Below are 1,153,433 nucleotides of genomic sequence, written 5' to 3'. Positions count from 1 at the left end.
TGGACTTCTTCTTCTTCTGAAATTATGTAAAAGGACAAACTGCGGATAGTCTACAGTCAATTGATGTGACTGAGGATAGTCTGCAGTCTGATGTAGAAAGGGACAATAAACTGAAGAATAGAGGATCTCACAGGAAGAAAGCAGCGACTGATTGTTTCCGAACAGGAAAGAAAGAATTTTTTTAACGTATGGATGTTTCAAAGAAAACAAAATGCCGACAGAGTTATTTTTTTTCTTTTTTTTTTTTTTTTTTGCTCTCGTATTCTTATTTCTAGAGAGATAAGAAGACAGGCAGAAAGTACAGCGAGTGTTGTTAGCCAAATGCGGTATGGAGTAAATCCTTCAGCTTATTGCACTTCATTGAGATGACTAAGAAAATAGGAAACCCACTTCATAATGCAATGCCGTGTTTCTAGAAAGAAACAAAGATGAGATGACAGCAGAAGCTAGATTCTGGGACTCGGAGGGGTTTAACAAATAGGATGATGTCACTTTTTTGAACTTGCAAAATAATTTGTTCAAGAGAAATAAAACTGAGAAACTGCAGAAATTAGATTTCTAAATTGAATTGGTCACTTATTGGATTTATAAAATTACAAATGAGCTTCGAATCAGATGAAATTGAACTGCGACAGTTCGATTTTAAAATAAAGCAAGGATTTAATAAGTTAGTGAATTCTTAAATGGGACTTGTAAAATAATGGTTAGTTCTTTTTTGTTCATTGAAAATTTACCTTTCTGAATTCAATTAAAGATCACAATTTAATTTGAATATATTTATTTCATAGATGAATTATTTGCTTACAATTATACACGACGCATACTACACGTAATCAATTCTTCGGAAATTTATCTAAAATGTTGATGTATATTTCTATATATTCGAGGTTTTAAAATAAATACTAAAAGTCAATACACAGAAGGCCGATGTGTATTTAAATGGAAAATGGTTTTCAAGTTATTATGTAAAATGAATTCTTAGCGATAATTAATAAAAAAAAACAATACAAATCTATTTTACTTATTTAAATCTAAATCCTGTTATTAACCGTTTAATTCAAACTTTTAAATCAGACTGATAAAGTTAGTCAGACAGATAAACAAATGAAATCCAAAGTAGTCTGTAGTTCATCCAAAGACTTCTAGCGTCGCTAGGATTAAATGATGAAATTGCTTGTCGAAGAAGAGTGGAAAAACAAAACATTATCATGCTGCAAAATTTCTAACACCCTAAAAGATTTCAAGAATCTAATGAAGACATTTCTATCGTAAAAATATAATTTTCACCCAACAAATTGAGCGATACAGGTTTACCAGACGACATTAAATGAGAATTATAGCCACATTCATATTCCGATTCTCCGACATTTAGATAAAGATATATTTTCCCTTGTTAATGAGAACTGAAAGATTAAGTATTCAACAATTGATTTTACTAATAATTATTAATCTTAGAATTTATAAGTATATACGAAGTTATAAATATCAAATAACGTGTTAATATGCATTGTCGATAAGCTGAATATTTTTCGTGATAATTAATTTACTGCGTTCAAAATAGATTTCTAAAAATCTAAATACTTACAATGCTACCTATAAGCAATGAATGAAAAAAATAATTAAGAGAAAGGCAGAGTATTTTTAAATGTTTATTTTAATAGAAAAACCTTATCAACACTTTTCTAAGATTTCCTATTCAGAAATATGATTTGAAAGGATATATATTTAGCTTTAACTCAGTGTATTGTATTCAAAGAAATGCAAACAATTAACTGAAATTATAGATGGACTTATTTCTATGCACTTTCGGTTAAATCACATGGGTGTCAATAATATTCAGAATTCTTAATAACTTGCGCTTATGCTTAATAAAATTCTTGCAATCATTTCAAATGCATTAGCACCAGATAAAAATTGTTCAATTAATTAAATTATGTTTTCTACATAAATTTATAGTTTAGTTATATTAACGCCCGTTTTAAAGCAACACTAGAGTCATTTTAGGACGGTCCTTTGAACCGCGATTAGATGACGAGGACGGCACCTGGGCTGGCACGCGCCATCTCCAATCTTCCGCGCTACATCAGCGAAAGGGCGTTTGGATTTAACATGCATCAGGCCCGCTTACACGATGGTACTTCGGTGGAATCGGGTCTTGAGCCTGAAGCCCACCAGTTCCGAAGCCGAGACCTTACCTCCAACCCATCGTGGCCCCATATGATGTTATGTATGGCAAACGAAATCCTCCACTAAAATTATTAGAAAAGTAATACAATCATAGCAACAATCCAAGAAAAATTACGAAATTATCTAAAAATTTCTTCAAGGGAGTATCATATGAAATGCTATTTCCTAGATTTTTTTTTATTGTCATTAAAAGATATTAAAGTATATGTGAAAGCATTTCATCCTTAAATGTATCCAGTGCACTAAGTTAGTTAAATTTCATTGACGAAAATTGTAATCCTAATCAGAACGAATGAATTTTGAAATGAGAAATCATTAATGATGTAACACAAATCAAATTTGAGTTTATCACAATTACAGAGACTAATGATAAATTTTACCCGAAAAAGCAAAAATGCATTGTTTTCATGATAGAAACAACATATCATGATACTATTAATATTTTCCTTCAGTAGTTCGTTTACCTTCAAATAAGAAGTCCTTCTCTTCAATTATAATAATTTTAAAACGGTTAATGAACGTCACGCATTCAATGTTTTAATCAACTAATTGATTTTTCGGGTATTCCATGCAATGTTTAGTTTTCTAAAATTAGCTAGATATTTTTCGCCAAGTTTTGTAGATTTATGGCGATTTTCAGTCGACGTATCGAACAAAGAGAAGAAATTTTAAAGGATTAAATTCATATTTTGAAAGTTGATGTATTACTTATTTTGACACCAATTCTTCCGGAAACTCAACATTAGTCTAGCTGACCTGACAAAGTATAAAAGAAATCCAATTTTTGCCCATTCATCGCATAAAAAGAATGAATAAAGGCCTCCATTCAAACAAATATGTTTTTTTAAAGATGTACTTATTTGTTTTCCCTTGAATCCTATTATAGAAATATGATAATTTTTAGGAATTAATTATGCTAAAATATTTCTTTACATTGGCTTTGACAGGCAAATATGTTCAATCTAGTCTAGCTGTAAAATTATAAAGGCAAGGGAACATTTCTGCTTGTGACTATCTACGTATGACGCATGATTAAAATAGTTCTTTATAAAAGGCAACCACTAATATCCCCATAGTTAATTCATTTATTGAAACACTGTTTATATCCAGGCTTTATTTTGTAAAATATTTCTAGTTACTAGTGCTATAAAGTATCTAATATGGTTTACATCTAATAAAAAGCCTCTTTTTGAAGTATAAAAAATTGCTAGTGCATATAAAATTAAAGTTAAAAAATTAGAAAAATCTTCTCAAAGTATTCACAAATATAATTATATAAAAAAATCTGATACATATAGAATTCTTGGAATTTGAATTTTGTTTTAAGAAATAAAAAGTGATGAATCACATGTCTATTTAAAAACAACGACACAGTGATTTGTTCATGATTCTTTCAGAAGTTTCAAAAACTGAAAATGTTCATTGTTCTTTAAATACCACAAAAAATAATGTGATCAAATACTGATTGCTTTCATCTGATTCAATTTATAAGAAATATTTAGAAACTTTTTAGTATGCTTGAAGTATAAAAACTACAATAACTAATCTCAAAATTTAAAATAATTTGTTTCTCAGAATAATGGAGAATTATAATCTAATAATAAATTTAAAATTATTTATACACTTCCAAAAATGTCCTTTAATAAAATCTACAAAAAAAAAAAAATGGCCTTGGTAACTTTAAAAAAAAAATTCTGGAAATCATTCATTTGATTTATCACATTTTACTTAAAATGATTTCTAAAAGCTTAATTTTTCATTTTTTCTATTTGGTCAAATTCGATTAACACCCCGTTCTAAAGATATAATAGTCAGTTTAAGGATATACCTCTTAATACTAAATATCGTAGGATAATATCCTCAAAGCCCACGTACGAAGTGCGGAGGACGATAATTGAGTTGGCAACACTTGTTTCCAAAGCTCTTATGGGATTAATGGACAAAGGCTTGTTTGACAAAAATAGGAACATATACTTTGGGGAGTTTCTGTGGGATCGGGTTTCGAATTTTCCACTCAGTGATCTCATTTTCGTTTAGTTATATTTACTTTCTGAGAACAATAGAAATAGAAGGGACATTTTGGTGTGAACCTTTTAATTTGAAATCATGAACAGATGCCAAACATTATATCTAGGCCAAGGCCTCCTTCTAAGCTTCCACATAATGTCGCGATAAATTTAACCTTCATTAAGCCTTCTCATGCGATGACTCTTCGATGGAACATGTTTCTGAACCAGAACGCCACTCTTCTGAACCTGGATATTACCACCACTCTACCATGGCTCCCAATCGCTTCTGGAGCCCCATCTTATCACGAGGCCAACGCAGTTAACCTTTTCAGTTGGTGAAGAATTATAAATATTTTTTTAGAATTAAATTTCTATATAGAAGAAAAAAAATGCTAAAAGTTGATCAAAAGACAGTTACATATAAAATCGTTATTTTGGCGTGAACCTCTTATTGGAGTGAATTTAAAATAATTTACAAATGCCAAACATTATATTAGGCCTCCCTCCATGCTTCCGCAAAATGCCGCGATAATTTTAACCTTCACTAAGCCTTCTCGTGCGATGACTCTTCAATGGAACCGGTTTCTGAACCGCGACGCCATGACATTACCACCACCCTACCATAGCTCGAATCGCTTCCGAAGCTTTATCTTATAACGAAGATAACGCAACTCATTTTTTTGTTTGGCAAAGAATTATAAATATTTTTTAGAATTAAATTTCTATACGGAAGGAAAAAGTGCTCAATTTGGATCAAAAGATAATTATGTATAAAAGTTGGAATGAATAATTATGTTTTCAGTTTCAGCATTTATGTAATATACTAGAATGCATTAAAATCCCTCCCGCTGCCTCGAAGGACACATGGTAAACTCAATTAATCTAATGCAATCAACAGCAGTATGTCAAATGCAAATGATGCTACATTTACTTGCTAATGATAATGCACGTCAAAGAGGGGTGGCATAATACAGGTGGATATTGGTCTGGTGATAACTTACAGTACTGCAACATTTCTCATAAGAATTATGCTATCCATAATGTATACACAAAGTTATTTTTACTGAAAATCAAAAACTGGGATTTTAAAATAAATGATAAGTGAAAGATATTATAGAGAATATTACTTTTTACGGATGTTTAAAAGGTCCTTAGAAATATGATATTTTGTTTACTATAATTTGTATAATTTTCATATCATCTCTTTTTGCATCGCATTCAATTTTTGATATACAGTAGACTCCCGATTATCCGCGGGCGGGTTATCCTCGCTTGCCGCACAAAGTTTTTTTTTTTTTTGACTCATTTTTTTAAAAAGGTGCAGTTTTACAGTTATGCTTTTGTAATTACATAATACATTACAGTATTAAAACAGTGCATATGTATTAATTTTTCTGTATATCCTTGCCGCCTCTCGTAAGTACAAAACACTTTTCTGTTTTCATTAACAAAATGCATTTTAGGTTAGTTTTGAGTGATATACTAAAATATTAAGCGTTAGTTAAACATTTCCTGCTGTTTATTTTACGCTTTATTGTACATAAAACGATTTTTCAAAGTTGGAATGACCGTTTTCTCTTTTGCTATACCCGTTTTAAGCTTTTTTCGGATTATCCGCGATTTTTGTTATCCGCGGCTGCAGCGCCACCCAATTCCGCGGATAATCGGGAGTGTACTGTATTTTAAAGATAATTCATACAAAACTTCCCTAGATTGATCCCAATTTTATATGCTAAAATTATTTTAAGATAATGAAGATTCAATATGAAACTTTCTATAGGCAAATCTAGAAAAATGTCTTGAATTGTGTTATAAGGTAAATAGAGCTTCATGTCCTAATGAGAATTCGATATTTTTATTAGGCTCTAAATCCTTTTTCATTAAAAAACTATTTTTATATTTTACTGCTCTACTAGCAATTGTACTTACAGTTTGTGTGAAATCTTTAACTTTAATTTAGTTTCATCAAATGATGGATAATTTGTGTGTCCATTTCTGGTTTGTCTCACTCTTTTATTTAATCCATGAATGTCTTTTTTGATTCCTAAACTGATATTCCTTTTCTTACTTCCTAATTTAGTAAATCAGTGTGCTTGATAAAGTTTTTAGCCTAATGCATTTTCCGCAATTTCTGTAACTTCGACACTTCCGCACACTTTAGAAGGAAACACGAAAAAAATCATTAGACTGTTCCAATAATTTTTTGCATAAAATTTTCTAAGAGCAAACAAGCAGATGTTGAAGAATATGATAGGATTTTTTATTCAGGTTTTGAACCAAAGTTTTTCTAGAAGAGATTTCAAACCTGTTGATGACGAAGTCGCTATATCTAGGTTTAAGCTAATGTATATCAAAATGGCTGGATATGAAACATTCGAACATTTTAAAGGGAAGTTGTAAATAAGCTCAAACTTGGGGTGACGATATATTTATTTATTTAAACTAAAAAAATTATAGAGACGACTCCCTTTACAGAGTGTAATGGCGTCATTTGGCTTAGTTTAGTTATATCAATGTCCAGTTTTAAAGCAAAAATAGGGCTATTATGAGTCAGACCTCGCAATTTTAAGCCATGGTCAGATAACGAGTATGACACTTGAGCTGGCATCCGTCTTTCCAAACCACGCCAGCAGGAGGACATTTGGCCCCAACTGATTCAACATGCACTAGACCCGCTTACGCAATGGTTTTTCTGCAGAATAGGGTCTGGAACCTGGAATCCGTGGGTCCCGAAGACGAGACCTAACTACCAGAACAATGTAGCAGGGTCATCTCTCTTATTTAAATATACAGGTGTAGTGTGAAAGCAAATTCAACTAATATACTTGAAATAATTGTATTTACATTATGTATGCTAATCTATAATCTTGTTAACTGTGTATATAACAAATAAACTTGTTTCTAACGAATTATCAGAGCTTTTAAACAATTTATCAACTGAAAGAAAGGATTCAGGGATAAAATTTATGAGGAGATAAACTTTACGCAACAGTAATTTCGAAACATTTAAATATCCAGAAGAGTAATAAAATAACTTTTTGTGTTCTCATGAATGATTTTGCGTCTCGTCCTCTACTTCTGCCTTACAACTTAATACTTCTGACAAGACAACTTAAATGAGACATTTCATAATATTTATTATTTGATTGTTATGAGAGACAGATGAGGGACAGAAAGAGAGACAGAAATTCATAATACAAAGAGTTCATTTTGAAGTTTAAAGACGAAAAAAATATTAATGTAAAAATGATTTGAACGCATATAATTAGGGATTTTCAAAAAAATTAGTTGAAGGAGTAGGGTTAGTACGAATAATTCTCTGTCTGAGAGAGAAAGTGACAAACAGATGTAGATTAGTCAAAGATATGTTCTTAACTGCATTCTTTATTTTGCACTATTTCCACATACTAAACATCAGGTATCCGGCAGTTGTTAAGAATTATCGTTTTTCAATAAGCAAATGTTTCAGCTATTGAGTCATCGCCGATGGATATAAGCACTCCCAAAGATGTCTTACTAAAGGATCACTCATATATTTTGTGAAATTTAAATTAATAACGTACATTGACTTATTCATTTTAGTGATATCTTCTTTGTCACCATGTTGCCTAATGCAACTGCGGAAGAATGTTGCTAGCTTAATGATGCCAGTCACTCATTGTCTGCTTGGTGATATCTGTCATCCTTTGATACTGCTTTTCTTGGTTGACCACCACCAACCTTTCCCACAGCTATACACATGGTTTGAAGGACTTTTTAAGCTCATGAAAAGTTTTTTTTATTACATACTATTAAGTTACAATCAAGACACAACGTTTCTTCTTAAACCTGCGATCATGAACGATTCACACAATTTTCTGTTGAATTGGGTGTTCATTATACTTATCATAACAAGCCTTTTTCAATACTTTCTGCTTATGATCTGCCCGATGAAAAATTACATAGTTGCTGAAATTTTTACACGTACGTAATATTAGTAAATCAGCATGAAATTCTTTATCTGCTACATTTAATAAACACTTTTGGTAATTTTATCACATAGTTATTTTCTTACTTTATTAAAATATGCAAAAAATGTTTTGAAAAATCAATAGTTCTCAAACAGGATACAAATAGATTTTTAAATAAGTGTACCAAGACACCTGTATCCATAAATTGACTTTTAACACCTCTATAATTATGAATTACAGCATGATGAGAAATCTTCAACTACTAAAAAAAGTTTTGAAAATGTATCGAATTTCGAAGTTTCAAACTATATCAAGACATCAAGTTTAACGGGACTTTTGAATTTTTTTATCTTTACTTTCTTTATTTATTTCAATGCATTGAAACAATCACTAATAAGCTTCAATTTGTTTCCTCTCTTATTTATAACAATATGAAAAAAAGTAGCCGTAATTAATGCTTATCTCACGGATTTGTTTCGTTCAACTAATGTTGATGTTGTTCTTGGAGTTATCAAAAAGTTGAGTTATTGAGTAATATCAACTGGCTTATCATTTATGTAATGTATTGAAACTTCTGAAATACAAACAAAATAATAATATAAGCGGAGATTTTGCATCATTACTCATTCTTGTATTTAATAAATACTTTCTGCCTCATCGAAAGCCTACATAAATAGAGGTCAAATCAATTGAAAAAAAATGCTTAATGCATGCAAATAATTATATGTTAGAGTAGCATACATTTATATCTTATTTAAAGTTAACGATTTTATCATACAATTTTTCAAATATTCCCTTAATTAAAGAATGAATGATAAATATATATTTGAAAAGGTAAAATAGCTTGAAAAACGTTCTTTGATATAAAAGGGCTCTACATAGCTGCTTATAAAATTCATTTTCACAAGGAAAAACAATTTATGTAATTTTGTAATTGAAAACAGTGGCGTATAGTATAATTAATTCAAAAAACTAACTAATTAAGCTTTAAAAAAACAGCGTTTCTAATCCTTTTCAGAAAAGAATCCGAATATTTTTATGCTTATATTTAAAAGTCTTTAAATAGATTAAATCTTAAAATTGGTATTATTTTCTTGATATAGTTTGAGATAAAATATTTATAGAATTATTGCATTCTCACTTCATAAAGTATTTCAATACCACTCGCCCACTGGGAATTTCGGCTATTAAGTTTTCGCATTAGAGTCAAAATAAGAATGTCCGTCCGATAACCATAAGATTCTGAAACGTGATTATATGACAAATATGGGAATTTTAAACTATATCCCCTTCGAAAAGCTTCAGTAGAAGCTTTTCGGAGGGAAAAGAGTGGAGGGGAGAGGGGAGGTGGAGAATATCCTGACTCCAAAGGATTTTAAATACACCAGACTAGCGATGCAATCTTTGGCGGTTTAAAGTCTCGAAGTTGTAATTCCGCATTTATTCTTAGATTTCAGACGTCAACACCTAATTATTTTGCCTTTCTTTACGTCTGACCTTTTCTACTCATGTAGGCGCAATTTGTCCTTGTCATTTATCCTAAAAAGAGCATTAGTAAGAGAATTTTTTTGAAAAACTTTTAGTGTTTCCTAATAGATTAAAAACAATTGGAAATAAGGAAAAGTTCAAGATAAAAATGTTAATGCTAAACTTAGCAGTTAACTGGCATATCCCAATCAAATCTTGGATTTTCAAAGTGATGTTCTTATTGAAATGGGCCTCAAAAATTGTAATGTATGATTTTTAAGTATTTCTGTATTTCATTTAATTTTTTCATATCTTTTATGTAAAAAATTGTTTAGAAAACTCAGTATGCTAGTTTCACATTTAATTACCTTTATTTCCTTGACTAGAATTGGAAGAGAAAAAATTCCTTATTTTAAATGAAACATGTGGTGGAGATTTTTTTTTTTTTTTTTTTTTTTAATCTAGCTTAAGGATTTGTGGAAATTTGTCTGTGACGTGATATGGAAAACATTTTTGAGTGTCGTTTGAAGGAATGGCATGACTTCCATTATGCAAATGAGAATTATCATAGTCATTAGAGAATATTAACGTCCCTTTCGAGGAAACGCCCATTTCATTTTAAGAGTTATTCTTTTTTATTTAAAATGTACCTGAAATCAAAATAACTATTGTTTTCAGGGAAAATAATATGAAAATGAAGGTGGAAGTTATAAAAATATTTTATCATCAGACTTCAAAAAAGTCATAAAATTATTACTGAAGAACTTATGTAAACTATAATTCATAATTGTTTTATAATTGCTTTGGAGATTAAAAATTTGTTTCTGCGTTAAACCTTAGCACATTTAAAAATACATTTTATAACAAGCAACGTATCACGCTGAATGAAATAAAAATATGTTACAGAACATTTTTAATTGTATGGCATTACAGATTTTCACATTTTAGAATTCTACAGAGATTCGTTATTCCTAATAAAATTATAATATAAAGTTATCGCACATGTAAAATAATTTTTGAGATGTGAAGAAAAATTTTCTCTTATTAGAAACTGAGAACCTGATTTTACTAAATAAAATGATAACTAACAAATAATCATTAGTTGACTGTTATCAAACATTTTTGATGAGCAGGATAGATCTCAGAATCTTCTAAACACTGTATTTCTAGTAACAGAATATTGAAGAATATAGTTATAAATCATTCATTTCATTTTAAAATAATCGGTCACTAATTTATCATACATCTTTTTTTATCTTTAAGGAAATGATGGTTTAGTTATGCAGCAATTATATGCAGAAATAATGAAATTTTGCAAAAGTTACTTTTTATGGATTCGCTTACTACCGTAGAATTCATAGCCCATTGGCAGGATGTTTACTGTAGTAAAGACTAAATATAAATATCTACTTATATTTAGAAAACGAAGTGCAATATTTATAATGATTCAACTGAATATATTATGTCAATAATTGTGGCACTGTATTATATCAATTCTAACCATCAAGAAATCTTCACTCATTTTTTGTAATTATAGTTTTTTTGAAATTGTTATACTTGGAGACTGATCAAAATACCATTTATTTATTCAAACCTTCTTAAAAACAATGATAAAAGTTAAATTTTGGATTTATAAAACAAATATTTCATGCTTTAAATTGATATGCTGGTTACATAAAACGTAATGTGATGAATAAAAGAATCTTAGTTCAAATTCTATCAAATTTGATCGATTAAGCATTTAAAGATTTGAATACCACCTATTTGCAATAAATTCTCCAATTTTGGTTTGTTTTTAACCATTCAGCGTTCTCAAAGGTTACAGTCAAATTCTTTGTCTGGTATTTTAAAAATGAAATCGGCATTTTTGAGATAACTCTGAGAGAATTTGCTGTATCTTATATATTCTTGAGAACCAACTGTTAACGATATTATTAGCTAATGATGGAATTAAACATAATGTCAAAGGCTTCACGGAAATTTATATGAACTCAGATGCTTACAAAGGCTGAGAATCTGGATTCATCCGTTGACCAAAGCATCAAAAGGCTCTCGTGATTTCCAGTCTCGATTAACTCATTTACTAGAATTTAATTAATTTATACAAAATACAAGGATGGTCCAGATTAGTGAGGACACATTCATAGATGCAAAACGGAGAAAGTTTGAATAATGGAGTCGGTCGGGAAACAGTAGGAGAAGCACTTTCTGACTGCATATGGCAATTTTCAGTTTCTCCATATATCCCTAGAAACAAAAGGCTTCCACTTTGTTCTATCCATGCGAATACCATGAATGATTCCAGAGAGTATTCATAAATGGTGCGTTCACTTGAGATGTAGTCTTCTGAAAAGCACTAGCACAGAATAATTCAAAAAGTATTGAAGGGAGAAAGTCTTGAATTAGCCGAAGAATTGCTTTAATAGATTTAACAAAAGAGTTCGTTCATTAGCGAATGAAATTTAAGACATGAAGAATACATTCAGATATCACTATAATCTCAAGTTTAAAAGGTAAGTCCTTAAACCAAAAAATGAACATTTTAAAGAATTTTTGATTATTTTTTATTTCTTTATTTTTGTAAAGTTAATTGTCTCACCAACGTAAGCCAAATTTTACTGTATTTCACTGATTTTTCTTAACACTGTAAACTTTGAATTTTCAATTAAAATTTCAATTTGCGAAAAATTGCTGTTATTTCATATCTGTTATTATCTCAGTGAAAACGTTTTACTGCATATCTCTTTTCTTATTTTTACTGGGAAATGAAACTATTTTTATTACAAGCAAGATAAATTGCCAATCTAATATATATTATTATTTAAATGGATAATATATAATAATTCTTTAAATGTAATTTTTATATAGTAGGTTGGCTCTGAAATTGAATAAATGTTTTTATTTAGATTCTAAAGATTAGAATTTTAGATTCTTCTTTTTTATTTCTTTATTTTTGTAAAGTTAATTGCTTCACTAAAGACATCCACATTTTTCTCTATTTTACTGAGTTTTCACAATGTTGTGAGCTTTGAAATATTCAATTAAAATTTCAATTTGCGAAAAATTGCTGTTATTTACTATCTCTTATTATCTCACTGAAAATGCTTTACTACATACCTATTTCTGTTGAAGATGATAATATTTTTATTAAAAGCAAGATAAGTTGATAACCTAATCTATATTATTATTTCAAGGTATAATATATAATAATTCTTTAAATGTAACTTTTATATAATAGTTTGACTCTAAAATTGAATAAAAGTTTTTTAAAATATATTTTAAAATTTATGGATACTTTATTTCAGATTTATGGAAATAATTTATTCAGTTCTGAAAGTTAAAAAGATAAAAAATGTTTTAACCATATTTATATTACTATTTTTACCGAATATATTTATAATTTCTAATTATATAATATAGTATAACCATTAATTATTATTACTTATTATATAGTATAATATAATATAATTATAATTAATATTTATAATTTTTTAGTTATATTCTTGGTGTCACTTCTACTAAAAGAAAAAAGGAATCTTTCAATATCTTTGAGGAAACGCTGGATTTCAGAACCATGTGTTTCATATAAACTTTAACACTAAGGAATATGGAGAAGTGTATGTGTGTCATATACATATTGTTACATTTATATAATAACTGCACTTTTTTCTAAATTTTATAGATTTATTTTATTTATTAACTTAAAAATCAAACTCTTTTCTTTCCGTCTTTATGCTATATATTTATATTTAAGATATTTTTTCTAGTAATGAAAGTGATGAGTTCTTTATACGAAAGCTATGTTCTTTCTCTTCATGGCTAGAACAGAATTCTATTTTCAACAGACATCAGGATTTTTTCGTTTAATCCTGGACCATTGAGCTATACGCTCTGATGAGAGAGAAAAAAATGCGCGTATACACATTCAGAGCTTATAAAGTTTTCAAAAGGATTTTCCTAAATTTAGACAAGATAGCATTTATTTTCAGCCCGAGTAGACTGAGGAGCGTAGAACCAAAAACGTGAGCAACTCAGAAGTTAGAGTGAAATCTGAATTCCCGAGGTTAGAAAATTGTTTTAAGTGCAGACATGAATTGAACTTACATCAAACACTCACACACATACGTCTATATCTATATTGAACCAGAATTGTGGCCAAAGACAGAGAAGAAACATAGAATTTTTATCTTCGTTTTATTTCTATTTCGGGAGACATGCTGTTTTGTACAAGCAGAAGCGATGAGCACAACACAGAACGACACAACACGAAATGAGGAAAAGTTAAAGAAAATTTTATCCCTGTGAATATATACTGTAAGATTATAATAGGGATTTCCTACACGTGTCGACTACAGGCAAGGGAATTATATGGATCTTTTAAAAGAATGTGCTATGCTTGCCATTTTTTATCCTTTCACTCGGAGCGTGTGAAAGAACTTTAAGCATTTTCACAGCGCTTCTGTTGAATTAATTAAATAGAAAAAGTGAAATGAAATTAGGAAATAAGAGAATATTTTAGAATGAAGTTAATATGTATATATATATATATACATTTCCGTAACATCATATAATATAATTATATTATATATATTAATAATTATAATATATAAATGCATTCATGCTTACTATACTTCAAATTACAAAGTTTTATGGAATAAGGCACGGAACTGTACGAAAAGACTTAGGATTTTGAGGAGATGAATAACAAATAAGTAAAATAATTTTTATACATCTTCCATTATGTAAAATGCCTCGCTTGCATTCATCAATGAATATACAAAATTTTCATATTTCTATCCACAAAATTTGAAGATATATGCTTATTTTTAAATTTAAAGGGTCTCGAAAGGATACATTATCACGAAATTAGATGAAAACATTTGCTTCAGGAATTCAAATTTGTTCAATATAGAAAAGATGTCTTATGCAAATATTTATCTACTAGTACCTGATTGACTCATGATTTCTTGAAAGAAAGTTCTTAAACGCTCATAATGTTCACTTTGATTGGTTAACTTTGTAACTTAATTAGAATAAAAAAGAAGTTTCCGATTTTATAAGAAAGAAAAGAGAAGATTTACACTTAATATTGAAGAAAAGAGAAACTTGAAAATTTGAACATTTAAGATATATCAAAAAAGTAATGGAATACCAAATAAAAAAATAAAATTCTGTGCTCACAGTTGTGCGTCTTTTAAAAATATTTTAGTAGAAAAGAACACTTGAAAATGCTAACGGTTTATGCTACATGTAATTGTAATGCTGGCCTAATTGAAGAAAAATACAAACGTAGTTTTCTAAATTCCCAGAATCCTTCTATGAAATGTGTTTGCAGAACTGCGAGTTTCTGAGCTACGGTAATAAACTACAGCATGCTACTAAACTACAGCAGGAAAGAAGGGAAATTATTAGGCACTATATAAATAATACAGAAGATTGCATTTTAGCTTATTTTTCTAGACATTCCAGTGCTAGAGTACGAACTGTCAATTCAGAAGTCAAAATTTCAGAAACGACAGTATAGATATTATTTCAACGTAATAACTGGCATCCATGAAGCATTCGTCGAGTCCAAGGACTGTTACAACAGTTACATGGACACCTACACGATCGACTTCTAGACTTTTACAATTAAGCTCTACTTCAAGTAAAATAAATCCTTCCTTTCTGTGAAGTGTAATTTGAACGGACGAATGACGCTTTAATGGAGATAGAAGCATTAATCTTCAAAACGATCACTTTTGGAACGCTAAAAATCCATTCTTCGTACAGGAAGTTTATCATCAGTGGCAATTTTCTATAAATGTGTGATGTGACATTTTTAGAAACTCGTTGGTTAGTTTTATTTTGTATAACTGTATACTGAATGGTTACCGATATATTCAGTTAGTTTTGATTGGTATTATGTCTAAACTAAGGTATAAATTGCCTTTGACAGTACCCAATCTGTAGATTGTCCCCGATAAATTCAAAAAGCCTGTCTTTATGTCACAAGTGATAAATTGCACTGAATATGCAAAAGTATTGTCAAACGAATACCCCGTTGCATATATGTCGAAAAATGCGTTATTATTTTTTAATTTTACCCTTTTAATATACCTTGTAATATACAAATTATCCCTGAAAATCGCAGGGAAAGACTAGCTTAAATATTGTCAGAGGTATGGAAAAAAGGAATAAGTCATTAAATTTGACTTATACTTTAGAAGCAAATTTTAGAAGCTTGAAATGTGCACCCATATACATGAGTGCAAGAAGAGTATTTTATTTTTGACCTATTTTCGATATATGGGCTGTATAAAAATTTTATTTTTTGTAACTTTATATTAACACCCTATAGAGAAGTGAAAGCATTTTTATATGAGTACCTATTTCATGAAACTTTGCAGACGGATGTATATGTTTAATATAACAATAGCTACGAAGATGAATTCTTGTCCTACTTTTGCAACACCATATACATAATTTATCTAGAATTCTGTAGTTTCTACTTTGGATAGAGACATCACAGGTATTCAGTTATATTTTGTCATTTACAAATATTTGATTAATGGTTTTCTATTATTTTGAATCAGAAATATGAACTCATAAAACACTTAAAGTTTAATAAAGAAAACTAAAAGCATGCATTTTCCATTTTCATTCAACAGTTCTTAGTAAAAAAAAGAAATATTGATTTAAAACCTTATTCTGAATTTCTTAATATCCTCATTTACATTTCCAGCAAGCGTGACCGAAACATTCCAAAATTTGTATAACTATATTCATACAATAATGTAATGTGGATATTTTTTTTCTAAAAGTAATTTGAGACTCATTTCGCATATCCTCATTAGACAAAACTGCCGAATTAAGTGAAAATTTAGTCACTGTTATTCTAAATGGGGATCTGATGTTAATTCGATTTTTTTTGCACTTGTTGCAACTCTGACTTAAAAATAAGCCAGATACCTCACATTGCGTGCTGTTAAACAAATAAATATTCATAACATGTCATTAAAGGATGATAAAAGATAAAAAGGGCAGCATTAGCAAATGTTTGCAAATATATTCCGTTGAGTGCTATGAAAAAATCTTTCTGTGGAAAGAAATTAGATTCATTTTTGGCATGCACGTTAAGGTAACATCAGTTATGAATTCAAGATATAACATCTAATGATGGAGAACAAGAATCTACTCTATTACATATTTATTGATCAAAGTTAAACTATACTTATTGAAGAATATTCTTTTAACAATTTTAACAAAACTGTACTACACATGACTGCTATAACGATCCGAAAATATTTCAGTTTTATTCTTCCACCACTTACTATTTTTTTTTTCATTCTGGAGCGGCTATTGTATTTATTACATTTCTTTAACATTGTAACAATTTTATAAAAAAAAAAACAGACTATTCTCAGAAAATGTTTCGTATCGAATGAAAAATAATGTCTTGTTTTTCAATATACTCGTGGTGAAATCATCTTTTTGGTTCCGAGAAGCAGAAAATAACAATTACTTTGTTGCAGTAGGTTACTATGTTACTATGTTGCAACAAAAGAAAGGAAAACAGGCAGACAATTTTATACAGCAGATACGATTCTAAAACACTAAATTTGCAAAACATTGAAACAGATTCAATGTTTTGAATATTAATACTTGATATTCGATCTGTTGTGAAAACACTTTTAAAAATTTGAATTCTTCGAAAATAGAATAAAATTCTATTTTACCTTTAAAATATATTTTTATTAAATAAGGATTTTGTGCCAAGGTTTCATTTGAACGATAGATCCCAAAAAAGAAATGTCTCAAGTGATGTATATTATATCTGTAGTTCGTCTTTTCGACAATATTGAAATCGATTAAATACGTGGCCATCTCAAGTAACATCTTCGTAATTTAAAAATGTTTTCAAACTTCAAGATTATTTTGAAAGACCATATTTATTCGATATTATACACTTCGTATAAGGAGTATAGTATACTCTATCATGCATTTCGTATATAGAGGAAATACTGTAACCATTAAAACATTCGAATTCGATCTTTTGATGAATATCCACATTTCAGAGACCCCTGAGTAAGGAAAACCTATTTTTGGTATTGTGTCTCTCTGTAAATACAGCAACTCAAAAACAGATTGAGCTAGATGAATGAAATTTGTTGTATGGACTTAACGATCAAATTTGTATACTTATGTCAAATTTCGAAAGAAATCAATTAAAAGGAACTCTAGCTGTCCGAGTACAAATTAATTCGGTAACTACAAAATACAAAGAGTTAGGTAGATAAAATATGGTACACAGATTTAGATTCTAAAATCTAGATTCTTGCCAAATTTTGAATCAAATCTCTAGAATTCTGTTGGTCTGTACTGCATGCATGTAAACGCGATAATTCATACACTCAATGACTTAACACGTTAAATTATCTATGTTATCTTCTAACTACAACTGTAGTTCTATATCAAATTTTAGTGTCAATTGGTCTGCAAAAAAGTGTCCAAAATATACGTTCTCACGACAGAGTCAATAAAAATTCTACATTCACGCAGAAGATCTACATTTCAACAGCTGTTTCTCACGAATGCCGTGGGAGGTATTCACGGCCTTTCCGTAGGTCCACAATTTTATGCTGGGAGAAGAATAAAGAGTGATTGCAGAGTATGCGTAATTGTAAACATATTCTGAAAATTAGCTCCTTCTTTTAAATGTGATTTTAACGTATTCTATCACCTAATTCTATCAGAAAATGTGATTTCATGCTATGTATGAGGCTATGCTTGTGGATGTTGTTATTGCTGTAAATGGGTAATCCTCCACTCTATAAGGTGGAAATGGTGTAATTGTAAACATATTCTGAAAATTAGCTCCTTCTTTTAAATATGATTTTAACGTATTCTATCACCTAATTCTATCAGAAAATGTGATTTCATGCTATGTATGAGGCTATGCTTGTGGATGTTGTTATTGTTGTAAATGGGTAATCCTCCACTCTATAAGGTGGAAATGGTGTAATTGTAAACATATTCTGAAAATTAGCTCCTTCTTTTAAATGTGATTTTAACGTATTCTATCACCTAATTCTATCAGAAAATGTGATTTCATGCTATGTATGAGGCTATGCTTGTGGATGTTGTTATTGCTGTAAATGGGTAATCCTCCACTCTATAAGGTGGAAATGGTGTAATTGTAAACATATTCTGAAAATTAGCTCCTTCTTTTAAATATGATTTTAACGTATTCTATCACCTAATTCTATCAGAAAATGTGATTTCATGCTATGTATGAGGCTATGCTTGTGGATGTTGTTATTGCTGTAAATGGGTAATCCTCCACTCTATAAGGTGGAAATGGTGTAATTGTAAACATATTCTGAAAATTAGCTCCTTCTTTTAAATGTGATTTTAACGTATTCTATCACCTAATTCTATCAGAAAATGTGATTTCATGCTATGTATGAGGCTATGCTTGTGGATGTTGTTATTGCTATAAATGGGTAATCCTCCACTCTATAAGGTGGAAATGGTGTAATTGTAAACATATTCTGAAAATTAGCTCCTTCTTTTAAATGTGATTTTAACGTATTCTATCACCTAATTCTATCAGAAAATGTGATTTCATACTATGTATGAGGCTATGCTTGTGGATGTTGTTATTGCTGTAAATGGGTAATCCTCCACTCTATAAGGTGGAAATGGTGTAATTGTAAACATATTCTGAAAATTAGCTCCTTCTTTTAAATGTGATTTTAACGTATTCTATCACCTAATTCTATCAGAAAATGTGATTTCATGCTATGTATGAGGCTATGCTTGTGGATGTTGTTATTGCTGTAAATGGGTAATCCTCCACTCTATAAGGTGGAAATGGTGTAATTGTAAACATATTCTGAAAATTAGCTCCTTCTTTTAAATGTGATTTTAACGTATTCTATCACCTAATTCTATCAGAAAATGTGATTTCATGCTATGTATGAGGCTATGCTTGTGGATGTTGTTATTGCTGTAAATGGGTAATCCTCCACTCTATAAGGTGGAAATGGTGTAATTGTAAACATATTCTGAAAATTAGCTCCTTCTTTTAAATGTGATTTTAACGTATTCTATCACCTAATTCTATCAGAAAATGTGATTTCATGCTATGTATGAGGCTATGCTTGTGGATGTTGTTATTGCTGTAAATGGGTAATCCTCCACTCTATAAGGTGGAAATGGTGTAATTGTAAACATATTCTGAAAATTAGCTCCTTCTTTTAAATGTTATTTTAACGTATTCTATCACCTAATTCTATCAGAAAATGTGATTTCATGCTATGTATGAGGCTATGCTTGTGGATGCTGTTATTGCTGTAAATGGGTAATCCTCCACTCTATAAGGTGGAAATGGTGTAATTGTAAACATATTCTGAAAATTAGCTCCTTCTTTTAAATGTGATTTTAACGTATTCTATCACCTAATTCTATCAGAAAATGTGATTTCATGCTATGTATGAGGCTATGCTTGTGGATGTTGTTATTGCTGTAAATGGGTAATCCTCCACTCTATAAGGTGGAAATGGTGTAATTGTAAACATATTCTGAAAATTAGCTCCTTCTTTTAAATGTGATTTTAACGTATTCTATCACCTAATTCTATCAGAAAATGTGATTTCATACTATGTATGAGGCTATGCTTGTGGATGTTGTTATTGCTGTAAATGGGTAATCCTCCACTCTATAAGGTGGAAATGGTGTAATTGTAAACATATTCTGAAAATTAGCTCCTTCTTTTAAATGTGATTTTAACGTATTCTATCACCTAATTCTATCAGAAAATGTGATTTCATGCTATGTATGAGGCTATGCTTGTGGATGTTGTTATTGCTGTAAATGGGTAATCCTCCACTCTATAAGGTGGAAATGGTGTAATTGTAAACATATTCTGAAAATTAGCTCCTTCTTTTAAATGTGATTTTAACGTATTCTATCACCTAATTCTATCAGAAAATGTGATTTCATGCTATGTATGAGGCTATGCTTGTGGATGTTGTTATTGCTGTAAATGGGTAATCCTCCACTCTATAAGGTGGAAATGGTGTAATTGTAAACATATTCTGAAAATTAGCTCCTTCTTTTAAATGTGATTTTAACGTATTCTATCACCTAATTCTATCAGAAAATGTGATTTCATGCTATGTATGAGGCTATGCTTGTGGATGTTGTTATTGCTGTAAATGGGTAATCCTCCACTCTATAAGGTGGAAATGGTGTAATTGTAAACATATTCTGAAAATTAGCTCCTTCTTTTAAATGTGATTTTAACGTATTCTATCACCTAATTCTATCAGAAAATGTGATTTCATGCTATGTATGAGGCTATGCTTGTGGATGTTGTTATTGCTGTAAATGGGTAATCCTCCACTCTATAAGGTGGAAATGGTGTAATTGTAAACATATTCTGAAAATTAGCTCCTTCTTTTAAATGTGATTTTAACGTATTCTATCACCTAATTCTATCAGAAAATGTGATTTCATGCTATGTATGAGGCTATGCTTGTGGATGTTGTTATTGCTGTAAATGGGTAATCCTCCACTCTATAAGGTGGAAATGGTGTAATTGTAAACATATTCTGAAAATTAGCTCCTTCTTTTAAATGTGATTTTAACGTATTCTATCACCTAATTCTATCAGAAAATGTGATTTCATGCTATGTATGAGGCTATGCTTGTGGATGTTGTTATTGCTGTAAATGGGTAATCCTCCACTCTATAAGGTGGAAATGGTGTAATTGTAAACATATTCTGAAAATTAGCTCCTTCTTTTAAATGTGATTTTAACGTATTCTATCACCTAATTCTATCAGAAAACGTGATTTCATGCTATGTATGAGGCTATGCTTGTGGATGTTGTTATTGCTGTAAATGGGTAATCCTCCACTCTATAAGGTGGAAATGGTGTAATTGTAAACATATTCTGAAAATTAGCTCCTTCTTTTAAATGTGATTTTAACGTATTCTATCACCTAATTCTATCAGAAAATGTGATTTCATGCTATGTATGAGGCTATGCTTGTGGATGTTGTTATTGCTGTAAATGGGTAATCCTCCACTCTATAAGGTGGAAATGGTGTAATTGTAAACATATTCTGAAAATTAGCTCCTTCTTTTAAATGTGATTTTAACGTATTCTATCACCTAATTCTATCAGAAAATGTGATTTCATGCTATGTATGAGGCTATGCTTGTGGATGTTGTTATTGCTGTAAATGGGTAATCCTCCACTCTATAAGGTGGAAATGGTGTAATTGTAAACATATTCTGAAAATTAGCTCCTTCTTTTAAATGTGATTTTAACGTATTCTATCACCTAATTCTATCAGAAAATGTGATTTCATGCTATGTATGAGGCTATGCTTGTGGATGTTGTTATTGCTGTAAATGGGTAATCCTCCACTCTATAAGGTGGAAATGGTGTAATTGTAAACATATTCTGAAAATTAGCTCCTTCTTTTAAATGTGATTTTAACGTATTCTATCACCTAATTCTATCAGAAAATGTGATTTCATGCTATGTATGAGGCTATGCTTGTGGATGTTGTTATTGCTGTAAATGGGTAATCCTCCACTCTATAAGGTGGAAATGGTGTAATTGTAAACATATTCTGAAAATTAGCTCCTTCTTTTAAATGTGATTTTAACGTATTCTATCACCTAATTCTATCAGAAAATGTGATTTCATGCTATGTATGAGGCTATGCTTGTGGATGTTGTTATTGCTGTAAATGGGTAATCCTCCACTCTATAAGGTGGAAATGGTGTAATTGTAAACATATTCTGAAAATTAGCTCCTTCTTTTAAATGTGATTTTAACGTATTCTATCACCTAATTCTATCAGAAAATGTGATTTCATGCTATGTATGAGGCTATGCTTGTGGATGTTGTTATTGCTGTAAATGGGTAATCCTCCACTCTATAAGGTGGAAATGGTGTAATTGTAAACATATTCTGAAAATTAGCTCCTTCTTTTAAATGTGATTTTAACGTATTCTATCACCTAATTCTATCAGAAAACGTGATTTCATGCTATGTATGAGGCTATGCTTGTGGATGTTGTTATTGCTGTAAATGGGTAATCCTCCACTATATAAGGTGGAAATGGTGTAATTGTAAACATATTTTGAAAATTAGCTCCTTTTAAATGTGATTTTAACGTATTCTATCACCTAATTCTATCAGAAAATGTGATTTCATGCTATGTATGAGGCTATGCTTGTGGATGTTGTTATTGCTGTAAATGGGTAATCATCCACTCTATAAGGTGGAAATGGTGTAATTGTAAACATATTCTGAAAATTAGCTCCTTCTTTTAAATGTGATTTTAACGTATTCTATCACCTAATTCTATCAGAAAATGTGATTTCATGCTATGTATGAGGCTATGCTTGTGGATGTTGTTATTGCTGTAAATGGGTAATCCTCCACTCTATAAGGTGGAAATGGTGTAATTGTAAACATATTCTGAAAATTAGCTCCTTCTTTTAAATGTGATTTTAACGTATTCTATCACCTAATTCTATCAGAAAACGTGATTTCATGCTATGTATGAGGCTATGCTTGTGGATGTTGTTATTGCTGTAAATGGGTAATCCTCCACTCTATAAGGTGGAAATGGTGTAATTGTAAACATATTCTGAAAATTAGCTCCTTTTAAATGTGATTTTAACGTATTCTATCACCTAATTCTATCAGAAAATGTGATTTCATGCTATGTATGAGGCTATGCTTGTGGATGTTGTTATTGCTGTAAATGGGTAATCATCCACTCTATAAGGTGGAAATGGTGTAATTGTAAACATATTCTGAAAATTAGCTCCTTCTTTTAAATGTGATTTTAACGTATTCTATCACCTAATTCTATCAGAAAATGTGATTTCATGCTATGTATGAGGCTATGCTTGTGGATGTTGTTATTGCTGTAAATGGGTAATCCTCCACTCTATAAGGTGGAAATGGTGTAATTGTAAACATATTCTGAAAATTAGCTCCTTCTTTTAAATGTGATTTTAACGTATTCTATCACCTAATTCTATCAGAAAACGTGATTTCATGCTATGTATGAGGCTATGCTTGTGGATGTTGTTATTGCTGTAAATGGGTAATCCTCCACTCTATAAGGTGGAAATGGTGTAATTGTAAACATATTCTGAAAATTAGCTCCTTTTAAATGTGATTTTAACGTATTCTATCACCTAATTCTATCAGAAAATGTGATTTCATGCTATGTATGAGGCTATGCTTGTGGATGTTGTTATTGCTGTAAATGGGTAATCATCCACTCTATAAGGTGGAAATGGTGTAATTGTAAACATATTCTGAAAATTAGCTCCTTCTTTTAAATGTGATTTTAACGTATTCTATCACCTAATTCTATCAGAAAATGTGATTTCATGCTATGTATGAGGCTATGCTTGTGGATGTTGTTATTGCTGTAAATGGGTAATCCTCCACTCTATAAGGTGTAAATGGTGTAATTGTAAACATATTCTGAAAATTAGCTCCTTCTTTTAAATGTGATTTTAACGTATTCTATCACCTAATTCTATCAGAAAATGTGATTTCATGCTATGTATGAGGCTATGCTTGTGGATGTTGTTATTGCTGTAAATGGGTAATCATCCACTCTATAAGGTGGAAATGGTGTAATTGTAAACATATTCTGAAAATTAGCTCCTTCTTTTAAATGTGATTTTAACGTATTCTATCACCTAATTCTATCAGAAAATGTGATTTTATGCTATGTATGAGGCTATGCTTGTGGATGTTGTTATTGCTGTAAATGGGTAATCCTCCACTCTATAAGGTGGAAATGGTGTAATTGTAAACATATTCTGAAAATTAGCTCCTTCTTTCAAATGTGATTTTAACGTATTCTATCACCTAATTCTATCAGAAAATGTGATTTCATGCTATGTATGAGGCTATGCTTGTGGATGTTGTTATTGCTGTAAATGGGTAATCCTCCACTCTATAAGGTGGAAATGGTGTAATTGTAAACATATTCTGAAAATTAGCTCCTTCTTTTAAATGTGATTTTAACGTATTCTATCACCTAATTCTATCAGAAAATGTGATTTCATGCTATGTATGAGGCTATGCTTGTGGATGTTGTTATTGCTGTAAATGGGTAATCCTCCACTCTATAAGGTGGAAATGGTGTAATTGTAAACATATTCTGAAAATTAGCTCCTTCTTTCAAATGTGATTTTAACGTATTCTATCACCTAATTCTATCAGAAAATGTGATTTCATGCTATGTATGAGGCTATGCTTGTGGATGTTGTTATTGCTGTAAATGGGTAATCATCCACTCTATAAGGTGGAAATGGTGTAATTGTAAACATATTCTGAAAATTAGCTCCTTCTTTTAAATGTGATTTTAACGTATTCTATCACCTAATTCTATCAGAAAATGTGATTTCATGCTATGTATGAGGCTATGCTTGTGGATGTTGTTATTGCTGTAAATGGGTAATCCTCCACTCTATAAGGTGGAAATGGTGTAATTGTAAACATATTCTGAAAATTAGCTCCTTCTTTTAAATGTGATTTTAACGTATTCTATCACCTAATTCTATCAGAAAATGTGATTTCATGCTATGTATGAGGCTATGCTTGTGGATGTTGTTATTGCTGTAAATGGGTAATCATCCACTCTATAAGGTGGAAATGGTGTAATTGTAAACATATTCTGAAAATTAGCTCCTTCTTTTAAATGTGATTTTAACGTATTCTATCACCTAATTCTATCAGAAAATGTGATTTTATGCTATGTATGAGGCTATGCTTGTGGATGTTGTTATTGCTGTAAATGGGTAATCCTCCACTCTATAAGGTGGAAATGGTGCAATTGTAAACATATTCTGAAAATTAGCTCCTTCTTTCAAATGTGATTTTAACGTATTCTATCACCTAATTCTATCAAAAAATGTGATTTCATGCTATGTATGAGGCTATGATTGTGGATGTTGTTATTGCTGTAAATGGGTAATCCTCCACTCTATAAGGTGGAAATGGTGTAATTATAAACATATTCTGAAAATTAGCTCCTTCTTTTAAATGTGATTTTAACGTATTCTATCACCTAATTCTATCAGAAAATGTGATTTCATGCTATGTATGAGGCTATGCTTGTGGATGTTGTTATTGCTGTAAATGGGTAATCCTCCACTCTATAAGGTGGAAAGGGTGTAATTGTAAACATATTCTGAAAATTAGCTCCTTCTTTTAAATGTGATTTTAACGTATTCTATCCCCTAATTCTATCAGAAAATCTGATTTCATGCTATGTATGAGGCTATGCTTGTGGATGCTGTTATTGCTGTAAATGGGTAATCCTCCACTCTATAAGGTGGAAATGGTGTAATTGTAAACATATTCTGAAAATTAGCTCCTTCTTTTAAATGTGATTTTAACGTATTCTATCACCTAATTCTATCAGAAAATGTGATTTCATGCTATGTATGAGGCTATGCTTGTGGATGTTGTTATTGCTGTAAATGGGTAATCCTCCACTCTATAAGGTGGAAATGGTGTAATTGTAAACATATTCTGAAAATTAGCTCCTTCTTTTAAATGTGATTTTAACGTATTCTATCACCTAATTCTATCAGAAAATGTGATTTCATGCTATGTATGAGGCTATGCTTGTGGATGTTGTTATTGCTGTAAATGGGTAATCCTCCACTCTATAAGGTGGAAATGGTGTAATTGTAAACATATTCTGAAAATTAGCTCCTTCTTTTAAATGTGATTTTAACGTATTCTATCACCTAATTCTATCAGAAAATGTGATTTCATGCTATGTATGAGGCTATGCCTGTGGATGTTGTTATTGCTGTAAATGGGTAATCCTCCACTCTATAAGGTGGAAATGGTGTAATTGTAAACATATTCTGAAAATTAGCTCCTTCTTTTAAATGTGATTTTAACGTATTCTATCACCTAATTCTATCAGAAAATGTGATTTCATGCTATGTATGAGGCTATGCTTGTGGATGTTGTTATTGCTGTAAATGGGTAATCCTCCACTCTATAAGGTGGAAATGGTGTAATTGTAAACATATTCTGAAAATTAGCTCCTTCTTTTAAATGTGATTTTAACGTATTCTATCACCTAATTCTATCAGAAAATGTGATTTCATGCTATGTATGAGGCTATGCTTGTGGATGTTGTTATTGCTGTAAATGGGTAATCATCCACTCTATAAGGTGGAAATGGTGTAATTGTAAACATATTCTGAAAATTAGCTCCTTCTTTTAAATGTGATTTTAACGTATTCTATCACCTAATTCTATCAGAAAATGTGATTTTATGCTATGTATGAGGCTATGCTTGTGGATGTTGTTATTGCTGTAAATGGGTAATCCTCCACTCTATAAGGTGGAAATGGTGTAATTGTAAACATATTCTGAAAATTAGCTCCTTCTTTCAAATGTGATTTTAACGTATTCTATCACCTAATTCTATCAGAAAATGTGATTTCATGCTATGTATGAGGCTATGCTTGTGGATGTTGTTATTGCTGTAAATGGGTAATCCTCCACTCTATAAGGTGGAAATGGTGTAATTATAAACATATTCTGAAAATTAGCTCCTTCTTTTAAATGTGATTTTAACGTATTCTATCACCTAATTCTATCAGAAAATGTGATTTCATGCTATGTATGAGGCTATGCTTGTGGATGTTGTTATTGCTGTAAATGGGTAATCCTCCACTCTATAAGGTGGAAATGGTGTAATTGTAAACATATTCTGAAAATTAGCTCCTTCTTTTAAATGTGATTTTAACGTATTCTATCACCTAATTCTTTCAGAAAATTTGATTTCATGCTATGTATGAGGCTATGCTTGTGGATGCTGTTATTGCTGTAAATGGGTAATCCTCCACTCTATAAGGTGGAAATGGTGTAATTGTAAACATATTCTGAAAATTAGCTCCTTCTTTTAAATGTGATTTTAACGTATTCTATCACCTAATTCTATCAGAAAATGTGATTTCATGCTATGTATGAGGCTATGCCTGTGGATGTTGTTATTGCTGTAAATGGGTAATCCTCCACTCTATAAGGTGGAAATGGTGTAATTGTAAACATATTCTGAAAATTAGCTCCTTCTTTTAAATGTGATTTTAACGTATTCTATCACCTAATTCTATCAGAAAATGTGATTTCATGCTATGTATGAGGCTATGCCTGTGGATGTTGTTATTGCTGTAAATGGGTAATCCTCCACTCTATAAGGTGGAAATGGTGTAATTGTAAACATATTCTGAAAATTAGCTCCTTCTTTTAAATGTGATTTTAACGTATTCTATCACCTAATTCTATCAGAAAATGTGATTTCATGCTATGTATGAGGCTATGCTTGTGGATGTTGTTATTGCTGTAAATGGGTAATCCTCCACTCTATAAGGTGGAAATGGTGTAATTGTAAACATATTCTGAAAATTAGCTCCTTCTTTTAAATGTGATTTTAACGTATTCTATCACCTAATTCTATCAGAAAATGTGATTTCATGCTATGTATGAGGCTATGCTTGTGGATGTTGTTATTGCTGTAAATGGGTAATCCTCCACTCTATAAGGTGGAAATGGTGTAATTGTAAACATATTCTGAAAATTAGCTCCTTCTTTTAAATGTGATTTTAACGTATTCTATCACTATCTCTGCTTGGATTACTCTGGCATTTGTTAAAATTCCCTGGAGTGGGGCTCGGGAAATTTTAGTCTGTCATCCAGTAGCAGGTATTTCATAAACATAAATACCAGTCAAGCTACCTTTCTCTTATATAAAGGTATGTCCCCTTTGGTCGCAAATAGAATAAATTCTAGTGACGGTCTTTGAACAGATTGCTTCCTGTTTTTATGGAATTATGTTTTAGTTGTAGCATATATTAACATAAATCAATCAATTTTTTCCTTTAGGAAAAAGTTGAGAATAGGTATATAAATCTATGATAAAAAAAAAACATATACTACCATTTGCTGTTTCCTTCAGATTCCGTCAATGCGTCTTTAAAGAATAAATCAACAAAAGACTACCACCTGGCTAAAAAAAGGAAAGCTTTTAAACAGATGGTTTCGAAGAGATACCTGCACCTTTGAAGGATTTAATAAGAAATACGACTTAAGTATCAAAAGTGTTTTAAAGTGTTTCTTCATGAAGAAAGGAATATTCTTAATGTAGATTGATATATAGTATTGATATATTTCATAAATAAAAGAATTTTTCATAAATATTTCAAGAATAAATCAAGTTATTTTTTTTAATTTTTTTTTATAAAAGAAGTTTTACACCTGCCAACTGAACTCCTGCGCAAAGAGAACTTAAGGTTTCCAATTCATTTGATTTAAATTAATGGAAGCATCGTGAAAACGTTACCAAATTGAATTCTGCATATATTCGTTGAAGTGTGGAAAATATTCTCTGCAAAGCATTAACCACCCAGCGATAGAAATGGTTGGCACAAAAGCGTTACAATAACTGCTTCAGTTTCAGTATCAGCGATCCCACTGTGCAGTAACAGCATGACTGCTCGTCGGATTTTCTCTGCAGCCTGAAACAGTCATTCTAATTATATCTGAACTCACTCATCCGAAATATGACATGTCTGTTTCACACTTGCGCTCACACGCAGGTATTGGCTCTGAAATAAAGGTTCTTACTGTCACTATGCCTGCCACATAAAGTAGATACTGTCTTTGCGTCAATGTCGTGCATTTTATCGTTATGAGAAGCGGTTTCTTTGATTGAATGATGGAATCGATTTCAAGACAGTAGATGACTTGTGGAATTCCTAAATCGGTGATTCTGTTTAAATTCATGATTTCGATAGAGAAGAGAGATCACATAATGGGAAATTAGGTGAACATTTTAAATATGGTAATTTATTTCTTGTTTGATAATTTTAAACAAGATCATTTTAGCAGCAACTAAGATAATTTTTATTATCTTTATTTTAAGATGCATGATATAGTATAAGAGATCAATTTTTAATTGGTTTTACATTGTGGTGAAGATATATCCCCATTTTCCTTTGCAATTGTAAAAGGTGATGATTTTATTGTCATAAAATTATTAGATGAACCCTAGTAGCACACATATCTTGTACAATATTTTATGATATAAAACAATATTAATAATATTGTATAATATTGTTAAATATTGAATAATATTATATGATATTATACAATATTGTGCTACAGGCGGTGCTACCTGGGAATTAATCTCATAAATTTTATTGTTATGACAAGTGCTTACTCGAATGCTGAAAGGAATGTTTCCAAGAGAACATGTAATTTGTATGTTATTGAAACCAATTTTATTCTGTAACAATTGATTATTACAGTAGAGAATATATAAATAATATTTATATTAACAATTCAATGCATTAAATCGTAATATTAAAAAATCCGCCACGGAAAATATCGAGGAAGAATATTTTTATATGCTTGCTTGACTTTAGATTTTAGGAAATATTAAATCTTATTTTGTTATTATATCTAAATCCTGGAGAAAACATTTCGCCTTTTGCTGTTTTGCAGTCTAAAAGTAACGAAATTCTTACGAGTATACCTTAATTGATTTATTCGAATCCTTTTTGTAATCTGCTTCTCTGTGAATTTTTTTTTTATATTTTATATTTCTATTGAAATTTTATTAGGAGGGTCTTGAGATTAAATTATATTTATTCTCCTTTTTCACTTTAATCCTCTCTACTTTAAATGATATACTTACATCTTCCAGTTCTCTTACATTTTTAATAACAAAGATGCCATAAATCACATGCTTATTTCTAGATTTTATTGAAATTTACTAAGAATTCCTGGGCAGTTTTTCGTATTTGTATTATCTAGTCTCTAAATTATTTATAAATTATTTCTACATTTTATCATTTATTTCTCTGTTTCTTTTAAAACAAATATCAGAAATATTTGAGATGAAAGGGAATACAGAATATTTCTATAGGTGCTGTATTTAATCTCCAAATTTCAAGAATTTAATCCAGATTATTTATTTGAATTAGATTAAACTTTTAATAACTAGACTAACCCTTTCTCCATTCTCTCCTATCCTCGAAAATTTCTCCCCGGCGGTCTTCTGTTTTTAGCCCATGTAGTGTTGTTTTCCCTGTACAGATTAGTATATACCTCTATATACTAATTGTATTATATTAGTATATATACTCTGCATACTATAATATATGAGTACAGTTATCTCTGGACAGATAAGAACAAACAAAAAAAAAACTCAAACAAGTAAACATTTACAAAGCGTTTTAAATGTTTAAAAGTTTTAAAATGTAAAAGAACGCTTGAAGCGCGTTACGACCACCCTTCAGAAGTTTCACTTAAACGCGTTAGACGCGTTCCGGACTTCGAAGACGTTAGTAACTCCTATTGTCTGTCCAAGGAATTATTGGAGCTGACAGTGGTTTGGTCAATGTGACAGGTGTGAAGATCACAAATTTGAATTAAAGAACAAATTTTTTAGTAATTAATGACAATTTACGAATGCTAAAATTCAGGTAAATTTTATTCTACTAAATCTTATAGGTCAGTAGAATTTTTCAGGTAGCGTAAGTATCAGAGAAAAAGGAGCTGAACTGTTGACTGTATGTTTTTTTTAAAATGGGAGCTGTATTTTCTATCACTAAATTGAACTACTAGTCCAGTATCCAAATCTTTTATATTTCATTCTCGTTCGTTTCACATAATGTTCAGTCAGTTATGTTTTTATGAATGTTATTTCTCGACTTTTTCTGACAAGATTCGAGATATAATGGTTATAAATTACTTTAAATTGGAGGTATTAAATAGTTATGATAGTTTATATTCCATTTTCATGAAATAGAATATATTTTCATTGAAACACTGTAAAAAAGCAATGATATTAAATATTTCGGAAAGGTCAGTAAAATAAATTCTGCTGCAATAAGCAGTAGCTTCTAATCATTTTAAATATATCTTCTACTAATGAGTTCATTGTTGTGATCAAAAGTCGAAATAGTTGTTCCCAATTAATCCATAGTCTCTGTGATAATTGCTAACAAACCTGAGTATCTATGAACGTTGCAGTAACTTACTTATATTTATCAATTAATAGATAAATTGGAAAAAAAGGAATTGTTTAATGAGCCCTATAGAACATGTTTTTGCACTCACATAATTGATATGTTTTATTTTCTTATAATAGAAACGTTATGAACCGAGAAAAATTATATAATCTGTAAAAAAATTTTCCCAATTACCCTTACTGTTGCTACCTATAATAAGTTTTACTACCTGAGAATATAAAAGCAAAAACGATATTCCGTAAGCTATTGTTAAGTTAATAAAATTTTATTCTATGATGAATTCAAATGAGTCAAAAATGCTAATATTATTTTTTTTTAATTATAAAATTAATAAACATTAAATACATCAAAATAAATCCAGAATTACTTCGATATTTTGGACGAAACGAAGTGATATTAAATGGCAGGAATTATGTACAGAGAATCCTGCTTATCATCCATAGGAAATGTCACATATAAAATGACAGCATAGCAATTTAAGTGACATGTATTTGATAATAATTTGGATAATAAAGGTCTCAAATCAATTATAACTCACAGTATTTTCTCCAATAATATTAATTAATAATTTCGAACTTTTTACTCACTGTATTTCCTATAATAGAGAAATAAGGTATCTTATATACATTCCCAAGATATTCATTGCGAAATAAAATTAATTAGCATAACAGGTGAAAGAGAACAGTTGAAATTGAATCAAGAGTTTTTATGCATAACAATATCACCAATTGATCAAACGTAGAAATTAACCATAACTGATATTTTGATCCATGAATATGTATGATATTTAATCCTGATTGTACATTTTAGGGGATGAACACTTACTGGTAAAAATCTACGAGTAAAAATTGTAGTAATTAGCTATAAATGATGGTAAAAATAGTGTATAGTTATAGTAAAAATTGTGTAAATTAGCGATTGCTTAATATAGTTGATAGAATTACCTTATTCATAATTGCCTTGTGTTAATTTTTTCGAAAGTAATTTAATTTTTTTCGAATTTAATGTTTTACGTTATTTTTAAATTTTTTTTTTATATATGTGATTTAAGTTATTGCAAGATCTTATATTATAATAATAAAGTTTTTAAGAAAGCTTGCATCTTAGATAAGGACGACTAAGCTTCCTCAAAAATAGGTTTTATATAAATAAGTAAAATATTTATGTAAAGTAATGAATAAAAATAATTCTAATATATATACTAATATATGTATTAAAAGTATAAAAATAATTCTTTCTATATTAAAGTTAAAAATATAAAAAAAATGCTATAACTAAGAGTACCATTGTCAACTAAATCATCCTTAAAATATATACTAATAATTGATATTTTCATCGGATTTGAATAATTGATACATATTTCTTAGATAAGGTAGGGCCGCAGTGGACTGGAGGTAAGGCCTTGGAACCGGAAGGTTTCATGTTCGAGCCCCGATTCCACCGAAAAACAGTCGTGTAAGCGGGTCTGGTGCACGCTAAATCCGTCGATATCAATCCGTCGATACTCCCGCTGGTGTGGTATGAAAGTTTGTAGGAAACGACACCAGCTCAGGTGTCTTCCTCATCATCTGAGAGCAGTTCGAGTTCCGTCTTCAAATAGCGCTAGGGTTGCTTTAAAAAACTGGACGTTAATATAACTAAACTAAGCTAGATAATGTATAATTTATTACTTAGAAGATGATTTTGTGCTGGTATATTTGAAATTAATTCCCACATATCTTTCTCGAAAAAAATTATTCAAAATCAGTTTCTCGAAATAACCTCTTTAGAGATGTTCATCACAGGTACAATATTGGATTTTTCCCTCCGAAGTTGCTAACAGCACGATAAAAAGAGTGAGACGAAAAACTTGTTAGAACTCAATTTAAAAAAGAATCCTGAATTTTTTTTTAGTGAAGTGAAAAAAAAAAAAAAACCCTGAGCGTTGAAGATTATACCCGCTGCTTTGTATTTACTCGCGTGAGGCAACGGGAAAGAATTATTTCGAGAATGAACTCAGAGTTGAAGACGCGCACTCCAAACCAGCAAATTCTTTTCGCAAAGAAAACCTCTTCTTCAAAGTAAATTGAAAAATGTAAATATTCTTGCTTTGAATAATCCTCTTCTCTGATAGAAGCACGTTTTCTTCCATCAAACCCTGCAAACAGTAATCCTTATCCGAATTTAACGAGCTACAGTCGATTCTTGGAAAGATACTTCGACTGCTTCTATCTTTCACGATTTTCGATGAAATTTCTAGATGCATGTGTTGTATGTGACGTCTGCGAGGAGGACGAGACAAAAAGAGAATGTTTGCATTTTTTAAGAAGATTATCAACTGACTCACAAACAGCAAGGACATTTTTGTAGAGGAATATTTTCCAAGAAGGTACAAGAAAAAATGTATTGGAATATATTGGATTTTAGTTGCAAACTTCAGTCAATAAAGTATTCCATTATTTCGCAGAAAGCGCTCTTAAACGATCTAAATCACTCTATTCTGACAGGAACTGCAAATATCCTATAAGTTTGTCTGATGTTTTTGTTATCATAAAAAACAAACAAATAGAAATTCTGAATTGAACTTACTATTTTGCAAAATCTGGAGCAAATTACGTAACAATGTTATTATGAGTAATAACATAGGTAGCATCATTTTGTGGTAACATTGGTGGAAATAAATATTGCTACACAAAATTAATACGTATATTTATTAGCACAAAATGAGTTCAGATGACTTTATATATTTTTTTATTTTTTAATGTAAAATCTTTTATTTATATAATATGTCTTTTTTCATATCGCTTCGATCCGTTCCATAAAAATTAAAATATATTGAAATAAATCATTGATTATGTATTTTAAGGATAGAAAATTAATGAATTTATTTGAACAAGAGATATATATAAACTAAACGAACTGGGGTAAATATTTTTTTTTTAATTTTTATTTCCTTAATGTTCTACAGTTTTTCAAGAACATTAAAATAATAACTTAATTTTAATAATTCGTAAAATATATTCTAAATATTTAAATTTAATAATTCAAAAAATAAATTTTTAATATTTAATGTTTTATAATTCGTACATATATTATTTACAAATTATAAAAATTAAATATTTAGATTATAAATAAGACATATATTTGCGTAAAGAGAATAATAAGGTTTTTTTCAGTCTCCTTCAAATAAATCATCAAAAAAATCAAATAAGATCATTGATTATGAATTTTGGGGAAAGAAAATTAATAATTTCATTTGAACAAGAGACTAGTTTAATAGATTAGCAAATTCATCTTTGAAAAAAAAGAAAATATTTCAAGGAATATTAGTGAATAGTAAGATTAAATCTTTAAATTCTTTTTCAAAATTTAACTAAAATATCCATGTTTGCTTGATTTCACAATGATTTAGGCATCACTATTACCATACAAAGTTGATTAACAGAAATCATAATTAATGAAAATAAAGCATAATAATTTTAAATCAAAAATTAATTACGTTGAAACAGAAACATAAGAAGCAACAATTCAGATATTAAACCAAATGATTTCTTAACGAAAGAAATCTTGAGCGGAAAAATAAGAACTGATTGAGAGAACTGTTATTTTATATTCTACGAATACATGCTGATGTATAGCCGTGTATCTTTGACAATATTTTTCTGCCTGGATCTTATTAAAATAACGCTTGGAATCTGTAATTTTATTGAACATTTTTGAAAAAATTAATTGTAAAAAATAATATTGGAGTTTCACACTGGTAAAAAAAAATACAAAAATTTTGAGATTTTGTCAAAAAAAAAAGTGATGAAACAGGTGACTAGAAATTAATACTGTTTTATCAAAACTCGCAATTTCCTTAAGCGAAACAGACGGGCTTAACGAGGTGGAAGTTAACAGCCGAAGATGGCTCAAACTTTTTCTCTCTGTTGACGTATTTTTCAATCTCATTAATTAATTCTGAAAAATACTTATGAAGTTTTGAAATAATCAGATCGGGATTTGAGCTTAAGCAATTCATTTACCTTACTGAACAAACTAAGGAGACTTTTAAAAAGTTGTTAATTGCTTGAAGATATCTAGAAACAAAAATAAATTTCATAAAAACATGTTTTGAAAAAACCCTTTTAATAGTTCATTATAAGCTTGATTTTTTTATTTAGATATTTTAAATTTCATTTTCCGTCTTAATGTTTAATTAATGGATAGCGTTATTTGTAGGTATAATACGTACTACTAATAAAATATTATTTATAGACATAGCGCCTATAGATAATACGCTCATTACATTAAGCAACAACAGCCAATTCTTGTTTGATGAGCGCAATTAAAGACCAGTGTGATCGATCAGTGCTTGGGAGGGTTATCGACAACTTGAAAGCATTGGTTGCATGATGTTGGCATCATTTTCAATTCCTTAACACATAGACCTGATTAGTAGTTTAACTTGTTCAAACGGAATTAAACATAATAAGTACACAACCTTCGAATAAAACGTTATTCGCATTTTAAGAATAAATAATGAATCTGTCTTGAATATTTTCCCTAATTTTATTAATTTTTACAAATATAATCCTTAAATATATTTTTTATTGCCTTTATCCATTTTTTCTATAAATATTGAATTGAATAGTTTTAATTATTTTTAAAACAACTGTGATATGAAGATGATGTTGAATTTTTGATAACTTGTGGGAGAGTGTTACAGAGAATAATAAAGCAGCTGAGAAGAAGAAAAAGGTCCAAAAGTTGATTTATTTGGACCTGTCACCTACTGGCCAGATTGCGAACAGTGCGGGATTTTAAATTAACATCCCATTTTAATTCAGTTTTGTCTCGCTGGATGGTAGCTCTCATTTATGTGGCTTCCTCAACAAGTTTTGGACAGCCAGTTGTTACTAGCAAAAAGTAAGAAGAAAAAGGTACAAAAGTTGATTGATTTGAACCGGTAATAGGCCAGATTGTTTTTGAAAACATTAATTATGCAGTTATTTGTAATTATTATTATTATTGTTTTTTCATTTGGGTCGAAATCTTCTGTGTGAGGTGAGTACCAGAAGAAAATCTAGAGAGGGATTTCAGGTAAGTGATATACATTTGAAAACCCTGTATAACTGTATTATACAACTCACAATTATAAAGTTATAAATGGCGCCACAAGGGCAACTTGTTGCAATTCCGTTGGGACTCATTGTTACAAAGTAACAACTTGCTTCGAATAAACTTTAATTTTATCGTATTCGCTTTCTTTTTAAAATTGATATGATAAAACGTCAAATTTAATAAGGATGTTTAAAAATAATGTTTGTGATTGGATGCCACATGAATAGAATGAAAAGTTTCATGGAAAGAATTTCTGCCTGGATTTTTTTTTTAATAAAACGGAAGAAAAAACTTTACTACAAAATAAAAAACACTTTACTACAAATATAAAAAGTAGATCACGCATGGAAAAAAAGCAAAATCCATCTGCGATCGAAGTGACGGGAAGTGCTTAAACTACGAACAAAACCAAGTGAATTTCAAGAAATATTTACTGCGAAATAGGGAGAAAACGGTACATGATGAAGCGTGAGAAGCGATTTTGATCTTTGTTGTCAACAGCAGGTAAGAAAAGACTTAAAAAAAAAAAAAAAAAAAAAAAAAAAAAAAAAAAAAAAAAAGGAAAAAATCTTTGAAAAAGTATTGTCGGAATTCATCCATAGAAGAGACGTTATTTTTCCCTCTAGCAATATTAGAGTACTTACAACATTGGTAAAATTGAGGGAATATGAATAAAATTCTTTAATTCATTTACAAGAGACGTTTAATTAAACTACCACATTGTTACATGTTACGGCTTCTGAAGTATTGATTTAATGGCACATTTAAACAAAGACTATAAAATTCACTTATGGCGGGGTTTTTTTCCAGAAAATTTCCAAATTAAATATATATATATCTTTAAAATAGTCCTTGAATTGCTTCAAAATGAAATATATGACTGAATTGAACTGCCAAGGTTACAGGTTTACATAATAAATAACAAAATATTGCCGATGAAAACAAAGCGAGATTAAAAAATAACCTCATTTAAAATATGTAAGTTATTTTATCCAATTTTAAAGTAAAATGCAAAATCTTTCACCTTAGACCAGAATTGTTGAAGACAATCAAATGTTTTCACTTCATAAGATGAAAGAAATCATGAACGCTGAAAGTGATGTTTCATGTATATATGCATATATTATTGTGAAAAATATTTGCTCGTTGCAGAATGAAACCACGGTTTTCTAGGAAGCTGAAATTTGTGCTTTGGATTTGGACTGGATTGCTTAAGAAGTGTAATTCTTTGAAAAAAAAAACTCTTTTCCATATTGAAATTTGTATTTAGAACATGAAAATTAAAGACAGTTTTGCCAAAAAAAAAAAAAAAAAAAAAAAACACTTTAGAATCAGAAAAAAAATAAGCTTTTCGCTCCTGTCTAGTTCCGACTTACAAGAGAACGGCTTTATCTTACAACATATTCTCCCACCGGGAGTCAACTCTGAAATGAGCACGAGAAGCTTCCGTTAAGGTGGTTGGTTCTTTCCACCCTGGTGGACACAGAAATGGTGAGGGTCAACTACTTCCTACAGATAATGGGACGTTCTTCACGCGGGAAGGGCTGTACCGTGGCCGGTGGTTTCCCTTGGGACTCAACCATGGTTCCCGCCTGTACTGCTGTCACGGCGGTCCGGTTAGTCAGATTTATCCGTGTGCCTTAGTGGCAGGTCGAATTGTCCATATACTGTTACAATATCGAAGACGAAATTGAATGCAGAAGAGGGCATGATATACCCTAAACTTAGGACTGACTTTAGAAAAGGAGGGTCCCATTTGGTAACAATATTATTTAGTTATTCTGATTTCTAGAAATCTTTCAAAGCAGATTCCCTAATCCCATCTTTTCACAATTTAAAATTTAGAGTGAATTACAAAAAGAAAAGAAAAATCTTGCCTTGAGAAAAATAACGGTGATATATTATGTTAGTTCTTTGATTTACACTCAGGTGACAAAAGTTACGGGATAGCAATATTCAAATACTTATAGCATTAGTATCGCATAGAAAATGTTTAAAAGAGCATTTTTATTCAAGTAATTCATTTGAAAAGTCTTTGGCAGCATGACAGGAATTAACAGAATTTAACCGCGAAATGGTAGTTGGAGGTAGATGCATGGGACATTCCATTTTGGAAATCGTTAGGGAATTCAAAACCAGTTGTAAATCAACAAAATTAACTTTGTTTTCAGTTGTATTATTTTCTCAAAAAATACCTATAATGACATATACTATATATTAATATGTATTTTTCATTATATAAACATTATTCATATAAATTTATTGGAGTAAAGATTGTTTAGTGAAAAATTTTAAATTACATAAAATATAAATTGAATACTATTCGCTTATTTTTACTCACATTGAAAAAATCTATATTTTTATGACAAATATTTGGAACTTCATTTTCTAGTTACAAATCCATGGATATTTATCTCAATATATTTCTATTAATCAAATTTGTAATGGGAAAATAAGTATTTTTTTAATCATTCTAGCATTAAAATCAGTTTATTTTTCTCATTTTTCCGATTTCATTGCTACGAACAGTTTAACGAATTCTGATAACGATTAAGAACTTTTTTCTATAATTTTCTGCTTAAGTAGCACAAGAAATAATAATTGTTTCATTAATTCCAGAGCAGTATGAAAATCTAAAAAATTAATAAGCGGAGGTAGAGATCATATAATTTTTAAATTCTCATGAAAGCATTTAGAAATCTGGGAATTCTCTAGAGGGCTTACCTTCTGCTAATGATGTTCACATTTCAGATTCATCCCGAGGTGAAATTAAATTCAATCTAAAAAATAAAAACGTTAAAAACACCTTTATCATTTTTCTTGAGAGCTTTTCCTCCGAGGTAATCACAATTCTGGCGCGGGAATAATTCACTTCCTCCTGTGCCAGCAGAAAAACAAAATAAGCAATTTACGCTGTGCCTCAACTTAAGTAACTCACTGCCCAAAAAATTGCCTTTGAAGCCGCCTCGTGCATTTGTCTTGTGTTTGTTACGATGGATTAAGTGTCCTAGGCTAATGGAATAAATCGATAAAACAATGTCGTGTGTCTGTTTACTTTTTGATATCACTTTTGTCAGGCAATGTGTTTTAATCTTCTTTGTAGAGGCCTATAGACGTCAAGTCCCCGCAGGGATAAACTCTAGGGTACAGCAAATTCCCAAGAAACCATGTAGTCAAGGGATCAAGTGGTCGATTTTAGACAAGAGTGGAGAAAAGTCGAGCTTTACGATATTTTATTAGGCTTTTTTCCGCAGAATCCAAATCTCTGTGGAAAACTGTTATTGGCCGATTTGAAGTAGTTGGAGAGCAAGCAGCATTCATTGCTGATTGCTATCCAGCAGTTGCTTGTTTCGGTGGATGCACTTAAGCGATCGGCTTCTACTTTTTTGTTTCACTTTTCAAAGTTGTTTGTCAAATTCTATTGACAAGAGTGATAAAGTTTGTTTACTGTTCTTGCTTCCAGACGAAACATATTTTCATAACGGTTGTTGCTCCAAAAACCCTCTACAATTTATAGCGTTTTTATTTTTTGAAGAGGCAAATAGTGCTTCTCTTTGTTTTGTGAAGTGAAGCAATTTTAGAAGTAAAACGTAGATTTAAAGAATACAATTTCTTTTCTTTTGAATGAAAATATTTCACGAAGATATAAATTCAAATAATGTGCTCTTATGTTGTATTACTTATGTTTTAAGTTGTTTTGATTTTTATTAAGAAGGTATTTCAAACATCGATATTATAGATTAAGGTTATATTTTTTATATTTGATGAATATTAATGTATAATGAATTGTTCGAATAATCACTAATTAAACCAGTTGCTTGATTTGCAAAGGCTATAACATATAACTATTTTCGTTTAAGAACATATTTTGATATCGTTTATGAAAAATAAATAATACATAACGGTAAATAATATATAAATATTGCACCCCCGTACTAATCTTAATTAACAACTCTAATTAATTGACAACTCTCACCAACAGACACTGAATGAGGAAACCCTCACATTTCCCTAATAATATCATTATTCTTTGCTGTTCTGAGATATTTTCATAGAACTAATTGTTACAATTATTCACGTAGAGCTTTCACTGAACAATATCATAAATATTTCTTACTTTCTTATACAGTATGTATTAACCCGAAACTGGAGACATGAATTTACTCACGTGGAGTCAAAATAACTCCATTATTATTTTTGTTCTTTGTCTTTTGTAATCAGCATTGGAATTTATTTTGAAGACACAATACATTCTGGAAACCATGTATTTACCAAAAATATTAAAAATATTAACACTAAAAGTGTTAAATGTTATAATATTAAATGTTGGAAAGATTTCATTAAAAAAAGATAAGCAATCTTTTAATGAGTATTTACTTCGTTTAGATATTGCGGAATTACTCTAATATTAATAACTGTTAGAATTTAACAAACAAAAATGAAGAATACAATATTTTAGAATATTATTTTAAGAATATTTTTTTATTCTTTTTGGATTATCCCCCTTAAAATCAGTTTCAGAAGCATGGAGTCAATGACTCCATAAATATCAACAAAAAACTGAAAAATAATAACTCGATTATACGCACGTATTCATCCTGTTCGTTTCTGTATCCTGAGACGACCACTTTTCGACGATTCTATCTCACTAAGGGGTGAGACGAAGAAGGTTGAGCGCATTTCCGAAATTCTTCGTCATTCTTTGACCTTGATTTCCTCCCTGTTCGATACTTTTTAGTTCATTTTTTTTTCACGTTATGTGAATATTGTGTCGTTTTTGACCTTATTATTTTATTTTAATTTAGTCTATGAGTAATCTGAATTTGTGAATACTGCTGAAATAACAACTTGAAAGTACTAAGGAGATGATTACATTCAAGGGCAAAAAACCACGTGATCATTAGAGCTAATGAATAACACGGAGTCATTTTGACTCCCGTCTTCAGTTACGGGTAAAATTTGTTAATTCTGCATAGTTATGTTCCTTTTCTTATTTAAAAAAAAATATTTTCATTTTAAAAGAATATAAAGTGACTGATAAACAAAAAATCACCGTTTTAAGGAATTTAGGCCAGTAGTTTTGTTTTTAAATCTTGATAATTAATATACCATCGATATACACACTTGACACTCTTGGTTTCTCGGTTTCTCATGCATTGAGAATAAATCTACACAATCATATAAAACTCTCATAATTCAAAAAATGACTAAGTTCAAATTTTTTTTTCAATTGATTGCTTTCGAAAAAAGTTAAACATAGACTTTCCCTTAGTCTTGCCGTACAAAAACCTGAAAACAACATACTTCTGACTTATGCTTAGATTCTGGATTATAAAGTAGGATTTGGTTTACTTACATACTAGCAACAGTATTTCAAGCCTTTTTTCCCGACCAATCAATTCGATACTCCTCTTAAATGATGTGAAGACGTTTGAAAAAAACATGATTTTTTTTCTCTTACCAGAAAATGTTCAGAATTGTTGACCTGTAAATGCTAATAAAAGTTTTACTTTCTTCATTTTCTATCGAAACTTCAACTCAAGAGGATTTTATTTTATTAATGATTTTTCTCAACTTTTTGATAACAGCACCCACACAGGAACCACGATTAGATAAAAATTCTGGAAACTAAAGGTAAATATGTGGCTGAGGAGAGGTGACATAAAAAGCAACTGATGAGTTTCGTGAAAAAATTGTGCTTCTACAGATTCAAGAGCAAATAAGATCTTCATACAAAAATGTTTTTTTTTCTCAGCTACGTAGTTTTTCTTAGTTTGATCAAATTAAATAATAGAGAAAAACATATAAACAAATTATAAATTTATCTTGCAATAAGACATTAATTGGTCTTATACATTATGCGTGTTTATATTATTGAAAAAAAACTATTTCGCTGATTTTCCAAATTTTAATTAAGTATAGTAACTTTGGATCAGCGTTCACACTGTAGTAGATGTACACTTATTATTTAAAGAGTAGAGGATTTATAATTACCAATATTTTATCCTAGTTTATTGAATTGTTTCTGTTATCCAATTAGATTACGCATTCATTTTTGTAAACAGCATGTTGCGTATAAATGCGATTAAGATATGCAATGCAACAGATGCTTTGGACTTTTATATAGGTTTTAAAATATCAGCACTAAGGGATGTGAGAGGTTTAATTTTAATTTTCAGATATAATATTTCAAAAATTCAATGAAAATTCATATTTATTAAAAGAAATCGAAATATTTCAGATTAAGTATAGTAATTAACTATATATTAACTATAGTAAATTATTTTTATTCAACTACTTTAAATATAGTAAAAACTCAGAGTTGATTTACTGGTTTGTCATATTCCCTGCCGCTCTTGGAGAAAGGATTTAAGATAGGTTTTATCAAAGGAAAGTTTTTAAAATGCTTCATAAGGCCCTTTTTCCAATAAAAAGCAAGAGTTAATTACAAGTTCCATGGTAAATGACATGTGAAACGCATAATATGCATTTTTCGTAGACTATAGAACTTATTAATATTTGTGGTTGAATTTATATTATTAATTGTACCAATAAACGTAAGTATATGCAATAAAGTGGTATATTAATGATGAATTTCCTATTGTTGAATGGAAATAAATGTGAATTGCAACTTCCATATAATTCATCATCTTATAATTAACAACATATAAAAGAAACCATCCTAACAAGCAACTGTTTTCATTCAGCAATCAAAGCCTTATGCCACATCCTTTCACAAAGTTATTTACCTTCTAGCAAGGGGAAGTCAGCTTGGCATCTCCAAATCTTGACATTTATGATCTATTGCTCAGCGCATTCATCCAAAATCCAATGAAAAAGGAAGCCTACAGCTAAACACGACAAGCAGTAAGACGTGATGGTTATTGGCTTCTGAGATGGACAAGGGGGAAACGATATCATTAATTTATGAAGAGTTCGTGACGGATGATAACAAAGCAAAAATAAAATATTATTCAAGTTCTTTTGTAAGATTTATAATATCGTATTTCAAATATTTCCTCCCAAATCTGTCCGTCATGAAATTTCAGGAATAAATCGAAAATATTGCTTATCAGAAAGAATTAATCTCCAAAATACTTTCAACCGTGATTCACTAAATGAATGATTTTGGAAACATAGTAATTAAATTTAAAGTAACTGAATTTATCGAGAATTACCAAATTGTATGTCTAATTTCACCAGATTGAAAAATAATCTGCAACAGATGCATAGAAGAAGAGTTTGTCAATAATATGATAAATAAAAATCAACCATATTCATATATATATATAAATGAATACCTGAGATGTATTTAATTTAAATACCTTAATATGTCAATATTCTTAATGATATAGAACAAAAGATGATATCTCTCAAAGCTGATTAAAATTTTAAAGGAGTCTTGAAGCTGAGCAAGTATTATTTTTAGGCGAGTGATTTCCACCTGATATTGCAGCTCAATTTCGTACAGTTAATTCACAGAAATTAGATTGTCCGAAGCGTTGGAGCAGTGGAGAAATTACTATGCAATGCAGTGTAGATATTAAAATTAAAGCGTTTCTTTTATCTAAAAATAAAAACAAAAATAATTGAATGAATGGAATTTATTGTGTATATATATTCCATGACATTCTTTTCGCATTGTCCTCTTTTTAATGTAGTCTTTCATTTTATGTTATGTATAATTTATGGGTTAATGTAATAAGAATAATCAAGGCGTTTGCTTATAGGTTATAGCGTATTTGCTCAAAGCGTAAAAAACAGCTTATTTTTCACTGTGGAGATATTTGAATATTTTAATCTGTTTAACCTTCTGGAATACGTGTAATCAAAATTTCAGAAATAGCTACTCATTAATGCCTTTATGTTTCTTAACATCTTTAATTATTCTTGAAAGAAATTATGTATTACAAAAATCTTTCTCTTAATTTGAAAGTGTTAAATACTTTTTTCATTTTTTACAATTTAGATTTGCTTATCAGATGCTATATTCCGAATCAGGATTACCAAATTACCCTGAAATCATAAGAATATCATTGGCAAAATAAATCAATGCCGAGTAATGTAATAATTATAGATGATGGAATACAAAATATAATAATATATAATAGAACACAGAAATATGGCAGGTATTTTGTAATATGCATATGCGTATATTTTTGAAACGGCCCTCTATTTCATATATTTCATAGTAGAAATCAATTTTTTTTATTCTTCTTCTTCATTGTTATTTGCCAATTGAAGCAGTTGGTTAAAAGCAGAGCTTAAAACTATAATCAGAAACTCTCCTAAAAAAAGATAAATTTTCAAGAAGGAGAATCTAAGAAAAAAATATATATTCTCACAATACAGAAATCGAAAATATTAAAACTCTGCAGAATACTTACACAGAATAGAAAACATTAAAATTGTATTTTAAGAATATCTAGAACATAACCAAACATTTTGTGTAGGATACAATATGTGGAATGTTTATTACAACTGTGATCCAACAACTAATTTTTAAACTTAGACATATAGTCCTAAGCGGAAAAATTATTTTTAAAAAGATTTTTACTGTAGGGAATTTTTATTCTGTCGCCAAACTCTATGCATCATATTTAATATAATATTCATGACAAAAAAAAGATTCAATTCTTTAGCGATGGAAATTGCGCAAGTTATGATGCTTTGAAATTATTATTTTAGACTAATAAACTATCACCTAGAGGAGTCCAATCTGAATTTACTATACAATCTTCAAGGAATCAGCCTGTAAAATGGTCTAAAATTCTGATATCCAAAGCTTCATAACTCGGTCAGTTTTTGCCACATAAAATTATAACTTTTTAAAAAAATATAAAATGCAAATGTGTTAATAATATTTTACTAAATGTGACTAGAAGAATCAGAATGCTCTATGAATATTTATATTTCATAATTTTTTTCTTAATGAATTTATAGATGAAAGCAACATAATATATGTTTACTGGCATCGTTAAGGGCATTTCTGTCTAATGGTTCAGAAATCAACGACTCGATTACGATTAGAGCGCAACTAATATATAGGAGAAGCATGCTAAAGTCGTATTAGGCATAATGAAGAAAATTTATTTAAGTTCCTGAAACTAATATGATAAATAATATATATATATATATATATATATATATATATATATATATATATATATATATATTGTTACGAATCTGCGATGCGGCTTCCCAGCATAGTGGGTCCATAGGAGGTCCCGGAGCTTGGGGAAAAACTTGACGATCATTTGGCGACTTGGCGACGAATTTGGCACCAAAATAGATTATACCCGAAACATCGAGAAGTTTCCCGATCCGTCCAGTAGGAACCGAGTTACGCCTCGAATGTTCCTGATTGGTTGAGAGGCTTCTAGCCCCGCCTCCTGAGACCTATAAAAGGAAGCACCCGCAGCTGCCGGGCAGTGGTGAATTGGGTTGCGAACCAGTGGAGTCGAAGAGTAGTCGGAAGAGAAAGAGTAGTCGTCGTGGTGAACCAGATGGGAGTCGTAGTTGTGAACTAGTGGTGAATTGGGTTGCGAACCAGTGGAGTCGAAGAGTAGTCGTCGTGGTGAACCAGATCGGAGTCGTAGTTGTGAACCAGTGGTGAATCGAATTGTGAACCGACGGTGAATTGAGTCGCACACCAGCGGAGTCGAGCAGTAGTCGGAAGCGAAAGAGTAGTCGTCGTGGTGAACCAGATCGGAGTCGTAGTTGTGAATCAGTGGTGAATCGAATTGTGAACCGACGGTGAATTGATCGCGAATCAGCGGAGTCGAGCAGTGGTCGGAAGTGAAAGAGTAGTAGTCGTTGTGAACTAGTGGTGAGTCGAGTGGTGAACCAGTGGTGAATTTAGTAGTCGAAGAGTAGTCGGGATCTACGGTAAAGAACTGGCCTTCCAGAGATAAGCGGAGCAGCGACGGAGTGAAGCTAGTGCTGAACTAAGCGGTGCACTACTGTCTGCAGTAGAGTCTTCTTATATGCTGTTGTTGCTGCACGTCTCGGCTGAAGATAATCGTTTTTTGTGCTGTATATAGTTGTCGTCTTCGTGCTGTCCTGTGTGTCTTTGCGTAAATAAACGTCGTTGTTTTATTTTCTACTGCCGCCTGGTGATTGAGCTTTCTTCACACCATAAAACTTCCACTATCCAAACGAACCCCGGGAATTTTCGTAACAATATATATATATATATATATATATATATATATATATATATATATATATATATATATATATATATATTGTCATGAATATTGTATAAGAATTAGAAAAGAAACTGTATTTTAGAAAAAGACTTTGTTTAAAACTTCTGCCCTTTAAATAAGATACTGGCAATTTATGTCAAATAAACTTGGTTTCTTTCCTTTTTAGCCTTGCCAAAATGTTTCACCAAAGACTTCTCAAGATAACAGAACTAAGCGATATCTATTTATCTTTCAATTTATTCGAAAATGGTTGTTTCGCCATCTGAAATCGATAAAATGACAGATAGGATGGGTTACCCTTCTATCCTAACTTAGGTTACTATTGTAAGTTAAGATACCGCGGAAATGTTAAAATCATTTTACCTGATGAAAATAAATATCTTGAATTTAGGAACAAAAAAAATTAGATAATCAAAAACATTCTATAGTAAAGTAAGAGTAAACCCTTTATTGAACTTAAAATTAAACGAAAATGAAATTTTGTCTTTCTTGAGTGCGAAGAATATAGTAAAGAATTCTGAAACCGCATCTCAACTGAACCGAAAGAAAAAATGCAAAATATCAATTCAAAAATAGAATAAGTGACCTATTAAAATTTTACCTTGGAAGAAATTATTGTTTCCAAATGTTTAGAAAGTTTTAAGACTTTCAATTCTTATATATTTTGATCTCATACTGTGAGAAAAAATTTTCCTCAAGAAGAAACAAATGCGGCAGTTGCAAATACATGTGTTTCTTTCAAAATGATAATAATGAGTAAAACAACAATACAGACATAGAGTTATGCATTCATCATAACTGTACACCACGAAATGCATAGAGAAATATCGCATGCATTGCATTCAAACAATACATAGAGAATTATTGCATGACTATTTCCTATTCTAACATAAAATGAAAAAAAAATTACAGTGTAAGATTAAATGTGAAATATTATACAATCAACAAGAGATATAAATATAAACAGGTGCATTTTTCAAAATAGTCGGGAAAACTCTCTTTCATTTTATGCAAAATGCAATGGAACTCATTATAACTTTTAAATAAAACAAATAAACATTTTCTTACAATATTATAAATAACTTTTTCTCAATTTTTTTGTTTTATTCACCAAAACATTTTATTAAAATATGAACGATAATAAAACATATTATGAACAATAATAATACAACACAAACACAATGTCCATACATCCCTAAAAATGTTGTGGAAAAAACCCCTATTCGTCCGTCACTTTCATGTGTGATAAACATCCTATGCGTAGGACTACAAAATAGGAATAAAGTTTGACTTAATCATCTTAATCATAATGTTTGCAATACAATACAAAATAATATGTTGAATTATTTGCTTAAAATTAAGTTGAATATTTATATGTCATCATCTTTTTATGATTAACAGCTGATATTAAAAAAAATTTTGCTTGGTGTACCAGTTCTAAGTATTTGTATGGCAAAAAAGAAAAAAAAATCTGGTAATTATTTAAATTGAATTGATTTGATATTATTTGACCTTGATCAGAGTAAAATCAAACTAAAATTTAAGACCCAGGAACCCAGAAGCATTTTTATAGGAGAGGTGAACGAATAATCACATTCTTCATAGCTGAATTTGCAGTATATTTCATGATACTTTTGGCAATGATCTTAAATAGATCGAAAGCAGACATAATGCACGAGTAAGAAAAATGATCCGCAAAGCAAGGATCGAAATACTCTATGTCCTTACATCCCTGACATCCATCAATCATTGAGTAGCACTTTCATCGTCAGTAACTGGAAGTTGTCAATCATTTAGAGGTCAAGTCACAAATGCCATCCATTTTTCTAATGGTTGATGTTGTCATAAGACCTATATTGTGGTCATTTCTTGTACAGCATAAATATTACTAAATTCTTTGACATTAAGGATTATATAAATATTATTTATCTGGTAAATATTCTACTATTTATGAATATATAGACATTTGCTTTCATACCCATAATTTTTTAAGTGGTGCATTCTTTCCTTATAACCATTCTTAAAGAGGATAGCTATATCTTCTAATTCTGAGTAAATATAAAAAAAAATATGTATATTTTAATTATGAGTCGAAACTAATGCGTGGAATTTCAATTTAATTATATGGTTAATATTCATCATCTAAAATATTGAATTCATTATTATATTATTGTTTAATAGGTTGGAAAAGGGAATCAGGCATAATATGGCATATTATTTTAATTTTAGTTGACTGCCATCCATATATTCACATTTGTTCCTCTTTTGAGCTTATAATTTCACATCAAAGAGTTATAAGATATGTAGAATTAATTTTTAAACTCCGCGCTTAGTGTTTTGACATTTTACACCTACAGAAGGAATTTTCGATGGATAAAATACTGATTCAAGCACTCAATATTGTATTTTCTGTCTGTGGAAAAGTATATAAATAGTGTGAAATAATTACTACTAGCAATACGTTTGTTCATGAAAGCAGTTGCTTCACTTAAACTTTCGGAACTTTTATAAAAATTAGATTTCACAAGAATGTTCGAAATTTAGAGGTAAGTAAAATATTTCCTGTCTCCGATTGCTTATAAATTTAGAAATTATAGAACAAATAATATTAATAAAAAATAAATATCTTCTTAAATATATTAATATCAGTTGAAAGCTATGAGACTTTCAGTTTAGTTATATTAAAGTCTCGTTTTAAAGCAACAAAAGGGTTATCTTACGACGGGCTTCGTAATTTTGAGTCGTGGTCAGATGATGAGGACGAAACCTAAGCTGGCACCCCCTCTCCAAACTTCCACTCCACATTATCGGTGAGGCGGGTGGCCCCGACGGATTTAGAGTGGACCAGACGCGCTTACACGACAGCTCTTTGGTGGAATCGAGTTTCGAATATGAAACATTGAGGTTCCGAAGACGAGACCTTACCACCAGGCCAACGCAGCCCGAAAGCCATTAGAAAGTAACTCTCAATAATAAGAGACAATAAAAAAGAATTGGGAAATATCTAAATAGAGAAATTAAATAGCAAATCATATACAAGACAGTGTTCAGAATATACAATTTCCACATTTGCTACTTCTGTAATAAAATCCTAAAGGCTTTTACATCAAATTTAAAATTTTTAAAATGTTCACAAACACTTTGTTTTTTATACATTTATAAAAATTAAGTAGGATATTTTTAACTTCATTTTTAAAAAATGCAGAAACGTTGAAATAAAATTCTAGATGAAAAGGGTAAATGAAAAAGATATTACACTTCTCGATTGCAATGTCTAATTGGATAAAAAATGTTTTAGTTATAAGTAATGCTAAATTTAGGGAGGTAGAATACGAAGCTTTAAGCAAAATCTATTCTGACGTTTTAAAAGCTAGAAACTGAATCCAGATTGATAAAATATTTAAACAATATAAAAAAATTTACAAACTTTTAAATTAAAAAAAAAATCTGAAGCTTAAAAAATTGACACCAAAGAAGGAAAAGGAGACTTAAAATATTGGGATCAATGAGCTGGGTGGATTGAAAACTTAAAGTATTAAAATGTAGGGTAAAAACTTCGATCTTTCAAATAAATAAAGTTAATTTTGAAATATTTATAAGGTATGTTGGTGTAAATGTACAATTAAAAGCAAAATATTACTACATGGCATGCTGAGAAATAAAATGCGAAGTTTTGATGCTATGACCTTATGAAAGCAATTTCTGTATAAACATTTGAAGCATTAAAAATGCTGTAGACTGATTTGATTAAATAATTATATCTCATTTTTTAGTTTTTGGATCGAATTTTACTTAATTAAAATCTTAATCACAAATAATTGTTTTTTCTCTTTACATTGAAACGTATAATAGCATAGAAATGAATTTATACTCTAACATTTCAAAAAATTACCATTCCTTAACCCGTTTCCGCCCAGCGTCATATTTATAGGACAGTTCATTTTCACCATTATAAACAAAGCTATTCTACGTTTCGTCTATTCTTTTTCTACCCCCTGAAGAGTAAGGGTTTCACCCTACTTACTTAAACCGATTTGGACCGGATGGAAGCATTTTTCAGCCAGCTGCAGACAAGTAAACTTCGCCATTTTCATGATTTTTTCTTGCTGAATTTCATTGTAATTGTACGAAAAGGTTTTAAAGGAAAATTTAAATATTTTTTCAGAATTTATATTTCAGATATTCTATTATCAGATATCTTATAACGTATTAAAATTATTTTTACATTTAATAGTTTTAATTACAAATTTAAACTACTGTCCTAAAAATAGGACGCTGGGCGGATTCGTTAAATTTTCTGATATGTAGTTTATTTCATAGGTGCTCAAGATGTCACGGATTTTTTTTAAACTGCCGAGGAAGTTGTAGAATATCTATTTTCGGAGTAATTAGAGTCCGAAATGATTGCTTTACCACCTGAAATAGAGGAATTAACAGATGAAAAAGGTTTTGATGACACTGAAATTCGGGTATAAGATGTGGGCATTATGTGGGAACAATGATTACTACTATAATTTTGATTTGTATTGCGGCAAGGAAGTTGTCGGTGCTGCTTCTACCGTGGTTCTTTCAAAAGAGTCATTGGGAACTCGAGTTGTAAAAAAAATTCTTCAGCCAGTTACTGATCCTAAGAGTCATATAGTTTATTTTGATAATTTTTTTTAATTTCTAAAATTTGTTAGTTGACCTAAGAAAGAGTGGATTTCGAGCAATAGGAACAATGAGAAGTGATAGAATACAGCATTGTCCCCTTGAAATTGATTCTACTTTCAAAAAGACTAGCCGTGGTTCACATGATTTCTACTTTGATGTGAAAAATAAAATTACTGCTGTAAAATGGAATGATAACAAATGCGTTACACTTGTGACAAATTTTGACATAATTGAGCCACTAACATCTGTTTCAAGGCGTGTAAAAGGAAAAGCTGAAAAAAATAAAATCGGAACAGCCATGTCTCGTAAATAATTATAACAAAAACATGGGTAGTGTTGATTCTCATGATTGGCTTTTAGAGAAGCATACCATAAAGATCCGTGGAAAAAAATGGTATTGGCCAATTTTTACCCGAATTGTAGACATGGCTGTTGTAAATACCTGCGTCATGTACAACATGGTAAATGCAGAAAAACAGAGTATCAAAGAAATAAGGATACATATTGCACTAGCCTATCTAAAAAAAGGAAACACAGGACAAAAACAAATCGGTAGACCAAGTTATACAATTTCATCTCGAGTGAAGTAAATAGACATTGTTAGACGTAATGGAGTTGGCCATATAATTGGTAAAAGAGAAAAACAAAGACGATGTCAAATTCAAAATGGTTCGGGAAAACCTCTTACATTTTAAATGAAATGTAATGTAACTCTATGTACCAAATGTTTTCCAAATTACCATAAATAGTGTGAATATGTTTAAACTTAATAAAAAATGTCAAATTTATTTGTGTTTCATTTTATTTTGCATTAAATATTAAAGTTCAATTGTTTGGGAACAGAAAAATAATCAAGTGACTAAAGACAAAGGAGAAGTACTAAGAGTTCAAAAACTTCCATTTTCGCCCAGCGTCCTATTTATAGGACAGTAATTATCTCGGATCCTAAATTAATGGTGTGGAGTTTAATTGCATATTATATTTAATTTAAGTATTTAGAGCATAATTTTAAAAGTTTTTAACAAAATTTAAATTTTAAATTAAGTTGGGCGTTAACGGGTTAATATATTTTCAATTCTCGTACAAATTAAACCTGATTAAAACTATTTATATGCATTATTTATTCAAATGCAATGATTTAAGGAGATTGCAATGTAAAGAGAAATTCAATGTAAAGAGAAAAAACAATTATTTGTGATTAAGATTTTAATTAAGTAAAATTCGATCCAAAAACTAAAAAAAGAGAAGGAGAAAAAAGAATCCATTCCAGGTATGCGTTTACTTTCTCCTAAATATATTCGTACCGAATTTTATCAGTTTGGATCCAACAGGCTTCCCAATATAGTGGCAACAAACAGAAAATCGCTTTTAATATTTGTTAGATTATATTGTTATCGATAATACACAACTGTGAAAAATTTCTAATATCTGGCACACAAGAAAGCGAATGAAAAATCGATTACGAAATTTTGTCCTATTTTACAATTATGAGGCAGGTCAAGTTAAATACAAATCTGCAAGAATACATATAAATTAAAAGCAATTTAGTAAAGTACCAGGTGCTGAATCCGTAACAAATGAATCATCGGTTCTACAAAAAGTTCTTATTGATTGAATAAATCGAAAAGTCTAATTCTCAAAGAAAATAAAGAACTGAGGATCAAAGTAAATTTTGATTTTTCAAGGTATATATATATTTATATATATATATATATATATATATATATATATATATATATATATATATATATATACATATTTGTAATTGTAAATATAAAAGGAAACCTCTCCAGACATTGGCAATAATCGCAATGCCATATTATTTTAAAGAAATATTATTCCGAAGGAACTTCATATTTAAAGTTATCTTTAAAAGTTTTCAGATTTAAAGGTTATTTTTAGAAGTTTTCAGGCTACTTTAGATTTTATTACAACTCTTTTAAACTAAAAGATTATAGGACACCTTTTCCTCACTTCATTCTTGAAGATTTTATAGAAAGATAGCCGTCTTAATCATAAAAGAAATTGATTTTCTTTCTGCAGACGAAATATAAAATCTGGGAGTAAAATGATACAATATAGCTTATGTGTACGGAATTATTTCAAACAATTATTGAATCAGACATCTTAGAGTTATATAAGATTTATATAACTCTTTTTTATATAAGATTTTTTGTTGGAATTTTACGTCTGATAGTGGTTATATTTGGAATGAACAATCAGACAACTTTAATAGAGTTGTGCAAGTCGAATACTTCGGAGTTACCAACTTGATGTTAATTCTCATCATAATCAATTGAAAAATAGTTTAAGCTTTGATTTTAGTATTTATTAATTCATAATGTATATCAGACTCAGTTAGAATTCAAATAAAACATAAAAAAAGAATAGCTCTTTCGCCATTTTGCAAGCAAGTCAGAATATTTCATTAGTCAAGTAAGGGTGAGAAATTTCGGAGCATCTTTTTACTTCAGAGGTCTTGATACCAGACAAATAGCTTAAAATAATTATTATATACAAGCCAATTCCATATCATGCTGAAACTGAAATATAAGTTAAATATTTTACCTTCCTAATCTATGTAAAACTGAAATACGAATGAAGGGTATTAATTTAGTGTAACATGATAATAAAAAATGACTCAAGTATTTTTCTAATAAGCTCAAATACAATAAAAAAAGATTATAATATTTTTCTACCCCGCTTTGACACTATGAATTAATTTTGGTTGATGAGTTTCGAGATGTTAGGTTTGCTAGACTACAGTTCTGTTGAAGATTTAAAAAAAAAAAAAATTATATTCACTCAACATGGCTATCAAGATCAGTCAAAAGAAGCTAAGAGATTTCATCCCAAGCCAGTAGCGGGACAGTGGTGCTAGCTCAGGTGTCGTCCTCGTCATTTGACCGCTGTTCAGAATAACGAGGTCCGTCCCAAAATAGCCTTAGTGTTGCTTTAAAACGGGACTAATGTAACTAAACGAAACAATATCCAAGCTGACAGCACAAATAAGTAGAATCAGATATTACTAAGAGTCACTTATATAAATTTTGGTAAAAATTACAGATGCAAAAAAATCGAAAATATTTCTAGAAATCAATAGTTCTTAATAATAGTTATATTTCCACAACAATGAAAATCGCGCCGTGAATGGCAAACATAATATGTTATGCTGGAAAAGTTGTGAAATACCGATATTAAAATTTAGCAGTGTATTTCGTAATACGCTGGTTTAGCCGCTTTTATTTTCTTATGGAAACCATGGGTTAAAAAGTGGTATTAAGTACTGAGGTAGCCAAATTGATATGAGTCCAACTAAAAGGAACAAATTCCGTTTCACCGGTGTGTACTATTTGTTCTATGAAAGCTACCTTATTCTTTATGCAAATGTTAAACTCTTCGAAGAAAATAGCTTCCGTATTTTTTTAAAAGTAGCTTTAACTATACTTTAAATATTTGACTATACTTTATCTATACTTTAAATATTTCACTATGCTTTAGCTATACTTTTAATATTTGGAACCATTTTTTTTAATTATTATTATTATTATTTTATGTCCCCATATTAAAATAGGATAAATATTAATTATAATATTAATTGCTAATGTATATGATATTCAGTTAGGATTCAACTAAAATATAAGTAAAGAATAGAGCTTCCTGAATTTTCAGGTAAATCAAAATATTTCGTTAGTCAAGCTAGGGTGAGAGATTATCTCTACACTACACATGCATTGATACAATGCTAATAACTTAAAATACTTGTTATATGCAATCCAATTCCAAATCATGTTGAAACTGAAATATAAGTTAAATATTTTACCTTCCTAATCTACTTAAAACTGTAGTACAAATGAAGGGCATTCATTCAGTGTAATATAATAGTAAAAGAATGGTTCTAGTGTTTTTCTAATAAACTCAAATTCAGTATAAAAAGAACCATACAAACTTTATCTGCCCCACTCTTTTATACTATGAATTAATTTTGGTGGTTGATTTTCGAGATTTTAGGCTTTGCTTGATTACTCCTCTGTAAGATTCAAAAGAAATTGTGTGGGAAGGCTAGTGTTTCTGTGTTTCATTCACTGCCGGAAAATTCATATTCATTCAACATGGCTATCAAGACCAATCAATAGAAATTAAGAGATTTCATTCTAAGCCGACAGCGCAAATAAGTAGATTCAGATGTTGCTAAGCGATGCTCATATAAATTTTGGTAAAAATAACAGATGCAAGAAATGGAAAATACTTCTCGAAATTAATAGTTTTTTGATAATTATTATATTTCCAAAACATTGAAGACAGTGCCGTAAATGGCGAGCATAATGTTTTAAGCTGGAAAACTGGTGAAATGTCGATATTATAATTTAGCAGTATATTTCGTAATACACTGATTTACCCAATTTTATTTTCTTTTAGAAACTATGGGTGGAAAAGTTGTATGAAATACTGTGGTTGCCAAACTAATACGAGTCCAACTGAACGGAACACCTTCCATTTTGCCCGTTTATACTGTTCAACGGGGGTTCACCTCATAAATGAAGATGATAAGCTTCCGGCATAGTGGTTGGTTCTCGCCACCCTGTTGGGTACACGAAAAGTTGAAAGTCTGGCTACTCGCATCAGTGTCAGGGCGTACTTCCCAAAGGAAGGATTTTACCGTGACCGGTGATGGCTCTTAGGCTCAACCACAGTTTTCGTCAGTGTTGCTGTTACGGCGGTCCGATCATTCAGATTTTTCCGTGCGCCTTCAGGCGGGTCGGAGTAGCCTGTTTAAGGTTACCAGTATATACTTGGTGTTCTGTGAAAGTTACCTTATTCTTCAAGTAAATGTTAAACTCCTCAAAGAATATATCCGCTGATATTTTTTATTAAAAGTCCTTCGTATACTTTAAATATTTCAAACTAGTTTTTATTTTTATGTTCCCATAGTGAAATCGGAGAAATACAGTGATTTCATAAAAACTTCTTAACTACGGAGGAGAAGTTAGTAAGTTTTTCTGAGCTATTATTGTACTGCTAATTCCATACGGTTACTTACATGAACTAAAAGTAATTCAGAATAAATTGGATATTCAGTTAAATTATTCTTCTCAACTTTGTGCTGTCTCGTAGTCTACATGTTATTCTCTTAGGAATGGAAATTTGGTTATTCATGTGAATAATAAAAATTCTTCTTGCGTCTCAACGACTATTTTATTTCGAAAAGTCGTTCAACTTCTGCTAAACTCATCGTGAGAGTCCTCTGTGCATACCTTTACTGTAGGTGCTTCTGCAATACGGATAACTTAGGGTCACATATGTGAAGGATTCTCATTAAAGCCGATGGAATAAATTGTACTTTAGATACAAATTGTGCTAGAGAGCTACCTTTATCAGCAGAGTGAAGTCGTTTGACGTTTCAGAATGTAATTGGTAGTCTGCTTCATTCCCTGACAAGGAAATGCTACAACCTAATGAGGATTTGAGAACGGGAGTTGCTCATTTATTGAATCCGTCTTTGGCACTAAACAAGGCCTTACCTTTTACGACGAGAGTAACAGATTACTTGTATTACCAAAAATGATAGAAAATAGAAGCCGTAATTAGCCGAGAGATCGATCCAGCTTTTAACGAAGCAACGTAGAAATAACTGTATTACCGGACTAGAAAAGACGATGCTAATTCTCATCTGTCTTTTCCAACCGCCTCAAGTTGGAAAAGAATCTAAGAGACTGAAAGAATTTTACATGTTTGTAAGTTAAAATAAATATTCCATTGATTGAATTTTTAACGCTCTTCCGAGATATTTCGACATCTTAAAAGAATGAATTGAAACGAAACGTATAATTTCTAAAAATTCAATTAGAAGGACAAGAAATTTGCTGCTGGCTTTATAACATTCAAGCATATGAGAGATGTAGCTAAAATACTTTTATTTCTCTTTTTTGTGTTAATTTTGAACTTATTTGTAGATAATTATTTCAATTATCTCTTTAATCGTAAATTGCTTGATCCTATGCGCTTTTATTATGAAAATGTGAAATATTACATAAACATGTTTCTCATTCAAAAAATCTTAATAAAAAACATTTAATTTTACTTACTAATTTGAAAAGATTATCTAAGACGCACAGCTGGGTTACTGTTCTTAATAATGATCTCTATGTACAGTTATGAAACGTGCGCAAAGATGTCCAGGCATTCAATAACAGATTGGCATTTAAGGAAAAGTAGGAAGAATCTTGAGACTACAATAAAAAATTATAGTTGTCAAATTCCCTCTGAAAAAAAGCTAATGATATAATTTAATGAAATATAATTCATTCATTCCTTTCATTTTAATGAAATATAATTCATTCATTCATTTTATTTTAATGAAATATAATTCATTCATTCATTTTATTTTAATGAAATATAATTCATTCATTCATTTTATTTTAATGAAATATAATTCATTCATTCATTTTATTTTAATGAAATATAATTCATTCATTCATTTTATTTTAATGAAATATAATTCATTCATTCATTTTATTTTAATGAAATGTAATTCATTCATTCATTTTATTTTAATGAAATATAATTCATTCATTCATTTCATTAAATTATACTAATGGAATAGGAAAAATATAAATTAATAAGAAATTTCTAAGCTGTTTTAGAGAAACATTTAGTCTACAAATTCAAAGAAAGATTTAAAGAGAAATATTTTTAAAAATTTGGTATTTTATGCACCTGAATAAGTTTTTGATTTCAATTTACATATTGTTAGTATTTGTCAACTGCCGAAAGTGAAAATGATTTCCCTTTTGTCATTCTTTTCAACACATGCAAATTGCTGCACTATTCAATAGAAAGTCATAAAATTGGAATTGAATACATACTCTGTCAAATCGAGGTAAAAATTCCATCTTCATTTACAATTTAAAATCCAATCTAATATTTATGACAAATTCTATTCTGTTAAGAAAAACATAATGAAAATTTGATATCATTGAATTGATACAAATGATCTCTTCGATACCTTTATAAATATCCATCCCTTCGTTTTATTAATTTATTAAATAAATTTTTGAATAATAAAGAAAGGTAAATACTTTTAACTCAAAATGGAAACGCCTCTGTAAGAAATTCTTTCCATTTATCAGCAAAACATTTGTTGAATTCTGAAATGTGAAAGGTTTTATCGCATTAAATGAGTCTCATAAAGAATCATTCTGTAAAACGAAGGGAAATTATTTCATTTTTATGTGAATGGCAAAATAAATGTATTTCCCTTCACCTCTTGAAAAGAGTTCTTAAGGGAAAGAATATATTCAGGTATTTTATCATCTTTCATTTTCCGAGATGCGTCATCCATTATTATTTATTGTGTAAAGTCATTTTTCGCTCACACATTCAGAGATACAGAAATCTATTCAAAGAATTCTTCAAAAGTCACGGGCGAATCAAAAACGGCCGTTATTAAATTACTCATAGAATAAAAACAATTTGAAGGGAAAAAAACGAATGGTAACTTTGATGGAAAGTATACATTACTTATTTCAAAAGGAATGACATACAGATATGTTCCCGAGAACGAACTGTTTGTTCGGTTGTCCTTCGTCTACTATCTGTTAACGAACGAAACATGAATCTGTTTATTTATTCTTTCCTTACTTTCTGAAAAGAAATGTTTTTGTAAGACCCTCTTCTGCATCACAATGAATAAATCATAAGTTCATAGAATGACTCTTTCACATCACAAGAAGGAATCATTTCATTCATGCATAAAATCTGTAAGATGTTTCTTTTCAAAATTCGTACAAAAGGAAAGAAACTGGGGTTTTTCATAATCTAAATTGTACAAAACCAATGAAATTACTTAAAAGAAGTATTAAAAGTAATAATAACTTAATTGTTGAAAGGTTTCTTCTTCTTAAATTGCTTCCTTTATCAAAAAAAGTCTTGTGATTTTCTAATCTGATTCAAGAAGATTGGAAAATTTTGTCAAATACGTTACGTTTTAAATGCTAAATTTCTCTTTGAAAAAGAAAAACAAATTATTTAAAAAAAACAATTTCAAGCAAAGAAAATCCAAATTTCCATTTCTCGGAAAAATTTTAAAATACGTGGAATCTATCAACATTCGTCGAATCAAATTTCATGTAAAATTTGATTTCTCTACGAATTAATCTAAAAAGGAACTTTATACTGCCTGAGAAAAAATTTCAATCACATGTAATCATTTTTTTTTTTTTTGGCCTACGTAAAATGTTCAAGGCATTGCATTTCATACGTTACTTCTAACTAATTCCATACTGAGTATTTTTAAATATTCATGAACTATTCGCATTCAACTCTTCCATTTTTAATCACCTACGCAGTGATTGAACATTTTTTCTTGTCTGCCTTCTCTGAAATAAAATATCTTCACTTCCTTGAGGAAAAGGTATTTTCTTCTTATTATTAACAATCTCTTTTTCGGATTCTTGTTGAAATAACCGATTTCCTTTTTATTAATATTTTTGTATTCATACGATTTTGAGATAATAGGAATTCCAAGATTAAATAGATATTTTTTTAAAAAATAAAACGCAATGATAATTTTGTTTAGGAATTTGTACATAACATTTAAAAATATAAAATTCCCCTTCGTTATAGAAACTGAATATGCAGTTTTGCTTCGAAAATAGATTTCATGACTTCATGAAAACTTCTGGAAGTTAAATTCGAAATGATTTGTCGAAGAAAGTTTGGCATAGGATTTGTTATTTGATGTTTTTTAAAATGAAATTTGTTATTTTGCGGATTAAAACCATCTGAATCCAAGTTCTAACATACATACTCTAACTCTAATCCTGTGATACAAAAGAAATTCTTTATAATTTTTGCCAAATCGATCCCTTTTGTTCTTGAATAAAGGAAAATAATATTTTATTATCAGTTTTATTATTTACTTACTTATTGAAATGAAATGCGCAGTAAGTGCATTTTAGCACTCCTGTGTTTAGAAACTATTGTTTTTCCCCTAATTTTTGATAAATTCTTCAATTTTTAAGTTATTTTAACTAATGTAATGTTTTAATTTATATTGAAAAGAAATTTTTCTTACTTAATAACAATAAAATAAAGTCATATGATGGAAAATTTAGGTAATATTAAGAAAGTCGAAAGTTCTTTTTAAAAACTTTTTCCCTTCCATATAGCTCCAAGCAATTTTAACGAACTTGACCACTGCTTAATGTTGTCTTATTTTATAAGCTTTTATGCAAAAATTATTTTAATTATCATATAAAAATAACACGCTAAGAATAATCTTGAAACTTATTATGTCTTATGCTATGTAAATTTAAAGTAAAAACAATATTTTATTTGCTTCTAAGTTAATTTAAAATTTAAAAAAATGATGTACATTTAACCTCTTAATATTGTTATGTTTATAAGCTAATGAGTTTACTTTTGTATACTTTAACATATTATATTATGTTTATGGCTTCAACCTAAAATAATGTTTTCTATAATAATTATAACGAAGCCTTATATTTATTCATATTCATCTAAATTTCAGGAGAATAATTTTGGAATAGGTCTTTTGATTTGTATTTGTGGTCAAAACACAGTGGTGAAAGTGAAACTGTTTCCGGAATTTCTCGCCATATCAATAGAAGGACATTTGATAGACGATGGCAAATATAATGTTGACAAAGTAAAGGTACATATTTAAAGAAAAACCATCGCCTGCTGAGTCAACTGTATAGACCTCAATCATCTGATCCAGAAACTTGGACCTTAACTCCATGCCTCAGGATTTCTGTCTATACCTGGGAACTTTTCATTTGCTTCGACTCTGCCAATGTCCAAGAAATGTATGTATATATCTGACAAACAGAACTCCTTTTCTTATTTTCATATTGCTTACTGCCAGAAAGAAATAACCGAAACAAGATGTATAAATCACCGCCAATAATTGTTTTATCAATATAGATGAAAAGTGATTTTAGGATACCGCATTTATCTGATCGTTTTGAATGAAAATCTAACTAGCTTTACCACATTATTCAAAAACGCATCGATTTCAAAAATAAGTTGTTCTATCATAGTTGTAAGTGTCAAAAGTTGTCTATTGATTGGCAGATCAGGGATGTTGTATCTTTTGCAGAATTTTTGTTGCACCTTTTCATTCTCAGCATTAAATTTTTTTCTTGCAAAAAATTCTACAATTTCCTGTTGTTTAGAGGCAGTTTTATTTAATTACATTGATTACTTACTGACCGAGACAAAAATAATTTTCTGTTTAATTATAACTATGCAAAAATATGATTTAATAATTGTTATTCAGCATTGCATTTTTTAATATTTTCTTTCATTCAAATTTATTTAATTTTTTCCTTTTCTTTAATTTTCGTACCTTCTCAAAAAGAATTCTAACCAATCTAGTTCCCTAATATGCTAGTGAGCAAAACTTAAGCAACAAAGACATTTTCAGCATACAATTATGAAATTGCAGAAAAAGAACTGCTTACGTTTATTACAATGAAGGTGATACATATGCAAATACCAGGACTATGACAAATTACAAGAAAAACAAATTAGCTCGACAAATTACATACAATATTCATAATTTCAGCGCTTGCAACATTTGCATTTCTAGATATTCATTGCAAATGAAAATGATATCGTATGGTCAAAATGACAACAAAAATCCATTAGGAAGCTTTTACATGAATCATCAGAAAAGTGTAGGAAGACGCAATGTAATGAGTGTTGCCGAAGAGTTTGGAATTCTCAAAACTGTTATTTTCAATATCTTGGAAAATAAATAGCATAATTCTACAAGAACAGAATTACTTGCTCAATAATTGCCTTTAATCCAGTCTCTAAAAAGTGTAAATTAAAAGACTTGTTACCAATCACCACTCATGCAAGTAGCCCCCAATTTTGGCCATCTGGACCACTTGAATGACTTTGCAGTTCACTTCACTTTCAACATCTTGTACTATATTCATACCTGTATAAAATAACGCATGCCAGCCAGCAACGCTCCCCCCCAAAAATAAACCCACAAGACTTTCCACCTCCTATGGCCATGCCTCCATGCCACTTGCCAAGCATGCTGAAAGCGGCACTTTATCATCTAAGTCCATTTTTCCTACATAACTTCGATCATCTTAAATTCGTGTAATTTTTTTTTTTTTCTTTTATTGAAAGAAAAAAATCTTACATTGGAAAGTTACTTTGTTGAAGGAATTTTGTGCGTAAATTTAAATATGTATTTCAAGTTTTTAAAGCGTTGGTATTTTAAGTTGTGTCATTTAACGAAGATATCGCCGTTTGAACCGCCTTGTATTTATTTTCTTATATAATGATGTGATTTTATCGCCTTATGTACTTCAAAAATATGATTGATTCGTTGGAGATAATGGAATTTATTGCTATTGATAAGGACTCTTTTAGATAGCGCAATTTATTTATATACGTTTTTGTGGTAAATTTAATAAAGAAATATAAACAAATAAATTCAAAAAACTGTTGCAAAAATGTGGAATATATTGCTTTTGAATCTGTAACTATGATTTCATGCCTAGGTTTAATGATTGCTTTAAGGGTTAATCTGTTAATTTATTCAAAGCATTTTTCCAAGTAGAAATATATGCTTATTATATCTTCTTAGGAATGACGAGCTATTTATTTGAATATCCTGCATATTTGCAGTAGTTATAATAATGAGAGAAGAAAATGTTTTAGTAGGTTAATGGAAAATTTAAATAATCATCTGTAATTTTTAAATTTATTTTTATTATTAAAAACCATTTGAAATCCTAATGAAATTCACCACACAAATGTAATTATGACCAAAAATTTCTAACTTAGTGATATTTTATTGCAGCATTTTAAGAAATTAGAAAACATCCAAGAAGTACAAAAATATATCCTACGCATAATATAATCTCTTCATGGCAATGTAAAATTTAATCCGCATTAGAGTAAAAATGCGGGGAATTTAATTACTTTTTTCCAATACGATTATGTCAAATTCAGCAGTTAGAGAATTATGAAATGTTACCGAATAATGGAATCATCTAAAAAATGAACAGCAAAGGATTATCAAAAAGCAAAAATGTTAAAAATTCCAAAAAAAAAAAATTATTATAATATGAAAATAGGGTTTAACAAAAGGCTTAGTGGAGAATTAGAGGTGTTGAGTTACTCTGCATTGAAAAAGTCTTAAAATTAAATTCAAAACCCATTACATTTAAATACATAGTTTTTATTTAAAAAATGTCTGAAACATTAAAATTTAATCTCGGACTTTAAACATCTGATTTTGAGAACTAAACCAGTTTAAAAAATCCCATAGTTTGACAAAGCAACTGAAAAAAAATTTACGGATATTGTAAAAAATAAGCGTATATTTGGATACAATTTTAATTATTGAATCAAAAATACATTTTAGACACTTAGATATATTTGCATATTTCAGAAAAATAAATTTGATTTGCTATTGATTTTTAATATATCATACAGACATTTTCAACAAAGAGAGAAACATGTGCTGGGGATATGAAATTAATTTACCATGATCCGGGGGCACATGTGAATTTATTTATTTTGAAATTAAATATTCATTAAAGTGAAAATAAATTGCATGTACTATCATCTTAGTTTTTTTTTTAAATGAGAATGATCCCAAAGATGCAGCATGGATTCTCAAATAAATATTTTTATGTTTAAAATAGAATAAAAAGTGGAATAAAGAAGTATTAATATGTAAATAATAATTAATTACAGTTAATTCAATACACAAAAATAATAAACAACTTTAAAATATCCAACATAATTCATATTTATTCTAAGTGACTTTATCTACTATCAAAATTATAAACGAAATTAACAGTAATTATTCAATCTACGTTCTTTCCATTGTACAGAAACTTTTTAAAAGTTAATTTTGGATAGTAATATGTTGATTCTCAAGCGAAAAAAGAACGGAATCAACTTTATTTAAAAATTTAACAGCTTTAAGGCCTATAATTATTGTTATATACGATTTTTTTGCTTATTGATATTTAATTATGCAGAGAAAACATTTCTTTAGATGCTCGAAAATGACCAGGACAATTTAATCCCTTAACTATGATGTTCAGGCGTACTTATTGCCGTGAAAAAACCAATTTTTAAACTCATAAGCTAAAATTAAATCATTCATTGGCGTTATAATTTTTCCATAAATTACGAGAAACCAATAAACAACTCTAACGTTTTATGGACTCTTAATTCAATCAATACATCTTTCCAAAATCAAATATGTCGTCTAAATAGATAAGAAAGAATACCACACAGTCAAGGAATTAATGTTTTGTTATAAATTGAATGTAATATTTGTTACATCACAATTATCATTGTATTTTTTTTCTTCAAACTGTGCGACTACTAATGAATAATGTATGTTAACATATGCATGCATGTCATGACATATGTGCATGCATATGCATGCTTAAACTGAAACATAAAATGAAAAAAATATGTCAATACAAATAAGATAAAGAAAAACTGCCTTATTGTAATCTACTAATTTTATTAATCCGTAAGTATTTTTAGTAAGATTAAATATCAGTTTTAGCAACTCTGATACTTTTCCTGGAAGTGAACGAAAATGTAACATTGAAAAATGATTCCACCAGGAAATAAAAAGGTAACCGAGATTGTCCATTTCAAACGTCAGCTTCTAAAGTAAGCTCTGTTTTGTTTATTTTACATAGGCGCGTGACATCTGCTTCGTAATCGCTTCCAACATGACATGTTTCACATTTTCTAGAGATGCACGAAAGTCCTTTCTTTCAAGAATAAACTTTTCGTCGTAGAAAGAAAATAAATGTGTCTTATTGTTTCTTTTTTTATAGTTATCTTCCATTGTTTTACTATGTATGAAATATCTCATGGAGAATAAAACTTTTATTCAACGTTATTATTTATCGCTGAGATGTGACCAACGACTGAACTGTTTTTGTTGTTGTAGTCAACTTCACCTGTCATTCAGTGCTCTATGCCCAAAAGTTTAAAGTTCGCAATGCACGTTTCATTTTACAAAATCAGGAAGCAGGCATGCAGAATCTGATTCTACCTTTATATAACCTAAAATTTTTGAGATAAACTGCTTTCATAAATAAACTTTGAAGAGTTTTTATTTAACATTTCATCATTTACAATTTTTATAATTTTTACGACCAATTATATCATTGTTGAAAAAACTTTTCAAAAATAAATAGCATATAAACTATTTCTTATGGATTTCAAATAGTTTAATAATAGTTGATTGCTTTAAAATACGATTAATTCTTTACTAGAAAATTGTTTATGTACCACGTTGAAGTTTTAGAAATAAATAGCTATTCCAGATACTTTCAAGTTTTAAAAACATGAATGAAACTTTTGTACAGTGTATCTTTTTATAAATGTCCTTTTTGGAATAAATCGTATGATTAAGAAATATTTGGATTTTACAAACTCATTTTTACCGTTTTATGAAGCATAATGAATGGATGTTTTGCAAAAGTTAAAATATAGGAATGTTAAATTGATATTTTTATGAAGTGTGAAGCTTTAAATATCCCGAAAACATTATGATCTTCTGTCCGTAAAAATAAATTTAAAAAAAGAGTGAAGTTGAGATTTAATATTCAGTCTTGGCACTACAGCATATTTCTATCAAATTTTAAATTTTATTTGTCAAAAAGAAAAGGTGAGGGGGGGGGGGCATGCACACAAGAACTTCAAAACACACCGAGTCAGGTAAAAGAAATGTTGTACACAAATTTTTATCAGTGATATTGTAACTATTTAAAAAATAAAATAATCTCATCACTTCTTTTTATCAGCGATCTTATACATCTTTATGAGATTACGAAATAAATTTTCCTAGAGGCTTGCTGTTTTTGTAGTTTGTCGCTATACGTATGAATGTAAATGCATTATTTTAAAAATGTAACGGACAAAATAAATAAAATTTATTATGTAGTCTAGACACCAGTATTGGTATGCATTAAAGCTTGGACTCCATCGAAAAAGAAATATATTCAAAATTCATATTTAATTTTCTTTATCATTTTACAGCGTTAAGAACAAAGCATACCATATTAAGTACTATAGAGGGATAACGCTCTTATTTGTTAAAAAATTCAGAAATGACTGCAATGATTTTTTCATATCGAAGTAATAAAATAATTGAAATAAATGAATATTTGTTTATTGTCTTCTGGTTAACACGTTAAAAGGGCATTAACAGCAAAAGCAAAAGAGCCATGATATTGAAATGTGAGTCTTTAACATTTCATATGACATCGAATTTAGAAAACAACTCGTAAAGCACATCACGTTAAATATATTATATTGTTCAAGCAATTCTGCTCTTTAATAACGATAGCAAATTAACGATGATATGTCTGAATTGGCATGCAAGTTTTACTTTTAAATGAAATATTTTGTAGCACATTAAATTGTTTTAAGATGAATATGTTATTTGAAATCTATAAAGACGCGTTATTAAAAATGATTTTATTCAAGATATCATGGGTTATTTAAATACATTGCGGAGCTTTAAAAGTAAAGCCCTTTACAAATCATAACGCAATTTTTAATACATTTATAATGTCTACCTTTGCATCATTTCCCAATATGAACGAAGGTAAAGTTCGAGAGGTCAAATTGATTGATATTTGAGCTTTAATAGTAGGTACTGAACATACGTTCCCAAATATTTCCTTAAAGGTATTGAAAAAATGGCATCAAAGGAAATTTTCTAAAAATAATTATACCAAAAATTAACCTTTAAATTATCAATAAATCAAATTAAAAAGATTTGTTATCGTATTCAATTAATAATATAGCTCATTAAAAAGAAAAATGTAAAATTTGCTCAGGTTTTTTTATTGGATTCTTACGGAAGTATTTATCTTTGTAAATGCTGTTTTACTCCGGAATTTCTAATGGGAATTGATGATAAATTATTTGATATTGTGTAATTAATTAAAAATATGTCCGCGTGGGAAGTTAAGTTTTAAAAATAAAATTCCTTAATTTTTATTTAAATTTCAGTACAACCCATTATTTGATACAGGCATTTTTCATTATTTCGAACCATTAAATTTTTAAGTGAAAATGTAATAGTAATAAAGTATTATAACGTAAGATTAATCTTTGTCAAATGTATACTGCATGTAATACTTTTGTGGATCTAAAGAACTTAATACAATAATGTATTATAGTAATTTTTAAATATTATATAAGTGAGTTTACTTATTTGAAAATGCTTTTAATTTCCGGAAAACAGTCTTTACATTAATTATCTCAGTTTATAAATTGACTGTTAAGTCTAATATGATATGAGGTGGACAAATTTCGAGGTATACATCATAATCAAATGAAATTTCCTTTCTTGAAAAAAAAACATCCAAACCAAAAGCAGAGTAAACAACAAAACAATAATTTGGAAAGAACCAAAATTAAAGCAATTCTTTCGGACAAAATTTGTTCGCTCATAAACCATTCTCCAAGACTGACGGCCTTTGGATCAGCATATTAAATTATGTATGTCTTTTATAAGCGAATTCGAAAGAAATGACCATGGTTAGTGACTTTCCCTGCAGGAAAGAGGCTTATGAATATACTACTCTCAGCACTTTATTCACGATGAAATGTTTTCATCGTTTGCAAATCAATAGAATAATTTGATTTGGCAAACATTAATTTCGTTGCGCTATTCTTTTCTCATAAATATTTTTAGAAGTTCAAAGCAGCACTGTGTTTCATTTAATGGATTTTCATAACACCTTAAAAAGAAGAATAAATAGTTGCAAATTAATGGCAAAAGAACTTCGAGACAGGAAAAAAATTACAGGCTAACTATAAATAAAGAGGTTTCTTTTGTTGATGAATAGGAAGAACTCTTTTATATCGAATGCTGCTATATTTAGTGCACATAGGTTTCGGAGAATGATGTTTATTCTAGTAATGTTATTTGAATTTTTCCAGAAGGGGAAGATAAATCTAGGGATATAGAGAATATATTTAAACTTAGAAGCAATATAATGCACTATTTTTCATGTCTTAAAGGACAGCAAAATCTTGAAATAAAAAATAAGTTCAAATGAGTTGATAAGTTGAAAATAAGATGATGACTATATCTTTAAAGTTATAAATATAAAATGCAAATAAAACTGTAGAAAAATATGATACCAATTTATGTTTTGGGAAGAAATAAGCAAAATGATCATAAGGGTTCTATTATATTATTTTATGAGACCTTAGAAAATTATGTGTTAAACAAAAAAGTTTTAAGAGCATTGGTTATGGATACTCATGATCAGATTATTGAGAAAAATGCGTGGTAAATTTTGCCAGTTATGTTAAAAGCCACATCATTTTTTTTTGCTAAACGGTGGAGGATTGCGTTCTACAACCCGGCTCACATACGCATGTCATACATGTCTTTGAGATTAAGATCTAGTGACTAAGCAGGAATTTTATTCGTTGTGTACTTTGACTATCAAGAAGATTTCAATAAACACTACATAATGACATAGAGCATTATTTCCAATAAGATCTAACGAATTCTAATAATACTATCAAAGTTAGCACATGAAAAAATATAATGTCACAGTAATAAATTTGTGTATTCATAGTTTCTCTTTTCAAGACGTAAATTTGAGTACGTGCATTCATCAACGTGTCTATTTAATCCAAAACTCCACCTCCGTAACTGTCAGCTTCCAAGCAATTGGCAGTTCCAAATTCACGTAAAATGTATTTCCACCCTTATTTTGGCAATAAACAAAATCTATTTCCATCTTTGATCAATACATACCCCCATTGTAGATCAATCTTGAATGCGTGATTACGGCAACAGTCACATGCCTATTTTTTTTTAGAAATAATCAATGGAGTACATATAACAGGTACACAAATGCACAAATCAACAAAGTTTAATCTCCTGGTCGTTACCAGACACATGATATTTTCGTATCTGCAGTTGTCTGTATCACTTGTGCTAATTTCACTTCAGTTTTTTTTTATTTTATTTTATTTTTTATTTTATTTTTATTTGTGTGTGTGTGTGTGTGTGTGTGTATGAATAGTATGCAACGATCCTTATTTTCAACTAGTAATCCAGGACAGTGAAGCTACAATTTTATTATAACTTTTGAACAACTGTTCAGCAAAGCTTTTGTCGATTTTCGACAACTTATCTTAGTAGCTTTCTTCTAATTTGCGTATATTCTGGGTTTGTGTATATTGTTTAAATACGATTTTTGAATCATGTCATTTACTGTCAAAGAAAAAAAATGCATAATGTATTCACAATATTTTTTTCTATGCATTGCCAGTTTCACCTTTCTTCTTTTTTTTATTAACGTGCATGTCATGTGACTCAAAATATCTGTATATTTATCAATCAACCAATAAAATTTCTTTCCCATACATAGCAAACATATCAGTTACTTTAGACTACTCACAATTTTATTTTATGTACAAAAATTAGCTTTTTATGTTTATCCCTTAATGAACGCTAGTGTATTAAGAGAATTTTATCTTGTATGTGTGCATAAAAAAAACTGCGAAATTTGATTCGCGTGTGCCTCAAAAGTGTGATAGCGCCTTTTTTGCACAATATTCTATTTATTTACATGATCGCGCTTTCTCAACAAGTGAATATTCCTTAAAAAGGGTTATGGCTGTATCACACTTCCATTATATCTTTATAATATCTCAAATTGATAATAATTAATTTACCTTGATAATAATAAATGATAATAATTATACCTTGCAAGGCTTAACTAGGAATAGAGTTCTATCATGATAATAGATCATGTTGCTATAGCAAAGTAAAACTATACATTCTTTATTATTGTTTTTAAGTAATATCCAGGTAGCTGAACATCCTATATTTGAGTATATGAAAAGACATGCATGAAATATTGGTTGTATGTGCATATAATATCTATAGTATTCAAACATACGCGTACATGTATTTTGTATAAATTTTACTAAAGCAGAAATGAATGATATATAATTGTAAAATATCAGAAGTACCAGTATGTCTCAGGTAGAATATGTGACAATGCAAACACTTTTCGGATTTATGTTGATGCGAATCATGAGTTTGGCATGTATGCTTGCACAAAATTATGATCTGGTGAGGTTAGAATGCAACATTTATAAGTGATTTTATTCTTGGCAGAAGGCAAAACAAAGTATTGGGCTTAGAAAGGGCATCTGAATTTTTCATTGCATAAAATGTACATTATAGGTACATGAACATAGACATTTCTATGCAGGATGATTTATTCATTTATAAAAATTAAATTCTCTACAAGAAGGTCACATGAAACATTTTGTGACTTACGGTGCATTTTGTATAAAACGCCTACCAAGGTCTATTTATCAACTTTCCCGAATTTTCTAATACTTTGCAAATGAGAATTCAGGTCATGATACAAAATCTCTGGAAATTGGGCAAGGGCAAGCCACGGGACAATTCTTCTTGTTTAGCAGAACTAAACAATTTTTTCAGTGTTATACATTTTCTGTTCAGTTCTCAGTAGCATCAAAGAAGCATGCAGTAATACTTTATTTCAAGGCAATTTATGAAACATTCTGTTACATTTTTTTTTTAAATATTGAAATCTCATCATAATTAAGGTACATTTAGTTGTATTTCTAAATTTTGGTGCATATTATAGATTTTTGCTGGCAGATTTCAAGAAAATTTCTACTTAATATATTCTTACTATAATACTAAATATAGTTCATCACATTGATAGCCTGATAGCCTTTTAAACCGTACCCATGCAATATGACCAACTGACAGCTTATACACTATCCATGCAGTGTGATTAACAACTTATTATGCAGACAACCTATGAAGTAAACTTAAATAACAACTTATATACCATACACTCTTTAAATATACCTAAAGGACAGTTTATAAAGCATTATAACGACTGAAAAATAAAAGAAGTGTCTAATGTTTTGTGATATTACGGGCATCAAACAAGTGTAAACTGACAATTTTTAAATGACTGATGGTACATTATGTTCTAGAGCACAGGTTAACTGGATGTATATATTACATTGCAATTAAGCCCTGAAGAAAAAACAGTTTTTTTAGATTATATTTCTCTTTATTGAACAAATACAATAAGTTCAACCTGAAATAGAATTTGCATTATTTTTATTTTATTTTCAAAATGTTTGACAAGAAAGTATTCAATAAAGAAAGCAAACAAAAGAAGTTTATTGACACTACTCCAGAAATTAAAGCGTAAAAGAGAGTGAAAGTGCCAGAAAAGACACGTGAATTGATGCATTTTTACTGGTTTCAGTCAGTAAATTATTTATCGTTTTAAGGATATTTTTGAAATTTGTTAATTGGTTTACGCAATGGGATAACATACACTGGAGGTTTGTTGAACTTTGCAGTATCCATTTTCTACATTTTTAAACACCACTGCGTCCATTTAAAAGAGTATTACTTGAAACGAATGCATTAAGCTAAGGAGACCAAACTGCTTGAAGGTATCTGAAAGAATTGCAACAGTTGATATTTATCGGATTCGCGTCTCGTTGATTCAAAGAGAATCCGTCATCAAGGGCAGCCAAAGAAAACACCAATTCGATTCGTTTTGATAATATTCTGCGTAATATTTTTCCATTCCTACTAAATTAATGACTGAAAATTGAATTGAGAAGTATGTCCTAAATGCAAAATGTTAATGAAGAAAAAAATTGTTTCCTTATAGTAAATAAAGAAAAATATACATTTTATTCTGACAACCATATATAAAGAAATAATAATTTCATGACTTTCATTCATTGTACTCATATTTCTCAAAAATATTACTATTTCCAAGCTTTCATTTGATACAGAATAAATTTGTTGTTTGATACGTTGATAAAATTCCTTCCTTCTTTTTAAAAAAAATATTTATCTTACTTTTGCCTAAACATTTTTTATATTTGGAAACTGTAGCCTTTAAAAAACTTCGGTAATATAAAGCTATTTCAGTTTAGATATTACACTTTTATAAGGAAAAACATTAAACTATCTAAATGCAAATTTTTTGTGGATGTTTCAGGTACATTAAAAACTTTTTATTGTGTATTTTTGTACCATCCAACTCAATATGGAATATTATTTTACTTTAAGCCTTACCCTATTTTTTTCTGTTAATAGTCGCATTTTGTCTCACAATCATTACTGCGAAGAACTTTTTTTGCATTCACACATTACAAATATATTAAAGTAAAATAAAAATTAATACTTCTTTTGTAAACCTACTCTTATTTTTACGTATTCCTCATAGTAAAAGACAAGCACATTTTCAGTTCTTCTTTTGACATTTTAAGTTTAAAATACTTCAATTTATTATTAATTTAAAGAAGTTTATTGAATCTGCAATTCACTGACATTCTGGAATAAAAAAAATATGAACTCTGGATATTGATCTGAAATATTTCCTTTTTGAGCAAAATCTATGCTGATCAAACATTATTTTTATAAATATGAAATATATAAATATATATTTATTTTATTTACTTAACCTTTATTGAGTGTTTTGTAGATAATTGATATGAGTGCCCTTTTCTTAGTTTCACTTTCCATTCTTTGGAATAATACATTAACCCTAAATATTTAGAAATAACCCTAAGAATACTTAATTTCAATCTCAAATAATTCACCTATTCCACAAATATAAAATTTTTAACCACTTTTTAACTACAGATTTGTTTTGTTATCTTTACTAATAATGTACAAATTCGTAATATAAAAACTCGTTGTCAAAAAGAGGAATTATTTTTCCTTTCTGGCCTACAGGCATGAAACTATAATTCCATCTCGAAATACCGTATTCAAAAATTAGAAACGACTGTTTGTTTTTTAATTCATTTCGTATACAATGCTCTTTCCCTTGAACTACGAATTCTATTTTGTATGACTTTTTTTCCTTTCTGAATGCATCCCATATATTTAAATTTGCTTAGCCTTCGTATCATTGTGCAACCTGATACAAAGACTAAAGTGTGTCTTTCTTATTAAAAAATGATGGAAAAACCTGTTTCCTCATGAAAAGTAATGAATGTATGCCTCTTTTCCATTAAACTTAAATTTTGAGCATTTACATACAATATTATCCCTTCAGACGCTAAGTAACTTAGAGTGCATATCATTACAAAACGTGGTTTATGTTTAGCCATTATGGGCTCTGAAAATTCGGAATTCTTGATTAGGTTTCATGGCGAATTTAAAACACAGAAGCCGAAATTTATATACAGATTTCACAAATAAAACTGGATTTTCTTCACTACTGTTGCTTAAATAAACAGAGCTCTACAATAAAATAGCGGATGCATATATGTGTCACGAAGTAAGCAATTACATTGGAGAAATGTTGATTACATGTTCTGGGGAGTTTGTAGCTTCGAGCCAAGAACTCTTTTCTGAATAGGTCAAGAACCGCAATTATGTGTTTTTGCAAAAGAAATCCGAAATTGTAAATTCCTTTTCGGATTTTTCTAGTAATTTGCATTTTACGGCTATATGAAATATTATTTTACTGTAAATACAGATACTTACATCTCAATGTTAAGTGAATTGCATTCTTAATCTAAAATAGAAATGGACAGAAAATGAAAGCCTAATGGAAATTCTGATATTAAATCTTTATTTGTTTAACGCATTAAAGTAGACATCATTTTCTCTTTCAACGTAGTAGATAATGGATTCAAAACTGAGACTCCAAATATCAAAGTTCCAGAGTCACAAATTGATTGTAAATGAATGTCGAAGATTTTTTTTTTATTTCCTAACAAACGTAGAAATGTGTTACCCCCGCATTCTTCTATTTCGCGTGGTAAGCTCTGGTCTTTGGAACCGGAATGTTCCGGATTCGAACCGTCGCGTAATGGTTGTAATGTACGTTAAATCCGTCAGAGCCAAATGCCTTCGCGCTGGTGTGGTGAAAGAAGCTGGAGGAGGGTGGTAGCTCAGTGCTCAGGTGTTGTCCTTGTCAACTGACCCCAATTCAAACTTACGAAGTTCGTCCTGAAATATCCCTAGTATTGATTTAAAAATGGGACGTGAATATATAACTAAACAAAACCTACATTTTTCTTTAAAAAATAAGCATTCCATTGAATGTTGAACAATATGCAAAATTAGGATTCTGTATCGAATTATAAGTAGAATTATCTATAAAGTGACAGATAAATTATTGGATTTAAAAGCGTAAATGTTGTTTCAAAACAGCAACATTTTATTTAACTATAAATTTACTTATTTTATTAAAAATAAAAAATAAAATATTTTAATAAAAGAAACAGCAAATATTAAAAAAGTAAATACATGTGAGTAGAGATACCTTCTTCAATAAGTTAAAAGGGACACTCAAAAATTAATCTTACAAACTTTATGAAAAGTGGAAATCATACATTTAAGTACATTTATTGTAAAGTAGAATGTAGACGCAACGGACTTTTGTAAGAAACGTATATAATAAGAAACATTAATTGCTTACTTTTCGTATTGACAAGTGCTCTCCTCCAATAATGTTTAAAATATTTAATCAAAATTCTCAACATCAACAATCGATTTGTTGCTCTGAAGAAGTCAGGTTTCAAAGATGTCACGTGTTCTTCACTCTCATGCAGCCACAGCCCATTTTCAAGGGTTGAGGCCCTCATCAGTAACAATTGAAGTCTTGTAAACAAGGTCATTCCAGAATGTATGGTGGTTCAACTAATCGGGAGATCGGTTTAATCAAGAGACTGCTACAGCAGCTTATCCATCCTGCTCCAGGAATTGTACTCAGGTAATTGGTCAAATCATTGCTAAAATGGGCTCCCAGTCATGCTGAAACAATAGTCCATTTTGAGGGCTCATGAAATATCTTAAAGCTATTATTAGAAGTATTATAAGAAAAAGTTTTTCTTCAATGATACTGTTAGTAAGCAATTTAAGCTTTTTACATGTTTTTTATTAGTTTTATATCGCTCAATGTTTCAATTATCCATAAACATCCCAGTACAAATGTACTTGTTAAAATATATATTTATCCACATCACGATATGTATTTATGAGCTCTGAATCATCCTCTAGGGAGACAAAACTCCTGATGGTTCGAGGAAATGTAAATTAGAAAGAATCTCAGAAAGCTAAGTGGGTAATTTAGATATGTCAAAATCCATCAGTTTTTTATGCTCTTTGAAAGCATTTGATTTCCTTTATTTACCCATTTCATCTAAATTGATAAGAAAAGGATACGCAATAAGCTGCATTAATATAGTTAAAAGTATATGGGCCAGACCCATTTCTTACAGATATGAAATTTATTAATTGCTGCTTAGATTATATATTGAACCTTGGTTTTAAATGGATTAATTTTCAGACAGAAGTACCTAGAAATTGTCTGATAGAAATTTTGATATTCTAAATTACGAAATAATATAATTACCTAAACCAGTCGCACAATTATGTTTTTTCATAACATCTGTTTAAGTGTGCTGAGAGGAAAGTTGAATAATTTTTAATGTTAATATGAATGACCTCTCATTCTGATCTTATTTATAGATACGAATTCTTGTTTTTTTGTATAATTTTCAAATTTTGCTCGTACTTGCAAATATATGTTATTGTAAATACTCTACAGTCTTATATTCTTATATTATAGTCTTGAATTTGTGTACATATTACGAAGCTACTTTACTTAGTATTATCGTTTTAAACTTAAGTTTACATTTTTTGTCTTTTATATATAGAGAGAGATATATAGATATAAATAGATACATAGATTTGTGTGCATATTTTTTTTCTTCTTTTAAGTTTGCATCCTTATTTGCTTCCTTGAAATGATGTTTTCAAAACAACGTTTGTTTTAAAAGACGTTGTTTTCAAATTGAAAGAAATTTTGAAATTCAATTCTCCTGGAAAGGCCATTTGTAGTTATTTATGTGTTTTTATATTTCTATTTCGTTCTATTTTCTGTTTTCAACTATTTGTTTTGTTTTGCTTTTCATTGTCTTTTAACTTAAGTTAAAAAAATTCTACAGCTGCCATTAAAAATAATGGTCAATTCCATAACATTGTTATTTATTATTGCATCTTCAAAAAATTTACGTTTGAAATTTTTCGAGAGCATAGATTTATTGAGGAAAAAAACTGATTAATCAAACTAATTAACATAGTTAACTAATTAGTGTCTCGTAATTTTCTCATAACAGAAATCGACACGTTTTTCTAATTATATTGAGTATGCTTTTTCCATATAGATATTATATTTCTTTGCAAAATTCGATTAGTTCTTAAAATATAATTAATTTTGTTCACTTAAAACTCAACCTGAAAAGATGTAACTCATTTAGGACCATGTATTAAAATGAATCTCAGATTGTTAAATGCAAAAAATGCATTTATTTCATTTTATTTCGCTGAGATTCCAAAAATTAACCAAACTTAACTCAGATGGGTCAGAATTTTAACAGAAATAATCATTATAAAATTCTGACTAACATATAAAGTTTTATTGGAAGTTTAAGCAACTACTGAACTTCCAAAGTATTTTCGAATTCGTCTTTATGATTGATTCCGACTCTACACGTTTCAATAACACCAAAAAATTTTTACTGTAAATTAAAAACATTGATTTCAACGCTTTTAAGTGAAATTTTACTTCATTGATAAAAAACATATCGTAATTCGCATAAAAATACTTTAGGCCTATGAATTTATCAACCATTTTTGAAAAGGGGGGATTTTATTTTCAAATAAAATGATTACTAATCAGGTGTGAGATTTATTAAACTGAGAAGAGTTTTGCTTATAATAAAGATATTGTTCTTTAGTTTTAAGTAGATTTCAACACTATTTTAATTAGATTAATAGAATAAGTAAGTTCATGATTTTAAATTTCAGAAATAACCGTTGATATACTGAAGAGAATTCAATTGACTTCTTCTAATTAAAATGCTCGAATGCGGATGATATTTATGGTGATGGAAACAAAAAGGAACCACAAGCCATAAAAGGAAGTGTAAAAACGCAAATAGCATCATTGTATCTGATATGAATTACGAATATAGCATCTGATTTTTTAAATATAATTTTGTGTTAAGACTATATAATTTTCATCCTTTTTAAATTTTATTTTACTTATCTTCATGTAATGAGGTTATATGATGAGAACAAGTAATTTATTGTGCAGTTTGTATTAGGATAACATTGCTGCTGTTATTGCTAATCACATATAACCAAATTAACATGAAAGAATAATGGGAGATTTTTACCAATATAAAACAAGCGATTCAATAAGAAGAAATAACGGAATTTGCTTCAAGAAAAATATAAAAATGAAATACATTTGGAAGAAAAGAAGTCCACATTTGTGTCGCAAGAGAGGAAAATTGCCATAAAATCGGTTATTCAATATGCTCTACGAAGGACACCACTTCCGGTATTTGGATTCCAAATTTCTAAAATGAAACTACTTACAAACGTGGTTCAGTTCAATGCTCTAGATCTTATTGCTGTGACGGAAAAAGTAAAGATTGACCTTTACTTAGTTCAGTCTTTGTAATAAATGGTTGACTATTATTTTATTTAAATTTAATGATTTAATTTCTTTGAGCTACAATGTATTAGTTTGCATATTTCTGACAAGATGTACAATCCAATTTGAAGCGCAAATATGATAGTAATTCCACTCGATAGAATATTTTAATTAAATATATTAAAAGCAGACTTTTTAATTCCTCAATTAATGAGGCATTTCAATTTAGAAAACATTAATGTGTAGCTATCTTTGACTGCTATTTATAAAGAAGATAATTTTTAGAGCCATTATTTGAAATCCTTATATCAACTGAAATAGGAATTATTTCAAGTATAGGACTGATAGTTAAATTATATTTAAAATTTAATAAATATACTTTACTGGGGAAATTAGCCATTGATCCTTAACTCTTAGAAAGAAATTATAATGATACATAAATGACAGTCCTTTTTCTTCTAATAAGAAATTGTTGTTAACACCTTTTATATTAACTGATTAAATATACTTATTATTGATAAGAAAGATAATTCCACTTTATATAAAAAATCATCTGATCTGGAAATCATCCAATTGCGATTTTGTAATAGTAATGAAAACTCAGGTATCATAACGAGTAGATTGATAAAAATAATTAGAAATAATCTACTTTCTTTGAACAAGTAGGCGTGTTCAGCTTCAGCAATTGATAGTGGGAGTTTTGAAGTTTTCTTATAAATATTTTGAAATCTAATTGAAATATGCAAGTAATTTTTAAAACTCTGATATTTTAGTATCCCAACTTTACTATAATGCAAAAATGGTACTATGTTACAGATCACTTTTTAATGACGATCATGTTTAAAAATTTGTAAAACATATTAATGATTTAAAATTTATAAATTTGATTGATCCTTTTTTGTAATAAAATTATATTCTTTAAACATGCCAAAAAAGTTTGAGAAATGTTTTGTCTGGGGATCGTCAAAAGTTTTTATGACTCCTTTAACATTAGACACACCATTTTTCAAAACTTTAAAATTATAGAAGTTTTCATCAAAAATTTTTATTATTTTTATTTCAGGACACGTAATCGACTGAGTGAAAACAATTGGTAGGCGTTATGGAAAAATTTCGAGATACTAATTAATTAACTATGTTAATTATCCCAGTTAATAAAGCTGTTTATCCAAATAAACTTGTCTCCTTAAGCCTTTTCCATTGATTCCAGTTTTGTGAAACGATAATAAGTAGCATGGCTACAGAGGTGTCATTTTTTTTTTGTACACGATGATGCTTAAATTACTTCTATTTGCTTTTGTAAACCTCGTGTTGTACATTGTGTACGTGCACATTGTAACGTGTACACTTTCCTCAAATATAAATAGTAAGCAATATTAAAGCAAATAAATCGATATCCATTAAACAGGATTACCGAAAGTCTAATGGCTTTTGATGCATTGCATCAGTTGAAATTTTATCTTTCATGTTTTAAACCATTAATTCTTTGAACTCTACAAGTAGATTTCACCCCCCATTTAGAATACATTCTCTATTTTTGAAAGAGCCTTTCATAAATAAGTTATATAACATAGGAAAAATATTAATGCATTTTGGGCATTCACCAAGAAAATATACAAAAGAGTGCACTTTGCACGGATGGTTTGACCCGGGATACCTCCTTTGGTAAACAACTGTTTATTTGATTCTAAATATTTTTGTATAAATTGGAAATATAGGATAGAAAAAATTATTTACATATTTTGGATACTTGGTTAAATTTAATGGAATATGCGGAGTCGCATCTTGTTGATGTTTTATTAAACAATTCAAAAATCTCGATGTAACATAGAAATATATAGTGAGGCTCAGATGAAAGGAAATATCAAAAATAGCTTTTCGAAACTGAACAAGTAATTAGAATTCAAGGCTATAAAAGTAAATTAATTGGTATGAATTTAAATTTTTATAACTTTCATTTTGTTTTAAAATTGAACGCTCGTTTCTCAGAATATATTATTTTTTCGCAAATTTTTAAGTACTGTAGGCATATGCATCTGCACTAGAATTTGTTCCATTGTGTTTTGAACTCTTTACATTGTCGAAAAAACTATCTATAAGCGACGTGTTTGATTTATTAGATGAGAATATCTTTGGACTGAAAACTTTCAATTATTTTTAACCAATTAGATTATTTCGAATTTATTTCCATCTGATGTGTATATAATCATATGCATAATACTCGATATTAAATCTGTTAAATTACTGAAACGCACATCGTTATGTACAGATTTTAATCAAGAAGTCACTGATTTCAAAGTAAATGATAATGAAAGAAGAATTAATGCAGTGTTTCATTCGTGGAGAAGGTAGGTTTTGAATTAATAATATTTTTTCTATAATTAATCCTAAAATTTTCCCTTTTTTCTTATGACATCACAATTATGTTATGTAATCAGAAATCTAAATTTTAAAGAGTCATTCAAAGCATTTAATTAATATCCTCTTCGAATGCAATGTATTTGCTCGTGAACGTTGAACCTTTAATCTGCATGCGTTTTTACTTATAATACTTATTTACAAGATTGCATATCTTATGCATGCTTTACATAAAACACTGTTTTTATAAATAATAAATAAAAGAATATAAAGTAAAGAAGAAACTATGATTAATATTTAAGTTATATCCATGAGAAAATAATTTATTTTTTATAATATGAAGCTAATGGCGAAAATAAATCGATGTACAGATGACGATAGTAACTGTTATAAATTAACAAATTTATTCATTTCCATAATCCGTATACACCATTTACAATTCCAAACAGAATGTTATTTTTGTTAACTTAAATAATTGGAATTACTGATTTCTGAATGTATCAAGAATCAAAATTGTAATATTATTTTTAACTGAAACATAATTTATCACAAATATACTCATATGGATTTTACATGATATGAAGCTTATATAAATGACCAATTAATAATTTTTAAGTCTCATTCCGTTATTTTTCTCCTTAACGTTGAAATATTCCCAAGCGTTAAGAAATGCCATGACTACAAAGAAATGAAAGAAACGCATTTTTAAAAATATTTATTCTGCCATTTCGATCCAGTTAAAGATCTTCATATTTTTTCGGGAGTTTCCAACTCAATAACAAAATATCCATACAGCATCAACAAATCCGGATAAAATGTAATGCATAGGAAACACGGTTCAATATGAATAGCAAATGAAAATTCCCCGCTGTATTTTCATGAGTTTATGAAAAGGAGTCAGTCCGTCAAAAAAGTCTCCGGATATTTGTTATTGCTAGTAATCTGGAAAAGTTAATTTCAAGGAAAAAATGTCATTCGATTCAGAAGAATATTCTCTTTAAAAATATGTATATTGCATTTGCACAAGGGCACATCTACAAATTTATATTTACATAATCTTCACATTTTTCCAATTCCAACCGACGATTTTTCGATATAAGAGATTTAGCATAACAATTCCCAGATATAAAATTTTAGACAAATCGATTCAAAATAACCGGGGATACAGGAAAAAACGATTTAAAGCCGGCTTCAGAGCATTCAAACGCAATAAATAAGTCACTCTGTTAACACTTTCATCTATTCATATTTTCATTTCATTAATGCGATAACTTTTTCTAAGAAAAATTAATATTTCTTATATGTGTTAATAGTAATGAAACAAAATTATGTAAGAATTAGAAATCCAAGATTTATTTGGGGGCGGCGAAGATCAGATTTGAATATTTGATTGCTAATAAATAATAGAAAAAGAGTATTTTTAATGCATATTAATTAACAAAATCCGAAATTTCTGATTTTAGCAATTCATGGTAATAAAACAAGCCTAAATGATAAGTCTTTGCTTAACTAAAAATTAAGAATCATATGTTTATTTATAATTCTATGTTTATTTATAATTCTATGTTTATTTATAATTATATGTTTATTTATAATGTTAAGAATCATATGTTTAAAGCAAATAAATAAAATCCTAATCGATGGCAACGTTGAAATACACGCTTTGTTTTCTCCTCCGTTTCAACAATTTTTTTATTCTGCAAAGCTGCAGTACCCCTCGCTCACCGCCCCCCCCAAAAAAAATGTGAAGATCATGCTATTCTGAAAGGACGGAATAGTGTTATTTCAGGTCTTGGTCCGTCGATTGGCGTCAGAACCTTTAGGAATTTCTATTCAAAAATTTTGATTTGTAAATTTTAGTATTATTTGAAAATAAGTGTTGCTATTTGAAAACCAGCGGGAGTGATCTCCTTAAAACTTTTTCTTATAATCTCTAATAAAGATGTTATTCAATGAACTCCTTGCATGGCATTGGCGTCAAACAGAAATGGAATATTAACCTTTGGCCTGAAGTTAGCCACTAAATAGTTTACTGAATCATCGTGTGATCCTTGGCGAGGTTTATATATATATATATATGATTAATCTCGGGTGTGTGGTCGAAAATATCCAAAAATCGAATTTGAGTTTCAGACACTTTTTTTCCAACCTATTGAAACAAACCTTTGACATAAAACTCCCTTTAAAGTCACAAAATGACGTCACAAATTTGATATATTTAAGTCATTGCGCTTTTGAGTTATCACGTTTACATTTTACTTAAAATACAGACTGAGGGCCAATCCCTTGCTTGATATCTCTAAACATTTAGTTGATGTCTAGACTAAATATGTTAAATCTGTGTACTGAATTTTATCTATCTAGCTCTCTTCGTTTTGTAGTTATCGTGCTAACTTATAATCGAAAAGCCGGACAGACAGACTTCTGAACTGATTTTGCTCAAAATTTGATAGAAATCTACAAAGCTTCCGTACCAAATTTCTCAGTCTAGATCAAATCATTATTTTAGTTATTTTTGTCACAGACAGATGGACATTTTCCATAAATGTGATTTTCGAACTAAGGGAGGTTGAAACCGAGAAGAGTGGTCAAAATCTCGAATTCGAGCATTTTGACGACCACTATACCTTATCTATACTTCGTATGGGAGAATGCAAGCCCGCGTCCTGGCATATGGGTAGAACATCTTCCCCGTGATCTGGGCATCCCGGGTTCGGGCATGGTTGTTCTTTTTCTGTGTTCTATCTGTGAGGTGTGTGAATATGCCCCGCTATAAAAAGGGATTGTGCAAGCGAATGTGACGCATGAAGTGGATAAGTCGTACACTTGGCTCTAGTTGGTGCTACTGAAAAAACAGGAGACGCTCACTCGGCTTAAATCGCTGACAGGATTACTGTCAGTAGGCTTGTGAAGTGCCATAGGTCACAACACAACTATGAGAAAGTAAACAATTTGTAAAAATCTAAACACGGAGACGATCCCTTACACGAAGAAACATTTCAAATATTTATAGAAAATATATTTCTTCAGCGATAGGCATTTACAGTTTGCAATGATTAGATTCGAAATAAGCAGACAGCAGTGTATGGATAATTTTTTGATGGACTGGGTAAATATTTTGCGTTATGGCATACTGCTCAATAAATATTTGCATTTTACTAAAATTCTTGAATATCAATGGATGCTTCAATCAGATATATTTTCTCAGTATAGAATCATTCTTTTCCCTTCATCTGTAGTAGCATGGATTTATGCCCACTTCACACACCAGTTTATTAAGTCGGATTATACCTCAAAGACATTAAAATTCTTTAGAAATATTAATGAATCTTTAATAGGTTCGAGAATAGTTGTTAATTTTATCTGAAGGCTGAAAACTTTTGAATAGTTACCCAGAAACAGACACTTTGAATGGCAATCATAAACAATTACTCCGATCAGCTTCGAAGGCTCAAGGAGAAAATTGAATGACCGGACAGTTGCTGCAACATGGGTGGGAACTAAGGTTGAGTCCTAACAGTTATAAGCGACCACGATACAGACCCTCCTGAAGGAGGCACGTACCGTCATCGATAGTGTGTATCGACCCCACACCAGTTTTGTATCCACCAGGGTGGTGAGAACCAACCACCATACCGAAAGCACCTCATCATTACATCTGCGATGCCTCCTCGGTGGAGTATTTTTAATGCTAAGTTTAGGAAAGAAAATTAAAATTCGATGCTAATAAATTTCCTTACATCAATAATTTACGCTCTTTTTTTTTGCTGTATTGTAAAGCGACCAACATAATACATTTGATAACTCATAGGATAAATAGCTGCATTTTTTTAAAAAATATATAATTTATTTAGAAACTAGGAGTATGAAATGCGATTCTCGGCATATAAAATGCCATGTCGAATAAATTTGATACACTTCATTAATGTCTTTGATTTCAAATACAGAAAAAGAACTACACAATTATACATTATTTGTTATCTAATGTAGAAAATTTGGAGATTTAAATAATTAAGCTAATCACTGTATTCCAAAATACTGATGTAGCATTCGATATATATTCCGTATTTGTTCTTCACTACATATAAATACTAACTTGTCACGCATCTTATAGGAAACAGAAAGATACATGAAAAAAAATTAAATATATCTGAAATCAATTTTTACTTAATGAAAATTTAAGTTATATTGTAACAAAATTTTATCCAGGGCTTACTCATTTCTCCTCTTCCCTTGTATAAATGTCGATGAATCAGAATTGTGTATCTACTGCTCCAATTCACGTTCGTTCTCTTTCATATTATCTGTCTGCAACTAATAATCTGTGCTACATAACTCAGCTGACAACCATAACAATAACTATTATTGTTGATCTCAACAAGCCATGTCATTTATGGGACATTTCAAGCGATTCTCTTGCAATTACTTTTCTCTTTTATGTTCTTAGAGGGGTGCATTACATCAACTCTCTGAGGAAATGAAACAAAAAACAGAGATACGGAAGAAAAATCAGTCTGGTGTGTTAAACAGCCTCTGATAGTTTATCTTGAAACCCCCCCCCCGCCACTTCTCCAGTCCTGTTGATCCATTAATGATAAAGATAGAAGGCTTTTCTATTAATGAAATGAATCTATAATGCACATGCGTAGTCGGGTACTTCCGCTAATGGCGCCACTTCCCGCGTCGTTAGTCAGTTCCGGGAGAAGGTCGCTTTTCGGAAGGAGCTTATTATGAAGAACCCTGATTTCAGGAGACCGGATTTCGAGGTACATTTCCCGCATGCAGTAACATTTAATATCTTTGAAAACTTTTCTCTTCGGGGGTCAAAGGCGAGAGCACACAGACATCAGTAAAGTGGGTTGCAAGATCCAATTCCCTTCAAAAGACCAACGAAGGCTTTCTCCAAAGCCTCAACTCTAAATTTATTTTCCGTTGATTGGGCAAGAAATAACTTACCACATTAAGCAAAGGGAGAAGATTTGATCTTTCATATCCATCACGAGAAAGAATGCACATCATTTAGTGATGTTGTCAAGTAATATAGGAATTACTCAAATCAATAGGAAGGGATATAGCAACACACAACTAATACTATACAATGTATCTTGATACAGTATTGCACAGACTTGCATAAAATATTGATACACTGCTACTTTTTTCATCTGTACTATGATGCATTTTATTTAAGTTAATATTTAATTAATAAAATTTTCAACTCCTTTCGAGACTGCAAGAAAGTTATATGGAAGGGATTTCTTGAAAATAATATGGAACTGATTAGCTGTACTATGATGTATTTTACTTAAATTAATAATTAATTAATAAAATTTTCAATTTCTTTTGAGACTGCAAGGAAGTTATATGGAAGAGATTTCGTGAAAATGATATTTTCCCTCCACATAAAGTGAGAACGTTTGATTCTCATTGCTAAATTTAACATTCAACAGTCCCTCGCCCACGTCTAATCTGTGAGAAACTGGGTGTCGAATCTTTATTTCTCCGTTTCTTAAGATAAAACTTTACAGTCAGGGATATTTCTTGGCTACATTAAAGTATTATTTAAAAATCTAATATTTTGCTCTGATCTACGCATTGCTAAACTAGTACATGATAGACAAAATGTAGTACTATTTTTTACTTAACAATGGAATATAAAAACTAATTAATCCATCAGCAATTATTCCTTCTGATATTGATGAGAAGTATCAATTGATAGGAATCTATATAAACTAAAATTAGTTTTTTTGGATTAAATTACTTCCAAATCATCATCCATTTAAATTCGTGTCGTGAATGTCTTTGGTATCTATGATGAAGAGAAAATACAAAGTTTGTCCCATTATTCTATCCCAAAACCGTGACATTCCCATCAAGAAATTTTGACGCCTTCTTCAAGTAGTGATATAAGACAAAAGCAAGGTGATGTAATGGTACATTACATCTATCTTATACTTATTCTTGAAGCTCAAAAAATTTGGAATGTGATTTTGATCCCGATTTAAAATCAATTTTAATGATGACAATATAAAGAGTGTTCAAAGAAAGTGGGAAATAGTCTATTTCCTTAAAAATCATATCTAGACATATAATTCTAATAACAAAGTTCCATTAAATAAGGTAGGCACTCGTATGAATATACTTTGAATTCTTATTATAGTTAAAAAAAAATTAAACAGAACCCATAGTGTAAAAGTGTCAATTAGTAAAGTAGTTTTCTTTGAAGTTTCATGCTTCTATCTGTAAAAAATTTGAAAAGATATTAAAAGGCAAATTTATTAAATTAAGCAAACTTTTCACTGGTATTTCAACGAGTCTTGGACTTTTCAGAGATAACACACATATTACATTTTGATGCTATAAGATAGCACACTAATTAATTAACATTACGAAGTACGTCTAGTGGAATAATATGCGATGGAAGGGTTATTGTAATTAAAGCTTTAGCAAATTTAATTAATATCTTAATAATAATTTTAATTTTAGGAATTGTTTGTGCCTCCATGCGTAGCTTTTGCTACATTCTATCTTGCCTTCCTAACAGAGGACCAAATATATCTTACAACATGCAGGAACTGCAATGTATATTCTTAGAATATTTCAACTCATGTTATGATGTTATGAGAATCAGGAAATAATATTCGATTTCTCAGTAAAACTTTATTTTTGGTTGCATCCTGAGCCTCCAAATTGTGATACTTTAACTGGGGAGATAAACATTTAGGACTTTACTGGGGAGATGCGGTTTACGAGACCGCATTTTCTTTACACTCAAATCAAATTTTCTGATGAAAGCCTATGAAAATTATCTAATATATTCAGCAGATAGTTTTCTTGATATATAAATATGTTTTAGAAACTTTTCAAAATATATTATCATTGAAAAAAGCAATTGCGTTTTAACATATATTTTCTTCTCAAATTACATGGTACAACAAATAATATTCTTGAAAAAACATATTACTTTTTGCTTTTTAAATAATATTTATTTTTACAGCATACAAGGGTATATATAAAACAATATAATGGAAAATTCAAAAATTATATGACAAATTAAAAACAATATTGACAGTGATAAAATTGGCCCTTTTTTTTATCGTCATCATTTCTAAGCAGAAACTTGTGAAGATTCGTACCGAGGGCATTTTAAACATACAGGTTAAATACTAGTATAAAATTAAGCATGCAAATTCAGTATATATTTTTCTTTCTATATTAATATATTTTAGAAATGTTTCAAAATAAATTATCACTAGAAATGTTAATTATATTTGAATATACATATCAGAATCAGTAGATTCAGAAATTTCATCGAAAAAATCTTCTATACAATGATCCTCATCACTAAAATCACTTTCTGCTTCATTTAAAAGTATCTGGAGCTAGGCTTTATAGCGGGAATCAGTACGTTGGATGATATTTCGAGGATTGCTAAGCCTTGTATAATACTGGAACACAAAAAGGGAGGTGCGGTCTCACAGACGTCGCCCAAATAAATAGCTGAAATATTTTAAAATGCAGGCGAAGAAACCGGTTAAAAAAGTGCAAATGTAGTGAAGCTCACGAAACAAAAAGCTACTGAGTTAATCCTTCGATTGAGCTAAAAATAGAATACGGATGACCAAAAATCCATCTATGGCTATCTGAGGTACCGCATCTCCACAGTTCAGGGTAAAATATTTTTGTCGTGCCTTATGTCTTTTCTTTGTAACTAGCATATTTTCCAAAGGTGAGTTGTTAAAACATTACCTGTAGATATATACAATTTTTGAATCAATTAGCGGATCATGATGATTAAGAAAATCACAGAAAATAAGTAATAAATATATATAAATGTCAGAAAGAAGATTAAAGGAGACACTTGAGACAAGGTAACAAGTTTTCTAACTTATTTTGGCCACCTTGTTTCATTAAAAAAGTTAAAATACTGATTTTTTATAGGACTGACAAGAATAAAATATGCATAAATGATGATTTTAAAAAGATCATTGCCTACGATTGTCATGCATAATAAAAACAGCCAAATATATCTTCTGCTAGTCAGCGAAATCTTGCGTTTTAGACCTTGAAAACTACCGTACGCCAATCAAAATACACGGACGTCATTAGACAAAAAAAAAAAAAAAGTGACAGTGGATACACAGTATCTCGCAGAGTGGATCACTACCAGGATCCATGAAATATTGAAGTTTGATACAAACATAAACTAAACCATTCTTCATCTTGTTCCTCTCTTCAACTTACCCCAGTGTCCCCTTCTTGCACGCTAATCTACTTAACATGGAATTCTACGTAAAATCGTCATTTTAAAGCTGGCGTACGGCGAGGAAGAGCATCATCTTATTGCAAACCCATGCATGGTATTGCTGACAATGACAATTCCTTCATTAATTAAGATATAAGCAGTTAATTTTGAATCGCATTACATCTATTTATATTCAGGTTATTGCTACAGAACACGAGACCAAATAAAGAGTTTCTGAAAAGACTGTACCACAGAATTATGAAAAATTGTGACCGCTGAGTAAACTCTTATACGGATAATGTATTTTTATTGTTAAAAAAGTGATCGTTTAGACGATTGGTGTTCTCTTTCAGATTATAGCAGCTTTCATCTGCTCAAATTATATTTCTAAGGTAAGAAGGGTGCAAATGTAATTGTAGCATGTTTCACTTGTAAAACGTTTTATCGTAACCTAGATCTGTCTACAAAGATACGATTGCAGCTGTCCATGAAATCTATGGATGCTGTTTTAATGCCAGTTATTACGCTGAAGTATCTCTACACTGTTGGTTTAGGAATTGTTTGAATTTTAAATTTACAGTTCATACATTAGCACGAAGTTAACTTGAAAAATAAGCTAAAATATGAATTTCTGAATTATATGTATAACGCATCATCCTCTCGTTTTATAAACGGAGAAATAAGGATTCTATAGTTTGCAATCGTTAAATCGTTCTTTTAATATATTTCTTAGAAGGATATCGAGAATGAGAAAAAACGGAGTTGACATTCTGTAAATAAGTCATCATTACGATTCCTCATGGCTTAAATTATTAGCTTTTCAAAACGTTACAGAAATATATCATTATTTTTGAAAGCATAATATCGCGCACATGATTTCGAGCAAAGAATTCTATTATCTTGTTTGGTATTGCATTTCTTTACTAATATATTTTAATTGTTCAGCTTTTCAGTTCAAATCAAAGTGGCAACTGTCAACTAATAAAAGTGAACAGTAGTAGGAATGATTACCAAATGTCTTTCAGATCATGATGGCTGAATGGTGTGTTATTAAACAAACAGTTTGACAGTTCTTCTGCATTGAATAAATATGCATTTCTGAAATCTAAATTTGTAACTAGTAGATCTAAATAAAAAAGGCGTGATTCTGTGTGTATGCATACATGAATGTAAAAGAAACATTTAAATTATTAACCTTTTTACACTAAGAGACAGTGTATACCAACCTTCACAGAAGCAAAACAGTTGCCATATACCTTATTTAATGAAATTCTTTAATTAAAAATGTATATCAAATTTCAATAATCAGGAAAATAAATACTTTCCTTCCCTCTTTTGAGAGAGCTTGTATATTTCCCAAGGCATTTACACTTCAATAATGATTGACATTTAAAAACAAAGGAATGATTTTAAAAATTCACATGCATTATGTAAAAGGCTACTCTTATAACATGAATTACCAGACTCTATACAAAGTTATATCATGATATATTACAATTATTTTACTTTAAAATGTTTGTAAGTATTACAAGAGCAATACTTTTGTATTGCTCTTGATTTTAAAGCATGAATGACTTTTATCAAATTTCAGTAATTGGAGTAAAAAGTTCTGATTATGTACTGGAGGTTTAATAAGTCGTATTATTACATGATAAAAAGAAATAAACAAATATTATAATCGAAAGAGACAAAAATGATTGATTTGGGTTGTTTCCAGGGATGGACCTCACGGCTATCAATCGTTGTCTGATGAGAAGTAAGACAACTAGGGTGGGTCCCCGAAATTACATCAATGTAAGTAGGTAACGAAAAGTATTATTTTTGCCGCATATTCTCTAATTCCGAACTAAAGATTATTATAACTTGAAATGCCTCGAATATATTTCATGCATAATGAACTAATGACTTTACTAATAGTTTCTTTGAAGAGTTAAAAATTATCAGAAAAATTAATTTGGTTACAATAACGTTGTGCAGAAATAAGTGAGAAAAGCTGGTTTATATTTCTTCTAATGAGTAGAATATTTTGTACGGAAGTGGAGATATTTTTTCCGTTTATTTTTTACAGTATTCTGGGATTGATTAAATATGAGCTTTAAAGCAAATTAACTTATGCAAATCAAAATATAATATAAAATATCGAATCCCGAAACTATTTACCAAGAATGAAAGTATAAATAATTTGTTTAAATTATAAACAGCAACTCCGACCCTCCCTAAGGCACAAAGAAAATTCTGAATGACAGGATACCGCGACAGCACTAATGGGAACTAAGATTGAGTCCTAGGAGTCATCACCGACCACCCCTCCCGTAGCAGGGTCATCGGTAAGAGATATTTGACCCCACATCATTTCTGTTTCCACTAGGGCGGTGAGAACCAATCTCCATTTCGGATTGCCTTCCCAGGGGAGGAACCATTTGTTTAAACCAAAACTATTCAAATTATATACACTATAATTTTACTATAAAAATAGCATTTCTGAAGAATATGCTAATACTTGAAGTAATTCGTTACAAAATACAAAAATCTGCTAATCTTATAAATTATAATATTAAAACCACAAAGCCACATAAAAAAAAGTAAGATATTGCATAAACTGGAAAGATCAAGAATGAATATATAGTATAAATTCATTCATATTTGGTTCGAAATCTTTAGATCAATGACATAGATTGAAATCGCATACATTGCAGATAAAAAAGAATTGACAGTCAAATGTGAAAGAGAAAATCGGTCACCCTCAAATTTTCAGTCTCCCACACCACACCTGAGGTAGAAAAGTTTCACAAAGTAGAAAATTTTCACAAAAACTCAGAAACATGCAGATTCTCATCAGAACAGGCACTTGAATTCATTATTTTCTTTTTACCGCAAACAAGTGCATAAAGGTTCAACTAATCTAAGCTATATAATTCTCAAATTAAAATGTAAACAGTAATTTTAACTTTCTTGTCTACAAAGTATAGACAAAATTGTCGAAATAAATAGTTTGACGTAACTCCATATTTCCTAGACGGTTAAAATCTAGCAAATGAAGTTAAAACCAAATTTGTAGATTTCTATCAAATGTTGAACAAAATCTTCAAAAGAAGCCTGTTTTTTTTTTTTTTTTTTTTTTTTTTTTTTTTTTTTTTTTAGCAGTTGAAAACAAGGTAACACGATAACTCAAATAGAGTTAGAAAAGGGAAATTTTGTTTACCGATTTAGCATCTAAATTATTGATTTTTACGAAGTTTTAAAAAAGTACTCTGATGTGGTTTCTAACAGCACTTGTCATAGACAAACCCGTTGCCTTTAAAAGTCAGTGATTTTAAGCCAGGGGTGCGTCTCTTAATTTTTAGTAGCGCCATCTAGTACGACTTAGCAAACACACGTCACAACCCTTTATACGGGGCGGAATTCATTCATACATTTCATTCACTCATCCACAGACCGAAATTTAGACCTGAATCAGAGAACTGTCACCCCTGATCCAGTACCCCCAAGGGCGCTACTCTCGGCATGGAGGACTTCGGTACCAAGACAGATTTACACGTACGCCAGCCACCACACACACACACACAGGGAAAGTCTTCAGCCGGTGGGGTTCGAACTCCCAACCCACGTAACGCGAGTTCAACGCCCTGCCAACCAGGCTATCCCGGCCGAAGAACTACGTAAAGAAAGGGATTACCCTTATCAGTTTATACTGCCTCATGCATGTAAATACAATAATTTAAGTTGATGAAATTTGATATGTAATTTATGATTAAATTGTAGTTTTGTGTCAGATTTCGGTTTCAATCGGTTGGAAAAAAAGGCGTCCAAAATACACATTGGGTTATCTGGTATTTGTTTATTAATCACATCCCATAAATTAATCACCAAAGGTCGCACTCTAATAAGCTTTTTCATAACTATAGTTCGCCAATATCAAAGGTTAATAATACCTTAGTACATTTATTAGAGTATATGCAATAAAGTTTTGGGGACACCACTTTTGCCGATTTAGATTAAGTAAAAATCAAATGAAGAAGCGATTTAAAAACCAACTATCTAAAAAAATACAAATTTGCTTTTTTTAATTTGTTCAGTTTTAAATTACGAAATTTAAGTGATTAAGATAAACATGTTTACAAATTTTTTTGTGTTTTGAACGAATAGATTATTTCTTGAAAGATAGCTTTATTGGCAAAATGAATTTGCGAAAAACTTGATTGCTAAGAATTTTTTTAAAATAACAATTACAAAAAGTATTTTTTTTTGTTAATCTGGAGATACAACCAAACATATTTCTTTCATTGAGTTAAACCGGTAAAATATTATTGAAAATAGTCTTGAGATTCATGAGAAAAGCGTCACTGAAAATAGTTAATAGAAATAGAAAATAGTCAAGTATCAACAGAAAAAACTGTCTGGAAAATTTCAATTATAGAAATTTATTCCCCGATGATTATCTTAAATAGAACATTTAAATAACGCATTTTATAAACAAAGAGTAGTTCAATTTAATGAAAGTTGAAAACAAAGAACAGAACATGTTTTCTACATGAAATAATCTCTTAGCGATTAATTCCTAATAATAGTCAAGTTTAATTTGGAAGTTCATTCATATATTCGAAATATGCATTTCTAAAATATTAAATACTTTATTTGATGAAGAAATTATTCAAAATAAGCTCATATTTGAAGTTAATTAGCGATTGATGCATAAATTAATTGCTTTTAGAATAAATTGGCTGATTATTTTGAAATGATTTAGTTTTTAACTTAATGATAAAGTTTCATTTGTATATTTTTGCCAATCCTAAATCTCATAAACAAGCAATAAAATTCACATTTTTAAGTTGCGGTTCCAATACTTATTTAAACAAATCAGGAAGTATTTTCACAAATATTTAAATATCATCCTAGACTTTGTTGAAAATAAAAATTAAGCGTAGATAAGAGAAAACAATAACAATGTTATTGAATTCTTCCAAAAAAGTAGAATTACTTCAATAGAAACTTATGAATTCCAATCTCGTTTAACGAATATTCCCTTTAATAAACTAATAAAAGTTTTATTGGATTATTTTTACACCCTTAAATCTTACCTAAAAACCCACAAATGTACTTTAAACTTCTTACAATTTATAATATTCACAATAATCTTAGTTATAATAGAAAATATATTTTCAAACTAATAAAAAATACACAACTGGAAATTAGATTTTCCTCTTCACTGGCCAATCTATTTCTTCACTTGAAAAAAAATCATGTTTTAAATATGGACTCAGATACATTGAGGATCTATATTTAACCTCCAAGATTTCAACTCTTTTAACCAAAATGTTTAATCAAAACCAGTAACGACTAACACCCTATAATGTTTTTAGAGTTAACTATAAATGGACAAAACAATTTTAAAATTAATATTTAGGACAAAAGAAACGGATTCAAATTTAGCATTAACAGCGATATTTATATATATATATATATATATATATATATATATATATATATATATATATATATATATATTTAGATTTAATATCTAAAACAAAATTTGCAAAATACACACAAGAATTAACAAAATATGCAATGAAATAAATTCAGTGAAAAATCAATAAAGGCCCATGATAGAAACTCTTACTACCAACAATATCCCCGCCTCTCTCTTTGAAAGTTTAATTAATTGCGTTCAAATGTAAGCAAAGGATTGCTTTTCAGATCGATGTTGGCGTAATTATTAATTGCGAAAGTGTCATCGAAGCCAGGAATTTCTGTTACTGAATCTCTAAAATACATCTTTTATCCAGAGTCACTTTTAAGCATACATTAAAATCGTTATTTTTTCCAGCCATGTTTTATTTAAGAGTCCCAAATGATAATATTTTCAATTCGGAATTTTTCTAGCCCTATTTTATTTAAAAAGTTCTTTATTTTAAGTTATTTCCACCTTACACTTTTTTTTATTTTAAATATAGATCTTCTAACGATTTCTTCCTCCCATGCATCGAAATGCTCTTAGGCCTCATATGGCAATACTCTCAAAAGTGCACCAAAGTCTCGTTTCTCGATATACCCTAAACATTCAGTCTTTCTCCCACACGGAGAAAAAGTAATCTTTTCCCCTTTCTGATGCACCTTCCCTTTCTATTTCTTTGTTTCTTTTATCTTCGATATATTCCCATTTTTGATTTACCGTTGTCTATCATGCACTTTAATTTTATATTATTTATACTGTATCTCTGTCTTATATCGTTTATTTTCTATCTTTCCTTATTGGTCTACTATAGCATCTGGAGTGAAGATACTTTCTTTTCATTTAATTATTCGATATGTTTTTTTTGTGTGCAGAAAATGCTATAACTGTTTTTGTGGTCTACCTTAATTCCATCTCCTAATGAAGAATTAATGCGTAGATCTCGATATTTCACGCTCCGTTTCGCATTTTATTTCCACCTCTGTTATTACTTTTCGATTTCTTTCCATGGCATTGTTTGAATTGCACATTCTCATCGTATATGTTTTAACACTTTTCTTCTCTTTTTTTTTCATATGTTGTACGCATTTTTCTTCTTCGATTTATTTTCAGATTCTACGTTATTACACACGCGCGTGCGCGCGCATTACTGCACCAGAAGAAATGATTTTGTAAATATCGTTTGGGGGTTTAAAATAGCTGTCTTGCTTAATTAGGAATGATAGAAAGAATAATATTTATTTCCTTATCGGCAAAGAATACATTCAATGAAATTGAATGTTATATAAAGGAGAAGTACAAATAATATTTATTATAGTTTTTGGCTTTATTATTCAAGTGCTTTAGATTTGACAATATTTTTTTGTTTTTCTGTTTTCAGTAAAAACAAATGAATTTCTTGACTCCGACTCGTAAGCATCTAGCGTACAACTGGCCATGTGAAAAACATGGATTTTCTAGATTCAATCCGCACCCTTGAAGCGATTGACCTTGAGCCTTGTTGATGGTAATCGAGAATGCGAGTTGAATGGGGAACTGCAGTCGTTTGAAATCAAAAGGCATATCAGTGGGAATAATGGGATTGCATGGAATGAGCACATCTTCTCCAATCGACTTTCCGTTAAGCAGGGTTGCGTTGCTTCTTTTTGCATATTGGTCTTTTGATTCTAATGCGCGTGATCAGGTAGCATAGAAACTTTGTTTTTCGATTCTTGGCGCATGTTGAGATTCAGAAGCTCGTCAATTTGCAATTCGTAAACGATCTGCTTTATTGCTCGCTTGACGTTCCTCGTTTGTTTGATATTCTCGAATTTGGTATATTTCTACATGCTGCTGTGGTAGATCTATTAAGAGACGAATGTTTGGAGACATATTTTTTGTCTCAGCAATCAACGTGATATACGCTTGTATAACCGAAATATCGTTTGTCGATTTTCTGAATAAATATAAAAATTACTGTTTGCACTGGAAATTCCCATTATGTATAACTTAACTTGATCGCCAGGAATAATAATAATTTTATTTTGTATGTGTGAGATAAACTCTGAATAATATGTGCGGTTTGCCGCAGATAAAATATGTAACCCTATTGTGCAAGCTGAGCGACAACATCCTATGTACATGACTATTCATTAATGAAAAGGAAAAAAAAAAATTGCGCTCGCTCTAAACATTTTCGATTTCATTTCACACATATTGATTGTCATCAATCAAAATAATTTTATATTTGTTTAACATTTGTGCGAATAACACCAAATGACAGATGCCGTTTAATGTCTATCTTTTGTCAACTGTCGATTTTAAAATATTAACTTTGAGCAAGTGCACACAATAAGTTGGCAAAATTTCATCGGAATCGGTTGAACGGTACGGCATAGCAGTACGAACAAACAAAAATTGATTTTTATATATAGATATGATAACTGTGCTATGCCTATAACCTTCCTTCTATGCCTATGTTCAACAGTTTGACGAATTTGGATGAAAATTTGGTAGAAACACATACACACACACACACACATATGTGTGTGTGTGTGCGCGCGCGTGCGTGTAAAACATAAATTTCATAGCTCCATCTTAAAACAAAATAACATACTGAATTTCATTGATTTCAATCTCTGCGTTTATGAGTTATTGCGTTTACATACATGCGGAAACAGAGACCAATAGAACGACGAATTTGGTTGAAAATTTGGTAGAAACACACACACACGTGTATGTATGTGTATGTATGTGTGTATGTATGTGTGTGTGTGTGTGTTGTGTGTGTGTGTGGTGTGTTGTGTGTGTGTTGTGTGTGTGTGTGTGTGTGTGTGTGTGTGTGTGTGTGTGTGTGTGTGTGTGTGTGTGTGTGTGTGTGTGTGTGTGTGTTAAAACATAAATTTCATAGCTTCATCTTAAAACAAAATAATATACATAATTTCATTGATTTCAGTCTCTGCGTTTATAGTTATTGCTTTTACATACATGCGGAAACAGAGACCGATAGAACGACGAATTTGGTTGAAAATTCGTAAGATCTGTATTTTGGATACTAAACCTGTATACCAAATTTTGCCTGCCTTTAGTTCTTTGCATCTTGTAATTATTGAGTTCACTTATACTCAGAAAGCCAGAAAGATGGAATTTTGTGAATGTATTTTTGGGGTTCAGGGAGGTCTAAAGTTTGGAAATTCTTAAAAATTTTGATTTCGAATTTTTTGACGATCATAATATTTCTTCTATACCTCGTATACAAAAGAGTAAATATGAATCTTCGTGCGGTTTTAAGCCAAATAAACATTCTGAAGAAATCTCATTAAATCTGATACGTTTCATAGGATAAAACACTCTTGTAGGAACAAATTAAGTCCTGCGTTTAGTGTCATTCGTTCAAACAATTCATATATGAAAGGAATGGATATGAATTTAAAAAATATCCAGTTCTTTTGAAAATAATTTACTTGAGATATATTTTTGTCTTTTTGGCAGTAGGAAGTAAATCTTGAGGGTTACATATTGGCATTTTATATGCATAGCATGCCAAAATGATTGTGGAACTTTTGTTCTAGACGTATTATTCCAAGTTGTAGAAATTTGAAATGTCTCTTTAAATAACTGAGTGTATTAGAAGACATTTGATATAAAATGATTATTCGCGTTGTACTGTTGGGTGAAACAGAAGCTACAAAACATGTCATTTCGAGCCATGGATTCATATAACTAGGCTTAACATATAGAAATTCATTTTTTGTCGACATAAAGTAATTCGAAATGAGAGTGAGTGTCATGTAATACTGCCCAATGTGCACTGATTTTAATTCTGGGCATGTAACATAGGTGCTGGCAAGTCATTCACCCTAAGATTTAATGTAAAAACACTTGCTTCATCGGCAAATTTCATTTCGTGATGTATAGATATTCCCATAAGCATTCGAAGACAAATATCAATTCCATTAGCACCTCTTGCAGACAGAAATGGGATTACTGAGTGCTGAGTCTGTTTTTTAGAAATTCTTGGTACGATGTTACTTGGTTTGGTTCGTTTGTTTCGTTTAATTAGAAAATCCATTGCATCGTTTTTTTACCTTATTTCTCCTGACATATACAGCAATCTCCCAGAGAAAAATGTTGGATTATGCATAAAAATTCAGCTAGAACCTTTCATTTGGATGCGCTTTATACCTTTTTTAATTCAAAGAAAAAATTCATTATATATTTATTCAGCTTACTTACTTTATTAATTAATCCAGTTAGAAAAGTTTCCTTCTATATTATCTAACTCAGCGATCAATTAAAAAAGTGAAACTACGCAAGTGCTATGTGGAAACTAGTGTTAGAATTTTAAGCCTTAGTAGAAAAATAGGAAAACACATGAGTCAGTCACTCTCACCAGAGTTTCATACCGCAATAGCAAGATGATTTTTGATGTTTCAACATTTCCCAGGACTTTGTACATGAAGGATATTTAATTAATGGGATTCTTTTTCCAAATGGATACTTCTCCAATAGGCGTCCTGCCCCTTAATTTTTTAAAACACTTGGCATTTTTTTAGGGTGACAATGCATAAATAATATGAATTTCAAAGATGACTGGGCCTCGAAACGACTTCAAAGAAGATTTTATTTATCATCTATGTCTTTTGAAAGTCTTGCACATAATTTTATTGTGAATACTTCATTGATTAGAGGTTAAACATGAGGTTTTAAATTTAATTTATATCATTATCAATCGCCCACACTGAAACATCCATTTCATTAAGAGTTGTTACATAAGACAAAGAAATCCATTAAATCTTTTTTTTTCGGTAATCCTTCTTTATGTAGATAAGAGTATTAAAATCTCTCTAAATCAAGGATAAAAGATTTTCATAATTTATGCACAGTGCGCGCTTTAAAAAAACATTGGGTAGATTTTATACTTGGATTGGGTACAGTGCATGGAAAGGATTAAGAAACTGGAAAAGGCAGAAAAATGAAAGGTTTATAAATTCAGATGTATTCCCAATTTATTAATAATTTCCTTTTTTCTCAAAATAAGTAGAAACAAAATTTGTAAGCTGTAAGGAAATTGGGGCAGAGGTACTTAGTATGCACGAAAAGAGTTTTAGAAGGGAAAAAAATCTTCCTTTGAATTCTAAAGATTAAAAAAAAAACATTTACTGATTAGTAAAGTAGAATTTTCCTCTTCTTTTAATCTTTTAATTTAGTGAATTTCAAAATAAACCCACCTTTTTGTGGATTAAATTCTCTCACTTTTGATCCTTGTTTAATCACGTATAAAACTTTTTTCTTGTTTTTATGTGATCATGTTCTATACATGGGTGAAAATATTTGAATATGCATAAGACTGTATTAAGAGCGGCGATTACAATCAGAAGAAATTTAAATAATAATAAATTTAAATAATAATAAATTTAAATAATAATTAAATAATAATAAATAATAAATTTCTGGGAGAAATGCCAGAACTGATACGGCGAATTTCAAAAGTAATGTAAAGCATTGCTAAGGTGTTCTATTTCATAAATTTCAAAAAAGCGCCGAAATGATTTGAAATGTTAAAGAATAGCATTGCAGATATTAAAGTGCAATTTCATATTTTATATTTCTGTTTTTAAAAGAACCGTTGATATAATTATTCAAGTTAAAATTCAGTATATTCAAGTATATTCAGTCAAGTATATTCAGTATTCGTCCCCCTGAATTGGGGAGACGAGGTATGTCAGATCGCTAACGATTTACTTTCGGTCACCCCATTCTATTTTTAGCTCATTCGAATGGATTGACCCTATAGCTTCCTGTTTCGTGATTTTCAATATACGTGCACTTTTTCAACCGGTTTCATCGGATACTTTTTAAAATAATTCAGTTATTTCCTTGCTCGACGTCTGTAAGACCGCACCTCCCTTTTAGTGTTCCAGTATTAAACAAGGCTTAGCAGATGGCACGAAAATTTGGTTCTCGAAATATTATCCAACCTACTGATCCTCATTAGGAAGCAGAGCTCCAGAGACTTTTAAATGAAGCAAAAAGTGATGTGAGTGATGAGAATAATTGTACAGAATATTTTTCCGATAAAAGTTCGCCTTCGGCTGATTCTCATATATATGTTCAAACATAATGAATTTTTCTAGTAATAATGTATTTAGAAAAATTTCTAAAGTATATTAATATACCAAGAGAAATATCTACAGAATTTATAGGCTGATTTTTTTACTAGCAGTTAAATTGTATGCTTAAAATGCCCTCGAAAACCGATGATGCCAGTCAAAAAAGGGTCAATTTTACACATTGTCAGTTTTTTTTTTTTTTCATATAATTGTTGAATTTTACATTATATTCTTTTCTATATACCTTTGTATACCGGAAAAATAAATATAATTTATAAATAATAAGTAATATGCCTTTTCAAAAATATTATTTGTTGTAACATGTAATTTGAGAAAAAAAAATGTATGTTCAACGCAATTACTTTTTTCAATGATAACATATTTAGAAAAATTTCTAAAGCATATTTATATATCAAGAAAAGTATCTGCAGAATATATTGGTAGATTTTCATACTAATACTTTCATTAGAAAATTAAATTTGAGAGCAGAGAAAATGCGGTCTCGTACACCACACCTCCCCAGTTCCTATGTCCTAAATTTCCTCCCAAGTCCTAAATTTTCACCTAAGTCCTAAATCACATTAAAATTTAAGGGTTAATGAAGAAGCTAAGAAATGAAGATGTTGATGAAAAAACTAATTCTCTTGCTCGTTTAACAACTTAATAGGAAATATTATAATTAAAAAAAAATTTTAAAAAAAACTTTGGACATCCAAGTCATCGACAACTCTTTTTGCTTGAATTTGCCGAAATGTCTGCAATGGATTACTGAACCAAGCCCAAAAAACTCGAATTTTCTGCCTTCTTGGTTACAAGAACTCTCGCCTACGACTTCACATTGCACCAGTAAGCTATTTCCACTAAGGCCTTATTTTGATTCCATCCAAAGGAAATTTTTTCGTTCTCGGATATATTTTAACAAAAAATTCTACATCAAAAGGCAATATTTTTGATATTTGGTGATTTCTGATTTCGAAAGACGTCCTGAGTTTCTTTTCATTCGCCTTTCTGAAGTGCTCTGGTTTTAACGAAAATTTCATCGTAAAATGTCATCAATAAAAAAAAAAAAAAAAAAAAAAAAAAATTCAAAGCGTGTTTTTTTTTTCCATCCATCCTATCTTTTAAATAAATAATAATCGGTGAAAAGATAAGAAATTTAAGTTCGTGAAATACTTCATCCAAGAATGTGAGCCTAAAATGAAAAGAAGAAAAAAAAATCACTGCCTTAAATGTAAGAAGAAATCAATGTCTTTATAATAAATTTCATCAATGTTGAGTAATTAATAATTCTAAAAAAATGAAGTTGTTTATTAGTGTTAAAAGAATCATATTTTCATTAAATATTTCATTTTTATTTTAAAACATTAATTTTTGAAAATTTTGATAAGTTTAATTATTTACTTTTTATAAAATTTATTGATGAAAATTTTTTCATTTTAATAACTGTTATATTTCTTTATGTTTTGAAATAGGTTTTGCAAATTTCATTATTCATTTAAAATATTTGAAATTCCAAAATAGTCATCGTTGAAATTTTCGAAATTTTGATTGTTTACAATGCATTTTTCTACATTTTGAAATTTAATAAACGTACAGATCTGAAATAACAATTAAAAGTTGGTAAAATTAAAATGTCCTGTTTAGCAAAAAATCATGAATCAAAGTTCCAAAATACGTTTTAAACTTTTAAAGTTTTGAAAGTTGCCATGCATGTTATCTGTTTTTAAAATTGAATGCAGCGCAAAGTTATCTAAACAAAACGTTAAGTTATACGCGCCGTTATAGAATGATAAAATATTTCTAATCAGTATATATAATTAATGCAGCGCCGTCAGTAACGCTGGGTTTAATTAAAAATATACCCACCAATGCGAGATTCCAAATCCGGTTTTGGTATTTAACAACTAAGACAGGTTATCTTTTATATGTGTGATTAAAATTAAGCATAAAAAATAATATGGGATTGTAAATTTCACGATTATTTTACGTTATTTATTATTGTGGCAAAGATCAATGTGTTTAGGCCTACATTTTTTATTGTTTTATATTATGTTAAATCATTATATTTTCACTTCACGGGATAACCGGAGGTTATTTTTATTATTTTCTTTCATTATTTTATTTTAATTTTGTATTTGGCAATGCATCGTTTTTCTTTAGTAGATCACTATTTGTTTTGATTTGATTTCAATGATTAGTTTTATTGAGCATATGTGAATATTATGAAGCAGTTATAGCCAAATGCAAGAAAAAAAAGGGTTAGCCTAATAGATAATTGCACAACAATGGATGGCGAGAAAAGCCAAGAGATTAAAAATTATTTATGGGATTACAAACTTCATATTTTATTTATATTTTTTATTCTGGTTTGTAACGGAGGTTAATGAGCTAATATCTGCTAATTTGAAATATTTTCACGTTAGTTTGATATAATTGTAATATCCAAAGTGCACTATAATTTCTTAAGCACATTCTTGCCATTGTACGTGACATTTTCTACTACTCATTATTATTATTAGCTCATTAACCTCCGTTACAAACCAGAATAAAAAATATAAATAAAATATGAAGTTTGTAATCCCATAAATAATTTTTAATCTCTTGGCTTTTCTCGCCATCCCTTGTTGTGCAATTATCTATTAGGCTAACCCGTTTTTTAGGTATATGATCCATTGTTGTACCATCCATTGTTGTGCAATTATCTATTAAGCTAACCCTTTTTTATGTATATGATAATCATATCCGAGACATTATTAAAAGGATAACAGCCCGTCTAGATGGACATATCATCTAGTTTTTAATAATAACGTTAAATCGCAACATTCTCATGTTTCCTGAGATCAGATGAGACTTAAGATTGTTGAACACGACATTTTGATGATTTGCCTTATTAATTTTTTAAAGTTTAATTTCTTTAAGAAATAGATGTGAGGTGACATAAATCCAGACTTGACCGATAAGAAATAAAATATTCTCAAATCTATAAGTGATAATATCCAGTCGTACTGTTCTTTCAGAAAAAAAATTATCCATGCTAATTTCGCTAATTCGAAGATTTGTTTCGCATTATCATACAATGATCACGGTCCTTGCTAACTGGAAGCTATTTTAAAAAGAAGAAAAAAACTATCAGAATTTTTAAAATAAATAAATTAAAATAAAAAAAATCACGAAATGCCATTTCGATATATTTTCTTCTTTCCAAGAATCATCCATTCAAACTTATTTCCCTTTGGATAGCTGACTCTTTTATTTAATGTTTTATAAAGAAAAAATTTATATATTCAGGGTGGTTATAATTACACTTCCCCTATAAACACCATCATACAAAGCAAACGGTTGGACGCATTGCAAAGAAATATGTTATGTTAAATACCCAAGAGATCCACTGAGCGAGTTTCGAAAAAATAAATTAGTTTCAAAATGTCCACCAAAGGGCAATTTTTCCAGGAAAAACATTAATTTTAACACAATAAAGGATCAAAATGGAATAAAGAAAAAATATTAACATTTATTGACTAGTTTCTGATCGCCTTGTCATCGAACCAAATTAAATAAAGGTAAGGAAAAAAATAACAGTATGCTGTATGAGGGGAAAAAAAGTTCAGTTTGCAAAAACTAGAAAAGATTAGGACGAAATTGTACAAGAGGAGCAGTTGTTAATTGTGTCCAGGACGATACAGGGAAAGGTCCTCCCTGTGACCACCCTCATTCACCTGCAAAATTTCAAGTCGATGGACAGTATTTTCAACAGCATATCGTAACTGATCAGTTGTGATGCTTCGCACATGAAGCGTTTTGGATCTCCTTAAGTCATTCAACGTCGCAACAAAATGCCGTCATCATTACAGCCGAAAACATCGACATAAAACATGACAACGACTGCAAACGTTTCTTAACCTAACCTGTATAGCATAAAGTTTCCTCTTCTTTGCAAGCATGCAAATCTCGATATTTTTTCCTATAACTGACAGTTTTTGTCGGTTTTACATTTTATTACTCATAATTCTTGTTTTGGATTGTAAATATTGTTTCTATATTCCATTTTGTTCGTTTATTGTGTTAAAATTAATATTTTTCCGGAAAAGGCGCCCTTTTGTGGACATTTTGGAACTAAAAATTATGTTTCGAATTTCCGTGAGCGCATTTCGTATATAGTCTACATACCAAATTTCGTTGCAATCCGTTCACCCGCTTACGTTGTATGATGCTGTTTATAAGGGAAGTTTAATTATAACCATCCTGTATAAATATGCACATATATATGAGGCTTAGAAATATCATAATGACCTAAAGTACTACATATTGTGATTTATTTTAAGCTTTGCCTGTCTTTGAAAAATACATGGAATATAAAAGCAATACGTATGTCACTTTTGATCCAGACTCGTTCGAAATTCCTATTTAATGAAGAAAGTCTTAAAAAATAAGCTTTTATACATTTTCTCACCCATATAAAAGGTATTTACATATTTCAGAGCGATTTTTATAAAGAATTTTTTAATCAAATATATCGGGATAAAATTTATGATAATAGCTTATTATTTAAAATGAGAAATATCATATATTCCTTTTAAATGTATTCTCCTTTCAACAAGCTGTGGGTTGAAGAATATGTTTCTGTGCATTTAAATAAGAAATATTACTATTCCATGATTCAAAACCTTTGCGAAAAGTTTTGCATTAAAATTTCTAGGGACAAAATAAAAAAAATTATTAATCAAAAATGTATAAACTGTCAATCATTGCCTCTAAATAGAAAGAATACTCCAAGCAAATGCCCGAAAATGTATTAAGTACAGTTTCAAATATTTCTAAAGTAAAGTCGCTGTTACCACCAACGCAGAAGTTTCAAATACATCTATAATAACAATAAACAAAGTGATAAAAAAAGATTTACATATTATAAAAAGGTTAAAAAAACATAATGTTCACCAGCTTTTACCAAAGCATGCGACTTAACGCAGATCGCTTTTGCAGAACCCTATTAGAAAGCTATTTAACAGGACATAAATGGAAATACATTGTGACTCTTGAAGAAGCAAGGGTTTATCTAATTGACTGCAACAAAAATGGGTCTATTTACTATTGAAAATGGAGAGAAAAATGTACAAACTTCGTTCCGTCAAAGCAATGAAAGTTTCAATAAGGTGTTTGTCCTAGGGTTCTTCTACTATGGGAAATTAAAAATAAGAAGAGTAGAAAAAAATGCTAAAATCAAATCAGTCTATAATCAAGAGGAAATTTTACTTCCAATATTTCCAGAATAACAACCATTTCCTTATCTAAATGCCTTTAAAGGTTGAACAAGTCTTACTACAAAAATAACTACTGCATTCCATGAAAAAATAAAGATTGATACAAATATCGCATATACGCCTTCTCAACATATTTCTGCAAAGTCTCCTAATGTTTCATATATGGACAAATGGGCTTTTAATTTGTTGAAAAGTGTTCATTTTAAGCGCAAACCCATTATGATTAATGATTCTGGAAAATAATAGAAGCGAAACAAAAACCAATATCCCTGGAAACTTTGGGGAAAAAATCTATTGTGGAAATCACGATGCAAATTTATAGTCCAGAAATGAAGTTATCAGATGAAGCATTTAAAAAATAATATTTACATTTTACGCATTAGTTAAACGACCACGAAATCGTTCTAAATATGTGCAAATACCCTCTGTTTTAAACAAAAAAAGATCACCAGCATCAATCAATTGAATCCATTAACTCCAATCTGCAATGTCCAAACTTTATTTGTTGGCATATGGTTAAAATATCTGAAATAATATTTGAACCATATGGTGCAATTTATAACAAAAGTGGTTCTTGCATCACTAAACCCCCAAACCAACCAAGCTTTAATTTATTTGAGAATTGAGGCTCTCCTTGGGCAATATTTCTTGCTAAATAATATCTTAAACAAATAATGTTTGAATATACCATACAAATTTTATTATTTTTATCAATGCATTTTATAAGGATTTGATTTTTTCTGTTATACTGTTTCTCCATGTCGTTCACTTATTACAATTAATTTGATTTTGATGTGTTGTTTATTCCATAATGGTAAAAAATTGTTTATTTCATAATGGAAAATAATATTATTTAATATTTTACCTATTTCAGATCATTAGAGAAAATATTTAAAATAAGTTATGAAACTAGTATGTATTTATAAAATAGCCCTATCATTAATCTACAAAAATTTGTTTTTATGCTATTCTCCTGTATAAAGTTAATCACTTACAAAACTTTTTCCCCTTGCTATAACTAAATAATTCATGGCATGTAAATTTAAAACTGAATAAATAAAAAATCAATATGTATACCACTTTCTGCTACCATAGTAACAATAATAAAAATTGGGACAACATAAATAAATCAACTATTTAGCACTTTAGGTTAGTTACAGAATATTTTAAAATTTGTTGAACATATTTTTCCACTGAAAGTATGTCATTATAAATGATTGGATCATGGAAATTTTCATTTTAAATATCTCAACATACAGAAACGAAAAATTTCCTCTGGAGAAAAAAACAGACAGAATGAAAGAACAGAAAAAGATTTTTATTCAGTTAACGATATTTGTCAGTTCTAATTGCTCTATCCCCTGTAAGCAAATATTCATCTCGAAGATGGTTGAAACCCGAATTCGAAAATCTACGCCGAATACTATTCGCCGCTAAAGCTTTACTACTTGTTGATACAGTAGTAAAGCTTTAGTAGATCTGTATTATCACAAATATGCATAATGACAGTTTTTTAAGTGACTTAAATCTTCTTATTTTCCCATATAAAAGAAGTATACGTCAGTAGAATAATAGAGATGTAAATAAATAATTTAAAAAAATATGTATTTTAATCATCTGTAGCTTGTTATTCCTTTTTTAAAATATTTTGCTATAACTGACGTGAAACTAAATGGAGTTAAATGACCTGAATTCAAAATCACATGTCCTTAAAAAGGCATCCACATCATTGAGCTTGAACATGTCTAACTTCTTTAATATCCAACATTTTTTTTTTTTTTTTTTTTTTTTTTTTTTACATTTGGAATAATGTTTTTGAGTAGAAAAATACGTTGTATCTTTTCGAATTTTAACGACGATCAAGAGAGAAAGAGAGAGAAAATCAGTTACTTTAATATTTCTCAGCCTTCTTTGTACGTTAATAATTCTTACCTTAATAGTTCTCCTTAAAATGTATTCTTATTGTTTCTCAGTCTGAAATCCTAATTAGCACGACTGTGAAATTTCGAAAAGAATTTCTAAAACCTACACCAGACTGCAAACAATACTTTTCTGTACCTAACTCTAATAATACCAACTAGCATTTTATTGTGTATGGTGAGTAATTATCTTATCATCTATTGAATAGTGATTTAAAATTAAAGTAAATCAAATTAAAAATCGTATTAATTAAAACAATTTCAATACAATTTAAATTAGACTTATTCTAACAACGTGTACGAAACAAATCATTCCAACATAAAGTAAAAACTTAAATTCAATCCACAAAACTCAGTTCAAATTCTTATATGTAAATAATATTAAATTATTAAATAGAATATAAAGTTAAATTAAATAATTATTTTAATCAAAGAAATCATTTTTATTATCGCTTTCAAGATACGAAAGTAAATTCGACATTAGAATATCCGCCTATTCTTTTACATTTATCATATAATCATGAATTGGATAAGTTGAATTCAAAAGAAAAAAATCGTCTATAAATCGTCTTGTAAATATGTATGCCGAAAGTGTAAATTTCTGTGTTAATTTTAATTATTATTTATAATGTATTTTTTCAATAAAAAATGATATTTCTCACTGTAAAATGATAGAAAATTGTAACTATATTGTGAGTTTAGACTCATCAGATATTTTCAAATGTTTCATCGGATATGTTTTCACATAATATTGACTCTAAATTAATATACGGTCCCAATGATTTTCGCTTAAGAATTATTTAGTTCAATTTAAAGGTACAGATATGCAGCTTTCTAAAATAACATAGTAGTAGAAGAAAAGAAATAATTTCTAATTGACAGGTTTTATCCAGGGAAATCTTGTAAAAGCGAATTATTTAGTTTATTTTAAAGGTACAGATATGCAGCTTTCTAAAATAACATAGTAGTAGAAGAAAAGAAATAATTTCTAATTGACAGGTTTTATCCAGGGAAATCTCGTAAAATTTGAAAAATGTAACCTTTTGGAGGTTTTTCAACAATTTTGCCATTTATAGTGCCTACTTGTCTCCAGTAAGTGCCCAATTTAGACGGACATGTCATACACAGTATTAAAGCACAATCATCCAAGAAGTTAAAACTCCTTTTAGCCTTATTTGAATACACAGCATTTTTGCACATTGAATATGTATTCAAAACCATTATTAACGAAAACATTTATCAACATTTTAACGTATTTAATAAAATGCTCTATTCTCGCATAATCTACGGCAATAAATGTCGTTTTATTATTCTAAGCTTGCAGCCTGAGATGGGATTGTAGCAAATGTAATTAAACATAATTTTTAAATAATTTATTTTCTAGCCATTTAAATTCAAAACTAAAAAGCAATTCAACTTTAAATTCTAAATTGCACTGGATTGAGATTGTTTTCATGTCTCACAGAATCTAATATATGCAGCTTTAACTGTCTAACAATGAGTTAAGGGATCGTGTGAAAATCACACGACTAAAATATTTGCTGAACTCTATTTCGGTAAAATACCCAAAAGGAGTATGCAAATAGTTTGAACACTTTCCCATATCTTCTCTTCTATTTCTTGCAACATCAAGAGAGAAGACCGAAGAGATTCTATTAATGGATAGACAAAAAAAAATCATCTAAAAGATGCAAACACTGGCCTAATGATCTGCCAAGAAATAAACATGTGGATTAAAAGACTGATTTAACAAAGTTAACAAATATTTATTTAACAAATATCTACTCTATCATATTCCAGTTTTAAATCTCCAATTATAAAAATGCTTCAGATGGTGTAAATACAATTATATTTTATATTATTCGAATTAATAAATGTATCAAAAAAGTAAAAGAAGATGAAGTCTTTATATCTATTATAATCATATTGTCTTATTGAACATATTTTTGACAGACGAATAATTTAAGAATAAAAGTTGTACAGTTTTAAAATTAGAACCGATTCAATTATGAAAATATGAGTACCAGTATCTTAGATTATTTGTGATGATTTGATTGGTTGCTTCGAAAAAGATCTGCAAATCAGCGAGTAGTGCTTTCTTGAGGCTGCCGTTGATTATTTTAACACAATGATATTCAATATCCACAATTCGACTCAGTTTTTTACCGTAGAAATGTAGAAAATTTTTGTTTAAGATATTAATGAGTCAAGATTATTTTATTAAATATGATCAATAGGTTCAGGAGAATATAAAAATTCAGACTTCATCATTTTTTCAACGTTAGATTTTTTAATTCGAAAAATAATAAATTATAGTTATTTATCTTTTTTAAAGCGATTTTGTGAAACAAAGCGCATCGCTATCTGCAACAGGTTAGAAACTGATAATTGTGTTACAATTAAACAGACCACCGTGTATAAAAATAAAATGAAATATGTTATACTATATGAAGTCACCTCAATTCAGATTCTTCCAAAACTACTTTATACAGAAACAGAAAAAATGTAATATTTGACGGGATTAAGGGGCACATAATTTTCTGAATATTTTGTAACTAAGAAGGGTACGGTTCAACGTATTCACTTCTTTTGGTTTATCACTCCCGGCCTAGAATGCCAAAGATATATGTTTGTACTTGCCCTCTTGTATTAAAAAAAACTCGATAGACAAACGTATATAAATAAAAAAAAAATACTCTCTACGAAAGGCAAGGATAAATTTTTCAAAAGTTTGAGTGCTTCGTTCTCTTTAAAAGAAAAACTGTGAAATGGAATTGAACAGTCTCCGCAAAACCTTTTTCTGTTTAATTCAGTGTTCTTCTTGGATACATGAACTGAACTTTACATACAGACCTGTGCGTTTTCCTCAACGCGGACTTAGGATACATGAATAACAATTAAACAGCTTTTCTTTCGAAAAAAAACGTATTTTTCAAACGTGCTTGAGTATAATAAATTTTAATAAAACTTTTGTTTCTATATGTTTATATGTGAATAATTTACATTGTTTGTTTTTATCCATTCGTCTGAATACATTTTTTCAGTTATGTTTGAATATTACTTTTGATACGTTTTTTTTTAATTTTTTTTTATTTTTTATCTTAATTATTATTTATTGAAATATCCACATTCTTATATTTAAATCTTTTGTTCTTTTTTTCAGTGCAAAAGCTTAAAAACAATATTTGGTTTAGTATTGTATTTTTTTCTCTACTTTTAATCTCATAAGCCTTGGAATTTGTACAAATACTTTATTCATACGTTTGCTTTATTCATCATCAATACTTCTCTAAAAAGTGTCATAAAAATATCTACCATATTTTCTGTCTGTGATCTTTAATAAAGTTGATGTTTTCATTCCCATTCAATTGCCATAATGGTTATAGACTCGGGGTAGTAAGATGATGCTCAACAACTAAGAAACTATACATGTCTGGACACGGAAAATAGATTCCTTTTAATTGTAGGAAAAGGAGACATCCTCCCATTTTCCTTTTAATCTTCTAATTTCATGAAGGCTGGAGGAGAATGAAAGGAATGGAAGAGAACGCAACAAGTAACATCTTTCTAACTTCTAATTTCGTGAGGGATGCAGCTATGAGAACAAAAAGAAGTGGAAGAGAGAGCAACCGATGACAGCTTCCCAACTTATAATTTCATGAGGGTTGTAGCTATTAGAACGAAATAAGTGGCAGAGAACACAACAGATGACGGCATTCCAACTTCTAATTTTGTCAAGGTTGGAGCTATGACGAAAAGAAGTGGAAGAGAGCTCAACCAATGATAACTTTCCGGCTTCTAATTTTATAAGGGTTGTAGCTATTAGGACGAAAGAAGTGAAAGAGAACACAACCGATGACAGCATTACAGCATTCCAACTTCTAATTATACGATGGTTGGAACTATGAAGATAAAAATAGTGGAAGAGAACGCAACCGATGGCAGCATTCCAACTTCTAATTTCATGAGGGTTGTAACAGTGAGGGTGAAAGAAAGTGGAAGAGAACGCAACCGATGGCAGCTTTCCAACTTCTAATTTCATGAGGATCGAAGCTATGAGAATGAAAGGAAGTAGAAGAGAGCACAACCGATGACATCTTTCAGACGATCCCCATCTTCAGTTACTATAAAAAAAAAACTTTTCATATAAAATGTGTTCATTAGATTAAGTCCCTTTCCTCTGTCAGCTAAATAGCACATCTATGAATTATACATATATGATTAGAATGATCCTGAAAATCAATTTCTGAAACTGTAAACGGGGACTCCTATTTTCTTCTACAATGAAAAAAAAATACCTCCATAAAAATCACAGATTTAAAAACTAAGTATTAGGGCTCACTACAGATCTTTCAAATTTTGAAAACAGATTTTCCCAAAATCGATTTATTATTACATCAAACTGAAAAATACTTAAATAATAACTAATATAAATGCTGAATATAGAAGAATACAGTTTATGCTTTTTTTTCCATTTCTTCTTCTCTCCAGTACGAGTTCTAATCGCAGGCACTTTCATGTTCAGATAGGCATCCTCATCCCCATACACGCTGGTGCACGGCATTCGAATTCGGCAGCTCGAAGTTCACTCAGGCAGATAATTTCATAATTAGTTATTGTACTGAATGTAGCACATTTTTCTGTGTGTTTTCTGACCACGATTGAGTCTTATATTGTAGTAGGTATAATCGTCATTTATATATCATTATAGTGAAATAATTTAAAATAATATTATAAAAATGATTTTAATGTTTCAGTTTATAACATATTTTACTATTGGCATCGAACGGTAAACTGCCTATATTAGCAGAAAAAGATCTACAAATTTTTGGTTTGGCAGTCAAATGTCTACATCACTGAGCCAAGCAAAGCTGTCATCGAAAAAAGGCATTTTCAGCATTTTATACATCATAAAAATGCATTATAATTAATCATTGGTTATTCCACTCACTGCATTGCTAGTGATGTGTTTCATGTTCGGGAAAAGTTATGAATCCCAGTAGATTATAAATGTACCTTATAGATAAAATTGGAGTATTTTAAAGGGAAATCTTTAATAGAACAAGGAAAACAAAGTCAAACACTGAAAAGAGTTGGAAAAAGGAAGATTTCAGATGATTCTACAATACGTGTTTAATATTTTTCGAGTAATTCCCTTAATATTATCAAAATTCAAATATTTTTTATTCTTTCGAGACATAGAAGACGCCCTGTTAAATGGGAAATGTTTTAAAGAAGGGAGAAAAGTCTATTGTAAAAAAGGATTCGTTTCTAAAAAAGGAATGAATCGGGAAAAGAAAATAAAAGATAGCTGTTTGAACAAATTCTTCTTAAGAATATGAAGACGAAAGAAGCTAGTCTGAAAATAAAAGTTGTTGTTCAAATAAAGAACAGCAAAGTTTATCTTGTAATCAACCACCTGAAAAAAGAAAATTGTTCTGGACAATAATGGCGCTACAAGTTTCAATGAAATAAAGATAAATGGCAGTGACAATGATTTTTTTTTCTTTGAAAAGGCTTAAAAGTTTAGGATACGATTAGTAGTATTTACTTTATATTTATCATAATTTCATTTTCCCACAGCCATACGGTGCGGTGGGATGTCAAATCATCACAGATAATACTCTGCTTGTTTTCTGTCGTTTGTTGTATTGCTATCGTCATACGTTTCCCTTTCTTTAATGGCAGCAATTTTGCTTTTATTTATTTTTTGAAGAATGCTGTTGCAGGGCTTATGCAGAATTCTTCAACTGTTGGTATCTATAACACTTTTGATATATCGATATTTCTAACAAACCACGGCATGTTACTAAAGTGTCGGGCAGTTTTATTCTTTAGAATTCTTTGATACGAGTTTAGTTGCAGCTGCTTGAATGACAGAAGCATATGGTATTAGAAGTCTTAGCAGAGTTTTGCAGACGAGCAGTTTGTCCCTCCATGATAAATTCTCCCACTTAGAGGCACCTCAAAAATGAGGATGAGAAGCTTCCGTTATGGTGGTTGGTTCTCGCCGTCCTGCTGGGTATTGAAAGAGGTGGGGTTGGCTACATCTCATTGATGATGGGACGCACTTCCCTAAGCAAGGATTGTGCCGTGGTCGGTGATGGCCCTTAAGACTCAACCACAGTTCCCTCCAGTGTTGCTGTCATGGTGGCCCTGTCATCCAGTTTTGTTCGTGTACCTGTGGGAGGGTTGGAGTAGTCAGTTAATAGTTCCTGATAATTTGGAACCTGAATTGATAAAGTGTAGAATGTTTCTTTTGTTCCTTTAAGGTTACATTTAATTTACTGTATACGATTTTTTGTACTTTAGGTGCTTATCGGGAGTTAAGCCATGGTAAGTGGTTTCATTGTTCAGTGCGAAATTTTTCAGAAGAATTTTTGGAGAAGATGAAGATTTCTTAATAGGCTTTAAATGAGAAATGTTTCGAAATCAAGATTATTACTTATTTCCCAGGGTCTACTTAGGAACCATGTTCTACAGTTACATTATAATAAAAGAAAGCATTTAAAGTAATCCATCTTATTCAATGTAAGTAGACGAATTCCACTAATTCCATCTAATATGTTTTTTTTAGATTAGACAAAATCACTTAATTCACAAAATAATCAAAAAGTTCAATTTATGCTGAAATGCTTGATTGTTATATTATTACACCTATTATGATTATCACTGTTAACAAACAAAACACGCACTAGATGAAAGAAAAATGCACCAAATATTATGAATCCTACTTCTCCATCATTTAAGACTGCTAACCTGAAGTCTTCATTCTCTATCGAAATTATACTGGATCCTCCTTTTTCTGCTGTTTTCCGCTCTAAGTCACAAATAATCTTGGATTCCGATTTGAGAACGGAAACAGACATCGTTACTCCATTACCTGCCTGACTTCTCCAGAGTACCAAATGAAGTGGAATTTCTCATTTGTAGCAGCCGTAATGCATCTCATATTTTCTCAAGAGTCACTCGTACCGTTAACCAGCTTTCAGGGTTTCCTAATAGCCAAGTGATTTAAACTATGTGATGACTAAATCTTGTCTCCCTGGTGGTTTCACTGCAAGTTGATGCTTAACGCCTAGGACATAATAATTTTCCTTACAACATACATTGAAGTGATATTCTCGAATGAACTATATTAAGACGTTATTGATGATTTTCGTATAAATTTCCCTCCTCCCCCTTTTTTTTAAGTATGTATCTTAAGCAGCTGGCTCAGGTGCAAGTAATGTTTCGTCTCGAATGCAAGGCACGTCATTATTTCAGCGTTTGATGGGGGTTCTGGAATTGAGGAATATAATGTGAGTATTTATTAATGAAGAAGATTAAAAAAAAACATACGAACATTTAAGTATAAACCACTAAACCACAATAAAATGTATTTAGGAAGGGAATTGTTTTGGTTAATACCATGCAAATTTCTACAGAAAGAGTAAACATTTAGTGAACTGAAAAATGTTTAATGTTTTAATACCATAACTTTTAATAATTTTTGGAGTTACTCGCTTTTTATGATTGCATTTGCACCCATCTCAGGATATCTACATCTGCACCAATTGTACCACGTTTAAATGTCACAGTACACATTGTTCGTTTCATTATCTGGATACACCAACTTTTCGACGATTCTATCTCACTAAGGGGTGAGACGGAGAAGGTCGTCATTTTTTTACCTTGATTTCCGCCCTTTTAAATACTTTTTCGTTCAATTTTTTGACCCATATATGAGTATCGTGTCGTTTCAGACCATGTTATTTTATCTTAATTCAGTCCACGGGTAATATAAGTTTATTTAATTGTTAAATATAAACGTCTCCTCCTTTCATCTTTCCTCTCACCATTTTTTTTTTTGATGAATTAAACTCATCTTAACACATGCGCAAAAGTGCAAAGGGTTTTAGAATCCATTAACAAACAATATAAAATATTTTCTGCAGATTTCTGAAGAGATAAAACAGTAGACTTGTCTTTCATGCCATTATATTTATCATTTAATAACCGTGCAATTAAATCATGAAGGTAGAATCTGTTATTGAAGATGGCTGAAACTACTTTTGCCTAAGTAATATGAATACCCAAATATAATAATGCATTAATAATGAAAGAGAAATCGAATCTTCTTTATCAGGGTTTTGAAGTTTTATAACTTGTACTATATATTTTTGAGACTGTATAATGATAAACAAACATAAAACTGAGAATGTAAGGCAAAAAAACTATTCTTAACTATTCTCTCTAAACTAAAAACTATTCTCTCTAAAACTAAACTATTCTTAATGCAATTTTAATAAATTCTAGTGGTGCTTAGCAATGTTTTATGTGAATTTAAAATGTTCATTCACTGTCAGTTATTTTGTTTTTCAAGTTGTGTATGATAATTCTTCTGAATTTAATTTTTTATGTCTAATATAAATAGTATTTCCTTTAAAGTAGTAACTTATTTTTACAGAGGTTGTCGAATTTCAACAGCTGAATATTAATTCAGAATCAATATTTTCCTTATCCTGATAAAATGAATGGCATAAAATTTGAACTCGCATGTTTTCCGCTCAGTTACAGTTGAACCATTAGTTTTAAAGCAATGTATTAAGGGAAAGTAATATTGAAAGAAACGAATAAAAAAGCTGAATTTTGCCATTACAATCTAATAATGAAGTTTCCGTTGCAAACTGAAAATGATAATACATTTTGATGAAGCTGATTTTGTTTTATACAATTACTTGCTAAGTCACTTAGAATAAATAGAATCTTTCAGTATTTAGCATTTCTTTTATGTGGATAAATAAGAATAAAATTTTCTTCATCAATATTCTTCCATTCTTCATCTTATTCTTTTATTAATATCGTTCTTATATACATTTTAAAAGCACCTTATAGTTTACAAACAGCAACTCATATTGAATAATTTATTCAATAAACAACAAATATCGACAAGTGTCGGAAACTGCTGCTTCATTGGAACATTTTTCTTTTTTCAAATAATCTCTCTTGTTTCCGCTGTTATAGAATGTATAATAAAATAGAGAGTTTAGATAGTCTTCATCATCACATAGGAATATATATTTAATTTAAACACTTAATAAAAACCACATTAAACCATTCAATTAATCTATCAAAGGTTTGACAAGTCAGTTTAATACTAAATATACTTGAAGCAGAATGTAATAGATATTTATTATATGTCCTCATTAAAGGATTACTTTTTATTATTGATTTAATAATTTAAAATATAAATAAACATTTACAATATTAAAGAGTAATACATCAGTTATAAAAGGGTTTCATCGCTATTATTCTGACTCGAAAGCATATTTTAGTAATAGCCATTTTTTTTTCCTTAGATGTATTGAGATAATGCATATTTTTTCTTTATATTTAGCTGCACCACCTTGGAATTTTATGCCATTTATATGTATTGTTTATCTCGCCATTGCGTAGCTCGGAAAAACTGTATGATAAAACCAGCGAATACGTTTTTCAATTTTAGAACGAATCCTTTTTCAAGTAAAAAAAAAATTCTTAATTTAAATCGCAAGTATCTCCACCAATTTTACAAACAAGTCCATGAGACATTTTTCTCTATATTCATCAATAAGCTATTTTAACAGGGTGTACTGTTATTTAAACTTTCTAAAATTGTGTCCTTATAATTACGACAGCTCAATTTTTACTCTTTGCATTATATGTGGTGAAATATTACGAGGGAAAAATGTCCAATTTAATTTCTGTTCACAGGTTCTAGAAACTTATATGTTGAAAATACTCCTTTATATTCAACATTTAATTAATTTTGATATTATTGTGAAACTCCGAAAAATATTTATTCTTGTAATTCAATCCAAAATGCATAAAATGATGAATTAAATCATGTTTAATAGAAATGATTCTCAATAATTTTAAGATTTCATTTGAAAAAAAAAAGTAAATTTGGACTGGAATTGCTGAAATTAATTTCGTTTTAACGCCTTACATGTCTAATGAAATATTAAAGGGAGACCTGCCATACATCCATAAATGTTGACTGCGAAATTAACCTACAAAATTCAAAAATCTGAATTATTCGCAATTAATTTCTTTGAGAAGCAATATTTACCGAGTCTGAAATTATATTAATTTCTATTTTAATAGACATAAATCATATTTGAAAAAAGAATGAAGAATTTCATAAATTCGGAGAAACTTCTCAAGTGTATAATAACATAAACTACCTATTCCGAATTCCTCCACTTCCAATTAAATATGTCCTAAAACGCTAGACTAAACCAATGATTTTAATCTGTTTTGCGTTCGAAACTTATAGAAAAGCTACTCTATCAAAAATAATCCTCTGGAAAAAAGAAATCCATCCATTTTCAAAATATTTATATTTGCCAATTGTTTCAATAAATAATTGCTGCAGATTTATTTAAAATGCCTAAGGCTAGGGAAATTAAATTAGTAACTTGCGCCCTCCATTAGAATATAAATTTTTCATTGTATAGTCTTGATTTAAAGAGCTGGTTGTTATCGCTGGCACTGTTAATTTAAATTCTGATAATTGATGATTGCATGAGGCCGGAATGCTGCCCTCAGATGAATAAAGTGATTAGGTGTTTTATCAAACTCTATATTAACATCTTGAAATATATTTCAAATTAGTTTTGTTCCTTGTTTTACGTGTAAATGAATAATGATGGTTCTAAGTAATCTATTTTAGATTTAAATGCACCGGTGAATAGTTTGATGCAGTATGTCTTCCAAATTTGTTGTGTTGCCCTCTTTACTCATGTTGATAACGAAATAATTTAGGGTGAATTATGAAATTAGCCTTCCAGATCTGCAGTCATGGGAGAACTGAAAGCAGGAAAGGGCAATGAGTGAAAATCTCAATACATCAAAGAATAATTATCTTTCCTAATTGGAATTTTTTATACATTCCTTGATGCAGTATCAGCGCTTTTGTTTATGGAAACTATTTATTCCGATAATAAATAAATGTATTGAGGTTTTAATCCCGATTCCATTTTTTTATATATTATAAAATCAAAATCTCATTTATTTGTTTAATTCGTTGACTGGTTTCGTCTTCAGATTTATGATGCAAAAGCGAGGTTTGACGAAACTATTCTAAGCATATGATGAAAAATAAAAATAAAGAAATTGGAACAGCAAGTGGTATAAAAATTACTATTAGGAAGGTCATAAGTTTATAAGAATAGTAAAAATTAATGATGAATTATCTTAGGGTATTAATATACACGAAGTACCAATTAATTTTGATTCTATAAAGAACTTTAGAAAAAAACTGAATTAAGGACTAATCATATAATTTAGAAACAAATATTTGTGGCCTCAGTGGCCTGGTGGTGAGGTCTCGGCTTCGGAACCGGCGAGCCTCAAGTTCGTGACCCTATTCCAACGAAAAACCGTCGTGAGAGCGAGTCTGGTTCACGATAAATCTGTTGGGGCCCAACGTCCTTCCACTGGTGTGGGGGGAAAGCGTGAAAAGGGGCTACATGCTCACGCGTCGTCCTTGCCTTCTGACAGCAGCTCAAATTTAGGAGCTCCGTTCTAAAGTTGCGTTTGGGTTGCTTTAAATCGGGGCGTAAATATAAATAGAATCACCAATTAATACAAGTGAAGAATTTTCTATTTTAACTTATTAAAAATAACCAGCGTTTCTTTCCAGAAATGTAGTATTTTATACAACGCCAAAATACACACGTCGAACTTAATACACAGATTGTGGATTCAGCACGAATTGAAACTGCATTTTTTAAAAATACCATACACCATGTCTTCAGCTCAAAAATGCACCTTTGAGATTCCAAAGAATCCATCAACAAAATGTGAAAAAGCTTCCCATATAACATAATATATTATTAAATTCTTGCTGATTACGAACTCTTTTCAAATACAAAAAACACATCACGCATAGAAAGTCGCAGGTAAATGGATTCAAGACACTTTTTGAGAAAAACTGTTATATTTTTGGGTGAAAAATGTTCAGTCAGCACAAGTCTTTGATTTACAGTGCTGGAGACATGATTTACTTTAGAGAAATGAAATTGGGTGGAGCTGACATTGCAGACTAGATTTATTTTGTGAATAGTAAGATTGATTTATTTCTAATCCCAGAATGTGTTTAAAGCTATGAATTTAAGTAATAAATGAATATTGTATGCAGATTCTATCAAAAAACAGCTTCATATTTGAAAAAGGAATTTATACTATTCTCTGTCAGTCACTAAAATCAGGAATACTCCATAAAAATGATCAAAGCTTTTGAGAATAACTTAATAAAGTAATAATAATAAATAATAATAAAGTAAATTAATGCAGAAATATTATACTGACTGATTTTAAAATACATATCAAGAGCATTTCATTTCAGAATGATGATGAGGTTTACAGAAAAATAAATTTAATTAAAACCGTATTTTAAAAACATGTTTTTATTAATTTACAAAAAAATGCTTTTTTAATTTTTTTTAATAATTTGTACTTAGAAGTCTTTAGTTTATAATTCATTATTATAAATATAATGGAACCTGGATATTAAATTTTGTTATCAACTCAGTATCAAGTGTCACCAATTCTATGGAATCATAATTTAACAAAATGAATCGATTAACTGATAATTAAATTCTGAAGGTAATAAAAATGCATATTTTCCTCAGAGTATACAAAATTTCAAATCTCAAGCGCAGTAGGAAGGGAACTGTAAAATCAATTACAAAATACAATCTATATAGACTTGAAAAAAGCCAAATTGAATAAATTAACATAAAAAAAGTAAATTAATTAAATTTAAAATAATTGGTTTCCAATTTCCAACTTATCAATATCTCTTACTGTAAATCTTATAATTGCATTCTAAATATAGTTTAAAATCATTTACTACAAAAATGTTAGAGTAATTTAATATCCGTTTACATCTTTTATAATAAGAATCAAACTTAAAATAAGTATGTAATAAAGTTGTTTTGATGTCCTCTTAAAATATTCTAATTATCAAAGATCTATATTTAGTATATGGGTAATAGATATTATTTATGAAGAAAGTAATCACCTTTCATAAAATAAAAAAATAAAAAAAATCACTTTTACCACACTGACATGTGCACGTGCATATAAATTATAAATAACTTAATTAAGAAACGTAGTTCAAAGAATGTTATTAATAAAATAATTTTCTGCCATATAAAAATGCAAAATCAAATTTAAGACATTATTACAGGTCATGTAAATACGCCCACTTCTAACAGAAATAGATGCATGCAAATATAATAAAAATAATTTCAGGTAGGTAAATTTGAACAGTCGGAGGAAAGATGCTGGTAGGAAAAGGGAGAATGCAATTATAAATTGAAACTTCATCCGATTAAATATAAAAGGGATGGAAAGCATATAACGCATATAGAGTGTTGTAAAAAAATCCTGCAAAATCTTTACAGAAAACAATAAGGTAACTTGTTTAATATTTTCATAAGCAATTAATCCTTACTCTTAGAAATAAACAACAAATTCTTCAAAATACACTTATAAATAGATGACAAATAGATAATAAATGATTGATTTATTAGATAAACATCCCATTTCTGTATCTCAGGTTTAAGTATTGTAAATTCCATTTTTGCTGATTTTAATTTTTTTTTCTCCCGCATTTGCCTTATTCCAGATTTTTTCTTGAGGGGTAAGGTACAAGCAGCTATTGGTCAGTAAAAACAAAATAATAAGTTATCTTAAACAATAATTTACCATTAGCAAAATATTGTGCTCTGGAGCTTGTTGTTTTGGCTTTCCAGTAGAATTTTAAAATATTTACTTATTATAATAAATAACAAAATAAGTACATACTTTTTCTTTTACATTTCTGTAGTCCCCCCAGGAAGGCATCTCGTAATTGAGAATGAGAAGTTTCCGTCATTGTAGTTGGTTATCACCACCCTGGAGGATACACGAAAAGGTGTGGCTCTGGCTCCTCCCACCGATGACGGGACATATTTCCTTAGGGAAGGGTTGTACTGTGACCGGTAATGGCCCTTAGGACTAAACCACACTTCCCGCCAGTGTTGCTGTAGCGGCAGTCTGGTCACTCAGTTTTTCATCCCTGTGCCTTTGGGTGGGTCGGAGAGTCAGTGATATGACTTACATTTCTGTAGATTTCATATAGGAGCGCAGTTTCTAAATTTTGAGTTTTGCTGATTTTTTTTTTTTTTTTTTGAATAGAATTAAGGTAAATTTCGAGTTTTCTTGCGGTGACTGTTAGAAAAATCAGTATAATTGGCTTAAATTTCAAAATCAAACTTCAAAACAATTTTTACAAGAGAAGACATATGTTCTTTATGTTCTTACGCAAAGGTCCAGGTAACAGGAAATTTAGAAATATATCTTAAATAATTTTATTCAGTTTTGTTGTAAAAAAAATATATAATCTATCATCAAAAAATGCTTAATTTGTAATCATGAAATATACCTTTAAAAATCGAATGGTATTTTATAAATAGATTGAACAAGTTATAGCAAACAAAAGAATCTTGAAAAAGGGATTTTTCTGCAGATCTGGACCACCTCTCTGTTTCAAGAAAGAAAACAAAAAAAAAAGACTATCGGCCTTCCTAACGTCATGTAAGTGAACAGAAGATAGTTCATGTATGTAAAGGGTGTAGGACTATTTTATCAATAAATTTTCATCTCAGCGCTGTCTTCGTCCAAAAAAAAAACGCTAGGTAAAATGATGTAATAAGACTCGCGTGACGATAAATAATTAATCATTTTCTACTCGGAACCAGAATAAAAAGGGGAATGCCTAGGACATTATGGAAAAAATCTGTGGCAAAAGATGCGTTCTCTTTTATCACGTAAGAACGAATGCAAGGCTTATCTGGAAATCCCCTACTGCAGTGTTCAAAATATCTTATTGCGCGTTCACACCATCAAGATTGAATGTGCCAAATCCCTTAGAGGCAAATTTTCAAAGCTTTGTGATAGCCACCGCGTAAAAATATCCGCCACAAGCTTTATAAAGCGAGCATTTTTTACGATTATGCGCGGGTCGTTCAAAGCTAGAGCTGATCTAAGTGAATCCCTCTGTGTGTTAAAGTATTAGAAGAATGATAACAGAGGATGAACGCATTTCTTTAAAAAATCCTTTCAGCGCAAAAATTATTTTGATAAAGCGCGTTTAAAGGAATTTCTTTACCCGTGTTTCAGAGTTTTGTTTCGTGATTTATAAGTCAGATTACTTTTTTCCTATAACCTACAGATTATTTTTTTCCTATGACCATTGTAGTTGGACTGTCTAATCCTCTAATTGCAAAAATCTCCAGAAAGTGAAGCATGCTGTATCGTATTATTAAACAGCCATAGAAACTTTTGAGTTATAAAATATCTAAAAACTCAAACACAAATAGGCATCAGAATCAAAGAACTACATAGAATAAAAAATATCTGATTGTTTAATCTCACGTTGATGAGAATGACGGTTGACCAATTATTCCTTCTTCAAACTTCCACACCATCCCAATGTAAGATGTTTTATCCCTTATCACTCGGGTAAGTAATTTGATGCATAATTATTCACCTAACAAAGACTTGTTCATTACTCCGAAAAATAAATATATATAATTGTTTTAAGTTGAATGATCGCGTTTAATTAATTTACATCTTCTTTCTACTCTGGAGGTGATTTTAATAATCAAAATTAAATAAATAAAATGTCAAAATGAGGCTCTGTTTTGAATGGTGAGTGAGAGTCTCCATCTGAATGTAAAGCACGAACTTATTAAAACTGTGTCTCGAATTACCACCCATCTGACTCAGAATTACCACCCTAAGACTCAGTGTCTGTCATCAGACCCCTGTAGCTAGATGCAGGAAAAGATGACATTTATTTTTAGATATTCTTTTACAGTTAGAGAAAATTTGTCTTTTCGCCTGGAAGGTTTCTTTATGTAAGCTCATGAATATTTCGAACTTTGTACATTTTATTATTCTTTATTAATATTGTTTCATCATTACGTTAGTTTGCATTTAACTTATCAATTGCTCCGGATGTAAGTATTTATCTATTCAAATTGCGTTCGTCTCTAACTTTTTGTTAGATGTTAACAACGCGATTGTTTCGGAATGCAATAAGTTGATCTGTAAATTTAGTTATCCTGGGATCTTCTCACATCTTCGACAAAGTAAAGAGGAGAAAGATACTACTGCAAAGATAAGAGTAAAAATCTGTCTTTTAGAAAGTGTTTCTATAGATCTGGGTTCTTTTATCTCTTTGTTGAGCTTTCGTGTTGAATTTAGCGATAACTTTTTTTTTGAAAAGATGTGTGCGGCAGTTGGAAGATTAATTTCCATCATCCTCAGATTTGATGGCTGTAGATAGCGAATTGGATGATATTTAACATATTATTGATTGGACCTTTAAATCCTTTGATTCTATTTCATACTTACTCCATTATTTGATTGCAGTCAATATACGTTGTTGAAAAGGATGTATTCTGATCTACGGTGCGGCTTGAAAAGACGTTATTTATAGTTCAAAATTTTGCGATGATGCAAGATTTGACAAGTGGGTTCAATGCATCTAATGTAAGATGTGAGCTCATGTAGACTGCGAATAAGAAAGTTTCCTTATATACACACCGAACCCCATTCCATATCCTCACCGTTCTTTTTTCCCCTTAATATACAGATTAAGGCATGTTTCCGTAATCTTTCTAAAGTATTATATTGATACAGAAAAAAAAATGGCAATTGAATTTGCTTTACAATCATGAACAAAATATTTTATCTATGAGATACTAAACTATTTCGTTAAAAACATAATATTTTATATAATCACTTACATTCTTCTAGGAAATACTGCCAATAAAGGATTAAATTCATTAACATCTGATAGTGACTTTTCTGATGAACTTAGCGATACTTCAAAAATCAATATCGTCACTGTCCTCTTTTCATAGATCGAAATTCTGAGTACTATCATCAAGATGTGGTTAAATTTCAGTGGATTTGTTTTGATTAAAAGATAAATTATGATCAACCATGGAGGACATACGTATTAATACTAGATGCATTTATAAGCTTTTTTATTCAGATATAAAGAAACATCTACAACATGAGGAATCTTAATGGAAAACTTGAATTCAAAACTCGATCTGGAGACATATAATGTCATTACTCCCATTGTTCAAGCAGTAATTAAAAAAAAAGGGTAAACTAAAAAAATAGGGTTTCTTAAACATTTTGAGGAAATAACATCACTAATCTTTAGCAATATTTTGCTTGGTTAACTTTATCACGAACATATTGGTGCCTTAAATTGATATTAGATTTCTAAACATAAGTAAAGAATAAGATTTCATAGCTCCATTCTGAAGCTGATACATAGCGGATACTTATTTGGCATACAAATTTTGATTAATTCAGAGCTCTAATTTTTATACAAATTAAAAATTATCAAGAAAATATTTTAGAAAACTCTGACAAAAATTCATCATTAAAGTGGGAAACTAAAATCTATTTTTTTTTTACAGAAATAGGCAAATGCAAAAATAAGACTAAAGATAATTTCTTACTTTTGTAAAACAGCAAATTTTTCATATTTAAGTTTTATAAAAAGTTTTTTTTGCATTAATTAGATATTTTCTTAATTATGAATAAATTATTTCAGATGAACTCTAATTTCTTCAATAAAAAAATAATCATTTCGAAGAAAAATTAAAACAACTCATTAGAAATTCACAAATAAATTCTAAGAAAGAAATATTCTTAGAAAAAACACAAATATTTCATCAAAATGTTTGTGCAAAATATCAATATAAAATTGCATAAAATCTCCATTCTTTATTATCTAATTCTAAAATTCCGTTAAATGAAGGAGCAAAGATACATCAGCTAAAATATTAACAAAATTCTAGAGAAGTAATGACGAACAATTCGAGTTAATATTTAATTCTGAAACCTCATGAGTTAGTTTGAGAAAATTAAACATTTATTCTAAATTTTAGATTTTGTCTCATAGTATTGATAGTGTAGTAATGAATTTTATACTGAATAAATTTTGAAAGCGGTTTTAATTTTTCTAAAATGTATTTGCGAAATAAAAAAGTTTTACCATCAGCTCTTTATTTTTTTTTTTTAATTTTCTAGAAATATGCATTTTATTTTCCAGTTTTATAAACAAATAGAAATATGGAAATCCGTGGGAAAAAAGATAGTTATTTATTAAAAAAAAATGTTTAACGAAGGCACTTTTTTTCTTTTCCGCCCTGCATACTCATCTAATAAATTAAAAGTTTTTACTCGGGAATAAATTTTCATTAATGATGGAAAATAAATCATACAAAAAACTAGAAAAATTCACATTTTAAAGCATCTATTCCAAAAAATTGCGAATTATTTTTTTTTACATATTCTTATTTGTTTTCTCGAGAATAGTTGATTAAGCATTCGAAATAAATTAAAGAAAGTTGTCAAAAGTATATAAAATAAACATAATGTATTTTTTGTTAATCATAACGCTACTTTGAAGTTGTCTGTGGTTGAAAATGCTCCGACATTATTAATTGGCTTTTTTCGTCGAAGAATTCACTTAAGTGGAAACCAGGGTTTCAGGAGCGAACCATATAGGAGAAGAGTCATTTACCATACGGAAAGATTAGCCATAAGTAAACTGTTCAAAAATGCTGACATTTTATTTTCTCCTTTCAGTATATAGATTAACATTATTTTATTGAATGCTGACATTATTAGTATTATATTGAATGTTGAAATTATTTTGGACCATCGATTATTTACTTTTTACTTGTCTTTCGATAGACATAATTAGTATTCTTTTCCTTTACCTATTTATTGTATGTTTCTTATTAGCACATATTGAAGTATTTCGAAATGAAAGTGTAAAAATAGAGAATTTAGCCGTGGAAAAAAGAAATCCCTTTTCCTAAAATTCTGTTTATAAACCTACTTTCCTATTTCTTTAGGAAGAAAGGTAAGCTTAAAGCTTTTGTTTGTTGTCAAACGATTTTCTTCAAATCTTGTCAGTAAACTGTCATAGAAACTACAAACAGAACGGTTGCCTCGATATCACAGAATGTTTATCTCTCTGCAAATCTTTTTGAAAAATAATAGAGGTTCTTTACCGTTTGTCCTTCCCAGAGCAAACAACTATGATTTTAGAAGAAATAAAAATAAGTAAGAAAGTGTATAAAAATAATTATACTCAATAAACTTTTTAACAAATCAGTTAAATATCTACAAGAATAATGAACCACAGGTGTATATTCATTATTGTTATTATTATTAACATTATTCTAAGAAATAAAAATTAAAATCTATTTGAGAAATGTTCATTAAATTTTTTGGACATTAAAAATAGAAATTTGCCGTATGGGAATACCAGTAATATTTTAGTCTATTAAATAATTGGTGTTTTCTAAGAATCGTAAGTTTAATTTCTATGTGTTAAACTTCCTTTAATTATTTGAAAAACATCATTGGATTTTGAAAATAAAACATCATGTATGGAGGATAAACTCATTTTCTTCGATATTATTGATTTGAAAACGAAGTAAAATGTAATCAGTTCTCTATTATAAGGAGGTATAAACGTACACATATGTGCATAACCATCATTTACATAATTATCATAATAGTACGTTTGATAGCAAGATTTGTACATTTTTGAAAATGCATATTATTTTAATTGTTCTAGTTTCAAAAGACGTTGGGAGAAAAGGCATCATACATAAAGGAGAAAATTATTGCAGAATATCAGAATAAAAACATTCCAAACAGTGAAGTTTCGGAAATGTAATCACACTCGACAGATGTAAGTGTCCAAGTGTAACATTTAAGATTCAAGAATAATAATAATCAACAATTTTATGTATATCAAAGAAAGGAATTCTGAGTCATTAGTTCCAAAAATTTATCCGGAGCAGGTCCTAAAACCAAACAAGATCAGTTATTATTCTAAAAAATAAAACTATGCTAAGATGTTATGAAATAAACTGTATAAAACGATTTCACAATATTTGCAAAAAATATGAAACCAGGTATACTCTGAATGAACGAAATCTTTTAATTCTTATTTTGTCACGGACATATTAGTCTATAGAATGGAAATCTGAATAGCCTATTGAAGATGAGACAAACGGTCACGTAGCTAATAACATATTGATTCAACAAACGAATGTTTGAATGTTTTGTTTAACATTCTTCACTCAATCTAACTTAAAGAAGGTAATAAATACCCTGCAAATTATAGCTATGGATTTTTATAAACTAGCGATCAATTAACTGAAGTCTTTAAATGACTAAAGAAAGATATTTGTAAAAATGAATGAAAGAAAGAAATACAAACTTTTAATCATTCAACGAAACGTACTTCTTAGAATTTAAATGCAAAGCACAGTCTAATAATTCATTTCTATCAAATTACCCATAATTCAAAATTTCTCTCTACAGTTTCATTTATGAAATAAGATTTGGAAGAAATGGTATTCTAATATACGGATATAATACATCTTGACCTGCTATTTCTATGATAAAGAATCAAATTTTTTTTTTCTTTTTTTCTAACTCATTGTTTAATTAAACATATGAACAAACTTAAGGTAAAAAGTATATAAGAATTTCTACAGTCTTGTTTTTTACTTATTACTTATATGCAATAAGCGAGTGTTATAGAAAATTTGGCTCATTATCTGCATTCGTTCGGAGCGCAGATTATATAGATAAAGGTAATCTTTATTAAACCAACATTTGATAGCCAAATTGTAGGACAGGGAATCGAAGATTCATTATGAACACGCTTTCTGTCTGAAGATGAAATAATTATGAATTAATAAAGTCCTTCATCATTAATTAATAAAGCCATACATAATATTTTAAAATAATAACCAGCGTATTATTGATATTAAAATCGGACATCTGAAGCTATAGATGAAGTTAGCTTTAAAAATTAGTATTATTATGTATTCTTTTGGGTTGTTTTTACGTGATCTAGTTTACAAATTTGATATGGGAAAATATTCGTCATTTTTAAAATAATGAAATGAATGTGAAATTCTTTCTTGATGAATCTGAATTTTCAATAAAATTAAATTATTACCATCCGATCTGATAAATGTTTTAAAAAAATAATTAATAAATGTGTTTCAGCAAATTAGTTTAGTGTTTTGATTTATGATTAATGATTAGCTTGCTACTATTTCTGATTCAATTTATTAACCCTTTGCACTCGAAAATTAATTCGATGCATATTTATTCATTTAAGACAAGGACTTGTTCATTGCTCCGAAAAATAAATATATATATAAAATTGTTTTAATTTATATTTTCCCGAATTATTTTCCACATCTTCTTACCATTTTGTAGTTACTTCTAATAACTGAAATTAAAAAAAATAAACAAATAAAACGTCAAAATGATGCACCGTCTTGAATGGTGAGGGAGAGTCAACATCCAAGAGCAAAGGGTTAAATTAACTCCTACTTTAGAAGCTACACAGTGCTATTGAAAACGAACCTTGTTAATACCAAACTTTCGTCAGATGATTATGTTTCAAATATTTACTGCCTCTTCAAATCTCTCAAGGAAATTCTTTGATCTATGAAAGATTTAATCTATATCTCCTTTGTAGAATCGGTCTATTTCTGGCGAAACCAGGATTTGAACAACAGTTTGTCTGTCATATATCTCTAACTATAACCAAGCTACTGAAGCGCCTCTTAAGTATTTTCCGCCTAATTATTCATTTACCCGAAATTGTTTAGCATGCATATGTAATTTGTGATGAGGAAATATTTTCCCTTAATTGCTCCATGTTCTTAAATTGAAAACTAAATTATTTGCAATGATAGCTACATAAAAATCATCAAAACAAGCTAATACTTGAAGAATTTTCAATGCGCTCCTTTGAGGATGAGATTTCGGTCGGTTTACAGTTATTTTAAAAGTCATTGAAAGAATCTAAATCTATGGCATCTTAGGTATTTATGTTGAATTATTTTTCTGGAGATAATGTTTAATGAGCCAATTATTTTATTTGACTTCTTTGTAAATTTCTCCTCATTCCAATTTATTCCCGAATCAATTACAATCGAATAAATATTTACAATTTCCATTTCTAATTCGAGACTGCGTATTCTTCATTACCTTCTCAAAAATGTATTTTTGTATTATTCATTTTTCTAAGAGTTGTAACTATCAATAGCATTATTATCCATGTCTTTCAACAATATCATGGCTTAATTTGCTGTTCTTAAGAACTATCCTTCGGTGAATAATGTCGAGTGAAGAGTGCTTGAAAATATTTCTGATTTCCGATTTTCCAACTCTATTCTAACAAAGACCAATACTGTTACGATTGATTTCCTGTCCATTAATGGAATTTTAATAGTTTCAGAGGAGTTCTAGAACACATTTGAGGGAATAGACTGCTTTGTAGAAACGCTAATACCGAGTTGAGGTTGGTGCTTCAATTATTCTTTAAGGAGATATTTATGTAATGAATTCTGGATAAAGTTTGAAAGTCTAACAAAGGCCGTTTATTTAGTTTAGTAAAGCATATTTGTACTAAATGGATATTTCTATTCATCCATGAAAGAAAACGATGCATATTTTGAAAATGTACATAAGAAGAGTTAGAGAAAATATTATGTATAGAATACATTTGCCTCAAGGTAGCTTGTGCTCATTTATAAGATTTGCATGTTTAGATGCAACTTAAATGGATACAACTTCAATGAAAGAGGTACATTAACGTAAACAAGGGGATCAAATGCATATGCTGTTTCTAAAGTATATTTATTAGCAGGAATGAATATAAGGGAAGTAATTAAAAATGCAAATGGCTTAGTATCTTAGAGAATAGGAAAATGGGTCACGAATTATTAAGGTAATTTAGGTACAAAGAATAAACTTGGTAATCAGTATAACGGCCATAACATTCTACAGAATGGTATATAAAATAGTCTTATATGATAAATATTTTTGTAAGTCGTTTATGGTCTTCTTTTTTTATTTATTTATTTGCTTAACTTTTGATCATTTAGGTTATCAGTTTATAGAATAACAAAATAATTGTTACATTAAAAAATTGTCTGTAGTAATCTGAACCCTTTTTGCCTCATAAAATGCATGAGAAGATAATATTTCCAAACAAAAGGTTTCTCAAAGGCAAACAACCCAAAATTAACAACCGTCTGAAGCACATTAAAATGCAACCTTTTCAAGACAAACGCAGATAACAAAATTTGAAAAATAAAATTAATTTGCTTCAATAGCAATTCAATAGCTTATTAATGCAAAATTAATAATGCTTAGGTTAATGAGGACCACATTCATTAAGGAATTTATTTTTAAAAATAATCAAAGCAGAGCTTTGTTTCGAAAAGTCATCCATAGTAAAACAAATATTTTCTTCCTTGCATTCAACTTATCTCAGCTTACTCCTTCATTACCACTTCGAATACTTTGGAAGAAATATTATTAATCGCAATTAACTTCAATATTCGCCCCCCCCAAAGCGAAGGGCAGTAATTGTAGATTTCTTTAAAATCTTCTTTAATTTCTTATGTTTAATTCATGCTATCCTGATAAGTACTTACAAACTCATAATTAACCTAGAACACAAGCTTTTAGATGATTCCGAGACTAGCAGGTAAATATTTACAAAATTCATAAGCTTTTTCTCTTGTTTTCTATGAATTCTTTACATTCAAAATTTCCTTCAAATTAAAGTAATATTGAATTTCGAGTATCTAATAATGGAAAGGGTAAGACATTTATTCGGTATTTAAGAGATAAAAAAAATAAGAAAACAGATAAAACATGATTTGCAGAATTGTTGAATCAATGTATGTTTTTCAAACACAATTTTTTTCACTGAATATTCTGACAGAGTGTACTTTCTTACTTGATTTGCAATAATGATAGCAAGAAAATTAAAATTAAAAATTTAGATATGAAATTTTTTTAACTTCGGTTACATTCATTTATTTGGACGAGACACTGATACATTCATATTTGGCCGTATGTGTGACGTTCTTTAACATGTAAACTAACTGCAGATTTACTTTAATTGATAAAAAACATCCATAACAGGAGGTTCATTTACTAAGGTTTACTAACTAAGAAGAAATTTTAAAGAAAATGTAACACGATTGTTTATGTAACGAAATAAATTTATTTTTCAACAAACTGTACATTTTTATTTTCTCATATATGAAGTATAAAGTATTGCAATCATAAAAAATTTCGAGTGTCTCATGAATCTCCGCGTTTCAGATCGCCAGCATTTTTGGTATTATGTCTGTTTGTCACAAAAATTACTCAAAAACTGTTTGAGCTAAACAGGTGAAATTTAATATGCAATCTTTGTACCAAGGTTGTATATTTCAATCACATTTTAAACAAAATCTGTCTATCTGGCTGTTCGAATATAAGTTAACACGATAATTTCCAAATGAATAGATCTAGATGAATGAAATTCAGTATACAGATTTAACATTTATTATGTGGACACATATCAAACTTTGAGCCAAAACCAACAATGGGTTGATCGTCTATCGATGTGTACTTTCAGGAAATGTAAATGCGATCACTCAAAAATGCTGTGACTTAAATATACCAAATTTGGTATCCGATTTTGTGACCCGAAATGTAATTCTGTGTCAATTCTTGTCGCAATCGGTTGGAAAAAAGGAGTTTAAAAAACATATTTGTTTTTAGGATACTATTAACCGCATGCCAGGATTAATCGACGAAACATTCGTCAGGGATCATACGATAGATTCAGTAAAATTTCTAAATTCCCTTCAAAAGTTAATATTTCATGACTATTGTATGCCACTGTCATGAAAACCGTTCTCTATGACAATACCATTATCATAGAGAATGCGAGAAATTTTGTGGGGGAGCATTCCCCCTGATATTATAATAAATAAAAATCAATATTAGAATGTTTATGAAATTGATAATAAAATTGACGTCGAAAATATTTTATAAAATATTACATTTGAGACGTTACGTTGAGAAATAAAATTCGATGATATTCTAGAATTATCAATAATTAATTACAATTGGATATAATATAACACAGACAGGTAAATTGTTAAAATATTGAAGGCAGTACTTCAGTGTATTATGCTCTTCAATCACTCATACATTTATTTACACGAGTCATAACGTCTAATTGTCTTTCTTGCATGCGCATCAACAACTACGAATGTTGCTTAAAAGAACTGCATACATGGTTATATATGCTATGAATATACAACCCTGTTGGAAGCTTCATTATGTCAGTTTAAACAGTCTAAACCATGATTAATAAGATTGCTCCCGAGACAGAGATCTCTCCCAAAACAAACTGCAAATAGCGCTATTCAGGACAAATTGGGTCTTGAACCTGTGACCCTCGGTTGTTGCTGGATGACCATGTCTCATCCATCAAACTACCGAGGGCCTCAGCAGACTTCGAACTTGAAGAGATTGTCATCGATTTGAGTCTTTGACTTCGGTTTATTATTATTATTATTATCATTCAGAAAGAAAAAAATACCATCGTGTTGTTATAAAATTTGGACGCATGAGGGGGATAAATTCATGCAACATAGATGTGGACCAACCTCTCTTTGAAAACATCTCCCTCTTTCACAGACACAGAGAGAGAGGCACACATTAAAGCATAAAGTACATTCTGAAACTAACATAATCTTCACTTTATGTGGTACACAAAGCCTATGCAACTGAACAAAACTCCTTTTTCTTCAGCTTTTTAATTCATTATCTAATAGGGTTTGAGGAAATGAGAAAATGTAACTGAAAATTGATTGTAAATACAAAACTGAAATACAAAATTTAGTTAGCAATAAAGCATACAAAGTATCATTTTATAAAGACTCTTTGTATCATTATAATGATATAAAATATCATATAAAAGAGATAGCAACTCAAACGAGATATTATAAACTATCTTGCAATGAATTATAATTTTTATTTGCTTGATTATTTAACTAATGTGTTCGTAAATTTATTTCGTTCTGTCTTGGAAAAGATAAAATGAACTTCAAATCTTATCAGTTTCGAAAAATAATATTTTTATTAAATTCGCTTATGGAATTTAATTATTTCTAATTAAGTTTCACTTATTAGCTTAAATTTATCGCTTAAGTTTAATATAATTGTTTACCAAGACGTTGTTGATTTCTTAAAATATCACGTTTCACTTCAAAATGATTTTTAATTACGATAACGGAAAACACACTCTCAAAATTCTAAATTTCCATATAAGCTTTATTTAAGTTGTACTGTTTTCAAAATTTATTCCCTCTTTAAGAAATAAAGTAAGAGCATCAGTGGTGTAATTTATTTATTTAACTTTTATTTTCACATGAAAAATGGAACTTTCAAAGCTTCCGATATCAGAACATAGAAAAGATATTTAAATCATGTATATCCAAATTTATGAAAAATCACGCAAAAAAAAATAACTTCATGGCACCCTTTTAACTATTAAGTAGTTAATAAAAATTTTATATGAAGATCAGATGAACTAAAAGAAATATTTGATTAATAAAGAAAGACACTCAAATTTTATTCGAAATCGATTTTGGTCTTTTACATTCGCATATACGAAATATAGAGAAAGTATTGTAATAGAAAAAAAAAATCAAACTCGAGAGTCTCCACGCGATTTCTTCCCGATTCAGAAAAATGCATTTCTGGCATTATACTTGTCTGTCTATCTGCTAGCACGATAATTCAAAAACGTTTTAAGCTAGACAGCTAAATTTTAGCATATGGAAAATTACGATCAAATTTGTAGATTTCTATCAAATATTGAACGCAATACACTCTCATGGAGTCTATCAAATGTTGAACGCAATACACTCTCATGGAGTCTATCAAATGTTGAACGCAATACACTCTCATGGAGCCTATCAAATGTTGAACGCAATACACTCTCATGGAGCCTATCAAATGTTGAACGCAATACTCTCTCATGGAGTCTATCAAATGTTGAACGCAATACACTCTCATGGAGTCTATCAAATGTTGAACGCAATACACTCTCATGGAGCCTATCAAATGTTGAACGCAATACACTCTCATGGAGCCTATCAAATGTTGAACGCAATACACTCTCATGGAGTCTATCAAATGTTGAACGCAATATACTTTCATGGAGTCTGTCTGGCTGTTCGAGAGCAAGTGAACCCTATAAATACAAAACGTAAAGAACTAGGCCAATACGATTTGGTACACAGGTATATCTAAATGTTCAAAATGTAGACACTTAACAAATTTAGAATAAAATCCTTCAAGCAATTGACTGTCTGTCAATCTGTACTTTCACAAGCAAGTAAACGCAGTAACACATAAACGCAATGGAAAAATCAATGGAATTTAATAAGTTATCTTTAATTTTATGTCAAATTTTAGTGCCCGCGATAAGACTCAGTAAAAATGCTAGATTCAAGCTAAAGATTGTGTATTTCGTAACAATCTTTCAACAATATCATGCAAGTTATCCATGGCTTTAACCAAGATCCACAATCTTATGCGGAACAAAGGGGTAAGACCTTTATTGGAGAATATATAAGAAAGCTTAAGGGATATTATTCCCGCTGGTTTTCATTACCTTTTCTTATCCACTAAGCAGCATTACAATTCTACGCTAATGAATTTCTTTTAAAGATAACCACTTAACGAAGTAAATTTTTACATCATCGTTGCTGAAATTTTTATCATTCGACATATTTCACAAATAATTATATAAATGATACTCTGACAAAGTGCATTAGACTATGCAGTATACCTCAATCAAGGTCTAATAATTCTTTACGAGTGATTTAATATGTAGGTGGTCGGTCTCTCATTGCCATGGTGGAACTCAATATTTCTTGCATTTGCTTATTCTAGTTGCTTTTCTTTAATTGTATTGCTCAGTTTGGTTAGTTGTTGAGTGTTCACATCTGAAATGATGATTTGCAATGAGCTAAAATTACAAAGAACATTACCACTTTACAATTCGTCAAAACTGATAAAATAACTTTCTGTTTATTTAAATCACCTATTATTAGTATTATTTCTTGCAATAAAAGTTGAATGTACTTATTTTATTGAGCGATATTAATAAATAATGGATAGTATCATGTGATTTTAACTCCTTTCCTTTATTTTGTTTTCTTTCTTCCTAGGGCCATGGAAAGTAGGTTTACAACCTAATTCATCTATCTTTGTATGGATTTATATAGGTTAGCATAAGTTCTGACAAATTTTTCAATAAGACAGAAACTTAGATGCTTCAGTTTCATATTTCACAAAAACTCGTGCATCTTGATTTGTTACATAATTGTTAATTAACCAAATTAATTAATTAATTAATCAAATAAAATTTATCTTATAAGCTAAATATACCATTTTAATATACCATGACTAGAAAAAATGTTTTTTTAAAGGGTTAAGGAAAAGCATTTCAAGTTTGCTGAATAAACAGATTAAGTTTGCTAAAAACATCAATTATTCAAACTATTTGAAACACATTTGATCAAGCATAAAAGTTTCAAAATATAAGCGTTAGTTATGAATCCACTCCTTAGCAAGTAAAAGCATAAAATTAGCTATATCTAATTGGAATGATATTGAAAATTAGAATGAATTTTATTAAAATTTGCAACCGGAGAAAAATTCACTTAATTTGTATGACATATGTTCGTAATAATTGAATAATAGACAATATTTTATCCACAATTGAGATGTCATATAAATTTCTGGCTTAAATGATTGGTCAAAGCTTTTACAAGTACAACACATTCTTCTGTTATTTAAAATAATGTATTCATCTGCTAAATAATACATTCATAAGTTCATTATTTAAACAGAAGTAAAATTAACAAAAAATAATATGCATAAACTTCTTAATTTGAAAATTTCTAGAATATGGTTTCAAAAGACAAATAATAACAATATATGTATTTGTTAAATAAGACATTCATCTGTTATTCAAATAAAAGGCAAATTAACAAATAATAATGCGCATACATTTCTTAATTTTAAAATTTCTAAAATAAGGTTTCAAACAACAAGAAGCAAATGCCGCTTCAAATCCTCCAAGAACATTTCATATATACAGAAAGAAAGAATCATTATAACATCTATTATAAAAAAAAAATATTGCTTGATTCCTCCAAGATAAAGAATTATTATCAGTTTTTCTTTATGAGGATATAGAAAATCACAAAAGTCGCTTTTAACACTCAGTCTAATTAACAGATATACTTTATGTTTTATACGAAAGTTATAATAATAATAACAACCCTTTATTTATTGAACTTGGCGATTGCTAAATACTATCATATATTTTCTGATTATTTCTCACCATGCTTTTTTATACAAGTTTTATACTTTGGCAGTGAAATTACATTTCTTAAATATTTTCCCGAGAATTCTGGGGAAAAAATGACTTCATGACTGGGAAAACAATAGATTTCAACATATATCCAGATAACTTTCATGAAGTTAGAATTAAAATCTTAATTACCTATTTTTGTAATGAAATCTGTTTATTGCCAGAAACTGAAATATCGCACAGGTTTTCATGAAACCATAGGCATAAAACGCAACACAAGAAAAGGATTTGGTAGTTGCGAAGAAAATATTATCATGAATCTCGTGAATGCAGAAAGCAAGAGAAAATGTAAAGTTTGAGGGAGCAAGTACCTTTTGAAAAGTTGACCTATGCATCTCACATGAGTCAACGCTCTTCATACAGATTCTGATGTATGAAAAATGATAAAAAACGTGACCGCCACACCAACAAGAGCATCAATGTTCATGAAAGATGTTACTTCCCCTTAAAACGAAATGTTCGAGAGAAAATGCTCAGCCACAGAGCTTTCGAAACATTTTTAAAGAAGAATTCCCTGTCGAAAATCTGGGGCAAATATTTAAAGGTAGACGGAAAGTGTTGTTTCGCTTTTACAACTGGGAAATAAGCAAAAGTAATTTGTGGTAAAGATTAAATAGTGTAATATTTCGTAATGATAAACAAGATATTATACTTGCTAGATTAATTTACGATTATGTGTCGCCAATGTAATCAATATATTTCAAAAGCGTTATTAAATAAACTATAAAACAAGAAAAAAATATATATCCCGTATTTTAAATCCCTTGTAACAATTATAATTCAGTTAAAACATATCAAATCATAATTGTGATAGTGATGTATATGTTTTGTTAGATAATTTTCATTCTTTCAAATACATAAAATACTGATTATAAGACTCTTATTGTACAAAAAATGGAGCTAAAACAACAACACTACTAAAATACAAATAATGAATCGTAAACTGTACGGTTATCTTTATAACTTGTCAACTTTTGACGCTGTCTTTTTATGTGCTAACTTTTTTTTGAAAGATTCACAAAAAAAAAAGAAAAAAAATCACATTATTTCTCAATTACTATACTTTGATGAAAAAATCTTAAGAAGAAAGAAAAATTTTGAAAGGAGAAGAAATTTCAGAAAATTCAATTCACATACGACGCAATAGTAACTCTTGTAGCTGATGCGTTTATTGCTAGCATAAAAATCCTTAATGTTTGAAAATTATATATAAAATTACTATTTATCACAATTTTTACACCAGACTTCTATATTTAACGAAAAATTGAAAATATTTAATCATTTTAACCCTTTTATGCCCAGTGAGGCCAAATGGCATCACACAAGCAATTTGCTTTCTATAATGAACAGATAAACTCATTTGCACTTTTACCGTACGCACACGTTCCGAGGTGCTCATAATCTTGATGTATACAGATAAATTATTCTAATTAACGAATTCAGGCAAAATTAATTAATATCTAAGAAATTAATAATTTTAAACATGCAATATCTCCAGACTGTTCTTTTCTTTTCTTTTTTCAATATTTATTTTTTGGTTCTAATAAAAAAAAAAATGTGTTGCAGATGATTAAATAGTGTAGACAAAATAATTCACTAACTAGGAATTTGATATTAGTTTTTCTAAGCAATTTTTTTTTTCAAACCGAGAAGAAAATATGAAGGGGAAAAAAAGACATGAAAAATAGGGAGAACGCCCACATATTTAAAGTTCAAAATAGATAAATTTTTTATATAGTAATTTAATTATAATTTAGTTCGCTTCAATTAGATACTAAAAATACATAATGAAGAATGAACCTTTTTGTTATACTGGCGGCAATCAACTTGTTCACCCGATTCATTCCTTTTAATGATTTAGTTATATTAATAAAATTTAAAATTCCAAAGTATTTAATTATATACTTTTTGTGTGCCGTATATTAATTATTTGGAGCTGTAGCCATCCAGACGAAATAATTTCTAGCCGAATTTTATGGACACAATAAATTTCCAGTCTTAAAAGATGATAAATAAAATTTAAAATTCCAAAAAATCAAAACGATAAACTAAATCAACTGTTTAAAATCACGAATTTTCATATCTTTTTAGTTGAAATTATTGCATATTACTTTCAAGTAAATATGTCATAAAAACAAAAAATCGCATTATTTAAAATGAAAAATGCTGAAATTCCAATAACTCAAGTTAATAATATAAAGTATTTAATAGATAAATGTGTACAGTCTGAAACTATCTTTGCCAAAAAAAGCCAATTAAATTCTTTTTTAATTTAATCTCTATTGTCTGCTCCGTTGTACAAGGTATACGAGAATTATTGTACATATTGTAAAATCTTGTAAAGCAGAAACTATTAAAAATAAAAAGATAAATGTCTTTAATTATTTACTCTAGAACTTCTACAATTAATATATCTCAATGAAAGATCCTTTTGTTTGCTTATTGTATATCCAAACGATACTCAGTTTTAGATTATTATTATTTAGATTTTAACAATACACACTTATATTAAATAGCACGCATGCATGCAAGTTTAAACTTAATTCGGTGAGGCAAATTTCCTGCATTCAAAGCATATTTAAGCCAATTAGGGAGCTCTAATTTCAGTGGTCTCTTTGGAAATAGTCAACAGGAGGTCATAAAGACTTTCATTTTTATTAATACAGAAAAATAAAGTACAGAAAAAAACTTGTCATTGGCTTTAATTCAGTAAATATTGCTTCCATACATGTACAATAAGTTAAATAGTGGTTAAAAAAGGATGCAGAATTTTAGGAAGTCGATGAACAATTACAAACTATTTTCAGAAATAAAAGAAAAAAAAAACATGCGTATGGCCCATGTGAACAACTTACAAAAAAAAAAAAAAAAAAAAAAAAAAAAAAACTTCTTAAATTGAGTGCAGAATTTCAGTATTGTATTGAAAAAAGTAGCGAAGCCCTAAAGCGACAATAAGCTTAAAATACTAAATAAGATCTCCTGTCAATACATACCCAAGAATGAAATTTATATCAGCGAATCCCATCTCAAGTTATATACCAACTAGAAAGGGAAATAGCAGATATGTAGAGAAATAATAATATTAACAACATGTAAAATTTATGGAAGTACTTTAAAATACAATTTACAAAGATAGATCAAAAAGCTTCATAATGAGAAACAATCATAATCATAACGAAAAGCAATCTGTTAATACTTTGGCTCCCTTGATCGAATTCATATTTTGTTATTATTAAAAATACATAAAAGGGATGTTGCAATCTTCCTTGGAACATTTTTGCAGAATACTATGTATCATTTAATTATTATATAATGATTATTTAAGCAATGGAATTTTTTCTATAAACGAGATCATATAAAAATTATTTGTAACGCCTATTAAAATATTTTAACGTAGTTACTTAGTAATTTTCATTGACTTCATAAAATTCCGCAACTTTTTTGCAGAATTTTGTAATCTTAATTATATACCTAAAAACAATATTATCTAGCAGACGGAAAACAACTTTATATTTTTTTAGCTCATTTCTAGCTCTCAGAAGAAAACGCCAAATCAGGCAATATCGTAAAATGTTTTCCGTTAAGGGCTTTCATTAGATGAGCAATTATTAAGTTCATTTATTTTTATTTTTGTACATAAGCTTTTTCTTTTCTACTATATTTTCTTTTTACAAATAAAATTGCTATGTTAACATTCTTTGCATTGTTGTAAGTTTGTTAATTGCTGTTGTAAAAGCTGGTATGATTCCATTTTATATAAATCTGTGTGATGTTGACGTACTTATTTGAAAGTTATATCTACTATTTATGTTTAATGATTGTATTTAAAGCATTTTAAATCTATTTCAATGTCGATTAAATAGACTGAATCAATTTGTCTTTTATATTATTATCTGTGTATATCTGTTTTTTAAATTACACCGATGCAAAAACTTTTTTCCTTCCAAAGCAAGAAATATGACATAAAATTGCTGCAATAAGACCGTGAGTAGAGCATAAACCTCTCACTCGATTTCCTCTTTCAACCTATACCCCCTCCGGGGTTTTTTCCCCTACTCTAGGATTTCCTAAACAAAACAGAAAGGGCGTGCCACCTGTCAATCAACATTTCCTGTCCTTTCCTGCCTCATGTTATTCTTGCTTTTCGCTCTAGTTTGCATTGAATTTTTGATTTGTCGCTTCAGTTATCTTCAAAACATCAGAGGCAATGTGATTAAGATATATGAAATGGATTCATCATTTATTAGCATACGAATTTTAATATATTTTTCTGATGGATTTATAAGGTTCGGAAGAGTTAACAATAAATGAGCAGGAAATTAAAAAAAAAAAAAAAAAGTAATAAGTGAGTCGAAAGATAAAAACATGCTCAATGTACAGTGTATGAGAGTAAAAATATCCCGGGGGTTAAAAAGGAAACTTTGAAAAGTGTTTTTGTTTCTAATAAGAGAGTTATGTCCAGAAGAGCATAATTCTCTCTTGTAATATTTACGCAGATATAATACTTACAATATATAATACGCAGCTTCTTGGTCGAATTTTTACAACTAAATTAAATAGATTTATATGACCTTCTGAAAAGGACAGATATAACCCAAAACATGCAAAGAATAGCTGAACTCGATATTCATAAAAACTGTAAGAAAAAAATAAATATACATGATAATCTAATTTATAAATAATATTTCTTTAAATGTGACGATAATTTGATTCAGAGTCAAATAAAACGATATTCGAAAAAAGGTAAATTTTGAAATCAAAAATTTCGTTTTAAGCAGATAGATTACAATAAAATAGCTCATAAAAGAAAGACCTGAATGCTTATTTGCATCCAAGTTGAAAGACAACAGAATACATTAAATTCAATTTTATTCGCAAAATAAGAAAGCGGTTCCAAATGAGCATAATAGTTAATTAAAACTAAATAATTATGAGGAGTATTATTGCGGATAATTGAGTAATAAATTTGAGCAATAAACAATAAATGGCCACATTTTTACAATACTATATATATATATATATATATATATATATATATATATATATATATATATATATATATATATATATATATATATATATATATATATATATATATATATATATATAAAGAATTTCTAGTTTCAGAGAAATGATTAGAATTTGAAATGACAGTTATTATTATGAATTCCGGCTTGTTAATTTGGGCCAGTTGTTGAAAGAGTGAAAGGAACGTAGCCTGTTTACTTAACTTCAATACAATGAAGCATTTATTAGCATGTTTCAAATTTGCATTGCTTTTTAAGCTATCCAATCGTTAATATTCGATTTCAAAATCACCTTTCATTTAATATTGGTTAGGTAAATAGCTCCCTACATCTGATACGAGACATTCATTTACACATTTATTCCAAAAATCGATATTGAATAATTCAAAGGAAATTGCTTTACTTATTCTTTTTGTATCTCCTTCAGTTACCACCATATTTAAAAGTTCTTAATCTGAAATTATATTCTTATACTCCTTTATTTGTGTTTTCAGTTGTAAGCCATACTGCAGCTCAACTACTGCATTTCTTTTGGTCTAGTTAGAAAATCCTTATAAATGTTTTTTGCTGGTTTCAAAAAGGAATTGATGACATTGCGCATGATGTCTACTACCAGTCAACATGTGTCACAAAAAAGAATGTGGTGAAAATTAGATTTGTATTAAACATTTTGTTTCAATTATTAATCCGTTATCAATAAACGCGGAATTCTTAATTTTCATGTTTTCCGAGAATTAACAGCCTCAAAATAAGATTTTTTCCCCTTTTAACTTTCATCACTTTATTCTGAAAATTAGCCATAATCATACTATTTAAAATCGTAGAGCAGCATTGTTAAAATATAATATTTTTCGGTCCTTACTGATAAAATATTTAGAGGCATTTTTCAGTTATCCAATTTTGTTTTAGCAATGTTGAAATTTTCAAAAAACAATGTAGATATTAATTTGAAATTTTTACTTATTATTTTCCTCTATATATTTTGCGCATAAATGAAGTTCCAGAAATTTTGCTTTAATTAAAAAAACAAAAAAAAAAAACAAAATATTTTTCGATAATCGTCTTTCAAATTTATTCCTAAATGAATTACCATTATTTCTATAGCTCATTTTATAGGTCTTCACAATATTTGCAGCTTTTTAATTTAAATTTTTCATCTAAGTCTGAACACATTTTTATTCAAATGCGATAAACCGGTGCTAAAACTTCCACCCATCCACCCCAACATTTATTCAATGGTAACATAACAGAGAGTAAATTAAGAGGCTTGTTTTGGTAACATAACAGCGAGCAAATAAAGAGGCTGGTTTTGAAAAGCCAGTTCAACAACTTAAACCATTAAAATAGCTTTTAAATTTTTTCTCCAGGGAAAAAAAAAAAAAATGCAATTCAACGTCTAAAATGCCAATGTAACATTTTCTCATAAGAGTAAAGAAGGAAGAAGTGCTAGAGGAATTAACGTTATGCTAGAGGAATTTTAATTTCTCTAGCACTTTTAGTTGCGTAAAAATGCATGCACCACAGAAGCCGCTTTTTGTAAAGTATATGAAAGAGGAGCAAGCAGTTGTACTTTATTTTAGATTAAAGGTTGAATAAAAGAAATTCTATCTTAATTACATACTTAAAAATTACAGCTGAATAATAGAAATTCTATCTTAATTACATACTTAAAAATTACAGCTGAATAATAGAAATTCTATCTTAATTACATACTTAAAAATTACAGCTGAATAAAAGAAATTCTATCTTAATTACATACTTAAAAATTACAGCTGAATAATAGAAATTCTATCTTAATTACATACTTAAAAATTACAGCTGAATAAAAGAAATTCTATCTTAATTACATACTTAAAAATTACAGCTGAATAATAGAAATTCTATCTTAATTACATACTTAAAAATTACAGCTGAATAATAGAAATTCTATCTTAATTACATACTTAAAAGCTACAATTGAATAATAGAAATTTTATCTTACTTACATACTTAAAAACTATAGTTGAATAGTAGAAATTCTACCTTAATTACATACTTAAAAATTATATCTATGTTTTTTTCTACTTTCCTGTTATACCATTTAAATTATCTGCTAAAATATAAACGTAAGATGCTCCTGAATGAAAAATAGAAAAAAAAAAAATTAATGTCTCAAAGTAAAAATTTAAAACCTAAACGTCAGTAACTACAAAAAGTTTGTTTCCTTTGTCTTCGCAGAAACACATTGTTTTTATTTGAATATCAGAAATGTTTTTTAACAATAATGGTTCTTAAATTCAAAAAAAACTACTACGAATAACAAAAAATCAATCAATTAATTACTCTACTTCATTAAAAAAAGGGAATCTTGTTTCATAAATGTACTATTAGTTATTAACGACTAGAATAACAAGTTAAGGATTCTTAAAGAAGACCCAGTAGCATAGTGTCATTGGATTTTGCAAAAAGAAATGCATCAGCAAAAAAAAAGAGAATCGCTTAAGCAAGATATTGAAATGAAATTAGTATTTGGAGGAGTTTAAGCATTTTGGAGAAATATATTACAATGTCTCAGCATAATGAAGATATATATGCTAAATTGAGGTGCCATTTTTTCACTCTTTTTTTTTAAGAGCCTTCGTCTTTACACTTGGATAAATCAGTCCCTACTTGATTTTTTTTTATCGTATTGAGAGGACAAATAAACCCGATAAAGTAGAAAATTCAGATGCATGACATAAAAAGATGAACGTGCGCTTGACTGATCTCAATTTTTAAGGTCAGATTCGAAGAGCTATTAATAAGTTGCAGACAGAAAGAAAAAACTATTTTTGAAAGCACTCGCATCAAAATAGAAATAAGTTTTGAAAAATTCAGGAAACTCATCTTTTGAATCTGAAAAGCAACTGTTTCGAGCCTCAACGTCAAAATAAATCCGTTGGAAATCTGTCTAACAAGCTAAAAAGGGAGACAGACAAAAAAATATTTGCACATTTTCAGTTTTTCTTATTTTATTTGAATTTTCCTTCGAATATATCGGAGAATGAAAATCCTATTTCGTTCATGCAAGATTATTTCTTTTAAGGATATTTTAAAATTTATTTTTGCTCCAGTACTTTATGGATATTTCATTAACATCAAAAACGTGAAATATAATTTTATATTACGAATAAGAATTTTCTATTATTGAATTCGTGAGGATGTATGACATTTCTTTAGTCAACAGAGCTCTATTTTTCAGCACGTTTCACTTACTAAGAGTTGCTTCTATAAATCTTTGAAAGATATTTTCTTCTCCTGGATATTTTTTTCTATAAAAATGCTAAGATATTTTCACCTCTATTGATTGCATCTCTTAACATTTCCTTCGAATACGGTTTAAGGAAATGCTTCAATAATGGCGTTAATGTTTAAGCTCTATTGAATTATGATAGATACTAATTCGTTACCTCAGATATCAAAGTAATTCGCAATTTAAAAGTGATATTGAATTTAATTCAAATTAAAAATATATTTCCAATACTTTATTATTTTTTTTTTCCTTTATAGAATTTAGCTTGAACATTTTGCGAATACTTTCGAGAGAAATAAAGTTAAAAAAGAGTCTCAAATCATTTTACTTCACTTTATCTTTAAATAAATGTTTTATTTAACATTCTTCAATCTAAATTAGTTTTTCCAAATAGTTCAAATGAATCTTTTCCTTTTAGATGAATAAACAATTGAAATTATTATCTGTAAGTAAAGAAAAAATCAATGAAAAAATTTTAGAATTATATCCTTTTCAAAATTGTTCATCTGATTCAGAATAATTAATGAATTAATTTTATCTAGTTTAATTAATTAAAACTGCTCTCTTTTGTATCCAGACTTGGCCGCCTTCGAGGAGCGTTTCAATACGATATGTGTGCAAATGTTATCATTTATAGATTATTAAATGCGAACTAAATTTGTGATGTCAACTCTAGGTAGAAAAGGGTTGTTTTCGAATTTATTGTTGTTTTGTTAGGAATTGTTTCCTTTTAAAAGTATTTAATTTATATTATGAAATTGCTACTTCAACATTTCACTGAATGAAAAAGTATTTTTACTCTAGAAAGCACGACTATCTTAAAAAAAGCTTCGGACAAGAATTCAGTAATGATTGCAGAAAATACTGGTTAAATTTGAAATAGAATAGAATAAATAAGGCATTTTTTATTAAATAGAACTTGTAATTTATTTTACTGATAGATTTCATCTTTGTGTATGTCTAATAATAAAAGTTTTATCCCAATTTATAAATGCTCTGAATAAAAATAAATAAGATAAACAAATTTCAAACGAATGGATAGTAAAAAAAAAAAAAAAAAAAAAATGCGAAAGTAATTGTTAAATTCTCTTATCGCACAAGTCTTCAAGATTGATAAAGGTTGCAGGATATTCTTTAGTAAATCAAATGCACATAACAGGTACGAAAACTTACTTTTATTTTTTTTAAATTAGCTTATTAACTCACTTCTATTGTGAAGACCATATCAATAATGCTGTTTTACCAAAGTGAGAAAAGTAAATATTACGGATATGACTAAGCTTTATAGACTCTAATTGAATTTATTTAATCTGTAAAAAAATTAAAAAATCTTTTTTAATGCAAATTACACTTGATAAACTAAGGAATTAATTCCTTTTGTCTAAGAAATTACTTTTAAAAACCTTTAGTTTCGAACCCCCTGTATATCCGGAAAATATAGATTCCTAAATACAGTCATTTTTTCTTCTTTTATCAAACACAAGGACTTTTTGCCTGAATTTCAAATTCTTAAGTAAAATGCTTTTGCTGTTAAATTCAGTGTGTAAAGTATAGTCGAGATTAATTCTTTAGATCAAATTTAATGAATTTAAAACGGTTTAATTCATTAAATTTTAGACTCGGTCTTTATATTTTAACCGTATGTCTGGCGCAGTATGGCCAAGTTTGGCTTTTGCGGCACTAAGCTTCACAATCCAATCCAATCATTAAATTTTAGCCAAAAGTAATGAAAAGAGATATTTAAATAAATTATCATCGTAACAGAATGCTTTAATCGTTTTGATATGAGAAACGAATATTAAAATTTTAAAATCAGTTGAAATGGCTTATTCTCTTTAAGCTCACTATGTCTATACTACTTATGAGGAAAACGTGATTTAAATAGAATTGGAACAAACTTTTTTTTAAGAGAAATTTTTATTTTATCATTCTTTTTCATGAATAGTAAAACTGTTTTAAACATTTCAGATATTTATATTTATAACACAGATTAACCCGTAACTAAAAGAGAGAGCCAAAATAACTCCGCGTTCTTCATTAACTCTGATTACCACGTGGTATTTTGTGCTTGAATACAATCATCTCCTAAGTATCTTCAAGTTGTTCTTTCAGCAATACGTTGACAAAAGTCTAAGTATGAATACATGCGTATAAATGAATTATTCTTTTTCAAAGTTTTTGTTGTTATTTATTGTTGTTGTTATTTTGTTGTTTGAAGTCATTGATTCCATATCTCTGAAACTGCTTTCAGTTTGAATAATACAGAAAAAATAAAGAAATATTCTTAAAATGATATTTTAAAATACTGTATTCTTCATTATTGTTTGTTAAATTCTAACAGTTATTAGCATTAGTGTAATTCCATAATATATAGACGAAGTAAATACTCATTAAGAGATTGTTTAGGTTTTTCTTATAACATCATTCTAACATTTAATATTATAACATTTAACACTTTTAATATTCATATTTTTAATATTTTTGGTAACTACATGATTTCCAGAATGTATTGTGTTTCCAAAATAAATTCAATGCTATTTACAAAACACAAAAAAGAAAAATAACAATGGAGTACTTTTGACTCCATGTGTCTGACCGAGTGAGGAAATTCATGTTTCCAGTTACGGGTTAACGCATATTTTGGGATCGGGGAGTTTTAAATTGCTGTTGTGTATCTTCTTTGTTCTAAGAATAAATATAGCTCTTGATTTTCCTCATCAACTCTTGCTTGTAAGGTATGACGATTGAGCTATTGAAGTTAACACATTAAATAGGCTTAGATTACAGGTGTTAAATGAAAAACTCTTTTCTTTAACAAAATATGTAAAACAGTTTAATAGATTGAGAAATCACAGAAACTCTCCTTTTACAACTGCTTAATAAAGATCAGAGACAAAAAGAATCAAATAAAACAACAGAGAATGCATTTTTTTGCACATTCTTGAAAGGATTTTGCTTATACAATCATTTATATAATCCAATAGTAATTTGCCATCATATGGGAGACCCATTTCATCTGGTATTTGTCCTCAAATGTCTTTCGGTCATGGTGAATACGTTCACTTAGTTCTTCACTAATACAATCAAGAATTTCAGGAAAACTGTCAAAATATTTGCTAGTATAATGAGCCTCAGTGCTCATAATACTGTCAAGGTCTGAATTATTGCTCATTAATTTCTTGATATTTAAGACCAATGAGATCCATAACGTTCACCTTTTCTCATCCATGAAATTCGAGAAACAAGGATAATATCTGATCTGCCTGATTTCAAGACTATAAAAAAAATGTAGAATTCTACTGTACTTACTCCAGGTATTTTTCGCACCAAAGCATGGTCAAACCTGATCATGACCTTAAACAAAACTGTTTCAAAAACTTCAGCTTTCTTTATATGCAGTGGAGATGCGTATGCGTATTTCTTTATATGCGTATGCGTATGCTACCTCATACGGCTAAATGGCTTTAGGAAACATACTCTCTCTAGTAGATTATTTCTTCTTTTTCCAACAGCATTGTTTACTATGCTATCCCATAGGCACAAGAAGTAAGTGTATTCCATGTGGTCACCTTGACCAAGCAGATAGTTAACCATTTATGAAACCACACCAAATTATCATAATATAATGTTCACACGCTTAATCTTTTGCATAACCAAAGCAATGGTACATTTCGATTTTTTATGCATCACAGGTCTTTCTAAAAATGGACATAATTCTGTGCACTTATAGAAACTTGTTTTCAACTTTCAATCACCTTGCCCAACTTTCGTTTTTCTTTTCATGTGATTCCTCTGTTCGAAGAGTAATTTGTTCTTCTATCATCTAAATATTTCACAATTTAGCTACTTTTAATCTCAAAAAGTTGACTGATCGAGAAAAACTGTTTCTGTGTTTGAAATTAGAACACCAAATGCAATAAAAATTTATTAAAAACATCCGCGAGTTAAGATCCAGATGCCAAATAAAAATATTTTTTGATAATCTTTGTAATGTATTCATTTTGACAAAATTTAATTTTGTATTTCGCAGTACTATAATACCAATGTTATACAATTGAAACATTTTGTTTTTAACTCAGAACTGCTACAATATATTTAATATGACACATCTTTAACGAGATGCAAAATGATTTTTTTAATGTTATGTACAATAAATATTATATAAAATTGAATCATAGACACTGAATTGCATTAAATTATCTTCAAGAATGCCGTAATATCATATTATAAGTCTATGATTACTCTAAAATAAATCAAACTGAATTAAAAACGTTCAAAATATAAAACTAAAATTTTATTTGGGAAATAAATTGTAATATTCACCAAGGTATTTATCTGATTCTTAAAAGCATGCTACCTAAATATTGCTCACGCACATCTCATTAATTTGTCAAGTAACAAGGAAACCCACTTTACGGATCCGCTGTCTATTTTGAGCTGTCTATTTTGCAAATTAAATTTAGTTGTCGGAAGAAGCATTGTAAAGATTAATTATTAAGCTAGTAAAAATATTGCCAGTGAAATATTTTACTGTTATTAGTCTTTATTATTGATTAATAGTTCTGCTATTCTGTTATATGATATAAAATTCTAATCTTCAATGAAATATGTCATTAATGAAACGGTGATATACATTTGTAAAACCAAAATCAATGCTTCGCTTATTTTTAATTAACAGAGAAAACAGCATGTTTTTCTTTCAGAACATTTATTTATTCGGGTAATTCATTCCTCTGCGAATAATTCCAATTACTGATTATTTTATAGAATAAATTAATTAAGATGAATGTGATGCTTTTACTAATCAATATCTTAAATAAATTGCAGTGGTTGCCTTTGAATGAAGTATTGTGTATATATTTGTTGAAAGAAATGAAAAATTATTACATGGTCTTCGATAAAATATATGTCAAACCATTTGTATTTACATATATATTTGAAAGATTTTACAAGAGTCTAACGCCAAATGAAAGAAAATTTAACTAAAATTCCATGCATTAAAAAGAAATAAAATAATGATTCTTAAATTAAAGCCTGTTAGAAACCTTTTGCTTTTGTAAACTGTAAGATATACTTTGTTGAAACATTTATTTTTCAACTACTTTAAGGTATCTTTATGCGATATTAAATATATAAATATTCTACCAATGCTTTTAGAAAATAAAATGAAATTTTGAAAGTCTTATATTTTCTACAAAATGGATTGATGCAGGGCGTCAGTTGGCAGTGTTCAATTAGTAACTTGTAATGAGATTCTCTGAGAAACCTGCTAGGGAAAGGGGAAAATTTTGAATTAAAATGTCATTTGCTCCCTGCCTTGATTTTATTTCAGGCTGTTTCCTCACGAATAAAAAATGTCGACACGATGAACAATAAAAAAAGCAGCTTTCATTACCTAAACCGAGAAAAATTAAACGCATAAATAGAAAAATTCAAAAATACCACCAACAGCATAACATTTTGGCTTTTCCCTCTAAAAAACGAAGTGGAAAAACTTGAGGGTTAAATTTTTATTCATGATTTTTTTTTCAATCTAAAGGCAACTTCAGACGTGCAGTGGCTGAAAAAAAAATTAGGATACAGATAAAAATCGTAATCTTGCCTCAGCAAAAATGGAAAGAAACTACCCGCTTAAAAAATTGTTTTTCCTAAGTCGTAGGGAATAGTGAAAAGAAATTTATCTGAAGTTGTAGGATGTATTCTCCAAGAAAACTTCATTAGCCATTGCTTCTAGCTGTATTCCTTTTTATAAGGCTGGATTTTTTTTTCCTTTTTAATTCTCTGTGGGGTAATAACGGCCTGAGGATTTCAAGACCGTCATCCTTTCTCTAGTAATCTATTAACACACATAAAAAATGTGATGTACATTAAACAAATTAATAAATATATGAATGCTATTTAGAAGTGTTGCTTTCTATTTATAAACAGACTCCAGCTTTTCAAAGCTTGGTTCATTATTTTAGATAAATATCCGCTCCAAAATAGTAACAGCAACAGTTTCTCAAAAGAAAAGAAATAAATTCTAAATGTTGTCCTTATATCATTTCCCTAGATGCGCACTATACTTAAAATATGAGTATACAAATTTCTTTACAAACTTTTTTTTTAACTTCTTGTTTTTAATTAACTGATTTGAAAACTTACTGAAGCAAAAAGTTTAAAATAACATTTCTGACTTTTTCTTGATAAAACCGAGTTCTCTAATTATTTGAATTATGTACAATATATTGATACATTTAATTATTCTTTGTTCGAAGATAGAAGGGAAAAATAAGTATAAAATATATTTCTTGGCAAAAAAGCGCTAATGTGAGATTTTGATGCCAAATGCTGCTTAGTGGCTAATATTCTGTCATGAAGTCAGATCTTAAATTGAGATGAAGAAGGAAATTCGATTATCACTATTTTAATTGCTGTTTTCGTACTCGTCTTGTTTCTTCTTTCTAAAAGACTATATAAGTTAGAAGACTACTGAGACAGAATTGAATCAGCAATGATATTTTCTTACGCATCTCAAAAAAAAACAACAACATTGAAGGGCAATTTCGAAAATATGACAGCTGTAAGGGGTATTTCACAATAAGTTAAGGATAGTTCCATCTATTTTAAAAGATGTCAAAAAAAAAAGAAGAGTTATTTTCAATACTGTAGTAGCAATTGAAACTCTATAATAGATTTTCCCCTAAATCTATAGTAGAGTAATAAATGAAAGACAATATACCAACAGTTTCTGTTTTCTCTCCTTCTCAAAACACTTTTTTCACAGTAATTGGGATAATAATTTATTACGAATTTTTAATTGGAAAGAATAGGGCTTCAGTATCAAATGCAACTTTCTTTCAAATTATCTAATTAAGCTGAAGAGACAAATTTGAGTTTCTCCCAATATCTCCCATTTCCAGGAATCTTTCTGGCAGCAGTTTCAGTAATGGGGAAATACATCCTTGCTCATCCATATTAAACAAAAGAAAAATCTAAATAAATTAAATTTGAAAAATAATGTTGCTTTTGTTTACTTATATTTTTGATATAGCATGGGTCTGATATCTAGAACAAATATTTTCGTCCACTTTGTTGAATCTGCGGAAATAATTTATTGTAATTTTGTGATTTATTTTCTAATATTTATTATGTCACTTTTTTATATCATTCGTTTCTAGATCTGTATTTATTTTAAAAATGAAACCCTTTCCATATCGAAGGCGATAAAACTTTTGCTTTATCGTTTTAAATGAATGCATCTAAGTAGATACTATTTTTCAGTCAACATTAATTCAAGTCAATGACAATCAGTAGTTTTACTTATGGAAAAAGACACTTATGGAATCATGTACTTTAAATATTAATTTTTAAAAAGGGGCAAATTTGTTTTCAAATATGAATATTACACTCGAATGTTTATTTAAAACCATAAAATGTGACCTGTATGGAAACAGGGTTTATGCGAGAATTTAAAGCTTGGTTCCACTATACTTCAAAATATTAAAATAGAGCTTTTATATTATCATTATTTAAATACATTTTAAAGTGCCATAGTGTTTATAAATCATAATAATAAATGCTTACCTCCTGTAACTCCATTTTACATTTTTTAGATGTTTAAATTTAAACTTTACAAATAAACTCACTATAGAAACTGCAACGGAATTGTAAGTATATTTATGTTTCAAAGACAGAAACAACAGATAACATGACTGTAATAAAATAATCTTGATTGCCAGGAAGTGTTTTCGAGTTACAAGAGTCCTAGATTCCAGCTGAGTCGAGACTGAGATGGGTTCCAATACCAAGTGGCAATCACTCACGTTTGGGAGCGATGATAGCTGAATCAAGATGTTCTCAACCTATTCTCCAACAAACCATGAGATTCGGTTGCTCGTGAACACTGGTCTTTGCTACACCCCGCAACTTGCCTTCATTTAGTGCTTGTTAAGGATTTATAGGAGAAGCTGTTACGGGTGGCATTTGATGAGAACTCATCTTTGTAAGACTATAAACCGTTGACATCGAGGGTAAAAGGTGCGATCGTTCACGCTATAGGGCATGCTCACTTTATTTAGGAGGGGAGTTATTTAGGGTAAAGACATTGATTTTCTTTCAAACTGTGTTATTGGGATGGAATGATACTAAGGGAAGAATTGTTGCTGGAGGTGGGATTGGATTAGTTGAGTGGCTAATGTTTCGTATCTTTCTTGTTTTATTGGACCGTAAGAAGACACGAAAGGTTTCCAGTTACAATAAAAATGGTTTATAGCTCATATATGTTTCGTGGTTTATACAGATCAAATGTGTTACATTTTTAATTGTTTTTCAAGTTGTTGAATGAAATCAGAGAGTTAAATTTAAAACATTTGTAACTGGATTTTGAAGAAAGAATCTTTTGCAACTCTTAAAAGGATTCAAGTTCATAAAGAACAGAAAATAAACGCATAAAATTTAATTTTGAAGCAGACAACGATTTTATCAGTATAGATGTTATAGCTAATATGATTAATCGGTTATTATTAATAATAGTTGGTAAAAATAACTATCCCTTTATTTGGCATGTTTGCTGTGAACCAACATGTTTTTATTCGCTTTTGTGGGAGATTTACAACTCCAAATGCTTTACATGGGTATTGTAAAATGCCTTAGGACACAGATTTCAGGGTAATTTTAATTAAAATAACTTAGTTAAAATATATTTCCCTGAATTAATTAATTGATTAATATAATTTCTAATATACACATCCTATTTACTTAGTATGTGTATCCAAAAAACATTTTTATAACTTCTCTCCATTTGGCAATTAAAAAGTCAATCGATTTATTATATTAAGCATTTATTATTCTTACTAATATCAGCTATTATTAATAATAACAGCGAATATTCCTTATAACAACAGAATAATCATATTCATATATATATATATATATATATATATATATATATATATATATATATATATATATATATATATATAATTACTATATTTTGCACAAAATACTACAAACTTTAATTAGATAAAAAATAAATGGAAATGAGAAGTGAAATTAAATGTCTAATACAAAATTCAAATTCTATTTACAAAAAATATTTCTAAATTACCAGAAGCTTTTAAAACTTGAAATTCAAGCTCATATTTAAAAATTATTGTTATTTACTGCCCATTTAAAGTAGCATTTTTCAAAACGATTAGCTAGAATTTTTCTCGAAGTAAAGTCTACATTCAAAACACTTTTAAGTAAAATTAAAAGCTCCGTTCTACCCATTATAGTGAAAAGAACATTAAGAAACTCTGAAATTAAAATCAACCAAAACTTTGCTTGACCAGTTTAATGAGATACATAGCAGTTGAAGTATATTTCTTTCAAGTTTGATGCTTGTAGAAAGCTACTTTGTGATAGCAGAAATGTATATTTTGAACATTTAACCTCGATTTCCTTTTACCTTTGAGAAATTTAACCTTTTAAAAGCCCAGCAATCGTAATGAGAAATCTGTTTAGAGTCTCTGAAGAAACAACAATATTTTTTTTTTCAAAAAGGCTTTATTTCAAGATCCAAAGTAGCTTAGCCTTTTAAAAGCCTTGCAATCATAATAGGAAACCTATCTCGAGATTTTGAAAATGCAACATTAGTTTTTTAAAGATTATTCCAAGATCTGAAACAAAGGATAAGTAGATGTTGTTTACTTATTATAATCAATGAAGTATATAAATAAAAATTGTTAAGTGACTCCAAAAATTCTAAAATATTAGATCTGTTTACATAAACATCAATCATTCTAAGCTATTTGCCTGATTTTGTTGTATTTCTTATATGGTTATTTTTCCTTCTAAAATGCTTAAAATTTTAAACTTTTAGAAATTTTATAATTTTTTAAAACAAGTTTCTAATTTCGTTGTGTATACTGTATTATGAATGAAAGTTAAGATAAAGCAGCATACTGCTTGCTGTTAACACTTTTAGAACTGCAGAACTCATTAGCTTTTATTTTCATTGGTCTTACATTTTAAAAATGTAGTTTGCATTTTAAATTAGTAGGTTGTTGTTTGAAAACCCAACATTCTCCATGAAAATCTTCTCTTTTTGAGAGTTTTAAAGTACATGTTTAATATTGTTATTTATTTAATACTATTCATGTTCGATGCATCAGCATAGAATATACATCTCGACTGTTGAGACTTTAATTATTGCAAAATACATATCCTGTCAGTATCGGGGTTCTAAATTTTAAACATGTTATCATGCATATATAAAAACTTAGGCAGATAATCTGGGAGGCATGGGAGCATGCAAAAGACCCAACTGTTTAAAGTATAAACAACCTTAATTTCCTTATGAATAATGCACATTTTGGCTGTTCCAACCGCAAAAGGAGGCAGAAGATAATTGATCTGAAGGTCATAAACCCATTTATGACCGTGACGTTATGGTTCGATCAATATACGATGAACCTCTAATAAATTGCCGCAGTACCTCGCTCGAAACTGATAATTTACGCCTCCTCCAATTAGTGATTCGTTCTACCGGATAAATCTTATAGACTCTTTCAGGTGAAGCTGTTGCGATAGGAGAGCTATTTTGTTTGAAATTACTTCTCTCGTCACTTTCTGCTCAGAAATTACACTTGTTTTAGAAATGGAAATGCTGAAGGTGCTAATTTGCCATTATCAACAACTTGTGAGTTTTGAAGTAAAAGCTGCAAGAAAAATTTTATAGACACATTAGCGAGGCTTCCATTCTAAAAATGGTACGAAATCGCATCAGAAAAGTAGGATAACGGTTCGAGAAATCATAGTTTAAAGCTAATTTTATTCCACAACTTAAGTACAATGATTGATGAAAATTATCGTATGCCGTATAGTTCATACTTTTTTAAGAAGTATAATGAATGTTAAAGAATTTGCATATGTTTTAAAAACTTATATTTATGAGTGATTTGCTTTGCTTGCCAGAAAATTATGTGATATTATATGATAACCGATTAATCATATAATTGTTAAAAGCGTACACTATTTCTTATGCACAAAAAGCAACGAATATTTAAATTACATCCAAACGGTAAGAAAAATCACCGAATTGAGCAGTAAGTTGGAACAAAAAAATTCAAATTTATTATTTCGACTTGTCGTAGGGTGGAAAAATTGTGACCAGTGCATATTTAAATAACAAGAAGAAAATTTTCAAATCTGAATATATTCTCCAAATGCTCAAAGTCACCATCTGATTCCTCATCCAAGGGTTGAAATTGGAAACTTCAAGATTAGTTAATGAAATGAAATAAACATACAATTTATTGCAGATATATTATACATGGGGGCTCAAGCATTGTTTCAAGATGATGAAATCCACTACTTTTTTTTACTTAGTATTAGTGCCTTTACAGTCATTGACTTCCATTGAAATTCCTGAAGCCTTTTAGTAAAATTCCTGATTTATTTAGGTGATATATAATACTATAAGCAATATTTTCACCAGATTCCGATTTCGGTGACAAATTACCAATTTTAGCTGAATCATATCCTTTGATAATAAAATAATGCTCTTCCTTCATTTTTCAACGAAATTCCTTTAATTTAGTTCTTTCTATAACAAAGAGTAGATTTTCCTTCCATCAAAATAAATAACATGTAGTTGGTTGGAATCTTGTTGACTGTTATTTTGTAAATAATTTCTACTGTGATTCTTTTCTTTCTTACTTTTATCTATATCATGACTTATGTAAGCATCTGATTTAATTATTTAAACAATGTCTTGAAGTTCAACAGCTAAAACTGCATTGCTGCCATGATTTAATGTCATAGCCCTTTAGCTTCAATCTAATCTGCCATGGAGATTTCTTCTCTGAGTAGGTTGGCGTGCATTCCTCCTCATGATACAAATCGTCTGAACAACTTGGCTGTGTTTTAGCTGAAGAATCAAATCACACCAATGTCTAAAAGGAATTTAGAAATTTCCCAAATAAATGCATTATAGCTTTTCCTCTTCAGTTCAATTTTCAACTTCGTTGTATATTTTATCTGATCTACCATATTTTTTCTAACCCACACTCCCTCTGAATGCAAACAAATCTTTACTCAATGACTGAAATATTGTTAGTTTTCTCATACATACACTTAACGGAAATTGAAAACTCGCAAAGATCCAGAGTCTTTCTGCAAGACAGAGGTCTACTACATACTTACAAGCTGAGAAATCAAAAAGTTTGCTTGAATTTCAAATTCGCCGTTTCTTTTACTAAAGTCTCATTTCTCCTTGCCTCCGCTGTAAAATTTCCTTACATTATAGTTCCTATTATATAAAGTATAGATGAACTGAATAATCTTAGAATACGAAACTGAAGGATGTTGTAATTTATATATCCTTCTTTTTGTGCCATTGAATCGAAGAACTCATTTTCCTGTTGTTAAGTTTCCTTGCTAAGTTCAGCCTAGCTTAAAACAGCATCGCATCAAATTCTTATATGTAGGAAGTTTATTTTGTAGAAAATCTTTCAGACAGCCAAATGTAGGACATTCAGAGAACTGTCTCATACTTTTCTTAGAATATGACGAACTCATTTCACTTTCCTTTCTTTTCACCGCAGTATACCTCCGAACTCAGAACTTCAAGAGTTCTCTGTCAGTTGAATGGCCATGCACGGAAACATTTGTTGATTATTTATTGATTTTTAATATTATAAGAAATAGAATGTACTTGGGGAAGAGCTATGAGTTCAGGGAATTTTATATAAAATTTAATCCTCGTGGGGAAGGCTTGATTGCAAATATCGATGAGAAATTATTCAGGGCTTGGACCTGGTGGAAAGTAGATTTTCGTTATCCTGAAGTACTGCATTAATAAACTGAATAAAATATATCCACACCAAACACTGTTGGCAGGAATAATGACAAGAAAGATAAAAACACAAAATACTATTAATATTTTATAATATATAATATTATTAACGGCGAGGGACTTCTAGTAGACAAACAGACAACTAATACAAGTTGGTGGCTTCAATGCAGTGTGGAAGGAGCCGATCCTAGAATAAGCAGAGGGCCTAGCATGGTATTGCCAGCTAGACAATAGGCAGTAAATTCAAATCTATATGAAACTCTAATACATGAACAAAAGTTTGCACTTTGTCTGTACTTTGAAGATTTTTGATTACCTCTTTGGTCATTGAGAATCCTTAAATATGTTATGCATTTTTAAAAATATTTTTTTTAATTTACGAAAATTTCAAATTATTGACTGTTTTTTTAAGGGATTTGAGCCGTTGGAAGATATTAGATGTATATATTATACTTTTTCTTATGTAACAGTACTCGTTGCATCTTATACTCCCTCTGTCTTATAATAATTGAAACAACTGTTGAATTTAATATGTCCCATTATAATAGTAGCAAAAAAAAAAAAAATATAGAATGCAACATTGGTCATCAACAAATTTGGTTAAATTAAACAAATTAAGCATATTAATTTTTATTTCGAGTGTTCAGGTAATTTCGGGATTTTTTAAGAATTTCATTACCGTATTTTAAACTTTTAAGTAAGATCTCTTGGCTGTAAAGCTGTGCTTCCATATACTTTTCTGTAAGAAACGTTTTGATGGTACTTGAAACTCTTTTCATGGGTTTTCTTTTCAAAAAAAATTAGAATAATGTAGAAGGTGCTACATTGGCGTGAGTTGGTAGGCTGAAAGTGCATCTGCTACAAAGAGGAATATATGTTGAGTCTTTCACATTTTTCTCTATAATATTTGCATTTACGTCCACAGTCTTGTTTTATAAGATCAGAAAACAGAAAGAAAGTCATAAGAGCGACAATGATTACAATGAACTAATTCTAGGCATAACTTATAAAAGTGAAGAATTTTAAAATTCTAGGCTTTAAATCCATTGACTTAAAATGTATACAATTGCTCATTTTTTTTTTCCCTGAAACTATCTTTCTAATTTTTTTATTTATGACGATGCCTCTATTAAAAAAAAGTTTCACTCCCTTGTACTTGAAGTATTTCAAAATTATTAATCCATTATATTATTATTTAATAAACTTTTAAAATCCGAATTAACTCTATTTTTTTAAGTCAAAAAGTTGAATGGAAAAATCCTTTACTTTTGTTTCTTGGAATTTTAAACTTTTTGTTATAAAAGTCATTCTCATTGCTCATTTATAATTTTGGAACTTCATTGCACTCTAAAGTATCAAATAGACAGTTTGACATAAAATAAGTACAAATAGGATAAAGACTGAATATGCTAATCTCTTGGGAGATACCCAATTTTTGAGTCAGAAAACTAGTTATTTTTAAAGAAAAATAAATAAAAAATATATTTAAATTACAATTTTCTTTTCTCAGTTGAGTTACTTTAATACAAATTATCATATAAAATTTAAAAAAAGATAAAATAAATATTTTTTTTAAAAAATGTGGCGTTTGCTGACTTTAGTGATCAGTTATTCGATTAATTAAACTAAACTAATAATTTCACACCAAGGTTTCACTTGATAATGAATTTGAGAAAAAAATTCAATTTTTAGAATCTTTAATAATTATAGTAATTAATTATAAGTTAAAGAATAAAATTTAATAAATAAAACAACTTTTACTAAAATACATTTTAGTACGCTGATAAAAAATTCATTAAAAAATTATCTTTATGAAAATCATTATAAAAGCCTCATTTTTTAGTATCACAGAGTTTTTCGTTAGATTTTACAGCAACGCGTATTGCATAAAATTTATTTATTTTTATTTTTTTAAAAATAGATTATGAGCATTGTTAGGTTGTTCTTAAGCAACGAAAATACATACGAAGAAGATAAAAATTGAAGAATTTCTGTTTGGTAGAATAAAATAGTCCATTCTTTTTTGTAAAAATGTTTAATCGCAGTAAAAAATCAACAGAAGTGGTATTCCCGAAACGTCTTCTCATACTCTACAACTAATTTTAGATCCCCCCCCCCCTCTTCGTATAAAAGTATGGACTTGGATAAAGATTCGAGTATCTTGTATGGCATTGGTAAATGATAGTTATGAAATATAAAGCTTTTGAGTACATTTATTATTTTTACTGAATCTATCATTAAAATATATATTTGGGACATTCGATTGGCACCGAAATTTGAAACGGAACTACACTTGTGGTCACAAGATAACATACTGAATTTTATGGATTTAAATCTTTACTTTTATGAATTATCGTGTTAATATGCATGCGAAAGAACAGGCACACAGGCGACAGACGATCTATATTCTAAATTTGTGTACTACATATTATTTACCTAGTTTTCTGCGATTTATATTTATCGAGCTCCATTGTTTTTGAATAGCTGGACAGACAGACTTCCTCTGAAGGTTTTTCGTTAACAGTTGGATAGAAATCTTCAAATTTGATGGCAAGTCTATACACCAAATTTTATTCATCTAGCCCAAAACGTTTTTTGAGATGTCATATTCATAGACAGACTGACAGATAGAAATAATGCAAAAAATATGCTTTTTGGATTCAGTCTAAAACGAGGAGATTCGTCAAAAAAAATTTTTGGGCGATTACAATATTCTCTCTATACTTCGTATACAAGAAAGTAAAAACTGGTTTCTTGGAGAAACTGAACTAAAGAAAGAAACTGTCACCACGCAAAAACTTATTCTACTTTTTCAAAAATATATCTCTTCCAGGCAGAACATTCCAAACCACATCACCGCATAAGGATGCTATTAGAATTCCTATAGCGCAAGCTAAATGTTATATATCATATAAATACACGACATTAACGTCAAACATATTTGTTTAACACAGGTATCACAGCTCCAACATGAATATAATGTTACAACATTTGTCTGCACGAGAAACTAAATATAGACACGCGTTTTCTTATGTGTTAAAAATTTCGATTTTTTTTTTCTTTCATATTTTGTTTACCTAGATCGTAACATGTTTCACAAATAAAAATAGTAATTACAGTATTAGTACTTGTACTTTCAGAATAATAATAATGATTAATACCAATGCGTAAAGTTATTATTTGGTTGAGGCATCAAGGATGGCAGTCTATTTTCTATGCTTGTATGAATAGCTCATGAAATATAAGTTAATTATATATAATTAATAATATGCTATTTTTATTATTATTATCGATAATTGATATATTAGTACTAAATAATTTTGTTTCAAAAAAGTCGTTTGCACTTTGGAATTTATAGCATAAGTAGATACATATTCGAAATAATATTCTGGTTTTTAATGTAAAATAATGTTCTTTGGGGAAATCATAAACCTTACACAATAGATAGGTTCGGCGTCAGACAATGATAATATTTGCTAAAAAGGAGAGTAGGTTGTGGGGAAATAATAAGGTTGTAATAAAATTTAACTATGCCGAATTATGAATATTAATTTTCTGCTTCTCATTGGTAATACAGTTTCAATCTCCTGTTACCACAAACAGCTACTCCGAACCTCCTCTAAGGCGCATGGAAAAATCTGAATGACCGGATTAGCTCGTTAGCATTGGAAGGAACAGAGGTTTGAGGCCTTCACCCGCCAGGGTACAATTTCACCCAAAGGAGGCACGTCCCGTCATCGTTAGGGGCACCTATACCACATCATTTTTGTAACCACTAGGGAGGCGAAAACCAACCACTATACCGGAATACCACTTCTCATCCCTATGTCAGAGTTGTCCCCGTAGAAATCATTATCTTGTTATGAAGGAGAGAAGCGAAATGGAAATAGACCTGGAAAAAGATTCATAGTCCTCTTCTCATTTATCAAAATAGACTCATTCTGGCGTCACACTTTCTTCCAAGTCAGACTGTACATAACATTGTATAATTTTGTTTGTTTGTGTTTCATATCTCATGAGCCATATTTTACTATATTTTATTTTATCAGTGAACTTATTTCGTCACATATTTAAAAAATCCACTAATAGAAATTTCCGTTGTAGTGCCTTATCTAGACTAATAATTGCCAGATACAAAAATCATAATAAGGATTTCTCTAGACAGGTCTTTTAAAATGGTAATATTGTTAACAAATCAGCCTAACTAGCATGCAATAAAACTTTCCTGAAATTATATTTGTTAAAATTCTTTAATAATGTAAGTATATGAGCCATTGTTCCGAAATAAATACATCTTTATGCGCATATTAGGTGTACTTATTGGAGTGCTTACTTTTGAAATATCATTAAATAATGTGTACATACTTATATTTAACTTGACGTCTTACATGATTGTAAGGATGGATTTTGCAATAGATTGTTCTCTCACTTTCTATGTTTTGGAAGTTTTCAGACTTGGTACGGATGTGTGTTTTCGATGATGGTATATTACTTTAAAATTTTAGTAGTTATTTATTAATGTATTTAAGTCAATTATTTATTAACGTATTTAAGTCAATTATTTATTAACGTATTTAAGTCAATTATTTATTAACGTATTTAAGTCAATTATTTATTAACGTATTTAAGTCAATTATTTATTAACACATTATATTATTTTAAGTTTTATACATTACAAATGACAACAGCTGATAGTAAATTTTTGAAAAAAAAGAAAAAAAAAACTAATGACAAAAGTCTATAATCTATATAATAATGAAATATAAATTAAAGATTAAATAAGTAGAAGTTAAAGTGGAAATTTTTACTTTCTTAGCACACTAATAAATGTCAGATTTTTAATTTCTTTTATTAAATTTATTTCACCAAGAGAAAGTTGTGTCAGAAATTTATTAACTTAAATGTTAGTTGTAATTTCTTTAAAGCATTTTTAAGGCAAATGATTAAATTTATTTGTTTTTTTTTGTTTTTTTTTTTGGGAAACGAATGCCGCTATTTTAACTATATAAAAACAATTCAATAATTGAGAAGAGAAGCATTAAATTCATTATTCAATCTCATAATTCTAATTTAAATTTGGTTGCTTTAGAAAACAGATACCTACCTTGTTGAAAGCTTTTAATACGAAATGGCATTAATGTAATATTAAAGTTTTGTTATAATATTTCTTTTATATTTTCATTTTATTTACGAACTGGAAGTAGAAAACTTCATATTCCAGGTTCTCCGAACAGAATCTCTCATACATCCTGGTCAAAGAATTACATATCCGTTGCAAAGAAATGAATATATTCATTTAAGGTAGGATAAAGGAAGTGTTTTAATTAACTTAAATAAAATTTGTATTATATTATACCCCTTAATAGGAAATTTATATATATATTAAAATTATTTAAATGATTTTTTGTTAAATGCTTTATACATTAATGCCTTATAGTAATTTATCATTGAACAGATAAATATCAAAGAAAATATGTTATAAAATTTAGTATCATAAAAAAATATTGTTCAAAATTAAATTGATTGAATTTCAGTAAACAGAAAAAGGAAAAAGCAATTAATTTAAAAATATATTTGGGAAAAGTACATATAAAAAAATCTTTAGAATTTCTTCATTTCCTCCTATTTTTTTAATAAAGATGTTATTTAAAATAATTCATTTAAGAGCAAAAATATTTCAAACAACATTTAGCTTGGTAAAAGAAAAGAAACCTGAAAAGTAAATGAAAAATTAGGAGGTCGATCTTTTGTTAAATATCTTGTGCCAGTGTATTCAAAGATTAAAAATATAAATTTTTGCAAAAGCATACGCATCTTTAATTACTATAATCCATTATACCATGAATCTTTAACTATTCTATAAAAATAAAAAAACTATAATTATAAGACATCTTTAAATAGTTGTAAATTCTTTCTTAAAGGTGGTAAGAGACATTCAATAAAGAGTAGAAGATTGAATGCCGTAATTGAACACTTGTGCACGTTGAACATAAATGATTAAGCTACCATGTAAAACTAAATACGATATATTTTTCTGAATAATTTGATTAAGCCTTAAAGGAGCGGATATTTTCAATGTTTTAAAAGTTTTGCATCGGAGTTTACTGTTTCAAATCAAAGTCTGTATTCTTACTAAATGTAATAGGTAATTTTAAACACACACAAAGAAATTAATTTTTTAACAAATGTTTCGATTTGGAGTTGGAATTTAGATTTTTATAGCACAAGACTCAAAGTTGATAATTCTGCGCCATAAAATGAATTGTATTCCATGCCAATAAATCATTCTTCAGAATAAAATAAACAAATGTTGATTTAAAGACTTCTATTTCAGTCATTTCATGCGATTTCCATCCGAAATCGCACAAAAATCCAATTTTTATCCAAATATGAATGGAAAAATAAAAAAAAAAAATTAATTGAATAGTCAAATTCATTGTGCTTCTACTCTAACTGAAAATAATGACTTTCTTTGACTTTTGACTTTTTTTCATGAATTTCATTGTCAATCATCTCTTTCAATGGCCTACTTATCTGAAATTGATAGTTTTAGTTTGTAAAACATTCTAGCTAATATAAGGGAAGTTAAATTAATAACTTACTAAATGAACATTTTTAAGCTCGATTTTATTTCTTTCCAGCTTATTGTAATGCAATTGACTAAATCCTCATCAAAAGACAAAAATTTCATGTGCCTAATACGTTCATGGAATAAAGTGTATCTGAAATATTTTTGATCTAAACTTTGTTTTACATACAATCCAAGGATCTTACAAGTATTTTGCCATAAAATGCTTTCGTAAATATGGATGAAACACGCACACTAAGAGCTTTTTTACCCTCTGGAAGTATTATTCACCGAATCGAAATTCACTCCCCCCTTCTCCCCAATTTATCTGAAAGGTTTGCCCTCCACCGATAATTTACTCGTTTTCTACCCCCAGTTCTACAACACAACTCCTCTCAGTACTGTCGTTGAGATCGTACTTCATTCCATAAGTTTTTCCCTTGTGGCTGCTTCCAAGATGGCAGTCAACAAAGAGGAATTATGGCGCCATTACGCAGAGTTCTGTCGCTAGGGCGCCATGGCAAGTGCATCGATTCGGCACTAAAACCGGGGTTTATTTCTCTCGATTTATACAGGCTTTTGGTTGTATGATTAAGTCAAAGAATTATGTACAAGACTCTTTATAAAAATTGTTACAGTGTTGTATGGCAAAAAGCCACTGTCTATCTAAGATCATCTAACGTTTTATTTGCCTTATTGCGATGCTTCTGGAAACAAGTATTACAACTTCTTGGCAGATTATTATTTGATCATAGATGCTTCAAGATAAACGATAGAAAAGAAATAATTCAATGTTTTGAATTATTGTCATTAACTGAAGCATAAAATGTTAATATATTGCCGATTATACAATACTACTTGTGAGTGAGCGTGGGAAATTTATTTTTAAAAGGCAATCCTTAATTATATAAGTTGCAGACTGAAATGTTTTAAAATTCTAATTCTGAAATTTGTAAAAAAGCAAGCGTATTCAGCATAACCCTACACTAAATTCAAAGTGAAAAGTTGCAATAACATTGTAGTGAAACACAACAAAAAAATATTAGATTTTTAAAATACATAACATGAATTTAGTACAAAAGGTAAGAAACATTCACTGAACAAAAGCAAAAATTTATATTAAAGATGAGGGAACATTGTATAAAAAAATTCAATTTGGAAAGAAGGTAAAGGTCGGTTTTTTCCTCCATTACATCCATGCTTCTTAAAAATTAGCTTAAACACAGGAAAGTAGCTCTGATTCAGATTATCTCATATAGTGGATAGCTAGCTTGATTTTGTAACATGTTGTATATGTTGAATAATTTCACCAAGGTCTATGAAATTATCTGTATCACTGTACAATTTACACTTTACAATGAATTGTCTTAACATTGACTTCGAAAGTGGAAAAAAAAATGTTTGCGATCTGGGCAAGATTTAGGAAATGATATTGTCAGAATTACCTAAATGGTTTCTGGAATCTCTAGTCATTTCCTTAGGTAGAATAATTAAGATAATGCTCGCTTTTCATTTTGTACGATTCAGTACTCAGATTAAGGTTTTGTTGCATTTGGATTGTAATTGTACACGGGATTAAATCTCCCGCCATATGAATCAGATTTATGGATCTACATTCATTGAACCAATTATGAATAAAAGCGGAATTTAGACTTTCTTTTTAGAGATCTAAATAAATATCAATTAATTGTTTGCCTTTCTTATTTTTAGGATACCGTTTTATGTTATAAATTCTGCAATCGATAAGAGGAGAAAAAGATGTTTTCAGAGAGACTAAGGAATAGAACATTTATAGATGCACCGGCATATGTGAATTTCTCTCTTGTTTTCATATATTATTATGGTAGCAAAGGATGAGACAATTGTGAGTTCACATTATCCGTGTTTCGGTGCAAGTTACGATTTTCTTCACTGTTGTACAGCTTTAAACATTTTATTTAACTTAACATGTCTCATGTTTCAGAAGACAGAATATTGTAAACAATTTTTAACTAATCTCCTGATATTCTAGGTTATAGAGATTTTTTACAGTTATATATTCTCGCTGACGAGACGTTACTTTAAAATTTGCGGAACTGAATTATAATTCATTCCTTTCATTTATTATTATCCATACCCAATGTGTCATCAAGAATTGCGCTTGAGAATCAGTAGCTCTCAAGATTGAAAAGCAACAACTATTCAAAGTTTTTTTAAAAAAAAATCTGCTGCTTAATTCATTAATAAAACTATATTTTCGAAAACTTTGAATTTAATTTTAGTATTTAATTCATACGACTGTGTACAATTAGACCATTTTGGTTCAGAATGACATTGTTGGTAAATTCAATATTGGTTCAGAATGACATTTAATGTAAGAGCTTCCAACCAACTCAAACCTGAAACACACCTGTTTTCTAGGATAAAAGGTTTTGAATGGAAAAAACGTTTTCATTGATAAGATCTTGTTGCGATTCAAACATAAAGGCAAGTACGTTAATGTGAAAAAACAAATAACAATTTTTTGAAGCTTTTATTTTTCAAATGTTAGTTTAATATGTTGTGTCTATCAAAGTGCTTTTTCTTTCTTAATCTGAATGCATTTAATTTAAATTACTCCGTGATTAAAAAGTCCTTTTAGAATATCAGAATTAGAAATCATGAATAATTGAGTTTCAAAAATCACGCCGCAACATTTGAGTTTTCTGAGGGAAAAACGGACATTATGATGTCAAATAACATGCAAACAGAACAGTTTTTGCTTTTGTCTAGGACAAGGCTTCACGAAGCAAACCGGCAAGTTTTATTTTTGTAATTGTAAATTTGAATTTACCAACAATGCAGGGAATTCCTTTGTAAATCGAAAACGGAAAAACGGAAAAAAGACCTCCAGATTTGTCAAATGAAAATTAAATTTAAAATGTTACATATTTCCTGATAATTGATATCCATTCTGTCCAATGTATAACTACATACATCAAAGGGACCAACAAAGGCTGGAAGTCACAACCTATGGGCATTCCTAATCTGAGATTTTACCATATTATTATTCGGAATAAGTTCACTCGGAACTACCTTCAGGAACAATGATTGCCCTTAAATATCCACCTATTATCGTCCCAAATATTAAATATATATTATCCATAATCCATATATATTATTAATATTAAATTACCAATCTAATATAGAGAATAAACTTTGCTTATCACTAGCAGTCAACCTTTTATGTGGCTAGCTACCGGCCATGCATCCAGATTTCATACATCAGAAATCACACTTTCTAAAATATTATCGTGCACTGCCACCGCAAGGGATCATAAAAAGCATTCTTTTTGTTAGGACAAAATGACTTAAAAGCCTTTTAAGATGAAAGTTAAGATGTAATTTTATTCAGTATTGAACTGATTTACTAATTTTTCTCACAGTTTTGAATACCATTTATGTAATTTATTATAAATAGAATATATGTCTTCAAGTACTAACGAAATAGAGAAAAATAAATTCCCCAATTTCCTTAAAATAGCTAATATTAATTTTAAAACTATAATGAGGAGGCGTTTTGAAATTTGGATAAAGAGTTTTATTTTTTTTATTTTAAATTAAAACTTTTACGAATTCCAAATAAGGTTCATACATGTGTTCTAAAACTGAAAAACATTTCTGATCAAAATCTATAAATTTATTCTAACTAAGCCATGCTGTAGGTCAAAATTTATTCGATGATGATTATGAGTTTTCTTGTATTACTTATAGATGATCATATCATCAGAAATCAACGAATGCCATCAGAAATTGCGTAAACCTATTTATTTCTTTATCTCATATTGTGATATTTTATCACTGTTATTTGCAGTATGTACAAAGTTGCTTTGGTACTTTAAAAGCTTTAACTCAATTCATTTAAATAAAATATTGGTGCGTATCTTTAAGAATTTACTATCATTATTTTTCCTTAATACAATCATCAACATACTAAAAATAATTTCTGACGTTCCTTAAGAATGAAACATATTTTAATTTGCTGTAGCATGTTGTTTCAACGATGTTATTAAGGAATAGTTAGTTCTAATAAAGCAAACTTTTCGTACTTTATTTAATCTTTGTCTTACGAGAAATACAAATGCTTAATAAAGCACACTTTTCGTATTTTATTTAATCTTTGTCTTACGAGAACTACAAAGGCTTAGCCAGGTGATTATTTTGTGTACAGAAATTCGGAACCAGTGGATTATGATTTGTTTCCCTCGAGGAACTAATGTTTCGGCAACTTTGATTTTATTCTAACTACATTGATAATTTTATTCCACTCTCGCATTGAATCATCTAATGTATGACATATTATTTTATTTTTATGAGAGAGAACAAATATAAATGACTGCACGAAAGGTAAAGTAAAGTTCAAGTAATCATATATTAAGAGATCTTAAGTAATCTTATATTAAGAGATTTAATAAAGACCTATTTCTTTCATATATTGAGTTGTCGAAAGAATCGAATAACATTAAAATATTCGTAATTCTACCTAAATATTTACCTCCTTCACATTCACAAAAATATGATTTGCCATTTTCTAATATACGAAAAAAGGGACAAACATTTTCGTGATTTGCCACAAAAATCTCCGTTTTCAAAAAATTCTTTGAAATTTCGCCCTTGTGAAAAGCTAAAAAACAGATATCGGTTATTTCATTTATTTAGTTTCCTTTCAAATTCTCAGCTGTTAGTTATTTCATTTATTTAGTTTCCTTTCAAATTCTCAGTTGTTAGTTATTTCATTTATTTAGTTTCCTTTTAAATTCTCAGTTGTTAATTATTTCACTTATCTATTTTCCTTTCAAATTTAAAACTGTTAGTTTTTTCATTTATCTATTTTCTTTTCAAATTTAAAAATGTTTTTTTTTTCATTTATATATTATTTTCCTTTCAAATTCACAACTTTTAGGTATTTCATTTATCTGTTTTCCTTTCAAATTCGCAACTGTTAATTATTTCATGTATCTATTTTCCTTTCAAATTTAAAACTGTTAGTTTTTTCATTTATCTATTTTCTTTTCAAATTTAAAAATATTGAGTTTTTTTGTTTGTTTGTTTTCATTTATATATTATTTTCCTTTCAAATTCACAACTGTTAGTTATTACATTTATCTGTTTTCCTTTCAAATTCGCAACTGTTAATTATTTCATGTATCTATTTTCCTTTAAAATTCAAGTAATCTCATATTAAGAGATTTAATAAAGACTTATTTCTTTCAAAATTTTCATATATTGAGTTGTTGAAAGAATCGAATAACAATAAAATATTCGTAATTCTAACTAAATATTTGCTCCCTTCACATTCACAAAAATATGATTTGTCATTTTTTAATATCACAATAATATAATTTTATGCTTTTTATTTTTCAGACAAGTTTTAAAATGTAAAGCAAAAATTTCTCTGTTTTCTCTGAAAATGGTTTGAAGTTTAATTATTCTACATTTAAAATTCCGTTTCCATGGATTTAAATTTTGTAAAATTTCGAACAATTCACTTGGTCAAAAGTTCACGATTGTTTTTCTTGATACAAACGCAAAACTTATCAAAACAAAATTGTAGCGAAAAAAAAAAAAACATAGAAAAATGAAGTTATAATAAACACTCTTTTATTGATATTTTAGAACGAAGAAAATAACTTTTTGTCAAAAATAAGGACGCCAAAAAAATGAAAAAACTCGAAACGCTAATAGAAATAACCTAAGCAATTTAGAATATTAATAACAAGTCAAATGTTTAGTGGAATGGAATTTTAATAGTATCCCTAAATATTTTAATCTTTTATGAATATTCACTGTGGCTTTCTTTCCTTAAGGCATTGTTTTCAGCTCCGTTCGCTAATTGGAATTTTGTTTTGGTCTCCCTTTTTTTATATATACTTTTTTCTTTATTTATTCACTAATAATAACGTGTTTGAAAAATTATTTATGGGTATTTCTTCTTCGCTTTAGTCTTTAATATAATTCATAAGTCATTATAAAAACGTTATGGAATATTGGTAATTTTTTTTTCAAATTCACCTTCAAATGATAGCTTTTATACAAGATTAATTTTTATTTTCGATTAATCAATTAATTATAATTAATTGATTAATTGTAATATTAAAATGTTACTTCATCTATGGTATAACTCAAAATTATTAAACAATTTTGAATAATTTCCTTGTATATTATTATTATCTTTGAATAGCATTACATAATAACAAGTGCACAAACATAAAATTAAGGAACTTGGAAGAAATGAAATAAAACAGTGATATTACTTTATTTCAGCAGAAAGAAATTAAATAAATTTAAAAAAAAATAATATCAAGCACTGAATATTATTTACTTCTGGTTAAATAATTAAAATATTGAAGTGGATAAATATCAGTAGAGTAAATTGAAATTATTTGATACATTAAATTTTTTTTAAATGTCTCCTTTGGAACCCTCTTCAAGGTAAAAAAAAAAAAAAGTTTCGCGTTGGCAAAATCTTGGCCTCGGAGATGGTGGGTTCCAGATTCGGGACTCGAATCCACTGCAGAACGGTCGGATTTGGTGTGCATTAAATTCATAGGGACCAAATGTCCTTCAGTGGTGTAGTGCGGAAGTTTGTAGAGGGGGGGGGGATCTCAGGTGCCGTCCTCGTCATCTGACCGTGGTTCATAATTATGTGGTAAGTCTCTAAAAATATCCCTGGTGTTGTTCTCAAACCCAGGTATTAATATAACTAATCTAAATTCAAGGGTGAAAATGACAACATAATGACAATAGAAGCAACTTTCTACCTTGTTAAAGCAAATGTTTGCGCTTCAAATATAGGCTTCAAGAGAGTCAAAAAATGATAAAAGAAATAAAACCTCCGATTATCTCGATAGCATAAATGCTATTAAGTGAAAATACATCGTTTTATTGATTAGACAGAAAAATCGCTACATCGATAATCAGTATCAATGGTAAGTTCATCTTACGAATACTGATATCAACATAACTCTATAACCAAAAAAATGCCCTTGAATACACCTGCAGATTCTCTAAAAGAAAATTCTTTCATTACTGAAGAGTTATACTGAATATCCTGTGAATTATTGGCGCACAAATGCTTTAAAGGTTTTAGATTCTAGAAATCTTTTATTTTCATTTATTTGACTTAAAATATCTCAGAAAATTTAATTCCGAATATTGTGTTTTAGTGGCCTTCATCACGTCAAGGCGAGTAGAATCCACAGTTACTTTATGGTAAAGTCTTGGTTTGAGATTGGACTGGGGAGAGACGTTTAGGAAACACAATTCTACCAAATATTTGTCTTTATGTAAGGATTTGGTGTGCATTAAATCCTTTGGAATCAAATATCCTTCCACTTCTAAGGATCAGTTGTCTGGAAAGAGTTGAAAACTTAAGTGGCACCCGTGTTATTAGACCATAGTTAAAAATTAACAGGGCAATCTCTGAATAATTTCAGTATAACTTCAGAAAAGGAAATTAATTACTTTTAAAATATTCTTACTTTATTTTTCCTGACAATTGAGGCTTTAATTCGCATGTCATTTCAATTTCAGCATCTCAAATACTGATTCAGATTTATCATACCCATATAAGATAATAGCATATTTATTAATCCTCACTGCATATACAAAAGACTAATAAAACTAATAAAAAATTGAAGACATTAACAAAATTGTGAAATGTCTTTTTTTTTCTTTGCTTAAATAGAATAATGATAATTTTTAAAAAAAGGTTTTCAATTTATTAACACACATTATTTGCAGAGATACAAGTAGTATGAACTTATTTAATCTTTCAAAAGGCCATTCATTGATAATAATAATATATTAAATTATCTTTTGAATTGAAATTTATTTCAGAAAAGAAAGTCATTTTGCTTATTGAATAAAATGATGTTGTTAGTTTATTTAGAATGTTATGTAAAAAGATAAAGATTCTTTATTCTTTATGGCTTGATATAAGTAAACTAAAACATTTAAAGTATTATTTCATCAAACAATTTGATGGCAGCTTACGTCATCATTCTTTTTAGCTTTAAATACTGGTATATTATTTCTCAAAATAATAATGATGGTAAATTCTGGTATACAAGTGATTAAATTTATAGCTGAAACCATATTATGCGACTAAAGCTCATATTAATATTTATTTATTTATTTGAATAGGCAGATACAAAGACAGATACAATTTTAAAGACTAGTAAAATTTTTCCAATTTTATTCACCTTTTAAAATACTAACATCAAATAAAACAAAAGTCATCGATAAATGTTAAAATAATTCGCTTTATTTTTTATTATAATGAATGTTATCAATCAGTATCAACTGAACACTGTCATCATGTTAAATTGATATCCAAATTAAGGAAATACTAATCGTTTCAAAATTTTAAGATTAGAACTTTAGTACTTCGCTGAGATGGTACGCAAAAAGATGGTTATTACGCCTTCTAATTCCCCGAATAATCTCAGTTCGCTCTATTGCTAAATGTAAACTTCTCCTCCTTATATATTTCCTGTCGCCCCTTTTTTGTTGAAATAAACTCCACCTAAACTGCACAAAACCGCGGTAGACTTTCGAATCTAGGAATGAACAATAGAAAAAAAAAACTGTTTGGTATTAAAATGATATTGATGAAGTTAATTTCGATTGGATATCGTTAAGACCTATTTAATCAGGCTTCAAGTACTGAAAAACAGTTATTTTACTCAATGAATCGGGGAAGTTTCCTCTACATAAGAATGATTTTTCCTAGTAAGATATTTTTATTTTACTTTCTTACTGAATGCTCCTGACTTAAGTCCTCACACCTAAAATGCACTTTACAAATTTTCAAATCGGAAGACATGCGAAGTTTTCTTGAACAAAAGATACAAATTCGATTTTTTCGAAAAATGAGAAAATTTAGGTAAGTAAATATTTTTCAACCGTTCTTCAATTATTCAGAAACAGTTATTACATTTTCATAAATAAATATTCGTATCTGGTAGAGGAAAAGAACAGAGATATATGGTAGAGGGAAAAAAGTAAATATCGCCTGATAAATCAATTCATTATAACCAAATAATCAAGAATTTAAAATATTTAATAAGTGTAAAGCAAACATCAGAAATAACAAGTATTAACTTTAGAAATATATGTGTCTAAATTTATATATTATTTTATACTCATTTGATCATGCACACAAAATTGTTAATCTACTTCAGAAACAACAAATAGAAACCTTTGCATTTACAAACAAACATATTAGTTGCAGCTTTTATTCTGGTTTGATGTTTGAGCGAATCTATTCTTACATTTACGATAACAGTTCTATCTTTCATGTTGAGTGACCCATATTTCAAATATATTTACGGAGAAAAATCCGAAATCTCTTAAAGGAAGGGATATGCTGGCATTCTTTATATGACATATTCTTCAAACCTATACATTGACTGGGGAAATAATGTTCTGCTGCTGAGCTTGGATTTGTTAATACTGACATCCTTTGTCAGTATATAAAATACAGGCTTCAAATAAAAACCGGAGAGAACGAAATACACATAGCTATATTTTCAATAAGGCGCACTATTATGCTTTGGTTCATGTCACGGACACATTCACTCGTCTCCCGTATCTGTATTGATTTCAAAATACAAAAATGGGCTTTATTCTTCAAATATGCGTATTTTAGAATTAAATAAAAATTCTGTTCTGAGATTACGTAAGCAAACATTTCCCTACGTGAATTGTCTATTGTTGTAAAAAAATAAGAAATATTGTAATACAATGATAAATATCTATTACTGTAAAAAAAAGTGTAGAACGTTATATAAATCTTTTTATCCCAAAAATGTATTTTTATATTAATAGCTGTTTTTGTTTAATTTTAAACTTGGTTTATTAGAATATCTTTTTAAAATTTGTTTTAAACTATTTAAGATCTAAAAATTAAATCCATTTCAAGCAATTTCATACCATAATCATAAATAAAATGCTAATGATTCAATAGTAATACTTAGTAAGGTTCAAAAACATTTATATGCCTTACATAATGAAATATCTTCAATTCTTACATCAAGACCAAAGTGATGAATAAGATTAATGAAAAATATATATAATTGTGAATTCAGAGTTATGCAAATCGTTGAAGAGGATTTTAATTTCTTACGCAGTTAATAATTTAAATATGCAGTTGTGTTACTGCTGTTAGATGATGTTATTCGCGAACCGTCTTTGCAATCTTCACGTCTATTTCATCTAAATGTGTACATAAACTTATATCCCTTATTTTTCAATCATTTATTTTTATTATAAGCATAACGTATTTTTCAGAGTGAAGAATATTTGTATCTAAATCTATAAATGTAAATTAACATTATAATGAAATAATGTTTCTGGTTTCATTGATTTATAAACCTTTAAGGGAGGAAAGAAAAAAAAAACAATTATTTTAATAGTCTAAAAATATTCATATATGTAGGGTTCCGTTTGATAATGTGGCATAGTATCTTTAATAATCGGAAGTCGTTGGACCATTTTTTTTTGTATCATTGTTGAAATGAACAAAACCATGAACATACCATGCAAAATGTATACATAAACTTATATCCCTTATTTTTCAATCGTTTATTTTTATTATAAGCATAACGTATTTTTCAGAGTGAAGAATATTTGTATCTAAATCTATAAATGTAAATTAACATTATAATGAAATAATGTTTCTGGTTTCATTGATTTATAAATCTTTAATGGAGAAAAGAAAAAAAAATACAATTATTTTAATAGTCTAAAAATATTCATATCTGTAGGGTTCCGTTTGATAATGTGGCATAGTATCTTTAATAATCGGAAGTCGTTGGATCATTTTTTTTTGTATCATTGTTGAAATGAACAAAACCATGAACATACCATGCAAAATGTATACATAAACTTATATCCCTTATTTTTCAATCATTTATTTTTATTATAAGCATAACGTATTTTTCAGAGTGAAGAATATTTGTATCTAAATCTATAAATGTAAATTAACATTATAATGAAATAATGTTTCTGGTTTCATTGATTTATAAATCTTTAATGGAGAAAAGAAAAAAAATACAATTATTTTAATAGTCTAAAAATATTCATATCTGTAGGGTTCCGTTTGATAATGTGGAATAGTATCTTTAATATTCGGAATTCGTTCGACCATTTTTTTTTGTATCATTGTCGAAATGAACAAAACTCGCTTAAACAAGAGTTGCAGAAAACAACACAAAAAGAAAACAAAGCCATAATAAATATTTTAAGAAATAAAATTCCTTAAAAGTTAATAAAAAACATTACAGATATGAATGAAGTTCCAATTTAAAATATTTCCATTGGTTTCTCAATATCCTACTTCTTTATTTTGAAATTCCTTTTTAATGAAAAATTTACTTTCTGTTTTTATTTCACAAATGAATGTATGGACGTTTATTTTTAAAATAAACTGTCGCAATAACATTTTCCTTGTTGAATAATAAAATTTCTGCTCATACCATGCAAAAAGTAAAATTATTTTAGTTAAATTATCTGTCGATATAAATAGTTTTTATATCTTATAAAACTAAACGAGCAATTCTTGTCTGTATGTAAATTTATTTCATGTATCTCGGAAACGACTCTAACGATTTTGATGAAATTTTATACTTAGAAAAGGTTTTGCAATTTAAGTTTATCTATATAGGTTTCTTCCCTAAAAAAACGCAATTTGACACACACACAATTTTTTTATAACTAACTATTAGAGCAATTTCCTATCTTCTTTCATGCTAACAATGTCATATAGCACCTCTCGTACCCGATTTCACCATGGTAAAACTGAGTGTAAGTTCAAAAATATAAGTAATGATAGATAAACTGTAAAATGAATACTGTAATATAGCAGATTGCTTCGTATAAAATGTTAAACTAAGTGTATTCGTGAATTTTTATTTTATTTAAAAGACCAGTTCATATGTAGGTAAGATTGAAAAATATTCATAAGTAATCAGTGTGTGATTCGTATCTAAATATTTTCCCCGAAAAAAGACGATTTTACAGAAATTGCGGTGGGAAGCTCGGTTTTCCAGATATTATTATTTAAGGGCGTACACAATAAGATATTTTTAATTCGATGTTTATTTTATAGATACCTGTTAAAATCAATCAAACATACGATAAACAAAATATCAGATAAGACATGAATTATGCATAATTAACTGTTTTAATGTTAAAGAACAATATGAAGGTTGCCATGAGTTTATATTTTAATGTAAAATATTAGCTTATACTTATTGAAATTTTAAAAAAGATCTATTTAGAAAGTTAGAACAAGATATTTATGCCACAAAAATTCGAATTTTCCTTATTATTTAATTAAAATAAAATAAATACTTTAATCCTATTCAAATCCGTCTTTGTGCATAGTGAATTGTGCAGAAAGTCAATTGCAAAAACGCTTTTTATAATTATAAAATTCTTGAGTATTTTATTTGAGAATGCACTTACAGTTGCATACTTGCTAAGTATAGAATAAAATATTGGATTTGAGCAAGTCAAAATCTCTCGGATTTACTAGAGAAAAGTAGCAATTCTCCTTTCTTTAAAAAAAGAATGGGGAAAAAAAAAGGAATTCCCGAGGGAACGGTGCAACGGATGTAATTATTCGTCTTTCTCTAAAGAATGCAGTGAATAGATTGGGTAAAAGAAACGATTTCGTTATTTGCCTTCCCGCATTTATGTGCTCATGACATAAAATAATCTTATTATGTCATCAAAACAAGTCTTTGTGAGAAACGAAGACGAGTCTTTATAGTTTGTTATGGCTCTGTTTACATGCTCTCACCACAATTCGCATTCATATGATCGTCGTCTTTTTTTATATCCTCTCATACTAAATATTAAAGGCAACGCAACTCTTTAATTGACAGCTTTATCAGTAGCTACATATTTTTCTTTCATGTTCCCAAAGGAAACAATGATGTATAGAGAAATTCTATTATTTAAATGAATGTTTTTTTCTTTTTGCCTGAATTATTTTTCTAGAGACACAAAATGGATTTAAGAGGCAGTGTAATATGTCTTGCTTTTGTAAACACTAATCATTCATCGAAAGCAGCATCCAAATAAATTCGCTGAATATCTTTCGCCTTAAATATGCTATGTTATTTAGAAATATGACATTTTTGGATATTATGTTTACAAAAAAGAAAAGAAATCTTTTTTAATAAACATTTTCAAGAGCTGTCATTTCCTTTATATTTGCTAACTATCAATTAATAAATATAAAGGAAATGGCAAAGAATATCGGCAAAGACCATGAAATCGCATTTGTTCAATTTATGCCATGTTGACAATGAGTACTTTTTTTTACCACGCTATCATTCCTTTTGAATCTTAAACCAATCCATTTATTACAAGAAATTATATATTTCACTAATGCGATTTCAAAATGCAATAATAAGAGTGCAAACGTAAGATATCAATCGGAAGTCAAAGAAAAAACAATGAAACTGTCTGATTGCACAGCGGGAGGATAATTTAAATCATATTATATTTTAAACTTAAAAGTATCTTAGCTATGCAACTATTTTATCACGCGCAACCTTTGAATAATATGAGCTTATACTGATAGTAATTTATCAAATGGTGTTGACCAATTTTAAACAGCTTTGAATTTGAAGCTTTTGAAAAATGCTTCATGTTTGTCAGGAAGAGTAATTGTAATCAATGTTCCCAATTACTCATTATTTCCAGTACCCTTAGCCTTAGCGAGTTGGAGAGAGTGTGTCTTCCTTAATGTATTCTAGAGAAAGACGATGAACGCTTTAGTGCCTTATGCAGCCTTTTTTCTAAAGTTTGCTAACTTTAGTTGCAACAGTGTTAAAAAATAATGAAACCAAAATTTTCCTAAGTGTCATTATTCACTTCGTAGAAGGGTTGTTTGAAAGATAAATAGCTAACTTATATATTTTTGGATCTGTATGGCGTATTGGTCATGAGTTAGATTCAGTTTTTATTTTTGGACATTTTCTTGAGAAATATACTGTTTTCAGTTAATAAGTCCACTCTCCATCTCATACGATTATTTCTAATTGAAGGAAATAATATGTGCAAAACCCTTTCCCAATTACCCGAAATAAAATTAAATGGTGTGAAAAAGTGCATTCAGGATGGTAGCTTGTAAAATATTTTACGGAAGCAGTTAAAATAAAAAAAAGATTATATGAGGCAAAATAATATTACTTTAAGTACCTATTAGAAATATGAACGTTAAAAATATGAATTTATAATTTTGCTCAATGGGTTCAATTCACACACACACACAAAAAAAATGTAACTGCCAGTGCTGGTTAACATCTAACATCGGTCTTCACCTTCTTTCCCCCCCCCCCCCCTTCAAGATACGCAAGGAATTTTAGAATATAATTTGACAAATGCATTTCACATGTTTCATTTTATTACCATCATTATTGAAAAAGAAATATTTACTTTTTGGGGAAAATATCTTGATCTTAATAGTTGCATTGTCATTAAGCAGCTTCCAAAAACTTTTACGCACATATAAATATATAAGCCATGTGAATCTTTCTTAAAATATTATATTGCTTCTCAGACACATCGTATTACGCATAAAGAAATATGATTTATGAATATAATATAGGAAAAGAAAGTAACTGCAGTGTAGAATTGATATATATATATATATATATATATATATATATATATATATATATATATATATATATGATTCTTATTTTATAAAATTTTATATTCCTTACTTTTGAATCATATTCATCTAATTAGTCTTATGATATCTGAAATGTTTTCCCTGGATTCATAGATATGTATAATAATCCAGTATTCATACATTCTATAAGGAAACACGGTACTTGTGAGATTTTTCAATTTAGGCACCTTATACATTTTAAGAGAACTAACATTTTTCAAAATACTTTAGAGTATAAAAATATTTTTACTGTTAGAAGGAAATCAATACAAAATACAAAATGATTTATAAAAGGATCCAAATATCTTTAGTTCCAATGCTTCTTAGTCTTATAAACATCACACGATAGCACACACATAACTGAATAATAAATGAATTTAAATGTCAAACAAAATAAAGATAAATCTGTTATTTGAAAAGGTTTTGCAATTTCGGACATTTTTTACAAAACAAATTTAGTAACTTCAAATGGATATTACACAGTAGCTTTCTTTATAAACATCACGTCATGTTGGATTTCTTTCCAAGAGAAAAACATATAAACATTAAACATATAACATTCATTCATTCCCTGAAATTATGAATAACTCGTAGGAAAAATAATACTAGTCTCAACTATTAGCAAGTCACAAAACATGCTTTTAATACATATTTTTCAGAAGTTCAAATACAAATACTTTTATTAATACGAAGACTTATAAGCCACTAAATAGAGCTAAGGAGGTAATGTGAAGTAATGGAATTTTAATTGGATTGGATAATTTACCACTTTTAAGCACAGTTTCTAATCCCATTATATAATATAATACGTGCTTCTAAAGATCATAGAATAAGTTAATGTAAGAAACGTTTTAAAATGAGCGTTAGTTAAAGTGTAAAAATTCTAAAAGCATCCATTTGTGAAACTAACATAGAATTGAATTTTTATTCTAGCACAAACTCTAACAAAAACTATCAACTTAAAGTCAAGCCTCTGTAAATAAAATCTAATGGATAGTATAATAAATTAATGATTTTTTAAGCGTTAGAAAAGTTTAATTTAGCTTTGCCCTGATGTTAAACTAGTTAAAAAAATATTTATAAATATCAGTAACAGATATCAAATTTCAATAATGATTATTTTAATAAATGTCTGATATATAATAAATTTAAAAGTTTCATCAATTTTATGAAGATATTGAAGAATATTATTAAAAAGTAACTGAATTTTATAACAAGTTCAAACAGAAATTGTTCGTTTCAAAGTCATTTGAAGGAATGCTTTTCAAAACATCATTTTGCTTATTTCTTCCATCTAGTCCTTGCCGTCATTATAGATTTTGTGTATTTCTAATTATATTTTTTAATTGTTAGTTCCAATAAAATTTTATTGTTTTCAATAGTATTTGTGATAAGCTAATATTTCGTTGATATTTTGAAAGGTTGATTTCAGTTTTTTCTAAAATTATTATTATTCCTGGTTAAATTTTACCTTGTGAGTATTTTTTATGTTTTTAATTACAGTGGAAGGCTTTATGTTGCTTTACAAGTCAGAATTTTTATATTTTGAATTCGGGAATTTTGTATTTTGAGGTAAAGTTAAATTTGGACGCTTTTGTAGTATAACTGTATTAAGCTTGTCATATTATTATTATTTGTGCTGATTTTGATGTTTGTATCGCGAAAAAGACCTCTGCTGCAAATGAGATTTGGTTTCCCGACGCCTTTTAAAGCTAGAGGTCAGCCATTAGGCGGCTTCTTGGTTGTCTTTATTTATTTATTTTTTTATTTCTTAGCTTTGGGTCCCCATTTGAAAGTATTCTTTAATTGATAAATACTTATTGGCGTTTTTTTATATGTTGTTATATCGTGTTTGTTAATTTTACTGTCAGAATTATTATCCTTTTCACTGAATATTAGTGATTATTTATTTTTCTTTCATGTGTGGTAAGGTGCATGATTCCGCACATTACTATTCTTTAGCTGGGTTAACTTTCCCTGCAGAGGCTGAACCGCTGCTCCCCTTATGGAATGCAATCCTCTTTGGATAAATACATTGTATCTAACTTACCAGGATGCTAAGTTCATTGGGCTAACAACATAGTTTATATGCACTACGATATCCGAAGAAACGTCCTACCTGTCTTTTCCTCTTTTGGCGCCTGAATCAGTGGTTATTCGACAACCGTACTTTCCAGGAAGTCTTTGCGAATCATGAAAATACTGCACTGACTGCTGAAACTGAGTAGACAACGCTAGTTCTAGTTAAAATACTATCCAAATCCCAGTATTTAAGATGTAACTCACCATATACGGATATCCTAAGGTAAAATTTGGAGGACGGAGTAAACATGATACGAAATAAGATCAGGCACTTGAAAAACATGACTTTGCAATTAAGAAAGCGATTTCAGAATGAATATGTAAAAGCGAGCTGCAGATTCCCTTTGGTCACCCATTTTTTTTTTATTTATAGTTGAGTCATTTTCTATAAGAGAAAACCTCTTCAGTCCTTGAAGCACTTATTTGAGGGAAATGGCATACTTCCATGCAAAACAAAACCGTGGGGCACATTGGCGAAACGAAACCTTTGGGTCGTCACCTTATGGGACCATCTCATTAAACCGTATATGTTGCCCATCTGCCATGTTCTAAAGGCTTGATATTCTGGAGAAAGGGTTATAAGAAGTATTAGAGCAAGAACATATTTCGACAGAGATGTGAACTTCAGTATTGCATCATGATGGAACCCTTTCATTTCAGAATTCATACTCGTACCTACTTGAATATTATATTTAACCATTGTTGGATCTAGAGAGGTGGTTTGTTGTATTGGCCTGCTCTGTCATCCGACCTTGTCATCGTTGATCACCTGTTCTAGTGACATATAAATAATATTGTATGACCTAACCCGTTGATGGCAAAGAGGACTTGGATGTATTTATTTCAGAAATTGCAGAGAACTTTCGGGACATGGATGGGATTTAGTAAATGTACATACTTCCATGCTCTGAAGATGTGAAGCCTATATCTAAATTCGTGTACGAAAATTTGAGTCTCTTTTGACCCTTTTAATTAATTACCCTTGTTAATTTGGGTAAGTAAAGTTATTATTTAATTTGCATTGGTAAACCGAATTAACCCTTTAGTTAATTATCTAGGATTACTGTTAGATTCTTACTCCTCTTGGTGCCCTCTACCCTTTCTAGAGTTTTTAAATCTGATGCAGGGATAACTTATGTAGTCTGTGTGTAGAGGAATTTTCTATTTTAAAAAGTGAATATAATTTGTAATTATCAATAAGCCAAATATTTCGTTAATTTATAACCATCTTATAGACAAATAATTCTTCATTAGAAATATTTTTCTTGTGGTATATTTAAGAAGAATAATGTAATGTGCATTTGGTTTAGAAATATCCATACAAAAATTTTAAAAATGAGCCATTCGTATAGATTTAATTTTTAAAGAAAAAATATATATAATATTCAAATATATAAAATGGCGAAACTGAAACTTCCATGGAATATTTTTTTAATCTGTAGTGGCAACTTTTAATATGTACATTTACCAAACATATGTTTATCTTTTGTTTTAAGAATATTCAAATGCATTATTCTTAATTGATTGTATTCAATAATAATCTATTATATGTTTGAATTCAAATAAAAGGAATATAAGGAAGAAATTTCCTTTATTATAAATATACATCTTTAATTGAAGATATTGTATTTTGCATGTAATAGTGGTAGAAAGGTTTAAGCATTATGCCATCCACTTTTATTATTTAAATTCCAAAATAGGAAATTGATGTTATATTTTATAGGAATTTAAATAAAAATAAATTTAATCATCAAAATAAATTATAAAATCACTGACACTTCTGTTTAAATTTGATTTATATACAAATACAAACTTTAATTACTTCCTGTGATCAATTTCGTCTGTTTGAATTTATTCAATTTGACTTATCTTTTATGCAGCACTATATCGAACTAAGATGATAGTAATACGATGAAAAAATATTAAATAATGTATTTGTAATTTAGTTCTTTCTTGACCTTTATTTAAGGAAAACATAAACATGCCAAACTTTCTTTTTCATCACACTCATGCAATTTAATACACACTAAATTATTATATTTAACAAAATAATACATATATATAAATGCGTTTTACTAACTTCATAAGTTTTCGATGGTTATATATATATTTAGAATATTGTAAAGAATACTATTGATAAGTGATGTTTAGGGGAGAATCGATATTTGAAAGAAAGAATTTATATTCCCGAGTGCTAAATTCCCTAATGTTTCGGAGAGCTCGAAAGAAATTCCTACTGTTAAATATTTCCTAATTTATGCTGTAGAATATATGCTATAATCAGAACAGTAATGGATAATACTATGTTAAAATTGGGTTTAACTTATATTATAAAGGTAGAATTTATAAACTTTTTAAAGACTCTTCCTTAAATAAGATCAGATTTAATTTGGATGTCTACATTAAATGTCCATAAATATTTGCTGACTGTATTGAAAAATATCAGCAACATATTTATTATTTGATTTTAGGGTAGTATCCATTGAAAAAATAAACTTATGTAGTATTCATTTATGGCGTAACTAACTTAAAATTGATTCATATTTCCTTATTCCTGAGCATAGACATGTGTGCACAAGTACTTTAGTAAGAGAAATACATGTTTCGATATATATTAGAAATCTTGAATATATATTAGTTCTATGTAAGGCATACTAATCAAGAGAATATGAGAATATGAAATATTCTTATTTAAAATCGAGATAATGGTTTTTATTTCAAACCTGGATGAAAATTAGATACAGGAATATATACTTTAACATCATATGAGTATATACATATATTACATAAGAGAAATCATGAAAATATTTCACAGTTCAATTAATTCATAATATGATTGTATAAAGGTTTGAAAAGTTCAAACTTTAGACAGAAATATTTGTCGTTATTAAAACCCTATATATTTGGCATTTTCTGTGTTATCCCACTTTATGTGTATAATGTTTCAAAACAGGAAAAATAACCTCCTGAAGCTTATAATCATTCACATCATTTCTTATACATCTAGTTATAGGAAAAGCCTTCTGTATGTTTATTAAGACTTGAAAACCAAAATAAGATATCTCAATAAGAGCGAACTCGGAAGGATAACAATTTTCGTGATCAGGAATCTTTAAAGTTGATCTTGTCTATTGATTCTGCTGCTGGAAAGCAGCTACGAATAAAAATGCTTTCTAAGACGAAGATCTATGTTATTCTTTTCAACGGATAAATCTTTTGGTTCGTTATTACGGAACTCGAAAAGAAGTTATCAAAGCTTTTCTGTTCGGCTTCGCATTTGTTCTGAACTAATATTATTACATCAAGATTACGAAACCATCTGAATTACTTTTTGGACAGAGGTATAGACTGTTTTGGACTACAAATTTCCTTTTCTGAATCCTGGTATCTTATTTCGAGATTAAATTCAGGCTGAGATATAATATTTGCTATAGTGAGTTGGAGAAATCATCCACGATAATTTTTTTAGTAAATACTCTATCGAAAAGAGGGGAAAAGAATATTTAAAAACTTTATGCTTCTTCATAAGATGGATTAAAAATGTGGTCAGTTTGTCTTTCTGAAGAACGCAAGGTTCTATTAAGGTATATAATTACTTTCGGAAATTTTAGAAATTTCAGATTTTTTTTTTTGAAAAACACAGTAAAATTGCAATATTTTTGAATTTTTATATGGAACAGAGTGGAAAAACATCAATAAAACCAAAATCTTCCAATAAAATGTCATTCTTTAAATAAATAAAAAATTAGAAAACATGCGAGTGTTAGTGCTAAAAATGGGTATAAAACGAAAGACATCTTTCTTAAGTTTATCAAATGATTTGCTTAAAATCTTACAAATAGCTTCTTTTTCAGTTGCATCTTTAAATATTAGGGGTCAACTGACAAATAACGTGAAATTTATTATTTTTTTTCACATTGTGAATCATTTAAAAAAATTATAGAATATTTCTAAAGGGACAAATTGGCTTATTCTCAAGTTCAGGAAAGTTAAAATACATATTAAGAAATTATTATACCAAATTTGAAGAAAATATATGCATTAAAAGATATATGTTTTTTCATAAGCCAATCAAATCTCCATTTATCCCAGTGCAACTATATTATAGCCGCAGTAGAGTGTACTTAACTACTTGCCCAATGAACCTCAATCTTTCTTTTCTAAATGCAAAGTAAAGAATAATTTTTCGCCTATGAATATTGGTATTTTAAAGATTTCATATTTTTCACAAAGCATTTTCTAACTTGCATAAAAGGTGCCATCTGATAACCTAAATTACTGTCTTTTTCTATTATAGATTTCTTTTTTTCGTTATATCCACCAGAACGGGCTCCAAATTGGTGGAGTGAAATCACTTTAATCGTAAGCACCCTATATTACCAAACTGAAGAAATTATTGTTGATAACGGAACAAATTCTTAAAATGATGGTTTAAAAATTATGAGATCTGCCGAGATCAGTGCTCTATGAAGTTCTATGCTCTATCAAATTCTATGAAGGCAACAGTGAAACTGTAAAATTAATAACTAAAAGAATATCGAAATAGTTCTGCAACAAAACCTCTGTTTAAATACTAAGATGCATGATTTCTGGAATAATAAGAGGATAAAAACTATCTGCAACTTGTTTGATTTTTTTTACAATAAATAACAGCAACGACATTCTTTAAATTATAACAGAACGAAAATTAAAAGAATTTTCTATATATCGATAAAAAAAGAAAAGTTTTATAATTATTTACATTATTCACATCATTTATACTTTATTATATGCATTGAAACTACATAGAAAAGATTTCTGTTGATATGGGATTTTTGCATCATTTGTGAGAGTTGGATGTCCCATGGCAGAGATTTTTAAACGAAGTAATGTTTAATTAGTTTTTTTTTTGTGCAAATATAATTTATTAACATAAAATAATTAACTTGTCGTAACCAAAATTAAAAAAGAATAGTATGGCTTGAATAATGTCCATTTTCTCGAATCTACATTTGGAGTACTTCTCTGAATTTACCATTGCAGTCTGATGCCTTAGCTCAGGCACCATTTAAGATGGTGCATCATTTTGACGTTTTATTTATCTTTTTAAATTTTGATTGTAATAAACTCTACAGAGTTGTAAGAAGATGCAGATTAGTTTTAGGGGGGAATTCATCTTAAAACAATTATATATATTTATTTTTTGAAGCAGTAAGCAAGTCCTTGCATAATATGAATAATTATGCATCGAATTAATTTTCTGATTGCAAAAGATTAAACAGTTTTTTTTATTCATTCTTACAGTGATAACTACAGTTTTTCTAGTTATCGTGACTGTAAAAAATGTATGATTCTAAATCACCTTAAAGATTAAAACAGACACTCGTGGAAATACATAATGATCAAAGATAGCCATGAGATATATTAAAAGTCTTTAAGTTATATTTAAGGAATAAAGCTCGTACTGCATTCGCAGAAGCTCTGGGTAATCATGTGTAGTGGGCAACTCTCTCCTATGATTTTCTTATCTTTGAAATTCTGATCTGAAAAAAGAAGAAGAAAAAAACTTGTTTACGTGGAGAACTCAGTTAAAAATATTTTGGCTTCCATTTTATCGACGATTAAGGGTTCGAAACTTAGCAAGAGCTAATTACCACATACCATTGCTTTCGCCTGTGCAGTGGTCTCTGACGCAACACACGGAGCCGCTTTATTTTAGTCATGAATTCCCATTTCAAGAAATGTAATTATAAACAATACAATGTGTTCTGAAATTGATAATCTCTATTATATGATAAATGTATTAGAGATCTATAAACAGCATATGTGGGCCCGCTTTCCTAATAGAATTTGAGACATTTTCTTCACTTAAACACTCTTTTCCCTTTACCCACATAAAACAATGAATTATCTCGCTATGTTTACATAGTATTATAAATATCCTTACGCTTTAATAAGTTTGAAAATAGAACTGGTTTAAAAACTTTCAATAAAAGTTTATAATTCGCATTTCACAGTACATTAAAAATATATGAAAAAAATGAATTTGCTCACTTAAATCAAGACTGCTTAGTAATTTTTGCATTTTTTTCCTTCAAAAATCTATATCCTATCTTTTTAATTTTCAAAAGCGCAATTGTGTTCGCACACATTATCGATTTAGCATTGAAAATATGGACTGTATCTAACATTTTTCTCTATGTAAATTCGAATTTTTTGCAATTAATCCAGCTATTTCGTATGGAAGAAAATTTTTTATAAATCTCATCAAATAATTTTTTCGTCTTTTGTGATCTATTGTCTAATGCCCTAGTATATCCTTCCACTGAGGGGAACCTTATAACTGAAGATGAGAAGCTTCCGGTATGGTGGTTGGTTCTTGCCACCCTGCTGGATACAGAAAAAGGTGGATAATAATCACCTTTAAATAAGTAAGATAGAATCACTGCATAAAGAATATATACAAACTTATTTTTGATTACAAATTACATTTCTAGCCAATGTATTTTTAAAAATAGGACATTAAAAACTCCCCTTATCTTATTATCGTATTTACAAAAGAATTAAAATCATGTTGAAACTTAAGTTTGAAAACCAGTCCCTAGGAAAATTGCAACTCTCATTAACTAAACGAAAATACATGAACGAAAGTTCTGATGTGTTGCTTATTTCTTTTAATAAAAATTTTTGTGGAATTTTTTTTCAAACTAATAGATCCCACGGGGGGTGGGGACCTGGTAATTGAGGATGAGAAGCTTCCGTCATGGTAGTTGGTTCTCGCCACCCTTGTGGATATACGAAAATGTGAGAGTCGGCTACCTGCCATCGATGAAGGGATATACTTCCCAAGGGAAGGGTTGTACCGTGGCCGGTGATGGTCCTTAGGACTTAACCACACTTCCCGCCAGCGTTGCTTTTACAGCGTTCCGGTCATTCAGATTATTCCGTATGTTTCCGGGCCGGTCTGAGTGGCCAGTTAAAGGTACCCTAGCATATCACATTTTGGTGATATGCTAGGGTACCACTGTCAATACCACTAGACATAAAATTCCTAATTTAGATTTCCGAATGTTGATGAAATATCGTTCTTTTTTCCCATTTATTCAAATTGATTTATTTGGTTCCATAAATTAATTAGACCTGGCTACTAGCATTCTAATAAAATCAATGAACCGCAAAGGTTAAGCATAAATAAGAAAATATTTGTTCGATAATTTATTGGAAATTTCATTTATTGGAAAGCGAAATTATAATTTTTTTAACTACAAACACAATGAAATCATAACTTTAACCTTTATCTAACGATCATAGAAAATCATTCTACGGATCTTGAATTCAATAGAGTGCCATTAACTTCATATTTTATATGATTCTGAACTAATGGGTATCATAAAAAAATAAATGTAAAAAAATGTGACAATAATACGATTAGATATAAATGAATAAATTAAAGAATAAAAAATATACTTACAACCGTATAAATCAGCTTAATATGAAATCCTTATTTCTGTGTTAAGTTTATAGAAATTGATTTGGACATTATAAAACAAAATAAAAAGTAACTTTTCGTAATAAAAGACTAAAAGATATGGTCTACATCATAAATCGGGAAGAAAATTACTTTTATAAAGCCTCTCGTGCAATTAAATGTATCGGAGCATAAATATTTGGATTATTTTTAGTTGAATGTGTCTCATATTTCAGACGCTACATTATGAAAATCAAATCTTACAGGTTATTGCTTGTCATTAGTTTTAAATTGTTATTAATTTCAATCAAAAATTTTCTAGATTTCGAATCAAATAATGGTTTCGTAACAATTCGAGGTATGTTTCGTGAAAGATGTTTGAAACCGACTTTGAACGAAGAAATTACTACAAAAATTGGTTTCTTAAAATCCACTTTATGCAGTTATGTAATAAAGTATGGTACTGTCATCAAGAGAAGATGAACTAACAGAAGAAGAAAGAATATTGCAAACATTATTAATATTAATTATCCAGATTGGCATGTAATATAATTGTCAAATTAAAATATTTCATTAGACCTTTCTTATTTCACGAATGAGAAGCACACCACTTAAAATAATTTATACCATGTTAAAATAATTTATACCATGTTAACATATTGTTGAAATTTGGCCTTGGTGACAGGATTTCAATCTGGGCCTTAAAAATTTGCATTATAACAGCTCAATAAATATCAGTTATTATAACCATCCTATTAAAAACCATTTTCTCATATTTTCATTTTACAATTTTTTTTTAATTTACAGTATCGTTTTGCATGATATTTGAGCTACATTTACAGAGCAGTTGTGGTACAGCTGAATGAGATTTATGCTAATTTCCCACAGATTTAATTTTCTGACTTTTCAAATTATTAAACTATTACTCCCGTGCAAAATATTAATGCATTTGCCTGAAAACTTTATAATATAGTAAAGAGGGTGCGTCTACAGCTTGTTTTCAAACATAAAGGCATCTGTTTATAAAATGCAGCTCTTATCTCATCAGCATGGATTAGAAGGCATTCTTAGTATGCATGAAAAGCTTGACTTATACATAATAGCATCCTGATGATGGTGTTAAATTGCATTATTACTAGCTTCTTCAAAATTACGTTGATATCGTTAAGTCCAAAGAGTGCTGTTGTCTATAATAAATTATTATTTAATCAACATTAGCTTATAGAATATCGAACTTCCTCAGATGAATAACAATATTTAATAAATAAAGATAAACATTCGAAATCATACAAAAGAAACATAAAAAGAATTATAAAAATTTCTATAGAATAAGAGAGTCCCATTTTTGTAAAGTTTCTATTTAAAACTAACTGAAAAAATGATTTCAGCACTTTGTAAAATACCGTTCTGTGAATTATTTTGATTAAGCCCTAATATCAAAAACGCGGTGCCCTGGTGGTAAGGTCTCGGCTTCGGAACCGGAGGGTTTTAAGTTCGAGACCCGATTCCCTCGAAGAACTCTCATGTAAGCGGGTCGTGTGCGCACTGAATCCTGTCGGAGCCAAACGTCCTCCCGCTGGTGTGGTGAGAAAGTTCGGAGAAGGGGTTACAGCTCAGGTGTCGTTTTCGTCATCTGACTGCGGCTCAAAATTACGAAGCCCGTCTCAAAATAGCCCTAGTGTTGCTTTTAAACGGGACGTCAATATAACTGAACTAACTTAAACTCTTTTTAGTAATTCGGTCATTGAATTAGTATAGTTGAGGTCAGTATAATATGTATTATTGATATTAAAATCTGTTTTTTTTCTATAAGTCATTCAATACTATTAGGATATATATCTAAATAAAAACATTCTGAAAAATAAACTCCTGCGTTTTACTACAGACTATTTCTAACCAAATACCTTTTAAGAATTAAATCAAGGAGGCGTTTGCAAATTGAAAGTGTGAGCATTAACTTCAAGTACTATTTCGCCAAACGAAACTGAGTCAACAGGTCAATACCTTTTCCGTTGATGGAAGGAGTAGAGAGCTTTATTACTCTTGCATTCTACCATCCTCTTTACTCAGACGTTGATTTATAGACTCTATTGTCAGGCACCCAAATAATACTCTATCTCACTGCAGCTAAAAGAATGTGTCATTCTTATCTTCATTGATAGTAATGAAAAAAGTTTCCCCGTAAGAAGAATTCCCCTATGGAATGAGTTCAAGAATTTATGTGTGTTGTCTGCACAAGAGTAATTAATGAATGTAAATGAAAATGCGATGTTTTTGTAATACATCTACATGACTCTGATGAGGTAGCTAACGAAATAAATTCACGGAGAGGAGGAAAAAATAGTTCTAGGAATCTATTGCGAAGGAAATATTGCATTTTCCCGGTGAAAGTTCAAGCAAACTAAAAACATCCGTAAATTGTTTTCTTTTTTTTTTTTTCTGCCAATATTATTAATTTATCAAGATGTTTTCAAATACGTCTGGCGGCAATGGAGTTTTTATTTTTACATCATTTAAATTCCTAATCTTAGTAAATTTAAATAAATGGTTCACCATAAACTTTCTGTAGTCGAAATTCTTAAAGAAGATTAGAATTATATTTTAAACAACACGATTTAAAAAGTAAACAGATTTTCAGAAACAGAAAGTAAACCAAATTTCCAAGCAATACTACAAGAGAAGAGCTTTTGATAATCAATTGATTTCGCATGTACCAAAATAGTGAACACAGTGGAACATTTGAGGAATTGTGTCTTGAATCTATGATCCTGTGGTTTTGACGCCGAGACGGTGTCACGATACCATTGCGTCCAGCAGTTATTTTTAAATGGTTCTAGTATGTAATTTCTCAAAAATTATTAGATATACTAACATAAACCAGCGAGAATGTCTTCCACAAACTTTCTCGCATATTCTCCAATAAAGATATTATCCCTCTTCTTCCAAATAAAATTGTGGACATTGAGTAAAGACGCGAGTTTCTAGTATGGCACAAGTGAACGATAGTTAAGAAATATAGATTTTTGGCAAGAATCTAGTATTTTTACCGGAATCTATAGCGAGAATACGCATTTTGGAAGAAATTTTGCTGTCCTATTGACTCTAAAATTTGATACAAAATTACAATTGCAGTCGCAAGCGAATATACCAAATTAAATTAATTTAAGTCATTGCGTTTATGAGTGATTGTGTTTACATGCATGCGAAAGTACAGACAGACTTATGGTACACCGTTTGACGATTTTAGTTCAAAATTTGATTAAATATCTATATTTTGGATGCTTAATCTGTGTATGAAATTTGGTCTAGCTAGTGCTTTGCTGTTATCGGGTTCAATTTTACTCGAACTGTCAGGCAAAGGGCCATCCTTTAAATAGATTTATTTCAAAATATTATGGAAATTTAATTATTTAGCTACAATTCCATATTCCAAATTTTAGCTGCATGGCTCAAAGAGTTTTTGATTTCCGGATAAACAGACAAACATAATGCAAAAATTGTATTTTTTGAACTCGGGAATGTGTTTTGTATTTTTTGGACTCAGATTATAGAAATTCGTCAAAATCACAAATTCGAATTTTTTGATAATTACAATGTTTCCTCTATACTTCATATATGAGAAATTAACAATTAGATATATTGGAATAAAAGAAATTCAAGAATTTACCATTCATTAATTTGTTATTCAAAACTTTGTCATAAATAAAATTGCCATTCATTAATATCATTCATATGCAGTACTCATCTGTCTAACGCTTCCCCAACCCACTGCCTAATTTTCACCTTTTATAAGACTATATGGATGGCCCAACTGCAAACATAGAATAGTGTATTTCAAGCAGAGATCTTGGCAATACACGAGGCAGTGGTATATAAAAAAGTATAAAACAAAAATTTCTACATCTGGAGTGGTATTTTATACAGTCTCAAACCCAACAAATATCTCAAAATTAACATCAAAATAGCTAAATACGAAATTGACTCTCCCAACATAGAAACGTGTCTCTAAATTTGATAAAAAGTTCACGATGGCCAGTTCGAAACGAAAACGCTGCCAGTTGGGGAATAGAGCCATAATTGAAGGAGCTGTTGCTGGTCATTATAAACCAATAAATTACTTAAAGAAATCCTTAATGCTTATATCTACAGAAAAGGAACAACTTGGAAGCCACACTTTTGATGTCTAACTCACAAGATCATGAGTTTCTAGACAATGGTGTAAAAACGAAATTTTATTCATAACTGGACGTGTCTCATTTTCGATTTATTTTGAAAGATTCAGATAGATATATAGAGGCGAACAACTATGCATGCGGTCAAGAGAATTCACCCATCCACTACACCGGCATCTGTCCTCTTACCATATCCTACCATTTCAAAATTCCTTCATAAAATTCCTTGGCTCCGAAATCTCGTCTTACATCCCCATATAAGTAAATGGAGATACCTGATGCAGTTTATGCATTCCAATAAGGAGATGCTCAGATTCTAAAACCTAATTATGTCATCATTACGCTAATAATAACGGGGAGAGATCATAGAACTCAGAAAATAGGACTCTTTTATTTTGAATCTCGTTTCGTCATAACTCATTTTCCCAGAATCTTGTGCAATATAATTTTCTTTCATACATTGTTTTTCATTATTTATTTCCTCTGTGCTTTTCTTAAAATTTCTAGGAAACATGTGGGTGTGTGTCCATTATTATCTTTTGATTTAATATTAACTAGTCCATTATTATCCTTTGGTAAAAAGCTTTTTGCTCATCCATGTATTTTCAAGTATTATTTTTCTCTCTCTTTCGATTTCATTATCTTGAACTGATGTTGTCTGTATCTTGTTAACCTGTAAACGATTTGTCTCAATAAAATGGAATAAGCTTTTATTTCTATGAATATTATTACTAGACATATACTTGCAGCCTTCGGAATCTCATTTCGTACAATTTTTAAAAACTTATCTCATAAAATGTTTTTTTTTATCTTTCTTTTCCATTCAAATACATCCGAAGCCGATCAGGAAGGACCTACGCCCTAGAAATGGAGATGTAACTTGTCATTGAAGTGGTAGTATCGCTCAATCGTTTGTAAAATTTTACATATAGTATTTTATATTGTACATATATTATCTTTTACATATAGTACTTTTTATATATAATATATTTCACATATAGTATTTTTTACATATAGTATATTTCACATATAGTATTTTTTACGTATAGTATATTTCATATATAGTATTTTTTACAAATAGTATACTTCACATATAGTATTTTAGTTATATTAATGTTTAGTTTAGTTGTATTAACGTTTAGATAAGTTATATTAACATGCCCATTGGGAACAACACGAGGATTATCCATCCAGTCAGATGACGAGGATGATATCTAAGCTAGGCACCGCCATCTCCAAATTCCCGCTACACCGACAGATAGAAATTTGGCAGACGACGTCGGATTTAAAGTGCGCCAGATATACATACATGGCGAATCTTTAGAGAAATCTGGTATCGAATTAGGAGTCCAAGAATTAGGAGTTGATCAAGGTGGCTTATATATATTCAGACAAAAAGTTTACATTGAAGAAGCTCTTCTAATAAAGAATGTGCAAAGCTTAAAAATATGCACATTCTGTGCAAATTCATAACAATTTGGTATTTTTTCTACATTTCAATAAAAACAATGAATATGCAATGCCTTTTAACACTACCTTATTTTTATTTACCTTATTTACCTTATTTCTAAAGAATAATTTCTCACTTTTATTAACTTTCTCTAATAGAAACGCATTTACAGACACAATTGTTCATCTGATTCACATAAATTAGAAATGAAGCAAATAGAAAATCTAATATGAATATTTGAGTAAACATAAGATACAAGGATTATGCAGCTACAAGAAAATGAAATTAACTTGAAAGAATTTGCATGAATTTTCAGCATTGAAATGTAATTAGGAAAATTATAAGTAGAAATTCCGGATAGATTTATCGAGTCCCTGTTTTGTTCTGATGAAGCAAATTTGCATACGGCAAAGCTAAAAATATTCTGCAACATCCTTTAGAAGGTCTCCATTGAAGTTATTTGAATATGCATTGTGATTAAATTAATGTAATTATTATTATCGATTTTACAGAATTAATTTGCTAACTCAATCAATGCAATAATTATCATAAGACCTAAATTTTTAACATAAATCTATTACAATATAAGAAATAAGTGATAATTTATTTACTTGAAATATTTCCAAGTTATTAAAAATTTTAATAAATCTGTTTTTTCCATTTCTTCCCATTATTCTCTCAGATATTAAAACAAACTGTTGGATGCTAATCATATATAGTTTTAACAATTATTTCTCAAACATTTAATTCATTTTTACGAGGAACATTAGTTACAATTACAAAGTGATTGTAAAAAATCTATCCCGATATGTGAGATCGTAGCTATCATACCTTTCTCAGGGTCGGAATAAAAGGTATTTTGAGGCGTGCGCTCAAGAATCACGTGAAAAACAATAATTTAACAAGCTCTAAAAGTTGCAGTTACAGTGACAAAGTTTCAAACTTTTCAAATGGCAACCCCAACTTTTTTTTATTGGAATGTGTTCTCCATAGCAAAAAGCATTAAAAATAAAGTTGGAACTGTACCTGTAATACGAAAATCACCAGAGCTAAACAGACTAGGAAGAAAAAATAAAACAACTGTGGCGTCTAACAGTGACGTGAAGTTTAACAAATTCCTTTCGGCACATGCTTTGGTTCTAGGCACCGTCTGCCGCAGGCAAAGTGTCATCGTAATTGAAGTATCTCTAGTAGAAAATTCGTGAAACATAATAAAATGTTTTCTTTCCGTTGTTTCTCTGATTTAATTAATTATTTTTTCTTAGTCTGTCTTGCGCTGGTGATTTTCGTGCTACTGGTACCATTCTAACACTATTTATTGTTTTTTTTTTTTTTTTTTTTTTTTTTGCTATGGACATCACATTGCAATAAAAAATATGGTGTTGCCATTTAAAATTTTGAAATTTCGTCACTGTAACAATAACTGTTAGAGCTCAACTGTCATTTTTCAAATGATTCTTGAGAGCATACCTCAAAATATCTTGAGCCAAAATTTCATTCCGTTCCTATGATCAGTATGATAGTTACGGTCTCATATATCGAGATAGTTATCAGTGAAAACCCGAAATTAAAAACGCGAATTAACGTGAAACGTAACAGTCAAAACGTGAGTTAACTAGGGAAAACGCGTTTTAACTGACAGCGCCAGGGAGAACCCGAATTAACTAGGGAAAACGCTCTCTAACTGGCAGCGCCAGAGAGAAACTGTATTGACTAGGGAAAAGGCGTTCTAACTGACGACGCTAGAGTAAACCTGTATTCTCTAGTTATTTCAGGTGTTGTCCGATTAAAACTATATGAATTTAGAATTCTTGCTTGTGAAATTTTCAAAGCAAGTGCAATCGTCTAGTTTTATTCATGCTGGAACATGTTTGTGAAGTTGATTTATATACGATGAGTGTAGAAAATATCGATGCTTTTTCCGCCAAAATCTGAAAAATAAATTTCTTGGAAAATTACAGTTTTTTTACCTTAAAAAAACGCAGAATGTCTTTAAAGCTATTACACATGATGAATACAACATTCTCCAATCTGTGGTTAGAGAAGCAAAATCTGCGTTAGCAGGTAGTGGTACCGAAATCAGTGGGGTAAAAAAGTTGGCTTCTTCAAATGAGCCCATGAAATATTTACTACTGAGATGATACGATTTTTTGATCGGTGTATGAAACATGTCAACAGAAAAATAAAATAAATAAAGGAAAGGTTTTATTTTCTAAACATTTTATTCACTCAGAAATGAATAGCTGCTGTCAAATGGATTCGATTGATATGCAATCTGAGGCAGATAATGAATTTAGGTTTATTATGGTTTACCAAGAACATCTAACAAAGTTTATGTTACTACGACCACTTCAGAACAAAGGAGCGGAAAAGGTTGCTTTACAAGATTTGATATCTTTTTGATATTAGGGGCTCCTTGTATACTGCAATCTGATAATGGAAGAGAGTTTGTAAATTCCGATATAGAGCAGTTATGTACGTATTGATCAGAATTGAAAATTGTTCATGGGAAAACTCGGTACAGCCAGTCGCAGGGCTCGACTGAGAGGACCAACTAAGACGTCGATAATATAGTGGCTTCATGGATGAAGGATAATCAAACTATGAAATGGTCCAACTTTCTTTGTTTCCTCCAATTCATGAAAAACAGAGCTCTACGTTCAAGAATTAACTAATCACCATACAAATCTATGTTTGGGATTGAACCAAGAGTGTGAATGAAAACTACAACCTTGCAATCAGATATTATAAAAAAATGTCGAAGACGAGGATGAACTTCAGAAAATTTTCGAGGATATGAATACAGAAGAGCAAGAAACTGAATAAGCACAATCGAGAAATCATATGCTTGCTAGTAAGTCGACTAACTTTTTTTTTAAATTAGAGAGGAACCCAAAGAAACTTTCATAAAGCAAGCCAAACGAATGAAAAATGTCTCCGGTGCAACACATTCTTAGATTTATATTTGAGGTAATGTCGTTGTTCCCATTCCAGAAGTTGATCGAGTAAAAGCTGATTTGCGAAATCTCTTCTGTGTAGTGTTTGAAAAAAATAAAGATGACCTGCACAAAATTGGCACGAAAGATAGAGTTCTGAACAAACTGTATTCGAAGTAAGAAATGGTATTTAAACTTTATTAGTTCATTATTTATTCAATAAATACAATGTTATTACTTATATTAATTTTATAAGTATTTATGAAGTAGACTACAGCTAATCAGGGTGCACGTTTGATAAAAAATATAATATATTCACTGATTTTGAGATATCAATTCGATACATCACCGCAAATTTTCTTGACTCAAGAACGAGTACCGAATCAGAACATTTCGCTGAGAACAGCCGCAAGAAAAGGAAATGTTAGAATTAGACAAGGGTTCACCCGCTGTTCTTGTAAAAAAGATTGTTCTTCAAAGAGATTCAAAGATTGTTTCTGTATGAAAAATGGTCCTCTTTGCAATTCGAAGTATCACAGTAGTTTATCATGTCGAAATAAACAATTTGTAATAACGGTACTGTATTAAACAATATTCAAGGAAAGTATTTTTTCGTCAATGATAGGTTCTTTCCTTAAAAACTATATTAGTAAGTAAATACAATAATTTTGGATTAAATTATATTTTCTAACAAATCAGTCAAAATGCGAATAAAATGGCTTCTCCCTCGAGTTGTTAAAATACGTTTCCCCTAGTTAATTCGGATTCTCCTTGGCGCTGTCAATTAAAAAGCATTTTCCGTAGCTCATTCGGGTTCTTCCTAGCGCTGTCAGTTAAAACGCGTTTTCCCTAGTTAATTCGCGTCTTGACCAATTTCGGGTTTTCACTGTAACATATATTATCCCATCCTTTAAATGAATTTGGTAATCGCGCCGTAAGATTTTCAGCAGAATTACAGCATGTTTCCTTTAGTTAAAAAGTAAATAATCTACGTAAAATACTTCTAAGACCTGAAGTTTCTTGATCTAATGGAATGCAATATTTAGAGAATAGCAAAATTAATTAAATAGTTTCTAAGCTAGTATTATTTTGTCGTTTGATTCCCATATGATTAAGAAATTTTAAAAAAAATCCTATCAGCGAATTTTAGTGTTAGTTGCTATTTAATAAGCATGCCATTTATCGGACTTTTAAAGGATAAGAGTCAGAATTTAATCGTGCATTCTTAGTTCTAAATATGAGTTCTGAATATGATCAGAAGTTTTCGAAACATGAATTTCGAAACATTTTGATTGAAACTCATGCTCATAATATTTATTAGTCACTCATATTCTCTTATTTTAATTTTCTCTCAAATAATTTTTAACAAAAAAAGTCATTTTAATTTTTAAGTCGAAATTTTAAAGATGAATAAATGTAAGCATTTCTTTTGTTTAATAATAACATTTAATTATAACGAGAAATATTAAAATTAATGAAATGTACACTTTCAATTGAGTCTTCTACAATTTTCAGAAAAATATTTTGACAGTTATAATATATTCAGAAATTTATTTACTAAGATTTATCATAAAATTAGAAATTAAACAGATTGTTATATTAAAATGGAGAAACTTAAAACCAACTACTTTATAAAACTTAAATTCCACAACGAATTTTTAGTAATCTTTCACTAAGGAATTTTTCTTGACTAAATAAATAAAAGCCATTATTTATCGTCATTCTTGTGGAAAATTGCTTTTTTACCGAAGACTAATTATTTGTGGAAAAAATATTTTACATAGAGTTTACCGATTTAAAAAAATATCCATCCTAATCCAAATTAAGCAAAGAAATAAACTCATTTTAAATGGATAATCACATTAAATGAATTTTCATTAAAAATGCTTTTAAAAATAAGGACTAAGACCTCCAGCTTAAAATATTATCATTATACCTATTAAAAATTTTAACTCGGTAAAAATTGAATGAAAGAGCTGAAAGCAGAATAAATTGTATATAGATTGCGTACTCAAATCATTTTTTTTCTTCGCTCTCATCCTCGATTCTGCTATTCAGGTGAATTAGAATTTAATTATTTTCTTTTTTTGTAATTAAAAAGAAAAACTACCTAATGAATAGTGAATTCATTAGTGACAGTTAAAACTGCGAACTCTCTTAGAAATACTCAAGAGGAATTTCTTTATTCTATGAAGATTGTCAAAGTTCAAGTGCACCCAATTAAAATCAGATATTTAACAGCTGACTGAGGAATTTGGTGACTTTGGTTTCCTCTGTGTGAAGTTGAAGTAGCAAGTGTTAATCTTATTATAGAAAATGTTTCCTTTCAGTTTTGTTCCAATGTTTTTCGATTCTTAAATTAGTACTCGCTTCTTTTCTTTTTATTTCAAGGGATTTTATAAAGTTAAGTTACTTTACTCTTTTCAGGGACTTTAGAACGTAAAATGCTTTCCTTTTCCTTATTTGAGTTTTTGCATAATGAAAAGGGTATTCTATATTTATAAGAGAATTAAAAATTTTATATTTATTTATTGAAAAGTTTGTTTTAATGACTCAAATAATTTCAGACAAAAGGAACGTAGTTTTGAAAATTGTAGAATTTTTTTCGATCTTCAGTAATCTTAAGTAAGCATTCATTAGAACCTGTGGTGGGCTTTAAAAAATAATAGGTACATTTTTATAAAGAAAAAAATAGCCGTTTGTTTTATATGGTCATTATTTTCAAGCCATATTGGTGGAACATTTTATTCACAGTTCCATTATGTTTGCCTTCAAATTTAAACGATTTTTATTAAATGAATCCGAAAATGTTTCGAATTTTATTATGCTAAATATTTTAATCTTGTGTTTGTTATAAATGCATAATATAGTGTTTCCATATAAAATATTCGAAAATGTTCAGTTCCTCATAAACTTGCCACATTTTACAAGATTATATTTTAAAACACTTTATAATTATTGGCAATCAGTTTGATTTATTCCATTTGGAGCATAGGCCCATGTCGGCCTAGTGCTAAGGTCTTCTAGGCCGTACTCGGAGGGTTTCAGGTTCCGTGTAAGCAGCTGGTTAAATCCGTCGGGGCTAAACGCTCTCCCCGTCGAAGCTTGGAAAGGGAGTGCCGGCTCAAGTGTCGTCGGCTGACCACGGTTCAAAATTGTGAGATTAGTACCGAATTAGTCGAAGTATTGCTTTAAAAAACGGGAAGTTAATATAACTGAACTTCATTTGAAGCTTAATTCTTTGAAACATTAATGGAATTACATGACCCAAAGCGCATTTTATAATAAAAAATATACATAGCGAATTACAAAATTAAATAGCGTTTCGTAATTACTTATGAATTACAAAAAGTTAATAATGTTTTTTTTTAAGTATCCGATTTTTGAAGTTTATATTCCTGATTCCACTGCTAACGTGAAAATTTCAGATAAATAATTCGATTTTTGATTAAAGCTATTTTATACCCATCAAATGACAAGAAAATGCATTTCATAAGAAATGTTTGACTTAGTAGAAACTTTCATCAATGTATTTTATGACAGCGTATCGAACTATTTAATTAGTCTTACTGAAAGCTTAATATGAGTTCAGATTATTAAAAGCTTGATGAGAAGAAGTTATATGTTTTATTCATCGATAAACTCAAATACTTGCTACAAAGAGTATTTAACAAATTAATATTGTATTTAACTTTATTATAATAATTTTAGAGCATTTCGTTTAACTTACAGATAAAATATCCATCTTTAAAATATCGATACTCCTTACTTATAATCATGGAATCTGTAAAACATTAATTTCTCATTCAAAGATTAATAAAAAAAAAAAACTTCCATTAACTCTCATTCCTGCAATTTAACCCTCATAATTACAACATTCCCTCAATTATGGATGTAATTAAGCTATTCTATGAAATTATGTGAAGAAAATACGTGCATATTCAATAAGCAGAATTCACATTTTTGCTAAAAATATAATAATATGTTGAATCTTTAAAAATGAATATGTTGGTTTGAATTTATTTCTAAAATTTTCATAGATAGCAACATTGTATAAAGAGTATTTGGGGTAAATATTTTTAGCATACATTCAAACCGTCTGTTGTGCAGGTTTTTCTTATATACTTTTCGAAATGACGAGTGCATGTTTTTTTTTCACTGTGTTTTAGACATATCTTCTCTATTGATATTATTATTATATATAAATTTTATGATTAAAATAAATGACATTATTTCATATGTTTTAATTATATATTGTACAGAGTACCCAAATTTAAACAAACATATTTTAAAATTGCTACAAAAAATACAAATTGTGTAGGCCATAATGAAAGGGCGGGAATCTGCTTGAAAAAAAATTAGTTCAAAGTTTCGCCACCAAGGAGTGTTTTTAATGAATTACACATGTATGACTGAATCTTCATTTGAATTTTACCATCGTTTTATCCATAAATCACTCTAACACAGTAATTCATATTAATTTAATTACACAATCTCTAAAATCAACCGTAAGCTTTAATTAAAACACTTAAAAACCCTCTTGTTACACCTTCGACAGCAGCTGCAATCGTACCCATTTCAGCCCATTGCTCTCAACTGGAACTTGCAAAAAATGATGTCACAATTAGCAGGAGAAATATAAAATATTAAAGCGACGAAATGTATTGCGATGCAGGCATTCGAGTTCCCTTATGATATTTACCTCCGAAGGCTTAAGCATATGCGGAGCACAAGATCTGTTAAGGAGGTGTCGTTTCTCTCAGTAGAAAACTTGTTCGGTATCTAATTCTGGAACGCAGTAGTTGTTATATACCCAAGAAACTTTCATGAAAATTTTTTTTCGATGTGATTACTATTGCTAATCAGAATGTCGTTATTTTTACCACCTCCAGTTTTATTAGTTAAATTGTTTTACCAAATGATAATTCCACAGTAGTTGCTGTGAGGAAATTTCGGACTAAGGAAGGATGGGGAAAAGTCATTGTTGACTGTTAAAAATCTTCGATTAATGTTGCCATATTTGAAGTTCATCCAATGTTCATTCTGGAAGAGAATGAAAACTTGTTTCCGTAAAATCAATGAAGTTGCGCTTCAAGTGCAAGAGAACAAAACTTCAAACGTTCAGACTAGTGTCAACACTCGCCTTGTTGCAGAAGAATTGTATATGCCCAGCTCATAAATTCAGAAGGTGGTACAGATTATTCTAATGTATTATCCGTAAAATCCTCACATTGTGCAGAGGCTGTTTCTACATATTTTCGAAACTCGATACCTGTTCTGTTTCTTTCTCGCTTTGAGGTTAATACATAATGGTCTTGGAATCCTCTAGAGAGGTAAAGTGCATTTTCATTTGACGGTTCGGTGAATGCTCACATCTATCGAATTAGGGAACCAGAAAGAAATGCGTTCAATATCATAGGTTCTGTTGCAGTCATCAAAAGTAACATTGCGGTGTGGTTTTACTGTATCATTCCAGTCCAGAACTTTATCACCGGGGCTTGATATGCATCATTGTTACAGAATAACATTGTTCCGGTTCTGCATACACAGTTTTTATGCAAGGTGGAACTACTTCACACATTAGCCTCTCTGTTAAGTACGTCCCTAAAAGTCACTTCATAGAAGAACGTATTATCAATCTTTTTTTTTCCGTGGTCTGTAACATCCCCGAACCCCAAACAAAAGTTCGTGTGACTTTGGCTTTCCTGTCATTTGAAACGTCTTGATAGTCGTGAAATTCCAAGAACAAGTCATCTCATTATACATTTCACGACAAGTTCGTAACATGTTTATGAACTCATTGCGGTCAACTGTAGAATACAATATGTTAACGATTTCATATAATAGCTGAAAATGATAGCCGTCATGTTGAACAGATTTAATTATAGTAAAATTTGTAAACTACCGCAAATGTATACAAAATGCGTAGTTAGTTAAAAAGACACCTCATACGGCGCAAACTTGAACTAATCTTTTTTTATTCGTTCAAACAAATTCATATCCCTTCATTATATCTTACACATAATTTTATAATTTTCTGAAAAATAATATCTATAATCGACAAATTTGAAACACCTTTATTTAATTATTGACACCTTGTATAAAAAATTCATTTGAAGTATATCCAATTCTCGGTCTAAAATTTGCCACAAAGTTTGCACAAATAATTTAATGCCTTTATTTAGTGGACTCACTCTATCCCACATAAATTTTGGCTTTCAAAAAAAAATTACTAAATAATGTAAAGTAAATCTGCGATCATATTTAAGAACTAGGTATAATCTAATTTGTATCTATATGAAATAAGCTGTTTTCTAAAAGAATAAGCTGAAATCAAAGAATAAAATAGAGCTATGTTATTATTCAGGATTTTAATACACACTTCTTTAACTACATAGTCACTTAGAGAAATTAGCTTGCATTCTTGGCAACAGAATGCTCTTAAGTGTGGAACTGAAAAGGTAAATATTCCCATTTCAATGAAGGAAAATTTCATTGTGTAGTGGAACAAGAAAACGCTTTAAGAATTGATGAAGATTAAAAAAAATCAAAAGTATTTATTATGAACCTTAATAATATTCATAAATTGCTCTAGCATGAGTCGTAGAGCGCAATAATGCTGAAGGAAAAAACAGATTCTTTGCTATCTAGAATAAATTGCTCGAAATCCATCTTAGATTGAGTAGAGAAAGAATGTGTACTTGTTATGTAATATTTATAAAGCTGCATCGCTATTATTATGCCAAGAAAATTTCCTTTCATCTCATAGTTTATTCCTAAGCCTACTATTCACATTACCCGAAGCGTGTTCATTCTAAATCCTGTTGAATATTTCAAACTCAAAGTGATGGTCACATCTCTGCTTCGTCAATATTTAGTACTGGAAACTCACGTTTCCCATTCAGGAATGAAATGGAGGTATTGGGAAATAAAACTTGCTCGAACTTTTTCTCTCGAAAACAGGAACAGAAAATCCCATTTTTAGTAAATGTATAAAATAGCATGCAACTTGAACCATCAGATGGATAAATTATCCGTCTTGTAACGGTTTCAAAATAATTACGAACCATAATAATTTCCTGGCCATGAAACTCTCACCATTTTCATCATGCTTTAACCACTAAGATTTAGAATGAAGAGTATTTTGAATATTTTAAGAGCATTTAACATCCATACAAAAACCGTTTTCATCGCAGACGATGCATGCAGTTACATGAAATCATCAGTTAATTTCAGGTTGTCATGCAAGTTTACAGTTTTACTATTGACGTGCTATTAACTATTGTACCTGACAACTCTACTATAAGAACGGGGACTTTCATTTGAATTCCTGTTTTGCCGGAAATCTATATAATTAAATTCTGCGTAAAATAGTTGCTTCATAGAGAAGAGGTCAATTCCTATTTTGTTCTCCTTGGAAACAGTTTATTTCGTTACCTAGTAATCAACCCTAACTTTCAATTTCCTCACGTTTCACGACATCTTCTGAAATTAACGTGCTCACTCACCACTGCCAAGGCAGGAAGTCTAGCTTTGTGTTGGGCAATGATAAATATCGAGTATAACGCCCGCAAAAAAATCACCATTCAGTGCGTGTCCTTTCAGCATTAATTATTCCATGCCTTGCATATGCGATGAGCCCAATAAGCGGCCTTTCTCTGCTTTTATTTTACTAGGAATCACTTGCCTTTAAAGCTTTCTTCCATAATTGTTGTGTTTGGAATTAGATGCTCCTTTGAAGAGCTATAATTAAAAGGACAAATCATCAAAGGGACAATAATCAAGGGACAAATATTTGCCATATAACAGGCTCTTATTTATTTATAGATGATACGAAAATTTTTGTATTAAGGAGTTTGAAATGAGTTAATCAAGTTTTAGAAATAAATCAGAGAGCGGTTCTGAGACTACACTCCATTTGGCGAGATACCGTAAACACCCGTAAATACATTTGTTTATGTACACCAAAAAATTGCTGCAGTACATTAGTATTCAGAATAATCGTCATTAGCATTGGGGTACTTGTCAGGTTTAGCAAAAATAATGTGGTACATTGTAATCGATAGATTGAAGACAATGCTCAGTCACGTGAATAAACTGTAGTCATTTAGTGCAAAAGCTGGGCTTCAGGGACGATGGTCAAAAGCATGCTGCCAAAGCTGTTGCAAAATTACTTTGTGCAGCGTGGAACTCTGGAGCTTAAAATGTCACAAAGATTGTTTTGAAAAGCTTACACTTTTCAAGAAGAATGTCATCTGCCGAAAACACAAAATTTGCATTGCTGAATGATCTTTACATCAGATAGGATTTTCTATTTCGGAATTTCTTTTCCATTAACCGGGTAGACGAGTCGAATCCAGAATATTTTTCTAATTCTACTCAAGTGAACACTTGAGCATCACAGGAATGATGTCACCATCCGAACCTATTTCTCGCACATGCACAAACGTAACTTAAATTCTGAATAAATCTCGGAGAGAAATATTATAAAAAGTATCCTGCATTAACTATTAACATATGAAATTTTCCGCTATCAAATGTTTGTGTACATTAAAATTATCATTTTATTTAAAGACCATGGAAATATGATCACTATTATAACAAAATAATTGCTTTTAAATTATGTGTTATTTCTGATTCTCTTTATTGCAAATAAACAAGCTAGAATAATAGTATTTTTAATTATTCACCTTAGACATACATAACCGTTTGCCAATGAATTTGTAAGAAAACATAAATAAAATCTGACATATTTGATTGATTGATTGTCATTTTATGATACAAGTACCAATAATAGCCAAGCTGTGTCAATATTTATTATATATAATAATTGAATTATTATTTGAATTAAAAAATACCCAATGAATTTATATTCCACCCGTCTAAAGATTTAAAATGATCTAATATTTCTAAACCTCAAGCGTGCCATATGCTTTTCTCTTTTGTCAACATATCCGTTTAATAAAAACCCATGCAAGTAAAAATGAAAACACAAACCCTTCAAAATGGAGGGAAAAGCAGACATTAATGAAAACTTCATTAGATAAAAATAACCGGTGTCATTTTAAGAAAGCTTTGCCTCAAAAAATAAATGAAAAATTCTCTCCTTCTGCTAATAATTAAAACTTTTACACTGAAGAGGAAAATGCGTTCTTCCTCGTTATTTATAACTTCATAAGTGTATCTTAGAGCAGTCAGTTGCGGCGAGTAAATTATTGCTTTTATGAAAAAAAATAAGTACACCAGCTGGCGACTTCTTTATTTCTTGGGATTACTTTTGTCATTTTTTTAAGAGTTTCTTTGTTCTTTAATAGTTTAATTATAATAATTTATTTGATTAAAAGCTTCCGATCTATAAAGTTTTGATCGTGGTAAAATTTAATTTATTGTTAATGAAGTATTTTTATTAAATGAGTGTGCTTTAAAAATTGATTAATATTTTTAACTTGTCAGGAATTTTGCTGCTAAATTGGCAATGATTTTCTGCTTGGATTAACACCATTTTTGTTCAAAAGGGTATACTCAGAACAGGAGATTTTCAAAAGTCATTAAATTTGACATTAATGTGCCTACTAATTCTAAATTTATTCAGTGTTTACATATATTTTCCGTGCTAAACTTAACCAAATAAAAAAAAACTAAATATATTATCTTAAATTTAAATATTTGTGCTGATTTTGTTATTTTAAACATTTTCTTGCCTGAAATGAAATTCAGCATTTTCATCCCTAAAACTAATTTTATGCCAATGTCTGCTAATTTACTTCAAATCTAATTATAAAAATATGATCAGATCTTTTTACTTGAATCGACTAGATTAAGAATTTTAATTTTAATATATTAATGAATTTTCTGGAATATTTTTATTAAAATTAACTAGGTAGCCTGATATTATTTATTAAATATATATCAGCTAAAAGACCATAGGATATCATAATATTTTTCTCAATAGCACTGCAGAAAACTGAGTTTCTTCAGCATATAAACGCAAATATTGGACATAAACCGGCCGTAAGTGAGAAGAAGTGGGGCAATACATGGAAAAGTAATAAAAAAGTAAGTAAAAATGAAAGCTATTTTCATTTTTTTGTGTCTTGACTTTGTAATAGCGTATATAAATAGATTTACATTTTATTTATATTGTTTTTGATCATTGTCATTACATGCAGTAGGTTAGAATACTGGTTAATAATGAGTTTACATTAATTACTTTTACTTTCTCGAATATGAAAAATGCAAACACATAATATCGAAATATTCAAAAAAATTTGACCTTGACATTTTACTGTTATTTACATTAATAACCATTTTCAATTAGAAAGAAACAGTTATGAAATTACATCTGTCGGTCTTGGAACGCGATAGCCCCCAAACGGAAAGAATTTGAAGAATGAAATTTGGTATGTGATTTTGACATCCAATTTGTAGCTTTCTGCTAAACTTTGGATGAAATCCATCAACGCGAATTTATTAGTCAATTTATTTTAGCATGCGTTAACAGGAAAATTCAGAAACAATAAAGTAGATATATGAAATTTGCTATGCAATTTTATCTACATTATGGGTATGCTTTTGGGTATGCAATTTAGATTATGTTTATATTATCAGGTTTTGTATTAAGTTCTTTAAAGTATTGACTGCACATAAGTATATCTATTCGTGAATATATGAAATAAAAAATGACACAAGCTAGACTAAGGAATGTTTACTCCCCAATTATAGATATGCGTCAAACTTTACTTGAAATCGTTCAAAGGGGAGAGATGCTGTTCGGAAATGAGTACTCAATTCTCTTTATTTTACGAAAAAGTTAAACACAAAACGAGTCAAATGTGCGAAACAGTCTAAAGATCCCTCGGATTATTTATGTAGAGTGATATTATCCTTATTAATATTGCACCAAATGCATTAAAACTAGTAAAATTAGCTGAACGTATTGAGATTTAGAAATGGATAGATGAATTGAATCATGGATTTAAAAAAAAAAAAAGAAAAACATGCCAATCTCTTATACACAAGGTTGTGACTTCGCAAGAATTTCTCATATTAGACATTAACAAATTATTTCCTGCCACTGAATCAATTACTGAGTTCTCGAATATTGATATTAAAAGAACATCAGTTAGTCAAGTTAACATTATTAACTTAAAGAAAAGTACAGAGTGGTTATAATTAAACTTCCCCTGTAAACAAAATCATACAACGCAAACAGGTGAACGGATTGCAGCGAAATGTGGTATGTAGTAGTCTACATACCACATTTGCTTTCACGGAATTTCGAAGAATAATTTTTAGTTCCAATATGTCGATCTGATGGCGCCTTTTCTAGAAAAAATATTAATTTTGACACAATAAACTACCAAAACGGAATATAGAAACAATATTTGCAATCTAAAACAAGAATTATGGGTAATAAAATGTAAAACCGACAAAAACTGTCAGTTCTAGGAAAAAATGTCGAGATTTGCATGTTGCGAAGAAGGGGAAGCTTTATGCTATACAGGTTAGGTTAAGAAACGTTTGCAGTCGTTTTCATGTTTTATGTCGATGTTTGCGGCTGTAATGATGACGGTATCTTGTTGCGACGTTGAATGACTTAAGGAGCTCCAAAATGCTTCATGTACGAGGCATCACAAATGATCAGTGAAAACACTGTCCATCGACTTGAAATTTTGCAGGTGAATGAGGATGGTCACATGGAGCACCTTTCCTTATATCGTCCTGGACACAATTAACAACTGCTCCTCTTGTGCAATTTCGTCCTAATCTGTTCTAGTTTCTGCAAACTGAAAATATTTTGAACTGATTTTTTTTTCTTTAAACATTGTACTGTTATTTTTTCCTTACCTTTACTTAATGTGGTTCGATGACAAGGTGATCAGAAACTAATCAATAAATATTAATATTGTTTCAATTTTTTAGATCGATTATTGTGTTAAAATTAATGTTTTTCATGGAAAAAGCGCCCTCTGGTGGAAATTTTGGATTTTTTTTTTTTTTGAAACTCCATGAGCGCATTTTTTGTACAGTCTTCATACCGAATTTCGTTGCAATCCGTCCACCCGTTTGCGTTTTATGATGACGCTTATAGGGGAAGTTTAATTATAACCACCCTGTATTTTAACTTTTAAAAGTTTGATCATTTTGTTAAAATCATTTAGACTTAGAATTCATGTCAGGCTTTAAAAAAAATAATTGTCTTCAATTATATAAATATTTTGAGCATTAATGCATAATTGTATTATATATTAATGTTCTGTAAAATCCTGTTTTATAACTTAAGTAGCGTGTGGAAAGTAAGGGAATTCCTCCAATAAAAATTTTAAATCTTCTACCTTAGTAACTTTCCTAATCATACTTATCTTATTGCAACTTAATTTAAAAATTTTCTTAATGAATTAAATTATACAGTTTATATTTAAGTGGTGACATGTTTCGAGAAAGAATTAATTAACTTACCCTTGTTTCACCAAAAATACTTAAAAAGATTTAAAATGAATTCTGACTCTGTCGTAGTAAATTAAAAGCTTTTGGGCAATTTCCAAACATTGTCATTCTTACATGATGGCAAATATTTCCACTCTAACTTTGAATTTTTATCATAAAATTTTATTTCATATTTTTTTTTATTATTATTATTTTTAGTATTTGTAATGAAGAAATTTAGTAATCAAATTTTCAATCGTTTCTCTTGAGTTAGATTGTTATGAAATTTTATTCACTTATGTGTTTTCATTGACAACACATTATTTTAATACTTTCATAATTAAAATACCAGTTAACGGATTAATTTAATCAAATTATCAAACCATACGCATGGCGCCATCTGGTAGATTTAGTAAAAATTGATTTTCAGGCATAAATCCAAGCAAAAGCCACAATAGAACAAACACAAACTACAAATTTTTGTTTGTAAAGTACCTCAAAGTACCAAGTAGTGTTGCTTGCAACTGGCATGCTCTTTATTTTCTTGTTTTAATGATAATTTTTAGTTTTATGATTGAGTGGTCTTTTGTAGTTTGTGTTTGTTCTAATGTGGTTTTGCTTGGATTTGAAAGTATAATTTGCTTTATTGTATAATTTATTTTCTTTTATTTTTGTGATACTGTTTTATCTCTAAGGCCTCAATTTCTGGGTCCTTTACTATTAAACTCCCTAGTTTGAATCGATGCCTTAGGGTGACCTTGAGAAACTCTTCAGGCCGGATTCATCATTTCTTTCTTTTTTTATGCTTTTTGCATTAAACTTAATATATATATATATTCTAATTTGGTTAAGTTCATCTGTGTTTTAGCGGTAGCAATATTAGCCCTCTCTAAATGCAATGCATCTTTTATTAGTTTGGTTCAGAAAACATTTATTTTTAATTGAATTTCATAATGACTGCATTTGTGATTAATTTCTTAATGTCAAGAACATATACTAATTTATTTGGATCATTGTGTTTTTAAGTGATCGTGATCACATCACGTTGAATAGTTAAACTGACAGGCTATCAACCGTTGAACGTATTTGATTCAAATTTTGATGAAGTTTTAAGATTATAGTATTAAGATTTAATGAGTTTTTTTTATTTACCTTGTTTATTTACTACCGAAATATACAGGCTTAGTTCCAAAAACAATATTTTTATCGTAAAGGTTTGAAACGAGGAAATTCAATCTAATTCTAATTAATCTAATTGCGTGAAAATTACAGCACCTCATATTATTGGAAGTAAAATGTTGTTCGGTTTAACTAATGGAAGTGCAATACACATTGATTCAGTAATATTGAAATCATATTAGTAAGGATGGTCTACAGAATCGATTTTAAGAAGTAATGTAAAATATGGAAATGGATCATTATCGTAAAAACAGAATCTCTTTAGAAGAAAATGATCTTTTTTACCAAGCAAAAGATTTAAATTTTACATACGAGGAACAATTCTTAATCCTTTAACATCTAAAACTGTTTTGAAAAAAAATCACCTTTCTTAGTTTATCTCCAACTTTCCAAATATTCTCCTTAGAAATATTTACGAGAAATTTAACTCTGTTATGTCAATACGAACTTTAGAAAAGAACTTAAAATCGATAAAGAAACTCTTTATTTCACGATGATACATTTTGAAAACTTGAAAAAAGAATATTTAATTGCTTTTCTAAATGTTGCCGTTAGATACAAATAACGATAACGACAGAAAGTTAAACTTCATCATCTTTTTCTAATTTAAAGTTGCGGCAGAAAATAACAATAGAAATTTTGACTGCCAAATATTTACAGCAGAAAGAATTGGTAAGAGGTTTATCTCGTCCAAAATTTTAGCGTGCATTTATTACGCTCTTTACTTCGAAAGAATAAGTGCCTTGGAAAAGAGAAAGATGAATTATTTTAGGAAGAAAGAAGAAAAAAAACATTGTTCTCTCAACTGAAACCAAAAATAGGATTACTACATCACGCTTCAAAGGTTTTTTTGCCCTTTTTCTTGTTTATTTTGAATTTCTTAATATCACTGCACTGAAAACGAAATGCGAGAAACCTTATGCAGCAAATCAAGAATTAAATGTCTGGTACAGCGGTGCTGAGTTATAAAAAAATTTTTAGAGAAAAAGGGAATCATGCGGAAAGAAAAGAATTTTATATGTTTCGATGTGTCACTGAAGTTACATTAAATTCCGATAAACAGACTTTATTTCTAGGTTTGTTTTAATCTTTAAATGGCATTCGCTTTCGTTAAGTTAGAAATATTGTTATTCTTTCAATTCTTTGCAGAAAGATTGTCTTTTCGTTTTTCTCTTCTGTTTTATTAAACATAGCAAGAGATGTCAACATAGTAATTTTTCTAGAAACTATTCAGTATTTCAGTAATTTTGAAGGATTTCCCAAAGTTTTGAGGATAAATACTCTTCATTGGTATATTCTGAGGCTTCTCCGTTTGGACTAATTTCTAGTTAGACGTTCTTCTACTTTCTTTACATTAATTTTTTAAGAATTTCTAAATTAAAAAATGCACAAAGGCTTCTTTAATTGATGGTCAAATTTTCGAAATATGTTGTACATATGCCTTTTAAACACATATGTGTGTTTAGATTATGTGTGCCATAACTTAGTATTTATTTGTTATGCCTCAAAAGAATTTATTTAACTGTTGTCGCTATCCCACGAGGGGGCAACTAGTAATTGAGGATGAGAAGCTTTCCCCCCTGGCTCTCCCCCCCCATGGGTATATGAAAAGGTTGGGTTTTGGATCCTCCCATCGATGAAAGGACGTACTTCCTTAGGGAATGATTGTGCCGTGGCCGGTGATGGCCCTTAGGACTCAACCACAGTTCTCGCCAGTGTTGCTGTTACGGTGGTTCGGTCATTCAAGTTTTTCAGTGAGCCCACATCAGTAGTCAGTCTGTGACTTACATGTTGTCGCTTTCTTCGTAAGGTCTTTTTACAATAAAATTTACTCACTATTGAAAAATCTATTAGATTTAATTTTTTACTAAATTTAGTTTCATTCTAAAATGAAATATTAATTACTACAAATATTTTAGTGAAATGCTATTTTCTAATATTGTTGGTTTAATCTTATTTTTCTGATTAAGTTATTTAATCCCTATCTCACAACGAGTTCTTTTTTGAGTTTATAGGAAATTTTTATCTAAATCATATTTCTCAGATCTAAAATTTGGTTATTCTCTCTTTGATTAATATATGTTTATTATTTTGATTACATAGAATGAATAATGAATATATGTTTATTCTTGTGCCTACATAGGATTAAAAAAAATCTTGGATTGTAAAAGTTACTTTATCCTCATCAAACAGAAGTATGGATTTTATTTTAAGAGGCTTCTTTTGAATCGAACACTGAATAGTGCAAATTATTCTTGTGCTCTTTTCTCAATTGCTGTCAAAAATGATTATTTTTTAATTGAAAAATTATATGTAATATATCTAATTAAGAATGTTTGATTGATGTCGAAACGTGTTCTACTTATGCCTTTCAAACACATATGTGTTCTTAAATTATGTAAGACATAACTTAGTGTTTATTTGTTATGCCTCATGCTGGCTTCATTACTTGTTGTCACTTTTTCGTAAGGTTTCTTTACATTAAACTTTTGAAAAATATATTAGATTTACTTTTTAACTTCTAAATTTCGGTTTATTCTAAAATTAAATATTAATTACTACAAATATTTTAGTCAAATGCTATTTTCTAATGTAGTTGGTTTAGTCTTATATTTTTGATTAATTTATGCAATCTCTATCGCAGGATGAGGTCTTTTTTTAAATTTATAGGAAAATTTTAATTTAAATAATATTTCTCAGACCTAGCATTTGGTTATTTTCTCATTGATTTTTGTGCCTACATAGAATTAAAAAAATTTCTTGGATTATAACAGCAATTTTTCTTTATAAAACAAAAGTAGGGATTTTATTTTAAAATGCTTATTTTGAATCGAATGTTGAAGTGTTCAAATTACTATTGTCTTTTTCTTTTCAATTGTAACCAAAAATGATTCTTTTTTTTAATTGAAAAACTATAAGTCATATGTTTAATTAAAAATAATTTGAGATCTTCTCCAAGATTTAGCATTTTTTTTTTTTTTGCTGTAGTTTAAATAAAAACTAAAGAATATGAGATTTCAGCATATGTAACTATAAAGATTGTGAACGCTTGGAAATGAATGAGTTTATTTAAAGAATTTAAAACTACGAGCTTGCTTACATGCTATTTTTGCTTTCGATTTGCTTGTGGCAAAAACATACGGTTGATCTCAGAAACACTTTTGTCCAAAACAAAAAATCTATCTACTAAATCTAATTATCGTTAAATCACAGACATTTAAGGTCGGTAAGAAATTACAGAAACTCATATCTTCCGGAATGTATTAAAAATTGTTGAAGAAGGGGCGTAGACAGTTTTTGACCTCACAAATTTTAGATGAATTTACAAGCATGTGTCATTTCATTTTAATTTGTAATGAGTTAAAGGTATTTGACAGCTACACAGAACTAATTTTTACCCTTCTTTGCCTGATGGAAATTTCTATCATAACATTTAGTGAACAAAACGTTGTACTCAAAACAGGTATGTCAAAGACTACCTTTTTACCATGTGTCTGGCGCAGTATAGTCAGATATGGCTCTTGCGCCAATAAACGCCAAATTCCACTCCACTCCACTCCAAAACAGGTATACTGTAAATTGGTTGCTGCTGGTAACTTTTTTCACGACTATTGCGTAATAAGGAACGTAGCTGTAAAAAAAATAATTCACAATCATTATAATGGACTTGAACTTGTCATTCCGTCGTTTGTTGTGGTTGGATGAAACTTGATATTTCTTGAATATTTTTTATAACTAATCTGAGTTTTTTTTTCTTGATAAAAACGATAATGAGCGGATAAATTTGAGATTTTGAGAGATGGGCATTGAAGATTTTGTACTGAGCTTAATATGTAAATTTGCAGGATGATGAATATTTCCATCATACTGTTTTTTAATTTTTATATATTATATATTTATACTAGGGTTTTTTAAACATTTTTCCTTCAATCTAGAGCATGAATTATAACACACTAATTTATTTAACAAAAAAATCATGCAAAAAGAGATTTAGTTATAAGCACGAAAAATAATGAAGACACGGGACAAATTTGAATTTAAATCGATGAAGGTTATTTTGTTATTCAACTTACAAATTGAAGCGTCTTGAATCGAGGAAAACAGACGAGATGAGACGAACGTTTAGAGGATGTCACAATATTTATTGAGAGGGCTTATGATAGAAGTGCGCACACCACAATGACTTTTCAGAACATGGATATATATATATATATATATATATATATATATATATATATATATATATATATATATATATATAATCTCCATGTAATCCTTGGGATCAGGAATGCAAAATATATTATTGAGTTTGCTTAACAACTCATTCATCATATGCATTTTGTATTTTTTTGTGCTCTAGTTACACAGAATACAGGCATCTAAACCGTCAGAAAGTTCCTATAGGGTGCATTTTTTTTTTTTTTTTTTTTTAGGAACGGTGGCTGGTACCTTCTATAGCAGTATAAATTTTTGTGACTAACTGAGCAAATTACGTGATACATGAGATGATGCATGATTTCAGATACAATTTAGGAATTCCAATGTCCACGCATCAATATTAAACCAGAAAAATATTAACTCTTTTATATTTCATTGCAGCTTAGCGTAAAAAGAGAGCGGAAAATGTTACAAAAACTTGGATTTAAAAAAAAAAAAAACATCGTCATTGATAATAATTATAAACAAAACTTTGCTATTTCAGGTTACATAGGGGACCGCGAAAATATCCATAGCAATGACTCTAGATTATCATAAAAATGAGATGAAATTGACTTATTTTAATACTGGATGACAAGAAGAGAAAATAAGTTTTATTTTCCATATAAGATGAAATAATTAAGTATTGTTTAAACAAAATAATTTTAATGCACTGCACCAAGAAATTCTACTTATTCTAAATTAAAAACTTAAGTAATTTAAATATCTCTTTTATAAATTTCAGTTTCAGATTCAAGAAAATTTCACTTAAACAGAAATAAAAATTTAATCCTAGAAATCATTACCTAAATGTTTATCAACTTTCTGAGAATCAGGAAAAATCCTCAATATTTTTATTTTGCGAGGACTTTTTTGTTTTTAAATAAAGATATCTCCAAACTTGCTGAGTCGAATTTGAATATTTAATGACTTCTAATTACTTGGAATACAAAGAAAATATCTCATTAAAATCCTGTCATATACAGATTTATTTCCTTGGGGACTAATGCAAATTTCAGAAAAAAATTATTCGATGGAATGTTTAAAAAAACAAATTCACGGAGAAAAAGTAAGGAAATCTTCACTTTAGAAATATGTACATCTTTTTTTCAAATGATTCTTGGCTCGAATATTATTTACCAATCAAAATTCTTTTTATTTTGCTTTGTAGGTATATTCCAAGAAGAATACCTGAACATCGCATCTTATTAAACATGAATTTGAAAGCTATCAAAATTCTGGTAAAGTAGGTTTTTAGAATTTCTTTCAGAGTTATGACTGAAATTTCCTAATTAAACGGCGAATTTATGATGAAGCGAATTTAAATGGCAAAGAATGAAAGATTTTGAGAATCTTTATTTTTAATTTCATAATTATTTCGAAATTGCTTGTTAATCGAATTCGGTTGCAAGAACAGAGAAAAAAAAATAAACGTGTTCAGTTCCAGCATGAATTTCAAAAATTAATTAACCAATTTTAAAAATTCTCGTAAATGTGTACATATCAAAAGCACAAAACCATTTAAGATGAGATAGACTTAATTATTAAAACATCACAAAAACTTAAAAATCAAAGGCATTAAATTGTCTTCAAAAATACAATAAATATGATACAGATGTTTTAGATGTTATAGCCAATGAAACATATAATTTCTCTACTAAAATAAAAAAATCAAAAGCAAAGGCTGTAATGAATCATTCAATTAATTTGGTTAAGTTTTCAGACGAGTAATTATTAAATGCAGGGTAAAAATATGTTTTAATTTAACTTTTTGATTACCTGAAAAGACTTAAAAAATCGATTTATTTTCGTCAATTTGTTTAAGAAATGTTCTAATCATTTTAGATTCTGAGATATTCTTTAAAAGTTTATTATTGGAATTCATTTTATACAATACCTACAGGAAACAAAATTAAAGTTTCGGATTCTTTCGATCATTAATAGTCATGCTCATTTCAGGAAAGCATGGAATTTTATAATGTCTAAGTAAATATATATTTTTTTTAATTAAGATTTAAATTAATAAGAATACAAAACACATATTTATTCAGAATATATTTTTCATTGACAATAAAGTGAAATGCTAAAAAATAGAAAATGATACATTTAAAAATAATTTAACAGAACTTTCATTCCGAATGCACTATGTTTAAGAGAATTCTTTAAGGATATCGTCTCTCTCTTTATATATATATATATATATATATAATATACCAAAACGTATGCATTTGATAACTTCATAGCTCTATATCATTAATTTGCAAAGATTGTAATAAAATAAACAAATTTCGTAAAGAAGCGAAATTGGGTGTTTTTTTTATGTTTATATTTTTCATTTGTATCTTTAGCTATAGCTTTACCGTACAAACTATTATATAAGCTTGAAAAAGTATAAACACACGAACTCTGACATATCAAGAGAACTTGACCTATGAGAAAAATATTTTTATTTTCCCCTCTTTGATATATCAGAGAGAAGAGAATAAAAAAAATATCAATTAAACTTTTATTTTGTATATAAATGCATTGATGTCTTTAATTTCCAGAATGAATATGATTAATAGTGATATGATTAAGAATAGTGATTAATAGTGATATGATTGAAGAAAAAAAATCAACTTAAGATTGATATCTGATCTTCTTTTTAAGGAATGAGATTCAAAAGAAAGAAAATCAATGAATTAAAAAAAATATTGGTCCATACTCAAATTCGCTAAGTTAAGATGCAAAAATCATTTCGAAGTGCATTAAAGAAAAATTCATTCAGAGACAAAAATGTTAAAACATCTTTTGATGTAACATATTTCATCATTGTAAATAATTTGAGCATTAAAAGTATTATTATAAAAATGTCATTAAGGTAAAAATTTAGAGTTCACACTGCAAGTCAGTCGTGCTATTTCATATTCCTGAATTGGCATTTATTATTTTTAAAATTAAATTTTAGGCGAAGATAAAATTCTGCTCAAATGCCTAGATTTCGTCAAGAAATATTTGGATAACCTATTTTAAATAATCTGTTTGGAAACAATTTACCGATTTTTCTTATGCCTTTTGTCAGAAGACAGAGTACTAATTGTCAATTAGGACGAAAGTGGAAATCACTTGATAGATAGGTATAATTATGTATTCAAAACGTTGATTCAACAAAGTAATAGCCCCAAAATATGAAGATAAATTCCTCTATGTCATCGCATAGTCATTTTTAGTTCAAGAATTTGATAAGCAAATTTATTTTGTTCTCCAAAGCTAAGAAACTTTTCCTCTATTGATTATCCATTTGAAATGAAAACAGACATAACATAAATTTCATAATCTTTGGAAATTATGTAATGGCTAATATTATGGATATTTCTAGAGTTTCCTATTTTTGAATTTTGATCTTTCCAACAAAATTTTAGTCAACTGCGTAAATGGATATAATTGTAGGAAACAAATGTTCATATACACGACATACATTTCATATTTTCATATACATTTTCATTGCAATTTTATAAAAAAATACAATTTTCTGCCATGCAGAAAATTTATTTGGTTGTGATGCAAACCAAACAATTCGTGTGTCCTAAAATATCTATGCTATTGTATGTAAAGGTTACGATGAACGGTTGAGCGGTAGGATTGAATAGCTTAAAAATTATCTTGAAAATTGATTGTCCATTGTTTATATAAATAAATAATTCACATTAATCTCGCATATTGACAAACAACTATGTTTATATAGCTTTGATGTTAAAAATATCGCAATTTTACTTTCAAAGTATTTGATTAAGGTGATTGTTATACGAGATTTTAAAGAAAGAAAATATACACTTTCTTGGATAGAATTCAATTCTTGTGTAGGTTCAATATAGAGATACAAAATGAATATTTCAAATTCAAAAAAAAACAAATAAACTATCAAAAAAACACTTCAAAAATATTTTTGAAGAATCATAAACAGCAACATGTATCCATTACTGTATTATCTCCAACAACAATTTATTCTCAAAAACTTCATCATTAATCAATTAAAAGAGATACAAAATTAATTACTTTTTTTCCGAGGAAAATTCAACGAACCATTAAGTAATTGGCATTGCAAAAAATGTACTAGATAGGAATTAATCAATAAAATAAGATTACATTGTGATAAGAGCATAAAATCACTTTTTTTGATTACATAAAAATTGAAAGAATGGCATTTGTGCTTTATACATTCAGATATTAGTTGTTAAGCAATCGAAATTCAAATTATTTTGTTACCTTCTAACCAGAGTTTTAGCAAGCATGATAATGCAGTTTTTTTAATAAGCCAGTATAAATGGAAAAACACATAAACAGGAAAAAAAATCAGTATTTTTTTGGAGGAACTTTCTATTTGTTGAAATATTTGAATTTTTTTTCTTTAATAAATTTTGTAAGTTAACACGTAACTTGATGTAAATCTTTTTTCCCGTTATTTTTTTCCTACTTCTAAAATCGATTATTCCCTTTGCAATTAGAGAATTTCTTGATTCCAAGTTGCTTAAGTTCAAATATTTTACAGAAAATTCTTATCTTTTGGATTAAATGGAATTCAGCAAATATAACAAAAAAAAGTACAAATCAAATTTATTTACAAAATGAGACAAAAATAGTTAACAAATATATCTAGTTTGTGATCCATTAAAAATAAATACTTTGTTTCTTTAGTTGCAAAAATATTTAAAATAATTTATGCACATTCAGGAGTGGCTCATAATTCCCTTTGTAATTGGCGTTATTCTTGATTAAATCATGTTAATTGCCAATATAATCCATCTAATAACTTTGATAACATGAATCCCAGTTACTAAAATTCAAATAATTTACAGAAAATTCTTATATTTTAGATTAAATGGAATACAGCAAATATAACAACAAGAACAAAAAAAAAATAAGTACAGATCAAATTTATTTACAAAAGGTGACAAAAATAGTTAACAAATTTATCCAGTTTGTGATACATTGAAATTAAATACTTTGTATTGTTAATTGCAAAGGTATTTAAAATAATTTATGCATATTCAGGAGCGGCTGACAAAAACAGACGTTTTCGAACGAATATTTGCATTATCAATTGAAGTTGGGCAAATACTATGATTAAAAAGAAGATAATTTGTTCAACTAGTAATAAGTGCATGCCTTTATGAACTTTCGACCTTTTAAATCATCTTTTCAGTTAATGTGTCTGCTTCGTACATAAAATATGACAACATTTAGAATGGTGCATTTTCTTTAGCCACACCTATATTATGGCCATTATTTTTCTGGATATGCTGAATTTTCTTTCCTAATATGTTATTTCTTAATATTCGTTATCGATTTGTTTTATTTTTAATTTTGAGTCAGTCAGAAAATTTTCACTCTTGTATAATAAACTTGGAAATTTTATGAAAGCACAAGAAATTCCACTATGATTTACTTACAGGAACTCTTCAACTTCCACTGCGAGGCTCTATATTTCACTAAAACTCCTAATCCTATTTAAAAATTCTAATACATTTTCACTAATTAAATTCTATATTTCTCTAAAGCTCCTAATCCCATTTAAAAATTCTAATATATTTTCACTGATTAAATATTAATTAAGTTTCGAAAATTCCGTAGTAAGTGCAGTAATTTATAGCGGAATAAGAGAAACGGTAATTTAAAGAATGTCATATTAAAATATTAAAAAATGGTAATAAATTCTAATATAATATAATAAACATTATCTATATGTCACCCAAAGAATGACTCAATTTTTTATATCAATACATCGTTTTATTCAAACACAAAAAAGTAATTTTTATTTAAACGTGAATCATGATGTCTCATTTTTTCTTTCAATTCTTAATTAGAATATATTTGATTATTTTGATATCATAATAGTACTGCAATCGAGATACATTTCTAACATCATTATAAGAGATAATGGAAGTTAATGGGAGTGTATCTAAAATTAGATCACTATAGAGTTGTGTTTCATGATTAAAGCATAATTATACTACTTATAATTTTTCCAAGCAAGAAATCTTTAGTTATTAAATATGTAACAGTATATATATAATATATATCATTTTAAGTTTAGCATTTCTCAAATAACTTAGATTTTCTTGAAACTTTTATAATCATGCATAAAATAATGGTGTTGAACAATTTTCTATAATAAATCCGAAAACGTTATCAGTTACATTATTCTTAATCAATATTAAATGATGAAACACAATGTCTCTGAATAGTTAGCAACATAATACAATATTTATAATAAGAAATTGAATTTTATATTTTCAATTCTCTACTCATTCATTTAAGTAATCAATTTCATTTGTAATATGATTATTAGCTCTCAAATGTGTGATGATTTATTTTAAAGGATTTAATCTATTATTAAATTAGATGCATTGAATGCTTACTCCAAGAATATACATTTAATCATTTTATTAAATTAGATGCATTGAATGCTTACTCCAAGAATATACATTTAATCATTTTATTAATTAGCTTGTTCATATGAGGTACTAAGAATTAGTGATAAAGATCCCACAATTTCCCAACCACCCATTCACAGTATCATAATATCAGAACTAGGTATCATAATATATAAACATTGTAAACATACCATTTTTCAAGTGTTATAACCTATTAGAGTTCAGCTAAAATTCTTTTGATTCACTCTTTAATTAAAAAATTGATTTCAATATGACGTCTAGTTTAATGATTTGAACGACTCTGGTTTTTAACTTCTCATTTGAAGGGAGAGCCTTAAATAAGTTGATTTTTTAGAAAATTCTTCAGCTGAAATAAATAATCTTATAGACATTAAAACTGTCACATAATATTAAAATTATGTACTGATAAAATTTGAAATCAAAAATATTTTCAAAATTGTTTTATCTATACCTTTTCTTGCAGAAAAATAATTTTTTCCTACACAAACGACCGAATAAAGGTTCTGCTGGCACATAAATCCGAGCTAAAATTTTAAGCAAAAAATGAAATGTTTAACGAGGTAAAAAAGGAAGACTAAATACATCCATTTTTTTTACGAATTCTTTCTTACATCTATATTTAGAAAATTACAAATTGTGTACGATGTTTATGGACCCTTTCTAAATAATACAACTTGTATTTAAATCTAAAACTTCAAAAGTAAATTATTCTTTCAGCATGCTCTCGGTATCCTGATAAAAACTATTGAACATCCAGTATTACTTCAAAAATCCCAAAATGTTTTTAAAGTATTTTGCTCATTCCATAGTTTAAATCTATTAAACTTTATTCAGTGTTTATTACGAATAATTCATTGTTTAGGTCTCTTACATAAAAGATTATAGATTGAGTTAACCTGATGGTACAGTCTCGACATCAGATTTATACGATCTTGGGTTACAAAGTCTATTCTATTGAAAACCGTTGTTTGTCCTCGTGTAGTATGAGGTGGAAACTGGAGAATGTGTAACCGTTTATTTCTGTTGCCCTCTTCATATATCCAAGGTTCCAGAAAATTCCTTTAATTGCCTTTGTAAAACAGAAATATTAACTGTGAAATCTCTTCAAGGAAAAAAATACGAAAATGATCCTGTTTCGAGATTCAGTTATCCAATGAGCTTTACCTTCTGTTGTGGACCTTACTTTAAACCGGCTACTCCGACCCGCCTAAAAACACATAGAAAAATCTGTATGACCAGATCTCCGCAACAACAAAACTTCTGGGAGCTGTGAAAAGTTGTTTAGTCCTAAGGGCCCTCACCGGCTAAAGTATAACCCTTTCCTTAGGAAATACGTCCTGTCATCGATAGAAGGAGCCGACTCCCACCCTTTTTCTGTACCCACCAGGGTGATGAAAACCACCCACCACGCCAGCAGCTTCTCATCCTCAATTACGCCCCCCCCCAAGGGATGCTCCTATTGTGGAGTCAGATTTTCTTTTATGATATCTTATTTAAGAAGGTTTTAAAATCCCCGAAATGAAAGTCTCATATTTGCTATTAAAATATTTTGCAATTATGACTCGAAAGGCGATGAGTCGATTTGAAGTTTTTTAAAAAAGGCATAGCAGTTGAAAATGTATATTTATAAAATTGCACAGAAATATGTTAACTTGTTCGAGATTAAACTTGTTTCTTTGATTTAATTAAATGGCTCATAATTTCAATTAAATTGCAATGCTATAAATATACCTAACCTAAACGGCCAAGTAAGTTGATGGAATCTCATAAATATGCTAAAATATAAATTAAATTTTAAATACCATATACTGGGTGTCCATTTAAATCTCATACACCCCCTCCTCCTTAAAGCAAAACGAAGGCAATTATATTCATGAAAGTGTTGTCTAGGTATAATAAAGTGGCCGTGCGTTACGGGATGCTATCACTTTCAACGCTACCTAGTGGCAAACTCCAGAGTTAGTGTTTCTATCTCAAAAACGGTAGAAGATAAAAGAAAAATGTCAGTTACAAATTTATTAAGCCTTATTTATTTAGTGTAATAATATGAAGAACAGATAGCTTAAAAAGCATGTTCGTTCGCGTTTAAATAAAATTGTAATGAAACACTACATTGACAAAACAAGAAAGCATTACGTTTAGGAGGAAAAATGACCTAAATGTATTTGTTCCTGTGAGAATGATTCAAACAAAAGGTTTCCCCAACATTACAGGATTTTCTGTATCGTATTATTGTTGTTTGTATTAGCGCATTAACTGATGTATGATAAAAAGTGAAGTTCAAACAAGGATCGAAATCTGCAATGTGAACGACGAAGACTAGTTTGAATATTAAGAATAAAGGTGCAATAACGAAACTAATATGCATGCTATTTTTTGACACTTTTTATGGCTTCGCAAGTTCGAAAATCGCAAGCAGTCAAATATGGATTTGGAGTGCTTTGTTTTTAGCATAAGTGCATGAGTTCGCTTTTCGTGTTTAATTTATAACGCTCTACAACTTTGTAGCTAATTTTTTTTCTTAACCTTTACTGTTTTTGAAATAGGATCTCATAGTGCAAAGCCCTTTTACTATACCAAGACACTAGTTTTATGCATACTGACATTCTGAAGTTAGCTGCTGTCGTTCTGAAATTACGGAAGGGACATAAGAGATTAAAGTGGGCTCCTTGTATAATTATTTAAAAACATAATGCTTCCAAATTGTTTATTGAAAATATAACCGTATTTTATACTTATTTAATTCCCTAAATTAATTATTTGGGACTTGTAAGTTTAACTTGAGGTCGTTATTATGAATTAGAATAGTCGGTTCTTGAAAAGATCATGTTTACTTTTTGCACTTGTAAGAAGTTAAAAAATTTGTCTTACACTACCAACTTTTCAATTGTATCTATATATCATTTAAGATTATGTTGCATTTTAGCTGCAATTTATGCTCAAATTTCAATTGTTTTTATCTCATTGATTTCACACACAAAAAAATCGCGTTTCTGTTTATTTCTTTAAACATTCTAGAAGTGCTATAACTTTTTTTGTTGCGAATTATTCATACAAATCAAGATGCCAAGAAAATTATTAGAGCTTCAAAAAGTTGAGGCCAATAATTTGAGATGTAACAGAAAAATGACATTGATAGAGAGCCTTTTTTATCAAATTCCTGTCATAAATGAAGGATTAAATTTTTCTACTTATTAAATTTGTAAAATTAAATTTTAAGATTAAATTTTTCTATTTATTGTATTAGTATTGGACAGCTGCAAAAGAATATTTATCTATTTCATAATAATAATTTTCAGGTGAAGACGAAATTAATATAAATTTAATAATTGAATTCTATTTTCAAAAGAATATTTTCTTTTTAAACGAAACAAATTACATGAACCGTCAGGACGCTGTATGAGAAAATACTGATTGCAAAAAGAAAGATAAATACATGTAGTCCGTCCTCTGAAAAATTCAACCTAGCCCCATGAATGGTTTTATGCAAAGTTTGTTCATTTTTACTTTCTTTCGTGATTCCCACTAGCGGGTACCTCGTAAGTGAGGATGAGAAGCTTTCGGCATGGTGGTTGGTTCTCGCCACCTCTAAGGATACACTAAAAGGTGAGTGCCTGGCTCCTCCCATTGATGACGGGACGTAATTCCTTATGGAAGGGTTGTACCGTTTCCGGTGCTGGATCTTCGGGCTCAATAGCTTTTCACAACTCCCACCAGTGTTGCTGTTGCGGAGATCCTGTCATTCAGTTTTTTTCCATGTGTTTTCTGGCCTATTGGAATAGCCGGTTTGTGGTTACTTTCTTTCTTAAAATATTATATTTGTCCAAAATTCGTTCTTGATATCTTTATGGATCTCAGTCTTCATATTCCATACATGTATGAGTTCATAAAACCAAAGTTGGGAGTCGGGTTCGTTTGTCCGTAAAAACGATAAATCTAGAACGCCATAAATGAATTGGTATGAGGCTTTTATGCCAAAGTTTTAGATGACTAATAAATTTCAGACGAAATTCTTTTATGGGAAATCTGCCTGTTTGCCTTTGTGAATATACGATACCCAGAATACGATAACTTGAAACCTTCACATCTTAGTTGGATGAAAAAATGTATAATCACAAAAATTGTAAATAAATATCGTTTTGGCCTGAATCTATCTAATAATTAATTACCTGTCTATGTTTATGCATATGAACATAATAGCTCAAAAAACGCACCTTAAACATTTGTGTCTTACTACCAAAAATGTAGATATCTACGCATATAATTTCGGATAAAATTCTTAAAAGGAAAAAAATATTTATCTTCGTTACATTACAAAGCACAAAACACGTCATATAGTGCAAGTTTACGAAGAGTTCGAGAGGAGAAAATTCCCACTGGTTTATAAAATCCATTACCTATTCAATAAGTAATTGAATTATATAGCCAACAGTTCATTTATCTCAATCCTCTTTCATTACAAGTTATCTAATTATTCTCGGGCTTCTGTTCTATTCTGGCTTCACTTCTTTATGTTCAACCACGTATTTTTTCCTTCAAAACTATTTTGTTGAATGATAACTCATGAGAAATACTCAGAAATAAAACTCAAAACCAAAATAGTTTATATAATTGGAAATAGAATGTATTATTTTTCAAAATAAACTATTTTGATTTGGTATTTTCAGATCATTAAAATACAGTGTCAAGTGAGCAATGTACAGTATTTTCTACACCATTTTCTTCTTCATCAAAACAATTTTTTAACGCCTCGCCAGAGATTAATCCCTTGCGATTTATTCTGTCAATAAAGATCGTCGTTAATTTAAGAATGGAGATGAGCCATTGAGCCAAATTTTTCGAACTAGCAAAGCTGTATTCGAAAAATAAATTAAAAAAATACTTATGGATTTGTACTTAATAAATTTAACAACCTCAAACACGTTCTATATAAAATATTATTCTATATAAAATATTATCACGAAATATAAAATATTATTACTTATTTGCTCATATATGAAACACTCGTATATGAACATTATCTCGTATATGAAGTATTTTAATCGCTAAAAAATTTGACATCGAGATTTTGACAAAACTCCATGCTTGTATCTTAGAAAACATATATTTTAGAATTATACCTCCTTGTCTCTGAATATGATAAACCTTAAACGTTCAAACTAGATAGATGACATTTGGCGTGTGGTAGTTACATTATATTTCTAGAAATCTAACAAATTTTGAATGAAAATTATTTTGAAATTTTTATGTTTCTCTCTTCCAAATAAACAAAATAATTACAAAATGAAGAGAAGTTTACAAACAAAATTTGGTACAAAGTTTTATCATCTAATGTTTAAATCCTTATGCATGTTGAACCAAATTCATCACTGAGTTCATCATCTCATGTCTAAACATCATCTCAAACTTAAACTCAAAAACACATCAATTTAGATAAATGAAATTTGGTATATAAGCTTGTTAATAAAATTTCAGTTATGTGCAAAATTTTGGTTCAAATCAGTCCATAAACGGGATCCAAATTCATACAATGTTTCCTGCTCTTTACTATGAAGCTCAAAATGTTCATGTGCGAGGCTTCTAAAGTAAAAGTCTGATCACTTAATTATTTTCACGACATTACCCCAAATTTCAGTTTTTCAGCTGGAGGAAGGAATTATACTTTTATTTCGGAATATGCAAGAAAGTTTTGAAGTGACAACGCCCACTGATTTATGCTCTTAGTTTAAATCTCAACAATAAATTTTAGCGATAAAAATGAATTTTCCCTTGTAATGTAGTTTTGAAATAGACAATATAAATAAATAATTTCATAACGAAAGGAATAAAATCTTTGAAAATGTAGTTGTCATGTCAAATAAGAATTTACATGTCAGAAAAGAGTTTGTAATGAAAGTGCAGTCTTTATTTCAAACCAAAGTTTGCATCTGGTTGAATTTTAAAATTTCACGAATATACTATGAATATCAAACAAGTATACGACTCATTATGTGTCATTCAAATTTAACAATGGAAAAACCAAAGTTCAGCTGTCTCACTCCAGACAGGTGAATTTTTTTTTTTTTTTCGTTGTTGAGTTGAAAAATTTTTTAACTAGTTTGCGTGCCTAGTTCAAGTGCTATGAAAACCTGAAATTAGAGGAGGGTGATTGGGGAAAAATGGAACTTCCCACATTCAAAGTAAAAAATACAATCTTTGTTTCAGCGTAGTTCCTATGGTAACCATGGTACAGATAGGTTGCGATCGTTTCATTGTAGTTTGGAGAAATATGTGTGATTTACACAGTAATCCTTCCTAGTGAATATAGTGCTTTTTTTTCTATCCAGCGAAAATTGCTAGGATTTTTTTTCTTTTACAGAACAATCCTACTAATGTATTTTTTTAGTTTAATTATGAACAACAGAACGCGCAAAACTCCGATTCTCCTCCAAGTTGTAAAGAGCAGGAAAAAGTTACGAATTAAGCAAAATTACTGGAGACTTTTGTCTGTTTTACTACTATCTATTTTTTTTTTCATTTCATTCATTCAGTATTAGGACAGTTAACACAGGGACTGAACGTAAAAAAACTTCACCAATATTACATTACTACAATAAAAATAAGAAAAGTATTTTTACTGATGCCTGAAGCAGAATTTCTAATTGTGTCAATGCGAATAATTCATTTAATGATATAATTTGATTCCTATTTGAACTTTAAAGCTATTTTTGAACTATTATGCCTGAAATTCAAGCCCTTATTTGTTGTTAAGCCATTATGTCTAAATTCGGATGTTGTTAAGATATTTTTGAAGACAAATATTTCAATGAAAATATTAACATTGCAACAAGTTTTGTTTTTGCTGTCGTTCGAAAAGAATTTTAATTTATAATATTAAATTATATATAACTATTTAGTTAAGTAGAAGAAAAATTTAACAATTATATATCAGATAATCAACCGCAAAAAATGGATTTAATATACCATTATATTTTTGTAAGAGTAAAAATGGAAGTACCAATTAATATTTAATGACATAAATACATTTTAGAATTTTTATATTTACTGAGTAATGATTTAGTATGATCAAATTTTTATCTCTTTTTCCAGCAGCACGAGGTAATACCCCTTCACCATGATCAGATGATGAGATTGACTTCTGGTCGCTCTACTTTCCTCTTAAAATTTCAGCTCCAGACCGCTGTGAGGAAAAGATATCCTTCTTTTCGATGTGTGCCAAGCCTGAGCATACGAAATTTATTTCGCGGAATCGAGTCTCAAACCCACAAGCCCCTGGTTCTGAAATGAGATTCAGCCGTTAGGCCATAGGGTCCATTGATAGGTTACGAATCATTCGCCTGTGGGAAGTTTGAGCCTGAGGAGTTACGAAATATAGACGTTTAGGTAAATCTAACATTTTTATTGAATCTATTGTGCGGATATGTATTTTGAACGTTTTTCGCGTTTTTCTATTTAGCCTTTTCAATGTTTTGTAAGCTTGGTTATCAGTCATTGATTATTTTCAGTATTTCTATCTCATAACAGTGGTAGAAACCAGAAGTGAATTTGAGAATAAATGATTTCAAGATTTCATGAAAGGTACAGAAATGCATTAAAAATTGAATAGAAAAAATTTAAGCAAAAATAAATTGAGCAGATAAAAAAAACCAGAAAATAATTAATTTAAATAAATTTTATTTTACTATATTTATAAATGTGTTTTAAAAAACTGTTTGCATTTCATGTTAAAATGTAATGCTTTTTTTCATTAAAAAAGCATGTGTTATGAAAAAAATATATTGCTAGATTAAAGTTCATTTCCTGAATATAGATTATAAGATGTGGCTTTTCTTCACCGTTCAATGTTTTAGATTTTTTGATAAAATATCGGCGGTGTGGAGACCTCGTGCTCGGGAGCTCATCTGATATCCGATTTCATCTCTGTTCTTCTCTGAGTATATGAGGCACTATGTACATTAATGTTCTATGTGGGACAGACACGGTAATTCGGTGTGTGTAAAGGTCTGTCTTGGGCTAATGGCTGGTAAGTACCGTCTTTCCCATCTGCCCACGATTCAAACTTAAAATCCCGAAACTGCACTTAGTTCACTTCAGTTCAGAGGTGGGGGCATAATCCAAATAGAATTAATTCCCCTGATTGATTTTGACGCTTTATGACCCTGGCAATATGGCGAATTGTTCATTCATATAGCATCTGTTGATGACAAAATGACTCCATTATAATACTGAAATATAAGCAACTGATAACTAAGTTTTTGTTTTTGAAATCATGTTTTTTCATATCTATTATGAAAAGTGATTTCGGTTGTTCTTCTTTTCATATTATTCCTTTGATAAATATTTGCTGTTGATCTCATGGGTAATAAAAGGAAATATTTCTATATGTGGACTTTTACGATTTTTGTTTGACTTCTTTAATAGGCATATATTTTTATAAAAAGTATCCCCATCTCTCCCTAGATCCTAATATAGTTCCGCTATCAAAACTGCACGATTCAAACATTAATTAGATTTAAAGCAACCGACGATATATAACCAAGATTTCCTATTAGAAAAAATATGCCTGCCAAATACAATTCAGGAAACCAACCGAAATGTGCCAGTGAAATTTCTCAAATGATTAATGGCGAATTGATTTATTTCTATTCTTCCAGATTTAAATTATTTTGAGACCCCTATCATTCTTATGAATGCAAATATGCGACTAATTCTTTTGAACTCTTAAAAGAGTTTAGTTTTTGATCACTGAAAAAGATAGCTTTGTTTGTTATTCTTTTTTTCCAGTAGCAGCTTTTTTGAAGTTTATTCTTCTCCTATTTTGGATTTGAAATTAATTGGTTTAATATGTCAACTCTTGTTTCTCTTGGATTTATTCTTCGCAAAAGTCACATCATGTAACAAATGTATAATGTTGAGGTAATATTCAGTTTACGTACTGTGTGTAGAAAGCATTAAATCATTTATTTTACTTGATTTATGTAATTTAAGTTTACATATGAATAATATCACATATTACCTAAAGCTGAAACTGAAGTTTTGTAAATACAAAGGCGTCATGACAAATCTCAATTGACTACAAACAGCTGCGACTGACAGCTAGAGTAATATTAGAAAAAAATATCCCAGATGACTTTGAGAGGTATATTATCAAATTCACCTCGAAACATAATCACATTGACGCTTAAAATGTAAATTACTTTACATACTTAATGTATAATTACTTAATGTACATACTTTAAAATATAAATTATTATTTTTTTTTTTACTTTCGTTGGTATGTTTAAATAAAGAATGTTAACTTTCCAGTAGAGAATTCACTCCAGTTTCATATAAATAGATACAGTTTAGCAATTAAAATCGCGTATGTTTCTAGTGAAAAAGGAAAAATTAAAAATAGGAAGAATATGAACTAATGTTCTATGAAATAGAGCAGTCTTTCCCACTTTGTTAAAAAGAGACTATCAATCTTGTGTCTGAACCTGAAATGACTATATCATTTTATATTAAACAATATTCAATATTTTAATTATTTTGAATCGTAACAGCAACCGATCAAAAGATACATACTTTTCCCAATATAAAAAAAAATGTTGTCATTTTATAAATGGTATTTATTTCATTTCATTTGGTCTTTTATTTAACGAATTATAATATATTTTCATATATAAATTTTGTATATTTTTATATTATTTATATTTTTTATATTATTTTTATATTATTTATATTTTTTATATTATTTTTATATATTATAATAATTTTTTTTTATAAATTTAATATTTTAAAACCTGGGATAAGAAAACTTATTTAAATTTGTTAAGTAAATTTTAATACATATGGCACTTTCACATGGAATGTTAAAACTTTAAGTTTCTCAGGTAATCATAGGAGAATAACGTGATAAGAATTTTATTCTTTTTAACAAAAAGGGCTTTTTCTTTCTGAGCCTAAATATATACCTCTGTTGATTTAAGTAAAATTAAAATTCAACCTTGAAGGAAAGCTAATTACTCTTCACCGCAACATAAGGTGTGGAGAATTCAAAAATTACGAGGAAAGAAGTGTAATGAAAAGTAACATAAAAAGATTAGCAAAGTTACATACTAGACGAAGTTAATTTTCAGAGAAATTTTGAAGCAAAAGTAACATAATATTAGGTACTTTCAGTCGCGAAAAAATGTTGAGTATTTGTTTTTCAGAAAGGAGATCATGAATGAAGTCCTTTCATTCTAATGCGCGTGAGAAAAAAGAAAAAATGCTGATAGTGAATTTTTGAATTTAGTTTTCAAAACCAATACAATAAAAGTGAAATTTATAAGGTTAAATTTGTTTTCAATTAATTAACGTAATGTACAGGATGCTCATAATTAAAGTTAACCCATCTCAGAGATGTATATACCCATTGAGAGTTTTGAAATTTGACAAGGTTTTTAATAAATATAACAATAGTCATATGAAAGATATGAAATATAATAGACATTTAGCAAAAAAAAAAAAATCTAATTGCAAAATTTGCCATAAGAGGGCGTATCACTGACTATTATAAAATCTGACAGAATTATATTCTAGAATGGATATTCATGAAAAAAATTTGTGTCCATTTGTTGAACTTTACATTCAAGAATCTTTGAAATCTCGAAATAGCATGTTCAATCTTGACTCACAGCAAACTCTTGGGAATGTTGCTAACTCGATCGAAAATACTGTACTTGAGTTATTTTAAAATTTTGGAGTTACCATAACTTGCCAAGTCCTTTAAATAGCATCAGAGTCAAATATCACAGAAGTTGAGGTGAAGGGATCATGCAGACTAATAACGAAATAGCGATTGATTACAGGTTCTTAAAATGCTTGTTAAGTGACATTTTAACTCGAGGGGCCAATTTAGGGGTTTCTAAAGCGTGCATAAAAATGATTTTGTTAAGTTTTTTGCTTGCAGTGACGAGAAAATGTTATTCTTTAGTATCAACGCGTAAAGCTATCCTGTTACAGAGTAATTTACTCAAGCTTTCGGTGATAATTCTTCGAAGAAAAATGGACCGAAATAAAAGTTAATCGAGTGAGAATGCAACAGTTTTGTGTATTCGTTGTGCAAGCCGGTTCAAATATGCTGCATGGTTCATAGAATATTCCAAAACAAATCAACATGGACCTCATAGGGAACAAATAATTCCAGCGAGAATGTTAGATATTATTGAAAATACGTCAATTTGTACGAATAATATCTCCACATGTTTCAAAGAACATTTTTCAAAGCTCGCAACCTTCGCAAAGCTACTAGTCTGGAATTGCCATTCTTACTTTTAAAAAAGTTTTCTTAGTAAAGTACAGTCTTGGATATTGCACATTTTCTGTAAAAAAAGTCATAGGATTGATTACAAAATCTTTGATTCTTTTTATTTGCATAGTAATATTTTCAATGTCTATAATCTGGCAATTGCTAAAATTTGTAGGTATCATCATATAATGCCCTCTGCTCGCAAAGTTTTAAATAAAAGTTTTCTTAAACAAAGGAATGTCTTTGAAATTTTTTTCATAAGCCCGTTGCATCCAAAATCTTTTATTTTGTTCAAATTTGAGAATAATGGTATTTTCTGAGAAATATTAAAACTAAATAGACTAAATATGACATAATTTTAATTTTTTATTTTTCATATAGGGAAAAACAGAATACTGAGATAAAAGAGATGAAATTTGTAATTATAGGTATAAGTTCATTTGCAATTATTTTAAAATATCTAAGTGATACTTCATTACTTAAATTAGAGTTCCGTTTTTAGCTGCATATCACGTTAAACTTGGTGAAAAGGCCCGAAGTAAGTTTCACAAAGTGTTTCATCGCATTACCCATGATTTGGGTTTTCTTTTGCAGAGCTCGGACAACGGCGTTATCCCCCCTCCAGTCGGTAATGGTCATAACAATCTTTACAGATGTCTTCTTTTGGCCTTGAAGGTACAGAAGACATCCTAGTTATCTTTTTTTCATACTTTTAATTGCTCTTCAGCACTGTGTCATATTTTCGGCATCATTTTTATTGATATCTTTGTGAATTATCCATACATTTACCATTGCTACGCCCCTTGTAAAAAAGAAAATTGTCCAGCATCAATTTTTCACACAACTCTTAAAGGAATACAGTCCTTCAAACCAATCCTAGTGACCCACTTCCACTCATATGTCTTTTATAAGATTTTTTCAAATTATGAATCTTTACGTTAACATTATGTTTTTGTCCTTTTACTTTCCTCTTCACTTCAAAGAATGGTTCTAATGTGCTGAAATTTGTAGCAACAGTTATAATTCTATGTCATTCGATCGCACCTGGAAAATTTCGGAATTCTTGTGAAATGCAAAACCAGACGTGTCTCTTTCTTTCTTTACTATAGACATAGATTCCTCTGAAGTTCTCTCAGTTTTTATTATATTTTCTCGTATGGTTCTGTGATTCTATAACCCCGTTCTCCGAGACATTTCGAACGAAAAATGCCGATAAAAATTATCACAATGTAAGTATTGCTTGAGAGATTCATAATATTCTTTGTCAGTTTCTTCACAACATGAGTACCAAAAGAAACATCTTTCCATGCATAAGGTTCTTTCCTGCAGTCGAAGGAAAAGTTTTAACATCATTTGTTTCCACTGTGAGCCCAAAGTTTACATGCAAAATTTATTGTCTAGCCTTTGATAACCTGTTTCAGACTATTCCTGCCTTAGTGCATGATCATCATTTTATTAATGCTCTGATTTACTGAAAAGTGTCCGAAATTCATAGAATTACTTTTGAGTATGGGAGACAAACATTTTTCCTTAAATGTTGATCATGAGGATACTAACTTTCTGTTCCGTCTAATAAGTGTAAATAAAATTTCAGCTTATCGAAATTATTTCGTGGCATGGCATTTTCACCAGCTTAATGCCAAGGCCTTTAGCATCTGACCTATGTTAACAGGTATTTGAACGAAAGCCAGTTAAAAAAAGTCCTTAAAAAGTACGTAATTCATTAGCTGTGATTAAAAAAATGGTTTTTACATTTGGGGCATATTATACAGGCCCTTTTGGTTATGTGATTGTGAATTTAATTGGAACAAAACTGCTCGAAGAGCTCTGCTGGGGTGTTTTCTTTCTATGTAGTTTCCATATACGTGAACAAATCATTTGTTGTTGAATCTGCCTATATTTTCTATTTTGTATATTGTGGTGGTTTTATCTTTACCCAAGATGACAACTGTTTATCGGCTTTTAGTTTGAGTTTTATTGTCGGAACACTAGGTCTTGTGAATAATTCAGGCTATAAACTGCCTCATATTCTGACTTTCAGAGACCAGGAACGCTGTTTACGATTATCTTACCAGTATTTACTTCATTGTCATCTCATTTATCTTACCAATAAATTTATTGGCATCTAGTAACACATCAGTTAAAGTTTCCACATCATTTTAACTGAATCTAAACTATTTAATATTCCCGATGTTTTTTCAAACTTCAAAAACTTATCATTGGTATGACTATGCAGGAGTAAACGATACGCAGGGAAAATGTTTTTTTATACACTTAGTTACAAGGGGAGAAATAACTCCAATTGCATATTTATGGCTCCACTGACGTATATAGAAATACAATTAAAAATAATGCGCTATAACATACCATTAACAATAAAACTTAAATTAAACACCAGGATTAGAGAGAACTCTCGCATAAAAAAGGCTCTGTCAGGTGTCTAAAATAAACTGAAAAGGAATTTTGTAATTGCAAAGAGAATAAACAAACCACGCCCACTAACGCGAAGAATAAACGGTTTTCAGACGGAGTCGCCGGACATGCAAGCCACAACATGTGCTAGAAAAAACTTATACATAAACTCTATGTGTCTAGCTGATAAAACATTCGCAACAATCAGACGCTGAATCTCTTATGCTGTGCCCTAGAAATAGGACAATGACATAAAATGGTTTTATAAGCTTTTCAAATTTCATGATTTTCAGATGAATGTTTACTAATATTTATATAATTAAGAATCGGTTAAATTTAATTTTACACTCCTTGTATTAAATTATATTTCTAAAAAATGAGTTATTTCTATATTAATTAATATTTCGTATTCCATCAGATTCTATCATAATGTTTTCCGTTAATAAGAAATATATCATTATAAAATTAAATGCGTATTCCTTGTAGTACTGCGGAAATTTTTTAAGTCATTGTAAACGAACTATTTTGATATTTTATACGTATTATATTTATAATTATAAATAATATTATATAGCTGCATCATATGCATTAATAAATACTGCTGTACAGACATTTATTATTGCATATGATGACCAGTAATAAATGTCCTGAATTAAATTTACAAAACGCAAAAATGAAAATCTCTATGTCATTATAAAAGACAGATTAATAGCATAACAAAACCGTCGTTTAGTCAACATTTGGGGAAAAAATTCCCTTCTTAAATCTTGTCTGTAAAATTTCTAGCTGTCAGCGTTTCTATTTATTTTTATTGGAGAAAATATCTTGCAATCATTAATACGTCCCCCCAAGCAGCATTTTCAAATTCTTTGTGCTGTGGTTCGTGCATCATCAATAAATTAAATTTATAAAACTTTGTTTTCAGACGAAAGATTAAATATTTATGTAGCAAATGTTTCTTTTTCTCAAAAAATTAAAAGTGAATCAATAAATGATCCATTAAATATTCTCTATAAATAAATGGGATTTTTTCTGTTTCAGTTAACTGTTAAACACTTCTTTCATCTATGTGGGTTTTGTATACTTCCAGAGTATTTTAGTCAAATTCATCTTTTAATTAAAAAAATCTTGTTGTTTGCTCTGTAATAACAAAGTACTCATTCTTCTTATGATGCATACATTTAATTGCGAATACGTAACACACGTAATTCTAATAGAAGTAATGAATATTTTAAATATGTAAAAGCTTTGAAGTACTTACCGAAATAATGCTTCTTTGTGTGCATATTTCAGTTTCATAATAAAATCCTCTTAAATGTAATACTAATCCTTTATCCTTTTTTAGGAATTTAAATTTGCAGTAATCAGTAAAAGACAATTTCGGTCTGCTGCTATCATATTTATTCACTTTTTACAGGCTTTAAAGCTTTTGCATAAAATATATTTTTGATCTTTTATGTAATGGTCGCGGAATTCTCATCCCCATTGTCAATGCATAAAATAGATTTCATTGTAAGTTAAATAAAACTCTTTCTATTTCTTTCCTTCATAAAAGAACTGTATCAAACTAGCTAATTTTAATATTATGATATTTTAAAAGTTTGCGAATCTCTTTTATCTACCTGCGTAGTCAAATTCGAAATTCCACGGCTAATTTATATGTATATTTTAAATAAAGTGACTCCATATTGTCAAATAAAGAGTTATCTTTCGAAAAACATCTTTTAATCAAATAGTTTCAAAATTAGAAGAAATTATCTTTTCAAGTTATGTTTTATATTTCATAAAATATGTTTAGAATTCTTTTTTTCTGTTTCCTGATTCAATTACTTTACATTTGGGCGTAGTTAATGATTTATAAAAGAAGCATTCATATTTAAAACAAAATGGACAAATTGAAATGCACGAACTAATCTTGAGCCTGTAACGATTAAGTAACATTCGTAAATACATTTTAAATGTTAATTGCCTGACTCGAAAAAAAAATTTTTTTTTGCTCCATATTTTTATTTTAGGAGGATATTCAAACACGCATTGCATTCTCATCTAACCATTCATTCTTTTAAATTGTATCCGATTATTATGCAAAAACCGCTTTCTCATCTGAAACCGCTTGTTTTCTGAAGATGTGGTTCATCTGAAACTACTATATTTTCAACATTATGTATGCCGATTAATTAGATTACTTGCCATTTTGAAACTACATTATGTCTAATTTAACACGTTTTTATTCACTAGATTACTTATCCATATGTTTGCCTACTCAATCCAAATTTTTCAATCAATTTTAAACTAATCTAATAATAAGCAACTTTCTGATAAATAGAGTCTTGAAACTTTAAACAAATTTCGTAATTGGGTGGTAATGTAATGATAACTCGTTTTCTTATTTCTTCGGAGGAAATTTTTTCATCAGAGAGACTCACCAGAGAGGTAATTCAAAATCGATTGCAAAATTTCACATGCACAAGTCGAAAAAGCAGAAAATAATTATCTAAATAAAAACATTTTTAAAATACGCTATTTTTAAAATGGATAAAATAGTATAAAATAATTTATCCTAGTCCCATATTGCTTAATAATTCCATAAAGATTGTCCTGAAAATTTGAGATTGTGAATTTTTGAAACTATTTGTCACAATTCCAAATTTTCAGTGCAATCTGAATTTCTTGATCATATCATCCTGGGACTGTGTCAAATAATTATATACCATTTGGATCTATAGATTATATTTTATCAATCTCACCTCAGTAAAATATAAGATGTAGTTCGAAAGGAAACGCGTATGGCACAAAAGGAACGTTTAAAGCTATAAAGCAAGAGGTTCAGGTAGAAAAAAAATGGAGTTCGTAAGAAACTGAAATTTGCTTCCTGACTCTAAGGAAAACTGAAATTTCCTTAGAAAATATAATGCAGTTCCTCCATATGATGAGAATCCAATTCTTCTTTCCATCAGGAAATTAGAAACGTTGCAAAATAATAAAATTATGTAAAATTTAATTAATTGTACAAACCTAAAATTGTGCAAAGTTTTAAATATCTGACACTCAAGAAGTGCGGTAAGAATTCGATTATTAAATTCAGTTTTGTTAACATGAAACATATGTAACTATTTTATGCTACTATGAGCACGAAAATCATTCTCATAGCAAGAAATAGTTACTAAAAACTTAGCCCATACGCAGGATAAGGATCAAAAAGATATGCTGCTACAAAACTGATACTGAATTTACACAAAATTGTAAAAAGCTTATAACAAATTGATATCTGAGATTCATGTACGGTTACAGTTTCAATCAGAATATATCTTAAATCGTTAGCATTGATACCAATCAAGTTATTACAGACGTTCGCTAAAAGTTATCACATATGTGGAATGAAAATATGCATACATCCAACCAAGAAACTTTAACTATATAGATAAAGTCGATTCAAAATGGATCCTTTTCCTCACGATAATCATAAATAGGCAATTTATTTTTATTTTTCAGATGTGGAACCTTTGTAAGAAAAATCTTATAAAATGTTATTAATATTTCAGCAAACAGTTCCTTCCAGGAAATTTGAAGATATTTGTGCATGTAAAATTGATATATGATAGAAACTCAACCCAAGTTTGTGATAAATAATAATGTATCCAGAAAAAAATGGCTAAACTCTGTAACAATCAGTTGATTCTATTTTGAATATTGAGTTTAAAACTAAAAGAAAAAAATAACTTTGAAAATAATTTTTTTATTTCAAGAAATATGTCGAATTTTAATAGGAGGTTGCTTATATTTATGACAGCTCTTTGAAGTTAATTTTTCATCTACAGTCCAGAGTTCCTTAATAGAATTTTAATTTAGTAAGATCCAGAAGAAAGCAAAAAAAAGTAATTTCCTTTCTTTCAGCACTTTGCAATACTGTACATAAGACGAATAAATTTAACATTGCTTCAACGAAAAATTCCTTTCGAAATAATCCCAATGAAGCACAACAGTGTTTTGAAAAATTCACTTGTATCCATACGTCATTTAAACTATAAATTTCTATATTGAATTGTTAGCATTGATAAAATGAAATCAATGATGAAAATTACAATAATTCCTTGACCTACGAATTTACTTATCTTCCTATTTGTGGTATATATTATTATTTTTAATTCCTATTCTAATATAAAGGCATTTGAGACATTGAAGAGTTTTTAGATGATTTTTGAATTTTAAATCACTTCATATTTTCATTTAATGGCATATTTAAGATTAAAAATTCAGTTATACGATGTGGGTGTCAGACTCTTCATTGTATTCTCAGGGGTTAAGTAACTTTATTAAAAAGTACCACAGTCTAAATTTTTAATAATGAAATACAAAAAGAGGACATAAAATAATGCCATGCATCTACAGTTAAAACATCAGGCGTTTACTAACTAAACTAGTAGACTCATTTGTATTTATTGTTAACTTCCTTGTTAGCGAACAAACTTTCTGTAACAATCAGATAGTTCGTTAATAAAGCAACAAGAAAAATACCTTTTTGATTAAAAAGTTGCCTTTACCGTAAAATGACTGTTTTATTTAAAGCCCTTTTAGAAGATGTATAAAGCATAAAATTCCGAAAGCTTAAAGTAAGTAATGATCAAAATTTCGAACTTCTGTTTTATATAAAATACAAACTCTTAAGCAAATTAAAAACCACCTTCAGAAAATAATACAAAAGAAAAGGGGAAGTTACACGCGTGCTGTTCCAAAAATCCACAAAAGCACAACGTATCGAACATATGTAAATATCACGATGAAACTAGCCTATCTGAATTATTAATATTTAATTAAAACCATTCATATGTACGATGAAATAATACTTCATAAAACAGCATTTATAATATTTCTCTATTTTCTAATAATACGTAATAAACCATCATTATCCGTGAACAATGTCTGAGCCAATAAAAGAGAAATTTCTATTTATCTAAGGCCTTACTTCCATGCAAGAAGCCTTCGGTCACTTGGAAATGGCATTCCTGAATACACTAAACAGAGGAAAATGCGTCGAGTACATGCCACTACAACACGCGCCAACTCCATCTCCGTTCCCATTGTCTTGTTCGACAATGCAAAAGCTAATCCATAATTCTTATTCTTTGCTCCGTTCCGAAATTTTGATTCGAGGACTCGGTAGTGAATGCTTTAACGGGGCGTCGTCGTCGTGCCAGGCAAATTCCAGTCTATGCAGGAAGTCCAATATTGTTGAAAGAACGCCTGGGAAATGAAATTCAAAAAGGATTCTTCCTGGTGTGTCTCTTAAAGGATATCAAAAGATGGTATGCATTTGGAGGTATATCTTCGCAACGAGCTTCTTTCACACTTCACTGTTACTCTAGATGTGATCAGCAAGCAAATGTGGTTTCGTTATCGATTCAACACTGATTCTTTTTTCTTTCTTCTTGGATAGTTCCTTTTAGGCTGGTGGAAGGTAAACTAGAAGATACTGAATTTCAATAATGATTTCCTATTTCAGTTTTAATTCGTTACGTTCAAATTCAAAGGTTAAATTTGCCATTAAGTTACATATCCCTATTTTGCTTTTGTCGCTTTTTTTTATTGGCAATTTCTGAAAATCTATGATTATACTGAAATTGTTCGCGATGGAAGTCAAATAAACAGTAGCATACTTAATGAAGCTTGTATTTCAAGGCTTTATTGTTGTTTTACGAATTTCATCGGATAATTATTAATACAGTTTTATGTATCGGTTTCAATCATGGAATTTCAAACTCGAGTCTTCTTTTTCAATTTAGCTGTGAAGTTATTTTCAGATAGGAGAAAAGTAAACCAAAGTACACAGAGTAGCAGACTAGTTTCTACGTTTATATGTTATTTCGTAAATTTGAATGGGCATTTTTATATGTAATTATATATGTTGAGTTTGCTGACGAGTTACCTTACAAAACTATTCCCTTTCTGAAAAGAAATTAATCACGGCATGTTGAGTTAAAATACTGTTTCCAAATTCCAATAGCCTTTCATAAACTTTACTGAATAATCTTAGATATAGATATCAATAATGAGATTTTATAAACCAATTTCAAGATTTATCTTTCTGAAGAATGGCACTGGCACCCTATCCTTATAGAGAATAATAGTGTTTTTGTAATTAAGAATGAACCAAAATATATTGAATTACTATAATTCATCATAGACAGAAGTAAATCTTATAGTTTTGTTAAATTTGATTTTCTATAGTATTTTTATACCCTTGGTAACTGTAGTTATTTTATTGCTTCCGTTATGAAAATTTCAGAACAATCATCAAAAGTTCTTTAAAAATTGTCCCAGAACTCTTAAGTATTTCTTGAACAAGCCATAAATCTTGTTGTAGTTGAAACTTATAACTTCTGTAATGTATATTAGCAAAAAAATGTTATACAAAACTTTAAAGTGCTCACAGATTACTGATTATTATAATTAATTTTTGAACGACTTTTGCGGAACATTTTACTTTATTTGTAACAGTATTTAGTTTATCATACTTAATAATAAATTATTTTAATTGTTAAAATATTACCAACATATATAGACTCATTTTGTTCAAAACTGACAGTATATTTAGAAAGCAGTATAAATTGATTCATCGTATTCTCTCATCTTAACTTTATAATTAAAATTAAATATATGACACTCGAACATTATTTTTGTAGTTTTAATTAATATAATTTAATTATTATGTCATTTAAATCATTTATAATTCTTCATTTAGAGATGCTAAATATGTGCTGAGATACGAATGTATTGGTTGACATTTAAATTTTCTTGTAGAACACAAAATATGCAAAGATTCAAAGGATTGTTTGAATATTGATTTTGGAATGTTAAATTATATCAAGCGCTAATAAATATCTTTGAAAATAATTTTATGAAGTTTGTAGATTATTATGTGTTTCTTTAAATATTTAGATAATTTATCATAAAAGTAATTAAATAAGCTTTGATAATTAGTTAAATTCATAACTGAAACAAAGAATTTTGTAAATAATTTTACAGTTAAATATTTAACATTTTTAATTTAAACTCTTACAGTTTATTTTAAAATTTATGATATTGCATACATAGGAATAAACATTTAAAAATTTCCTTTCGTGTCATTTAAATAATACTAATTTTGTAAAGATCATCTGATGGATGACACTTTTGAAACAATTTCCTTGATTAAAATAGTCAATTAAATCTCTCATTGATTAAATCAAACACATTTAATGAAGTTGATTATTGCGTGTATCTAAGATACACCGGAAATGTTCAAATATGTCATATAAAGTAATTAATTAAATTAGTGACTGATAATTAAAGATCTCTGAAATGAATAAAAAAGCTTTATACATTTAAAGTGTAAGCATCTTCATAGAGAAAACATCAAAGGAATTAAATGAATTGATTAGCCTTTATTTAATACATTGTATCATGTTTCACAACTAAATTAGAAAGTATTCGAAAGCATTGTCGATTTTATGATTGTTAAAAAATAGATAAGATCAAACATTTATATATTTAGAATAATAGAAATCGAAAATAGAATAACAGTTTTATATTTAATTAAAGATTTAATAAGCAATTTAAAGAAAACGTTCAACCTCCATCAAATAAAGATATTCATCTGTTTTCTTTATGATAGGTACACACCATAAGAAATTCGTAAAATGTTTTGATATTAATGATTTAGTGAAAAACTTATTTTATAGAAATAAAAGAGGATTTTTTATAAAATCTGGATAATTACAAGAATTTTGTTTTAAACTAATACAATTTAAATTCTTATAAATTTGGCACAGAATTATTAATATTATATGAGTTGAATCAAGATTAAACAAAATTAATTTTGAATTTTGCATCAAATTAATTTTTTTGGCATAAAAACATGTTTTTAGTATAGGTTATGCTTAAATTATTACTTTGTGTCATAGATAGTATTAATAAGAATTTAAAAATAAATAATTTTATTGTTATTTTGTAGTAAATTTTAGATGCAAAGTTCCTTTAAAAAACTGATAGTGCATTCGTTTTTCTTTAAATCGTGAGTTTTTTCATAGGTTAAAGTAAAACAAATGGCTTATTTACGAAAATTCAAACCTTGAATTAATTTTAAAAGGTAAAACGCTTTTTTCCTATTCGAAGACTTATGACTCTATATGTGGTGAATAAATTCGCTCTGTTCGTGATAAACTATTATTGAAGGTCGCTAGTCACCATCCCTAAGGAGGAATGTTCAGTTCTTTGGGAGAAGGTAACTCTTCCCAACAGCATTGTTATACCTTCAAGGGACTCTAGAACCTGTTTACTTATTGGTAATTTCTTATCTCCGTATAGTGGTGAATCGTAATGGAATCAAAGCAATTAATAAAGAGAAAATGACCTCTAATAAAAACCTTCAAAACTGGGCTATCGTTAAAGTACTTATACATAAACTATAATTTTGTGATAATTTCATACGAATTATCCAAATTCTTGTTTCAATATTAATAATCCATAGCTTAAATATTAACTGCATTTCTCTTAGAATACCGTTTAGATAGAAATTACAATACCACCGTAATTTTCCTATTTCTAAAAAGAATTCATTCACTCTTTGGAATTTCTTAGAATCTTTAAAACATTTCAACTTTATCTAAGTATTACTAATATTAACCTAGTAAAAATTCATTATGCATTTATCAATGAGATCATTATTATGAGAGCACAATGAAAATCATAACATGTGTAGTCTAATACATATTCGGTACACAGAATGTTGCCAAAAATATTCATTTTTTTAAATTTTTATTATAATTATATAAGATGATATAACTCAAACCAATATTTCAACACATACAAATAATTTTGAATGATATTATGGCTTCTGTAGATGTTACAACACATTTTGGATTAATATAGCATTAATTACTGAGATGACGTCATTAACATGAGTAATTTAATTAACTTTACATTACGCTTTATGTTATATACTATTAAACTGCTATTAAATAAAATGAGAATTTGTTTTAAAAAATCAATTATCTTAATTATAATGATTCTCCATAATTATTATTAATAATAATGATTTTCAATAATTCATAATAATAATAATGATTCTGAATTCTCATAATAATAATGCATTCTCATATTAATCATAGTAATAATTTTAATTTATCCGCTTCCTTGAAATATTTTTTTCCTTACTCGAATTAAAGCTTTACTTCTGAGTTGAGCGAGTATTTCTGTTTCCCGTGTTGCAGTTAAACCTATTTAATAAAATTATATAAGATCTAAATATAGTCTCAAGACATTTTGTTCCTATTTTCGGTCTTCGTACTCGTACCGTATCTTTGTCTGGTCATAAATTTAACAAGGAACGCTTAAAAGAATTTTAGACTGTTTCATTTTCCATAATATCATGAAGATATTAAATATACATTTTTTCTCTTTTTTCAAAGAATAATGTATATATATATGCTCATAAGATATATAAAGAGGGACAGAGAGAAAGGAGCAGAAAATTCCTCTAAAAATTGAAAAATAAACATATTAAAAAAGTAAGAGTGGTTATATAATTAAAAATATTTATCAGGAATGAGGATATATATATATATATATATATATATATATATATATATATATATATATATATATATGAATAAAGAAAGTGAAAAAGTAAAAAAAAAAAAAAAGGAAAATAAGGAAATATAAAAAAAATCAAAAGACGTACAAGAAAATAAAAAATAATAAAACAAAAGTAATAAATTTCCAAACTAGAAAGATAAGTAGTAGAGAAACTGTACCTTTAGGAGGATGAGCATTTTTTTGTACATTTCAATAATATTGCTGATTTTTACCGATTATGCAATTAAATTTGGAAATCTGCCGTAAATATTTAATATTATGTAATTTATATCTGTAAGCCTTGTTTATTATAACAACTATCAATTTGAAGCTAATGTAATGGAACTTTTTATTTTTCTACTATAAAGTGCAAATTTTGAGCTATGCTGATTATCAGAACAAACATAGTGTTTTTCTTATTTGTGTGCCTTTAATAGATAAATATTAATAGCTTTATAAACTCTCTTTTACTCAGAATTTACGTGTATTCTTTTTCTCTTTTATAAGTTCGATAATTCTTGATACTTAGAATGCTTAAAATCAATATTTATGATATTAAGGATACCACTTTTGTTCAGTAAACCATAGCCGAAAAACAATCCAATATTCATATCTGAAGCGGAACGATAACTCACCATCTTAGAGTAGCCATACGGTGCAAAAATATCGTAAAATTTTATATCTCTTCCAATATAATCTTCCAAAAAAATTGTAAAAGTGCCCAGAAAGGCAAAATTTTGGTTCGCCCAGAAAGCTAGAGGGCTTTCTGCAGAAATGTCAAAAGCCACGCACTGTACAAAACCTGTTCAAAGAATGCGCAGCATCGGCACGTACGACTCTCGCTATTTTTAGGGCAATAAAGTTTTGATTTGTGACCTAGATTGCTCTATAATTGCTTTATCTGCTCTGTACATTTGTTTTTCTTTATCTAAGAACCATCTTTCTGCAACTCATAGTGTCTCCCGGCGGTTTTCTTTTTGTCTATAAACTATCTAACTTCTGACATGAGATGATTTGAAATATCAATATTCAAAATTCTCTAAATTCTTTAAGTATTAAAAAAGAATAAAGAACGAGAAAATAATTTATCATTTCTAATACTGTTTTTTTTTTTTTTTTTCATTTCAACAAATACTTTTCCTTAAATTGTTTATACAAACATAATGAAATATATTAAAAATAATATATCTATGCTAATATAATTACTTTATCTGCTCTGTAGATTTGTTTTTCTTTATCTAAGAACCAGCTTTCTGCAACTGCGGCGATTTTATTTTTGTCTATAAACTATCTAGCTTTTGACTTGAGATGATTTGAAAATTCTATATTCAAAATTCTCTGAATAAAAATGGAGAATAAAGAACGAGAAAATAATTTATCATTTCTAATACTGTTTTTTTTTTTTTTTTTTTTTTTTTTTTCATTTCAACAAATACTTTTTCCTTAAATTGTTTATACAAACATAATGAAATATATTAAAAATAATATATCTATGCTAATATAATTACTTTATCTGCTCTGTAGATTTGTTTTTCTTTATCTAAGAACCAGCTTTCTGCAACTGCGGCGATTTTATTTTTGTCTATAAACTATCTAGCTTTTGACTTGAGATGATTTGAAAATTCTATATTCAAAATTCTCTGAATAAAAATGGAGAATAAAGAACGAGAAAATAATTTATCATTTCTAATACTGTTTTTTTTTTTTTTTTTTTTTTTTTTTCATTTCAACAAATACTTTTTCCTTAAATTGTTTATACAAACATAATGAAATATATTAAAAATAATATATCTATGCTAATATAATTACTTTATCTGCTCTGTAGATTTGTTTTTCTTTATCTAAGAACCAGCTTTCTGCAACTGCGGCGATTTTATTTTTGTCTATAAACTATCTAGCTTTTGACTTGAGATGATTTGAAAATTCTATATTCAAAATTCTCTGAATAAAAATGGAGAATAAAGAACGAGAAAATAATTTATCATTTCTAATACTGTTTTTTTTTTTTTTTTTTTTTTTTTCATTTCAACAAATACTTTTTCCTTAAATTGTTTATACAAACATAATGAAATATATTAAAAATAATATATCTATGCTAATATAATTACTTTATCTGCTCTGTAGATTTGTTTTTCTTTATCTAAGAACCAGCTTTCTGCAACTGCGGCGATTTTATTTTTGTCTATAAACTATCTAGCTTTTGACTTGAGATGATTTGAAAATTCTATATTCAAAATTATCTGAATAAAAATGGAGAATAAAGAACGAGAAAATAATTTATCATTTCTAATACTGTTTTTTTTTTTTTTTTTCATTTCAACAAATACTTTTTCCTTAAATTGTTTATACAAACATAATGAAATATATTAAAAATAATATATCTATGCTAATATAATTACTTTATCTGCTCTGTAGATTTGTTTTTCTTTATCTAAGAACCAGCTTTCTGCAACTGCGGCGATTTTATTTTTGTCTATAAACTATCTAGCTTTTGACTTGAGATGATTTGAAAATTCTATATTTAAAATTCTCTGAATAAAAATGGAGAATAAAGAACGAGAAAATAATTTATCATTTCTAATACTGTTTTTTTTTTTTTTTTTTTTCATTTCAACAAATACTTTTTCCTTAAATTGTTTATACAAACATAATGAAATATATTAAAAATAATATATCTATGCTAATATAATTACTTTATCTGCTCTGTAGATTTGTTTTTCTTTATCTAAGAACCAGCTTTCTGCAACTGCGGCGATTTTATTTTTGTCTATAAACTATCTAGCTTTTGACTTGAGATGATTTGAAAATTCTATATTCAAAATTATCTGAATAAAAATGGAGAATAAAGAACGAGAAAATAATTTATCATTTCTAATACTGTTTTTTTTTTTTTTTTCATTTCAACAAATACTTTTTCCTTAAATTGTTTATACAAACATAATGAAATATATTAAAAATAATATATCTATGCTAATATAATTACTTTATCTGCTCTGTAGATTTGTTTTTCTTTATCTAAGAACCAGCTTTCTGCAACTGCGGCGATTTTATTTTTGTCTATAAACTATCTAGCTTTTGACTTGAGATGATTTGAAAATTCTATATTCAAAATTCTCTGAATAAAAATGGAGAATAAAGAACGAGAAAATAATTTATCATTTCTAATACTGTTTTTTTTTTTTTTTTCATTTCAACAAATACTTTTTCCTTAAATTGTTTATACAAACATAATGAAATATATTAAAAATAATATATCTATGCTAATATAATTACTTTATCTGCTCTGTAGATTTGTTTTTCTTTATCTAAGAACCAGCTTTCTGCAACTGCGGCGATTTTATTTTTGTCTATAAACTATCTAGCTTTTGACTTGAGATGATTTGAAAATTCTATATTCAAAATTCTCTGAATAAAAATGGAGAATAAAGAACGAGAAAATAATTTATCATTTCTAATACTGTTTTTTTTTTTTTTTCATTTCAACAAATACTTTTTCCTTAAATTGTTTATACAAACATAATGAAATATATTAAAAATAATATATCTATGCTAATATAATTACTTTATCTGCTCTGTAGATTTGTTTTTCTTTATCTAAGAACCAGCTTTCTGCAACTGCGGCGATTTTATTTTTGTCTATAAACTATCTAGCTTTTGACTTGAGATGATTTGAAAATTCTATATTCAAAATTATCTGAATAAAAATGGAGAATAAAGAACGAGAAAATAATTTATCATTTCTAATACTGTTTTTTTTTTTTTTTTCATTTCAACAAATACTTTTTCCTTAAATTGTTTATACAAACATAATGAAATATATTAAAAATAATATATCTATGCTAATATAATTACTTTATCTGCTCTGTAGATTTGTTTTTCTTTATCTAAGAACCAGCTTTCTGCAACTGCGGCGATTTTATTTTTGTCTATAAACTATCTAGCTTTTGACTTGAGATGATTTGAAAATTCTATATTCAAAATTATCTGAATAAAAATGGAGAATAAAGAACGAGAAAATAATTTATCATTTCTAATACTGTTTTTTTTTTTTTTTTTCATTTCAACAAATACTTTTTCCTTAAATTGTTTATACAAACATAATGAAATATATTAAAAATAATATATCTATGCTAATATAATTACTTTATCTGCTCTGTAGATTTGTTTTTCTTTATCTAAGAACCAGCTTTCTGCAACTGCGGCGATTTTATTTTTGTCTATAAACTATCTAGCTTTTGACTTGAGATGATTTGAAAATTCTATATTCAAAATTCTCTGAATAAAAATGGAGAATAAAGAACAGAGAAATATTTTATTATTTTTAATTCTGTTATTTTTTTAATAAATGATTCTTCCATAAATTGTTTATAAAAACATCATAAAAGATATTAAATAGTAATATCTTCATGATAATATAAACTTTATACGAAGAGCCATAGAGTCATATTTTAAATGCAACAATGATTCTATATTTACTGCAACTACTGCTTTAAGCATCTCACCAATATTACTAAATTAACTGATTCGGTGCCATGAGCATTTGGCTTACATTTCCACATATAATTCAAATCTTTCTTCCATTGTGCTTGACATACGATGTATTTATAATTATGTTATTAATACAAAGCATTTGAATTTCATTTTTTTATTTTCATACGTGCTTCAATCTCATCCTTTAAAAAGTCCGCGATTATCTTTAAATTTCAGGGAAAACAGAACATATTAAGCAATATATAAGTAAGTTATAGCGCATTGCCAAAATCGTAATTTTACCCATGGTAGCATCTACTCAAGCATAGTTGTCAAAATTGATTTCTCCGTTTGAATGTAATTTTGAGTTAAAAGCTGATTATGCAAATTTAAGCCCGAACTTCACTCAAGCTTATCTCAACAATTTTGCAACATCTTCTGAATGTTGCAACCAGGCATACTTATAAAATCGAGCTAAACTCAAACTTTGATCTAAAGGTACGATTAATTTGTTCAATTTAAACATCTCTCTAAACCATCAAGCGTTTCCATCAAAGTGACGCTTTGATACGAAACTAAACTGCCTTGGGTCATTCCAATAATGTAACCACACATTGGATCTTATATAGTAGAGCTTCATGCTGTTTCACACATTTAACTTGTAATACAAAGTTGAAGGCAGCTCATTTGAATGTTTAATGTATTTAACATTAAATCTCGATAGATTCTGCAAATTTATGTTTGATGTTGATATGGGTTTTAGACATACTCATTAGATTCTTGTTAACAGTAATCCCAATTTGTTGTTCAATAGTAAGTAAATTCTTGTTCATAGTAAAACAAAAGATTACGAACCACAGATATAAAATGTTATGTAAATGAAGTCCTGAAATTGTAATAACGAAAAGTAGGCTAAACTATTTTTATACTTTTCAACCTTATATTTGGATGTTTTTCCACATTTACAAGGGGTAATCTGAAAATAGTGATACTATTAACTAACTGTACGTTGCAGAATTTAAATAGTTAAACACTGGCATAAAATAAACAGACGAAATCTACATTCTTTCTTAGACATCTTTTAAAATAATGATTACAATTACAATTTTTATTTTTATATCATTCCTCCAAAAAACATCAAAAGAAAAAAATCAGATATAAATTTATTTCTATGAAGATAACGCACACTTATATATACTCTCTATTGCAAAGAAAGAAATGATTATGACTAAATAATATACAAATGATCAAACTCGATTTAACAAAATGTAATAGTGGGTGTACAATCCTAAGAAGCATTGGGAGGTTTGTTTACTTTATCATCAGACATTGCATTATACGTTCTGCAGTTCACTTTGATAAATATATCACATTCCTTTATACTGCATTAATGTTTCAAATTAAATAATTTAAAAAAAAGCTTCTTGAAGAAGAAAATTTTAAACATTTTAATAGAATTTCAAATATAATCATAAATTCTCAAAAACAGTTGAAAACAGGCAATTGACGTAATGACTCAAAATCTAATAAATTTGCATTTGAATGCTTATGAGAAATTTAAAACAAATAAAAGTTTAATAATAATTTTATACAATGAATTATAACCAATTTTTAATTGAAAAATTTAAATGATGTACAAAATATTAAGTTCAACCATCGCATGATGAAATAAAGAGAACAACCCATTTTTCTCACAAAAGTAGATTTATAAAACAATTATTATATAATTTTTTACATAGATTAAAGAGTTTTCTTATTTTTACATTAGTTTTCTAGTTATACGAAATAAAATCAGTAATGATACTTTCTAGAATTTAATTATCTCCAATTTCAATACCAAGTAAGCAAAAATAGTATTTAAAATTATGAATCACGTATTTAAACTTGTTGATTTCAATTCTTAAAATTAAAAGGAAATAAAATCATTGCAGATTTGAAAGGCAGGTAATAATTTCTTGTTTTCTTATTCTTATTCCCGTCGGTGTTTTCATTTTTTTCATTAGTTTCTTGCACCTTTATAAAGTTACTTCAGTCTTCATATATTTGATATATTATGTGAATATTTTTATCAAAACTTTTTATATGCTTGCTAGGAAAATATTATATTAACTTTACAAATCAAGCAATTGAATTCCATACAAAATTATATATAAGCTCAAAAATGACTCTCCTCCTTTTTTTCATAACAAGAAAAAATATACATGTTTGCATAAATAATGGCATTACACTTCGCTTGACTTATATATTTGCTTAAGCACTAATGCCAATGCTCTTTTACTTAATTGGACTGTAAAAGGAGCCTTTATAAAACATTGCAAATTTATCTAAATATCATTTTAAGTCTGACTTCAAGAATCCCTTAGAATGCAATTTCGAATTGAGTGGGAAAAGATTTGATTGCTTTGAGGTTGTACCAAAGGACTTTAAACAAAAGAATTCTGTTCTGAGTATTTCAAATTATAGCAGATTAAACGACGGAGACCATTTGATAGTGGCATATGGAAATGCATGTTTCACTTCATTGTTTTAACTCTGATTGTTTTAAATTGGAGTAGGTTAAAGAGAAGATGCTATTTGATAGTGACATATGGATCTGTAGGTTCTCCTACATTGGGGGATGAATAAGTGACAGCTGATGATTGGATTGGGATGACTCTTATTTGGGTTGGAGAATTTCTAAGGCTGCTTCTGGATGTAATCTTCAATTTTAAGAATTTTTAGACCTTTGCAAAGGATATTATTTCTCATTCTCAGTGAATTCTTGGTAAGATATGAATAATTATACTCTATAGAATATCAATTCTCTCAGGGAATTCTCGTCATGATACTCTATACTTTATAGAATGAGTTATACTCTATAGAATTTCAATTATCTTTCTTTGTATTGTCCTAAACCCCCTTTCAGATGACATTACTATTCATATAAAGCATTACAGGTGCAATGGCAAAACCAAACCTTACAGGTTCAAAACCAAACCTTGGAGGATAGGGGTAAGTGCTTAAAGGACTTGCTGTTTCAAATTAAATTAGCTTCGCTTGTTATTTATGACCCGAATTGTGAATATTTGTATTCTGTTAAACCTGTATTATTTACTTTAAGTTGGTGTATCTACTTCCTCTTCTCAATTCACTGAGAAAGACCTATCATTATGCGGCATTTATTTGCAATTGTTACCCTATGTCCACTAAAATTATTTGTGTTCTTTCTGCCTACCTTTTCCTTTTAATTTATCAGAGATTTTTTAGGACACCCGATGAAAATATAGGTTTAGAAACTCCAAACAAGAAACACAAAACATTTCAATTTTTTTTAATTACTCAAGGTTATTGGGTTAATTTTGAGCATAAATTTTGGAAGTGAGTTTATTACTATCCCTAATGTCTCCTTTGAAACTGATTTGTATAAATCAATATTATGAGAAAAAACTGCACTTTCTGCTCCCTCTCAAAGCTTCCACTCCTCTCCAATGTAATACTTTTGATCTATGCTACTACCTTTAATGCTCACCAAACTCAAGTAGAAACTGGTTCTTTAATGGAATAATAGAATGGCCATCAATGGAAAACTATCGAAGTTAAAACCCTCTTGTCAAAACGATAGCAGAGACTTTAACATTAAGCCACTGTGTTCTGCCCACCAATGGTGTTTCTCTGAATATTTTTAATTTAGCAAATAAAACTAAGACTTAATATATTAAGAAGTTTTTAGAAAACAAAATTTCATTTTACTTGTCCAGAACATTTTTTTTTTCTTTTTTCAAACCATATTTTACACAAGTTGACTCTTGCACCAGCACACTAAACAAAACGATAATCTTTCCTTTTTCTATTTATTAATACAGAATATTTTCATATTAGAAAAAAATAATTTATATAATTTAATATTAAAAGAAGAATTCAAAGTTCTTTTAGGATTAATATTGAGAAATGTATGCGAAATTTTGATATAGTGTAATTTTATATTTTAGAACCTCTAGAGTTAGAAACAAAAGTGAATTCATCGTTTTCTTGATATTAGTTCAAAGTAAGCGTATTCAAAAGTTTTAGCCTTATTAAGATAAGTTTCCTAATTAGATTTTTTCCAGTGAAACGTTTTACATTGCATTTCAGCCCATATTTCTCAAAGATGTTCACTTTTCAAAGCTTTAAAAGCCAAAAAGATATTTCTTCCCCTTTTTGGCAAAAAAAAAAAAAGAAAAGAAAGAAAGAAAAGAAAAGAAAAAAATGAAGGAAAAGAAAATAAAGGAAAGAAATTTCTCCTGCGTAAGAGGTTGAGCATTGCTTGCTGCATTTATCTTCCAAACGCTGCCTCTTTTCAGTGCAAAAGCTGTTTAGTAAACATATACAATCCAGCGTTTTAGGAAGCCAAAGCTTTACCGTCTATGAGCTCGAAATCTTTCTACCGAGAGATAAGTTCAGAAAACAAATTAAGTATTCATATATTCATTGCTTAGTTCCTTTTTTTTATAACCTATAGAATTTCTGAGAATTCTTTTTTGTTTTAGTATTCTGAAATCTGATATAAAGGTGTCCTAAGATAACTAAACTGCAACATTTGTTTAGTTTTAAGAAGAAAAGTTAAACATTTACATTTCAATCCAATTTAATTAAGATTTTTAAATCCAACTAGACTGGTGTTTCTTGTCCCTTGAAATGAAATTATGAAATTATTGAAGTAAATAATGGCATATTCTTTTATATTTATTTCAGATTGTTCTTAGAGTAAGGTATATACGTACAATTTGCATATTCGCATTTATATTTCAGTTTAAAGATTGCATGAAAAATTGAGCTCAAAAAATTTTCAGTATAATTTATACACTGCCATGATGATATATATATATATACTTTTACAATCTATAATATTTCAAAATATTGTTGGAGTGTGTTTAAAATTTTTCCGTATAATTTAGATACTGCCATGATGATGTATATATGCTTTTACAATTTATAATATTTCAAAATATCTTTGGAATTTGTTATACGACTCTCTATAAATTTCGAAAAATTTACAAGATCATAAAAATAGTGTAATACATAGTTACTAAAAATTCGTTTTTTGTCGTCGTTGTTTTGTTTGTGAAAATTGTTGTGACCTTTTAAAAAAAGGAGACTTGATAATGATTTGTTGCACGGCTTATATTAATAGATATGAAACACAACAAAACATTTTCAAATATCGCTATGTTTTAATCAAAGTATCATTATTTCGCATTTCTGCCATTAAATCGTCTGTTTTATTCCGTTTTCCTTTTTCCCCCCTCTTTTTCTCCATGAACCTCATGTTGATACGCTCATTTTACTTTTCCGAAGCTCACTTCAACAGCCCTGTGCTGCCCTCTTTTTGCTGAAAAAAGAATTAAGTTGTTTTTGTTTTTTTTAATTAGCAAAGATATGTTTCGAGTGTGGGGGAAAAAGAGTATTATCCACTCGGTGTATTCGTATGCTTTCATAAAAGGATGCCACTTACAATTTGCTGTTGAAAATACTTTGTTTAAAAGACATACACCAAATGCTTTCGATTGTTTAAAAAAAAATCTCATGAAAATAGTTCAGATTATTTTTCTCATAGAATTTTATAGATGCGTTCGATTTTTCTAGAGAACACGAATTGAATTTAATAAATTGAGCTCGTCACCCTTTTATGTTATCGCTTTCAAATGAGCTCGGACAGACATAAAGGCTGTCCCTGATGGATCTGACTCAAGATTTAATCAAATATATAATTGTATTCGTTTTTCTGGGTGTAAATGCATTGTTGCCACCAGTTATACATATCCTTTATGTTATTATATTAATTATACATATCCTTACCACATTATCTTGTGTATTTTATGTTGTTTTTCTGGAGAAATCTAACGATAAAGTTCAGACTCTGTGCGGCTCATATTGTGTATTATTTGTTTTAATACTTAAAATAATCAAAAATTATAAGTGAACATGATCTCTTAAATAAAATTTAGCTTTTAAAAAGATAAAGCAGGCATTTCCTTTCTTTTGCAAAGAAAAACATGTATTATATACTGCCCGTTATAATCGTGTCTCAATAGAAAATTTCTAAACCCCTAAAGATAGTCATTCTGCTAGATATTAATATTTAAATGATGTAAAGAATTATAACTTATGTTGTTTCGATCAATAAATGGACTCCTGATAAATTATGTGTTTATTTTTATGTATTCCCTTTATTCTATCATTCGCATTTAATGAGCTATTTTCAGCTCACTAATATTTCAAATAAAATTCATCTCCTGCTTCTTCAAAAGAATAGTCTTCGCAATTTCATTGAGTGATGCATTAATTGGAGTAGCATAAAGTAGTATTCTTTACGTCTTTTAAGGTATTTTTTGAATTAGATATATAAGTTTATTTCTAGTTGTTTAACAATTTGCTAATGGGCCATAATCAGATTAAATGCTCTATGTGTATATTTACTTTTTCAAAATATCACGATGATATTCATATTAAAAATTTGCTAAAATTTGATAAATAATGGGTCATTTTTAAAAAAATCATCTGATTTCTTACCATAAATTTGAAATTAGCTGTTAACGGGTTAATATTAAAATATTTTCCTATTAAAATATACTAAATGAAATTTATGTAATTAATTACTCTATTTGTAATAAACTATTTGTCATTCATTCTTAAAAAATTGTCTTTTGTTGTATAAATTATTTATATATATACTTAAATTTATGCGAATATCTTATAATTGATAGAGTAATGCAGTAACATCTTCTACGCGTTGTAAAATATTTTACTTGCCACTGGATAGTAACTTGTAAATTTTTCACTTTACATTTGCATTTACTCAAAATAATGGTCGATTATTCAACCTTTCTGGTTTTTCATTTTTTTTTAAATTCTTCGTTTCTGATGATAATACAATGTAAAAATAATAAACATAAAAAAATTATTTACCTTCAAGCCACATTTCGTTATTTCTGCTTATTCGAAATTATTATGTAATCTAAATTACTTTACTTATCACAAGTATATTGGAATTTGGAAAGTTTATACATAAAATCTGTGAATTAAAAGCCTCTTTGGATGTAGAATCAATGTTATATAAAATAATTGTCCACTCAATGTAATAAATTCGTAGTTAATCTGTATAATCAGTGGTTAAAATTAAAAATATAAATGTGAATTATAGATATTTTTTTATTTTCCCTTCACCGAATGAAGTTGAAAAATATTAACATTTCATAATAACTAATAATAATTCATAAATAATAACAAAATTCAATACATTTTTCAACTGAGAACGTCTACAAATCGTTTATGAATCCAAAAGCTGAAAAAAAGAAGTAATGAAAGCACAAAAAATTCAGTTCAACAAATTATATACCATAAATTTTAATTACTGATGTCACAATGATCTTAACATATTATTACAATGATTGTGTAAATGTAGTAAACACATGTATGTTGACTAAGTCATAACAATCATTCATAAATCATTTAAAGCAGAATATCTCATTGAATAAACAATCTTTAACATTATCATACATACTTTTCATTTTATTATTAAAATATCATCCCATTTATGAGAAATAATCATCCTTATGATAACTACAATAGTCAGTTTGACCTTTATTATCACTACTTTTAACAGGTGCGTTACAGTTTGCATAGTGAATTTATCTGTAAATAAATTTGTCATTTTATATATGACTCGTACACCACAGCAAAATTCAAATAAAGTTTTCTTTCTCATTCATTCATTGCATGTTCTCACATTATTTATAGCTTATTATTCACATCTAAAAAATTTGATATAGCTAAGAGAATATTACCAAAATAGCTTCACACTGTTTTGTATCGCTTTCATTATTTTATTTATTCTCGTGTATGTTTATAGTTATTGCCCTGCATTTAATTTTCTGGCCATTTTTCGGTCAGTTTGTTGAGATTGCTTAACGTGCTATACATTATTTCATAATTGGAAATAAACGTTCTAATGTATTTCAGAAACAATGTATTTCAGAACTAGCTTGAAAATGTTTTCGTTATTTACTACAGCTGTATAATAAGAAGTTTTAGATCTAAGAACATGTAATCACATTTTCTGAACCAATTTCTCACTCATTCTTGATACTAATGGTAATTCAAAAATTAGTTTAGTAAATAAGCTTTATGATAGTAAATAAAGTTTTTTAAAAAGTTAATAATTAAAAGTATTTTTGAATTATGCTGCATTTGACGTTATAATGTTTTTGAGATTGATTTATCGCTACTTGAGATAGAAGCAAGATAACAATTTTAAATTATTTCATTTTATTTTCAATAAGATAGCGGATTCAATTTCAATGATGTCTTATTATCAATGGAATCTTCTCACTATAAATGCATTATTGAGACTTAACTTATTTTGTCAATTCTGTTGCCTTTACTTACAATGTTACGCTTAGTATTTTATGATGGATAAATAATCTTCTCAGACATTGGATCTTTTGCCAAACCATTAAACTTAGAGCAGTATTTTTGGAATCAAAGCATATATTTTTGCTTCTATCATTCTGCTTTCTTTGAGAACCCTCCTTGGAATCATTAATTTTTCACTGTGAATAGAAATCAACTGTAAACAGCATACATAAATTAAATTTGTAGCTTAGCAACGTATTGATTTCCTGCCAAACAAATAATAATTCTTTATTCAACAAATATCCGGAGATGGAGCGAATTCCATTCATAAATTCATGAGATATCTTTAAAATATTGATGGTGAGGCAATAAAGAGAAATGCTTATGCAATTTCTGAATGACTGAAATAGGGTATATTATTTAGAAAATAAAATTTTAAAAAAATATTCAGTGATCATCATTAAGAAATAATATTTTGATAATCAATTTAACTATAATTTCGATAATTAAAAAGGAACTGTCTAGAAAACTTTCACCTATTGGAAAATAAATTTTACATTTTATAGGCATACATTTAGTGCTATTTTGCGTGACATTTTTTTTTAAATAAGCACATTTGTTTAAAAGAAAAAATGTTAACACCTTTAGAAATGCTATCCACAAACTATTCAAACTGTATCAAAATTCTTTTTCGTCATTTTATATCAAAGTAATTTTAAAGAAACATTTTGAAATTTCCTTTTACTACGTTGATCAGAAAAAAATTGTTAAAAGGAATAGAGTAGTAAGGATATAATTTATATATTTCCTTTATATATTATCTGTTTATAAGTATATTTTTAAAATTATTTTCTACCAGATGAAAGCTAAATGATACCTTCAATGAAACGAATTATTTTATTCCGTAGATCATAGCGACTGAGGCAATTTTAATTTCTACGTTTTCAAAAAGCTTCACCAGAATGTTTATTCTTTTCCAAGGCTTTATGAATTGCACCTTCTCACAAATGTTTCTTTTATAAAAATGACATAAAAAGGATTTTCTATTATAACTGAAACAACGACTGAGAGATTGATAGATCATTCACTTGAATCAGACATACAAATGAATGGCTAGAAAACGAAGTTAATTTGGAATTATAGGATTTTTATTTATGGAACAAAAATAGGCTAAGATAATCAAATGTTACAAACAAACCTTCATATGATACTACAAATCTGCAATGTTTTATCTAGAATTTTTCATTACGATATAGATTACATATATTTTTAACAAGCTATTTCGCTCATGTTTTGTGTCCAAATAAATAAGCAGTTGTGGTATATGACTCTAACTGCAAGCTCAGCTCTTGAGCTATCAACAGATCCTATAACTTGAAAAGGCAAAGATTATAAAAGTATAATAAAGCAGACAAAAAGAATTTATTGTCGTCATATTTATACATGTATGTTATCATATTTGTCAATTGTTTAATTTATTGGTATCAAAATTAATTCTCCTCAATTAGCCAAAATGCTCCATATATTCTTTATTTCTTACCGTATTTTGAAAGAAATTAAATTGTATCGATTTAAGAAGGAATAGAATTAAAAACTGTATAGATGCAAGAAGAATAGAAATTAAAAATGCCCGCTTTAAATTAATTGTTTTTGCCACGGAATTAATTTTTATATTTAAAACTCAACATTTGAATCTAAGATTCAAGAGCCATAGCAGCTTCAAAAAGTCCTCCTTAATTATTTGTTCGAAGAATGCATGCTTTCACAATTAAAGAAATCAAAAAGCTTTACTCATAACAATTAAAACTGAAAATCCTAAAAGCGTCGTGTTTTGAAGTATATTTTATACCAGCATTTGTATATTTATGTAAAATTATATAATATATAAGTAAATCCTATTTAATATTTCTGTTGCCCATTGCCATTAAATACTGTCCAAAATATTCAGATTATATTCTCACAAGCGGATATATTTTCAGATAAGCTAAGAATCTGAGAAAAAATATAATTGATACAATTTGTAAATTCTGTGATTTAGAAAATGAATATATATATATATATATATATATATATATATAAGCAGTATGAAAATGCTACAGACCAATGGATCGAAAGACAGCAGAGCTTGCCAACTTAAAATTCCAAAGGTAAAATAAAGAGAATTCCTTTTATGTAATGCATTCCCTAATTACCGCAGTAATTAGGGATAAATAATCCGATTTCAGCGATAATTGAGAGAAAATACATTTTGTCACGGAAGAATAGCTTCGTTCAACAGTTTTTGAAAGGGACTAAATTTGAACCTTGCTTTAAAGGCATAATTAAGCTCATAATAAAGCGATTCTGAATAAATTAAACATTTTTTAGTATTTGGATTTGTTCCTAACACAATATTAAAAAGCCGTGCTTTAGCATAATCTGCAGTTTCATGGGTAAATATTTAATTTCCTGCGTTAGCATTTTTTTACGTAATATCAGCCATTTTCATAGTCATCATTCTTATAATGATGCTGTTATTACCTAAATTTTGAACAAATTTTCTATTAAATTTTAAACATAAAGTATCTTATTAAATATTTATAAAGTAAGCAAAGCTTAAAAATCTTTAATTCGAGCTACATAAAATGAAAATAATATATTGAGTAACAAAGATTCATTTTAATTAAACTTAGAATCATTTACATAGTCACGATTAAAAGTGTTCAAGTAGTTGTATTTATTTTGCTGCTAGACATACTTACGCGGTACGTATTAGGCTATTAAAAATTATGTTAAACAGAGGGCTATTGCACAGATTATTGAAAATAGGATGGCCGATTAAAAAAACCGGAATTGACATTTATACAGCTCTAACCATTTTAATAAATTCATACTTGCTCTTTTTGTTCTCTTATCTATTTAATAAGCTAAAATATTGAATAAATTGCAATATTTTATAATAAAAAATATAATAAAATAAATAAAAAAATTAAAATAATATATAAATAAATAATAATATAAAATAAAAATAAATAACAGAAATTACGTGTATTTAATATTCAGATTAAAACTATGACATTCAAGGTTTTGTTCTTTTGGTCACGAAAGAAATCACGATACCTTTTATTTCATCTATGTTAACAAAATTGAAGGAATTATTCTTGTATTTAAATTTATTTCATCAAGTTTATTACTAAATTTGTCTATGCATCGAAATGATTAAAAAAATTTTGAATAGAGGTCTGTCACATAGAATATTGAACATGTTATTGTTGCGGATCTCTGTCAGAGCAATGGAAGTTACTTTTCTGTGCGTTTGACTGACGGAGCACAGAAAATAAGACTATTACATAATCGTCAACTGATGCTCCTTCTTTCAATGTTATCAGTCTAGCATACAATGTACAAGTCTACTGAGGGAATCGAACTCTTGTCGTTGTAACGAAACCACCATAAGCTCAATGAAAACGGCTTTATTTACTTTTTCTACCGCTGTAGTTCAATTCATCACTTTCAAGCTGTGAATTGTAATCATTTAGTAAATTAAGAGTTGAATGAAAATCTTTAGAATTGAGGATTTAAAATAAAACAATCAGAATTTTGCTCTTGGGATTCTGGGAGCAAGGTTTTTTTTTTTTTTTTTTTCCCCATTTCATATAGTGCAACAGAGTTCCGGTTTTAATCCATTTCAAATGAAACTGTTAATTGAATTCTGCATCATGAGATTCAAGCTCATTATTAACATTTTGGAAGTTTTATATTGATTGTTTCCTGCAATGCTTATGAAACGATAAAAGCATTTGCAAAAGAAATTCAAAATACAAAAGATAAAAAAATGTAAAATTGTTCATTCATATGCACCTACACGAAATAATAAGAATAATTATTGAACAACTTGTTAGTTTAACATTCAAGTGAAATCATGCAAACAATATCTGTGAATTAACTTTAAATAAAATGCATATTTTTAATTAGTTTGAGGTAAAATGGAATTAAATAAGCAATCTGAATAATTTGTTCTTTGGAACAATTATGTTATACCGTAGAAAATACAACTGCATGATTTGAATGATTTTAGTCAAATGTTATTCAATGATAAGCTATCCAAGAAAAATTTATCATCGAACAAAATATATTTTATTATAATTCTTTTCTTCATTTTATAAACTGTTTTAAATGAAAAGTATATTAAAGCAATTTATTATGTATTTTCATGAAATTTCATACAAATATTGTTAAATTGATTGAGGAATTTCTTGTTTTCTCTAAAATTCTTCGTGTGTGCGTATCTGAAAATATTTTATTATTTTGGTTTAACGACTTTCATAAAGTTCATTGTAATCAATAATTTCCAGTGCCAAAATATTCTTCAAAATATGAAATCCTCAACGATCGAAACGCTTGCTATGAAACAAACGATAGGTGACGGAACTGTGCCAAAGAAATAAGATTTTTTGCGAGATATAATATTGGAAAATAGATTTTAAGAATATATGACAACCCAATATTTCTTGGCTTTCAAACCATAAACAAAGAAATTCGCATAAAAGTTTTTTAAAAAAAGTGAGGATTAGTATCGGAATTAAAAAAAAAAACATTAAAACAGCATAGCTCGGAATCCTCCTTAAACTCTGAAATATTATTAATTTCCTAATGAACGTTATTTAATTATTCAGTTTCTATTTAATATTTTCTTTAATCAAATTTATTTTTTGTTATCATTTTAAAAATTATTTGAAGAAAATCTCTACTGATTTTGAATTCCGTAGAACAGATTAAAATTTCAGATCGATATGCACATAAATTAGAAAAAATTAAACAAAGATTTTTCAAAATTTTCTTTCTGCTGTTTCACCGATGGTACTCTATTATGACATTGAGACTTTTCATTAAACATAATTAAAAACGGTTTATTTGAAATTATTTTTTGTTATATCAAAAGCAAAATAACTCCATTTTATAAACTCGGGTCTAGTTTTTGTTTAGGAAGGCTAAGAGATAGATCGTTTCTTATAATTATATTTCGCATTTCCGTTATACATTCAGCACTATTATTAATACTTAAGTCATGAAAATTTTTGATAATCGTATTTGCCAAAGCTTTGAAAGTAAACTTTCATTGTTACTTTTTTCTAATATAATATTTTTAAAAAATAATCCCAAAAAAGGAACTAAAAATAAAGAAAATACAAAAATATTCAATAATATAATCAATACAAACTTATATTTTACCTTATTTTATGTATTAGTGAAATACTTATTTTTTCATATCTAACTCATTAATAAAAAGAGCAATCCTAAAAACTTTATTATTATGAAACATTTCACAAAATTTCGAAATGCTTTTTATACTTTTAAGCTGGTGTCCATGATTATTTACTACGGTCTAAATTAGGCATAAGGAGTTACTGAATTATCAGATATAATAATACATGAAATATAGACTTTCATTAGAAGGGTCTCATGCATTGATCTTCCACTTGAATGTGTGTCCTATCATTAGTGATAATGTATTTAAGTATTCAAATAATAAATAGATTTCAACGTTCGTTTCTGTATATTTTTTCATTCTTTTAAATTCAGCTTTCTCTTAATGTTTTTAAGATTTCCATGCTAAGCATGTTTCTATATTTCAATATTATGTGTATTTTATATTTAGTTTTTGCTGGCAAATTTTATATATCTTTATATCAGTTTTAGAAATTGAAAATGTGAAATTATGTGTATATTGTACATATGTACTATCTAAATTAATAAAATAATTTGAATATATTAGTTCCAAACTTTTTGATTCTCAGCTATATCAAATTTTTAAGAGAAAAATAGCTTTTACATTAGATCACGACTTAAAGCAGATTTGTTTTACAAAACCGCTCCAACTTTATTTTTATTTTTTACAAAATGTGCATGATATATATAAGCATAAATATTAATGGATATTTATACATGGCACCGATTATCTATGTTAATATAGACTTCCACAGTGCTTTCTTCTACAATGATATGGGGATTTGGATGATTAGCACCGTGTTCAATTTTCGAAACATTGATACTCGTCTAAATGGTAAATGTAATCATCCGTAGTCATAGATGGCCATTTGAATTTTCGAAATAATTGTACTGGCCACTTTTTATCTACAGATTTTACAATTACACTTGGCACATTCATGTTTTGTTCAGTTGTATGTAAGTAATAGATATATACACAAACACAGACATAAATATCTAACTTATAAAACTAAAAATGGGCTACAACTACTATCTCTGAAACCCAGAGGAAATGCCCTTCGACACATTGCAAGAATAACTTACCATTTATTTTTTTAATGCATAATCTTCATCTGAATTCTTCTTTACCAATTTTAAAAGTTCTTCTTTCATTTCTTTCACATTTCAACCATTATTCGTGCATGTAAGTATTTATCAAATTCGATCCAAATGGGCATTGATATGTTTTATCAGACAAAATTCCTCTGGATTATATTTCCAAATAGAAAGCTTTAAACACTAACACGAAACAAAGTGTCTATAGGATGAAGCAAGCAGGTAATCATTACAGCGAAACAATCCTAAGATAAAACATGAAACTTTTTTATTTGCCTCTAATCCTCCAAATAAAGAGAAGATAATTGGTTCCAGATTTGTCTTGGAATCTCTATGATATTATGATGCGTACATCTAAAATTTAAATGTTTAATATTTATTGAAGAGCAGCAACGAAAATTTGAAAATTCATTTGATAATCTATTATGAATACATAATCTTGTGATGTATTTTTTATTGAAAATTAGCTTCATAAAAAAACTAGCTTTAGTTAATTTTCTAGCTTAGATATAGATTTTTTCATTTTCTTTTACGGTTTTTTAAAAATATGTAATTAAAATAAACCTTTCATTCAAACTACTACTAAACCAATAATAGAAATCAAAATCAAAAAGTCTAAAATGTTTCACGGAACATAACATATTCATTTTATCCTTACCTTCATTATCCATTTTTCTCATGAAATATTTTCAGATGTAATAAAAATCTAGTTTTATGGATATTAAATTTTAATTCTGCAGTGATATAATAACAGTAGAGAATACACTATAAACATCCCTATCTAACATATATTCTATTGTATGTATAAAAAACATTTGTTCGCTTTCTGGATTCTAATCCTATTGTCTCTTGAAACTAGAAAACGTATTTTATTAAATCATGACATGAAACAAAAAAATAACATTTTAATCTTTCTTCCCTCAGGATATGAATTCAATTATTAAATCTAATAGAATAATCCCGTTGAAAAATAAACTGCCGATGTAAATTGTAGCACTCGAATATGGCAATGAACTCATATTAAAAATTCATAGAATCTATTTGAAAAAGTTCAAGTCAGAATTAGATCAGAAAGATAAAATCAGAATTATTATTTTGAAGGATAATTTATTCCATTTAAATTGTTCATTATATACATTTAGAAAAGCCTTGTTTCACTGAATAAATTATTGCAAGAATTTTGTTCGTTTCATAAATTATAGAATATATAAGAGATCATTTATCGTATCAAGTAGTTATATTATCCCTCTAAATAAAATTTTTAAAATTCGGCCCTCTTATATTTATGGACAACAACTTGGAGACATATGAAATGAAAGCTAAAGCGCAAACAGTTCCCAAAATTTAAAAAAATATGTTACATTTATAAATTAATTTTACGTTAAATTTATAAGTTAATTGAAAAATTTATAAATTAATTTTGCTTTAAATTTATAAGTGAATTGTTAAATCTATAAATTAATTTTACAAACTGATTATTTGTTTGGTTAATAACATGCTTTGATTTGTGTAACTTTTCACTTTGAAAGTTCAGAAAATGTTGAAAATTTATCTAATAAAATCTGAAAAAAAAACTGTGCGTAATTTTTAATGGCTCGTTATTTTCTTACTAATATTTTACATAAAAATCTAGATGAAACTCAATATTACTGTGCGATTGCGGCAAAATTAACTTACAGTCAAAAATTTCTCCTTTGAAAAGACTATCTAATATTATATGATGATTACCTACTTGTCTTCTTTCTAATAGTTGATCAAAATCATGAATTTCACATGCAAGAAAATATTACAAAATAATCTTCCTAATGTCATCATCTTTTTCAAGCACAAAACAAATGGAAAAAAATACTGATGGAAAAAAAGGAGCTATCATCCTCTCCATTTCGACCGAGGTTCAGGTAGCAGCTCATACGACGCCAATGGTATCATAAAAATGTCCACCTTCTTTGTGTAGGATGGGTAAAAAGAATTGTTATAATTTTCACACCATTGTATGATAATTCACTTGCTCACATAGGCCTTCAGAACTCACTAGAGGTTCTGTTGGAAGAAAATACTGAGGCTGCAAAATAAAAAGAATATTTTATGCATTCATAAAGGACACAAAAATCAACAATACCTAAAGTAATTCGGTTTTCAAAATAAAAATAAGACCATAATAAATTCATTATAATTTAGTTAAATTACAAATTTTGAGTAAGGCCTCGTATATCTCCAAAGTGTGATCTACTAAATTCAGAAAATGAGACAATGCTAAATATCCTTATGTAATTTTTGATAGAAGAAACATTTTGATTCTCATCAGTATCATTAAACTTCATATTATAAGATAAAATGATAAGAAATACGACTGAAGAGGTATTTTGAAAGCAAAGAAAGAACATTGAGAGATGTAAAATTTTATTATTCGGCAAATTATATCTGCATGCCTCACATTTATGCTAATAAGAAGGCATTCAAAGAATCACACCTATATTTTAGCAATTCAGTTTTTTATAATAAAGAATAAAGTTTGCCTGAAATTAACTATTTTCAATCTAAAAGCCTGTTTTGATTGATATGAGTTTGGAAACATTATTCCAAATGAATCCTATTAAAAATAAAAACTAACAGATGTGCACAATTTAGAACTATACTGATACACAAATTTAATGGCTTTTAATTACTAAGATACTTCTAATTATTACATTTTATTACTGAATATGCCCATTTAAATAAAGGTTTTGTTAACTGTATTTTTGTCCCAATTACTCTTCATTCAATTAAAATGATATCACAATTAATTCATGAAATAAATTTTTGATATATTTATCTAAGTTAAAGATAATATGATTTCATAAATTTATTTAAGTACCTCTGAATGAAATAATAAATAGTATTTATCAGATTTTTTAGTATCATTACTACTCTACTATCGTAAATAAAATCTGAACTTCTTTTTTACTGATTTCTATTTCTTTAAAACTATTACGTTCTTTTTCTGCAGATTTACTTGGCCTGATCCCATATCATAAATGATTGAATTATCTTTCAAACTTTTCTTGAAAAAGTAATTTAAATTGGTATGATCTGATTGGGAACTATTATACTTAATACAAATTAAAAGAAAGTGACAAATAAGCAGAAAAAATGTTGAAGCAATCAGATAGAATTACTTATTACCCTTGCTCTTTCTGTGTCTCCTGCTCCTGTTATGGAAAGTCTGACTTTGCTCGCCATTGCTTCACAGATGCTCATCTGAAAAAAAATTGTTACTAACTGTGAAATATTTCAGTGAATGTTATCATTTATCGTCGCTGTTATATCAAAATGCCGTATGTTAAAATTCATACACATTAAAACTTAAAACATTATGGTGCTATAGCTGTAACCACTATCATATTTTTTGATATACTAGAACCTCATAATATAGCAATTTGAGAATCGATGTAGCTCATCTATAAAGGTATTTTTCATCAATAAAATCTGGTGGTAAACGTGACATATGATACTTTGATGTAGCAGTGCCTTCATTGTGTTAAATACTTTTGAAACAAATTAATTTTTATTCATTTTAAAACATTTGTTTTGAGAATATTATTTTAATTAAAATTAGACTGCCGCTTAGTTGAAGTTTAAAATCTGATATATTTTAACTTCAAAATACTGTTCCACAATGTTATATTGTGATCTGAGTTTCTATTAGAACTCACTACCTTTGGAAACCAGCTGGTTTACCAAAATCAATTCTTGCTAACTTCAATTAAATAGTTTTAAAAAGTTGACCTTAATGGCTTCCTCAGCGAAGTAATTTTAAATTTCAAATTTTGATAAACATGCAAATCATACTATTTATAAAGTCCTATGCCATTCCATTCATTATTCTAAATATGAAATTAAGTATTATTACAAATTTTATGCCTCATCCTCTGAAATAAGACTTAAAAATGACTTAAAATATTACTTTAAAAATTTATTCAAAGCATTATTTAATCAATTTGAGACATTCAAGCATGAGAAAATAAATCGAATCTTCATATATTCATTAACAACATCCGAAAAAAATACGGGATGAAATATTTATAGCAACAAGGAAAGATATTTGAGTTTCATCCATGAAATATAATATCACGAAATAAACAAAATATTTTAACTTTTTTTTTAAATAAAACCTTTATGTGAGCAAAACTGGTGTCATTTTAAAGGTAAGGTTTTGAAATTTAAAATAATGTAAATATCATTTTTCTGCTGAAATATTAATTGTATTTATGGTGGAGAAACGTTGTAGGTCTAAGTCTAATGGTCTATTCTATAGATCGACAAGACACACATACACAAATTCATCTTTTTATTATTAAAACCAATGAGCATTTATTTTATTTTAAATTCGTCAAATATTGTTTTAAAATTTCAAGCGTAAGTGTACGAAGACTTCTCAGAATATAATCGAAAGCAGCTTTAAATTCTTACAAATAATATACATTAATATGCCTTAAAAACAATTGAGCAATTATTCTAATTTAATGACTTTGAACTGGAATCTATGCCAAGCAGATTCATATCTGAGATAGAGAGTTGACAACTTGGAATTTCGTGCTGGAAAAATGACTGTTGTTGTTTTCTAAATTTGGATAGATAGCAAAAATAATTGAAATTTTTAAATCTTTCACACACTAACAGAGCAAGGAAAAACCTTCAGGTACTTAATTTATTTGCTTTCTTCATTCATAAATATGGCTTATTAGTATTTGCCATTTATACTTGCATTATCGGTACTTAAATTTATTATTTTTTTCGGGTGCCTAAAGTTTGTTAAACAAACAAATCTTAACATTTCAGTTATGGAATTCGCCTTTAAAATAAATCCTTTTTTAAAATAAATCTTGAAAATTGGTTTTCTTCAAAGGAGTAGAAAGAAAAATATTTGAAATTCTTTCATTCATTTATTGATATATTCCTTTGCACTCTTAAAAACTCTTGGATTATTTCAAAATATTCTTCTTAATTAAGATAATTTTCTGAAGAAAATTATTTGTATTTTATGTTTGTCTATTCAGAAAAAAGTATGCACTTATTTTTAAGAAATAATCGAAACCGTGAATAAACAGCCTTTAAGTCCTTTGAAATAGATAATGTCGTATTTTATATTTTTATCTTCTGCTATTTTAAAAAGGAATGTGAAAAAACACTTTATAATAAAAAGTTGAGCTTAGTAATTGAAATGAAATCAGAAAAAGAAACTGTTTCTATTATTTATGTAGTGAAACTACTGTTTGAAATTTTCGAAATGAATTAGTTTTGTTTCAAAGAATGGCCAGTGTTGTAGCGATTTCAGAAAGTAGTTCAGCTTAAGCTTCATATCGCTAGTCATTAAAGGATTCAAAGTATCTTTTCTTTTTTATGTGCTTAAGCCTAGATCCATCATTTTGATAGGTTAAGTAGTTTGACTTTGTTTTGCATTATGATGGATGGTTTTAATTAATTACCTAGTAAACATAAAACTTAAACAATATAATTAATTGCAAGACCAGGATTAAAGATTTCCCAAAGCTCAGTGCTAACAGTTCAGGCAGTTCTTTTAGGGTAGAGGTTGCTGAAAGGATAAACGAAATACTTTAATTTATATTAAACAGCACAAATATTTCAAAATGCTGTTGTTTTCTATTAGTCTGATGTAATTCAAATATTTCATATTATCATGTCTTTTTATTTTTCATTTTTTTTTTCAAAAGGAATTAATATTAGAGACAAAAAAGGTAGGTTCATATTTGGATTTGTTCTTCTAATCAGGGTAGAAGGCGTAAAAGGTTCGGGCTTAATAAAAATATAAATTAAATTTTCGACTGTAAGCTTTTTGGTTCTCAAAAACATCCTCTTGCGAAATTGCGCTTAGCGTTTCGTAGTTAAATATAAAATGCACACTTTATAGCATACATTTCCTGACTTTATTCCGTAAAATCGGAAACTAAAAATGTCTCTCTCACGGAAAAGGGGTTCTTAATGATATTTTCGGATAAAATAAAGCAATAACTTGTTTTTTTTTAATATTCATATATTTCATAAATCATAAATTGCTTCATGCACGCTTAACATATTACCATTAATTACAAAAGTTCTTTCCAAAGTTTATTGCTGGAAGCTTCATCAGGAAATACCAGTTTCTTTCTTTGTATTTTTATTGTGCTTTAACACTTTTCAGAGCAAAGCTCATTTTTTAGCCCAGTGTTGTACTTATTTGAAATAAAAATTATATGAGCTTAGAATTATTCAGCTACTCATTATTTTCCAAAACTCCATTGCTCTTACGATTTTATGTACTATGTTACTTGCTTTAATAATATATTAAATCAAAGAAAAAATGTCTATATAAATTAACACACCTTTTCAAGATATTTATTAATAACACACACTTACGGAGCTATCTATTCAAATGATTGACTTTCAAGTAATAAAAATGATCGGAAAAATCATTTTAAAAAACATGCAATAAAGAACCAACCTTTGATCTCACAGCTTCTATTCGAGCTTTGTAGCAAAATTCCAATAATGCTACCACCATGGCTAGCACAAGTCCTCCTATTAAAATGTAGAAACATCCTGCTACATTACTCAGAGTTAATTCATTTTGAGACGATTCCTAAAAAAGACATTAATTAAATATGTTAAAATAATGCTACCAATATGGCTAGCACAAGTCCTCCTATTAAATTGTAGAAACATCCTGCTACATTACTCAGAGTTAATTCATTTTGAGACGATTCCTAAAAAAGACATTAATTAAATATGTTAAAATAATGCTACCAATATGGCTAGCACAAGTCCTCCTATTAAAATGTAGAAACATCCTGCTACATTACTCAGAGTTAATTCATTTTGAGACGATTCCTAAAAAAGACATTAATGAAATATGTTAAAATAATGCTACCACCATGGCTAGCACAAGTCCTCCTATTAAAATGTAGAAACATCCTGCTACATTACTCAGAGTTAATTCATTTTGAGACGATTCCTAAAAAAGACATTAATGAAATATGTTAAAATAATGCTATTTCCTTATTTAAAATGTTCGAATAACATTTCAAAACCTAACCGAAATAAATTTCCAAGAATTCTGGCAAAAATATTTGTAGAAAGTCCAGATAGTTTAAAAGAAGTTAAGTATTTCGATGTCGTGTGGAAATACAAAAGCATTCTCAGATGAAAAAAACATAAGTAAAAAATAGATCTCAGAAAGTCATTTAATATTTTGAATAAATTCTTTTAAATTGGCAACTTTATATTTAAAAAAAAAAGACATTTCTGGTTTATCAATAACTCATGTTATATTTATCTTTTTTATTAACCGTATGATCATTTGTGGATGTAAAATTTCTTGGTTCATTTGTTAAGGAGTCCTCAGAACCTTTGATATATTCTGAAAATTTAACGATATAGTTTCACAGTAAAATTAGCATTTGATTTGCACCAGTTCCTGACGGATTTAACTTTACAGTTAAAAAATAAATTTTTAAGGATGTTTTACATGTATAACTGAATACGAGTCTATTCATTTCAAAGTTTCTTTCTGTGAAAATTCACATAAATAAGACGGTATACAAACGAAATGATACAAACAGTATTTCTTAAAACTACTTAATGTAGATGGAATATCCATTTATGCTAATGAACTGCCTTTTCGATTAACACTTTTACCAAGCCGTGCTATTCTTCCAACGATGCATCACTTTAAAATGCTTCCAGTTTATGCAGATATGTCACATTGGATTATACACCCTATAGCACTAGCATTGTAAATTTCCATTCTGAAAGTTATATTTAGATAGGAAAGGCTTGTCGCCAATCATGGCTTCTGCATCATTAAACCAAATCAAGCCAAACAAATGAAACTGATATCGCGAAGAAAGACTAATGCACCTGGGGAGTACAAAATTAATGGTTTTGGAAAATTAACATAATATTTTCTGTCAATTTTTATCATTTATAGCTGTTATATCTTTATTAATATGCATTAATTTGTATTAGAAACAATACCCACATAAATTTAGCATTGTGCATAGCATTAATTGCTGTGCACATTCTGAAAAAAAGGAATAATATAAAACAACCCTTACGATAAATTTATTACACATATAATAATAAGTTATTCGACAAATGATAAAATTTCAAAAAGGTAAATATCCTCTACAATTGATTTCTGGTCTTAATTTTTTGAAGCAGAAAAATATTTGTAACAATGCAATAAATGTACTTAAATGTAATAAAGTATATTTTGACTTAACTTTTTTTTTATTTTGTCTTCTTTCATAGATTTTTTTCTAACATTTTTTTTTTTGTAAAGATATATTATAATCGAACAAAACATTGTTTTAGAAAAACCGTAAAATAAATTACGAATATGTAAACACCTATTGGAAAATTATAATCTTTTATTAATATAGTGTATAAAGAGATAATTATTTTAAATAGCTGGTATAGTATTTCACAGAGAAATTTCTTTATCATGATAATATTTTGTGGCTACCTCTAATGTTTCGAGGAAGGAACGTAACTTTTCCAAGTCTTTTGTCAATTGCTATACTAAGCTACTTTAGCAATAAATTCTGACGACGTGATTTAAAAAAATATATATAAATTAATTCATATATAAATTAATGATTTTTAAAGATGTTTCGAACTTTTGAATCTGACTGTACATATAAAATTCATGTATTTTATTTTTAATATTACATTTAACAAATTTATTAGATTAATTATATTAAGTATGGCACTGACTCTTTCTTAAAATAATTCAGGAAAAAGAATGGTTTATCTAATGTTTCGAAAAGATTGATTCTCTTTGATTAGAAAATTATTACAGTGATTATATAATGACAGAAAATGCACTACATATTACATAATAGGACAAGGAAATAAAAAAGATTCGCTTTGCTGCGTTTTGAACTAATACCTTATTTGTAATGTTACGAGAGCAGTATGGTTTTGCTCAGTAAACGGATTCTTGATTAGACACTTCAAACGCTCAAGGTTCTTTGGTAACAATACTTGACAGAAGACTGCTATAAATTACAATCTGCAGTTAATCGCTAAGGGTTTACCAGATAGAGTTATTTATTGCTTTCTGCAGGTATTACTCAGAAATCAGACAACAGAAAAAAAATGAGAACTTATGAGTAAATGCTGGAGTTTTTTCTTGGAAAAAATCGGAAGAGCAGGAATTTTTTTCTATCCATTAACTGTATTGAATTGGTATCAGATTTTCTTCCAATATTATGAAGGATACTATCAAATATACTAGTAAAAACATCCATTATTATATTCTAAATGAAAAAGAGGGAATATTTACCTGTTGATTCATAATGAGGATTTTTCCTTTATTTTATTCAGCACATCTAATTTTTCAAGATAAACTAAAACTCCTAAAACGCACGTTGCGATATCATTTCCTTAATTTGATGTTTTATAATTGGAAAACTTAACTCTTCCGAAACTCGGAAAAATCTCTTCCTCAATTAAAAAGGTGTAAGCTTTTAATTTGAGAAAAATTATTAATCATTCTTTGCCGTTAAGCTGAAATTTATTATGCAATTTGAATCTCAAACTGGCGAAACTTTGGAACACAAATGAACGACAGATTCTAAAAAGAAGTGATTCCTTTCTAATATATTCAATTTTTATATGAATAATAAACAATGATAAATAAATGGCGGATAACTCAATTCAGTTTCGTTAAAAAAGTTCAAATAGTAAGAATATGCATGTTAAAGAATAATAAAAGAAATTCCTTGTTTCCAAAGCAGTTCAAATTTAAAATATTTAAAAAAAGAGCCTCGCACGTCAAATAAAACTTTTGAAGCAAAAATATGAACGCTAATTCATAAATATATATGTATTATTTTTTTTCTTTTCTCCTCTTTTTAATTATGATATATTCGAAGAAAAGCAGCGTAGACAAGTTGATGATAATTTTTAACATCATGTAAAAAAAATCCATGTGAAATAATCTCTATTGTAAGTGTTTTTAACGATGAAGTCACGTTTATGGTCATTCTTCGCATTTTAATTTCTGTTTTATTCTTTTATTTAAATATATTCATTAAAACTCTAAAATTTTATTTTCGCCCCCCCCCTCATTCTCTCTCTCTCTCTCTCTCATATATATATAACATAGAGGGGGTGCAATGATATGAGTTAATCTAATTTACCTGCTAATTAATTTTCTATTTTCCAAATTTAAATTCGTTCATTTTACTTTATTCTAAAGTTGACTCTTATTCACTTATACAAATTCCGCATTTCTGTGCAATTATTTCAAGCACACGTTCTAAAAAATTGATGGCTATTGCAATTCTCACTGTCCGAGTTGAAGGATAAAAATCTTTAAATCTGTAGCCTTCCTTTCAAAGATATCTAAGATTTTCCTTCTTGAATCGATACGTGTCAAAAAAATTCCTAAAAGAATCTCTTAGTTAAAGAACTAAGTTAAAAAATTTTTTCATTTTTATGTTCTCGTGCGGACACAGTATTCTGCCTTTGATCTCCATGTACAAAGCATTCCATCACGTGGAAAAATAATTATATATATATATATATATATATATATATATATATATATATATATATATATATATATATATATATATATAATTAACTGAAAAGATAAAATTCATCCCAAAATGATATTGTAAATCATTAATGACAGAAAAAGCGATGTAAATCTGAGATAGGAAATAAATAATATAAAAAAAGATTTCAAAATATACCAAATTAAATCAAAAATGGGAACATGCTGTATCTAGAAAATGGGAAGAAAAGTAAATCACAAAGGAAAAAAGAACTTTATGAAATCATATTATTTTCTACGCATGGACAAAACACCGATGTTCACTATGTAATGATACTTTAATTCACGTTTGTGAGGAAGCACCCTTCTTTTGACATATTTCAAGCATTTTTCTTGTAACTTGTGTGTGTGTGTGTGTGTGTGTGTGTGTGTGTGTGTGTGTGTGTGTGTGTGTGTGTGCGTGTGCGTGTGCGTGTGTGTGTGTGTGTGTGTGTGTGTGTGTGTGTGTGTGTGTGTGTGTGTGTGTGTGTGTGTGTGTGTGTGTGTGTGTGTGTGTGTGTGTGTGTGTGTGTGTGTGTGTTCCCACTGTAGAATTTCAAGTAATCTATTAGATGGAAAAGATCATTATTTTAATTATTGGAATTTTTACATTAAAAAATAAGAGTAATTAAAACTTGTTCAAGTATTGTTCATCAGAATTTCACAAAAGCATGAAAAATTAAGTTGAAGTTTGCTTATTCGGTAATGGTTACAGAAAACAATGGTACAGTAAGTTTAATAACAAATAAGAAAAATACAATCAATCAATCTACTTAGTAAAAATTTAAAGAGTTTTATATAAAATAGAAGGAATTCATGTTATTAGGAAGTGCATTGAATTAGGAAGCAAATTATAGGAGAAAAAAGGGCGTAATTTTTTATTACATCATATACCAGAATATAACTTTATATCATATCATTAACCAAGTTTAATATTATATTATCTATAAGTAAGTATAATTAAGTATTAGATAAGCATCGCCTCATTAAATAGGTATTTTATCTACCAATTCTACTTCAACCATAAAACAGTGAAAATTTATGAAATAATAGGGTACAGTTATCTATAAAGGACCATTTAATTTTCTATTACATAGATACTAAAGGCTAAGACTCAGGGAAAAAACTATTTTAAAACTCTGTTTTTCATCGTTTAAACTGAGCAAATAGATATCCATATTTGCATATTGATGTAATAATTAGAAGGATCTGTAATGAAATTCCAAATATCACGTTTCTTTTTATATTTTTGATTCAGTAAACAGAGATTTTGTTTCAATAGAAGTAAAAAAAAAAAAGATCCGTTTTATATTGTTTCTTGAAAACAGAAAAGCAAATTTTTATTAACCCTGATTCATTAAATTATAAATAACAAAATATCAGATAACAGTACTTCGGTGACTTTTAACTATATATATATTTTAAGTAAAGTTACTCTTTTGAAATATCGCATAAACTCGTCACATTTAAATGGAATATTTTTGAAATGAGAACATTTGACTCTTATGTCAGCTTTCAATTTTTATATTTCCTTTTAAAATATCTTCAAAGAATGGAACTTCTTAAAAATTTATTTGCTACTAAAAAAGAAGTTCTAAAAAATATCAGAAGGAAACGTCAAGTTTTAGGTCTTTTTTTTTATTTTCTTCTTATGTTCTAAAGTGGATATTGCCTTTCTTTTTTATGGCTCAGAAATAGCGGATGGGATTTTTTTTTTTTTTTCTATTTACATTGTTCCGAGCTTCAGTTTTAGGAGGGAAAACATTTCCAATCAAATATTTATCCTGGATAATCGGAAATAAAGCTTTAAATTATCAACCTTTAAACAGTTACAAAATACATTAAAAACGTAAACATTCGTGTATCTTTTGCTTGAGTTGTAGTGAAAAGAAAAAAAATAATGAATTTTTATTTTAAATAGAAATGAAAGCGAAAGAAACGCTTAGAAGTATTCAAATAAGTTTTTAAAGCTAGAACACATTTATGTTCAAATAATACTCGTCAAATATGCTGAGACAAATGAGTTTTTGATTTCCCTGCACACTTAGTAGAGTGAAAAAGTACATGTTCCAACCACACAGCAACAATGAGGAGTAAAATGTAGATTACATGAGCACTGATCATGTCACATAAAAACATGTTTGTTCATTGAGCAATCATGTTTTGAAGTGACTTTAACACAAATAAATTGGCTTCCTTAAATGTATAAGCTAAAGCGTAAAAAATTTAGATAGTGTGAAAACAGCAAAGAAAAGGAAATAAAAATCATAAATTATATTTTGCTGATTAATCAGCAAAATTATAATAAATGCATCCATAACTAAGCAGTTTAACTCTGCACCTATCGTGATCAGTCAAATAACAGTTTTCCAAATGGCATATACAATGAACTCTAAAGTGTCGGTATATTTATCTATATCTATACTTATAATAAAGCTCAATGTGTGTGTGTGTGTGTGTGTGTGTTGGCGCTCTACAGGCCAGACTATTCAACTTACAGCTACCAAATTTGGTACATGTATACCTTAGAGATCGGGAATGTGCACCTGGGGTCCCTTTTTTAAAAATTTTAATTAGAATTTTAATTATTAATTAAAAACTAACTTTCCTGCCAAAAAAATCTTCCATTTTCCCCACCGCCAACTTTTCCGCCAAAATAATCTTCCATTTTCCCCACCGCCAAATGAGTAAGGCTTCAGTTTTCTTTTCTCCCAACAGTAATGAGGCTAGGGTTAACATTTTTCGGCGGATTATTTCAAACGATTCTGTTTATTTTCTTAATGTTTTATGCATTTAAAATTAAACATTGTTAATTAATCCATGTTTCAGATTCATTCTGAAGTACTTTTGAATTAAAATAACACAGAATAAAGAAAATTAAAAATGTATAATCTGCATAGCGTTACCCCAACTGGCGTAGAAAAATTCACGCATTTGCGTTAGCATAACTTGCGAAGAAAATTCAAGCATGCGTATTGTATTCTGATTGTTGTCATGACAACCATTCTCAATGGATGATTTAAATTATTTTTCGGTTAGTTGCATGCTTTTGTAAGTAAATTTTATTTATGTTAGTTATATATTTTTTGTATATGCTTATAGTTTTAAGTACATCGTTTTTTAAGTAGTTTTTTTTAAACCTGTTTTCAATGATTTAAATTATTTTTAGGTTAGTTGCATTCTTTTGTAATTAAATTAGTTATATATTTTTTTGTATATGCTTATAGTTTTAAGTACATCGTTTTTTAAGTAGTTTATTTAAACCTGTTTTAGACCGATTATTTTAAACGATTCATTTTATTTTCTTAGTGTTTGATGCATTTAAAATGAAACATTGTTAATTAATCGATCTGTTCATGATGAATCTGAGAAAATTTTGTTGACAAATTCTTGAGAGATTACATAAATTAAGAAACATATTCTTTAGTGCCCATAATGTTTAAACGCTCAGTGACTCTATTATCAGTAATCATATTATTAAAACAAATGCTTTGTTTCAGTAAAAAATATTATTATATTAATTGCAGATTCATCATTTACACTTTAATTTAAAGCATAAATTCTACGGGAGCTAACAGAAAATTAGAGAGATACATATCACGTTATGACTGAAGGCTTTTATAATATTATGAGTGAATTATATGACTATCAAAATTTGAAGTTTTAAAATATTTTGCTGAAGAATCTATTAAAGTTGGATAAAATATTTAATTATTAAAATTTTAACGAGCATTAAGATTGGCGAACCGGCTGGTCGCCAAAGGCGGCTAGTTATTAAATATTTCGTCATTGTAATTTCAGAAGAAATTTGTATATGATTCATTAAAAAATTAATCTTTATTAACCCTTTGCACTCGGAAAAGTTATTCGATGCAAAATCATTCAGCTAACACAAGGTCTTGCTAATCGCTATGAAAAAATATTTATTATAGTTCTAAGTTGAATTTTACCAAAAAACTAAGCTACATCTTCTTACTATTCTTTACATATATTTTAAAAATCAAAATTAAAAAAATGAATTAATAAAACGTCTTGAATGATGAGTGAGATGCATCATCCGAGTGCAAAGGGTTATAATTAAACTTCCGAAACAGAGATAATTTCCTATAAAAAAGAAAATATTCTACAGAATCACATTCCTCATTACACAAAACCTGGAATGAACTGCTTGATTAAGAATGAAGAATCCTTAATCGAATAGAAACTAATAAAATACAAACATTAAATTGTAAATTTAATGGTAGTTTCTTAAAGAATGGTTCAGACACAGGCGCCTGTAAAACTAATATCAATTAATATCATTCATTTGATAAGCTACTTCTATATGGCAAAAAAATTCTTTTATTTAGTTTTCTGTTTTAAGATTATATAAATACTCTGTAATCTTTTTACAACTAAAGTTTGTTGAAACATGTTTTTCTATAACTTATTGTTTAAACAATTTAACTCAAACTAACAAATTAGGTAACAGAAACTTTATCATCCGAATTGTAAATTAATATTAAGTTTTAGTTTTAATAGTACGAAGGGAAGTCGTTTAAACTGAGTATTGGACTTTCTTCATAGTACTGCCAAGACTGGTACTAGTAAATGCGAAAATCATTGGAGATTGTTTGTTTTTCTAAGAAATCGTCTCTAGTTTAGTTAATGTGCTGTTTGAAAGCAAAAGTAGAGCTATTTGTGACGGATCTCATATTTTTGAACTCTGATCAGATGACGAGACCGACATCTGAGCTGACACATCCTCTTCCACACCATAATAACGGGAGAATGTTTGGCTCACGGTGGAAGATTTAGCGTGCACCAGTTCACATACACCATAGATTCTTAGTGAAATTCTGTTCTGAGATCTTACCATTACGCCACCGCGGAAAGAAACCAGGTCTCTGAAAAGGAATTTTAACTCATTCCCTTACCATCTATTTTGAGAATATTTCAATTGCCTATTAATACATAAAAATTACCTGTAAAATCGAATGTGAAATATGCCTTTAACGCTTTGTGTAGCATCAGAAAATATCTTATCACACATTTTGTGTCATGAAAATGTTGCCGATTAGGGCTGTAACATAATCAATTAAGGATGAATAAACCTTCAAAAATTACACTGCGAGCTATTAAAAATAAAATTTTAAATGCAAGAGGAGTTTATATTCTGATACATTTGATTTTATAAAAAAAAATCTCAAAATGTCACACCAAATTCATCCGTGAAAGATTCATATGAACAAGGAATTTGAATCCAGGATTCAGTAAAGACCAGTACAGTAGTTTTTTTCTTAGCGATTTCGTAACACTTTCAAAAATTTGCAATTTTCCCATTTGCGAAACTTTCAACTATATATCTTGAAAGTTTTTTTAAGGATTTTACTATAAAATGAATTTATATATATTTATTACTCAATTACCAACAATTCTGACAATGTATCCATTTCTAAATATATCCACTATGCAAAGATTTATCATCATAATGCCGTAAATAATAAGTATTCAGTTATATGAACCCAATATTCAGCAAATGTGAATCTAAAAGTTAACTTTTGGGTTCATATTTGCAAGAAACCAATACTTGGATGGTGTTTCAAATTTAAAAAAACTCAAATTCTTAACAACATGTTTTATTGATTATACAGCAGATTTTCTTACACTTTTCAATCTGATTTACAATCCATCTCCATTTTCATCTCCATCAGATCATTTTGAATAACTTATTATTGTTATAATTGCTACAAATTAGTTGATGATGTATATATATATATATATATATATATATATATAAAATGATTGCTAGTTTTATAGATTTTTAAGCGATGATGATGATTTTTTTTCAGCAAATCCCTTTTCTTTTTATTGAAAATTATTTAGACGAATTAATTTTAACTATGCAACATTGTTAAATAAATTAGAAAAGTGATTAATCTTACCTTTCATCTATCCCTATCCCCTTCAGAGAGTCACCTCGGCACGAGGAGGAAATTTGTTCGAATAAGGATGTGGGCTCTTGTTTCTTGTGTAGATTTAATAATAGGAATGCGATTGGTTAATAATCGCATCGTCAGTAGCTGGTGGTAGCCTACTTGTGGCGATTCGATGCATGAAATGCGTCTAACGGAATGTGTTTTACGGAGTTCATAATTCTACAACTACCTCAGGTGGTCTGGTCATTCAAATTTAACCGAATTTTCCTTGGAATAGACAAGGTTTTCTTTGATCGCATGTATTTCTGATATAAATCTTATTCAATTGAATAATATTTAATTCATTATTTTTTGCTATAAAATTTTTTTCTGCTGTTTTGTTATTTTTTATATGTGGGATTATTTTTAAAAAGAGTTTATTTATAACTAGCCGCCTTTGGCGACCAGCCGGTTCGCCAATCTTAATGTTCGTTAAAATTTTAATAATTAAATATTTTATGCAATTCCAACTTTAATAGATTTTTCAGCAAAATATTTTAAAACTTCAAATTTTGATAGTCATATAATTCACTCATAATATTATAAAGGCCTTCAGTCATAACGTGATAAGTATCTCTCTAATTTTCTGTTACCCCTAGTAGAATTTATGCTTTAAATTAAAGTGTAAATGATTAATCTGCAATTAATATAATAATATTTTTTACTGAAACAAAGCATTTTTTTAATAATATGATTACTGATAATAGAGTCACTGAGCGTTTAAACTTTATGGGCACTAAAGAATATCTTTCTTAATTTATATAATATCTCAAGAATTTGTCAACAACATTTTCTCAGATTCCTCATGAACATATCGATTCATTAACAATGTTTAATTTTAAATGCATCAAGCACTAAGAAAATAAAATGAATCGTTTAAAATAATTGGTCTAAAACAGGTTTTAAAAAACTACTTAAAAAACGATGTACTTAAAACTATAAGCATATACAAAAAATATATATAACTAACATAAATACAATTTACTTACAAAAGCATGCAACTAACCTAAAAATAATTTAAATCATCCGTTGATAGTGGTTGTCATGACAACAATCAGAACAATGCGCATGCGTGAATTTTCTTCGCCAGTTAGGTAACGCAAATGCGTGAATTTTTCTACGCCAGTTGGGGTAACGCTATGCAGATTATACATTTTTAATTTCCTTTATTCTGTGTTATTTTAATTCAAAAGTACTTCAGAATGAATCTGAAACATGAATTAATTAACGATGTTTAATTTTAAATGCATAAAACATTAAGAAAATAAACAGAATCGTTTGAAATAATCCGCCGAAAAATGTTAACCCTTGCCTCATTACTGTTGGGAGAAAAAAGAAACTGAAGCCTTACTCATTTGGCGGTGGGGAAAATGGAAGATTATTTTGGCTAAAAAGTTGGCGATGGGGAAAATGGTAGATTTTTTTGGCGGGAAAGTTAGTTTTTAATTAATAATTAAAATTCTAATTAAAATTTCAAAAAAAGGCACCCCAGGTGCACATTCCCGACCTCTAAGGTATATATGTACCAAATTTGGTAGCTGTATGTCAAATGACCTATCCTGTAGAGCGCCAACACACACACACACACACACACACTTTGAGCTTTATTATAAGTATAGATTAATTCTTCTCTATCCTACAACATAATTATGTACTAAAATATATTGTAAGTTTTTAGTTAAGACTCATTTCTATATCAATCACAAAGGTTCAAATTTTTCAAAATAAGGGATTTTCAAATTAACATAATTTAAAAATTCCCATCCTAAAAATTGGTATGAATTTGTGATTTTGATTAAAAGTTTAGAACATCCTTTGTTAAGGTAATTTTTCAGTCATCAGTTAGCATTTACTTTAAACACGGGTATTTTTTTTTATCTGGACGATGTAATTTAACAGTATAAACAAATACTGGAATGAAATAATAATTTAATAAGTCTAAAATGATTTTTATTCCTTTTAATTATATATTGCTTTAATCAAATTGAAATATAAATTCTTGTACATAAATGTTCAAATCAGCTTTAAATATTTTTAACTTTTAGTGCAACTCCTGTTTTAGTTCTAATTCTTATATTTCAGTTCTAAGCAGAAGATGTGAGCCTATGTGATTTTCCTGACCCCCCCCTCCTCCTTGAAAATTTGAGTGAATTTGCAATAATTATTTTAAATACATGCACTGTTCTTTGTCACTAAATATATACTTTATATACTTACTAGTCAAAATGTCCAATACCCAAAAGCAGTTCCTATATTACTGCGAAGTGTCGGTCGCAATAACATATTTTTCAATAATATAAGCTTTTTTTTGTGCTTTAAAGTTCATTCTTATTGAAATTCTTTTTTATATTAACGTTATTTTTAATCGAGATAAAAAAACTTTATTGCTTTCATTTAGCGTTGGTATTAAGGCATTGTACTTTAGAAAGCTCTGAAAAATATTAATTTACTTGAAATTACAAACTTTACTTCTTGAATTCTTACAAGGAATCTTGAAACATATTTGTTTCCTCAATATAATACACAGAAATTTAAAAATCTAGAGAAGCTTAGCAATCATCTGTTCACAAACAAATGTCATTTTCAGTGAAAGGATGTAAATAAATCCGAATTCAGAATTTAATGAAAGCATTGTTTATAATTCAAATCACATGAGACTTTGCAATTTGGAGAATGGTGCATTTCTTAAGACAATATAATGAAGGGAGTAACGGTTTTGCAGAAATTCAACAACGCTATAACGAGGACAAGTAGCCCCAAGGACATAATAATTTCTTTCCATTTCCAATAGGTCGATGGTGCTTGGATCAATTATTTCATTTTTCGCTGCCTCTTAATATTTTATCTCAAAAAGTGAGATAGTTGTACTAATGTTTTTTTTTTTCATGGTAGCCGCTATCCCAAACATCCGTGTCCACCTTGTCACTCAGTCATAGATATTTAATGTGCCATTTTCAGTTCAGTAAATTATCTACCAGATTAGGAACCACAATTTTTCTCGGTGCTCAAATTTCAGTGATAATGATTGAAAATGGTTAGAAATGGTACATAACTCTGCATAAATCAAGTATATTTCTGACCTTTGAACTCCTAATAGAGAGCGACTATTTGGTAATTTGAAAACTGCTTACCAGAGTCTTATTCTAAGTAACGTAACTCTCCAACAACTTTTGTCAATTGCGATACTAAGCTATTATGTCAATACATTCTGACGACATGATTTTAAGTAAACTTTTCCTCCCCTCCATCTTCTCATTTTTATTCGTGTGTAAATTAATGATTTTTAAAGATATTTCGGATTTTTGAATCACATTGTACATATAAAAGGCCTGCGAGCATATTTTATCTTTATTATTACATTTGAAAAATATATTAGATTAATTATATTAGATATGCCACTAATTCTTTCTTAAAAAGATTCAGAAAAAAAAAGCAGAAAAAATTCAATAATGAAAATATATATTTAATTTTATTTGGAAATCAATTACTGAAAAACTTTTCCTCCGGTATAATTAGTTATTTTTTCAGCTATGCATAAAAGAATTTTCGCAAAAATTTACCAAAGCATAAGAAGTAGTTATTTATAAAAATGTTGTTTAAATACTTTCACAATGAAGTTCTTCAGCAACAGAGCTTTAATTTTCCAGTGGCACTTGAATCCTCTCAAACCATCGTGGCGAGATAAAAAAAATAGCAATGCAGCAATATAAGAAAAATCTATCTCATATAGGAAAAAAAAGAATAGAAAGGTATTGTGGATATGGAAGAAGAGGAAAAAAAACTCTGGTCTGGGCGAGTAAAAGATGTTGCCTACGGGTGTTGCGAAAAAAACTTGCTTATGATCTGTCATTAAAAAAGGATTTGCTCCTGGATTTGTCGCTACCTAAGGAAAAGCAAGAAAAGACGAGAAAAATTTAAGAGACACATTTTGCTCAAAAATAGCTGATAAGAAGGGAGCTTATTGCCTCGGTCCCTTAGCTTATGAGATACAATGACGATATTCTAATTTAGCTGGGGGACAGAATGTCATAAGTGGTAATTACACTACATGTTATTCTAAGAAATATATAATGGGCCCAGAATCTTTCAGGTAGATAATTTAAAGAAAATATATTAAATACATAGCACATATCCATGTTCCAGTCAGATCTAAGGAGGAATCGTTGTTTCGGTGGTAAATTTTATATTATTTCAAAATATCCGATTATGCACTATGAAAAAATAATTATTTCGTTACGATTTTATTTGAAATGAAAAGGCCGTAATGAAGATAAAATTCTAATGTCTTCAAAGAAATTAAATAATTTTAATTTACAAACATGCCACAATAATTTGATAATTGATTCTTCAGAAAGCATAGTAGTGTCATTGAAAAATATTTATATGAAACAGACTTAAGATCTTAGTGAAAACTGTTATGCGGATATTAACAAAAAAGTTACTAGGTTATTTATATCTTTTCTTCATGAAAACATTTATAAGGCTTACCCCTACACAAATAAAGATCACAGTTTACATTATCAACTCATTTTCGTTAAGATAGAGGTGGCATTGTCATTTAACCAAAATTAAAAGCATGAGGGCAAATTAAATAAATATTTTACATAACACAACTTTACGTAACTACACATTTTTTGAACAAGGATACTGCTATACAAGAAATAACAGTACATTATTTATATAGTCTCTGTATATTCCTTCCATTATATCTGCAGCATGGCATCCTTTAGCTCTTGTGTCAGAAAAAAATAACTATTGGGTCGGCAACTAAGTAATTGCGGATTTTTTTTAGAAAATCAAAGACAATTTTTTCATGGAACTAAGTAACTTTATTCTGTAATGTATTGCCCATTTTTATCAATGACCTTTTGCCATCTTTCAGGCAGCATCATAATCCCACGTTCATAAAAGTTCTGGTTTTTATTAGCAAAAAACTGAATCAGGTTCGATTTGACATCATCATCATTATTGAAATTTTTACCATTCAAGGAGTTTTGTAAAGATCGAAACAAAAAGTAATCAGATGGTGCAAGGTCAGGACTATATGGTGGATGTGGCAAAACATCCCAACCAAGCTCCAATAATTTTTTCCGAGTGACCAAAGATGTGTGTGGCCTTGCATTGTTATGATGGAATACAACACCTTTTCGATTTGTCAATTCGGACCGCTTTCCTTCAACTGCATTGTTTAATTTCGTTAGTTGTTCAATGTAGACATCATAATTGATAGTTCGATTGGGTGGTAAGAGTTCAAAATAGACAATTCCTTTGTAATCCCGCCAAACTGATAACAAAACCTTCTTTTGATGAATAGCAGCTTTTGATGTTGTTTGAGTTGGTTCACCTGGCCTGCTCCACGATATTTTCCGCTTGATGTTGTTGTAAACAACCCATTTTTCCTCACCAGTTATCAGTCGTTTTAAAAATGGATCATTTTCATTGCGTTTCTTTAGCAAATCGCAGCTGTTAATGCATTGCGTTAAATGCGTTTCTTTCAGTTCGTGAAGAACCCATGTATCGAGTTTTTGAACATAGCCAAGTTGTTTTAAGTGATTTTCAATGCATGTATGTGATACATGAAGCTTCTCTGCAATCTCACGTGTTGTACTGTGACGATCTGAATAGATTATTGCTTTGATTAGGTCGTCATCAACTTCAACTGGACGACCAGAGCGTTTTTCATCTTTGAGTGAAAAATCACCAGAAAGAAATTTGACAAACCAATTTTGGCACTGCCGTTCTTTTAAGGCTTCGTCACCATAAACAGCACATAACTTTTTATGAGCTTGCGATGCGTTTTTCCCTTTGCGTAAATAAAAAAGCAAAATATGACGAAAATGTTCCTTTTGATTTTCCATTTTTCAACGAACGCCAACCGAAAATTACGCAACCGATCAAAAAACTTTTTTTACTGATTGACAGCTGAATTGCCAACTATCAAATAACAAAATGTATTTTAAATTTGTACTACGTCTGCAAACCTAAAAATTCAACTGAAGCCATCTATGAGTGAAATCCGCAATTACTTAGTTGCCAATCCATTATTTACCACGACTACTATATATCATTGCTTTAATAAATTTATAAAGTTTTCTTTAACTCACAATCATCATTTAGGAGCTTTGAATGTTGCAAGTGAATTTTACAATTTTTGAGAGATGAAAATGAATTCGCAGTTATAATAACTCTATTGCATTTTTAGCAAAAAAGTGAAATAAATATGAGAAATAGTAGTTTCTTGAATGCACATTTGAAAGCATAGAATCCAAAGCACCTTTTTTAACATTACCACCCATATTTAAAACTTATGTCATTTTTAAAGTTTATATTTCCACATAGCAACTAACGTAGTTTAAAATAATTATAAAGACGGAATTATTCAATTCAAGAGAGTATTCTGTAAAATATATGATCTTGTTATTTAGTTTAAAATCGTTTCTTTGAAAAATTAATTAAAAATTATTTATTTGCATTTAAAATTTACAGTCTTAAATTCACCGCCAAAAAGAGGTTTTATATATACAGGGTGCGGCAAAAAGACTAGGACAAATTTATCACATCTTAGAATAGAAGTTAATTAATTTATTTTTTAATTTTTGTTCATTTTTTTGTATGTTACTTCAATTATAACATATTTTATAATGTATCTTTTAGTTTACATATTGTTTTTTGGCTTTTTTACAATGCCAAGCAAAATATATGCTATTTTAGACTTGGAAAATGAACAGTATGAATTCGTTCGTTTACTTAATGTTCCACGGCAAACAGTGTCTGATGCTATCTATCGCTTCAACGAACTTGGCAATAATTGTCAAGGTCCAGGAAGTGACCGAAAAAGTATAGTAAACACTTTCAATAGCCGTAAAGTTATCAAAAAGCGAGTTCAATGAAATTCGAGGATTTCCATGTGAAAGATCGCTCGTGAACCGGAAATAAGGGACCGATCAGTGCAACGAACGGCAAAAACAGAGCTTGAGCTGAAGCCTTGCAAGTTCCAAAAAGCTCATCTTCTCACTGAAGAAAAGAAACCCGTGCGGCTCCAAAGATGCCGAAAACTTTTAAAACGGGCCACAAGTTAGTGCTGAGAGAGATTCCTTTTCACTAATGAGAAGTTCTTTAAGGTTCAAAAGCTCGTAACTCCTAGGAATATAGGATCTAGTCTGTAGATGCTCCAAGCACTTCAGCAGTTGTTGAACATCTCAAAAATCCGAAGTCGGTCATAGTCTGGGGCGGAATTTGCTCAAGCATCAAACATGTCTGCTTCTTGTGGATGGTTGCTTTAAAATAAATCAAAATTGTACCAGTGGGACATTCTAGAAGCTTCTGTATTTTCATGGGTAAAAACGCACTTCGGCCATGTAAAGTGGGAGTTCAACAAGACTCCATTCCAGCTCACAAGGCTAAAAAGACAGAAGAGTGGTGCAAGGCGCATTTTCCGGAAGTGATATCATCTGGAGAGTGGCACAATACTCGCCGAATCTCCAGCCCATGATTACAGTGTATGGCCCATTTTGGAGTCTAGAGCTTGCACTAAACGACATAAAAGTTTGAACTTTCTAAAGCAATGTCTTCTGAGAGAATGGGATGGATTAAAGATAGAAGATTTGCGGCCCTTTGCTGAAAATTTCAATAAACGTTTGCGCCTTTGCATAATTGCAAAAGGCGGCCACTTAGAAACAAATTAAATTTATTTATTAGTGAAAATCTACGCTTATTTTATTTGTTATATTTCGTTAATTTATTTATTTTTAATCAAGTTATATTTAAAAAAATTGTGTCCAGGGTTTTCTGTGGCACCCTGTAGACAGTTATAAACATAAACATATTTTAGCAGTTGCGTGGCCGAATAGATAGAAAAAACGTTTCGAATTTTAAGTTCGATTTATTTCATCCCTTGAGGCATAATGTGTACAAAGAAAAAATTATAAAAAATGCATCAATCTACATTGTGACACAAGAGCAAAAGGGACAGAATTTTTTCCCTTTAGTAATTTTACTACGAGATTTTGATAGGGATTTCTTTGACACACGTCGATTTAAGAAAAGGAATTTTAGATATTTTTAAAAGAATGTTGTAAGCATTAAGGATTTTTATCTGTTCACTTCAGAGCGTGAGAACATGATGAATTCATCACTTTTCTAGAACGCGTGTAGAACTAATAAAGTAAAAAAGTGGGAATTGGATCAGGAAATTAGAGAACATTTTAGAATGAAATTAATATATATATATATATATATATATATATATATATATATATATATATATATATATATATATATATATATATATAATATATATATATATATATATATATATATATATATATATATATATATATATATATATATATATATATATATATATATATATATATATATATATATATATATATATATATATATATATATATATATATATAATATATATATATATATATAATATATATATATATATATATATATATATATATATATATATATATATATATATATATATATATATATATATATATATATCATTAGGTATCTAAAAATGTAATGTTGTAAGTGCAGACCAAGATTTCAGATAATAGTTAATATGCACAGCTTTTTGCAGAGCAGTACTCAGTTAAATATATTCAGATGACGCTGTACCATGACATTACAGGAGGTAATATGTGTTAATAAATAAGTTAAAATTATATTCCTTACTTTGGTGTCTCCATTCCTGCATTCACTTCTATCAAACCACCATTTGTTTTCCAGCCTCGCCAAATCACCTTTTTCCTTTAGTGATAATACTGCGAGATTCAATTGGTCCCTACAATTAATACAAAAACAACACATTAATACAATTATACAGTGCGCGAAAAAAGTATAAGGACAACATGTAATTGCATGAAAATATGCTTTATTTCCATTTCACCTAAATGAACTTTTTATATTTCTTACTTCTGCTTTCTTAATTTGGTGATAACACTTATACCACATAAAAAACATAATTTAGCTTCAAAATATTGATTTTACAAAATTTAACGTTAAAGGAAATAAGGAAAAAATTATAAGGACATGTTGTAAAATACTTAAAAACTGTTTCAATAATCAAGAAAACTACCTTTTTTTCAATCACTTGAATAAGCCGAGAGGTCATAGATCCTGAAAGATCTTTTAAAATATCCACAGATATTTTTTCCCAAGCTTCTTTGATAGCGACGACAAGATCTTGTGTACATTGATACTGTGTGCCGTTTTTATAAACTTCTCGGGCTAGAAGTCCCCATAAGTTTTTGATTGGATTAAGATCGGGACTTCTCGCCGGCCAATCATGTAAATTTACAGAATTAGCTTCAAACCAGAGTTTTGCACTCGTAGAAACGTGTATCGAAGCATTATCCTGCTGAAAAATATAGTCCCCTGAAGTAATTAGTGGCGCTTCAGGTAATAAACTTTCTTCTAACATATCAACATACCTGTCCGAATTCATTTTAGGGTTGATAAATACAATTGGAGTGGTTCCATTTGCCGCAAAAGCGCCCCATACCATAACCGAGTCACCACCATATTGACGCTTGGAAAACACTTCCTTGGTCTTTCGCAGATCATACCAAAAATAACTAAAACCATCAGGTCCATCAAGATTGAACTTTTTTTCGTCCGAAAAAATTACATCAGCCCACTTTTGACCAAGAGAAATGTATTTTTTGGCAAAGTAAACTTTTCTTCTCTTATGATGATTTGTAAGAGGGGGGGGGGTGACATTAATTTCCCATAAGAAACTTGAGGATGTTTACTCAAAACATTTTGAACAGTCCTTGTTGAGCATGGTAAACTCAAATTTTGTCTAACTTCATTTGCGGTTTCTCTTTTCTCGCAAGCTCTCCTTACAATCATTCTTATTTGTCGACGAGTGAGAATTTCTGGTCTCCCAGTTTGCTTTTACATACCATACATCCCAGGATTTTTTTAAAAATTATAAACCACCGTTTTAGATCTCTTGATTCTTTTTGAAATTTCCTATACACTTAATCCACATTCTCGAAAAGCAACAATTTTTCCTCTTTCAGAGTCAGAAAGTTGAGTTCCTTTGGGCATCGTTTAAAAATTCACACTGAAAGTCGCCGAATGGGAAATTCTTTTTGCAAATGAATCTTTTAACTCGTAATTGTCATTTTATGCTTTCAAATATGCAAATTTTTAAATAATTACTGGAGAAAAAAGCAATGTCCTTATACTTTTTTCCGTTTTCATTTAGGTTTAAAAATTAAAATTTAAATTTTAGTAGATTTAAAATTTAAAATTTTAATTACTTTACGCATAAAATATTTTAGTTTTACTTCTATTTTTGCTGCAAAAATTTGCATACGATTCTGTAAACAAGGCTTCTAGATTTGGCGATTTTTCGCGTGTCCTTATAATTTTTTCGGGCACTGTATCATATTATTATAACTTTATTAATACAGCTTATATACTATTTTATTTTTTTTAATTATAAATAATTTAATTTAAAAAACATGAATGTCATCTAAAATTGATACGGAAAGTTATCAAATTTATTTTTTTACAACCGTTTCTGTATGAAGAACAGTTATTTACTATTTGTCAATGTTAATAAATACGTAAACTTTCTTTTGAATTTTTTTAGGATTCTAAGGATAAAATAATAATTTTACTTGCATTAAGTTATAAATTTTTTATTCTAGTTGCCACGTTTATTTACTCAATGTATATATACTCAAGTAAAACCACTGACATTGATATATATAGCACGATACAAAAAAATATCATTCTTTATTTTTTATAAAATCTAACTAATTATAAATATAGGAAAAGCAGTTTTATTGAAAAGCAATATAATTTGCTTAAAAAATGTTGCAAGTTAAGCACTCATTGATTCGGATATTCTAACAATCTCAAAATTTATGCTTTCAAGCTGAGACAAAATATCATCAAGAGAGAAACTTTCTCACTTTTCTCCTTTTCTATTTATCCTCTGCTTGCTTCAAATTAATTTAAATGTTTTGCTATCACTTTAAGTTACTGTATGATTATATTTGGATTTTATTTTGAATGCCAGAGAGGATAAAGATGAGCCAAATGATCATTAAAAGTTTGAAAAAAAATGTAAATTAAATCCCAGGAAGCAAGAGATAAAGATATTTCCAAAATTTGATGCCTATTAAAAATGAAATATCCCCTTTATTTGATTTTATATGTGAAAATATTGTTTAAAAATAAAAAGCGTATGCAAGGATAATTTGTTCAAGTAAGATTCATTCTTCTGTCTGTACAAACAAAATTTGTTCAAATAAGACTTATCCTTTTGTTTGAACAAAAAAAAAATTTCTTAAAAAAAATCATTTATAATTTCTAATGAAATACAGATTTTGATATCAAGACAAATGTATTTTACTAAAAAAAACTTACTTAGAATGTTCCTTGGCTCGAACACAAGTTTTTTTTGTTTTTTTTTTAACATAAGTCCTTATAAAATAAATATTTGTCTTTCTATAAGATGTCCGATTTTAGAAAAATTCATCTCTTGATTCCTAGGGATAATTTAACCTTTTTCAAAATTTGAGATGCCTTACAATATATCCATGCTCCTTCCCACACTCAAAATAAAATTTTAACTTTCAAATCCATCAAATGATTACTTAAAAAAATTACAAGGAGCTTTAAATACACCTGAAGTATGTAGGAACTAAAAGCGATGGAATTGTAAAATCATGTACCTTGATAACATTCTGTCGCAAGCTAAAAACACAAAACTGAAATTGTTTTTCTTATCTGGAGAGTAATTCAGAAATTAAGTAACGTATTGTAGCATCATTTCTATAGCATTGATGAGTTTAATTTTGTTGTTTTTAACTAGTCTCTTAGATCAATCTAAAAAATTCAACAAAAATAGAAAATCCGACCAAATGCGACTTTCAACATAACGAATTTTGGGTTCAGATACTCTTCATGCAGCTGAATTTTACTACGAAGAGGGAAAGTTATCAAAAACAAAGTCCTGAGCATGCTAGGTTTCAGAATCAGTTTTGCTCATTATAATATTCGCCGCATACCCCAAAATTTTTGCTACAACTCCGTGGGATGTTTAAAACCATTTCCTCTATGATCAAGGCTTATGTCAAAGAGAATATCAACTATTCAAGCATAAAAATGTTGAATTCTGTCGAAAATAATGATATTGTTACCGAGGGATTTTATTCTGTCACGGTGAATGTTTTTTTAAAGAGTAACCAAGTCATGTAAAATATTATGGCAAATGCTCTACTGACAGTTATTACAGTTATTACGTTATAAAAAGTTCGACTCTACAAAAGCACTTAGTAATTATGGCCCTAATCATTAAGCGGAGTTTTTGAATTGCCCTTATACTATTACTCGAGATTTGAATCATTTTAAAGAAATTACTTAAAGCAGTCAGTGAAATCGAATTACATTTTTTTACTTAAATAGAAAGAAGGTAAAACTTTAGAAAATAAACCAATAGATATCTATGCGGACTTTCGTTTAAAAACCCTTTGGTTGGATCATTAATAGTGAAAGACACACAAAAAGTACTTAGTACAAGACGCTGAGTCATATCAATATATATATTACCTAAGGTTTGATCCCAGCGGAGTGGCTACTCCATAACCTTTGGCATCGAGGTTACGACCCACCTTCATCGTATCACATGGTTGTCGTTCATTAATGTAATCATTCTTAGTCGATTCCATGAGAAATGCATATTTCCCTTTGGATTCTCGGACGCGTCTTATGCCTTCTTCATAAGATGACACGAAAACGTGTTTTCTGGAATTCATGAACTCCCACATACGAGCATACACATTGATTTTGGATCGCTACAAGAAAAAGAGAATTCATTTTTTAAGGTCATTTTTTCTTCTGCATTTTTAATGTCATTTTTTTAAAATCGACTAAAAAGCATAAAATCATTTCTTTTAGCCTCGTTTAGATGGTCCTGAAAATTTGTGATTGTGAATTTTAAAATTTTAATATTAAAAACACTATATTTTTATTCAAATAATTTAAACTAACTTTCCGATGAGCTAACAACTTGGCACGGCGCCATCTGTCGTAGTGAAAGTTTTTTATTGACTGCAAAAATTGCAATGAATAGATAAGCAAAGCAGGAAGCTAGTTAATAAAAACATGCTAAAATGGATAAAGAATATATGCTACTCGATCTGTATCAGGGGGGGTCAAAGAAGTTATGGTTTTTTTTGTAAACAACAGGAAGCTATACAGAACCCTTATATTTTTTTAAATCCTTAATTATAGAAGAAATCATAATTAGCACTAATATGTTGCCTTCCTTTTCCATGAAAATAAATATTTAATCTTCAATAGAAATGAAATGTTTTTCATCGAAATATTTTTATCTACTTTTTCATGTCATTAATATCACTTTCATATTATCTATCAAAAATAGAGAAATGTATAAATCATTTATGAACATTTTAAAGAATTAAGGCAATGTTCATTGAAATTTCTATGTTTTTATCTCATATTTATTAAGAAAGCAATTTTTTAAAAGCATGATTATTAAGTCTATCATGATTTTTTTTTTTGAAATTGAAATTGAAATAGATAAAAAGTTTTCATTGTGATTACACAATTTCCCTCTATCCCCCAAAAAAGGTCAAATTCAAAAATACTTAAATATTTGAATTTTCTTTATCAATAGTATAAATATTTACATTTTAAAAAAACATAAATAAAAAAAATTGTTTTTAACTACAAGATTGTAAAGTTTAAAATGTCAATAAATAGTAAAAACATTATATCTGTTTTATAGAATTTAACTCTTTCGAATTAGCAGCAAAATAATAGTTTTATTAAAGAAAGGTGAATTGTTGATAGTTTCATTTGCTCCAAGTCAACTTATATACTAACAAATTTTTTGTAATACAAATAAAAAATAATTCAAAATTGAAATTTTTTTACTGTATCAGGGAGGTCAAAGAAGTTATGGAGTTTTTTGTAAACAACAGGAAGCTATACAGACCCTTTACATTTTTTTTAAATCCTTAATTATAGAAGAAATCATAAGGATATGGATTTAATCCATATCCTTATCCATTTTTTGGAATTAGGGAAACAAAATCAAATGAAATTTAAATTTTAATTAATTATCAAAAAGATTTACATATATGATCACAAATAATGAAATTTCATAATCATATAGAATGAAGATTACATAATGAAATCGAAAGCAAAATTTTTAAATAAAAAAAAATTTAAAGTTTTGAATGTTAATTAACAGTAATATTTATATATATTTATATCATGTAAAATTTAGGCCTCCAAGTATCTGCTTGAAAACTTTAATTTTTTTTCTTATTTTTTAAAATACGCATAAATTTCCGATCCATCCATTAGGTTAAGATTAATTCTTTTATTTACAGCTAAACAACTTTTTTAAATAGTGAAAAATTCATTTCGTGAAATGACGAATTGCTACATTCATGTATAATTGATGTCACTTCCTAGTTTCACAAGTATCAGAAATCTAACGAAGAGTCATTTCCAGCTTAGCAGGAACTCATTTAGCAAGTGTTCTTTAGTAGAAATTAAATATTGTAACGCCAGACAGCCTGCCAATGGTAATAGATAAATCAAATTTGTTTTGTTTTTTTGGTGAAAGGATGAAATGTATCGGTTAAAATTACATCTCTGATATAAATGCTCTCTATTTCGAATGTCGAAAAGATGAAACAATAAGTAAATAAATTGTAAGAGGTAAATCTGTCAGAGCAGCTACACAAGCAGAACATATATCTTTTATTGAAGAACATATGATTTATGATGAACAGATTCAACATATGTTGGAAAAGCAACTGCAGAAAGGCTCTGGAAAGATATATATTCTTTGCTAAAATTTATGAAAGAAAATTGCATTAATGAGAAAAATATTAAAACTCTTGGTTGTGAGGGTACCACAGTAAATACCGGTACCTCTAATGGTTATTTTTTTAATTTAAAAAGACTTTAAATCTTCCAATACAAAGACCGGTTTGCTCGCTTCATTTAAACGCATGGTCTCTTTGAAAAATTATGGTTGCTCTAGATTGGCCAACTTTTGAATCTAATTCTTTTAGTAGTACGATAGAAAAGTATTTCAGAAGTTGTCAAGATTTGCCACGCATTGAGTGCAATAAAATAAATAGTATTTCCCCAAAGGCTGATTTCAAAGAATTAAGCATACACCAGACAGAATTCTAAAATATATGACAGGTTATACTAACAAAAAGATGCCTCCAAGAACTGGCAACAGAAAATCCTGAAAACATTTCGCATGCAAAATGAGTAGCAATGGCAAATCAGATTTTATGTTTATACATTGAATTATTTATTTACGATGCGTCCATAATATTTCTTTTGTGCATGCCGTTTGATTCACGAAACATTTGATATGCCTGAAGAGCAAGAGAAAACAACAACAAAAAAACTTTATAAATAAGCTTAAGAGCCGAGAGTGTCTTTAAACCATCGTAATTCAATTTTGACACAGATAACTAGAGAAATCATACTAACTGGGAGTTTGGAACAATAATAGGATCATATCTCATAACCACCTAAAGTAAACAAGAACTTGAATTGATTGTTGAATCTAGGATTAGCCATATAAAGGAGTTCAAAATTCCTTCGTACACACAAGCAGTGGAAAGAATTAGAAAACGAATAACAAAAGCTTTTAAGCAAGTTTGGGATTGCAAACAAAAGAAGGATTCATTAAAGCATGATTGTTGATGAGAAAACACCTTTCAAAATTTAAAATGAAACGTCTTTCACATCTACAATACAACAGACAAGAAATAAACATGAAATAAGATTTTATTTTTTATAAGAATAAAATATATTTTGAATGTTTGAATATTGAACAATATTTTAATCGTTCTTAGTAAAATTCTTTTTTTTTTAAGTTTTATTTGGCTTCATTTCTCTTACTCCAAAAATAAATTTATTTTCAAAAAAATATAAAATGGGATGTGTATAATAAACACATACCAATTTTGAAATAGTTTTTATTTGCATTATTACAAGAAATTAGTTAATAAAAAGCAGACTAAAAGCAATTAATTCATCAATAAAATACCTTTATTTTGCGAAAAATTAATAATTCTACTGTTATTCTGAAGACCGCAATTTATTTGACACAATTATGATATTTTACTGTTTTATTCTAAATTTTATTTTTATATAAATACATTCTAAATTTTACATTTTAATACTTGAAGACAAAAATTTGCTTTTTATTTATGTTTTTTTAAAGGTTTTTGATAAATTCAAACTTCAGACGCATGCCATGAAATTTTTTTGTATGAAACCATTTGTACCGTGAAAGTATTTTTCAAATTGACCTAAACATTTTGTTTTGTTTGTAAGTATGTCACTGTTGTGAAAACTTTATTAATTTCAAATTTGGGTTTTCGAAATTTTTTTTTTTTTTTTTTGAGGGGAGGGTTATTTCGGCTTTTCGTGATGCACCCTAATGGATATTTAATTATGAAAAAAAATTCAACTTTGCAGATAATTATTCTTTTTGAATTCATTTGTGTAGTTATAAGATTAAACGTTAATTTATTTTATTTCACAAAAGATACCTCACGAGTTTTTGAGAATTCATTCACAATGATTTTGATGTACCATTATCGTTATTTTTTCAACAATTTTTATTTTAAAATTGACAAAAAAGTTGGAAGGATCTGATTTAAGAAATGAAATTCATTTTAGGTGTTTCAGCTACTGACTTTGTATCCAATGCTATCATACTAATTGGGTTGTTGTGCTATGCTTTCAAATTAAAAATACTGATACGATAAATAAATGTTGATATTAATTTATAAAACTAAGAAAATATACAATTAAAATGTATACTGAAAGATATAATGTCACTTATAACACCTTTACTTAAGTGAATTCAAAGCAAAATAGTTCACAAAATTTATTATTATTTGTATTCCATTAAAACCCTTTAGTAACATCAACATCTACATTGAAAAGAATATTTTACTCTTAAGCTTGTTACTCAGTTATAATACGTTAGAAGATGTAGCTATCTGAATTGTTCTGTTTTAAGGTCTATAAGTAAAATTATGTGAAACAGTATATACTCATTTGTTGAAAAAAATATGCGAAAAATAAATATTTAGAAATCTAGTGCTTTCCAGTGCTATTTAGAAATCCAGGACTGTCTTTGAAATCAAGTATTCAAAAGTGTTCTTTTTATAAGATTCAAGATATTCGTGGACTTAATTTTTATGCATTTGTTTTTGTGATTCTTATTATTGTATCGCATTTTCATTATTCTACTTAAATTCCTATTATTATGAAGCAATGAAAATGTTAAACATTTAATAAATGTGATTAATTAATATTAAAGTTTATTAGATGCGATCCATTTCATTAAGTTTGAATCCCCTTCGAAGACAAAAATTACAGAACTATTAGGCATTCTACCTTGTTTAGATTTCATATTGAAAAGTGTTAACAGTTATGAACTTGTTAAGAAAAAGAGCTAAACATTTCAAAAATAAATAATTAATGCATTTACCTTAAAAAATTCCTGTGTTGAAGAATATCTGAGTGTTCCATATTCTACTTCTGTTTGTTTAACTAAATCGTCCGCTGAATTTATGGGCGTTACCATTCTTTCTACCGTGAGAAAAGCTGCTAAATTAGCAGTATAGGAAGAGATGATGATCAAAGTAAAAAACCACCAGACGCTGCCAACAATTCGACCTCCTATGGACCTGTAAAAAAATTATCATTTTATAATATGCAATATATTGATGATTTTCAAATGTATTTACAAATTATTAGACCTTTTTCCAACAGCAATAAAACTTAACACCGTAATACAGAAGAAATATAGCTATGTGGTCTATTAAATATTAGTGCTTTGTTTCTGCAGTGCATTTATTACAGTGTATAAATGAATGGACGGCTGTTTATTTTATTTAACAACCTAAAATGATCTACTTACTTACCTTAATCTCATTTCTCTAGTCTCACCAATGTACTTCAAAAATACGAACAAAGTTTCCTTACCTAACATAAAAAGTTTGCACTAAAACCCTGGTAACAGATATAAGAATCGTGACATTTTCCATCAAAACTATCTCAAAATTTTTTCGAAAAATGTTTTAATTATAATATATCAATGAATCACAGCTGACTGTTTCGACCTATCCGAAGGCACACGGAAAAATCTGAATGACCGAACACCGCTACAGCGTTAATGGGAACTTAGATTGAATCCAAAGAACCATCACCGGCCAAGATACAATCCCTCACGACGTAGGCTCTGTTATCCAATCACACACTATTTCTGTACCAACCAGGGTGGGAACAACCAACCACTATACTGGAAGATTCTCATTCCCATATCTTAGAAGATTCTTACCATACCTTCCCATATCTTATCCTCATGGGGTTAGTGAAATATGGTAAGCGATAATTTCTTCCTACTAGGTATGCTTGAATTTGAATTGATCATAATGCTTAATTTATAATCATAAAGTTTTTTTGACCGTCACAATCTAGGCTTTATCTAAAGATTCCTTTCGAATTTTTTGAGCCATTATTTGTACTGGCATCAGCATTAAGATATACTAATAAAATTTTCAGAGTGGTTTTAGATTTATGTATTTTTTCATAAACCATGATTTGTCTGTAAATAAAACATAAATTATACAAAAATTGAAAACGGAAAATACGAGAGTAAATAAAAGATAATGAACGAAAAATTATGAAATAAAAGATTATCTATAATTCATAAAGCTAATATTAAATTAAGGAGACATTTAAGGAAGACCGGTTCAAACACAGCTCTAAAAAAGACACTACTCTTCCTTTGTAAAATATGATGCATATATAATATTTATCTTAGATTTCTAAGAAATATTCAAGCCATCTCTGTATTTGATTATAAAAGCATCCAAACTATGATTTCTTTTAGAAGTTTTATCGCCGTCTCTCATATAGCCACGCGATTATATCGATTTTTTAATATTTTCTAATGTCTTTCTTATAAATTTTTAGTTCATTCTTGAAATTTGAATTTAATTTGTGCAAAATATCTGCAAAGGTGAACTAATGCAAATAGTTGGACAAAAGACTACTAATAATGCAAACAATAAAATTATTTATAAAATTGTATTATTCTGAGATGTTTGAAGGAAATAGTTACATTTTTAAATAAGTGCTTTAAAGTGTGGTTCTGATTGCCTAACGTTTGTTTCTGATACGAATGAATACAAATTATAAACAAAAATTGCATATTTTCTACCCCAAAAGAAAATTTAGATATCTGAAAACGGTCGATAAAAAAACATTGAAAAAACGTGTTCTTAAAATATACACATTTCCATGAAATTTATATTTTTACATAATTCACATAACTAAATGCATTGCACTTAATGCAACTTTCATTAAATATATCCCTTTCTGCAATCATTCAGATTTCTGAAACTGTATACCTTAAGCCATACGCTCTGAATCGATTACTACTTGAAAAACGATGAATTTTGATATAAATTCTCCTAGCCTAAATTAAGTCTAAATGCTTTTAGCCTGCAGTTTCCTCTTACCATTATCACACGTTTCGAAGCAGTGCGGGGAATACGCTACCAGAGTTTCCTCACAAAGCAAAAGAGAGAGAAAAAAAGGGGGGGGGGGGGGAGAAAAGAAGAAGAAAGGGCATGCTTCCTGTTTTATCTTTATTTCTCAAAATGTGGTGTATACCTCCACAATTTTCACTTCTCTTCCCTGAAGAAAGTTATTGTTTTATACATGAACAGTGGTGACGGTACTGAAACAAAAACTCGTCATGAATGTTTCATGGCTCTTGCACCTGCCGTTACTGATCCCAGGGGAAGACTTCGAATTGAAGAAGGGAGGGGGGCGAGGTCAGGAAAAGAAGCTACGACAAAATACCCGATGCATCATCATTTATATTTGAAACCCATTTGACAGGCAAGCACTGCGAACCAAAATGATGTAAAAAGTCAAGAGAAGGGATGAAGATTCGATGGACAGAAACCAACCCTTAAATTTGCATGATTTTTTGCCCTTCCAAAATATTATATTTCATTTTTCTCCTTTCTTATGGTTATTTTTGTGCGACGATGTCTGGAGCGAAACCGCTGGAACCATCCCAAGTGACGTCATCGTAAAATAAAAACCTTATACCATGTGCTGAATAGGCGAAAGATGTTTCTATACTCCATCCATATTTGCCCACCTGGTATAAAATTTTATTTTGATTCAAACAAATTTAAGGGAATATTAAGATTTTCAAGAAATCAGTGAATATTTGAAATAAATGTGAAGTCACTTTGTGAACTAATCATCATGAAAATCTCGGAAAAAATAATGCTTAGATGTCTTTGAAATTGTAAAGTTTCTTTGAAAGATAATAACTATTTACATGAAAAGAAATATTAAATTGAAATGCAAAAAAAGTTTAAAAATTAATACAATAGCTTTGGTATATATTAAACACGATTATAAAATTTTAAATAAAATGATATGAACGCATTAAAATACTAAAATAGAATTTATATATTATTCTAAATAATTTGCTACGAATTAAAATTAATTGTTTCGGCACTGAAAATGAAATTGTGGTGTCGGGTAATTCTATATAAAAATTGCGAAAAAAAAAGTGTCCTTTAGAATAAGATATTAATTTCAGTACGAATCTTTTTATGTCATTTATGTTTTGGCTTATGTAAAAAAGAGGTAAACACAACATTCAGGAGCTGTTTTGAATGCATTTAAATCATTGTTTTATTCATTTGTTATATAATCCCCATCAAGTCCAATAAATTATTTTTAGAGCTGCCTTCGAATCTTTCTTCCTCTAAACTTAATGAAAGATGGTTGTTTAGAATTTCGATCACAAATATTCTAGATATCAAATAATTAATGAATACACAATATTTTGCACTTTTGAAGTTCTAATGAAATGCTTTTTCAAAGTTTGGCAAAAGGAAATAGTTATCACGTCCTACCAGTGAGAGATATATATACCAAGCTTAAACAAGAAGTTTACTTTAGTTTAGTTTAGTTATATTAACGTCCCGTTTGAAGCAACACTAGGGCTATTATGGGACGGGCTTAACCAAGAAAACTATACCGTAAAAACTTTGCCAAGAAAATTATACCATAAAAACATTTTATTGTGTATATCTGGAAAGATGATCCTAATTTAGTGTAATAAAAAATAAAATGTTCAAGATCAAAACAAGAATCCTTGTACAGTTCCACCAGATTGAAGAAAATTTGTTTTCGTCAGATCCAAGCTCATAATAAGCTGTTTCATCGATACTCCCAATCAAGCCCTTCTCCAAGAAAATTAAGCTTGAAATTCCATGAACTGGCCGTTCTTAACCTAACTCATTCTATTTTGTATAGTTATAATGTGATATATTATGTATTGCAATGTAGCTTTTAATGTGATTTTTATTTGTTTTGTTTTTCATTAAATCTTTCCGTGACTGGATGCTGATGGACAACTGACAGGAAGCTCCAGGGGTTGTAAGTTCGGAATTATACTGTGGTGAAAAGAAAATAAAGGTTGGGCCATGCCAATTTCTGAAGCAAATATTAGGGTTATCTGGGATGGACAGTAATTTTGAATAAAGGTAAGATAAAGAAGACAACAACTGAACTGACACTTCACTCTTCCACGTCATGCCATCGTGGAGAATTCTCGGCAGTAGATTTAAAATAAACTGGATCCACATACACTCCGTATCTTCGGAGGAATTTAGTCTAGAACCTCTGAATCGAAAGTTGATTCTATCACCTCAGCCTTTTAAGATGCATGAAATCAAACCGGGGGCACCTCGGAAATGAGAGTGAGAAGCTTCTGGCATTGTAGTTAGTTCTCGCCACCGTGGTGGGCACAGAAATGGTAACTCTCGGCTACCTCCAATCAAAAACGGAACATCCTTCCCACGGGTGGGGTATACGGCGGTTAATGATGGCCCTTAGAACTCAACCATGGTTCCCGCCAGTGTTGTTGCCGCGGCGGTACGGTCATTCAGATTTTTCCGTGTGCTTTCGGCGGGTCAGATTAGCCGGTTAAGATAAGGGTAAGGTTTTAAGAAGTATGGAGAAATGTATTAAGTGTATGTACGATGTTCATTTTAATTGTAGCTCAATAACTAAATTGTAAACTGTTCGAAATAGGCATATATTCCCGGAAATAGATTCTAAATGAAGTAAAGAATCATGTTTTATAATGTGGGAAAAAATAAGAGTATTTTTGAAAATTTTCAAAGATTAAATTTTTGCATATTTTTCTTATTAGTTGTAAGAAGAAAACTTTTCTTTATATATTAGCATAGTAAGCAAAAAAGTCTCATTCTTCTACCAATAAAACTGGCCAAGTTATGAAGCTTTGAATTCCATTTTTTGAGTCAATTATGCCTGCCTCGAACAAGCGACACCTGTTTATTGGCTACTTTTCCTTCAAGTGCCCATTGAATGGATCAAAAACTGTCTAAAATAATGATATTCAACGCTTCATCACTCCCTCAATCCTAGACGCAGGCGAGTAGAGCGATTATGTTTCAAACTAATATTGCTTGAACTGTGTTAGCTTTAATAAAGAATTTTTTTTTTAAATCAAGTAATTTACCTCTTGTTCTTTTGTTACATTTTTACAAATTCTTCAAGTTTCATTTATTATTTTTACTTGACATGTTATTCAAGTAATTTACCATTATGCTTATTTCTTGTTTTGTGTGTGTGTGTGTGTATGTATATATACTCGATTTTTTTTTCTTTTTCACTCAATTCAATTACTTATTTCTTTAAATGCATTTCTGTTTCAGTTAATATTCCAAAATTAGCCTTTTCCATGTATAAATGTAGCAATCTGTATGAGGAAAAAAATTATGTGAAATGTTAGTTGAGCAAGAATTTTTTTAGTGCCTTTTGGTCCTAATATTTCTTTTTTAATTTCCATTCGCCCCTTTTAAATTTTTTTAAAATTAATTTCCAATCTCCTCTCATTATCTCCTTTTCATAGTCATTTCGAAAAAGGGAGGGGACGTTTCAGATTTTTCCGCTTCCATGCACATCTGTCCCAATTTGATCAAGATCAATTTGCTCTCTAGGAGTAGAGATAACACAAGTAGCTAAATATATACCAAGCATATTTGATTGGCAGAGCAAGATCATTCGTTGAATGTATAAAAGTAAAATGAATATACATCTAATAACAATATAATACTCTCTATTTATTAATAAAATTAGTACCAGGAAGTTATATAATCATAGATTTTTATAATATGGCCCTGTGCTATATCAATAACAACAATTGACAAACTTTGTACTTTAACTTTAATCAAGCGTTGACAGTAAGAGATTATCTGACAATAATTTGGTTCCCTTTATAAGTAAAATACAAAAATTGCATTTTTACTTCACACATTCTTTTAAGTTCTTGAATAAAATAATTTATAAATATTGCATAGATTTACAAGAAACACTTCTCCACGATCCTAACACAGTAATATTGTGATTAAAAACTAAGAAACAAACCGTTATAAGTGTTGAAAAGTTAACCAAAAAATTAAATTCCACATTTAGGGCGCTATTTAACATATATTATGCCTGCGTTTTAAGAAACCATTGGGAGTAGTCCTTCCGAAATTTTCTCACATACTCTCTAATAAATGTACTCGTGCCATATTAACCCATGCCATTGGCGAACAACAATTACATGAGAGGATAAGCGTGCATTGATTAACGACTCATGGTTAATACACAAGTACAAGAAAAACGAATGTATTGTGTATGCTTTTATTCCAGACCGATTCAAACCAAAATTTGACACAGTGGTACAATTATGGTAACAAAACCATATACCCATATTATATATTTCAGCCATTGCGTTTTGAAGTCGCATTTACATGTTCGTGAAAATACAGATGGACAGACAGTCAACACCTTTATAGATTTGGTTTAAAATTTAATACAGATCTACATTTTAGTTGTTGAATCCATGCACCAAATTTTATTTATCTAGTTCTCTTCGTTTTGCAGTTAATTTATATACGAACAGTTGGGCAGTCAAACCTCCTCTGAATGGATTTCATTCAAAATCTACAAATATGTTGTATATATCAGATTTCCTCCATCCAGCTCAAAGTGCTTTTGAGTTAATCGCGTTAATATACAAACATACGGACGGACAGACATAATTAAATGTTTTTTGGACTCAGGAAGGTTTGGAAGGTGTAGAATTGCCAAAATCTATGTTTCTAATTATTTGATGATTACTAAACTATTTTTTGTACTTCATATACGCGATATTTAAAATAGTTTTTCATAAGATAAAAAGTGAACAATATCTATTTTACACTTTATAGTTAATTTATTGTAGTGTGGACTCATGATATTCGATCCCTGTATTTATTTTTTTAAAAATAATTTATATAACATATAAAAATTTTATATTCTCCTAAACTTTGTAAGCTTTTGAGGAAAGACATGCGAATATTTATCCTTATATTTAAAACCGCTCAATTATGCAAACATATATCCCACCTATTTTTGCCTTTTTAAAATTAATTTTGAATAAATTAATAAAATGATTTTCTTATATTATTTCTGACTTCAAGATTGAAATTTTGATGCAGAATTTCTAATTGAATAATTGCATTTTTAAATTAAAACTGTAATGTTTTTTTAATTTCAAGTAGTAATCCATACTTGCTTATAAAGATGAAAAATAAAAGTCTTTTATTATGCAATTAAGTATAAATAATGAATTCATTATTAGAATTCATTTTGTCCTTAAATTAATATACACCAAGAATAAAACATATCTGATATTTAATATATTTAAATAACCATAATGTTTCTGTTTTAAGGATAAAATATGCGCAATTCTACTTTAATATTTTAAGAGTGACAAATATCAAAGGAATTTTTACTTTAAACTACGAATACTGAATATAATGGACAAATACATTTAAAAGAAAAATAGAAAGAAAAAACAGGAAACTGATTTGCTGTAAATGTTTAGAAATATTTTTAAATATTGGAATGAGATACATATATATATGTTATGCAGAAAATTCAGAACTTTTTGTTTTATTCTGCTTGAATATTTAATTTCCTTGAGATGGTCCTAAACAGTGGCAATCCCCCAGAACCGCAGCTACTCCTACAAATATTTCAATTATTTACCTATTCTTTTTTTCAGCACTTGTTTGAGGTTTGGATAATCTAATGGGCACAAAAATTATTTATTAATTACATCCTATTATTGCAATTTGGTTGAGAATAATTATCATCATTCCGCGGAATCGAATGAATTATTTCTCGGTACTACTCAGAATCGCTAGGAAATTGGTTAATGTATGCAACGAAATGACATAGAAATAGAGAAAAATGATTTTATTGGACCTGCAAAGCTAAAAATATGTAAAAAAAATAATCACCAATAAAATCATCAAATATGAGCCATTCCTTAAACTGTTTACCGTGGTTTTTTTTTTAGTTCCTTGCCCTTGATATTTCCTTAGCTTATTGCTTACTATAGCTTATTTAAAATGTCCATTACTTTTGATGTAATTAAATTACTGAAATAAAATAAATACTGTCCAAAGGGAAAAAATAAAAGTATTTTTGAGTACGCGTTTAATCATGAGCTCTTGCCTTAACTGACAAGCTAGAATATGAAACTAGCATTAGACCTTTCTCATTTAAAATAATTAAAACACAGAATATTATAAAATCTGGTAATAATTGTAAAGAGTTTGCATTCTTGTCTATATTTCGTAATAATTCAAATCATAAACTCTAGTCTTACTTCTTAATAAAGACCTTGACCAATAAAATAAAATTAACGAATTTATCGAAAACAAAAACCCTGATTTCTCTTCTAATAGAGAATAAAAAGATCAGTGGAATGTGGAAGTAGTAAGTAAAATTCTATTTCCATTCAAATAAAAATTCTGTTGAACAGACAAATATCTTCATCGGAAACAATTCCGGATGATAGAAACCATCGAATACACGAAACCTATTCCTATTCCCTTCGTGAAATTCCCTTTTCATGGAAAATATCTGTTTAGTTGATAAATGCTTTTCTTATCTACATATTTGTCTTCGCTATCTATCCATCCATTTGTATATAAGGAAACCAGAAGGGAAAGAAAAGAAAGAACGGGACTATGTTTCGATATTTCACATACGGAAAAAAAGATAAATTTTCTGAATGTTCTTTCCGTCAAAAATAATTCCTTAAAAAAGTATTTCTGCCATGAAAAAATAATAGTATACAAAACAATTTCTGCAAAATATCCCTAAAAATAATGAAAAACTCGAAAACGCAACAAACTGAAAGATACTAGAAATGAAAAACTCTTACGAAGATTTAGATAACGTGGGATATGCCTTCATCTGAAGATGATAGGAAGCATTGTGTGAATACTTCGAAGTATATATTTTTCTTTCAATAAAGCAGTCCTTATCGAAATAGACACATATATTTCAGTTGGTTTTACCAACGAAAAACAAATCTAAGAGATTCGATAACTAGTCTCAATCGAGATGATGAGAATGCATGATAGATTTCAAGTGACAAAACGTTTTCTTAGTAGATTTTATTTATTTAGATCAAATTTTGATTGTATAGTAATGCTTTAAATTAAAAAGAAACTGTGTGAAATTGCAGTTAAGAAATGAGCCATTTAGTTATCAAGCATTTAAAACAATACCTTCCAAAACAATCTAAAATTTTAATTTTTATATAAAAATGCATTTGCAATTAGCATTTTCTGAGTTTTTATTAATTAGATTTACATATAATTTTAAAACTGGGAATGAAACTCTATTAAGTATAACAATCTAACATTTTGAATACCTAAAATTAAAGAGAAAAAATCTTTCTTCAATTCTTCTTCGTTCTTCATATATTTTTTTCATTCATAACATTTCATTCTCATTCTTTATTTCAAGACTGAAAATAGATACGCTTCAATCACGACAATATCAATTCATTTATTCAGAAACATACAGAAAGTTTCAATCTCTTTTTATCCGACATTGTTTACCTATCAAAGAACTTAATCCGCATTTTCTCATTTAAAGATAAAGCGCCTATTTTCATAGCAACTATAACCTAGATTTTTTTTTTAACATTTTATCTACTTGCATCTAAACCTATTCCTTTTATTTATTTGAAAATAAATAAAATATGTATAGTTCACAAAATATAAAAAAAAACTTGAGAATATTTCATCATGGCAATATCTGCTATTTTCAAAAGAAAATCAAATAATAGGTTTTGCGAAAACTCTAATTCTTATGCTCATTAAAATATTGCTTTGGATGGTATAGTTTTTTTTTCTTTTTTACAATCAATAATTCTATAAATATTCTGCATTTTTAGAAAGAAAAGAAAAAATTACAAATTCCAGCACTAAACGATCCATTTTCAGACTGCTTTCTCTTTCATGATAGAGGATATACAACATTAAATTGAAGATCGCATTTATTTATTTTTTCGCTCGCGTAGGAAACTGAAAAACAACCAATAGTTTACCGAACTCGCAATTCCCCAAATCAATATTGCATTTTCTGAAAAAACACCTAAACTTTGTAGACAGTATAATTGCGAATTATGTGGGTGAAAATGGCAGATTCAGAAAAATTTGATGTCTAATGTCCCGCGGAAGAGGTACGAATCCATTTCAGCGTAGCAACTTCGCTTCTTTTTCTCTCTACCTCGAATACATATCTCAGCATTCCAAAAAGAAACATTTTTCATTTCATGGACTTTTTTTTAAGTATTTCCGTGTTGATTTTTTTTTCGCAGGGCCGATTCACAAATTGAGTTTCCCATCCACAAAGGTGTTCGTGCAAAACGGAAAGAAAATCAAAAAATCTATTCACGTATCACGAGGCAGGAATTTGTTTTGCTTTCTTTTGAGTTCGTTTTCCATCAGTAACGAGCACTAGAAATTTGAGGAGGAAGTTCGGTTCTTGCAAAAGTTATTTCATAACTTTTCTGCGAAAATTCGGGAGAAATTACATTGATAACATCGCAAACATAGCTTGATATTAGAAGATCTCTCCAGTCATTGCAATATCGGGTTTATACGTCCCGCAAGAAAAGAATGGATTGAAATGCGTTTCATACATGTGTTTCTCAGAATCGAATACTGAAGATTGTGAAATTTAATTCCTTCGGCGCCTGCTTTGCATTATAATGAAAGTATATATACATTTTCTTTTCGTAAAATGTGATATAATATTTAGCAAACATTAAGGCTACAAAATGTAAAATATGGTAGAGTTATATAGAACTATGTCTTATTTTAGAAATTATCAAAAAATTTCAGAAATAGATCGATTGCATTATTACTTCGTATATTTGGTTTATCAGAAATTTTGATGTGAGTCTAACTGACAAAAACAAAAAAAAATCATATTTGCTAAGGCATCTATTTTTTGTGCTTTGATTATTTAAAAATATAAAGGATGAAAGGTATAATAATAACTTTAATCTATTGATGTATGCTTAACCCAGAAAAATATAAGCGCAGATGTTAACTGATAATCAAATCAAATTCCTTGCCTTTCATTTGATTTTTATGTCATGAGCTCTTAGTTATTTTTAATCTACTGCTTCAAATTATTACTACTAAAAATTCGTTTTGTTAGCTCTTTTTGAAAAATTTTTATTTATCCAATTCAAATTGCTCAGTTCTATAAGAATAAAAAGAATTGAGTATATATATTGGGCTGTTAGAATTAATATCTGCCAACTCAGAAAGCTCTAGAGATAGTTCCTTGACTTCCAACGGATCTTTATTACAATTTTTATCAATAAGTGGCGCTACACCAAATTCTGAGCAATTTTCCCAAGTTTGTATTAAATAAATAAAAGGAAATGTTTTTCATCGCCATTAAAATTTGCTCATTTAGAAGGTTCTACAGCTGAATCTATGGCTCGAACAGAAAAAAAAATGCAATGCTATCTGCGTCAACAAACAAAAATGTCACTCTGCAGTGGCAAATGAACAAAGGCAGCATGTGCATGCTTAGTGTGCCATCTATTATTTTCAATCATGCATTCCATTTTGAAACTATTTTTTCTACTGCCCAACGCAAAGTGACTTGTGAGATGGAGTGCATATGAAACATAATACTGTCCTTCAGATAAGAAATCGTCTGATAGCTGTCTTTAGACATAAAATCTGTCTAAAAAGACTCACGACCAAAAAACATAAAACGTTCAATCAAACAATCGTGGTGGCTATAATGTTCGAAAACAATGACTTATCGCAAAGTATTGTACGAAATGGTCTTTTAAGGAAGTTTTAACTGAACGAGCAATATGAAGTGGTACACAGTTGTAGAAAAAGTATTTGAAGACGGCTTTACTACTGCAAATCTGAAATAAAAAAAAATGACTTGAGGACATATTGCGATATCTGATACAATTTACGAAATATGTAACGAGCCTTGTGGATGTTGATTATTCAAAAAAATATGACCTAATTATATGAGTAAAGGTATGATCACAACACATTTTCACTTTTGCTGCAAGCAGTTGAATTTCTTAAAGTACATTAGGTTTCTCTTTTTCCAATATCTAATAGCTGTTTGTGTTCATTTGTCGGTTTAAATAAAAAATGCGCCTCGTCGTTCCACAGAATATTCTAGGAAAAAGAATCATCCACATTCATTCTTACAGTAAATTGTAGTGGGAATGCTAGCCGAGTTTCTGTTTTCTCTCATTGTAGCTGTTGCAATCTCTGAATCTTGTATGGATAATCATACGTTACTCATAGTTAGATACATATAATATGTTACGTATCGCTTTTCTCACTGCGGAAATAGGCATATGAACTTCATTTGCAATAGAGGATAAACTTGCATTTCCTTATGGCAATTGCCTTGAAACACTTACTGCAACAATGAACTTGCATTTCCTTATGGCAATTGCCTTGAAACACTTACTGCAACAATAAACTTGCATTTCCTTATGGCCATTGCCTTGAAACACTTACTGCAACAATAGCAACGTCTTCAAAGCTACAATGATCTGCCTGTATTCATCTTTCGCCAGGAAGAATGTGGAATTTTCCTCAAATCTTTTAATAATTTCTTGAATGGTACGATCAGACATTGGTAAACTTCTACTGTTTTCTTGACTCCGGAATTCTATAAAATCTATAGATTCGTTGTTGTTATTTTGATAAAAAAATTTTCAATGGTTTCAATTTCTTTCAAAGTTAAAATTTCACGAAGTATAGACTCATAATAATAATAGATTCATAATGCTGCATTGAAAAAAGGCAGTCGACTCTCCATGACCGAATGGTCATAGCACTGATCTTCTAATTAAGAGATCGGAAGTTCCAACCCCGCTAGAGACAATGCAATCCATAGTTTGTGTAAACATTTAATTCCTTGATTTTATGTTTTCCTTTATTTCATCTTCCAGGACCTTTCTTTAGTTTACCAGATAAGTGTTCTGGACTTTCTTACTGTCTCTAGAAAAGTATTCTGGAACTTTCCCTGCTAATATAAAAGCAGAAGATCTGTTTGTCATTGTGTTCTTTGTTCAGAGTTTAGTTAATAAATTGGTTTAGCTCTACTTATTGTGTGTCATTGCGTTCCACACTAAAGCACCTACGCGACAATATCTTTCAACAACAATAAATTTGTTCAGTATCAAACCGATTCTCATACACTTTGGCATGAAACTTACTGAAGGACTTCGAAGTTGTGATATTAATACCGCTACACAGTTCTTCACAGATTTGAATAAACGAGGTATCTACTTCAGTGTTTTTAGCTTCACTAAAAAATCTCAAATGAACTATTCCAACGTTTCTCAACCTTTCAGCATTCGTGGTCCAGTTTTCAATCATAATTTTCATCGCGCCCCCCGCTTACAATAAAATGTGTACAACAATAATGTAAATTGAATATTTTGGATTCTGTTTTTAGATTATTTTTAACTAACTGCCAAAACAAGATTAAAAGTGAACCGCCAACGTTGGCGAGAAACCACATCTTGCAATTTGGGCAAGCGGGCGGTTAACAGATGAAGCGAATAAAAGCGGAGAAAATTTAAATATTATATTTGAAATGAACGCCAAACAGGGAGATAACGTTAAAAAAATATGAAAGTAGAAAAATTCGTTTTTGAAAGTTAACCTAGACGGGGTGAGCTAGGAATACATTTTTTCGAATAATTAAAGAAATAAAATTTACTAAATGACTAAACAAAAGAGAAAAAAATAAGTAATGTTTGTGGAAGGGAATCCACACGACCGATGCCGTCTCGAGCATGCGTGGAGCAAATGTTTTCTCATAGGAAGAAGGAAAATGTTCGATAATGCAAGTTTCAATTCCAGCCAGTCTCATTCGAGTCGATCCTTCTATCGCTATCGAATGTATCGTGAATGTGTGTGTTATATATGTTTTCGTGTTAATTGCCACTCACCATATTAAATATTCACAGCAGCAGATTTATGCAGACTCGTGAATACATTTTTAAGTGGAAGTAAGCAAGCATTAGACGATAGTCAAGCATCAACAAGTCCGCAGACGAACGTGATTCCGAAAATAAAATCACGGAAATATTCTCAATAATACTTAAATTTTGGGTTTACCAGTACTGAAGTAAATGAAGAAGAAAGGCCCCTGAGTATCATTTGCTTAAAAATGTTGGCCTAAGACAGCACAGATGGCCTAAGACCTAATAAACTTAAACGCTTCATAGTGAGTACGTCAACAAACCCAGAGAATTCTTCGAATTAAAATTAAAATCATATAGAAAGCAAAAATCATTTTTTAAAGAAACTTTGTCTGTGAATAAAAAAGCTTTAATTGCATCTTACAAAGTTCATATAAAATAGCCAGTTGTAAAAAGCCTCACACCATTGGTGTAGAGCTTATTTTGCCAGCAGCAATTGAGATTGTAGAAACTATGTTTGGAGATAATTTTTCAAAATAATTGTAGCCCATACCTCTTTCAAATGATACTGTTGCTTGTCGAATTGGCGATATAGCTGAAGATGTACAGTGTCAGCTTTTCTCGAAGTTCCGTGACAAATTGTTTTCCATACAGCTTGACGAAGCAACAGATAGTAATAAAGATGCTCATTTAATTGCCTATGTTCGAATTTGTGATATGTCAGTAGTAGATGAACTACTTTTCTGCAAGCCAATAGAACTCAAAACATCCGAGCTCGCATTATTTGCTATTTTAAATGATTTTATGAACGAGGCAAACATAGAAGGGAAAAATTGCGTCAGAATATGCACCGATGGTACTCGTTAAATGTCTGGAAGATTCCAAGGTATACAAGCACTTGTAAAACAAAAATCTCCTCAGTGCACACATTTTTTGCGATGGTTTATTTCTGATGAAATTGAGGTACTTGGTCGACATATTCGAGAAATTAAATAACTTGAATCTTCAATTCCAAGAAGCAAATACACATATGTTGGATACGAGTTATAAAGTTAATGCTTTTTGTAGAAAATTGGAATTGTGGAACAGAAATTAAAAGCAAAAAACCTAATAATGTTTGCAAATGTGAATGATTGTACTAAAACTTATAAGGCTGAAGAAGAACATGTAAAAGTTGTTTTTGTACCCATTGAAAATCATTTAGCCATGCTGGCAAATAATTTTAAAAAAGTATTTTCATGCTGACGACAAACTGATAGCATGTTACGAGTGGATTAGGGATCCATTTCATAAGACCCGAAGGACTCTCAACTGAGGAGGAAGAAAAATTCATAGACTTCACGACAAGTGGCGAAACTAAAAGACAATTTAGTAGTAAATCACTATTTGAATTTTGGGCAGGAGTAAGGATGATTTGTCTGCACTAAAAACAAGGACATTTCACATTCTATTACCATTCAACATCCTACCTTTGTGAAACTGGATTTTCTGCTGTGGCGTCTTTGAAGACAAAATACAGAAACAGAATTGAGAGTGGCTATTTCTAATATTAAGCCTTCCTTCGAAAAACTTAGCTCTGCAAGACGGGCCCAAGAAAGTCACTAATAATTATTAAATTTGTTTTTAATTTAGTATGTTTTGATTAAGTAAGTTTTGATTTAGTAAGTTGTTTTACTTTAATAATTTCTTAAATATGCCGAAATGTATTTTGCTTTCTATGTGTATGTGTGCTTTCCTTTCAGTTAGTTAATTAATTTTTTAAAATATTTTTTCTTCGATAATCTCGCGCCCCCCTTCTAGTGTGCTCATGCCCCCCTAGGGGGGTCCGCCCCACAGGTTGAGAATCGCTAAACTATTCAATTTTCCTTCAGGGAAAAAAAAAATCTTTAAAAGTTGCCTTAGACACTATCGCATCGCCATCTATTGACGAAACAAGTATTTAATTTTTTCCCGTTTTCACAAAGCGAGTGTTTCATTCGGAAACCATAGAACTGATTCTAAAGCTTTCTAAATAGGTAAACTTTAATCATAACAATCCTGTATATTATATGCTTTTCAAATTAAACACATATATTCCGACAAATCTCACAATTTTTATTAACAGTTTTTTTAATTATTATTATTATTATATCAGAAACATCTTGAAGAATATCTTACTAATTTTTATGAAATAAAATTAGATGGAACCTCCTCATTGAATTAATAGTAATGATAAATATTTCCAATAGTTAGTTATAAGCATGAAAAATATACTTTAGTTGAAAACATCATTATATGATTGCATACTCTAAATATAACGTATAATCTCGTTATTTTAAACTAAAAATATTTGATCTGGAAAGTCAAATCTTCTAAATATTTTTTGCTTCGTATATAATTATTTCTAGACCAAGTTTGTAATTAAACAACATGCAAGACATACGGCGATTTTTAAAAAGAAAAAAAAATTAAACTAGGCACAAAATGGAGTCTTGCTGTTTTTCTTAGACAAAAACTTTAGTAAGAATTTATAGAAACAATCTGTTACCGGTATACGAAAGAAGAGAAAAAAAGCTTTTTGTGTTAATTTAAAAAAAAGTTTAAATGCTTAAATATTTACATTTATCTTTCATCGTCTCCATAGTTGTAACTTTCACACAAAGTATACAATTAGGATTACCCTGAGTCCGAAAAACTCATTTTCGGAATTGTGACTGAATGTGAACATGACAACTCAACAACGGATTGAGCTAAATGCATGAAACTTTTACAAAGATCAACAATTAGGATTACCCTGAGTCCGAAAGACTCATTTTCGGAATTGTGACTGAATGTGAACATGACAACTCAACAACGGATTGAGCTAAATGCATGAAACTTTTACAAAGATCAACAATTAGGATTACCCTGAGTCCGAAAGACTCATTTTCGGAATTTTGACTGAATGTGAACATGACAACTCAACAACGGATTGAGCTAAATGCATGAAATTTGGCAGATAAACTTTACATACAATTTGTGGATTTTGATCAAATTCTGAAATCTATCCAAGGTTGTCCTACTGTCTAAATACAAGTGAACATCATAATTACAAAACTTGAAACCAGATAGATAAAAAACAACTAGATGCAAAATTAGAGAGATTAGATGCAAAATTTACACACAGGTTTAGCATCCAAAATGTAAATCGGTATCGAATTTTGAACTAAATCCATAAAGTGATTGATGGATCAAATCAAGAAATCCATCAAGATGGATCGTCCATCGTTTTTTACTTCTCATGCATGTAAAAATGATAATTAAAAAACACACTAATTTGAATAAAGGAAATTTGGTATATAATCTGTTGAAAACAATTGTTGTTTCAGATCAAATTTTAATTTCAATTGAACGTAAAAAAGTGTCCAAAATATATATTCGATTTTCTGATATATGTGTATTAACCGCATGCCAGCGATTAATCAGCAAAAAAAAAAAAATATTGCCGAAAATCGCTCACTAGATTCAATGAAAGCGCTAAAAATCGATATTACATAGCTAGTTTTCACCATTGTCATGCAATTAATACAAAAGTATCTGTTTTTTTTTCACTAAAAATGCCAAAGTATATAACTCTTATATGTGAGATTCTGAAAATAAAAATATGAGCATTCGAAATATTTTCTAAGGCTAGCCAAATGTCTACAATTTTATAAGAGGGGAGGGAGAGGTATCTTTATTAGAGACTATGCGAAAGAGTTTAGGAGTAACCACCCCTTGTTTAGTTATATTTTGACATAATAAGGTTAATAGAAGGAAACATTACGAGTGTTAAATAATGTGGCATCAAAATTTTGATGAATTTCTGAATCGAAAGAAGCAGCTTTGGAATTAAAAGCATTTTCAATACTATAGCTCAAAACTGAAACGATAGAGTCAATAATTATTTTGTATATAGATTTTACTTAAAAATTTAAGAACTGCGTCGAATTTTAGTCGAAAACGTTTAAAGAGAAATTTTTCACTTTGCCCGCTTGTGTGAATGTGAACACGGCAACTTAAAAATGCAAGAATGAGCAACTTAAAAAAGGTCAGGCGCGAATTGGAGGACGATGTTTTCGGTTAAGCAATTCCGAATGCATAAAAAAGACAGGATTTTATAACTTAAAAAATGTTTCATAGTTACCACAGGATAATAATTATCAAGGGTAATCCCTTCTGTTTCCAGGAGAAAGTTCAAAAATGAATTTTTTTCAGTAACCAGATCCAAACGATACTTAATCTTGAAAATTATCAAAAAAAAGTAATAATTGCTTTGCAGGCTATATTTATACTCTTTACGAAATACTCATTTAATGAAAATTACTCATTTAAAAACTCAGTATCCTCACGATTTCATAGGAATAATTGCAATTACATCCGTGCAGTTCTATGCTTTTTTTTCGATTTATTATTTTAGAGACATTTCGGATAACCTGAGTTCGGTCAACCTTGGTTCTGTTTCTTGGGTTTCTATTGTATTTGGTTTTGACACCAAATATGTATATCTATAACAAATATTGAGAGCAATACGTCAGAGGTGCGATTGTCTATTGGTTTTTGCTGTAAATCCGATAACGATATAAAATAATTTTTTTAAAATAATGATTCAAGAATAAAAAAATTAATTTTAGTTTATGGTCTCGAAATCAAAATAAGTTAATATAAATAAATGCATCTATTTTTGAAATTTGAGGGTAATTAAATGAAGGTAACTAGGAAAAAATAAAGTAACGAGTGAATGATAACTTTGACCAAATTCAAGAATAACACTTTAATTGTTTTAATGAGTTTATAGTTTTAGCGACTAATGGATTAAATAAGAGCTGGCCGAGAGGGGACTCATCAAATGGGGACTTTGTAAATTCACATTCCTTTTATTATTTTTGTAGAAGATATTAATTCTAAATTATATTCTTATCTGAAATACTTGATCACGAAAGATTCTAAAAAATATTGCATGAATGGTGAGCTATTTTACAAATTTTCAGTCACAGATTAAAAATCATATTTTAAATAGAAAATTTTTTTTAAAAAATCAGTCTGGTTTTCTCTTATGTGTCGTTTACCAGTGAACAAAATTGGAAATTTTCATTGATTATTTTTGAATAAATAGAATGACTAATTTCATTTCCATTCCTTTTCTCTTAACAATTTGATTTTTGCATGATATCAAATACGTCTATTCGCAAATGAAAGATTACAAATATACGTATTTCCATGATTTGATATTATGCTTTAATAAAACGTTTTGCTAAAATTCAGAAAATCTGCATAAAACAGTTTTTGTTGAAAAAAAAACCCTCGTTTTCTTTAAACCAACTTAGTCTACAGAAACTGTTTTCTTTACATAAATAGTAAAGAATTTGCAAGATTGAAGTATTTATACACAAAATTAATCCTTCGTAGTCTCTAAAGTCGAACATCGTACAAAAGAATACAAAATACCACATCACATTTCATATGTTCTGTACTTCATATATCGTGTACGATTAATATTGGAGTTTGTAAATAAAAAGTTGAAATTTTCGTCACAATAAATTTAAAAGTCCCTAACAAAAGGAAATAAAAGTTGGCAAAAAGTTCTAAATTTTAATTTAAATTATCTTCATAATTTTTATCTTTATCATTTCGAAGCTACTTATAAATATTTTTGTTCAATTAAGAAAACGAATGAATAATTGTTATACATCTGATATTTATGCGCTCTAATATTGTTACAGGTATTTGAAATATTAAATAAAAGCAATAATCTTATAATCTCGCAAGTGTCAATCATCTCTCATTGATTAATTATTTAAGGTACAAACATTAAAATATTCTTAAACTTCTTAAATTCCCTAAAAAATCTTCCCTTTTATTTATTTATTTTTTACTTCATTATTTGATCAAAAAGTAATTTACAAAGAAAAAAAAATATTTTTCTCGTAAGTGGAAAAAGTAGTCCGTAAACGCTCATAAGCAGAAAAATGATCTAAGTAGTAGCCTGTACAAAATTGAATAAAATTTTTTTCTGCTTAGAGAAAAAAAACTCATTTACACAAGTTCAAAAAATAGCAAATTTTTGCTTTCTGGAATTCCCTTTTTGATACGATTGCAATTGTTTCTTATTTTTTAATCAATGCCGCCTGATTCTCTTTATAATTTATAACTGCCTGCAGTTTCATGCTTCATGTCACGTAATCAACTATAATAGAACATCTAAGTGATTTTTTTGCAGACTATTACACTAAGTATTTCGACCAAGTTGATTCTACAAAATTCTCAACTAATTCTGATATCTATACATATTCTCTTTTCTTCTGATTTCTGATTTTTCTGAAATATATTATCTATTGAAATCTCATATTTTGAATAAACCACATTTATTTTTACTTAATTTGGTTGTAAAGTCGGAAATAACCTAGGGTTCCGAAATTCTTTTAAATAATTCAAAATGGGCATTGAGATTCGTTCTGAATGTAGTTTACAGAAATTTATTTTTGACTTTTCTTACTTTAATTTTTTTTTTCCAGTTCTATATTAAGTTTCGTCTTAAAATGCTACTACCAAATCTAAAAGATAGTCGCGTGTAAGTCAGTGATAAAATGATATTAAACAAACTTTTGCATTCGACAATAAACTTCGTCATTTTTTCTTAAACTGTCCTAATTTAATTATTTTATTTATTTTTTTACTTGTTTCAAAATTGTAAGGATGGAATTTTGCAAACATTTTTTAATCCGATTTCATACGAATAGCTGTAACTGGCAGGAAACTTCTGGAAAAATCGATTGCAAGACTATATTATATTTATAGTAATGATATATTTAACTGAAAATAAAAAAGTAAAAAATAATTAAAATAAAGAACTTCTGGGTATATAGTAAATTAATAAAATTGCTTTATTAAATTTATGAAACTTAAACTTTATTTTTATAGAGAAAATAATTATCTTTTTTCACTCTATCTGAAAATTTATTTTGGATCCTGTGCTTGTTTTGATGGTTTCTAATGCCTCTTTTTGTTATATCTTCACGTCTCTAAAACAATCGTCCTCCATACGCTTGGAATTAATATTATATCGCGTTTTCTGTTTAGTATTTAAAAAAGTTACAATAATAATTTTGTTTATCTTCAAGGATTTCCAACAAATCTTAATTTATTTATTGTCTAAGATAACTATTAAATTTAGACAGGAACATGTAAAACTATATATATATATATATATATATATATATATATATATATATATATATATATATATATATATATATATATATATATATATATATATATATATATATATATATATATATATATATATGTATATATAACCAATCTAAAGTAAGAAAAAGTTTGAAAACGAAACAAAACAGTTTCGAAATCGCAACTAAAATTTATTACCTATTTAAACTAAAACCAAAAAGGAACTTCATAGTATTTAGAGAGCACAATTGCAGCTACTTCTAAAACACAGATGAATTGATACAAAAGTATTAGAATCAAGTTAATAGGAAAAACAAAAATCAAATAAAAATTAAACCAAAAAAATTATTAAAAAAAGAATCCGGCCTGAAGACTTTTTCAAGGGTCACCCTCAGGCAGGGATTCAAATAAAGGGATTTTTTCTGTGAGGACATACAGACATTGTCTAATAATGATTCCTCGTGACCCTAAAATCCCCTGAAATTATGCTCAAGAGATATACCATTTTAACAGAAAGGAAATACAAAATAACAAATTAGAAAAAAAAAATAACCACAACAAAGTAAAAATACAATCGCAAAAATAACAATAAAAACAAAAACAGCATTAAAATTAAAATTAAAAACGAAAAGGCCAGAACATACCATCCAACAGTCAAGGAAACTTTAAACAATCGATTGTGATTTCCTGTTTTTAAAAAAGTTAACGGTAAATTATGTAAACAGAGGTAGGCACCCAGCGCCATCTATTGAGTGATCCTATTAAATTGATTCTAATACTTTTGTGTATATATATATATATATATATATATATATATATATATATATATATATATATATATAATCATTATTATAGAATATGATCAATGAAATTTAATGTCTCTATTCTGTAAAATATAGAGTAAATTACTAATGAAAGAAAAAATTGAAGATTAGTTCTAACACTAAAAATTCGTTCGAATCGAGACATACTTCAATTGGTTCATGTGAAATTTATAGACACCTTTTACAAGATAATCCAAAATAATCTCTTTTTTCAACTATAATTACTCATCAACCCGCACAGAAATAATGCATTAAATCTCTCCAAACTCTAGAGGTAATTTCGAATAGCGAATATTATCGAAAATTTGATTAAACCTGGGGGTGAATGTAGATGACTCTAAAGTCAATGAATATGACATCCGTCTGGAATTATTTCTATTCACTGAAACATTTAGGTACGTCACTTTTATTAATGACCTCTGTCCTCCTTGGGCGTCAAATGGAATGTGTCTCGTGACTGGACGGATACTCCTAGCTCATTAGTTAATTGCACAGTCTCTCCTTCAATCATGGTAAAAATTACTTCATTCACTATTGATCAAGTCATGATGGATACACTCATTCGCGGCAGCCAACCCTGGATTAGATTTGCTGCGTCAAATGATGGATGGGGACTTTTAGACTGATTTAACTTATATTTGAGTAGCATATCATGATAGGCTCAGATATTTTTCGTAAATCTGAGAGTTAGGTGAAATATGTGCTAGTCTATTATTGCATTACATCACTGTAAATTTCATTTCTTTATCTGCATATTAAAAGTGAATTAACTTTCTCTATTTCATTTTTTACATAAAGTATTGAGTTTACTTTAAATCATACCGGATATTCTTTGAAGTACTAATTGCACAGGGACATGAAATAATTCATACAGTTCATGTTTTAAGAATTATTATTTAATTATCGTATCTAATTGTGATGTTTTTAAATTTGAAATTAATTGCATCATGAGCGAATTGTATCTCAATTGCATATGATTGAAAATTATAATATTATTTAAAATATTCAGACATTACTCTTGGTTATCTACTGTTTCGAAATTATTGCATTTTTTTTCATATTTCATGATTTATTTAACATGAAATGAAAATTTAATTTAAATAAATTATGAAATATGAAACATTGGCAATACCTTGAAACTTATTGCGTCAAATAATGAAGACGAAAATCTTCACGTTCTGCATCTCATATAATACGTAGATATAGTTTACGTAATTCTCCGATTCACTTAAAATATGTACTTTTTTTGTAAACACTATTTTGCTGTGAATTTTTTTTAAGGAAATTATATTTTCCAATGAATTTTTACAAGAACTTCGCAATAAGTTATTTGAATGAAATAAAGAATCTGAAGATATTTACCGCTTGCTTGAAGAAAATATCATACGATATATTGTTTCAAAGATTTTAAAAATAACAATAAATGTTTAATTTAAAAAAAAAACAGAAAAATGGACAGCCGCTTATTTTACAAACTAATCCCAAAAATTAAAAACTTATTAAAACATTTAACTTGTTAACGTTAGACAAAGTTATGAATTCCCCCACTACTTCCTTTTTTCATAGTCAATTTAATTCAATCACTCTCATATTTCAAAATCTATATATTTATTTATACCAACATATTTTGATTTTGATTTCTTTTGTCAAAAGAAGGGAAAAAAGATATGAGCTTAATATAAAATTTCCATTCAAAAAGCCTTTATATTTGAAGCAAAAAGAACTAAAGTGTCCATATACACAATATTTCATGTAACGGAGCTGAAATAAGCATAATAATAAAATAGAAAGTATGTATCCTTTCAAAATCAGAGTACATCAAAAGAATTTGAGTTTCTCTGTACCACATGGTAGTACTTGCCTAATAGTCCACTTTCATTGTAGTAAAATATGATGCTTAGCTCAATTTTCAGAAAATTGTAGGTTGGTTCAATCTGATTCTCATAGCGTCACTTTATAAAATATTGCTATATATGCATTCTTATGCATATTGTTATTCTTATGTTTGATATTGCAAGTTTCAATTTCATGCAAGCAAGTTTCATATTTGTATTAAAGTGAAAAATGAAACAGTTGAGCGATTTTCATTTGAAGTAACTTCTAATATTGCATTTGAGATCAACTAGAGAATATGGATATTCTTTGAACGTAAAAGAATTGCTGAGGAAAACTGTTATTTTAGGAAAATTTAGAGAAGATTGCTGATTATTGTTTCAATCAGCAAAAAAATGAAATAGTATTTAATACTTAAGGTAAAAATAGTATTTATTTCACGCATATTCATCTTAACTTATTCTTATCTATTCGTATTTATGTCAAATTGTACAAAAAAGCTTATTTTCTTATATTGCTGATCTTTTCTCTGTTGCTTTAATCCAGTATTAAATGTTTTCCTTATTTTTAAAAGAAACGCAGTTTATATATTTATTTTAGTAATTTTCAAAAATTAAACAGCTTGATAAAGTTAAGTTTGTTAAAATAAGATAGGAGATTACTTATTTTATTCCAGAAATGTTTAGGAGTTCTAGATGTAAAGTAAATTAGTAATGAAAATCTTATTTCATAATTGTTTGTCTCCAGCATTTCAATATTTCAACCTTATCCAATAATATGCAAAATTTTTAATCTTTCAACATTTATTGTATTCCGTTAAGAAAAATTTATTTCATGTAAAATGCCCTGCATTTTTAAAACTCAAAAATTGTTCTTCTTCTATATTCTATATTTTCTTATTCTATATTGACTGGAAAGAAATATTGTTATCAAGTAATAAGAATTTCAGTATGAAAATAAAAAAGGTATTAATTCCGCATATTTTCCTTTGCAATCCAAACATAAAACAGAGAGTTAGTAGAAACCTAAATTTTCTCTCTGAAATTTCTTAAAACAGAGATGCTAGCTTTTAATTAAGCTTCTAAATCTTCATAAATTAATTTTATTTTCACAAGCTTAAAGTAGATTTTAACTTCTCAATAACCTATAATCCGAAATAAAGAATAATAATTTCATGTCAATTACAGTAATTAGGCTTAAATAGGTAGTAATTCAAACAATGGCTCGTTTATTCTTGTATATGTACCTAATTAGTGGTATTACTATTTGAATAAGATGCCTCATTCGAAAATTTCAATGAAATTCATTAAAAATAAGGCAAAATCAAATTTGTAAGCTGCATTAATTTTTAAATGATTTTAAATGCGTCAATGACTTGATTGATACAAATAACAGAATAAATGATAAATAAATAATAAAATAGCATGAATCAAAAAAATGAATGCAGTTAATTTTATCAAATTGTTGCGATTAAATTTACATACTTCTGAATCGAAGATTATAAGCATAGATTGGAAAACTTCTAATCTTTTAATTCATTCGCTTATCATATTTAGAGGAAAAAATTTCCAACATTTGTTTGATTCCAGCAATTGTCTTTAAGAACTATTTTTTTCCATGACGACATTCATTTTGCGAATTAACAAAAAAAAAGTCGGAATGAAGATTTTTTTTTATTAAACTCTTTTAATTACCTTACAACATGGCACTCCTACACATTCAAAAACTTATGACTACATCTATAGTTCTTCAGCTTGAATTTCATTAGAAATTCTCTTCAGTTTTTCCACGTTTTAGCTTTTAACGATTGCATTAAAGTAAGAAGGAAATGAGGGGAGATTTTGAAATAAGGTGAGCGACAGAAACGCGCTTAATCTAATTAACCTTTTTTTCTTTCAGAAATGATAATAAAAAAAAAAGAAAAAAATAAGAATAAAAAGAGAATGAAAATGGAAATTTCTAAAAAAAATTGGAAGAGAGTCTCTCTCTATTTGAAGTACTTGGAATTAAAGGAAGTTTCGTGAGGAAAAGCTGTGTTTCATTAGAAATGAGTAAACTAACAGAAGAATGAAAAACTAATTTGTGTGGATGGAAATTGGATTAAATTTTCATTAAGTTAATCATAATATTTATCACAACTAATTCATTATATTTTATTAATTATTAAAATGCTGTTGCTTGATTGTTGTTCATTATGTTAGTAGATTATAAAAATGTATATTCATATTATTACGCATTCTTATCAATCAGAACAATTTATAAAGTAGTTTTGCTATAATAATTATATTAATAATGCAAAAAAGTTGAGCCGAGTTATTTTTCATTTATGGCCATTTTGTATTTGAATGAAAATTATTTTATTGCGATACGAGTTTGATAACGTTGCCCATGTGCAGATGTCAACTTTTAATTGAGCAACCTGTCTTTAAACTACCACACCACGCCAACGATAGAGTGATTGAATCCGAAAGATTGAAATTTCTCCATACCATAAAATCTAAAGAATCAGAATTTCTGTTATATTAAGTAACATTTTTTGGACACAATCATCACAAAGAATTTTTTTGGTTGAAATGGGTCTCAAACTGTCGATTCTCTGTTCTGAAATTCAAACTCTGGAATGAGGCAACACCGATCTTTAATAAAAAAAAAGACATTACGAAACATTGCAGAAATTCTGATTCTTTAGATTTCATGGTATTAAATTCAAAGAAGTGCTTCTAAAATTAATTTCAAGAAAAATTTGAATCAACTAAATACAAATCCCTCATCAACTAAATAATTATGAAAATTGTAACTTTTTAAGTATTGATTATCACAATATCCAAGATTCATATATACATACTCAGTATGTATAAATAAAATATTTTATTTTATCTATTTAAATGAACAAAGTTTATCATTTTGCAGCAAAGAATAAGACTTAAAGTATGGAGAAGTATTTTTTATCTAATCTTTCATGTTTTATACACTTTTATTCAATTTGCCTTGACTCATGGTTATAAAAATGGAAATTTATAATCAATTTTTAATCACTTCCTGATCTGCTAGAGAGCTGAAATTTTGTACATTTGTGTACTCTCAATGAAGATACACCATTTTGCCTTTATTAGATCTTTAATATAAATTGATGACTATTTACATCAAGCTTTGATACTGTTTCAGAAACGCCATCTAGCAGTAGATTTGAAAAATTAATCTGAAGATTTAAAAAATAAAAACTAATTATCATAAAAGTTTCTCATTTTAATTAAGTTCCATTGTTTAATGTGTCTTTTAAAACTGTCGTTACTTCATTTGTTTCTTTAGTAATTGCAATTACTATTTATTTATTCTAAATGTTACATTTATTAATGTGAAATTATTCCATGATAGAAAGATTTAAAAAAAATTGCAAATACGGGAAAACATTATGAAGTTTTTTTTAAACTTTTGTTAATTATTCCGTTGATCTTAAGGAAATGAGAAATGATTAGATTCTTCCATTAAGGGTAGAGCTTCCCCTAAAACCTTAGAGAATTTCAAATCTTGAAATGGTTAATATATGTTTTATAAAATAAGACATATCTATTAATTTTTGAAAATATATGAAACCAATTTGTTCATCCATTATTACAATAGATTAAAATTAATGTCTAGCATAAATTTCTTTAATGATATTTTTTTATAAAAATCTAAGTAAAATATTTTATTTCGCTTATAACATTTTTATTGCAATTAGTCAAATAAATGTTTTTATTAAATCAACAAACTTAACATGTAAAAAAATACTTTTTAATAAAAAAAATTGAGATACGATACTTTTTTGTTTGCTTGTTTCATCAGTGTTTGCTTTAATTGTCTATATGACCTGTTCTATGTTTTTTTTAATCATTATTTCTGCGCATTGCCTTTTGGAAGAGAATGTAATCAATAATGTTTAAAATCCATGCTTCGCCAAACACCAAATAAAATATAAACTTCTTTTAGTCAAAAATTTGAGAGAGTTTTATGAACTAAATTCTAAAAGTATTAAATGTGAGAAAAAATGTCTAAGTTACATTTTAAAGCAACCGCGCTCAACACTCCCAAGCTAACGCATTCAAGGTAAACAAATAATTGGAAGGTCACAGCGCCATCTATTGAGTTATCTAATATGCAACGGAAGGTCTATTTTTATTTTAGGTAAAGGATTAATCCCAAATCATTCCTTGTTTTATTAAAAAATTGATATTGCAGTAGTTTCTGGGAAATTCATTATTAGTTAAATTTTTAATGAGGTTGTTTGATGCTTCAATATAGGATTTTTTATTATTACAAACCCTTTTGATCCTGTTAAATTATGAGAAAATTAGATTTTTGAAAATTTTAGTGTTTAGATTAGAATGATAGTTACAAAGTTTCGTTATTTTAAAGTTTAATTCATCAATTTTACTGCAGATACCAACTATTGTTTTATCATTAGCAATTTCGATTTTTAAATCCAGAAAGTTAGCCTCAAGTTGATTTTTATTTGTTTCTGTTAGAATTAAATCCTTTGGATAGCAATTAGTAACAATATTGATATTGTCTAAGTTTATCAAAAGTAAGTCATCAGTATACCTTCACCCGTTTATTAAATTATATTAAATTATTTTTTTCTCATAGTAATGTAGGAAAATATCAGCTAAAGCACTTGAGAAAGCTGATCCCATTGGAATGCCTTTACTTGTTTATAAAAATTAATTCCATTAAAAACGTAATTTTCAATAATATTAAAATTACATAACTAGCCAGTTATTTTTAGGAATAAAATCTTCATTTAAATATTCGTCATATATAAAAGTACAGACATTTATTAACTTTTCATGAGGTGGATTGGTTTATAAATTTTCGAAATCATAAGTATTAAGTTTATTATGTTGTTATCTTTAAGAAAAGTTATATTGTTACCTTTAAGAAAATCCAGTACTTCTTTGTTACTAGAAATTATAAAGTTATCTTCATCTTTGATTTTGTCCAGGATAATTTTTAAGTATTTAAAGAAATGTTTCCCCGTATAGTAATTATAACTGCCAGTGCTATAAGTCACGAATCTGAATTTTAATGGATTTTTATGAAATTTAACTCTTGGGCATAAATAAGGATAGTTTAGAGAGCTAGTCTTATTTTTTTTTTCTTTTGCGAAAGATAGCATTCTTTTATTTAATTCCTTTTTATTATTCAGTTTCGTTTCCAAAATATTTCTAATTTTAGATATGGTTACTTATATATATATATATATATATATATATATATATATATATATATATATATATATATTGAACTGACAAGGAATCCTAAAAGTGCCGAAATTAAGTGATATATTGTAGTGAAAAGCAAGAAAATTGTTCTTTTTCAATACATCCATATTGTGTTAGTGCACCTACAACTATATCAAATCTGAAAGGTGCCGCATGAGCTCCAGAAACGAAGGTGTGGTGTTAAGAGTTAATACAACCATATTCAGACAATACTAGTGATAATCTATTGAGTATATGGCCACAAGAGCTCTAGAAACGGAGGTATGGTGTGGTGTTAAGTGTTAATACATCCATATTCAGAAAGTACAAGTGATAACTTTTTGCGTATGTGGAATTTCATGTTACATACAGCACCGGAAGCATTTATTAATCAAAAATCCATATCACCACTCATGATCTCTGTTCTTATAAAGTGTACTGCTTAGAGTACTTCAAAGCAGAGCACCCATAGTTGAGATGTTTTCCCTTGCTGTTTGAATCATTTCTTTTCTCATTAAAGGTGTTTATTCAGCTAAGTAAAAAATTGGACTTTCCTCAAGCAACCAAATGACGGTGGAATTACGTCAAAGATGGGAAGAAGGTTAGCCACTTGTTCTTTGTTTGCATTTGAAATATCAATTTCATCCATTGTTATTACTGAGCGAGAGTTCAGAGTTATATAGTGTGCCTGGTTAGTTCTTGCATAAGCATATCTTGAAAGCATATAGGATACCTCAAAATTTGCAGTTTCCCATAGCTCAGAAATTCCACTACTCTTCATTATAAAGCCTATCAATCCAAAGTAGTTCATTAGCAAATAGAAACCTCTCCTTTGAATAATGATGTTCGGAAACATATATTTTCATGACTGTACTATTACGTGCAAGAATTTCGAAGCTAAAACTATAATTACCTGTTTTAATACCATAAAAACAGACCTCAATGTCGAAGATAATGATAATGGAGTTAAATTATATTATTTATGATTACAGTATTATATATTATTTTAGCAAAAATATTTATAATGATTATAACATTTTTTATATAAAATAATTTGTATTGAAATGTAGCCTAGATTTTTTTTTACACTTTCGATGTTTTTAAATTTATGAATTAAGATAATGCTTCGCGCTTCCAGTTTAAATAGAGTTATATGATCTTCCGTGTTCAGTAAAACTAGGGCTTCAAATTCTATTGCATACTTTCTCTCTCAAAATAAAATACGTAAAAATAAAAATAAAACATTAGATAAATGGCATAAACTTTTAAACCCAACGCCAATAAAACAAAAATGACTACGGTATTAAGAAAATGTAGATAAATCGTATTTATTATTTTTGCATTTCACATTTAGTAGCTTTATAAAACATTCATTTGACTCATTTTAATATGAAAATGATCATCGAAAATTTTTTAATATTTCACTGATATTTTTATTTATTTTTGTATATAATGTATTATAAGAACCCTCTGCTAGTTAGAAACGTAATTCCTAAGTAGCTATTTATACTAAAATTGTTGCCTACATTTACAAAATATTTAGATATAATTTATTTCATAACAAAATATGATAGATATATGATTTGACGTATCCGAAGTTACAGGAGGGAGTCAGGAGGAAAGTTTCCTCCTTAAGAGAGAAAACTTTTTGGATCTCATTTTCGGCTGTCATCTCAAAATGAGTATTTAATCAGAAATTAAAAACATTATAATTTTGTTTCCTGTTTTATCTAATTACAACAGACTATATGAACAGACGAAAATATTTTGTAAAAAAAGCTTTAAAGGCACATATATAGACAGAATTCGAGAGAATTATCAATCAATGTTTATCAGGACTTGTTAACTTGTAATTTTGATAATATTATCTTATTTCATATCTCATAACCTAAAGCAAAATATTAAGCTATCGGTAAGTTCCAAAACTTTAACACGAAAATACTTCATAATCATGAAAGCCTATTAAAGGTTAGTTGCTTCCAAATAAATTAACGATGAGATTATTTTAATAAAACATTTAAAGCTGCTTATTTTTGTGTTTTTCTTGGAATTAAAGAATGAAAGTCATTATCATTTAGCTTTCATTATTACAACAATAATTTGAAAAATTTTGAATAGAGTTTACTATAAAAATATATAAAATTTTCATAATGCTTTCAAATTAAACCGAAATATGCAAGCATTACAAATGTTTACTTCTGGTAATTTATAATCTAAATTCTTAATTTTTCCAAGAATGCGAAATAATTTTAAAAATTAACTTTTTAGTATTACTCGTAAACGAAAATAGAAATAAACATGTGATCTAACTCAAAATAGTTGCCTTTAAGGTTCTATAAATATCAATTATTTCCCTCATAGCAGGGAGAAATGGCAAAGAATTTTCTGCTCCATAACCGAATACAGCTATGAAAAAAGGAAGACTAAAAGATGCATGAAATATGCTTAAATATTGAACCCTTAAATGCGCATTTTTAACAAGAGTCTTTTTAAAATGATTTTCTTTATTTATTTATACACCGCATATTCAATTTCTTATCATATTTGATTAAGTAAATACATTTAAACAGAGCTAAAATTTGTTTACATTCTTTCTGGTTATCAATATCAAATTATTAATTTAATAGTTTTATTTTGAAAGAGAACTGAAAATGTTTCAATATTTGTCCATAGTTTACTGGATCAAAACTAACTGAACCTATTTTAAATAATGTTTAAATTTCATGCATTTAAGGGTTAAAGAATTATATCTGAAATTTTGAAACACTTCAATTCATATAATTCAAATACCTTTCTATATTTTCATTTCAATTTCTTCAGGTAAGTATATAATATGCATACTTTTTACATGCTTATTTAAATGTCACAAATATTTTTCTTTCTCTGAAAGGAACCTACCTTGGGCAAATATCGCATCCTTGTTGCATGAAAGCTCCTAGTGAGAACCATAGACTGTTGTAGAGTGAAAAATCATTGGCCATAGATGGGCCAATAAATGAATCTTCATATCGCCATTCATGGGGAGAGAAGCGACTCACCAGAAACAGAACTACAGAGACTCCAACATAAGCGAAGATGATGCACATCCAGATTTCTTTCGAAAGTGGATTCATGAAGGAAAAAACTCCAGGTTTCTTTTTCATTGGCTTTTTTATCATGATACTGATGCCAAGAGACATGAAAGGCTTGGTGAAATCAATGACTCGTTCCCTTGCGGAAGTTATAGTAAGAGGTGCAATAGCCATATCGGCTTCCTGTTAGAGAAAAAAGGAAGAAAGATGAAATTATGCATTAAAATTCGTAATTCATAATCATTTCTTCATGAAAGGTTCTCTTTCAAATTCTTTTTCTCAAACTTAAGTATCAACAAATATTTTCATTTATGTAAACTAATGAAGATTCGTGAATTAACTGGTGAGTAAGAAATAACAATTGAGTGGTAGAAAAGATTTTCAACAAAGGAACGGACATTAATTTTGGTAATAATGTATAAAACAATTGTGATTTTTCTTTAGTACCTTTTACAAATACTTTATTTCATCTTTATTGTTATCTCTATTAAGCTCCAATGAATATCATACAAGTACAGAAGAAAAGCGGAAAATTACTAAAATATATCTTGGGTGCATATGATATTTTTTTTTTCCAAATATTCAATTCTTCCATCAATGTTTCAATTTACTTAACATGCAAAGCTTCATAAATGTGATCTATGTGAGTTTATTTCTATAAAATTGACGAAACATAATATTTAGAATTTTCTTTTTCTTAAAAAATTCTTAGTGATGCTGCAATAAAAAAATTATTAAACAGCCAAAATTTGTGTGAATAGAGTATAACAGAAAATTTAAATATCTGCTTGAGATAAGAGTTAGAGTATCAGGTTTGATTATTGTATTTTACTAAGAAATATCAATAATGGTAAAAAAAAATGTTATAATTTACAGTGTGACGTTAATTTCATAATGAGATTTTAATTAGAAATTTTTAAGAGAAAAATTACTAAAATTGAAGCAGAAATAGTTATTTTATCTTTACTTTTTGTAGAAAATATTCCTAAAATACTTTCGATACATTCATGCCTTTTTACTCCAATAGATGTATGCAAAAAATTTTATGTCAGCAATAAACATATTTTAAACAATACAATTTTTTGTAATATATATTTAACCATAGAATATAGACAAGAATCTATGGTGACTGGACTACTCATTCAACTGAAATCTCGCCGAAGGAATTCCTTCGTAGGAAAACGTTTCATTAAATAAAATAACTAATAAAATTGTTTATAAAAATGCTTTTCATGTCTTTTTACTTCAATAGATGTATGTAATAATGTTTAGGTCAGAAAAATACATAGTATAAGCAATACAATTTCACTCAATATACATTTAACCATAGAATATATACAAGAAGTTATGATGACTCAACTACTCATTCAACTGAAATTGTATTGCTTCATTAAATCCCTTCATAGGAACACGTTTCATTAAATAAAATAATTAATAGAATTGTTTCTAAAAATGTCATTCATGTCTTCTTACTTCAATAGATGTATGTAATAATTTTTATGTCAGCAATAAACATACTATAAACAATACAATTTCTTGTAGTATATATTTAACCATAGAATGTGGGCGAGAAGCTATGGTGACTCGACTACTCATTCAACTGAAATCTCGCCAAAGGTATGCCTTCATAGGAAAGCATTTCAGTAAATAGAATAATTAATAGAATAATTTTTAAAAAGCAAATAATAAAAATTAATTGCTCTAAAATTATCCATATTATGTAAAGAAAATGACATTTTTTTATATATAATTTTGTAGCAATGTCTTCTTTATCAACCTTTTAAAAGAATAAGATCTCTTGTTTTAACTGTTGTTCATGCTTCGTTTATAACATGGTGAAATATAAATAAGAATTATTCTCCAGATAGTTAAACGTTTTAGCATCAAGCGTAAGTTTTGTTTCTTCTGTGAAGGTTGATGAGTAGCTGGAGCTTACAACAAAAATTAATGAGATGGAGATTTGCACTCTGTAATCTCTCTTCCTTCCGGAAAGACTGTAATTAACTTCCACTTAACACGTAAATAAACCTAACAGCTTCCTTATAATTCTCTCCTTAACACAGCATTAGCTCGTTCTACCTACCATTTATTTCCCATAAATCAAAGAGCTTTCTCCTGCCGAATTCCATCCATCAATCAGGATTCTGAAACGTCATTTATGATAATTCTCGAAATGCCAAAATCGAAATCATCGCTATTTGTCTATTTCTGACTGCTGACAATTGAAACTGAAGTGAGTCAAAGCATATTTCAGTCAACCTCGAAAGTTTCTCCGCATTTATGCAATTTCAAGAATTAAACTAGCCTCTGGAGTGTGAAAAGAGAGCTAAATCCTGCAAACTTCAGAATAAGTAAATACAGAAAATATAATTATGGATAAAAATATTGTTATAAATGATTATAAAAATTGCAAATATGTTTTGACCCATCCTAAAGTTTATTTTCTTTAATTCAAAATAGTGTTTGAGTTAAATTAAAATCTGACTTCTATCATCTGTTTCTTTACTAATTATTATATATTAATTTAATTCAGTTTCGATTTTATAGCACAATAACAGTCCATTGCCATCCCAATCCTAACACATGATAACTGACTGATTCTGAAATTTAAAACATAAACATAAAATTGTCAACAAAAAGATGTGAGAAAAGGAAATGAAGAAACCTTCGCAAACAAATGAAAAGCATGATAAAATAGTTATAGACAATTCTTAAGGGATCAAGATTAACCCCTATACTGACACTGTCACGGGAATTTGTTTTCCGGACTGCGCGCATTAAATGCTTGAATGCGGACACTAATAAAACATCGTCTGCATTTTAATGTTAGTTCTAGTGATACTCTCAGTGATTCCGAATGCTTTACATTGATTTTAAATTGGAATTCATCTGGACATGCCCATGTGTTAAAAAAGGGTAGAGGAATGTTGCTGTAAGGGTAACAATAAGTGTTGATCATCAGATAATTCTGGGAAATGAATCATGTAAAATTTCATCTTCATTTAAATTCATAAGGATGTAGATTATCAATTAAAATGGATAAGTTACAACATAATTATTAATAAGACATTATAGCCCCTTCTGCCCTCAAACCTTCTATGCTTAGTCTAAACTTAAATTACTTAGATGTTTATGGAAAGCTAATGGAAAATACAGAAATAACAGCTTCTGGCAGTGCACTGAAGAAGATAAGTCGGAAAGAAATCCAGATAATTAAATTATATAGGAGTCGTAGCCATATCACATCACATTTAAAGCATATACGCCCTTAAGGGGTTATGCTAATTAAGACACATATATTTTACTCACAGTTAATTCAGGCATAATTATATTCTAAATTAATTGACTGGAGAGATGAAAAATTCGATATTGAATCACAACAAAAGCTTGCATCTAAAATCTTTGTCAAGATTTTCATAACTGGGCTCGCCTTGGGAAAAAATTGTCAGATCCTCGTAATAACCAGGAAATTTCGGAATGTTTAGCATAATCGTAGAATTTTACAAGATTTTATTACGATATTCGGTGTAAAGTTAGTAATATCTCGGTTAATAATGGTTTTAATCACAGGTGATCAGAAATTTCAAATAAAACCGCTCTTAGAATGGAAGAAGCTTTAATTTGCTTTATGTATATTTCATTAAAAAAGCATGAATTTGTTATTCATGAAAGAGCTAATTAGTATCATTTTGTATTTGTAATGAAAATTAAATGTTATTAAATTAGTGATATATTATATCTAAATTAAAATGGCTTTATATGAATAATACTCATAATGAACAGAATTTATTAAAAAACATGAATGAAAATTTATCATCCAGAAACACATTTCATTAAAAGCAATGGAAATTCAATAAAGGCATTTGGGATTATTTTGACTCCGATAATGTTTTTTATCTTACCGAACTTGATACTTTGTCATAATTAAAAATCATCTTCCAATTTATGTGATATCGCCAATTAAAAGAACTGTTACAAGCAAGTAATAAAACTGTTTTAGATTTGTCCCAAAAGTTTTTCGCAGAACTTATTTTGATTAAATATTTGTCATTATTTTGATTACCGTAATACAAATGAACAACAAACTAACAAACAAGAAAGTAATTATGAGAAGAAATCTTGCATTCTACTTATTCAATCAAGTATTTTTTACTTTAGGCACTACTAAACATACTATTTACAATCAAATGTCAAGTTCCATATTATGAGTTTCTTATATCTAATTACGATTGTGTTAAAATATAGAATGCATGAGGAAATTTTTATTCAAGGTAATTGATTTATACTTTTTAACATTTTTATACTAATACATACTATACATTTCTTTAAAATTACTCATGAGCATGAGCATTTATCTTGTTAGTCATTTATAATTTATGCAGTATGATAGTAAATTCCCATATGTTGCAGACAATTTTTCCATTCTTGATGGATTTATATAATATTTATATTCGAATCTTCTATTTATAAAAAAATAACCAGGTTGATCATACGAAAAAAGCATATAAAAATATAATTTTTTAAATGAAGAATAAATAAATTTAGTGCTTACAATAATGATATTCCATTATATATATATATTTATGTAAACATTTATCGCATATTTTTTCAGTTGCAAACTGCTTTTGTAGCCAATGTTCCATTTCGAAACTAAATATGTTTATAAACTGCGCATAATATTCAATATTACTTAAGAATAACCATCGGGGAAAAAATCTCTCTCAAAACTTGTTCCAAATATTCTTCAAAACCCCTTATTACCAATTAAAAACTTGACCGGAATCTTCATCTTCCCAATGACACCTCTATTAACGAGCCCTTTAAAGAAAATCACGCTATCAGAAGAGACCACTTCTCAAGGCGAGGCTAAATTATTAGCTTAAATTTCCCCTTAATGAAAGGCCTTTAATGTACTTATAAATGATGCGTAAACAAGTCATGTTGGACGTCCTGACAACAACTGAAGTGGTAAAACACTGAAAGAACCGAGATACTGGAATCCACGACCCAAGGGAAGGCTTGCAGTCTATACGACGCTTTCTCGAAATCTAGAGTTGAGAGACGTCAGCTACGTTGACAAAAGAGGGGAGGGTATGTTGGGACCAACATTGGTGCCATACCGTGTGACCCGGGGAGATAATTGCCCCTGATGACGCTGCTAGTGATGGTAGCTTAGCAAGGTGGGCTGAGACCATTTGCATATCCATTATGGCCTCGCCTCTGCTGGCTTGTCTCAAGGGAGGCGCTTCAGTGTAGGAAGGAAAAGCTATTCTCTCAATCTTTCAGCTTTATATTTGAGGTTCTTGCTTGAGTTGGTTCTAGAAAAGTTGGCAGTGTTTCCCTGTGTTTTGATTTTGTTAAGAGGTTCAGTATTTAATGTTTAAATACTGCTACTGTTGTTGTTGTTTTGAGTTTTCTTTTTCCGAGGCAGGTTGGTCTTGTGAGGATGGAGTGATTAGGGGACAGGTAAGTAGGAGGAGTAATAAAACTTTAAAAATGCTCGTTTTTTTTGTCGAAAATGGGGAACGTGCGAAAGAGAATAAAAATTAGAAAGCGTTTCCTTCATCCCATTAGGTAGAAAGGATTAAGAAATTTTACGCTGATAGAAGCATTCTATTTTGGAAGTAAAATAAGCTTTCGAAAAATGTTTTTTTTTTTTTTTTTTTTTTTTTTTTAAATCATCTGTGATGAATCCGTATTTTAAAAGATATTAGAGTTTTCAGTGTTGGCGTAATTGATTTATGAACATATGTCACTGCGAATTACAATGGATGTTTTTGGAAATCTCCAATTCCTTAAAAAACTGGGATTTAAAAGTTGATATTTGGAATACTATGAAAATATAGTGTGTTTGGCATACTAAGAAAACACAATGTCCCAAATTGATTGAAATTTATTGGGAGAATTTCATTTGTAAGGCTAATTATTTCTATCTTATTTATATACATTATTTTAGCAGAAGTTCACCAACGAAACAAAATCAGTGGTTACAAAATCCATGTCAAAGGTTAAATGAGAATATTTGCTATAAAATTGTTTTATTAGTTTCCTTTAACAGTTGCTTATAAGAAAGATTTATTTTTTGAACGGCAACAATATAATACAGATTACTAAAATAAAAATTAATTTTTAGTGAGTTGAAAATCAAATAGAAAATACACTGAGGTGAATATTCTTGGGATAAAAATAAAGGGTAAATTTGTAGAAGAAAGTGTATTTTGCTTGCGGGAAGTTTTTGAAAGTCTGGAAATATTTCACTTTGCGCAGTTGAATTCCACTTTGTATAGTATCACTTTGCACTATGCGTTATATAATATTACGTATATGAATAATATACATTTAAAAATTAAATTGCGCATAGAGCAAATGTGCATAGATATAACATTGCAGTAAATGTTTGGAGGTGATAACTTTTATCTGAATTGCAATCGAAACTGATGACGAATATTCAAATCTAAACAATGAAAATGCAAAGCATTCATATGTATTTTGCTATATGTAGAATGAAAATAATAAAAATATTTTGTTTTGAATTCAAGAACTTGGTGTTAAAAAAAAATTCACTAGAATGTACATGGTATTTTTAGGATTTCTTCTGAAAATAGGCAAAAAATAAAATTCATTTTTACACACAGAGAAAAATATATGGTTATGAAATAACGAAAGTTTCTGATGAGCCGACAAGCATTTCATAAAAAAAAACTACCTCTTCCATCAATATATGCATTATTGGCATATTAAACTCCTGCTTATTTATTACTTTCTCTTATATGGAGTATACAAACGGAAAGTATTGTAACTGACAAACAATTGTTAAAATTGTTGTGATGATTTTGACAAATCTTATATTTGTGTATTAACCGCATGCCAGCAATTAATCTCCCCCCCCCCCCAATAAAACCCACCAAATATCGCATGCTAGATTCTGTAAAAACACTAGATTCAAGCCAGATTAATATTTCATAATCATTCTTCGCCAATGCCGTGCTTTTTAAGCATAGATACTGGCTTTCTTTACTATATTATGAAGTTCACAACTCAATGATGCGTGACTTGCAAAATAAAAATCAGAGCACTCTTGGCATTCACGGCCTTCATGATGGATGTTCCACAATTTCAAGCAGTACAAAGGGACCTTTTGACACCTTACCTGCCTCTCGTTTTATATTTCAGAATAATACCATAATTTTTTTTTATAAATCCATTTAATTTCAAATGCGGAAATAAAAAAAAATATGAGTTTTATTTTACAGGTAATGTTTGCAATATTAACAAAAATTGGTTTGATATGATAATATTTTGAAGATCATAGCAATAGTTGCATTTTTGAAATATGAATACAAAATCATTTATATTGTGAATTTAAGTGAACGCATATATAGCAAATTATGCTTTTTTGTTATTAATTTGATAAGAAATATTTTATTAATTTAATAATTATAATAATTAAATTAGAAGAATTTAGATGGTTAGGTGAAATAGCAAAAAATCAGTAAATGTTGTAAACTTAATAATAATATTGTAATTAATATTTCAAAATACCTTATCATTTTTCTCATAAAGGATTTATTCTCAAATATGGAAATTAAAAATATGATATGAGCTTTACTTTTAAAGTCATTGTTTGCTATCGCATCTAAAATCCATTTAAAAATGTAAAACCATGATATGACCATTGATATCAAAGGTCATATGCCCCTGAAAGTTTGTTTCAAATAAATGCAAAGCAATTTTTCATCCGAATTCAAACAAAAAGGATATTAGACAAACATAAAAGTTATTTTTTTATTTTAAAAAACATATATTAAATGTGAAATAAAATTATATATATAAGTGAAGCAGCAAAAAATGTTTAATTAACTGTTTTGTAACACATTTTAATCAAAATTATTTTAACTTCTAAATAATGTTTACTGAAACATTTAATTAATAAAATAATTAAAATAACCAGGTTTTCCCATTCAATAGAGATTATAAAGCCTATAAGAGCAATTAGATAAATAAAGGATTATACAAATGCTATATTCAGAGATTAACACAATATAGCTGTTTTACTCTGTCAGTAAAAAAAGTTCATAAAGAAATTTCATGAAGAATGCTTACAATTTTTTTACGTTTTCATTTTCCATATTAAAACTCTTCTACCTTTTGGAACAACATTATATGCGCCTAATAAATACGTTGCTACGACAAGGAAGATTGATTCATTCACTCCGTAATGAAAATTCATGGTCTGCCTACTCCATAACTTGATCATCGTGTTATTTGATTCAATTTGCATAACAAAGTTCAGTTATTGAAATGGTTAGATGAAAAGACATAGTTTCACGCAACAAAGCACGTAATATTACATAATTCATTGTCTACGAGCAAGAATCAGATATTCTTGATAGAATAGTCGAGTTCAGCTTTTTACTAGTTGAAACTAGTAAAAAAAATGCAACTTTAATCATAATTACTTCTGCATTGGCATCATTAAAATCTGAATTTCATTAATGATTATTGAAATAATAATTTCAGTGTTTAATAAATTTCTAAAACAAATTTACTCAGTGTGCTTTACACTAAGAATATTTAAATACAAATCCGGCTATCTTTTATTTTATTCCTTAATTTGGATTTCGGTTTTTCTTAGCATGTAAAATTTAACTTACATATTTGTTTTTCAATTGAGCTATTTCAATAGTCATGAAAGAAGCTAGTTTTAGAAATCTAAATTTTTCAATCACGTGAAAGACATTGTCTAGATCCATCAAGATTAAAACAAAAACTTCTTCTCAAACATACTTTTTTAGTACACAAAAAAGTAGATATTTTATTTTGGTCGTTATATCCATTTTGCATTGATTTTAATTTACTTGCTATTATTGTTTCTCATATTTACTAACAGATGGCGCCCCATGTATTAAATTAAAATTTCAGAAAATTCATTGATTAACCGATAATTAAGTTCTGGTAAATATAAATTAATGTATTGTCATTGAGAATACATAAGTGAACAAAATTTCAAATATCTAACTTATCGGAAAAGGAATAAAAAATAGATTGCAAAATTATTTCTGCCCAATTTAAAAAATATATATAATGTCAATGCCAAAAAATTTTTAAAAATTTCAACACATTTAAATATAATTGTAAAAATGTGTTAACTTTGTTTAATTACTCAATTGGCAAAGACAAAATTGATTATTTAATCAAGTATGTTGTATTTATCAATTAATTGAACTCGATTAAATAAAAAATACAAAATAATCATTAAAGCAATCGCTTTTCAGCAAAATAACAATTCTGTTTTTTTTTATTTGCAAATATGATTGACGAACTGAGACAGTCAGTTACTATTCTGTTAATGCATTTAACAAAAATATTCACTTTATACTCAACACACATAAAAAGTATTAAATACTACAAAAATGTTTCATTGTATCTTATTGATTATATTCGGATAACTGGCTAACGAAATGGAAAAAGAGAATTAAAAAAGGAAGCGGCTTGCTGTTGGTATTATATCCTTCCAGACTCAGAAGAATCAAGGGGAAAAAAATATAAAACATAGAATCCATTTTTACCACCTGTGTTGAAAGTGACTGAGGGTGAAAAAGGAAAACAATGTTCGATTGGTCAGAAGAAAAAAAATACTGAAAAACATTTTGTACTCACAAGACAAGATAATGTTGACAGAACGTTTGAAAAATCGTATAACATACGAAGCTAATACTGAAACTATTTCAAGGAAATCTTATACGGATGATTCTCTCTTAGATTTGCGGCGTACAATGGTTCGGATATATCTTTGGGGTATTTCTATTTTTGTTTTATCTTTGAGTTTCTACACAATAACACTTTTCACAATTCAAGCGAAAACTCATTAACGTAACAAACGCAGTTAGTGGATTAAAAAAAGTAGGCAGATTTTTTTTACAAGCCAAATGTTTACATTGCATTATGTGTTAACTATTTGTTTTTAATTGTTGTTGCAGACATGGATTAAAGACAATTTTCATTTCCAGATTACGAAATCTGCAGAGGTTTATCTGATTTAGCTCCATTATATTTAGTTTCATTTTCTCGCTATTTTTGTGTCTGTTTATGGAACCGTATAAAGGTTTTCGTAATTGTGTTCTTTCTTTCCTATAATAAGATTATGTTAAGATTCAAACCAATTATGTGTAATATTTCTGTGTTTAGACTTCAGCTTCTTAATTACTAGAGATTGCTAGTAATGATTGTTTAATTTTATAACTATAATATATTTTATTTATTTTAGAGAGTCATAACAAAATATTAATATAAAAATATAACAAAATTATATAAAAAAAATTACCATGACTAGCTGTAGTATGAAAATGACTTTTTGTTGCAGATAATGCATGTAAAGAAGGAAAAGGATCATAAGAATGTTTCTATAGTATTGGCTTAGTTAAAAAGTTTTTACCTATCAAAATATGTGCTTTTTATACGATAATAGTTTACATTTCAAAGGCACATCCATGTTTTCAAATTAATTTTGAAAACTGGATTTTTAATTGATAATAGATTGAAGAAAGTTGCTAAGTAAATGCCAAATAAATTAATTTAATTAGATTAAAATTCAATATGCTGCATTTTCACACATTTTCTTATATTATAAGTAGTTGATCATCTTCACAGTTTAAATAATGTTGATTTAGTATAAAAGTAAAAAGTTATTGTTCTAATTCATTATATTTTACTAACATTCGAATAATCTTATAAATTATGCTTGAAAAAATAACCTCATGTTCCGAAATCAGTTTTTAGCTAAAAATATCAAAACAATTTTATTTTATTTTCGTCATTTTTATTTTAAATTTTAAAAAAATTGTTTGTTTTATTTGGAATCATTTTGACTTAACCCATATTAAACCCCTCATAAAAACAATCATAGGAAAAGCCTATTTTTTTAAAAAAACAGGATGAATGGGAGCTACTTACACATATAAAACAAAAATTTTAAAAATGTTTCATATTTTTTAAATGCAGACTATCCTATAAATAGAACAACTATTAAATACACTTTTATTTTTGCATTTTTTATTTTTGAAGTCATTTTGTATAACCCTATTTTTACTTTTGATAACATTCTTCTCGAAAAACAGTTAATTCTTTAAATTAGTTAGAGCTGGGAGTAAGTAGGCTCTTTCTGAATAAAGTTGAAATTCGATGTTTAAAATAAAATAATCTGTCTGATAATCGTCTATGCAAAACGAATACAATGAAAACTTACTTTGCAAAAGATTAAATCTTAATGTTAATTGTGGCTCATGAAATGATTAGAAAAACTAGATTTTTGCGTTAAAAGATAGAAATAAATAAAGTTCAAAGTAAATATCTATGCTGGAAGTTAATTATCGCCAATGGAGCATTACTGCCGTAATCAGCTGTATTAACACATGTTCAAATCCATAATTCTTCATTTATAGAGCACTGGAAATACAAGTCATAAAACGAGCAATTGGTTCTGCATTTAGTTTAAAAATTCACACTTAAGCAATTTATGAACGAAAATATATTAAAGGGGGAAAACTAGTCAGTGCGGCAAATGTAATTCATGTAAAAAGAAATATACGAATTAAGAGAAAAAAAAAATGCAAAAATCCTAGCACAAGTATTGAAAAAAAAGTGTGTTCTAGAAATATAAGTATTAATTGGTTCATTACATTTTCAGTATCAGACACGATGCTCGAAAATGGGCTCATGTTGCAGTTTAGTACACTCTAATAATTCCAGTGCCATTTTCATTAGGGAATTGTGCTTACTTTTAAAATAATATTTTTTGCTGCTTTATAGCTGAAAAAAATATTACTGCTGCTTTTAAAATAATAGTGAAATCGTTATCACAGTGCTGAAAGACAGAAATATTTTCTTCATATCATGAATAGAGAAATAAAAGATATAAATGATTATTTGGGAGATTTCAAAAGCATTTCCATGAATTGATTTTTTTTCCTTTTATTGAAATTGAAAATATACCGTGATATCTTTTATAAAAACGTGACACTGATTTCAAAAATCTATCAGTGATATTTCCCAATCACAGAAACGTAGGAAAAAACCCTTGGCTCACTTTTGGCATCCTTGTTTTGAAGATTTTTCTCTTAAAAGCTTAAATCCTCCCTTTTGGGAGTCAGATAAACCAATTTCAAGAACTGACGACTTTTCATGGAATACAAATAAGAAACAGAATTATACTGAATAGGATTCTTGAGGAATGATGTCAAGCGAAATGCAAGATCTTTTCATGTTCAAAATATATTATGTCTTTCTTCAAGAAAATTATTACTTGATATAGATTTCTAAAGAGGATGAGAGATTGAATCATTTTTCTATGTACAGAGGTTTAAAAGCCGATATTTCACTCCTTTGAAAAATATAATAAAACTCATTAGGAGATAGTACTTTACATTAGAAATCACTGAATAGTGAAACAGTTTTAGAAAGAAAAAGAAATATCGTTTTATTTTCCTTGCATCAGTTATCATTTTCGATATTATAAGTTTCATTTGAATCCGTATATAAAATAATACATTTTAAGTGATAATGTTACACTTAAAATAAATTTAAATTGATTTATTCGTATACCTGATTTTTCTAGAGACTATGTAGGTGAGATTTGTTACTATGTTGTGCATATCACTTTTAACAACCTTTTGTAACTTACGATTTATGATTTTACAACTTTAGCTTATGTATTTTTGACTGAAACGCAAAGCATTTCAGATGGGCTTTTTTAAAGGCTTTCAATTCAATACAGAAAATTCTTAAAATATTGTTACTTAATTGTTTTTCAGCTGGATCGATTCAACTAATTTTATTATACCATTCAACTTTTTTAATTCTAAATAAAAGACAATCGAATATATTATAATATACAATTTTTTTAATATTTAAAACTTCAGTTTCCACTTATTAGGAAAATTAAATAAAAATTAATGATTTTCATATAACAAATTCCATGTTTCAAACAGTTCAATTGAAACTTTATAGTAAAAATACTCTTTGAAATGGTTGAAATAAATTTTGCTAGATTTTAATTAATAATTTTCTTGGTATCCTGTGGTCAAATACTGAAATATTCTCTAATGTTTTTTCGACTATATAACAAATCATTGAAATAATGAATTGAGTTAACGATATTGAAATGATTTTTTTAACTATAATGTATACTTTATTTACTTAAATTCACTTACACTTTTAAAAAACAGTAGCTAGGCTTTTAGATAACTTCCATCATTAAGAATTTAGCTGAATTGGTTATACTATTTAATATGTAGAAATCCCATCTCAGAATATTTCAGACGACTTTGATTTATATCAGTGAACTGACAAGTAAACTTCTAATACGAAATCTGTCACATCTCTGCACCATAAATGTAACCCAACTCCGTTTATGGCACTAGAGGTAATCTTTCAGTTAATGAGTAGGAAGGATTAACAGTAAATAATAACGTGCTGCTTGTCTATTTCGAGGTGGGCGTTGTCCTATCATTCGTACGCAATCATTTTGCTTTTATGTTATATTTGACACAAAACACTCATAATGCAACTGTTCTTCTTTCTTTTTTTACTGGGATGTGTTGTACTTAAAATGTGGTAAGAGAAGAATTGCCGAGTAAAAATTATAAAGCTGCTGGATAATGTATGATAATGTATTATGCAGCTAATCAAAATGAAAATTTCTAATTGTATTTAGGTTGGAAACATGGCAAATGTTTTTATTTATTAACAGCATCTTAAGAAAATATGGACCACTGCAGATACTGTACCATATCAGCAACTACAGGAAATATAAAAATAATTCCTGAAATCTTGTGAAGGGAATGAACTCGGATGAATAATTAGAATAGAGAATTTTTCTTCCAAATGGATTTTAAATTTTCATCATTCACATTTATTTTCTAAATCCTATTAAAGTAACACACTAGATCAAGATAACTCAACTTTCAATTTATAAATTTGTATGGAGATTATAGAAATATATGCATTTCAAATTAAAAACTATTGAAAGAATTTTGTGCATGGAAATTAGAGGAAATATCATTTATAGTTAAAAAGTAGGAGGAAGTAATTATATAAAAAAAAACTAACTGAAAGCAAAAAATAAAGGTTTAAAATATATAGCAGGTTAGAATATATGTTCAAGATTATGCAAGAAAAAATGAATAACAGCAGCTTTGAAAGAATTTTTCAATCCATTTTGTGTTATTCTGTACATATCACATAGTCACATCATTTTAGTTGCAGCTACTAATACTAAATAGCAGCTTATTGAAAAGAGAGAAAATGAGAAAACAATGAGGAAATTTTTCATTCCATGAGGTGTTTGTATTATTTGTCATATTATAAATTGAGATATCAGAAATTTTTAGAAATTTTTATAACTGACAATCGAATATGATAAATGTTTGAAAATTGAATATCAATATTATGAAGAAAAGAATATGAAAAAAAAAAGCTCTCAAATAATTATATACAGATAAAAAAAAAGTAAATAGGTAGAAAGAGAATTGTTCAAAAGTATCAAAATCTGCCATCTTTTTTTGAAGACGTTGATCATCTTTATTTCACATACATTTATAAATTACCCTCAATAAATAAAAATAATAATTTTATTATTTTATAATTTAATTTCTAATCACAAATTAAATCGCTTTTAAATAGAAAATAAATGGTTTATATCTTTCCATAAGGGATATATTTGGATGAATCATATCTGATTGAATTATTATTATTATGAAGAGTTTAGTGAGATATTCCTGCATCAAATAAATAAAGTGACTAAACCGTAATGATATTAATTCTTACAATCAGCATAAATGTAATAAGTATAAACGGCTTAATTTCCAAAAACTGTTATACAAAAATTTTACAGACAAATGCCCATGCAATGCATCTACTTTCAGAGTAAATATCTTCTACTATATAAAACCCCGTAGGAATTTTGAATTTTCAGTAATCAATTGTATTTTCAGTGATAGGCAACTCTTAAGAATATGCCATATATTTTTTAAAATAGTAATCTCATGCCATGTGAATTCAAACCTCTCCAGAGTTCTTGTTATTAACAAAGTTAATAATTAATTAATAATCAATAGTCGATAACAATTACTAATAACATTATTTATTTATCAATATGTCTACATAGAAACATTTTGTCCATTATTTATTAATTTGTATACAGATCGTGTTAACGTCTAAAAACATCCAAATGATGATATCCGTTGATTATCAAAAACAGATAATTTTGGTGGTGCCACTCTGCATTTACCATCTGGAAGAGGTTAAACATTTCGAAATTACATTATTTAAATAAGAGGAATACGTCTCACTACTAAAAGCATGATGCGAATGTTGTCTAAAAATATAACTGAAAGTGGGTTTATAGAGGTCATTCCCTTCTTAATAAACATACTTTCTGTCAATGAAAATAACCCCGAAAAACACTACTTCAAAGAATGATTATTTTCTCCTCAATGACTTTCAAGTATAATGCATACGTTTCATTAATTTTCTACAATAATGCAGAGTGCGAAAGTGTCAATTAAAATTTTAAAAAACAAGAACCGATCGCAAAAGTGAAACAAGAAGGAATAAGTGTAATTGCGTTATGGATGAGTGGTGTTTATGCATACTTCTTCGAAAATGAAGACTGTTCAATAATAATTCTTCTAAATCAGAGTAATTCGCTAGTAACAACCAGTAGTATAATCATCCCCGAAATTATAAGATTAAATGACTGCAGCTCATTAGCAAGAGCTTCACGGAAAATGAAATAATAACGATTTCACGAAAAAAAAAACTATAACGACTTCGACGTCTTTATGAGTATGCTTTTGACGCATGGGTAGTAATTACGCATAGACAAAAGGAGCTCAGGACAGATTTTGTCATCCTGGGAGTTACTGTTTTGCTTTGTTTTTAATTATATAAATTTAAAACAAAATTACCTCATTTCACCTTGCGATCAAGTATTTATTTTATTAAATCATTAAATCCTCTTGTGTCATATTTGGGAATGGCATTAATAACAAATGTTCACTAAGAATGAACTTCGCTATTTCTTAACTGTTTAATTATATCGAAAGACATGCAGAGTGTGTCTTGAAATAATGTTACAGCACTCATTAAAAATTTAAGAGCTCATCAAATCTCTGTGAATGAAAATGAATTGAATATTTGACATTAATTATAGGCTTGACGCGATCGAAGCTATAAATTAAGACTTTTTAACAAGAAGTTTTGCTTTATTGAAAAAAAAAGGTTACTTTGATATAATTTGTCCCATTTAAGAGGCAAACTAAAGTGATGAATGAACATTTTTTTTTTATTCTGAAGGAATCCGTTGTTTGAAAAAGCTTGGTTGCTTCATTTATAATTTATTTGACTAATTAAAACAACTGCTAATCAACTTTCGGAGTTAAAAGTATTCTTTTATAAAATGTGTGACGCAAGCAAGAAATCGATCCTGTTTTTTTTTTTTTTTTTTTTTTTTTTTTTTTTTTTTTTTATCCTAAGGAAGTATCCATCCAAATTTTTCAGGCAATTACTCTGTAAACGTTCAATTAATACGAATTAATAAATTGGTTGCAAGTGTACATTTAACGTGTTTTTATTTAGCAACATGAAGATTTATAATCAAAGACTTTTAAAAGTGATAGAAAAGTTTCATTAAAATTCTGCATTAATATAGAGAGACGTCTAACTAATTCTTTGCACAATTCAGCCTAGTTATTAAACTGAAATAAACGAATGATTTAAAATTAATGAGGGAAAATGAATTTCCGCTGCTAGTAATGCATAAGTATTCAGCTGAAAAATTAGCATTATTGAAAATTAAATTAATGATTAATAGTTCTGAAATATTCTAATGGTCCCTTGCTTTAGTTATAACAGAGTTTCGAAAAATGGCTGTATGAGATCCATAAAATATGAATAATCGGCAGCTGTTAATACTTAATGGAGAAACGTATTATGTTCTTGAAAGAGATAAGTATATAATAAGTTAGTATATTATACTAAGTTAAGATAGTACTAAGTATATTATACTAAGTACTAAACCACAGTTCATGTACAATCCGTGAAAAAGGGTAAGCATTAAGTATTTTTAAAAAGCGATTTAATTTAGAAATAAAAAAATAATAATATTTAATAGTGATTTTATTCTTAAGACTTAAACTCTATAACCAAACACAAAACATTAATATAAATAAAGGAAAGTGGATGTAGCGTCACAGCATAGAGAGGAAAACATCCGATGGTGGTAGATTTAATATGACTTCGTCTTGCATGTGTGTGAAAGATTCATGACAAAGGAGGCATCTTTTGTTGGTCAAAGTCACCCGGAGTACCTAAACCGAAGTCTGATTTAGCTTTTATATATAGAAATAATTTTTAGGGGAACTGGTCCACATTTGAGTTTCACTTGGAAGAATATATCAATTGTAAATATAAATAGATAAAATATGCAGTTACAATTTGTCAGATGATTGTGACGCTCGTTGATTTCATTTGTATATATATAAATAAATGGTAAAAATGCTTCAGACACAAAGCAAAAAATAGCATTTGATGCAATAGATTTTGAAATTCCAACCTGAATTATATTAAATAATAACTTCACAGAGTACTTTTCAAAATGTAAAAATATAACTCATTTATTTGTTTTCCTTTTCCAAATTAGGTCTTATTATCATCTTAATTGAAATATAAATATACATTTTTTTAAAACCGCTTTCATTGAAAAAAAAAAACCTCAAAAAAATGGTGCACACATATTTGAATAAAATATTTGAAATCTTTTGATTTTAAATTTAAAGAAACAAGATATGAAACTGCTGATGAAACTACATGATGAAAATTTTACGTCTACCTAATATAAAATTTTAAAAAAGTGAATTAATCATGTTTATCGAGTTTAACTTAATAGACTTTTTGAACTATATATATATATATATATATATATATATATATATATATATATATATATATATATATATATAGCACACTTTTAAAATAAAAAAAAAGATAAAGCAACTATATAATAATAGTAATAATTAAAATGAAATAAAGAAAATAAACTAATTAAATTCTTTAATAAAGAAACAGCAATGCCCGTAATCATTTTATCTTTTATGAAGAATTATTTTTAATTCATTTGTATTCTTAATAAAAAATATTCATAAAAAAGATATTCCTGACATCTTCAGACTAAGTATAAAGATTCAGAATAAAGCAACATTTGTTAAAATGGAATTTCTGAATTCATATACTTGAATTTAATGTCAGTGATTTAAATTTTATAGTGCTTTCTAAAGCTTCTTTAAGTGCCAAGAGAATGATTATCTTTGGAATCACATTCTCAAATTCTCTTAAAATTGGTTTTTGAAGTCTTAAGAGTAATATAAGCGATTTAGTTCTTGTTCCTTTATTTTATAAGCATGGAAATGATAATTTTCAATTTCATTCCTTCTATTACATTTCTAAAAAATAATTCCTTTTTCTTTTAGTCTTGTTTTTACTCCTACATAGAATTTCGGCGATTCAGATTTTATCATAAGATCAGCAATTCAACAGATGAGAATACGTAACAAAAATACTTTTCTTTCCCAACAACAGGTTTAGTAATCAGTAAGACAAAGAAGAGCAGCAATACTCTGCTCAGCATCAATGTATTCTTCCACGTTCTAAAAGTATTTTCTCTTCTTTTTTATCTTTATTACTTACCAAGCTACTCGTTCCTTGGAAATGATATTTCCTCAGTAACATCTCTTGGGGATCGAGTAAAAATTTCGCAGTGTACCTTCTCTTGCTGAGAGCGAAAGCAATCAGAAACTAATTCATTTTACTTTGAGAAACTCCCAGTAAAAATCCCACCGCTAAATCATTTCTTTATTCAAAAATTCATATCAAAACATTTTCAAATATAATTTTCATTGAGTGTTATAAACTCGAGAGAAATATATTCCGGAAGAACATGTTCATGAGGTTGATGCTATGCAATTTAAAAATCAAGAAAGATAATTTCCTAAAATAAGTTAGGAGCATTCTTCCATCGTGGAGGAGATATAAAATTCTATCTTTCTTTTAATGAATTTTAACTGCGTTAATTATTTTAAAGTAGAAATTATTTGAATTCTGTGAGATTACGTATCATAGAATACAAGCATAACGGTTCACGAAAACTAAATATCAATAGCACTTTGCTTCCAAATAGGCTATTTAGCAATGAGTTGAGTGCTGTAGGCATTTATTTAATTAAAGAGAGAAAGAGTTTCCAGACATTTTAGGCAAAAAAAAGTTAAAAATTCATTAGGAATTATTCATAGAAGTACAAAGTTTAATCATACAGGTTTAATTAAGGAAAGCTTAAAACAATTATTCTTTCTATTGCGTTATATCTATTTTTCAAAATTACAGTCAACTATTTGATAATATTGAACTTTCTTTATAGCCATTTCTTAAGCACAGTTCTCCTAATTTCTTTTCCGGATTCGCTTTTAAAAGGAGATAATATCGCACTCCGGAGCATAGAATCAATTTTATATCGTTATATATTTGTTCTTAAACTTTAAGAAGGGCGAGAAATCGAACGAGATGGGTGGCTTCGGATGTCGACTCATTTAGGTTTAAAAAATTAACATACAATCAGTTCTCAGATGTTGACTATTCATTACATATTGCTGAGTTAAGATGGTTCCAAAACGAATTGAGCGACAAGCCTATATAGTTGTCGGTTCACTTGGTGTTGTTCTGAAAGACGACCGCTACTGACACGTTGACAGTTGTGTTCAGAATATCATTTTATTTATACATTAATCGTCAAATTCTTTATCATATATATATATATATATGGTAGTTAAAGAATTAAAAATTAATGAAGCTAACGCTATACCATAATAGAAACACAGGACAAAGTTTCATGGAGATATCTGTAAAACTGGAGGAGATATCTGCTATAAAAATTATGAAATTTCCATGAAAAAGGGTTTGTCTTAAATCTGAAAAATGTAACCTTCAATATTCTGCTTCCCCGTGTGTTTTTCATATATTTTTTTATTAATTTCGCTTATTTTCTTGGTTATATTAATTCATTTGTGTAACAAAGTAGGCAAATGAATTAATATAACGAATTTGTATATAAGTTTCATTTTGCCTTTAATTAATTTGAAAAAATTGTATGATAATAACGGAGAATAAAACTTTCAATTTAGGACAAGCTCTTTTTCAAGTCATGGGAAGTTCATAATTTAACAGCAAATATCCCCACTAATTTTACAGAGAACTCCATGAAAATTTTTCCTGTATTTTTATTATGGTATAGTTTTTTTTTTCTATTTAATCGTCTTTTGATTGATCTCCTTTTTCTTACTACCATATTTCTCCTCTAGGAAAGCTGTAACTTGTCTCAATAAGCTCAGCATAATCAATTGACTATATGTACATGTCACTTACTGGCTATACGAGACGCAGTTCTGAGTTTAAAGGGCTTAAAGGGATTTTACCGACCACCATGTGTGTATATATATATATATATAGTTTTCATGGATTAATAAAATCGATCGATTCTGTGGAGTTGTCTAAAAAATAATGAAGATCTTCATATTTTAAACATAAGATTATCGATATCATGTGATCAATGAAGTAATTAAACAATATAATGATGAACTCAGAATTTAATTGATTATACTGAAAAGATTTAATCATTTTTTGCATGATACGCTCAAATAGTTTAAATGCACTATAGTATAACTATGATATCTTTACGACACTATAAAGCCTTCAGAATATCTAAAAACACCGTGGAGATATCATATAATATTTTGGACTCACAACAATGTCGAACATGTCACATCAATTTTCTTTTAGAATCTTATGCGGCTTTTGCAGGAAAAAAATGTAGCCGATGAAAAAATGCTGACGAAGCTGATGAAAATGAAAAACTTGAAGCTGTCTTAAAAAGTTGCGTTTTCTGGCAAAAGATGCTCTACAATAGATTTAACATTTTTTATGATAATGAACAATAGTGCAAATACTGAATAATACCAAAAGAAAACGTTTTACGATACCCCATTACTATTAGAGTGCATTCCTAATCTGGGATTTTGTGTGCTGAAATAAAATACTTGAATGAAACTCCTTCTTAATAAAAAGAACTCAATTTATAATATCATTAATTTTAATTAAACAACCTCATGCAATTTCATCCTTATTTTACTTTTGAAAATATTTCTAACTGCGTCTTTATAAATGCAAATTAATAAATAGCGACATTATAAATGCAAATTTATAAATAGCGACTTTAGAAATGTCACGTAAACGACTTTATCAAAGAATTTCAGCCGTATAATTTGTATGTCTTGTTAAGACTGAATCAATATTTTTCTAGCAAAGTAATTATTCAGAAAGTGAAAATTTTACTTAAATAATCCTTAAGGCTAAACGAACCTGAATAAATTAATTTAATTTCGTATTCGTTAATTTCTCCGAGTCAAGAGCTTAAAATACTTTGAGAGTATAAAAGGAGCATTTAAATTCTCCTGACTACCAGATAAATTCGTATTCTTAGTAAATTCATTTAAAATCCATGAATGACGACAAAAGGAGACGAAACAGGATTTATGCAGGAAATTCTCTTCTGCATTATTAGTATTTTTAAGCTGGTAAACAGAGATAATTATAAGAACTTGGAGTAATAGCAAAACATAATTTCTGTTTAGCTAACAGTTGTGATGAAACTATAAAATCACAGAATATAAACGTATGGATTCGAAACAGAAATTTTTTTATATAGAGATAATTGGAAAATAAATTTTTGACTTAACAGGCAAATATATTTTCCAACGAGGTAACGGATTCTTTTGAATGAAATATTTTGATTTATAAAGCATACAAATAATGTTAGATAAACTGAAATGATTATCAAAGCACAAATAATTGGCATCAGACAGTCATTATCAGCAAAATTTTATAGCAATGATTTTTTATTAGATTAATTATAAATTCTCCACTTTGATTCAACAGTCATATACATCATCCAACGAGGTAACTAACTGTTTAGAGTGACATATTTTGATTTATAAAATATAAAATGTCAGATAAAAAGAGATAATTATCAAATTACTAGTCATTGACATCAGAGAGTCATCATCAGAAACATTATATAACAGTGACTTTTTATGAGATTAATAATTAATTTTCCCATCTTGATTTAACAGATAAATACAACTTCTAACGAAGTAACTAATTCTTTTGAGTGTAACATTTTGATTTATAAAACATTCAAATAACTTTAGATAAAGGGAGATGATTACCTAAGCAAAAATAATTGACATCAGATAGTCATCATCAGCAACATTATGTAATAATGATTTTTTTATTAGATTAACTCTCCACTTCGAAGCTTCATAATGGCTGTTGGAACAAAACCAGCAGTTTTGCACAGCAGTAAAATTAGGAACTAGATATTTATGTTTGAACTTCAACACCATACGAAAGAGAAAGCATTTGATACCCGATTGAATTCATTTGCTCTAAATCAACATTGGCAGAGAATTTTTGGTTAATTAAAATCTATATCACTAATTTTCACAACCCTTCACTATGCTGCTCCTATCATGTCCATCCCTAGTAGCACACAAATACTGTACAATAATGTATGATATTAATCAATATTTGCAATATTGTATAATATTGTGTAATATTTATTAATATATAATATTGCGTAACAGGATGGGTTACCTGGGATACTACAAAAAAGCTTTTCTTCTGAAAAATTTTCTATTTTTGGTTTCCGTTTCTTAGTAAAAATGAAAAAAAAAAAAAAAAAAAGAAAAGGTATATTATATATATGTGTGTGTGTGTGCGCGCGCGTTATTCTATTTAGTGTAAATCTTATGAAGTCTACTTTGCATTATAAAATAATCACACAAAAAAATTAGATAGGTGAGCAAATGCTTTTATTTTGAATATTACAGTTATAACATTGCCATTGTTTTTAATTTTAATAATAAATTAACATAATTTACTTGGTGCAATACGCAAAATCTTCAAGATTAAGATATCAGCTGTCATCGTTTAACACTATACATTTTTCATTTGATCCTATGCCATTTTTTTTTAAATTTAAATTAAACTGATGTCATTGTTTTTTTGCTTCCAAAACTTATAATTTTCCTCAGCAAAGAACTTTAAAAGGAATTCATATGGACGTTTTTTTAGTTGAAAGCTAATTGTCGAAGGTGTCATTGTTACCAGTTTCTATTTGGAACTGGTCCCTAATACTAAAGTTACGCTAATGCACACCATACAACATTTTGTGCTCTATATTACCAAGGATAAACGCTCCTCAAGAACTATAGATTGTTTGAGCAGAGCACGCACACGTTAAATCCGTTGACTACAGCACAATTGGGGGGTGGGGGACGTTTTACCTCGTCTTTATGGACAGCTATAAAGATGCTTTCTTGCAACGAAAGAGTTACAGTCAACTCTGCTGATTTTAATTTCCTCAGCGTGAAGGTTTACTCGCTGCTGAGAAAGGCGTTACTATTGCTCATTGCCATGAAAATGCGAAACGAGTCAGTCAGAAATTTTCCCTTTCTGCTCTTGCTAAAATATTTACCTTCCTGTGATTATATTTCAGTAGAGTTTTAACTATTTTAATCATCAAAATTTTTCATCTCTCCGAGAGGTAAATTAAAAATGATGTGTTATTACATCGCGACGTTTCGCCTTTGAAATTAATTTTCAGAAAGAAATTCTGAGCTTCCTTTTCAAGAAGGGAAGTCATGCGCAAATACAGAATTTAAAATATTTCTGACAGGTGCATATAATTTTAAATTTTGCATTCACGTAACTTTTCAGTATTGATAATTTATAAACATGTTTTTATGTAATATTAATAAAAAATAATCAACTTTTCACACATAAATGGAATGGAAATGGGATTATTTTAAGGCTCTTATAATGAACTTTCTAAAAAGTTAGAATTTAGAAATAAAAATACGTGTAAATGTAATATTGTCCATTTAATTATAAGGTGAAAAAGTAATAATTTTATGTTAAACCACTCTAATAAAGATTTGATAGAATATATTTATATACACGACCGCTTGAAGATGTATATTTTTTTGTTTTAATTTTCTTTATGATTGAAGATAATGGTATTTCAAATTATTTTGCAAGAGAGAAAATAAATACCATATTTAAATTATTTAATATACACATGCTCATATGTAAACGTAGTGATTTTTTTATTTGTATTCTCAGAATCACTGCAAAAATGTAGCAAGTAATTTTAATGAACCAAGCAATTTTAAAGTCTGTATGATGACACGTAAGATAACTGAGGCTCTTTTCAATTTTTATCAGTACAATATTCCATAATATAAAAGAGAATGGTGTTATCCAAAACTTAAATTACTCAAAATTAAAGATATGGATCAGATTCTGTTTTAAAATTTGCCTGAAAATCTTTGAATATTCATTATTAAAGAGCTAAACATTTAATTGCTTTCATGGCTATCTTATGATTCAGCATCTTGAAGTTTTCACATATATATATATATAGTAACTTCATTGCCTCAAACAGATTTTTAGTTTCCTACACAATTCGTGAAACAGACATATTTTGTACATTTACTATTAATTTAAATAAATTTAAAGTAAAAATGTTTTTGATACGTTTGAAAATTATAAACATAATTTAAAAACAGATTAACATGCGGTTAATATTATTAAAGCATTTTGAAACATCTAAAGGGAAACTTTCCTTTTGAAATGTGTCTTATGATTCAACATCTTGAAGGCTTCTGAAAATCAAGCTTTTATTTTTTTGTAACTTCATTGCCTCAAACATATTTTTAGGTTACTGAACAATTTGAGAAACACACATATTTTATACTTTTATTATTAATTTAATCAAATGTAAAGTCAAAATGCATTTGAAACGTTTTAAAAATAATAAACTTCAATTAAAGACAAATAAATATGCAGTTAATATTATTAAAACACCTTGAAATATCTAATGGAAAGTTTTCCTTTTCAAATGAGTCATGATCAAGCAATGAAGAAAAAAACTATAAGCAATCAAATTTAGATAGATTATTGAAACTTTATTAATTTTACCAATGGCTTCTGGTACATTAAATCGCGTATGAAATTGTAAAGATTCCATCATTCACTAACTTTTGTCGATAACCAGAAATCAGGAGTTTATGTAGATTTTAGTCGACAACATAAAAAGAAATCTAATCGATTTAATGAGGAAAAAATCGGTTTAATCAGGAAATATCGAAACTACTGAGAATTCTCTTTAGATCATTCAATTTTAAAAACGTAATAAGAAATAAATACTCCAAATTTCATTGCAAATAGAACTGAATTGTAAAAGAGAAATAGCATGTGGACTTGAAATATGTTTCAACAACTCTGAACTACATCTGCACTTTCCCACTCAATAAATTACTGAAGCTTAAAGCGCGAGGAATCATTGTTTGACTCAGCACTCTGGTACATGTCACGTGTTTTGGATAGGCTGAGTTTTCTGAGCAACCTTCAAATACTTGTCAAAGCAGCTGAATATTTCTTGACTGAGTATTTTGTTAGAAATATTTTAATTTTTTTTGTCTTTGTTCATAAAATTAACTCTTTCTGAGGTGTTTACTTTTCGAACATAAATAAAACTTCAATAGTTGGCTCTGATAGATGAATATTGTTGTGAGCTCTCTGTGAACAACAACAACGTCGATGTGCTCATGCTTCTTTGGAAAGGAGGAGGGGGGGCTTTTTCATAAATTTACCAACAAAAACTCCAAACTGGAACTTTTGATGCCTAGGAATCTGAGATAGGCTGTAGATTTTATGTTTAGTTATTAACTGAGCGTTCCAGATTAACGAGTCACACTACCATGTATTACCTGTGTTTTCAATTTGTGCAGTCCAAAACAGGACGATTTTATCATAAGACAACCTTAGATGATAGCTTAGAGGTATCAGAACAATGATGCGCTTGTGCGTTAAACGAAATTGTCATATGTCCATCGAATTTCCACACCTTATAATAAACATTTATTTGCAATATGTTTTCAATTATAATTGTAATTTTATTATTAAATACGTCAATGAATAATTATTCATTGCCAGTTTGGTAAAATAGACATAATTAAGATCATATTCATGCTTAAAATGCAAATTAATGATTTTACTAAAAACCTTTTTTGTGCTCCATAAAAAGTTTAATGAATAACAAAAACAGTTTTAATGTTTCATTTTTTTTTATTTGGGTCTTTTATGATTGAATATGCATGTGAATACTTAAGTACTTATTAGTAATAGGCTCATAAATTTACTCTGCTTAAAGAAAACACATTCTTTTACTAGAATTGTATACAAATCTATTGATATCTATAAACGATTGCATTTTAAAGGATGCAGAATTTTCAAAAAAATAATATCTCTTTCCTCTAAAGTTCATATAATTTGCAAGAATTTAGCATTATCCTTTCCATAAGGCATAAATATATATTGCAAGATTTATATTGCAATAATCACTATTATTATATTAGAAAATATAAACGACGAGAATTAAACTCGGCTTGAACCATTTTAAAACTTATTTCTAAGTAACTCAACAGTGTCATTAACTTTATCATTTTTTAAACTTCAATGCATTTTGTGACAAATAAATTACATTTTATTTCTGTTTGCACAGTTCGAGATTTATTATTTGTCTTCTACTCTGGAAATCTCTAATGATATTAAAAGATTTGACGCAAATTTAAAGTAATGTTTTTTTTTTCTAATAGATCAATAATTTCTTTTCATTTGATCAATATTAAATACCCTAACTGAGCAAATATATTTTTTGTATTACTTAAGTTCAGAATAACATAATTAGAGATTAATTCCTAAATTAAATTATTATAAATATCTGATAAATGTTTTAGAATAGAAAAGTATTATCATGAGAAAATTTGTCTGTCAAGAATAAGGATATTTATTGAAACTGAATCAGGCAATCTTGATGACGATAGAACACATTACTACATGTATTCCTTTTGCACATTTTGTATAAAATAAGCATTGCTACCGAGCATTGAAAGATCAATCAAAAGTCAAAGACTTTGCCCTCTTTTCGTAGAAAGCTTATGGACAGACTACATTTATTATAATGAAAGGAAATAAAAAATTGTATGTCATTACACGATCCTAAACTATGATTACTGTCCTTATCCCTGCATGATTACTCCAATCGCATAGCTGCAATCATCCGTATTCATCATAATGTGACAACCATTTTGAACACTTACCTGAGTATCTAGCAACTGTTTGCTTTTGTACAGATTCTGGGAAACATATAATATGTCAACAAAATAGAGCCCCTTTCTCCGGGGGATTATTTTCTCGGGAGTAACTGAATGACATATTTCGTTGCAAATGGATTGAGGGTGATAGTCCAATACTTAGGCCATCACATTTTCCCGATATCACACCATTAGACTTTTTCCTTTGGGAATTCGTGAAATATAAGTGCATCAGAATAAAGTTATGGATTCATGGAATATGAAGAAATCGCAAACATGTGGTTTCTGGTACTACGAATTCCTTCAGTTGAAAAGAATAAGCAAGAATCGCAATAACTGATGTCTTTATTGTAATGGAATAGCAAAGAAATTTGAGAATGTTTATATGGTTGGAATGTTAGAACAGTTAAAATTCTGAAAGATTATTAATAAAAGTTTACCTTTTGAATTCTGATATTTAATCATTAAAATAAGTAAACATATTCATATTGTTTACGTGCATTCCTTAATATAAAAATAATATTTTTGTAAAACATGCACTTCAAAGAATTTTATGTTGTGAATCGAAGGTATTTTATAACCATTTATATTGACAGAATTTATAATTCAAACAACTGTGAACTATAAATAGTAAAGTAATAATTTAAATACAAATCAAGATTTTCCATTAGTCGTTTTTCGAATAAACAAACAATTTCATAGTCAAATGTTTTTTGCACTTTAGTTCTTTTTTATACTCCTTACATATGTGTTATTAGCATTTTAGGTGATTAGTTATATCACTATTTTAAAGAATTTACAACATTATTATTTATTTCGAGTTAATATAATTTATATATAGCGCATATTCAATTTCCAACTCGACTTTTTTAAAAATCAGATATACTTGCTGTTTTTATATAAAGACGTTAATACATTGATTTCAGAAAAGTAAGAAATAAAATAAATTGAATAAAATGTTTTATTAACTTGGTCAATAAAATAAACTGAGAATTAAAAACAAAACGAAATTTCCTCACTTTTTATTAAACAACTTCAAGATATTACGCAGAATTAGCTCTACTTAAAATGCGAAATGGGATGTTTTGAAATACCCAGTTTTATTGGAAAAAAGAAAAACCTGTAATCTTATTTATCTGAATTAATATCGACATATTAACGCATATTAGTAGACAATCATATTTTTATACTATTTATTTCAATTTTTAATATTTTCTTATTTTTATTTTATCTTAAGATATTAATTCTTATTTTTATTTTATCTTAATATATAAATTCTTATCTTAATATTTTCTTATTTTTTTCAACGCAAATGAATGAAAAGTTAATGCTTAAATGGAACAAAATAATCTTCCAATGTGACTCTCATTCTGATAGGAAAATGACTATATAATGCATTAATATGTGTGCATATTACAAATATTGGTACGCATATTAGAAGATCTAAATAATAGATTATCAGTATTCGACATATTGCTTCCCTCAACAGATTTCATCCAGACATGTAATCTGAGAGTGAAATCTATGATCCCTGAAAGCGCTAACTTACTTTGCCGATGAGCTCCCCGACCATTCCATTCCATCCTACAGGCGAGTTGGAATCCAGGCCTCCGTAGTGGGAATCATTAACCAGTTTCAGCACGTAGTTGAACTTCAAGTAGTCAGCAATCAAGTCCGCCAGATCCTTACAGTAACCCTCGAAACTTTCATTGCCTTCTAAATTGACTCCAGGTTCGGTTTTCTTCTTCATCAAATACGGTTCCTCCTGGGAACAGAAAGAAGTAGCAGAATCAAGCACTGAGCATTCTTGTAATTCTCAAGAATATACATTCATCTCCGACAGATTGATAACTTCTTTCCGAAAAGTACATCTGAATTGCTCTAAAAATATATAAGCTTATAAAGAGAAAAGATACTGTTAAATTTTGTATTACTGCATTTATGAACATTTCTTGATGCAATATGAATGGGAAATTTGAAAATAAGTGAAAAACGAGTACGATAAGAAAAATTACTAACTCGTCTAAGAATTTCTTTTTGAAAGGCTATCTATTGAAATTGTTATGACATGACTACGAAAACAATTTCTTCGTAGTTTCTCCGATCATGGTCTTAAGATCCCAAAATAACTCTTCTTCTAACAATACACATACAGGGTATCCCAAAATGTTTGAAATATATTATCTTATTTATTCTTGGATTACATAGGCATTATAAATTTAAGTATCCAAAGTAAGGTAACAATTACGGTTTCATTAATAAATTAGCAATGCTATTAATTTTCAAAGAAATGTACTTTTTAAATGATTACAACTACATCCCCCCACCTTAAAAAAATTAGGCAATCAGAAGTTTTTAATTTTTATTTTTATTTCCCATTCTCTGCAACTAGATGGTTACAAAAAACTGTAAACTGGTGTTATTAAATTTATAATGAAGGAAATAAAGATTTATGAAAAGAAGAAGAATTTATATTACGTTATCCTACCATTTAAAACACTATTTCATCAGTGAAAATAGATACGACAAAGAAAACGACAGTGACATATTAAGAACAAAAATACATTTTGGGGCACGAAAATTTTTTTATATAGTACTTCTCTAAAAGTTTCTCATACATCTTCAAAATTTCAATATTTTTGAATTTAAGATAGAAGTTCCCTTGAAATGTTTTACACAAATTAACCGACCTAATCTGATAAGTACAAAATTACGTATAATGCTTATTCATGGAATCTCAGCATTTTGTTTCATAAACACAACAATATTCAGTTTAGTTTCATTATGTTAAATTAATTTTTATTTTATATCTCAACGGAAAAAAATGCTATTAAATTTATTATTTTTTGAAAATTATTTTCGATTTTTTCTGAAATTATTTATTATTTAAATATTTACTAACCCTTTAACTTCTCTTAACTTTTCTTTTTAGATTCTTTTCAATTTATTTATGACCCCCAATCTAAAATTTTAAGCCTATGTAGCATTAAAACAATATGTTACTACTAAGATTACTTTCACTCGTGAATTTAATGTACAATTCTTTCAGTTTTTTTACAATTTCATTAAAATTTTCCAACCACATTGTTAACATCTTTAGTTTTGTTGTTTACATGAAACCAATTGTGTTTTATTTCTATGTTACATAGTTTCACCAAATATTTGAATCATATTTTTAACTTTTTTTATTTTATTATCTGAGCGAAACTGAATATTAAATTCAGTGGCGCTCCGTTTCGTTATCTCAAGTCTGAATAAAACTTCTTTCTGCATTTCATATCTATCCTTTTCTCATATGTGTATAATTAGGGTAAAGATAAGAATGCCTTATTATCTTTAATGACAAAAAACGCTTTCTGATTCAAATACCCATATAAAATATAAACACTAGAAAGAAATGAAAATATTTACACCCTTGAGTATATCTGGATTTATCTAAACAGCATTCCATTCTTCAAATTCTTATCGCTCTTATCAGACGTAAAAATATCTGAGAGAAAACAAACAAACAAACTCCCGCACTTATTAATTTTCTGAAAATTCTCAGGTCTCTCTTTCCGTCAAAGTGCGAGAAGAAAAATCTCCTCTAGTCATAGTTACCGGATGAACGATAACATGACGTGTCGTGCAAGCTCCGCTAGGCAAGAACGTCGCCGCGCGTTAATGAAGTCCTTTTCATGCATATCATATTCTATATTTACTACGGAAATGAAACGCAACGATGTGGCAGAAAAGATCCAGCTCTTTTTTCTCACCATCGGAGGCTATTCCTGAAGAAATAACAACTCTGTCCCCGCTTAGGTTCGCTAATACTTTAATTAAGCGTGAATAGCTCCATAATGAAATTTCGAAAAGTTCGTTCCGATAGAAGAGAGTAAAAAGTTCGTCAAGTAAAAGAATACTAACTGGCTTATAACGACTGACTGGTCTTTTATTGAGAAGATCTTGTAAGTTTTTCAAGCCTCACTTGTTGTTTGGCAAGACTCTGAAAAGGTGGTACACACTTCTAGTATCCATGTGGACGGCTCAGCTCAATTAGCTTCTTAGTCAGCACTTAAACATCAAAGTGGTAGAGGCGCACCTTGTTATACACATAAATTTTATGCTCCATACACTGCTCTTGAAAACGTTGATTAAATTTGTTGGTACTTCATGAATTAAGGGCTTTATTGTATCAATTTGAAGGCTTTTTCTCTTGTTCTGCAAGTACATTAATAAGGGAAAGCTACAGCAATTTGTGTTTGAGCAACTCTGATATTCATTTTCTTCATTACTATACATCGTATTGAATGCGAGTAAATAAAAAAGAAATAAATAATTAAAACAGATAATTTTGTCTACATTAATCTGTAAGAGCCTTCACCAGAATTCCACCTCATTATTGAGAATGGCTTGCATGACATAACTCGATTTATTCAAAGAAAAAAAGAAATACTAATTGATATCCAAGAAAACAGTATAAAAACCATTTTAATTTATAAGACTCTACAAAAAGATTAAGGAAATCAAGATGCTTACTGTATTTATCAGTTATGGGCATTCAAAGTGAAAACGCATAAGTGTTTTCAGTAAGAATGTAACTTATTCAACATTCCACGACAGCGTCTTTGGACATAGCTTAAATTTTTCCTTTTCCAGTTCATTTTGAATAATTTAATAATTAATCAATAAAAGATAATAAAATTATTTTTGATTTGATATAGATAAATGTTAACGAAAAATTAGTATAATATAATCAATTTTAAAACAAATTAACATAAGTGATCAAAATTTTTTAGTTAATATAATCAAAATAAATTCTTTTAATTGTGTGTTTGTTTTTCCTTCTTCTTTTCTATTCCTTTCATTTATGTAGATTTGCTCAATAGCTGTATAACAATAAAAAATATAAATCTTTATAGTTAAAATAAATACACATGTATAGGTAACTAAAACATAATTTTGTTTATGGAAACATTCAACAGAGCAATAATTTTCATTAAAAGTATTTAGTGATAACTGTATTTTATTTATTTAAATTTAAATTCCTGGCCCGCGAAAGATTTTAGCAAAATAGAAGTGGGGGTTCTACTATCTCTGAAACGTAAGGAAGTGCTGTATTCGGGACATACCTTCTTCCCCTAACAAACTATGGAGCGTAGCGAATGCGTTTTAATACGAGGTGTGTGCAAGAGTAGAAATTGGAACCTTTTGGAAGCATCCCTCTACAAAAAAGGGAACGCCGTTTACTTACTACATTACCCCTGAATATTGAAAGCTCTAAAACGAATGCAGTTAGACAACTGGTAACTTTAGATACAGAACGTAAAATCAAAAAAATTTTTGATTATATTGTGGTATATAAAAGATAAGGATGCATTTCCACAATCCTACGTATGAGCCACTTCTGTATATAAGAAATTTGATGCTATATGATTAAAAGTATCATAAGGGATTTTTCACAAGTTGATATTTTTTAAACTTGGAATTTCGAATGATTGAATTAAAATTTATAAAGGTAAGAAATTTGATAAATGATAGTGTATACTCATGAATTCATAAATTAATTTACAGTATATTAGGATCTATAAATATCAGTAATTCTCATTAAAAGTTAAATAAATGAATTAAAATTTATAAAGGTAAGAAATATGATAAATGATAGTGTATACATATGAATTCATAAATTAATTTACAGTATATTAGGATCTATAAATATCAGTAATTCTCATTAAAAGTTAAATAAAATAAATAGTTTAAATTATGTAATTGAATGTAAAGGAAAACAATGTTATTCAATCAAAAATAAATTTCAAAATTTTACGTTCATCTAGAGAAATTCATAAGAACTGAAATTTGTTATTCTCTCCTTTTCATGGTTAAATAAATATTTCCTTTTCATCAGTTAAACAGAAGAAAATAATTCAATGCACATAGATTTCATTAAAACTTTTTCATTAACACCGTATTATGTTTTAAGAAGTTAGTATCTTCAAAGAGTTATTCAGCAACAATACTTTATTTTAGAAACGAAATATATACATTGATTTTATCCTCCGAAATTGCAGCAGTTAAGTAAACATTTACTCACCCTAAATAAAGTTAATTTCCAATTTAATTTAAAGTTAGAAAGGAAAATCACAAAAAATTATTTACGCCTAGTAATTCCGAGAATTCCGAGATATTATATGTTGTCCATTTGATTAAAATGAACTCTTAAATTATTATTTATTTTAAGCTACTTTAAATAGATGAATAAAGTGTAATAATATGCAATGATGCATTAAACTTTAACTATAATTTCTCGAATAGATTTTAGCAGCCTTGAAAAATCTTTGCAACAAGGTTATTTAGCGGCATTTGCTAGTTTAATACTAATAAAATAAACTTTATTAAATTGAAGTAATCCTATTACAGTGAACTAACCTTTTAATAATTAGAAATTAAGTAAATGAATAATTATATATCAGAACAAATTCTAATATAGTTCTAAAAATTCCATTTTTTTTTCAAATCTTGATCATACATTAAATCAAATGTGAGGTAAGAATAATAGAGTAGAATGATATGAGGTCAGAATGCGTTTATTATCCTATCATCTACATTTTTTACTTACCAGATAAATATTTTAATACATATTGAGATACAGTTAAAAGAATGGAATGTAGTTTCTGCTTAGTCATAATTGACTACCTCAACCCCCCAGAAGACACAAGAAAAATCTGAATGATCGGGAACCGCAACAATATTGGCAGGTTGAGTTCTAAGGACCATCACCGGCCACGACACAACCTCTCCCATAGGAGGCGTTTCCCGCCATCTGTAGGAGGTAATCACCCAGTACCATTTATGTACCCATGATGGTGTGGAAATCACCCACCGTTCCAGAAGTTTCGTATCCCCATATCTGAGGTGCCCCCTGGGGCATGTAGTCTATGCTTAAATATAACTTCCTCTGTATTAATAAGGAATATAATTTCAACATAAGTACGATTTATATCATTTACTCCTATTATTGGTCAAACGCCACGTTTGATATAATTGCAAATAAAATTTAAATAACCCCAATTTAGAAATTAACCCCAAAAATTTAATTTCTAAATTACTTTTTATTTATATTGTAAATGGAAATGGTCTAAATAATATTTCCCTTTCCTATTTAATTTTTTAAAAGAATTCATTCATTCTAGAAAAAAATGCATTTTTTTCTAGAATGAACGATTTAGGACGATTCTCTCTCGATCATGAAATATAATAAAAAGTACATCATTTAATTAAATAACTGTTTAAAACAATCTAGTGTGACTACAGATAGCTTTGAAATCTGAAAACTAGTTATACTAAATGCTAAATAACTCAAGATTCTTTTGAGAAAGTCTTCTTGCTGTTTTCTGTAAGAAGTTTCAGTTTATTGTTCTAACTTCTATATAGATTTCTATTTAATCAAATTAACCTAATTTTAACTGACTGACATTAATTTAAATGAATACGTTCAGAGAAAACTGAAACATCAATCAAAATAGAGCAGAATTGATATAAAGAAACATTGATAGCCTTTCTATTAGATTTTTTTTTTTTTTTTTTTTTTGCCTAATATTAGTTTTTAAAAAGAAACTTATTCGTTCATTTTTTTCAAACCTTTATTCTGAAATAAAAGAATACATTTCGGACAAATTTAAAAAATTAATACATACCAAAATGCTAGTGACTATATAAGTTTTATTTTCAAAAATAACTTGGGATTCCGGAACTCTCTTTCTGATTGGTGGAACTTGTTGCAGATGATTTTGATCGGACCATTCAGCAATCTAGAAAAACAAATATTTAAAATGTTATGAATTCTATCACATACAGTTGGAATGTTCATAAAAAAACTCTTATTTATTCGATCAAAAAACCGAAAGGAATGATTATGATGGATGTTATGAATATTCTACTAAGGTAACCATGTTTCAGCACCGAAGAATATTTATTATGATGGATGTTAAATTAGTATTCTTTAAAGATTGAATTTTCATATGTTTGGAAACCCCAAAACATATTGATTTCTAAAGGACGATTTAAAAAGAACTATGACTGTTAATTATTTTCGGATTTCCTAGGACAGGGATGAGTAACTTTCCTTTTGTAAGAATTTTTAAAAAAATATTTTATATGCCAAAATAGGGCTTAGTAAGCCACAAGCCAGAAACATGATTTTTTTTTAATATAGCTTAATATGCGGGATTTCCTGTTCAGTTTTTAAAATGAATATTTCTTTCTTTACTTGAATGTTCTAATATATTAAAATAACGCTACATCTCAGTTATTAATTCTGTATTAAAATAAAAGTAATTATTACAATAAAATATATTAATATGAAAGTACAAACAAATTATCTTAAACATTCTTACATTTAAATTATTTTTCTTTTACTTTCTTTTTTTCTTAACCAAATGATTCATAAAAAAAATAAACCAGAAGCTGGCTACTCCAACCAGAAGGAAGGCACACAGAAAAACTTTAATGACCGGACCGCCGCAAGAGCAACACTCGCGGGCACTGTGGTTGTCATAAGAGCCATTACCGACCACGGTGCAACCCTTCGCTAAGGAAATACGTCCCGTCATCGATGGGAGAAGACAAACCCCCACCCTTTTCGTGTACTCACAAGGGTCGAGAGAATCAACCACCATGCAGGAAGCTTCTCATCCTCATTTACGAAGTGCCCCCCCCTTGGTACTTCATAAAAAATAAATCTATTTATAGTTCCTAATGAGATTTGCTGCTGAATTCGAGATGACGTATGTTTAAATTCAGTGCATATGACGTTATTTTCATTTTCAAACAAGAACGTAGACTAGTAAGTACTTTCTTAGCCCTTTTTCAATAACATTCGTGCTCAAAAACATTTATACAGAAAAACCATAAAACATTCATAACAAAATTTATAGCATTTTATTTTTAAAAAATCATGCCTTAAATACTTTTCGAATGCATTAGACCCGATTTTTGAATGCATTTGTTTTACATTGTTATACAATTATTTTTAATAAATATTTATAGAAAACTACCATTACATTGAATAAAAATTGCATAAAAATTAAAATAAGATTACTTCCAACATACTTTTGAATTTACAAGCAGCCTTCGAAGAAACGCTTCAATAATCAGATTTCGAAAACATTTTGCTCGCAATTTTTCATTTTTGTGAACAGTAATTTTAATACCAGTCAAAAGAAAATTAACATATTCCCTAATTGATAAATATTAGAATGCCTCTCTTAGAATATTTACTAAGAATTAGGCTGTTGCTACTGAAAGAATAAACCGTTAGGAATAGATACAACATCTTAATCTAATGCTAAATGAATAGGGATCAGATGAGTGGCAAAAATTGCAAAGGAGAATTCCCTGGGAGTTTCTTTGTCATTTTCTTCGCTTCTTCTTGCATGTCACGGAACATTTGTTTCCAGTAAATATCTTAAAGGATTAGGATTTCGGAGCGATACTGTGTTCCAATAAGACTGATTAGAAAACAATGCAAAGCTCAACAATGAGAATCCAGCAACGCTGTGTGCATAGGTGGTTATTTCACGAATGAGATGAAATAATTAGAATTTAGTGACTGCTCTTGGATGAATAATGGAAGGAAGAAGATTTAGTAAAGTAGGCGTTTTTTAAAAGATTTATAGCCTTATTTAATGCTCGGGATGTTTTAAATTTAGAATATCTTTGTGTTTATTTAAGTAATTTATTTAAAGACTACTAATTATAAAGCGAAACTTTTATTTTATTATTAGCATTATTTTTACTACGGATTACTCGTATACATATATATAATCTTTTTATCCTTTTGTCATTCAAATACATACAATTGAGAGCGTGAGAGTTAAAAATGTTTATTTTTATTTTCTGACAGATTACACAAAATTATTTAAATAATAAACTTGTGTTAGTTACATACATGTTTTTGCAGCATTGACAGAAGTATTATTAATTTCATGTCCTGCATTTTCCTTCTCATAGATAGATATCATAAGTAAAATATCTTGAATTTTTGAAATTTATTCAAAATTTATTTTTATGGACAGTATGTCAATTCTTACTTGAGAATATACTATAATATATCAAATTTAGCAGATAGTTTTTTTTTTTTCATTTCTTAGAGGATAATAAAATTCCACTAGTTTTTGTATATGATATCGACTAAATTTCCAATAATGTTCGTAAGAAAGACATATTAGTAAGTATATGCCTTTTTCCAAAAATGTCAAATTCAAATTTCGATTCTTTGTCATTTGAATATTTACAAAAAAAAAAAATCAATATTAGTGGAAAAATTCTTTGCTTTCGTTTTTTATACAATAATTGTATGCATTATTACTATTATTAATTTATGAATTAGCATTTGCAAATTCTTACTATATTATTACTATATAATGTACAGTATATTATTACTATAAATCGTATTTTAGAAAACTTTTCTAAAGAGAAACCAATTTTCTATATAGTTATTCTGTGAGCAATATTAATATGATGCAATTATACAAGGTGAGTCATTTTCACCTATTATAATATAGGTAGTATTGCAAATAAACCCGACTAAAAATTAATTATTGCATTATATGTAGTCAGTTCTGAGACAGATTTAATTATCAATCAAATCTGCTGAACCAATCACACAAATTTGGAAGCAGTTAATAATAATAAATCACAATTTTATATAAATGTGGCTGGTTCCGAATTATGGGATTCTTTCTTAAATTTAATATCGCCGAAAATAAAGGCCTTTTGCAATATATTTCCAATTTATTTAAGAATCTTGAATGATATAAGATCTGTCAACGATTGTCTCAAACATAATAAAAAATTAATTTTAAAAGCCATATAATTTCAAAGGTTAATAAAAATATAATAATATCTAAAGCGCAGTTTCATCCAGAAGTTTCAGTACATTTTCTGCAGAATTAGGACAAATGGAAGCATATAGTTGTGTCTTAAGTGGTAATTGCTTGAAATAATTAGTGATTGGGTTAAATGCCGTTGCTAAGTTAGCATTCTGTTTTATTTTACTTTTTTTTCATTTTTAACTTTTCTTAACTTTAGAAGCAAAACAAAATTATGCTTATTCACAAAAACGCTAATACAAGCTATACTTAAAATTATACTGTCATTTAATCATGGTAAAATTGATCGACCTATCATAATTTTAAGTCCTTTATCAAAACACTTGAAATTATACGTTATAAAAAGCTTTTCCACCATATTAAAAGCTGAATATCATGAACTCAATATGTATTCATTTCAAAATGCTCAACAATTACGAATTACTTTTGTTTAATGAAAAAGATTATTTCTGTATCTGAACATGGCTGCCAACTTGATGATGTGTGTATTGATTTTTCAAAGGTCTTTAAAGAAATTTATTTTAATATTTTGTTAAAGATATTTAATAATGTTATTTTCCAAATTAAATTTAATCAATGGCTTTATTATTATTTCAGTAATCGATGGCTATATATTTAATATTAATAAAGCTGTTTTTCATAAGTTACAAATACTTATGAAGCCCCTCAAGGCTTTAATCTTAGACCTTTTATATGATTTAATATAGACAACTCTGCTGTGTAATATGATTTTGATAACTTGTTTCAGTAGTACCTGAACAAGTTACTTCAGAATAATGAGAAATGTAACATTCTTAGTAACATCAACTTTTGATATAGTATTATTAAATCAATAATCTCATTTCATATCGGTCTGAATTAGTATTTGATCTAGACGTAGTTTTCGATATAAAACGATTTTTTAAAACATAATAAGGCAAATAGTTTCAAAGACTTATAAAAAAAACTTGGATTCTACAATCATGAAACTAAAGAATTTTCTAATAGGCTGGCTGAAGATTCTGTATTTTAATGTTGTCAAATCTATGAATTAATAGATTGTACAACACTAAAATAATTTTAAATACTGTAAATTAATTTGGTATTTTAATTTCAAAAATGTAATCGAAGTTTATATATAAGAATAATTAAATATTTAGTTTATAAATAAGTATAAACTAAATTCTCTATCGTTATACAAAAAAATTATAATTTTTATTCATATGATAAATCTTCACAAACGTAAAGTGTTTGAAATCCTGATTTCATCTTTCCTGTATTCTGTTTATTATTTCTTTATTTGTTTTTGGTAATTGATTGTAGTGACATATTAAACTATATATATATATTTCGCTGTACCAGTCTCAGCGTTTTGAATCAGAAAATTATTTCAGAATATGTTTGTAAAATTCTATATGTGGGAAAATATAAATTTTACAAATAAATAAAAAAGATATATAAATTTTACAAAATGTTCACCTTTTTTTTGAAAAACTTGATGTTTTTAGCATTTTTTTTTTGTGTGTGTGTAGCATTTTTTGTGTGTAATTTTATAAAATTAAATACTTACAAATTTTAAATTCCTAACGCGGCTTTTGTGATCTTTGAGATTTAATGCATTTAACTTTTAAATTTCCTAATGATTTATTTTAAAAATATTTTTAACAATTTATTATATTCAACCTTTTATGTAGTATATGTAGTAAAATGTGAATTTTACAAATAAATAAAAAGTACATAAAAAATATAAATTTTATTAAATATTTAGCAAGGTTTTTTTTTTTTTTTTTTTTTTTTTGTAGAATTTAATATTTCTATGCTTTTTTAGAGTGTTTTTAAAATTAAATGTTTACAACTTTTTTTACTTTTAAATGTTTTGAATGAATTTTTAAATCTTTATAACTTTGATCATACAACTTGTACCTTTGTATACAACTTTTAAAATTCCAATTCGATTTCAATGATTTTGAGATTTATTAATATATTCAGCTGTTAAATCTCTTTTACATTTTAAAATGTTTTTAAGATTCATTATTCGCAAATTTTAAATTCTTGTCATATTTTTGATGTTTTTAAATTGATTGTAAACACATATTAAATTCTTAAATATTTTAATGCTTTTATAGTTCACCACTTACAGCTTTTATTTTTTAATGCTTTATGCTCATTTTGTAAATCACTCTGTAAATGAAATTTTTACTGAAGTGAGTACTTTTTTAAAATAATAAAGAAAATATTTCATGTTTCAAGATAAAATTATATATTATAATTTGAAATCGAATATCCATATTAGCAAATTGTTTAAAAACTTTATAACATGTAGTTAAAATACTCCCGCAAATATTTTGATGTAACTTTTTGTTAATGAAAAGCTAATTAAAAAAAAAACAGCATAATTTAGAGCACGCAAAGAAAATTTACTGTATAAAACCCTTAAAATAATTAATCCGAGAACTGCAATTAAAATATAAGTACTACTAAAGTTTCAAAGCTAAAATTCATATTAACTGAAAAATAATTTTTATTAAAAATAAGTCAAATGGATAGATATAGCTATTAAAAGTAGATATTTATAAGTAAAGAACGTTTTTCAACCTTGTTTTAAAAGAACTAGAAAAAGATATTTTCAAAATCCATTATGAGTTAATTTATTTCCATTGCTAAATGCTCATAAAGGTACAAAAAAATGCCAATAAAATACCACAAAAAGGGTTAATTTAAATATATATATGTGTGTGTGGAAAGTTGAGCAATAAGGCTTATGTTAATAAAATTATACAGGAAAATATGCATGGGACAGTCAATGTAATCAAAATAATTGTTCTCTTTCTACATGGAATTATTGAAAAAAATCAAATTGAAATGTCCTGAATGAATTTCTCGTTATTTAAAAAAAAAAGGAAAGGGTAAATAAATATTTATTTATTTATTTTTATATGATTCGGATGTGGATAAAGATAACAAACAATACTCAAGAGCGCAGCTGGTATATCTATTAGTTTTGAAACACGAAAAATGAGAGCCTTTATTCCACCTGAAGAGTCACGTAAAACAATAATAATAATTTTTTGTAAAATTTAAACCAACCCAACAGGAGAACGAAAAAAAAAAAAAGTGTTTAAATAATAATTTCTCCAGCAACAAAACCAAACTTTTCTAGGCCATAAATCATAGTAGAAGAAAAATCATTCCTCTGGCTGAGTTTCCGTCTTTTTCTTTATCGCCTGAAGAAAGCAATTTATTTTTGTGTCACCTCTCTTTTCTCGTAGCACTGCTAACGCTCTTTCTGTCATATAATCTCGTAATCATAAAATATTTTCTTTTCAGGTTGGAAACGCTTACAAACTACAGATATCGATTTTAGAAGTTTACGAGAAGAATGGATATGTGCTGCCATCTATACATCATATGATGAAACAAAACGTTGGTTCAATGAAATTTAATCAAATATGAGCAAGTTTGAATGCCGCATCATTAAATATGTATTTATTTATTTAAATATGGTAAAACAGAGAAATAAAATATAAATGTAATCAAAAAAAATTTTCTTCACCTGGTCTTTATTTATTATGTTATTTGAGTGTTTTGTGTATAAATAAACTGAATGTTGTCATGACATTAAACCCTTTTTAAATCTGCACAGAATTAATTAATCTGTGACGTAAATGCTTAAATTTAACAATAACTCTATAAGCATACATTATAAAGCCCATAACAATAATAACAATTCCTCCTTAATTGTTTTTGAAAATATTTCATTTTCAAATATTCAAACATTTTCAAAATATCAGATCAAAACTATTGCAAAAATTTAATATTATGCAACAAACTTTTGAGTTGGAAATTATAAAACTATTTGGTACTACTATGACTTCATTTTTTTACTACAAAAAAAATGGAATAAAATTATATTTAATATTTAAATTAACTACTGAAATAGAGAGACTTTAATAATTTGAAATAATGAATAATGTAAAAGAAGTATTTGTTGATCAATAAGCAGTTATATAACCTAAATGATTGATAAAGAAAGAACTCAATAACGAAGATCATTAGAAGGAATAAATTATAGATGTCGACAAATCAGAGCTCCTAGATGAACAGCACAATAGATATTGTCTAAATAGTTGAATCAATATGCAAAAAGTGTATTTAAGATTGGCAAGAAAATATTAAACAAAACGAATTTTAACAAACAGATAAAGAAATGGAAATGTTTTTTTTTTTTTTTTTTTTTTAATTTTACACTTCTCAACCTTGACAATAATTTGAAAATTTTACATTCGATGTAGAAAATATATGATTCTCTAATTTCAATACTAAGAAAATTTTTATAGTTCCCTCACTCACAATATTTATATCATAACTAGTTTTTGAAGACAAAGGATTTTCAAATTAACATTTACTTTCATGAATTCAAATTACTACAAGATTTTGCCAAAGAAGCAGTAATTATTATAGAAAATAATTGACTTTTATATCAGTTTTTCAAAAGAATCACTAAAATTTCACAATCTTCATTACATTCACCATCATCATCACGATTTTTCAAATTAAACAAGCAAAATTCTTTTAACTTTCACATTTTGGAATGTTTTGCATTTAAAAATAATTATTTCTTGATTCTTACTGAATAACGATTTGTAGAAGAATAAAACAAAACGGCTAAAGGCAAATAACTCGATTAAACCAATAGAAGAGAATGAAACAATTGTGTTACAGACTGAATTCGTAATTAAGTAACAAATAAAGTACGAAATGTAATAGAAATCAATTAATAGGCTTTCTTGGAAGTTATTTACATTTTCTGGCTTTTCTAGATAATCTCAAACATTCCATGACTAAATAATTTTACTACTGCAAAAATCAGACCTCGATAAAAGCAAAATTGGTTACAGAGTTGTTTCAGTCGACCTTGTTAGCCGTAGACTAAACACTAATGGAGCTCAACAAAGAGAGAATAAAAGACCTTCGTAGATCTGCTCCTGGAATCGCAGACAAATAAACAGCTTTCCAACAGCAATAAAATCAGAAAAACAAGCGCAAATATTTCGGAGAATCCAATATTTTGAATAGCTTTTACCTTGTATTTCGTAATTAAATTTAGTAAAGAAGAATTGTTCGTTTAATTTATTAGCAGTTTATTTTCCTTACGTATATTTAGAGGCAGTTGAATTGCAGATCGTATTAATGCTGTGTGGAATATATATATATATATATATATATATATATATATATATATATATATATATATATATATATATATATATATTAAACCAGAATTTATTTAAAGAGAAGATTTTCTTTTATCTAGGCTTAAAAAAACATAATACATACGTATTTTAAATATAAAACAGAGCAATGCATTAGTATAATTTTTTTTCATGTCTGCAATCTGAAGGATAAAAGTATTGAAACGAAAGTAACTTAATTTAAGATTTATCACGAGTATTTAGAGCATTAGCAGATTTTTATTTTTATTATTATAATAAACAAGTTTATAATTCGCATATTTTATATTGATAAAATTTCCCATCTATGTTTACTTTCTCGTGAACCAAGAATACAAAAAGAAAGAAGTGAAGGCTATATTTGTGAGAAACCTCACAGATCTGAATTTAAGTCAGAAGATGAAATCAATTGTATCGACATAAATTGATTCAGTTGTGTTAATAATTAGATCAATAATGATATAAAGATTGGCTCTCGAAATCAGAAGCATCAGACTCACATAAACAAAGAAGTTTTAGAGGAATCGGGTTTCTAACCTTATCACCAAGTCATAGCGGAGTCAGATGTTAAAAGTGAAATGCCATTAAGACATGAAACCATTTTCAAAAATTGTATCTTTTTAATAAATGAATTTGAAATTTGTCTGTCCATAATTGAATAAAACCTAAAAATTACTTTCATACTGAATTTTTATATTCTCCATGTAATCTAGATATAAAAAGATCAACTTGGATGAATAAGTTGAAAGAAATGTTTCATTGGTCATTGCTTAGTTTGTTTCCAAACTGGATTCTTATATTTCTGGGCAAGTTTAAACTATTAAAAGTTGTTTATGTCCGTTCGTTTATAGATTCGAAAATGAGCGAAGAAAGGATAAAAGAATTCCGAATTAATCATTCTAAGAACAGGGTCTTTTTTTATTTCTTGGGGTTTGAGATTAAATTAAAAATGACGCATGGGATCATTTGGTGTTGCAAGAGCAATATACTGCCAAAAGCTTTAAAAAAAACTTGTTCTTTCTTAGCTCCTTTATACCAAGTTTTTCTTTATAGAAAATTTGGCTTTTACGTTCGCATATTGTAGCAATATTTAATCTATTTTCCTCTTTCTGTTTCATGTATAATTATATCGAAAGGAAATAAAAAAAATGTATGAATTTTTAAAATATATATTTGCTGTTGATGAAATAAACATTAATGAACTTAAACACATTGCAAGCCCAAGTTCTTAATGCAAAGTATCCTCCCAGAAAAAGATCTTCTTCAAGCAATTCTAATATAATTAATTTCAACCTTTTATTAATACGCCTAATTCTGCATAATATTTCATGCACATCTATGAATATTGCAAATACTTGGTGGTTGCTTCTCGATCCGAGATTGGATAGTTCTTGGTTCCCGAACGTGATTTTATCCACGGTCCTACGTGTTCGTGTGCAAGTTGCAAGTCAAATTTATGGTCGCGGCCCAAGAATCTTCACGTTCATATAGCATAGATGTCTGGAAAGTTAGTTATCGTTTAGTGTGTCGTACCATGGTCAAATTTGAAATATTGAACAAACATATACACTGGAGGCTTACGACTATTAAAGCTTAAACTTTTTTTTTTTTCATTTTTATGGAATTAACCTGTTTTTCTGATGAAGTGATTTCTAATATAAATGAATAGAAAAATTATAGGAATCTTTTGTAAATGAATAGAGATGAAAGGGGGATATCCCATTGTTATTTAAAGTATAAATTTTTAAATTAATTTTGTATTGAACAAAAGTAAACATTTTAAATAAATTAATCTGGGTGTGGAATAATAACTCAACATTTGAATCAGCGTGTATACATTTTAATCCATTATAATTCGAATTTACCTCATTAGTTCGTTCAAATATCAAACAGACTAAAATGAATAATTCCGGATGTAAGTTTTTCTCAAAATAAATGCTAACAATAAGATTAATTCGATCATTATTCTGGATTAATATTCCTTGACTACAGAATTTTAAATATTGCTTTTAAAAGCCATTTTATGACAGAATAAGATGTAATATTCCTCTTTGTATGTAAACTGAAATCTTTTAATATATAGTTGCTGACTTTTTACTTTCTCGTTTACGGGGTATACAAAGAGAGGAGGTTTTATAGTCGTCGAAAAATGGACAGTTCTCCAAGTTTCACCACTGAATCCGAAAAACACATTTTTATAATTACATCGGTCTGTCGCTCTGCCAGCGAACATGTGCATGCAATTCTTAGAGATGGAAGATGAAATAATATGTGGTTCTTATACCGAAGAAGGAGATTTTTTTTACATCGAATTTTGAGCGAAATCAATAAACAGAGAGTTTATCTGTCTGCTTGCCCGAATGTTAATGAACACAATAACTACAAAACATAATATTATATTATATATATATATATATATATATATATATATATATATATATATATATATATATATATATATATATATATATATATATATATATATATATATATATATATATATATATATATATATATATATATACAAAAGTATTGGAATCAAGTTAATAGGAAAAACAAAAAATCAAATAAAAATTAAACCAAAAAAATTATAAAAAATATAAAAAAATATAAAAAAAGAATCCGGCCTGAAGACTTTTTCAAGGGTCACCCTCAGGCAGGGATTCAAAGAAAGGGATTTTTTCTGTGAGGAAATACAGACATTGTCTAATAATGATTCCTCGTGACCCGAAAATCCTCTGAAATTATGCTCAAGAGATATACCATTTTAACAGAAAGGAAATATAAAACAACAAATTAGAAGAAATTAACCACAACAAAGTAAAAATACAATAACAAAAATAACAATAAAAACAAAAAATAGCACTAAAATTAAAAATTAAAAACGAAAAGGCCAGTACATACCATCAACAGTCAAGGAAACTTTAAACTATTGTTATTGTTATTGTTATTGTATTTTTACTTTGTTGTGGTTAATTTCTTCTAATTTGTTGTTTTATATTTCCTTTCTGTTAAAATGGTATATCTCTTGAGCATAATTTCAGGGGATTTTCGGGTCACGAGGAATCATTATTAGACAATGTCTGTATTTCCTCACAGAAAAAATCCCTTTCTTTGAATCCCTGCCTGAGGGTGACCCTTGCAAAAGTCTTCAGGCCGGATTCTTTTTTTATATTTGTTATAATTTTTTTGGTTTAACTTTTATTTGATTTTTTGTTTTTCCTATTAACTTGATTCTAATACTTTTGTATCAATTCATCTGTATTTTAGAAGTAGCTGCAATTGCGCTCTCTAAATACTATGAAGTTCTTTTTTGGTTTTAGTTTAAATAGGTTATACATTTTAGTTGCGATTTCGAAACTGTTTTTGTTTCGTTTTCATTTTAGTTTCGTTTTCAAACTTTTTCTTACTTAAGATTGGTTTTATATATATATATATATGTATGTATGTATGTATATATGCACACACAAAATTAGCTATTTAATAAATAGAAAGCTCTCATTTAAGCTTCTTTAATTATTGAGTATCTGAATGCAAAATTTTAAGTACTTTTGAAAAACGCTAAAATTATTCATATGTCTTATGCATGAAAGTAAAAATATATTTATAATATCATCTGAAGGAATACAAACATATATGCAAATAAACACAATTTTTAAAAAATACGTAATAATTTTTATTTGGAGTAATATTATTATGAAAACTAATAATAATGATATGCAAAATTATAATCACTCCATGTAAAATTATTTTATCATACAAATTATTTTTGAATAAAATATGAATCTTATTTGCACAAAACTTTTAAATCTTATTAGTACAAAATAATGTTTAAAACTGCCGAAAGTTAATTTTTTTTTATCTATAAGTTATTAATAATTTTTAGCACATGATACAAAATATGATTATGTGCTTAGGATAGCATCTTGAAGGCTAACAAATAAATGATTTCTTTACATAAGGGTTATCTAGAGAATACAGTAAGGCGCTTTTGGCGTCTACCAAACTTCAGATTTGTCATCTGTTATGTGTGTTAGCTTACCCGGAAGTTATTATGAATACGCATATCGATAGTATTGAGTTCTTTCTTTTCTTCTGTTCAGCATTTTAAATATTTTGTATTTGACATATATTTTTCTGTTAGTGGAGTAGCAGTTATTTCAATGCGATTTTTATTATTAGTTTTATTTTGAATATTTTTGAACAGTACGTAGTTATAGGATCGATATATTTTTCAAATTTTTATGTTGGATTATAGCAAAGGTTAATGGGCTGATGTCTGCTAATATTTTCTTTCAGTGTTACTCTTATTTGGCATCTCATTTCCGTGGAAAAGTGGATTTCACTCCTTTCAGAATAGATTTTTATTATTCTTGATATAGATTAATTTTCTTTTTATGTAATAGTTCTGTAATATTTTTAATATCTCATTTACTTTTTATATGAATTTACTCAATTTATTGTTCATTTAATCATATTTATTTTACTTTTTGATTTTGATTTTTGCAGAATTCATTATTTTATTTAGCCTCTATCCCGAATATGTGTCATAACTGATTTCTTTCTGCTAATGGTTTATTTTTTATTATTATTATTATTTGAAATCCATTTTAGTAAATATTTTCAATTTGAGTTTTCGCAAACATTACGGATAGAAAATATACAACTGAAATGAAATAAAACTTATAATGTTATTATTGTATATTTCTTAAGACAACTTTCTTTAATTATCAGTAACAACTTTAAACTTTTATTTGTAACAACTTTACAACTTTCGGTAGTTATCAGTAATAAGCCAATGTGAATAAGATTTCCTACTGCAACTTTCTATTGTTAATCAGTAACAAGATAATGTGAATGAGATTTACTACTGCAACTTTCTATTGTTAATAAGTATCAAGCCAATATGTATGACATTTTCTACTACAGCTTTCATTAGTTAATATGCTACAATCATATCTGATATATTTTTAACAGAATAATAGCCCATATAGACGGGAGCATCTGCTAATTCAATATAAATATACTATTTCTATTCAATTTGAATGACAGCAGTAGAGATAGTTAATCTGTTCTATGTACAGAGAAAGATGCTGTTTCTAATTATTAAAAAAATAACCTTTTCATTAATTATCATGAATTTCCTTTGTGCTTCATAGTTTTTGTGAGGAAAATGTAAAGGAAACCTTCAAATTTCTATAGTGGGCTATTTATGAAATTTATACATTTTATTTTATTTATACAATTTGATTTTCAGTTCGTGTAAGACCCCAAAAATTATATCAGTACCATTTTTCTATAAATCATTTTTTTTTTAATTTGTCAGTTTTTTTATGAAAACTGAATGAGAGCAATGTGGGTGTGAGTGGTTCACCATCATCTCCTCACAATCAAATTTTTCAGAGGAGTCCAGCAATGTTCAAAAATGTATGAAGAAATAAAGTTCAAAAAAAAAAAAAATAGAATGCATTTTTTGAAGACTAATAAATCAACATTCCAAATTGCGAATATGAATTTAAAATCAAAAAATAACTCACTTTTACCATCTTACTTGTCACAGTCATTTCAACGACATCAATCGAAAAATTTGTTCGATATCCAAGTTCATCAAATGATATATTTCCAGTTAAGCCTTGAATATGAGTCTGAAAAAAATATATACACACTAAAAATTACAAAGGAAATCAAGATTCATATTTTTTCAAAGTAATATCATCTCAAATATTAATTTAGTGATTGTTATTAACTTGAATTAGAAAACAAGCTGTTTATTTTTTAATCTAAAACTATCAAAGAAATCACTCCTTTATATAATTATTTAGTTTTCTTTTTAAAAATTTCGGTAGATCCACAGAATATCGCATTTTTCTCTTTAAATTTATTTTATTAGCCTAGTTGTCTTATTTTATTTTAGAAACATTACATTTTTAATAATCCTTGTCTAATTTGACTTTACGGTTTTGTTTCCTTCTTCGCCGATAGATGGCTGCAGCAGCAATACCATCGAAATGTATAAGCCCATAAATCGTAATGTCTTTTGAATGGACAAACTATTTTCATTTGTCCCCGAGTTTTGAACGAAGTTTAAATAAAACGTGTCGGGGAATAAAAAAAAGAAAAAGAAAAAACAGGTAACGGAACAAAAGGAAAGCCAGAAAACAACTTTTGACGAGCAGGAGGACATATAATAACACTATTTCCTGAATGTTTTATTCAAATATGAAATATGAATGATTAGACATATTTAGATTATTAATTAAAATGATGTGAATCTACTTATTAAATGACATATTCCGTGCACCAACACTTAAAATTAATTTCTTCACATATAATTTGAAGGGAGAACTTACATGCTCCGAAATTTTTTTTTTAAATTAAAATATGGTTTAAAAAAGTGCGTTTTCTTTATACTATTGAAATAAAAGTAATAAGTGAAAAAACAGAAACAGAAATGTTTAAGTTACAAGATTGAAAAATATCCACACTTTTAAATAACGACAAAAAATTGTATATTAATTTAAAAATATATAAGTAAAAATTAATTCAAAAATGAAATTTAATTAAAATTTAAACGAAATTGTATACTTATTGCAGTAAATTTATTTCTGATAAAGGAAAGCTCTTATTCTTCATTCAAATATTATGTGGTGCAAATTTAAACGAAAGTAATTTGATATAATATCGTATTGGGAAACAAGCTTGATATTTTTTTATAAATTAATTATGAAAATACAAAAAATGAAGCAGTTTCGTAAAATAAAGAGAAAAAGAAATATTATTTCAATTAAAATGAAAAGAAAAGTTGGTTTCACATTGCAGCTGAATGCCGGAGTCTTTTATTCTTTAAGAATTCAATTCAAATACTGGTTCTTTAATATTATTATGATTCAGTCAGCTGAAAATACAAAGTTTCGGGCGATTTTTAATGTTACTTTCTTTTCAAGTTTTAATTTTATGGAAATTTAATTAATAAACATATATATGAATCACTTTCTTGCTAATACAAGGATGAGTTTGTTATTTAATTACAGTTTTATATATCATAGACAATAACTTTAGATACTATACATTCATCTAGTTTATTTTTAAATTTAATTTCAAAATCTGGTTCGTTTTCCTTATTTACTGCCTTGAATCAATCATATAATCAGCTATGTACAATTTTGTAAAAATATTTAGAAGCAGGATTCTTTATACACATAAGATGAAGAAGCAGGAGACATTTCAGCAACGAATTAAAAGTAATATACTATTTATATTTAAAAATGATTAATTAAACAACATAACTTTTACTAAAAACACGACCCCGTATAAAAATGAATTAATCTTTTAATCAAAAGCTTTATAATTATATATATAAATTATGATATATTATGATATATATATATATATATATATATATATATATATATATATATATATATATATATATATATATATATATATATATATATATATATATATCATAATTTTTGTAGATGTGAGACAAAAGATGACACTTTTGGAACAAACTTCAATTTATTTCACCTGTGTAAGGCAAGAATTGTATATGGGAATGAAATTGTGAAATTGGAACACGTTCTTTCGCACCAGAAGATTAGATCAAAGTGGCAGAAATTTTTCCCTTCTGGGATTTTACAAAGAGATTCAAATCGGGATTTCTTTGACACGTGTCGAGTTAGGAAAGGGAATCTTAGATAACTTTGAAAGGAATGCTTAGACTCTAGGGATTTAGATCGACTGTTAGAAATTATTAAATAAAAAAGTGGAATTTGGATCGGGAATAAAAAAAAATTAGAATGAAGTAATATGGGCTAATTTAAGATAAAAATTACGGAATTATTTCTGGTTTAAATTAAATTTATATACAGCGATGCTAAAGCAAACAAACAAACATAATTCTTAGACGCAGGAATGTAGCTATGTACAGCACAAAATACTCTGCGCACATTAATACTTAGAATACCACCTATAAAACACGCGACTGTGTTGTCGCTATTTCCAAAATCATTATCTCAAGTTTATACTGTATATCTCTCAAAATGCCATATTTGGAAAATACTGAATAAATTTAGAGTTAATCCGTACTGGCCAACACCCTACAAACATTACTGACAATTTCTGCTTCTGACAGAAGTTCATTACTGATAGAAGAGAAGTTCGCATATTTTTGTTTTACCATAAATCAGAGATCCAATCAATATTCTTGGGAAGAATGGTATGGAAAGATGAGATATGATTTTGGCATAATAATATGTATTGGCAGAGCATTCCTGACAGTCAGTGGAATCTTCTTTCCGCCTAAATTGCAAAATTTTTAACGATGTATTACTGATAATTGCATCAGATTGTTATCAGTCACGCTGCCTTTTAGTAAACTTTTAATATTATGATATACTTTTTACACACTTTTATCAAGCTAGAATTGTTTTCTTTTTAGAGAGGCAAAATTTCGTAGATAATATGTTTCTCTCGATCTGAAGTGCTGAAAATTTGAAATTGTGTATTCTATGTGTTCTCGATGGTAATACGTCGTTTCAAAACTTTCATAAATAGATTCTTATTTAATCACTTATTTCAATTAAATGTGGATTTACAAACGCCGATGGTAATGGATTACAAGATTGCATATTAATTATAAAAATTAATAATTAAAGATTGAAAAGCAGAAATTAATATATTCTACTTTTTCTAAACTAATAAAAGAATGTTTTAAAAGTCCCTTTATTGTAGCTATCATCGAGACAATAACAGTTTAAAAGCCTAGAGTATTGCCCTTTTACAGCGCCGAAGTGGAGGAAGTTGCTATTTTGTAAAAGTAGCTAAGAAAGGGGGGGGGGGTGCTAATTCGTTATCATTTATTGTAATTAAAAAAAAAGATAATGGCATAAGAAAATAGCGAATGACAATATTTACTTAACTTTTAGCAATATGAAAAGTAATTAGATACATAAATATCATATGTGAGTATAAGGATTTCTTTAGAGCTTAAGAAGGGAATAAATATAATTACAGATTTGTTATAATTCCTACAAATTAATAAGAGATATTTTGGTATTTTACGACTTTTATAACATCTAACAAGAATGTGTAAACCATGCACACTTCAAAATATCGTGACAAGTTTGGACATCAAGGGTTTCAATTGTTTATTTAACTGACTTAATTCCTTGGCTAATTCTCAAGACTACATATTTTCTAGTAAGATGAACAATTGCTTAAATGTTCACATATCTGCAAGATAATTAATGAATTCTCAATATACGGAGATATAATCCAAGTTACAAAACATTTGAGAAAGCCGGAAATACTCTGTGGAATTTAATGGATTTACTCAAATTTTGTCCAAGAAGTCGTTTAATTAGTGAATGCGCCATTTTGAATGTAATTACTCTAAATATTACCGACAGTATGGAATTATTTCTTTAAAAGTAAGTTCATTAAATCGTAAGTTTTGCTTTCTGGAATTTCTCTGTAGCTGCCAGTAAAATCCTTGGTAAAACAGAATTTTATTGGTAAGATAATTTAAAAGAAAATTGTAAAATTTACATATCAGTTGAATATTTAATAGGCTTCATTCCCTTCGCAATTTGCAGTGGTAGCGATTGAGACTCCCTTTACAAGAGAAAATGGGTATTGTAGGTAAATATTCTTTCCACACGGGAATTGTGAATTCTTATAACTGTCGATATAACGAGTTTTATAAAAATGTAACATATTTCGTTTTTCCGTGCATATTATAGTTTAAAAGATATGGAATTATTTAATATTTATTTTCTCATAAATACAGCGCACTAAGAATAAGCCTTGTAATGATAAAAAATTAATCGTGAAAAAAATTTCAACAAACAGCCACATTTTAACATCCTAGGTCGGTTGAAATCCTTTTTTCTAATGATTTCTGTCTATTTTTATGCATGAAAATGCAACAAAGCTACAAGATGGTATGAAGTCCTTACGCCTAAAGATCCTGCATCAAAGTTTATCATGAGTATGTTTATCATCTGCATATTCACATGTTTTTGAGCTCGATAAACTCAAAAAGACAACAACTTGGATAAAATTTAGTTTAAGATCTTGTCACTAAATACCTATTAAACTTTGATTCCAATCAAACGAAAAGAAAGCGTCAAAATGTAAACTTGATTTGCTTCACATTCTATATTCTATTCACATATTTTAGTTTTGTGATGATGAATAGCATACAATGAGTAATTCATTCGTCCTTACATAGAATTACTAAAAATTTATTTCATATTTAAGAATTTTTCGTATATTAATACTTATTTGTTTATACATCAATTTTCTAAATCATTGCGGTGACTCTTTTAATATTTGGCTGGGACACAGTGTTTGACTTAGGGATGGAAGATCAACCGAACTCTTGTGCTCCTTAAAATCTATGCGAAGTTTTGCTTGGAAAGAATTGTTATTCCAACTTTACTACTTCCCTTTTTATTTCCTAAGATATGAGACAAAGGATATTTCCTAGGATATGCAAAGAAATGTAACTGTAGTTATATATATATATAAAAAAAAGAATCCATATTTTGATGAATTTCCATATTTTCAGACATCACTGGGTCGAAAAACACATTTTTAAAACTATGCCTACCTACCTCTGAAGAAGAAAACACAAGAATACAATGAGCTTGACGGATGAAATTTGGTAAATGATCTTAACACTAAATTTGTAAATTCCTATCATATTTTGAACAAAATCCATTTAGAGAAAACCTGTCTATCTGAATACAATACGGTAATTGGAAAACGTATAGAGCTAGATAAATAAAATTTGGTACACAGATTTTAGCACTTAAAAAGTAGATCAGAATTAAATTTTGAACCGAATACATCAAGGGATTTACCATTTGTCGGTCTGAACTTTTACAATGCGATAATAATAATAAAAAAAGCAACGGTTTAGTTAAACGAAAATTAATATGTGATCTTCTGATATAATTATACTTCTGTGTTAGATTTAGGTTTCCATCTGTCGAAAAGAAAAACATTCAAAATTCCTATTCGATTTTCTGGTACTTGTGTATTAACTGCATGCCATTGATTAATCGTCCCAAAAAGCAATCGTAAATGACTGAACGCTAGATTCACGATCCATCTTTCATGACTATTTTTCACCATTACCACACAATTAAAAGAAAAGTACTGGCTTTTTTATTATACTACGAAGTACAAAATACTACTATAAAGTCCGACACTCTGAATATAAAAATCTGAACGTCCATGATATATACGGCCTTGCCTAAAGTCCACAATATAGGGCATGGATGAGAGAAAATGACAGTTTTATTAAGAAGTATGCAGGAAAGTTTAGGGTGACCATCTGTTTATAATTTCAAAAACAAAACAAAAAAAATTCAGCTTTTCATACAAGTACTACTGAGAAATATATCTCGTACACAAGCAAGTTCAGCGTTAATTTTGGTCTTATAAGCGTAATACAAAATCCTATTTTATTATTGCAATCAAAATTTTATTATAATAAATCTTTAGAACAGTACCCGCAGCTTTTCTTTTCTTTTTTAGAGAAGAATGAAAGAATTAGTGGAATATAAAAATATTATCATTATTCAAAAACAGTTATTTTATTATTTTCCCATTTAATACTTACTAGCATGAGTTGCTATTAATTTTTGCTATTGATAATGGGTGTTATTATTTTTTCTTTCAAATTTAGAAATTCATACATCATAACATATTTCTCTTTATTGGCAACAAAGAAAGCACTCAATTTTCGAATAACAGGTTCCGTATAGCACAGACATTTCTAAAATTTTTCTTTACCCATTAAATGCCACGATCTCTATTTCGAGATTATGGAATTTAACTCACACCATTCGGTGGCAGAAATATTTTTGGTATGACTGACAGTCTAGTTTCCTTCTGTATATATCAGTCAATATTGTGAATAGCAGAAAGTGTACCTAGCTGAACGTGACGTCCCCATTGGACAAGAGCTCTCACCCCCTCCACCTCCCATGCTACCACCAGGAGACCGGACGCTGAAGAAGATCACTCACCAGATTGCCGCAGTCCAAGGCACATCCGCTGCCAAGCCTACATGCTACTAGGAAGGAGATAGCCCGGCTTCGCCGGGCGGGTGCTCCATAATCCCAAATCTCTGCCCAATAGCAGAAAGTGTGTATTATGTGCTTCGTTTTATTACCAACTAGCCGCCTTTGGCGACCAGCCGGTTCGCCAATCTTAATGTTCGTTAAAATTTTAATAATTAAATATTTTATGCAATTTCTACATTAATAGCTTCTTCATCAAAATATTTTAAAACTTCAAATTTTGATTATCATATAATTCATTCATAATATTATAAAGGCCTTCAGTCATAACGTAATATGTATCTCTCTCATTTTCTGTTAGCACCCGTAGAATTTATGCTTTAAATTAAAGTGGCCGGTTCGCCAATCTTAATGTTCGTTAAAATTTTAATAATTAAATATTTTATGCTATTTCTACTTTAATAGCTTCTTCATCTAAATATTTTAAACCTTCAAATTTTGATTATCATATAATTCATTCATAATATTATAAAGGCCTTCAGTCATAACGTAATATGTATCTCTCTCATTTTCTGTTAGCACCCGTAGAATTTATGCTTTAAATTAAAGTGGAAAGAATTTATCTTCAATTAATATAATAATATTTTTTATTGAAAAAAAGCATTTTTTTATAATCTGATTACTGAAAATAGAGTCACTCAGCGTTTAAACTTTATGGGCACTAAAGAATATCTTTTTTAATTTATGTAATATCTCAAGAGTTGATCAACAAAATTTTCTTAGATTCATTATGAGCAGATCGATTAATTAACAATGTTTAAATTTAAATGCATCAAACACTAAGAAAATAAAACGAATCGTTTAAAATAAACGGTTGAAAACGGTAGAATTTATGCTTTAAATTAAAGTGGAAAGAATTTATCTTCAATTAATATAATAATATTTTTTACTGAAACAAAGCATTTTTTTATCATCTGATTACTGAAAATAGAATCACTCAGCGTTTAAACTTTATGGGCACTAAAGAATATCTTTTTTAATTTATGTAATATCTCAAGAGTTGGTCAACAAAATTTTCTTAGATTCATTATGAGCAGATCGATTAATTAACAATGTTTAAATTTAAATGCATCAAACACTAAGAAAATAAAACGAATCGTTTAAAATAAACGGTTGAAAACAGGTTTTAAAAAAACTACTTAAAAAACGATGTACTTAAAACTATAAGCATATACAAAAAATATATAACTAACATAAATTCAATTTACTTACAAAAGCATGCAACTAACCCAAAAATAATTTAAATCATCCATTGATAACGTTGTCATGGCAACAATCAGAACAGAATGCGCATGCGTGAATTTTCTTCGCCGGTTACGTAACGCAAATACGTGATTTTTTCTACGCCAGTTGGGGTAACGCTATGCGGATTAGAAATTTTTAATTTCCTTTATTCTGTTTTATTTTAATTCAAAAGTACTTCAGAATGAATCTGAAAGATTGATTCATTAACAATGTTTAATTTTAAATGCATCAAACATTAAGAAAATAAACAGAACCGATTGAAATAATCCGCCGAAAAATTTTAACCCTAGCCTCATTACAGTTGGGAGAAAAAAAAAACGGAAGCCTTTCTCGTTTGGCGCTGGGGATAATGGAAGATTTTTTTGGCGGAAAAGTTGGCGGTGGGGAAAATGGAAGATTTTTTTGGCGGGAAAGTTAGTTTTTAATTAATAATTAAAATTCTAATTAAAAATTCGAAAAAAAAACCCAGGTGCACATTCCCAACCTCCAAGGTATACATGTACCAAATTTGGTAGCTGTATGTCAAACGGTCTGGCCTGTAGAGCGCCAACACACACACACACACACATTGAGCTTTATTATAAGTATAGATGAACAAATTTAAATTCGTCTGCAAGTTGAACTAGCAGAATCGCCATTTTTGAGGCATTATGCTTTTGCTTTGGTTTTTATATAATGATGAAATACTGTACACAAATATGTAATCCAGAGGTAATATTAATGATTTGTTATTTACTCAATCTTTTGCTTTTTACTGAAATGATTTTATTGACAATATTTTAACTATACTCTTTTTCAAAAATGTCAAATATTTTCAAAATAAAACATAATTTGAATACAATTATACTGTTACACACCTTTTTTAGAATATATATATAAATTTGTCTAACTAAGAATTTCAAAAAATTGGCAGTTACTGGATTAATATATGGTTTAGTACCAGAAATAAATAAATAAGCATAAAGCAGTGCATAAAAATGATCTAACTATTCAGAAGCAACTTAAAAAACTTTAAAGTCAAATTAATTTTTACATTAGGACATACATTCATCATTTATTCATTGTAATATCCGTTTTCAATCAGCATCATAAAATGTTTTTCACCTTTTTAAGCATATAATATCAGCTCACTTAATATTTATTAATCTATACTTACAAGGTATTATTACTTTGCATCAGGACTCGAATTCCAACTCTTTAATTTAAAAACCTGTGCCAGTGAGTGGGCACTGCCTTCAAAATTTTCATTAACAAGTTAAAATATTTTTGCTTGATCCATCTGAATCACTAATTTCCTTGCCTTCATTATCCAAAAACTTGATGAATAATACGCCTGCATGTCTATTTGTGCTACTAATATACTAATAATACTGTTCATTCTCAAATTCAGAAACTTTCACGTTTTTGCGCATGCGTCAGGAAGAGTTTATTTCGTATAAAAGGGGGGAAGAGGAAATCTGAAATGAAATGTTTATATTTACCAATAGGGCGAACACAGACTATTCATGGAATTAAGAGGCATTAAAACAACTCATCTTTCTAAGTACAACCCCTTATGAAAGTAAAATCCTCAAAAGGTCTCACGAGGAACAATACTTATGTGTGTGATACTAATCATATTTACATGCTATTTTTGCAGTAAATGCATCACTTGTATGTATTAAATGCATCTTTTAATCAAATAGTGTATATTTTTGCTGGTTCAGGTTTTGAAAGAAGACACTTTTTCATGAATTTATTTGAATTATCCTGGTATGCTGGAGCAATGAATTTTAAAATGTGTAGAAATTCTTTTAACATATTTTTATTTAACTCGATTTGTTCCATGATTATAAAGAAAGAATCTTGTACTCGATCTCAACACACTTCTGGGTGTACTAAAATTTCAAATTTCGAACATTTTTGTACACTTAGTACAATTAGAAGTCTTGTGAAAATGCACAATTTTAATATTTTCAGAAATTAGGCATAAGTTAAATAATTCGCTTAATTAAATTACGTAACCTACATACTCTTCAACCTTTTAGAAGATTTGAGAAAAAAATCGATTTTAAGGTTGTGAAAAATATTTAAAATAAATTCCGTTGTTAAATACATTAACAAAAATTTATTTTTAAAACCAGTTTTTCTAAGAAATTATCTTTATATATATAAAAAAAAATTGTAATAAAAACGAATAAGCCGTTTCGTCTTTAACTTCATATGATCGATTTTAATTACTTTTTGTCAAAGACAAGAGGTAAAATGTCGGTATCATTCTTTTGCAAATGAAGAGAGTGATTTTTTTTTAAAAAAATACTTTACTGCATGATAAGTTATTTTCATTTAAAAAGTGAATACGTATCTAAAGTTTTCGCTTTAATTATGAAGCATTTTAACAGGTTTAGTAGAAATCTGAGGCTAAACATGAGAGTACTTGCTGAGGTATTCCCAAAATTGTTGAAGTTTCAAGAATATATGTTAATAAATTTAACGCTAGAGAATTGAAGGCAATTCTTAGAATACACAAATGCCTATAATTGCTTGCACAATAAGCGACGGTAATTAGTAAAAGACGCCAAAGCATTTTTTCAAGTACATCTTTCGAGTCTATTACCTAAATAATAACTCCTTAAAATCGCATTACTACCAAAATTTAGAAACCCTTAAATTCCTTTTTAATTAAACTAAATGTTCATTTAGAGGCAATATTGTTTAGCGATGAAGACTCCAATTAACATTGTAATTTCTGAGAATTGTTTTATTAAAATTGAATGTTTATCGAAGAAGTTCCTTTGAAATGCAAGCGAAAGGCAATTAGAAGAGAGTCTAAACATGCTTGGTTAAACTTTTCTACCGAAACGAAGTAATTACACATTTTTATCGCTTTCGGCCCAATCCTTTTTTTTTTTTTTTTTTTCATCACAGCTTCAAAGCCAGCGCATTAGCTGCCGAAAGAAGTGGAGTGCTTTTAACTGAAATTGCTGCGTTGTGAACGGGAACCTAAGAGTCGGGACGGCAACTGAAAAGAAATAGAATTAACAAGACAAAAACCAACACAATAAAGGTTATTCCCTCCCACGGCCAAATCCACCGAGCGCAAATGCAAAAATCTCTTTCAATGAGTTATGAAGTTCCGCATTCTTTCCAAGGTGGAAAAATTTTATTATCGGAAACTTATTTCCTCCTAATTCTGTTTCATAAATTTGTAATAAAATCCATTTCATTTTAAGGGTTTCTGCCGGAAAAATTAATTATTCTGCCTTTCCAGAATTAAAAAGACAAAAAAAAAGTCTTCCTTTTGTTCTCCTTTTGATTATTTCCTCTTCTGTTTTTAATCTTTTTCCAAAACCGGCTACTCTCTTTTCTGGAAGCGTAAATGGAAATTATCCCCTGTCTCAAGTCATCCAATTGAAACATGGATGGGAGGAAGATTGAGAGAGCGAATTATTGCTGCTTCTTTCCAAATTTCGGAAAGAAAAAAGGAGTCATTCAATTTTCGAATGGAAAACAAAAGAATGGATGCATATTTTATGAATCTCGGATTTTGAAATATTATATATATATATATATATATATTTCTAAAGATGAAATTTGCATTATTTTTTTATAAAGAATAAAGAACAGCCGCAACTGAAAGAAGGCTAGTAAAATGAAGTTGACAATCCTTTTTCAAAAATCATTGACTTGACTGACTTTATTTAAAATTTATAGAGTAAGTTGTAGCTGGATACTCATTTTTTGTTATTTTATCACTTAAGCTAAATGCTCAAAAAGTTGCAATGAGTATAATGAAATTTAGTAGTAATTAGATATAAGACGATAGACACTTTGGTAAGAAATAAATAAGAAAAATTTATTGAAATATTTAGATTCTATTTTTTTAAATTTAAAACAGTGGTTCTAATTCCACTTAATCAAGAAGATTCAATCAAGTCCATGAATGAATGCTTCATGCTAAAGCGAGATGAAAGCCTGGCATTGGTGGAGGTCTTATGGAGGTAGATTGTCTTTCTGAAAGATTCTTTTAAGAAATTAGATCACGTTTGCTATTCGTTTGTAAGAAAATCAGGAAATAACATCCAACAGCCAATTTATGGCGAACATAACATGTTCTTCAACATGCCATGTTATGTATGGACGCAAAAGGCCGCTGTTGGCTATTGAATAATAAAATTCAATAATGAAACAAGACAACTTAAGTCGAAAACATATCTAAGCAATTTAAGGCATACAAAAATATATCCCATTAATTTGAACTTCAAGGAAGTTCTCTTCAAAAAAATTCACAAATGCACCTACATTTAAAAAAAATAAAAAAAAACCTGAAAATATATTATTGAAACGAACAGCAAAAGAATATTACTCTTATTTCGACTGCGTTATAGTTTTATTTCCTTTATTTGGAAAATGGTTTGCTTTTTCTTCTCAAAGTGCTCGTTCATGCAATGCCGATTATTAATCTTAAGAGAATTTGTAATATATAAATATCGTCAGACATTCGTTATTTGACGAGGATTTTCAGGAAATTAGGCAGTGAATAGTGTAAAGCGTATAAGTAAATAAAATCAAATGGGAAGAGAAAATTATTTTTGGAAAGCTTTATAGGTTTTGAAGATAGATAAAGGACATGATGCAATATCACGTAGTAAACTAGCGAGAAAAACCCGTCCCCAAGAAGATGTTCAGAAAATGCCAAAACTTCACCGAAAATAATAGAGAAGCATGCTCCGGGTAGCATAGGACTCTTAAGAATATCATGCACAACACTCTTACGAGGAGATATGTCCCGTCATCAGTGGTTGGACTAATGGTCCCGTCATCAGCGGCAATGTTATTGCAAGTTCAGTAGAATCTGCTTATTCATACTCAAAGTGGGAGTTTTTTTTTTTTTTTTTCAAGAATAGAAGTCAAGGTGCATTTGCATGCTAAATAAAATTAACATTGACAATAATATTTGTTATATACCTGCGATATAATATGAACTAAATCAAATTTTTCTAGAAATTTATTATTGCAAATTCAATAGAACCTGCTTACTTGTACTCGAAGTGGGAATTCTGGTTGTATTTTCAGAATAAAAGTAAAAATGCGTACAGATATTAAATAACATTAGGGATATTGTTCGTTTTATGGCTGTGGCATAAATTGAATTCAATTCAATTTTTCAAAAAAATAATAACATTAATTTGCAAACCAGTTTTAAATTTAAAAATTATTTATAAAGAAAATAATAAAGTATCCTTCAATTAATATGATTAAGTAAAGAAAGTACAATGCCCCACAAAATAAAAAAAATAAAAAGACATTTTTATATATGATTTAATCAAATAAATTTCATTAAAAATCGTTTTTAAAAGTACACTCTTATTAAAAATTAGAAATTTCTTAGTTTAATTATTTACTTTTCGCTGGTATTTTATTAGAATCTATTGTAAGGAATATTACAGAATCTGATAGTCATTTATTTTCTCAAATTCATGACTAGGTAGCGCCAATCGTAAAGAGTCAAAATTTAATTGAATTATTCAATGGACTTATATTCAATTATACTAAGTTATTATTTTTTGTATATTCATATGTAGTGAATTATTACCAAAATTACTTCTAACATTCAGAATTTAAAATATTTTTATTTGTTTGAATTGTACTATTCCTTCAAATTCTTATACAGATCAAACTCTACATCTTAGATACATCTTAACCTAAAAGTGCTTCTAGTAATCCCACCAGCGACAAAAAAGCGTATCTCGCTCCTTCCTACTTTCTACTTTCCGATTCTATTGATTATACAGATGGTCATTCAAGCGCAATGGTAATATTATTATGCCATGTTGCTTTCGGTCTGGTGGCTTGCTGACCATAATAGGGGATGTTGACGCTCTGATGAATATCGAAACCAACCATATTGCAACAGAACCCGATCACCTCGTGTAACTTTTGGTTGACCGATTCAATACCGATAGACGATTTATACATGATCACTAATATGGGTGTGAGGTCTGTTATCACGAGTTTAAAGCGTGTTGTACTATGCGAATATATTGCCTGTGTATACGAAATTGTAGACGATGTTAAATTGACATGAGCTAACAATTATGGATCGAGAGAGATTAACCATTGTTTAATAGAGAACTGCTCATTGTCACTATCGATGAGTGACGAATATGGATCTAGTACTCGATTGTGATTAGAATGAGATCCTTGGAATTAGAATGCATAGAAACATCTCACATCATATTCGTATAATAACTGATTCTACAAATGCATAATATTTATGACAAAATAATTTTCGGAATTTGTCATTCATGTAGATCATTTCATAGCATATTAATATACTATGTGTTTTCAGAGTATGTGAGAATTTTTTAAAAGTAACTTCAAAGATTTAACAATTCTGTGAAGCATTTCAAATGTAGTTTTTTTTAAAAATCAGGACTAATACAGGAATAATTTTTAAAAATATAATTAGAAAATTCTCCCACAATTATTCTACAATAAACTGATATTTATAATTGGCGCCAGCAGAAGTTAAGAATGAATCAGGACTTCTCAAATAACTACTTTTAGATCACAACAAAATCTTGGGTCACAAAAGCAAAGTGGCCATTAGAGAAGGTTTGTTTGACAGCGAATAAAGTAAAAGTAAAATATACTACGGATAAACCATACGACACAGGTTTAATAAAATAGAAATCTGCACATGGCTGAACAGATAACAACATTTCATGCAGTGCAGAAGAAACTATACTGAGGTGACAAAAATCATGGGATAGCAATATGCAAATATAAAATAGCAGTAGTATTGTGTATATAATGTATAAATGGACAGTGCATTGATATCATTTGTTTTCAAGTGATTCAAATGGAAACGTTTCTGATGTGAAATAGCAGCATGAGGGGAATTAATAGACTTTGAACGAGGAATGGTTAATTGAATCTAGACGCATGGGACATTCCATTTTGGAAGTCGTTAGGGAATTGAACATTCCGAAATTCAGTGTCAAGAATATGCCAAGAATACCTAATTTCAGGCATTACCATTCAGCAAGAACAGGGCAGTGGCCGACCGCTTGTACTTAATGACTGAGACCAGCGAAGTGTGTGTAGAATTGATAGTGTTAATGAACAAGCAATGGTGCATGAAATAACGGCAGGAATTAATGCGGGACATGCGACGGATGTGTCTGTAAGAGAAGTATGCCAAAATTTGTCATTAATGGGCTATGGCAGCAGAACAGTGACTCGAGTCCCTTTACTAATAGCACGGCATCGCCTCTCCTAGACTCGTAACCATATTAGTTGGATCCTAGAAGATCGAAATAGTGGCTTAGTCAAATGAGTCACAATTTCGGTTGGTAAGAGCTGACGGTAGGTTTCCAGCATGGCGCAGAACCCACGAAGTCATGGACCCAAGTTGTCAACAAGACATTATGCTATCTGGTAGTGGCTCCATAATGGCGAGGGCTGATTTTATATGAAATGAACTGGGTCCTTTGACCCAACCGAATCGATAATTGAAGGGAAATGGCTATGTTCAGCTGCATGGAGGCCATTTGCAGCCTTTCGTGTACTTCATGTACCCAAACAATGATAGAAGTTTTATGGATGACAGTTATCAAGAGCTAATTTTGAGAAATGACACCGTTTCACTGGGCTGCAATTATTGGTTCGGAGAACGTTCTGGACTATTCCACATAGATCGCCCGATTTGAATCCCAGCGAACATTCATGGGACATAATCGAAAGGTCATTTCGTGCACAAAATCCTTCACTGGTAACACTTTCGCAATTATGAGCATCTACAGAGGAGGCATGCCTCAAGTATTCCTTCGAGGTACTACATACGGCTTTTTGAGTCACTGCCATGTAGAGTTGCTACACTTTGCCGGGCAAAAGGAGGGCCCACAAGTTTTAAGTGAGCATCCAATGACTTATGTAACCTTAGTCTATTATACTCGTATGATGCAGGTTCAAGAATAAATCATTGGGATGCTTAATGTATAAGAACTCATAAAATTGGCCTTCAAAAGTGATAGACTCTTCTAATGTTATTAATACTGCAGTTATGTTGTTGTAATATGCTAAATTTTTATTTCATTCAACTTGTGTTCTACATTGCACTGGTATATTCTTGTCCTTTTTTTGATACATCGCCAAAGAGCTCCTATAGCATTTGCTGTTTGGGGTTTCAACGCCATGTTATTTTGTAAAATCTGATTCTTTTCTATGTGTCTGGTCTTCGCCTCTAATAATATTTAAATAATAATTATCAATGCCAATCTCAATAATAACTGCTAATAATTCCAATTTTAAAACAATAATGTTTTATAAAGGAAAAAATAAATTTGCAAAGATACATACTTAGCAATTTACTCCTGTAATTTATACAATTTTCACACGATGACCAATGTGTCAGTTTCTTATCACATTAATAAACTTCAGTTAACCGAAAGATAGAACACGTTTATAGTTTTATAAACTTTAGATAGCAATGAAAGTGATTCATAAAAAAAGAAACGTAAAATTTTTAATAATCAATTTGAAGAAAGAGAGAAATTTCACTTATGATTATCCATCTATGATAAATAATTGATTTTTTTAAATACAAAAAAGATAAAGAACAAGGAGTAAAGCTATAACTTTATAATAATCTTTAGAACTTATATAAAATTAATATTTAATATTTTAAGAGTAGCTTTAATTGGTGAAAATATAATTAGAAACGGACCAGATATATTCAGTATTTTTGTACTTAGTTCAAATTTTCAAATGCATTTAACAAGATATTTACACTGGAAATTATTTAATTTAATTTGATATATAAACTAAATCTCTTCTAGGTAGTTAGTAAACTTAAGACATTAAAATTTTAACTATTTTATTTCATTATAATGAATTATTAAAGTACACCTAATGTTTTTTTCAAAAAAAAAAGATTTTATGCTTACTTGCCAGTTCTGAATTAAAATATATATGCAGTGAACCGCTCTATCAATTGAGCTACAGGCGACTAAATTCGTCTCATTCTCACGGACTGACAAAGAATAATAAAAGAACTCCTATTCATTTAGAGAATAAAAGGAAATTCAAAGCCTTATCCACCCAAAACATAACCCATCGAAGCACTGTCACCCCACTTCCAGAAGATGTTGCTGTCACATAAAATAGAGAATAAAAAACTCAATTGACAGCAAAAGCTAAAATAACAGCAACCCAGTGACTGCGTTGACTCAGAAATCCCATTTGATCGAATTTTCTCTCATCCCTCCCTTTATATATATATATATTCAAACGTATTGGTGGGATTGTTCCATGTAATGATAGTTATCGCATTTTATCATTATGATTTCAAAATTGTTCTACAAATCTTACTTTGTACATTACTGTTTTCTAGAAATTTCATATATATTTTCATTCAGTAGTTATATCTTTCGAAATACATTTTTTTTTCTAGATCTGTTTCTCTTTTAGTTTTAGTCAATAATAATTTCATTCAACATATGGTGAGTATTATCGCCCCATAATGAAACCATAAGTTTGAAAATAGGAATCAGGTTATATAGATATATAACCTGATTCCTATTTGGTGGATAAAAAGGTTTATCCACCACATTGCGGTGGTGAACCTTTTTATAACTGTTATTATTCGTTTCTTAATATCATTTCTGTTATAGCCTTATTTAATGTTGAGCATTTCTCAAAGATGGATTTGTGTTCGGATATGGTAGCAGAATTATCAGTTTTCATTTTGTCACTGTTCTTTGCAAATGCATTCTTTAATAGATTTATAAAATAATAGGATAGTTTTAGCATGTAAGTAAACAATACCAAATAAATATCTATCGAATTCTTGTTATGTCGAGTTGTCATTTCTCCTTTAGATTCAATAATAATTCTAAACTAAGTATACAATTCGGTTAGTCAATGCCCTGTCTTGTTGGATTTGTTCGAATGATGTCCTGTTTAGTGGCTACATGAAAGTTATTTTAATTGGATGTTTAATTTTAGATTCTTGGCTGTGAAAAATATAATTGTATTATTATTTTTGTTTCAATCTATTTCAAGGTTGATACTTCACTGAAGAAGTAGACAAATGTGTCTGAATCACATCTGCTAATGATCTTCAAAATAATCTTAAATCGAGCATATTTCGCTGATTATGAATCTAAGGTACTGCAATAGGAAAACATTATTTGTACTTCGTTACAAGGAATTCATTCACTGGATAAATAAGTCTCAAAACTTTTTGCTCCTATTTAGATACATAGTAATTCGATTTCAACTGTAGAAGAACGAGCAGATGAGAGAATTAAGCCTCATTACTCGGGCATTTCATTAATTTTTAGATTAAATAAAATGCATTAAATAATTAAGTTATTTCCGATTTAAAATATCACTATTTCCCTTTTCAATTTCATTTGCTATAATTGAAATTACTATAGCTATAATTCTATCATGCATAGATTAAAAATAATAACTGTTTTAGAATCTACAAAGTTGGAACTTCATTATTAGATTATAAAATGAAATTCGAATTTTTCAACAGAAAAGCATCTGTTCAATCTATTTAATACAGGTCGCTAAAACCTCTTTAAATTTCAACCGAATATAATATATCTGCGGCAATTGTTTCATTCTTCCACGTATCACTAAAAATAAGACTTTATAAGATGCATCTTAGCTTTGGTGTATGGCTAGGCGTTTCTGTTTCGTGTCATTTCTAAATGCATTGCGATACTTGATGTGGGAATTTTTAAGATGAGAACTTGTAAAAGACTTACTTGTCATTTTCAAATGCTTCATTGCAGTTATATTATACTGTATGGCGGAGTGATATATGATAATCACTATTCAACTACTTCAATCCGTCCTGAGGCACACAGAGGAATCCGAATGACCGGACACGTCGACAGCATTAGGAGAAATTAAGGTATTGAGTCCGAAGGCTCATCACTGGCTACGGTACAACCCCTCTCGTAGGAGACATGTCCCGTTATCGTTAGTGGGTAGCTAACCTCACACCATTTCTGTACCCACCAAGATGGCGAGAACCAACCATCATATGGGAAACTTCTGATCCCCGTACCTGAGGTGCCCTCATAGAGTTAATGAAATATGGTAAGCGATAAAACTCTCCTATTAGGTATGCTTGGATTTAAATAGATCATAATCTTTAATATATCATCATAAAGTTTTCTTTACTATCCCAATCTAGATTTTATCTTATTCCCTTCGAATTTTTTAAACCATTTTCGATACAGTTATTAGTATTAAGATATACTAATAAAATTTTCAGAGTTGTTTAAGATTAATGCATCTTGACATAAATCACAATTTTTCTGTAAATGAAACATAAATTATAAAAATATTAAAAATGGAAAGTAAAAAAGTAAATAAGAAATAATAAAAGTTACAAAGTTTCTTGTAATAAAGAAATCCGTTTGATGAATTTTTATGAGCTTTATTAATAGGTAATATCCTGCATTATTTTTCATGTAAACGGTCACATATATAATGTAGTGGGGTTCGCTACTATAAGCGTAGCGTATATTTAAAAGAATGCGTCTCATTGCAAAGGTGCTTCGTGGACTTATTTTTAAGTTTTACTTTTTGATACCAACCAACAATAGGGCGTGATTTTATAAGAGGAAGGACTTTTCGATGATTATTATGATACATAATTGAGAAATTTAAAAAATATTTTTAAGTTTAAAAGTTTCAGTGAAAAATATCATTTCATCATTATTTTAAACTTCATATATTCGTTTATTATTAAAATAAATTGCCTCAATTTATGAAACAAATACAATTTCACTTGTGTCAAAGAAAAATGTATTTCCATACAAAGTATTATGTTGGAAATTAATGCATAAGCAATTTAAAGGCTTTTTATATTTCTTACCTTCGATATTAATGATGATTTTTTTATTAATGTACCTTCATTATCCAAAAACCAAATGAGAGAAATAACTTCCCTAATAAAACAACAACTTATTGATTCGTTCTGCAGTATCCTGACAAGATTACCTTGCACATATTCTTGCTTCGCTGTAATAATTGATTAATTACAACGGCAATCATTGGCAAGCTGACGATCAATGGCTAAAGTAAAGCATTAGTCTGTAACTTTCTCGCCAGATCGGTCTTAGCGGTCGGATTTATTCCAGAAATTCAATTTATAAATTTCTGAAGACTAGACTCCAATTAATAAACATTAGTGGGATATTAATGTTTCAAATACCTAGAGATAAAAGTATCGCTTCTCTTTTCTTATGGATGCCTTCTTAATTAATTCGAAAGCAGTTTCCTCGAAATTGGATTTCATATTGAGATAGAAATGTGAACAGAATTCCAGCTGGAATAATATTTGACCACAATTACTTTAAGCTTCGATTTCTTTATTCATGCTTTCTATTTGCGTAACGTTACTCATCGGATTAATAAACTTATTCTTAGTTTAATACTGGGATGAGAATTGTAATATGCTTTTGGCTGAAAAGTAATTTTCGCTTCATTCTTTTCATCTACTTTAATTAAGAAATGGCTGCCTTTTTAATATACCGTCCTTGATTATTTTCAAAGGACTTAAGGTTTGTAAAAAAAATTCATTTGAAGACTAATTTTAAGGGAATGTAAGTAAGAATATTTAAAAAGTGCCTGATTCATAAAATAGTATGCAGTCATTCATAATTGATAATGTTCTATCAAATTAAAAAGTAATGTAAAACCATGCTCTTTCTATTTAAAAATAATGTAACATTTCTATTAACATAAAATGCATGCTTTGATTTTTTGTTTTAATCAAATAGAGTGATATACTCAATGAATAAAACCTTTAAATATACGAAAATTTAAATGAACTTAATGAATAATAATCATCATTTAAATAATTAATATTACTTAACAGACTCATTTGAAGTACTTTATTGTGGTTGTAGTGTCAGTAATTCGGTTTCGTGGGCAGATGATCTAAGGTAATGGATTGATATGAAATGAAAATTTCAAATCTTCATATCATCAAAGAATGTCATTGTTTGTGGGCTTGTTCAAGAATCAAATATCTAGTGTAATATGGTATAATGAAGAACATTTACTGGTTCATGTATGTGCCCTTCATCTAACCACAAATTTGTTTCACTTCCCAAAAATTTTTCGTATAGATGATTCAAAAACAGTCTTTAATCAAGCGAAAAAAAAATTGTGTAATCACGTGAAATGATAAGAAAGATTGTATTTCTTTTATGCATTTTTTATTAATCCATATAAATAATATAAGATAGATAAACTTAAAATATTCTCTCTCTCTCTGTATAATATATATATATATATATATATATATTATATATACCGGGTGCAGCATAAATTCGTGAAAACTTCAAGAAATCATAATAAAAAAAAGTAATGCTCGAAAAAAATTGCGGTTTGCGGGAATATGTTCAGAGAGCCTTTGGATTTTGTTATTTCATTAAAAAAAGTGTATTTAGCAACTGACCGATAGATGGCGCTCACACGTCATACCAAGACGGTTATGCAAATCAGGAAAACAGAGCACAGTAACATTATAGTACATTTTATTTTAAAGCAAAATATGCTCAACATGACCACTACCACAAGGTATTAAGCAAGTGAGGCTTGTAAGATGTCGGCATCGATGCCACCAACTACCAATTGAATGGCATCTTTCAGTTCCATCAAAGTGGCAGGAGAGCTCCGGTAGACACGAGACTTTAGGTATCCCCACAACCAAAAGTCCGCTGGAGCAAACTCTGGCGATCGTGAGGGTCACTCATTCTTACATCCTCGGCTTATCTCTCTGTCCTCAGTGAATGTGCTTAGGAGGAACGTCTTAAAGGAACTAGCAACGTGGGGCGGGATACCATCCTGCATGAAGGTGACGGAAGATAATGCATGTCTTTGTTGCAAAACAGGCATAACGTGGTCACGCAAAAGCCTAAGATAGCGTTCTGCACTGACGGAACAGGTTTTCCAACCGGATATAGGACAACGCTCTTCAAAAAAGAAAGGGTTTAGAATGAAGGACGCAGTCAAACAGCGCGAAACAGTCACATGCGGAGAATGTAGTGGTTTGGTTCTGTACGCACGAGGGTTTGATGTCGCCCAAATACGGCTGTTTTGCGTGTTGACGTCACCGTGCAAAGAAAAGTGGGATTCATCTGTCCACATGATGTTCAGTAACCATTCTGGGTCACGTTCCATTTGTGCGAGCATTCATGTTGCAAAGGCTTGTCTTTTCTCGCAATCTGCTGGCAACAACTGGTGAAATACCTCTATCGTGTACGGATTCAAGATTTCGTGCAGAATGCGTCGGATCGTCCTTTCCGGAATTCCTGTTACTTTATCTGCTTCACGTGCACTGCAACTCCCCGTTGAAGTCTCGGCTGCCACATTTCTCATGACCCTTTGGATAACAGGAACGCGATCAGCGCTGACGGATGGTCTGCCACTTCGTGGACTATCCTCTAATCTTCCCGTTTCCTCAAAATGGCGAACAGAATTCAATATCCCATGCAATAAAATTGGGTTTTTCATTGCCTTAATTCCTTTCACCATCCGTAACTGTCGCAATGCTTTAGTCGCGAATTCACCGTTCTTATAGAACAGTTTAACCACTAATGCTCGATCCAGTAGCGATAACATGCTACTGGCGTCGAATGACAGAACCATTTCCAGCCTTGTGTTTTATAGCTATGCTGATTTGCATAAACCGTCTCGGTATGACGTGTGAGCGCCATCTATCGGCCATTTTTAAATACATTTTTTAATGGAAATAACAAAATCCAAATGCTCTCGGAACAAATTCCCGCAAACCGTAATTTTTTTCGATCATTACTTTTTTTATTATGATTTTTTGAAGTTTGCACGAATTCCTGCCGCACCCGGTATATATAAGAATCTTGAATTTTAAAATCTCTATGGCAATCTAATTTAGAACTATCATTTGATAGGATTCAATATCATTAAAAAAATTTTATTCGCACTTTTTCTAAGTCGCTCTACCAAATCATAAACTCCGTAATTCCAAATTCTGATTTGAATTTTTTGAGCCAACCAATTTGACAATTCTTTTTAAATACTTTTAGCATCGTTACCGAGAACAATTATAACGATTTTTTTCTAAACAAAAGGTTGTAATTTACTAAATCAAGTAATATGTTTTTTAATATATACATTAAACTCTCTGACCCTAGGAAACGTGTAAATCGCATTTGAATTTATTATTTATGCAACTTGGCGGGATAAGCTTTTATAGCATTACATATAAATTGCAATTGGTAAAGTTTTCAAAATATTTTGAATTATTTGCAAGCACTCTATGGAAATAGCGATTAAATTTAGAAATGGACTTGTAAAATACGGTTTTCAATTGGAGGGTTAAAAAAATATACGAAATCTGCCGTTTCCAAGATTCTTGAGAAATTTGAGATTCTAAGATTTTGCTCTTCTTGAAAAAAAACTGTTTCAAGAAGCAGTTGGATTTTATGTGAGATTCATAATGGTATTTTTTTTCACTTTGAATGAATAAATATTGGTCTGTTATCACTGCTCCCGACCAAAGTTTTGAAGTATTTAATTTTAAGTTATTTCTGCGTCTTAAATTAGTGTAAAATCTGCTATGGATTTTTATGATATATTTTTATTGAAATTATATGCAAAATATATTTTTAATTTTTTTTATTTGTCTTTAGTGCCACAAATATATTTGGGAAAATAATATATTTTACACAAATCAAGGATTTTTTTTTTCATATTTCTTTGTTATTTTTTTGCGCTTATTCTATAAATTCCTTTTCCATTACATATTTAACTTGAATTAAATTATGAATTTAGAGAATGTTTTAAAATATCCTAAAACTTGTGCATTTACTCTTATTCTATTCATTTATATTGAATTTAGTTAGATATTCCTTTTTCTTTGGCAATTTACAGTAAAACATTTCTTAAGTTTGATCTGCACCTAATACCATTTTGTATAGAATTAATTGAAGATTATAATTTCTGCATTTCATGTAACTAAGACTGCTCACGTGATCGGAACCATGAGCTGTATAAAGAGCAGATAATCTCAAGGAAATATTTTTTTGTGATTTATTAAAGCATTTTAGGAATGAAATTGATTTATAGCTCATAAAACAATTTCTTTCACAAAATGAAAATTACATTTAAGATTATCGAATGGGTTTGGTCGAATGGGTTAACAATCTCTAAATTGTAATTGTTAATAATTATATGATTATTGTATTTATTGAAAAGCATATTAATTTCTCTTTTATACAATTCCACATATCAATATGATTACAATTTATTCTATATTTATTAAAGCTCCTTATGAAATCCTCAGAATTTAATTTATAAATTCTCAACTCTCAAAATGGCTAATATTGTATCACCCGAAAATAAAGTTGTATATTTTAAGTGAAATAAATTTAGGGTAGATAATTCAATTATGTGAAAAATGCAGGAAATGTTCTGATGTTTCGCCTGCTTATTAACTCTCCGTTGTGTGCGGCTGTTTTATGCATCATATTAAGCTTTAAGCAAACTAGATGCCTCTTATCTATTTAAAAAGCCTTCTTCTTTAATTTTTATATTTAAATATCTAAAATATTACTATTTTTGTAATTATCGTCATTTCCCACATTGTTGTAAAAGCAATCCCAACATTTTTGAAATCGCATTTTTATCTTAAAGATTTTTCTTTTCAGAGGTCAATTTTAAATTATAAAAAATTTTATTAATATTAGTTACGCCAATTTTATGCAAGCATTCACAATTTAAAAGGGAAATTGACTCAACACATAACAACAATTTTATATTCAATAGTAAAATTAATACTCAACTTAAATATGTAGATAAAACTGTTTAAAAAATAAAGATAATAAAGAAACATGCGATATCGAACATGGTGATTTAAGAAAAAGGAATAATCGTTTTCGGGCTTTTGTTAAAGTTGTGAACTGGTAATTAATAATTTTTACTCTTAAAAGATCTACGAAAACAATTAAGAGTGCACAAAATCCTTGCCATATGACTTTAAGGAGAAATGCAAAATACGCTCAAACGACCATGCTTAACAGAGGGTTAATATTTTCTCTTTTCATATTAAAAAGAATATTGGAATATTTTCCCAAATGAAGAACGTAGGATTTAATAAAAATAATAATTAATAAAACACTTTCTGTTATGCTATTCTCTCATTTCTTTTTTGATTTAGATTCTCTGCCAGTCAATTTAATTTTTAAAATCTTCCTCAATGCACAATTTTTAAAGAAGTTAAACTTTTATTTCGAAATTTTAACCAGATTATGCGTCTCTACATTGAAAACCCTTTTTAGAAAGCAACAAATCAAATTAAATTCCCAAATCTCTTAAAAGCTTTCGGAAGTTCCCTTCAAGTTCCTTTTGTTGTCTTTAAAGCAATCGTTATTAGAAGTTATTTTCGAAAGCTGTTCTTTACCTAGATTTTTTTTATATAAGTTTATTTCCTAAGATTGCATTGAAAATTGAGATCTCCTTTTTGTTACGTTATTTTCTTTCCTTCTATTAATCTATTTTTAAAAGAGTGAGGATGAATAGTATTTCTGAACTCAACTTAGAAATTCAATCCTCCCTTTCTGTTTTTTTTATAGGGTGATTATAGTTTGTTTCGTTACCGTCGTATAATCCAAATTCATAAATATATTTAACAAAAACGGTTTTTGAAAACATATTCGTATGCAATTACTTTGGGTTTTTTTTTTATAATTCAATTATATAAATATTATTTAATTTCAAAAAGAATGTATTTCCTAAATTCTCTACCAGGTAGTGCCACTAGTATGAAATCAAAATTTAAATAAATAAATCGATAATTAACCCTGAAAATTAAAACATTTGTATACTTATGTATTGATATCGATAATATGTGAGTGTGCATAGTTCAAAATTCTGATACATCAGAGGCTAAGTAAATATTTTAAGAAAATTCCATCTGTACAGACATGAAAGTAAGTTAAATAAAACTGATCTAAAAGAAAATGTTTTTGCTATTTTAATATTTAATACTGTAGCATTTCCAGATAAACAGCTTCATAAGTTTTTCTCATTTTAATAAAGTTATTTACACTTTCAACGCTGAACAATCCTTACTTCGATGAATTGCATAAAATGAAATTTCTAAATGCTTCCAATTACTTCAACTTTATATCGAAAAGCGAAGATACGTCAAAAACATCTTTATATTTAACAATTTATCTTCACGAAAATCTAAAATGACCTACAAATTCAATTAATATTAATTAATGTCATCTTTTTATATATCTTGATAACGACATTTCTGAGGTACCCAGAATGTTGCCATCGCTGGTAAATTTCTAAGCGTGGCAATTCAGGTCTTTTGAAAATGAAATTTCAAAAATATAAATAAATCAATAAATCCTAACATTAACAATTATTATCTTTATTACATAAATCTATTTAATTTGATATTTTATTTTTTAAAAATCGAGTTTTACTAACGAATTTTTCTGTCTGAACTAATAAGCACTCCTGTATTATCGATATTAATGTAATACTGCCGTGTTTAAGAACTTAATTAAAGGTAAAACAATAAATCTACTTACATTTTAATTCCATGGGAGCAATACCACTTAGTAGATAATTTGAAATAAAATTGATGTTAAGATTCCATAATATTTATATTAATGAATTTTAAATTAAAAACTAAAAAATAGAAATTAGTTAAAATGAAAAAAGATCTATAAAAGTGCACAAATATTTTTAAGAACTATTTTTATTAATTTACTTTTTACACATTTTTTATAAGAGACAGTGAAGAAATATTTTTTTTTAAATTTTACCACATGACCCGCATTTCACGAATGCACTTTTTCTAACAACACATATCCAGACGATTAACTTGATATCTTAAACAGATGGTTTATTAAGACTAAATATTAATTTCAATTGCTTGTTTTTATCTATATTTGGGTGACAATATCATATAAAAAGAATTCGCTAATCTAAAAATTTTCTATTCATAGAGTAAGAATTATTAAAGCATTATACATCAGTAATCATACATAGAATATACTCTGCAAACTCATGTTTCGAGCCCACAGTCCTCCATCCTAAATATCAGACTTTGGCAAGGATGCCAAAGGTTATATCTCGGCTTTAGGACTGGTGGGTTCCAGGTTCGAAACCCTATTTCACTGATGAATTGTCATGTATGTCGGCCTGATGAGTGCAAAACATATTGGGCCAAATATCCTCCTGCTGGTGGGGTGCAGAAATTTCGTGAAGGGATGCTAACTCATTTTTTTATCTCGTCATCCGACCGGGTTCAAAGTTATATAGTATGTCCTAAAATATCCCTATAGTTTCTTTGAAACCTTACGTTTAATATAATTAACCTAAAATAGCAAAAGGCCACACTTTAGTAAGTTTAGTTATTTTAACTTTTCGCTATAAATTTACTCTAGTTCTATTTTAATCAGAAAATAGAGAGAAAGATACAGGATTCAACGCTTTCTCTCCAAACTTCCGCTCTACACCAGGAAGAGGACATCTGAACTTCGACGAATTTAATTTACATTATAACTGTATTTATAGTGGATCCATGAAATCGGGACACAAAACCTACGACCCTCCAAATCCCAAGCCACGACTCACATGAGACAGAACGTACATTTTTAGTAATACGTGTTGATGTTGCTTCGTTCAGTGCAATACAGTAAATGAAATGTATGAATAATTCGTTACCTAACTCTCCTCACTCGAGAGGACACTCTTGATCACCACTTACTTAGCACCACGATGCAAGAGAAAACATCATCTAATGAAAAAAATTAATTAGCAACACCGCTTATCTAATTTTTTATGTGGCCTGATGGGAAATTGCCGGAATCAGGTCCGGTGGGTTCCAGGTTCGAAACCCGATTTCATCGAAAAACCACCATGTAAACGTCTGGTGCACGTTAGATCCGTCGGGGCGAAATATTCTCCTGTTGACGGGGTGAGGAAGTTTGGAAAGGGTGTCTATTGAGGCGCCATCTTCGATATCTGACCCCGATTCAAAATTAAGAGTTACTTCACAAAATTTCCCTAACATTGCTTTAAAACAGGATATTAATATAACTAAACTAAATACCAAATTTTCAAAAAGTGAGATTAAAACTGAATTTTTCGTAACCAAGAACGAACTATTTATCAATAAGCTATCTAATTTTTCATTAAACATTAATTAAACATGAACATGCTCATCTGAAAAATATCAAAAATATTCATTACTGGTTTCAAAGAATCTATTATTATCCCCCTCTTTCAAAATGTCGAAAATTAAAATAAATGGTTTACTTATTAAACGGCGAATTTTAAATATGTTTCATGAAAACATCATTATTTTATTCAATTACAAAATCAAGTATACTTGCAATTTATGAAATGATAAACTATACTTTCGAACTTGCGCAAGAGGAAACTTTCTAGAAATGATGCAACAAAAGAAAGGAAAAACGATTTAACAATGCATAAGTTTAAGAATACCTTTTTAAATATCCGAGTAATTCTTTCGCCATGTTCCCATGGAAGCACTGGCGCTCGGCGACAGTCGATGCCTCTGGTACCATTATTATATACTTCACCACGTCTGAAGTTGTTTCGAAATATGTCGGGGTTCCTTCTTAATAAACGGCTGTACGCGTCGAGGATAACCTTTGCCACATCATACATCAGTGCGGATTCAGCCTGTAAAAGACAGAAAGCTCTTTATTACTTCAAAATGAAAATCCTAATAAAGACCTAGAATTTAATAAACTTCGCTTCTTATATAGGAAGCAGCCAGATGAACGCTAGAGAAAGTTTAAGAGTCAGCTATTTGTTACACTTTCATAAATATGATTTAAGGAAACTTTCCTCTCTATGAAATGATATTTTCTATCTTGATAAGATAAATTATGTTAGAGGAAAATTTGGTAGATATGTAAAATTTTAAATTTTGGAAAATAATGAAGCAACTTCTCTATTTCCTAATTAGGAGAAAATGATTAAATATATATTTCAACTCTATTTTTTATTCTCTTTCAATAATATTACAATACAATAATACTCTTTAGGTGAAATATAACATAAAGTGTGTAATAAACTGGGCTTTTTTTCTGAATATACAAAAGTATAGCAACGCATTTATAGGCGTTTTAAACCAAATTGAGCTTCAATATATATTTCAACTCTATTTTTTATTCTTTCAATAATATTAAAATATAATAATACTCATTAGGTGAAATATAAAATAAAGTGTGTAATAAACTGGGCTTTTTTCGGAATATACAAAAGTATAGCAACGCATTTATAGGCGTTTTAAACCAAATTGAGCTTCAATATATATTTCAACTCTATTTTTTATTCTTTCAATAATATTAAAATATAATAATACTCATTAGGTGAAATATAAAATAAAGTGTGTAATAAACTGGGCTTTTTTCGGAATATACAAAAGTATAGCAACGCATTTATAGGCGTTTTAAACCAAATTGAGCTTCAATATATATTTCAACTCTATTTTTTATTCTTTCAATAATATTAAAATATAATAATACTCGTTAGGTGAAATATAAAATAAAGTGTGTAATAAACTGGGCTTTTTTTGAATATGCAAAAGTATAGCAACGCATTTGCAAGCGTTTTAAAGCAAATTGAGCTTCAAAACGTATCAAAATTGGATTAACATTTTTTTTGTGTGTGTGTGTGTATAAGCAATTCAAACATTGAATAATTGAATTATTGAAAAAGTGAATTTATTCAAAATTGAAATTCAAATTGTTCATTTTTAAACTCATAACTAACTCATAAATAATTATTACTTTTCAAAAAATTACATTTGAAAGTTTACGAGATTTAATTTTAAAAATTAAATAAATTTGAATGAACGGTTAATGTTTCGAATAAGGTGATGCACTTCCTGATTAAAAATTTATTTATTCTGCTCCACTTTTCTAAAAGTTTCGCTTAATGTTTTCATGAAAAAATCGTTATTAAAGAAATCGTGTTCCGTATTCCAACCGTCGGAGTAATTCGTTTTTTTTACTACTAATGCTATTAAAGCAAAAAAAGCGTAGAAGTATAAATCTGAGCACTCCGTTTCACAAATTCTATAAAAAGGGAAACTTCAAAAGCTCCGAACAAAAATTAATAATAGAAAACAACAACAAGCAAGTTCAAAGGATAAATGGCGAATGGAAAAGACAATTTTTTAGATTCAATATCTGAATTCAGGCTATTTTTCAATACAGAGATTTTCAGTTCAAGACAAAGTGAAATACATGTTCGTGCTATTTAAATTTTGTATTTAAGCTAATACTTAGTCTAGAAACTTGAAAGCATGTTTATTAGGGTGGTACGAAAAGTTCAAATTTATATTTTCGAGTCCAATTTTATTATCTCAAATTTGATAACGTCCTCCATCCTCGCAAAACGTCTAAATATTCAAAAAAAATACAGAATTTCAGCATTCCGTGGTATTTTAATGTTACAGAGCAAAAATGTTTCAACGGGTACTGCTACATAAGGAAAAAAAAAAAACAATTTTCTGTTTAGGAAAATCTTTCTATATATCAAATCTTTTAAAACTTTTTAAAAAGTGCGATTTTTCCACAATTTTTATAAATTCTAAAAAGTATCGATTAGAATGCATGAAATGTTTCACAATTATTGCTGAAATTTATTTTCCAATTTATTGAAAATAAACAATTAGCTTGAGATGCAAATTATTTATTAGCTTGAGATGCAAACTATTTATTCCCAAAGCAGGTTATAAAATGATGTCTTTGAAGTTATATAATATGTTTAATAAAATATTTACTATTATCTCAAAAATTTTATTGCTTTAAGCCTTAATTATAGGAGCAATCTTTTCTGTTTGTTAAAAGTCTATCACTAGCAGTTTCTCAGACGCCTTGAGATTTTTTCCAATCGGTTCACAAAATGATCTTTTCCCTGTTGTTTCACCTCCTACTTGCTGAAAAAAGTGACTCAAAAGTAACTCAATAAAATGAAGAAAATTGGCAACTTAATATAGTTGTCGTCCATCATAGATTCCCAGACTGTTTGACGATAGAAAAATTCATCTTCATCATTGTTCGGCGAATTATTTTGATTCAATCCTTTCTGTAAAAAAAGTGTGCTCTTTTTTTCCATCAAAATAAATACCTAATCGTTGCTTGGAATTTCCATTGACTGATGTTTTGTAAATCATTTTTATGAATTTTTTCCTTTCCTTATCTAACGCAGTTACAGCAACAGTTACACGATTCAGATATCCATAATGATTACTAATTAATAATGCATCTTTTAGTTTTATCACCATCTGCCACAAAGATTTCTTTAAAGAGTCGGTTGGCCTGTACTCAGTTTCAATAAAATGAAGAAAATTGTTTTGATTCAATCTTTTCTATAAATAAAGAGTGCTCTTTTCCTCCATAAAAATAAATACTATATTGTGGCTTGGAATTGCATTGACTGTTACTTTGTAAATCATTTCTTTTATGGCTATTTTTCTTCCTAGTTTCGCCTCACGTAGTTACACCAGCGGTTGCATGGTCGGAAATCCATAGTGATCACTAATTAATGCTGCATCTTTTAGTTTTATGACCATTTGCCAGGGAGATATCGTTCAAAGAGTAGGTTGGCTTGTATTCAGCATCCATATTTACATCGATTTGGCAATATTTCATCTACAGGATGAGGATTGTACCAAAGGACTAGAATGGGTTAATGACCCCCTGAAGATCAAGCTTTCTTTAAAATCTAGTTTTGAATTTTCTTGTCTCCTTTATTTTCAAAAGTATCCATTTTTATTAATGTATGTTTTCTCTTAAGGCGGATAAATCTTTGATAAATGGCGGAAATGATATTTAGTTTCTCATACATACAGTTGATGTACAAGGTGATCAAAATTAAACCACTCCTACTCTGAGCTCTCTATACAACGAACTACTCAGTATCAAGGCTCCAAAATTAGTGAATATACTATTCAGAACATGAAGAGACAATTTTCAAAAAAAAAATCTATAAACACCGGTAGATGACGCTGTTTAACAGAAAATATGCTAAAAAGATACAGATAATCACAAAAGAAAAACATGTGGTATGCAATTTTTCCTTTATTGTTTCTATTACTAAAATGAAAAAAAAAAAAAAAAGCAAAAAAAAAAGTGAGGAAACTGAAACTGCCATTGTATTTGCAATTTCGCACTGTAAGCACAAAATTTTGCATACTTCCTTGGTTTACTGCTACTGTTCTAGGCATTAAAGAGATAAAACTGGGAAAATGTCATTCTTATCAGCGATGGCTTCGCGCTTTGCTTGTGAAGTTGTTTTATGAAAACAAAAGAAATGTTGCAGCTGAACTTCAACAGTTTCGTCGACTTGAGCATTTACGCAAAGGACCAGCAGGTACTAAAACATGCAGAAAAATTTTGCTATACCCCAAATGCAACAGCGCCAATGTCTTGATTCAATTACCTTTCTACAAGATGAAGCGCCTCCACACAATGGACCTGTGTACAGCAGTTTCTTCGCCAACATTTTACTAATAATAGAGTAATGAGTCATGCGTTGTCGGCAACCTAACCATCTCGTTCGACATATCTTAATCCCTGCGATTTTTGGCTTTGAAGATACTTAAAAAATCTTGTTTATCGAGGACGTCTGTTAATCTTGGCAGATTCGAAAAACAGGTGTCACTCTGCATGTGAGAAGGATCTCAATCGACCCATTAGAATCCGCTGTTGAACAAGCTGGTAAGCATCGATAAGGTCCTTGTGATTGAATATTTGATACGTTCCAATAAAATGTTTACAAATGTGTATTTTGAGTCTTTTCAACCTATTTTTTGTTGTACAGCGCCATTTATTGGTGTTTCTGGAACTAATGTTTTTCGCTTAATCAGTCTCCCCATGTCTTGAATAGTATGTTCCCAATTTTGGAGCCTTAATACTGAGTCGTTCGCTTTATAGAGAGCTCAGAGTAGAGGTGTTTTCATTTTGATCACCTTGTAAATAATATATTCACTGATTTTTGAGATATTTATATAAAATATAACACACATCCATTTCACTTTTACCACTCATACAAATAGTTTTAAAATTTTACGAAAATTGTCGAAATAATGTAGTTTTCTGTAAATTTAAGGTAAAGTAATAATAAGAAATTAATAATAGATTAATAATTGTTTTTCCATATGTAGCAATACCTGTTGCAATAAAGCATTGAAAAAAGAAGAAATCACTAAAAATAGTGAAAGGATATGGAAAATCCCTCTTTGATTTTTAAGCATGTGTCAAATCGCCAAATTGATAATTTTACATTATCCTGTAAATAGCCTACTTGGGAAATTGCAAGAGAACGGCGTTAATTATAATACCAGAGTGATTTTTTTCATTTAATGGGATATATCTAAAATGCTCCAAAGTAAATTCGTTAAATCGGCATTCATTCTCAAAATTTGAAGGATCTCACGATTCTACTGCAAGGGAAATTAGTATGAGTTCTTGTGGATATACAGGGTGGTTATAATTAAACTTCTCCTCTAAACAGCGTCCTACAACGCAAAAGGGTGAACAGATTGCAACGAAATTTGGTATATAAACTATACATAAGATGAGCTCACGGAATTTCGAAAAAATATTTTAGTTCCAAAATGTCCACCAGAGGACACCTTTTCCGGAAACACTTTAATTTTAACACAATAAACGACCAAACAGATTACAGAAATGATATTAACATTTATATAATTAGTTTCTGATCGCCTTGTCTTCGAACCTTATTATGAAAAGGTAAGGAATAAATAACAGTATGCGGTTTGAGAAAAACAGTTCAGTTTGCAGAAACAAGAAAGTATTAGGACGAAATTGCACAGGAGGAGCAGTTGTTAATCATATCCAGGATGATGTAAGGAAAGGTGCTCCATGTGACTCCCATCATTTACCTGCAAAATTTCAAGTTGATGGACAGTGTGTTCAACAGCAGATCTAACTGATCAATCGTGATGTTTCACACATGAGGCGTTATGGAGTTCTTTAAGTCATTCAATGTCCCAACACCGTCGCAACAAGATGCTGTCATCATTACAGCTTCGACATGAAACTTGACAACGACTGTAAACATTTCTTTTCCTAACATGTTTTGCATAAAGCTTCCTCTTCTTCGCAAGCATGCAAATTTTTTCCTAGAATTGACAACTTTTCCCGGTTTTACATTTTATTACACACAATTCTTCTTCTGGATTGATAATATTGTTTCTGTATTCCGTTTTGGTAATTTATTGTGTTAAATTTAATGTTTTTCCGGAAAAAGTGTCCTCTAGAGGACATTTTGGAACTCTTTTTTTTTTTTGAAATTCCGTGGGCGCATCTCGTGTATAGCCTATATACCAAATTTCGCTTCAATCATTTCATCCGTTTGCGTTGTAGGATGTTGTCTATAGGGGAAGTTTAATTATATCCACCCTTTATTTCTTCCATTAAATTAACAATTACAATTCATTTTTGTGATATTTGGGTTAAATATCAGAGATGTAAGAATCGATTCATAACATATAATGAAATATATCATTCTTTAATGTAGTTGAAATAATGCAGCACGTCTTCTAATCAATAGATATGCTGTGTAGCATGAAATTTGCTAAATTTATCCAGAATAAGTATTACCATTCTGAAGATATGATGAAAATTTTTATATTTCAATCTATTGAGTTATTATATCTGTCATGCTAAAACAGTACTTCTTAGTACAGACGATTACATTTATTTACTGCAATATAAATAATCTTGTACGTTTAGATATGATTTTTTTTATGTAATCTGGATTCAGAATTTAAAAATATTATCGAAACGGTTAAAAAAGATGTATAATTGATAAAACGCAAAATCCACAGCAGTTTTTCATGAATAAATTGAGCTCATATATGTATGAAGTTGTCTTTAAAGTGATAATAAAACTGGCTTATTGAAAATATAAAATTGCAACTGATGAATCGAGATATTTGCAATTCATATTTCTTGAATGAATTTCTTTAATTTTCTTCAAAAACAATATAGGACTGAAACATCCTACAAAAACCCTTAACAAAATAATCATATTACCGATGCCAAGTGTGTTGTGCTTCTGTTTATATTTTCTCCAATATTAATGCTTTTAAAACCAATTTCATGTTTACTTCTAAATGCTTGAATTTAGAAATTATATTGCGCAAATATTCAGCAAAAGGTGTGAATAAAATGAAGAATTAATGCAGATTCTTACCGATATATATTGGGTTCCTGCTCCAGGCCACCTATTGGGATCCAAAGAACTCCACGCTGGAACGAATGTCTGGAAATCAACACTTGTTGGTTGTAGAATTCGAAATCCTGTGACATTAATAGCCCCAAACTCTAGAACTTGACTGTTTAAGTATTCGTCCATTACCTAATAAAAGACATTGCAAGTTGAGAATATTTTGATACCACGATTACAATTCTGCTTCATAATAATAATGGTTGCATTACAGTGTCTGTATTAATCAAAAATATATTAATGAAAAGTATTATAATAGGCCTCAAAAATCAGTTCAGTATGTTTTAATGAAAGAGATGATATATAATATCCGAAGAAAGTTATAGTAGAGTCGATTGATAAAGCATGAATGTTATGCAAATTTTTATTTTAAAGTTTACATACAAACCATACTCTATTCGACAGAATATGATCGCAATCTATGAGGCATGTAATTTAGGAATGGTACAAAATTCAACCTCGGAATTAGAAGGCATTAAAATACCACAACACGAAATACGCTACATGCTATTTTTTGCTTTGTTTATGTACTGAAATTCGAGCGAAAATGATTAAACACCGGGCAATTATAACGAAGATATTTATTTATTCTTTGAGACACTTCAACAAATGATTTTTTACGTGAGTAAAAAGTCTTTAATTACAGTGATTTATTATTAAGTGAATACTTTTTGACTAAAGAACATCGCTCATAATTTTTTCATTATTTTTTTTTCTTTCTATTCAAATTTAGGCTCGACATACTATAAATCAAATATTCTGTCGGAAGCTTTTGAAAGATTAAGTGCCCATGGTACATTTTTTTTATTACAAGAGAATGGTAAATATTTCTTTCAATCAGTTGCACTATTTAGAGTATTTAGTTAATGAAGTTAAATAAATGTCCTCTTTTTAAGTTACATCAGGGCTATATTGGGTAAAAATGTTGACTTTGATAAGCATTAAAGATATTGTAATATATATATGGCATTAAAAGGGGAACAGAAAAAAGATTTTGTTTCTGCATTTTATATTGCAAAATTAAAAGTTAGAAATAAAATTATAACATATTAATTATATTATTTGAAAAAAATTATTTAAAACATCACACATTTGTCGAGATAGGTTTTAAATCTATAGAATGTCAGATTTTCTATGGTTTATAACTGGGGAACATAAGATAAAAAATCTAAAGGCAGCCAGAAAGAACGTGTAAACAATTAAAGAAGAATAGCATATAATAAACATAATCAGATAAATAATTCGCAAATTAGAAGAAATCTGTATGGTGACATAATCAGTTTTTTACAATATCGTGCCTTGCATATTTCTTTCCAGTTTGTAAAATAGCTTGATTTTTTTAACAAAATGTTGTATAAATTTTTTTAATAATAATTATTCAATAAATAATATTCGTTGTTAATGTCCTGAATAGCTTACTAATCAAATTAATTATTCTATTAGTGATGCGCAAGACTTCTAGTAACAATTTGAATTTAACTTAATTTGGTTTTGTTAAGTTAGATTAATGACTCGGTTTGAAGCCATTCGAAAGATATTTCGGAATGGATAGCATAATTGTGATCCATAGTTAGATGCCAAGGACTGAACCTGCACTTCACTCTTCGAACCGACACGTCACGTGAAAGATAAGACTTTTGTCCCTTTGTGATATCCTATTTCTAACATTTAGTAATTGATTTCACTTGAATTAAAGTATTGTTTCCTGAAACTGGATATTTTTAAAATTTTAATTATTTATTCATTTAAAAATCTTTTGTTATTTGCTCATTATCTGAAAATACTTCAAAAACGTTATCATTAAAATAACTATGCCCTTTGAAATTGTTATGTATTAATTCATTTTATAACTGGTTATCATCGTTTTTATAATATAAAAACATTAATCAGGTTATCATAAATTCTAAAAAGAAGTGTCTGCTTGAATGTTGAAAGATCTCAGATTTATCGCTTTCTTATCATCAAGATAGCCCGGCTTAAAATACTATTATTTATATTGGAATATAACAAAAGCATAAAAGGGCTATAAGTTCATCCGTGCCTACGTTATTCTCTGAAATCGAGATAACTAGTATATTACACATCTTAATAATCATTATAACTTTATCATGAAATGGGTCCATGTTAAGATAATTTCAAACGTGGAATTGTAAGAAACGGGCGGAGTGTTTAAAAAAAATCAGACATTCTTAATCATATGCAATCAACATTGATTGAAAACTAATATCTATTATCATCAAAGGTATATAGATTGTTTGTAGAAATGAAAACCATATCGCACCAATTCTTAGATATTTCATTTTCCTATAAATCCTCAATTACTGAAGATAGACAGATTACTCAAATTAAACGAAAAAATGTCCCATCAAATTGAGTTCTTTTGTTTCAAAAACTTTTTTTATGTTTATCCATTCTAGAATTTGATAATCTTCGCAGGGAAAAAAAATCGCAATATATGCCCAAGTTTAGTTTTTCAGATCTTTTGTGGGAAAGGTAGCCTCGTGTTAGAGTCTCGACTTAGAGGTTATGGGTTCGAGTATCAATTCCATAAAATTTCTGTCCCGTTCAACAGTATACCAACAAGCTTGATTTAAGTGAATAAGAATCTACTTTCGTCTTAACGACAGGAATTTATTTTTTCGTAAATGAATTGAATGAATATTAATTTTTAATGATACATTTTCTTTTAATATTTAAATACTGAAGAAAATTTTAATTAAATTTTTCATTTTATTTTAAATTGATGTTACATCAAACCAGGAAATGTATCATTCTAATCCATGTGAGGTCTAAACATTAGCATTAAACATTATTTGAAATTTTCAATGAAGTTTTATTTATTTTTATTATCCTTGTTTCAAATAAATTCCTTTACAGAAGACACTACTTAATTTAGATAAAAGAAGTTTTTTTAAAAAGAAAATTGCTAAAAGTATTTGATATTTTTTATGATTTTATTAATAAAAAATGTTTTTTTTAACCTCACTTTTATTAATATCTGAATTCATATGTATTAAAAGACCGAAATAAATTAAAAAGCCTAAATTAACTATATTCTATGAATAATCAAAAAATAATTATAAATATGTGTTCTCCGTTATTTCTTGGAATTTGTTTTACATGGTTTTACACCCTGTGACTACTTGAAAGCCTATAAGTCACTGTAAAAATTTGTGAGGCGCTTCGCATTATTCAGTGTAATATAGAATTTTGTACTATGATATGTAATTAGTCACAAGAATCTTTCCCTGAAGCTTTTTTTACGAGTATTGGGCTATATTTCCTTAGAACACATATTAAATATTTATTTTTCATTCAGAATTTAGATATTTTTAAATCCTTTAAGAGGTATCATACTTTTTAAAGAAAAAAAATTACAATCATTATTTTTTACAATATTGAAAGTTTTTTTGTCTTATCAAACTTCATTTGTATATGAACTATGAAAATTATACATTATACTTATATAGAATATCTATAATATTATTATATGATATTATATTATATATAATATAATATTATATATTATTATATGAACATTATACACTATACATTATATTGATGATTCTGTGACTGCATGACTGTAATTTTCTAGGTCATTAATAAGCTTCTATTTTTTTTTTCTTGCGCAATATCATGCAACTTCAAACATTTATTTTCAAAATATTAACAAATAAAATTCCTAACACCCTGTCGGAAATTCTAAATCCAGTAGAAAGTGAGACTTTTGTAGATTTCTTTTCATTTAAGACAATTAATTGCTTTTAATAATTGTTTAACCACATGCTTTTGATTTTTAATTAAATACAGCTCTTTTGCCATAATAAGAATAAAAAAATAGCTTTTATAACTAGTTTTATTGTTGCTTTGTAAGTTTAAAAAGTTTAAGTAAGTTTTGTAAATTGCTGTTAGAAATGTGTAGCATCATGTATTTAAGGGATGAAAAAGTTAATGGATAAAAGTTTTTATCCGCATGTTTATATAAGTTTCTTAAAAAGATAAGAAAATGAGGAAGGAAATAAATTATTCAGTGTGAAGGTGATCTGGCATGGAGCCATAAAGAGATGTTTCAACTGTTTAAAAGTTTGTTTCATTTTCTTATAACCGAAAAAAAAAACTTTTATTATCTGGCTATAGCCAATGCCTTTATTTACTAAACCTTTTTAATTTCATTTGAATAAAGTTTGTACATAAACTTGATTGCAGGTTTTAATATAAAATAATATAATGATATTAATAAACATTCAACCTATTGCATATTCAGTTATTCGCTATTTTTATCCAGTATTCGCTTTCATACTAATTTTAGATCTCAAATGAAAGCTTGATGTTGATAATATTGAATTCTCCTCTTGAAGAAAGTGGCTCATCAAATTCAAAGGAAATTCAGAACCAAAACTAAAATGAATTAATGATAGTTATTTATAAAAGCAATGTAAGAGAGGGTTTTCAAAAATTATTCTGTTGTTATATCCTAAATATGGATGTAGAAATAAGAATTTAAATCTGTGGCCGACTGAACAGCGACGGCATGTTTAAGATCCTTCAATCTTTTTCAATGCTAATGTCACAAAAAAAAAGTATAGAGAAACTTTTCCCAACAGAAATGAAATTGCATTTTATGCTGAACATCTAATTTTTTTCAAATTAATTGATTCATAGTTAACATTCTGTGTGAGCTTCATATAGAAAGCTTCTCTCTGTGACATCAGGCCGCATATATTCCCCTTTATAAAAATAATTTTATAAGAAAATAATTTAGAAAAATTATTTTGTAAGAAAACAATTTTATTCCCCTTTTTTGGAAGGATATCGTAAATAACAGAAAAATAAATAAAAGTGGTCGAAAAAATGAATAAAAATGAGCTACTGTAATTTGCTCGATATTTTTCGATTTTTGCATGATTTCATTTTACAAATACACTTTTTTTAACACATTATTAAAAGTTCAAGAATTAAATGGAATTTCAATATTTGTCCACAATTTATAGTATTACTAACTCCTTGTTAATAATTAGATTAAAAATATACGGTAAATTAATTATTTAAGAATTAAACGAAAATTAAAATCAGTAAACAAATTAGTGAAAGTGAGTAAGAGAGAATATATTGAAATCGAGTATAAAATTTTCAATTTTTTCTACTGGCTACTATGATGATTTTTAATTAAAATAATAACTATTGGATGTTTCAAAAAGGAATAATAAACCAATTTCAATAAAATAAAGTATTAAAAAATCATCTAGTATCCTGTAGCATTTGACAGTTTTATACATATAGCTAATAACTTCTATAGAAGCAATCGAAAAACTTACCAAACTCGTCAAAAGAAAGTGGTAATTACGTCTTCCCATATAAATGTCTTGCACATGGTTCACTATTATCTTCCTAGCGGTATCTGCACTACAATCTAGGACAACGTATTTGAGACTTTCTCTCTCGTTTGACTCTAATGAACGCAGAAAAGCATTCGCATCTGAAGCATTAGCTATTCTCTTCACGACTTTGACTTCTAGCTTGTATTTATCCGTCGTCAAGCGGAAGATATGCTGCAGTTTTAACAAACCTGAAAGGAGAATCAAGCAACTGTTAAGATTCTGAAGTCAGTTTCATGTGGCATCATAAGAAGAGAAAACAAGAACCATTACAATAAATAGTAGAGGTTCAGAGGAAACCAAATGATAACTGTATCAAACAAATAAAATGTTTCATGTTCATGATGTTACTAAAAATAATTTGTAAGAAAGAAATAACAAAATTATATAATTTGTTCATTAGTAAGACAGACTAATACATGTAAATTTATATATTATTAAATAGGTTAATGTTTTTAAAACTACCTCCAGTTTACTTTTAACACTGAATAAAGAATTTCTCTTTCGGCAGTATTGATAAGAAATATAATACGACCTACTTTTGTGCTGAATTTATGTCAACATTTAATAAAATATACACAACAAAAAATAAATAAAATAACATCACATTTCGCTCCAAAAGAATATAGCCTGTGATTAAAGACAAGGGCAGTTAAAAAAAACCTTACAAGATTTTTTTAATACTTTGGCCTTTCCCAGCGCTACAATATTATTTGCTACAAGAAATCAAATTAATTAATTCATAACACTAATGTACAACCCTTTGTAACAAAAATGATATATAAATAATTCTTGATGTTTTGTAAAAATCTTTACTGCTTTTAAGAAATGTTTATTCACACTTATACAGTAGTGCCTAAAACACATATTCTTACTTATTTTGTAATATAGAAATCTATTTAAGAAGTTTTATCTGTGGACTTCTAAAGATTTTTATTTTTGGTTCGCTGGAATTAATGCCTGCTGAAAATTTCAATTGTTTTCTCAGCAAAACATTTTAAACTTCAGATATTGATAAATACATAATTTACATTATTTCAAACGCCTTACACAGTTATATTACTCTTGCTTTACATTTCTCTTATTTTATCTTAAAATATCCAATTATATCATAGAGAATAACAGTAGTATTTTAAACTAGAGGTCTTTTAAATTTATTTCTGAACCTAAACCTTTATTTTAATTACAACGAAATATTAAACAATATATTAAAAGCATGCTTCATATTGAAACCTACTCAACAAAGAAAATTAAGGCAGATCTTCATATCTTTATCACACCAATGGGAAAGAAAGAAATATTAGTATTTCTAATATTTCTTTAGAAAGAAATATTAGTGGCAGAATGAAATATTAGTAGCACCAATGCGAACAGGTTTGCAAGTTTGAATTTCACTTTTGCAAAGAAATACATTGTTGTAAAAAATTCTTAAAATATTTTTAAAAAATAATTAAAAATAGAAAAACTATATATTGCAGAAATTTGATATAATTGAACAAAAAAATGTTTGAATTTTGAGATGCTGTAAAAATTTTTTTTTACTCTTATAATTTTGGAAATTATGGGGGAAAAATCAACAAAGTTTTGTTTAATTTTTCATTAAAATTCTAATCAAAATTTCAAAAAATAATTCCGTGGCGCAAATTTCCATCCTCTAAGATTTGTATGTACCAGGTTTGGTAACTCTAAGTCAAACGGTCTGGCCTGTAGAGTGCCAACACACACAGGCATATTATATTATAAGTATTCATTTAGTCTAAGTGTTCATTCATCTTTAATATAAGTATTCATTTCAAGAATAACTTTATATTCACATAAAATCTCTCACCTTTCAACTCACTGAGAAGGTATAAGTAAGGGATTTTATATTTATTTATGATATCCACAGATTCACAAAAATGATTGGGTAAGGAAGATTCATAAAACATAAAGGTTAATAAATTATTCAAAACTGAATTATTTGATTTATGTAAATTCAAATGTGGTTCGATCGATTGTATTAATTATCTAAAACCCAAAATTTATGATTTCGAATTTGCTCCTTTCAGTATTTTTGATTAATAATCTAATTAATAACAAAACTATATATGCATAATATATTTACTTAATCTCGTAAATACTGGAAGTTCATAGTGAAGCAACTCGTAGAAGTTTTGCTGAAAGGGTAACACATCCTAACTGCCTATATGTCCCTAATAATTGCCTTGATGCAAACTAAAAAATGGATAACACAAAATTTCTACTGATATAAACCATGAAATGATGCTTTAGATGCCATCGGATACTTATTTAACAATACATTTGCAACAAAAAAAATCATCAATAGGTGCTTTAAGACAGTTTCTTACATTTCGATTAACTTCTAAATGTGAATCGGATCCATTAATAAAAAATGCTTTTTAATCAAAACATCCTGTACTGTGACCAGTGGTTATTCCGGAAGCCTTAAGGTTGAAATAAGCCGCAATTTAAGGTGAAGGTATTAAAAGAATAAAATAAAACCTTCTTCATCTCTGTTTAATTCTCTTCTAATCAAAATCTCCCCATTTCCTAACCGAGATGTTAGACAGAGTTATAGTTTGGCTTTGGTGCATCCAATCATCATAAACTGATATTAGGAATTTGGACGTTGAATGGGTTTTGAGGAATCTGGACTGCCATAAATTTGCACCGCTGCTCTCTGGTTTATTTTCTGAGCTCTAAAGCAGTAATCTTCAGCTTTAGAAAAGTCGTAAGTTATGAAATCCGTTTCCTAGCCTCAAGAATCAAGAAATAAGTATATGAAACTTATGACGAAACTTGGAGATTTTTCCCTATATAATGTATGTCACAAAATGAAAGTACCTTGTAAAAGAAAACTTTAAGAAAAGATAAAAGTATACATGGTATATGGCATATGTGAACTTCAGTTCTTTAAAGAAATCTTACGTGGTTTTTACAATCATTAATTTTTATTTCTGGTAGCCAATATTTTATTTATAAAGTAAATGCTATTTTAAACCATAAAGCAGCAATGATTGCTTCCATGTGTGATATGAATCTGGTTTCTTTTTATCGAAAACCTCGGTTTCTTACCATAGGTTAAGTGAAGTGCTATTTTCGTTTATTTTAAAAGTAGCATGTGTGTGTGTGTGTGTGTGTGTGTGTGTGTGTGTGTGTGTGTGTGTGTGTGTGTGTGTGTGCGTGTGCGTGTGTGTGTGTGTGTGTGATAACTATTAAATACTTTCCCTAAGCATTGTATATAATATATAGGCATGATAAGGGTATTATCAAGGTTATTTAATGATAAGACTATTATTTAAAAGACGTTCATTCCCCAAACACACAAGTGTTATTTTGAAAAAATGATGAAAGAGTGTCTTTAAAAAATATCTTATTCAAAATACGTGTAAAAAAATTAAAGTTGTATAAAACAAAAACTATGACTTTCTTATTAAAGAAAACAAAATAAGGTATGAAGGTACTTGTTGTAATAAGGCAGGAAAAAACTTTATTCTAAATTGGCTTTAATTTTATTTCGAAATTTGATATTCGAAACGACTGGGAGATGTATTTCACACTTTGTGACTTTGTTATTTGGCATCTAATTCCTAGGAAATATGTGAAATATTCATTTCATACTTTTCTAGACAGTTTTTGGCAGTCTATAAATTGCCTAGATTGCCTAAATTGCCTAGATTGCCTATAGAATGATGAATTTCAAAGTAACATATACATAGTTTAAATAAAGAAAATGTTAACAGCTCAAATATTAAGAATAATTTAGGAATACAAATTTGGACATTCAAAAGATTTAACTTTTCTATTTTTTATTAAAGTGAAATGCAAACTATTTAAAATAGTTCAGCAATTTTAAGGCGATATTTTTAGCAATTTATTAAATGATTTTCATGAATTTGTTTATAAACCTAATCAAAAAATTTAAATTTTGTACAAACGCATTTTCTATTAAGCATTTATGAAGACTTACGAATTATTTAGAATACCTTACTTGCTATTCTACGAAACTAATTAACCTTAAGCCTTAATTAATAAAGAAAATTTGTACAAGATTGGTCATGCTCTTTGTCACAAAATATATTTCTGGTAAATATGTACACTTTGTAACTGTTTACATATGATAATGAATGGTAGGAAAAGCTTCAGAAGCTACATTAAGCAGATGTAATATATTTATGTGAATACAGCCAATAATTATTCTTGTGTAATAAATGAAATATTTAGCTTTAGAATTTGAAACTATAGTTTGATGTTCGATAATCCTGATATATTGCTCAACATTCATATACATTAGAAACATTCTCATCGATATTGTGTAAATATACCAATTGTGCAACCATCAGAAATGTACTTTGCATAATCAATAGTTTTAACTTAAGAAGTTTTAACATTTCATATAGTTAGCATCCTTTGGCGTCTTTATCATTTAACAATGGATTGTAGCTATATTTCCACGTAGAAATAAGCCTTTGAATTTAAAATGAATTTTCAAGCATTAAGAGTTTGATTCTTTTGATTTTAAATGTTAAAGTGTTTCATGTGCACTATTTTATCAAAAATATACGGATACTTCCGCATTTATATAAATAGAGTTTTGAATTTAAAATAAGCTTTCAAACATTAAGAGTTTGATTATTTCATTTTAAGTGTGAAAGTATTTCATGCACACTCTCTGATCAAAATTATATGAATAGTTCCCCCTTTGCATATTTTTTTCAAATTTTTCTAGAAAGACTGAATGAACTGTTCTTGAATTTCAATTATTGTGAAGAATATGCGCGAATTCACTTTTTGCAGTGAAGAATCCATCACTACGATCTTTAGAAAATCCACCAGAAATTGATGAAGAAAAAAATGATTTCGGTTTACGCCGTTTCACAAAACGCTGGTAATGATTTCCTACAATCATCAATGATTTTGTTTTCCATGCTCAGTATCTAGATATATTTTCGTAAAAATAGCAAGAAGAATCGAAATTTTTAAAGGAAAACCCTGTTTCGCTTTTCCTCGCTTATAGCACAAAAAAGCTTTAATTAAATCATACGAAACTTGCTGAAATGTAAAATAAATTATTTTTGTATTATATTGAAATTAAAAGTAAATACCTTGAATTTTATAAGAAATGTGAATAATTGTAGTAAATAATTGCGCATGTGCGTAACATGACATATAGAGTTTTTTCATCATTTTAAAGTCAGATATATTGAGCTTTTTATATAAAATTTCAAGTTCATTTCCGTTAAAATTCAGAAAGATACTAGCATTGAAAACGGGTTAGATTTCGTCTTTCTTTTCTAAAGGAAACTAAATAATGAGATATTTTCCAAAAACTGATACTTACTTGAATTTTGGAATACTTAATCATACTGAATTGCTTAAAGTAAGATATATGAAAGTATTATGTATAACTGAATCATTTGAAATTATATAATTATGAATTAATTTGAAATAACATGTCTCATAAATAACAGTAAATTTTATTTCATTATTTCCATTATTTGCACAAACTCTAGAATTGTAACATTTTTTAACCTAATATGACCTCTACAGTTAAAAGCATCCAACACCTTTTAGTAACAGTAAAAAGAGTTGTATTAAAGTTATTTTGTTGATTCGAGGGGAAATTTTCGCCATTTCTGATTTTATGATTCGCATGTCCTGCATGTTTATGAATTACTAATATGTTGTAAGGAAGCCATTTGCAAAAGTGACATCAACTATTCTATGAAGAAGGTTATCCATTAGTTTTCGGAATGTTTCTGTAAATATTATTATATATTCTTTTGAAAGAAAACTGATAAGCTCTGTCACTGATATGAGAAGCTGTGATCTAGCTGGAATTCGACATTCGAATTTATCTCACAAGTACTTTTGGGATTCACTTCATGTTAGTAACTTGCACATTTACAGGATAAGCAAAAAATAATATTCAGTCATAATATTGATGTAAAAAATGGAAATGAAGTAATTCAATATTATTGCAATTCGATTGCTCATTTTTTTTAAATATCTATTTTTGGAAAACCCGCAACATATCATTTCTCTTAATAACATGTCTGGCTATCAAGTTATGAATGAAAAAATCTGAATTGTTTCGCACATGCGCAGTTAAAAATTAATCAGAAAAAAATACTCATATTTCCTGGGATAATGGAAGTATTATTTTTTTAAATTTAATATATCATATTGATGTAGGATGTGTTTAGAAAGCAAACCGCTTTCCACAGTTAAAGGGAGTTTTACTTAAACTAAGCAGGTATCTAGAGGTGTTAAGGGTTAAACTAAGGTGTTACTTAACCTAAGCAGGTATCTAGAGGCGTTAAATAATAATAGCGAGAGAACTATATGAATAAACAATATTATTTATTAAAGACAAAAGGTACACATTTTAAAAGAGAAGAAATATATTCACGAAGGGAAGTATTTAGAACGTGATTGAGTTACAAATAAGTAATAACGTACCGAAGCTACTATTCTAATATAAAGTAACTTTGAAGTTGAAAATAATTAAATAAATCTAATTCGCTACATGCGTGTACTTAAATTTAATTTGTATTAAACATTTTATCATTTGAATTAATCCTTGCCAAACACGGCCAACAGGAATAAAGGGCATTTACATTTATGAAAGAATAGTAAAATATATGCGCCGTTGGCCATGTATAAATTTGTACGTAAGCTTCCGTAAAGAGTTGAAGACGGAACCAGTGGCGCATCTATCAGAATCTTTGGCTCAACTTTAATTGTATATGTATTGATGAGTTATTGTTATTTATTCTGATAATTCCGAGTCTCCGCATGTTATAAGCAGAAAAAAATATGAAGAAAAAATAGGGATTTCTTTCAATGAAATCTAAATTTATCCCGTTATATTTTCCTGGAATGATGTGTTAATTTTACAAAAATGTACATATATAAGCAACTATGTTAGATGACAAAACAAATATCGATGAAAACTGCAAACGTTATGATATATGGCCGAAATTCAAGGGCGATTCGGCTAACCTTTATGGAGAAATTCGAAAAAAAAAGTGTTAATTCGAAAATGTCTGGTTATTTTTGATCAATTAGAGAATATAAAGATGATAACAATTTTATACTTACTGTCTATTTTAAAAAATAAGTAAAATTTCAGTATTTACTAACCTTTATTTATTTGCTGCTGATATTTTCAGAAATCAATTAGAAGCCAAAATTCTTTTACTATTTATTTAATATTACATGTGTGTGTAATGATATTTTAAAATCTAATTTAAATATTAATTAATTTCCCATTTTTTTCTCAAATTATCCCATAAAAACTTCGTTCTGAAATGTCCTTTTATTTTCTGATCCAATTCCCATTTTTATTTCATTATTTATAATAATATGCGCTCTAGAAATTTGATGACTTTTGCACTTTCTCACCCTCTAAGCGAAGGGATAAGAATCCCTAAAACTCACAGATATTTTTCAAAGATATTAAAGATTCCCTTGCCTTAGTCAACTCATGTCAAAGAAACCCCTATCAGAATCTGATGGTAAAATCACTGAAGGGAAAATGTCTGTTACTTTGCTCACGCATTGCGATGAAAACGCTATTTTAAAACTCTGATAAAAGTTAAATCCGTCGGAATCAAACATACTTCTGTTATTAAAGAAGTTTGAGAAGAAATTACTGCTCAAATATTAATTTCATCATTTGACTGTTTTTCAATGTAATAAGACTGCCTCCAAATAGTACTCGCGTTACATTAAATTAGGATATTACTCAAACTAAGCAAGACGGATGTGCTTTTTTTCTTTCAAAAGAAATCATTCTTTTCCTTTCTTAAAAGCAATTGTAATTTATTTGCTCCATTCTTACTAATTAATGGAATGAAAATATGTGTATTAAGTTTTATTACTTTTATATTTTATTCATATAGGAAAAGCATTGAATGCATACATTTTTTTCCCTAATTTCAGGACATTTACGATTTGATTTTAGTATCTTTTCTGTAGACAGTAATTCTCTGATGCTTCAAAATAATAAGGAAGCTTGAGTCAGTTATTTTTCCTATAAAGCTTATGCTTTCTGTTAATGTTGAAAACTTATATTCATTCCTAATATTGTATTCGCATGAACAAAAACTAATACACCCCAACACGTAATCAATACCATATTAGTTAAACATATCAGTATATCAGAGAAACATCCTCCTACAAAATGATCACTTTTTTGCTTTGTTTAAAACTGAAGAGTGCAGTTGCAATAATAAGTTTCAGTCAATTTTAGGTTTAAATCTGCTTGAACAAAATATGGTACATATCTCACACAAAAATAAATATTTTGAGCCTTTTGTGTTAAAAATTCTTTTTGATGATAAATTGGTACAAATTATGGTGGGATGACAAAAATAATCTTCATAATTAAAGAACTTGATGTGATAAAGTCAGATTATCAAACATGAATCTCAATGAGATGAATGATTATCAAACATGGAATGCAATTCCAAGAAAACTTCAATAAAATGTTGAGTATTTAGAAACATTATATAAATTTAAGAAGCCTAAGAGAATTTTTTTGAAATTAAAACACTACTGCATTACATTTTAAAAATCGATACTTGCAAGATTCTTTATTAATGCTATGAAAAATGATAATCCGACATAAATTACAGGACAAATAATTGACTCAGAATTATTGAAATATATAAACAAAATGAATTTATGTCAAGTATTTTTATGAAAGATTTTATTAAGTCGTTTATAAAATGAATAACCCCAGGTCGTACTTCCTCATCGTCAAGAGTTATGGAATACAAGTCATCTTATATGCTTAAGAAATATAATGTTAAATGCATTTCCTTCGAATTTAAACGGGAACAAATTATTCAACAAATATTGCTGATTGCAGACAAAGTCAGAAGTAATATTCTACAATAATGGAGGTGTCACAAATAAAAGGATGATTTCTGACGTTCTGTTCTATTGCTTTCTAAATGGGTATAAGAAATTTGTAGTAAGTTTAATTTTGTAATAATTTTATTGGACTACAATCTATTTGGTTATTTGGAATGATGAAGATCTAATATATGCTTTAGAGAAAAAAGTTATCAAATTGCTAAAACAAATTTATCTTTTTCTCAGTTTATGAAAAGGTAACTGTGACTTAGAAAATCTAAATTTCTTACATTTTTAAGAAGTAAATTTAGGTCAAATAGTGAACACTCACTTATTATCAAAGAATTTCTGATGGATAAATATTCCCATATTTTATTATAATTTCGATGTTTTGCCATAAATTCTGTCTTCTGATTTATCAATATTAACTTATTAATGTAAAAAGTTTGATGCAGTTTTGAGTTTGGGAACTTTCCACCCCCTAAAAACGGTCATAGTAATAACCAAGAAAACAAATTTAACGAAGAAAAATCAGACATTTGTACTGCTACAAATATTTTTATTTGAATCAAAGCAACAAAGTATTTCCATAGTGAAATGCAACATCCAATTAGAAACTGGAGGATATTAGAATATGCAAAAGCTAATTGGCCAGTTACTGCAAGAATCTAAATTCACCATAAAAATTCATTTAGGATAAAAGAACAAAATAGGGGATACAAAACTCAATGGCATTTGGAAATGATTCTTTTTTTATTCTGATTCGACAATTTTTAATTAAATTAAATAAAAAAATGACATCGTTACTAGAAATACAGGAGCAGAATAATTCTGACAAAATGAGGTTGGAGCAAAACCACAATCATAAATGCACAATTCAGTTCACTCCGCCATTTGCAAGTCATTTAGTAACTGAAGAATCACCCTTTTCGATTCAGTGATTTCTTTTGCCAACAGAGTTCTATTTTGTAGCAAATTTCACCGCTTGTCATACAATATAAAATGCTATCAATATTGTGGCATTGGGATGGAATAACTACTTTATCTGAGTATGTAAATTTATGGCTCATCTATTTTGATTTTGAAAGTCCGTGTTTGCAATGCACATACAATGGGCACTATTCCGTGTTGTAACCATGGCAACAAGAACCATTTAAATGAGAAAACTGCTATTGCTTGTTATCTCAACCGGTTGGGACACTCAAATATCGCCTTTTCCCTACACATATTTACTTCGGGAAAATTTCGAAAACTTGGAAAAGTTTTTCTTCGGAGATTATGAGCAGACATACTTACGCACACGGATATTTCCCTTGTTAAATGTTATTTGAAATTTGACTTTAGTGAAGTTCGGGGCAATTCAAAATGAGGGAGGGAAACAGCCTGCTCTATCAGACAGCAAAATTCGTTATTAAATGCAAAGTATCGGAGAAGGCGCTTGATTTTCCGGTGCAGAAAATATTGTGCTCTATGAAAAAGGGGAATGCAAGCTGATGGCACGAAGAATCAATGGTTGGAAACTTTTTACTATTGTTTTATTGATTGAAGGGAGGTGCGTGTTTTAATTAATTATTGCATTGGATGTATTCATTAAAGATTAAGATAAAAGTATTTAGTTTAAACACCATATCGCAGAGTGATGTATAATAGGAACCCTTAATTTTTTTTACAATTTTCCAATAAATAAATAATAATGCAATAAATAATGATGGGATATACTTATCATATTTTAGACTGGAAATCATGATATTTTTAATTAAAACAGTTTTGAATAATTGCATAAATTAAATTAATTAATTTCAGTTAAAAGGTTATGTGAAAAAAAATGCTTCCTTGCCTTTTACAATCATTCTTTTTTACAAATTTAAATAAATTTGCAGATGAGAAATTACAAAATAAATTCATACAGCTTAATAAATGCATACAGAAATGTGACTAAAGAAATATTTCCACTTTTAAAGAAGCAATCATAAATGAAACTATATACATATATAAATATATAAAATTGTGTAGTAAATTTCCAGGTTTCCTGAGAAGACATTATCTTTACATAATAAGTAATTATACATTTTATATGAATAATTATGAAACTATATACATAGATAAATATATAAAATTGTGTAGTGAATTTCCCGGTTTCCTGAGAAGACATTATCTTTACATAATAAGTAATTATGCACTTTTCTTAAACAAAAAGAACGGAAACACTTAAAAATTTTAAATGTTTTCACAATTTCTTTACAGTTTTTGCATGTTATTTTAATTATGAAATTTTCATTGATGATTAAAATATTAACAATACCTTTTAAAATAACAAGTGCTCACGTTGTTATATTAATGTAACGAATGGCAATAAATTATTGTTAACAACGCATGCCTTTTTGAATTATTGTTAAATAATATTAGGTTTATAAACAATAGACAATTTACAAAGTATATGAAATTAAACAAAACTGAATAATATTAACATTTAATTTATAACGGAAACTACAAAGAGGCTTCTTCATTATCTACTTGGTTACTTTAAATTGTAGTCAGATACTGAGACATACTCTTCTCTTCAAACTTCCGTCCTTCCTCTAATGTGATGACGTGACTTTCCGACACATGTTTAACACGTTTCAGGTTCACACACACAAGGAAATTTCGGTAAAATTAAGTTTGCAAGCCACCCTCCTTTGATACCATAATTGTTGAACCATCCTCCCGTGGTTCTTATTAGGCGCATAAATTTGTAAATTTTACACGGAATTGGAAATGAAGGAAAGTTGAATTTATTTTTAAATGGCACCAAATAGATACATTTTATAAAAATATTTTCTTGCTTGTAACTTCACTTAAAAATGATTTAATAAAGCTTTATAGCAGATATTTACATTATTCCAGATATATTATATGTTACTTTTCGTATAAAATGGTTTTTATAAAACAATAGTTATTTGGACGCGAAAAAAAGCTTGTGTATAACTTTTGCATGTATTATGTAAATAAATCTCTTATCCCCCTCCCCCCAGATTGACTGAGTAATTTTCTAAATTATGATTAATTGGGTGCATCTTATTTTATACTGTAAGCTGTAACAAAAAAAATGAGTTTTTCGAATGTTTAGCAAATGATTATTACGATTTGCCTACTGAATATATATAAATTCCTAGATCTTGATATTTCTAATAGAAAATCCCCAAAACAGACAAAAAATTGAATATAATACAAAATTTATTTTAATAATATGGATATTACTATTTTGCAATGTGGTGGAAACATACTCGCTTGACCCTTTAAAGGGCCATTTTTTTCTAGTCATATTATGTTAAAATATTTTTAGGCTTGAAATTAGAATAAGAAAAGGGATTCATTTAGCTGATTAGATAAATTTAATTTGATTAATTAAATAATTTGATTTACTAATAATTAAGTAACAAACCAAGACACATCATTTTGGGTAAGATAAAGAACTAAAGCATCTAAGTTCCTGTCTTTCTAAAAATAATTTGTCAGAATTGATGCCAACCTACATAGTTTCATACAAAGATTGATAAATTTGGTGGGAAGCATACTTCCCACTGCCCTAGAAAGGGTTAGTTAACAGAAATTTTCTCTTTTCTCTTACGTAAGAAAGCATACTTCCCACTGCCCCAGAAAGGGTTAGTTCACAGAAATTTTCTCTTTTCTATTACGTAAGAAAATGCTTAAATATAATAAGGATGAAAAAATTTTAGGTTCCATGTGGTCGCAAGTATTCTTGAGAGAGATAGTTAATGTCAAATTTAGTAAATAAATAAACTAAACATTTGTTCACAGATATTAGCAAATAAATGTAACAGGAAAAATTATTTGTTATTATATATCCTTCTTAATATAAGAAAATACTAGAATAATGAAAAGATAATAGTTGATATCTTTTCCTTTGATCACTTATTAGTAGAGAAACACTCTTCATTTTCTTACGAAAATAATTCTATAGCTCAGAAAATCGCAATGTACACAGAAATTGGTAATATTTTTTAAGAACTTAAAATTTCCTCTTTCACATATTTCCAAAAACTATTAAAGATATATTAATCATTTTTTTAACTTACAAATTCTCATTTATTATGAAAAGATTTTCCAAAATTTACTAAAAAAAGTAAAACAAGAGAAGAACATTTCGCAATGATGGAAACCATCATTACCCATTTCCTGAAAATGAACCGATAGAAACATCTCTAAGGAAGAACTGTCCTTCTCTATAGTTCATAAGTGAGACTTTTTCTGGGAGTTCGGAATAGCTAGCAATACTCAATCTAAATTTATAACTTCGCATGCCAACACGACCAATAAAACGGTAGATTAACTTCACATTCACTTACAATCCTGAAACAAATTTTGAACTCGGGCCTGCGTAGTGACAGCAAAGACTCGCATTTATCAATCGGTGGGAAATGTGACTGGAAGATTTCTGCCAGGAGTAATTTATTATAGTAATTTAAAACAGCAATTTGTTGCCTAGAGCAGCGGTTAGAAGATCTCTTATCCGCATCCTTTATTTTCAAGAGCGGGAAGTTTTAGATCCTACGACTGGCGACATTTATGATCGTGAGTCAGTAATTTATTGGTCATTAATTTGTCCAGTGCTCTACTTTTATTTGAGCATTAGATATTTACATTGAAATACTTTTCCTTGCTTGGATTTGAACTGAAGGAAATTGTTTCACCTTCTCTTGCATTCATTATGTAAATGCTAAAAGTGGGGCTTTTGAGACAATTTTTGAAAGGCTTTTATAAATAAGCGACTTCTAAAAGAGCATGCATTCATTTAAATATTCATTTATGTTTCGAAATTAATTAAAAGTGAGTATAATTTTAATTTTTATAAACAAAGAAATTATGCCATTTTATTATTATACCAATTTTTAAATAAATATAAAATTGCGATTTCAGATTTATATCAAGAAATGTAAAACTAACAGATTACATACGTATATTAAGTTTTTAAAATGTTTTGATTTTAAATATTTATATTGAATTGTCATTTTTATATTTATACAGAGTGTCTACTCTTATTGTGCTAATCTAATAGCTAATTTCTAAGCCGTTAGAAGTAAGTACATACATCTAACTGTGAAAATGCTTTAAAGAACGTAAAGAAATGTATTTCACAATTTATTTTGAGAATGAATGCATTGCTGAAACAATGATGAAAACCTAAATGTTTAAGCAATTCAAAGGTTCTATCTGGTAATTATATTCGATAAAAGAATATTGATAATATAGGTATGTAACAAAAAGTCTTTTTGTCTTATAACTAAAATTGATTGAATAATGATTGTTTAAAGTAAATTTTATTCGAATGTAACATTATATCAGGGAATAATAATCAGCTTTTAAAAAAGTAAAAAAAGTTTGGATGAAATTCTTATTCCTCTTTTTAAAGGTAAATTTTTATCAGAAAAGTTTAAAACAGATATTCAGTTTGTGCGCAAAATGTAATTGAAGCAGCTTGTATTGTTAACAATATCATGAAAAAAGCAGAATTATTTCATTATAAAATGGAATATTATTTAAAATGTGTTTTTCATAAATTATTAATAAAAATAGCTTTACCATATTTTTCTCGAAGTGACTTTCATTGGGAAATACATAAATACACTTTCGAATCAAATTCTTCTTGAAAATTAAATAATATTTTTAGGGTATCAGATATGCATAGCATAATAATATGTTTATCAAATTTACTTTATTGATGAATTCTCTTTCGTAAGCTTTATTATTTTAAGTAAAAATAACGGAGAAATCAAATGGATTTAAATCTGGCGGTTACTGGGTTCATTCACATAAACTTCCGTTTCCAATGTTGTCACATCCATATGTATTGGCGTGGAAAGAAAGAGTAGAACGTATTTATGAGCTGGAGCGCACCATGTTTAAGCCAAATTCTTGACAAATCTGATCGCGAAACATACTGCAAGAATTCAGATAACGCTCCAGATGATAACTGTATATTTAGAAAACGTAAAAGCATAGGAAGAATGTTCCTAGCCGAATATGCTCTATATTTTGGATCAAAAAGTCACAGAGCAGCAGATTTTGGCTCTATTTTAGTCGTATGTTACAAGGATATTTTAGCTGCCAAAAGTGACCGTAGTTTGCCTATAATTTGAACTTATGACGTCTTTATTAGAAGAAAAAAATATTTAAGTTTCTTTATATATGCTATGTCCTTACATCTAAGTTTTTGCATTTTGATTTGAATATATTTAATATAAATTCTGGAACAGATGAATACAGTTGATGCTGTTTCTCCAATTTTGAGATCTTCCTACTAAAATTTTTGCGCATTAATCGCTTCTATTTTAAGGCATGAACTGCTTAAAGATTGTAGTTTTCAATTTTTAAATTTATTTCTCAGTAAAACAAATGGATAAGATGTTATTAATTATATCATAATAGATCACAACATTATTTTTTGTAAAGCATCCCTAACTATAACCATATCATTGAATGTAAATTGGAGTTCAAGCTGTTTTAATTTGTTTAAAATTCAGGGTCAGCATGCTTATAGTGAACATTTTAAGATATTTTTATAATGTTTAACGTTAAATTAGGATATCACTTCTTATTCAACTTAAATAATCACTGAGAAGTGTATTCATTATCCTTACTTTCATAAATAAAGTAACAAACTAGCAATATTTTGATGTTTATGTTGCAACAATTATTTATTATTATAAAACTATAGCATTTTTTGTAGATGTCATTGAGTTATGATCAGTAAAATGTTAAACAAGTGATTAAAATTCTCTATATTAAATAATTTAACAATAAAATCTTTTCAAACAGCAATAATACTTCCTGATGTGATATAATTAGAAGAAATATAAACTCATAATACTTTAATACGTAATTTCAGTTCATGCATGACTCCTTTAGAGCGCGATTGAGATCAATGAATCTTGTTGATGGAATTCGGAAGTTAAAATCGTCTAAGTTAATGATAGTTACAGCTTCATAAATCGAGCAATTTTAGTAGCTGAAGAGTGTAACTTTCTTATTTAAACTATTAGCTTGTCAAGAATATTTTACTAATGTCCCTTTACTACGTTCCCTAGCCTTGAGACACCTGCTAACCACTGTAACGTTCTCTGGTTCCCACGCTTAATAATTGACATTTCCGGTCAGCTATGTCACCAACTGTGTAACCCCTCCCCCCCCATTGTTAAATGCCTCCAAACTGCCAAATGGGGGATCCTCTCCCCTAGTAGGGTCATCTGGTCATTAGTTGTGTCCAGATAAAGAAACATATGTGCGTTTTTTGTCGTTCCAAGGAAATAAATCGCATCTTCAAAGGGGATGAGTGTCAAACCCTTCGGATGTAAATCTTTATTTTTTTCATAGTTAAGGTTCGGCTACGAGGGTGGATCATTAACGGACATTTCCACGATCGAATGGAGGCCACTGAGGATTTTTCTGAACAGCTATTGGGTGACAGAGAGCTCAAGTGCACCAATGTGAAAATGAGAGGCGGAGATTTGACAGAAAATAAAATGCGAGATTTTTTGAAGATAATGAGAGGAGAGAGTCGTTTTGAGGAGAAGTCAGAGAAGCTTCGTGTGATTTGGGCTTCTAAGTTAAGATCCACCCGATGAAGATCAGTGGATTCCTAGAGCTATCCCTGTAGTAGCCGGATACGCTAACAGCCTATTAGCTTTTCTTGTGAGGTTGTTTCTCTGAATTAATCGAGGAACTAATCATGTTTAACTTTCAACTGTGTTGTAAATATTATCAATCATATTAACCTAGATGAGGACGAGTTGTTCTTGTGTACATAAGACTGTAAATAAAGAAATTTTCTTCAACGCTACCTTCTTATTTGATCGGTCAGGATCAAGTCATTACACTAAATAAGACTAACAGGACCGGAGGTATGTAAAAAATGCAGATGCAAGTTTTCAGAATGCCATTTACTAAATTAAACTTCAAATACTAAAATTCTTTATTTCATTAAAAACATTTTTCCATTTGGAAATATTTGGTAATCTATAATAGTTTAGAAATGACCTACTGGATTACTAATAGAGTAAATATCCTGTATCAAGTTGCTGAATTAACTTTTAGTTTAGAAAATACTCCAAAAACTAGACTTGTAATCAATAGATACTCTAGAAATTCCATCAAGCAATGAAGAAAAGGAAAAAGAAAATTATAATATTTCCTCCAACCAACGAAGAAAAGGATACATATATATATATATATATATATATAACATTTTCTTTGATCAACGAAGAAAAGGGAAAAAATAATTTATAAAATTTCCTTTATGATTTTTGAATCCGACTGTTGAGTTGAGTTACATTGGTAAAGAAAGATTCAATTCTTGTAAAACTCCCCGGTTACACCCGATATGATAAGGCGGTTTAAAAATAATCCACTTCTAGATAGCGATATTATTTCACTCTTTAAAATGAGAAACCCTAGAAATCAGTGGCTAAGAAAAAGAAGTGGATAGGAAAGTGAAAAGATTTCTCTCGGAGAGAAGTAGCAGAGAAAAGGATAATCCCGCAAACTTAAAAAGTTATGTGGAGAAATAGGAAAAGAGAGCAATTTAATCTTACAAAGAAAGCTTACCATCTGCTCTGAGAACAGAGCTTAGTCAGGTCAGATGAGACGAGGCTGAGTATTGATGTGCACCGCGCATTTGATTTGAAGGTTTTTTCAAAGTCAATTGGAAGAACACGCAAAGCACATTTCAAATTAATTTTAATCTCATAGTAAAAATTATGTTCTTTCTATTTAGATAACTAAAACTCAAGAAAATAATAGATGTAAATATATAAAGTCTGAGTCAGTCAGAATTTTTTGCAATCTTAAATAAAAATTAAAACTTTGTTCTATCTTTTTTTCAAATTATAGGGCAATGCGTGATTACATAAATATATTTATTACTTTATTATTCATTTAGTACCACGGGGGAGCATCTCGTAATTGAGGATGAGAAGCTTTCTGCATGGTTATTGGTTCTCGCCACCCTGTTGGGTACACATAAAGGTGGGGATCTGTCTCCTCCCATCGATGACGGAACGTACTTCCTAAGGGAAGGGATATACCGTGACCGGTAATGGCCTTTAGAACTCAACCACATTTCCCGCCAGTGTTGATGTTGTGGTGGTCCGGTCATTCAGTTTTTCTGTGTGCCTTCCGGCTGATCAAATTAATCAGTTTTAGGTTTTAAGTTTATTATCCATTTATATTCGTTATTATTTATTTTATTTATAATATTTTATATTTCTCTTATACACCATCATTGATTTGTTCAAGATGTATATTAAATTTATAAATTATTTCATATTTCAGTTAAGATTTCTATCAAATGGAGGTATTCTTTAGCTATGAATGATTTCTTTGCTTTTTAAATCATTCGAAAAGATTATGTATCCTGATAAAATATTTTGTTTTGAAATAAAGACGTGTAATGGCAATTAAAAAGCCTAAGCAATATTTAATTGGTATTGAGTAAGAATCATACATTAACACAACATTAAGTAGCAGCATGAAAGCTATACTGTTAGTATTTGATATAAATACTATAATATGCTGACTATGACAATTCTGGTAATGACATAGTTATCATGAATAATAGAGAAATATTCTATGTCAATACGTTTGCGGTTCAACGTTGCAGCAGCATATTTATGGCAGCCAAATGGAATTCATCTCGAAAAGTATTGTTATTTGATCTCTCAACATGGCAGATTTCTAAGCAGCATGTGTTTTTCTCCAATGAATTCTTTATCGTAATTGAGAACATCTACCATAAAATGCATAAATTGTCGGACTAAAACACTATAATATTTTCCAACTGATATTTCAAACAATATACCCAATGAAAGGAGAAGAAGAAAATCTATAAGAATAATATATTTAGTGCGGAAAAAATTAGAAATGTAGCTTGCTCTGACTGAAATCAATAATGTGAATATCTTTCTTTTAATTTTTATTACCATTTTACAAGCTTAATTTCAGTTAAAATAAAATACATTCCATATTTATGTAACCTTTAATAATAGCTCGAACAATATATTTACTTACAAGAATACAAGGGATTCTTGAAATAATAAAAAGCATTTTTATGCATCGGTCAAAAAAGAGAGAGAGAGAGAGAGAAAAAAAAGTAAAACAGTTCCCTTATTATAACTATTTAAAATTCAATATTGATGTAAATGTTTCTATTGTGCTGCATAATGTTGATTAAAAATAAGAAATCTAAAAATTATTTGATTTTTTAAACTCATTCAGTGAGGTATTACGTAGGTTTTTCAGTAAAGAATGATCATAAATTAATAATAAATAATTATAGACACATACCCTCCGAATTTTGAAGGCCTTTATCAAAATAATACCCATTACATGTAATACATTTATATATGTATTACATGTCTTTAAACACATGCTGTTAATCATTTTTTGTCAAACTCTTCAAAATCGCCAGCAGCTTTTATCACTGATGCAAAACGCTTAACCTGAAATGGTTTTTTTTTTTTTTTTTTTTTTTTTTTTTTTAATTTGTGAAAAGAAAAAATAGCACAGTTCTAAAGCAGGGTTATAGGCAGGATGGAAAACACGTGTAACGTTGAGTTTTGAAAGATAGTGATGTTGCAGTCTGGAAGCCTACCGTAAGCACATACGCTCTAATCGCAGTTTTTTTGGGAGTAACGTTAGTGGCACTCAAAGAAGTATTGTTTTTCTGATAGGTCGCTCAATTTGGCCCTTTTCCTTCACTATAATAGCATAAAGTTATGATTATTTTTTTACAGCAGACATTGGAGTGCCGGTTCCACCTTCTTTTAAAATCTATTGCTTCCTTCCTTTAAAAATCTTAAATAGCTGTGCTATAGTGAAGGACATATATAGTTTCTGAAGCATCAAAGAGGCTTCACTAGACAATTTCTTGAGGCAAAAACAAAATTCCAATGTGTTTATAGTGTGTCATATTACTTTTGGTGTAAACAAAAATGAAGCAACGCTTACTTGGCCAGCTGCCAAACCACAGCTGTGGCATTCAACCACGAAGCATGTGCTTTCTTCTCTTAGTATACTACGCATGTTATATTCATTTACTATTTGTTGATTTTATTTAAATCACTATTAAAAATCATGATTATTATTTATTGAACAGCACTCGTAAAATTGTGTTGAGATTAAACCAGGAAAAGTTATAAACAATGAATTAGAATAAACTGAAACTATTTCAATTGATTTCTTAAAAGAAAAAATAACTCAAATTACACTACAAAAGTGGATTAAAAGAAAGTAAAGCTATAAAATATATACTTCGGCAAAGCAGTTAAGTCGAACTTGCAAGAGCTAAAATATTTTACAATCGTTAAATCAGTTTTTATGACATGAAAGACAATTTTTACTGTGCTTTATTAGCATATTATTGGAAGATAAGGAAGGGGCGAGGCTTACTACGAGCGATTTTATTACTGAACAGTGTTCAAAACATGATGGATTGAAAGGAATATTTTTGTACCATTACTGGAGATAAAAATGGTTATTTTAATGCACCTGGAAAAAATTCTTTACAATTTCCAGGCAATCACGATTGTCCTTCTGTTTTAAGACACTCAAACAGAAGGCTATAATCAAAATGTTACCATTTTTCATATTCACTCTATCCAAAAGAAAGGCAGCCAAATTTTACTAAAAAAAGTGTTTTTCCACATTTTGCTTCTTGTGAAAAAGTGACATGCATGATGTAATTAAAAAATGCTTTTTTAACAGCGAAGTTAAAAAAAAAAAACGCCTTATCGTTCATAGGATTTTTAAAAAATATGGAAATAAACGTTTAAAAGAAATTGAAATGTGTCAAAATTGCAATTATGCCTAATATAATTTGGAGAAATCAAAACTCATTTGAACAGTACTATTAATGATGGTGGTTGCTTCTTTTATACTAACTGATAACTATTATTCCAAAATTAATAGCTGCTATAGAAAGCTGGAATTAACGACAGGAAACGTATGAGACGTAACGTATTATTAATCACAGAACATTTCGATTATAAGATAATCCTGTATTATTACGTTTCCAAAAGCTTTTTCTTTTTTCTTTATGTAACTGAAACACAAATAACTAATATACATTCTTTTTTCTTTCTTTCCTCTTCTTCTTTTTTATTTCCCATTCAATAAATTTTCAATCTAGCCAATCGTATAAAGAGAGATTTCCAACAAATAAAAGTGACTGGTACATAAATAAATATGCTTAAAATTTTATCTACAGTCATGAATTTCCCTCGCTTTCCTCTTTTTCTCATTTAAAATGGAATAGGCTGATATTCAGGAATTAATAATTCCAATGTATGGTATTAACACGCAACTTTAAGAAGTCAATCGCTTGTTCTTGAATTATGAAACTGGCAGAAATTGCTCATTTCTCTGGAGAGAAAACTTATATATTTTTTCCTCTTGAGAGATGGTTCGACTCTCTTTTCCCCATACGCTAGATAAAGTAACATTTTTGTTTCCAATCAAAACTATTATTCTTTGAAAACACGAATTGTTTGAAAAAGATCATATCTACACATATTGGAAGAAATTTCTCCATATCATCCAACAAAATTCTGAGAGTACTTAGGAAGAAGAAATGAATATTTCAGGGTCGTATATGAGCAATTTGATTTGCATTTTCTCATTGACGCTTTCACTTCACACTAAATCAGGATTCACGCACTAGAATGCCAATTAATTAGATATTAAAAGATCCTAGTGCAATATCGTAATCTAAGTTGAATCGGTGCCGTGTAAAATCTGAAAATAAATGATTTTATTAAAAATATAATTCATATAATGTAATGTGAATTTTTATTAAAGATATATTGAAAATATAAATAAACTTTGATATGAAATATATTTTTATTTTATCTTTTCTAAAATAATGTCAATTTTGACTTTTCATTATTTACGTTTTAAATAATCGATATCAAATTAAAAATAAATTTTGTATTTCTTAAACGAAAATATGTCATCACTTTTCTTATTCTTTACTGACATTTAAGAATTGCCACTTTTTGTTCCTTACGATCTATCATGACATACTTGAAGCAGAGCGAAACTGTCAAATTTGACGAAAAATTAGAGTCTTGCAAAAAACACTTAATCTAAGAGAAGCAAAAACATAATGCATCATCCGTAATAGAAGCTATTCTTGGAATTTCTGCCATTATTTTGAAGCAAAAACACAATTAGTCAGTTAAGAGAATATATCAGACCTTTCTCTTCATGATATTAGTACATTTATCGTTTATGCCATATCTTATTGTTGGAAAATAATGATGCCGGTAATGCTTGGCTTCTAGCATTAATCTTTGATGTCAAGAGAAGTATCTTTCTTTCTTACTTTCCGCGTTACTCAAGGAAATCCTTAGGGTTATAAAATGTTTTAGCGTACAAGGGTAACTATATGTCACTAACCAAAACTGAAGGATGGAAATAACTGCATATATTTTTAATTTTTACAACTGTTGATTTTTACGAAAGCTGTTAAAAAATATCGAGGATAAATAACAAATGACTATGTTAATGAAGCAATCTAGATTAAATTTCACAGAACTATTTTTTCCATCTCCATGCTTATATTTTTTGCGCTGTAACCACTTTTTTCTGTCCCTTCCTGTTTTTCTAAAACACGTTCTTAATCGATTGCCGCGATTCAGTTAACCAATTTAAATAAAAGATTTCCTTCTTCAGGAATAGGAAAATGCCGAATCGAATTAAATCTATCTATTCTTCTGAATGGCTCAGTCTCTGCGAAGAAAAATTCCAAACTTTTTGTAGGAGAATGCACGAATACTGTCTGGTTCTTTACTTTGATTTGAAGCTGGAGCAGCAATTTAATAGTGTAATTAAACAAGAATAGTGCATTTCAACAAATACTGACTCATTTAATGACAGAAGCAGACAGGTGTGTTTTTTATAAAAGGATCTTGCCCATTTATCGAAAACTTTTTCCAGTTCTTCTAAATAAGTGGGAGTGTCTTGATTTCAAAGATTCTATAAAACTTTCTGGAGATGTTGTTGTCTATTGTATATTCGATGTTCTTAATCTAATTTAATTTGAGAGTTTTAATAGTTCCATTAAAATGCTATATATGCTGTCGCCATTTTTAATTTCTTTTATAAGTCTAATCATAATGCACAGAGTGAAATTTCCCACATTGGACTATTGTTAAGAGGTAAAGAGGGAGCATAAAATCAAAAGTGCTTTCATTGTGTTTGGTTGTTCCTTAATGACCATGTTAAGCCACAACATAGACAGCAAAAAATTTTTTGGCAGTCAAGATACAGAAAAAACAGTTTAAATTTGGTTAAGTTGCCTTTAAGAAAAAGTTCTTAAGGCACTGCAATTTCAGCCATATAATAAGTTCCCGGTCAATGCGCTACGATGTATAAATTGTTTGGTGAATTCTAATTTCATCTGCCTAATATATAATTATACTTATTATATTTATAATAAGATAGATTGAAATTTCATCTGCCCTCTGAATTTCTTGTGAGTTCATCTGCCTAAATATGTACCTGGTTTAACTAATGAGACATAGTAGGATCAGTAATATCTACCTTATTTATTAGATACTCTTATTTAAAATGTGGGCAGTGCAAAAGCTATTCTGCCGAGAAAAAAGAAATGAATTTAGAATTAAGAGAACGAATGGCTAGATCAACCTATTAAGAATCTCTAGAAGAAAGCGATTTTTTTTTTGTTGGCTTAGAGTAATCGAGGATAGAGAAATAGTAATGAATTTGATTTAATTTCCCGGCTGAGTTTGGTAGTAGATTTTGCCACCATGTGTCAACATTTGTAATTCAGTGTTTGGATTTCTAAAGAATTATAGATAAATGTACTAGCTCTGCTTAAATACAAAAGTTGTTATTCTTTTCTTTTTGAGCATTTATTCAGTAAATTAAAAAAGTCAACAAGAAATTGAGTGATTTAATTGTTAATAAATAACATGCTTAATCAAACACGTAAAACGCAAAATGTCAGAAGCAGTAGAGTTAAGAAGGTCTAATTTATCATAACGTTCAAAAATTTAAGAGTTAAATTAAGGAGTAAACATTTCCAAAGCAATTTTATTTTAAAAAGGACACAAAATAGGGTTTTATGATTATGTTAGACCTATACAGGTTATTTCTAGAACAAAATAAGGGCATTTTAAACTTATTGTTATGACTTTATTTTCTAAACCAATTGTGATAATTAAATTTACAAAATGTCAAACAATTCGCTATCCATTGCCATAAAATTGGTCGTCACTGTAACTGTTTCCTTTCACTTTAAATTTTTATTCAACTAAAAAAAATCTTTTTTAGAATAAATTCATAAATTCAGATAGCGACGTTAATTAAACTAAATTAATAGAAGTTTGTAGCTTAACACAATTTTTATCTAAGAGTTTTCTTCTGACGTTTGATTTTGTAAAATACCAGATGCAATCACTCCCTTAAAGAAGTCTAGGCTTCATCAATTTCATTTGTAAATGGTAAAATATTTAGCAACAAGGATTCTGCGATAAATTTTCTCAGCATTATTTACATTTCTTTAGCGATAGTTTGCAATATTAAATGACCTGTAAATTAGTATCATTTTCAATAATTGAAATTTGTAAATGTGCAATGATATTATCAACATGTACTTATTTCATAGGAAAAATCATTTAAATCCTTTCAAACTTTTACATGTTAAAAAGACATAGAGGGCTTTTATATAAACTGTCGCGATATATGAACCCCTAGAGATCTATCCGATCAACCAATAGAAAGAAAATTTCAAATATTACTATTTGACGGGATGCGTCCGAGATAATGACGATTTAAAACAACAGAACTCTCACGGTTATAGTTGCAATGAAAAAAAATTTGAAATTTTCGAACGGCAGTAACTTCTTCCATCCTGCGCAATTTAATCAACTCATTGAAAAATCGAAATGACGTGGGAACGATACACGTGTGATAAAAATTGGTGGCGTGAAACATTTACAAAGATAAAGCATTGTAAAGAACCAATGGCAAGACAGTACAAGGAAAACACTTTTACTGAAATTACAAATTTTCAACCTGCCCACCATCGCAGAGAACAACATATTACATGCGGGAGATTATTGACAACAATCACGAACATAATATCCCAGGAAGAATCTGTATGTCTTCACATTTTTTAAGGCAACTTTCAATTTTAACATATCTTATGAGTTTGTTTTGTACACCCTAGACTTCAGATAACCTAAAAATCAGAAATCCATCGGAATGTGTTTTGTGGATCTCAGTGACAACGAAACTGAAAGGATAAGGAAATAACTCTATTAGAGTTCTATCTTGTATCATACAATGCTATTAACAATATTTCGTTGGTGCAACTCCAGAATTATGTAACTCTGCAACATTGTTGTGTACTGAGCACTTCTGATGGAGCACAGTTTTATACCTGGAAAAGTGACCTTTTCGAAGAAGTTCAGAGGGAGATTCGATTACTATGTCATACTACGTAGTCACTTTAGTTTCGTGTAAATGCGTTATTCCTTCATTATAAGAATTTTCGTTATGGTAGTTGATGCAGTTTTCGGAGTTTACTTTCCCAGTGAATATCTCCTCCGTCAACAATATTTTCAGCTGTAATCTGCTATTTATTTTATATTTGATGAAAAATATTCACACGCTGTTGCTCTCTCCAGATAGTAAATGTCCGAATGTTACATGCTGTTGAATAAACGAAGTAGCATCCGCAAAACAGAGAGCAGAACCCCAAGGACTAACTTTCAAGACATACAATATGTGGGCTGCACTACTCGCTGTTGTTTAGTTTAGTTATACAAGGGATGTTCAAATGAAAAGATACGAAACAACACTGTGGGTATAAATGAAGACTTCATTCAAAGTATACACCATAGGCCTGAGTACAACGATCCTGTTGATTAACGAGCCGAAGTTGTTCCCATAATTCCTGTGGCCGTGACGAGAGACAGTCCTTCACAGCATCCACCTTCCGAGTTGAAGTGCTCCCCCTTCAGATGTTTTTTCACGGTATCAACACATGAAAATCGCAGGACGATATGTCAGGGCTGTAGGACGGATGGTCGAGCTGCTCCCACTTGAACTTGGCCAGTTTCGCGTGTGTGACCTTGGAGACGTGTGGGGGCTAGTTATCATGGAGCAGAACCACACCCTCCGTGAGAAGAGCCGGTCTTTTGTTCTTGATGGACTTGCGTAGTCTTCGGAGTGTCTCACAGTACACATCGGAGTTTCAATTTTGCAATGTGAACACCATTCTGTCTTCATATGCACTTCCACTTCAATTGGACTGTGCTTTCTCCTGCCTCTGCTCTCTCCTGTGCATGTGGGAGCCCGCGCATGCTCCGAACTACGCCGGAGACTCCAATCGCATCTCTAGATGTCTTGCTACTTTCTCCCATAGCGGCATAGGCAACTATGTTAACGGTGATGTTGTTACGACGTTTCGTACCTTTTCATTTGAACACCCCTTGTATTAACGTCCCGTTTTAAAGCAACTCTAGGGCTATTTTGGGACGGACCTCGAAATATTGAACCGCGGTCAGATGACGAGGACGACACTTGAGCTGGCATCCACACTTCAAATTTCCACACCACATCAGCGGACGTTTGGCTCCGACGGATTTAAAGGGCACCAGACCCGCTTACACGACGGTTCGAACCTGAAACCCTCCCGTTCCGAAGCCAAAACCTTACTACCAGGCCACCGTAGCCAATTCCTCGTTCTATGCAAAGGACATGCTGTAATCGTATTGTGCACTTCCGTAACAACCGGAACGCATGATCTTCCAGATCGCGATCAATCACATGTGCATCCAATTTCTTCAGCACATTTTTTCACCAATAACATATCGTCTGTACGAAAAATGGCCCTTGTCTTGTCATGGGCTTACGATTTTGCCGATGTGCTAGCACTGCTTTGGTAGAAATTTACCCCTTTATATAAAATATCTTTTTCACTTCGACTCATTTTTTCCATGTTAGTGTCATCTTTTTAGAACATTCGAACACCTTATCGAAGAAATCGTTCTCTTATACTTCATTTTATGGTTTTCACAAGCTATACTTTGCACATGATTTCTGTGATTGATGTTTTTACTGTCTATCACAGCGAATTATGGAAAATGCGTATATACACTGTCAATGAGCTCTCTGAGTTGCCATTGATCCTTTATAATGCTCCAATCTTCGCCATACATGTATCCTTCTAATACCATTTATGGTATTTCAATGCGCAGATCAATTTAAGTAGAAAAAAAAATTGGAAAATGAGTGCTGAAGAAATGTGAGAGTTGTCTTTCAAAAATTTTGAAGTTTTTTCTCTATAACCGCAAAATTGAAAACCCTGTTGTTTTAATTATCGCGAGCGCACTTCTTAAAATAGCAAAATTTGATATTCTCCTTTGATCGGTTGAGCTGGTAAGCGTCTACTCATATATCGGGGGGGGGGGGGAGAGAGAGAGAGAGAGACAGATATAGAGAGATAAATGGTTAAATAAAATTATCTACTTAGTCTTTGAACTTTCCATTATTATGGTTTTATTGAATCCTCCGAGGAGATAGCTTTTCCCATTTACTTCGCTTAAATGAGTTCCCCTAAACTTCATTTGCCCAATCTGTTATTCACAATTCGTGGTTATGATATTATTACATTTTAGGACATAATTACATATTATTTTTAATATCTGGAAGTATGATAAAAAAATTTCTTGTTATCATATTTTTGATGTTATGCTATCAATTTATTTTGTTCTTATATGCAATTAATCATTCATGCTACAGTATTTGATAAAAAGGTTATAATTTTTTCTCTATATACCAACACTTGCAGATGTGTGATGAATAATGGGCGTTTTATTTTTCAGGAAACCCTTCAGCATAATAGAACTTATAATCCAAAAGTTTTAAATTATACTTGCTAGAGACAGATTTATTTTATATTTTTAGACAGGATATTACAAACTTCAAAGATCTAAACGTGGAAATGTGTATTTAACTATTATTTCTTTATTTAATTATATTTTAGTATTTCACAAAAAAAATTTTATCTTTATTACCACTTTTAGGCAATACTAATGTTTACTTTGGGCATTTTCAAAATTTATTTCTCATGCATAAGTTCTAAATATGCTAAATGCATTACATACTTTTAAGACACTCAGTATATGCCTCCTATATATTCAGAAATTACTCATATTTTCATAGTAAATTATCTATTCTTTTTGTTCTCTTTAAATTTCATTCATTTTGTAATTATGAAAGGTTTTATTACAATATTTTTAGAGAATTCTGCCTGTGATTGAGATAAATATTGTTTGACATTTTTATTTAAACATGTGATTTTTTATTAAGATATATATGAACGTTTTAAATATTTATTTTAAAAAAAATCATTTTGGTAAATTATTTGCTTCTTAAAGGCTTCGAAAAATACATTTAATTTATAAAATAATAAAAAGGATATTTTTAACAATTATCAAGCGCACCATATAGAAGTTGTGCACTCAGGTTATGCTTTAGGATTTTATAGCTCCAATCAAATGCTTAAGTCAACGAACTAGTTGTATTTCGTTTTTCAAGACAAAACTATTTCACAATATAACTTTTATAGCTTTCATAAATTTTATATTATCTATCTATTATTATATTTTTTAAATAAGTATTAATTTTTCTGTTTCTGCGGAAAAATTGAGTACACAATTATTCTCATCAGTTGAAAATTAGATTTTACGAATAAATTATATTAATATTATTCATTTATATTAATATTATTCATCCTACCTTAGAAACTGTTATATATTTTGTGTTAATATATTGAGAAAGACGACGATGAGCATCACAAAGTATATTTCTAGTATCCCAATAATTGCTGAGATTAGCAGGCAAAAAACAGGTCATTCAAATAATTATACTTTTCCATTCTGTGCTTTATGAATAATATCATTTCCTTTTTCATATTTTAAGTTAAATATGAAAGCATCTCACAAATTCTTTGACTAAAATTGTTTGTGGGAGCTCACTTGTTACCTTCAGTTGTTCCTTAATTTTTGTAAATATTATAAAAATTGAGAAGCTAAGCCGCTGTTTCCTAGCTTTGTCCCTGTTTGTGTTCTTTTAATTTTTATTATAACTTAATTAAAATATACTACAAAAATTATCTGTTAAATTCATTCAGCAGAAATATTGGATGAATTTAAGACTTAAAGAAACTTGTCTTATAATTATATAATGCAAACATAAATAATTTGAATTTTTTCAAAGATGCTATGAAATCCATTAGATATTAACTGAAGCATTTTTTTTATTTAGAACGGTTATTTAAATGATTATTGACTATTTTATATTTCACTAAATAGAAGTTTTATTTCAAGATTAGCAGTTAAACGCTTTGTCAGTTTGATAACAATAAAACTATACATAAAATATTTCCCTTGCTGGTATTTAAATAACAATATAGATAATTTCTGCTTTAAGAAATTGCCTTATTTAAACAATCGTTTCGTATACACTAATATTTGCCTTACAAATACCTTAAATGAAAGGTTCAGTAATCTAGTTTTGCAGGAATAAAATGTATTTCGATATATATTATGTATATTATCCTTTCGTCATTAGGATGTTTAAATCATTATGTTCTCTGCTTCCTTATCAAGTACTCTACATCTCAAATAAACATCCTCTAAACGTGACGTATCTTGTAGCACACATTACTAGCAGTGTAACAGATATCTCCCCCGACGTCCACCGGAAATTACATGTTCCCTTTCCTTGCCCAAATTAGACTCGTCTATCTAAAAAGAATACGAACGAGGATTACTCGTTAAGTCCAATTCAAGACAATTAATTTGTGGTATCGTCTGAGGGATGTAAAATGCTATGTTTGGAGCTTTGTTTGTTCAGGCAGTAGGACTTTGAAATCTTACAACTAAAATTAAAGTGGACAAATGCATCAATGATTAGCATTATACAACTATTCAGCAGATTATTAAGGATAAATTTATATCAAACAGATGTATAATGAACATAATATTACTGATATTTTGTACAACTTATTTCCTGCAATCTCCATATATTTTCTTGACATTTTATACATTCTATCTAATAATTTAGTACATGTTTGAGAAGAAAAGTCCATTTGCCTGTTTTATCTGTCAAAAATTGTTCACAATCTCCTGAAATGGACAATCATTAAACACTTTTACCATTTTTATTATAGTTTATAATTCTTAAGAAACTTATTTTTTAGACTGATGTAACTTTGGAAACAAAAGCCCTTTTAGGAGATCTGTAAAACAGGGTAGTCTAATAAAAATATCTACTGATAATAAATATTTTCAACTATGTTATCCTTTTGTAGATTTAAATTAGTTTTATGTTATTAAAACTATGTAAAGTTCTCCAGCATTTTATAGTTTTATAAATCTTTTATGCTCTTTTACGTACCCAACTAGAAGTATGTTTAACATATTTTTATATCAGACTCTGCATTATTTATTTTTTAAATTAATGAAAATAATACATTTTTGTCTTGAATTAATTCAGATATAAAAATATTTAAAAATATGAACAGTTATGAACATTTTCTGTTTCGTTTTAATTTTTTTACTATTACATTCATTAATTTTTTCATTTAATCACAGTGCTTTACAAAAATTTGATGTCAATACCATAATGTTTTACAAAAGTATGAGGTCAATATCATAATGAATTATAAAAGTATGAGGTCAATATCATAATGTTTTACAAAAGTATGAGGTCAATATCATAATGAATTATAAAAGTATGAGGTCAATATCATAATGTTTTACAAAAGTATGAGGTCAATATCATAATGAATTATAAAAGCATGAGGTCAATATCATAATGTTTTACAAAAGTATGAGGTCAATATCATAATGAATTATAAAAGTATGAGGTCAATATCATAATAATCACAAAATTATGTCTGTAATTTTACATTTTTTTTCCAAAAATTTCCTTATATTGAATTTTTGATATTTAAAAAATGATATATGCTTTACTGAATAGAAATGTTTTTTCAAAAATATAATTTAAATTTTCACAAGAAGGAGAAATACATATGATGCATGAATTTAGTGCTAAAAAAGTAAAACGTGTCATTAATGTACATTCATGAACATTTCAAAATCTATTTTATGCTTTTAGCAGATAGATCAGTTCTGAAATGCTCTTTAAATGCATTTCTTTGACGAAACAATAAATGCTTTTTAACTTTAAAACCACTGTGAAAATATTCTTTCTACCTTTTTTCTGCAAACCTTTCTATCTGTTCCTTCTGAAGAATAATAGCGGGGAAATTTTCTGAGGCAAAGTATATGAGAAATATCAATCTTAAATCATTATCGTGGGCAGAAAATTTCTGGCAAAAACCGCATTTTCCATTCATTGAAAGAAATTTTCCAGCGAACCGATGATCGACATTGCAGTATTTGTTCCCCAGGCAAACGTAATCCGTTTCGTTCCAATTCAAAAATCGCGTCTTTTCAGTAACACAAGAGTGAAGAATTCTAAATTACCTTTTGGACTATCTTCGAAGAAAAGGTCTTGAACGAAAAGGAATCTAAAAGCCAAGCTTCAGATTAAATTTTGAAAGAGCACGTCTGCCGTCACTGATTCAACATGAACAAGAAGCATTCCCGTTTTATCGTGGGAGATTTCAACCACTTCATGAGAGCATTGAATTTCCTCGAATCTTGTTAGTGGCATGCGGTCTTTGTTCTGCAGAATAATTAGGAAGCCTCGATCGTCGCCTTAATTTAAATGGAATAAAGCGGGATTTTAGCATTTCAAAGTCCTGTTCCCTTTCAGTATTTGTTTCGTCCAACGGAAGATTTAAGCTCACCTGCATTTCATTTGCTGCTGCATTTTAATTAACTCAGAAGAAAAGCTTTTGCTTGTAAACATCATAGGAGAGAAAATAATTTAGAAACTTTCACGGCATTCACCATGATATTCATTCCTGCAAATTATCTTGGAATTAATCCTTATTTAATGAAGCTTCGATTCTAATTGATTTTTTAATTGTTCCCTTCTTTCTTGTTATTTTTGAAATGAACAATTATTTTTAAAGAAAAGCCAATTTCATTCCCATTTAGTTTCATTGCTTTGATTTAATTCCCTTTTATTCTATTACCTGGATGAGAGGTTTCGTATGTCGCCAAATACGTTTTTGCATAGACTTTTAAATAGAAGAATCTTTTTTCTTTCTGAAGCTCTAATAAGATTTATTCAATGCTATCACTGTCGTTATATAATTCCTCAATTTCATTCCCATTTAGTTTCATTGCTTTGATTTAATTCTTTTTAATTCTATTACCTGGATGAGAAGTTTCGTATATACCTAAATACGTTTTTGTATAGACTTTTAAATCGGAGAATCTTTTTCTTTCTGAAACTCTAATAAGATTTATTCAATGCTTCCACTACCATTATATAATATGCAGAAAGAGACATTGCATTTTTCAGTTTAGAATTTTAAATAAAAGATAATCTTTTCTGAGAAAAGTTTATAGAAGAATGTATTTAACATGTAAATAAGTCATATTATGAATTTTTTTAAATAAATTATGTTTGTTTAACAATATTTCTTGGTAATTTAAAGAGAAAATTAGAAGAATTTGATAAATTTCTCTTCAAAATAAGATTTGAGATCATTTGTATTTAAATATATAAACTCAATTAAGAGAAACTCCGAAGTCATAATTCCTAATTTAATACGCTGTACAACCAAACATGGTTCTTGCGCCATTAAACCACCAACAAAGAAACAAACAATCCTAATTTAATAAAAAATATTCAATTAAATAGCATTTAATATTTTCCAATACTTATATGCTGACTTTTAAGATAACAGAAGCATATGAGAAGATGCGGTATGGATTTTACTGATCTTAAAATTTCAATTAAATAAATAAATATTGTGTATTTCTTCTTAAAAACAAATCAATTTTAATAAAATATCTGAAATAATAGTCTTCTATTAAAAAATCTATTTAAGAATTTATTAATATAACTTTCTTGAATATTATTTAGTATTGAGTATTTATTATAGATTGTGAAATCATTACTTCGGTGTTTCAAATTTCTCTTTTATGTCTGAGAGAAAACACATAATGAGACATTAACTTTTAATTAGAATTTGATTAAAATGTCTTACAATTTGAATTAGTTTAAATAGAAAATTTTTCTATCGGCTTCTAATTCTAATTCAGAAGGTTTAATTTAGCGAAATTCCTGTAGTAAATTACATTTATTTCCATACGTTTAATTAATTAAAACCTCGTTACCATTGTAGCGTAAGGAACTCAAAAAAGTATTAAATGTAGAAGTTCAGAAAAGCCATAAACTTAAATTATCTCCTGTATTTCACTAAAAAAAAAGTATGATTATTTTTTGTCTTCAAAGGAATTTTGAGGATTTTTTGCATCATGAGTGAAGTATTACTACATCTATCCATGATTAAGCACCGTAAGAAAGCAAATTAATTTCAAAATGCAATTAATCTAAATTGTTGTAAAATGATTGGCAACACCAGGCCTGTGCTACTAAAAGATAGCACTCCGCAAATTAGCTTCTAAAGCCCCTCGAAGGAGAATTAAGTCTTAATTAAAAGACGAAAGTTTTCTCGAACAAATTTCACTTGTTGCACATTCAATTTATTCTGAGTTGTCTCTTCTCTAGTTTCACACTAATTGCAAAAGAGTTAAGTATATCCACGCTTATTGGCTAGAAACCGTTTCACAAAATCATTTAAAAAATTCACTCTTTCAAAGAATTGACTTGTAAATAAATGTTTCAAGTTGGGAAATTACGTTTAAGCGATCAGTGGTAATTAGATCCTTTTTAATGAAAGAACAAATATAGACTGCACTCCAATTAGTGTTCCTCATCTTGTTTGAAAACCATTATTGCCTTTGTTTTCAGATCAGATCTTTTTACGCACTTGATCAAGCAAAATTTTCTTAGTTATTTGGTTTCTATCTGTGTCGTTCATGTTTCTCATTATTCTGAGTTTTGATATATAAATATGTTGCAAAAGTCGAATAAATGACCTGAAATACATGCTAAAAGAATTCAAATAAATAAATTTCAACTTATATTCACACAAGAACCCAGTTATCAAAATCGAGAATGCAATAATGATGAATGCAAACTCATCATTTATGCATTCATTGAACAAGATTATATTAAAACATTCATTGCTCTTAGTATTTAAGGTAGAAGCTATATTTTTGGGGTCTTATTTTTTATGATTTTGATTTTATAACTCTGTCTTTTTCATCATTCGTTTTTAAAATGATCAAAAACAAAAATGATTTCTTTTTCAAGCATCATAGTTTTATAAATCAAACGATAAATCTGTCTATAAATCAAACGATATATAGACTATTGGCATATATTTAAACGATCTTGGGATGATATAATACATAAAATTCATTCGGTCATTCATCTTTTTATATAGAATTCCTGTGATTTATGGAATCTTTTTTTTTCTTGTTTTTAATTATCATTCTACATGATCATTTCATTAATATTAAGGAATTTACAAATTTGTATTGCAAAAATAATATTATTTTTACCTAATCCATTATATAGTTCATAAATAGTTTTTAGGTTTATGATTACTCATTGCATTTTTAATAATTTACATACAAAAATATTTGGTGATTTGACAAGGAATTGAATAAAAATTTAGATTATTATCAGTTTCTTGTTTCATTTGTTCCAAGAAATTAACGGTGGGTTTCAATGAATGATTACTTACTTTTTTTATGGATGAATAGATAAAGAAATTATGTTTCCGAATTAAGAAAAATATTTCAGATAATTTATCTTTCTATGAAAATCTATCGTATTATCAATGAAAATTTTATTTTCAGTTGAAAATTGAATAATTGAATTTAATACTGTGCTATACGCTATAAAAAAGCAATGACAGAGCGAAAAAAAGAAAATTTTTAAAGTATTCTGAAGAATTAATAATCTAAAAATATGGTTTGAAAACAATCGAATCAAAATAAATTTATCGCTATGAATAATAAGAGATTACATCGGATTATATTGTTGAAAAAGAAATGGAATTACCGATTTCATAGAATCAAATAACTTTTTCCATTCAATAAATAATGTATTTTAATAAAATAACAGTTGTTATTTCTCAAAATGCTCATCAATGCAAAGATAACGCTGAATCTAATACAAAGAGGAAAATTGAAGATTACGAGTATTAAATTACGACATAACGTAGAATCTAAATTTTTTCCAAGCAGTAAATAACATAGTGCCACTTTCATAGAGTCAACAACTTTTTTCATTCAATAAATATCATATTTCAAAAAAATAACAGTTAATATTTCTCAGAAATACCGACTTGAAAAATAAACTTTTTTTTAGCATTACATTAATATGTAACAAAGAATATTTGGTCAACATGTCTGCAATCACTTCCTCACTTTCCCTTCGCCATGTTTCGGATTGACAATAGAATGTTATATCCACAATATGAGGAATTGCGTTTGCATTTGTATTCGTCTCACTTGATTTTTTTATTTTTCACAACAACATAAATAAATACTGAAACGAATAAATATTATTTTACACCGTCATTTAAGTGTAGTCTTCATAGAATATTGCAAGATTTTGAAGCAAAAATACAGAATTCTGCATCGACTTACAAATAACTTAGAAAAACCTTTTTTGAAAACGATATTTTTTAGCTAGTTTTTTTAGTTAAAATAGAAGAATGTATTGGTTTTTCAATCCTACTTTAAGTTAATACATTTTAAAATGATACATCTGAAAAGCATAAACTACAAATATTTTCTTCTTTTTATCATGCATTTTTGGAATTTCCTTTACAATGTATTGCAAAGTTTTATTTATTTTCACTTCACTTTCAACAATTAATCATATTCTGCTTCTAGTTATACTATGGCTTTTATAGCATTTTTGATAGAAGAATAGAAATATTTCGGTAATAAGTAAAAAGGAAATCATAGTCTTCAATCTTTTATATATTTGCAAGCATTCTTTTATAATAAAAGAAAAAAATTTTAACAGTAAATTATGATTTAAAGCACGAGCAATTAGTCAATAAAAAATAAAACTGATTTAAACCTAACAGATAGTCCCATAATCCTGAAACATTTTCAGAAGTGAGCGAATAGTCTGTATATGATATCAGATTCTGAGAAATAAAATTAGTGAATTAGGTGAATTTAAGGAAAAATAACATGGAATAATGAAACATAATTTTTTCTTACGCCGATTTTTGTACAATTTTGTAAATTAGCATGATCTGTTTATGATTTCCATTTCCTTTTATAATGCTTAACTTATCATCACTTAACACATACATTTTACTAATTAATATAGCTATATCTCATAGCGGGTAGGAGATATTTTAATATTATCCAATCATTTGCAATAAAGGAAGAATTTTCAAAAGTTCTGAAAATATGCATTTCTTAATATAGTTAAGAACAGAATTTTAATTTGTCATTCAAAAATCTAGAAGATAAAAAAGAAAATGAGCGAAAATAGATAGAAACATTTTATGTAAATTGGAATTTTATTCAGATTCATTTCATAGGTGAACACACATTTGAGAGCCGGTAATTTTTCAACTGATTTTATTTGTATTTCAAATGCTGAAAAGCAAATAGGATTTTAATTTTTTTTTTTTTTTCATATAAGGTACTTTTTGTAAGATATGATCGTAATGTTCTTTAATTTAACACATTAATTTATAATTCGCTTCCTTGATAAATTATACAAAATAATTTAAATGATTAAAAAACATGGCAACGCTTCTGTAAATCTGCAATAGTTTAATTAAAAATGTAAATGAGAAACATGAAATAAAAAGAAAGAGTTATTTTCATTGATTGGAAAAGCTTCTGTTTGATTTTTTTTACGCAGTGTCTCTATGCAGTTTAGTTTACGCAGTGTCTTTGCAGATTTCAACCTTAATTTGCAGTCAAATCAGTTTCCCATCTGCCCTGATAGTCCTCCATTTCCTTTAAATCATTCTGAAATAGTTCATGTTCCTTGTAGTATACAGATAACTAACAATTCCAAAAAATGTAGTACAATATTTGCAATATCCTATAATATTGTATCCTATAATATCGATTCTAATACATATATCCTGTATACCTAATATATATATTCTAGTATGTCCTGTAATATCGAACTGTCCTGTGCGCGAAATCAAGCTGCATATTGCTTTATTTGAGATTGCTCGCCACTAATGCTGCCGTAATTTTCAAGGAAATGGTAGGCCGTGCTTAAAGTATAGGCATTAAATAAAAAAAAAAATTCCCTTAGTAAAATTTTCAACACATTTTACTTAATTGCGAACCGACGGGGAACCGTAATTGAGGATGAGAAGCTCGCGGCATGGTGGTTGGTTCTCGCCATCCCTATGGGTACACGAAAAGTTGGGGTCTGGCTCCTCCCATCAATGACTTCCTAAGGAAAGGGTTGTACCGTGGCCAGTGATGGCCCTTAAGACTCAACAACAATACTCGCCAGTGTTGCTGTTTGGTCATTCAAGTTTTTCCGTGTGCCTTCGGAGTAGTCATTCAATGACTTTACTTAATTTCGAAGACAATAACACTCCAGAAAACTTACAATAGCTTAAATAAAAATAAGAAGAAAAAAGAAAGGAATGAAAAACAAAAGGAACAGCTATTATGGACCAGTCTCAAAATTTCTTTTGTTTGATATTCTTTAGTGAAATTCAATTACACAATCAACGTGCAAATTCAAACAGTAATTTTCCATCATGGGTATCCATCTACCATAGTACTAATCCTCCTGCCGGCATCCTGGTATAGGGGTAGCGCATCTTCCCCGTGATCTTGGCGTTCCGGGTTAGAGTCCGGATTGGGCATAGTTGTTCTTATTGTTCTATTTGTGAGATGTGTGAATGTACCCCCCTGTAAAAAGGGGTTGTGCAAGCGAATGAGTGATGCGTGAGTAGTCAAGGCGTGCTCTTGGCCCAAGTTGGCTCTACGATTAAAAAAAAAAAAAAAAAGGCGCTTCCCTTTAGGTTTAAATCGGTTGTCTTTGAATAGCGGGCTTGTCCGTGGCAAGTGCCATAAGAAACAACAACAACTGATCTTCCTCTGCCTCTATGTCATGGTTAAATGTCACCGTCATACATTCCTTGTTATTCACTGGTATAACTAAGATTTTCAGAGAAACTGTGTATATGGTTATGAGAGTAATAAATATGATGTTATTATAACCAAGATTTCTGAAGCTGTAAAACTTCATGTGAACTAAATCAAAATTATTCTCAGCCTTGCGGTTTTCCCAGAACGATCTTGACAGCCATGACAAATGAGATTCATCCTTTTCGCTCTATTTTTATTCATGTATTTCAAAAATAGGGATTGAGTCGTCTGATTTAACAACCATAGGAAATTTCAGTTTTATGTCGCTTTTTTGTTTATTTCTCGCAACTTCTGTACTATGTATACAAAGCAAAGACTATCCTGATTAAAAACTTTCAAGGCGCTGTTTCATTAAACATATCTTTTCGCCGCTGCGTATGAAGCTGACGTATCCAACTAAGGATTTGCGAATAGCATTTCTTTTTCTTTGATAGGACACTATAGTTTCATATGATGTTATTGTTTAAGTCTTTTCCCATATTCATGAAGTGCAAGAATATTTTATATTGTGCCCTTGCCAACCAAGGAAAATGTAAACCAATATTAATTCTATACAAATTACCAATTGAGGTTCATAATTTTAATTCTCTCCAGTACCAAAACTATGGTATAATGTTTTTCTTTTTTAAAAGATGATTCTTTTGTTCGAGGAATGAGTTATTTTTTACAGCTTTAAATATTTTATAATTTAGTTGCCCTAAATCTCAAGAAAATACAATTGAATTGATATATAATATACACACTAATGAAAGCATAATTTTAAAAGATTTTTTTATTATTTATTGTTTTTTAATCTTTAATTTATAATTCATCATTATAAACATTATAATACCACAGTATTAATTTTTTACAAATAAATTTAATGCCAGTGTAGTATTTTGTATTAAATATAAATTAATTAAAAATTATTCTATCAACGAATACTTACATTCTGAAAATCAATGTTCGTAAATTAAATTTCCAAGAAAATTTAAAGTATTAACACGATATATCTTAGAAGGGATTGTCTATAAGAATTTAAATGGCTTGTTTCTGTAAGAATTTTATATATTCAGATGTACTTTATTTGATGCTCAACCCTTATGCATTGAAATTAGGAAATAATTAACTTTCATGATACCTAGATACTTTAAATATCCATAATATTGAAAATATGTTTCAAGGTTTCAAATACAACATAATTTAACGGCGGATAAACAGCATATTTTTATTAAGATAATCTAATAAGATTTGTATTAAAAGATCGTTTAAGAATTTTAATGCGTAAATCTTTTCATCAGTAAAAATGAATGAAAAATCCATTACTCAATAACTTTTCATCCATTCATCCATTATTCAGTGAAAAAAATCTATTAAACAAATTATGAATAATTCATTTATGTCTGAAGTTAAAATTTCGAATAATCATTCGCATTTCGAATAATCATAAAATTTCGAATAATCACATCAAATATGTTTTCTTTGGCAGGAGAATCATCTGGATTCCTAAAGCAAACTTTCTTTCTATTTGAATGCATAAATAAATGCAATGCAAAAATTAAACATTTAGATGATTCTTAAAAAGATGATTCTTTATTAAACATTTAGATGATTCTTAAAAATAAAGCACTTTCTAAATTAATGTTTGTTGTATCGAAAATACGTTATTTGCTTAAGAGCATAGACTGTTGTGATAGCTGACGAATATGAATTTTTGAACAGTAAACATTTAATATTATTATTTTCAGAAATTTACTGATATGAAAGCGTTGTTGCTAAGAGTATCTTTTGATGCTATTGTAAAATTTATATTTTAAAAAAAGGTTTATAGTTTTTCTTTAGCTTATATGGCATTTATATTCCTCCAAAAATTGAATTTGTATTCAATTAATCAATTTACAAGAATTGTGTAACCATTTCTTAATCTGAAAATTTAAATCCTATGTCACTAAATTCTTACCTTTTCTTAAAAAAGAATAATTAAACACGTAGTTAATATATTCATTAAGGAAAAGCTTTCTAATTTTCATTTAAAGAATTAACTTTCCAAAGTTGTTCTGTCTGAGCTTTAAGGTAGGTATGCATCAAAAATGAAATGCTGGAAACAATGTCCAATTCTGAAAAATAATATTAATAAAACTTTACGGAACGCATCAAAAATGAAATTCTATAAAAAATAAGCAATTTCGAAACTTAAAAAAATTATGGTACGTATAAAAAAGTAAATTATTCAAACAATGATCAATTCCGAAAATTAAAAACAAAAGAAAACAAATATAACGCCCATTTTTGAAAGCTGTAAATTATTAAAGTTCTTGACACTTTAGAAATAAAATAGATGTGAATGGAAAGAAAAAAATTGGCATATGGGAAGATTGAAAAAATAACCTCCTCATTTCGTATTTATATAAGTGTCATTTACAAATATTTTTCTTCAAAATCGAACTAAATAATAACTTGTATTCCAAAACTAAGTAACATACTGTTTCCAGCATGATTCTTTCAAAACCTTTAAAGATTTTAGACCATGTTTCAATAGAAAGCCATGTTTAAAGATACCTGAACACAAAAGAAACTGTTGCTCTTGCAATAAATCTCAAATCTCATAAGAATAACAAAGATTCATTTGAATATCCAAAGATACACTTGTTTACTCCGAATCAGGAGTACCGAAAACATGAGCCTGCTGTTATTATTTCTCAAAGGCACAGTCACCACCGGGTAAAGAGATAATGACTTCCTGTTCGCATCAATTCCGCTGTTTCATTTAACAGTCTCTTCCTTTCAATATGCGCATAAATTATCATACATTAATGGTGCCGTAATTAGGCTTCGGGAATAAGATATTTCACAAAGGTAGAGCAGATCATTTTCTTCCGTATTTTAAAACAGCGTTAATCGAAATTCCACAGATAAAAATTAGCTTCATTTTTTATAAAGACGGAAAGGGAAAAAAACTATTAACTGCACGTTAGTTTTATGTTTAAAGACTTACCATCGAAATTCGACAAAAACGCAAATTTACACGCAATCATGAAATAGTCTTGAATCGATTTTTAAGTTCTGTTACACTTGAGATAAAAAGATTTTCATTCACTTGATTTTTATGTAATCGATTTCAATCGTTGTATACTGTTTTCTGATACGGGAATACATTTATATCGATATATTTAAATAGAAAAGGCCATAAGATATGTTATGTTAATGATATAACTTCTTTAAAACCTATTTCTGAAAATTTGTTTTTGGATTAAAGATAATTTGTTTCCAATAGCGTTTCAATAATAATATAGGATATAATCATATATTATCAAGATGAAATGTATAAAAACAGGAAGGAATGTGAGATATTATCCAAGCAATACGTTTCATTATAAAACTCATATATCAAAGCATGCAAGGAATTATTGAATGAATATGCATTACGGAATACTCTAAAAGAGCTTTGGAAAAGACAGATATATTGTAAAAGTTTTAAAATTTTATCTTAAAAGTCTAACGTGACGTATCTTCTAAGTTACGATACTTAAAACTTACTAATACTACAATAATATATAACTTTTTCTTTTATTTTGGATCTTAAAAACTAAAGATTAGTGAAAAAACCTGGGCCTAGACCAAAAATTAGTAAAAAATGTTGAATAAATAAAGAAAGGAATTCCAAGAATTTATACAATATACGTAAATTGTGAACAAAATATAGTATTCAGGAAGTTTTGAGAATGTACATTAGAAGAAGGTACATTATAAAGATATGGACTCTAAAATTTATGTATTATTCAAAAGTCATGTGGAATTATGCCAAAAAATATTCAATTGATAACATTAAATGTTTTTGCACCTTTCGTTGTACTGAAAATGTTTAACAATTAATTCGGGCCATTTTCGAAACCAGAATTATACTCAGTCCGATAAACAATCATTGATTGTTGTAATAGCAATAGTAACTGTAATTTCACCTCTGCTTAGTGAAAAATAGCGAGAAGGAACTTAAAAGTACATGCAGAATGTTAGATAATGATTTTCGATTCTTATTTTAAATATGTTCCCACATATTTTTTCGAGTTTTATTGAAACAAAATTGTTTTTTTTAAATTCCACTGAGAAGAATGAATTGTGTATAAATATGTGTGTGCACTTTGAAATCATGAGCAAATTATTGTGCTTTTTAAATGAAATAACATTTGCTTGCTGTGAATAGAAAAATAATATTTAGATACATTTAACTACTATTTAAAATTCACTTATCTGTTTTACAATAATTTTGTTATTATCACGAGTATTTACTAATATTTCTAAAAATGATTTACATTTTTTTTCAGAAAATTTTTGTCCTTGTTACAAAAGAAAATTCTAAACTTTTTGATTGAAAAAGCAAAATGATAATTTCTGTTTCCTGCAGATGACGATAATCCTGAGGAATAACGAAGCAGTAAGGATAATGTTTGTTAACGTTATTCGTGGAATAAAATCAAGGAAATATTTCAAGGTTGTATCATCAAAGTTTTGAATGTCAAAACCCATACATTGCAATTCATACAAAAATATTTTATGCGGCTATTGGGACCACTGTCGGCATATATCGCTTTATAATAACGTAAAGCTATCACATATAGCAGTTTGAGCTCCCATGTAGCTAACCTATGCAAGCAATATGCTCTATAAAAATGTTTGGGAATTTTTTTTTTACTACGTTGTGATAAAAACAGTTTATAGGTTGCTAAATGTTTACATTCTTTGGGGATTAGCAGACGGAGTAGAACTATCACATATAACAATTTGAGCTCTCATGTACCTAACATATGTAAGCAATTTGCGCTATTTAAATGTTCGGGAAAATTTTTCTTACGACGTTTTGATAAAAAGAGTAAATAGGTCGCTGAATTTTTACATTCTTTCGGAATTAGCAGACGGAGTAGAACTCGCTGATTTTTTATTTAATTAAATATTTAAGAATAATTAATATACTTTGAATGCAGTCTTTAATCTTACTTCAGAAGGTTTTTTTTTTAAATTTTCCTATAAAAGCCACAGAAAATATAAAACTGTTCTTTGTTTAAAATTAAACAAAAAAAAAGATCCAAAAAGCAAAATTTTCTACATTTCTTTAAATTCGTTTTCTTGAAAAAACTCTGCTAACTGCCTGGTAAGTATTGAAACAATTTATTTCAACATAATTTTAGTTTAATATTACGAGTGTTTCTCTTCATAATTTTGTTGCTTTGTTTCATTTACGTTATGCAGTTTAAAAATGATTTAATTCATTCATCAACCAATTAAGACATTTACCCGAAACATTCGTTTTTAAAACTTTTTAAATCGAATTATTGATGGGTTTTTTTATTATAGAGATTTGCTTTAAATATATAATTCTATAGAGATTAATAAAAATAAAAATCTTGTTTGCTTACTGGCTTTTCAATAAAGATAAGTAAAAACCGAACCATCTTTTAAGACATTTCTAAATGAATTTGAAAGAAGTTTCATTTCTCTGTAGGAAGATTCTTATGAAAGTTATTTTAAAAATTACGAAGATTTCATAGCTTCTGATTGGTTTAGAAAAAGTAATAATTGGATAAGTAAAAACAAATTAAACTTTATAGCCATTGAATTTTAACAATATAATTCAACAACTTTAAAATTTAAAATATTAAATTCTTGAAAATAAAATTTTTCTTTTTGACATTATATATATTATGAAGGTTATAAAGAAATTTGATATGAAAAAAAGTTCGACCTAATCACCCGATTAAGAATTCTACTTGTTGCTTATTTCTTTACAGACAAAAAAAACTTTTAGCACAAATAGGCACTAAAACATTTTATAGATGCAAAAGGATTTGTTTATTATAATAACAAAATAATAATAAGAAATAAAAATGTTAATATCATAAAAGGAATTATCATTAACTATCAATAACAGTCGTTTATAATATATTCGCTACATACGCAATTTCATACAATTGATAATACATAACCACAATAAAGTGAAAAATGATTAATATCGATTCTCTCTAATCCCATTGTTTAATTAGATCCAAATGACTGAATCTATCTAATGCATTCTACAAAATAAACAAATAGATCCCATTCTTAGAAATAAAAATGGTTCAGAGGTGAGTAAATAATCATGCGATCGACAAAATCTAATTATTCTCCCCATGCAAAGCTAAATGTATTTTTCAAAACCCTTTCTTCAATTCGAATAAGCATTCCTTCACTATATTATTTCTCTAGAGGAAAATTCTAATATTTTGTTTTCTTTTTCAGTATCCTTTGTGAAACGAAAAAAGCATTTTCTAGTTTCTGGAGCAAGTGTTCAAAAAGATTATATCTGCGAGAGAGAAATTCTTGGTTTTTTTATATATATATATATTTACCAACAGGAGAATTGCATACAAAGAGCTTTCAAGCAGGAGTTTATCGTTAGAGAATCTAATTTGACGCCGTTTACGAAGAATGAACACTATATAATATTCTCTTTATATCATATGTTTGCTTTTATAAAATATCATATTATCCTGATCAAATACCTTATTTTTTGTTCATGATTGAATATTTTGCGAAGAATCAGAAACTTGAAAATTACATTAAGCAATTTAAATAAATGACAGAGGCGCTGCAAATGCATGGTTTATTCAGTAAACATATATTAAAATGTTTGTGAATATTTTAAATATAGCTTGAATTAGAATTTTCAATCAGAAAATGTGTAACGCTATTTTCTATAAAAAAAAAGGATTTATATTTTGATTATATAGCTACAATTAATATTTCAAACTAGTATTCAAACGAAGTAGATAAAAACTGAGCTGACTTAATAATATTCTATTCCTGATCACACATATTTTTCATAACCTTTACATATTTCACATATGTTTCATAGCTTTTGCATATTTCATATATGTTTATACAAATGTTTCATAACTATATATTTCGTATACGTTTACACATATGTTTCGTAATTTTTACATATTTCAGAAACCTTTACACTTATATTTCTTAACCATTATACTTCACATATGTTTCGTAATTTTTACATATTTCAGAAACCTTTACACATATATTTCTTAACCATTACATACTTCACATATGTTTCATAACCTTTATATATTTCGTATACGTTTACACATATGTTTCATAATTTTTACATATTTCAGAAACCTTTACACATATATTTCTTAACCATTACATACTTCACATATGTTTCATAACCTTTACATATCTCCCATATGTTTATACAAATGATTCATGATCTTTAATTATGTCTATGGACATATATTTCATATTTTGTTTGATTTGAAAAATAAGTCTATTATTTTTGCTCTATTTTTTAATAATCATCTTACTATTTTGCTATTAAATTATTGTTTTACCATAACTGAAATTATCCTTTTACCAGTACTGTTCATATATTGTGTATATTATTTATATCCAAAAACGTCAGGAAACTAACGATTCAATTTATTGAAATAACACTATAAGTTTACTTAAAGAGCTATTTGAGAGAGTTTAGAATTTGCCATTGCATCTGATTATAACATTGGTCATGATTTGTTTCTCCATTTATCTTCATCAGAATATAAATTCTTCGAATTTCGAGCAATTATAAAATATCCCACTCATTATTGGTATATTTTATACATTTGGTATATTTCAAAAATACTGAGAGCTAAGCGTTGAACCGAAACAGCAACTGCATTAAAAATCTGATAATGATTTGGCTCTGCGCTTAATTCTCATCATGCATAAACTTAACGGCGTTTGAACGGATATAAAATATACCAATCTTTCACCCACAGAGGATTATAGAAAAAAAACAAGATTCGAGCGCAACGACTTCACTAAATCAAGGAACAACATTAAAGTTGTAGTAGATTAGATATCTATAGATAATCTTACAATATTGTCGTAATAATTTCTTTTATATAACATTGCTGAAAGAATTGCTTTTATGTAACCTTGAAGAAAGAATTGCTTTTATGTAACCTTGAAGAAAGAATTGCTTTTATGTAACTTTGAAGAAACAAATTGCTCTTTCCCATCAAATATTTCTGTTACATCCTTAATATCAGATAGATAAAACAATGAAAGCTGTATATGTCACATTGAAGAAACAAATTGCTCTTTCCCACCAAATATTTCACCTATATCCTTAATATCACAAATATAAAACAATGAAAGCTGCATATGTAACATTGAAGAAATAAATTGCTCTTTCCAACCAAATATTTCAGCAATATCCTTAATATCACAAAAATAAAACAATGAAAGCTGCATATGTAACATTCAAAAAACAAATTGCTTTTTCCCAACAAATATTTCAGCTATATCCTTAATATCACAAAAATAAAACAATGAAAGCTATACAAAATTTAGCAGCTATAAAAGTATTTCAAACTTCCAGAGGCAAAATATAATATCATTAACATGATAAATGCAACGGGCACATATATTTTTTATTTTTTTTATTTTCATGTAATCTTAAAAATAAAGAGATACATGTGTTTTCAATCGGAAGAGAAATTAAGTACATGGAACAACCACTGGATAGTATAGTCGAAAAACATACTATGAATGCTCCCACATGTTTCTTCTCTTTTCTTTCTTTCTTTTCAATCCTCTGCAGCTTCTACTGAATGACAAAAAATCAAACCTCTTTTCGTCAGAAAATATGTTCTACCCTACAATCAACTTTTTACCAGTTCTACATTCTTTCATCCAAATTCTCTTAGGCGGGAAAAAAAATCTCCATTTTCTTCTTTGTGAAAGAATAATTTTTTCGGCGTATTTATTTCTCATATTTATTTCCTGACTACAACACATTATTCATAGGTTTTAGCCGGAACCACAATTTCTATACGCGATTTTTTTTGGATTTTTTTTTCATGCAATTAATGCAGCGCTGTACAGCAAGAATTCAAAGCTTAATTGCTTCACCCCCAGCCTTAATTGTGGATAATATCTCATCCTTTCATCGCGGTATTTGGCATTCTTTAAATGATTGTTGTCACGTTTGGTTACAAATTAAATTAAAATCTTAGCTTTGAGCTGTATAATTGGGTTGTAACTGAAAAAAAGCAGTCGCATTTTACTTTAAGGAATAATAACTCTTTTCGGTCATTTAATACGAAAAGACATTTTAGAAACCCTTGTTTTATTTCAATTCTAAAGGAATTCTTTTTTCCGAAGGAAAAATGCAACTTTTAGGAAAAAAAAATACTGCGATTGCTACTAATGATGTTGTCATAAGTAAGGCTATATTTATCTTAATACAGTCATTTTTATGCTATGTTTTTATGCACTAGAATAAGTGTGGAGTCAGCAGACTAGTTATTTTTAAAGTCTTATAAGAAATTCTTTTGACATAGCATTCTTGAATTTAATTAGATCCTTTATGTACTGCAAATCCCTTAAAAAAATATACTGTATCCAAGTTTTAACTTGTCTTTTGTGCCTTTTATTACGTATGAAATGGAAATGAAATGTGGAGAAACAATTATATATAAAAAAAGACATTTTAGTTGATGGTGTCGGGTAAAAGAGGGAATTAAATTTAATGGATCATTTAGTCACACATAAGTTTTATTTATTTGCTCTTTTTTCATTTTATGAATATAAAATCAGAAAAACTGGAAAATTTAGATAATATTATCAAATAACTTCTCAACTCAGTATAAAAATTGTTTGAATGAGATATTTTTAAATATTCGCTTTTATAATTCTGAACATGTCACAATTAGGAATGTTACGTTGATTTACCATTTGAATTAATAGTAAATAATTTTCTTTTGGCAGAGAACATTTATTCATGTGCATACGTCTTTATTTAGATGTTAATGTGCCTTACATGGACAAAGAATATTAACATTCATTTTAAAGAAAAATTTTAAACATTAAATCTTATTTGAACTTTTAGTATAAGTTAAGGCCTTCCATGAATATGACCCATATTGAATTAGAAACCTGACTTCAGTGTGAATTATTTGTTAACCAAATATTTTAAAGAATATGGGACTAATTTGTTTCAAATATGTTTTCTATTCCTGAAACCATATAACTTTGCAATGCAAGTTATTTCGATAATGATGTTGACCTTCATTTTTCTTACCCAAAGTTCTCAACTGTGGATATTCATTTGTTCCTTAATCACGTGTCTGAGAATGCAATTTCATATAGAACGGTTTTATAATTCTCAAAGAATGTATATACCAATCAAAATTATTTTTTATAAACCTCACCTTTATTTAATCATAAAACTTTACTATTTAAACGAAAAATACAGAATATATATATATATATATATATATATATATATATATATATATATATATATATATATATATATATATATATATATATATATATATATATACCGGGTGTCCCATAAATTTGTAAATACTTTAAAAATTCATAAAAATTGAAGGCCTGGGTATATTTGAATGCGGTTTGCGAATCTATTATTCTCATGAAGGGGGATTTTTTTTTTTTTTTTGATACAGAAAAAAAAAGTAATTCAAAAATTTGTCAGTAGAGGGCGCTGCACACAAGCAAATCAGTGGAAATATGCAAATTAAAATCTTATGAAAGGCAGAGTGAGCGATTGACACATCATTTCTAAAGGTTTGCATAAGGTTTGTATTAAGATGTTGATACTGGTGGATAAAGCACTATTGGCAAAGTAGTTTTATCTCAGCAACGAATCGGCGGCTGAAGCCTTACGAAAGCTTAGGACCCAGAAAAGATTGAAGAAAGGTTCAGGTCCGATCACTCCTGCTGGACTTGTTTCCCTAGTACGCCGTTTCGAAAAAACTGGACGTTTGTGTCATCGGCCATGCAGTAATGCACCTCGTTTAACAACAGTCCGTACCCCCGATGTCTCTTCGCAAATGGGCACGCTAAGGGAACAGTCTACAAGTGCAGTCAGTAGCGCACGAGAAGTGGCACGAATAACTGGTATACCAAAGACTTCGGTGTACCGTATCCTTCATGGTGGATTGCAATTGTACCCATACAAATTGCAATCGCTACATCAGCTCTTACCAAATGATACAGCTAAGAGATTGGAATTCTCAAATTGGGCTTTGGCGAAAATTGAAGATGATCCGCGATGGCTGCTGAAAATATTGTGGACAGATGAGGCTCATTTTGCTTTGCATGGAGCAGTTAATACCCATTACTGTAGAATATGGACACATGAGAATCCACATGCTTACACTGAGAAGCCCCTGCATTCACCACGGGTTACTGTTTGAAGTGGTTTGTAGTGGTATCCATAATTGTAGGCCCTTTTTTCTTTGAAAAGCCATGTAAAAAAGCAGGATGGAAGACATGTTCAGTTAATGGAACAAGTTACTTGGAAATGTTACAGAAGGAAGTGATACCGTCCTTATTGGAACACGATGACCTTGACACAGTGACATTCATGCAAGACGGGGCACCTCCTCACATCGACACCGAAGTGAAGGCATTTTTGAGAACTTTTACTGAAGAACGGATAATCAGCCGTCACTTTACACATGAATGGCCCCCACGCTCACCAGATTTAACACCCCTTGATTTTTGGCTATGGGCTATGGGGTTGGCTAAGTTTCGGGTGTACCGCCATAGGCCAACTTCGTTAGTGCAGCTAAAGTTAGCCATTCGCCTCGAAATCTCATGCATTCATCCGGATATGTTGTACGATGCAGTTACCAGTGTTGTCTCCCGCTTCTAAACTGTTACTTGTGGTGATGGCGGACACATAGAACAAGTGCTGTAGTACTGGTGTGATACGCATGTAAACAATTGCTTGCATGCAAATAAAAGTATTTTTCCCGTAGAATTGTATGTTTTGCTTGTGTTTAGCGCCCTCTATTGACAATTTTTTTTAATTCTTTCTTTTTTTTGTATGAAAAAAAATCCCCCTTCATGAGAATAACAGTTTCGCAAACCGCATTAAAATATACTCATCCCTTCAATTTTTATGAATTTTTAAATTATTTACAAATTTATGGGACACCCGGTATATATATATATATATATATATATATATATATATATATATATATATATATATATATATATATATATATATATATATATATATAAAATTAAAGGAAACATTTTTGGATTAAAAACCAAAAAAGATAACAAATAGCGATAAAGCGCATGGAGTTCCAGCTTGGTGGGCGATGATCCCAGATTCGAAACCCGATTCAACCATGAAACACCGTGTAAGCAGATCTAGTGCACTTAAGTCTGTCGAGGACAAAAAATGTCTTTTCGGTAGTTTAGAGCAGAAGTTTGGAAAGAGGTTGCCTGCTCAAGTGTCGTCTCCGTTATTTTTGCAGCGGTTAACAAAATAGCCCTAGTTTTGCTTTAAAATGATATGTAAATATAACTAAACTAAACTAAAACCGATATAAAATGGACAATACATAAATAAAAACAAGATGTCATTAAAAGCCATCATAAAACTAACATAAATAATTTACCTAAGAGAATTTTTTAAAAAAAATATTAGATTAAAAAATTTTAAAAATGGAAGATTAAGCATTCATCAAGCTCTAACTGATAAATTCACCTTTGTGGATTTGCCACTCTTCGGCTTGTTTTTAATATTTTTTTGTGGCGTTTATCTCTTAAGTGAGTGAATATGTTAACTTCTGTTGTTTAACATCTGAATGACTGAATATCTATTAAATGAGTGAATATGGTTAACAATTAATATGTCTCTGAAATTAACTTATTTTTTGCTGAAAATATACAAAACTATTGCTTAAATTCATTAAGGCAAATAGAAAAAGAACAAAGAAGGATCTATATTCTATAATACCATTTAAGACATAGTTATAAAATGTCATTCTTTTGGAACTATGATTCCTTCAAACAATGTATTCAAATATTTTGTAAATTTTCGATACAATTATATTTGCTATACAATGAAATGACATTAAACATTCGCTTTTTTTTGTTAAAAGAGAGAAGTACGAACGAAGCCCAATTTTTTTATTTGAATTATTTTGTGAATCATAGTTAAAAAAAATCAATCATTATTTTAATCCTTAAAGCAAACTTCTCTTACAAATTTTTTTATTGTTCGAAATTTCAATTGAAAATAATTCATTAAATAATAATTCTTGTAGAAATAAAAATTTATGTAGGGAAACTGATCTTTTAATGAAAAAAATTGAATAATTAATTCAGAAATAAGATAGAATTCATAAAAGAATTTGCATTTAAAAATATGATGACTGGAGATTTAAAAATTTGGTAGAAAAAGATAATTTTGCTTCTTTTCTTTTACTTTTTAAAAATTTTACTTCCATTTAAAAGCAGTGATGTTTTGATTATTGAAATATTTTGTTCGATATTCATTTCATATAATTAAAATGGATGGAATATATAATAAATCTAGAAGAAGTAGAATGCTTCTATTATCAGGCTTCTGTATATTTTTTCCAATACATCAAAGATAATTCTTTTTTTTAATTCACTTGATTAGTCATAAGACACTGACCGTTAGATACAACACTTGAAAATCTTTAAACATACAAAATTAACCTTTGTTGGCGCGGTTCTACCTGTCTTTTTTTCTTCCTATATGTATTCTATATCTATGCGAGGATAGTTCTACCTGTCTTTTTTTCCTTCTATATGTAAAATACGTATACTTTTATATTGCACAGTTTTGAGTTATTTTATTCTCCCCCTTAAAATAGTTTAGGACTTTCATCCCTAATTAATAATAATTAATCAATTACTATTCTTAAACTTTTAACTAAATGACATTCTCGGTTTCACAGTTTGGCCCATAAATGTAAAGATTTCTAAGAATTCCCATTTTAGAACTTGACAGCATATATTCAACCTTTGAAGAAATATGAAGTTTATAGGTTGATATTGGCATCTTTAAAAGATTAACAATTTTAAAAGAAAACAACTGAAAATGTTCTTTGGTATCAGATACTTAACACTTACTAGATTTAATGCTTGATGTAAAAATATTACACCAATAAAAGTCATTTAATATCAACTGGTAATATAAGCAGAATTCCAATAATTGCAACGTTCAGACTCTTGGAGCAGGATGTAACGCGCATTTGACATCATGCCACGTCACATGAAAATTAAACATATATATTTGAAAAAGTTCTTTTAAAAATATACTTGGTTTTGCGCAAATTTTGTAATCCTCATTTATGTCCAGATGATTTTAGAAGCCGTGACATTCAAAATATTTTTAAATGTTTAATCAGTATTTAATAGGGTTTATACAAAAACCGACTTTTTGATAAACCAGTTTCCGAATTTAATATTTCCATAAAACCGGTTTTAGCCGTTTTTCGAATTTTTGTCAAAATAAAATGGAATAGGGAAAAAGTATTTTATTTCATTTATATAAAATAACAAAAAACGAAATCAATATCAAATTCAAATTCAAAATATATAATAAAAAATCAAGGATTATAAATTCATATTAATTACATAAAATAACGAAAATTCAAACAAAAATTTCAAATAATATTACTATTATTTTCACTAATTTTGATTTCTTCTAAGAAAATAGGATTTAATAAAACATAAAATATCCACTGAGCGGTAGCTAAAACTTCTTATTTAGGACACAATATTGCCTGAAATTGAAAATACTCGTTCACTAGCTACTCAGCTTGGTTTTATAGTTTTCAAGGCATTAAATAACAAATCTAAGTTTTTTGTTCTTTTATTCGTTGCATCAAATAATGAAAATTCAGTTTTCAGTGTCTTTGGATTTGTAAGTTTTCCTTTGTGTTCTTATAGAAACTTATGAATTGATTTTTACATGGCTACTTAAAAAAAACAAAAAAAAACATGAGTAATTTCTTCGATTTGCCTTTTATCAGAATCGGTTTCCACATAAAGATTTGGAAATATTCTTCCAGATAACTTAATAATTTCGGTTTTGAAAATTAAAATACATTAGATTTCCTCGCTGAACTAGAAATGTTTTGTGGATTTTGCAAATACAGTAAAAGAGTTGCTAATTCTACTTGTCTTCTTTCTTGAATTCGTTCTTCTAAAGCATAAAATATTTTCAAACTTATTTCAATGTTTACATTTTTTAGTTCATTTAACAGAAATTCAAATATACCTTTACATGTTAATAAATTCGCATCTCGTCACCCTACGCCTTCAGCTGCTGAACGATTGGGTGCAACCGATAAAATTCATTTTTTTTAAGAAGAAGAGGAAGATGAATATCCAGGAGTTCCGAAAAACCCGGTTTTCTTAATTTAAAAACCGGTTTTCAAGTGTGATGAATTTATTTTTAAAAAATGGTTTTTTAAAACCTGGTTCGAAAAACCATCAAACCCTAGTATTTAAAATGCAGTGTTTGAGATTTGAACCATCATGATAAGACTGTGATGGTTAACATCAAAACGAATGTCTAAATTCTATATACTAGAAGTTAAAAAGAGACCAAAAATATACAGTATATCAAAGATGAAAGAAATGACTTTGATGTCGATGGGATAAAATACATAACAATTCAATAAAAACTAACTTATCAAGTAAAGTAAAATCTTATTCAATGATCCGAAACTAAAAAGCAGTCATCAAAAAGATTGTTGATATGACGATTATTGCATTCACACATCAAAATACTTACCTTATTATGTGAAAGAAAAACAAAAATGTCGGAAAAAAATAACTTTAAAATTTGAAAAGGCGAAGAATTTATAGGTGAGACTGAAAAGTAAAAAAAAAAGTTTAACATTTCAACAAAAAAAAAAAAAAATGCCACAAAAAGTGTCTAAATTACTTTTGAAAAATTCTTAAGATAAAAAAAGATTCTTAAGATTAAAATTTCTAATCAACTTCTCTAATCTTACTAAAATTTTGAAATATAAAGTTAAAAAATAGATCACGGCATTATCTATAGAAAATTAAAATCGAACATCTTTCAAGTGTTACAATTTTATCAAACATTGTTAACTTAGCTTATATATTTTGACTGTTCACAAAATTTTTTAACAGCAAGTATATTAACTACGAAAGCAGGATTATTATGGACATATACATACAGAGTTTTATCTTTCGCTTGATTTCCAAAACGTAAAAAAGTTAACTATATTCGCTTCAAAAAAGAAACACTGATTCATAACATAAAAAAAAGACCCTAGAGATATCAATCTACTCTCTAAATATTTCCTTACTTTTAAAGCACGGAAGAAGGGAAAAAAAATCACCTCTTTATTTTTAGAATATTCTAAAAAAAAGAAAAAAAGAAAGCAGAGCAGAGATCAGCGCCAGATTAGTCAACATATCGGTGAAGAGTTTGTAAACCTACTAGGAGAAGGTGAAACAAAATAAAATAATAGATAGCACCTCCTCTGGCGAGCAGAAGCAAATATCGATTTTTAATTCTCTTCGACAAAGCTTGGTAGGATATGTAATCTTTCCCTCTACCGTCACATACCTGCTAGGATGGACCCACATGATTGGATGAGGGGCACTTAGCACCTCCAACTCCAGATATTCGCTAGGTAAAACTGTCGCAGCTCACAGCTAGTGTTTGTTTTTGAGTGAATTTACAACACCGCGAATTACTTTCGTCTTTTAATGGGCGAAATAATCGGATACATTCAGCTTTTGATTTGTTTGCCTTCCATAAGTAATTTTTTGGTCATTTCTTTAGGAATAGGTCATATTTGGCAAGGTACTAGCGAGTGCAGCGAAGCATTTTTTTGTATGTTTGGTGAAATTCCTCAACTTTTGGTAAAGTATTATTTCACATATACTAAATTACTTTATTTAAATACGTTTTTGATCAACAAAAATTTCGGGATGTTACATTTATTTTACGAAAACGTATTATCGATTAAATTTCTCAACTTTTGATAAAGTATTATTTCGCATACACTAAATTAATTTATTCAAGTACATTTATGAACAACAAAAATTTTGGGATATTACATTTAATTTAAAAAAATGAATTTTGATGAAATTCCTCAGTTTTTGATAAATATTATTTCGTATACACTAAATTACTTTATTTAGATACATTTTTAATCAACACAAATTTTGGAAAGTTTCATTTATTTTATAAAAACGAAATTTGACAAGTGACTTCAGTTTCGCCATATTGTTTTCTATTATTTGTGAGTTGAAATTCTGATGTATGTCCAATTTTGGGTTATTGCAGTGGGGATATTATTATTTAACCAGATATAGTCAGAAGAGGCGAAGCATTTTTACACAATTTCAAGAAAATTCTACAATTTACAATTAAGCTTTAAGTCAAATGCATAGATCTCGTTAATCGAATATAATTTTAGATCTACAAAGTGACTGGAGCATTAAATTCATCTCATAAATGCAAAATTTAACTGAAGTGTTTGCAATTTTATCCTATTTATATTAAATGTTTTCAGCTTTAAAATTGTGGAGCTTCATAAGAAATGCTATGTGATATTCTGTAACATACATAAATTTTGTTTTCTAGGGTATTTACAACATCAAAAATTCTTCTATTCTTGAAGGACAGGATGACGGTTAGGATTATTTACTTAATTATTTTGAATTTTAATATTTTTGTACAAATCTTTCTTTAAAAACCTCAAACTGTAAAAATCATTACCTACCCCATAGAGCGGAAAGGATAAGTAATATTATTCTTGCTTCTAATGCAGACAGTAAAGTATTTTTGTGTGAAAATTTCTATAAAACTTCTAAAGTAATTATTATTTGTCTTTTCAGATGCAGTAAAGATATTTTTTAATTATAAATACGAAATATTATAGTTATTTTCTAAAAATTTAATTTACCAAGATTGTTTCCTGCTTTTTTATGTTCAGTTTATTAAATATTAAAACTATTTTTAGTTTCAAATAAGTCTTTAGAATCGAATGTTGAAGTCTAACTGTCTTTCCTGATAGAATATTTAACTAAAATCATAAGTAAAGGACAGCTAAAAGACACATCTGCGAATTCGATTCAGTATTCTCCAGGATCAGTTGTCCGCTTTTTGCGCATCAAGTAAGAATTACCATGTACTATCAATATTAAGAATATGAAAAAGCATATAAATATTTTCCACATTTAATTTAAGCATTGTATTTAAATAATTTCATAATTTACGCGCAATATATAATCACCGAAATTTGCATAATAGATATAGCTCCACTCAGTATCCTTTCTATTTTTCTTCCATTTATCACAATGGAATTTATTGCTGCGGAATTTCTCAAGTACTATTCCCCAAGTAAATAAATACTTTAAAGCCCATACATTGTCATCTTTCAAAAGCATTAAAACTTTTTGACTTTTTTTAAAAGTTAAATGTGCAGTAAGAATCTTTCATACGTTTGATTCATTTGCTTAAAAGTATTTTCGAGTTTTGGCGCCAAGAATTTGTTAATCTTTCTACTAAGCCATAGAAATATTTCCCTGGATATAAATCTTCAAAAGCAATGAACTCGGTGAAATATTGCAAAGAGTGTAAAACATATACATGATTGAAAGTGTTGCAATGAATCAAATCAGTATGGAATCAACATAGGTACTATTTTGTAAGTGTGCACTCAATAATGCATCACTTAACGTTTTTCCTTTTCAAAATTATGCGTGGAATATAAAATGGTAAATTTATAATTCAACCGATTTGTAATATTTTTCCATTTAATAAAGAAAGATTTAAAATAAAATTCTACAAAGTAGTACCGATTGGGATTTTCTTTTGTATTTGTATTGTCTGTTTTTATAAATATGAACTACAATGAAAAAAAATTTCTGCAGTTTCAATTCAAACATTTTAATTTAAATTATCTCATAAAGACATCAATTATTTTTTGTACTATTATAGCTGAAAAAAATACCAAATCTTACAAATAATCAGAAGCATAAATATTAATTGATGGATAATGATATATTAAACACAATGGAGAATGACTGTTGTCGATTCATTTTGAATTATTGCTGTAAATTGGATACATAATATAAATTCAAAAGAAATTTACTCAAGATAGAGGAATTAACCTTTAATTACCAAAAAATGTATTAATTGAATTTTTATGTATTATTACTCTGAGGAAGATGAATACATACCGCTGATGTGACACCTAGATGAGATATACACTGCTGAATAATTAGTTTTATTGATTTTAACTAAACGTGCTTTAATAGCATAAAATAATTTTTCGGGTAATGTATTGGCATTTATAATTTCTTCATACTTTTTCCACTTTTATTCATTATTGATAGATTAATATTTTTGAGATTAACTTCAAATAAATCAAATAAAGAACAGTGTAGAAATATGCGTGACAAAAATTCCTTAATCTCTGCGGAAAGTGAATTACATTAAATCTGAATCCTGGAACTAAATCAGAACTATAAATAATTGTTATTAAAAAGTCACGAAATTATCTCAAATAATGTCATGTCCTGTGTTTTGATGGATTTTATACTATAAATGTTCATACTGTTCAAATACATGTGTCGGAAAGGTTTGCGGCACTTTTTCTTTTTTTTCATAAAGTCTGTTCTCGGAACTTCAGTAATTTTTTTTTCAAAAAATGTCTGATTCTGAAATATTAGGAGAGGTTACATTTTTACGCTAAATAAGTTCCACACAAACTTTACGTTCTGAAAATTAATAAAGCCATTTCTTGCTTAAAGTATATTATTTTTTAATATCTCTGATATATTAGTTACCTCTTTGCTGAGTATTGTCATTTCTTTCGAATAAGTTTCTAGCATTTCTGACGAAGACAATCCAGAAGAATTCCATGGTAATCTTCAGTGTGAGATTTTGCTTCCAAAGATGTGAAATAGTGTTCCAGCAACCTGCATAAAGCCATGTCTAGCAGCTTTTTTTCCAGAGAAAATGAGCTTCTACTGAGACATATTGTTGCTTGTTCTCTGTTTCCTTCCTTCTAAATATTTCTTAGAATCCATAATGGAATCCATTGGACTGATATATAAAACGTTTCTGGAAACATTAAGTCAGACATGCGGTACAAAAGAATGTCACTTCCAAGAAATGTGAAGATATGAAAACTGCCTCGAAGAAAGAAAATGGAAACTCTGTAAAACATTTCGATAAAGAACCTCTTGAAAATCCTTTAGCTTGTGCGAAGGTATCTTTGGATGTCAAGTCCAGTCTGCTGGCTTCGCGAACATATCATGCCCAGGGGAAGATTCAAAATTTTTTTGCATTAGGGCACAGTGGACTCTATAAGGCATTTTTGCGAATTTTTCACCTAGAGCAATGAAATTCTTCATGTATGTGTCTTAAAATGTAAACACGTCAAATATCTTTAAAAAAGTCTTTAAAACTAAAAATATTATTTAAAAAACATTAAAAATGTATAATTTTTAAAAATTTCAAAATATTCCATGGGAATTAATTTTTAAATTTCTCCATGACTTTTTTATCTTATTACCCTACATAACTTTATTTCGGACAAAACTGAGAAGGAATTTGTAATTCCGATTAAAATTTGACTTATTAGAAATACTTATATGCCCCATACACTTAATTTTCATAAGAAATTTGTGATTTTTAAGTATCTAAAAGAACTCCAAACATAAAACGTGTATTCAGTTTTATTTTAATGTATAATTTAATTATAAATTTTATGTAATTTCCTCAAAATTAAGACACTTGGAATATTTCAAAGATATTCAAATCTTATTAGAGCATCGTTTTGCTAAAAAGTCATTAAAAATATATTTATTTCTATAAGCCTTTAAGATATTCATTTTATTGAAAAATGCATTTTATAATGCTACTTTAAATGAATGTAAGCATATATGTTAATTATAAAATAATAACAAAATAAATTCATATTTTCTTTATTTTTTTTCTCGTTTTAAAGCCCAGTGTCTCCTTTAGAGGCAGCGTTTTTCAAGAATAAGGGAATATAATATAATTATTTCTCTTCTAATACATGTTTTATAATATTTTTATAAGCTAATTTAAATTTTTCACTATTTCCATCTCGGTAGAAAGTAATATTTTACATAAAACATATTTTTTTTGTGTTTCATCCTGCAAAGAAGATAATAAATGCCTCCATTTTTAATTCTTTTCAAACATTTCATTTCATCAGAAAATTCACTAAGGTTCCAAAACTTCCTTTAATATTCTGTAACAAAGGTGTGGTCAACCTCCATTTCCGCATACAATTTAGGACCATGGGAAAGGCCGTGAACACCATGAGTGCTCAAACATTTATTTTCAGAGACTCACGCATGAGAGTTATGTGATTCATAATATAGTAAAGAAAACCGGTACTTATATATTATTAACTGCATGCCACTGACGACGGAGAGATAAAAAGGAGCCTGATGGAGCGCGATGTTTTAGTGATTTTTTTTTCCTTCAGGGAAATTAATTGCTGGGAAAACAAAAATGAATTTTGGACAGATTTTTCATATTTATTGCAGCCAAAAGTTAACACAGAACTATAACTTTAGTCCCAAGATCTCCTACCAAATTTCATCTATTTTAGAAATTACTTTTATTATTGCATTTATATACTTGTGAAAGTACTGAATGACAGACGGTCTATCATTCAGCAGATATACTTCGAAATTTGAAAAGAATCTAGATTTTAGTGCATTAAATTTTATCCATCTGTCTCTCTTCGTTTTGTAGTTATTTTGAACCTCGTAATTTTGAACCGTGGTCAGATGACGAGGACTACACCTGAGCTGCCACCCCTCTCTTCACACCACGCCAGCGGGAGGACGTTTGGTCATAACGGATTTAACGTGCAACAGACCCCCTTACACGACGGTTATTCGGTGGAATCGGGTCACGATCCTTAAACCCTCCGGTTCCGAAGCCGAGACCTTACCACCAGGCCACCGCCACCCCCTGGTATGAGAGCAAGTAATAAAACAGCTAATAAGCCAGTACATTCCGACATAACTCTTCTGATTAAGGAGACCCAGAATAATAAAGATTTATTTAAATTAACTTTTGCATACGCCTGTTTAGTAACAGAATTTACTTACTCTTATGTATAGCTTAAATGATCGTACTTTTAAACAATTTGAGCAATTAGTTAACTCTGAAAGAATTTTATTGAAAAATTATAAATCTTTTCCTCAATTTTGTATTTTTACTATATATTGAAGATTTGGTTCGAAAAGGACATCCATTACGTCTCGACCATTGAGAGTTTTCAAACAATCGTTGTTATTTATGAAATGCTGAATGGATGACTTCGACTTTCTATCAATTTGTTGGAGTATTTTAGAATTGGCAATCCATCATCTCTTAGTGGAAAGTTAATTCCCGTATTACTTTCCGAACTTAGATATTATCACACCGGAAATTCCCCAACTACTCAAGGCTTTACTTCAACGAGTTCTGGGGATAGTAAGTAATTTCGACGAAGGGAAAAAAAAATGGAATTTCGCTTTTTTTTCTTTACAGGTTGTCCACTCTAATCGTGGCCCAGTAGCTATTTCTAAGCTGTTAGAAGTTAGACATATACTTCCAAATTGGAAAAATGCTTTAAATAAAGTAAAGACGTTTTTATCCCTTGAGTCAAAATATGAATTGCAGAAACACTTTTCTGGTATTATAAGCCCTATTTAACAAAATATTGTCGACACATCAACATTTTACACACACACAAAAAAAATACAATTTTCTGCAAATAAAATTGACTTTGTTGTAAACTTTCAATATCATAATTAGCGATTTCAATAGCTTTTTCCAGGTATATTAGCCAATCAACGGACTTTGTAATCTCGAGGAGGCCACTGTTTGGCTTAAAATAATAAAATTGTAAGCCTTATATTTTTTTCAGTTTTAATCGGAGGTTAATTCTATGATATATAAAATAACAGTTATTTTATAAGCAAAATGCGCATTTTTAAATTAACTATTTCACTTAATGACTTTCTAGGTGATGAATTATTTTTTAAACATTATCTCAACATATGGCAATATGTTGAGGTAATAAAATTTATTTCAAATAACGGTCGAAAGTTGTGGTTAATGTTGAGATTTAAAATTTATTTCAAAAATAATGTATCTTTCTAGTTAACCCCTTGATGAGGTAACAAATCATTTTTCTAAACACAAAAGAAATGTCAGTTTCTTGAATGTATTAAACTTCTCAATAATTTCTTTCTCTTCTTAAAAAACTTTAACACTTTTAAGAAAAAGAAAGAAACAAAAAGAAAACATTTTTCACAATTCAACAGTAAAAATACGCAAGATGCCTGCATGAAAATTAAATTAATATTCTAAAATAATACATCATTTACTTCTTTATTTCTTCATATTAGTTGTTATTCATCATTAAAAAATTTATATTTTAATAAATAAATAATGCATTCCTTATTGGTTTTTGGTTTTTATGGATAAATAGGAACTTAAATGTCTCTTTGCTTAGTCTCTCAACTTTGTCACTGAAAATCTGGCATTTCAAAAATTTGAGAAATGTAATTTTATTTAAGCAAAACTCGTTTAACTGTTGCTCCTGGCATACCAAAAGCATTTCAAAGTACTCAATTTTCCTGCATAGCTCTTTTAGTACAAACTCTTTCTCTAGCGTTTACCGAATTTCCAATTAGTCCAAAGCGTTCTTATCACAACTGCGAGGTCGTATTTCACTTTGGAAATAACACAACTATAACAAAAGAATACGAAGGAAAATGGATTTTCGGTGATAGGCTAAGTCTTTAATTTCTCCTTTAGTCCTTTTGTCGGAGTTGACTTGAGCTCTGAAGTGATATACTTTCTATGTCGATATAATCAGCTTCTCATATCCATCTATCTAAGAAGAACACAGACTAAGCCTTTGTTGAGGGATCTTCCACAAAATCAAGCCAATCTTATTGCAGTTCAGTGGGGGACGGGTTTCAAGAATATTCACAAAATTCACATTATTTTTTAAATAAGTTTTGCTATATTGCACCATATCCGTCTCAAAATTAATCTTGATTTAGAAATTTATTCAAATTTTAACAACTCTTATTTTAAATAACTCCACTTTCACATAATCCACTTTCTTTAACATTTTTTTAAGATAAAAAATTTTTGTCATGCATTTTTTAAAGCTGTAATAAATATAGAATGAAAAAAAAATAATGTTTTGAAAACAAACGACACTAATCTACAATTTAGAAAAAAAATTTCAAAATGTTTGAATCGCAAATATAATCTAGTAAGATAGTTACTTAGATCCTGTTTTGTAGCATTTTCACAGAAGCAAAATAAAAAAAAGAGCTTCGATAAAGAATATTATTAAAAGGAAAGATAAATATTTTTCATTGAAGAATACTGATAATTTGCTTCGATTATATAAAAATATATGTACTCATTTATTCCCACGTTTTAATCTTTCAATAACAAAGGAGAATTTCCCTTTGACTTTAGGACTATAATAATGTCTCTATAGATTGTACACGAACATCTTTATAAACGCACCGAATATATTTATTTAGGATGCTTTTTTTTTACATTGAGCATCTAGTAAGATTTCAACAGTATTCAAATCTAAAGAGTTTGTGCATAATTTCAACAATTAACATTCAGGCCATTTATATGTCAATTGTATTATATTGATATGGCAGTTTTGAAAATAAAACACAAATCAACAATTACTCTATATAACTTTGCAAGGAGCTTCATATTTTCGATTCAATAATCCGATTGTTATGAAACCTCTTCAAATTCATTTGATATCATAATTCACTCCTGATATTAAATTCTTTCTTTTAATTCATTAATGTTTTCATTCGTTTATATTATTTGGTTTCGTAAAATTTTAGGTAATAGCTTTTTTAAAGAAGAATTTTAATCCCATTTCAAAATAATATGTGAGCGGTGTTGTAATAAAAGATGATATATACCTTCGGATAAAAGAAAAAATATATATAAATATAAAAATAAATATCATCAATGAAATGAATTTCAGGAAATCTGTATGACTTCTCACTTCTTCCATGTAATTAAATCAATTATTAACTCAATAGATAAATGCTCCTTGAAAATGCACTCTTATTTTATTTCATTAAAGAAATTCGCAATCAATTTGATTATTAGATTTTAAAAATACTTAAAATCTTATTAAATTAGCTCTCCACTTCTACGGAAATTAATTTTAACTAAGCATACCTCTGTTAAGAAAAGATTTCATCCTGAATTGAAAAATGTACTCTTGGGTATTCCCCCTCCCCAAGTGGGTGTTTCAGATTTTATTATTAGTGTTATTTTATTTTTTCGTTCTTAAATTCAACTTTGTCGTTGCTTAACTCTGAAAAATTGTATAATATCAGGGAATACAACATTTCAGTATCTGACGAACCCTTTTCCAAGTTACTGAATATAATTATATTAAGTCATAATTTCAATAATTTTATAAATAATAATAATAATATTACCAAGTCATAATTTTAATCGTAAATATTCCAGCAAATTTTATAAATAAGTCCATGAAACTTTTACCTTTGTATGTATTATGGCATAATGTACATTTTAAAAAATTGGACTTTTTGGTTCTTTTCTGGGTTATTTTTTATAACTTTCTAATTTTATCGCTAGGGGTCCTGTATCCTATCTTAATAAATTCGGCATAATCACTTTACTGTAGGTACACGTTATTTCCCTGGATATACGAGACGCTGTTTTGAACTTAGAGGATTTGGAAGGACGCAACCGTCTTTAAAAAACGCTGACTAATTTTCACGTCATTCTTAATTCCTTAATCGTCCTATCTGTGTATAATTTAGCTATCGAATTATCATTTTTCTAACTTAAAATCCGAAATTAAATGATTCAAAGACACTGTAATTCGATATAAAAATTGCCTATAACCTACAAACACTTTAAATACTCCATGTGGTTTTTTTATTGAATCATAACACAACACATTCCCCAAAAGGAAGATATTATCCAATTAAATAATAAAATAATCAAAAAAATTAAGCAGCTAATTTAGCATGCATAATTCAAAATTATATGTATAGCATAAAACGTTTGAATAAACGCTGTTTAAATAAAGAAATATTCTTCATTTCAATTCCCTCTATTTCGAATTTTATCTAAAAAGTGCTTTATTTAACTGTGCAATTGTCTCACGGTTTTAATAGATCGTTGCTTTAATATACTAACATACAAATAAATAGCATTCAATTAAATAAAAGGATGTAATTCTAGAAATTCAACTACAATCCCTTAATTACATATCTCTTGCCCATTTAACCTTCTTGAATAAACTACCGCTAGGAGTAACTAAAGGTCTGAAATAATGCAAATAAAAGTCAACACGTTGCTTCTCATAAACTCTCTGTGTTATGAAACGGGGAATAAATGCAGGGCCAGCGATAGTCACTCTTGTGGTGATTACGCGTCATATTATGCAAATTCCCTCTGCTCTGTCAACAGAGCTTTGACTTACAGGTAGCCGGCAATGAGGGAGTTGATGTTGGGGACTATTGTTCATCCTCCAGATGTATGTGTTATGATAATAACGCTGATGTTTTCCACACCTTCCGCTCTGCCGCAATTGGATAGGAAGCAGATGGATGGGCGCTAGAGCATTTTATTATTTTAAAACTTGGTTTATCAGCAATAGTCACTAGAGAGGCGTCGTTGGCGGAAAGCTGTTGTGGTATTCGTAATAAATTTGACATATTTAAAAGAACGAATACAGATGTAGTGAACAATCTTTGAAGAAAGTGTTTTTCATTTTTCTTAATATTAGAGATGTATTTTTTGAAAGATTTGACCTAAAGATGTCTTCTTTGTGGTTAATAGAGCATTTTATTATTTTAAAACTTGGTTTATCAGCAATAGTCACTAGAGAGGCGTCGTTGGAAGAACGCTGTTGTTATATTTATAATTAATATTACATCTTTAAAAGAACGAATACAGATATAGTGAATAATATTTAAAGAAGTATTTTTTTTAATCTTTCTTGATATTAGAGATGTACTTTTTGGAAGATTTGACCTAAAGGTTTATCAACAATAGTCAATAGAAAGGCGTCGTTAGCAGAAAGCTGTTGTGATATTCATAATAAATATGATAACTATAAAAGAACGAATACAGATGTAGTGAACAATCTTTGAAGAAGGTCTTTTTCATCTTTCTTAATATTAGCAATGGAATTTTTGGAAGATTTGATAGAAAAATATCTGCTTTGTTGTTAATTTAGCCCAAGCATTGTAATTATTTAAATGATAAAAATGAAAGTTCATATAAATATTGAATAGTTGTGAATAATTAATCGGTCGATAGTTTTCTATTTTAAAACATGAGCCTTTTAATGATTCCCATTTCCGATTGCTTTTTACTCATGGATCTATTGCAAATTCGAATTCTTTTGGCATGTTTGTTTATTTTACCGGCTAAAAACTATATTGGAAAATATAGTTCTTAAATTTGAGATATTAAATTGATTGACTGAGTGTATTGACTGATACATTCAATTCAATGATATTCAGTCAATGTGAGTTAATTGACTTTGTAAACTGTATTATCAATCACTCAATGAAAAATGTACAATAGAATTTCTTTTTCAAAATTATCTTTATCATTTACTATATATCGCTGCAAGCTAGAAACGTACAATACTCTGCATAATACGTAAAATTTCACAGAAATAATATTCTTTAATAGTTTACATTTTTATTCATATTTTAATCTAACTATTAAAACAGAAAAAAATACAAAAAACTGAAATTAAGAATTAGATTTTATCTGTTGGATATTCAATATTCAGTCAATATACTTCATGCTCAATTTTCCATTAAAAAAGCTTTCAACTGGATTTAAGCTACACTGTATTCTCAAAACATAATACATACTACAGATTCAAAATATTCTTTTGAGTTCAGGTCATGATTTAAAATACTCAAATCCCCCTTCCTAAAGAATAAAAAATACCACCACTGACAGTTTTTATCATACAACTAGAATCTAAAATAAAGTGTCAAATAGTGAAAAACCTTGTCAGAACATCGAATAAAAATAAAAATAAAAACTAAATCGAAGAAAAATATTGGCTTGACAGCAAATATTTTCACCCAACCCAAAAGATTAAAGCCTTACAACTATTTCTTTGTCGTTACCACACTTGAAACAAGATCAAGAAAATAAAAAAATATATCCATGTCATTTTAAAAAACGGTTTAGATAAAATGAAAGGTTATCGTAATCGATTACACATTTCTTTTAATAAATATTTCTTATTTTACCAATCAAAAAAAGTATTAAATTTCTTGAAATATAATGTAGAAAAGGAAATATGACTCTTTTGTAGACAAGACGGCTCTCTTGATGATTTGCAACAAAAACTACGTAAACAACTTAAGAGAGCAATTAAAATGGGTAAATGATGCAGTCTTATTTTTAAAACGAAAGAGACTAGATTGTAAGAAATTGCTTGTCTAATTCTAAAACGATAATGAAGTATAAACAAACCAATGGCGCTGTCAAAAGAGTCTGAATCAAAAATACAGAAAATTATCGTTAATCGCATGGAAGATTAAAAATCGCTTTCAGTCTAGAATTATTATTAGCTATTCAAAACAACAACAACAAAAAAACTGAGCGAAAATTTTCCGCAATGGAATTTTTCTCTCATAATTATGCCCATCACAAAATACCGTGATTATGATTCACCACTAAATGTATTTTCTTTACAGCATTGAGTTTTGCACATTAATTTCATAATCAAATCTAGTATTAAATACCCGAAATCAGGATTCTTAACTGAGATTAGAACTCTTTTCAATTAATTAAAATCAACTGGCTATTATTTATGACAGAGAGAAAGTAAGAAAAAATGACATTTATAGAAACATATCACAATTAATATTACCAATAATTTTTAAATCTTCGAAATAACATAATTATTTTGTGCTAAGTAAAATAACTTAATTTCTTTTAAGCACTTGCAGACTTTTAAATAATAATTGATAAGTATCTTCATTTGCATTTTACGTAAAAGGTGGGCAAAAATTATAGCTTTCCTATAAAGCAAGAAAGATCCGATTATTGTTGATACCTCTTTAACTTTATTCTAACCTAAAAAAGATATAAAACCCTCTTTTAAGTTATATGATAAAAAACTAGTTATTTACTCTCAAAATTATCCTATAAAATAAATTTTAATTATATACGAGCTTAATTTCTATCACTTAATGAAGCGGTTTCTTATATCATTATATTAAGAATAAGTTTACATGGGGCATTTAAGTTATTCGAATTTTATTATTATCTAACATGTTTCTAATGTCCATTAGTTAGATAATAAAATGTAAATAACCCCCATAAAAATGCAGGTCATCAGAATAATCTGAAAATTACGAAAACATTTAAGAAAGGCAAACGATTCAAATTTTATAGTATTTCCCCAAAAAACTTATTTCTTCTCTGTTTTTAAGTACCTTTTAACTCATTTACAGCCACAATATTAACTATTATCAATTTTTATAGAAATCATAAAAGGGCGGTGTTCTTATTTTCGAAACGTGTGTTCTAAGAAGAATGGATTCCCGTCGTTAAATTTGCTCACATATAGGGCTGCTCAGTATTAATTGAAGTAGTTAAAGGTATCTGTATATTGAAAGAAGACGTAGAGTTAATGAACTTTCTTTTTAACGATACTTCCGTTGGATGAGCAGATCATTTGCGTAATTACGTTTTAAATTGATAAAAACTGAATGGGTTAACAGGGTTTTCAGAAAAAGAATAGACATAAGAGCCTTATTTTTTCGTGAAGTTAAAATACTTAAGTATGAACGGAAATATGAACTTCTTTTAATATTTCTAGAAGTATATTATCTAAAAGATCCAGAAAAGCCATCTAAATGTAAAGAAACACTTATTTACAGAATAATATTTTATTTTATCTATTTATTATTATTTATTTTATTTATTATTATTATAAAAAGAAACAGGATAGAAATTGTAGTTAACATTTAACACAATATAAAGAGTAAATGTACATTTTTAATTCTGATTTTATCAATTTGATTTTGAGATTAGCTATCACTGATTAAGTTTTCTTGCTAAGTAAATAAAGAGACAAAATACTAAGTAAATAAATATACCTACTACGTGAAATTTTCAAATTACATGTTGTTTTGCGGGATAAAAGTACCTGTAAAAATCGTATTCTGCAGTTTTTCAAACTTTAAGTAATATTTTAAGTTTTCAAAAGTTCAGAAACGAAAATGAACAAATTTGAATATGTTCACAATTTAAGTCTTGTAATTACAGTAAAGAGGAATACATGAATGAATGTACTTTTGTCATTCACCTGATTATCTCGATTTGAAATTACTGCATAAGCCCCCTTAGATTACCGAGGCTGATTATACTTTGCAATTTCATACTAAATAATATAAAATTTCCGCTAAATTCAATTCATTTATAATATAATTTTAGATTCACTAGTAAAAATAACCCTTTTATTCAAAACAAAACTCGAAGAATCATCATTGTAGTTTAAAACGAAAGACTGGATAAATTACGGCACGTACTAAAAGTCGCATTGACATTGGTAAGAGTTAAATCATTCTTTAGTAGTTGATGGTGAATTCTGCAATTTATACAGCCTCGAAATCTCCTAAGGCAAAAACCTATTCTTGAAGTCTTCTAAGGCAAAGATCTATAATTGAAGTCTTCTAATTTATTATAGCATCTGTAATGAATTGTGATAGAAAGCAATTATATGTAAATGTACTTTTCAGATAGCTTGTTTCACATCATTGTTCATTTAACTTCTGAAATATATGTTCAAAATCCCAAATCCTTCATATTAATAAGCATCAGATTTTGTTTTTATTTTATTATGTATGCTATTCTAAAATCCCTTAATTCGCCTATTTATTTTTAACTGTAACTGGTATTAGTGATTAAAAAATGATTAGGATGTTAGCAAATCTGCATCAAAATAAGCATGATCAAAATATTTTTCTGTCAACTATTTAAATATAAAAGTCATTGCTAACAAAGATTATAAATGATAAAAGAAAATTGGTTGTACAGCTATTAAAGTATCACTACGAATGTCACAAAATATTTTACAATGTAATTTTCATATTTTTAGGATATAGTACAATATCACGAGTAATAAATGATATCAGAAAATATTATACAGTTTCTTAAATACATTCTACTGGGTATATGTTTTTTCTAGATAACCATGTTAGCTCATGAAACATTTAAAAAGAGGAAACGCATTAGCTACGGAGCTGAATCCATCTGCTAAAACGAAAGCAAAGACGAGACGCCACATAAAAGACGTCCGTTCCGCGTCTAAAGATGCTGGCGGAGACCATAATCTCCGAATGAAACAATATACCTATATTTTCTATTAAACCACAAGCTAAAGCAATGGCGCCGTTTCTTGCTTTGTGTTGCAGCCAAAGAAGGAAATCTTTGTTCAAAGAAGAAACCCAAGTGCACAAAGGAAATTCTCTCATGCATTATAAACCAGGGTTTTCCGTTTTCTAAGAGGGCTCTCTAATACAACTTGTATTGATTGTGCCTACTATGCTTTTGATGATAATAGTCTTTACCTAAGAGTTGAGCATGCCAAGTTTTCTAACTCTTTTTTTCTGGTAGTCTCCAGTCCGTTGCATTCACTAAACTATTCATTTTAGTTTGTTTCGGCCACAAGCATTTTTTAAGACTTTGTTCGTAAGATATTTTAATCATGTTGGATGTTGTTCAGATTCTTGAGTCAGTGCCTCGCATTTTCTATTGAAAAGTAAATAAATGAGGCCTTGGCTTTTAATGTCCTGTTATCAACGTTTCCGAAACGCTGAAGCAATGTCTTATTTTGACATAATGGAAGGAAATGGATTTAAACTTTCGAAACTTGAATAGTTTAAAATAAATAACATAAAAAATTTTAAGTAAATTTAGAAAAATACAAAACAGCAATAAATTCGGTAACATTTTTTTTCTTCAGCCATACCAAATGTTTGGTGAATGGTGGGTTTTTCTCCTGAAAAGAATGTTGAAAATTTATGTGGAAAAACTACAGCTTTAAAAATAAACAATCAATTAGGTACACATATAATCTTCAATAATTAAAAAAATTATATGTACAACTGATGTTCAATCTTTTGGTGCATAAAAATTGCAGGTATTAAATCTAAAACTACAAAATAAGGGCTATATCATGAAGAGATAAAACGCCTTTAAGTATGTATTTATAAAGAAACTTTATTTGATTGGTTTAACTGAAATTTCTCAAACATTTTTTTATTTCTTCAATATTTTCCAAAATAATTACATTACGAGAATTGCATCTTCTGAAAATTTATAAAATGCACTTTTTCATTTGTGTTAAAATAGAACAACTGCTATTATCGATATAAAAATGATATTATTTAGTTCAATTTCTACAGAAAGTTACAAAAAGACTATTAAATATAATTTCAAACACTAAGCTCGATTACTGTGATAAAAATTTGAATTTTCGAAGTAATTTTTTAGAACACGTTTAGTATCTTGTGTTATGAAAAAGAATCGTTCCACCCATAGATAATATTTTGAACACTCTAAAGTTTTTTCACAGTTGACTAAATATCGGACTGACAGTATATTTGAAGCACTTTTAACATAGAATATGTGTTATATCCGAACGAAATGTTGCAAGTGTATCGAAAAGACTAAACAATAAATCAACACGCTGGAACTATTACACGTTTCTAGTGATGAGAAATTAAAAGTGACAATGACTGATGTGTCGTCATTCTTAGAGAAATCAATGTATTTCTTGATTTTTCTCTGAGAAGTTCTGACTTTTTGACAAAGCATTTTTTTTTCATTTATCATTTATTCAGGCTGACCAATTTAACGATATTTATAATTAAATTTATTTATTGCTTCAGTTCTAAATAAAATTGAATAAATTTTACAAGATTGATGCCAAAAGAATTTGTAAAAAAATAATGGAACGTTTTATTTGTATTTTGTTTGGAATTAATGGTATATGCGAATGAAAAGTATTTATTGGAAGAAGAATCATCTATCGGAGAAAAGAAAATCAAAATGAAAGTATGATTTAGGCTCTGATGCATGAAAAGCAATTTTCATCCGTTTTATTTATTAAATTTTAATTTACAGGTTGCTTATGCACTTTTGTTTCTCCCTTTTCAGATTCTCTATTTATGTGAATTTACAAAAAATTAAATTAATCTGTTAAATATATTGCATAATCATTGCTTTTATTTCAAACTAAGTAATAAATTACTTCAAAACGTCTGAGCTAATAACTTTAATTGCGGTGCTTGAATTTCAAGCAATTTTCCTTAAAAGTAATATCATTTCTATCAATTCAAGGTACAACAGATACTTCTGGACGGACCCTTTATTTTGGTCATTTGATATTAATGACCCTCTCAGGTAGCGTTAAATTATATCCAGATTTTGCATATAACGTATCACTGAATGATGGTGTTTGTATGCAAATGATGAATAACGTCTTGGAATCCTATTCTCATGCGAGCTGTGAATAATGAATCTAATATTAAGTCGTTACGGAAACCGTAACAGTCCGAGAGCAGGAAATTCAACATCACATCTTTGCTATGAATAATGAAATGAAACTATTCGAGATCCTTGTATCAAAGCCTGTGGATTTGGAGAGATGAAATTCATGCAGTTTCATAAACAGCGATAATCTTGAAGAGCTATTTTGAAAATTACGTTTAGCAGACTTTGGAAGTATTAAAGCGCAAGATTATGAATTTTCTAACAAGAAGTAGTGAATCTAGATTAATGATATTTCCATTTAAACTATAAGTACAGGATTATATAAAATTGCTATTACATGTAAAATATGCACATGAATGGATATTTAAATTACTATTCGGTCATCTAAATCTCTGGTAATATTTCAAACGAAATATTTTAAATAAGTAGCAGTTTTTCCAGGATTATTTTTAGTTTTCACTAAGTTAGATATAAATTTTTTGCATTTAGTATATAATATAAATGAGTTTCCAAAAGAAATAAGAAATAGACAAGAAGTCATAGATGTACAAATTTAGAGAAAATATTTTTATAATAATAATTAAATGTCTGCTTATAGACAGCATTAATGTTTGAGCAGATTATTTCTTGAGTTGATATAAATGCATCATGCTTTGAGCTTTAATAAAATACCCTAATGATTAAATACTACATATAGTTTTTAGCTTCAACAAAAGTAATATCTCGTATATTTTGAATAAAATTGTTACAGTTGTCCTAGACGCCATTTTTTTTATTTTAGCCTTGAAGCTAATCATTAAATTTTAGGATTTTAATGGAAATATGTGTAATTAATTTTTATTTTATCATTTTCCTAAAGATCTTAATTTTAAAATCATAATTTAAAGACGCATCAACTACATATAAATTAATTCACTCACGAATATAAAAATATGTACACAGTGAGATTCTATTTTTACAAATACTTTAAAAAATTTAACTTAAAAAAAGTAAATACTTTAAAAAAGGTAAAATTCATTTAAATTTTTAGTACTTCCGTTAACTAATTTTTCTAATAAAAAATTTCAAAGTACATTGATAACCATTTTATTTTACCTTCATTAATATTTAATTCAAATAAGATTTATAAATAACTTATATCATTGGAATGTTTTTATATTTCAATAATGAATTAATATTCAATTTTACATTCAAAAAACGTTTCATATCGAATAAAAGTATAATGTTTCAGAAATGAAGAACTGAACTGTTCAAAATATTAATATAACTATAAAAGAATAATCAAAAGAATATTTTCTACCTTTGATTTAAGATTTGATGACTATTTTTTAACAAAGATTTATTCATCAAACGTTTTATTTCTGTTAAAATATCGTTTAATAATCTCAGTCACTAGGAATTTTTTGAATCAAGAATAAGAAGAAAAAAGTTGGAAAGAAGATCTTTAATTCTCACTTTAGATGGAATCCACTTTGCAACTCCGCCTCAATCACTGTTGCGCATTTGGGGAAAACAGAGAATCATTTGCAAGTTAGTCACGTTTGCAATTGAATTCTCTGGTGTATTATACGCGTGAAACTTCTTCCGAGGATTGTCTTTATATGGAACTAAGATCGCATTGGTACATTTTTTCTTATCCCATATCCCATGCTGACCGAAATAAGAAACAGAAGTCATGCCACCAATTTTCTTCACTTTCTTTTTCTTATTTCTTTTTTCATTAAGATACATCAGAAAAGTTTTTCGTGTGAGCTGCATTGCTGTATGGGCAAACTAATATCTGGTTGGGATTGTTGTCTTTAACTTTTTCGATGGAATACAGAGATCTGAAAGTAAATGGTTTTTATCTCTTTCTTGTTGTATATCATTATTTTATGATTACAACATGCGAAAAAAAAACAAAGTCGCACATGAAATTTTTTGTATAATTAGATGTTTATTCATATTTTGAGCCTTAAGTCAGCAAGGCCATGCGGATGCCTTTCGATACTATTTGTTGGGAAGGCACTTTTAATTAGTGTCTCTCCATACTATATGAACTGGGATAGCCTAAGTCAGCAAGGCCATGCGGATGCCTTTCGATACTATTTGTTGGGAAGGCACTTTTAATTAGTGTCTCTCCATACTATATGAACTGGGATAGCCTAAGTCAGCAAGGCCATGCGGATGCCTTTCGATACTATTTGTTGGGAAGGCACTTTTAATTAGTGTCTCTCCATACTATATGAGCTGGGATAGCCTGGTTGGTAGGGCGTTGGATTCGAGTTCTTTGGGTTGCGAGTTCGAACCTTCTATGCCGAAGACTCCTCGTGTGTGTGGTGGCTGTCTCACGTATAAACCTGTTGTGTTCACAAAGTTCTCCATGTCGAGAGTAATACCACTGAGGCATTGGATCAAGGGTAACAGTTCTCTGATTCAGGTCTTAATTACGATCTGTGGATGCATGAATGAAATGCATGAACAAAATCCGCCCTGTAAAAACAGCTGTGAAGAGTGTGTCGCTAAGACGTACTCTTGGTCCTAGATGGCGCTACTAAAAAAACAAGAGATGCATCCTTTTCTTAAAATCACTGACTTCTAAAGTGAGTGGGTTTGCCTATTACAATTGCCATTAAAAACAACAACAACAACCATAATATATTTGTGGAAATAAAATTTACGAAAAAGGTACGAAGTAGAGAATCCTTTTGGTTGTACTCGAAGGTAAAATTTGTCTGGAAAGAATATAATCTTTTATTCTCAAATATTAATAATACAGAAGATAGGTAAATAGAATGATTCATAAAAATATCCCTCACTATTATTTGTTTTTTCAGTAAACAAACAAGATTAAAGATTTTGTAATAGAAATAATGCATTTTCTGTATCCTGCTATATGTTGAATCAATATAAAAAAATATCTTGAAATATTTTTATTTAAAATTCGAGGTAATTTCAGGTATTTTTTCAATTTGGAAAAGTATTTCAAACATAATACAATTGTCAATGTGTTCAAAGATAGAAGCAAAGATAAGAATAAAGAAAATATAGAAGTATGCGCAACAAAGGATACGAAATAAAATTAAGATTAAGAAAGTAATATTGACGAAACACTGACGGATTAAAAAACTATTATCGCCATATATTTGAAACACTAGCTCTTGCAATAGAGAAAGTAAACAAACCAACTCTTTTGATTTTACCCTTAAACAAAACCGCGTGTTCTTGATTTTGAAATATAATTGAATGTAATAAATGCCAATGAACAAAACTCCTTTCTAGGTCTGAAAAGATATATCGAAATATTCATTTGCTAACTATTTCTAGTCAAACAGATAATAAAACATATCATTATTTTGAAATGCAGAGAGAATTTCTTATCATTGCTGGCTTTGAGAACCCTTAAAACATTGAAAGCCCAATATTTTTAAGGCGATGTCGGATAAGAAATTTTTGGGAAGTTCACTGTAGTTTGCACTTCAGTGAGATACGGAATGTGCTGACAGTATAAAATTCTGTAAGCTCTTCTATCACTGGATAAAAAATTGAGATGGAAAATAATTTAGTAGGTATTCTGTTTCTTGCTTCTTCTCTCAAAAAGGCTACAAAAATTGATTAAATAACCTTAAAAATATGGCTATATATAAAATAAGCAAAAAGTGTTTTTACTTTTTTGTATATAAAGTACAGTAAAAATATGGGGATCGTCGAAAATTTCGGACGAGATTTTGACAAATCTCCAAGTTTTAGACTTCCCTGAATTCGAAAAATGCATTTTGGGACTATGTCTGTCAGTCTGCGACAGAGATAATTCAAAAAATGATTTGAGTTGCGTGGATAAAATCTGGTATGTGGTTTTTACACCGAATTTGTAGAATTCTATAAAATGTTGGACAAGATTTTTGTACCAGATTTCCTACGAATAAATTCGTAGGAAATCTGGCTGGCTGGCTCTAGATAAATAAAATTTGCCACACAAATTTAACATCTATATTGTAGAAACCTATCACATTTTGAATCAAATGCCACAAGAAGTTGAACGGCTGTCCGTCTGTACTTTTGGAAGCATGTAAGTGAGATAAATAAAAAATGCCATGACTTAAATATGTCAAATATTTTATGTAATTTTGTAATTGCAATTTCAGTTATGTGTCAAATTTTGATTTTAATCGGTCGGGAAAAAATCTAAATTCATGACAAAAGTTAATATTTCGTTTCTATTGTACCCCAATGCTATGGAAAGCGATCTTTGTCTTATCCAAAATCCACAATATTTTGCTGTTTCTTGAGGATAACACATTTATTAGAAAGTATGCGAGAAAGGTTTGGGAGATCTCTCTCGCTGGTTTGTAACTAACGAGCTTAAAACAGGATGAATATCGAGAATAACATTAGAAGAAAATCAAACGCAGTTTTTAATATGTATGATTCATTTTGTACTAAATTATAGCCAAAAGGAATCTGAAATCTAGCATAAGGTCACGCACTCATAATTTGTAGAATATCCTCAACGCATTGCACAGGCAGGCTTTGAGTTACATTTAAAAAATGCCCTGTGGAACAAGCACTTCAAAAGGTACCATCTGTTACGTGAAAAACGAAACTCAATAAGTCCATTCTCTTTTAAAATGTCATCCTGAACCAAGAACTCAACTACTTTTAAGATTCTTTCTTATTCTTGTACTCTAAGAAGATCGGTGGGATGTATTGAGTAATGAAGCAAAAAAGTGAGTATACAATAGGGTTTTATATTATATTATATTATATTATATATATATATATATAAAAATTATATGTATTTAACCCTTTATTTACTGACGGTACTTAAAAGTACCATTTAAATCTGGCTTATATCTTTGTAATATGACAATTTTTGTTGATGGTATTCTAAAGAACACGGAGAATGTAACCCAAATAGCAAGAAGTTAATATAAGCTAAAAGTAGGAATTAAAAATATTTAATTAATGATTAAATTAATTAAGATATTTCTATTAATTAAAATATTTTTCTTGGGTTCTCTGGGATTATTCTGCAAGAAAACTTAACTTATAGTGCAAAAAAGAAGTTGAAAAATTGATGACAACATAATTCAGTACATAAAGGGTTAAAATTATAACAATTTTTTTTTCGTATCTCGAAGAGATATTGAGTGTGCGCAACAGCAAAGAGATATATTTTTCTAAAAGAAAAAAAAGTATGCGAAATTTGAATATCAGATTAGCTATCATTAAGCCACAATATAAATTACATTGTCTAAAAAATAAATAGTGATTGAATAAGTTAATATAACATATGAATGCATTTTGATAACTCATTGCAATTTACATGGTTAAGTATTCATGTGAATCATCAGCAATATATTTGAACCTGTTAAACCTGTGAATCATCAGCAATATATTTGAACCTGAACCTCCATTAAAACTGTTAAACACCTATTCTTTGGTAGAACACAAAGAAGAGATTTCAGGCATGAAGCTCAGACGCAAAAGCATTTGTTATTATAGATAAAATATTATAGATAAAACTTGTTAGTATAGTTAAAGGATGTAAAACCTTTGTTATTCAGTCTTAAATAATTTTATTACAAGAAAAATATGCTTATAGAAAACAATTAAGAAATTATTATAGAACACTTAAATGCTAAAATGACAAAATTTGTATTGAAATTCGTATAATGCTGTTCAAAATTTTAGATATATTTTAAAATTACTAAATATTATAAAAAATAAAATTGTATGCAATAAATCGCACCTTGAACTTAATTGAATTTATTTTGCATTATTATAAAGATTTAAATTATTATATACTATTGAATTCATTGCTGTTGAAATAACTTCACTTACAAACGTAAAATAAATAATTTCTTCAGTCATTAGACTTATCCTTCAGAGTAACAGTAGAAAATATTTCTTTTAAACTATATTTCATGAATTTTCACTAGAATTAAATAGTCATTGCTTCCATGAGACAGTAGTCATATGATTCATGCGCTTTCTTAACCATATACTCACATTTCAGAATACATTAATTTTGCTTAACTACCCACGTACACTTAACTCAGTAAATATGCATAAATCGTTAATAATAATCAAGATATATTTAAAAGTGCTTGCGAAATGTATATTTCATCATTTATCACAAAAGTTAGAATGAAGACTTTCTCCATTATTACTGAAAGCAGCAAATATAGTTATGATAATTTAATTAAATAATTGATGATTTCCAAGTATTCTAAAGGGACATTATACCTTCTAATGGACTTTCAGTCGTCTGATTATTACATTTATATACTGCGAGTGAAAACATGATATCTGATTTAATTTAAATAACTCTTTACAGAGAGATAATATAATGCATTTTATAAATTTTTAGAATCAGATTTTACATGTAATCCTATTAAATTCAGAAACAGAGCATTGTAAGAATTCAGGAAATAAGTTTAATATTAGATTTTGAAATAAAATCAGTGTTTCTCGAAGCTGTGAACAATTTGTAATTTGCGAATATAATTTAATTGATGCATAGCCATCTGGAAAGGACTGGTGGTTTTTAAAAAGGAATACTAAGCAAACTTTTCCAGTTATTTTAGCTACTATTTTGCAGGAATTTCAAGAGTAAAGTCAAGATTTTTTAATACGCTTCTTAAGTTAATTCCAATCTCATCAATATGTGATGGTCTGATTTTAAAATCTGTCAATCATGGGAAAACTGTTGAAGATCACTCAACAATGTTCTCAAAACATCAATTTAATACCAGAAATCACATGTCACGAAAAATGATGGACTTGAAGTTTCTCAACAATGCCAATGGAATGGTTATATGTGTTCCTGTCCCAAAAAACGTAATGAAATTGAGCATTATTAAATTCTCTAAGTGTTCTCGCATGGAGAAAATTGCGCTGATCCTGATCCAATGAATATGGTAGACATTTCATATCCTTGCAGATTATGTTTGTTCATAGTACAAAAATGTGGTTATCAAAAAAGAATTTAAAAAAAGAGATATCCTTACTGATCCATTGAGACTTCACATCACATTATATAAATGAAACTATTCAAGCTAGATCGATCAAATGCCGCACATATGTTTCCAAAAGGATGTAGTACCCCGTATCATTAACTGTTGATTTTAACAGATGAAACCATATAACAAAACTGACCCAATATTCTCCATATACTCCATTCTCTGACATATACTTAGCATACATCATAACTCACAAAAAACTATAATAGTTTTCTTACAATTCTATTTCAAATACAGTAGTCCGTTTTCTTGGATATTCTTTAAATACTGAATGCAAAAACTCCGATAAAGATACTTGACTTTATGGTTGCTGTACCGTTTATTGGAATGTAACTTTTTCCAAAGATCTGCTGTGTATGTGGGATTCCAGCGCAAAAAAGTCTCCCGTCTTGGTTATATGTCGATGCATAAATGTGGCTGGGGAGGAATGGGGATAGGATTCCTGAAAATATTTTACCCCCGTCTCCTAGCAACGCTTACAAATACGCTTCAATATCCTAATATAACACCCAGCATATTCTTGCACATCAATTTTTTTTCTTGACCCTATGATGAGGGTTTGGGTGGTTTTGGGTGATCAGATGCTTTTTTTTAATGGAAAAGGAAACATTTTCGTTGATATAAAAAGTTTTAAAACGCTTCATTTATTAGTTCATGAATTATTGATGAAAAGTTTATTTCAGTTATGATTTAGTACTCTGAAGATAAAACCGAAACAACTAATTTTAGAATCATTGCTTTTCTATTTATGAGAAAAATCTTAAAAGCGATCTAAATTTGAAACAATATTTCTTAAGAAAATTATTAAAAAATTGTATGATCATAAATTGATCAATCTTTTGTTAAAGAATTTTGCTGTCAATTTTTGAGTTCAGTCTTCTCCGCTTATGCTACAAAATAGCTAAAATACTAGCTAAAAGTTGCAATAAATTTAAATAAAATTTTTCATTGTTCATTTACCAAAAAATAAAAATATGAAAGAAAATTTAATGAAACTTCAGTTGTAAATGCATTTCAATGATTTAAGAAATTACCATAAAACCTCATAAATGCTAAAAATTATGAAAAATGTAATAATTTGTTTTTTTTAATATGAAATTATATTGTATTCGATCGTTATTGCTAATTCTTCCTAGTTTTAAAAATTACAGTAAACACAAACATATATCAAGATATGCTGTTTTCTAGAGGTGCACTTTAAATGTGATATAGACACTGCAATGTTTATTATAGAAACTTGTTTCATATTGCTTTAAGTTAAAATGATATTGTTATAACTTAATTTATTATTCGATTAAAATTCCAAACTGTAAAAAAGGTGACAGCATCTCAGGCAATTAACTTGCCATTTACCACGAGAAATTAATCACTTTATAAGATATAAAAATTAACCTTCTGACCTCATATTCTCGCGTGAAACTCAAAATCGCTAAACAGCTTGTTGAAGATTGGCAGTGTCGCTAGGGCGATTTGGAATCAGGAAAAAGGGTCAGGGCCCTTCCTGCCTTGTGTGAGCATGTTTTTAATTTATAGTACATTTCTGATTTTTTAACAGCGCATATATACATATATACATATATATATATATATATATATATATATATATATATATATATATATATATATATATATATATATATATATATATATATATATATATATATATATATATATATATATATATATGATTCTCCTTTGTGCCCATGTGATCAACTCAGTGATACTGACCATTATATTTTTAAAACCCACTTATCAAAAAGTTTCATTTGAAAATCCTGCAGTACAACACCAGTTCGTTTGATTTAAAAACGTATATAAAAATAGTGTGTATCTAAAATGTTTAGAGAAACACTATGGCTTCTGTGAGGATTAGTGTTATCGGCTGAGGCAAATCTGAGGTGTTTTTGCTCTTACTTTTGTCACTTACATCCGTGCAGTTTTAATTATTTTTGAGAAGAATTTTTGTTGCCTAAGGGATTTTTGAGTCTTTTCTTGTGGCTTTAGTATTGTATGCCGGCTGCGGTATTGCCACACGTTTACGTTTTTTATATATTTAGACATCTATAATGGTATTTTATAGCTGTAGCTTTTCTTGGTTTATTTTTATGTAATATCAATTTTATTGTTTCGTAGATAGGTTTATTTATATTTATTTTATATTTCATACATTTTACATATTTAACATGTTTTGCATTCTACATATTTTACTCTCTGTAATTTTCTATAAAAACAAAATTTTAGTAAGTCCAAAAAATCATTATCTTTGCTAAAAAATTTGTGTGTTTCATGAGTTTTCTTGAACTTTCAAAATACTCTTTAGTTCTGCCGGTTGCTGATGGTTGGGTTCATGGTTTTGGATTCGTGAATTGTCGAGTAATGAGTCCTTTAAATATTCTAATGATTCTGGTGTTAAAATACTTTTAAATATTTTTGAATGATTTTAGGACTTTTAATGTTGTTTGTGTTTTCGATGGTGTGGACTTTTGGTATTATTTTTAAAACTACCTTCATGACATTTTTGACACAATTTTTTAAAATAATTTTTAAGAAAATTTTATTATCAGTTATATATTTCCTGTTTCTGGATTAGTAACTGATATTTTTATCCTTTTAAGCATTTGCTTTTGAAGATTCTTAAGAGTATTTATATTTTTCATAATTAAGCGAACTATTTACAGTTGCTATTTTTGCTGTTTCCTGCGATTAATCATAATCCTTTTTTGGGAGGGTGATGCATGTACATAATACATTTTTGCATTTGATTTATCCATTCTCTGCTAGTGCCTTCTACCCAATCGTGTAGACTGGGTCGGTGTAGGTATTAAATAACAAAACAGGAAAAGGAGATATATCCATTTTCTAATGTAATATGTGAGTGAATTATTTAAGTCGTTGCCTATCTTTGATGAAACCTTTAACGTAATTTTACATAACTGTCAATATCAAATCAAATGTCTTCAACAAGATATTTAAGGATTTGTTTAAACTAAGACTTTGGAAGGCAAAATGCATTAATCTCGTTGGCATTTCGTGTCAATTTCACCGAAAATGCTGTATGTATAATGTTTTTATTAAAAGGAAAAAGCACAAATTGGGTTTCGTTCTTTAGTTTTGGAATAAATGGGCACAAATATAAAAAGGCTTCTTTTGGTAACTTTCATTAGACCAAAAGTATCCGAAAAACTTATATAAGAACAGTAACCCCAAGTAAAATTAGATTTATAACTAAATTTGAGGCTTAAAGTTATGAAATAGAGAACAACGATCTTTTAAAAAACACTACTTATTTTTCAAAATCTATTTCAAGTTTTTTTCTCTTATTGTTTTTGAACCCATGCATTCTTGGTTTTATCTCATAAGTTCGGCAATTTCAACGTTTGATTTCCTCCATTGTAATCATTTTTTACTCTTCTTTTTTCCATCACTTTCTTTATTGTATCCAATACAGTGTCTTCTTTTTTCCCCGCTGAGTTTTTGTTAGACCCTTTCGAGAAATTTGTTTTTTATCTCATCATGGCATGGTTGAGCTAACTTTGTTCTTTCTTCTTTTCTACTAAGCCTCTGCTTTGAAGTGTTTAACAAAAACTGAAAGCTGATCGTCATGTTAGGGATATTGTAAAAGCGCTGATTTTTCTCCTTTTTCTTCTTTATTTCAACCGCAAGCTCAAAGGAATAATGGTTCGCTTTTCATTCCAAAAATTCAGATGCCAGCCAGCTTTCCAGGAATATTTTGCAAAGCGAAACGTAATTTATGTTACTGTCTTAGAACAAAATAGGTTTTGTTAATGGTTTCAGTCTCAAATCCAATTGTTTTCTAGTTATTCCAGAATTCAGAAACTGGTTAGTTTTCCAAGGAATTTTTTTCAGCATATAATTTCTTTTATCATTCAATTTAGAAAAAAATAGATTTTAAATAATTTATATCTAGTTCAAATATGTACTGTTTTAAAAATTTTTTAAGACCTTTAATGTTTTTTTTATACAGTTACATGTTTTGAAAATATATCTGAGTTAACTTTTAAATTACAATTTATCGTATATTTATGCAGAAAGTATTGTTTTATAATGATTTAAATAATATTAAAAGCTTCTTAAAATATGTCGAAAATATTTAATTATAAATTAAAAGGAATCTTAAAACTTTTAAAAAATGATGTTAAGGTACATTTTCTTTATAGCAGAGGTATATTTTATTGATTTACTTACTTTGATAACAGACAGAAATTTCTTCTTATATTTATTAGACATAATTATTTAAAAATCTGCAACTGATTCTACTTTAATGTCATGTAAGCTAAGTATCACAGTGCTGAGTTCATTATCAACTTAACATTCAATGTAGACTGATGCTGACTGTAAAATGCTCTAAGTATGCTTAATTCATAAAATTCATTATGAAATTGTAGAAGCCTTTTGAAAAATGTACATTTTGATGACTTAATTAAAGATTAATAGCAATGGTATTTGAAGTAATATCAAAAAGCTATGTATCATTACAAAGATAATTTAACCAAAGAAATAAATCCTGAAATTATGCTCGAATAGCATTATTTTTATTAAAGTTACTGAAAATGCTAATGTGTTTGAAAAATATTTGTTTAACGTAAGAGTTCTTTTGAAACACAGGAGTTCATGTATATTAGTTTCATTGAGAAAATAATAAACAGTTTTGAAATAAGTTGAGAACAATTAATATAAAATTTAGAGTGTAAAAGAATAAAAATAAATAAAGATGTGGATAGATAATTATTAATCCAGATATTTCTTTCTAGATTAAGATAACTAATTGACGAATGATATATTTGTTGATTTGAATTTATTGATAAAAGAAAATCCATCCAGCTTATTTTGGCTGATGTTAGACGCTGAAATTCATCTATTTCTTAAAATGACTACAAAATGGATAAATTAATAAATATACTTATCGGCTAAGTTTATCATTTCTCTCTTTTGGTTTTCTTGCCAAGAAGAGAAGACTTAATAAAAGTGAAGGGAAATTCGATTGCTAATCTATTTGTTTATATGGTATATTCAAAAGTTGAAAAATGTATTATTATGATCACTGAATTCCCCTATGATTTTAAGCGGAATTAAAACTTTGAGGTCAGGAAATAAAACAAAGGTTATTTCTGCTATATAAAAGGAATAAGGCGAATTATTTTTTGAAAAAAATATAGAATAATATAAATAAAGTTATAGAGGGAAATGCAGAATGTTCAAATGTTGAGTTATTATACATGAAATAGAAAAAAGTTAACGAGATACTGAAGTCAATTTAATAAAAGTAAATGAAAAAAGTGAATTTGCTAATGCAAACAAATAAATATCTATCAGGATAACCAGTACGCCTAGTTTTACATTTATTAGAACATGTAAAAGAATTTCAAAAATTAATTTACTGGGGCTTCTAAAAGGATAAATAGTTCGAATCTTGAGGACCAAAGCCGAATTAAATAAAGATATTACGAAAGAACATGCACAGTAATTTAAATTAACCAAAAAGAAATTTTAACTGACGACCATAATATCAAAAAAATTTAAATTTCACACTAATTGATATTCAAACTTATGACAAGTGATTTATAAAATATTCTAAATCCATTCATAAGATATTATAGTGGAAAAATTCAATTATCAATGCGCTATTTCGAACTGTACTAAGCATATGTTATTTAACTTGGAAAGATCTTATCTTTGGCAAGAAATATTCCATGCAGTTGTTAAAAATTATCATATTGAGTTGAAAGTTTTAGATTTAAAAAAATCCTTAGAACATATAATATAAATATGAATTACAAGTTAACTCCAAATCTGTTAATTTATTGTGGAAAAGTATAAAAGTTTTCATTAAAACAAAAATCTTTGAAGGATTATCCATGCAAATTTAGTATTTAATTTTCTGGCTTATTCAGAAGGACAATAATCAGTTTAAAATACAGTGAAAATCTATATGTAAAATATTCTTTAATATAAGGAGAAATATTCTTGAAATACTTTTAGAATAGGTTTTATGCTTCATTAACAGTTCAATCAGTTGCACAGAAACAGTTCAATCTTTATCCGTTATTAATTTTTTTTAATAAGAAATCCACATTCTTTGGACATAGTTACGCAATGACAGGTACAACGTTGTAAACTGAATAGGGAGCTAGAAAACAGAAAAAAAGAATCCTTGAGAAAGTATTCTGAACTTATACAGTTTCAGAATGGAATCTGCCGACATGGAGTTTTCGTTCGGTCTATATTAAGAACCATCATAGCGGGAAAGTAAAATTTCAGGCGCATTTCCGAAGTTAAAATGAAGCCTGATTTCGTGCGACTCAAAAATAATTTTAGAACGTGGATCCATTGAAACTATTCCATAGACAAAGGGATATTCCAAATAAATGAAATTTTATTTCTGACTAGCTGCCCGTATAGTAGCACATATGCTACTATAAAAGAAAAATGTATTGCCATCTTAATTATTTAATACAGAACAGAAGAAATTTTTTTTTAAGAAAAAGTAAACTCAGATCAAATTTCTACATGATTTGCAGGAAGGATGATCGGCGGTGCATTCGCCAAGTCTCTGTACCCAGAATCCTTTGCATGCTAATCCGATTATGCAACTCAATTGAGACTGCAAAATTTCATTTGCAACTCCATCATCCTCTCCCCAAGAGAAAGTGAGGGAATATATCCCCCCCCCTTATAACATTTTGTAGATTCCGTTAGTTCTGGTAGCGCCGAGCAGTGCCGCTCCTAAAATCCAGGTTTCTATGGCAACAGCAATCCAATGATATGTACAGTGAGGCGCGAAACTAACAACGTATTGTAAGTGTGGGAGGCAGTTCCCAGCATTTTGTTGACTTTTACTCTTGGTAACATTATTAGACAGGGTAGCTCTCTTCGGAAATGAACTGAAAAGGAAACAAGTCGCATGTTTAACTTTTTTCATCCGTTTTTTTGTGGGGAGTCTACCAAAGCGAGATTTAAAGATGAAAAATATTTCGCCTGTTGCTCAGTTGGTGGATTCAATTTACTTTTACTCAAGTCAGAGAATTTTATCAAAGTCTTTACTGTGAAATGAAACCTTCGGTGTTTTGATTTTTTTTATCGTGTACTTCTTAGCTCTGTTGCTATATTAAAGGAATAGCCCTTCACGTACATGTTGTTTGTTTTTAAACGTAAAACTTCTGATTTTTAACTTCAGTTTTTGAAAGAAGTAAATATATTGGAATGCTCTTTAGTTTTTATATTTTTCGAGAAGTAAAGAGGGGAGCGATTTCAAAGTCAAGAATTCAATTGCTTAAAAAATAAAAAGGATGAAATGAAAGGATTGGATTTTATTCTGTAAAAAATGAAGCTTATATTCTAAAATATTCAAAAAAATTTTTCCTATTCCGATACTATTCAAAATACTTTCTGATTTTTATAAAAGGTTTTATAGTATATAAAATAATGTTAATATTTAGGAAATATTTTCTATTCACCGAAATATTTCGGCAAGTTTAATAGTAAGCATCCCTCTATGGCTCAAGACTTAAATTATAAAATAAATAAATGGTTGGTATATTTTTTTTAATTATTTCAATGGAATTCAACTGGTAGTCAATATTAATTGAAAAATGTAAAATTGAAAATCTGTTCAAAAATATAAACTTATTTTTACAGAATTGTTTTCAGATTTCTTCAACATATCACAACTGTCCTTTGTATATTCGCGTAACAGGACTGCGGAGGTATAAAGGCTTGCGCATTTCACAAGTGGAAAACTACAATGATACAATCTCGTTTTGTATTTTACAGTTAACGCTTAAAATTTATTGAAATTCCTTTTACTTCATATTTTTTAATTATATTTTGTAACTTATAATGATTTGGTTAACTACAGGCCATCGAATTCATCTGAACCATTGTGAACATACAATTTCTGTGAGTAATTTCCAATGTTTGCTTTCTCTCGTTCATGCAATACTTTAGATGGCATACTCAACGACAGTCCCATGCACTCTCAGTAGGATTGTTAATGATTCATGCACTTTCAATGACAATTCCTCAAACAACTTTATGTGGGAAATTTTAGACATATACTTTTGTAATTGTGCATATATAGATTTATACAAAATTAAATGTACAAAGTGATACGAGGGGTATAAAGCAAAAATCAAGACATAGTTGCATAGAAATAATTAAGAAGAAACGCCATTGGGATGAACGGAAGGATTTACAAATATACATAAGTAATAGGTGTTCATTTGACGATACTTTATATTTGGACAGTGTGCATGCGTCCAGCTTCACAATACCTACTTAACATTTATGGCTTTGCATACTTTTCTGAGGCTTAGCATGGATTGGCGAAATACGCGGCATTTTATGGGCACTTGATTCAGCAGTAAAGTTTGCTGCAGTGTAGGAGATATATCATTACCTTAGCCTTCTTTACTTTCCTTGTTTGTTCTTTGTATGCAGTCGAAACTTTAAATGACTAGTAGTGAAATCCAACCGTAGTGCTGGAGATCATTTTCCTCTAACTTATTCTGTTATCATTGCCGGTCATGCTGTTATATGTGACTTTAGCTCAGTTTTATGTTTCCCAAATCTCCTAAAAGTAATTACACTAAATTTTCACCTCCCTGTATAGCTATACTTGCTAAAGATAAAAACTAATCTCCGTTAAGAATATTTCTTAATATTCTTACATCGAGTCAGCATATTGAAAAAAATATTTGTATTTTTTCATCACTTTAATCTTATTTCAAATGTTTTCTTATTACATTTTATTAAATATGAACTCAACGAAAATATTCCTTTATTTTTAATCAGAAACAAAGAGTGGCCCAATTCTTTAAAATGATCATATTTTACATACAACTTATATCAATTCAAGATGCTGTGATTCTTGTCATAGTTAATTATCTTTCTTACATTCAATTTAAACTTTTAGTGCATGAAGTACGGAATGTAACTTAAAACGTTCAAAGGAATAAAAATTATATTTTCCTAAAGGAGAGAGAGACGAAACAATGTTTCTTTTTCTGCTTTTTAAAAAAATTATCTTTAAAATAAGGCAACCTATAAGGTTTGCAGCTTTAGCAATAAGGCTTGAAACTCTATACATTGTGTACTTGTTGACAGGAACAAGTTTTGGTAACATTATTACTGAGGTTACAAGTAATTGCCCATTATTTTGTCGCTTTTTATTATTCTACCGTAGCCTCCAATTGTCATTTCCTATAATTCTGCCTCTACTCATTTTACGTGACTACTCACTATTTAACAGTTTGTAGCGATCTTCGTAATGACTTCTTACATTATGCCTGCGCCTTTACTTTCTGAGAAAAAACACGTTTTCGCATCCTGTATGAATTTGAAAGTTATGGACAATTTTGAAACCAGTCAAAGAGTAATAAGAAATAATAATTAGGAAAGTTAATATTGTCATTCAAGAAACGAGATTTGCAATTTGAACTAACATCATTAGACAGGAGGAGTTAGGTAAATGTTGAGATAACACTTAAAATACAATTTGAGACATTTTGACTTATTTTAAAGTTTAAAATGTTACCTATTTTACACAATATCACATAACACATATATAATGCGGCATTCAGTCGTTTGCTTTTAAGTTAAGAAATAAGTAATTGGTTTATTTATATTTACTTCCTGTTTTCAAGAAATGCAAGGAAGATTTTGGGACAGAACTCAGTTTTAGCCATTAGACAGAGCCATTTTATTACAATATATTCAGTATAAATACTGTTTCAATTCATAATTTGCACTTTTTAAAAAGTTTTTTCATAACCACATTTTTTATCTTATTTGATTGATTATTTATGTCACTGAGCCTAATTGAGATGCTTTATTCTTAAAATTCTAATATACTTATCTTTTAAAACAATATATAACTATTTCCAGTATTCTTCTTTTTGTCAGTGATAAATAAAAAAATTTCATATCTAAGCTCTGCTGAGATTAATTAAATCAAATTATTATGGGGAAAAAATCTCAAAGATTATATCCAAGTTAGAGTTACAGTTATACCTAAACATTCAATGCAGAGTATAAATAATCGGCCAGATACAATCTTAGTTTTACCGGTATTCAATAAATTAGGTTCTCATCCTGAAACAGAATTTGAGGATGACTTGATGAACCAAATTTCAGATTTAAAGAATTTCGGATAGAGTAGCAATAAAAGGACTAATAGATTTTGTAATCATAAATTTAGTGCTTTAAAGATGGCAGGAAAGAAGATTTTATTTTAAAAATTCCTACAGATACCTTTCACTGATATTCAATAAATTAGATTCTCATCCTGAAACAGAATTTGAGGATGATTTGATGAATCGTATATCAAATTTAAAGAATTTCAGATAGAGTAGTAATAAGACTGGTAGATTTTGTAAACATAAATTTAGTGCTTTAAAGATGGCGAAAAAGAGGGTTTTATTTTAAACGTTCCTACAGATTCCTTTTAGTAGTATTCAATAAATTAGGTTATCAGCATGAAACATAATTTGAGGAAGACTTGATGAACCAAATTTCAGATTTAAAGAATTTCGGATTGAGAAATAATAAAAGGATTGATAGATTTTCCAAATATAAATTTAGTGCTTTATAGATGGCGAAAAAGATGTTTTATTTTAAAAATTCCTACAGATACCTTTTACTGATATCCAATAAATTAGGTTCTCATCTTGAAACAAATCGTGAGGATGATTTGATTAATCGGATTCAAAATTTAAAGAATTTCAGATAGAGTAATAATAAAAGGACTGGTAGATTTTGTAAACATAAATTTAGTGCTTTAAATATGACAGAAAAGAGGGCTTTATTTTAAAAATTTCTATATATATGCATTGTGGATATAAAAACAGAGAGCCCATTAGACATGACAAGAAAGCACAGGTTTTCGTTTCAGATGTTTCTCGCACAGTCCATTTCATTGAGAAGAAAGGATTCGCGTGTTAGCTTAAGCGACAGCTTTGAAATGTTATTATTTTTCTTTCCGAAGAAACTTCTGGTTACTTTCTAGCATATTGTAGCAGAGCAACTTTTATTCCAAGCTGCGATGCTTCCAGAGATAAAATTGTCGTCACATGTTTTTATCTTCAAAAATAATCGAAATAAAACAGTTATAGAAGAGGAAAGGACAACAAAAGTAAGAAACGAGGGTAATAAAAAGAAAGACCAAAAGATTTTCCAGAGACCGGGCAGTTTCACGCAATTCCGAAGGTATGGAAAAGGATTTGAGTAAGAAGAAAGTTTTCTTTGGAACAAAAGTTCGGTTTCTAAGTCGAACCTAAGTAAAGGATTTAAGTCTAAATATTAAGAAACGATGGCGAACAAAAATTTTAAATTTCTAACAAAATTACAAGTTCAGAAGGCTATTGAACCCATATAAACCATTATTCTGGCTATTTGGGGGAAATGCAAGTTAATTTTTTAAGATTCTATTTTCATAAGAATTTACAATACAAATTTTTCATGTCACTAAACATATATATTTTTTAAATTCTAATAATATTTTTGGTTTGAAAAAGAAGTTGCTTAAGAACTTAATTCTTCCGACAAAAATATACCTAAAATTTACTCTTTTCTTGAAATTACCTTGTATTACGGAAAAATTGCTACAGTGTTGTGCAAATATTGAATAATTTTGCCGGGCCACGTTGGCTTGGTGGTAAGGTCTCGGCTACGGAATCCATCGAATGGCCATCATGTAAGCGGGTCTGGTGCACGTTAAATCCGTTGGGGCCGAGCTCCCTCCCACTACTGTGGAGTGGAAGTTTGGAGAGGGAGCTTCCAGCTCAGAAGTCATCCTCGTCATCTGACCGGGGCTAAGAATTAATGTCCATCTCAAAAAAGCCCTAGTGTTGCTTTAAAACGGAACGTTAATATAACTAAACTTGAGTAATTTTAGTTACAATGGCTATTCTATAAAACCTCGTATTTTAGTATAACAAACAATACATTCTTTATCAAATTAAATTTTGTAGCATAGTAAATTAGTAACGAAAGTTAGATTATAAAATGTGAAAGCAAGTCAGAATTGCAGTATTGAAGTATTTTTACAATAAAATATGTGTTTGAAAAGCTCCAAGACTCTTTTTTTTTTTGGTCATTAAATTAAGTAAAAGAAAAGAATGCGCAGCAAGGTTTTAAAAGAATACAAATTTTCAAAAGCACAGCAATTCAATTGCATGAGCAGTAACATCACAAATCATACGCACCATGACATTTATGATGATACTTTTGGACAACTCAAACTTTTGGAGTATTTAAAGAAAGTGTTCAAAGAATTTACCATTTAAATCGATATATGTTACTTATGAAAGCGGGTTGTATTGATATTGTAAATTTACATTCTATTGAACCCTTTGCTCTCGAAAAAATAATTCATGCAAACTTATTCACCTTTATAAAGGCTTGTTTATTGTTCCTAAAAAGAAGTATATATAATTTTTTGAAGTTGAATTTTCGCAAAAAAAATTATTTCCTTTTTTTGCCATTTTGTAGGTATTTTTAACAAACCAAAATTGAAAAATAAATAAATAAAACGTTAAAATGATGCATCTTCTTGAATTGTATTAAAGACATACCATCAGATTGCAAAGGGTTAATTTTTTGTTACATTTTTTATCTGGTAAATCCTTTCACTTATTTAATTCATTCAATTTCAATTGTTTTTCTCTTTTATATTTCGACTTTATGTACAATGGCAAAAATATATTCCTGGCTTATCTTTGTAAATGACTTCGCAGTGTCTAACAATTACAAAATAATAATAAAATAATATCGGAATAATGCGAATAATTAATTATTCTGAAAAATTCCGATAGTTTAAGTAGGGAACCGGATTTAAAAGCAAACAAATATGAGACATAACAAAATATTACACAATAGAATATGTAGCAAATATTAGAATAATACGAATAATATACAGTAAATTGTAGAAAACAGTGGAATAATATGAATATTACTTATTCTGAAAACTCAATAGTTTAAGTAGGAAACTTGATTCAAAGGCGAAATAATATGTAATGCAGCAATACCTAAAAGTCATTTTTAATAAATTCGAAACTTCTTCTTTCGAAACTTTTATTCAAGGCTTCAAAATCCTTGAGTTTTTTTATTAAATCCAAAATATGGTTTCTATTTAAATTATTGTAATTTGGGATAGAACAGCATCGTATTTCTTTTTGTCCTTTTCAAAAGTCAAAATATATTTCAATAGAATGTTAAATAAAAGGAAATATATTTATTTTTATTAAACAAACGTTTTAATCAACATTTAATTGTATTTCGAATTATCAGAAAACAAACAAAAAAATGTACTTCGCTGTATCTGGACAAAATTTTCATAAATAAGTTTTTACTAAACGGAAATTCATCAAGATTTTTTCTGATTATCTTGTACTTCTGACAATATAAAGCTCTACTTTAACAAAACATCACATTGTTGATTTTCCTATTTCACATTTCCCTGACGGTGAAATATATTTGTATGCTGCCAGAACGTATTAATTTTAATTAAGTTTTTGAGGATTTTTTTGTACATAAATCGAATTAAAATCTCTGAATTCCGAATTTGAGTGGATGAGTGAAGATTGAATCAGAATTCTGATGAGGAAAAAAAATCTGTCGACTTTTCTTCATTAAATTCCATTCGAAAGGAGAAGAGACCCAATAAGCGATGAGAAAAATTTTTCTCAAGAAGTTTAGAGATTTCGAAACCTTGAGGCAAAAAATACAAACATTCTGCTTCAATGCTTCAAATTTTAATTAAAAGCACTTCACTTCAAATATTTTGAAGAGCATACACACTCGGTAAGGAAAATTTTGAAATTAATAAATACTAGTATTCGCTGAAATGTGTGGCTTCTATTAGCGATTGATATAATTTAACTATCAAGCACTTTAATATTGAAATTTTAATTAATTAGCTTTTATGCTATTTTCATCCACTTAGGGGAACCTTTATTTTTTTCAATGTTAAATTACTAATCTTCAGTTTTGTCAATAAAGCTTATTCATCCAAAATACGGTAAGAAGGTGCATAAAAAGGGATGAAAAACTTAATATTTGAAATAGGATTTTAAGATTCAATCTTTTATTCTGAAAAGAAAAAAAAAAAAACTATGTTACTGACTTTAAATCTTGTATTCTTAGCTCAAATAGAAAAGATTATGATATATATTTAGTTGCAAAGAAGTCTCTCTAATGTTAGCTACCTCTTTTGGTTTTCTGTATGAAGCAAATAAAAGATAAATGAACACAAAACCAATTTTAACAAAAAGACAAACATAGATTTTATTGAAATATTTTTAAACTTATTTTAGAGAGCGATAGTATTTTTCTATTATCCTGAAAAAAAATTTCAGGGCTTCTGATAAAAAAGAATATAAGTAACAACCTCAAAAGGCAAAGAAATTTAAGTTGCTCGGTAAAAAGCACATCCATATGTACTAAGCCAATCCCATACTCTGAATGTCTTTTCCTCAGCTTACTTGTATTCATTTGTGTTACAATTGAGCTTAAATACTCATTTTAAATTATGTTTATTATATTATAGACTTTTTGAATATAGGATTAATTTTGTTACAGATATTAATTTTAGACTGCATTGATGCTCATTCTTTTTCGATCTTTAGATAATCAAAACGTTTGCTTAGGATATGTTTTCATAATATAAATATATGTATATAACTTTTTCATGACATTTAAGAAGCTTATCCTTGGCGTGTTTTCCTACCAAATAAATTTTTACTTAGTATTTATAAAAACCTATCAAATTTATTTATTTATTTCTTCAGATGATTCATTCATAAATTCATCAGGTTACTGTAATGGAATTTTACGAATAACATCATTCTTTTTGTACCAGATCAAAATTTTTAAGCCTTAATTTTTTAATAAAAATTTAATTTTAAAACCAATCTACTATGAAATACATTTTTTTACCTCGTTTAAATTAGTTTTAACAAAATAATAATGATTATGAAATGTCTACATTTGTACGGTGAAATGTTAAATAATCAGCAGATATATTTCTTATGTCTGAAACTTAATTCATTTTCTTCAAATTTCAAACTATTTGTGCTTTTTATTTGAAACGAAGCTTATAAGATCATTTAAAACTCATAATTTAAAACTAAGATAATTTTACTCTTAAAATGAAAGCAAATCATGCAATATTGTATATAGAGAATATTTTAAACAAAAGTAATAACTTTTAATAGTTTTATGGTTGAAAGCTCATTATATATTTTTCTTTTCAAAAATCCAGTATAAATAATTTAAAAGGTTTCGAGATAGCTATAGAATATTACAATTTTTAAAAATATTTTAATAAATAAACCATATTTGAATTTTCAAACAAAATTTTTGGTTGAAACTTCAGTATATCCTTTGTACAAAATACATATTATATGTGGTTTTTAAATAAATAACTTTCCACACAACATTTTATTTGGACGTTAAAAACGTCACAACTGAATAAACTGATGATATGATTTCTTTCATCCTCTAAAAATAATGATCAAATAATAAATATCTTACAGAAGTCGTTATCGTTTATTTTCCTTCCGTAGCATTTTTTTAACAAATTAAGAACATGATTGGATGAAAATATAGAAATACCATCATTTGTGCAAAAGGAATGATTTTAGATTTATAAATTACATCTGAAGGCACCACAAAATTTTTTCTTCTTCACTTCCAAAATAACTAAATTTGACTGACTTTCATGATTGTACCAAATAATTACAGAGATTTATTGCATAGTCCTGCAAGTGAAATGCAGGATATGGAACACATTATTTTTCTAAGCAGTCATGTACAGAACATTCTTCTTCAAAATCTTGAGACTTCGAGCAAAGAATTGTCCTCGCTCTTTTATTAAGATTTTTACTTACCGCTTACAGAATTAGTTCGCACATATAGATATAAATAAACTTAATTAAAATCTTTAACAATATGACGAAGAAGTCTAGAAAATATATGAACTAACATGCAGTTGAATTGCGAAATTATTTTCGTTCTATTTTTAGGTTTAAAAATATGTGTTATTAATTATTTTCCTCTCTACTAATTCATCTATACACATACTCACACTCCCTTTCTCCATTTTTTAGTAACTTTTATGTTTCAAACCCATGTATACTCTTGCAAACTATTGTTTCTTTAATTATTTATATTTAATGTATCGATTCTAGAATAAATATTTAATGATAATTTGCAATTTTAATCGCGCTCTTTGATATAAGTTTTGTTATTCGTTATTAAGTTTTTTATTCTTAATCATTTTTTTAAAATTTTTTTATGTATTGAACTTTATAATGGAACACGCTAATCCATTGGTTTGAATATTTACTTCCGTAAGTAATAGCAAATATATTATAGCATAGATTTGACGACAATTACGAATTGTTATAAGATTCAATGATGCTGATAATATAGGATCTAAGTTAATTATTTTAAAGTATATCTGCTAATTGTTTTAACGCATCCCATATTATTTACTATCAATCAAAATCTGGTTAATACATTTCATTTCGGGCTCCTTTTACTTTTGAGAGAACTTTCTTAGACTTTTTTGGTGAGAATACTTTAGCTTCAATTAGTCCGATAGAAATTGCAAAGATTTCTGCTAAAATATCGAGTAAGGGAAAGTGGGGAGAGATCATTTGCCTTGATTTTATCATCAGCAATTCAACTGAGTAACGGACAAATATTGAATATCACCAGTCAAGAAAAAGGAGTGGCCGTATTAGGTGTGTTTCGCTGTGAGTTCACGTCAGGTGCAGGTGAGTTTGTTATACGATAACGATCTTTAATAAACGATTATTTAAAAAAAATATTCGTATTTAAATATCATTAAGTTGTGTGTAAATATATATAACATATTTTAACAGTTGCGTGGCTGAGTAGAAGATATTTTTGAAATTTAAACTTCAATTTATTTCATCCCGGGAGGCATAATTTCTACTAGAAACAAATAATGATTAAAGATTTGTCAGTCTATGTCGTGATACTAGAGCCAGAAAGAGAGAATTTTTTCCCCTTCAGTGATTTTACTATGAGATTTTGATAGGGATTTCTTATACACGTGTCGACTTAGGAAAGGGAATTTTATTTATCTTTAAAAGATTGTTGTAAGCATTAGGGATTTTTGCCCCTTCACTCGGGGTGTGTGAAAATGCTGATGTCATCAGTTTTCTACAGAACGTGTTAAAAAAATTAACTAAAAAGTGCGAATCGATCAGGAAATAAGAGAACAGTTTAGAATGAAATTAATAGGGACTAAATTTAGATAAAAATTAGGATAATAATTAGAATTTAACTTAGATTAAGTGATAGCATTACACACACACATATATATGTATATTCTAAATTGGTTCTATGATTAAAGCCAGAATATAGTTGTTGATAACATATCTGTAGTTCATCAAACGTGGTCTTATAAAGGTACATTTTTTTTTAATTGTCGTAATGAAATACGATAATCTTACACTCCAGCATTCTTAAACTGAAATAAGAAGCAGAAATCCTTCTCCAAACCAAGAAAGCGTTTGAGAATGCTTTTCTATTTCGAGGAGAACAAAGAGAATGGAGAAGATGGGTTTTATTGCATGAACAGATGTTCCTGAAACACAACACACTGGGAAAGACAGAAAAAGGAATGCGAAAAATCTGCAGCGTGTTGCGAGTCAAACGAAACGTAAAATAAAGTGAGAAGAAAAATAACAAGGAATGAACGAAAGCAAAGTCATTGCAAATGGTTTAAGCATTGGTTAAAGGTTATGATATATATCTTCATTTATTTGAAAAAAGGAAAAATCCGTAAATCTTTCGACAGTATAAGGCATATAACAGAAAATATGAGAAATATTGCTTTCACTTTATGAAAAATAGGATTCTTCATCTTTTATCTCATAACAAGTGAAAATTGAACAACTGTCATATTAAAATCAAAACTTTTTGTGAGGAATTTAACCACTTGACTGATTTGTCAGTACGCTGCATTAAACTATCATGTCTTGAAATTTTTAAATTAAATCAAGTCATGCATAAATGGTATAATTCAATACAAAATTTACGAGTTCATAAATACAGTATTCAAAAGAATCTTTGTTAAATCAAGACAACAAAACATTATGAAAACAGAAGGTGTCATTTTATTAAATAGTAAGGAAAATAAAACAGTTAAGTGGCCAAGGCCCCACGTTTAAGTAAGTGTAGTAGCACTACTGATGGTATGAGTTGTAGAATGGTCATTTCAAAATTAATAAGCAAGGCAGTAGATACTAATATTCATTGTCACGATGTGAGGAAAATCTTCAGGATTTTTAAAATTATTTTTAACGGTTTATTCAGTTCATGACTTTAGAATTTGACGAGAAAAATTCTTGATAATCTCTATCTCATGTAAAGCAATACGAACAAGAATTTTTTTTTTTTGCTTGATAATGCATTAGAGGTTTTACAGATAAGTATTTAACTATAATCTTTTTATAAATTATTCAGATTATTCTCCTTTTGTACAGTTTTAAATTAGTTGTAGTTGTAAGAGTTTATTTTCCTTTTAAAATTGTTAATATGTTCCTATGTTTTAAATATACCTATGTTTTTTAAAACTTAAATACAGGTACTTTTTTATAAAAAATATTAATTCATTTAAAACGCTTGTTGGAAAAAAATACCATAGCATATTTCACTATCCTTTAAATTTTATAATTAGTCTCAACATCTTCGTAACGAGATGTAGTTCCACTTTTCAAATATATTTTTAAGAAATTTCGTCTTAAAAGTCATAGTAAAATAAAAGTCTTCATTAAATAAAATTTCTTCGTAGTCATAGTTAAATGAAATTTTCACGTCATTCTAAATATAAGTTTCTTTTTTACTAAAAGGCATGTAAATACTGTGCACATTAATTAAAATTAAATTGAAATGATTGAAGTTGCAAGTCAATATCAGTTTTCTGTAAACTGTGAGAGCCCAAATCATTTCATTCTTCAACAATTTCTGAAAGATCTTGCTGAAGAAGAAGAAAGAAAGCTAGTGACTGAATTTTCACTGCTAATAATTCAATAATAATTTTAATACTGAAAATATCTGGAAATGCTTAGAAAATCTGAGCTGATTTTACCTTTAACTTTGATAGTCTTTTTAAGTGCGTATTTGGCAGCTCATTTGAATGATTCGTTCAATATTATTCTTTTTCTCTTTTTCTTTCATTCCAATGCTCATAACCGAAACTCTTATGAAATTAAAGACAAGTTATATCCTAAGACAAAATCAATTGATCTACACCTTCTAACTTCCGTCTCGTAGACAGGAGGAAATATTTCTCTTTGCAATATTACTACTTTCATTTTAAGATAAGTTTTTTCTTCTTCTAAATGCATGAAGTTGAAAGAGAAGAACTACGGTTTTGACTAGTTTGTTTTTCTGCATTAGCTGTTCTATCGCTGTGTAACAGCTTCTACTGAAAACGCAGCTTTCTGTTTATAACTCGAACTCTGAATATTGTTGTTTCTCATTGATTTTCTAACTAATAACCATAATTTTATTGTAGAACCTCTTTCAAATAAATTTATTTATTGTTCACCTCCTTGGTAGGCATTTTTCAGCCCCTGTGGAGGCGAAAATATTTATATGCATCTTGAACTTCGTAAAATTAATTATAAGTTGTTCCGGTCTATATGACCGAAAATAAATTTTATACGTTCATAAAAAAATAAGAGCAGGGATATTTACATGAAACTTCTTGACATTGTTGGTAAATAATATAAATATGTACTCTAGAAGGACTTAGGTTTATTTGAATTTCGAAGGAATATTTTTCAATTTATACCTAATGTATCGTTCGGGTCAGTATGACCTAATGTAATAAAGTCATTTATTTTTGCACATACATGTTCAATTTTGTTTGGAATAATTCAAAAGAAACAAATGACAATAGTTTCTCTAATTTACCAGATTTTGAAACATGTTTAATTAACGTGAGAGGAGAGAGAGAGCGTGTGCAAGGTTAAAAAGTTGAAACGATTGACAGGGACCAAACTATTTGCTCTTATTGCAACATTTTTTTTTTTTTTTCCTTCTTCTTCTGTATTTCACTTTCTGGTATACCGCAAAAGAGTTGGGCCTGTGAACATGAGGAAAAAAAAATGGTGAATCGCCTAAATTTAAGTCACGTTGATATAGCTAAACTAATAGAAGCTTCTGACAGCGAAGAAGAAGTATCCGAGTATTAAAATCATAAAAGTAATGAAATTGAAAATGAAAATTCTGACAACGATTTTGATACCGATATTCAACAAATGAAATATAAAGAGAGTATTCAGTCCAAGAATCGTGAAATAAAGTGTCAGCTGTCCCATTCTTCTCAATCAACAGCTAATATTAAAAAAAACTACCCCGGAGTCGCAAGATATACAACGGCAAGGATGACAGACGTAAAAATTTTGAATTGTAGCATTCAATTCTACAATTGAAAGCAAAATCATAAAAGTGACTAATATTGAAGGAGGAAAGGTTTATAGAAAAAAAAGTTGAAAAATATCGAAAGTAAAACTTTTCAAGCATGTTTTGGATCATTATTGTAAGTTGGTTTTTTACAAATCATATGGAGAATCAAAAAATAGCGTATGGGATAAAGAAACGGGCAGAAATATATTTCGTGCAACAATGTACCTCTAAACATTTTGCATCATATCAAGAGTTATTCGTTTTGATAATAAATCCATTCGTCAAGAAAGAAATTTGGATAAATTAGCTTCAGTGCGAGATATCTGGGAAAAGTAAATAGAAATTTCACCAAGATTATAATCCGAATGAATATATTACTGTAGATGAACAATTAGTAGGATTTCGTGGCCGATGTCCTTTCACACAGTATATACCAAGTCATCAAAATATGGACTTTATGTGACAGAAATAATTCGTATTTACTGAAAACACAAATTTACACTGGAAAATAACAAGGGTCAAAATCAGGAAATACAAGTAGAGACTGATATAACTTATGGATATTCGGTGCACAATATTACATGTGATAATTTTTTCACATCTCGCAACTCAGGACAACTTCTTCTAAAATGGAAAATGACTATGCTTGGCGCCATTAGAAAAGGATAAATCAGAGCCTTCTGAAGAAATGCCAAGCAAAGTAATTCACAGCTCATTATTTTATTTTAAAGAAGACACAAAAGTTGTAAACTACATCCCCAAAAAAGAACAAGCATGTTATTCTTATGAGTACTTTGCATTATGACAAAGAAGGTAGAAACAGACATGACAAAAAACTATTAATTATCTTAGATTATAATTGAACTAAATGGGATGCGGATACTTTTGATCAACTTTTAAAAACATACATTTATAACGAAAAGCAAATCGTTGGCCCATCATAGTATTCTATAAAATGTTATACTTCTGCGTACAATACATTTGTTCTATGTGCTTCAATACAAAGTAAAGGGAACGAAAACAAATTGACTAAATGAAGGTTGTTTTTGGAAGAACTGGGGAAAATACTAACTTTTCCACACATTGAAGCAAGGCCACGCCTACCAAGAAGTGAGAACAATGAAAATAGTAAAACGAATACAAAGAAAAAGGGAAAACGTACCATCGGGATCTGCTGAGAATACTTCATTGCGTGTTAAACGTGCAAGGCGCAATCTCTGTCCATCAAGCAATGACAACAAAACTAATATGTTATACTAAAATTGTAAGGATCACATTTGAAAATTTCATGTAAAATATTACTATTCAAATTGTGAGTAAAGATAAGTTCCACTTCCGAATATTTTCTGTTATTTTTATACATGCTTTATATTATTATATCTATTTTTAAACATACATTGCTATTTTTTAGACAATTTCTTAAATGTCACCTGTCGTTTACCGCAAGAAAGGTTAGTTTTCTGAATCTGGTCATATTGAGCCAAACGCTACATACGTGAAGTAAATTCGAACAGAACAGAAGGGTTAATTAAAATTGAAAGATCTACAATATTTTATGTTTCTGAAATTAGATTTAGTACATTACGACTTATGGTATTGTTTGCTAAAGTATTTGATCATGCTAAAATTCCTTCAGTCTGGTACTTTTCATCTACAATCTATGAATACAGCAAGTAAATATAATAACCCTTATGTTTCAGAATTGTAGAAATTCAGTAGATTTCTGCAATTCTACATACATTCAATAGATTTCGAAGTTAGAATTACCTACAGTAAATTTTTAAGCCTTTCCTATAAAGTACTATCAGTGAAATACAAATGGGCTTGTAAATATATTTTCCGATTTAATGATGTATTAATAAAATATAGGTTTTGATCATTATTTCTGCCAATAATTTTAATTATCAAAAAACAAATAAAAATATTATTATTAAAAAATTAGAAACTTTTCATGCAATAATAATTCCTATAATACATAAGAAAAATCGTCTATGGTAATGATATTCATTTTGATATTAATTATCATTTTTCCAATTAACTTTTTTATCTCATTAGTTTACCCTCTATTTATTTAACTAAAAAAGATTAAGCAATTAGAAGTGACTCTTTTATTTCAATATTTTGAGCTATTTTCATTCAGTGATTTTTTTTTCTATATTTTATTAATAGAAATAAAATAGCTAAACTGAATAATCCAAAACAGTTAAGCGAAATTTATAAAAATGAGCTCTATTGAACACATATTTCTCTAAATAAAATTTGATTTATTCCATGATTTTTTCAAAACAACCTCCATTTATCAAAATATTTCATAATTCCTCAAAGTTATCAAAATACTTCATAATTCCTCAAAGTAAAAAAAAAAAAAAAATGCTTCTTCCATTTTCATGTTTACTCCATTTTCTTAATTTGAACGTTCATTGCTATCTGGAATTTCGCCATAAGCAATCAAAAGTTTCCATTTTCGTTTTTAACAACCCATTTCTTGAAGGTCGACAAAAGTACAACTTCCAAAAGGAAGAAGACGTTACAAGCAGATACCGGAACGCAAGTCACTTGATACTGGTTCGTTAAAGACCCTCTCTGTGGCTTTCTTAAAGGCTCTTTAATAGCTGGCAGGCAAGAAGAGGAGATAAACGTTCAAGTGAAGTGCCGTCTTCAGAAATGTACTAAGAAGACCTCGGATCTCTTTTCTTTGCCATCTTTCCTTTGAAAATCGAGTAGGCTAGCGTTAGAAACTCACTTCTGAAATTAATTGAGCTAATACAAATGGTTAGCTTCTTTCTAGATCTCATATTATGGTCTAAGTTATTAGTTTCTTTAGTAACCTTTAAAAGAGTTTTATTTTCTAACAATTCTTAGAAATTAATAACTTAATCCATAAAACAAGTGCTTGAAGCCCTATATATATATATATATATATATATATATATATTAATTTTTCATATCAGAAGTGAGAAAATATTTAATTAATATATAGTAATGTTCAGTATAATGATCATGAAAATAAATAAGTATAATATCTATGTAACAAAAAATAAAAACTGACTCTGAAATCAAATAAATTTTAATTTCTTTGCAATAAAATTTCATGTAATAATAAGCTTGCATATTATGCCTATCTGCATTAATACAAAAAAATTAAAGGGGCTATAAATAATCACTCCAAGCCATACTTAATTAAATTATTCTCGTCTCGGAGCCGTACAGTTTATCTGAATGGTTAGATCACAGCGAATAGCAATACAAGTACTATGGTCAAATTCAGAATGACCATCAACGGTCCAATCATAAACTCCTTCTGCAGGAAGTATGCCTCATCATAAATGATGATTTTCACAATCATAGTTCTATCCCCATAGTCTCTTTATATTAGCCATTAGTTCTAAAGGAACTAATGGCTAATATAAAGAGAACATCCCCAAACTCCACGCACACTTTTCCATTTAAAGCATTATTATTATTTTTTTAAATAAAAGCAAAAGTTACGGATTATACAAAAATGTAAATCGTTTTGAATGAAAGTAGAAATTTAATACTTAAAATGCTGGTAGATAATGTGATACAGATATCAAGAGAATAAAAGATATCTGGTAAGTGCCAAAAATCAAAGAGACTAGCGATTCAGAATATTAAGCATTATTTTTCAATTCAACTTCTAAATTTACCTATTGTTTCATTATTTTTGTTTTTGGCGCCAACATACGGAAATTTTACGTTCTTTTTTTAAAAAAGTTTTATAGTAGAGAAAGCTTGTTTTTAATTTCCTAACGTGCAAGTCCTTTAATGAGCTGAAATATATTTAAATTCTATTTTCAAAAGCCATTCGTTTGTCAACTGTACTTCTTGTTGTTTGTCATCTTGAATTTTTGCTTTCATTCTTTTTCATATTCATCTTCGTTTGCCGTTGGAATCTGCTGTTATTAAGGATGTTATCCTTGTTGTCGAAAGTTTAATATAATTTTATCATTTTTTTATCTTTTACATTTCTCCTCACATAATGTCAATTGTGTACAAATGAACAAATCAATTCATTAAATGTTAATTTTTAGATCACTTTGTTCCATTATTTTTAATATTTATTTTCTTTATTCGTTTCATGCTTGTTTGCAGTTTGTAATCCTTCCAATTTATGAAGATTTTTGTGTCAATTGTGTACAAATGAACAAATCTATTCATAAAATGATAATTTTTAAATCACTTGGTTTCGTTATTTTTTATTTATTTTTTCTTTATCTGTTCTTTCTTCATCTTCATATTTTTTTTCGTTTTATTCCAGTTTGTATTTTGTAATATTTCCAATTTGTGAATATTTCTGCATTTTAAGCTTTAATGGATAAAGTTGTATATAGGCGTTAATATTTTAATTGCATGCCAAAATCCATACACAGCAAAACATACGTAATTTTGATGAAGCAACTGGAACAAGTAGAACATTACGTTTTGTAACAATGTAAATAATCATATAAAACAATTCTAAAACAGATGTAGCAACATAAAAAAATGCAGAAGGAAACAATATATTAATTCGTAAGAATGTTTCAGATTATAAATGTCAATCTATTCATATATCTTATGATATAATGATTTCTCAGATATTTACGTTATATGAGGATATTGAGGAACTAAAATTTGCATGCAGACAATTGAACAAAACTTCTTTATTGTTTTTAGAACCATATAAAATAAAATGCTGCCATTGTGTTTGATGTTATAAAAGAAAAAATATTTTTTCGAAAATTTGTATTGTTTCTTATAATTGTTTAGAAGCAACACATATATAATATTTTGTATGTATATAGATATGTATTATGAAAATTAAATAAATTATCTTTACCACCTCTAAGTATCACCAAAAAGCTATTATTTGATAATTACAGAATAAATTTAATTATCAACGGCTACAGAAATAAAATAAAACTCTAACAAAAAAGATAATATTCAAATTCTCGTTTAGATGTTTCACTTTGTATTCATAAATGTTTCTATATAATGATCAATATTACATTAGATAATAATCTTGAAGAGAAATTATATTCGTTTTTCATTTCGTCTTTTGATAAAAAGATGAAGAAGAAAAAAAATTAAAATATATAATGACAAAATAAAACTGTTGATTATTAATATCAAAAAGTTGATAGGAAATAAATAAGGAACAGTTAAATATAAAATCAAGAAGAAAATATAACTTAAGTTTATTCTGTTTAAAATTCACTAATAAGAACTTTAAAAAACAAAATCACGAAATTTTGAAAAAAGATACATCTGAATTTTTAGCAAATATTTGTTTTCAAAGAAATGTTTATCTTCTCAAGAAATTTATTCTTTCTGATCCACGTAACTGTGAACATTAAACGATATTTTTGTAGCTTTAAATGTATTTTTTTTTTGTTAAATTAAAAAGTTGAAGATGTTTCTCAATGGAAAGTCAGAGATAAGTTAACCTCTTGAATGACAATATCTAAAATATAAATGTAAGAATTCTATTTGCTAAAAGTACTTAAATAACCACGAACCATTATCTTCTCTCAAATAAAGAAATTCTACCTAGAAAATCGAATAATTAATGATATATTTTATAGTATACATTGAATTTATATGTGAAGAAAAGAAAAATATTAAAGAGATATGATAACTTTTTTTATCTAAAATTTTATTCTTTCATTTGCTATTCTTATTCACGATCATTAAGAAATATCTTTCTTTAGCAAAAAATTGGGTGGAAAATGTAAGAGGGAGAAGTGAGATCTGGTAAATAAGAAGCTTTAAAAGATGTATGAGAACTATAAAATAATACTGGTCCAATTACCAAGTAGCGAGCAGAAACTATTAACTTTTATTGTTTTATTTAAATTAACAATAATTGCTAACACCAAGAGAAACGATCGAAAATTCTGACATTTTGACTTAACTAATGAAAAATTCTAAGAGTTTTAAGTGGAAACTTATTTGGGTACATCCTTAAATTACTGTAAACATCCTTAACGTCCTTAAAATTAAAATTAAACCTTAACATCCTTAAATTACTGTAAACATCCTTAAAATTAAAATTAAACCTTAACATCCTTAAATTACTGTAAACATACTTTAACATCCTTAAAAAACTGTATTATTAAAGTGTTAGCGTATTATTGTACTCAGGCAATCGTTCTCTTGATAAATCATGATTTAGTTTCCGTTTTCCCCTTATTTTTGTCTCTTCAACGGACAAAAAGAAATCCACTATAAGCTCTGCCCCTCTTCAGCATACTTTTTCTAGTTTCTTGTGCTTGAAGTTTTCGAATTACCATTTTAACAGAAAATTTATAGAAATACATTAAGTGATCAAAAGTATTTGGATACTTTCGTATTTATACATTTGAGCTCTTGAACTTTTATCAAGTAAAGAATATTATTAAATTCACATTGTATAGAGAAAATAAAAGTCACAATGTTGTAGATAAGACCAAGTATTTTAATATCTTGCAAATAATTTATTATTAGTATTGTAAATATCACATTGTGTAGCTTTGACTTTAAAAACCGGTAGAAAAATCATAAATGTTTTAGGTTCTATCTAATGTCCCTGGTTCCTGTGAAAGAAATACTGAAAACAATAACCCAAATTCGGACAATTCCATGCTACATTTATTACGGCAAAAATTCAGGGGGAATCCATTCTTTCTTCAACGTGACCGCATTCTTGATTGAAGAGGCTGTTGAGGACAAGTGTTGAGGAATTGGACTGGATTGCTCGGAATCCGGAACCCAATACCACTAAACACTATATAATGTCTTGGAACGTTGAATTATGATCAGATTACAATGCTCTATATAACATAGATATCAACAGCTTTCTTTTATAAGAATGGCGTACAGTTATTGCAGAAACATTCCAAAAAGATAATAAGAGCAATTTCTCATATGGTGACTGTCGTCATTATTATATCACCTAATTTATTGAAATTTAAATCATGAAATTAAATCATGAATTTATAAATAAGTTTATATACTTATTTTGTATCTAAATTTCATAAGTTCAACATAACTACTAAAACACTTGTGATTAAAAATTCAGTTATTGAAACATTCCAAATCTTTTAGTTTCTCTTTGGAAGCAACTGATAGTCAACCCACTTTTCTGCCTTTTTGAATCGTAACAATATTTAACTTTGTTTTCTATACAAGGTATCCTATATGCATGGCTCCCAAATTCTAAAAGAATATATATATACATACATATATATATATATATATATATATATATATATATACATATATATATATATATATATATATATATATATATATATATATATATATATATATATATATATATATATATATATATATACAGGGTGTTTATAAAGTCCCGGACCCATTTTGATGTTTAATAACTCATAATAAAGATATAAACACACTTATGACATTTATTGATGGAATAACTCATATATTTTCCTTTTCAGGTTTGAATATTTTTACTTTTCTAAATATCGTCTGCGCGTGTGGTTAATTTCAGATAATTTCATTTTCCAGTCTAAATATCTGTACTTTTCTAAATATTGTCTGCTTATTAATTGCATTTTTCTCTCTTTTGTTTTTGTCAACTATTGCAATGTTATGTTTACTTTTGATGTGTTTGTTCTATGTAGTACTTTTGTATGTGATGTTTTAATAATTCGAGCGGATATTAAGGAGAATGCATACACCACAAGAGAAAGCACAGATTTTATGGTGGTTCATAGAAATGAAATCGATAGTGCAAGCGCAGAGAAATTTCAGAAGAATTTACCAAAAAGATCCTCCATCCAAAAACAGCGTCTTGCGGTGGAAAAAGAATTTTCTAGAAATTGGAAGTATCGAAGATAAGAAACGTTCCAGACGCCCTTGCATAAGTGATTTTGATGTTGAGCGTGTCAGAGAGACATTTTTACACAATCCTAGAATATCTGTGAGATCAGCGGCAACAGAATTGGATATGCCAATTTCGACGGTGTACAAGGTTATTAAGAAAAAATTAAGACTGCATGCATACAAAGTTCAAATTGTTCAAGTTTTGGAACCGAACGATAGACCTAGGAGGATGGACTTTGCAACAGATATGCTGAGGAGGATAGAAGATGCTGCTGATTTTCTGAAGAGCATAATGTTCTCCGATGAAGATCCTTTCATGTTTCTGGCATTGTTAATCGCCATAATGTGTGCAAATGGCTCTGTGGATGCCGACATGCTTGTCGCTACCTGGCGTGAAATTGACTATCGACTTGATATTTTCCGCGCGACGAAGGGGGCACACGTGGAAGTTCATTGACAAGGGTCATGAAACTTTTTGAGTCTATTTAACCATTTATGTTATTAATTTAAATCTATATTTATTATTTTATGAGTTATTAAACATCAAAATGGGTCCGGGACTTTATAAACACCCTGTATATATATATGCTTTCCACATACGCAGTTTAAAAAATATCAATATTTTCACTACTAATATATGCTAATATTTTCTCGATTATTCAAAATACTTAATTTAAATTTTAATATGTAATTCTAATATTCTATATGTTATTTAAGTAGTCCTATAAGGTTCATGTAATGTGATTCAAAGCTTTGAAGGTTAGAAGCAAAACTCAAGGTAATAATTTGATGTCTTTTTAATAAATTCTCTATATTTGCGGAAATGTATGTCGGATTCTCGTCCTGCAAAGAAATCCGGTAATGAAATTAGCAAATTATAGTAGCTTTGAAGAAAGCAAAGTGATTCCAAATATTTTTCTTCTTTGTTAATTCGACTCTACAGTACGCTCTCGTGACCAGCTCTTCACTACACACAGAAATTTAAGCATTTACTTTAACAGATCGAAATTCAAGGGTAATTTGTCCAACCATTCCACAAAAATTCAAGGAATGTTTAAATTCGAAAATGTTCTGGCTACTTTTCCATGCATAATGTATTTAAGGATGTCCACATTTAAAATATTCAGAAAAATAATTGTGAGTTATTGAAAAGATCAATCAGTTGTCAGTTATCGTCAATAAATAAGTCTATTTTTTTTAATCTAACATAGATTGATAAATTATTATGTTAAGAATTGTTATTGAATCAAATAATGTCACAAAATTTCTATAAAACTCTTGTGGATAACAGTGTTATTTGTTAATCAAAATCGCCACTCTTGTTTGATAAACCCTCTTGGAAATATGCAAAACGACACGTAAGAGTGAAAAATAAATTTCATTACTTTTTCCCACCTAAGAATAAATAATTCATTCTTTTACTTTCTTCCAATACCATTTCAAAGCTGCGCAACTCTCGAAGCAACTCATAAAAGAAATTTCCTCCTGTTGATTTATTTTCGACCTTCCACTCCATTTTCTTCGCTGTTTTAGATTTTTCTTTCTTTCTGAAAAGTTAATAATCGTAAGTCTGCTGAATAAGGCAGCAAGGCGAATATCAACTCTTAGGTGATAGTCTGGGACGAATCAAAATGGTGGAGGCGATTCCCGAGTTTTCTGTCATCGAAGATTAACGACCCGAGTTTTTGGCTAAAGAATCCAAATTGAGGAAACGAAATTTCCTGGACGACCTTTCGCTACCATAATCTTGTCATCCGCCGTTCCAGTTTGATAAAATAACAAATGTTTCCCTCCCATCTCGATGTTACGTGAGCTGCTGAAAACTATAAATAATATATACTACTCTAGAAACTCAGACGTGATTCACTTCGAGGTCTAATCGAAAATAAAATTGAATCTCACGTATCTCAGAAGCATTTTAATGTGCATTCGAAGGGAGATAACAGATTCGGTTACCATATCAGGCCCAAATTATGATTTCGAGCATGATGTTTTGCTTATATTACTCTTATCTTATCCAGAATATTTTATTACATTTTTAGCTGCAAAAACGTGCCAATTTTATTTTATTTTTATTTAAATGTATCCCACTGGTTGATTTTTAATTTCTAATTACCTAACTCTGGTAATATGCTTTTAAAGTTGAAAAGTCCTTTGAAAATTTAATTCGACTCTATTTATATTATTTTTCTTAGTTAAAGAAATTTATTCGAATTTATTATGTTTTCCACGAAAGGCAATATTATATAACATTAAATTATTACGTGAAAGCCTGATCATAGTTTGACCAAGTTTATATGATCACAATTATATATAAACTCATTAAATCCTGATCGAAAAGTAGACGATATTTATTCTATGAATATGCTATTAATTTTAAAAGATTCGTTGAAACTATCATTTTTAAAAGAATAATGTCGGTAAAGAGAATGTAGATAGAGCTCTAAGAATTTATTTTACGGGATATAGAGCTTCTAAAGCTTCTTTTTAAAAAAGTATGAATTAAGTCTGTACACTCTCAATATCAACCACATCTGAGTATGAATATATTTTTTTGCTCCCATGTATTTTTAAGGGAATTTCAAATGTCTACAAAATATGTATGACGAACACTCTATATGTCTAAAATGAGTACCCTGTCTGATTATGGTTCGATTTTGCTCAGTGCTTATAAATATATTATCATTATTTAAGATGAGTATTTGTGACTGAGTTTTAAGAGACATTTCATTGCAATGCACAGCTGATGTTCTATATGACTAAAATATCATCCGTAACCTGATAAAAGTTGCCCCTAGAAAGAAAAATATTGTGATGAAAATATTTTTGAACCTAACTAAAAGATGCAGTTGATGCAAAAGACTAGATACATCCAACTTCATTTCCAAAACACGCAAAGAAAAGTTGGTCTTTAAGTTTCGCATTCTGCCAACTTCTTTTGCACACGAAACAGAAACGGCATTTTTTATTAGGAGTAGAGGAATCCAGTATTCAAATTCCCTGCATAGGAATGGTTGATGTTTCTAAAACACATATGTATATATTTCATTTGACGATATTATGCTTACAATTTCTCATTTGCATTCTTTTACTTTTGCTAAAATGCGGCTCTTCCTATTTCCCTTTTTTTCTAAACTTCTAAAGTATGATGTCTTCCACATTTATGGAAATGTATTTAACTTAAAAGACTCTGCATCATTTAAATGAAATGGGAAAATAGAGTCTTCTTAATGAAGGTCATTGTAGTTAAAAAAAAATGGATTTCGACGTCACAAATTCGCATTAGTTGAATTCTAATATTCTGACGATTAATAGAAGAATAATATGTATGTTTTACTTTCAGGATTAATACCCAAAAGAAGATATCCTTTTTAAATAAATATATTATTAATCAACAATAATTGCAAATCATGTCAAACATTAGCGAAACAGTCTTGCATGTAACACTTTTAAATATTTGCAATATTCTTCAAAATTTATTACATTTCTGATGCATCATTTCCTTAAAATTTTCAATTTATAGAAAATAAAGAAATAATGTTAAAGCCCAAAGGACAAAAAAATGATGAAGCAAGGAGCTAAAGCATACCCTACAGAACGCTATCTCATGCCCTTGCACAATTATATCTACTGAACGTCTTTAATGTATGTGAAAAAGGAATTATTTGTCATTTTGCACAATATTATCTAAGTTAAACGATATGTAAACATATTTTAGTCCGTTTGACTCATACTCTTATTAATAATGTATTTTTCGAATAATAATTTGATTTAAATTATAATATGTCAAAGATTTTAATCTGTTAACTTAAAGCTGTAAGCTAAAGAAATGTATAAACTCGTTCATTTCGAATTATCCAACTTTAAAATTTTAATTCAAGAATTCGACTTACATACTAGATTAGATAAGTTGGGCGTGTTAAAGACGAAAGCAAAATTTTGTTACTTTTTCTTTCTATGGTAACTGCCAAATATAAATTGCCAAGACAGTTCCTATTTGTCTATTTAAGAAGTTTTATTCTCATAGTGCAAATAGAATGCTAATCATGAAAGCCATCAAGGAAACACATATTTCATATTCTTTTATTTAGAGTTAGAAAGACGCCAAACCTGAAACTAAGATAGTTTGCATGCATTCATTCACATTATCATCCATGTGGCATCTCGCAAGATTATTAAAGAAACGATGAAATTCATTTCTTTTCGCATTTCTCATTACACGTAGATAAAAATTTCGACGAAGGATCCACATTTTATTTTACTTTTGTATTAAAATTTAGCAAAAATGTTAAAATAAATTGATTGAAACTAAATTAAAAGAATTTTTAAATGACGTGGTTTTTCTTTGAAGCAGTTAAATAAATCTTCCTCGTTTATTCAGATTCTCATCAGTGTAGCCACAAAAATCTACTCCGCCATATTTGGAAAAATCTGAATGACAAAAACACCGACACAGCATTTGCAAGAACTACAGATGAGTCCTAAGAGCTATCACCGTCCACGACATAACCCCTTCCGTAGGAGGCATATCCCGTCGTCCGTAGGGGAGTGGCTAACTTGCACCATTTTTGTACCACCGGGCCGGCAAGAGTCAACCATAATGTCAGAAGCATCTCATCCCCATTTTTCAGGTGCCCCCATTTTTCAGGATGGGTAAACCCATTAGTGAAGTCCTCTAAAAATATTGTTGTATCCTTTTTATAAAAGTTAGTAATAAAAAATAATACTTTTGTAACACCACCTGCTGTTGCAATTTTATAATTTGAATGCTTTGGAAAATTAAAAATTTTTTAAAGTGAAGAGGTATTTGCAATAAGAAAAAAAATCAGAAAGGTCTGACTTAGGCTTTTATGGATAGGCTTTTGAATCTTCCAAATATCAAAATATATAATTATCATAAACGTTGTAACTTATCAATTTGAACTATGCATTTGAAAAATTGAGTGAAATAAGGTGCGAAATTCATCTTTCTTTTCGATATGTTTTTTTCTTTTAAACAATCTCCAACCAAAAAGTCCTCGAGTCGAGGAGTAAGCTTTTTGCAAATTCCCCTGAATTAGAAACATTTGGAATTTTATTGTGATATTTTCATCTATGGACTTCTTATCACTTTTTCCATGCTGTTTCTGCAGTCGTCTCCGAGGATCGCAGCCTTTCGTAATCTCCCATTTTGTGTAAGCCTCACTCGAAGATGATTTATTTGCGCAGCTAGTTGAAAGGAACGGTTACCTGGCTAGATAAGACGCTACAGTAAAAATACGGCATCCTCGGGATTTCATGTTTTTCCACCTCTGCAATTTTCCACGCCTTCGAATCTCATTTCCTTTTTTCTTTTGAAGAGAAAAATGTTGAGTTTGGTTTCTGCGTGGTAAATATTTTATTTTGAAGCTAATGGAACACAAATTACTACTTCACTTTCATTTCTGTAATTCTTGGTGGAATAATATTTCTTTAATAAACCTCTAGCGAGAGAAAACGTTCTGTAAGTAGGACGCTTATGTTAGGTGACTACTTTGAAAAATCGATTATTTGCAAAAGTATCAAATATTTTTTATTCAATATTCTTAATTTTTGAATTTCAATATTCTTAATTTCTTCTTTCTGCTTGTTATCTTACTATGATCAATTTCAGCATAAAAGCTCATGTAAAAATAAAGTATTTATAAAAAAATATATTTTATCAGTCTTTATTGTCAACCACAAGCCATTATAAGAAATTTCAAACAGATGTTTGTCAAATTTTATATAAATAAAAAAAAATCCTGTTTGATGCAAAATTGGCCTATGAATTTTTCGCTATTTTAAAATGTTTAACCATTTAACCATTAAAATCATTTTAAAAATGTTTTAACAATTTAAAAAGTTTTGTTAAGTTATCAAATATTTAAATATAATCATCAGACATTAAGTCGCAAATATTTAAATAATATAAAATATATATTTTATTTGAAAATTTATATTAGCTAATTAAAAAACATATAATCTGTAAAATAATATATTTTCAAAATATTATTTGAAATTGTAAGATTTAAAACCCCTTTTTAATTTTTGAATTCCTCTGTTATTTTGAATTACTTTATAATGACCACAAAATAAACTTGAAAAACATTAATAAATGCTATAAAAAAAATCTCTTTTTCGCAGGGTAAATATTTTAAAAAGAAGAGAGAAAATGACACTCATGAAGAAGTATTTTGTTTAATGTTACGGTGATTCAATGAAGTGATTTTCTCGTTTCAAAAAATTATTCACTCTCAAGAGATTGCATCAAAGAAACTCATTAACAAAGTAATGAATACAAAATTTAATCATTAGCCGTGTAAAAATATTTTAAAAATTCCAGCTGAAAAAGAATTAATTTTTAAACTCGTGTTTAATTTTGATTTGACGTCACTATTTACTCAGGTAATCATTTGATTTTTCATGGATTAACAACAAGTTTTAAAGAATTGTTTTAATTGAAATTCAATTAATAATTGATTCTTTTAAATTTTATGACAGAAAATACATTTTTATATTCAATTTTGATATTCTTAAAAATTGATTTTGATTCATGCATAATGAAATCAATGATGAACAATGTTAGTTTGTGTTGTTTTACAAAATATTTATTAATATTAATTATTTTTTTTACATATTTTCAGTACAATCAAGCAGAATATTGGCGAGTTTCAATAAAATGGTGCAGTTGTACCAGAAAAAAACGCAAACGTCAAAGCAATAAATGAATCTTACTAATCAGCAAATCCATATAATTGCCTCACTGAGTCTCTGCTTCTGTTGACCGTCACTAACTTACTAGTCAGAAGAAGTCAGTTACTAGTTTAAAGAAAATTAAAAACCACGGATATCGCATGTGATTCATAAAAATGTATGTAATTTATAAAAATAAATGTTATGTTACCTTCTGCTTCCAAAATTGATTTTGGAGCAAGGATAAAATCTTTTGTATAACATATTTCTACCCAAATGACAAAAAATTGTGAATTCAAACTTCCTTCTCTCATACCTCAACTTTGAACCTCTAAAAACCGGATGAAGAGAAAAGAATATTCAGTGTCGTTGGAAAAGGACCTTGCGAAAAGGATGAAAAATAGACTGGCATTAGGCGTTGATACCTTTTAAATCCTTTTTCCAGAAGCTTCTGCAGCCCTGTGTGAAATTGGGGTGAGTCACCAATCTGCTCTACTGGAGTTCTTTAAATCAAATTAACGGATAGAGTCCGCGCATAAATCTGCAGAATAAATCAAGGAAACAATGGACTGGGGCTGTAGGTAGGTGCGGCGATGTGTAAACTAAGACAAATTCATTTTACAGTTTTTTTTTTTTATTTCTTTCCTTCTTTATTTCATGGCAAATAAAAGAGGAAACGTTTACTCAAATCCTCTGAAACAAAAGCAGGGGGGGGGATAATTTAGCAAACAATCTGATGGTAAATAATTACAGGGAAAAGTAGAAAGTAAGGAATGTCAAATATTTGACATAAAATAAGAATCGCTGTAGGAAAATATATAATCATTTCCTCTGACTAAAAATATTTCGGAGCATTGTATTAAGAAATCGTATAAGGATTATTTGCTAGTTTGATTTTCTAAAAAACTTTCACATTTATAGTATAAGGTTTATTAGTATTTTAATGATAAAATATGTTACATAAAGATTTTGATTCAATTAATATATCTGATTGTTTAAGATGAATGCAGGGTAAAACTTCCAGTGTCTTATCATGTTGAAGTTTCTTTCTCGCTGTCTCTCTCTCTCTCTCATTCTGTCTTTCTTTTTTCATTTTATTTGTATTGAACACAGCTGGATATCCCTCCAGTTAATTAGAATGAAGCCTGATATTTGTTATGATTTTTGAACTCGATCTGACATAAAAGATATTCCAGAAATTTAAAAAAGTGTATCGCATAAGTAAAAATAGCTCTTCTTTTTTATTTACCGTGTTGTCAGAATCTTCTTACTAACCTAGAATTTTTCCTTTTTTAATATAGTTTGTTCAGTAAACATTTTTAAAACTTTACAGGGAAATTTATCATCGTCAGCTGCAAAAAAATAAATTAATTTTTCTTTAAAGATATACTTGTTAATTCAAGTCAAATTTTTGGGAAAATTAGGCAATAGTGTTCAAATTTTTGATATTTCAAGAAATTGTGACGACAGCGTAAATTGTTATACATGAGAAACAGGACAAAACTTCAAAAATAATAATTTTCCCTGCTGAAAATAATAACAAAAATATTGGCAAATATTTTACAGGCAAATTCCTATTTGATATAAAAAAAGGCATAAAACAATCTTCAAACTATAAATGTTTTTGAAATTCATTTTGATTTTCTATTTTTTTTTCCAAACCTCAGAATTGATTGATAACAATAATGAGATTAAATGATGAATTCTAAAATTGGAAAAGATTTTTATTACAAGACATGCATTCGGTAAAAATATTAGCACGAAAATAAAGAGCCATAAAAAGAAGAAAATATATAAATTTTCAAAAAAATATATTGTATTACTTGTTAATTAACAATTGCAATAGATAAAAATGGTTGGCAAGAAAAACAAAAGCTACATCTTCATTTATGAACATGAAAGGGTTGCTGTTTAAAGCACATTTTACAATACTCAGAGTTTAAAATCATTATGAAAATTTTAGAATCTAAATGAGAACGCCACTTTCAAAAATAAAGAGAATTTTAAGAGAATAACTAATTTATACAGAAATGCAATATTTTTATGTCTTTTCTGATGATCATCGTAATTAAATAACAAATGCTGAGAAAAAATTTCATCCACTGGTAATATTTGCATAAGAAGATAAAACTTTCCTATTTAAGATAGAAAATAAATGAAAAATATTAGGATAATTTCTGACATAAATTAATCATCTAATTTTTAACAAATTTCTTTATGTCAAATAAAAAGTCTTTGCTTTCACTAACTAGTTCCATAGCATATAATTCAAATTCAATCATGTTTACACCTATTTAAGATATAGAAAATAAGATAAAATACAAAAAATAAATATCAACATCTTCCTTATCAATATTAATTGCCTATAATTTTGACTACTTTGTAGTTTCACATCTGAATATTAAATAAATTTAAGCAACCTGCGCTGTAAATAACATTATCTTTAAGTTCATTTTTCAATTAAATTCAATTTTAAATAATTTTCAATTTGATTGAAAATTATTTATTACCTTTTTAATATCAATTCTGATTTACTATGTCTTATATTAAAGATAGAAGTTTTTTTATTAAATTTTCTTTGTAGGTTAATTTTCTTATCTTTCAAAAGAAAAAAATATTAATTACTGTTTCTGCTTTCAATTCCTGTTTGCAACTCATGCTTAGCTAATTCCGTTCTCTCTCTATTTTTGTTTGCTTAGTCAAATTTTTAATCAATTTTTTCAATGTGCTCTGTTATTGTAAAATATTTGATAAAATTTTTAATGTACTAGAACAAATTAAATAATCCCCTTTTCAACCGATTTATCTCTTTATTATTATATTTATATCCCATACATATTATTATTTATATCCCATACTTTATTATTATAAATCTTCTCCAGCCTAACTTTTCCTTAATTTTTAACAAAAAAAATTTGAAGTTTGTACTTAGTTGCCTTCATGGTTAGCGTACAGATTTGCCCAAATAATTAAGTATCAATTTAATCTAAATCTCAGAATTTTCTGAATATTACATATTAAAATATATTTGATAAAATCAAAATTACCTAAATGGAATTTACTGCATATAATGATTTTTTAAGTGGATTTAACTGCATATTATTATACTTATTTAAAATATGTATTTCACTTTTGACTTGAAACCAACACTTGTGGTTCCTTTTTTTTTAGCTCATTATTAAGACTTTTTCCCAGATCAGTTATTTTTTAAAAAATTACATTTTCAATGCTTTTTATTTCTGATTAGATTGGAAAATTAATCAAACACAGAATTATAAGATCTAACAAAACAGATTATAAGTCTTTTATCACTCAAATTAATTATTAATTGAAACTATGCTCTACGGTCGTGTTAGTCGAAGATCCAAAAACACCTCATTTTCATAAGCTGAAATTGTTTAACCGCAATACATTTTCCATTCAATAAAGAGTTCTTAAGTTCATAAATTATTTCTTAAAATATTTTTATCAATAACATATTCTTTTGTTTCATATGAAAATACGTTCACTGCTTCATTTACGGCTTGTAGAATTTAATTCCCTATTCGATTTTATTTTCATTTTAACTTAAAAATGTGAACGAGTTTTGCTTTCCTGATTACACCAAGGACTTAACCAATGGATTTCCAATCTTTCTTCACTCAATCGAAATTTTAATCGACTCTGCGCGGTTTCCTCCCAGCCTCCATTCTATCTACCTAAACTCACTTTACGTTCCAGCTCAATCCTCCTGAGATGACTGAAGGAAATCATTTTGTCCAGTGTTGTGGAAGCAAACATCCTCGAATATTTACCTTCGTCTGAGACCAGCGTCTAGCACAGAGAAAAGATCAAGGATTGCAACGGCATCATCCCTTAATCCGACACTATTTTTCATCGCTTTAGCCTTCTGCTATCCGTCTTCGCCAAGATGCCCTTTTACCTATCTCCCCTAATATAGATATATCCCTCTTTCTTTTTTTTTTATAACATCCCCTTCTGGAATCAGGAAAACGGGAGTAGACCCTAGAGATTCCAGGAGATGGAGGGAAAGAAAAGTCAGGCTGTAAGCTCACGATCACGTGACCCATTACGCCAGTTCACTTTGCCACCGGTAGCAGCAATCACGAATTTCTGGTATGGAATGCAAGATCGGGATGGCTGAGCCTAAGTAACACTAGTATACTTGGCGCACCGACCGAATTCAATTTCTAATATAAGGGCGGCTGCCTTTTTCCCGTGGCCCCTTTTTTTATTATTCATTTTGTCTCGAATTTTTCTGTTTGTCTGAGCATTTTTCCCTCTTGTTTCTTTGAAATCCAAAATATAAAAGAGGGAAGAGATGTTATATAAAAGATGGATCTTAGGTTTGTCTGATAGTACATGAGCGAGATAGCGCATGAAAGCTTGATGATTAAAAAAAAAAAGGTAATGTATAAAGTTTATGCGTATGATATTTTTTTTCAAGCAAGATTTTAGAAAGCTGCGATTCGATAATTCTCTAGCTGGGATTTTGTGTGATCTGCAATTATGAGTCTATTCGTTTCTTAATTTAAAAAAAAAAACGATGTTTTTTCTCATGTTTACTGTTATGATTGGTTCCGCAAAAGAGGAATGAGATTGCGGATTTATTTTTATTTATTTATTCATTTAACTTTCTTATTTTCTCTATTTTTCCCAACAGAAATATAAAAATCCAAATATATAATTATTTGGCGATACACCGGATCAATTCAGAGTAGATCTTAATATGTCATCAAATGTTGATTTTACTGTATCAAATATTAGAATAATGACTTTGTAATATGTAAGATAGTATCGGTAAGTCTCAAAACACTCCGTTTGTATGTTACCATTTTATCTTGATTTTTTTTCTTTTGTTTGCTTTCTTCCATTCCAAAACCTATGGAGATTTCAATGATTACTATACAGTAACAAATCCTAGAATTTACTGATAACCAAATCGATTCAAAATAACATATGAAAGTTAAAATAACGAATATATTAACATCTAAAGTTTACATTTGTTCCATCGCAATAATGTAAAAGGGTGTTTTCAATAAATTATCTTTATGTAATTTGCATGAAATTAATTATTTGGTCAAATGTTATACAATAATATAAAATAGAAATATTTTCCTTCTTTCCAAAATACCAATAAATATTCACTTTTTACAAGTTTCATCTTACAAGTTTCTTTTCACAAGTTTCATTATTATGTCTAAATTTCGAATTTATAGTAATTTAACTAATTTATTTCCGGACATGATTAAAAGAAATTTTAACAAATTTTCCCAAAGCCATTGTAATATGTTTAATTCATTCGATACTTTCTTTTTTTTAATGATTAGTTTTCTATTCATTATTTTCTTGATTATTTGCTGAAACATGAGAACTTTCAGTTACATTTAAAGATTTCAGTTTTTAGTATTTTATTTCAATTTTTTATAAAATGAATTATCTGCCTTGTTTCCTTCTTATCATTATTAATTTTGTTTCTGACTTTCCTGTTTGCCTGGCATTTATTTTTTATTCATACATTTTGTCCTTTTCTGATATCCAGACCAACTTTGAAAGTTCATAAAGGTAAAAAAAATAATGGATGAAGTTTCAAATATGGCACTCATCAAATAAAGTTTTTGAACATGTATTTCACTGAACCGTTTATGGCATTAGCTGCATTTATCAATGTGTATATTAATATAATTTATTTTATAACAAACTCAACAAATTTGAGTTATTAAAGTTACTTAAGATAGCATTTCTTGAGGCAGTGGCTTAAGAGATCTGAGCTTCATTTTTGGTTCTTAAAAAAACTCAAATGGTTACATTAAAACTAGCCCAAAACTGAATAATCCTTTTTATTCTGATGTTGTCAAATGCAGCTTTTCACTTAAATTTCATTTCCTGTTTGAATAAATAAAAAACTTTCGGCAATGATGAATAGTTAATATTTCATAAACCTCCACTCATAATTAAGTGAAAGTATTCTCCTCGGTTTATTTCATTTTTAGTGATAGCCATATGTCTTTTCATAAGTAAGAAATAAACAATATATATATTACAACAAGAAGTATTGTTATTCTTTATTTTGAAAAATACTTTAAAAAAATAGAGAGAAAAATGTAAAATGGCAGATATTTCAAAACAAAAAAGGTGAATGCTTAAATATTATGAAATTTTCTATTTTACCCCAGAGTAGCTGAAACTTTTAACTTCATATGAATAGTAATATTTTTTGTCATAAAATTTACAACTCCAAGGAAAATTCTAGCAAATTGACGCTTTAATTAAAATGTTTAAATCTCAGTAAATTAAACAGAGTCTCATTTACATGTAATTTCAGCGACTGAATTTTAATTATTTGGCAAACTTTTCTTTAAAATCAGCATCAGGAGAGCTCTGTTCTCTCTCTATATTTTTTTCCTATTTATGAGATTATTTTATTGCTTATAAATAATTCTATCCAACATTTCTATAAATGTGACATACTTTATTTTATCGTACATCATTTTTCTTCAAAATTTAATCAAAAATTTATATTTTTGTTTCGTCCTTTGATATTGTATAGGGAATTATAACTCTCCTTATTTAAATTTACATAAAAGTAACATACTTTATCTTCGTATTGTCATTTCTTTCACATTTTGAGAAAAAAATATGAAAAGATCCATCTATTTACATCAACAAATATTATCTTCACATAACTGTCTTTATATCACAGGATCTCATTTCCACTAATAAAAATTCGTTTAATGGCTATTACAACCTTATTTATCCTCAAAAAAATTTAAAATATCGAAATTTCTCAAAATGTATTCAAGGAACCACTCTCTGCATTCTTTCGAATTTGTATCCAAAATATTCCGCATTTATTCATCATAATGGAGAAGAAATTCTTTGTGAGAGAAATCAAATAAATTCGATTCAGCCTATGGGAAAAGACGCATCCTAACGCTGAGCCAACTTCGAATACTCTCATGAATACAAACGAAGTGATTTGAATAACTCTTAATCTTTCGCGGAGTTTTATTTCTTTTTTCATCGTGTCGCATGTGGAGTCTGCACGATAACACAAATTTTACCTCAAACAAGAAAGCAGATAAAAACAAAATATCCTTCATTGCTTCAGTATTTGTGAATGTTACCACTTGTACTATTGAGTTACACTTGCTGCTGGCTGAACTAAATGCACTTTTATTTGGATACAATTCGTGATAAGCATTTAGGAATTCCGAACACGTATTCCGAATGGCTTTTTTGAGTTGTTTAGGTTTACTGAATTCTTTGATCTCTTAAATAAGTCGATTTCCTACGTTATTCTATCTGTTAGCCACATTTTGACAGATTTCTCATTCGTTAAAGTTTGCCTTCAGAGCCTTGTGTAAACAGAACATGGAGTGATTTTAGATGAATTGAGGAAATTTGTTTGGGTTTAAGGCTGTTTATATCACACTTTTCATCATTTGTTTTATTAGGGTACTATTTAGATTAGCATCCTCTTTGAAACTAAATGGCTAATTTGAAACGGTTCTCCTTATTTTAAACTATGACTTGAATCGACGTATTTACAGGCCTCATACACGACATATGTTTGCGAAGCTGAATCTATGCCTCTAGGTTATTTTGGTTATGTGTATAAACTGGTGCATATATATGCCTCATATGCGGTAGATATTTGCGTAATTCTAGCTCTGGCATTAGATTGCCGTCGTTTTATGAATAAATCGACGTATTTGTAGGCCATATAAACGCAGAAATTTGCGAAGCTGAGATTACCACAAGATTTCCGTAGTCTTGAAGATAAACTGACGTATTTACAGACCTCATGCACGTCAATTGTTTGTGAAGTTGAGACTATGGTGCTAGACTACCACGATAGAGTTTCAGACTAGAATCATCTACGTCTTAGTCTGAAAGGCAAAGAAAGTGGATACGAATAGAGATCGGAAGTGCCTGTGATGATGTAATGATGCAAAATAATTAATTGTAATAAATTTTTAATGCGTGCTTTTAAAAAAGTTATAGACCTTAGAAATGAAGTCATGCACATAACTTATCGTCACTTAACAAGCAACACTTACATAAGTTTACCATTTTATAAAAGGAAGAAAAAGGGAATTTTACTTAATTATTAACTCAACTTTTACTTAATAGTTCTCATTTTTTTCGCGCATGACATCAAATTTATATCAAGGGTAAATGAAAATCTGATATACATACACGTACAAACAGTTATAGATAGACAGCAATGCTTGGGGAAAATTCAGTTTTTTCTCCTTCATCTAAAATTTACAAAATTTTAGACTAGGGAGAATAAAAAAGCTTAAATTTAAAAAATAGAAACTTTTTTTAAAAATTACAAATTTAAGGAAGTAGTGTAACTTGTTAAAAGACGGTATGATAAAATATATAACGTTATTCTCAAGAGTAACGTTTTAGAAAAATATTCATTTCCACATAGTGAATTCTTGATTTAAGAAATACTTTTTAGCTTTGATTCATACAAACGACTTTTCTCATTTCTTACAATTTTATAACAAACGTTATTAAGATCATAAACTGGACACTTCTGGAAGTAATGAAAATATTACTGAAGCTTTAAATGGCAACATGTGATAAAAAAAAAACTGTTTGTAAGATTTATTCAGCTTTAACATGCAATGATTTTGTTCAAGATATTAATTTCAAATGATTTTAAATGAAACAGTAATTAATACACGAGAAAGATATACCTTGATTCTTCCTTATTTTTTTGAAAGTTTAGCTTTTAATGACAACTGGATAGCTAAGAGTAATTTGAAGATAATTACATAATATTTTTAGCACTGAATAGATAATTTATTTGCTACTAGTAATATTTCATTCATGAATATCTTTATGGTTGTTTTTAATGTAAGGCTAATTTTTGTCAACTCCGAAAGATAATTATTAAATTGTGAAACATAGTGTAAAATATGAAAACTTTTAAGTTCTTTTTTTCTCTATGTTTTATCTATTTTTTTTCTGAAAAAATTATATCCGAATACTCTACTTATATCTATCCCTCTAAAAGCACAGTTTGAAATGATATCAGTTCTGAAATATATATATTTAAAAAAAAATTAGAATGAAAAAGAGTTTATATTGGAACGATGCTTTTATATTATGAATATATAATTTAATAACTCAAAAATAACTATACAGTCTGTTCAATACATTATATTTCTTCTTTATATAATATTTCTTCACTTTGAATTCTACTGCAAATAATTTTTCTGTTAACATTAATGGTACTTACTTTAATGAAGACTCCAAGAATGCAATTGTAAGCCCTATTCTTTGATATATCTGAATAATTCATATAACATAGTTGTATATTCGAGAAAAAATGCTTACATCCATTTACATTCATAAATGCAAAATGAAACGATGATGTAAGCTTCTACAAAAGCCATTTTATCAAACAGGAAATTTCCTCTCAAAATGCAAAAGTTCGACTTTCCATTGTTCTCCAAATGTGAATTAAAGTTCGTAGTGTTGAAATCAATATAATAAGCCACATTTTGTGTTTAACTTCATGGAGATCTAATTATACATTTCTATATTACAATGATTTTTTAAAAATGGTTCTGAAAGTATCTATTCGAATCACAAATGTAAAATGAAAAAACATCGTGAAAATGACATTTTTTTAAAAAATTGTAGATTTCAACGAACATAATATATATTATAACTTAATTTATTATCCTTTCTATTCCATTTACCAAATTATAATAATATGTATTCTTTATAAAGAATAATGTAAGTATATTTAATAAAGCTACTCATAAAAAGATAAACAGCACTTAAATGCTTCTTTTAGGAAATTGTAAAATAAATCATATACAATTACAAACCGCATAAATTATAGTATTCTTCTCTAAATAAGCTCACTTTAAATGTTTTATACAATAAATATAGACATTACTATCATACAAAATTCAGAAAATAAGTACTGAAAAACACAGGGGAATAATAATCTTTAGAATAACTAAGTATATCGCTTTGGAGTCAAAGAGCATTTTCCAAAGATAAATGTTTCCCTTGAGTATTATTTATTACTCTTTCATAGAATATATTCCATTGTTAAATACGCTGTAAGAATATAATAAGAATAGTTAACCTCGTACCATAAGCATAAATTGTAGTACGATATTTTAAAGGACACATTTGACCATGTATCTTGTCAGGTTGTCACCGAAGGGAAAAATGTGTTTTTGCAAACCATTTTTCGAAACTTCTTTGAGCTAATAAAGACTTTCCAACTATATTTTTTGCATTTCCATCTGACAATTTGTCTACTTTTTGAAAAAAAAGAATTGAATAAGAAGCGTTGTTTATTCATTTTCGACTTAAAAATTTTCTGAAAGAAGATATACAGGTAAAATTTATGGATTCTGGAGATGTTCTTAGGAAGAAATTTGGAGATGAATTTATTAGTTTGGAAGGGAAATAGTTTATTTTTATGGTCAAGAATATTTTGTTCAAGTTAAACACTTACAGAATGGTAAAAAACTTTTATATTAAAGTAAAAATTATTTTCCTCTTCTCAGAACAATTTTGAAATTTAGTTATACATCATTATTTAGCTTTTTAACTCATTATAGAAAATTTAATCCTATTTCGCCCTTGCAAAAATTCTCATAGTAATTATAGTAATTATTATGTAGTCCGAAAACTAATCTTAAAATATTTGCTATATAATATCTAGTAAAGAGTAGTTCACTTTTATGGATCTTCTTTATATGGAATTCAAGAATTATATTTGTGGAAAATTTGAGCTAATCTATATCTTAACTTTGAAATATCAGAATAAATTAAATTACAAGATTTTTCAATCTTTCTCTATTATGATTTCCATTACAAAATTGCTTTCCTAAGCAAAAATATTTATTTTTTAAGCGAGCGTGAAGAAGAAAAGTCTCATTGACAAATCTTTACAATCAAACCTCTGAAAAAACCTAAATTTTAACTCGTTTTTTAAATACTTATTAGAATACAAAATTAAAAAGTATTAAAAATTTCAGATTTTTTAAGAGATATATGTTGCATTTAAGACCAGAGTAATTGAGATTGCTTATATTCAAGAATATGCTATTGTTTTGTAGTTAATTCAATGAATGCTATTTAAGAAGCAAATGGCTTTTCTTAAAGAAATTCAAATGAGAGTTTTTTTCCTGATAAAATACTTTGATTTAAAATTTGGAAGTTTGTCTCAGCATCCTTTTATAATGTCTTTAGTAATTTTCTCTTAAATTTTGATTTACATTATTTTCTAGATTAAAGAAGAAATTATAGCATTAAAAAATAAACTTTACCTTGAATAAATCTAAAAACATAAGTACATGCTTTGAAATTTACATAAGTTTCTCAAATCTTTCTTGAAATTATTAAAAAATTATAGGTTGTTTTTTTAAATGAAAGAGAATAAATTTTAAATGAAAAATTCCAATACGCGTACTGATTTTGCTATTGTTTAAATGAAATTATTTTCGTATTTACATCGGGTTTTGCCACAATATTTGGATTTCACTCAAATTTCGTTCTTATCTTTTCAGCTGGGTCGCAGTGGCTTGGTGGTACGATTTCGGCTTCAGGTTCGAGACCCCATTCCACCGAAAAAGGTCTGGTGCACTTTAAATCCGTAGGGGGCCAAATGTCCTCCCATTGGTGTGGTGTGAAACTTTGGAGAGGGGGAAGCCAGCCCAGATGTCATCCTCGTCATCTGACCGCAGTTCACAATTACGAGGTCCGTTCCAGAATGTAGCTCTCGTATTGCTTTAAAACGGGACGTTAATTAATCTAAACCTACCTTTTCAGTTTCATTCAACTTTGATTCCCTATCGAATGTTTATTTTATTTTATTTTTATTTTTATTTTATTTTTTCTATATTTAAATTTTTACTTTGAAGCAAACAAATATTATCATTTCACAACAAGATATACTTTACATAATAAATTCTGATAATCTGGAGAAATACATGACAATTTATTGACTGGAAATGTTTTAAAAAATACTTAATTTAATTTATTATTTATATGTATATTTTTGAGCTCACCAAAAAAAATTATTTTCAGAAGGAACTCAAGATGCAAAATGCAGCTAAAAATGCGAAAAGACTGGAAATGCGAGAACTTGAAGAACTCTTGCTGTGGAGTAATCGTCGGAATTTTTCTTTCCGGCAATAGGTGTCAAAGAGGAGGAAATCGAAAAATATGGCTGAGTGGCATGTTTTCTTTACCTTCAAATGCGATGAAATTTCAGCTCGTATTGTCTCGCTTGGTTCTTCCAAAGCGAATCTCAAGTATACTATTTTCCGGTACTACAGAAATAATTTTCTTATTTCTTCCAAAGTAATACATTTTTCAGCACTTCCCACACAAAAGATCCAAATAAAAATAGTTTTTAAACTCCATTTGTGGATTATTACGGTCTATTAATCAAACAGAAGATGAAGTGATTTTATTGCATTAATATGATTTTACATTCAAAGAATTTACTCCGAAATTTAAAAAAAAACTTTATCTGACATTAGTTCGATGACACTAAAAATATTATATTTTCATTCAAATGCAAAGTGGCATACTTTTATTGAAGGATTGTAATGTGTGGCAATATTATTTAACATTTTTTTAACTTAAAAAAATACTGTGTGTGTCGCCCATTGTTATTTTTATTAAAAAGAAACTTTAGTATTTTTATTTGTCATATAATACTCCGTATTTAAACTCTTAATGACATTTTTGTAAATGTGTTTAAATGTTATGGAAGCGAATTCTCTTTTCTTATATTTGAATATTCGGTTATTTGAAAAGCTTGCGTAAACACTGAAGTTCAACATTCACATGCCTTTAGAATATTTTTAAAGTCTTTCAAAAACAGCATCAGATTTGAAACGTAATGATAAGCTGAATATAGTCTCTAATTTAATCGATAATATTTTATTCGTAGCCGTTTGGCTAATATTTACTACCTAATTGGATTATTCTTTCTCTTTTATAGTTAGGAGATAGTATAAAAGGTATTATTTTATAAATAGAAGGCGTGAATCACATGTGTGAATCATAACAATGAGTCTGTTAATGTTATATTAGAGATTTAAAAAATCATTAATTTGATTTTTCTTTAAAGATCTTGTTCTCCATAGCATGTGAAAATTATTGTGTAAGAAACCAAATTATTAACATAAGAATACATAAAATAGACGGGCTGTGAATTATACCAGAAAGAATATTCTCCACTCAACTTTCTCTTATACTTAAAAGATATAGAGTGGTTTTTTTTAATTTTCTTTTTTAGCATCTACTATTGTGAAGAGAGTCTACTATGCCTTTTGAATCTCTTTCTACTAACTAGTTGTGATAAAAATTTGGTGTACATTCAACTTTTTTTTGTCTTGGCAACAGTCTAATATCCTTAACCTGGCTTGATGTATTTTTTTCTTTATGTATAGATATGAAAATATGGGAAATGAAAGAAACAATCTGCTCTCAGGGAGATTTAATCCAAAATAAGACAAAAATCTATCATTTTGAAGTAAATATTACATGCTAAAATTCATTAACTTAGTCTAACTAATTCTTCTAGTTTGCTGATGCATTTATTTATCGTGTTTATAATTATACTGACTAATACAGCTGATTAATAAAATACTAATAAATGGCAACAGAATGGAATTTTCTCGAACGTAGTAAGGTCTAAAATGTGGAAATTCCTCGAACCCTAGAGATTATATTTTTTGACGATAATCACTCTGATGGAAAAATACAAATGAAAAATTACATATTGTCGTTTAAAATAGTTGTCTTTCAATAAATTATTCACCTAAATATCAGATAATCTTAAGCTGCTCATCCATCAAAATATGGCACATCCTCATCGAATAATATTTGGATAAATCTGGCAATAAGTATACATCATCCGGCATTTCTAAACACTTGATGAATGTATTCACTTAGGATTATAAAGCTAAATTACTTAACTGTCCATTAAGCTGCGATTTTCATTAGACATTTTGTAAATACTTTAAACCAAAATTTAGTTCCATGGATAATTAGTATATTCAAGAGAATTTTAATGGACTAGTTCATTTTCAGAAAAATGCGTTTTCGTCAAAGAATAAAACGTGGTATAATTCATAGATTAAATTTTCATAACTACTTTTAAACTTTCTAAGAGTTCATTAAATATTTGAACAGAAAATACTGGATGCAAATTTCCCGACCGCAAATAAAATTTTGTTATTTTACTTTTATGATTAAAGGTTGATTGCAAAAGTGTTTCCTTGCCTTTAACCTTTTTATTATCTAAGACTGGAACCCTTCAAACGATTTCGGGAATTGTTTTCTATCTTACTATGGATGGAAAAGCGGGAAGAACAGCGCCATAAAAGCTGCCTCATAATAAAATAATAAACCGCAGAAACGAAATCTGAAGGGAAGGGAGCTTTTTTCTGAAGAAGAGGAAGTGAGGACTCCGTAATTCTTCAGCCTCAACCTTCTATAATAATGAAAATATAAGAACAAAATTATAATATCGTATTTTTTTCAGCTAGATATAAAGTTTACGGAAGAGGCACTCTAATAAATTGAATGAGTTTTAAAATCCTTCTTATATACCACATGTTCGTAAAGTCTTGGGGAGGTTTCAATACTATAGATTGCTACAACCTTAAAAATGATATTTTTCAAATATCTGCAAAATTATTATCCAACTTATCAAGTTTATTTGTATGCTCTATATAATGTTATCTGACTATTTTAATGTAATTTGTGTTTTTTACAGGAATCTGAGCCTCCCCATGACATACTGTGCATCTTCAAGAGAGTCTAAGCACTTAGATAATCCACAGAATGTCTTTATGTAGAGAACAAAAAAAAAGGGGGTCTTCAGCTAATTATGATGTGTAAAATCTACTTTATCTTTCATTCTTGAAGAATTGCCAAACCTGTTATAAAATATAAACATAACTCATTGAAACAAAAACAAAAAATATGGTATTTTAGTAATTACCTGCTAGGTTTAAAATTTGTTTTCAACCCAAACTTGAAAATATTAAAATATAATGCGAATTATGTAAATTCAGAGAAATCATAATTTATGACGTCAATTCTAAGTATTTAAAGAAATTCTTATTAACATATCTAAAAAAATATAATAGCTGAATAGTTTGAACCAAATGCTTGCAAGCTATATATTATCACATAGATATTTAGTTTATCATGGGAAAATGTGTTAATGCTAAGTAGGTGAAATAAATATTTTAGTAACAAATTTTGTTATATATTGCTTGTCTATATGTTATTTATATTGATAACAATTATATCATATTGGTAACATTTCCCGATATAAAAGATACTGATATTTTACATAGATAAGTGGATATAAAGTATTCCTGTACATGTATACAAATATATAGATAACAACTACTGCAAATGAAATATTCGTTCATTTATAATATATACTAGATATTCTAGGAGTATGCAATATTATGAAACTAGTATGAAAATTGTTTGGAACGTATTTTATATAACATGACACGGCTGAAATTTTCCAGCCGCTATGTTGAAAAATTCTCAATAAATAATATATCTAAAATGGGGCCTCAAATGTATGAATAAGTTATGAACTATTTAACTGACAACTTGAATAACTTACATTAAATTTTACCAGTACTTAAAAATTTAATACAATATGACCCTGATTTATATTTAGCATTTTAAATTAAAAGACCTTTACATGAAATTCATAAAACTTTTCGAAAGTATTATATAACTTTTCTTGAGTTAACATTTGCATTCCCAAAATCAAATTCTTTGCAGTTAAGTAAGAAATTTAAAAATTTAACAAGAAGTATTTTCAACCTATTTAAAAGCTGAAATTACTTAAAAGTGGCAAACAATTTTCAAAGAATAAATGTTAGAACACTCTCGTAAAATACAGTAAATGAGAATATAGCAGAATTAGTACATTGCGGTTTTCATTTAATGATATACATTTTAGCAAATTTTATATTGGAAAATAAGCACTCAATAAGGGCACGGAAGTTACCCTAACTGTTTTGGATTATGCATTGCATTCGATTTGTTGAATTTGTACGGTGGATTTAGTATATGCGATAACAATTTATGATTTAAACGCATACAAAATTTATTCAAATTATAATAATGTGTCGATTTGTTAGATCATATAAATCTGAATTACCGAAGGTATGCACATGATATAAAAATTAAGGTTTAAGCTACTATTTTTCCTCAGTTTTAAAGATTCAAAAGGGAGAAATAAATAAATCAAAAGACTCAAGAAAATTCTTGCAAATTATTACATGTACTTAGATTGTAAACAAAATTTTGAGATTGAGGATTATCTCTGTTTACAGCAGCGCATGCATCTTAAAGCTCGATCTTCTGATGATGGATTTCCAGAGATTCTGAGATTTGTTAAACTAAATCAAAACGTAGGCGACTGAACAGAGAAGCAAAAATCTTTCACTTCGATAAGAATTATTAGGAAGGAACAAAGAGCCGTAAATAAATTTAATGGAGAACTTGGGAAAATTGCCTCGGAAACATAAAATAAGATTATAATGAGTTTTGTTCGAGGGGATAAGATATTTTTCTGGGATTTAGACCTATTTTTGGTCGGAAGAGATATACCAGAACACGAGAAGAATAAAGGATGGCCTGGTTTATCTTGGAAGCCTAAGATTATTGAATACGTGCGTGATTTCGTGATAAAGCATCATTATTATCATTGTTCATCAGAGATAAAATGACAGGAGGGTCTTTAAACATCAATAAAAACGGTTCAAACACATCCTTTATGAAGATTTGGGCAAAACAAAAGACTACGTTAAATTTTATCTTCACATTTTAACTAATGAGCAAAAATCAAGGATTAGTTCATATTCCAGCAGCTGAAAATGTTTACAAACTTCTTGAAATAGATGTTACAAGAAATGGAATGATGTGTTTGACATGATCCTAAAGCAAAGTAGCAAAAGGGCGAATTGGAAGTAAAATAAAAATCATCCAAACTAAAAAGAAAATCCAATCCAAAAAAAAAATATCATTGCATTCTACAATAATAAGAATGTTATCCGTAAAGAATTTTTTACAAATAAACATACAATTACTGTTTTGAAGTGTTTGCTGGCTGGTATTAATTCGGAAAATTTGAATGAAACAATTGTTATTTGTTGCATGATATTGAATTCAATGCGAAATTAGTTATTATTCATAGACTTTTGACAACAAATAATGTCTATGTAATGAATAATCTATCATATTCACCTGATTTAACTGTACTTAAAATTTCTCATTAGTCCCAAAATTTAAAATGAAAAGGTGAAGTTTCAATCATATTCTGATCATGCAAATAACTTCGGCTCGTATTTTGAAGTCGATTCTAAAAAGTGGCCTGGAATAAAGATTCAATTAACCATTAATTCCTAGTAACAAGTGTATTGAAGCCGCAAATGTTTATTACGTATATGAAACCAAAGCGCATGAGAATTTCTTGCCTCGTTTCATTTTCCAGATCCAAATTTAAAAATAAGTTGACACCCTATATTTTTTTACTTCCTTAGTTATTTGTAATTCATAACGAATTCAGTTAAATGGAATTAATTATTCGAACTCATTTAAGATTAATAAAGAAAATGAATAAAGTAATTTAATACAAAATATATTTTTTATGAAAAAAAATGCGTTAACGAAATCGGCAACAACAATTAGTTCTGTTACCGGTGATATCCGAATGTTTTTGCTAAGAAGATACCCTGTGAGGATGGAATAAAATTTTACAATTTAGAACTTAATTTCGTTCTCTAGTTATGTGCAGAAATAAGCTTTCTCCGTCTGTAGAAAATGAGTTTGAAATTATTATTACTGCTATTATTTTCTAGAAGTTCAATTAAACTACGCACATACGTGTAGAATATCAGCAAATGTTGACTGCTGTTGTCAATATTTATTAGCAAATTTTAACATATTAGGGATGAAAATTTATGATAAACTGAAAATTAGTTCTGACTGTAGGATAGTTCAAAACTGCTAGGAAAAGACAGTTTTAGGGTAATCAACCAATAAACAAATGATGAATTTATTATTCTAAAATTCCCGTAGTTGGATTTTTAAATTATAAAATATATTTTTATAATTACTTACACTAAAAAAGATATGGCTAGTTTCTGATTGGTGAAAAAAACTGAGAATATAAAAACATAAGTGTTTCGATAAATAATAGAATAATAAGAGCTTTAGAAAAGTATTACCGGCTCTCAAACAAAGACTAACCTTCGAGCCATGATAGACAAATGCATTTGATGAATCAGGGGAAAACATAATAGGAAAAACAAAAGGCAGAAATTGCAGGGTCGTAGTAAACATGACATTTCTTACCTTAATAATATAGATTTATATGGCATCTCATGATGCTTACTTCTCAGTCGCATTTCCGTGATGGAGAAAGGTTAATTTTCATCTGATATCGAAGAAAAGACCGATTAATTTAAAAATTTCAAATTTACTTTATCTCAAACTTACAGTGATATAAAGGAGAAAACTAACTCTTGTTCTCTTGATACTGAAATTAGAGACATCATTCACAAAATCTTAAGACAAATTTAAAGCTGAATTATATTGATTTTAATAATAATACACATGTAAACAGTTTTTTTTCCTTGCTGTCAAAATAAAATATGAAAATCTATTCTTGTAGGTGAACTGTACCAACAGCTGCCAACCCGTCATAATACGAATAAATAAATAAAACATTAATTCACTTGTTAATTTCGTTGTTTAATGTTTTACGGTAATAAAACTTATAAGTAGACAATCGCCTTCAGTTGTACTAAAATAATAACAAACTCTTCAGGAAATAAATTGCTATTTTAATAAAAGGCAGTAAATTCTTTCACAGGATTGTAATTCAATAACCTTATGAACAATTTCGAATTCAAAACTAATTAAGTAAAATGTTCTTCATTTACACCATGAACTTAAACACAAGCAGCAGAAAGAGCAAAATTACTTTCTGTTTACGAAGTTTCATAGTTAAATAATAAATATTAACTCAGATATATGACTAACAACTTCCAGAAAATTGCAATTCAGTATTTTTATTTAATAAAAAAGAAATAAATGTCAACCAAACTTTTTAACAAATATTATTTTGGACACAGATGTCATAAAGTTCCGTAAAATACATAATAAAGGATATCCTGTCAGAATAAATAGTAAGTTTAGAATCGTCGTTTTCTTGTTGCAACATTCTGAACATTACGTCTAAGCAACAACTGATTTAAAACAATTGCTACCAAGTAGTTTATTATAGAGACGGAAGTAAATGTCAAATAAATGACTTCGAGAATTGCAGTATAAATCAAAACTATTGGAATACTGTGAGAAACAAAACTGTTGAAAACTCGATGCCAAGGAATGAGCGGCAACAGTTCCTTCCACAAGAAGCCTTTGCGTGTCAGAAGGTTGCGGCAATCTTTTATCATACTTCACTCAAAAAGCAATTTGCGATAGCATCGCTAAAACAAGAGGAAGGGCGTTGATGTAATCACGAAACTAACAATTTAGCAAACCCTAGAGAAAAATAGCCAATAAAATCAAATACCTCATTGTCTGGGACAACACAATATACCTCACTCCACCAAACGGAACTTTAATTAAGAAATAAATAGTTAAATCTTGGAATTTTTCTCCCGAGCTGAGAGTCATTAGTTTTTACATTGATGCAACTGTTGATATCTGCTTTCATGGCATGCTCCTTTTTCAAATTCTTTCATTCTCTAGTTTAACAGAATTTCAGAATTTTCAACCAATAAAATTAATCGAATCTGAACGAGGCTTCGGAAAGTTAAGCCACCACCTTCAAAGGCAAGTCTAAAGGTCTAGAAATCTATCTAAAATGAACGATGTTAAACTCTTCTTTTAGAAAGAACCATGAGAGCAGGAGAATTTTTATTTCTTCTTTCTTTTTTCAAGGAGGCAGGAACTTTGAAAAAAAAAAAGACAGTCTGAGGGCGGCCTTTTCGGTGTTGAATCCACCTTACCAATTGTTCTGTGGTATTTGTTGAGTAGACGGTTGATTGCTTCCTTTTGGTTCAAGCTTAAAAGATATTTTCTGAACTAAGTTCTTTCATTTTCGTCTTAAGTTTTTCTGAGTAGTGCTTAAGTGGTATTAGAGGTTTTCAAACATGTCTTTAAGTTGTTGTTTTTAAAAAAAAGATAAATAAAGGAAACCCCGACATAATGGTGCTTTTAAATTCATTAATTTCCCGTGCATGTTATTTCTTATGCGATCTTGACATTATCTTTTGAGATTAGAAAAATTAACTTTAATGAAAAATTAATACACAAAATTCTTCTTGAAAGGAATGTAGATTATTTTAAATACTTCCTGCCTGCTAGCAGAGATTTTCAAATAACCTTTTATTTAGTTTATTAAAATTAGCATTGCTATCGTAAATGTAATAGAAGCAGAGTTCCATTTACACGCATTTGAATGAGATTTCTTTGAAAAACACTGCACATTTGTTTCCCTGATTTAATCATATTCTGTGTGTAAATCAACAACAATTTCCCCCCCCCCTTAAAATGAAAAGAGTTTTTTTATTCCATAAAAAACCAATATTTCACTAAAAAGTAAACCGTTTTTTCCGTTATCCCTTTCTCCTTATCTTCTGATTTCTATTTAATTCAGAATGCATCATTTTTACCACATATTAATGCATAAAAAGTTTCGAAGGCGTGTAAAAAACTTCCGCCAACACGGCTTCAGGAAATTCGCGCAATTTAAATTCCTCTTTAGAAACATTTTCTTTGAAATAAAGTGAATGCCGTTTTATTCTTAAAGGAAAAATTTAAATAAAGAAAACGATACATGATTTTAAAATATTATGTAAATAAAATCATTTTCCTGCATTCGATTACATGTTCAATGTTGAATTCCTATTTTAAAAAAATTATCGGCCTCATGTATTTTTAAAAAAATGACATGAGAAATTACTTTGAGACTTATGAGTTCGGATATTTTTATATTTATAATTTTAAAAGCAAACAAAGTGTTGTTTAACAACTTCTCAATCACATAAAGCAAGAGAAAATTGTATATATGTTCACCTAAACTCTGCAATTGCTTTTTTTATTTATTTTAATTTTACCTTCCTTAAATTTTAAATAATACTTAATTATTTTATATTCTTTATCTGCCTTTTAAAAATTTCTTATTATATTTATTTTTGCTTTTTAACCATGGATCATAAAGTAACATAAAATCAAAATCATGCAATAAAAGTTGGAATAAATTATGCAGAAATGTGTGAACGCCAGAATGCATCATTCTGTATGCATTCTGGCGTACACACATTTCTGCATAATTTTTGATGATGCCTTCAGAATGCATCATCAAACATGTGTATGTAGGTGTGCAGATTATACGCTTGTAGATGCGCAAAGCACCACTGTTATTTGCCACAATATTAAAAAAATTTCGCCCTGAGTATTCGACTGATAATTCTCATTAGTTAGCCAAATGGTTAATAATCATTTTATTACACATGAAAATAAGCATAGCACAATTGATTTCATCGTATATTTTGCAATTTCAACCTAAATATTTTATAATCTCATTTTCATTTATATTATTGATGCGTCTCGATATACCATGCGCTTTTAACCAACAATTTTGAAGGCAGTTGATATAATTGTTCCTTTTTCCATATTGAACATTTATTTCGAACCATATCCATTATTTAACTAAAATAGTTTATATTATTCGTCGAACAAAGGTAAAATTGTGATTTTTTGTTTCTTAATCTAGTTTAATTGTATAATTTGTATGCATGATCCAATCACAAAATACTGTTTCAATATTTTCTGTCAACATAAATTCATCAAGTTCTCTGAATCAAATAATAGATTAGCATGTTCCGCAAAATCATGAATCTGTTACATGCTCTCTCTTTATCTAATCTGCCTTCATGATATAACGACACATAATTGTTAGGTATTTAAGAAAAGATTTTTCAATATTCTATATTCAATTATTGTCCTCTTGGTTTCAATATTTATCATATACAATGTTGTGGATACATTTTATCTGAGATTATAACCAATTTTGTTTAATCCAGCTTTATCAAAACTGATTTCACCAAAGCGACGAACATTCTTCTCTAGAATAGATTTTCTAATATTATACACGTGAATTACTTTCCTTGTATTACGTCCCTTGATTTAAGTCTTTAGTTTAGCTGAATGAAGCATATGAATAAAGATTAAAACATGCCCATGAACTGTCAGCGAGCCGTTGGATCATTTTGAGCTTAAAATATTTACTAATTTAAGGTAATTATTAAGTTAAATTTTGCATGAATTAATGTGTGTGGTTGAAATTATTCATATGAGGAACGATTAAAAAAAATATTTGCTTGAGAAAAGATAGGAAAAGTAGCTTGCAATCAAAATATCATTTTCCATTAAATGCTTGATTTTAAATTTGATAATTACTTGAAAGATGTATGCTGTATAAAATATGTTTTTCTTTGTATAAAATATTTGAACAATTAAAAAAAAGGCATAAGTTTATTGCATTTTTCAGAAGAAATATTTCATTTTTTTAATAGAAATGTAATTTGAAAATATTGAAATGTAAAAGTTACGCATTTATATTTAGATTAATGCATTTTCTTGATTGAAATCGGAAAAAAAATTAAATGATGATAATTATAATAAACTAAATGTTTATTTATTTATCAATTGCTGTTATTTTGTTTTCATTGCTTTTCTTATTTACTCATTTTTAGTGTGAACCACAATTTTTTTTTCAATTATGGATATGTTAGATTGCTTTAGCATTAGACATCGACTAAATTATTATAAACGACAGTCGTCTGGAAAATGTTACATTCGAGACCGTTTTCCATTTATAAAAATATCAATGTTGTATTTCATAAGTAATTAAACTTGAAATTACACTATTTATTCATCGATTCTGCCATAGAAGTTCAGCTCTGTATTGTAGTCTCTAAACCTCTAAAACAAGATTCTACAGAGAAGCTTACATATCATTTTATGCAAGCAATTAATTTGATAAATAAAAATTCTGTTTAAAGACAATACATTACATTCTACTAATTGTTCTCAATAAGGAGTTAAAAGTGAAATCCAAAACAAAAATTTATAAATGGGGAAAAAGATTCTAAACATGATTCAAAAGAATTCATGTATAAAAACCATTTATTTATTTATTTGTAAAACATACGTAAACATTTAAAGGCATTTAAAATTGTCACAAATAAATTACTTCTAAAAATCCCCGATTTACTAAAATATGCAACAAATAACTTGAATAACTTTCACTCTCAACACATTTGGGAGCAACATTTTTGAAGCTTTAAAGAATTCGAATGCATTGCCATAGTAACTCAAAAGCTTAGAAAAGAATACTTTTAAATATAGAAATAAGAAAGATAAATAAGCTTGATGTTTCAAAGCGAGAGATCCATTTGTCGACTCGGGTAAATCAAGCAATAATTTTTTCCAGTATCCTTATTTGCATAATCTGATTCGTAACATGTAATTTTTACGCCTTCGGAAACGTGAGTAGAAATGTAAAATAAGAAGAAAAATTTATCTTTACATTTTAATTTTCTTCCCATTTTATCGAAGTTCGGAGAAACTGCAAATTGAAACAATTCTATCAAATTCACATGCATTTCTCGCTTTCTTTTTTCCACCGCAACTAAAATCCTTTGATTTCACTTTTCAGCTTTATAACTTTCTAGATATTAATTATTTCTATGTTTTATTATTCCGGGCTTTCAGCTATTGAAATAACACTACTTAAAATGAAACGAGCTATTATTGCTTCATCTGAAATTCAAAAATTGTTACTATTTTTGTAGAAAATTTGGAAATATTGAATCGCATTTCGACTGCATATTTTCCATTTTCTGTCAAACAATAATATAAAAAATAAATAAACAACGAAAAGATGTAAGATACTAACTTCAGTTGTAATTGAAATTGCTGAAGAGAAAAGACTTAACAATTTTATACACATCTTTATTTCCAAATGATCCAGTTCCGTAACAAACATATTAAGCTTCGTGTTATTATTTATTTTAAATCTCAGTTTCATAAGTAATAAGGAAAGTCACTTTAATAAACTCAAGACTTCTGTTACATTTTTATTACTCCGATTCCATACCTTGTTTTCTGTTCCAAATGAAATACTAAGCCTATTTTCTTTAAAGTTTAAATCTATAGAATATATAATATACTAAACACTTTGAATCGAAATATGTAAAATTATATTTATTTATTTATTCTCTTCCAATATATATTTCAAGGTAAAAGTACATATAATCAAGAATTTTGTGATTGGTTCAAATAAATAATACTATGTGTCATGAATTCGAAGCCGATTCAAGAAAATAATGGGCAAAAAACGAACTATTAATTCTATAAAAATTTCAATTTACAAAGCATAAATGAAAGTTATAAATAAATAACAATTTTTCTTTCTAACTATTTTCAGAAATGTTTTGAATGGAATTCTGATAGCATATCAATAAATTATAGTAAATATCAACTTTTCAATACAGTCCGACTTTGAATTAAGACTAATTTTAAACACAGTCAAATTTTTAAATTCTAATAAGGCAATGATCACAATAAATAGAACTTCTATTTAAATCTGCGTATTTATATCTTATCAAATAGATATGATTTCAAACGATTCCCAGCATGCCCAGCAAAACGAAGATACTTCATTTCTTAATATTCATTTGTTTCATATTTATGGTCGCATCTTTCATGCAATTAAACATACCATTTTACTATCAAAATCATAAAGAATATTCTGGAAGCTAAATTGCTTTATTCCCTTACAACAAAGTAAAATGACAGGAATTCTATCAATCAACATGTTACTCTTGTAACAAAATTGAATAAAGAACATCTTACAACAGAATGGATGTCACGTCATATTTCGATTACACCATTGTTTGAGTTGCGTGCAGTGTTTTCTTTGTTGTTATGTTATATGTTACATATCACAAGGTGAAAATATGTCTCGATATTTTTCCTAAGTTTGCTTTTCCTATATTGATAGCTCTTGAAACATTTTTAAAAATCACTACTGGAAAGAAGTAAATATCATTTTGCAAGCAACCGTTCGATTAACCGTTCGACATTTTAATTGTAAAAGGTTTAATAAGAATTTCAGTTTTTTTTAATAAATAATTCTAAGAAATAAATCGTGACTAAAACAAATATTCTTGAATTATGCTAAAGTTAAATCAGTCCAAGAACCGCAACGTTACTTTAAATATTCGATTTCTTTACATTTCTAGTTTCTAGATTTTCCCTAAGGATAAGAAATATCCGTAGAAATTCGCATGAGCTAAAAAGGCTAGGCTGTAAATTCTTGGCGAAACTTTGTGAAGTGATTCTTGTTGCAGCCCTTACAAGAATCTGCATTTTTACTCAACACCATTGAAGTCTTGTTGAAAAGATATTTTAGCTGTATTACAACGAATTTCTTCTTTGCGCTTGCGATCTGAGATTTTTAGATGCAATTTGTATTCTTTCGGTATTTGAAAGAAATATGTTTTCAGATGCTTCAAGAATATATTATGTAATTAGCTTATGTAATGAGTAAAATTCAAATTAATTTCTATTTATTTTTTGACTTTTTAATTTAAACACACTTAATAAATTTCGCTTTTTTACTCTTCCTTGCTACTGGAAAGTACGAGCCATTTTATATATTTTCTATAAATATGTTATATATCTTATGAGACTTTTGGACTTTTGCAAATGTGTTTGTCTGATTTAAATAGTTTATTTATGAATTTATGTAAAGTAGTAGATAATATGAATATGTCATCAATGACACGGAATGTAGCTTTTCTTGATTCTTATTCGTTTTAGAATTTAATTTTTTCGTATTTCAAATATTTGCTTTATAAGCAAAACTATATTTTTATACTAAAGAATTACTTAATTCTATCAAGTGATCAGAATCTACCATTTCAAGACGATATGTCAAAAATCTACAAGAGTTTAAGAATTTTCAGTGAATATTTAACTTCTTGACTGCCTTGGAGGTCACCGGTAACCGGTGGACCCATATAATTTAAAAAGTAAGCAATTCAACTCTGCAGTCAACGTGTTAAACATGGCTGTTTTAAGTAAAGGATAGACGAATAGTTTTCGGTTATAACCTACAACTCTTAAAACCCAAATTAAGATATATGTCTTACTTTTTCTAAAAATGTGATAGTATCGTGTATTTAGAGATTTAGAGTCAGATATTTGCTACTCATCGTTGATATACCAATTCATGAAACAAATTTACTTCCATAAAATTTTTCAAAACTCATTTTGTAAATACCTTTTTTTAAATTTCTGTCACTTCGGAATCAGTATGAAATAAATGCATATAACGCCGAAGATACAGGGTGGTCCAAAAAAACAGTTTTTATTGGAATGGAAAGTTATAATTATAGGTTTTCAACGTGTTCACCTTCGCAGGCGACAACGCATTGCATTCGGGAGATTGCAAGACAAGATTCGGGAGACAACAATGCCGAACGTAACATGAAAGGAGGAATCTGCATAACTTCTCGTGTTATGAGATCTTGAAATTCTGACACATCTCGTGGACCAGGCGTATACACCTTAGATTTCAGATAACCCCAGAACCAGAAATCCATAGGAGTGATTCGGGGGATCGCAGTGGCCACGAAACTGCAAAGTTACTAGAGATGACACTATCATCAAAGTGTTGTTGCAGCACTGGTCGAACACATTGGGCGACGTGTGGAGGAGCCCCATCTTGCATCCATACAATGTCCCTAATGACATTTCGTTGCTGCAATTCAGGAATAACGGAATTCTGCAACTGTGTCAGAATTGCAAGATGTGATGACACGTAAAGCTATGCAGATTCTTCCTTTCATGTTAAGTTCAGCATTGTTGTCCACAATCTCCCGAATGCAATGCGTTGTCGCCTGCGAAGGTGAACACGTTGAAAACCTGTAATTATAACTTTCCATTCCAATAAAAACTTTTTTTCTCTTTCCTCTCTGTGTTGTCATTAGTCCTTTATAATGCTCTTCTTTGCATATGCTTTACGGCGGCAATTTTCGTCACACGCTAATCGTTCCAACGCCATTTGTGGTTTTTCAATACGTGGATCAATTTGAGCAAGGAAAAAGTGGGTGTTGTCATTCGAAAATTTCAAAATTATCTCACTGTAACCGTAACCGTGAGTTCTGCGTTGTTTAGAATCATCACAATCTCCAGCGCATACCTTCAAACAACCATGTCTGAAATTTTGGTTCGATTGGTTGAGCGGATAGGCCGCTAGGGTTTCATATATAGGGGAAGTTTTTTTTGGACCACCCTGTATTTTTTTTTTGTGTGGATAATAAAAATGACATACATGAAAACTGAATTAATAAGATTATTTTGCAATTATAATGAAGATCTTGAGTGTTAGCATGGCATCCACCTATTGATAATATTTTTAATTTTAGTTATAAATTATTATAATTATTTACTATAATTTATTATTATACTGTATTTTTTTTATTTTAAGACTTAAATCCTGTTCTATGAAAAACTAATTTTAAATAAACATTATACAAAGTTATTTATGCAATTGCATAATTCGGCATTAAAAATTTTGTAACTTTTCACGTATAAGGGAAACCAGTGGAAGTTGACGAGTTGGACAAGATGTTAAGAATGACTTAGTCTCTTAATATTTGTCAAATTTCCCCCCCCCCCTTAGGCATGTAGCTAGCGCACTACACTGTAAACACTAAAAACTAACAATATAAAGCCCCTGCCATCACTTTGTGGATTGTAAGATGAAGTTCGTGTATTTTAATGAACGTGTTTTGATTTTTCAGGTCTGCAATACAAGTTCCCGCTGACTATCAAAAATATATTTGATTATTTTTTATTGAACATCACTACCTCAGACGCTATACATTTTAAAGTCACTATTTATTACATCTTATTCATGTTAGTCTTTTATGGGATTGTGACTCGATGATCAGTCCGAATTTAACATTCAGCAAATACCCTCTTCCTCCAGAAAATCATTCACAAACTGAGCTCTGGGTAGCCTCTCAATGTCATCTATAAAAATAAAATTCACCGCCAACATCTTCCAGGAAAAATGTCACGCAAAACTCAGAACCCCAAGTCTGTGCCATTGTATGGTCACAGAACCCACATTAATGATATATATACAGTGAGTCCAAAAAGTGTTCATACATTTAGGATTTTAATGAAATACTGTTCAAATCATTATTTCAAAATAAGAATATTTTTATGATATTTATAATTGTTCCTCAATTAAAAATATTCTACAAATTAAAAAATATATATATTAAAAAAATCAATAATCAAAAAGAAATTAAAAATGTTTCTCAAAAAAGTCTTCGTACACTTTAAAGAAATCTATACATATTAATAAACATTCCGATATTTTGAACAATTAGTATTTAGGACATCCTGCAGCATCTACAGCAGTTTTTAAAAATTTCGACACAGAATATATTAGTTTTTGTTATTGCAATTTCCGAATTAATGTCCATCCTTTCTTTCAGCATTACTGTTTTTAGTTCAGTTTTCATATTAATATTGCGTGTCGTTTCTCTAATATCCAGTTATCTCTAAATATCTTACCAATTTGGCGATATACTGAATTGATTTGCCGTTATTGGGATGGAAATTAATAATTTTCTGAATATTATCTGTTGTTTTCTTACGACTTCGAATTATTTTAAAAGGATAAATAGAGCATACGATGATGATAGAGTAAGCATGAAATAGAGTGATAAATAAAATGATAAATAGAGTAAGCATGGAAAGATGAAATCGACCGAATTTTTAAAGATCACCAAAATGCAAAAATACAAAATAAAAAGTGAAAGACAATAATTTTGATAGCGAATTCATCTGAAAGCATTTCGATATGCAATGACTTTTGTGAGGCATTTTAATTCTACTTTCCTGCATTTTCATTTTTTTAAGGAAAAAAGTATAAAATCGTTCCTTTTTGAGAGTTAGAAAACAATAGTGTGGAGATGATATGAAAAAAAAATATTGGACTTTTTGAATTCAGTTTTAGGGTACAGATCTTTTTTTTTTCCCTTCACATTTTAAAAGTGTTTGAACACTTTTGGAACTCTCTGTATGATTCCTCATTTCATCAGAATTCCATTTAAATGGAAGTGACAGATTCCTTTTACATTGAAAGGATGAAAGAAAACATTACTCTCTTTCCAGTTAAAGAATAACAGAGAAAAGCAAATTATTTGTACAAAAATTCGAATCATCGGCGAAGGGAACAGGGTTTCATTTTACTGTGAACGTGAATGACGTTCTTGGAAACACAAAATAGGACTCTCGGAAGTTCAGTCTTACTGTGTGAATGACGTTCTTGGTTCTACAAGAAACAAACTCTGTTTTTTCTTTCTTTTTTTTGTTTTTTTTTAAATCAGGGGAACGGATATCAATCGGGTTTAGAGACCCTTTTCAGCTAGACACCTGTAGATAATATGCCAAAAAGTTGTTGTTCGAGTCGCAGCAGCAAAGTCTCTAAAGCCTATGCTCTCCTAGACGCTGTGCATTGAATTACACGTGTCGATTAACTCTTGGGTGACCTTGGAGAGAATTCCTGTGAATGATATCTTTATTCTGTAATTCGTTCCATATCCCGGATCCCATAATTCGAGACTTTCATTCTTAATCTATAAACGACTTCCTCTTCAGTTTGACCAGTAACTAGTAGACGGCTGTCCTTCATCTAAAGGACACTCATAGCCCATTTTTTTTAATCATTTGTGAGAATTTCCTGCCATGGATCACACTTATTTAAACAAAATTCCCAAATAAGGAAATTTGTCAATATATAGCTTGCTTTTTCAGCTATAAAGACAACTAATGTAATATAGTATATGATTATATTAGATTTGCCATTCACTAAATTATGTAAGACATCCATTTTTAAATTATTAGTGGCAGCTATTTTGAATATTTCAAGAAAAAAAATGTATTTCTAATTTAATATTTAACCAGTTTATTTTATAAAGTTTCTACTCAAGAACGTCATAGTCACATATGGAGAAACAACAGAATAATTCCATGTCTTCCTTAAACTTTATCTTTTAGAATATCAAAATATTTAACTTAAGCGGCCGGAAGTTATGCATGATTTTCATTAAATATGAAACTTAAAACAGAATTACAAACAACTTCAAGTTTAAAATTTGTAAGGACTTTTTTTAAAATTTGTAAATTTATAGATATTTCAAATATTATCAAGGTTTTAAATTTTTCAAAAATTCAATAGTTTTCAGTAAAAAACAATATACTTTTTGAAGATGAGCTATCTCCCTAAGAGCAATATTTGTTAAAATTTAGAGACTTTACTGCATGTTTTTCCTTTCCTCTAAATTAACAAATAGTCACATGAATTGAATCTAATTTTCTTTTATAACTTTTCCTTTAAAAAGTAGTTTGATTTCAATTTAATCAGCACTGTTTGCCTATGAAGGATACTCAGAAAATGTTACCTTTATTCCGTAACATTATAAAGTTCTTTAATTATTTATCTGCAAGTCTCTACATTCTTGTGTTGACTCGTGACATAGGCAAAAATTCTTGGAACGAATTTCTTTCCAGAAAATAGCAACAGGAAATTCTATCGATTTTTAGCACTGCTTTGAGCTGTTTTGTTTTACTTTCTTAAGAAAATTTGTTTGTGAATACGTCTTAGGAAACGGATTCTTCAAGTCTCTGAAGAGACTCTTCAAGGTTTTTTTTCGTTTCGGATAAAAAGGACTTTTCAAAACTTCTCTTTTCCCTTCTTTACTTCTTTTCTTCACGGAGGGAAAAAATAGATTTTATTGAAGAGTTTCTTCGGTTAATCATTAAACAACTCTAGAACCGGCGACAAATAATTGAAACTTTTCAGTAGTTGTTTGATTATGGCGAAATAGAAAATGGGATGATGCTTTCAAACAATTTAACAGTTTGAATTGTGAATAACCTTTGTTAAGCAGTGAAGTTAATTTTAACATATTATGAAAACTGATTACCTATGCATTTTTGTAAGAAATGTAAGAAGAATTATAATACATTTTTAATAGTATTTGGCTTGTTTCATGTTTTCAAATGTGGAATATCTGAGTGCTTTTTTTATTCATATCCTGTTACTTTAGAGTTTTGCAATTTTTAAAATTCGTGTATTTTTGATATAAATATATTATTTTAATATTTTCAGAAATTAATTAGCATTTAATCAATTAATTTAATATATAAAAATAGCGCCACTTTTTAGTGAATTTAAGAAACAAAAATATCCAAAAATTCTATGATGTTTATAATAATGAACTATAAATTAAAGAGCAGAAAATAAATAAGATAAATTATTTCTGCTTCCTAATATGGTTATAGAAGCATTGATACATATTCAAAAGCTACATGCAGAATGGAATGCTGAAAATGCTTCTTGAAAGAAGCACATAGAATGAAATGCTGAAAATGCTTCTTATGCCTTCATTTCCTTCAGATACCTGCTTTTTTCACGTGCAGCAGTGAACAAAATGTAGCTGTGCACAGAAAATGCTTCATGAGATAGTAAAATGGACTAGCACTTCAATGTCGTCTGCATGAGGCACTTGTTTAGTAAGCAAACAAAATTTTGAGCTCAGTTCCGTTATGTGATCTAATTTTCTCTTCTAAGCATTATTTGTAAAGGAATTACTCCATTTGTAGGCGGGAAAATTAATTAGAATCGCGTTTTTTAAAAAATTTATGTGTTTTTTAAATTTTAAATTATTTGTTAATTAACAATAGATGCGAAATGTATTTAACTATTTAAATTATGTATTTTACTTGCTTCCGTATATCAATGTAAAATTTCGCCATTTTTAATTGATTTCTAATTTTTTAACAAAAAGCAGAAAATCGAACCCATCACAAATTTTTCGATATAAAGCATAACAAAGAAACTTTTATAATACCACGACAATTTGCTTATTTTCCTAAAATTTAGAATAAATTTACTCATGCGTATAAATTATAGATGCTTCAAACAGAAATGGAAGAAAGCGTTAAATTAATAAACTGCTGGTACGCAAAGATATCGTAGGGATATCCATAGTTTATCGTATATTAACTATGGATAATAATTCGTAATACATCTTTAACAACTGAAATAATCTATCTTGCCAAGTTCTATATGTCATTTTAAAATTGTACTTTTTTTAATCTACCTTTATACTCTCTAATTTTGTAAGAACAGCAAATCATCTGGAATCCATTACATATTTTTTAATATAAAGCGCAGCAAAGAAATGCTTAGATTATCAAAGTAATTTGTTTTTCCAGAAAATTAAAATAAATTAGCTGATGCGTAGAGATTACAGATGCTTTAAACAAAAAAAGAAGAGTGTTAAATTAGCAAACTGCTCAACAGGAAAAAAATTTCTTAGGGATATCCGCAATTTATCGTATACCAACCATGGATATTAACCTGCAAATTTTGTTTAACAATTAACAGATTCTATCTTACCTACTCCCATATATAATTTAAAATTGAGCCTGCCTTTTTAATCTACTACTTTAATTCCGCATTTTGTATGAATAGTAGAACATTACACCTATCACAAATTTTTCGATATAAAGCATAGCAAAGAAACTTATAATATCACAATAATCTGCTTTTTTTTTCTAGAAAATTAGAATAAATTAACTGATGCGTAGAAATTATAGTTGCTTCAAACAGAAAAAGAAGAAAGTGTTAAATTAGTAAATGGCTCATCCGGAAAAGTATCGTAGGAGCGCAAGCATTCAGTGCGTGATCACGCTATTATCTTGGTGACAAGCAAACACGAGAACTCAGAAAATAAAACAACATACTCAAAACTTTTGCTTAACGACTTCTGTATTTGTTTTCAGAGCAGAAAATGAATAAACTGACTGTTAAGTGAATTCAACTTACAATCATAGCTTTCTGTTCCCTCGATATGTATCACTAAAAGTGAAAACCTTCCAATTTCCAAAAGTCAGGAGAAACATCTGGAATGATCGTTACGTAAAAGTAGGTACAGAAGCTAAACTAATTTTGTGAGCAGTTAATCTACAGGGACAGTCGCTTCAGATCATTCAGATTTCTTATTATATCCGTCTCGTTTGGCAGGTTTTAATGCTGTCTGCCAATTTCTATTTTTTTTTAAATTTTAAATTCAATTCTAATTTATTTTAGTATTTTCTGTTGACAGAAGAAATAATTTATTTACTTGTACATTTTTGTTCAACTTCTGGAAAAAGTATTTTCATTATATTTCATTCCAATATAGCAATTAATATTTCATTAAACAAATCTTAGTCATGATATTTCAGATATCAATGTTTTATGTTTAAAATCAAAATCACTATATGCCGTTTCGAAATTTGGTTCCTACTATAAATTTTGAGACGAAAAAGAGGCAAAATACTGTCAAGAAATCGAACGAGCAGAGATTCAAGATTTGAGATTCAGAGAATCAATAGTTTAAAAATTCTTTAAACAATATTATAGACTTTATATATTCCCCAAATTCAAATATTCACTGATGCATTTCACATATATTTTGAATTTTGTGTTTCTTAGCATTTTTCTAGGAAATTATAATTGTTATAATCGGAAACCTTTGTAAGACACTAGACTATTAATAGTAGAAATTATCTATCTTTACCAAAATAATCATGATAAAAACTAACAGAAATTGTAGTTGGTAAAAACATTGAAATAAAGTTCTGAGTTATATTTCAAAATTTTTTGATTCTAAACGATTTATATCCAGACAAATGCATCAAATGAATGGTGAGTCCTAAATGCTGCTTTGATTCGGCAAGCTTCTGCGTTATGAGAGTACAAAAGCTTCTTTTAAATTCTCCTGTTGAATAACTCGGGATTAAATTGATTATATTTTAAGTTTTCCATTTCCGAGTATTTATTATTATTATACCATTAAGTTACATTATACTATCAAAACATTGCATTTCATTTAAATGCTAATTTACTTCGTTTAAATACTTCGTACTATTTGGTTGTGCTGTTTGTTCTACAGACATTTTATCTACAGAGCCATATTTAAGTCCACAGCAGTAGAGCTAATCCTATATATCATATATTAATTTTTAAAATCTAATTTTACATCATTTGCTTATGATTAAATTAGTTTACATATTTTAATTATTATGATTCATGCTTCTCCAATCAACACAGAAGTTGGAAAAATGAATCTATTTTTCAAAATGAAAGGTTTCACTTTTTGAGTACATGTAATGTTTTATTTGATAATTACTATTTTTATAAAATTGAATCGAATCATCAACGAACAATTAATATATATTTAATTTATTAAAAACAAATTGATAGGAACATTTATGAGGTAATGCGTTATGATAATAATTTGTTTCGTTTTTTTAGTTTGAAAAATTCAGAAAATTCTACAAAAATTTGAAACTTTGCATTCATTTTGTACAGTCTGTAATAAGAAAAACTTATTTCAATATATTTGCATTGTAAGATAGAATTGAATTTACAGAAAATCTGATTATTTTAAGAAAGCAGTAATATTTAAAATGCAGAGATTTCCTTGCTGTTGACACAAAAAAACAAATATTCAAGTCTAAACAGATGAATCTGTCTGCAATATCCAGTGAACATATCCCAAGTGCTTGAATTTTGCAGGAAGTTAATGCAACTAGATATGAGTATATTTAATCTACAAAACAGCAATATTAACGAGGTTGTCTGCGGCCAAAAGCATTCCTAGTAATTACGGCCATGATGGAATTTCTGCTCTTTAAATGCAAATTACATTTTCTCGATTCCTTTCCCTTAATCGAGTTATTACTTGGAAGGTTACAAACGATGGAGTCTAACATCCTTTGCACTAAACAATAGAACCATCACTTTATCTTCATAATTGTTCCCCACGATCCATTTACCTCATTTTTCACGTTGTCCTTATTTTGGTCCAGGAATAGCAATTAAGTGATAACTTTGTGGAGTAGAAAATTAGTTTTACTTCGTTGAAAATTGTTTAATCTTTAGTAAAATATTTTTTTACGATGTACCGCATGATTTCCTCATTTAGATAATGTAGATTCTAATATGTGATTTAAATAATAAGTTGGAAATAATTAATTTGATTTTTATTCGTAATTGTTTTATAGAGTAACGAAGTAAATAATCATATTTTGAAATATTGTTGAAATTTATCAATTAAGTATATTTTGTTTAGTTGAAGTTTGCAATTAATATCGGAGCGGTTTTTCTAATTTTCAGATGCAGCTGCATTAAAAGATTAAGATTTGAAAATTAATTAATTTTCAAACAGGTAATCATTCGTATCATGCTTCTTTAACTTAAATTTGACAATTGATATCTTACATAGAATAAAAATAAATGAATCTGTATACGTCCATGTATAAAAATGAATTACAAACTGAAGATTCAGTAGAATTTCATAAAGTTGCAAGCTATTTTTTTATATAAAAGCTTAATGTCAGATTCAGTAAAATATAAGCTAACAAGAATCTTTGATTTAGATAAGGAATAGCAAAACAAAAGATGATTCGCATAAAATTTATGTTAGAAATTAAAATGGAATTTAAAAAGAACAAATGCTTACTTTTAAGGTGCAGTTATAAGCAACTCATATAAAAATAATTTCATCTGGATATTTTCCAATTAATATTGATTTTATTTAAATCACTTCAGCAGTAAAATACGTCATGTTACGATAGTGAGATAAAGGAATGGCGATTTCGAAGTTTCTACTTAGAAACACGCTTTTCAAATTCGTATTCCTTGCATTAAAACGATTTTTTTAAATCTACAATGACTCCTTAACAAATGTCCCAATTTGTTTCATTGAAAATAACTGAATATCATTACAGTATGGCTTCTAGAATGCCGATTTTATGAGCTAATCTCTGGCGATTACGAAGCATTAAATTTTACACTTAAATGTTGTTAACTGTTTTAAACTCAATCATTTATCATTTCCGATTTATATTTCGGAATTTTAAAGTGCAGATAGGATTCTATTTCTATCTTTGAAAATATTCCTAAACAGATAGATAAATTAGTGGTAATTACAATAATCTCCTTAAACTTAAGAAAATTAATTGTGAATATCAAATTATCTAATATATATCAAATTAAATTAAATCACAAGTTATTTTCAGATTGATAATCTCTAATGATCTTCTATGTTTAAAATGTTGAAGTAATTTTCTTAAAAACTAGATGAGTGGCCTATAATAACGTCATTTTATATAAAAAGTTAAACTTCATCATAATAATAAGTTATGACCTTCATGCTATTTATTTTTTCCTTAAAACACCGGCATATATAGAGACTTTTTAGAGAGAGAGTTTTATAGAAAAAATTAGTAAATTATCTGAGAAAAATAAATAATATTTATATTGAAGACCACATCTAACCGTCTAAAGTAAAAAAGTGGGAAAATTATTTTAAAAATTGGAACAGTTAAGTTAACAGTTGGAGTTGTTAAAAACAATCAATGTTATTCCAGAGATTCAAAAACTATTAATTTGATATTCGAAAATTTCAGGCGCTAAAAGTAAAGAATAAGGGAATTTAAAAATAAAAAATAAATTTTACTGTAGTAAGAATTTATATATATAACGATGTTCCAAAAGGGTTGAAATGTGTTTTATCTTTTTACCTGCTGGAGATAAGTTACTCTGTAAATAGCAAAAATGTTAAAAATATAATAGAAAATTAGTTTAGAAAATATTTTTTTAGCATAAACTATTCCATTTAATTTTCTAAAAGTCACATTTAATAAATTTTTATACGATCCACTTAGACAAAATTAATCAACCTTAAGTTTCTTCCCTTTCCTGCAATTAGATCCTTTTAGAAAATTGTATACCTGTAACTTTAAAATAATTGAATTATGCCTAACTGAAATTTATAGTAAACGAATATTAAATTAGGAAAAGGTTTATCAAGAACTAAAAGCTAAATTCATAAAGCATATGAAAAACTCTTCCGATTCCTGCTTGGATTCATGGTTCATTTGTAATTTCTTGTATTTCTTTAAATTTCTTAATTGAAGAAACAGCAAGTCAGAAAGTTTGCACCTGGATGGAAAATGAACAAAAATTCGCCCTGCTGAATTCTTGGAAGATGAATTGCCAGACTATTTTTCCTTTTAAATATATTAATGCCAATGCATGGTCATATGATAATCAGTAAATGACCGTTAATGAATTAAGTTTCGAACCTACTCCGCATCATGCGATATTATCTCTCATCTGTGACAAAAAATTTCGTTAATTAAAATAAGTGCTTATTTATTATTCTATGAACTCTACTGCTATTCAATTCCTTTTAATATTAGAATTTTAATTAATATTTATGAACATTTATACGCACTCAAAATTTGGGTAATTTTTAATTTGTTTTTCTGTTTATGTGATAGTCATTAGTTTCACATATGTTGTAAGAACAAACCTAATTCATATTTTTAAATTTATATGATCCTTTATTAATTGAGGACATATTTAATTAGTTTTCCTTTTCATTATCATAAGTTAATTAAATATATACATTTCGGTGATTAATAAAGATTTTTAGATTCAAGCCAAAAGCAGTGTACAATTTCGTGTACACTGCTTTTGGCTTTCTTTTAAGGAATTTTTCGGAACTTCATCATCTTAAAATAACTTGTACTGTGAAGTAGAAGTTGGTATTATAAATATTACAATTGCCATTCTCTTTCACTTTCTTGAAATCAAATTCTGAAAACGTAACGCGTTTCTTTATACTCTAAATTAGTTTTAAAATATAAAAAGAATATCAAAGGTTTAAACATCGGAACTAAGTAATATGAATGCATTTGTTAAGACCATTATCAGCTACGTTTACCTTGGGAAGGCAAAGTCGCAGGAATTAAATACTATACATTAAACTTTATTCCAACTACTAATTATAAAATAATTTTTTAAAAATTCTACCGAAGCATTACTGGAATAACAAGATTCTTCCACATGAAACGCCACATCCAAGGAAGCTTATTTTTTTCATGTGCTGTGCAAAACGAAGTCCAGTCATTTACAAAGACATTTCTATCACCTAAAAGTCTAATCAAAAATTCTCAAACTATTTTATAATAGATAAAGAATGATCCATAAATTTTTATATTTTGACCCTATTTTAGCAGTTTTATGGGAAAGATCAAAATGGTGCAGTTCCTTTATAATTCAGGCATAAATTTTTGAAAATAAATAGCAAAGTTATGCCATTAACCTTAACAAATTTGCTGCTTTATTTCGAACACTTTTCTTATTTACAGCGCCTGCTTAGGTAAAAATCTGCAATAGGCAAAAAAAATTTAAGAGTGTTTCGAACTCTTTTTGGACATCTATATACTTTAGTCCAGTGAATTTTCCATTTTTTCAAACGTTCTGAGCTAAATTTATTTGCACGGATATTTATGTTTCTTACTTTTATGACAGCTTCGTACACAAGTGTAGCTTCATAAACTTGGTTCCTTAACTTAAATATATTTTTCGATTACCTTTTGCACAAATCTATCTAAATACAACAAGTATAAAATCCTCAGACATATTTGCACAAATATATCTAAATACAACATGTTTCTTTATTTAAAAAAAAAACTCTAATATTTGAGCGCATTTTTAAGAGATAGCGAGGAACACCATGGATTTTTTTACAATTTGCTATGAATTCGTTTTTCAGATCGTTTAGTTTAAATATTAACAGCATTGTGTTGAACGCATTTTTTAAAAATAAATTTTAAAATGCTATATTTTTTTCTTCGTTCAGGCAACTGAAATTTTTCTAGTATGGAAACTTTCATAATAAGCAAAATTAATGCATCCGCACGAAAACTGGACATCTCCGAAAAAATAAACGAGTTTAACCTTTTTAAAAGAAACTTAATTTACAATCTTACTTTGCCTCGTGATGACATGAAAAAAATGTTATCGTCCCTGTGTTTACTCGATTCCTGTTTCTTTGTTTTCTGATTACCATTTAAGGCATTTTTTTCTCTAGCTTGAATATGGAATTATTACTTTTAATGATATACATTAAAAATCATCGATTACCCTCCCCATATGAGCCATATTTTTCTAACAAAACTCCATAAGAAATTTGCGATAAGCATTAATTCCATTTGTCCATTTTTCTTTAATTTTCTTCATATAAAACTGAATTTAAGAATACAAATCAATCGATCGAATTTTAAATAGATGCAAAATATTTTAATCTTTTTAAACATAAATATTAACAGACCACCAAAAATGCCATGTGCACTTGAGCAACTATAAAAAACGTGAAATTAGAGTCATCAATGATTTCTTATACTTAAAATTTTAATTTCTTCAAACCATCTAATTTCAAATTATTTCTCCAAGTTCCTCATTTTACTTAGGAAATGTCTCTTAGAATTTTAGGCAAGCCCTCGTGCTATTTCGCGATCTCATTTTCCGTTTATTTTCCTTTCAAATAAAACGATATTGAAAAATGTCATTGAATCGATAGAATTTTACAGAAATAAAACGGACTTAAGGATTTTATACATCTTTAGTACAATTATAAATTGGCAAGTTGACTAAGACACCAAAAAATATAAAACTAGAATATAGTACATAAATTCATATAGTTAAAAGTTTAAAGAATTCAAATTGCCTCATTTAAAGCACTTAGAAAATAAAAACTTCATTGGAAAAGAATTTTTAAAACAAAAATATGTAAAATTCGATTTTTTTTTTCGGAAATTATCGTGCCCAATGTTCTTACAGCATTAAAAGAAGATTCTATTATAAAATAGTTCCCATTTCAAAAACTGGGTGTAATTTTGGCTACAAAACAGAAGCGCATTTATGAGAAAAAAGAATTGATAATTTTGGAATACTAAAAGATTTTACCCAATCTCTTTTCCCCATCATTCCTCTCAATTTGCAGACATTCAGCGGAATAATGTAAATCTGCATTTTCATTCTGGGTAATTTTCCACTCCCCTATTTTGCTGAATCAGTAGAGAGACATTTAATGATTTTACCCACTAGGCAAATATCAATACATATGTTTGAACATATCATTTCTCATGACTAAGATTATTGTTAGACTCATTTCTACCATAGAAAACTGAAAATATTTTTCTTACTGTTAAGGGAAGCATAAAATAATCCACTGTAAAGCATAGAAATATTTCCAAGAAAGTTTTTCTTAAAAACAGCGAGATAATTAACTTCCAAAAATTTAATTCGCTAATATAACTAAGTGAATTACTGATTCCCAACTTCTTTATTGCTGAGAAATGCCGGATAATTTTTCTATCTTCTCCTTCATGAACTTTTTTTTCTATTTATACCCAAAAGCATCCTTGTAATTATGCAACCATTAAAAGGAATTAGTTGCAATAATTTAAAATTATTGCAACTGATTAAATTAGTTTATTTACAATTAAATCTATAATAGTTAATCAATAAACCAAATAAAGTTATCTTTTACAATGAGACCTTTTTTTAAATTCCGATGGGACATAAAAAAAGACAACAGTAGATAATAAAATGAGTTTATTTCCAAAGATTATGTGCAAAATTAGTTATCGCCTTGAAGGCTAATGAGGCCAAAGCTTTCAAACTAATAAAGGGCTTTAAAGAAACGTTAAAGCCCATCTCGCAATACTGGCGACAACGTTATTCGAAAAGGGATTTGATACACCAATATGACTAATACCTGAATCTTCACGGCGATTTTCTTCGAAAAGTAAATAAGTTTGTTCGTAACTTTTGATCAGAAATTCATTTTGTTCTCTAGTCTTCCCGTTTATTTAATGATCCATCGGAGTTTGTAAAATACCAATGTTTTTATGTCTTCTATCTAAAAATAGAATACATACAAACATTATACAATAAAATATAAATGAACCTCAAAAAAATATCCAAAACATCCTCTAATAATATGTAAGTAAATTTTTATTTATTTATCTGGAGAATGGAATTAATAACACCATTTAAAATAGTTTTAGTTCTCTGATTAAGATTATTATAATTTTAAGATTTACTTTATTTACACTTTAAATAAGCAAGTGTTTAAATAAAGTTTCTTTGATCTTTATCTTATAAGTAAATTTGAATGAATATCAAAGTAAGTTAATGTATTATATAAGCTTTGAAATTATAGAAAAGAACTTTGTCTATGAATGTAAATACAAAACAGTTTTCCGTGCAGGAAAAAGATAACTTAAGTACTCTGAAATACCTTCTAAGTTACAATATCACTAGCTTTCCTTTCTACCTGATCAATACCGGAAGAAAAAGTAAGGTTTTCTTCTAATATCAAGGGTTGAAGAGAAAGTTGAAAAGGGTCCCGTTCTTTTCACTTGGACAATAATCTGATTTCACACTAGAATGAGTGACAAGTTACTTACCTGCTGATCCAACCACATACTTGGATCAATGGATGCTTTTTTTTTTTTTTTATGCAGTCGTTTTTTCTACAACAGCATTTTCTTCTTTCCCAAAACAACGACATGCCAGAAGAGGTAAATGGGGCTTATCGTTTTGTCTTTTATTTTTTATATATATTTTTGTTTTCTAGTATGTTTTTCTGAAATCATTTCGTGTTGTTTTCAAAGATTACTAAAAGCTTCAAATATGCTTAGCGAAGGAGATTTGCTATTCTGAGACTCAGTAAATATTTAAAAGACGGGAAAGCTACCTTTTACTGAAAAATATTATTTTCATATAGATCATAAGCCCACAGAAGGAGGTAAAACTGTCTTTCTTCTTATTGTTCCTCAATTCTATAAAGATACGCAAGAATAATTTCATTGAAAAAGTCATTGTTGTTAAAATAAAGTAAGACTTAATTGAAAATCACTTAATATTTTAAATTTTGAAATTGCATAATTGATCTAAGAATGAATCGCATTTTAAAACAACATTGATTAATATCATACACAACATGCATTTTTAAAAATTTTTTTAAGAATGATTTAGTCATATTTTATTCTATCATTCTGATTTTTTCAATACGTTCTCGTTACAAAGTTAACAAAAATGAAATATTGAAATCATTAAAAAAGTCGACCTCGAAAATTTGATGATTATCTACATTTTAAGTTTCCTTCCACGTTTAGAGTTCGAAAAAATGATTTTGAAATTATTCCTATCTGACTGTGAAAAGCAGCAATAAGGTAGACAGATGAAATGAAAACCTTTATATTTCCTTGATATTTGTAGATCTACATTAAATTTTTGATAAAATTCGTCAGTGGAACTTCTACCTTTTGTCAGTACGTATATAAACTCAGCAACTTCAAATCATAATTAACTAAATAGATGAAATTTAAACAAAAGTTTTATCATCAGAATTGTACAACTGCAACCTCTTCTGAAATTCATTAACAAATTGACTTTCCGTCACTTTGTCTCTTTTTGTTCACGTCATTACTCGAACACACAACACGACAAATAAATTTTACTGTACTATCCAAATTAATACATCTGTACAAAATTTTGTATTCAACTGGTTTATGGAGAATGATATCAAATGCAATTTTATTTCTCTTTACAATATGACTTAAGACGGTGTATTTCTAATATACTTCATTTTGAGGAAGTCGACGGTGAAATCCCAATAGTTATTTCCCTCCAAATGAAACTACGTTAAACGAGCTTGTTATTAGAAAGAAGGATTTCGAAGTCTTTTAAGGTTGTAGCGCTAGTACCTAATTTTGTTTTCGAAACCAAGAGAATCTAATTAGAACAAGAGTGTATTAAAAAATTCAAAATTGTTCTTGAATTTCAATGTTTTCTCAAAATTAAATGCTTCCAAATTATCAATATCATTACGTAAATGTTTCTTTATCGTATCGTAAATATTTTCTGGACAGAAAATACCTTCTAGGGGGATTTTTCCGCACCTTCTTCTTAATGGTTTTTTGATGACCAGCAGGAAGGATGAAATGATTTGTTAAGTTTTATTTTCAAAACTTAGAAAAAAATGACGCTTCCCAATTTCAGGATAATTGGATAACTCGTTTACGGCCTTTATATGCTGTATTAATTCATTAACGAAAAATTTGCAGAACATTTTTATATCTTAACAAGAAAATCTGAAAATTTCGATAGACAATTTCTTTTGTTTCTATTGTTTTTTTCTGCCATAAACTGAGACAGCTATGTGATAGCAGTCTCCAAACATTCTGTCAGAATAAATTTAATAAAAATAAATTTATAAAAATATATTTTTATTAGTAAAAAAACTAGCAGGAAAATTTTTATTTTAGTCAAGCCGCCTTAGGTGATCATCTGGTTCGCCCATATTATCTGCGTTTCATTTTAATTAAATCTCTTATGCTTAATCTGAATATTACCTTAATAAAGTATTTTTAAGTATCATTTTCTGGTAGATATTAAAACTGTATTATTTTAATGGCCTTACATATGTTTTATTTGATACACACGTGAACATTCTTAATGGTGTACAATACCATAGTTCAATTATAAACGTCACTCTCCGTGTATTTCATCTTCTACTTGCACATTGTCTTTTATGGTAATATAATTTCACTATCTGACTGCTCATTAAGCTGTGTAGTTATTAAAAAATATATTTCTTCCTTACTTAATGGAAGAAAATCATACAATTAAGTATCTGAAGAAACGATTAAATCAATTAAACAAATGGACAATTTAATTTAACGCAAACAAAAAATGCATTACAATTTGAATTCTTTGTAACAATGGAACCTACTGATGAAAATTTTCAAAAAATACCTATTCTGTTTTGCGAATAATATTGCCTAAATTCAGGAAAAATTCAAAGAACAATGATTTAAATTGTTATCATTAAGAAACAAATGTTTTTTTTTTTAATTTGAAAACCGTGTAAAAATCAGTGTTACGCAATAATATTTTGTAGAGTCATCATAGAAAAACATTTGTTTTTAAATTTTTAGTAATTTAAATTCAAATTAAAATAACAAAAAACTCGCTCCAAGATTTAAATTTTTAAGCTCAAATGTGTAAAAGTGCAAAATTTGGTGGTTCTTGGTCTCAGGGTCCGTTCTGTAGGAGAGCCAATCTACGAACATAGACATTCCTTTTATTGAATAAATTTAATAAAACATTTTTTTTTAATTTGGGAAAATTAAAATTTTTTTTATTTTAACTACGGTCTCCTTTTAAATTTAATAAAATTTATAATTCGTAATTATAAATATTATGCAATCTTATAACCCTTTTTGACAAATTTAATCAAATGGCATCGAGCCTATGGAATCAAAATTTAATCAAATTCATTAACTAATAATTAAATTCTGAAAATACAATATAGTATATCACTATGAAGAACACAAAAGTAAAATGTTCTAGAGTTTCGAAATTGTAAGTAAGTGAAAAATCATTTACAAAATTCCATTTTTATATGATCAAAGTTAAAATTATATAAAACTACGAAAATCAGGGGAAAATATAAAATATTTAGGAATAAATATAGGAAGAGAAGTGTTATAAATCAGTTCATAAAAAATAATCTAAAAGTAAAAACTTACTTAACCAAACACTGCTCTTAATTTTACTTATCAAAAGTGTTCCGCTAACAGGAATAAAATCAAAACGAATCATAAATTATTCTGTTTCCAGCGAACTAATAGCTTGTTTTCTTTCTTTCGAATTTTTTCAAAATTTATGTTAATAAAATATTAAATATTAGTTTAGAAAACTACTAAAAGAAATAAAAGACATCACATAGAAAATTTAATTAGAATTCGCATGAAATATTTAGTGGAAGAAAATTCAACATAAGCGAGTAATTTGCATGAAAAAAAACAGCCTGCCAGCAAATATTATTTTAAAACCTTCAGTTGCTTTGGAAAATTAGGCACTGCTTTGTCTTTAATGTACATTTCCTTCATTTTCTTTTGGTCAGCCACCAAAGCGTTATTTTGCTTCTAGTTAATTAAAAACGTTCCCGCAGCGCCTTTGAATCGTTTGTGCAAATATTGCTTTGAATGTTATTTTTATATTCGGACGAAAAAGAAATGCATTTTCCATCTGTTTCTTCCTTATTTCAATAGGTCATTACGCAATCTTCGATTCATTTCTGTTTCTCGCAGATATGAAGAGTTTTAAATTACATTTTCAAAGCTCAAACAAAAGAAAATCTTTCTACCATTTAATCTTCTTTCTGGAAAGTGGTTTTCTTACAATAAATCGGTCTATCTTATAAACTAGCCCAGTCCCATAAAATTTTCTATATTGCTTCTTTTAAACTATTATTTTATTAGGAGCATTTATTGATGGACTAGAATTCATTACTTTGTAAAACGAAACAAGTGGAATTTCGCAAGAGGTTTGAAAATTGAAGTATTTTTTTACAGATTAAAGAGAATTAGTTTGACTAATTAAGCATATGTACGTCAAATTTCTTCTTCTTTTATCTTCATAATATCGTATCATTTGACGAGCATTTAATTAAAGCAAATTAAATTTCATCCAAATTTACTGTTTTATATTTCCATAGTAGGATTATCTTTATTTGTGGGGTATAATCTATTATTCAATTGAAAATTTCATGAGTTTAAATGGAAGAAAAATTTCCTTTTCCTTCTTAGGTTTCATCTAGAAATGTTGCTAAATCTCATCAGCTTTTTTTTCTTTGATTACACAGCTCTGAAATTTCTAAAGTGTTTGAAATAACATTCTATGCCTATTCCTAATTATTTAATTTAAATTTTAAGTGTTATTTATCGACGAAATAGTCTGTATGAAATTAACAGACTGAACTTATTTTTCTTCTTCATGAATCACTACTAATCACATGCGTCATTGCAAAATCAAGAATGAGATTCAAACTGTAACCTCTTTGAGCAATTGGTAATCAACTTCTAACGAACTCAAAATCCGACGTCAAAAAAAAAACCCGCAATGTTACAATATCATAGTTTTCTCTCGAACTATAACTGTAATTCTTAAAATACCAGTAAATAACTATTTATTCTGAGATTTTCCATTTGGTTAACATCTTGACATTGAGAATAAAGGGTGTTAAGAAGAAAATTTTAAATCAATTTAACACCTAGCAAAAAAAAATGAAATTATTTGTCCGAAATAATGAAAGTAATCTGCAAAATTTTAAGGTAATGATCGATTTTGATGTTTTTTGTCAAATTTTCCAAACTTAGAAACTTTGCGCGAACTAAATATCCATGGTATAAGTTTCTTTCAATAGTTTTTCGTTGACTAGCATGTAAAGATTATTTTTGAGCCATAGTATAATTCGGTACTAAAAAATAGTTTCCTAATATATAATGGTCATATAATGGTTTTGCCCTTTCCTAATATATAATGGTCACATCCGAGTACATAAATTTTGATTTTCTTAATTTGCTGAACAAGTAGAATGTTTTCTAGAAGTTTCGTTATGTTTTGGTGTAATATTTTTAGGATACATTCTTGCAAAATAAATAACATCAATTATTTGGGTTTTTTTTTTATGTATAATGGATCAAAGAGACTTGCAATTTCATAACTAACATAAGACTGCTCGAAGCTAAGATAGAAGAAAACGAATGTCGGGAAATCAATCTTCATTTTGAAAAATCGAATAAATGTTTGACATGAACTGCTAACTAGACTCTTTCGAGTTTTTATAGATGTTTATGTTTAAAATTTTGAGGCAGTAGAACTTTGGTACACAAAGTTCCAGTTTATCTTCAAACTAGACTTTCCAAAATACATGTTACATGGTCCTAGATATTTTTAATGGATGCTAAGTTTGTTTCAAGAACATTTAAAAACTCCCAGATCTTAATTAGTTAAGAACTTAATAATTTTACAATTTGAAGATCAGATAACTTTAAGTTTAAAACAAGAAAAAGCTATGCGTGAGATGATCATCTAGTTATGCTATAAATTGCATTACTATTGTTTTATCTAGGAGTTTAGTTTATCTGCTTATTATTCATCTGCGTGTGTGAACTTATGAATATTTGCACTTATGGGGTTTTTTTATTTTTATTTTTTTATTTTTTATGAATCGATTTGCCTTTCCAATTTAATTGACATGTTTGGAGCTCATCCTATGGAAATTTACAGCGATATTTAAGAATGATGTTCTCACTATGTGTTCTCAAAGGATAAGATAACTTTAATAATTTAATAACAGATAATTTTGGCGTATGATGATATTTATATAGTATAGACGCTCATTAAACACGACTTAAGCTCTTTATAATATTAGAATATATGTATCCCTTTGATTTTGAGTTTCTTACAAGCATGTCTTTGCTTCAAGCACTTATTAAAGCTATAATCAGAGAGTTGTCTTCAAGCCATACCATCTAAATGAATAAAATGCAAGATAAAATGAGTTAAATCAGCATTTTTTGAATCATTAACAATGTCATATCTTTAATTTTTTTTCCTTGTATGAATTCTCCCAATTTTTACTGTGACTTTTTTTCAATGTTTTGGAAAGCATTGCGTTAATTCTAATTTTATAAGTGAAAAAAATATATAAAAGATGACATGAATTTCAATACCGGTTAGATACAGACAGAGAAAATGAATATTATGCACTAAAATCAAAATTTCGTTAAAAATTAGCAGCGGTGATTGGGGGATATCTGCAACTTATTCTGCCAATATTTCATTCGTCAATTAAATTTAAACTACATTTAATTAAAATACTGAGGACGTATTTGAAACCTTCGTGAAGCGAAATACATTTCTAAGATTTTTTCATATCATTAATCAGTAAATTAAAAGTTAAGTTGAAATTTTATCTTTTACTTGTATCACGCAAAATCTCTTAATGATGTAGTTTCAATAGAAAGCGTCTCATCTTAAAAATTCTGGATTTATTCCAACGAGTTCATTTCATACAGGAGATTCGTAATAAGAAAACTTACCCCCATCAGTGTCGTAAAGGTAATAAATCGTCTTCCATTCGTAATACATGATGACGTCTAAGATCGCTCTCAAATAGCGAGGACGTAAACTGAGTCCGTAAAAGGCTGGCCTATCACTGCTCAGCTCCGGGAAGGCTGGACTTATGAATGGCACTTGAAATGTATTAGAATATGAAGCTAAAGTATCGTAGGAGGCTTCTCCTGTTGGTGCAACAAGGGTAAAGATACCCCTGTTCATTTGCAGGCACACTGAAAAGAAAGATAATGCAACACTTTAATTTTAACTTATAGCAATTACATACCCAAACAGTCATAAATAAGTCGTGAGTTTTAAATTCGATAATAAGTCATGAGTTTTAAATTCGATAATAAGTCATGAGTTTTAAATTCGATAATAAGTCATGAGTTTTAAATTCGAAAGAAGCTATTTAAGAGCTAGAAGGAGCCATCGCTATGCAGTGTAGTGTTGAGAAATATTGTTTGTTCAACCAATATAATCCACAAAAAGTTTTTGTTAGAATCTTTTTATTTAGGAAGCATGCGTTACTGTTTAGTTTGTTATTTATTTTACTTATTATTTATAATTTGTATTTTATATTGTCGGATTTTTAAACTTTATTCTGTTTATTATATTATTTCCAACTGCATACTCGTATGCCGGTCAAAGTGAATGCGTTTGGTCTGTGTTTACTTACTCTATCTGTCTGTATTTACCTTCTCTATTTGAACTTCATTTAAATTTTTATAATTCTTTTCGAAACGAATTGGAGTTGCTATTATGTAAAACTACAATGTGCCCAAATTGTTGCAACAGCATACATTGATCAAGTTTTTTCTTTATATGAAGTTTGTTATTCTAACATCACATTTCTTCATTATCTTTTAATATTTTGTGCTAAGCAATTTTCAAAAAAAAAAAAAGAATCAAAATTATTGCTTCTATATTCTTATAAAGAAAAGCAGCGAAACGTGAGGCTATTATCTGAATCTTTTAAATTATTTTTATAGAATAATGTGTTATTTAAAATAACCATGTGTATGGTGAAATGAATTTATTTATGAAAGATACTAATGACTTTCCAGGATACTTAAAATATGTATAAATATATATAGCAAATGCATTTATAAAATATTAAATCGAATATAAAATTTAAAAAATTGAATATAAAATCGAACGTAATAAAAATGTTATTAATTTTATAGAGTTAATTATAAAATCATTACATAAATATTATTTTACTTTATAAATAGTAAAAAAATCATATTTCACATATATTTCTGAGGGTTTTTTTTTTTTTTTTTTTTGCATTTTGCATTTTGCAATCAATTGAAGGATTTATTTTAAAGAGTTGTAGGGTGATCATAAAGTAATTGTCAGATAAATGTGTCCTTAACTATCATTCAGAAGAAGTTCAGTTCACAGAAACTGAACAAAATTTTGACTTGCATGTTTTGAGATATGCTCTCACGAATCAAATGAAAAACAACAGTTGAATTCTAACAGTTACGATTATAGTGATAAAATTTGAGCCATAAATAGTTGGAATAGTATATGTAACACAAGTATCACTGGCATTATACAAATTAAGAAAGTGAAACAACCAGTAAAGACACAAAAGCAGCAGAAAGCAAAATATTTTATTGCTTTTTCACAAAATTTTCACGTAACCTCCTTCTCACACGAATATGGTGAATAGCATTGCAGTACGTATATCATGGTAATATCAGTTGAACTTGAGGTTTGATGGCATCTTTAAAATCAGATGTAGTTTGCATATTAAATGCATTTTAGATACCAGGCATCTTAAGAACCAGAAATCCCCTGGATTTCGAATGGATGACCTTGGCGGCCGCAGAAACGTGGAATAACAGCATAAATCTAAGTCATCAAGTTATTGTGTAAAGAAATGTTCTTCTTCTACATGTGAGGAAGCGCCATCTTGTGTCCATACGATATCATAGAGCATTCGTTGCTGGAATTCGAGAATTATGTAATTAATCGGCATTTAGAGAGCAAGCAATCGTTTATAGTTATAGATCTCCGAGAATAACATCATTAAAATATTATGGCGGGGGATGAAGGTGCTTGTTATACTGAACTAGACAGTCACTCTCTTTTCTTGTAAGGGATCATGGGGATTATTGCCTTTCAAGTGCAAACAATTCTTCTTATCAACGTTACCAGCCAACAAAAAATGATTCCTAGTCCATACACAGAATGAGTAAAGATCATTTGTTATCACTGTCAAACCGGATGATGCATTGGCAAAATCTAGTTGTAGTTGGTTGTCACCCGCTTGCAACATCTTTACAACCAAGAACCGATTGGCAGATGCAGAAAATGTGAAACGTCGCGTGCACTTGCAAGACGAGAATCTTTTATTGCCTCATGGACTTCTGCAACAACTTAGACAGGAACGGAAGGTCATTCAGGATGAGATTGATTAGATGTGTAACCATTTTCTTCAAATTTGTCTATCAAGTCCCGTATAGCTTTTATAGCACTCCCGATAGCTTTTATAGCACTCCCGTATAGCTTTTATAGCACACTGGGTTTGGAGTAGGCCATGATTTCTGCGGCAGACACGCAATGGTTCTGTGGCGTTTTGTACATTCAGGCAATAAATCTTAATTACCCCTTGTTGTTTCTCTGTAAGCGGCGTGTTGCTCAGACTGCAAGAAAGGAAGATAAGTGGTACGTATTTCATATTGCCTTTTCTTTCATCTACTGCCACGATATTAGTTATGATTTTTTTCTAATGCCAAAACAGGAAACTGATTATCTTGATCTCCTCTGGTTTCCAAAGAAATTCAATAGGGTGGAATCAGAGCCAAAGAGACAGTGTGAAATGTGAATTCATAAGAAAAGAACGTCATGCTCTGGTGAACAATACTGTTGCTTTCTCTTTTCTTTATAATCTGTCAAGACACCGGTGATTTTCATGTTAGCGATATATTCCAAGACTATTTATAGTTTTCCATTATGAAGATCGCATTTCAATAAATAAAAAAAAGTATGTTGCTATCTGAAATTACTAAATTTTGTCACTGCTACCGTAACTATTAGAGTTTAACTATTGATTTTTCATATGAGTTTTCAGCGCGTACCTCAAAATACTGTAAACCAAGATTTCATTCAATATCGGTGTACGGTATAATAGCTAGAAGCTCATATATCGGGGTAGAATTTTTTATCATTACCTTGCATTTTATACAGTATAATTTTGCATAAAACAAAATTCATAAAATTTATTTAGCCCATCAAGTACACAGAAATAAATTTTTGAAGCCATTTTGAAATTCTAAACAAATGAATCTATAATTTCGTTACGGAGATACTTTATCAAAAATTTGCAATACTTTTCAAAATATAAGTGTCATTTGGATTTAACATTATAATTTTTATACAGAAAATTCATATCTCCAAAATGCAATGTTTTGATATTGTGGAAAATATATTTTTTTTAAGAAAATATCTTATCAAGTAATTTAGCAGGTGTTCAGTTTTCGAAAATATTCTTAAAAATTTATGAGACTTGAATAAATATTTTTAAAATTAAGATTCGTAAAAGTATACGAAAACGAGCTATGGCAAAGGGGAAAACCTTTCTTGGGAAATCCATTGGACTTCCAGAAAAAATTATTAACATCATCAAACCTTTATATATGCAGCTTTGTGATCAAAAACTGTTAAAGAAGTGCTTGCATGGAATGACACAAAATGCTAATGAGAGTTTTAATGGTTTGATCTGGAATATAGTCCCAAAACAACATTTTGTTGAGCTCCAAACTCTGTCTTTGGGGTCCTATATTGCTGTCCTTCAATTTAATGAAGGTGGGAATGGCATAAAAAATGTATTAAATCAATTGGAAATAGAAGTTGGTAGTCAAATTCATAAAGGACTAAAGCTTTTTGATTATGAGCGAATTTGTAGCTCAAAAAGGCATTCATTACCAGCTGCAAAAGTTCAAAGAAAGAAAAAAAGAGCTCAGCGAAAGAAAAAATGTGCAATGCATGAAGTAAAAGAAGGTTTGACCTATAAATGTGGAGAAATTTAGACTGATTTATTAAGAGGAAATGCTTTTTTAAATTAACTGTAAACTTTAAACTCATTTTTCTCAAAATAATTTTTTCGATAGAAGTTGTAAACCATTAACATGATATCTCCAGCATTAATTAATATTTTTTAATGAAATTTTCAGAAAATGATCTTTATATCATTGTCTATGAAATGAACTAAAAGTTTTGTTATACATCTAATACTTTTTTACTTATAGCCTTTTTTGTTAGAAAATATCTGAAAAATTATGAATAATGTGTACATTGCAACATAAAAACCTTCATAATATTTTTGCATTTCAATAAATCTCTTAGATTTTAGTTCATTTTGAAGATAACTATGTTATGTATGATATGTGCAAAGAAAATTATAATTGCTGAATTAGAAATTTGTGTAGAGTGTTAACCGTTTTGGTTAATTTTTGCTAAAATTTACATCAAATTTGACAATTCAAAAAAATGGGGCAGTCACAGAATTTTTTAAAATAGATTTTTATTCTTATAATATCCCACTTAACTAGAAAACACCAATTAAAGCTGAAAAAATAGCCTTTAAAAAAAATTGTCTCGAACGTAGGCAGTCACCTTAAATAAATAATTTTTGGAGAAAACAGAAATGTATTAGTTACAAATATGAGGTAGTAAAATATCTGTAAGAACTTTTAGTCTTTTATAAATGATGACAAAACAATGAAAAGGCCTCAGAAAATTCTGTTATAATTTTTAGTAAATCAGGTATCAAAATTATTTTTATTCGGTGATAGCTTTATACATATTAAAAAAATCTTCCAATTAACCTGCTGAATTTAATTACTTTATGAAAACGTTTTTAACATTCGGTACATTTTTAGAAAAATTAGTAAAACATTAAATGCAAATTTGGAAATTTAATTTCTTTTTTATTGCAAGAAATATTTTACACAATTACTTTTCACCCTGAAGCAATTATAAAATAGAATATTTGTATATCCTAAGCTCAACTATTTAAGTCAGACTAATTTTAGAAACTAGGTAATACGCGAGCTAAAATCAAGAGCATGATATTCCCATAAGCGATTACTATTAGGCTTCTATAAATAACTACTAAGCCCAGGCGTTCTGGCACCATAAAACACCCCACCTTTGTAAATACGACATTCTCTAAGGTAGGACCGTTTCTCTGAAGCGTAGTAGGAGCTATTTCTCTATTTTAATGATACGATACTTAGGGAAGATTTAATCCAACCGAGTTTATTAGATTACGGCTGATCTGTTGGGGTAGTTCACAATATATTGCTCCTCCTAAAAATCTCGGACACACCGAATGTCTCACCTATATTATCTCAAACAGCGGGAAAGAGTACACCAGAATTAAGTGTAGACACTAAAAGCCGCCTGCCGAGCAATTTTACGACATGTACGGTTTCAGGGAGTAAATCTAACGGCAGCACCATCTTCAGAACCCCACAAAACCGTTTCGTATATATAACGAAATTTGAACCTCTAGGAAAAAGCGATTTATATCATAGATTTTTAATGTCGTTTTCAATTCTGATCGATACGCTGTACAAACTTGGTCCTGTTGAGTTTCTTTTTTTTTTTTTTTTTTCTCTTCTTCTTCTTCTTCTTTTTTTTTTTTTTTTTTTTAAGCAGTTGAAAAAGCATTTAGTTTTAAATTCGTTTAACAAAGTAATTTCTTAATTAATAAATAATACAAATTATATTTTTCTTTATAAAAAATTTGTAATAAGAGATTTTTAACATTAGGTAACACGCTTGATTTTTAAAGAAATATGATTTCAAGTAGTAAATATTTCTCTGCTTCGTATAGTTATAAAACATCTGCTTGTTTTCAGAAGTTTGAATATAAAAAAAAACTATTTCATAGATCTTTATTATCTTTTCCGTTCAATTCTATATATTTGTTATTGCGAACTAAAATTTCCTTTCTAGAAAAATTTTTTAAAATGTTGGTTTTAAATTCATTTGTTTAACATATTTTGCATCCTGCGATATACAAAATTATAATTATTTTTTCTGCTTCAAAAATTACAATAATTGAGGCTAAAAGCCGCTTGCGTAGGTATTTTACGAGAATATAGATTGAAGGAAGAAATCTTATAACAGCACAATTTTCGGAATCTTTCAGAACAATTTCATGGGTTATGAAATTTGAATATTAAAGTTATTCATTTATTTCATAAATTTTAAGTTGAACATATTGCAGCTGAAAAGTTTATTCGTAATACTTTTTTAACCAGAGAGAGGCTGCAAATAATTTGTATGACATTAGCGAGCAATCTTTGGTGTGAATTAACCAATTTTGCTGAATCTGCGAATATGAATTTTAAACACTTTTTTGCTGACAGAATGGAACTAAAATTTGACATGGAACTACAATTGTAGTCACGAGATTCCATACCAAATATCATTGATTTATGTCATTCTGTTTATGGTATGTTGCGTTACATGTATGCGAAAGTACCTAGGTAAACCCTCCGAGATATTTGATTCAAAATTTAAAAGGAATCGATATTTTCATTGATAAATCCGTGTACCAATTTTATTTACCTCGCTCTTTGTATTTTGGAGTTACCGAAATCTCTCTGTGCTAGAATAACAAGCCAGACAGACTGTCTATGAATGGATTTCGTTTAAAATTTGATATAAATCTACAAATTTTATCGTAATTCCATATACAGAATTTCACCCATCTAGCTCTAAGCGTTTTTGAGTTATGCTCACAGACAAACAAAACACCAAAAATGTGTTGTTTTTCGAACACAGTAAAATCTGAAACGTGGGAATTCGTCAAAACTTTGAGATCGAATAATTTTACTATTACAATATTTGCTCCGTAATTCATGTACTAGAAAACAAAAAACATGCATTTTTCTTCACATTTTGATAGAGAGAAAAGGCCCAAGAAGTCACAATTAGTTTAGTCCAAAACGCAGATTAATGTATAGAATTAAGATCTACGCATATTTAAATTTGGATATTTAGTTAGTGTCTTTTTATAAATAAGGATATGTAGTCAACGCCAAAACACAGAAAATATATTTTGTGAAAATATTAATATTACATATTTAACTATTATCAATATCTCATTACACTAAACATTTTACACTAAACTTTTATTTTCAGAAAATGGTGACAAAGTAACTTTATGAGCAATGTAGAGTTTATGAGCAATTAAAGTATTTAAGAAAAATTTTAATTAGACCAACTGAGTTTTATCAACAAGCCTACGCTGTTGAATTAAATGTCTCCGATAAAACTGGGAGGGAAGTATAACCCACATAACTGTTGTCATACGTTTTGCTAAGGCATGTTTTATATTAAAGGGTTCAAAAATGTATTATTTAGTAATGTTGGCTGAAATGAAAAACATCAAACAAATGCTAATATACATAAAAATATAACTATATAACTAGTTAACTATAACTCTTCAGTAAAAGAAGCTACTTAAGATAGATCTTCTACTTATTTTATTTAATATTTTCTGAAAGAGCGTGCTTTGTCTTTTTTCAACTGTAGCAGAATGAAATGATATTTGTTTCTGGGTAAAGGATATAAGATAAAGAAATTCAGCAGCGCAAGGAATATTTTACGTATCTACAGATTTCGTTTGAATTTTTAATATCTAGAAGCAATATGCTACTTGCATTCCTTATCCAAACATATCTGCCGAGAAACGATCAGAAAAATAATATACAATACGATGGAATCTTTTCCATCTTCTGGAGTGTGTCCTGTAGTATTGTTTTAAGAAACTGAGATATATAATTCAATTACGTTGAAGAGATCTAAAAGAACATTTCTAGAATGAAACGAACGCAATAAGTTTAGAAAAATAGGGTTTCCAAATGAAATATTTCCAAAAAGGATAAACATATGAACGAATCTATTAAGCCATAACATTCTCTTTTGCTTAAAAAAAATCAGTATATGAATTCAAGCGTATGTCCTTTGCATTTCTTGAATATTTTTACAGTAAAAGGTTTTTTTTTTTTTTTTTTTTTTTTTTTTTTTTTTTTTTTTTTTTTTTTTGCAAATGAGGAAAACTGCTATCCAAATTTTTGCTTTGATATTACACAAATTCATTTAAGGCAATAAAAGAATTTAATATTAAATACTTAATGTCATTTCTACACAGTTTATATTACATTTTAATTAACATATTACAAGTTTGTGTTCAAGTATCAATCGTTATAGAAAGATGCAAGAGGTACAAGAATTATAACAGAGTTTAATCTTTTAAATAATTCGTGAAAATATACCTGAATTTCATTAAAGGTGCCAAATAACTGCATTAAATCGAATTTATTTTTTATTTTTCTATTAATCTAATATTCCTTATCCCATGAAATATCTATCAGTCTCAATACTTTTCAACAAACTTTTTATTTTCTATTTTATCAATATTTTCAAATTTTCAAATGATATTTATACTAAAAATTAATTTAGCGTAAAAAATATTTTATTACTTATTATTATATTAAATGTTAGAAAACTTTTGGGGATTTGTTGCTCTAAATTTCATATTTTGTCGAACATTCTCAATAAAAATTAAATGACTGAAATTCTATGATCCTCGGTATAGATAATTCGGTATTGCAAAAGTTAAGGAATATATCAAAATTCTTGCAAACTGCAAGAGTTTTATTGTAAATTCATTGATTGTGAGGCAGTATTTAGTATTTACGTCTTTATATATTGAATTATATATTGACGTCTTTATATATACGAATTTATATATTGACCTCCCGTTTTGAAAAAACACTAAAACTGTTTTGGGATGGGCCTCGTAATTTCAAATCATAGTCAGATGACGACGACGATTCCTGAGCTCATATACCCTATTCACAACACACCAACGGGAGGTCGTTTGGTCGCAATGGATTTAGCAGGCACCCGACCTGCTCACACGGCGCTTCTTCGGTGGAATCAGGTCTCGAACCTGAAACCCTGTGATTGCAAAGCCGAGACCTTACCACCAGGCCACCGCGGCACTCTTGGTTGTGAGGAAATTTTGATCTTTTCTCAAAGTTTCACAACGCTCCATCATTGCACTTATAATGTGATTAATTCCCTGGACAGAATTATAAATTAAATTTATGTCTAATTTCGAACTGATATTTTTTAATAGTATTTTAGTAATTGTGTTTGAAAACAAATTTTGGAAAAATTATATTTCGAGCAATACAACTTTAAAACTTATGATTTTAATTCCCAAAGAGATGTAAAACAGGCTCTTCTTCAAAACTTCCAAAATTTTTGGTCATTCCTTCTTTTTTCTCGAGTGTAATTCTTTTTATTATAATTTCAATTTTTCGATTTTTTTTCTTCTTCTTTGGAATGAGCATTTATTGTGATCAGCTATGCAGCAGGTACAGGGATTTTCCAAATTTCTTCTGTCATTTGATATGGAAATGTTTGTTAACTAATCTGGAAATACTTTCAATCAAATAAAACTTGTCACGAGCATGATTTAAATGCCTTCCATGCATTTATTGTCAGAAATTGTAATATCAGTGTAAAATCAGGATATTTTAGTGATTCAGGATTATCTAAATCTGCAACAAAACAGTCAAAAATAAAGACATTCGTGATGAAAATAGTGCGAAACAACATGTGGTATACGGTAAAAGAAAATAAACTGGGAAACTCAATATTTTTTAAATACAAAAAATAAAGAAAAAGCTTGTTTATGATATTGTTTACAGTTCCATTTTCAGCTATTAAATTCTATTAAAATATCTTTCATTCCATTTCTAACTATCAAAAACATGAAATAAAGGCGGTTTTGAAAAGAAAAGAACAGACGTTCAGATAAAGCAATGGAATTTTTTTTATTTTCGGTCAAAAATGAGTTTTTAATGTAGACGGATAACTTCAAACATGTCTGTGAAGGACGAATACGGCTTCATCCTGATTTGAAAGCAAGCACAATACGGCATTCGTTAATATACTTAATCGAAAATTCCTGTCGTTGATATACTATAATTTGCTTTGTAGAAATAATTTGCTTTGAAGCAAACAGAATACATTGATAAAGTGCAGGAAATATACGAAGTTTCTTTATTTGCCTCATTTCACCTGATGCTCGAAATTTGAATAATTATTTGATTGTTGATTATTTTTTCCTCGTGATCCATGTTGCATAATTTATAAAAAATTTCAAAGAAATATCTCAAGCAAATAGCTCTTACGCCAGCCTGAATTAAATCACTTCAATTACAACCACCCATAGCTTGTATAAGAATCGTTTCCAAGTATTAAACATAGTTTTTGAGATTCGCATTTTTAAGATCTAGGATAAATTTCAGTAGTTAAAACCGATTGTAGGACAAATAAACAAACGTATAGTAAAATCAATAACACTGCAAATATCAACATTCATTTAGTCATATTAAATTAATTTTAGTCGTAAGATAATTTTCAATATATTCTCTAAGATTAATGAAACCACAGAATTCAACAAAAATTAAATACTAAAATAAAGACTTCAATATCTTCATAAACAATCTAATATTTTAATTACACTCAAACGCTAAATTCTTATGGTCAACATTTAAGAGAAAACTGCTTTTAACTGATTTCAAAGTCATCTGCTATTCTATTTAATTCCCCTCCAGTTAAAAGAGCTAGCTAAATTCTTGATATTTATTGAAAAATTTGCATTGCATGTCTGTTTAATCAAGAATTTCTGAACAGTAAATTTAATGATTGTTACAGCAGAAAAATATTAGTAATTAGCTCCTTGGGGCATCATAATTAAGAAACTCTTAATAAACATAAAATTAACTACGATTACTTATTTGTTAAAATATAAGACGAAAAGGAAAATATCTTTTTAAAAAAAGAAATCAATTTTCATTTGAAAACATTGACGCAGTTCATTAAAATTCATTTTCAAATTTGAATATTTCAGTATTTTTGGACAAGCATTTTCTGAATTTTTTATTATTAGAGGCTCTCACATAAAATCGATTTTCGTGTTTTAAACTTGTTAACTATGATTCTAAGGTTTGTTTTCGAATATAAATATTTTCAATCAATTTCCATCAGAATAAAAGAAAATCAAAATAGTTGTTTAAGGAATTTTTAAACCGAATAACTGAATACTTATCTAATCCAATTGAATATTTTCATAAATAATAATATTTTATATGTAGAGGGTTAGCAAAGAAATAAGTTATCCAATTCAGATGAATCTAAAATGCGTTCTATTGATTCAAATGAAATAAAATTTGAACTAAAGATTATTGAGATGATGCGATTTACATTTATTAAATAAAAATTAGCACAAAAGTTCACCCTTAGGTGGCGTCAATAAAACCATTTAATATGGTATATAATTGTTAAATAAAGTAATATTAAATTAAAAATTTCCTCATTTTCAACAATATGTTCTAATCAGAGAACTAGATGACATGAGTGAGTCTGCCGGAATATTAAGAATATGGCGACGAATTTTATCCTTCAGATCTGGTATAGATTATGGCTTTTGGCGGTAGATATTGTCCTTTAAATAACCCCACAACCAAAAGTCGCAAGGGTCGATGTCCGGCGACGGCTGATAACACGTGATTCTGTGAAATGCTGTATTAACAATCGCTTTACACGACGATCAATATGAGGTGGTGCATCATCCTGCATGAAAATGTCTTGAATGCATCCACGCTGTTATAAAATCCCTCAGCATATCATGGTACCGTTGTCCTGTGACGGAGCAGGTTTGGATTCCATTTGAAGTTATCTCTTCAAAAAAATACGGTCCAATGATAAAGGTAGCTGTAAAACCACACCATATTGTCACTTTTTCAGGATACAAGGGTTGTTCCTACATAACGTGAGGGTTTTCCTCTGCCCGAATCTGTCAGTTGTGGGAGTTAACTTGCTCATTGAGGCAAAAGTGGGCCTCATCACGCCACAGAGTGTTCCATGGCCATTCGAGCAAGGAACTGAAGTGCAAAAGTTTTACGGACCTCTAAATCACCGTCCTGCAACAGGTGTACAGACTTGATTTTGTATGGATAAAAATACAAAGTCTGCCGTACGATTTTTCGTACAGTTGAATACGGCATATCCAGAACACGGGAAACAACTGGAAAACTCACACTATTATACGGTAACTTTCCAGGTTGCTCAGTGTTTTTTTTTTTTTCAATTTTTTGCATTATTTTGCGTAGGGCACCTGGAGACAGTAGACCTCTACGTATCTGCTGCATTCTACGAAATTTAGAGCTGCAACAGAGTTTTGTTGGTTCTGGTAGAACAATTTCACCAGTAGCGCTTTCTCTTGCAATGTCAGCATGACGAACAGAGAACAAACTAATGTTCATGCAGAATCCGCCTTCTTTTTATCCAAACAAAAATGGTAATAGACATGCGCCGTAGCGCAAATTATGTTCACGTTTTCAAAATATGCAAATAAATGCCATTTGTGTTACAACACCATCTATTGGTGAAATCTGGTACTAATTTTTTTAATTAATAAATGTAAAGCGCATCATCTGAATAATCTGTAGTTCAAATTTTATTTTATTTGGAAAAATAGAACGCATTTTAGAGCTCTTTGAAGTGGGTAACTTATTTCTTGCTTACCCTGTACATAAATATCAGACACTAACAAATACATTTTGCTATGTGTGAAGTTTTTATAAATTAGTTCATCCCTTATAACCGTATTATGTGTTTATATATAAAGAAAAATTTAGATAAGTACCTTTTAAATCAAATATATTTTATTTCTTCACTCTTCTATTGGTATAAATTTAAAAAAATACTAAATTGATAATAATTATGTAATCTGATTAATGACATTAAAAGATAATTCACGTCACATATTATATCTCTCATATGATTTAATAAGAAAATTTAAAACTTCCTCGACTTCTATTCTATCCAAAGCTGGAACAATTCTTAGGCATATTTAGTTTAAAAAAAAACAGAAATCATTAAGAGTTGTGACCATGCTTTTCATTCGATGAAAAATACAATATGAATAACCGTATTACACGAATTTAAATATAAAATAAGTACAATAGAATTGAAATAAAAACCTCTATTTTAATTAGCAAGTTTTTGATGTCTCTTCATCGCCAGGTAATGTAAGAATAACTGAGTGTTAACACATCAGTAAAATATGATGAGTAATTCATCCAAGAATGTTTTGGTTAAATCTAGCACATAAAAAAAAAACCTTTTTGCTTGCGAAACTCCAAGTACGCCCTTTAACAATACAAGAAAAATAAAAACTAATTGAATTTAAAAATAGTTTACAAAACGGGTTTATGCATAACGCAGGACTACGTACTTTAAAATACAAATTGTTTACAGAAAATAATATCTGGGATAGATCTACCTCCAGACAAGTTTTGAAGCAAACGATCATGCAGCTCATAGTGATCATTCGTATGTCTCAAACTCTTTATCAATACTAACCATGAATATAGTTTCATTCATAATCATACTATTTCCATCATCAGTTTTATATGCTAAATGCACACATGCCCTCTAAACATTGCTATGCAACTCAATCCTCTAATCATTCAAGGCCTTAATTAGATTAATGATGATTTTGTTTCCCGATTCATTTTACGCCAGACAATACCTCTAGTAATTTTATTTTAAATGAATATTTTAAGTCGTAAGTATTTGACTAAGATATTACAAAAAGTTCCGAAAAGATTTTAAGAAAATACGAGCATCAATTTGCAGATTTTTAATAACTGTAAAAGGCATCGAAAATACATCCAGAAAACGAATACCTTTATGCTATATCAAGTTGCAGAGTACAAACAAGTTTAGCTAATCTGCATAATGTTGAATTTCAGCTGCCGTTTTTGGTTACCTTACAAGAAAAATCTTCGATTAATTTTCAAAGTAACTAAATACCGTAATTTTTTGCGAAGTAAAATTCTGTATTTTTAGATTATCCATTAAGTATAATTAAAAATATTTTAAGCCATCAACTCCTCACATTTCAATTTCCATATATATTTATCTTAAGCTGTTTCAATTTGATTTAGTTTTTCCTGACTACGTATGCATTAGAAATTCAAAACAGTTCGAAAACATGGAATGTCTTTTTGGATTAACATAATTACTTTATTTATATATATAAAGCCAAAAAGATTTTTAATAAAAGACCGAAATTAATAAAAGTTACAATTTAAAAAAACTGCAATATCATAAAACTTTTAATATTACCTCAAATAAATAAATAACTTATTTTATAAATAAAAGAAGTACAGTTTTGTAAATAATTTAACTAGCCGCATGTCAATGGATTTGTACGATCATGGATTTCGCTTATATTTCTTGATAAATCTATAACTGTTGGAATAAAAAGTTATTTGGGAAAATGTTATTCATGTGTTTATTCTTATTCTTAATATTCTAATCAAAGTAATATATTACAAATCATTTGTTTAAAATGCGGCACAGAAAAATGTTACTTATGTATTAAATTATTCTTTGTATTAAGTAGAAAAAATTGCTGAAATTATGATGCAGATTTCTTTTAAATTCTTTTTCCACTGTCATAAATCATATTTAAGGAAAGTTAAGGAAGTTTATAAAAAATATTATTTAAATAGATATTATGAAGTTTATATGTAACATACCATTCAGGTACAGTGTTATCTAAGCGTAAATGCACGAATGAATCAAGTGACTTCACAATTTGTAGAAACTTTGACTATGACATTTTAACAAATTTAACAAACAACAAATTTAATATCCTAAACTTTATACAAGTTTTTCCAAAACAGAATCCTTATAACGTTATATTTAAAGATCTGGGATATGATGACGCTTTAAAAGTCAGTTTCTCACTGCTTTATTCGATAAGGTATGCTATTATTTTCCAACAGGCAAGTTACATTATTAGTTTTATTTAAAAAATTGCATTTCCTCTGTCAGGCAATGACATAACTGGCAGGTGACGTTTAAAATTTAAACCAAGGTTTTGTTTGCATATAAGGTAAACTACAATATCTAAAAAAACTGTACTTTTTAAGAATTGCTTTAAACATTTATTCGCCTTCTCTGCCAATTATATTTGATCGCTTGATCTTATTTTATCAATTAAATTAGCATTTCTGTTAAGAAGCTATTTGACAGCTACAGGAGATAGATACTTTTAAATTGAAATCAAGCGAAGGAAGTAATATTTAGTAATAGAATCTCTAGATTTCCACAACACATGAATATCAAGCTGGCACAACAGTGAAGTGCCGTTTGATCAACTATGACAAATATAATTTGCATCAAGACCAAAGAAAGGTCATAGTTTAAGTGGAATGTGTTTCTCAAATGTTGTTCTTCCTTTCCAAAAACCAATACAGTCAACAAGTTTATTTCCGTCATGGTCTTACAATAATTTAGAGTTCAACTTTTTGTTCACAATATAGTCCCATGGGGGGGGGCACCTCACAATTGAGGATGAAAAGTTTCCAGCATGGTGGTTGGTTCTCGCCAACAGTGTGTGTACACAAGAAGTTTGGGGTATGGCTCCTCCCATCTGTTTCGGGACTTACTTCCTTAGAGAAGGGAGGCCGGTGAGGGCCTTTAGGACTCAACCACAGTTCCCACCAGTGTTGCTGTTGCGGGGATCTGGTCATTTAGATTTCCCAGTGCGCCTTCCGGCTGATCGGAGTCAGTTTGTAGTTTTGTTCGCACACTATTAAAATTTACTAAGCATACTTGTCTCTAAAACACACATTAAAACTTGATTTTCTGAAAGTATAGAAATATATTCTGTATTTCTTAAATTACTTTGTACAATAGTAAAGTTCCAACCAGCTAACCAGTTTTCAAACAGAAAATCCAATATTTCGATGGATGGTCAATTCGATATCTTATAGTGAATTAAATCAAAATCCAATATTACCATTTGATCAATGAAATTAATTGTTTTCACAAAAGGAAATGCGGACAATAACAGCTCTTCTACAATTCGAAAACAGTTCTAGGAAAGCAAATTTCATTTGTTTTACATTCTTTTCTTTCGAGAAATTCGAAGAACCATGTCAAAATTCTGATAATTTCTCTTTAAAACAAAGCATTGACTTTTTATTTTGAACATGTAAACAGTCTCTTTAGTTTCAACAACCACCGAACAATTGCATGAATAGTAATCTTCAATAATAAGGAAGGAAGTTTCTTGAAGTTACCTTTAGAGTAATTACTTGCAAGTTGTAAGTGGGGGAGAGTTTTTGATCACATAATACAAAGGGATTAGAACAAGGGATTAGAATCTCTAGTCATCTTCAAGAATGCTTTTCCCAGGAAGATTACAAAAATAATCCGATTACCTCTTTGATCGGTACAAAATTTTTATCGGAATTTTCTCCTCCTTAAACTTTTAACTACACACATTATCACTTAATGTTTCTTGGAAAAACTGGAATCTTCAGCAAAATGTTAAGAAAGTAAGAGTTTGTTTCAAAATGATAAGAAAACAGTTAGTGAGTGGCACATGTACTTTGAGATAATGCGCAGATTATTTCATTGCTGCAAATAAAAAGAGAACAATATATAGAGAAAGGGAGAATCCAAATAACAGTATCTCCCATTTCATATGTCATTTGATAATAGATATTTTTTATACAACTAAAACAAATTTTTGTTCATAACCACTGTTTCATTGTATAATTCAACGAGAAATACTAAATATCGATATTTAAATTAACATACTTTTATTTGTGTATATATAAAAGTGTATATACAGGGTGGTCCAAAAAAACTTCCCCTATATATGAAACCCTAGCGGCCTATCCGCTCAACCAATCGAACCAAAATTTCAGACATGGTTGTTTGAAGGTATGCGCTGGAGATTGTGATGATTCTAAACAACACAGAGTTCACGGTTACGGTTACAGTGAGAGAATTTTGAAATTTTCGAATGGCAACACCCTCTTTTTCCTTGCGCAAATTGATCAGCGTATTGAAAAACCACAAATGGCGTTGGAACGATTAGCGTGTGACGAAAATTGCCGCCGTAAAGCATATGCAAAGAAGAGCATTATAAAGGACTAATGACAACACAGAGAGGAAAGAGAAAAAAGTTTTTATTGGAATGGAAAGTTATAATTACCTGTTTTCAACGTGTTCATCTTCGCAGGCGACAACGCATTACATTCGGGAGATTATGGACAACAATGCCGAACGTAACATGAAAGAAGGAATCTGCATAACTTCACGTGTTATCGCATCTTGCAATTCTTACACAGTTGCAGAATTCCGTTATTCCCGAATTGCAGCAACGAAATGTCATTAGGGACATTGTATGGATGCAAGATGGGACTCCTCCACACGTCGCCCAATGTGTTCGACCAGTGCTGCAACAACACTTTGCTAATAGAGTCATCTCTAGTAACTTTGCAGTTTCGTGGCCACCGCGATCCCCCGACTCATTCCTATGGATTTCTGGTTCTGGGGTTATCTGAAATCTAAGGTGTACACGCCTGGTCCACGAGATGTGTCAGAATTGCAAGATGTGTTGATCTCTACGTTGTCATTAGTCCTTTATAATGCTCTTCTTTGCATATGCTTTACGGCGGCAATTTTCGTCACACGCTAATCGTTCCAACGCCATTTGTGGTTTTTCAATACGCTGATCAATTTGCGCAAGGAAAAAGTGGGTGTTGCCATTCGAAAATTTCAAAATTCTCTCATTGTAACCGTAACCGTGAACCCTGTGTTGTTTAGAATCATCACAATCTCCAGCGCATACCTTCAAACAACCATGTCTGAAATTTTGGTTCGATTGGTTGAGCGGCTAGGTCGCTACGGTTTCATATATAGGGGAAGTTTTTTTCTGACCACCCTGTATTTTGTGTATTGTATAAAAATGTAAATAAAATTAGCGTATATATTTCATTATTGTATCTTTATAAAAAAATCCAAGTCCAAAGTGAAAAACGTATAAAGTCATATAGTGGTGGAAGTATTCTAAAACTAATTGTAATCGTTTTTATAAAATATTTTAATCTTATACAAATGTTTAAGAAATTTCTTTTTTATATCTATTTTGGTTGAATTTCTTTATCAACTTGTAAATAACTATTCATGTTTATACGAGCTTTGCTTTGATCTTTTCATTTTCAATCAAAAATAGTGTTTTTTTTTGTTTTTTTGCAGTTTAATAATTTATTAAAAAAAGATTTTATTTTTATTTTATATTTAGTACTTACAATATTTCATTATTAATTGTAGTCTAATTATGAATCTTGTAATCTGTTTCTCACTTTTACTTGTGAATGAACGAATCAAATAAATTGAATTGTAATGATTCAAAATTAAACAGAATTTAGCTATGAACTGAGTTCAGAAAGTACTAAAATATTTTATTGTCATGAAGAATTCGCAGGTGAATAGAATAGGAATACTGTTCCTCACAATTAAGAGAATATCCAAATATCCCGAGTATCTCCAGAAATTCAGTACCAATTTTAGTGAATTTTTTTTTATACCTAGATTAGTAGAATGCATTATATATGGTTCACTGTCAGAAGTATATGTGTAGATCATCAATGTAGGAGTGAAAAAGAAACTTTACAAGATGGAACAAAAAATGGTTTAATATGTAATATGGCGCCCTCTTACAGCTTTTATGGTATAAATTCATGCAGAAAATTACTAGCTTTTAATCGTCCAGAGGCCCCGGTGGCCTGGTGGTAAGGTCTCAGCTCCAGAACCGGAGAGTTTCAGGCTTTAGACCCAATTCCATCGAAGAATCGTCGTGTAAGCTGGTCTGGTGCGCATTAAATCCGTCGGGGGTCAAACATCCTTCCGCTGGTGTGGTGTGAAATTTCGGAGAGGGAGTAACCCGTTCAGGTGTTGTTCTTGTCATCTGATTCCAATTCAAAATTAAGAAGTCTGTTCTAAAATACCATAGTGTTGCTTTAAAACGGGACATTAATATTATAAACTAAACTTCACTCTTCCAGCAGTGTTGTTTTCAGATCCTAGATACCTCTAAATCTGTAAAGGATGTTTTTCAGCCATAAAAATAAATCAGGATCAATTACACCTATAAACCAACAGAGTGCTTCGATATCTCACGGCAGTTTTTGTGACTCATTTAAAAACTTGCATAAAATAATTATAAATGATTAGAGAAAACATCGATTTTGAGAAAATTCTTATGTATTTATATTATTATTATGTATTTATTATTATTTGTAATATTATATTATTATTATTTTTTATTATTATTATGTATTTATTCTTATGTATTCCGATAAAATATCAAATCAATCCAATTTCAATACATTGACATTAGTTAATGTCAAGAAATGCACTGAAATTTCTTGATAATGGAAATCGTGTTTTTTATATTTCCTTGTTTTTATATTTGCCATTTTTGTCTCACCATACGCATTAGTTAGAATAATTTGAATTCGAGAAATATCAATAGAATGGAGAAATTATGTCTTCCTATGATTTCCTATGATTTCGAACAAAAATTTCTTAACAGATAGAATAATCGATTAATAAAAATACTGGTTATGTGAGAAACTTTAAAGAAATAAAATGGTCAAGTCTCTCAAAACACTTAGACTAATTCGATTTATTTCAAATCTTAAACTTCTTCTGATCAGAAAACATTCATTCTGTGGATAAGTTCCCCTAAAGCAATGAAACGAGAAATCACAAAACTTCAAGAACAGTTACCACTGAAAAAGAAAATGTGAAGCTAAATTCTATCATTTGAAATCTTCTCATCTAGGATTCAATTTATTTTGGCTCCAGGCTGTAGAAATATATATATTCCATATGACTGCAATGTACACATTTTAACGGAGCTTATGAGTAATGTATCTTCTACTGCTAGATTCTCAATTAAAAATCATATTTTACTATGCATTAAAAAAGAATTTCTTTGAAACTAAGCCTTTAGTAACTAATATATATATATATAAAAGTTATAGCTAAATATAATAATTATAGAAATTTAAGATAATATCTTACATTTCTTTTGAGAAATTTAAAATCCATTCTCTTCTTCATTGAACGTAAGTTTTGGAAAAGGATGATTCTTCAAATTTTAAAAAGGGAAAAAATAATAGCATTTTTTTGAATAAAATATTTAGTAATAAATAAAAGGCTATTCCCAAATTATTTGCCAATTTTTGTATCATTATTAAGAATCTTATATCGAGAATAAGAAGTTAGTTATGTCTAATAGAAGTTATATTAACGTCTCATTTTAAAGTCACACTAAACGGACCTAGTAATCACACTAAAGGAACGGACCTAGTAATTTCGAACCACGGTCAGATGACGAGGACAACACCTGAACTGACATCCCCTCCCCCTCTCCAAGCTCCCACATCACATCACACCAGTGGGAGGACGTTTGGTCCTGAATTTAACGTGCACTAGACCCGCTTACATGGTGGTTCTTCGGCGGAATCTGGTCTCGAGCCTGAAACGAGTCGGTTCCGAAAACCAGACTTTACCACCAGGCCACCGCGTCCGAGGCCAATTAAGAAATGAAGCATTTTTAGAGAATTAAAAAAAAAACTATCCAATCACAATTTTAAAAAAAATATTTGAAGAGCGCAATGATATATATGGGGAAGAACAGACTTTTCTTAAAATGTGTTTATAAAATACCGGCTTTAAATATGTAGTATGTATCAATGTTTATTATTGCCCTTTATTTAGATTGCTTAACGTAAAAATTCATATTTGACAAAATGATCCGGAAAAAAAAAAAAGAGTCATCTTTCCCTTAAATTGAAAAAAGTAAAGAAGAAAATTTCAAAATTTTAATGAGCAAAGTTTAATCTAAACTTATTTTCTAAAATATAAATTCAGAAAATAAAATAATGGAATTTAAAAACGTACTGTAGATACTTAAGGAGCAAGGGAAAAATAATGTGTTTAGTAATTATTTTTTTTAAAAAAAAAGTCTATTTTCTACAAAGAGCTTAAATAATTAGCTTAGAAACTGGAAAAGAAAAAATAATTGCGCCTGTAGTTAGGAGTGAAAATAGATAATTCTTGATCTATATTAATATCAATACCTTAATTTGCACTTGAAAGAAAGAGTAAAATGTGATCAATATCTTCGCGAATAATAAAGAAAAGGAAAAAGTTGTTACCAATTTGCTAAATTAGTATGCAAAACGATTTTGTTCAGTAAGTTAATCAGCTTTTATAATTTTTTCCTATAAATTCCCCACCAGTTTCCTAATCAAGTGCTAATATTATTAAAATTTAAATATATTTTCTTATATCGATTTGTATTTGAAAAAATATTAATTTGTATAAAAGAAATTAGAGGAAAATCAAACAATAACAGTAATTTCCACTTTAAGGCGAAAAACTTTACCGTAAAACTTTACTGTAAATTTATTTACCTTCGTAACATTTATTACAATCCTCATGCAGTGAGAACTTTTTTTTTTTTTGTAATCGCCCATTTATGTTGCAATTTTGTAAAATTTCTATCAAATTCAATTGCTTAAATTAAGACAGATTTTATGAGTTCAAACCTCTATTATAAAAGATTTTAAAAAAAATTATTGTATTGTGTAGCTAACTGAAATGGTTTGTAATAGGTTGCTTATTCTCTAAACTTTAAGGCTAATTTCATTCGAACTCCTATAAACTCAGTAATGAGAGTTAAAAAAATATTAATTTTAGAAAATTCCCAAATACAGTCCAGAAAGGATCCGTGTCATTTCAGCTGGTTTCAAGCTATTTTGCATTACTTTTCTATTAAAATTTCATTTTAAATTTAGCACGTAATTTTGAAATAAATTTTAGCAGCTGAGAAATTTATCAAAATTTCGCATCATGATTTTATAAGAAATTAATAACTATCTCAAGACAAATGTTTTTAATAATTAAATTAGATTTTTGTTAATCAAAATTGAATAAGCAAGAATTGAATAAGTCAAGAATTGAAGAATTGAATAAGTCAAGAATTGAATAAGCAAGAATTGAAGAATTGAATAAGTCAAGAATTGAATAAGCAAGAATTGAAGAATTGAATAAGTCAAGAATTGAATAAGCAAGAATTTAAGAATTGAATAAGTCAAGAATTGAATAAGCAAGAATTGAAGAATTGAATAAGTCAAGAATTGAATAAGCAAGAATTGAAGAATTGAATAAGTCAAGAATTGAAGAATCGAATAAGTCAAGAATTGAAGAATCGAATAAGTCAAGAATTGAAGAATTGAATAAGTCAAGAATTTTGTGAATGAAGAAGGAATAGTCGAACAATCATAAAATTTTCTTTCAAAATTCTATTTGAATTTCAGAAGAGATAATATTCATCAAATAATTGATGTTCAAATTTCTAACAAATAGATTAGTAACACAATTTCAATTAATTCGAAAACAAAACGATAATAATTCTTAAGTTATAATTTGTAAAAAATTATAACACAAACCAAAAATTTGTGTTGATGAGCTTTATTTAAAAGAAACTTGGTCCTTCAAAATTTAAAATTTTGAGTTTCGCATACTTCATGTTTTTTTCCTGACTTCAAACAATTTTATTTAAGTTTATAAAATAAAATTTGCTTACAATTCATCTTTCTAAATTTGATAAAATGTAACAAATGTGGTAAAACAATACAATAGCTTAGAATTTTCTTTTCATGAACTTGCTTTTAAAAAATCCTTAATCTGCACCGCAAACAAATTTGAACTGACACTTTAAGAGGACTTTCAATACAAAAAAAGATGAATTGAGAAGATCCTCAAGCAACACAATATAAAATACTAAAAATTTTATAAAATAGAAAAATGAAAGACAAAAGATGTAGGTTTTAAAAAAATAAACAACTTATAATGCAGCTCAGAAACTTTTATAAAATGAGACATGACAGGATTCTTTCCATAATTTCTTTCAATACAGCCGAAAACCCAAACGTCAAAAATTTAAAGAAGAGACTCCAATTTCCTTAAGAATGGTGTACGCCCTTACCCCTCTCTATATTCGTTACCATCACATGGTGAAAAGATAGCCCTAATTTGCATTTTGACGAGCTCTTTTAAGTGTCTACAGCACAAGTTTGTCCGAAGCAGTTCTCATCAAAATTTGGAGAAAGCATAAATAAGAGCATTAAAATAGATATCGTCTGACTGAAGAAAAACAAGAATGAAAAAAAAAAAAAAACAGCAGACATGCGTTTGACTTTTTTATATCTCTCTTTCCAGGATTATTATTTTTTCTGTTGAATCATATGTTGGAATATTTTAAATAGGGACTTCGTATTCCTGTTTGCACAATGCATTCAAACTTTTTTTTATGAATTTTTTCTTCTTTAGATTTCGCTTCAGATCTCAGGAGTCAGATAAACCTACATTGGATTTTGTATCACTTTTTCACAAACGAATCAACTTGAAAGCAGAAGAGAGATATCTTTCAAAAAACTGACTTCAATAGAATATATTTCGTGTCAATACACTGGAGTTGTCGACTGGGCGCTATACCAAATATGGCACAACTATCCTTTACCAAGGACACAGAAGACAAAGATAATCATAACTATTGCATGTAAAATTTGTTTCTCCGTTGATACTAATATCGAATGTGTAAAAAGAAAGTTTAGTTCTTAATCTTTTTAACTTGATAGAATTTATTTAATTTAGGAATAAATATTTTTTTTTCTTAAAAGAATCGGATGACAGGGGTCCATCGTTGTGATATTCATCTTCATATAATTTTTATGTCTAGCTCATTTTAGATTTTATGATAATATTCATGGTTAAGGCTGCAAATGCAAATATTACTGAAGGGAATCGATACCCATTTGGAATGAAAATTTGAAATATTTGAAAAATTAAAGAAAGGAAATACATTCTTAGTTAATAAAACTGTATGAAACAAGATATAAATTTTGTAGGATTAGTTCAAAGACCTCAAATTACAAATTGAAAAAATTTGACTGTATGTTAGGAAATTTTAAATTCATATAAACTCGAATAAACAAGATAAAATTTTATTTAATGGCACAAATTCTCATAATATATATATATAATTTTCCAGCTAGATGCTCATATAACAATCCTTTGTTTACATTCAAAAGTGTACAGTGCTTTCTATTTTAAAATGTTTCTCACGTTTAAAATATTCTGAAAAGTGTTTGCAGCTAATTATTAAATTAGCTGCCAATTATTATGGTTATTCAAATCATTCATAAATAAATACTATATTTTGGAGCAAGTCAAAACTTCCGAAGTATTATATAAAAGATCATATCTTTTTAAAACTGATTCCTTTTTAATAACGAGGATCTGTAAGGTAATATCATTAAAAATTTATTTTTCTATTCGTTTAACTGAAAAACTATATTAGGCATCTTAACATAACACTTTGTGTTAAATTTCTTAGCACCATTGCATGTTATCAGCAAATTAAAGATACAACATGTCAAGCTAAAAAGTGCTTCAACCATACATATTAAATATAATGATAGAAGAATGGAAAAGGGATTATCACTATTATGTTTACTATTAAAAGATAAATAAGTCGTTGCAAATGACCGAACCTTTCTAAAAATAAGTACAGCTTAAATAATTAATGACAGACTTAAAGAATTATATATATTTCAACCGGAAACATGTCTGAAATTAAAAAAAACAGTTAATTATTGAAGTAAAATCCAAACTAAAAATGATTAAGTTCTGAAAATCGGAGAGGATTAGAATATAAAAAAAAAATTAGTTCCGATTAGTATAAAAAGTATAAAATAAATGCTGTAGAAAAATGAATGAAATTGAAGTGAAAAAAAGTCATTATTTTTTACGAAACATATTTGCGAAAGATTTGGTTCTAAGAACAAAGAATAACTGAACCGGATAGCAATTTAGTGGACTTTCTTTATTTCAGCAGCATTTATATCTGCTTTATAATGCTGCATATAAAAATGAACTCTTACAAAAATATCATGAATAAATTTTCAAATAGCAGTTACAGAGATTTTTTATAGCCTGCTTTTAAAAGTTACTTACAGCATAATATATATTTCAAATGGCAAACATATCTACTTGTCATAAAAAATATTTGTAAAAAAAGTTGAAAAAAAAAAAACATTTCAGATTTTTTTTTTCGTAAAAATTTACACGAATGAATATTGTTTTCTTGGTTCAAGTTTTATAATGTCACTTTCAGCTAATGTTTAAGCTTGAAACTACAAATAAAAAAAATTAAATAATAAAATATTTAATGTAGTTAACTATAGCTATTAATAGTAGTTATTACAAATTATTAAATAGTAGTTATCATAAATAATAAAATATATGATGTGATTAACTATAGCTATTATTAGTAATTATTAACTATAGCTATTAATACTAGTAATTAGATATTATAATAATTAACTATTCCCGTGTTATGAGAGGATTCAATGAAAGATTTAAATTTAACCATAAAGGAACCAGAGTGGAACAGAGGATTATAAGTTACTTCAAGAATTCTTCTCAGCAATTTGCAGTTGCACTGAAAACTATCAAAATTAATAAAATTGAAATAAAATCTTTTTATATATAAATTCAGTTATTTTTATGCATAAAATTGAAGATTATTGAACTAAGAGAAACCAGTATATCTGATAACGAATCTTATAATAAATAAATAACAATAATAAGCACAATGAAAGATAACTATCTGTCAGTTTATAAAAATTATATTCTCAAAAACAGGAATATTTATTCAAATCATTCTATATTAAATATCGGAAGTTTAACTTCATTTTAAAAAAATAAGGGATATTCAGAATACAACAATTAGCAGAATACAACTAGTTTCACAAAGCAAAAGTAATTGACCATTAGGACCTCTTAATAGGGTTTCGGTAACGGAACGGAGCTTTTCAGATTCCAGACGCGATTCCATCACAGACCTACAGTCAATGTGGGTATTGTGCGAACTAAATATTATTTTAAGACGCAAATGATCGCACGCTGACGTGGCAATTCGGAGGACTGTCAGCTCAGAGATGGCTCTCTTGATCCTATTAAAGCTCAAGATTAAGCGGTCAATCTGCTTTGATGTTCATTTGTTCCTTTAAAGACGTCATTATAGCAATACCAAATGCAATTCTTCCATAAAAGACGAAAACACTGAACTAATTCTGGTTTTGTAAATAAACAGATAAAACGCTATCAGTTTTAAAATGTCATCGTTTGCTTTATAATTTTTATTTGCTAAAAAGTCTGTTACATTATTTTTTGATAGTTAAATTTAAATTTTATATTACTTTGATTGGTTTTTTAAGTTATTAATTGATTAAAAATAATCTTATAAATCATAATTCTTTGAATATGTAGTTTAAATGTAACTTTGGAAAAAAAACTGCATTACTGTCCAATAATAAAAATTTCGATTCCCTACACAAATGTATCGATGCTATATTTAAGTATCGATATCATATTTTCAATGTGAAAGGAGTGAATTACAAATTCAAATGAATGAATAATCTGTTAATGAGGTAAAAGGGAAACAATTAAATAATTACTTAATATAAATAACTCTTTCTTCATAACCGGAGCTCTTATTTTGTTCTATGCCTTCAAAGGAGACATTCTATACCAAATAACTCAAGCAGAATTTCCATAACAACCCCTATCACTGCTCCGCTTTGCCAGCAGCTAATACCGCAAAATCCAATTATGGGTAAACTGCAGAAGCTATCTATTTATATTTATTAGACTGGGATGCCCCATACTGATAAAGCTGTAATCTACCGATACTTAGAATATTAACAAGAGATCTCCTTAAATGTGGGTTTCCCCTTTTCGTGTCTCCTGAGCGGACCACCCTCTACATTCCTTCGCTTATGCTCTAACGTCACTTCTGTTATCAATTGTCCCTAAAGGCCAACTGACACAAATGTGTTCCGCGTAATGTGTGGATGATGAAGAAGGCCGCATTCTCCTGGGATCCCTACTTCCCAACTTTTTCTCTAGAAATATTTTCATTCTTCCAGAGATGTCCTTTTCCTTTCCCTCCTAGGCAGATATTTTATAGGGATCTAGACTTTTCGCTCCGAACATGCCATCATTTCAGCATTGCTTCTTTCTTCACTATCTCTTGCCTGAAAGGCCGATACAGGATTCTCTGAATTTTTCCAATAAAGAGTCGGCGTTGTATTATTTTGTTCAAGTTTAATAAAGGAAAAAAATATGGTTTGATGTAGACTTTCCATTTTAAATATCATTGGAATTCGACATTTTTGCATTGTTTTTAGACGCAATGGTATGATTATGCCAAATTATCTTGATTGCCAACAATTAAAAAAATAGATGTAAATGAATAATATATTTATTAGTTTGTGATGTGTTAATATTAGTTTGAATAGTTTGTATTATTATATTATTTTATTTATGTATTATTATATTTAATTTTTTTTAAATCAAAGAATTGATGTGTATTAACATTTTCGCATCATTGTAAGCATAAAAAATGTTCAATGTCTTCTACTTTATTTTCGGAATTCTCACATTAAGCAGTGATGACTTATGAATTTCCTTATTTCGAAATAATTGATGCTACACCGAATCATAAATCCATGTAAATCAGCAAAAAAATTTGCACTTAAATCTTAAACTTCTCTGTGCTAGGCAAGTGATATTTCATGACAAATGATAGAAATTTATGTGCAAATCCATCCGTAGAATGTAATAATGTGCCTCTACCTTTAAATCACAAAGCGTTCAATGCAATCAGAAGCAATAGAAAACGACAGTTTTGATGTATTTTAAACAGAAATATGAAATAGGACTAATGACTTTTCTTTTAAATTAAAGTAATGTAAGTTTTATCAAGTGTATTTTGATTATACTGGGCTTTCAGCATTTTTAACTAAGCTTTAAAAAATTATCTTGAATTTGTGGACAAAATTAAGTCAATAAAAAGTCTTGAAATGAAAAGATAATAAAGATATTTTATCAGAAGTTTGAACGAAAGTGGATAAAAAACAACTGGCATTTTCAATTCAATTCCTTCTTCTCCAACTTTTAATGCATATCCTTTCAATGCACAAAACACGCTTTGTTACAATTTATTAATATTTCTTACCGTAAAATTCTCTTTGCTCCTAGATAAACATGTTTTCATTTTAAGAGAAATAATTCGAAGAAAAGACTTTAGTGATTTTTTTAAAAGCAAAACAGATTTATCTAGGACAAATATAAAAGAATTAATATGATTTTTATTTTAGTTTTGATTTTCTTCTGATATTAAAGTTATTTTTTTGTTTAATTTTATAAATCAATTCAATAAAATTCTAAATATAAGAATTTACTGAGAATCTTAATGACTAAAAACTGTTTAAGCTCATAAGAAGATCGATTTAACTTTAAATATTTGTTGAAAGATGTTTCTTTAAGGGGACGGTGGACTCTATTAGACACTTTAGGTTAAGACATTTTTGTGCATATGTATTAAAATGTAAATACATTTTAATACATTTATGTAAATACATTTTAATTTCTTTAAAACTTTTCAGATCATAATATATTATTTTAAAAATTAAAAGATACATAATTTTTAGAAATTTCAAAATATTTCAAGCGATTTAATTTTTCCAGTTATTTTTTCCTTATTACCCAATGTAAATTTATTTAGAATAAAATTTTGAATGATTTCATAATTCGAATTAAATGCTAATTTTTTAGAAATACTTTTATGCACTTACTGTATTTTCATAAGATTTTTTTTTCTGGGAATTTTTTTTTCTCTGGGTTTAACCGAAATTTTTAATAAAAATTCTATTTAATTTCCTCAAAAATTAAGACACCTGGGACATTTTAGAGATATTTAAATCTAATTACAATATCATTTTGAAAAAGCCATTAAGATGTACTTTTTTCCCTCTACTCCCTTCAAATATTTATTTTATTGTACAATGCATTGCATAACCTCAAGCATACACATATATTTAAATGGTGAAACGATAAAAATAAAATGCCATGTTTTTGTCCATTTTTGCTTATTTCAGAGTCCACTGTCCCCTTAAGGATCTACAAGATATTTGAAGATGAGAAATGAACTTAAAAATAAGCAATTACTATTATGTATGACGAAACAAATACATAAAGTGCTTGATGGAGTTTTTTAACATAGTTTTATAAACCATACTCCCTCCTAAATAACTATTTTAAAATCAGTGTAAAAATTTTAAAATTTTAAGTATTCTGTGTGTGTGTGTGTCACGGGTTCGCTCAATGTTAAAAAAAACTAAACTATTCACGCAAAAAAAAAAAAAAAAAAAAAAATGTTTTGAAAATCACCGCTTATTTTCTTTTAAATAACACAGAGTGGAAATTATGTAATAAATATTTTTAACTTGCTTTTTAAGGTGTTAAAATATGATTTCTAAAATTTCATAAGCCCTGAACTGATCTAACCTGATAATTAGAAACGCGAGAAAATCTAATCAAACACCTAAACATTTAAATTTTTAAAGATCACTTCCGGAATTCTATATGAATGGAAATTGTCTTTAAAAAGAACCAAAGACGTATTTTATTCCCGTTTTTAAATAACAGTTTTGTTCAGTATAATTTGAATAAAATTACAAAATATCTCAAAAGTGAACGCTTTAAAATTCTCCTTAAAACATTCAGACAAATATTGCATAAAACATCTCATAGCTTTCGGTAACAGGATAATAGGACTGAAAAAAAGTGCAAATGAGGAATAAATAAATGTTTATGCATTATCTTACCATTTTTTTATTTACTTCATTCGATAGCAAATGAAATAAAATAGACATCAAATAAAAGTGACTCCTGCATCTATCAATTATAACATGTCAATAGCTTTTTTTTATTTGAAAAAGCGATAACCCGAGAATGTAAAATTGATATGCGAGAAAACTCATATATTGTGAAAAGAACGACCTTGTCTTCTCTGACATATTTTGTCTCTATCATCAACTTCGTTTTATATATTTGAAAAGAAAAAAATTCTTTACATTAAGAATGTTACAGAATGCGTTATAACAATCGATAACGGAAATTTATTTTAAGTTTCTCATATAAAATATTTTAAATAACAAGTTATAAATGAAGATTTATACAATTTGAAAAACAAATGTGATTTTAGAGAGAAAGATTGGTTATTTTATTCATTCAAAAATAAAGTTCTTGCTTAAATTTGTATAATCAGTGTGCTGATAAGTGAATGTATTTTTTACAGTGTTTTCATAATACATAGACATAAAATGAAATTTCATCTTGAAACGACAATGTTTCTTGACTATATACACACATTTTTGTCAAAATAGGAATCATTAAATGTTTATGTTTTTGTGGTAATTGTGGTGATGAGGCTATGCGTTGAAAAAATGTAGCATGCATTTTAATATATATTAAGTATATGTATAATGTGGTGGCGTCCTGGCATAGGGGTAGCGCGTCTTCCCCGTGATCTGGGCGTCCCGGTTTGGGCATGGTTGTTCTATTTGTGAGATTTGTGAATGTGCCTTCCTGTAAAAAGAGGTTGAGCAAGCGAATGAGTGATGCGTGAGTAGTCAAGTCGTACTCTTGGCCCGAGATGGCTCTACGATAAAAACAAGAGGCGCCCCCCCCCCCTTAGGCTTAAATCGGCTGTCTTCGAACAGCGGGCTTGTCCGTGGCAAATGCCTTAAGAAACAACAACAACATATGTATAATGTATCATATATACACAAATTTGAGGATATTAATTCTGCTTACAGCATGTTTTGAAAACATCGAAATCACAGGCATTTTACACCTGTAAAAAATTCACAGAAAGAAAATCATCTAATATTACAGAGAAAAAAAAGTGAATCGTTTATTGAGTGGGTTAGGATTATCCCATGTAGCTGTATATAGCTCCCCAATGCCTGCCCTTGGCAAATAGAATAAAACAAATCAAATATTGACCCGAGTCGAAAAAGGAAATACCTGTAGAAGAAAACAAGCAAGATGTATTTGATTTTCTCAATTTTTTTTTCTTCCTATTTTCAAAAATGCAAGGTAAACTTTTTTTCTCCTTTCCAAACCTAGAGGGATCGCTTCGAAGACCATGAAAAAAAATACATTTTAAAGAAACTTAAATTCTGATGGCAAGCGTCTTGCCCCTGAGGGCCAAAATGCGAAGCGGGGGGGGGGCAGCTTTTATATCGAGTTCAAATTTCCCTACTTCTCTTGAGTTCGTAAGAAAGATTATTCAGAAAAGACTGTTGGCGCGCAGCGTCAAAACTCACTTCTTTCTTTTTTACTTTGCTTTTTTTATTAGTAATTTCAGTACGTCGCTAAGCTTGATTCCAGTAACTCGCATTTGAGATTCAAAAAATAAACAGAAAAATATTAGTTTCAATCCATTCTTCGTGTCAAATTTGTCTCTCACTTCAAAATAAAAGCTACTTTTTTCTTCTTAAAGCAACTCTATATTTCGATGTTTCTACTCCATGGCAATCAAAAAATATTTTCAGCGTTTGCTTTTTTTTTCTCTTATTATGCATGCATGCTTTTTGAAACTTGAAATATTTTTCCAACATTAAGGTAGAGTATTTATTTAAATTGCTGCAAATGAATTCAGTTCGATTATTTATTCCGGATACCATGATACAATGGTGCATTTTTCACTGAAATATGTACAAATCGATTCAGAGGGAAATAAACAATAATATAATAAATTCAAAAATGAAAGTGAAATTTCTAGATAACTTTTAAAAAATGTGTTCATGTTTTATCAGATTATCTATGAATGTTTATCAAAACCTGACACTAGAACTAAAGATTTTTGGTTTAATCATTTTGAGGAATAATATTTAAGTTTCTTTAGTATACAAAGAATTTCAGAATCTCATCAATTTGAATTCCTTAATGACGTTAAATTAAATCAACGTCCCATTTTAAAACTGCAAATGAACGGTTCAGTAATTATTATTATTATTTTTAATCAAACGATTGGTATCTTATCTACAATACTGCCTTTAAATCTTAAATCCTATATAGATTTTCAGTATCCTGAAAACCTCAATAAGTTGAACCACTCAATTCAGAATTTGTGAAACAAAGCAACATTTTAAAATGAATGAGTCTTCAGTTACAGATTTGAATAACATAATTTTTTATTAAATGTCTTGTTGTTTCAACTTCATCATATGTTGAAATCGTAGATAGAAGAGAAAGAAAGGGAAAGTAGGGAAATTGGATGCAGATAGAAAAGATTTGGTATAAAAATAGAAGTGGCTTCTTTTAACATTCGTCGTTTACGAAGAGAATGTATTGTAATCCTCCGAAAATTCGATTTGACATCGAGTCCAAAAGCCACATTTTAAGAGTTATGTCTGTCTGTGAACACGATAATTCGAAAACGCATTAATCTAGATGGTTGAAATTTGGTACGTTGCCTTAACAATGGATTACTCGGTTAGATTTCGGTCAAATTCCGGAAGAAATCTGACTGTAGGAATTCTGTATAGTGAGTATGTGAACAAGTTAATTAAGAACCGTAAAAAGTTAGATGGAAGAAATTGGATGCATATATTTATCATCAGAATTGTAAATGTGTATCAAATTTTACGACATGTACATAAAAGTGATGACATCCGTTGTTCTTTTTATTCATGTGTATATGAACGTGGTTCCTGAGAAACACAACAGCGTGAATAAATAAAATTTTGTATATGATCATATGACCAAAATCGTGTATATGCATCAAGATTTGGTCTTAATTGTAAAAAAGAAATCGCCAAAAATTCAAACCTGATTTTTCGCCATTATACGATATAACACAATACTCGCCATATTGTTCTACGATAAACAAAGAAGGAGGACGTTTCCACATACGGACTTTGCCTCTTCCTCTTCTTGTCGAGATGTGAATAAGGGATGCAGACTCTTATAAAGAGAAATGAAAAGAAAGTACTGTATCACATAAGTATACGAGAAAACCAAAGGGAAAGCACTGAACTCTCATTATTTAATGAAATCTCGTCACTTTTCACTGAAATCTCGACTCTTTTTTTTTATGTAAAATATCCATGCCTTGTCTAAGAATCGAAACCACATGTTTTGGCTTGACAGTGCTATTTATAAATCAACACACGTGTGAATATAGAATTTAAACTATTAACGATACTGATTTTTTATTATTAATTGCATATGATGGAGCTGTTTTACTATTTATCAAAAATAGTATCAGCATCCTGCGAATGCAATCTAAATTTTTCATTATTTATTGATATTTATCAGTTATTTATTATTTGCATGAATTTTTTCATTGCTTTAATTTCAATAATTAAAATTTTCAAACAATTTGCACCTTTTTTACATGCATTTTCTCATTCTTAAAGTTCTTCCAAAGCCTCTTACAGAGGAGTAACTCTCCAGTTGAAAATACAAAGACCTCAACTGTTATTTCCATACAAAAAGAGAAATATCCTCAATACTTTGCCTGTAGATAGCAAAATATCAAACTGCTTCTAAATTTCAAAAGTGAGATGTGAAAACTTGATTACATTAAATGGAAACAATGTAAAAATCTACAAGTGCCTGATATGAAAAATTAAATTGTGAATAAACTACTTAAACCTTTTATATACTACGAAGAGATAAATACAGATTAATTACATTGCTTAGAAATAACAAATTATTCATTCACGAAGCTCTTATTTAAGGATAAAACTGCTAAACTAAAACTTTTCCAGTAATTAACGAGACGTACTTATTCAATACATTCATTTATATACTTAAATTGATAACTGTATTATGACATTAATGGCAACATTCCATTTCCTGAGCAATTTTAATACAATATTGCATTTATTTACCATTTTGATAATATTTAAACCCGAAAGCAACGAGACAAATTAAATGTTTGAAGTTATTAAAAATTGAGCTGCAGAATGATGTGAAACTAAAGACTCTTAATTTGTTTCCTGTCTTGTCTCTAAAATAGAGCTAAATATAGATGGCAACATTCATTCATTTAGCTTACAGCCTTAAATAAGTATCTAGCAAACATGGAATTTAATGATATCGTTAACGTTTTAATTTAAATTCTTTTTTTTAACTTACCTTATTACGACTGTTCTGAAAAGAAAATAATTTACATCAGAAATAATTGCCATTCAACTGAATAGAATGCTCTCAAATTAAGATAAACAATAACTATCATTTTGGTATGAATTATTAATTAATGAAGCTTATTTAATCATTTAACATTCTAATATTAAATAATGAAGCTTAGAAATGTTTATCAATTTAAATTTAAAATTTAATTAACGAAAAATGAAACGAAAAAGGGAGAAACATTCTACGAGTGCTTTAATTGCTTCAATATTTACAATTATAAATATTCTCGGTATCTATTTAATTTGAATGCATTCAAATTTCAAGTTTCTGTTACTCTCACCTTAGCCTTTAATTAAGTTAAAATATTACATAAATTGATTTATTTATCTTTCATGAATGATGTACAATTTAGGTAAACAAATTCAGCCGTAATGTTAGCAGACTCCTTGTTATTACGGAATCACTAACATCAGCTCGATTAAAATACAGCCTCTTCTGCTTAAGAGATCTAGTAGGGTAATAAAAGGGCTCTTAAAACATGCAAGATACTTCACTGAAGAGCCATTCTGCTCTAAACACTAGTAAGGCTATTGTTTAAAGAAAACGAAAGACGGCTTATATCCGCACTTTGAACTCATCAGATAAACATCATTTAAAAGAACGTGCTTTGAAGTCTAGCTCTTAACAAATTTAACTTGTTATATAGAATTGTGATAGAGCATCAATAAGTAGGAGAAACACTAATATTTAAATGTCACGCTTTAATTTTTATTTTGATCTTTACTAATGTATAAAAATCTTTATAATGTATATCTTTACTAATGTATAAAAATATTAGATGTCAAGTTTGCGAAAAAAAAAAAAGGTTGCGAATGTAAAATATTTATATAGGTAAGCTACATCTTCTCTCAAATTGAAGTATTAAACATTCGACATTTTGATATAACAATGATGTTACATCGTTCATATTTGTCTCCTAATTCTTAGGAAAACATCTATATATTTTACAAATATAGCCAATTAATTAAAATGATATAATATTTGAGCAAAATGAACTCCTTCTCATTCATTTAAAGTCATTCTTTCTGCGAATCAACTAGAAGTAGAAGAGCAAATTTAATAAAGTCCCCAACGAAATTAACAACTTTCAGTGAAACTGTTGGAGTGCTGTGAAAAATTCGAATAGCCCCCAAATTATCCAAGAACTCAATTAGAGCGGCTGCAAAAAGTCTAATTTATATCATTTAAGGCGGAACTACTCTCAAATTGTAGCATTTAAGCGAGTTTCAGGTCAATTATACGGTGGTACTGTCGAGGAAATGATAGCACAGAAGAACTACGTTCTCCACTTAGAGTCATCATATCAATAAAAGAATGTGTCGTTTATATTTCCTTGTCGAAAACTTTGGAAAAATAGATAAAAATGGTTAGGAAACGGGTGATAAAATGGGACACTAGCTACAAAAGACATTCAAACTTTTATCAACTTTTTATAGACTGGAAGTATTAGCAAGCTACGCATTTTCGCTTCAAAGGTCAAAGAAGATATGCTAAGGAAGGCTTTTTTGTATGCATTCCTGAGAATTTATTATATCGCTTTTCAGGTACTTTGAAGTTATTCTACCCTAAATACCAAGAGCCATTTTTAAAGGAACACAGTGTGGTATTACAGTTTTTGAGTCTTACACTTTCAGAATATTTTAGCATGCCATTATCATTTCAATGCTTCACATGGTCTTAATTGCAATTCCTTGTAAAATTTAATTTTTAATTTCATGTTTTTATTGGTTTCAAATGAGTAATTGAATTTTTTGATAGCTTTTATCATTTTAAATATTAAAAGTCACCGAAAACCTTTGTTAAACCTGCCACTCTATTGCGTTAATTTTCGGTATTTATATTTTATTCTTAAAAAATAAATTAGAAAATCAAATTGTTGTTTTTATCTGATTTATAAAAATAAAAAAACTGTACAATCAGTTTATAAATCATGGTCTCCTCGGACTTTTTCATACCCTCTCCAATTATTTTCCCTTCCTCCACGAATGCTTAACATAGCCTTGGCAAACAGCAGTTTCAAAATATACAACTTTAGCATGAATCTAGAATTTTCACTGGATCAATCATACAAGTATGTACTTCCGGACGTTTTAATTTTTTCCCGGTTATTTGAAAACAGAATTTGATACCAAATTTAGTTGCAGTCACAAGATCACAAACCGAATTTCATGGATTTAAATTTTTGCATTTTGGAGTTATTGTGCTTACATAAATGTAACTATACTGACCGACAGACTGTCAACCTTTGATGGATTTCATTCAAACTTTGATAAGAATCTACATTTTAGATGCTTAATCTGTGTACCAAACTTCATCTATCCAGCTTTATACTTTTTGTAGTTATCGAGTTTACTTGCATTCGAGCAACCAGATACAGATTTTCCTTAAATGGATTTCAATCAAAATTTGAAGGAAATCTAAAAATTTGATTTTATGTCCGTATACGGAATTTCACACACCTAACTCAAAGCACGTTTTGAATTATCGTGTTCACAGCAGACATGCGGATAAATTGACATAATGCTTTTTTTTCCGAATCCAGGGAACTTTGAAATGCAAAGATTCGTCACAATCTAGATTTCAAAGTTTTTTACGATTACAATGCTTTCTTTATATTTCGCATGCGAGAAAGTAGTTAATTATAAGCTAACAAGCGATTATAATTGACATTCAAAACAGGATTATTGTCTTTAACAATGAACGTACTTTTTTTCAGAATTGTAGTATTTTGTCCAACACAGATAGCTTTTTCAATAATAAAGTTTTCTTGTAGAAACTGAACCTTCTGAAAATCTCTAAATCCTTGTCTAATATGTTTAAGCAATGACAAATACTCTTTAGATTTGCCTATAAATGAGAAAAATTATTTTCAAACCCTTTCCCATTATATAGTGATTTAAAAAAAAAATTTCAGCTTAAAGGCATAACGGTGCTAATTCATTCCCAATTAACCAACTAAACTTAATTAAATAACCTTCCAAGTAAATACGATCAAGGTAATGAAAATGTGAAGTTAAATATACGGTTTTCGTTTCTTTATATACAAAATATAGAGAAAGTATTGTAATCGTCAAAAAATTCGGACTCGAAATTTTGACGCATCTTCATGTTTCAAATCTCCTTGAATTCAAAAAACACATTTTAGCTTTATGTGTGTTTGTGGAACTTAAAATTGCCTTGAGATAGACTGCTAAAATTTGATATAGAGAATTGGGACCAAATGTTTCTATAAAATTTAGAACAAAAAATCTGGATGTTCAATTATTAATGATCTCGATAACTACAAGACGCTAAGATCTAGATCAATAAAATTTGGTGCACAAATTTAGGATCTAAAATATAAATACTTTTCAAAGTTTGAGTCAAAATCTCAAAGAGTTGACCGTCTGTCCGTCTGTAATTTCACATGCATATAAACGCAATAACTTATAATCACAAGACTTAAATGAATGTTATCTTGAGACTAATGGATGTTATCTTGAGACTAAGACTATAGTTTTGTTCAAATTTTGCTGTCAATCGGCCAATGAAAATGCATCCAAAATATATATTCTAACGATAGTTTCAGTAAAAAGGCTATATTGAAGCCAAAGATATATATTTCGTGACTATCGTTTACTATTGCCATTCAACGAATTTGCAGCCTCACCTAATTTTCGTAATTTTATGCAGATTATACGAGGAGATAGGGGAAACCACTCTTCCTGGCTTTTTTTCTGTAAACTACAATTTATGATTATTTTAATGTAGAATTTAAAACATTCCCGTCTATTTTTTTTTCTTTTCATATTGCATAGACTGAATAAAACTGAATTTTAAAAAATAGAGAATTTTAAAATTATTTAATTCGCTACCTTACTATAGCTTATGGTTATTTTAATTATTTGCATGTCTCTTAAACTGCCATTAAAAATGTCTTTCAAACAACTACAAAGAAAATATTTACTGGCATAATAGATGCTTTACAGGTGAAAAATCCATTTGCTTGAATATATATATTTGAACAAGTAAAACGCATGAAAACCTTTTACCAAGTGATCTTTTGGACGCATTTTTAAACTTGGTAGTTTTTCAATTATCTTTTATTCTTCTCAGACATGTCCTGAGACATTTACTTAGAAATTCACTTTTTTATTTTAAAGTGTTTAATATTTATCTTTTTAAAAAAAATCAAGCCTATCAAGCCAGTACTAAAAAGATTAATCAAAACTTTCTTCTTTTCAAAATCCTTGCAAATATATTTTTGTTGCAATATCAATTTTACTATTTTCAACCAAAGTACACGACAAGAATATTCTCTTACATCTGCTAGTAACTGTTTATATTTCATAAAAATGTATTACGTAAATTATATTATATTACCCAAATGAAAAATTACATTTTGATCAGTAAGCACTGTCACAATATTTTAAATTTAATTTTAAAACAGACTCGTTATCTAAAAACCAAATTTTCGCCATTACTCAAATCTTTGCGAACGCTTGATGCAATAAACAACCATTTAAACAGAAAATGCAACCTTTATTCATTAACTCAATTGCATCAAATTAATATTCGCTGTATTTCGTACTTAAGTACTCTTAATGCATTCACATTGCAATAAATGAAATGGATTTAGGCAAGTACTTTACGAGAAAGCAGAGCAACTCAATCATTATGTTTTCTCCTTCTCAAGTGCTCTATGAAATGACGTGACGCTTCTCTTCTAAGAAGAAGGCGGGTTCAAAGCTCATTTCTCAAACTTATTGAATTGGTACAATTATTCTTGCTACCCAAAAGCTTTTAGCGGCAATATATAGAACCTTACATGCACGATTACCAACTGCTTAGAGTTAGCAGGAAATTAAAGCGTAGAATGTGATTAAAATTACCGCGGATGCACTGAATTGAAATTACAATGCGAGACAAAATATCTGCCTAAATGGGATTTTTCTTTTTTGTTGAGTGATAGAAAATCTTATTAGCAGTTAAATGAAAATGCAATCCTAAATTGAAAGCGCACACTCTCATGCAAATGCAAAATCGCTTACCAATATTTCTTTTGCACGCATCTCTTTTAACTCAGAAATGATTTCAGCAAAAGCATTTGATTCGTCGGGATAATTGAAAAGTTTTACTTACTATTCGGGTCAGTGTTGTTCCAATATGCCTCCAGAGGGATGCATCAGGGTAAAAGAAACAAATGTTGTTCTTGGGATAACAGAGAAAGTTTCCTCATGAGTATTGCATGGCATTATTCCAAAACAATTCGGAACTAAAACTTTCAGAGTAAAAAGGTAATGCTCAGAATTTTTCTGGAATATCGAGTAAAATGAGTTTTTAACTATGCAAGCCTCTAACATTTGTTTTAATTAAAAGAATCTACAATAAATGATGACTTTAAGGAAAAGGTTTATTCTCAATCATAGGGAAATTATGAACTGAAGACACTTATAGGAATGATCTTCAGAGCATTAAGAAGAGGGAATCTTTTATACATAAAATAAGGCTGTACAGATGAGAAAGGAAATGATTTTTCAGTCTTAAAATAACGGATAAAAATGTCTAAAAACAACTGAAGGGTAAATTAAATATTTTTTATAGAAGTATATTTAAAAAATGGTTTTCAATTCATTTCTTATTTAGGTATTTACATGTATTAAAAGTGAGTTTTCTTGTTTCTCAAGGAATAAAATAAAAATGTAAATTTAAATACCTTCGCACAAATTATTCATTAAAGAAATTTAGAAGTAAGCAGGAATAAGGTTTATATCTATGAAAAATCTGCTTTTTCCGTATTCAAGATAAACAAAATACTTTTTCGAAATTACTTGCTTCCCAAAGTAAAATTGCTATCGTCTGCTAACACTTGTAAACTTTTCTCCAAACCATTTGCTATATGTATATACTGTGGTTCACTTATGCATGTTCGTAAAATAGATTTGTAAAGTGAATTATTTTGCATTATATGAACCCACTTTCAAGAAAATTATTCCGAATCTTATGGGATTTTAGGTGTTAAAATCTGCATATGCTTTCTCGATTTCATTACAGCTGCGCGATTATTAGATCGCCTCAAACGCTTATCTGTAGACAGTCATTTTAGATATACACTAGAGACCTATCTGTAAATCTTACTGATTATGAATCTGCTGTCAGATGATGAGTTCCTGCGCCAGTTGGATTGTTAGGAGCTGAGTATCCAAATAGTTGAATGTATCCTAATATTGAATTCCTAATGATTCATTTAATAATCTAATTCGAAACCATGGGTGATGCTTAGATTAAAAACTACATGTTAAATTAAATATATTTATTTTTATATAAAATGGCATAAAAATAAAACCCAAAATATTTGAAATTGCATCTGTATACAAGTAATGTAAAGCAACACAAGGTTTGTGTAGGAATAAAACTGCATAACTTTTAATATAAATATAATTCTCAACAACACTACATATTTCGAAATGATTAAACTTTAGAAATGGTCCTTACTAAAGTAATAAAAATGAAAAAGAAATGACATCGTTGAATTTATTATAGTCAAGTCTATTACACTTTAATTTTGTTTTAATCATCGTATTTTAAATAAAATAGACGCTGATTGCGAATATATATGTGTTAAGGTCAATATAATTCATTGGATATTCGTACTATTTGAATTTATTACTTAAATCATGACACACACACACACACACACACATATATATATATATACATACATATGTAACGGAGAGGTCAAAATTCTTTTGTAAATAATAGCCAATAAAACAGAGAATTCAGTGAAGAAATAACCATATAACTATAACGAATGAAGAATATGTTTGTGGAAGAATACAGTGAAAATTGTATCTTTAATAAAATATATACAATTTGTCCAACCACACTCCACATTATTTAATTAGACACACGTTCGAATGATGCATATTCTAAAGAAAGTAATTAAAAGCGACATATTCTTATTTTGAAACTTTTTCTTGTCAATGGAATAAATTCACGTGTCTATACAATCACATGAACAAAGTAATTGCGCGTGTCGTCCGAATTTTACTCCATTAAAATTGCTAGTGACAAGTTTTTTTTTATTTTTTTTTTATTCAAGGGTGTAAAAGGATGATAAACTAAATCGATTTGGCACAATTAACGCTCGTCATGCGAACATCAATTGAAACCATTAGAAAAAATCAGCCTACCCCTCCAAACTTAAGATTTCTCTGAATTATGTAAACGTTTCATCGTGTTTCATTGTTACAAATCATCTTGCAAATTTTATTAAGACTTATTTAAACAAAATATGAAATAAAGTAAGTTATTTTCATTTATATAAATCCATTTATTTATATCCTTTAGCTTAAGAATGAGAGACATTTTAAATTCTAGTATGATTTTTATAGTAAAAATTTAAGAAGCAATATAATAAAGAGCAACTTCCGTTTAAGTATTTAAAAAGAATGCTTTGTAAACCCCTAAAATAAATCACAGAATATCAGATATCAAGAAGAGCAAATACTCGCCTTTCTACGATAGCAATTTATTTTTCAGAAAAATATTTCATTTAAACAAAATGAAGCCTTTTAACCTGATAACATAAATCTAATCACTCAAAACCGCTTAGCTTAATAATTTAAAGGTTTTCAAATTCTATCATGGATTCCATAACGGTAATTTTCCGAGCAATATATTAAGCTGAATTTTACATAATAACCCATAACTTCCGTTTCGCAGCCGGCTAGCTAATCCAGTTTATCATCCCCAAAGGAAAACAAAACCTGGATAAAGTCGATATCAAGACTTCAAACGGAACAAAGAGGTAGCAGAAGTTATAATTAATAATATGCAATATTTCAATGTTTAATAAAGAAAGAAAAATTCGATTTATCTTTCTATCAGCAGGGCAATATTTAGCTCACGGAAGTTAATCGGTTTTCCCATCTTTTGAATTTGCTAAATGTGGACGAAGCTATTTTTCTGTCTTTTCATTCTGATCACGCATCTCAGCCTCGTGGATGATAAATTGATCGTTATCCAGTTTAAAGACGGTATATTTTTTACTCTGTACTTCGAAATCACATTCACTGCGAATATTTGATGAAATTCGGCGAAATTTATAGCCTACTAAGCTATTCCAAAGCCTTATAATATCCCCATTTTTCATATTAAGGAACTCTGTGCGCTGTCTAGACTTGCTCTATCAACTCTGTTAAGCCTTTGAAGATTCTCTTTAATCTTAAAGCATTTATTTTTTTCCTTCCGTATTGCATTTTTCTTTCAGAGATTTTCTTTTGTGTAGAATTGCAGTGACTGAAAAAAATTACGTTTGTTTTGTACACCTGAAATTTTTTTGTGCTTTCTACTTACTGTGATTTTTAAAAATCTTAAAAATTATTTGTCAGATACTTATTCAAATAAAAAAGGTGTAAAAGCTATTTTCGTTCATTGGAATAAAAACCTAATTTTATAGCTAGCATATTTAAAAGTATTTTAGCTTTGTTAAAGGATTGCATATTTCAGCTTATTGAAGCTATAAAAATTATGAAAACACCATTAAAAATAAAGCGAAAGTAATTTATATGCGATTTTACCACTCTTCATTACTTGGTGTTTTTAAAAACTTCTTTTATTTCACTTTTATTTATTACAGAATAATTTTTAAATACGATGTCAGTTATTTATATCTTATAGAAGATTAATAAATTTTTTTTATCCAAAAAATTTATTAATCTTCTGAAAATTAATCTTCTATGAAAAATTAATTTTGAATAAAATATCATTTGAAGCAAGGTTGTAAATTTATTTATTGAATATATCGGATAATTACATTTATTACATTAATATTTTTTTACAAAAATAAAATAAAAAATATTTTCAAATATTTTGTATATATTAGTAAAAATATTAATTTTATAAAAAATTTTATCTGTTCCTTATCACACTTTCCTCTATTTTTTTGCATTCCATTTCCGATATTGACGATTCTACAGTATGCTATTTTTTATAATAATAGAAAGAGGAAATCTCTTAATCTGGTATTATTTCAAATAATGGTTCAATTAACTTTCCGCTATATTTTCAAAATATTTCAGAAATTCTCAGCTAATTTTTTTCCTCAAGACGTATAAATAAGGATATGGAAGAAAATCCTATCTGAACTTTCCTAAACTATCGAAAGATAAAAGAAAACACATTGACATCAAAGACTAGATTGACCTTCCGGAATCTAACTCCAATGAGCCGAAAAAAGTGATGGCAGAAACAGATGGCAAAAGTTGTTACGAACTCATTTTTGTTTACCTCAGCGCCATTTGATTCCAGAAGCAATTACGAACTAATTCTTCTTCGGAGAACACATTCTCATCTGATGATGATAAACAACAAAAGCGAATCACAATTTTGAAGCTTTTTTTTATAATAAATTTTAGTTTCATTTAAAAGCTAATTCTTTCTTATTTTCAGTATTTAGTATTATTGATTGAATTCCTAAATATTAAAATGTACAAAAAAAACATTCTTTATTTTTCTATATAAAGCCTACTTCATAAATCCACTTAAATAATACAAATAAAACTGATTAGTAATAGTTCTATTTTAAATGTCGTAAAATGAGGTAATACATTCACATCCACCGAATTAATGAACGCTGTTAACTTTCCAATGATATTACATTGGTTGAAAATCTACTCTATTAATAAAAATATATACTCTGAATCGTCAAATATTTTGAAATGTTTATTATTTGAAAGAAAACTTCAATTAAATGAATAACACGCATTTCGCATATTTCTGGAAATAGATTTACTGATTCACTCATAAGTATATTCTAGTATTTGCTTTCAATTAAGTATAAATCTAACGAAATAAATCTTTTTATTAAATAGATGATAGATGCCGTCATTATATTCCTATCTATCAAAATTTTACAAAGAATACTAAGCAAATATTAAAATTCCCTATGAATTAAGGCTATAATTTATCTCAAAGAAGATCTATCGGAATTTTCACTCATTAATATGAGTAAGATATATATTTTATTCTTAAAAAATCAAATATTTGAACGCTTGCATTCCCTCCTCCTCTCAAAATCGTGCCTCGAATCATTTTTGAACCAGATATCCAGTATTTATTTTACTTAACATTTCAGAATTCGATTTTCTCTTATTTGCAAATAAAGTAATAATTTAAAGAGAAATTCAGTGAAATAATTTATTCTCAATTTCTAGAATTTAAAATTGATATTAAATTGTTTAAAATAATATAATTTTTTTTTCTTATTGACTCCAGCTGATGAACAGGGCTTTCGTAATTTAGCACTTGATTTTTATATGTAAATACCTTTTGAGTTAAATTTGGCGACTTTTTTGAGAATCTTAAGTTAGCTTATTCATACACGACATACCCAGTTATTCAACAGAGGAGAATGGGAATCATATAACATCGGGGAATCGGTAATATAATTTTCAAACAATAATTTCAACAACAACTATAATAATTTCAATTTTTTTTTCCAAATATTTTTACGAAAATCAACTATTGTTGCTTTATAGATTTTGTATATTGGAAAATATATCTAGAATGAAATGCACAGTTATTTTAAATATTAAACTAATAAATAATTCACGAAATCTAGAGTTATGATTAAATGGGGAACTACGCAACAATGGTTAAAATACTAAGGAAAACGGCGGCAACGATCCTTTTTCAAAAAATTGTATCTCCTCTCGCCTAATTTGTTAGTTAGAGGCACTTGTTCGTACAATAAATCATAACTTCTTGAAATTTGCGGCGCGTTACTTTTGCCACAAGCAGAAAGTGGCTGACGCATAATAAATCAGACGCAGATTTTATTCAGAATTATAAAAGGAGCTGAAAAATTATGAAATTAGGTCCAATCATAAAATAAAACAAAATGACAAGTTGACTAATGGATATCTGAGAGGGATGAGAAAAATGATGATGGCTGCTAAACACGCTTGAATGTGTGGTTCATATATTAGAAATAAGAGAATTATTTGTTGCGTAACTTTTCGTGGCTGCTGCTTCGAGGTTTGATGAAGCTTTACTGAAAGACAAACCCTTTGCATTTATGATACATGGTTTAACAAAAATTTTCAAAATCAGTTAAGGATGGAAACGTTTTCTTGACGCCTTACATGCATCATTTATAAGTGGAACTGTCATTATCCTACAAGTGATAATAAGTCAGGACAGCTGCTTTATTGTGTGGCTGACAGTTAGAGTTCAAATCTTATGAAAGATAATTCGTAATTTGACACTTATATAAAATATGCATCGAAAGCTTTCATCCGTTTTATTTGTTTCGCCTTTCAATGTACAACACAATGATTTAAACAAACAGTTTTAACAGTATTTATAGTTGCAGCTTTTTTAGGTGATTTGGTTTTAGAAAATGGTTTCATTTTTGAAAAATTAGCAAAACTCGTTAGGCATTGAGGGTTTTTGAGTTCAAAATTCATCACGCATTAGTGTTGTCAAAGATTGGTTTTTTTATGTCCTTTTATGAAACTGTTTTTATCTATTTCCAACAAATTTAGAATAGAGAAGTAACTAAATATTTAAATATTGCCGTAAAAGAAACATTTCAAAATGATTTAATTTTAGAAGGAGAAACCCAATTGCGATCCTCCAAGGTTTTGGAAGAATTCTACCCAAATGTATTTTTAAGCGACTTTAGCTTATAAATATATACAGAAATGATAAAATAAGAGATGCGATAAATATAATGTCAAAAAGAATGTTGCGAACATAAAAACAAAATTCACTGACAAGATCTTAATTGAAATTTTTTTAACTGAAAGAATTAACAATTTTTAAAAAAAAATCTCTCCACACTAAATATATTGTACAGGTTAGTAACATATTTGTATATGCTACTGATCTATACAATATATTTAGTGTGTAAACCTGTACAATAATTTGCTACTAAACTGTACAATATATTCAGCGTGTAAACCTGTACATTAATTTGCAACTAAACTGTGCAATATATTTAGAGTGTAAACCTGTACAATAATTTGCTACTAAACTGTACAATATATTTAGAGTATAAACCTGTACAATAATTTGCTATTAAACTGTACAATATATTTAGCGTGTAAATCTGTACAATAATTTGCTACTAAACTGTACAATATATTTAGTGCAGTATATACTACTATAGTATATAGTAGTGCATACTGCTAACAAATTAATGTATATATTTGTGTCTCAGATATTTGATAAAAATGCTTAGACAAGAAAAATTATCTTGACGTGAATGAAGAGAAAAAAAAATGATCACGTGCATTGGCCATTCTTGCCTAAACAGTCTTAGAATGTCAGTTACGACATATATCACGTCATCATAATATGACTGCTACGCAACTTTTATGGATTATCGTTTACGTGACAGTGAAGATGCGACCTTTTGTAACGTCACTGCAAACTATTTCTTTTGCCAGTTGAAATATTTTGAAATAAAACAAAACTAAAACACAAAATTAATTAATTTTGCAAATTAGACAAAAAAAAGTGTTAGAGCGCATTGAAAAAAGCAGATCGATGAATAAAATATAAAATATTATCATATTTTATTAAAATATTTTATAAATATTGAAAGATTTTAAATCGTGTGCAAAAAAACCTCAAAGATAGTTACGTATAAAAATATTGAGACAAAATATTTATGAATAAAAAAATTAATAACTGATTTCTATAAAGTATCATTTTAACTTTGCAATAAATCTACCGCTTACCCTATAAAAACTAAATTTTAATTAATAGTAGCCAATAAGGTTCAAGTTATCAGTTAAAGTTCAAGAAGTAGACAAAGTTCTTTTAGAAAATTTAATTTATAAGTGAGCATGAATCAAAAATTTCTGTGCAATAACATTAAAATTCTGTGCAATAACATTAAAAAATTTATTATTGTAAAGAAATAAGAACGCATTGTACTTGTCAACCGATTTATACATTTTATATTGTTGCCAGAAATATTTTATTAAAACATACAAAGTTTCAAACTTAATGACTTTTCTTTCTTTATATTTCAAATTCCTTTTAATGATGTTAAAAATTCTGGAACTGAATTGAGTAATGCAAGGTTTTTCTTTAAAATAATACATCTTCTCATTATGTCATCTTTCCCTTTTTTTGGACCAGAAAAAAAATTAATTCAAAAATGAAAACAGTAACAAAAAAAATCTAATCCGAAATAATTCCTCATCAAAATTCATTTTGCTCTGGCACGAGTGCCGCCATAAGTGCAGATCGGGATGCGTTGTCATGGTTACCCGTGCATCCACTATCTGCACGTCATTTGGAATTAGGCTTAGGCGTTCCAAAGAGTATGCCTCGCCTGTGATAAGTCTGCTGCCTTAGCTGCGGCTTGTAGCTTGAAGAGCTCTGCTGATTATCGTCCTCGAGAATTTCACTGTATGTGATGAGAAAATTAGTTTCTAGACTGCTTTTACCTCCGCTAATATAAATCTATTGTAGAATTATCGGGGCGCATTTTCAGAAAGTTTCAAATTGGATTGGATACTTTCACATTTCAGGAAGAGGAATCTGTGGTAAAACTTACCAGAGCATAGTTGTTCAATGAAATTTTCGAAGATTTTAAGAGTGCTTTATGCGAAAAATAATATAAGTACCGACTGGATGCTCTATTTAAAAAAAAAAAAAGAAGAAAAAAAATAGTTGTATGGAATGATTAATGGTTTTTTCTTATATAAATCTTAGATTTGGTATTTCATAAAATTAATATCTGAATAATTTTGTAACCACAACTTTCGTTACTGAATATTTGCACTCAATTGCATTAAAAATTAACAGGACAAAATTGTAGAATGAAAAATTAAAATGGAGGCATTTTATGGCAAAAATAATATTCGTTACATTATTTTTAAATAAAACTAATATTAATTTCGACTTTTTTTTACGATTTTAATTTTATTCTTGGCTTAAAATAGCATTTTTCAATTGTACATATATTTTATTTCTAAACTGTTAAATGCTTTCCGTGACACAAAATATATAAATTACATTTTTTTGATGTTTCAATCAGTAGACAAATTGCTGGGGGAAAAAATCAGGATATCTAAAAGTTTTTACAGATTTTTATTATATTAATCGTATTTAGTAAAAACAGTAGTTTAATTCTAGCATTCTAGTATTTTGCGCAAAAATTTCTTTCTTCTGCGACCGAAACTAGCGAAAAATTAAAGCTTTTATTTTGATTATTTTATACCAATCAAAGATCTTCTCTAGAAAATTGACTTCGTTTATTGAAGGAACTCTATCGAGGTGGCCATTCAAATGCTCTAAAACAAATTCAATAATTTATAACTCGGTCAATTTTTTCGCAGAAGAGTGACACATTAAAATGCTAGGGTATCAAAAGTATTGTTTTAAATATAATTGATAAGACAGGAGGACTATCAAAATATTTAAGCTTCGTAATGTAAATAATGCATGATTTGGTTGAAACGGCATTAAATGGCATAAAAAATTATATTTTAAGTTCTTTTCTATTTGAAACATCTCTAACAGCTTAGAAATTATCTATTACTATTGGACTGAACACCCTTTATGTAAAAATTATGCGGTATTTGTTTGTAAATATTTTATAATTTGTCTATAACAATTTGTTATATATTTTTTAATAACGCAGAACAAAAATTTTATGTGATATAAAAGTATATAAACAAACATTAAATTTTAAACTTAAGTTTTGACAACTGGGCATTAATTCAGCTTGATTTTATCTAGCTTTTAAATCACACGCAAAATAATTCTAATAATATATAATAGTTGTTTTCGTTTTTCAGTAAATTTATATAAGATTTCTGCAAGTGTAAATAAAATTTTTCGAATTTATTTTTAAATTTATAAGTGTATGCTTCAGTATTATGTATATTTTTCTGCATAATTTATTTTTAAAATTTTCGTACCTAGAAGCATAGAAATTCGCGTTATGCATTAGGCATTTGTCATTAAAAATGCCCTAAATTAATAAAAATATTCGAGTAATTCGGATAGAGAGCATGAAATATCTATTCAGTGGAGTGTAAGCTGAATTAAAGTGTCTTCCATGGGAATAATAGTATAATAAAATGCTTGTAAATTCTGTTTTATTATTTTCTTGTGTACAGAGGATGCAAAGAGAAAGTACTAAAGGGTGTCACAAAATTAACGCAAGATTTGAATTTGCCACCATTCGTGCAGTAAAGTGTTAAAAACGTTATCAAAAAACCCATCTGACTGCTGATAGACTAGGGTTAGTAAAAATAGAGCGTTACAGGATATTACAACTGTTTTCATTGTTGAACAATATTTCAAAAATAATGATAGTCTGGCTGCCACAGTTCGAAAATTTGGGAATTTAACCCCAGATCGTGTGATCTACCACCATTGGATTTCTTTTTGTGGAATTATTTGAAGTGAAAGGTCTATGCCAACAAACCCACAAGCACGCATGCATTTAAGGAGAAAATGAAACGCTGCATCAACGAAATTCAACCATGTTTATCAAAATGGTCATGGAAAATTTCGACAAAAGAGTGCGTGTGTGTCTTGTGTATTTTACGATTCAATAAAAATATAAAAATTTAAAGAAAAAAACTGTTTTGTTTAATTCAAATCTTGCATTAATACGTTGTTCTATCGTGTAACGCTCCATTTTTACTAACCCTAAACTATCAGCTGTCAAATAGATTTTTTAATAGGATTTCCAACACTTTACTGCACGAACGAGAGCAAATTCAAATATTGTGTCAATTTTGGGACACCTTTTACATTCGTCAAAATTTTCTACCTCAAGATTTGCTGAACTTATTTAAGCCTTCCTGAATAAAAATAAAACATTTATGCCTTATGTCTCAGATTCTAAAAAAAATAAGTGCATAGAAAAATGCATTTTTACAGAATTATTCATTAAAGAAACGCAGGTATCTATCTAGATGAAAATTGTTATGCAGAAACAATATAGCAGATTTGAACCAAATCTTGAACACATTCTATCACAGAAAGACTTCAATGTCTGTCCTGGTGTATTTAAACGCAATGAGTTGCATAGATGCCAGTCAGAAGAGGTCTTTGCACTATAAGGTCTACATTTGTCAACAAGTACATACGTCTAAATTGGATTTTGTTCGAATTTCATCAACTGGCAGATAGACAGACGTACTTCTTGAATATTCAATTTCTTTACTATATTTTGAAAATAAACAAAAGAAATAGCCAAATTTTAAGAAATATTGTTACAAAGATTGAGAACGGTCTATAAATGACTATTTTATATTACTGTACAGCAAAATCAAGGGGAGGTTGCCAAGATAATTATTGGAGAAATCCACATTTTGCAGCAGTGTTGCAGAATTGCATTGCTTCCAAAGAAAAAAAAATTAATTATTATAAGAACCGACTTTTATTGAAATTAAAAAGAAATTTTGATTTTCAGAGAAAGAAAATCTTTTAATTGCTGTAATTTATTCGCTGTTAGTAAACAATGCAAATACCTGGAAATAGCAATACTTTTAAAGATTCTGATCAATGGCAAGAAACCCTATTTAAATAATCAATCTTGCATATGAGTGATAAAAAGAATCTCTTTCCTGAGTTCAGAAAATAAAGTAAGCAATTCTGTAATTACTGAATTCTTTCATTTTAAATATTCTCATGTCAAAAGAACTGAAATGGGATTTTAGGCCTACTTATCGCCATTGCATATTTTTGTGCAAAAAAAAACCCAGTTTTATACTGATTTAAAAACATTTTTTGAAACATAATCGTGTTAATATTATGTTTCGAAGAATAAAGTTTTGATACAGAAAAAAAGTTTTGAAAATGAAAAACATTTTTGATCCAGGAAAATTAAACAAAAGTTTCGGTAATTCCCTGAGGTCAGAAAAAGTTAACATCGCAAAATATCTTAAATGTAAATGTAAGTAAAAGCCTTCCTCAAACATGTAGAGAGCAAATGTAAATCAGATTAGAAGCTAAAAAAAATGAAGCTTATATATTCAGAGCATTTTGTATTGTCTCATTAACCTTGGAAACAGAGCCTGTGGCCAAATGTGCTCATAAATTTTTATACCTTGCTTCATTCAAAGAAATAAATTTTCATTTTTACGGACGATATGATGATTAATTTTGGAGCAACAACATTTTTCAGTCGTCAAAAATCCAGCTTTAAATAAAGATTCGAACGTTTGCACAGTTATTTTATTTTCTTTAGAAAAAGAAATAAATCTTAAGTAAATGGATCAACAACAATTCATTTGTAAGATATGAAAAAGTTTTTATGATTTCTAAATCACCTATGAAAAAACATAATGAAAGCAAAGAATTGTTATGGATTTGCTTTCCTTTTCTTAATTTAGTTTCTTCAAACACGAATCAATGGAGAAAGTGAAAAATGAAAGATTTTTCTAAAAGCTTTTCAAAGAGGATTCAACAAGCGATTTGACAATGACAAATGAAAGTCGGTAATCAGCGCTGCTTATTTTTTTTTTAACTGCGGGTATTTATTATTTCTCGGCTGTAGGAATATTATACTTTCAATATTTCAAAATATATTTGTTGAAGAGAACAATAAAGGTATGAATTTCATTTTAAATCTATTCAAAATATTTTTAATTATCGACAGAAATAATAAAAGTTCTTTCATATTAATAAAATATAATATAATCAAATATTTTTTAATATATCAAAAATGCATACCGATTATAGATTTTTTTCGTTTATAAAAATACAACTTTGTTTAAACACAATAATTTTACAGGGCAAAGTAACATAAAGATGGTACAATATCAATATAAGGCAATATAATAATGTAAAAAGTGCAGTAAGTTCCGAAAAATTTAATAGCTTAGATGGAAAAAAAAATTTTCGTTTATAAAAATACAAATTTGGTTAAACACAATAATATAACAACAGGGCAATGTAACATAAAGATGGTACAATATCAATATAAGGCAATATAATAATGTAAAAAGTGCAGTAAGTTCCGAAATATTTAATAGCTTAGATGGAAAAAATTAATATAACAGTCGATATGGATCATCTATATCTATACTTATAATAAAGCTCAATGTGTGTGTGTGTGTGTGTGTGTGTTGGCGCTCTACAGGCCAGGTCATTTGACATACAGCTATCAAATTTGGTACATGTATACCTTAGAGGTCGGGAATGTGCACCTGGGGTCCCTTTTTTTGAAATTTTAATTAGAATTTTAATTATTAATTAAAAACTAACTTTCCCGCCAAAAGAATCTTCCATTTTCCCCACCGCCAACTTTTCCGCCAAAAAAATCTTCCATTATCCCCAGCGCCAAACGAGAAAGGCTTCCGTTGTTTTTTTCTCCCAACAGTAATGAGGCTAGGGTTAAAATTTTTCGGCGGATTATTTCAATCGGTTCTGCTTATTTTATTAATGTTTGATGCATTTAAAATTAAACATTGTTAATGAATCAATCTTTCAGATTCATTCTGAAGTACTTTTGAATTAAAATAAAACAGAATAAAGGAAATTAAAAATTTCTAATCCGCATAGCGTTACCCCAACTGGCGTAGAAAAAATCACGTATTTGCGTTACGTAACCGGCGAAGAAAATTCACGCATGCGCATTCTGTTCTGATTGTTGCCATGACAACATGTATATGCTTATAGTTTTAAGTACAACGTTTTTTAAGTAGTTTTTTTAAAACCTGTTTTCAACCGTTTATTTTAAACGATTCGTTTTATTTTCTTAGTGTTTGATGCATTTAAATTTAAACATTGTTAATGAATCGATCTGCTCATAATAAATCTAAGAAAATTCTGTTGACCAACTCTTGAGATATTACATAAATTTAAAAAAATATTCTTTAGTGCCCATAAAGTTTAAACGCTGAGTGACTCTATTTTCAGTAATCAGATTATAAAAAAATGCTTTGTTTCAGTAAAAAATATTATTATATTAATTGAAGATAAATTCTTTCCACTTTAATTTAAAGCATAAATTCTACGGGTGCTAACAGAAAATGAGAGAGATACATATTACGTTATGACTGAAGGCCTTTATAATATTATGAATGAATTATATGATAATCAAAATTTGAAGTTTTAAAATATTTTGATGAAGAAGCTATTAAAGTAGAAATTGCATAAAATATTTAATTATTAAAATTTTAACGAACATTAAGATTGGCGAACCGGCTGGTCGCCAAAGGCGGCTAGTAACAAATATTCTAAAACCCAAGTAACAGTGTTTTACTGAACAGCAGTCTGAAATAAAAGTACATCTTAACCTTCCTTCCCTGATATCAAATATATATTTTGTTCATTTCAGTATACTGACATATATATCTATCACTTATAAGTACCTGTACTTAAATAAACAAATAACTGAAATTTCTCTTTTACTGTTTGGGCAGTAATCATTAATTAATTCTACTCAATCCATATATTTAGTTCATTATAAATACTTCAAACATATGATATAAAAAATATATGGCTTGACTTTAAAAAAATAAGGATTTTTAAAAAGTATTCCAAGCTTTTACTGAACATTAAAATATAATTATTCTTAGAAAATTAATAGAAAGTATGTTAAATTAAATTACGTTATACAGTTTGATAACCATTAAAATGCTTCTATGTTTAATCTTCGCCTTACTGTGCGTCTATCCGATATTTAACATCAATAACAAAAAGAAAAAATAATAATTTTCGCTATTTCCTCCAAATTGTCGTCAATTGTATTAACAATTCGAAAATAAAGCTTTTCTTTTGTGCTAAAAAACGATAATGTAAGGAAATTTATCATTATTTACATGACGAAAGTAAAATGATTATCATGCAGTTTTGGTTTATCTGGAGATACAAAAAAATTAAATTGATATCATGTACTTCTTAACAGACTTCGATAAATAAATGAAATAAAATGATTAAGTATTTCTATGAGATTTTGGAAAAAAATTCTTATCGAAAAAAGAAAATCTGAAAGATTGGTAAAATATCTATCAACTATTTAAAAAAAATGCACTTGACACAAAAGCGACATCAGTTTAATTGCTTGTGACTGTTACGACATGTATGGAAAAGAATACTTTACGAAAAAATTCTTCAAAGAAAAGATGTCATCTTTATTAATAGGTAAATCTTTATATCGATTTCTTATTCTGCTAAAAGCCTCAGAAACTCTAAAAATGAAAAACGATTTACTAAAGTTTTTATCATTTTATTATAACCTTTTCTTCTTCAAATCATCACATGAGGAAAAAAAGAAGAAATGAAAAATAGGTTGTTTTTTTTGTGAAGTTTTTAATGAAAATTCAGGGAATTATTCGCAAATGGAATCAAACGAAAAGGGAAAATTGAACTCCAAATGTAAGATGATATTTAAAGCCTTAACTTCCAATAATTGAAATGTCACTTAAAATAAATAAATTCTTTTTTAATAATATTTAATTAAAATTCATGATATTTATTTTTTTTTAGAATTTCAAAGTAAATTCATTCTAAATATCTCTCTAATCTCTTTTTAACGACAAAATATGATTTCATTTACTTGAATATATCGTGTGATGTGTTTAATTATCTAAGAGTTAATCTCATCTAATTATAGAGAGATATTAATTTCCAATAATTATTTAATAATTACTAATATCAAATTATAGAGCTTAGATATGTGTTATTATTTAATATCAATTCGGTTAATATCTAATTGCTGATATCTATTAATGTACCTCTATCTGATCGTTTATTTATTCTTGGTACGGTGGAAAAATCTAACAAAAAGTTATGGCAAGCTTAATATTTCTAATATCAACTGTTATGAAAGTCTGAGTTACAAAGTGAAAACACACTGGAAGATAATATTCTGGCAATACGTATGGGAGGGATATTTGGCTTAAATTAGGCTATTTTAAAAGTTCATATTTAATACTTAATTTAATTTTTTTTACTTAATTATTTTTTATACTTAATTATTTTTGTCAACTTCGAATCTATATTTTTAGCATAATTATATCGACATTATGTTGTATTATTTATACAATAGTTCAAGAATCTCCTACAATCACACAAGCAAAGTTAATGGCAATAAATTAAAGTTGATGTAAAAGTGCTTTTTGCATTTCTGTAATTTCGTAATTAGTATAATCTGCAATTTCAGCCTACTTTGTTTCATACTTTTTTATGATTATTGATCCCTGAGACAAATAAAAAGGGCAGAAAACTCGATTTAGTTCATTTGGAATTTACATAAATACAAACTTTTTATGTTCATTTAAATAACAACGAACAGTTTGTGCAAACTTTAAATATTCATTTCGTTAGAAAATTAAATGTTAATATTTTCTTTCTTTCAATCAGTCATAATTATTTTTATATAATTCTTAAATGTTTTTTGTGGAACTTGTTACCATTATTTTTTTTTATTTAAGTGAATATTTAAAGCTTCAAATGAAGTTTTTTTCTTGTGGGTGCATTAAAATTTCTAATGAATGTAAATGTTAGAAATTTTTATTTCTTTGGAAACTTTCTTCATTTTATTCTCGCTCAGTAAATGGCTTGAAATATCAAAACATTTCTCGATTTATTTATCCATTTCATTTCGACAGAAGTTAATTTTGTTTAAATTTTCAGGCTTTGCTGAACTATTTTTGATAACGTGGTTTTAGTATGAAACGAATGATTTTCAAACATTTTTGAAAAAACATATCAAATATCTTGAACAAACATATCAAGATATTTTGTTCTGAATTATAACAATCAATAGGTAAAATTAGTTTTATATTTTTTGAAATTAGATTAAAGAATAAAAATTTTATTTCCTGATTGTCGTTTAATTTTGAGTAACAAAAAGAAAAGAATTCTTCCTCATTTTGAAAGATATCCTTCAATTTAAAAGACATTTCTTTATTTTAAAATATATTTCCTTCTATGATGAATTAACAATACTTTAATTAGTATAGGTGACATTTTAAATCAACTGTATCTATCTTTCATAAAAACTTATAATTAGATTCTTCACAAAAAAACTACATTTCATAACAATTTCAACTTTTTTTCAACATTTATAAATACAGTATTTTCAGATCTTTTCTACCCTCTAGAGGATTGGTAAAAGGAAAGTTGGGGAAAAAAACTGTAAATAAGTTGTCTCAGAAAAAGTTTCGGGAAAAAAGATGTATAATCCAGTTTTAATTATATGGTAATGAATTCAGAAAGAAAGGGAGACTCTGGAAATGTATTCTCATTCATAAAGTTCATTTAAATATCATTATTGTTCTTCTAAATGCCTTCAGGGAAAGTTTATAGGAAATTTTTTGTGGGATTAGAATAGAAACATTAAAAGCGAAAGAACGTTCACTAGCTCCAGGCTTGTTGAATTTCGATGAATTCGCCGTAAGGAGTCGATGAAAATTCACTGCTCTATCATGTGAAAACGGGGAAATAGAAATATTTCTTTTGGAATTCACTACAAAATATTCATAGGCATGTCAGTTTTAAAACCTTATTTATGAATGAAATAAATTCAATCGAAAGAGCTTCACCTTTGCATATTTTCTGCTAAAAGTAGCTTGAAATAATTTATATGATATATGATTAGTCTTGTTTCTCTTCACTTTCCAAATTTTGCTAGTGTATTTCCATTTCGATAAATTTAAAAACAATCAATATTATTTAACAGAATACACATTAATTAAAGTTATAATTGCTTGATTATTGTATTAAAATTATTAACGATCCTTTATTACATTACCGTATTATTTATTTTTAATTATTCGTATTATTACTAATAATTAATCTTTATAAATAATTTTCTTTTCTTTAGTTATGAGATTACAGAATAACTGGATCCATTACTATTCAATTAATTTATAATTAGAATAATTAAAGCTATTTTTTGTTTATTATTAGTTATAGTATTTTCCTATAATTATGTCATAATATTTTCCTTCTTATTTTCTTCGTAATCAAAGAAGTCAGATTTTTTCTTAATATATTTTCTAACAAAAAAGTCAAATTAATTGCCGAAATTTAAGTGGTTATGTATTATATTTAAAAGCTCCCATTTTATGCAATGCTTTTTTTACAATAACCCGTTTTTACAGAGTTTTTAGTAAGGAAATACAGTTGCAAAAAATCATATTGTATGGATATTTTCAAAGTTTTTATTTAATTAAGACAATTTTGTTTATTATTTTGTGTAAAAACTGTTTATCTGATGATGGGGGGGGGCATTTAAATGAATACTTATAGAAGTGAAAATTCAAATACAGAATAGATTTACTTTTTGCATATTAACTTTATTTCAGTTTAAAATTAATGCAATGCCTAAAGTATTTTCATAAGAAAAAATAATATGCTTAGAAATAATCACGAATTTATCCCGTAACCAAGTGTTTTCCTTACAGGGACATAAAATTTAAGAGCTATATAATGCTCATGTTTGCCCCCAAAGAAAATTACCCAAATAGATTCCAGAATAGAAATCCAAAAATATTGAAACTTGAATATATTATCCAAATGAGGTCGGAATGATGCTTGAATGTGTTAGGAGCACACAATTTTCTAATCTTCTAAAATTTCATTTTAAAATATATAATCTTTCAATATATATGGGTAAAATATTTTTTTACTAGACAACTAAAATAAAGATAGGCTCAAATCTTTTAAATATTCAAAATGAAATGGCAGTTCTTAAGAATAACTTAATACTTCTCATTCAAAATATTTTATTTTAAAGAAACCATGTTGATAATCATAAATAAAAAAATTTATGCACCGAAAGTTCTTTGTGTCTTAGTTTCAGACATCAATATTCGATTAAAAGCAATCTTTTTTTTTTAATTTTAAGGTCTTCCTGAGTATTATGAGAGTTGGGAAATATAGGATTAAGATTTGTAAAATATTGATAATAAATAATTATACTAAACTTTCAAATAAAACCACTGTTGCTTTTTTTGAATAACGCCTCCCTTTTGGCCCAAGTACTCTAACAGATTTTTATTCATGTGTCTATAAAAAAAAATAGCTATTAATAACTTTACAGCAACTTGAATGACTGCTAATCGAGGAATTTTCAGGGTTTATTTTTTGTTCTATTTCCAAACATATACAATTGGTAATACTGCATAAAATTCATTAAGATTCATTTTATATGTTTTATAAGACGATAAACCAGTAGAAAAGGACTATGTTTGTAAAGAATATATAGAATTAACAAACTCATGATTCCTTATTTAATTCAAGAATTAGAACTATTTTGAGGTTTCAAAAAAATCAAGGTATAAAATTTTGTATAAATTACATATAAAGGTCATTTAGAACATTTTCTGGTAGATTTCATGCTATTTCATCAAATATGGAGTACTAGCAGACCACAAAATACTTTAGAGATTTCTCAAAACAGAAAACTGGTATTTGCAACAGAATAGGAAAATCACCATCACGCCTGAAAATTTAATAATGTCAAATTCAAACAGTAAAACTTAAATTTAAACAAACTTAGATTTCTTTATTCGATAGGAAGTAACTAATTAGACAAGTAACCACAAGAAATAAATTTTTGGTTTTATAGGCAGTTTAGAGTTGAATTCGAAGTCCTGAAGCAGTAAAAAAGCATTCATTTGCGCAACTTTTTTCATGTTAATTCGCCTCAATATACCAGTTGTTTCTAGGTATTATATATATATATATAATAGGTACAAACGAAAAAGATAAGCATCGAAAAACGATGATTAATGATAGCAAGCAGTAACAGCATTTTTTAGAGCAAACATAAAAACATGCCGTAATTACGGTCATTGATAGATAATCAAGACCCTTGATGTATTTGCGGAGAAGCCATTATAAATCCTTTGAGAAGTACTGGAACTAATGCCTTTAGTTAGAATTGGCTAAAAACATGCCGATTATAAAACAGAAATGCATTTATTTTACCTTTGATTCTCAAAACTACCTTGCAGCATAAAGTTTCTTTGCACTAAAGAACTGGATACAAATTTAGAATTTATATTCTGTAAGGATATCACATATTTTTGTCTTATTTATTTTTGCTTCACACTTTTACAACCTTCATTCACATTTCTCATAATCAAAAATAGTATATTTATATCTCCACATAAACAGTTCTAAACAAATACGAAACTCTTCAAGAAAGAAGTTTGATCCAGTACTTTTATTTCCTAATTTTCAATTGGAGCCATACTTTAGCATTCTTGAGAAACATATTAAAAATAAAAGTAATTTTCGACATGATTTTAGAGACTTAGCCAGCTGAAGTAATATTTCTTTCAAGAAAATTTAATTAACTCGCCAGTACGCTCCAACACATTTAATTATATTTCATCCCCAAGCAGAAATTTCATTAATTCAGTCTCAAATTCAAGAAATTTCGGGGAGATGTTTCACGACTCCAGAAGAACATTATGAATAATTATGACAACGCAGCTGTTAGCCAGTTTAAATTGATGATTTGTCAGTCATCGGATTCAGATGCACGGAATGAAAAGATTCTTCCTCCTCTAACGCTGAAATTATTCAAGTACCAAACACTAAAGATGTGTTTTTTTAGGAAATATTCTAGCTAAAATCAATATTCTGATTAAATATAAGAAGTAAGATTTTATGCTATGCGTTGATAAAAATTGTTTCATCGTTTTAACTTACTTGTACAACATACATCAACTAAAACTGATATCAAAGTTTTCGTTGGAAATAAAAGTTCATAGTTTTCGATTTGAAATTTCACACATCACCACTATTATATCAAGACTAACAAATGAAATAAAATATTGATAATAAAAATCTTCTATCTGTTCACGTTCTGTTATATGGGACACGTGATTGTATAAGTTATATTGATTGGCGTACGTTATCGCCATTATGCTATCACTATTATGTATGTTATCGCAATTATGTTCACTATTTCCGTTTTCTAATTTTTATGTCAAAATTTCGTTTTTCTTTTGCTGTGTTTGGTTGTTTTGACATACGAGATTTTGATATAACAGATAGTGTACTTTAACAAATTATAGGATTGAAACGGTAATAAAAGAATCTAATCAAGGATTTTAACCGGTAAATGGTTACGGGAGTCAAAATGACTGCTTTGTTCATTAGCTCTGATTATCACGTGGTATTTTATCCTTGAATACAGTCATATCCGCAGTACCTTGAAGTTCTCATTTCAGTAGCATGTTGGCAAAAGTCTGTGTATTAACTCGGTTATACACATGTGTTTTTCTTTTTCAAAGTTTTTCTTGTTATTTATGGAGTCATATATTCCATGTCTCTGAAACTGCTTTTAATTTAAATAATACAATAAGAAAAAGAAATATTTTAAAAATAATATTTTAAAATATTTTATTCTTCATTTTTGTTTGTTAAATTCAAACAGTTATTAACATTAGTGTAATTTCATTATATCTATATGAAGTAAATACTTGTGGTGGAAGCTTATAAGCCAGTTAACAGCTACGATGCAGGAGCAATTGCTTTTGTATCGTGGTCATGTTACTGGGCTGCGAATCCCAAGGTTCCGGGGTTCTAACATCGCTCATAACATCCGCTACATTGGTGACCTTGGACGATGAACCTTCAACCGTCGTACAGCTGCTGTGGCCCCATTTACCCACAGCAACGCAAAGTCGTCAGACTTACTTGACGCAGCAACACAAAAAGACAGCAGCAACCCAAAGTCGTCAGACTCACTTGACACATCAACATCATCAGCAACCACTCACCTACACACGCTCGCCATAACGCTTGGCGCTATTCAAATGATACAGGCGCATTAGAAACAACAGCTAATACATCATCACTCAACAGCCATATCGTTCGTCTCACCTCCGACTCACTGGAGGGAAAGTCTGTGGTGAAAACTTATAAGCCAGTTAACAGCTACGCTACTCGAGCAATTGCTTTTGTATTGTGGTCATGTTACTGGGCTGAGAACCACAAGGTCCCAGATTTATCTTCTCTTACGTCAATCCACCACATACTCATTAAAAGGTTGTTTAGGCTTTTCTTATAACATCTTTCCAAAATTTAATATCATAACTTTTAACATTTTTAATATTTTTGGTAATTACATATTTTCCTGAATGTATTGCGTTTCCAAAATAAATTCCAATGCTTTTTACAAGAGACAAAAACGAAAAATAGCAATGGAGTTATTGTGACTCCATGTCTCTGATTGCGTGAAGAAATTCATATCTCCAGTTATGGGTTAAACCTCATTCTTACATTTTATACTGTAACTAAACTTAAACTATTACTAAATAAATTAGACTGTCAAATTAGAAACTGTCTAACTTACATTAATTATTGGATTAAAAATTTTGAAAATTATTGGTTTTTAATTTAAAAATTAAATTCATAAATAGTTGAAAAAACAATATGTCCCCTATTTATGAATTTTAAACAGCATGCGGGAGCGGATCACTTAATTATATACATTTTTTGCATTTATCACCATGTCGCAACTCTTTAGTAATAACGCGATATGGAGAGAAATGTTTGATATTTTCTCTTATACTAACGCAATACTTGGATTCGTAAAATAAGTAGTTTCCAATTTTTTAATAAAGTTTTTAAAAAAAATCCGCTAGAAAACTTGTGTAGTAGACTACACCAAAGGAAACTCTATGCATATTAAAAAAGCCTGCTTGAAAAAAAAAAATAGAACTTACATCAAAAGTTGCAAATTTTTGTTGTAAAGTAATCAATTCACTGCTATTTGATGCTCCTACTTATTAAAAAACGGAAGTTAAACTTTTTGCATATTTTTTCAAGGAAAGTAATAAGAAGCAAGAGGATATTGGTAAGTTGCTTCTTAACTAAACATTGCCAAATAAAAAGACGGCTGAGATTTTTTTTAATTGAGTTTTTAAATAATCTGAAGTATCTGCTGTATTTATAACATGAAAAAGAAGAAATTGTTGGCTTAGCTTGATTAGGTGTCATTTCATCTTTTGCTCTTTATTTAACGAAAATTGCATGTACACAAATCCTGATGACGAGATTATTAGCATCAGGGCTTTGTTTAAAGGCAGCTTATTTCCAAACCAGGAAGAAATGATGATCAAGAATAGTAAAAAAATATAGTCCTGCATAATAAGAGTTTTGTTTAGTGTAGTTAAGTTCTTGATTCAATATCTCATATCTTCGGATTATATGAAATAAATATTTCATATTTGATAGTCATGCACTTGAAAACATTTTGATAGTTTAATTTATCTACTTAGTACATAATAAGAAATGTACTTTATAAAGAAGCAATTTTAGCACAAGGACTGCATTTTCAAAAAGTTAAAAGAATTAATTCTATATGATTAAAAAAAAAGCGACATTTTTTTAGTATTTCTGAGACGAGTGCCAATATAGGAATAGTAAAATGTTTCAGTGAAGTTAAAAACTTTACAGAAGTAAAAAGGGGAATTTTTCATTTCTTTAATTTCAACTTTATTTTTCTTTATCATTTAATTTCTAAGAAATATTCAACGCCTTCTCTAATTTTTATTAATTTCAGCTTAGCGCCTTATAGAACAAAAATTATCAATATACAGAACGCAAATATTTAGCTTTTTCCTTAATTTTTTTCCATTTTTTTTATAAAATATTTTTTTTTAATTCTTGGGAAGGTTTTGATAATGTCAATAAATTACAATTATAAAATTTTCTTTCGAATATTTGAGCTTTGAATATTGCAAACGAAACAAAATGATTTAAATAAATCCCTTCACTTATTTTTAAAATCAAATTTCCTCCTTTTAAGTGAGACGTTTCAATAAAAGCATAAAACAGGCCATACAGTAAGATATAAATCATTTGTATAAGTTGTTAATTGGAATTAGAGGTAACATTTATTTTTTATGGGCATCACACTGTTCTTTCTTATTTTATTTAACTTAAGGCATTTTTAATATCACTACTTTTCCATTATGAAAGACTTTCAATATTCCATTCAATGACCTGAAATCCAAATATAGCACCTTTAGCATTTGTAATTTCAAAATCTCTTTCTTAATTTTTTATCACTTTTATATGATTGAATTTACTGTAAACATTAAAGTTCTTATGTAGGTATAACATGGCTCTAACGAACTGGTTGCGGACTTAAGAGAGATGAGAGCATTTGATGAGAAAGAGAAATGTATGTATTAGGAAAGAGTCTCTGAGAAATAATAGATTGCAATAAATACGAATGTATTGATCTCAGGACATTATTTTTCCTTACCTTTCATTATTGATATATCTGCAGTCGCTTGTAAAAAAAGAGGTAAAATGCAACCAGATCTGAAAAATCGGCATTTAAATTTATGTGTTGATGCTTTTATTAATCTGAATGCTACTATTTTTGAATTGTTTGCATTTTTGTGCAAAATATGAATAGCAGTTTAGGCACTGGGGCAATAAATTTTATTGTTTTTGCGTTATAAGCCTTTTAATTTTTAATAAAATTGATAAGGTAGGTGATGTGTATTGTTTAAACTAAATAATTAACTTGATTTCAAATGTCAATTTCCAGAATATAAACCATTTTATGTGCATATAGTTCTTCCTCTATACTATGAATGAAATGCTGTAGATGCTAACTGTGCAAAACATCCCATGCTGTAGATGCTAACTGTGTAAAACATCTCATGCAGTAGATGCAAAATTTGCAAAACATCCCATAGTTTACTTTCATTTAGATAAAATTTTTAATTATATTTTCCTTTCATTCATTTTGTTAGATTAATGACTCGTTATGAAGATAGGCTTGTAGTTATCTCTCTTCATAAGCTTAATTAAGCAATACATTTATCGTTGCAAGTTTTCGATTTAAAATTTTATAATTATTGATATAAAAATCTAATTAACATCAATCACTAGAGTGATAAGGAATCATTATAAGAAAGGTGAGATTTATATACTATTTCTATAAGTAATCTTAAAACTTGTGCTTATCTTACAGTATGAAATCATTCATATTTCATCACTTTTATATTTTAAATATTTAAAGCTAATTTAATAATCCAATTAAATAATTTACTTATTATAATTTTACCTTGAATCTAGTAATTTTATTTTTACAGTTAAAGGTTTTTAGTGAAGAAATTTTGATTAAACGCATTTACAAAACTAATTTTTCCCTCATTCTTTACATTTATATAAAATTATACAATGCTATTTAATTTATAAAACTCCGTACTGTAGATAAAATCATTTAAGTAAAACCTCCTAAAGAAATATTTAGAAACATGGCATATCTACGTTGTTTCTCTTATCATAAGCTATTCAAAAATATTTCTTTATCAATTCTAAATAAAAACATTATTTAAAGCAACATTACATACAAGATTTTTCGAATAACACGCATCTTTAAAACATTCAAAAAAGTATGGTTTAAAACATTCAACCATATTTCATTTCTCCGTCCTTAACAGGCGTTTTATAGTTTATAAACAGGAGTTGAATATCGTTTCATAAATATAGAACAATCCTTTCACAAAAAGGCGATCTGATAGAAGAAACAAACATTTGAAGTGCTTTTCGTGCTGCTTTGCGTGTCGGGGGAAAATGGAATGTTATGCGTATTTATTTATAGTTTTTGTCACGTTATGTGCTACTAACCAAGATTTAGATGTAAGACAGAAAAGAGAAATTTTATTCAAAAGGGCCGCTTTAAGTGGAGAAATATCTACGAAATAGCATTTTTAGAAACAATGCTAAATATTTATAATAAATTTTCGTTTTAATGGAGATCACTTAGTTCGATTTGGTAGTTACATGCTATGATGCTACGTAAAAGGAGGCAACAAAACGTTTAAACAACGTAATAAAAGATTAATTTAGAAAAAAAAATTTGTAAAGATAAACAGAAATTACATTTTAATTTAAATATTTTTATCCGCTTGACAATGCATGTGACTTTTAATGTTAAGGAGCAAATATAAATATATGAAAGTTAGAATTTGTACATTAGCAAATGTTTGCTTAAATCTTTGTATGAGTAAATTAACATCACAAACACACACAAATATTTTTTCGTTAGAAGCGTTCTAATGAAGCACAGATAATTATGACAAATGGAAGCAGAGAATTCTGGACACTAAATTGTTCCTTTTTCTATATCAGGTTTGATAAAAATATAAATAAAAATTTATTTATGTTATAGGAATTATAAAGATAATAAGTTATTCTTTAGAAGTTCAGTTTAGTTAAATTAAAACTATGTTGATGCTATACTAGGATTCTTTTGAAGGATATGTTGAAATTTAGAACCATTGTCACATGATGCATGAAGCTGCAGCCCACTCAAAACATGCATCCACACTAGAGGAAGGACGTCTGAGCCTTAAATAATAATACATCTTCGAGCTCCAAGAAATATCGAAATATGTTATATACTGGGTGTTGCCGAATTCGACCGACAAATTCAGAAGGGTGATAGGAGGCATCAAGAGGATAAAGAATCACCATAAAACATGGGGTCCCAAACGTCGTTTAGGGGGTGAAAATCTCAAAAATATAGGGAGTCGACGAACTTTTGGAAACTGTAAAAAATTAATAAAAAAATAACAAAGGGTGTTTCAACTATGAATTTTTTTTTAAGTGAAAGCACATTCTTAAAGGCAATTTTTCATGTAAGTAAATACTGATTTGGTGAACCAGGGGGTAGTAAATTATTGAAAATGAAAAAGTAGTTGAGAACTCTTATCTGCAAAGATATTAAAACTTTAAGCAAAATCAAAGCTTGAAAATATAAGGAATTTAATTTATTATAATCTTCAATTTGATATAAGTCTGTAGTGTGAAAATTGAGGAGGTTTTAAGATATTCAAGAAAAACTAAAATGTTTGTCGGGAAACATCGCTGCAACATCGGCAATGTTGCAATGTTTACAGAAATCATTACAAAATTCTATCGGAAAAATTCTGAGGAGTAACTGTAGGCATCAAGAAGATAAGAATTTTCAAAGAAATATAAATTCGCAAACGACGGTGAAATTTATTTGATGGAATACAAATACAGCATACATTTACAGCACAGACATTTTAATATCAGAAAGGAGACGATGAGAAACTTTTATAAAAATTGCTGATTGTTGCGGCCTCGAAGGTCATTACACAACCGACACCGACGTTTAAAGGACCACCGGACGCGCTCAAACATACCAGATGTGTTTGCGAATTCTCCAGCAGCTACGACGATCCGTGCTACGAGATCTTTCAATATATCCAAAGGTGTCTGATAAACAAGAGATTTCATTTGGCCAAAGAAGAAGAAATACGAGGGATTGCGATCCGGGGAAAGTGGAGGCCAATCAACAGCTCCGCCACGTTCTATCAACGTTCCAGGATATGTATCATCTAGGTAGTTACGCACATAATTCAAAAAATGCGCTGGTGCACCAACATGCATCAACCACATGTTCTGGCGTGCAATGGCCGGTATTTCCTGCAGTAATTCCGGAAGGACGTGCTGCAAGAAAACAAGGTACTTTGCTCCACTGAGGCGTACGGGCCCTGCACTTGGCCTTGTTATTTTGAAGGATCTTGTCTCCAGCAACCGTCTATTAATATTTGCAAAGATGCTGTGGCGTGGATAACGTCTACTTGGATATTGCTATTGGTATATTATTTGTGCTAGCCGTCCATTACCATCCGCTCGGTCGTAAATCAAATGCATATCTGCATATTCGTCATTCGTGAAATCTAACATGTTGATTGCGAATGAAACTTATCGACAATCAATTCTGCACTGCTCTTTAATGAATACAAGATGTTTTTATATTCCCCGAACCATCAATTCTGCAATGTTCGCTGCTTATATTCCTCGAACGCATGGAAAATTTAGATACGAGAAACCTTCTTCTTCTCGACTACCTTGTTCCAAATCCTTGCATTCTTAGGGCCATTCTCTTCGCCAGGCTAATTGTCTCTTCGATGTCTGTTTTTGCGATTTTCACAGAATAAACGTCTCCTGCGACCCTATGTTTCATGAAAATTTTTCATCTCCGTATGCCTAATATCACTTCTCTAAATTTACCTTTCGAATTTGGCAACACCCTCTGTAAACATCGGTACCGATGTTGCAGCGATGTTTCATGGCAAACATTTTAGTTTTTATTGAATATCTTAAAACCTCCTCAGTTTTCACACTACAGACTTATATCAAATTATAGAGTATAAACTCCCTTTGCAAGCTTTTATTTTTCTTAAAGTTTTAATATATTTGCAGACAAGGGTTCTAAACTACTTTTTCGTTTTCAATAATTTACGACCCCCTGGTTCATCAAATCAGCATGTTACTTACATGAAAAATAGCCTTTACGAATGTGCTTTCACTTTTAAAAAATTCACAGTTGAAATACCTTTTGTTATTTTTTTATTAATTTTTTACAGTTTCCAAAAGTTCGCCGACTCCTTATATTTTTGAGATTATTACCCCCTAAACGTCATTTGGGACCCCATGTTGTATGGTGATTCTTTATCCTCTTGATGCCTCCTATCACCCTTCTGAATTTGTCGGTCGAATTCGGCAACACCCAGTATATAACATATTTCGATATTTCTTGGAGCTCGAAGATGTATTATTATTACTGTATAGCGACTTCAGACGAAAAATAGACATGATACAATATTTTTCAAAATATATAGAATTAAACAGGGTGTATGCTTTTTAGTTAAAGTTTCTTAGCATATATATATATATATATATATATATATATATATATATATATATATATAATTATTCCGAAAGCAGACCTCAGATATACACAAATAATAATTTCTTATATTCATCTGATTTCATCTCATGGCTGTGTCTGTGAAGTGTAACTCCATTTCAGGTGAAAACTATCTTTCTCAGCTCAGAAACTTCTACAAAAAAACTTAACTTTCGTGACTTCATTAGCATCATGCATAATTTGGTGGTAAAATGCTTCAGAAAATCTAGCTTGAATATTTTAAGAAACGCATTGCGTCAGCTTTAAAAGCGACATTTGTTAAACTTACAAATATGGACATTTCTAATATGCAAAGCATTCTCAGAAAGCTCTGTTAGAGCTGACATTTTAAAAATGTCTGTCACACAGTTTTGTTAGTCTGTCTAGATAACCATAGCTTCAAACACTATTTGCTTCATTGTCTTTTAATTATGTGTCCAAACGCTTATTGTAGTATATTACTCTGTTTCATTTTTGTTTTAGTTACTCAAGAAGACTCATTACTAATGGTGTGCTAATATGGTTGTAAGAAGAATGATTATTTTCCTTCCACATAAATATTCGAAATTCCAAAATACAATGCTACTCATTCATGTAACTTTAACCCTTATTTAGATACGTCTGTTTTATATCTCTTATTGGTCACACAGATCTTCCTTGAATCATTAACTCTGATGTATAAATACCTAAACATATTCATTTTGGTGTGTGTGTGTGTGTGTCTTATTTCCATAATATTACAAGCAAATTATTCATATTTCATGCGAATCATTCTCATGAATAAGATTTAAGCACCCACAGTGAAGTTAGAAAAAAAGTTAGCATTTATCACGCGTACTCTTAATTTCTAAAGAATATTTCTTTACTGCGTTTAATTCATTGTGCATGGGGCCGCAGTGGCCTGGTGGTAAGGTTCTGGGTTCAGAACCGGAGGACTTCAGGTTCGTGACTCGATTCCACCGTAGAACCGTCGTCTAAGCGGGTCTGATTTCATCTCATGGCTGTGTCTGTGAAGTGCAAATCCGTGGGGGCCAAACGTCCTCCTTCCGGTGTAGTGCGGAAGATTGGTGAGGGGGTGCCAGCACAAGCGACGTCCTCGTCATCAGATCACGGCAAAAAATTACGATGTCCGTTCCAATATAGCCCCAGTGTTTCTTTAAAAATGGGACGTTAATATAACTAAACAAACTTACCTAACCTATTGTGTTTTAAACAATTACAATAGCATACAATTAAACTATATAAAATGAGTAGAAAATCTGGGATATCGAAATTGATGTTTCCTGCCTTTAATGATAGGTATTTGAAGTAGAAATTTAATTAATACTCACGCCGCGAAAATTTTAAAGATATCTAAACGGGTAAGAAAATTTTGCCAACTGATTTCAAAGAGAAACAAAATACGCCTAATCAATCTCCGAGCCAAATGGAGGTTTATAGCACATCGTTATTCTAATAAAGGAATATCAAGAAACAAGAGTGGAAATTTAAAGCTTTTACCTTCCTAACTAAGAAAGATATATTTTCAACTTTTTTTCTAGTTTTAAAATCAAACACAGATGATATTTTGTGTATCATGCATTCAAGATCAAAATTCACATTTAATAATTCATTTGTCGAGGAATTATTAAAATGATATTCTTGAATTTTAGAACGATACTAATTACTTGCACATTTATTTATACAAACATGTACTTCTTTGCCGAGTTTTTTTTTCCCATCAAAGAATCTTAAAACAGGAGTCAAATGTTTTTTTTTTAATATATCAAGGTTCAAAACACTAATGATAGTTAATGGAATTGTCGTTCATAATTATAAAATTAAACTAATCGTTTTCGGCGTCCAGCTGTTTCTCCATTGTATTAAAATATTAATTTAATCATTTCAGCTAACTTTGATTAACTATATCTTTTCACAACAAAAACGCCTTGTTTGAAATGACACTTTCAGAACAAACAGAGCATTTTGATTAGTCATTCTTGTAAAAGGATGAATTAAATTTGTGTATTCCACCCACCTGTTTATATTTCAAGCTTGTCAGTTTTGTTATGTGACATCTCTCGAAAATGGAAGGTGGATGAGGCCATCATTAATGATGCTTTAAGGGCATACGGGCTCTGATATAAAAAAAATGGTGACATCTGTGTTATGTGAGTTGTAAGACATCTGTACAAGACTCTTGATGCTAAAGGATTAAGACTTTGGATCATAGTGAATTCACAGAGAAATAACATTTAAAAAATATTTCACCAAAATGGAGGAGAGAGTAAAAGACTGCTGATAGCATACATAAGCTTCCATATAAAATAAAAATTGGCGAAATTGGATCAGTTACTGGGTCTTGGCGACTGGTTCTTGTGTTTTTTCCAATTGCTTTAAATGTGAAGATTTTATATTCATGGATGTCTTAACCGAACTTTTCTAAACAAAAGTAGTCAAAATTATCAAACATCCTTTCTCACATAATAATTAAGAAAATTTAAATATGCGCATGCATTACCATTAAATATGCTTACATTCTCCTGTGATAAACTTGTATTATTTTGCAGGTACCGAATGTGCATTATAATAAAATATTTTGAAGAAATCTGATGATACTTTAAAATATAAAATACACAATGAAATCATTTGTTATTAAGCTAGTGAAAAGACGTATGCTTTTTACTTATTTGTCTTTAACAAAAAAAAAATTTGCTAACAGCTTACTCTTTAAAAATTGATAAACTTTTCAATACATTTTTTTTATTATTATTTACATTTATGATGTTTAACATAATACAATTCTTTACAGAAATTCTATTTGTTAGATTGAAACATTCATAAATATAATAGGCATTGAATAAAGATAATAGCATTTATATTTACAAACATAACGACATTTCAATTCGCTTAAAGGAAATATAATTCTCGATCAAATAATTTTGTTTCCAAATCAAATATCATATTTTGAACATGAAACTACCGAGCTTAAAATCCAATTTATTTAAACAATATATTATTACCCGCATGTTCTCTAAACTGATAGATTTTCCAACCTACTGAATGTCATTACATTAGGTCTAATTGACTTGGCACATTCCGAAATCTTTGAAATTCCCTCTGACTTAAATGCTTAGATCTCAATGATATCGCACCCCGTCTGGAACTCGTAATTTCTCGGGCAGAGAATATTTGATTATCTTCTCTACTGTCGGACATTATGTTAACTTTATTGCATCGGCCTTGATAATATCAGAGATATCTGTACAACGAGGTTTACTGTACTCTCAGAAGGAAGTGCACAGAATATTTGAAGATGCATGCTTTCATCCTCAGAAATGGCAGCTGTGTGTGTGTGTGTGTGTTTTTTTTTTTAACTCTGCACTATATTTTTTCACTTTAGATTTATCCGTCAACAGAGATCAAACAGATTTGAAAGTTTTTAAACTGAATCTTTTACTAAAATGCAGTGGCAACGTACCATCATAAACAAAACAAAGCACTTATAGAAAAATAAAAATTTCTTTATTAGTATAAGATCAGGAAACATATCTGATCTGATTTTATGAATGCTTATTTTTTAACATCAGGAATTAAACTTTTAAGATAAAAATCAGAAATTAAACTTATATTAACAGTGTTAATTAATAATTCTGTTAAAGAAGGGTGGATTAATATTTTAATTACTATGCAGACGCACTCTAAAGCTCATGTAGAGAAGTGTGAATATAAAAAGTATCATTTTTTATTTTATTTCTCAAACAATTTAACGAAGAACAAGCATTTCATTAATAAAACTGTTTTCAGTTATGAGACTATGGATTCAAAATTTAACTATAAAATCAAATGAATAGAATTAAATTTTCTATAAAAATATATTTCTATAAATAACAAATTTAAGGAATTCTTTTTTGTGTGTAAGCGAATACGTTTTGCGGCAAAAAGTATTTAATAGGTGTATGGATTAGAATTTATAATTAAAATATGATGTAAGGAATATCTCAGAATTTTTCTCACTTTTGGAGGTTTTATATCCTAAGTAAATTTCACCGAATTTATCTTTATAGAATTATTTTCATAGTAATTATCACAAATAAGGGAAGAGTAAAAAATTCAATAACATGAAGCATTTAAATACACTTTTTATAGTAAAAATTGATAAGAAAAGTAATAGAAAATGATGAAAATTATCTTAATAAATTTAATGTGCCAATTTTGTTTGAAACCTAATTTTAAATTATCTATCTATGATGATGAAAATTGCTTATTGTAGGGTCTTAAAATAAAATGCAAAACCAAATAATTCACTCATCTTAGCTGTTCTCTATTCATTAAAATAAATGTTTCATATATTTCGAGAAATTTTAACAAACTATAATTCCAGCTAATTCTTTTACAAAATATGGTTTCTAAGCATTGTTTTTATCAATATGACGTTTTCTTTTTTCTGTGATTTCTATATTCTTTTCTTTGTTTCAATTTCAAGTTTCCTTTTTTCAGAAGCATCAATAAAAATCCTTTATCCTTTTTCTCCCCTCTTGCTCAAATGTAATTTAAGTGCTCATGTAATATTTTATTTACAAAAAAAACTATGGCAATTGTTATTATAGAAATAAATATAAATACTTAATACTAACGGTCGGTATCGATAAATAATGCACTGCTATGAAAGGAAAAAGTTGGCTGCTTTAAAATTTTAATGTATATGTTTTTAAAAAAATCATGGGAGCAGTTAAAATTAATTTTTGACTTGCAAAATGTAGTAGGTTTATTTGTTAAACAATTCAGTTACAAAATATAATAGTCTAATATTTGAAAAATACCAAAAATTTATATGTAATAACAATTATTTATCTGGAAATATCATTGGGTTAGAATGGACTTGTCTCGTCTCTCCCTTTGAGCAACATTAAAAGAAACCTAATTACGAAACCTAACCCTAGAAACCTAACCTTATTACGACAAACATGTGACTTTTAGTCTATTTTTAACTATTCATTTATAAGAGATATTATTGGTTATATAATATATTAAATTAAATGAGCAATAAAGAATGCGATAGAAAATTTACATTAAAAATCTGAGTAGCAACTTATTTATGACATCGTAAAATCGTCCCATTAATAGACAGTTATGTATACTAGCAATTAAAAGGATTTACAGCAACAAGTACTATAGTTACTCCACTTGGTGGAGCAATCATAAATTTAAAAAAGGCATATTTTAGACATTATTGCTGATATCCCATGCCTCCCTAATCCACCCTACGTGGTTTGATTCAAAATAGACTAAGTCTAGGGAGACTTAGACTAGTTTTGATTCTAAGTCTATAAAATAGACTAAGTTTGATTCAAAATAGACTAAGTCTATTTATATCCCTTCAAACGGGATATAAATTTAATGAACAATCTAAATCTCAACTAAACAACATACTTACGATTTCGTTTCAACAATTATGGCGATTCAAAATATCATAATTGTTCTTTATTTCTCAATTTAATCATTTTTCTAAATAATTATTATAAAAAGTTTCAAAATTACGTTTAATTTTTAATATCATTATTTAGTAAATTAAAAATGTTAAGTAAATTATTTAAAATCTTTTCACAGTGTGAAATACGTATGATGAAAAGAAATGAGTTTTTCTGAAAACTTCGATTATTACATTTTCTGGATTAAAAATCTTTCCACTAGGTAATCGCTCTTTTTCGTATGGAGCATTCTTCCACCAATAAACAGTACAAATAAGCACGGCCATCTGAAAAGTAGAGATAAAAGTGAAACTATTCAGAGCATTTCGTAATTTGCTTTCGTTTTTCGGCTTACCTCATGACAATCTTCTTGATTTACGACCTGTCATCTTCCAGAAAGTTGCATTATGCCAGCAATTATTCCGCCTTAATCTCAAGAGCCTTTGAAGAACCTAATCTAATCTATTCGAATTTGCCAGCCTTTGTGTCCCCTTTTCTTCTCATTCATAAACTGGAATTTTTATTTTCCTCCACATGCAGCTTGTATTTGATTTGTCTTGTTGGAAGCGAAAGAAAGCCTCATTTTTGACAGCATTCTTCTATTGTGCAGAATTCGACTGAACTTAAAAATCAGAAATTTTGAAAACAGCTTAGATTCTCCTGAAATAAATTTATTTCTTTTCCTAAATCATTTAAGCTATGCAAATCATAATAATTTAACTGCAAAGTAAAGAAAGGTATATAGAATGTAGCTTCCATTCACTAAATTTTTAAAAGTCCTTCAAAAATGCTTCTGAAAAATAAATTCAATATAGCACCTCCGTATTTGTCTTTAAAAAAGGATTCTAGGTACGCGTCAAAATAGCAGCGTTAATTTAATTTTGGAATGCATCGCGCGTCTTTAAGGGCAACAAAATGCGGAAATTCCCAATTCAAAGTTATACAGTATGCATTTGGATTCAGTTATGCTTTTACATGCTGCTGTGACGTCAAGTGAAAATGAAGTACACAATTAAAACGAAAAAATGGAGTAGAAATAAAAGCATTTCATTTAAAATATTTGACAATTTTTATATTTATTTTTAATGTTGGACATTTTTTTATATCCTGCCTTTTTTATCAATAGTCAATTGTATTGCGAAAAGTGAGCACGAGCACTTGACTTAAAAAGAAATAAAAGCAATTACTACCGGAAAAAAAATTAAAAGGTTAACAAAAAACATTTGCCTTATCAAGGAACTCAAACACGTAACTATTTAAAACTTTTAAATGCATGAGATTTAAAAATGATGCATACCATTCTTTGAACCATTTGAACCACAGGAAACCATTGTACTTTAGGAAAGCTGTATCTGGGAACAAACTGCATTTTTCTATCATTTATTGTGTGAAAGATCAACCGGAATGTTGTAACTGTTTGCCGAACCACCAAAGAGCCATTCAGGAAGTTGAATGATGTTATCATGTGTTTCATTCTTAATATTAAGAAATATAATAAACTATTTCATAATACAAAAATTTTGTGTCATTATCATCTTGATTTTTATATTATTACTACTGTTATCTGCGTATGATGTAAAACTGTGAATTATTTTTTTTAAATGTGCAATATGTAAAGATAGAGTTAGTTCTTCAGTGCGCTTAATCTCAAACAGGGTTTGAAGCTATTTTTGCTAAAAAGGCTTTCTGCTGAACTTGGAGGCAACCAGTGCGTATAATGTAAAAATAAGCCAAACAATCGCTGTCAGTCACATAATTCTCATAAATCATCATTTTTACTCAAAGTATCTTCACAGTCACTAGATGGATGCTCGAGTTTGTTATTAAGAGGTGATTTTTTAAAATTATTTGCGAAACAATTGGTAATCAAAGATGCTCAATGGCTAAAAGACAGGAAAACGTTGCGTCAAAAGACAATTGTCAACTTTTATTTTGAAGTAGAATTTCAACTTAGAAACCAGAGTTTGAGTTCGATTCCACCCGAAACATTGCATCAGTTTGAGTGGAATTTGCAATTTCATCGGCGGTCAAACATCCTCACATCATTTTAAATAGAAGTTTGATGAGTGGAATGCTAGCAATGGTTTTATCCTAATCCTCTGAGCACAATCGATCTGATCGAACAAACAAAAGCCAAGCCTAATGATCTGATATCTCGACTTTTTAATCTATACTTATAATAAAGCTCAATGTGTGTGTGTGTGTGTGTGTGTGTGTGTGTGTGTGTGTGTGTGTGTGTGTGTGTGTGTGTGTGTGTGTGTGTGTGTGTGTGTGTGTGTGTGTGTTGGCGCTCTACAGGCCAAGTCATTTGACATAAAGCTACCAAATTTGGTACATGTATACCTTAGAGGTCGGGAATGTGCACCTGGGGTCTCTTTTTTTGAAATTTTAATTAGAATTTTAATTATTAATTAAAAACTAACTTTCCCGCCAAAAAAATCTTCCATTTTCCCCACCGCCAAATGAGTAAGGCTTTAATTTTTTTTCTCCCAACAGTAATAAGGCTAGGGTTAACATTTTACGGCGGATTATTTCAAACGATTCTGTTTATTTTCTTAATGTTTTATGCATTTAAAATTAAACATTGTTAAATAATCCATGTTTCAGATTCATTCTGAAGTACTTTTGAATTAAAATAACACAGAATAAAGGAAATTAAAAATGTATAATCTGCATAGCGTTACCCCAACTGGTGTAGAAAAATTCACGCATTTGCGTTACCGTAAAAGGCGAAGAAAATTCACGCATGCTCATTCTGATTGTTGCCATGACAACCGTTATCAACGGATGATTTAAATTATTTTTAGGTTAGTTGTATGCTTTTGTAAGTAAATTGTATTTATGTTAGTTATATATTTTTTGTATATGCTTATAGTTTTAAGTACATCGTTTTTTAAGTAGTTTTTTTTAACCTGTTTTCAATGATTTAAATTATTTTTAGGTTAGTTGCATGTTTTTGTAATTAAATTGTATTTATGTTAGTTATATATTTTTTTATATATGCTTATAGTTTTAAGTACATCGTTTTTTAAGTAGTTTTTTTAAATCTGTTTTCGACCGATTATTTTAAACGATTCATTTTATTTTCTTAGTGTTTGATGCATTTAAAATGAAACATTGTTAATGAATGGATCTGTTCATGATGAATCTAAGAAAATTTTGTTGACAAATTCTTGAGATATTACATAAATTAAGAAAGATATTCTTTAGTGCCCATAAAGTTTAAACGCTCAGTGACTCTATTATCAGTAATCATATTATTAAAAAAAAATGCTTTGTTTCAGTAAAAAAATATTATTATATTAATTGCAGATTAATCCTTTACACTTTAATTTAAAGCACAAATTCTATGAGGGATAACAGAAAATTAGAGAGATACATATCACGTTATGACTGAAGGCCTTTATAATATTATGAGTGAATTATATGACTATCAAAATTTGAAGTTTTAAAATATTTTGCTGAAGAATCTATTAAAGTTGGAATTGCATAAAATATTTAATTATTAAAATTTTAACGAACATTAAGATTGGCGAACCGGCTGGTCGCCAAAGGCGGCTAGTTAATATATAAAACTAACGCGAGTGATTCTTCGTATATCCAAGAAATTTCTATCTACAAGGAAAACTACCATTGTCTGATTTCTTAACAAGTATATTACTGTTCAAATATACAAATAATTATTAATAAATGTGACATAAATCAAATGACCGATTCAACATTAAAAAATTCAAAAAAAGTATCCAGGCTATTCCAAAAAGTATCCACATGGCTTAGGATAATAATTCATACAAGCACATTTGCAATGTTCTAAAATTTATTATAAATATTTTCAGTTTTCATTAGAATAAGGATCAAATTTTACCATTTCTATAAGTGAAAACTTTCATTAACTTGACATGAATTAATTATGAGTGAAGGAATATTTTATTGGAAATTATAAATTCTAAGATGAGGGGTGTTTTAAATTACTTTGTTAAAAGAAACAATGCATTTCTTTACTTGATTAATTATTATGTTAATTTTACCAACTTAACATATACTCTTTTTCGATATTATGATATTCTAAAATAAGAATTATTTGTATTAAAACTCTTTTATATCCCATAATAAAAACATTTTTTAATAATTTTACGCTTTCTATTTATATTCTTAAATTATTTTATTTAATATTCAAAGATATATTTATCTACTTGTTGACCGATCACAAACTGCTTTTTAGAGCCGTTGTTTAAATAAATGATTAGAAAGTTTTTGAAAGTCTCCAGAGCTAATGAGTCTAAAGCATACTTTTATCAAATGAAAGGTCAAATATTTAAATTTTACGCAAACTATTACATTTTTTAATAGTTAAGGGGATTAACCTCAGAAATTCTAAAAAAATGAACATGAGTAACTGACAACGGATTGTTATAAAATATACAGCTGTAGTCATTAATTTCCGTTACTATCTAAATTCCAGTGTCCAATCATCCATTACGAGCCTTGTAAGTTATGAACCGTTGTCTATGAATTATGCTCTTTGGCGCATTCCAGTAGCAATAGGAAGTCTTTGAAACAGAGTCTATGTGCTTCTAGAAAGATAGACAAAACCAAACAATATCCTTCAACATTTAGTTGCTCAGCTGTGGTAATTCCATAATACACATGCCGCATCATTTGTCTCGCTTGTAGACAACCTCTTCGCAATTGAATAGCTTGCTTGTACACAGTCAATTGATTGGTGTTGCGACACGCTTCCAAGTCCATGGGAGAAACATAATTTGATTTGTCCCAGTTGCTCCAGTACAATTCCGAATCCGAATTTACTGTCTGTTACGGACAGGTGATTATCACTTCTTCATAAAGACTGATACGGGAGAAAGGATTGGTTGAGCTACAAAGAGGCCATTGTATTGCAGGTAGATTTCGATGATGCTGGATGTGGCACGTAAGCCTTTTAATCATTCATGTGAATGAAAGATCAAATCATAGAAATATCGATTGTCATCAGACTTAGTGAATGAATGAACACAAGCCAGATGTGAATCGAGGCAGTTAATCAATTTTCCTCAGGCATGCTGACTCAACTACTCCCATAGATAGAAATTAAATGCGAAGCTTATCTTCATAGTCTGGTTGTTTCATAACAAATACTATTAATAGTTTACACATGGCTACTCCTCTTAGAAAGAAAGAAATGATAAGGAAAGAAGAAAATCTCAGTTAAGTTATTTGATTAAAGGTGTTTGGGAAAAGTTAATCAAATACCGCAAGACTCAAGAAACGGTAATTATTAAAAGAAATTGCAAATAGAAAGATAAAGTCTATTTCTGCAAGTCATTTGAGTGTTGTATCTTCAGTCAAATATTTTTATAACTATAGTAATTTTTTTCTTCGTTGTTTAATTATTGTCTTTTACATTGATGGATATTTTAATATAGAAATGCGTAAACTTATCTAAATATTAGAAAATAATTATTTAATAGATCTAATAATAATAAATATTATTTCTAAATTCGAATTAATTATGTGTAGAAGTAATCCTTTACATACCAACTTCGTAAAGTAAACAGTATTTAGTTTTTGTTAACATAACATGAAAATATAACAAAAAAATGTACAGGCCGTTCACCCTAATCGTGAGCCAATAGCTGATTTCTGAATCCCATCAAATAAGCATTTAGTTAAAATTGGGAAAAAAAAAACTTTAAATAATTTAATAGAAGACTTCAGATAATTTCCAAGGCTGCCTCAAGGAAAATCATACGAGTAACAGACTGTTTTCCCCAGACGGCAGCAAACTAATAAAAAATAATGAAATCAAATGAAATGGCAGTTTGGAGAGGTGATACCAGATCAGGAATCGTCCTCATCCTCTGACCGCGGTCCAAAGTTACGAGCTCTGTCCTAAAGTATCCCTAGTTCTGCTTTAAAACGGGACATTAATGTAACTAAACTAAACTAAACTCAAAGTATCATAAATTAGTCATGTTTGAGAGTGGAATTTTATCTTTTGTTTGAAATGTTAGTCTCTCAAGAATATTTTAGTAAATGTAGCCAACAGGACCAAGAGGAACTACATAAAAATTTAGATTTCATAATTTTTAGCATTACATGTAATAATATAAATTTATTTAATCTTTATATCATTTAAAGCATTCTTCCATCTACTTCTTTATACCTATATTTATCAATTTAGAAAGTAGCGATTGGATTTCGATAAGAATAGACACAACTGCATATTTTTCAATATATTTATGTATATCTACGAAAGGAAGCTATTTGAATAAAAATAAAAGTTTAAAGTATAGTTTAAATACTATCTTTAGTTTTCTTGAAGTTTTAAAAACAAAGATATTGAACATCTTAGTTTAGTAAAAAATCATGATAAATTAAATCTTATTTTTCAGTATTTCCCAAGTCTTCACTCAAATATTTCAACTAAATAATAAGTAATACATAGTATTTCCCCTTATACTTTTTTCTTAATTGTATAGTGACTGCCTTTTAAAGGAGAAGTGGCATTTCATATAAACCGAAAAAAATTTCTGGAAACACGAAACTTTGCAATCGAAATAAATTAACAAAAATTGAGTCCAGCTAAAATTAATACAAACAATTTTGTGTTCAAAATAAAAATCATAAAAAATATTACAAAAATGTCAAAGAAATATTCAAGGATATGAAAAAAATGGGTCCATCAAAGATAAAGGAAACTTTAATTGTTAAGGAAACCATGTTATAGCCACAATGCCTTCTGGAAGTGTTAAACGTCCTTTAGTGAAAAATAAATTGTCTAGAAAGTCATGAAAAAAAATCAGTTGTTAAAATTGTTCATATTGTTTAGCACAAATTAAACATCTAAAATAATAATTTGACAAGAGGGTCATAAAATTTTTACCGGAAATATTGGCACACAAATTACATCTGCGTCGAATAAACAATTTCTCAAAATTTTCAATTGTATTTCTGATACAATTTGCTGACTGTATTATTTTCCTTCTAATTCTCTAAACAAAGAATTCGTATATACCATTTTTTGAAAGTATTTGCATCATTCTCGTGTAATATTCCAATTCTTATCCATTACTTCTAATGCACATTTTATACCTCAGAACTCACAGATGAATCCATCCAAAACTTTTGTTGTTTGATTTCCGTTTCGACTTAAAAGAAAAGTGGGCTAAGTGCTTTTTGTAGAATAAAAGGACGAAATTTTAGAATTATGGAAAATATAATTTATATGATTTTCATGAAAAATCTAAAGAATTTGCATTAGGCTACAAAATTTCGTCTTTACTCTTTAAATAAATTCATTTCAACATTATCTAGTGATTTAGACATTCATTGTTCAATGATTCATTGAACATTACTTCTGAACACCTACGATCAAAGACTCACAACTATATTAACCCTCCAAAATGCGTGCCGTTTGAAATCCTATACTTTCGGTTTTCTTTTCCAAAGCTATCTGCCATGTATTAATTTGGGGTTTGGTGGAAGGAATCGTTTGTTTCCCTTGCTCGTTTGAGAACCCCCTGGAGAGGACATCTCAGACATGAGGATAAGAGGCTTCTGAAGTGGTGGTTGGTTCTCGCCGCTCTGGTGGATACAGAAATGGTGTGGAGTCAGGTTCTCCCTACCGATGACGGGGCATGCCTCCAAGGGGAGGGGTTATACCGGGACCGTAATGGCCTTCAAAACTCATCCTTAGTTTCATCATTCACATTTTCCCCCCATACTTATGGAGAATCGTAGTATGGCCTATGATTACTCAGTGAAGAATCACTTGCCTGTAAGGCTAATGCGTGAATAGCTGGCAACTCAAATTACTTACAGGTGCATTGTGTCTGCCGATAAAAATGTTATTTATTATATTACTTTCCTACTGTGTAACAAGTGATATGCTGAAAGTAAAATATGTAATCTGTTGAAATAGGCATCTCTCCACTATTCGATTATCTTTTGTTGATTACAGATCCAGAATTTCTCACTTTTTTACTTGGGTTTATTCGGTCACCGCACATCTCGAAGAGAAAATTTTATTGCTATTTCTAAAAGATTAATACTAATTTAAAACTAATAAGAATTAGATTTCAGTTTCAAACATGAGAGTAACATATACAATTTAAAGAAGGTAACATTTAGCCAATAAGAACTTGACAGTTACCAACATAAAAAAAAAAAACTAATATTCCGTTCAGGAAGAGATGTTATAATATTTTTAGACATTCTTTGAGTTTTCAAGCCTTACTAACATAAAATAGATGAGCACCAACTTTTTCTTCCTTATTAAATTACCTTTAGTAAGTATCGATCAGGAAGCTGTGAAAAGGCCTTTTCTTACCGAGCAAATATTCTCTGTATCCAAATAGTTTTTCTAAGCCGTAATTCTTGACAAAAAAAATCGGCAAGAGAATGCGTCTGGGCATCGCCTCTGGCTAAAACGTTTTTTCTCATTTCCCTTCCTTTTTAATATCAGCTATAATCTTTCAAAATATTTGGTAAAGCAACACAAGTTTGCATACTTAGTTCCGTAAAGTTAATAGGATTTCGGAAGATTTACTCTCACACGAAATAAAATTGCTTGAAAATATTTCCTTAATAAAGTTATAGAATATCATCCCAAGGACGAAATGAACATTCTATTCACTTTTATTCATATTTGGTACAATTTGCTTGCGTACAGAAACATCCATGTTGGTTCTGAAGTATGTTTTCTTCTTATGTGCTCTATCAAACATTTGCCACAGGCAAAACAAATTGTAAAGAAAAATCCTTTACCATTGATTTTGAGATGAACGTTGAAGATGGTGAGCTTCAATTCTTTCTACTGGAAACAGCTTTAGGCAGCCAATATGCAGCACGATTTCATGAGTTCATAGCTTCGGGCAGACGGAAAAAAACTTATTCACTCTATTATAAAGAATTATACTTGGGCAGTATTTTAATAATTGCTCTAGTCTAGATCGAAAAAATTATCCAAGCAACGAGTAGAAAAATGATAAATTATCCACCGAAAGACTGCACCATAAAATATTAATTTCTTTACCGAAAGAATAAATGAAAAGTTAATATTCTCTCGCTGACTAAAAACAATGAAATAAAATCGCTTTCAGCGCCTAAAAAATTGCGTTAATGTACGCAATGATGCATTAAGATATCTTCATCTAAGAATTAAAAAACTCTTCTTACACTTCATTATTTCAATTAATGATCCTGGCTTACCAATTTTGTGAGCTCTGTTTTCGCTCTTTTCGGTGGTTTTCCCAATTAGGCTCTCACTTAAATAGTCTGTCATTTTCTTCCTAATGACAATGATGTGAGATTAAATGAATAAAATCGTTAAAATATTAGATATTTTGTTTGTCTAATTGCCATAGTTAGGGAAAGAAAAATATATATCGACACAGTATTTCTTTATTAAATACAAAATTTATACTTTTGATCCAGACTTTTTCATGCTATTTGATCCTTGAATAGTATTTTTTTTTTCATTTTTATGTTTCTTTATAGCATAATTACAGATAAACACACTTTTTAAATTAAATTGTGTTTTTCTGCAATCTTTTATTGTATTTCCTTTACTTCCCTAAACAAGAGAAAAGTCTGTTTATAAATTTGCTGAATGGAACCGCTACAAAACAGATGTTTTCAATAGCAAATGGAAGGAATTGTGTTTTTATTTATGGAAAAACGGCAAACTACTTCTAAAATCCAGATTATTGTTATCATTACAGCTACCAAAAATTGTTCGAGTGGAATAGAAACTCTTTGCAACATTCTGCATTATGAAAAATGATCACGCGCATTTAAACTCATTGTCTTCTTTTAGATTTTTAGCACATGTTTTAATGCGTTATGGATTTTTGAACAAATAAAAATAATTAAGGTAAAAAACAAAGCAAAAAAGAAACAAAAGTAAATATAACTTAGCAGCCATATTTCCAAATACAACATTTAAAGGCAGTATGAAGAGCACAAAACTTGAAGTCATCAGTATAATAACTATCGTTTTTATGCAATTCGTGTACATCATGTTACCTACAAAACAGTAACATTGGTATATATGTAAATATAACGTTGGTAAATATATATAAATAAGATTTTTAGGAAAATTACAAGGGGTGTTTAAATGAAAAGGTACGAAACGTCGTAAAAACGTAACCGTTAACGTATTTGCCCATGTCACTATGGGAGAATGCAGCGAGACATCTGGGGATGCGATTGGCGTTCCGGCGTAGATCGGAACATGCGCGGGCATCCGCATGCGCAGGAGAGAGCAGAGGCTCTTATAAAGAGAGCCGTCCAATGTCCACTGCTTGTTGAGTTCCTCGAGCACTTCTGTGCTGAACCATTAACTCCGATTTGTACTGTGAGACACTCCGAAGACTACGCAAATCCATTAAAAACAAGGGACCGGGGCTTCTCACGGAGAGTGTGGTTCTGCTCCATGATAACGCGGGTCCACACGTCTCAAGCTTCACACACGAGGAACTGACTCATTCCCAGTCAGAATAGCTCGACCATCCACCCTAGAGCCTGGATATGTCGCCCTGCGATTTTCATGTGTTTTGTCCCCTGAAAAAATATCTGAAAGGGAAGCGCTTCAACTCGGACAATGAACTCAAGGACGCTGTGAAGGACTGGGTCTCGTCCCCGTCACAAGTATTCTGGGAACAAGGAATCCTTCGGCTCGTTTATCAATGGAATCGTTGTGCACAGGCCTATGGTGTATACTTTGAATAAAGTCTTCATTTATACCCACAGTGTCGTTACGTATCTTTTCGTTTGAACACCCCTTGTACATGATCTGGCCATCTAGCACAAAAATAGTTCCGTCATTCAATTTCTTTAGTTGCTGTTGTTGTTTTTCAATGCAAAATTCAATACGTTTCAAAAATCAATCCTGTATGCAATCTCTCAAGTAGATATAAAGAAGTATTCAGAAATTTGCAATATGAGGTCCGAAAATTTTTGAAATTTAATAATTCTGACAAATGAATGATATTTTTATAAGTTTAGTGAATATAACATAAGGTTTATTGCTTGACAATAATTTAACTTTGAGAAACGCGAAAGGACTATCTCATATTACTGAAGATATCTTAATTTCCAACAAGAAAAGCTACAATAAAGGGGAAACCAATCGAAAAAAATCAAAAGTAAGTCAACAATAAATACATATATACATTGGAGAAAAATATCTCGTAAAAACACTTGCAACCAATTCACTGTAATCGGCACATGAAATTAGAAAGTTGTTTTAGATCGTATTAGATTTATTAGAATTTAATCTGATAATTCGTTTGTTTGTTTGTTTCTTATGGCACTTGCCACTGACAAGCCCACTGTTACGAAGACAGCGATTTAAGCCTGAGGGGAACGTCTCTTACTTTTTATAGCAGCGCCAACTAGGGCCAAGAGTACGACTTTGCCACTCACGCATCACTCATTCGCTTGCACAACCCCTTTTTACAGGAGGGCACATTCACACATCTCAGAGATAGAACAACAGAAGAACAACCATGCCCAAACCGGGACTCGAACCCGGGACGCCCAGATCACGGAGAAGACGCGCTACCCCTATGCCAGGACGCCGGCTGATAATTCGTGATTAAATCAAATGAATATTCTTGAAGAAAATTAGATTCAAAATTATTGTATTTAATACAGAAGATAAATATTTAGTTAATTGAACTAAGTGTGTCTAAGAAACAGAATAATAAATTTCAAAAACAATATCTTTGTATTTAATAACAGGAACCTACGAGTGAATGGATAAATGACAATATAGTTTAAAAGGGAAAACTGGGGAAATAAATGATATCAGATATGTAATGTAAAAGCATGGTTTGAAGAAAAAGACAATGACATTAAACTAAAAATTTGACAAATAATTTAAAACTGCTTTGAAGTAATTTTCATATAAAGTAATACCAAAAAATATTTCTAAATAAAATTTTATATATCAAGCTAAAAACAGTTTCAAAACGATGTGAAAACATTCTTGCTAGCATCGTTTCTTTCATTTCTTTAATTTAAAATTCCAAAATATTAAAAAAAAGATTAATAATGATTCGTTCAAATAAATTAAATTCTAGAAATGATTAGAAAGTTTTAGATTCTAGAAATTCTAGAAAGTATTAGATTCATTTTTATGAATTTCATAGAAATCACTGTTGGTATATGCTGTTTTTGAAAAAGTTGTATTCGTTTTATCCTAAAGATAAATATTAAAAAAATATTTTAGTAAAATTCTATATTTAAAATCGTTTTTTTTTTCTAATATATTATTGAAAATAAAATTATCATTCAAAACACAATAAAAATTGAGCATTATCGCTTACTGTGTTTCGAAGCAATAGCTATGAAAGTTGTAAAATAACATAATAGATAAAATCTACAGAAAATTTTCATTCTTAAAAAGTAATAAATGGTTAAAGCAACGCAACTCTAGCTAAACTTCATAAATCTTTTTAAACTCAGTTGGAATAAAATTTATGGCCGCATTTTAATCATAAAACAATCTTATCTACTTCGATTTTTGTTAAATCAAAATTTTGAAACAAAACACCTAGGAAAACGATGAACACAAGAATGAAGAAGAAAATTTAATCTCTACTAGAAAAGGTTATAGATACAAAAGGAAATATTCTCAGAATGGAACAGGATATGAAAGAAATTTTCTTTCCTACAATCTCGTGTTTTTTTATTATTATTGTTATTATTCTTGGCTTTTATAGCCTTATTCTTTCAGATTTTTAAAATAAGGAAGGCTATTTTTAAGATATATAATGTAGAAACATTTAAGTTTTAAGTTGTTGGTTTGCTGTTTCACAGACAGAAAATCTTTTAACGAATAGCAGTCTCTACTTTTCCTTTACTAGAAAATACATTATAACATTATATAATGACTTATAATGGCTGTAGTTGAGTTTTATATGTTTTCTTAAAATGAAGATGGAAAACTTGATTTTCTGTTTTTGTTCGCGATAAAAATAAATACATTATAGATTATTTATTATTTTCAAAAATGGTAAGAAACAAGGAAATTATCTACTATAAGAGCATTTAGGAAATTCACTATATGTATCCTTTTTTTGTATGTGAAAATGATTTCGGGGATCTTAAAAATACTGAACGTATTATAGATTTTGCATTTTCGTTTCTTCATATAACAGCTTTTCGTTTTAAAAATGTGTTCGAAAGCAATTGTGAACCATCCTCTTTAAATGATACAAATGATTTCATATTGATAAATTATAAGGAGAGTTTGCTGAAAAATCTTATACTATATCATTAAAAACCAAAAAGGATTAGAGTTAAAAAAATTTGAAGCCATTCAAAATTGATTTAGGTTAATCTATTTTTTGGTATCTATTAATCTAAACATTTTAACGAAGATTCCAACTATTGGAGCGATGTGATAATTATATTTATAAAAATTAAATACAGCCAGTTTCTGAGATTCTCCGACAGTAAAAATGCTTGGATCCTCCTACGGCTAATACAAATTTCTGTCATTTGCAAAATAACTCTAGTTAACAAAAAGAAAAAAATAATCACTATTTGGGAGAAATTATGGCCACAAAATGCTGATTTATTGCGCAAATTTGTTTCCGAGAAAGAAGTTAATCTCGAACAATATGCAAATGTAAAATCATGTTGGTTGAATTGTTGTTTAATCAAACTACAGCTGGAATTGTTCATGGCATTTTAAACCTATAGTTTAAAATACAGGAATAAATGATCTCATTTGTAAAATATTTTCTTAATAAAAGTTACTCCCAAATTTTCAAAACCAGAAATTATAAATTTTTGGATTATTTCTAATATCATTGCAGTGTGGATTTTGATTGTGAGTAATTGTACCTAGGTCCACAAAACAAGCAGATACACAAGATACCGAATTATTAATTGTAAATGTTTTTCAAATAGTCTTAAATTAGTGAATTTCTTTGGTAATTTAAATATGTTTTCAACATATTCTGGCTGAAGAAATTGATTTCCTTATTAAGTCACCTCGAAATGAGGATGAGAAGCTTTCGGCATGGTGGGTGGTTCTCGCTACCCTAGAAGACACATAAATGGTGGGATTCTGGCTCCTCCCATCGACGATGGAACGTACTTCCTTAGGGAAGGGTTGTACCGTGGCCGGTGATGACCCTTAGGACTCAATCACAGTTCCCACCATTGTTGCTGTAGCGGCATTCCAGTTATTTAGTATATTCAGTATTATTTATCCGTGTACCTTCGGGCGGGGCGCAGAGTCAGTGATATGATTTTCCTTATTAAGTTCCTAGTGGTTTGTGTCCAATTTTTATGCATATGAATTATCAGAATAACACAGCTTAACACAGAAGAAGAACTAAATATTATCATATTATCATGAATATTATTATAACAATCATGTCGCTCCTTGGAATGATTAATTCTTATAAAATAATTTTAAAATATATCAGTTAAAAATTTTAAACTTACAGGGAATGCATATTTGAATTTCTTTTGCTGTCTTAGAAGTAACAATTAATCTTATAATTACAAGTCTCAATATTTTTTTTTCTTGAAAACAGAACATATGATGGGAGGAAAATTTAGATAAGTATTTTTCTGGAGTGGCCTGAAAACACCAAGTTCAGAATCTTCTTTTCTGCAGTTTAAAAAGGTAATTTATCCTTTTTTTGAGCTTTAAATCATCTGAAATATAATAATTTATTTGTATAATAACTTTTAATAAATTTTAGGAATTTAAATCAATAAATCAATAATTTTAGGAATTTAATTCATAAAATAATAATAACTTGACAAGAATCACGAAATATATGGTGCACCGACTTATCTGTGAAATCCAAGAGTGTATTAGAGGGAATAGAATGCAATTAATCCAACATGATGCTAAATGCATATTCATAACAACTGTTTGATTGCTTTGCAATATTTATTTATCGCCATTATTACTTGTACAATATTTATATATTGTACTTTACAGCTATTATTTACAATATATAACAATTTCTGATTAATTAAAAAATGATTGCAAATAAGCCAAAGAGAAAATTTACTAAGGAAAGAGATTTTGTAATGACGTAGATATTTAAATTACATTTTATAAGAAAAAAAACCTGTGTCAATAACTATTTAAAGTCTTACTCGAGATAAATTTCTTTCTTTTTTTCAATAAATTTTATAACAAAGGACAATAGCTGTACACAGAAACAAATTATTTTCTTGATTTTAAACGCCCATCAAAAAATTTTCTTCATTAAAAACACAAAATGCATTACAAAAAATAAAAGATAACTTTCAAACTAGCATCTCAATAACAGCCATTTCACTGATTTCTCCGCTTTAAATTTAATTCCAGAGACTTATACAGATATAAGCTATATGTTTCGCCGGCTCAAAAGGATTAACTGAAATTACAGCCTGTTGATACATAACATTTTAATGCTATTTTTTGCAGAAAGAGACACTTTTTTAAAAAAACATAAAATTCATTAAAAAAAACCCAATAAACATGATTTATGCGAATATATTGTACATATTGTAAACAATATGATTTATGAGGATAGAAATGCATGCCTTTAATCCGATTTCCATCAGGCTCGTTTCTTTTAAATTATGAACAAAAAAGAATAATAATAAATAAAAATACCATACAAAAAAACCTTGTGAGAAACATCTTAGATAATTTTTTTTAATATTCTAAATAGATCAAATTAGCCTCTTTTAAACAGAAATAATTACTAAACAAAAATATAATAACAGTCAAGATTTTTTTATAAAGGGCAGTCAAATGAAAACGAGACAGATGAAAAAAAGGAAGTAAACTTTTTATTATTTCAAAAGCAATCATCATAACTATTTATACATTTATTCCACTGTAAGACAAAAGGGCCAGTGCTTTCTTGGAAAAATGTTTATTGCTGTCTACGGAACCATGATAGTACCCAGGCATGCACGTCTTCATCCGAAGCAAATCGACGGCACGAATCAGGACTCCAAAAATATGGAACTCGCATGGAGAAATCTGGACTGTACGGAGGAAAGCAATCGCCATAATTATTAATACATTTATTCCAGTGCGAGACAGAACGGTTAATGCATTCTTGGAAAAATGTTTGCTGTTGTCTGCGGAACAATGATATTATCCAAACATGCATCTCTTCGTCCGAAGCAAACCGACGGCACGAATGTCTTCCTTCAGGGCTCCAAAAATATGGAAATCGCATGGAAAGAGATCCGGACTGTATGGAATATATGTAAGGACTTTCCAACGAGTTTTTACATCCTTCATAACTTACGGTCTGGCAAAATCCTGCAACAGAATGATGCCTTACTAATCCCAAAATGAGCCAACTGTCTTCCGCCGTTGGCCTTTTCTGCTGGCGGCATCCACCGCAGCAATGACAGAAGGGGTAATGACACGAGGAACCTGTCCTGGATGAATTTTGTAACATACTGTATTCGCATTCACAGCAGAAATTCTGGCATGAATTTCAGTTCCTGACTCCCTTCTACAATCAAAAAACGCAAAAACTGCTACATGCTGTTCCTCTTTTCTGGTCTCCGTAATAATGTCGGACACACACACGACTTGTTGACCTAACGGCGACTCTAACAGACAAATAACACCGTGATGAATGTTTGTGGTGTTCTTTCTTGATTCTTAATAAAAGGCGTTTCTAAACACAAGCCTACTCAGCGTTACTAATTTCCAAGCCATGCTTGTTCTATAGTCCGTCTCCTTTTCATTTGACTGCTCCTTATATGTTATACTATATTATATTATATTGCATTCTATTGTATTATATTATATTATATTATATTATATTATATTATATTATATTATATTATATTATATTATATTATATAAAAAGGGGAATAATTTATTAAGAAGTTTAAGCAGCACTGTTGCATTTCCAAGTTTGATGGTCAAGAGCCTGAATATCCACGATAAACACCTTTTCACATCAGAGTCTTTTCATCGGGGCACGTTTCGCTTAAATAGCCAAGGCAAAGATAAAAAAGTAGCTCCGTCAATTACGCTCTCAAGCAAAGAACCATTCTATCCTTCCGTAACTACCGACAAAAACAGTTCTAGTCTTTCCATTCTCTCTTTTAGCCCGCACCATCGTAAATAGACCACATCTATCTAGTCCAATGCGTAAGTAATCGGTAATCCTTACCGTCATCATTGTGTTTCCTCCTCCCCCAATTCGTGTACCGTCTATTTATACTTGGATTGCTTTCCCTGAAGCACCGTAAAGCTGCTTTCCCTGCAAGTAGCTACTATTTAGGAAGAACCGATTCCATATTTGTGATTTTCATCCCAGATGTTGATTGTCCAATTCGCTCTATTATCGATTACGATTGTTTAAAATTGTTCTTTCCGTGAGAGAATTCACGTACGCTAGTTACGGAATTAAATTCTCTCTTTCGTTTGGAGCATTAAAAAAATTACCCTCATTTTTCATTTTTTTCTCATGAAAAGGAGGTTTTATGATGCAATAATTTTGCTATTTTTTATTATAGGATGTTTTTTTTTCCCCTTTTAACCTCTTGAAATTTTATTTTTTTTATATTATTTCTGTTTATGGATGTTTCCGAGAGAAAAAAAAATGGTATTCCGAGAATTTTTTACCGTTAAAAGTAAAATTATTATTATTTTTTTTAATACAGGAAAATGAAACGAGTGAGTGGAAGCGAAGGATCGTCATTCTCTAAAAATTACCGTTTTGAAAAATATTGTAAAATCCTTGATGTCCTTATAATTTTTTTATGTAAACAGAGATAGAAATAAGAGAGAAAGTTTAAAAAATTATTTATATCATATTTATACTACCAAAGTGTAAATGCTTAAATGTAAAAGATTTTAATTTTAAAATAAAAGAATTTGTACTATCTAAAAGCATAGGAATCTTAAATGAATAAAAAAAATCTCAGTGAAATATAATTATAAATATTACTTTTAATTTGAAAGGTTATTGTTTTTTATGCCAAATATAAAATGTGTCGCAAAAATTTGACGTTCAAATAACAACAAAATAAGAAAATCTGTCCTATTAACAGCAAAAGCTGTTTTACAGCAATTGCTAATTCAAGTAAACCAAATATGTCATTTTGTTTAGTTTCAATTAATTATATCATTTTCTGTGCCATTCATATATCAATTTTAGACACAATATTTATCAATTATTTTTTTTTTTGAGAAACTTTCTTAACAAATTTCAACCCAATATTGAGCGAGGAAATTCCTGCATTGGAATAAAACAGGCGAATCAGTAAAATGATTATTGATGATCAAGTAAAAATATCTCAAAACAATCACATAAAAAATTTACTACCTCACTACCACTTAACACTAGTAAGTGAAATTAAAATTTATGACTATCGTTTTGCAACAATCGTGTTTGTACAGCCAGAAGGATTATTCTTCCCTCGACATTCTCAAATATTAACACAATATATGGAACTGAATGCTTTGAAATGTAATAAAGAAAAACGAGTATTCTTTTAAATGTTTTTCTTACGAATAATTAGATTCAGAATTCGATACAGTTCTATACGTGTGGTAACACAATCACATGCTAAATTTTCCTTAAGTCGTCGCACTTTTGATATAGTGGTAGATACGAGAATGCATAGATTAAAGGATGATAATACCCGTTAAAAGTATCCTATTCAAACTTTTATACACAATTGCATTTGTGATGATAAAGCAAATGATAAATTTCATCCTTTTATCTCGTTTCCTTAGTTAATAGTTTCGCAGGCAAATGGTCGGTCATATAGACAGTCTTCCTTTAGACACATTTGATCCAAATTCGAGACACATATATTATTTTTATAAATGGACATCATACGAAATTTCATTCATCTATCATCTTGCAGTGTTTTTCTATCGTAATCATAAACAGACGCAATTACAAAAATAGATTTTTTGGACTCATGGAAGTCTAAAACGCTCAGATATATTAAGCCTGAAGATTGAATTTTTGACGATTACAATTCATTTCTCTTTGTATAGTTTGTACATAGTAAAAAGAAATAGAGAAAGTAAATGAAAATGTACATAAAGAAAGTAAATGTGACATGAATTAGCATCAGAGTCATGAGCTTACTCTTTACTTATTTATAAAACCGATGAAGAAATAGAGAAAATTAAATGAAAATGTACATAAAGAAAGTAAATGTGACATGAATTAGCATCAGAGTCCCGAGCTTACTCTTTACTTATTTATAAAACCGATGAAGAAATAGAGAAAGTATATGAAAATGTACATACAGAAAGTAAATGTGACATGAATTAGCATCAGAGTCCCGAGCTTACTCTTTACTTATTTATAACACCGATGAAGAAATAGAGAAAGTAAATGAAAATGTACATAAAGAAAGTAAATTTGACATGAATTAGCATCAGAGTCCCGAGCTTACTCTTTACTTATTTATAAAACCGATGAAGAAACTTCCAGATATCTTTTAACATGTTCAGTTACAAATACATAAAAGGATACCAAATGAGCGAATAGAGCATTAAATATTAATATACAAGGACAAATTCACTATTACATATATTTTTATAACATAACATACAATATTTTAAATCAAAACGGGGTTTTTTTCTGAATTGAAAACTATCTAACAAAAACACGTACCTTCAAATTTTCGCGGTTTAGTATTGTAATACTCAATTTTATTTCATCCTACAATTTAAAGGCTTAGAAGTGATAGTTTAAACTATTTGTTTAGCCAAAGTAATCAGAAATAAGAATGAGAAGTGTTTTTTAAAAAAAAATTGGTTGAAAATTGTTTGATTGACTCATTTGCAGTAAGGAAAAAAAAGAAAGTCGGAGCCTGTCTGATACGGAATATACAAAGCATGATAGTTGTGTTTTAGAATGAAGGTCATTTCTGTACAAACATTTCAATGAGTATGTCCAACTTTTTCTTGAGTATCTTAGTACTTGTTTCTCTGTAATTCGTATTTGATGCAAAACGAGAAATTCGTAAAATGGATGTCGAAAAATATGTTCGCTTTCTATCCAGAAATCATTTTTGACTTTTAAATTTTTACAAGTTTTAGATATTTCGTTGTTTAGAAAAGGACACTTTCAATGAACATTCCTTCCAAACACAAGAACAGGAATGTTATGTAGATAAATAAAGGCATAGATACTTTACACAATATATAGAATTATCTCCTAGAGAAACAGCTAACAATTTTTTTTTCTGTAGACAGAAGACAAATCAACTCTAATAACATTTCATTGATCACTACATTAAATTTAATTTTATTGGTTATTGTAACACTGTATAAGAAACATTGTTACATATCACCAACTACATTCATTTGTTAAATTTAGAATTTCAGAGATTATTTCATTAGTGTTGTTAAGAAACTTTCGATTCACTTATTTAATAGATGATGAAAGCAACAAAAGATTTTGAAAAATAATTATTTGTTTATGATTTTCGATGGTAGTTGCATTCTACTTTATGATCCAATGTTTTCTCAAAATATAAGCATTTTCATTTTTAAGTCATATATTAATCAGTTTAAAAACATTATTTAAGTTTTCAAAAATAACAGCGCTTATAAAAATGAATTTTATAATTTCTAAAGAAAAAGAGTAAAAATGGGAATAAAAATGTTGCTTGAAATTTGTGCGTGATTTTGTTTATGAAAAATAGAAAAGAATCCCTTTTTTATCATATACGAAAGAAAATTATTTAAACTATTTAAAAACTAAAAAGCGTGAATAAAGGAGGATATTTTAACAATTCTATGAAATGAGACAAAGAAAAGAAACGAATGAAATATACTTCAAGTCAAATTTAATTAAATTAGCATAAATTAATTCTCTATTAATTGAGAAATACAATTAGTATTTTGTCGATTGATACTTAACTCCTATACATGGACCCGAATTCCAGGCAGTAAATATAATAAGATGATGGATAACTCTAATTCAAAAATCAGAAAAATTCCTAATTTTAATCATCCTGCCTTGTATCCTGAGGTCGTATTAAAAAAGTATTTTCTAGAAATACATAAACTTTATTAAATTATAAGCAATGAATCCCAAAATATTTAAATTCCCGTAGATAACAATAATTTGCATTATAGTGTGAAACATTTTTTAAAAAATATCTTTATTTTTAAATCTTTCTTTTATCAAAAATTTTAGAAATAGATATCTAATTCTGTTAAGATTATACGTATGAGTAAGCCTAAGAGATTTTCAAGTAGTTGGAAAATTATATCACTTTATTATAGATTTAGTTGCTGGCATGATTTTGAAAGAACAAAATTGAGAAAAATGGGCTTAAAGATGGGAACGCAGAATAATTTTAATAGAAACAGCTTATATCAAACTAAATTTTTCAAAATATAATATAATATATTTAGAGCCAAAGAGCAAACTTAATAATTACTTTCTTTAGTAATAACTCTAATAAAATATAGTGTTAGAAAAATTTCGAATAATTTACAAAAAACTTTAATTATTTTATTTAATAAATTTCCATGATATTTTAAAAGAACAATTATTTTCTATTATTGTATTTAAAAATTGCTTATTGATTCACAAAAAAATTTAAGACATGTAATTAAAGATCAAATAATGTAATTAAAATAAATCAGACATATTTCCAAAAAAAGGAAAAAAGTAAGAGTAGGTTCAAAACCCTCAAAAATTTCAATTATAAAATAGTTTATGTGAAACAAAACATTAGAATTGGAAAAAAGTTTTTAAAAGCTATTGTAAAGACTTCTAAAGACGCATTAGTTTTCAGAAAGAATGCCATATTTTAGATTTCATTATTTACTTCCGTTTGTCACAATCTTGAAACCATTTCATTTGAAACCTTCGAACTTTCAATCTTTTACTATTCATGATAAGAAAATATGACTTTCTTTAACTTAGCTACATTTCAAATCCATCAAAATTTGTATAGGTAATTAACTGCATAGAAACCTTAAACAGATATATTTCTTTTAAGAAATTATTCAAAATGGATGGAAGAATATTAACTCAGAAACGCTTGTGAAGAAAAATTATTAGCAAAAAACAAGTAAACAGTAACGTTTTCAGAAAAGTGCTTAGCTTTACTTCACAGAAAAAAATTGATAGTTAGCTACTTAAATATAAAACCAACAGTTGAAAGAGGACTGCGCGTGACAATAAGTCCATCAAAATTACTTCAAGGATAATTTTAAAATAAAAAAAAGAACATTTTTATCCATTTTAGGATGCCATTAAAAATTTGCCTTTTTAACACTGGTTTGAATTTAGAAAAAAATTTTTGCTGTCAAATCAGTTTCAGTTTTATTAGAAAAAAATATCTCGGTTTTTAAGATGACAAGAAATTATTGTTTTCTTTGCTAAAGTTCATCAAAAAATTATAAATGAAAAAGTATTCAACTGTCAAGATTTTTTTTCAAACTTTAATGAATTCATAATTAAAATTTCAAAATAATTGGCTTCTTTACGATTTTTTTCTGATAATCACATATTAGTATTTTCAGCATAATCCTTTTAATTAATTTTAATACAAATAATATTTATAGATATTTTAAACAAACAGAACTAAAGTATGAAATTCTGTTATTAGTTAAGGCCAACATTTTTCATTTTGGAAAGAAATTTCTTTAAAAAAATTAATTCATGTTTAATTAAATATCCCCAACCTCAAAACCGAACGTCAAAAGTGACATTTCACAGAATAGACCTTGAATGTCTAATAGCCTTTCTGACAAAGCACTCCTACCAATTGTAAGCAACAAAGGATTTCATCTGAAAGCTGACTTCGTCTTTAAACCTCGAGGCATTCATTTTTCAATTCCAATCTGTCCGCAATCCTCTTGCTGGAGTAGGTTGCCAAGCAACGGTCACTTTTCTCAAAGTATTTCTTAAGCCGTATTGCCGTGCAGCCACAAAGTACTAGATCTAATAATGATGGACATTGGTCTGTGGTTACTCCAGCAGGTAGGTCTTATCAATGAAAATGGCATCAGACTGAAGCGAAAGAATATTATTTGCTACCAAAGAGGATCTTACGGCTTATTTTAGCTCCTGGACAAATAAGTCGTTGAAATAAAATCGCTTTAGAAGACTGGATAACATTTATTCTATTTCGAGATAAAAATAGATCAGTTCATTTCGAAAGATGAAAGAATTTCCTTTTATTTCAGTAAATCTTTCAGCTTTTACCTGTTCATCGATTCTATAACGAAATTTTCGACAGCTTCGCAGAAAAGGTCAGCATGTAATATAACAAAATCTTAGAGTAAATCACTGTTATGTCCTAAATGAGCAATGGTTTTGTCAATGTGTACTGTATTGCGCGATAAATAAATATTTTCTACTTTTTAATATAATAAATATTAAGCCATAAATAAATATTTTCTACTTCTTAATGTAATAAATAATAAGACCATAAATAAAGATTTTCTATTTCATAGTATATTAATTATTAAGCCATAAATAAATATTTTCTATTTCATAGTATAATAATTATTAAGCCATAAATAAATATTTTCCAATTCTTAATATAATAAATATCAAGCCATAAATAAATATTTTCTATTTCTTAGTATAATAAATATAAAGATAAAAAATATATATTTTCTATTTCTTAGTATAAAAAATATTAAACTATAAATAAATACTTTCCATTTCTTTATATAATGCACACCTATAACTTCACGTAGAAAAAAGTCTTAGAGTAGAATACCGTTTATCTCCTAAATTAGCAATGTTTTTGTCATTGCTAATAAATAAATATTGCACCATAAATAAATATTTCCTATTTTTTAATATAATGAATATTAAACCATAATCAAATATTTTCTTTTTCTTAATATAATTCACACTTATAACTTAATGTAATAAGCAATAATTTACTGCTAAGTGTGAAATAATTTTTAAATATTAACATGTTACTACTAATATCTTAAAATAATTTGCATTAAAAGCACAACATTGATTTTTCGTTGTTGATAGTTTAGCTCTTTGTAGGTTTCTTTAAAACAAATTAAAATATTACTCATAATATTCAAGAAATATCGTTGTGTAATTTATGGATATATTTGTTTACAACTATCCTAAATATCACTTTAAGTATATTTAATATATATATATACTAGCCGCCTTTGGCGACCAGCCGGTTCACCAATCTTAATGTTCGTTAAAATTTTAATAATTAAATATTTTAGGCAATTCCAACTTTAATAGATTCTTCAGCAAAATATTTTAAAACTTCAAATTTTGATAGTCATATAATTCACTCATAATATTATAAAGGCCTTCAGTCATAACGTGATATGTATCTCTCTCATTTTCTGTTACCCCTCGTAGAATTTATGCTTTAAATTAAAGTGTAAATGATTAATCTGCAATTAATATAATAATATTTTTTACTGAAACAAAGCATTTTTTTAATAATATGATTACCGATAATAGAGTCACTGAGCGTTTAAACTTTATAGGCACTAAAGAATATCTTAATTTATGTAATATCTCAAGAATTTGTCAACAAAATTTTCTCAGATTCATCATGAACAGATCGATTAATGAACAATGTTTCATTTTAAATGCATTAAACACTAAGAAAATAAAATGAATCGTTTAAAATAATCGGTCTAAAACAGGTTTATAAAAACTACTTAAAAAACGATGTACTTAAATCTATAAGCATATACAAAAAAATATATAACTAACATAAATACAATTTACTTACAAAAGCATGCAACTAACCTAAAAATAATTTAAATCATCCGTTGAAAGTGGTTGTCATGACAACAATCAGAACAATGCGCATGCGTGAATTTTCTTCGCCAGTTAGGTAACGCAAATGCGTGAATTTTTCTACGCCAGTTGGGGTAACGCTATGCAGATTATACATTTTTAATTTCCTTTATTCTGTGTTATTTTAATTCAAAAGTACTTCAGAATGAATCTGAAACATGGATTAATTAACAATGTTTAATGTTAAATGCATAACACATTAAGAAAATAAACAGAATCGTTTAAAATAATCCGCCGAAAAATATTAACCCTAGCCTCATTACTGTTGGGAGAAAAAAGAAACTGAAGCCTTACTCATTTGGCGGTGGGGAAAATGGAAGATTTTTTTTGGCGGGAAAGTTAGTTTTTAATTAATAATTAAAATTCTAATTAAAATTTCAAAAAAATGGACCCCAGGTGCACATTCCCGACCTCTAAGGTATACATGTACCAAATTTGATAGCTGTATGTCAAATGACCTGGCCTGTAGAGCGCCAACACACACACACACATTGAGCTTTATTATAAGTATATATATATATATATATATATATATATATATATATATATATATATATATATATATATATATATATATATATATATATATATATATATATATATATATATATATATATATATATTGTTTTAAAATATAATTTCTCTTCTTTTATTTTCTTTCAACTCTGCACCATCGAAAATGTGCAATTAAAGAGAACCGCGAATGAAATTCGTATTTAAACGAAAAAAAAGTTAACGAAGTTAAAGTGCAAATGATGACAGAAAATTTCATTAAAATACCTATAAAGTTCTGGAATTTTATAAAAATGTTACAATATTCTCAGAAACAATATTAACTTCCAAAAAAACGTCAATTGAAGGAAAATTCAGCTGAGTTACAAGATGAAAACTATAGTCATTTCACTTGCTCAAGTCAATTCGTTCGGTTGATTGAGTTATTTTAAACAATGGGAATGAAATTGTGTGCTAGTTATCAATCAATTCATGCTAAGTTATTATTTATAAACAATTGAGAAAATTCGGAATATCTATTGATATTTGCGTCGGAAACAGTGTTTTGCGTTTGCGCTTTTATCCTTTTTACTCGTCCTTCTAATTTCTTAAATTGTTTTAGCAATAGATCTCATTAACGATATATGTTCCACGTATCTTAAATCCATTGAATTTTTTCTTCATTTAGACGAAACTTTCTTAATGTTTCAGATGTATTGGTGAAAAATAGATATTTCTTTTGGATCTGATAGATGGATTGAAGGATCTTAAGATTTGATTATTTTGCAATTCCAGTCATTTTGATGGTACTTTCGCAAAATTATATAAATTGATATAATCCAAATTAGAAATAAATATTAAGCTTAAAAGCAAAAATGAAATGGAATGAAAGAAGAGAATGAAATGAAGAATCCGAACTGAAGACTTTATCGAGGTTCACCCTCAGGCAGGGATTCCAACCAGGGATTTTTCTGTGAGGGTTCTGAATTTCGTCCAAGTATTGACCTCTCGTGACCCGAAAATACAAGAAATTGAGGTATTAAAAGACAAGAATTAATAAAGCAATGACAATAAATTACGCAATAATAGTACGCAAAATATGAATTCAAAATTCAAAATAAATAAGACCACAACAAAATTTTATTCAACCAAACCACTATGAGATAATTATCAAACTATAAAATCAAAGAAGAAAAAAAAAGATACAAGAGCAAAGAATATGCCGGGTAAAAGTAAAAGTACTCCAAAAGATATTATGAAGAAAATTAACTTATCACTCCAGACAATAATATTAAATTAAATTCATATTAGTTGATATAAGTTGTTGGGCCTTAAAAATTAAGTGCGATTCTAAAGCAGAATTAAATAGAAGTTTTCAGTTAGTGTTTTGCGTATATTTCAATCCTCAGAAAAATCTCCTTAGATGTTATTCAATTTTGCATTCCGTGCCTAAGAATATTAATTTTTAAATAATCGAAACAACTTTTCGCAAAAAAGAAATTAAATTAAGAGAAAGGGGAAGTAAGAAATAATTCGTCTTATTAAGGTCCTTAACAAGTTGGAAAAGACTTCTAAATCTAAAGGTTGTTAAAAGGAAACAATTCTTTTAAAAAATGAATAAAGCCAATTAAGATTACGCAACTGTAAAAAGAGGCAATTAATTTCGTTGAATGTTAATTCTAAACAAATTAATAGGATTATAAGACCGTTAATGATTTGCCAGAGATATATCAGTAAATATTTGAACTAAAAGAGTTTGAAATTTTATAAAGGTAAAGGTAATCATTTGTAATATGCTTTGTTACACATTCTTACCTCCTAATTCTAGAGAACTAATGCAATAATTAATTGAAATTGAAATTAATAATCAGGAATTCACTCGAGAAGTTTCTACGGTTACTTATCTGAAATAATGATATTGGATTTAGAGATCAGTAAAGCTCATAACTGATGAGTTCTCGCAGTTCGAATTAAATCATAGTCTCCTTAATGAATTAACTGAAATGCCCAGGTTTATTGATTTAACTGTTGAGCTAATAATCAACGAGTATAGCATCAAACGTCATATAGTGAAATGTATTAGCATTTGAGCGAATACACAGCAGTTAATCACCTACACTAATCATGCTCAAATGGGCACTAAAGCATTTATTAGCAAATTGGAATTCCCTAATTTTCTGTTCTTGGAAACGAATGAATAAATTTCAAAGCAAATATCGTTGATATTTTTCAGAAAATAAGGGAAAAACTAAATCAATTTCAGTAAAATTTTAAAATGTCACTCTTAAGTGAATCATGCTTCCCTTCATGGGAGGAAGAGGGATTGAAAATAGTTAGGTGAGAAATCACTGGATAAATAAGCGGGTTTTCTTTTCACCAGAGGATGTAGAAATGATGTGAGTGTAGTTATCTTCAAACTCATGACGGAACGTACCGCCCGAGGGAGGTGCGGCACCATGGTAGATGATGAATCATTAGATTCTCACCCTTAATTTCGGAATACTTTGCGACGATAATCATTCAATTTACTCTACATGTTTAGGATGGGGATAGCTCTATAATGGTTAAGGAGTTCATGTCTATGTTTTGTGGAATAAAATACGATTGCACACTTAGCTATGATATCATAAGACTGTTTCTAAGGCTGGAAACTTAAACAAAAATTCAGCTCCCGAATTCCCAACTTTGTTATAGCACTTGTGAAAAAAACCTAATTCTGAAAAGAGATACCCTCAATTTCAAAATAAAGATAATTAAATGGACCCAGCTGTTAAATGCGTTAACTTGAGCCGCATCATAATGGTAAAAATTCACGGTTACATTTTGTGCAAAGCATATTTACAAAGTAATTAATTGAATTCAGAAAAATGATATGATGGAATAAGTTTAGAAATTTGGTAAAAGGGATGACAGTTCATCAAAAATAATTATTTTGTATAATGCATAATGTGAACAAATCTGTATTAAGATATTTTGAGAATTTTATGAACTTCAAGCTAAACTTCTTTCATAGGGAATAAAAGCTTGAAAATCAGCTACATTATTTTACTCTAACTATACTTTACCAAAAATTCCATGAAAAATCATTTATATTTGAGAAAACATTATTGAGACAAATTCCAATAATATGCGAGAAAGCATTATTGAGGCGAAAAATATCTGAGAACCACACGAAGGTTAATTAGAAATGTAACCACTCAAGATGCTGACTCAGCTGCCATCCTCGTCATCTGATCATGGCTCAAAATTATGAAGCCTTTCTAACTTTGAAAATGGGCTATTAAACTAAAAACTTGAGAGCTACTTATGATCGCACTTCAGAAACAACAAAATTGATGATGAGGTAGCATTACACTCGCAAAACTTCCATAAAGTTGCCTGTATCCAAGATAATTATTTCTGTAAATTTGAACTCACATACCTCTAATAACGAAAGCGGGACTTTTTACAAAGGCAGCTTGACTTTCATTAAAACAAATTGAATACTATTAATGACTCTTCCAATATTTACTCGACTGTTTTTTTTTATATATATATAAACCATTTCATCAGAAGAAATAACAATTGTCCATTCTTATTTTGATTCAGATTTGTTCGAAAAAGATACTCAGAGACTCTATGTTTAAGAAAAACCTGTGCTTCCGCAACTAATAACTTCCCCCTGTTTATTAAATGAGTATTCAGCTGATAATAACTTAGATTAAAAATTTTTATCGAAAAAAATCGTAAGCCTGCTTATCTAGATGTTCAAAAAATGTTCTTTGATAATTAGGCAACAAAAAAAAAATGAAAAAAATATCCATTATTCACTAGGTGCTTTTTAATACATAAAAGTAAAATTTTGATTAGGGATTTCTTGTGCACCTACAAATTTGGAAAAAAATAATTTTTTATAAAAGTGAGGCTAAACAAAGTCTTATTTTCATAAAAAAATTTCAATTTTTTTTTCTTTGAGAATATAATATATTAATTGTTTCGTATTTTTCACGAACATATTGAAAAAAAAAATAGAATTTTTTCCCATTTGCTTGTCGAAAAGAAAATTATAATTTCTTGTTTATGAAAAAGAAATTTATTTTAATATTGCTTATTCTGAATCAAAGAACATATAATTGAATTTTATCTTAAAACAATCTATGGCCTCAGCAATATCGTAAGTTTTCTGAAGAAAAAAACTATAAAAATACCTAATGATAGCTAAATTTTTTGCATGATGTAAACTTTGATTTTACTATTATATTCTGCATTTTCTAATCACAGAAAAAAACATTTATGTAAAAAAAAAAAAAATCATATCTTCATATGAATTGAAATGCTTCCTTTCAGTTTACTTTTTGCATGCAATAAATGTTTCTTTCAATTAAGAAAAATAAAAATTTACATCAGAAACAATTAACCTATTGTCTCAATCATGAAGAATATAATGAATCATAATCGAATTAAATTTTTTACTGTACGCATTATAACTTGCCCTACAGAAAATCAATTCCACCATCTGTAAGGAAATAAAATTTACATCATGAGATAGATGGCATTAATTAAAGTTACTTGTAAGGAACCAAGTTGACATCTCTTATTATGCAGCTGAATTTTAATGCATTTTCTTTCTATAAATAAATTATCATTGATTTGATAGTTTTCGATCCACTATATAAATAAGTGATGCTGTATCACTTGAAGTGCCCCCAATTAATATTGGGGAAGATATCGCTAGTCTTATCTCCTTTTACTGTTCTGACCGTAGCTTCTTTTCTTCAAAGTAATAATACAGATAGAAGGAATTCAATGCCAAAACATTTGTTTAGGGGTTATGATATGAGATTAGGAAATGAGATAAAATAAGATCCTTTGCCACATCGCTATTTAGATAAATGAATAGACTTTAAAATAGCTTTCGCTTAAAGAATCTTTCTAAAGTTTAAATACTTTTATTATTTAGATTCATATCAATACATAGAAAGTAATAAAATAAATTGCTTTGAAATGTATGCTGTATATATATATATATATATATATATATATATATATATATATATATATATATATATATATATATATATATATTTGTTTTAAAATTTTCAATATTTCGATAGTTACTCAAATTAAATTTTTGGAATTATTAATGTTAAATTTCATTAGCTTATTGATTGACGTATTGCTTGATTGACTTATTTTGACACTAGTATAATATCTTATTTAGAAAAATAGAAAATTATTCTTTTATTCTCAATTATCATCTGCGTGATAAAGTATTAAATGCGAAAAAATTTTTCAAAATATCCTAGAAAATTGTAGTCCCCCCCACCCCCCAAGAGCACTCAGAAGTAACGAAATAGGACATAACATGGACTCGACTAACATTTGAAGCTACACTGAGGTAAATTCTCAAAATGAATTCCGTAAAATGGTCCCCAAAATCCATAAATGTGCGATATGGTGGAGATCTCTTATGAACTGTACGTTGCAAGGCATAACAAATATGCTCAATAACATTCATGTCTGGAAATTTCGTTGACCAGTGGAAGTGTCTAAAGGGAAAAAAGGCTTCCTGGAGTCCCTAGGCAGCCATTCTCGAAGCATGGAGTATCCAGTTGTCGTGTTGGAATTGCAAAAGAACTTCGGAATTCAGAATGTACATGTAGATAACAGGACAGGATGTATATATACCTATCAAAGCAGATTCATTTCCTGATAAATCAGGAATTTCATATCATTCAAATTGCACACGCCCCATATCAACTCGGGGTCTCCAACAAATTGAACAATCCCTTGTTAACATGTGAAATCCATGGACTTATGAGGTTGCCTCCATACCAATACACGTCTACCAACCCGATACAACTGAAAATGAGATCCGTCAGACAAGGCAACGTGTTTCGAATCATCAGCAGTCCATGGTGTTGGTGGTCCCAGGTAAGTCATAAAGTTGTGCCATGGAGTCAAAATTGTACTAGAGTCAGATTTTGGATCCAAACGCCATATCAGTGAGGATCCCTTAAATATTTTGTACACTGTCTTTTTTTTTTTTTTTGATGCCCCAGCAGGGAAATGCGCAGCAATTTGAGGAAGAGTATCTCATTTAAATTTACTCGTCAGTCATCGATAGCCTCGCTCTTTCAAGATCTTTTTTCGGCAGCATCGATTTCGGAGATTAGATGTTTTACCGAATATTCGATATTCATGGTACGCCCGTAAAATTGTCGTATTCAAAAATTCAAATTTCATCACTACATCGAAGATGCTTTGTCCCATCTCTATTGTTTCAACTTTAACGCCTCGTTCAAAATCATTCAAATCTAGATAGCTTGCCATTGCTGCAGCGAGAACCAATCAAATAGCTTTGCCAGATACATATTGTCTTATATAGGCGCTGCCGACAACATTATGTTAACCTGATTGTTCTCATAACTCCTTTATTTGTATATGAACACCTATACCAGTTTTTCTGATTCTTCTTTGTAAAATACTTCACTTTCATTAAATAATTTTAAGAAGACTCAGCGTAACTGCAGATTTCGCACTTTGACTTTTAGATTCTAAACTTTTAAATAATATTTCAAACAAATATCGTTTGTTTATATGCTACAAAATAATGCATTTTATTATTCTATATAAAATAATGAAAGTCATCTATTTGTATTCTATAGTTAATAACAGGATAAAAATAAAAATCTATTAATGAAGTTTCCTTTAAGATTGAATTAAAATGCGTATTGTATCTCTTTACATCAATAATTTTATTAGTTTTCCTCTGATTTACATTGCAAGTTCTTCTTAAACTGAAGGAATATATCCTTAAATGACAATTCAGCTATATTTTTCATAATAATGCTCTCAAGTGACATTATTTACAGAAAAGGGAGCTGTAAAACAGAATTACCAGCTGACGGTACTCATCACAATTGAAAGGTTGAAGATGGGTCAATAATTTTCTGTTATAGTGTTGTCCCTTGTCGATTGGTTAGTTCTGAGAACTTTTTTTATTTCATTCCTTTTCCTTGTCCTTATTTTTTCCTTAAATTTCATTTTACTTCCTAAACTTAAAAGCAAACAGTAAATTCTTCATATCTGATATTTATGAGGAACATTTGACAAACCAACTTTAAATATAAAATTGGTATCTTATTTTAATTTGTATGATAATATATTTAGCATTACTCAAGTTGAAAATAGGTTCGTGTCTTAATTTATTTTGGTAATACACTGAAAAGAATGAAAAGATACTAAATTTGTTTCAATATTTTATTGCTACCTAGTACAATGCCAAAGCTCATGATTAAAAAGAACTTTTTGAATGTGTGTAATACTTTGAACGCAAAGAATTTTTTTATTTAAAATATTATTAAGCGAAAAATATTTTTATCGTCTGCTAATGTTTTAATTAGAATGATAATTAATGCCTGTATGAGCAAACAATTTTTAAATCTCTGAGCTTCTCGAGAAATTGCATATTATACGAAAGGATAATATGCTGTTTAGTTTAGCAAGATCTAATATTTTCAAACGTTTTAAATAATTTCAAATAATGATACAAATTTAATTTAACGTTGAGAGAAAGTAACAACACAAAGCAAATGAAATCAAATGATTTAATGTATCCATATTATTATCATTTAATGGATAACTCATGATAAAGTATCTTTTCCAAATAGATGAAACATAATTTTTAATTAATAAAAATGGAAATTAATTATATAATCCGAACTAATCATTGTGACCAAACTGTCACTGAAACCCTCTTTATGCTTCATAATTTGTAGCAAAATTTGAAGAAAATTTATAAAGCAGTTTAGATTTATATAGTTGACAAACTACTTGAGAATTTTCACTCTTATTTATACAAATAATATTACAGGTTCAATGAAATTATCTAAACCCATTTTTTGAAGAAAAAACTTAAGAATTTTTTCCAAATCCTACAAAAAGTCAATTAAACCCAAAATATTATGAATATTGTTAATTGGAGAGCTAAAGCTAATATTAAAACATTCCTGAAAAGGAGAAATAATTATTGAAAAGTTTTATACGCTTTGTTCTTTGCATATACAAGGAAGCCTATACATGGTATTCTAATATTGGTCCGATAAGTTTTGAGGGTTATTAATAGAGATCAAGGGAAAAAATTGCAGTGGAACATGGTATCGCAAACTATATTCAATTTTGCCCTGGAGCGACAAAAAGTGCAATAATAACTGAAAAAGATGTATTTGATTAATTGTTACAAGATTTGATGGAAGTGGAGGCCACTGACTTTATTTCACAGTCTACAACGACATAAAAAGGATTTCCAGACACACTCGAAGAAACCAGGCTGCTTTTAAAGCCTGATTCAGCGACGCCAATCTGCGTTAAAAAATCTTCCATTATGTTCATTGATATCGCATAAACGAGTCATTTACGATGATCTCACAGAAAAATGCTACAAGAATTAATATCCCGCTAACGTGGAGAAGACGCAAAGGGTTCCGCGCTTGCAGTCTGACTTCTTAAGTATATAACGTTGAGATGCTTACGCACTTCACGGGAAAAATGTCAAGCTCACTATCATGCATGAACCACATGCCTCGCGGCACTGTAGAAGGCGTACTTTGCAACATTTCCAACAGGATGTGTTGCAGAAAAACAAGATAAGTTGTTCTATTCAAGTGTTGGACAGCAAGTACAGCCCCAAGAGATAGTCACGAGTATATCTGTGCAAATGTTGACATTAAACCCTAGTTGAAATTTCCATGGTACACTGACATGGGGATATCGCAACGCCACATCATGTGTGGTGACAATGTTGTCTGGACTCCCATGTTTTTCACCTTCTTAATGTATTGCGACGACATGATTCATTTCAATTTTTGTTCTTCTTGGTGTTTACTGAGAGATGTCTAAGTTTGTCGGTCCAATATTAGAACACCCTGTCCTGTATGTTCTTAAAAGAAGTTCACATTATTCAAACTATATGAGGCGAATAAGAATATACAAAGTAGATATAATCAGCTGATATAGTAGATTGCGCAAAAAGACGAAACATATACAGTTCATTTCACTGCATAAAAGCGAGATATAATGAATGGAATCTACTTGTTCATGTTGGTTTTACAAAGATTCCATTTAAAAGCATCAGCATAAATGCATACCTAAAAATGTTTTAATCTGCACCACACGCAATCTAATAAAAAGGACATCATCTCGACCAAAATAACTTATTTTTTACTCTCGCCCTTTTATTAAGGAGATAAAACGAAGAGGAATTGAGTAGCAGAGATAAGAATAAAAAAATTATTTTTCCAATATTTTCTACTCCGGAGCATCAAAATGGAATCGCAACTTTTGACGAATATCATATTTAACGAGCGTGCAAAAAGGTTTCCGTGTATTCTGCATTTTAAGGCAGTTTTTTTACCATTTTTCAAAACGCTAGGTGTATTTTTTAGTATAAACATTACTATGAAAGTAAATTCAGCTGAAGGCTTTCTTCTTTACTTGAATAATGTAAGACTTTAGCAGTCATAGGGTGGATACCTCTCTTTTGAAAAAAAAATATCTTTGGGATTCTGCCAAAGGGATATTCTTTCTCAGAGTTTATGTTTTTTAGTCTCTGGTCGAAGTTTTTGTCGTTTCATTTTGCCTCCCTTCGTGCGATAACCTAAGCCAAACCAAAACATATATTTTGAAAGACGAAGTCTTAAGTATATTTCCTTAAGCTTGAGAAAAAAAGAATAAACAGACAATAAAACTGACTTACATCGGAGTATTAACTAAAACGCTTTACTTTGGTGGCAGCAGAATATTTTAAACTCATGTATATTTTAACATATGAAGCATGTTTTAACTCACTTTATGAGAAAAAATAATGAAAAACTAAAAAAAAACTGTAATTTGATAACTGTGATATAAATAATTAAAAGTTTGATATAAATTTAATTGTTTATTTTATTTCAAATAAAGTGTAAAATATTTCTTCGACGATTGCATAAGCTGTTCGCAAATATTTTAAACTGTATCTTACACTTAATTCTCAAGTTTGTGCTTCACATATAAACGCACTGTAGACCTTGTAGTAAGAGTTCGCTCGAATTTTTCTGCATGTGAGATGAAAAACTATATAACACATATTCTCCTCGATTTTAAAATGACCTAGTAGGTAATCCTATAACAGATTCATATATTAAAATAATCTTATTGCCATAGAATTGATGATACATATTTATATAAATAGGATGTTCTTTACAAGTGAGCTGATTACAAGCGACTTTTATCCAACCAAAAAAAAATATTCAAGCTTATTATGTCTTCAAGATCATCCGCGAAGATAAAAGTGTTTCCGCTCTTATAGCCAAGAGTAATAATATATGCTGAGGATTTCCTAACACATTACGTTTTGCTTATAAGTTTTTCTTTGTTTAAGATTCTTACTTCAAAGGATTGTAACAACTCCGATATTTTCTTTCTTGTCCTTTTCTGCGGTAAAAGCTTCTAATCCTCTCGGTTTCTGCTACTGAAGTTTAGTTGTTTAATTAGTGTCTGTCCGGGCAATTAGATAACTCAACATGTCGTCGTTTAGAGCTTTCTAGGTAATTTAAAAATGAGTTCCAAGGACGTAATCTTGTTAGGCCAGGAGTAATAAATTTTCGAGCTTCTTCAACATCACTCCAGAGTGATTTTGTACAAATATTCAGACGCGTTTTATTTTCAAAGTAGCTTGAAAAACAATTGTTTTCTTTTTATTAACTCAAAGGAAGTTTTTTTATATGCTGCTTCTTTTATATTCCTATGAAACATACTTATATATTCCAATATGTATGAAGATTTTTACTTAATGTATTATTTGGTTAGAATATCTAATATAAATTAATTTATTATTATTATTATATATACATAAGAATTGTTCAGATAAACGACCATCCGTAGCAACAAATGCATCTGAATGGTTATAGAAAAAATGGCGTATTCTTTATAAACCATCTGAATTAGCGGGGCTGCTTCAGAAGTACATGATATCACTAGTCCGATCCACCCAAAGGTATAAGGAAAAATCTGAATGACCGGACGCCACGAAAGCAAAAGCGCGAATTTTGACTGAGTCTTAAGGGCTATCACCTTTCAAGGTACAACCTCTCCCGTAGGAGACAGGTCCCGATATTTATTGCAAGTAGTCATTCCACACCATTTTTGTATTCATCGGTTGACGAGAATAACCATCATACAGGAAACGTCTTAGCCTCAAATCTGAAGTAACTCCCACGGGGATAGAAGCACTTGATATGCCAGCCAAACTTCTTTCAAATTGCCGTCATTCCCCACTAAAAATTCCTGTTAAGAATGGCTCATTTAAACAGTTCTTCCGAATATCAAAAGTTATTTTTGATGTTCGTCTTATACTTATGTTTTTGTCCCACGGGTAAACACCTCAAAATTGAGTATGAGAAGCTGCTGACATGGTGGTTGGTTCTCGCCGCCCTTGTGAGTATACGAAAAGGTGGGGGTTGGCTACCTTTCGTCGATGACGGGACGTACATCCTTAGCGAAGTGTTGTATCGTGGCTGGTGATGGCCCTTAGAACTCAACCACAGTTCCCACCAGTGTTCTTTTGCGGGGTCTGAGGTCAAGTTTTTCAGTATGCCTTCGGGAGGGTCGGAGTAGTCAGTCTGTGATTATACTTATAATGCTAAATAAGTTAAGGTTAAAAAGTTATATGCACTTATCGTTTTCTATGTTCTTAGAAATTAATACGTTGCAGTTTCATTTTCCAACACACACTATACAAATTATTATTTTTACCATTTTTTGTCTATCATTTCAATCGTGATTATGTTACTCATATATCTTGTATACAATAATACAAAGTTTTATTTATGTGAGTATAACTTTAACACAATCGACATTGCTATTAAAATATTTTAAATCTTCGGAAAGAGATCTCAACGATGTTTGTTTGACTCAATACAAATTTGGCTTATAGCTAGCTATAAGCAGTTTATAAGGAGCGTGAGCAACACTAAGAAGATGTGATTTTTCACTGAAAATGACCAAACCACATATTTCTAAGATCGATGTTCTTCATATAAAGTTGTGAAGAAAGTTATAAATATGTTAAGTAGAACTGACATATTAGCGAACAATAAATCCTGTGTTCGTGCATCATTCTGTCTGAACTGAAAGTGCAAATATAAATTATGTCAAATCCTTCTGAACGTAATTATAAACATTTACACAACCATTTTTTATTTATTTCGAAATTATTTCAATCTGACATTTTCCTCCATGTACATTCCTTTAGTTGATGTCTACCTTTCTAATTTATTATGAATAAAATTTAATATCTGATTCGAAAATGAAAGTAATTATTTTAGAATGACAGCTCGTTTTGCGATATAACAATACAAAAGCGCCAGCACTTTTCTTTATTAAATTTGACTTAATATACATAAACATTAATTTAATTAGCGAAATAATTGAGAAAAACTCACTATGTAATGAATCTAAAGCGTGACATTTATCTTCATCGTAAATTTGTTGGTACAAACTGTACGTCTTAGCTTCAACCGTTGATAAATTAAGCAAAATTCTTAAATTGTTTTACTTATTCTTTTGATCCCTTTCTGATCCATCACATTCAACGGAAATTCCCGATATTTTTAAATGTTATTGAATTCTATCGAAATAAATAATAATAATAGTTCAGTAATAAATGCAGGCAGCTCAAGTCGAATGTTCAAAAAACAATTTTTTCTATTCAACTTTTTAAAAGGCAATTACTTCTTAAACTGCATTTAAATATTAATTGGATCATGTTCGGAAAATAAATTTCAGAGCTATAAACCCTTTAATCGAAAAGAAATCGTTCTTTGAATTTTCAAATTTAACGATTTTGTGTACCATTAGTCATTTTTGGCAGCCTGCTTATTTTTCCATATTATTGATATTTTAGTCTGTTAAACTTTTTAAACCAACCTGAAAAGTATTTTTTAAAAAAGATTCTCAATTTTATTTGCTTAAACTGTAAACCAGTAATTTAATTGAATCAATCAACAACTTACTGTACGTGTAAATTTAAAAAGTGTACATTCAGCTAAATAAAAGCGGAAGGGAAAATACTACTACAGAGTTAATGTTCAAAAAAAGCAATTTTTTATCTTAATTTTAAAGCTCTCAAAAGGACGTTATTGAATGTTTTGATGGATTTGAACATCATAACATTAAAATTTTGTCATAGATTTTACATCAAATTAAATTTTTTTTTACATTATTTAAAATGAGGAAAAAAAGCACAGAAATAAAAGTTATATCATTAAAAAATATATTTTTGGAGGGAAGGGGTTGCTACCAGCTTCTTCGTCCAGATTATTGACATTTTAGGCAGTAAAAGACTAATGTGGAAAGTATTTTTTTATCTTCAAATTGTTATTTGATACAACTACATGAATTTAATTGAATCAGTCTACTGCAAATTACTAGGGTGCAAATTAAAACATCGTAAATACTACAAAAAAAATATCAGAGTGATTATCTTCCTTCATAAGTAATGTCCAACGAAGACAATTTTTTATCTAAATTTTAACACTGGTAAAGCCTGTGACTGAGTGTTTTGATGGATGAGTTTGAATTTCATCGTAACATTGTTTCAAATTAAAGTCAAAATAATTAGTTAAAAGAATATCAGAAAATAAATTTAGGGGAAATTAAACTAATATTATTCAAAAGATAATTTCTTGTATTTTTAGATAGCGCAAAAACCACTTTTGTGAGATAATAATTTTGAGAGATATGAGCATGGGTTTCCATTTGGCGAAGGTTAAGCCTATTAAGGCTCGATTAAGTTTTGTTTGTTGCCTGTTTCTATCATTTTGACTAAATGCAGTTTTTAGAAACATGGCAAGAATACACCCGAGAAATTTTAATGATATTAATTATTTCAGCGAAGTGTTGAATTAAATGCAGCTGTAAAAGCATTCAAAGAAGCAATATGAAATTTTTGTATAGCACCATGTTTACATTTGACTGTTGCCATTCGACAGTAAGTAACAAGATAGTTTTTTGAGCCATATAAGTTAGCGTTAGATATAGAGAAAGAAGGAGATGCAAAAATCGACATTTTTTTTTTCCAAAAATGCTTAGCACATTAACAAACAAGATGAAAATTAGACGCATCTGCACAGTTATATATAAACTCAAGATTTATTTCGCTTACAATAAAGAGATTTAAAATATTTATTATACTTTTACGGAAGTGTACTTCCAAACAGTTTTCAGTTCATTAAGATCGTTATAATTCCTAAAAATAATTTTTGCAAAATATCATGATTCTCGCTTGTTTAGCAACTTGGTACATAGATGATACAAACTTCCCATCATTAAAAAACACCGCCGAGCAAAATTTAAAAAATGCTCATTTGGGCATCATCAATTAACGATGGCAAACGCTTCCTTTAAACTTAATAGTGATGAATTTCAAATATACTCTAGGGAATACTGCCTCGTCAGACCTCAGTGCTTATGGGAGGCAATAGTTTGAGATACTTTCACCTAAGAGAGAATAAAGTTTTGAAAATGTAGCTATTCTTAATTTAAATCATTTTTAATGCTATATGCAGATATAAAATGGAATGTTTTAGAAAAATTTGAGAAATGGTCTATGATTTAAGAGAAAATTTATAATAAATCATTTCATTAATATTTTTTTAACTTTACTGATTCTTAGAAATTTTACTTTTCAATGGAACTGGGCATGTTTGTTCATTTCTCTAAAGTTTGGCCTTGTTTGTCTTTTGAAACATCAATAATGTTTTCATTGTACGCATTTTATATCGCACCTAAAATATGTTTCTTATATCACAATTAGAATACGTTTCTTATATCGCACCTAGAATACGTTTCTCATATCATACCTAGAAAATGTTTCTTATATCGTACCTAGAAAATGTTTCTTTTATCCTACCTAAAATATATTTCTTACATCGTACCTAGAATATGTTTCTTATATCATACCTAGAATATGTTTTTTGTATTGTACCTTGAATTTGTTTCTTGTATCGAAACCTAGAATTTATTTCTTGTATCGTACCTAGAATATTTTCCTTATATCGTACCTAGAATATAGTACTCTCTCCTTCTGATTAATATAAATAAATCCGTCAAAGATCTAACACTGCATAAAACTATATTCTTACTCTAAATAATAAAACGTACCTCTATATTATAATATGATTGGATACTTCCAGCGAGTTTTCTTTTCATTTGAAGCTTCAAAATACTTCAAAATTCCAACAAAAAGGAATAAAATTTTTATGAAATCATAAATCAAAATGATTGAATGTAAATCCTCTGAACTCATTTCATTCGCTAAAATGTAACTTTCAGTTCAAAATTATATAAATTAAAAAAAAAAAGATTCGGAGAAAAATAAGGAATAATGTAATGTTTCACCGTATGAGAATGTTTACACAAACATAATAACAAATGTATCCTCAAATTAATTTTTTGGGTGTAACTCTAGTACATTTTAAAAATCAGCATTGTCGAAAATAAAACACAGGATAGTAAAAAATAACTTTTAATAACTTTTAGCATAAGCAAGTAACAAACAAAATGCAACGCAAAGGGACTTGAGTCTCTTACATAACGATGTATCACACAAAAGTTGTCTTGGAAGAAAAACTTTTAAAAATACGTCTTCCTTACATATTTTGGGGAGAAATGAAAGATATATATCTTATGTGCATTATGATATGGGATTTCAAAATTCTCTATTATTATTCACCAATTCCCTGAGATTTCAAAATTTACCATTAATATCATGAGAAGCATAATTTTCATTAATAATTTAGAAATATTTCTTATGCGTTTTATAGGCTTAACCTCCTTTTCTTAATGATAAGAAAGTTGCACACTCAAATTTTCAAAATAAAAAGAATTTTTATAACGCGTTTTCTGTATTTTATACCATGGAAAAATAGCCCTTTGGTACAATATTTATATTTAATTTTCCTAATCGACATTGTAATGCAGCTCATTAGTTTTGATAATTCATCAATTTTTATTATACCTCGAATTATTGTGAAAAATAGATTATCAAGTATATCTTACTATTTAAAAACTCAATAACATTCGGTATTCAAACATTTTAAATATTCTTTGAATCCCAGCTCTAAGAATGCGAAGACTTTTGTATAGTATATTAAAAGAATCAATTATTTTGAAGAATTGCCATGAATTTCAATAAAAAAATTTTGATAAATGCTCATAGTAGGCCTTCTTTCATAAATATAGTTTCGCTATAATCTAGTGATAATCTATAAATCTAGTATAATCTAAAACATTGTTGCGTTTTAATGACATAGTATTTACATCATTAATAATTTCTTATCTACTTGATTTTCAACTCCTTGCATAAAAGAAACTGGAACGTACTTAAATGTATATTTGTCGAAGATTTTGTTAAAAAAAAAAAAAAGGATAGTAAAGAAATTTAGACATTATAGATATAGGGAAAATATTGAAAAAATCAGTAACATAACATATACAATTAGTAAATATAAATTTTTAAACAAATTTATTTGATTTTTATGACATTATTTAATATACTGTTAGCGAAAAATTCATGGGAAAATCTTGATCTTATTTTTCAGATGTTTATTTCATGAAAAACGATGCATGGAAAAAATATACAGTTTTCAAAACTGTAATCTTAAACGTATCGTTAACGCTTTAAACTTTATTCATCCGTCTTATCATCGCCTGCCTTGATTGCATTATCTGTTACATTCTGTTCGTTTATTTTACATAGTATGAATGTTAGCTTTACTTTACTCAAATTATAGAAAGGAATCGAACGTAAAATCATTATAATCTTAAAATAAAACCAATATCTAGACATTTGACAATAATATATAATTAAATATTAAGCATGCACCCTCATAAACTATTATTATCATAGCTTACAACTTAAAATTTTTCAATAAGTTCATTTCGCATTAAAAATCCGTTCCATGGAATTTTTTGGAACAATAATTTTAAAACTTCGCAACTAAATGAAAAATGCATTAACAATTTTCAGTCAAGTTAAGCAATTTTATAATCTTAATACTTCGCAGCGGCCGAGGGTAGAGAAAATCTATAGAATTTAGATTTTGGCGGCTATTTTTCTAATCGTCTCTCCTTCAATTAGTGGCAAATACCAGTGATCTCGTCGCCATAACAACCGCGTTATCAAGCTCTCTCCACCCCAAACTGCAATTCCCGTAAAGTCATCCCGACTTACGTTTTCAGAGGCAGATACGGGGCCAGAATGATTAAGCGCAAACATCCAAAGCCTATTAGGGAGGGGAGAATCTAATTGCCACCTCAAAAAATTTGAAACACCACCAGTCTGAAACTTCGATAATGTTCTAGGTTTGATTCGTCTGTCTTTAGATTACTTTTATAAATTTGCTCTTAATTAGAGCAATGATAACAGTAAATTGTATGTAATATCGTCGCAAAGTGCGCTTTTAAATGTTAATAATAATGTAAAAAAGCAAGTAAAGCCATGAAAGTGTTCCTATAAATATTATTTAAAAATATTTTGGGATAATTAGAGATAATAACTGCAAGAAAATCAAGTTGATATCACTGAAAATCTAATTTCTTGAAAAATAAAGTGTGTAACAAAGGAATTTATACAGCCTCTTTTTGCGTTTCGTTCAGGCCGCGGTGGCCTGGTGGTAAGGTCTCGGCTTCGGAACGGGAGGGTTTCAGGTTCGTGACTCGATTCCACCGAAGAACCGCCGTGTAAGGGGGTCTGTTGCACGTTAAATCCGTCCTGACCAAACGTCCTCCCGCTGGTGCGGTGTGGTGTGGAGAGGGGGGTGCCAGCTCAGCTGTCGTCCTCGTCATCTGACCGCGGTTCAAAATTACGAGGTCCGTCCCAAAATAGCCCTAGTGTTGCTTCAAACGGGACGTTAATATAACTAAACTAAACTGCGTTTCGTTTTTTCACATTATATTTTGAATTTCTTGAGGAAAACCTTAAAACCCTGATTAATTTTTAATTAATATTCTAAATAAATTAAAATTCTAAATTCTAAATAAACCTAAATAATTAAAATTTTAAAATAAATTCTAAATAAAATTAATTAAAATTCTAAATAACCAACATTCTGTCTTCTACAGCTTTGTGAGAGACTTTTACATCATGCAGTTTACAGCTAGCGTTCAGAGCTTAAATACATGTTCATAAATTAAAACTCTTATATTTTTAACCAGGAATAAAATTTAAATTTCCTCTAAAAAAGTATTTTAAAAAATTCTTTTTTTTTTTTCTGCGTTATTCCCTTTTTATTTTCTGGCATGCGAGGTAAGCAAGGAGAAAGTATTGCAATCGCCGGTGAATTCAAATTCGGGAATCTGACGAATTTCCATATTTTACACTTCCCTGAGCTCACAAAACGTCTTTTTGTTGTACCTGTCTGTCTATCGTTTCACCAAGATGCTAGATTTCTTCTAAATTTCAGGGAAAATCTGTCTGTACAAAATCTGTTTGCATGTGAGCATGATAACATGAAAAGAAAAGTTAAAATCGTGGAACTAGAAATATTATCTTTTCACCAGGGTTTTAGAGGTCAAATTTTAATCTTGACTCTTTAAAAATTTTGCGGTTTGTTGGTCAGTCTATTGATGAGTTCGTGGATATGATAATTAAAAAATGTAACAAAGTAAAAATGAATAATGGAGGGACTTTTAAAACCAATTTCTTCTTTTCTGTAAAGAAGTTATTTATTTTTATGAAATAAAAAACACAGTATTTGAAAATTAATATTATCCGTTATTGTATTAAAACACTTCCAACACTTTCGTCTTCATTTTTAAAAATATCACAATTAAATTAAAATTTGGTTTTGAAAATAAAATGAGCTTTGTTAATGAAAAGTTTTTCTCAGGTAGACTTTCGTATTCATGTAATATTAAAATGTCGATAATGATTCGAAATTTTTTTGACAAATCCAAAATCCAAAGTTTCAGCTATAAACTGTTTTTATTTTTTAATACATTAGTTACGCCTATTCTTTGTATCTTAAGTGATCATAAGTGAATATTTTTCCAGGCTTTTAATCCACTCGAGTGTTTTGCTCCTATGCTATGCGTTAAACCAAAAAAGAAATTTAAAAAATCTCACTTTTCAAAATAATAAAAATAACGTGTTAGATCTGAATTCCAATGTTTAACCTTAAGTTTTGTTCTACAATTCTTGCATTCAAAATGTTGTTTTAAGTTAATTTAATGATTCATTTTAATTCATTAATTCATTGTTTATAAAATTTCATAAATATGGAAATAGTGTTTTTAAATAAAAAATACTTTATTTAATTTTTAATAGATCGATTTTTATTATGACATTGTCAGCTTCAACTTAAACTACTTTTCTTGCATTTGAAGAAATTTATAACATGCAGTTTAATTTTGAACAGTTCAGAGACAATAATTCTTATTTTAACTTTGTGTTACACTACTTCTCTCAAAGAAAAACTAAATTATCCGTTTTACAGTTACATTTGCATTGCACCAATTTTTTGCCATTTGTCTCATATCAGTAGAAGTTTCCTCTAAAAAAGTTAATTTTTTAGTTATGTTTTTGAAGATATTTATGTTGCTAAAACCCTTTAATCAATTTTTGAAAATATTTCAGAATAATAGTCTCACAATCGCAAGAAATAATTATTTTCATAATATCGTCTTGTCTTTCATGTAAGGTTTATACAAAAACCGAATTTTTGAAAAACCGGTTTTCGAATTTAATATTTCCAAAAAAACGGGCTTAGCCGGTTTTCGAATTTAATATTTCCAAAAAAACGGGCTTAGCCGGTTTTCAAATTTTTGTCAAAAAAAAAAAATAGAATAGGGAAAAAACATTTTATTTAATTTATATAAAATAACAAAAAACGAAATCAATATCAAATTCAAATTCAAAATATTTAAAAAAAATAAGGATTACATATACATATTACTTACACAAAATAACGAAAACACAAGCAAAAATTGCAAATAATATAAATATTATTTTCACAAATTTAATTTCTCCTAAGAAAATAGGATTTAAAAAAACATAAAATATCCACTGAGCGGTGGCTAACACTTGTTCTTATTTTGGACACAATATTGCCTGAAATTGAAAATACTCGTTCACTAGCTACTCAGCTTGGTTTTATAATTTTCAAGGAATCAAATAACAAATCTAAGGGGTTTTTTTTGTTGTTCTTTTATTCGTTGCCTCAAATAATAAAAATTCTGCTTTGTTGGATTTGTAAGTTTTCCATTAGGTTCTTATAGAAACTTATAAATTGATTTTTCCATGGCTTCTTTAAAAAAAAAAAAACATTAATACGCAGTTTCTTTGATTTGCTCTTTATCAGAATCGGTTTCCACATAAGGATTTGGAAATATTCTAGACAATATCTTTCCAGGAAACTTAATAATTTCAGTTTTTGAAGCTAAAGAAAGTACACCAGATTTCTTCGCTGAACTAGAAATGTTTTGTAGATTTTGCAAATACATCAAAAGAGTCTTCTTTCTACTTGTCTTCTTTCTTGAATTCGTTCTTCTAAAGCATATAATAATTTCAAACTTATTTCAGTGTTTACATTTTTTAATTCATTTAACAGAAATTCAAATATACCTTCACATGTTAATAAATTGGCATCTCGTCGCCCTAACAATGAACAATTCGTTCCAACCGATATTTTTTTTTGAAGAAGAAGAAGACGGCAAAAAAAGGAGGAGGAACATCCAGGCATTCCGGAAAAACCAGGTATTCTGGTTTTCAAATGTGACAAATTTACTTTAAAAAAACAATTTTTTAAAACCGGGTTTGAAAAACCGTCAAACCCTACTTTCATGGTGCAAAACCTATTCTTTAAATTTGACATATTAGCAAGAAAAGTTTTCATTTTTTTCGAAAGTCCTAAGATTCTTCGTGAGAGAATGCAAAACAATAGTTATTAATAATTCATAGAAGAAATGTCACATTTTTTATGAGTTAAAATTTAATAATAAGGATTCTGATTATACAATATAATAAAACAGCGTATTCATTTTTGCCTTCTTTGGATAATATATTAACAGCTAGAAGCTAGAAAAATGCGAAATTTTAATGATAATTTATTATTCTTGAATAAACATATTTTCTGAAATTTAATATTTAAACGGACTAGTAAAAAACGGCACAGTGATTTTTAAAATGAATTTTTAAGACATAATGATGAAAAATTAAAAAAAAGAATGCCTGAAACATTACAATAGTTTGAAATCTTCTCCAATTGAAAAGTTTTAAAATTTAAAAAGATATTTAAACGTTTATATTCTATTTGAAGACTTGTAATATTCTATTGTATATGTGTAAAAACTTTCAAAATATGTATCAATAATTTTTTAAAAGCGCAGCACAGCGTCAGAGACCTTGTAATATCAATTTTTGTTGAATGCAATTCTTTTTCTTTTCATTTTACAATATTATCTGTACGAATAACTAGAATAAGAATGTTTTCAATAATCAGTAATCCGATTTAATTATGATTCAAATATTATGCAAAAATATAATGATAAATTTGATCAGTTTTCAATCAGTCCTTCAAATATGCGCATGTTTTGATTTTAAACACCCTGGTAATGCATGCGGGTATTTATTTAACTTAACTGACAGCTTATTTGAGAAGAATTTCTCATAAAACACTATGAAAAATCTTTCAACAGGGGGTAACAAACCAGAGCAAAATGATTCATTGCACCGAGATACATATTTCAATAAAATATATAAATGATTCTAAGATAAACAAAGTTCATTAACATTTTCGCATAGATGAAATAAGAAAAATTCGGATAATTCTCCATTCCATGCCTTATATTTTTTACCTCTATTATAGCATTTTAGCCACTTTTATTAAAAAGTTAAAGAGAGTCAACTGTCTGACAATCATCTTCGATGTTGAAAAATAAATTGTTTTGAAAACTTAAATATACAAGATGGTCATAAAATAATTCTCCTCGTCTAAAGGCATCTGAATCTAAAATTAATAAAAGTGATGAAACTAAATTTTATATATAGAGGGTGGAGGGCATGGAAAAATGAATTCCGTAAAATGATTTAGTAACAATAGTGACCGAAAGGAGACATTTTGGAACGAGCACAGATCAACAATTACAGTGAACGTATGTATTATACATTAAAGAAAATTTCATTAACGTTCAAGCAACAAAAAATATCTACATGCAGAAACAAATGACATAAAGAACGAAACTCCCAGAAAACTTTTTTATTAATCAGATAAATATACTCTGGTCAATGTACAACATTTTCAATATCCTAACCTTAACCTGCATACAAGATGACCGGCGACTTCTAAACAATTTTTGCAGAATTCTTTTTCCCATGCTTTTCGCGGTTTATATATGAAATTTAGTTTCAATTCTATTGATTGGTTTTAACGGCAGATGCTCTTTCAAACATATAAAAATTTATGGGAATCCTACATTTCCTGCACAAAAAAAAAGCATTCATAAGTATTTCGCAAATTATCATCAAAAAAATTATTTTTAAGCATTTATACATATCCGATAGCCTAAAACAAAATTTAATAGATGGTGTGTTATTTCCGTCAAGAATAAATACAAGCCGCGAAATTTCCTATTTTATTCTGAAGAAACTTTCATATAATTCAAAAGACGTGCAAAAAAAAAAAAAAGACGCCGCTAAAATTTTACGAAAGCGCTTGAGGCTTTTAATGTGTTTTTGATGGTGTTATGCTTTTAGAAGGAAGTGTCTTTAGAAAAATCCAAGTCTATACAGCATTAATGTTATAGAAGAAAAGTCGAAAGAAAATATAAAAGGTCTGTTTCTCTACTGAAGTGAGGCTGAACAGTAAGTTTCTTTTAGCGTAATTTTCATTTAAATATAATTTTCGCTTTACAAGGAATACTTGTCTTTAAAATCCAAATTATTCAGTGAAAAATAATGTTTAGTGCTTTTTAATAAAACTGCGCTATTATTTGTTGCGTGATTTTTTAAAATGTCTGTAACTGTCAAACTAAAGCTTTCTGTTTTATTATTTTCTCTATGCCTAACAGAGCATCTTTCTTACGATGCAAACCGAAACATCTTTTTGTGACCAATACGGTTTTCTTCAGCATTATTCCGATTTTATATTGTTACGGAACTTCCTCCACTAAATCCATAAGTTAACGTCTTCGCCTTGTAGTGGGAGTATGGTGTAACACAAGTAACAGCCCTCAATGCCAAATGACGACGCTTATTGACAAGAATACACAAACGCACAGGTGACAAAGCACAGCCGAGACGTACGTAAGCAATACATAGCAGCCACTTCGAACAAACAGCAGCCCACAAGTAGTAATCGGTGATAACAACAACCGTAGCACACAAAGCGATTAGACAAACCTCAACAGGAGGAGGGAATCTCTGTAGCTACACTCTACGGTCTCTCCAAACACTTGCAATTATCCGCTGTCTCTTCGCTTTAGCTGTATCCAATTACCAACTCACTACTATACAACTGGCTACTCCACACACGACTCGATACTGCTTCTATAATAAATTCCATGATTCGGCACATAGCTCAATTCGCCAATCGCTTGAACTCCACTCAAAGTTTGCGCTTCTCAGGACTAATTCAACTAATTCGCCGTTGACTTGTTATTCGACTCTATACCTCTCGACGACTGCCTTCGGCTTGGACTGCCAGCCTTTTATAGTTTCCGAAGCAGGGCAGAGAAGGTTCTCGAACAATCAAGCATACCTCTGTTTTTATTGCTTTTATCGTCAAAATTCTTGAAGATTCGAGTATCATCCATTATGTCACCAAAGTCGTCAAATGGTCGCCAAGTTTGTCTCCAAGCCCCGGGGGTCACTGATCCGGGATCCGATCAGCATCCAATAGAGCTGATCATAAAACGATCTTTAATACGATGGAAATAACCGAGCTGGGAAGCAACCTTACAGATTCGTAACAATATCTAGCATAGCCCGATAGTTTCGAACACTTGATAAAATAACCTTGGAAGCTTCTATTTACCTGACATACATGTTATTCATCTCCTATTCATCTAGCTGTGCAATTCCTCCTACAAGAAACTTCGTGTAACTGATTGTAATTAGTTGGATTCTGTTCTGATTTGTTATTATTTTTATTTGTTATTATTTAGAGGCGTATTGAATGCAACATAATTTAGATAATATTAGTCGGAATTTTAGTGTACGGCTTTAGAACTCAGTGCAATTATGTGATCTGTGTGCAAAGATTTCTGTTAGTTAAAGCGATCTGGAACATTTAGGAAAAGCAGACTGAAGGAGATGTCTTTTTTTACTTCTACACATGAGAATAGGCTCTTTCCCGAAGGAGTTTCGAGGAGAACTCACGCATATTTATATTTTATTGACAGGAAAACAAAAGAAAAAAATTGCAACACACAGCGAGCAACTCTTTTTTGAAGTGTGTTTTAACTTTTTTAAATGATGCTAGATAATAATACAGATTGAAGAAAAACACACAGTCTGTTCTATTGATGTGTTTCTTTAACTAACAAGATGAGTACGTGGATTTTTAAAATGTAAAACATAACAACAGTTTGTTATCGAAAGAAGCGAAGAAATTCATCAAATGATTATTCGTATGCCCCACTGAGGCCACGGTGGCCTGGTGGTAAGGTCTCGACCTCGGAATTGAGAGGTTTCAGGTTCGAGACCCGATTCCACCGAAGAACCGTCGTGTAAGCGGGTCTGGTGCACGCAAAATCCGTCGGGGCCAAACGTCCTCCCGTTGGTGTGGTGCGGAAGCTAGGAGAGGGGGGTGCCAGCTCAGATGTCGTCCTCGTCATCTGACCGTGGTTCAAAATTACGAGGTCAGTCCCGAAAATAACCCTAGTGTTGCTCTATAAACGGGACATTAACTTAACTTAACTAACTAGCTAATCAAATATGTCGTAACTAACCAAGCAACACTGCCAATTTCATTTTTGCAAGTGGGGAAAACACATGAAGTGTTTGCAGCATTAACGGATCTCTTATTTCTTCACATCTAGTATAAACAAGAAGTTTATACTAGATGATCAGATATGAAAAAGTTTGAAATATTCATTACTAGCTGAGAAAAAAATTAGTTTTTTTTTTTTTTTCTTGCGTTGTATAACTTGGAAATTTCTCACTTGTGTGGCTTAGCTAGTTAACCGACGATAAAATAGATCCATCTGAATCCAAAATTTTTATTCTAGCATACGTAAAACATCTTTCAAAGCTTTTAAATTGTTGGATAGAAACGTTTTAAAGTTTACAAACATTTTTTGCACTACTAAAATTGAATACATAGAAAAGACTCACAAATTAAAGACGTCGAAGAGACATTTTTCTTCAATTGAAAATCTTAACGAGAAAGCTTTGAAAAGTTTCACGAAATCAGTTTTTATTGCAAATTAGAAAAATATTAAGAATCAAAAAGATTAATGCATTTTAGAAATATTGCTGTTACAAAATAATCAACGGGGATAAAATTACTCTTAGAGGAATACTTAACAGTACATATTTATGTATTTAAGATAATTTTGTAATTTAGATCTTTGTGTATTTTATTGTAAAAATCTCTATAATTCGCTAAATTGTCCCAACTGAAAAATATATTTGTCGTAAAAATGCATAATTGGTAATTCGAAACTTCAATCATCCAAATTTATAAATTACGCGTTTGTTCAATTATGACTGTCGCGTCGGTCACTGCTTAGGTCAATTATTTTTTAACATATTACGAAATAATTTTTTTATATGTTCAGAAAATAGGTAGACTCATTTATCTAAACTTGCTGGCAAAAACTTTATTTTTGTAGGCTTAAGTCATTTGCATAAAAAAATTAATCTTAAATTAATATAAATCTACGCAGACAGAAAAAGAAAGCGGAAGCAATTGCAGAAAATCTCTAAAGTAATTTCCCATGAATTATCTTTTTTAGCATTTCTCACTGCGTATTTTTTTTGTTTACTTACGAGAAATCCCATTTTTAGTCATAATTGTGCAATTTTATCTTTCTTCTTAGCTTTATTTGCATAATTTCACATTTTTAATATATATTAAATTGCACTTTCTGGCAGAATAAAAAATCAAGTTTGTTCTCGTATCTTAGTGAAAAAGGGCGTATTCTTCAGAGAATATAACTGGGAGATCAATTCATATTCAGCAGAATATGTGTATGATGTATTACTTACTGTTAAAGAACATTCATTGCCAAAATATTTGAATTTTTTAAGCATCTTAATTTTTTACCAGTTATTATTAATAATTCTAAATTGCAAAAACTCATAAGATCAAAAATAATTTTCTTGAAGAAAAATGTCCGGTAATACAAATCCATTTAAGCATTTTTTCTACTGCAAAGTGATTTCCAAATTTTAGTATCACCTTAATTTTTAAAGAAATTTCAGGTGATATATATTGAACTCCAGAAGTATTTAAAATATTGAAACAAAGATATATAAATTGTGCTTTTTATATCTTCACTTGTAAATATTATTCCAGAAAATTTGAATTTGATTTAGTAGATAACTTTACAGTTTTGAAGTTATATGAAATTTCTTCGACACAACCTTGAATATTAAGTCATTGCTAGGTTTTTTGTCCTTCCCAGTACATGTGTTTTCAAGTTGAATATAGCTTAAGTCCTATTCCCATGACTCGTTGCTTTGCGGATATCACCAAAAATCGGCCAATCTTCCTCATCGTGGGACTGCTTCAGCATTTAAATATTAGTAAAATGCACCGATAATAAAAGCAGCGGATGGATCAGTCAGTGTGGTTCACCCGTGAATTCATCCGTGTCCCCGTTCAAATAGCCTGTAGCGGATTGTGTAGCCAGATTGCGGAGAATATTTTAAAATTTCAAAATCGCTTAAGTTACTTAAGTTTTTGGATGTCAAATTGTTGATAATAAAATGAAATGACAAAATAATTATCTATAAAAATAAAACTTTTTCCCCTAATAAATTAAAAATTCCTGTTTTTATACTCTCAATCATTTATGAGAAGCAAACGAAATTTTGGAAAAAAACTATTATGATTTGATCACAATTATTATTATTAATTATTTTTGTAATTTTATCAAAGGAAATCAAGTAATTCTTCTTGACATAAGGCTGATAATTTACAAAAAGGAAGAGAAAAACCGTTAACATGATATCCGTCTTATTTTTGATTGTTTTTTTAAATATAATATGAAATTTCAATTTATATTTTTTATATATTAATAAAATAAATTTCTTGAGGATATATTTCAAAATAAAATTTTAAATTGGTAAAATATTAAATGTACTATTACACTAAAAAAATTTAAATTAGTAATATACTAAATACATAATTTATATTTAATTGAAATTTGTAGATAGGCCTTTAGGCCAAAAAAATTCCGGACAGATGCCTTTTTTCTTTTGATACAGGAAACAAAAATGATTGAACAAAAAGAAAATTTAAATTTCATTTGAATTATCACATTATGCTGAGTATTTAAAATTTTTGTAGGCATCTTTATCTTATAATAACAATTAAATTCGTAATCAATTTTGCATATTAAGAAAGGTTGTCACTTGAAAACCTAATATTTATCATTTTCAATTTAATTTCTGTATTGTATTTTCTTTTTTACAAAGGAATCATATTTTTCTGACCATTAACAGAGTAATTAATTGCAATTCTTATTTTTTAAATGCCTATCTAATAGATATGAAATAATCAAAAATATAAGCATTATGCAATTTCATTTAAAATTAAAACCTATTTCTAAAAACAAACTAAATATATTAAAAATTATTTCTGAATCAAACTAAAAAAGATACAATTATATTTATAATAGTATTATTGTATTATCTAATAGATATGATATTAATATGATACTAAGAGATGTGATATATTGTATTATCTAATAGATATGATACAAATAGTACAAAACTTCATTTATTCTGTAATTAATTTTAACTGCCTAGAGAAAGAGGTGATGTATATTTCATATTCGGAAACATGCAGATAAAAGTAATCAGTGAATGCAATTTTTAATTAAATTGGAAACTGAATTTAATCCATTATTCAAAAATTCGATCTCCGGATATTTGTGTTTAAATAATGTATTTGTTCATAAAAAATTTTTATGCTATACAGAAATATTAAGCATAAGGATACTATCTTAAAACTTATTTTCTCTGTACATCGAGTGTATGAAAATAAAATAACACATATAAATGTATCGTTAAAATATCCGCAATAAGAATATTTACAATGATTCAAAAACTTTATTCCGAGTGTTCGAAGCATTTGAAAATATTTCTTTCCTTTTCCAGTAAAAATAAATATTTGTTCAATTGATTCAGTAAAATCTATGGTAGAATCTTTATTCAGAAATCTTTTTTTTAAATAAAAATGTTTACAAGGTGATAAAAATACTCAAATGTCCTGATCATTTCAAAAGTAGCATTTAAATTGCAAAATGTTTTGCTTTCAATATTGATCGTTTCAATACCGAGTATACCCTTTATCTTCAGAATCATGTGAAAAATAATTTAATGCACTGAAGTTGATTTTCAATCGCATTAAAACGGTATAAATGATATACGCTTGAATAAAATCAAGTTGGTTGCACTTTGTTTTTAAAAGTCAAAATGACAGAGTAGATATTTGCGATGTTGTTAAAAATGATCTCAGTCATAGTCATATAGAATAAGGCTGTAAACTGAAATTTATTTTGCTTTTCATATATATATATATATATATATATATATATATATATATATATATATATATATATATATATATATATATATATATATATATATATATATATATATATATATATATATTCATTTATTATTCAAAAAATACTCATTCATTATTCAAAAAATATTCATTCATTATTCATGAATTTAAGTTGTATCTTGATAGAAGATTTTTGTTTTTATTAACATTCATTGATTTTTTTTTAAATGACATTATTATTTTAAAAATCTTTTAAAGCTTTTCTCTCCTTTGCAATCCCATTACTTTGCAGCATTTTGATCATAGATAATATACCTTCCATTAATAGTAAAGATAATCGAAATAGAAGAATATTTTTCAAAAAATCAAGCACTTTTTAAAATTAGATGCCATAAAGATATTCGTTTCCTAAGTCGTCTTTTATATAGTTCAACAAGTCACATCCGTTGATGTTTAAGAGAAGCAGTCGGGGCTATGAAAGTATACGCGCCGTGAGAGCGGTTCGATTCAGACTGGACCTGGGTGGCCAACTGTCATCTAATCCAAGACGCACGGTGGTTCATGGGAACGAGGCTTTACTTTTGTAGCCTCGAGTCAATAGTTTCTTGTCAATACCAAAAGATATGGCATGGGAGGCAGTAAAATGGCAGATTAAAAAAATGTCCTCATGGCATCTCATTTAAAAACGTGTTCGTTCATTGAAGAGTAATGTCATTTTCAATTAATTTTGTCTATAATGGGAGGTGTACCACCTATAATCAAAATCCTTGCCAAATAATGAGGTTACAAAAAGGGGAAAAGCTAAAAAATGTATTCAAAAAATAGCAATGTAATTCTTTAAAAAAATTATGTAAACGTTAATAAACCAAAAAAAAAATATTCTATCAGGATATGACTTATTTTATGAATAACAATATATATTATGGAGTTTTTCCTTAAAATAAATTTCGATTTATAGTTTTATTCTATAGGATTTTGATTGAGATCAATTGTTAACAAATATCCGCACTGTCATTTGGAATTTAAAGAAAAAAGAAATATTATTTAATTCACTTATACCTGTTTAATGTGATTGAAAATCTATTTCAATGCATTAAATTATGTTTCACTTGATTCTGAAGATAAAAGCAAAGCCAAAATAATAAGATTCAATTTTGAAAGTTGAAGCTAGAATATTTTAAAATTTAAATGCTACTTTTGAAATATCCAAGCAATTTAGGCAATTTTTCGTGAATTTAGAAGTAATAGTAATACAATTTGTAAATATGCTTACTCTTATGAAAAGATTTCCGAATGAAATTCTACCTTCGATTTTACTGAATCAGTTGAACAAATATTTATTTTTACTGGAAATGGCAAGACACATTTTGAAAGAGTTCAGACACTGAAGACATAGAATAAATTTTTTGAATCAAAGTAAATACTCTAATTATTCTGTCGATATTTTGAGAATGCATTTATGTATGTTATTTTATCTCTATGCCCGAGATGTATAGAGAAAATAAAAGCTTTCCGATGGCATCACTACGCATAATATTTCCATGAAAACCTTTGCATCACTCTCTCAAATACAGTTAAAAATAGTTTCAGGATAAAAGCAGTTTTCTACCATTCGTATTATTTTATTTTTAATTTTTTAAACATACAAAAAATTTTAACACAATATTTTATTTAAACACAAATATCTGGAAATCGAATATTTGAATAATGAAATAAATTATGCTTCCAACTAAATATTTAAAAAAAAGGCATTCACTGATTCATTTCTTCTGCATGTTTCCAAATATGAAATATACATCACTTTTTTCTTTAGAACAGTAGAAATTAATTATGGAATAAATGAAGTTTTCCATTATTTGAATCTTAAATATAAAAATAGGTACTTAAAAAAATAAGCATTATTCGAAAAAGTGTAATAAATTATTCTGATTATGGCCAGTAAACTACGTTTCTGTAGTAAAAAAAGAAAAATAATATATCAATGAAGGAATGAAACTGAAACTGATGAATGTTATATTTCCAAATGACAATCTCAGTTGATATGTACTAGGTAATAAATTTAACTACCTAAATAGTTCATCTAAATAGTTTTAAATATTCAGCATAACGTGAAAACCCCGAATCAAATTTAAAGAAGTTCCTTTAGTACGATTCTTTTTGTATCCGGGAACAAAAGCATAAAGAAATCACTCCGGATTTTTTGGATCGAAAGCCATGTCTATAATTTTCAATTAAGCATAAATTATACATTTAATACGTAATTAATTTAAATTATTTTAGCGAAATTAGCATTTAATATTATACTAATTTAAATTATTTCAATATATTATTATATTTAATTCCTCACTAATGTAAAATTCAATTTTGATATATATCCGCAAGAATTATACAATCGCATTAATATATTGGTACTACTAAGATTGTATAATAATACAATATTATTTTATTGATTTTTTAATATTAATAAGATTATATAATTATTAAATATTGTAATCTCAATAATATATTAAAAATATAAATTGCAATTTTGAATTATATTAAAAATGAAACAATAAAAATTAAGACGATTTTTTTTCTCTTCTGTTTTCCATACTATCAATCTTGTGAACGATAAATTTAAAACTTGATTAGGACTTTATAAAAGCATAAAGAGAATTAAGGATAACCTTGATGATAACTCACGATAATAACGATAATAACTCACTCAAAATTCAATTGCTTTTCATAAATAATAGAAATATAGAAATTAGAATTTCTTTTATTTGTCGAGAAAATAAAATTTTATTTTAAAAAACTCCGATTTGGAAACTGCAAAAAATACTCTTTACAATCTCAGTGCATGATCTACTACAGGCTATCTGAGTCCGAACACGGGCCGAACTTACTGGTCTTTACACTGCGTTTTGATGTCGAAGCATTTTTCCGACATTTGCTGGGAAACAAACTACTGACTACGTTGGGCATTATAGGATTTATAGGATAATGTAGGAGCTCTTCCACGACAAGAATGATGGTGGATTTATGGCAATATCTACAAGGCAATGGGTCATGGGAAAATGACATTAAGAAGATTCCGTCTTTTCCTCATTTTCCTTTAAAATAATGCTACTTTTAACCAAGTCTTTAGGTAATTTGGTCGATATAAGTTTAAAGAAAGAATCAAGAGATATATTTTAATTGAATGTAATGGTTCATCTTTAGAAGAAATTAAATATTTTTTTTTTTGGAAAATGCGATTAAAAGAAATAAAAGGAAATTAATTTCATAGGATTATAAAGGTAGTTTTCGAACAACAGAATTTTCCAATTTTTTCACACAATTTCTATTTTTTGAAGAGCGTGAAGCAATTAATCACATTCATGACACATTTAAAAAACAGCTTAACATAATAGTTTTTACACTCCCAACATCATTCAAATCTCTGGCAGATAAAATTGTATCAATGGCGTTATTATATCTGTTCTATCTTAATATTTAACCATTTCAAGCTCAAATTCTTGTTTGTTAATAAAAAAAATATTGAAAAAAGTGGATTGGAAATAATGTCAGCTCAAATTCTGATTGGAAATACTAGAAGTTTGACTTTAATAATTCATTCCAGATAATTTAATTAATTAGCTAATTACATTTAAGTTAATAATTTTAAATTATCCAATTGTATCTACATCGCATTGTCATCTGGACTCCATCAAACTCTTTCGAGCTTACAGTAAATGTGGAAATGTATGGACAACGTGGATAACAAAGGGCATCACAGATCTGGAAAGGGTTAATTAGACATTTTAAATTAAACTTTGTGATTTGAAGTAAATTAATGATTCCTTACGATCCTGTTATATATATATATATATATATATATATATATATATATATATATATATATATATATATATATATATATATATATATATATATATATATGTTTGAATTTCTGAAATTGAGTACTTAACTGACTGCGTAGGATTAAACAGAATCACAATGAAACATTTCAGAGACAGAGAATAAATTACAACCTTATTTGTCAGTATTTGAATCTTAAAAAAAATGTAAAGCAAATAAATTTAACATGTCAGAGTAAATTAAATAATGTTTATAAGTGACTGTAGAAATTATCATTAGAAATAACGTAGATCTACGTTATTTGACATTCGTTGCATTCAAAAAATGAAAAAATACCTAGGATGTTCAGATTTGGAAGAAATAAATGAGTTAAGAGAAGTAAATATTCATAAAATAATTTCATGAGAAAAGCAAATGAAGATCGGTTCGAAATTAGAAATGCATCAAATGATAATCCTTTCCATCATATAATGTTAGAGGTGTGTAGTATAAGATGAAGATCGGTTCGAAATTAGAAATGCATCAAATGATAATCTTTTCCATCATATAATGTTAGAGGTGTGTAGTATAAGCAGTTCAACTATTTAAAACAAATTATAAAAACTAGGATATAATAAAGAGAAATTCCAGATAAAAAGAGGTTATTATATTATACCTAAGAAATTTTCGGGTATTTAAAAGTCATTACTTTTCTTTTCCGCATTTTACATATGTTTCACTTAATTTTTTTCCTCAACTTCCAAAGCATTTAAATTGAAATTATCAGATTTTTAAGTTATCTTATCACTTAATACATAAATATTATTTCCATCACAGTGAAATATATTTTTGTTAATTCATAATCTTTCAAAAATATTTGAGAAGCTTATTTTCTAGAATAAGTAATTTTACATACTGAAAGTATGTTGGGGGCCCCGTTATTTTTTTAAAATGTATCAACAAATGTTACCATTTCCACTCAATCCATCCTTATAATTAACCATTATTTTGAGAGAAGAATATAAATCTATTTCAATGATAAAACTCCAAGCTTTTTTTTTTCAGTTGTCAAATATGCAGTCATTTTTCCTTATTTCTAACCACAAACCAAACAACTATTTAAAAAATGGATATTATTATGAAAGAAGCCATAACATAACTATTCAACAAAGCAATTTATCAAACGGCATTTCTTTTTCATTACTTTATCAAACATCATAGAACACTAGTTTCTGTCTGCTACCACAATTTACATTTTCTGCAAAAAAAGATGCAAAGTAAACAGGAAACTCTAAATTAAAATAATACCATCCCTGCCAGAGCTAAAAAAATGGAAGAATTACTTTGAAATGCGAAAAGGAAATGCTCCTCTAAAACTGCTGCCAGGAAATGTCACCGCTCGATAAAAATAAACGATGCGCGAAACGAAAAACTAATCATAAAATATGTAGCTTGGTAAATAAAAAAACAAGCCACTGATATTGATATAAGGCTGTGAATTTTTAGTTTTACGCGACGCTAGAAGTGACAAATTACTTCGTCAGGTCGTGGCTTCGTTTGAGCCGGTCTGAAGCGTTGAAGCAAATAATGCTGGTGTTTCAGCTGTCTCGTTGGGAGGGAGAAAAGAGGACTGATGAAGTGCTAGACTGACATTTCAGGAATTCCAAGTAATTGAAGTTGAATAAAATCTTAAGCAGAAGTCGGTTGAATAGTTTATCGGGTTATGAAATTACCCTTATAAAAATTGAATTCCACAACTTGTGTTTCTTAAGCGTTTAATTTTTAATTGTATAAAAAGTTTCAGCAATGGTTTTAGGAAAGAAAACTTTTACGTAAGGAGCATTCTAATACGACAATGATGAATGTAATTTTACAAGATTAATGATGAGTAATAATGTGTTGAGTTTGCAAAAGGGGATCTGTTATTAAGGTCCATATGCATTAGCTTTTAGCAGCGAAACATAATTTTCATATCAAGACAGCAAGAAGATTTTTAAAATTTCTTCCGCATTGGAGACTAATAATTAACTTGACCTCCTCGGTAAAGAAAATTCATTTTAATTGTAGTTTTTGCTTTAATAAGAATTTATCTGAAATTTTTACTAGTTTTGCTTTTCATAAATGAAAATTCTATGAATCCTTGAACGAAATTCTTTTGAACTTAATGCAGTTACACTTTCGGAATCACATTGATTTCTGGTAACAACATCTTCTGCTGAGTCTGATGGTGGGCCGTAGACTTAAGAATTAAGATGGCCCCAGCAGAAAAAGCCCAATAGATTCTGGTCCGGAAAGTGGATAGACCATGTCACAGGTTTCCCTTTGACAATTCATTGCCTTTGATATATTTTTTGAGTAAATTTTTATAATGTTCCAGAATAGTGCTCTGAAGCAAAATCATCCATGAACTATGCTGTCCTCAATATGCCGAGGGGTCTTCCAAAAGATAGGAAGAAGGTGTTCGAGAAATACGAGATAGGCATGTTTAATCGAATGGTTTTACCTGCTTGATTTCTTACCAGATAACCGTGCTTTGAACCAAGGTCCCTTTACAGAAAGCTGTATGTCTTGATTGTAGTAGAAGATCCCTAGAAAATCGTCGAAGGAGTTACAGACAAACTGAAGTTCACATTTCTTCCATTCTCCTCAAGATAACCAATACAGTATTATAGAAATCATATAAAATAACTATAAAAATTATCGTTTTGCAAAATGGCTATGTGTCTCCGTGTATATTTCATGTCTTCTGATTCTTAATCCCATAAAATGGATCATTACATTTTCTGAATTAAAATTGCTGTTAGCGTTAAAAAAAAATGTTCGCAACTTTGAAAAATGAAATGTATCTTATAGAAAAATATTTAGACAAATAGCATATGATCTTATCCTACAGAAAGCCAAATGATTGACAAGATAGACTTCTAAAGACGCTGCTTAATTTTTTGTCATTTTTTCTGACATTTTCCTAGGTTATTTTGAACAAGCCTGGAATCTTATTGGAAAATGTCGGTCGGTTTTTGATTTCATAAAAGATTCTTCATTCCAGAATTATCTACACTGGTGAGTCAATGGGATATTAGAACAAATTTTGAACAGAAGTTCCACTTTATAATATCATCATAAGATGCTTCCCATAAAAATCAAAATAATAACTTATCAGGTCATTCCTCTTAGCTTTTCTGGGGTTTCAAATATGTGCCCTCTCAATAAAGAGATTTATAAATAAATCAGTTTAGGAATTTCCCGCCTCTAACTTTAAAAAAAATATCACAAAGCAGTATCATAAATTAGCTTTTACCGCCCTCTGTGGATTTAATAAAAATGTGAGAAAGTGACATGTTAAAAATGAGAAGGTGACGAATACAGCTTTTTTCTTGTATGGAAAAAACATCAATACTCTTTCACAGCATGACGTAAAATTTAAGAAAAAGAGCATCTCTTTCAAAATTCTTTTTTTTTACTTTATGATAAGTTCATTACTTTGAACTAATTTTGAAATTCTAAAGTAATTTTCCTGAAGCTATTCGTTTTTGCCAGGTACATTAGTTTTAATCAAGTATGCTACCAAGCTTTAAACAAAAATTTCTTTCATACATTATTTTAAAAGCTTTCCTATTTATCTTACTAAAAGCCTATTTCCTATTTCCCAACAGCCTACTTTATTTTTCGATATCATGAGTAAAATTTTAACTCACGCATTATTTTATTTTAATAACGCATTATTTTAATTCAACAAATTCAGTATTGTTCTGTCCTTCCACAGTATGGCCTACTTAGAATTTATCTTAATCTTATATTGAAGAAATTTAGATAAGTATTTTAGTACAGTTACTCTATCTAGAACAGTTTTGAAACAGATTTACGTATTTGATTTTTAAAAAACCACGTGCTAAATTTCATTCGTTTAGCTTGCTGCATTTTCGAGTTATTATGCTCACATACACATGGCATAGCCTTCCCTTTCATTGATTTCATACAAATTTTGATAGATATCTATAATTTTTATATAACGATTATATACCACATTTTGTCTATCTAATTTATCCCATTTGTGAGTTATATTGTTCACATTAAAATCTGATAAACAGACAGATATAATTTTTCAAAATGTATTTTTGGGAGAGAAGTCTATAAGATGAAATGTCACCAATATTTCTAGATCTGCAATATTTTTGATTCGTAACTTGGTGTCCGAAAAGGCATGAACGCTTTCCCTATTACTTTCTGCAAATTAATAAACAATAATTAATGCATTAATATCTTATTAAGGATTTATTATGGTGGAAAAAGGGAGCATACAGTAAGAAACAGTTCGCATAGGAAGATAAAATTTTATATTGAAAGTAAACTTTTCGAGCTTGAATGCTCAAGGATATAACTTCGTTAACCATGACATATTTTGCCTTTTTCTTATTTTCTCTTGAAACAAAATAAAACCTTTTCCCGTTTACTTTTAAAATTATTCATTGAAAATTTCGAATATTTTTACTTTGTAATTTGGAGGGGTTTTTTTCCCCATTTTATTCTTGTATATGTAAAAGCTTGGAATATTACTTGAGATTATATGGTTTTGAATCCTCTCACTAAGATAAGCATCATATTAAAAACGTATTTTATTGCATTAAATATATTTTGATAATAGTGATACTTTAGTTCGACACTATTTTTAGTCTTTGCTGAAAATAAGATCAATTCATATTCTTAACATTAGTGCGAATTTGGGTAATACAAATATGCTTTATCAAAATTCTTTCCTTGCAAATCACATTTATCCAAAAAAAAACAATATTTAATCTAGAAGCACCACATGCCATTTAATCCAGAAATTTCAGCAATCCAATTTGTATTTTCTCAATATTTTTTTAATGAAAGTCTCAAACTTGTATTACATTTGCATAAAATAATGTTAACTTATTCGTGTATATATTGAGTAAATGGTATTTATTTATTTATTTTTTGGTTTCGCCAAATGAAAAACAAAGCATGTTTAAAATCTGTTAATGAATATTACATTGCTCCATATTTATAAAGAATGCCTACTAAATAACTACTTACTTATGATTTGAAGTGTATTTTTTTTCTTTGTGGTAAATCTCCACAAAGGGGAAGGTTGTCGAAATTCTATCATAGAAATGCAGAATGAAGGAGAAGTAATTTTAATACGAAAAGCAATTAATTTTTTTTTTGTAATTTTTTTATCATCTAACATCTATTTGATTTTCTAGGCTGCACTACAAACTTTCCCAGTTGGACTACCAATTTCTTAAAGCGAAATTAAATCAAAAGCAACTTTTGATTCTCAAATTTGGATGAGCACATTATGAATCCAAATAAGATAGTCTGTAATAATATATTTTGACATTTACATAAGGCAGAGCGAGGTGTAGAAATTTTTTGTTAAGATATTTTATTAATAATGTCCAAATTTGAGCTTTCGTTTTTCAATTGCTGCCACGTAATGCTAAGTTTCTTATAACGATAAAAATCTGCAATAGAATTTCTCTGTGAAGTTAGTGTCATGTTAAAGAAAAGAGATTTATAATGATTTTTATGGATGCTTAATGAATACTAAGTCAATGAACTTCCCACTTTAGCAACAAACTTGGCGATGAATTCTGTGATTTTGGTGACAAAAACGAAGGTTCCCGAAACTATTGGAATTTTGACACCTCAAATAGGAGCGAAGATATAATATTCTTCAAGAAGTCTCTTTGCCCAGTCTCAAAGACTACAAACTGCTTTCCTGTCTCAAGACAGAGTCGATGCGAATCGGTCCAATCGAAGGAAATAGTCGAACGAATTCTTTCTTTGGAGAATTGATCTCTAAAGAGATCTCTCTGAGAGCTGAATTCTCTTACTAATGATTTGTTGCTTGCATGTGAGCAATTGAATTTTGAGAGTGTTTTCTTTGTGCATGCTTCGACTGTGTTCTGTTATTTTCATTTCTTCCTTTCTTCATTACATTCAGCTTGTTGGACTTTTCACCGTACACCCACTGGATGGATTTTCTTTAATAGTATTTTATTGGCGATTAAGAAACCGGTTAAAATTCGTTAGCTTTTCCTTTGAAAGAGACATTTTTTAAAATTGCTACATCGAGTATTTCAACTGGCAAAAGAAAGTGAAATAAAATTCCTTTTCAGCAATGCATCTCTTGTAAATACAGCTGAAATCAAAACAGGGGCTATTTTCCATTATTAACAAACAAATATTCCATTAAACAAGAAAATTTTCATCTAACATGGGGAAAAGATTTCACTTTCTTTCAGAAACTTATCTAAACTAAAGATTTTCGCACAGATTTAAAAAAAGAAGCACTGCTAAATCAATGTTGAACAAATTCTGCAGCTTAGACCAGCTGTGATCCGGAGCTAGATTTGAAAATTCTGCTTAATTCATAAGTTCAGCTTGTTCCTAAAATGAAGCTCCGTTATGAAATCCTCCCCAGCTGTGCAACGCATGTGCTTTCAAAATTGCAAATTGCATTTTTTCAGAAATATATTAGAGACGACAGATTATTGGATTTATCATTTTGCATTCAATAGGGATGCAATATTCTGTTTTGAAATTATAATTTTCCTAATTCTTAGGAGCTAAAGTTCCTAAAGATTTCAACAGCTGGTTGAGTCTTCAAAGGCCGAAAATGATTTTTAAAAAATATGTATCTATTTGAATTTTTACAAGTATTTTTATTGGATAAAAAGTACATTATATCTTTTGCCGAGAGATTAATCACTACTCTAAATTTCGAGAAATTGCTTTGTATGAAAGGAAATCCTAATTCTGAATCTGAATCAAATAAGATCAGGAAGAAGGGAAAAAAATGGACAATAATTTTAATCATTGATTTCTTTAATTCACAATAAAATCACATTTTTACCAAAAAAAGAAAAAAAAACTCTTAAAATTTATGCGCACCCCCAATATATATGTTTGCATATGTATGCACTAAATTCAATTAATTCGCAATTTTAAAATAAATTTTTTCAGCACATCTTAATTTAAAAGATAAATACTTTTGCTTTAAATTATGAGATAGACTTCAATTTTCCTTAGGCCTCTTAAGTTAAGCGATTTTATCATTAGATAAAATGGCCTTACCTGTTAGCTACCCGTATCCCATAACTTCTGATACAAAACTGGTGCTTGTGTACTATCTCACATATTTTTCAACAATGGTATTTTTCAGAAATCGGGTTCAAACGAAAAACTCCAGTACAATAGTGCTACGCCAATGTATGGCATTTCAATCCCTATCTACAATTGTAATCTTAATTGCCTAATCTGCAGTTTATATTTATATATATAGCCGATTTTCTTGTGAGCAAGAAATGTTATCGCGAATGTTAATTGCTTCTCATATTCTATTATTCTTAGTTCTTGTTCATGACTTATCTATGTATAGGTATATGTATAGGAATAAAGCATTTTTTACAATCCTTTCCAAACATAGGCAAAAGACATATCAGTTCAGTAGTGCTGCATGAGAGCTTGGTCTACTTCTAATCCTTGTGTTGTCGAATATTGCATTTACAAAGTCTCCTACTGCATCCTCTGAAAACTGCTTTTCGCCTTCTACCAGTAATAACTGATAGTGAAGTTCCTTGAATTTTATAATCATACCTTTTACTGCTACAACAGACACCAGGACCTCCTGGCAAGCAGTGAAACCATATAAATTCTCCCAGAGCCTCCGCATTACAAAATCTAATGAAAATAGTTTCACTAGTAAACCATGCTCAAATAGATTAGAATGTATATTAATTCCATATAAGCAATTAATCAAAGAATTACCGGCTTCCCTTTCAGCTCTTTTTTCAAAAACGAATGAGTGAAACTGCTGGTACATACTCACGAAGCAGTTTTTATAATCTGAATAGTGCAAATTTCAAAGCAAATAGGCTACAGAAACTCTAAAATACCACCTCTTTATTTTTTATTATATTTTTCTTCTTTTTAATATGATTTTTTCTGGTTTTTCTTTTATAAAACATTCATAAATATATAATATTTATTCTTGTAAATAGAGTAATGTATTTCAGAAATATTTCTCAGAAAATGTAAAGTACCTGAATCGGACAAGCACTGAACTAAAATATGGTTTTTAAAAAATTCTGATTTTCTAGATCTTTCTGTCTAAATTGTTCGAAATTTTTAGAATAGCTGAAAAAATTTGGAAGTTTAAATTTTTAAAATTCTGTGTCCAACTAAAGAAAAGGAGAATATAAAACACCTGAAATGGAATGATTATTTAGATCTGAAAACTACAATAAACAAAAATTGAACAGTTTGTCTGTGAAACATGTTTTGGGGGATACAAAATTTCCACAATTTTGACTCACAATGTGACTAAGTCAACATTCTTGAAATTACTCATATTTTTTTTAAATAACTAATTTATATGCACTGGAATAAAAATGTAAAAGTTTAGCTTAAATAAAGTATCCATAAGCAACAGAGAGAGTTGTATTTATCCCTTGGTTTCACTTATGTTTAAATCCCTTGGACATAGCTGCTTGAAAGAAACTGTGAGCTATATTGAAGACACTGTGGTTTGGTTGCAATGGCTCATTTTCAAGATAAGAGGACCCCAGATTGGAAGCAAGTTCCATTTTTAAAAAAAGTTGTACCTTCGGTCTTTGTGGAAATTAAAATTATTGATTCAAATCAGTTATCCTCACTTGAAAATGGCGCAGAAGTTCAAAGACTGAAGAGTGAACTCAAACATCTTCCCCGTCATACAATCTGTGTTCAATATTTCCGTTTCCAATTATCTTTATAAAACTTGAAAATTAAACTTTAATCCAATCATAAACAGGTTCCCTTATCTTTTTTATCTATTCTTTCATTTATTCAGAATGTTTCATCTATTGTAATTATTCACTTTGATTACAGATATTTGCCAAAGAAATAAAAAAATCAAATTTTTTGGATTTATTATAAATTCCAAGAAAATTTTTGGAAATGAGATTTTTATGTTCTCAAATTTAGGATAAATTTAGAATACAATCAATATTTACAAAAATTATTACTATCAATATTATTACTTCCTCACACTCTTATCTTTGATAAATGAATTTAATAAGAGATAATAACAAACTAGAACACAAGACATTCTGACAATTATCACGAAACAAGCATTTCTTTAGGAAATTTCTCGCAGGCTGAAGGAATGTTATATTCTCGCTCTCTTTCCCTCGTCTACATTCCTATCTCTCTACCATTCAAATAAATCAGTTTTGTCTCAAAAAAAAGTTGAAAGCTGAGAAATGACAATGTGAATTTTAATGAAACTCACTTCCCTCAGCGCTTCAAATAAGGAAATGAGTTGAAAAAAGCCATGCATATATTTGAGATGACATTTTTGATTGAACTAAATGAAGAAACTTAATCCAGTTGCGGAAAAGGTACTTATTATTTCGTATTTTAACTTTCTACATCCTTTTTAAACTGCATTAATAAACGGGGTCACGTTAGAATTTTGATTAACCAAAGCGTTTTCGTATGTTCCATTTTTTAACAATCCTTTCCGCTTTGTCCTTCAGAGTTATGTATGAAAAGATTTAGAAAAAGAATCATTAGAATATATTTATAAATATTAAGTGCGTAAAGGTATTTGGTTGGAATTTTGAATCGAGCTTCTTTGATTACTGAACAAGAAAACATGTCCTGGTAATATTTTGAAGTAAAGAACAAAATCATAGAATATAATTTAATGAAATATCATTGTATTGTTAAACAATTTAATTCAAATCGAGATTCATTTATTTATTTGTTTAACTCAAAATAAATCTATGATGCACGAAATACACGAAAGATACAGAGTTGATGAGCAATTAAGGATTTAAAAATCCCAAAAGGGCAAATAAGACATATTACTTCAATAAAGGGCGTCACTGCATTGTTAAAAATAATGAATTACTTTAAATGTTATTAGACAGTTTATGCTGTTAGTGCAAAATTTATTTATTTGTGGCTTTTCAATTCTTTCCAAACAAAACATATTTTATGATTGAGCTTTCCATTGCAACACATTCTTACAGAAAAATTAATGAAAAGTTTAAGGATTCTTTTTATACGATCATGAGCCTAATTTGATAAAAAAAATGTCTCTTGATAAACTTATTTTGGAATAATAAACGCTATAATGATTTTCATTCTGTCCCGAGTTGGGACAAAATGGAATAAAAAGTTTTAGTCACCAATTAAGAGCATGAGAAGGCTGACATAACAATCAAATGTATCATATGATAGAGGACAAAAGTAATTGAAGAAGTTGGATTATCTCCTGTATCATGTTCAAGTTGTTCAAGAACTAAGACTGCTTGATCAGCTTAGATAGTTGTTCTAATGCTGTTGGCTCAGATGATTTACTAACTCCAGGAGAGAAGAAAAACATGATTCTGCGTTAACTAATCCTAAAGCGCATAATTATATGAGCAGTCGAAACTTTACCAATGAATCCAAATAAACCTTCAAAATAGGATTAACAAAATAATTTTTCGTCATTGAAAAAAGAACTAATGTTTCGATAAACTGTTTCACGCATTCGAAGAAAAAGATCCCACTCTGTGCAGCAAAGAAGCTCAAAATTTCGACATCTTTGTTTCATAGAATAATACCAATTTCAATTTAGCTCATGTTTGTAATTTGACCCGTTTTAGTATTTTAATCATGAAATCCATTAGTATGGGTTACGCGACTTTGTAACTCCCTTTCAACTTCAAAAGCAAATTTAGAAATATTTCTTTAACAAAGAAAAACATCAAAATAAAATGCAGTGAAATCCCATCTTCAGAATGAAGTGCAGTGAAATCGCATCTTGCGCAGAGTGAATCGCAAAATTTCAGATTTTTATCAATTCAAGATATGATATCTGAATATGACATGTTTCAATATACAGATGTTCCCATCTGTAAAAAAACCTGAGAAACGACATTCCAAGACACATTTCTGGAAGATGAAAATCGTATCATTTTATTCTGTTTTTTTTTTTTTAAGTGTTATAGTGATAAAACATAAATTTGGATTAAAATTATTTTTTTATCAAAGCAACTGCAAGATTTAGTCTTAAATGATTAAATACTTTCTACTGACGTCAACAATTATTATTCAAATTTTACTCACACATCATATTCAATTTTCTTTTTCAATTGCAATTTGAAGGGAATTCACTAATATTAAAAAGAAATTTTTTCTTAATATTAAGTGTTTTGAAAAAATGAAAATGCAACTGTAATATAAAGTCTAATAGTAAAGTGTAATAAAATGTAATATAAAGTCTTGAGATAAATTTTTAATTGAACAACTAATCAAAAATGGGAAATATTTTTATCAATATAATATCAACTAAATTAGACATACGATTGAGAGTGTTAAGCTGGTTGTTTAGGATCGTCAATTTTAAAATTTTCCTAAAAAAAAGAAGCCTATTTTTTTAATATTGTCTTTCTAAACTAATTGAAATATTTCAATGAATTAAGAAAATATAATATATTTAACTGGATAATAATCAGTGTACTATCAGTTCAGGAAAAATTATAATCTTTATACAGATTTGTATAATTTTTTAAAGAAATCATCTAGTTTTTTAAAAAACTATAAAAATATTATAAATCATCTTAAACATAAAGCCTTTATACATCAACATTTTTATATAGATGAAACATTTTGCTACAAACGTGCTAAAATTAGACTATTCTGAATCATACATGCATTCTATATCAAATAGTAGGGTATTTTTAAGAATAGTCATAACAAGAATAGATGGCTGCTTTACAATCTGTAAAGCAGCCATCTCTTTACTTCATGCTGAAATAAAGATAATTTAATACTACTCCTAAAACGTTGTGGCTCACTCATCGTATAACTACAATGGAAAAAAAACTTTGAAGCATAGTAATTATTGGTTGATAAAAGGTACCAATTCACAATAAGCATACCTATATTTAAAAAAAAGAATATTATCTAAATTTCTTATCTGAAACATTACAGAATGATAACAATTTAGGCTTGAATCATCTGATCCAATTAAATCATATGGTACATTCTCAATAATTATACATCATGATTATTTATAGAAAGAATTTTAGCCTAAAAAACTTTATCGTGTAAATAAAATCGAAATTGAAAATTCTGATGAGGCTTGATCTCCAAAGTCAGCATTTTTTTATCATAACTAAAGAATTAAAGAATGACGCGAGTGAATCATTTGTAAAAGAGTTAATTGAAATTCAATACCACATTAAAAAGCACTGTTACAAATAATTAATATTACGTATGAAAAACATATTAAAACACAGAAAAACGTATAAAACACTAAAAAGCAATTTTTTTAATTTTAAAGGGATGTAAAACATTTACCCATTTCAGTGACCTTTAAAATCATTGAGTGAAAACTTAAACATTTCATTTCATTCTGATAAAATTAAGAAACTACTAAACTTTTTGTGTAATTCTTTCTTAGTGAGCATTTACTAACAAGAAATAACTACGTGTCCAGTTTGGTAGCTCTAGACCCCATGGACTAGTCCCAACTCTTTCTTAGTGAGCACTTATTATACAAGAAATAACTACGTTAGCAGTTTGGTAGCTCTAGACCCCATGGTTAGCCCAGTAGACAGTTTTAATGATTTTTCTATCACGCATCAGGCATTTTACAGAAAATATATCAACCTATAAACAATATCATTTATCATTTAAAATATATCTAATAAACCAGTGTCATATTGACCCTTTAGCCGTACAGAAATATTTATATGATACTTTGAATTTTTCAGCAGATGGCACTTAAATCTAATCAAACGAAAGTGATGAAAGGTTTACTGCGTATGTTTAATCCATTGATTAAAATATTCTGCAATTCATGGTAAACTCAGGTTGCGATAACAGCCTTAAATTCCTTATTGCCAGCAAGATATTACTGTATTGCTTCACCCCAAGCGTATAGAGATAAAGCAATGTGGGGAACCGATATTCACGAGTGATAAAATTCAGTGGTCTCATTTCAACTGAAGATAATCCAAGGACAAGATTCAAATGACGACAGAGTTCCAAATTGCCCCAGCTGATATTACTTGTTCCCGAAGATCAAACAGAGTATCAAACGGTGTAAGTTCTCTTCGACCAAGGAGATCAAGATATCTGATATGTCCTTTAAAGGCTACCAAATTCCGCTTGAAGGAATGATTTAAACTTTTGGTCGAATTCTAGAAAAGCCTCATCACAAGATAATTACTTTGAAGCGTGCAACAAGTTGCCATTTATTCAAAGAAATTTTGGTTTTACTTAATTAAAGTATCAAAAATGGCACATCTAATTAAACCGATATGTAATATTTTAAATTTCTATAATACGAAAACCAGGATATTTCAAAAAGAAAATTACTCTTTAACCATGGAAAAAATATTTCGCCATCAGTATAGTAAAAATAAAATTTATAGTTGCTGTAAGGCATATGTGGCCTATATCGGTATCAGGGTTTTAAACGATAAGTACTGTGAATTGACAGCTGTTAAGTTCGTCTTATGGCATTTTCAGCTAAAAATCATAAATTTAAGAATTTCTGGTCGCATATTAAAAAGTCAGGTCAAGTAATTAATGCTACATTTTAAATAGTAAAAAATAAAATACTTCTCGATTTTAAATGCAAATGAAAAGGAAATACAACTTATTAATTCAGCCATCAAAAAGAACTCAACCATTTAAAAAAAAAATCTTTCAATCCAAATCTTTTAAAAAATTCTTTATTAAATCTTTTTTTCTATTTTATGAAAGTCCTTTATTCCTTATGTCCTTTATTCAAGTAAATTCTACATAAGTCATTCAAAAAAGAAATCTATTTAAGTAAAACACATAAACTAATTTCTTGTTACTCCAAGTACCCAATCGAAAATCAAGGATTGGTAAACATGCTTTATAATACTATCAGATAAAATTCTATAATTAGAACAAATTAAAATTATATTTTATGCTACTTTATAATTGTGTGCAAAAGACTGTAAAGAACACCCTTTTAAAACAAATATGGGATATTTGCGAAAAGTATTTTCCCCAGGAAACCTTATATTAAGGGAAACAAATCAATCATGAACATGCTTTGCTGTGTAAATATTCCTTCAATGTATTCCCGAAAATGCGTAACCTCGCCAACGTATCAATGATTTTGAAAGCTAGTGACATAAGCAAATTCTTCCCCCGACTTGCTTTCAGACTGTTGTCATGAGAAAGCCTAAAAGTTAAGAGCACTTATTTAGCCTCGAACATATGGGATGAAGAAGTTGATGAATGTTCTCTCTCATATTGTCAGAAGAAGATTGAGAGGACCTTCACTTCGGTTGCTGCCTTTTATTCCCATTTTTTGGGAGAGTCATATGGTTGCCCATTTCTTTTAATACGAAATCTGGTAAGGAAATGCTTGGGAATTTTTATACTAACACTGAAGAAAATAATATTTTTGCACATTTGCAAACAAACATATCAGATAATTTAGCTGATCTTCTTAACAACTAAACCAAAGGACAAAATACTAGTATTATGTCAAAGCACTGTGTTTGCAATATTGTATGGTTTTTATATCGATTTCAACATAGCTTTTTTTTTAATTTATGCACAAAAAGTGTAATATACTAATTGTACACTAAATGTGCAAAAAGTGTACAATAATTATCCGAAATTCAATCTTGATAATTAATTAGCGTCACGTTTTAGACCTTCGAAGGTTCTAAAAACATACAGTTTTAATTATGTCTGTCTTTCATTATGCATTGGAAAACAATAAATCAAAATTCCAAAATGCTAAACTGCTGAAATTTAATCTCTGTTGATCACACCAATATTGTAGTAATTACAGAACACATCAATTTTAAGACCATATCTTTCAAAAAGAAGGAGGTATTAAGCTGTGTTAACATAATTAACCAAGATAACTGCAAAACACAATGAACAAGACTGACAAACTATGTATGTTATGGGCATAAAATAGGCTGAAAAATTTGATATTTCTTAAAAGATCTTTTATAATTTCCAGAATGTACGTGCTAAAAATGTATGAAAAGTATAAATATTTCTTGTTATTTAGTTTAGTTATATTTGCATTGTCACAGTGTCTTGCAAAAATAATAAAAATTTAATTTCTGCAGTTTCTCAAGACTATAACTTAAAGTAATTATTTATGCTCACAAATAAATGGACGTTATGAGCATGTATTATTGTATTCATTGGATGACGTGGCAATACAAATCAAAGAAAATAGTTAGGTTATAAAGCCTTCATAAATGAATGAATAATTTTTGGAACTTGGCATAAAATATCTTTTGTCTCATTGTAGTTTTGATACTATTGACAAAAAACATAAAAATTGCAAATGAAAAAATATCAGTGATAATTTGACAGAGGTGAAGAGAGCATTTTATAAGATCTTTATAGATGTCAATCGAAAATATTTTATTGCATTTCACTTAAGTACAATTGTTTTTGATCACGAATTGAATGTAACGTCCTGATACGTAAGTATTTACAAAACTGAGTGGAAAACATTACTGATGTAGCAACTTGATATGGAAGTATTAAACAAAACTTAGTGGAGAACTTTACTGATGTAGCATCCTGATATGGAATATTCAATAAAACTGAGTGGGGAACTTTACTGGTGTAACATTCTGATATGGAAGTATTCGACAAAACTGAGTGGAAAACTTTACTTACTTAAACTGCTCATGAACTGATCTTGATTAAGTGAAATCTTTTCTTTCAAATAAATATCTTGGAAAAAAGATCGTACTACCTTGCAATAAAAACATTCCATTCTTACTTATTTATTGACATAAGTACAAAAGTATAGATGAAGCAGGTTTCAGGAATTAAAGTACAACAAAAATAACTATTTTTTTATTGGCTTGAAAAGTGCTTTCCTTACAGCTCTAGTCTACGATGATCTTGTGGGAATTATTACCTTATTAGGAAATTATATATAGAGAAAATGCAATTCCCTTTCAAAACCTCCCAATGTGAATCTTATATTCTCTGTATTCATTTATTAGTTTTATTTGTTTTACTCTGTTCTATAATATTTCCTTTGATTATGTAAGTGTTAACAAGTATTTAATTGAAAATAATCAAACAATCTTCCTAATAATTGCTTTCAATACGAACTTTTGACTTACGAAAGAAAAATGAAAAATATGATGTGAAACTCAATTGCACAATATATCACATAAAAGAATATTGAAATTTCATTACAGAGCTAAAGAATCTTGGAAATAAAATATATTTTTATTCTGTGTGGATAAAGGCTCATCTCGAGTCAAATATCCTTATGTTTGGTGTGGAAAGTTCGACACAGAAATTTCTACCCAAGTGTCATTTATTTACGGTTAAATATAAATATTAAATCATCCGTCTCCAATTATTTTTATGTAACTTATATTAAACGACGTTAATTTAACAATACATTAAATCATGCACAGTTTTTCATGAATCAGTCACTCACGTTCCTTACATTCTCATACTGAACGAAATAACAGAAGAAACTTTCTAAATGTTTCAATGTACCAATTATTTTTTCCTTTAATTTGATATTCAACAAACAAAATTAATTGCTTGATGCACTTAATTTGCTTGATTGTATTTTTGCTTTGTTTGTGGATGAAACTTTCCCGAAAGGAAACATTTGATAAACTTTCAACATAATTTGATAATATAATATTATAAATATGAAATAAAAGTTTATATAAAAATGTTTTTTGTTACTTTTTGCTATAATCATATTTCAGACAAGAGTGGCTTCTGGGGAATAATTACACATAAAGCCTTAATTATTTCTATAAAAATGAAAAAAAGAAACAAAAATATATCAATAATCATCAGGATGGATCACTGTAATTATTTAATAATAACAATATTTTCCAGTTTGACAACACCATATATAAAGAAACTCTTCTCTTCTATCTAAAATACTTAAATCATTTTTTATCTGCAATTTTTCTCATAATTACTTAATTCAACGTAGAATGTATAACATGAATCAAAGAGATAATAATCATTATAAATATTATAATAATTTGTCTTTACTTTGAAACAGAATTAATATGATTGCAAACAGATTAAATGACTATTAAAACTCTTCATTTTCAATTAAACCATAGTCAGCTCAATTCACTTATTAGAATCTAAAATGAGTGATACCAAACATTAAAACTGCATTTAATTCAAAAGTATCATTTTACATTTTGATTATCATATTTAAAACAAACCATTTGATTCATTTCATTGGCTTTGGTTAATCACAAATGATCTTCCATCTGCCAGAAGACACCGAGAAATATCTGAATAACTCAGATCGCTGGGACTCAATTAGGGAGAACTAGAGTCCTAAGGGCCTTCACTAGTTATGCCATAACCCTCCCGTAGGAGACACGTCCCATCATGGGTACAGAAAAGCTGACCCCACATCCTTTCTATATCCCCCCAGAGGACGAGAACAAATCCCCATTCCACAATCTTCCCATCTCCATATTTGAGGTGCCCCCCGGGGGGGGATTGGTATTGGTTAAAGGCGAATTTATTTAATATCACATAATGCAAGATATTTTCTGCACAAACATAGAAATATAGAGCCTAACTAAAAAATATACACAAAATAAGAAATATTGAGTGTACTCCTAAACCAGCGGAAGTATCCTCATATATTAAAAAAAAAAAAAATAGCGCGTTTTCGGCTTTGTAGGAGAACGAAGAAAAATGAGTACATATTTCCCAACAAGATTCCAAAGATGAATTAAGCCCGAAACTGAATACATCACTGATAGATTTGATATCAGTAATGGTATCAGTTTCGTATCACTGATAGAGGAAATATCCTCATATATTTATAAAATATAGCATGTGCTTTGTAGGATAGAGAAAATTTGAGTGTATATTTTCATCAAGATTCCGATGATGAATTCAGCCCGAAACTGAATGCATCACTGATAATTTTGATATAATTATCGTATACTAAAATCCCCCGATTTAACTTGTATTTTTGAATTATTGCGCTTCCATATACACGAATAGATAGACTGTTATGCATTCAATTATCGAAGGACCTATCTAAAATTTGGTTCTGGTCTGCATTTCAAGGAATAATACATATTTTAAGGAATAATACACAATTCTAGGGATAATAAACAGTTCTAATAATATGTTGAATTCCGTCTAATCAATTTTTGATAACTTTCTGTTTTTCCGTGATCATGGATGAGCAAATAGGCAGCTTTTCCATTACTGGATATCATTATAGAGTTAATACATGCCTATAATGTTTGAACAAAGACAACATATTGAATTTCATATCACTATCACGTTCCATTTTTAAATTCTTTTTCTATAGTGCTGTCATATTTTCGTAGACAGATATAATTTCAAAGTGAATTTTTCGAACTCAGAGAAGTCTAAAATGTGAAATTTCCCCGAAGTTTTTGGTTATTAGAATACTTCCGTTTTTTACAATTTGGATAAGAAAGGATTTTTAAAAAATGTAGCATTACTAAGCACTATATATTCGATTAAAAGTTTCATGCTATATTACAGAACAAAGCACCATTTTTAATTATTACAAAACATTTTATTAATAAAATAAATTATTAAGATGCAATAGAAGAAAAGAGTTGCCCCTCACACATTCTAAAAATTTACTTCATTTCCATCATAACATTAATATTATTAGCCTAAAAACTCTTCTAATTTCTATCTCTTTCCAACGAGATGCAGAAAACAAGAAAATTAAACAGTTACAATATCAAATATCCTCTAGGCGTAACCCATTCTTTATTATCCACACCATTCTTTAGAATAAAATTTCGTCCTTTCTTACAAGACGAAACGCAATAAGTAATTAAACTTCCTAATACATAACGCTTTTTTATTAAGGTACAAATGGGAGGAAACAATTTCCTTTCAAACCTCCTTTCTAAGAATTTATTTATCTCCCTGATGCTATTCGTATTCTTATGCGTGAAAACTCATTTAATTTCTATCAGTTTCAGATGGGTCGAGAAAAGCTACTTAAAAAAGGTGACTGAATTTATTAGGTAAGCAGCCTACTAGCGGGTTCTTTATTTTCCTTTTAGATCGATGAACGTCATTAACTGCCTCATTAGGTTGCAAGCAATGGCTATTATGCACTTTCCAGGATTCGCCAAATACTCTCGCCAACAGGTTGTATAGCTTTAAGCAATAGAATGCTCCACTTATGTTGAGTAAAACCGTCATTATATTATTTATGAGATTTCTTTTAATTGTTTCAATATTTTCCTTCAAATGAGAGCCAATATGGCCAGTGTTAGGGAATGTGAATGTCTGTATGAGCATTGAATGATGTATTTATTTTTTAAAAAATGTTTTCATGTCCAGTTTTAAATTGATTTTTTGAAAGTAAAAATTATTTCATTGAAATTTCCTTGCTAAAACTTAATTAGTTTTATTATTCATATCAAAAATATAATAAACAAACAATTTTATTATTCCTTCTTTAAATAGTTTGGAATTAAAAGAAAGTAGGCAAAAAATAGATTTGCAACCAAAGGGCAAATGAACGTATTTATCCAAAGACACTTTTTTTATGAAAAAATTATTTATATTGATTTAACATAAAGATTGATTTTTTAAAATCTGGTTTTTAAATTCTATCAAGATTATTTTTTGTTATTCTCGTTACATGCTACAAACCATACTTTTTATTATGTATGCTACAACTTTTCAATATCTAAGTGAGTTTATAAAGAAAATTACAGTATAAAAAATCAAAACTAATGAAATCTATTATCTCTCATTTTTATATTTTTTTTTTAAATCAATGAATTTACAAATACAAATTTCTGTTAAATAATTACTTAATTCCGACTTTAGAAAAACATTTTTTAATAAATACTTCTTCACAAAATACTTACACAGTCTTCCAGATAAAGAAAAGTATGGATAAAAAGCTATTTGTACATAAATTTTCCGCTATATTTACTTATATTCATTAAATAACTAACCAATTTCAGTCATTTTTATTAATATAATACTTGGGATATGTCCATATTTTCTTATAACAGATAAATTGAGCATTTTTAAAACATTTAAAAGAATAATTATTTTTTGAAGAATTCAGGCATTACAGAGAAAATCAAATGCAAGGAAGGTAACTTTAATTCTTTTTTTTTTTTTTTTTTTTTTTTTTTGCAAATTACAATTATTTTGAATTCCCTTCTTTAAAAAAACGAGTTTTATTATTTTATGCTTTGACTTCCATAGATTTTAATTTTCTATTTAATAAATCTAATAAAACCTCTAACTTAGTAAAAAGTAAAAATGTATTGACTCATTTCTTCTAATTTGGTTGCAATTAATAGAATTAAAGCCTTTTCATTTGAATTGAATTTATTTTGGTGTTTAATTGTTTAGCTATGGTATATTTTATATACATAGTTGTTTTCTTATCAATGATCAGCAGTCTTTTGATTTCGGAGAATAAATTTAAACCTATTTCTTCATTGCCCAATGCAACATGTTAAACTGAACATTAGATATTTTTCTGAAAATAATTTATAAAATGGGTTGTAATTTATTTGTGTAAATATAAATGTATAATATATTCAATAAAGTATAAAGAATTATTACGTATTTTACGTGTCTAGCTTCAAAATTACTTTTTGCATTTAAAGCATTCAACACCATCTTATATAAACTAGTAGTAAATGTTTTGAATATAATAAGATGCAATAATTTATTTTACGAGTGAACACTGACTTGAAATATTTTTTTGCAGTAATTGTATTTAGTCTGTTTCGTATTTCTGCATTCATTCTGAATTATATAATTTTCCTTTTAATGAAGGATTTGTTTAGTAACACGAAAAACTATTAATAACGCGAGAAATGTGAACTTTTAATAACAAAAATTCATTTATTTTCGTAAAATGAAAGGATTTCTTTTCATTAAAAGAAACTTGAGAAATCAGTACTTTCGAATTAAAATGCATTTATATTCCAAGGACACGGGGTGCTGTCTTAAGCTTATTACGATGGTCGAAATCACTCACAAATATGTATCAAAGTAAAAATCTTCCATCCTATCATTACAAACCATGTATATTATAAGCAATTAAAATGTAAAAATTAAATTATAGAAACTAAGCAAAATTTCTTTGAATAAATTTAAAACATATAATTATTATGTAACTTTCAAATGAGATTTTTCAACCTGACGCATTTAAATAAGAACGATGTTTGTTAAAATTAAATAAATGCTAAAAATGCAATGATGTTTTAACAGTTATCTTTTTAAATTTTAGTTTATATCATCTGAAAATGACTGAGCTTTCTCGGAAGACGGAATTAATTGGCTAAATCATAAGATTTCTCCTGTTTATGAAATGCTTAATTATTTCCTAAATAATTTTCTTTGAAGTTTTATAATATTGAAATAATTAACAATTATCTATTCCGAGGAAGAAAGGAAAGTTACATGTTTTAATGAAGTTCGACAGATAATTAAAATCCTTACATATCTGATGAGGAATTACTCTCAATGAATCTTAAGTCACAAACAACGAGTCATTTAAAATAAGAGAGAGACAAGCAATAAACATCTTTCGTAAAATCTTGAAATTAAATTATAAGAATACCGTAAAAGAGAAAAGGTAATCAACATTTAAACACTAACTATATTTATAAGATGTACTATAGAGAACTTATTATTAGGTGCTTGCATGTATTTTGATTATTTTTTCACTTTTAAAAGAAATTTATTGAGAAAAATTGGCTTAATATATATCAATCAAAATATTTTTCCATAATCTTCTACAACTTTTTCCCATTTTCGTCCAATAAGTCTTCCAATAGATTGTTTTCGAATTTTTTTAGTCCTCTACGCCGTTCTTTGTCATTGGCATCGAAATCAGCACTTTAAATCGTTGAAACCAAAACCGACAATTGGGATATGACGGAGCAGCATGATCATAAGTTTCTAAAAGTGTTTGATGAACTTTAGCAGCAGATTTCTTCAAATCAAAAAAAAAAAAGCAACGAATGTCGAAAATGCAATTTGGAGCTTTCCATGATTAGGGCCTTCATACACTGAATAACTCAATAATACTAAATAGAAAACTTTTAAAATGATAACAATAAAGTAATAGTAAATTGGTAAAACCCAAAATCATTGTCGTTTATATAGATACTTTGCATGTTTCCGATAGAAGTCGCTGATTAAAATACAAGCAAGCACCTAATACTATCAAGCTACAAAGATATTAAGATGTTTAAAATTGATAATGTTCAATATTATATTATTCTTCATTAATAATTTTAAGGTGCTTATAATTTTATATATTCTGCGAAATTAATTATTAAAACAAAGATGTTATTTTTTTATGATGGTTTCTAATGAAAAAGTTGTAAAGCGCTTCTTTATAAAGAGTAGAGTATACCTTTTTGATAAGAATCCAGCATCAATCATAAGTGAGTGGATTCATTTTCATTCAGTGGACAATCCGAAGACTATCCTGTAGTACAAATATTATTAAAGGATTGAAAGCATGATTAGAATCAATCGAATACAATTGACATTCAAAATTAACCCCGTTGTGTTGTCTCTCAAGCAATAGATACCGCATTGTTTGAAATGCTATCACTGTTTAGAGTTTATCACCTGTATATTGAATTACATGAGGGTCAATAATCGGATATCTCTGTATTCAAGGCAATCTTCCATAAAAAAAAATGAATAATTAAAAAATAAGTTTGAAATATTTAGTTATAAAAAATTTGAAAATTGGAATGTAAATTTAAATCAGAATTACACCAAGTGCCAATAAGTGAAATTATTTCTTCCCCCTTTGAATACTCTAGAAATCCTCTAATTATGTTTCATATTTTGTAAGAAAAGTAAATGTATTTTTTATGGATGTAGCCAAAGAAGAGTATATGAATATCCACAGTACCATAATAAGGAATATTAAGTACACAAAGAGACTCTAATTTCTCTATTGCAAAATTAGAAAAAAGAAAATCATTGTCTCAAATGTTGCCTAATATTCTGTCTTTTGATTCATTGGCATCAATAATAAGCGAGCCCAGTTTACTTTAATTTAGTTTGTTTGTACTATTTATACCTCTTTCAATGCGACTCAGTGGCTATTTTAGATTTCTTGATTCTCAACCATACACAGATGACGAGAGTGACTTCTGATCGGCACCACCTTTTATAAACTTCTGCGTTATACCACCGAAAAAAGTTTGATCCAAAACGGCAAATGTAAATTGTATCAGTCCCAAATATACGACAAATCGCTGATGAAATGCAATTATGAACCTTTAAACCTCTGACACATGACTACCAGATTCTGCGGCCTAAAATAATAAGCAAATATTCAATTATATATAAATAGCCTTAGAGTATCGATAATGGAATTGTGAGTTTGTAATTAAATAAATGTTTTTATTTAAATATTTTATTAGCAAAATTTGAAAGAATGAATCGGAGCCATTTTAAATGTTTCTGGAAAACTGTGAATGTCCATTATATTTATTGATAAAATTTCTCAAGCAAATAGATAATACATTTCCCACCGAATTAAAACTGAATTCTTAATCAGACTTTCTCTTCCGGAAGCAAACTTTTGCAGTGACTGTCAACAGATGAACTTGAGATGAGAATCATCGACCAAATCAACATCCACAGGGAAGAAGAAATCGATTTCGAACACGATGCATTTCAAATGGAAAATACTGCATGTTATTATCATTTTATGTTTGGTGACAAGTTTGCCAGGTGAAATTTTCCATCTTCGGTGTGTGAGAAATGTTGGTAGCTATCCATCCTGGTGCAAATTTTATTGGCAAAACTCGAAGTAAGAATTTAAACATTTCAAAAGCACCATATATTCAGCACTGACAAAGACAGAATGTTTGGATTTAAGCAAAGCTGATTAGAAATGAGTCTTTATTAATTCAGGATTTCGATTATCAGTATCTGCATTCTGATTCTGAAACATGTGTGAAAATTCAGTTTTTATAATTTCATTTTTTGAGTCATAATGTATTTAAAATTTAAATGACTAATTTTAACAATAAAAATAGATTGCGTTTGTAGTGATTTTTAAAAATATTTTATTTACTGGTCCGTTACTTAATTATTCTATTTTCATTTTAATATTCGTAATGGGTACTGTAAAATGTCATTCATAAAACTATAATATAAGCGGGAAACATGTGTGAATGTGATTCTTTCAATTTATTCTGATGCCAATTACATATATTTTCACTGTTGTATCAACTTATCTTTTTACAAAATTAACTTTATCAAGATTAACTTTGTCAAAATAATTTTATTGATTCGAAATATTTGCATAGTTCACTCTCAAGTTTTAACCAAAAAAACGCATAAAATGGATCAAAAATAAAATATAATCTGTCATTAATGGTTCCAGCAGTTGTACCAAAATATCATATGTGGTGTAAGTGCAGGTTTTAACATTCCACAACATTTTGATAAAGCAGAGACTATGTGGAAATATATTGGGCTAATGACCAGATCAGTCATGGGTTAAAACATGCGGTTTGTTTCCACCAAAGACAATGATATATATGAAATCGGAGTACTTAAAATCCAATCACGTGTGAAAAATGTTTATATTAGTGTGGAGCAAAATTATGGCGCATCAATGCCATAATCAATGCAACCTCTTTGTTATTTAATTTTGTCTAAGTTCTTAATTACATTTTCTAATGTTTAAAATCATAATAATGGAAATAGATTCAATATTTGTGCACTACATTATCTTTAAATGAAGTATAATGAATATGTAAAGTGTATATCATCTTTATTTTTTTCGCTTTCATTACATCTCAGCAGCACTTGCAAACATTTCTTTTGCTGAAATTTTGAGTTAAAACATTTTCGAAATAATCGCCTAAATTGCAAATCTTCCCTCATCAAAATGTATCGATATCCGTTCCTTTGATTTATTAAACTAAGCTTTAGATTACAATACATCAATACATTAACATTGAATCAAAATAATACTGATAGATAAATAATAATTAAAGAGTTCGATTAAGTACAAAAACTAATATATAACACTAATATATATATATATATATATATATATATATATATATATATATATATATATGGTGTGAAGAACGCTCAATCATCAGGCGGCAGTAGAAAATAAAACAACGACGTTTATTTACACGAGGACACACAGGACAGCACAAAGACGACAACTATATACAGCACAGAAGACGATTATCTTCAGCCGAGACGTGCAACATACAACAGTATACACAGCAGCTTTACTCAGTCGCTGCTCCGCCAGTCCCTGGAAGACGAGTTCTTCACCGTCGCTTCCGACTACTCTTAGACTCTACTGGTCCACGACTCAATTCGCCGTCGACTCTACTCTCTCTCGCTTCCGACTATTCAACCACTACTGGGTCACGACTACTCAGCAGCGACAGGACTGCTTCCTTTTATAGGCATCAGGAGGCGGGGCTAGAAGTCTCGCAACCAATCAGGAACGTTCGAGGCGTATCTCCGTTCCTACTGGACGGAACGGGAAAATTCTCGATGTTTCGGGTATAATCGATTTTGACGCCAAAGTCGCCAAATTCGTCGCCAAATGGTCGCCAAGTTTGTCGCCAAGCTCTGGGACCTCCTATGGAACCAACTGATGGGAAGCCGCATCACAGATTGGTAACAATATATACATTTATATATATATATATATATATATATATATTATAAGACAAAAATTTTAATTCCAAAATTATGAAGAGACTGTCAGTTTTTGAAATTAATCAAATGCTAATTCAAATAGGATCATTTAAATAATTAAATTTTAATCTTTGCTACTTTCTTTAGTCTTGTATGTAATTCAAAATATAAAATAAGAATGATTAAAGAGTTTTATATAGATCATGAGACATGTGAGATATTAATGATAATAAACACCTCAGGAATAGCCTAATTTAGAACTTATATTATTGCATTATATAGCCATATTTAGTATTTTTTAACAAAACATATCCCAATATGCATATGTATTTTAATTTAAAAATCTTGATCTCTCTGCAATAGGAAGCTCTAAAAAGGTAAATTACTTCTTGAAGGGATTAAAAGGAAATCAGAGTTAGAGACAAATAATTCAAATTAATTGTGCAATAAAATAATATCCATCAGTACAAATTTAATATATATAAAATGAAAAAATTTTAATGAAATGAAGATGAAACTGAAGGCTTGATACTTTCTTAGATGAAATATGCAGGAATGTAAAATGTCACTGAAAAGAAATAAATTGAAATCAAAAATAAGAATAGAAAGCACAAAAACAATAATCACGAATAAATGAAAATAATTGTAAACATAAATGAAATATAAGCAAAAAGAGAGATATTAGCAAAATAAAGAATGAAAGTAAATTAAATTTACAAAGTCATTTTAAAGATAGAATTAAAACTCTTGACTTCAATATGAGATTTGTAGATTTATTAGATATACTAATATATTGTAGCACACAAATATAATAACAAGATGTACAAAAATAGTTCTGAATAATTTTGCTCTTAAAATTAATATTTAAATATTTAGTCTTCTGTGGGTTCGATGTGGAATATCGGATTGAATACAACATTTTAAAATTTAACATTGATAATTTATCATCTTTAAAAATCATTATAATTTATATAAAAGTTGATGTTTTATATCAGTACTTTAAATTTTAATGTTTATATACCGTTTAAACTGTTTATAAGTAATTAAATACTTTGATTACAATTCTCAATAAATAAAACTTTATCATGTTACAAATGAATATTGTATTAAAAATTTCTTTTCATGCTTGGAATCTAGAAAATGTTTAGAACAATAGATAAAAAAAATCCTTAAACAAAATGAAAAGTTTTAAAATATTATAAAATAAATCCTATTTTTTATATATTAACAAGTATATTAGATACTATCGAATTCATGGTATCAAATACATCTTATAATACTATTTTCGTTTTATCATTATTTTCTATTCAAGGCTTGTCATTTTATAAAGCACAGCAGGTTACATTTAGATTAAAATTGTGAATACTTTCTTTTTAAAAATTAATAATTTTACTGACGAACATTCTTTTCTTTTTATAGAAAAAAGAACTTAAGGATTTTTTGTTAAATCAAAGAATAAAATGAACCATCACATTAGGTTTTACAGTAATTCATTAATTATGAAGAATTAATGATAGCACATTTTTGGCTATTGTTTGCATCACATTAATGTTACATTTATTTTAAAGTTCGTGAAATATTTCGAGAAATGGTCAAGACAAAAAAATGGAAGAAAATTCAAACTAAAAATTCCCTCCACATCTAAGCTTTTGATCTCATTCATGATTCCCATTGTCGTCAGTTTTAATATGCATGATATCCTGACCAGGAAACAAAATCATTTGCAAAATTACTCTGTATTGAACGTAGATGCAAACCCTTTAATTTTCTATTGCTTAGATCGCCGACTTCCAGTATTCTCCAAAGAAGCGAACAAGAACAATACTTCAATTGCTTTATTATTAGTCTAACAATATTTTACTGAAATATTTTCTAGAATTCTTTCTCTCACAGATAGAACAGATGAAGAACAACCATGCCCGAACCGGGACTAAGACCCAGGACGCCCAGATCATGGGGAAGACTTACTACCCCAATGCCAGGGCGCCGATTATTCTTATTTTTAAACACTTTTATTTGAATTGACTTGTTTCATGCATTAATGATGGAAGCTTGCAATCGATTTTATAATTACTTCTTTGTGTGAGAGATGTTTGTAATTGTGTATCTTAGATATGACAATACATTACTTTAATATTTTCAGAGATTGATTGCCAGATATTCGATAATCTAATAAAATTTTGATATCGCACGGCCAAGGCCACCTGGTACTGAATTTGAGAAAAATTGCGGATCCTAATTCCCTAATAATGAATTAGAAATTAAAGATGAATATAAATAAATTTATATAATGATGTAATAACCCGCATATCCACTTTTTAGAACACCAAAAAAATGTATTTTTTAAAAAAGTTATCAAATTTATTATATTTATTGTATTTTTAGGTATAATTTTAATAAAACGCCTATTAAAAGAAATTTTTATCCTGAAATTTCATTTAAAATATTTAGAACTAAATTGGTTTTTATGTATTATATGCTTGTTAAAATATATTTTTTTTCTTCAATATGAACCAGAGAAGGGATTTCATCTCTTATCCTTAATAATCTACTTTAACCTACAGCTGATAACGAACTGTAGCACTTATTCATTTCTCAGGAACTTGGACTCATTTATGAAAATAAACGGTTTCTAAGCCCCAAGAGTTATTTCCACTTAACCTTCTGAAGTCCTAAAACTTCCTGAAGACATCCTGTGATCCATCTGTTATTTTAGTGGAAGCAAATATTCATTATTTGCAAACCCCTTGCGTAGAAACAATTAATTCTGTATTCAAGAGATCTTAAATCTTTAAATAACTTGGAAAGACAACAAGAATTGAAATTTAAACTTAATGGGGAAAATGTACAAGCGCTGAAAAGTTACAAATGTTTTAAAGCTTATAGTGTTAAAATGAGAAATGATAAGATGGAACTAAAATGACTGTTACTGAAATAATCCATTAATTTTGTATGAATGGAACATAGAAAAGTGACAATTTAGAACTTTAAATGACGTGTCTATAAATGTTTTGCAATGACATCGATGGAAAGAGAAAGTAATTTGTATGGCTGTTAGTAATCGTATACATAATCACTGAATGTTAATCCAAGATTCTTTACTGGTGATTATAACATAAACAGACTATTCAGATAACTAACTAAAGTGGAAAAGCTATGCATTGGTAAGGTTAAGTCTAAATAAAAATTCATTCATTCATTCATTTTTGCTCTGTCTTTCTTCTCTTAAATAGATGAAAAAAACTGAATATCGTTCAGAAATTTTAATTTGAGAGCTTGCTGATTTTATTGAAATTTATAGAATGATAATTTTGAAAAAAGTGTGCTCTTGTGAAAACGTAGGAAGAAGCTTATATGCGAATCACGTGAGAAATTTTGAACCGGTGTCTTACTGCATTATTTTGAAAGACTAACCTATTACCATGAAAATTGAGGGCATCAACAGTGTTGGCTATTTAAACTCGGACAATGGAGAGAAAGGTGTTTTTGAAATGGGCAGTGAAGGCGTGTGACAATGTCTCATCTAAGGAAGAAAACGTCCTTCCACCACGGGCGTTCTAGAATGGTTGCTCGTCCTGGAAAGTCATGCAGAGATCTCCAAGCTGGAGAAGACAGGTGAGGGAATCGGAGAAATGTGAAACAACCTTCCAGTTGCAGCATGAAGAAACCAGAGTAGGCGTACAATGACCATTGTTAGCCACTTCAACTAAAAGGCTTGCGGATGGTATGAATCAGAAAATTCAAAAGAAGTAAGAAGCCGACAGGGAAACAGCTGTTGCCAATGAGTCGACTGAAACCAATAATGTGTAGCACTACTTTTTTAAAAAAAACTTTTCTTTTCTTTTCTGTTATTTTTATTGTCTGTTAAATTTTTCTGTTATTTGGATCGCAAAGAGACACTCAAATTGGGAACCTTTCCAGTTGGACCAGTTTGGGCTGTAAATGATGTTTAAAATAGATTTCTAGGACAATGGGAATTGATTTTGTCCAAAACTCCAAAATGGGGATATTAATTGCAGATAATGCATCAGGAAGTGTGATGATACTTTATTAATTTGCAATATAATAGGTGACTCATTTTGTTTCGTGAAATAGGTGTCACAATATTGATCTAAATGCTAATTTAGTTCAATGTGCGTTTTTAGGTAAACTCTTCATGTGTATGTTAATTTATTGCAGGTATACGTAAAACTAAAAGACAGTAATATAGGTTTGAGCCAATCTACATGCGCAGGCACCTACGGTACTTGTCTCTGATTATTTAATAAAGTTAGATTTTAATGTGTAGTAAAAACTCCATTATTTTTCTTCGTGCGTTTATCACAACATAATAAACAATAATCAATCAATCAAATTTGTTTCTGTCAAAGCAATAAAAAGAAAAACCGAGATTCATAAGCAGCTAATGAGAGTAAGGGAAAAAAAGGAAGAAAACACTGAGTGAAGAAAGGCGAATTTTAGACGAGTAGAGAAAAAATGTATCAATTACCCTCGCTCCGTGGCGAATATTACAAATTGTACTTTGTTACTTCTCATTTCAAAGGTAGAAAACGTGGGTTTTAGATTTCAAATAAGTCAATCAGCTGAATGCGCAATGGACTTTCATGGCCGACCAACTTGCTTGTTGATTCTATCTTCTCTTCACGGTCTTATTTATTTATTATTTTTCACTTTTCGTTGATTATCGAACTCTTAGAGTGATTAAAGTAAACACACATCATTGAACTCTCAAAGTGGAAACAGTAAATTGAATTTTTTAAAATGAAAATTCAACTTTAAAAAGAATTTCAAGCTGTGCTGTAGCTCAGTAATCTTAATAGACAAGCCACCGCTGTGTTATACATAAAATTTATGTTTTTAACATTAAAAATTCTACAAAATATATGAGAAATATGTTAAGCAAATTATAGACATTTGAAAAAAATATTTTTAATATCCTGATTTGTCAGTTTAAAAACTCCTTCATTCAAAATTTTTTTAATAAATCTTTTGATGGATTTCTTTTATTGCTCTAAATATACTTATGTTTTCAAATTATGTATCAATTATAATTAACACATTTGAAGTGGTCATATGTATGCTCATGTGTTGAATGAATACTATGAAAAGAAAATAATAATTCTCAATAAAGCCTACATTTTATTTAAATAGTAAAGCAGTTGCCAAATTAAGTATATCAGACAATACTGAAACTTCTTAAAATACTTGTTTGTTATAAAATTGAAATTATTACAATCATAATAAATAGAATTCTACTAGGGAAAGTATAAATAATGTTAAAAATATATAAGTATATTTTTAGATAAATATATTTCAGTAGAAAGAATTTCTGTTATTCTTACTTTTCACATTTCACTATTATTAAATACTTTGCAATTTAAAAACGTGTGAATTTACGTTAAATACGTAATAATACGTTAAATACGTGTGAATTTAATTAAATACGTTGCAATTTAGAAACGACGTTGTATTTTTAATACAACGTCGTTTTCTTATAAATATTTTAAATTAAATTAATTTGAAAACTTTCAGTCGATATAGAACATAGAATATGCTATAATGATCACTTTAAAACCATGTTAAGCTGATTACATATTCATAATAACTTTTTATCCTACGGAAAAAGAAACAAAAATCTTTATTCTAGAGATTTTTTTTTCTACAATATCCAAAATTGTGAAGTTTGTTTTCAAGCACAATACCTCAAAGATCATTTTTCATTATGCCAAAAAAACATTTCAAAAAATAAATAAAATAAACTTTGATCCATATATTTCTTCCGAAAAGATGGAAATTTTCTTTCGCCCAAATCGACTGAGAAACTAACATTCAGCAAAAAAGAATATCATTTATTTTAGAATATGTGAATTTAATTTGACCTTTAGTGAAAAGCTTACGATGAAAGAACAAGACAGTTTAAGGTCAAAGAAATTCACTTTACTAAATGCACGTCCCTTTCTTTTTCTTTTTATTCTGATAGAAGAAAATTGAAGTTCTCTAAAAGTTTGCGCAGGTGGAATTCGAAAATATTATAATTTAGCAAAAGGGAAATGATTGGGAAAAGATGAAATCTAAAAAATTGTTTCGTTATTAATTATAACAATAGAATCTTTTTCAAAACATTTTTCATTGATAACTTCAAATAATTAACAAAGTAGCTGATGATAGCAATGCATATGATATTCATTTTCATTTGAAGAGATGGATTAAAAGCATACATTTTTAAATCTTCAATATCCATTCGCATGCGTTTCAGATTATTACATTAAAAATAATTGAATCTGAAATATGGAAATTAAGCGGATTTTAACGACAGCAAAAAAATTTTTGAATTGCCCAATTTGATTTTTATAATAATAATCCCTCAATTAACTTCATAATGTATTATCCACAAGACTGTTTTTTCTGCTTTAATTAAAGTTTTAAATGACGGCATGCATGAATATTTGTTGTAGTATTGAATTTCATGCTAAATAATCTTTCTTGCTGAAAAGTAAGGACCGAAAATGGTTTTTGGATATAAATATATATATTTTTTCCAATGCTAAAAATGATTCTGAAAATGCATATAAATTAAAATATGTTTGAAACTTTCTTTTAAAAAACTTTTTAAATTAAGATTTAAACATTTATTTATATGCACTCTTTCACAATAATTTATATAGCATTTTTACAGCATAAATTCCATATATTATCGCATTCATGCATTCGCAAATCGAAAGAAAAACGCTAATATCATATGGACAAAAATTTCATTTGGGTTCAGCATATTAATAGAAATACATCACGAAAAGTGTTCAAATAATCTTTAAATGATAGATAAATCTTTTGAGTTACACGTTAAATATCTAATTCCCACAATACGCATAAATAAATTGATTACTTTAAAAGGTATGCTGTTAATATGGATCGTTTCCCGTAATTCTTCGGTGGTATTCGTGGGAAACAAACCATTACGAATTCCCAAACCACAAGTTGCAGCTCAACGTAAATTAACTATATTCCTTTACCGATGAGAAAGCGTAGCTGTCAGATATAACAACAGCACTGAATAATGGTAGAATTACGAATCAGATAATAATTAATTTAATGCCTGAAACCACGAGTTGCTGTGGGGCGAAATTTAAGAATATCCTTTTGCCAATGAGAAAGTATATAAATCAACATTGATTGCAACTACAACTGATAAAGACAAAACTATCAATAAAGTGATGTCAAATCGTCGAATTTGCAGAGACGCACCATTGTTTTCGAAAAGGAAGTTACGATATGTTCCTCTTCAAATAAATGTATTCTGTGGGGCATGTAGATTCGTATGCATTTTAATTAATAATTTCCAGTTAAATTTATATAAATAAGATTAGTAGGTATCGTCCTCGTCATTGGACTACTGTTCAAAATTACGAATCCATCCCAAAATAATGTTCATATTGTTTTAAAATGGAAATTAATACGACTAAACTAAACTGAAAATATACCTTCACTATTCGAAGAGTAAACTTATTGTATTTGATAGTTGTAAAACGATGCAATTGATTGTTGTTTTTGCACGCTCATAGTTTTCCTTATTTATCATGAATTCATCAATGCTTAAACTCCACTATGTTAAGCGGCAATATTTGAAAATCCACATCAACTAAAGACATAATATTAAGTAAGCACCAGCAAACTGCCGCCCTGATTAGAGCATTGGATAAGTTATGTGATGAAAGGTATATGCAATATTTGAACATTCGTACCAATTATACATAATATCAAATAAACCCTGGGGAAAAATTAGCCTCATGATGAAGTGAGTTTTTTGCTCCAACAGGAATGTTTACCCGCTTCTGATTGTATTTAAACAGCTAAAAACTATGAAATTAAAGTCAATATGAATTAATTTGCATAAAGAAAATATAAAATAGTAAACAGAAATTAAATTTATGCTTCAAGTTTTCTTCAAATTTAAATCCTTTATTTAAAAATTACTTTCTATATTAACATAAAATTAGTAGAATAATATAAGAACATACATTTAATAAGTGCTGCATTTTTTTCTTTTAATGAATAAGAAAAGAATTACAACAATGGATAAAGGCATTGGAAATTTAAAAAGAAGAAGTCTTCTTTCTGCTACATCCCAATTTTTCTTCAAAAATATTTTTGAAATCCATATATAAAATAACATTCACAAATACGATCATACATTTTTCTGACGTAGAACATCCATAAATGTAAAGTGAGTAATAAATAATCTTTTTTCCAACAGAAAGTACTAAAATACGATCATAAAAAGAAAAAAAAAAAAGGATCCAAAGAATCAAAGCAACTCCATTCTTATCACTTTCAGACGGGTTCTGATTCAGCATACGCACCGAATTTATCTCCATTTTCTCCTTTATTTTTGATTGATCATAATTAACAGAGTTCCACCCAGAATTTAAAAAACTATTTTATTACAACTGTAATAAATTTATAAAATTAAGTAACACATTTCTAAGTAAAATTAAACAAATCCACGAAAAAACGCAGAAAATATATGGTATCACTCTTGATTTGTTCCTACATAATATATTAGAAGTCGCTTTGCTTATTTAATTTTGGTATCTATTGTAACTTTTGCAAAGGATAAAAGACCATAGCCTCACAATACAGTGGAGACAGATCTTAGATAGAGCATGTCACATATGATGTTTATCGTGTGACTCAGACGACACATGAACTGTCTCCATTAATCAAGAACGGTAACAGAGGATTTCTTACTGAGTATGCTATGGAATTTGAAAAGCTATGGAAATGCAATTTTTTATATATTAAACAAAATAAATTCGCAACAAATTATAATTTGTAAATTCAAAAAAATAGATTAGTTAGCTGTAATCTAGAAGGATTTTTGAATGAATGAATGAATGAAAAATTCAAAAACTTTACTCACCAAACAGTCGTTTTAGCTAAAATTAAATATCAACAATAAAATGAAATCGTTTCCTACATACACAAAATTGCAATTAGTTACTTGAGCAGTTAAAATTTTTATATTTAAATTTTTATGAAGATTTATCTCAAGTGAACACAGAAGAGCTCAGTTACTATAATTGAAGGGGGGGGAGAGGACTCGCTATTTAATGTAATTCCATCATTCACTCTCACATTAAAAGTGCTCTTAATTGGCGTTTTGTTATCATTATCATTTCGAATATATTAATAAAAAAGACACATTAACCCCATACAAATAAATAACAATCAACAACATTCTACTTAATTTTAAAGAGAGCTCTTTAAAAGGCAGACTTAAGCATTCCGACTACTTTGTCTTTCAAAGAAAATCTTTCTAACAATCGTTGTAATCCTTTCTTATTATCAGTTTATCCATTTATAATCAATAAAAAAAGAAAATTTTTAAATTACTCTGAACTGATTATCTTAAGGAATCAATTAACCTGACAAGGACAACACAAGACCCGGATTAAAAATACATAAGAAAACTCATGTTTCTCCATAAAATACTGAGAGAGGATTTAATTATCGGAGCAAGAAAAGAAAAGAAATCGAAGACAGAAAAAAGTTTTTCTTTTGTAATAACTTAATCCCCATTTTTCCAGACACTTCCCTTTTATGTAACAGTTTATTTTTCCAGAAAGTATATGATGGCTAATCAGTCTTTTTGTCTATTGAATTTGCTAGCCATTACACTGCATATTTTCACTCTAGGGCTGAATTAATTAATTTCTGGAAACTTATTCGGTTAATGTAAAAATAAAAGAATTCGATTATAGAGGATAAATATTTCTTAAGTTTCTTCAAAGCAGTAATGTTCAAACTGAACTATTTTTAACCCTTAAGTAAACAGTAAACTTTAAAGGCGTCATCTTACTGAATTTAGTAATAAAATACCACCTTTAAATAGGTCTATTAACAATGGTTAGTTTTATAAATACTCTAAACTTACATTTTTTTTTATTGAGTATGTATTTAAGTATTGTTTTTAATAATGCATCATCTTATGTATGTATTATTTTCGTGAATTCTGATTGTATTAATTAATCAACAGGATTCTGAACTAAATAAAGTACAAGGTAACTGCGCCGGAGTCCTCGCATAGAGGTAGCTCGTCTTCCCCGTGATCTAGGAGTCCTGGGTTCTAGTCCCGGTTTGGGCATGGTTGCTCTTCCTCTGCTCTATCTGTGAGTTGTGTGAATGCGCCCTCCTGTAAAAAGGGGTTGTGCAAGCGGATGAGTAATGCGTGAGTGGCAAAGTCGTGCTCTGGGCCCTAGTTGGCACTATAAAACAAGAGACGCACTCCTTATCGGCTTAAATCACTGTCTTCGTAACAGTGGGCTTGTTCAAGTGCCATAAGAAACAACAACACAAGATAACTGCTGCATGCGAAATATTAAAAATTTGAACCCGTAGTTTTTAATGAAAATTGGTCATGGAATCTATCAAATGTAATATTTCATATTCTTTAAAAAAAATAAATATTGTTCACGGAATGTATCGAATGTAATATTTCACTACTTTTTAAAGAAATGTTTTATGAGTTTTCGTAAAAAAAAAGTGGATAAATATTAAATGGTGAAATTTCTTTTAATTCTTAAAATTAGTTTTTTTGCATAATAAATAAATTAACTCCTTTTTCGAAACATATAAGCAATTTTCTTCGTTATTTAGTTGAGATACATATATATAGCATCTTCTGATGGCTTTACATTACTAACGGAAAAGCCTTAAGAGTATTGTCAGATTTGGTATGGTTGCAAATATTATTTTTTGTTGTTTTATTTATTTCATCTAGTTCTATAAGTAAAATTATTTTTTTAATTTTATTGCATGAAATTTGTTAATTATATTGTAATTGTTGTTAATTTCATTTTAATTGCATACAATGATATCAGTGTTGATTTTTTCTATCTGGCACTTAAGTCAAGATGATATTTTGACTTGGAACACTGCATAAACAAATGAAAGTTTCTACTGAAATATTCACTACATACAAATAGATGTGTTTTAGTAAGGTCCCACTCTTAGGCCATATGGTTGCTATTGAAGAAATACCTGCAATTTTAATTCATAATCAGAAGATAATCAGTTGTGCCATCATACCCATTGCAATTTCATATTTGTTGTGGCTGGTTCGTGAGTGCTTTCAATAAATAGGCAAATAGAAAACTTAACAAATTTATTGCAGATTCGTTCGAGTTACTCTGCTCAGTAACTCCTTCTCCTCCAAGAGCCAACACTCGAATGACATCACTCTTTTAATTACACTCGCGCTAGTGGTCTAGCGCCATCTATGAACGTTTATTTCCTAACGCTTCGAAATCCAATCACTACAATATTGTACTTCGGATAAAGAAAAATTTATCTTCAGCAAACCAAGGGATGGATCTTCAATAGTTTTAGACTGGAACTCATGAAGCAACGACACCAAGAATCTGCCACGAGGCACTATACTTCATACAACTACATTGACGGAATGTTCAAGGAGAATAACTCCAGATATATAATCTGTGAACAATTTACAGATGAAAAAACTATCCAAGTATTCTAGTGCAACTTCCCCTCATCGGCAATAGGTGTCCAGGAAAAAACCTCCTTCAATTGAAGTAATCTTTAGCATTTCTATTTTCAAATATCATTGATTTATAATGAAATGAAATCAATTCTTTATTTTGCCAGCCGAATTCAGTTATATTTAGAAATAGAAATGCAATGGGATTTCACAAAAACTTTCCTTTAAATTAATCTGTTATTATTGAAGTTTAAAATTAACAATTATTCTAAAAACAAAATTGGCAAAAATTGCAGTATTCTAAATAAAGCAATGTTGGGAAATTTGATACAGAGACTTTTAGAAGACACGCAGAAAAAAATATCCCACATAATTATTAATTGAAAAAAGCTTTTGTGAATACACTTTTATACTAAGCAGCTAAAGTTCTTTATTTTTATTATTTTCTTTAATATTGAGATCCCATGTTCTCCAGATTCACGTTGAGGTAGCGCTAGTGCTATGGAATCAAAATTTAATTTAATTTTATTAATTATTATCTAGTAGTTAAATTCCAAAAATATTAAAATTATGTATAGTTATCTAGAACACAAAAGTATACAAAGCGTGTGTGTATTTATATATATATATATAAAATACAAAATCTCATTCAAGATGTTAGTAAAAAATAATGATAAAATCCCGTCCAAAAACATTAAACAAATCAAATTGAATTAAAATATCAGAGAAACATGAGATTTTAATTATATCTACTCTTAACATATCGTACTCACTCTATAAAAAATATAATACACCCATTTAATAAGCAAAATGCCAAATTTAGCAAAAATAAATTTTAGATTCACACTTAACTGAGCCTTAAAGAGCATTCATCTTAATGAAAAAGAGGTTTTAAAATGCAATCATCTGAAAGAAACATTCCCCAGGTGATGATGAACATAATTTTGCTTATTTCGTGCTAGATTAGTTTCCAAAAAATCCGTATACTTTTCAATTGATGTAAAAGATCTCTCAGAAGGTTTTTTTAATAGTTGTATTTTATATATTTATCTTTTGAAAGTATTTGTGAGCTTTAAGATAAATGTAAACTGAACTCTGAACAAAAGATTTTTTTTAAATATTCGTATTATTGCATTACTTTAGACTATAAATTATTCTGATTCATACACAATCTTTATTCACCGTTTCAAAGAAAAATTAATATGAGCAGACTTAGAATTCAACTCTTTCGATTACATGTGCCAAAATAAATTCAGCATTTAATAAATAATCCTTCGTTATTTAAAATGTACCTCCAAGGGCCTTAACATCTGCAAACAATTCAAAAATATATTTCATTTTCTTACTTCTATTTGTTAATAGTGTTTTCGAAATAAAATCTTTCTTTTATTAAATGAAATTTGAGACGTGTTTACACTCAACGATATTTAATGAACGGATGAACTTAACAAATAAGATTACATAAGTAATTTGAAAGCTCGAAATTCCTTATTCCTTCAAATCATTAAAAAAGCTATTTCTGTTTGAACTTTTTAATAAAGATTTGAAGGTAAACTTTTATTCACTTAATGAGATTTTAAATCGTTTTCTCAATAAGAAAGAGTGTTTATTTTTTCGTATATTTTATTCAAATGGAACAACTCTTTTGATTGCGATCTCATTAAATTCAATAGCTGATTAAATTCCAATAAAGGTTACTAATTGAATGTGTTCAAAGAATTAAAACAAACATAAAGAAGTAAATATAAAATGAAACACATCAAAAGTAAGAATTAAACTCTACGTAAAATAAATTATAATATAATTTTTTTTTTCTTTTTTGAATATTAGTATGATTATTCGTTTCATATTTTTTTTTAACGCTACCAAATAACTTCATTTTCAAGAATCCAACTTTATCACAATTTTTGGCTTCAAATAAAAGTTAATAAATGATTAAATTTCCTAATTTGCTTCCTTAGTTAGAAGCATTTTTATTTTTTAACATGTTTCCATGGAAACTATGAGATAGTTAAAAATATTCGTTTTGCACGTTTTGATTCGTTTGTCAGGCATATTCTACTTTTCATAATTTACAAAAATAATTACCTTGATGTCTTTTATGTATGCTAGTTAAATTCTAGATTTCACTTCGTGTGGTTTGTAAAGTTTATAATAAATAAAGCAACTTCATATAAACTTCACGAATTTCTTTTATGCTGCGAGTTTTCTATTCCACTCGCAAGAGGCTCTTCAGACATTCTTTCAGTCTGGTGGTAATAGACATCTGGAAACTGGTAGGAAACATTTGTATGAAAAGCACGTCTTGAACGATGGCTTTTTGAATTCAAAATGCACCAGGAGTCGCAAGGGCTTGAGGTTACCCCTGTTTTATAGCAAATGAAATCCGTGCAAAGTCGTTAAAACTTAAACATTCAATTCGGGGAACTGTTCCTTGAAGAAACAGTGATCAGCAGACTGCAACCAGGCGCTCGAATAAGTTGAAGTATGCGCATACCATTTCACACAGATTCATTTTTTTTCTTTAATATATTTGCACATTTCTTCCATTTAAATATATCCTCTAGTGAAATGTTACATTCACTGAAAAACGTGTTAATGTATTTTACTTGTTGCAAGAAGGAATTCTATAAAGGCACTTCAGGCACATTCTAACAGTATTGAAGCTAATGAAATTTAAAAATACTTGAAAACAAAAAATAAGATAGAACGAAGATATCTTAACTTATATATTATCTTTATTTCCTACACTGAGACAAAGGATGAGTGACATCTACCAACTCTCGGAAACTAAATGATAGACCCTAAAAAATACTGCGAGACCATCTTTTCTATTTTTTATTGAAAAATTTTATATTAATAATTTAATTTAATATCTTAGAATGTTTATTCTACTTTACTTGTAAATATTTAACAATTTTATGATTAATTTGCGTTTTCTTTCTTTTAAATTTCATCAATTCCATTAAGAATTGCGCTTGTCTTTCTTCTAAATGCACAGCATAAATTTGCAAAATAGATGTTTTTATAGATGTAACATAGCATTGAATCTACAAAAGTGGTCGATAGAAGCATACGACTCTAGTATCTCTCATCTTTCATGTACGAGGACACCGCAACAGCAAAAACTCTATTAAAATATAATGATTGATTAGGCAATCACCTTTTTCTCATGAATCCAGATTTCACTTGTAATGTTTCTGAAGAATATTTGCTTCAGTGGCAGCCGGACTGCTATTATCCGAATCATATCCATAAACGAGACAGGTTTGACGTGCCCATTGTATGAATTTTCCCAAGGGCACCTCGGACAGGAATGAGAAACTTCCGGTGTGATTGTTGGATCTCGCTACCCTGCTAGGTACAGAAATTGTATGAGGTCAGCTAACCCCTTAACAATGATGGATTGTGCCTCCTGCGGGAGAAATTGTCCCGTGGCCGGTGACGGCACTTAGGACATAATCATAGTTCCTACCTCTGCCGTCGCGGCGTTTCGATCATTCAGTATTTCCGCGAGTCTTTGAGCGGTGTGGAGTAGCTGTTTAGGGTGCTCCTTGTATGCACCTGGGCGGGCAGATCTTTAGATGACCGCATTGACCTGTATATCGTTTGACCTGTAACTGACTAGTTAGAGAGGATACTCTTAATCCAATTGCAGATGCAATGGATGAGTTCTTCATGACGATAATACTACAATTAATTTCTACAAATTATTGCACAATCTCTGGATCTGAACCGGAAAGACCTTGTTTCGGATGCTCTAGGCAAATATTTTGCTACACTTGCACATGCTTAAAAGGGTGCATTTTTGAAAGAATGTTCGTTAAATGCTTGTTTGTAAAATGTGATATCTTTCAAGTTAGGCATCCGTCACTTCACTGACACAATCATGTATGGAGGATACAATTTTAAGCTATTATTGTAAATAATTGTATAAAGAAGTACTTTTCAATAATACTATAAGTAAATGATTTCTTTTTCTTTTCATTTCTTTTTTTAATACTTCTATCTCAATATGATTTCCACCCATACATTCCTATACAAAAATATTAGTTAGATGTATCACCACTCAAAGTTTCGTCCAAAATTTTAGAAACATCGATTGCAACAGTTTAAATAATCCAATGAAGTAAAAATGAAATAAGTATCTTTCCAAGCAGAATGAAAAGATAAGATTTAATTACAGTAATAATTAGACACCTTTGTCTGGAATGTTATCGTTTGTTTGAAACTACAATTTTGTTCACATTTCAAAGAGCTTTTTTACTAACTCTTTACAATTACTTCGTTCACGTAGCAAACGCTTAATATGTCTGCTGAAACAAAGGTAAAGAAAAAGGGCTTTTAACTCTTTTGATCATTTTATTTTAAAATAAATTATTTACAACCAATCTTTCAAGACGGATAAAAAAAAACGCCTTCTCGTTCTCTTGGTTACTTGAGTAAATACGTAAAACAAGAGAACAAACATCTGATGTAATGAACAAAGCAACTGAACAAATAGAGCTGAGTTTTTTCAAGAAAAGATTTTTGATACAGGAAAAGAAAACAGATACAAAGAAAGCACTGAAAGAGCTGGAAAAAACCTGAAAAAATAGAAATTCGAGGCGAAACAAAGACGAAAGGTCAATAAACAAGAATGTGAAAAACAAAAGAAGCGTTTTGAGAAAATTAATTATTTAAATGGGTTCTTCCTTTAACAATGAAATAAAACGGTTTGTTGGTGCTTGTTGCGACAACGTAATAAACTTCTTCATCAAAATTTAATCTAATTGAGTGTGCATTTCGTAATAGCATAGTCATAATGGCTACGAGCTTTTATTTGGCAGGCATTTAACTGCGAAATAAAAAAAATCCCTTATGTTTCGAGGTTATGAAATTTTGACTTTATTTTAAATGATTTTAAGAAAATGTTCGTATGTGAATTCGTTTAGCTATAGCATCGCCCCGTTGTTTTAAAGCAACACTAGGGTTATTTTCGGACGGACCTCGTAACTTTGAATCCCCGGCAGACGACAAGGGCCACACCTGAACAAACGTCCCCTCTTCAAACTGCTACACCGCACCAGCGAAAGTACGTTTGGCCCCCGATGGATTTAAAACGCACCAGACCCGCTCGCACGGCGGTTCTTCGATGGAATGGAGTCTCAAACTTAAAACCCTCCGGAACCGAACACGAGACATTTTCACCAAGCCACAGCGGCCCCGTTTGGATGCGGAAGATTGGGATGAAAGTTCATAATATTATTGAGGGCAAATTATGGTAATGATTTTTTTTAATGTAATAGAAATTCTGATGAAATATATTAGTTAAATTGTACTTATTTAAAATGCTGTTTTTTTTAAGGCATATCACTGGTAGCAGAAGATTTGTATCTTTGAGTGAAGTTAATTAGACGAAAATTTGCATATTGAGCAGAACTTTAAACCACTGACATGCTGCAAAGTTTCAGCAGATCAATTAAATATCATTTTTAGATCTAAATTGGCATTGTAAACTATTGGAAATAATTTCCGAAAAGGAAATGACGAAAATAAAAAAGATTAAACCCATCTGTATGGAACCGCTATCACATTCTTATATTTGAAACTCTCATCATTTTGAGTCTTAAAATATTTTGAAGAATATAGAAGGGATTTTAGCTTTGTTTAGTAGAAGAAAACTAAAACATTCAAATACATAGCAGTTACATAAACCGCTTGAAAGATACACCGTTTCAATCTCCAAATGAAATTTAAAGAAAATAAAAGAAATTGAATGAAAATAGTGAACAGAGCCAAATAAATGATTGATTTTTCATAAAATATTCGATTTTTGCTCGCTGTTTAAAGGGAGCAAGTAAAAGACATTGAATTGATAAAGCCTCAAAAAATATTCTCATGCCTAAAAGAACATGAAAACCATTGCAACATCATGCAAAACTTCCCCTCTAGGGTTCATGTGACTCCTATTTGGTTTATTAGAAATGTGGCTAGTCTTAATTTTTAAAAAAAGTAAATAAATTTCACTTTATGACATGTATTTCAAAACTGAAAAATTATACTATGTATGAATGAAAATACAATGAGTTGCAAGATAAAACGAAAAAAAAATATGAAGTAAAAAAAACACAACGAAAAATAAATATTTTATATGGGAATAACACAAATGATACCATGCTACAAGTGAAGAAATATAGATACAAAAATATACATTGTATATGAAATGTTGAATGGAGGAAAATAAGCCTACTATACAGTATACAAAACGGGAGTCGATTATTTACTTTCACAATTCACTTATCACCAAAAATAATATTATAGTTATGATCAATTCAGTGTAAGGAATCTCATTGCTGTATTCCCCTACATAATAGCTCTTGCTAGCAATTCATGAGTGGAGGAATAAGTCTAAAGATTTCTCAACCGCATGTTATCACCAAAAAAAGGGTAAAAGCAAAAACACATCTCCGCGTAATTGCATCCATATTTTAGATTCCTCATCTCACCTCCGACTCGAAAGCTGTCAGTGAATACTGTCACCCGGGAAGCTATTCAATGTCCTTCGTCTTGAAGGGAAGCTAAAATAACCCCCCACCCCTTTTCTCTATCAAAAATAAAATATGACTCGGGAGTTTACCTGCGCAATTATCCGCAACGGCGAACACGGAATTCTAGAACCGCGGATGAACATTTCCGCGCCGTTAAATCCGCGCCTTAAAACTTCTTTTCCGGCTGCTGCCTGACTGAAGATTTATTTGCATCAAAAATCCCGAACCAAGGTCTTCCGGCTCACAACGCTCATTTATACCCCACTCTTCCTATCTGCTTTCAACGAGCCTCCTCATTACACTGAGGAACTCCGGGCCTTTCCAGGCATTCGCACTTTTTCTATTATTGTTGTTGTGTAGCCGCCCGCCTTACATTTATCCATTTATTTATTCCTTCGATTCGCATCTTTGCCTTGGTCTCCGTTTGATGTTCTTTAAAGCCCTCGTGGTTAAACTCGGGTCTTCTCAATGACTTATTTCAATGCCATCCTTCATAAGCTCAAGAGCTTTTGTCGCTTTGATCTACGGACGTTAATTGACTTTCGCAAATGAATCCAGACGAGAAAGAACTAATGACTTAATATTTAAAGAAAAATATCCTTAGTTCTTAGTGAATGTCATTTTGAGAGAATAAATATATATGTAGATATTGATTTTCTCTAAAGGATGGATAAAAATTAGGGAGAATTAAGCCGAATGTTTCAGAGAGAATGAAAAGACTGAATCATGATCTTTATTATTTTTTTTTACTTTTATAGCTCTTATAGGTGAAATTTTATTACTTTTTGAGCTCAGTAAGTCCTGTCATTAGCAAGGAAGAACTTATACGCATAAACCACCTAAGCAAATACTTGAATTCTTTTTCCTGATAAATCAACGTAATGAAGAGGGAATGGCATATTTCCAGTTGAGTGGTCCAAGCATAAAGATATCTCAAATTCCATCAGCATTTCCAAGTCAAAAACTCTAAGATAGAAATAGATGATAGAAATACTTTAGGAACTGATAGAAAACCTTCTTTTAATCACTGGTAATTGATAAAATCGTCATGATTTATTTGCAGACTCGGAAAGCTTATGTTCGATATCTTCTGTTCTTTATAATCTCCAAAGTTTTTCTTTTATTTCCATGGGGGATGATTCATGAATTCTATGAATGAGTGTCTTCCAGAAAAGAATACTGATTTCATTTCATCAAAAAAATCATTATTAGAAGGGCTTCAGTTGTTAACAAATAAATTTGCAGTGGATCGTATTTTTGGTGTATTGAGTCATAAAGATCTCTCAAATTGAATCAGCATTTCCAAGTCAAAAATTCCAAGATAGGAATAGATAGCAGAAACTCTTTAAGAACTGAGAGAAAACTTTCTTTAATTACTAATAATTTATAAAATTATCTTGATTCATTTGCTTGATATTAAGATTTTTTTATTTCTATGGCGGGCAGGTGATTCAAGAACTCTATGAATTATGAGTTTTTCAGAAAAGAATATTGATTTAATTTCATCAAAAAAGTCATTCTTGGAAGGTCTTCAATTGTTAACAAATAATATTTGTAGTGGATCGTATTTTTGGTGGATTGAACCATAAAGACCTCGAAACGAAACATAAAAAACTAAACCCAGTTTTCACATTTAAAAATTAAATTCAGTTTCCACATTTAAAAATTAAATCCAGCAGTTTCAACATTTAAAATGATAGGAAATGAATCACTATAAATTTTATCTAAGGCTTTGCATAAACTATGAAAACAAATCGCCTACATTTTGGGGATTTGAAATTTAAAAAAATAAAAAAAAACACTAGTTTGTGGAAGTTTTATGCATTTACAAAGATTCAGATAATTGTACTGTTTAAATGTATATTGGGGAAAGAATGAAAAAGAAAACTACACACGTAAAACAAACTGCGCTTTTTGAATTTGAATCCAATCAGTTTTAATTGTTTAATTTAATTATAAGGAATGAGAGTGACTGGTCTCATTTAGAAAACTCGTTGTACTTAAATTAAAGAAAATATTTAGATGACAAGAAATAATTAATTATGGATAATTTTAGATATAAAAATCTTTAACAATAAAATATTTCAATTTTAATGCATTTTAAATACAAACCAGAGTGAACTTCTTCTACCCTTTTGTTTTATTTTCGGTTCCAAATAAAATAATTAAGAAATATTTAATTATCAATTAAAAAGGTTTTTAAATAGAAACGAAGAAATACAAAGGGACATCGCAATTAGTATATTTAGGGTTATTCATTGCAGCATATTATTGAAATACAGCATTTTCTCATCCCAAATTGATGCTTTTTGGAAACTGGCTAAATATTAATTTAAAAACGAAGAATATTTGAAATAATTATCTATTACGTTTCATTAATTAATTTGCATTTCCAGATTCAAACAAATATCTTTTGAGCGCTTTTTGTAAAAAGTTCACCTTAAAACAAAATTTTACGAGATAGAAAGAACTCTGTCTTCTTAATAAGAAAGTCCTAGCATTCTTTAATTGCAATTTCAATTTTTGAGAGGTGATAATTAGCACAATTGAATAAAAATGTTTCGTATGCTAACAAAAAGAAAATGTATTTTTCAAAAAAAAAAAGTTTTTTTTTTTTTTATTGAAAGTGCTCGTACAAAGAGGAAACAATTATTTTGGTTTCTGTTCGTCTTTTCCAAGAATTTATTTTAAAATAATTAATGAATGAGATATGCACAGAAATATTAACTACCTGGTAAACCTTATTTAAAAGTTTAGATTGTATTTAAATGTATAATTACTCAAAATATATTTTCGTTCTTATTTCATCTTAAAAATAAAATACAGCATATAGGTTACAAAAATGATTGAGTATAGTTTAATTATATTAACGTCCCGTTTAAAACGAAAGCTAGGACAATTTTGGGATGAACCATGTAATTTTGAACTATTTTCAGATAGCAAGGGTGACATCCGAACTGGCACCCCCTCACTAATCTTCCACGCCACACCACCAGTAGAACGCTCACTTTACCGTGCACCAGACTCGCTCACACGAGGGTTTTTCGGTGTAATCGGGTCTCGAACCTGAAACAACGCCGTTCTGAAGCCGAGATCTTACCACCTAGCACCGGTGCCCATGCAAAAATGAATAGATTCGCTAAAATTTATTATTTTTGAAATTGAATCAAAAGCATTTAGAAAATAACAGCTTTTAGAAACATTCACGCTTTAAAGTATTTTTGCAGTTGCTTATTTCTAAAGTATAACTTCAGCTTTAATTATTTCATATTAAAGAGAAGTTTAAATCTAAATAATCATAAAATAAATTTTAAACACACACACACATTTTATTCTGCCATACATACAAAAACATAAATCATCTTCATTCCTTAAATTTTAACAAAAGAAGAAAAATATGTGTTTGAATATCCATAGACAAAATTATAATTCTTCGAATTCAACAATGATTTAAACAATATTTTAAATTATTTTTAAAAAACTGTTAACTTTAAAGAAAAACTGGACAGCACTTAAACTGGTAATATCAAAAAGTTAGATTTTTAAATTTGAAGATAACGCAAAATTCCTTTTCATCGCATAGCATTCCATGGTTATAGCTGCGAAAATGCGAATTTTTCACCTTAAATTTAATTAATTGCAACATATTATTAAAATTTTGAAAAAGCTGCCTCCAAAGTGTATCTGCTGATCTTCAAAGTATATTTGTGTAAAACTTGGTAGCTGGAAGTTTAAATGTCTTTGTAGAGAGCCAGAAGACATGTATTAAATTTCATTATTGTTTGAGATGCACATCGAAAGAAACTATACGCATATGAAAAGAAACTTCGGGCTTGTTTTCAGTCTTGCCTCATATATGTATTGTAAGCAAAATGAAACTTATTGCATTTTTTTTTATTTTTTTTATTTTAAGCAACTACTTCAGAAAATGTGAGGTTTATTATCTGACATATAAATTCTCACAACATTTATTGAAAAAATATGTGTTTCCTTTCTTTAATGAATGCTTATCTTAGGAACAGAAATTATTCTAATGCCGTCTATAACATGTTATTGGAGATATAAATTGTTTTGATAATACTTATCTCACTTTTATTGCTTGCATCATACGCTATTTTAATGCCACTTATCTATCGTTCTTGCTCCTATCATAAAGCAATTAAATGCTAATCATCTGCTTTTATTGATGTTTATATATCAGAAGCCATTTTAATTACAGTAATCTGCTTTAATTGCAGATTCTAACATAATAAACTACTTTTGTATGAAAAAAATACTTATTAAAGTATTTGGAAAAAAATAAAATAATATTAACAAATTTAAATACACAGTGTCATTTGCTTTGTAAGGGCTAGAGATAAAAAAAATAATTAAATTAATTATGTGCGTATTAAATTAATTAATAATTAAAGTAATTACGTGTAATGAAGTAATTTAATGACTGATTTTTAATGACTTAAAAATAATCATATTGTGTTTAAAAACTTGTAACATATTTGCATCATATTTAGTAATAGAAATTCTTCTATCTAATTGAATAAAACTCGTTTTGCCTTCAAATCTCTATTAAATGGTCCTTTTAAGAACAGCGCTATTTGCAATTTATAATAAAAGACTTAATAATGAACTTCCCGCTCTGCACTTTATACGTTAACATTTGTATTCAAAACGCTTTCTATAATATTTCAAAGCATTTTACGAGAGGAAAAAATTATATCTTCCTATTCAATTGTTATTAATAATTCAAAAGGATTCTTTCGTTATACGAGGGGTGATCCAAAAAAAAAAAGTTTACAAGGCAAAGGAAAAATGCTTTATCAACAATAGACACAGGATACAAATGTTAATTAAGATACAAATGAGGCGGTCACTTCTCTACATAATCCCCAAACCTGTTGAGACATTTATCACACCGCTGGACCAATTTATTTAACCCGTCTTGGTAATAATCAGGTCCTCGGCTATTGAGCCAGTTCTCGGCACCTTTTTGAACATCACCCTCTGATATTAACTTTGTTTCGGATAAGTGTTTCTGCAATGTCGGGAAAAGGAAAAGTCACTGGGAGCCACATCGGGGCTGTATGGGGGATGGCTCCGGTCCCCCCCCCCACCTAAACGTTTCCAGCAATCTCTCTGCCCGCTTCAAAAGAACGACGCCATTTCGCCACCTGTTATCTGCTTATTGTCCCCGTACACTTCAACGATTTGTCTGTGAATGTCCGATGGGGACACATTCTTGGCCCATAGAAATCGTATAACGGCTGACACCTCTGTGGGAGACAACTAGCACCATCTGTCTCCACTCTGGATAACAATATTCCCATCCACGATTTCTACTTTCCAAATACCGATGCTTGTAATTTTTTTTTTTTTTTATGGATCACTCCTCGTATATTTCTACGAAGATATATTTAAGATGATATCTTGAGTTTAAATGAGATATGGTTTTATATTTATTTAATAGAGTAAATTTTATTTGATAGGTTAAATTAAGTAAAATTGTAATTTGAACTATGGATTAAAATCAAATCTTTCTCCAAATGTATGAATTTCTAAATCATTTATTTGGCAATAATTCAATTTAAATTTTATAATTAATTATTTTACGATAAAATAATCTTAACTATATAAGAAAAGGAGGAGATAGAGAAAAAAGAAAAATTTGCATAGTATAAAATGTAATCGTTTTCAAAGCGGAATACCCTTCCATCAGTAATAATAAATGCTTACAAATTAATATTCCTACTTCAGTCTTATGATGAAAGCCTTCTTCTTTTACCAAAATATTTTGTAATAATCTCCAATGTAATTTCTTTAAAGCAAGGTTCGAAATAATTTAATCATCCCGGATATTTTTTAGAAATGCACTTTCGCTCTCTTTCAAATCCTTAAAAAAATATACAAAAGAATTAAAATTATATGAAACATTGCACGACATAATCTACGAAAATTATTTATTCCATAAACCTCTCTCCATTTAACAAGTGACAGATATAATTCCATCACAAGCGATGCAATGGAATGGTTTGAAATAAATTAATCATCCCGGATATTTTTTGCAAATGTATTTTTGCTCTCTTTCAAATTATTAATAAAATATACAAAAGAATTAAAATTATATGAAACATTGTATGACATAATCTAAGAAAATTATTTATTCCATAAACCTCTCTCTATTTAACAAGTGACAGATATCATTCCATTGCGAGCGATGCACTCCATCTACATTTTAAATGTTCGAAATGTTGCCAGTTATTACTGCTTTCTATGAGAAGATCACTGATTCTGATTGAATCCAACCAGCTTTGTTTTCATTTCGGAAACGCAAAGTGAAGTGACAAGGTACTGTCTGCTATTCAATTATGTTCCCTTCACAAGTAATTAAACATTTGGAGCCTTAGTGATTTCATGTGGAAACGTCAATTCTACTGATTGCTGAGGGAGCGAGACTGCAACATTAGCAATTACAGAAAGCGAAACGATTGAGTCTTCTGATTTGGAATTCCGAAAGCGATTCCGTTTAACATATTCAGATGGAAGTATTCAGGTAAACTGAGCTAAGGCGTGGATTAGCGCCTGAGTGCAACTGTAGGGATGTCCAATGAGATTCCTTGTTTTGAAGCCACAGTTAAGACGCTCTCTGACGGGACAATGATGCTACGCAGAACCGATGTCGGATGTTTTATTTATGCCCTATTAACATTCGTTAAACATGTATTAAGGTAATGAAAAAGAGAAATTACCTCTCTTCAACTCAGCATAAATCTTACGGGAGCACCTTGCTGCCAGATGGAATTTAGGGTATTAATTCTCGTCGGATTTCCATCAGACAGTTTAATTCAGCAGAAATAATATTATTTATTTTGCCTTGGTTGCCTAAAGTGTGATACAAAATCTCCTAACTTTAGTTTTATCTTTTTTGAACTAGTATTTAATGAATTTTTTGTACGTGTGTGTGTTATTTTTGCTAATTCCAATTCCTAATAATGAGGGTAATTATTAAAATAACTTTCTGGTCTATCGAACCACTGGATTGGCTGATAATAGCAGAGCAATTTAAGTAAATATTTATGGTCCAAACTAATCAACTTCTTTAATTATGCAAATGCTTTCATTTACCTTTAATGTTATCAGGAAAATATTTCAATTAAACTAATTTGGTAAATTGCAATTTGATAAGTTTCTTCTCAAAGAGTAAAATAATATATTTTGTTATTAATGTGCAAACATTTTTAACAATTATCTTATCTATAAAAGATTAATTGATTTTATCTATTAATTTTAATATATAATTGATAATATCTGTTAGTCTCTTAATAAAATATATATTTAATGATATCTAAATGTAAACATTTTTCCCTAACTGGAACCAAGAAATACTTTTTCATAAAAAGGATTAGACAAATATGTTGACACTGCTGTAACAAAAACTACCTACTCAACTACACAAACACTTAATAGAATTGAAATAACAAAAAGATGCAATCTAGACGATCATTCAAATAAGATAATTTCTAGACTACATTGTTCCAAAATATTTTAAACAAATAAGTTTTAAAATAATTTAATGGAAAAATTTTCTTACATTCATATTATAATTAATTATAATTAAATTATTTATTTAAAATTACACAGTTCAGCGACTCCCAATTTTTTTTATTTATTATGTCTTTCATTAAAACAGTTGTTACCACAATATCTCGAGCAAGTATTATTTTGCGAAAAAAAAACAGTCAATATTTTTGAATAGATCAGATAAAAATTTGTATTTTAGGTCACATAAAAATCTACAGAAGAGACTTTAATAATATAATTGTCCGTAGAATAGGAATTTTAATCACTTCGCATTTTTTCAAATAGTGGAATCAACTGAACCAGCTATCCTCGTTTTCTTTTCTACATTGGTTTTCGAGAAATATACTCGAATTATGGGACAATATGTACCGTCAACCTAACTTCGAACCTAACAATGGAGTTAACTTTTTGCATTCGGAAAAGTGATTCGATACATAATTAGTCACTTAATACGTGAACTTGTTTATTACACCAAAAAGTAAATACGTACAGTTGTTTTAAGTAGAGTTTCCCTGAAAAATAAATCTACATCTTTGTACCATTCTATAGGCATTTTAGCAATTAAAATTTAAAAAATAAATAAGTAAAATGTCCAAAATGATGCACCGTCTTTAATGATACTTGAGAAAAGACATTCGAGTGCATAGGGTTAAAATTCTCTCAGTTTTGGCACTTATGAAAAGTATGTATCTTATAGCCCCTTTCTTTAAGACATTCTCTTAAGTGCCACAGCTCACAGTTTGGGAACCATTACCATAGCTGATGTTTAAAAATAAAATAGTTGATTTTTATACATAGAATAGATGGTATTTCAAAATAATGGTTCAACTGATATATAGGACTAAATATAGTGCACTCTGAAGTATCCGGTTCTAGACTCTCTTTTTCTTCTCTCTTGCGTACAGCCGACCACCCCGCCACCACTGAACGTAGCAGTATCGACAGTCCGGTTCTAGACTATTCGGCATCCGGCCTAGTTTTTATTTTATCGAAGTTAAATGAGGAGGGCAAGACATCTATTAAGAATATCTGTTAAGTCATCAATTAAGTACTTTATAAAAAAAACATAAAAACTGTAAGTTTTGACTCTTGTCTTAATGTTATCTTTTCATATTTGTTTAATCATTTATGAGAAAAATAAAGTCAGTTCGATCCAATTTCCTTAAGAATTAGGCCTACGATTTACATTAATGTTTTGTTTATGTTTCATACATTTAAGTTAGACATTACAGAATTTATGTTAAAATGTAAGCAGTTTATATGCTTTAACTTACTTTTTCTCTAATTCTTGAAAAACGCAGGTCAGTATATCAACATATATAAACTGCCAGGACAGAGCCTTCAGCTTTAACCCGACACGTTAATGGCAACTGCTTCTATGATTCACCGGGCCGCTATCACATTCTACCTGGTTTAAGATGACTTGAAATCTTAATGAAAATGGAATGAAATCTGAATGGAGGGCATAGAATTGAATAAGAAGTGAGAAAATACGTATTATAACAGTGAGTTTTGCTATAAAATCTTTGTATTCTGGTATTGGTGGTTAAACGAATGAATTCATAAAACTCCGGCCTATCTGACGTTTTTGTTACCCGGCCAGTTCTTCCGCCATATTAGGCCGGATACTCGAGAGTATACTGTATATAAATTGATGGTGAAAAAATCTGACTTTTTAACTACAATTTATCATTCTAAAATCTTCCACATTGTTTCGAAGCAAAGACAAACAAACAGAGCAGAATAAAGGGAAAAATTAACTAAAGAACATCATTATTCATATGAACACCATCATCTATATATTGAATATGTACAAATTCCAACACAGCATTCTGTAAAAGTAAAGAATCGCATAATTCAAATATGTATTCAGATTTTACATCTGAGTAAAAATAAAATTCCGATGACTTCGCTGTTTTTTAATTCCCTCCTTTTTTAAAAAAAGATACAGTTTCTGGATTACAGCCTGCAAAGTTGTTTCGTTGGTTTGACACCAAGAGCAATCCTTTCAAACCAATTTTATCTAAAGAATTAGAATTCAAAGAAGAATTCTGAAGCTCAACATCACTGGACTTCTGACACTATTGTGAGAAGTTTTCATCACACCATTCTTACTCTTCCTTTGAATCTCATTTTCATCATCATCAAAAAGTTCACTGTCCAACTTTCATCTTTTGCACTGACAGTTTTTTTGCAAAATGTCAGTTCGCGTGTTATTCAAGACAGCTTGTTTATGTCAGCAGTTTTTTTTCCATCCCGGTGAATTTGTATTAAAAAAAGATGGGGGAGGAAAGCTTTTGAATACAATTCTGTGGTAATTTTTACAGAAATATTTAAAATTTACTTTAATTTGAATTCATAAATTAAAATTTAATGGATATACTGTTCTGCAATTCATGAAAAGTGAGAAACTAAAAACATGAGAAAAAATTTTTAAATTTCAAAACTTAAATGAATTTTTTCTTATTCCATGCATTACTAAGGAATTGCATTTCATAAAATACTTTGTTTGATTTATAACTTAAATTTATGTTTGAATATCAAATCAAGTATTTTACGAAATATTAAAATTTTTCAGTAGCCAACTTATGTGGCTTCATATTAAATAAGTGCTTCGACAAATGAAGTTAAAATATGAAGCTTTAATTATTAATGATTGCAAATAATAGACTAATTTAGAAACTATTTTCGGATACGGAAAGATTTAAAGTCGTAATTAAAATCAATGCGAAATTAAAGAAAAATATGTTTCCAATACTGTGTACACGTTAGGATTTAATTAAAATATATAATCCTTCATTCTACAGAAAAGTCGATTTCAGATTTTATACATTCGGATTATATCTTTAAAATGAATCTTTTCAACTAAACGAGTCCTTAAATGAAAATTCTATGTTTTCGCTGATTCCTTAATTAGATTGTAACACGGCTTTTCGATTTATATAAAGAAAATGCCAGGTAGAGTTGTTTGTGCGTGATAACAATTTCCTACGTATAATGAAGAATTTGTTGAATATTCAATCCGCACATTCGTTGACTGACATTGAGGCTATTGCTCTAATTGAAAACTATAGAGAGCGAGGAAAAGAGCAGAGTAGATAAATAATTCATCACCAAAGATTTTCTTTTGGGAAACGAAATTTTTTCTTTTCGGGAAGTAGTAAGAACCTCTAGCATGAATGATAAGAAATTGTCATATAAGCATGCATTTTCTCGCTTCTCTGAAGGATACAATAATCGTCATGTGCTTGTATGCACCACATTCCGATGAAGAAGCATATTTTGAAGAAGACATTTATTTGATGAAGATACTTTATACATGGGACGGTAATTTCATTTTGTTACATAGCTACATGTCCTTATTTTCATCACTGTCGTCCGGTCATTCAGGATTCAGATGCGTATTTCAGCCGGATATGCATCATTTATTTTCACAAAACAGAGAGTTTGGAACATTCTATAGTAATGATTTAAATATCTTCATATACTCTCAGTTGTGTAGAAGAACTTGTTTTGGCAAAGAGGATCAAGTATAATAATAAGAATTTCGTCCAAATCTTCATTTTTTTAATACATTTCTATTTAATTTGACTTGTTCCACATTTGTAATATGAAATTTTGAAATCTATTTTTTTCTTATTTCTAGTGTGCCAGAATTTTGAAATTTCGTGCATTTAATTATTTTCCAATTTCCGTTTTCCAAAATTTTAATATATTTTTAAGAACTTAATTATCAGTTAATCGATAAATTTAATTCAATTTTTATTTCACACGAGAGACGCCCGCTTAGTAATGAATCTAAAACGATTAAATAAAAGGAATATAAATTAAAGATAAATTAAAAGGAATAAAAAAATTCTTTCTATTACATTAATAATTACATAATACTTACTTTCTAATACAAATTAGTATTTATAATAGTAAATTATATATTAAAAGAAATTTTTAAAAAAAATTCTATTACATTAATAAAAGTGTTTTATTATTATATTTGTTTATATTTTCTAGTTTAAATGAAATAGATTAAAGTTAGGAAATAGCAGTTATTCAAAATTAATCGAATTTATTTCAACGTCAGTCCATTTTGATATGTAAGGGGTACATGAAGAAAATTACTATTACTCATTACTTTGCATGTTATAAAGGAATTCCTCTTCCCTATAAAATACATTCCGTTGCACACTAAATGACCGGAATGCTTCAGTTAATACTTCAGGTTTCGTGATCTGAGCAAAATAAGGCCCTATTACGTATGGCCTATGCACAAACCCTTCCCTAAGAAGGTACTCCCATCACTGGTGATGCTAACTCTTACTCAGCCAAACCTTTTTTATTAATCCTGCAGGAGAAGCGAGAACCTGCATGCTGGGTCTGACAAATTGTCATCCACGTATAATTTATTTACATTTCCTATTTTTTCTGTCCCTAACAATTTTATGATTTATCAATTGATGGATTTTGTTGTGCTAATACGTCTCAAATATTTTTCATTCGACTCTATCCTACTTATTCAACCAATTTCAGAGTTTTCGAGTCTGAATGCTGAAATTTATTACTTATATAAATTCATTTTTCAATATTTGAAATATTTTTTGGTATAATTACATGAAAGTATTAGTCAAAAATTAAATTAATTCGTTTTACCGTTAAATAGAAATCGTTTACTTACATGTCCGGGCTATTTTGAAAGGGTCCTCACTGTCTACAAGATCAATAACTGGCTCAACTTTAAAGCGAGCTTGTGTGTCGTTAGTGTTGTGAATATGGAAGGTGTACTTAAGAGCTGTCTGCAGTTCATCTGTACCTGGTGTAAATATGGCTCCTGTAAAAAGAGAGAAAATACCATTCATTTACAAAATGGACAAAAAAATTCAATTCATTATCGCATGCAATAAAAATACATTTATTAAATAGCTTCTCTTCTATCAAAACGCTGTGTATCAAATTTGCCAGAATTTTTTATTAAGGCAAAACAAAGAAAATCAAATCTAGTTCTCCAATTGTTGTACGTGATATATTGTCACAAAATACCATATGGCGATTGTGATTTTAGTTATTATATCAAAACTTTCTTTGCTGTGCTATTTGAGTATTTTTTAAATAAAGATATTCTGATTAAATATCAATGAGATATTTACATCACACTTTTTTTGAAGAAATTACTGCGTGAAACTCGACTAACTTTGATTCCGCTTAGAAGAAATCGTATTCAATATACTAACTAATTGAATACGATAATTCTCTCATCATATTTCTATAGAAAGATTTATTTTATGTCAAATTAATACAGTTTTTTCTCTGTCACTGGGATTCATCATGATTCTTTGTACCAACTTTTTTATTTTTTTTAATGAAATAACTTTCCAAAAGCTATCTCCACATCACCATTATTTAAGAATTCTACCTGTTCTTATAAATGAGGATATAATGACTGAGAAGATAATGGAGGCAAGTGAGAGGATTGTAAGATAATGAGGAATTTGATCTAGTCTAGCAATCTGATTAGTTGATTTAATTAGACATGAAATAAAAACCACTCAGAAAATGAAACTACTTAGATGACCACTTATTGATGGATAGAACAAAAAGAATTGGAATACAATCAGCAATTGGGTGTTGAAATCAAATCAATTCACGTGAGTAACTCCAAATGTGCCATGCCAGTTTAATTTTGGAATTCACCTCGGATGTTTCAAGATAAATAATAAGTGATTTCACAACTCAGAATAATACGATCTACAGTTAGATTAAACATATACAATTGTTTTTCTTATGCGACCGTGACATGAATTGATTTTATTTTTTCAGCAACAATGCTGTGAGTACTGCTACCCTATAAAAGTATTTTTCCACGCTGAAGAAAAATATCATTATAATTCCGGCTGTAAGTCGTAAATAACGACTTCTGTTTTGGTTTTAATTGTTACTGATATAAAAATACAAATGATTTCATAATAAGAATGGTTAATTATATAGTAGGAGGATTTTTTGGGTATATTTGTGTATAGTGAAACAGATCTGAATTCTTACAATAGATGCAACTCAGTATTAAAAACAATAAAAAGTAATTGCATATGTTACAGGTGCTTCTCACTACTCCTAAATTTAGTAGAGATATATTATCATTTGAAATATTCTTTTGGCCTTATATCACGTCTAATCGTAAAAAATTACTCCTCCCCGCCAGAAGGCATTCGGATTTGGAACTGACTGAACTAAGGTTGAGCACTGAGGGCCATTACCGGACACAGTACAGCCCCTCCCGTAAGAGGCCCATCCGGTCATTGGTAGGGGTAGATATCCTTACACCCTTTCTGCACCCACCAGGACGGGAAAAGCCAACCACCATTCTGGAAGTTTCTCCTTCCCTTTGTCCCTCGGTGGGAGTTGTATTTCGACTATTCATTGCCCCGTAGGCAGAACCAGATATCAAAGAATAAACCTATGAGAGAAAGATATCTGATTTTTTTATTACTTGTCTTACAAATATCTTTTTTTTGGGGGGGGAGGGGTGATAAAAAAGGATGTATATGTACGCTTACTATGTTTAAAAGGCTTTTTAACTGACACATGAAGTAGAAAATGATGAGTAAACGATAGCACTTCTTTCTTTATTTATTTTTACTGTCTTGATATTTGCTAAAACGGGATAAATAATTTTTTATTGGTTTAACTTAAAAATTAGAATGTCGAAGCATTTCATAACATCATTATGGCTCACGAATTCCTTATGCTTCGTTATACTAGGATAGATATTTCTCATAAGCAATATTATAAATACAATTACGTGACAAGTTCTCAATTTGCGCGGCAAAGTAAATACTTCCAACTTCTGGAAATTGACCTTAACAAATAAGCAGAAATATATGGATTTTTATTCAATAAAATACATTCATAACATAAAAAAATTATCTTTAAAAATTTATTTAACATGATATCACGAATCTAGAACCAAGTTGTGGGCAATTGGTATGCTTTTACTGCGTTTCAACAATACTGAATTCCATTTTTATATCGATATTGTTTTAAAGCCGCTCAAATCGCTCTCTAACGATTTTAAACTCTTAGACCTACCATTCTTTAGACAATTATTCTGGTTAGATACGAATTATTTTTCTAAAAAAAAAAATCTTAAGAACTTGAATATTCAAAGCAGTCTACTGTCCCCCCACCTCTTTTTAAAAAAAAAAAAACTTTTCGCCGACTCACTTGAACGCAGTGCGAAAAATCTAAAATTGTTCTCCTCAATTTTAGATTCTGAGAGGATGGCGGATAGTAATTGCATTTGAAGTCAGGTAAAGCATTTCTGTTGCTTTTAGTCCATTTATCGCTGAATGCACAGAATAGCTTTCAATAACGAAAGTTACTTCCTCCTCTTCTATAAAAACTCCCCTCTACTGCTTGAGAGATTTTTTTATTATACAGTGGCAACATCTTAGAGATTTTTTACATATTTTATTCATGATAAATTAGGAGGAATTTAATGCGAATAAAACTCCTACATATTTTTCAGATTTTTCCAACAGTTATAAAAGCCGTTTCTATCATAATAATAGATCAACTCTAAGAAATATTGTGACTAGAACGTTCTTTTTTTATACTTTTTATCCTTTTTGAGAAGCAATTAATTATTAGCTGAATAAAACTCTGTAAAATGAAATATTTTCCTTCTTCTTTATAGTTACCGTCAAAACATGACGAAATGGACAAAATGAAATTGCGAATGATTTCCTGTCTTTGATTTTCGAAAATTCTTATTATTAATGTTCTCATCTAGTGAAATATCAAATTCAAAAAGAAATTCAAGATTTATTAATAGCCTAGAAAATATTGTACCACAATCAGCTCGAGTCATTATTTCATTAAGTTGCCCGATATCTTGCACAGCATTATCACGCTGGTTTTGTTGTTCTTATTGGCGGGTCATTAATTTGAACAATATTTCTCGATTATTCTCCCTTCTTCAACTGATGTTTTTGGCTATTTAAGCTCACTCATATATTTTAAATTATTTCAGACCAACGTTCAAAACATAAAGTAAAACATACAAAGGAGCTGTTTAAAGAAAGAAAATTCTGCATTGTATGTGAGATACAGACTTAATTCAAGGTTTAATATAATCATGATGCTAACCACATTCGCAAAACCGCATTCGGCGTTCCGGGTAGTCCTAATGTAAGGCTTGCATTGTTCTTGGGTACACTTTTCCTATAGCGGCTGTCTACAAGAGGCCTTGTGATATGAACTATCTTTAAGGTGATTTTACAAATTTTCCTAAAATCATAGTTGAAGAAGCTGAGCGATATCTTCCAGGCCTTCCTATGTTTTCATCCTATACGGCCCAAGAATTAGAATAACACGTTTTAAATCCCAGTTTTCAATCATGAGAATACCAATATCTATTGAAATAATACGATGTAATATTAATTCAATTCAACGCTGAAAATAATGTCTAAAATATTAAATTGCGCATATGTCATTGAAGTACTCTTAACCTTTTATATCCCGAATGAAGTTCGCCAATAAATTTTTCCCTTTTTTGCATAATTTCACAATTTTTGGTGCAGAAGATGAAAAGCTTCTTTAATAAATTAAAATATTTAGTATAATAAATAATTAAAATTTTTAATTTCTCTCATCAACTGTTATCTGCTAACAGCTGTCGTAACTAAATTCGCCACGATATAATATTAATTCAATTCAACGCTGAAAATAATGTCTAAAATATTAAATTGTGCATATGTCATTGAAGTACTCTTAACCTTTTATATCCCGAATGAAGTTCGCCAATAAATTTTTCCCTTTTTTGCATCATTTCACAATTTTTGGTGCAGAAGATGAAAAGCTTCTTTAATAAATTAAAATATTTAGTATAATAAATAATTAAAATTTTTAATTTCTCTCATCAACTGTTATCTGCTAACAGCTGTCGTAACTAAATTCGCCACGATATAATATTAATTCAATTCAACGCTTAAAATAATGTCTAAAATATTAAATTGCGCATATGTCATTGAAGTACTTTTAACCTTTTATATCCCGAATGAAGTTCGCCAATAAATTTTTCCCTTTTTTGCATCATTTCACAATTTTTGGTGCAGAAGATGAAAAGCTTCTTTAATAAATTAAAATATTTAGTATAATAAATAATTAAAATTTTTAATTTCTCTCATCAACTGTTATCTGCTAACAGCTGTCGTAACTACATTCGCTATATTCTTGGGAATACCAGAAAAAACGGTCACATTACAAAGTTATAAGAGTGTTAAAAGGTATTTTTAAATACCCTCTGAATATAAAGAATTAAGATACATAAACATTGCTTTACAAAGCTAATGCATAAACATGAATGCATGCATCATATATATTGCTCTATCTTTCAGTTTCTTCTATAAAACAAATTTCAAAATGTACAAGTACTATTATTCGTCTCGTAGCTTTCTTTCTTACTTTAAAGTTTTCTCTTACTCTTAATATTTTTCTTTGATTTCCACCACAGGTTTTTTTTCTGGACCTCAACCCTCACTTATAGAAGCTTCATTTTTTAAACCTAAAATACAAAGTAAGCATACTTGGGATTTATAATAATATAAAATATCAACACAAAATTTTGTTTTGTGCTGCAAGATTATATAGGAGATACTTAATACTTCTCTTTGGATATTTTTGAACAATATTTATGTTTTCCCGGAATGTAAATTATCAAGTTTCTAAGAGCACTTAATGATGAATCCCTTATCATCTATTTTGCTCCAAAACTTCATCTATCGTTTAAAGAAGAAAGGAAGTGAAACATAAATATTAAATTTTATTGGTTGAATTATTTAGAAGTTATGCTCCTAAAATTTTAAAAACACTTATTTTCTCAATAGTTATTTATTTCTTAAAGTTAAAAGAATAAGCATTTCATTTCATATTTATTGAAACTAAAAAAAGAAAGAAAGTTTCTCGGGTGAAATGAAATGCCATACATTCTTAGGTAAACTTCGCTGCAATGTGGTTGATGTTCCATATCGTGCTCTTATTCTTTTAAAACCAATCTCCTCTTAATCCCTTATATGCAATTTTTTTCTCGGCTCACATTTTTCTATGACTGATAGAATTGTTCAAACATCTGTTAAATTAATATATAAAAGGGTAGGCCGGAAAAAGAAAAATATATTTTTTGTGTGTGTGTGCGTTGCTATAATATGGAAAAGTTGTGAATCGATGAGAAATAAGAAAAAAAAATAATAATTGATTAATATCATCTTTTCATGAAAAGCTCGATTTTTTTAAACATTTATTCCATTAAAATTCGTCTATAGCTTCTAGTTGCCCATTCCCTGCAAAATAAATAAAAAAAATTACTTAAATATGCAGTTTTTAGTTCTTGATTATCACCATAATCAAGCATCATCTTGTCAATGAATTATAATAGTTTGATGTGTATGCAAAAGAAAAGCTTTTAAAAATCAACGCTTATTTTCTTTGCTCATGGTAACTTATTGTAAAATTTAGCTCCAAACTTAGCAAAGAACGAATAGCAAAAATATAGAAAATAACAAAAATTAAAAAATATTTTTTTTAAACTTCAATTATTAAAGCATCTTTATTTGTTTAAATTTTTTTGAATAGCATTTTACACATTATTTTTTCAAGGTATGGAAGTTGGTATAAATATCATAAAACGCATTGAAAATTTAGTTCACCGCCATTTTGGAAACTTGTCTCATATTTTTAGTGCTTAATGATAACATAACTCAGAATGTACTGAAATCAAAGAAAACAGGCACTGTTCCTAAATATTAAAAGTAGGAAAAACTTCACAAATCCAAGAAACAAATCCTTACCTTTATTTTTAATTTATTTAAAGTAATAAGCCTTGTGAACGAATAGAATAAATTTTTTCATCCATGTTGAAAATGAAATGAGCCATTTCATTTTAAAGTGGTGTAAGTCTATTTTAAATTATTTGGCTATATTTAAGGGTTTGCATTTGCATGGTTTGCACATTTTGGAATATATTAATGCGCTCATTTTATGTTTTTCAAATATTAAATTGATTGAAGTTTATAATTTGATCATTTTAAAGTCTCAGTTAAAAGAAATTTATACTTTTTATGACTTTAAATGGGCTTACACACTTTCTTAGACAACAAAACAGGAAAATCTTTCAATTGTGAAAAATTAACTATGAGATTTCAATTGAATCAAACTGATAATTTTATGAAATTTTTATTAACTATGTCAAAAAAATTAAAAGACTTTATTTCAGTATTTCTTCAGAAAATGCCATTTAAATTAATACAACTTTCTATTAATATGTGCCATTTTTAATTCTTATCATTATGAGAAGGTTTCTGAAAGTAACCATGGTGTATTGGAGGAATATAAGGTAAAAGATAAATCGTATCGTTAAATTTTTCAGATGTAATGGACTTGGCATGATCATATAAAGGTGATAGTATTATATTTTCAAATCTCCGTGGTCTTCTTCATCCGGAGAATAAATCTAGTGTTCTAAACTCCGCATTTTCATCAAAAGAAGTTTTATACAGAATCGTATATGGTTTGTTTTTTAAAATCCTTATCCAACATATTTTTAGCTAATTCTCTCTCTACCTCTTCACCATTAGTATATTTTTGTCTTCTTAATATTGCATTTTCTAGTGGTTTCTTTGAAACAAAATCAACTCGCTTCATTTCATGTAAAATCACTTTTTAACGCTTTTGGCACTGTTGTATGATGGTATAATTATCTTTAGGAATATAAGAAAATTTTTTTCACCTATGAATATCACCATAGTTCCAAAATCGGCTTCATTTGGTAGGTAAGAAGATCCAAAATATAAAAATTTATGATCAATAATTTCTATGGTATTTTGGGAGGACTCAATAGTTTTAAGCCATATTAAAGCTAATTTAAATTCTCATTTTGTCCAGTACACATATAACTGTGGTCTATTACATTATTTATTATTGTTACTAAGCAGAGAAATTATATAGTATAACTTTTGAACTAAATATTATATCTTGCGGAAAGTGGACTTACACCACTTTCACAGTAACTATATTTGTAATTTAGTTTTTCAGCAGTTAGAAAATGTAAATTATGTAATTGTTTTTTCTGAAAGTTATTAAAAATTTGAGTTCCTTTTGTTGTCTTCCATAAGCTTTCAATATTATTTGAGTATTGTGGCATAACGAAGAATAACGTATATAAATTAATTTTATACGGAGGTAAAAAAAAATATATCCTTTCAAAGGATAATATATCTATTGAGAATAAACGCAGTGTTCAGTTTCTTCATTACGTTTATATCTTTTGTAGATTAGTGAGAAACATACACCATAGACCAGCAGACTACTGAGTTATATCTGTCTCAGTTTAGCTTCTCAAAAATATCAAACGTTATTACTTCAACTGATTTTTACAGATACCAATTCACAAAAATGAAAACAAAATTTCAAAAGAAATATACCATTGTAATTTTAAAATTTGAAATAAAAAGAGTCCCTTATGAACTTTCATAAATTAATTTGCGAAAGGCCCTTAGAAAAAATGGGTTTTCAATGAAGTCGGGTCTTGAACCCGCGACCCTGAAACTAGGCCACAAAGACTAGCTTGGTGGCGACGAATAATTTAGACAACGATCTATAGATGATTAGTCTAACTCGAAAAATGAATGCCTGAAAAGACAAAAAGCAATGAATACTGGAATTTTTCCCAGAGTCGTGAAACAAAAATCAAATAGCGTTATTAAATCTACATAAAAGATTTAATGTTAGAAAAAGTTATTAAAGAAACTTTTCACTTGAAGGATAAAAAGATTTCATTTAAAATTCAGTCAGAAAAACCTTTTTAGAAGGAAATGTATTGATATCGTTTCAGCAAAATCTCTTCCAAAACTTTCTTTGCGAACGAAAATTAAATTAAAAATCTATTTTAAGTTATTGCTTTTAGACAAATTGTTTCTTTTGGTTTATTTAAATAAAAACCGAGGGGATGTTTCATAATGACTTGCCAAATCAACATCACTTTCAGTGACACTAATTCTATTAAATCCTTCTCATTAGTTACTCGTACAAACGTTAGGGAGATAATTATTCTAAATGTATTCCGTGCCGAATGAAACCCTTCCTATCACTTAGGTATAAACTGTGAGTCGTCCCTTCCATCTTGTACTTATGTCGGAAAGATGAATATTCAAATAGGGAGAGATGAAAATGATTCAACTAACAGCAACTATGGCAATTTGAATGAGCACCTCCCTCTAATTAATTAGTGGACAGAAAGCAATATTTAAATCGGCACATACGTTTCACGTTTATTGATTCGCAACATTTTTGGAAATGATAGCTTAAAAGATAAGTTTCTAGAGAAGTCAAATAATAACGTGAGAATGCGAATTCTATAAGCTCATATTGGTTAAATGTAATTTATCGGTGTGTAAATATTAAAAATTCATGAAAATTGTCGTGAAAAGTTTCTTTTAGTATTATTTAATGGTGAAATGTATTAATACAGAGAGTTCGATATTGATTAGGTTTGATATAAGATTATGATCATAAAAGTATGAATTTGTGATTAAAAATTCGCAATTTTAAAATCAGTCCATCTGTTAAATATTCATATGTAAATAAGAAAATACCTTTTATGTATAAAAATTCTACTGTTTTTGAAATTTATGAATATAAAACATAAAATATAATGTTTGAAAGATGATATTCACTGAAAATTTCTTCAGGTGTTTATCTAATTGCTTTGAAGTGAATTTTAAATTTTAGAATTTTAATACAAAAGAACAATGAATGACTTTCTGATTGCTTAATACTATTATAAAATAAATACCCAACAAAGTGTATTATTACAGATTAATAAAACTAATACTTCAGCTGACTTCAAAGTTATACATCAAGAAAGGACAGTTTCAGTTTCTTGTTAGAATCATGTTGCACAGATAGCACCTTTTTTGCTTTAGTAGCTAAGAATAGGGATTTAAGACAAGATTCTTCAAATATAATTTCATATATATGAACCTAATTCAGGTCATATAATGATGATGAATTAAATGTCCTAAAATTGGAGAGGTCTGTAAATAAGGAAATACGGAATCAGATATCGTCTTCGTCATCCGACCAAGGTTTAAGACTGGAAAGCCGTCCCAAGTATCTCTCATGTTGCTTTAAAACGAGACATTAATTCAGTAAATTATTAAATTTTTGTTATAAATAATAATTTTAGCATAGGAAAAATTCCAAAAAATAATCGCCGTTTTCTCTTGCCACAGCTGACTGCTGCAAAAAATAATAATACTGCGCTGAAAGTGCCTTTTTGTGCTACTTTTTAGAATTTTAAAGGAAATATGTTTCAAAAGAATCTGTTAGAATTTCTAAAAAGGCAAGTGCGTTATATATTAAAGTGATTTGATTCACATAAAAATTATCACCTCTTTACAATTTACAAGGAAAATATTTTAGATTAGAATACAATCAGAAGAAGAAAACAACTCCTTAGTCAACACCATACTATTTAAACGTCCAGAACAATATCTACATTATCCACACTTTGACGAAAGCATTGAAATTAGAAAGAATATAAATACATTCCATTAAAACTAAGTCATTTTAGAAGAATTCCAATCTGAGAAACAGAATTACATTAGAAGTGGATTTATTTGATGAAACCTACTTTTTACCTCTAAATTCTACACAAAATAAATTCTAACTAGAAAAAAGAATCAATAGAAAGATTTAATGAAAGTACTTTCTGAGTTGTTTACCTAATCCTTACTTCAATTAAAACATCGAAATAAGAGAGGGAATAAGTATATTCCATAACGCAGACTTCCCAAGCAAATGCGAATGGCTTATAGTTATTATTTAGTAGACGCTTTCATTACGCTGGGTGTGTTTATGAGATTGTTGCATAATAATAAATGTCTAGAAAAAACTGACTTAATGCTCTATGGTGTAATAATGTCCACAATGCATTAACTGAATGTCGCGATTTCATTGATTACAGTGGTATTTATATATCGGGTTATCGCAAGTTTACAGAGAAAGTTTGTATGGAATAATCTCAATAAAAATATTAATTGTTAACATAAAAAATGGTCAAATCGAAATTTTAGAGAAATACCAAAGAAACGCCATTTAATCTCTTAAACATAAATTCTTCCTGGTCATTTCTTTTCTTTTATTTTTATTTATATTTTCGACATAGCATAGTTAACTGAGACTAGAACTGGTAAATGATGAAAGCGCCAAAAGCGAAAACATTTGGAATTGCAAAAATCTGTTTCATGAGCTCGCAGGGAAATTCTATTAACTAACTTTCTGAACGCTGTTTTGGGCTTAGAGGACTACCATAACATTTTTGCATTTACTATATTATAAATCATTGCACATTTTCCATTTCAACTTGAAAATATTATTTGAAATTTTGACCCTTACACTGCTTTATATTTTCAGTCCTCAATTTTAATACGATATTTTCCTTGTGCATTGGCTTCAGAGTTAATTAAAAAGAAAAAATTATTATTATTTAATGAGAGATTTTTCGCATCATGTACTTGATTAGTTAAAATGAACTCACTGGAGGAAAATGGAAATAGTACAATCTCGATATCATAGAATACGAAGTAAATGTTTCCCATATTGGGCTATTTCCACACTTGCCAACATATTTTATATTGATTACAGAAAAATTAATTCATCTTTTATAATGCTGTCATCTGTTCGAGCATTCTGTCGTGCTTGGAAGCCAGAAAATACATGAATAATAGAACTTTGGCAAACTTTCAATTGACTCTTTCATTTCCTTTATATTTCGAGACCCTTGCTTTAAACACCAAGAGAAAGCAGGAGAGTTTACTGAAATATAATTTTGTATCTCATAAACACTTTAAATGAGAAAACCACAGTTAAATATTTTAAAGAACTCACTAGTTTTATACTACTTATTAACCGGAGTGACATAAATCAAATAAAAGCTTATATTTTTTTAATTTTATTTCATAATTGTTTTTCAAGTATTCATTATGTCGACTTTTCTGGCTTCAGTGTTCCTTTTTTTAGTTATTATAGATAAAAAGTGATATTTAAAAGGATCATATTATCAAATGTTTTACTACTATTGGTTTCATCTATACACACATTATAGTTATTCTTTGTAGTACGTAAGAGGAGTATTATGAAACTTAGTTTTTACGCTCTTTCTTCCTCGTGTTCTTGTAGTGCTTAAATGCTGTGTTTTTGTCTTTTTGATTTATTTCATTCTACTCCTAATTTCATATTCTATTTATATATTATTCTCGTTATTTTATGACTTCTTTTAAAATTTATTAGTGGTAAAACTAAACTTTAAATCTCTTATTCATTTAATTTCTATAAAATATTATAATTTTATATGTTAAACCTAATTTTGTTTTATTAAATTTATTGACTGTTAAGAGTCAATAATAAGGTATTGCGTCTCTTAAGAATAACAGGAACGTTGTACTCAATTGAATAGCTAAGGAACATTCCTTTTATATTAGATATAATTTAATGAAATACATTTGAATTAATTTTACATACTTCATAAAGCCCTCATGAGCAAATTGTACATAGTACGAAAAATATCTTGTAATACTATTGTGAAATATCCATAAAATCTGTGAAACATACCAACAAGATTATCACAAAATAGCTAACAGCAGATTTAATATCATAATATGAATAAAAGAATTTGGATATGTTAGGAAACTTCATTAAAAGAGACAGTCAAGGTATTGGTGTTCACCGTGTTATTGATTATTATCTTTCTAAAATAACCGCTAGACCAAATTAAAGCTTTAATGGAACATGTTCAGCAGTGAAGAGCTAGTTGCATGCAGTTTTTACTGTAGCAAATAACAAGAATATGATCTAGCACAGTCCTGCAAAGAAATTGCAATGTCTGACTCCATTTTTCGGAAGTTATTACTTTCTCTACTTCAAAAATTAATTACTGCAGTGCATTCGAAACAAAATTAGTATTTCATAATTACCATTAGAAACCTAAAGGGTGTAAAAAAATTTGTCCATAAAAGTAGCAAAGACCTGCATTCTTTCAAAACTGCGCTTTTAATTTTTATGCAATGTTATGTTAACCATAAAAAATTATATCGCTTATAGGAAATTAAATTTCATGTGTATTTTATAGTTATAAAAATTTACAACATTTTTCCCATAAACTTTTATCTGCATTCAATAACTTCCTTAAACCCACTTTAAATTAATTTTTAATAAATATTTTCTCAGAACACTTACAATACAGAATGTAAATCATTGTATATGCGGAAAATCGCATATTTCGAGGAGGGCTTTTTACAACGATTTTCAGTCAAGGCGCATGCATTTTTTTTTTATCAGAATTGCTAGTAGTAAGAGGTTCAGTAGCTGTCACTTAAAATTTTCGATGAAAGTCACGCGTTTTGATGGTTAAAGCTCTGCTAGTCGGTGGTTGGAAGTCGCCTTAAATAAACGAGAGAAATTTCATCTCGTGAACGAAATTCTAGTATTTATAGTTCGAAGGAAAATGTCATTGATTGTAAGGTGGCCTGTCAGTTTAAAGCCTTGCGTGAACATTATTGTTCTTTCGCTCTATTCACTAAGTCAGAATATGAAGAAAAAAAAATATTCCTAAGAACTGACCTTAGGAAAAACGCCTTGGGAAACTTAAAACTTTTCCTTTTTTTACTGTCAATTTGAAATTTAATTTTTATTCGCGTATAGTATTCGCTTCACATTGCACAATAAATTTAATTTAATGGTAAATCATATTTTAAATTTTAATATATAAGAAATTATATTTAAGAAAAATATTAACGATTTAGTAATTAAAATTTTTAGACAATTAAAAACTATTTTTTTTATGAAAATAGTTTTGATTTCGAGTAAAAAGGGAAATTTTATTTTATCAGATGTGAAAGAATAAAAGAATCCATAAACAGCAAAATATTAGAAGGCATAAACTGATATCTTGGCTTGGAATATTAGTCAAGTTTAATTTCCTAAATCAATTTTTCGCCAGAATTGTAATTTCTAGAAATAAAAAAGTATACTGCAAATATTGTGACAAATTTCAGTAATGTATAGCTAGAATTATTATTAAATAACACAGATAAAAATATTCTTCTATAGAATTTCGTATTGCTTAAAAGATTATGTTTCAAATATGAAACACGGCACGCATTTTGAATTGAAGCATATAATACCTGAAATAAAACTCGGCATAAGGCTTTTAATTATTTTGTTCTTGTTTTTATAATTCATTCGATTAAAAAGATTTTGCAATAAAATGTATGCGTTTAAATAAAAGAAGTTAAATTAGGAAATATTGCACAAACCATGAATGGATACCATAATAAATATAAACGATTAAGTGCTATTATAGGAATTAAACTAAAATCATTTTAATTGTATTTGCAAATCTTTTCATTTCCGTTTATTTCTCAAGATGCATTTTTTTTTCTTTTGCAGAATTCACCTGAATTGAGTAATTATGTTTAAAATGTGCGTTTCTATTTTAATTGAAATTTGTCAAAAATGCATACTAATAAAATTCAGAACTTCAGATGATGCATTTTTTAAATCCATAAAGTATCTCAAACCAACTGATAGAATCTCAATCGTATAACTTTCTAATTATTAACTAGGCACAAACACATTCAAAGGGATAGCAACTATTAACCAACGGAATTACTTTTGTAAAATATTTTTAATTTATTTCTTTAATTACCAAAAAGATAATTTTAATCTTATTTACTAACGACAATCGGTGCACATTCAGTTTATTATATGACAGTTCTTATACATTGCAAAAAAAGAATATAATTTAAAGAACTACTTTTAACAGACATTTATATTCTTGAAAGTTACTTTTCCTCAGAGATGAAGTACACTTGCTTTAGCAGATCCTATATGCCAAAAAAATCAGTGCACTTTCAAGTATAACATAAAATAATTCTTAAATAACGTAAGAAAAAGAAATTTAATATATAATAATTCTCATATCCCGTAAAAAGAGTAAGTGTTTTAAAGATGAGTTTTTGACAAATATTTTTATAGTTGAAAGTAAGCTTTCCACAAAAATAAATAACACTTATTCTAGCAAAATATTTCATATCCTAAACTGAGATTGAACTTATTTTTCATAGTGAAATGTGTGTCAAAAATTTGGCATGACCTGGATTTTAATCTTGGTTCTTTTGATTTGCAGCCAAATATTTTACCCATAAAAGCTCAAACCAGATATCTTTGTTCTTTTTTTGGAGGAACTTTGCAAATGCATTACAAGAGAATCCGCATTTTTTGGATCTTCTTTCATCACAAATATTGCAAAAAAAGGCATTTAAGAATAATATCCCATCATTTATAAAAGCATCAAGATAAGTTTGAATAAATTATTTAAATAGTCTGTCAAAAAAAGATGTTATTGAAATCGCATCCAGAAATCCAAAAAATTTTGTCTCTGTAATGTTAAAAATTTAAGATTTAAATTTTTAACATTACAATGATAAAATTAGATAAAAAATCTATAAGTAGTTTCATTACATCTTGTTGTTATTTATTGACTTGTAAAAATTTCCTTACTTTCTTGACATTAAAGTTTATGATGGTATTAATTTACTGTCTCAAAAAAAAAAGATACGTAATAACATAAATAGTAAAAATTGAAATAATGGTTTGAAAATCTGTTTTCCGCAGTGTACTTAAAGCAAGAATATAATTTTTTTTCCAAAAATGTGGTGATCAAACCAAAACTGCATGTAAGGACGTTAATAGAAATACTTTAAGGAAATCGAAATTTTAATTGCATTTATTATATACTTTTAACTTGTTTACAGGTTTGAAATGTTTAGAAATTTTCTTTAAATGTTATTTATGATATTTTCAGATCTTTATGATATTGCTTTCAATGCTTGAATCTTATAAGATCCGATTTTGGTAAACACATTTTCGATTAAAATTCTATTTTACTTCAGACTAAACGTTAATTAATTTGTGTTTTTAAAATTATATTTAATATTTTTTTACCTTTTTGTCTGTGATATATTACGGAATCTTGTAATGAGTTATTTCTTAATTGCACAACCAGATAGAGCTTTTTATATAAAACCAAATTTTAATTAAATTTCGATTAATTGTTTATTAAGTTTTCAAAATATTAAAATATTGTATTTTTAATGAAAATACATAATTGTATACAATTTTAAAACTCTAAATCGTTGGAGAATAATGAAAAATTGGTTACAAAATCGCTTCTTTGACGACATAAAGTTCGTCAGATTAAGAGAATAAAAAGGAAAAAAAATTCTCAGATTTGTATTGTATTTAGAAAATCATATGCGTAAAAGACTTATTTCATGTTATTTTAGCATCTACTGGTTACAACTCTTATTAAAGGGGGATTTCAATACTGACATTCAAATTTCACAAGACTTCTGAAATCACTAAGTTTAAAAGATTCATTTCAAAGCTTCAAATTTTATAAAAAGAGATGATAACTTGAATATTGCATATTATTTTGCAGTTAAAATTTACTTTAAACAACTTGACGCACTAAAAAAACCAATTAACAGTTAAAGTACACATCATAAAATTGTTGTATATCAACTATTAACTTGAACGCATTTCTAATAAAGTTTAATAACTAATATCATCGAAAACACATTGTTTTAGAATTTTGAATTGCTTTCGAAAAGAATAATAAGCAAATAATTTTGAACGTATCAGTATATGTAATAATTGTTTATTAACTTATTTTTCATATTTCAGTTTCAGTTCCAGAAATCAACATCATTATTCATTCCCAAATGCTTTCATTTTTGTATTAAATGTCAGAAAAATAATTCAGAATGTAATTTTAATTATATTAAATTGCAACATTAAAGTTCGATGTAAAAAGAATTTTGTATTGCTTTGAAATTAGAATTTTTATTTATTCATTTATTTATTAATCATATCACAATATCATCGTATAACATGATCATCTAAATTATTTTAATTGTTTCATCTTAATAACTTTATGCTAAATTGATAAACACAAAGCTTCTAATTGCGATTGTTATTAAATTCAACACATCGATAGCATTCCATGTTATCATGCACTCAGCCATTTCCATCCAATATTTCAGCTGAATTTTCATTACCTTATATCATAATTGTTGTTAAATATACTATAATCTATTGCTGTCAGAGTGAGAGCAAGATGTTTCAGCATAATAAGCAGTTGGAATTTCAAATTTATATCATTTACAGAAAATGCTACAATCTACTCACATTATTACTAAATATTGAATAAATGTTGAACTGTTAAAGCTGCACATTGAGTGAAAATCGAGTAATAAATTGAGTGTGGAAATTTAATACAAAAATAAATTTATGAAATTTTATATATTATTTCTATCTTTTATGTTGTTTTTTTTTTTCTTAACTAATGTAAAGTCTAAAAGAAAGAATAAAGTATCAGTTGCTTATCATCAGAAATAATGCACCTAATTTACGTTAAAACAAGTTATTTCAAAAAAGTTTATTTTAAAAGAAAAATTGAAACCTTACAAGTAGTCCGACAAATACGCAATTCCCTTACGCATTTTTCTATTTTACAAAAATTGAAATTAAAAGATTAATAATTTATTTAAACCAAATTTAATATTTAAAATTTAATAGGTGAGAAAAATTGAAAAATATCTGTATCTTCTTACATATTGCTTGAAATAGTCATATGTTGCTTTGAATTTTTAAAAAAATGAAATTATTTGAAAATGAAAATAAATTTTCAAAAACTTTATAAAAATATTTAAAAAATCCTTGAAAGAGAGACAAATTTCAGAATCTTATAAATATTAAATTTCGTGCAGAAAAAAAGTTTCTTTTTAGTATTTCCTGGTTGTGATGACAAAAAAAGAAGAAATATCTCGGATTATAATGAAAATAAAGATATGCAATCAGAAAGCAAAACAAAACAAAAAAATATCCGTTTGCACAAGCATAAAAAGTATTAATTTGAAGTAAATGAGAAAAAATATTTAAATATTAGAATCTTTATTGAATTAAATAAGAAAAAATATTTTCAATGAATAAGCTTCTGTTGAGAGATATACTTTAAAAAGTGCATTATATCCAGCTGTTTGAAAATGTAAATTTACTCTGAAGTTAATGCATAAAAGAAAGCAAACCATATAGATAACAATGAAATAATGTAAAACTGAAAAAATGTAAAGTGATTTGATTAATTACTGAAATTAGTTCGAATTCGAATACAACAATGAAAACTATTGCAGTTATGAAAAAAAAATTGCTGTCATTAAAAGGCTTTTTTTTAATTTTAAAATGTTTTTTTGATCATTTCAATGAGACTATATTTTTAATAAAAAAAAGGCAAATATCTTGCTTAATTTTAATACACATCCTAAATAAAATTCCATTCATTCCGATGTACACATTCCCAATATTCAAAGCAAATTTGTACCAAATTTGATAACTCTACATCAATGTAACTGGAAAAAGTCAACACATACACACAATCGTTTTTATTAGTAATAATTATGACTTGAAGAGCCTGAGTGCAAACGGTTTTTATGGGCATTCTGCCATGAATGAAATGCTATTAATCATAATAAATTTAAAGTATTGTATTCTTAAAAGTATTGTAAATGAATGAAAATTCAACAATGACTTGTTTTCAAATATCTTGTTCAATCTATAAAAGTTGTTTTACTGCAGTAGCACTTAAAGAGAGTTAAAATATATTTTCATCAACGTAACGAATTCGTAAGCCCACTAACACCACAAATAAAAAGCAAAGAGAAAGTATTTCTTCATTAGCCTAACTATTCATAAAAAATGAACTCATGTAATACAGAAACATTGAAATAAAATTCAATATGCATATAAGCCAAATATATAAGAAATTTTCAAATCTTTTTTTTGTAATTTGTTATTACTATTAGAGTTGACAGCAAAAAATCATTACACTTATCGAAAATAATTGATAACTTTAAAACGCATTATTTTGCATCTTTTTTTCAAAAGAAAAATCTTCTTTCAAAAGAAGCATTTTTAAATATTCCTACCAACAAAGTATCCTCCATCTGTAAATTATTCTTAAATTAAACATCTAAGTTTTATTGGAAAGTAAAATTTGTACCAAATTTGGTAATTCTCAGTCCGACAATGTAATTGAAAAAACGCCAATACACACACACTATCGTTTTTATTGGTAATAATTATGATTAATAGGAACTGAGTTCAATCAGCTTTTATAGGTATACTTTATGCTTTTATGATTGAAATGATATTAATCATAATAAATTTCCGTTAAACTGGTCTTAAAAGTATTGTAAATGAATGAAAATTCAGCTATCACTTTCTTTCTAAAGATTTTTTTTCATCCCCTTGGTCTTGTTGAATCTGTAAAAGTTTTTTTACTGCAATAGAACTTAACGAGCGGTAATATATTTCTTCACCAACGTAACGAATTCGTAAGTCCACTAACACTACTAATAAAAAGCAGATTGAAGTATTCTTTCTGCACGAACCTAACTAACAATTCATGTAAAAAGAATTCATGCAATACAGAAACCTTAAAATAAAATTCAATATGCATATAAGCAAAATATCTAACGTATTTTCAAATATTTTCATAATTTGTTATTACTATGTTATACTTTACATAATACTTTGATTAATTTATACTTTATTATGTTATACTTTATATATATATATATATATATATATATATATATATATATATATATATATATACTTTAATTAATTTATACTTTATTGTGTTATACTTTACATATATAATTTAATTAATTTATACTTTACATAATTTGTTATTCGGTTAGATCTGAAAGCATAAAAACATTACAATTATTGAAAATATTAGATAACTTTGAATATGCATTATTTTGCATCGCTTAAAAAAATTCGTTTAAAGAAGTATTTTAAAAGATTCTTACGAAAAAAATATTCTTCCACTATAAATAATTATTAAAACAGCCAGCTAAATTTAATTGGCAAGTAAAATTATTTCTATTTGTTTGGATGGTGAGTTTTCAAAAAATGAAAGTAAATAAAATAAAACTAACTCGTAAAAATGGAAATTTGAATAACTGGAGAATTTCGATGCAAAATGGATATAGACATCTCTTGCTAGTTAAATAATTAAAAATTCTATGTTTCAACTGCAGGTATTTTCAAAAATTCAGTTCAAGTTATTATCGATAATGATTAGTAAAAATTAAAATAAAGTGTTTTTTTTTTTTTTTTTTTTTTGGCAAAAGGTTTTGCAATTGAAACAAAAATTATAGTATCAAACTATAAAAATATTTTTAAAATACATTAAAATAGTCTGGCTTATAATAATTAAATAATATTTCAATCACGCTTTACCTCTTTGCATGATAATATGTAATTTTTTTACATAATTTACTATAAAATTTATTACAAAAATGATATAACACCTGGTAGAGTTTCCCGTTTGCTAATAAACATTGTCCTATTTACACACTACTTTAGGTATTAAAAAAACTAAAATTCGACTCAATATCTTACTTCGGTAAAAGCAAAGTCTAGCATATTGCAATTAAGAGAAACAATGCATGTTAGAATCTCATGAAAAGTGAGAGACAGAAAAATGCATCAACGGTTCATTTTCAGTCTTTTTGGAAAATAGGAATCATTTTAATTGAGACATAGCTTGTTAGAACCATTTTAATACCTTTAATAATTTATCAAATCCTTTATTGGGTTCTGGAAGTGTCTCGACTACGTGACCCACGGGCCACGTTTCGTGACCCGACTGCATGGAAAAGCGCTGAGTATACTGAACTAGTACACGTTATTTACTTGAGATTAAACTAGGTCCTCTCACTAGTTTGGTATAGATTTTTGGAGAAGGTGTTGCCTGCACTAGTGTCATCCTCATCATATGACTACGGTTCAAAATTATACGAAATCCAGCTTAAAATAGCCTCATCTAATATTACGACATTTAATTAACCTAAACATGTCCTTTATCAAGTAAGGTCAGACATAAGACAGAGTAAATTATTAAAATCTCTTAGATTAAAATTCTGCAAAACAGTAAAATAAACTTATCGGAATTCTTTTTCCATTCGAATGGAAGAATTCATTCGATTTCTTTGAGTTTTCATTCAATTGAAGCTCCTCGGAAATTGTACAGATTTGTATATTCATCACGAATTAAACTGCTCGAATTAAATTCCATTAATAAGTGATGATTGAGTGTCTTATCGGAATATTCATCTGTTTTCACTAATCAACAAATAATGATAATTTACATAAATCATTAGGATCAAATAATATTTGAAATTGTTTGATACCTCAAACTGCCAGAATTCAAGAAAAATGTCTCTCGATTTTAAGGGTGAAAAATAAATGATCTCGTATTGCTCCTCACAATTTTACATGCATATTTTACTTACAAGCATAACTGAGGATTTAACACAATTCTTTTACATGCATTATTACTAATTATTACTAAATGTCTAAACAATTTAGCATCGACCAACAATGTTGAATTCCATACTCATGAAAGACGACCTGCCGCATTTACAGAATTAGAAGTAAGCGAAAAAATAATAATAATACATCGGTCAAAAAAATCTTTTCCATTAATGCTGTTTCGCTAAAGAACAATGATAAGCTGGAATAGATAACAGTAAGAGATATCCTGAAAATCATCGATGCATTAAAACATGCGATTTCGAAATTCTTTTTAAGATTAACATTGGAAATAGTATTCCAACAGTTCTAATGCAATGATTTAATTCCTTTCTACTTTTTCCTGTTTCTTCTTATAATGACAGTTTGAGCTATCAGAGGCTAATCAATAAATGGTGAGGAAAATTGTTTCAGCGCTAAAGACCTACATAAATAAGAGTTATCCCTTAAACAGATATTAAAGGAAGAACACACTCGATACACAATCAAGAAACATGAGGGGAAAAAAAATAAAAATAATTATATTAAAAAGAATTACTAAAATTCATTTACATAAAACTCACAAGTTCGCGTGATTTTCATATATATTTTGTAAAATTAAATCCATATAGTTAGATTATTTTCACTTCAGTTTTACAGATTTTTCAACACTAGGAAATGTATTCATGTACTAACACGAAAATACTACTCAAAATTTTCCGTTGCAATTCACTATCACCAGGCTACATAGAGCCATTTAAAATAACTCATTCAATACGTTAAAATGAAAAAACGAGAGAGAATCTGTCTTTTTGAATTTCTCGTTTATTGAATTTCTCATTATTGAATTTCTCGTTAACGAGATAAATCCATACTTGAATAATATCGAGTATCGATTTAGGAAAAATATTTATTCCATTTTACGAATTTTGTTCAAATTTGGTTTAATATAATTTTGATGCAAAGCCAACATGCCAAATTTCATTTCTCTGACACATTATATTTTATAGATCGTATTTGCATGCAAACAGTTAAATAGGCGGACATTAACAATATACCTGTTGGTGTATTTGATACAGGACTTCAATTTTGATGTAAAGATTGCATATGACACTTCCTTTAGGTAGCTATTCTATGTTATTGCATTCACATTACAAACAGATTTTTCTATGAGAAATACTGTCTACTTTTTCGGAATATTAAAGTTTTGGAGCTATTTTTTCCATCACAGAGATACGCAAAGACATAACACATAATAGATACGAAAAGATATAATTTCAAATATGTATATATTCCAAAACTTAGAGAAGTCAAAACAGCAAAGATTTATCTAAATCAGATTTTTGGATAATTACAAAATTTTCTCTTTATATTTTTCGAGCATGAGATAAAAGAATGTAGAAGAGAAACTAGAAAAAAGATTCGAAAAAACCTTGACATTATGAATAAAGAAACTTTGGAATTATTAAGTTATTATTAAGTTAAGGAATTCTTATCACTAAAATTTCACTTTCTAAGCTTTCCAAAGTATTTACCACATATTTGCAAGAAATTAATTAAAACAATTACAATTTCTGCAAAAATACGCCAAAGCAGTAAAGAAATGCTATCATTTGTAGCAAATTTTATCATTAAAAAAAGATCAAGAGTTCATGTAGCTCCGAAATGGTATATACACGTACATCCCCAAATATCGCATAGAGTTTCTCATCGTACTTTAAATTTGCCAAATCAATGTTTTGTGAATTTCAGCACGATAGAATCGCATTCGATCAATTCAGAAAAGAAATATATTCTTGTTATCCTCTTAACTAGCATCATTTAAAAATTGGTCGATAAAACATATATATCAGCAAAAATCACTATCCCGGAGTCCTCTTAAATGATTGGAAAATCGGTCTTTTCATATTTTCTATCTTTTCAGAAAATGCATATATTTCCCTGAAAAACGTTCATTTGCACTGTTAGTGGTATATTGTTTTTCAGAATATGTTCGTTAAATGTATTGATGTAATAATTTAAAAACATTCACTTTGTCTCCTTTCCTATGTATAAAAAATATTAAAAGAAGTTTTAGATCATTGTTAAATCTTGGAGAAATTCAATTTTAGAAGAATCTTTATTAAATCGTGATATATATGTATCAATTCTATTTACCGATTTTATGAAGCAATAAATTTCTATTAAAATGGAAATAACGTTTTAATGATGGTACATAGTTTCATAACTTTCCCTGATCTACAGATGAAGTCATACAAAAAATGAATAGTAATAAATGTTACATAAAATTTTATTTTTTAGTTTGTTATAATATTTACAACATTTTACTTACAATTGTTTTATTTCATACATCTTTTTATTTACAAGAATAATAAGCATCAATACTTACAGTATTGATGCTTATATATATTATAAATATTTAATAAATAATAAAATTAATAGATAAATATTATAAATATTTATCTAATAATTTTACAGAAGATTTAAAATTATTCTTAAAGGAAATTTAATACGTTGTGTTTTATTTTCAAATTTAACTGATACATTATTTTTTGACTTTAACTGTTTTACTTGGGACAAATTCTATAAATTATACTTTATAAATAAGTAATTCACATTTCTTAAGAAATTATAATGCTTTTAATTGCTGTATTTTTACCATTCATTGATATTTAGTTATTTTTGCTCATAATTTCATTTACTTATTTTTGATAAATAATTTTACAGTTGAGTGCAACTGTTTTCAATCAACATATGAATTTTACAATGAAAGATTCCATTTTCTTTCGTCATCGCTTTAGTCTTTACAAATGACTGCAACCCATTCAGAAAAAAAAGTTTAAAATTAATTTCAAATTTAATTTAATTTTTAGATAAGATAATTTTTGTTTGAAATTTTTTCTATAAATTCCTTTGTTATTTCAGTTCACAACTATAATCAATAAGCTATTCTACCAATTATTAATTAAATCATCCGAAATTAATTTTGAAGAAGCAAGAACGTAACCCCAACGAAAATATTCTATCTGTAAAAGCTGTTTTACCGCAGTAGTTCTTACTGAGTGGTAAAATGTCATCACAGTGGAAAAGTTTATCCCTATTTTCCAATTACGAAAGAAAAGCGATGAAAAATAGATTAAAACAAATAATTCATACAAAATGAATTCATGTTATATAGAAACATTAAGAAAAGATAATGTGTATATGAACAAGTACCTAACACATTTTCAATACCTTTTATAACTTGCTATTGATATCAGAGTTGGCATTAGAAGAGTGTTAAAACATGGAAACATGCTAGATAATTTTGAATAGATATTGTTTAAGATTTACATTTACATAGCAGCGTTTTTATAATTATTACTTACACTTTTTGACAAGGTAAAAAAAATTCATAGCAATATTAAATATTCATTGCAGGTAGAAACCCTTTTACAAAAATAAAATGTTTATTTGTAGAAGATATTACAGTGTCGATTAACATAATTTTCTACTGAATGTACGCTTCAACAGTAAAATATATGTATTATATAAAATATAGTATTTCTATAGTATAAAATATACTAAAGTAAGTATGGCAGTAATCAGTGAAAATTTTAAGCTAGTTCAAATTTAGTTATTTAGTCATTATCATAAAAAAGCTTTTAGATTTGGACAATGTATTCATAAAACATTGTTCAACGTCATTTTTGTTTGCTTCACAATTTAATAACAGTTATTGCATAATTGCACATATAGAAACCACAACACTGTTAGCTATACTATTCTCCTGAATAGTATAGCGATTTTTTTTTAAATTTAAGCCTATAAAAATGTCTTAAATTAAAAAAATAGCATTTCGTACAATCAATCAAATCTTTATCTAAAGTTTCTTAAGTAATATTTACGTTATTTTTTTTTATGATTCTTGGAAAATCATAAAAAATCATAATCATTGTTTAGCATTAGCATTTACATAGAAGCAGTTTTTTTTTAATTATTATTCACACTTTTTGATAAAAATTCAAAGCAAGATTATATATTCAACGCAGGTAGAAACACTTTTGCGAGAAAGGATTATATTGTAGAAAATATTAAAGTTTTGATTAAAATAATTTTCTATTGAATGTAAGTTTAAACTGTAAAATATATGTATTTCATAAAATACGGTGTTTCTCATAATCAGTCAACATTTTAAGCTAATTTAAATTTAGTTATTTAGTACGTATCACATCCCAGTTTTTGGATTTGGACAATGTATTCATAAAATTTTGTTCAGCTTTGATTGTTTGCTTTACAATTTAATAAAGGTCATTGCATAACTGCGCATATAGATGCCACAGTATTGATAGTCGTACTATTCTCTTGAATGTAAGTTTAAGCTATTAAAAAAGTCTTAAATAAAAAAATAGCATTTCGCACTATAAGTCAAATCTTTATCTAAAATTTCTTAAATATTCTTTACGATTTCTTTATCATTCAGGGAAAATCAGTCAGGTTTAATTTTTTAGACAAGTTTTACTGTCAATAGATATATCCAACCTCCAAGACAAATTTATTCAACTTTATTTGACTGTGATTATATTTAGCTCAAAGATTATGTGACTGCATTAAGTCACATAATCTTTGTTCCCTTCAAGTCAAATTTCAGCGATTGAGCAGCCCTCAAAAGTGAATTTCCAAAGCTTTATCCGAGAAGAAATTACAAATTATTTTAATGTTTAATCATACTACAAATAAAGTCCTTTATCATTCTAAAACTGCATTAAGCGTTAAAAAATGCATTAAAGAATGTTCCCTTCAAGCCAAATTTTAGTGACTGCGCAGCCCTCAAAAGTTAATTACCAAAACTTTATTCAAGAAGAAATAGAAGATTATTTTAACATTTAATAACATACTACAAATAAATCCCTTTATCATTCTAAAACTCAACCTAAATTTAAAAAATAACGGCAGAAAAATTGAAGCTACCAGTTATAAATTTCACTCACAATCTATTCTGTGAAACTTTTCCAATCAAAATACACACAGCAGAATTTCCATTTTTATTCATACTTAAGGTTCAGGAGAAAATTCCAACGATTGCAACTTTAAATCTCGTATTCAGGGGAGATGGGCTCTTTCCCTCGTAAAATAAACCGTAGGCAATTTAAACTTTAATATCCATTTTTGCTTGCATTCGGTAATAAAATTGAACTCTTGTACTGTCCTAAACTTTTTACTACCCTTTATCGTCGCATTTTAAGGAGTTGAAAACACCTTTCGAGTCGCTGTTGACGTTCTTAATTGGACAGTAAATCATCCTTCATATCTTCGTGCTACACTAGACCGCTTCATAAAATTAGTCGGGGAATTTCTTATTACCTTTTTGGAATGTGAAAGCAAATGTTTCTGTATTTGGGTGAATTAACACAATTTCAAACAAATATACTAGTAAAAATTGGTAAGAGCAAATACGTTTCAATGGTACATATAATTAATATAAAAACATCCAGATGTCAGTGTCAAAAAATGTCCAAATGTTTTAAAGTGCTAGAAAATGCCTTTAAATTAATGTAAATAAACACTAAATCAAGCAAATGTCAGTCAAGGTATGTAAATCTGACTTTGTTATTAGAAATGTTTTTAAAATATTCTTTTATTTGTGTACTAAAGGAAAGAAAATAATTTTTTATCAACAATACAAAGCGTAATATAAAATTTTAATAATATTGAAACAAATGAAATACTCTAGGTGAATTGAAATGTTATCGGAAGTTAAAATATTATTTTAATTGAATAACCAAATTTTCTTTCTTAGGATATTTTTTGTGACTTACTTTCTTTGTAGTAATGCTTTTCGCTCTTCAGGATCTTATGATTATATTCTTAGCACTATTTGTGTGATGCAATAATTATTTTCAACTTTTCAATGTAACAATAAAAAAGTGATTCAAAAATTGTTTTCTTCTTTTCAATGTAACAATAAAAAAGTGATTCAAAAATTGTTTTCTACTTTTCAATGTAACAATAAAAAAATGATTCAAAAATTGTTTTCTACTTTTCAGTGCATTAATAAGAATGTTATTCAAATAACTCTTCATTTTTTTTTACTTTCAGATTTTAAGATTTCTTTTAATTCATTAATATAAATAGTATTGAATTGGTTCAATCATTTTTATAGTTTCATCTTCAAATTGCACTCCTCGTGTGGAATCAGAATTTATCAAAAATTAACTATTAATCAGCTTTGAAAATATTTAATTGTCATCTAATGTACACAAATGTATTAAATTTCAGTCACTCACTATTTTTAAGGCATCAAAAAGTGAGTGACAAATCTGTAATAATATTCCTTCTTTACAAACAAGAAAGAAATCAAATGAAATTGAGACCTATCAAAATATACGAGTATCAATGACTAAAATTACCAAACCTGCCTCAAACTGTTACAACAAAGAATTAAGCTCAGCGTAACAAGCCTGAAATAGTCAAAGTGGTAGGAAAAAGCTGAATTCGGAGAGTTGTTATTTGCCGTCGGTAGACAGAAGATCAAATTATATAGTCGATTTCAAAAAACTCTAGTGTAACTTCAAAAGGAGTCTTAATACAGCTGAAGCTAGAGAAAACTTTGATACAAAGACTTCTACTCTAGTCAGCAGACAAACATTCTGTCATAAGCTCTGATTGCATAAATACTTTTAAGTACATGTATGTAAATCAACAATTTATTTCATAGAACTTACATAGATTTACATATTCATTGAATACCAAATACTTCATTTAATTATAAATTAAAGTTTAGGAAAGAAATTGAAGGTAAAACAATTGTCAAAGCAACAATTTGCAGACAAAACATTCAAATCCGTTTTTAAGAAAATTATTTGAAATTTCAATCTCTTAGGAAATAAAATTATAACTCTGTATTTTGTTATTCCTGTCTAGTACAATAAAAATGATGCAAAATTGCATGCTGTTAATATTACATAAAGTCAAATTAAATTTAAACATACATTGCATTTGATCTGTTCTACATTGATACCTGTATAGCTTTTATAATAACAAATATCTGATGATAAACTTCTTAGATTTACTTAACTGTAAATTTTGCAGATAAAAATTTTAAAAAATCTTGCTTTGTGGAAGGGAAATTAATTTAATGATTCCTTTGAAATTCACGCACAATTAAACTGTTTCTACCACAATGAGTTGGAATATTTGAAAATTTTAAGAGCATTTAAAGCAGTTTGAAAACTTCACTAAGACTTAATCTAACAAGTTTCGGAATCAATAACCATACATGTAATAATCTGCTAATATTAAACAAATGAATTTTTAGGCAATTCATTAATTATGATTTAATTGCTACTACCATTACTTTCTCAAAGAATTACTATTAATGAAAACGTTAAGCCAGCCAATGGAACACATAATGAGAAACATATTTTTTTGCTACGACGAAAAAGTGCCTTACGATTCCTCATGTCGTGATATCCAATATTCACCCCCCCCCCCCCTCCTCTCCGTGCTTCTACCAGATAAGCAGTAAGCTAGAGTTAGAGATAAGGAATTTATTGAGAATTTAGACTCATTACCTTCGGTCCATTAACCCTAATTTTATTACCCGTAAATCTCACTTTCGTTAATTCTTATTTTCATAAAAATCATTAGTCTCTTTAAATATTTCCGCCTGGTCTATTGTATTGTTGTTGGAGAAAATAGATTTCCGGTTTTCGCTAAAATTTCATGTATTTTTTTTTTTTTTCGGTTTCACCTTCTTTATTGAATCTCGATTCTAATGTTGTCAAAAGAATGCAAGTGCTTTGCTAATGAATCGTTTAAATAAATCATTTCAATTAAAGCAACAAATAGTAGGTGTTGCTTTTGCGAATATTGTAAATTATTTTTTTGAAAAGAGACAACTCGATATTTTCTCGACGTTTTTAACATCTTTTTAGAGATAAAATATAGCATTTAAATTTAAAAATAAATGGTCCATAAAGCTGTAGCTCTTGAAAGCTAGCAAAAGATATTCATTCAAATATCAGCTCTTTTGATTAGGGAATGTCAATGATAAAAAAAAATAATAAATTATATGTGATTTTAGATACAAAAATCTTACCGATGCTCAAATTATTAATTCAGTATTTCGTACCTTCTAATAAGCTATTTTGCACAATTATTGTTATTATTACAATTTAGAAGTTGCAATAATAATAAATAATATTTTTATTAAAGGAAGTAGATTTGCTGTTTTATGTAGCACGTATTTTACCTCAGCTATTAAATAGGAGGAAAACAAATGGATATATTATTTGTTATACGTATCTCCAGCAAAATGAATATTTGATATTTTATAAACACAATTTCTCTGTAGATAATATAATTTTTAACTATAACTTTTAGTTAGAATACTTCTTTATATCATATATTGAATATCGATTGTTATAAAGCACAAGAAAATCAAAATCTGTTATCACATCGCCATCTGAAATATTTTATATTTAATAACATGACTTTATTGCGGTCAATTTTATTTTAAAGTAAGATGCAAATTAGTTTTTAAGAGAAAAAAAATCGAAAATTGCAGCATTTTTTAAAATTCAAATATGAAATTTATGCTTTTTTAAAAAAACGTAGTTTGGAAAAGAAAATAACGAGTATTTATTACTATTGCTGTTTTTCTTAATTTCCTTGGTTAGAATGCGGGATAAATGCATTATATATAAAAATTAAAATTTGACTCACATAAAAATAATTCAGATTATTTTACTTTATTTATGAATAACTTTTTAAAAAATTAATAGCATCATATAGTGTTTCAAAGATCAACTTGAAGAGTCTATTTGTCAGAAAATATATAAAAATTGTTCATAGCGATTACAATGTTTCACATTTCTTAATTTACTTTCTTATCAGATAATCTGAGATGTTTTTAAAAAAGGTACGTTTTTTATTAAGCAGTTAAACGTATTTAGAAACTAAGTTCTGAATTTAAAAAAAAAAATGGTTTATAGCTGTAACTCGAAAACATTTGAATGTCGGAACTTCGCTTTCCTTGATGTTAGGACGTTTCTCAGAAAAACATATCTAGCGTTAAAAGAGAATTTTTGATAAATATTGTCCAATCTACTAAAACAGTTTTTTTTTCTCGATCTCTTGTAGAGGAAGCAAAAATGAAAGATTTTTTCCAAAAAAGCAAATTTATCTCTAAATGAGAATTTTTAGTGAATATTTTTGGATTTACTAAAATTGTTTTTATACGATCTCTTGTATAGAAAAGAAAATAGATCAAACTTGGGTTTCACTGTTTCTCTTTCTGGCATCGCTGCTATTCATTTATACTTTTACTTAAACTAGTTAATTTTCCTTTTCCAAGGACGTTAAATCAACTATCAATTTTATCCCAAAAAATGAAATTTTGATTCGATAACATCTTATAGAAAACCATATAATAATTAAGATAACAATATAATAAAAGAGAAAATACTTGCTTGATTTGTGCCATTTTATATTTACTTCGATTTTCTAATTTTAAAAATGAAGAAATAGAATTATAATTCAAGTTTAATAAATTTACTAGCTTTTTCAGTCGAAAAACACAAAGTAAGTAATTGAATCAAATTTCAAAAACATTCCACCCAGCAAAAATCAGATTGAAATTTTGAAGCATACAAGAAAATAACGCCTTTATCAGCTTTAGTCTTATTAGTACAATCTTTAACATTCAAAAGTTCTCGATAATAATTCAAAATTTAAACTTTTTTCTCTAAATATAATATGCGATATTTTCTTAAAAGAATTGATTGCATTAAATTTTATTGAAAATAATTATATCAGAAATAAATGGCATAAAAAATAATTAAAAAAAACTCTCTCAGAGATTAAAAAATCAGGATACAATGCAGCGAATTTTAAATTATCTTTGCGTCAAGATTATTTAGAATACAGATTCTACACTCTTTCAATTGTATTCAAGAAAGCACGTCAATAAACACTACAAAGCAGAAATGCAGCACTCTGAAATGACAAATTATTGGAAATTATTTTTAAATAAAAACGGCTTTATATTAGAACAATCTGGAGACTATAGGATAACTTTGAAACACTCATACATAAAAAACGCATCGTTTATCATCTTAAATTTTACATCATGGCTACACTCTCCAATAAACGAAACCAAAATATTAAAATAAAAACAAACCAATAAGTCAGTTTTTTTTTCTTTCAAATCATTATATTTTAGTATAATAAATTTAATGTTCAAAAAATTTCCAAATAGAAATCTTTTCCCTAAGTTAATTAAAAGCTCAGAAATGCATTTCAGTTTATTGTTGTTTACTAATGTATGAATTGATCGACTTCAATAAAAGGCTTAAAGCTTTCAGGAAACTCAAATCTATAATGAAAATATTGCGTGCCAACTTTTGTAGGTCTCTAATAATTATTTAAGAGACATGCTTTATGTATAGCCTTTATTTTTTCAAAGTGCTATTGCTTTGATACATCATTAATCTACTTTTGCTCATTTCGTAAATTAGGTTTATTTCTGTAGTATAGGTATTTTTTGTCTGTAGTAGAGAAATTTTATTCAAATTTAATAAATCTTTTATTGCGTCTTAATTTTGAAATAGTAATTTAATAAATGAAACATCGTTTAAAACGATAAAAATGTTTATATCTAATAAGCTCCTATTTCACTGGTGCAAAAGCAGGTAAAAATAAAAATTTAGCTTCGACAACTGGTGGAAGTGATCTTCCCGAAACTTTCTCGCATAGACTATAGTATCACCCTTTCCATGCCCGCCAAAAATTGCAGACCATGAGAAAGGTTATGAATACCACGAGTGCTCAGATTTTTATTTACAGAATTCCGCACATGAAAGTTACAGACTTCATAGTGTTATAGTAAAGAAAGCCGGTATTTGTGCATTAATTAACTCATACCACTGGCGGACAATTTCTATTAAAGTATGTACTAACAGGTAATCTGTGCAATTTTGTTTGGCGGGGATGCGGTTAATATACAAGTTCCAGAGAGATGAATATAAATTTTGAATGTCTTTTTTGTAAAATTATCGAAACCAAAATTTGATACAGAATTACAATTGTGTCACAAGATAACATACCAAATTCCATTTATCTAAATCATAGTGTTGTTGTTTTTGTTAGTTATCGCATTTACATTCATATAAAATTACATAAACTGACGAATTTGGTTCCAAATTTTATATAGATCTACATATAAGATGCAATATCTGTGCATCAAATTTTATCCATTTAGCTCCTTTAGTTTGGTAGTTATTGTTATAGACAGACAGATGTGGATAGACAGACAGGTAGGCTTCCTTTGAATGGATTTCATTCAAGATTTGACAGAAATCGCCAAATTTGATGCTAAAACTATTTACCAAATTTCATACATTTAGCTCAAAGCAATTTTGAGTTACTGTGTTCACAGACAGGCAGAGAGAACTACAGACAGTCAAAATTTTAAAAATGTGTCTTTCGGAAACAGGAAGGTCTAAAACGTGGAGATTCGTCGAAATTTCGAGTTCGAATGTTTTGACGATTATCTTTATCCCTTTATCTTTGCGTACTTCGCATACGAGGAAATAAAAAATTACAGTTGAACAAAAAAAAATATTTAAAAAAATTAGTTTTGAAAGAGTAATATATTATTTTGTATAAAAAAAAATAAAAAGGTCAACTGCTATTGGAGTACTTTAGTTGTTGTAATCAATACATTTACAATTGTTAGACAACGCATTATGATCAGCGTTTGATATCTTAGAAAAGACACTTATGTATCTCATGAAACAGACATTGAAAATATATAAGCGTAACAACGAGCTTAATTAGAGAATTAGAAGATTAATAAATAAAACAAATTCTTTTTATCATCAATGTATCTGATGATATAAGAATCAATCAACATTTTAGATGGTAAAACCATACGCAATTTATATTGAATAATAAAAACTTTGAAATAAATCAAGTTCTTATAACAACAAAAGTTGATTTATAACAACAAAATATAAATTTTGTACTGTATGAAGTACAAAATATAATTTTTGTACTTCATGTTTGAATGAAAATTCCGACTTACGTTTTGTCAGAAGAAACACGCGGGAACTATATTTTCATTGTAATTATATTAATAGAAGTTTAATAAACAAAATAAATTCTTTTTATCATCAATGTATCTGATGATATAAGAATCAATCAACATTTTAAATGTTAAAACAATATGCAATTTATATTGAATAATAAAACCTTTGAAATAAATCTTCTTTTCTTCGACTTATGACATTAAAATATAAATTTTGTAATTATAATAGACATATTGAATTTTTGCATTTCCTGTTTGATTGAAACATCCGACTTACCATCAGAAAGAACGGGTGGGAGCTGTATTTTCATTGTAACTATATTACAACCTTGCGCAATTTATGTTGAATAATCCAACAATTTCATTCAAACATAAATCGAGATTTGAAAACAATTAATATCCAAATAATTAATTACAGGAGTATAATTTTTAGAAACAATACAGTTATTACTTCGTCTCATTCCAAGTGAAACAAATGTTACATTATTAAAATAAAGGATCAGAACAAAGAGAAAAAGTCAAACTATAACTAAACCAAACTTGATAAAACCAGTCACTTTTCTTCCGAAAAAAAAGATGATCTTTTCTGAGAGCTGTGAGCGGATTACTTCAGATCGGATTATTTCGATTTCGCAGAAAAGAAGCGACAAAGTAAAAATTTCTCCTTATTTATAAAAAAACCTCATTCGAATTATTCATGGAAATACATCAATAACAAATATATCTGTGCTTAATTAAAAACTTCACTTTTATTATTTTTGAAAGTAAATTCTTTTCTAATAATTAGATATATACTTTCAAAGGAAAAAAAAAAGATCATTTTGAGTGCTTCAAAAATAAATCAGACTACGATTACAAATGTGAAAATCGTTAAATTATGTTACAATTGCGAAAATACACCCATTTTTACCCTCAATAGTTAATGTAGTCAAAATAACTTTAATGTGATTTAATGCTTACATATAATAGTATTTTATGAAATTGAAATGAGTTATCAAATTTTTTGATTACACTGAAAGCAGTCAATAATTGATAAACACGATTAATTTAATAATTATCTATCATTAGTTGTTTTAATCCATCGAATGTTTTAACTTGCAATTTTTATTTCAATTCCAAAAATCTACAGACAAAAATATACAAAGAGTTTCTAAAATCATAGAAAAAAACTTTATTAGTAGATCGGATATACAGAAATAAGTGACTTTTATGGTAGAACATAAGGTCCCAAATGGATACCTGGCATATTCTCTTCTTTTACTTTATTCATCAACAAAAAATCTCCTCCTTTTACTATACATTATGTTGCAAAACTGACTTGTTTCTGTATGCCTTCCCTTCCCTTTAATAATTATCTATCATTAATTGCATTGATCCATCGAATGTTTTAACTTGCAATTTTTTTTAATTTCATTACAATTCCAGAAATCTACAAACAGAAATATACAGAGAGATTCTAAAATCATGGTACAAACTTTACTAGTAGATCAGGTACACAGAGATAAGTCATTTTTATGATAGAACATGGGGTCCCAAATGGATACCTGGCATATTCTTTTCTTTACTTTATTCACCAACAAAAAATCTCCCCCTTTTACTATTCATTCTGCTGCAAAACTGACTAGTTTCTGTATGTCTTCCTTTCCCTTAAAGTTTGTCCCATAATTTTTTTTTAAACACATAGTAGAAAAAGAAATTTTTATTTGCAATTTAAAATTTTAGAAGAATTGTGTAATGTTTCTGTTAATTATAAACTCATTTACAAAACAAATGTTCAAGATTTATTCATCCATTAACTTTTCGAAACGATAATTTCTGAATGAATTCGTTGCTTTAGACAAGATTTTAAATCAAAGTTAAATTTCCTTCACTTTAGAGCGAGCTAATAAAGTTTAAGAACTGCTTTCATTAATTAGGTAATTCATTATCACGATTTAATTATCGCCGAAGGAGCAAAGACAGCTAAAAAAAAAAAGGTATAATTTCTTAAGTTCGACAGAGATAAGAAAATAAGAAGATAAGATAAATTTAGATAAATCTGAAATTCTAACGTAAGAAAGACTTAAGAAATCATTGCTTAAGAAAGATTTAGCCAGATATGAGCGTATCTCATTGAATTTTTTTTTATCTCTAATATCCATTTTTGTTTTCGAATTTTATTTTCAATTCTTCTAATTAACAAAATAAATTAATAAAAAGACGTGAAAAGTATTTCTCATTTACTAAAAAAGTATTTCTCATTACAATATAAATTTGAAAGCGAAATAAAAATTAAAATTCCTTAAGAAATACGTCATGAAGTTCTTGATATTCATTTTCACATTTAAAAAATTCATATCAATAAAAACGATGTTCAGTTTGTTTAAGATAAAACTTTTGTTTAAGTAATCGCTTAAAGATAAAAAAACTAAATGTATTTTCTTTTTTTAAAAAGCAATGAGATAGTTAAAAAAAATATATAGAATGCAAAATTTGAAGATTAAATGGTTAAGCAGAGAGAATCACTTTCAGCATTTCTTATTCAGAAAACTCACTTCCTGAATATTTGAACTTAAAAATGCATTAATCGCAACACATAAGGGCCTGCGAAAACTGGGACAATCCCTAGGGAATTGTTCCCCGACCGATGACGACCCTTCATTGCTTATGTTTATTGATAAGTAATTTTAGATGAAATTTTAAGATCATCTAATGTAATTTGCACGCTTAATGTCATGAATAATCACTAAATTTGATGCTATTAGAAGGCAGATAATTGGTTTTGAAGCAGAAAATAAAGGTTTGACGCTTATTTTATTGAATTTCGCTATAAGATAAATAAATTAGCTCAAACAATCGAATTCACATGGGAGAAATAGAGCATTATTAACTTAATGTAAGTGGTTTTTATCATATGAAATTCTATAAAATATTAAAAATACATATTTAGTAAAAATAATGTAGGTGCATGTGTATATCTTTTTATCTGTTGTTAAAAAATCGCCGTGTGTTTATATATATATTAAGCTTTAATATATTTATAAAAAACAAGGAATGAATGTCAAATAAAGTTGTTCAAAATGCGGGTATTTATTAACGTGGGCAATAAAATTAAAAGGTATTTGATAGAAAGTTGTTAGATATGTTGTTTTTTATAAGTGCCCTTATGTAAACGCTTATATTTGCAATGTATTTTCCATATGTAAATCTGCGAATTTAACGATCAATGTAATTATAATAAAAATCAGTTTGATTTAGAATTTGTATTACTCAGGTCATACATATTGCAATGAATATGAAGATAGCTAGAAATTTTTACTAAGATAATTATATCATTCCTAAAACAAAATTTTGGATCATGAATTTAGTTTATTATTTGTGATAATTGATTCTAAATATATCAAAGCATAACAGAAAAATGTTAAAGAAGTATTCCATATTTTGTATTATAGTAATTTATTTATTGAGAAAATGTGTTCATCCTATAGAAATCATAGTCTTTCGCAGTAGTAAATAACGAAATTAAATTTATTTAAATATTATATATTATTTTTAAATCTCAAAGTATATAAATTAATGTAAAAGAAATTTTAAAAACTGTTCTCTAGTGTCTCCCAAAAGTGAAACCGGTACTGAGGAAATAAATTAATGATTTCTCATGCATTTATTAAAATTATATTGTATGATGAAGTATATTTTTATTTTACTCTTAATGTCAGTTTTCAGAAAATTTCGCCCCTTTCTTATAAGGGTAAACTTTCACTTTCATAAAAAAATAACATCGCAGAATGAAGGAATAAATTTTATCAATCCATAAATATTTCAAAAAATTATTACCAAGCTACTGCCGGTGAGAAGTGATTAATTAGTTACACTAATCAAACGAAATTTCTTTTCACAAAATATGATAAAATGGAACATAGATTCATTTAAAATAGTGAAAAGCTCTGAAATTTGTTTCGTTAACAACTACATCATAAAACTGTTCTCTATATAAAATCAGGATTCCAAATGATGTCCTGAAAAATTTTGTCCGCATGTTTATAAAATGTTACTAAGTTATCTCCGTATCTTTCAGGAGGCTATTTTTGCGTTTAAACTACTTCGGCTGAGAATTTGCTAGATTGATGGAATTGCTTTCCTGAGAATTTGCTATATTGATGGAATTGCTGTTTAAATGCCATAATTACGACAATGGTTGCATATTCTAACACATAATATAAAGCAGTTTGGAGATGCGATTCTTAATAAAAATTATGTATGAGATAAAATCAGAATATTCAAATCTGTAAGGGAGAATCATTGCTGATTCTGAAATAAAAGGATTTCGCATCAGAATCGTGAAACATATAAGCTATAAAAAAAACTAATACTTCGGAAGTTATTATGCGAGTAAAAGTTGTTAATTGTAGTTGTATTTCCAGTAGTTGGCAGACATTCTAACCATCAAACTCTTTGCAGTCTAAAGGGTGTATCAAATCATTACGGCTCTCAGGGGATTGTAGTCGAACTCAAATTCAGACATTCATTATTTGCCATGAAATATTTACAAATTATTGGATATTTTATACACTGATACTGTAGAGCATACTCCTACAGGAGAATTATAATACTATTTATGAAACTTTGTTTTACAGTGAAGACTGGTATATATTTCGAAATTGAAAACTTAAATTGTGATATATATATGTGGATAAAAGTGCTTGAATGTTATAAAGAAATACTTAAATTTATCCACTTAAACATTTATCTTGAAAGTTAATTAAATACTCACAATAAATTATAGCACATTATACATTTTTTCTTGTTTGTTATTCAAATACACCAATTCCGCTCTACTATATTACTCATGATACACAATAAAACAGTCAAAGAATAGTAGATATCACGTTTTGAAACAATACAATAACTGATGACAGCTGGATATACTTCTTCTAATTAATCAGAATTATTTTACTGATTTCATAGTTGATTTATTTTTTTCAATTTTATATGAAAAAATAATACTGGCAGTGACAGATTCCCTCAACTGCCATTGAAGATCGACCATGTCATAGGAACATGCTACAATATAGCTACAATATCGATAGAGTACAGATTGATATTATATATTCGCAAATATGTAACCCTAAATTATTAATTAGTTAATAATGAATCATTAATAACACAAAAGAGTAGTAGATGAGATCTAAAGGTAGAAATCGCAATGCACCTAATATATATCAATAGAAATGAATATATATAACGCTATACATAGTTATTGCTATTGATATATATATATATATATATATATATATATATATATATATATATATATATATATATATATATATATATATATATATATATATATATATATATATATATATATATATATATATTAATGATAATATATTGATATATATATCAGTAGCAATAAATATATATATATATAATATATAGAACGCAATAAAACAATTCGCAATAATGCAGTACCGCAATGCTAAGGATATCACATTAAGGAACTTCCCGTTTCAGTTAGTTGGTGGTTAGTTTTAAATTGTTAATGGCAAAGTTTACCAGATTCTTTAAAGAAAAATAAATACAATTAACAAAGAAATGAACCAAATAAAATTAAATTTTATTGATCAGAACAAGTAAAAGGAAATTTTATTGAAAGTAATAATTTTATCATAATGAGTAAAAGGAAATTTTATTGAAAGCTTTAATAGTCTTTTTACTGTAAATAAAACTCTATACATACAGCCTGAATTTATGCAAAATAAGCTAATAAATATTTATACTGCTTTTTTTTTAAACAATCTGTTTAATCTGGGCTAGTAAACTACCTTTGCAAGCAGAAAATAAAAGTATTTTAATAATTTAACTCATTCAGGATAAAATATCTACATCAAATTCACTCAAATTTTTATCCTATAGTTCTTACTATATTACATAATATTGTTTGTTACTTTTTATATACCTCTAAAGATGTCTTTTCAGAAAACAAATTAATATAAAAAAAATTCCTTTTTAAATGTCTCATTGTAATTTCTTCTCTTTACCAATTATTTTTCAAAGGATATTGAATATGGTTTTATTACAATTACTACAAAAACAGTCGTACGAAGAGAAGATGAAAAAGTACTCATTTTTATTAATTTTATTTTTATTTTTATTATTTTATTTTATAATAACAGCTCACCATTACAAATATATGGGATTTTCTCATCATTAAGTCTTGACAGTTAAGTGAATATGCTATGAAATTAGAAACTGTGTTTTTTCTAATATATTGAATTGTTTATACAATAACGAAGATTTTTAATGTTTTTAAAAATCTTTTTTGCTCTTTCGGGTTTAAGTTAATTATTCTTATACTAAATGGTCTAACTAATAGTACAATAATGGTCACAACCACATTATATGTTATAAAACAAGAAAAATTCAAAACTAAAAGACCAATATTTTTATCGAAGCTCCTCTTTTCATAATTGTACCCCACGCAACAAAATCGATTATTATCTTTTAAAATATCAGAAATGTATTTACTGATAAAAGTCGAAATTACTTTCTACATAAAACTGTTGATTAAAGACACTGCACACGATAGAATCTCTTAGATACCATTTTCAATTAAGGAGTTGAAAATATATTACTGTTTTATATAGTGTAATCAGTTGAATCTTATCTCTATCTTGGACAAGTTTTCCTTAATAGCATTCTTCTTCTATACGGCGAAGCTTAACAAAATATATTGTGTACTTAAATCTATACAAACTCAAAAGCTTCTTTTGCAGTGAACACTTTTGGTGTTTACGTCACAACTGAAAGCCTGAGTAATAATATATGCTGTCGGTTCTATAAAGAAAATGTGATACTTACTCTATAAAGGATCTCAAAAGTTGCATGTAATCTTCACACGTATTCAGAAGTAAAATTTATTCAATATGCGAAATAATCAGTATTAGAAATTGTTAATATTATAAACTTAGTTTATGCCTTTTTGAAGAACCTCAAATGAATTTCCCTCGTATTTACATTATTTGTACAACAAATTAAAAATTCACGAAGAAAACAAATAGAATGCTGAATTAGTTTTTTAAAGAGATATAGTTGCTAATAGGAGAAATATTTTAATATTATTTATTAACCAGAATTACATAAAATGTTGTGAAAAGACAGCTATCTTTTTTCAGCTTTCTATAAATTTCTACAACGTAAAAATTTATACTGATACTTACAAGTTCATTTAACCTCTTTTTCTTTCATCTCTGATGGAATAAATAATCGATCAAATAACATGAACAATAAAATATGAGGAAAATGATCAAGTAAATTTGGAAAGAAGATGTAAATCAAGGTTTTTTAAGAGTCGCAAGGTTAGGCTCAAAGATGCATTGATGATTTAAGACTGGGAGTGCGGTTCTTCATCCCAATGTTATTTTGCTGAATAAATGGATAATTTGAAAGCTCTTTTAACAAAAGTAAAACTTTTTAAGTCAAATGTTTTTGTTGAAAATTTTTTAAAGAGTCACACATACATTATGAAATAACAAAAATGTGGTATATAGAAAAGAAAATTCTAATAATACTCATTATCGGTCTTCCTGATATGACTTCTATGCAAGAAATGAAGAAATAATTATGTCTATAGCCCCGAAACTTTAAAAGCAAAAACCATTTCTAAGTTAAAATGTGGACGATTATTAAGGACCAGAATGATTAGGAATAATTTTACCTGAAATTATTTAAATACAGATTAGTTTAAGTAATAATGTATCATTTAACTAAAAACTAAATCAACTGTTTTTGAGAACCTTCTTAAAACTAATTCATGATTTTGAATAAGCATGAATCAAAATTATTTATTTTTTAATGTTTGCTTTCATTATACAGATTTTAATCGAATTACGTATGTGTATATGCACAATTCACAACCTTCTTAAAACTAATTCATAATTTTGAATAAGCATGAATCAAAATTATTTATTTTTTAATGTTTGCTTTCATTATACAGATTTTAATCGAATTACGTATGTGTATATGCACAATTCACAACCTTCTTAAAACTAATTCATAATTTTGAATAAGCATGAATCAAAATTATTTATTTTTTAATGTTTGCTTTCATTATACAGATTTTAATCGAATTACGTATGTGTATATGCACAATTCACAACCTTCTTAAAACTAATTCATAATTTTGAATAAGCATGAATCAAAATTATTTATTTTTTAATGTTTGCTTTCATTATACAGATTTTAATCGAATTACGTATGTGTATATGCACAATTCACAACCTTCTTAAAACTAATTCATAATTTTGAATAAGCATGAATCAAAATTATTTATTTTTTAATGTTTGCTTTCATTATACAGATTTCAATCGAATTACGTATGTGTATATACACAATTCACATGCACAATTCCTAAATATTACATTTTCATACACATATTTATATAATTTCAAACTTTTTGACCAATGTGGTAATTAGTACTTACACTATATATAAATTATTGCAAAATTAGTTATTTTATATTCTAAACAGAGTATCTATTAGTAATAGTTATATATTTTTGATTAGGGCCAAATTATAATTGAATTGTAGTAATTCCATTTAGAAGGCTGATAGTATGAAATATCCTTCCTTCTCTGTAGATGTCTTTTTTTTAACTTTATTTTGAGTGCCACATTTAACCATATAAATCAAATGAAATTTTATGAATAAATTTTAATTATTAATTTTATAACTTGAACATTCAAACGAGTACCCATAAAGCGGCCTTTCTTCTGATTGTATGAAATTCTGTGATCACAAGTCATTGCATCGAAATAGAAGACTCCGATTCTTTGCAAGAAAATCTGGAAGCATGAGTTTTTATTCACTCTTTCAAGCGCGGTGGTCCCTTTCCTGAACCATTTATATCAATTATTTTCAATTAATATTGGCATTGATTTTTAAAGCATTTAATAAAGAATATATATATTTAAAGTTTAAAAATATTTTTCTTTCAATTAAGGGTTTAAAAACTAAGCTAAAAAGCATTAATATGATATAAGTGGTTCATTAAATAAACCATTAAGCTTGAAAAGTTAATGCTAACACATCATACAATATATCAAGGTGTTATTTAAATGATTTTTTTAATCCATATTTTCATGGTTAAACTCTTGATATAAGGAATACAAGAATATCTCTTAAAAATTTGTTAACATCTTCTTAAAACAGCTTTTAAAGTAATGACTATGCATATAATAGTTTTTTTTTCCATTTCCAACATTTTTTTTTCTGTTAGTAAGCATTTAATTTAATTCTAAGAAAATAATTTTCCTAAAATTCTAAAGATAAAGTTTGAAGTTTATCTGTCTTTTCATTGAAGTATTTGATATTTTTAAACTTTCTTTCTTCAACGAAACAATCTGTTTTTCTTGGTATTGTAAAACAGATTGAGACTCAACACGAAATACCGTACTCTTATCCTCAAATTTCTGTTTCAGTTACGATAACTTATACAGAGTTTCCAAAACATATTTTCAAATGTTACGAGACGTCAGTTGTTTACGCTTTTCAGATTTGGATACTCTCTCGTCTGGCGGCTAACGTAATCTTTGCACAGCTTTTCGTTTCAATTTCTTTTCTTGTGGGAATACCAAGCAATCCAACTTTCAATTTAGGAGAACAATCACTCTCGCTCAAATTTTGAGAGCAATTTCGAGCATTTGAAATGTTAAATTTACATTTTCTTCCGCATTTGAAAATGTAAGTTTTTTTAACACCAAGATTTTTCAGAGATGAGTAAAATGCTTTTGTCTTTCGAATTTTTGGAAAACATCGAACGTACGACAGCAGTACAAAAAAGTTATTATATTAGAGTAAAATTTTTCATAAAATTATTACAACAACTGATTTTCTGAAGCCGTTTTTTAATCTTGAATTTGCGAACCTTTAGAAAACTTTAAAAACTCAGCTTAGCAATCAAACAACTTTCTCGGGACCGAATTAAAGGAGAAATATTCATAATAAAAATAAATTTTCTGTCTTTTAATTTAGAGTCCAAGGAGAAAAAGGTTTAAACAAAGAAAAAAACAAGGCTCCATAGATATAAATAAAACAGAAAAAATCATAATATTTATTTTCATTCATTTAAAATGACAATTATCAAATAGTATGTTAAGAATTAGAAAATAGTATCAATAAAAGCAAATAGTATCTTAAGAAGCGAGTCGATTTCTTGCAATCGCTTTAAACAATAAAAAGAAGAATCATGAATCATTTTCATTAAAAACAAAAGTACATAACGCCTAATATAAAAAAAAATAATATGCTGTTTCACAATGTAAAAGGATCAGGATATAATGGCAGACCATAAAGTGGGTGTTTTTATAGATAAAAACACTTATTTCTTCAATTTGAAACTGCGTAAAATAGCTCAGATTTTCGGAATCGGTACCAAAGCGATCTAATGTGCGGAAAGACTTTTGCGCATCGCGTTTGTGGACCCTCCCTGGTGTAAATGGTGTAGAATTTTACGATTCTTAATATAACAGAAATATTAAAAAAGGGTTAAATTACTTAAACATCGCTTAACTACATCTAATATGCAGGTTTCAAACATTTACAAAAAAATGGAATATTAGGTAATTTCTAAGTTTCCAAATTTTCTTTTAAAGGAAAATACGCATCATTTTCATGGAGAAGTTTAATAAATAATCCTAATGCAATAAAAAATTATAGAAGATATTGTAAACGATAAATTGATTGTAACTGAAAGTTAAGTTGGAAAGAAATGTACATATTTAGTATAACCTAAAAGTTGGCTTATAATTAAATTTATCATACTTACGCTCTAATAAAAAATTATTCAAATTATTTATGTTTTAAATTTATATTAATACTGATTTTTTTATATATGCTTTATGTTATCAAAGTCATCCAGTTATATTCGAGCCAATTATTTTAACTTATTATTTTACAATCAACAATGCGAAAAAAATGAATGAATTTTTGCTTAAGGAAGCAATATCATCGAATTTTCTTCAGGTGTACAAAATATTCAGAGCCTTTTTTCTTGTTGCCTCAAATAGTGCCTCTAAGTTTCATTCCTATATATCGAGAATTCTTCGTCAATTTAAATTTCTGACTAAACTTCCTCAACTATTTATTTTGTTCGAAATGTGCAATGTAACATGCGTCATCAAACTGCATGTTACCTCTTATTAGTAAAAGTTATCGTCAAGTCATCCATAACTATCTAATTAATTATTGATAACGTACAAAGACCATGTCTTCCAATAGCTATGCTCTACACTCATTTTATTAACTAGTATCTTCCACTTGTATTTATAAGTGCAATATTGACTAAAAATTTAGAGTAATATAAAAAATTTTAACTTTTGAGTTTTCGGTAAAATACCAAAATAACATTTAAATATTATTCTATGTTTTGATATTTTCATCTCGCGATAAACTCTCCACTTGCAGAATACAAAAATTTCTATATTTTAGAATTGTTTTCTGTGAAAAACTCCTTTAATTACTAAATGTGTTGTAAAAAAAGATCTTTTCTTACTACTTTTTTTTGCATTTTAAATGAAATTTTGAAGTACTTAGAATATTAGGTGAAAAAAATTATTATCTTTTCTAAACAAAAACATTTAGTCTAGGTATACCGCATTTTTCAATTGTTATTGTATATTAAAGAGCAGAAAAAGTGACAATCATTTTATTAAGATATGTATAATTGACTCAAAAAATATCTACTCAACCAAAGAAATAAAATACTCGTCTTCTGAACGTGTTGATTTCTGTTTGGTTAAATTATTCCTATATAAATTAAAATTGAGTTGGCAAGAAATTCTATATAATTACGACTGAAAAAAATTATCTTACCAATTGGTATTTTTTCTGGAACCGCATAAATAACAACCAGCATACAGGTGGTAATCACGATTCTCCCCGTGAACATCTGGCCGAAGATAGGACGGCGAGTGCTGGGAGAAAGTTTCCTGTTCATCCTGCTCGGCCAGGCCGGAGCGGCTACTGTCAGAAACCCGTACGAACTGCACCGCCCTCCGCCCAACGAACACAGCTTCCGATCAACTTTACGCACACCGACCCAGGGTTACCACAGATTTGGAAAACGCGCCAAACTAGGGCAATAATTACGCCAAAATGATACAGTGTCTTCTGATTATATCACCGTAAATCAATGTTTAAAAAAAATGTGGTGTCTTTTGCGTATTGACTTTTTCCTGTTACGTGCATACAGGAGTTTCACCTTTTTCAGGATCGAACATGTGAGATAGTTCCAAAATTTATTTTTATTTAGGTGAGTTTGTGTCATAATAAAATGAAAAAATAAAAGCAAAAAGCCCTGAATGATTACGTAATAATATCCTCTCTATTTTCATTTGGTAATAAGTTTCTGTAATGAAAATAATAAGCGTACAGAATGAAATAAGTCGGGTGCTCTTTTAAAATTTATACAAAAGTTATAAATACAAAAGTAGGTAATAAAAATAAAGAAGTTCTAAACTTTTTCTTATTGTAATTGTTAATTTTTTTTACTTGATTTAACCACTACTGTTGATATTGTTGATTATTTTCAACGTGAAAATCAAAATAAATTGCTCTATTTCTTTAAATAATAAATTTCTCTATTTCTAAAAAAATACAATTTACAATTAATTCAACTGGAAAAAAGTAATCTGAAAAGATTTTAACTGAAATTTCATCTTATATGAAAAAAATAGCAAATTATAATAAAATTAGAGACAGAACCAAATCTATTTTTAAATAAGTATTTAAACATTTCAGTATATGAGTTGCAAGGATTTATTTTAAAATACAATAAAATTTAACAACTTTAAAATATTCGTTTCGTTAGGATTTTTATTTTAAATGTATTAATGAATAATACCATTTTATTCTCAGAAGACAAATTTGTTCACATTTTAATTTTATTCATTTAATACAAAATTCGTATATGCAAATAAATCAACAATTTTCCATATTGCTAGAATTCAAGTGCATTTAAATATTTATGGTGAATCATGAATGAAAGAAAATGATGAATTAAAAGTCATTGTGAAACAAACATGGTGAAAGAAATGTTTACAGCTGATACGGAGTAATTCAAATACATCCAAACTCTAATGATGAATTATGAATGCCGAATGAATGAATATGATGAACCTGAATGAAAAGTTGATGGTCAAACAGAAGATTTTACAATAGAAATCTACTTCAGTTATAAAGAATAAAATATTATGTCGGATAGGAAAACTAAAAAAGTTAGCATTTTTTTCTTTGTAATGTTATTCTTATATTTTATTATATTCTAATAGGTGTTCAAAATCAATAATTTAAAATACTATGCATTAATAAATAATAATTTTTTTTAATTTTACATTTAAAATTTGATCCATATCAAATTTCGAGAAAAAATAATAATTGAAATTAAATTTACCCTTTGAAATAATAAATTTTGTAACAATTATTGAATGGTTCAACTAGAAGCATACTAAAATCCCAATACGTTTTGTTCAAAGAATATTATTCAAATAAATAAATTTCACCTATTTTTTAAAATGATGAGAATTGCTAGTAGTATTACTTTTGTAGCAATTGCAATTCACAAATAGCATTTTCTTGGAAATTTTATAAGCCTTCCAGAATATACTTTTTCGCAGTATTTCAGAGCATACCAAATATTTTAGCTATTTCATCATCATTTATAAAAATTTGGATCGCTTTACTGATCTATTGTCGTAATTGTTAATACAAGTTAAGAAGATACAGGCTAAGAAGTTATAATATGTACTTATTTTAAACAATTCTTTATTTTTATTCTTAATTCAACTTTTCTTAATAAGAAATATAAGAGTAAAGGAAAAAATTCACCTTCTGAAATGTTGGACATTCTTTGTGCTATGCACAAAGAATGTCCAACATTTCAGAAGGTGAAGGATGCCCATTGCACGAAAACAGAAAGAAATTCATTGACATTTTTCAAACATTCGTATCATCAAAACGAAGAAACTAAGATAATGAATTTTCTATGCACTTAGCAGCTTGCTCAAATGCAAAACTAAGAAAATAAAATATTGAAACCTCTATGCAGTTATCAATTGACTCAACTGCAAAACTAGGAAAATAGAATATTGAAACCTCTATGAAATTATCAATTGATTCAGCTGCAATGCTAGGAAAATAGGATGATTAATCTTCTATGCAAATATCAGTTTGCTCGACTGCAAACTAAATAGTAGAAAAATAAAAGAAAGAAAGGGTATATTAGCTCGAAATAGATTTAAATAAAATGAGATTTGCTTTTGATTCCATTAAAGTATTTTTGGTTAAAATATTCTCAAAAAATGACTTTCCGATGGTTTTCATTTTAAAATTCTTTCATCAAAAAGTTTTGTTTTTCGTGATATTTTTTTATGGTAACGGATATTCTAAATATTGTCAAAATATTAAAAAAGTGGTATTGATAGTTTACAATAGAATAGCTGAACCATAAATATAATGAATTCTATGTATGTCATAGCGGTGCAACAATTTTTTATTTGCGACAACTTCTGAAATAATCAAGAAAAGGTAAATAGTGATTATATATCTTTGTAATAAAGAAAGGAAAGAACTTGGCATCTGCAGCAAATGTTAGTGAACATGAATTCTATGAACAGTCAGCTTCAAAAACAAAATCCCCTATCTTAATAGATAATAAAAATTTATGATCTTGTATATGTATCTCTAGATGTATTTCTGTATCTAGAAAAAGGATTCAAGACATTAATATTAAGGAGAAATTCATATATTGTTAAATTGTTTTCAGATGTTTATTTTTGCTTCGGTTTGGCATTGATATTAAACAAGGCAACATTTGTTTAGCATTAACGCTCAGTAAGCAAATATGATCAGAGCATTTCAGCCATAAAATATTTTAAATAATATAAGTCCAAATATAATCTTATTATTTTCATTCTAGTATTGAATATTCTACTTAGAGAAGAATTTTCAAAATATTAGCCAAATTTAAGATCTAAAGCTAGAGTCTAAAAATATTAGAGATTTTTGCTTTCTTTTTTAATTCTAAAGGACAAAATTTCCTAAAACTGAAATACTTAAGGAAATGGGGGGAGATTGTTCATTTCAATGTCTATACTTTTTAAGCACTCGATTGTTACTTTAAAAAATGTATTCATAAATTCTCATGACAGATAATATTTACCATTGTCTTTAATTTAAGTATATTAAGCTACGTTTTGAAACAATACGAAAACTATTTTAGAATTGACCTACCTTATTGCGTTAAACTATGGTCAGATTTGAGGAGGAATATCAGCTAATATCCCTTTGTTCCATATTTTCACGCCACACAAGTGAGAGAACATTTAACTCGTAAAGGACAACAGATCCACTTAAGCGGGTAGTAAGTACACTAGGAGAAAATACGAAGAGCGAGTTTGAGCTGACAGCTTTTAGCATGACGACGATGGGGATGACATGCAGTGGAAAAGGCGGGGATACCAGTATTCAGTCTGACAATCCCAAAAACGCAAGGCTCGATATGATAATTTTTTATTGCACCTTAGGCATTTTCCATTGCTTTTTTCCCGTATATTTTCGTGGGTCTTTCATTTTCATTTTTGGTTTTAGTTTTAATTCTTGTTATCACATTTTAACCCTTTCTAAGGCCGTGGGAAGTATGCTTCCCACCAAATTTATCAATCTTTGCATGAAATTATGTAGGTTGGCATAAGTTCTGACAAATTTTTTTAGTAAGTCAGAAACTTGGATCTTAAGTTCTTTATCTCACACAAAATGATGTGTCTTTATTTGTTACTTAATTATTAATTAACCAAATTAATTAATTAATCAAATTAAATTTATCTAATAAGCTAAATGAATCCCTTTTCTTATTATAATTTCAAACCTAAAAATATTTTAACATAATATGACTAGAAAAAAATGGCCCTTTAAATGGTTCAATCAACTCACCTGCTCAGTTAGCAAAAGATGTTAGAAAGACCTTCTGCACCTATTTCAATACTATTGATGTTGCTCATTAGCAACAAAATATATGCCTACATCAACAGATATATAATACACGTTAGATTGTATAAATTAGTACTCATTTTGGCTGAGAATAAATTTTCATTTTTTTTGTTTATTACTAACTCTAACGAAATTAATGATTGCTGACTGTTGTACCAAACAATATACCTAATTCACTTATAATTTTTATATTATTCTCACTTATTTTAAGTCTTAATAATATGTTTCATATTATGCCAATATTTTTTTTTTACGAAATTGTAGGATTTTATTATGGAAGAAGCTGAATTTTGTCTTTAGCATTTTTGATTTAATCTTTTCATTTGTAATTTGAAAAAATATATAAAAATATTGGAATACTTTTTACGTATAGTAATATGCTTCTATTTTCTAGTTGAATAACCTATATTTTTCGTAGTAAAATTGTCTTTATTTATATTTGAATACTTTTTTTGAAGAATCTATACAGCTAGAATTTTCCTTAAAACATCTTTATCTTTCTTCGTTAAATCCTTCAAAAATTAGAATTTATGCAAAATAAATTATCTTCTTCAACACAAATAAAAATTTGTTATATTCGATGACTTTTTTTACATTAAAATCAATTTTTAACATAACATTTAAAATTTAGAAAAAAAAATTCTTGTTATATTTTAAGGGGTAGAACATACTTTGTACCATAATTTGAATAATTTTCTAATATATGTTTTTAATAATAAATATAATCGATATTTCACCATTTGATATCAAATTTTTGTAACTTTTGAAACAAATCTAACGGTTAGAATTTAAATAAACATCAGATAAAAATTAGAATATTGAGTTATTACAGTAGGTAAATTTAATTGTAATCATTTTTCAAATGTATTAAAATATTATTTTCAATTAATCTTTAATACAAAATATTTTAAAATTGGTCTTTTTGTAAGAGGGACTTAGCACAAAGGTACTTGACAAATTGAACAAATCCCTTCAGTACGTTTCGATTTTTATTATTATTATTATTTATTTATTTAATTTTTTTAGAGTTGCAATCAGCTCATGTTCTTCTAATTATTTCTAGCTGCTCTGCCAAAAATACTTCTTTTAGTAAATATCTGAAAGACGCAAAATATTTTTATAATATGGTTCACAAAATAAAATGCCCTTTGGTAATGCCCTTTCTTCATTAAATGGCTTAAAAACGAAATTACGATACATTAAATATTTAGCTATATAAAGTCCACAGGAAATAAATCACCATGTTAGAAAGAATTAAAAAATAATTTCAAATCTCAAACTAAAATTATGTAAAAAAGAAAAAGCAACTAAAATTTAACAAGTTAATAGCCGTCAGAAAGTAACACAAATGAACGCTGAATGAAAATGAATTAAATTTAAATCATTTTCATTTAACAGAATTAAATTTTGATGGAATTTTTGACTTTTTCCCCGGTGACTATGCATTGCGTTTGGCGTGCATTGAAGATCTGAATTCGAAAGAAGAGTGATATCCGATTTTCCGCGCCAACTATGACGCCGCTTCGGTCGGAAATGATTGGTGCATTTCAGGAACGACAAATATTTCGACAGGCACTTTCTGACTTGCGTGAAAGTGAACGCCATCCTTTTCGGCGGTCAAATACAGGTTTTCGACAGGCAAATCGAAATATTGCCCTTGCATGGCCTTCGTAATTTTCCTAGAGTATTAAGGCTTTTACAAGGTGTGTTTTGACTTAATCCGATTTTGAATTTGAAACTGTCTGATACAAATGCGAAGACTGGTTTTTTATTATAAAGCTGGTATCCGGTGCATTGCTGCCGCAGAAGAAATAATTTTGGAAATATCGTTTGAAATTTGAATTTAATTAGGAATATTTAATTAGAGATGATAGAAAGAATGATATTTATTCTTGTCGACAATGAATATATTCATTGAAATTGAAGAATATATAAAGGAGAAGTATAAATAATATTTATTCCACTTTTTTGACTTTATTATTCAATTATACTTTAAGGCAGATAATATTTTTTGTTTTTCTGTCTTCAGCAAAAACAAATAAGTCTCTTGGCTGTCCTACACGTGAGCATCCAACATACAACCGGCCATGGGAAAAACATGGATATTCGAGGTTCCAAACAATAAACTGGCAGAGTTTTATCCCAATTGGATGAACAGCACGGCAGTGCATAAAATACGAACAAACAAAAATTCATTTTTATATATTAGATTTGGACCTCATCAAACCTGTGTTGATCACTTCATGTAGTGTATTCTGGAAGGAGGGAGATTTTTGTCTGTTTACTTAATTCATTGGCAAGAGTCCCCTCTAAGGATCATCCTTTGCGTTTGCGACCCAATGTTCGATTGCAACAATTATTTGCTTCTATATGCCTGATTTACACTTAAATGTTGTCGCATGCTTTAGAATCATCCTTGATATGTTTTATAATATTTTGAAAACCTCATCTGGAGGAATATATATCATAAAATTTCAGTGACAAGAAAAGTCATTATAGCCTGTGTGAAAGCAGAATTGTAACCCCCTTTCAAGGGATAAAATATCCTTGATCCCATTGCCGTCTGTAAAATTTTGGGGCGCCCCTAAGGTTGAAAAATAAAAGAAGTATTAGAGCATTAATTAATAATAACTGAGAGTAGGCTAAATTCAGAATAACAATATAGCAAATTCTAATAAAGAACCTTAAGAGTAGATAATTTTCTTAAATATTTGGTTTATGGAGGCTGAATAAGATATCCTAATCAGGGTTTTTTTGTCCCCCAAAGGGGAGATCCTTGTTTCTGGACTCACAGTTTAGTCCCTTTGTCTACAATGATGCGTCTGACGCATGCATATAGTTGATGAATTATTTTATATTTGAGATAAAATATCAACTGACTTTAAAAAGCAAAAATTGAACCCACGTGATTATTTTAGGAGATATCTTGCTAGGTGTTATTTTACATGTATTGAAATAACCAGAAATGTTCCAAATTATTATTTCTTGATTCTCTATTTAAATAGAAGGCTAAAAAAATTATATATATATATATATATATATATATATATATATATATATATATATATATATATATATATATATATATATATATATATATATATATATATATATATATATATATATATATATATATATATATATATATATATATATATATATATATATATATATATATATATTCAGAGAACATTATTTGGAGAGCCCCAAGGCGAAATGCGACTAATTTCGATTAATTGACTTTTATAGTACAGCGAACTCTATTTATCCAAGGTTAACTAGATGACTGTCTCAATCTCCCTACATACAAATTTCCTCTAATGTCTAATTAGATACCATCTTACTTTGGGAATGCCTTCTTGTTTCGACCTACTAAGAGTGTACACGAAATACTGTAGCTGGTTCAGAATTCGGCAGTTTTGTGTTTGAAACCAATGAATGACTACATATTTTGTATCTAAACATTCTTCTGTGAATGATTTAATCACTTTTATTAAAATCAAAAATTCTCATCTTAAAAGACTTAAAAATAATCAAAGCCTTCTTGGATATTAAAAAAGTAAGAAATTCATTCAGAATTTGAGGCTTATTCTTGGAGTCAATTAAATTTTTTGGCTGACGGTTTTTGTTTGTTCCTTTCCAACTTATCTTAGAAATATTTTGCAATTTTTTTTTTCATTTGCAGAAAACTTTGTTACAATATAATTAAATGAATTTGGGCTTCAAAAAAATGGAGAACCTCCTTTTAGTGTCGAAATTTATTTTTGTATCATGTTTGTAATACTTTTGGTCAAACTGTATAAAGTAGATCCAGAATCTCGCAAACGAAAAAAATAGAAAAAAATGTCGCTTCCAATGAAAGGATAGAGCGGGTCAGGTTTTTTATTTCTTTAAAATGAAACTAAATTTTATAGGTACTACAATTTACAATTAATTCCGCCAAATAGCTCTGTAGTTGATGAAGTATTGTGTTATATAAGATAAGACTTTGAATGAAGTAATCAAGTAGAAATTTCCAAACTGTCTTCTTTCGCTTGGGTGCAAAAAGAAGAGATAACATTTTTTTTTTTTTTTGTAATACTTTAAGCTAAATAACTGAATCTAATACTATTTTCTGTTCAGCCTATAAAGCATTGTTAATACCAATTAATTAAGAATCATATGGTTGAAACTTTTTTTAAATCGAATAAAAACTAATAAATAACATTTAAAGGAATCCTTTTTCGAATGATAAATGGGGAAGAGAGACGTATCTCAACTCTTTGTATCGAGAGAGCGAATACGCTATATACGACAAATGACTTTGAAACACCGTTTTCTCCAAATCCTTAATTTCATATTTTTGCCACAATGATTCTCATCAGGCAGTTTTCTGTGAAAAAGATGCGACTCCTCCTTTGGGCTTCTAAGCGGAGGATGATACATCGAATATTTAAAAGCAATTATTAAACCCAAAGTCTCTACCTATACGACATATTTAAAATGTTATAATTTAAAACGTTAATTCTTCTAATAACGATATATATTAAAATGAAGCAATACTCCATGGAAATTATGCCTTTTTATCTCCATACATGCATAAAAGTGCGGAGGGGACGTATCTCAAATCTTTGCCTCTAGAGAGCGAATACGCTATATGCAACAAATGACTTTCAAGCACTGTTTTCTCCAAATCCTTAATTTCATATTTTCGCCATAATGATTCTCATCAGGCAGTTTTCTGTGAAAAATACATGACGCCTTCTTTGGGCTCCTAAGTAGAGGACGATACATTGAATATTTACAAGAAGTTATTAAACCCAAAGTCTCTACCTATACGACATATTTAAAATGTTATAATTTAAAACGTTAATTCTTCTAATAACGATATATATTAAAATGAAGCAATACTCCATGGAAATTATGCCTTTTTATCTCCATACATGCATAAAAGTGTGGAGGGGACGTATCTCAAATCTTTGATTCTAGAGAGCGAATACGCTATATGCAACAAATGACTTTCAAGCACTGTTTTTTCCAAATCCTTAATTTCATATTTTCGCCATAATGATTCTCATCAGGGAGTTTTCTGTGAAAAATACATGACACCATCTTTGGGCTCCTAAGTAGAGGATGATACATAGAATATTTACAAGAAGTTATTAAACCCAAAGTCTCTGCCTATACAACATATTACTACACCAACTGTAGAGTCATCTAATAATTTAAAATGTTAGTTCTTCAAATTCTAACAACGAATTCAAATAAAATGAAATATTACTGTATGGAAATTATGCCTTTATATCTTCATACGTGTATAAATTATTGATTTTGAAAGTTCTTTTTTTTTTGCATCTGGGTCACTCTGTACTAACAAAAACATGCGGAGAATTCGCAATTTTAAAAATTATATAATCAGTACAATTTACCCTTTTCTTTAAAAATATTTTTGGCAACTAAAAACGGTAAATGATATAAATGTTAAAAATTCACATGGACGTGTCAGAATGAGTGGTACTGAATAGCAAGGTAAATAGGAAAAGCATCTGGTATGCCTTGACTAGTCACTCATTTCAGTTTCAATCGCAAAGTCATATATTTTTAGAAGAGCAAATAAAGAGGACTTTAGAGTGGTTGACTTGGTGAACGATTTAAGAACCTAGCAAAACATAGGTTACTGAAATTCAAAAACAATTAATTAATAAAATGAATGTAAAATGCTACAAAATTGTATGTAATTTAAACAATTTGTATTAAAAAGTTAAAACATGGTCAAAGTAAAGAACAAGTAATGTAACATATTTTATTATATAAAAAATATTTTATTATCTCATCATAAAAATTTATTATTGTTCCAAAAAAGACTGCTAAGATTGTGTTAAAATAATAAATGTTGTATTGATATAGGCAAAAATCTTTTTTTTTTTTTTTTTTGCTTTTTTTTAATACTTATTACTTTTACCATTTTATCCCTCAGCTGTTTTTATTATAAGTAACATTATGAAATTTCATTTATTTTCACTCGAGTGAACGAATATAATTTAAGATCATATACTAATTACCAGTCACTCATCTCAGTTTCTATCGGAAATTCACATATTTTGTAACCACTTTTAAAGAGAACTATCCAATTAAAATAAGATTTTCCCGGCGAATCTCTTTTCCAATAAATATCCTTGAAAAGTAAACGAAAAAGACTTGACTCTTCTTTGAATGCTAATGAGTTAAATTTCAAAATCTCGCAGTTTTTATTGAATCTTCGAAAACATTAACAAATCAAAATTTGAAGAGGAAAGAATCAAATGCCGATTACTTCATTATCATTAATTAGCTAAATAGTATTTTTTTTAACCGTGCTGTATTAAATTCAAAGCTTAAAATGTTATATTATAGCAAAGGATACTTTTTATTGGAGAAATAATGATCAGATTTAAATTTTCATCCTTTAATTTAATTTAATCATCCTTTAATCATTATATAACGCCAAAATGTGAAATTCAGTTCGGTTATAAATTATTCGCTATAATCAATGTTATTATTTATTTACTAAATAAATAAAAATGTATAAATTTAAAATGTCTTAGTAGACTAAATGAGCCTCAGTGGCCAAATGGAAAATTACGAGTGTTCAGTATTTGATTAGAATATCTAATTAGAAGTTTGAGTCTTCAAAATTTGATTCAACCAAAACACCATGATGAAAGTTAAACCTGAAGTCGAGTTTTAAACGATGTTACGATTCGGAAGTTTGGAAAGTGAGGTTGTCTTCAAATTAGGAGTTGTTTTTGTCATCTGATTTAAGATTAGAATAAAAATTTCCATCCCTTCCCAACGGAGACTTAGCAAACATTTTACCTTGGAAGGGAAGGGGATGAGACAGTAAAAATTTCGTATCTTTTTATGAATGTTGCTGACTTAAAAAAACAAGCGTTTCAATGTTATTTTATTTACAAATGTCCTCGTACTGTCAGATATAATATAATTTTTGATTGACTTCATTTTCAGTTAAAAATCGAACGATTATATTACTTACAGAGTCTATTACTGTACCATAAACGACCAAAGATTTGAGAAGTTTAGTTTGGTTACATTAACGTCGCTTTTTAAATTAACACTAGGGCTTTATTAGGACAGACCTCGTAATTTTGAGCAGTGGTCAAATGAAAAGGACCACATCAGAGCTTACACCCCTCTCTAAGCTTCCACACCACACCCGCGGGATGGATGTTTGGCTCCCACGGATTTAAAGCTCACCAGACCCGCTTACACGATAGTTCTTCAATGGAAGCGGGTTTCGAACCTGAAACCCTCCTCGCCGACGCCCTAGACCTTACCACCAAGCCGCCGTCGCCCTTAAAGATCTGAGAAAGTGACTAGAGAATAAAGATGCGAAAACCTCGGAAAATATTCAATGTTAATAATAATGTAAAATATAAAAAAAAATTTTTAATGGTAATAAATACAAAAAATTATATCATGATATGCTTTAATTTTATAAATAATAATTTATGTATGAGGTTTTTCCTTAAAAAATTTTTTGGTCTACGGCTTTACTTTATGGAACTCAAATTGAAGCTATTAATTAACAACATCACGAATACCATGCCTTTTAGAAACGTTAAATAATTCAAATGTTCATCACTTGTGGCCAACCACGTCGTTTGAATATGGTTTTAAACAATCTAAAGTGCACTAAATTACCTTTCACGAAATTCTGTATATAAAGGTAATAGAATGACACGAAGTTGAAAGTGGAATTGTAATTTAAATACTATTTTTGAAATTTTAACAAAATGTAAGAATTTTTAATTTAATATATAAACTTTCTCCTGAAAAATTTCTGAATGAGATTCTATATCGATTTTACTGATTCATTTGAACAATTAGTTGTCTTTGACAAAAAAGTAAAAATACTTATAAGGATTTAAATACTGAAGATATGGAATAAATTTTCTCCAATCAAAATAAGTATCCTAATTGTCACATTGTATTTTCATGATACTTTTATATAAGCATTTTATCCCAACACATCCAGTCTACAGAAGTAATAAAGTTTTTACGAGAATGTCATTATTCATAAAATTTAAATAATACTTGAAAATTTTTGCAACTCTTTCTCTATCAAAATAGTTCAAAAAGGATTTTACGGATAGAAAATTTGTGGTGTAGAAGGAAAAAAGGCTTTGAAATTTGATAGAAACTAGATAAAATTTTTGAACTTATTATATTTTCTTTGTTCTCGCTAATTGGTTATAAAACTTTCTACGATCTTTCAAGTTAATTAAGGGATTAAAAAACATTAAACCTCTGAAGACACCATGTACGGATATAAGCAAATAATGAAAGCAATTAAGATACGAACGCAATTTTTAGTTTATATAATGAATTAACCAAATTATATTCAAATTATAGAAAATGTCTTAACATTATTTTAATACGGAATTAAAGAAAACAGAGGGAGAAAATAGAATTACGACTTATCTGAGTGAAAAACATTCCAATTAGCAGAGTGGCACTCTAATAGAATAAATAGTATCGATGAAGATTTTTTTTCAAACATTAAAAACAATCAAACAAGCATTTCTTATCCAAACTTTTCAAAGACTGGCATCGAAGGATCAGTAGCCCCTCTAAACTATTATGCAACCTTCTTTTGTAAGTTCCATATTTAATATTTTCATTATATAATATATTTTGAATCTGTGTCATCTGCCTAAGGTTATTTCTGTTATTTTCTGATTAAAGGATATAATAACTAAAATGCATCTGCCTTTTTTTTTAAATTTCTGTGCGTCACGTAGTGTATAGAAAAATCTCTACTAAACAAATGCAATAGAAAAGGCATTTGTTCGCAGAAAATTATGCATGATATATTTAAACATTTGTCGTCGTTTGTTTAAAATTACGAATGATCATGCAATCGTTTTACAATTAAATTTTTTGTCTTTAGCATCATGATTTACCGACTCATTGCATTCATAATGCGATATGATTTATACCGATTCTAGAGAACTGATAGATATTTAAAACAGTAATATAAACTATTTATTTATCTATACAAAATTAACATTTTTTTTATCAATCTATGAATAAAAGTCGATTTTGGTAAATACGAATATTGCATACATCCTCAGCAAGATCGACATTTTCCCCGCAGAGTAAAAATAGTTTCACCGATTTCGCAGAGGCAACAAAGTTTTCTTTCCATAACAAAATTATTTCAGCGAGACATCATTTTCTTTTTTTATATATATATCATTATCATGCTTATCCGCATTCGGCCGATGTGCTGAATAAAATGTGTTCGATTACCTTATCAAATAATTCCGACTGCCGACCAAATTGCCGACTCGAGAAAAAATCTCGGGGGTGTTGTGCCGCATTCTTTCATCCCCACATTATCACATCCCAACTCCTCATGTGTAATGAGAGGAGCTGTTAATCAAAGGATGCTAAATAGCAAATGATGTGCATAAAAAATCTTATCTTACTTAATTAATAATATTGCAAAAGTAACTTCTTTTCCTAGAAATTTAATTTAAAAAAAATGGTAAAAAACCAAAAAAAATCTAATAATTATTAATCACTATAAATAATATGTGTATCTAATAATTCGTATATTCCTTTTATATTGCAATATTATATCTCTCCCTATATACCATTTGATAAAGAAAATGAAAATGAAAAAAAAAGGAAGTTTATTTTATTTTTACTGCATCGCAATAAAAATTGCAATTGCACAAATTGCAATTTGCTCTTTAGCAATAAAAATTGCAATTGCACAAATTGCAATTTGCTCTTTAGCACGCCAATCAACTCACTTCATTTATTGTAGAGTTACTAACAATCTTCATTTTCGATTAAATAATATTTTGATATTCAACGTCATAGAATTTCCAAGGCTATACTGCCGCTAAAAAATTATCCAATCCACATCAACCGGATGATTAAACTGTTAATATGTGGATGATACACTATTTTTTGTGTGTTTCGAATCTTTTACAGATGACCTATTTAGATTCAGTAAATGATTTTGAGCATTCCAGAGAAGTGGATTCCTAATACAAATTATATTCATCTGTATCATTCAGATTTCATTAAAATGTCAGATTTGTCATAAAACGAAGTTAAGATAAATTCCATTTTTCACTTGAATCATGTAATCAGTTTTTGTATAAACAACAATCCATTTAAACAAACTGTAAATAAATAAGTAGCGTTGTTTAGATATGTTGGGACGGACCTCTTAATTTTGAACTACGGTCAGATGACCAGGAAGACACCTGAGATGGCAACACCCTCTCCAAACTTCCACACCATCCCAGTGGTATATAAGCAGCGTAAAGTCGGCTATATAATATAAATCAGAATCGTTGTCTCTCGTTACGCCAATTCTGCGCATTCCTTAACTTTACTAATCATGATTGCAGATAACAGTGTCTTCTCAATAAAATGAATGAGGCAAGTCGAATAACAATTTTGTCCGTGCATAACATCTAGCTCGTTCAAATTATGTTATTTATGATTAATTGAACCTAATCGCTATTAAAAAAGGAAATTCTTTAATAAAAAGGGAAAAAAAGCATTCATTTATTATATGGGTGAAGGATTGTCAATCCTATCTTTGAATTAACCCTTTAACCAACTAATTTATTTAACTTCCTAATTGGATGGCACATCTTATTTGGATCACTTATTATTATTATAATTTCTATAATAATATGACCTTTGAGATATTGAAGCATTTTTAATTGGTTTTTGAATATTAAATTATTTAATATTTTCATTTCATATACTTTCATTTCATACTTTCATTTTTCATTTTATTCATTTAATACTTTATTTTTATTGATTTGAAATTAAAAAGTAATTCAATGCACGCGTCAAACTCGTTATTGCATACGAAGGGGATAGTAAATATAGAATAAGAAGTATGACAAAAAAGCATATGCCTTGCTCTAAATGCTAAAACACCAAGAATGAAAACGGTTGGAAAATATCAACCTTGAGCCCTCCAACGCACTCGCAAAGTCACAAGTCTTGACTCCTGTTTCCATACAGTACAGCTTTGAAAAATGAGTACAATGCGCTGTCGTCGCATTTTGTTATTGTGGATAAACTGAAATAGAAAATCTGTATCAAATACCAAAGCTTGGCGGCATTTGTGATGAGACTTATGCAACGGGGAAAAAGTTTACTAGGTAGATTGTATTAGATACACAAGTGTTTGTGAATTATTAAAATGTATCCAATATGTGCGTGAATGTGTCAAAAATAATGATTTCTAAAACAATGAGCAAAACATCCAAGATGTTCGATCAGCTGTGATGTAAATCAATGAATGGCATTCACCATTAGTGTCTAAAGGATTTAACATCGGCGTGTACTGGCTAAGTTTAAGCCAAATTACTCTCTAACCAAGAAGAAAACAGATTTTCAGTTATTATCGATCTCCTGGAATTTTCTGAAAACAAAGCAGCAAGAAGTTATTGTAATAAGTTAAAGGGAATCGAGCATTCCACTTTCTTCCAAATTTCCATCACAAATGCGAAGACAGCAGAGTGCACAAATTTTATTTTTCTTCATCGTACTGGAGTTACGATTTTGTAACTTTCGACTCATGCATGGAAAATTTTATTTTCTTCCAAATTTTTTTATTCTACGCGTCTCAACCTTGAAGATAAGGTACCAGTTTCGATACTTTTTAATCACGACTTATATGTGTTGCGATATATTGCGATTATATACTGGGTGTCTCAAAAATAGCATGATGTATTTTGAAAATAAATCAAAAAAAAAGAAGAAGAAGGAATGCAATAGAAATGTATCATTTGCGACCTTAGGCTTAGGAAATCAGGAAAATTTGTCCCACCAAATTGCAAATTCAATTAACATTGCCACCGACAGGGAACGCTGCCGGCGATATGCAACAGATGTAGCTAAAATGAAGTACTTAAAATCAACATTCTATACCTCATTTTTGCCTCGGACTGGGCCACGTTGTTGCTGCAAATAGAAGTTACATTAAAAACATCCTTATTTAATTTTTTGCAACAATCCTTGTAACATTTTAACATAGGTTTTTATTTTTCCCTATTTTGAAGCGCCATCTATCAGTGGCAATATTAACTAAATTTGCATTTTGTTGGGATAAAATTCCCCGCATTCCCTATTGTATGGGCGCAAATATTTCTATCGAATCTCCCTCCCCCTCTCTCTTTTTAATATTATTATTGATTTTCAAAATCCGTCAGTCATATTTGGGGCACCCGGTAATTTTGGCATCAGTTGCTAAGTAATATGACTATCGTATTATGGCTGTAATAACAATTGCTTGAATTGATTTTTTTACATTGTTTTCCACTAGAACTTCAGTAGGGTATTTTTACGAGTTGTAAATATGTAAAGATATCGAAAATTTCGTAGTTTTGCCTACTACGAATTTAGGGTTCAATATTACAGAATCAAAGATTTAAAAGTCTCAATCCATTTTATTCAGAATTCAGATGACATTACGCAGGTGTAACACGGAAATCTAATGAAAGATATATCGAATTAAACATCGTCGTTCATGGATCATAGCTCTAAATTAGGAATTTCTTCTTTTAAAACCTATAATGTAGTTTCTATAGAATCTAATCAAACAAATCAATTTATTCTCATGCCATTTCATTTGATTTGACTAAAAACTTCGTAGCATGTATTGAAATGACTATAAAGACTTTTGCTTGAATCCTCACTTAAAATATTTTCACTTTTAATGCACAAAACCATTTTTTATAATACGCGAAACAAATTTTAAGAATGATTATTCACTCGCGATATAATTATTCAGAAAACAATATTGTTAATTATATAATTCAATCTAGTAAGGTATGATAAAAAAAAACTACGTATGAGCTGTGAGATCTAGATTAGAACAAGGCATTAATGTTCTTTAATATTTAATGATCTCTTTTCCGTCCACTATGTTTACTGTAATATTACAGTTATAGCTGTTCCAGTATGCCCTTAGGGAGTAACTAAGGTACTAAAAATAGCAGTTAAGCGTGATGCGAGTTATTAAGGTAGATTGCGCATTAGAACCAAGTTACATTAGGAAGAGAAGCATCTTTACCTGTTAAGGAAATATAGTAAAAGCTTACATTCTAAGCTTTATGCGTTATTTTTTTAGTTTATCGAACAATTAAAAGTTTAGAAGAACAGTTCTTAGTTTTCATCTTTTCTTTGTGAAGAAAGCCATTTAAATTTTTTTTGAGTATTTTTTAAATGAAATTTTTCATTCAATCCCGGGTTCAATTGGAATAAAATTTCGGTAAACATAAACCAGAAAATTCATTTATTTATTAATGAATATATTTTTCTTTTTGGTAAACCTAATCAACTGTTATTCATTCTGAATAATTTTTTCATTTGGTATGACAAAACGCATATTGTTTTAAAATCGAAAAGATAAGATGATTGCATCGAAAGCACTCACTCTTATTAAACAAAAAAGAAATTGTTTCTTAAGTTCTTTTAAGTATCTCATCTCCTTGGTATTCTAAATGTGAATGGAGAATCAAATAAGGAGTCGATGCCACATCTGAGTAGTCTCCACAACATACCAGGACCGCTGTGACCTGGTGGTAAGTCTCGACTTCGAGTGCAGAGAATTCCAGGCTCAAGACCCAATTCCACCGAAGAACCACCGGGTAAGAGGGTCTGGTGCACATTAAATCTGTCGTGGCCAAATGTCCTCCCCTTAATGTGATACGGAAGTTTGGAAAGGGGGGTGTCAGCTCAAGTGTTGTCCTCGTCGTCTAACCGTGGTTCAAAATTACGAGATCCGTCACAAAATAGCCCAAGTGCTGATTGAAATGGGACGTTAATATAAACACATCCCACAATATACCAATGAGATGCCATTGAATAATGAGGAGACACAACAGGTACCCTTGACGCTAATTTTTGACTGAATTGTATCGCCACCCCACGATGCACCGAATCTAAAGGCAAAATTTTCTCACCAAACCATGAAATTCCAATATAATCAAGATACAATAAAAAAATTTCTCATCATTTAGACACTCAAACCATGTATAAATGGTTTATATACTTCATATATCTTATATATTTTAATGCGCATGATATAAATGGTTCGAATAGTTCATATGGTTAAAAATAATTAGTGAAACAAAATTAATGAATCTCTAAATCAGATTCTCTTCGTTACCAATATTGATACAAGCGAGACAAAGTTTTAAAAATTTTAAAATATCCGTTCTTAATATATTTGACTTCAATTCAATAGTAAAAATAAATGACGATCGTTATGTTCACATCTGGATATTGTTCCAGATACCCTTTTTTTCCCTGTCTATCGCCAAAGATGAATTTTTTTTTAAATCTTTCCCGTCTTCTTGAGAGATGAAACAAAAAAATAAAAAAATGTATTCTTCAGCACAGAATAGGTTTTACAGAATCAGGAAATAAGGAACAGTGCGAAAGTGAAAATGAAGAATAAAAGATACATAGATCTTCTTTATAAAATTATTCATTTCTTTACATTCAACCAATTGAGAAGGGGGAGTGAGTCTGAAAAAGAGGAAAATGTCATAGGAATTGTATTTCTACTGGTGATATGATAAAGTGAACACAGAATCATAAGGGTGGAAAATCGGTTTTACCTAGTAGTGATGGTCATTTGTAACAAAATTTCTGAAAATTGTCGTCATCAACCATACACAAGTATCATAATTTTAAGCATTATATGATTAAAAGCTTATCGTTTAATGTAATTAATATTCATAGGCAAATAAAAATATCGGGATAAATAATTTTTTATCGGGCTTGCTAACATATATAAAGGAAGGAAAGAGTTTAAATTGTTTAAATAACTTATATAGGATGATGATACTTAATAAATAAAATAATAAGAACTAGCGTAATCGGAATATAATAATTAAATAAAACATAAATTATAACAAATATTTGTTCTTGATAATTCTAAAACAAATGAACGGAAGAAAGTAAAAAAGAAGAATGTAGTTTACACTTATGATTCGAAATTAAATCGAATTGCTAAGATATATAATGGATAAGAGTGGTAATCTCTAAGCTTATTTTGGTCATATAAAAGGAATTGATGCACAGATCAAATTGTTGAAGTGACTGTTAAGCATAGCTTCGGCATTTGCACGAGCCGGCAAAAGAATACGTGCAAAGCTAGTTAACGTCATCCTGAAAAAAAGAACAGAAGCAGGATAGAATATGTTAATTGTAAGTAGGATATGAAGGTCAGTCAAAATAGTGTGGGAAAAAAATGTAAAAGTAACAACCTTCGTATCGGCTTGGAGAGCTGGATACATCAAAATCCGCAATGATTTTAGGTTGCAACTTCGTTAAATGTAAAATAATCACTCAGCACTCGAGTGTTCTCCACTGATAAGAGAAGGTTAACTGGCAAGCAAATTCTACTTTGAAACAATTCCTATCAATCCATCTATATATCTGCAAACCTTTGATGAAAATTCCCTATCAATTACATACGGTTACATAGATTACATCACTCGACAATACTGGTGCAATTTTCATTTGTATGAATCTCTTATGATAAGAGAAACTTACTGGTATTCAGAGACTCATCTAGCTTCAAAAAGTACCAAAAAGTCAAGTTTCCAACTTGATATCTAATATTTGCGGTGGATTAAGGGCTGAATCTCGTCTTCGAGAGAGTTGATACTCAATTATGACAAATATTTGCAGCGTACATGGTTTTGGTGTTTATTAAATCTAATTGGATGAAACTTATTCTAACAGACTTGATATGGAAAATAATAAGAAAAATGGTGCGGGATCAAATGTTATCATCTTTATTTGATTGCAGTTCAAAACAAGTAGTTTCCTCCAGAACTAGCCCACCACTAGAATCAAAACGTAATGATTATCTATCTAAATCAAGTCTAATTTAATCATGTTTCTGCTGAGCTATATAAGTTTTGGACTTGAGGGAAAAGGTAGGTACATTTTAAAGATCATTGCCCTTCTGTTGGCCACACAAGAATTGATTCACCAATAACAGCATGATGAAACTTTCCCTTATCATCAATCATTCGAAATATGACATTGCATTATGAAAACCCACAATCATGTGTAGCAGTCATCAATTATTAGTTATTCTTGTTATTTATTACCTATTCTGTACAATCACCAAACCTTTAACCGGCTGACAATCTTTGGATTTATAAGAATGCTGTGCGTATTATAACTCGTCGTCTGATTCCGAAAGAAAGTTGCAAAGGGTTCTTAATGCAAAAGTACTCCTATGCTTGAGGGGATGTACCTATCGATTCCTTTTTAAATCAATTTCAGGACTGTATCCCTTAACAACCCATTTCAAAGGAAAATATTATAAAATGAATACCACTTCAACCAAATGAGCTTATATTCCCACATATATATTTTTAAAATTCTATCTACATGACTAGTATGTAAGTAGATAACCCATATTCTCTTCAATAAAACTAATTGAACTTCAATTTCTTCTTTTGTTTTCTTATCTTTCTGCATGTTGGTCATTTGATCTAATAAAGTGAATCTATTACTAATTAAAAGTTCAACAAAATCTTGAAAATCTTCTCAACCATTATGTTTTTCACTTTGATAAGCACCTTATAAAAATTATGAAATATAATTATAAAAATAGTCAATCTAATTCAAAGTGTTACACACATTATGCGTTACAAAAATATTGACGATACTATATTTCTGTGTGTGTGAGGAGAAGGGACAATTGCCAACACTACTCCATTATTGCTTAAAATGCTATGTAAAAGCAATGCATTTTCTCTAAATATAAGAAGGCACTAAGTGTTCTAAATAATGAAAAAAAAATGTCTGTTAATAATATAATATGGAAAACTTTGATTAATTAATTATTTTTTTTAAATATTATAATTTTTAAAGAAATTTTAAGCGATGTTGATAACAATAAAATCTTTTGAAATCGAGGTTGAAAACAATTAATTGTCAGTTATTTTTAAATTGATAAGTATTGATTTTAAATTTATAATTATGTCAATTATTTTTAAATTCACGCGCATAAAAAATTTAAATTGAAGGTTAAGCGATCGAGATAATGAATACAAATTTATATTAAAAAAGATAATTATAAAAAAATAGTTTAAAAAAAACAGTCTTAGAGTTTTTTTTAATGTATATCGTCAAAACATTCAGAATCCTTTTACTGAGGAATAATCCTACATTGCATGTTTGGCACATAATTCGTGTGTATTGTGGTTTAGTTTCTCTGCTGACAAACGTGTATCTCCTTGGTTAAATTTTACTAGAAGCTGATTGGCATTTTTAAACGATTTTCGTTGGAATTTCTATATATTGCTTTAGGATGTTGTTTCCCTTTTCGTATTTTTTTTCTTCATTTGCCATTGAAATTAACCCCCTCATTCATTCCCGCTGAAATTCACCTAAATTTTTAGAATCTATTTGAAACTCTGATAATAGAGAATACAAAATTAATATTGAAGACAAAAACATCTAAAAAATGAAAAAAATATTCTATGCTACCATTTTCATATATTTCTGTCGAACATTGTTAGAATGACATATCTCAATTAAATTTATATCTTCATTTTCAGTTACACAGGAAATCAATTATAGTCACTTACTTGAAGCATAGTGCCCTTATCTGACCCACATTCAGAATCAACTGATTCATTATAAGATAGGTGATCATAAAATAGTTGGAGGGTTTCATTGACATCAAGTTTCCTCCGTGACATATTTTAGAAAAGTTAGAAATTTAGTCTCCGAATATCTAACAAAAAAGTTCAGCTATATAATATATATAAATATAGAAAATAAACTTCAAACAAAGAAAATCAAAGAAAAATTTCCTAAAGCACCAAGTTATAAAAGTAGGTATAAAAGCGACCAGTTCAAGAGAATGAACTCTTAAAAAGAAGAACCGAACAAACCCTTTTTTTACCAGCTCAGCAACACTGCTTCTAACCTTCTCCACTTAGCAAAGTATCTAACCCATCTCTTTTCCCCGTTTCCTTATTGTGTAAACAAACACAGCTACAAAAATTTGAAAAGCATAGAATCCTCCAAAACACGATCGGTTGATTACCGTAATAAAAACAGCTTTACTACATAGAATAGTCTTGTCGGTTTGCAAACACCGGCGAGAAATTACAAAATGAAGTATGCAAATAAACGTATGTTTGCAATTGCATAACCAGGACATCAGATGCATTAAGAAAAAAAAAGCCTATAAACTAACTGGAAAAAATATTTTATATTTTTAAAAGAATTTTAAATTAAATGCATAAAAATAGCCAATTTCCGGTTGCTTCGTTCTCCCTCAAATATTCCAATATTGCTGTGGTGCCATCTAGGAATCATAAATAGAAGCAAGATAATTGATTTTATTGTATGCTTGCAAGAAAAACATAACGCTTGCGTGGTTAGAGAAAAAAAATTATAATATAGTGTTTGCAGTTTCCCAATGCGCCCCTCAAAGGGTTGACCTTCTGTCAAAAGTAAATGAAATTTTATCAAAAGAAAGCAGAAAATTATAAATTAATGATTCTTATTAAGCTGTGCACAGTATTATAAAGGATATATTAAGAACCCACCAAAAAAATCATTTCATTTAATTTTTTTTTCAAAAAGAAAATATATTTGGTTTTTAGCATATATTTGCAAAGCAGCTAATTGAGTATTGTATGATTTATTAGGTTTCTGTTCCATTTTAAAGTTGCATGAGGACTTAACACTTTGCACTCCGAAAAGTAATGAGATGCATTATTATACATATGTATTTATAAGGATAAGGAGTGTAAGGATTTTTTTAGTACTTACAAATATCAGAAATAATTTTAGTTTTGTTATAATTCCTAAAAATTAATTTAACCCTTTCTAAGGCCGTGGAAAGTATGCTTCCCACCAAATTTATCAATCTTTGTATGAAATTATGTACGTTGGCATATGTAGTTTTGTAGTTTTGACACATTTTTTTAGTAAGTCACAAACTTAGATGCTTCAGTTCTTTATCTCAGACAAAATGATGATTTGTTACTTAATTATTAATTAACCAAATTAATTAATTAATCAAATTAAATTCATCTAATAAGCTAAATGAATCCCTTTTCTTATTCTAATTTCAAGCCTAAAAATATTTTAACATAATATGACTAGAAAAAAATGGCTCTTTAAAGGGTTAAAAGTTTCTGAAAATTTATTGCTTTTATAATACAGCCTGAGTAAAAACTTTAAGGCCAGTAAAAAATTTTGAGAAAATGTAAAATAAAATAAAAGGGATTCAAATAATATTAATTATTAAAGTTCATTGATAAGAAATAAATGCCATAAACATAATTTGTAAATACATAATTATGAGAAACATGTGGTTATTTAAAAAGTTCGTATTTCTGCCTGAGTAAAAACTTTAAGGCCACCAGTCATTTTTTAAAAATAAATATATTATAATCATGTAATTACCATTGCAATTACTAGCTTGTGACAACGCTGCAATTTTCATATTTGGCATACGTTTCTTCAAAGTATTGGTGATCTTTGTGAAGATGGCGAAGGGTAAGAAGTTAACTGATCGTGAAAGAGGACAGATCGAAGCTTTGTCTTCAACAGGAATGAGTAGTCGTGCTATTGCGATAAAGATAGGAAGGTCAAAGACTGTAGTCAACATTTTTTTTAAAATTGAAAGACAATTATGGTAAAAAGAATACTGGGAAAAGACCTAAAGCTTTGTCCTCGCGTGATGAAAGAAGAGTTTGCCAACTTGCATCTACTAGAAAGTACTCAACCAGGAAACTGATTCCGACGACAGGTTTAAAAGTTGGTCAAAAAACGATTTATAACACAATTAGAAGGTCTGGAAGGTTCACTTATACAGCAAAATTGACTAAGCCTCAGTTACTGCAGAGACACAAAATAGAGCGTTTGAACGTTCGCCAGAAAGTCATGACCTGGGACAACCAATGGACAGAAATTATTTTTTCTGACGAAAAAAATGGAATTTGGATGGACCAGATGGCTGGAATTTCTACTGGCATGATATAAGAAATGAAAAAGAAATATTCTCCAAGCGCCAATTATCTGGAGGGTCCGTCATGACTTGGGGCTGTTTTGTTTACAATGGTGTGGGCTCAATTGCATTCGTTTCAGGTAGAATGAATTCACAAGGATACCAAAATGTCCTAACAAATCATCTTTTGCCAAATGCTGAATGTCTTGCTGGAGAAAATTGGAAATATCAGCAAGACATTGCATCGATCCATTCGAGTAACAGAACAAAAAATTGGTTCCAAGTCAACAATGTTGAAACTGTGAAATGGCCAGCTAGATCACCTGACCGCAACCCAATCGAGAACCTTTTGGGTCACTTAGCAAGAAGAGTTTATGCAAATGGGAGACATTTTACATCAACAACAGAGCTGAAATCTACTATCGAAGATGAATGGTATAAAACCGACCCCACCCTTTGTCAAAAACTCGTTTCGTCCATGAAAACAAGAATATTTGAAGTAATTCGAAGAAATGGCTCCTACACAACCTTCTAAGAATTTGTAATTTTTTTCTTATATGTTATTTTCTATGTTGGCCTTAAAGTTTTTACTCAGGCTCAAATATTCATCTATGTGTTCTGTAATATTTTCTAATAATAAAATATTTGCAAATTAATTTTTCTACTTTTTTTACTTTTATTTAAGCTCAATAATTATCAATCAAATGGTATTTTAATTCCTCAGTTTATATGTTTCCATTTTCTCAAAAATTTTTACTGGCCTTAAAGTTTTTACTCAGGCTGTAATTATTGTCTGACAAGGATGTCAAAAGATGCCCACTGCAATAAGAGTGCAAAGGGTTAATAATTTAGCATCAAAACACCACACCCTCTTCTCATTACATATAATGTGTTCCCTATTCAGATTGGTATAGATGTAAGGGGACTTTATTTTTAAAAGAAAAATACATTATACAACATATACAAACGAAATTAGCAAAATTACATCAATTCTTTTATATATGAATGCAAAAGGAATGTATAAAGAGATATTATAGAATGAAAAAATAAATTATACAGTTACGCCACTTAATGATGTTATCATTCGCTCGCAGTTGATGTTATCGTTCTTTTTATATTATCTGAAACCTCCGGTCCATTTGTAAGGAAACATCTGGTAATCACTACTTCCATAGAATAGAGTTCAAATTCTTTTGTTTCGTCTGAACTGATTTAAACGGACAGTTACACTGCCAGGTAAGATTTGAAATCTTTTGAATAGCTATAAAAACACTTTTGCCTGCTGTTGAATTATGAAGGTAAAATGGGCAAAACTGATTTGATTTGAATACTAAAGGTAAAATGGAAATTCTGAATAGATATCAAATTTGCCAAAACTGAATCAAAGCAACGCTGTGGCGCAGTTGAAACTTTCGCAGCTTCTTCGTAATATTTTGAAAAATTGTGAATTTTTTTTGTAAAGCAATAATTTTTGATTATACCAACGATGACGAATACACTGAAGAAAGTCTTCCAGTGAACGTCTAAATGAGTCAAGCATTTGTTAATTTGAAATTTGGCATGCAGCATCATTTAACAATTTTTTTAAAAAAACAATAATAGTACAAATAATATATAAATGAACTCTTAGGGAATAACTGTCAATAAGCAACAATTTAGGAATATTTTTAACTGTAATTATTAAAATAAGTTATAGGTATCCCTGAGATAAATGCTGCTTTTTTTTTCTTAGCTACTAAATTTAAAGCATAAAAATACAAAGGTGAAAATTCCTTCCCAAGTGAAACATTCAAATAAGAGAAAAGAAAGCTTATGTAATGCATAGAAATAGTTAAAATATAAATTAAAAAATTATACAATATATGACTTAATGAGAGATGAAAAATTACTCAAAATTACGCGTAATGATTCCGGAATATTTGGAATGTATATTATGAGCTCCAATAAAATAAAATAAAAAATTTCATATATAATAAAACAAAAATATACATGGGTTATAAAAAATAAGGATAAAAAAAGCATTGTTTTACATGAAAATTACAAAAAAAAACTGTATTTTGAATAGAACACATACTACGAAATATAAATTTTGCAATGAGTAGAGCTCAGCAGAAATTGAAAACATTACGTTAATTATGAAATACCAGTTAGGAAGAGAAAGCAATGAAAAATAGTATAAATAAGAAACTTTGTTCTTAATAGGAAATATGAAAAAAAGTAAAACAATATACAATGTATAAAATGCAAAAAAAACAAGCATTTTGCAAAAAAAAAAAAAAAAAAAAAAAAAAAAAAAACTTTATAAGCAATGGCATTGCACGATATGAAAGTTACAAATACAAAATAAGAAATTCTTAAAGTGAATAATAATCAGCACAAAATCTTATTCTGATATACATTAATTATAAGGTTCATGTATAAATTTTGAACCATTTAAATACTTTATGGGGACTATTCCTGAATGATCATCGCACTCTAGAGAATTCAGATTATTACTAAGAAACTCAGCAGGCTATATAAATGAAATTTTATATGCCATTTTGATACAAAAATTGCATACCTTTGTCAAATGTTAAATTCAGTCAGTCAAATAAGCGAGATAAGATTCACTGTACTTCCACAGAACAAAATAGCAACGCCTGCGGATAGTGTTCTCACCGCAATACTGAATTCGCTCATGTTAACTTTCTTCTTGTAAATATATCGTTTAAAATAAACCACTTTCTTTTTCTTCGACTCATTTTGTGGTATGTGTTGAATAACAAGAGGATATAAACACGATTAATACCACTGTTTCTCTTTGATTTGTTTGACTTTCTCTTCTATTAGAAGTAATCCGAATAAATGGAAAGAATTTGTTTGCAATTGAATTACTGAAATTCAGAAATATGCGAATCCTACACAAGGGGGGCATTCTCCAGGAAAACTCAATCTTGGAACTCGTCCTTTTTCGAGGAATATTGTTATCCAATTTACAGAATCAGATTCATTGATGGAATGTTCAGATTTTTGTTTGAAACCTTAAACACTTGGCTTGCAAACGATATTAATATAAAGAAAATACTTTCCAGATGCATGGAGACAAAAACAAAAAATGATGTACTTTTCTACACTCAAAGCTGTTACTGTCTTTTAACAATTTAAATCCTATAGGAAGCAATTACGAATTACTGCATATATTTTTCCATTCATTTGTAATACTCGAACTCGATACGATAATGCAATAAGGAATAGTTAAAAGCTTACTTCTTTGAAACTGAAGATTGCCAGGAATTACTTGATGTAAGTATTTCAGAAAAATAGTTTTTCCAGATGAAATGCCTGCTTTAGAGAATCACAATTAGAACTCTACAGAATAACAAGAACCTTTGCCAGAAAATCAAAATTAAATAGATTCTGTCCCCTTCTACAAGATGATCTTATGCGACTTGGAAGATTACAATTTTCGCTTTGTTGAATGGATCTGACAAATTTATGAAACACTGCACTCATTTATACTTATGTTGTACACTGCACTCATTTATGCTTACGTCATTTAAGAGCACGCATCATACTTGCAGAGCTCCGATTGGAATTTTGGATTATACGAAGACGCTAAGTTATCAAAAAAGTTATTCATGTGTGTTTTTCTTCCAATAATTTTTAGCAAAAGAAAAGAGAACATATTAAAGCACCCCTTTCAGCAGATAGAGTTAATGTAGCGAAGCATTTTCATGCAATCAGAATTAATTTTGCGAGCCCATTATATGTTCACAAATATCAATTAGTAGAGGAAGCTTACATCGCACTTTTCACTTGTGACATTGCAAGAACATTGCATGTGGAGCCAGTTTGATATATCTACGATAAATTTCTTATGTCACTTCAGAGGTCTTTAGGACGTCAAGGATTGCTTCACGTTGTATATTCTGATAATGCTACAACATTCCATACTAACAGTAAATAACTTTTTGAGATTTGGAAACTCCTATCAGGCTCAGAGGTCCAACAATTCTATAGAGAGCATTTCATCGCTTATAAATTCTTACTTCCACGAGTTATTTGGTGGGGAGGATGATTGGAGAGAATGATAGGTACTATAAAAGTGTCTTTGTGTAAATCTATTAGGAGATCTTCCTAAAAAGAAGAGAGCTTGCATACAGTATTAATCGGAGCCGAAGCTTCTCTTATAACAGTCGTCCAACAGCTTAGAACTAGCATAATGGATGATCGGAACGAAACCTTAACTCCAGCTCATTTTCTGATAGATCAAAAATTAACTACAAATCCATTAACTGCTGAAGTAAAAGGCGTTCAATTAACCAGACTTTGAAGGAAACAGCAAGCCTTACTGGATTCATTCTGGTTTCGAAGGAAGAGAATATCTACTTGATTTAAGAAATTTCTATGAGATATGAAATACGAATAAGCAACCCAAAATACGAGAAGGTGATGTAGCCCTTCTTCAAGAGTAACATCGTCCTGCATAAATGTGGAAGTGCTTCCTCGTTCTAAAACTAATTCCTGGTCGTGATAGTATAGCAAGAATCTACCAACTAAGATGAGACAGGAAAATAAATGCTGGCACAATGCAAATAGTCATCCCCCCTGGCGAAAGACTAGGGGTAAAGAGAATGCGGAAAAATAAAATTTGCCAAATTTCCACAGAACGAAATGGTAACGCCTGCGAATAGCTTTTTCTTGGCAACACTCTTCCCGCGTAATAAGAATGATCTGACAGATAGGGAATTCATTAATGCTAACTTTATTTTTGTAAATATATCTTAGAAAATAAACAACTTTCTTTTTCTTCCGGTAGTTTTATAATATGTGTTGAGAATAAGGCTTAAATGCTTTTGATACTCAAAACAAGGTAAAGAAGTCCAAGACGCTTACTTGATTTTTTTTTCATTATATTTTGAGGAAAATGGAACAAATTGTGTGATATACAGTGGATAAAAAAAGTATTGGCAATTGCCTATAAATGATCATATTTGCTAAGAAAGTTTGTTTACAAATTTTATTTTAACATAGCGATTACAGAAGGAGAAAAGACAAACAAATATAACGAAATTTTCATTTAAATATTTTTTTTAGTCAAAATCTACGAGAAAATCCAAAATTTACATGATAAAAAAAGTATTGGCAAAATTATGAAATTGACAAAATTATGAGAGAAAACAAAATCAGTATATGTTTAGTACTTTGTATGCATACCTTCTGCATCTATAACAGCTTGTAATCTATTTCTCATAGAGGAAACTAAGGTCTTTGTTGTACTGTTGGGAATTTTGTGCCACTCTTGCAAGAGTAAACGTTTGAGATCGTTTTTACTTGAAATTTTATGTTTCTTGATTTCTAGATCCAGCAGGTGCCATAAATTTTCAATTGGATTGATGTCGGACGATTGAGGTGGGGTTTTTAACTGGCGAGGAGCATTGTAGAGTAACCATTCACGGGTGAGATTCGCTGTATTCTTGGGGTCATTGTCTTGTTGAAAAGCGAATGATGTTCCCAAGCCAAGATTTTGGGCACTGATTTTTAAGTTATGGCGCAAAATGTCAATGTATGTACGTGCTGTCATAATACCATCAATAAAATAGAGGTTGCCAACTCCATTAGCTGCCATACAGCCCCAAACTAAGACACTGCCTCCATCATGTTTTACAGTAGCAGTTAAATGTTGCTCTTCCAATTCAGTATTTGACCTCCTCCACACATATCGTCGTCCATCACTGCCGAAAATGTTAAACTTTGATTCGTCGGAAAAAATAACTGTGTTCCAAAACTCTTCGGATAAATCAACGTGGGATTGTGCGAAATCTAACCTCTTTCTCCTATTTATTTGCGAGTTGAATGGTTTCTTTCTAGCTGCCCTTCAATAATAACGTCCCTCGTGTAAAACATTCCGTACAGTCTGTACGCTGAAAGTCTTTTGCGAAGTGAAAGCAACATCTCTAGCTATCTGAGGTGCACTTATTTTAGGGTTTTCCTTAACCTTGTTAATAATGGCACGTTTTTCTCTTGTAGAAAATATTCGAGGTCGTCCACTTCTAGTCTTATTTTCAGTTGATCCTGTTTCTTTGAACTTTTTTACAACACTTCTGACAGTAAATAAGCTTATATTCAACTGCACTCCTATAGCACGATGTTAAACCTTCATTTCTGAGCCTAATAATCATGTTTTTAACACTAACGTCCAACTCCTTCGATTTCAAAGTCATTTTACTTCAGTAATCGCAAAATAATGCATAGACACTTTTGGAGTAGTTTTGCAGACTTTATACTGGTAGAGTTTCTTATCAGTTGAAACACGTGACTTCAATGTAACAAAATTTGCATAGCAATTAAAACTTTGCCAATATTTTTTTGACGTGCAAATTTTCGAGTTTAAAAGAAAAAATCTTAGAAAATGCAAATTAAAATAAAAGTTTTACTATTTTTATATATCTAAGATGTTTTGTATTTAATTACGACAGTTAAAATTGCATACAATTTTATTTATTTGTCAATATGAATAAATTAAGGCAATTGTCAATACTTTTTTTACCCACTGTATAGGAACAGGGCAGATTTAAAAAGCTATTTTTCCTGAAGAAAAATAAAAGCAAAATTCTATTTTATAGCATAAGTTTATGAAATGATATTTTTAAACAGTGATGTATTTAATTCAAGACTTGAAATTTTAAATTGAAATATGATGTTAGTGAAATGTTGGAAAATTTACTCTTATGTTTGAAATATGTAATCTCAATTATGATTTATATATTTGTGAAATGGTTTCTTAACTGATTTTCATGAAGCACAAAACTGAGGAACCCCATTCACAGAAAATGAATAATTTGAAAAAGCATAAAAAATTATAGGACTATCGTTGACATTTTAGGAAAATCTTTTTAAAAGTGACTTCAAAATTCTGGAGGAAACAAACACTGAATCAATTTGATTATTTTAAAAAGTCTGTGTAAGAATCAAATAGTTTCTCATTGCCGTTTCAATGCCTACATATATAGACTTTTTTAAATTGAAGGCAAATTCTCCCCATATCCTGTGGGGAGAATCCTTGTTCTAAGCAAAAAACTATATTTAAAAAACTTTTTGGATATTAATAAAAACTTCAAATCTATGATCAAAAAAATGTAATTTAATGCAGATAGAGCATGATAAAAGTGGATGATCGTGTAGTAATCACTTTTTGAAATAATATATTACTGATGAAGTTGTATTGCTTCATTTTCTAATCTAGTTGGGGAGTAGAGAGATTTCCCTCTTAAATAATAACTTCAAAAAATGCTATGGCATTAACAAAAATAAGATAACTATTTATTATGCACAAAAAATATGATAAAAAAATAAAAAATAAAAAAAGTAATAATAGCTCTGTTGAATCGAGGAAAATATTACATTCCGACTGGCTAATTGTCACACTGAGTAGAGACAGTCACTGCAGTTTAGGTGGCATGGTAGGTAGAGACAAAATACTATAATAGTGAAGCAGGATTATTTTATATGACAATTTTGAATGCACTATTCTTTTTCTCAAAACGCAAGCAGAGCCGCGGTAGCATGGTGGTCAGCATCGGAATTGCAGCGTTTCAAGCTCTAGACCCGGTTCCACTGAAAAAACGTCGTGTGAGCTAGTCTGGTGCACATTAAATCAGTCGGGGTCAAACGTCCTCCAGATGGTGTAGTGTGGAAGTATGGAGAGGGAGTGCCTGCTCACGTGTCGTCCTCGTCATCTGACCACGGTTCAAAATTGCGAGGTCCATCCCAAAATAGTGCTAGTGTTGCTTTAAAGTGGGACGTTAATGTAACTAAACTAAACTAAACTTCACGAGACACAAATATACCAGTGTGTGCATTTTCAATGTTGTTTTTGAAATTTTTGCTTCCAATGGAAATAACGACGACAAAAACTGCCTTGTTCTTCAATTCAATTCAATACACTTTGATAACCATTTAATAAAGATATACTTAATAACTTAATTAGTTTTAAATATACTTATTCACTTAATTAGTTTTGAATGTAACTTAATGTTTTCATAATTTCCTGCTCACCACTTCTGCTACGGTTAGTTCAAATAAATAAGAAATGAAGGCTTCCAATACCGTGAGAGCCAATTTTTTGAGATATAAAGCTTGACACCCTATTCTGAAATATTAAACCCCTACGGGTTATTTAAAAACACCATTTGTTATTATTGTTGCAGCACTGCGTAATTTTCCTAATAATAAAAACGCTTTAATAAAGTGCTGAATTTAAAAGAGACCTAAAAAATATCAAATGGAACGGATAAAAACATTTTATAATAAGTGATTTATGCAATGTTTAATTTTATATTTATTTTTATGATAAATGCCCGACAGAAATCTTCACACGAAAAGTTCATACGTAGCAATCATTTATTGCTAAATAGTCTTAAAGAAATGAAAAATTCCCAATTTTCAAAAAGAAAAATGTCTGGATGAAGATGGAAACTGGAAAAAATCTTTATTCCTAAATACACCCGGGGCTTCAAACTCTGAACATAAATTCTCTATTTCACGACAATTTTTTGTCAATACTGTTCTTTTACGAAAGATTGACAAAAATTGTTTCAAAACATGAAAGTTAAATTTAGGTTTTAAAAAAATAACTTGAAAAAGTCACTGCTAACACAGAAATACGAGAAAATGAAAAATAAGTTTTAACTTAACTTCCACGCTATCCTTTCTTTCTGTTTAGCTCCCAAATAAATCATCAAAGCCATAAGAATAAATCAAAAATAAAGATGAGTGTTATATAAAGAAAAGGTAATGACTTAAAAGCCCCCTTTTTTTTTAACTAAAATGGTGTCGCATTTTGAAGTGAATTGTTTTGATTCATTGCATACTTAACATGAAAATTATACCTTTTTACGCAAAATTTTTATTTACTCTCAGTAGATTAAAAAAAACTTGATAATATTGTAAGAAAGAAAAGATAACAAATACAATCAATATATTGCTCTTAAATAGCGAAAAAAGAATTACAAACACGAAAAGTTATACATTTTTGGCGTATTGATAGCTCTACAATAGTTTAAAATTATATACTTCCCCCCAAAATAAATTACAATCTTATATGACTTCAAACCTTCTAAAATTGAAGCATTATTATACATTACAAAGATCTTTGATGCAAAGAATAATTCTGCGGTTGGTCCTAAATTTAGATTACTGCGTCAGTTTTACGATAAAAACTATCCAAGGTCTACTTCAGGAAGTAAAATTAATTAGTGGGATTTTTTTTTTTTTTTTTTTTTTTTGCTTGTTTATCTCCTTAACTGTTCTTTGAGATCTTTAAAACTGCATTAAAATAGCACTCTTTGTCCTTGGATATGAGAAATGTTTCCACAGAATGCTTCCCCATGCATTAGATGAAAAAAGTGCATCTTTCCCCCCAAAATTGCAAGCGGATTCCTTGACTCGTGTCAGGATTCATAGCACTTCTGTAACTAGATGTAAAATTTATGAGGTAATAAAAAAAGCTCTTGAACTGCAAGGATACATCGCAGGAGCTCATTCAGTGGAAGATTACAGTATAAATTATCCAACTGAGACCCAGTGGGTATTTTTTGGAGTAGAAGAATCCTAATCATGCAGTACTGATATCCTTCTGTATGAGATGAGTATACTTGTGAAAACAATTCAATTTCAGAATAATTGTTCTGATTCTATGTTGTAAGGTTTTTTCATAAGATGGACATGATTGATCTTTCATTTTGTAATTTTAAATTGTTTCATCAGTCGGAAAAGATTTAAAAATTGTTACTGACATTTAATAGTTGCTATTGTTTTTTATCACAAAAAACTGATTTTTGTGAGTAAATAAAACTTATTTAAATTGGGTTTATTTTGCATTTTAATTAAAGATTATTACGAATTTTCAGTATTTCGGTCTAACTTTATTATAAAAAGAGTCTTTCGAACATGAATTTTCATGCTTTTACTGAGCATATTCTTCAATGTCAATATTTATTTATTTTTTTAATTTTGATTAATAAAATGACTTTACCAATCTCATCCACGAGAAATGAAGAGCTGTACATACATTTTATCATGAATTTTGTAATTACATATCCATTGTAAATTACCAAAAAATTTTAATGCTGCTTAGGTGAGGTGAAATTCGTTGGTTTAGACAATTTTGATAATAAAATATAATCTTGAAATATTACGTTTAACATTTGGGAATCATGCAAACTAAGGAGATAAATGAACAAGATGCGAACTCTCTTATTTTTAAAAATATCAAATTCAACATAAGACTTAAAAATTTTCATAATCTATATTAATTCAAATTATAATCTTTATTAGTTGATCAAAATGTCATTGGATATCTGGATATCTAATATTAAAAAGAACATTTATTGAATTCTTATATACGTAGTAGGTACACGCTGTACAGCCTACAAGTCCTCAAATCAGGAACTGCATAAGTTGATATTCATCTCATTACAGATTACTACAATAACAATAAAAGCCATTTTCCAAATAAAGTGTGTTTAATCTTTTGGCTAAAGATACAAGGCAAAATCTTCTTTATTTCCTTTTTTAGCAGTTTCAATAGTATAACTAACCAAATATAATGAAAAATATCCATAGTTGATAACTGAAGAAAGATAGTATAAACTAATTAAATAGATTAGGTAATATGAGATTATTAAATATTATAAAAGATGTTAATAGTTTATAATTGGAGATAGATAAATAGCCAGTTTGGTATTTAAACAAATTATCTATATCAACTTATAAATAATTTTAGCTATCACTTGATTGTGACTTTTGTTGTTACAACAAACACTCTTACTCACGCCACTTCTTTCATTTCCTTCCTATTCAAAATCTAAACCTATTTCCTCCTATAAAGTAGCAAGATAGTATACCTAAACATGATTTATCTGACAGTATCTAGTAGAATTTCATTCTTTTAAGAATTAATTAACGGTTCCGTTGAGACAAGTCATATCTTCCAAAATCGAATTTGTTTTTAGATTTTTTCCCCAAAACAAAGTGAATTTTTCAAAGCTTTCTAAAAGATCTTACAAAACCACTTTTTATCGTTTCAATTAACTAACAAATTGCAAGAGGATGCATAGAGGTAATGTTTTACAGTTGACACCATAAAATTCATCATGTAAAATTTATTTTTCTATTCAGTTTTAACTTGGCTAACATAAACATTTTTATTCACCTTTGAGCTTACATATGATTTTCATGAAGAATTTTTCATTACTTTCTCAACAAGAAGATTAATTCATCTTTAAAAGTTAGTTTTAAAGCTCTAACCTACTAAAAGTTAGTTTAAAACTTAGGAAATTAGTTTTCAGAGTCCCGAATATGTCGACACTTTAGCTTACAAATGGAAACAAATTCGAAAATACTATAAAGAAATGCTCAAATACTGTTTAATATACAAGTGGTTGATATTTTCAAAAATGAAACGGTAAGAACAGAAGTTGACACGTAGTTATCCAGAAGCCGACATTCGGAGTATCTTAAAAAAATTAGACAAATATCTAAACATTTATGAATTTCATTGAATAATAAAAATATATTTGCTTTCATTATAATCCTAGTTATAAAAAATAATATAAATTTTAATTTGATTAAAACTTACTCCTTCGTTAGATATTCTCAAACCAAGAAACAAAAAAATAAGAAAATTAGATGAAATAGTCCACATATTACAATTCGAAACAGAGCGTACGCAAAATGTTTTATGCATTTTCTTATAAAGTCTTCCAAGTTCATTAGTTAGTGACTGCTCTTCTTCTCAAGGGAATAGAAGGGCAAGCTCATAAGCCCTTTTAATTAGACTCCTCAAGATTTCCTCTTAAGCTTCTCCTTCTTAACTTTCTGTGATTGCCTTGATTTTCTTTCAGTTTTCCAACTTCGAAGACTGAAATCAATAGCAAAAAAGCCTGTATGTGTAGTACGTTTAATATCATTGTGTCTAAGCCATTTTGATGCTAATATATGATGAAAATCCCCAAAGAAAAATAATGTATATAATAATGTAATGTGGTATACACTTGTCGCCTTTTAATCCTGGAATAAAATTTAAAAAGTTTTCCCTTAGTTTCTCAGATTCCCAATGGATTTTATTTCACAAATTAAAATAATTCAAACATTTTTTGTTGCATATTATTTACAAGCAATTACAGTATTATACAGGTTGTCCCAAAAAAGTGGGACAAGCTCTTATTTCCTTAATTAATGGAATTAGACATATAATTTTATATTCAAAGTTTTATCCAATAAGGTACGCACATGTATGAAAATATTTTGATTTTTGTAGGCTTGGAATAAAAAAAATAACAAAAATTAAATTTTTGCATGGTTTATAATAACAAAGTGTCAATGAATAAATATTTTCCTTACACGCATCTATCAATGCACAAAGCTTCATTTTTCTTTTTGTAAAAGTTGGCGAGATATTAATAGGCAAATTTATTGACATCGATCATTTTTTCATAACTCAGAATAGTGTCAGGACGAATCTTTAGTAGTCTCTTTCAGGGATGCCACACCACACATTTATAGAAAACTGTTACTGATGATGAGCCACTTGTATGAAGAACATATTTATTTATTTATTTATTTTAAAGTAATCATTTGACGATTGATGCTTCAATGTAGATTAAAGCGGTGCTCGTCTGTACAAACTTCAATTTTAAGAAGAAAAAAAAAATATTTGATTCACTCTGAAAACTCAACTGTAAAACTCTAATCACTGACTATTATCTGATATTGCAGACTTCCATGAAGGCCATCATGTTGAATGAATATAGTAATGGCAGTAATGAATGTGAATGAATACCAGTAATTACGCTGAAGTACAACTGCGCAATCTTTTTTGGAATGATGAGTGTTTAACTGATTGCCGGTGCACGAAAATAAGGGTTGAAAAATAAATAAATCTAAATGTCAGTTTCTATATCACTTGTATAACGCCTCATCAACCCCGAGGAAGTAGGAATCATATTATTTGTAATCAAGAAACAGTTCAGTAAATACATTTTCCAGAAAGATGTTAGAAACTCGAAAATCATGTTTGCCTACTTCTGCTACTAACAAGGGGAAGACACGGGGTTGAAATCTGATATCGGGATGAGATTTAGTATAATGATAATATACATTTAGAATGTTCATTCATGAAAATATTAAAACGCAATGGCCAGTCAATTTCGAGAAAATGGTCCTCAAACTTTTGGTAAAGCTTATATACTGATAACTTGACTCCCGTCCCGATGATCCCGATGGCATGGTTGTTTAGGTAACCGTCTCGTAGGTGGAAAGTCAGGGTTCGAACCCGCCTGAGATTTTTTTTAAAATAATTTTTATTCAATTAAATTTACAAATACTCTTAATTAATATGTTTTTAATTTTTTTATCCAAAATAAATATTTATTATCGAAATACATAATAATAAAATAAAATTTTAAATAAAAAAATTATAAATACACATGCATTATTTAAACAAAATAATTACTTTACTTTACCGATGTATATTGCAAACATTAAAGCACCGTTGGAGAAAAATGATCCGACATTAAAGAATTCTTTCTTATTTCAGATCAAAAATTCCCTGACCAATAAATACCCTTGCTATTTATTCAGTTGTCTTTTTGAAAGATTTCTCAATGGTCAAAAGTAACCAATGTGTGTATTTGGACTTCTTATTGTAAATGAAATCGCATCCCTTAAATTGTAAAGGAAAGTCGCATTCAAAAATCCACGAAATGTAATATCACCAAAAATTCTACCTCGGGTTTTTAAATTTTAATTTTTAAAATTCACAATCACAAATTTTCAGGGCAATCTGTAGTTAATTAATTCTTTCAACAATTTTTCAGGCAACAATTTTTAGTTAATTAATTCTTTTGAAATGCAAAACATTTAAAATTATGTATAACTTCCATTTATCTTCTGTCATTTTTGTTTGCTCTACATTTAGTTGCTTATGCTTCCAATTACTTTGGTATTGTTTGTTTGAGCTAAATAAAAAACTTCTTTGTTTTATTGTTACATCTCATAGTCTTTTTTTTTTCATTTGTTCCTAATATTTAAAATGTTTAGTTTCTATATCTTTTTAATTATACTTCATACATATTTTTTTAAATCTGATTTAGGCCTAATATTTGTTGCTAACATTTAGGTCTGTGCTAAAAATTTTCAAGAAAATCAGTTTTTAACAGTTAGAGAAGCGTTTAATACCAGTACAGAACTTATTCAAGTAGTACTAGAGTGTAAAAGGCAATTTTTTTAGAAATTTTTAATAAACCAAAATCTTACAAAGTACTTAAGTGATTTATTGTTATTATACTCTTATAAAAAAGTTTAAAATCATCTAATGAATAACAAAACTTAATGTTTAATTATATATATCTTGACTATAGATTGTAGCAGATTAAACTCATATAGGTTTAGAAAATGCAGTTTTTATTTGCTTATCCATAAATCATCAAATTATATATAAAACAATTAATATTAATTATTATTTTTAAATATCATTAGTTATACACAATCTTTAATTATAAATGAATGCAACTTTTTCAAAATATCTGAAAACTTTTTTTAAAAAAAGTAATGAAAAGTTACTGTTTTTAAATCAACTTTTCATACCGTGTAAAATCAATTGATTAATTCATGTAGAATATTGTATTACTTGAATGGTAGTATAAATAATTACTATAGATATTCCAACCTAATATTGAACTAGGTATTTATTTTGGATGAATGAATGTTTCTGTTGATTTTAAATTTTATTATTTAATACTCAATATGATTTTATTTAATACTGTCCAACATACGTTAGCTTTTAGTTTATGTATTAAGAAAATATCTATTCTGTTTTTGATTTTATGTTTTAATAAATTACTAATTTTTTTTTATCTAAAGAATTGCACTTTTTTTTTTCTAGGCTTGTACCTGATGCTGTACCTTCAATGTTCCCTAATTTACCCTCATACTTTTCCTCAGAATCAAAAGCAAGAAGAGAAACTCCAATGGATAGGGCAGCACATAAAAAAATGGGAAAACTTAAAAGCAGCTTTAAATAGCAGTCTCCAGGACATAGCAAAAAGAGAGGAGATAGAAAAAATCAACACTTTTTCTGATTTAATTTTAAAATTTAAAAACTTTAAATCAAATACATGGACTATAATTCAAAAAACAAACAAAATAATTTTTATTTGTCTAGGCACTTCTCAAGCTCCTAAGGTAAGTCATTCTTTATTAATTTCTTCCAAATTAGAAGTAATTTGTAAGTTTATATTTTAACTTTATTTAATATTATAATTATTTTCATTTGTCTGTGGGAAATTTATAATAAAGTTGGAAAACAAAATGTATTTTGTTATTGTCTCTCTGTAAATAAAATGTTATGATTCAAATAGTGTGTGATTTTTTTTATTTGTGTTTTCTTTTACTGTTTCTACAAATTGAATTGAAATTAATTATAAATGCATTGAAATGTAAAATCGGATATAATAAAAGCTAGTTTATTAAATTGTATGAATTACACTTATTAAATGAAAACAATTCTTAATGTGAAAAAACAAGCTGTGAAAGTAATTATTTTTTATCAACAGAATTAGTTGGTGAAAAATGTAAATTTTGTATTAAATACATTAATATTTTATTTGAAAGTTCATAAGTAATTTGAGAAGTAAACAATTATATGTTAACTTATAAAATACATGTATTGCCTGTCACTACAATAAAAAAATCATTAAAAGCTTTAAAAAGTATTAGATTAATTTAATTTTAAGCTTTAAAAAATATTTTCAGAAAAAAACAAAATATTTTTTAATAAAATAAAAAAAAATCTCCATTAAAACAAGAAAAACTAACAATAGTACCTCCAATGTATATATCTAATAAATTTACATTGTGATTTAAATATTATTAAATGAAGTTTGAATGTTATTAAATGGCCAATAAGCTATAGAGAACCTTAAAATTTTCTACCATGCCTTTGCTTTTATTCACACAGGGGGAAAATAAATAATTTTGAATTTTATGCAAGATAAATGTCTTAATATTAATAATAAGTTATTTTTAAGTGAATTTAAAATATACCTAAACATCAAGGAAGAAAGCGGGATTCTGCTCATGGCAGCCAATCATCCTACCCGTGTGACGTCACAAACAAGTTGTGAGGCCTTGTTTTACGAAGGTCGTGCTAGGATCTGGTCAGGAAGGCCGAATTGTGGGCCACCAGTTGATTGCTAGTAAATATCAGAAGTTAGGTAAGATACGAGGCGACATCAAACAACGACGGTAAAAAACATGGCATGGAGTAGGTCAGAGACCGATAATATACGAGGGTAAGGACACGCTATCTCAATCTTTTGTTGAACTAATTAATTGAATATATCTTTTGCTTAAAATATTGCACTTAAAATATTGCACTTTAAATAATGTATTCCTTATCCTGCATAATAATATAGCACTTAAAATGGAAAAATTGTCTATTTCATTTATGAAACCTATAACACCCCTAATCAGCCCATAACATTTAATTATAAATTTTTCATACTTGAGAGCTTGAATATATGCTCACTCTCCGATTCCACGTGAATTACTAATGGGATGAAAAGGTAGACCCTAAAACATCTTCATCATACGTAAGAAATGATTCATTAAAACGCCTCAACGGAACATAAATGTTCATATTACCAGTTTCTTCGAAATATTAAAGAGATCTGAGGATCTTATTTGTTTGGATTCTCAAGATGGATATCTTCAACCGGAAATTTTAAAACAAATTGATTTGTAGTTTTTTGCATATTCTGATTGCACAACAAGTGCCATTTCGTAATACCGATTATCTGTTCATTTTGCCAATCGCACTTTCTAGAGCACGAATACGTTAAAGATTATTGAAGCGCTGTAATTAAACGTTGACCAATTGTACTGCCATGTATCCAAAGTGTAAATAATAATAATAATGTACACAGACGCATATCAAAGTCAAAATAATCACTCAACTAAGAGTTCTCAGGCTGAGTGAAAACGAAACTATATCAAATTAATGTCAATAATTTAATAAAGTAAAAGCAGCTGAAATTAAGCATCATAGTAGAATAATTTTAATTAAATTTTTAACAAGAATATATTACCATTAAAAAATTATCGTTTATTCCTTCAGACTTGACTTCTGATCTCATAATAATTATCATTATCATCACTTTGCATAATTATCATTTATAGACGTAAACTTGTTTATTTTTCTGTCGAATATTTGAATTATATATATATATATATATATATATATATATATATATATATATATATATATATATATATATATACATATGCATGTGATAAATTAAAATCAATACTCTTTCAAAATATTTCAAACAAAAAAAAAAAAAAACTCCATAACTTTAGCTCTTGAATCACGTGATTTTTTACGCTTCTCAGGATCTAACAGCTCTAACTTTAACTGCTTAAACAACAGCGAAAGAAATTCTTATATTTTAGTTCCAGCTTCTCTTCCGAAACGGAGATTTTTCTTGTCATGCTTTTAAAAGTTGCCCATTTCCTCTACTATCCTCTTTTTTGTAATGAATTTTCTCTAGTAAAGCGGGAGCTACGTTGTTCTCCACAGCTTTCACTCACTAAAAATAATTTCTGAAGAGTAAATTCGTCTTCAATCCAATAAGTTTTAAGTTCAAAATAAATTGATTTATAAATTTTCATCAGGAATTAATTTTAATTTACTAACATGAATTATTAATATGAAGGCAGGTCATCTTTTATTAACTCTATGGGCCCGGTAAGTGCAATAATCGAGTGCCTCAAAGTCCTGAGCTGTTCCTCGTGGACAGAAGAAGAATGGAATCGTCTCTTCCTTCAGAATAGGGGAAGAGCAGGGGGATACCTACTGAGCTGTAATTGAAATGCGTGGTCAGTTTTTAAGCCCCTGTGGCTGTGGTTTGACGGAAGGATTTGCTTAATTTGTTGTTGTTGAATTTACACTCGTGCGTGCTTCGACGATTTTAGATTAATGTTTGTTTGTTTTTCGCATTTTATCGTTCCCAAGAATTAAGAATGAATTTTAAAAATAAAATAAGGATAAATTAATTAAACATAAAACATTATTATCTTCAAACCTCCTTTGGGTATTTTTTTTTCTTTCGAAAAGTGCATTTTCTTGCTTATGGAGAAAACATTTGATGATAAAAATAAAGTTGGTATTTTAAGTTCGATTTTTAAAATTAGTGTTGTTGTTTTTTCAAAAACCTTTATATAAAGCATATATGAAAATTATCTAGAAATCTTCAATGAATGCGAAACTAGTATAGCAAAAAGAATCTTGAAAATACAAGCCTGTTTTTAATTATTAAAGTAAAATTTTGCAGGCTTTCATTTGCCTTTTTAAACTCATCAATAATATTTTTACAAACTTTGTAGATATAATGCAATATTAAATAAGGTGTTTGTGACTCAAAAAGCTATAAGGGACCCAACGAAAAGGCTTAAAAATATACTAAGAGCTAATTGGTAAACTCTATCAGTTATGTGTGGTGTTGTGGTTTAGCTTGAGTTCGACATTTCAACTCATCCCATATGTATCTTATAAGATTAAGATTCGGATTCTGAACAGGCCATTCCGATTCCTCGACATCTATGGAATAAACTGTTACAAAGTTTACTTTTTTTTTTTTTTTACAAAAATAGAGGGCACTTTCTGTAGAAATATTTCAAAAACTATTGATAGGCTTCCTCACAGAGTAGCAGTCATCACTTCAACAAAAATTGGCCATAATTTATATTAGTAAATAGCACTTCTGCACTATAAACAAAGTTGTTCTGATATTTGTAATAACACAATGCGTATCAACTTATATTGTCACGTACGTACTCTAGTGTGGAACTCAATGACACACACAAGTAGAGTTAAACCAATTTATTAATTCAACTCTGAAAACACAGTGACTGACAGATCTTCTGCTTTTATACTAGCAGGGAAAGTCCCAGAATACTTTTCTGGGGACAGTAAGAAAAGTCCAGAGCACTTATCTGGTAAACTAAAGAAAGGTCCAGAATCTTATGGAACATGAAATAAAGGAAAACATAATATCAAGGAATTAAATCACAAACTGTGAATCGCACTGCCTCTAGCGGTATTTGAACTTACGATCTCTTGATTATGAGATCAGTGCTATGACCATTCGACCATGGAGAGTCGACTGCCTCATTTTCAATGCGGCAATATAATGTCACAAATCTAATATTTACGCAAATATTTTATTTCATATAATTATATTTATTGCAACACTTGATGCTTAATTTATTGCAGTTTGAATTATCTGATTAAGTTATAATTATACAAGGATATTTAGCTTATTTTAAATCTTTATACAATTCAATATAACTATTCGAAAATTCAGGTTTTAAATATATATGTGTGTGTGCGTGTGTGTGTGTGTGTGAGAGAGAGAGAGAGAGAGAGAGAAGGAGAGAGAGAGAATAATGCCTATTCATTTAGAGAGCAACAAATTCAACTGGCTACAGTGTCAATACTTTTCTGAATCCAAGCGTATATTTTTATACAAGTTGTATAAGTACAGCGGTTATAGACTTTCAGGAGAGATATAATATATCTAAAAGATGGAAAATCACATAGCAATGCATGGTCAGAAAAGCTTTACTGGAGTGTAAGTAACGATACAAAACACAAGAAAAAAAGGGCTTGAACAGGTTAAGAAAACGTGTTTATTATCCTTAGCACAGCAGAAAACTAAGAAAAAAAACATAAAAAGACAACGATCTTTATTAAAAAAAAGTGCTCTAAATTATAACCCCGGTATCGCATGTCCGGCGCATTTTAGATCTAATACTAGCGAAAATACTGGGCGTGTCCTGGACTTCCTCAGCAGCTGCCACAATGCGTGAAACTAGGTCCGCATCTCTGTTAATGGAAGTTTTGTACACCAGTGCCTAGAAGAAGTAATGAAGACAAGTAAGGTCTGACGATCGAGCAGGTCAATACGCAGGACACCCCACCAGATCCACTGTAGGCCATGCGTTGGTACGGCCTTTTGTACGAACTCCCGTATATAAATCTTTTAGGTAAACCCACAGTTAGAAGTCTCAAGATTTTAAGTCAGATGATCGTGGATACTAGGCTGTTGGGAAATGGCGATTAATAATTCTGTCATTTCCAAAATACAGATTTAACAGTTACTTCACTAATGTTACAATGTGCGGAGGAGCGCCATCTTGCATAAAAATTGTGCTATCCACACATCCGCGCTGTTGCAATATTGGAATAACCTGGTTGCATAAAAGAGATTTATAATGCGCCCCCATTGAGTCAACAGATTACAGGACCCGAAGGACCAATCTCCTTGAAAATGAAAGGTTCGACGATAAATTCTACCGTAAACCTGCACATCACAGTGACCTTTTAAGAACGAAAAGGCAATGGTTGTTTTTGGAAAGGATTCTCTCTTGCCCAAATTCTACAATTTCGAGTTGTGATAGAACCTTGGAGATGAGAATGGACTTATACTGTCTACAAGATATGCCATGGCTATTCATTGTCCACTCGAACAAACAATTGCAAGGCGAAGGTTTCTCGTTTTAGCAGGTCAGTAGAAAACAATTCTTGGGCATCGCTATTTTGAATGAATAGCATTGTAATATGTTTCGTAAAATTTTACAAACCGTACTGACAGGCATGTCTAAATTTCCGGAAATTCCCCGCGCCTTAGACATTCCCAAAACACTGGATGACGCTTCCTGAAATCCTGTCGCTAAATCCTCCATTGATGGCGAAACAATTGCTTTCCTCCCTCTACCACATTTAATGTAAAACGATGTTACGATTTAATGTCTCTTCGGATCTCTCAATCTATCTTCTACGGACAGAATGCAGTCATCAGACCAGAGCTGTTTCTTAAACCCTTTAATGTTAGGGGTTTCTGCAATCCAATTGCTGCAGTCACCGTTTTTGTAAAAACGCTTCAACAGAAGAGCCCGATCCTTCTATTATAGAATCGTGACTACCTTCTCAGACATAGAATAACAGGAACTGCATGGTCCCGACCTTTGTATCGCTAGTGTAATGTGTCATGCGAATGTCATGTCTTTTAATAAGCACCTTAAAATTAGCACATATTTTAAAGCAATCGTCTTTTAATATCTTAAGACAAGTGCAGCGCCATCTAGTTGTCCAATTTTAAACTTTTCCTTCACAAAACAGATTCCCTGTTCTTCTCTACATTCGGATGAAATAACAGGTCATTCTGATCAGTGGTTTTAATTTTTTTTCAGCCTTTTGAAAGTGCACCTTTAATTACAATTACCTATTTATAGATTTTAAGTTAATTTTTTATGGACAAATATTTATTTTAAAAATCAAAACTGTTTTAAAACCATATCTTATATTTTTAATCCTTTTCAATAAAGTATTTTTTATTTGGTATTTGCTTTCATTAAAATCCCCGATAGAATTCAAATGAAAAATAAAAATTCCTCTTGCATGCACGCTTTAGAAAATTAAATTTTTTGCTGAATTTAGGCAAAGGAATCGAGCAATGAAATTCACTCCTATCAAATGGTAAATGAAACAAAATAGAAATTTCATTGAAATTACATAGTCATTAATTAATAAATTAAATAAAGTGTATATAAATCAGTTGATATTGATGATTTTAATGTTGCTATATTATTTGCTAATTAGTGATCATTAGAAATAATAAAAATTTTCATTGCATAATTCCATTCACATATTTCAATTTATCCAAACCAAGAAATTTGTGAAATCGTAATTAAATATGAATCTGTGTCAGGTTTAATGTAGAGTTACACGCTATATTTATCGGTCCAATTTCTGCATGCCAAAAAGGTTAATTCAAATTCTTAACGGTTGTAAGTCTCATTTCATTTCAAAAAACTCAGTCAGGAATAAAATGATAAATTCTATTCAATAAACTAATTTGTGATAAAAAGGACTCTTCATAGCTAATTAATTTATTTACAAGAACACTTACAATATTAAGAACCCTACTTTTATCTCTGAAAGGGAAAAGCCTCATAATGGAAATTTTACATAACAATTTGTATTCAAAAAAAATTTTTTTTAATCAATATCTGAAATCTATTTCTTATATATACATATTTTTAATTTTGCTGATAGAAGATAAAATAATTTTTGGCATACAATGAAAAAATATCATATTTGAAGAAATAAAATACATGCATGAGATGAAAAAAAATGTCATCTAGAATTATAGATATATAGAAAAATCACTGAAGGTGAATGTAGGACGTTAATCACGGTCGTTTGAATTCAGTTCTATATTGTAAGAAGTAAGATTCTGTTGGTCTCTGAAAAAAATCCGTTCTTCACTGTTGATTTTTGAAATATGAAGAATGAAAAAAAAAAATCAAAATAATGTTACATAAACAATCTTTTTTTTAGAATTCAGAATTCAGAAAACTTTTCTCACAAACAGTAATCCTAAAAATATATCTTCGTGGCTTTATAACGAGATGAAATTGGTCAACAACCGATGACGTAAGTAGCTATACTTTACAAAAGTCCAGTAGTTGTTGTCAGAAGTTCATGTCTTATATATTTTACTTCAAGAGAGAAGAAGAATCGCCATAAAAAGGAACTGGGAAAAAATACTGGGAATTTGAAATAATAAAGATACTGAGAACTTAAATTGCTCATTATTTCATTATTATTTTGAAAATCTGTCATAAAATATTTAAAGGTTTCCTAACAAAATTATTGTACAAAATATTAAAAGATAAAAAGAAAGGAATGATGAAAAGAGAAAAATCCTTAATGAAATAAAATTTATACAAGAAGGGATTTATAATAGTTTCATTAAAATATATGTCTTGTAAATCAGGCATTATTTCATTTTCCTACAGTAAAAAAGAATGAAGCAAAACTTATTAGCACAATCGCATGTCTGAGCCTCAACATAAGTAAAAGAAATATTAAAAAGAGGATTAAAGGGGATAACCGTAATGATATAATGAAATAGTGTTCCATATACAAAATAAAATATTGGCAAAGGTAATCAGTTTGATTCAAATGAAATCCGAAAATGAAGCATTATTGCGAGAGATGGAGTGTGCAAGTTTTTTTTTTTAATCAATGTCAGCGGTAATTTGATTTCTCCAACATTAATACATTTAAATAAAGATAGTAGATTTAAGGGGTATGTATATGAAATAAATGAACTTTTGGACACAAAATTTTATAACAGGTAAATCAGTTTTCGACCTACTTCTCGTACATCTCTCATAATCCCTCACCTTGCCATGAGGAAACAGGTTAAAGAACTCTATTTTTTCAGGCGAGAAAATATACATCACGATTCTTCTGCTTGCACACTTGTAATGTTCTTATTTATATTAGTTCTATCATTAGTTGGGGCAGAAGTAGAAAGATAAAGACTGTTTTCCTGTGTAATCGGACGGACTGCACTTTGATTTTAGCCAGCGGCGCGAGAAGCTATATGTGTAATCAAACTACTGTCTGCTGACTTCGATCTTGTACCTTCTCCTAGACTTGTCCGGATTTCTTTGCTTTTGTCGACCCCCCGGGATCTGTTAAGGTCAGATTAGATCGTTTTAAGACATCTTGTAGCTATGGTTTCATCGTTCTCACAATACAGCTATCCACACTTCTCTATAGCCCTTTGCTGGACGTGCGAATACCACACACGTAGATAAATTGACAAGATGCGGCTCATCACCGAATTCTATATTTTGAATGGAAATTTCTGATGCGAGTTGTATTGGTTCAGTTATTACTTAGCAATTACTTTTTTCAAAATGTTTAAATGTAATTCCTCTTTTTGAATTGTATATATGTACACAGAGTAATTGGTGAACTTTTTTTAAGCCCTTAAAATTCAAACCGGCGTCGCATACAGTAAGGGATGTTACGTATACCTATTTGTTGAGGAAGGTTACAGAACCTCTAGCATTGAAATAAAGAGCTAAAAGAAATAAGTAAAAGATAAAGAAGATCGAACCAAGAGTCCAGACAGGAAAATGTATGCTATACCTAGGGATTGCAATATCGGACCAAAAGTTCAATACCGGTATTCGGTATTTTTTAGATCTTAATACCGGGATACCGGTTTTAATACCGATATTAGAAATTTTAGAAAAAGAAAGAAACACAGGTGTTTCTTTGTTTTATTTGCCAGTTTTATTAGAGAGTGTAAGTATCAGAAAAAATATTTTGTAACTTATAAATTATAACAGTATATAAAGAATCACAAAAAAGTAAAGGAACATCTTATTTATTTAAATCACAAAAAAGCGTAAATATCACTAATCAATCTATGGTACTATCACAAATTTTTGAAATGTGATCTTAAAAACCATAATGCATCAATTGTACTGTCGTCATTAAACCTGAAACCCAATTTTATGCAAAAATTACCAACTGTCGAAAACGCTCTTTCGGCATCTACGCTAGTTGGTGGTACTGTTAGCAATACGCAATATACTTTTTCCAAGTATCCCTCCTCTTCAAATAAATCGATTTATCATCGGATGGTTTTGGATATAGCTAATTTCTGTATTGTATTTTGGTTTGTTGAAATTTTTTTATATATCGCTAATTTTAATTTTTGTTCGAAAGACAATTCTTTTTCATTATCGACATGAGTGTCATCATAATCTTCGATAACTGTACCGAATTCTTCTGAATGTGGATAGGTTTGAAGGTAAAAATTTTTAAGAAAATTTACTATAAACTTCATCAGATTTGAATTGGTTAGTCTCTTTTTTTTTTTTTCATTTCCATTTTTATTTTTAAAATCATTATAATTATGTAAATACCGTAAGACATTTTCTATTTCGGTATGCATTTCTTCTGTGCGAGTTTTCAATGTAATATGCAATTCTTCAACTAGTGACGTGTGCTGTTCTTTCAGTGACTGCAACATGAATTCACTATCTGAAAAATTAATTTGCAGGTTTAAGTCGATTATTGCTTTTTGGATTGGATTTCTCAGTTTCAAAAATCTTTCCATCATTAGGCGTAAACTGTCCCAGCGTGTTTTACAATCTAATATTAACATATATTCTGTTTTATTTTCAGTTAGTATATATTTTTGTAATATGTCCATTTTTGTAGGGGAACGTTTAAATATCTTAACAATTTTTCAAACTTTATAAATTATAGGAAACAATTCTTGATGGGTTAATATTTTATCCTCATTAGCAATATCATCTTCAACAATTACTTTGTCATTATCTTCATTGTCAATATCACTCTCACTATCTTCAAAATCGGAATCCGAAGTTTCTATATCCACAGTATTTGGATTCTTCCGTTATTTATTTTTTTTGGTATAATACATCTATTACTTCTAACTGAATTCCATGAGCATAGCACAATTGCTGATTTGCACCAATCAACTTTCAAACTTTTTTCATAACTGTTGCTCCTTCAGTCGTTATGGATACAATATCTTCTTTCAGGGATAATCCATGTTTCGTTAATTTAGATTTAAGTACTTCCACACATTTTTCGGCTGGCATACTTCCCGAGACTTGTGTAAGTCCTATATTCCAATTTTTTTTTTTCTTTCTGAATGAATATTTATATTTAAATAGCGTCTATTTCTTACACTTGTCCATTCATCTAATGTAAGACTAAATTTTTTACCATTTACTTTTAATTGTACTAGCTCGTTTTTCAAAGAATTACGAACACCGTTACTGTAGTTTATAACAGTTCTTATAGTGTTTATCGATGTTGGTAGATTTTTTAAAACCGCATGCGGATAGTGATTTTCTTAATTCAGTAGAAGTGCAAAACACTCGAAATGACAAACCATCTAATGCTGTCATTTTACTTAGTTTCATCCAAATTATCTTTTTTTTTTTAATAATAATAATTTAAAATCCCTGATGGCTTGGGCTTTAGAAACTGTGCTTAAATTTGTATCTTGATCGCAATTAGATTTTTCCTCTTTCACAAATTTGTATCATGTTTCGTTTTTAAATGTGTATGGAGTCCACTAATACTTCCTCCGTTCACTTTAAAAGCTCTTGAACATTTTTTACATTGTGCCACCATATTCTTTTCATCATATAAATAATGAAACCAAACCCGAAGTATTATTAACTGATTTTTTTATGTTCTTTAAAGTTATTCTTATTCATTATTATGTGTTATTATTTATGAATATATATATAATAAATCTGAAAAATATTTTGAACCCTAAAGTGTGATATGCAAATACAATCAGAATAACAAACTCACCAATTTAAAAAACATCGAAATATTACGCACTTTCTTCACAACTACAACCTTGTTTTCACAGATACGAATATCAGACTACGAATCCTGCGCGTGTGCGGTATTGCTCGGAGCTGTAAAAGGATAGTTTTGACCCTCCTCCTTGGATGATTCACATACTGTTCGTCAACATTTCGACGATTCCATCTCATTAAAAGGAGTGAGACGCGGAACGATAAGGGCATTTCCGGTATTCATCTTTGACCTTGGATTTCCACTATTAGATACTTTTTAGTTCCATTTTTTTTGTTCTTCACATGTATATAAGTGTTATCACGTGTATATATAGCGGAGACAATTTTAAAAATTTCTATTAAATACCGAAAAAACGGTATTTAAACTTGTGAATACCGGTATTACAAAACTGTACAAATGGCTCAAAATACCGGTATTCGGTATTCCGGTATACCGGTATTGCAGTCCCTAGCTATACCATAATAAAAGGACAGGAAAATTTTCATGAAGTTATCTGTAAAACTGGGAGAGATATTTGTGATTAAAATTATGAGCTTTCCGTAAATTGAAAAAAGGACTCTCCACAAAATTGAAAAATGTATCCTCAAATCCCCCAGAGTGCGTTTTTAGATTTTCTTTCATTATGTTTGTTTACATTTTTCGTTGCTTATATTTCACTTCGTCATTGATTAATTTGGAAAAACTATATGTTAATATCGGACACCACACTTTTCAATTTTAGACTAAACCTTTTTCAAGTTACCGAAAGTTCATACATTTAATCGCAAATAGTTCCATAGTTTTACAGGTACTAAAACTTTTCTTTGTTTTTATTATGGCATAGCTTAAATTTTTTTAACTGGACTTATTGGCCGATATCCTTTATTTTTTTAGTTATTTTAGCAGCTAGGGGCGCTGAAAGTTTCCTCAATAGATTCAGCACAGTCACTTTACTATAGGTATACGTTACTTTCCTGGCTTTACGAGAGGCCATTTTGAATTTAAAGTGATTAAAAAAATATAGTTTATATATATATATATATATATATATAAGCATTATTTTATGTAAAGACAGGCGATGGCGATGAGTAACACACAACACAGAACGACACAGAAAGGGATAAGGAAAAAGCACTTGAACATTTTATCCCGGTCTTATATAACCTAAGATTTTGATGGGGGAAATATTTCTTCATAGTGCTAATATATAACGAGATTTCGATAGGGATTTTCGCTACACGCGCCGACGAGGTAAGGGAAGACACAGGGATCTTTTAAAAAGAATGTGCTTAGTGGACATTTTTCTATCCCTTCTCGCGGAGCGTGGGAATGTGAAGTTTTTAGCCGATTCAACAATTTTACAAAGCTACTCTTGAATTAATTAAGTAGAGAAAGTGGAATTGGATCATGAAATAAGAGAATATTTTTAGAATGAAGTTACTATGGGCTAAATTAAGATAGAATCTTGGAAATTAATTAAATTGAAATTATGTATATATATATAAACTATTGATTTGAGTCTTTAGAAGAAAGAAGAAAGCTTATGTTTCACTTGATATTTTCAGATAAAACGTTTGAATTAACTGAAATTCGTCTTATTTTCTAAATCTTGTAAACTTGTGTACGTTATCGTGTAGTGATACATGAATATGTTATCAGAAAATTATTCGTAAAAAATATTCTCGATTAACAGTGCTTTAATTTGAAATTTTGGGTACAGTCATTTAATTCAGATCTATATTTTCTTCCAAATTTTATTTTATGCGAAGCCAAACATACTTATTGCAAGTTATAAAACTGGAAAATTTTCAGGTAATCGAAGTTCATCAAATTACATATGAAAAAGGAATTATATAAAGATAAACATAGTTTCAAAAGAATGAATGAGTATTGCAATATAACTGAAATCCTGAGAAATTGATATCTAAATTTTAATATTCAGTTTGTTTTAATCGAAAACGATTTTAACTAAATATTACATATGTAGGAACGAGACTATATCAAATATTTCTATTGCGCAGTTGGCAACAGCTGTAAATAGTTAGTTAGATTTTGAGACGAATAAAGTAATGTGTTTTGATACTTTCCGTCTAATTTGATACCGACAAATCCACATATTTTTGGTGCCGAAATCCGGGAAGTAAATTTGGCCAATTTCAAGAGCGTCGTTCAAAGATGGATGGCCTGGCGAATGGGAAGATGTGTCGAAAACACATGTATGGTAATGGCATGTGAAGGACCAATCCATTTTGGGATGTGTATATCATTCAGACTTTGTAACTCATTTAGCCACCTGTGCCTGTTGTGCTACAGCTGGTGGTAATTCATCCCACTGAATACCACTAAGCCACGAATGTAGGAAACGAGACTATATCAAATATTTTAATTGCGCAGTTGGCAACAGCTGTAAATAGTTAGTTAGGTTGTTAGGTTTTGTAACGAATAAAGTAATGTGTTTTGATACTTTCAGTCTAATTTGATACCGACAAATCCACAACATATAACAAATTAATAGTTTAATTCAATAAATTATAAAAGATTATACCAATAAATTGAAATTATAGTCAATGATTGAAATGAAAATCTAAAAAATACTTTTTATTAAAAGAGGGAAAGACAATAAAAAATGATTCAAAATTACTGATAAAGTTTGCCATTCCATTACCTCTGTCCAATAAAATACCTTTTTTTTTATTATTGGTTTCTAGTGGAGGGGTGAATTGAGTGAGATTACCCAGATGAAGGCTGTGGTTTAATCCTTCACTTAGCTCGTAGTTTGAATAGTAGCAGTAATAGTAAGAATAAACTCCGTTTATAAACAAAATCTTTATTAATAAAATATTATCTCACACGTAACTAGCTGTTGTTATAAGTGAGTAAAAAAGTAAAGGTAATTTGAAATTGACTCCACAATCTTTATCAGAATTTAAATAATCCAAACGGAGTTAAAACAGCTGTTTCTGAAACATCAGCAGCAGCAACTGGCATCTGATGATACGCTTTAACAGGATCAAGAGTCGTTAATACCTTTTTATTATAAAGATTATGAGCAAAATCATGCACATGAAGAATAGGAAATCTATCCGGAATAGTTTGAGAATTTAATCGTCTATAATCTCAGCATGGTCTCCAATCATTCTTTTTGGGTACCATGTGAATTGGACTCGCCCATGCACTTTTTGACGGTCTACACCAACCCTGAGATACCATATATTGAAATTCACGCTTTGCAGCCTGTAACTTTTGAGAAGTTAATCTTCGAGCTTTAGAGTGTACAGGTGCACCACGAGTTTCAGTATGATGTTCAGTGTTGTGCTTCACCTGAACCGGTGATTTTGGTTGACCTGGTTTGGTTACATCATCGAATTTTTTAATCAAATTTATATAGGTAGAACAGCCGCAATACTTAAAGCTTCGAACTCAGAAATGGTTCTCCCAAGTTCTACGGCACCGGTGCTATTAAGCAACTTTTTCCGCTTTATATCCACCAATAAACCATGGTGCCCAAGAAAATTTGCCCTTATTATAGGTTTTGAAATTGCTGCTAGGATAAATGGCCACTGAAATTTTTGCTTAAAACCCAAATTCAAAGCAACCAATTTAGTACCAAAAGTTTTAATTTTAGTTCCATTTGCAGCATACAAAAGAAAATTTGAAGGTTTAACTTTTTTACCTTTTACCCCAGGTAAAATGCTAACAACCGAACCCGTGTTAACCAAATATTCACGACCTGTTATTTTATCACAAACAAATAAGCGCTTCACTAAACCTTTTTCTACCGCCAGCGCAGACGCGGCAAATTTATTTAGTTTTCCGGTTCAAAAGTGCATGGTTGCTTACAACTCTTAGCTTTATTTCCAAATTTAAAATGCCACCAGCAATATTTGCGATTGATAGAATTTCGAATCCCATCTTTTTCTCGAGAAAGTAATCTATGTTAAATTTCCATTTTTGAAAGTCTCTTCTGAGTTGCTGTAAAACGCTTTTCAATATTTTGAAAAATTTTCGAATCAACGTTTAATGAAACTGAAGCTACAACCTCCTCATTAGAAATTTCAAAAATACTATCAGACATTTTAGCTAACGATTGCACATTATCATTACTCATTGACAAAATTTTTTGAATTTGTAAAGGTAGACGTTGTAACCACAATTTTTTTAAAACTTCAGATGAAATTTTATCGGCTGCTAAATTTTGTATCTCATAAAGAAGTTTTGGTGTTTTTTTTTATCATCTAACTCAATACCTGAAAGCAATTTTTTCAAACGAAATTATTCAGAATCGGCATTTTGTGCAATTAACCTAGATTTTATTTGAACATAAGCATCACTATTAGGTTTATTAAGTACAATGCCTGAATCGCAAGTTAAATCATCCCTACATAAGGCTGAAACGACATAATAAAATTTAGTAGAATCAACTGTAATATTAGTCAATTGAAATTGAAATTCAAGCTGAGGAAACTATAATTAAGGCTTGTCATTCCAAAAAATCGGAGTCTTAATTGCAACAGCGGAATTCTCACTGCTTGAACTACTACTTTTATTATACACCAGCTTTTCATCCATTATAGAAGCACTTAAAAATTATACTGCAAATATTAACGGAATACAACAATTCAAAATGCGTTATTAATTCTTTTAAGTACCGATAATAATGAAAATCTCAGCCTGACAATTAAATTAGCTTATTTAGTTTTATTCAAAATAACTTGTTTGAATCTATTATTTAGTATTTCGATTAAACCGAAAAGTTAAGACAAGAAATGGGAGCTTACCGGGTCACCAATGTGGTTTAATCCTTTACTTAGCTCGTAGTTTGAATAGTAGTAGTAATAGCAAGAATAAACTCCGCTTACAAATAAAATCTTTAATAATAAAACATTATCTCCCACGCAACCAGCTGTTGTTGTTATAAGTGAGTAAAAAAGTAAAGGTAATTCGAAATGGACTCCACAATCTTATATAGTCCAAATTAGTTCATTTCAGTTCACTTCTTAGAATAACGATTGATATTGTTACAAACCCGTAATTTTGCTTCCCAGCACGAATAGTGTCATCATAAGAAAGACTGTTTTACAGTCATCTGTATTGGATGCTGTCGGATGCCGAGCCAATGATCCTAGAGCTTAGCGACAAACTTGGTAACCATTTGGCGACTTGGCGACAAAATGGATAATGCTCGAAACTTCGAGAATTTTGTCGATCCGTCCATTAGGAACCGAGATACGTCTGATTGGTCTAGAAGCTTCCAGCCCCGCCTCCCGAGAACTATAAAAGGCCGGCACTCTCAAGCTGGGAGGTGTCGTCGTCGTAAATTGTAGTCGGAGTCGTCGACAAGTAACAAGTCTTCGTGAGGATAGCGAAGAAACAGCGGAGTGCAGGCGTTGCGTGGAGTGAGTGCTTAACTGCTGTGTGCCGAATCTTGTTGTCTACTGTGGAAGCAGCGTCGTATCTTTTGTGTAATAGCCAGTTGTGAGAAATAGTGAGTCGGCAGCTAAAGAGAGAAGAGACAGTGAGAAGTTCAGCTGTTGGAGAGACCGTCGAGCGAAGCTCCGAGGATCCCTTCTCCTGCTGGATTCTGTCTGGCCACTTCGTGTGCTGTGGACGATTGCTACTTGTGGGTTACTGCTTACTGTAGTGTGCTGTCGTGTGTTCGTCTTGGCTGTAAATATTTGTCGTCTGTATATTCGTCGTCTTTGTGTGCCAGTGTCTTCATGTAAATAACGTCGCCGTTGTTTTTTCTACCACCACCTACTGATCGTGTTTTCATACCATACACCCACTATCAAAGCGAACCCGTTCTGGAGAAATCCATAACAATATATTAGCGCTGCCACAAGGGCCATCCCTGTGGGTACACAAAAAGATGGGGATCTGACCCCTCCCATCGATGACGGGACGTACTTCCTTAGTGAAGGGTTGTACCGTACCGGTGACCCTTACGACTCAACCACAGTTCCTACTAGTGTTGCTATAGCGGCGGTTCGGTCATTCAAGTTTTTCCGTGTGCCTTCCGGCATGTCGGAGTAATCAGATTGTGATTGTGTTATCCAAATGAGGAGAGGAAGCTTTTATTGAAAAATGAGATAAAAACTTCTTCTTTAAACTATTTTTATTTGTTTCCATCAGTTAAATTCCATAAAAACCTTAAAAAATTTATATTTGTAGCACTGGTAGTTAAAATTACAATATGGAAAAACATTTCTTTAAATTCAAAAAAAAATCTCCTGAATGAAATTAAAAATGAGGATAACTTTATAATTAATAACAACTAAAATGTTCTGGAATTTGCAATAGATAGCAGTATTTAAAAACAATTCTAACTATTTTGAAAATTTGTACACAAATTTATTGCATGAGAAATTAATAGATGTTTGTATTATTATATATGGCGAACATTTAAATAGAGATTTTATTACAAAAAGTAACTCGCTTGAATAATATAAATTTAATATTTCCGAAAATTATGTTTTAACGGCAATAATTTTTATAAACAAGTAAAAAGAATTCCAATGGTAACCGTTTTTTCAAGTGCTTTAACTAATATTTTTCTACCATCACCTTAGGAAAAAAAATAATTTAATGAATGGTTTTAGATATATTTATGATTTATTTTTATTAAACATAGATAAAGTTAATGTTATTATTGATTGTTATCGAAAAGAATTAAGTTTAACTGAAACAAATGAAAATCAACGCAAAGCTATTTATTTGGATTTAAAAATAGAAATTTCTAATGAAAAAACTTGGGTAGAATATTTACGATAAAAGGATGAATTTGACTTCAAAGTAATTAAATTGGGAAATTATCATTCTAATTTAAATTCTAAAATTTTCAAAAATTTGATTTTCTGACAATTTAACAGGATTTAAAGAATTTGTCATAACAAAATTTCTTACACTGAAGCGATAAACAATCATATTAAAAACTTAATTTTTAATGATTTTTCCAAAAACTATTGCGCTATAGTTTATAGTTTAGTTTTAACACAAGAAGGGTTTTCTATTTTCTAACCTATATTCTAATATTTTCACAATTGAAGATACGCGTTCTAGTTTATTCATTTTGGTTTCTATTTCCCCTTAATAGATGGCGCTGCGGGATGCATAATTCACTCCATACTATGACGATAACTTTGAACATGCGTTGCAGACGTTGTCATCTGTAAGAGCGGGAAAGTTGAATTTAGTTTAGTTTATTGTCTGCTATAGTAAGTTCAGAATAGTTTTTTTTTTTTTTTTTTTTTTTTTTTTTTTTTTTTTTTTTACCCATGATAGACTTTTTTGGAGTATATTTACTTTCAACTGGTATGTTCTTTTCTTTTATATCTTATTGATGCTTTTTAGTTTTATAGTTTGATATTTGTCTTATAGGGATTTGGTTTGATTCAATTTTACTGTGGTTTTGCTTGGATTTAAAGTTTGAAATAATATTTTGTTGATTATTATATAATTTTAAAGTCATTACTTTATTGTTATTAATTTTTATCTTCAAAAAATCTCATTTTCTTAGGATTTTCGGGACACGAGGGCCAATACTTGGACGAAAGTCAGACTCCTCATAGAAAAATCCCCGGTTTGAATACCTGTCTGAGTGTGCCCTTGATCAATTTTTCAGGCCAGATTCATCTTTTCCTTTTTTTTTTTTAATTCCATTTTATACTTTTTTTTTCAATTTAAAGTTAATATTTATTTCTAATTTAGTCCAGATGAGGAAAGGGAACTTTTTTTGAAAAAAGAGAATGAAGTGATTACAAAAAGGGGGACGTCTCCCAAACATTTAGATTTTTTAGAAGAACTGGGATATGGTTTGAGTTTAGGTCGTGTCAAGATTTTAGATAATACAGATTTTGATACTGTATGTATTTGGTGGGATTTCAGCTTTCAGAAATTTGACTTGTCAACATTATACCTAGAATTCTAAAAGAATGCCTTTACTTTTATTTATTTATTTTTTATTTATTTGGAATAAGTGACAGAAGATCATTAGATATAAAGCAAGCATATCAAAACAACCTCGACTGGCACATTTTAAGACATAATTTTTTACATCTTAATAACATGCAAGGCTCTGCAAAACCACTCGATGTACTTATCAATGAGTAATGATAGCTTTTAAAACTTAAAAGCTGACAGAGTAACTATTAAAAATCCAACAGAAAAGAGGAAATAGTATTACGAAACAAACTTACAATGTAAATTGTTCGATAAAATATATCACTAATTTATGGAATTTGTTTCCATTTTTTTTTCTTTTATGATGTTTAAATCTGTTTCTGTAATCTCAGCAGACATTACTCATATCAGTCATAAGTTACGTACACTTGGATATACTAATGAGTGGAAAATTTTAACTCGCATTTCATGCCATTTATTGTTAAAGTAATCTCAAATTTTAAATTGCTTAAGAGAACAGTGGACTTTGAAATAACCAATAATAATAATAGCGAAAATGTGAAATGTTTTTTTTTATGACCGTACACTATTTTTATATATCAGAATTTAACTATCAGTTAAGTGACTAATTTAATTAAATATGAATTCTATACTATTGTATTAGTGCTAATTTTTAATAAATTTGAGAAAGTTTACCATGATGATGATTTTATAATATTTGATAAATTAAAGTCTAAATAGAATGAAAGATTTCAAGTAAAAAATACACCTTTTTAAAAAAAATTATAAGTATATCACGAAAAAAGTTTTTAAAATCATGTCTTTCTTCTCCTCTCCCCCCGTCGAACGGAAAGTAAATTCCAAATTGATTTTTTTTTATGTGAGGAAGAATTTATTCCATTTAAAATAATTTAATAATCATCTGATTGTATTTTAAATTATCCAAGATAAAACTATTATCTCTAACTCTGAAATGTAATTTCTAAAAACACTTCAGCGGAAAATAAAGCAATCAAATCATTCTCCTACAATCATTTGTACAGATAATATTCTTAATAAAAAACTATATTCAAAGATCATACAATCTGAATATATAATAAATCTATTTCAGATAATTCGAGAATTTAATACGAAATATGGTAAATTAAATCATATAGTTTCAAAAATTCATAAAAGGAGATTGCGTATGTCATTGCATGTAATTATACAAAAAATAATTAGTTTATTTCCCTCAATTAAAGAAAGAAAAAATTGATAGACACATTTTACTTCTTGGGTAATCCTCAATTACGCCCTTATTAATTAAATTATATTTTTTTTTCAATTTGCATAACTAATTTCTTTCCTCGAACATTTTGTAAGTTATTTTTTCTCAGGTTATTGCTTTAAGATTATCTTAATATATTTTTTGTTTGCTTTTAAACAATGAGTATTCAAAACAAAATATTAATTAAAGAATATTTATAGTCAGTAATATTTTCAAAAAGTGTATGCATTCTGTATTACTTATTATCGATATGAAGAAATACTTATGAAATAAATGGAGCTCACAGAAATTTAAATGCAATTTCAATTAATATTTAACGTGCACTGATTTTCTGTAGATGATTCTACCCTCAAAGTTGATTTCACCTTCATGGTCCCAGAAGTTTTCCTTCTGGAAACCATATTTTTATCATAAACTATTACTTTATTGTATTCTAAATTATATTAAATGAAGAAATGTGCTTACAGAGAGTTAATCACAACAATCCATAATTTTAAAATAAATTTAAAAATAATGCGTACAGTTGATTAAAAATTTTCCATATTACTAATTAAATCTTAAACAAATCACCAATAAGAATTAATTTGATATTGTTACAGAATCAACTTTGTAAAGCGATTTGAAAAATGGAAGAATACTTTGCAAAATACATCATCTGATCCAAAACATCGTAACAGATTAAAGTCATTATAAAAAAAGTAACGCAAATTCGAATTGGTATGTGCACAACTTCTTTGGAACCTTTTTAATTCAGTAGTTCGAATTTTGAGTTAATCAAGTTGAAATATGAACAGATGTGGAATTTTCAGCTCTAATAGATTCTAAATTTAAAGGCCAGGGTTTGCTTAAGCATTTTCACTCTCTCCAACTTTTCAGATGAAAAAAAGTTTCAACTCCGACTTTTATATGGAAAATTTTGCCGCGATTCCATGATCTGAAAATACATAAGAAAGTTATTCACTAATTATTGATAAATATATTATTTTAGTTATTATAGATATTTAAAATATTAATTATGTGGGTTTAGAAAAACATTTAATGGTAGCATTATTTTTTTAAACTCTTAATTTCTTCCAAACATCAAAGATTTTTTTAAAAAAATCCCTTCGAAATCCTTTTTTTTTTCGGGGGGGGGGGTATCTCTTTTGTTTATTACAAATAGCAATAACATTCTGAAAAAATCTGGATTACGGAAGAAAAGATAGAAAAACTATATAAAGCGCAAAAGTAAAAACTAAATCGTCACAATAATATATTCACACCTATGCAAAATTAAGAAATGCTACTACTAAATTAATAATTTTACAGAAGATCGATCACTATATTAAAGATATATTTGACCTGCAATAATCTGACTAAATTAGTTGTCATAAAGAAAGAGAAGGAGAAATCGTTTTGTAACTAAAATTTATATAGTCTGGAAAACAATTCCTTCTATTTCAGTTATTTTGATTTTATTGATTCGTACATGTCGAATACATTTTATTGATTTTAATATCTGGGGATTTTAAGCTATTTCAAGCTTATAAAACTTCTTTTGAACAGACTTGCAGTCAGCATTTTTAGTGTATTTGACATGATTTCGCATTGAAAAATCTTACGCAAAATCTCGAATTTCTTTGTTCGTAGTGTTTAGCTTGAGATCTGATGCGTGATTTTTCTCGTACTGTAGTGGTATCGGGAGACTAGAAGTAATTGAATTCGTAAATATCTTTTGTGCAGTATGAGTAATAAGTTTTTGACTGTAAACTTATTATTTATTTTAATTCTATTTTGGTTTTGTGCAGTATCAGTGATTTCAAAACTCATGTTAGATATTTTCATTTTTGTTACTTTGAAAGATAAAGGGAAAGTTTGAGTCCTGTGAAAAATCGGAGTAATAATAAGAAAAAATTGCGTTCATAGACAACTTTGAAACTTTATTATTCTACTCCAAAAAATTAGTTTAAATCCGTGTGCCTTAGGGCGGGTCGGAGAGTTAGAAGTTTGACTACCCACAAATGATCATCTTTCTTTGGCAATATGAAATAATTCCACACACGTTTTTTCAGCGACATTTAATTCGGTTTCATCCCTCGATATTTACAGTTGATGAAAAATATTTTTCAATTCAACAATAAAAGGAAATATCTCCAAAATGCAACAGATTAATTTATATCCTTTAAAATTTCTGTTTCCACTGAAGTGGGCAAATAATTTTTTTTCTTCACTTACCTTCACTATATATAGGTTATTTTCTTACAGTCCGAGTTGAAGCGAATGCTGATCAATTCCAATCAAAATTAAATTTTGACACAATATATTTTTTTTAATAATGCTGCAATGCAACTCTGAAAAGATTCTTTTTATTGTAGAAATCTGCATTTTGCTTTTCCAGTGATATAATACTACACTGATATTGAATATTTACTATACTATATAAATCTATATCTTGGATTTCCTGTATGACAATTAAAGTAGGATTTTCCAAATGGAATAATAATTTATCTAGTTCGTCACCTATCTGGACTAATCGTTATTATTTTGAACTTCATATGTTATTTTACTAAAAATATAAAAAAGTTTAAACTGCCTATTTTTGGTAAATTTTATTATTTACGAATTATGTTTCAATGATACTTTTACTGTAGAAATGTAGGCTCTTCTGCTTTGAGCCATTTAGACCTTCACTTTTTCTTCTTATGCTTGTTCCTTTATTTATTTATTTTTTTCCCCTTTCTTTTGCATCAATACCATGCATATGAAAGATTTTTTTAAATATACACAGTCCTTTTATATATATATATATATATATATACAGTATAAATGTAATATTATTTGTTGTGAAGCATGATGCAGTTTGAAGACAATGAAGATACTTTTAATTTAGTGACGTCGTTTTATTTCATTTTGACGAAGCAAGCATATGTACAAGCGACGAGCACACAGAACGACACAGAAAGGAATGAGGGAAGAGCTCTCGGACATTTTATCCCTGGTCTTATATAACCTATGATTTTGATAGGGAAAACATTTCTTCACAGTGTTAATGTATTATGAGATTTCGATAGGGATTTTCATTACAGGCGCCGAGAAGGTAGGGGAAACAAAGGGAGATCTTAAAAAAGAATTTGCTTGATCAGCGGTATGTTATCTCTTCACGCGTAGTGTGGGAAAGTTAGATTTTAGCTGATTCAACAATTTAACAAAGCTTCTCTTGAATTAATTAAGTAGAGACAGTGGAATTGGATCACGAAATAAGAGAATATTTTAGAATGAACTTACTATGGGCTAAATTAAGATGAAGTTATTATGAAAATTAATTAAATTGAAATTAGAGTTAAAATATCATTACAATTTTCCCCCCACTGCAAGACGCAGAAGTATGCCGGGGCCCTCGACATACAGCCTTACCTTACAGTGGTGGTCAGGTAAGAAACTAAAATTTAAAAGTCAAAATCAAAAATTGGTCAAGTAAGAAACTAAAATTTAAAAGCATATTAAACGTGATACCCGAGTTTCCCTTACCTTTACAATAATATAAAAATGATTTTTAACAAGATTATATAAAGCACAAAAAAGATAATATGATATATGTGAATATATTGGATAATATTCAACAACACCAAAAATAATACTATTAAAATATGCAATGTACAAATGATTTTCTGAAGAAACTCAGTCTATTGTCTCTCAATCTGTAAGATTGTCTCTATTTGATGAGGAATGTCTCTAAAGAATGTTTGCATACAGTATCCTTTAAATAGTAGAAGGCTCACCAAAATTATTAAATTGAATGTAAAATAATGGAATAACAAATTGAATTTATATAATAGTAATATATCAACACAGTTCTAATTTTTGTATATAACACTTGAATCTGAAAATAATATGAGATTCAAAATACTCTTATAATATAAATATTTAAAACAAATGACATAAAAATGTGTATTTGTGAAAGAAAAACTTTAACCCACTAGTTAGCCAATTAGTGGTGAATAGTAAAACCTTGTCCACCAATTTCTAGTAGTGGGTGAAACTTAATGACCCAAAAGTAGGACATCAAGAAAAGGGGACATAATTCTTATTCTCTCTCTACTCTGATCCAGGAATATTTATTTCCAAAGTGGAGAACAACATATCCAGGATAAAAATAGAAAGAGATAGAAATTAATTGTGAGGTTGACCCTATACTCACATCTCAATAAGACTGAGGTATTTGAATTTATGTTGTGATGGCGCCTATCACATCATCATCATGAAGAAAAGAAAAACTAACTCTTACGAGTGGAGACAACGGGCCAACCTGAGTGGGGTTATGTGGAAGAAACATGAGAAATAAAAGGATTTTTTTTTTAATTTTAAATTATTATTCATGACTTAATTTTAATTTTTCTGGTGGATAATATATTCTTAATTTTGATACATGGACAATATCAGTAGCTTTGTTTGTTAATGCGTTTGGTTTAGTTATTTCATAATTTACATCTGAAATTTTAGTTACTATTTCATATGGACCTGAAAATACTGGAGATAATTTTCTACGATTTGGATAATTAAATTCCTCATACATTACAATGTCACCAGGTTTGAATGGAGAATCTATAAATCTAGCATCATATCTTATTTTATTTTTATCATGATATTTTATTGTATTATCTTTAGCTAATTTTCTTGCTTCTTCTACTGGAGGATAGAATTGGTTTTGAGTTAAGGGAGGAGGATAAGGTAAAGTGCCAAATAACAAATATGCAGGAGGAAATTTTGTGACTGAATGCGGTGTTAAATTATATTCATTGATTACTTGTTCTAAAAGTTTAGTCCAAGGAATTTTAGTAGGAGAAGAATTGACTTTGCACTTTAATTTAGTTACTATTGACTGGTTAACTCTTTCACATTTCCCATTAGTTTGTGGATGATGTGAAGATGTTAACAGATGCTTGACACTGTAATTTCTGAGGAAATGTTTGAATTTAGATGAGGTAAAAGCACCATTTCTATCAGTTAATAATTTGGAAGGAACCTGAATTTGGAAAACTTGCTTTAATATATTAATATAAGTTTCAGAATTTTCATTTTTCGAAGGAAAGGCCCAAACATATCTAGTCGCATGATCAATTACTATATGAAGAAATTTTTTAGTTGAATTGTAATAGTTAAATCCACCAACAGTATCGACAGAAAGACATTCAAAAGGACGATCTGTGGGGGGCACAGCCTGTAAAAGACCAAATCTTTTTTGTTTTTTCTTTTTATTTAATTGACAAATATCACAATGTTTAACAAAAAGTGCAATATCTTTAGTAATATGGGGCCAATAATACTGAGGAGTAATTAAATTTATCATTTTTTGAGTGCCTGGATGCCCAAATTGTTCATGAGCTGTTTGCAAAACCTTTCTCCTAAGAGAAAAAGGTACAACTATTTTAAATAAATTTTTCTTTTTAACTACAAGTACATCATTAATATTCTTATATTTAGTATTATCTAAATTGTCTAAATTTTGATAGTGTTTTATCTCATCTAATTCCAATAAATGCACAGAATGTTGGAGATATTGAGCAGTAGGATGCCTTGATAACATATCAGCTTCAACATTAGCAGTTCCCTTTAAATATTTAACTTCATAATCAAACATGCTTAATTTTAAAGACCAACGAAATAATCTTCCCCTTAAATTTTTTACATTTTTAAGCCAAACAAGAGCAGCATGATCAGTATGAATTATGAATTTTTTCCCATGTAAATAATAATAAAATTTATCAAGGGCATCAACTATTGCTAAACATTCCAACTCAGTTATACAATAATTTTTTTCATAAGATCGTAAAGTTCTTGAATGATAAGATACAGGATGTAATTTACCAGAACAGTCAGGCTGTTTTAGAACAGCTCCAATGGCTACCTGAGATGCATCACAAAAAACATGAAGAGGTAAATTAGGGTTATATAGTTGTAACACTGGTTTAGTTATCAATTTATTTTTTAACATTTCAAAAGCTTTTTGACAGTCTTCTGTCCATTGCCATGATGTATCTTTTTTAAGAAGATTATTTAAGGGTTCTCTTATTTTAGCATAAGAATCAATAAACTTATTATAAACATTTACAGAGCCAAGAAAACCTTGAAGTTGCTTGACATTTTTTGGAGGTTGTAATTTTTTAATACTTTCAATATTATGATTATCAGGAGAAATGCATCCTTCTTTGACTTCATACCCCAAGAAATTAATTTTATCTTGAGCAAACACACATTTAGAAAATTTTAATTTAATGTTTTCTTTTTCACACATTTGAAAAATCTGTTTTAAATGATCATAGTGTTCCTCTAATGAGTTAGAGAAAACTACTATGTCATCAAAATAGTGACATGCAAAATTTGAAAATTTATGTTTATTTAAAATTCTACGAATAGTTCTATTAAATATTGCAGGTGCATTTTTAAAGCCAAAAGGTAGGACTTGAAATTCATATAAACCTTCAGTAGTTACAAATGCCAATTTATGTTTATCTTGTTCATGCAAGGGTATGTGCCAATATCCAGATGCAAGATCCAAAGTTGAAAAAACTTTAGCAGTACTTAATTTATCTAACAAGGTATCTATTCTAGGGAGAGGCTCTGCCTCAGATTTACAAAGGGAATTAATTTTACGATAATCAATACAAAGTCTACTTTTTCTATTTTCATCTCTTTTATATGCTAATGTTACAGGGGAGGAATAATTACTAGTAGATTCTTTTATTAAACCTGCATCTAACAAATTTTTAATTTGCTTGTTTATTTCAATTTCATCAGTAGCAGAGGTTCTATAAGCCCTTTGTGAAACTGGTAAATCAGATGTTAAATTTATTCTAGGAGGTTCCATTCTTATTTTACCAACATCATATTTATTTTTTGCAAACACATGAGAATATTCTGACACCAGAGATAATACAGGTTCAGATAGTTTATTTACAGTCAGAGGTGGGAAAATTTCCTCTGAGGTATTCACTACCCTGACCTTATTATCACTAGTGTTATCATTTTCAACAATATGTAAAGACAGATAATTATTATTGGTATGCAAATTGGTAATAATTTGTCCATTTTGAAATATTTTATTTTTGTCACAATCTATAATTAATTTATATAAACTACAATCTGGTAGTCCTAAAATAATATATGGTAAAGGATTGTCCATAATATATAATTTGATTTTCTTATTTATTTGGCCAATTTTTAAATATATGTCACAAATTTGGGTTAATTGGAACGTTCCATGGGCTTGTTTGACTCGAATAGGGTATACATTTTTTCTTGTCAAGTTAAGTTTTTTTTACAATATCTGCAGATATAATTGAAAGAGTGGATCCTATGTCAATAACAATATTTATATTACTATGAGGGTTATAAACATTGTCCAAGTTAGCTAGACTTGGTAAAGTTGAGATGTGTCCGGACACTAATAATTGTCAACATGCTGGGCCAGGGGCCTCATTAGGAGAATTTTGTCTTGTTCCAGGATGTTGAGAACAGCCAAGAGGAACTTCTGTGCACGGGGAAGTCGAATTGGCTGTTATTGGAACATTTGTCATACATTGGGGTTGTTGAAAAGGACATACTTGGGTCCAATGATAAGCATTTGGAATCCCTTTTTGAGTGCAAATTCTACAGGGAGAAGGTGGTAATCTTTGTTGAAAATGCAAATTATGATTATAGTTATTGTAATTATTGGGACGTGGCCTTATTGAATTATTAAAATTTTGTCTAATATTATTGTGAGCTCGAGGAATAAAAGAATTTTGAAATCTATAATTTAAGTTATGCCTAGGTGTAAAAGTTGCTGGTTGCCTTATTCTGATTCTAGTTTCATTACACCTGCCTGGGTTTGGTTCTGAAGATTCTTCCATTTTTAATAATTTAGTAGTTATTGTAAGCCATTCTATTGGGGTATTAGGAGCTTTTATGCTAACTAATTGTTTTAGTTGAGTTGGCAGCCCATCAGTAAGACCTTCTAAAATCAATTGTGGATTAAGGCCTAACTGTCTGCCATAATTTAATTTTTGATGAAAATAATCAACTAATTTACCATTTTTTGAATTAAATTTCAATTGTGAAAAATCAGAAAAATTAACAATATTGGGTTGGATAAATTGTTCAGTTAATATACAATATAAATCATCAAAATTATCAATATTTACACAACTATTTATATAATGTGTTAAAGCTGACCCTTTTAGAAATTTAGCTATATTTTTAATTTTCCACGAATCATTTTTGTTATTCTCTTGACAAATTCTGTTAAAATATCCCAACCATAAATCCATCTTCATCCCATTTTCGGGATCAAAAGGGATTATGGAGGGTTCTTGGGCTATTTGTTCATTTTCTTTTTTATCAATTTCAGTTTCTGAACCTTGAGAATTAGACACATTTGTTTTATCTTGGTCAGTCATTTTTCCGGATCTTAATAACATTTAAGTATATCAAATAAAAAACATTATAAATTTATGCATAAAAATTTAAAAAATAGACTTGATAAAAGACTAAAATTCAATATTTTAAATAATACTATAAAAATATAACTTGCAATAATTCTAAAATTCAAAAATGAAAATCAAAAGAAAAGAAAAACACACAATATACGTAAATCTTGATTTTCACCGTTGAGTCGGGAAACACTAAACACTTTCTTGATGAATTATCATTTTTTTAATTAATCACAAAAATGCAATTTTGAGCACTGGAAATGGTGACTACGGCAGGCTATTTTTATATTGAGTTGATAATATAAGACACAAATGATATTTTCGAAATTTGGTTATTCAATTTGGCACTGGAGACCACTGGCGAGTATTATATTGTGGTGACACGAACATGACGTCGAGATTGGGATTATTCAGCACAGGCAAGGAGCCAGTAAATTTTTATGATGACAAGGAGTCCCAACACTTTGAAAATATAAGGAGCACGCACATGAGGATATGGAGCACAAGCACAAGGGTATTAAGCAGCAGTGTCGGATGAAGTCACAGGTTAGGCACGGTACCATCGACGATGCGGTAACATGACGGAATGCAGGGGATTCAACGGGAACTGGACTGGACCATGGACCACGGTTTGCACGAAACGATGTGGACGGAGGCAGCCGAAGGTGACGGCGATGAAAGAGCTTCGCCGCGGTAACATCGCAGCAGGCGAACCTGGACCGAAGCAATCATCTTTAGAGCGCGGCGATGGCCTGGCCAGCGGATTTAATTTTAATTCGTTTAGTTCATTTCATCATTTTTCACAGGAAACTATCCTTGTCGACTTTTTAATATGTAATATTATTTGTTGTGAAGCATGATGCAGTTTGAAGACAATGAAGATACTTTTAATTTAGTGACGTCGTTTTATTTCATTTTGACGAAGCAAGCATATGTACAAGCGACGAGCACACAGAACGACACAGAAAGGAATGAGGGAAGAGCTCTCGGACATTTTATCCCTGGTCTTATATAACCTATGATTTTGATAGGGAAAACATTTCTTCACAGTGCTAATGTATTATGAGATTTCGATAGGGATTTTCATTACAGGCGCCGAGAAGGTAGGGGAAACAAAGGGAGATCTTAAAAAAGAATTTGCTTGATCAGCGGTATGTTATCTCTTCACGCGTAGTGTGGGAAAGTTAGATTTTAGCTGATTCAACAATTTAACAAAGCTTCTCTTGAATTAATTAAGTAGAGACAGTGGAATTGGATCACGAAATAAGAGAATATTTTAGAATGAACTTACTATGGGCTAAATTAAGATGAAGTTATTATGAAAATTAATTAAATTGAAATTAGAGTTAAAATATCATTACATATATATATATATATATACAGTCCTTCGATATCTACTTAAATTCTTTTTTTAAATTTTAATTATGAGCTTTTTACCAGTGTAAAGCTACTTTTGGCGCACACCTAATCATTATCAGAATACTATATAGTTATAGTGATATGCATTAAAAATAATTTTATCATACGTAAGCGTAGATCACTTAATCTTTTTAGATTACTGAATTCTTACGTTTTCTGAATGAGGATTCTGACACAAATAATGAAAATTATGCCTTCTTTTACAAGTCAAATGAAGTGATTATCAGCCATTCCTTTCAACAGCCCTTGGTGAAACATCTTTTTTCTTATATCACACATAAGGAAACAGAAAAGTGGACTATCTGCAGTATCAATACAGCTCTGCATATATTAACCCTTATCGTGGCAAGATTGCTTTTTTGAAGAAAAGCAAAAAAAAAGAAGAAAAAAAAAGAAAAATGTGTATAGGTAGCTTATTTTATATTATATATATTTTTTTATATTTTATATATATTTTTATTTTATAGTGGTAGTATATTTTTTATAAAGTTGTATGTATGGTTGCGAGTATGTATGGTTGAAAAATTGAGAACTCTGTGATTACATATACAATAGCATGGCAGTTGTCAAATATTTTTAGCACTCATCAATAAATATCTAAAAAATAAAATTTTCAATGCTACTTTATTAATACTGAAACTTTCATATGAAATTCTGTCGGTAAACTGATTACGTAAAAACCAATGAAAGTTTAATTGCCTTATTTCGTGTAAGCTTTATGTAAATTCTATAGTAATGATTCCCTTCTCCCTTTTAAGAGGACAATGTGCTAATGTAAATATAGATAGAAGTTTATTTTTATAAAGAACAGCTCATTCTTCAAAATAAAACTGATTTCTTTTAAAACTCGATCTTATATAAAGTATTTTAAGAAAAATGGCGATAAATTTAGAAACAGTGCATGTTTGCAATAAGACAAAACAGTGTTTTTAAGATAGCATAAAATAAAGTTTCTTTTCTTTAAAAAAATAAATTATAGTTCAACTGAATTTTGTTAGATGAAAATAATTATCGCCTGCCATTATTTTTTTCTTTCAAAAATCTGCCCTAAACTTTATTTTAACTAAATAAGTCATAAGAAAAGTATTTGTTTTATTTCTAAAACTACACAGAAGCATTTTCTCCTAATTTGCAGACCCTAGCTAATTTTCATTGAAGATAGATATTTTACAAATTACCGAAGACCAAAAATACTATATGTAGTATTTGTGCTCTTTTCACCATAAATAAATATATTATTGCCAATGAGAAAATCACATAACTAAATTAAAAATAAATGCATTCTTAACATTTCACTTCTTACTAATTGTCACAAGACAATGGAACTAGCGTTAATGTTTAGTCCTCAGGTATTTAAAGAAATATATGCTTGTTGCTCTAAGAAGTATTTTAAAATTGACCGAAGTGGAGTATTTAAATTTTATTTCTAAAATATTAAAAGTAATAATAAAAAGTAATACAATAATTCTGATTTTTTTTTTTTTTTTTTTTGTCTTAATACATATTTGTATACTCTTACTTTAAATGACAGAATAGAAAAATGAATAATTTGCTTAGAATATTTAATTCTACTGTTCAGATAACAGAGTAAAAAAGCATGAGAGCTATTATAAATGAAAGTAATAAGTATATATAAAGATTTTCACATATTTATCTTATATTCATATATCGTTATAATAAGAAAGTAAGAAATTCGACGTAATGTTTTTTTTTTTTTTTTTTTTTTTTTTAAAGTTTAATAGAACACAACATAAATCTTGTGTATCTGGAATATAAACTTTACAATACAACAACTAGACAAAATAATTAAAAGAATTTGAAAATAAAGGCATCACTACAATAAATATTCTGTATAAAAGTTTTATTGTACAATAAAAGAACTACTTATAAAAATATTTACACAAGTTAAACAATATTTTCTTCACAGGCAGTAAATTTAAATAAATAATATCATGCAATTATATACATAAAAATGTTCTTTATTTAAAATGCATTCAGCGTAAATTATTGCAGTGGTAAAATTTCGCATTTAATGCCCTAAAACTCACATCAATCCATTTCTTATTCATTTCAACAGTAAAAAGTAATAATTATCAAATTTCTTAAATTTTATAACAAATGTATGTTTTGTTAAAATTTCTTAATGAAATGTGTTACAAAGGAAGCAAAGGCTGCTTAACAGCACAGAAGTGAGCAGCTTACAGAATTAAGTGATTGAACGTGGCTCTAATAATGGAAGAGCATCGCTTTACAACAGAGTATACATTATTCTATCCATGAACTAAGTGGTAATTGTATATCAATCAGAACTGGAAATATCCCTATAAAGTAACTCATCCCACGCATGCACACAAACATATAGGTATCAAAGTTGTTTTGTTAAATGTTTTATATGCTGTTTATTACAAACTGCACAGTCATACTGCAGGCTAAATATATTACATGAATACATCAGACAAACATTTGGATAAGACAACAAGAACACTAGAAAAACTATCACACGAAATTCGATTAAATTCTAAACCATTCCCAGCAGAGCTAGGAATAGAATTAAACATGTAAGTACACTAAAACACAAAATATTGCTGATTGAAAAGCTTATTGCGATTATCATTACATGAATTTACACGAATTGTTTAGGCACATTGAGTTCGTTAGGTATTGTATTCAACTAAGATACGGCATTTCACACAAAATTGCAATCATATGGTGATTTTACGCCGAAAATAATGGAAACATTTTTTTAACAGCCAATCATTTAAGAATCATTTTAAAAAAACACTTCATTTCAAATCAGTAACAGTAATAATAACGGTAATATCTGCAAATTTAATTCAATTAATCCAACAATTAATATTGTTATAAATTTAAGAGTACGGGAAGTCTGTATTTCTTAATGTATAGTTAAATGCAGAATACTGTCAAATCAATTTTAAGTGTGTAATATGTACAAGAACAATTTTGCAACAAAATGTTACAGTATTTAAAAAATTTTATATAAAAATTTTTGTACAAATATTTAATAAGCAATGAAGTCAAACAGTCTTTAACAGTCAAATTTAACAGAATTCATCGTTTTTCAGTTTAATACAATTACGGCAGTATATAACAAACTATCTTCGCATAATAAGAACATACATTTGTAATTTTTCTATAATTACCAAATCTAAACACTAATTTTTAGTGTTAGAGAGACAAAAACGCTAGGGCATTAAACAAATAATGGTACAAGTATTCCTCACTTTACAACTTATCTGCTTAACAACGACCGCTCTCACAACCAATCGAGTTTTGACCTGCAATTCGAACCCTGTCAGCTTGATTGTCGGTTAGTGGTGAACGGTGATAGACGCAATAGAGGTTTGCTATGCAATTTTTCAACCAATTTCATGCCGACAAGCAGGCATTGAGTAACGTAATTTTTTTTACATATTTGTAACTCCAAAATAGAATTCACGTCGAAGCAAAGAAAAAGTATGGCATCGTCTAGAGAAATTGTTAAATAATGAAGAAAAGTTATTGACCTTGAAATGAAAATAAAAATCATACCAGACTATTTAGCTGGTAAAACCATTAAAGAAATAGCATGTGACATGAAGTTGTCACATCCAACAATTTCAATAGATAAAATTGAAGTGAAAGAGGCAGTGAAATCATCAACAGGATTTACAGCCATAAATAGGCAGTGAAAAAGTCTTATTCATGAGATGGAGAATTTATCAGCGAACTGATTTGACAACCAGATGCAAAATAATATGTCGATAAGTCTTAACTTTTTTTGTTTACGGACAGAACAACCTTTATACTAGAATTTTTTCTTTAGCTTTGCGTATGGGCCGGTACAATTGCTTTACCAGCAACAAATTGAGATATCATTCCCTTACGTAAACTGTTAACCTATATGCTAATAGCTCATTAAACCTCTTCCCTATTGTATCATATCCCACAGGGTCATATTTCGGCTAGCAGTTGTTATAATCACTGCTTCAGTTACTGGGTTTTGTGAAACCTATTTTAGCAACATTTTTTTTTTTTTTTTAAATATTCATAGGATGTATGGAATGAGTCAAGTTACTTTCATTCGTTCGTTAGTTAGTTGTAATCGACTGAAAACGTATTGATTTGCACTCAGAGTATATGATTACCGCTATCTAATGCTAGCGGAGCTCTAAAATATCCCGGTTCCTTTTATTTGCGTCATTATCGAATGCGCAAATCCCAACTTCTGTTTTGGCGTCCAGCAGCAACACAGAGAAGGTTTTTTTTTTTTTTTTAATTTGAATTGATTTAATAATAATAATGCTAAGCATAAATAAAAATAAGTAATTAGATCGTAAACCAAGTTTTATTTACATTATTTTATATAGGATTGTAACAATAATGAGTAGAGATCTGCAATTTTTATTATTTTAAATTTATGCTGATTCATTATATAGATATTCCAAAAAACGTGGAAGAAGCGTTTATTTCCTTAACTGTTGCAACTGAACATACACTTCGTGTCATTAGAAATGCAATGCCAAAATCCAAATGTATGAAAATACTTTGGTTTCTATAAACTTACAAAATATGCTGAGGTATTAATAAGCAAAATTATTGATTTATAACCATTTTTCCCATTTTCAGACTGGCATTGTTTAAATAAGTGTTTCGTTGTCTTTATCACGGATAACATACAAATCGCTAAAGGTTATTAATAGGGCGGAATGATAATGCATTTCATAATGATGCATTTATTAACTTTCATTAAATTCTGAAAAAATGGTCAATACAATCAAATAATACATTAATTAAAGTGCATAAAAAAACTTGCACAAAATGAATATTTTCAATACCTATACAAAGTTGCATTCTTCTAACAATACTTGCATACATGTAATACAATTCATCATTTGTGACATCAAGACAAGTTTCTTGAATTCGGTGGGTACGATCTGCTGCGTCTACAGGAGACGCGTTATAAACAGAACTTCACAATTTCATAAATAAAAGTCAATGGAATCAAGTCGGGTGATAGAGGAAATACTTGTCATCTAATTTAGCATTTAACCATTGTCTTGCACTTGGCGTATAGTGAGGAGTAATATCTAGTTGCGACTGCATCTTTAGATCTATTATTATAAGCCAAAGCATAATTCAGGCACAATACCATTCAAAACTAACTGAATAAATCGGTCACCAATCAGCGTACTATTGTACAAAATGGGAACAACCGAAGTGTTTCTAAAAACACCACAACACATATTTATAGAAAATTGTTAGTGGCGATGAATCTCTTGTATGGAGAATAGATTATTATTATTATTACTTTCGTTTAAAAAAATGATTGTTTGACGGTTGATGCTTCAGTGTGGATCAAAGTGGTGTTCGTCTATTCCACTTCCATTTTTGGAAAAAGGAATACTTGATTTTCCCTAAAGGTGAACACAATTATAAAACTCTTAAACATTAATTATGATCTGATTGTAGCAGTCCATGAAGGCCACACATGCTATATGGATGCCAGTAATTACGATGAAGTATTCTTACACTATCGTTTTTGGAATTATGAGTTCTGAACTGATTGTCAGCATACTAGAACGAATGTCATTTGAAAAATAAATAAATGTCAGTTTCTGTATCATTTGTATAACATTTCATCTTCTTAGGGGAAATAATCTTGTATTTGCAATCATTAAACCATTTAGTAAATATATTTTCTAGACAGATGCCTGGAAACTCCGAAAACAACGCTTGTATCCCTCTGCAACAAGGTCAACATTACTATTACATATAATAAAAATCATTAATATTTCAAAACATTCCTAGTTACTGAAATATGTTACTTTTTTTGAAAACTTAATATCGTGTACACGACTGCAAGCAAAGAATTGTACTATTCTTTAACAGCAAATACCGATCTTTAACAGCAAATGCTGATATATAATGACAATTTCATAAACAAAAGACTTTTCGAAAATAAAGCAAACTACTTTTCAACACAATATTATCGTAAACTGGGAAGACTTTGCCACTTTTTGAAAAATGAGAAGTTTTGGATTCGCACTAAATTCCTGAATTAAGTAATAAAGGTTCCAGTGATTTAATCTCACGAAAAGATATTTAACGATAGCGTTTTCGGCACGTTTTAACTCTTATCATTTGTTTAAAAGTTTTAATCACCGCTTTTGTTTTCAACTTGCTGAAGAAGTATTTCTCGAAGTTAAGTGATTCGAACGGTCCAATTTTTCTGTGGTTTTGGAAGCAAAAATTACTGTTTAAATAAGCATATAAGTTCATTTCAAAATCATTTTTAGATTCAAATTCCATGCTATACTTCGGTTTACTAATGTAACTTGGCACAGTTATATTAAAAAAAATCTGGATAAAAATGGAAAAATTTTGCCAATCTGGAATTTTGTCTTTTTCTTAAATTTTTGCATGCTTTTTTCAAATCAAGAGTTTTCTGTGTTTTCTTGATAATTCACTATCTTTACTGTGAGTAATAAGGAAATGGCCAGTAGAAAAGCATTTGAAAGTTATAATATCCCTCAAAGAATCACTGAGAATAAAGGCCATTGAGAATATGCTTCCATTCAAAGAAATCAAGAAACCACATTTTACTAAGCAATGACGAAGTAAATAAGATCCTTGAACAAGTACTTCTTTGCGAGGACTGGATAATCTTTCTTGGGGAAAGATTTCGTAGATTCTTTAGAAGGCAGATTGCATAATTTTACAAGAGATAGGAAACGATCAAACCCTTCAAAGTACCGCAAACAAATCAAATTCGGGGTGGGAGCTCTTAAATGGGAAAAACAATCAAACGAATGACCATAACAGCATAAATGAATCCGGTTATGCATTTCTTTACATGACACATCTGACGAACATGTTTAAGGTCAATATGTCTCAGGAGATTGATATGTTCTTCCAAACTAAAGCTTCGGATTTCTGTGGAAGTAAAGATTTTGGGGAAAAAGAATGACAATCTGTTGATAAGTTCCCTCAGTTGTACAGAGTTTGAGGTCTCAGATCTTCGTATGAATAGCAGAAGGAAAAATTTTCTTATATTTCTCAAACGTTCATGAAGAACTTTTGCTGAATAAACAAAACATCGTGAATACAACTGAACTTCCTTCAGTGTCTTACCAGGACAAGTGCTTTGGTCGAAATTAGCAAAAGGAACAGAATTGTGGAATAAATTAATCATATTACAAGAAGTATATTTTTTTAGTATTATTTCCCAAAACAGAAATGAATCCTCTTAAAAACAAAAATGTTTTTTTTAATATCTTGAACTTTTCCAAATTCAAACCATCGCAGTAACTTCGTTTAACATTTACAATCGAATCATGAAAATTTGAAAATAATTTTTTGCGTTAATAAGTAAAGGAAAATATATTTCCACAATATAAACGAATCATGGAAGTAGCATTTGATAAAAACAAGTTTAGCATGAAATCGAGCTTAGTATAAATAAGCTCTGTGGTGGAATGTAGAGTATTATGATCCGTGCAGGAAGCAATAGGACGTACGTTTTCGGGAACATTTCTTTAATCACATTCACACTAAACAAACACAAGGACGAGACATTCACGCGCGCAGCTTAACAGAACAGCATATCATCCCCTTCTCATTACAATCGCAATGCCCTATGGGATGCGTACTTAACAGGCGTCTCCATCTAATATCCAAAAGAGAAGATAGAGTAATGCAACTGCTACAGCTCTAATTTCTAGTCAACAAGAACTTTTATTCAACAAAACAGCGATTAAAGCTTTGAAGTAGCCAATCGATTTTTAGAATTGTATAAATTAAACTCGATCAGAAAAATAGAAACCAATTTTATTAATAATATAAGTGTACAACTGCAGAAATTATAAGCAAAAGGATAAGAAAAACTAGGATGAAAGATGGGAATGGAATATGATTATTAATCTGAATTTATTTTTTTTTTAATTTGAAACTGGGATAAACATACTTTGTCGTAAATTCGCCTCATAGGACATCGACGAAAAGAACCTGACATTTTTTTGGCCCATAACATAGGGTAACCATAACACTTGAATACGAATTTTTATTTTACATCTCTTCTTACTTTATTTTATACAAAGTATAGAGAAAGTAATGCCATCTTCAAAAAAATTTTAATCAAAATTTTGACAAATTTCCATGTTTTAGACTTCCCACAGTTCAAAATATACACTTTTGACACTATGTCTGTGTGGTAAAGATGATAACTCAAAAATGCGTCAAGCTAGATGGATGAAATTTGGTACATGGTCTTTACACCAAATTTGTATATTTCTACCTAATTTCAAATAACATCCATTCAGAGAAAGTCTGTCTGTCCTGCTGTTCGACTATAAATTAACAAGATAATCACAAAAATAAAAGAGCTAGATGGATAAAATACGGCAAACAGATTTAATATCTATTGTGTAGACACCTATCAAAGTTTGAGCCAAATCCAACAAGGGGTTGACCCTCTGTCGATATGCACTTTTAGAAACACGTAAACGCGATAACTTAAATATATCAAACTTGGAATGCGATTTTGTAACTACAATTGCAGTTGTGTGTCAAATTTTGATTTCAAAATCGAAATGCCAGTATCGTGCAAGTCGTTCACTGCTTTACCCATAGTCCACAATTTTTTCGGGGGGGGGGCACCTTCATTAGAGAGTATGGGAGAAAGTTTAGGGGAAACCACTAGTTTACAAACTGGTTTAGTTTGGGAAATTCATACAATAATTACTTAACTTCTACACAGTATGGGGATGACAGATGACTCATTAGCACTACGGTGATAAAATCGAAAAGATCATTTTCAACAATAAACGACTTTAAAAGAAGAGAATATCATCTTTCAGTTTTTCTCATTGAGGGCCCGCGTTTAGAGAAACATTTCGAGGTTTCGTTCCAGAAAACTAAATGTTATTAATTCAAATAAAGGCATGTGAGCTTTGAACTTTAAAGACACGTAATTTCGAAAATCGACAGAATCATTTACAGCAAGTCATAGATTGTTCCCATGGTTTAGGTGGAAATTCAACTTGCATAACTGAAGAATCAGCGGTGATTCGACAAGCATGGATGTAGAAGTAGCAGAAAAGTTTGTTAAAAAAATTCGATAGAATAATTAAAAAAAGATAGCTATTGCCCAAAACCGGAATTCAATGTGTGTGAAAATTGTGCTTTGGTGAGGGAAAATGCCTGAAAAATCCACAAAGAAGCTGAGAAAATGCCCAGTTTCTAAGCTTTCAAAGATAAAATCAAGTTGTTGCAAAAGTTAAAGCCTGGGGTTCAGGTTAAAGAATTTCATGATCTATTGCTACGAAAAATTACCTGTATTAGAGAACGTTAATGAAAACAGTCTACCATTTACTATCATGCAAATGAAAAGGCATACTAACACAACTTTTACTTGAAGACTTCGTACCATTTTCATGTTAATTCTCTTTTCAAACAATAAAACATTTGTTTGAAAATTTAAAATAAATTATTAATTTAAGCATTAGATATTAATAAATAATGGTTATCTTTAAATATTAAATTCAATCCTTTTAAAATTATTCTCCTGCTTGATAATGCTCCAGGCCATCTACATCTTGATGATTTACACCTAGACGTAAAAGTAGTGTATTTTCCTAAAAACACAATTGCTGTCCTACAGCCAATGTACCAGGATGCTATAGCTAGGTTCAAAGCATTTTATTTGCGCTTAAGTTTTCTTAAGCTGTAGTAGCAATAGAAAATCACACAGTAACTCTTCGTGATTTTTGGAAACTACGCAGCGTCTTAGACTGCATTAAAAATCTTAAAGAAGGTGGGACGAAGAGAGATAAATTTATGCGAGACATACGGAAAAAAGTGCAAAAAAAGTAGCAAGCAATATCGAATCGTTGGCATTAGTGAACAAACTGATGTCATTTAAGCAGTTGTAGGTCTCGCCAATGCGTTGAGTTTAGATGTTGAAGTGGAAAACATTGCTGAATAAATAGATTAATGATGGAAAGCTAACATGTGAATATTTGATTGAGTTAGAAGCACTTCACTATGCGGAAGGGGAAAAAGAGAAAAGAACTGAAGAAGTGCGAAAGAAGTTCACGGAACCTGGGTTAGCTGATATTTTCTCCAAAATTAATGCTTTATTTTGGAACCCGAGACTAAGATCCAAATTCTGAACGCTTTATTGAAGTTGAATGTGATGTGAGCGAACTTTCAGAGTACTATAAAGAACAGTACTATAAATCAAGAAAGATTTCATGGCAGTTTTCTCCAAGACCCAATACTCGAAGGCATAGCATGTTTCATCGTCGTCATCTCCGTTACCCGCACACTCTACAGCTTCAGATAACTAAATAAACAAATGATAATACATATGTACATATGGATGTTTTTATGAATAAATTTAAATTTATGAAAAAATTCGTTGTATTATTTTTATAAATTTATATGAAGTTTGTTGCATAATTTTTACAAGCTCCTCGTTTATCGACTAACTCGCTTAGCGACGTAGTTGACGGAATGGAACTTGGTCATAAAGTGAGGAATACTTGTATAAAACTGAATGCACAGTACAAAATATGAAATTAAAATTCACACACCACCTAAATCACATTAAGATAAATTCTATACATTACATATCAGTACTCCATGTTATATTACATAAAAATATTTGAAACCACGAAAATGAAATTCAATAAATCGCAACAGAACCTACTAGTCTGAATTCTGAATCTTGCGCCAAACCAACGAAGTCATGAGATCAATACAAAGAAATTAGTATAATATATATACAGTGGAGGCCGCTTAATGTGATCGCGGTCAAAGTTACCATTCGCTTTATATGATCAGCATCCTTTGATCCCGAACTAACGTATTTAATAATACACAAAAATATTCATTTAAGGCTATGGCTACAGTATCTAATGTTATCAGTTTTGAAATAAATAATTGACCGATTTTTCATTTTCAACCAGCATTAATAATTAACATTTATAACCTGAGTCGCACCATTTATACGAAAAAATTTGGGAAACTTTTTTTCCGTGATATGGGGTTCATATTCTTTTCCTTCAATTAGAATGGTTTTTATTGATTTCAAAAGACAGCTAAACGGCCAGATATGGGATAAAATATCAACAGCCATAATCTATCATTGCTATCTGTGACTGAATTACAAAAGCAATTTGTATATAAAGAACTGATAGAAGTATTAAAAACAAAATAAGAATTCTTAACAGGTATGAAAGCCTACCTAAAATGAGTAAACGCAGCACTTTGACAAAGATGAATATTTCTTAATGTCTTTAGTTTATAAAAATGTGAAAAATCTCTTGTTTCTTGTGAGCAAGAAAAAAAAGCATTGAAGATTACGACAAGTGACGAATGTGTTAAACAAACCCCTCCACTGAACACCGAAATTAAGCTCTTGATATTGCGTGCTATATAACGCGGCGCGCAGCATCGCTCTATAAATTTTAAAAAGCAATGCAAGCCCGAACAATATATAAATGAGCTGTTACAGAATTATTGTTGGCAATCAACAGCTAATGAATTCTTAATTGTTATTTTTGAAATAGATTATAAATAGCCCTGAGATAATTATTTTAAATTTTCCAATATTTCTTCTGAAGTTATAAAAATTTAGTTGATTTTATCCTATTTTTTATTTATTTTTTTTTCAATCGAAAAATGTATCAAAATTCTGTAGCCCTGAAATGATCACACTAAGCGGCAGTTATTGTATATTATATAAGAATTATAAATTAATTTAATTTAATAAGTAACATGCGCATATTTGTAGCTCAAACATATAGCATAATGCATTAAAAAGTGGGTTACTTCCATAATTTAAATAATTTTAAAAGAAGTAATATATTATTGAGCATATCAATACATAGATAAATGAATACATAGTCGTATTCAATATAAAAAATTAAAAAAAATTTCAAAGTCACAATTATCTTCAAAGATATTTCAATTATATGAGAAAGCATACATTTTTTATAAACATGTTTTAAAAAGTTATTCTACAATGCCAATAACATAATAACATCAAAAAATTTAACAAAATTTACATACAAAATATCTGGAAGACTAGAATGTGCATCTACTTAAGCATAACATGCAAGTATTTCTCACTGTCATTAAAGTAAACATAACTAAAAATTTGAGCATACAATGATCGAAGAACAAAAAAAAAAAAAAAAAAAAAAAAAATTAGATATAAGAGCTAAAAGGAAAAAATTAAACCCTAAAAGTAAAATATATAAAAGTTAAAAAACTGTTTGTAGAGATGCACTAAAATTCGTCCAACAATTAATTTTTCACAAAATACAAAAAGAAATTTATATATCAATTCGTCAGAGACGGCATTCTGAATTGAAAAATAATGATCAGATGAATAAACATTATCTAGATATTAAATATTATTTAGTAAAGTTGAAATAAAATGTTTGAAAAAAAAAAGGAAAAGGACAATGATTAAAGCATATTAATTTATGGTAAATTCTTATTTTATATCTGAACAGTACCGAATTTATTTACCAGCCTTTTAAAACTATCGAAAATTTTTTATAAAGAATAATTAATTCCTCGATATCTTAAATAATTTGTTTTTATAAAAGTATGGAAAACTTTCATTTTCTCACCACAGTAATCTCGTAATTAAGCGTATATTTAACTAGCTAAATTATTAAAATCATTTCTAAGTATCACAATATTATATTCTGGAAAGCTATTGAAATACTAATCATATGATTTTAAAAATATGTTCCATGGACGAACTAATGATTCAAAAATACAATGAAAAATCCCTGCATGTGCAACTTATGATTCATTTTAATATCATGCAATCAAATTTAGTTTATGCATGAGGTCACATACCAGCAAGTGAAATTATGAATTAATATCATGACGCATCCTCGATGATCTTTCTTCAAATACATACTGAGCCGAAAAAAATATTACTTATAAGCAAAACATACCCGGAAACCCTATACATATACACACAAATTTGAAAAATGGTAATTGATTCAAATACCAAAAAATATAGCACTTACTTATCACTTCAATACAAGGGAAACGGGACGTTTTCTTCAATCTTATTTTTTTAAAAAAAGATTAAAATACACAAATATAGAGATACAAACTAAAACCATAATTCTTCATTTTCTTGCTCTAACTGACCAGATGTTCGATTTGATTCTTCGTCTGAATCGCTGACAACTAAATCATTGCTGACGTTATCTTCTGCACCGTCATCTTTTGATTGCTGAAAACCATACCTGCCTTGTAAAAGAAACTCAGATGGATCATAATTTTCATCAATAATTTCAGAATTCTCTTGATCAGCACATAATGCTAAATCAAATTGTACCATCTCAGCACTATCTGAACCCAAAGAGGTTAACTGTTGTATTTCATTATCGCTATCATACTGCAATTTATCATTATACGAATTTTCTGATTTAACTAATAAATTATGATCAAGAAGAACGGATTCGTCTTCCTCATCATCATATTCGTCATCATCTTCTCCTTCCACATCTACAAATTCCATGTCTTCATTATCTTTTCCCTAAAGAGAAAATACAAGTTAACAGCCAGTTTAAACGTTCGTTCACACACACACACACACACACACACACAAAAAAAAAAACTTAAGAACGTACATAATTGAGAAATAGATTTACAAACGCTTCAAAATAAGATAAATTTGTTTCTTAGTACAGCAAAGGGAAAACAAAACACAGGGATAGAGTTTCTCCGCTGAACATTACGAAAAATTAAAAATTATTCAGCAGAAGTTAAAGCTTTAAGTGAAAATAATTTAGGTGCAATTGACTAGATCTTTGAAATATGATTCAACTTACTTAATGAAAATCTAGCACACAATATATTTTATGACGATTATTATGCTTTCACATAACATCACCCACTTACTATTAAAACTTTACTTATTCTTAATTTTTTTATATCTAATTTTAGCATATTTAACACTTAAAAAAAACAATTTGTTCCTATCATTATTATTAAATTACTTCGATATATTTCTCTCGAATTTTCCGCAATTGTATTTTGCTTTAAAAGTAATTTAAAGAATGTTTTAGCTATAAAAAAAAGCTATAACATAAAAAATCAGACATAAAATATGAGTGGAAAAATGATGAAATTTATATTCAGTGATTTTAACACTGATGTCTGTTGCTTCCAAACAAAAGTTAATTTATATTTCCAGAATTCTTAAAATGTTCTTCATACCATAGTTAAAAAAAATGAATTGAAAGAATATCATACTTCTTAAAAATTCATTTGAAATACATCTTGTTTGAGTTATGAATATTTGTTTTGGAAGACAAAAGAAACTATGAGCAATGGAGAACCTCTATATTACATGCAGGAAATGGAAATAGGAATAATACTTCAAACAAAGGATAATATCATAACTTGGATAGTATCATTCAATAAAACGGAATTCGCTATTAAAATTTCTTTTCTAAAGCCTCGTGAGAAGTAATATAATGAATACCAGGCATTTAACAGCATATATTTCATTACTGCACATAAAAATTAATTTATTACATCTTAATTATTAACCATCTTAATCATCTAATATTATTATTAATCTTAATCTATTACTCTGAATGCCGCTAATACCATTGGAGAAAATCGAACTCTAAAAATGAAAGCGTTATATCTGATTCACTTAAGTAGCCTTATATAAAACTTGATAATTATTCTATGGAAGCATTCGACAGAATCCATGTATCGAACGTCAATTACAACAAAAAATGTGCAAATTACTTGCCCTTATAATGTTTGCCCATTTATTTACTAAAACTGCAATACCTGACTGGACTCAGCTTATTACAAAACGATGCGCACAATCATACTTCAATATACCAGGTTCTCATTTTTAACTGCTTCCACACAACATGTTTGCGCCACTATTTTTCATGTTTTAAATAACGTTTCTTTGTGTCTGGATGTGACATCATTGTTCTTAGAATTATTTAATGAAAAACTAGAAGTCAAGAAATGGTTCCTTTTCCATTTTCTGTATCCTAACTGAACTTCTAGGTGGAAAATGTTTTCATTCACAAAAAACTGAATACATTTTAACAGAATGCATTGTCAAAAAGCATTAGTTTGCAATTTACAGAATAAATATACCATAATTTTTTTGTTAACTTTTCATATTTATACATGCTGAAAGATCAAAAATCAACAGTAAATAAATTTTTCCATATCATAAGAGTCAATATTAATCAGAGCTTGATTCTTAATAAATATAACCTACTTTCCCTCTATACTGGTTGTCATATTTTTCTCCAGCTTCACTTTCCATGTATCCATCTTCCTGAAGACAAGAATTTCCAGTCATAGCAGAATCTGTTTCAATAGCATCTAAAGCAGCTTCCTGTGATGCCTTAATAGCATTTTCTAAAAGTGTGAGCTGTTCATCGTACTGAAACATTAAAGAGATTAATATTACTGAAAAATTACAAAAAAAAAATAATAGAAAAAATAACGTAAGACATTTATAAAGCTATACAATTACGAAAATGCAAAGAATAATTTATAAAATATTGAATATAATTTAAATTTACATTAATGAGTTGTCCTAAAACAGCTTCAAAATTAAAAATAAATATACAGACAATAAAATATATATGACCTCAAAAATGAAAATAGGCATGGCATGATTAACAGATTACATATGCACATTTTTCATCCATTTAGATATCTAATAATTCTCAATGATAGCAGAGCTCAATTTTTACACAGCAAATCACAGCCATTATAGCAATGGTGTAGAGAAAGTAATAAGTGTCCAGAGCATAATATAATTTCTTTGACCCCAGTCGTCATTAATGGTTTATTACATACTAGCCGCCTTTGGCGACCAGCCGGTTCGCCAATTTTAATGCTCGTTAAAATATTAATCATTAAATATTTTATGTAATTCCTACTTTAATAGCTTCTTCATTAAAATATTTCAAAACTTTAAATTTTGATGGTCATATAATTCACTCATAATATTATAAAGGCCTTCAGTCATAACGCAATATGCATCTCTAATTTTGTTAGCTCCCGTATAATTTATGCTTTAAATTAAAGCGGAAAGGATTAATCTGTGTTAAAACTTCTTGGCCTATAAACTTTAGTAAAGCAAGCAGTGAAATTTTTGTGTCAAGAAGGCATAAAGATGAAAGCAGTTTCTTAAAAAAATGACTTTTATTAAAAATCAAGAATAAAGTCAATGTGCTCGTAACTAGAGCAATCAAAATAATAAGTTGAATAATAAAAACTTAAATCAACATTACCAGCCCTCAGATTCGAACCGTCTAAAATAACTAATCGGCATAGTTAAAATATAGAAGCAACATACAGTTGCATAGCCAAACAGTCGACGCTCTCTATCTTAGAGCTAAAACACATTTCTCATATTCCCTATCCTTCTCTTCTCTCTAAAAACTACGACACGAGCCGAAATTAAAATAGTCGTTCGATTTGCATTGCGATTCCTGCCAACCACAAAACGCGAAACTCGTAAAGAGGTCGGGTTCGAATCATCGGTTTGTTTACTTTCATTGAGATCATGGAACGGGATTGGAAAAACACCAGAAGGACCATAAAATTCGGATCCGAAAATAACTTTCGCATAGTTTTTCTTTAAGTGTCTAACAATCTGCAATTAATTTAACATTGTTTACTGAAAAAAAAGCATTTTTTTTAATAATATGATTACTGAAAACAGAGTCACTGAGCATTTAAACCTTATGGGCGCTAAAGAATATATTTTTTTATTTATGTAATATCTCAAGAATTTGTCAACAAAATTTTCTCAGATTCACCATGAGCAGATCGATTAATAACCAATGTTTGATTTTAAATGCCTCAAACACTAAGAAAATAAACAGAATCGTTTAAAATAATCGGTCGAAAACCGGTTCAAAAAAACTAATTAAAAAGATGATGTACTTAAAACTATAAGCATATACAAAAAAATATATGACTAACATAATACAATTTAATTACAAAAGCATAAAACTAATCTAAAAATAATTTAACTCAAGTCCGCATCCGTTGAAAATAGTTGTTAACAATCAGAACACAATGCGCATGCGTGAATTTTCACTTCCAGTTATGGTAACGCAAATGCGTGAAATTTCTACGCCAGTTGGGGTAACGCTACGCAGATTAGAAATTTTTAATTTCTTATATTCTGTTTTATTTTAATTCAAAAGTACTTCAGAATGAGTCTGAAAGATCGATTAATTAACAATGTTTAATTTTAAATGCATCAAACACTAAGAAAATAAACAGAATCGTTTGAAATAATCGACCGAAAATATCTTAAGCCTATCCTTGTTAGCGTGGGAAAAAAACTGAGGCCTTACTCATTTGGCTGTGGGGAAATGAAAAGATTTTTTTGGCGGGAAAGTTAGTTTTTAATTAATAATTAAAATTCTAATTAAAAATTCAAAAAAAAAGGAAACAGGTGCACAGTCCAGGCCTCCAAGGTATGCATGTGCCAAACTTGGTAGATATAGGTCGGACGATCTGGCCTGTAGAGCGCCAACACACACACACACACACACACACACACACACACACACACACACACACACACACACATACACTGAGCTTTATATAAGTATAAATAGATGGCACCAAGTGCATGGTAATTTATTTATTTTTGTTATATATTTGTTCTTTCATGATATTCTTATTTCAAAAAAATCGTAAACGCACCAATGTTTCATTCCGATGGCGTCCAAAACATAAAGCAAACGTCAAAAAACTTCCAAGAGAGATAGACAATTCAAAGACGCGTCAAGATCAAATAGCAATACAGAAAAGAAACACATCGGTAATGAATGTGGAGAAGTTGCTACAAGATTGATGAAATGTTCATACAGGCAAATAATTTCAACACTTGAAATTAGAGTTCAAAAGATGAAAGATTTCACAAATGCGGAATTCACAGTACAAAACGATTATAAAATGTAACGACTGAGACAGCCAACCACAGAGCAGTATAAACCAAAGAGGTATTTTCCGAACTACCAAATCAGAGGAGAGTTTCTTCACAGGCATTGGAAGCGGTCTCTTCGTGCTCGAAGGTTGTATCGCCTGGTGCTCGGGGATCTGGGGGCCTCAAATTCTATTCCACGTATACTACAGTGTTAACAGCTCTTGTTAAAAAAAAAAAAAAAAAAAAAAAGAAAGAAAGAAAGATTTAAAAAAAAAAAAAAAGAGGGAAAAAAGAATGAGTGAAATGAGACGTAAGGGGAAACAAGCGATAACAAAAATACGGACAGAAAATATCAGATCAAAAATTAATTTCAAAACCAATGATATTTAGAAATTTTCTAAGACATAAGAATGATAATATATATATATATATATATATTATTAAATCAATAATGGTTTTTTAAGCTAAAAACATAAAGAATTGCTATCATTTTATTATTTATCCAATGCAAGAGATAAATTTTGAGTAGAATCATCAACCAGTGTTCGTATTGCGAATTTGCTTTTCTTCTAGAATCAGAGCTGCTGATATTGAGGATTTTGTGTTTCTTTAAAAATGTCATCGTCATTCAAGTGGAATATGTTTTCTATAAGATCAGTTGAATCAGGAAAATTTTTCTAAATCAGTGGAAAATTCTAAATGCAGTAAGTTACATATGGTAATTAAAGTTTATTTTTTTTTTAAAGTTTATTTCTTCCCAACTGAATTCTAGTGAAAATATATGCTAATTCCCAATGCAAGCGAAGAAAGGTTCTTTTCTCTTCTAAATGGCATCAAGAACAACTTGCAGAATAATATGAGTGAATCGCATTTAAATAAACTATCGCTCTAATTTATTGAAAATGTAGTAGAGGAATTAGATTATTTTTTTAAAATGCTTTTTTCTTTCTCTCAGTTAAAAGTGCGAAAAGTGAAATTTCGGTATTTTGAAATCATGCAGTATCTGTTTCTGTACCTGCACAATTTTATTTCCATATTTTTATGTTCGTTTCTTTTGTTACCATTCCAAAAGTATCATGTTAACACTACTCAATATGTACTTTTGTGCTCCTTCTAAAATTGGATTAATCATTATCGTTTAAAAAATCTTTTATTTAATTTCACTCTCTTTATCAGGAAATATGTTAATACACTGAATTTGGGCGCCAATATTTTTTATGCTGTATTTCTATTTCAATATACTATATTGAAACTCACTTCTTTGTTTTACAATTTATATTGCAAAATATAATTACACAATATTACATCATTAATGACAGAAAATAGAAAAAGTCGTCTTACGAGTGATCGAGAGAAAAATTCTTTTAGTAGCTTAGAAAAGGTGTGAGATGCCCGGATTTTCATTCATTTTCATGCCCAGATAATTATAATGTATACTTAATCCTACACAAAAGATAGTTCTTAATCGAAACAATTTCAGCATCAAAATATTTTGCTACCCCATAATCCGGTTCATCAGTTGAAAATTTGATTCATCTGAGAAGCTGGATGAAAATGCTTCTGTTTCATTTTATAACTCTCTTTTTCAATATGTTTAAGAAAAGACATTTCCAATTCTGGAAATATACCAACTGGTCGTTTAGGATATCTCAAAATTAAGACATTAAACAGGGTAATCGAGCTATCCGTCCTACAGGCACAAGTCCTAGTTCTCCATAACGTCCATAGATCTCCTTAATGTACAAAATTTTATATTTGTACATTTGAGCATTTGCACTCTACCTTTACTACTCTTATTCAATAAAATACTGGTACAGCATATTACACACACACACACACACACACACACACACACACACACACACACACACACACACACACACACACACACACACACACACACACACACACACACACACACACACACACACACACACACACACACACACACACACACACACACACACACACACACACACACACACACACACACACAGGGTGTCTCAAAAACCTTGACGGCGGCTTTTATTCCTTAAATATTGATCATAGACATATACTGCAAATTACGAAGTTGAGTAAAAAAAAGGTGCAAAATGTTATGAAATCGATTAAAATTTTCAGGGGATTAAACTTTAAAAATACAAAATTTAAATTTTTATACGACCCCGTACAAAAAAAATTCCCAATGAGTAAAATGCGCCGCATCCTCTAATAAGGTTATGTGTGAAATTTCAGAATAATATCATGAAAACTATCAACTATTATCATGATAGACCAAAAGAAAAAAATATTTGCAAATAGAAAATCACAAATATCGAAGAAGAAAAAACTTTTTTCTTGCCCCCCCTCGCCTCCCCCCCCCCCTTTTTTTTCTTTTCTAACTTTAAGGTTGCCAACCTTAAGGTTAAGCCTGGGTTGCCAAGTCAATTTTTGCCTAAAAATAACATTTTTTTTTTTTACTGTTTTATGTCAAAGACCATTTATTTACGTTTCCAAATCTGTGTTTATTTTGTTTCTACGATTATTATATCAGAGGATATAGACGTTTCTTTAAATCAACATTAACAAAAACGAAACCGGAAGTAGCACGGAAATGATCAGAAGTCAGTTTCTTGCGCTTTCATACCATTAATATTTACTGACAAATTAAAATAAATATTTAATATGCTCTATTGCAAAGCCGCAACGATTTGATAAAGGTTTTTGAATATATTTATGCATATTTATAGCTCCATTTGGTTTTAGAATGTTTATATTTTGATTTGAACAATCTGTTATGGACAATTATTCCCCAAAACATATTTGTTGAGTTGAAAACTTTGTGTTTAGAGGCTAATATAACTGTACTGTTATTCAACGATGGTTTTTCTGACAAAATAGAAATTTTTAATGAATTGGACATTATTCCAGGTCATTACATGCTAACACAATACAGTAGCTTCGACAACCAGTGAATTGTTGTTCCAAAGAGACAGTCTTTGCCTGCTACAAAATTGTCCAGAAAAATAAAACAGACAATTAGAAAGAAAAAAATTAATAAAAGAGAAAATCAGGAAGACATTTGTTACAAAAGTGGTGAATTTTAAGTGTTTAAAATTAAATAATTTTTAGATGTATATTGATAAAAAAATTAAAAGCATTTTTAAAAGAACGTGTTTTTCTCAAAATTTTATTACGCAAAACATTGTTTAACAAAAACTTATGGATATATTTTCTTGAAATTTTGGATATATATTATCATAAGTGTTATGAAGGCAATGAACTAAAGATTTAGGTCTAATGTTAATAGATTTTTTATTTTTAGCAGTTTATTGCCAGTACTACTACCTATGATTTTTACAATATTTTTACCATAAAACTGCTCAAAGTTCCATAATTTTTTTTTCATTTGTATATTTTTCTTAGCTTTTAGTTCATTGCCTTTATAAGTACATTAAGTATGTTGAGTAGAAAAATAATTTAAATTGGAGAATTTGAATTTAGTGTAGAGCGTTTTGCATTTTACTCTAATTTCGCATCAAATTTTACCTAAAATATCTCAATTTAATTAAATTATTTTTAAATTTTTCTTTAATGTTATTCATTGTTTTGAGTCATAATCATCAAGAAAATCCACTAAAATTGATAATCAAAGGATTTTTTAAAATGCGCTGTATCCAGGCAGATGCAATGAAAAGGCATTATTAAATATTGAAGATTGCTTCGAAAAACTTTTAAAAAATGTATGATAAAGGTACAAATTCTAAAAGGCATTCAATACTGCAATAATATTGATTACAAGTATAGAATTTTCACTTATTGGAAAACTAAATACAAACATCTTTGAGAAAGTTTATTTGTTTATTTTACTTACTTTTTAAATGAATACATTTTCAGAAAGTTGTTTGATTTACAAAGAAATGAACAAATAAAACCTTTTCAATGAAATGAATAAGGTAATAAAATAAATAAGAAAAGGTTACACATCGTTCAATAAAATGTGAACATAGATATTGCCAAAGATCATTTTAATCTATTTAACACCTATCATGACTTAAAGGTAAAATAAAAGTATAAAGTCATTGAAAAAAAAAATTAAATCGCACATTTTTCCTTTCAGAAAAATTTGTCATTTTTACATCTCATTAATTAACTACGTGAATGAACAAAAAAATCTTTTAGAACTAAAAACCGCACACAGTATTATTTAAATCAATTCACCACGTATACTATAAGGGTTATTAAAAAAAAAAAAAAACGGAGTAAGCATACTACGAAAAGCATCAACCTATTGAAAGTTTTAACTGCTTTATTACATGCAAATGTAGACTTTTATTTCAGATTTACAAAGATAATATTTTGATTGCCCAAATGTGGAAAAAATAATCCCCTCGTCAGCTTTTTTGTCGTAATTTGTTAAAAATAATCAAAAATAATCGTACATTACGTTTTTTTAAACCTAATTTACATAACAAAACAGGTTAAATGGGCGCACATTATGGGTGCTCCTCTGACAGTATCTCTACAGACTTTTCTTTTGTACAACTCAGAGCTACACATGGGAATCACACTAACAAATTCAACTTTCAAAATTCATTATATAAACAGTTATAAACGTTCTTTGTTTTGATCAGTGGTATAAATTTATTTTAGTATCAATTATTATTATAAATTGCTTTAAAATGGAAGATTACAAAAGAAGTACAACTTTGTTCAAAAGGCATGAAGAATGCAGCATTAATTGAAGTAATTTACTTATATTCTTTTCCTTCATTTTTTAAGATAAAATTAGAACTTTAATTTAGAATTAGTGTGAAAACATTTAGATCCAATACTCATATTACTTTATTTTGTAGAAATTTTAATAAACCAGCCATATAAATTTATATAAGAAGCCTTATACTTAATTACACAAAAACACCTCAATCAGATATGAATCACGGATTAGCAAAAGCAAAGCAAATATGACGTATCCAGTGCATAAAATAAATGTAGCGCATATGGTATTTCGATTCAATAGACAGCAAGCTTGTTAAATGTCGAAACAACTTTTTCCGATAAAGGCAATATACAGGAAAAATTTTATTCATTTATTTTGGGCGACAAAAAACACTGTGTGAAAAATTTTCTTAATAAAAAATGATACCAATTCTTCTTATAATACTAAAAAAACTTCTACATGTAACAAAATTTCAATAGCAATATGTTTTCCGAGACCTATACTGTTTTAGGACAAGCTTCAAAAAATGTAACACAAGAAAACATTTCCACATTCAGTAATTAAGTTAAATATAACTAGATCTAGATACTTCAAAATGATTGCACGTTTTTTACATGTTAAGATTACCAAGTAAAAGCACTATCATCTTTAAATGTTAATTCAAAATATTCATATATAAATGGAAGGTAAAATAATAAATTAATTCTGCAAATAAACAAGTTCTTAAAATTCTATTATTATGATTAGTAAGTAAATACACAAACAATACTTACTTTCTTTAATGAAGTTTCACAAGCTTCAATTATTTCTTTAGCTTTTTTTGTGAATTGGCTATCGGGCCCATTGAAAGTGAGGCTATTTGTAAGTAAAAGTTCCACATCCGCTTGAAAATCTTCTCGGTTGCTATATTTATGAGCTTTAATATTCTGTCAAAAGTAAAATGAAATAACTTTAAGTAATATTCCTTATTAAGCTAAACAAACATTATAAAAAATAATCCAGGAATATTTCGTATGCCTTTTCTTCAAACGAAAATGAATTAAATTTTTGGCACTAATATACCAAAGAGATGAAGGATAATAATTTGATTTGTTATTTTAACGTCCAATTTTTAAGCTCTAAGGAACTATTCTGGTATGGGCCTTGTAATTTTGAAGTATCATGGCAAGAACAGCACATGAGCTGCTATGTCACTCTCCAAAATTCTAAACCACACCACCTGAACTAACAATGGTAGAGCTAAAATGCACTGGATTATACAAACATGGTGGATCTTTGGTGGAATGGAGCATCGCCTGCAATCCCCACCGATCCCGAGTCCAGACCTCATCAGCTGGTAACCCAAAATGATTGAAAAAAAAAAAAAAAAAAAAAAAGGAAATTCGCCAAAATTTTTTACAACATTACTATTAACAATGAATTTGATTACATGCAAAATTTTAGTACAAATCAAAAAGAAAGATTCTGTTAAGAGCGTGATGTTCGTTTCATGAATATTTTTAATTTTAATCAATGATTGTAAGAAAAAAAATCGTTTTTCAGATCTTAATATTTGCATCAAAATCAAGAAACTATTTCAATATGGGAAATTTCTCTACAGTATTCTCTTAAAAAGGCAACCCTCAAAAATCGTACTGCTTAAGATTTGTTATTACAAATTTGAATTTCATTCAGTTTATATAATCAGTCACCCACATTACCAAATTCTTCACATAAGCAGATAGATTAAAAGGCTGAAAATATATCTGGTGAAATATAAATGCGAAAACATGCAAAGTCACATATATTTATGCACTAAGAGATATTGAACAACATACTTTTAGTATTGCATCCAGATCTATTGGATTTTTAATTACACTGTAATATTCCTTGACGAACTTCTTGCTCACGGGCTTATGAAATGGCCAAGATTCTGGAATTGACTTTAAATCTTGGGTTACAATGGATTCAAGTATGAAAGAGAAGGCAACTTGGTCGTTGTCATCTAAAAGGGGGTTAATAGCTTTCTCTAGTCGCATTAATTTCTCCTCTTTGTCAGCAAATCTTCTTAAACAATGCTCAAGCATTTTATGAGCTGTTTGAGTAAGAGGGCTCTTTGCTCCTAAAAAGAAAATATAAACTTAATATTGTTTTATAATTAGAGTGAATTTGTAATCTCAACAAAAATTAGTGAAAAAGTCATATTTTGAACTCAAAAAAATTATATGCTGAAGATTTCCATAAGAATACTTCTGCTTTAATATTTTATCTTAATAGACGAAATATTTTTTTATCATATCCCTGTCATGACACAATAACAAAATATAGAAAAAGACGCCTTTCGTGTTTACTTAAAACATAATGACTAGTTTTAGTTATATTAGAAACATAACTATACTTTTTTAAAAAGAATTAAAATCTAATATTGAAATTATCCTGATTCTTAATAACTATTCAAAATTTGTTCTGTAATTGCACAATTCATCTTAATATTAATAGTTATAATACTACAATGATTGGTTGAGTTTTGGTTTAATGACAAAGGGCCTGGTCTGGTCATATTGGACCATATCAGCCGCTACACAAAATACAATTCTGGTAGTCTTCATTATTATTATAATTATTATTTGATGCAAAATTAAAACTGATTAGATTGAAGAATTAGATGAAAACTTTCTAAAGGTAGAGAATCTAGAAACATGTAATTCAATTCAATTACAATTAAGATACATTCATACTTTTTTTGTTTTATGTAATAAAAAATAATGATTACAAACAATCAGTTTATCTACACAGATTTATAAACAGAATGGGTTTTAATAAATAAATTCTCGCTTTAAGCTTTACTGTGCAATAGGTAGTTGCTGTATTTATTTGAAAGATACATACTTTAAGAAGCAGAGCATCTGCGTTTCAAATGTAATTTACAGGTAAATAATTATTACCCATGCAGGTTATTAATAAGCATCAACAGAGATGAGCTATGGAAGGTTCGGTAAAAATTACATTAAGGCAAAACCGGAATTTAAATAAAGCAATTAAGTACGACAATTGTCTGTTGCACTGAAAGCGTTGAAATTAGAGCAATTATTTTGAATTACTCAGGATATATATTTCAAACAAACGAAATAAAAAGTTTTACCATTGTAAATGCTACTGTTATCTACTATTTGATTCACATCTTGTAGAAACTCTTCCCTACTACGATATTTTCTTTGGTGAAGTTTTTCCCTCATTGTCTGAAGGTCCATAGCTCTATGAACAATACGATGGTAATCTGGCACATTTTTAGCACTAACCGGAAACCAAAATGGCTGAGTCTAAAAATGTAGGAAAAACATAGTTTTTACATTTATATTATATTATATATTAAGGAAGGAAACTAAAACTGGCAGTAAATTTATTGCAACAGTTAAAAAGAATAAATAAATAATTAAGAAAACGTACAGGTGTATATGATAAGACAGAGTATTTGCAAATTCAATATAGCAAAGAACAAAAATAACGCAAGACCCATAACCCATAAACAAATTCCACTTTTTGTTTCATTTTCATTTCTTTATGGAAAGACCTTTTAAATTAAAGGTCCTCAAAACATGTATATAATTATTATCTCTAATATAATTTCTTTTATCTAGCTCACACAAAAAGTTGTAGAGGAAAAAGTTATATGTAGTTCCATATGGATGAGGAAACTTAAATCTCGTTAAAAACATATATAAAATACAACTACAATAAGTAATGCTTAGATTATATCCATCAAACTTTCTAAACAACAAAAAATAAGGTCAATACAGAAAAATGTCAGAATAATTTCATTAATGTGGTTTTGAAATAAAATTAATATGACTACACAAGAACTCATAATTAAGAGGAAATTAAAATCAAAATTCAAAAAGAAACCATTATGATTTATTTATCCAAAATGCGAAAGAAATAAATATATTTTGTTTTTCTATATCGTTAAATATTACATCAAAATGTCAAGTGTCAAATCTGCCAATACATTTTAATGACATAAAGCACTCGCATACAGGATGATCAAGAAATAATATTGTGTCACAAAATACCCGTATATGAAAATGACATGAAGTTTTCAAGCGTAGCGCCAGAATTTTCCCTACTGGCGTTTTTTGGTACTAATTTTTTTTTTCCTTGAGAAATCAAAACCGCATATTTTAATGTGTATGGTGGCCAAATTTTGTTATATTTCGTCCAGTACATAACACGCTACAGGGCTCCGAACACGTCCTGTTATTTCTTGATCACCCTGTATATTAACAGCATCTCCTCTCAGTGTTGCATGCTGCAACAAAATGTAATAAGTCGCTAGCGGTTCAAACGGTTACTTAAAAAACTTCACGTTTTGCTGTGCATGGTATTTCAAACATTTTGCTGTTATATTCGTCTCGTCTCATTCCTCTTTAAAATATATGCATAGTTGAGCATCCGAATGGATATTAGATATTTCAAATAGCTCAGAATAAAGACGGAGCATGAATAGGTTATTAGAATTTCATTCAATACGTAATTTGCAGGTGGTTAAAGAAATGAACATCAATTGTTCTGGTTTTCATAGAGAAAAAAATATTCTAATCAAGATTTATTCATATTGTTCATTTAATTTCTATTGCAAAACAGTGATATTAAAATATTAAATTAATATTCACTAAAAATAATGAAATATTTATTCGTACACTAATATTTCGTATTCAAATAATGAGTAAATGGAAGTTTTAAAAAATCTCTTATGCAAGAAGGTACTACCATTTGATGTTTGAAGGTCAAATGCAATATAATGTGTGCAGAATAATGCTTAAAATGAATTATCAAATGATTTAAAAGGACTCTGAATAGAACACAGTTCTTAAAGCCTTATATATGAAAACATGAATCGGTTAATATATATTAGGATGTCCCAAAAGTTTCTTCCTCATCGCGCTATGAATGATCATATCTGGCTCTGCTTGTGCAAGTATGTAAGCTTATCTATTAGCCGTCAATTAGAATAAAATGAAACTCATTCAAAAAATTTTGTAATTTTTAAATAATATTTGTTTATTAAGATAAATTCTTACAAAACTTTATTCTCCAAATTTATTCATTTCAAAATTCAAATAAACTGAAATTTATTATTTTAAAATTTTATTTGATCTTCTTCTGTCTTTCATTTAAATATTAAGAAAAAAATTTGTAATTTTATACTGACAAAACTATTGGTAAACTAAAATATTAATCGATACTTCCTGAAACACTAAAATTATTTGAAATATTTCGTTTTCGCAAGTATAGAGAATAAATGTGAAATAAAATAACGGAAAAATATTTTGCATCCAAAAAATTAATACTAAATTCATTATCTAACAAAGTTTTGATACCTGAATTTTTTTATTTTATTTATGATTATTTCCAATATTATAAGTACGGCAAATTAATTTCATGAAATTTGAGACTTTTGCAAGAGATATTACGCACAAACATTAACACTTTTAAACACAAACTGCTCTTTTCTTATGAAAAAATATGAAGTTCATTATGCAATAATTTTGAAAAGAAATAATTTGGTGAATATGTTCATGGAATTAAATAGTTAATTTCCTACAAAATAATTTTTTAGAAAATAAAATTCCCATTCTCAAATTTATATAATTATAAACGATATTATATGAAATGACAAGTAAAAATTCAAGCCAGCCACAAGTACAGAGACTATCCTCTACATTTAAAAGCAGCAAATATTAATAAAATATTATGCAAAGGAATTTTTTTATATATAATCTTAAATTACAACAATGTGGAAAATATTTCATTCAAGAAATGCATGATCAATAGTACTTGAATGCCAAATAAAATGTTGACATTTTGAAATTTAAGAATCTGTCCTAAATGTATCATTTTAGAGAAAATACAGAAAACTTAAGATAAAATAAAACTTAGTAGTAGCAATCAGCTGCTATAAAATGACCTTGTTTTCAATTCATGTCTAAATTAGGTGTATTGCCATTAAAAAAAGATGCAGTTTTGGAATTTGATAAAGAAACTGGGTGCTACCTCTGTGGATTTTAATTCTTTAATTTTTCGATAAACGATATCAGAATTACGCTAAGTGACTTCCTTTTTTCGTTCTCCGACTGTATTTCTACTGGGAAAACAATTTCCGGCAGCAGACAGATTTATTGCAAATTTTAAGTTCTACAATTTCTGGTTCAAATATTGCTTACCAAATTTTATTTATCTCGTTTATTGAGTTTTTCAGATATTACAATCACATGCATAATGACAGAAAATTTATCCTTCGATAGGGTTTCCAATTTCATACTGATATAAAAAAAAAATTACGTAAATATTACGTGGAAGTTAAAGAAATGTAGTTTATTACATTTTTAAGTTAATCATGCTCATAAGCACAGGTAGTCAACAGTTTGGAGATTTTAATGCAAAATTTGATTCGCTCTACAGTCGTTATAAAGCCTACATACCAATTTTTTCTGCAGAAAAACACCGGTTTTATACAGCCCAGCTGTTGACATATTATTGTTTGATCTCCTGATAACAATCGAAAATATACATGTTCGTGATAATTTGAACAATACTTTTAATGACAAAAGATACATTTAAAAATCAGTAAAGCTTTATGTCTTACATTTAGCCATTATTATTAAAGTTGCCCATCAAAATATAGAATTAATTTCCGATTTTGAGAAATGGATCAACTTATTATAGCAGAAAACAAAATAGTAGATAAACAATCTTTGATTCATATTTTCTGTAATGAGTTGATGAAATACTTCTATGCAGACTCTAGATGACTTTCACAGGGCCTGAAACATTCGTAAATCATGTTTAAATTTCTTTCCAACCCATGTTCATTCAAATGACAATCGACTTTAATTAGCTGTTATAACTCTTAATATTTCTTGCTTTGGGTTGACAAGATTTTAATATAGTTTCACGAATAATTTTTAATTTTCACGAATTAATTTAATAATTAAATAAATTCTAAGCAACAAATAGTAGGACTTTCATTAATCGAATGACTCGATTTTGCAGCTGCAGTTGTATTTTTTCGATAAAAATCCATAAAGAACTATCGTTTTAGATTACTAATAATACTAATTACTAATAATTAATATTTAAAATTACATTTTGAAGAATTAAATGGTAATCATATTTTGATACAATTTTGAGACGGTTTCAACGAAATTCGACGAACCAGTATTTCAAAAATATAGGGAAATTTCATGTCCATTAGCTTAATGCATAAAAACATGCACTTTGCATTCGTAATACATCAATTGATTTAAGATCCAACACTGGATTACAATTACAGAAATGCTATGTAATTCTAATATAAGATCAGATGTTTAAGATAAATATTACACCGTTTTCCAAATTATAATACCACCATCAGACTGATATACACAACATACATAGGATTGAATGAATTCTGACACCCTATATCTCTAACTACAAAACTAGGCTTAGATGAGGTTTTTAAGTGAACACACAAAGTAACAATGCTTCTAAATAAAGTGAATTAAAAAGTTGGAAACATAACTAAATACAGAAACATACGCGCGAAATATTTTAACAGGTGACGAACATGACTATTGAAATGCTCCACATAGTACAATCTCATTTTATCACATTTTTTAATACAGAGGTTCTTGATGCTCTTAACTCTGAAAGATACGTCGGCTTCCAAAAAAAATAATTAATAAAGTAACACAAGTTTTCTTTGAATTCGCAATTAAAAGTTGTTTTTAAAAAGGATCAAAAGCTAAGTTAAAGGCAAGTTATTAAAGACTATCAAAAACATTCGGAGTAAATTTTCTTTCATTTCCTATCACACATACAGACACTAAGAAAAAAGTAACTAAGAGAATTGAAAATAAAAGATAATTTCTCAAAACATAAATCAAAAGCTACATATAAATAAGTAAAAATTCTTACGTCAGGTAGGTCACGCATTTCATTCAATACACTTTCCAATATTATTGACAATGCAACAACTGGATCAGTCCTTTGACGATTCACAAGCTTGTGAGGCTTCTTCAGGTAATCACAGTGCATCACTGTTCCAGCTCGTCGCCTTTTCTTCAAAGCCACTGCTTCTTTGGGAAATTTAAGAACAAGAGATTTTCTTCGAATTTCATCTGCATGTTTCACCAACTGCTTCGATAAAACAACTTTTGTTTCATCCACTTTTACAAGGTTATCGTCCTCTAACCCAGCTCTTTCTTGTTCTTCCTCTTCTTCTTCTGTCATAGCTACTTGAACAGGTGGAATGGGTGCAGCTGGTTGATAAAGAGGACATGTTTTATTTGTTCGCATATGACCAATTGCTCCACAAGCTCCACATTTCAGCTAGAGGGGAAAAACTTTCATGTAACTAAAGCAGATTCACAATGACGATTACAATTTAAAATATCTTCACTTATTAAAAGAGGTGCGACAGGAGCAACACAGGTAATCAGAATATATGGAGGTTTCAAACTATTAATCTACCATAGCTCAAGTACATATTTCTAGTAATATGAATACATAACTAGAAAAACAAAATTAAAAAAAGCATATTGGTCATATAACAAAATAATTCTATTAAAACTAAAAATATAGAATATAAAAGGGAATTTTTACTTTTAGCAGAGGGGGTTCTTTCTTTGGTTTCTTTTTCGGTGGCACTTGTTTTTCTTTTTCTGCATTACGTTTCAACCTTCTTAGCTGTTCCTGAATTCTATAAAAAAAATTCACCCACAGATGAACACTTAAAAATGAGCCAATGTATGATAAACTTTACCATTTTTGAAAAATCAAAATGATGCATACTATTTTATGAATCCCCCCCCATCAAAAAACACAAGGAATTTATCTAAAGATATGACAGGCAAATCAATTTATAAAATAAATTATGAAATCTCTTTATATGTTTAAAACTTAGGCAAAACAAAATATTAAAGATATAAAACAAAAAATATAAAAACCTGTCTTCTTAATAGTCAAAAGAAACAAGCCTAAAAATAGACCTTATAATGTGAAAGAAAAAATGATAATGAGCTGCTATTATATTTGAAGATAATAATTTTACCTTCTTCTTTCTTTGCGTATTTCTTCTTTTTGATGTTCATCCAAAGTAGAAGCAAACTGCTTTCTAAATGAGAAAATACATGTAAATACTAAGCAAACTTTGGCACAAAGATAAATGAAAATCTATCTACAAGATTAATATGCATATTTGCACAGAGCATAATGTGTATTTTATATAACCTCGTTCAACAAACATTAGTATGAGAATACAATATTAATAAATAATCGACAAATATACGCTCGCTACTGCAGTTCATGGTAGAAAGAAGAGAAAAAAATTTTAAAAATTAGCATAGCATTGAATTGATTTTAACAAAGAAACTACTTCTTCAAAACACATGTGGTGATGCAAGAAGAAAATGCACATTACTTTAGCTGTTTTAAAGAAACACAATGAGAAATATAACAGATTTCAAGTTCTATTCAAAATCTGTTAAAAAAAAATACTACTCTCAAATACATTTACAAACTTTTTTATGCAAGAAACTCACTGTTCATAGTAAAGTTAGTAAGATTTAAGCTAAACCCGTCCTAAGAATGTCAAAAAAAATATCAAAATGGTTAATTAGCTATCATTCATAAGGAGAAAAATAAAAAGCAAGCTTTCTGATTTTGATGCAACACTTGCATATGGTAAACAGATAATATTAGTAATCTTAAAGCCCTGGTCCTTTCATTATGGTTCAGCGCAACAAATGGCAGGTGAATACAAATCACTTCCATTTCTACACTTCAAATATTCAGAGCCAATTTAATTTCAAAATTCACTGTGTGTCTAGCAGAAAGGGAAGGGACATGGTGTTACAACTCAGTAAATGGCAACATGCAATCATATATTAAACCGGAATTTCCTGATCACCTGGCATCACGCTCTTTGATTGAGGCATTCCAAAATCGATCGTGAATGCACAAAATTGGTCAGAATTTGGCACAACGTGAATTGGAAGATTGGATATGCAACCTTTTCTAATTTCCTCTCAGCCTATTTCCGTTCAACGATATAGAATCTTTGCTCTCTGAAAGCGGATGTGGAGAGGGGCCTTTGTTGTGTACTCTAGCAAAAAAAAATAACCAAGAGGAATGGAATGAAGCTAGAGTATATTACTTGAAAGTGACCAACCTAAAAGTATAGGCTAAAAATGGAATGGCAAGGATTGAACATAAACAAATTACTTTAAATAACATGTTCTGTGATGAATGTGCAAAATTATGTTAACTGACTCATTAAGACTTCAATAACTAAAAACTTATAATCACATTAAAACTTTCCATGTTAAAATCATTATAAGGCATCAAGTTTCTCAATAGTAAAAAAGGTACTAACATGAATGCCGGATCTTTAGTGGTTCGAATTCGAACGTAAGTGTCAATTACAGCAGGCTTTCGTACAGTTTCAATTCGAACAAATTCTTTACCATCAGGGTTCTTGAAAGTTCGATAAATTTTCAGTATTCTGCCATTCTGAAAAATAGCAGTAAAAAAATATTTTAAAAACAAAAAAGTGATTTAACAAACCATTATTTTTATCCAAGCATAATCTTAAAATGATAAGAATGCGTTATCAATAAGTATTAAAATATCTTGTCAACATAAAAGCTAAGCTGAATTTAAATCGTTTATTATTTTAACAATAGCAAGAAAATTATTTTCTTGCGAATTACAGCCAATTAAAACCGTAAAAAACACAGTAATTATACTGACCTCTGCTAATAAACATTTTAATGTAACATAATGGTGAAATCACAGCCTGAAGCATCTTCAAAATCTTTTGATAAAAGGTGAGTATTACATAATTAAAGATCAATGAACGCAACCGGTAAAGCATGGGTAAAAGCAACATGCATTTTCAGTTGTATGTGATATTTAATTAGATCATAGAATAGAAATCTAGATATAGAAAAAATTTAAGTCAAAAATTGATTAAATTACCTAAGTTCGGAACAAAAATACTTGGAGGGTAGTTTTCAAAAATTCATTAAATAATATGCACAATTATTTTAATATTATGCTTAAGCATCTTAACAGATTGAATGAAGAAATCTCTTCCCATCAGTCATTGAATTTCAATACAAAATCTTTAAACTTCCAAATAAATAGTATTAAAATTCATTTATCTAAAGATTTCTCTTTTATCCGGTTTTTGACACATAACAGAAATGCTTTAGTAATTTTTCTTCCATACAATTGAATATTTTATTTCATGAATTTACTGTGGATTTTTTTTTTTTTTTTTTTTTTTTAACTTATGGATTCCTAAAAGGAAAAAATTCATTTTAGAAATTCCATATTGATAGATCTTTCCTTTAAAATTATTTTTTAAGATATATATTATTTTTTAAATTATATAAGATAAGTTTTACTGGCTTAAAAAATTTATAAGTGACAAAACAGAACCTGAAACTAGTTTTCTGCTGCACAATAAAACTTGCAATTTGACATTTACAGTGTTTTCCATTTCCAAATACCCTAAGTAAATAGGAGTTTTTATCGTATTCATAGTAAATTTTAACTTTCATTTGAATTAAAAAAATTCTTACTTTTTATATTTCCTTGTGGTAGAATTTTGTAATTATATAGCTTTCAACAGTTCGTGTTTTTATACCTTTGCTTTAATCCGCAGATTTTCTTTAATAATTTTTTCAACATTTAAGTACATTAATAAATGTGTGCTTTAAAGAAAACTTTTTTTAATATTTATATTTCTTAATCTTTAATAAAAATTACAACTTATCATTATAATTAATATGGAATTTTGTAATTAGCTTTTTCTTAAATTCACTAACAGATGCAGTCTCATATATTAAATCAAAATTAACTAAAATTAAGCAAGAAACTGATAACTAAGCTTTGAAAATATTAAGATAATATACTGTCATTGACAACGCACACTTATAGTGAATTTCAGCACTGATACTCTTGACATAAGGAACCGAGTGAAAAATCGATTATGAAATTTAATTTTTACAAACATGGTACATAAGTTAAATAACATGCGAAAAAAATTACAATTATACTTACCTCAGCTCTTTACCAATATTGAATGAATTTTCATACACAAAGGCAGATAATATTAAAATTTTAAATGGAGTTCCCAACTAATTGGAATAAAGTGTACTTCAATGAAAAACTAAATTAATTTTGAGAAAAAGAAAATTTCCTTACAGAATTAGATCCTGTACTTCCTAAGGATGCACTGTCATCTTCTTTATCAATTTTTGATTTATCTGTAATTTAAAACAAGCATACATAGAGTACAAATAGAAAAACCATAACTGCATTTATAAAATAAAAGTGCGCAGAGGACGTAACTTCAGCATTGTAAAACAAATGGCAAAAAACCTCAAAAGGCATTGTTTAAAAGATGGCTGACTTCCAGTCATTCAAAGCAGCAAATTTGCAAACTCAATAATTGATGTTGTATAATTCAAATAATCAAAAATATTGAAAAAAAATAATTTAATTAATTTAATATTTCATTAGAATATAAAAATTAATTTAAAAACCCCACTCAATTCAATTACAATATTAAAAAAGAATAAGACTGACTGTCTAATATTTTAATTTTAAACAAACTACACAGCAAAGGTTGCATCTTTAGAATAGTTACTATAAAAATTGGCTAACATTTCTATAAAAAAAAAAAAACAGACTAAAATAAATAAAATCTGTAAGAAGACGGCAAGTAGCTTCCAGAGCTTCCAAAGGTTTTTAAAATAGAATACGCAAACCTGATATACAAATTTTAATGCAACTCAACATGAGGTTAAGAAAGTTAAGTAAAAGACGAAAAAAAAAATGTACATAAAAAATCTTGTTTCATTTTCTTTTATTCTTAAAAAAAAACTAGCACAGTTAAGTATGAAGATATTTAACATTCAAAAAAGTTCACGCAATTAAGTATTTATGTCCATGCATTATTAAGTAGTTATTATATTTGAGTGGTAATGTTGTGCACAGGTAAGAATAGGCCTAAATGATGTTTTACTCTGCCTTGATTATCTTCAACAGGTGTAAAGAACTGAATATCATAAAGATTTATTTGAAAGCATGCTGATAGGCTTACCGAAATTTATTTAATAATTGTAAAAAAAAAAAAAAAGTATGCATGGAGAAAAATAGTATAGCAACCCCTGCCTGACAAATTCGGAGTTATATCTACTCCGAATTTCTCAGGCAGGGGTTGCGGATTATTTGGAATGGAAAAACAATCGCCAAAGAGATTAATTGCATAAAAAAATAAGCTATTTAAACTGTGAACTGTGACGGGGACAGAAAAGGTCTTTTGAGGATCCGCCCTGACAGTCATTAGCCACAGGCGTTTTTTTCCAGAGATCCTGCTTGAACGATTGCCCTAGATATCTTTTTCCATCTCCATCCATCTGATTTATTGCTTTTCAACAACCTACAGAATACACTGTTTATCGATATAGTGAGCACTGAAATCACCATTTAATAAGTGATTTTTCCATATTTTCACAGTTTTGGACGTTATACTATTGATCTACAATCATGAGTTGAAGAAAAGGTACTTCCTAATTAGATATCAAGATTATCTTTAATAACCCCATGTGATCGCTACATATCACATAACAATAGCAAACCTATATCCGTTAATTCTCACTGATCTACTAGTACAGCAAGGGATACGCATGAACTTTTGCTCTCATTAGAGTGTGCTGCTCTCACCCAAATGGAGCAATCAAACGACAGTCCAATGGAAAAAATTCTCAACTTTCCAAAATTTGATCAACTAAATCCAAAAGTGCCGTTAAAATTACATCCAAATTCGATCAATGAGTTGATTTGGCATTCGCAAGATTCACCACAATTTCCAAACTTAGATGCTTCCATGAGTGAAGAAATTTTAACCCCATTATATATGGGGAAAAAAAAAACGACCAAAAGACGAATCTCCAAATGCTCTTCTAACCCAGATATTGACCTACAAAATAAATTCAAAGCTCTTGACAGCCTTGAAATCGATTCATCCCAAGAAAAAGGCTCCAACATCTCCAAGAAAACTCCTGCTATAAACCCGAAACTACCTGAAGACTATATAATCTTGTACTGAAAAAAAAAAAAAATGCCGAAATATTCCTAACAATGTAAATCTTTTTCATAACAACTTCAGACAGACCTTCCTCAACTGAGAATGACAGACTTAGAATTATACGAGTCTAGTTACTTGATATCAAAGGAAATGTTCTATCTTCACTGTACCCTCTTGAAGATAGCCCGATAAAAATTATCACAAAAGGTATTCCTGTAAACACAAACAAAGAAGTAATTGTGGAAGAGTTGAAATCAAAGAATTTCCCACCCATTAAAATTTCTCAACTCAAAATCTTTAGAGGAAAAAAACCTATTCATCCAATATTCTTACTTAAACTGAGAAAAGCTGGTAACTACCTGGACATTTTCACAATAAAATTCAAAGCATACTTAAAAATTCGATTTGAAGTATATCGAAAAAGAAACAAGGCAAAGATTTGTTATGGATGCGCAGGTTTCTTCCACAGCGTCAGAAACTCAAATGGGTTTACTACAAAACCCGTTGCTTCATATGCAACAATAATTTACCTTACATTTAAATGTATTATCAAAGAAAAAATCGATTTGCCCATCTGTTACCATCAAGCACGACACCTCCACTTAGACGATGGTACAAAGCCTATCCCTGTACCAAACCAAACCCATCAGTTAGAAAATCTTATGTTGATATAGTCAGAGCTAAATTCAACAATCACCTGTCCATCGCATCTTCAAATAACGCACATGCTGGAAAATCAATCCTGAACTACTCCCAACTCACCCAAAAACTCCTACAAATCCTATGAGAAATCAGGTCCTTATTCAATGAGTTTTCAAACCTCCTGAATGCAGTTAATCTACATAAACGCACTCACGTAAGTAGCACAGAAATGGCTCCCATTACTTATTGTTGAATAACAACAGTGAAATGTAAAAAAAAAAAATTATTGTATGGATTTCAGACTGCTCCATTTATCGTTTTTCCAACTACACTGAATTCAACGCTTCGTTTAGGTAATTAATGAACATGTAATGTATTTTTAGAAATGTTTCTGGTGACCAAATGACTAAAAGATTCTCTGGTTTCTTCTCGTCAAAAAATCCATTTAGTCAGAAAAAATAAATGAAATCAAGAAACCGGATTCAAACAGAAAGGTTACTCGACCGCAAAAATAGGCTCAGCCTTCTCCAGATGGGGTAATCGATATGGTTTTACTACGGAAATTGATGTTCATATTCTTCAAAACTGTTATCTTACAAAAATGATCTATGTATTATCATGACACTCTCAAGAAATTGTCTTTTTAATGATACCAATTTCATTTCTGTGCAATTTTTCTCTTAATTTTAATATATTTTAAGCCAGTTTGATACACTTGATTTGATACTATGTTTTTAAACGTTATGAAGGAATTAAAACTCATTCCTCAAAACATTCAACTGCGAGCTTTTGACAGTTATTAATTCCAAAATAGGATTTACATTTCCGCTTTTATCTCGTAATACATATGCACTTTTTAATTTGCAGTAAACTGTTTCAACTGAATTCATGTTTTCAGTCGTATCAAATAGCACGGTGAATTTTTAATTAAATAATTAAAGCCTAAAAAGACAATCTGGGAGAACACGCCTGTCGCCAAAGGCGATTAGTAGAATAAGAGCAGTTAAAGCGAAAGATGAAAATAAACTAATTAATTCTAAACGCACTTTCTCTAAATTCTCATGCGTGTTTAAATACCGATTTCCTACTTCTTGCTGTGTTTTCATTAACCCTGGCAACCCTTCCCCACCATCTTTCATCGATTGTCTCCTGGCCGCGCCAATACTCCATAGATTCGCTACAAAACTACCTGCCCATTCTTTCTACCTTGCTTTCACCCCTCTTTTTTTAATACTAATATTTATTCTTTTCTCAATTAACCGTCCATTCCAAGGACTACGTAATTATCAAAAACCCGAAATCAATTAAGTGCAGTTAAAGGCTTCAGCAGGCAGTCAATGTACTGCAGTAAACCATCATCACTATGATGGTCTTTTGGGGACGAACGAAGCAGAAGACAACAAGTCACATTAGGCAAAGAAATAACCCTCCATCCCTTGGGTGCTCAGAAAATTGTGGTTGGTACGACAGGTTGTCAAAAGTCTATGAAAGCTAGGGACGACAGGTGACGCATATAAAGAAAAGAAATTGATGCACCTGGCATTCATTGGCGGAACGAAGCTTGTGCGACTAAACGGTGTAGCCTAGAATTCTATCGAAAGTTAATTACATAAGCTGCTTTTGCCAGAAGGCCGACTGAAACAATAATTTGATAAGAACCTTTTTGTTTTATCTTCCTATATACTTGTGCTTAAGGAAAAGCAATATGACTTGGAACCCTTATCAGCAGGATTTATCACTTTTGAAAAATATATTTAACGTAGAATCCAAGGTCTGAATTTGATTTTCAGTCCTAAATGAAGAAATTAATTTGCAGCTAATGTATCAGGTGATGTGATGATATTTTGTGAGGCTAACATTATATACATACGATATATAATTTGTGTTTTGAAATAAGTGTCGCATCATGTCGGAATACTGTTATACTAACATATTTTAAAGGCAATATCTTTTCATACGTGTGTATATTAGTTAAATGTATATGTAAAATAAAAATCTTAGATTCAGCTCAACCCATATTTAAGTACGAGGGTACTTACAATATAAGTCTTTGATATTTATTTATTCAAGAGTACTTTTAATATGCCCCAAGAAAATCAGTTACATTTTTGTGTTCATTGATATACAGTTATTTTTCCTACTCATGTCTGGCCTGTCAGCTGTGGAGAAAAGTATTCCTTGTGTTGAAAAGAATTGTTTCCTGGTAGTTTAAAATTCCCCATACGATCAGACAACTGAATCCTAATGATAAACTCTTCTCTAATAACCAATAATTATGTACTAGGGGAATATCAGCATTTGTACAAATAATGGTATTTGTACAAAAATTGTATTTGTTAAGAAAGCATGCTTTTACAGTAAGCCTAATTCTATACATACCATAAGTGATTATGAATGTTTTGTACCAATACATGATAGTAACGAAACAAGATAGTGACACTGTAATTATACAAATACATACCTTTGTCTCTTTTACGCCTATCGTCATTTACACTATCTTCTCCTAAAATCAATTTCTGCAATTCTCGTCTCTCAGCTTCTTCCCTTTCATGAGATAACTTTGAATAAAGAAATAGAGAAGATTAATAAATTAATAATGCTATTCAATATTCGACATTCTTTCAAAGATTTGATTCCGGAGAAAAAGTACATGATCGTCGTTTTCTTTCTATGCCTTTAAAATTCTTCAATAAAATATATTACTAAAAAATTAATAGTGCAAAAGTTTATTGTATAAAATAAAAGTCACTATAAAATATGATAATAAAATGTAAAATATAATGCTATGATTAAATATTTAACATACAGCAATATCTTTCAAGTTCCAAATTTAAGTGCATATTTAAAAAAAATATATTAATGATTACTAATAATCAATTTCAATTAAAGAAATTCTCTTTTCAGATATTTTTATGATAATATGGGTAATTGATAATATTGCAATTAATACATTTCTTAGGGACACTTCAATCCCAAAGCAAAACTTGAAGCAAAAATTTTTAAATTTAGGAATAGCTTCGAATTTACTTTGTTTCTAAAACAGCTCTTAATAGTACATATTATTAGTATTATGTGCACATTTTCTAAATACAAAGGACTTATCTAAAACAAAGCGAAAATTAAATAACAAAAGAGGCTTCAGAGAATACGAATATAGTCATCAACAAGCCTATTTACAGCTCAGAAAATCAAACGTATTTACAAGTTAAAAAGCTTAAAATATTTTAAAATGCCATTTTGCCAAAGGTTATAAAATACAAGAAAAATAGTTAAGTAACTTTAAAAAGATCGTGACACCTTTCAAAAACTAAAGAGCCCTAATTTTTTGAACACCAGTCCCCCAAGATCACTTTCGAAAAGAAAAAAAAAAAAAAAAAAAAATGCCTAAATAAAATTTTGCCAAGTGAAAACGAATACAAAGAAACAACTAACTGACGTTCGGGCATCGCTACTTTAATATAATATTTAAGCATATAACATGTAACAAAATTGTTTTTGTTGTCATTTAATTAGTATGTTATAAGGAATTTTCATTCCTCACAAAAATAACTTTCTTCCAAGCCTGATTCTAATTATTTCGGATAATTCAAATTTTACAGCATACAAACTTCTATAATTTGTGTACACTTTCATTGAGTTGAATAAATTGAGTAAAATAATATGTTAGATTGATTTCTAGAAACACTTTTTTTAAATTATTATTTAAAAGACTATTCAACTCCGCTCAAAAGTTTACCCGTAATTGCTAACAAAAAAAAAAATTACATGTAATTGACTTTTTCTAAAAATTAAATCATTTAATTAATTTAGACAAATTTCAATTTCAATCAGGATTCAAATGACAATATAATACAAAAACTGATTTTAAAAATGCTGTAATAAAAAAAAAAGATTTCATGGAAGTTAAAAAAATAAAATTCTAGTGAACTCTAGTTCATCTTTGTTACAGCAAAAATCTAAAAAGAATGCCATAAAAAATTCTTATGTAAATGTTATTTTAAAATTCTTATGCAAATGTAATTTTAAAATTCTTATGCAAATGTTATTTTTTTTAAGTTACCTGAGAACTAGTTTTTTTACTGGACAGCATATTTTCAATGTTTTTTCCCATTTCTTCAATGTCTGAATCATCGTCAGAACTAGAGTCTTCATCAGTTGACAATACTTCGTTTGAAGCCAAAACTCTGCAAAGAAATTTCGCAAATTCAGAACGCGCTTTGTTTAGAAGGAATCATATTCGAATATAACATATGAAATAATAAAAGAAACCACAATCATTTGTTTTTCTTTACTTTATTATCAGATACGACAGAGAATTAAATTCAGGAACTACAGGCAAAATTAAAATCATGCGCAAAATTCAGAAAATATATTTTTACTTGCCGTACTCCGCTTATATTTAATTGAATAAGGTATGGGAATTTAAAATACTAAAAATCAGAACTCAGAAAATGCTCTGTAGTGCTAAAAATATAATTTGAATTTTTAAAGAAGCTGAATTCTATTGATTCACAATTCCATCAGAACTCGGCTAACATCACATTCTTCAACAGTGAATAAAATTTAGAACATTTGTGAAGCTGATATTTACAAATTTACAAACCAGATTAAAGCTCATATTACTATAGTTAAAAAACATGGTGCATTGTTAAAATAAAACATTTCAACAAAGATATTTGCATTAATTTTAACATTAATCTCGCTTTAGAACTGAACTATTCAGAAAAATATGAAATTCTTTTACTCTAGCTAATTGTTGAATGAACTGATTATAATCTCTTTCCAACCATTTAAGTAGAATCTACTTATCCATAAGAACTAATATTAGTTCATGTCCTCAGAATAATCAGGAAAGATTAAAAATTAAAAACTGTTTAAATGAAAAATGTTAAACATTTTTAGGAAGTTTTTGTTAAGTATCGTCTAATTATTAAAAAACCAACATGCTAGGTCAAAAATATTTTATTTCCAATATGTACCTATTTTGTAAATCGAAGATTCGTTGACAGTCTTCTTTGTAACGCTCCTGATGTTCTGCTATGCTAAACCGATTTCCACGAGCAAATTTACTCATAGCTTCTTCTCCAGCTTTGGCTTGCTCAGTTGATAAAGTACGTACGACATCTATTACCTCCCAACGGGATAGCTTTTTTATCTACAAAAAATATTCGAAATTTCAAGAATACAATAATTACGAAATAAAAGAATGAATTTGAATGTATTGTAGTAAAGATGCTTGATATTTGAAAAAAAATCTTTAATGCATGTCATTAGGAAATAACTTATTTACAAATAACCAACCTTAATATGCCTAATTATGTGATACCTTCAATAATCAAAAAATTTAATTAACAGACACACAGAATATAACACTCTAAATCTGTACATAAGAATCCGCTGACGCAGAAGACATTTGCAAAATCCTTAAAATATATCTGCATTAAAAATATTAAGATAATACACTAAGACTTACAACTTAGAAAAGCTAAATATTTTATATATAATCTTCATCAGCTTTTGTTAAGACGCGGCTCAATGCAGAAAAGTGTGTAGAACCCTGTATGAAAACTATTTAACAGCAAGTAAATGGAAATACACTGTGAACCCTGATGAAGCTTGTGTTTACCTAAATGACTGCTGCAAAAATTGATCCTTTTATAACAGATAATGGAACAAAAAAAATGATCAGACCTAGTTTTGTCAATTGAAAGAAGGTTTCAGTATAGGGTTAATGATTGTCGCAGGGTTTTATTACAATTGCAAATTAAAAATAAGAAGAATAGGAAAAACACTAATATGAATTCAATGTATTATCAAGAGAACATTCTGCGTCTGCTATTTACAGAATAAATTCTATTTCTCTATTCCAAAATTTTCAAAGATAAAAACTTCAAAACAAAGTTTTAAATCATATATTGAAAAGTACCACTGAATTCCTTGAAAAAATGAAAGCTGATACAGGTATTATATATAGACCTTGTCAAAATATTCCTGTAAATCTCTGACATTTCACATATATATAATTGTGCCTTTAGTCAGTTGTAAAGAGTTCTTACTAAACAAAATCCCACCACGATTGATGAACAGTGGAATGAAACAGAAGAGGGATGGAAATAAGTATTCCTAAAAATTTTGGGAAAGCCTTTTCAATCATGGAAATAGCGATGCAGACTCATAGCCTAGAAAAAAAGGTTATTATATCAAACAATTTTAAAAAGTAGTCTTTACATTTTAAACATTCATTAAATAGCTCCGAAATCGTTCCAAAAATGAATAAACACCCTTGATATATTCGAATAAGAATTAATAAGTGCCTCACATATTTAATTTCCTGAAATGAAGGTACCATATATTTCATTTCTTATCTAGATAATGGTATATTTGGGAATTTACAAATTTGAGATTCTTTAAATATAAATACATAAACCAAAAAATATTTTAAAAAGCACAGAATATACACAATCGCTTTCTTAGATGCATTAGTAGAAACCCTTGATAAATTAAGCAAATGCGAAGACCACCTCTCCTTTTTGATGTTTTAAACAAATTAATATTACAGAAATTTACTAAACGCAATGATGATTGAAAATATATTATTAACAAATGATTATATCATTCATAGCACAAGTTTATAATATAAAATCCCCGAGTTGTCTTCTTTTATTTTATATCAAACTTGCTACCGGTACGTAGTATTCTGTTATTAAAGAAATAAAATTAAATCTTATATTAAAAAAATAATTTGCTTCTTCTAAATATTATTGTCTTTTTAATGATTAAGTATTGTCTTTTTAATGATTAAGCGAATATAAATATTTGAATATTTTTACACATTGTTCAATTTTTGTTCCATTCTACGGATATTAAATGATTAAAAAAAAGATCAGGTCTTATTGAAAGCCTTAAAAAATTTCCAAAATTTTAACATAAATACAAATTTTTGAATTGTTTCTTTTGTGATGCTCCACCCCCACCCACCCTTCACACTAGAAATTTAAAAAATCTACGAACTATGGTATCGGGTAATAATATTAGTATGACTTATTTAAATTATAAAGATAACTTGAAGTCCTGAGAAAAAAAAGAAAATGAATGCTTTTTTGGAGAACATATACATGTACTCAATAAATTAGATGTGGTGATTAAACGTTTTTCTCCATTGCAGCATAAAATGCTAATATCACCAACTTCACTGTTCATAAATTGTTTTGACTATAAACAAGAATACTAAATGAAACCTTAAACGCAACTCGATGAAAAAGAACGATGAATTAACAAATTATAATACCACCGGATTATCATTGTAATGCCACAGATTATACAAGAAATTGAAGTGAAGAAATGATTTTTTAGACACAATACAGAAAAGTAAGATATAAAATAAACTCTTAAACTGATACAAAACAGCCAGCACAATTTGAAGCAGAATCCATTAAACTAGATGCATGGCAGCTATTCTTCAGAATAGATGGAACTTTTCAAATACGGCGCAAACGATCCTACATTGCTGAAATTTCGATCTCTCAGAATTTTAAACATTCCGCGGAATACAGCGAGCGCAAAAATGCGAATGGCATCCGTTTCCGACTTAAGGCTAGTGACTGATTTTCACAGCTGCCAACGATGTTTCACTCAACTTATGAAAAAAAAACACTAATTTTGAATCCAATTACAATTATAAAAAAAAAATAGTTTTAAAATAAACTGCCCACACTTTTCCCGGCTTTTTCAATATTACCCGAAATTCCCGGGTTATTCCCAGTTTACTGATAGGCTGGCAATCACGACACAGTGTGCTCATTTCCCAAACACATTTACACTGCAGCTGAAACAAAATGTATTTAAAAAATGTTAATCTCAAAACAATCTCTAAGCCTTGATTGATCAACATTAGGAAGAATGAAGGGGGAAATATGATATTTAGAGTAGGCATTTTTTACAGACAATCTAAGTTCCATTGTGATTTGGAAATTCTTCACTTCATTTTTCAATTCGCTTAAAACTAAATATCTTGTGATATATATTTCTTCTTTAAGATTTCAAAATCAATATGTTTATTTAAAGACAATCCAATTTTAATTATGGTCCTGAAATAAAATAGGATCATCAGATTTTAGTTACACTCTTAAATTTCTGATAAGGCTTCTGACTTTTTAAATAATTTGACAGAAACTTATAAATTTCGATTTGTAGACACTTCAGACTCCTCACATTCAACAGAAATGCAAACCACATCATTAAAAAAAAACACGTCTAATAAAATTAAGTTGCATCCTTTTCTTCCAATCACTTGCAATTCACACAAGCAGAAACGAAGACTTTCTTCTTGTTACGTAAGAATGAACTTATCTAACAAACCATTAATAAATTTACTCCTGGCAAATGGGCTTCTCCTACATAGTGGAGAAGAGACTAACTCTACGAATGAAAGCATATATATATAGCTCGACATTCATGCTTCAAATCTCTTAGCTGCATTTTCGAAATTTTTTCCTAATTTGTAAGCCGATTTAGCATTTTTTCCCATTCAATCGAGAATTACTGATATTCTTTATAATGGCACACAATTCGTATATATATATATATATAAATAAAAAATAATAATAAAAAAAAAACGAAATGCTAAACTGACTTTTAAGAATATTATTTTTTCTAAGACTGGAAGTTTTCAAATAACATAACCTTTCCTATTTCTTGTGCCTAAAATGGAAACATTCGACGATCTCTCGGATAGGAGAACTTTGGTCAATGAGTGAGCAACTCGCGGTTTAATATGATAGATCGAATCTTTACTACACTTTGTAAAAAATTTATAAGACTTAGATTTTAATGCAGGCAATTAGCTCTTTTCAACATTCTAAACATACAACATCCTGTCTACCCACATTTGAATTTGCATTCTCTAAACAACTGGTTCCGTTTTTTCTCAAAGAAATTTAGACAGTCTTTTCTCCTCGCTGGAAAATCGCTGGAATAAATAAAACATTAGATAAAACGGTATCAATATCCCCTGTGGATAGGGTTTCGCCATGTTTAAGCAAATTGTTGACAACATGCAGGTTATAATTACCCATATTTAAAAAACAATGCTGAAACTTTTTTCATCAATAATTTAAAAAACTTCTTTATCGATAAACCATACATTGAGATAGCTAAAACCTTTCTCCAATCCAATTTACAGAAGGATTACAAAATTCTTGTAACATTTTCGGCTGCGGAATGATTCAAATATCTGGTTGGTGCTTTTCCCCATTCCAAAACTGAATGTGTAAATATATTTTCTTCATTTGCGAAGATGTAATGATTGCTTTTCTGAACATTAGTCCATGCATATTAAAATCAGCGAGACATTTAAATAAAACAATCTTAATGCATGAAGCAATGCTAAATGAAATTAAGAAACAAGGTTTCATAGCACCCGCTGGAGAACTTTTTGGGAACACTTTCGATACAAGTTTGAAATCTCTTTACAAGTATTATATGAATAATAATAACTTTCCATACATTTCAAAGACAACTTCAGCTACTGTAGGTATGATACAAGTCCTGTTTGCTTCCCCTTCAATCTAATTACACTGAGAGAAAGGATTGGTGATTATCAGCGTTCTCATATCAACACCCTGATCCCATTAGTGGTATTCCCAATGCTAAACCCCAAATACTTCTCTAAAAAAATAACAGATGTACATTTTGCCTATTTTTCTAGCACTCTGAAAAGATCCAACAAAAAAAAAATCAATAATTTTTCCAAGACTTCTGAATATAACAAAATAAATCTCAAGTAATTTCTAAAGACTGTTGAAAATCTATATGAAGTTGCATCATTTATAGATAGCCAAATCCTATATATTCAGCTCCAAAATTATGAACCAAAGAAAGTAAGGAGAATTCAAGATTATATACTTTCAGACGGAGTTAAGCTACTTTAAATGCCATGAATACTAAATAAAATGGAAACACTCACATTGAAAAACCGTACCAGTTACAAATTTTAGAAACTGAAAAGACTTTAGAAATATAAATTATAACTTAACCTAAAACACTTAGTGAATACTATGACTGAAATTCTTGCTTTATTGATGCTCAAAACAAGTTAGTCAGGTATACAACATTTCTACAAGTCACTAAAATGATAAACAATAAAATTATCACACAGATAAAATGTACAATTTTTAAACTTAATTTAAACGAAAAGAATTAACTTTTTCGAATAACGGTGAAGTAAACTAGAAAAAAATAAAAAAGTGCAATTGATATGTTTCTATGTTCATCTATTTTATATTAACATATTTTCTTGAATTTTTCTGAAACTAATGCATAGAAGCAAAGATTTTACTTGGCTTTGTTTTAAAACGCACACTACTTTAACTAGTAAAAATTCTAATCATTAAAACGCCTATTACCAATGTAAATCTATTTTTCTTTTTTACATAACAAGCTAAAATATCTTTTTGGAAAATATAAACACTGCTACTTTTTTCTCTTTGAATGCATTCAAAAGCAAATGAATTTTTAAAAATAAACACTTTACCTCTTCTTCAGGAACATTAAATTTCCGTAACAGTTGCTTAGCGTTACTCAAGGAAAGACGTCGTAGATCAGCGTCGGTTCCAGTAACAGTTTTCTTTGCAGGAGTTTGACTGCTACATTCTTCCTAAAGTGATTAATATACTATATAGTATCAAGGAAAAAATGTAGACTCGGAGCAGTATCACTCTTAATTTTTATAAATATGTTTTATTTTTTATCTCTTTACAATTACTAGTTACACCCTGATGAAATCCAGACATAAATTTCAATTAAATCATGCTAAAAACAAAAAGATTATGATATCTGTGAAATTGGCGTTGGAGATTGTGGTGAACTGTTGAAAAATCCTACGAAAAATTTTTTATATATATATAAATCTTGTTTTAAAATACTTCTAAGATATATACAACATTAAAAGATTATTAAAACCCAATAAAATATAAATTCTCTTCCAAATTCTCTGTATTATTTCAAAAATAAATCAAAACAAATGACATACTGATTTCAAAATCTGGTAAATCGAAAGTATATGGCAGTTGAAAACTGCTTAGGAATTTGAAAAAATTACACTGGTCTGATAAACAAAGCAAAAAAACGAGGGGGGGGGGCTACAATGATTTAGCCATGGAAGAATAATTTTTCAAATGAGAACACTGAAAATATTGAATATAAGAAATATAAGAATAAGAAATATTGACTAAATAATAACTAAAATTAAATATCAAAGAACCACATGCAAAAAGGTACACAAACAACAATTTTACTTACTTTAGATTGCTGAGGTTTGTTGGGAACTCGAACATATGAAAACCCTTCTCCACAACCAGTGGGATCAGCAACACCAGTAAGTTGGAGTAAACATTTTCCTTTCATAGCAGATATAAAAGCTCTGGTCGTATTCCAAGGAGCAGCTTTGACCTTAAAAATTCAAAAAAGCAAGAATATTTAAAATTGGTAAAATGAAAATTTACCAAGTTTTAATATTTTATATTTGAAGGATATTTTGGCGAAACTAATGACTGAAAATCAAGATATTTAGTGAAGAAATGAAGTCTTAAAATACTGTAAATAAAGGTTTGGTAAACACGGTAAATAACGATGGAATTCCAAAACTAAGGATTTGTTTGGTAATACATTTTGTAACTCAGTCAAAGCGTTCTATTTAGTATCAATAATGCGAAGAAAAGTCAGTGTAATAAGAAATAAAATTTCTTACTCAAGTGGTTTAGTAAACATAGTATAAACATGGGAGTTGAATTCGAAATACACAAATTAACCCATTCAACGCCAAAACTCAAAATCATTATTTGTTTTCGATGCAAACAATACAAGTTATTAGTTTGACCACTTATAATAGTAATTTAATGTAAAAATAAGGAAATTGCACTTACGTTTAAAAATATAGGGTGTTGCGTTGGCGCAACGTCAGCGGAAACGAAGTACGAATGTTGATCGTTATCGAGCACTACGCCGTATTTTCTTCACGTTTTAAAAACTAGAAATTTTTGTGAGCTTATTAAAGGGTGTAAAATAGTCAAAACACTTCTTTGAAAATTTTAATTTATTAAAAACTAACAAATAAATGTAGTTGACAAGCTTATTATGTAAGAATAAGGTGATATAAATTTCAAGTATGATATGCTTCACTAAAATTGTAGTGTAAAGCAACTTCACAAACATTGCAGCGATAAATAGCTGTGGCAATACTTGCAACGTAGTCTTCTACTGTCTGTAGACTTAACAATAAAATGTCCTTCGGATATTGGTTTTGTAAGCCTGAATTTGCTCGGACGGCTTGTAGCTGATCTTTTCTTATTTATCACACTATCCAAGGGCGTCTGTAACAGATAAAGCACAACATCTCGTCTAAAATCCAACAGTGACTTTTTACTTCCTTCTTCAGAAAATATTGATGTTCTCCAAGCATTTGTTAGTGCAATATCGATGAAATTTGAAAATATCGGCCACCACCATCTTTTGCCACGGACCCTAATTCTGTAATTGGAAACAGAATTGTCACACAAATCTACACCACCCATTTTCTGATTATACTGCTCAATGCAGTAAGGTTGGGCTACTAATATTTTCATCTTCTGATTTTTAGAGTATCGAGAAACATTTTTAGTGGTTCAGTGACCCTATTGTCACAACAGAGCTGTCGTTCCACCGAACAACAAGTATATTTTTGTTTTCTTCATACTGAAAAAAAAAAAAAAAAGATTGAAAATACTTGCACTAGTTTTGTCTTCTATGATTTGTTTGATACGATCAATTGAAGCTTTTTCTTCATTTTTTGGTTGAAGCCTATCAATTGGTTCCTTTCTTTTTCATCGTAATTCTTTATTTTTTAGCAGAACTTTTGGGAGGATCTAACTTCTTCTTTACATGAACTTCAACTTCCCCTGCAGTATCTCTAGGTAAAACATCACTATCGTTATTTAAAATATTTTCATTACCTTCTTCATCACTAGCATCTGCTGTTTCTGGAGATACGACAACAATATCGGTCTCATCTGTATCTTCGAAATCGGAATTTTGTTCGAACATTTTTTCAAAAGCTTCTTCTAACGTAAGATATCTTGTTCTACGCATTTTAAACCACAGAGGATAAAAAAAGTTGCTACCTATAAGACGCACAGTACTGAAATGAAATATTTCAAGAAGGATAACAGTCTACCCACTTTCCGCTGACGTTGCGCGAACGCAACACCTGATTTTACTTTCCCCTCCTCCCCCACAGAAACACCTGCTTTGTGAAATGTACTGACAAAGAGTGACCTGGACTAATGTATTTCACAGCCAAACACCAATTTGTTTTTAATTTTTATTTTTTTCTAAGAAAAACTGAGTTTGGAAATTTGAACAAAAAAAATGCTTAAAGTAAAACATCGATTATTAGGTGTAAAATAATTTATTTAAGTCTATTTTTTCACTGATTTGTTAGTAGTGCTCTTCTTTAACATAAAAATGTAATTTATTCAAAAATTTGTTTAATCGTTATTTTTTTATATTTATTTATATTGACCGTTGCGTCAACGCAACACAAGCGGTTAATGGGTTAATTATTACAAAAAATTCTTAAAAATCACTGCGTATATAATTCTACATTTTATTCACAAGGTTGGGAATATTTTTAACCATCTCTCAATCTGGCCTAATAAAAGAAAAGAATGTAAAATTTTACATTTTAGATTAAACCAACACATGTAATTCACCTGCATTTATTTGTTTTCAGTATAAAAAAAAGCAAACCATATATACTTGTAAATTATATAGTTTATAGTCCTACAAAAAAAATGGAATTAATTCAAAAGTCATGCTTCAATTTCAATTGATTAAAAATCAAATTGTAGGTAATGGAATTGATACCATTATAAAGCTAATTTTAAGCGATGATGTGAAAGAATGTTTGTTCAGAAGTTATGGCTGATAAACCTAAAATCCTTCAACCCTCATTGCATTCTCCTTAGAGTGGCATATAAACATTTTAAAAACTCTTTCTAAGTGTTAAAAAACATATCTGTTAAATTTCCGTTTGAATTCATGAAAAAACGAGAAATTATATGAAATTTAAATAAATGGACACACGATTTTATATAAGGAATTAAAAAGGCTTATTCAAACTATCAAAATCATTTTTCCCTTCATAACACAAGCATAATAACCAGTGATTTAAAAAGATTATTATGAAATGGATTCAAAAAGAAAATCTAAAGTGATTTGCGAATTTCTATTTTAAAATTGCTTACAAAATGTCTAACCCATAAGGTATAGTCAAGTTCAGTTCATTTTAATAAGCTTTCATATGATTGATTATCTCAAAACAATGCTAACAGAATTAGCCAAAATTAATTTCAAAATCATTTTTTTTTTACTTATTTTATCTGCAATCCTGTCAGTCATTATGAAAATTTATACAAATACGGTTGGACAGAAGAAAAAAAAAATCGTGAAGTGTAGAGTTAAATACGCACGCAAATTACGAACGTGCTTCCTTAAAGAAAAATTTTACAGAATAATATTTCTTAGTTAAATTTCATTTACTGTTAATTATCTTTCGATTTCTATTAAATTTTGTTCCCTTAAAAAAATCCCTCAGCTAAAATTTGGGTGTAAAAGCATTTAAGCACCCATTTATAACATCGCTTTAATTGCGCTTTTCTACAGCACTTCCTTCCTTTCAAACTACTTGACAGAATTTTAAAAAATTTAAAAATCGCATTTGCAGTAAAAGGAAATCTAAACAGAGTTAAAATTCAGTCCTTGAAGAAACTTTCTTCTTCAACGAAGAGCAGCATGCTGTACCTCCCCCCTTTTCCCTTCCCCTGAAGGTGAAAAGATTTAAAAGGAAAATTGACAAACTGTTGGCAGTTAATGAGTATGTGTATTTATATTATCATAATGCGATAATTGCCCGTTAAATTTAAAATATTTCCAAAATTTTAAAAATTATAATAATTACAATGATTTAACAATCACCCACTTCATCATCCATTTTCATCTCCATTTCTTCATCATTTTCATCTTCTGGTGCAAATAATGATTTCTTACCATAGCCAGCTTCCTAAAAAAACATGAATGAAATGTTACTATTATGAATATATAACTCCAAAGATACTTTTAACATATCATTTTTTCATGGCGGAGAAAATAAACTATAATGAATTAACTATCTGAAAAGCACCCATTACGGTGTAAAAAAAAATCTGTTCTATGTTAAGAAATGGTCACATGCAACAATTCACTTCAACGATGCAACAGTCTAAAATAATATATCTTACATGTGAAATGCTAAAATTTGAATACAATATCCAACTACTCTCTCAAGCAGAACGCACTTTGTGCTCGTAAGGTGAAAAAAGCACTTGCTCCAACATAAAATATCACACAGTTCATATAAGTTGCTCATGACTTCTCAATCTGCATATTTAATCCTTTCACTTTAACTAATAGCAGATAGAATTTTTTTTATTTCGTTTATCTAACAGAAATGGAATTTTCCATTACAGTTGAGCTATGATAATTTCTAAGTGAAAATAAAAATTACTTTTATTTTAACTCAAAAACTGAACTTTGAAATCAACAATAGTAAAAGAATATCAAGCAAAGCATTGTGTAATGTTTGGGACAAGGATTTTGTTCGTTCTTTATAAATTCAGGATCAAACTATTTTCCTACACGTTCTTGAATTAACACTTGTAGCATGTGGCAAAAGCGAAATCGGTAATTTCATAGGTTACTGCAGAAAATAAAAGTGCAATTCAAATATTCAACAAAAAAAACATTATTAAAAAAAATTTAAATTATGGCATAATTCAGTCGTAAGTCATTTCCCTTAATAATAATGGAAAATTAATAAGAAATTGCAGGCATTGAAATTGTATCACTAAATCCTAGCATTAGAAAATCAGAATGGTAGGCAACTGAACTGCAAATGTAATCGCAATTTACAATCACAATTACCAGGCATTGCAAAGAAGTTTTTATTTTATAAATTTTAGCAATTACTGATTCATCAATTACATAAAGTATAATTACTTCCTTTAATATCGATTTTCGGTTTATTTTTTACTCAATATATATTGAAACAACATGTTCTACATTATAAGTACAGCTAATTCAGCTACAATTCGCCTACTAAAGGGCCCACCCTGCATTAGTTTCGAATATGCCTATTCATACAAGAAAAGGTTGGCTATTTAACACATCTTATTACATTCTTATTTCAAAATGCAGAATTAATTACAAATAGCGTTCAGAAATTTCATTCACAAAAGTTGAATTTCAAGCAACATCTAAATAAACCGAAAAAGGAAAATATACTCCTATTTAAAAACTATTTCCATATTTCACAGTAAATAATGACAAGTACACACACAAAAGCAGTAATTTGCATCTATAGGATATTTACAGAAACTACCGATATGGAATTCATATAAAGCTTTAAATTGATCTTGATCACCCACTTTCAATCTTTCTTCAGCAGCAAGCATTCCATAATAAGCGCAGCACTGCTCTGGGGATACCATAGCTCTGATTTCATCTTCAGTAGGAAGTCGAAATTCATTTTTCAGAACCCACCAGTTCGAATCAATGCCTAAAAACAAAATTCAAAATAGTTGTCAGATGTCATATTCAAAAAATGTGTTCATTGAAACAATAACAGCAAATAATACGGAAGAAATTGCCAACACGAAAAAATATCTTTTTCAAATAAAATTAAGCTTTTTAAAAACCAAAAATTAAAAAATATTCGCTTATTATGTAAGTCTGGGTTTCAGTTTCCTTTCACAGATCTTCATTTAAGATACGCATTCTAAAAATAAAAATATTAATTTTATAAGCTGAGGAATATTTTATTATTTTTTTCTAGCAAGTAAATACCTTTTCAAAACGAAAAATCTTACTTGAAATCAATACAAATAGAATCTCAAATACACCGTCGGCCTGCATAAATTAAGGCAATAAATATAGTAAACGAAGGTATCCCAAAAAAGTGAAAAAAGTTTATTTTCCTTAAACACCGCAATTAGATACATACTTTTAATTGCAAAATTTCCTTAAATAATGCAGGCAACAAATTGAAAACAATTTGCCTTCTAAAGATCTTCATAATAAAAAGTAATAAAAATTTATTTTATATACGAACTTGTCAATGTTTTTCTTGCATTCATCAATGCACAATGCTTCATGCTTCTATTTACAAAATTAGCAGAGATGTGTTGATTTCTAAATTTAGAAGTACTTATGACAAATTAAGATGAAGACATTTATTTTAAATGTGTAATCTATTTAATACAGAAAATCTTTCGCATGCAATTATTTGTTTAGTGCTACAGCATCCAAACATCGTAACAAGAAAGGAATTTGCTTTTGTTCACTCTGATTCGTCGCCAATTGCAACTTTCACTTTATGAAGAAGGAAAAAGAAACATTCTGTCAGAGAAATAACAGATATCAAACAAGAAAATAAAATTCTTTGCTCACAATTGTGCACGTGATATTAAAATTTTTTAAGACCGTATTTCAGTAACGAGCACGTTTTGAAGACAGATGATTTATGCTGTATATAATTGTAATTTTAGCCCACTACAGAAGAATTCAAATGTCGTTTTTCCAATTCCCACTATCTCTCTAGGAAATGCATTTACAGAAAGGTACAGCTATTATAAAAAATATGACTTATTTCCACCAGGTGGAATAAGAAAGATGCATTATACAAACAGCGAGTAATGACCGGAAGCCAAGGCGATATTGATGCCAATCTTATGGGATGCCTTTGGAACAAATCATTAATCATTATATTCTAAAATGAAACATCACGAAGGGGCGAAAAAATAGTGTTATGTCCCTGGTGCCATCTGCATTTACTAAACCACTGATAAACGACTGAGGGCGAAAAAAAATATATGACGTCCCCGGCGTCTGCTACTTTCACTATGCAACAGTATACAAATGATGCAAAAAATGACATTGACTTATTTTTCAGCTATCTTCATGCTAGTGAATGAACTGTCAGTTCTGGAAAAAATATTTCAGTGTAATAACTAATATTCCTTGATTATTCTACAGATTCCTTACTATCAAATCATGACCAATGTCTAAGTTTAATGACGGGCCCTACTTCAGGGAGAACAAAGTCCTTCAGTAATGCCACTAACATTTACATTGGTCCTAGCTTCACAGTCAAACGAAATGAAGGAAAGAGGAACAATTGCAAGGGAACAAGTAGAAAACGTCGGTGAATGCCTGTCTTGGTAGGAACTCCAAAAGAGAACACCGAAATATGGATTTTCTTCTTAAATCATAATTGTGCGCATGTAAATAATGCTTATTTAAATCAACATTATACAAATAAATTCATGCTACCAAAAAAAGTATAATTCCTTATATCAAGGTTCAGGACATGTTCCATTATGAGAAATTAAAACTGCATCAGATAATTGTATAGTATTAACCTAGTAAATGTGAGTTTATAAGCTCTTATTATTTATTTATATAAGGATACAGATAAACGGTAACATGTTTTAAAATGTTACAGAGGCCGATCTGATGGCCGTGCTACAAAGGAAAGATGAAAAAGCAGATAACACTTGTGAAGTTACAGAACTAATTAATATTTTGTTTATTTCCAAAGAAATCTGAAAGACAAAGAATTCGCCTCTGACTTAATTTCGTCACTACAGCGACACAAAGCAAAAAATACAAATGAATTCAATCGGTTGCGTTTCCATCGGCATAATATTGCTGAGAATATCAGGAGTTTATTTAAACTCCTGAATAGTGGCCGATTACCTGATAGGCTGTTGCCCCGGGTAGCTACGCTGATAGGGAGGCTAGTGGACTTAACTCTTTAACATCCAAGCACTTTTCAAGTGGCACTCCCTTTAACATCCAGACTTTCTCAACGTGTCTCTGAAAGACATGGACTCTTCCTAGCTGAGGGGCAGTTACCCCCCGCACTCTGAAGTAATAAAACTGTCGACGCTCTACCTTGAATAATTGCCTTGCGGTTTTCGACAACGAGATTCATTTTCCATCAGCTTAAGAGTTTTATTCTAATGTATTTATATTTTTTAGTGTGAAGTGTTTCGCTCATCATCTTTGTGGGGTATATTTTTTTACAAAAAATTTGAAATTTATTCTATAATTAATTTTTTTTTTATTTGTAAGTTTCATGTTAGGCTTCCAAACTATTTAAATAAAAACTGGCTTTACTAGGAATTTCAAAAACATCTTTATGTTCCATTTAATTCTCAATAGGCTTTTACACTTTTTTTATTTCCAAAATTAAGTAATATGTCATATATTACCATGTAAAAAATTTTTACATAGTAATGCAAAACATACATTATACATATATCAATGCAATTAGTACATTTTTTTACATAGTATAGATGTCAATGCTTTCCAGTGATAAACAAGATAATGTTTTAAATCTTCATTTAATACCGAAATAAAAACAATCGTTGGATAAAAAAAAAAATGTTATTGCTCTTTTTGAAAGATGTTTCGAAAATAATATGTTCTTTCAACACTCAGCTAAGATTTTTTTTTATTGTCTTTAGCATTTTTTTTTAGTATAAACGATTATCTTTATTGAATTTTTAAATATAAAATATTACTTTGCATTTTCGATAGTGATACTAAGAGAAAAGTTTTAGAACTTTAATTAAATTTTTAAAGAAGTTTTCACATTTTTTTTTCCAAAACCTTACGCATTCTTGCTTTTACATTAAATAATCGAAAAAGAATGTAGGGTAAATATAAATTTCAAAAATATCTTTATTTTGCCACTCATTTTTACTAATCTTTTAAAATATAACTATTAAATTTTTTTTCTAACCAAGGGAATATATTACGTCAAACGTTATATATCTCATCTATCGAATTGTTTCGATAGATGAGATAACATATTTTTAAAACTTCATTTAATAATGAAATAAAATTCGGGGGGAAAATTACTCAGCGAAATATATTTCGAAAATACATTCCTTCAGTTTTCGGCCTGAACATTTTACTAAAACATTACATTCTTCATAAACTAAATATGAAGATTTAACACATTTAAAATTACATTAATCATAAATATTACATTTTTAGTATGAACTGTCATGTTGAATTTTTCAAGCTGAATTTCTGATTTTAAAATGTTATGTGAAGTTTTCTATAGTATTGTTAAGACAAGATAAATTTTTGAACGAAAGCTTCATATTAAATTTCCACAAATTTCCACACGAGGGAATCATTTGCAAATTTTTGATAATATGTACATTATATAGCATTTTTGACTCCTCATCTCTATCTCTCTCGTTCATCTGACCCTCGTTAGTTTCATCTCCTGCTTCTTTGCTTAGAATAAACGAGAGATCATCTAAAGTATCATTTTTTGGCCAACCATCATCTTCGTTGATAGATCACTGTCACTTTCGTCAGAATCAAGTAAAATTGCTTTAATTTCTTCTTCAGTGTGTACACGATTTCTTTTACTCATAATGAAGAAATAATAAGCGTTTCAATAGAAAAATTACTCTGATAATCCAAACACCCGATTCACAGTACATAAAATAAAGAATCAGAAATTCACAACTGAAGAAAATTTTTTAGAATGGCATTCTAAAGAGGAACTCAGTATTTATATAACTTATCTCATTCTTTGAAGAGAGCGATACATCCAATCTTTTTTTTTTTTTTTTTTTTGTCTTTTAATTCTATTTTAAAAGTGGTAGTTTGTACACGGCCTCAGAATTTCCGACAGTCCTTTGATGAAAGAATAAGATGCTTGGAGTGTAAAACGACTTCCTTCCATAGTAACAACTGTCGCTACCCATTTTGTAAGAAAACTGCGATGTGAATAGGCCGCATTGACAATGCAATGGTTTGTCTTTATATCATTACAATAGTCTTACTACTGAAAAGGGCTTCTGATGCTTGTCCGAAAAATAAACAACGTGTCGGTATCCTTATATATCATTCATCGTTACCAGAGAACTTCAGTGGAAAATTTCTTTTATAAATGGCCATAAAATCTTTCCAATTTTGAGCTAACAACACGTGAAAACAGAAACTAAAACCCTTTCAAAATACAAAATGTACGCCAACAACCCATTTAGTGAATTCCTCCTCAACCCCTACCGCCCTAAGGCACAGGGGAAACTACTGTGAAAAAGCCGCGATTGTCAAAGATAACGAGGACCTCCTGGAGTGTTCTGTAGAGTAGCCTCTTTTAATACCCATCACCCCTAAAACGGCTTACAGCCGCCCCAAACCGCCCCACGTGGATGTTATAGGGTAAATTCTCAAACCGCCCCAAACCGCCCCGCTGGAATCGAGAGGGTTAAATCAAGTGGACGTTTTTATTTATTATTAATAAAATTGATTCTTATCTGTTTTTATAACGTTCATTCAGTTATTAAAACATTTATAAAGACGAACATCTACTTCAATAATGCGTACAAACATGGATGTTATGCATTCTGAAATCATAGCACATAAATAAAGACAAATATATATTCGCCAAGTTAACAGAAATATTAATATAATCTAATTCATTAATATGTTGAAAACGAGTTAAAATGTTATATTAAATCCCATTATTAAAAGCATGACCTCATAATGTGTATTGCCTAAAGCCACAAAAATGTACATAAACCCATTACTGCTCTTACGAAGAATAAAACTTTGAATCTATTTTTTTTTTTTTCGTTGAAAGCCGACAAAATATAAAGCGGATATTCTGACGAGAGTAACAGGAGAAAAATGCACCAATATATTATATTATACTAATAAAGATAATTTGAAAGATTGTGAAAAAATCAAAACTATTTATAAAAGAATAAGAGCCCTCTCCTTTTGTTCGTTTAGATAATTTCAAAAACTAAGATTCTCAGCAGTGATTCAGCAACAATTTGTACTTCTTTTCCGATCGGATTGGTTTTACTATTGCAAGAGTCCCAAATTAAATAATTTTAATTAATATTTTATTAAAACTCCGAGAAAATAGCCTTCAAACTTTCAGCATAATTTACATGCAAGAAAGTTGCCAACGTTGTTCACATTCTAAATGGTGCGGTCGGCGATATACTCGTTTAGTAACAGAATGGCGAATTTCGACACTGGAGGATTTTTTTAAAAAATCCTTTTCAAAATTATTTTTAATTAAATTAACACTTTACAAATAGTTTTGATTAACATAATATTCATTATTTATGTTATTCATTTTTTATGCAAAAATAAGTGTTGATTCACATGGTACGTGAATTTGAATTTAACTTTTAAACCATAAATAACTACAATTATAAATAGTGATAAATAATTTAAATTACTACTATGCAAGATCATTAACAGTTTTGGATTTTAACAAAGAAAAATTATCTGATTTAATTCTATGAAACCGTATTTATCATAGAAATTACAGAAAGTAGCTAATAATTTATTAAATACATAAGCAAACACTCTAAATTTTAATAATCGAAAGGGAATAATAGAAAGCAGATGTGAAGATACTGAATGTGTCATCAGATGATCCAAACTTTTAGGATCCGGGAAGGGATGCATTCCAGATGTTTTACAAATGGCTACATCTTCTACGAAGTTATAAACATGCAATATTGTAAATGAATTGAATATAAAACTCTGAATGATGAACATTTTAGGATTGGCGGTTTAACGATGCTAAAAAAAACAAATTCATCGTTTAAATCCAAATTAAAGTAAGGAAAGAAACTTTTTTTTCCCAGTCACAAATATTTGTTTCTATACCTAGTTTATTACACACACACATGAAAACTTCAAAAAATGACACGGATAAGAATACAAAGAACAGAATTCTGAGGCTGTTAAGAGAATGCACCAATAAATTTCGGTAAGAACTCGAAAAGTTTAAATGGGAAAGGAACCATTGTAACTGAAAAGTAGCAGTGTAAAAGGTCCAATGGGATAAATATTTTAACAGGTGTTTATTAACTCAGATTCTGTTCTGTTTATCTATTCAGTACAAATTTTAGAACCAATAAGAAAAAAACTTTCATTACTGACAGATTGCACTTTGCATAGACAAATGCAAGAAAAACATTTTACTTTTGACACTTTTCCACTATGGGAAAGGAAAAAACTTATTTTTATTAATTATTTATTTCCATTCTCTTCAGAAGCCAAAGTGTTTTCATACAATTGCCTACCATAGTAAATGAAACTTTACAACTAAAAGTATATATGTAATTGCATTATTACAGGAGATAGATGCCTGTTCCATTTTTGGAGAGGATTAGTTTTAAGGATGTATAGTAATAAGGTAACATTGATTAAAATGAATTTTAAAAAATGCATCTACTACGTGTTTTTTAGTCGGTATTTTCACAGAAATCATGAAAACTATTAACATCTTGCTTTCATAATTTTTGAACAATTTCTATGAATGCCTGCTGATCGTCAATCTTATTAACTAATGTATTGGATAAATATATCAGAGAAATCATTTATCCGATTCCTTAAAAAGCCTAGTGTTCAGGTGGATTTAAATAAATTTGACAAAAGTTGTAGCTGTTAGAAGGCTTTTAATATGTTTTGCAGTGTGGTCCAAAATCTCGAGGATCAGTTTCAATCCGAAAATCCATTTTCGAGACTTGATCCAGGTCGATCAAGTGTAACAGCTCTGTCGAAGATTGCTTTATAGGAAACATTTATAGAAATGCTAATTTTAGCAGTTTCCAAACAATTTTCAATTACCTAGCAAGATATGTATAAAATTACAGCTGAGTTCACTCCAATACGTTTCTTGTAATTGAGCTCTATGCACATATACTTTAATTATGATCATTATGGACTCTGCTGATCAAATGCATTAGTAGCTATAGATAATAATTAGATTAAAATAAAAAGAATGACCAAGATACAACAGACCATGAGGTGATAATTGATATATAAAATTAAAAGCAAAATCATATAAAAATATGCACAAAGAAATAATAAAGTAAATTCAAATGATAAGAATTTTCGTAACAATAAAAAATAAGGTTTACAGAAATGTAAAGACAATACCTGTTCGCTTGAAATCTGCACAAAGCTTTAAACGTTTCCGAATGCTACTTTCTGAATGTGAAGGAAAGGCCTTCTTGATATCCTCCATTTTTATTCGACGTGGATTATCTTTGCTGTTCCAAAATAGTCTATAAATAAACACCTGTAAAAGAGTAATTTTTTTTTTATTTGAATTCAGAATTAGAAGCAGGAAAAAATTATTCGTGTCGTAAATTAAAACAACACAAAGTGAACAATCAAAGAAAGAGAAAGGAGGTTCCAAGATCTAAAGATATACATAAGAAATGCATTCTTTTTCAGATTATTTGAACTAAATATTGCCCGTTTAACAAATCTCGAACGGAAGGTATATAACTTACAATATTACTATATCAGAGGCATACCTACATCCAATGGCGCCCCAAACAAATATTCAAGCAGAGCATCTCGATTTTTTTAAACAGCAATTTTTGTGTTCCCACATCTGAAACTTTAAACCAGGGAGGGATAAAATTAAATTGCAATAAATCCCAACAATATATTATTTATTATATTAATTATATATATGCAACATTTCAATTTTAATACGCCTCGTATGCTGCAAAGTAGAAGTCTTCGAAAACCATCTGATTTACCATCAAAATAATTGTGTAACAGCATAGTTGGCATATTGTATAAGGCACTAGATGGCTGCAATAGCCAAACGGCTTTAATATGCAATGATACAGCATTTCTAGTAATATTAAAGTAATGATTAAAGAATTGTAAATTCTATATAATTTTTATTCAAATAATAATTTTTTGCAGCAATATTATAAGTTTATAAAGAATTTTTGTAAATTTTAAATATTTTCTGTGAACTCATTGTAGTAAACATTTTTGGCTGTTAACTGTAAAAATAACCTGCTTTGTTGTGAAAAACGTGGTGACGCGCAGATTGATTCTGGCGTTGCTTTGTGTAGCATGCAAATTTTTGGAGTCACCAATTTGCCGAATAAACCACGCGGAATTAACATGTTCTATTCTTTAAATTTGATGTATTTCCATAGCAACTAATTCTGCATAGCAGAACGCCCTTAAAAATTGGTGACCTTGGACTTTAGTCAACTTATTTGTTTTCTTGGACTGAACACCATTTCGCAATGCCTGCTACTCCGTAGCCATTGGAAGCGAATGCCGTTAGCATAAAAATACCTCCGTTTTCGACTGATAAACCTGAAATTTGGTTATACCAGGTGGAAGAACAATTTCAAATTTGTAAAATAACTTCAGAAGACACTAAATTCAACTTCCTAATAGCGCAGTTGGAGCCACAATTCCTAGAAAGTATCTCGGATATTATTTCCAGTAATGCTGATCAAAAATACTCTACAGAGAAAGAAAGACTCCTGAACACTTTCAAAGAGAGTGAAACTAAACGAACTTAACGCCTAATCACTGGCTTGGAATTGGACGATTTGACGTCCAGCCAACTTCTACGGAAAATGAAGTCCCTAGGAGAACCGGACATAACAAAGAATCCTTCGAACTTTGTGGTTAGAAAAAATGCCCGAAGTTGTGAAAAGTATTGTGATTGTGAGTGACGAATCCCTGGACAAGGTCACGACGATGGCTCACAAGATTGTTGTGATATCACCCAAAAGAGAACAGTTAACTGAAGTATAGAAGGATTCGACAGATATAGAGAAACTCTTGGAAAAAATAACTTCGCTAGAAAACCGATTGCCAGCATGAAAATTAAACGGCGATCGCGGTCCCCTAAACCGTTCCGAAAAAAATCGGAGCAGGAATAGTATCATAAGGATCATATGAGTTATGACTCATAGGGCCAGTTCTGCTGCTTCCATTTCAAGTTTGGGAAAAAGTGCCAACCAGAAAAATGTGTACAACCGTGTAGCTGGAACGAGGCGGGAAACCAATCCCAGCAGTAGAAGCCGTAGCGAGTCCTGCTGCCGAAATTTTACTTCGCCACAAATCCCGTCTATTCGTCAGGGACAAAAAAAAAAAAAAAAAAAAAAAAAAAAAAAACTGGCTGCCAGTTCCTAGTGGATAGTAGGGCTAATCTGTCCATTATTCCCTCTAAAAAGAGTGAGTAAAATTTCTGATTATAAATTGTATGCAGCCAATGGAACTGAGATACCAACATATAGCATTAAGATGTTAACCCTGGATTTAGACTTAAGGCGACCATGTCAATGGCCATTTGTGATTGCAGAAGTAACTAAAAGCATAATAGGAGTGGATTTTTTAAACAAATTCCAACTCTTAATTATTTTATATAACAAAAAAATTAATCGATGGAGTAACAAACCTCTCAATAAAAGGGGAAGTTACTGCCATTAAGAAAATTTTGATTTGAGCACCATTAATAAGACATTAAAATATTAAATTTGTATCCTGATCTAACAAAGCCTCATTTAGAGAACACAACCATTAAAATAGTGTTAAACATCATATCATAACCAGAAGTCAACCAGTTTATTCCAGGGCTAGACAATTAGCTCCTGATAAACTTCATTTAGCCAAGCAGGAATTTCAGTTCATGTTGGAGAATGACATAATACAACCATCTAAATCTCAATGGGCTAGTCCTTTACATCTGATCAATAAGAAGGATAATACATTAAGACCATGAGGAGGCTACAGAAGATTAAATTCCCAAACTGTTCCAGATAGATACCCAATTCCAAGAATTGAAGATTTCCATTTTATATTGAAAGATAAAAATATTTTCTCAAAAATTGACCTAATGAGGGCTTAATATCAAATTCCAATTGCAGATGAAGATAAGGAAAAAACTACAACTACGCCTTTCGGACTGTACGAGTTCAATGTCATGAGCTTTGGACAGAGAAAGGCATCATCCATCTTCCAGCGTTTCATAACATAAGTCTTGCGTGGATTAGACTTTGTTATCCCCTATCTGGATGATGTGCTTATAGCGTCGTCATCGGAAGAGCATAAAAAGCATCTATCATTGGTATTTGATAGATAGCTGTATGGCTCTCTATCAAATACCAAGATGGATAGCCATATTCATTCGTAGCTGTATGGCCTACGAATAAATGTGGCTAAATCAGTACTGGGAGCAGACCAAGTTGAAAATTTGGGATATCTCATTACTGATAAAGGTTCATGTGCTCCTACTAGAAAAAGTGGAAGCTATAAGAAATTACAAGTTGCCAACAACAATTCATAAACTGCGTACATTCCTCAGCATGATAAATTTTTATCGAAGGTATCTGAAGGATGCTGCAAAAACAAAGCTCCTCTACATGACATGCTGAAAGGAGCAAAGAAAAGTATCTGAAGGATGCTGCAAAAACAAAGCTCCTCTACATGACATGCTGAAAGGAGCAAAGAAAAGTGCCATGGACGGTAGAAGCAATAGCCCCCTTTGAGAAATGTAAATCGGATCTAATGGAAGCTGCTTTATTATCTTTTCCGAGATTAGGATTGCCACTATCCCTATGCACGGATGCGTCAGACTTTGCAATTGGATCAGTGCTACAGCAGTATGAAAATGAGAGTTGGAGGCCAATAGCATTCTACTCTAAAAAACTAAATGATACACAGAAGGCGTATAGTACTTATGACAGAGAATTATTGGGAATATACCTTTCTGTAAAGCACTTTAAACATCTATTAGAAGGCAACGATTTCATCATCTATACAGACCACAAGCCTCTCACTTTTACATTTCGACAAAAAAATTGATAAAGCATCTCCCAGACAGCTAAGACAACTACAATATATTTCCGAATTTTCAACTAACATCCAACATATTCAAGGTAAAGATAATGTAGTTGCTGATGCATTGTCAAGAATTGAATCTGTCTCGACTATCGACTATGATGCTATAGCACAAAAACAAGTGGATGATAAAAAATTGCAACGATTAATGCAAAATAGTTCCTGCTTACAATTTAAACCATCAATGTTACAACCAGGAAAAACACAATGGTGTGATACCTCTACATCTAATATTAGACCATACATCCCAGAAAATTTTCGAATGCAAATATTTAAACAAATTCATGGTTTCTCTCATCCTGGAACAAAAAGCACCATCAAACAGATGACTGAAAAATTCATTTGGTCAGATATAAAGAAGCAAGTAGGAGAATGGGCAAAGGCGTGCATTGGATGCCAAAAATGCAAGGTCAATAGGCACACTAAATCTGAATTTGGAGATTATCAAGAGCCAGATGCAAGATTTAGTGTGATACATATTGATTTAATTGGCCCACTACCACCATCACAGGACATAATATATTGTATTACCTTCATTGACCGGTTTTCTTGCTGGATGGAAGTAGTTCCTTTGCCAGAAATCACGGCCGAGATAGGGGCCAAGGCCTTTTATGAGCACTTGATTTGCAGATTTGGAGTACTGGTAAAAATAATTACACATCAAAGAAGACAGTTTGAATCCCAACTATTCAGAAGTTTGGCTGTAATTTATGATGTTACAGTAGCACATACAACTCCATATCACCCACAATGCAATGGAAAAGTGGAACGTTTGCATAGAACTTTGAAGAGTAAGCACATAACATAAATAAAAGCACATAACCAAATAAAATGGACTGAATCACTACCTACTGTACTTCTTGGATTAGGAGCTGCTCTAAGACCTGACAGCAATCATTCCATATCTCAAATGCTGTATGGCTCAAATATCAAATTGCCAAATGAATTTTTTGATCCATCCACAACTAAAATTGATCCTGAAACCTTTGTCAACAGATTGCAAACATTGATGGAAGAGCTGAAACCAACTACATCTGAAACTACAAGACGCCGAAAGATTTTTGTGCATAAAGATTTAAGATCTTGCTCCCATGTGTTTGTGCGAGTTGACAGGGTTAAGAAAGCACTCTATCCACCAAATGAAAGACTCTATGCAGTGTTGGAAAGAAGTGAGAAATAGTTCACAGTGCAAGTGAAGGGCAAGAATGTAAACATATCAATGGATAGGCTTAAACCAGCTTATATATTAGTGACAAACCCAATACCTGACAAATTAGCAACTCCTGCTAAACAATCAGATGAGGATTTAGAGCAAGAGGATCCCCACCTCTCATCTGATAATCAAAACACTTCCAGTTGAGGTTGAAAGATAAAGCAGCCAATAAGGTTTAAGGATTAAAATGTTGTGTACATATGCTTGCTAATTAATTATATTGTTGTATCAAAATTTATTAAGTTTAAATTATACTTTGAATATATAGATACACGAAAAATTTCACCACATTATATTGTTTCTTGTAAATTTCGCAAGTATAATACAATATTAGAAAATATAATTTCATGCTGTTATTTATAACATTGAATTTAATGCTGTTTTACAAGAATGCAAACAAGAAAAGAGTATTTAAGCTGTATTTTATTGAATTGCTTGTGTAATATTCGTTGTATATAGTTTTTTTACTATAATGAATATAAAAATTTTAATGGCAAGATATATTCAAAATTTAAGCATTGTGTACACCCTACATAGATTTAAAAGTTGTGTATATCTTAAATGCAAATGATAGTTATGAATACCTTGTTGAATTTGAGTATCTTGTATGCTTTATAATTAAATTGTGTGTGCTTACATGACATATTACATTTAACTGGTATGACATTATGTTATTTAATCATTGTGTTACATAACCTATTTTATGATTGTGTTGTGCAAATTGAAAAACTAAATTACTTGTAAATGCATATCATATTTATTATTCAGAGTTGAACTGGTGGTTTTGTGTAAAAATGTTGAATATTCTTCGAATAACAGTTCCCAATCCCTTGATGGTTCTAGCTCAATTATGCTTGCCTTGAAAATAATATTAAGTTCTGATACTTTAGCTCGCATGATTCAATGATTGCTTAAGTGTTTTCTATGGCAATTCTCTGTTGTAAAAGAGCAAGGAGATTCTTTTTATGCCATTGTAAATAATACTAATTTGAGATAATGTAACAAGCAAGAGTGTTGAAAGTGTCATATTAAATTGTGTGATAATTATTTGTTTATGTATTTATTACTCAGAAATATTGGGTGCAATATTGAATATATATTTAAGAATCATTGCACGCATTATGTAAAGTTACTTATTATTATCTTTGTTTGTTTTCTCCTTAGGTTTCATACAGTAAGTTGAATTTAATTAAGTAATTATCAGAATATGCCTTTCCACGTATTTTCTATGCATCGTAACTTTGTAACTGGCAAGAGAGTAATGTAACCGCATACTAGTTTTCCTGCCACTAGATGGTTGCGCTAGTCAAACGACTTTAATATGCAATGATGCAGGATTTTTAGTAATATTAAAGCAATGATTAAAGAATTTTAAGTTCTATATAATTTTTATTCCAATAATAATTAATTTTTTACAGCAATATTATTAGTTTATAAAGCATTTTTGTAATTTTTAAACATTTTCTGTGAATTTAGTGTAGTAATATTTTTAGCTATTAACTATAAAATAACCTGTTTTGTTGTGAAAAAGGTGGTGACGTGCAGATTGATTCTGACGTTGCTTTGTGTAACATGCAAGTTCTTGGAGTCAACAATTTGCTGAATAAACCTCGTGGAATTAAGATGTTGTATTCTTTAAATTTGGTGTATTTCAATAGTAATTAATTCTACATAGTAGTAACGCCCTTAATAATTGTATTAATTTCGTAAAGCTAACAAACTTCAGTTTAGTTAATGAACTCAATTTTTGATACTATGAAAGCAGAACCTGCTACAAACCACCAAGAAATGAATAAAAAATATTAAAAAATACACAAAAAAAAGCATAACTATTTAGATTAAATTTTGATACATAAACGAAACGTTTTGTACTGAATATTTATTGCTAATAGAATTAATGATTTAGGCCCATATATACAACTCTTATAAAATCGTTTAGCCAGAAGTTTCTAACACTTTCTGAACCATTTTTCTCTTACAAGGAAAAAGAATCCAAAATTATTCTTTTCCTTAATATTGTTGTATATTATAAATACTTATTTTATACAATCGATCTATAAAGAATTACTAACTAATGTAATAATTACTCATTAAAAATAAACAAATAAGAAATAAAAAAATAATGAGATGATTCAGATGGTTAACAATTTGTAGATGTAGGATTCCAATTTCGTTAACGTTTAATTCGTTTCCAATCGCCTAATGCTAAGTTCAGTGAAGTGCAGACTATACCTTTATAAGATAATAAAAAGCTATTGAATTCAATACATTCTTAGTGAAATAAATGAAGGAAGAATGAATGAAGAACAATTACAAAGGTTTATACCCCTGCCTCAATCTAGAATAGGGAGATAATACTGATTTTTGAAGTCGAAATTGATGGCATCCATTTCTCAGTTTTAATTTGATTGTTTCGTTCGTTGCGAGTTCTTTAAATCTGAGAATTCTGCAGTATTTGTTTTTAGATCCTTTTACAAATGCAAACTTAGTATAAACATAATTAAAATATCATAAATTCATTACCCAGAAATTTGCAAACTGCTTTTGTTAAATATTTCAAATTCAATTAAAAATTTTCAAAGAAAGTGCAAAAGTTAAAAATTTTCAATTCAAAGTCAACTAAGTGATGTCATTTATGGATGTAACGAGATTATCTTTATATCATTTTTGGGTGTGACGAGTCCATTATAGTATCAAATAGATTTTAAAAAAACAATTTAGAGAAATATCTTTTGAAGGCCAACATACTTCTAAGTACAACAACAAAAGATTACAATCTTCACCATCTATTTACAAAATTGATCAAATAATCTCTCATGCAATGAATTGCCTCTAAACATATTGACTTTCTAATAAAATAATAAAGCGGCATGTACAGATGTCCAATCAGAATTTTGCAAACAAATACTCACAATGAATATCTCAATACGCAATCATTATATTTGGCGTAGCTTTTTTCTAATGCCTTTGAAACCTCTATAATGCCTTGTCATAGATGGGCAACCTTCAAGCCAGCAACAGCAACAACAAGAATTCCCCTTAAAGTGGTTTTGAATGCAAGCTCTTCTAGTTCAAATGCAGTTTCACTAAATGAGGTTTTATTAAAAAAGTGACGTTGAAGATATTATTGCATTAATATTTAAGTTCAGAATAATTAGTTATTACACCCATATTTTTGTTGGAACATGTTTGATTACATGAATTGCATTTTTTGCTTACCAACTTGCAAAGACTTGCCACCAACCCCTTGTAGTTTCGCTTACTCTTCGCCGGTTCCCAGAGCACGAAACCGAGGTCAGTTGTATATTAAATAGTCGTATAAGGAGTCAACGACGAATTATTTAGATCAGTCCAACTCAAGCAATTAGTGGACTGAGAATTGAGCCGTGCACCCAGTCTTAGAGATAAAAAGTGAAGCAGCATCGAGTCGTGTGTTGAGTAGCCAGTTGTATAATAGTGAGTCAGCAGTTGAATGCAACTAAAGCGAGGAGACAGTGGAGAATAGCAGGCGTTTGGAGAGACCCTAGTTAATATCTTAGATTCCCTCCTCCTGCGGAGTTTTATCTGGCCGCTTTGTGTGCTGCTGTGTATTGCTTGTGTACGTCTCGACTGTGTTTTGTCACCAGTGTATTCCTGTCTTCGTGCTAATAAGCGTCGTTATTTGTAATTGAAGCCTGTTAACTGTGTCACCGAACACCCACAACAGCGAACCTGTCGGGTTTAAATTCAGCATTAAAAATATATACATTACTAATTATTCATAGAAAAATTAAATATTAATAGCTAATTTTACATTTTAACTTAATAGGATTAAGTAAATAGAAATATTTCCGGTTAACACAAGTAGAAATGTTTCTTTTCACGTTTTCCCTATATTTTAAAAATAAGAATAAAAAATTAGTTTGTTTTTGCAATAATTATTTGTTACAATGATGTGATAAACGAATTATGTGGAAAACAACAAAGGCTGATTCAAAGTAAATAACTAATGCAATGCATTAGGATACAATATGAATATAAAATCTAATTAATAATCCATTTTTATATGGTAATATTACTAATATTTAACTTATATTTATGCACATAAATTAAATATAAGATGTAAAAAATTCACCTAAATAAATATTACTGACTCAAAAAGTTATAGAAGCAGTTTACATTTTGGCAAGTAAAACTCACTCACAGAAAAAAAAAAAACTGCTGAAGGACTACCGAACCAGACTAGAACTTCCAATTAATTATTTAATGATTTAAACCAATAATCTAACTATTAATAAACACATCTTGAAAGTTACAAGCACATAAATTAATTCTTACTATTTCATTACGAGTCGAAGGTTTAAATTGACCATATTTCAAAACTGGACAACTCAATAAAAATCACTAAATCCAAACCTTTGGATATGGTACTTTTACGGAGAAAGACGAACGAAAGACATAGTACTATAAAGTAATTCAAATATAATATAACATGCGATCGAAAATTTTACTGATATGGCTAATTATTCAGATTTGTAATGTATCCACTTAATTACAGTTTAAAAAATAAAACAAAGATATTTAAAAAATCAAAGCATCATGTTGAATAATAGATATGCAATACACACAGAAATCTGATTAATACAAATCGCAAATCTTAATTCATATATGTAAACGTATAACCCGAATCAAGAATATTATACCTGCATCGTTTGAAATTAATTCCGCGCCTCATTATTATATTTATTTTATATTTAAGTAGTAATTTCTTAAAGTAAATTGGATAGGAATGAAAACATTACCGAAGATAGAAATAAATGATAAAACAGCCAGATTAAAAAATATTTTTTAAAAAATAACTCGCCAGCATTAGAGAAAATAATACTTACTTGTAAGAAATCACGAATGAAATTATTTGCTTTCTTTGAATTTGGTCCAGGAACTTCAAATAATGGCAGTTGTTGTCCAACAGTAAAAATAGTTTCAACTTCTCTGATGTAATAACTAACAAAGATTCATAATGCAAACATTATTGTCAGTATATATAATATTCAGAAAAATGTGCTAATTGAGAACATTTCTAAAACGAAACATTTCATTTCCATCATTTATAACAGGTTCATATAACAACTATTGTTGTTATATGAATGCATATTACAACATTTGCATTTAATAACAAGATTTTCTCTGAATACTGCTGGTGACTGATGGATCAATAACTATTCATCATTAAAATGTAGTACAAAAACTTGATTATTTAATAAAATAAACTCAGTCTTGTCAAATCTATTAACTGTGCTTGTGATCAGAGGCAGATTTAGGCATTTTGCGAAGCAAGACAGGGTACATTATGAGGTACCATTTTGAATAACTGGTCAATATAGTTTCATGCTGCAAAACATTTTTAACTTAATCAATATGCTAATGAGTTATTTTAGTCTATTTTTTTATTTTAGTAATTTCATGAAAATACAAATGCTTGTTTATTTAAGTATATATATCGCGAAAAAATGACTAAGGTAATAAAATTCTTGAAACTTTACTACATTTATTAACTAACGATTTACTTTCTCGCAAATAAATGCATTTAATTACTTTGATAGGCTTGAAGGAAATAAGTAGTTTTACATGAATATAAGATTAGAAATTATAATATAATAGGAAATGGATTATGACACCCATTTAAATGAATACCTAATGTTCTAATACATCATAAATAAATAATTAATTATATTTTATTTTATTAAACAATTATCTTAAATCTAAATACACACTGCAGTCATTACATTTTAAAATTCATAAAATTTATATTTTTATAAATGTATACAAAATATCAATATATACAAATAAAGAAACGAGACGAATATACAACCAAAACTCCAAAGAAAAAAGATACAAAATTAAAATCTTAGCGCCTCTCCAAGTCACTTATAAATAACTACAAAACAAAAGAAACATAAATGATTAAAAATAACACAAAACATATAAACGAAACGAACAAACAAACAACAAAAACAAGATACAAGCAACCGAAATAAAGCACAGAAATAAACATACACCATATATTTTCGTTTATCTATCTTACTAAAGTACTTACTGCTGTCTAGTCCGAATAATAATAAAATCAGTATCCGGCAACTCATGCTGGTATATGGGTGATCGAAAAAGATTATTTTCAAATGCCTGAAGGCTCTGACCTGGGGCCAAAGATCCAAGAAATGGGGACGTATGAGAATAAGCAGTTTCCCCATATTTATATTCAGGGGCTCCAGTATCCTTTCCTGGTTTCTATAATATCAAGAATTTGTAACAAAATTTAAATGATACATAGTCAAATAAGTTATTAATATATAATAATTTCAACTTTTCCGTCTCCTTAAAATAATTATTTTTCCCAGTCATATGAATTCAAACCTCACTTCTGAGTAGTGCGTGTGCTTAGTTCCCAAGTTCTCAGTCCACATGTGCGTAAAATAAATACTACATTCCTGCTCAAAAAATAAGCAACAAACACGAAAAGACGAGATACACATGCAAAACGATGAAGTAAACACATAATTTAGGAATCAGAAAGACGTTGCATCGCCGAATGCAAATTAGTAATCAAAATAAGCATGAAACGCAATCTCGTAGTCACACCTTAAAAAGGGGCTTAGCGGACATATGTTTCAGTTCGTAAGCAGCGATAATTCCGCGAAATCGGAGATAGCCAAAGCGGAAAGCACAAGTAGAAGAAAACATTTGCACGATCAGATGCGTTGGAGAGTTGTCAGTATGTTGCAAGCTTATGTAAGGCATTCTGCTGTTGCCTAAGAGCTGAATATGTCTTGTAGTGTCATATACAGACTGCAAAAACATTATCAAGGGAATCAAAACACCAGTAGAAGACATGGGTCTGAACGCCGGAGAATCAAAACATCGTCAGGCGATCGCTACCTACTGCAATATTTCAGAAGCCGGAGAACACCAACAGCACGATAGTTAGCCTCGCAGCTACCAGGCCCATATTCCGCTAGACTGTGTCGCGCAGACTGCATGAAGGCGGTCTGTTCGCACAATGAATTGTCATTTATGTGCCTTTGTTGCCAGCACATGTCAGAGCCCGGTTGCACTGGTACCGTAAACATTACAGTTGGACACTAGAGCAGTGGAGCCACATTTTCTTTGTGGATGAGTCAATTTAACATCCAGAATGATTCCCGAAGGGTAAGGATATGGCGAGAGCCAGAGATACGCTATCGGGCTCCAAACAATGTCGAAGGGACCATTACAGAGAGGTAGTTTACTTGTCCGCGCAGTCAGAACAATGAGCATCCGAACCGACTTCCACGTGTTCGCTGGAGGTTTCACCACAGTCATCCGATACCGCGACGACCCTTGTGCGCGCTTTCATCGCTGCAATGAGTACTGGCACGATATTTCAGTATGATAACGCCCACCCGAATAGAGCTCAATTGGTGCGGAGTTACCTGGAGAGTGAAACCATTTCGCAAATAGTGTGCCCTGTTAGATCAAAGCATCTGAATCCCATAAAGCATGTGTGGGACATATTGGGAAGACGGATTGCAGGTCGTAGTGTGCCTCCAGACACCCTGCACGAGATCTAATAAGCCTTATTACAGGAATGGGCATTACCGCCACAACAAGCGACTAATACATTATTCTCAACATGTCTCGCCGCTGTCAAGCATGCACTTCAACTAGAGGATATCATACCCGTTATTAGCATGGGGTTCACACTACGCCTTCGGCTTACCTATTTGGGCTATCGCGCCACGACGACAGTAGTATACGTATTTTCGTCTCTCTTTGCAGTTTGATACGAGGTCTAGTAATGCCACACCTACCTCGTGTACAAATTTCACGCATATCCATTAAATAGTTTGTTTTATTCCAAGTTTTGCATTTTTTGCTTACTTTTTGAGTAAAAATGTATATTAGATAAATTTTGGGAAAATTCCCTTCAAGAGCTATATAAGCTTTGAACGTGTCCTTACTCTTTCGATGATGTACTTAATGTTGCACTTACTCTTTTGTAGTAGTTCCGTATCTTTGTAGCCATGCCAACTTGCATGATGAGAGGTGGATGCTCTTCTGCATATTCAGCTAAAATTAATTCACCATCCCTTCCAGTTAAATCATCTGGAGTTCTCATAAAAAACATTTCACCTCCGCCTGAAGCTTCTCTTTCCTGCTCACGAAGCTGTGAAAGGTGTTAAAAATATAATATTAATACAGATTTTTAAATATACATTTAGAAAACCATCTTTCTTTTAAATTATTCTATAAGTTCATATGCGCTACGGAAGGCAAAATGTGCAATATAGCCATACCTGTAAAATAGAAAAAAAAAAATTTAATGAATCCTTATATGTTTTAAAATATAATTACTCTTATTTACAACCATTGCGCACCATCTTTTTTCTCTTAAAATAAAGGTAAGTACACAATTAATTCGACAGCTTGAAATGGAAATATTAATTCAAATAATAATATTTTGAATGTGTTATTTAGACAGAATGATATCCAAAACTAGATATTAAATTGTTTGTTTTCTTCCCTTGAAGAAAACGTAAAGCCTATTTTATTTTAAAGAAAAGGCTTTTTAAAATATAATATTAAAATATATTTCAGCATTTAAAAAGGGAGACAAAATTATAACAAATTAAATTAGGGTTGAAAGAAAACAATTCCACATATCTCAAGTTCTTAAAGGCCTCGTTACTCACTTAACATGTCACTAAAGTTACTGCCATTGCATTTAACATTCTTTATTAATAATATCAATATGTCTTAGCTAAATAATACAGATATTCAGCAGTTTATATGATTATTGATGACATTACAATGGATTTGAGTGAAGGATCAGTCTTAATCTTACAAGTCCTTTAAAAAAAAATTAAAAAGAAATGTCGAAATGAAAGTAACTGCCGAGTCCCTAAAAATTTATTTGCTTAAAGTAATGAAATTTATTTTCATTATATTATTTAAAAAAGCGTTATTTTAAAATTATTTGACTAATGTAAATATATCTTTCAAATTAATAAACAATGAGGGATAGAAAATAAAAGGAAATACAATGCAATAATGCAAAATATTTTTTTTTTTTTTTACTTTATTAATCATCAACAAGAGAATTAAGATTTGAATCCGTTAATTAGTTAACCAATCCGTAAGGCAGATTGGTTAAAAGGCTTCTGAACATTTTTTCTAATGGATCGATCATGAAGCTTTCGAACCGAAATATTTAGGAGAATTATGATATCACAGAATCGTGTATGTTCGATCTTGGTAACATCCAAGATTTCCATAATTATACGATAATCTTTCAAGCATCAAACTAAGATTTTATTGATCTAGATGATAATTTGCTGAAAACAGATTAAGAGTAAAACAGTTTAGGCTTCATATGTAATATACTGCAAGAACAAAAACATAAAATTAACTTTTCAAAACCAATTAAATATTGCACTCCTCGATAAATATGAATGCAATTTTTCTCTAACTGGCATGAAAGTTACACATAAACAATAAAGTAATAAAACGTGAGATATGTTTAAGGATAAATACTATAGAACATTTCACAGACCAATCATTTGATCAGCCGGGATTCTTCTTAATGAGATTGTATTTAGCTTAATGCAAAAATTAGTGCAAGAAATAAATGCAGATAAAACTAAATTACGTTACGATAACAATAATAATATTTAGAGAATGAAGTCGAAATTTTGATGGGACTGAAAAAAAATCGGTGCGGGGGGGTGGGTCGGCTCAAAGCCAGGTCTGGTTTGACTGCAGCTTGACCCACCTCTAAATTCAAAGGGAAAATGGGTTGCTTTTGACCTTATATAAATTACTTTACTGTGATTGATTCGGATACTTTCAAGGGATGATCGCTGAGCAGCACAGATCTGCATTTCTCCGTCTTGTTTATTTATTTCCTGTCTTACTTTTCTATTTTAATTACCCCCCCCCCTTTATTTTTCGCTTTTGATGATCATCGAACTCTCAGAATGGAAAAGCAAGCAAATTAAATAATATTTTATATTATATATATATATATATATATATATATATAATTTAAACAAAATAATTTCGGGCGTTACAATTCTGCAGCTGTGATGAACGAACCGCCACTGCTCTTGTTAGATCTACCTTGAGAAGAATGCAGTTAAAACTATGCAACATACTGGAACTCTTCAGCCATATTAACTTTTTTTTTTATTAATAAAATATTTATTTTGAAAGTTTCAGTCAATGTATTTCAATTTTCAATCTTTTAATTAATTTTAAAACCTATTTTAAATAATAGAAACGGTCATGTAATATGTATGCTATAAAAGTCTAAACTATTCAATAGCCTTTTATCCGATTTTGCTCATAAATATTACGAAACATTAAGGTTTCAGTCAATATTTAGTAGAAATAAATAAAATAGCGATTTTTTAACTAATATAAAACTATGTTTCCATGATGCATACTCAGTATAAGTTGTCGTGCGGAAGCAGAAGGTGTCAATCAAAATGTATAAATACCTTTAAGTGACAGCCCAGCTGACAAAGCACGTAATAGCAAGAGTAAGGATCAAAACTTCGACTTTCTATGGATGCCTTTCAAGAAAGAACTACAATGTTCTGTATAGCTGATGCATTTAAATCCTAACTACTGAATGAATTTTCTTCAAAATTTGCTCGCAAACACAGTAACACATTCAGAAGATTATGTTCAAAATTTTGTGCAAATAGTTTTAAAGAATTTTCAAAGCAATACTCCGGTTTTTTGTTTTCTTTCTTATGCCGTAGCATTTTAAGATCATTACACATTTAAGAGAAAATCTACTCATAACTGTAAAACGTAATTTTAATAATGTCTACTGCTTCATAACGGCGAAATGAATATCATCAATTTTAAGTACAGGTGTGTTTCTTTTTGACTTTTGCTTTTGATAGTTTGTAGGTGTGCTGGTTTGTAGGTGTGATAGGTGTGTTTCTTTTTGACTTTTGCTATTGTTTCTTATTGGTATAAAATTGTTATCGGAATGAAAGTAGAGACATCAATTAAATTGAGACAGGTTGCATTTAAATCACCTACTTTTTGGAAAAGTAATCCAGAATCCCTTGTCTTCCTTCCGGTACTTCATATTAACGATTAAAAGCACAAATAATAAAATATGCAAATTCCAAAAATTTTAAATGGAATTACAAACATTACAACTCGGTGTTCTTCCAAAACTTTTAATGCAGATGAAAGAATATTTTAAAGTGTTTACTTGTACTCACCAAATTTCAATTACATAAATCGTTGCGTTTTTGAATTATCGTGTTTACATGCATACAAAAATATAGCATGATGGTCAACCCTTTTTTAAAACTAGTTCAAGTATGATATGGATTTACATTTTAGATAATAAGTCTGTGTGCAAAATTTTATCCATCTAGCTCCTTACATTTTGTACTTAATGTGTTTACCTGCACTTGGATTGCTAGATTTCTTACTAATGTATTTCGTCCAAAATTAGATATTTACAAATTTGGTGTAATTATCATATCAAATTTTATTCTTCTAACTAAAGCATTTGTGTTATCGCGTTCAAACACAAACATAATTCAAAAAATGCGTTTTTAGTACTCAAGGAGCGTTAAAACAAAAATTTGTCAAAATCTTGAATTAAAATTTTTTTAACAATCGCATTATTTTCTCTTGGTCCACTTCAAATACGAGGAAGCACAGTCACTAGAAGATTTAAAATATGTTTAACACATTTGTATCATGCAGAAAGAAAGTGGGTCTTTGTCACCAAATTCTTTCTTTAGCGCATAAAAAGAAAAACATTTTAAAAATATAATTTTTTTAAAAAATCCACAAATGAACCTAAATATTCTGTTAATCTCGTCACTTAAAACATAAGAAAAATGTTATTTCTTTTCTTTCTTGTGAAAATTACAGAAGAAATACGTACTTATAATGTATCGAAAAATTTTAAATAATGTGTTCAATATTAATTTAAAATTCGGAACATTTTGTTTAACATAGGGATACACAGAATTTTTAAATTTCAAGGGAAAATATTAGCAATAAAGTCTGTCCGATACTTTATATGAAGATCTCTAGTTTAGGAAAAAAATCAGTATTCACAATGTTTGCCAATACTTAGAAAAAAAAGTGAAAAAAAAAACCCTGACAAATGTAAAATAAACATTTAAAAAAAAGATTAAAGCATACATTACCAATAACGTCGGATGCTTCACAATTCAAAAAAAGATCTTCGAGAAGTGGAAATACAAATTAATTCCGGTATAATACGTATTTATTCATAATCAGACGCCTTTGGCGACCAGCTGGTTCGATAAGAATATTGTTTGTGTTAAGTCCAATCAAATTTCTTATGTACTGCTTTATGTTCATGATCCCTTCAAGAAATATTTTTATGCGTCAAACTGAGAGACATCGTGTTATTTCAATGTATTAGTTCAACCTTTTATCAATTTTTCCATTATGCATATGAAAAACCCGAACAGAGTCAAATTCCATGGCATCAGAGTGCTTTAAAAATGAAGCTTTCAGGATAACTAGCTGCCTTAGGCGACCAGCTTGTTCTCTAAAGTTACCGACTTTTTAGGCTGTTCAATATTAATGTGGAATGCATATTTTTTTCTTCAATTTCACCTTCTTATTTGATAAGACCGAAAATAAATGAATTTAACTGAATAAATTAATACAAATTATGACGCGAGCAAATTTTTTAAAAAGTGTATAGATTATGAAATAAAAGCGGAAATGAAAATTCTACTTCAGAAATAATGCCCAATGAAAACATCTTTTTAAATCATAATTTTAACATTGGAAAAGGCACTCGATTGAATACTTTAATGGTTGAATATGAATTGTGTCATCACGAATTAATTGTTACAAATCGTGTATTACATTTTTAAAAAAATTGTTAAAAATAAAGATAGCATTGAACAGAGAAGAAATTTATATCATTAAAAGGGCAATTTTTTTTAGTTTTAAAATAGTGCAAAAACCATTTTTTCAGATTATAGTTTCGGAAGGTATGATCATCGATTTCCACTAGTAAGTCATAGCAATTATTTGGCAATGGTTACGCCTATTTCCGAGCTCGATAACTTTGACACCTATTTTTTTATTTCATTTCATCTTATTTCTTTTGAGTGAATAGAATTTTTGTTAACTCTATCCAGAACATTTGTAATAACACTTTGCAGCTTCATTAATTAGTGAAAAATTGAATTAACCACAGTTTCAAAAACGTTCAATGAAGCAATCTGAAATGTTCGTATAGAAATTTGTTTACATTTAACTGTTGTTATTTGACAATATGTAATAAGAGTGATTTCTGTACCACGTACGTTAATGTTTTATATAGACAGAGATCTTCTAACTTTCGCAGTATTTAAACTTTTGTTTTCTTATTTCTGATGTGGATTACATAAATGTAAAATAAAATCGCTCTTAAGTTACAACATTGGAAAATCATGTATTCAATGAAATTTATTGTTAAAAATTATGTAAAAATATTTATAAAAAAATGCTAAGATTCAGGAAAAATTTGTCCATTAATTAAATTCAGATTATTAAAAAGATATTCTTTGAAAAATTTTAAATTGTGTAAAAACAGTTTTGTATTTCTCTCCGATCTTCATGAATCGGACTCTGACGATAATATCGAAAACTATATTTGTTTCCTCTTTAAACCTTCAAGTTAATACTGAATATTATTATTTACTTGATATTAAAGAAGTCAACAGGAAAATCCACTCCAAATTAGTCCAACAATTTTAGTAAAAATGCGTGTTTCTCGGAAAAAAATTTTACGCTGTTTTTTTTTTTTTTTTTTTTTTTTTTTTTTCCTCCTCCCACCTAGACTTTTATGTCGATTTAAATAAATGATAAAACAGAAACCTCCAATAATCTACTGTACGCTTCCCCTTTTTTTTTCGGGGGGTCGGTGAAGGGGGGGGGGGTAGAAAAATTATATTTTAGTAAATTGGGCAAAGACTAATGATAAGGCATTTAAAATCGAGAAAAACCTTATTGCTTTAATCACTTTATTAAGAGTCCGGCAAGAATATCGCAAGTTTCCCCGAATTTGAAAATTCACTTTTCTTTCGAATGACGATGCCTAATTTACAATACTTATTTAACGAAATCCATTTCCTAAATCATGATTCTACACAAAAATATTTATTTCACATACATATCGATGCATTAAACCAGAGCTCTAATGTAGTATAGGATAAGAAATTCAGGCTGGTTTGTACCTTCTAATTCCCCAAGTTTCAAAATCATGAGACTCATACCAAAATAACTTCTATCTAACTTCTGAAAGGGACTAATTATCTAACACTAAAAAATTACATTCCAACATCTGAATGGCATATAAACACAAAAACTAAAAAATAACTGAACAAGAGTATAAATGAAGAACAGCTACCAGAACGCATGAGCAGATTTCTGTAAGAACACAAAATGAAAGGTTAAAACAGGTGGAATATCTTACCTTGATGTTTTCCAGGAAAAGAAATAATGGGATGGATTACACATTCTTAACAAGTTGAACAAACTATGTTTATTTATCTGGCCTTTTCCTTGGCGCGTCCAGTGTCCGAGAAAGGCTGGATTATGTCCGATTTGTTAAAACACTTCTACAAGATCTAAAGGACTCAAAACTTGGGATGGATACGGGTATCAAGGAGAGTATTTGAGGGACAAGGGGAAAAATGTTTCATTATTACAAAATAAAATTTCCTTTGAACTCCATGTAGACTGCCGGAAAGACTATGTTCGCAGTACGAGGACTGCTGCGTATACAAGAAAACGAAAAGATGAGGAAGCTAGTGCATCAATAAATCCTAGAAAAACAGGGGGGGGGGGATCGACATCAGGGTTTATCTGTAGGAACAAAGCTGTAGAGAAGAAGGGGGGAAAAAAATAAGGGTAAGATTAAAAAAGGTTTCTAGAATCGAGTTCCATGATGAAGATAGAAAAAAAGAAGCGATGATTGGACAAATTTGTGAAGCTGCCTATTGCTGGCGCAATCGATTGGATCGCAGTTGATGGCAAGTATCATGAGGTATATTAAATTTTCAGTAAAATTATCAGAGAAAAAAATAAGTCACCTTTCCAACGAATATATAATTCAGGCCATGGGGAGGATATTTTTTTTTAACATTCAAAATAATAATGAATGCCAACTTGACAAAAATTATTAAGTTTGCTGGGCGGTACGGCCAACAAAGTGAAAGGACCAGCTCATCTCTGCTTCTGAGACACAAGTTATATAATGTGTTGGTCAAATCATGGTACGAAAACATAAGTTCCGATTTCCAAAATGAACGTTTAAGAATGGTATAGAAAACAGCCGAAATTATTCGTCGAGATATACTTTCATTATTACGCAAGGCAGATAATTATCTTCCAGGATTAAATAATTCTCTAATATCAACTAGTTCGATTCACTGTTTTATGACAGTAGAAATCATCCTGAAAAACAGAAAGAACTAGGCAGGGCCTTTAAAGAGAAAGCCAACTGCAATTTGACATGTCATTAAGTCCACAGTTTATCCTCTATCCTTTATTTTTCATTTACTCCGCGGAGAATCCATCAAATTTGTATAGATATTTTGGCTCAGGACGCTTAAAAAGATAAATTATTTACCTTGGGTGTATTTATATAAACATAATTTGGCTAAGGCGTTGCTTAACAGAAGAAACTTTTAAGTTTTAAATTTGATTTGTTTCCCCACGGGAGTCATAATTTGTACATAGAAAAAGCGATAAAAGATGCATCAGTCTATATAGCTACACAAGAGTAAAAGCGACTTAAATTTGTCCCGTCAATGATTTTACTATGAGATTCTAATAGGGATTTCTTTACCACGTGTTGATTTAAGCAAGGGAATTTTATGTATCTTTAAAAGAATGTTGTAAGCATTAAGGATTTTTATCCCTTCACTCTGAATGAGGGAAATGCAAAAATCCTCCATTTAGTAGAGCGCGTGTAGAATTAAATAAAAATGTGGGAATTGGATCAGGAAATAAGAGAACATTTTAGAATGAAATTAACATGAATTAATTTAAGATAAAAATTAGGAAATTGAATAGGATTTAAATTAAGATAATATAAGAAGCAGTTCTAGTATATGAATATATTGTACATCAGCCTTCAATTACCTCCCTGTTTCATTCATTACGTTGGAGACAATGCAGACCACAACATCCAAAAAACTGATTATATGAATACATTTCATTCAATAAGAATAGTCAAAATTGTTGCTTCTCATGATAAGGTTATTGATTCTCTACATAATGAACCAGGATTGAAAGCGATATCGGGTACCTCAGAATTGACCAAAAACATACTAAACAACAACTAAAAGATTGAGAAATGACTTGATTCTAGTCTAATACCTACTCCGATCTGTGGAATTCAGAACTAATGCTAGATGTAAGGAAGTACTAAGAATTTTTGAATGAAGAAGATTTATGGAGCTATTGACATGAAATATTTAGTGAAAGCAAACTGTCATATGAGAAACTTTAATAAACTGCATTTTCCTTTTTACTATCCAAGTTAAATAATAACAAATTTGTCAAGTTCCTGCTATTGGTTTAGAATAGTTAAAAGTCCCATTTAGAAGTTGCATGGAAGCTGTTTTGGTAAGGATCTCATAATTTTGAACCATGGCGAATTAAATAGGGCACAAATTAGGCACTCCCTCACCAAACTTCCACACCACACTAATGTTTTTTTTTATGTACAAATATATTATATAAGTAAATATTTTTGCAAAGAATCTTTATTTAGATAATTTATTTAAATGTGGGTGTCCTCTTCCGGAAAAAAGATGATTTTTTTTTTTTTTTAAATTGGAAACATAAATTAGTAGTACTTATATTTCAGTAGCAAAATATTCAATACCGATATTATATATTATCAGAATACGCGGATTAAATGCTAAGCCAATTTTTATACTTTACAACTGTTTTGTTAGCCATTTTTACAAATGAACGTCGTTTTCCAGTTATGTCAGAAAAAATAAAAAGTTCATTTCTCAGTAAGGGAAAACTTTGGGACCGTCATACTGAACTCTAAAGTGATTAAAGCAATAAAACTGCAGCTTCTTAAGATTTTTTTTCTCGACTTAAAATGCCCAGTCAGTCTACGCTCAAATTATCAAGATACAATTTTCTTACTTCCCACAAAATGGGGAAGCGTAGAATAGAATGTCAGGGGCTTTTGAAATATCATTTAAAATGACACATATAAAATACCCGTGGCAGAAATGGAAAAATCATGGCTTAAAATGTTATTGGATTTAGTTAAAGTATGGTTTTATTCGATTTAGTTAAAAAGTTATTGATTTAATTAAAGTTTAAGTTAAATGGGAAGCATGCTTTTCATCCACACCTAAATTTAAATATTCACTATTCTTTCGTATATCTTATGTTATTCAAAATTTTCCCTTTGTAGTATCTCCAAAATCAATCGCTTCTACAACAAGTGGTTTAGCTATGTGTGCTTGATATATTTCTAAGCGCTGTCTAAATTGCTCATCACTGATTTTAATATTGTATTCTTGAAATTTTCAAGAGCTTCGTGAAAATTGTTCTGTTTCAATGGATCAGTAAATAAAGTGATTTTTTTTAATGATAGAAATATAATTGCGCATGGGTAAAAGAATGCATTGGTGCCAAGGAAAGCAGTGCAAAATGTAAAAACAGTGCGAAGTGTAAAAACTTAACAATCAAAAAGCACCTTCAAAATTAGACTTGTGCACAAAAAAAGTCAAGAATAAAATGCAGCAGCTTACTAGTGTCGAAAATAATTTGTAATTTTTCAAAAACATTTCTGTTGATTTTATTCAATAAATTGAATTTTTAACTTTATACTTATGAAATCTATTGGTTTAAAAATATCATATTTAAAAAAAATGGAATAGTATTTTATTTTGAAGAAATTTTACTGACATTATTATGAGTTAAAAGTTTTGATTTTTAAGACATATGGTGCTAAAATTTTGTAAAAATGTAAATTATTAATAAAGCCTTTTTATATTTTGAAATTGAGATCAAGATACATTTTAAATGTTAATGTCATTAAAAAAATCTTTAAACTGACAGCAGATCAAATTCAGGTTGATAGGTTTTGAATTATTGTTTTTTTGAAAACCTCCATAAGTTGGTAACCATTGGTATTAAAAATCGCTATCTGTTTAAAAGATATTTATAAAATGTTTGATAACACATTAAATAAATTTGTTCTAAAAACATATCGCCAATTTTTGTAACTATCCTTGACATATCTGCTTTAAAAGTTTAATTTGGTGCAAAGTGTTAAGTTATAGGCATTGTTAGAGCATGGAAAAATGTATTTAAAGGAAAAGTATAAAATTGCCTACCTTCTCAAGCCTCTGGGAATCAAATTTACTCCTAACTGCTATGTACAATATGGTTATGATACTTTTTTTTTTTTAATAATGCTAAAAATATTACATTATCTACCTACCTTCTATCTATCTACCTTTAGTAATCTGAATAAATTTTACTTCAGATTAGTAAAGAGAATGTGGTTTGGTGTTAATCTGAACAGAAAAAGAAAAGAAAAGTTAATTTTCTTAGGAGATAGACCAACATAGGTTAGCCCAGATTTGATCATTAAAAATCCTGATGTGCTCATTTCTGAAAGTGAAGTTCCTGACTGTCAATAAATAAATGATTTTCGTTGGCTGTCAACAATGTTTCATTCGACTTATGCAAAAAGACCAGAAATTGCCAAGTCGAAAAAGAATGATGGAAAAAACCCAACTTTAGATAAATTTCTTTGATTTTTCTCTTAATTTACCTAATTTCCAAGAATTATCTGACCATTCTGCAAAGAATTAAGAATAACATGAAGGACTTACAGCCAGGTCCAATTTCAAATCTGGCAAAAGGCAAAGTGTTCTAGCTGATTTGGTTTTAAAGATTGACATTTATGTTCACAGAGTCAATATACATCTATCTCTCAAGCAGCTCTATGATGCACTTTACAAAGTGTTTGCCCTGTCATGAATAGACGAACTATAATGTAAGGCAGACTCAACCCTGCCTTCATTCTGAGAGGCAGAAATCTCTTTTTGTTAAAAATAACATCAAACTAAGAAATTCTTTAAAGGTTGCATCCACCAGATGCCGAGTTTATTTGGAAATAAAATAAAGCTGAATAGCTCTCCATAACATTTATTTATTAAAGAAGACACATAACATATTGAAACTCAGTCTCTTCATATTACAGATTATTCAAAAGATCCAGTTTTTTTGATATTTTTACACACCTGAGGAGGTGAATATTTTTATTATATTATCAGACACATCATGAGAATTAGATTGCTCTCCCTTTTGTTCCTTATCAGCAAGTGCATAGAAAAATATTTCTAAAGGGTAAATACACTGCACTGGTCGTAAAATTACTTCATGCTGCATTTTAAGTTCACATGTATAAATTTTCCTACTGTGACCAGGAATCAATTCAATACTTTTCAACCAAAATCCAAAACAAATGCCTTATTATCGTCTCCTACTAAAAAATTTTTCTTCAATCTGAGAACTTCTCTATTGCTTTTAGTTATATTTTTGCACAAATTAGCCAAGATATTCTTTTCTAGGCGTTGACGCAGAGCCTTTAACTTTACTTCGGTATTTTATTCTTTCATTAAAACTAGTTCAATTTAATTTTTAAATATCCACAGGATTGGAGCTTCTATTCTCGATAAGGAACATACTGGTGGCGAGAGAAATCAATTCTTGCAGATTTTCTGAGACATATGTTAAAGATCTGCATTTAATGAGGATTCACAATCAGAAATCAAAGTACAGAGTTCATCATATGTTAACATTGAATATCTGAAATACACTTTAACAATTGCTTTACAATTCAGACCAAACTTTCCCATCAGCCTCCTTAATAAGTCAAGACAGGTAGAATAACTAACATTCTAATATGCAATGGTTAATGAGCACAAAAACAAACAAGTTCAAAGATAAATAATGATCAGTGATCTAAAACATTAATTTTCAAGCAATTATGAGTAGGTGTAGTGATGCAAAGTAATATACAAATAAATAATAAAAACCTGAAGGTATATTAAGACAGCAGCAAATAATAATGTAAGAGTTAGTAAGAAATAATAATCTGGGAAGACAAAATTTTAGTGATGGATATCACAAAAGAAATTATCTGAGTTGAGCATTTGAAATTAGTGCAAATAACATATCAAAATCAAATCAACTCAAAATAAATAATTTTGAAACAATGAAGAAATATTTAAAATATTAAGGCATATAGAACGTAATTAATTCAAAAAATTTAAGAAAATTTAATTATCCAAAAACTGACTAAAGTGGGCAGTTATTTGGAGAAGAAACAGAATTTAGAGCATACTTAGAATATAGAAATTAGTCAATTTATTAACCTTCCATGTAATATGAAATTTTTGAAGCCAGAATAATAGTTAGCAATAGACATTCATTAACAGTTTTCACAAAATATGAAAACACATAGTTTTTTTTTTTTTTAACGTATGTACCAGGGTGCGCAGTCAAATTTTATTTTAAAAATAATCCGTTTATCCGCATTTTTTAAGTATTTTTAGTGAAAAATAAAAATAACATTATCATATTTTTGATTACGGAAAACGTGTTATGAAGACATGAAATAAGTTAGGTGTTAACTAAGTAATTATCCAATTTTAAAAAATATAATTATTATATTTTAATATAATATATCACTAGTATAACTTGCTGAATATTTTTCCTCAAAGTTGAAACTAAATTATTTAAAAAGTTTTTCACGCAAGTTTGTTTGAAAAAGAAAAAGGCACAATACGCTCCATAATACATGCAAAATCACCGAAATTTTCTCCCAATAAGAATATCATCACCTCTCGCTCCCACATAAAAATTCGGGACAGTAGACAAGATCATAAAGGCCACGAGTACTCAGATTTTTATTTGCAAAGTGCCGCACATGAGCGTTTTCTGCTTCTCAATATAATGAAGAAATTCAAGTATGCATTTTGGAAACTTTTTAGTTGGCCAATTGAAACCAAAACTTGACCAAAAGCTACAAGTTTAATAACAAAATTACTTACCAAATTTCATTTACTTAAGTTTTGAATTTTAGTGTTTACATGTATGCGAATAAATGCACAGACAAACTAATGGTCAACCCGTTGACAGAGTTGGTTCAAATGTTGATATAGTGTGTGCCAAATTTTATTGATGAGCGTTGATGTGATGTTCACTTGCACTCGGACAAATAGACTTAAAAAAATCCTGTAAACAGATTCCATTCAAAATTTGATAGAAATCTTCACATTTGATGCTAAAAGAACACCCCAAATTTCATCCGTCTAGTTCACACACTACTGGCATTCAACTGGTTTGTTTTTCACGTGTTCATAAATAAAAAACCACAATTCTAAAATAAAGTTCTTCGAAGGTGGCAACTGGCCAAAACTCCGAATCTTTTGACGATTTCAATCTTTACTGTTCAATTATTTCGTAATGAGAAAAAAATATTATTGCCATTTATTTTTGATATCTTAGGCAAGTGTAATAATGATCTACAAATAACTTTGGTGCACCATGAATATTTTGTTGTACTTTTATTTTCTGAAGCCTTGAACCATTCAGTATAGGTACTTTCGGAAGTCAACAGTGAATTACACATTTTCCACGGACTTCCGGATTCATTGAGATCTTTTATAACTGATAAATTTTGGTGAACATATCTTTAGACTTTAGATGGATGGAGAACGCCTGACGCTGCTGGCACACTGGGGAACTTACTGAGGGCAATCTCGAGCAAGCTATAATTTTGACAATCGAAATGGATGAAAGTCATTTTCACTCAAGTCAGATAATGCCAGCCGAAATGTCTGGTATTCCAAAATGAACCAACCATTTATCGATGTCGTCGCTAACACGGCAAATGGAAAAATCACTCTTTTTAATTCACATCCACAATAGATGTCAAAAGCTATGCATGGCCATTGATGAAAGAACCAAAGATTCATCGATATTTAATTGTACAAAACATATTTAAATTTCATTTGAAATGTGTTTTTAAGGGACAAAGTTTGCAGTACTCATTTGTGTTAATTTCTAATAGTTTTTAACCAAATAAATTTCGGTGATCTCCACTTTTTTTTTTACAGATTTTTTTAGCCTGAGATATGAAAGAACTCTTCACATATGGACTTTATTTCCTGAATCTTTTATGCTTTGCGTTTTTAAGCATTTTAATGAAGAAAGTTATGCATTATAAAAATACTTAGAATACTTCAGATATTTATCACAAGAACCACTTCCAGAATACGAACCAGAAAGATCCATTAGAAGATGTGACAATTGCAGCACGAAAAAATATGCTAAACGTATTGATCGGATGTGTTCAATTTGAAAAGTACCTTTATACACTGTGAAAAGAAAATTACTTTAAAATATTTCATGCAAGAGGATAACTGAAAAATGTTTAATTTTAAAAAATTGAAAATATCTATTGTCATAAATCATTATTTTTCATTAATCAGATTTGCTTCAATCTTATGGTGATTCATTGCCCATGATGCCATTCTTCGATGACCCATGACGGTATAGACATGTAAATTATAGGTTCCACCGAAATCTATAGAAACAAGACGGAAAACGGTATGAGATGAAACAATGGGAGACGAAAGATCATATACCACAAAGAAAATGCAGTCATATAAGCAGGAAGATTTAGTATGGATCTATAATCTGGTGAATTTCTTTTTTCCCCAGAAAAAAAAATGAGCATTTGATCAAAAAACAGTAATTTAAAGATATTAATATAAGGACCATTAAAAATAAGTAGTTTAGTTTTAATTTAGACTAATTTTTAAAGACTTTTGATGACGCTACGCACCCTGTATACATTGAATTTAATTTAAAATAATATTAAACACACTATTTACTTTTAATTCTTAAAAATGTATACAATGCATAGCTAAACTAGCAATGCATTATTTTATAGAAAGATAGAATTTGCAGCTGCCTGAATGAACATTGAATAGCATTTTATGTCAGTGATAGGATGCAGATATTAAATTATTGATAAAATATTTACATCAAATGAATTTGAATTTTCAACAAACATATAAAGGCTTCTCATTTGATTTACATAACAAATAACAATAACGAAATATTATTTATCTTAATACTAATTACAAATAACTAATGCAGTAAATATTGTTAAAGCCTTAAATATTGAAACATATTCATATGAAATAATAACTAGGCACTGATATGATTCAATGAGTTTATGTATTAACTCGTGTCTGTATTTAACTCATTAGAAGTACTTTATTCATTTTAAGATAATATTTAACTGAAAGTGTTTGAATCTGAAATAATTTTCACTTACTGGAATATTTAAAGAATAATAATCTTAATGGCACTAGAAATATTTGCATACAAGAACTGAATAAATATGAAGACTCATTTTATAGAACATAACATACAATTTATGCATTCATTAATAAATAGTGCATATAATAAGCATATGACAATTTTTAAAAGTAGGAAACAAAGATTTATTATACAAATTTGACACACTGTCTGTGAAACTGAGGTATAAAAAAAGTACTTTAAAAATTTCACAGTTGTCTTTTTAATATATGCTTAAAATGTTCAAGATTTCAAATTCTTAATGAATACAAATAAAAACAGCACTTTTACAGTTATTTAACTTAATATAAAGAATTATAATCTTCAAAAGAGGAAACCTCACAGAAAGAAAAGATTGCACTGGATAAACATTTAATAATACAATTTTATCACATTATTAAACATATTTTACAGATTAATAAATTTTATATATATATATATTTTCCTTCTTTATTTTGCTACTCTAATTGGATTATAAATAAAAACATTTTGTAAATTTCTATCATATATTCAGTACTTTAGGTTGTTTGTTAATTCTTGAGTCCCTTTCATAAAAACATTTTGTAAATTTCTATCATATATTCAGTACTTTAGGTTGTTTGTTAATTCTTGAGCCCCTTTCAATGTCAAATAGTGAAGACTATTCTACCCATTTGCCGATACTTTTAATATGACTTCAGAGAACGAAAGTAGGCAAAACCGAAATCATCCAAGTATGGACCAATGTCAGTCAGCGCCTATTAGTTAAACGTCCTGTGTGAACACAAGTAACTTGCTTTCAACTATCAGACACTCCCCTTATGAATGTACTCTAAATTTCCAAAGTATTTCAGGAATTCTAGCTTTTTTTTTTTTTACTTTTCTTTTCTTTTGTAATATTTTGCTCCATTTCAATATTGATAAATCATTAAAAATATCACCAAAATAATTTCTATTATCGAAATAAACTTTTCGCCGTTGTCTACGTCTAGCGACAAACCTCTAAGGTCCGAGAGAAAAGCGACAGAAAATTGAGCAGATAAATTCAAGGTTAATGACATAAGAAGCACAAATAAACAGCTATCTACACTTTTTCATTTTTCACAAACAAGGGTTCTGTTAAAATCTATGTTTACTACTTCAAATGACGCATAGTCTGTTTCTCGATCTGGCGGAAAAGGCGTTGGTTCGCTGATCAAAGATTTAACCTTGAAGCATTTGCAAATAATAATACGGCACATTTTTAATAGCTTTCCTAACCTTGATTATCCAAAATCTTTCTCTTAACAGGCATTGCATCATTTGAATTCCGACATGATAGTTTTTTTGTATGCACATTTCTGATTAACAGCTGGGTAAAATTCACAATTTTCAGGTAATAGTACTGGCTACAGAAAAAAATCTAGCATCATTTCAGTGAAGTATTTTTGTTTTCACCCTTAGAATATCCTCATCATCTATAAAAATTTCAGCAAGATTTGAAAATTTTGCAACAGGAAAATAGTATTTCTTAATGAAACCAATTAAATTCTTTTCTGAATTTTCAGTTTCAAGTTCTTGAATTTTCAATTTCAAGTCAAATGTTTCAGCTTTTTACAATTTTCCTGAACTTCTTTACAATTATTCACAAATCTCAATATCCGTGCAAAAAAATTAATCATTTTTACCACAATTTGATACAGAATTTAGAAGGCACGGGAGGAGCGATCTTTTGAGACCAATATTCACTACTGCCAACTTTTTGCTTTTCTTATGTACTACTTCTGATTCACAATGTGTTTCTCTACTAGGGCAACATGCAGGGATTTCTCGTAAACATAAAGCCCCTTCCGACTAACTAGAAAGAAAAATTTTCCACGGGGAACAGATGCTTGATAGCAAATAAACAATGCTCACATTTCTTGCAAATGTCTCCAAAACTGACTTCATATCAATTTATAATTTGGCATGATTAAATATTTCAGAGGGACTATTCTGAACTTCGCTCGACGTGCGTTTTACATTCGCCCCTCTTCTAACATAATAAAGACACGCAGATCAGAAGAAAAATTAGTTGCCATATATAGCAAAAAAACATCTTTTAAAACATGCAAATCTTTAACTACTTTAAAAATTTATTCACATCATTTTAAGGCAATTCACCGCCTGAACCACTTGCTTTGGAAAAGAAATTCACAAATGCGCATATCAAAACAAACCACTGTAACTCGCAGCGAGGTCATAGAATGTATTCGATACCATATAGAAATCATCTTCTACAGGAATTAATTTTCGACCTAAGACAGATCCTGTAACTGTGTTCTGGCAAACAATTTCAGTCGATCGCGAACATATTTTGTAGCATGCCGTTAGCGATTCTGTTACAAAAGCATCTCGAAGTGCGTAGTAGCAAGTCTTTCCACCGCACGTGGTTAACCAGATTTCACTATCTACAAATCTTGCAACAAAAGTTTCGGAGGCAACATAGATGGACCATCAAACCAATAGGTCCAACTATGTTGCTTCAATTCTGAGCCGTTGCCAAAATTAGTCTTCATGCGATTTTTATATCGAGCGTTAAGGAAACTGTATAACCACTTCATAATTATTTAAACTACAGGATACTCTTTAAGTGGAAATATTATCTGAATGTTGACATTTTTATCAGCCACACTGCTTTCAAAACTATGCAAATTAAAACACCCGTTTGGCAGGATTAATTTAACATGCCCAATGAAACGTTCCTATTCATCACTACTGAATACTCCAAAAAATATAACTGTCTACAAAGACTGAACGTTTCAGTTTTAGAACATAATTATACTGAAGTGAACAATTTTCTAAAGGGTGCATTATAGAAGTATTCAGCAGAAAAGGGTTGGAAGAAACACTTAAGACAACTCTACAGTATTTATAAATTAGCTGCTTTTCATTGTATGGGGGGGGGGGGGACATCTCTATTCGTAGGTGCAACAGACAACATTGAGAATGCTTTCTCTATGTGTGTACTTATGCCGAATGCAAACATTCTAAATCGATCAAGAATATCACATATCATTTCTATAAGATTAGTTCTCTTAAATTAACACTCGTTCCAAAAAGGCGTCCCTTTCTCAGAGGCAGAAGCGTCGAAAACGGACGCATTTTTGTATGTTACTATCCAATTTAACCACTGACCTGCGTCAAAATTAATGGAAGTCTTTATTCAATTTCAAATCTAGCAGGCGTTCAATAACATTCATCTTTTCATAGTCCGGGAACAAGTTCTGACAGTCCAGAAAAAATTCCTCAAATCCAAATTTATTGATCATTCTTTTATGTCTCTTCCAAACTACTTTTTTATTCCTGGATAAATTTATAAAGTCATATTTCCCATTAGAAAGAATTTTCAATTTATCATTAAAGATAATTTAAATTAAGATCACATTACTCTCCTTCATGTTGCGTTTTATCGGATATTCCTACAATGTGAAATTTCCAAAATCTCTATATTGATCATTTATGTTATGTACTTACTTCTGATGGTACAGATATTATCCTTTTCACATGTATTTATTCCAAATACAATCCATCCAATTTAAGTTTCTATGGCCGTTAAGCCGAATTGTAATTCAACAATATTTTTCAACAATATCCGCACCCATCAAAAAATTAATTTATGTATCCTCTCGAAAAGAATCAGTAAAATTATTTCTTTTTAATTCATTTAAAAATCTTATGTCATTTTAGTTTTCTTTCATCCCCCCCCCCTCCGAAAAGAGCATGAATAAGTTTTCATTTTTTTGGAAAAGCTAATGTATTGCTTAGAAATTCCACAAACTCGGCTGAATTAGAAGAACTGAAAATAAATTTTGCTAAAATCAGTGCTAAGTGCAAAAATCATCTCTATTAATAATAAAAGAGGATAAGTGTGCGTTTGTATGTTGGCACTCTACAGGACAGTAACAGGCCATTTGATCTCGAGCATATTTGGCAAATATATATTTTAGAGGAATGAGATGGACATCTCTGTACTATATGTTTTCAAGTATTAATTAGAAATTTAATTAAAAATTAAGCGAAATTTTGACGTTTTTACACGATAATTTTCTAAAATACAATTGCACAAAAATAATTTTCACATCTCAAAAATCAAATTATCTTTCAAATGATATCAATATTTTTTCTGTATATTTTAATTTAAATTTCAATAATTGCACACATAGTTGGTTAAATAACTTTTCCCCCACAACTGTTGACTAGTATGCTAAACTAAATTGTAAAATTTTTTGAAGTATAGTATTAAAATGTGCGAACATTCATATAAATGTTCCTTTTAATTAAAATTCAGACCAATGTAGCTTTAATACAGAACTGAAGAACAAATAATTACAGATGCTTTTATTCTGACGCTAAGCAAAATTACAATTTTATAAAATGTACAACTAAATGTATCAAGGTCTTTAGGTCATGGTAACCTTCTACATCATTCATCCACATAAAAAAAATAAGTATCAAATATAATTCTGACATATAAATAACCATGATAGCATGTACAGGATAAAGTTGCAACTATAAGCTATAAATATCTAATAACATCAAGTTCTTGGCTTTAAAATAAAACTGATATATGCAACAAATTTTTTATCCATTTAAATACGCAAATGTTTCTAATGTTTATTTCAATAATTCCAATTATTATATCATTAGAAATTATATATTTCGTTAAATTGCATAAAAAAACCTAATAGCTGCAGATTCTTCAATTCATAAAATAGGAAATTTTTATATGCTTTTGAAATGCCCAGTTAAAAAGTACATACAGTTATGAAAATCTCCTAATTTATTCCTTTGATTTGTCGTGTATTCTTAATAAATAACACATGAAAAATCATATCTAGAAATAAAAATTATCCTGTGCATAAGATCATATAGAAAGAGATAAGGAAATCGCCTATTTGCAAGCTATTAAATCACAACTGTCTTTAAACTACATCAGAATATAGCAAAATTCTTGGGTCTTAAAAATTTTAATATGGCATTAAAAAAAAATTTCTACATTTTTAGACATTATCACTACAAACACCAAAATTTCTTTTATTTTATTTATTTATTATTTTTTTGTTGTTGTTGTTAATTAAAATTTGACAATTTTCCTTAATTCGAAAATACTCTTCCAAAGTATTTTCGAAAAGTCGCTGCGAGTTCCACATTCGCACCTTCTAAAGTATATTTGTGCCAAATTTAGTAGATTAAGTCAAATGGTTTGGCCTGTAATGAGCAAACGGACGAGCACAAATATATTTTCGCTTTTGGTATAAGAAAAGATAATTGAAGAATGGGCATTAGATATGGTGGCCCTTTTGTCTGAAAGGCATCATTAGAGTTTATCATAATAATTTTTATAAAATCTTTTCGAAAATTTTCAAATAAATTTTTGCGAAACTTGCCCTGGAAGTTTTTGATACATTAATACTTCAAATAACTGAAAAAGGTTTAAATAAGAAATTTGAAAGATACCTGTTTGAAATGTTTAATGTATTAGAACGATATAAAACAAATATGCATTCCAATAACTTCGTCAAGGAGAGCATTAAAATATCTTTGGAAGATTCTCTAAGATAATCACATATAATATACATTTCGACTTGTCAATCACTATATTTCAAAAAATATTTTTAAATGCAAACATTCTGACAATATTTTTATTAATAGTAATTGCCTTGTAATTATTATACTGCCTCATCCCTATGTGCTAAAGAAATTTTTGAGGAAATTGTTTTAAAAATTAAAACTTGTGCCTTGCAAAGTTAAAAGTTCTTAGTCATCAGCTTATCATAATGGGCCTCAAAGGGAATATGGATTTTTTCAACACGAGTAAATGCATCAGCCAGTGTGCTTTGATTCTTAGAAATGTATCTGATATTCTGGGGTAAAATGAAACAAATTCTAGATGGCATTGCTGCTGGGATATGCCTTATCACTCTTTGCCGAAAAGCGAATGCATGGAGCTTGTCATCCAGGTATATAATGAAATCACGACCTTTCAACATATATTGAAGGTCCCTTACAGAAGAGTATCAAGTAATTCTTACTACATTTAAATTATGCAAAGGTTAATTTCCTGGAGTAAAATGTAAGTGATTGGGTGTTATTAGCCAATATTTTTATTTATTGGATGCCTCCATGTTTCATTGGATGTCTCCAATAAATGTTTTTATTTATTGGATGCCAGTATTTATGCATTTGATGTCTCCACTGCAAGATAAAATTCAGCTTTAGAATTTGAATGAACTAAAAGAGCTGCATGGGCGATCGAATTTTAGCAAAACTGAAAAGCATGAAACAGCAGCATCACTCTAACCACCGGTAAATTTTTCACATGTCTTCCTGCCATTAACGTAGTCGTTTAAGATATGCCTTATCTCTGCACATTGGGAATAATCCTACGATAAAAATAAAATATTGCAAGAAATCATCTGTGACAATTTCATCTTGTGGCTGCGGGTAGTTAAAAAGAGCCATAACTGTCTTTTAAAAGTGAAATGCCATCCTTGAAAATCTCATAACCAAGAAGGGTAAGTTCATAATTCCACCCACAACACATTTATCGACATTTAGAACTAAACCGTCTTCATTTAACCTTAGGAAGACCTTTCCCAAATTCCTGCAATACGATGCCATAGTCAACCGACGTAATCAAAATGTCATTCGGGTAGGCAAAATAATTTAAATTTCGTAATATATCATCCAGAAACCTTTGAAAAGCTTGTCCTGCATTTTAAATCAAAAGGAAATAAACAATCCACCCCTATATAGCCTACAACTGCAACAAACTATCTCACTCACAAAGCACAAAAGAAACCAAGACATTACGCGACAAATCCGCTCGGATTTTCAAGCAAGTTCAGCAGTTTTGTCTGGTCAAAATACCATGGATTGTGCACCATTCTAAATCAATGAAAGCACAAGCGCGTCTTTTCCGGCTATTTTATCAAGGCATTTATATACTCTTGAAAAAATTCCGAAATGTCCAGAAAATATTAGAAATTTTGTGATGGCAAATCGCCAAGTCTATCGTTAAAAATGGCATGAAGTCGCCAAACCTGGCCCAAAAATCTCGCTAAGATAAAAAAATCCTTTCATTTTACTGAAATTTATTACAAATATTTTAGAAAAATTTATAGTATAAAAGTAAACATTTCTGTATATGAATACCTGCTAGTGAGTAGCTTGTAGTGTTATTTGTTATTCATATAAATAGTTTGAAGCTTTATTAGTTTGTTAGTTACATAACTTTGCACAAAAAGAAGGAAAATCCAGCTTACAAAGGAAATATATGTATTTTACCTTTGCTTTTCTCTTGATATGCTTCAGCAGAGGAATGACGCCATGAAATCCAGGTTGAGCAAGAGGGCCATGTGAAAAGCGTTTGAGAGGCGGTCGGTGGAAATGCTTCAGTTTTAAAGGACCCATGTGAGTTGGAAAGAAAGGTGGGAGTAACTCAATTGCAGGTATTGAATGCTAGAAAACATATTAAATTAGTTATGATGTAGCTGATCTTCTTTAAATTTCAATAATAAATTAATTAACCAATCTCACCTGAATAAGATTGCCACCAACATTAGGTTTCAAAGCAGTATCTTGAGTCATTTTCGGATTATAGTATTCATCATTAGAAATATTAAATTGGTCCTTTTCTTTGCTCTGTGGAGGAGGCTAGAAAAAATTACCATATGTTTTTAAAAATGACTTTCAGATTAAAAGTCACTATAATAAATTAACAATTATCAAAAACTATCATAAAAAATTAATTTGCCGAAGGATAATTCAAAACAACACTAATTTAATAATATTTTCCAAACATTAAAAAAATATTAAAGGTAACACCTACTGGACTCGGAGGTTCAGGTTCAGATATGACACCTGCCTTTCCCAAAAGAATGCGAGATTTTCTAACCATATCCTACAATAAAATCACATTTTGAAACTAGAGATTATACAATTGAAAAACAAATGTTATACTATTTACAATTCTTCCAAACTGAAAAAAATAAAAAGAATTAAATTTACGTCCATTTTTAGATGTTACGAATATACAATATATAATAAATTTTGTCTTATATATTTAATTTAAAATTTTTACCTTCTTTTCCTTCACCGGCTCATTTGATGCTATTGAATTAGGGTCTGGGTCATCTGGTATGCCCAAAATTATGTTTTCATCATTTGGATCAAGAGTCAAAACCTTTGGTTCAGGAATTTTTGTCATAGCCTATAGCGAGAAAAACAAATATAGATAGCATAACTCAGAAAGAAGTAATCCTTATAGCCAAAATATGACCTTTCCTAAAAATTGACTAACTCAATTAATAGAAAAAACTAGATTTAAGAGGAAAAAACTAGAAATTTTTTGAAAAAATTCCTTCCACAATATGCAATAAAGTTAAAAATGCCCAATAATTGATATCTAATATTAACCCAATTAGAAGGTTTGGAAAATCACATTAAGGAGCAAATTTTAATAGAAAAAAGTCTTGATCTCCAAAGCCTTTTTTTCTGAATCTGAGCATACACATTTAAGGTATTTGTAAAATTTGTCATCACTTAAATAAAATGTTTGTTTTGTTGTTGTTGTTATCGCTTATAGGTAACTTTATACTTGCAATTTATTTAATGCAAAAAAATTATTTTAGCACACAAAATATATTTGCCAGAAAACAAAATATTCATACAATTCAATCAGTCAGCTAACACTGGTGTTTCATTTCCTCTTATATCATGCACATTACTAATGAAGACTATCTCACTAGAATCAATTTTTCAGAACTAAGATATTTAAAATATAATATTATTGTCCTATGGACGGTATATGGGTCAGTGAATTAGCTCATAAATATCAATGAGAACATAAAATTACAACCTTTACAGACATTCATGCTTTTCAACACGTGATCTGCAAGAGAATCCGACCAATTTTTTTTAAGAGTTAAATACTTACAAGCAGGAGATTTTCAATAATATTTAAGAAGCAGTAGACAGCAGTTCAAAGATGCTTAGGGAAGCTGCTTCTGATTAGATGTTCTTAAACTACAGTCCTTCACATCTAATGGAATCTCATAAAAAAAAATATTAGGGACCATAAAATCTGGAAGACGTGTTCTCTCAATCAGATTTTTCAAAACTTGTGAACAACTAAGTCTACTTTCTGAAGTATTTTGAAGACATTCACTAGATTTATATAAAATATTAAAGACAGGATTTTATTTATGTTTCATTTCCTAACATCATTAAATCTCAGATTGGGTAAAACATTTTCGATCAAAAAATATAGAATAAGATAAGATTAAACATCTAATTAGATCACATCTAATCGAATCATACTGAAAAATATTATGGAACACAAAATCTGAGAGACGTATTCATTCAGTTACATTTTTCAAAACTTGCGAGAAATTACAATAATCTTGTAAAACATTTTGAAAATATTTACTAGATTTATATAAAATATTAATTAATTTTTATATCATATAGAAATTTATTAATAATTTTCATTTTCTAGCATTTCTTCATTCCCAAACAGCAAATGGGTAAAATGCATCGAACCAAGAATATGGCCGCAGGAGGATTAAATCTCAAAATGCTATACTAAGTGCCAGAGACTGCAAAAATGCTGGAATCAATTGTTGATGATAAAGCAAGTATTTTGAGAGATAGGAAACAAAAAAAAAGAAGAAGAAGCGGAAACAGCAGTTAATTGTTTATTTATTAATTTATTTTTAAGAAATGTATCTCGAAAATGAATGGACAAATTTGGAGAATGCCCAAAATTACTTTTTTGCATACTTAGAATGGATAGAATTCCCTCTTATCGTATACATCAGTTTTTTTTAAAACTTGCGGACCCCTTGACCTATCATTGTTTCATGTATTTCAACCCAACATCATTACATATAATCTCTAATATGCATACATATCAATGTCCACCATAACATATTTCTTTTCCCTACAACCCTTGTCACATAACCCTGTAGATATGCGTACCTCAGATTAAGAAGCGCTGGTATGCTTTTTATTCATTACAAAGAAATCTCATGCAAGCTACGATTTAAAAATTCTTCTTTAAAAAATCTGATTAAAAAATTCTACAAACAAAATTCATTCAAATAAGTGAAAATAATAGGTTAACTACAAGACAATTTTTAACACTGTAAAATCATATATTTATGTTCAGTAAAGATATACTAATGAATAGTTTTATTAATATGCAGATGACAGCAAAATTTAGTTCAAGATAGCAAGCAAATTTAAATATAATATTGGGTTAAAATACCAACTCATATTTTATTTAAATATCTTACTGTGAACAAATAAATTAACTGTTGAAGTTCCACAACTGTTTTTAAATAAATCATGCCTGTAATTAACAATATAATGTACCTCACTATTCCATATAACATCATCTTCCCAATTTCCATGAATTAGATCTTCATTTTCAACAGGAAAAATTGACCACCATGTTTCATCTTTATCTTCATTGTATTCACATTCTTTTCAAAGTAAATATTAGTAAATAAGATATGTAGTAATAATAGCAAATTAAAACACTATACAATTCAAATATATTATTATAATTACAAAAGTTCTATATAATTATTAAAAATATAAGAACACATAAAAAATACGGCTAAATAATTATACCAGTTACAGAATTTTGTGTTTACACTTCAACCTATTAAAATATAACATAGTAAATCAGAGATCAGGATAAAATGAAATTAAATACTAATAAATTATAGATATCAAATACAAAACAAGCATTACATTATAATTTCAACACAATTTTCCGAAAATAGAAAAGAATAATAACTTGCAGTTATATTTAAGATTCTATCTAATAATTAGGAATTCATTTTATAAATTAAACGAAAATTTCAAAAATAAAATTAATTACACCAAGCATATACTAAATATCTAAAAACATAAAAAAGGCTTATTTCAAATAAAACTGGAAAAACATAGAATGAACATTTCAACAACTTAGATGTTACACTTTTAAAAAAACTACAAAAAAGTTCAAATAATAAGATAAATTTAATAACCTCACTTACCCTGCTCACTAAATGCTGATGCTGTACGGTTATGGCTAGATGGAACCCAACCAGCTGCATTATTTCGATTATTGAGTTTAGCAAGCACCTAAAATTTCAACATTATGATCAATATACAGGGAACAGATAAAAGCCAAATTAACATTGTAATATAATTTTGATATGAATAATTTAAAACAGCCATGAAATTGTAAAATCACAATTTATTAAAAACTAGGTTTTTTTTTTTTTTTTTTTTTTTAACACGGCAAGAATTTTTTCTTACTATTCTACACACGACATTCATTAACAGCATCATGAATTTTTGGATCGTAAGTAACTTTAATGAGAAATAGGATCAAGTTATGCTGTATTTTATATTTATTTAAACAAAATTTCTAGAGAAAGTAAAAGAATGCTACAACATAAAATGTATTTATAGATGTTTATTGTTGTTTTGAGTGATTACAGCAATACTCAAAACCAATATTACATATAATTAAATTTAAAATATTAAAAATTTTCAAAAATATCAAAAGTTTATATCTATGACAACTATTACATGCAAAATACCAAGTTTATATGAGAATTAAATGAACTAACATAAAAAGGAAGGGGGAAAACAGCATAAAATATCCATAACTAAACAATACATTGTGTCCAGTATGAGATGCATGAATGAAAAATTGAGTGTTTCGTGAAATTTTCAAAAAAACTGGCACAAATTATAGCTGATAAATCAGATTTGTTAATAATATATAGTATATATCTTAGACATAATGCGAATTAACCGAAACATTCTCATACAAAATACCTTTGCTTCTCATTCCAAACCTCTTATATTTTAAAGCTCGCTTAGTTTCTTTTCTGACTGTGATTGAATCAGCCAGTTTTAAAATGAAATATAGAATTTGATTTTTTTTTTTTTTAAGTAAAAACAAACATTCACTACAATGAATTGAGAATAGTAGGATATCTTTGTCAAATTGGGGGGAGGGGGGGAGGAAATGAAGTAACAGTAATAAACAAACCTTAGTTTTTACTTCTTCACCATTCCAAATAATATCATCTTCCCAATTATGTTGAGTCACCATAAAGAAGGCATCATCAGGTAACTCATCAAAAACTGCATCACTTTTAGACACTCCTTCTTCTGAATCAGATGACTGGTAAAGTTTTTAAAAAAGTATTATTTTTACATTAACTTCATGCAAAATATTGAATCTTTACAAAATAATCAACTACAATCATAAAGAGCAAAATAAAAACTTTTTGATTATCAAAAACGCCTTGTCTAAGTCTGAAGCTGACATTTAGCAATTAATAGCCAACATTAAATAAATATAAGTTGATCATTTTTTTTTCAATTTGAAGTTATCCATAATTCAAAATAATGAAAAGATAGTAAATAATCAATAGAAATTCTTCAATAAAATAAAATATCAAAAATTCAGAGAAAAATAAAGAATATATTACAAAAATTTATATAATAGATCAGATGCAAAATTAAAACAACTTTAGCTTTTCAATAAGGGAAATCAGGAATGTGATCGTTTTGGGACGGAAGAATTTTGATAACTTTAAATAATTGAAAACAATAATTAATTCGATAAATTCAATTATATTTTAATCATATCAAATAAAATTTATCTCAAAGCAATCTATAATTTATTTGAAAAAAAGAAAAAAAATTCTTTAATTGCTGCTTATCGACAGTTATTCTTGCAGTTTATTTATATATTGTTCGTACACTTGTTTTATAAAATTTGTTGAACGATGCTGCACATTGCCTTTCAAAGTACCAAATGCTCGATTCATTTTAACGTGTGTTGAAATGTTTTTATCCTCGGTCGAATCAATGTCTATTGCTTGTTTTGATCACAATTTCTAAATTCTTCTGAATTTTATAAAGAGGCTGCAAAATTTTTAACTGTATTACAGCATTACGGTTCACACCTTTTTGGTAAACTTTCATACCTATTAAGAATTTCAATTTTGTCTCTAACAGCTTAATAAATTTCTTTATCGATTTTGCTTTCATAGTTTAATTGCAAGCTACAGTGGTTTATGTCTGTTCAACAGATTTCAAGCCACGTCTGGCAGCATAGCTGCCTTTTTAAGTCGATCAAGACGATTTTAGTCCAGATAAAAAAAAAGTGAACCCCAACCTCATGGGAAAAGAAACCAACCCTACTAGATGTTTCTTTATATGTGAAGCAAGAAATTCTATGTATGTCAATCATTAACCCTGGATAAAAATGGAGGACTTTAGGATTAGAACTTTTCGGGTAATAGTGAAATACCGAAAAAAACATTTGTGCTTGCAATTATGTGTAAGATATTAAGCTTTCTAACAGAATGATTTATATGAGTAACGAGGAACGTTTTAAAATAGTGATGATTTATATTGTATGCAATCATAATGGAGGCCTTGTTGCAGAAGAATTCTAACGTCTTTTCTCGTGATTGCAGCATCTTTCTAGAAAACGAATTTACAGAACGATTTAACGTTTGCAAATTACAGGATTTTTAACTCCCCCGAAGAGGACAAGGTTTTTATACAAGTGATGAAGAAATTGACATTTTAGCTTATTTATTGTTCAAACTACCATTATGCTAGTTTACGGACAGTCAGTTCAGAATTCATTCCAAACACGAAAGTGAACAGAATGCTTCAATGTAATTACTGCCATCCTTACAATATATGCGGCCTTCGAGGACAATCATAATCCGATCATGATCAGTGTATATAGATATATGTATATACTTACACAATTGTATATGAGTATTTCTGAATGCATTTCACAAAGAGGGAGAAAACCAGAAACGTCATTCGAATATCATTCAACACACGTTTAGCATTTGGAATATTTAATAACACCGCATTAATTCTATTAAGATAAATATAAACGAACTAAAAAAAAAAAAAATTTCTCAACAACAACAAAAAAATAATTGGTTTAATTCAATAACTTAGAAAAATAATCTTATTAAAAGTTATGTGTTCATAAATATACCTCTTTCAATCGAAATCCATAATCAAATCCTTCGCCACTTTCGGGCACATTCAGCATGTCATACCACAACTGTGAAGGTCCATATCTCCAAGCAGCAAAACCTGGAGATAGCTCATTTGATTTGTAGGATTCATTTTTTGTTCCTAGTCTATTTTTTTCTTCAGGTTTCAACAGTTTCATCTGAAAAAAAAATCATTAAAAAATAGTAAGCACAAGCTGTGCAGTGTATCTCATTTATTTGCTCTTAACAATAATTTTATTTTTTATGCTACTATACATTTGCTTATTTCATTTTTGTTTTTTTATGATTTCATACATGCATTGTACAAAAATTAATTCCAATTTCCAAATAAAATCTCAACTTTTCTAATAAGTTGAAATAAACAAATATTAAGTTTTTCTACAAAAAAAATTTTAGGGAGGCGCACATGGAGTAGATTTAGTTTTTTTCTTTTTTTTTTTTCCTTCACCCCCCACCCCCCATTCTCTGCTTTATGCCTCTACCTAATTTTTCAAGATTTTTATACTTTAATCTGATCAAGATTTATATTGAAAGAATTTTTTTTAATTAGAAAAGAAAAATATATAATAAACTTTAATAATGATATTTACATAACGAGTTGACTATGAAGTTACAAAACGAGATGTATCATTTTTTTTGTATAAAATTGTGATGTGACAAATCCTTTGTAAATATATATATATATATATATATATATATATATATATATATATACACGAGGCAAAACATGAAGATGAAAAATTCTAAAACTGAAACATTTAACATATTTTAAATTTTGAAGCCTTAATTTTCATCGGATGGTCATTGCAGCATTTTTTGCAAATGTGCATTGGCTTGCCGAAGTGATTCCTGCAAGAGAAATTAGACACATTTTATTTTAGGGATGTTCCTTTTAGGGTAGAAAATGATGAGGGTATCGGAGGGGAGGGGTCAGTCAGAAGTTCAGAGTCAGACAGAACTCATTAGTGTACTCTGCACACCAACCCCTCCAAATACGGGTTAAAACAATTTCATAGCATAAATCAATAACAGCAAAATTATGCCAACGACATTCTTGTATCACATTCCAAGTTGCAACTATTTACAGCTATGTAAATTAGAAATGAAAAAAAATAATAATAATTACTTCGTCATCAGATTCACATTCCTCAGGAGGAGGAGGCGATGATGAGATATTTAGAGTCAAACCTTTTGCAAATTTATGAACATTTGAAGATTCTTCAACAGTTTTCTTCTTTTTCTTTTTCTTAACACCTCTCCAAATTTGAGGTAAACTGGTTGGTTTTCCCGGTCCAAAAAGACGTGAAAATCTTAAAACCTAAATTTGCAAAAATAAAGAAATATATTTTTGGACTATCAAGATAAAATAAAACATAACAGAAGGGAACAATCATCATTGTTATAATTGTAATTAATAAGTTTACCTCTTAAATTCATCAAAAGAAAATTATATCTAACCTCTAAATGATTTTTTGCAACTCATTAATTGACAAAAACTAAACACAGGGTTGCCACTCAAAACGTGAAAAAAATCCCTTGTTTTCCCTGAATATATATTCAAGATAGGAGGAAATGCGAGAATACAGCTCATGTGCTAGTTATAATGGAATGATTTAAGGAGTGGAAAAGGCAAGAAAAGGAAGAAACAATTTAACATTAGTAAAAAAATAGCATATTAAAAGATGGTTTATACTTAAAGACAGAGAAAAAAAAACAATTTCACTTTATTATCTAGAATTTAACAAGACAACATTTATATATTAGGGGGGGGGGGTATATTATCTCTTGTGCTCTTTAATTGTAAGTAACACAAAATTAAAGACTCGGGTGAAATAAAACAAAATATTTTTGTTATGATACAAATCATTTAATGATTACTAAAACAAAAATCATTAAAAAGCAAGACTACTTTTGTATTTATTCATTTTTGCCAATTCAAGTATTTGGGCATCAATTTCTGCAACTTCTGCAGATTCACCATCAGTTTCGTGGAGCTAATGGACCTAATACATAACAAAAAAGGTACGGCATTTTTATACGGCCTAATGTACAATTTCTTAGCTATTTCATTTTCAGTGAACATACGTGAAAATATTTCCTTTATATCATTGAATGCATTAAAGGGCGAATGTGACGCTTAAATGCCCATCAAAATTCAGTTTTAAATTAATGTTCTTGAACTAAAAAGTTCAAATCGGTTTATTTTCGGACATTAAATTTGACGTTTTCGGATTTGACATGGCATCTTTTCCTGTATTCCTTTTAGATACTAAGACCAACATCAATGACGACTCTTTTGAACTTGCACACAATCTTATGGTTTTACTCTTTTGTCCCGATTAGTAAGTGCCTGTTTTCCGATATGACTTAGGCCTATTATCTTCTTACAAAGCGAGCAATACGCGATAAACGGATTGAGGAAATTCTCGAACCCATTCGGCAAATTCAGGATTGATTTTTTTTAGCCATTCAATTCGTATCAAATATGGATTTTGAGCAGCTCATTGTTTTAAACAAAATTCTCTAATGTACTTTTGAATAAGCTCACAATTTCTCAAATAATAAACAAACCATTCCATAAAATCAAATGTGATAGACTTAACACCACCGCGCTATTTCCGCAGATTGAATGCTGCAATCTTGCCAGAGAAATATTTTTTTTTTTTTTCACGCAGTTATAGAAGTCGCACGCATGCTCATTAATAGCAAATCGGAAAAAAAATAACTAAGGAACTTAAACTATTTTCCCTGTTTTTATGGAAAACTTTTAAATTTCCTGTGTTTTTCCGGTTCTCCTCATTTCAAGATCACTTATTTTCCAAAATCAAAACTTGCCTGAAAAAACAAGATCTCAAAGTTGTCAGTTTTGCCTAGGACGGCTACAAGAAATACATGACTCATAGAAATATTATTGAGGTGGCAAAAGTTATGGGATAGCAATATGCAAATATACAGGCTGCAGAAGTATCGCATACAAAATGTTTAAATACGCAGTGCATCGGCGAGGCTTTCATTTGTATTCAAGTGATTCATCTAAAAAAGTTTCTGACATGATTATGAAGCACGACGCGAATTAACAGATTTGAAAGCGGAATTGTAGTTAAAGCTAGACGCATGGGGTATTCCATTTCGAAAATCGTTAAAAAATCAACATTCCGATATCCAGTGTCAAGAGTGTGCCGAGAATGCCAAATTTCAGGCATAACTTCCCACAATGGACAACGCAGTAGCCGACTGCCTGCACTTAATGACCGAGAACAGCGACATGTGCGTAGAATTGTCAATGTTAACAGGCAAGCAACATTTGGTGAAATAACTGCAGAAATCAATGTGGGATGTACGAAGGACATGTCTTTTAAGACAATGCGGCACAATTTGGCTTTAATGGACAATGACAACAGAAGACCAACACAAATGCCTTTATTAACAATATGACATTGCCTGCAGGGCCTCTCCTAGGCTCGTGACCATGTCGATTGGACCCTAGACGACTTGAAAACCGTGGTTTGTCCAGATGAGTCAATTGGTAAGAGCTGATGGTAGGGTTCGAATGCGGTGCAGGCCTCACGAAACCATGGACCAAAGTTATCAACAAGGCACTATGAAAACTGGTGGTGGCTCCATTATGATGTAGGCTGTTTTTACATGTAATGGAACTGGGTCCTCTGGTGCAACTGAACCGATCATTGACTGGAAATGGTTAGGCTCAGCTACTTGAAGATCACTTGTAACCATTCATGGATTTCATGTACCCAAACAAATATGGATTTTTTATGGATGATAAAGCGCATTTCTACCGGGCCATAGCTGATCGCGATTCATTTGAAGTACATTCTGGACAATTCCAGCGAACGATTTAGCCACCTAGATCCCCTGACATGAATCCCGTCGAAATTTATGGGACATAATTGAAAGGTCAGTTCATACACAAAATCCTGCATCAGCAACACTCTCGCAATTATGGGTGTATATAGAGAAGCATGACTCAATATTTCTGCAGGGAAATTCCAACGACTTATTGAATCCATGCCACGTTGAGTAGCTGCAATTCGCCGGTCAAAAGGAAGTTTGCATGTTATTAGAAAGTATTCCATGACTTCCATGAAAGTATTCCATCTCAATATAATATGACTGAATCAATTAGTTAGCAGTGACTGTCTTCGTAGTCGACATGTTAACACGGATACATTTTTCTTCTCTTTTCAAAGTCTTTAGCAAATGCAAATGCTTTATTATGTAATGTATGTATGTATTGTAACAAATTGATAATGATTTTTACATGAATTTTGCATAAGTGGGACCCAATGGTTTTTTTTCTTGGGGAGGGGGAGGGGTTTATAAAACTATTCTCAATTTTAAGCTACAATCATTAGAAATATTTAAACTTAATATACAAGTATGGCCAATTTTCAAGCTGAAGCTGAAAACAAATAATTGGTCCTTGCAAGCTTTAAATGAAAACAAATTTATTTTCAATTATATAACAAATATAAACATACTTGTCCATGTCTGAATTCAGGAAACAATTTCGTGACATCCATATTCTTATATTTTGATGGAAGCATTGCAGCAAGAGGAGTATCGAGTTTCTTTTCAGCAGTTTCCACTCTAGAAGTCTTAGGGAAAGTAGAATTACTACTTTCTTGCTCTTTAATGTTAGCTTCAGACTTGATATGCATACCAACAGAAACATTTGAATCAATATAGTTGTCATTACTATCTTTCGGAGGTGGTAAAGCTGGAGGTGGCATCAAATCGGAGTCACTTGGCTTTATATCAACATCATTTTCATCGAAATCTTCGTCATTCTCATTTCTTTCTTCTAAACAAACCAAAGAATATTAAAAGCGAAATTATCAAATTATGTGAAATTTTTATAATAGCAACAAAAAATACTGAATACTTCATCACTGCTTTGAATACAACATCAATTAGTCGGAGATACATTTTTATTTTTTGAAGTAAAATAAAAGGCAGTTTCAATCAAAATTTTGCACAGTTATTAATTTAATGAGCACTGAGTTTCTTTATATATAGTCACAACGAAAAAAAAATGAATAATATAGATTAATCAATAATTAATTGATAACTTCAATCAATTAATCATTCAATCAATTAATTATTCAATCAATTAATTGATTGATTAATTAATTAATTTCCCTTGATAATATCAAGGGAATGTCAGGCATTATTAAGGAAATTTTAATTTTAACAAAATACAGATTCTTTAAGGCCTCTTAAATGCCATATGATTTAAACTTCATTAATCGAAAAAACTAGTCATTTTCTTTGCTAGACAAAGCGAATTGCTATTAACCTTAAAAGATAAGAAAACAAGCTAATTAACAATAATGAACGGAGATTAAAGCAAATGGAATATATTTGTACAAAAACAAATCTTTTAAATGCAGAGTATTCTATTAGTATCGCAAATTATCATAACATATTCAGATTTTAAAAAACGAATTATTTTTTTTATAAAAATGCTATTACCTTTTATTTTAATTGACACTGAAGGCGTTGATGCTTTATCCACATCCATTTCATCAATTTCATCTGCAAGCTCTGTAATGTCTGAATAGTCTACAGCCGATGGAGATTTCACAGTACACTCTAAATGTCAAATTTATAAAATGCATTGTTTCATTGCATGTCATACAATATCACTTGTATAAAAAAAAAATTCCGGTGAAAGAAACAATTTTTTTTTTTTTTTTTTTGAAAAATTTATTTAAAAGTACTTTAAACTAACTAAACAGAATTATTATGATGATATTGAATTATTGTAAATAACTTGTAAAAGTGTTTTTTTTTTTTTTTTTTTTTTTTATGTAGACGAAAACAGCACAATGTTCAAAAACCCGAAACAGATTCTGACAAGAAATTTTTATTTCATTTTTACATAGACATGCATGATGAAAAATAATAAAAATCAGAAAAGCATCTTTTCTTTCACTCAATTCAATAGATAGAACATATGATGTAACTATATAAATTGTTACAAAGCCTTTTTTTTTTTTTTTTTTTTTTTTTGAATGATGAAAACGACAATTTCAAATCCTTTATGCATTACAAATACAGGCCCTTTGCAATAAAGATTAATATAAAAATCTTCTAAACTTGAAGAGATGTTTTGACAGACCTGCAATTGTCCCTTAAGAGTAGTTGTCAATATTTTTATTAAAAACATAAGTACTTCCTAAAAAACATGGGTATAAAATGTTTATGCACATATTCAATTTCATTTACATAAATTTACGCATATCAATGCAGTTTCTTTTACGCTACATCTGAATAAATTAAATTCATTTACTAGAACAATAATGATACAAAAAAATATAATTTCATTTAACTATATTTTTATGCTTACCCTCATGATCATTGTAATCTTTTTGATCCAAATCAGAAGAATCAACATCATCAGTTATTTCCTTCAATTGCGTTCCAATTCCAAGTTGCCTTAATTGGTCCAGATGGCGTATGCTTTCCTAAAAGCAATTATTTTATTATTATGTATACAACTTACATTCAATAAAAAGTATTATTAGTATATTTAAGATTCTTACTGGATCCAGGAAATCATTTTCTAACTGGCCATCATCATCAATGTTACCAAACAATAAATGAGTTAAAGAAATAACTCTTTCATTGTCTCCATCTTCATCACTGTCCATAATGTAAGAGTTATGTTTCTTCTGAAAAAAAAAATTCTTAGATATCCGTAATTATTCTTAGATATCTGCATTCTATATTCTTAGATATCTGTAATCTGTCCCTATATAAAAGAAATTTATTAGCTGTAAAAAGGTGACAGAAATTACATATGAGTTAAAAACTTCAAAACCTACCACTCAACATCTTCGAATAAAATATAAAAGTACTCCTTCAAGGCATGTTATCTCACATCCCTTTAATGTGGAATGCATCCACTGCTCCCACGAATAAAATAGATCAATACTTAAATATATTTAATATTAATGCAGAAACTTAGAACATATTTTAATCTTATCTTCACTTTAACAAAATAATATTTATTCTATGGTTCCGATCATTAAACTAGTTTACTTCGCTATATATTTTCAATAACATTGTTATCTTTCAATAAATTTGAACATTAGCATCTAAAAAGTGTAGAAATTTTTCACACATATTTTACTGGGGTGGGGGGCATCATGAGCATTTTAAGGCAAATAAAGGAAAATTCAGGGACTAAAGATTGACATATTTTAGACATAAAAATGCAAATGATGAATCTTAAATAAAATATTTTCACTATTAAAGTTTAAATGCGTCATTATCTGTTTGCTCATTATTTTTAGATGCTTAAATGAAAAGCTTTAAGGACACCTCACCATGTAGAGCTAATAAGTCAAAACAAAGCCCAAAGCTACATTCAAGATCACAATGAAGCACTCTTACCCTTAGTTCACCGCACGACAACTATTAGATGCTAATTTCACAAAAACCACTATTACTATCATTTCACTTGCTACTTTTGACCAGTGCTAATCAGAATGAAGAGAAAAATGCAAGATACAAATCAACAAACCTTTATATATATTTAAATAAAGAAACTAAAGGAAATTGTGCCATTAAAGTATTTTAAGTTTTTACAGTTGCTCTGTTAAAACATCGATCCCTAACACTATCTGATTCTGCTTTGCACTGAAAATCGAACTTTCTTTGTTTTTTCAATTAGTTTGTTCGCAGACTTCTGAAGAGTAGAAATCGTCTCAAACTTTCGCTTTTACCTATTTTAAATCATTCAGATCATGTGTAATGAGTTTCCACTCCTTAATTTTTTTCATCATTTTGAGACTGTGTCCTTTACTTGTCCATGTTTTAGAAATGTTTATAGCGGGCATTTCCTGCATATATTCTAAGTTCTTTTGTGATTTGGAAATTTTCAATTTTATCTTTTAAAATTTATCTAAAAGCAAACATTTAGTAACCTATATTTCTTCTTCAGAGTTTCCAACTCAATATTTTTATTTAAGAGAAATCACCCTTACATTATGAATTGGATAATATCAGAACTTACCTCCCACAATTTCTGATAAAGTTTTTGTCTGTTTAAATATTTTTACAAACTTATCAATTCGATTTTTAAAAATCTTCAAACTACAAATTTTACTGAATTGCAATCCACATTATTCAAAGAGTTGTTAAATTCAATTAAAATAGATTCGCATCTTTTTTCTTTTAGTCGCTTGCAATTCACAAGAGCAAAAAGAATGGCCTTAATATTGTTATAATAGGAAAGGACTTCTTGGATCTAAATAAATCATACACTTGACAAATATATACAGTAGTGCCAAAATTGTGCGTTTTGGCAAAAGTGCACTTTTGAGATCTGATAGCACATAACAGTAGTTTAATTAAAAGAAATACCATGTAGGTATATATCATCTTCAAGATAATTTAACCAATAATTTAATTAAATAATTTTTATAACAGATATTTGTATTGAAACAGCAGTTATAAAGAAAAAAGAAACAGAAACAATGACATATATAAAAATTCTCACTTATGGCAGTTATTATTAGTTGGGTAATCATAAGCATCAATTAGGCCTTGGAACATTGTCCCATGGAGTTCATCAATGCTTTTGGATCCTCGGCCATTACTAACGCGATTATCATAACCGAATTATTGTTTCAATTATTTGGATTTTAATGCTGAGGTGCTTCTCTTTAACACGTTTCTTTAGTTTGTTCTACAGATTTTCGATGTGGACTTAACAGGGCCAATGAAATATGATTGCCTCAAAACCAGTTTTTACATACAGTGGCAATATGACATGCAACTGAATCCAGTCCTGTTCAAATATAAGTTCTTACTTTTTCTGGGAAAATATCACATGCGAAATGCAATAATACAGGAATATTATCTAATTTCATCTAAATATTTTTAGACATTTATATTCCCTTGATCCCACAAATTCTTCCACGCCTTTTTGTAATTTTGAAACAACCACAGATCAAAATTTGAGGGAATAATTGGAGTTCTTCAGAACTATTATAAATTGATTTTGCAGCAAAGTAATACTTAAAAAATGACAGTCAAATTTTAAATTTTCATTCATATAAGCTGTTCCAATCGAAAAGAAATTTGTAAATATAGAAATTTGGATACCGATGTTAAAAATAAATTTTTGTCATAAGTCTGAACAAAGTACATTCTGAAAACCTGCTACTGAGCTTAGAAATCATTTTGATGAATCGACACCAAATGTTGTTAAGTAATATAAATTTCAGCCCCTTATTATTTTATCAAAAAATTTCGTAAAGAATGTAGCCATCAGAAATAGCAATTAATGCAAGGTACATTCTTCTTCCGATAAACGTGTAAGAGGTGATTGGTCCAGTAATGAAAATAAACTAATTTATAAATCAAACATTAGTTTACCTTCGATAATGTATTCTTTCATTTCAAACTAAATTTAATTTAGTTTTAATTATTTTTGCAGTGAATTCTATATAATTCAATTTCTCTGCTTGTTCCTATGTCCTCCTCGGCATATTGCAAAACTTGTATCAATTCAGAAAATTAAAAACATTTGCCTTCAAAGAATTAGATATTCATTTTTGAGATGCGATATTATTAATGAATTCGCTTTTTAAAAAGAATTTATGACATACAAGAATAGTTCCTACATATCACATTCTGACTCTTTTAATCCTGTTATTCGTATTTTCTCGTGCAATTTAGTAATTGTTTAAATAATATATTATAATAAGTCATTGTTCACTAGATAAACGTTATAATTCCTTTTATTAAAGAACTGCATATAACACACTTCTGCATCTTCGAATAGTTAGTTTTTTACACTAAGAACTATTCTTTAAAAATATTTTTAAAAAACTCTTGGATACTTTTCAATTTTAGTTTGGTAAATATTCTTAAAATAACAGTATGCATATACTAATCAACCCAACGGTATCCTACACCCAAAATTTAAGATTCTATTATAAAAACTACACTTAGTGGATGCTTTTTACTTTCCATAATATCTAAAATAGACGTGCATTGTAAATAATAGAGATCAAAGAAGTTTATAATTTGTCTATATTGTATTTACAGTACACGTTCTAGTACAAATACAATGTATAGTAGCACGTTGCATTGTAGCACAATTACGTTTACAGTACGTATTTGCCTACATTATTTACAGTGCCGTTTAATAATCTAGTTTTTACGATAAGAATAGGTTATATTAAATTAAACTTACCGATTTTGATTTGTTTTATTCCTTACTATCTTATACAATTGACAATACTCGGTATGACTATATTTTTACGCCTTTTCTATATCTATTAATAATATAGGGGAATATTTTTCTATATGACAGTTGGCGCGCTACAGCATTTAACAAAATGTCATACGACAAATGTAATCCTAAAATAAAAATTATCTGGTGCTTAAAATCATTCGGAGAGAAAGAGAGAGAATCTAATAAAAATATTTTAGAAAATCTAAAACATTTACTGAATTTTTATAGCTTCAGAGTAAAGTAAAATTCTTGATTTAAAAAATTATCTGAAATATAATGATCTCACTGAACAGAAGAATGATTTAGAGACTTGATGAAATAACGAAGTTAGAACTGAATTTCAGCAATGAAAACTCCTGCTCCAAATCATATTTAAAAATTTGTTAACATTACGGGGAAATTGCACGATTTATGTTACATTATTGAAAAAACAGTCTTTGGAATTTTAAGGTTAATGTAAAATTATATTTGTGATATAATATTTTCAGAAGTTATAATTAAAAACATCAGAATTTCCCTTGCTTTTTAATTAGTTAAAATTCTATTTAAAGTTTGGAAAAAATTGCTTCCGGGTGCACACCCTTATTCACTAAATTGTATTTGCATCAAATTTGGTAAATTTAAGTCAAATACTCTCTCCTTTAATGCGTTAATTTACGAATCGCTTTCTACGCCGTAGTTACATAAGAATGTATAATACATACATCATAAAACTTAGATGCTATCTTTGCTTTAAACACACACACACACGCAAACTATTTTATTATTTTCATTCATATGGTAGCAAATATTAAAATGAGGCGAAAGGAAGTTAATCCCTTTTTTTATGTTTTATTAACTATCTGGGGTTTATTACTATTATTTAAAGAAGAGTCACGGTCCTAGAGGAAAATTTGCCTATTTTTGATGGTTAGATAACAGAATCACACTCAATTTTGCGACAACAAAAGCACCAATTCTTATTTAGTATTTATCAATATTTGTTTTATGTATCAATACTTTCCAAGGTTAATTTGTTAAAAAACTAAAATATTTCAATCTGCTTTCACTGTAATTGGCACAATACATAAGCATAAAAGGAATTTCACCTTTTTAAAATATCGTAAGATTATAAATTCATGTATTATTTTTTCAATTAAAAATTATTTAAATTATTAAATTTTATGTACATTTGATTACAATTATTTATTATTAAATTATTTATCAAATTAATTATATATTTTATAAAATTCAATGTACATCTGAAAACAAATAATTTAAAACAATAATTTGATTCATGAACTCAAAATTGATTAATATGCATTTTTCTAAACATGCACAAAACTTTCTCTACATACCAAGTAATAAACGAAAACATGTGGTGTACAGTTAAATTAAAATAAAAAAAAAATTTAAGTCTAACTATCTATATTTCTTGATAAAGATTTTGGGAGGGTTTTTCCCACTATGAATTAAAAAAATAATTATAAAATTATGTTGTGTATACAAAAATACTGTTTAATTTGAAATTTCAAATATTCAATTTTACATCTCTAACTTTAAATATATATTACTTACAGAGAAGACAGGAATTCCTACAGAATTATGAATAACTTTTCAAACTGGAATTTTTAGTTTCAATGTAAATAATGCTAATTTGTTTTAATGCAATATTTTGTAAACTAATGCATTAATATTCTATCTCTATGGCACCCCAAAAAGTTGGCACCCAAGATATCTATATCCCATTGCTCAAATATTCAATATTGTATTAATGCAAAGGAGACTGCTTTCCAATAAAATACATGAAGTACAGAATATCCTGCCCACATATCATCAATAATCACCAAAAGAATGCAGGTAACTAAAATCGTGCTAATCAAGTGCTATACACTCACAGCCAGCACAAAAAATACTTTCCATTGTGAATGAAAAGTCTCAAAGAGCAATCATTATCATATTTGATTCTAGGTGCAAGTAACGAAGGTTTGACGATAAATTGGTTGAAACTTCTCACTGCTTATGCATCATAAACAAATCCCCAAATTAGAAGGTGAGTGTTTCAATGATCAATGAGCGAGAAGCTTTACTTTTAATTTTTCATAGTAACTTCATTTCAATCAACCAGAATTTATATATACACATGCATACATATCAAATCACTATACTAATAAAAGATTCAAAACTGAATGTGATAGGAAACATCAATATATAATCAACTATACTCCAATGAATCAACAGTAATTCATATTTAATAATAACAATGAATCATTTTTTCTTACCTAACTCATAAAATTTTTTTACAGAATACCAAAGTACAATCAATATTTTTAAAAAGCCTCAAAAATAAGAATCCGTCACATCTAAAATTCTTTAGTTTAAAGCATGAAGTACCATTTATATTCCAACACAAACAATGATTTGAAAATATATGTACAACAACATCTTATTTATAATAACAACATAACATCTTATAATTAACACAACTTTGTGTTTGAGGGCTAAAAATGGTGGTAAATGTTTAAATACCAAAAGTGAAAATACTGGAAAATTATAAAAAATATTTAATCAGCCCACAGAAACAACATACCAGCAACCTCTTTTGGGGTATTTAGATTACTTCAGGGTACTTATCATATTTACAATATAAAACATTGCTTCTTTAAGACTTCTTAAGACGTGAAAAACAGTTAACATGAATTCCTTTTTGTTTTTGGTATTTGTATTATTTACCACTTTAATTATTTTTAAATTTGAATGTGATAATCTTTTCTTTATTCTTTCAAATGTCCGAGTCATACAGGTTGCCTTAATTACAGAAAAATAGTCCACATACGAGTATATTCAGGAACATTTCAAAACGAAGCTTACAAAATTGTAATGTAATACAATGCAAGTTGTATATTTTTAAAAATCATGATATTTGGTTAGGGAGCTTTTGTATTTCTTATCTAATTTTTTAAAAACATGCTTTTTCAATAGTTTAATTTATATCTTATTTGCAGTTTGAAATACATGCAAATTAAATTTAAGAAACTTTTAAATTATATCAATGTTTATTTAAAATAAAAATACATGAAACATTTCAATGTAATGAAAATATAAAAATTTGAGTTTTCTAATCAAAATGGAAAACTTTTCATTAATTTGCTATTAGAGAGACAACTGAGAGCTAAAAACTGAAAACTCACTACGTAATAAAGAAACAGAAAAGAAATATACAATACTACCATGCTTATTCCCATCATAAAGATGCATGCAGTTCATAATAGAAATTTGGTTTAAAATATTAATTTTTCATTTATATTATTACACAGTTAATTGTTTTTCTTCAAAATTTACTAAAGATTTTTATTTTTGTCTTAAATTATTTCAATATCTTACAATTTTGTTCTTATTAAAAAGAATAAATTAAAAGCAATTTCATTGGAAGGTTATAATAATTTGTTTCAAATCATTAGTAAATATAAAAATCAAGAGGGAAAATTTTTTTTAAAGCAGCTATTTTAGTAGAAAACTGAAGTTGATTAAAAAAATTTTTTTTTAAGTAAAATCTTCGAGAATAGAAGCAGAGCAATGTTACATAAAATAGAGAAAATTAATATATTTCATTTATGGAATATTAATTCAGTTCCAATAAATAACACACAAATTAAAATAGTTTTCTTTCACTTGATTATACAGTTTATTGTATTTCCTATTATTCTATTTTTAAGCATCTTTCTTTATAGAAAAATTCCTCCTAATTTATCCATTCATAAAATATCCATCAAACCAACAGGAATGAGTCAGAGCTGATAAAATTTAAGTATTTTTAGTTGAACAATGAAAAACTTGTTCACTAAATTAAAGAAAAATTACTTATGAAGAAATTTCTCCTGATTTGTCTGTCTTAGTGGAAGTTATCCTACAAAGTTCATTAGAAAAGATGTCACTCTAGATTATTTTTAGTTTGTTTGAAACATATGAACAAAATTTCATGCCAATCAATCCAGTTATAACATGCATTTAAATAATTTACTCCCATCCTACCATTTAAATGTGGGAGCAAACTTTTTTGTTTGTTTGTCTGCTTTTGTTCTTTAAATATACTTTTACAATATTTTTAGCAGAGCAATAAAGAGCATGCTCATCAAATTTCAACAATATATTCCAATCAATTTGAATTGATACATGAACTAACACACAGGATGGTTCTAAAATCCTAAGACAAGCTTTAAAAACAAGTTGAATTATAATAAATTATGGGATCGCTAGGTCACTAATGCAAAGGGTTGCCTACAAAGGATGTTATTTTTCAATGAATTACAAAAAATACCTTATTCACATAAAAGTCCATAATGATTCCACTGTTTAAGGAAATAGAATGAAATTTTAAATATTGTTACTTCAGTGAATGCTTTCAAGAATGATGTGAAAAACAACTCATCATTCACAGTCACAATTATTGTAACAAAATTTTGAATGATATCCCATTTTACTGGAATGTAATCTTCACAATAAAAAATTATAAATGGCACTGGAATGGTTATATAGCTTGAACAGACTATGAAAAAGGTAAAAACAACAAATAAGAACAGAAAAACAAAATTTGTTTCGAGTGAAGATTAGTGTGCCCCCCGAGTTTGTCGCCAATATGGCAACCCAATGGAACGCTTTTCTAGCAACCCTAATGCTGTTTTGTTAACTAGTTCTTACAATGGTTGAGTTGTACATGAACTACACTATTTAAAAAAATGTTAAATTAAAAATAATAAAATATTGATTAAAGATTTTAATTTTGTTCTTTATTATAAATAAAAGTTTCTTACAACTAATAAGACACTGCAATTTTATTTTTAATGTGAATACGAACAGAATATATTTATTCTTTTTAATTGTCAGCATGCGCTTTAAAAAATCGTCTGCATTCTCAATTCTTCGCCATTCTCGTTATTATTTTGTACTGTAACGGTTGGTTCCCTTGATAATTTATTATGCCGGTAATTGTGCAAGAATGGATGTCGGGTAAATGGGATGGAAGACAATATTTCGAACCTGCAGAATGGATGAAGGGCGAGTGAATTTTTTTTTTTTTTTTTTTTTTTTTTTTTTTACGAGTTGATGAAAGGAAAGGATGCTTGCTTAAAATTTTGCATGGAGAATGGTTTGATTATTTCTAAGTGTGTATAAAATAAATCAAGTAAGTGCATTAATTCTTTAAAATTCACTCTGAAATCCGTTCCTATAATGTCCGTCCTTCTTTCTTTTTTATTGATTATGTACTGTTCATGTTATCCACACAGTCCTTACATTGAATGTCCTGGCGAAACTACTAGGTTCTCGCTCCCGCTGCTAGCGAAGCCGTAGGATGTTTTTTTAAAGTTAAAAAATTCTGCCCGGTGCTTTCTACAGATGCCGAAGGCATCGCATGCTCTAACTTTTGCTCTGTACGCAACAGACCGGCGCAGCCGGTCCGAAAAAAACAACACTTTTCAGTAAAAAAAAAATCATATTGCCGAAATTGTAACCGTAACTGTTCCTCAGAAGTGTTTGTTTACATTGTCCGCCATTACATTCCTCCATTGTTTACATTGATGCCAGTCGTTAATTAGCGACTTGACATCCTTGGCGCACAGCAAGGGGCACACTAAACTTCACTTTTACCAACAATTAATTTTTTACATAAGTTCAAGATGTCATTATATATGAAGGCAGCCTTCAAATATCAGAAATTTTTTATATCATACTGTAATTAACAAAGGGCCTCAAGCAAGGGTTACTCTTTTTAATTATGCCCCATGTTCTACATAAAAAATGACTTATTTCTATATGCTTAACCCAACTCTAAGGCTTGTCCTGAGATTTCAGAAAAACCTTATATGTTGTAAATAAAAAATGCCGATGTCGAAGATCTATTAGCAGAAAAATATACATAGAAAATGAAAAATAAGCCAATGATTAACTACCCAACTTACAATCTGTCTATAAAATAAAAATACAATAAATATTACACACGATAAGTGCATTTTAATGCTCTAAGTTACTTAACCCAGGAGGATGCATACTAGGCTCAAGGGCTTTAAAAAATATATTGCACCCAAATAGTTTTTCATGTCTTTGCAACAGCATTCAAGGTCATTTTGAAGATGATCAAGGGCATTCCGAGAATTTCACTCATTTTTTTATCTCAGAAAAGCTTATGTCCAGATTTCTGAAACCTAATGTACATGCTTGCATTCCAGTTCTGAATTGATTAGAAAGTCACAAATCAGTTTTATGTTAAATTTAATAATACAATTTTTTGTAATCAATAAATAATATTTTCAATGTTTATCTCATATTTAAGATTTTAAAGTACTCTAATCCTTAATAGTAGGTACTTCATGCTTAAAATATTTTTAAATGTGGCACTTTGAAAGTGATATTTGTCTGAATTGTCATGTGATTAATGTTTCTTGCGACATAAATGTATGCCTGGAGAATGTAAGAAAAACATTCTTAAGGCCTGCAAAGCCAAATGCATATCCTCGAATAAGTATAAGGAACATCATTTTTTCAGATTAAAATACAATTACAAATTATACATGACATTTTAATACTGCAGTAAGAAGAAATTAACTGCAAATATTAAATTATTACTACGATCAATTTTTCAAATTTTATGTTATTTTTTAATAGATAAGTTCCAATTAAAAAAAAGTAACAAATACCAGTATTTTCAGGAGGAGCTATTTAATTTGGAATTTTTAGGCATTCAAAAACAAATATATAATATAAATAAAGTAAATACGATAATTGTACAATAATATTAAATACAAAAAATTTCTGTTTGACTCTTAATATAGCTGGATACATATGATCAAGCAGACCATTTCAGTTTTATTTCAAGGAATACTTTATAGTACTAAACTTTCAATTTTATTTAACAAAATATTTAAAATTATTTTGTTGAGAAAGCACATTTTTTTGCCGATTTGCCATCTGAAATAGTATTTTAATGAGTTATAGTATTTTAATAAATAGAATTTATATGAAATAGTAAATTTAATATTTATATTTTACCTCTTATGATGATAAAATACGAGCTATAACATAATGTAACTTCATACTAACTGAACAAATAAGACTGTTATTAATCAAAAAATAGATAAATAATCAGTTTCTATATTACATCACAATATTTATAATTCTAAAAAGAAACATTTATATAAGTAAATAAATATATATTTTAGAATTTTAAGTCTCTTACTCAATAACTGTGTAATAATAGGAAGGCAAGTAGAATAATATCTATTCATAGCAAATCTTACAGGCAATCGCATTCAAAATATTAATGTGTATATTGCACTTTTTTAAGCAAAATATCATAAGAAAAAAAGGGGGAATATACCCTGGGTACCATTTATCCTTTGTTATAATACAATTAACTTGCAAAAAATAAAAATGAGATTTCACGTATTCTACAGACTTTCAACTATTATATAAATAGTAATATACCTTACTATAAAGATAATATAGCTACCTTATTTGCAAGTGTCAAATATAAATGATGATTAAAAAGATCTTAAAATTTTATACAAAAAAATGAAAGAGTTAAAAGTGTAGTTACTAAAATCATTACAAGCTTGTAATAAAATATCAGCAAAATATTTCATAATGCATTTATTTAGTAATAATATTAATTTTCAAGTAAAAACATTCAAATACCAGATTACGAGCAACTTTGCCATGAAACATTTTAAATACAAATATCTTTATTTTTTAAAAATATTATTAAGAAATGCAAAAAAAAAAAAAAAAAAAAAAATTACTTTTTAAATCGGTCTATTTTTTAGCAACTTCACTATTAATTTCAAGCAACTAATATATACTGCTATTAAATACTATAATACTACTAGCATTTATGTATCACATTCAACAAATAAGCAATTCTCTACTCCACACGGAAAAACTTCATACCTCTTTCAAATTAGATGCATATTACAAAAATACAACAGAAAATTTACTGCATATTAAGTTGCTATTCTATAGTGTAAAACATAGAATCAGGCAAGAACATATTAGAGATATTCCAAACATAGTGAATTTATTAAAAAATTACCCAAGAATCAATCTTAACTAATAACATTAATACAAAAAAGCATTGTAAATAAACAGAAGCACAAGGTCTAGATCAGAAAACGTGTATTAAATTTCAATTTGAAGGAACTGATCACATAGTTATTACAGATTAATTTAAATTACCCATAGAAATAGAACACACCATTAAATTCTAGTTTTTATCAATTCTGCAATAACTAAAAACTAAACAACATTCAAGGGATAGTATAATTTAAAAAAAGCTGTTGTTTTTAAAACCTAAAGTATGCAAATGGATGTAGGTAAAAATATTTATGTGTTATCAGGCATGTTTATCAAAAATGCATTTACTGATCTTTAATGTGGTATCAAATAACTATATAATAAATCCAAAAATAAACATGACAATTTATAAATCTCATTAGTAATTTAAAAACTATTTTCACATGCTCGCATCGGTACTACGACTCCAGTGATGAGATTTCGCACTTTATATTTATTTTAGGAAATAACTATTAAGAACAAATTAATTTTTTATTTACCTTTAAATTATCAAAATTAAGAAATAAAGTATTACCGTCTACAAAATCAGTCTGTTTCTAGTACTATGCTTCAGCTACAAATAATACCAGCGAAAGCTAGTCACCTAGCTTTCACCAGTATTAAGCTCACACAAATTGACAAACACGCAACATTAGTGAATTTTTTTTTAAATATTATCAAATATGAATGAAGAATTCGCGCCAAATCTAGCAAGCTTAATAATGTAAACACATGGCAACCCTCGCATTTCGTTTACCATACCAATCGAGCTACGTCATCAAGCTGATGCGAAGGTATTCCATTAATGTCACACTAGAGCAGAAGTTATCCTTTTAAAACAAGCGATCATTTATCAAATAAAGAAAAGTCTTTGCGACCTTATTTCATTTCAAAAATTGTTCACGTGCCAAAATATATTCAAATTAAGCTATGAGACTCAATTTAAGAGTGAAATAATTCCATACGTTCTCAGTTAGTTTGGTTCATTTTTTTTTTTAATGGCGCAAAAGTCAGTTTGCTAGAGCTATACAATATAATTCTAAGGATTTTCGTACATGTACGGAGTATTTCTATTTGTACTGTACAGTTAAACTTCTAGTTGGGGTCTGCAAGAGGTTTTAAGGTCTAAATTTGCTTTGCCCGGAATTTTTAGGCCCGTGCCCGTATACATCATGTTAAAATGGCTCAAGAACAGGCACTTGAATCCTTCCTGAGCAGGAGATGTTATCTGTTCGATAAAATGAATTTCAATCATATCCCTGGATTTATATCTTTTATTCAGAGATGATGAATATTGATGAACGTTCATATCCTAATCAATATAAAAAAAATTAGAAACACCAGTTATCAATACTACTGAAGAGATGTAACTCAAATCATCGATGCGATCTTAACAGTGGTGTTTTCAATTACAGCTCTTGATTCACGACAGAAAATAACTATCAGTTTGATCGGTCTAATCTGGGTGAAGCTCGTGAATAAGAATACATTGATGCATAAGGAGAAATCCTTTACAGTGATGGGTCAGTCCTTGACTGCGGTCTCGTTCCAAGGACCGGATCCGAAACTCAAATGGGATTATTGCCATCAAAATGACTTTTATGATAACAATTTTCGTATTGAAATTTTAATAATTATTAAATGAATAATTTAATAAATTATTATTAATAATAATATAATTTTTTATACTTATAAAATGAATTGTTTATAAGTGCATCTGTTTGTAAGTATTTCAGCGGTGTAGAGAGAACCTGTGGCATTTACAGCCATAAAATTTAGCAAACAAGTAGTGTCATAGTGACTCAATGCACATAAGAGCCCAAATTTTAAGATTTAATTTAGAATTTCTTTATTTTATATATTATGTGATATTTCACATGAATTTCCCCGTAGAATGACTTATAATGAACCTATAGAAAAATCTTCGCAACGGCAAAAAAGCAAGCAATTGTTGTTCTAAAGAAATTTGCTTAGACCTCTAGTATAATTTACTGGATTTTGAGAAGTTTTTAAAAATTGCTCACTTTTCCTGAGAGATTTCGAAAATTAAAACTAAATGATCTGGCTTAAAATCCAGATTCCATTTGATAAAATAACGACGGACCAGTGGTGCCTTTTTCTAAATTATATATTGACATCACACAAGACAACACAAAACATTAATATAGATGACAGTAAATTTTGTTATTACTTACAATTTTTCACACATTTAACACAAATAAATAAAACACTACATAAATATTAACTAGTAAATAAAACAATACATAAATATATAATACATTTATACAATTATTTTGTGCAGAAATTATGCATTTCTAAAATATTTTTCAGTTAATATTCAAAGCTAGTTAAATATGAGAGCAAATAACATAATAACAAAGCACATCAATCACAATGATGAAATGGTAAATAAATGCAATTTGAATGTAATAAGTAATATAAGATAAATATACTGAAAAATCTAATAATTTTATAAAATATTTAATTTCAATAGACAATACACTCAATTTGTTTATGGATCTTTTGTAAATAACCTTACTAGTTTTAATATCACCACTCTCATTGTATTATCCTTTCCAGGAAAAAGCGATATTACAAGTCCCATTAACCATTTACAGGGAGGAAGATTTTCTTCCCTGATTAATATCATGTCTCCTATTTTTAGATTTTCTTTATGAACTGACCATTTTTTTTCTTTATTGTAAGCTATTTAAGTATTCCAAATTGTTTGGATTGACTTAGTTATTCTTTGCCAAACATTAAGGCGATTTGACTCAAGATCTGTTAGAGATGGCTCAACTATCGCTGTTATTGGACTCCCTATTAAGAAATGTGCTGGAGATAGCACTTCTAAATCATCAACATCAGTTGAAAGTGGCGTAATAGGACGGGAATTAAGAATCGCCTCTATTTGGGTAGTCATCGTTAGCAGTTCTTCGTAAATAAATTTTGAGTTTCCTGCTACGCGTTTGAAATGGTACTTAAAGGCTTTGATATTTGCCCCCCCCCCACAGTCCTCCCCAATTTGGACTTCTAGGAAGAATAAAGGACCACTCAATATCTTCTTCTGCAAAAAAGGCATATAAAGACTCATTTTTGACCTTAACTAATTTATATAAAGATCTTAATGCTCTGTTAGCCCCTACCATGTTAGACCCATTATCAGAAAAAATCTTACGACATTTGCCCCTTCTGGAAATAAATTTTTTTAACGTAGCTATTAGAGCTTCAGATGTTAAATCACTGATTATCTCAAGGTGTATAGCCTTTGTTACTAAACAAATAAATATACAAACATACACTTTAATTTCAGGACCCTTCCTTTGATATATATTTTTGATGAAAAACGGACCATACAAATCTATTCCCGTTGAATTAAAGACTTTATTTGGAGTTATTCTTTCCTTTGGCAAATTGCCCATTTTTTTGAGAATACTCCTTAGGAATGTTTTTAGAGCAAATAACACAATTATGCACAATTTTTCTACACATATTTCTCCCATGAATAGGCCAATATTTTTGTCTTACCTGAAAAAGCAAATTCTGGGGTCCTAAATGAAAATACTTTTCATGATAATGCCTTACAATAATTTCAGTTAATTTACCCTTTGAGGGTAATATTATGGAATGTTTCCCTGAATATGGCAATTGGGAATTTTCCAATCTTCCTCCTACCCTCAATATATCTTTATCATCTAGAAAGGGAGATAAATTTAAAATCTTACTCTTATTGGAAATTTCATTATGAGACATGAATGATATCACTTCTGCAGAGAATTCTTCCAACTGACACTGTTTCAATAAGTAATTTTCTGCTTCTGACAATTCCTCTGATGTCAGTGAACCTTTTTCTTCTCTTGGTTTCTGCAATTTGACATAAACCTGAAAAGATAACTTAATATTCGAATTATAGTTAGAAATCTATTACTACGGTTAACAAGATAATCAAAAAAGGTTTTGTTAGAGTTTAAAGTCAAAACAATAATAGTGTTTTCAGATTTAAGTTCAGGTAAGTAATCTTTTTCATCTGGCTCTGGACACTCACAAATAGTTTCAGGAAGTTCATCAGATAGTAGAAATAATGGACCTGTCTACAAACAATCATTCAAAGAGAGCTCGTTAGCTTGATGAGATGTACTATCAAATACTATGCGTGTAGAAGTTGTGACACTACCTTCTTTTTTCACTACTTGATGAGGCAAATAATAAATTGGTTTATCCTTACACAGTTCAGAAATATCTACCTTTTCTATTATGCCCTGGTTTTGATAATCCTGAATAATTTCTTCATATTTTGAATGAAGATCAGTATCTTTCAGTAATCTCCTCCGCAAATTTTGAAATCGTTGTTTAGCAACAATAAGATTACCAAATAACTCTTTAATATGTTTACGGAAAGGTAACTCTACAATGTATCTGCCGTTGTTGTACTGCACGGTATCATTATATATCTTCATAGATGCATGTATCATCTCTTATACCTAATGATTCAAGATCAAAAAATTGTTTTAATGTGTCTTCTATAGAATTATCGTTGAGAAGAAAACACGATTCTAAAGCATCGTTAGTTTTCGCCTCTTCTAGTCGTCCACTCGCAATCCAACCAAATTCTGTTTCTCTAAATAATAATTCCTCATTCGCCCTGTAACCGTTATCTTTCATTATTCTAAAGAAAACATCCGCATTCAATAAAGCACGAATCTCTTTTGCCTCAAAAAACTGAGGATCAGATAATTCCATAAATTTAGGAATTTTCATTTTCGAAACATCTAAAGTAACGTTAAGAGTAAGACCTGTTATTTTTTCTGTTACAAGAAACTCAGCATTTTCCACAAAACTTCCATTATTATTTGAAATTAGAGTGTTCAGCCTTCCTTTTAAATTTTGTTTCGTTGAATTAAGCCCCGAAACTAAAGTTTGGATTTTTTCTAGTTTAATTCTAAGAATTTCGCTCATTTTCCTACTTAAAATATTTATATTTGACGCCGAATCAAAAATCCAAGTACATTTTATTAATGTACCTTCTTTATTCTGCAAGAAAATATTGTTCTGTTTCTTTATTTTTTATTTCCGACTCACCCCAAGAAGGGGCCGGATTGTTTACATTATCCGAAACATATGGCTTTCGTCTCTAGTTTGTATGTCTGAAACAGATCGTTTTAGAATGCTTCAGACCGCAACTGCATACGTACTTCGAATTGCATTCATTTTTCTTATGGTTTTTACGGAGACATAGCTCACACAATTTATGCATTCTTACTAAATTAAATTTTTTTTTTATCTGGGGTTAATTCTAGGAATTTAAGGCATCGATATACTGGATGTGGATTTTTTTTCACAACAAATTATGCAGCTTTTATTTTTAATATTTTGTTTAACAAGTAGAGTTTTAGTTTTAGTCGAAAAATTGTGAGGTTTTTTGATGAATGGTTTTGTTTCAACGGCACAATTCCTAATTACCGATAAAAGTACTGCTTCTCTTTTTTCTAAAAATGCAATGAATTGTTCAAATGTAGGAACATTTTTATGATCTTGGCTTAGTTCAAAATTCTTTCGAGTTTCTCTATCTAATTTTTTCAGCATTATGTTAATTAAGAAAATATCAAATAAATCATTTTGTTCTTATTTTAGCAATTTTAACGCTCGCAGATTTTTTTGAATACAATCGATCATTTCGCGTATTTATTTTGGATTCTCATATTCTATCTTCTTAAAATCTAATATTGACTGTACATGAATGTCAATTATTAATCTTTTATTGTCATATCGAGATTCTAGGGCTTAATACAAAGAGGTAAAAGTGTCAAATGAAGATGCAAATTCTTTAACTTCATTAGAAAGATAAGAATTCAAATAATACATTTTCTGCGACTGCGTTAGTTGTTCATTTGATGTAATTAAATCGTCGAATTGACTTCTAAAGTTACTGAACTGCTCATAATTTCCTGAAAATGTGGGAAGTATTATCGGTGGGATCTTTGTCGGTATATTAAAAGTTTCAGTTTCGTTTTTGGAATTTGAAGTCACAGAAAAAGGTTTGCAAGAATTAATTAAGGTTTTAATTCTTACCTCCAAATCCTCGAGGCGTACATCACATTGCTCCAATTCTTCTTCAAGATCTGTTAATTCAGCTGCATCCGCATCATCCAGTTCAAATGAATTTCTTCTTATACTGATGACATTTTGCTGCAGCTGGTCGATTTTTTTCAGTTTCACTTCTAAATCCATTAAGCTTGTGTCTTCTGACACTTTATCCGCAAAGTTTTCAATTCTTGAAATACTTCCTTTTAGGGAAGTTTTTGCCTTTTTTTAATTTGATTATAGTATCCATGGTTCGTCTCACGATCGACTGAACCAGAAAATGGTCTGGCTTAAAATCCAGATTCCATATGATAAAATAACGACGGACCAGTGTTGCCTTTTTCTAAATTATTTATTGACATCACACAAGACAACACAAAACATTAATATAGATGACAGTAAATTTTGTTATTGTGGGTTTCAATTCATACTTTAGCACCGTGATTACCCACGTCAGTTATTGCCGTCAGTTTTGCTCCCTAGAGCAATTTACAAAAAAAAAAAAAAAAAAAAAAAAAAAAAACTATTTAAAAAAATCAACATTACATGGTTGGTATAGTGATTAATACATAGTATGTCTAACAGACGATGCGATACAGTCCGTACAACGCCAAGGCATGCTGATTATCCAATTATCGATCTGATCTGGAGGAATATTACACCACTCATCAAACAATGCTCTCCGAAGTTCCGGTAGACATGTAAGAGGTGGTTGACGGGCTGCAACTAGTCAGCCAAACATGTCTCACACATGCTCTACTGTATTCAAGTCCGGTGAGAATGCTGGCCAGTCCATATGGGTGATATCCTCCGATCAAAGGCATTCGTTTACGATGTTTGCACGGTGAGGACGGGCGTTGTCATTCATAAACATGAATTCTGCGCCCATGGCGCCCCGAAACAAACGTACATGTTGCTCCAGAACGACGTCCCGATAGATTTGGCCTGTCATAGTTCCAATTTGAACTTGCAGGTCAGTTCTGGAACCCAGAATAATTTCTCTCCAAACGAGCAATCCTGCACCATCGTAACGGTGTCGTTTAATGATGTTCTCTTGGTTGTAACGGGTACATGGCGCTCTCCATATGAAAGTCCGGCGAGAATCAGACTGCAAGCTAAACCTAGACTCGTCGGAAAACATCACACAAGTCTACTGTTGCGGTGTCCACAATGCATGCTCTCTACTCCAGGCTAACCGCAGGTGAAAGTGAGTTGTAGTAAGTGGAACACATCTGACAGGCCTGCGAGCATATAGACCAATATGCCCTAAGCGTCTGTACACGGTCTGCCTTGAAACTGTCGTACCATTGGCTGAAGAGAGCTGACGATACAGGTTTGATGCTGTGCTCCGTCTGTTTCTTTTGACAATAACTGCCAAATACCGGTCCTCATTCGGCGTTGTTACTCGGGGGCGACCTGTGATGTAACGTCTACTCACATTACCATCATCTTGGAATCTCTGCCAAAGTCTGGAGATAACACTCTGGGAGATTCCAAGTTCCTTGGATACTTCCAGCTGAGTACGCCCACAATCCAGACGGCCGATAATTCTATCACGTAAAAAATCACCCAAATGCGTCCTTTGTGTCATAACTATGCGGTTATTGCACTGAAAGGTTTATAAAGCGCTTGCAAACAATTTTGCTTCTGTGCCTGTATTCCTTATACATCACTCTCTTACACTCTCGTCATTGTGACGTACTATCGGTGTCGTCTGGTGGCTTCCTGCAATTTTCATATGATTTTTGAAGATATGTGTAGTCATTTTATGTGTGATACGGGTTATTTTAGAGTTCGATTTCCGCATAACCCTGAATTATCCATAATTTATGGACATAAGTGTATATATATATAGTGAGAGAGAGAGAAATGTTTATGGGAACGTAAAACCTTGATGATTTTTCTAAATCTCCGTATGGCAACAGCTAGCAATTTGGATTATTTACGTATTTTAATTGACCGAAAACGATTCATATTTTGAACTTATTAACCCGGCACAAGGCAATAATTCGTTCTGAAGCATACCCCGGAGAACAAACCTCCAACTACCCATCTAAGAAAACGATTTTTTTTAGTTAGATAGTTTAATTAATGCAGTTTCAATTATAAATTGAATATAAAGCAATTATACATTAATATGTTATTTGCGAAATTTAGCTACAACAAAGGTCTGTGCAAAGGAACTCACTTAACTGTACCAAATTACAACGTTACATTATAGAGTTAAAAAAAATGGTTCTGTAAATGGTGAGACATATTTTATATCACATATATATCTCATGAGAAAAGTGGTAGAACATTAGTAATAAAAAAAAATTCATTCAGGGGTCATGAACATTAACATGAATAAATGAATTTCTGATTTCTGTACGATGGCTATGTGAGAACGTAGTCGATGATTTTCCACCTAGAAAACATAAAATAAAATAGCATTTTATTGATTTATCTGTAAAATAGGGAATAGTGAGGGGCAGGTAACCACATTTAGTGGCATTTAATGGCACATCTAGAGATCTTAAGTTTTCATTTTAAATAATTTTTTTAAAAATCGATCCAGTAGTTGAGACACGCGAACTTTGCGCGAATTTTCTCGAAGAAACATATAAAATCATTTTTTTAAATTTCACTTTGATAACATTATTATAAGCTCTCTGGTTTTCTAACATTCATCATGCCACAAATAACATTGCTCGTGGCATAATGATTTACATTAAATATCATGGATTGCGATTTATAATAATATTTTTATTAATTAATTTCATTTGTTAATTTTTAATACAATCCATAAAAAATGTCAGTTAATAATTTCCTTAAAATAATTTCTTTCTGTTCTTCTGATTAGGAAATTTCGTATATCACTTGCTACGGCTTTCAGTATTTTGGAGAAGACAAGCAGCACTATTTTTGTGTTGTATTATAGTGTTTTGAATGTAGCCCTCCTATGAATTTATTTTTATTTTCCGGAGACAATTTATTCACTGATAAATTCATTGATGAAATTACACTTCCTATTTTCTAATCAAATTACCATTGCTGACTATCTCCGTACTCTACAAAATGTTTTATTTATCATCAAGAAACTTTAAGCACATTTTTGCAATCATTAGAATTAAATGTCAGTACTCAAAAGTTTTAACTTTTTAATAGATCCGTTGATAAAATTTTGTTTTCATTGACTTGCTGCCAATTAAATTGTTTATTATTCAAATTTATGCCTAATACAGAGTTTATATCTTAACACTGCTTTGCGGGAACTCACATGGCATGTTAGAACAACGGCATTTCAACTCAAACGTTGTTGATTAGATTTTTGCCAGCTCAGATAATATTATCATTCTATTTTTATCCTTGTCAACAGTAATCTTAATCTTATCGAGAATTAATTATGTCATAAAATGTATTTTATTCTGCTTCATTCTTATTTTTAAACCCTGAATATTATTAGAAAAGCATAACGTAATTCCTATACCTATTTACCGCCCCCCCCACAATTAACAAATGTTCAAAAACAAAAAATGTATAAATATTCGTTTCGTTACATCCTAATAAAGAAATATTAGATGGGTCAGAGTGTAAGTGATGGGGCAGAAAGAGTGAGGGGTCAGTGAAAAACATAATTCATTAATAATTCTTTGCCCATGCCATTTCTTGTACTTCTTTCTATGCAGATAAAAATCTCGTAATAATTTCTAACTTAATTTTTCACGTTTGCATATCTAAAATTGTATACGAAAAATTATAACTTATTATTGTATCTAAACCTATTAATAATAATTTTATTTTATCAGGATTCTAAACAAGGAAGCAATTTTTGCGTTCGCAATTTTCAATTCAGAACAAAAAGAACTATTTTGTGTTATTTTTGTTTATTTGTCTTTCTTTCACTAAAACATCTCAAAGAAGTCATCTGTCTAGTTTTTAAGGTACTACTTTTTTAATATATCAGGGTTTTTTGGGTTTTTTTTAGTAAAGAGAAAAAAAAATTCTTGAGTTTCATATTAGTTTACTTGATATGTTTGCACAAAAGTTAAACAAAACTTAACAACTTGATTTGATGAATCAAAGGTTAACAACAGTATCGTCTTCCAAAATTGCTTTTAAGTCTGTAACATTAAAGATGGTCTGCAGTCAATTTAGGTTATTAATCGAATCATATCGGAAACTTCGAAAATCATGTGAAGTTTGAAGTTCGTGATAAATTTTGATTCTTTTCTTAAAAGAAATAATGGGACTATAACTGGAAAATATTAAATTCTGAATATTTTTCATGAAACAACTGAAGCCAAATGAAATCGACTCCGAATGTTCGTTTACTTCAAAATAATTTTTTTTTCTTTTGTTCACCCATCCAATTCTTTTATTTTTAAATTCAAGTGTTAATTTCAACTCTTCGGCTATTTATTTTGAAATTATTAAACAGAATATGCCACATTTACCACACTTTTCAAAGAATCTAATATTTTTTAAAGCCTTTTTATCATTAAAAATTTATTCCATTTTCAGAATATGTGACGTAAATTATAATATTTAATATTAGAATTGTATTTCTGAGTCAGTTATAATTACTGTTTGAATACTTCCGCTCATGAAAATGTATCATGTTCTCAGAATCAGAGTTTTAAATAATATCTTTAGTTTTTTGCTCGCTGTCCTAAGTATGCCACTCTAAATAAATAATACCAAATTCCGAAAACTCTCCTTTTCGTATGCACTTAAATGACGTGTAGCTTTTAAGACACTTTTCAATAAAAAAATGTTTAGTGACATAATTACATAATTATCTTCTACATTTACAACATTTTATATCTATACATGAGTTGAAAAAAAAGGAAAGAAAAGAAAACGTACTCATTTTTATGGATTGAAAAAATAAAAAGAAAACTCTCTTTTTTTTCTTTCATTTTTATCTTTTGCGCCTTTACAACACTTGCACACTCATCAGGCCACCCATGAGTTACTCCATGCGGCAGTGTCGGTGTTTCGCATAGGCGTTAATGGCGGTCATCTCGTTTTTGGAGACCCTAGAATACCTTAGAATCTATTCAATATAATTTATATTGTACCAAGGATAGCCTAATCGTCAAAGAATTTTTTTTTCTTTAGAGAGATTAGAAAGGAAGCAGCCAAAATAAGTGTTGGTTGAAATAAGTCCCAATGTGTTATAGGTACATTACTACTCTATTCTATAAAATATTCTGCCGTTAAGACGGAAAATTTGCATGCATTCTGTGCAGAACGTGATAAGCAGTTACTATAATATTCCTTTGAGGATTTAATGTTCTTTCCCTGAAACTAGCCAAAGGCAGCTTGTTTTTTAACCCTTTGAAATCATCCATTTGTTGAAAACCAGTTCTTTAAAAATCCGAAACGACTGAAAATAAAGACGAAAGAAGAACGAAAGAATACTCATTTCCCTCCCTCTATTTGCAATTATTAATTGCTTATTTGCGTCTTGGGGTTTCTTGTGTAGCAATATTTCTATCAACCAAATCTTAGTTGACTTTAGAGGGGTTGTGTATAAATAAGAATTTCACTGGAAGTTTCATTTCTCACTGTTGTGTGTATTAATAACTCGTAATTTACTAAACGACAAGTTGATCCAGAAACATAACTTTAAATTTTAATGATCATGCCGATACCATTTTAAAATCGTTATTGTGTCATAAAAATTTAATAATTTAAAAGTTCTCATTTTTTATTTTAAGAGTTTATTAATCTAGATAACTCATTCTAAACAAAATATAAAAATTGAAGACAATTTTTATTTAAATACGAAAAAAAAAAAAAAAACATTTACAGGGAATTTCGAAATTACTGAACTTTATTTATCAGCATCTGAAAAACAATAAAGTTCTAGAGCCCAAAACTTATTAAAATATATGTAGGTACATAAAAAAAGTTATTTCCAGAGTAAATATCAAAATTTACTAAAAAATTCAGAATTAAAAATGATAGAATAGCATAAGAGGCAACACAGGACAATGATATTTACTTGGGAAAAAATATTTTCTTGCTAACTGGCGCTTGCTATGTACAAATATTATAAATACGCTACTAAAAGTAACAAAATTAAAACCTTTCATTTCCCTTTAATTGCTGTTTAAAAACCCCCAATTGTTATTAAACACAAAATTGTTTACGAAAGTTTATGCAGGAAATCGTTATTTTTTGTCACTTGCAAAAGTGACTATGCAGTGAATTTCCTAACAAGCTTGAGGATTTAATCTTATTAACCTTGCTTTTGTTGTTCCTAAATTGACCTTATCCATGGAGCAATCCCACCGAGGGCACCTCAGATATGAGAATTAGAAGCTTTAGGTATGGTGGTTGGTTCTTGTCACCGGGTGGGTACAGAAATATTGTAGGATTGGCAAACTCCTATCGAATATGGGACGGACCTTCCACGGAAGAGGTTGTACCGTGGCCGGTGATGGCCCTTAAGACTCAACCTCAGTTCTCAGCAATGCTATCGCTGCCGTCCGGTCCTTCAGATTTTTCAGTGTACTTCAGCGAGGGGCGGTGTAGTCAACTTGTGATTACCCATGTGAGAAGCAGCAAAGGAAATATTACGTCTCTCCGTTATTCCTGATAATTAATACCATAAGAATTATCCAACGGAGAAGGGAAAACATCAACAAATTCCTCTTTTATTCAATGCTGAGCAAACTTTTGTTTCTTGGTAAGTGAGAGAAATTGAGTCCAATAAAATGGCAATGCAATAATTGTGCCGGCATCATAATAACTTCATAATGATATGAAATAGTCAGTATGGTGGAATAATAATGAAAAAATTATGGAATAATTTTTCAAGGATTTTTTTTCTGGAATTTACGTTCTATAGTAATAGTACCTGAGGCCGCCGCTTACTTGTTTAGTACTTAAAGACGTCCGTATAAAAATGCTAAAAAATCCAAAAATAAATAAATAAATAAAGTTAGCAGAGGAAAAATGAAAGCTCACTCAAAGGGCATGTGAGATATGCGCTCCACAAAGTTGTAGAAATGTAAGAGAATAAGAGAATCAAGGAAATTATATCCATTTTAGTTCTTTCAATTATATAAATATTGAAAAGAGGGAAATAAAAGCATGTCACTTTCACCTAGCAACAGCTTACTTAGATCGATAGCAGAAAAAAATAAACAAAATTTATAATTAATATTTGTTGATTATTAAGTTTATTTGTACTCTTAATTTAAATTTTTGTCTAGAATTTGCAATAAACTTGGTGAAAGCGCTTAAGATTTCTTATATAAAAAGACAATAATTTTACTTTCATTAAAATTATTTTGGATATTTCTATTAATAAATAGCATTTAATCCTTACACAAAATTCAGTGGATTAAAACACTCCAAATGCGTGTTAATATCATATTAAATATGGAAATATGATTAAATATGAATTAGAAGAAGGCGGAATGTGCATTGAATAGATAAATTCGATTGTCAGGATAGAATTGATGCAAGCGCTTGGTTTTGAGGATTTAAGCCAATTTGTATTTTCTTTAATTTTCTTTTATAATTTTTTTTGTCTATTTTTTGTTTTTGTTGTTGTAAGTTTTTAAAATAAGCTATATATCTAGCCATATACAATGACTTCAAATTATCTTTGTTCCTAACATTTTACTGTTGTTTTGCTATTACAATATCAACGATCATATCCTAAAATACTATACAAAAAGCAATACCATTATTTATACAAGATTTTGACTCTACAATTTTGTTTGATTTATTTAGAATAGATAATATAGAAATCAATTTTTGATGTAATTGAATTAGTTTCTATTTCTTCATTATCTATTACTTCCTGAGTTTTACTTATATCCACTTGTTAACAGTGCTGCTGCTTGATAAATTCCATCAATGCGTAATCTTTGGAGTGTCTTTTAAATTTTTGTGACTAAGTTTCATTTTAAAATTTTTAATTCCTGTCTGATATTGTTTTCCTGGCCACCATCCAATAAGAAAAATGTTGTTAAAATTCTAATGTCACAATTATCGTAATGAATAATTCGGGTTTCAAAAAATAGAAAAAAGGAAAATGAGGAAAAAACAGAACGGAATATAAAATAACTGGCCTACCTTTGAAGACCAGCTTTTTCGTCCAGTTTATTGACCTTTTAGATTTTTAGACGATTCATACACACAAGTGACCTTTCTATTTGATACAATTGAAAAACACGAATTCAGTTTAACCAGCTTACTACAAATCAAAAAGTGTATATATTACGAAATAAAAGTGGAATTGAAAATCCTACTGCGGAATTAATAATTGGTAAAAGCACGCAATTGAATGTTTTGATAGATGAGTTTTAATTTCATCACATCATTTAAAAACATTGTATCAAATCAACTGTATATCAAATTGAATTTAAATATATTATTAAATTTTTGAAAAAAAAATGTACGGAGTTCGAACTAATGTCATTAAAAAGATAATTTTTGAATTTTAAGATTATACAAAGACTTTTTTTTTTTTTTGTAAGCTAATTGTTTTGGAAGATGTGAACATCTATTTTGGTAGTCAAGTCACATCGATTACCCATCCAGCGACGGATAAACCTATTGTTGCGCTCTATTAAATTTCCAATTAGAAGATTTCTTGATTTCTTTTATATATTCTTTCCTCCGATTGAAAGGGCTTTTTGATAACTCGGCGAACACTCCAGAATATTTCTAGAAATGTTTTACATCACCATTAATCACCATTAAACCTTGAGTTGAAAACCGCTACAAAAACTTCAATGAAGCAGTCTGAAATTCGTGTGCAGGTTTGTTTACATTTGATAGTCGCCATTCAACGATAGATAATAAAAGAGATTTCTATGCCATGTACGTTAGCGTTTTATATATAGATTTGCACCGTCATTTTCTATCAACCTTTCTAAAGGAATTAATATACTTTAAATATTAAAAGTCTTTTATTATCTTATGGCTTTATTATTCTTCGCCGGATTTTTAAAAGATCAAAGATACTGGATTTTCCAAATACAAATTTAACCATTCCACTTCATGAAAAGCAGACTTTTAGATATAAGTCTTTAATATAGATTTCTTATCATTAATAAAGATTGAAGATATTAAATTAAAGCTTTTCCGTCACCTTCCTGCCTTTTTCAACGCTCAATCGTTTTGGGAGTATTGGGGATGAAATGTTGAATATCGTCTTTCAAATCGTAAATTTAATTTTGATTACCTTAATGTAGATCTTAAATAATATTTTTTTATTGCTTCTAACGTCAAAATAGACATTTCTCCGTCACAATTTGAAAAAAAAAAAATGTTTTTATACTGCACCAATCATTTCTGCGAAAGTACTTTCTACTTTTACCTGAAATGCTGTTTTAAAATACGGTTTTGTGTATTTTCTTGATCCTCCATTCGATTTACGTATTTTAAATGCAAGAATTTTTCAATCAATCCATTTTTGAAATTAACTGAAAATGCTTTAATTGAAATCATTGATTCTATGTCTCAGAGATATTTCATAGAATCATTTTCTAAATTTATCACAAATCCAAACTTGGAGGATATTGGATTATATACAACTTTCATTGTATGTTTTTGATGAAATCTCTATTCATAACCGAACGAAAATTATTAATACGTAAATCGAAATCTTCTTTAAATCCTGCATCCATTGATATTACCATATTGTTAAATATCAAACAAAAATCTTGTTAATATCGCCATGTCAGATGATAATGCACCAATTGTGGCAACCATTCTTCTGTACAGATTCTGATTTTTCTTCTTTATGTATTTCTGGTTCGTCTCGTTGCATGGTTGGCTTCTATGGTGAGCGTTCAATCATGAATAGTATTGAACTGTTTATTAAATATTGTTGATTACAAATTAGTTTCATCATTTAAAAAGCGAACCAGCACTCGTCGAAACTTTATAGAAAAAGTAATGCATACAGTCCATTTAGTAATCTACATTTAATATTCTACACACATGAAACTGCTTTTTTCTATTTATTCTTCAAATAGTTTTAAATTCTGAAGAATGTGATATTATTTTGTCTTCTGTTAAATAATTATCTGAATTAAATCATTTAATAAAAACTTGTCATCATTCACTTAAATTTAACTTCGAAATGTCCTTCCCTTTATGTATGCATATTATTTTCCTGCTTTAATAAATAGATGTATTTAGTTTTGACTCCCCCTCCCCCACTCGACTGTGAATAAAAGATAAAAATTTTAAAAATATCATGATGAACGCATAGAACTAATGAAACTATTCATTACAATAAAATACTTGCAAAATGTTTAATGTGAGCCTTATTTCTTTCATTCGGTGCAATAAAATAATGTAATTTTCTTTTAATCGGCATTCAGATTACAAAACAATTTAGGAAATCGAAATAATTATTTTATTCTAAAAAAAACGCATTTCAGAGCAATGTACAAAAATATAACGTCACCCATCTTTAAAAATTTGATTTCAAACAGTCAATATATATATTAAAAAATAATATTCTCCCATTGAATTCACCTGAAAACTAAATGTAAAATCAACTATGCTAGTTTAATCCATCCATCTAGTGCTTTCTTCAAGCTGCATAGAAGGAACAAATCAATTTCTTTTTTTGCATGCATCAATGAAATTACCTGCATAAAAGCATGTATTTCGTATGAGAAATATTTGCATAATAACATTAATTAAACTTACTATCAAAATATGCGGAATAAAAAAAAGACAGAGATCTTTTTGTGTTAATAAGAAAAAGGAACAACTTCGAAAAGAAAATGCATTTTTCTTTAACACCACATGGAATCTCATGATAAACACTAAGCAATAATTTTTTTTAAATCAAAAACCGTTGAATTGATGTAGAATTATTAAAATCTCTAGATAAAAATTCCAGAGAAATGATTAAAATTTCAAACAAATGAATTCAAGTTTCATCTCCATCACCAAGTTTCACCATATTGATTGGAAGAAAAAAAATCATAGTGCTTGAAAATTAATATGAATTAAAATGAAAATTAATAATCATTTTCAAGTTAATGCACCAACAAGTAGGGATTGATACCGGTATACCGGGATACCGAATACCGGTATTTTGAGCCATTTGTACATTTTTGTAATACCGGTATTCACAAGTTTAAATACCGTTTTTCGGTATTTACTAAAAAACCCTACATTATCTATTTCTTAAAAGAATAGGTTAGAAGATTGTAGAATACAATGAAGAAATTCCGACCTGGCCTAAACCTTTCAGAGGGAGGAAGACTGTTGAAATTGTTCTTTTAGTTTTTATAATGTTCGAAGGGGCTTGAATGTAAAGAAATGAAACCTAGATTTTTCATCTAGATATCTCCGGGACAACTCTGCTTAAAAGCTTATGTAGTTTAAAGGTTAAAAAATAGGAGGAAAGGAAATCATCTTTTTCGGACTCCTCATATAACAACACTGGAAGATAAAATTATTAACTACATTCATATCCAGAAATTACAAGGGTAGAATTTTGATTGTTGAGACAATTGCTTAATGGATATAAGCTGTTTCATCCCAAAATAGTCTTAGTGTCTTAAGTTAAATAATCATTGTATTAAACTATTGAGGTTTTTTCTGTTTTTTAAAAAAGTAGATTCTTTATTTTAGAAAATTCATCGTGAATCAGTTCGGTATTACGTAGCACCTGGTAATTAGTATTGAATCTCTTATGATAACCAAATTATTTGGCTATGATTATATTATTATCATTCCAAAACCGACTGAATCCTTCAAGAAAAGCGGATTCGTACATTTAACTTCGAATCCTAAGTAGAGAAATTAGACGAAATTTTCCTGGATGGTTCAAATCGTAATGTGATTTTCAGTTAAGGATAACCATTGTCTTATCCATCTTTTTCAAAGCAATAAATATTTTTCAATAAGCAATTAAATATAAAATTATGTTGCAAGAAATTCAAACTGGAAATTGCTATGTGGGGTAGCATGGGTAATCTGCGCCAGAGGTGTAACATTATTATTATTATTTTGCCAACTCCAATCGTCATCAATAGCTCAGTAAGTGTAAGTGGTGCCCAGAGCATGGCATTTTCTTTTTATGCTCTTTTATGGTATTTAACTTTTTTAAAAAGTCACATAAATTCACTAGTGCTTTCTTCCCGTAGTCTCTTTAAGATTAGCGTCCGGGACATCTGCATCCACTTTACCTTCGAGTTGCTACGTTACTGAATTGCTGGGCGTATGTCTTGAAAATTTGCTGTTTGAAGAAATTGATAATTTTTAAACAATTTAATAAAATCAGCGTTCTTTGAGCTTTGAGATTATGTCAGAACAGGCGGGCTTTAAAGAAAATCGTCAGCCTCAGTGTCGATGAGCCTAACTATCTTTGTCTAACTTTTGGATCTTTGGATCGCAATTGATTTCTAAAATTATTCTTGATGACTATCGCTTCTTCAATGAAAATCAAAGCGATGCTATTGCAACACCGTATAAAACCGTAATTGGGTGCATGTTTTGCATGAAAGTAATGCCTTCTCTCAAATCGTGCTCCAAAAGGGCATAACTTCTTTTATATAAAGTTTGTGAAGTGTTTGATTGATTTTTGGTTTATTCTGAAACTTATATCTTTCAGATAACATTTCGCGGAATCACAGAGATAAATCCGATAAGCGAGATATCATAAATGCATTTAAAAGTTATCCAAACTTTGGCAGTACATGATTCTGTCAGATTCTTAAATATTAGTAAAAAAAATAATTTAAAAAGCTATGTTTTGGTTTATATTTTGTTCGTGATAATTTCTGTTAAGCTGATGTAATAGTATTTTTTTTTTTAATTCCTTTTCACCAACAGTAAACTTGTTTTGCAGTCAAAAAGTACACCAGAGTTTCAGTGGATGTTGGTAACATGTCAAGAGCAATTTTTGAAGCAAAAATAAGAAAATTTGTTTCCATTGTTTCTAAGAGTAGAACTTCACTAAGCAATATTTGGAATCTTAAAATTTTACACTAGATTGACTACAAATCGCCTTAAAAATTATTAATTAATTTTCAATTTCTTATCTCCATGTATAGCTGGAGAAATATCATTTTCGAAGATAAACTTGCTTTCTTTTCTGAGATGTTATCTCTACGTTCAGTTGGATAAGATTTCTTTTAAAAAATCTCACCTTATTGAAAAGGATTTAATAATAATAAATCTAATATGTTAATATTAAACTCTAATATTTTATAAAAAATCCACTTTAAAATTATGTATTTTAATGTAATTTTAAGTCGTAATTTATGTTAATAGAGCCAAACCAATCGATTCTTTGAAACTGAAAACAAATTCGGCTACTGATTATTCTTTTTTGTCGCCTATTGTATATTAAGAACAACCAACAGTATAAAGAAAATTCAAAATATCCTATTTTTTTCGATTTCCTATTTTTAATCTCTTATCAATAAAAGGCGATAATGATAAAAAGATATACTATAGATCAGGACGGATAGAAGCATCTTATTTTTTATGGGAATAAAGGGGCGTTGTAGTAACAAATGCTAATGCCCACAAAATGGATAAGTTTAAAAAAGATCTGAAAAGGAAGGAATTAATTCCTATAAAACTTCTGATGTTTCTTATTTATGGAGGTAAGTTCTAACTGCATAAAATGTATCTTATTTTTAAGATAATGGGATTTTAAAAAGATTAAATCGTGAAGAGGAAGCAGATATTTAAATGAGAAATTAATAAAAATTTCTAAACGACTGTCTACATAATTTTTATAAAAAATATTGATTCATAAAAATATTATCTTCATTTCATGCTTCTTTTTATTTGCTTTTATTTAACTTGACTTCTTTCATTTTGTAAATATAGAATTCGGTAATCGATTTTTTCATTCATTTCCTGATGTGCTAGATATAACATTTTTTTCACTGATGTATTTTCAATGACAATGCATTATTTTAATATTTTTACAACTTACTAATCCGTTAATTAATTTAATTTAAATTTGATTCCATACCAGTGGTGTTTCCTGGTAGAGAACTTCAGAATTTTTTTTCGAAATTTTGTAATATTTATAAGGATGAATTATAAATAAAGATTAAAAAGTAGAAAATTATTTAAAAAATTTCCACTTTTTAGAGCATTTATAAAAGTATTTTTTAAAAAAATATTTTAATTAACTTATTACAAACATTTATAATATTGTTGAAATATCCACTTGTTTGCTATTAACAAAATGACATCGAATAATTTTTTTACCAAATGAAAAAAAATTATGAAGATATAATTATAACTTTATTTATTTTGGTTATTAAGAGCTATGAAACAGTTGCCTGTGAAACACTTGTCAAGTGTTTCATAGATCATTTTAAGGAAAATAAATAATACACTTCAAATAAAAAAGGCGATAATTTTCCCCATTTAATATAATATTTTATGGAATCTCATTCATGTTCCTTCTTAGAATTTTCAAATGCAGTCAGACATCATATATTTATTTAATTAAAATTTTTCAATCAATATCACAGAAAATTCATATTCCTATTGTTTTCATTAGATGAAATTAACAATTAAGAGTTTTTATTGATTAATTAATCTAGACACTCTTTATCAGCTTTGGACTATATTTCTTCACTTATCTGAAACTATAAAGAAGAACATTTTTTGAATTAATGGAATAACAATCGATTTATAAATATTATCTGGAAAACTATAGATAGAGAACTTTATTATTCAAAAATTTTGCTTTCTAGCCTTAATATAAAAAATTTTAATTGTGTACATAATATTTAACTCTTTCATGTATAATTGTAATAAAACAAATGAAAATTCAATAACATTTAATCATTTTCATTTGCCTATTTTATATATTAAAGCATAAAAGATACATAAGATGAAATATATTATGTAGTGTTTCATAATGCGATTTACATTTACAGCGTAGGTTTAATTTTACACGATTTGACTCTTTTCTACACCATTAAAACACCATTTTAAGCTGAAAAGAAAGCGCCATAAATATTTTCCAAATCCAAAATGCGACTTTAAATTTCATTTAAATCTTTCCGCTCATTTTAATACATTAAATAAGAAATTTTAATGGATCGGTTAATTTTTAATTAATCATCTGCATCTTTAATTCTTGTTATCCACTCCTGATACATTTAAAAGTTTCGTTGTTGTAGTATAGAGACTCTTAGTGAAGATTACAGATATGGCCAAGTCCAGAAATCCTCTGTATCCTATTTGGGTTATATTGCTTAGTTAGATGAAAGGTTACTAAATAATTTTATGAAGGAAAGAAAGTTTTTTTAAGAACTTTGCAAATCATTTTCAATTTTTGAATGATTTTGCTTGTATTGTGAAAAGATGGTTTACTAGAAATCCTTATTATCGACCAATAAGACATAAAAAAAGACTTCAAATTGAATTTAAAATGGATTATTCTGATTGTCAAAATGGGATAAAGAAAGAATAAGCCGAATCATTTTGAAGAAATGTTTATATAATTTCAAAGATTTCCATTAATCTCATTGAAATGATATCAGCATTTCCGTCTAATGAAAGTGCGATATAAAATTACTTATAGATTATATTATAAAAATAATAAAAAAATGAGTTTAAGAAATGGATGCATGTAACATAATAAACTCATTGAAATTAAATGGCAAAAAACTTTTTTTACATTTATTTTTTACATGGTTTTTCAAATTTTGTTAAAATTAGAAGAATATGTGAAGTTAGCTTTGCAGAGGCTTTTAAACTAACCAACGATTTTATACTTTTATAAAATTTAAAATCATTAAACAACATTTTTCTGTTTGTATGAAGATAAAGTAATTCTAAGTTTTAGTAGTTTTTTAGAAGCAGATGAAATAATAAATTAGATGGTAATAAGATCAAATAAATTTCTTATAGATCGTAGTGAAAGAAATCGAGTTGGAATATTCGCATAGAATAAGAAAGGGGGAGAGGGAGGAGAAGGACAAAGGCTGTAAATGTCTCGAGATCCAATCCTAGGAAAGCATTTAAAGTTACAGTATTGGTAACATGGATAAAAGTAAAGGGTATCAGTCTTAAGGACAACGGCCTCCCACCGGAGCGCACCTCAGAAATGAAGATGAGAAGCTTCTAGTATGGTGGTTGGTTCTCGCCACCCGGTGGGTACAGAAATGGTGGGGGTTGGCTACCTCCTATTGATGACGGGATGTACTTCCCACAGAAAGGATTGCACCGTGGGAGGTGATGGCTCTTAGGACTCAATCATAGTTCTTACTAGTGTTGTTGTTGTCGCCGTGGTCCAGTCATTCAGTTTTTTCCGTGTGCCTTAGGGAGGGTCGGAGTAGTCAATTTATGATTAAGAACAACAACGGATTTTTACTATATGAAGTCAGACACGGTAGAAAAACTTCTTCTTACTCAGTGATGCAAATTCATTGTCAATTTAGCCTTACGAGGTTAATCAAATAAATCTTTAGCACCTTCTTCCCTCAGAGTAACGAGTATAAGCGGCAGCCGTTAAAAAGCTGCCAATGTACAAGAGATGTTTTGAAGATACAATATTGGTACAGTGGTATAGAAACTGGGGAGCATAGAAAATAGGTCCAACGCACCACTCTTAGGGAACGCCATGGAAATAAAACACTGGTCCGTTTATGTAACTTTTTTTGTGAAATATCAGGAAGTGGCGAAAACGTAACACCGTGCCGTTGGCGCCATTTACACTTGATAAACCACTTAAAACGAACAGTAAAGAAAAATATCGAAAAATGCTTCGGGTGTCACTTACCCTCGCTTTGCCACTGTACTGATACTTTTACCTCGCTTTTTAGAGTCAAAAATAATAAGGGGGGGAAGACAAAAATTGTTACTTTATCCAGCAATTTATTCTTGAAAGATTACTAAACTGAGTAATGTTAGCATAACTCGAGTTTCATTGTCATTAAATAATGAAAACAGATAAATAGACAGAAGGCATGATAAAAGAAATGTAAACAACGACAAACAAAAGAATGAGGCTTGTTATCTCTTCTAAAAATATTCATCTTTCATTCTGTGTGCAAGGCGTCCAAAATGTTTTTCTTTCCATAATACTGAAAGTTAAGAGGTGGTTGTACAAGATTCAAGTTAGTGCTTTTGTTCTAGTCATAGGAGTTGATCTGAGATCCGGAAATTATCTAGGATAATTTAATAAAACATATCTTGAATAATTTTTCATAAGAAACAGACAGAAGGATAGAATTTTAAACTCCATTTAAATGATTCATTTTCATATTACGGAAAATGTTTTCGCAATGTGTACGGTTTCGCGTCTATGCTGTTCCAAACTAAAAAATAAACCATTCTATTCTGAAAAGTGGAGATTCATCTTGAGGGAGCTAATACTAGCTGATCATATCATGATGGATAATTTAAAGGTGGAAACGAAAGAAAGAAGGAGTGTAGAATCTTCAATTGTGGGGAAAAAAATCGAAACCCTTTCTTTAATTTACTTAATTAATTATTTGCATCATACTAAGCTAACCGGAGATGTGCAATTTTTAATTATTTGGGGACGGGGAGGAGGGAGGAAAAGGAGGAGGAGACAATAAAAGTCCAATTCAAGTAATGAATGCTGCTGACTAACTAAACCAATATTTTTATGCAATCTGATTTCCGACCATGTTTGTAGTGTGAGATATAATTTACGAATTAACTTTATTTTAAATAAAAAAATTGAATAGATAATATTACATACAGTCTATTTCTGCACCATAAACTATCAAAGAGTTCAGAAAGTAGAGGTCAGAGACAAGAAAAGTATGAATAGTATTCAGTAAAATTAATCCTGCAAAAATTTTAAAAAAAATCATGAATTGTAATAAACATAAAAGTTCCGTGAGGATACGACTTACATTTCTGAATAATAATAAATCTTATAGAGTTTTTCATTAAAACAAATTTTAGTTTACAACTTTACTTTACGAAATTTTAATTGAGGCCATTTATATATATTATCACGTATTTTAATCTGTCTCTAAGTTTTTTTAAGCAAAGGAGCCATTTTAATTAATTTTGGCTTACAATTTTACTTAGAGGAACTTTAATTGAGGCCATTTGTTTACATTTTCACGTATGCCAAGCCTATCATTATGTTTTTTAAGAAAACGAGCACCATTGATTACATCTGTTAATTTGAGTAAGGCTGAAAATAAACTTCAGTGCATTAAATTGTCTTCCACAAAATTCTGAAGATAAAGGTGATGCTAGAATGAAGAAAACATTTTTGAAAGTTGATGGTTGAACATTTTATAATTTGAATGTTCTTTTTGAAATATCTACAAAATATAAGCATCTTTATTTCAGTATCTGAACATTTTTATTCTTCTGAAAAATTTATGGATGGAGTTTTGTATTGATTTTATTGATTTAATTAAACAATCATTTCTATTTACTATATGGTGAAAAAGTTTTTGAAAGGGGACAGACACTGAAGATATAAAATTTATATGTAGATAGAATAGAGATATTTGTAATAGAATATAGATATTAATAAATATATAGATATATTAATATGTTTTAAATATATATAGAATATAGATAGATAGATATAGAATAATCTATATATATAAATATATACAGAATTTTTTGAAATCATATTAATCTTTCTAAACATTCTATCACTATTTTTGATGATACATTTGTATAAGTTATTATGAAAATAAAATTATGTATAATGTTTCTATCGAACACAGAAAATTTTACAACTCCTTCTTTAATACAATTAATTAAAAATAAGATTTATGCAAAGGAAAATTTAAGATAAAAGAAAAACAAAGTTTAAAATTTGACAGAAACTGGAAAACAAGACATTGAATTTTTGTTCTTGAAAATCACTTATAAAAGTTAATACGATATTTCGAGTGAATGAAAGGATTTTAAAATTAGTCTCGTACGATCACTGAAAACAACAATGCACGGATATAATGAAACTATAAAAACAATTTAGAAAGAAATACAATTTTTTAGTTTATATATTGAACTAACCAAAATATAATTAAATTATGAATAATATCATAACATTTCTTTAATAGAAAATTCAAGCGACCAGAAAAAAAATCGAATTACTTACCAGTTTCAGTTAAAAACTTTCCGTTTATCCAACTGCCACAGTAAATAGAATCCTTTAAGTAATTTCTATAAATTGATATGTATTAGGTAATTTTTAAGAATAGACGAAGATAATACCGAGAGAAGGGCCTTTCTGACATCGAAAGCATTAAGTGAGCATCTCCCTTCAAATCCCTTCCAAGACTGACATTAAGAGCTCTCTGTAACCCAAATAATATGCTTGGCAACCCTATTATATTAAAAAGTGTATTTTGCGGCAATTTGACTAATTGGTGCTTCGATCGATATCTATTTCTGGAAATGAATCATATTCGACTCTTCCATCTTCAGTGATGACAAGCGGGATCGGTTCTTGCGACAATAAAATCAAAACAAAAGTAAATCTGTCTTTTGTTAAAGAACTGATTGTTTTTTGTTTTTTTCTGTCAGTGACGTACTTTTTTCTTGCATTTAAGTTTTGTTATAACGTTTAAATGTATACTTTTTGTGACTTTATGAATTGATGGCTTGAAATTGAATTCGGTTTAAGTTTTAAAGACTGCTGTAAGACCGCTGTTTTAAATTATGTATTCATTTAAATAGTTTTATTTTAATACAATAACTTATCTTTAGTTGAAGAACTGATTGTTTGTTTGTTTTTCTGTCAGTATATTTTTTCTTACATTTAAGCTTTGTTATGACGTTTAAATGTATACTTTTTGTGGCTTTATGAATTGGTAGGTTGAAGTTGAATTCAGTTTAAGTGTTAAAGAAGGGCAAGACCTTTGTTTTAAATTATGTATTTATTTAAATAGCTTTATTTTAATACAATAAAAAATAAAAAATATTATTTTTGAGCCTGTTTAACTTTATTTACATATTTTAAAAAACTTTTTAAAGGTGAGTAAGGGCTTGTACGACCTTTATTAAATTAAAATCGTGATGTTTACTGTATTGAAGGGCCCATTTCAATGAAAAAATATTCAAGGAATATTTTCTAATTTTATATGCAATGTTTTATAAACTATCTTTAAATACAGTTTTGTGACAGGTTTTCATTTGAAAGTGAGTTTACTGCTAAATTATACTTTCTTAATATTTTGCATAAATCATTTTAACAAATAAGATTTCACTATATCTTTTTTGTAATACAAAAAGTATTGAACAGAATTTTACATTTAATAAATTTATTAATATTATCCTTAAGAGTAAAAAAGTTGCGGCCTCAAACAGTTTTTATTATTGTGGTCAAAGATGCACTAAATGAAATAAGCTAAAACATTTTAAATGTCATAAATTAAGATTTTGCAATTTCTGAGGCTGTTTTTAACAATACTTCAATGCCTTATTTTGTAGTCATCAAACTTTCGAGATAAAGATTATATTCTTATTAGCATAAATAAAGGTGTTTCATTTTTAATCTTCTGAAACGAAAATCACTTGATTGGTATTGTAAGATTTAATTAAATAATTTTCTCTCAGATGAAAGGTGAAAAGCTGCGATTTTTGTCAAATATAATGGCTGGTACAATGTGGCCAGATGCTGAGAGAAGGTCATTTAAATTTTCACTCAGATGTTTTAAGAGCAGATGGTATTCAACGAACAACAAAGAGAAAAGGCTTCCGAAGAAGAATGGTGAATGTTTGGTAAATATCATCTAGGGGTCAGTATTTTTTAAAATACTCCATACTGCCCTCAGAAAGATTGCAATAAGTCAAGTGAAAAGATCAAGCGAAGGAAAAATGGAAAGTTACAAAAACATTCGTCCTCTGAGGTGTTGACATTTGTTGCATAAGTAGCAGAACTGCAAGAAACTCTGATAATACTTGAATGATAAAAAAAAATGTAGAAACTCCAACAAGAGCCAACAAATTTATAAAGTATGCTTTTAATGCCTAAAAAGAACGAAATAAAGAAAAACATACAATCGAAATCATTGACGATTTTCTTTAATACAGAATTAACAAGAAAGCAGCATGAAGTTATACATAGCTAAAATAATTTCAGTATGCTCTTGCTACACATTGCTCAAAAAAGTGAAAACAGAGTGCTGTGCAAGCGAAGACACGATTTCTCTTTCTGAAATATTGGCTAAAATTAATTTCTATTGTTTATTAGATCACACCACAGTTATGCAAATATTAAAAAATGACTACAAGTTAAAAATTTCAAGAAATGCTTATCCAGGAATCAATATCCAAATAAAGTGACGATGGCTCTCAACAATCGAAATTTAAGCACCAGTTTCAAAACGCAAGTGCTAATGACGCCAGTATCTTCCAAAGCTGTTGCATATATTAAAAACTAATTGCTAATGTCAATGAAAAGAAGTCAGCTTTACGGCAAAACACAACTCCCTCCTCTAGAAAATTCTGCAGGTCAGTCTGCTTTGTACATCAAACATCTTTGTACATGAAAGATCAGATTAAAAACTAAGAGATCCAGTGCATGTTGAATAGCAGAGAAGTACCAACTGATGTTGGAATGCTAAAGCATCTGATAATGATTGATGGAAAAATTTGGAATGATGAAATAGGAACAATATCAACAACGATATTGTTGTATCATGCATATTGTTGTTGATGATATATATATATCAGCATGACTTACATAAGAAAAATAAATTAGATAAGAATTTTCCGAAAAATCTTTATACTCGGTCATTTAGATCGGTCAATTTAGTCATTTGGCTGTTCATATACGCATACGATTCTTTGAATCAGTACTTCATTTATCCAAAATTCCGATTCAGAAGTAGTCGACTAGAAGATGAAAGTCGAAGATGAAAAAAGAAGAGAACGCACACACAGCAAAGCTCAAAGACTTAAAAACTAAGACAAAATATTCTGAAGGAACATTTGAAAACAAGATTTTGGACCATCAAAAGATAATAAATAGCACAAGTATGTGTTTCTTTCCAAATGCACAAACTGAACCACGAATCACTGGAGTAGATGTATAGGTCTTTAAAAGACTGTAAGTAATTTTGGAATCGATAACAAGTGGACATTGCATTAGTGAAGAAAAGTTATAGGCATGTGATTATAAATGAGCACGACTATTTTTGGATCATTACATTTGGCATCCCATTATTCGTTAATGTGTTCGTTGTTCCTTACTACAAGTGGCATCCCACAGTGTTTTGATAATGATGCCGTTGCAAATAAGCACGTGATCGTAACCATTGACCAGCTATCAAAAGACGTTGCCGAGGCCACAAATTAAAACTTTAAATTGTATCGTAAAACATATTGTCAAACATTCAACACCGATTAACAGACTTCTTGTAGTAATTTTTTATGAGTTGCTCTATGCAGAGACCAAGGGAAAAGAGTAAAGCATATAGCAGTGAAACTACAATTTCTTCTTCCTGATATGCCTGATAATGATCTGTTTCTGATAAAAACCAAAATGAGACTTATGAAGAAAACGAGTTTGAGGAACATGAAGACCAGAATGATAAAGAATCATATTAAAACCTTTAAACTAGTGACCTTGAAAAATCAATCAACCCAACTTTGTGAATATTTAAGTGAAAAAATGTGTATAGTCTATATTTTGGATATTGGTTTATATAAATAACTACAAATTTATAAGGATAAAAGTGATTATATTAAATTAAACCTCACTTGTAAAACAAATTTATCTTTAGTTCCCTTATAAAAAGAGTAAAAAATTAAGTAAATTTCAAATTGCAAATATTTTTTTAAAAAATAAATACATACATTGCATCAATAAATTACTTAAATGTATTTGCTAATAGTACAAAGTAATTCAAATATCAAAAGCAATGATTTTAATATGAAAAAAGTTGAAAAATATTTAGATTTTGTTACAAATATTCCCCATAGCGACGTGCAGAATAAAATACCGCGTTCAATTCATTATGCCTATAAATTCTGCCGACTGACAATCAAAATGCCTATTTAGGATAAAACTCTGGGGAAGGGATCTTGCAACCCCCTCATCCACCTCAATCTATTCAACATCTCTAGAGTTAATATATCATTTCAGTAATATTTTTCTGTATCAGTAAGACAGGATGGATACCAATTCTTAAAGCAGAAACTCTTATTAACAAACTGATAAACAAAGTAGACCCAGATGTCTAATGCAACTTTTTAAGATAATAAATAATCACCACTGTCAAGATAAAGATCTCTCTGTGCTGACGTTTCAAATTCCTTCTCTCTGTCAGTCTATAACAAGCGCGGGATCTATCCCTATCGCCGGTAGGAAAAGGACAAAGTCAATGGTAACAAAATGACGTTGAATAGCTTTATTTAGTCCAATAATGAGTCGAAAACGGAAACAAAGCTAAAAAATTCAAATCTTATTCAAAGAGATGAAAAGCAATATTAAAGCTGTTATGGCGCATCTTAATCAATATTTCAAAATAAAGAAAAGTGTAAAAAATATGTGCTTTTAAGAAATTATTCTAAAGTAACATTAACCATTTGCGCTCAGAAAAATAATTCAATGCATAATTATTCACTTAATACAAGTACTTGTTTATTGCTCCGAAATATATATATATATATATAGGACTGGGTGGGACAAAATGCCCATTCAATCCCATTTGCATCAGTGTCTAGGGTACTGGTTAAGAAAACTTTTAAAGAAAAACAAATAATTTATTTACTATAAACAAAATTAAAAGGACATTAGCAATTAGGATGGGAAAGGTTATTTACATTAAAGTTAGAAGTAAAATATTTAGATGGCACCAAGTGCGAAGCCTAACACGATGTCTGCCAATTGCAAAGCTATGTGCCGCCGTAGCGCAAGATTATTAACCATACATCGACATCGGACACGAAAAATCCTTTCTCTTTCCTTTTCTCGCGAATGCCCAGAACTCGTTTATTACTCAAACTTATGGTCATGTGACTTAGTACTTTGGATTAGTAGAACCCATGGTGCCATCTATTACAATACAATAAAACTAAATTGAATTGGATGCGTTCTATATAACAGTGGAATGGTAATGGCCACTAATTAAAACTCTACAACTCGGCCAGTCCTGATAGAACGATGACCTCATCGTTGTTTACATACTGGCACTCCAGATTAACATTAAATTCCACTCGACCAAACTGTTATTAAAAGAAACAAATTCAGAAATTCACTTTAAATACGTTGATTCTTAATAGAGAGGTAAGTTACACTAGTAGTAATAATTTGCTGAATACATCACTGGAAAAAAATGTCTAAAATATAACTGCACAATTTAAGGGAAAACACAGTTTACATAATTGTTGATAACTCATACAGAAGTTCACTACAAAAGTAAAATATAATGGACGGAACATAGAAAAAAAACATATGTGTATATTCATTGAAGCACAATTATGTTAGAAGAATATAAAAATATACATAAAAATGGAATATATTACGGAATAAAATAGAGTTATTAACAATCACCCTGATTTCGTTTTATTCAGCCTGGTGAGTAACATTTCATCAAATCAGCTGACGACATGGTCAGATTAGGACCTTCATGGTCGCCTATTTTCTCAACGTCGTACCTGTCTCTCGGCTTTACTTTTATAATTTTGTATGGTCCCAAAAATCTAGGTCTTAGCTTTAGTCCAGTCCCGAATTGAGTTCGTTGAATGGCTACCAAATCCCCTTTCTGATATACTGGAGCTTCCTTGCGCTTTCTATCGTAGTTCTTTTTATTTTGCGCCTGTATATTCTGCATGTTTGCTTTTGCGTCTTCCCGAAGTAGATCTCTCTGTTCTTGTAATTCTATTAATTCTTCCAACAGTAGGTCTCGTATTCGGAGATCTTCTTTATTCCTCATAGTGGTGCCAATTAACAGTTCAAAAAGTGTCCACTTGATACTGCGGTTTGAGGTATGTTAAAGATTCTCTGTAGTCTGTCTACATGCTTGTACCATTTTGTAGGGTCATCAATTGACAGTTTAGTCAAGACAGGTATGAGTGTGCGATGTACTCTTTCTACTTGGACGTTTCCTTGAGGTACTCCTGTTGCTGCTTATAGATGTTGGATATTCCGGTCGATACAATAATCACTAAAGGCTGTAGAAGTAAATGCTGATCCTCTATCAGTGATTATTCTCCTTGGATTGCCAAACGTTTTCTGTTGTAGTCTTAATTTGTCAAGTGCGTCCTCAGTAGAAGTAGATTTGACAAGGTATAGCCAAGTAAATTTAGTAAATGCATCAACAACTGTTAGGATATGTTGATATTTCTTGTTCTTGGATGGCATAGGACTTATAAAATCGACATGATAGGTACTTAGTAGTATATCTTCTTTAGGAATAGGGTTTAAAAATCCTTCTTTCTTCTCATTTTCTTATTTGCTAATATACATGAGACACAGTTCAAGATTACATTTTGTACTCTTTTGGTTAGGTTTGGAATAAAGAATTCTTGCTTGATGATTTCTTCGGTCATAGTTGTTTAAAAGTGTCCTTTTTCATGAGCTAATTTGATTAATTCGGTTTGCATGTCTCTTGGAACAACTATTAATTCATGACCACTTTCATATTTATATAAGATTTCGTTGATTTCGAAAAATTCTTGATTAACACTGCCGCTGATGACCGATCTGAAATTTTGGACATTTTTATCCTCTTGCTGGGCTCATTTCAATCTTGCTGTAATAGTTTCGTTTGATATTACCGCTACCGGGTTTCTGCTTAGAGCATCTACATGTTGCATTCTTTTACCTGGTCGATGAATAATTTCGTAGTCAAATTCTTCTAAAAGAAGTGCCCATCTGGCTATTCGAGTGACTAAGTCCTTTTTATCCATAGTCTTTTGGAAAGCGGAGCAGTCTGTCACAATCTTGAAGTGATTACCTAAAAGGTAGGTGCGAAATTTCTTAAGTGCTGTGCAATGGCGAGGACTTCTAATTCATAGCTACTATACTTTTCTTCCGCTGGAGAGGTTTTATGAGACATGTATTGGACCGGATGCAGTTTTCTATCTTCGCCTTCTTGCAGTAAAATGGCTCCATATCCATGTTGACTTGCGTCTGTATGTAATTCTGTTTTTCTTCTTTGTCGAAATATATTTAACACTGGACTTTCTGTTAATATTTTCTTGAGCTTTTAGAATGCTTCAAACTGCGGCTTGTTAAACACAAATGGAGTATCCTTTCTAGTCAGGTCACTCAGTGATTTTGCTATCTTTGAATACTGCAGAATGAACTTGCGAAAATAGCCGGTTAGGCCTAAGAAACTTTGAACTTGTTTGACCGTTGTCGGTAGTGGAAATTTTTTTACTGCTAACGTTTTTGCTGTTGACGGACAGATTGTCCCGTTTTCGACGATGTGACCTAAAAACTTTACTCTCCTCTTCAGAAATTGACATTTTGGAAATTTTAATTCTAAGCCAAATTTGGAAGCTACTTCAAACACTTTCTTTAACTTTTCGAGCCCTTCAATTTCGTCTTTAGCTGGAATTATTAAGTCGTCCATGTAGATTATCACAATGCCTTTTCGCATAAGTTCTTGGAAAATACTGTGCACATACCTCTGGAACACGCTAGAACTGGTACTCAGATCGAAAGGTACCTTGTTGAATTCAAATTGTCCGTCAGGAACTACAAAAGATGTAAACTGTTTACAGTTTTCGTTTACGTCGACGTGAAAAAATCCGTTTCTTAAATCAAGGGTAGTGCATAATTCAGCTTCTTGGAGTTTATTCAAAGTGTCTTCTATTAACGGCAATGGGAAACGGTCTTTGATGAGCTTTTTGTTTATTTTTCTATAATCGATGCATAACCTAGTAGTACCATCTTTCTTCTTTACTAATACGATTGGACTCGCGTACTCAGATGAGCTGGTTCTGATTATCCCTTGTTCTAACCATTCGTCGATTTGTTTATTCACTGTTTGATTCCCTGGAAATGAGAGTCTTTTTGCAGGTTGGTATACTGGAATGTCGTTCTTTAAAATAATTCTCATGGATATATCCGTAGTTTCAGTTTTTTCTGGCTTGTAACTGGAAATTAGCTCCAATAATTCTTTTCTTACTTCTGCACTAATATACTCTATTTCGATTTCATCTTGTGGTCTTGCCTCATATAGCTGCGCATGCATGGAAAATATTTCTACGTCTTCTCTTCTTCGAAATTTAACACCTTCTTTTGCGAAGTCAAGTGAGTCTTGTTCTAAAATGTCTGACCCAATAATTGCCTGGAAATCTAAATATGACGTAGGCACCACATGCCATGTCAGAGAATATTTTTCTCCATCTAATTCGATATCTTGCCTAAATGACCGTTTTGTTTTGACTTGTGATTTTCCTAAACCAGATAATATAATCGTTTCTCTTGAGAGTTCTGAAGGTTTGATTGTTTGTTTGCTAATATCTTCTCGGAGGAGTGTGACTGAACTACCAGTGTCGATTAATGCATCGAAAGTTTTGCTTCTTAAAACTACTTTTCTTGTTCTCATTTTCTCTCGTAAAAGTTCAGAGCAAACTTGTACAATAGGCGCCAAAGGCTTGTTACTTTTCGTATTTTTGGGTCGTCGTGGGCAATCTATGCCAAAATGTCCTAGTGTTTGGCAGTAACAACAATTCACAGGTTTCCATGGTTTATTCTTCTCAATGTATGAGTTTCTATTTAGCTGCAAAGGTCTCTTTTCGAACTTGTTATTTCCATCCCGGAAATTCGCTGGTCTTCGTTTGTAATTCTGAAATTTATTTGAACCTTGAATTTCATCTTTCCTTCTGAAGAATGGATCTGATGCTTTTAGTTTCAATGTCCTTCTGACATCGTCATATTGTTCGAATTTTCTCGCCAAATCAACAGGTGAATTTATGGATGACCTTCATCAAGAAAGTGATTCTGAAACTCTGATGGCGGCTTCTGTTTCATCTGGTCCGTGATGATAAGTTCACGTAACTTTTCGTATGTGTCTATTTTCAGCCCTGTTACCCATCCATCAAAGTAAGTCTGAAATTCATGATAGAAATCTTGCCATGTTTTCTCAGGAGCTTTTTGATGTGAAACAAACAACTGTCGAAGTTTCTCCGGTGACAACTTGAATCTCTGTAACAGCAGATTCTTCACATGGTCGTAATGATTCGATTTTTCCTCAGGTTCTTGAGAAATTAAATGAGCAACCACCAGAGGAATTAATCCTAGTAGCTTCTGAACCCATTGCGCTTTTGGCAACGACGTTAAATTGGCATGGTGCTCAAATAGCGTTAAATTGAAACTTATGTCATGTTTCATGTTGAATCGGTGTAACATCTTTTGCGAAGCCTTATTTGTTACTTGAATATCTGCCGAGTTTTCATGACCAACATTTCTTTGAACTTGGGTTTTCAACTTCTCAAGTTCGTGTTCGCGCTCCTCCTTCCGCAATCGCTCTTTTTTCTTTCGTTTTGTTTTTCTACTTCTGATAGAAGTCTGTCCTCAATGATACTATCTAACATCACTTTGGTATCTTCCTCATTATAATCTTCGCTTTTCAAAATCAGATCTTTAATTTTGGGTTTCGTCAAGTCGGTTTCAACAGTTACGCCGCATTGTTTCGCGAGAGCAATTAAATCTTCTTTCTTGCCTTTTAGTAAGAAAGCCATTTTGAGAGAAAAAGGCACTTGGTGCTAAATCAAAGAACTGTATTAATTTTGAAATTTATGAAAATTTCTCTCCGCTTTAGCGTGTTTAATTAAATGCCAAATTAGATTAGTTTCGCTTTAAACTTGAAATTAAGAATTAATCTTTGGATAATTTAAAGCTAATTTCTTAAAAATATATCTTAAAATGCACAAATTATTTTCAAATATGGTTCCACTCTGAAATTAGAGATAAAAAAAATGACACTGATAATAACTTTCAAAATAATACTATTGATAATAAAACAACTATAAAGTAGAAAAGCCCAAAATTACATCAAAATATAAGTAAAATTCAAAAATTAAATCAAAAATATTGTTCGAATTTAAACTGAAAGTAAATAAATTATCTTCATTGATATATAAAACAAATATTTTTATCAACAATTCAACTGGTTTCTTTAATTCAAAATGCTATTGGAATGAATAGAAGATAAAATGCTTCATTAGAAAACCATGAGTAACTTCCAGCAATAAATTTCATATAGTAAGAATATCGGATATTTCATTTGAGATCACAAGCAAAATAAAAAAAAAAATTCTTTCGTTAATATTTATTTATGCAGCTTGGAAAAATTATTTGAATATCAGTTAAGGCTCTTTCAACACCATACATATATATGTTACGGCCAAAGCCCGAAATCGGCCAGTTCGCGAATTGGCCGGCCAATTCGCGATCTGGCCAACGTTGCTGTAAACTTACTGGCCAATGTCCGATCTTTTCTTCATTTCGGGCTTTGACCGGCCAATTCGCGAAATGGCGCAGGACGATCGGCCAAAGTAGGAAGAAAGGAATCAAGAGCAGATTGTTTTACACCCTGTTAAAAATGAAGTTTTTAAAAAAGAATACTTCTGTGTACTGTTTTTTTTTTTTTTTTTTTTTTTTTTTTTCAGAAACGAGTTCAAATATAAGTGACACCTCTGAGTTAAAAATAAGTTTGTAATATATAAAAATATGATCTCGTATTATTCTGTTCTCATATTAAAGCCATAATAGAAATTATTCAGTGAACATATATACTGTAACAACGTGATAGCGTGAAGATTAGATTTGCACCCTTCAAAATGAACGAATTATATTTTGAGCAAGGGTGTTGCGTATCATGTATGAATACAAAGGCAAATTGAGTATTCAGTTTTCAATTACATTTAAGGGTGATCCTTAGTCTTTTTCTGCTCCATGGACCTAATGTTAAAGATCCCGAATCGCATTGTCTTCTGAAATATCGCTTCAAAAAATATGAAATTTTTTGCAAAGGCTAATAGCAATAATAAGGGGCTAATTAAAACAAATATGAAGGACAAATAGTTCTGTTATTAATATCATTTAAAGACATTTCTTTGTTGGCGCCATCTGTCGAATTTCACCTACAACATGTCCTTATTCATATTTTATACATAAATGTCATTATATTTATTTACCACTAGTCGCCTTTGGCGACAAGCCGGTTCACCAGTATTAATGATCGCTAAAATTTTCAGTTAATGTAACTTGTTCTCTTAGTAGCTTTTTCTGCAAAATATTTTTCAGCTTCATATTTTTGTAGTTACAGGATTCAGTCGTACTTTTATGCAGGCCTTAAACAGTTCTGTTTCATTGTACTGTTTTCTCTAATGTTATGTCAGTATCCATAAAATTTCTACTTTAAATTAAAGTGGAAATGTTAAACTTCAATCAATATAAAAGCTTTTTATATCTAAGCCAACCATGTCTATTTTTAAATATGAAAATTGAAATCAGAGTCGTTCGGCAGCGAAATTATATGTGCACTACAGAATAATTTATATAATATCTTAAAGAATTATTCAACAAAAATTTCTGATTCATCGTAAAATTAATTTTTTACTTTCAAAAGACTTAAATGATACAAATAAAAATGTTTTATTTTATTTCAGTCAATAAATGAACTTATGAAAAAATTACGAATTTTAAATTTTACACAATCCTTTGGTCCCAAGGAATCATATTCTGCGAAATACTCTTGGCACCAACTTTTAAATAAATAAATAAACGTCCTTATCTTCTGCGATGAATCTGACCGGTTTATGAAGTTTTTATGCATCAGTTTTAGAACAATAAACATTTTTATAATCACAGGCCAATCACTGTCGAGAAACCCTGCAGAGGATTAGCGTATCTTCATTGAGACAATCGGTGAAGTAGTCTAATATCGCCAGTTTTTATAGAAGAGTGATATTGAAATTTCAAAAATCAGTCAGTTTTAGTGATTGATTTAGTTGGTTGGAGTTCAACAATTTTTATTAAAAATATTGGTGTCTGAAGAATATTTTGTTAAATATGATTCAAAGGGCAGAGGACATATGTAAAAATTTAAAATTCCTGATTCATCGGAGCATTTATTGACTAAAGTTATATTAAATATAATTATTTAGTTCCTTTAGACTATTTTGTTAACAAATGTATGCCCCAAATTAGCTGATGGTCGCTGATTAGAATGATTATCCTAAGTATATTAAACTATGTTTGCCTTAAATTAAATTGTTTTATTGAATTAATAATATGTATTGTCAAAGCTCATAGAAAACTTTTCCTCTTTTTACTTTTCAGAAAATATATATATATATTTTCATTTTATACAGACACCTGCCGAAATTTTGTTTATTAAATTTGCAATAATATTTGATTTATTTTTTAATTTAAACTTCTATCAATGTGATGGCAACACGTTGATAAAAGGTATTTTTTTTTTAATTTGACGTGCTCGTGCAGATTAAATTTTAGCATAATTTATAAATTGAATTTTAAGCGTTAATTAAAAAAAGCTTTAATTTGAAGCAAAAATCGATTTTGTGTTGTAATATTTTCTGGTTATAGCGACAAAAAGCAGTAATTACGCTTAATTTTTAATTAGAATTCTAATTAAAAGTTTAAAAAATCGCTCCATGGTGCACATTTCCGACCTCCAAGGTATATAATACCAAATTTGATAACTGTGTATCAAACGGTTTGGACTGTAGAGCGCCAACACACACACACACGCGCGCGCACACACACACACACACACACAAACTTACATTGAGCTTTATTTATAAGTATAGATTATCACATCGGGCTTTGGCCAAGGATTCCCGGCCACTTCGCGAAATGGCCAGCCAAAGTAGAAAATACAATATTAAAAACAGGTATTTCGGACTTTGGCCAAACCTCTTGGCCAGTTCGCGAATTGGCTGGCCAATTCGCGAACTGGCCGTATTTCGGGCTTTGGCCGTAACATATATACTTTCGTTTCGTTTCTAATGATACCGGAATGAATAAATACCCGTACAAAAAATATAGCATAGGATAATATACGCAAATAATAAGAAAAAGATTTAATACTAGTGGGAACTGTTGATTTGAACTCTGGAATCCTCCGGCGCGCCACTCAAGGTCACTGTCTAGTCGTTGATTCGGCGATTCTTTTTTCTTTTTAATATAAATGCCTCAACAGAAAAACGGAATAGTGCACATAAATTTTCAAGAAACAAGTTAAATTCAGAACTCAGAAATAATATTTTTTTGAATAAAATAAAAATAATAGTTTTCAATTATTTAATAGTTTACTTAAAATTAATTTTCCTAAGTTTATTATAGAATAGACTCTTCAAAAACAAAACTGAAATCTGTTACTATATATTAAACACATTCATAAAGTTGATATTTTTATAAACAACAGTTATCAATGTTGGATACCGGAATGAATAAATACCCGTACAAAAAATATAGCATAGGATAATATACACAAATAATAAGAAAAAGATTTAATACTAGTTGGAACTGTTGATTTGAACTCTGGAATCCTCCGGCGCGCCACTCAAGGTCACTGTCTAGTCGTTGATTCGGCGATTCTTTTTTCTTTTTAATATAAATGCCTCAACAGAAAAACGGAATAGTGCACATAAATTTTCAAGAAACAAGTTAAATTCAGAACTCAGAAATAATATTTTTTCAATAAAATAAAAATAATAACTTCCAATTATTTAATAGTTTACTTAAAATTAATTTCCTAAGTTTATTATAGAATAGACTCTTCAAAAACAAAACTGAAATCTGTTATTATGTATTAAACACATTCATAAAGTTGATATTTTTATAAACAACAGTTATCAATGGATATAAATAAATGGATCAATGGATTGTTACATATATTTAAATAAAAAGAACTGGAGAGCGTCAATAGATTACTTTCAGGACAGGCGATTCAATTCTGGAACGTAAACAAAATATTTCAGAAGTACTTACGCGAATCTTGCTCAGTAGCTGTATGCGAAGGCACAACATTTTAAATTTTACTCGGCGGTGCACACTTATTTTCGATGTTTCGATAATTTTTTTCGCTGCTGATGCTTTCGAGATACGGTTTTTTTTCACTGGTGATGCTTTTGAGATACAGGAACACTCATTCTTCCGTTGCACAGGTGGGAACCCTTCGGTTGTATACTTATTTGAAGAGGAGACTGGATGCTGGATTTTTTTTTAAACGATGATTCAAAATCCCGGGGCCGTGCCCCCAAGTTTGTAGGACTGGGCGGGACAAAATGCCCATTCAATCCCATTTGGATCAGTGTCTAGGGTACTGGTTAAAAAAACTTTTAAAGAAAAACAAATAATTTATTTACTATAAACACAATTAAAAGGACATTAACAACTAGGACAGGAAAGGTTATTTAAATTAAAGTTAGAAGTAAAATATTTAGATGGCACCAAGTGCGAAGCTTAACAAGATGTCTGCCCATTGCAAAACTATGTGCCGCCGTAGCGCAAGATTATTAACCATACATCGATATCGGACACGAAAAATCATTTCTCTTTCCTTTTCTCGCGAATGCCCACAACTCGTTTATTACTCAAACTTATGGTCATGTGACTTAGTACTTTGGATTAGTAGAACCCATGGTGCCATCTATTACAATACAATAAAACTAAATTGAATCGGATGCGTTCAGTATAACAGTGGAATGGTAATGGTCACTAATTAAAATTCTACATATAAATATTTTGAGTTGAATTTCCCTGAAAAATTAATATATGTCTTTTTACCATTCTGTAAGTATTTTAAACAATCGAAATTGAAATTATTAACCATACATCGATATCGGACACGAAAAATCATTTCTCTTTCCTTTTCTCGCGAATGCCCACAACTGGTTTATTACTCAAACTTATGGTCATGTGACTTAGTACTTTGGATTAGTAGAACCCATTAGTAGAACCCATGGTGCCATCTATTACAATACAATAAAACTAAATTGAATCGGATGCGTTCAGTATAACAGTGGAATGGTAATGGTCACTAATTAAAATTCTACATATGAATATTTTGAGTTGAATTTCCCTGAAAAATTAATCTACGTCTTTTTACCATTCTGTAAGTATTTTAAACAATCGAAATTGAAAAACAAATATATAAAGCGTCAAAATGACGAACCTTCTTGAATGGTGCCTAACACTCACCATTTGAGTGCAAAGGGTTAAACTGGCACTTATTTCGCTTTTAGCTTTAAAAAAAAAGAGAGAGATGCAGCAACGAGCACGAAATAGAAGATATTTTATTATTTTATGTTCGCTTATAAATAATATAAGATAAAAAAAATCGATAAAGCAGATTTTAACACACCAATTTCTAGTAACAAGTAAAGAGACTTTTAAAACGTTTTTCTGAATTACACATAATATTTAACTTATTTAAAAGCAAGGATACATATTTTTTTCTTTTTTGTTTACTCTGAAATAAAATAATAGCTGATATAATAGTTTGAGTTTATAATCTAATTAATTAAATAGAGTGAAATTTATTCAAAAACTGTCCGAGATGCATTATTAGCAATAATAAAAAATACATGTATTGAGATAAAATTATCTTATATTTATCGCCTTCAAAATTGTCCTCTTGGGATGACAATGTTAAAAACAGCGTTGAAAGGCTTAATTTGGGATCTGGTCCCTCACGTTCGGTATGACGCCTTCTTTGGACCACAATCTTGTTCCTTTCATGGGCATTTTCAGTTTGAGGAAATGTCAGAAATTACACCGAAAGATGTCGGCCTTAGGAGCAGGTATGTTGTGCTCGTCTAGAAAACACTATATCATATATAAAGGACAGACGGATGCATTATCGTGATGAGAGTTTCCACTACCCAGAATTCGTCTCACAACATCAGAAAAGTAAAGAACTTCATTATAGTAAACTTTAATGATTATTGTGTTGTGCGTTATATATTTATGATGAACCATACCGATGGAATAAAAGAAGAGCGTGACTTTAATAAATGATCATGATTGTAACATTGTTGCAAACTTGCGTATTTTTTCTTCGAGGATGCTAAAAGCTTCTGTTATAATGATTGATAATTGGTTTCTGGATCGTGCTTATAAAACCAGGACCAGTAATCAGGGCCGCCGCTTGGGTATTAGGCGCCCTTGTTCAAATTGAAATTTGGCGCCCCTTAATTCTGTTCTGTTGCACTCTTATAAAGTGCTGCAAATTATATGTGAATTACTCTTTTATAGTATTCAAAATGTGACTTTCGAACTAAAAAGCTTTAAAAATAAAATATTAAAACACGTTTGTCTTATTGTTTTTATTATTTCATAAATTTTAAAAACAAAACAATGATAAAACAGTTTTTAAGTAAAATATAAAAATTAGAAAATATATTCAAATATTGATTCTCCTAGCTTTAGCCTCTACAAACGCTCGTATCAATTCCTTTATATTTAATTTATCCAAAATTTCGCTCTCTATGGATATAATTGACAAATCCGATAATCTCTCCTAAGCCGTGGTAGATCGCATGTTGTTTTTTATAATTTTAAGTTTTGAAAAACTTTGTTCTCCAGTAGCCACCGAAACTGGCAGGGTTAAAGAAATCCGTAAAGCTATTGCAATATTTGGAAATGTATCGATTAAATTGTTTTCATAAATATAAATTAAAACATCAATATGCGACATATCCACTTTGGTAAAACATCGCAAAGATTTTATTTCTTCGAACAAATTTAATCCGTCATTGTCCTTTTTATTAACATTTTTAGTATCCTTTAATGTTAATAATTGTGTGTAATTTACAATGTTTTAAAATTTCATTGTCACTCCAGTTTTTTAAATTAGGTATATAGTGTACTACCTTGAAGTAATTGTAATGTTCTTTTAATTTACTGAATCTTTCAGTAATTGAAGAAATAGCAGTGTCGAATATTATATTGTAAAATTCAACCTTAAATTTTTGTCTTGGATTGTTGATTGGTTCGTCGATTTGTTCATCTTGAAATAGTTTCTTTTTAAACCTGTTTCGACTTTGTGGAAAATCAGTATCTCCCCCCCCCCCCAAATCATCAGCAACGATACTTGCATTGGCAATTGCATGTTCAAACGCTTCATCTGATCCAAGATTATTTAGTTCTGATATAAGACTTTGTAAATTCTCAGTCACGATTTGTAAATCACTTTTAGAATTTTGCATTATTTTATTTACCACATTTACTAAATTTAAAATATCGTACCAGATATTAATGGAACAAATGAATTTAAACGAGGAAACCATCTGAATCAAATTTTTTGCTTCAGTTCTCGATTACATGTCTCTTGTTTGATCTTCTTGAATATTTATTAACGCTTTCAAAATTCCCTTCAAATCGTTTTTCAACTGTCTTAAAGCTTGAATTCTACTTTCCGATCTGGTGTTGGAGAGTGGCTGTAAAGTTAGATTTTCAACATACTGTTGCAAAATAGACCAACGTTTAACGGATGAAGAAAAGCAGTTGTAAAGCTCCTGCACTACTCCGAATAAATTAACTGTTTCGAAGAAAATTTTAGCTGCATCATTTACAACTAAATTTAGAGAATAGGCAGAGCAGGGGATATAGAGTGCCGTCGAATTATTTTCAATAATTTTTTTGTTGCAATCCTTTGTGCTTTCCTCTCATATTAGCACCATTATTGTAAGATTGGCCTCGTAAATTTAATAAATTTAGTTCTAACGATTTTAAATGTCCATTTATGAATTCAAGCAGACCCTGTCCAGTAGTGTCGTCGACAGATTGAAATCCTAAAATATGTTCTTCAATTTGGGCTTTATTGGTTTCCTCGTTCTAATAAACAAATCGATTTACAACAGTCAACTGTTCGGTATGACTGACATCAGGTGTAGTATCCAGAATTAGTGAGTAATATTTTGACTCTTTAATCATATGTAATAAATGCATTTTAATTCCTTTTGAAATAATTATTATAATTTCATTCTGAATTTGATTCTCTAAGTAATGAGCAATGTTCTTCTTTTGAAATGTTCAGCGATTATTGGATCAAATTTTGTAATGGTTTCAACCAACTTCAAAAATTCCATTATCATCGAATCTTTTCCAACTGGGAATGGCCAAGTTTTACATGAAATTTGACGCAGCAGAGTTGTCCGAATTTTCAGTAAATCTTTTTAAATTATAAATCCATTTGCGTTCACATGCTCTCCATAAATTATGAGCAGTATGCCTGTGATTAAGAAATGAAATTATTGAACCATGCGGACGAGGTTGTTTTCACATCTAAACTGAATACCCCCCCCCCCTTTCCTTGTTTCCTTTTTTTTACGTACAAACTTATGTTCGGTTATTTCCAAAAAATTTTTTATCATATTTCCGTGATTATATTCTTGAGATTCATTCTCTACAATATAAAAAATTTCTAAAGTCCTTATACATTTATACCAAACCGGAAAAATGCCACATGAGCTCTAGATACGAAAAGTCTGGTGTGGTGTTTTGTGTTGTTAAGTGGTATTATTGCTAATTTTTTTTTTACGTTTTGCAATGTGTTTCTTGTTGAGGAGTCATTGCTTCTTGCGAATTTCTCAAATGATAATAAATCCTATTTCCGAAACATTAGCTTTTATATATATATATATATATATATATATATATATATATATATATATATATATATATATATATATATATATATATATATGTGTGTGTGTGTGTGTGTGTGTGTGTGTGTGTGTGTGTGTGTGTGTGTGTGCAACATTATTTGTTGTGAAGCATGATGCAGTTTGAAGACAGTGAAGATACTTTTAATTTTTGTGACGTCGTTTTATTTCATTTTGAAGAAGCAAGCATATGTACAAGCGATGAGCACACAGAGCGAAGGACATTGGAAGGAAAAGCTCTTGGACATTTTATCCCTGGTCTTATATAACCTATGATTTTGATAGGGAAAATATTTCTTTACAGTGCTAAGGTATTATGAGATTTCAATAGGGATTTTCTTTACATGCGCGGAGAAGGTAGGGGAAACACAGGGAGATTTTAAAAAAGAATTTGCCTGATCAGCGGTATTTTATCTCTTCACGCGTAGTGTGGGAAAGTTAGTTTTAGCTGATTCAGCAGTTTAACAAAGCGTCTCTTGAATTAATTAAGTAGAGACAGTGGAATTGGATCACGAAATAAGAGAATATTTTAGAATGAAGTTACTATGGGCTAAATTAAGATAAAATCTTGAAAATTAATTAAATTGAAATTAGAGTTAAAATATATATATATATATATATATATATATATATATATATATATATATGAATAGAGCTATTCTATAAGCAGATGTTTCATTAGATACAGATAGCAACATCCATTTCGACCTTCATACATACAAATAGGACAGATTCATTTATCTTGCATAATACACATATTGCAAATTTTATTGAGTGGCGATTTTCTGATTCTTTCATGTCATTAAAAATGTTAACAAATTTTTAAAGATTGTACCTTGAAAGAAACTAGTCTGTTTTAATGTATTTTGTATCACATATCTTCAGAAAAACTTTGAAGGCTTAAATATTATGATTTTGAAATTTTTAACCAGAAAAATATCGAATTAAAAACAAGATTCATACTTCAAGAAATGAATTTTTTTTTTTTTCATAATTTTAAACAGAAATCGTTAATGTAATTTGAAATTGCTTATATAAAAAATGTCTAGAATTACAGATTGTACCAATTTTATTCAAGCGCAGTTCAAAAAACTAAAATTTGTATACTAATAATATTTATATTGCATATGTTATTCGCAATAACCGAAAATTAATATTTTTTTATAAAAAAACTCTTTAATTAACATTTCATTGCTTATAGCATAAAAAGCCAGTTATTTTCTACCAGTAGTTCCAATGTATTTAACTAGTTAAGAATTTATAGATATACTCTTCCTTGAGAACTATTGCTAGGCAGCAAATGGACCAAGACTTTCTCACCTCAATAGCTTATTATTTTAAGCTTCACAAATTTGTATAGTTTCAATAATGTTATATTAAAATAAGATTAATCTTTTAAACATGATGTCAAACACATATATGTAGAATTTTAAATATGCCGGAATAATACCTTCCATAAAAAAATGACCGAATTTGGCTCATTATTTCAAATAGAGTGAATAGATAAAAAAAATTTTGATTAGCAAATTAATAAATTTTCTGTCATAAAAGACGTTTTACAACATTTAAACCAAAAGGTGTTGTATATCTAAAGTATTCAATATTTCTCAGCTTAAAATTTTACATCAAGATAGAGCCTAGAAATATGGCATATTTCGATATCCTTTTCATATATGTTATTTATGAATTATAAGACTTAAAGAAACTAGTTTGTATTATTTTCATATTCAAGGTATATTTAACACATATTTGCGTTATTATAATAGAGGATATGAACCTGAAAGATAAAATAAAAAGTTTTATTGGCTTTTTATTAATAAAGAAAATAAAGAAAGAGAAGTTTTCTCTAAGAAAAGGAAAGTTATTAATGTTGTTAAAAATAATTAAGCAAAACCATATTTGACTTAAAGTCGGCATAGTCAGTTTTCATTATATTTAGATTCAATCCCAACATTCGTTTAAGCTTATTTGCATAAAATAGTGCCCAGTTTATTTTGTTACCGTTTTCCATTAACTGAAAGCACGGAGCTTTAGTGTTTCCCACGAGACCCTTAAATATATCACTAGAGAAGAAATCACCCTGAAATCAGCCCGGATATAAAGAGAATTCTATCAAATTAAAAAGTCTCATCGTGTTTTTGAGCTTATTAGTAATCTTATTCAATTTTACAATGCAATCTTCTATTTTACACTATCTAAAATCTACTATTTTACACTAATCAAAATGAAATCTTCTATTTTACACTATCTAAAATCTACTATTTTACACTAATCAAAATGAAATCTTCTATTTTACACTAATCAAAATGAAATATTCTATTTTACACTAATCAAAATGAAATATTCTATTTTACACTATTCAAATTCATTACAGTGGCTTTAATTTTTCAAATGATTAACAAATCGAAATTTTCGAAGATGCTCGAACTGCATATTCCTGAAAACTTTTATCAATACATATATAAGCAAACGAATAATCCAATTAAAAATTTAAGAAAAAGAAAGTAATTGATTACTTACCTTAAGCTTATAATAATATTTAAACATGATATTTGAATAGAAGGAACTTATGCTAATAACGAGCTAAATATGTTACTTGCTAATACACAGATATATATTTCATTGGTATTTTTATGGAATGATTCAACGCAACTACTGCTTTCTTAACTCTGTTAGTCTGATACTGATAGGTTAGTCTTCGACAGGCTTTTCTTGATAATGTTACTCATATATCTGTACACAAACTTTTATGGATAAGAGTTGAGCTAACTAAATGTAGGCTTAAAAATGTGTTCGACGCATTGAGATAAATTTCCGATTTCCGATTCTTTCGTCTTAGAAGCCAGAAAATTTCAAATGGGTGAAAAAAAAACTCTGTAGGTTTTTACCCTGTCTCAAAATCGCATAAGTTTTTCTAAAATTTCGGTGTTAAAGAAGAACAATAAGGCTTTAGTTTTTTAACTGTTTTTTCCCTTTTTCACTTCTTGTTTGTTCAATTGATGATATTTCCATAGTATAACAAAATTGATAAAAAGAGAAAAAACAGTCATCAATGTCAGAATACACTGGGATTTCAACGTTTCATCTATTTAATTATTTTAGCTCTTCTGTAAGAAATTTCTCAGTTATTTCAAACCTTGTCTAAGTTAAATTTTTTATGCTCACCTCGTGAAATCCATATTAATTATAAAGCAGCTGAAAAAGGAAAAAAAAAATTAAATTCGTTCACTGCCAATGACACTAGTAAATGAGTGTTCAAGGAGTATAATAAGATTATACTCCTTGATAATAAGATTCAAATAATGCTGCCCTGAACAACATGAGAATAAATATAAGATTCAAATGATGCTGTCCTGAACAACATGAGAATTCAATTAGTTTGAAAAATAGCTAAAACTTTATGGAATAATGCTGAATGGAACGTATATTAAAATACATAATAAGAGAAAATTTCAAGAATTAACTTGCAAAAAGCAGAATGACTAAAACTTTCAAGGATTAACTTGTCGCATAAATTACAGAATGTTATCCTCTCGTACAGAAGTGATAAAAAAGGAAACACGAAATAATTATAGATTGAATTGTAGCTAGTTCTCTCAAATCTTTCTCTAATTCAACGATTCTTTTTTGGTATTCCAAATTTCTGCAATAAAAGCAATACAATAAAATTTAAGCAGGCATTTCTAAACTGAACTTGTTTTGTTATCTACATTTTAATAGGGGCGTACCGCCTTTATTTATTAAAAAATTGTGTTCTAATTTAAGATCAAATCTTACACATTAAAATGTTTTGGCTATACATTTCATACAGCGATTAACCCTATCAGGTTATGAACACAGTAAACAAAAACTGTTGATATTCACAAATCTTAAGATAAAAACGAAAGTATGCAGATATGCGATTATTTATCACACATTATCTTCCCCTTTATCGTATTTTCTTCTTGTATACAACTCGATTTCGTGTGAACTTACTCGTTGAAGATAAACTGAAGGCTATTTTGCGCATCGTTGTTTATTTCGAATATTATGAATAAATTTGTATTGACGTGTTAGGAATACTTATTGAAAAGTCCCATTTCATACCAAACTGAAGTGTTTGAATAAATCTCGTATTATTAAAGAATTAAAAAATGCATTCTTCTTCGAGTAATACTCTACTAGAAATTGAATTTATAGGAAATACGAGTTGAAACACAAAAAAATTTCTTAATTTTTTATCTATTAATGATTAACGCAAAACTCAGTTCGAGACATTTTTCAATGTACACGGTGTTTTTTTTTTTTGTTTTTTGTTGTTTTTTTTAACTGACGGTACTGAGAGACCTCTGTAGCTCGAGCTATCAGACGCAAAGCCACCAAATTTGTACGGGGACTACTGATGACATGGGAAAAAGGAATCCGCAAAAAAAAAAAAAAAAAAAAAAAAAAAGTTCAAAAAGTTGCCGATAGGGGGAATGTGGCACTTTTGATCTAAATTTAAAGTTTAACTGCACGATAAAATTTTAATAAGCTACATTAAACAGATAAATGAATAACAAAGAATTAATTTTTCCACAAATATGCTTTATTTGAAAAAATAACTTCTGTAAATGGTTACAAATAAAAAAAAAGGGAGAGGAGATTCTATTCGACTTCCTTTTTATTTTTTGTTCTTTTATTTTTATTCAGTAGAATCGCTTTCCTGGGGAAGACATCGGCTATTTTTAATATGACCTCCATTTTCTTGGACTAAGCGTTGCATTCTGTACACCGTTCTCTCTACAGCTGAATGCAACATTTCAGGAGGCATATTCATAACAGGCCGTGTTATATTTTCTTTAAAACTGACAAGTTCGAGACTACACCAAAATAAACCTTCAATTTTAAATAACACCACAGAAAAAGTCACATGGGATTAGATCCAGGGAGCGAGGGGGCCATGCAACACGAAAACAGCAACTAATGACTCTTTCTTCTGTAAAGTGATGGTGCAACAGTTGCTGTACGGATGTACCATTATGTGGTGGTGCTCCATGCTGTATAAAGACAATTTTATCTAAGCATTGCCTTTGCTGAAGTTGTGGAATAACAAAACTATTCAGCATATCATGATATCTTTGAACGTTTACGGAACGGGTCTGCGCTCCTGCTTGGATAATAGTCTCAAAAAAGTATAGTCCGATGATAAAATCTGCTGTAAAACCACACCAAATAGTTACTTTTTGAGAATGGAGTGGGATTTCTTGAAATGCATGGGGTTGTTCAGATGCCCACATTCTAGAATTCTGAGTGTTAATAGTCCCAGTAAAATAAAAACGGGGCTCATAACTCCAGAGAATTGTCCAAGGCCCAGCCTCGTCGACCTCCATCCTGGTAAGAAATGTCAAAGCAAAGGTTAATCGAAGATCATAATCTGTAGGTTTTAATTCATGCAAAAGGCTAATTTTATATGGATAAAATTGAAGAATTTTTCTTTAAACTTTCCATACTGTTAAAGAACTAACATCCAATTGTCGGGCAACTCCACGTGTGCTGCTATTACCAGTAGTGCTCGTCTGATTTCTTTTAACAATTGCAGTCACAGCATCTGTGATCGTATCCTCCGATGCCGGTTTCCGTCCTCTACCAGGCTGAGTTACGAGAGAACCTGTTTTTTCTTCTCAATTTTTTTAATCATTGCTTTCACTGCATTAAGTATAAAGGTCCTTCACATAAATTGTCTTGACTTCTAAATTCGCGAAGAGCCACCGCTGCATAGGATTGATTAAGATGAAAGAACTTCACAAGTAATGTACGCTGTGCTAACATGAGACGCATTTTACAAATGAACTGATACTTGAAATGATTTTCAATGCCCCACTTCTTTTTTATAACTCAATAGCGCTGGTGTCGACTACGTAATCGGGATTTTGCATTTTGCAATTTTTCTCCGTGTTTTATGAAAATTTTTAGCTGTCTTAAAGTATAAAGAGCCACATTTTCCTCTATCGGCAACTTTTGGAACTAATTTTTTTCCGTAAATTCCTTTTTCCCATGTCGTCAATAGTCTCAATACAAAATTTGGTGGCTTTGCGGCTGATAGTTCAAGCTACAGAGGTCTCTGAGTACCGTCAGTTTAAAAAAACACCCTGTAAACAAACTAACTGTTAATAATTAGAAAGTGAAAAAAAAATATTTTAGGATTTTATTTATAAATAGGAGTTTTCGCAAATTGATATTCTGTAAACCTGAATAATTTAATATTAGTGCTGTTTTCTATAAAAGATTAGAAACATGCAAATGCTTTTTCATGCCAAAAAATTAAGATAAATAATATAAATTGCGATAAATTAGACATCTTAAGTAAAAAAAAATATTATGGTATTTATTATTATTTTCACAAACATTACGCTTTTAACATTATGTAACTTAATTTACAATATAATTAAACGCATCTGGGCATCCTTATACTTATTTTATCCTGCAGATGTATCATTTATTAAAATAAGTTGGAGGCCATCATTTGTTGCATTGAAAGCTGTTACACTATGAGGAAGAACATCCATTTACTTCTGAAATGTTTTGTAAGGATTACACCACAATTTTTTTGTAAAAGACAAATGGAAAGCCAGTCTACGACTTTCTTGTAAAAGAAAATTGGAAAGGCCATTATTAATGTAAAGCGTTATGGTCTTTGTTGAATTCGAAGATCCATTTCATTCCACACGTGTGGATGAAATTGATTTGGGAACTCAGAGCTGGGATCTCAATCCCGATCAGAAACATCCTAAAAATTAATTCATAGCATTTCTCATAGTGTAGCAGCCGTCATTCCATAGCCAAAAGTGGCGTAGATAAAAAATAAAAAATAAACATAAAGGTGCCCGGATGTATTTAATTATCGTGTAAATCAAATTACATAATGCGATAAGTTTACTGGTTGTGGAAATAATAATAAAGAACACATCATTTTTTAAAATTTATGATGCCTAATTTCCTGTAATTTATGCTACTTACCTAATTTATAAGTATGAAAAGATATTACAACCATTTCTAACTTTTAATAGAATTCTATGTAGCTATTCGACGATTCAAATTTAAAGAAAGTCAATTTGTGGAAAATAACTTATCATTTGACTTCTCTTGGGAGCAATTGAAATACTGCTCATTGAGATGTCAATATATTTCTGAATGTTAAATGCATTCATCTGGAATTTTTGCTGCAAATAAATTAAAACTTTCTCGTCTTCTATAGGCAACATCAATAGTTTTATTTTCCAGACTTTTTTCTCTTTTTGTTTTGCTCTAGTATGTCAATATCCTAATCGACGTTAACTAGCTATACTGATATGTGATTTCGAATCACAAATTGATCCGAATTTGTATGTAATTGAAGAAGATAGCAACGCTAATAACCTCACATATTAAGCGAGGGGTATTTTTTTATATACTTGATGTATCTGTCAGTAAGAGAATGATGTGCTGATGTTAAGTATTTCTTTCTTTATAGTTAGGAGAAGTAATCCTTTTATGAAAAATAATCCCTTGTTTTTATTTAAAAATGTTTTAATAGACGTTGTGCAGATATCCTTCCATTAATAAAAAAATTAGATTATTCAATTTAGGTTTATTTTCATAAAACTGATTATGAACCAAAATCTCAAATGACAATTTCAGTTTAAGATTGATTAAATAAACCCCTTTTGTGGTATTTTTTAAAGATGTTTCTAGAAATTTTAAGTTTTCAAGAATTGATATTTAGTGGAAGGGGAGGGGCACCATGAGGAGCACAAAAGTGATCAAATTGATATCGGATAATAATCCAAGCTGGAAACAATATATGATCGCGGTCTTGTTGCATCATAATCTGTTAGGAATCATTTTAGAAAAGGAAATTACTCATGGGAATGATGCAGCTGAAAAAAGAGAAATGTCTAGCAAAAACCGCTGTAACAAAGCGTTTTCATCTATAATAACTATTATGTAAGCGTTACTTAATAAATCGGAGAATTAGAACCCTTGATAGCCTATATAGTAGATGGTAAGAGAGCACGGGAAGTAATTCCACCCAGAAAGTAGAGCTCGGATGGTAGGTATATTAGATCCACAGAGCTGATATATAAATGGAGGAAGCTGTTTCTAGTCTAAATAAGTGTACGCAACGTGAGCCATGTGACTTGTGAGAAATCTGGCCTTTTTTGGGGCCATATCACAAATCTTGGCATACTCAAAAACTGTCGCGCGACATTTTGCTTCCCGGCATTGGGTCCGGTCGGTTTTCATTTCCGGTTAACGTTTCCTAAATAATTTATATATATATATAATATTCATTCTTTGAAAACTAAGCAAACTGGTTTCGAAAATAATGTTTTCTTTTTTACATCAGCAGCCAAGTTTGTTGATTTAAATTATGTTTACTTTTTCACTTTGTTTTTGTGCATTAATTAAAAGTGAGCATTTTTCTTCTTTAAGTAAAAATTTTATTTCTTTTCTTTAGCTAAAAACATCTTTTAATTTTACATTACATGTTCAATTTACATTACGTGTTTTATCATTATCTCATACAGATGAAAAAACCTTTTTATAATAAAAGCAGATTATAAAAGTGGCCCAAGTTTTTTTTTTCTTGAATATTCTGAATAATATTTATTTTTGCATAAGAAATGAAAAAGATATTAATTAAAACTGTTAAATTATTTTGAAATAGTTTAGAAAAAAAACACTAGCTCAGAATCGAAACGAGGTATCCTGAATGCTAAGTCAGTGCCTTAACCTTTATATTACTCGAGCGCTCGTTTGGGTAACATATTATTAGTATATAAGCTAATTTGAAAGTTTTAAGGTTGACTTGAGTCTTAATATTTTCATTAATAAACATTCTAAATGTATACTCTCATTATACAAAATCTCATTCTGAACTCAGTTTTAAACCTCGTGCCTTTTCCTTATTAATATCAGTTTTAAATATTTCGCTTCTGGTTTATAGTGTTGGCGGTAACTTTGATTCTAACTACCGCAGAAACAAAATTAAATCATTTTTGGAATCTTAAATGTGTTGATTTAATACAAATTAATAAGGAAATTCGAAATTTTTAGAAAAACGGTGATTTTAGAGTATGTGCATATCGCAAGTTATAAATAAATGTTAACATTCAGACAAAATTTTTATCTGCAAGGATAGCATTTCTTTCTTTAATAGTTTATCTTTAGAATATTCACTAGTTTCTTTTTAGATCTTAATCAAAATTCATAAATACATGCAATTACTGCTAGCACATTTATGAAATTTTACTATATAATATTTTCAATAAAACATACGTTTTAGTTTCACTATTTCATTCACAATGATGATTTAATATCTTTCACGGTATAATACGATTCGAATATTTATGGTAAAAAAGAAACAACATATTGGAAATAATAAGGAACTTTATTTGCTCTAAAATAAATACACAATTATTAATCGGTCAACAATATTTATGTAAACACTTGTATTGGCGGAAAAAAATCACGCCAAGCTTGCAGCCAAGCACTTGCAACACATTCGAGATTAAAATAAAGCAAGTAACAAAATATAATGCAGTTACATCAGTTTAAATGAAGCTTAATAACAAATTAAATAAATTTAATACAATAACTAAACCAAACTGTGAAATATTATTCAGTTTTAACACCAAAATCACTGAGTGATGGAGGTTACGAAATTTTCAATTGACTTAAAATGGATATAAACAGAATATGTTTATTGTACATACCTGTGAAATGATACGGGACTATCCTTAGAAGCTTTTTCTTTGCATCCAATTGCACAGCAATAGTTAACCATGGCTTAAATAAGTTTTAAAATCCAACAGTTAAAAGCGAGAAAAAATCTGCCATTGAAATATAATGGGGAACGGAGAATGCGGTTACAGTGAACACAAATTCTGCCCACAGGTCACGTGATTTTATCTTGTCCTACACCAAAGTAGGGTTGCACTCCCTCTATCAGTATCTCAGCTCTATGATTAGATCAGTTCTTTTCGCGCCTAATAGGTTGACATTAATGAGAGAATCGGCCTTTATGAAGCCAAACTTCGGAAGATCGTATCCGACCTGTTAGATTGTAATGAAAAAATCCTCATGAAATGCGAAACATTTCAAAGTATTAGTTTTTATTAGATTGTTTCGGGGCAATAACCAAGCAATTTTTATGTGGATTGATGATAAGTTCACATTTTATCAATTATTAGATGAATTTATGACATCAGAGACATGTCTTCAGCAATGCCCGAAAGATAGCGAATAGCTTGCACTACACAGTGCCAATCAACTTAAAATTAGAGCGATGAACAGTTCAAAGAGAAATCGTCCCCCAGACAAGTTTAAGAAAATTATTAAAAGAAGTTACTGTAACAGAGACTTCTGAGGATAGAAAAGTGCTAACTCAAAAATGTTCATAACTTAAACATGGGTAGCTGAAAGATCTATCTAAATGCCAGAATCATAGATATTGCAACTATGACATATTTCTGTTCAAATAAAAAAAAAATTATTCCCTTAGTCTGATCTATCTAATCTTTCTGAACATTTCTTGGGAAATAACACTACATGTTCAATTGAAGGCAAAGGGATTATAAAACTATCTTACCAAATATTCAGATATTTTTCTTGAATAATTTATATATTTTTGGCTCCTTACAGGGGCTTTGAATATTGTTTTTTATAAAACGTACCCGAAACCTCCGAAAACTTCAATGGTAATTCAACTTTTAATATCTCGCAAACGGAAGATAGACAAAATAAGCCAGGAAAAGCCAAGTGATCCACAGTAAACACCGATCATCTAATTGAAAGGAACCAGAGATGTGGACACATAACTCTAAATATGTTGTTACGAATTTGTAATGTTGCTTCCCAGCGCAGTGAGTTTCCTGGTAAAAAAACCGTTTTGCAGATATCTTTATTGCTATATGCAGAACGAATGTTGGATCAAAGATCCGCAGCTTTGGTGAGAAACGTGGCGACCATCTGGCAACTTTAGCGCAAAATCTAAGATTCCAGTATCAGTTTTAAAAAAATAGAGTGATTGAATAAGCACTCAGATTCCCCTCCTCAAAATAAAATGAGAATTTGTTTATACTATCGGTTTGAAACAAAATGTTTGCATCTCTGAAATTTGTAATTCAAAATCATACGATAAGAGCAATATACAATAACACTGAATTCGTAAATTATGTAATAAATTATTTCATTTATCATTATCAATCAAAATGGAAAAAAAGGGAACAAAATTCTTCTAATTAATATTAAGTTATCTGACGATTAGAAAGATTTTATATTTACTTAACATTCTGCAAAAGAATAATTTTTTAAATCAGTGCTTTATAGATAAAATATTTTTTTTAAACATTGGAGCGTACATTTAAAGTACTGTTTTCTTTTCAGGGCAAGCAACGCTATATCCATACTTTACAGTACATTTAAAATCATTAAATGTAAGTATTCAACAGACAGCAATCATATTTGCTGTTCAACCTGTAATAGCATTAATCGTAGCACCTATGGTTGGCATGGTCGCTGATAAAATAGGAAATTTCAAGCTTATCTTCAGTTTTTTCTTGACTTTTTCTGCAATAACTTCAAATTTACTTCTTCTAGTACCACCAGTGCCTCAAGCCAAGACCTCATTTGATTTCAAGTGCGATTCTCAGTCTAATTTTACCATTAAGTCAGTAGTGAAAAATTGTGCATTTAAGCCAAATTTTTATAACAGGACTCATAATTTAGCACTGAAGGTTCAATGTGAACAACAGTGTGAAAACTCAACCGCTTTACGTATTTTACCCTTAATACTAGAAAAGGATGGGAGTGACTGTTATAATCACTGTGTCAACACATCCAAGAGAGGCTGTGAACATATTCACGGTGAAACAACTTTAGATATGCATTTGACATTTTTATTCATCAACAACGGAAATGATACAGTTTCCATTAATGATGATTATCATTATTCATTAACTTATGAAAATGAAACATTTAATCGCGCATGGTGTTCTTGCTCATCTCCTGACTGCAATACAAAATGCATCTTTTTGAATCAAAACTCAGACAGCATCTGTGAAGAAATACAACCAGAGGATACTTTTGGAATTACTTTCTGGTCGTACCTCGGCATAAGACTAGTTGTTACTTTGGGAATAGGGCTTGTTAATGGACTTTTCGATTCAGCTTCGATGACAATCATCCATGATCTCAAAGCAGATGTTGGATTTCAGCGGTTTTGGTCTACAGTTGGGATGTGTTTGTTAGCTCCAATTAGTGGTTATTTTGTTGATGAATATGACACTTTCAAACCCTGTTTTTTCATGTATGGTATCCTGTATCTCCTCGCAGCAGTCACTTCATTAAGTCTCGATCTTAGTATGAAAATACCGTCTGATAATCCCCTGAAGAATTTAGCCGATTTGATTAAAAGTCCTGAAGTTGATTTGCTCTTTATTCAAATAGCAGCATTGGGAATATGTTGGGGATTTTTAGAAAACTTCTTGTTTTGGTTTCTGGAAAGCGAATTAGGTTCTAATAATCTGATAATGGGATTAACGGTCACAGTAGGGAGTGGTACAGGCCTGTTCATGGCTTTAATTGCAACATGGTTTACTCGGAAGATCGGGTACGTCAATGTCATCATTGTAGCATTTGCTGCTTATACCGTGAGATTCTTAGGATATGCATATGCTCAAGATGCATATTTCTGTTTAATATTTGAAATGATGGAAAATTTCACAGTAACGCTATTGACTGTTGGAGTTACGATGTATTGTACAGAGCTAGCTTCAATGGAAATGCTAACAACAGTTATGACTCTTTGGAACGGATTGCACGTCATTTCTGGTAAGTAAGTTTTAAAAGATATAAAATCATAGAAAGTAGTTGTTTTAGAATTTCGGTAATAAAATTTAAAATAGTTTTTTGCTCCAAAATTTAGAATATTCTTAGTATAACAAAAATTCACGAAAGCTTATTCTTCTACTTTATTTTTGGTGCTTACAAAGGGAAGAATTTCATTAAATAAAGAGATTTTTTTTGAAAATAAAAAGGTAACTCCCAAAGTTTTTCTCTTTATTATTAAGTGATTTCAAAATAAGTTCCATTATTATCGTCAAATTTTTCTTAATACAAATCAATCTTCTTTTATCTAGTCTTATTTATTTTATCAAACTTGAAAATATTTATGAATTTAATCTTGAAAATATTTATGAACTTAAAAAATGTCTTTGTTTGAAGAAAAGTATGTGACTGAAATTAGCATATCAATCATATTTTCTCGATATAAAATTTTAAGTCAGTACCATTTAGAAGTAAGGAGGATAAATTTATATTTTCGTTCATGATATTACCCCTCCTTGCAACTACCTATTAAAGCCCTCAGTACCTGAATCTTTCATAGCATATGAATTTTTCCAAAACTACTGAACGGTTTTGCTAATCCGGTAACTAGTTGAAAAGTGAGTTCATCTGACAACTTACGAGACTGTGCACTGATATTTAGGCTTTACGAAACAGTTGATTGCATCCTGTAGTTCCCCATATCTTTGTTAATCAATCAAGTGTTATTATGTCTCTTTTTCTCCAATGCTTACAATTCTGTGCATGTTTAGTAACTGGAAATATTACTTTAGGAAATTTTGTATTGATAAATTCGTATAGTAAAACATTAGATATAAAAATAAAGCACATTCAGTATTTTTCTTTGTTTATTTTATCTCGAAAGTCGCTCGCATAATTAACAATATAGGTAATCAGAATTCAGTAATTTCACAACGTATGAAATATTAAATGAAACGTATGAATTGTTAGGATACACTCCTTATAACTATTTCGTGTGTCTTAAAGGAAGTTTAGTTTCCTTTACCAACCCTTTTGGAGTAAAATGATAGTTGATTTGAAGAATTTTTTTATTTTAATTCATGGCCTGAGGACGAAGAAGATAGTTGAGAACGTGTTCTCTCTCTCCAGGCTTCCATGCCGCATCAACAGGAAAACGTTTGATTTTCGATGTAAGATTTAGCATGCGTCACGGTCACATACACAGCATATTTTTTGGAGTAAAACGCTTCGAACCTGAAACCCATACCTTATAACCTGGCCGTCGTTGCTTTTCAAATCCAACAACGCATTCCTTAAAAGCGTCAAATCGAGTTCCATACGAAACATAGAACACGTCATTACATGTTACGAAACTACACGTTTCGATATTTCTTTCAGAATTTACATGTTGCTGCAATTGAATTATTATATGTATATAATGTCTTAAAATTACATATAAGTACATTTAATTTTAATTCTAGTTACTTTTTCATAGAATAAATTCATTTAATAGGTATAAATTTATCATTAAATTTAATATCATTCTAAAAAATCTGAAAATGACCCAGATAGGACCTTAAAGTTTTTTTTGCGTACGTAATGATTACTTTATAAAACTATCATTGTTCACACGGATGAAAATAAAGTCATATTTCTTCCACTGTCAGACATTATGAATCGTGTTTCACGGCTATTGATGCCCATGCATTCTCCGTTTTTATCCTACACCTTCTTTTATTTTTAATAACTTATAAGTAGTATATATACAGAATCTACAATCGATGGGAAGATTAATTTAAATGTATAAAACGTATAAAGTGTATAGCTTTGTATATGGCCATCTAAATCTCGCATCACTTCTAGTCTCTTCATTTCATGTGGCCATGCTTAAAATTTTGTCGTCTTAACCCCTCCCTTTTTTTTAAAGCTGTAATGGACTAACAAAATGACAATTGTGCAGAACGAAGTTTTACCAAGATTTTTTTACCAAAAGTTAAGTACAATCATAGTTGCTTTCCAGCATAATCGCTGGGAAGATCCAGGCATTTGACATATCCGTAGATCTGGTTTCCTGTATCCTTTTCGAAAAATGTTGCCGGCAGTAATGTGAGATAGGGCTTAACATTTCTTTGAAACTCCTTATTATTCTGGAATTATTATTTTTGCACCTTGCCATTTCTTTAATTCAGGAATAAAGCTAAAATCACTCGACTTTGAGCAGCACTACTCATAGAGGGGGACAAAGGCGAAAAACTGTCACAAAGATCTTGTTCAAAGAGTTGATCAAATTGTTCGAAAGCATTAGAGGATGCCCAATTCGACAAGCTGGTCGGCCGGCATGCCAAAATTGTGACTTTGAAGGATAAATGTTTAGGCATTCCTGCTCCATATTCTTTCTTTAAAAGAAATTTCAAAATCTTCCAGTTCTAAAAAGGGATTTCAAAGTGGTGTTAAGAAGTGTCTCATACCACTGATAGCAACTTTTTTCGAAGAGGGTAAAGAAAAGCTGATCCACCGATTCGATAAAAGCCTGAATCTTCAAGGAGATTATGTCAACTAACTTTCTCGCATATTCTGGAAAAAAAAAGAAGAAAAAAGGTGAATTTGAGTTTTAGGCGTATTTTTCCCAATCAATTGAAACCAAAATTAAACACAGTACTTCAATTGCAGTCACAAAATCACACATCAAATTTGATAAATTCAAGTGCTTGCGTTTTTGAGTTATTGCGTTTATGTGTTTCTAAAAGTACAGACTTACAGACGTTAAACACCCTATTGGATTTGGCTTAAAATTTGACAATAGCTACAATAATAATGTTAAATCTGTGTTTCGAATTTTGTGAATCTAGCTTGCTTCGTTTTGTGGTTATAGTGATAATTTATATTCGAACAGCCGGACAGACAGATTTTCTCTGAATAGAGCTTGTTTAAAATTTGATACACATCTACAAATTTGTTTTAAAGACCATGTACCAGATTTCATCTGTCTAGCTCAAAGCTTTTTTGAGTTATCTTCATCACAGAGAGACAGATATTTTCAAAAAATATGTTTTTCGAACTCAGGTTGTTCTAAAACGCCGTGATTCATCAAAAACTCGAGTTCGAATTTTTTGAGTATTATAGTATTTTCTCTATATTTCGACACGATAAAGTAAAAAGCAATCAAGTTTTTTCATAATTTATGGTAAAAAATATAATTTTGTTCTCTACCCATCATTTTTTATCGTCCATCAAAGCTTGGAACAAAAAACAAAAAAACAAATGGCCCTCGTATTTGTCTGCTATAGTCAAAGGACAGTATGTAAATGACCCATTTCACTATAGTATGATGTATTCTCAACAAAGAATAAAACAATAAAATTGACTTGGATGCGTGGGTATTGTCCATGTGAACAAGTATAGTATCTTAAAACTGTTATTTAAAATTTTAAACTTCCTTCTGTGTAGTGTTCCATTTTTATTTGCTCTCGTTGTTTGCAAGAAAGTTTGCATTTGTAATCAGCGCAAACATTTTGAATTTATGTGTATTTTATATTTATATTCATATAAACATAATTTCTTTAAACATACTTGCCTAGGACGGGCCTTTGGATCTCTTCTTGGAGGATTTTTGGTAAGGAACCATGGATTTCGACAAACGTTCAGATTCTTCGCTTATGGATGTGCTGGATTTGGATCATTTTATGCTTTGATGTATGTAACATGGCTTCGTAAATGGCGAATAACACATCGAAAGGCTTCGTCAGTTGATCCTCGGCACAGTAAGTTCCTAAAAAGCACATATAAAGATTTTTCATACAAAGCATTGATATTCTCTATTTCCGAAAAAAAACTTTTGCTTCAATTTTATTTCTCTCAACAAGCTATAATTCATTGCCTATTTCAGGGCTTTTCTTTCCTTTCAGTGCTAAATCTTTTCCACTCACGATCAAATTACAAACTCTTTCCACGAGATCAAGAACACTTATAAATAAGGAAAACAGAACAGGAAAATTAAACGATGATCAATATAAAAAAAGCGATTTAATAATATTCTCTTGTAAAAAGGAAAATTTTAAAATTATTTTTCTCATATATTTTCAAAGAATCTTAGAAAAGATTTTATTGGCATATAATCCCCATTTGAAATAATGTGACCCTTTGGGATAAGTGATTTGGCGATACCCAGATTTAAATAGATAATTCCAGATGGGATAGGATAAGTACTCAACATACTTGCATTTTTGCTAAGATGTATTAGAATTACGTAAGGTGAACATGATCTCCTTGACGTTGTAAAAGCAGTTAGGGAAGAACAAAAAATTTGTTCTGCAATTGACCAAGTATATTGAAACCACTCACGACAGTTCAACTGAAGTGGTATTTGAATGCGAATACCAAAAATATGTTGGCATGTGTTTTTAAATTAAAAATGACTGAAATTATTTATTTTAACATGAAAATAATTATCGATTTGGATACTCTTTGTAAACTGTAACATACTTGATGTAATGATACCGAAATAATATAACAAAGTATGATCAAATCATTCGGAATGTTTTACAACGCACATCATCAGACTTAGAATCATCAAATTCGACAAATAATTACCTCACGTATAGTAGATGTTTACTAAGAAAGATTTTAAAAATTTTTAATTGTATTTTTAAATTAAGAATTAATCAATTAATTTTCTTCAACTTCATAGTATATTACTGAGCTTATTTTTCTATCACCATTTTTTCACAACTTTAAAATAAAAAAAAGTTTTACTATTATACCATTTTTATTTCTTTATAGCATTTTTTCTAATTTTATTAAATTTTACAAAATATTTTTAAATAAATTTGAAAACAATAATCTTTATTGCTTTAATAGTTGTTTTCATGCATATGCATGTAGTGATTAAATATATTTTTTGCTGCTATTAATTAAGGTAAGCAATTAATTGCTAATCCTGCTATATAATTAAGAGAAAATTTTGTAATTAAAAAATTGATGAATCAAGCCTAAAACATTGTTATGCTATCTTATCTCGGTTTAGAGAATCTCCTTCAATTCATTTGATTTTTAAAATTTGTGATAAAGCAATGTAAAAATAGAAATCGGAAATAAATAATTTTAATAATTAAAGAGACAATAACACAAAATTGGCAGCTTTGAAGATAACTTCAATGAGTAATTTTAACAGACAACTTTTGTCCCACACCTCCTGAGACGAGCTGTGATGGGAGATAAAAAACATGAAATATCACTATCATTTTTCAAACAGTCAAACTTAAGAACTTCTGAGCTGCAAATTATTAAAAGCAAATAAAATTGAAAAGCTGCGCTTTTTTTTTTTTTTTTTTGAAAAATAGAAAAATTTTAAAAAATTGTTTCAGTATATATTTTTAGCAGTGGAATATTTCTAATTGGAAAGCGAAATAAACAGCATGCAGAATTATAATTAAAATTGCTAAACTTTACTGAATGTTCTGAAATGCTTCCATTTCAGAGATGTTATTTCACTTTGAAATGAAATCATAATCATTAGAAGAAAATACCCAAGAGATAAAATAATCTTTTAGCCGCAAACACGGCCATATTTTTATTAAATGCAATCATACAAATGCAATTTTTATAAGAATTCTTAGACCAAATATGAAATGGCAGAACACATCGAATCTAGAACCATTCTGAGTGGATCATAGATAGGAAATCGGACATAGTTTTCTCAGTAAATACGATCGTAAAGACAATATCTATGTTTGTTATTGCATTTAAGAACAGGTTTCTGTCTGGTTTCTGGCTTTTGACAGAGAATACGATCATACGTTCTATACAGAATATTTCTAAGCTCCGTTATGTGTTACCACTTCTTAATGTTTGGATTATAAAATTTTGGAACGTATGTTTATTTATTTTATGAAGAATTACATTTACCTCTATATCCTATACGTTCTAAACCTATACGTTAAAGTTAAAGATAAATGAATTTTTATTAACACACTGAAGCTAATGTTTTAAATCTCCTTATAATTCCATCTGATCTTCATCATTTTAGGTAGTTGCGGATCGGACGAATCTGCTATGAAGATGCAAGCATTTTCAAGTTTTTCCTTGCACTGCAGTGTTGATAGCCCTGGACTTCTGTCTTATCCTCTGGAATTCGTGGACGAAGAATTTCGTCCAAGAGCATTCAGTCAAATTCCTGTTTCTACAAGAAATAGTTTCAGTAAAGCTCGCGCTCTTCCGAGACATGCGGTTAGTTTTAATGAAGGCAAGTTGCAGAGACCACATTTTACAGGACTGGAAACTGCACAGGACAGTACTGCACAAACCAGAAATCGAAAAATAAGTGTTGAAAAGTTGGACGATAAATTAGAGTCTGTAACAAGATTTTGACTTCTAATAAATGGATATTTGTCTTTATTTCTGAAAACTTTAAGTAAAATTTATTGAAATGAGATGCTAGAAATAAAAAATGTCTTCAGCGATTCTACAATAAAATAGCGACTCAAATATCCTTAAATTCATGTCTGAAAAAAAAGAAATTTATTAATATTAATAAAAGTATTCATTCTTAGTACCTGAGTATCAATAATATGCTAGTATTAATTTTCATATCCATATAAATTTCGTTTATTTGAGTATTATTTCAATAACTTTTCATACTTTTAAGAAAAAATTTCCACTTTTCTTTAATATCGACTTATAATTCTCTAGTAGATAACACGAATCCATTTGAATATTGTGGCAATTAATTTTTGAATTCTACTCTAATACTGTAGCTCCCGCTTGTAATGATCACCGATGTTACAATCAAACGATTGTGAAGATCAAAATAACATAAAAAATCTCCCACCTCTAAATACATACAAAAGCTGTTGGTTCTAGTGATCAAGAATTCGATTGTAGCAATCAATTTCGATGATAGAATAGGAAAGTCTAAAGCCAACTATAAAGTCAATGATCGGATAGGAAAGTCTAAAGCCAACTATAAAGTCAGTGATCGGATAGGAAAGTATAAAGCTAACTATAAAGCCAAAGGTAAAAACAAAACTTTATACCGTTACTTTTACCTACTTCCATTCAGCAAGTCATTGGTTAAACAAAGATCATTGTTAATTTGACGATGACCAAGAGTTGCATTTTGAACATGGGGGAAAAAATGAGATATTTTGAAAGAGTTTGACCAACTTCCTTTATTAAGTCAGCAGAAGGCTACAGGAATGTTGAAAACTTCCCCTTTACTGTTTAATTAATAGTTGAAATATAAAAGTGAAAACTGAATCTGGAGAAGAATATTAAGAATGACAATTTGATGCGTGAACAAAGGCGATGTGGATAGGATGGGGATGTAAAAAATTCGTTGAAGGAGTGATTTCTCAAAAATGAGTGAAAACTGATGTGTGAGAGAAACATTACTTCGCCCGAAGATTGAAGATGTTCAGTTCAACAGCCAGTTGGATCTTTTGATGAATATGATTAATATGAACGGTTTATCCATTACATGCTTCATTCTTCAAAAAATATGTTAAATTCGATAACTTTTTTAAAGAAAACTTCAAAAATTGAATGAGAATGCTTATTTTTTCAAATTCTGTACGTTGTGTCGATTTTTCCAATTAAAACGAATGAATAATGCGAATGATATCGCGTGATGTTTTTTCTGGCTTCCAAGTATTCCTACAAAATTGAAGTTTTTTTAAGACATTTCGGTTGTTCTGATCATTCGACTGTATTGATCACTTTGGTATGACCCAAAATGATCACTACAAGCTGCCTCGACTGTATTATTTAAAATCTCAACTTTATAACGAAATTTCTTTGAAGTCTTTTCTTTATGCTAAAAGATAGTAACAGATTATGTTTTTTTTTTCATAAGTTAATATCAAATATCTAACATTTGTGATTTTATCAGTAAATTCCCCAGAAAATAAATAGATAAATTGTTTCATATAATAGAGAAAATAATTTAGTATATATAAGCTTAATTGTGGAAGTATAAATATGACCATTTGTGAAATAAATTGAAGCTGATAATATTTTAAATTATTTTATAAGTTAAAAACAAAACTTGACTTAAATATGTTTGTAATAAGGGTTTTTTATTGAATTGCTAAATTATAGCAAATCATCATATATACATGGTAGAGAATCAAAATAATTTTATTGTAGTAGTCTATAATTCAACGAAATAAATTTTGTATCAGACATTATTGAAATCATCAGACCATTCTTTAAAAATTACTTTCACATAACCATTTGAAATAAAATCAAGTGAAAAAAATCAACATTTCGATCGCAATGTCTTTCATAGTCTGTTATTACTGATTTTTATATATATGCTTATCAAAAAAGATAAAGAAAATGCAAAAAAAAGGAAAGAAAAAAAAACTATTTTATAATTAGTCAATAAATTTTTTAACTTTCCTAAATCCATAGAATTTGAAAAATTGTAGTGTAAACAAAAATTTACATAATGAAGTTTGCTTATTTTAAGTAACAGTGGTATTCAAACATATTATTTACATAAAAATAAACTCAAATAAATCATTATAAAATATTATAATTAAGGTAGTAAATGTTCGTTGTTAATTAGTATTTAATGACATGATTTTAATTTAATAAATCTGTTGTTAATTATTCCAATTACATTCAAGATTAAAGGAAGATATTTTAAAGATGATTTTATATTTATTTTATTATTTTTTTAAAAAATCAGATTTGTTCTACAAAGCTTCGAGAGTACTCGTTAATCAGGCAGATATGAGTCTCAAATTTGGATTTAGGATTAAAATTCTTTTTGTGTGAATTTCGACTATAAGGGCTCTTTTTCACATTGTCAATTTTTAAAAAAATTACTAAATATTTTTTTCACAAATTGAAAAGCAGTGAGAAATCTTCAGGGTACATATTTGTGAAGAAACAAAGCAAACAACAACAGAGAAATAAGAAAAATGTACAAATGTATAGTTCTTTCTAATTATATATGTTTTTATGTCGCATATTTCGTGGTTTTTATGTGTGATTTTTCCCTCACCTTCCCATATACTAGAGTTTTAAAATTTTATATAGTAATCAGATCGCGATGAGAATAGAATATTTTAATAATTTTAGAGTTTTAATCATCAATCAATCTATTGACTCAGCTAAAAATGGATGCTATAAAAGTGGCACCATCTATTATCTAATTTGAGAAATACAAGTTTTAGATACCCTATTATTTATAATTATGAATTATGAAGTATATTAAAGATTAAAAAAACAATATAAAAAATTAAACTTAATAATTAATTCAGCAACAAGTAAGAAGTATAAGGAATATTAAAAAACAAAGTAAGACAAGGAAACACGCGGAAGAAATTCCGGGCATTGATTAAAATTAAAATTTATTTTAAATGTGATAAAAATTTATTAAAATTTCACAATTTCTAGTTTTTTTTTTTGAAATCTATATTTTTGATCAAAAGTAATTAAAAAAAATTAAGAATATTATAAGGAAATAACAATCAAAATATTTATCAGAATAAGAATAAGAAAATTACTAATTCGAATTAAAACATTTATTGCTCCAGCTGAATATTAAATATAAAGAATTTAAGCCTATTAGAATATTTATTTTTAGAAATCTAAAGTTTTGTTGGAAGATAATTTTCTTCATTGTGAAATTTAAGATGACTGTTAAAATATGGATGTAAACGCAAGGCAAGCCAGCTGGTTTGTTTATGTGGTTTGTGCATTGCATTATAGTGATAGGGTAGAGTCACCGCGTCCAATGACTGATTAAAGTTAAATGTTTTTATACTGATTGGAAAACATTAGAACTAGGAAATAAAAAATATTCATTTTAAAATCAATGGGAGTGGTCTCCTAGAAATTTACTCGCTTATTCACCGATTAAGGTTTTTATTCCCCCCCCCCCCGCATAAAACTGTGCGCCTTGGGTAAGACCATGAATTCCGGGCATGGCATTGGTGAACGATAGTTACGAATTATAGAGTTTTGGAGTGAACCAAGCATTTTTACTGAATCTATTATGAAAATATGTATTTTGGGCACCTTTTTTCCACCGACTGACACAAAAACTTGACACAAAATTATAGTGTAGTCACAAAATCACATACCGGAATTCAGTGATTTAAGCCATTCCGTTTATGAGTTTTTTCTTTTACGTGCGTGCGAAAATACAGACCGACAGATTGTCAATCGTATGACGTATCTAATCCAAAACGTGATATCTATATTTTGAATATTTAACCTGAGTACAAAATTTTATTTATCTAGATCGTTGCGTATTGTAATTATCGAGCTCACTTGTGCTAGAACAGAGCAAAATTTACTAGAAATTTACATACTTGGTCGTGATTTCATATATCAAATTTCAGCCATCTTGTTTAAAGCGCTTTTGAGTTATCGTGTTCACAGACAAACGTAACGCAAAAAATGCATTTTTCGGGCTCAATTAAGACCTAAACGTGGGAGTTCACAAAAAACTCAAATTCGTATTTTTTTAACAATTACAATAGTTTCCTTATACGGAAAAATAAGTAAACCTTCTATGAATGCAATAAAATGGGACTGTATTTTCAATTGAAAATCTAGGGGTCAAAAGAAAATCGCAAAAGCATGAGACGTGAGCAAAATAATAGGAGAAGGCTATAAAACCACAATAAATATCATAAGATATAAAAGATTGACGCATTAAAATACATTAAAACTTAATTATGATTTCAATTCACTTTAACCTTTCCTGTCTGCGACTCACACTTTTACGATCTTTGTTTTGATCTCTCGATTTTTAATAAAAATGATTTTTTTATTAATTCCTTTAATAAAAAACATTTTTTTTTATATTTGATATTTATTTTTAGAAATTACGTTAATCTTCGAAATATTGTTATAACCAGAATGATAATATACAAATCTTTTTCTTCAAAAAAAAAAAAAAAATCCCCATTTCCGAATATTTGGAAATTTTTTATTCGATAGTCTCAGTCTGTATAAAAAGCTCCTAATCTTTTAAATTGCTTAAGACTTTCAAACTGTGGTTTCTAAATTAATTTTTTATGAATTACTAAATATAATCTTCAAACAGTGGGCATTATCTCACGCCACTTCCATTGACTCTGAGATGAGAGGAGGAGAGGGTAGGGATGTTCTGGGCAGCACTCTTGGGGAGAAAGGGGTTAAAGCCAAAGTCATTGTATGTTTATTTTATTTTTTAAAAAAGAAATATTACACGGAAAGGAAAATTCATTAATTCCTTGCTACATCATTGGCTTGCTGTAACCTTGAATAAGTCTTATAACATTTTCTGATCTAGCATAAAATAGCTTAATGCGAAGCTCCACTAAGTGCCGGTATACATCATATTGACCGACTATATAGTTGTTACTGTTTAAGTGACAGTATTGATGGTAGATATTTAGCTGTCGACTGTGAAAATCACTGCTAACTCATTTGAATTGTAAAAGATTTTTTTCAACGCATGTGAAGAAAATTTTGTAAAGTCTTCTAGTAAAGAAAGAATCGATTAATTGCCATAACAGTTAAAACATAGCAGTTATTTCCTCGAAGGATATTTCTTACGAAAATAGGGCGTATATATCTTACAAGAAGAATTCTACAAAACATCTGACAATTCGTGACCAGGGTTGGAAATAAAACAGCCTCAGAACAAATCGATGCAAATTGTAAACATGAGAAATCGATGTAAATTGAAACATTTGACCTTTAAACATCCTCTGTTGCATTGATCTGATCTCCTCTGATCGATTTTTTTAAAGGTCGAAGGGTCAATACTCACTAAGCTACACCTTATTTCTCCACTCAATCATCAAATATCTCTTGGAAACATAAATCTGCTAAAATAAAATATTAGTTAATGTTGAATTTTAAACAATGATGGAAGTAGAATTTCCAATTCAAGATTTAAAATTTTGAGCTCAAATTTTAACCGTGACTTCTTTTAAGGGTATGTATGGCAATTTAAAATTTTATGTGTTATTGACATCATAAGTTGAAATGATTCAATAAAAAGTTTCAAAATCCAGCAAAAAAGACTGGAAAGAAAATTTTGAATGCATTCCATATATCTTTCGCAATAAGGTTTACATTTGACACTGATAGCCTTTTGATGGAAGAAATCAACACGTGACAGTGTTTGAGCTTTCGTGTTGAATCAACATTCCTACATTTATATTCGCTTTCGTGACTAGAATAATAAATTTTACAACTCTGCTCTTTCTACTAAAATGATCTAGGGCTCTACGTCCTTCAATAGTTCCGACTTTCAAAACGGTTTACTTTATTGTAAGAGTAGAAGGGAGTCCAGATGAATGCAACGAAAGATCTCTAACAAAATCATCTTGGAAAGGTTAGAATCAAAGTTATTGTCCATTAGAGTTTCTAGAATTCTAATACGTTTAATGGCTAATAGTTGTTGATTAAAATAAGAAAACATCAAAAGTGAAATTTAAAGAAATGTTAAAATAAAAGTTATTAAAGAACTTATCTTTCATTAACTATGCACCTCTATCTGTTTGTTAGTAGCTGAATAACAAAATATACAATATTGGTTTGTGATTTAATTTGCTAGTTAATGTCCCGTTTTTTAATATTTATCTATATTTTTAAAAAAGAGGGAATTTTTAACAAGACAAAATTTTATTCTAAAAATAAAGTAATTTTATTAGTCTTTTATGTAACTGCTCTTTAATATTTTTGTAATGCTAATAAAATATTGAAGACTTTGCATTATTAAAATAAAATAAAATAATCCAATATTAAAATAAAGTTCGACTTTGTTTAATGCAAATTAACAAAGTTGAGCTTTATTTTAATGCATTTCATTCTTTTCAATTTACAAAAACTTTATAAGAATTCTTTTTGGTCTTAATTTTTGGATAGAAACATACAAGGTGCTCATTTTAATCTCCTACTCCTTCTCTTTAAATTCAAAATGACGGTAATTATAAACATGAAAATGGTGTCCATGTATGGTAAAACAATTAATCGCGATCTCTTACATCGCCATCTGGTGGAAAACTCGTTAGTGCGCCTTTCCCGGAAATGATAGAAGGCAAAGGAAAAACACAAAGTTGTAAACGTTATCAATTTAGTATAGGAAAACATTTTGTGCACATTCGTGCTAAGAACAAAACGTCCAAGATGCATACTTGTTTGTCCACGATTTCCAACACAATTATGAGACGAAATACATTAAAAAGACATAAAAAACAGACAACTAGTTATCGCAAGATACCTTTATTTTCGGTGTTCAAATTGTTTTCCGATACACACTTCGACCCTTGTTTGTATTTCAAGCTAATACTTTTTAAAATATCAAGCATCATATCGACACAAGCATCTTTAAGACGAAGTCGAAGGTCCAGCAATATAGATGATATGGTTGCATATATTTGGTGTTTTAGTACCACCACAAGAAAAAGTTCGTTAAGGTCAGGTCAGGTGAATGTGGAGGCCACTCTATCTAAGTGTAGCGACTTGAATGTTTTTACCAGGAATTGCTTCATGTTTGATATCTTCTGTGGAAGAACAAAATTGTGTTGGAACCCTACGTTCCCCAGTAAAAGAAGCGATGGTAGATTTTCAACTAAATCGGATATTACGTATTGTAAAAGTTCTAATTACCGTGAACCCGTGAGCCTGTTCTGGTAATGTAAAAAATCGGTTAGTTTCTTATTGTAAATATAGCGCCAAATATTAATCGAAAAGAGTGTTTGATTGAGACACACAATATTTAAGATATTTTTATAGCCCAATCATGCCTACTGTACATTTCATTTCACACTACTTTAACAGTCCATAAAACATTTAACCCGGATGTTGTTCGGTTGCTCTTTATAATTCTTGTCAAAGTTGCTATATGGGTAACTTCTTTCAAATTATTCGCCTAGTAATGCCTGAAGATGCATTGGCCTTTGCGGATGAGCACCGAGTTCGTTTAGGATTTTCCAAAGGCGACTTTTAAAAAGGTCATAGTTTCGAAAAAGTTTCAAACAATCAAATGTTTATTTTAAGCGTTTTGTTCATAGCATTAATGTGCATAAGGTAACTTTTTACATTAAATCGATAAAGCTCTACATCTTCAAAACTGACATTTCCCCCATGTCTTACACCGTTTTTTGAGATAGGGAGGGAGTTAACTCAGGAGTTTTTCGCAAAGTTGTGCTATAAGATGTCTCATCACGTACAATTGAGCTATACCTAGACACTACTTTCATGACTATAGTTAACGTCATTCTAAAGTCAGGATTAGGCCAGAGATTTACATGGGCACCCTGTATGTTGATAATTTTCAATAGAGAAATGGAAATACGCCATCTTCTCTCTCTCTATTCTTTAAACATAATTTTGGAAAAAATTAGTTAGAAAGTATATGTGTAAGTTACAGTTTCATAACTGATGCTGTTGGCCATACTGATGACATCCTAATAGAATGAAAAGACGTCAAAATGGACGTCCATAGTAGTTCTTCATCCTAAGAAACAGTGGATTGAAATATCCCAACTTTTTATGTTAAATTGTATCTTTGCTTTACTAACTTTCGTTCGATACTCTCCCCTTGCTTTAAAAAATATTTAAATGTACAGCTATTTTGTAAATAATGTGAAATTTCAGGAATCATACTTTTCGTGAAGTGCAGTTTTTCTGTCTGCTATGAGTTTTAAAAAAAGTATGCAAAATAAAAATCAATAATGGCAAGCTCTTCGTGTTTTAATCAACAGATCAACAGAAGAATACAGAAAATTAAGAATTCTGAAATGATACCTAATGAAAAGCTATTAAGCTTAGTTTTATGCTAAAAAGAAAGTAAAAATATACAGATTTTTTAATAGATGTGAATTTAATTTATTTTCTGGGAAATTTTGAAAAGTTGATGCAAAAACATGTTGAAGGCTTCATTCGAAAAGGTCTTTATTTCCTTTATTACAGACTACTTGCTTTTATCACGAAAATGGCTATGAAGAGATGATATCGTTTGACAACACAGAGACGAGGTCACTTTGAAATCATTCAACAATAAAGTCAAAATACTTATACATGTTAAGAGTGAACATTCGAGCAACATTAAAATGGGGTTATAAACGCTGATTGTGGGCTGCATTTCTGTGGAATAATGTTGTATCATTGTTAAAAAAATGCACACTCCCATGATGCAAGCAGAAAGTAATTTCTAACAAAAATTAATTATTAACGAATTCTTTGTTAATTAATTTGTAGCTTTAACCGTGCGGATGTTACGGGTTTTTGAAAAATTCTGATTGGAAAGAGTCATTCAAAGCGACAGAGTTTAGTTTACGATTCTAAAAGCACCAAGGAAAGAGATAGTATTTGCAACTTAATCTAAAATTGTCAAAGAGCTCGATTGCCCTGATTTACTATCGTTGATTTATCAATAAGGAGATTTACGATGTGGGCTCAAAGAATGCTGACAGAAGAGAATTCGTGTTACTATTTCAATAAATAATACGGGAAAAGAAAAAAAATTGTAAAATCCTCTCTCTCTCTAAGCTCTCTCTATCAGTGATCCATGTAGGCTCTAAACAAACAGTTAGTACTTTTACGCATTGAATAGGAAGAGTGCGATCAAACTTTCTGGCGATCAAATAATGTCCTTATTTGAGCTACTTTTTATGCATTGAACAGGAGGAGTGCGATCGAACCTTCTGGCTATAAAATATTTAATGGTTCTTGTTTGAGTTGGATTATCAGAAACGGAATGGGTGATATTTGAGCTATGTACTTATTTATAAACTTTAACCCCTTGCCTGCCGCGAGCGTATATATACGTCTCCCTAAGTCAATGTGTTAACTGCACCTGGTGTATATATACGTCTCGCTAGCAACTATATACGTATATATACTTGGCACTGAGGATCGAATCTCGCAAGTTATCCTCGGCAGGTAAGGGGTTAATAAAAAGAAACCTTACGCCTTCTAGTCAGTGCTAGATTACTATATATTTCTTGAGGGGCGTAATGCAAATTATACAAACAGCACATTTCTAGCTTTAAAAAGTTGTTTAAACTGAAAAAGGTGATTTCTAGATTTAAAAAAAAAAATGCTTTGTTAGATATCTTCCGCAGTATTTATAAAAAGGGCAAATTGTGGGTATTCAGTAAAATTATCTTCACCGTATTCCATTATTTTGGTATAATTCATAGAAGAGCAGCAGATAAATTTTTAAATATTGACAGGGAGAAGTAAATAAGGATAACTGAGTATAGTGATAACTGAGTGAGTAATAATGATATTAGAAAAGATCGGTTTGATTTCTTCTGCAGAAAAATTTCACAGACATTCAATCAGTTATTTTTGTTAAAGATTATATGTTTAATGATCAAAATTATGCCAAAAGTATTATTTTATGATAATTTATTACTATTCATTCATTACAATATTTAAAGAATTCTTATTGCCTGCGTTCTATTTTTGTTCATTTTCGCCATACGTTTTTGAAAACTTTCATATTTCTCTCGCATTTCATTTTACTAACTTAAATAATAAGATAATATAAACAAATGAAACTGTAAAACTAAATTAGATTTGGTCTAAAGCTAGAATTCTTCGCTTAATTTATTTTTATAACATATTCATCTATTCAAAGTGTCCATAAATTGTTTATTAAGCTTTTAAGTTTGAAACATAAAAACACAAATAAGTTGTATGATTCGTTTTTAATTTTGCGGATGAAACCTGGCATTAAAACAAATAAATTATGAATATGATTTTAAGTGAGAAGTAACCATTTAATTACACTGGAAATATTTATGTAAAAATGCTCCATGAAGAAAGCTGCCTATGATCAAAGATTTTTAAAATCTGGATTTAATTTTGTAAAAGGAAAACAAAAAAGAATGTATTAAATTTACAAAATTCTCATAATAAGCACAAATCTCTCTTTCAGATATTTTAAACCAGACGAGTGAAAAGTGACATTATTTGTAAGCGCAGTAATCAAATTCTGTTTTGGATAAAGTTTATTTTCCAGTCAAAGTGAATTTTAGGATAAATGATTGAGATATTTTTTACTGAATATTATTTTTTGCTTAAAATTCTTTTCACTTTATGCTAAAGTTATATAGAAAAACACATTTTGTAACCTAACTTTCTTATTGACTTAACCAATAGATTTTCTGCAGAAATTTTATTCATCATAAAAGCATCAAATTTATGTCATCATTATTTTTCAAGACAGTTGTGTAAATCTATTTAAAATAGTGTACGAAATGCGTAAAAATGCTAAAAATCTATTTTCAGCTTAAAGTTCTAATTAAAATAAGTTAACAGAAGATTTAAATTTTTCAGTTAGAATTTCTCTGTTAGAAAAGCTTCCTTTCCTTCTTTCAGTAAATCAAAAATATAGCAAATAAATTATACTATTAATCAATAGATAAATAATCCAAAAATAATTTAAAAGCAAAACAAGAAAAAAGTAAAAGAAGTAAAATGTATCCTTGAAAAAGCAGAGCTACAAAAAAGAAACATATGTAACATTTATTTTTAGCAAATTTAATAAAGATATTATAATATTATATCTACAAATACAAAAAAAAATTATTATTACTAAGGAAAGATAATTAGGAGGATTGTTTTATTGTTATAGTAAAAATGTTTCTTCTCTTTTAATTTCAATTTCTTTAAGTAAATGCAACACTTAAAAATCTCCCTTAGAATTTGTTTATTAAATTATTAAGTTGACAAAATTAAAAAGAAACAATTTCTCATTTATTTGAAAAATGATGCAATATAAATACATGCAGACAACTTTTTTTTTAATACAATATAAATATAAGTAACATTATTGTAAGAAATATAAAGCATTTTTTCCTTTTGTTTAACAACTGATTTCCTTTTAATCATTAAATGTAAAACTGTTTTGGAGTATTCTGTTGGAATTACATTAAAAGATAGTTTCAAACTTCAATCAATATTTTTAATTTATGAAAAAATGTTTTGATGCGTTTATAATTTTTCCTCGTCTTTCTGTTTTGGTAAGTTATAAATATATCATTATTGTCAATGAAATAATGTTAAGAAATATACTCAAATCATTACTTATATATAAATATCATTTACATTTAATAAATATTATATGTAGGTTGCTTTAAAATCTGTGTATCCTACTTTACAAATATCTATTAATACTGATCAAATGTGTAAAACACGAATCTCAGTATAATTAAATGTAAATTATTCTATTGAATTTTTTAAAATACATTAATTATATCTCTAAAATAAACTGTTGAAGAATTTAAACTTTCCGCAATTAAAAGTTTTTCTTTCCTAGTTCATTCATTAACGAAGAAATTTTAATACTGTTTCTGGTAGGAAAATGTTATTCCAATTGAAATAATACATGCGACGAAAACGGGTTTTCATAGATTAATTATTTAAAAAAAATAGAACTTTTATTCGATTCACTAAAACGAGAATTTCAAAGAAATGAATTGTCATCTTAAAGATAGGTTCTTTAGGAGTGACAATTGTAGTGCAAATTGTTTTGGGAAGATAATTGTTTAACTTATTAAGCTCAGTAAAGAGGCTGATTTTCACGAAATTTAAATAAAAAATATATACAAATCCACTTTATAATATCATTAAGTTAAAATAATTCGCCTCGACAAATACTCATTCTGACATATTTTTACGTTTTCTCAGATGAAATAAATGCTTTGGCAAAACGATTCCAGTGTTTCTCTAGGAAATAATAGGAGCATATTATTTGCTTTAAATTAAAAAAATGCAAATTCATTCTTATGTACAACACCGAAATTGAGAAGTTATTGAATCAGTTATGTCTTTCGATGTTTACTGTTGAATAAATATAACACGAGTAATAAAAAAAAGATTAAAATCGAATCATTCATATCTATGATTGCAGTTTTCTGATATTGAGGCTAGTTTCACATTTACTATGAAAATTTTGAAAACAACCATTTCTTACAAACTTGTGACATGATTATCTCTTTTTTTTTATAAAGGTACATAAAACTTGATATAAATTAGCACTTTCAAATTTCAATCAATATTATATCGATTCCTAACACAAAAATCTTTCTTTATTTTCTAAAACTTGGTCTATATTTTAAGAACCTTTGATAAGAAATTATATACAAATGCACAGAAATATTTTTATCCGTCAAAATTAAATTGTTACAAATGCAACCAATAAGTGCTGAATTTTGCAAATAATACAATAATTATCCTTTGCTTAGTTCAGAAGGATTTTAAAATTATGCATCGGATATACATGGCATCTTTAAATATTTCTGTGAAGTGTCGATATGCATATATATAAATATATATATTATATTTCTTCTAAATTTGGTTCCATTTATGTATATTTTCACAACATATGTCAGAAGATAATCCACATGTGTTCTTTAGAAATAATATTTGTATCGTATGTATATATCACCGATTTATCCTGCTTCAGAGGAACTGTTTTCTCTCCTAATTTGGAATAAAAATATTTTTAAAAATTTAACTCCTTTATTTAAAATATATTAGAGATTTCTTTTCTATTAATGGGACTCAAATCAGCACCCGTTGCCTATGTTTAATACTTGACAGCAGTTTTTGTCTGAAAGTTGCAGATTTGACATCGTGTTTCAAATGTCTTTTTCTCTACAATTCTCTGAGATCCAATAAGGCACAAACATTAGTATCAGATTCAAAAATGAGGAACAATTGCGTACCATTTGGTTAGCACATAGCTATTTAGTCCACAAACCAATTCTTGACGCAAAATATAGAATCTGTAAGCATAATAAAGCAGCGGTGACATTTCGATTTGCTGGACAAATCTTGCAATGTACTTATCACAGTTTGACGCAAACCACCCTTGAAAAACTTCTCTCTTCAAATGAGTTAAAATGGAATTGGTGATTGACTTCTGTGACTGAGTGTTGAATTTGGCCTGCTTGCCGCCGCGCAGCATTTTTGCAGAAAGTCGAAACACGGTTGAAACACTGCAATAATGCGAAGGACGGTTCAATTTTTTGTCCATTGAGGAGTGGTAACATTTTCTAGAACGTATGTCCTATCGTCCTGTATGTGATGGGATAATTCAAAAGGTCCTATGTGCGAATCTGGATCCACGCCTGCGTATCTGAGTCTGTAGGCATCATTTTCTCCTCCATCATCACGGAGAAGTGTGCTCAAATGTGGAGCAGGCCCAGGAACTCTTTCAGGTAAAGGTGGTGTATGATTTAAGGATTCACATCTATAAAAGAATAAAACCATTAATTTTATACTTCAGAAAAACATTGGGCAAAGTAGTAAGTTTATGGAATAGCATAAAATATTTGATAAGTTGTACCCAAATAAAAAGGAGACTTCGGTTATATCTAAGGAATATTTTAATTACGGTTCACGTGTAACATGACACACATTATTGCCACTGACAATGATGCACTGATCTTGGACGTACTTTTCTCACATTTATGAAGGGAAGAGATGGTTTCAGAGTAGAAATTCGGGGTTTGCTAACAGAGCTAGTTTGAAAGCTGTCCTGCATTTCTTTGTTATAAATGTACCATTGGCCTCTCAGGAAATTAAAATCTATAAAGATATAATAGTGCATGAGGAGATATAGATCTTTGCGGAAGATGTTTGTAGGCTTCCTATTGGAATTTTGTTAGCCGATTCAGAGTCTTCTTGGTAGCGTGGAATCTAGTATTGTCGAAGAGCACCAATATTCTTATTCGACAGCTCGTATATGAACTAGTTTTTGATGATCTGTTTAGGCTTCAGCAACATATTGTAGATCATTTAAAAGTAGACTGTTTCATTCCATTTCAGGCAGTCAGTAAGATTATGATATTCTCCGTGAAAAAAGAAATACAGTTATATCTTTTCTGACCTACATGGCAAAGTGACATTTTCTCCGACCTGGCGAATCATAATACCGCTACTCCATCATCTATCGACACATTTACTCACTGCGAATAGATTCAACGACGTTATAGCAAAAGGCTCCTTTTTATTTGAACACACCTTATGCATTAAGTTTCATTACAATAACACATGAAGTTTGGAAATAAAATTAATGTGCTTATGTCAGTGTGAGAAATAGTCATAAGAACTAGTCTGAACTGTCCCGAAGACCAACGGCAAAATAGATTGAATAGACTACGACCGAAAACTAAGCGGAAACTGAGAAAACTGAAACAGGCAAAACAAATCCCATTATTGGTCATAAAACCATTTATATTCTTCCCTGGCATTTGGTAGTTTCATTTGATGGTGGAGTCTACTGAACCTCATTGGTGATTCCTACCGAGCTTCTCCTATCCCTACAGGCTACCCAAAGAGCGATCCATAAATGAATTAAATATAGGAAATAAGAACTGTTAATTTATAATTTTGATCTCACTAATTCATGTAAGGTGCTGATTTTCAATTGAAAAGAAAGTCTAGAATTCAAATCACTTTCATTTTATTTCCATTTGCAGATATCTATAATCAGGGCTTGGCTATGGTTTTTTGATTTATCGATGAAGAAAGAAGGATAAGAACTCGAATTTAGTTGAGGGTACGATCAACGAAAAAGAGAGGATTCGTGCTTAAATAGAATACAATATTGACTTTAAATTACTAATTAATCAATTAGGATGAATTCTGATCTAGTCAAAAACTTGAACATAGTCAAAAAAATTAAGTAAATCAAACCGGCCTGAATTACAACTCTCAACAGCTTGGCTAGAAAAAAGATATATAGTATAGATATAAAAACCTTGGTCTCTACAAATGAAGGAATCCATTGTCATCTGACCAGTGGTCATCTAACTGAATAAGTCGTCAGCCTGTTAAATAAACAGTGTGCAAATTGGCACAGTAGTGATGTTAAGGTGATAATTGTATATGATTTTTTTTTTTTTTTTTTGCATTTTACAACAAGCTAAAAACTCTGATAATTTGAGAACTAGTTACAGTAAAAAAGATTTACTACTCTATAAATGGAACCCTGGGTATTTATGCCTTCCTCGTCTCTATCGCTTCGCCATCGATATCATTTAAAGTTCCGACTGCATAGCGAGTACATGCATGAGCTTATGAATGCTCACATGATATGATGACCTCGTCGCCAGAATCACCATTTCCGTTGCGAATGTTCGCCAAATGCCGGGTATTTTCGTAGGAGTGCGCCAGCCCATGTGTCTCAGCAGCGAAGCATATGTAAATGCGAATGGTAATAAGAATTTGGAACAGAATGAACTGTATTTGTTATGAAACTGTATAAAGACACGTTCTATCCAAGTATCCAGTGTAAAGTATTGGCAAATAAAGTTCCCCCTTTTTATTGATTTGCTATTTCTGCATCCTCATGTTTATTTATGCCCATCTAGGCGGCGTTTCTTGTTCATACATTTCACTGTAATTCTGCCTTTTTTTTTTTTTTTTTTGCTTTTCTTTCCTTTCCTGACATTTCGTATGGTGAATTCTGAATCACTGTATATATTCATCATAAGGGAAGAAAAGATTCTTTGACTTCAGTAAACTAAAATGTACGGTGAAATAAAAATAAAACAAATATTTTAAATACATTAAATTAATTTTATTTCAATTCATAAATACCTCATGTCATTACTTCTATGTGAAAGTGAAAAAAGAGTCCCAACCAATTGTATATGGGGCTAATAAATTTTTGTATAAGAAATAATTACAGTAGATTAATATTTTGAAGACAATTTCTTTAAAATGTGGCAAAAAATCATTGAACAACTTGGAAATACTCTCTTCTATTCCTGATAAATAATAAGCACAAATAGTTCATATGAAATTGTAAAACGAAGAAGGATTTATACTATGGGACGAAGAAAGTAGTAGTAATTAAAAGTCAATGGAGAAACTTACCATATTTTTATAAAAATTCCTTTAAAAATGCAATAAATAGTTTTGACTTGTTTAGATTTTTTTTCAATGTGTCTTTTGAAAACTCAAATTTTGAACCCAACAAAAGCACGGAAAAAATGTAACTAATTATTTTTAAATCGGACAAAATTTCGAAATTGCGCTTTTTGCATAGTAATCTAGACAAAAAACAACTGAACTTCTTGGAAACATAGTTTTAATTATATTTTAGAAGGAATGTTGACATTTCCATTACTAACTGCCGATAAAAAAAAAAGGACATTTAAAGTTAACCGTATCGATATTAATAGCTATAAACGAAGAAAAATATACTGATAAAAACAACATGGTTCTTTGATTGTAAGTCTATTTAAGTCTTCCCCATGTTTTTGATCCACAATGTGTAATGACGTGTATCTGGCACACGTTAAGCATGATCAATGCTCGATTTTACATTGGGGCTGCATTAAATCTACACAATCGATTCTAATTCGGACATTACTCTTGATTTCTGATAAAGACTAAGTCTGTCGCTAATAGCTGCATCACATTTTAGAAAAAGACAAAGAAAAAGCTTCTAAGTGGATGTAGTCACATGTATTGTCGTAATTATTAAAGAAATATTTCATCATTACAAAAAACACTCAAAACATTTCATGACTTTTTTTTTTCTGATCTGTAAAAAAAAAAAGTTTTTTTTTTTTTTTTTTTTTACCATTTAATAAAAAAAACAGTTTGAAACAGAAGGAAAAATTGGGTAGCTTAACTTCTTTAGCACCTGGAGAAATGCCAGACAAAAACGCATTTTCTTGATCTAACTTTGTATTAGTTTCTTGTTCGTCAATAAATTGTGTTGTAAAAGAATATTATTTCTATTAATTAATTTAGAATTCAACTTATAAGCAAATTTTAACTAATAAAAAATAATTATTTTCTGGGGAATATCTAATTTTAAACAAAAGTATCTTAAAAGCACATTTATTTATAACAGCTAATTAATGAGAGCTCTTTGTGATAGTGAATTGCTCTTTTAATAATTACAGCTCCTTCTCAGATAATTAGTATCAAATGCAGGGTATGAAGTATATTAAATAGCTATATTAAATTCCTTGCATTTGGCCATAAAGATTAAACATGAGCATTTTAAAAAAAATTCAATCAGAAACAATTGCAAAAAAATGCAAAATTTACTCAAGCCACAAAAATGTTAAACAGAAAGTAGTGTTTCACACATTTTTACACTTTACCAAATTGAAGACTGAATTCTCCCCAAAAATTTCTTTCTGATAACATCGCTGGAAGTTATACTATTAGTTATTTATTATTTACATATGGATTTCTGATGAAATATTTTCATTATAAAATTAAAAAATAATTAAAATAATTAATTTGTAGCACATTTAGTAAAATATACACCGTGAGTATATTTTACTAAAAAGTAGGATCAGAGTAAATCAGGGTAATCAAAATGACTATCCTGATTTATGCAGCATAGATTTACTAAAGATGCTTATTTCAAAAGTTAATATAATCAAGTTTTGAATGCAGGCATCACAAATCCTCAATTTACATTTTTTTTTGTGGTAAGACATATATCAGGTATCTAATGCACTTCTTATCAAATATTGCGTAGCATGTATCTATTGATACTAGTAATAGCAACTGCGAAAAGTAAGGGCTTTGAAATCAGTGATGTCGCTGAAAATGATGGCATTACCTAGATAACATGTACCGTATCCAGCGAGTGGTGACTTAGCTGACGGACACCGAGAGAGTTGTTACATAGGTCACCAAAATACTGAAACACCTAACTGAAATTTATTTCTGTGGAGACTCGTAGAAAAGACTTGTCGCCTGTGTGTCTGTTATGCCAGCATCAAAAAGCACGTTCTACGAAATATTTGACAGAAATTGCATTACGGACTTAATGCATGTCCTGTAATAAAAGGATCACATACCAAACAATGCACACATTGTGTGTGTGAATTTTAATTTCTAAACTCCTTCGGGGTTCAATTGTGGAATTTTGTAACAAATATGTGTTTTGCGTGAAAAAAGCTTCTATGTAATGTTTTCATGTCTGTTTAATCCCATGATGGCATGCCCATCTTTTGTATAAATATGAAATAAAGATGCAGCCTAAATAATTTCTCATAGAAAAAAAAAACGGCAATGAGGTTCTTTTTAATCCTAAGGCATCCTTCTACATTAGAAATTTGGATCACTTCCTACGTTTGCAAAACTCTCGGCAGTGCGAGCGTAGATTCATTGCGCTCGCACTTCATATGACCTTCATTTGACCTTATGATTTTATCGACTTAACAACAGTATTATATTTTTAGATAGTATCATCAGTATATTACAATTGCAACGAATTCAGTCCATGTTCAAGGGGCTTTTGTGTCATTATATCGAAATCAACTAACCAATGATCAAGATCACGTAATACGCAATAAGGGGGGTAGAAAAAACGGTAGTTTTAACATATTTTTGCTTAACTTGAAAAACTGATTCTGAAGTTAGGGTTAAAGGGTCAAAGGCCCCAAAAGAGGAGCTAATTATTGAATTAAAAAAAAAACGAAAATAATAATTCTGTTGAGGTAAAAACTTCATATCATCCTTATAAACGGGTAAGTACACATTAATAGCGCAAAGATATTAAATTACCAAAAATTCCAAAATCCATTAGAAGGAAGGCAGATGCTAGCATAAATCTTTGTAGAAATTACGATTAAAATCGATGCCGGTAACTTGGTCACACACACACACACACAAATAACTTCCACTGGAAATAGGACATACCCTTTTTACAGTGTAAAGTGATAATCCAAAGGAATATATTCTTTTATTCATGTAGAGGTTGTTTTTGTTATCGCACATCGATAGAATTATTACAATAAAATTTATTACCAAATAGAATAAAGTTAAATAGTAAAAGAAGACATAATTATGTAAAGGATGACAATAAACTCTCAGTTTAACAATCTTTGAATCAATATAATTTGGATTTAGCGGACAGAATTTGACTAATGTAAATGCTATTAATTTTATATAAACTAAATACATTTACGTTATTCAAAGAACTTTAATTCTAAATATCCTGATTTAAATATTTTTAACAGTGCAATTTTCGATTTGTATGTAAATTGACAATGATTACGAATAGAATATCAGCGTATGAAATATCCGATTTTAAATGTAACAGAATTATTAACATACAATTGAACTCCAATTATCCAAAAAAAAAGGAAGATGATGTCGATTCAGTATGTTGAAATTAGGATGATTGGACAAAGTTCAGAAATTAAGTAAAAGACATAAGGCATAGAAGGAACTTTAATTCATTAAATTAAATTAACAAATATAAGTTTAAAAAATCGATAAATACTAGAAGATTACATAAAAATCTCAAATTATATTAAATGTAAATATTTACTACATGCATACGTATGTATTAAAATTACATACAGCCAGCGTGATAAATATGTAGCTTAAATTAGCTGTTAAAAATAACCTCCTTCATTAGGGAAAGGATACGCCACGTCATGGACCCTGCCCGTGGACTGCAATTTTGAACTTTTTTTATTTCTTATCCCAAAAGTGATTCAAATAATTGGATTTCTATTATTAATGACTTTCCGAAGTTACATATTCAAAACACTACAGAACTTTGGAGAAATGTACTGATACTTTTCTATAATCAAATCAGAGCTGAAATATTGAGTACTCATACTGTATATTTATAAAGCATAAAGTTTTAAAGTATAACGCACTCTCTATAAAACGGAAAATTTGAGAAGCTCTAGACTGGGTAGATCTCTCGAAGAAGAAAAATAATCTCTTGTGTTATAAACACGAGTACAGAACATCGCCTGGTATTCGAATTAAAAACAAAGATTATCAAAGTGGGCGTGTACTTTCATTACATTTAAATTAAAAGACAGGGATTCACAAAGCATATTATAATTTCAAAGTTTTATTATGAAACAAATGAGAGATAAATTAGTGGAAATTATCCAAATATAAAGACATAAATTGAATTATTTTTTCCCTTATCTAATGCACTAGTATATAGGCATCGTTGGTTGCACGAAGCAAATCCAGACAAAGCTCAGTTTTAAGTTATGTTCTCTGTCGCATCTTCAATGTAAACAATGTCATCAGCTCAGTTTTGTTTCCTTTGTATTAAATACTATTTCTGTTATAATTGAATTTTTTTTGTCATGCATAAAATGATAGAGAGTGTATGTTTTCCATAATAAGGCTCTATAGTTTCACTGAGGTTCTGTAGGTTCTATAGTTTCACTCAGTACGTGTATACAGTTTTGCTTCAATAAACCACAATACACGTTGTGCTTATCCTTGAGGAGTAGTCATTTTATATTTTATACATCAATCTAACTTTTATGAAAAGGGGATCTTAAATATACAAAAGCAATGTGATCACAAACTAGAAGTGGGTTAAAAACAGAAAACATTGGACAAATTTCATTTACGTATATCATCAATAATCCTTTTAGCAATTTTCCGAATAGTAATGAAACTATGCATTATGTAATGATAAAATCTGCAGATTTTATTAAAGACTCTCTTATTACCAAAGAAAACGAAATTCTGTATTATTGCAAGCGTTCTTGGAAGAAGAATGCCAATGCAAAGCTTTGCTGGCACTACCTCAGCGATAAAAAAGAGAACCCTTACTGTTGATTGAATTATAAAAGCACCTTTTGGTGAATGGAATTACATCTGTAAGCGGGCCATTTAATTGTAACTTACAAATTTTTTTCTTTTTTATTAAAATCTATTGTCAGCGGCGGATTTAGGTATCTTTCGGCCCTAGGCAATATAGGCGACCCTTTTAATGAGATGAGCAGTTTAGTGTCCCCTTTTACCATATTTTTAGCACATTTATTATTTATTTTTAATTAATATTTTTTTAATTTATTTGTTTTGTGAATATATATTTGTTTTTATTCATCTATTATGATTCCAGATTGCTCGGCACCCACAATTGTACACAATAGCATAATGAAGCAGATGTTCAGTTTTTATAAATAGTCTAATAACTAAATGAAATGAGATTTATAGGACCCTGAATACAATTATACCGAATAAAATGTTAATAGTATCCTAATATTTTATCATTCATAGAAAAATACAAACTTATTTATTTGGTGACTTGGGAAATAGTTTTTTCAATCGACCTGCTTGCTGTTTTCCCTTCAGCCAAGTGACCCTAATCGAACTAATTAAAAATCCACCCCTGTCTATTGTAAACAACTATTTCAAAGAATGCATAGTATTATCGTTAAATTTCAATAAAAAATCATTTATTTTTGTATATTCCAAAAAAAATTTTCCTGTTTAATATTAAGAAAAATGTTCCTACCTTTATTGTCAAGAAACGCATTGTGAAAGAACATAGGAATTCATACCTCATTTCCCTTGGAAAACGGGACTTCAATGACCACATATTCATAATTCAAGAAAATATTTAATAATAATTGTTGATTAACGAGGAAAAGGCCTTACTTGCAGCTATTGTTGTTGAAGACTGAACCAGTTGAACAGTCCGACTGATGTCTGCATTTGCATGTGCACTCTTTAGTATCCCAATATTGATCTGGTTGCTTGCAACGCGCTGCTTCATGGTGATTGCGACATACGCACCTGCATTGACCAGGCTGATATCTCTGCTCTGGCGTACAGTCTCGCTCTTCTTGGCGGCACTTACAAGCGCAACGATCATGTTGCTCCAATCTCACATTTTCATAGCCCTCTAGCTCTAACATTTCAGCTCCTGGATGAGGATAGCGGGCTTTTATTACCTGTAATGAAATGATAGGATAATTGCAGATTTCAGTGAAAATCTTCCCAGTAACTCATTATTCGCTCCTTTCTAGCACCTCCATCTCTATTCCTATTTCTCTTTCTATTTCGATCTCTATCTTAATTTGTAATAAAGATGAATATGTGTTTGTATTTACGGGTGTGTGTTGGCGAATGGTTTGACCTAGAGCTACCAAACTTCAAAAACACAAATTTTAAAGGATGTGAATGTACAGTCTCGCTCTTCTTGGCGGCACTTACTAGTGCAACGATCATATTGCTCCAATCTCACATTTTCAAAGCCCTCTAACTCTAACCTGTTAGCTCCTGGATAAGGATAACGAACTTTAATTACCTGTAATGAAATGATAGGATAATTGCAGATTTCAGTGAAAATCTTCCCAGTAACTCATTATTCGCTCCTTTCTAGCACCTCCATCTCTATTCCTATTTCTCTTTCTATTTCGATCTCTATCTTAATTTGTAATAAAGATGAATATGTGTTTGTATTTACGGGTGTGTGTTGGCGAATGGTTTGACCTAGAGCTACCAAACTTCAAAAACACAAATTTTAAAGGATGTGAATGTACAGTCTCGCTCTTCTTGGCGGCACTTACTAGTGCAACGATCATATTGCTCCAATCTCACATTTTCAAAGCCCTCTAACTCTAACCTGTTAGCTCCTGGATAAGGATAACGAACTTTAATTACCTGTAATGAAATGATAGAATAATTGTTGATTTCAATGAAAATCTTCCCAATGACTCACCATTCGCTCCTTTCTAGCATCTCCATTTCTATTCCTATCTCTCTTTCTATTTTTTCTCGATCTTTATTTATAATAAAGATGAATGTGTGTTGTGTATGTTGGCAGATCGTTTAACCTAGAGCTACCAAACTTGGAACACACAAATTTTAAAGGGTGGGAAGGTGCATCTTGGAAAAAATTCTTGAATTTTATTCAGAATTTTAATTAAATGAAATTAAATGAATTTAATTAAATGAAATCAAATGAATTTAATTAAATGAAATTTTGGAATTTTTCTGTGATAATTTCCGAAAATATTATAATATATAAATGATTTTTACATCTTAAAGTTCAAAAAAATTATATTTTTAATGATATTAACGTTTTAAATATTAAATTAAGTTTATATTTTAATGAATTTTTAAAAAAAAGTAGTTTAGACTTATTTTCCAACAGTTTATTTCTCACAAAATAATTAAAAATAAAAATTACGCTTGCATGGGAAAAATGAGTTTTTATCAATATGTTGCTGTCCCGTTGACGAAACGTTGAACTTTTGCTGCAAACTAAACCTTAAAAATTGTAATTTTCACCACGTATCTCTATGATATGAAATAAACATGAAATGTGATATTTCCTAAAAAAAAAAAAAAAAAAAAATACAAGATAAAGTTTTTTGTGATCTTTAAAATATTTATATTATTAATTCAACAAATCAGTTTTATTTAAGGCTAACAGGGTTTAATATATATGGGATGTCCATTTTAATCAGGACCTGGCAACTAATTACTATGTAATTATTATTAGGTATATACATCTAATGGGAAAAATGATTTTAAAAAATTGATTTTAAGCAGTTTGAGGTAATAAATGTTCTGATAAAATACGGATTTTAAATTTTTATACAGATCTTCTGTCTTGTGAATCATATTTAATAAAATATTCTTGAGATACTAATATTTTAAATAAAAGCAGTTCCACTCTTTTGCGATTAAAATTGATTGAGTTATAAAAATTTGAATTTATCTATTCTATTAAAACGCGCCATTTTATATCTTTCGACCAACCGACTTGAAAAAAATACGTCAATCAACATCCGGAGTTTTCCAAGGTTGATTGGCCTAAGATAATTAAATTGTCGAATGTCCTAAAATAAGTTTTGTCAAAATTTCTGTAATCGTATACCTGTAGTCATATTTTTAAAAAATGTTTGGTTTCAGCAACAATGTTTTAGTATTAATACTAAGTTTAACCTTTCCCGTTTCAGTTTTAAATTCAAATTTAAGGCAGCTGGCAGAAAATTAGATAGATACATAGTAACATTATCATCGTAAGACTTCTATAATAATATGAGTTACAAGACAATCAAATTGAAATGAAATTTAGAAAATATTTTGCTTAAAATGCTGTAGGGACTAAGTTATATAAAATCCTTAATTCGAACATTTTAACGAGTATGGATCCTGGCGAACTAGCTGGTGGCCAAATGCGGCTAGTAATAATGTAAAATCTTTTGTATTGGAAATTATACAACAATAATAAAGCAAACGAAATAAACATTCGCATTGTTTCTCAGTATCAAACTATACGTTGGCATGATTCGAATTTATTCTGAATTTCCCAATATTTGATTTTCCTTAGTAGCTATAATTTTTCTGTTTTCAAATTCATACTGAGGCAGATTACAAAAGTTTCATTTGCTTCTTTAACTTTCAGGAAAAATATTAAAAGATGCTATCGTTTTATAAATAGCGAAAATTGGTTAACTGTCACAAAAAAACAAAACAAAAAATCGAATATTGTTAGATTGTCGAAACATGTCCTGAACACTATTAATAATACTGCAAATACTTTTTCAGTGATGGTTTTTGGGCAGCGGTGGTAAGATCTCGACAGCGGGAACAGATGGCTCGAAAACCGATTCCACTGAATGTGTAAGCGTGTCTGGTGGACCCAAATGACCTCCCGTTAGTGTGCAGCGGTAATTTGAAGTGGTGGTGGGGGAATCCGTCATCTTCATCTGCCGATGGGCTGAAACTACCAGACCTATCCCAAAATAGTTCTTGTCTGGCTTCGAAGCAAGGCATGATATAACTAACCATAACAGTAATAATGAGGGGGAAATGTTATTTAAAGAAATAAGTACTTGTCGTAATGAATAGTAAGGAATTTCCTAACGACTAACCAAAATGCATGGTATTCCAAAAGATTAACTTGACCAACACTCTAATTAACCCCGAAATATTTCACCCGAAACAAAATTTTCAAATCGCCATGAAACCTCCTATTAAGTCAATAATGATTATGATATAAGAAAACCATTAACACACGTTCTTTGTTTTGATAATCAATTATCCATTAACACGGTGGATTAGTGAAATAAACCAAATTATCACGTTTAATGAGCATGCATATTACATATTACTTTTGTCTATTTTTTCCTTATAACTACTGAATTAAAACCACAACCACAAATTGGCTACTCCGACCCGCCGGAAGGCACACGGAAAAGTCTGAATGACCGGACCGCCACAACAGCAACACTGGCTGTAACTGTGTTTCAGTTCTAAACAACCGTTCCGACGACCTGCGCGAGTTTGAGACAGGCACATTTCCCTCTCTTTCCCCTGTCTTGTGGTTTACCGGGGTCCTTTGATATCTCTTTATTTTACCGACAATTTGAGGGAAGCTTCGACCGACGTCCATAGCCTGGGGTGGTCATACAATGGGTCAGTTAGCAGATTTACGCCTATATCCGTAAAGGCCACAAGCCGTTGGAACGTGGCTCAAGGACCATCACCGGCCACCCTTCCTAAGGATACAACCCTTTCCTAAGGAAGTACGTCCCGTCATGATTGGGAGGTGCCAGACCCCCTCCTTTTCGCGCACACACAAGGGTGGCGAGAAACAATCACCATTCCGGAAGCTTCTCATCCTCAATAACGAGGTTCCCCCGATGGGACACTAATGAATGAAAAGAAAAAAAGGAAGATTCCTAATTATTGCAGCAATCAGGTTTAATGACAGAAAATAAGTTTTGATGAAAATGAAGAGGAATTTTGCAAATAGAATTATCATGACAGAGAGGAAAAAATATTATTTTTTTTAAAAAACAGTCATAATAGTTCAAGCTTTATTTATTTATCCTTTTTTTATGAATTTGTTAGAAAATGAAAGTCTATCTTCAGCTGAGGTTTCCTTGTCGTAACTTCTCCGATATAAGCAAAAAGGAAAATTTGAAGAAAATCTTTTACAAGTATTAGAAAATAATGTTTTAGCAAAATTCCTTTCCTCGAGGTCTTAATAAATTTCTTTTTTTTTCTTCCAAGTTATTTAAATCGATTCAAGAAAATATTGGTAGTTATTAATTCGTTTCACAATGGTTATCAATTCGCTTCTGTAACAAAATGAGGACCACAGTTTCATGAATATATGTCTGCTTGTATGTAAAGAAAAAAAGTCGAGAACAAAAAAAAAGAATTAAATATATACATTGTAATAATACCATGGAATATTGCTCATCAGACGTGTAATACCTCAAAATATTCAGTTAACTTTTTTCTATGTAAATAAGCAACCGTTAAACATTAGGCCCCTTCCAGACATCTGCTAGAACTAAACTAAAAAGTAATCATTACTCAAACTTAGAAAGTAAGCTTGAAACAAATTATATCAAAATATCTTGATTATTGAGAAATCTGAAGAAATGTTCATTCTAAGACAATAACAAAATATTTTAAGAAATGTTGGCAAGATGTGCCCCATTTTTAAATAAAAAAAGAATATTTCATATATTTACCTTGACTGTGATTGTGCTGGTTCTCGTTGGTACACAATGTAAAAGTTTGCTGCTACAGCAGCCGCCACATCTTCGGACTCTGGTACAAACAGGCCAGATAACTAAGGACGGATCATATGGCCTTTCAAATTCTACAATTTGCATTTCAGGAACACAACCCGCTGGGTGAGCTACTTCAACTGTAGACCCACCTGAATAAAAATAAATAAATAAACTTTTATTCATGGAACTATAAACATATATAGAGAGAAAGTGGTACACAAAATATGATTGAAACAGAGAAAATTACTTGAAAGTGCATTAAAATCGTTATAATATAATTTTAAAACTAATATTTTGGCTTTTAAATACTTTCCTAATAACCGAAATGACTTTTCGACAGCATCTAGGTACACTAAAACATGCAACGCTCTTAAACAGAATGCATTCAAACACTTTCGTATTACTGAAAGTTTAAGTATTACTCACTAACAAATTTTTAAATTTTGCAGTTAAAGGCAAGAAGATATCAGACGTAATCCACGAAACACTTAAAAAGGTATGAAGAAAGCAAGCAACAGCAGTTAAACCTTTATATTGCTCTCAATCACTGTATAGGATAAAGTCTTCGATTCTCATCACAACGGACATGCTGCAACAATAGGATGTTTTTAACAAAAATACCTATTTATTTCAGCATTTAAGTGATTCTCTACAACAACCAAAACACGCAATACGTAGAGATGCCAAAATTTTACTCCGTCGGTGGCCTTTAAGCAGTATTTATTTTCAAAAAATTATTCTTATGTTTCGATTAATCTGTTTACGTTATATGACTTGAAGATACCTCTTATGAACGCCTATATACGAGGATGGGAGATTAATAATTCGGTTGCTGGTTCTGTGAAGTTATGTTAACCTCTTGACCTAGGAATTACTTCTGGAATTGACCTTGAATTTGCTTAACTTCCTCATTAGATGACACATACCATTTAAGATATTTATTATTATTTCAGTTCCTATAATAATATATCGGCATTTGAGATATTGAAGCGTTTTTAAATGTTTCTTGCATTTTAAGTTAGTTAATACTTTCACTTAATTGAAGATTTAAAATGGAAAATTTAGTTATTAGATGAGTTAATTAGACACGTTATTGTAGGCGAAGGGGTTAAAAAGAGGAGCAGATTAACGATTCTCTTTCACAATCGTAGGTGAGAGAAGAAACTATGTGAAGAAACGCATGCATATGGCTATCTGATAGAAGCGTGTCGTAATCGGTCTATTGTGTTGCTTTGGCCAATTAAGTTTATAAACATATTTACTCACAAAACATAAAGGAAGATTTCTGATAGATTATTTGATTGATAGATGCATTTAAAGTACAATCTGTGAGTGGTTTCTTTTAAACATGTTTAACCATCCTGTATATCCTCTGAACTAAAATAAAGAGGTTTTCGACCCCTGAGCTTATTCAACATACAACATTACAGGTCTTTAAAGGGAACAAATATTAGAATCAGACGATATATCAGTAAGAATAAGTTGCTTGTTTTCAGATTCTGCAGGCTCAGGCTGAATTCTTCAGAAGAGGTCTGAATACTCGTCATTTCCAATTTTTTTTTCACTGCAAAAGCATAAGTGGTTTCGGATCTAGGACTACTAGAAGCCACAATGTGTTTGGCTTCAGGATAATTGATGTGGGTTTTAGTTTTCTCAATGATCACTTCCTTTTCAAATTTCCAAGAAAGACAAGAGCGAGAATAGGATGTTTAAAGTCTTTTGCAATTAACGCACATCTCTGGTACGGTGCATGCATGCTAACATTATCTTTTCCTGCCCAGAAGACGCAGGTTAGGGAAATTCGGATTGTTAATTCTCGAATGACCAAGTCATTGGCATTTGAAGCAACGTAGTGGTTTGGAATGTATGGTCATAAAATAAATTTAATAAAACCTTTTTTAACATACTGGGCAATTTTATGAATATTAAATGTTAAAATCAGATGCTTGAAAGGAAGCAATTTTTCATCCGTGTAATAGATATACGACGTACATATGCTATCCCTTGATTTTTCCTCTCCTTAGAAATTTCTTCCTTGGGTCGTTTGAAGGTTCTTTTATTGATATAACCCTCTTACATGAATTTAAAGTTTTATGGGGCTCCATAGCAATCGGAATGTTTGCTAATGTTTTCATTACAAAAATTTCGGAGTCTGTTTTTTCGAAGAGATTTCCATGAGAAGGTCGCCAGAACGAAGTTTGCAGATTGGCTGTATTTCTCCAAGAGTGTCAGTCATGACTTTTACGATTAAGAAAGAAGAGATTGTTTCGAAAAATTCGTTGTGCAACGATACATGCTTCATAATGTAAGAGATATCAAAGTATTTATAAGTTGTGTTTTGTTGACATGTTGCCTACTGAAAGGAGTAGGGTTGCGTTTGCCCACACGATAGTAATAAGAATTCAGGCTCTACAACATAGCCTCCCCATGGATTCCAACAAGGGACAGTAGTTACAGACACTGGAAATTCCCAGCCTCAGCACTTGCCATAATACTAGCCGGAATCTATATGCTGGGAGTCACTCCGAGATAATGACCACCCTTAATTTCAAGCTTAAGGAGGACCTCTTCGCTTGGTCCCCTTGAGTAGGCCAACTAAGTAACTGGAATACCGGCCGATTTATATCCAGGGACCGAAATATACCACCCGTCTAATGGGCTGCCACGCATGGAGGGCCAACATTCCCACCAAAACCTAGTCAAAAACCCCACGCGTTAGGTTTTTGGCTGGGATTCTTGCTTCTCTTTACATGAGAAGCTAGAATCAAACAGAGAGGCAAAAGCTTCCTCTTTTGACGTCGAGGGATGGAAGAAGAAAAGCAAAAAGCAGCAATCTGAAGAGTGAGTAAATTTGAAGGCAGGTCAGATCTCTAGGGTACTTCGGGGTCGTAAACCCCGTCACACCAGAAGAGAGTCCTGAGAGTAAAAGTGAGATGTTCATTATAGCAACACATCAAAAAACTGAGCACATATCCTTGCCTAAAGGAGGGTGAGTTTTGTTAAATCATTCATCTCCGATTATGGTATGGTATTAAAAGAATGTCTATCTGGCATAAGTGTATCTGCAAGTGAGGTGTAAGTGCTGTATTAAAGCATAATTAATATACTAAATATGATTACAGTAGGTATCCTTATTGCTATTTATTCAGTCGATATACTCATTTCGATTCTATTCATTTCAAGAGATTCTAAAACGGAAATACAGAATTCTAATACTACTACGCGTCCTTTTTAAGCGTTTTGATGATTCCTTTAGTGCTACTTGTTTTTGATTTTGTTTAGGATATTCCTCGCCTAAGAGTCTTAATAAGCATTCAAATTTCTTATGATATAATAAGGAAATGGTATTGAATGTTAAAGTATTTTAATAAAAGCATTTTATTTCCTTATATCATCCAAAATTCGTCTTACATGTTATTATCCATCTAAATTTATGAGAAAAACACCTTAGATTACTTTCACAGCAGACATCTGCAGGAAAGCATTTTAAATAAAAGCAAATACTTGTTGGCAATTATGAATGAAATTATTGTATTTGTGCATCCGTCATGATTTTAGCAATTTAGATTTCAGCGAATTATCTCAATAGTTAAACTCATTTAGAGAAAAGAAAAAGAAAATTTATCTTTATAATATCTGTTAAAAAGTTCCAGTAACAACTTTTGATCAATAATTTTTGAATACATACCTTCGTCTCCTTGAAATAAGTAAGCTCGTTGAACAGCAGCTTGATCAATCCAGCTGTTTAGGAATTGGCTAATATTTTGGACGGATTCTAATTTGATCAGAAAATCTTCTGGCACCTATAAGGAATAAAAAGCATCTTAGTGATCAAAATATGACAATAAAATAATTTCTCAATATAAATGCTCACACTATTCATGGCCAAATAGCTCATATCCAAACTGTTTGAGAGAATATTCTTCAAACTTGAAAAACCCTAAATGAAATTAATGATTTTATTCTGTGCTATTTCAGGCAATAACTGTATTACATTAAAAATTACGAAATCTATATAACCCCCCAGTCTTATAAGTCATATTAAATAAAAATGTTATTAATTCTCTACAAACTAATATTGTAAATAACAATAATAGAAAGTTACGCTCTTCTTCGTTCAAAACTGGAAGAATTATGCTGCTTTGAATCTCATTATTTTAAACCAATCAATGCTCTTCCTACAGAAACGGAATTAGTTGAATAGATGGTCTTCTTTGAGACAACTGTTGAAAGTCGTCTAAAATAGAGATATTCAATTCTTCTTAACTCGGCCAGTTTTGGTAAAAAAAAAATTAAAGTAGTGTTTGTCAAAAATATTCTTATAAACATAATTATTAGTACCATGGGACTGTATAAAAACATAGGGTTCGTAATTTTTTCAACAACATATTTTTCAACCAGAGAAACACAAAATTCAATTACTTTTATTATCATTTAGAATATTTTCCCTTCAGAACCATGCACCTATTGTCGGAACCAGTTCCAGTCGGAATGTATTAAAACTATATAACTATATATGCCTATCTTTAATTGTTCAAGAATTGGCTATTAAACCACGATTGCAGTGGATTCTCAGTACATTCCTTATATTACTACTTCTATAATTCAGTACTTTTAGGCCATCACGATATTTGAAATACATCATCATAAATACAGAATGGTCATAAAATAACTTTCCTTGTTTTAAGACATCTGAAGCTGATTCTAATAAATAAAATGAAACCAAAATTCGAAAAAAAGAGAGATTGCTGATGTAACACCTTTATATACAAATATAAGATGAGCTCATTGAAAATGTAACTCTAATGTTCATTACTGAAATACTATATTCTTTGTGTTTCTTACTACATGTCAATCATTTCTGAATTTGCATTTTTTTTTTTTTTTTTTTACCGCTTGAATGTTAGTGATTTTTTGCATCGTCTATATTCTGTGAGTTCGTTATTATTGATTTCGGTGTTTTCGTTCCGACAGCAGCGAAATCTCTCCTGTCGTTTTTTTTCTTTCGTTTTCCTTCTTTACGGAAATCACCTGCCCCATGCCTTACACCGTCCGCAGGTGAAATTTGATTTCCTTCAGTTCATTAGTTTGGTTGCCGATGTCTCCAAACAGTAAAGGTTATTTTATTGCTTTCTCATATATGCATTTAATAGTCTTATCAGTATAAAAGACAACGTATACTATATATATATACTAAAATTAGGTTATAATGGATTAAAGTCATTAGACACGTTTTGCGTATTTTTAATTCGTAAAAATCTTCTCGAAGTTGAAAAAAAAATCCTCTTTTCATTACAAATAGCAATAAAAATAATAACAAAAGAAACAAACATCGTATTTGCTAATACCAGTTGGAAGGTATCGTTCCAAAATATCACAACATTCGAAATAAAGCTAGTGAGCAGTTAATAAACATTTTATTCCGAAATATAACCCTTTTTTAAAGAAAGCATTTGTTTCTAACTTCTTACTGAACCTCACATATTATACGAAATAAGCGTTTATCACAGACATATTCGAGATTCGTTAGTGCCAAAATTTTTATAAGTGCAAATTAGTACAAAAAAGAAATACTTCATTACTTAAAATCTTGAAAGGATGATTTAAAGAATTATAAGTAAATCTTATTTAATTAATTTAGTTTATTGTAAAATAAATGTCAAGCATAACACGATCACAATCGGATGGAATTTAGGAAGCTGGTTTCAATATATTATGATGAATGATAAATTTTGGTTTGAATCATATAAACTGAATTTACTGAATACGATTGAATTTTACTTTAAATTTTGCTAATGTCAATGAAAATATTAAATTCTAGAAAATTAGAGGGAGAAAAATGCTATAATAACTTTAACTGAGAAAAGGCTCTCAAACAAACAAAAAACAAACGTGTACTCTCAATTATTCCAATAAGCATAATGAGACACGAATTGCTTGGTTAGAGTATGTATGTAAATTCATTATACTAACAGCCTTTGGCGACCCATTTGTTCACCCAAATTGATTTTTTAGGCTGCTAATTATTAGTAGGGAATGAAGTCTTTTAATTTCCCTTTGTTCTTTGATAAGAATGGAAAAAATGAATTTAATTGAATCAATAAAAAAAACTACAACCACGTAAAATAAAAAGGGCATTCTATAAAATAAGGTAATTTTTTAAAATTTCACTTTGTTATATGATTGAAAAACATGAATTTAATTGAATCAATAAAAGAAACTACTGCACGTGTAAATTAAAAAGAGTATATTCCACGAAATAAAGCGGAAGTAAAGTTCGGAGTTAATAACGAAAGAAAAAAAAATTATTTTATCTTAATTTTAACATTAGCAAAAGCATCGGGTGAATGTTTTGAAGGATAAGTTTGAGTTTCAACATGAAATTACTGATTGTGTATTAAATAAAATTTAACAATTTTATTAAAAATAAAGAAAAATTATACAAAAATAAAATTGATATCATTAAAAAGTTGTTTTTTTTTTTTTTTCAATTTTAAAATAATGCAAAGCCCCTTTTTGTGAGAAAATAGTTTTGGAAATTATCTCCATCTAGCTTCATTGATGTCATAGCGATTACCTATCTTTTTTTTTACAAATTCTTTCCTATGACTAAATGAAATTTTTGATGATATGCAATCCCGCCTCTCTATAACATTTCTACTAATATTATCTTGAACTAAGTGTAGCTGTATAAACGTTCAATGAAACAGTTTGAAAGAAAGCAATTTTTTTACGTTTGACTATTCCCATTCGACAAAAAACCCTGGGGGGGGTACCTCAAAATGAGGAGGAGATGCTTCCGGTATGGTGGTTGGATCTCGCCACCCTGGTAAGTATACAAATAGGTGGGGGATCTGGCTCCTCCCATCGATGACGGGAAAGATAGTACCGTGGCTGGTGATGGCCTTTAGGACTCAACCACAGTTCCCGCCAATGTTACTGTTGCGGCTGTCCGGTCATTCAGTATTCTTTATCCGTGTGCCTTCGGGCGGGTCGGAGAAGCATTGATATGACTTCCCATTCGACAATAAGTAATAATAGAGATTGTGCCATGTACTTTAGCGTCTTCTATGTATAGATTTTTATTTTCAATACACATAAACCATTTTATTCGGATTCATTTTAATAAAAAATTTAGAACAAAATCAGAGTTTTATTTAAACTATCAAAATGTTTCTTTAAAGCCTAGTTGGCATTTTTTAAAAGAAGTTTAATCTTATTTTACTAATCTGATTTGGAAATCCTGATCCCGATAGTCACTGCCCCCTCTAGCATGGTGGTAACGTCTCGACTTCGGAACCGGAGGGTTTCAGGTTCACGACTCGATTCCACCGAGGAATCGTTGCGTAAGTTGAGCTGGTGCTCCCTAAATCCGTCTTGGCAAAACGTCTTCCCAGTGGTGTGGCGCGGAAGCCTGCATAGGGAAGCTTAAAGTGACAAAAGCGTTTAAGAATTCCAAACATTACACCGGTGAGAGCACACCACCCTGTCTTTTATTGTACATGCGAAATATTGTTCATCATTTCATTTGAAAATTAGTTTAGTTGTTCAAATGTTAAAACTAGTTAGCCAAAATGAACTTTTAGTTGATTTTATTACATTACGCGAAGAAAGAGAATAAAAAATGTCGTTAGTTATCTTAGATTGCAATAACTTGAATGAGAAAATAGATAAATAAATATTAATCGAAGTTTTTCAATTTCGAACAAAGATATATCAAATAGATCTCAGGTTTCATTAATTAATAATGGCAAACATGATTTTTTCTGCAACCATTTTTACACGATTTTCCCCCTAATTAACGAATCTCACTTTCTATCAGTAATCACGATTAAAATTCGTTTATTCAAAAGCAAATTCTTCGATATTATAAAGATATTTGTAATAATATATTATCTGATCACGTCATATTCTTACCGTTAATAGCTATCACTCAACAAAAATAAAAGACATTAGATTACTGACTTGTTTAAACTATTTTTTAGTACATGGTATCAGCTTCGTAATCAGGTCGGGAAAATTTTAGAATAAATCATGAAGATTGAGTGTACAGAAATGTTTTTTAAATACATTTGGATATGTTGTTTTTGACAATAATTTTGTATTGACAGAAAATATAAAAGGAATCAGCTTAAAGATGAGTAATCTGCTGATCCTTAGATAGGTACCATGTTTTGCTATTGATAAGAAGAATAAAATAAATAAACAAAATAATAATGAAGGATAAGCAACAATAAAAGAATGAAATAAACCCTAATAAGAATATTCTTTAATGGAAATTTTTTTAAATCCGACTAAATTGGATTATACAGGGTGTTTATAAAGTCCCGGACCCATTTTGAGGTTTAATAACTCATAAAATAATAAAGATAGATTTAAATTAATAACATAAATGGTTAAATAGACTCAAAAAGTTTCATGACCCTTGTCAATGAACTTCCACGTGTGCCCACTTCGTAGCACGGAGAATATCAAGTCAATAGTCAATTTCACGCCAGGCAGCGACAAGCATGTTGGCATCCACAGAGCCATTTGCGCACATTATGACGATTAACAATGCCAGAAACATGAAAGTATGCTTCATCGGAGAACATTATGCTCTTCAGAAAATCAGCAGCATCTTCTATCCTCCTTAGCATATCTGTTGCAAAGGCCATCCTCCTAGGCCTATCGTTCGGTTCCAAAACTTGAACAATTTGAACTTTGTATGCATGCAGTCTTAATTTTTTCTTAATAACCTTGTACACCGTCGAAATTGGCATATCCAATTCTGTTGCCGCTGATCTCACAGATATTCTAGGATTGTGTGAAAATGTCTCTTTGACACGCTCAACATCAAAATCACTTGTGCAAGGACGTCTGGAACGTTTCTTATCTTCGATACTTCCAATTTCTAGAAAATTCTTTTTCCACCGCAAGATGCTGTTTTTGGATGGAGGAGCTTTTTGGTAAATGCTCCTGAAATTTCTCTGTGCTTGCACTATCGATTTCATTTCTATGAACCACCATAAAATCTGTACTTTCTCTTGTGGTGTATGCATTCTTCTTAATATCCGCTCGAATAAAACATCACATACAAAAGTACTACATAGAACAAACACATCAAAAGTAAACATAATATTGCAATAGTTGCCAAAAACAAAAGAGAGAAAAATGCAATTAATAAGCAGACAATATTTAGAAAAGTACAGATATTTAGACTGGAAAATGAAATTATCTGAAATTAACCACATGTGCAGACGATATTTACAAAAGTAAAAATATTCAAACCTGAAAAGGAAAATATATGAGTTATTCCATCAATAAATGCCATAAGTTTGTTTATATCTTTATTATTTTACGAGTTATTAAACATCAAAATGGGTCCGGGACTTTATAAACACCCTGTATATCGGAAAATATGAATTTACTGTCGTAAAATGTAATAAACGAATTCTAACATGAATAAACATAAAAAAAAATTTAAATAAGGAAATACAGATAATTTTAAATTTCGAAACATCTATTTTTTTCTTTGTGTCGTTCCAGTGCCATTGGAATATTCAATATTCACTCATTCAGTTTTGTTTTCTTGGTGATTTTTTGTCTTGTTTTAATAGATAGATATTTAAAAAAAAAATTTAATTTGTTTTAAAAGTGTGAGATTTTCTTGTGGCTTTTTGGTACCATTTTCATCGAAATAAAATCAATTGAAAGGAGTGAAAACTAAATCTGAAAATATGGAATAACAAGAGTTATTTTAATCAGAGGATGAAATTTTGCCTTTCAAAATATATTTACACTATTATCCAAAAACTTATAAGCTAATTTAACTTTATCTAGAATGAAAGATTTGATATTTATCGAATCTTAAGTAAATCCAAATGTGAATCGAATATTGTTTTTGATTCCAGAAATAAGCACCTTTAATTAAAACACAAAATTTTCATAACTGAATAATTAGAGCCTTCAAGTACAAATACTTTAAGTTGGATGAGAAAATTATTCCTTTTGAATTTCATTGATAGAAAAGCAGAGTAAAGGCTAGTTTCCTTACAAAAATAAATGAGAACTATGCAAAAAAAAGGGAAAAGACTTTATACAGTTAGCAAAATGTTTTTTTTTCTAACTAGTAAAATCATATCAGTCCATAGAATACAATAAAAATTTGAAATCATTAATAATCACAAAAATGTATTGTTTTAAACAATTTATTATCTTCTGATAAACAGTGAATTAAAAAAAAGTATTTAAAATATTTTGGCATAAAAAATTAAAAACAGTAGTTATTAATGTCTGAAAAGCAAAGATATAATTATGAATTTAATATAATTATTACTATTATAAAATTTTATGAGTTATTTGAAAATATTAATGAGCGAAATATAGAGTTATAAATGAATGAACTGTGTTCTTAGAAGAAGAAATTTTCATTTATACTGACAGTAAAAAAAAAAAAAAAAAAAAAAAAAAACGCGTTGTTTATATGCACTTTTTATAGAAATAGAAAATTAGCTACAAAGTTATTTTAGAAAAAGGCAAAGCAGAAACCGATTTATCCTTAGTGTTAATGCATATTTTACTTAAATTAAAACATTCACTCAATCGCTAGCGAACATTGACATTTTTATTCTGACATTTTTGTTGATTTATTAAATTTTTGCCGGTAAATTAATGCCCCATTTTTAATTTTGTATACGTAATAGTGAAAAATGTGCGTGTATCTTTCAGAAATAACTTTTATTCGAATTTTTGAATATTTTTTTTCATTTATTTCAATCGACAATAAGCATTCACGATTATTCTTTACAGTTTCTACTCCTTTTTTTCTCTCTCTCTCTTTCTTTCCCGAAAATATACATTAGCAAAAAATGGACAACAACTGCAATTGTCAATGCTGTTAGAGTTACAATTTTTTTAAAAAAAAGCCTACAATTCAGTATTTTTTATAATGGTAATAAATATCAATTTCGTTATGTGATAGTATAGAAAAAGTAAGAATGACCAATTAAAATTAAACTTGCTAAAACTGTATGCGACCAGATCGAATCGATTAAATTTTTTACTCACCTTCGCTTTTATAGAGAGCACAATTTTAGAAGAAATAAGATATGGTCACAATTTACAGGTAATCAGATACAGTCAGAATTCCGATGTCTATCACTGTTCAACATAACAATTCATCTTTTCGAAGATTTTGTAAAGATTTATCCCATTCATCTAAGTGCGCATTTCATTAAATCTTATGAGTATACTCTAATTACGTCCATTTATTTTATAAAACTCGAAAGATTTGCAATGCATTTGCCTTTTAAAATAGTGATTTTATCGCCTTATGCTAAATTATAATCCAATAAAATCTTTTTAAATCGAATAATTTTGTATGACTTCTTTGAAATTATATAATAATAGAACAATTTTCATCTTAAAAAAAGCTTGGTTGAAGTTCTGTTTCCTGACAATAAAATATTTTAGATCTAAATAATTTTTTCTGCCTTCAGTTTTCTCACAAGGAGGTGGGACGAGGTATTCCCCCTATCTTCTTTCAAGAGTTTGAGTAGCCTCCGAGTCTTCGTTTATAATTTCTTCTTTATTAACACAAGATACAGTATTATATCTTCACGTTAATATTCTACATTCTGAAAGCCTTATAACATCATGAAAATATCGCAACAATATTTTCGGCCATTTTGTACAAAAAGAATTCCTTACATCGGGAACACTAAATTGGCTACTAAGTCCTTTTCTTAAATGCCACGAAAATTTGCGTATTTGTGTTTGAAATAATAGATTTCCCCCAAATTAGCAATCAAATCAGATTTTATTTTATAGTATTTTGATGGATGTCGCCCTTTTCGAAAGATTCAGAACAAAGCTGATCACCAAGTTGGTTTCGCTATCAGTAAAATCTTACCTTACTGACAATTTTTTTAGGAACTGTTCATTTCTGAAAAGAATTTATAAAACGCAAAGACTCGCTAGTGGGCACAAATTTAGCAAAAAGCCCCTCCCCAGTTGTGAATTGTCCCACAAATAAAATTCCCTAGATTTTCCCTTAAATATATTCAGTATCCCAATTATATGATGCACAACAAAGAATGTTTGGGAAAAAGAAAGAGAATTGAAAAGTGAATGAAAAAGAAAAAAGAATGGAAATTAAACTTCAGGTTTTATATGAACCTTGAATTAATAAAAAACAAGAATATCTTTATTTCAATAGTTCCGCTGGAAATAAATTCAAGTATAGCACTTTTTAAAAATATTTGTAATTTAATTTTACTGTGCTATGAAATATAGGGTGTTCATTAATTATTGTCGGGGTTTCCGTACCTCATAACTTTCGAATAAAAAATATTACGCAAAAACCGATTACGTATTCGTAAATTACAACTCAAAGAATTTTATTAATGATATTAAAGTGTAAAGCTTGCACAATTTGCACTTTGTAGGCATTCAGCTGAAGGCGATTATGTATTCGTAAATTCTCTGAACAAATTTTGACTCGAATTGAGGATGATGAAAATTACCTTCGGAAATGGTTCTTCAGTGACGAATCCACTTTTCATGTGTCAGAAAAAGTGAATAAACATAACTGTAGAATATGGGGCACGGAGAACCCGCACGATTATCAAAAGTCAAAATTTGTTCAGCGAATTTACGAATACATAATCGCCTTCAGCTGAATGCCTACTAAGTGCAAATTGTGCAAGCTTTACACTTTAATATCATTAATAAAATTCTTTGAGTTGTAATTTACGAATACGTAATCGGTTTTTGCGTAATATTTTTTATTCGAAAGTTATGAGGTACGGAAACCCCGACAATAATTAATGAACACCCTATATATTATTAATATATATTTCTGAAGTGTTATTAATTAGTATTAATTGCCATTAATATTAAGTAACGACAATTTATATGAAATCATTGATATGAAATTCAATTTTAAAACTTATATAAATAATATTATTTAAATTAATAATAATATTTCATCAAAAGTGAAAACAGCTGATACACAAATTCAAGTACTCTCCATATTGGCCAACAAAACTTAGATTGCCGATATTTCCAATTTTTTACCTCATCTTTTCCCATTTCTATAATTAATAAGGAAGATATATTTTTGATGGCTGAATTTGCTCTGAATATATGCATTGAATCTTAAAACAATTCACTCGCAGATTTTTGATGGCTGAATTTGCTTTGAACATATGCATTGAATCTCAAAACTATTCATTCGCAGCAAACACTTACTCAAAAAATTTCTTGCATTACAAATAAAAAAAATCATTATCTAGAAAGCTATGAATTAAAAAAAATATTTTTAAGACATCATAGTTAATTTTCAATTGTGCTGTAATTTTTTTAGAAGCATAAAAGCATTTGAATATCCATTAAAATAATTTTTGAGGTAAAATGACAATAACAAGTTTATATGAAAAATAACCTTTAAAATGGAGGGACAGATCCAATCCCACTACCCCTCAAACAGTTAACATTAAAAGCTAATTTAAAATCTTAATACTAATTCTTTTAGCCCTAAATTGAGTTAAATATATTAAGAAAAGTTTTCAAGAAGTGAAAGAAAAGAAAAGGGCCTCCAAGGTTAATTTGTTAGCAGGTTTCTAAAAAATGTAATTTTTAATACTTCATCAAAAGAATATTTTAAGCATTCGAAACTTCAAAATAATTATTGGCGCGCTTATCTTTTTTTTTTTAATTAAAACATTTGGACAAACTTGAGCAAGTCATTTGAGAAAAAACTGAAATAAAGAATCAAGTAAAAATATCAATATTTTAATTAAATATTAAAATGGATTTTTGAAATAAAAATCCATTTAAAACCCATATTTTTATCATAATAAAAATAAAGCTTTTCATCATGAAGGGATGAATATTAGAAATTTGTCATTATTCATCTTCTCAGTATGAAGAATGATCAATTTAAGAAAATCAAACGGAATAAAAGTTTCTAATAGATAACAATGGTAGATAATTGAAAGCTTGCATCTCTTTTTTGATTCTAAAAATTCACTGCGTGCATTTGATGATTATATTATACACCGGCGCTTAAAGCCTTTCACACTAAATTTTATAGAAACTAACTATATTCTTTATAAAGATACAAGAAATGTCTAAGTAAGTATACATAAATCAGAAAGGTATCTTTCAGTTGGAAATATTACAGATTCAGTGTCTTGCATAGCGTTAATTACCTTCAACAGAAATCTGTAATAATTAAGTATATATAATTAACTAAAAAGTTATCAAATATTTAAATGAAATATTATGATATTACATAGTATTGTGCAAAGACAAGAGAAAGTGACATTATATGGCGGTGATCACAATAATGGCATTTTTTCTTAACTAATAAATATGTTCAAATACATCAACGTTTATTATGCTTAATATTCCTTTTAGTAAAGAGGAAGAAAAATTCACAAATTACACATTTTTTTTATCTCCATCCAAAAGCTGACTATTAAATTATTCTTACGAAACTTCCATATATATATGTATATCAGTTAGAATAACTTTAAAAATTCGATAATATTTTTCGTTTCATGTTAAACTGTCATAATAAATTCAGCAAAAAATAGCAAAAAAAAAAAAAGACTATAAAATGAAATTACTTGGAATATGTACTAAACTGAAGAATCAAACATATGTTAATCATTCACAATCTTCCTGATACAAGAAGCAAAGAAGTTAAGATTACCATGACATTTCTTAGGGTACTTTATAGTACAGATCTGCACATTATTTCAGTTCTTAAAAATTATAAAAATGTTAGATTTAATTCTGTTTATTTTTTGAACTTTTAATACAAATTAGTTTTCACTAATAACGATTTAACAATAGAACAGAAATAAATTATTATAATATTTCTATGAATCTGTAGAATACCATTTCTGTTGTGTCGGAAAAAAAGAAGGTTTGAAGAAAATATAATTTATGCTTTAAATGTAATAATAAGCACATATTAATGTATAAAAATAAGCACATAAGTTTTTGAATCTTTCAAAACTTACAGAGATTTGTCCAAGAAGATTGTTTTGCTTAATATGAGGTATAGATTAATAAATCATGTTAGTTTTCAAACACTACATATTAATATTAGTAATCATGTAATAAATTTCATAAAAATTGTAAAAATCGTTGTGTGCGCTCACTTTACATTACCGATTCTCTTTGGCTCAGAATTCGTGCATGAGGATATCAGAATGTATTGCTTAAAATTATGAAAAGTGATAAAAAAAAACCCATAAAATTCAAAACATGTATTTTCGCAATAAAATGCCCGAATGTTATTGCCCATTCATGGAGCGTTTTCCGTGTTCCAACAATTTCTCATTTTTGACATATTTAGCACTGGAACTGAAAATATTCTCAAGCAGAGATTAAACAATAACAAAATAATTACAATATATGTTTTTTTTAAATGACAAAGAAGATTGAAAAAGAAATTCGGCTATATTTTAGAAATCTCCTTACTCTGGGATTCATCATTGTGAAGAATATTTTACCAAATTTAAAAATTATTAGGTTTATTTTCATCTATAGGATAGTATTAAAAGAAACAGTCAGCAAAGACAAAAATAATTATAAATAAATATTTGAATAGTAATACAGTTGAAAATTGTAGTATTGAAATTTGAAACTGCACTCGAGATACAATATCAAAACAAATAGCATTTAAAATGAAATTCTCATTTATTTAAAAATCCGAAATGTCTTTTGATTTTCTTACATTGACTGAAAAGGAAAACTATCTCTGAAGGTAACTCTAACTCTATTGGGAAGAATGTAACGAATATTTAAAAAAAGAATGAAGTAAAAGAAGATAGCAATAAAATTACAAAAAATGGGTATATTTTTTTAAATCGTAAAAATAATGAAAACTAGCAGAAAATTATTGAACAATAACATTGCGAAAAAGATTCAGTTATGTAAAATGGAATCTGTCAATAAAAGATTAAATAAGATTTTAATAAAAGGTTCCTCTACAAATCTAATGATAATTTGTAAATATCTTTTTCCCCATTTTCACTAATCGATTCAGAGACGAAAACTTGTAAAAATCAGTTTCTCTCTAACATCATTCTCTATAAACACAAAAATCTCTTTATTAAAGAAAGTGACTATTATAATAACCCATTTAAAAAATACAATGATAATAGCAATAATAATTGTACATTATAGTGATCATAAAATTAAATGATATAAAAAGCTATTCAATAAAGCTATAAAAAGCAAAATTTGCTATAATAATTTTAAGGATTTAATCCAAGTTCAAAACATTTTTAACGTATTCACATTAATTAAAGATTTTGATATAAATGCTTTTAATTTTTAAAATGTTAATCAACCTCAAAATATAACGAGGGGAAAACTTTTAAATTACAAAACTTCATACTTATATTTATTTATTTTATAAATATATTTTATACCAATATAAATATATGTTATAGTTTTTACTTAATGTATTCATATTGGAACTTAGAAAAATGCCAATATACGTCCAAAGAAATGTAAAAAATTAAAAAAATTAAAATTAAAAAAAATTTTTGGCGCATATTGCATATACATGTACAAATCGTTTTTCAAATGATTTCGCTAGAATTGCTTTCAGAAATCATTAAATGTTTTTTCACATTTTATTTGTGCCAAAAAAAAAAAACTTAAAAATTGTCATCAATTATCCTTATTGATTTACAGCGTCTGCGATGTTTCCCCTCCTTTTCTTCCCATTGGAATCTAAACATTAAGAAATATGTGATTTTAATAATTTTTACAAATGAATGTAAAACCATTTTTTGATTGAAACTAGTGCATGCTACTGTGAGATTAGCTGATGTGCAAGTGCAATTCATTTTTAAAGCGAACTCAGATCTATAAAATATTTTTTTTAACATTTTAATGCATAGAAGATAAATTTTGATGTAGAGTCTTACCTTTGACCCAAGCTCAAAACGGTGTCATTAAATTTTCGGTTTTCTTAAAACGCCTCTTAGATTTATTTTTAAGATTTTCATCCAAAAACTGAGTAAGAAATTTTTCTAGATATACATATTTTCCCCTTTTCACATTCTTTTACCTTTTTACATATTATTAAAGTGTTTAGCTACTGCGAGATTTGTTTTCCCCTAGTAATTTAGAATGCAAGTTGCGAGAATAACAGGGAAAGAAATATCATCTTTAAAATCTATTGAAAATTATCAAAATGTCATAACAATCAATGTATATTTAATTTTGATAAGAATGGCTATTTTTCGAAACTATTGCAAGGTGCGAGAGAGAGGTTTCCTGGTGTCACAACCCAGTGTCACTCACACTGTTGTCGAAAATTGTTAAAAAATTTACTTCCAATATCTTTTTAAGCTGTTGAATGACTGATATAAATACAGAATAGATTTTCTTGTCAACCCATTTTGCTAAAATTATATATATATATATATATATATATATATATATATATATATATATATATATATATATATATATATATATATATATATATATATATATATATATATATATATATATATATATATATATATATATATATATATTGTTTTCTTCTGTGAAATTAAAAAAAAATAATTTAATATGCCATACGGCTACATTACAAATGAAACGATATTTCAGCGACAGATAACAACAAAAATAAAATTCCCTTTTTAACAATATATTTCTTGTAGTGCAAAATATACATATATTGATAGTTCTTTTAATGGTTGAATTATTATACATCTTGGTATTTTCTCGAGGCTCCAGATTAAATCTTATCCTAATATAACTGTTTCCATCTATCTTTCTTGTCTACACATATTTACCAAAAAGCATTTAAGAAGATTTTCAAACATTCATTGTTGCCTTTTGGAAGTCACGTGAAGCTAATAAATGGAAATAAAAACATATAGCCAAACTGTTACATGATGCACTGTGAGGATGCTATATGTAAAGAGTTTTAGATTCACTATTTTGAGCATGAAGGTTTGATTACAGAAAGTTTCATCTCTGGAGTATTTCGTGATAATAATGTACCAGGCGTCGATTAAACAAAATTTCTTTTTCCAAAAATTTGCTTTACTTGAGTCAATTTTTAGTGAATTCAACATTTTTTCACTCACATGAATAGCCGGTGATTTTTTTTTATTCACTGAATGAATGTCCTATAAAATTTTAAGGGAAAATGCAGAACAGAGGAAGACTGGAGAGTGTCAATTTTTAAAAGTTTAAGAGGATTTAAACCAGGCAATGTCAAAGGTTGTGGCAAAGGGGACAATTCATGTTCCGTAAAAGAGCTTCGCATTAATATAATTTTGAAATACAACTTGCATTTACATGACAAGCTCAATAACGCTTACCAAATGACTGTAACGCTACGTGGTTTGCCATCAGAATCTTTGTCTTTTCATTCAAGCATAAAATGCGAGACTTTATGCTTAAACATTCATAATATTCATTACTGCTTTGCCTTTATTTACACTGTTATATTACCAGTTGTTGTTGAAGGAATGACCATGCTACAAGCATGTAGAACTATTGTATACACCAAATTGAAATTATTCCTAAAAGTCATATGATGTTCATAAGAAGCTATTGTGGCAAAATGACAAACACACCAACTTTCATCAGAGCAGCTTTGAGACGCAGTGGCAACTGTAATGTTGCTGCAATGTTTTTGAGAATAATATGATAATAATGATATAGAATATAATACATGTTTCAGACAGTGTTATTATCATGATGTTGTTATGCTATAAGGTGCATTAAAATGACTAGATCTCAATGTACTATGCATGCAAAGAAGAATTGTAAAGAATTTACCAGCAATATCCGATAATAATTATTTTGCATACGCTCTAAAAACATTTTTAAAATGCATGCAAAATTTGTAGGATATTTTTCATATTTAGATGAATAAAGTTTTGATGATCTTTCAGAAAATTTACATGAAATATCTAACAAAAATTTGAATTATATAATAACAAATGCTTCGTGCAAAGTTATGGTTGTGGAAAAACACATGAAAGGACGTTTAATATTTTCTAAAGAATATATGTTTTATGTTTTATCTGCATTTTAATGGAAAATTTTATATATTTTAAATACGAGAATAAATTTTAATTATTTATAGAATATTCAATTTGTTTTTATAGACACTATGATAATTAACCTCATTCTGCGTACAAGTGAATTTTTAAAATTGAAATAAAAACAATCTCAAAAACGAATAAAATTAGAATGTTAAAGGAAAAAAAATTACAACAATGTTTTTATATAATTTTTTAAGGAGTCATTAACCTAACTTCTTTAAACTTAATATAACTTCATTTTCAAATGTTAACCATACATTTTGTAAAGTATAAAGGTGACAATTTTTATTACCGGACATATTCCGATTATTGAGGAGGGGGGGGGACATTTAAATGAATACACGTGATAAAAAATATCGCCATAAAAACAAAATACTTTAGCTCATCCGACCTGAAATATACATAATTTAAGTCTCAATAATATCAAACACAGATACAAAGAGTTAAATTCGCCTTTAAATGAAAAAAAAATCTGATTTAAAAATTTTGTTTAAACAGGTTTTGTATAAAATCTTTAAAAATAATATAGAATTGATTGTTTTTATAGTTAAATAGTAAATAAAAACTAATAAAAATATCTTTTGAAGTATTTTAATTTAAAATATAAAACGAGAAATGAAGCAAGAAAGCAATTTGTTAAAACTTAAAAAATTTTTTAGCGTACTAAAAATTAAATTTTTTTCTTATTTTCATTATTTTTTATTTTTAATCTTTAATGTATAATTCATTTATAAAAATATTATGCACTTTTGAAAACAATTTTTTTTTTTCAAATTTACAATTAGTTGACTCCACATGTAAGAAAACAAAATTTAATTTGTTTGGTGCATAGATTAATAATTAATATGATAATTTTAAAATATTGAATTGGCTTATTTTCACGGAAAACAAATAAGTATATAAAATTTCAAAACTGTAAAGTATTCCGACGCGAGTTAAAAATCTATAACATATTTCCATCTTTACAAACATGAAAGTAAAAGTATGTAAATACACTCACTGGGAATAAAACAGAAGACTAACATTCGTGATTCTAACGCACATGCTCTTAAATTCTACTTAAATATACCTTTCTACGAGAAAATGACAGCAGCGCATATTTTTCGATGCTTTGATATAAAAAAATAACTTTCGTGCAGTGTTTTGTGAATTAAGCAGCTAGATTCAGGTTTTCCACTAGTTACTGTAAAGGTCAAAACCAGTTTTTGATCTCTTTTATTTCCCGATACAGTTAAAGCAAGGAAACGAGAACTGTGCACTGCCTTATATAACCTGTTTATGAATGCTGCGTTGAAGCTCATTACAAGAATTGTTCCTGAATTTATTAATATCTTCCTGTTGTCCACTGTGATTGATTATGGCTCACGCAGTTTTAACTAGTTAGTTTTAAACCAAATACACTATAAGCCAGTGATTCACAAATATTCCGCATGCCCGACTAATTTCTATGTCAATTTTAATTATATCTTCTGCTTAAATTATTGAAAGAATTTAGTTATTAAAATAATCAGAATGTTTGGCTTATTTTTAGCAATAGCATTTCACTTTTGTATTAAAAGAGTTTGTTTTTCAAATTTTCACTTCTTTTTCCTTAGCGTCTCTTTTATTTATATCTCCCCTTTAAAAGAAGGAACTTGCAGTTTGAGGGCCGCAAATTAAGATATTCTAAAATCCCCCCAAAAGTTATTAATGACTAATTATCTGCATATATTTTATATTTTTATTGTAATTTACCAACAAATAATAATAATAATAGACATAACTAAAACTAAAAAAATCATATTATACTGGCTAAATACTTACAGAACAATATAATTAGTTTTAAAAACTCACTATTATATCAAAGCACGTTTTACTCACTTTTATTTCATTTCAATTGTTTATGTTTGTAAGGATGAAATTTTGCAATCAATTTTACACATTTCTTGGTTTGTTAGAATCTTGAAGTTTCATGGACTTAAATGTTACCTATGATAATACATTATTCAAATATTTTAAGGACTTAATTTCAGTAAATCAACGATTTTAACTTAAATATTCTTTCCATAGGTGTGGAGCTGTCTGTTAGTCAGTTTTAGAAAAATATTGGTTTGATGATTCCATAATATTTATAATTTATTATTAGTATTGATAATAGATTATAAATTAAAAAATGAAATTTATAAGACAATTCAAATAAAAAATAATAATTTTTTTGTAATTTATAAAAAGGTGTTTAATTTTTTTAAATTAAATTAACAAACTACTTATTTTTTTTAAAAAAATCCGTTGAGTTTGAAGTTTAATTATCTTTAGAATCTTCTTACGTTTTTTTTTTTTTTTTTTTTTTTTTTGCTTATTTGTAGAAGTTTTATAAAATATTTTAAAACCAATTAAAAAGTTTTTTTTAAGATAATTACGCTTATTGAGAATATACTAATATTTCTGAAATAAATGTAATTTACTGCATTTGGTTAAATTTTGGAAACTAATATCTCGTAGAAAAAAAAAAAAAGTTTAACCTATCACATCTTTTCTTTCTTACATAATAATCAATTGCCAGCACATTTTATCATGAGATCCATATAATGCTTATTTGAGCATTTGAATTCTAAATTCGAATCGTAGTTTGTGAACATAAAATATGAGAAAACGTTTATATAAAAATAATGTTCCCTCTCTATAACAATATATTTTAAACTCTGCAAAACTTCTGAAATTTAGAAGTTATAATTCTTATTGGATTTTTAATTGATAAAACTTATTCAGTTATACAATCTGAATTTCTAACAAGGTTTAATTTAATGTGAATTTTAACAAGACGATACAACTATGGGTTTTGAAACATATCAGTTTTCAGTTAATAATTGCAAAAACTAAGTAAATAACTTATAACAAAGAAGAAAACATCAGTGCAGCTTCTAAATTAAAAATTCTTTTTAAATTTTATTTCAACAATTCCGAGAATGATATGTAAAGACAAAATTTATGTTATATACAGAGCGCAAGTTTTAAAAACATGGTACAATTAAAACATTTAAACTAACATTGTTAAGCATATTTTGTAAAAAAAAAAAAAAATGATTATTTAACGAGGTTTATTATTAAATCTGTAGACCTACATCCACAAAATAAAATTCTGAGTTCCATTTATTCCAGAAATCTCATAACCATTTAGATGCTAGAATCTCAGGAAAAAAATGTTAAAAAATTATAAGACGTCCACATTAGCATACGAATAAGGCAGCAACAGTTGGTTTTCAACAGATGGTTGAAGGCATGAACACATTTTCTCACTGGTGTTCCACGGACACGCATTAATTAATAGCTACAGGGATTGCGTGACTTTTTCTCTGCGATTAAAGAGTGGGAGGGTGATTTTTGGCAGATTTTTTTTCATTTATGTGACTTTTGAAGCCCGTTTCCTTTCCTGTTTGAGATCAATCGAAGGCTCTAACTAAGATAAAGTTAATTGCTTGAGTAGAAACTGATTTCAACATTGCAATCAACAGTTAGATGTAAATACTGGAGTAAATTTTTTAATGATATAAAGAATATACAACACATTCTAAAAATGATGTAGAAAATATACAATACATTATTAAAATATTACAGAAAATATGAAACACAATTTTGATGACAATACAGAAGTTTTTCCGAACATTTTTAAAATGAAGGTAGTAGCTAGCTATACGTGGAAAAATTATAAGCCTTTGTAACATTTTCAGTTTGTTTTACCATTGTTTTACATTATTTATTCCCTTTATCATTGTATTACATTGTCTTATTCTATCCATTGTTTTTCCTGAGATTTTGAAAGATAACTAAGTCAAGTTTGATACCACGATTCTGATCTGTCGTTGCAGGGATTCTTCCCTTAGCATAAATTTACACAAAAAAATCACTAATTTTTTAAATAATTCGTAAAAATATTGTACTTTATATTTTTTTTAATATGCATCCATTAAAAATGTACAAAAAATCATTGCTAGTATTTAAAAAATTGTAGGCCACGAATAAGCAACTAAAATTTAATTATCTTAATATAAAGAATTAAGCAATTAAATTCATCAAAAAATATTCAGAAGGGAGAAAAAAAATTTCTTATACATTTTTTCAAGATTTTTCGAGAAATGGATATTTTTATGAGACTATCGATTTTCTAGTCAATTAGATTTTGAATCAAAATTTATTATGATATTAACACAGTCATAGAATTAACATTTTCGGCTATAAAACGTTTTATTGCTGTTGAACTATACTAAAAAATTTTTGTAAAAAGTTATTTTCTTTGTATAATAGCGGTATTTGATTGGGAAAAGACAGAAATTTTAACGGATGTTTAGTCTTCGAGACTATAGTGTTTTTAAATGTTTACTATTTTCTTCTTTTTATCACTATATCCAATTCATTCTGGCAGTGATTTATTCTAGAGAATGGAAAAAGATTCAAAATTGCCATTTGAAAAATTGCAGCACTTTGAAAACAATATTTATTATTATTATTCAAAGAGCGTAACGTATAACTGAAATGAAATACAAACGTTTTTAGATCTCATTGAAACAACGTAAAATAATTTTATTGTACTACTATTTTGACAATGTTTTTTATCATCTAAGCAATTTATAAAGAGAGAAAAGACAGAATCTGAAATTTATAGAAATTTTAAAATATTATCACAAGCTTTTTTCAAATTCCCATTTCTTTTCATATTCTGAATTGAAAGCGAAGAATTCACTTAAGAAGACATTACATACCAGTATTTTTTTATTATTATTATTCATTTGATTTTGGTAATTTCTTTCCCTGTTGTTAGAATTGTTCAAAAAAGTGGTTGTCCACCTTGGTTTACTTTTCAAAATGCCTTTTCATCACTTCTATATCCCTACACATTCCGCTAAATCTTGGAGCATTTTGTTTCTAATTTAAGGAAAGTTAAAATTATCCTTATTTAAACATATATTGATAGCGTTGTTGACCATAATCACAATTGATCTCACATTTTTATTTCAATTTTGCATTCATTTTTTTTTCCCATTTGGTTTCATAATTAATTACAGAGCTCAAGAAAATTATTGGAAGAGCAGAAAAGGGTCTGTAATTAAATCTAGTAAACCTCATTAGCTGCTTTTATATGCGTTTCTTAAAAGGAAAGTCAGGAAAGCAGAGAAATTTGTTGAGATGTTAATAAGTTCAAATATCTCCAAAATATATTATCAAGTGATAAGGGAAAGTCCAATTTTCTTTTCATCAGTGAAATTTGAAGAGGAAAGATTCATTACCATTTTAGAGCAAATATTCCGAAATTCTTTCTATACTTAAGAATAGCTTATAATCAAAATTTATTTTGAATATTATGTAAAAGATATGCGAGGAAGACAAAAGAAAAAACTTTAAAAATCATAAAAATAATTCATGCAGCAAAAGTTTAAAGAAATGACACGACAAAATTAAGGCAGCTAAAAGTGGTTTATTAACGATAAAAAAACCTATGAAGTGAGACAAAAATTAAATATGTCATATTTTAAAAAGTAACAAAATATTTAATTGATGATTTTATGTTTTTTGTATTGACAGATTTAATATAATGTTATTTTTAATAACACATCTCAATTGATCAGTTTTTCATTTCAATTAAAAATTCATGTAAACTCTTGTGAATAAAAATTCAACAATAAATACAACACAAAAACAATTTCTTTTGGTGTTCTTTTGATCAATTTTCAGTTATTAATTTCCTTTTTAATTGCGTAATATCATTATGAGAGCCATTGCATTAGGCAATGATGAAGAAAAATGTGTTTCTTAATGAAGTATTATTAAATCAGAATTTTTTTTCCTTTGTCAACAGTAAACAAGCTCACGCAAATATAATAGGAAAATGTTAAAACTAACACGTCACACGGATTCATTCAACATGAAGTACATCTTCCCAGTAAAGTCACTTCAGGAATTTACCGGACACGTGGCCACTCGGCATGCAATCAGTAGTAACAAACAGAAAACTGAAACAAATTTTCGAAACGAGAGACATAATTTAGAGTCACTGGAGAAACGTTCCCAGACACAGGAAGAAAAAAATTCCAAAACTTTTAGAGGTGATGAGAAACTTACACAAACCTAATCGTTATTACACCTATCGATCCATTTTGCTCAGTGTAGTCTGAATGCTGTTTCGCTTTTTACATGTCTCTTTCGTGTCATTCCGCAGTAAAAAGCCTCAATAAATTAGCATAAACATCAAGTCGTCTAGCCACAATCAATCTTTACTCAGCCTTGGATAGTACGGATAAAGTTTTGTTTTCTATACGAAATCCCGCACATATCGCGTTCCAACGGAAGCATTCCACGTCCTTGCTAGTGTACATGGGTGAGATGTAAATGCTTATTATGATTTGCTAGGTTTAAGCAATAACTGCATGAATCACAAGACTCCAGATGTTGCATCTGATTTGCAAATGACGAGTCGCTTCTACTATCAGCCAACAATTTTGGGCACCACAAGTTTTGTGGAAGGGTAGATGACCGTATCATTATGTTCCATTTCATCATATTTTCCATCATTATGTTCTAACAATTTCTTACACTACTTCTATTTTGATTATCATTTCGTTGGACGCCTTTTATCGTATTTAATTGCGAATGGATAAAACTCAATCAATTCATGCCTACTTGACAAATGACACTATTTTAATTTTGGAATCTTTAGTACGCCTAATCGGCATTGAAAAAGACATGACATTGAAATACATTGTAAGACAACTTCAAATCAAATATTAGAGGGCACACATACTTACTTTCGTTATGTAACTGATGATAAAAGTTGAAACTACTGAACTATAACAGCTCAATGAAAAGATAGGTTATTCGTGATTCTTTTAAATGTTCGATCGAGATATTCATTGAAGCATGTTTGAATGGAAATCGATGTTCTTTAATTCAAACTCCTATCTTTTTAGATTAGATTCTGGTTACAATTTTTATTTCTCCTTTTAGCCTAATCATATTTCTTGTTTTTCAGAGAACAAATTTGGGCCACATGTGCTCAGTGAAACACGTTAATAGCTAGTTACTAAAAAAACTGCAGAGATATTTTAGAAACCATATAAATTTGTACTTTTCTGTGGTATTATTATACATACAGCATATACCGAAAGAACGACATGTCAATTTTTGTTTCGTCTTAACCTTTCAGATCTTGATTTTTTCTCAATAAAAAAAATACAATTCTACATAAATGAATGAAAGGAGTCCAGTAAAAATAATTTTAAAGTTTGATACCGATTTTTTAAAATTAATTAAGTATTTATATTTTTAACAGTAATTAAATAATTAAAGTAATTATTGTCTTAGTTTTTGTTAAAACTCTTTTCTTAGTCCCATTAAAATGCAGTAGTCAACTTGCCAATTATCATATAATTAAAAATTAATTGAAGAAAATCAAAGATGTATAATCCGAACAATGCTTTTCAAAAAAGTATCACATTAATTCTAATCAGTATTAATTCTTGTCAGTATCACATTCATTCTAATTGCGCTGGATCACTCTCAAGCGCTTTTAAAAATTTCAAAGTAGAATAAAAAATCTTGTTTTTAAATAATTAAAAAAATTTTTTAAAAACGAAGCTGTTACACATTACATGAAGATAATAAAAATATAAAAAGCTATACGAATGTAAGGTAGAGAATGAGAAAGAAACCAAAAAAATCAAAGTTTCTATTTTCAAAATTTTATAACAATATCAATGCTACTAACACATATACGTTTTTAATTTAATTCAAAAATTTATCAACAATAATTCATTTACTGAAGGTATAATTTCTCATAAGCTGTCTACCAAATACCGCCCATTCATCTTCCTTTTAATATTTCATAAAGGAAACTCTTTGAAGAATGTCAAGAACGCCATCCTATTGATAAACGAGCTTTAATTTTACAAAAAGTTTATAATTCCTCTATAAGCAGTCTTGAAAAATTTTATACGAGAAATTCATAGGTCTTATATTTAAATGCTAATATAATACATAGAAACTTATCCGTGCGAACTTATATTTCTAACAAAAACAAAGTTTGAAATTTAATTTTAAGGATTTGGAATTAATTTGATTTGGAATCAATGTCACGCATAATTTCAACTCCATTCTAAAAGTTAATTTTAACACAACATCAATACGATACCTGCTTGAAATAAACATTAATCATTTTTCCTCAAATGTGAAAAATTTGAAGAACCAATAACAAAAAGCAATCTATACGAACAGTGACTTTTTCATAGCAAATATAAATAATACAGTATACAAACTAATGTTTATTTTATTTTATTCTTGCGAGCGGTCATTTTTTTTCTTTTTATTATACATCATAAATTCCCAGCATAATTTTACAGTTTAACGTGCTTTTGTTCCCCAAATTAACGAATATTGAAATGGAATCTATGGAAATTAAGTATTTATAAATGTTAACAAAAACTTCTTTATTATTCAAATAAAAATCCCGATTTCTCAGTCGACATAACAGACATCAATTCGACTATTAATTTTTAGTCTACTTTCTTGTTTAGAGACAGTTTACGGTACTTACAGATAAAAGACTATAAAATAATGAAAAATAATTAAATGGAGTCAAAGAGATTTATCCAATGGATTGAGATTTGCTATGTTAATTAAAGTAACTCTATATTTTATATGTTGTACTTAGTTAAAATATAATTTTTAATTATGTTATTAGCTAATATTTTATTCCAAATAAGATGTATAAAAATATGAAACGGAATCCATGGAAACAATGATTTATTATTTTGGACAATATCTTTATAAATTAGGAGAATTAAAATTTTAAGCAGATGAATAGAAAAAAAATAATGTATGGTTCAGAAAATAATTAAATTCTCTCAAGACTAATTTTTAAACAAACCATTACACAATAAAACGCAAATTATTAATAATGAATTTTGGCTGAGAAATTATCATTCGTGGGTTTTTTTTTCTGCTGCCTGCAACTGTAAAACATTTGTAAAAAGCAATACTGTTGAAAACAAAAGGTCAAACGACTTTTATAAATGAGGTAACCAGCTGAATATAAAGCTATGTTACCCACGCAACAACTAAATTATACATCACAAAAGTTTACGTTAATTGAGTCAATAAGTCATGACATTTTCAGCTGCAGAAAATGTTTTGTATTTTTCTTGTGTATTTTCTCTTGTCTATTACAAAAACAATCAATGTTTGTGCTTAGTTTGAATATATGTTTAGACTCGTTGCGTGAGGCAACGCTTTTTTTTTTTTTTTTAGTAACAAGTATCGTCAGTTTTCATGAAGTTACGAAAATAAACAATAATTGTGTCAGTTTTAAAGAAAGATAAATTACCAGATTATTGATGATTCTAAATTTAGCTCTTAGCCAAACATTATGTTAAAAAAAGTAACATCTTCTCGGATTGGTTATGCACAGCATTTGAATAATTATTCACATTTTTTTTTAGGTAAGAAAATGATTTTCAGGTAAAATTAGCTATAACAACTCTTATAGTTTTGGGACAAAATTCATAATATTCATTTAATTACGATGATAATAAATTGTTAATTAAATAGCCTTAAAATTATTACCATAATTTAACAAGGCTCACAAATGCGTGTTTTAAAACAGGAAATTAGGAAATGGGTTTGCTAATAGTTAAACAGTCTAGAACGATCCCAAAAACATGCATATATATATATATATATTTAGAATTGTGATGAATTACGCTTTTATATTACTTATCATATGCATCTTCACTAAAATACGCCTTTATTCATGAAGTATCAAGCCATAATTGAAATCAATTGGCTGATTTATTTTTAATGGCAAAGTGATAATGAAAAACTGGTAGAAATTTTTGCATAATAATTACGAGAACTTTCTGTTGTACGGCTTTTATCAATATATTCCTTTATCCAGAAATTTTATTTTACATATATCAAATTTGTATATAATTATGAATCCGACAACATTTTTATTTCTATTCTATTGATTTAAATTACTTAAAGTAACAAAAAATTAATACTCAAATGAAAGAAGTATCACTTTTTATAACCATTTTTATAGACGTTTATAAGACAAAAAATAGTCGGCTGTTCGAAAAAATAATGTTCGGTGAATTTAATTTAATTTTATGAAGATAAAATTATAAATTTTTAAAAGTTATTTTATTATGACTTTCAAAATAGGCATTTTTCGAAAAAATAAGTTAAAGAATTTCTAATTAAGCAATGTTAAACAAAAATGTCACTTTTAATATTGTATGGATATTGAATTCTATTTAATTCTATTTCTACTTTCTAAATTATATAAATCATGAATATGAGAAAAAAATTAAAATTTTATTCAGGCCCATTTAGGGCGCATAAGCAATAATTTATAATTTTTTGTAAAAATATTATAAAATATATTATAAAATATTATTAAAAATATTATCTGCGAAAAGCAATTCAGCTTTTTTTAAAAGGAATTCAAGAAAAAATATTCTACTTTAAATTAAAAGTAATAATTTGCATCAAGACTAGTGCACTTTTGATTTTAAGTCTATTGATGAACGGATTTATTACTGAATTACTGAATTAATACGGATTTATTACTGAAAACGGATTTATTTTATGCATTAATATTATTACATTAACAAACAAGTAACGATACAATATAGTCATTTACATCTATTGAAAAAAATAAAATATTAACAAGGAATCGAAATAAACTAAAATATCTTTACTAGAAATTGTAGTGCATGGTATATTGATATAAAATCTAGGAATGAGTGATCACGGAATTAAATAAAGCAAGAGATTTTGGAATATATGCATAGAGATGAAAACAAAAAAAAATTCAGCTTAATATGGCAATCATATAAATGATATTTTTATATTGAATGGTTAGGAAAAAACTTTAAAACTTTAATAGCAAGTTATGTATTAGCTCCTTTAGGCAAATATATAAGAAATAAAAGGATAGAAGAAACATTCAGATTTCCCATTTTCTATCCTTTCTTTTATTCTAGCAATAGTTTTAAAGTATTCATTATAGAAGGTAAATACAAATGTATATACATATTAATATGTATAAATACATATGTATGCTTTATGAAAAATGCATACAAACTCAAAAACCAACTATTGATCGCATAAGTGTTGTGAAATCACTTTTGAAGTGGGAAAAAAGTCTATATTTTGTAATTAATAGGTAAATAATTCCATTTTGAATTTCATAGATTTTATCTTTCAATAAAAATTACATAAAGCAATGGATGCGAACAGAAAGAAAATAAAAGATGTACTTACAATATTTAAATAAGGAATAATTTATTTTATGCATAAGTGAATAACACGATTTATCGAAACATAAAAACATGTGCACGTGAGAAAATAAATGTAACGAAGATTTTGTTTATATATATAAAATAAATATTGAAAATGCGTCCTATTTTCCAATTTTTATTCTTTATATGAAATAATATGATATATAAAAGACAATAAATTTTGCCATCTGTTATTTTACATCCATTCTCTATAACAAGCATCCGATCCGAGAAGTGAGAAAATCCGACAAAAAGAACAGTTAACAGCATGTCGAAGTTTCCGATAGCAGCTGGTCAACACCCTCACACAATTAACCCATGCTACATAATAGCGAGCAGTCACGCGAACTGACTGCGTTCGTGAGCATTCGCATTCTTATACTCGGGAATGAGAATCCAGATGGGATGGGAAACAGTGGCAGATTGATTCCGCGGTAATTAGTTCGACTGGTTGGAACTCCCAAAGTAAAAAGTCCAACGGAATGGTCGAAATCACTGTGGCAGGTAACCACGGTCAGGGCGTCAATTTAGCATAAGAATGAAAGGTAAAAACCTGCTACAGGAATGCCAGAATTCATGCACGCATAAATATATCAGTAAAAAAGAAATTTAGGACATTGCTTTTGAAATAAATAACTTTCTTCAGCAAAGAATATCTACTTCAGGGTACTAAATTTAATATAAATGTAAAACGCAAAAACCTGCTTCAAACACGTGAACATCTTCCTTTATACTAATATCTGTGAAAATAAAAATTGGAATATTTTTTGAAAAGAAATACAAATATCTGCTATATATAAGAATGAAAATTTTGAAATGTTAACATATTTTGAGCTAACATAATACAAATCATAATAGTCTGAACAAGATTCTTGATTGTACACCAAACAAGCAAATGAAATGCAAACTTCCCGAGTATTGATAAAATTCATTTGTATATAAATAAATAGGTGAATATGTAATTAAGAAATATGATTTTGAAAATAAATAGTGATGAATATGAAAATAAATAGTGATGAATTCGATGATGATTAAGTAAATTACACTGGAAAGAGAATATATCGCATTGGATTAATAAACGTGTATATACATATGATAAAATTATTAGCAACATGATTCTTGCTTATAAACCTTTACATTCTAAAAATAGAATTCCCTTTATGAAAAGATAATTTGAATAATTATTTTATTACTAAAAGAAATAAAAAATAAATAATAAATCTGGAAAACTAGCTTGCCTTTCCAGATAATTTATATTTTGACAGCAATTATCATCAATATATTTACATTAGGGAACCACGAAGTATGAATGAGAGAGATATAATAATTATGTTTTTATAGAAGAATCTAGAATAAAAGATATGATAACAAACTACCAGTTCTTTAAAGGAGAACTAATATTTCAGCAAGCTTCAAAGTAATATTTAATATTCTAATCGTCAAAGGTTATCATTAAAAAAAGGGCATGAAACTTGCATATATATTATCATTTGTTTATTTTCTATAACAACAATAACAATGTAGTACCTAAATATGCATTTAAAAATGACATATACTTTTGGAGAACCGTATAATTTTGTTTTCTAGAAATGTCTCTAGAATGATATGTGTTTAGATATTCTTGTTCAGTAAGTTTTCATGGAACACATTTTTATAAGAATTCTTTATAGTGCACCGAAAAATAACAGTTTATATTAAATTAAAATTTTTTCTAAAAATTTAATTTAAAATCAGTTAATCTTTATTTAATTTAAATTAAAACATTTCATCAATTAAGCTGAATTAAAAAGATAAAATGTAAACTAAATTATAAGAAATTTTTAAACAGTTTGGTAGTTTCGTATAAAAACATAAAGTTTTAATATCATTAGTCTTGATTTTTCAAAAAAATATCACACTAATGCATGGCATTTTTATACTGTTTTTGTTCAATTTAAGCAAGACTAAAATGCTGAATAAACTTGAAGGCAGCATTTTTTCAATGTTAATTAAATATAAAACTATTAGCTCTAATTAATTTAGAGTTAAGATCTATATATTTTAGTCTTAGTTTGATTAGTTCCGAACAATTTTTTACAATTTCTCTTTTCCTATAAAAACAAAAATTTCTTGGATATTGAAATGAATTCTTGTTAAGTACAGTATCAAAACCATATATTATAGTAAAAAATAGTCTGGATTGATAAATATCTTAACGTAAAAATAATCTATCAAAATATGTTTTGCCTTATAATTAGTAGTTGTTCATTATATCCCCATTTGAAAATATAGTAGTTACTGAAATTTAATATCTTAAATATAAGAGGTATGCTTTTCTCCCAAGATGTTATAATCAAATTTTAGCCTACTGTTACCATTTCTAATACGAATGAAAACATTTACGCAGCATATGATGCTTAGAACTGTTATCTACGCGCCGGCCTCTGTCGTTGAGTGAAGGGGAAAAAACAGCTTGTTCACATTATTATCGATTTTACAGAATGAAAACAAAAGGGCTTCTTTTTTTTTTCCATGTGCCTTAACTTGCCTTTAGTAAAGCACTCATGCAGAACTGTCGACGCAAAATCAGGGCTAATAACCGGCTCTTTTCGGAGAGTTTATTATTGTATCATTATCATGGAAAATAGTAATTTTCAAAAAATTAGAACTTTTTCTCTCTTTATCTAAATTATTAACACTGAAAGTTCAATATTAATTATTTAATTTATATTAATTTTTATATTATTTATAATATTTTTAATAATATTATTTACTAATATTTGATATCATTAATTATGAATTTTATAGAAATTAATATATATATTTATAAACTTAGTTAATATTTATAATTCAAGAACTTAAAATTTACTTTGATAAGTATTTATTTAAATGCATTTTTATAAAGACTTAAAATATTTTTTTCTACTTTTAATTTTAAACTAGTTATTTAGAGTTAATGTGAGTAATATAATAGAAATTTAAATACACAAGTGATTTAATTATGGCTATTTTACATCCACTTATCGGAAAACAAGAGTTAATCTTTTTCCCCATAATTATCAAAAAACAAAAACCGCAAAACCGCAGGAAGGATTTTTTTTATTATTGGATTTGTTTGACAAAAATATGGCAAGATAAAAAAATGCTTTAAGTATATTAATTTATTCCAAAAACTATTTTATTTGTATAGTTTTGGGGATAAACTACACAATTTTTTTTAATTTTAAAATATAGCACCTAATATAATTTAAATGACTATATTCTTATAATAAAATATAAATATTTCAACTATATTTTGGTACTTTTAAAATGTACGTGATAATTAAAATATTCACTTTTTTATAATTCTTTTATTAAAAAAAAGTGAATTCTTATAGTTATCCAATCTTATTTAAATACTGATGCATATAAAGATGGTTAAAGCATGGAAATACTATTTCTATTTATATGTATTTCTAAAAATATAAAAATATACATTTGAAATAGAATATATAAATTTCTACACCCCAATAAAGGCAGAATAATTATTTAAGGTAATTTTGTAAATCCGGTAAAAAAAAATTGGCCCCAGAAAATGTTATTTTCTGAAATCAGTTGATTTCGTAGTATAAGAATTTTAAAACCTATAAAACTCACACAAAACTAGCTTTAAAACAAAACAAATTTTTAGATTACAAAATGTTAGACAAAATATAAGCAAAAAGATGAGAAATGTATTTTTTTTCCAAATTCAGACAGAAAAAAAAAAAAAAAAACATTTATTAGAATAAAATTTATTCCCTTTCGACGGACAATTTATCCTCTCAAGATATTGACATTTTCCTAAAGAACTGCTATTTTAATGTTTGAGATATTATTCTGTATAATATTCAAAAAACATTTTGTAATAAAAACAGCTCAAAGTAATCCATTATTTGAATTTGTATTCAAAAAGGTAGAATAATAGAGAAAAATTTATGCTCCTCATTTTACACATTATTTACATTCTAGTTATAAGGATCTACTTATTATCTAGTGAGAATTAAGAAAATCGTCATCATTTTTATGGAAGGGCTGTTTTACAATAAATTAATTGATATATATCATATATTTGATAAAAAAAAATTAAAAACAAATGAAGAAAGAATATAGAAAATATAGAGAAGTGAAAAGTTTCACAAAATTGGATCTTTATTTTTATTTTCAAAAACCGGTTTGAATCATATAATGTATGAAGTATTTGATTTTATAGCGGAACTCTTATCTTTAGATTTTATACGAATAAAATAAATTAAGATAACTTAGTAAGAGGAAATGTTCTATTAAATGAATTCACAACTCAGATTTGGCGCAATCTCAGAAATAAATTATCTATTTACTTAAAAACATTAACTAAGAGTTTTCATAAATATTATCAAAATTGTTTTAATGCTCTTGTAATATTTTTTTATAACCTGACAAAATGCGAAGAATGTTTGAAAATTGATAATAGGCTGTTTCCGAACAGGATGATGATTATATAATTTTATTTCATACAAAAATAATTCGTAACCAAAGTTTATAACGAAATACAAAGATTTTGAAAAAATATGTCAATAACCAACTTTTAGGCATGTTTAAGGTCTTGTCTATTCATTTATTTTATAATATATTGAAAAATCTTATTTTGAGAGAAAATGCAATGAAAAATAATTAATTAATTAATGTAATTAATTGAAATAGCTATTGAACAGAGCACAAAAATTCTATTAAAATTCTGATATTGTTTTGAAGCTTGCAAATGAATATTAAATTGTTCAAACGCAGATATATATGTATTTTGTAACACATTCGTTTTCATGCATTTTTACCTTTGGAAAATGAAATAGAGAAAAAAGCTTTCCGAATGTTGAATTTAAAAATAGTCTGTAATTTATTTGGTCTCTATTTATTATAGTCTCTAATTATATTTGGTTTGAAAATGAAGCAAAGCAACGAAAGAAGATATGCGGAAAGAAAAAACACCTAAATAAATAGCACAAATCTTATAACTGAAATTTCATCAAATTTTTTTCTAATTTTGGAAAATTATTGCAACAATTTCCATATATCGATTGTAAAGAAAAAGAAAGAAAGATAATTCTCCTTACCTCAGTTCGTCTATTAAGAGGATTCCCCTTTACAGCCAATACACTGGCTACAATCAGCACGAACTTTGTCAGCCAGGGGATCATAGCTGCCCTGGCCGATCACGAAATCATGTTTTATTTGAGTAACAAACACTGGCCCAACGCGCTTTTAACCTCAACTACGGAATTCGATGCAGTAACGCTAAGTGGTCACTATGGTAACGTATGATGGCCGTTGTTCGGTGACGTCACAATCCATTTGTGTCACTTGTAGAGAGTTGACACGCCACGACGAGCACGTGATTTACAGGACTGGGACAGACAGTGCACAACTGTTGCTCAACCTTGACCTTTGGCCTGTGTACTCTACGTTAAACGCAACCGAGTACGTAGTTATTAATCCTTAGCAGAAAGATGTTCCGCATCCCGAGAGTAGAGCATCTTTGAACAGCGCGCGCTTTCTTGAAATACGCGCTTCAAATGTTTGGTGATGTTTCAAAGAATTCATATTTATTTATATTATCTTTGAAATAATCCTGAAAAATATAGGATGGTTTCTTGACGAAGATTCATGACTCTTTTAAAGAAAGTATATCGTGATTTCTTATAAAAACAATAGCAAAATTATAATTTAAAATTTTTCTGAAAATGATTTCATTGCTGAATACAGTAATCTTGAAAATAATTAATAATCATAAACTAAAAGAAATTTAATCTAGATTTTTTAAGAGTACATTCAGATATATATTTTATAGAAAAGACATTCCTAAAAAATATCCACTAGATTTTATAGTTTATTACTAGCTTGTATAGTATTTCTAAAAAGATCCCGGTTTTGTAAGAAAGATTCATAGACTGAATAATTTTTATATGAAAGAAAAAAACTTTTATAATGCAAAAACAATTTATTAGTTCTTGACACTGAAATGTAAGATTATAATAGAAATCTTTAAATTCTAAACAATATTTAAATTTTCATTGCTAAACATAACTTTTTTTTAGTTGAATTACTACTATAATTGAATAGAAATTACGTGTGCTTTTGAGAACACCATCTGGATTTAAAAATTCTAAAACAGAATAATAAAAAATTTCGCTTTTTTTTTGAAGAGTATATATTCTTGGCCATTCATTCTGGGCACCACTAAAAGAATATATTCCAAATAATCCAGAAATTACAGTAACTGTATATTGATAAGGATAAGTAACAGATAGCCATTTATTTTCTATATATGAAGCTGTAGCGACTTTGCTTCGTGTGCTCTTAAGAACAAGCGTTTAAAGTCAAAGTTTTACTTGTTAAGTAGTACTCAGTTTGTACGAAAGGTTTTATTTTAATCAAAACAATTATTTAAAAATAAAATTACTGACAGTTATTTTAAACTTTGGAGCAAAAATTTTTCCATTTGTACACATTTTAAATTAATTTTCCATTTGTACACATTTGTGCACATTTACTTTTATCTAAATATAAAGTTGTAGATATTTTGGATCCAAGACAGAAAAATGGGTAGATTAAATTTTATTAAAAGATATGAAAAAATAATCCTATACTCTTTATTTCTTCGTGATTTTGATGTAGCTATGATGTTGCGAGCTCATGATTCAACGAAATGATACGTTAACAAAAATGAAAATTCGTAAGTAACAATATTATTTAAGGATTTTTTAAAATTTAATTCTGGTTTTATATACTTCATTTGAGACGAGGAATTTTCGTCATAAAGGATAGACATTGAAATTCTCAATGAAATGGCCTTCTCTGGCTTAATAGAAAGAACTCGACTTCTGTTGCAGTTTCAATACTTGGCATAATATCATCCTAAAACTCACGTCAAGGGGCAAATGTCCTTCTTTGGTGTAGTGAGAAAGTTCTGAGAGGAGACTTACTGGCTCAGGTCATCTCATCAATTGACTACAGCTAAACATTAAAAAGTCTTTCCAAAATAGCTCTCTTATTGCTTCAAAAACGGAATGTTAATGCAATTAAATTAAACTCTAAAAGGAAAATTCAGTTTAATTTATATGTTCTTCTTATTCTGTGCATTCCTCTTATCCCATGCTTGTCCATATTTAGATATTACCATTATCCATGCAGATCAAAGAAGAAAAATCAGTGAAATGAATTTTCATCAAAAAGACAAATTGGATTTATGGTTCATAAATGCGATTCAAAATCTTTATCCATATGATACCCTAGTTGGTGATTAGAAATTCGTGAAGAGAGAGTCTACAGTGTTAAAAATCATTTCCAAATAATTTCCTGGTTACATTAACTCAATTAAAATTTATGGAAATACTGCCATGATTTGAAATGACACGAAGATTGTTGGGAACGGATCTCGCAAATTTGAATGGAGGCCTGAAGATATCACCCTACTTTGCAAACTTCTGCATTCTCTCCGTGGTAGGATGCCCAAATGTATGATGATAAGAGACTAAATACCACATGCATTTTACTTTTCAATGGTACATAAACCATTTTTGGTCATTATACCTCCTACTGAAGGAATTGATATAAATTCTTTATTAAAAAACGGAAATTTTTTTATTTCTTTATTAAAAAATTTTTGTATATCCAATATTGTATACTCGATGCTGTCAATCAAATGGGTTCAAAATTCGATACAAGTTTACAGTTTAAGGCCACAAAAATATAACACAGTATAGAATTTACTTCAAAGATGGTATACCAGAATTCCTCTATTTAGCTTGTAGCATTTTTATTTTCTGAAGTATAGAGAAAGTATTGCAATCATCAAAAAATTTGAACTCAAAATTTTGGCGCATCTCCATGTTTTATACCTCCCTGAATTCTAAAAACACGTTTTTGGAAAATGTTTGTCCGTCTGTGACAAATATAACTCAAAAACACCTTGAGCTAGATGGATGATATTTGGTATAGGGTCTTTACACCAAATTTGTAGATTTCTATCAAATTCTGAACAAAATATATTCAGAAAAAGTCTGTATATCCGGCTGTTCGAATATAAATTAGCATGAAACTAGAATAATAAGAAATATCGATGAATTAAAATCGTTCACAGATTTAACATCTATACTATAGATACCTATCAAATTTTAAGCCATATGAACAAGGGGTTGAACGTCTGTCGGTCTGCTCCTTCAGAAGCATGTAACCGCGAATACTCAATACTGACTGACTTAAATATATAAATTTCGTTTATGATTTTGTGACTACAATGTAGTTCTGTATCATATCTAGGTTTCAATCGATTTCGAAAAACGCTTCTAAAGTGCAAATTCGACTTTCGATTACTATTAACCGCGTGCCAGGGATTCATCGCTAAAGAGCTATGCAAAAATCACACAACAGATTCTGTAAAATTGCTAAATTCACGCCAAAGGTTGATATTTCATAACTTTGTACGTCGATGCTATGTAAGGCGTTCTCTGGCTTATCCAAGGTGCACAATTTTTTGAGAAAGGCTGGAGGATAACATCTTTATTTTAGAATGTGCGAGAAATCTTTATGAAGATCATCCCCCTGGTTTTGTTACTGTATTCACTTAACTGCGAACAGATATATTACTGGTAGACGACCCAATAATAAATTCGATTCAAAATTTTATGCTCTTTGGAAATTTTGATGATTAAACTTTAAACTAAAATTTATTCTTCTTACTTTTTGTGTTTTTGAGTTATTATGTTAAATGCGCACGAATGGATATAAAGAAAGATTTCTTGTCAACGGATTTCTTCAAAATTTTGTTAATCTGCCGTTTTAGTATAAAGAATTCTAATCATCTCATTTTATCCATCCATTTTTCCCCCTTTTTTGAGTTATTGTGTTCATAGGCTGATATAATAATTTAAAAATTATGTTTTATTTATGTTTCTTTTTCTTTTCCATTGGTTTAGTTAAAACAGCAGAAGTTGTGCATGATCTCAGGCAATAAGTATAAATGCGCATTAATATTAAATGATATAATTTTAAAATTCCGCTCAGAAAAATAAATGATAGAAATGACATCTTGCTAAATAAACAACCTGTAGAAACAACAAGAAAGCAAAATTAAAACGGTCATTTTTCATGTTCGTAAATCTCCTCTTTCGTATGATAAAATGCCCAGTTTCTGAAACTTAACTTACCATTGGAATTATTTCTTGTGCATTTTTATCAGCATTACCTTTCATCCCAACCATGTATTTTTTGTGAAGTTCTGGGGTGCTTAAAATGATCAAGAATGAGCATCTTTAACTCACCTCATTCTTTTTTCTTTATTTTAAAAAAATACATTTTTATCATTAACCTTTATGTGCATCCAAATCATTATAATCATTTCGCTCTACAAATGAATTCGAAATATAGTGGCCTACTTATAACGTGAATTCATATTAAAAAACGTTCTAGTTCTTATCTAGTGCGATAAACAGTCTTGTATTAAGAGCAAGATAAATTTGTCATTTACATATTTGATGTTGTTATTTATTAGAAAAACAAATGTACACCCTTACCTGAACCTTTTTTTTTTCTTTTTTTTCCCCGAATCCCGAAACTAGCATTTATCACCACTAGCATTTCGCTATGGAGTTGTAAGCAGAAAGATGAGTAGTTATTAAGCCTTCTTATATCCACGAATCCTCTGAGTTAACTATGTTGCTAAATGTAATCATCTCTTTCTTTCATCTTCCCTCTCATCCCTTTTTTGACAAAATAAACTCCTCCTGACGCATGCGCAAAAGTGGGTTTCAGAATTCGAGAATGAACGATAGTTTATATATGAGCAGTTAAGTTGATACCTTACAAAAATATTGAGCAATATGTGCAGTTGCAATTTAGGGATGTGTTTGAACTGATATAAATTCGTCCATATGAGGTCATTTCCTTGAATGAGTGTCCACACTTTGATGAATGACTTATGATGATAAACATATATCACTTACACCTTTGTAGGTCATTATTCCAAAATTAAAAAAAAAATTATTCATTTTTAGTGAGGATAGCCTGAGGAAAATTCATTTTCTAACCTTTTTTACAGATTTCTGTTGCCATTTTTTGACTGAAAAGATAACGTCTGAAAATTTCTTTCACATATTTTGAGTAAATTTGGGAAAATCTTTAGAGAACGGAATTGGCTGTAACTACTCCAAAAGCAAAAAAAAGCAACTTGAAATGTCTTAAAAAATGAAAAGGAAAAATATTAAAGATGTTTCTTTCTTCTAGAAAATTCAGCAAAAGTATAAATAATAGATGCAAATGTGATAAATTTCTAAGTATCCATTTTATAACAGCAAATTCTTTATAGTCATTTTAGGAATGAAATAGAATAATTAATTTGATGCCAATATTTTTTTTAATCCTCTATCTATTTGTATAAATGCGGCATTTGGAACAAAGAACAACAAATACAGAAATATGATCTGCAATTTCTGCTACTTAAGATATCATAATGAATATTTTGAATGTAATTTGTATAAGCAAAAATAAGTCTGATATCAGAATGAAGTTGTTGTTTAAGGCATTCAATCATTTTACAAGAATTCATTGGAAACTTTTTTGGTATTTCCAATAAAAAATAAGTTATAAAAATATAAATATTAACAATTAAACCTATCATCCGACAAAAATAAATAAACGTTAAAGGAAAAAAAAAAAAAAAAAAAAAAAAAGGATAAAAATGCTACATTCGCCACTTTGGGTCATGCACTGATGAAACATTTACAGGGCGCAACATGGGAAAATAGAAACATGAATGAATTTTACATAACTAAAATTATTTTAATTATAAGTAAGAAACAAGAGCTATATGCATTTTTCTTAAGAATTTTCTCTGAAAAATGTAATCTCTTGGATTTACATATATAAATGGCTTTCATACACAATCTGCTTACATAAGATTTTTACAAAAAAAAAAAAAAAAAAAAAAATTACATAGAATAATAGAATGTTCATGATTCTGATTTATAGTTCTAAGTGATTTACGAATCATGCAATCGTGATAAATGGAATATTTATCTAGCAACTGAATGATTCAACAAAAAGAGGAGAAGGAAGTAAGCTTTGATAAATCTTTGAAAACGCGCGAAATTCCGGCTGTCAAGCAAGAAAAAAAATCCAATTCTTGATTCAGATGTCGGAATTTTGATTCTTATAAACCAATACATTGCTTAATGCTTATTGCGACAACAACAAAAAAATCCTACTCCATCTTGAAAAGGATTCTTTCACAAACATCAGCAATAATTGGTCGAATTTCACCTTCACACATTTATAATTTGATTTATTTAGCCATATTATAGAGAAATGCCGGGAAAGTATAGATCCTGAAAATGATTATTTCTCACGCTCATATTAATATAGAATTTCTGATTATACCTTTTTGATTAACATATGACGTTACCGAAAAATGATGCAACGTTAGCAACCGTTAGAAATGAAATTGTGTGTAAAACTGTTTATTTGGCATTGATAGAGTTCCTTTGGAGAAACAAACTACATGCATTTACATTTCAAAATAGCTAGTCTAGGAAAAAGATCAGGAGGAAAGAAGACAATAAGTTTTTAAATTTTTTTAATTTTTATGTCTAAAATTTTATGAGATGCCTCACCAATTTTTTGATAGAAATCAGAATCTGATACGTATTAATTATTACTTTATTTAATACTATATTCAAAGACTGCAAACTTAAATATAAGTTCGTATAAATGTGATGTCAAATTACATATGTTTCTACATAAACAAATTATAGATATTTTAGCGTAATTTTTTTCGGAAGTATTTTATGATGTTCAATTGAAGTTTTAAATATTGTATGAAAAGAAAATGAAGGGCAAAAACTTTTTTTCTCTGCATTTCAGTCTTAAAATTTTGACAAAAGAAAACAAAAAGGAACAGGAAAAACCATTATAAAAATAATTTAGTTAAAAGAGCTTTAATTTTCGATTTTCTTTGAAAACTTGCTGAAAAATTCATAATCATATAAGCTACAATTCAAACATATTACCTTTACAGTTCGGCAAGTTAAATTAAAAATCAGCGAAAATTCTGTGTCTTAGAATAGAATTTTCCTTCTTTTCCCACTTTCGTTTCAATTTTTTTAGGTATTCTGGATTTTATTTGAGCAAATTACATACTGGATGTTTCAAAAGTTATGAAATGATTAATTGTTTTTAAAATCAAAAAACAAAAATTTCACTGTGACTTCTACTTATTTGATAAAGCTAACTCCTGCTTGGTTTAAGCGAGTTTTATCAAAAACACTTCTTACTTACACTTCTAGTTTATTCACATTGATTATCTATCTCAGAATAACACAAAATGACAAAAGAATTAAGCTTATATACTGCTCTCAATATTTGTACCAACACCGGAACAGGGCGCTGAAACATGACATCTTTTAAAATACTTTATTAATGATAATATTTAAAGCGATTAATGAAACATAAAATTTATTTCATCACTTTTTTTTTCTTATTTTTTTATAATTTTAATTATCTTTGTTGAAATGAATCTGTTTTAAATCTCAGTTTTACAAACTATTTCCAACTCTTCTGTGTCTGAATTGATGAAAACCGATTTTCGTTATGAGATACATATTATTTTTGATTGAATGAATATATATGAGATCCATATATATATATATATATATATATATATATATATATATATATATATATATATATTTAAGATCCATAGACGTGGAAAAAAAATTTAACAGCGAATAATTTAAATTAAACTTTTTTTGCATAGTAGCAGCAGACAGGTATTTAATCTACTTTTATACATCGTTGTAATTTCTTTTAAAAACTCATTAGCCCATAATGAGATTTTTCTAGATCTCTTGATGCAAATTTCCATCAGTTTTTTATGGTTTGTATTATCCATTTAACATATTCGAAACTCGATGATCACGAATAGTACGAATAGTAGATACCAAAAAATAGTACGAATATAGTCACATATATTTGTGATCGTAAGTGATTTTAAATGTGTAGATTTGAGTGAAAAAATATTCACAGAAAATTTACAGAATTGTATAGTTTTCCATAATGATAATAATCAAGGGCTTCAAAATATAATAAACATATATATAATAAACATTTTTATAAATTTATGATTTTTAAGACATCCTTAAATAGGATCCTTAAATAGCAATTCTTCTTGATATGGCCTGTGAATGCATTAAAAGCACAAAGTATTTAAAATGCTAATTTGATAAAGAAGGTACTTAATAAATTAACACATAAATAAATACAAATTAACTCAGGAATCTAGGTAAAAGAATAGTTCAAAAGAAATGATGATGATGTTTTAGATGCAAAACTTCTACCATGCCATCTAATTTCAGCCATCCTTTCATACTATAAAACAGAAGTTCTCAAACATTTAAAATTCTTACCATATAAATTGGAATAAAAAATATGTATATCATTATAAAATCTTTTTCGGATAAAAAAAATCAGCGCACCTTATATGGAATATTTATAAGCAAGAAACAAAACATTTTAAACTTATATTTTTTAGTTACAACCGTAAATGAAATTTTTACATTATAATAATTCATGAATACACTATAAATAATACTGTACAAATCCATACCATACCATATAAATATACTATAAAATACAATATAAATATAATATATCATACAAAATTATGAATATAGCATACATATATAATACATAATACAAACATTAATATTTATTATTGATGCAGATAACTGAAACAAATGATCCTGTTTCGCGGTAACCATTTTCTTACTTCAAGATTTATCTTCATTTATTTCAAGGAAAAGTCATATTCAAGTTGCATGAATGTTCAATATTTATTTTAAATACATCCAATTTCACTATGTAATGGCGTGTAGAAAAGCATTATAAATTAAATCGCTTCCTCATTAGCTTAAATCCATAACTTTTTTTGAGCCAAAAGTTGCATAAGTTGTATTTCTTTAACTCATTCATGAGATTTTTGTCACATGAAATATTTAAAAGTTCACCGCTTTCTTGAACCAAAATGTTATTTAATACAATGTCCAAACTAGAGAATGTGTCTCTTATCCAACAGTAATTTTTAATTTTTCAGGAAATTAGCTATCCCAGAGCCATAACTAACATGTGTTCAGAATTTCCTTCATCACAAACGCCGATTTAAACGGAAGGGAACAGAATGGGAAAATATATATAAGGTAAATATCCCTACCACAGTAGCTTTTTGATTAAGGCTGGTGGTCTTGACCAGAATTACAAACATCCCTTCAGTAGTTATTCGTAAAAGTTAGTTGCATCTGTATTCTTCTTCTTTTCTCGGAGAATTTTCGATGATTTTTGTGAATTAATAATCGTGTTTCATTATTCTTAGTATAATCATTGAGAATCAATTTATATGGTTTGGAACCATGATACGCTACATTTTGGTGCAGTTTTTTTATTTGCTATCCGATTCTTTAAACGGAGGCCACAGTATTTTAGAGTTACGTTTTTCTCAATATCGCCCACTTCAGTTTGCGAATATCATTTTAGAGGTTATTATGGATATTTTCCAAGAACAAGCCATTTTCTTGGTTGGTTATTTTGCGCAACCAACGATTGTGTTTCTTAGAAAAAAGAATGAAGCACGATTTTATGGTTGAAGCTTCTCCTAAGAGTATTCCATAATACCATCCCTTCATTAAATATTTCTATCAAAGGGATAAATAATTTTATTTCATTTATAAAGTCCAAGAAGCAGCAGGATTCTGTAGCCCTTATTCTAGATAATCTCAATATAAACACACTCAACATAGATTTGATTGACTTTCTCACGAAAATTCTGCCTGTTTGATATGCTTCTTCAGTACAGTCACTAGGCAAAACATGTGTGAAAATCTTCAAAATGTTCTGAACTCAAATGATTGAAAATTGGGATGGTTATGCAACCTCTCTTGGTTCTAACAATTTGTCAAAGTGATAGGAATGATCTAGGAAAGAAGCGTTGCAATAAATTTCGCTAGGATTTTAATACATTTGGCATTATACCTTTCAATCTAAATGCTTTCTTACAGATGTACATTTCGCATTAATGTACATACTCTCCATTTTTACTAACCCTAAACTATCAGCAGTCAGATAGTTTTTTAATAGGGTTACCAACACTTTACTGCACGAATGGTGGCAAATTCAAATCTTGCGATAATTTTGGGGCAATCTTTTGATAAGTTTTCTTCAGATTCTTATGCAAGAATTTTTTAAAACCCTCATGAACGGAAATACTTCGATAAAAAACAAAAGATCCGTGTACTATAGAGACTTTTACTTCTGAAATAAAATTCGTTCTGAAATTGCAAATGAAATTTTTGTTAAAAAGAAATAGAACTTTCAATCTAAAATATAAAAAAGAATGTCTAGTTCGACTTTTTCTAAATAGATAGTGAGTGGATTAACATGATATTACAGTCACAGTCATCTACTCGTTTCCTCATGTTGTGACATCATTTTCCCTCCTATTAGATGTGCAATGGAGTCCATAACTGCTCTGAAGTGGAGTATTTAAAGTAAATAAAGTGAAATTGAATTTTCACAGTTGTGAAAAAATTATGTCATATAAAATGAATAAAAAAAATTGCAAAAACTTAAAAGTCGAAGTCGCTTTTTGATCATTCTCTTGTATGCCTCAATTTTTTTCATTAATATTTTTCTATTGTATAGACGAAGGGGAGAATCAAAAGAACATTTTTTTTCTTTGGTCTGTTTCGTTTTCCCGTTTTTAAGACAGAAGCAGAACTTGAGATTTTTCAAATCATTGGGAACAAATTAAATAAAAATTGCTTGCTTAGAATAATTTTAAAAAGTAATATAATTTACAATTATTTTAAATAAATTCCAACATTTTAAAGTTATTATAAAAATACTGGAAATTGTTTCTAGAAAAAAAGTTAAAAAAAACTTAAGAAAATCCTCTCGCTTTACTTTTTTTAAAGATTCTACTCTTAATAATTAAAAAAAAACTAATAGTTCTAAACCATAACATATATCCTACTCTAAATGAGACCTTTAGTTTCACATATACAGACTCCCTTTTTAATTCTTTTATGTGATAACTGTATATATAAATGACTCCGCCTTTAATAGCCGGTAACTTTTTTTCAAAATGAGTTGAAAGAGTCATTGAAAGCTTTCTCTAATTGTTTTTGATTATATTTCTGAGTTCTAAAGTATCGCTGTTTAAAAATTTTGCTGTGTTATAAAATTTTACTATTCTTTTTAAGTTCTTAAAATTACTTTAAGTATAATTAAGTAATAATTAAATGTACGTTAAGTATTCTTTAAACCTTTCAGATCGTTCTGTAACAAAATCAGATGCAAAACCTTTTCAGGTAGACGATTCTAGTATAAATAGTTTAAATGAAGACTAAAATTGATAAATGATGTAAGTTCAAAAAAATTCAAATGCCTTTTTTTTTTTTTCGAGCTAAAGAAGTGAACTTTGTATTTCTGAGATACAGATGTTAGTGTGGCTGTATTTCAAAAATTTATATATTCTGTTTACGTTTTTGAAAGGTATTTGAACATAATGAATTTTTAAAAACTTTCTGGTCTTTCAATAGCAAATTTCAGGCATATCTTTCTGGTAGTAGGAGATGAATTCTAAATTAAAATGTTATCAATGTTAAGTGCCAAAAAATTCAAAGGTCATTTTTCATGTTGACAAATGAGTAGTGCTTTACAAAGCGGTAAACATGAAAAACACGTAGTTCAAAAGAGTTTAAAGAGATTTGTAGAATGAATGTTTTATGGGTAATGTGAACGGGTTTTTTTTTTCCCGATTACACCACATCTTTACTTTTGGCGCTTACAATGTTAATTATCTTTCAGTCCTCAATTATTAGAGACATATGCGAAGAACAAAGTATTATCAGAAAAAGTAAAAAGAAAGAAGTATTGTAAACATCAAAAAAAAAATTGAACTCGAGATTTCGACGAATCTCCACGTTCCACGTCTCCTTGAATTCGAAAAACACATTTGGCATTAGGTTTCTCTGTGGACAGGATAACTCTAAAAAGTTTTGAGCTAGACGGATGAAATTTAATACATGAACTTTAGACCAAATTTTTAAATTTTGTCGAATTTTCAAAGAAATTCATGCGGAAGAAGTCTCTCTGTCTGGCTGTTCGATTACAAGTTTAGCTCGATAACTACAAAACGTAAAGAGTCAAATAGATAAAATTTGGTAATTCAGCATCTAAAATGCAGATTTTTATCAAATTTTGAACAAAATTTATCAAAGGGATGACCGTCTATCTATCCCACTTGCATGTAAACGCAATGATTTAAATCAAAGAAATTCGTAATGTGATTTTTGTGCTTACAACTGTGAGTCCGGGTCAAATTTTGGTTTCAATCAATCGGAAGAAAGTTATCCAAAATACATATTCGAATGATAGATTCAGTAAAAATTCTAGATTTATGCCAAAGATCTATATTTAACTCTTGTTCGCCAATGCCATGTAAGACAATCACGGCCTTTTGTAAAATCTGCATTTTTATGCAGGGGAAGGTGATAAAGCATTTATTGGAGAGTATGCGAGAAAGTTTTAGAGAGACCATTCCCGCTGGTTAATATAAAGTTTTGGGTTTCAAAATTTAATCAAATTCAAATATGACTGTTTTAGTAATAATAATTTTCTGAATTATAGGATACAATTATGGGACTTCCTTTAACTATCTTTAGTTGTATTTTGGGAGAAAAAATACGCATTTTATGACAAAGCTCTTTGTTAAGAAGAAATTAAATAATTTATTAAAAGACTTTTAACACGAATACTTCATTTAAAATAATTCATTTACCACTCTAATGATTCGCTTGTCATGGTAAAAGTTAGTCAGCAATGTCACTGAGATATTTCTAAAACACTGAAACCGTGGTTCTGCATGCGTGCGCGCTTGTGTGTGTCTGTATAAAACATGATTTGAAGAAACAATCTTGGAGTTATCGTTTCAAGGACATAGTCAAATTTTCATACATTATCAAGATTTTTTGCCCAAACCACGGCAAGTTTAAAGCAGTGAACCAAATAAGAAAACAGAAACCAGGAAAGAAAAATCGTGAGAAAATATTCTGAGCTTATATAGTTTCAATAAAGAATTTCTAGACACAGCATTTGATTCTGTGGGAAAAACAATAATACAAAGTCAAAAGATAAAATTACATTGATGATGGTACATAAATTAATTAAAAATTATTATAATTTCCCCCCTCTGTAAGCCTAGTATGACAGCCTTGGTTTTGGAATCGTAAGATTCTGCGAAGACAGAGCAACTTAGTAAATATGCTTACACAATTTTCAGAACTTTATTTGTTATTGGTCATCGTTTGAGACAATTATTCAATGTGCAAAATAATAATAATAATAATAATTGCAAACGTACAAAAATGCAATAAAATAAACTATAGGAAGAAACAATTTAACAGAAAAAAATAGATTTCATAAACTTCAAAAATCAATGAATCAAATAAAATGAGTTCAAGTATTTCAAAAACACTACAAAATTGCTTTTGATATTATTCAGCAGCGGCAATTTTTTTTCTTTGCTAGCTTTGTGCACAATATTCATTTTGAAGATACTGGAACAATTATTTTTCAGTTTATCTTGATATTCTAGCAGAAATATTGTTTTCTTTCTTTTTTTCTTTATTTGTATAAAATATTAGGTTTTTAAAGAAAAACTGTAGGACTTATACATAAGTCATTTTGAAGAAGGTCGGAGGAATCATTCACTGAAGCACAACACTTTTTTCCGTGATACCGATAAATTTTTATAAACTCACTGGAGTACAGCAGAAGTAAGAGGAAGAATTTTTGTAAAAAGATGAAATTTTTCTACATGAAGCAAACGTTGGAAACCATTTGAAGCTTTATAAAGTTGCAGAGGAAAAATTGAAGCATATTGAAAAAACTGGGAAGCTTGGGCGGTCAATGGAGTAGGCATTCCGAGAAGTTTTTTTGATTTCTCCCAGTTCCCACCCACGGGTGATAATCCTGTCTCTTTCTATATATATATAAAACATGATTTGAAAAAACAGTTGTGGAGTGCTTTAATAATTTTTTTATTCTTCATAATTTCAAGAAAATTGCTAAATTTTTATACATTATCAAAATTCTTTGTCCAAGTCATGACAAGCAAGGTGCAGTGATCCGAATAGGATAGCAGAAAAGTGGAAAGAGAGAGAGAGTATTTTGAGCGTACAGACTTAACTCAGTCAATGCAAAGAAAGTTCCACAAAGGTGTTTATGATTATCGCAGGGCTCTCCAACAATGGAAAATTTTAAATAAAATGTTAAAATCAATTCATCATACTATCAAGAGAAAGTTTTACGTCCAATATTTATAAAAAAGATATTCCATTTCTTCATCTAATGACTTTCAAAAAGTAAAACTTCATCCAGAAAAAGCTACGAGTCATACTTCGAAAAGTACCACTGCCTACTTTGAAAAAATGAAGACTGATATATGTATTTACCTTATACATATGTACCTTACCAATATATTCCCGCGAAGTTCCCTCACATATCATCTATGGGCCATTGTGCTTTTGGTCTGCTGAAAATAGCGCTTTCTAATCACAAACTCACTATGATTAATAAACTTTGGAAAATAGCAGAAGCGGAACGGAAATCAATACCCCTGAAATTTTGCAAAAAGCCATTCTATGACGAAAATTGCGATACAGGCTTACAGTCCAGAAAAAGGATATTCTATCAGATCGAACATTTAAGAAAAACAATTTTTACATTTTAAATACTGATTTAATGGCCCCAAAATCATTCTAAAAATGTATAAACACCCTCTGTAGTAAGAAAAATGTTAAAATGCTACTTTAGAAAAGATACCAATATATACAAATAAAGTATGATATCATAATTGAACTCGAAGATTTATAATTTGACCGTGGGATCTTATTTTTGAGTTTCATTTGAGTCTGTTAAATTTAAAATACTCTAATTAAGGAAGCAGAATTAAAACAAGCTTTATCAGTGCTGGAGTATTCTTAATTAGAGCTAAGAAATGTGAAAATAAGCTACGCAGAAAACAAAAATTCTTTTTCAGATTTTGACAACATTTTTATACTCTTTCAAGTATTCATATTCATCTAAAAAATAAATAAAGATCAGTCGGAAACTTGAGAGACTCGTTATTACATTCCTCCCCTCATAAAGCAACAGGTCATGTCCCCCTCCGGCTAGAATCGTGACCCCCTATCGGGATAAAGACCTTCTTTAAGTCAGACTAAATTGTATCAAAAATAAAACCATTGTTTAAAATCTGATAACAAAAACTGTATAAAATAAATTTGTCACTGCAAGAAATGTTAATATTTCATATACACTGAATATGTATAAGTTAATTTTTCATTCGTAATTTGTCATTAGTATTCAAAGATCATATGTGAAATTATTTAAAGTAAGTATTTACATAGTTTTACACATTTTTTCGAACTCATTAATTTACCATTGACATAAAATAAACAAAATATTATATAAAATGCTTATAATAAACTAAACGTTGTTGCGTGTCAAGAGTTGCACATCTTGTTTTAAAGTTAACACGATCAATTTTAACCAACAGATGGCGAATCAATTATACGCCATCTGTCGGAATGACAGGTTGATAAAAGTATTTCACAGTCCTCTGTATTCAGTGATGCATTGGAAGATTAAATTTCCCGATATGGATTACGAAAGAGACAGCAGCGTGAGTAACATTATTCATCCATATAATATAAATAAGCACCCAATTTAAATCTGAGAATAAAGTTCGTATAAAACTTTTTATTTTTATTTTCAGTTGCAGTTCAGTTTCTAAAATAAAGTTTCTAATAACACGTTTTAGATTATTATACGATAACTTGAAAATTTAAAAATCAATGCTGGAAAGTAATATTTTAAAAATGCAACTTCTTTTCATTTTTAATAATTAAAAAGGTTGTTACTTTATAGAATCAAAAAAATAAATTAGAATGCATCAAGAATTGAAATTACACTGCCATTAATTTTCTGCAATATAAAAACTTGCTAAAAATCTACATAAAATAATTGTCTCATATTTATCTATTAAAAATAACACAAAAACTTCTATAAAAAATTAGGTTGATTTGGGTTGATTTAACAATTCATTTAGAGATTTGATCGATTACTTTCCTTGTTTCATGTTGAAAGACTAGGACTATTATTATAGGAACCCTAAAATGTGAAACACCTGAAAAATCTTTAAAAAAAATAGTAATAATTTTTAATGAATATGAAATTAATTTGAATCCATGTAAGTTTTAAATGTCACTGTAAACTGTCTATTTATAACTTTAAATTCAGTTTGCATTGATAATTAAAAATAAAGCATCACTTGTAACGCGGGAATGATATTAATCAAAGACGAAAGATTTTTGGCAATTTTCGGCATATATATGTTTATTTAAAAATTGGAAAATATAAATCCAGATAATAACTAAATATATTCTAAATATCCTACTGTTATCAGAAATAACCAACCGTTTTGGATATGTGTCCATGGTGTAATTTGAGATTATATTTAAAGCAGCTTAACTAAAGCTGACATTTGTTTCATTACATCCAATCAGTCACTTAGAATCAAATTTTTCCCCCCTTTTAAGATTATTTGTCCTTCATTATTCTTGGTTACTCATGCATCTCCATACTCATGCATCTCTTACTCATGCAACCTCTATCTCTTCTTCTATATATAAATTTAATAATATCAGCCAAGTTGTTAACGACGAAAAAAAAATCTAAGTACATACGAGAATGCTTAAATGGTGCTTTTTCTTTTTAAATCTATTTCTTAAATTTAGAAGGACAATTTACAAATTAATTTTCATCTTTATGAACTATTTTAAAATCCTTTATTTTATATAGAAATTAGGAGGCAGTTCATCGTCTTGTATAATAAAAATAAAAGAAGATGGTTTACAAAGTATATACATTTGACTGCAGCACTATTTATATTTACGATAAACTCTTCAAAAAATAATTTCAAATACATCTAAATTAATTTTAAAATTTCTGTATGCATAAATCATAAACAGCCAATTAATGTAATGAGAGATCAACATTTTTCTGAAAACGAAAACTGAAGATTTTTTTTTCTTGTTTTATGCTCCATTTCGTATTTTACACAGAAAGCAACAAAATTGATAAAGGAATGTTATCTATTAAATCTAAAACTTCCAGCAGAAAAGGTAAATATAAGAAAGCATTTCTTTTTTGTTTTTAAGTACAATAGTTTGAAATTTCTTTGTAACGTATAATTTGAATTCTTGAAAATCAATATATTAAGTAACCGATGACTAACAACGCAATTTCGAAACAATAAATTTTTATTTTGTTATGACATGAAATAAAAATATCAACAAAGTTTTCGCGAATAATTTGTTAAAAGAAATTTGGACACTATAAACTAAAAATTCTTTTCGAACTTTCCTGCGATACATAAAAAGTAAATAATTTAAAATTCTGTTTATGCTAAATGATATGTTAAAAGTTTTAAAGTGTTCTATTATTCTACCCATCCTTTTCGTGCGTATAGAATATTTGTATCTTGTAACAAAATGCAATATAAATGCATGAATACATATAATTAACCACAATCTCATTTTGTAAATTTTCAAACATCAGATAAACTGAAGAAGATATTCTGATAATAATTTAAAACATTAATCGGAAATGTAAATTCAACTTATTAAAATCGCATGTTCCGGAACATCCCACCTTAAATGTACCTATGAAAGCGCTTCAAAATATAATAATTAAAAGTAATTATTATTAATAATTAAATGCAATTAAAAATAAATCTTAAAATATAATCTTAAATTTCAAAATACACTAAATTCTCAATACTTAGTTGAAAAAAGCCCTCGGTTTCCGAAACCGAGACCTTACTACCGGGCCACCACGGTCCCTAATTTGATTGTTGAAGAAATTTATCTCGGAGCATTTTTCTTTTTAAAAAAATATCGTTTAGATTCATAATTAATCAAAAGTCAAGAAACAATTTGACATTTTTTTGACGATAGATTCCGGGTCTACATCGTAAAAATTAATTTTACACTATTTTAAAATTTAAAAAATGCTTTTCTAATTATTTCAATTCGAATCAAATAACACACTTAAAAAAAATATGGTAAATATTTAGATTTTGTTTCTTTTTTCGTGCCCTTGTCTGATGAATTCAAAAATGTCATTTCATTTGATATCATTCCATATCATTAGTGAAAATTTTTCGTGGACTGTCTTCAGATCAATACTATTTAATATTAATCAGATAATACTAATTAAAAGTGGCAATTACTTTGAAAGTTTATTTTGCTTTCTCACTTGAAATTTTTGTTTGCCTTTTAACAGCTCAGCTCAATAATTCGGATGTTGTTTTCAATTTATACATTATAACGAAGAAAGGATAAAATGTTATTCTTTTCAAAAAAATTAAAATTAGTTGCATAAAAATCTCCAGTATTAGGTCTTTTCATTTGTTTGAATGGTTTTGAAATCCACCTTATTGAATTATTATTTTTCAAAGCATACTATTAATGTATAAATGCGTGTAAATATAAAGAGTTTTTCTATTCTTTTATATTTCTGGCTGTAAAATAAACAACAAGAGTGTAGACATTTAAGTCAACTATTCCTTTATTCTGGAAAAAATAAGAAAATCTTTGAGTATAAAGACAAAAATGTAATAAATGCAAAATGCAAAAATGTAATTTTAAAATAGCTATAAATTTCAAAAAGTTAGTCGAAAATTCTACAACGCCGACAATCAAGATGGTTGTAAAAGGCGGTTAATCCCAGCTAATAATAATCCGAAGTGTGTATCTGTTGATCTGTCTTGATAGTGTGCAGAAGAGGACATTGAAGCGGGAGTATTCAATTTTGACCCACCTATACTTTAAAAGGAGACAATGGGCCCTTCAAATCGAAATTTTATTTACATATTCAATCAAATGGAAATTTAAGCATTCTTAGTGGTGATTTTTAAACATATTATGATATATAATCGAATTTTATAACATCCATCTTAAAATTTTTATATAAAATCTTAAATATGTAATATAGATTTTTCAGTGCATCTACTCAATATGACGTGATCTTTTTCTATGTTTGTGATTGTTTATTTTTTGTTTCAATTGATTAACTTGCTTTTAAGTCTCCTTCTATTCCCTTTTATTGCACTGATTTGTATTGTATTCTTTTGCTCCAGTTTCAAAATCAATTGTTGCGAAACATAGGAAAAACTTTAGCTTTGATACTTAGTTTCTAACAGCAAATTTTTATTATATTTTAAATTTCACAGTAGTTGCGATTCAGCTGTTCAATTAGTTTTGTGAATCATAAACAAGAAGAAAAGTAATAACAGAGAGAGAATGTGTATCATCACAGTACTTCAATTGGTAAGTCTTGAGCATTCTTTTCATAAATTAGTTCTTTTAAAAAAACAAAAAAGTATTATTTAATAGCATATTTTTACAAAACAGTTTTTTGTTCTTTATATACTTTTTAGTGAAGTGCCTTTAGAAAGAAAGCATCATTTACAGCGGATAAATTACCTTTAGCCTGATTTTAACAATTCTTTGTTCTTACTTATGATAGAACAAAAGTTGATACTACAAAACATTGAATTTTGTAAAAAAAACTTTGAAAAAAACTATTTAATGATTTTACATTCACTTCAATATCTTAAGGAGTTATTAAAATTAAACGTTGAAAACTCTTATCTTAGACGATCCTAAAAGTTAAATATGTATTCAATTCAAAATAACAAACTTATATGTATAACTTCAAAATAACAAAACAATTAACAAAGTGTTTTTTTTTTTTTTGATAGTTCAGCATAAGTTCCAACAAAAGACGAAAAGTGCACCCAATTCGTCACTGCTACGAATTGGGTTGCACTTTATGCTGGTTCCATTCAGGGCCAAATTTTCAGCAATAAACAAGAATGCGGCCACAATGCAATTGTTGCTATGAGAAGAGTGCCGAATCCATCGGGAAAAATAATGACTCCACTATGGAAAATTTCACATAAAAATCATAAAAACTTTAGTATTTTTAATTAAAACAATACCTCTCCTTAATTGCAATCAAGATTGTGCTGCTGGCATTTATCATCGAAATATTTTACTCAAGAATTTATATCCACGTTATTGTCTGGGTCATAGGGTTAAGAACAGAAGCTAACAGAGCTACTGCTAGGAGGGGTAGAAGTGATGATATTAACAGAACTATTGTTAGAAGTTTCTAATTTACTCTAATTTTTATTCATTTTGAAATTTTTACCTCTTCTTAAAGTCCCGAACTATTTCCCAGAAAAAAAAGGGGGGAGGGGGATCGCGATAAATGTGGTAAATCCAGAACACAACGTGACTTTCTTGACATGCAATGGGGTTTCCACAACAGTTCTAGTATTTTCGGTAGCTCAAATTCTGCAGTTGTGGGAATTGACAGGCCTTCGGATTGTGAAATAGACTTCGTCGATGTACAACACGTTGTATAACTAATTGCCCTCTTCCCCCATTTTTTTGGTTTCAATAAAAAACCATGTCAGTTCAAGCATATGTTTCATTTTTTTTCCTCTCTACCTACATTATTCTGTGAATTATAGAATTTTCGAATGTTAACGGACTTTGTAAATCATATGTATATATATATATATATGTGTGTGTGTGTATGTATGTAACAAATTCGCATCCTGTCGGCTTTTTAATATGCAACATTATTTGTTGTGAAGCAGAATGCAGTTGTGACCAGCAGTGAAGAGACTTTTTATCTTTTTAAATTCTTTTTAATCCATCGGGAAAGCATAATTATTTACAAGCAAAGACGCGGACATTGTGCGTCCGCCACAACGCGTTGCAAAAGCAGAAGTGGGGAAAAAGGGCCGAAATAAATTATCCCTCGCCTTATATAACCTTAGATTTTGATAGGGAAAATATTTCTTCATTGTGCTAATATATTAATAAGATTCTGATAGGGATTTCTGACGCATGTCAATCACATGTAAGGGAAACACAGGGATCTTTTAAGAAAGAACGTGCTTACTGGACATTTTTACCCCTTCACGCCGAGCGTGTGAAAGTTTCGGCGTTTAGCTGATTAAGCAATTTTATACAGCTTCTCTTGAATTAATTAAGTAGAGAAAGTGGAATTGGATCACGAAATAAGAGAATATTTTAGAATGAAGTTACTATGGGCTAAATTAAGATAAAACGTTGGAAATTAATTAAGTTGAAATTAAAGTTTAATATATATATATATATATATATTATTTCTGTAATTTTCAATGATTCAGAGCTAAAGTTCATTTAAGTGCGGTTAGATCATACTAGTCCGCAAAGAATTCTTGACACATTTTAGAAAATTTCTCCATATGCATTACAAAATGGTAAGGTGAGAAATAGTGTCCATGTGAGAAATGCTCATTGCATACCATCTACAATCAATCTAAATATGCCAATGGATTTTGATACTTTTTCATTTATTCAATTAAATGCTTACCATAATCCTTGAAATAATATTCATTCTTATAGGTAATTTTTTCCATAAGAAGATTATTTATAAATGAATTTTTTTAAAGTTGTTTTCACAAATCAAAAATTAAAATCATCTCTATGTTTCAACTTTACATAATGTTGTAAGGGCATGTTGTGCCAATGCCGAGACGTGTTTCAATGACAATATAAATGAAACAAAAATTTACCAGTGTTTAAACATGATACTGAACCATCTGTTTTTATGCTGAAAGTTAATACATAATAGGAGTTTTGATAGCCCCAATTTTGGATGAATAATTTCATGTTCAATAGTAGCATTACTTAATTTTATTATTACTACAATTATTGTTACTTTAAAAGATCAGCACGTGGAATATGCAGATTAATATTATAATTTATAATTCGCCATCATGTGGTATCTTTCAAAACAGTTACCAATGTGAAGTCCTGGTTTTCGATGACAAGTGTCTCAAAAATAATTTGTTTGGCGTCTTCCGCTCTTGATTCTTCTGTTGCAACAGACAGCACCATCTTTACACTTGACAGTGCCGCAATATATGTAATCTGCCATAAGTCTTTCCTCTCTATCTAAGGACGATGGTCGTCCTGATCTCGACGATGCTCTATCCCGAAAATCAGTTTTAGTTTCACAGTACACTTTTTTTCGGTAACTTTTTTTTCCCCCCATTTTGGTGTGTTATTTTTGAAATTTTGATATTTTTGGAGTATTATATCTTAAAAAACAGGAATGCCAAATCATACTAAAAACAATTTATAAAATACTATTTCGAATTTTACAAAGTATCTCCAAAGACAGTCGATTTCTTTACGTTCGTTATGCAACTGACTCGTTACGGCGTCTTGCATAGCGTGTCAAAGGCGGCTCTATTAATATTAGGTTTCGTTATCACGAAGTGGAAGAAGCACCGTGAATATTGGTTCGTGAATTAGTTCCTTAGCCGTTTTTGTGTGAAAGCGCCATCTGTAGGGAAAAAGGGAGGACGGCAAAAAGTTTTGCTCCTCAATAATCAAAGGTTTGGAACTTATTTTTTGCATCTGAAATTTATTAGTCAGGCAAAACTTATCCGTGAATATCTAATGGACAGTATTCAATAGCCGTTTCCTTTCTTTTGGAAAAGACAACATAAATTCCGACATCTTCCTGAGCGACGCTAGGCTTACCTTCAACAGTAGACGCCATTTCCATTATCTACTGACAGCAGATACTTGGGCGCCTCTCTGCCTCCCCTCCCAACCGGACCCAGCCCCTCGGAATGAAATAAACAAGCCTGTGACCTTCAACCCCATTTCCTCCTCTTTCAATTAATAACATACTCTTTAATTAAAATTAACTTACAAAAATATTTAGTTAAGCAATTATTTTGCTGCATAAACAAAACAAAAATTAACGACCCATTATATAAATTTTTCCGTTCTATATTTCAGATGCGTGAAAAGAGAATCTCATTGAATATACATTGTGAGGAATTTTTCTGATTACAAAAATTCTGATAATTCTTGCAGATAGGTGGGTCTTACATAGAATAGATTTCATGAATACACATATTTTACGACTATTATATATTTTTCATAAACTCGGTATTTATAAGCGACAGGAAGAGAAGAATAATCCTCATACTTATCCAGCATTTTAATATTCCTTCAAACTATTTTAGTTAATAAGTTTTATTTTGTTTTACATTTACTTGATTCTTCAATTTAGTCATTGCCATAAATTTAATAATACAATAAAGTGGTATATAACACAAATCATAGACCTTCATGGGCTGAATTCCATTCATTGTCACTTTCAGGTCCTGATCC

General features: G+C 29.0%; 4 protein-coding genes across 5 annotated transcripts; 1 reads left to right on the top strand and 3 right to left on the bottom strand.

Moving 5' to 3' along the window:
• Positions 1-265,926: 265,926 nt before the first annotated feature.
• LOC129960361 (glutamate receptor 1-like) lies at positions 265,927-813,276 on the bottom strand. Its single transcript, XM_056073766.1, has 16 exons — positions 813,109-813,276; positions 768,391-768,543; positions 581,251-581,499; positions 419,624-419,874; positions 414,276-414,440; positions 407,520-407,720; positions 379,191-379,298; positions 365,249-365,362; positions 359,125-359,340; positions 330,083-330,438; positions 298,192-298,390; positions 293,232-293,476; positions 289,335-289,443; positions 270,586-270,723; positions 267,270-267,344; positions 265,927-266,169 (listed from the first exon to the last, which is right to left on the bottom strand). Exons 1-16 carry the CDS (start codon positions 813,230-813,232, stop codon positions 266,089-266,091), a joined length of 2,784 nt encoding a protein of 927 aa, XP_055929741.1. The 5' UTR covers positions 813,233-813,276; the 3' UTR covers positions 265,927-266,088.
• An 81,556-nt stretch (positions 813,277-894,832) lies between these two features.
• LOC129960084 (transcription initiation factor TFIID subunit 1-like) lies at positions 894,833-1,005,574 on the bottom strand. 2 transcript variants are annotated; one of them, XM_056073178.1, is made up of 35 exons: positions 1,005,452-1,005,574; positions 993,128-993,256; positions 992,932-993,049; positions 992,055-992,174; positions 991,061-991,383; positions 987,688-987,879; positions 986,540-986,719; positions 984,554-984,688; positions 983,544-983,631; positions 982,873-982,982; positions 980,579-980,707; positions 980,327-980,398; positions 980,035-980,151; positions 979,783-979,956; positions 957,053-957,226; positions 955,121-955,311; positions 953,913-954,027; positions 944,100-944,241; positions 936,527-936,657; positions 935,044-935,124; positions 931,329-931,478; positions 930,562-930,684; positions 925,010-925,185; positions 924,091-924,214; positions 922,492-922,588; positions 917,501-917,562; positions 915,663-915,799; positions 914,340-914,402; positions 913,892-913,988; positions 913,205-913,618; positions 908,394-908,571; positions 907,090-907,373; positions 906,046-906,198; positions 897,892-898,059; positions 894,833-896,169 (listed from the first exon to the last, which is right to left on the bottom strand). In XM_056073178.1, exons 2-35 carry the CDS (start codon positions 993,233-993,235, stop codon positions 895,741-895,743), a joined length of 5,355 nt encoding a protein of 1,784 aa, XP_055929153.1. In that variant the 5' UTR covers positions 993,236-993,256; positions 1,005,452-1,005,574; the 3' UTR covers positions 894,833-895,740. The 2 variants fall into 2 exon arrangements, with proteins under 2 accessions (XP_055929153.1, XP_055929152.1); XM_056073177.1 differs by having other exon boundaries at positions 1,005,417-1,005,541.
• An 18,893-nt stretch (positions 1,005,575-1,024,467) lies between these two features.
• Positions 1,024,468-1,067,892, top strand: LOC129960809 (uncharacterized). The gene is made up of 4 exons (XM_056074463.1): positions 1,024,468-1,024,589; positions 1,059,952-1,061,397; positions 1,064,952-1,065,134; positions 1,067,399-1,067,892. Exons 1-4 carry the CDS (start codon positions 1,024,514-1,024,516, stop codon positions 1,067,737-1,067,739), a joined length of 2,046 nt encoding a protein of 681 aa, XP_055930438.1. The 5' UTR covers positions 1,024,468-1,024,513; the 3' UTR covers positions 1,067,740-1,067,892.
• Positions 1,067,893-1,080,636: 12,744 nt separating this feature from the next.
• Positions 1,080,637-1,130,231, bottom strand: LOC129960656 (vascular endothelial growth factor A-like). Its single transcript, XM_056074205.1, has 5 exons — positions 1,130,124-1,130,231; positions 1,098,331-1,098,445; positions 1,094,601-1,094,791; positions 1,089,757-1,090,052; positions 1,080,637-1,081,594 (listed from the first exon to the last, which is right to left on the bottom strand). Exons 1-5 carry the CDS (start codon positions 1,130,205-1,130,207, stop codon positions 1,081,363-1,081,365), a joined length of 918 nt encoding a protein of 305 aa, XP_055930180.1. The 5' UTR covers positions 1,130,208-1,130,231; the 3' UTR covers positions 1,080,637-1,081,362.
• Between the last annotated feature and the right edge of the window lie 23,202 nt (positions 1,130,232-1,153,433).

Source organism: Argiope bruennichi, chromosome X2 (genome assembly GCF_947563725.1).
Source record: "Argiope bruennichi chromosome X2, qqArgBrue1.1, whole genome shotgun sequence".
Lineage (NCBI taxonomy): Eukaryota > Metazoa > Arthropoda > Arachnida > Araneae > Araneidae > Argiope > Argiope bruennichi.
Note: the sequence above shows the minus strand (reverse complement) of the source record. Positions and strands in the feature narration are given on the sequence as shown.

What these genes read in the sequence shown, in the direction of transcription:
- LOC129960656 (XM_056074205.1), bottom strand. Translation starts at nt 1,130,207, where the DNA reads ATGATCCCCTGGCTGACAAAGTTCGTGCTGATTGTAGCCAGTGTATTG. An exon ending in CTTATTTCAAGGAGACGAAG is followed by an intron (nt 1,094,792 to 1,098,330) that starts GTATGTATTCAA and finishes ATTTTTATTCAG; the next exon opens with GTGGGTCTACAGTTGAAGTA. An exon ending in TTCAACAACAATAGCTGCAA is followed by an intron (nt 1,081,595 to 1,089,756) that starts GTAAGGCCTTTT and finishes ATTCTTTTATAG; the next exon opens with ATGTGAATCCTTAAATCATA.
- LOC129960809 (XM_056074463.1), top strand. Translation starts at nt 1,024,514, where the DNA reads ATGGATAAGTTTAAAAAAGATCTGAAAAGGAAGGAATTAATTCCTATA. An exon ending in CGGATTGCACGTCATTTCTG is followed by an intron (nt 1,061,398 to 1,064,951) that starts GTAAGTAAGTTT and finishes ATACTTGCCTAG; the next exon opens with GACGGGCCTTTGGATCTCTT. An exon ending in GTCAGTTGATCCTCGGCACA is followed by an intron (nt 1,065,135 to 1,067,398) that starts GTAAGTTCCTAA and finishes TCATCATTTTAG; the next exon opens with GTAGTTGCGGATCGGACGAA.
- LOC129960361 (XM_056073766.1), bottom strand. Translation starts at nt 813,232, where the DNA reads ATGAACAGGAAACTTTCTCCCAGCACTCGCCGTCCTATCTTCGGCCAG. An exon ending in TCGGGGAGCTCATCGGCAAA is followed by an intron (nt 330,439 to 359,124) that starts GTAAGTTAGCGC and finishes TTTCTCTAACAG; the next exon opens with GAAGCCGATATGGCTATTGC. An exon ending in CAACACAGGAATTTTTTAAG is followed by an intron (nt 293,477 to 298,191) that starts GTAAATGCATTA and finishes TTTTTCTTGTAG; the next exon opens with CGATCCAAAATCAATGTGTA.
- LOC129960084 (XM_056073178.1), bottom strand. Translation starts at nt 993,235, where the DNA reads ATGGACAGTGATGAAGATGGAGACAATGAAAGAGTTATTTCTTTAACT. An exon ending in ATACGCAAAGAAAGAAGAAG is followed by an intron (nt 913,989 to 914,339) that starts GTAAAATTATTA and finishes TTTTTTTTATAG; the next exon opens with AATTCAGGAACAGCTAAGAA. An exon ending in TAACAGTAGCATTTACAATG is followed by an intron (nt 907,374 to 908,393) that starts GTAAAACTTTTT and finishes TTTTCTTTTTAG; the next exon opens with GAGCAAAGAGCCCTCTTACT.